Raw genomic sequence first — 1153433 nt, 5'->3', positions numbered from 1 at the left:
AGATTCAGCACTGGGCTGAGGGGGGTGTTAGATCAGGTTGTCAGATGTGTGTGGAAAAGAGGGTGTTTCCTGAACAACCCAAAGAATCAGCATAGATGCTGCTCTGCTAACCCTACAAACCACTTATATTACTTTGGGTGCCAAAATGGAGTGACATGGGGATAGGCAGGCTGCTACTCCAAATTTACGTCTCTGTGGTGTGAAAGGGCACTCTGCTGGTGGTGGCAGTGAAACCTACTTCGTCCCAGTATGTGCCTGTGCTGCCATGCTTTTTCAGAGAAGTGCTATTTGTGACTCTATGAAAGCACACCTCATGGAGGGGCATGGAATATGTGCTGGCAGCTTCAAATCACTGCAGGGCACAAGAAGGTGTTCTGACCGGAACAGTGGAAGTCACCTTCCTTGAGGAACATGGATCCTCTGGACAACAGCTGAGTCTTTCTCCAGAGCCTTGAAGTGTTAGGGATGCAGCCAGAGACATTCTAAGGGAAGATAATGGAGGAATATGAAACTGCACAAACCGGAGCCAAAGCCTGTTCAAAGTAACAAAGTTCTAATTAGGTGCTGAGAAATATGCACTTTTTATGACAGTTTCTGTACAGCTTTTCTTCCCTAGTTACCTAAAAAGAAATGAGAATAAAGAGCTTCTTCAGAAGGTAAGTCACCTTGTCAGACTGTATTTGTAAAAACAAACACACTGAATCTCATAAACCCTTACTCCACAACAGTAAACAACAGATTAGAAAATGATTGAATGCAGTTAATTTTCTAATCTGATGCAGACATGCTCAAATAGAGATATAGTGCTGCAGCTTTTCTTTTGCTTAAATTAAACAATAACTGTTACAGCTAGCCTGTATTTTAGCATTAACCTCTGCTCTGCAGTCACTGCTGTGAAGGTCAACAAATCAGATCACAGAAGGCTCAATGTCAGTGTTTTACATCTTCATCCAGGTATGTGTGCTAGAGCTGTATTGTCTCTCATCTCTAAGCACGTCTCTATCAGTACTAAAACAAGATGTCATGATAGATGGTGGCAAGTAGTCAGCTGTGCACTCAACTGCATCTCCCCTTCCTCACCAAGGTGAAGATGTCTAGGATTTAAAGTTGTGCTCAGACAAGCCATCTTGCCTTATTCTCATCTCGCTTTCAAGGTCTAGAACAATAGCTGTTGGTCTGGGTTTACTCCCCTAGAGACAAATGGTATGATAGCATTTCTGTGGGAGTTCTGACCGGAGTACTTTCTCAAGATGTTCCCCTTTTCTTTCCCAAAATAGATCAATTTTTTTCTATGTCATTGTTTGCCATTCTGAAGAACTCTTATATTTTTTAGCTCTGCCCTGTGGAACTTGTCTGACTTCTGACACTCTTCTACTTCTAATGCTGTGATGTAAAGTACTGTCTTTAAACATCACATGCCTAATTTTGAAACCCAATGGTGATGTTATAAACAATTGTAAATGGTTTCTAGAACAACCTCTGTGCTCATCTTTTCCTCTGTTTATTTCTGGGTAAAAGTGGACTTGCCTAAGATAGATCTCTTCATGTTAATTCTTGAATTTATGCTATAGAACATAAAACGATAAAAGTGTTACAGGAAAAAAAGCAATAGTTTAAAATGTCAGTCTTAAAGCATTTCTAAACCTTTGAGCAGAGCACAAATGTTTCTTGGAACAACAGATGATACAAGAAATGAGAAAATCATTATTACATAGCTACAGTGACAGAAGATCATACATAGATTTAAAAATCACAGTATCAGTTCCCAAGATCCTGAGGTTGGAGGACCCACATTGCCTCTTGCTGAGGGCATCAGAGTCTACATGTGTGAGGGTCAGTGCCAGCCTACAGACCACCTTGCTCATCACCAGTTGGGACTTTCAGCACCAAGAAGCAACAAAACTGCAATGTTTCACACTTTTAGGCTTGCTTCCACTCAGCCTTTATTATTAAATTAATCAGAGAACCATAGACTATGCTGAGTCAGAAAGGCCCCAGGAGAATCATTAAGTTCAACTCTGGGCCCTGCACAGGACAGCCCCAAGAGTCACACCCTGTGCCTGAGAGTGTTGTCCAAACTCTTCTTGAGCTCTGTCAGGGATCAGTGAGCACTTCCCTGGGGAGCCTGTTCCAGGGCCCAGACACCCTCTGGGCACTGCTATATCCAGTTCATGCCATTCCCTTGGGTTCTATGGCTGATCACCAGAGAGAAGAGATCAGCGCATGTCCCTCCTCTTCCCTCCATGATGAAGCAGTAGGTTGTTCTGAGGCCTCTCATATTCCCCTCAAGGACTGTTCCCCATCTCTGTTGCCCTTCTTTGGATGCTCTCTAACAACTTCATATATTTTTTATATTGTGGTACCCAAAAGTGCACACAATGCCTGAGCTGAGGCTGTACCAGCATAGAGCTGAGTGGGACCATCTCCCTCCTTCAGCTGTTTGGCAATGAAAAAAAAAGGAAAAAAACAAATCAGTTGGTATTAGTTTGAGTAAACCAGGAAAATCTTTTTTCACCACTCTTGGTAAATGATGGATTATCACACAGTCTGTGCTCTGTGGTCACTTCAGCCATCTGATTTGAGACCATATAGCTGGTAACTACACTAATTTGCTTCTGAAAGTTTTCAAAATACTCAAAGGAACTCCTGAACTGAGGAAACTGCTGGACTCCTGTAGCAATCAGCATCACAGCAAGCAGGGAAGCAGGTTCTGGCACTGGAAGAGGTGAGTGATAATTCTTTAAATGTGAGCCCTGCCTGAGCACTTTGGAAGGAGCAAGGGTATTTACAGAGTACTGACAATCTTAGAACACAAATTGGAAAAGGGGCTCACTTCCAGTGAGTGAACACCAGGGATCATACATCACAATTACAGGGTGTTGAGTATTTGAGTGACACACAGCACAGAAATGGTAGATACCCAAACTTTGTGATAATTGCTTTATGTGATAATAGGTCTTCCAGTAAAGTGTAAATAGTGAGACAAAGAGTAATTTCCAGTGTTCTTAGAAACTAACTTTCCTCTAGTTTGTGAAAGGAAAATGATACTCTTACCAGTAAAGAATGGAAAAACAAAAAATCTCAGGGACTATGTGGCAAAAGGCAGAGAGTTAGGGGAGATCAAGCAGAAGAGGACATAACGAAGCATTTGGTGCTGTACTGAGGAGTGCTATGCCACTAAACCATGAATTGGAAATGATTAAACAAAATACTAAAACACAAACAGAATCCCTTCTGCTAGAGACAGAATAGTAAAAGTAAATAGCTATACTTGCTATTTATATATCAGTGCAATTTTCTGTTAGGAATGAGGAGATAAAAGAAAGGTATTCCTTCTGTTTATGTTGATGCTCCCACTGCACATGAAACAGGACTTTTGCAAATTTGTTGCACCCCAAGTTAACCTCAAAAGCATGCGGAAATTATGTCCAGCAGGATGTTACCTGACAGCATTTGGGAAATCTCAACATTTTAAAATCTTAAAATTCCTTTATTTTGTTAAATAGAGGAATTTTGTGTGCCATTACATTTCTTGTGATGCACAAATGCATTGAGTTTATTTAATTTCTTATGTTCCCTAATTACTATTTTCAGCAATATTTTTTCTGAGTAATTTGAAGTATTTGATTCATCTGAGGCAGATTTCTTGAACCCTTCTAAATTCCCAGCTCATACCTAGAGGTCCATACGACTAGAACATTCCCATATGATCTCAGCTCCTCTTCCTGATTTCAAAAGGGCTACTGGTTGGCTGTTCCAGTGATCATCAATCACATCTTCTAAACACCACTTTGTGCCTGAACTATGACAGACCCTAGGAATCATTAACTAATCTCAGTGCCATTTAAAGCTGAGAATACTCACACACCACACAACAGTACTCACTTTAACTGAGGGGACGTGCTGCACAAGGATTGCTTTTCCTCCTTCCCTGGGTGTTCTGCCAGTGTGAATTGTACATTTTCAGTCAGAAACCAGGGTTTTTCTGTGGTATTTGAACAACCATAAATAAAACTATGAAGAGTGAAACCTTTCATTTGAAATAATGCTAGTTTTCTGGACCTTTAAAAATACATTTTTATCCTGATATGGTGACCAATACAAGAAAATCTTGGAAATATGTTTGATTATGCAGAAAAAAATAAAGCTGACTGTTCACTGTTGTCTGCTTCAGAAATCTACAAGGACCATGACCTGACATCCCTCTGCTGCAGAGCCAGTCATTGTATCCAGAGATTTTCTCACTGCTAAAGAAATCCAAACATAAGCCATTAGGGCAATGGTGTGTTTGTAATTTAAAACTAATTTCATTTTCAGAAGGTGCAGCAGATTTAAAGAAAAGGTGTATCCTAAGCAAGCAGACTAAGCCCTTTGGGTATTTTTGTAGTTCAAGACTAAAGGATAACTTCAAAAGGACTTAATTGATAGAATTTTTCACAAAGTTTTCCCTCTCAATTCTCCGTTTCCCAGGCAAAACCTTACCTTTTTTCTAAGGCTTATACATGTGATCAAAATTTATATTCATGTATTGAAAAAAGGAGCAGACCTTACTTTTTCACCAGCTTTCCTCTTTTTCTCTGTTATCATAAAAGACTTCAATTCATGCTCAGTTTTTGTGAGTGTGTGTAAAAATCATTAAGTTCATTCACATTACAGATATGCACAATAAAGAAATGCATTAATACTTGGTGGATGGATATAAAGTTTCAGTACAGCAAGAGTTATAGCTTTAATAGCTATTATTAGGCATTTCCAGAATCTTGGCATTTCTTCCTAGATCATTTCCATAATGGAAAAAACTCCACTGAAGACAAAGTCTCTTAACATGAGACACTTTGCTGAAGGATGAAACAGGTTTAATCATAATATCAAGCTTGACTTTAGGCTCCTGCTTTTGAAAATGAAGCTGCTTAGTATTCAACACTTTAGAAGTCCTTTGGACAAATTGCCTGTTCCTGAAAAACTACTCACAACTACTTTGTGGAGTAGTTTTTCAAGAACCTTGAACCTTGAGTTATGCTTCTGAGAGATTTTTAACTGTCTCAGCCAACCTCTTCTAATGGAAAAATGTGAAGTCTAATTATACAAAAAAGAGTGTTTGGTGTTTGCAGACAGTTTAATCCCACTGCGTGTGAAGGACTTCCTTCCTTTATTTACATATCAGTTAAAACACAGGTCCTGTTGAAATTAATATCAAGTTTCCATTGACTTTAGCCATTTCACCATGTTGAACACAGCTGTCAAAGAAAAAGATGTAGTTTCTGTAATATGACAGAAAATTTGTATTACAAACAAATTTTATAATCCCTTCTCTCTCAAGTTTCTGAATGGTCCTTTATATCCCTTGAAATCATCTCTTGAGCAAGGACAAAAGTACTGTTGACTGCATATGATGGTATTTGCAAATGTTGTAAAAAGTTCATCTCTCCATTTTACCTGAAAATTTTGATCTCTTGAGCATTCTCAGAGCACATCCACCTGATCAAATAAACTTGACACATAACCAAGCTGATGGTACTGTCTTTCTGCAATTAGAATTGTTCAGGGTGTTTGACACATGCTTAACCCTTTTTTTCCAGCCTTTGCTAACTAGCAGCCAAGAAATTGAGTATTCCTAAATAAAATGATGTTTTCATCTCTCCTTCTGAAGGTACTTCACTTTCCATGGAATTATTAAATACTCACAGGCACAAGAGAGAATGCTCTAATCATTAGTCAAGGTACAACTTAGACACTCAAGGTATTGGGGACAACCGAGGCCACTTAAAAATCTAACACAGCAACAACAACAGAAAAGACACCAAAAAAAAAGCAGTGACACATGCGTAGACATAGGGTTAAAACTCAAGTTTCCCCCTAAACAGTCATATATATCAATTACACTTTTCTTGCTTGTGTGAGATGTATTTTATGTGTGTAATCTTACTTTCTCTCAGTGTTTAACTACCCTGTAAGGGTGGATTGAAAATTCTATCTTCATCCTCGGGTGTTTTGCAAAGTTTGTGGCCTGACAAGTTGAAGCTCATAAAGCCAAAGAAACAACTTAGCCCAGAGTTCCTGCTTTCTTTATCAGCACTCTAATGACCAAGCTAATGAAAAAGGAGGTAGGTAACAGCACAGGATCATGTCCTTTCATTTTTCCTTCAAGCATCTAATTCCTGCAGGAATTTTTTCCCTCTGAATCCCTGGCAGTATTTGCCACCAGCTTTGAATAGCATAAGTCCTACATAGGCATGGTTCAAACCATGGCATTTCCATGTGGCTGTCTCCAACTGGCTCTTGGCTTAGCCTGCTAGCCTTCTTGGCTTCCAGGAGAGTTCTGACTTCTTGTAAGGGAAACCTAGGTAACAGCTTATGATTTGGACATGGATGTACCTAACTCTAGTCACAAATTGTCTGTTGAGAGAATAGCTCTGAAGCCTTAAATTATTTTTCAGTTGTTGACAGCACATCACAACACCTTTGTGCAATGCTTTTCCTGTACAATCCTCTTGCTACCCTAGTTCTCAACATATTTTATACCAAAACACATCCTCTTCCTGGTGCTCTGTGAAAGCTGATTTGCTACTGTTATCAAAAAGTGCAGCTTTTAACATTAGACATTATCACTTAAGCTTTTGAGCTTGTCTTTGGTCTCTTTCCTGCTTAGAAATATTCTCATTTTACACTGCTGTAGTAAATAAATACTAGCTTCTGAAGAGCATTAGTCCAGCAGTTAAGTGCATTTACTTTACTACTATAGTATCAAAAAAAAAACCTCCAAAAGAAATATGAAGTGCCTATAAATAAACTAGACTAAAATTAATCTCAAAAGTTGTTCAGTGTTTGATTGGGGCCCCCAAAATCTACTGAATATGATTAGTCTAAATTTTATTGGCTTTCAATACATTCAGTGGAGTATATCTCATTCTTTTACTTTGTAAAGTACTTTGCAGGCTACACCATGCTCCATTCACCATTGTACAACCTCAAAACAAGTGGAACAGTGGGACAGTGGGATAACTCATGTTAAAATCACATGGATGGCATTCAGCTGAGTGCATGCAGACTCTTACAATGTAGGACATTTACAGCTAAATGAGACACCCGCTGGTCCTGTTACAGTCAACGGAGAGAAACAAGCATTTCTAGGATGCAACTTGGCTTATTCTAATGTAGACATCTAAAATAGGTTAGATGAATCATACGCTAGAAGTGCCTATTTCTGGTTCCCTTTATGCTCAGCGGAGAGACTGACTAGCTCAGATGCAGACATTCACATAGTAGACATCTAAAGTTAGGTGAGATGAACAACCCAACATGTCTTTCCACATCCCTTTTAAATGTCTGCTTTAGGAAGAAAATGTCAAAGAATTATTTTCAGCTAATACTAGCCTGTGGCAGCAGCTCTCTGGCCGCAGAGAGAAACACAACTTTCCCAAGCATCGTTCTGGGGAAAGTCTGTGAGAAGATGAGAGAAAAGAATGAGAAACAATTCTTATCTTAACCGGCTACACCTGGTATTGTAAAGATGTGGAATGTGTTATGGGGATTTGTTTACCAAAGGGTGGTTACTTAATCAGCCCATAGTGATAGTGTTTAGATTGGAGGACCAATTAGGTCCGCCTGTAGCAAACTAGGGTATAAAAGTATGTGTTTCTTAATAACAATTATTGATCAGCCTTCTGCAAATACATGGAGTCTATGTAACTTATCACCCAGCCAGGGGGCCCTTACAATGACTCTAGCCTTTACCAAAGTATCACTTCTCAGAGTGTTTTATTTGTAACCTCTTCCTAAAAACACTCTTCAGGATCCAGATCACAACTGATACCCATCACAGACAAGGTTTTGATTTTTTTTCCCTAAACAAAGACAACAAAAAACTCCAACAGATCAATACAGAAGAAAGCAGTAGATGACAGCTAATTAAACCAAGGCTGGTAATAAAGGAAAATGAAGACTAAGATAATGCTTGAAACCGCCCATCTATGGATATAATTGCAGCAGACAAAGTGAGAAGAAAGGCTACAAAAAGTAACATGATGACTGCAGAAAAGATGCAAGGCAGCAGAGAGAGCTAATATTTCTTCAGCCACAAAACTTCTGCTTATCATGGCCGTTGTTGTCTATGCCACCAAGCTCACCTGCTTCGATTTGCTTGGTGCCACCATCCTACTGTCAGTATGGACAGGAGTCATCCAGACTAGCAGAAGCCATCACCAGTAGCTCCTAGCTGTACAAACTTTTGAATTTACTTGTTTACTAATAATTATGCCACAATTTGGAAAGATCTACTTTGTGCTATTGAATGTATACATCTGTTTATCTATGTAATATAAAAAAATACAGATTTAAAATTCTGAGGGGAATCACAATGGTGTAATCATACCAGCTGCAACACGACAGCTTCAACATACATCAGTAGAGCTGTTTATTATATCAGTGTAGAGTTGTTTTACACCCTCCCTGCAACAGTAAAGTCCCTTCACTTACATAGGTCTTGTGGTCAAATTTCCACCCAGTTGCTTGCCACAGCCCACTGGTTTGTGCCTATAAAGAATTGTATGCTGGCCACCCAAATACTAACCAGATCTTTGAGCCTACATTTCAAGAAAGGTAAACTTTCAACTCAGATCTTTCCCCTCAAGTGTCCTGCAGCCCTACAGTCAACCTCCTGAAGGTTTGGCTCACCATGTTGCCTATGGAATCCATCAGGGATGCAAACAGACAGGTAATTTCTCAGCTTTCTCTATGCATTTTCTACCTATATTTTCACAAAGCCAAGAGTGGCTATGTGATCTCCTGATGGAAGACAATATCGTGGAAGAAAAGTCAGGCAGTATCCTAGCATTTTACATTGTGTAAATATAGATGTGTATATACATTGATGAACATTTACTTAGACTGTAGTGTTTTTGTAGTTAAATAAATCAGCTGGAAACATGGAAGTTGTATAGTGAAAACGAAAATGTTAGCAAACAAATTAAAGTAAAGAACATCGGAACACATCTCTCCATATAAAGTGTTTTTTCCTCACATTCATCTAATCTTCTTTGCATATTCTGGTCTCAAACATTAATATCCTGGCCTCAGATTGATAGGAGTTTGAATATCTCCAGTCTGAAGCAGTAATGTCTGACTTATTGTTTAACCCTTGGATATTTATATTCATGTGCTATATCATTTACAGAATCTTATTCATCTCAAGTGTTGTTTTCAGAAGGTCAGATGTTCAGATTTAACTTGCCATAGTCGTAATGTGGTTTCTGCAGAGATGCAGAGTAAGGGCTATTTGCTCATCTTAGGCATTGCATTTTGCACTATTAAGTTATCACTGTAGAGTTCACCTTGAGAGCTGTTCCCTGAAGTGTATAATGGTTAACCGCTACAAAAGTTGCCCCCTTGCAATGCACAAAAGGCTATTCCTACAGTGGCTGATCCAAAGGCAAATTCAGCAGCAGCAGTTAATCACATTTACCATGTTAAAGGTATAGTTGGATTAATTTTGAGCAATACTGAGCACAGCCCATAAAAGTCTCAAAATTACATTAAAATGATTTCTGATGTCGTTCATTAAATGAACTGACGTGAAAGGGAAGGAGAGCTCTGTGTGCTCAGCAGAAAGGTTTACTCGGAATAAGCCCCGTTCCCGACTCTTCTCCAAATGGTGTCACGCAAAGCTTCCCTTGCAGTGATCGCATCCAAGCGCCCGCCTTCCTGAACTTGTGAACTGTAAATTTAACGAGTTCAACAGGACAATTCTCGGGTGTAAAGTAATATCCTTGTCTCCAGTTTGGGAACTCACTGAAACCATCTATTTAGAGGGGCACTGCCGGGCTAAAATAATGCGGCTATTTAAAACACCGCCCTTGCCGGGGGGGGGGCAGCTCCGGGGGTGCCGCGGGGAGCGCTCGGCTGTCCCAGGCCGGGGGAGGCACAGGCGGGGCCAGGGGGGCCTGCCGGGCACGGGCGCTGCCGGGGAGGCTCAAGGCCGGCTCGGTCCGGGAGCCCCTGAGTGGGGCTACAATGGCGATTCCACCCCGCTTTAAACCGCTGGTGGAGGCAGGGAGCGAAAGAGGGAGGGAGTAAGGGATGCCCAAGATGGACGCGCCCCGCGCCCCCTCAGGTGCGAGGGACCCGCGCCCCGCCTCAGCCCCGCCCCGGCCCCCGCGCCGCGCGCGCGCCCACCCCGGCCCGACTCGCGCAGACGCGCGCGCCCTCCCCGCTCCCCCCCCCCCCCCCCCCCCCCCCAGCGGGAGCGCGCCTTCCCCGCGGCTCGGCGGGGGCGGGGGCGGCGGCGGCGAGGGGAGGGGAGAGGAGAGGAGGAGACAGTGCGGGAGCGCGCCCGCCGCGGCTCTTCTCGCCGGGCTGCCGAGCGGGCAGCAGCAGGAGCAGCTGGAGGAAGAGCGCGAGTATCCCTTGACCTTCTTCTCCCCGGGCAGAGGAGCTGCATCTTCCCGTGAGTACCGACCTGGCCTCTCTGCCACCGCGCCGCGCATCACGCACAGTGAGCTGCCGCGCCCACTGTCGCGCCGGTGTCACATCCATCCCCCCCGCACCGCCGGTGTCACATCCATCCCCCCCGCACCGCCGGTGTCACATCCATCCCCCCCGCACCGCCGGTGTCACATCCATCCCCCCCGCACCGCCGGTGTCACATCCATTCCCCTGCACGGCCGGTGTCACATCCATTCCCCCGCAGCGCCGGTGTCATGTCATCTCCGTCCCCCCGCACCGCCGCCTCGACGGCGAGGAGCCGCCCGTCCTCCGTGGGTGCCGGTGCTCCTTCGAAGGGGCGGGCGAGGAAGCGCCGGCTGAGCCCGCCCGGTGCCGCGGCGGCCGCTGCTGGGCTTTGTTGCGGCGGCGGCCGGTGGCACCTCCCGGGGCGGGCGGGTAGGGGCCGGGCGGGCCGGGCGGAGACGCTCCGCGGCTGCGACGCGCCCACATCCCCGGGCGGGCTCGGTCGCCATTTCGTGCGCTGCCCGGCGGGGGCGAGGGCCGGGCGTGTGCGGGGAAGGAGCTGTCGGTGCTGAACTGCCGCGGTCCGCGTTTCGGCTCTTGCTCCTTTATTTGTCACCCGCACTTTTCTTTTTGCTTTCCCGGCTCCTCACAGTTGCGATTTTATTTAGGTGTAAAATAGCTACAGTGTGTCTGAATTGCGGGCTTTTCGTGTTTCCTCTATTTTGGCTTCTTGAAGGCGATTAATGCAGAATATCGTGGTGAAGTTTGTGCACCGAGTGCACTTGTCTCTTTGGTTATAAACTAATAATTAACCAAACCTTCAGCTGACGCTGAGGTCTTCAGCATAGATGTGTTAGTTTTGAAGTCTGAAATGTGTTTAAACCAAGGCTTCAGAGTCTAAGTGTAAACAGTACATGATTAATAATGCCAAGCTGTTTAAATATTTAAGATCATGGTGTGCTTCAGCCTAGTCAATAAGCCTGTTCCATATTGACAAGTACTCTGTGAAAAGAATGCTATTGCTTAGCTCTCTGTGTAGTTGGATAAAACAATGGAAAATGTGATATATAGCTCTGCAGTGAAACCTATAGATCATGACATGATGTTCTTTTATCCATAAAGGTCCAGCTTTTGTGTCTTTATTCAAAACAACCTCCTACTGAGTGAAAAAGACAATATTAAACCCCTGGATTTCTTTTTTCTAATGTCCTTTGTGCATTTCTTTCTCTGTCTGAATTTGATTCTTAATTAAGTATATTGTGGAAAAGGTAGATGAAACCTGCAAACTTTATTGTATCTAATAAGTGCACTCTTCATAATTTTGACATCTCCCATAATTTAATGTAATAGATATGATAATTTATGGATAGTAGTTGTATGGTCTGTGCATAAAACAGGTCACTGTACAACATCAGAAAGCATCTGGACTGTCCTTTGAGTTTGAGAGCAGCTTATGTTGCAAGAGGCCGGTCTTGCTGGTGTTCTTTGGCTAAAGATATCATCTGGAAAGAGAAGGCTATCTCAGTGTTACCCGGCTCAAAGGACCTAGAAATCAGAAAACTGACTTGCAGGTGCTGCATCTTTTAAATATTTCCCTAATGTGTTTGATGTTATCATTTGTGTGAATACACCTCAGGCATTTGTTTAGTTTTGAATAGAAATTGCAATGCAAGTGACCAGAGCTCCTAATGAGTTCGATGCCAGAGTCTGTGAAAGTTACTTATTTGAATTTCAAAGTACTTTGAAATTCTCTTGTGTGTCTAAAATTAGCTGTCAGACTATATCAGTATAGAACTGGGAAAGTGTTACATTCTGAGAATATTGAATGTAAAGAAGCAAACCCAGAAGGCTGCTTGGTGGTGACAGAGCTTGGGATCCATTGAATGAATTCACATTCTAGGTTGGGCAAAGGCAGTGTAGCTTAGGGCAGACTGTGCAGCTGTGTGACCACATCGGATGGTGGAGTAGTGTACAGCAGCTGGTGCTAAGGATGGAGCTAAAACCTTCTTCACAACTCACAGATAAATCCACAACTAATCATAGTCACAATAGTATCTCAGTTCTGTCATTAGCATTACTGGCCACAGCAGAATTATTCAAAAGTAATAATGTTCAAGGTGAATGAGATCACCAGAATCTGAGCCTTAGATCCTGTTCCATATCTTCTTGGAGAAAGTGTATTATTTATCACATATACCACAGCTTGTTTGACAAGAAAGGCTGTAATAAGAAAATTTGGCTATTCTAATTTTCTTTATTTTAAGAAAATGAAATAAATCCAGTGATGCATTCTGATACCTCCTGCTAGCTTGTTGCGCCGTGGTGTTTCTCTTTGGTGCTCAAAAAGGTGACAGCAGAAGCTCTAGTAACCACCTTAAGAGTTTCTTGGGGTTAATGAGATGTGTCTCTAATTGTCAGATTTTATTATTTTGAGGATTCCAATTTCAAGTCAGGTAATGCATGTTGCCTATTCTTCCTGCCTTGGCAAAATGACTCGCCATGGTATCTGGACATAAAAGATATTGAATGCAATAAGGGTTTGGCATTTTTTGAGAATTTTGATTGAGCTCAAATAGCTCAATCAGCCTAAAAATTAAATCTGTTTGGCCTGCACCTGTGAAATTGCTGTTATTCTGTAGTTTTGTTAATCTGTCTCAAATAATGTTGAACTGTGATTACTTCCATTATATTGACCTAGTTCAGTGAAATTGTGCTGTTCAGTTTTTAATGGACTTGTTAATTTCTTCACATTTTATGAACAGAGTTGGGAAAATGGGAAGTCATACAGAGGAAAGTATATCTTGGTAATGAAATCTGAGGGAATAATGTAGGAGGTATTGTGTTGGGCAATATGCAATGAATTTGATTTTGCCTTCCTGAGTGGGCTGTTAGTATTTAAAAAATTCTCTTAATACTTTCTCTGCAGTGATGATTTGTTGCATTAAAAATTGGTAAGTGTGTGTATTGCCTGTTCAGTTCAGTATAAAGGACATCGCAACTTCTGCATTTATGAATACTGTCTCATAAATGTGATATTAAGGGAATTTGTAAAGAGTTAATCTCTAATAATAGGATTAACATGATTCACCGTAAGTTTTGTCCTGCAGTTTGTTAACCAGGAAGGGATAGTTGCAAGCTAGCTATCTTGCTTTCTTTTGGGCTACTGGAGGCTGGCTGAGCTTTCAGTTATTTACCTCAATAGAAAACTGAAAGGGAAAAAGTGAACAAAGGAGGTCTGTTTTGCCTGTCCCACTTGCTGGGCTGTTGTCTTTGCCCTTTTCAGTGAAGGAGGGGGTAGAGCTGGGTCAGAGTTGAAGAAGACTGAAAAGGAATTCAAGTCTTATATTGAAATGTGAATGATAGCTTAGTTTGAGCACCGAACACATTTGTTAGAATTGATATTTTTCTGTCTGCGGGAGCTTTAAGGGACAGATGGTGATGGACTGGCATATAGACTGCTAGAAGGTGCAGCTAGATATGTGTTCAGACCCTGATTAGACACTCAGTAAACAAGTGCATATCTGATGAGACTTTTAATACTGGAGATACTGATGCTAGACACTGTGTGACACACTAGACATTTGATTGTGTGAATTAAGGGCAGACCCCTGCAGCTGGCATACATTCAGGCTTACTTGTCTAGCCTAATTGCATTGCAAATACTCCTCTGGATTGATCTTCAGCTTCTCCCTTCTAGTAGATGTTGAATAAGTACAGAAATGTTCATCTGGATCCTCTATTAACTGTTGTTAAGAAGCTTTCAATTTAGTTTTTTTTTGGTTTGCTGTATGAATTGGGATGTATCTTAGCATTCATTTTGTGAATACACTGTTTTCCTACACTGTTTTGGTTTTGAAATGGCTCAATTCATAATGTGGTTACAGCTTTCCCCTTGTTAACTTTTTAGTATGGAAGCATAACAGCTTGAATTATAAAATGTTTCTGTAAGAGCTCACAGTACCCCCATTCTCCTTTAAGCAACTAAACTTTATATAAAAAAGCAGCATTTGATGCAGAGCATTTCAGATGCATAAAAATAGCCAAGAGAGGGAGAAAAAGGCTAGTTCAAGTTATGAGGACGTGATAACTTTAAAAAACAGCCTCATTAGAAAGGAACTAGCTGTCTAAATTGTCAGTTACATCAGACAGAATTGGTACAGATGTCTCTCTAAATTCTGTAAATACTCGTGTAAGACTGCTGAATTTGGATGCATCCAAATGGGAATTGAGTTGCCCTTATACTTTGTCTGCATCACTAAGTATACATGGCTTTTAATTTCCTTGGGTTTAAAGTATGTAATTGTTTCAGTTCAACAGCTTGTTTGAGGAAAAAAAGCTGATCCATAACTTCCTGGTAGCATGAGTTAGTCTTGGGCCACTAATTAGGTTTTTCTGGACAGCCAACCAAAAAATTAGCATACCATTTTCCTTTAGATTGTTACCTAAGTGAGGACATGACAGTGTTTATACACGAGTACAGATTGTCTTTTTCTGATCTGTGCCTCTGACTTCAACCTTTCCTTTCTCTGTGTTTTCAGTGCTGCTGTGTTTGTCCAGCATGATTCTGAGGGTTCATGTAAAGGAGCCCTTTACAATGCCCTTTACTGCCTTTACAGTGTGTCAACACTCAGGGCTCTGTGTGTGTCTGTGTGTTTGCAAAGGTGGTGTGTAAGCTGTGAGTGCAGGAGTCAGCCTTTCAGCACCAGATCTGGAGTCAGGAGACAGTTCTGGTGGTGGAGGACAATTCCATGGAGTTAACTGACCAGAGCACAGGGCCTGGCCAAGGGGAGGCTTCCCCACTGAGTGTTGTGCATGGGCAGGGTAGTAGAAATCAAGAAAATTCAAAAGACAAGGAAAAACAAATCTTGAGAAAGATCACTTTTCAAGAATGCTTTAGAGTTCAGTGGTATTCATCAGTAGGCTTGTACACAAGTTTTTCTTTGTAACAAGATCAATGGTTCTCTTCACTGTTTCTCCAGTTTAGAAGGACTAAAAAGTAGAGTTTCCCACCCTCCTGCTGTTCATATCTCTAAGACAATCAGAATGCAGGAGGTGCTTGATGTGCATTCCTTCTTAGAATTTTCAAGTGATAGCAGGAAGAGGAAAGCTTGGCCACAGCTCTTCTTTGGGTGTGATAAACAGGTTTAGTGACTTGGTTACTGCCACCTTGAGTAAGCTGGAATCTATGGGTCTCTCCACCCAGCCCCACCACCACCTGCAGAGCAGTGCTGTGGTCTCTGGACAAAATAAATATATGATGGGAAGTTAAATCCTCTTTTATTGGTGCTCTTTTGTAATGGAAGTAATTTTTAAATTGTGAGATCAGCTGAATTTGGTATACTTTGTGGGATTTGTTACATGGCAACAAAAAAAATCAAAACCTGGTTTTCCTGTTGGGTGAGATGAGATGTTGATAGCTGCACTAGCCATTTTACTGATTTTTCATCTCGTCTGACTAGGTAATTCCTACTGAAGCTCAGAAAAGCCAAATATATTCCTTTTTGTTTCCCATCCTTTCAAAACTGTACAAGATTTAAGTTTGCAAGAGAGAGCTCTTCATTAAAAGAGAACAAAAATGGAGGTTTTGCCTGCAATGCCGAATACTCTGAAGCCTCTAGGCATTCCCGAGTCTTGGAGCTGTGAGTTTTGTGTTCTGGTCCAGCCTCTGTGAAGAGCTGTGTTCTCTCCACGGAAGAAGTTTTTTACAATGAGAACAATCAGCCATTGGAATAATCTCCCCAGGCAAGTGGTTGATTCCCCAACACTGGACACTTTCCAGATGCATCTGGGCAGCCTTTTGGGACTTCTTGTCTAGACTGAGCTTTTGCCAAGAAAAGCTGAACCAGAGGTCCTCGAGATCCTTTCCAACGTGGTGTTTCTGAGGTTCTGTGTTCTTGAGGCTTGTAGAGACAATCCTGAGTCTTACAAGCCTCTTTCTGCTGCAGGTGTCATTATCATTCCCTTGGCCTAGGTTTGTTTGGGCATAAATGCAGATAAGAATTATCACTATTGCTGCAACTCAGTCTAAGCAGTACTACAGGGGTGTTTGGGGCAACTTTGGGCTTGTGGAGGAACTCATCATCCATACTGGAGCTGTATGTACCTTGTGTATAGTTTGGTTTGCTTTTTGCCTACTGTAGTGGTGGTGTCTTTATAGAATTTTCTAGACAGTGCAGCTCTGACACCTGTAATGTGAAAATAGTCTTTCAAATATCCCTGCTTTCCCTCAGAAGCATTTAATGTCTTTATGGACCTTGGAGTCTAGTAGCCAGTATTTCAATGTATTACAAAGTGTTACATCTTTCCCAGACAACACCAAACTTATAATCTCAATATAAATTGAAACTTCAGGTTTCTGGTTTTCTGCTTTTCTGTAGCTTGAGTGATTAAAAAAATATATCTAAACTTGGTTCTAGATGGGGACAAAATGAGGAATATCCTAACTTATATGTGAGGTATTTCTGCATGATTAAGTTGAAATGTAGGCAGTTGACTAACTGGAAAGCAAGCCAGTCCAAGGTGAATAAAAGCTAAATATCTATTAGATCTTGTAGGTGGTAGTTGTATAAAGTGCATTTTTAACTTAAAAAGGGATAAAAATGTTGGAACATAAAAGAAGAGTGTGACCACCAGAGGGCAGACTCAGTGTTTAATGACTCCAGCCCAAAATCATCCTTAGAAAGGAGTCTATGCCTGTAAAAATGCAGTGAGATAATGACTGAATAAATAAAACAGTAAAAAGGCACAAAATTTTGTACACTGACAGAGATATAATACTGTTTAGTGTTTAAGATGAAAGTAAATACATCTGCTTAGAGCTTACCTGAGGTTTTGTGTTTCTACAGTGGAAGTCAGAGTAGTTCATCAGATCATGAAGTTGACCTGTAAATAATGAGTTCTTTAACTTACCTCATTTGCCTTTATATTGAGTCCAGTAATTTTAATTTGAACATGTTTTTCATTTGGAAATGAAAAGTAGACTTCTTTCTCAATAGTTTCTCCCTTGTAGTTAAAAGAATAAAGAATCTCTCTGAATTAAATGTCATGTTTTCCCAGATATACCCCAGGATTTGCATATAGTTTTATTTTATTAATAATATCTATGTCCTTTAAAGTGTGTAATTTAGCTCTTCAGAGTATTATGGAAAATATTTAATCTTACAGACCTTAAATTAAATGCTTCAATAAAGTAGCCTTTTCCAGGAAAGCTGTAGTGTAGATTTTAGTGAAAAATGACATCCAGTAATTTTTAATTATCTTACTTGATAGGAATGTAGGTGTTTAATTAAAGTAAGTGAATATTTTGGGTTTTACTGCTCATGCACTGTCTCAAGTTACAGTGATACTGCCTTTTCTTTGAATTATTTTCCTCTGAAACCTAGACTGTTTTTGTGAGGGAAGAAAAGCCTTTAACCCATTGTTTTGAAGCCACAGTATTTTTTACAACCATGTCTTAGAAGACCTTTGGTTGCTCTCTGGGGGTCTCAACTCTCCCAGTTATGCTGGTGCTTTTTACTACTAAAGTTTCATGTAATTCACAACCTTCTCACCTTCTTGGCATTGAAATACAGGAGTAGGTTTCTCATCACATCCAGAATTGACAGGATCAAACATTTGAAAGGGTATCATGGGATTAACTATGAATATACAAATCTTAATAACTCATTCAATTGAATAGTGTGTCCTAACTTCCCCCCGTCCCCTGTGTCTAGAAACCTAAAACACCTGAAAATGAAAGCAGAGTTGCAGTTAATAATTGGTTGATTTTTGCACCTTAAAAAAAAAAATAAAGTGGCTAAAGTTATGAAACTTGATAGCTCTCTACAAGGGCTCAATTCTGTCCCTTACGTACAGTGGCAGAAACACTGTTGCTGAGAGCATCTGCAGCATCACAATCTGTTGGAAGTTAAGTGGCTGCCAGGGCTAATGCCAAAGTTCACATTAGTAGGAAGATTAGTCTTTGTGTTCCTTATGTTATCCAGACATTTATGTGTGGTTTTTTTCCTGAAGTAAAGCTGTCCTAAGAGTCAGACATTCCTCTGAATTCCCCTACCCACTTAGTTTAACTGAGATCATATTGAAAGACAGCCCAACAGTTACTAATCATACTCAAGACAGCAAGCTAAAGTAAATACGATTTTTTTATTATTATTATTATAGATGGGAGAGTTGAAATTGCAACCTAATAGCTAGCCTCCTTGTTTGGCTGTCAATAGAAAGACATTTATTGGAATGGAAGAGAGAAGAGGAAGAAAGTGCTGAAACCAGAAGAGAATGTGAACATAAATGGAAGGGAAACAGAGCAAAAAGAAGCCTAGTTAATTATATACAAATAGGTACTATGATTTCTTGTTTACTAAAACAAAACCTCAAGCTGTAGTTTTAGTGAGTGATGCTCATAACTCTGAAGTATTGTCTGAATTAGTAAAGAACTAAGTTTGAAAAACAGATTTGTAAGATTCTTCTCCTAAAGACTGTTCATCTGTTCCTTTACTTGCTGCTCCCAAGTGTAAAAATGACCTTTCTGTGATGCTCTCTTCATCCATGCTCCAGTGATTATTTTGCATACATCTGAGTTGTGACAGAACACTGGAATGTAAATTGCAAAATAGTACAATAACATATTTCTCTGAAGATGCAGAAAATAATGATCCCTGAAGTTAAGTGCCTGGGTTATCCTGGATAGGAGAGGATGGAGTGAGGCTTCTGTTTCTGAAAGTATATTTAAAAATAGTTGAATATTTGCTTTTACTAGACAAAGATAAATATCTGTGGTCATGGGAAATAATTTATAATTCACTATAATGAGCTAGTGCACTACTTTAATTTTTGATCCTTTTCAAAAACAGAATTCAAATTAGTGGAATTAGGAAGTGTTTGATCATAATTTCAGTAATTATCCCCAGTTTTAATATTAATTTATTTTTATAATGAATGATGAAAGATACTGAACTGATGGCCTTGAAATATGACTTGGAATTTAAACATTTTAGTACTTTTCAATATATTTCCATTCAAATACTACCATGGGAAATAGAGATATTGATAATTTTTAGCACTAAATATCATTGGAAAGAACAACCCATCCCTTTTCGGATAGAACTGAAAATGTAACTCAACCTCAGTAATGTAATTCAATTTCTGAACACTAATCCTCTGACAAAGACTTGAGCAGAGCCCAAAATGAAACACTTGCAAGTCTATAAGTAGGACCCAGAAGAGCAATATTTTTTACTCCCTTTTCTTCTTTATCCTTTCATTGCTTTTTCTACCATCCAGTGATAGATTTTTAAATACCTGCTATTCAGGCATAGGCAAGTAATTAGTATGTAAATCTTAATTTGAGTGCAATTGGGTGTTAGTAGGCACAGAAATGTAAAGTAAAAATTACAGTTGCCTTTTAAGAAGGCTTACATACTTTAACATAATCAAATGGTCAGACTTTGAAGCATCTTAAAACCTTTGTTGTCTAATGACTTCTGAGTTTTCATATAAAATTATTTTGCAAATTGCTGTGTGTTCTTTGAGGCTGTGGCTACCTGCCCATACATTACCAGTCCTAATGAGATTGTAATGTATGATTACAGCTTCTGCACACAATTGATGGGTACTATGCAGTACAGTTCTTTAACACTGATGTTTTTCAAGAATATTGAAGCCTGCTCCATTAAATAGATTCATACTGGTGACTTTTGTTACTGTTTTATTATGTCACTGTTCAGTACCACAGTTTAAAACTGTGTGTGAAAGGACACAGGGTAACATAAGTATTCCAGTTTCAGAAGCCCTTCATGTAGCATACCTTGCTCATGAAAAGTTTCCTTTGCTGTTAAGGAAGCTGCATTTGAGGTGATTAATTTATTGGTGATGTGGAAAGGAAAATTTAATTTAAACTAGTTTAATTCTGAATAGTGCTTCAGTAGCTTCAGTACTGGAAAGCTAACAACTATACTGTAAAGAAAATACAATATCCTGTAGATGGCTGAGGATAATAACACTAATATTGAGTCTGGAGAGCAAGCATGGCCAGATTATCCTCACTGACCTCAGCATGAATGGATGATATTCTTTTGTAGTGAAGTTATTAATTAGGTACAAAGCTTGATGACAAAAGGTGATGAGTTTTGAGATTTCATTCATTTTTGTTAATACTTTGAAGCAGGGGTTGTGTTTGGGGGGAGCTTCCCTTGCACGTCTAGCCAGCTGTCCCAGGAACTTGTAGTGGTTTTAATGGTACACTGGCAAGTTGCAGTCATTAGAGGTATCATCATACAGTAGTTTCAAATAAAGAGCTTTCCATTATGCATATTTCTGTTGATTCTCCAAGCTGTGATTTCTGCTAAGGTTGTTTCTATTTATTTTTCAGGCTATGTATTAACTGTGCTATAAATGTAGAAATGCCCCAAATTGACTTCTTGGGAGCAAACATAGGTAAGAGAGCAGGAGAGTAACTTTTTGTGCTGTGCTGTGCTGTCTGATCTGAGGTCAGTATTAGTGAAGGGATTTGTGTCCTTTCATAGTCAGCAGTCCAGCTGACTTCCTTGACATGTTACACTGCTGAGAGTTCTGCTGTAATTTACTCTGTTTATGCATGTGTTATCCCTGTGGCTTTTTTTTTTAAGCTTCTAATAATTATCTGATCCCTTTACTGCCTTGGATAATTGAAGTAAAACTATGCTTGTAGGGAAGGAAATGAGGGTGGGAAGGACACCTTCTGGGGTGATGACTGTGCTGTGCACATCAGCACTGGTTCCCCACTGGTCCTAAGGTGTAACCTCTGAGAATACAATGGCTCATCACTGTCGAGTCAAAGCAGTCATGGCTGATCTTTAAGGAGTAGGAAAACTGTTGGAATTGCCTAATGGTGCATATGAAGAAATCAAACTAAAATCAAACTTATCTGTAATGGCTGGGTTTTTTGAGAAGCCAGAGTGGTGAAGCTGATCACACTTGGACTGACTGAGAACCTGTAATGTGAGTGGTAGGTGCAACCTTCACTTAAGAAATACTATTCTGATCCTGTCTGGGTAGTAATTTAAAGTACTTGCAGGAACTTGCAGTGAATTCACTTCAGTTATTTCAGAAAATGTGTGAGAAATGACTGGAGTTCTCTTTTTCCATCTGGTGTCATTATTTTAAAATTACATGAAAATGTCTCAGTGTTACTGGCTTTTTCTGGTCTACCATCTATGTAAAATGGGAATAATGCCTCTAGGATTAATCTGAAGCCTGAATTGGGCTTTTGATCATTTGCTGTCATTTAGTTCAGTGCAGCTTTGATAAAACAAGTATTTTGGGTACTATGCCAACAACCTAAATTTGGAAACCATTAAGGAAGCAATACAGATGCAGATGAAGTAGGCTTAAAGTGTTGACAAATTTTGTGAGATGACCATAGTGTTTCCTTGAAAAAGACAATGTAATCCCTTGTCTCCAAATAACTTTCTCAATATTGTTGCACAGTCAGGCAGCTGTTTGTTTAAACAGTGAATGGGAAAGGTAATCAGCTGGTTTCTGTTGTGATGAGTAATGCTCATTTGAGGAATCTAATCTCTTGGATAGGGTCTGATGGTCCTTTATCACCTGGTGGTGGAAGTCTCTTCTTCTGGACTAAATAAGACTCCACAAAACATTTTCTGCTGATTATGCATGATCTGTTTCTTTCAGTTTACCATAAACTCTATTCCATTTTTTATTTCCTGGCTGTCTTGCATATACACAGGAGATTGCCATGTAAATAGGAACAGTTTCATTTGCCTGAGGGAGTCTCTGGGAATGCTGGATTCTCAACATCAGATGCTATTCATGCTTGCAAGCAGCTCCAGTTGGCCTGTGCACAGCTGGAGCTGCCTAGGGAAACTTCAGGGGCTGTCCTTTATTCTTAACTGAAGAGGTCCTGTTTACCAGCTGCCTTGTTACAAAGGCAGGTGAGAGTTTATTTAGTCACCATGCTGTGCAAGGGACTGATTTGAGATATTTCAGTCGAACAGTTCCTGGTCCATGCTGGAGGCTGGTGTGTAAGACATGCTGTGTCTGTGTGCTGGGTGTGCACACAGAGACAGCCATGGCAACTGTATGGTGTTTTGAAGTTAATTTTTTCTCCACAGTTATAAATTCTGTATATCTTGCTACAATATAAAATATATTGGTTTAGACCAAAATTTGGTAGTAAAATCAGGATAAAGGAATGGATACACATTTTACAAGCTTTCTGGAAAAATTTTGTGGTGTTGTGCTGTTTTCCAGGAAGCACACCATGTCTTAAGTAGTTTCTGTGCTAGTGTTAATTGCTAACTTTACAGCCATTGCCACTAACAGCATGTAATGTTTCAAACAGCCTGCTATAGCTTCTGAAATGGGATGTCTTTATCCTGATGACAGCACGGTGTACAAATGTTAGTACTTCATCAAGACTGTATAGCAGTAGAGCTGGGCACTGGGAAATTCCATCAGGCCTCTGAGCTTTCAGGTGGTGAAGGCTGGGAGGGTATTGCCAGACATGTAACCTTTCCCCTCAGACATCTGCTTTTAGCTACTGTCAGAGATGAGATTTAAAGAAACCATCAGACTAAACTGAACCAGATCAAGGCTTGGAACCCTATTGGACTCTAGGATACTTTTCTGACAAATGTTACTGTAATAATTGAACATATCTGTAAACATAGGGTTCATTGTGTGTTTATGCATAATAAAGTGGAATCATGTCTTCATAACTTAAACTCAGCTGTACCAGAATCTGAACTATTTGGTATAGGGTAGATCTGCCCAAAAGATCTTTTTTTTAAGCATTTTGCATCTTGTTGAAAAATAAGAACTCTCTGAAGACCAGTCCAATGAAATTCTTGTCTTTCCTTAAAAACATTAAGGAATCATTAGGATATTGTATCTAACTGAATTTGTTTCTTTGCTGAACAGAGTGGGAGGCAAATGTTTAAACAAGGTGACTTCCAGAAATCCTTTCCAACCTTAATTACTCGAATTATTCTGATGTCTTTTGTCCATTTCAGAACAAGTTTGTCTGTCATTCTTCTGTGGACAAATGTTTCAGAGTATTGGAAAAAGAACATTCCTTTTTTTTTTCCCTAGTGACTGGGTCACAGAAGAAGTGGGAAATCCTGGTTCTGTTACAGTCTGGTTGCTGAGGTTTTTTGTTTGGTTGCTTTTTTTGTTTGTTTGGTTTTTTTTGCTTTTTGTTTTGGTTTGGGGTTTTGGTTTTGGGTAGGTTTTTTTTGTTTGTTTTGTTTTGTTTTTTGTTTTTTGCTGGGCTTCATGGGATCTCAGTCACTTCTGTGCTCTGGGTTCTGACTGCCAGGACCCAGAGCATGTTATGTGAAAGTTTTCATCTGCCCTGAGCCCCTGTGCAGCAGGGAATGAATGACTGGCAGAGATTGCATGCCAGATTGTGCTCTCCAATAAACCTGTATTCTGTAATAAACCATCAGCAGCCCCATTCAATCAGCCCTTCTCATGGGGACCTTGAAGTTGGATCTCATCATTAAATATGTGCCATAGCCACCTGGCTGAGGAAGAAGTCAGCAGAATTATCACTGTTTCTGCTTCTCAGGAATTGTGATCCCTGCCACATCTGACTTTTGCAGTTCTTCAAGGAACTCTTGTAGACTTCAGGTGCTTAATCACATCTACTTAGAGAGCTGTAGAGTGCCTAACCAAAGATAGGTGTTTATCTATCAGAATATGTGTTCTGTGCACAGCTGGGGGAGTGAAGTTGACTCTCTAGGAATTTGTAAGGCTCACCTGGGGTCTGTGCAGTGTACTTGGGTATCTGCCTACATTCTGGGACTTGTTTCTGCTACAAACTAAATTATTGTTCAAAATTTAAGTGGGGTAAGGTGAATTAGCATAAGTTTTAATATTAACTTCCTACCATATGTTTAATATTAACTTCCTACCATAAAATTATCTGTTTTATTAGTGTCAAAACTTGGTTTTATCATCCATGGATGTGAGTAATTCACCAAACTGGAACATTAGACTATAGTTTAATTTCCAAGGATAAGTGATGATAACTCTCTAATTTAATTTATATTTGTACTAAAATACTAAACTTCAGTTCATAGAACTGTGCTGTTTATGTATACCACAAGTGCTACAAAGACTATTCATAAAATAAAGAAAAAGCCCCAAATCAAGTCTACTACGTGAGTCCTGGTTTGGATGTTGCATTTGCGATTAGAAGACATTGATTTGATGTCACAAGTATTTTTAACAGGATTTACAAAATGCAAATAGCATTATGTAAGACAGATTACCTATGGCTTTAATACAGGATTGTTTTTAAGCCAGAGGCTACATTTTGTTGGGTTATGTATGTTTAAAACCGAGCACATTAGGATTAGGCTTGGCAGGATGCCATTTTCAAAATCCTTGATACTTTCAGGTTAGATTACTTCATTTTTTTAATTTAAAATATGAATTGAAAATGCAAATTTTGTTTGTTTTTTTAAGTAACTTTCAAGGTGGATATCTTCTTGAGTCAGGATTGTTACAAACAATCTGATTTGTGTTGGTAAAATCAGAAATTGCTGTAGTCCATCATATCCCTGTAAAGTTTTTTTCTAAGTCAGAGGACTACTTGGTTCTGAAACCAGCAGAAAAGACCAAATGCATTTCCTGCATAGCAGAACATATGTGGATAACATGTCACATTGCCAAGCAAGTCAGTCAAGTGTTGGCTTTGCAATGAACCATGAGGAAAATCTTACAGGCACTTGAACTCCAAATAATTTCTCAAAGGCCTCATATGTACAGTATCAAAAGTTCTTGCCCTTTAGGTGAATGAAATTTCAGGAAACTTACACAGCTGGCGTGGAACAACTTCATGTGACTCTGCATTGTTGTCATTGCTTTATGCTCTGAATGCCTGAAATATGGCACTCCCTAACAGACAGGCTAAGAAAGTCTCTGACAGTGGTAATGGTTCCTGCTGGAAAGCTAAATTGTTGGATGTACTCAGCAGCCAAGGTTCCCTATTAAGAGACTTAACTGGAAGGATGCCTTTTTGACCCCCCAGAGTAATTTCAATTTTTCTGTTTCACATAGCTTATGCCTGGTTTCATGCAAATATGTTGACATCTGGTTTGTTCACCAGATTTCTTCCAAACTTTTATTACCCTAGTGTTTTTCCCAGGGAAACATTTGGCAGCATTTCCTGCATTGCAAGGAATTGTATATACAATTTAATATATAGACGCCAAAGAATAAAAAGTAGAAACTTAAGAGGGAGAAAAAAATATTTTAACACTTGTGAAGTGCTAGTATTGCACATAAATATGCAAGAAAAAACCCTCAACTTGTACTTTGCATGTAGATAGTTTATTCTTTCTATTTTAAATAACAAAAGTTCTTGTATCCTGTGACATGTATTTATATCTCTTAGTACAACTAGGTGGCTTTTCCATCAGCTTAGTTGTCATTTTTGGAACTCTGTCCTCTGAGCACCAAAATACAGCTCCCAAATGCCACAGGCCATAAGAACTTTAAATGTTGGAGCAATAATCAGAGCCTATCCTTTTAGAAGACAAATTCTTGTAGTTTTCTCCATCTGCCATTTCTAGGGAGCATTCAGATAGATGCTGATGTGCTCCTCAGTGGGGAATGATGATTATTTTTGAGAACTCAAAAGTGGATTCTGAATTTCAGAATTTTAGAATGGTGATAATTTCTGGAAAAAAATGGCTGGAAGACACCTTAGGAAAAGCTGCTTTTAAGTGATTACCAACAATTTATGTTCAAAGAGATAAAAATATAATGTAGTATGAAGCTTGATGTTTCTTAAATACCAAGGAAGCAGCTGGAAGAGCCCATGGCTTCCTGCAAAGCCCCTGTACCCCTCAGTTTTAAGCAGTTTTAATCCTGGAGATATTGTGCTCTCAGCTCTTAGATGACAGCCTGGTCAAGGACATAGGGGTGTTTTGCATGGCTTTTAAACCTCTGCTCTTGAATAGGTGGGATTAGCAGGGGTTCTTGGATTTGACAGTAGGAGGGGAATGGGTGTGAAACAGCACTGTGATGGAACAGCAGAACAGCAGTGATTGCTTCTAGAGTGACTGTGCTGCTGGAAGAGATGCCCCTTTCTCTTGTGCCTGTTGGCTTGGTGTTGGCTTTTTTTTTTTTCTCCAGTAGATTCCTTGTTACCCTCTGTGCTGCTGAGGAGTCTGCAGAGTGCATGTGCCCTGGGCAAGCCTAGGACAAAGCATGATGCAGAGGGGAGGTTTCATGTCCTCCTATCAGAAGCTATTTCCTTTTTTTTGACTGATACAGGGAAGAGGTAAGCATATACCTGTGTAATAGCTACACCTTCAGAGTGACACCTGCTAGCCTCCACCATGTGGTAGCCTTACCCCATCAACTCATTTAAATGAAAAAAGAGCTCTTTTCATGGGTACAAATGAGCCAGAAATTGCCAGGGAATTGCTAAGCAGTGATTTAGCAGAGCTGAGGTAAATACAGCAGATGTCTGGCACGTTCTCTACCATCACCATCTCACACTTGTACCTCCTAAACTGAGCTGTTTCCTCTGAAAGCAGGAGAGTGCCAGTCCACCTGGAGAGGTAGAACCACTGCTCTGGAAGCTCTGGAAAGCTTAAGCTCTAATGCTGAGTATGATCCTCCTGGATGCTGTCTTTTCTTGAAGAGGCTGACACAGCAGTCTGACCAAAAGGACACTGGTTTGTTTTATGCTGGGGATGTGAGCAGGGTGATGATCTAGCCTTCTGTTTTGCAAAGCTGTGTTAAACCAGTGTGGCCCAGCCTATGTTACTGCTTGCTCAGCCTGTTCTAGGACTCCAAACAATTAGCTATAGATAATATCACCTAATTCCACTGTGAAATAAAAGAGAATGGGTGGTCAAAAACCTCCTGACAAGAGCTGTTTTGCTTTGAATAATGCAAATTAAGCATCCTAGCCCAGTGAGCAGGGAGCTTTTTGCCTGTAGCCACAGGTCTTTGTTCCCTTTTCTGACAGACTGCATGTCCATTCATCTCTCTGATTAGGAGAGCTACTGCTACAGTCAGTCAGGAATGGTAAGTGTGTGTCTAGCTGATGTTGGTCTCTCTTGCATTTAGGAAGTCTCTGCACAAGCACATTTAGCTGTCTTTATGTTTGGGCTTGTTAATGATGACAAGTTAATATAAATTAATTTGCAGATCAATGCTTACTCCAGTCCCTTTGTCAGAGATGTGAGCAAAAATTGGTGTTTCTGCATAACAGAAGTGCTAAATGTATTGCAAGAGAGGGAATACTTAACAGAAAATACTTTCTTTTTTTTTTTTTTTCCCCCCCCTGGAATGTGGTATCTTTAATGTGATCTCTTCCATAATCATTTTGAGAAAACAGAAGTTGGACTCTGTTAATTCATCATGGGTTTTGGGGAGTCTTAGTAAGAAAATATTTGTATCCTAAAGCCATTCTTTTAGACCTCTGTCTATTTAGAAAGCCATGTATTAAAATTATGTGTGTTGTTTATAATTAGAGAAGTAACACTTTCTATACATGACAAAAAAGAGGCAACTGGAAGATTGTTTTCAAAACTGTTTCCCATTGTGGCTGTAGACATTTTTTCCTGAGATCTCGGGGAGAAAAGAGGTTTTTGAAGGAGGAAACATATTACGCACCAGATCCAGGTGCAGCTGAATTATACTGTAAATATCAGATATGTATATAAAATATACATTTTAAAAAATCCTCTTCTGTTTCCCAGTTCTTGGTTTGTTTTTTTTTTTCACCCTGTGATGAGTGTTGCATTGCATTTGGTCTAATCATAAGACTAAATGCTGAACATAAATTCAGTATTTCATTCTAGATATTTTTTGACAATGAGTTCACAATTCATTATGTAGCTATTTTTTGTTTGACTTTTGTTTTTGCTATTTTATTGTCTTCTGTTTTACTGCAAGGCCCTTCTTCAGTTAGTTGTAGCCAGTCTTTATCTTTACAGTCACAAGGATTTTGGAGCTCTTGAAGGCTCAAGAGTTTACTCCTTTTCCAGGTCATTTCTGGATACACTGAGCAGCATCAGCCTGAGTATGGATCCCTGCAGGACTCAGGATAGGCTCCCTTCCCTCTGACATGATTACCTAGTTAGAATTTTAAAGCTGCCCCTTTCAAAATAAGCAGAATCTGTCATGAAGGCTCCAAGCTTGTACTTTTTCCTCTCCCACACTTAATGCCTGTTCTGCATTTAGCAACCAGTGTTCAGCAGCAGTGCTGTTAGATAATTTCTCTGTCTGCTGGTTGCTGTAGTTTTAACCTGCTTTGGTGTCCTAAAATACAGACTTATACTGTGGGACACCCCTAACTCTAAGCTACTGAAACTTGGAATAGGGAACAGGGGGAATAGCATGTAAGGGAGGGCACATTTTAGATCTGTTTTATGCAGCAGCTCATTGGAAATAGTTGGGAAGAAGTTCATAGCTGACTACAAATGGATGTCCTCTTTTTCAAGGTCTAGTACTGTATTATGTGTTAGGATTTTTAATTATTTTTAAATAAAATAAATGGAAGTCTGAAAACAGATTTTTCCATCTTCAACAGCAAAACAATTCTGGTTTTGAAACAACCTTTTTATAAAATGGATATGGATACTCAGACTGAATTACTGTTATTAAATATTATTAATTGCTTGTGGTATAAATACAGAAATCAAAAACATGCGACTTCTCTCTCGCAGAGATACAATCATTTAATGATAGTCACAATTTTGCATAATTTTTCATACAAACACTTGTCCCTCTTCAGTTGCTGATTCAGTATATGGTGACAGTTGAAGATGAGGTCATTCTGAGTTCAATCCGTTATCAAATGTTACTTACCTTTGCATCACAAAAGCAGAACTAAAATGTATCAAATCTGCAAAATGGCAAGTTGTCTGTGGTGCGATGGGGTCTTGTTCTGGGTGTGGGAGCAGCTGCCAGGTCGCAAAACCAGGCTGTAGAGGTGGGGAAAGTTGGCAGCAGAGCTTCTTGCCAGTGAGAGGGTGGGATGACTCAGTGCTCTCAATGAACGTGCTTGACTTCTGAATGCATTTCCAGCCTTTTCTTGGATCAGAATAGCTGTAACTTTGGGGCAGCCTGACTACATTGCCTTTCTGTGTAGTCACGTTGAGAAAGCTGACTGATTCAGACTTCTTTTTAAATAGTTGCATGTGTAGTGGCTTTTCTGGTTTTGCAGTGCGTTGGTTGTTGTGTGCTGAGTTGGACTAGCAGTGATTCCTGGCTATAATACACTCTTTTGCATGTGTATTTTTTTCTTATGATTCAAGTTTCCAGTAAATTGGAAAATAGCCTTCTTTGTTCTGTATTTCTCCCCTCCTTTCACTAGTCAGTGTCAATGTAAGGGTTTCATTGGGTGGGACAGGAAAAAAGGACAGACAGTTGGAGGCAACAAGAGAATGAAACCTCAGAGTTCTCAAGGGATGATAAGTGACTGGTAGTGGCAAGATAGCAAAAGATTTCTTTAAAAGAGCTGTGTGGAAGAAGCAGAGAACTAAAAATGTTTTCAGCTATATTGAGAGAAGAAACAGATGGCAGACTAGAAAAGTAGGGAAAAAATGGCAGGAAAACCTCATGGAGAGGGCTGTGTTGTCTTGATGGCAAAATTCAAATGGAGAACAAGAAAATAACTTTACATTGTAACATCACAGAAGGCCATCAAATTTCTCAGGCAAAATTTGCTCTTAGAGAAGCTATGCTGGCTGTCACAAATCACCCTCTTATTTTCCATGTGCCTAAGCATAGTTTCCAAGAGTGTTTGCCCCGTGATCCTGCCAGGCACAGAAGTGAGATGGGCCTGTATTTCTGTGGGTCTTCCTTTTTTCCCCTCTTTTAAAAATGGGGGTTGAACTTCCCCTTTTCCAGTCAGTGGGAACCTCATGGGACTGCCATGACTTCTCAAATATGATGGACAGCTTAGCAACTCCATCTGCTGGTTCCCTAAGGGCCTGTACATTGATCCCATCAGGTCCCATGGCCTTGAGCACCTTCAGGGGCCTTGGATGGTCTCAAACCCAGGCTCCTACAGTGGGTGCTTCGCTCTCCCAGCCCCTGCCTTTGCCTCCTGTGATGTGGGTGATGTGCTTGGAGCAGTTGCCAGTGAAGACTGAGATCACTGAGTACCTCAGCCTTCTCCACATCCCAGGGAGCCAGGTTTCCCTCTGGAGAGAGCCCACATTTTCCCTGATTTTCCTCTTAGTGTGGATGTACCTGTAGAAGCTTTTTTGTTGCCCGGGACAGATGTAGTTCTAGCTGGGCTTCAATTTTCCTAACATGGTCCCTGGTTGCTTCCACAATCACTCTGTATTCCTCAAAAGCTCCCTGTCCCTGCTTCTACCATCTGTAGACTTTCTTTTTGAGTGTTCGAGTGTGTCCAGGAGCTCCTTACTCATCCATGCAGACCTCCTGGTGGTTTTACCCTCTTTGCTGGGATACATTATTGCTGAGTTGGGAGGAAGAGATCTTTATTAACCAGCCTTCTTAGGCCCCTCTTCCCTCCAGGGCTTTATCCCATGGTACTCTACCAAGCAGATCCCTGAAGAGGCCAAAATCTGCTCTCCTGAAGTCTGGGCAGTGGGCTTGCTCTGTGCATCCCTTGTTGCCCCAAGGATCTTGAAGTCAGGGTAATCTGAAGTGGCTGGTGATGCCCCTGTGGCATCTTTCCCTCCCTGTTGCACTGTTGCTCTCAGGCTTGTGTTTATATATATTTTAAAGGGAATGTAAAGAGTCTGCGTTGTCTTTAGGGCAGGAGCCTCATGTGGAAGAGGTTTTCCCTCAGTCTTTTTCTTATCAAAGAAATCTGCAATTAAAACACAACAGTAAGTCCTCCCATACTCTTTTCCTGGGCTGGATTCATTAAATAAATACCAGGCTGTTGTAGCACTGTCTCTGTGATCACAGACATGCTGGTACAGAATCGAGCTGACAGATGAAGGCAGCACGAGGCACTGCTGAAGAGGAGTCTGTCCCAGCTCTTTTTTCCCCAGAGTCCCCGAGGCAGTTCATCTCAGCACAGTAACCTATTTCAGTCTTACTGGGCTGTGCTGCAAATTTCGTTAAAATGCAAGTTAAATGATATACAAAAAATTATAAGACAAGCTTGATTAGGAGATGAACTATAAAATTCATATTACCCCTAGGTGTTATTTGATCATTATAATTTTTATTTGAATTTGAGAGCAATTATCTGTTCTTACTGAATCTTGATTTCTAAAAAAAAAAGAAAAGGATTTAAAAAATAGAATGTTTTAGTAGACGTAAAAATCTTAATTTTTGTAACTGATTTGTGTCTGTTAGAGCCAGAGTCTTTTACTTTTTTTTTTTAAGTCAGACTGTGTGTAATGTTCATCTTCTGAATTGAGATGTCTTGGATACAGTTAGAAATAATGTTAACTCTTCAGTTTATCCTTTAAGTCAGTCTTGCACCCTTGTAATGATAGTAAATTTTTTGGGTTGATTGACTGAAATGGGCTTGTGTGTTCATTGAAAGGGGTTCAATTATTCTACCCCTTGGCTTCTGAAAAAGCATAAATGCATAAGATGAGTGTGAAACTCCTGTGTTTATATGGGATATGTTCTAGGAAGCATTTGTGGACAGAGGGGTGCTCAGGTCGTCCTGCCTGGAGATGCAGAAGTTCAGGCATGAGGAAATGGCACTTTGTTTTGGCTCTGCCCAGGAAAAACAGGCTTGTGACCTTTCCCCTTTATTTCTTTCTCACACGTTGTGGGTTCTCACCTACGTCATGTGGTACATCACAAATTCAGGGTAGACAAGACCTGTTTTGTCAGACAAATTCACCATCTGGGAGGAGAGACTTGGCCTGTGCAAGGGCAGCAGAGCTGGTGTGGGTCTGAAGTGGGCAAAGAGCCACCCAGACTCCAGTGGGTGAACATTAAACACTACTCTTGGGTAGATCTAGTGGTTAGCACTGTGAGGCTCCATTCCTTACCTGGTGAGATACCTACCTGTTTTCGTGGATTTCCATGGACTGGATTATTCATTTTCAGCAAAGCTTGGAGTTCACAGGAGGGGAGGAGGATACTTATTTTAAACTGATTTTAGTCATTTTCACAAATTCCCTCATATTTGTCAGTTGCTCTTTCCATATGCACTTACTCACCAGCACCAAGATTTTCATGTATGTTCCTAGGTGTTTGCATGTAAAGACATTTCCATTAATACTTAATCTATTACCTGTCTTAATTCTTGTTCAGTTTGGCTGGAATAAAGAGACCTGACAATCATACTGTGATCTCTACCTGCCTGTGATCCACTGCATTGTGGAACTCTAAGAGAACTTGCTCATAGATTTATGGATGTGCATGTGTTAGAGGTCACAGTGTTATCCACACACTGTGGCAATTTGCTTACAATTAACTTCACCAAACCATTTCTTTGTTTGCTACTGAAAACATTTGGTTATCGGTGTATACTCTTACCAGTTTTGTTCTGGCTTGAACTTTAATACAGAAATCTACTATTCCCCAGTGCTGGTGATTTCAGAGTAGGAAAGCAATTCAGTGACTCATGAACATGCTCCCATAAGCTTTTGTGGCTTATTAAATAAGGCTTCATTTTAGTGATACTCAATTTTGATATTTAATACTGTGTTTCAGAATAAACCTAAATGGTTATTTTTCAGCTTTTTTTTTGTTTGTTTGGTTGGTTTTGGGTGGGTTTTTTTTCTTTCTTTTTGCTGTTTGTTTAATTAATCATTAATCTAGGAAAAACATGAAGATGTTTATCTAGGAAAGTGCTAATCACTGGGAAGTAATTTTACTGCTCCTAGTCTTAATTCAGGAAAACCTGCTCTCTGTCATTCACAGTAGAAAGCTACATTATGTTTGTTCTTGTATGGTTAAATCTTAATATTGCATAATGACCAAAGGTTACTACTCTCTGAAAATTCTGCACACCTTGGCATTTTTTGTTTGTAAGATCATAGCAGCTGCTCCTGGAGTGGGTGAGTGTTAGTGTGGACAGTGGAGAGGCTGAAGTACCCACCTGAAGTGGAAGGCTGGATAAGCTCAGTTAGGGAGGCACAAAAAGTTCCTGCTCAGTGCTTGGCACTGGCCCTGCCTGGACTTAGGCTGTCTCCTGCTGTCTCCAAATAAGGTTTTTTTTTTTTGCTCTGCCATCCTCAGCAGGTGCCATGAGTTTGGCTTAGGTTCAGTATTAGATCTAAGTCAGTCATATGCATTAATGCATTAAATGGGAAGCTGACAAGCTCTCTTGGAGTTCAGGGTGCTGAGTGTGTCTAAACTCTCTCCAGTAAGCAGCCTGAGGTCCCAGCAGGAGGTTGAGAGACCTAGTCTGACTGCTCACAGCCTTCCCTCCCAAGCTTGGCAGGGTTTACTAGCCTGAGGTGGAGAGCCTGAGTGTGCTGTTCCTCACAGGGTATCTGAAGCTGGCTATATGCAAATTTTCATACAGATCTGCTTTACATGGCTGTGGTGTTGCTTAGCCACCTGTACCACGCTGCCTCTGGTACTGTGACCAGCAGCAGAGACCTCAGAAGAGGCCAGCTCATCTCTGTCATCACGGTGGGAGTCAGTGCTGGGTCCCACACTGCCCTGGAGATGGAGGTTTGTAGCACCTGAGCTGTGTCAGGTGTAGCTGTGCTGTGCCTGGTGTCTGTGGAGGCTCACAGGCAGAGATAAAGCCTTTGTTTGAGGCAGTCTGAGCCTGTCTCAGTTTTAATGTTAAGCAGGAAAGTAAGTATGAATAGCTTGTAATGAGTGGGGGCGGAGGATAAAAATGAGAGCTCAAAAAAGGTGTGTCAAAAGTGCACCTTCACTTGTGAGAGAGGGAAGTTTCTCTAGTGCAGGAGGAGAGGATGTGAATATGAGGTTTTCCAGTTGTTAAACCTGGACTGTTTCTTGTGTTTCCTGTTGATAGTGGTTTGCTAGAAATGATTCAGGGGCTAAACTGTGTGGTCTCTCCTTCAAGAGAAATGTCTTGGCACAGCCCGATGTCCTAGGCAGCAATAAATGACACCTTCTGGTCCTGCTGAGTGCCCTAAGGAGGAATATCTGCCTCCTTCTATACTAGTGACTGTGTGCTAGAGCATGCAGTGACCCACCTGCAGCAGAGGAGTTGACACTTTTCTCATACTGCTTTCATGTGGCTGAGATCAGTGCCCTGGGAACAGGAACGGGGTTATGTTCTGTCAGGGAGGAGTGGGTGTTCAACCAGGAATGCAATGGTCTTAACATGCATAAGATAAGTGTGGTTTCCAACAGGTTTGGATCCTAGATGATCCCTGCTATCCCATTGTCCAGCACCAACTCAAATAAAGTGATAATAAAGTGCTACTTCACTGGGCATATGAAGTAGGAAGATCCTTCCCCTCCTATGAAGTATTTACCTGAAATCAAGGGCAGAGGTTTTTTCTCTGGTCTTCTTCTTAGAATTAGAGTTTTAAATTTCAATCACATAGAAGTGATTAATCACTTGGTTGCCTAAATGAAACAGGGAGAGAGAGAAATCCGTGTTGGTTTTTGCAATTCACACCCAAGGCTAAGTTTGTCTAAACTTTCCCATTTTACTTAGCTTTAAGAGGAGGAGTTGCAATGTAATGTTTTTTTTATTTCAGGTTTTTTTCATTTCTGTTGTTTCATCATTGTTCATGCAATTAGGTGTAAAAAACTAGAAACTCTAAGAAGGAAAGGGTTTTTAGATGGAGAAAATTGATAAAATACGTATTTTAAAATATTTTTAAAAGCTTTAAAGTATGCATTTGTAGTTGATGGTTAAGCAGTAGAACGCTTTTTATGCTATGAGAGGAAGGTGTGGTGTTTCAAGGGTGGTCTTCTTTGCCATAGAGAAATGTAAAAATTTCATTTCATGTTTATTGAAGTATGGAAAACAGAACTTGGGTGTCAGGCTCAACAGGGATTCTTATGACTTCTTTTCATGTTTCCCTCCTGCTTAATTTCTCAAAAATCAGGAGAAATTCCTTGTTATACTGTCATATAATGTTGTAGTTTTCAGTCATGATTAGTGTGCTTGATAGGCATTCTTATTTCTTCAGTAATTAATAATGAGTGTCTAAAAAATGTTGGATTTTTTTCCTCTGCTGGATTTCATATGCTGCTTGTTAGGGAAAGCTAAATGACTTCACTGCTTTTGGTCTGTTTCAGTTGTCATCATTGTTCTGTAATTCATTCTAGGATGCAATATTGTCATTCATTTAAGTTCTTTCTCTTCTCTGTGAAGACAGCCAAAGGTGCCTGTGTATCAGAACTACCTTTGTTGAAACAATCAATGAGGTTCAAGATGATTTATAGAAAACAGTGGGCGATCCCCCTTTGTTGGAGCGTCCTTTGTCATCCTAAGGATGGCTCCTCAGTGTGGTATGGCAGTGAGTGGGCTCTAAAGAGCAAGGGTGCATGTGGGGTGATTCATGAAGTACTGAAACAGGGTGATTTCAAGTCAGCCTTTTCTAAGTTCAAATGCAAAATGCAGAGAAATGTTTTCTATGAGTACAAACGCTGTTTGGGAATATGTGAAATAGTCATTATTTTGCATTTCATTTAAAGTATTGAACCAGCCTGAGACAGTTTCTTGAGTTTGTCTCTGCTTTCCCTCCCACTGGTAAGTGTACTGCCTCATTAACTGTCTGGCCTAACAAAAAAGACCTTGCAAAGACTTTTGTGTATGGCCAGACAGATGATGCAAGGCGTAAGTACAGCCTTGGGAACATCTTTAGTGTCTTTCTTAGTGAAACCTGAACATAAAGGTTGGTATTTTTAACTGGCAGAATTTCAGTCGACTTGCATCACTGTTGGAGCCTAAGTAATTTTTTTTTCTTGTTGTACTTTTCAAAGTCATGTAATGGGGGGTAAAAATGACAGCATTTCACAAGGCAAGAAAGAAGATCCTATCTGAGTGATGGTTTTGGCACTTTTTAGTAGGAAGGAGAGTGATGACAATAACCTCCAGTTCAGATAATAATTCCCAGTTATAATTATTTGTGAGAATGTGCTATCTTAAGAATTCTATGCTTTCCTGACATAATTTTCAATTAACTTAATAGCTGTTAACTTTGACTGAATCTCTCTATGCCCTGCTTAACATTTCTTGCTTTGGAAGGCGTTGTTTTCCTCATTAGCTGTCTGTATCCTCAATTATATTATTTCTGCCTTCAGCAGGATTGTAATTTAGTTTATTAGATTTCTAGCATGGAGTGATACCTAGTCAATTGTCAGATGTTATTTGATCAACTTAGCACTATTTCCCCAGATGATCTCTCAAGGAACTATGAAGCTGTGTTGCCTTCTAGCACTGGATCCATAAACTATTTTTCAAGCAGAGTGAAAAGAAGAATTTAGTTGTGGTGTAAGAAAAAGCACACCCAGTTTCCTTTTTACACAAAATACTTGCAGGGTTTTTACAGGAGAAATTACTTTGCTTTTCCTCCTCTTACATAGGATGAATTTACACTAGGTAGTACCAGTGTTATTCAGATGTCACTAGAAAATGATAACCCAGAAAAATGCAAGAAATTATGTTCCAGGCAATATTTATTAATTTTTTTTAATTTGAAGGCTATCTTCCTGTTAGAAGGAATTTTTGATGAAGTTTTTGTTCAAATGAGCATGATGTTAAAGACAAGATTTAGTTACACAGAGGAAGGTGCTCATCTTGAAGGAAAGCAAACTACTGTTGTCTGTTCTCCTCATTTCTATGGAATGTGGCATATTCTGTGGAAATTCTGTGGAACTGTTTTTCAGTTGGGTTTTTTAAGTGTCATTTTAAAAATGCTTTGCAGTTTTCAATTATTTAACATGTTTAAAGTCAGTATCTTTATGTCAGCAGGTTAGCTGGGAAACTTGGTCACTTAGTGTTCTCTGTTATGGGGTTATTGTTTTAAAATGGAGAAGTAGATGGGAATGCTTGTTTTCTAGAGTGCGTTGTTAGCCCTCACATTGGAAATTTCTTTTAGAGACGGCGGTGGTGGTTGGGAAATTATCACCATTTTATTTAAAATACAAATCTCCACCCACCATGCCTAAACCATCAAATATTCAAGTGCCCTTTTTAAAGGCTTATTGCATAACTGAAGCAGTCATTTACTTTTGTTTCTAGTAATTGATGGATTTTGTTTATTGTTAAATGAGCTCACACAAAATGGGCACAGCTGTCTGACTTGTATGGTTGTGCTGATCAATGTGTATTGCAGTGTTCCTTATGCTTAAAAACATTGTATTGTAGGTATGTGGTGGAGGTTTGCTTTTGTTAAGGTCAGCCACTTGGGAGTTCTTCGTTTGGTGAATCATGTAGGATGGTGCAGTGATTAGATGCCAAGTCACGATCTGGTGCTTTGAGCTAATTTTACTTCCAGTGTGCTGCTTTTGAATTGAAAGCTCTTCCCACTGGCACTGTGATGTTTCAGGCAGGAAAGGAGCTGTCCTTTAGCTGCTCCTTGGAGCAGGGTTCCTGTCAAGGGTGTGTGCCTCACAGTGCAGGCTGCTGGCTCTAAGTTCAGGCTCTAAGGATCCCAGCTGCTCCCCCACTTCTTTTAGGGGATGGCATGTATGTGTATAGGAGGATGCTTCTGCTTTTGCAGTCCTGAATACACAGCAGGCTTCTTAAAATGAACATGGAGCCAAGAGTGTTGCTCTGAGCAGACCAGACACTCCTGAGCCATCTGAGTAAGCTGGATCTGGATGCAGCTTTTCTCCAGTTGCTTTTAAAAGTGGTTGAGAACGACTTCCTAATTTAAACACTTGGAAGGAAATTTTACCATAGAAAACAGTTACACAATACTGAGCTAAAATTAGAGCTCTGTTCAAATCTGGAGATTAGTTTTTGTTATGTATTCATTCCTGGTTTGAGTCATTTTATTTCATACATATGGGTACAGCGCTACCAAATTGCATGAAATAAATATAACTTGTAACAGTTGATCATGTCTCACCCTTTATCATTAAGGGAGGAATTGTTAGTGCTATCTGGTTTTTAAGCTGCCTGGCATTAGTGTTTGCTGCAAACTAGTTTGGTTTGAAAAATTTCAGCCAAAGTAATTCAGTCACTTCTGAAGATGATGACTGAGTAGAAACTATTGAAATAAAAAAGCCTCAGTTTTTTCTTAGAAACCTTTCCCTTCCTGTACAGGATTGGTACTTTGTAACTGCTGTGACTAATTACTGGCTGATTTAAAGAACCTTTGATAAATTTCAGCTTGTCTGTTTTCAGTAGTAAAGCATAAGCTGTAACAATACTATACCTATATTGAGTGCATCCCAGATTATACCTGGAGGTGTCTGACAAGGCTTGGTATTTATAGTAATAAGCTACTGGAGCTGGCCAAGTTTGGGGCTTGGCAAAATAACTAGTGGCTTAGGGGGAAAAGGGAGTTTGCCCTTGGGTTAATAATATTGCTTGTCAGTAATTTTGAGGAAAGAATAGCTGGTAATGTGGAAGGACGCGGAGAGTCAGCAAGAGGGTGAGTGGTTAGGCCCAGACTCTGTGAGAAGTTGTGAAACTGGTGAAGCTGGGACTTGGAATTGCTAGGGAAGTAACAGAGCCTTCCCTGTTAAGCAACTGGTGTAAGGTGTCTGTCTTGACACTGGTAAGTGCTGCATCCTCTAATGGCCTGGGAACTTCCACACTGTGTGCTGTCTCCTTCAAGTCCTACATAGTAATCCTGTGCCTTTAATCAAATGATGGTTTTGGAAGGTTCAGTTCAGTGTCTGGTATAATGCCAAGACTGCCAGGATCTTCTTTTTCATAGCATGGCCTTGGTGATGTATGTTGTGTGTCCTGGGGAACATAAGACCATACAAGAGCCAGGAGCTGCCTAGGAAGGTCTTGGAGCACTGTTGGCTGAAATAGAAATGATGCTGTCCACTGCCAACAGCCCCCAAGGGAGGTGACAATTTGAAAAGCCAGCTGAGGGAACCAAACACTGTGGATGGTCATGCAGGTCAGTGCTTCAGCCCCTGCACAGACCTTTTCTGTACTCATGTGTTGATGCAATGGATATGGCAGAGATTAGGCCTCTGAAGTTGGGGGATTGGGAGAAACAGATTGACCTAAAGGACTGGAAGCTTGTTTGTGTACATGTGTTTGGGGGACAGAAAGGATGAGTGCAGTAGGTAAGAGTAATAGCTGGGAAGTGAGGAGATACCAGGAAACACCCAAAGGAAAGGCTGAAGCTTGGATAGCAGAGAGCATGAGATGGGGTCAAGGTGCAGCAGTACAAGAAGAGGTGGGACACAGGTGCAAAAAAGGTTCATCTAGGCTGAAATGTGCTTGTGAACAGTATCCATTGCACAGCTTCAAAGGCTGACTCCAAGATTTTGGGGTCATCTTTCTGTTTCTGTGTGTTCCACTGCAAAAGTCTAAGTTGTCTTCTGCTGGTGGCGTTTTGTGAAGAAAAGTTTTCTTTTTTTTTTTTATTTTTCTTCTTTTTAGATCACTTGTGCAGTGGCCAGAGTTTAGATCACTTTGAACAGATCTGAAGTTCCAGTTCTGCTTTTAAGTTGTGTCATTATTTATAATGTGGAATAGATAGAATTTATATTCCCAAAAATTTCTCTGAAGATCTACTGTGAAATATTTGCTGAGAGAAATAAGAAAACCTCCAAAATAAAGCACTCAATAGAAACATGAGACTAATTTTGCAAGTGTGGTAAGAACTTTAGTCTCATAGTACATGTGCATTATAATCATTACATGATAAGGCATGCTGAAATTGATGTAAATAACCATCTGCTTATATAAGGGGTAGGGCTGAAATTGTTGTTGGAAAATTTAATTGTTGTTATGGTTATAGAGATCAGTGTAAAGATAACAGTTCATCCTACCATGTACTGTTTATGAAATATGCATGGAGTTGGATGGGGGGGAAGCACACATAGAAAGAATCAACAGGCCACTCCCAGTGTGTTAAATATCAAAATTTTCTAGGGAAGCATCTTGCAGAAGCTCCCGTATTCCCTAGGACTGAATTCCCTATTACTTCTAGCATGGACAACTTGAGTTGCCTATTTTCAGATACCTGCTGGTAGTCTTATGGGTCTTTTTCTCACTTTCTTCTCCTGGAGTTCGTGTTTGCAGGGTGGCTGAAGCCCCAGCTTCCAGGCTTGGTGGCAGTGCTGTCTTTGTGGTGCTGGCAGGTGATCTGTCAGCTCTTTTGCTGCCAGGCAGGGGGGGTTTGCAGCACACAAAACCCCAGCTCCCGCTGCCCCTTGGGAGAGCACAGAACTTGGTGGCTTTCATCATTTGCCAGCTCACAAAAATACTTTGGGTTTTCCAGCCTTGCAGCTAAGATCAAAATCATCTGTAGTGAAAGTTCAGTTTTGTTAAAGTTCCTAGCCTCTCTGCTTGGGGCAAAAGCAATTCCTAGGTATTGTAAGGAAAGAGATATGGGGTTTGTTTTCTTCATTATCTTAATTTTGCTGCTTATAGGAGGAGTCAGGTGGTTACTGTGGATTGCTCACCTTCTCAGCAGGTGGTGAAAATCAGTTTGATGTCCTGTAGTTTTGACAGGTGTTACCAATATATGTACTGGGTGCAAAATGAAAATATCTTACTATCATTCTAGACTGTGTTGTTATCAGTTGTCGCTGTAGTTCTGTTTCCAGTGTTTCCATACCCAGGTGCCTGAACTAGCTTCCTAAATATAAATGCACTTTCCACTTGCCTCTGATGTATAAAAAGGGTAAGGACATATTGCACAGTGATTTCAGGGAATGAAGCAGAGCTTACTTGAATGGGAGGCTGATTTAGACTGTCAGATATATTTAGCAGAAAGTGAAGCATGCCATTAACACAGGTACATTACAGTGTTTGCTGAAAAAGGGGGCATGATTTGTGAATATTCTAGGCACTGCTGACACCTACTTGTAACATTGCAATTTGAATTGGACTGGGAACTGGGGTCAGGAGTATTGGGCTGGGGAGAGGGTGCAGAGTCCTGGTAGCTGCAGAGTGAGGAGGAGACAAAAAGCAGAACCAGGTAAGTCTGGGATGCCCATACAGAACACAATGAAGAACTAGTATCTCTTACTGTGATCTTGTCATCACCGAAGTTTTTTGTTTTCTGAAGCTTGTGTGATTGGCACACTGGTGCATATCATCTGCTCTGTAGCCCTGAGTAGTTTCAGCACTCAATAGACAGCAGCCAACTTGACTGTGCCATATTAAGTAGTGATATGCAGCTCATAGAATTCTCTGTAGAGCAGTCTTACATTTAAATCTATATTAAAAAGATTTTATTTTAAGCTTTCATTTTCTGAATAAGTGAAGTTTCTTGTACTTCACTTTATTTGTGGCCGTCTGAATTTTATTAGCTTCTGTATTAACACAGAGGGGATGAGGGACTATCTCATTTCTTCTACTGACAGGTCCTGTTACTCTGCTCTTGGCCACCTAAGTCAATCCAAGTTCAACATCATTTATCAGGTTACATGGAGGATGTCATGCCTTTGTTAGGCTGAAAGAAAAGTGAGCTCTTTTAACAGAACTGCCCTTCACATTACTCTTCAGTGCGTTTAGTTCTCGTTCAGTTCAGACATAAAACCAGAATGACATTCTGAAATTATCAAAAGCCTTTGTTGTTTGATCAAGTTTTTTTTTCAAAATGGGTTTTGATTTTGACTTAGTTTTATTTTTTTTAGTGGAGATACCATCATTGAGTTGGTAGTGCTGTAATTGGCATGAGGACACAGTTCTTCAAATGTCCTCAGGAGCTGAGGAAGCTGAAAGTTTTGCACTCCATGCTTTAAACCTGAATCTCTATCTCAAAAGAGTTCTTTAATGAATTTTTTATTTTGGTAAAATAGACATCTTGTCAGTGTTTAAAGTCAAAACAACATTAAATGTTAATAATGCCACAGCTTTAACTTGCTGTGTGTTTTAAAACTACCTTAGTGCTTCAAAGTCAGCTAGTAGCACTCAGTGTTAGCCTCAATCAATACATGCCTTTAAATCCTTTTAAAGAACCTGCAGTGCCTATTTTTTTCTTAAACTCTTGGTTTGCTTGTTTTTTCTTCCTTTAACCTGTTTGAATTCCAGTTCCCATCTTGAATTTGGCTTTGTCTATAGTATACTCTTACTCTCTTGCTATTCGTAGTGTTTGGAGAGTAAAATTATGTTTTTAAAGTTGTTTGTTCCTTGTGGTATTTGCCCAAGTATTTTTCCTTTTCTGATGGGGAGAGCTGTACAAATATACCACCACTGGCTGTTGTGATGGATTATCCTAGACAGACTAGGACACCGTGGCAACTGCAGAAAATAAAACCAATCTGATTTGCAATTGGAAAACAGTTCTACGGCAACAGCAGAATGAAATACACTTATTTATTTTATTTCCTTAATATGTCTTCAAGTCTCCAATCTTTATTTTTCCATAATCATCCTTTAGATATTTATTGGTTTTATATACATCCTAATAAAATTTGCTCTTCTTTAAAGGAAAATGAAATAGTAGCTAAAGTAATTAATGTGTTAACTAGTTAATTTTATGTTTAAGTGTATTTTCAAATAACCCCCCCAAAGCTTAGCAAAGTGAAAACATATTTTTATTTCTGTGTTTGTAGAAAATAATTGCTAAAAGCTTATTTACCAAGTCAAGAGGTCTGCTTGAATAATCTCTTAAGATGAAAAAGAAATGTTTTCAGTGTTTTGAGGCTAAATCATCATTTTTAATAGGCTGTGTTAGCTAAGGTAATTTCCAAATATGTTTTGCAGAATTTCAGTAGGACTTGGGTTAATCAAAAGTTGGCATTCACCCATCACAGATCCTGAGCCAAAATATTCCTAGTTTAAAAATGAGGTAACATCTCTATCATCATGCTTTCAGGAAAGACTAATAATATATATTGATATTCACAGACCATAATAGTATAACTAAAACAATCAGGTAAGATTAAAGTTTTTATTTTATCTATTTACTGGTTTTCCAAGTAAATAGTGAAGTTAGAGAAATACTTGAAGATTGCTGGGAAGAAGTGTAACTCATTGGAACAGGGGGTTTTCTTAATATGGAGAGGTGGTACTGAGAGAGAAGTGAATTAGGAGACCATGTGAAGAGTGGATTTTCAGGCTTTAATGGGGCATTCACAGATCCCTTCTATACCATGATTTTTCTTTGTGTGTCAAAACAGTGGCTAATATTAGTATACTGAATAAAACAGCATCAGTTTTAGTCATGGCCTTAGAAGCCCCTCAAAGACAAGTCCCTTACTTTGAGTTCACAATTGATTATTGTGTGTGTTCATCACCCTTTGAGGCATGAGGCTGCATTTGGTGCCTGTGCTCTCTATACTTTTGGAGGAGAGCACAGCACATTTACCTCAAGCACCTGCTGGAAGTGCATTAGTTTCCTGGGTACAGCAATTTGGAAAAGAGAGCTGAGGCTCTTGTGTAAGTAAAACCTGTCCTACGGATGGAGATTTCCACTGAGTTTGTAACACAGGTAGCTATTTTACTATTCTGCAATAGCTATTTTGCTATTTTGTATATGGCATACAATTTGGTAAGCAAAAAAGTGCTTTAAATGGATTATATTTAAATACAGAAATTATATGTAAATTATATTCCTCCTTCTGCAATTGAAAAGCAAAATAATTTGATACCTTTAGACTTGTGACATACACTCCTAATGGAAGGAGGAGATGGTGTTGTTGCAGAGGGACTACATGGCCTCAGGAGGTAATCTGACATAACTGTACCTGCTGCTGTCACAGCTGCTGGAGTTACAGCTGTGCCATTTTCCCAACTGCTCCAGTTCAGTCTGTGCAGCAGTTCTGGCTGCTACAAACCAGGTTTGCTGTACAAAAGGCAGTTAGTAAATAACTGAACTGGATGGTTGGCAACTCCAGCAGCCTCCTATGTGCAAAGATGATTCCAAACACCTTTGCTATCTAAGCTGCAAATAAAGGAGAGGTACATCTGCTTCTCATCAGGTTGTTTGATAACTGCAAAACAGGCTTCTGCAAAGTTCAGGTTCCTGTAGAGATTTCTAGCTTTTTTTTTTTTTTTTAAATCCTGTAGGAAGTAATTTGACAAATGTGTGAAGTAAGGAAAAACCTATAAAGGGCACAACTTCTTTGGGGTTTTTAAGCAGTTATCAAGCCAGTTTCTATATGTGTGTGAATATTTGATCCCTTACTGCAGAGAAGACAAAATCATGCAATGCATGCAAATCAAAACCTGGACCTGCTCTGAGTTTGTATGGTAATTTGGCTGTAATGAATATGATGTTAATTATTTTAATAAAATTTCCATATTATAATATTTAGTAATGACTTTATTTCTGCGTGAATCCTAACCTTCTTTTTTGGTCTCTTTGGATACTGTATACAACCTGCTACTTTCTTCCTTCACTGCTAGTATTTATATAGTGTATTTTCTTGCTGGAACTATCTTTTGAATGTGTGATTTTATTGCCTAGTTCACCCCTGTTGCTATAGAGTTTTACTGTCTTTAAAGGGAATACAAATAGTTCATTTTTTTTCATTGCAGAGGTGAAAAAGCTATTATGCTTGTGTGGCTCCTGCTTAATGTTCCTGCAGTGGCTACTATAAAAATTAAATATTTATTCTGTTCATGCAACCCAATTTCAGCAGTTAGTTGCTACACTAAAGCATTTGACAACTTACAGAATATTAATGACACAGAGTCTTTGTGAAGATGTGAATGGCACATCTAGAGACAATACTTTGGAATCACAAGTATAATTACAAAGAAAAATATCATATGTCCTATTTCCATAAGTAATGCCAAATTATTCAAATGCATTTAAAATCAAATGTAGTTCTAACTGGACTGCAGCAAGGAATGGTTTCAAGTCTTTGAGTATTTTTTTTTTAAATCCAGCTCAATAGTTGAAATTCGTTCTAGATCAGTAGTCATGAAAATTAATTTGCCTATCAGAAGACTGAGAAAAAAATCTTTTTAAAATTGAGACCTTGAAGTCTTAATTGTATAGTATGAAAGGGCTCTGCTGTAGTGAAAAACATGCCATGTTTAAGAAGTTAAACCTAAAAGCAGTTTAGTGTGTGTTTTTGGGATAGATGTTCCTGTTTTAGTCTCAGAAATAGAAACCAGGTTTAAAGTGAAAGTTTGTGGAAGACGAAGCCCAGAAATGCAGTTATGTTCAACTTTTCCCTTTTGAAAATGGTCAAATTTATCAAAATGGGGGCTTCCACTCCACAGCAGCAGTTCCCAGTGTGGGTGTGTGTGCTCACACAGGTATTGTGTGAGCTGCTCAGTTTTTAATGCCCCTTCCCTTCCCACTTTGTGCCATTCCAGCTCCAGCTGTGCACACAGTGGTGCCTCCAGGGCTCTCCTCTGGGGCCAGCTGTGAGCACTGGGAAGAGCTGGGACACAGCAAAACTGGCACAGAATCAGGAGGTCAGGAGGTTTCTCCATCTGTTGTTTTTATTTTTTTTTAATATGACTGCTTGCTGAGTTCTGGTTTGTTTGAATGAAGATCTTGTATTTGGAACTTATTGGAAGAATTATTACGGATTTGTGCCTTTTCCAACAAACAGCCTTGACTGCAATACTTGCTGGAGGAGAGACTGGAGATAAAATGTACCTTTTGGCTAAGTAGATGCAAGCCCCAATGGTTTGTCTCTGAGGAAAATCCTCATTCATTGTTTTTTAGTTTCTTTGGATAGCAAGGACAAAGGGGTAGAAGAGAATATTTTTTTCTTTTACTTCAATATGTGATGTGTGATCTGCAAGGGGGAGAGATTGTCTTTCCTGTCTCTAAACAAGCTGTGCCACTGAAGCAAAGTGCTGAAGACCGTGTGAGCCACAGCCAGTGCTGCTCAGTGTGAAGGAGAAAGCACTGCCACACATCACGTTCCTTTTGCTCTTAGTGAAAAGCAAATTACTGTGCCAGTGCTTTGGGGAGCCCAGTTCTGTTGTATGTTTAGCATGCTCTGTGTGTATGTACAGCCCTTAAGGAGTTTCAGGTGGCTAAACGTAGTTTCAAGATGTCAGTCGAGTTATCGACACAATTCAAGCAGCCAGCTTCTAAATTTTATCAAAGTGATGCAGAGAAAGAAAGGTAGATAGCTAGAGAGCATTCAAGTAAAGCTCAAGGCACTGATAATTTGGATGTTTCTATGTGTGATTAGAGATGAGGGTGGACAGAGGAACGTCAGCAGCTGAATGTGGCCTCCATTCCAGCCAGATTCTCTTTGGGTAATGCACGCTCAGGTATAGCACAAAGAGCACATGAAGAAGTTCAACCAACATGTGCCTTACCAAGAAAAAGAAAAATCTTGGACTGCTGCAGTATCCCAAAAAGATTTCTACATACAAAGAAGACTCAATTTAATTAACTTTTTTTCTTCCCTTGAGAACAGACACAATCTTGATTCTGTCTTGTTGGGATTTTTTGTTTGCCTGCTTGAATGGTGCTATTTGTTTTGTGTTCCTGTTTGGTTGGTTTGGTGTTTTTTTTTTTTTTACAGAATCAAGACTGTACCTCATTTCATAGCTGTCATCTTCTTCCTTTTATCCTCTTCCCATTCTTTCATGGGCTTGATGCTGTTTAATTATTTTTTTTTTAAATGTGTAGTTAATGCAAATTCATTTTGGCTATGCACTTGATGTCTTTAGTTTCAGTAACTTCTAGTTAGCTACAGGCACTGCAGCACCAACAGATCTGTTTTGTTGCTTAAGCTGCAATTGCTTTTCTAGCTGCTGATAAATCTTCTTATCCTGAGGTTGGGAAGTGCACATTTGTCTACACTTACACTGTGTTTCTTTATATTTAAATGGCTTTAGGCAGCCAGTAGTCAAGGGTGCTTATTGTGCCAAAGAGGAAGGGCAAAGCATTTGTTCCACTATGAAAAGGGATGGAGAAGAGTACTAGAGAAAATCTTAGTATAATTAAAGTTAATGCTGTGGATCTTATTATGGCACTTCCTCATTAAAAAGTAACATGAAAATATAAAGAAAGCCCATGTACAATGCTTAACTGGATGTGCTGGTAAAATAATAAAGTGAATGAACCTTGAGTTATTTGAAGAGGACTCTTCTCAGTCAGCTGTACTGGAATCACTTGGGGGAGATCTCACACTCCTTGGCAACTTCTCTGTGTGATAAACAGCTTATGTGGCTTACGTGTGTGAACAAAGGCTGCCCCTGTAAGGGATTAAGAGAAATGGGACCTGCATGAGTCTGCATCCCCAGAGCGCGTGAGAAGGGATTTTCTGTGGCTGGCAGATAGTCTGCTTTGGCTGGTACAATGAACCTCAGGAAAATGTAGAAACGAGACAAAAGTCTAAGAATTGTGATCAGGATGTACAGGCTACAATTATTTTGGAACAAAGAATAGTTATTCAGGTCTAGTTCAAAATGACTTACCCTGATTTCCCTACCATAATGTGTTGGTGACTGGTAAGAAGTAACTGGCTATGTTGTTGTATAGAGCATCCTGTTATTTGTAGGGAAAAAAAATCAAAAGGAATAAATGATTGCTGAAAGAGTAACAGCAATGGGTTTAATTAAAGTGTGTCCATGAAATTTCAGTGGTAACAGCTTAAAAGTAGTAGAAGTGGTTATGATGAAGTTTTAAAGTAAATAAATAAATTCTATAATCCTTAGACGATCTTGCTCTTCACAATTTTTGCTTTGTAATGTCCTAGACTTATTAGACACTCCTTAAAATTCACCTCCCAACCCAAGTACTTGGATTGATATTTTTGGGATAAGGATACGCAGGTGACAGTGAATAATCACCTTGCATATCTTGTTATCCCTGTGAAACTGTCTTTTTGAATGTTATCTCCATTTTAAAGTATTTTCAGACTCCACAATCATAAAGAAGCTCAAAATTTTTGCACACAGAATTATGATTGCTGAAAACTTTACTGGTAAAGTAAAGGAAATTGAAGCTGGAAAATGAAAAATAAAAATCAAGTTTAAATATGCAAAAACATGGCAAAGAGAAGGTGAAACTATCAAAACATGTACAAGGAACAAAGCTAAAGCAAGACTATTCATTTCTTTAATTCTTATGTAGGGAATGGAAACCTTTTGCCTCTTGATTTTCAATCAAACAATAGTAGTAGTAGTAGTATGATCCAGCATGCCTAATCTGAATCCCGGTGCAATCATCAAATTGAAATACCATCTTTGTCTTATGGACATTAATGGTGTACATTTCAATACTGAAGTCTGTACTCTAAAAATTATACTATTGACATGATTTCAGTTGGAATTCATGGGCGTACAGAAGCTTTAAAAACATTCAGTGTGCAAAGTAACAGGCAAAAGAAGCAGCCCATTTTATTATCATACTATGATTGTGAGCCTTCTGCATGAGCAGCTTTTATTTTGGTCTTCCTTTGCCCCATTCCTGGGTAATTGTGACCCATGCTGCATTTTAGAGTTACAGAGCCCGTATGTGTTTGCCCAGTCCAACCTCCCAGAGTCCAAAGCCTGTCTCTGGGGTTAAGCTGACCCTGAGGTTAGCTCTTCAGCTGCTTGAAGGTCTCAGATGAGTATTGCTCTAACTGAATTTTGATGGCAATATGACTTTGACCTCAGCACAAATGATTTGTTTATTTTCCTGAGTATTATCATATGTCTAGAAAGAGTTGAGGACATTTGGAAAGGAAAGCCAAAAATGTGTTTGACCTTTCCTAGATGTATCGACAGTTCCTAGATATTTCTCATAATGTTTGAAAATATTTTCTAACAAGCAGATCTCAAAGTTAGGAATTGTGTGCTGTATGTGCACATCACATTTTTTTTTTCTGCTTAAACAGTTCAAGAGGCCAAAAAATAGTTTTGTTAATAAGTAAATTGTGCACTAAGTCATTCCTAGTGGTTATATTAGTTTAAAGCTTCCTGAGGCTAAAATAGTACTAAGATTTAAAAGGGTAATATTATGATTACAAAAAAAAAAAAAAAGTGCCTATCTCAGTGAACATTTCCAGAGGCAGACATGATTATTTCTGTTGAAGAAAAAAAGCTATTGTGACTGAAAACCTTCTCCTAATAGAAATCTATTGGAAAGTAAGGGAAACATATCAAAGGCTTCTTTTTAAGTCTCCACCACAAAAAGCCTGTTTTATTATGATAGCTGCTGTCCTAGCATTCAAGTGACAGATTTTGCTATGGGTTTTGAGCTGTCCATTAAATATAGCACCTCCATTTTTTGAATGTTTTGAGTAACCCACAGAGTAGCTACTGTCTGAAAAGTGGGAGTCACAGTGGGAAGCTGAAGGGCACTGGGCCTCTGGAGCGTTTAGTGTTTAATGGATCTACAGCTGTAGTGAAGCAGTGTGCAGAAATAATTCTGATTAGGCTTGGTCAATCAGATGACAAAATGAGCCTTGCCCCTCCATCATTCAGCTCTAAAATTCAGAGGACAATTTCTGCTTAAACCCCGTTAAACACAAATACTCTGGTCAACCAGTTATATATGAGCTGATTTCTTGATATAATGTGCTGTCAAAGGCAGAGGGGAGCAAATAGTTAAAGCTGCCGCCTTACCCAAATTGTTTTCTTCTGGGACTTCATTTTGGAAGGAATGATTGAAACCATGAAAAGAACTATTTTGAGAATTGAGCTTTTCCAATAATTAAATGTTACTAAGCAAAAATAACAGATGAATACTGTGCCATGCTTGTGGCATGGTAAATAGCTTCTTATTTACAGCTTCATGTCTGCTGTTGTTGTTTGAGTGTACATCTGTAAATGTGCAGTTAAAGATTAGCAACTGAATGGCAGAGGCTTTGCCTAATCAAGACTGTATTATTTGATGATAAATTTCCACATAAAAAATTAATTACCTATAATGGTAATTAACCTCTGATTTTTTTATCCTTCTCAGCTAAGTGTTTGCAGCTCTAGAATCAAGACACATATGTGAAGTGAGAGCTCAAATTTGGATACTCTGCTTCGATTTTGTCAAGAGCTCAGATCGATGCAGTCATTACTGAACCTCACTGGCAGTCTGCTTTGAAGTACATTCTTAAGTCCAGCTCATGCTTTTGGGAGGAAAAACACTGTTCTAAGAAGCCTTAAAAATGGAATAGGTTTCAAAAGGACCAGATGAAGTGATTATTCTGAACTGGTTTTGGTGCTAATAGAGACTGACAGAATTCATCCTGCTAGTTATAAAAAGATGCAAAACCCTTAAAGTTTGAAATGTTTTAATTGGACTTAAAACCCAAACAAACAAAAAACCCAAACAAACAACCCCCCTCAAACAAACAAAAAAGAAAAAAGACAAACCAAACCAAAAAATCAATCAATCAAACAAGCAAAAATCCCCAAACCAAACCAACCAACCAAAAAAAAAAAAAAAAAACAAAGGGAAAAACCTGGATTTGTAACAGAACAAACCAGAAAGTTTTTAAACAGGGTTTCTTTCTTTAGGAGTCAAAAAAAAGTTAGTTTTCTGTACCAGTGTTACTTCAAGTTAGTTCTTTGGAAAGGAAGGTTGGTCCAGAGTGTCGTGTGGTGTGAGATCAGTGTCTGTAGGACTGCAGGCAAGCACATTTGACTCTTTAAAATATCTTCCTTTATTGCTCAGTACATTTTTACATTCTTACACTGGAATTTCACCACTGAGTACAGATTGTAGTTTTTGCAGCGATCTGTCTCTTAGAGACCCTGTCGGAGACGGGGGATTGTCCCACTGGCAAGTCGTCAAGTAGAATAAATGTAAGGGAGAAATGAAACTGTATCTCTGAGTAAATAGGCAAGTCACAGGTAGCTGCTTGGAAGGAAATTGTGGATGTAAGATCTTAATGTGGATGAAAAATCTTAATGTTGATTTTCTATGCACTACATAAACAAAACATGAAAAACCCTATATATATATATGGGGGTTTTTTGATTTTTAAACAGTATTTAATTTCTCTTAAAAAACCAAACAAATGGAAAAACGCCCTAATAGTGTGAGTGTAATTTTATTAAAAGGTTCATGCAGCTAAGCAGATTTAGCTCTGCTTTTCTGTAAATACAGGGAAATGTTTAACCCCTATTGTATGGCCACAAAGGCTGTGCTGATCACACAGAAGCTCGGGAGGGCCGAGGACAAAGCGACGGGTGGCTGGAAAGGGCCCCTCTTGTGTGTGCCCCTGCACACAGGCCAGCAGCAGCAGGGCTTAGCACCAGAGTTTTGTCAAGCTTGCAACATGGAGGGGAGCATGGTACAAATTCTTACCACTTACTAAAAGGAAGAAAAGAAAAAGTAACCCACCAAAAAAGGAGGAGGACCATGGCAGCTGTGTAGCTACATGCACAAGGTAATGGCCGAGTTCCCTTCTCTATCCTGGTACTTCCCACTCGCTCAAATAGTTGAGATTTACGTACCTTAATGTTAGTTAGTTTGATTTATTGGAATGGAGTATCACGAAAAAATTCAGGTTATAACTTTGAACAGGAGAACAAACCTACGCTATGTAACTTACTGAAACATTCAACTTTGATTAATAGTCTAGGAATTGACAGAATGAGGTTATCGATGGTATCCATGAAGGAAGGGCGTGGCTTTGCAACATGTTTAAAGTCAGATGAAATCTGTGTTCTGTTTTGATTAGTATAGTATGCATAAAATTTGGGCATTGTCCTTACGGATGCTAATATAATCTAGGCTGGACTACCCACTCTAGGAAGTGTCTTCCTGAGGGTGTGTGTATCAGAAATGGAAAAAAAACCTAAAAGCTGCTTTTGTTGTATTTCTAGTGTATTTTTTTTTCCATTATTGCTTTGGCAGAATCATCTGGGGTTGAGCACACCCAGAAATAAGATAGATATGACAGCAAGATGGATCACTGCCCTCATCAACCAGCCAGGGTGGTTTCTCCTTTTCTGAGAGCTCCTCATTAATCCTTAGTTCTGAAAGAAGAAATTACACAAGACTGAACAATGGAGCTCTGCAGTACTGGATTGCATAAAACTGTGCTTAAATACATTAAATATCACAAAGCAAATATTTTATATTAGAGAACTTTTCACAGTATTATAAAGTAAACAGAAATTGAATTAAATATATGTGTACATAGATACATTATAAATTTTATGAGAAAGCTGCATATCGTCTCAGTATTGCTTTTTAAGGTTGCATTAAAAATATTAAAATGTCTTGACATTTTAAAGAATATTTTTGAGTACATTTTATGTAGAACCATGTAGCCAATCAGATTATGAAATAAAATATGGGGTTTTTTTTTAAATTTTGCATTTTTCACATTTGAACTTTTTATGTAGTTACCTATTGGTATCTGTGTATTATTTCTTTTTCTAAATTTAGCTTCCCTGAAGTCTATCAACACTTTTACAAGAAAAGCAACAATACTATGCAAGTTCTTGTTATTTCATGAATATCTGAACAAATAAGTGTGCAGTAAGCATAATGTCAGGTGCAGAAAATTTTAAAGTGTGCTTTACATTTCCACAATATGCTAGTGACCAAGCAAATTATAAGACCCCAAATATATCTCACAAATTTAAAAACATATTTCATCTAGTCTATGAAGTTGTTTTAGAGCCCTCATTTTTACCCTCCTCCTTGATTTTTATTTCCTACTCATTTTTTCCCCTTCTTTTAGTGAATCTTAGAAGTCTTGGAAAGATTACCCATGATGTCAACAGAGCTGTGGTTTTCTGCTGTATATGAGGTCTTATACAAGTCATCCCTGGGTTTCAGAACATGCCTAGCTTTTAAACAATGCCCTTGAGGCTACAGGTGTTCTTAAATAGCAAAACCAAGAAGACAGGGACAAATATCTGTCATCAAGGTAGGCTGGTTGGCAAGGGCTGGGCTACATCTACATTTTAATGCTTTTAAAAATGACTCTCTTAGGAAAGAAGGCTGGCCATAATCTGAATGTGGTCTGGGTGCTGTGGTGTTCCTGCAGCCCTGATAAGTATCTGGTGTCTTTTAGTTCAGAGTACCTGGGATGGTGGGAGCTGTGTTGCAGCCCACCAAAGTCGTGATGTTACAGGCCAGCAGTGTAAATCCTGGGATCTGCTCCACTGGGTCCCGTGGAGGAAGGCAGAGGCTGCAAATGAGGTTGCAGTGCCTGGCAGGCAAGAATTGCAAGGCTGCCAAGAGTGGAGAATCAAAACTTAAGGCAGTCTTCCCCATGCTGTTGTTTGGAAGGATTCTCCAGGTTGGAACGTTCCCTTAAAGCGCACTCAGCTTTTGTCTTGGAGACAGTTTGTTGGGGGATGGAACCAGCCAGGAAGCAGCATGAATGGCAGGGTGGGTGCAGCTGGTGCCTTGGAGTAATGGGAACTGTGTGATCACTGTCAGGCTGTGCTGTGGTCACTTGGGAGCTGCACACAAGTTCTCTGTTGGCTTTGGCTCATCCAGGTCCTGCTGGTTTGCAGGCAGCTTTTCCAGCTGAGTATAAAGGCAGGGGGTTGGAAGTGATTTGAGTGCCTGAATAAAGATTAAGGCAATGAAGTGAATCTCCTAAGAGAATTTCACCCCAGTGAAATAAATTATGTATGTATGCCAAAACTCCTGATGTTACAAAGATAATCTATTGTTTCCAATGTTTTATTATGTAAGAGCAACAAGTTGTTTTGGAAGAGCCTGATAAAAAGCAATTTATGAGAAGTGTTGCTTGTTACTGAAAGAAATAGCTACAAGAGGGTTCTAGTCAACAGTTAACGTTTGACCAACTGGCAGGCCAATCTAACAATAAAAAGGCTTTTAAGAGTGTATGGAAAGAAATTGTATGACTGAATTATCAATTTGATGAGAAATTAAACTAATCTTCCTGTATCACCATTGTAAACTGAGATGTTGCAGTCTCTCCTGGTTTACTTTACAAAACAACACCAAGTTAAGACTAAACAAGGAATTAATTACTTTCCTAAAAATAAAATGTATATGCTTTTATGTACAGGACACAAAATAACAAGTACTGCAGTGATGCTAATTTGTTGCTGTTTGCTGCAGCTCATCACCAGTTCACTGAAATAAGACGGCATATTGTGGCAAGCATAGCTGAATTTGCAGATTAGGAACATGTAGAGTTAAAAGACTACAAGGGGCAGCCTCAGAAGGTTTTTGAAGATCACTTTCAAAATTCCTGGTCTTTCTTTCCCCTTGCTTACTTGAACGTTCAACTCCTTATGTGCACTACCATGGAAGGATAGGAAACTTGTTTTCAATAAAACATTAAATGTGTTTAAAATAGGTTAAAGTAACAAAAAGTAAGAGATGACAGGAACTGACTGCAGAATTCTTGTCAATAAATGAAGAAGGTAACAGCTGAATTCAAAACAAACCTCTCCTGCTGTCTTCTCTTTCTTTGTTTCATGCTTTTAAATTGGGGGAGGAGATGAACAGGGGATGTGAGTCCCATCCATCCACTGGAATTTAGGATGTTCTCCTAAAAAGTAGGAGTTAAGACAAATTACAAATTTCCCTTAAGTCACAGCCCTCTCTTTGCGGGCAGGTGCTGTTTGTGACCAACATTTCCATTTTGCATCCATCTCTTCCAGTCTTTAGAATGTCTTTAGAATTCTGGGCACCCATAGCACAAAAAGCACTGAAGTGTTTAGTCCTGAGGTACCCAGCATGCCTTAAGCTGGGTTATTGGACGCTGGAAAGAAGTGGTTAAGCTTCCTGATTGTCTTGCTCAAGCTTTGTGTAGCACTGACTGGCTATCACCAATGGTGCAGTGAACCTGGATAAACCATGGTTGCTCTAGTTTGATCTAAGTGGCTGTTTTGGAGAGCTAAATGCAAAACTCAACTTTGAAACCTAGGGAGCTGCTTTTCTTTCTAATGTTTCCTGGGGTTTTTTTTGGCCCAACATATATTAATTAGTTACTATTAAAATACCATTTGAATTGGCTTAACTGAATTTAGTATTGCAGCTTTATCAAGACATATATGAAGTATTTGTTGTAATTTAAGAGTGAATGTAATTATTTACCTCTATAAATACTTCAGGTCATATGTTTTTTTTTCAGGCAAGGCAGTAACATAAAGACCTGTCATACAGGAGATAAGAAAAGGAGGAAAAGTAAAGAGAGAGACCAACTTTCTCAGAAGTTATTTGTACAAAGGTAAGATAATTTTTCCCTCTAAATTTTATTTCCCCATGCTAAGTGGGGAAAAAACCCTTAACTGCTGGCATTGATTTTCTATGTCTTAGGTTTCTAGGATAGTCATTTAACATGTTATGCATTTACCTGTGTTTTCATGTTTGTTTGAGTTAACAGTCTGTGATTTATGTTAGGGTTTTTTTTTTTTTTATTTCAGCTCAGATTTTAACTGAAGGGCATATCAAAGTATGTTAACTAGAAAAGCAGCTAAAAATATTTCATAGTTTCATATAATTGCAAGTAGCCTCAGTCATCTCTGATGTTCCTTGCTGGAGAGAACAGGTGTCAGGGGAAGTCAGCTAGTGAAACAGTGAGTCAGGAAAAATGGACTTAGAATGAACATGAAATATCGTCCCAAAAAATTGGGACTTTTTTCTTCTAGCATAGACCACAGATTCAGTGATGGGAACATTCTGAAATCTTTGCTCAAATGGTTTAAGTCATAGCACCTTTTTCCCAATCCCCCTTGAACTCCTCCCTGCTCTTGTGTTCGCGTTGCCTAACTGTCTCAGTGTAAGACAAGAGATAGCTTTACTTGAAGTGAGTAGTAGCTGCTGAATAGTTAGCTGTGCTTTAGTATCTTTAAACTAAAAATCTGATTTGGGGATCTTGAATGTGGTGCAGTATGTAGCTCAGTAGAACAGAACTTTTATATCTTTTACAGTACGTAGTTGTGGGTGGTTGTAAAGCATTTTATCCCTCATTTATGCAGTCAAGCAGACAGAGCACCTGAAAGCATCAGTAATATGTTAAAAACAGAGAAGGAGATGATCACTGAGCCATTTTGACTTTTGAATTACTTGCTGGCAATGTTACTGAAAGTAACATTTAAAGCATCTCTCCCTGCAATGAAAATACTTTGCTTGTTTGTTTTTTACCTCTTCTGAAATGGTTCTTGTGTTAGTCACTCAGGAGTTAAATGCATTATTGGATAAAGAGAACTGTTACTGTAAGGTTTTTAAACTAGACTGCTCTGAAAAAAAAAAAAAAAAAGACCATTGAAGACTCTGAAAGGCTTTTTGGATGGTAAACAAGTTAAGGAAGCTCTGAAGTTCTTTGGCTTTGCTACTGGCTGCTCTCGCTCACCAGGATCCTGGCACCCTATCACTGTGCCTTCATCGCCTCCATTGCTCCACTTCTTCTGTCAGGGAATGCCACCATACAATACATCCCCTGGGGCTAATTGGATGAGTGACAACCAGCCAGCTCCAAAGTGACAAGTGTTTGAATGCCTAATTGGGTCAGTGCACAGGTGCCTGCTCTTCATGAATGAGATGTTCTAGCTTTCCTCTGTGACGTTCTCTTGGTTCCTCTCATTTTTCCTACAGTTGTGAAACAAAAGTGTCAATACTTTGATGTGAGAGAAAAGGCTTTATCAAAGGAGAAGGATGATTTCCCATTGCCCTGCTTTGGTTAAACTAGATTTACTGCTTGAGTACTGGCTGGAGGAGACACACAGAAATTCATTACAGTGAAGGAAGTTTGCTTATACAAATGGACATTTCAGTAGATAATAAGGTGAATAATTTGACTGGTAATGACAAATACATTGCCTCAATCTCTGTTTTAGATGGTTCTCATACTGTTTAGACCTATGGGCTTGGGCATCAGAAAGAGTATAGGAAGGAAAAAGAACTTATTTTGTTGTATTTGCACAATGAGACTTTTCGTTACTGTTCTTTCTTATTGAAGGCTTGATGTGTACGTAGAAAACAACTGACATTAAGCCCATAGTCTATATTACTTAGATTTTTTTTCCTTCCTTTTGTCTCTTTCACAAAGAACTATAGGATACCTGGTTAGAAAGGGCGTCTGGAGGTTGTCTTGTCCAACACCTACCCTGATCAAGTAAAGCAGCTTGCTGCTTGGACAGCTGTTGAACAACCATAGAGTAGAAAAGGGCTTTCTTTTGTTTAAATGGAATTTCATCTGGTTTAGTTTGTGCTTATTGCCTTTTACCCTGTTGGGCACCACTGAGAAGTGTTGTTTTCCCGTGTCCCCCTGAGGTATTTTTACACGTTGATAAGATCCCTTGCAGCCTTCTCCAGGCTGGAGTCTCAGTGCTTTCGGGCTCACCATGTCAGATGCTCCAATCCCTTAATCATCTTGGCAGTCCTACACTGAACTGCATTCTGGGATGCTTGTTTGCTTGTACTGGGCAGCAATGAGTGGACACAATCCTTCAGGCATGTCTCAGCAGTGCTGAGTGGAGCAGAATGATCTTGATCCTGACCTGCTGACAGCATATTTTCCTAATGCAGCGCAAGGTGCTTTTGGGCTTCCCTGCTGCAAGGGTACCCTGCTGGCTTATGGTCTTGCTTGGAGCCCATGAGGACCCCCAGGTGTTTTTCTGCAAGTCCTCTTTCCAGCTGATCCTCCCTCATCCTGTTCTGATGCTTGGGGTCATTTCTCCCTAGGTGTAGGACTTTCCTTTTGTTGGACTTCACGAAATTCCTGTTGGTTTACGGCTGATCTTTTCAAGGTCCCTCTGAGAGCAACCAGCTGGCCTGTGAGCTGCTCTTCCCAGTTGGTGTCATCAGGAAACTTGCTGAGAGCACACTGTATCCCATCATCCAGGTCATTAATGAACTAGTTCAATGGAACTGGCCCTAGAACTGATCCCTGGAGTACACCAGCAGACTTTTCTCTAGCTAGACTTCCTGCTGATCACAACCCTTTGAGCCCAGCAGTTCAGCCAGATTTCAGTCTATCTCACTGTCCATTTCTGTAGTCTGTACTTTATCAGTTTGTCTATGGGGAATTTATGGGAGACCATGTCAAAAGCCTTGCAAAAGTCAATATAAACAACATCTGCTGCTCTCCTGTCACTCAGAGCCTGCCATTAGCTGGTTTGTTCTGCCCAGAGTGTCTCAGTCCCAGCAGGTGCTGCTGGCAGGGAGGCTCCAGGAAATCAGTGTCTCCCCAGTTCAAGGTTTGTTTAGAACAATAGTCTCACTTTTGCTTTGGCTGACTTGAATGTGTATTTCTAAAATAATGATTTCTCATTGGTGTTTATTTAAAAGTGTGAAGAGAGTTATTTAAACAGAGTCAAGTTTGAAAATGTTCTAAGTGGTGTGAAGTCAGCTAGGTAGCTACTGTCAACGCTGTTTGTACAACAACTGTTTATGTTCCTCACTGTCCTTACTAGTAAAAATACCTGCTGACAGAAGTGGAAAATAAAGAGAAGAAAAGGCTTAACATGGCATCTCACAGCTGTTTAAGATAAACAGACTGAAGAAAGGGTGCTTTTAATTGGAATTTTTGATTAATTGGAATTAAGAGGAATTGTTTATAGTAACGGAAGTACAATTTTTCATGTTTACATTATTCCTCATAAAATTTTATTGTGAAAAATACTCTCATTCTAACAAGGCTGGAATATCATCTAGTTAAATTTAAGAAACTTGATATGAGAAATTGTCTGGAAAAAAGAGGGACATATTTCAGTAATCTAGTTTCCTAACATCAGCAAAGAAAGGATGAAGAGAGCTCCAAATTCAAGAATCAAAATGTAAGCATTTTACATTACAGAAGTTATCTCTAGAAATCAGAGACATTTTTAACAGATTGGAAAATGGAAGGGTCTAGAAAGAGAACTCTTCTATTCTAATTTGTGGAATTTATATATGTTAAAAATATCTCACAAGGCTTTCATTTATTGTTAATAAACCAATATGTTTCATACATTTGTTTACAGCTAAAAACAGTTTTAACAGAAGTAGCTGTAACTCAGGTAGGGATCACAGCCACTCTAGTTCTACTGAAGACTGCCCGAATGCAGTAGGTGTGTGGTGTCTAGGATCATTTTGGTGTTCATATAAAACATTAGGGTTTTGCCCAGCTTTTTTTCTCACTTCATAATCTCTGATTTCCTCATATACAGAGTAAATTAAGTGGACCTCTTTAATCACTTGTTCCTTTTTTAGATGTCTTGCTATGTGTTTTTTCAGTATATTAACAAAGGACAGTGTGTAAGTTGTGAATTTTCTGAGTTTCTCAGCCACTGATAATACTGAGTTTCTCAGCTACTGATGCATGCTCATTTTACAAGAATTTTGGGTGATGACTTCTGTGGTATTCCTACATCACTGCAAATTTGAGTGCTTTCCTGTACATGCAATAAAAATGCTATAAAGAAACATTTTATAACTTTTTTTTTTTAAATAATGTTAATAGGGGAGGGATGGTAAAGAAAATAAAAGAAACATTAAACCAAGTTTTATTAGTTTGAAACTTTCTGGATCACTAACAGCAACAATTAAAAGCATTTTAAATGTTATGAAGTCTATTACCCACTTCTAAATATTCAATCAAGCATTTTCTGAGTGTATCACTAGTTAGAAAGAGTACCAAAAGCTTCCGAAGTTGACAGTACTCTCTGTAGCTGATTCTGCTTTGATTACAAGACAACTCCTAAATTGCATCTAGTTCTTGCTTAGTTTATACTTCAATAGCTTGGGTGTACCTTTGTTTTATAAAGAAGCATGGAGGGAAAATAGAGAAGAGGTATTGAAACAGTAAAGTTTTTAAATCTGACACAATTTAGACACAGATACTGTATGACACAAAAGATGAACTTACAAAATCATTTAGGAAAAGACTCCTGGAAGGGATTACAGCAAAACATAAAGGACAAAGGGTAACAGTTCAACACAGAGAGTGATAAATTGGGTTTTAAATCACTGTTGGGTTTTAAATCACTATTTTTATTGCTGTCTATAATAAAGGAAAAAAACACACAGTTTATTGTTTCTACTGTAAATTTTTGAGGAGTTAGAAAATATAATCAGCATACATAATATTATGGGATAATCTGGATAGATTTGAGCACCCGAAAAATGTAATGGATGGAATGAAGGCGGAAAATGTTGTGCATTTTAATATCTGGAGGCTTCAGCCTTTGCTGAAGGCTGATGTTGTTTTGCAGAGTCTAAATGACCCTTTCATTATCTGAATATTCTTCTAGTGTTTTGCAGCAGGACTGTATTATGTCTAAAGGTATGTGAATATTTAAGTGACTGATACAATGTAGTTCTTAATTTTAATTTTTTTTCTATTTCTATCAAGGAATTAATATTCTAAAAGCATTAAGACAGCAAAGTCACTTGTGTGTTATTGATTTAGCTACATGTTCTATGCAACAAAATGTTCATGTTATCAGTGTTACAGATTTGTAGTACATAGAGAGGTGTCTGGAATGTGGGGATTTATTTCTAAGCATGTAATATGCTAGCAAATCTTGATCTGTGCTTTAGGTAGAATGAATAAGGCAAATAGTGTGTAGTAACTAATTTCTCCCTTCTCTTAATTTCCCAATGAATTTCTATGTCAGTTAGTTCTCCTGTATCAGAACCATATAGTAGCACCAGGGAAAGGCACAGAATGGATAGAAAGTAATTTACTGCTGAAAATACTAGTAATTGTTCCACTGAATGGGCTTTAATCATGATTTTGCTGCAGTCTTCAAATTCTGAACTATGTTTTGTTGATAAATCTCTATGAAAAAATACCAGCCCTTCACTGGGATTGGAATTGCTTATGATTTCAGAGCCTCAGTTTTTTCTGAGTAAACTGAAACAACTTTCTGAAGCTTGCAGAATTGTTCAGAGTAGCCAGGTAGAAGCTGCATTTATTCTTTATGGCCCTCGCTGCTCCCAGCAGGACACTGTGTATGTCACCCAGAATTAATTCCTCAGTGACCCCTATTGTCTTCAGAGGAGGATGGGGTTGGGGCCTGATCTCAGGACAGTTTTCCATGAGGCTCTTTGCTTCTTCAGTAGAGGAATTTGGCCTATTTGCAATTCAGAAGCTCATCAGGGACAGAGGAGAAGCACCTCTGGTATCTCTGGCTTGTTTTTGTGAACAGAGGGAGCACTGTTGGTGCACTCCAAATATGCATCACATGTGCTTCAGCTTATAATAACAATTTCGCTTCACTACAATTCCTAAGTCTTATTTTTATTTAAGACTGAAATAATGCCATTAAAGTTAACCCTTCATGATGATGTATTCCAGCACCATTAGCCTGAGTATCTTGTGTATAAAAGTCTTGATTTTTCTGAATTGAAAATTTAAAGAATATTCACTAAAATATTAATAATAAAATGTGTCATGAGTGATTAACAGCCGGTAGTCTAGCATAAACCTTTTTTTTGGTAGAGGACTTGTTTCCAAACAACAAACCCTAAATGAATAATTCATTCTATGCTAGGCATTACTGCATCTCAGTGGTACCTCAGTTTACATTTTCCTGACAGATAATATAGTTTCCAGAACTGCATGAGTCATATAAAACAGTACAGTGAAATTAAGTCTGCACTTTTAGGATTTTTGCTGAAATTATTTGTAGTTTTCTTTTAAAATAAATGATTCTGGTTTAACCTCCATATTTTCTGTCTTGTGAGAGAGTCTTTTTGTTTCACTATTGACAATCATTTATTTTGAATGTGAGTCTCTACAATTGTTTCAGTTACTTAAAAAAAAAAAAATTGCTATTTTGCTAACTTCATGTTCCTCTTCACTATATTTCTTATGTGAAGTCATTTGAACCTTGCTGACCTGAAATGTGTGCAACATAGTCAATTTGGAGGACCTGCCAAGAATGGAAGAACTGCATAAGGGGGCTGAATAACTGCAAAAGTTTAAATTTCTAAGAAGACACATATTCAGACAGGAAAAACTTTAGTTGTATTGCTAATGTAGTTGGACACTAATTATCTGAATATCTCAGTTCTCAAAAGTACTGTTCCAGTAGAATGTCAGATTCCACTGAGAATGGTGAGAGCTTCCTCTTCCTGTATATGGCTGTATTTACTTAGTAAATTTCATCCATTCAGATATTGATTTTTATGACTGAATGGCAACTCTGCCCTCCCTGCTGACTGTGGAAAGATGAATTTCAGGCTGTTTCCCTGGGAGTCTCAGGGCTGATCTACGCCTTGGAAGTTATGTTGGCAATTTACTGGGCCATTAAATTCCCAGGAAGTACTTCAAAGGAAAATGGATCTTTGGCTGGCAGGAGTGGATGTTTTCCAGCCAAAGAAAAGAGAAAAATGTTGCAAGAAGATTTAAACCCTGTAGGTATATATTAAATAACCTCCCACTAACTGTCAGGTCTTTCTACTAGCTCAAGTGTGTTCACACAGGTTTCTCCAGCAGCTCTCAGGCCACACAGGTTTGGAAGGCATTGAATCCTTCACATCTGGAACAGCAGACTGCAGAAGGATGATCTGCTTCCACCTATTAATGTCATTCAAGTAGTTGTAAAAGTTATGAAGTAGAACACTGTATTGAATGATGGTGTGGAATAGCATAAAGCAACCATTCATCCAAAGAGTATTAGTTGCCTTGGACTGCTTGCAGAGCCCTGAAGAATCTGACAGCTTCAGTTCATGCAAATTAAATGGATTAAGTTTGCTACCATTTATTTTAACATTTTTTTTCACGACACTTCTCCATTTCTCATTGATTCAGGTAGTAGAGTGTTTGCTGTTGAAAGAGTAGACAGTAGTTTGTAGGTTTTGGGCCTCTGGGATCCTTTCCAGAACAATGAGGTGGTTCAGAAATGTGGAAAAGTGATATCTTCATGAATTATATTAGTTGATATAAAATGCTGGAAAGACACAAAATATTCATGACGCCTGCAGATATTAAAGTGGTTGTAGGATTTATGGGAACTATAAAAGAGTTATTTCTCTACATTTACATTTGAATCTTGTTTCTTTCCTTACACAGTTCCCACAAAACACTACCTGGTGTAAAATACGATTGGGATTCTCAGCATTTTCACCTGGATGTGGCTGTCAGCTTTTAACTTAGTTTATAAGTAAGCTTTTAATACAAAGCTTTAGTAAAACAAATTTGCTCACTACGGAAGTATCCTTTGTTTAGGCAGTTGAAAATTAACCCAAGTCAAGAAAAGCTGATGGAGCATTTTTTGATTTCTTTTTGGAATTGATGCAGGAAAGTGATGAATAGCTTATGCATTAACTATAAGGAAACTGGATCGATGCCTGTTCTTTTTAAAACCAAAGTAGTTCTTCCAAGGTGTTTGATGCTTATTTGCTTGTGTATCTAAGAAGTAAGTTATGAAGAGGATTTTGATAGTTGATTCTTCATACTGCTGTTCCAAAAATTGTACAGATAACCCGTATGAAGCTGCAGGAGGATTTGTTATTGATGCAAGATAATTTTCATTGATGGAACTGTTTCACTTAAAGGTACAAGAAGAATTCTTAGTTTTATTCTCCTCACAAGCACCTTGTAAGAGTCTGCTCTTTAGCAAGTGGGACAGAGCACTCATAAAGACCAGAAACAGCTTCCACAAACCAGAAACTGATGTATCAGAGGTTCCTATTAGAGGGCAGCCCTACACAAGATGATACCTGGAGTCTGACACACAGTGTACTCCTTATTACTAAAACTTCTTTGCTGTACTTCATAAAAGCAGTTAGGTTTTTCTTGAGTGCAGAGTCCCAGCTTATAGAGTAATAGAAGCTCCTGAGAGTCTCATGATTAGGGCCTTTTGCTATCTTAAATATGAAATGCTAAAGGCCTACTATACAGTTTTCCTCCTACTCTGTAGCTATATGAGCACTGGAACAGGCTCCCTATGGAGGTGGTCACAGCACCAGCCTGTCAGAGTTCAAGAAGCATTTAAACAACACTTCAGGCACATTGTGGGATTCTTGGGACTGTCCTGTGCAAGGCCAAGAGTTGGACTTGATGATCCTAATGGGTACCTTCCAACTCAGCATATTCTGTGATTATTGCTGTGATTCTACCAAACTAATGTGCAAAATGTTGCTGCATCCTTTTTCCATATTCAAAGTCATTATGTGTTCTCATCACTGCACAAAAAGTTTGCAGTTCTCTTTTCTGGTTCTATGCTGATATAATAGTATTTTAAACTCAGGAGAAAGAATTCAAAAACTTCCATTAGTATCTGTTGTCTAGGTAGGTATTTCCTCACTGAGATAACTAGATGTTTGAACACTATGCAAAAATGTGTCTTTTGTGTTCAGTATAATAGGGGACAAAGATGCCCAAACCAGCAATGTGGATTACTCTTCTTATGGTGTTCAGTGCTTGAAAACCTGTGTCTGTTGTTTCTGGATTTGGTCCAAGGTGTTCAAGTAGGATCTTGAGTCTCGTGTATACAGTATTTAATCTTCTCAGCTTGTTTGTTCTCAAGTCATTACATATCCCTGAGTTCCATAGGGTCCAGCATTGAATGACCTAACCAGTCAAAACCAAGGTTTTCTTCCCTGGAAAAGTACAAATAAACAACTCTACAAACACTGAGTTGCAGATTGTAGCAGTAAATGTTCCTGCACCCATGGTTGTTCTTGCAGCTGCAGTAGCACATCTTCTCTTGGGAAGGTTCAGCTCTTCTCCCACACCTGTTGTTCAGTGGAGGGCCCTGCTGTAGGTCTTGTCTTCAGGAGAGCTTCAAGAAGAGGTATTGTACAAGAAGTGAGCCTGTGAGAGAAAGGTTACAAAGAGCACAGGCTTAGGTCCCAAACAGGCTGTAGGGCAATATGTTGTGTGTGCACTGTACCTCGACAGGTGTCAGCAGTTATCTCTGTTGTGTGTGCAGTTACCATCCTTGTCTGCCTGGTACAGTGACATGTTGTGTCTGACAGTGGCTTCTCTGTGAAGCCTGTGAGATATGGTTGCACAGCACCTTTGATCTCAGGCACTCTGTTGCACCCTGCTTTCTTCTCACAGACCTCAGGAAAGCTGATTGATTGACCTGTACTCCACTCCTAAATTTATATCACATTGGTTCCGCACACCTTCCATTTTGTCTCCAGGAGGAACCCATTTTGTACCAGGTTATGTAGCTCCTTTGTTACTTCTACTTATCCAGGTGATAACCTTATTTGTTTTGGATGCATTCATGTCTAATTGAACTTAGCAGCAGAATTCCTATTGACATTACTAAGTTAGGATATAATTCATTACCTTTGGGTGTCTGTGGTGAGGTTGCATTCTTGGTGATATATGAAAACTGATAGAATTAGGTTCAGAATATTTAATTTACTTCTCTAGTTGATTTCTTGAAGCTCTCTTCATCTGTACTAGTCTACACAAGTAGGTAGATCCATACAAAGGTGACTGTGCTTTTTTCTGCGTAATTACTTTGAAAGGAGAGTGGCCATGATGGGCTATGGAAAGCTTTCTGTGACATATTGTGGTCTGATCTGGCTTGGAGAAAGTTCATTTTTTTCACAGAGACAGTATGGGTCTGTCTGTTGGATTTGTGCTGAATGCAGTGATGGTATCATAGAGATGTTTTTGGTACTGATGAGCAGGGCTTACACAGACCCAAGGCCTTTTCTGCTTCTTGTTCTGCCAGGAAATTGGAACTGCTTGGGAGGTTGGGAGGAGATGCAGCCAGGACAGGTGACCCCAGCTGACCAACGGGAGATTCCAAATGGCATCATGCTCAGTATAGGCAGAGGGGGGAAGGAGGAGGAAGGGAGGGAGTATTTGGAAGGATGGTGTTTGTTCTCCCCAGTAACCATTACACCTGATGGAGCCCTCCTGGGGATGGCTGAACATTGCAGAGCAGTGAATTAATTCCTTTCTGTGCTTTGCATGGGTTTTGCTTTTCCTATTAAACTCTCTTATCCTGTGTACATCTAAGGATAGAAAACTGAAAGTTCTGACCCTAAACTTGTTAGACAAAGGCAGGAAGAAGGACCTCAGCTTTCAACAGAACTGAGGTAAAATCTCACTGACACTATAATGTAGCTGTGTGGGCACTATCATCAGAGGGGAAAACATCACTTGGCATTCACTTGGGATCAGTGCAAGAATAGTACAAAGTAGTAGGTGAATTCAGACTTCTAATTAAACACTAGGGATTGCATTCCCTCTGTTTCAAAAGGTGGAGTCTCATTTTGTGATATGAGAAAATTATGCCTTTTTCTGCAACCCTTGTAAGTCTTTTGTGAAATAGACTATTACATTGCAAAAGCATCTGTGGAGCATCTGCATTTTCAGGCTTTTATTAAATGGTTAATCTATATGGGATTTGTGGAATCCAAAGCAGAAACATTGTTAAATAATGCATGCTGAGGAAATCATAATCTCATGTATCCCACAGAGGCTTTTGGTTTTGTTTTGGGATTCATGAACTCTCGTGGGCCTTCTAAAAATTAGCAGATCTGAGTACTGTAACAGCTCAATAATGTAATCTGTCTGGCATCAGGAACCCTCTTTTGCAGAAGCTAAGTGACTTTTGATATGTGATGTGGTCCCATAATGTTTTAAAGCTCTCTGGCTTCACCAGAGAGTAAATGACTGAGTATCAGCAGTTTGTAAAGCCTTTTAATACTGCTGAAAGAATAGATAATGACAGTGTACAGTTCTAGAACAAAACAATAAAGACTGGGATATACAAAAGTTGATGGCCACTTAGATTCTAAAATAATTACAGTTCATATGGTTTTGGCTTTTACAGCTTTTGAGCATAAATTCTTTTTCTTTTTGTTGAATTTCTATGAAGTGTTTTTCAGGAAACACATTTCTGAAAGAAAACCATCAAATGTTTAGCCACAGAAAGCAAAAACAGTTCTTTGAAATCTGTCATCTAGTCGTCTGTCTGTAAATTCATTAGTTTTTGAAATGCCACCAAAGCAGACATGAATTAAAAAGGAAAAAAAACTGTTTTGAAAGATGATATATCCTTCTTGTGTTAAAATTTATACTCGAGATTTTTAAATAAATTACTGACCTAATCTAATGGCAAGATAACAGAAGAAATTGAATATTCTGCCTGGCAAAATACAAAAAAAATTTGAATCCATTAATTACTCACAAAATGCTTTTGTTTTGTAATTCCTTTAAAGCAAATCATGATAGTGTAGGAAAAAGGATGGGCAGACTCTCTGGGAACAGTAGAAAGTCTCTTTTGTGTCTACCTACTGCAGTGTACTCTGTCAAGTGGCAAAAGAAAAGGGTCTACCTACTGTCACTGCCAGAACCTCTGTACAAGAAATGTGCTTTCTTCCATCAAGAAAGGTTAACGTGCTTTTCATTGCATTCTGTAGTCAGTAAGATCGTGTGTAATCTAATTTTGAATTTCTGAGTACAGCACCTTTAAACCTACAACTAGCTTAGTAGAAAACTTCCTACAAAAGTTCATGTGCCCATTGACATCCTTCTATTATTGTTAGGAATGCATGCAGTACTTCTTTCATGTCTAAAGTACCTGTCCACCTTTAGAGAACAAAATAAATGATTATTTATTGTTATGAGATGGAGCTTCCTGATGCTGATAGACTGACTTAGCTACTCTGTTTGTCTTGACAAAGCTAAACTGAGATAAATGCTTTTCCACTCAGAAACATTCGTCTATTTCTCTACAGAGAAACCTCCAAACAAATAAAGGATTCCTACAGATTTGAAAAGATGACAGCTGGCATGTGTGTTCTCACTGACAATGCTGAAAGAGAGGGAGAAGCTTAAACAGAACCTGAAAAGTGTCAGTGGCCTGGGCAAAGTGGAGGCAGTGAGCTGCTCCACCAGGGTGCTGCCTGAAAAGACCGTGAAGCTTTGAGCACAAAAATAGCACTGGATTAATTTTTGAAAGAATGTCACATTGGACTCCCATAGATTAATTAAATGTGGTTTTAAAATCTCCTTTTTGGAATAACCTACACAGTGGGATGCCTCTTGGCCAGCATTCATGTCAAAAACAGTATTTGTCTTCTTTTACTGTTTTGGAAGTTCATTTTTTCTTTTTTTTCGTCGTAAAGGATAACAACAGTTAAAATGAAATAAGTAGCCAGAATCTTCTGCAAATCTTTATTCTCCTATGAGCTTTTCTTTAACATGGCACACAGTTTAGTTATTTGACAAAAATAGATTTTAAATTCTGATCTTAGCTCAATGAGTTCTAATGGAGAATGTTGGGTTAATTCTCCCTCTTTGTCACATTCCAGAATATTGTATTAACCTAACAAATTTTCTGTCAATGATCTGTCTTTCTTTGCATCCCTTTTCCATTAATACCTTAAATATATTTTTTCATATTCCTTTTCGATAGTTGATTTGACTATTGGGTAACAATGATATAATTTGCAAACTAGTGTGCAAATGGAAAAGCTGTGGTGTGCCAGAAGTATTTAAGATTCAGTGAGCACAGAAATTGCAGTCAGGGTGGTTTTTAAAGAAGTGTACTCATCAGAGCAGCAAATTCTCATTATGTTGAGAAATATAGCTCTAATTTGTGACAGGATTGACTAAATATTATTTTTGTATGTGTATGTGTGCATATGTGTGTATATATATATATATATATATATATACATATATTATTAATTTTATAAGTATGTAATGTTCATAACTTTATCACTTATACCATAATTTTTATAGAATAATAGAATGGTTTGGGTTGGAAAGGTCCATGTACAGGGACACTTTACACTAGACCAGGTTGCTCAAAGCCCCATCCTGCCTCTCCCTGAACACTTAAGGGATGGGACATCCACACTTTCTCTGGGCAACCTGTTCCAGTTCTTCTTCACAGTAAAGAATAGCTTCCTAATATACAATATAAACCTACCTTCTTCCAGTTTAAAGTCTCTCCCTCTTGTCCTGTTTATCCTTGCCCTTATAGAGTCCCTCTCCAGCTTTCTTTAAGGCCCCTTTTGGGGAACCTGTAAGTCTCCCTGGAGCCTTCTCTTCTTCAGGTTGAGCAATCCCAATTCTCTCAGCCTGTCTTCATAGGAGAGGTGCTCCAGCCCTCTGATCATCTTAGTTACCATCCTCTGGACTTGTTCCAACAGAGGCACATCTTTCTTGTGTTGGGGACACCAGCCCTGGATGTAGCCCTCCAGGTGGGGTCTCATGAGGGCAGAATAATAGGGGGGAATCACTTCCCTTGCCCTGCTGCCCACACTGCTTTCATGCAGCCCAGGACACGTTTGACTTTCTGGGCTGCAAGTACCCATTGCCAGGTCATGCTGAGCTTTTCAACACACCCAAGACCTCTTCAGGCCTGCTCAGTCTGTTCTCTGCCCAGCCTTTACTTGTGATTGGGCTTGCCCTGACCAGGACCTTGCACTTGGCCTTGTGGAACTTCATGAGGTTTTCACAGACCCACCCCTCAATCCTGTGAAGGTCCCTCTGGGTGTCATCCCTTCCCTCCAGCATGCTGACCACACCACAGAGCTTGGTGTCACCAGCAAACCTGCTGAGGTGCACTGGATGCCACTGTCCATGTCACTGACAAAGATGTGACATGGTCCTGGTCCCAGCACTGACCCCTGAGGTACACCACTTGTCACTGGTCTCCACTTGGATATTGAGTCATTGACCACAACTCTCTGAATGTGGCATCCAGCCAACTCCTTATCCACTGAGTGGTCCATCCATCAAATCCATTTATCTCCAGTTTAGGGACAAGGATGTCGTGCAGGACAGTGTCAAATGCTTCACACAAATCCAGGGAGATGATGTCAGTTGCTCTTCCCTTATCCATTGATGCTGTCATCCTATTGTTTGTCAGTGTTTGGCACAGTTTTCTCTTAGTGAAACCATGTTGACTGTCACCAATCACCTCCTTACCATCCATGTGTCTCAGTATTCTTTCCTGGAGATTCTACTCTTCACCTCAAGCACTGAGGTGAGACTGACCGGCCTCTGGTTCCCTGGGTTTTCCTTTCTTTCCTTTTGTAAAAGTGAGGGTTATATCTCCTCCTTTCCAGTCAGTGAGAACTTAACAGGGCTGCCACAGCTTCTCAGATATGATCGAGTGTCTTAGTCATAATTTTTCTATCTTTAGAAATAAAAGCCTTCAGATACAAAATTTATGCTATTTATAAAATACATTCTGTTAAATGTATGTGAAGGATGATACTATGTTAGAATTATTTTGCAGGAAACTGCATACATTGGTGTATGGTAGTTGCCTACACTTCCTTGAATTATTTTATTCCCGATAAGCCAAATACTCTAATTTATTCAAGTACGATTTAAAAGGTCAGTGGATGTAAAACTCAGTCAGGGAAATCCAATAAAGGCTTGACATTCTGTTTTATATGACTTACAGACTCTGCAGAATATATTGCTTCACTTCAGAATTAAAAATTCACATATCTAACAGCCTACACTAGGAGCAATGCTGCAACTCATTAGAAAGAAATACAAAGACATGCTTTGAATCATAAAGATGGGGAAAATAAAATGTCAGTGTTTTATAATAAAAATGTACAGTGAAATTTCTGAATGCATCTGTCATCTTATGAAAAGTGTCTGAGACATGGTGAGAGAAAAATCAGTATGGACTTTATTAGCTGCTCTGCTCCTGTGATACAGACGTGTCACAGGAAGTATGTGAAGGCAGGAGACCCAATTCTCTTCTCTTCTTCCCCGTGTGCTTCAGAAGAAATTCTGCTGAGAATAGTACAATTCTGTGCATGTGAAGTAATATAAATAAAGTAGAACTCAGTCCAAGTTAGTGCTCTTTTTAGCCAAATTGTTACAACTGAAGTCAGTTTTTTCTGAGATAGAAATTTTAGTACAGGATTTTTCATTTTAGGAGTAGTGTAGGATTGTTTGTGACATCCAGCAGTTGAATGTATTTAAACCTGAAGGTTTTGCAATCTGGAAGGAGATGGGATGCTATAGTGCAAAGCAGTTTAAAAAGAAAGTATGGCTGTGAATCCCAGACATGTGGAGAAACTGTGTCCTTGCTGAAGGTCAGGGAAAAGAATGTCTGAATGAAAGTCATTCAGAATAATCAGCTGTTCAAAATACTGGATGGCTGATTAGTCTGAATGAAAAAGCCAAGCATAAACAAAATTTGAAGACTGTGACAGAATTCCTTGGGAAAAGCAGTAAGTCTGCAATTCTGTGAAGTTCTTGCCATAGCAAAGTAAGTGAAAAGAAAGCCTATTTTGGGAGGCTGTCTTTGAGGAACATATTTTAACTTTTATGTACTTGGTAGTGATTTGAAAAATCAGTGGATGTTACTGACTCACTGTTCACTGAGATGGATTAAGTCAGAGATACTAGGATCTTTATTTGATTTTCTTAAAATTAATATTTCATATCTATTTTCAGATGTTTAACTCTACTTCAGACTGAATTGTCCTTGGCTTTGCAGAGTATTCCTTGCCAATGCTTAACTAGGAAGGAACAGAGTCAGCATAGAGAGATGGGAATATGTCAGTATTGCATTCACCTCACATCCATGACGACTTAGGCTGGGGATACAGTTTCACATGTTGCTTTACCTTGTTTAATTTCAGGCTGTTATCCCAAAGAGATAGTTCCTTTGAGGAAATCCCTGTCATGTCAAAACCTAATCTTTTCTTGCAGAGGTTTGCTGTCTTTTGGATCAATAAACTGATGTAGCTCTCTCAGGATGCTACAGTTCTTAAATGTGAGGGAAGAGGGCAGGAGCTTACAGTAAGGAGCAGAAGAGCTCAGGACCTCTTAATATCTTCTTGACAGCTACTTCTGTTTAGATCAGAGCAAGTCTAGTGGGAAAATCCACCCTTAAATAAAGTACCAGCTTTTTCATTTAAATAAAAGGAGATGCTGGAGAGACCACTAAGTTCTGTTCTTGCCAAAAGAAGGGAGTATAGCCAGTGAATGGGTGGCCCTAATTCCACCCCTTCACACAGACACAAAGGTTCTATTTTAATTTGTGGAAATAACTTCCCTACATAATTCTGTGACTCCACCCAGCCACCCAAAGAAAAGTCATTGTTCAAGTCTGTGAACCTTCCTTTTTTCATACCAGGAATTGTTTAGGGTATATGAAAGATTTAAGTACTGAAAGTACCTTCTGATAAAGAACTTCAATGATCAAGAAATTACACTGATTGCTGGCAAATAAAGGAGAAACTACTATTCTAACCTGGCCCTAAATGCTTTTATAGTAGCAAAACCAGTTGCATAGATGAGTTCATTTATAGACCCAGCAGTCAAGTTCATTCAGATTTACTTTTATTTGTTTTCTGAACTCAGGTTTTTGAACTGGGGAATTTTTTTGGTGCAGGTGTCTTGAATCGAATACACTGAAGTAGATCCTTTTGTTGAAATAATAGTTTAAATACACTTCTGTCCATTTTAAATATTTGAGTCTTTCCTTCCTCTTTCTGTTTTCCCCATGACATTCAATTTCTCTGCCAAACCACCGTAATGACTTAGGGTAAACTTTCTCTGATTAAATATGTGAGAAAGCTTATGTGTGAAGTTCAGAGAGTCTTGGTCATGCCAATCTTGATTTTATGTCTGGAAATACTGGTTTTTGACATTAAACAAAAGGTGTATCATACTTTTCCCAGCATATACTGATGTGAATACATCTTGCAGCATTGAAAATAGCCAAGATTATCAGTGGCTGTGGAAAAAAAGGGAATGTGGTTTAATTAAGCAGAAATTTATTATCTTACCTGGCAAAAACCCAGCAGCAAACATTATATGTGAAAATGCATTTAATTGGTTGGACCCAGCCTTATGCTGGGAACTTACTATCAAGATGAAAGAAGAGTGAGAAAAGATCTTATTTCATCTTTGCCTTCTTCCATGATTTCATGAACAATGCTTCCAAGTGACTCCTTTTTAAAGAAACCAACTCCTGAATGAGTTGTGAAGTTAAAAATGCAACATGAGTATGAATGCAGAGATCCCTGTGATGCACTGTGATAACTTGTACACATTTTTAAAACAGTGATGTGGTTGCCTTTGTGTTCCACTTACATTTCGTATGTGAGAAAACCAAAACTCTTTAAGATATGACTCTTTAAAGGAGACACAGATTTTTTTCCTTTTTCTGCTATTCAGGTTTATAGGAAAAGTATTCATATGTCCTGCTGAAAATCCCTAAATATGTTGATGCCTGTTTTCTGCTTTTTTTTCTCTGGGAAGAGGAATCTTGCAATGGTTTCTTTGCTCATTGCTGTCTAGTGACTGCTGCACAGGCAGTCAACGTGATATAACCCCTTTCATAAATTTGATCCCGTTCTGTATAAAAATCAGTGCAAAACCCCAACAAAAGAAAACCCCAACACATTTCCCACACTCCCATCCTTAGAAGAAATATTTTTTCTGTCTTGAATGAGAAACATTGTTTTCATGCATTTAGAGATGAAAGTTGATTTGTTGCCTTAAATATGACTCTGACAGGAAGGAAAGCTTTTAATTTCAAGTTAAATGCTGCCTGGAAAATTTGAACCTAACTGAATTGTAGAATATAGTTATGAATTTAACTTGTTGTTTAGGCTAGAAACTGATGAACTACTTCTCAAATGATTGCAGTGAAACAGCTTGAGTCAAGTTCCTGTAAGGAAAGATGGAGGACTAGGAGAAGGGCTGCCCTAATTTTGCAGCCTGGATTTGCCAGCCAGTCTTAGCTATTGTAACTAATTTCTGTGTGAGTGCATTATTGATTTATTATTTTATTATTCTGACTGTAAGAAAAGCCATGCTTCAAACCCTCTTCTTCAGTATGAGGTAGACTGTTCTTATTCAAGGTCTGATGAAGGTTTTTTCCCATGTTGGGCTTTATTTCCCATCACCCTTTCTCAGCACAGATGGCTGCACTCAGCAGTGTGGAGAATAGCTTTTCTGTCAGTCTGGTGGTGCTGCCTAGCTTACAGGTTTTGTGAAGGAAGTCAAGGCAGCCCCTTTCTGCCTTCTAGAAGGAATGGTGCTTAGGAGAAGTCAGGGTTAAGAGGATGGGGTGCAGGAGGGATGCAGTCCATTCACAACTGCTTATCTAAGGAGGGTCTTGTCTTGGTTTCTTGCTCCTTTTTGGAAGGAGGGCCTCCAGTTCTGTAGTGTGCTCATATGGTGGCACCTTGATAAACATCACGAACCTACCTGGTGGGTAGAGCTGCCTTTTTGTTTGTGCTATGTCCACGTGGTCTGTGAAGCATTTCCCAGGAGCCCTACCTTAGGTTTCAACTTCTTCCCATAGATCATATGGAAAATCTGGTCAGACATCCCCATTTCCATATGTTTTGATTTCCAGAAGTACTGCTTTGAGACACATTATTCTTTTGAGCAAATCTGAACTGGGAATTGAAGCTGTGGAACCCTAGGGAATAATGCCTGAAGGGAAGTTAAAGGTGAGACTGCAAACCTGGCTGGTTTCAGAGATGTGAGAATAGAAGATCAAAAATTACTTTCTTCCCTATGGTGCAGTAGTTTCTACATGTCCTTACAGACCCAATTAAAATAACATTTGATTAAAATGAATACAACAAAGCACAGTTTTTAGAAGTACTAAATCTCTGGATAAATTGAAAAACCACCAAAATTTAATTATATATTAAAGATTAAAGACTACTTTCTGGTCTTAGTTATATTACAGTTTCTCTGGTGTATAAGCAGTAAGGCAATTTAATGTAAAATTAAAAATCCTGGGACAACAGCTTCTCTCTCAATTCAAATTAGCATGTCTGAGAAAATAATTTTGGCCTTTAATGTTGATTTATAGCAATTTTTCATTCTTTATGTGCTGAAATCCTAAACAGTGTTATGTTAATATGGCTGTATTACCTGCAGGTGTTGCTTGAGAGTTGAGTGAACAGTCCTTTGTATTTTCTTTGAAGGATCAATATTTCAAGATGTGTGAAGGAGAAGGGTCTAACTGACAAGCTGCCTTGATGCACTGTTATTCTAACTATGACTGGATTGACTGAAAATTGCCTCAAAGAGTAAGGTAATTTATAAAAACTATAAAGCGTAGCCAAGTGTTTGAAGTTATCGAAGTTAATGAGGAGTGATTTATTTTCACTTTTAAGATGTCTTCACTGTTAAAGTTTCTTGAGTTTTTATTTCTGAAGTGTTCATATTTGATACTGCATTTGCATGAAAAAAGGTGCATTAGATGTTACAACTTGAAAAAAGATTAGAGCTGGCGAAATTGAATGAAATAATTTTTAATAGTTGTGCTGTGAGAAATTGCTCTCAGTGTACCTGGGTAATTGGAGAGAAATTAGATTTTCATTTTTTGTGTATGTCTAGAAATTGAGCAAATAACCTTCCTTTGGAAAAAATGGTGGTTTAGAAGGAAGATGTATAAATAATTATAAACCAGTGCCTTTTCACGAAATAGGAATTCAATTTATGTCAGTGCTACCTTGTTTCTCTGCCTAGACTTACTGTCATAACAAGCAGGTATTACTTTAGAAGCCTCATTGTGCAATACAAATACTCTATATGTATATATGTAAATAAGCTCTTTTCATTTTTGAATCATTAAATGTACTCACTCTCTATTGTGGATACAATAATATGCTTATCAGTCTACTAGTACCAATTTGCAATCTGGTTTACAAGTTGTGAAGTGCTTTTGAAATACTAATGACAGAATTTCAAGAATTTTTTTTTTTGCTGTTTTTGGATTTTGTACTGTGTTTTCATCTTGCAATGTTTTTTTTTTTCCTTCACCTTGAAGAATCTTTCTGTAATTCAATATTTAGTATTTCGTGGGAGGATATCATATATGCTTAGAATAGTATTCATATGAGAGAGAGAATACTTCTAATGGAGAAAAGCTTTTTGTATCCATTGGTGTTACTGTGCAGAACTGTGATGGGCTTAATTTACACAGAAGAAAATACTGCTCTTGCAATGTGTGCTGTTTGCATTTGAGATTTTGATGTAAAGGATAAATTAGTTTTAAAAAGTCAAAGAAAATCGTAGTGAACATGGCAATATGAAAGAAACTCCCTTTATCTCTTCAGTGGTAATACGAATGTGAAGTTCAAATGATTCTGTGAACAATGTAAATTTTTACATCAAAGTGTAATGTTTACTTACATAATAGATCTGAAGTCCTGGGTGAAATTTTTTGTTTCATTAATGAATAGCATAGACATACAAAAAAAAAAAAAAAGAAAAAAATGTTCCTAGTTAGGGAACAAGCTGGATTAACTTCTTGATGAATAAATGAGCTTTTTTTACCCTTAAGGTTTAAATTAATGATTTCATAAAAAGGCATACTCAGGCTCTAGTTACTTGCTTTGTTCTATTTTGCTTGCTTAAATTGTACCTGAAATTACGTTATTTCAGTGGTGTTAAATGCCTTCTCTGATTCTTTTAAATAAGAAGTTGAAAATATTCTTAACATATAAAATGTATTTCAAATGAAAGAGCAACAGCATGAAAATGTAGGTTAGCACATCCCACTTAGGTTTCAGGTTTTTAATGATGTTCTAAAACTCTATTAGAGATGTAAGATGTATTGTGAGAATTAAGCCGCCGGGTTTTATTTTTGAGACATTAAACTAAAAAATACATTCATTTAAAGCCATACTAATCCTTTAACATCATATTAGCAGAGAAATTGTTCACATTTACATAAATGTGAAATGCATAAAAATAGACATTCATTTATGTTTTTGAATAAATTCTCTTTTCTTGGCCTTTGATAATGAAGATACAAGAAAATGGCTGGAGAACAGAAAGTTAGCAGAATCAGCTGCAGCAAAGAAAGAACACTTCTTAATCAAACCAAGATTTAATTACTCCAGATGAAGCCAGTCACAGATTTAATTGAATAACACTGGCAAAAGGAAGGATAAATACTAAAAATATGAATTCTAGTAAGCTAGTGTCTTTTATTTGAAGTCTTCCCACTAAAATAACATAACAACATGGGTCTATCCATTTGAGCAGGTGTGGTTTAATAGTCAGTGTCAGTAAAACTGGCTAAAATCACATCTTCTAAACAAGAAGAAAAATATAGTAATAAATGGAAAGCTTTCTGGATAACAGTAGACTGTGTGGGGAAGTAATAACAGGTGCAATGCTGGTTCATCCAAAATGTCATCTGTGCTTCCAAAGTTTTGATCCAAGATACTTACCCTGCTCTGAACTGAAAATGTTCATTTTTACAGAATAATAGTATCACTGAATGACTTAGGTTGGAAATGACCTCTAAAATCATCACATCCAGCCATTAATACAGCACAGTCAAGTCTGCCACTAAACTGTGTCCCAAAGTGCCACATGTACATGTCTTTTAAATACCTCCAGGCATGGTGAATAAACCACTTCTCTGGGCAGTCTGTTCCAGTGCTTGGCTGCCTTTGCAGTGAAGAAATTTTTTCTAATATCCAATCTAAACCTCCCCTGGCACAACTTGAGGCAATTTCCTCTTGTCCTATCTCGTGTTACTTGGGCGAGGAGGCCAACCTCCACCTTGTTACAACCTCCTTTTGTCACTCGCGTGCCGAGGTCGGGGCAGGAACAGGCGAGAGGCAGGATCGTAGCAAAGGCGAGGAAGAACTTTATTCAAAAGAACCGCGCGTTTTTTATAGAGTGGTATGATAGATTCTATTCTATTGGCTACCTAACAGAAACATCTTTCTCACATACTGTCCTTGAGAGGAGCGGAAAAACAAGGTAGAAAAACAGCACCTGCAAGTTGTTTATAGTCAATAGGTTATCACATCTTTCTAAGTCCCTAAAATTTCTCACAAGCTGCTGTGAGAAACGCTTGCCATTTCTCTCTCCCTGTCCCATGGCATCCACATCCTTTCATAAGGTCCCACTTCAGCCTGCTTTTCTTCAGGCTAAACAGCCCTAGCTCCCTCAGCTCATCTGTGCTCGAGACCCTTCAGCAGCCTCATTGCCTCAGATCTGCCTTCCAGACCCTTCACCAGCCTCATAGCCCTTCTCTGGATACACTCCAGGCTCTCAATGTCTTACTTGTAGTGAGGGAACCAAAATTGAACATGGAATTAGAGGTACGGCTTCACCAGTGCTGAGTACAGGGGAAGGATCGCAGCCCTGGTCCTGCTGGCCACACCATTGCTGATACAGGCCAGGTGCCATTGGCCTTCTTGGCCACCTGGGCACACACTGGCTCATGTTCAAATGGCTGCTGGTCTAAACTCCCACATTCTTTTCCACTGGGCCATTTTCCAGCCATCTGCCCCCAGCCTGTAGCACTGCCTGGGGTTGCTGTGACCCAAGAGCAGGACCTGGCACTTGTCCTTGTTGAACTTTATGCCATTGGCCTCAGCCCATCAATCCAGCCTGTCCAGATCCCTCTGCTGGGCCTTCCTTCCGCCGCTTCCTTCCGCCGCTTCCTTCCGCCGCTTCCTTCCGCCCCTTCCTTCCGCCCCTTCCTTCCGCCGCTTCCTTCCGCCCCTTCCTTCCGCCCCTTCCTTCCGCCCCTTCCTTCCGCCCCTTCCTTCCTTCCGCCCCTTCCTTCCTTCCGCCCCTTCCTTCCTTCCGCCCCTTCCTTCCTTCCGCCCCTTCCTTCCTTCCGCCCCTTCTTTCCTTCCGCCACTTCCTTCCTTCCATCCTTCCTTCCATCCATCCTTCCATCCTTCCATCCTTCCTTCCAACAGATCAACGCTCCCACCCAGCTTGGTGTTGCCTGCGAACTCACAGAGGGTGCACTTGATCCCATTGTCCAGATCATTGATAAAGATACTGAACAGGATGAGCCCCAGTACTGAGCCCTGGGGAGCACCACTGGGGACTGCCTGCCAACTCACTGCCATTCACCTCTGCTCTCGGAGCCCAGCCATCCAGCCAGGCTTTTTACTCAGCAAAGAGTATGCCCACTCAAGTCCTGGGAAGCCAGTTTCTCCAGGATAATACTGTGGGAAACAATATCAAAGGCTTTACTGAAGTCTAGTAGACAACATTCATAGCCTTCATCCACTAAGTGGGTCACCTTGTCATACAAGGAGCCCAGGTGGCTCAAGCCGAACCTGCTTTTCCTAAATCCCTGTTGGCTGACCTGAGCCCCTGGTTGTCCTGTATGTGACATGATGGCACTCAAGATGATCTGCTCCATGAACTTCCAGTTCCAGACACTGATGAAGTCCCCTCTCAGTTGTCCCTTCTCAAGGCTGAGGAGGCTGAGCTCCCTCAGCCTTGACATGTAAAAGAGATGCTCTAGCCCTTTAACCATCTTTGTCTCCCTCTGTGGGACCTGCTCCAGGAACTCCCATGTCTCTCTTGTCTTGAGGAGCCCAGAACTGGACACAGCACTCCAGATGTGGCCTCACTAGGGCTGGGTAGAGGTTCAGGAAAAAAAAAAAAAAGAAAAACAAAGGCAGCCAGAAAAAAAAACAAACCCAACTGTAATTCCAATCTTTCCTGCTTTATTTTATTTATAGAATTGAGGTGTCCAGCTGCAGCAGGCAGGTTTTCTGATGGTGATGAAGTTAATCAGAACTTTCTGAGTTGTTATGAATTATTTGAGAGTGAGGAGAAATTAGAGTTGCTCATTTGAAGATGTGGTAAAAATCACTTCAGAAATCACTTTCAGAAAATCTTGAAATAGGCAAATTCTTTCTAACCATTGTTAGGACACAATTCACCCCTGCACATATGCTCCTCAGCAGCATTCCTGAGCGTAGCGACCTGGTTATGAAGTGTACCACAACACTGGTGATATCTGCAAACAAATTATAAGTTGGTTCATTTACTTACGTCTCACATAATTCTGTTGGGAGCAGTGGCAGCATGAATTAGTGCTGTATAAAGCAGGAACAGACTTGATTTGCACAGCTATAATAATTGTGAAGATTATCAACTCTCACTTGTAGAGAGAAAGCTAAGAATATTTCTATAGTGCTGAAGTGTTTGTATCACAGTTCTCTGTTCATTTCAGTTTTTAATGGTGGGCAGATAACAGGTGTAATTGTAATTACACCTACAATTATTCTGTTAAATTACAATTGTAATTGTAATTTAACAGAATAACTTAAAATTAAATGAGCAAACTTTTAATTAAATGAGGCTAGCTTTTTCCTGTTAAACAGGTATTGCACATAGGTGGCTAGTTCCCAACACCCATCACCAAAAAATGTACCCAGGGCAGCTAGCTGGGGTTGGTACAGTTTGTTCCCTCTGTGATGTTTACCCTCCTTTGTTCATGTACTTGTTAGAGTTTTATATCTGACAGAATGCCTTAGTCCTCCTTTTCTGGCAATGTCCCTATTCTGAGTGACCTCCTCTTTAGCATAACTATTCCAGCATTTCATGCTAATTTTAGTGGTTTCTGCTCTATTTCCCCAAGGGGGGAGTTGCCCTGTCTGTGAAGAAGATCCTGCTCTTTTGCACAGCATGGTTTTCTCAAGAGTATCTCCAGGATTGCGGGAATACTTCTGGACAGTCAGTGTTTTTGGGGTTAGCTGTAGGGATGCAAAGAAGATAATTACCCAGTGTAATACAGAGTGTATTACCTTCTCCTTAGGTAGCTCTCTGAAGCCCTTGCACTGAATTCTGGTGGGTAGAAAAAAATTAGGAAAATAGAAAAAAAGTCCATTTCATCACATCTCCCAGGTAAAGAAATTAATATTTCAGGGAGTATTTCAGCTGAGCATTCTCTTTGCATATTTACAAGGAACTGAACTGGGAGTCTTCACTCAGGGTATGGCTTCACTCACCACTTCACTATGATATGGCTGTCAAAGCAGGCTGATGATACATTGATATTTTTTCTTATAAGCACTGTTTTATTCTGTTGCAAAACCTTTCAGAGGGAAAGAGATGGGCTACTTGAAAATGTTTTCCTTGTTGATGTTTGTGCTGAATTATTTGTACTTAAAGAGCGACAAGATCATTTGCATGCTCTAAAAGTGTCAAAGCGTGAAGAACTATCCTAATGATACCATCATCTAGGTACCTGTTTTTACCATCCATGAGCTGTAAAAATGGGTTTTCTTAGTTTATTTTCTCTCGCTTACTCTGAATTCTTTCTAACTTACTGAGAATTTTAATGATCAAGCAGAATTCTTTCCTCTCTTTGATCCCCATATTTAGTGATTTGCTTCAAGCCAAACTAGCTCTCTAAATCGATGCAAGTTGCATTTTCACTCCCTCCTTTGTAAACTCATGGTTTTCAGCAGATTTGCAAAGTTACACTCAAACATCTCAACCAAGTCTTTGAAAGACAGTGAAGTATGTATACGTGCATAAGAGATGATGTGTGTTTGTTCAGGCTGTAATGAATCTAAAGGACTGCTGAAATAGATGTCAGTATACCATTAGTTTTATGTTCTATTCCATCATTTTTATGTGAGGGGATTAAAAAGGTAAAAAAATCTGAATCCAGTCAAGTGTTTAGGACACCAGATAGGACCGAAGGAAGACTGAGACATCTGTTTAAATTTGCAGTACAAAAGTGCTGTTCAGATGCTGATCTGATTCTGGAGACATCTAAACTTGCCAAGTTTACTAGGCTTACCTACCTGTTTGAGGTCTATCCACAGTTTTGCTTGCCATGTCTATAGTCACCCCAGCCAAAGCAGTTTTATAATTTAAGCTAAACAGGATCTAAAAAGTAAGTGCTGCTCTGTTTAAATCCTCAAAAGGGCCAAATCCAACATAGGCCTTCAGAGAATATGCAAGACAACTGTAAAAGCACAGATTAGCCTTGCTCCAGTGTTTTAAAAATCAACTCTAAGTGGCTGCTTTAAGGATTCAAGTCTGTGACACATGACTGAATTTACAGGCTTACCTGCAGCCCTTAATTAGATATTTGACCTCTGTGCTTAGTTGTTTGGTAGTTTTTCCCTGCATTTTTGGTGCTCATAGATTGTATTTCTTGAGCAGACAGTTGAAATAAGAGTGGAATTTTTAAGGACTCCTATCTCTGCTTTTTTTAGCTTTGCTCTGCTTTTTTAGTATTCCAGTGTTCATAGTGATCTACCAAAGAGATCCAGTTAGCAGCTATGAAATTTTAGGCATGTTCTCATGGCAGATGTGTTGGTCACTTCCATGGTGGAGGCAAGCAGGCAAATATTGGGGATTTTTTAATAGGACCAAGTCTTGGAAACAGAAACACTGTTTTCTGATGTTGTTATATTATTGCAAGTAACACAATTAATTGGAAGAAAAATTATTATACATCATATTAGGATGGAAAGCATTTTTAGTCATAGTAGATATTAGTAGATATTGAATAATATGTGTTGAAGATACATAATTTTATGTCATTCAGCAAGTCTAGGTGTCATGGAGCTCACCTGTGAGCTCCAGAAGAGCCAGTGGGTAAGAGATCTGCTTCACAGGTTTTCGTTTTTAATGTGTTCCTTAAGACTGGAAGATAGCTGGTGTTCTGCCCAGATTCAGAATAGACAAACAGATTGAGCAGGGTAAGTATAGCCTGATATAAATCACAGTGAACATATGGAAGTAGCTGATTGGGGACTCAGCTGATAGGGAATTAAAGACCTTGAGTAAAATTGATTCTGCTCGGAGTTTTATGGAAAGTAAAGCTTGTAAAAGAAATGATTAGTAAAAACTTGATTTTAGTCTTTTAATATCTGGCAAAATTACAAGTTTGGTAAGATGATGGTGTCAATGTAAAAGACTTTGAAAAGCGTTTGACTTACTGCCATGTGAAACCAATTAATAAAAACAAGAATTGAACTATGTAACAAAACAGACCAGACTTTGATGAATAACAAAGCAGTTGGCAGGTCTTAATATAGGATTGTCAGTAAGGAAGCTTCATGAACTAAGTGGCTTTCCCATAGTTGAAAATAGAGAGTGACAGTAGAGAGACTGTAAATTGTATCTGGATTTGGGAAAGGAAGGAGACCACTATGAATGCTTAAGTACATTCTCAGAGCCAAAAACCAGTAATGCTGGGTGTAGTGACAGTTCAGGAGTGTAACCAGGCTGATGATTTTTGCTGTCTATAGAACTGCTGAGAACATTTAGAGTGTGGCACACAAGGCCATCTGCCTTTGTCAAAATAGCTTGAAAATGGCTGAGTGCATATAAACATCTAACCCTAATAAGTACCTGAAGTATCTGAATTAGTCCTGAGGAGATCTTGTTGAATTCAGGAGTTCTGTCTGCATAGTTTAATTTTCATCCAGTTCTCTTTAAATGGATGTCCCTATAACGTTTACATTGTAACCAAATCCTAAGCAATGGGCTTAAGCTTCATAAACAGGAGATCATAGAAGATGATTTAGTATTTCCTGATGACTTTAATGGATAGATTTACAGTAGATTGGGACAAATTAAAAACTTGGAGGAAAGCAGTGTGGTGTTTTCCAGGGTTCTAAAGGATGAGAAATAGTTCTAATGTGGTGTGCTTTTAGAAAGTTTTAAAAATTATTTCTTTTTATTGACACCTCTAATCAGACACACTAAAGCTATGTGTCCTGTGCTAAGTAGATTAAGACCAGCTATCTAGAAATAGACCATAACTTGGATAATTTCCATCTAATAGGTAAGAGATTGATGGGGAAAGCAAACTAGGGGGGTCTGAATTGACTATAAGATTATTCAGGTGAAGAATTTTGAATTATACTTGGGTCTGTCAACATCTAGGTGGGTGTTTAGTCTGTTATGTCATACTACCTCCATAAAAACAGTTAGAATTACTCTTGTTATGTAGCATTATTGTTTCTAGTAGAGCTGTGTCTGTGCCACTTAGGTAGGGTAACGCTAAGTGCGTTGTCATCTGTTTCTATTTGAAAAATGTTAATTAAAAAGATGTTTCTAATTAGCATCTTTATGTGGCCTATTGCAAATACTGGATAACCTAAAAAATAAGGATGAAATTTAAAACCATTTGTTCAAAAATATTTTAAATCGTCTTATTATTACTTGCATAGTTAGCATAGTTGTGTAAACCACATAAGTCCTGTAAAGACCTTCCATTAAGTGATAAGGGTATTGCTGTTGTCCTCAAAAGCAAGCATTTTGTGCTTTTTGATTATAATCTTCAACACTTATTTTTAATGTACTAATCATTAAATACATTTATGCTATTTGAAATTGCTTTTCATGTTTCTGTGGATATAAGACTGCTATGAAACAAACTTCCTTGGAAACTGTTTATTTTTCCTATATTCTAATTATATCTGTCTTTCACTGTGAGAAAAAAATAGAGGCATTAGACAAAAGAAGCAGAGGAAGTTTTTTGCCAAGTGATAATTATTCTCTAATCTCCAGTGTCTAACTCGTACTGCGTCAATTCAATCCTGTTTGTATAGAAGATAATGCTTTTTTTCATAATGTGTATGAAATATTTCTATTGTTCTGTGTTGCAATTTAATAACCCTTTCACATTTCTTACAACTGACCTTGGTTTCCATTCATACTTCTAAAGATATTTTTGTTTTAAAAATAATGTAATTGAATAGAAATGCATAATTAGTGATGCATCAAATCTCTGTGAAACAATATTACATTTAGAAAATGCTGTCTAATTTTGGACTAGGTTGAATTTCAGTAAACACACTTCCTTACACTACTACATCCAAAAAAAGAAATATTGCAGCAGCACTTACAAGGAAATTAAACATGTTGTATGATTCCATTGAAGAAGCCAGTGGAAAAATGTGTCCACTCTGTCATTTGGAGCCTCTGTTGACTCAGCTTTGGGGTGTCAATTGATGGTGTGTCTGTCTGTATTAATATTCCAGTCAGAAATCAGCATTACTCAGTACTGGTATAGCATAGTGAAATATCCTCTGTGTTTGCTTGCGTGGGTGTGGGGGTGTTTGCTCTACAGTCATGGACACTGTTCAGTTGTTAACACTCTCTGGCAAATACTGACCTGACCCAGTTGTAATTCTGTGGTGCCTGGACACAATTCAGGGAGTGTCAGAGTGAGTAGGTAGGATGGATACTCCTTCAGCAGAGGGGAAGGATGTAACCCATGGTGTACCAGTGTCTTCTCCCAAGTAGCAAGATAAAGGGACAAGAGGGCGCAGTCTCAAACTGCTGCAGAGAAGGTTTAGATTAAATATTAGGAAACATTTCTTTACTGAAACAAATATGAAGCACTGGAACAAGCTTCTCAAGGAAGTGGTTGAGCTCTCATCCGTGGAAGTAATTAAACACATGTAGCTGTGGCACTTAGTGAAATGTTGGACTCGGCAGTGCTGGGCTGATAGGTTTGATGATCTTAAAGGTCTTTTCCAATCTTAACAATTCTGTGATTCATTTGCTCTTGAACTCTTAAAATTGAGGAGATCCTTGTCCCTTTTGATTTACAAAAGGAATCTTGAATTCTGCCTTCCAAATTATCCTTTCCATATATGTGTTGTTTTTCCTAGCTCCTTCAGTGTTTGTGAAGTATCTGGTTTTGCTGTTTATAGCCAAATGGTCCCAGTGAAGAGACCACTAGGAACCAACTGTGTCTTGATCTTCTGCCATATAGTCTACCTCAGGCTAACCTCAGGTGCCTTCATTCTTCTAATTGTGGCTTTCTGTGGGTCATTTTTTAAAAGCAATTTTTTGTTTGTTTTTTTTTTTTTTCCCAAGTGAAAAAAAGATCAGTGTCTCTCACTTGATCCTGGTTCTTTTGTAATACGTACATAAAACCCTTGCCTTCTGAAATTACACTTTGTGATGAAATACTATTGCACTTTGCTTATGCTTTTTTATTTTACTGGACTCCTGTTTGCTATCCTGTAGCTTCAACCCTTAGTCCATGTTGTTAGTCTCAATCAGCATCTCATCAAGAAGCACGGAAGACATAACAAGTGACATTTTGTTAGGTACATCGGAGGTATGCAGGTATAGAAAATCATATTTTGAACAAATTGGTGAGCAAACTTCTGACCAAACTGTCACAATATATGTGTTTTCCTATGAAAAGGGTAGGACAAAATGTCTCAGTACAAGAGATTGTAACTAAATTATCTGGAGGAAAAGGCAATCTGCTGTATAAATATTTCAAGTTTTCTAATTGAAGACTTTACATTAATCTGTGCTTAGAGGCCTGCCCTTATTTTGTAGCAGATAATGTTATGTCAAAGCAATGTTTAGTTCTACATAGCAGCTGTTGTATTCATACTAAATTATGCCAGATTTAATCTTGAATATATTCAACAAGAGCACCCAGTTGTGCTGAAAACCTAAAATAATTTTCAGTAATATTCTGTCGCAAACCCTTTGGGCACATTGGCTCTTTGAGGCTGAATTCCCTTGTTATATCCAAACATCCCAGCAGTATATTCAATTGGTATCCAACTGGAACTTTGCAGCAGCAGAGGTAGACAATATGAGACAATTTCTCAAGAGTATTACTTTCCCAATCATTATAATTGCCCCTGCCTGATTCACCAGCGCTTGTGTATTCATTTGTACTTGTTCAAAGCAAATGCAATTTGATTTTACAATGCTCTCAAATCACTGCAACACTCATTTTACATGTCGAAAGAACAAGACAATAAAGTGGATAATCAGGTTTTCAGGCTTTCGGAAGGCAAACTGAAACGTTGCATGGAGAAGAAGCAATAGAAGTTAAGGTTCACTTGTGCAATACTTCAAAGAGTATCCTGTAAATCCCAGGTCATGGCACAGAGAGGGCACCTTGATAATTGTAATGAGGAGACAACATATTAATCAGGAGAACAGTGGGTGAGAACCTAGTTTAACTGAGAAGAGCAGACAGCTGTGGTTGCTGGAATAAAATCAGCTTTTCTGGAGAGCACTTCATTGCAGGAAACATGCTGGAGTGTTCTCAGGCACTCTTCACAGAAGCTCTACTCCTTCCCCTTGCTCACTGCTGCAGGAATGTAATAAACTGTATGTGCCAAAATGGGGTGGGGAAAACACTTCTCACCTTTTCCAGCTCAACACCCAGCAATTTAGGGTACTTACTTAAAATGTAGCAAAGTTCAATTTGTTTTTCTAGGAAAGTCCGAGTATTTTTCACGCTTTCCTGCTACATGTCTGAATCCCTTTCTGAGTATTTTTAGATTGGCATGCCACCTTGACTGCTTGTGCAGTTCCAGTTTATATAAATAATTATGCAAGGCTGGAACGATGGTGTCCTCTCTTCTGATTTGTTTTATAATTTTTTTAATTTGGAATGTCAATAAGCAACTTGCCCTGTCCCATGATGCCCCAGTCAGCAGTTCCCAACAACTCCAAGTAGTACATGTCTAGAACTTTGACCAACTGGAATATTCTTATTTTGAAAGAAAAATCTGTTTTGCAGATAGTGACAGTAAGAATCAGGGAGTTTGATGTCCTAGGTTAGGATGACAAGTAGAGCTCCACACCTCAGTTCTAGTTTCTAATTCCAGTCTCGCTCAGAGAACTGTGCAAAGAGAAAGATAATTTATGGCAGCAATTAAGAGGCATAATTTCTTCTGTAATGTGAAAATTGAGGGAAATTCTTACCATAGACTGGCTTAAGTAACTTCAGGAAGTACAAACAACTCTTAATTTAACATTTGTAAAGCAGCTGCTTCTTTGCAGCTTTAACTCCTTGTGGACTGGATAGCTTTGTGTTTCATATCTGTAAGCCAGAGCTGAGCAAGTGTTCTCTTCCAGGTGAATTAATGCTGCTCACTGTGAACTTTCTGATCCATCTGGGAAGTACTTTCTCAGTGGAATTTCATTTACTGAGAATGCATTGTGCAAGCACTGTTTGGATTTCTAGGGCTGCACAGCTCTTTGTAGGTCACTGGTGATGCTGATGGGGCTTGCAGGCAGCTAGATTTCACTCCTCCAACATTCTTCTCAGCTAGAGCTTGGTCCTGAGCACAGGAAATAAGAAGGGAACCAGAATCATTCTGCATGGCTAATGTGATCTCTCATGCTTGGCTGAGGGAGGAAATCTAACACATTTCAAAGAACTTAAGTTTCATTTCCAACAGTTTGTCACATATGAAAGGAGGAGAAGAGTGTTTGAGAGTATGACAGTTAATTATATTTTGGTTTCAGGCTAGAAATGACAAAGCATTTTGATTTTCCCTATTTTGAGAGGAATCAGATATCCAGAAATAGGAGCCTAGGTGTACAGTATGCAGGATAGCACCTTGGCACCTTCATAAAGTTGTGTGTATTCAGCCTACAGCTGTCTTATTAGAAAGAATTCCAAAGTGGGGAGAAGCTGGGATATCTAACTCAAAGCTGCAGAAAGATTCCACAGTTTACTTAGCAAATTAATGGCTTGAAATGTTTTCATTGGAGTAAAATGCCTCTTTCCAAGAATGATGCAGGGTGCTTGAAGGAGAGACTAAGTGGGCATTCAGTGCTTTAATCCTCTAAATCGACTTCAGAGGACTGTTATCTTTAGTATATACTCTTTTTTTTTAACTAGATGGACTGACTCATGCTTTATCCTGCTTAGGAGAGGCATTTGTATTTTCGTTCATTAAGGTTGTAGAAGTTCTTTGTTAGCTTCTTTAGGAAAGTGTTATGATCTAGATGACCTAAGAACTTGTGAATTTCTCGGATTTCAGTAGAATACATGGTGTAACTCTTATTTTAGATATAGTATTTAGACTGCTTGTATTTCATAATATTATTAAGATGCATATGATCGTTTAACTCTTCATTATATCTGCATATCGTTCTTTTGTTTTTTATTTATCAGGTTTCTTGTCTATTCTTACATAACTACTGCAAGCCATCTAGTCTTACGAAGCTGAACTTCATTCTTCAAGTGTGATTTACTCAGTACAGCCTAAAATCATGATGAAAAAGATGAGCATACCTACAAGCAAAACTTCCCTGGTCCTCTTTCTGTGCCAAATTATTTCTGCACTGGATGTACCTCTTGACTGTAAGTATTAACCTGATAAATAAGAGCAGAATAATGGAAGAATAATTAAATAATTTCTGTAGGGAGCTGAAGATAACTCCAACATGGAGCTAAAGACACAGTGTGTTTGGTCCCTTCAATCAGGACATTATAATTATGAATATTTACGCTGACTTACTGAAGATTTTCAAAACCTGTGTATATAAAATGAGTTTCATTGTTCAGTTGGGGAGGTGTTACACAGGATTCTTGCAGAATCCTACTTACACTTCAGTGTGCCGTTCTTTGATTAAACTGAAGAAGGCCAGAAAAGCCCTGCTAAATGCTAATTATTTGTGAAATTAAGATCACATTGATATTTTCTAAAAATCCCAGGACAATTCCTAGTGGCTGTAAACAATCACCCTCACCTTCAGAGAAGAGGTTCCCAGGAGCTGGTATGAGAGCTAGTAAAAAATTCAAATACCTAAAATTCAGATACTCAAAGCATCTTATTTTTTTTGATGCAAAAGGGTAAGTAAGGCTCTTAGATTTCTTGAGTAGTACCTGAAAACAGTTAAGAACTATTGCTTAAAAATATGTTAGAAATGTGCTGGGCAGGGAATTCCAGCATTAACACATGAGGAAATGCCTGGAGGAGGGGAAATCCCACAATCTGAAGTTCTTATCTAATATAAGACTCTGTTAGTGGGGAACCTTGAAGGCAGCACTCCATGCTGAAAAGGAAGCAAGGAAGCAATGGTAACTTCTGTGTTTTACATTCTCAATAGCTAATTTTATTAAACTACTCATGTTTTAGGTTGCTGCTTTCTTTCTAAGATGAACCTGATCACATGTTCAGAATTCAGTGACCCATGTTGCACCTCTCAGTGACAATTCATTTGTTAAACTAATTTCCAGGGAAGAGAACATTAGAGTTGGTGTTTAATTGATGGATTAATACATCAGTAAATTTGCCTGTGATTCTAATCTGCATGGTTTTCTTTACCCCTGTGGTTTTGATACCTTCCTGCTTTCCAGAAATGCATGTTTTTCTTTAATAATCATTGACATACATTGCAAGTGTTTTGGTGTTGTTTTTTTTTTTCCCATGCATTTTACAAGCCTATCAAACCAATGACCTGTATTTCTGTAACAAAATCAATATATCTGAATCACATTCATCTTGTTGTATTGTAAATGCTTTTAGAAGAATAAGCTGTGGGTTAAGGAAGGCTTTGAAGGTTTGATGAATAAACAAACATTTATTTCAAAACTTAATTTTTCTCCTTACACATCTTTGCAGGCTATATATAGTCTTTTAAACCTATCTTGTAGTTTAGCAACTAATATATGTTCTGCACCTCTTTAATATTGTTATCTTAAGAGCAAGATTTTGGGTTAAATGTACCAGAAATGCATCAATAGACAAAAATTAATAGCCTTTTTGGATGTATCATTTTAATTCTGTACTGAGAATCTAATTCCCTTCTGTTTCATGCTTAATAACTTTTTGAGGTCTGATAAAGTCACATACTTGAATTTTTAGCCAGAAATTAAATCTAGAATGATGGTATAACTTTCATAAATAATGATGAGAATGGTCTTTGGGAGAGCACCACAAGGGAAGGACATAGATGTTTTGTGGGTCTTCCCTATATATCCACCACAGAGACCTGGTGGTGAGAAGCTGCTTGATTAGTTGAATATTTAGGTTTCATCCAGGTCAGAAATTTCTATTCATAGCAAGTTCACTAGTTCCTAGTCAGTGTCTTCTCAAAGCAGGCTAGGAATGACTGAAAATGCAGGGGAGTCGGGGACATTTGGCCTGTTGATAAAGAGAGGTGTTAATGTAAAACATTGGAATTAAACAATAATTCCAATTAGCTAAGATGAATTTTTTGTTTAGTTATTTTTCAAACCAGAAAGGGTTGCAAGTCTGTTGAGTAGGGTTAGGTGCTTTTATCTTTACAAGAGTAATTTTAGCCTGAAGCATTCTCTTTGTTCTTCTATGTGATCATATGGGTGGATTGATTTTGACGGCAGCATGAGCGTAGTACACTCCATTAATTCTGATTTGCTGCTGTCACCTCAGTATTTGTGTTTTATGTCCTTGCAAGTCCAAAATCACATAGCATGGTTGCCATTAAAAAGTCAACACTTCAGGAAAGTTTCTCATGCCAAGAGCTTTAAGATAAATGTAGTAATATCTGACACAATGGAAATTGTGGTTGGAATTTCAGGCTTTGCTACATGGGTTGCAGTGCTGAATGTTTTAAATGTTTTCTTTTTAATGGTGACCAAAGTACTTTTCACAGATACTTATCTTCCCTCTCAAAATTGCTAATTTTCTCTTCACTAACAAATATTTCTCTTTAATCTCCATTTGTCCATTCAACTGCTGATTCTGATGTGGGAATAAAAGCAAAACTTCTAGAAGAATGTAAGTTACTCTTCACTAAAAATAGGCTGCGTGCTGCTGAAAATTGATACAGATTGTGCTGCAAATTGAATTTGCAGTCCAAAAATGTGTGATTCTGACATCTTGTTGATAATTTGGTTTGCTGTATATAGATGTTTTGTGCATGCAGTGTTCAGAAAATACTAACGTACATAAAACAACATTCTGATATTCTGAATAAATTAATTGTGTGATTTTTGATGGTGTGCTATTTGAACATTAAAATCTTCACTCAATATCAGCATGTGCAGTGTTTTATTACTACTTTCAGGAGTAAATATAGTTGATAAAAAATTTATTTGGATATATGTACTTTTGTACTGTGTTACATATCTGACGTGATTTAGCTATTTAAGTAGACCTCATATTTTATGGGTTCTAACTTAGCTTTCATTTTTTGGTTAATTTAATCATTTCTAAATGCATTCCATAACACAGGAGTGGAGATTTCAGGCCTTTGATGTGCATCAGATGGAATATCCTGTAGGCTGGGCAGTGTTTGTGTCATATCCTTTTTCAGAGTGAATTTGCCATCTGATATATACTGACCCTGAGAAATGCCTCTGAGAGGGAAAAGGACTGCCTTCAAGTACTCCTAAAGAGATACACACAAAGGCATCATGACAGAATGTTGCCTTCCTCTTTCAAGGATCCTCCCCTGTGCAGTGAGGAGCAGAACCCAGTTCTCCATGGCCTGTTCTGTTCTGCTTAGCAGCTGTGTTTTGTTATGATTCTATGTTCTGATTTCTTTTCATTGCTGTTTCTTGCAGCTAGGGTTTTACAGACAGCTACCTCTGTCTGTGCAAAGGAGTACTTGATGTGTAATGGTATCCTTAAGGAAAACTTAATTAAAAATCCTAGTTATAGAATTTTAACTGTCTAGAGAGAGTCATGGGAACCAAACTAGATCTAATGATTGAAATATTTTGTCCAGTGGCTAGAAATTACCCCAAAGCACAAGCAAAGGGTATTGCTGGACAGGTGATGTGCAGCACTTAGACAGGGATGTTCATGGGCATGTTATTAAACAAATTTATTTAGGTGACACTAAACTATAAACACATGAATAATGTTGATGACGACACCTTTCTCACTATCCTAATATCACAAACACTGTTTTTTAATGCAAAAATGGGCATAGATAATGGTCATAGGTTGTAAATTACCGTAGGTAGACACCAGCTACTTTGTCAGGTGAATCAATTTTGTTCTGTGCTACTTGTTTTAAAGTAATTGAAAAATTAAAAATGTTAAATGATTGCTTCTCCTGGGACAGTTCCAGAGACTATATTTTAAATGGATTTCTTAAGAGGAATTGGTGCTTTACTTTTCCTGCATGTTTACTTTATTTGGACACTAGATGCTATTTTTGTCATTTTTAACAGTGTCTTTTGCTTATAACACACTTTTTACTCCTGAAAAGTAGTTCTTAAAAGCATGCTTTATAGATTAATGCAATATCTTAAGCAAAATAAATGTGTGGACAGGTTTTATCCACAGAGAATTTGAAAATATACAAAATGTTTAGAAGCACAAAGCAATGTATATTTTTTCCTTCTGTGTGGTACAAAACCATTTTGTGGAGGTTTATGTCTTGCAACTCTTGATTTCAGATTTGTTGGACTTAGAATTTGAGTGTCCTTTGGCTTTGTAAAAATTTGTTGAAATCTGAGGAATAGAAATGATATTTTCATTAAATGTTTTGGGCGAGATCTTCATCCACTGTAAATCAGGATAGCTCAGTTGGAAGTTAGTATAGCTACACTGGTTTACAAGGGTAGAGAGCTTCAGCCTCCAGATACAAAGGATGCTTTAATCCCACTCTTCTGTCAATGATTTGGTTCCTAACTGCAGTTCTTATTTATCTGCTCACAAAAGTGTCTTGGTGATACTGTGAAAATATTGTTGAAATCATCTCTCTTTGTTGTATTTCATAATGAAGTGTCACAACCTCCTACGATAACTCAGCAATCTCCAAAAGATTACATTGTTGACCCTCGAGAGAATATTGTAATACAGTGTGAAGCCAAAGGAAAGCCACCTCCTAGGTTAGTAGCTTTTTTTTTTTTTTTTTTTTTTTTGCTTTTATTGGCCTAAGTATGGAAGAACTAGGAGAACATACTGTAATTTTTGTAAACTAACAAGATTAAAATTATACATATGAATGTGCTTGCTCATGCAGGAACATGCACACATCTGTACTTCTGTAAATTACACAGCTACCAGATATCAGCACAGTTTTGACATTTAAATGTTTTTAGAGTCATCAAGCAATTGTAGCATTTTTTCATTTTTTTTTTCTCAAAACTCTTAACAGTAAAATAATGCTTGATTCTTACGGATAGGTAAATGCCCTTGGAACACACTAGGAGGCATGCTGTACAATGAGCTGGATAATGTGGCAGGTTCAGGCATAGACCTTAAGAAGAATGGACAGTGAATAAAGTCAGGCTAACACTGATGCATTCAAATGTAATGTTTTGTAAATAATTCCATTTTATGAGGCTGATCTTGAAATACAATTTGTCAGAAGTTATGTAGTCTGTATCAGTCTTATTGATCAGCAGCCTTATGTATTTAATAGCCTTAAGTTTGGTTTTGGCAGAAATGGATCAGATTCCTGTTCATTGTCCATTTTAAGATTATCTTTCAGCATCTTGAAATATTTGACAGCTGCTCATTTCGAGTTACTGAGTACCTGCACTGGAAACATCAGTAGCAGTGATACATTCTGACATTGCTAGTAACTGCTGCTGATTGCAGAGACTGTGAACATAGAAGTGTGCTTCTCTCTGCTCTAGCAGTGTTATGCTACACCTTACTAGCAAGGTCTGTCTAAAACTGCTCGTTCAGACACAGAGCTTGTTAGAAGCTTTTTAGAGCTTATTAAGAAATAAAACTGATTAACCAGCTTTATTTCTGCATTACTCCGTCTGGTTGCCTTTGCATCAGGGTCATTATCATGCTCTGGGCAGCAGAATGGAGAAGATGGAGATTATTTGGGATGCTCTCACCCTTTCCAGTGTTCCATTACGGACAGGAGTTCCAAGGAGCTGCTTTGTTTGCCAGCATTTTAATTTCACTGGCCAAATGTAATTTTTAGAGTCTGGGTGTTTACCTAAAGGATCAGATGATTTTTGTCCACTTTGGGAAAACAGTATTGCTTCTGCAGATGTTTCTCTTGAAGACTTTTGGTTGGAATTACCTGAGAGAAAAAGAGTGCTGCCTGTGAGACTGACATACCTAAGCCATATGCCAAGGTTCTCTGCTGTACATCCTCATCTTCCCCATCAAACATGGCTTTGTTTCTGTGCTACAGAGGAAGTGGCAGGTTTTAAGTAAAGAAATTTCAAATGAGTTTTCTAAGCTTGTTCTTAGTCTTGCTTATTTTTTTAAAGATATGAAATTTTTAAAATTTGTATCAATAGTTAGTCTGTTTGGTCCATCACTCTTGGTAACCTGCGAATGCATATTGGAATTTGAACTGCCCCAGGACTCTGAAGTCAAAGGTGGACTTTCTCAGCCCACAGTGTGCACTGTGTGACAGTGTGATAACTTGTTATTGGGGAGAGCACCTGGCATAAAGGGTTGTGGACGTGCTGCTACCTATAGCTAGAGCAGCAAAGACTCTGACTGTCACTCATCTCAAATTCAGGGGTTTGTACCACTTTTTCCACTTCTTATTTGAATCTACATTACACTTTCTTGCATCCTTAATATTGGTAGCAGAAACCCCACATTCTGAAACTTCACCTGCAAAGTTGTAAGATAGAGGTTCACTGTAAATTCACTATGTGTGGTAGTCCTCCCAAAACCACTGCATTGTGGTGCAGCACTGCTGCACGTCCTGTTCTTCTCTCCCCCAACACAAGGTGCAAATATCACGTCCAGTCCTGCTGCAGAGGGGCAGTGCACAATTTGAGTCAGTTAGAATTTGAGCTTTCCCAGCACCATTTACATTTATACTTTAGGAAGCATTCTAACCAGCACAAAGAGTTTTTGTGCTTAAGATTCTGAAGTTGAAATGTAATAAGCACAAAGGCTGCTGTTCACAGTGTTTGAAGCTCTGAGTGCTCAGCACTTCATAGATGTTCTTCAAGCTCTCTGTGACTATACTTCTGACCATAAACAGAGCATAAGTAAGATTGTGGTGTTTATGGTCTAAGTTGTAGACTGTGAATCTCTGCTTCTTTGCAGTTTTTTATGAGTTCTATCAGTCTTCATTTTTAAGGACTACTTTTCAAAAAATCTCTTGATTTGAGTAGCATCAGTATAAATTTACTAGGTCAAATAAAGGCTCTCAGACTATATAATCTCTGTTAGAGGATTCTGTTTGCGTTAGAATAGTGAAAAGGACTCAAGCTCACCAATCTTTAATTCACTTGCATGACTTCAAAATCGCCAAACCAATTAAAAGAAATGGTCTCCTGCTGGGGCCTGAGATGACACATTTCAGCCCTGAGCAAGTTTTTAAAGACAGGTTTATAGACCCTTTCAACAATAGGTTTTATAATGGAAATGCTAATGCAGCTTTAGCAATATCAGTTCTTGCAGATGTTCCTGCATCATTTTTACTAGAAAGAAAATCAGTTCTTTTCCATGTATAATTAACCTCAGAAATTTTTAATGTATTTTTTTAAAAAATAATTGACTTTGAAATAGCTCCTGTTAATATGTTCAGCCAAATCTTTTATCTTAAAATATTGTCAGATTTCTTATAGTAAAATTTCTGTATTGCTTTATTAGTTAATTTAGTTTGGGAACTAGTCTTACTTATCTGCTAATGAAAACATATTTTGTATTTTTGTTAATTGTTTTTTCTTCTTTTTCTTCATACAATCTACAAAAAACAGCTAAGAATAAACTTTTCTTTTTGTTTTTATTGTTTTAGCTTCTCCTGGACACGTAATGGAACTCATTTTGATATAGATAAAGATGCCCAGGTAACAATGAAACCAAATTCAGGGACTCTTGTTATAAATATTATGAATGGTGGGAAGGCAGAAGCATATGAGGGAGTTTACCAGTGCACAGCAAGGAATGAACGAGGAGCAGCCATTTCCAACAATATCGTTATAAGGCCTTCTAGTAAGTAAAGCTCCTAATGTTCATGAAGTGTGAAACACTTTGGTTTTCTTATTTGCTTATGAACTTTTTGCCTTTTTGTTTTCCTGTCTTAAAATTTCAGTCATCCAAATAATCATGCTAGAAGTTATTGCCTATTTTCTAATATTTAGGTATAATACTGTATTACAGTTTCTGTCAAATACTTTTTTTTTAAATTAATTTTAATTTTTTTAAACTTTTTAAAATTTATTTTTAAATTTAATTCAATTTTTTTTCATCTGGATAACCTTATAATATTTAAAACTGAGTTGTATGTATGACACTACTGCTAGAATAAAATATTGACATCTGTAAGGCTTTAAGGATAATTTGTTGGCATTGATGGCATAATTGATGACCACAATTTTTATTCTGTTTATGAAGTCTGTACTCCACAGTTTTTGTAATAGCTTTAAAACATAATAAATTTGAACTAAAAAGAAGCTAAAATTTTTTTGATTACTGGTAGATTCTTTTTACAGTGTTTTATGAGTTTAGTTTTATTTTAGTTCATTTTTCAAGCTTCTCAGCTTAATATGTGCTGCTCTCACATCTTAATTAAAGAGTGTGTGCATAATACGGCTTCAGGAATGTCTTCCCCTTTTTCTATTTTAGCACATCACCTTTTTTTCAGTATAGTTAAAAATTTGGAAGATACTGCTATAAAACATTTAGTGAATAGACAAAATAATTTGAATCAATTAATCATACTTTCAATAAATCATTGATGTACTTTTCTTCCAAGAAAACATTAAAAAGAACAAAAATAAAAGCTCTAGCAAACATGAAAGGACTTAACATTCTGGTGGATGTAGCTCTTTCATTTCCCTGGAGTACTTTGTGCATTTTCCTTAATATTTTTGAGGTTTTGCCAACCCAAAGTTTGACTGTGTGTCAAAATCACTTTCTGTAGGATCGCCTTTGTGGACGAAAGAAAAGCTAGAACCAAATCATGTTCGCGAAGGTGATTCACTAGTGCTGCACTGCAGACCTCCTGTTGGCTTGCCACCACCTATCATATTTTGGATGGATAATGGTGAGTTTGCTTTTTATGCAGTTGACTTTTTATGCAGTTTTTCTACGTAGTAAGATTTTCGCTTACCAAAACCACAGATGGTGAAGTTTCCCTCTACGTTAAAATTCAGTGAATTTCCATTTCTGTAGAACAGAGGAAACAAGCAGACATACAGCCCAAAAGCACGAAGCCAAAAGCAGCTGGAGATCTCAATGTAAGTTGTAGATTAACCCACTGGGGAAGAATGGGTAGACAAGGGATCTCATCAGGAAGCTTAGAAATGTCTGTACATGTACCAAGGCACAAACAAGTGTAATTGAATGAACGTGGAGTCTGCAGATCATAATAATAGAGTGTGTCAATTATATTTGACATAAATGTGTTCTTTCTTTCCCTTAGCTTTCCAAAGGCTGCCTCAAAGTGAAAGAGTTTCCCAAGGTCTAAATGGAGATCTTTATTTTTCTAATGTACAACCAGAAGACACCAGGGAGGACTATATCTGCTATGCAAGATTTAATCACACGCAAACTATACAGCAGAAACAACCCATATCTGTAAAAGTCTTTTCAAGTAGGTATTGCATCACCAAATTACATTCTTACACAGTGTTTATCCAGAGTTCTCAAGTTACATGCTAAAGTTTAGTAGTGTCGTGCTGGGGAATGTTGTCATTTCAATTTTGAATAAGAAATTATATTACTGTATAAACTTGAAAAGTGATCTCCAGTTTTCTTGATAGATAATTGATTTTAGAAACTATAATTTTCACTTTATAAGGCTTTGTGTTTTCAAAAAAATGTTTAAGATTTGATATATACAGTGTAAAAGATAACAGTTTTCAAATGTTCTTCCAGTGCAAGAATATGAAGTTATTATGATTATTGTAACTATTGAAGCAAATTAATCAATCACTTGATTAACTCACCGTGGCCATGTCATCACCTTATGATTCCCGGAACTTTTATTTATCCCTTTTTTATGCTTTCTTCATGATATTCTGTTTATTTCAGTGGATTCATTGAATGACACTATAGCTGCTAATTTGAGTGACACTGATATTTATGGTGGTGAGTTACACTGGTCCCCACTGATACTCCTTGTTTTACAGTAGCATTTAGTTAACTAACTTCACCTCCATGGCTACTTAATCTTTTGCTCCTTTTTCAGTTTCTAATAAAGGTATCAATTAGTGCTGGTGATAATACATACTTTGCAAAGGGACTGCACAGTGTGATCCTTTCAAATATATAATTTTTCAATACTCTTGTAACATACGACTCATAGAAAATATAAATACTTATAATAAAATAGTGCTTTCACACTGGTGCAGAGTTTCAAAACTACTTCTTTACTTGTGTTGATTTTTTAATATTTTTCCTCCAATTTACCTAGTAGTTTGATTATGTTCATTATCACTAGGACTATTCAATGTCATGTGCTGCATAATAAATAACAGCAATTAAGCACCTAACAGATCCACTTCACATTTAATAACTTACTGAATGTCCCAATAAATTCATAGCGGTAGGATAAGTTTTGTTTGTTTGGTGTTTAAGCTGGTCTTTCCATTAATCTATGTTGAATGGTCTTTTGTATGTTCTGAATTAAATCCTCCTGAACAGATGTATGTGTCAGTAAGGCTGACTGTGGATTCTAGACTCTCCACTTGATATTGGGTGACATAGAAAGTACTTGATATTTATTCTATTTTTTGTCTTTTTCTTTGTGAAAATGGGCTTTGTGCATATTAAAACATAACTTAACTTTAATCTAAAATAAATCATGGGCACAGAATGTTTTACTTCTCTACATAAAAATTACATGTTATTCAGGAGGGACAAACAATAAATAAGTACCTGAACACAAACCAATGTATTAACTACCATTAGTGAGGAAAACACTGTTGGGTTGGCTCCCAGCTCAGAACTACCATGGGTAATTGTTCTGAGCACTCACAGTCTGGCCAAGTGAGTCTGCAGCCCTTGGCAGTGCCAGCACTGGTAGGGGAGTTGTTGCTGTGACTGTCGGCTGCGTTCTTGACTCTGCACTTCTCTGTTCTCCCACAGCTTTGAGTTGATTGTGTATGGGTTATTAAGGAGTTCACAGCACACACTGGATTAAAACAAAGTGTTGTATTTATGCTAATGTATTAGTAATTCCTGTACCCTCAGAAACTTCGAGTTTATTATGTTTCTAATCCCATTTTTAAAAATCAAAATGATTTACTGTAATGATTTGGACTCTTACAGCACTTCAGAGCCATTTAATTCTATATGTTAATATTGCTACAAGAGAACATTAGACTAGTCACAGAAAACACTCTATAATTACAGAAAACTTTTATTCTGAATTCCATGAAGGCATAGAAATTACCATATTCTTCAAAAGCCAACGGAGTATAATATCAGAAATGAGTCTTATATTTATAGCTCCCTGTTTACTGTGCTAATTGCTTGCAGGTTAATCAAGGTTCTATATTGCAAGACTGGGGAACAGCTTAAATTAAAGTTAAATATATAGTAAGAGGAAAATACCGGGATTAATTTCTGAAGCAAAACCTCGCATTGTCTAGAAAATATTGAAACATATTCCAAAACAGACTGTACCTTTCACTCCCCTGGTTTATATTTCTGATTAAAAATAACGTTGCTTTATTTTTATTTTGATGGAAGCCCAGGAATTTTCAATAACACTCAGCCTTGCACTGTGCCTCACACCAGTGGCCTTGCTCCCCATTATAGTTCTGTTGAATGAAACAGCACCTACTTAGGATTAAGACTGCACAATTGCCTATGTAAAAGCTTTGTACCAATTGTTCCTGTCTTTTAATAATAACATTTCTCTTCTATGTGTTCAAAATTGTGGCATTTAACAGATATGTTATGTCTGTCAAAAAACTAATGTGTTCAGCTTTGTAGTTGTGCTGCACAATGACTTTTAATCAAATGGCCAATGTGGAGTAAAATCTCTGTTCAAAATGTGAAAATGGATGTATGTACTTGATTGGTATTAGAATAAAATTAAGAAATTAATTGTTTTACTACTTCTTGTTCCAGCAAAGCCAGTTACAGAAAGGCAGCCAGTTCTTCTAACACCAACAGGTAGCACAAGTACCAAAGTGGAGCTCAGAGGAAATGTGCTTTTGTTGGAGTGCATCGCAGCAGGATTGTGAGTTACTTTTGAGACATTTTTTTTTTCTAAACAGAAATACAGAAACAGAGGGAAACATTTCAGAGATTCTTAAAAACGTGACCGCTGAATAAGCTCTTGTGTTTCAAAGAAGCAGAAGTGTAAAATGGAAAGAGCCTTTTTAAGGAACTTCACCATTTACTTGGGCATCAGCAGACTTTGAAACCATCCATGGCCTCTGCCTTCTCATATCCCCAAACCCTATGCACAGGATATGGGTTGTGCCATTGTTTGTAAAGGACACAGGCAAGAAATGCTATAGACTAATCTCAGACATATATCCATAGATTTGCAGTCAGGAATAAAGCTTCTGTTGTTTTCCTAAGTTTACAGTCGTTAGGTTCTCAAATTATACAAAAATAGATAAGAATTTGCTGTGGGAATTGTTAGAACAAATCTTCAGGTCCTTACATCTAATTTCTCATTATAATTGAGCTTAATTGGTACTTGTTTCTTCAATGCAATGCAGATTTGCTTCTGCTGGTTATTTTGCAAAAAGAAAATTACTAAGAGCAATTGAACTTCATGAGTTACGTTGACCTTTAAATCAGTTTCATTCTCACAAAGAAATCTGAGAATAGATTGGTTATAGAATAGGAGAAAACCTTTAGTGCCTATTTCAAGAACTGTAAATATGTTTGCAGTGCACAAAGGCGGAGTGCTCTCAGGCAGCCCTGAGGAATGCCAATAATTGCAAATCATGCACCACAGCACCACACACGTGTTCACTTGCATGAGCTCCACAGGGCGTGCTCAGGCACAGCTTGATCTGAGCCTCAGTGCAGTATTCCTCTCTCAGCTGTGGCCAGCTCAGCAGCACCAGCAAAACCACCCCTGTGAGTGGAATTAGCACCAGCCCAGGTAATCTGCATCTGCAATATAGTTACATGCCTGTTGACAACCATGCAATAAAAGTATTAGGTGATCCAAATTCCAGTGAAATGACTGGACAAAACCTGGGAAAAAAATAGACCGTAATATATTGTATGGCTTTGTTTCTTTAGCTGTCATGTAATTAAAAAAACAAATAATCAGTGAGGGAGTACTTGTCTACAAAGGGCCAGATGCAGATTTTATTTGAAACAACTATTCCTAATCACCGACACTATAATTAAAATTCAGCTTTGTTAGGTGTCTATGTCATAAAAGATGTGGTATTAGACTGCTAAAGGAACATATGCTTAGAGCCATTACCATTTGAGAGAGGACATTGTAATCAGTAAGCAACAAATTGCAGTTTCTTGTAATTTTCAAAGTATATCTCCACGTGTTTGAACAACTTTCAACTTCTGTGGACAACATGGGGCATAGTCAAGATTTAGACTCAGTGCAGTGACAAGTAGCTGTACTTTCCTCAGCACTTTTTTTCTTGATTTCTCACAAGAAATTGTGAGAATTGACATTTTTTTCTTGATTTCTCACAAGAAATGCTTCTGTCTACTTACAGCTCTTTTGTGAAGTGTATGATGTTCATGAAGCATTTAGGATACTGCTCACACAAAGGACAGTTATAAATTTGTCATTTTATGGAAGCTACCTTTACCATAAGCATCAATTTGGTAGTAGAAGCTTGTCTTCATTTATTAACCATCAGGTTTTTAGGTTAATCAGCAGACAAATGTATTCTGTAATTATTAATCCTATGAACAGATGGCCATTGACAATGTTAGTGAGATTTTTCATTTCCTAGAAACAAATGCTGGCATATTTTTCATATTTGTTGGATGTGGCCCAGAATCTGGGTAGAGGCTTTAAAAATAATTATTTATAAAACACATATTAAAATATTAATGTACTGAACTCTTACCTTCCTTTTCTTCAGTCCTTAAATTTGATCTGTGCTTTCACTTCTCCAGACCCACACCGGCAATCCGCTGGATCAAGGAAGGTGGGGAACTGCCAGCCAACAGAACATTTTTTGAAAACTTTAAGAAAACTCTCAAGATTATAGATGTTTCAGAAGCTGACTCTGGGAACTACAAATGTATAGCAAGAAATACTTTAGGTTCAGTTCATCACGTCATTTCAGTAACTGTGAAAGGTAATACTAAAATTATCCTTAATGCAATGTTGTCAAGGGTCTGGAATGCAGGATGGCAGCAGGCTTTCTAGGATGAAGCATAGCTAAAAGGATCAATGATAATGGTTAAAAATCACCCTGAGGAAACATTCAACTGTCTGAATTCTAACACTGGGAGAGCTTTACTATCTATAATATCTTTTTCATCTTTTAAGGTTACTTTGTAAAGCATCAGGCTAAACTGTTACTGATTTTACTGTAACAGTAGTAAGATAATGCCGTTTGCGCAAGTGCTACATTTATTGTAGATCCTTTGATTATCTATCATTAGACTGCTTCTTTCTCTTGCTTCTCTATCTTCATCCTTATCTCTCTTCATCATTTCATCCTCATTTTCTCCATTTTTCTTCATTCTTATAGCCCACATTATTTCTTTCCTCTATTTTACTGTTGTCTTACACTCCTGTGTTTTTCTTCCTTTTTCTCTTTTACTGATATTTCTGTTCCTGTCTTCTTCATGTTTTTAGCAAAGATGATGCCTTATAGTTCTAAAAACATTTACAACATGTTTGTCTAAATTGTAAGGAATTGTAAGTATGCTGTGAATACCATGAAACAAAAATCCATAATGACAGTTAATTAGTCATTTAAATAATCAGCTGTATTGCTTACTTTGCATGCTAAATAGTCACTTATTTTGTTGTAGATCAGCATCTTTTTATGATCACATTTAACTTCCTTTCTAAGAACTGAAGTTTAATTTTCTGTTTGCATCTGTCCATCAATCCAAAATCTGAAAATTAATTGCAAGATGTGATAATATATGCTGTTTGTGGTTATTTATTGTAGAAAAGGATGGAGAAACATGTGAATTTCTTCTAGTAAGGACAGTGTTTCATCCATTTTGATCTCTGTATTTTTATCTGTCTCAGGTAAACATCTGGCCCCACTGCAATCTGCCATTGAATTGAGTGAGACCAAGGACTTTGACATTTTAATATTTCACCCTTCATATGAAATCTTTTTTTTGTAATCAAACCTAAATTAATTCCTAACAGCCTAACTGCTAAGAGCATGGATATCTTTGAAATTAATCAGAAGACCACTGTAGTGTCTGCAAATGCTATACACAGATAAATTTTGCTTTCTTTAGGAAAGGTGAATTAGATTCAAAGCAGGCAACCCTAAATAAAGATCCTCTTTTTGTTTTTCTCAGAATTTTAATGCAGTGGGTGACCAGGGGGTCAGTTTGGCCAATGTATGATCTATCACTTAACTGAGTATCACAAACACACACACATATATATTTTTATATATATATATATATATATATATATATATGTACATATACAGTAACAGTATAGCTGTAAGTCTATATCTACACATAGCTTCTTTGAATTATCTTTTGATTACTTTGCCTGGGCCTTATGGTTTTCTGTACATAATTTTGGAAAATAATTGCTGTCTTTCTTTTTTATAAACCCAGCTGCTCCATACTGGATAACAGCACCCAGAAACTTGGTTTTGTCTCCTGGAGAAGATGGAACACTGATCTGCAGAGCTAATGGCAACCCAAAGCCTAGTATAAGCTGGTTAGCAAATGGTGTTCCCATAGCAAGTAAGATTCTTAATTACCTAACAGGAGCATGAGTAAGAAAATATGAGGAGTCTCAGGGTGGTTTTTGTCAAATAGATGTGAAGAGCCTGTATTTGTGTAGTTTTTTCCTGACAGGTAATGCTAAAATCATAAAAGATGTGATAAAATACTGTGGTTTGTAAAAGCTGAACAACAAAATGTGCCTTTGAGAGAACTAAAATGTGTAATCATGCTCCTGGTTCTTCTGTCTGGCATGCTGCAGGTAGTGTCTTTGTGGACATTGGATGTTCCCTCTCACAGGGCCATAGCTGGGATGGCGTTACCCCTCTGTTCCTGTGGCAGTCCTGTCTGTTGGGTCTCTCCTTTGCTGTCTCACTGCGACTCTAATGTTGCCTAGGAATCCTAAATGTGACATAAAAAGTGAAGTCCTCACATGTGTGGATATACAGAGCACTTGTAGGATTTGCAGTTCACTGCAGGATTTGCAGCTTAGTGTGTGTGAGCCTTCCAAGCTTCAGCTCTAAGAAGCTGCAGCAGCAAAACTGTCTGAATGTGTCAGCAGCTACCTTGCAAACAGTTTGTGCCAAGTCGGTGTCAAAGAAAAGGAACCCCTGAGGCAGTGGAACAGTTGTTTCTGTGTGCATGAGTAAGAAAAGCAGCCCTGAACTGGTGATTGTGCCACTTGATTGCTGCAGTGTTAGGACTGGCAGTGCTGTGTGACAGACACAAGGTAGGTGCTATATATAGTACAACTTGCCTTGGAAAGTTGCTGGAGGACACTGTGGTGTGTTGTCAGCTGGGTTTGCACTGAGCATTTCCTGTACTGTAAAGTCACACTTGGTTCTTCTGCCTTTATCCTTCCCCTTTCTCAAAACAATAATAAAAAGCCAGGCAGTCTCACCTGTTGGCTTGTGAGAGATAATGTACTCTAAAATACTGGTCTGTTTAAAGCATGACAGTGTCCCTTCTGTCACTTTCAGAAGTTTAGGAGTTGTTTAAGTCTGTTGACAAAGTATAATTCACCCAGTTTGGGACATGGAGAAGGATTGTGTGTGGTCAGAATCTAGGTAATAGCAAGACGTAAACAAGAACCCTCATTAGATTGATTTGAACTATTTGTTATACAAAAGAGGGTAAACTCATTTGTAGGGGAAAAAATCCAAAATAAGGGTATATATTGAAACAAATAGAAATATTTAGCAAATAATCTGTTTCAGGAATCCTAATTAAATGGAAGGTGAGATCTACAGCCTGAGATTTAAATTGAGACATTTCCATTGGTAAATAAGTTATGTAAAATGACATTAATCACCTCATCAAACAATGGCAAGACAGGAAAACAGGAAAATATCAATGTAATTTTGTATAGTATATATTTATTAGTATCATGCATTTTAACTTCAAAGTTTGGTACTTGTCCTTCACTTTCCATTCTGGGTTTTTGGTGGTCTCATCTTCCTTTGATGTTTTCTCTGTACTCACCATTCACTTTTTGTTTATTTGTTTGGAGGGGATTTTTATCCTGCAGTTCTTGTAGTTTAACTATTATTTCAGGCCTCCTGATGAGTAAAATCTTTTTCATCTGGCTATGAAAGTCAGCTTTGCCTTGCTCCTCCTCCTTATCAAAGCTGTAGGATGAGCTGTTCAAGTGACCAACAAGTTCATTTTCCAGAAGAGCAGTGATGTGTTCTGCTTTCTTTCATGGTAACAGTAGAACATTAAGAAACAGAGTTTCCAGAAGCAGCTGCAGGATGCCCCGAAATTTCCTAAACACAAGGAAGCACATATTGGACTGGCTTTGAGGAATTGGTACACAGAGTCTTGTTGAGGGTATTCAGTAAAAATTAAAAGACTTTAATTAAATTACCCACTCGAACTCAGTAGGGGAAAAAAAAAGAATGCAGCAAATAAGTAACTGGGCAGCTCAGCCTTATATTAAAGGTCACTTTCACTGCTGAGAAAAGCAGAAGTCTTATCCACATTAAATATTTAAGTGCAAGTTGATTGGATGCTCTAGTACACTGTATCTGTCAGGGCATCTATGAGAGGCATCATGATCACAGAAAGTGCAGTTCTTAAGATTCTTGTGATTTTTTTGTTATTCTGAGTTATCAAAAGCTGTTCTGGAAATTACCAAGTACAGTGTGCCCTTTTGTTCACTTGTTACTAAATTATAGAATTGAGCCCCTCATCTTCCAACTGAATGATTAGGAGATCACTGTAAAAGGAAACTAAAGCAGCTGTTTCTGCTTCAGGGCAGTGCTGAGAGAGCTACACCCATGGCAGGATTTCAAAGAAAAAGAGCTACATTTGAATTTCAAAGCCCTGCTGTCATCATATATCCCACAATGTGCCTCTTGTGGCCTAGTAATCTGTTTGCAATACTTTAATTTTGTGTTGGAAAGCACAACTGGGAGATACTTAATTCTTCCGGTTTTGTTTTTCCATAATAGAGTCAGACAAGGAAGAGGGAATGCTGACGAAAGAACCATTTGTCCATATCTCAGTCAAAGGCTGAGGTTTAAATATCTATAGGGAAAAGGCAAAAGAAAAAGAAATGGATAAAAATGTAGCGTGCGTTAACAACTATAAAATCAAATTGCAGTGGTGTGAATTTTGTTCAATATTCCAATAATCCGAGTAAAAAAATATTGTTTGAGTCAGATTTTAAGTTTCCCTGAAATATTTTAATTAGGTTTCTTCAACAGTCATGCTGAAAGCACCAGCATTTCTAAAAAAAAAAAAAAAAGCTGCTTTAGACCTGTTGGAATGATGAGGACTTAACCTAACCTCCTAATGTTTACTCACAGGAGTATGTTGAATTCACATGCCCAGTCCCGCTAAGGTCAATTAGAATTACTTTGGCAAGTAGCAATTGAAAGTTCAGGCCATGACTCTGTGTTGCCTTGTGCTTCAATTAACACTCAAGATCTGCATTATTTATATCACTGCATAATCCGTTGTGTCCCTACTGCTTAGATATTCAGCATGGTTTTACAAAAGGAAAGCCATGCATAAAGTGTCTCAGCTTTTAAGAAAGTAACAACCCAGATTAATTGGGAAGGGGAAATGCTTTCATAACTGGACTTCAGAAAGGCATTGCAAATAGTGTACAAAAGACTGGTGTTTTGGTCCAGTGGTTTATAGCTCATGGTGAGCTATTAAATATTAGATACAGACACTTAGATTTATACAAAGCTGTGCAAAGGTGCTGTTTATCTTCTCTTCTTATGTTACATTCCACATTGAATCTCTAGGTTTGAGTTAGTCTCCATTAGTACTCATACTGAATTTAAGGGAGGAACATTAGCCCTTAGATTTCTTTCATGAGAGGCCTTGATAATCCCTGGCTGAGAGATTCATCATCCATCATTTTCTCTGAGAGTACACACCACAAGCTGTTCACTGCAGCCATGGGAGGCTGGGGTGAAATTTGCTGACCCTAATGCCCCCAGTATTTCAGGCTTGGAGAGAAGACTGCATGGGAAGGTGTTTATCCACTGCTTCTGCTGTTGTTGTGTTGGAGCTTTGCATCTGGCCTAGGAACTTCAGCAGATGAAAAACCTTTGATTATAGTTTTTTTTTCAGTTCTGCACAAAATAGTCAAGGACAGTTATAGTTAGTGCAGGTAATGCTGTGCCTTTGGAGACAACAGAACTGTCAGAATCAGAAACTCAGGAAGAAAAGGATTTCAGTGATCACAGGAAAATAATATGCTGAGGAGCAAGTGAGATTGGTGAGAAAAGGAAAATCACATTCTTTACCATTTCAGTTATCCATGTTTTTTTAATCCAGATTTTTTTCCCTTCCAGTTTTACCCATAATAGTATGTTTTAATTACTTCTGTTCAGAGAGCACATGCCATTCTTTCTTTTTTTTCAAGGAAAAAAAGTAATAATGCTGCCATTGTGGTTATTTGAGCATACTAGCAAAAGTAATTGCTTAGGCTGTCAGAAGTTTATGAAACAGATGGAAGTATGCAATCAAATGAACAGAAGTTACGCAGAGGGCTGATCTCTAACTACAACAAGAAGTATCTGATGGAGGCCCTGCCTTCTCTGTTTAGGAATATGCTGAACATGGCTAGAGTCAAGAAGCTGTATCCTGGTACAATGTGATGAAAAAATCAAGTGAAACCGGGTCTTTGTTCAGAAAGGACCAAAACACATTCATAAGCTGAGATTCCATGTTATTGGGAGCAAATGTTGGCAGTTGGATGGCACATGTTCACCTGTCTTGTTACCGCAGCAGAACTCCTAAAGCAAATCCTCGTAATTCATTATCCTGTTTGTACAAGCTCATTTTAAGTATTACATAGGTTTTTGCTATTTTGCCTATCAGTGCCAAATTCAGATTTGTCTAATGTGTCAAAAGCATTTTCTCTTTCTCATGCTACTATCATGTAACGTGACCAGAATATTCATACATACAAACAAGCAATGCTTGAGTGGCCCTGCCATCACTCCTTTTCCCCAGGAAAAGATTATTTTTTTTTGTTTTTAATGGTAGATTGGTATATGGAAAGGGCTGAAGTACTGCATGGTATTTTTCCTCAGGTTTTACTAGCAAGACTGACCTTTAGGAATACCAGGTCCTGAAGACAGAGGAAAAGACTAGAATGAGATGTGCCCTTGGTGGAAAAGGATTAGGTCAGGAGCAAACTGAGCATCCCTAAGTGTGTGGCCCCTGATGGGATGCAGCCACAAGCATCTGACTGAGCTGGCATATGTCATTGCAAGAACAGTCTCGATAATCTTTGCATGATCATGGTAGCTGGGAGAAGTGCCTAAAGGTGGAGAGAAAGCAAATGCTACTCCTGTCTTCAATGAGCCAGAAGGAGAAATCAGGGAACTACAGTCACCTTTATCCCTGTGAAGGTGATGGAGCAGCTAATTCTGCAAACCATTTCAAGGCACATTAAGGACAAGAAAACTTTCAGGAGTAGTTTTTATGGCTTCACCAAGGAGTGACCAACTTCATACATTTCTATGATGAAATGACTGGCCAGATAGATGAGGGCAAGAAAAGTGGATGTCTGCCTGGACTGCAGTGAGAACTTTGACACTACAGACACATTAGGTCCTCATGGACAAGCTGTTGATGTCAGGGCTGGATAAACAGCAGAGAGCTGAATAGAAAAATGGCTGAATGGCCAGACCCAGAGAGGGTGGTCAGTGGAGCAAAGTCCTGCACCTGGGGAGGAGCAGCCTTAGTGCCAGTATGTGCTGGGGGCCATCCAGATGGATGTGCCTTAGCAGAACAGGACTTGAGCATCCTGGTAGATGCCAAGTTGACCATGAGCCAGCAATGTGCCCTTGTGGCAAAGAGGCTAGCGTTATCCTGAGCTACATGAGACAAAAGTGTAGCCAGCAGGTAGAGGAAAGTGATCCTTCCCCCATCTGGACACAGTTCTGGATAACTGGATACAAGTGGCCCTGCTTGAGGAGGGGGTTGGACCAAATGACCTCCAAAAGTCCCTTCCAAGCTCAATGTTTCTGGGTCTGTGAGTGCAGCAGTGCATGCTTCAGACCATTAAAGAAGCTGTATTCAACAGACAGTTAAATAGACGTCTGTCTTTGAATCAGTGTCCTTCAGCATCCAATTGGCTAGACCAATTAACAGAAAGCACCAGCTAACCTGACACTTCTGCCTTCTTTTCTCTTGGGACACCAGCTTGAAGCCTTTTTCAGACAACAGGCACCTCCCTTCCTTCAGATAGCTGAAAGGGGATATCTCCTTTTTTCCTTCAGTACAGCAGTGGGAAGGGAAGATGCTGCCCCTCTATTTCTATAGTAATTTAGTGGTTAGATCATTCTTTTACAATGCAGTTCCTTCAGCCATAGCAGACAGAATTAATGGCTTCCATCTCTCAGGAGCCTACCATCATCCTGTAAGGGATTATGTGTTGGGGTGTCTGTGCACCCATTAATGACCCACCTGGGTGCAGAAAGTGCTGCAGGATTCAGAGGGCATGAGTGAAGGGAAGCCCAGAGCCCAGGGCTGGAAGCAGCCATGCTTGGAGTGGCTGTGGGCAGTTCTCCTTCCTCGTGGGAGAGCAGTTGTGCCTGTCTTCTGTTTAACTGTGATTTGTATGCAGAAACAGACTGCTTCCCGCAGCTGACTGGCCTGCCTGCTGGGCTGCTCACCTGCTCCGGCTATTTTCAGCCCATGAATCTTTTAATGAAAATGGCATTTACGTAGAAAAGGAGGCAATGTGGAACATGGAACACAATAGGAAGTAAAGCAAAAGAGAGAAAAATGTGTGCCAGCAATCCAGTAGTCTAGAGAATAAGCATTTAAAATCTCAGGAGTACCTTTTTGTTTCTTCCTGAAATTTTTGAATTTGTGATGTTGATTTGAACTCAGACTGATGGAAGATGAGAAAAAATGGAAATGGAAATCTGTTCTTGAGGCAGCTGTTTGGAAATTGAGGCATTTACTTGAAAAATGACCTTAGATTTCATCCAAGCTGGAAATACCCTTAAGCAGAAGCATAGAACTGTGGTCCTCTTCATCTGGTTTCTTTTGTGGAGCATTCAGTTATATATATTTTTAAAAAATGCAGGAGAAATATCTCCATTTTCTTTACAGATGAGAACTAAGATATTGTCTGAATCAAAAGGTTCCTGTCACAGAAAATTGATGTTAATTTTCTTGATTGATCTTTTTTTATGAATTCAAATAAGAATTTCCTTGTATGAGAACGTGTTCCACAAATATACATTTTCAAGCTTCAGTATGGGTGTCAATTTTTCATGATGCAGCCAAACTACGACACATTTATTTCTGTATAAATACATCTATTTTTCATATTAGTAGATCAATAATTTTACCATTGATTTTCATTATTAATAATCTTTGTGCTTTTTAATACAATAATAATATATCTGGTCTTATTTAGTATGTTTATAAAATATTAAACAATAGATTTTGCATTTTTATGCAGCGTGGTGTTGCAAGCTAAGTTTTTTCTTCATTCTATTTCTTTAATGCCATTCAGTTGTATCAGAACTGGCAGCTATTACTCTTCTTCAGTATTTTCTTAGAATTTTATTTTCAGTTATGTCTTGGGTGGTTCTGTGATGCAGAAGCTGTTTGACAACTCAGGCCACTCCAGAATAGTTGAGGAAATGGCATTGTGTCATTCTTACACAAGGGAAAGAGTGCCACCTACTGAAGTTTCTTGACTTGGTTAGAAGGAATGCTTATTCTTTACTCTGAGATAATTTTCAACTGAGTTTGGCTATTTTTATAATTGGAAAATTATTAATGGTATAACAATCAATTTGAAACTTCACAGAGTCACAGAGGACTATGTCATTGCATCAGCATTTTCTTTTGACATTCAGAAATATTTCTGTAATTTTCTAGATATTGACTGTATTTGCCTGAATCTCATAATATTGGTGTCTTTTCTCTGTATTCTGTGCAAAATACAATGTCACTTCCTTGGAAATCAAACAAAAAACCTCTCAAAAAATGGGAACTCTACCATCCTGCGTTAGTACCTGTAGAATGAGAAGAACTTTTTAAAGTGTATTAAAATTCACATTTTTACTAGTGATCAGTCATCAAGAGGGAAAAAAACGTAAAGGGTATATTGACCTTTCAGATTCTTCCTTCTTTTCGGAAGTATGAAACTTGCAATCCAATAGCAGTTTAGGAAACTCTTTTTCTTTACACCAACAGTTGCCCCAGAGGATCCTAGCAGGAGGGTGGATGGTGACACCATTATTTTCTCACACGTGCAAGAAAGGTCAAGCGCCGTCTATCAGTGCAATGCTTCTAATGAATACGGATACTTGCTAGCAAATGCATTTGTGAATGTTCTGGGTAAGAAAAAGACTTCATATTTTTCTCTTTTCTTGGGTATTCAGTTGTCTCCTGCTAACACACAGACTCTCTGCTCAAGCCTTGCTTGAGGTCTTCATTGGCAATTGATGTATTTCGTGGCCCCTGTAAAGAGCAAGGGTATACATAGCTTTTTTTTTCCTAGTGTATTCCTGAATTTCACTGTTCCAAAGTTAGAAGGATAGATGTGAAAGCTGGGAAAATTTGGAAGAAATTTTATCTCTCTTTTGGTTTTTTTTGTTTGTGTAAGTCAGTCAAACAGAAGCCCAACAAAGAAGGTAGGAATTAGTGTTGCTTAAGTTAGTACATTTCAATACAGTTTCATTGAGTCTGGATGTTTTGGATTAGTGGGATAGATGGTCTCCAAGTTACTGCTGCAAAGGGACATGATTATGCATTTGTCTCTAAGGCTTCCCTGGCATGTGTTTCTGATTACAATATGTTTTTTTTGTGGCTCCTCTAATTCTTCTCACTGAATTAAAAAAAGCCAGTAGCAAAATCCTAGGCAGAATGGTCTCTAGTTATTCTCTTGCAGGAATTGGCAGATATGTTGATTGACACTGTTGTTTAAAAGAAAGAAAATGTAGGTGTTACACCAAAAATGCATCCTAGCTTCTTTCTGCCTGCAGGTTTGTTTGCAATTAGATAGTTTGGTCTGTACCCAGGAGATTATCTTCTTGAAGTATAAACTGATTTAAATTTTCCAATTGAAATCATTGCCTTTGGTGCCCACCACTATTACTTGTAAATAGGCAAGAACCAGTTGTTTTCCACAAGATAATTTCCCTGCATTAACTCTTCCTCAGGCTAGCACCAGTAGAATGTATTTGAGCCCAGACTGAGACCCAAAATCGTCCCAGGGAAAAATGGTTTTATGTAACTCTTTAGGCCATTCTTGATGTCTTTGTATTTTGTATTTGTAACTATATTTTTTACTATGTATTTGCTATTTGTAACTTTGTAACTATATGCAGGTATCTTTGTCTTTTCAGCGGAGCCACCCAGAATTCTAACTCCTGCTAATAAACTGTATCAAGTCATTGCAGACAGCCCCGCATTGCTGGACTGTGCTTATTTTGGGTCCCCTAAGCCTGAAATTGAATGGTAAGCTCTACCTGTGTTTATGTTACAGAAGATGAGCCAGTTATATCTATGGAAACAAACACTTGAAGCTTTAAAATTCTTCGAAATCTATTTACAATTTTAAAATAATGTTGTTAAAATATATGCTGTTTACAATGTGCTAATACAATATTGCATGTCCTCAATGAACCAGCAGTAAAGTTATGCCTACAGAGTCAAGTTTAAGTTTCTTTGAGTGCTTCTGTCTCTATTTTCTAATATGGCAGTCCTAAGTTTGTATTTTATTGACAACAAAACCATACAGAATTTAATTGTGATGCTGGCTAATACTGTTACTTCTTATACAAAGGTTTAAGGGAGTGAAAGGTAGCATCTTGCGTGGAAATGAGTACGTTTTCCATGATAATGGAACCTTGGAAATTCCAGTGGCTCAGAAGAATAGTGCTGGTACATACACGTGTGTAGCAAGGAATGAATTAGGAAAGATACAAAATGAGGTGCAGTTGGAAATTAAAGGTGAGAAATTAGTCAATCTTGCATCACTGATTAGTAGAGAATTTCAGACTTTCTGGATATCTAATTTTAATTTTAAATTTCAGATCCAACAATGATCATTAAACAGCCAGAATACAAAGTGATTCAGAGATATGGCCAGGTTTCTTTTGAGTGTATAATAAAACATGATTCTACCTTACTGCCAACAGTTACATGGTTAAAGGACAATGATGAACTTCCAGATGATGAAAGGTAAGGACCACATAGTTTTCCTTTATTTTAAATTTTCTAGGTCCTTTTGCCTGCTCCTTTTCCTGATCTTTGAAAGGTACCTACTGACCTATTGACATACTTTCCAAAGAAGACTGATAAACATCATGGCTATCCAATATTTCGTGACTAAAGGACCTACCTAGTGTGATGAAAATATCAAGATAGAATTAAAAATAAAATGTAAAGATATAAACATTTATACAAACTGTGCGCACTGACCTTATAGATTAAGTGACTTTAGAAGCCTAACAGATAACAGAAAACTATTTTGCCCTGGATCACAAATATCTAAAATTTATTTGAATATATTTGGAAAGAAAAGCACATTAGAACAAAAGACACTGTGGGAAGATGGTCAAGAGCAATGAAGAAGAAAAAAAAAAGATTATGTTGTTCCATATCTTAATTTGGGTAAACATAGCTGTTTAGGTGTGTACAAGTATATGGGATTTGATAATGTTTTATGCAAGTTTCTTATAACACTTATTGAAAAATCAGTGGCTGAATTTATTGTATTTACAGGTTTCTAGTTGGTAAAGACAACTTGACCATCTTGAATGTAACTGATAAAGATGATGGAACATACACTTGCATAGTTAATACTACTCTGGACAGTGTTTCAGCAAGTGCTGTGCTTACTGTTGTTGGTAAGAATGCTCTCAAACTTCTACTGTTAAGTGTGAAAACCGCATTAGATTTAAAGTGAGAAGCACAAACATAGTTTTGGTTTTTAGGACAGGATAGAAATGCCACCTGAGTGTCCATGTGTTTCAGTTTTTAAAGAATGTAGTCTCACAGTTTGCATTTCAATCAGCTGCTTACAAAACTAATGAGTAGCTACAGGGCAGATTCGTGCAGTATAGCTTTTTATTTTGGCCATATCTGAGCTACTGCAAGAAATGAAATTTTGCAGGGTATTTGAACATAAACATGGCAGAGTTACAGAATGTCTAAGGTTGGAAGGTATCTTTAAGGTTATCTAGTTCTAAGCCCCCTGCCTGGGGCAGGGACACCTTCCACACAGCCTGTCTGGGGAACCTGTTACCGTGTCTCACTGTAAAAAATGTCTTCCTAATACATAACATAAACCCTCTCTGCTTTAGCTGAAGCCATTCCCCCTTGCCTTACCATGCCCTTGTGAAAAGTCCCTCTCCAGCTCTCTTGGAGCCTGTGTAGGTGCTGGGGGCTGCTCTAAGATGTCCCCAGAGTCTTCTCTTCTTTGGGCTGAGCAGCCCCAACTCTCAGCCTGTCTTCATAGGAGAGGTGCTCCATCTCTGTTGTCACCTTGGTGGCTTTTCTCTGGACTCCTTCCAACAGGAATATGTCTCTGTTGTGTTGGGAGAGTGTTATCTCAGGAATCTCTTCAACAACTAAATTATGCTTCAGAAAGACTGAGCAGACTTGGCTGTATGACTTCTCATGGATTGTATTTTTAGTTTAGTTCTCTGTTAAGTTTTATGATTGCAGATTCTTGCCAAATGTATTACTTTGCCCCTTCTCCAATCTGTAAGAAAGTTTTAAGCAGATTTCCTGAATGAATCTTACATGAGTTCAATCTGAGACTCAGAGCAAGTATGTTTGTGTTTTAAAATTCTTCTGTGATCTTACGCCTATCCAGGAATGATCTAAGCCAAAAAATAGTACTTATTTATGCATTTTTATAAGATTGCTTGCTTTATTTATTTTCTTGATCTATCCTTATTTTAAAAATGAATAAAGTATTCAAGAATACTTTTTTAGCTCTTCAGTGAAAAATTATAATGTGTTTTTTTAAATTAACCATTTAATCTGAATAAGTTAACTTTTCTTTGTCTCTGATAACTATAGTCTTTAACTACCTACAGTATTCTGTTTCTTTGGCTACTAACTGATTAAATCCTTTATATTAATGTTCTTTTCAGCTGCTCCCCCAACACCAGCTGTCATTTACGGTAAACTAAAACAAAGTTCTCCTTCTACATCATCAGGCATATTGCTCATTTGCCTGTTGCAATTTTTTTTTGGACTTTTTTTCCCGCCTTTTCCTCTGTGTGTGTGTCTGTGTCTGTGTTGTTTCATGTCATTTTACCAACTACTCCAGTACTGTAGCACAGAACTTTGGAATGTTACAGAGCAGGCTGCTTTATATTTAGGGAATAAGTGGTTTTCAGAGATAAATTATTTTTAATTAAGACTGGGCATAATATGGCAATGTTTTTCTCATAGACCATACTGTAATGCAAGTTAGTTCTATAATAAATGAAATATCTAAAATGTAAATCCAACTCTTTGGTGAAAGGTAATTCACTATTAAAGACTTTGCACCAAACAAATTATGTTTTATGTTAACATTGGTTTTGCAGCCTTGTATTCCTGCTCTATTTTATTTCATAGTTTATCTTAATTTTACTCCACTCATAAGATGAATATGATCGTATTGACCAGTTTGACTTATAATTCATGAAATCACCAAAATTTTAAAATTTAAGTTAAAACTTACAAAATCTGCTTGTCAGGCATAGTCTTATATTTGATGGTATGGGGCCTTTAATTTAGTAGTATGTTTTCTGAATTTGGGGTTCAGGTGCAATATAATAAGCTAAAATGCTTTTAAGTTTTAGAGTTTCAAGCACTTTTATGTAAATCCTGTCAGTGAAAATGCTTATGCATTCTTACATGAACCTACTTATTAGTCATGATTTTTGTGTAACAGATCATATAATAAAATTACCTTCATGAATTTGGAACAGACAAATGCATCTTTATGCATCATAAGGATTTATAATAACAGCTTGCATGGTATTTCTGAGTCTTTTTGAAAAAACTACAAAAAATAAATAATTTAGTAACTTGATATTAGTTTCTGTTTGAAGTATACTTGTTTTGAATTCACATAAAAATATTTGTAATGGTTCTAGAAAAGCTTCTTTTATATGAATGTTTCTTTATTTTCCATGTTTTATGAGGTATGTCTGTTACAATAGATAACCACCCATAATCATTCAAAGCTAAAGAGGCATTTCATAATTCATCTCGTCACATTTTTATATCACAGTGCACTCAAACATAGATAAAAATAAATACCAATTCTTGTTAATGTGTAGAAGTTTCCAGGTTACATCAGTTCTCCATTTTTGTCTGTTTTGTAATTATTGCATGCTATTAGTCTTTAAGTCATGCTTACATAAGTGAGTAGACCTGCCCTGCTGTATCTGTGGTATTCTTTGATTGGAATGTGAGGATTTTTTTCAAATATTAAAGTACATATTCTGGTGTGGTTACTTACTTTGTGTTCATTTGATTTACAGCTCGGCCAAATCCACCCTTTGACTTGGAACTGACAGGTCAGCTAGAAAGAAGCATTGATCTCTCATGGATACCAGGGGATGAAAACAACAGTCCCATCACAAGTATGTTTGTTTGCATCTACTACACTACATTGAAGGTGCTGTTCTAAATGTTCTAAAATTCCAAAAATTTCTGGAATAAATGTTGTGTACAGAGTGGGGAAATGGTAAATTAGTTCTCTGTAGCTGGCATTTATTTACATAACACACCCTTAACAGCTACTGTACAGCCAAGCAGGAAGACCAGAAGAGTTGGGATTTTTTATTCAAAAACTTGTGCTAGAAAATATAGAAGTTATATTTACTGACTTGTCTGTCTGACAAGGTCCAGTTTTATGAATATGTAGAGAGCAGTCTTGTTCATTGCTTGTATGCTTCTGAAGGAAAGAGCTATTAACCTCTTGAATTAACTCTTTTGCAACTCTATGAATTTGAAATAGCATCAGTACCACCATTGTCAGTGATTACCCATCTCTGCTGGGGCAGAAGTTTATTCTTTTCTCAGGAAAATATAAGGTAGATAGTTTTTTCTGGGTTTTTTTCTTGTCCAGACAGTTAAAAGAATAAACCACATCCATAAAACTAAACAATTCAATATCTATACAATTTTGAGGCTGTAAATTGATATTAAATGCTGTTATTCTTCCCATTAAAACATAATGAAAACTCTTGCTTATATTGAGCAGAGAGGATAGAGGGGGACTTTAGGAGCAAGGAACAAAGATATTAATGTTTGCTTTCCAAAAAATCATGGGATCAGAAAGACTTTTTGGCATTACATTTTCCTTATGAGCAACTTAATTCAATTATTTCATTATTTATGCAGTGTGTTTTTAGATAATAACTGCCACAAGTTGCTAAGACCAGTGTAGATATTATGTTAGGAACTAATTAGTTAGACTGACCTACTGGGAATTGCTCTCCAGGGTTTGATGGTGGGTTGGTATCAACACTGAAAACAAACCATAAAGATCAGGTATCTGGAAAGGAAAATTTGTAAAAGACCGAGTTTCACAAGTTTCTGAACACATCACTAATTTTGAATACATTTTAATGAAACACTAAGTGATTTTTCTGATATTTTACAGTCTCAGGCATCTCTAATGTAAATCAACTAGTAATATGCCTTAAAATAGAATATATAGAAGATCAATCTAAATCAATGTAAACAGTTGAATAGTGGTTTATTCATATACATATACTTTCATTTGTATATGTATATGAATAAAAAACTATTCTCATTTTTTTCCACAACAGAAGTGTTGTCTTTCTGTAAGAATGAGATCACGCTGTTGCAAAAGAGTTAATACTAGACAGTGTTGTCTCTTGTAGGTTTTTCTTGAATGATATACTGCATGCACTCTCATATTGAAAACTGAACTCTTCTAACTAAATAATGCTGGGTTTAATTATAATACAATTTATATGTCTGCATGGTCTTCTTAGAGGCTGCAAAATAAGGCATTTGCTTTCTAAGTAAGCCTATTTCTTTTGCTGCTGCTATCACTTCAAAGTGCAGTTGAAGACTCAAGGATTGCACTTCATTAGGAGTGATCTGTTTGCACAGTATGACTGCCATGCTAGAATCTCTCTGAATGCTCAGATAGTTTTTTTTCCCCTTGAAGTTGCCTATAAATTATTCTACTGGAGTTGCAGGCAGAAGGCCAGTGGCCAGGGAAGCAAAAAGCAGTAGTGAAAGCCTTTTTGGCATATAATATTCTCACCTTTTCAGCAAGGCTTTATCCAGGAGACATCCCATCCCAAGACCTGTATCACTGAGCACACAAAAGCAGCAGTAGTTCAGACAGCAATCTGGGGTCAATTCTCCCTCTTACTACTATGAAATCTGCCAGCCAGAAGGCTATGATTAGTACTGCTTACCTCTTTTACATCTTGCTCCTCAAGTTGTTGTGCATTTTTCTATGTGGTGCTGTAAGTATTCTTCTAAAAGAAATTTCTAGATGCCACTCCGAATTTTTTTAGTAGTTCGAACAGGATCAATCTTGAGTCATATTCTGTTTCCACCCACACATGAGACAGAGGAAAATTCTTGTTACACAACACACAAATATTTGATGCTGCAGGTTCTGTGCAATGTACTCAGACTGTACATTCTTCTCCCATTTTTTTATGGTGTCCTAAAAATTCCTCCCAGGTCTTTCAGAATTCATATCTCATATCTTACAGCAAGGTTTTTTGGCTGTTTCACATCTGTAAAAAAATGTCCTTTTGTCTTTCATAATGAATCTGATTTTCGTTTTGGAGTTCTACAAAACTATTTATCCCTGAAGTTATATGCTTTGTAAGGTCTTAAGAGTATTCAGCATGATGTTCACACAGAGTACTCTTAAGAAATTTAGTTTCTGAACATACATTCCCTGATTAATTTGAAGATAATGAAAAGTGCTCTCAAAAACCTTCCTCAAGTATAGGTTCTTGACTTTAAATAGATTTTCATTATTCCAGTTTCATTGGGGAAAATGGAATATTCAGGGAGTTTTAAATTTATACAGGTATTGCCTGCTGTCTGCTTGATACAACTAAGAACAATCTATTTGGCAGTCAAATTCCACTTCCTTGCTGTGATACTTCAAGGGCTCCCATTAAATTAAAATCTGGTGCCTGACTGAGAGCTCTTGTAATAATGTGTTACCTGAGGGATGGCTGCATAAGTGACAGTAGCAAAGGATAACATTAAGGGTTTATTTCTTATATTTCACCTTTATTTCTTCTTCTGATATCCGCATTATAGATTTGTGTTATGGTTTATGTATTTACATGTCAAGTTCCATGATTTTTGAAAGCACTGGTCGGGGCAATCCCTTCTGGCTAGCTCATTCAGAAATGCCTGTACTTGTCTGGGAAGCTGTTTGGAGTTTTGACGTGAGGTTGGATTCAACTCCTGCTTGCAGGCTTTGTGATCGAGTACGAGGATGCGCTGCATGAACCGGGAGTGTGGCGCTACCAGACGGAGGTGCCTGGCACCCAGACAACGGTGCAGCTCAAGTTGTCTCCCTATGTCAACTACTCCTTCCGTGTGATAGCTGTCAACAGGATTGGCAGGAGCCAGCCCAGTGAGCCATCTGAGCAGTACCTGACAAAATCTGCAAGTAAATAATTATTCCCACTTCCCAGGGATTGATTCCTGCTATGAATAGCATTGAGTTTGCTTGGAATCATGCAGAAGCCGTTCTTGTTCACGTGTAAATATTTTATTTTTAGGCCCTGATGAAAATCCTGCTAATGTTCAGGGGATAGGCTCAGAACCTGATAATTTGGTAATAACATGGGAGGTAAGATGGGTCTTTTTTCAAGGTTTCATTTGTTTTAAGGTCTGTGAGTAGCTTTTTTTTTCTTTTTTGAGAACCAACAATGGGAATGCCCAATTGCCTCCTAAAAATATTCTTGAAAAAGAGCTAAATTCATACATTCCCCATCTTAATTTTCATGAAAAAAATTACTTTTTTAAAAAAATGTGAAAATAAGTTAAAGAGGGGGGCATATTTCCTTGTGAGATTTCTCAAGATAAGCCAATAATTAGGTAATACAGGATGTTTTGCTTCCAGTTTAGGAAAACTTCAAAATATAAATGGAGATTTATGTCAAGTAGAGTCTAACTTTTAGAGTGAATTCTAATGTGAATGCTACTTCTGCTGTCACCTTTTATGAGAAACTAATCCTTGTGCACTTTCCCACTAGAAAACTTCTGTTGAAGTCTTCTCCGTTGTGCCCTTACCATCATGACAGGAGCTCATGGCTCATGGGGGCCATGTATAACCAATTTTCCCTCTCAGGCAAGAAATATTGCCTGGGGTACACTCTTTACAAGGAGTTGGTGCAAGTCTGGTTTTCTCACACTCCTTAAGAAATATTTGAAAACAAAATATATATACAGAAATCACATTGTGCTGTTTGTGTAAGAATTAGTGACCAACATCACTCAATGTGCTTTTTACCAAAAAGTGAAAACTGAAAAAAAAAGGTCAATTGAAGTGACGCCCTGTAAAAGCCAAATTACATAACTTTTAGCAGTGCTTCTCTGTTGCAAAATACAGAGGTAAATTTTCAGTGACATTCTATAAAAGAATCAATGTATTTCTTTCTAAGATTTTTCAGATGCTTCAGAATATTTTTTAAAAATATTTCTTTTCATTTCAGCCTTTGAAAGGTTTTCAGTCTAATGGACCAGGGCTTCAGTACAAAGTCAGCTGGCGCCAGAAAGATGTTGATGATGAATGGACATCTGTTATAGTTGCAAATGTATCTAAATATATTGTGTCTGGTACACCAACTTTTGTTCCCTATGAAGTAAAAGTGCAAGCTTTAAATGACTTGGGGTATGCACCAGAGCCATCAGAGGTGATTGGACATTCAGGGGAAGACTGTAAGTTCTGTAGTTTGACTCAGTTATCCTAATTAAAAGGAGATAAATGTCTAACCTGATTGGGTATTTAAAATACTGAAATATTGATAAGGGGGATAGTAGTTATTTTTTAAATTAAAATGAAGCAATTCAGAGTATCAATCCTAAAAACAGGAACATTTTAACCTGCTCCAGGAGTACAATGTAAAGATTCATTCTAAAAAACTATGTTTGTGTGGTTTCTAATTCTAACTAGGTGCTTGTTGCATCCTTTCCACACAGTGCCAATGGTTGCTCCAGGCAATGTTCAGGTTCATGTTATTAACAGCACATTAGCAAAGGTGCATTGGGACCCAGTTCCACTAAAAACTGTCCGAGGACACCTTCAGGGGTACAAAGTAAGTATGCTCAAAAGCATTCTCTTCCTTGTTTATTAAAGCAGATCAATCTTCCTGCATGAGATTGTATCCAGATGGAAGTAACTGACATGTAAGAGGACTTGTGCTTTTCAGTGAGCTCCCAGGTTCTGCTGACAAGAGCAACAGCTTGGATACAATTTGTACAGAGTTCAGCAGTGTTCCAGCCTTGTAGCACTAGCTTCCTGTGACATTGGCCTTGAAGAAAAATGGCATGTGCTTGCAATCAAGCTTGCACATGTTAAACAGGCTAAAAAAATGGCAACAGTTTTACAGATTCTTTTTCCAAAGTAATTTAGAGGATGTGAAGAACTAGTTTTGGTAGGAGTCTCTTCTAGGTCTAATGCTAAGGTTAACCATTTTCTGCTTTGATATGATTAATCATGTCTTTAATTCAGAGTAACTGGGCACTTCCTAGCATATGCTGGGTTCTGTGTCTCTTTGGAGGCCAGGAAAAAGCTCCATGTAAAAGCTCAACTTAAGGACATGAAATGGCAGAAGATGTGGAGTGAGTGCTCATATAATGGAAGGAAGCTTATTGTAAGGTAGTGTGCTGCCTTTGGTCATAACTGAAAAGGCTGTGCTGGAGAAAAAAGACTGCAATTTAATAGAGAAGGGGAGACAGAAGATCTTCAAGATTTGAAACTTGTGTCCCTGGAGGATAGGGAAATGTTGCTTCAGTGAGGATATACTGACGTTCTATGTAACAATAGAAGAAAATCAAAGTAATTTCTTCTTTGCTCCTCTGTAAGTATTCTCATAAGTGTGTCCTAAAAAAACAGATTACTTAGCCCAAACTAGATTAAGACTAATTTGAACTACTTCTTTTTAAGTGAAAGGAGGTAAAATAAATATTTGAAAAATTAAAACAGTAAAGAATATTTGGAGGAGAATATATATACACCATACTTATATAATGGAGCAGTCAAAAATATTGAAACTGAACTTCAGTGCTCCAGAGCTGGTTACCACATGAATGTGAGTTCCTGGTATGTGAGTATCTCTTTCCTGGCAGAAAATACCCCTATCCATAGAGACTTGCACTAGTTCTGTATGATATGATATAGTGTGAATGTTTGTAGTTTGTGTGTTGCTTTGCCACACTAACACAATACACTCAGCTGAGAAACAGGACTTTACTAGTCTCTTAAGTGTTTATCTATTAGATAACAGCTTTACATCAACCTGGTATTTCATGCACAAATGGGCAATGAAAAGAAAATGTCTGTAATGTGAGGATTAAAGAGTTGGAATCTAGTGAAATTAGTGGTAGTTATTAATCAAGTTACAGCAACACTAAAGCTCTTAATCCCAATCACCATATTTCTATTAAAGATCTATAAAAATACCAAACGAGAATGCATAGACACACTTCTGCCTATACATCAGGTTAAGTTCAGCAACATGGTTACAGTGAATTGCCATCATCCAAAGTTCAGATGGACATTTCTTTTTTCCTCTGACTTTGAGGGTTATCTTCTGTCCTGTAATCACTAATGGGATCACTTTCCTTTCCATGTGATCTGGGGGGGTTAGTCATGTCATGACTACTTCCATTTAATTTGTAATGCTTTCTCTGCATACAGTATAATTTTTTTTCTGTGGGGAGGAGAGCCACACAATTACACAATGCAAAGCAAAACTGGAGGTCAAATAAGTTACTTGATAATAATAAATAAAACAAATTTACAACCACAGGATTGACAGCCCTCCAGACCACTGAGTAGTTTTGCTGTTCTGGCTAGGACAGATGTGACAATGATATATCCTTGAATAAGTTGCAGATGCAGCAAGAATACCTTAAATAATTTTTGCAAATACAGCTAAATCAAGCTAAAATAGGTTAAAGACTAGACAAGGCATGAGAAATCATAAGACCTGGTGGGTAGCTATTATTAAAAACCTTTCAGCTTTCTCTCAATACAAACTGAAAACTTTTCATGGATGAAGTATCTTCATCATTGATGTAGCTTACAAAGCACGTGACGAGATCTTTGTAAACACAGAAGCAAAATCCTACTAGCATACTTAGGCTTTCCTAATTAATAAAATTATTTCTGTCAGCAGCCAGTATACGCAATACACAGTGTTGCATTGGGGACAGATTTCTTAATAAAGAGAGAACTAAGAGAGAGTCTAAAGAGTCACGTCTTGAAGGCAAATATCTGAACAAAGCAGGAAGATTGTAACTAAGCAGCAGTCTACAGCACAAAATTCATATTTTGCTCTTGTATTAATCTAGCTATTACTCAATATACTGCAGTACTATAAAGCTTTTCAAACTAAGGAAGAAATTACAAAAAATGTGATTCACTCTATTTTATTATAGCTTATGAGTTTCAGTACCAATAGTACCAACACTTCAATTTTTGTTAGCTTGTAAATGATTTTCTACACTGGCTGATAGGATGAGAGCTATAGGATGACAGCTGGTGATATTGAAAAACATTAGCTCAAATCATGTAAAACACAGTGGCATTTAAAAGTGATTGGAGTGAAATGATATGTTGAAAGCTGATGTAAGTGCAACATTGCTTTATAGCTATCTAGGTGGGTTTTGCAAGTCTTAACAGCCCCTTTTTTTTTGAATTCCTATGAGAAACCCTGGCTTCCTAAGTTTAAGAAATGTTTTGCAGTTGGCCTGAATAGGAATAGATTTTTTTATTCTCTTAGATTTCTTAGCGATCTTTAGCTTGTGATCATATTTGCATGAAAAGGATGCTGTGAAAAATAAACAATTATGTATTTGAAGCTGACAATTTCAGGAGTAACACAAGTCTTTTGGAGGTGCAGCTATTAATATCTTTCAAGTTATAATGGTAGAGAGACTGTGTAGTAAAGAGAGTGCAGGGAAAGCACCTGTGAGGCTCATATGTGGTTTCTTAGAAACTCAGTCAGCTCAATGGACACCAGAAACAGCTTTCTTATCTGATCAAATTGTTACATAATTGGAGGAACAGTGTTCCCATCCCTGGGTGGAGAGCATTCCAGTACTGTAACCTTAGAGTAATTTCAGAACTTGTGTGTTTTTCCAGCCAAGTAAAATCTTTTGATTTCTTCCCCTTTTATAGGTAATCTGGCATCAAGGAATAGCATGGTCAGGGATGTGATCTAACAAGGAGCCAAAGTCCAAATCTACTTTGGCTGGCCTGTAGGCATCTTACTGAAAGAATGAGTAACTTCTGCCTCTCAGATAGACTGGATAGCAGGAGAATGATCACAGACCAATGTAATTCCCAAGCAGAACTTGTATCAAACTGGTTTTGAGCATGAGCAGAACTGGCAGGTGGTGGTCTGCACCCCATTGTGTAGACTGTTTCTGGGCAAGGTCTGTTTGTGGAGCAGGAAAGCTCTATGCTGTGTCTAACCCGATCTTATTAAAATTGCAGTTATTTCTACCTATAATTCATGGACACTCATGGAAAAGCTCAGAGTTTAGAGAATCAGAACAGCTAAGCACTCACTGTAATTTTTTTTTTTTTTTTGTCTTTAGGTTTACTACTGGAAGGTGCAGAGTCTATCCAGAAGGAGTAGACGACATGTAGAAAAAAAGATCTTGACTTTCAGGGGAAACAAGACTTTTGGAATGTTACCAGGGCTGGAGCCCTATAGTTCCTACAAGCTGAATGTTAGAGTTGTTAACGGTAAAGGAGAAGGACCAGCAAGCCCAGACAAAGTATTTAAGACCCCTGAAGGAGGTATGAAATGAAAAACCTAGATATTAAACTTAAATGGGGTTTACTTGGACTTCATAAAATAATAATCTCTCTCAATACAGTAATATTCTTAAGAATTAATAATTAATGACCTGTTTTAAGTTAATCTACTTTGTATTTACTCTATGTTCTTTTTAAAAGTTCCTGGTTCACCTTCCTTTCTGAAGATTACTAACCCAACATTGGACTCTCTGACTCTGGAGTGGGGTTCACCCACCCACCCAAATGGTGTTTTGACATCATATACGCTGAAGTTTCAGCCAAGTAAGTTAAATATTAATATATTTTGGGGGTTGGACTTGTGATCTTTCAAGTCCTTTCCAACCCAAACCATTATTTGATTCTGTGATACAGCTCTAACTTAGGCAATGCATCTACCAAATAATAATCCATTTATGAAGAGAAAAAATATGTTAAATTTATAATGTACAAAAGATATGATTGCATTGTAAATGTCACTTTTGAAAAAGACTAATATATTTTGATAATATAGATGACTGTACTTGGAAATCTTTTCTTGCTGCAGTACAAGGTTAACATTTTTATTACTTTCATTACTTCAAATTGTAATTCACAGACAAATGGAGGTGAGGTCCTGCAGATAAGTGGCATCCAAGTTAGATGCAAGGTACTACTACCTACAAATTCAATATTCTAACTGCAGAGAAAATGTCATTAGAAGTAAACCAAAGAATGCCAAATTGTATTGTTGTCCGCTTTTCCAATTTTCATGGTAAAATAATCTTACAAAGAAAAATTTATGAATGTGCCATTTACTCATCTCAGAGCTATTAAATTACTTCTTTTTGATCCCAGCTGCTTACTTAGCCCAGAAATTTCTCAGCAGTGACACTGGAAAGGAAAGAGTTTCATATGCATGGAACAGATAAAGGAAATTTACGTTCTTCCACTTAGCAAGTCCCACTGTTCTTTGGCATTAGACACAAGTAGCTTCAATGTTTTCTTTTCCTAAGCATACTGAGCTTCGAATTTCAGAATTTTTCAGTGGTCGGGGGGGGCTTCAATGCTGCATAATTCAGATTATTTGAACCGAACTCATTTGCCTTGGATTCAGAGATTTGTGAGAATGAAACCTGATCTTAAAAAACTTGCTGGTGTTTCCTATTTCCCTGTTGGATTTTGGCACCTTTACACAAAGGTGACTTTCTTTTGAAATGTAGATGCAGAGACAAGCAAAAAAAAATACATAAAACCCAGAAACCTTTAAAAATACAATGACAGTGTATGCAAGTTTCCTAATTTTTTTGTTTTTCTATTTTTTTTTGTAACAACAGTCAACAACACACATGAATTGGGTCCCTTGGTAGAGATAAGAATTCCTGCTAACGAGAGCAGCTTGATATTAAAAAATTTAAATTACAGCACCCGGTACAAGTTTTACTTTAATGCACAAACTTCAGTTGGAGCAGGAAGTCAGATAACTGAGGAAGCAGTAACAATTATGGATGAAGGTAAGATATATATCTAAAAGGAAAGTCCTTTGAGTTTAAACACCTCTACAGATTGTATTAAACATCTGTATCTAAATATTACTATTGCTTCCTTCCACCAAGGAAATAGGGCCGAGTGATTTTTTTCTTTTCTAGAGTTTTTTTAACTGTGTCATATACTAGTAAAGTATTTTAAATATTTTTAAAGAAAATACATGTAAAGGCTTTCTGCTGTGGTGGGAACTCCCAAAGAGGTATAAAGCCTCTTCTTTTAATATCAACTCACAAGCTCTAAGACAGACATTGGCCTTTCTGTGGTTCAAGTTTCATGTAACTTTACATTTTTAGTGGTTATTGTCTGTTCACCTATTTTGCATCATTGACCAGCTTGGGTCACAGAGAAAAATACTGCAATAGTGCAGGTTTGTGTTTAGAGGAAGTTATTTATTTTTTGTAGTGTGTAACAGCTTCTGTGAAATCTAAGTTGCTTTCACAGAACTGGCAAAAAACTGTAAGACTGGTGAAATGAATTTGTCATCTATGGCCCAAAGTAACTGTAAAAACCACCAACTATATTCATAAATATTGTCACCATTGATTTCAATATTTGTAGCCATTCTAGATCTTTGTTAAAGTTGTTTTTTAATTAAATATGGATGCTGAATAAAATATGAATAATATAAAACCAGCAAGAATTTAGAACTTTTTTTTATCATTTTGATCTGATATGATCAAAATAATTAGTCTATTAATATTAATAACTTTATTTTGGTACCATGTTTTCACCTAATTTCATGCTCAGTAAAATGATGGTTTATTGGAATTACCATAGATGAGTTGCTATTCAATGCAATTGCTCTGTCAGGGTATTAAGTTTGCATATGAACTGCATTTATTTTAATCTTGCACCTTAACAAGCATGACCAATAAAATTTTGTAAATGCATGTACAATCGTTTTGTCTTGTAGTAATCTGTCAGGGTTCAGCATAAACGGATTGTTTCTAATTTATTTTAATTATTACATTTTATCTAGTCTGCATGCTTTTTATAGTGAAATTATATATGTGTGTTTCCTTTGGTGTTGTATCTAATTATGTAGTGTTCCTATTCTTGTTTTCCTCCATTAAAGCTGGTATTCTCCCTCCTGCTGTAGGTGCAGGCAAAGGTAAAATGAAACTGCATGATTTATTAATGTGTGGATTTTGCAGTGTTGCAAATGGGGAAATTGCAGTGGTAAGGACAGAAAATCTTGGACTACACATTTTTTTACAAAGTATAATCAGGGCTGGAAGAAAACAGTTGTGGAGGGTTTTTGTTTGGGTTTGTTGGGGTGTTTTTTAAGGAATCCAGAATGCTTATTAATACCTTTCATCTGTTTATTTTGCCACAGAGTTCCAGGGGAATTCATTAGCTTTGCTTTAGCGAAGTCTAATTATTTCTGAACATTTAACAGATGTATGCCACTGTCATAAATATTCAGGATCCAGGTGCATTAGCACTGATTAGCTGGAGTAGAAAAAACAGCACTTTTGCAAAGGAGATTCATTTACTGCTCGTGCCATGTGCATTTTTTTGTTTTAAAAAACTATCTGCAGTCTTGTTCTCACTGTGGATTACTGCTACCCACTTGAACACATTTACTTCATTTGCAAGCCAACTGTGCATAGGGGACAGATGACTGAGAATACCCTCTGTCTACTTCTCAGTTTGAGGATCAGATTGAATATACAGGCAAATGTCTTCCCACTGTTTTAGGTTCACAGATCTTGTGAGTGAGTACTTGAGGATATTGCAGTGAGTACAAGCTAGTATAATTCTTATTCGTTGATTTTGGTAATATTTAGTTCTTAATGATGCAGTTTTGCACACAGTCTTAATGAATTTTGACACCTTCATTGTCAGAAGCAAAGGTTGTCCTGAGGTAGCTCAAACTCAGGAATGTCTCTCTATACAGAGGTGTCATTGAATGACAGGTGTCATTAACACTAATGAGCACTTGTGCTTCAGATTCTCAGACCATAAACATCACAAGTCAAAGTCTGTACATGAAGTACCCAACATTTTTAATAAACTTGGAAGAGGCAGACATAAATTATTTTACATATAGTTTCTTTTCACTTGATTATCAGGTGTTGTGAATGATAGCCATAAGAAAGAAATTCATTCACTCAGACTGGTATAAACCAGACAACATATAAATATATGTATGCCTGCATTTGGGTATATATATATATATATATATATATATATATATATATATATATATATGTATAGATATAAGTGTATTCTGATATCAGATGTGTTTCTGGCAAGTGTGTGAAGTTGTGGAATTGTTTTGATGAGAAGTCTTTTTCACTATTTTAGTCTAGTCGTAGCTGACAAGTCAGCACAGATTGGAACAATCAACCTGACTTTAGTCCTGGGGATGCACAGCAGAAATGTAGATTAAGTTGTCATCATTTGTAGCTGACTCTAAAAACTCATGCAAGGAAAAATGGATTCTCTGTGTGAAACTGAGGTCTAATTATAGCTGTATGTGGCTATCAGAAAGCATCTTGTTTGTAAGATTAGCTGGAGCAGCTCACATTTCAGAGCTGTCTTCTCAGATTCTCTGAAAACTAAGCAGATGTCTTTGTTTGGTTCCATGTTGTTAATGGTTTCAAAGTTTTCACATATTCCTCTTGCAATTACAAAGAAGACTTTGGACCTGCAAACAGCACAGAACTAAAGCCATGACATCTGTTAGGACATCTGAGTTGCTGCAGGTCTGAGATGAATGTTCTCAGTGGTTACTACAATGCCATGATAACTGCTTTGCCACTGATCAGGGACCACGAGTAAGGAAAAGGAGGATCGTATTGTCAAGATCAAGCACCACATTAGTTGGTCTCATGAGTGGGTGGATTTGGAAGATAGAAGTTCTCAGCCCACTCAAAAAGTAGCTGTACCCAGCAGAGAACTTCCCTTTTTCTATTAATTGCAGGAGGGTCTATATGTCCATACAGTTCTTATTAATTTGGACCCAAAGCCAGAACAAATTTAGACCACAACCATTTTGTGCTTTACCAAAACATATCAGGTTTTTAATTTTGAAGGGCAGAACTTACCAGGAAAATGTAATTATCCTTTTTTCTTTTGCTTTGAGCACACTGATCCTGGAATTTACGTAGACAGTAGGTCCCAGATTCAGTTGGCCTAAAATGCTGAACTGAAATTTCTGCATTTGGTGTTTTCTACTGGAGAGCTGCCTGTGAAGAGCTGCACCTTGGCCAGTCATATACATTAGACACATGGTCCTGGAGGAAGTCAAATAAATTAAACCTTAGTGAGCTCTGCCACTTGGGGCATATTTCATTTCTCACAGTAAAACTATAAATTAAAGTGCAGAGGGATATATTGCTGTGGTAAATCTAAGGATCTTAATAGATTCAATATTTTTAGTGTCACAAGCCTACATGAGTAAATCATTAGATGTATTTACTAAATGAAAAAGCTATTATATTATAGCTGATAATCCTATTTGACTTGCACTGTCATTTTTCCTTTCTAATACTGTGGTGCTGTGAATTGCTTAAAATCGATCAAATTAATGGTACTACCAAAAAAAGAAGAATTTTTCTTAGCAAACTATATTCTAAATGTGTCTGAAAACTTCATATGTAAAACAGAATTTATTATACCTAATGTTAGATACTAAGCATGCCCTGGTATTGCCATTTATATACTGGCATCTAACCACAGGCATGAGGTAACAGAGGTGTGAGAAAAATGGGGGAATAACCCAATTACATATAAAATAATTATAGTAGCACCTGCAAGGTGACTCAGGTGATCACAGGAGTCAAGTCTTTTCTGTTCTTTTCCATTCTGTTATTTCCATGAGAAATAACTGCCCTATAGAAGAAGGAAGAGAATTCTAATTTGACCAGTGGTAGAAATGAAAGTTGCTGGTTAAAATAAAGATAGGGATAGGGATGCATGTTTTTTGTAAGCTGAAGTACAGGGAGTCATGGCATGGCATGTCAGCCTCATTTCACAAGCCTTCTCATTTAACTTTTTAGTTTCTTTCTGATTTAGTCAGCGTTTGAAAGCAAGGTCTTGTAATCTGCATGCATGCCGACACTGGTAACTGATAGTCTTGAAATGGAATTAAAATAAGTTTGTGAGATCATAGCAACCTTTAATTGTAGCTAGTGCCTCCTGTCACTGGTACTCAGTCTGGTCTGTCTTCTTCATGTGAACTTCATAGCTCAAGTACTAGTGACAAATAGTACTCCCTTTTGTTACAAGGGGGATAAATGAGTAGTCTGTCCTCTGGGTTTGAAGCTATTCTTTCGGGGTTTTTGGCTGAATCACCAGCATGTAACTCCTCACTGTAGGCTGGAAATCAGTCTTAACTGAGTTTGTATCTCTGATCTCTTTGTAGAAGATCATCTCAGTTTTCTTTGTTCTGTACAAAATGCAGTTCTTTAAATCATTTTCTCTGCCCACCATCTGTTTTCTCTCTCTCTTGAATAATTTCACATAATGTATCCATGTCTTTTGCTAACAATTTCAAGCTGCTTTTACAGTCACGTTAAGTGTAGTATTTTTGTATTGTTCCTTCAGCCACTCTCCCCCTGTGGTCTTCTCCATTATGTATTTGTGTGATTCTTTCAGTACAGCCTGCTATGCAGAACCACTCTTTTGTCCTCTTTTAACTTCACTGGGAACAATGCTGATACTTTGCATGCTAGACTAGAGAAAATTATTGTTATCATTGTGCAGAAATTCCTGAAAGTGCCTTTTGCTTTGTAGATGTCATGCCAAATGCTCTTCAGTGACATAATTTTTTGCATTTCTTCTTTGGGTTCTGTATTTCTTACCCTACACAAATGCTCTTGGAATTGATCTAAATAATCCCAGAAGTGACTGATGGCCATTTCTCACTGCCAGAAATGGAATTCTCTCCCACTGTTATACTAAAGCTTGAATTTCATACTACGAATGTTAAAAAGGCAAAGGAAAATAAACCACTTTTCTGTGTCTGACAGGCTCTGGCAGAATCTATTACCTTTGTCCTTCATTTTTTTCTTGTGTGGGTGTGGGTTTTTTTCTTTAAATTACCTTTTTTCTTAACATATGCATTTTAACTTAATTGTCTATGATATATTGTTTTGTGGGCTTTTTTTTTTTCCCATTTGACACTAGACTTCAAATTTGTTCTTGGCACTCACCCAACATTTTTTTCCTGAATATCAGGTGAATTCCATGAGAATTCCTAAAGTTTAGTTGCTTTGGGGATTATTTGATTTATTGTTCTTCTGGATTAAATCTTGAGAAAGAGGACTATTTCATTGTTAAAATACCTTCCAATCTTATGTCCTGTCTTCTTAAATTCTATTGATTCTGCAGCCTGGCTATAACTATTCTTTTTAGGAACTGTGTTCCTGAAAGGCTGAAAAATTAAATAAAATTGTACCAAAGGACTCCAGTAAATAAGCACTGGAATTAATTTGAAAATGGAAGAAAATTTATCTTCGAGCCTCTTTCTCAACAATTGGCAAATGCTTTTATATGATACTACAGGAATGAAACCATACATGGAAATGCCAGCTGAATTTTGCATGCTATCGAGGCAGGAATGAAAAAGCTTAATTAAGGTAGATGAATAAGAGTGGGTCTGTATAAAACCTGTAGCTTACTAACAGTTCCATTCTCGTGTTTTTTAGAGTGATGCTTTTGCCAGCACTGCTGCACAGTGTGGGGCATGGTCACAGATGAGAGAGCACAGTGCTCTGCTCTCCAGGACAAAGTTTCCTGCCCGCCCCTCTCCCCCCCTTTTTCCCAACTGGCACTTGCACATGCTGGGAGCTTCTGCCAGCTGACAATTACACATTTGCCATTTGTGAACAGTGCTGGGAAACATATTGAAGAACTGAGAGGTTAATTATAATTAGAGGTGTGGTGACTGAGAAGACAAAGAGTCTGGGTGGATTGACTACAAGCTTTAAATGTCATAACCAATTCACCTCCAGGCTTTCATCACCTCAGGATCCATCAGCCTTCTTTTATGTTCTTCTGTGTGTAGATATGGCACATTTAACAGACTTAAGTAAAGCTTGGCAGGCCTGCTGGCAAATGAGATCAAGCAATAGTGCAAAAGATGAGGATTGCAAAAATTCTAACTTTGCCAAGAAGTACGCTACTGAACAAATTTCCTGGTGCACCTTATTCAATAGTTAAAACCCACAGAACTTAAATCTGGCCAAATACTACATGTGGGTAAATCTGTACATACAGCTATTGGTAAGCATCAGATATGAGTACATTTGATAAATATAAGCATAATTAGTCACTTGAGAGAATTTAGAAGTAAGATGGCTAGGAAATTACGGTAACTTTCAGAGCAAACTTGGTTGTTTGATCATATGAACATATGATCAATCCTATGAACAGAAAGACTTTTACCAGATACTTTAATCTAGCAGGCAACTCTTTAATGAGAGCAGAAACTGGAAATTGGAGATGGAAAAATACCCCACCAGATAAGATCAAGCGATTATTGAATTTGCTTAGTAATTTGGAAACTCTCCATCATCTGGAGTCTTTCACAGAAGATGAGACAGTTTCCTTCATCCCCAAGTGCTCAGGCATGAGAAGGGAGAAGTTAGGGGTAATGCTGTGGCATCTGTTTGCAGGAGTACAAAACAGATTATTGCTAACAGTTTTTTCTGTCTTTAGTATTGGGACAAATATCAGTCGTATGGTTGGGCTGCTAATTAGGCATCTTCCATGGAAGACCAAAATCCAGGAGAATATGGCTTTGAGGAAATACAATTTAATGAAACAAAACAAAGTCATATTTCAAATACAAACCTTGGCACTTGTTTTCTTGGCACAGCACAAATGCTGAGATTGTTATTGAAGTAAACACCTGTTCCTATGTCTAAATCTGGAAGGAAGCTATACATCCTGTCTGCAATCTCAGACTCTGCACCCTCCTAAATTTAGAGACTGCTGTTCTTTCCTCTTGCTACCTCTGCAAGTGGCACACAGAAACAGAGTCTAATCCCCTTGCATTACCATAGTGTATATTGTTACATGCTAGATTTCCCATAGACAGCTCTGGCTTTGGTATTTCTTAGGGTGGTTGTTGTGACTTAGATGGCTTGAGCTTTTTTGTCTTTTTTTTAAATCTAGTGCTTTCTCAATTATTTTGGTCAGGTGGTTTTAACAAGAAATTAATCTATTCTTTGTTATTTAAATAATATATTCCTTATTTTGGTTGGTGAAAGAAATTATATATAAGCACAACTTTGCTATAGAAACATCAAATGGGGGAGCAGTACAAATTGAATTGTTGAATGAGTACTACTGGAACAGAGTTAAGAAGAAATATCTAATGAAAATATGAGGATAAAAAAATTTATTTTGTAAAACATTGTAAAAATCAGAATACACTATCAGAAGAAGCGATGGAATTTGCCTAATTCAGGTATTTTAAAAAATACTCATAATCTATAGTTTTCTAGAAATGGTACTCATATTATTTCATCTGCTCTAGAGGCCCAAGTAAGCCATTTTCTCTGTGCATGTAACTTTGAACTTTTTCCAGCTGGCCATATGGACAAAGCCAGCCTGTTAGAAGAAGAAAGTAATTTAAGTGGATAGATAAATTCTGTGTAGCCTCTTTTGCCTTGATAACAGGCTTTTGCTCCTTTTATTTTCTTGTGTAGATGAAGCCATTGGAATTCTGTCATTTGTCTTTACTGAGACTCGATTTTTACCTCTGATGTGTCATGGTCCTTTGGGAAGCATTTTTAATGTTTCTAATAGAAAAGTTATTTTTAGCAGAATAGAAAAGTCAGTGGCAAAGTGAAGCATTTTGAGTTAAAACTAGTTTCATACCTCTGAGGAGCATCCTCTTTGTATCTGCCCTATTACAGCATTGGAACTATTAAAATCTATTTTTTCATTGGTCTTAGGCAAGCAGAGACACTGAGCTATACATTCATTTGTAACAAGCATTACTAGCTCGTTACAAAGAGCGAAGGTATGAGCAGAGAAGTGGCAAAGAAGGAAGGTGTGAGCAGAGAAGTGGCTACTTTCAGAATGCTGAAGAGAGAAGCTCTTCTCTTCTCAGATGTGGGCATTCTGCACGTCTGTGAGAAGCCCTGTTGTCTGGCTGGAATGGCAGCAGTGAGACACAGTGCCTTACAACAGGCAGCTCCTTGCATTCCGGTCCTTCGTGTCCTTCACTCCAGAGTACTTTCATATTGGCTTTCCCATATCTGATGTCTGGATTTCCAGTGTCCAAGGGAGCCATGAATGCATAATATTAAAAAAAGCTGATTTCAGGAATGTCCTGTGAAAGCAAAACTGCCAGTACATACATACTTCAGTCTGTTTTCAAATACATGTCTATCACTTAGCTGTTTCACATTTTGACAAGTAAAACTATTTGAAACCTGCATGATCTTAGAATGTGCATGTTGTATTTATTTAACAGGTAAGGTTTTACTGTATTACTTAATTGCTACTTTTTGATGCAAAATGTTTTTACTCTTTATTTTTTCTTTCCTACTGTCTCTGATGGTGAAGGATATTCAGAAATCCTTTTTGCAACTTCCCCAGTCATGCATACTGTCCGTCCAACATTCTATAAGGGTATTGTCTTCCTTTTTTATCGCTATCCATGCAATAGAGCCAAAATCCTATAAGGGCTTGCACTTGGGGCATTTGCAGTCCATTGGCTGCCACATGCCATAAAGGGAGGAGTTACCACCATCATGCCTCCCTTCTGTCCTACCATTTCCCATTACCCTGACAATGTTCTCATCTCTTTCCAGCTGTCTGCATTTTACTTCCAGATGAATAGAAATAATGTTTTTCAGAATTTTGGCAATTAGGTACTTTTTAAGTATTTGGCAGTTTTTTGTGGTACAGAGCATGCTCAGTAAAGTACATAGATTTTACTTTATAATTTCTCAGTGTAGCAACAACCTGGGATTAAATTTCAAAATACTGTACTTTAGTCACTAATTTCCAGTAATGGAACCAATGAAAAATGTGCTGTACTTTCCCTCTATATGGTCTAAATTAACTTAGTAACTTTTAATACCTTTTTTAAATGTATGAAGTCACAACTGCATATTCTGCTTTGTTTTTCTATTGTGTATTTAGTTCAACCACTTTATCCAAGGATCAGAAATGTTACAACAGCTGCTGCTGAGACCTATGCCAATATCAGTTGGGAGTATGAGGGACCAGATCATGCGAACTTTTATGTTGAATATGGTGTAGCAGGCAGTAAGAAGTCATTTCATTAAATTCTGCTAAACTTTTGAGATGTATTTTAGAAGATTTTTGTAGTAAATGGGGTCTTAAATTGACCCAGTGTTAATGACAGCTCTTAAATGTCTTTAATTATTTTAAAATTTGATCAGGAAGATCAAATAATTTTCATTTTAATAAACATCAATGCTTAGCAGGTTTTTGATGAATAGATAAGTATGAACCTTTGTTCCTTTGTATTATTTTATAAATTCTTTTGAACGTGAACATCTAAAAACGTAGTTTGCATGAAGTTTTTTATCATGAAGGGATTACATGTGTAAAAATATGATTACTTGCATTAAAATAGGATACAAGGATTTTCCTAAATTATGCCCAATTCAGGAAAGAAAAAAGATTAAATAAGATATCCTTTTTTAAACTAAACCTTAAAATAAGGTATGAATCAATTTATGTGCTCTTATTGCCTAAAACCAGGTTTAAAACTTTGATAATACTGGTAATAATTAGAACAAAGTTAGCTAATAAAAGCAAGATACTTCTTTTCAAATACCCCATCCTTCTAATGTTATGACTAAAGGTGACTAATCTGAAAATTGGAAGAGAAATGCATTTTTTCTGGATATTGGCCAAAGAAATAGATGAGACTGTCCTAGAAAAAAGATACAAGAGAGATTCAGATTTTGAAATAGAACTTCTTGACCAAAATAAATATTGACTGAAACTGTGTCATTTAATAAAAGGACTAAAATCTATTTTAATGTATCTCATAATTACAAGTTCAATAAGCATTTTAAAAATAAATTTAATTTGCATTTCTTTAGTACAATGGAACAAATGTTTAAAATAGTTTCATAATTACTGTACAATGAATTCTTCAATATGTTGCATGCAATTTATTACTCATAATTTTATATAATTATTTTTGAGAGAACAGCTATTTTTCTCAGATGATCCATAGTTTAGTCAAGTAACTGTCAGTAGTATTTTGTCTAGAAACTTTCAGTAATACAGATAAAATTAAAATACCGATTTGTTGTTTTCCTAAAATTTTTATAGGCAAAGAAGATTGGAAAAAAGAAATTGTAAATGGTTCTCGAAGCTTCTTTGTCTTAAAGGGTTTAACACCAGGAACAGCATATAAAGTCCGGGTTGGTGCTGAGGGCCTGTCTGGTTTTAGGAGTTCAGAGGATGTGTTTGAGACAGGTCCAGGTGAGGCACACTGAACCGCAGTCCATTTCTGTCTCCTAGCCAGAGTCGTGGTAGACCAACGCTGAAACGTTGAACTGCTTCTAGCAAGAGATGTTGCAGCTAGAATCTTTGCATGTTCCTTTCATAGAGCAATGTTAAAGTGTTTTATAAACGCCTAAATGATGCCAGTTTATTTGTGTTTGAATTATGAATGTTTCCATCCTTTCAAATCACTCTACTTGACTGATGTTTGTACTAGGGGCAAGATATGCCCTGCCCACACTCCATCTGCGTGCTGTGCACTGAAGATGACCTATTTCTAATATTTCCAATTAGTATAATTACAGGGCTGTATTTAATAATGATGCTTTTTATAGAGCCAAAATATTTGCATAATCAGAAAATGCAGATTCAATCTGATGTCTCATGTAATCTATTAATACCAGTGTTAAGACAGTCTTACTTGTAAATCTCTCTTTTCCTGGCATATACAAGTTTTATATGGATTTTGATGTCACACATGTATCCTGGGAATCAGTAAGGCTGTTAAAGATTCTTATGTTCATACTGCAGTCCTATTTCTTTGTAAGCAAGTCAACAATGCCTGCCAATTACACTCAGGAAAAAGGTTCTGATGGAAGGTTCTTTGATGTTATAGTGAATATTGTGTTGCCATCACATGCCATGCCATCATCATGTTTGTGGTCAACTGTTATTATTTTTGTCTTTGCCAGCCACTTCTGCTCATTCTAAGCATTTTAGCCAGTGCGTAGTTATACAGCAATAGCCCCACCAACTCTAGAATGTTATGGTATAAGAAAGTAATTTAAATATGAAAATACACTTGAACATTATGTTATAATTATCAGGCAACAACAAAGATAATGGGTATGCTAGTTTAAAAGTGAGCTCTTTCTAAAATCATCTTTTTTTTTGCTTTGATTTATTCAATTTCTGTTCACAGTTTATCATGTTGCAGGAAGGTTTGAAAACATAGTGCTGATTAACAGTGCCAGGCAAATATGTACAGGCTGAGTACAGAGCCAGGTACAGCTAGTGGTACAAAAGCCTACCTGTGAAATGCTATGCAAATACACATCTGAAGCCTAAAGGAGCAGTAAACAAGGACCAAGACTGTAATAAAATTCAAAACAAGTGTAATAAAATTCAAAACAAGCTGCATGGAAACCTGCCCAAAATCATCTTCCTGCATAAAAAGTACTGAGCCAGCAGATAAGGATTCCTGTATCAACCCAGTCATGTTGACTCATGCTCTTGTGCAGTTAAGGAAGAAGGGACTTTAGATACTCCTTTATGCTTTTTCATAATGGAAAGTTTCAATGTTCAGCATGAAATTATAAACATAGCCTAATTTCTTACAGAAAAATCTTGTGTCACACTGTCTTCAGCCTAGGTCAAACTTTTAAACACTTAAAAAAGATGGAGTGGACAAAGAGGCCAACCCTGGAATACGTCCTTATTAGGAATGAAACTTTGGTATTTCAGACTTTTTGGTATTTCTAATACTAGGCTTTCCCCACATTTTTTTCTTTGACAAGCATTCCTATGGAGCATCTTCACAGTGTGCAGGTTTATCCTTTTGGGCATTCCTGGTACAGTGTTCTGCATTGACTCCTGCATTGGTGGTTCACCAAGACACAAGGTTTTTCTGCATGAAGCAATTAAATTGCTTAGCGTAGGCAGGAAATGTGACATTTTTAAAGATGCACTGAGGTCTAGAAACCCTTTCCTACTGGAAATGCAGTAAATTAATACAGGAAGCTGCATAAGTAAGCTTTCATCTTCCCAACTATCTTGCATATTTTTATGCATGAGTTTTTGGCTTGATTCTATTTTTTACTACATTTGAATGTGAATTGTGCTTTTGCATTTTGTTACAGTATCTATTATATAACATCTAATGTCCTATTATGAATGCAGATGCACAAAACTCAAAATAATTTTAACCTTAATATGAAAACAAAGTTTTCTTTTATTTTTATTTGTAGTTCAGAGGAAGATTCCTTTGGGGATTTTTTTTAATTGCCACTTTTAAATATTTTTATATATATGTATTTATGTATATTTATGTGTGGCATAAAGCATAGAAATATTTAGGTATATAAACTATATATGACATGTAGATACTTTGATGCAAAAATATAAAAGTTACTTTCTGAAATATCAGAAAACATAAACAAGGACTGAGAAATCTTCTGATTGTATCTTCACAATAACCAGGCACATTACCTCACTGGATTATTTAAATGAAAATCAAGTCATAGCTTTGCCCAGTGAGACCAGAAATAAGCATTTAAAGAAAAAGGTAATTTTAGCACAGTACTTCTAAAGTGGAATACATACTGGTCTTCTCTGGAAGATGGAATGGACTGGAGATACTGTACATCAGAAGAACTTTGTGTTTCCATAGAATCCCTCAGGAATGTGGGACCATTGATGGCTGCTTTTCCAAGATACCTGTCTCACACTCCTTAACTAGAAAATGACTCTGAGACATTGGCTTGAACTCTGTCAGTTGAGCAGCTCTTGACAGAGTTTCATACTCTTGGGTTTTAGGTCTGGAGAAGAAGCTTAGGAATGGATAAGATAGGTTTGGATGGATGTTCATCTTCCTCCACTTCATATTTTTTTGTTTGGAGCATGTATCCCTAACTCCTCTCACTCTTCCCACTTTCTCCCAGCAGCTAATCCTAAATCAAGCTGCCTGTAGTGTGTTTACAGCAGTAGAGCAGAAAATAAGCTTCACCACAACAATCCTCCTACTGTGTTGGAGACCAGTGGATCCAGACCCTAGACCACATAGTTAATTCCTGTTCTTATTAGTGCCTGTAGTGTTTTCTTTGTAGTTAGCTTATTATTTACATCATCTTCCAGCTAGAGTCAACATTTTGAGAGAAATAGTGCCAAGGAAAGACTTCCCACCTCACGAATGCTAAATCATGGCAATCATGATAAATTGATTGTAGGATGGGTTTGAGGAAAGAAAGAAAGAAAACCTGATGCTTAATAAAGTTTTAAAGGATGCTTCATTGTTGATTTATAATTGAAATTTAATGTTAGGGCCCTTGAATGATCCATCTATTTCCCCATTTCAGAATGATGGAAATGCATTAGCTTATCAGTATTAGCTTTTTATTCATCTTGAGAATGCAATTGACATATTTGTGTGAACAACAATTGGCAACTTCATTTCAGGAGTTTAATTAATTCAAAATGGTTGCTAATAGTTTTGAGGTTTGTGGAAAGCAATATAGAGGATGTGTGTAGATTTTGCAAAGTAGTTGCTAAGCTTAAATGTTAGCAGACTTTTTATATACTGATAACTAACTTCTGTGCATAGGTACTTGGAAACATTCTGAATAATGGAAATACACAATACAGAATCACTGGTTTTTTTTAATGCTATCTATTTTTCACAGTGAATGTTATTATTAATTGAACATTATATTGTCTATTATTTATCTGAATTAGCATAGCATTTAAATGCAGCAGAACATAATTTTTCTTCTTCTTTTATCTCTAGCAATGGCAAGCCGGCAGGTAGACATCGCTACTCAAGGATGGTTCATTGGTCTTATGTGTGCTGTTGCTCTTCTGATCTTGATTTTACTGATTGTTTGCTTCATAAGGAGGAATAAGGGTGGCAAGTATCCAGGTAAGCTATTTAACCAGGATAGTAAAATTCATCTCTTGGTAACCCACTAAGACAGATCTCAGGCTTACCGGAATTTACGTTGCTGCTGGTTTACATTTGCACTGTGTATATGGCAAACAAGTCTTATCATTTGGTGGGCTTGGCAGGAGCCATCTGCCTGGTGGTAGGAAACCTACGTCTATTTCAGCATAGGAGAAGGACCTTCTTCATTCCCAGAGGGTCCTTTCAGTGCATGACCTCTCTAGAGAGGTTTGGGCTTTGTTTAGAGTATCACCACTACTGCACATTCCACTTTCTGAAGTCCAGTGCAGATGAGCTTAATCCACTAACATGAGCTGAGTTAGAATTTATTTTGTCAGAAAGTCCAAATCATAGCTACTGGTTACGTTAAAGTATGAGGAATGCATGCCATAGGACAAATCTCTTCATATGTTAGATTGTTTCCAATACCTTGAGTTCCTTCCCAGAATCTGTGTCATCTTCAGCCTCTGCAGTTTTTCAGTTGAGTTTAAAGTTACCATCCTTCAGTTAGGCTGGGGTTTTTTTCTATATCTTTTTCTTTCCAAGAGGACGTGTAAAATAAATGTTTTTTTATAGTATGTCTAGGAATGGCCAAGTATGTTTTATAATTTTTCATTAAAGATTGGAACTAGACAGTGTCTGTCTTCCTATCAAAACACTCATCCCTCCTGGTGTACTCTACAAAAGGCATGTATGTGTATGTATGTATGTATGTATGTGGATATATAGGTATCATATATATCTTTCCCTAGTGTTATATTTCTTTCTATGGAGTAGCTCCATAGACCAAAGGTCTCTTGAAAAGGATAGTGAGAACCTCTGTACCTTGCACAGTACTGCTGGATCTCACAGCAGCTGTTGAGGTATGAGTGACTATGAATGAACTTCAAGTGAGCATCCAAGGATAATCTGATTTTTCATTCTCCTGTGCTAGCTGCAATAGAAAGTACAGTTGCTAAGTTTCATGTAAAATCTTGATTTAAAGAGAAAAATTATTTTCTCCTAAGGTTTGGGAATAAATATCTAGACTCTAGAATGCTTATTTAAAGTCAACTCAAACTGCTTAAAGTTCATACTGTACATTTGGGCATGAAAAATATGAATGCATTTAGAAAAGCTTGAAAGAAAAATCCACACTTTGGTTTATTTTCTTCTGCTTATTTTGATCAGTGCACTTCTAAAAACTTAGTGTCAGGGAACACTAAGAACTTCAGCTCTTCATAGGGAAATCTGCTGGAATAGAATAGCAGATTATTTGTATGAGAAAATCACGTTATTAAGTACAAGAATCCTATTCTACCCAGTCTGTGAGAATGTTTTACAGAGAGAACAAAGATTTGACAGCAAAAATTAGGTAACAGAAGTTTCTGTTCCCACTGCCTAAGCCTATGAAGAAAACAGATGATTAAGGAACACCTGGTGTTACACAGAGTTATATGACAGGCTGAAGACATCATCTTAGGTATTTGGATTTTTTTCAAGAGAAAATGAGATACCAGAGGATATAGCAAAAGTGATTCAGGTGACTGAAACGAGTGAAGTGATGAAGCTGAAAAGAGTAGGGAGGACATGGAGTGAACCACCATCTAAAGGAGGGTAAAACAGAGTTTTTGAATTAAAGTGTGGAGAGCAGTTGGATGCTAAGGTTGTCATTACTTTGTGGATCCTTGTCCTTTTTGCTGCTTTGCAATTTTTCATGCACAGATACCTATGCATATACACACACATATGTAAAGGTGGACCTGGACTGTTTTTAAGATTTCCAGAATCAGTGTGTACTAGTGTTTGTAGCAGTGACTTCGTATTTCTTGGGTCATTGCAAATGTACTGTTCCACAGGTAGTGACAAATGGAAAGCACCAAGTTATGAAATCTATGAATATTTAACTTATGAACTCTTTTTCATCATCATTATTGCATGTCATCTTGAGATTGCCTGTGATTTGTAGGAAGTAATCCATTACTTCAGTATGAAATTATAGCAGCCTGATATGTCTCAAAGCATTATGTGTTATTGCAATTATGGAGTTAGTAAATATGGTCAAGAGTGATCAATATCCTCTTAAATAATGGCACATCAATCAGTGATGCACAAATAAAGTGTGGAAATTACCAGAGTAAAAGACAAGAGATTGTGTATTGGATTATATAACTGTATCTGCTAGACAAGGGAAAGATTTGAATAGATGCCAGAAAAACAGAAATGAAAAGGCAAAGGGAAGAACCATAAATAGAATTCATAGAGTCAGTATATGGTTTTAACCTGTCAACAATCTTAACTTACAGGAATATATATCATCTGTAAATATCTGACTCCTCAGGTACTAGTGGGTTTCTCTGTCAATGTGCTACATTTATTATGTTATAGGGACAAGTTATATGCCTAGATTTATTCCTACCAGTGAACAAGGATTAAAGCTAAAACCACAATGTGCAAGAAATTCAGTTGTGTAAAATTTAGCTTCCAGTGCATGTGACTTTGCGTTGGGTTTGATCATGTTGTAGAAAAGAAGAAAAAAGCCATGCCTAGTATTTTGAGAATTATTAATAACGAAAAAAAAATCTCAAATTCTCTGGAGGCTTACTACATGAAATTAAAGCAGAAAATGTGCAAACTGACAGTGAAGAAAAGTGAATCTGATTCAGTTTTATCAATCAGTATGATAAGAACATCAAAAAGAAATAGAGAGCATTTTTAAGTAGAACTAAAACATTCAAATTTGATTAAGCAAAAACTCTATTAATAATCTAAGTAAATAAGTTATTTTAGTAGGACTTTTAACAATTTTCTCTCTTTAGTGCTAGAAATAAAAGAAAGTTCTGCTAGTACAAAATGGCATACAGTCACACTTGTATGAAAATAAAATCCTATAATTAAACAGGTTAGTTATTAACAGATTAGTTTCTTAAAAAAAAAAACCAACAAAGTAATAGCCTAAGGCCCCATTTAAAAATAGTTTTTATTCAAAAGACATTCCTGCCGAGTGTGATCAGTTTGAGAAATTAAGGTCTTACATTTTCTCATCTTGCAGTTTCATGATAAAAATTATTATTTCAAATATTTTAGTGAAGGAAAAGGAGGATGCACATGCTGATCCAGAAATACAGCCTATGAAGGAAGATGATGGAACGTTTGGTGAATACAGGTGAGCTGCTGATGTGGTTTGTCATGTTCACTGTTCATATCACACATGTACTGTATATAGTATCATACTTATTAATTTAAGACTAACTTTTTTTTCCATGTCAAAGATTTTGTATCCAGTGTTATTTAGAACTAAAAATAACATTTCAACCACACCACTAGAAAAAAAAGAAATTATCCAAGCTTACTATAAGCCATTTGCTAATGCAAAGTGAAAACCACATTCAAACACAATTGTATGTGTTTGAAAGTCAAAATGTGGAATCTTTATTTACAAAGCTATTTTTCAGAGAGTTCAAATGCCAGATACAGTGTCCTTTCAGTTAGGGCATTATGCTGAGCATTACAATTTTTGAAAATAAATTTCTAATTGAAGCCTAACAAAGACAATCTGGTGTTGACTGGAAAACAAATGTGTTTAAAATAGCTGCCAAAAGTAGCTTCCAGTACTAACATCTAATCCAATAACAAAGAAGTGATGTTATACACAGAGGTGAAGGAGTGTCCTACAAAGAAAGTAAATCTCCCTTTCATGTATTTCAGTACAAGATATATAGCAAGCAGCTTCAAAGCATGCAACACAGCTCTTATTCCTGAAACTCTTCCTTTAGACTAGCCAAATCTGGCATTACCAAAAGCATGTCTTGGCAAGACTATTCATACAACAACTATGAATACAGCTTATTAAATGAGCAGTTTATTTGTTTTTTTGATTAGTAAAAAAAAAAAAAGTTGCTATTTTCTAAATAGGTCAATACGATTATATTTTATGTGGGTATGAAATAGATTTCGTAGTGCATTCCTGTGTCAAAAGCAGTGTAGAAGTTCTTTATTATTGCAAAGATTGACATTTACAAATGTACATAGAAAAGGCAGATTTTTTTCAAGAAGGATCTACTTTGTTGCCATAGCTTCTTCATAGAAGGAAGATGTACATCTTGATCTGACAGGACTAGATGTACAGTTCTGAAAGCTAAGGAGCAGTTTCTGTTTATTTTTCTTTGATTAAAAACAATATACTCCATTCTTAGGTAAATGAGTTCAGAATGGTGTTTTATTACAGCTGTAAGTGCATATGAATTACCTAAATTCAACTGATAAAAAGGGAATATGAAGCAATCTTTGGAAGTAGAGTTTAAAAAGTACTATAAGTTTTCCTGGGAAGCCTAGTTTGCATACTCCTTTACTACTCCACTGGTTCTTGATACTTGGAACTTCCAGCAGCAGAAAGTGACCTTTGTACAGAATTGTACAAATGATATGACCTCAATGCATGTTTCCTCAGGCCTGGAATAAGTATTCAAGCCTGCTTTCATGTGTGACCTGTAGCAAGATTTGAATTTATTTCTCCATATTTAAGTGGCTTGAGTTAATCTAAAGAATGATCTAGAACTTTATTAAATTATTTTATAATGCATTCATTCACTCATGTCTAGTGCATATGGGCAGATGCATGCCAAGCTTTCACACTTATTCACATGGGAGAGTTCATTCTATGTACCCTGCAAAAACTCCTTTTTAAAATGTATTTCTGTGTAATTAGTCTATATTGGGCTTTCCTCTTTTTTCCTTAGAGACAGGGCAGGAGCAGCAACCAGTCAGATTACAGAAGATACCTTGTCATCCTCTCTGCAGCCCAGCATCACTGCAGTCACTCAGTTCCCAGTTTGTCTGCCTCACATGATGCGGTGCTTCTTTGAGGAAAAAGGGTATAGGGTTTCCCTTGGAAAAAAATGTAATTTTTGAAAGATTTAGGAATTCGAGTATTTTGAACTTTTTTCATCACTTCAGGTCCATGTCTGCTTGGACAGGAAAGAAACTGGACAAGGAAAAGAAAACAAAAGGTAGCTGTGCCAATTCTCCTGAAGCAAACCCTGTCTTTACCAAAGCAAAGTCTGTGAGATCTGACAGATCCAGCTTCTTCAGAAGGTCAGGGGATCAATGCTCCAGCACCAGATCAGAGACCTCCTACACCAGGAGGAGGGCTAGGCAGTCTTCAGAGCTTACAAGGGTTAGTTCTGTCTCTGCTTCCCTCTGCCAAGAGGAAAAGAGGTCAGACAAATGGAAGTACAGGCATGGCTCTAGACATCATGCTTCTGAGCAACACATAATGGGATCGGAGGAGGGCTCAGATTCTCAGGCAGGACAGCCTTCCCCTTTCCAGCAACCCCTCAGCTGCAACTCAATTGGTGGCTTACTGGCAAGGCAGCATTCTTCTCTCCAGCACTGGTGCAGCCAGACCCCAGACTGCAGCTCAGATTCAGACGACACTCAGAGCTCCTGCCACAGGAAGGTAAGACCTTCTACTGCTACTCACTTCTCAGAATCTGAAAAGAATTCACTAATGAAATCTGTAATCTTGCCTGAGCTGGCCACTGTCTTAAAGGATGCTTTGACAGCAGCCAGACAAAGCATAACATCTGTGGCACAGGCTAGGTCCCATTCGGTGAAGCATCCCAGGGTACCAGTTGCAGAAGTTCCACTGGTTCCTTTAGAAGCATCTGGGAGCAGTTCCCAGACTTCTGAGTTTGATCATATGGACAGCTTCAAAGGTCAAACAACTTCTGGGAAGGAGAAACCTGGGGCTGACAAGGCCTTGGAGGTTGAATCAGACCCTGAAGACGGGGAGTCCCCTACAGAAGATCCAGAAGGACCAGATCCTCTGCGTAAATTTGACATAGAGAATCAGAATTACCTTTTTGAACACATAAAGCGGGTGCTAATGCTAAAATCTTCCAAATCTGAGTGTGCCTCTGAAGAACTGCTTATCCCCTCTGAAGAAGGCAAGGTAGATAATGCACTTCCTATCCATTCAGCTGTGGAAAATCTTGTCTGCAGGATTTGGGGAAATCCTGAAGCCAAGCATGAAGCCCCAGCAGTCCTACATAAGCTCTATCCTTTTCCAGTGGATAAAGCTGCTTTGTGGGGGACCTTGCCTGAGGTAGACAGAGCATTGATTACTGGTAATTCTGTACTGTCAGTGCCTGATAATACAGATGCTCTCCCTAAAGATCCTACTGACAGAAAGATTGAGGAAGCAATTAAAAGATCTTTCAAGCTAGTTGCAGCCCAGCTTGGAGTTTCTATCTACTGCACTTATGCATCTAAAGCTTTGCTAATATGGCTAGAGGAAGAACAAGCTAGATTCAAAAAGAAATGGGTCCCATCTGGTGCCATGCAGAGAAAACACAGGCTGTGTAAAATTGCAGCTAATTTTATCCACGATGCAGCTGAGGATTCTCTCAGACTCACTGTTAAAAATGTGGCATGCCTCACTGTAGCCTGGAGAGCTCTCTGGCTGCGTCCTTGGAGCTCATCACTAGGTCTGAAATGTAAACTGCTGTCCTTACCATACACAGGGGGCAAGCTGTTTGGTGAATCCTTAGTCCAGCTCATGAAGGATGTCTCAGAACACAAGCACTCCTTACATCAGATGAAAAAAAAGAACTCTGTTGGAAGCTCTTCCTGTTCTCCTCACAAGTGTCTGAGCTCCTTGCGTTCTCCTCCAAAGTTCAAAGGAGGGAAGGGAAAATATAAGGTCTCACAGTCATTTCATGCCAAGTACAACAAGACATCTCACTTTCAGAGAGATATCAGACCATCAAGAGGAACTTTCTAAAAACATAGATTTACTTCCTAGATTCTCAGGAACTGAGAACAGTGAAAGACATGGAAATGTTTCAATATTTCTGGACAAGTAAACCCAGCGCTTAGAAAATTAGTAGTTTCCAAGTAAGATTTAAATTATGAAGTTACTTAAATCTTAATGACTAATTAAGATATTCTAGAGAAATCATAGCTCTAGAATCCTCTCTCTTTAGGGGAGGGTTTTTTCGTATTCCATTTCCAGGCTTCCTAGTAGCCTTGGGATGGTTTGGACTTGTTTGAAGTTTTGCACTCCTCAACTTCAACTAAGAGAATGCTTTCTGTGTGAGAGTTGTCTGGTCTACAGGACCAGACAACATCAGATTTTTCTGCCATATTGATCTAGTGAAGGAAATAATGCTTTAGGAAATGCAGGTGTTTCGGGAACCATGGAATGACTATGGATGCTATATTCCTGTGACTGGATGGATTCCTTCATTTTTACATAATAAGGGAAAACAGTGCCTTTGTAGTAATCTGCTCTGCACTCTCAGTGGTTTGCTGAGCTGTAGAAGACTGAGACAGTAAATTGTGGACAGTCGTTGTCTATACCAAGAACCTGCAAGAAACAGAATAAGTATCACAGATGTGTGTTGAGGTCAGTGTAGGTGTATAAATCAGCCTAAATTTCCTCCTGGTCCATAAATGGAGATAAATTAAGAAGCTATGACAGCTACAGACCTGTGAGTTCCTGGGTAGGAAGACTGGAGGCAATCAAGTACAAGGGAAGGACGCAAGTCCAGTGGTCTGCAGAATGTTCTTAGGAAGATTAAACAGGACAAAGCAACTACAGTGGTTGGATTGATAGTGTGGTAGCACGGGATGTTTGCACATTTTGGTGAATTATTTTGCCTCCTTTCTTCAATATTTTGACACAGTATTTTTCCTAGAAATTCTAGGATATACTGTGAGACGTTATGGCAGAGAGGTCTGGGATTGCTAGATAATATATTACTCTTCCTTCTTCTGAGCTGATTAACGATGAAAATAAAGTTTGTAGCCACAATTGTGGGGTTTTTCTCTTATCGTTAGTTAACTTGCAGCTTAGATGTGTTTCCCTAGGGACCTAGCCATGCTTTGTGCCTCAGGACTGCAATTCTAAGCTTGCTCCCTTCCAGAAGAAGAGGTTATCTTAATGGACTGCCTGAAGAACTGAACAGTCCAATTGGATTTGGCAGTGGTCTTACTGTGTTCTAATTTACACACATGGACTTTCTTTGACAATTCTTGTTATAATTCTTGAATACTTGTGTGATTAACAACTTTTTCAGCATATTGCTTTTTAAAGCCAGAGCTTCATCATCCAGTTTTTCCAGTTTCTGCCAGGATTGAAGATTGAGTATTACAGAGATGTTAATGAAAAACTGCTCAGAAGACCGATATAGGTGTGCTTAAAAAAGAAATAGTGAAATGGTTTGAAGTCTGGATTGACTGTAATAATATTAGGACTCACAGTCCTAATAATTTAAGAGTGTCAGCAGAAACCTCTTAAGTATAGGGACAGATTCTCCTGGAGTATGCAGGGAAGCCATAGAGGAAGGTATTTCTGTGGCTGTACCTGATTACTTTTACTTAAACATTTCTGGGCTATTGACCTGAGGTCACAGAAAAAGGAATTTACTGCTAACAATTTTCATCTTCTGCATCCACTTTCTGTGTCTCATAGCCCAGAATGTTTTACCCACTTTGTTTCATGTTGCCTTTCACCTGAGAGTTGTGCTGTGAGGAAAAGTAGTATATTGCTAACCATATATTGAGTCTTTTTGCATGTCTATGAATGTGGCAAAGTTTAGTTGGGAGCTAGTTGCCTGCTGGACTGCAGAGGCATCGTAAAAGTGTCTTCCCCATTCTGACTGGTTGCTGCATGTACCCATATCTAAGGAAGAAAAATTGAAAAGTTGAAAGAAGAAAGGAGATTTCAAGGTACATATTTCTTTCAATAACTGATAAGCTTGTGAAATTGAATCACTTTTTTTTAAACAAATAAATTTGTCCTTTGCACTTATGTTATTGTTACCTTCATACTTCTTATATCTCTTAATAATTAACTTCAACTTTGATAGGTGTTTCATTAAACTAAGAAGAAAGTGGAACATATTTATGTAATAGCAATCATTAATGATTAATATTTAAATCATGCTTTTAGAGTATGCTTTAATATTAAACACTTTTCTTACTGAAAAGAAGTGTATGTGGTACATATAAGTACTTATCAAAATGGTTGGTACATATGAGTCTTCTTTGAGAAATTTTCATCCCTAAAAAGATCCTAGTATGGAATTTATTTTTACAGCAAAAAATAGTAAAAGTATGGCTACACTTAACTTCCATGGCTCTAAATAAAGTATTCATACCCATTCTCACCTCATGTTTGGTTCCCATCCAATATTATTTTCTGATTATTAATTATATGCACTGCATAAATGACGCTTTAAGAAACTTCCTCAATTTGCCACTGTAATTTTAGTTAACTCAATTTACACTTTATTTTTTAATATCACAATATTACACTAGGTATTTAATAGAAGTCAGCAAGCAAAGCCACAAACAGAAACAAAAAGAAAGTATGATTTATCCTGATTGCATTTTGGAATAGTTTTATGAACAGTTGTAAGCATGATTGGCAAACCTTGTGGGTACAGTATCAAAATTTATGGCTTTACCATGTTTTGGCAATATAATATTATATATTCTACAGCCTAAAGTGTTGTATAGCTCTTCCTAATGTAATTCAGCAGTTTTTGCAGTTTGCTTCTTGGCAGCAAACAGATAATACATTCATTTTGCCAGAGCACCAGAGCACCGCCTCTGTTTTGAATCCCCAGGATGGCAGAAGTGTTGTCCAAAACATTGATGTCTTCACTTTTTTCTCCTTCTCCTATTTGTTTGGTTTTTTTCCTCAATTTCTTTCTCTTCCACCCAAAGAGATGTGTTCATCTAGGAGTCATAATCCAGTTTGATACAGAAAAAATGGCACCATGGCATATGCTATCTTTTCTGAACCAGGAGTTTAAAGCATCTTGGATGATCCCACTTGTTTTTCCACTGCCAGAGTCTTGGCAGAACCTCTCTCTAGACTTTATATAGTGCAACAAGTGAAGGAATCCCTGGGTTCAGATCTGATTTTTGCAGTTTCTGTGACTGTGCTCTCACACCAGTACCCACCTCCATGTAGATACACTCCTGGGTAAATCTGCAGTTTTGTTTGCTTTTAATTATAGAGATTGTGGAATTCCCATCCTGACTAAAATATAGAAAAATCTTATACTTAATGCAACTGTGTAAGTATTTCTTCATTGTTTGTCTTATACAGAAACTTTGTTTGCAAAAATATAAATACGAAAACCAGAAGAGCAACAGAAAGCAGAAGTTCTCATACTCAGATTTTTCTAAATTGTAATAGCAAATCAAGCTTTTCATTGGATTCAAGACAAAAATTTTGGTGTATTTATACAGTAGCATCATATTGTTTATATATGTATATTCCAACCTAGTGAATTGCACTGGCTAGGGTCATACTTTAGAATATTTGCACAGAGATTCATGACCAATCAGAATATGACACAACTGCAATTTTTGATTTATTTTAATTTTGGCATATTATGTGTAAAGAATTATGAAGTTATTCACCTGAAATTAAATGACAAACCATATACCAGTGCTCTTTCCTTAACAGTCTAACCCAGGAAGCAGATCTTCCCTAGGGGAAGCACTGGTTACAATTTCAGAAGGAGGGCCTGGCCTTCATTTGACTCGTGCAGCCTGTTTTAATGACTGTTAATACCTTCTGATGGGGGTATTGGAGAAACTACATTGTGTATGAGTATTAAATACTCAATTCCATCTTCAGCCTTTTAAATAAGGGGTCCTTCCAAAATAAACTCTCTTCAGTAATGTCTCTGTAATCTGCTTGTGTTCACAGTGTTACAAAAATTTTCACTTTGCTACTGGATTCTTGAAATTTTGGAGTACAGTCTTTTAAATGTTATTGGCCTGTATTTTTGCAGCACCAGTGAGTGCAGATCAATGACATTTATCCTCGTGCCTTGTACACCACAATGAGTAAAGCATGAAGCCTGATACAGTCACATTTGGAGGTTTTACTTTTGTGTGCTTTGAGCATGAGGATTTTCTTGCATATAAATAAGAGAGATATTCCTGCCACTTGTTTTCTGATGTATATGCTGAATGATAAAATCTCTGGTGTGCTTTTTCTGTAAGTATATGCATATTAGAGGTGGTCTTCTTTTAGAATGTAATAACTCAGTGTTTTCCAAAACAAAACGAAAAAAAAGGTGATGAGGAGAAACGGCTTGATGGAAAATGGGTGTAATGGTTTTCTAGCAACAGTTTCTCAGCAGGGCTTTTGTTGGCTAACTATATGATCTGATGTGGCCTTGTACAACCTATGTTTTTAATATATATATGTGTGTATATGGTTTCTCAGGGTGCTTAAAGGTATTAATTGGCAAAAAAATGCATTATTTTATAAGCTACTAGGTTTTAGGAATTAGAGGGTTAAAATAATTTGCTGAGTATATGACGCCTAGTGTTCTAGAAATTGTAAAATGTAATTTTGTTTTTTAGTATTTTTTATATGTTTCTTTATATTTTCCATAAGCTGTGAATCTGAATAAAAACCCCAAACCACTTCCTTTTTTTGTATCCTATATGCAAATCAAGTCACATGTTCTGTTTAAGAAGAAGTAAATAATTGCACCCAAAAGTGCAGCTGGCAATAGTGGGTTTCAATTCAAAATGCTTTGGAGCTGCTACTGAAATCCTCATCTTGACACTGAAGTGCAATGTAAAGGATTCTGAAAAGAGCCCAACTATATCTATTTCATTAAATACAAGCTTACCACAGCTGCAAATTTTTTTGAGGATGTTGATGGTGCTGCAGCTTTTCCACTGACAAAGGAAAGATCACAGTACTTTGCTACAGAGATCTCATCTACTGGCCTTTCTTTCCTTTCCTTTCTCTGTTGTCCTCCAAATCACCATCATCATTGTCAGAACATTATCCGCCATGGAGTAGGGTAGGGAGATGGATCTGATAAGAAATGAAAAAGAATAAGCATGCTCTCAACTCCTCAATTCTAGCTACTGTAAACTAAATTGTTGCTTTACCTGTAATACAGTAAATATTGTAGAAATTTTAAGAGCAACTTATTGATACAATACTGATCACTATCAGGATATGGACTTTGCTTTTCTTCTTAGGCTATTTTCATTTGTTTCTTCTGCACCCTTTTAATGGAATATGTAGGTCTCTTGAAAGGTAAGGTTGAAAATTGCAAGTCTGGCCTGCATTATGTAACAAATTATTTGAAATGCAGCACTTTTATTTTCTTTATACTAGTAAAGAAAATCAGTATATTTCATTTAACCAAATTCATTCTTCATCCATTTTCAAGGGGTCAAAGAAATTAAGAAGTTTAACAGACTAACTTCACGGCACATCATAAGCTTGTTACTTTGGAGAACAAACAAATTATTTTTTTATAGCTTCACAACCCACTTCTTAATGCTTGCAGTTGCATCTAAATGGCCTCCAAGCCAAGGGCCCAGGTCTTACCACTGAAAAGTCATGCACGACGGGGAAAAAAAGAATAAGAGAAACCACAACTCCCCCTCCCTCCACTGAAGACATTCTCTGTTTAAACCATTCTTACACCATGTTTCCATGTGAACTGCATCATATTGATTTGTGTCTACAATGTGATGTGGGTTTACTAAAGGATTATAGGGCTGCACACATGCTTTTCATAAACTCTGCATGCATGGCTGATTTCGTCTTAATAAATAGTGCCTCCGTTAATCCCATGTTTGTTTGCTTGTTTGTGTCTCCAGCGATGCAGAGGACCATAAACCTCTAAAAAAAGGAAGCCGGACACCTTCAGACAGAACTGTGAAAAAAGAAGACAGTGATGATAGTTTAGTTGACTATGGAGAAGGTGTAAATGGTCAGTTCAATGAGGATGGCTCCTTTATTGGACAATATAGTGGTAAAAAAGAGAAAGAACCTGCAGAAGGAAATGAAAGCTCTGAGGCTCCTTCTCCTGTAAATGCCATGAATTCATTTGTGTAACCACAGAACTTGATCCCCTTGTATCTCCAGTTTGCTTAAAGCACTTGTACATCCTCCTTCTCATACTATGAACACGCAGGTATCGGAGCTCCTCACCACCAGATGCTAATGCTATGAGAATATGCAGGTTAACACCAGTACACAGCATAATGACACAGTAAGTGGTATGTTACTATGAATCAAAATAGAAAATTCAAATTTTGTTCAAAACTTGGATATTTTTACTTTTTTTTTTAAAGGAACTGACTCAAACAGTAACATCAGCTTGTAATTTTGTTTCCTGTTGAAAATACAGTATAATGCATGGAAAAAAAAACCCTACACAACTCACAGATAATCTCATGTACACTATAAAGACATGGTTTGACAATTTGTTATGCAGTCCTCAGCTGAATCCCTGGATATGAATTCCGTTCTCAATGTCAGAGTGTTATAGTAGTATTATATAGAACTTCAATGTCTTTGTGGACATTGTTGTGAAATTGGTGACTTAATGTCTAGCTATCATATGTCTTTTTGCAAGACAGTTAGGAACAGTATGTACAGTATATAAATGCTAAATGATTTAAGTATGACACTTGCATTTGCTGATGCTTAATGAGACCCTATTATCTGCTCTTTGCTCCTATTACTTTATAGCCTTTTTAATCTATCAAGTATTACAGCAGTACAGTGTTCTATTTTTACATCAAAACATATTGAATTGATTTTAGGGCATAAAAGATATGCATTGCAATGCATTTTGGAATTTGCGCAGTCACTGAAAGAAAATTTTAAAAATTAAGGAAAATATTCCAGAAAACACAGGGCAAAGTACATTCAGTGCCTTTATACAATATGCATTCCGTAATGTGCTGTACTACTAAATCAGTTGGTGCAGTAAACTGTGATTAGCAGACTACTGTCATTGCCAAAAAAAGGAAAAATGTGAAGAAAAAGAAGTGTTATGAAACTGTTGTGCTAAAAATGGAAAGTTTAAATTATTTTAAATTACGTAAAGAAGAGTATGATTTTTTTTCCCTTTAAAAAATCTTTCTACTCAGTTACAGCACAACATGTTTTCATGGCCTTAGAATACTTCAAAAAAAAATGAAAGCAAACAAACAAAAATCCCAGAATGCAACCAGAGTTAAATTATTTACTAACACAGCAAGGAATAAGCTCTTGTAAAATAAATCATTAAAAACCCAAAGCAGCTGACTCCATCAATGAGAGCCATTTCTCTCTGTGTCCCAGCCTGATCAGTGTGGCAGCTTTGTCATTTTCTCCAGCCTGAAGCAGTGTGGGGGTTACCGCTCGGAACCACAGCATTCCATCTGACAAGTGCTAATATGGTTTATTGGTAAAGGATTACCCTTATCGGTTAAAAAATTATTTTCTCGCATACTATATCAATCAAATGTTTACCTCCAAATATAAATTTTTATAACAACCTATGGTTGAAGGAATGCTCAGTTTCATTTGCCAATAAATTGGTTTTTCATAACTTGCATCAAGTTTAATTTTAAGTAAGCTTTTTATATGTAGATATTTTGTTGAATTTGTAAATACACTTAAAGCGTAGATGCTATATGCTTCTAGGTGTTACAGACAAATAAACCAAGAAAGCTTATGTTGTACTGTGTAAGAAGTACTATAGCCAATGGTGTGCATGGTATTTTAAAGCATCTACTCAGTATTTTTTTCTTTTTTTTTTTTTTCTGTGAAAATAAAATAGTTATCTGCTCATTTACTGCAGATTCCAACTGAACCATTCAGAGCTTTTGCCAGTGCACTACATTAGCCCATAGGACACCTTGCAGCTTTCATGTGTATATTGTAGGTAAAGCACAACTGAAGTAATCCCAAATGTAACCCAGCTGTAATAAGCTTCTTTCGCACCTTTGAGCTTTCCATTGGTCAGTTTTTTTAATGGGAACTGAAATACAAAATGAATTATATGAACACTGATTACAAAGCACAAAGAGAACATTTCTTCACAGGATTTGCTAATGGTTTTGGTAAAAAAGAAATATTATTTTACTCTTATTTAATTGTAGATGCTGAATTATCTGTGCATGTGGGGGTAAACATACAGGCTCACTTCTGTAATAGTGCAACGGATTTTGTATTAAAAATAAATGTGGTTTTAAAATTTCACTGTTTTTTCTGTTTACACTAGCAGTAAAAATCACATCAGATTAGTCTTGTAATTAAGAACTCAAAGTAGAAAAACAGCATGAAAGAGCTCTGACAGAGGTTGTTCCCATGATGTTACAGAACTTCCATTACCGCCACCAAATTATTTACAGAAAGTTGCATACCTTCACATGCTACCACTTGAAAAAATAGTAAATTTGTCTGACCATTTCCCATTGAAATCTGTGATTTGCTCTTTACTTCCATGGATGTTTTTATTATTTATTTAGTCAAATTACTGCAAAGAAAAGAACTGAAACAGTCATGTTCCATACCTGTAAGAGTGAATAAGAGAAAGAATGTTGATCCTATCCTCAGATAGGATCCCAAACAAGGATTTTGTGTGCTAAAGGAATTGTCTGGCATACAAATTTATGGTTATCTCTTTCTGTTTTTAAATAGTATATGAAGTGAGGAATTTTTAGTCATCATCTTTTACAGTACACAAAATCCATTGCAATTTGCTCTTTTCATATCTTGTCTATCCTGTATATGAATGGAAACAGACTGGGCAGGAGGGCAGCTGTTCTGCACAGAAGACTGCAGGAGAGCCATGGATTCCAAGAGATGCAGGTGCTTCAGGAGATGTATCCAAAAGTTGATGTGTGGGCATGATGCTTGAAAGAGGGATCTTACACTGAATCAGAAGCCATTCTGCCAGCCTTCCCATATTTAATTGGAAACTCCTGGATATTTCAGCTCCTCTCTCTTGCACAGACTCAGTTCTTGCACTTCTATCTTCAAATATCTTCACACTATCTTCATATATCAGCTGCCTTGGTTTTTGTACAGGTATCTGTTGATTTTTGCAGCAATGTAAACTGTCTGGGAGATATTAAATACAGCAGTTTCTGTTTCAATTAAAGAATACTTCCTGAAAAGAGGGGTCTGAGTTCCCTTGGCTTAGTTGGGAAGAAGGATTTCCTACAGTAATAATTTTTGGAGACACACATACATTATCTGTGCATGTTCCCCAAAGTGTACTAATATGTATCGTTCCTACACTTTTCTTTTACCGATATACCTTTGCTTTTGGTTTTATTCTCACTGAAGTGATTGTATAAATCCTGAGGGAATTAAAGAGGATGCCCCAATGGTAATTTTTCTTGTAATCTATTCTCATTGTTCCTAGGAAAATACAATTTCCTCATGGTTCCACTTAGCAGAGGCAAAGTGGCAAAAGATTTGGGAACCAAATTCTTTTTTAATGATGTCTGGTCTGTTTTAAAACAGAAACCTCAGGAATTATATATGAAGAAATATTATCTACCATATGGAATTGTCTTCTTTTCTGAAAAAAAAGAATGGGGGAGAAAATCAGAAAGAGGATGAGAATGCGGTTCCAATAATTTCTGAAAAGCAATTGTCCTTTGTTGTGTTTCTGTCCCACTCTGTCTCTTTTTTCCCCCTTCATCTACCTTAGGAAGGAACATTTCAGAGACTTGGCAGAAGCAGGAAATGATTTTGTGGGAAGATGGAAATAACTGAATGTGCTACTTGTGGGAATCTACCCCCAAATGATGCCCCTAGAGTGAAAGTAAATCCAACTGGCCATCATGTTTTAATCTCTGAAGCGATCTCTGGCTGCTCTTTGTACATGAGAAGTGGAAACTTCAGATCAAACTGTCAAGATAAATTCGTGTCAGCAGGGCTGTGACCGACAGTAGATGTGATCTGTTGTGACTGTAAGCAAGGAGAAAAATGGTGATCCCAGTGTTCTCATGAATTTTGGCAGCAAAAATATACATGACGTTCCTTACTCTGCTCACATGTAAATGAGCTGATAAAAAAATTGTGATCATGTTTGATACCTGAAGGATGGATTCTTCATTTGGGGTCAGAGAAGTTGGTGCTATGGTGAATTTGGCAGCACTGGTTTTGTCCCTCCGGGAAAGCTGCACAGGATAAATTTGAAGCCAGCTGGCAAGTGATAGGTTTGCACATGTTTAAATTGGAGAGAGGCAGGGCAGGAGACAGCTCCTGTCACCTGGACCCAGCCAGCCTTTTGACCTGTTTTGTCTTGTCCTAAGGTGCTCAACTAAAATAAATAAGTTTAGAAGGCAGTGTGGTTTCCCTGCCAGCTGAAAAAAACCCATGGCGTCGTGTCAGAAACCTAAGCCATTGCTTAGATTAATTCTGCCTGGCTTTCTATCACATTTTGGATATAAGTGACGAGGAGGAAACATACCTGGTGCATGCTGTACAAATACGGGTTTCACACCTGAGCTTTCAACTAGGGAAGGTTTAGGCAGTCCAATTCTGGTGCCAAACTTTTTAAAAATTACCAGGTCTTGTGCTACATTGAGGAATACCCACCTTTGACAGTAAACTGTACTTGATATGTATCTTCCAGAGGGTGCTGCTATATTTCCATGTTCCCAAGACTTCAGAAGAGGGATGCTTTGGCTTTGAAACCCAACATCTTACCTGAGAGAAGATAGCAGCCCACTCCTCTGCCCTGTGTTTGCAAAGATCTAAAGGGTTTCAAGACTTCACAGGACTAAGGGAACAAATGAAGTTTTCTAAATGGCAGTGTTCAGGATATTTTTCAAGTAGATGTTCTGCAATATATGTACTATAGTAAAAGAGAGTTATGGCATGAAAAGTTTGCCTTCTGGTGTGGCAAGAAGAGGTAGTGAAAATGAAACTGTTGGGACAGAGGAAATGCAAGAACAAAAGAATAATGTCTGAGATTTTGTGGAAAGAGTTGAGAAACAGCCAGTAGGATAGCTGGCCTGAACAGCAAAAAGAGAAAAGCAGAAAAATGGCAGAGGCAGCAGGAGCCCTTGCTAGTGAGGAGTAGCGGAGCCTGCTGGGTGCAGACCAGGCTATCTGTTGGTGACAAACAGGATAAAATAGATCAATAGGACATCACTCTCCTTCCAGATTTTTTAAATTTTTATTTCTTTAGTTATTTTTCCAAGAGGCTTAGAAAGACTTAAGACAATCTTAAGACATCTTTAGGAAAATCTTAAAAATGTCTGTCAAACAATTGAGAATTGCCAGGAAGTTTGTAGGTTTGGCATAGGGGAAGTACTAACCAGCTGGACAATCAAATACAAATTAAAGCAATTGCTTTAATTTCCTTTCTTTTTGAATTAACCTAAAGCTGTCTCCTGGAAAGTACCCATTTTCTGCAGGTATAGGACAAGACAATCTGAAGAGATACTTTTTCCTGTTCTTAGGAATTTGACTAGAGGTGTTCCAGTAATATGAGTAAAGTGGGCATTCTCCTAGCTGTTGAGATAAGGAAGATTCAAGGGAGCCATACATCCTGTTTGATAGATGAAGAACCGACACAATGAGGTCTCCAAACATGGAATACCAGAATTAATGTTTTTAAAGAGATTCTTAAAGAATAAAACTGAAGAGAGGGGAAAAAAAAAAGACAGATAATTGCAACAGTTTCCAGACAGGTCAGAGGACAGATGAATTTCCAGTAAGGAGAGAGAAAATGGCCTTTGCTGGGCTATGTGATGGCCTGTAGGCACAAATACCACATGAAAACCACAAGAAAACTGGTTCCTGTGCTTATAAGTGAATACTATAGCTTTTATTTTCTAGCAGTACAAACCAAAATTTTTGGGTACAATTATATCACTATAACAATTAGCCAGCAAGAACTTACATTTAGCTGAGATTGTTTTTCCTTCCTGTCCTTTTCACTACAGGTGTTTGGTTTCAAAGTTTTGCTTTAATAAGGAAACAGCCTGTGCTTTTCTACTACAATTAGATAATGACCATAAACTTTATCAAAAGGGAAACTCATATATATATTTTTCTAAAATAAGCTGATTTATCTTTTTTTTAATGAGAGGCAGACGAGTCTTCAATCACTAGCATTTAAGCAACAACTGGCCACTACAGGGAAGTTACAATTGTTGGTTCGCAGAAGCCCAAAACATCTTAAATTCACATCCCATGTTGATGGATTAAAATGTGTGTGTGTGTGTGTGTGTGTATATCTATAGATATAAAGGCACTATGAAATAGTGGTTAAAAAGAATAAGACACAAGTTTATAATAATTTGCTTGTTTTGCGTAACACGTTAATCCTGTTTGTCCGTGCAACAATGACCTTATTCCAACTCAACCATTTGTTATCATGATTTTAAATTGCAGGGTCGTTTGGGGCAGGAGTGGTGTTTGAAAAGTAAACTGGCAAGAACTAGGGATGCTTGGTCTGAAATTCGGCAGATAGCCGTGTCCCAAAGGCTTTTTGGAGGAAGAATCAGAAGCCAGATGAATGTCTCGTTAGGCTGCCAGTTCCCAGATATGTGTCTGTAGGTATGTGTGCCTGGAAGCTGTACAATAATAAAGATTTTTAAAACACTGTTGACCTGGTTGGTGTGTAGCCAACTAGCTCAGCTTTTGCAATTCATGTGAAGCCTACACTGCCACACTGGGTTTGGAAAAGGCTCTGCCTGGGGCTGCTGGACCTGTGCAGCTGCAGGGGACAGGTTCCCATGAGAAGTCCAGGAGTGCAGCCTGGACAGTTGGTAGGGCAGCGGTTCATCTCACTGAGGTACCATACTTGATCTGTTTTTGAATTTGTCAGGATTGCCCTTAATCTCTGTGTCAAAGAAGAAAAGCTCAAGGATGGGAGGATCTCGTCAGGCAGCAGATTGCTCTCCAGCGGGAGCAGGGCTCGGTGCCCCTGGCTCTGACAGGCTTTAGGGCACCCCTCTTCGAGCCTGTCCAGGACAGGGACCACCGTTCAGTGTTTTGATCAGGATGGGTAACACACGGCACATTTTCAGTGTCGCAGCCCCAGGAGTCCTGCTGCTTTGAAATGAGATAAAGAAATGCTGAATTGATTCACGTTGTCAGACAGCATCATCTTCAGAGGGACTCTGCCTGCGGGAACCAGCACAGCACGTCAGGGCCCATTCGTGTGAGGAGGACAGAAGCTCTGCCCTCTGGGATTGGCATCATATCATCCTTGTGGTGGCAGTGAGTGTGGAAGGGGGAGGCATCTGCAGGGTGTGCAGCGTGTGCATGGTTTTGTAGCTGGGGACTTGTTGCATGGATTGAGGCAGCAGAATAAAATAAGAAAGCCTGAGGTGTTAAGAAAATAACAGATGCTTTCAAAACACTGCTGTAGAAAAATCATCATATCAGCATCATACCAACCAAATAGGTGTATGCTGCTTCAGAGATAGGAATGCAGCCAGAGGTTAATTAACAATTTCTTCATTAACAATGAAGAAAATTTAGCAAGTTTTTTTCTTTTTGCTGGTGGTGAGAGCAGGAACCCAGGACAGATGTTTAGATGGAGCAGGCAGTCTCCACCCTGACAAAGCCACTTAAGCTGCTTTTATTTACACCAGCTGAGACTAGTGCTTGTGGCATTTTAGGCAGGTCTTCAGGCAGAGTTTTGAATATAATGAATATTTTTTTAGTGAGTAACTGTCTAATAGAGTGTCAGGGTCTCTCCACTAATGACAGCAGCCTCAGCCTCCAGGGGGACATCACAGCCACAGCCAGTTTACATGTTGGAGATAGTCATCTATCAGAACTGTGATCTATTTTTTCTAAATCACATTTTCTAAATTCAGCCTGCAACTGAAAAACATTCTACAAAAAATACTAATAAAGCAAAATGCTTTGATTATGTGCCTAATTTTGGTGAGATTATTGTTCATCGCTTGTTCACTAACAATTTGTAAAATGAAAATAATGTAAGAGGCCCATTGCAGAAGCTTAGTCTATGTTTTTATGAGGCTTGCTCTCAGGGTGTACATTTTAATTACACATAAAAGCTTGGAGAGAATCACTGCAATATCCTTTTTATTTGTAGATAGAAGTTTCTATTTTAATGGCTGCAATTTGATGTTCTTTGTAAAAAATAGAAGAAACAGGATAAATTTCACTATCACTCATAAGTTTTCTGGAATTTTAGTTCTGGTTTTTGTTGTGTGTCAGGCTTTTTTTTTTTTTTTAAGTATGTCTAGTAGAATAGATTTCAAGAGTGATTTGCATCTATTCATCACTGATTGATAAGGTTTACAGTAAGATGTTCAGAGAAAGATTATTGTATACCATGTCTGTCAAAAATCTGATGTGACAATCAGTGCAACCTAGTCTTGCATTTAGCAAGTCTTTCCCTGTAAACTCAGATTTTAATGTCAAAGCAGCTTTCCATGTCAGACTTGAATTGGTATAAAATTACACAGATACTGAATTTGAAATGTTCAGCTACTTCAAGTGACAAAATAAAAGCTAACGTATGAAACACATGGATTGCTCTAGTTCAAGGCAAAGAAAAAGCAGTAAATTATGGGGGGCTTAGGGAGTTGATTTCTATTGAAGGTAACATAAAGTGAAGCATATAGGAGCAGAAACTATAGTCTTGCCATTAGTTTATGTTCTTTTCTCACATCAAGAGCTACAATTCCTCCACACACACAGCCCTAAGGAGCCAGCTCTGCTCTGAGGCAGGGCTCTCACCCAGGGCCAAATCCTACCACCATCAGAGAGAGGAAGAGTTATTGGGGAGGAAGGTCACTTAAGGAAGGCTAATCCTTGAAGCACATTTGATTTTCCACTCCTTCAAAGTGCTAGATGAACATCTTGCACAATAACCAGGTACACACTGAAAACAGTTCCTGCAAACAGGGTGACTCGGTTTAACTTTGTGTTAACAAATGTTTCATTATGTATTTTGAATTTAACTTTATAAAAAACTGACACATCTGGAGTTATTTATAGAAAAAAGGAAAGGAATATAGAGTAAACCAAGGCTTTGTGCACCTTTAATTCAGGCCAGCAAATACAAATAGACCAGTGTGTTACCATATAGAAGATCAAAGACATATGAAGAATCCTACCTGAGTTGGTAAAATCACCCCTTTTCCTTAAACATGGCAGAGACTTGCACTGGCACAGAGATGAACATTTACCAAGGTTAGGAGAGACCAGCCTACCTGTCATGAGGTTCTTCAGCATGGGAAGGGCCTCATGCACACCCAAGCCACTTTTGCACACTCAAAGAAAATGTGCAGAAAGCATTATTTCCAAAGAATAACGTTAAAGTTAATGTGTTTCCTTTGCCAGCATGGGAAGAGCCTGCCTGGTCAGAGAAACAGGGGAAACCAGCATCATCCAGTGTCCAGCCAATGTGATGTTGGTGCTGTCAGTCAAGCTGTCTCCACGGCAAGCATCCACTAACCCTGCTGCAGGGCAAAAACAGAGACAGGACTTGGAGCCACATAGCTCCAAGTAGACATATACACTGATTCAAACCTGAACCCCTCCTGAATTACTCTGCCTGGAATTACTGATCACAAGTGAACTGTGCTAATGCCAAAACAAGGTATCATGGTTTCTGAGGAAGGGCATGCTTTTGGGTCATTCTCAGGTTCTCTTTTGTCTTCCCATAAGGGTTGACTCACAAGATAAGCTGTGACTTAAGTAAAATCAAGTGGCTAGATACTGTGCTTTCTGTTAATTCACATTGTTATGTGTAATAAGTGTTGATGCAGTAGCTGTGGATAGGACAGACAAACTTAAGTACTGAAAATGAACCCCTGAATATACTGTGAGTAGACCACCCATTAGTTCTCTTTACTGACCTCGTGATAAACAGGCTATTTTTTACTGCATGTTACACTGTTGTGCTCCTACCTTGCATGCTGGTCAACAGAACACTCAGAAGTATTCTGCTGACTTTTGGCTTCTTAGTTCTGATAGAGATACTTGAGACCCATGGAAAGGAGCAGGAATTTAGACATCAGCATGGATTTCCTAAGCACATTAACTTTACAGTAGATCTTCACCTCCAAAAAACCCTTTATAAATGAGCACACACACAGACACACACCATTTTCCTATAAGAAACAAAAAACCATTTGTCCTCACTGCATGAAACACTCAGTAAATCCAGAGAGAACTTGGGTCATGCAAAATGAGTGTATTTCTGAGATGCTGCAGGTTGGTGGCTGTGAATCACGGTGCTGCTCAGGAGATTGTAAGTCTCTCCAGGTTTCATTGCTCCTAACAGCAACAGGTAACAAACTAAAAATGCATTCAGCTCTTCTAAAACTGAGTGTCTTTGGGTTTAACCCCAGCTGGCAACTAAGTACCACACAGCTGCTCGCTCCAAATGGTTTAGATAAATATGTTCATTGAAAGGTTACTGGCCAGATTGAATAGCCCCAGGCATCCTGCTTCAGTTTTGGCATGGGTCCATGCACCACCCTTGCAAGAAAGGTTGTCAACTTCATTAATCTATCCACTACTTTTTTTTTTTCACCTTCTAACATAATAATAGGCTGAAAACATGCCTCACCTTGAAGTGATGAAATTAAAATGTATACTGATTAAAATAAATTGCACATACCTGAGCTGCATGTGGGCAATGTGGGCAAGTGTTAGTAATGTGAGATTATAAATACGAATTGCACCCCTACATTTTCAACAGGTATACTCTAACCACATCCAGCATATATACATATTTCTTCTGAAATATACATATATCCAGGTATTTTCTGTCATAATTTCTTAGAACATTCAAACCAGTGCTGAAGCCTCCCCTTGTTCCTAAGGTTCATTGTAGCTTTGGAACATGTTAGTTTGCATCATTCTGCATTAAAGCAAACAACTGAAGTTAAGCCCTGATGAAAACACACATTTGGAGTGTCGTTGGCTCTGCACTGGCCTCAGTGGACTTGTCTCCACTGTTAATTAGAAGCATCCCTAGTCCAGGCTCTGTTCTGGGGCCCCAACCAGCCTCAGAGCACTGCTGTCAGCTCATTATCAGGCTGTCTTGAAGGCTTTGAAAGTGCTCTGTAGGGTCTTAGAGGTACCTGCTCCCAGTTGGCAATGGAGACAGGACTGTGTGAGCTCTGGCTCCCTTCTGTGCTGTCTCAGCACGTTCCATATGCCAAACATTCAGGATGTACTACAGCCATGCCGCAGGAAGAATGTGATCCCACACCACTACCACAGCTTTAGGCTTGGGGAGGGGGAAGGTGGGTTGGGCTGAGCCTCAGTGGGGGCAGCTCGTCCCCTGCAAAGTGGGGTCTACACAGGGTTGTCAAGACCAGGTCTGTGCTCCTTGTTCTTGTGGCTACCACCTCATCCTATGCCTTCTTTAATTTGAGAACATACACACAGCTGCACTTCTCTGGCCCTGAGAGAAATGTGCCACCCTGAAAAGGAAGATAGGATGAGCGACGGAAGGGATCCTTCAACTTTAAATAGAACTCCCTAAAATTACCCAATCGTATTTTCTGAGAAAATAAATAGTTGGTTTAGAAAACTCAGCTCTGCATGTGTACTTTTGCCAGCAGGGCAGTGACCATGCCTACCAGAAAGCAAAATCCCACTGAGTTCACTGCATTGTGAAATAAAATCTGAGGTGGCTAGTAGGGAGAATATTCCATTCTTCTGTGAGGTTGAAGACTCTCTCCAAATAATGACAGGATGGAGTAATTGACCTTGTGTGGCTGGTGTATTTTATTGCAGTGCTCAGCTTTTTCTCTAGGATCACAGATGAGTTTTACAACAGGGTAATTTTCCAAGGCTGCTTTCTTTTTTCTCTCATATGGCATGATCTATTTCTTAAGATAATAGAATTAAATTAATTAAATTCCATAGTTTGATTGAGACACAAGAAATCATCACTATTGAAAATGTCTATTTAAAGTGTGTTTTTAAAAATATTTGAGTTTTTAAGGACATGAACAAATAGCAAAAATGAACAGGACAAAGTGCACAGAGCAAAGAACAAGCACGGATGGCGTACATAGGGTGGCCAGCATATATGATGTAGGTGTACCCAGTTGAAGGTCCATTTCATGTATACACTGATTCAAGCATTAACACCCCAACAGAATTCAGGGGTAAGTGCCAAAGAGGAGAGCATAGGAGGGGTGAGGATGGCGAGGTGGCAAGCAACCACCGCAGAAACACACCAGAGAAAAAAGGCAGAGATAAAAACAGTGTAAGTGACCAAAACAAGATTTTTCTGCTACAGATGTATTTACTTCTGCAGCTTTGAAAGAAATTAATCTCTAAGATCTTCACATTGGTTTTCTATGAACAGGCAGGAATAAATCCACTTAGAAACACTTTATTGCTACTATTACATGAAGGAAGCATTAAGCTTGAAACAAAAAGCAAGAGATGAATGGCTGACTGCCCAAGCCTAAAAGGAAACTGCCTGCCCATTGCTGCATGCACATCTGTGTGATGCCTTAAAATGGTTTTTTTTGAGAGAAAAGAACAATTTTAGACCCAAGTAATAGCCACTCCTCTACTAAATAGTAGTTAATAAGACATCCATGGAGAATTGAGTTGATTTAAATACTTTATTCTGAAGGGTATTTAGCAACCATGTTCTCACTAAATGGATAATTAAATAAGTCACACTCTCCATTTAGAAATGCAATTCATTGTTAATGACCTAATATCTGGGTGCATAGTTTTTTCTCAGAATCCAGCCCTCTTTAGAGCCTCATACTGCACTAAAATCTCCGAGCTGAGAAAACACTGCTTTATGTTTTGGATTGTCAAACCACAAGTGATAGACTACAGACATGTACGTTATCAGCTTCAAAATTAATAACTTCCTGTGGGTAACAGCCTTAAGGGCAAATTGAAATTTATGTGGCAGTGAAGTTAATGGAAATAAGATCAGGTTTTCACTGCTCATACTATATACTTTTCCAGTGGGTTCAGCTTGCTGTTGTTCTGCCCTGACCACCATGTACCCTTCTGGTAGTGAAAGAGAACAGCGTTGCCCCTCAGTCCACGTCAAACTGCTCCCACTGAGTAGGACCCAACAGGTTGGAAACAGACATGTTTTTCTTTATGAAAATTAAAAACCAGGACTGTCAGAATTCAGTCAATGTGGAAAAGAAATCTCAATTAAATGTCTCTTTTTTCTACTCTTATGCCTGTGATTTTCCTTCCTGAAATCAGATCCATCACCAGAAGGAATCTGTTATGATTATTATTATTTATGTTACAAAAGCACAATGCGGCTTTTAGAGATCCCAATATGTTAAGTGGTACTAAAAATGTGATTGGGCCCTTTGTATCCAATTTAAGTTTCTTAAAAAAACCAACTTAGCTTTTGAATTTAAATTCATCTTTATCCTCTCACAAGAAACTGATATTTCTCTATTTTCCAAATTGTCTTAAATAGCAGCCAAGTGTAAGTCTCAGGTCCGTGTCTTAAATCCTTCTGCTAAGAGTAAAAATGTACATCATGGACTGGGAGAGGAAATGGAGACACAGCAATGGGACTTGCCACTGTGCACTTACTTCTCTAAGATGTTAATTTGGATTAGTCCCTCACAGCAGAAGGAACCAGCTTAACTTTTTTTTCCCCAAGAACTGAAATGGTGTTGCTTAAGGGATAGATACTTATGAAAAATATCCTCACCTCCAGCTAAAAGCAGAAGTTAAGGTACACACATTTATTCAGTAATTCTGTTCAGAGATTCCTGAGCAAGCTGACATAGAACATAGTTGTCACTGCAGGAACTATGTGAGGGCTGGCGGAGAAGGGGAATGCTGGGGGTGGGGGGAGGAGCTTTTGGTGGTCAAGGGAAAGGCTCCTGTTTTCTTCTGCTACCATCCTCAGATCTCTTCTCCTTCCCAGACCCAGATGCTGTTGTAGGCATTCTATTCAATGTGAAAGCTGAAAGCTTTTTGAATAGAAGTTCATTGTTGCAGATTTACTGCCTAATCTCAGGGGAAATTAAGTTGTAAGTTTAGAAATGGGAGTGTCCCTTCAGTGTCTCTTGAGGATACAGCCACAGCATTACCTTGGTGAAGGCTGGGTATGATATGGATTTGTCCTGTGACTGCTCATAAGCTCTTGGCCCTAGACCTTACTTTGTACAATCAATAAAGTTCGGGAATCTGAATATTAGATTTAAACATAAGCAGATGATTTAGCAGTTCAGATCAGCAAACCTGAACTCTTATAGTCTGAAAAATTAATGCAGGAACACAGGAACAACAAATTCCAGGTAATTTACATTTTGAATAGGACAGAAATCATAGAACTTAAACTTGTAAAACTTTATAGAGTCTTGCTGTAGGTGCAATTAATTATCAATTTGGAATCAGAAAAACTCAAAATATGGGCAAGTTCAGTAAAACAGGAGGATAAATGGGGAACTGTGCAAAAAACCCACTTGTCCTTAAATCACGAATTCTCTAGGAAATCAAATCTCTGTCCTTGAAGAAGGATATCTCAGTCTGTTAAATGCTGGCGTGGGTGATTTGAATCCATCATGTCAGAAGTATAGTCCCCCTGCTGGAAGAACTCCAGAAATGAGATTAGCAGTTGTTCAAGCAGGAAGCAATAAAAGCAATTCAGCCTCCTCTGGGGAAAGGTAATACCACAACGTGATTTTCCTGGGATAATGCAGCATTAGGCTGGTGAATGAGTTGATGTCATTGATTAAAGGTAGACTGGAAACAGTGATTACTCCAGTGAAATAAGTTTCACTCAAAGAGAAAGGGCATAAATCATGGTATATACCTGAAAAATAGCCTGACATTATGCCAAAAAGATAAAATGGCTACAAACACACATGGGTATCATACAAAAATTTTCAAGATTATATTGATGGCAATAATCCATCACCCAGCATTTTAGTTATCAATTGTGAATGTCTAGATAGCATCCAAAATCCAAAAATGGACAAAATAATACTTCATGAAGCTTCAAGTTTTGCCCACACAGCTGAAGAAAGAAAAGCTGAACCCTGACTGTTTGGAGCCCTTGGAGCCCAGTTCTGTTTTGAATTGACAGGCCAAAGAGGTGAGGTCCCACAGCCCTCTCCTGTGGTGGGTCCACAGCTATCAGTGATGGGATTTCACAGGCTTGTGAATGGCTGTAGGAGATGATGTGCAAGTCAGCACCCTAGCCTGCAGCTGGAGAAAATACCTTTTCTCAGCCACTGAGAAAAGGTATTATTTCAAACAAATGCATGGTAACTTTTTGAATTATGATTCCTGAAAGAACACAGAACACAAGGAGAAACTGAGCCAGTGGGACAGGAAGATACATACAAACTAAGAGTAAAAGCACTGATGGCAATTTGGCAGCCTAAGGAGTAATAGTGGATGATAATGAATAGGATCTGTTTTTTCAGGCACTGAATACAGCTACTGTGATTCAGATTTGGAAGCTGTATAAAGGCCTGTAAGGAGTAGGAAAAGAACATTATTGACTCCAGTTCTGAGCAGATCCTATGTAACCCCAGGGGTCAGAGTCTGGTGCTATGATAACACACCTGACTGCTTAACTGGAATGTTTTCATAGCTATATGCAAAATGATTTCTGGGAAGACAGACCTGCAGCAGAACCATTTATCAGCGTTTATGGGCTGGATGGGTACAGACCATGTCTCAGGAGCAAAGATGCTTCCTGTAGCTCTTAAGTGTACATATCAGAGTAGACATCCTTTACTCCATGACTGGCACTCTTTCTCTGCATTGGAAACTAAACAAATGCAGTGTCAAAGGAGCCCTCAAATGCTCTTACTGGTTCAAAATAGTCCCTTTCCAATTTCATGAGCTGTACGTTACCAAGTGCAGAAAATGTATGGGCCTCAAAAAGACTCCCTTTCTACTGTAACAAAGATCACTTTCCTTTTCCAAGAGACAAAGAGATGGACAGAGATTTGACAGAACTACTAATATTTGGAGAGAAAAAAAATAGGAGGCAGAGGAGTGCAGCTACTGTCTGGAGTTGTTACTCTGATTCAGACAAGGGTGAGACAAGACGAGACCCAAATCTGAACAGAAGGAGCCATAAAAACTCACATAGGATGGGATACCAAGAAAATATATAATGGTTGACATGCTGAAAGCAAAGAGAAATTGAGTTGGAAGACATAGTATTTCTTCTTCCATAAATGTTATAAAATCTCTGTGCAGAGAAGTTTCACAAAGCAAGGAAAAATGTGGGCAGAGGGGCTTTTAGAGACAGTCACAGAGAGCTCACTTGGTAGAAATGCAAAGGTAAGGATGAAAAGGGGAGCTAGATGGAGCAGGCTGAGAACTCACTTTTGGAAAGGAGACATTAGATACCAAAACGGTGAGTAGACTCTGGTATTTCTGTTCCATACATACACAAGGAAAATTATTTGTGAGTTTATGTGATAAGACTGGCAAAACCCCATTTATTTCTGAATTATTCACTTAATAGGAGTTTCTGCATTTTGCCAGTATGAAAAAGGCAATGTAATTAAATGGGTGTATAAACTGAGTAGATATCATGGTCAAGCAGACATAACCTATTGCAGGGAAATGCCATTGAACTTGCCCCATATAATTAACAAACAATCATCAGCTTGATCAGGCCCTGCAGAGATGTGCTTTCATTAGCCTGAGCTGGCTATTGATGGCTTCCTGCATTTCCATCATCCCCTGGAGCACGAGGCAGCACTTCACATGTGTCTGTATTCAGGACTGGTTGGTCAGGCATGGGGAAAGTCTGCTCGGGGCCAGCTGGGATAATTATTTTTAACAGCTGAACTACAGAATCCTAGGCAATTACATAAAGTTAATTCAGTTTGTAAATCCAATTAAAAATAAGTTTTAGCACCATGAAAAGCAAAGCTTTTTACTATAATTATAGAAATATGCTTATACTAATTATTTTTCTTACCGGTATGCAAAACAATGTTTGATGAGTATAGTTCTGTATTATCAGCAGTTTACAAATATCACAGAAATTGTGCAGGTTTGAAAGCTCGGCTCTGGTTAAGTGAGAAATGAAACAAGTCTAAGCAAGTTCCCACACAGAATCAGGAATTGTGTCAGGCTTTTGATTTAGTGGCATCAGAAGTTACCGAAGGTCTGCAGCCAGCGAGATTCTCACAGCTGAAGAAGCAGCTCCTTGTTTGATAAGTTTAGGCTGCCCATGTACACTGGCTCATAGCCACAAGTTTGAAAGCAAATGAGTGCAGCTTTTGTGGGAGTGCAGGAGTAGCTCCTAGTGACTGTGTGATTTACTGAGTTTTGGCATTCATCTGATATACATGATCATGTATTCTAATGAGCATGTTAATGTTATAAAAGTGTGACAAAATAAGCCTTCAGTAGGACACCCATGTAATAATGGCTTCTGTTGTTATTGTATGTGATATTGCATATCTTTCAGGTTATCAACATGGCAGCACAAAAAAAAATCAGAACTCTTTAAAATAATATAATTCAAAATTGCTATGAAACATCCGTTCCCCAGATTCTACAGGAATAAATACAAATTTATCATCCAAATCCGCAGATAATCTTGGCAATCTCAATTTACATATCTTTTTCTTCAAGTGTAAGGATAAGGATTTCAAAAAGAGGGATGCTCCTGAAATAGGATATATTTTATTTTCAGGTAGCATGAGCAATATACACTGACAATGACCTGCCTTTCTTAAGGACCTCTCTACCTAGGTAGAAAAGAGATAATAAATGAAGTACAGTCTTGAATTTTTCAGTATTGTGACTACATGATAAATACATTTAAAATACATTGGAAAGATCCAGGTACTCTCTCTGGCATTTAATTCCCCATCTTTATTCATCTGGGGAGATTTATGGCTCATTCTGCCTTTCTCAACATGGCCACAGTTGAGAGTTGCTACACTAAAGATACCAATCAGGTTGAAGACCCAGGTAGTCTTGGCTCCTCATCCTCACTGATTTTTTCTTCTAGATGTCTTTTTATTATTGGCCTTTTCCACAATCACTAAAAATTTTGTATAATATCCCAAGTGTTTTTCACTGTGTGTCTTCACAGTCCTTACTAACCTTCACAGCCTGGTCCCAGTACTTCACCTGCAAGATTCAAACCGCTTCTATCCAAGCAGATACAGGAAATGTTTGACAATATACAAAAAGTGTTGCCAAGCACTTGGTAGCTCAAAACCTGTAAGAACTCATAGGAGGATTTGAGGAATGTGGCACCTCTTGGGAGGATCACTGCCTAGGTTGTGTGCTAATTCTGAAAACCCAAGTAGTCAAACCTGTGTTATTTTTTTTTATGCAGCTGTCTAAAATGGAATTTGAGGTCAGCAGAGGGGCTTACTTTTCTCTTGAGTGTTTTCAGAGCTCATTGTTCCCTCCTGTGCCCAGTTTTGCCTCTGGGACTCCTGGAGGGACAGAGTTGATGGAAAGACTCCAACATCTGCATGTGGGTTGCCTTCAGCTTTGCAAGATTTGCTGAAAACGGTGGTGGCACCTCAACCTTTCCAAATCTGGCCAATTTCAGCCCTACTCTTCTTTCAGTGTGCTGCAGTAATTATCAGATGATGAGAAACTCTCCACAGTCTGCCCCCCCTGGCAGCAAGGCTGCCAGCTTCAGACAAATCTTGGCTGTCTGCCAGCGCAGGGCTGTGAGCCCAGACACCAATGAATGACCCTCTTCTGCCATATAGACACAGGACACGCACTCCTTTTGAAGGAAACTGCTGTGAGGTGAGTTGTTCAGCTGTCCTTGCATTTAGTATGCTAAAATAATGTCCTTGTGTTCTAAGGAGGATGTGTTATGGAGATAGTAGGTTTGTTCAAGATAGGTTCAAAGAAGCCAGGAATTTTGGGAACTCAAGGAAAGTCGGTCTGTGTATCTCTCTCATCTAAAGTGAGTTGATAAAAACCCCAAAACTCAGAGTTATTTCACTTTTCTACCTACTTACTGATAAAAACACTTTGCAGCTCCTTGACAAGCATTTGTGTTAATGAGAACAAGGTGTCTATGAGACAGGCAAAGGGGTACCCGAATAGTTCTGAAATATCTCCTTCCAAATTGTGGGCAATATCCCTCTTATTCCATTTAAATCACCCTGAACTCACAATAGAGGTACCTGAGACAGGGATAAATGTATGCAAAGAAATAATTTGCTTGTTTTGCATTTTCTAACCCTCTTTCCTCTAAATGGAATACATATGTATATCAATATATGTTTGAAATATCAAACCTACAGCCATCTATGGCTTTTACTTTGGCTGACAGAGGGGGAAGTGCCAATATTTTAAAATCCTTTTGTAGAGCCTTACTCATGTTTGGATGGTACTTTATGGGCATCCAATACTGTCAGTTCTGACTGGATCCTGGCATCTAAGGACTGTAGCTCTGCTTGCCACTGTGTCCTCCTCTGACTTTACTAAGTGTAAGGCTTGGTCTAGGTCAGCCTGCTGAGATTAGGGAATACCTAGTTTTATGTGTCACTGGCATACATGGGTTACTGGGATGGCAAAGAAGCTCATTTATGTAATACAGCCTGCACATTTCTATGTGCCCCAAGGGGAGATATTTGCTGCAAAGCACTGCCAAAAATACATGCTTAAAAAATTAGTAGCTTTGGGGGATAAAAATTGAACTTGAGCAGCTATAAGGATGATTAGCTCCTTAAATCTCTTCTGTGAATCCCATTAAATTCAACTTCTACTGCCTGAAGTGCTTCTGTCCTCTCCGCCTGCCAGCTCCCGAGATAAAGGGAATATGTAATGCTGGACAAAATATTATTCTAACAGAAGGCTTCCCTCATAATTAAAAATGAAGAGACACTCATCAGTTCCCGAATTACATGGAATTTAGGTCTATGTAGAGACACCATTTCTGACCATTTCTGACCACTTTTGCATTCCCTTTACTGACCTGCAGAGTTGTTAATGAATACTTGAAAGCTATTAACTTCCTAAAAAACCTCAGAAGAAACCAAGGAGAATATTTAGAACCCCTGCATTTCCAGATAGTGCTTTGTTGTTGTATCTTTGTGTAAAAACAACAAAAAGTAGAGTCTAAAATTATTCCCTTTTCGAGGCTTTAAGACATTGCAGTACTGTACAATGGTGCAGATGTTCAAAAAAAGGGTCTGTTGCTGAGAATATCTGCTCCCTCTCACAAACATTTAAATTCACTGTGACCCCATCATCCCTTCTATGTCTAGCTGAGCTATCTGGAACCTGGGCAGAACCTGGAATCTGGACTGCCTCCAAGATGCTCCCTTCCACACTCAGGTTGTCCTTGTACACAACCTGAAATCTAAGATGCAGTTTCTCCCCATGTTGACCAACCCTGAACACACAGTGTGTATCAAACCTCTGACCTTCTACTGGCACCTCTGGAGGCTTTCCACATTCATTTTGATAAAAACAATAGTCACCCAAGTGTTTTTTAAGAGGCACAGAAATCCTTAGTGGTGCACATAAATAGCTGTGTGGGGTTCAGGCTGCATAGAAGATGACAAAAAGCTGGGACACGAAGCTGGTGGAAAGCATCTGGATAAGAGTCTTGTGGAGTTAAAAAATTAATCCTGGAAAAAAAAAAAAGGCAAGCACATGAGAGAAAAGAAATCTCTGGTTTTAATGTGGGACAGACATTTTGAAAAAAGTTGTTTGAATGGTTATAAGTTGTGTTGTTAACTCTGGTATTTATTGGGAGCATTTCTCACAAATATAGTCCTGTAAAACCATACTGTTTGTCTAGTTTGTCCCCTCTGAGCATGAGGTCAAAATTCATTAGAATTTTAATCTTAACTGTGATCATCTTTTTCCCAGCCTTGAATCCAGTGTACTTCCCCAAGCCCTGTACTGGCACTGCATGAAGCCCAGGAACACAGGCTGTTTGAATGCCAGCCAAATCCTCATTAACCCACTGACTATTCCAATCACATACTGACCAACATGTCCAAAAGGGTCAAGGAAAATAAAGGTCAGGAGAGGGTGGTGATGTCTGCTGGTGATGTAAACCTGCGTCCTCACAGTGGTGCTGCAATTTCATCACTGCAGCTGATTCAAAAATACTCCAACAGGTATGTGGAATCTTGGAGAATCTACAGTCTACTCTTGGGAGATAAGGGAAATTTTTTTTTAATATGAGGAGAGAGTCTGGGTTTGCCTCATGATATGTGTATGGATAATCCATTTCTTATGGAATTGGTCTCTTGCATTGTAAGACACTGAAATAATCACCAAATGCCAGATGTGACAAAAAACATAATCACCCTGGTTTTGACCCCATTTTTAATCTTATGTTAGCTTTTTGTTTCCTACACACTTACAACTGAGCCCAAACAATAAGGATGTTTTATGCCATCGTGACAGAATGAGTACATATTGTGCCTCCAAATCTCATAATTACAATAAGGGATCTGATGAATAAATAAAAGTTAATGTAAGCTCTTTATTAAAAGGTTGCCTCCTTTAAAGTCTTTTTCTCTGACCCATTATCTCAATTATATCCTATGTTGCTACTGCAAAGCAAAGGTTTGTTTATTCATTAGTTTGTAGTCCATCTGATGTAATATTTAAAAGAGATCCAAATCTCATTTGTATTTTCTCAGGTCATGACTTTTTATTTCCATGTCTAAAGTTTGGTGAAGTTTTGAAAAAGCTTGACACAACTTCCCTACAGAAAAGCAGGAAAGGCTGCTGGAGGATGGTCTTTGTGGATAAAACCAACACTGAATTCCTCAGGTTTGATTTTGCACAGATGCTGGTACAAAACACAAGAGTTCAAGTAATCTATCTGAATGCAATTCTTTACAACTCTAAACACCCCCAGGGTCAATGAGTTCTTAATTTTACCATCAGACAGACAGTTTGTCAATTTCCTTTACTATATCTTGTACCAAATATAGAATATCTGCTCTCATTACTACTGGAGAGCTCTCAGATGGGAGCACTGAGTGTGTTTGTAATTAACTACTGCCTGTCTTTGTTCTAAACTCATTTTTCCAATATTAAAGCAACATGTTCTTCGGCAGCTTATTACTCAGCTGTAAGTTGGTAATGTTTGCAGGAGCAAACAGAGCACTTCAACCATACATGTGCCATCCTCCCTGAGTTCAACCTGAAGGATGGCCTATGGCAATTTTGTCTGAAGCAAATTAGTAAAAATGCTTAAACTATTTAAATGAAAATATTGTTACCTATATTTTTTCAATTTCTAATTGCATTTCCTAGAGTGTTTTGACTTACCCATAGTACCAGGATGTTCACAGCATCTCTGTAGAGAAAGGATAAATACATATTCATGCATTTTATCTTAAATGTCAAATCAGAAAATCTGCTCTAAAATCTCATTATTGAAGTGGGAAAGACAAACACTAAAATGTTACAAAGCACTAAAATGAAACATTTCTGCTCAAGCTTAATTTGCTTTTTTAATGCATGGATTATAGTAATTTTTTACAAAATAGGCATAGACTATTTTCTCCACCAAGGTGTTGTCTCAGTGAGCATACGCTAAGTAGTATGCAAAGCAGCACTGTGGATATACTGTGGAAATAGCTTGGCATTATTTAACAGGAAATGTTACTCACAGAGCTTCAACCAGTTGTGTCCACCTGATACTGTTTCCCCTGCCCAGGCATTCCTTTGTCTCTCCAGTAGCTCTAACTGATAGCTCTCCAATGCTCTCCCTTGAGCTGTCTGGTCCAGTACCACCTTGGTCAGCACATCAAACCTAGCAGGTATTGAGTCAGGCTGCTTCTAGCACAATACCAGGACCCCAAAGTGAGAAAAAGGGTGTCCTAAAGTTGGGCAGAAAAAGGAGTTTCAAGGAGAGTTTGGCTTTATGCAGGTAATTCTGGGCAAAGATTCCCTCTCTGTTCCTCATGCAACTCAAGCTTGTCGCAGAACAGGGAGTACGAAGTGTGTTTGTATGTGAGGATGATACACAGGAGCTCTGAGGTCAAAGCTGTACTAGTAAACAGTCTTGGGGTATTGACACCCACCTGTCTGCACACTTAAGTGATGGTGGCAGTGACAGTTTTGATCTGGACCAATGAGCACTCTGACAAACAGTTCACTGGCACCATTTGGAAACTAGCACCGCCAGGGACCTTTCCCAGCAGGCAGCAGGGAGGCCCCCCTGCTGTACAGAGAGAGATTATAATGATGCCATGGGCAATGTCAGGCCAGCTGGTCTCTGTACCAGACATGGCACATTTAATTTTTTTGCCTGAATATATTTTGACTCAGTCATGCTTGTTGTGCTCTGACACATTACACCTTTAACCTGTAAAACAGTGGCAGTCTTCACTCACTTGGGCAGTCATTTGCCTGAATTTGACCAAAACTACAGAAGTAGCAGCACAAAAACTACATCCCCATCTAATGACAAGACCATATCCAAAGGATAATGTCCTAGGGTTTCCTGAAGAGAAACATCAGCATTTTAGGAATTTGTTAAAGACTGTATTTGGGCATGGAAAATGACAAGCTGTCTGTCTAAAAACATCCTGTTTTGGTAATAATAAAGGCAAGTTGAACAAAAATTCCTAATGCAAATATAAGGTGACATTGATAGTACAATTACTCCAATAATGACACCTGTAGGAAGCTCTTTAGCAATAGGAACAGTAAGGCACTAGAGATGACACTTACTTTTCTTAGTTCCACCAGCACAGCAGCAGAGAGCTCATCAGTCTCAGGTGTGTTGAACCTGTGGTGTGAGCAGCTCCTCTGTTCTCTCCAGCACACTGCTGGCTAGTAATTTATAGCTGGAATACATTAAAGCCTTAATTTTCAGCAACTTTACCTTCATTTTGGTCAGGCAGAAAACACTGTATTCCTTCTCCAGAATCTCTCTAAAAGATCAGCTTACCAAGGGGGGGGCCTTTGGAAAGCTGCAGCAATAGCATGTGGGCTGCCACATAAGGCGCACACAGCTGGTGTTCAGCAGCTGTGAGCTGAAAACCAGTATAGAGCTCCAAGGAGACTGCTGCCAGGCTGCTAGCTTGTTTTGTGTTTGGAAATTTTTTTTTTTTTTTTTTTTTTTTTGCTACCTAACAGTGACATTCTGGTCTTGAATTTTTGCTTTCTGTATATATGGCTTTAAAATTCTTATTTGCTATGGGATCGTTACTGGCAATTCCATCTTTTATGCTTTACTGATGTCAGGTTTGTACACAGAGGAGCCTTTCTGGCATGTGGCTGCAGCATTTTGATGACTGGGTCTGTTGGAAAGTGTCACCTAACAGCATGACAGTGTCACTGCTGATGCCTGAAATGTGTCCTCATGTCCTTAATGCAGCTGAACTTAACTGGACACAGCTGATTTTCAGATTCTGTTTGATAAACAGAAACTGAATGGAAAAACTACACATGATCTCCTGCCACACATGACCCTGGATCTATGGGTGCTATGGGGCACATTAAATGGTGTCTCAGTGCTCTCCAGCACTGGCACTGCAGACTAAGGCCAGATCAGAAGCAGCCTGGCCACAGCCCAAGTGTTCATCTGCATCTGCTTCCAAGGCAGTCCTTGCTTACCCATACAGGAACAATCTGCATCTTGCTTCAACCTAAGCCAAACACTGGGGGAATAAGCAGAGACTTTTGCACTCTATTCTGATTTGCACTCAGTCTGTTCTCTGATAATTTGTTTGCTTTGTATTCCTACTGTGTCAAGGAATATCTCACAGCTCTTTGGGTCTCCTGCTTGGAGCACCTGCTTCTTTTGAGGAGACTATTTAAATCATAGTAAGGGGATATATTGTTCTCAGTGTTAACTCCAGAGAACAATAACCCTGTGGCATTCTGGCTCATTTACCCACCAGTGCATTTGGCTTTTTGTGTCTATACTGTTTATTTATAGTGTAATTTCAGTGACTGCAGTCTGGAACATGTCAGTTATCTGGAGGTCACTGGAAAATAAATATGCACATTATATATTGATAAATAATTTTTCCTACTGTATTTAAAATGTTAAGCTGGAAATTAGGATCTTGATCCAGCAAATTTCACCATGTGGGTAGTTTCATTAACCTCATCAGAAATGGGAAGACTTTGTGTATGAAGGTCTTTTCAATTATTGCATGAGACAGTGACAAGAAAGTCAATAAATTTCTCTTACAATGTCTGAATTTCAGTGCTTAGCAGTTTAGGAGAACACAGCAGCTTTATCTGTGATACATTTTAGCAAAGCCAAATTCAGTGTATTACTTTTAAAAAATATGCTGATATTTAGGAAATACAGGCATGTGCTGGCTGAGTAGTTAAAATGCAATGTGGTGTGCAATTTTAAAATGCATACCAAATTTACAAATACTCCACACTTCAAAAAACATTTAATACTTTTTTACAAGGTATAGTATCTTTATTTTTCCCTCCTTTAGCAAGATTATGGGCTTTTGCCTTGGAAAATCCATGGAAACTTGATGGGGAGACAAAATTTCATAGTAAAGACTGTAGCTGTTACAAAAGCTAGAATTAAATAGTATCTCCTTCTACACATAGTCTTTTTTCATCTCAACATGAGTTAGAAGTAGCTATCTAAAAATACGTTTATAATGAAGCTCCAGGGACTGCTGCATAACACCCTCTTGTACAGAGAAAGGTTCTTCAACCTGCTATTTCAGGACTCTAATGCATCTGGGTAATAAACATTGAACTCTCAGAAATCTTCTAGAGATCCCTAGTTATTCCATTAACTGAACTTATCCTGTGTTATATACAAACTATTTATTTCCTGTCAGACTTGATGGGATTTTTCAAAACTGCAAAAAGAAATTCAGTCTGATGCTGTATATAAACTCAGGGGTCTGTGTGCAGGGCAAATTTCTAAAGGGTGATCTTTGTTCATCTTGATTTGCTTCTGTATTCTGGATCCTCAAGCAATAAAAAAACAATTAAAAATTTATGCACTTGAGGAAATATTGTCTCTAGAAGCCCCAGAGCTAAGAGTTTTCTTCTATTTTTCTCCTGCAAGTGACTGACTCAATGATTCAAGCACTTTGCAAGGTAACATTCAGAATGGAACCTGGTAACTAAAGGCTTCTGCTAAGTGGGTACATAGACTGCAACTATTAGCATGGAATCTGACTGTCTTAGGCAATCCCAGAACACAACATTGTTATAAAGAGATAGAATTAAACTGGGGGCAAATGCTGAAGAGGGAGATGTTGAGAAGAAGAAGGGTGACTTGGAACAGCCAGGAATCATGGAACCAGTCAGGATGCCTGATCTTCAAGGGAAGTTCTGGCAAAAACCTGTATATCTGATGAGGTTTCAATTCTATATTGTTTAATTTAACATAGTTGCTGAGTCCAGAGCAAAAGAAAACTACGTGATCTTGTAGGAAGAAATTTGATTTTGTAGAGGAAGGCGGGGTTAAATATTCAAACACTGAGGCTAAAGAGTGCATTCTGTTCCTTTCTCAATCAAAAATAGTGTTTTACAGAAAATCCTAACATAGGAAAGGGAGACATTTTCAAGAAAAAAAATCCTAGGCTAGAAGTGACATGCTCCTTCCTTTTAGATTATTTTTTAAGGATTGAAAATACAATAATCTGATAATGAATATGTAACTCTCTACATAGCATGAACCTAACCTTCACACTTTATCTGGAGTGCCCAAGGGAAGGCATATTATGCTTTTCAATCTACACAGTCATTCTAATTCAAAATAAACACCAGTACACAGCAGTTTCAATCAACAGACTCTTAACTGGAAAGATATTTGCCCTGATTTTACATAATAATTCTCTGTTTTTAACATAATTTACATGATACTTCCTTCTTACAGGTCAGTCATTTCAGCTTCATAATTTCTACCTCCTAGTTTTATCTGCAGTTGACTGTAGGAGTTAACTGAGAGGTGGAGTGAGGTCTCCCTTCTCTTTCAAACAGCTGCTGGTCATCATATTGTTTATCTAATACTGCTAGGTCAATACTGTTGGACTCTGAATAGAGACACACCAGTTACATTTTTTCTTAGAGAATGAGGATATTTACCATGGAGAATTCTCCATTGAGCTATACATTAAGTCTCCCTCTAGTCAATGGAGAATATTAAGCATTCCTGTTCATCTCACCTCGAGATGGACATCTATAATAAGTTAAATGAATTATATCCTAAAGTTGCTTAGTTTCTCTGTTCACCATGAACGGAGATCAGCATGACTTGTGAGGTTGTAGGCATTTATACAGGAGACACAGGAAGGTAGGTATGATTAATCCAGGCACTGCCTGGGTATTTCCAGCAGATTTCTCTGCTTTGAAATTGACAGGTTATGGTATGGTTGAGCTGGTTCCAGGCAGGGTAATATATTAAGTAGCCACTGCTTGTGTTGCACTATCTTATAGAAAGTAGCAGGTGTTTCCATCATCATTCAGTAATACGGGCAAAATAAACTTTTACAGCTTCAGAACACAATATTGCTATGGCATGGATAACCTAAAATTGGCACTGAAGATACCCAGGAATTGGTTTTGCTACTGCCTGTGGCTCTTGAGACACAAAAACAATCTAGTTGAGATTGAGACATCAATAAGACAATCAATCACCAAGCTGAAGGAGCTTTAAAGAGATCACCTGCTACAGACAAACTCCTGAGGCAAGGTCATCTTTAGTGAGATTATATTTGTCTTTACAAAGTTCCCAAGATGGAGACTTCAAACCACTAGTATTTAAGCTGATGCTTCCTACTTGTAATTTATAGCCACTACTTCTTGTCTTCTCTGCTATGGGCTTGAACAACAAGGGAACCTCTTCCACCTTTTCTGTAACAGACTGCTGTTGAGTCACCATCTAGTTCCCAGTTCTCTAACCTAAACAATCCCATTTTGTCTGATTTTCTCATATAACACAGTGACTCAGCATGTCTCAGCTCTGTCCAACTGCTCCACATCCACTTGTTGTCACATCCAAAAATAAACAGGGTACTGTTATAAAACCTTGCCAGACCTGTGGTGGGTGGAAGGACTGGCTTTACAAATGGTGTCTGTTGCTAAGTCCCAGGACAATGTGTGATTTTTCTTGCAGCACTATGACACTGTTTGCCTGTGCTTGGGAATCATCTCAGATAACCCATGGATCCTCTCCTACAATACCCTGGTTTTCCTCAGATGGATTCTCCACATGTCCACTCTACTTTGAAGTAACCTATCCTCTGTCAGGCTAACTCACTGCCATCTTTTAATTTAGTGTGATGGGTCTTTGCATGCATTGTTCCCCTGCCTCCCTTCTCCATCTCTGATGGCCAATGTGGTTTGTCCAAAGATGCAAATACCAGGTGGGTATTGCAGGAGGAACCATTATGCTCACAGAATTAATGTGCTCCAGCGATGAGGAGATGAAGAGTTTGCCATTTACTTTGGAGCTCACAGCCTGCATACAGGTATAAAATGCTGCTGGAGACTGGGCCAATTGGGTAAACTGGTCTTCTAAGGTTACAGGCAGCTTCTACGTGGACTGCAACCTCTACACACACCCCAGCAGGGACTCCTGCAGGGTGTGTTCAGCCCAAAGACAGGAAAACACTCCCTGATTGTATGTACAAATGAAAAGCACCAAGATCGAGTCAAACAGGGAGATAAAATCCTGAAGTAGCTACACAGATATTTTGTGGCTTTAATTTGTGAATTCTAAAAGGCCAAAGACTTTGAAGCTGTATGTTTCTAGCTGAACCAGCTTATATTATAACCATTTAGAAATAAACTGTTGAACAAATCTGAGACTAAGTGGACAGAGCCACACCTGGAAGTTTAGAAAGCAAGTGGGTCTCACTGAAATGCTTCACTCAACAGGAGGGACCACAACCTAAGTGCACTATAATCCATGTAATAGATGATAGAATTGTTATTTACATGCTGCACTGGCAATATTTAGATACTGTATTAGCAATAAATCTAATCACAATCATCCACATAATCACTGTGTCCTACTTCTTGTGTCTGGCCAAGAGCCTTCTCTCCACTGTTCTGCCACTGTAAGCCATGTTGTATTCTCTATTGCTCATATCAATGCAAGTACATCATGCCAAGGCAGGCCCTTGACACATCTCTCAGACACCTTCCCATTTTGACTTTGAGTTGCTGCTAATTACTCTGAATATTCTTTTCCATCTACTTTTGTAGGCAGGCAACAGCATTTTTATCTAAATCATCCTCTCCATTTTTCTCAGTATATATTATGAGGAACTTTAAAAAATTCCCAGTATTTAACATCAGCTGCCTTTTATCTTTCCTCAATAGAGGTTAGGCTGCTGTATGAAGAGGTTAGACCAGTCTGTTACAACTTGGTCTTGACATATCTGCAAAGCAGCAGACAGGCAGATTAACAAAAGGACCTAAGTGCCACCTAACTTTCATTTCAGATATCTAAGACTTGTATCACACAAACTTATAGCTTCTAATAACATAAATTCCCTGGATGTTATGTTTTCTTGTAGGAAGTGTGTATTTTTCCAAATACAGTCTGCACCCCAGTAACAATTAGCTCCTAAATCACAGCAGGATTAAGAGTGTACAGCTGAAGATTTGTGGAAAATAAATTAAGATTTAATGGGAGAGAAATGACTAAGAAGAAATTATGTCATTTATCCAGGATAGAGATGTTCAAGTTCCGGTTGCTGTTCAGAACACTTTCTACATGTTCCATTAGAATGTCACTGGATGAAAAAAACCCAAACCAGATGGATAACAGGCTGAATTTAAATTTTTCTTTCTAAAGTACCCTTTGAACAGAGGAATTGTGTGCATTGCAGTGTAACGATGCAGTTTGTTGTGATTAGTCACAAAAATGTTAGGAACTAGAGAGGCATTAATTGTCAACTGTAATTGTTGGGGTTTTTTTCCCCTGAAGTATTGTATCTGCTAAGCACAAATCGCACCAAAGCACCAAGGAATTCATTGGAGCCTTTTATTACCTCTCCCTTTATTTCTCTACTTTTGTGTCCTTTTAGAAGAAAAATACCTTGCTTGAAAAAACATGAGTGAAAAAAGTATAATCTTTTGAAGTGGAAGTTTCTGGTCGAGTTTAAAGATTAGCCTTTTATTAGAAATTCTCAACTACTGAGCAGCCAATTTGCATCAGTCCCATGAGAATTCTTTACATTAAGTTTTGTCATTCTTAGTTGAAAAGATTAAAGATTTTTTTGGAGCTCAAAAAGAGAAGATTTTTATTGGATGAAAATTAGGACATAGTTCTTTTTATTATTTTCTTCCAAATGAAAATTGTTCTAAATCCATTTGCACACCGGAACATGCATACATGGCTGTATCTATTTCAATATCATCTCTATCATCTATCTGTACCTTTATCTACTGGCACATGCAGTCAAGACAAGGTGACCAAACAGATTTCAGATATGAATGGAGGTTTCAGGGTTGCAGTAGCACTAGCAGGTATGTGACACATTTCTATGTCTCTCATGCTGTAGCTGTAGGGCTACAGCACGCCTTTCAGCATCTACATTGTCACATAAGAACTCCCCATGGCATCCACACAATGCCTAATCTTATCAGGACACAAGGAAAGAAAAGCTGAAGTGCAACTTTTGAACCAGATGAAGAAGAGGTTAGGCTACTTAAGACAGAATATCAAGAAAACAAAGAGTCAGAGAAAATGTAATATTTAAGCAGGGCTGTTCTGCTAAATAAGAATTAAAACTAAGTGAAGATGATGGTAGTCTTTGGTGAAGTATTTTGATGCTGTTCCAGCTCATCATTTTGATACACCTTATCTCCTGTACTAGTGATCATCAAGAAAATGTGTAGGCAAGCAGTAAACTTGGCTGTGTCTTTACCACTGAGCTGATATTTTGGTTGTTTTGTTTCAGACATTTGAATGGCAAGATCTTCTCAGAGTAGTTTTCCAAGCACTGCAGCATTCTAGCCTTGACACAGACATGTCCATATTCCCCAGCTGAAGACAATGGCAGTAACAAAGAAGCCACCCACTACTAACCTTGATGGCAACTAACAGCAGAGATAACAGTGGGCATACAATTTTTAGCACTAATCTTTCGCCCATTTCCTCCCACAATCAGACAGGGCTGTATCGGCTTCTGTATCTTGTCCTGTCAGGCAGATTTCAGATAAGATTTAGGAAAAGGAGGTCAAATCCCAAATTACTAATAAGCAATGACTTGCAGGATAGTGCTAATACAAATGTACTAGAAGTCCAAGGCATCTACCCCACCTTAGGAGAAAGCATCTGGTATTAATGCTAAGTATATGATACACAAGTACCTTCTGTGACTGAGAGTCTTCCATTAGAAATGCTCCTTCTGCTCCTTCTAGAAGAGCTTCTTAAAATATCACCAAAGAATTGTTTATTACTGTTCAGAAAACTGGAGCATGCTGTAGCCTCTACAGATATGCTGAATCCTACTGCACAGAAATTCCTTTTCTTTGAAGTAAATGAATTCTTTCTTTGTGTATGGCTGATGAATATTTCATTTTAAAAAGCAAATAAAAAGTGACATAGAAATATGCATTATATATTACCTGCACAAAATGATGCTGAAAGAACACAAAAATCCTGAGTCCAAAGTAAAGATTATGTTTGCATTGTTACTGAGGTTTGAATGAAGTGACTTTCTTTGAAATAGGTGTATTTTCTTTTGAGAGCCTTACACTGAAGCATAATTTCAAGAGCAGAAAGTGCTTAAAAGGACTTATCAAGACAGGAGAACTAAACTCCATATCTTTCACAGTGTATGTGTTACTGCACAAGCCACTTCAGTAATTTTTATTTTCAACAACAGTAGATGTGCTCTTTATTCTCCATTTAACCAGCTTGAAGTGCCAGTCTCAGTCCTGACTTTAGGTAATCTTATCTATCTTCTCCCTTGCCTATAAAAAATATGGAGAATGTTTGGCATTTTTGATAAAAAAAAGGGCATCTAGTTGCTGAGATATTGGCAATTTATTCAGTAATTTCCACATGTCATTTTGTACCTTAGATGCATATACTGAAATGAAGATACTAACATTTTGTCATACCTGTATTTTTGGAAGAAATATTTTGAAGACGGGAACCTTGGAGAAGATCAGGAAATGCCTTCATGGTCATAATGACCCTGTAGTTCAGCTGTAAATTATGCCTGAATCAGTTGATTGTTTCAGACATAAAGAAATATTACAGAGACACTGTATCACATATATTCACTTTTTATAGTGAATGAGACAGGAATTCTTAAAGGAAAACCCACTAAGCCCTTGTAAAACTCTAAAGCATAAGATTAGGGTGAGAAAAAAATATTAGGGTAAGAAAACAAGGGTAACACAGTATCTCATAAAGACTTGAAACAGCAGTAAATACTAGTACTCTTTTTCCGTTATTTTTATGCAGATTTTCACATATACTTAAAGAAAACTGAAATATCTCCCCTATGTATGAAACTGTCAGTAAACTGCAGAATTTTGTGTCTATCACCTGGGCTAAATGAATAACTGTGGGCATCAACAGTAATCAATAGAATCAACATTACATGTGAGAAATGGCTGATACAGGGCCACACAAGCTACTTTCTAAAAATGTTTGGTTTGGTTTTGTCCTTTGTTTTGCAGTGAGAACCCTGTGTCTGTTCCTCTGGGTAGGTGCATCCATGGAATATGGACTGGACTGGTGAGAGATTGTACTTTGGACTCTGGAGAGAACTGGGCAATTTCTGCTCCTCCAAAGTTTCATTTGAGTTGCCTGTGCTGTGGTATCCTAGTAATAGCTCATAGAGAAAACAATTTAAAGCAAAAGTTCAATATTTTCATTTGTGGGTAGATTCACAGCAAAGTTGAGATCTGTCTGCTGAGAGGAAAACCTAATTTTATATTCACCCAACCCATGACATGATGCAAATGCTTCCTAAACAAACTCCAGTGCAACTTATAGCAACCTAATGACCAAAGTTGGACTGGTATCCAGAGCATATGGTACCAGTCAATGATCAACAGATTGTAAATATATTATAATATCATCCTCTTAATTTCTCTCCTGCTCCAGTTCTTTGTCAGATATTAATATTTTTGTTTTTACAAAAAAACCTGTCTGAGCTCTAAGCTACATTTTTTTGCCCCCAGATCTAAAGTTCTTAATCCCTTCTGAGGAGGGATATAGGTACAGTATTCCCATTACAAGAATGACTGAAAAAGTTGTTTCTCACTACAAGTATCTAATTTTATCCTTTAGCATCCTCAAAAATGTCTGAATCATTTTCCAGAAACATTTGATTCATGAAAGAGATCAAGCACAGGAAACAACAGACTCAATGATTAAACTTCAAGCTATTGAGAAAAAACTCATATGATACAGAATCTAATTTCAACCTCAAGTCTTGCCGTATGTTCTATTTTAAGCTCTATAATTAAAATTACCTTCCTTATATGTTTCATTCACTGTGGAAAGCTTGGAATTCAACAAGAATAGTGTTCAGCTCAGTTAAGTCTGGCTCTAAAACTTCCTTTCATCTGAAAATATTTAATATCATGGGAAATATTTTGCAACATTTGGGAGCGATGAAAAGGAACTTGCATGTGTCAATTTCATGGATGACAGGCTTGAATATAGCCAGAGTTCAAATTATCTCAGCAAATATACACATGAAATTCAAATAACCATGGATTTTTTAAATGGATTGTTGGTATTGTTAGCCTTCCTTCAGAAGCATAAACTGCAGCACAATTCTTTAAAGCAATAGTCTTAATCTATTTTAATGCATTACCCTCAACCAGGTAAGACTCCATAGACAAAGAGTTGAAGGGCAAATTAATTGTTTTTTGTAAAATTTACAGTTGGAACGTGATATTAATTCTTTGCTTACAGCAGTATCCCAAGGCAGCACTGGAGTATGGAGTAACATATGGTCATTTCTGTATGTTTACAAGAAAAGCCATTTTTCAAATAAACAGCCATTAGTAAAAGAATAGGGGCTTCTAATCTCATTAATCCTCTAAAAGATTGCTGGTACTGGGTAGGGGTATATAAAGCTTATGCTGGCCTCTGTCTCCATTTTATTACAATAACAGAAAGCTGTTGTCCCTGTTTCATATTCCCTTCCCCCCCTTCTCCCCATGGTGGATCCTAGGAGTATTGTAAAAAATATGAAGTGAGGTCAGTGCTTGCTGTCCCTCCATAAATGCTGCAGGCTGAAGCTACTGAAGCTATGTCTATCTCATCCTTATGTTTGGATCCCAAATGACTTTTGACTTTTTCTGAGCAAATCCCTCATAGGAATCAAGTACTCAGGGATGTAGGTATGTATATGAGCTAAAATATACATAGATTGTAAGGAGAGGGATATGGAATAATGAGCAGGTGATGCTCAGGGTGCTGAAAGCACTCTGTTTCTGTCTTCAGCATGTCTTCTGTTCCTGTTGTGCTTTACTGACTCCCTGACTCTAGCGAAGGACATTTAAATCAAGCAAAGGGAGAGACAGAGACGTTCTGTGCAGTGCAGGGACACCCACTGGTATATTTAAGTAAAAAAAATAACCTGCTTCAAAATGTGTGAGACAGCCATCTTAACTCCTGGCAATGAAATCTTAAACTGAAATTACTGAACATTAGGCAGGAACATCCTTCAGAGAGTACTGTAAGGGTTAAATGCACAGTGGCAGAGTATATAGCAGCCTGTGCCGTACATCAGAGGGACACGCCACAGCACTTCTGCACCAACCCATCCTAGAGCTGACTTTGTGTTTCACAGCTTCTAGCAGCAAATGCAGCCTGAGGCAATGAACAACGTCATTCAGAGCAGCTGTAACACTGCTCTAAATCCTAGCAAGGGCTGAAACTGTTTTATAGTCCTCACCATAAGAAAGCAGTTAAGGTGTCTAAAAACTGATGTTCATGTGAGGTCTGTGCCAGAGATTCAAAGCTCACTAGTACTTCAAATGTCTTCTGTTTCATGACTATATACTGTGCCAATATGCATAATCTAACCTGTTTACCTTAATATGCTGTTCAATCTTTATTTCCCATTTTTTTCTGCACTTTTGCAACCACCCAATTTTCTCCCAGTTTTCTGGCATGTAATCTCTGTCCCTGCTGCTTTGAGGGCACACCAACAGTGACAGCTCTTCTCCTCTTCTGAATGTTTGTGTACACATACAATGGTCAGTATAGGATTAAGACACAGGAATTAAGGACACAAGTCCAAACCTCCAACTCTGGAATGACTAAATGAAAATCTATTGGGTTGAAGCTTTTTATGAACCGTCTTATTTATTCTTGAACAAGCTTCTGATCCACATGGTTGTGAGAGTATGAGCTCACTGAACTTGACATAACCGTATTTGGTGCAATCAGCAAACAGCGAAGCCGCCAAGTCGGTCTTGTCAGTCTTTTAGAGTTCAAATCCTTTCAGACATGAGAGAACTACCCAAGATGACAGGTCTAAGTGAAGTAGTCCTCCCCTCCTTACTTCAATGTCAGGGAAAAAAAGGAACCTGATTTTTCATAAGGGGAAATGTATGTTGATTTGGTGTTACTCCCACCATAAGGATTGATCATGAAGAAACAAGGAGTCTCAGGGCTTTGGACTAGCCGTTTTTCACTCTCTGGTTGTTACTGTCATGCAGGTGGTGCAACATAGTCAAGTGTTATTTCTGCTGTGCCTGGTAGTAACTGTGTCTTACCTGTCATTCTCTGTAAATATAAAGTGTCATGGCTGAAGCCCCTGCTGCCATCAAAAATTGCATTTTATATACAGGGTGAACTCGTGTCTCAAAATATTTTAGGTTCCACGTTCTGTCCCTCATGAGTCCTTCCTGCAGCAGTTGTCACAAATTTGGCAGCTCATGAATCTTCAGTGGATCATGTCTCCACTTTTCTGGACCAGTTCGCTTTCTACAAGGAGGTATGCAGCAAGTCCCATATTTATCTTTTTTTTTTTTCCCCCTCTGGGAGTTTTGATTTTCTTATGGTGGAAAATACCAGAAAACTTGGGCTCAAGGGACAAGTAGATGCTTTAAAAATAGCTAGTCTATGTGGTAATGAAAAAGAATTAAGAAATATGGTCCTATATAGAAGACCACTGAGGCTGAAGACAAATCATGTCATTTCAAAATCATTCTTCTAGTTTGTGAGGAGGGTATGGATTGAAAGCTTGAACTTGGCCTTGCCAAGTACATCCCTCGGGGGTCTCGAGCATCACGACTCTTGCCCAGCTGCATCCTTGCGGTCTATCCCGTCTCCCGCCTCCTGTTTGATGCGGTCCGTGGATGCCGGCGCAGTTGAGAGCCACGCTCGGGATAGGGGCAGCAGCTTAGCTTGGGCATCACCGGCCCTTTGGGCATGTGCAGCGCGCACGCCTGTGCCCGTGTGCCCATGCCTGTATCAATCTGTGCCTGTGTCTGTGTGTCTGTGACTACGTGTGAGTGTGCCTCTGTGAGAGCAGCAGCCGGTGCCGCACACGCTCCCTGCAGAGCGCGGGGTGCTGTTCCACCTGCAGGCAGCGCCAGGGCGAGCGGGACGGGCGCGGACGGAGGGATACCGAGCCCCCTTCACCCCAGCCCCTCCCGCTCTGTAGAGGCCCCTTTCCTCCCGCTCCCCCAGCCAGGGCTGCCTGCCGGTGCGCGCCTCCGCCCCACGGCACTCCTCACCCCGCTCTCAGCACACTGCTCCCACCGCGGCTCTCCTCCCGCGCCTCGGGCACCGGGCAGCGGAGTCCCCGCTCCCGCTCGCTCCCCGCTCCGCCTCACGGCCCCGCTCGCGCGCGCTCCCGCTCGCTCGCGCGCGCACGAGTGACATCACCCCCGTCCAATCAGCCGCCGCCGCTCCCCGCGCCCCGCTCGGCCCCGCTCGGCCCCGGCGGCCCCGCGCGCGGCCAGGGCGGGGGCGCGCGGGCGGCTGTCAGCCCTGCCGAGCGGGCAGGGACGCGCCGAGCCGAGCCCGCCGTGCCGGCCGGGCAGGGCCGTCCGAGACGTGCCCGGTGCGCAGCGGAGGTGCGGGCGGCGCGGCGTGACAGCCCGGCCGTGCGGCGGCACTGCGCAGGTAGGGCAGGGCGCGCTCGGCGGCGGGCGCCCCACGCCCGCGCAGCGCAGCGGGATCCCGGTTCGAGCGGCACCGGCAGAGCGGCGCGCGGCCACCGGCACCGGGCTCCTGGGGAGGGGGCACCGCCCCGGGTGGGTTCCCTCAGCGGCGGGGAGTCACAACTTTGCCAGTGCGGCCGGGGGAACGCGGGGAGCTGGGGCAGGTGCGGGGCGGCGGGGCAGCCCAGAGCCCCGCCACGGACCGGGGTGGAACCCCTCCTTTGCGACGGCCGGGGGCGGCGGCCCTTTCCCGGCGCGGGGAGCGGGGCGGGCAGGGGCAAGCCGCCCCCTCCAAGGGCGCCTGCCCGCTGGGCACGGGATTACTCGGCACCCCGGGCTGCCGAAAGTGGGCCGCCTGCCCCGGGTAATCCGCCGGCGAGTGCTGTCCCCGCCGATCGTGGGCTCGGGGGGGGCATGCCGGCTGCCCAGGGACCGGGATGCTGCCGCAGGGGAAGCCTCGTGCGCGGTTTCCTCTCCGTTTCCTACGGCGCACGGATGGATTTTGGCAGCTTGTGTAAAAACGCGTCCGTACCGCGGTTTTCCAGCGCATCATTTCAGCACCACGGTCTGTGTGCCGGACTGCAGACTTGCGCTGTACGCTGATTTATCTGCGTTTTGGGTGTGTTTAGTGGTGACGGGCTTAAAAAAAGCGTGTTGGGTTTTGGTTTGTCTTTTTTTTTTTTTTTTTTTTTTTTCAGTGCACCTTCTTGCAATAAAAATGATAGGGTTTCACTCTGTTTTCTCCTTGTAAAGTGCTAATAATGCCTTTTTTCAGTGCCGCCTTTCCGTAAATGTCAGTAATTCGGGGCGGCTGTAGTAACCTGCCGGTGGGGGCAGAAATGCCATTGCTGAGCTCCGCTAAAGGCACCTGGAAGGGCTGAGCCTGCCCCGGGGTGCCGCGCCCGAGCTGCGCCTCGTTGAGCGGCTCTTTAGGAATTGCAGTGGCTCTATGAAGCGCTGTTTAATTCTGCTTATGAAATCTACGGGAGATTATCTATGCAGTTAATCAACTATGCTCCATTTAGTAATGAAAGTAAAGTGTGACCTCTGAGCTGCGAATGTTTTCGAGTGTTATATTCTAGCATAGTCATAGTTATGTAACAATATTATAATACAGTTATATTAAAGTACATTAAAAAGGCTTTGTTGACGTTTTAAAAATAAGCCATTACATAATTACTAGGCTGTACAGTTTAGGGGAAAATACACCTTTAAAATGCAGCCACCTGTGCAGAGGTGGCTGTATCAAAGAAGGTATTAACAAATATGTTTCTTAGTTTCACTCTTTTGTATAGAATTACTTGTAAACCACTAAAAATCATCAGCATAGGCCGTGAAATTACATAAGACAGGGGAAAGCTTTCTGAAATAACTTGAAGTTATAAAAATTCTCAGATTTTTTTCATCTACCATTAGTAACTTCTAAATGTCCTTGTAGTGCAAATACTGTACAGATCTCTGTGAAAATATGATCTTTGGTTCCATGTTCTTCTAAAAATGATAATGCACTAAAATTTCTTTATTAAGAACTCACCTTAACGTTTCTGAAAACTATTGGTAATATGAATATTTTGTTTGGTCGTTTGAATTCAAAGATATATGTTACCAGTTGCTTAGGTTTTGTCTTTAGCAATAGTTGACATTATAAAAAAACCAGATCTTTCCTATCCCTAAATTCTGCAAAAATTAAAATAACCTAAGCAAAACACTTCTGTCCTGGTCCATATTTGTATTGTCCACAATGCTGTTCTAAACTAGCAAGAGATTTCCATTTTCACTTTTAAGTAGTGTTAAAAAGTAATGCAACCTCAACACAACTTCATGGTAATGCAAAAACCTACTTGATTTTATAGGATTTTAAATTGAATGTCTGTCTTAAACACCTTTTGTAGAGAAATCCCACATTATTAAGGTTATGGAATAAAGAGCTTTTAAGTGCCTTTTTTAGCATGTACTTCTGATACAGTCTTAATTACATGATCACATACTAATTTTTTTTCCCACAGGAATCCTGTCTTTCACTGCATGGGATAGATTGAGCTCACTTAAGAGAATTCAGTATTTTTCATTGATCATTGTGTGAGCCCATGATTTATTTATTCAGTGTTACTCAGCTCTGCTTTGAAGACAGAACTGATAACGTCTGTGTGAGCTTTGCTAAAGGGCTTATCAGTATGTGATCAGAATGCCCCACAATGTACTAGTAGTTTATCAAACACTACCTAAGGTGAGACAACACTTCTACAGATGGTGAAGAAAGGCGCAAAAAAGGTCAGGTGAAAAGTATTCACTAATTTTTGGTGTCCAGTTTGAAATTTCTACAATTCTTGTAAATATGTTTGCTCAAGTTATACCTGCTACTGCTTTTTGTAACAGTCCTGGCTGCTCCACATCTGTGAGTGTATCTGCAGAGTGAATGGAGAAAAAAGAGGAATTATTGTTAATAACAAACAACAGAAGTTTTAGGTTAAATGGTTTGCTGCATGACAGTCAGGGGAATGGAGGAAACTACACTAGAGAGAATGTTAGGCATTAAAGTCTTTGTGGCATATTACAGAGCCCCTGTCCCTTTTTTTTTCTGCAAGTTCAGTTCTTCAGTAGATAAAACAAGTCCTACTTGCCTTAAGTTCTGTATCATCTTCAGTGGCAAGGTAACTTTGAATAAGAAGCACATGTCTATTTAAGTGTATTGTAAAAACCAAAAACACTCAAGGGAAGTTAATTATGGTTGCACAGACAACAGTTTGTCATTTTTCACTTTCTGAGTGCTTGATTTAGTAACCTTAATAATGTTTTTCTGTGTTGTTTGTGAAGTAAAATATGCATACATGTCCCATAAATATCCTTAAAATCCAGAAAATTAAATTTTAGGGAATTAAAAACCAAACAAACAAGGCAACAAACAACAAACCAAGAAAATGCAGAAAAAAATCAATTCTCCAAGTAAATTTCTTATTGTTTTACTGTATTGGACCTACAGTGGTTACAAACAGAATGGGAAATGTTTAATCCTTTGCAAAAAGCTCCTGAACTTTTACCATCATGAGTGATATTATGGGAGTGTGGTCCCTTTCATGTACAGCAGTGGTAAAGCAGAATGGTGTCACTTGTAGTGCATTTGCTTCGGTAGTGGAAAAGTGGTGTAAGACTGAAGTCCTTTGTACTGTAGGCTTTAGAATGTGTTGTGGTGTGTGAGGGCTCTTTTGCAAGACTTCTGTAAGCATGGTCCTTTTCACTTCATCATTTATATGTATCCTAACGACAGCACCTTTATCATCCTGTAGCTGGTCTCAGTGTTTTAGGTATTCCTGGTCTTGACCATTCCAAATTTTGCTTTTGTATCTCACCCAGTCCTGTCTCCTTGCTTTTTTCCTGTCAGCTTTTCTTCCATTTACTTTCCTTTATTCCTTGGAGCCTCCTCATCCTGATTTGCTATGTCAGCCCAGTCTCCTTTCTGCTGTCTCCAGTCACTTTTTCTGTGCTTTTAGCAGACATTGGTCTCAATTTTTATTCTTCAGAGACTGCAAGGTGGCTTTTGTTCTTCTCCACTGAAACAACACAGTACTTTCTTCTTAGAAGTTGATTGGTCTTTGTTACATTTTCAGAGATAAATGAAAGAGCATAGCATTAACTCAGAGCCTGTCTATGATGATGGCTTCAAGCCATAGTCACAAACATTTTTTGAAGAAAAATTATTGTGGTTTTCCTTTTTAAAAATTGAAATCTTAAATTTTTCAATGTGATGTGTAAGTATATGTTTTATATGCATTGGCAGAAAGCAAGGACACACAGGACACTTGGACAAAGTTGTATGTAGTAGTAAACTATAGAAATGCCAAGCAACTTCAATAGTCCTATTTATGCAGAGAAATCAGCAATTCTGACTGTAGCATATCCTGTATTTTTGCTTAACTCAGCTAAGTTTTGCAGGGTTCTGTGCTGGCAAATAAAATAATGATGATTTGGGTTTTGTTTGTATTTATACTAATTTCTTTCATTCTATCTCAAGGATTTGCTATAACCTCTTGAGACAAATACTTACAGAAAGATTATGTGAGCATCTCACTGAATTGAGATCTGGATAAAACTGGTGGACTTACCACTGCACCACAGTAGTTTTGTTTACATAAGGTAGCCTTTTGGATGTAGTAAAATAGTATTTTCAATAACTTAGTAGCTCTTGTGTCTGAAATAAGGGACATGGTTGAACTATGGTCAGCACTACAGACAGAATAATTAATGTGATAGAGTGTTTTAAAATGAAGAAATATAAATATATGTATTTGATGAGTTCTTTGCCTTTATTTACATAATGTTTTTGTAATTGACACATACTGGACAGATGATATGTTGGTCCCATGCAAATGAATTGCCTTGGAGCGCAGAGATCAGAATTTAGTCATGACATAAGTGATCTTTTTTTATAACTTTATTGGAAACATCCTATTTTACTATAGACAATTCAATTTTTTCCAGTTCAGCAAGAGTTGAACAGAAGCGTTACTATTAGTTATTCCTAGTCAAGCCAGTACTCAGAGTTGTTTGACATGGACTTGAATTTACTGCTGCATTAGATTCTCATGAAATTGGTTCTCTTTTCCATAAAATACGAGTAATGAACTTCAGCTTACTAGCTGCTAAATTTAATTTGTTTGTAAAAATCAAAGAGAGATGTTTATATGTTCAGTCAAGCATCGGAACAGGTTACTCAGAGAAGTTGTGCACTTTCTCTTCTTGAAAGCTTTCAAGACTAAAACATAAAGCGCCCAATAACCTGACCAAATGTCTTAGCTTTCAGCAGGAGTTTGGGCTGCAAACATCCTGACATCCCTAACAATATGAATTCTCCTATGACATCCCTTTTTCTGACTTGTCTTATAGCATGAAATACCCTATGAGGTGATTCTGTAATTCTTGAGGAGTGGGGGAGAAAGTCAAGATACAGTCTGAACAGTACTTTCTGAAAGGGAAAGGATAGCTGTGCCAACAGACAAAATACTCAATGTGTGAATGAAATAATGTTACAGACTGAATTCCCTGTATAGTTTTTATTTGGTTATTGTGTTTAAATGCACTACTAGATTTGCTGTGGATTAGTTAGGCTAGATGTTTTATTATAGGTCTGTTTTCAGGGAGATGATAGCAGGATTCAGTAGCTTTGTCAGTTAACACGTTGTAACAAGTTGTAGTTCTTCATCTTTAAGTTCATAGGAAAAAAGAATTGGGTCTATTAATACAACTGTTCTTTATAAATTTATGTTTTTCATACAAAATTTCATACTCAAAATTTGAATGTAAATATTTAAAACAAACACTGATGCTGCGAAGTGGAACAGGCTGTTCATGTTGTCTCAGTGTTGTTCCTAGTTACAGTGTTAATAGTTTAATTGTTCTGGGAAGGATCGGCGCTTACCGAATGGGGAGATAACTAGGTGCCTTGTATTAACCAGAGAGATGGGACAACAGAACAGTGACTGGTTCTAACACCTATCAGCTTCAGTGGGATAGGAAATTTTATGGTTTCCACCATCAGGACAGAAATCCATGTAATTTTTAATTTTTTGTGTACTGTAAAAACACTGACTTTTTTTTTAGGGCCTACTTATAATTCGGTTTATATGCGGTCTAGTGATGAATATGTAACTTTTGAGAACTGTCTTGATTTTATGAAGACCATATATTAACCTTTCACATATAGTTTTGTTTTTCTTTTCTTGAGGTTTTCATGTTTAAGATTCATCAGAGCTTAGGAGAAATAAGCCAGTTCTGTTTTATTCTGTGAGAAAAGAGAAGCAGTCATATACCTCAGATATTTCGTGATGAAGATTTCCTTCTAGATATCTGTATTTCCAATTAGAATGCTTTCTTTGAAACTTGGAATAAAGCTGACTTTGTTTTGATAAAGTCAATCAGTTGTCCTGCCAACTGCTCACTGACAAAATCTTAAATAAAGTTAAAAATACATTAAATGTGTCTGTGTTGTAGAGCAAGACTGTATTTTCCTTTATCAAGTATTATTAGCAAACATGTAAAAGTGCCTAGAAGGATAACATACCTGTTGATAAGGCTTGCTTTTTCTAGAAGTGTGAACTCTCTGCTGTTACTAGTAGTACTTTAGAGAAAGCATTGCATTTTTCACTATGATCATTTTTGAGCAAAGCAAAAAGAAAATAATTACGATGAATGAGAAGGAGCCCCTAGAAATAACACTTTTTTTGTTTTCTAAATGTCTTATTTTGAAGATTAAGGTCATCTCTCTTTTGTATATTGCCTGAAGCCCAGCTCCCATTTCATCAGCCGTCTACAGTTTACTTCTTTTACAAAAATGAACTTTGAAATATTGAACAGTTTCCACTTCAGATTTTCATTATAAAGGAGCTCCCAGGGAGAGCAGCTGCTGTTGAAATAGATCTTGGGAAGCCAGGCATTCTGAAACGCTCCCTTTTTTGCCTTCTTGTTGTCACTTCCTGAACTCTCTTTTCTCTATACTTTTATTGTATCTTGTCCTTCTGACTTTTCCTGACCCTGAAATTTTTCAAAAATTTTTAACATGTTTTGAAGAAGTATCCAGTTCTGCCACTTAGACAGGGTGTAGCCACGATATCCCTGAAAAATGCATAAACAGGCCATCCCAATGGCAGAATTAGTCTACAACTTGACTGTAATAGGTTGTTTTTGAAATAAAGGTCAAAGTTCAGCACTTACTGCGCTTAAAAATTATGTATGATTTTTGGTTTGATTGCTTTAATTTCTTTCTTGACATAAGTACTCTGCAAATATTGTAAAACAAGGAAATAAAATCCAAACAAAATCCAAACAAAACTACTGAAGGATAATTATTGGAATGGTGCCAACGCTGACTTCCATTCTAAACATCTGGGGTGATATTTTCACTTTGTTGTTTAAACATTTTCTGTTTCAGTTTTGCATTAGGCCTTGTTAGATGGATTCTTTGGCTCCCTTGGTTGTGGGCTCTTTATTTCGTTAGGGTTTCTTTTTAGTCAGCGTAGGAATGAAGGTTTATTGTTTGAGATTCAAGGGAATGCTCAATAAGATCTTAATTCCTTTGCCTCATCATAATAGTTCATTGCCTATTTCATTTCTTGGTGTTGATCTGCCCCATTCAAAAGTAGAGTTTTGCAAACTTTATTAATGCATTAACTGAAAAATGCATGTATGGGGTAATTCTTTTAACAATCAATTTACCTGATAATTCTTGTCTTTTTATAAAAAGATTATATGTGCGAGCATATAGGCATTTAGATGAAGAATTAATTTCCTTTTAAGTAGCTGGTATTTATAAAATAAGAGTCTGGAAAGCACTGGCAAAACCTAATTAAAATTATTTTTAAAAAAATTCTTAATGGAAAAAATACTTGACTGCGTTATTTTGACACACTGATCTCATCCAGTCACTATTACATTAACTTATATTCATATACTCAAATATATCTGTATACAAGGTCTTTGCCCTCATGCACTCCTATTTGTTTAAAGATAGGGAACAGAAGAAGAAATACTTTATATTAATATTTTTTTAAATACTCCCAAAAACAAAAGGGAAGAGAAGTAGATAATCTCAGGTAGCATGATTTTGAAGAACTGAGTTTAGAAGCTACTAATTTCATTATTAAAATGTCAGTGTAAAAACTACTTTGACTTATTTTCTTTGTACTATTGAAATGAATAAGTACATTTACTTGGTGGAGGATGCTTTTTATTCTTCTGGGGATCTTCTGTCAATATGTACAAAAAACGAGTCATTACTTAATGAATTTCTTGGACTGAAGTATTTCTCGCTGTTTCTTCTCGGAAATTTCATGTTGACTATGAAACAGGACCAAGAACTAGATAAATTCTCCCTCTGGGATAGTAGACTGGATAATTGTTTTAAAATATTAAATAGCTTTTTGTTTTTAAAGTCATGGTGATCTGTGGTTTATTAGCTAAGAATACTTGAGCTAACTAAAGGCGTTTGAGTGAAAAAGACACGATTGCATTTTTATTGCCAGCAATTTTTTGGTTCATTTATTATTAGGCTAGGTATTTTTCATAAAATATGATTTAGGGGCATAAAGGAAAGTGGTATATGTGAGAAATGGGGTTAATTTGCACTTAACAGCATAGGTGAAACACAGAAAAAGACAAATTTGATTAAACCAAGTATTTTGTTGTTGTGAAATGGGAGTTTAATTATCTGCTTCTCAGAATGGCAGAGATTGCTACAGAAACCTAAAGGCATAAAGAAAGTTTTGTATTTAAACAGCCTTAGGTTTGTAATAAAGCACAGCTGTTGCCACTTCCGCTCACATTCTTTTTTAGAAATACATTCTGTGGGTTCTCTACACACCAGCTGACCCAGTCTTAAATGTGGCTGAACCATAAAACCTGTTTTGTCTCATTTCTGTGAGATCTTATTTGAAGCATTCAAAAGATAAATAGGCTTTTTTTTTTTTCCCCCAGAAGGTTTAACTCCAGTCAAATGTGATGTTTGTATCTGAAGTTACAGGATCTTCATATAATCCAGACTTTGCCCATGCATATACTGGAAGGAAGCACAGAGTAGCTGCATAGGATTTAATTTTTTTTTTTTTAAACTAGGACAACTCTGAAAGAAATATACTTCAGTGCATTACCATATACTTACATATTACCTCAGTTTTATTTACATTCATGTAGCATGCTTCTGTGACCTACTAAATATTTTTAGCTGATCCTATCCTTGGCAGTGTTGCTAACATAGTATTTAAACTGACAGTGATTAGATAAAGCCTGCAAATACTTACTAAGGTTTTCCATGTGTGTGTTGTGTGTTCTTTTGTTTTTAAAAAGCATCAACAAACCAGCCCCCCAACTCAACAAATATCAAGCACTCTGGTATGGTACAAGTGCCAAGAGAAGAAAGGAGAGTGTGGGAGGGATGTGGTTTTTTGGCCACTGTCAAAAAATTTCTAGTATATCACATAAACCAGTGAAAACAGGTCAGAATTTACTGTTCTGTGATTATTTAATACTACCAAAGCACCTGCATATTTTATGTAACAGAATCAATCAGCTTTCAGATATTCTTTCCAGACCAGCTTGAAGGAAAACTGTGTTAATATAAGGACAGTGAAACATATAGAGCACCTTGCAATGCAATTTCTATTCCAGCAGTTTAGTACCTGTCTCTGGACAGCCATTGTTAAGGTTAGGAGGCTTCTAGGTAGAACAGTTTTCATACTTGTTTGTGACTGTCTAAACTAAAGCACTCTAAATATTTAGGATATTCTTGACCTATTTTTCAAGGACTGTCATGTTTAATGAGTATTAAACTTTTTTTTTATAACTACTCAATGCCTTTCTAAGAGGGTCAGACATTTATTGTGTGGGTACTGGCTAGATACTGTGCTATTTAATGGGATGTGCAAGCAGCCAAAGGGCAGTTATTTGACATTTGTCTTGAATCCATTGTAATCTAAGATAATAAAGTAATTAAAAAGGAAATAGAGTTATATGTGTAGCTACTAAATTAAACTTTCGAAATTTTGGTGTACCAGCACGAAATTTCAGTTCAGCTTCATAAAACATAGGCAGTCATTCCAAAGAGTCCAGGAGCTAATTCTTGCCTGTGCTGGAAGAATCAGTTGTTAAATACACATTTTCAGTATTTTTTTGCTTGTCAGTTGATCTTCCTCATGAGAAAGCTTTGTCAGAACACAAAATTCAGAGTTAAAATAGGTGAATTTAAGTGAGAGGACTTTTAGTTAGCTGTTAACATTAGTCTGTTAACCTTTATAATCTAGATGCAAGTTTGGGATTGGACTGAGCTCTCTGTTGAAGATGTTAACCATAGAATATCAGTATTTAGGTGTTGGGAGGAACTTCACAGAATACAGACACTTGTGCTGCTTCTAAACAATCCTTCAGGATGTTGCTAAGAACTTATATAAAAAGTGTATTTAGTTTCATTTTTTAATTTTCAGGGTAATTTTATTGATTCTGACTTCATTATTCCTGTTCTGTGGGGTCTTTACCTGGGAGTTTGTTTAGTACATATGAAAAAATGGCAGTGTGTGCATTTGGGTGACATTTTAAAACTTACTCTTCCTGAAAAATAGCAAAATTTTCTGTTGCTGGATATGTCAGTTTGATACATTGTTTGTACCCATGCTTGTCTCCAAGTTTGAAGCTCATTAAAACTTGAAAACCAGGCTTTCATCCTGGACTGTTCTTTCATCTTCCCTGGAAGTTCTCTTGATGGCCTGAGAACTTCAGTGGACGTAATTCACATCTCAGGATAGGGAGTGATGAGAAGCTGGGTCAGAGGAGGCAGTAGCTAACAAGGGCAAACACACATTTCTTAATTTGCCTAGCTTGTTCTGTTCTTCAGTCTGAAGTTGTTTGCATGAGTTTAAATTCACATCAACAGTTTAAAACAAATAGTCTGATTTTGCCCCACTCTAGATTAGGACTGCTCATAAATTTGCTGACCCTGTTTTCTCAGTGCAGTCAGATAGAAAAGCAGAAATATTTGTTACAGACTTTTAGAAATACTCTCTTACCTTTTACAGACATTTGCAAGTAGTGTTTTGGTTAGATTTTTTTAAAATTATTTAATTTTATTTTGTTACTTCTGACTGCAGAAGTGTATGAAAACATTACTGTCTCTTTTCTCTCTGTTGGTCTAGTGACAGTTGGCAGGTGCTGGCTCCCAGTGAGAGCTGTAAGTTGCACAGCTTGGTAATTGGCATTGAATTTGAGCAAGGAAATTGCCTCCTTCTCTTATGCTACAATACAGGCTTTCTAAGACGAGTTCTTTCTCTTTTCCTTTTCTTGAGAAAATCAGCCACTATTAAATTTTCTCAAAGAAAAAGGGTTTATATGTGGGCAGCATGAGGAAGAAGTACTTGCTCTCTGAATGACTTGTGTCGCTAAGAGCCAGCAGCTCAGTCTCACCTAGATCTCTGAAAACCAGTCTAAGTATATTTGGAAATTGAAAAGGGTGCTGATTGGGAAAAACTTCAGGGGTACTTGTGTGAAATTAGTGGCAAAAGATATTGCTGTACAAGTAAGAAAAATGTTGTCAGTTTGCAGTTATACAAAAAAAAGTCTCCTTTCCTTTTCATTAAAAATCAGATTTTTATACTGTGCATCTGAGAATATGATTCTTTACTGCTTCATTTTTCTTTTCGTTAATTTTTTTGTTAGTTTGGATTTTTTTCTTTTTGTGTTTTTTATTTTTTAATGGAGCAACAGTGAGTTGTTTTGTGGTATATTACTGTTAAGAGATATTTAAAAGTGTATTTTGCTTTGAACAGTTATTGGAGATTGTGGCAGTGTGTATGGGTACAAATTGCAATGTACTTAAAGCCAGAATTACAGAATTCAGAGAAATCTGTTCTTCTGTGGGGCTAGTGGAGTCTCTTCATGAATAGGACATCTGAGCTGATCATGTCTTGGAGTTTGTAGTACCTTTTCTTTGTAATGAAAGTGTGAAAACCCCATTTATTTGAGTATATTTTCAGAGGCATGTTGTGTAAAGAACAGAATTACATGTTGACAAAATACTTTGTTCTGCAGGTGTTGTAATGCCTATCAGGGTATGCAGGAGATTAAGTCCTGATCTCATTTAGAGCATCCAAACATGCTTGTAAATTCTCTTTTCCATAAGGGAGTGAGTCAGAGAGAGACAGATTCCAGTGAAAATGTATTAGAACAACTTTTATCAATTAAGCTTTTACTGTGACTAGAGTAAGGCTATTATTAAAAGGAGACACTTGCAAGGTACATTTGCTTGTCTCGTGCCGCTGTTCCCATCCCTGCAGGTGCACACTGTCACACAGACCCTGTCACACAGACCCTGCCACACACACCCTGTCACACACACCCTATCCCACACACACGCTGTCACACACACCCTGTCACACACACCCTGTCACACACAGACACTGTCACACACACACGCTGTCACACACATCCTGTCACACACACCCTATCCCACACAGACACTGTCACACACACACGCTGTCACACACATCCTGTCACAGCCACACACACACGCTGTCACACACATCATGTCATACACACACACTGTCACACACACACACGCCATCACACATGCTCTCACACATGCTGTCACACACACTGTCACACACATCATGTCATACACACACACTATCACACTCACACGCCGTCACACATGCTGTCACACACGCTGTCACACACACACTGTTACACACACACCCTGTCCCACACACACTGTCACACACACACTGTCACCCACACCCTGTCCCACACACCCTGTCCCACACACACTGTCACACATACCCTGTCACCCACACACCCTGTCCCACACACACTGTCACACACGCTGTCACTCCCAGTGACCCGTGTGCAGCCCAGCCCGGCTGTTGGCTCCCAGGGAGCCGCTCTGGTGTGACAGTGGCCCTGGGCAGGTGTCACAGAGTCCCTGGCAGGTCCCCAGCAGCACGTGCAGACCCGGGGTCTCTGTGGGCACCTGGGATGGGAACGGAGCTGCACAGCCCCTGCTGGCACTGACATGGCCTCACACACCTGCCACAGGCTCTGGGTCTCATTTCATCTCTTGAGAAGGCAACGGGACAACAAATCTCCATAGCCTGTTAGTGTTTGCTAGACACCTTCTCAGCACACATGGTTCTCTTTCTAGTTTGCTCTTTTCTACTGAGTCCATTTAGAGAACTTCCCAGCAATGGGATTTTCATGACAGCACAACCCTTGTACAGCTGCTACCGAATTGAAAAACTGCAATGGGATGTCAGTGACCTGTGAAACACTTTTCTCAATTTTCTTTCAATCTTCTTGTTATATTTGGAATTGAATGGTAATCAGTTTGAATTTTGAATTTCCATTCTGTATTCTAATTTACTTTTTTGGAGATTTTGTTATTTGTTTCACTGTGACCAAGTTCAATTCCATTTTCCAATTGTTTTAAAAATACTAACAAAAAACATGTCGCGTCAAATACACTTCATGATGATTTTATCTAACCTTTTAATTCAATTCCAACACAAATATATTTATTATAAGTGAGTGAACTATTTCTGTAGAAGCAGGCATCTTTATTTTAAGATTGTTTTATCTAACTATACTGATCATGTCCCTTTCAGTATTTAGATTCAGTGTGTTTGTTGGCCAAGCAAGCACTCTGCATTTGTCATGAGGGCAAAATGGCACATCCCCAGCCATAAGGAAAAAGGAATGGCCCCCTTCTGATCTGCATGGACCACATCTCTATTTTCAGCACAGTCTGAGAGACTGCATCAAGCATCCTTAACATTCTCCAGCTCGAATTTCAAATTGAATTTCTTGTGAGTGTTGGGAGGAGATATCAAGCTAGTTGGATTTTTCATTATATAAGAGAAGTATGTTATGTCTCTGCTTTTTGGTGTTCCTGGATACTTAGTATTTAATATATCCTTAGATATAGACTGAAACATAGTGTGAGGTTTTAATGTAATTTCTAGATTTTTAATTACCTGAATATTTCATTTGGATCTGGTATGCCCCTTTGAGCATATTGGCTGCAGAGTGTTCACTTGATGGTTTCACTATATGGGGTTGTCAGTTTAATGTGATGAATATCTCAGTCATTCTGGAGTCATTCCATACTTTGTAACTTTACAGTGAAGTGGGAATCCCATTAATTCATTAAAAAATCTAGTTCAGGTTCTTTTGAAATCACTATAATGGATTTTTAAATGGCATATTAATATCTCTGAATCTAGCATTAATTTTTTAAGAACTTGCAAGTAAATTAGACAACTAGATTTAATGAAAATAAATAAAATCTGTATTCTCTCGGGGACATAAGATTTGTGTCTTATTTTGTGTTTTTTTTTTTTTTTTTTTTTATTTTACTCTGAGTGATTATGTTAATGTAACTAAACAATTTGAATTTGTCATCACTCTTAATATGGGCATGTTATGAATACGTATTTGAATACTTTGGGAAGAACACACTGATCCCACAACCACTGTCTGAGCAGTGCAAATCTCAATGGTCCCTTATAGCAAGTTCCCTTAAACTATATGCCAGTGTCATTTATCTCCTTTCAGCTGCCTCTGTAGCTTAGTTTAGCTCACAGACATGCAGAGTCTCAGCACATAATCCCCTAAAGACAGTGCTTGTATTTGTTATCTTTCTAGGCACAGTGTTTCATCTCCTGTGAACCCATTTGATACGGGTTTCTGGTCCTTGTAGGAGTGATATACCAAGTAATGCCCTTGTAGATGTTTGCATGGAGAATTGTGAGCATGCTGTTTTTGTTGATGTCCTGTATTTTAGACCAATTTTTTTTCCCTTTTTTCCCCAGTACTTAAAGCTATCAAAAGGTGTAAGCACAGCAAAAAGTAGAACAACGTTTGAATAATTATCATAGATGCAGAGGAGGAGGAAATATACTGAATTTCGTTGCCTGATGACAGGAAGATCTATTTCAGTTTAAATTAATAGGCAATGCTGCAGGGGATTTTTGTTTTTGTTTTGGGGTGGGGTTTTTTGCATAGTGGTAATTTTAGAATGTTTATCATGTTTAATTTTGAGCAAAATCCTTTGGGGGATTTTGATAGCTGTTCAGACAAAAATATTCTCTGTTGATATATTCAGACAGATGGTTGTCCCATACAGTATGTGCAAGGATGTTCTTTTCTCAGGGACTAAACTTCAGCTTTCACTGTTAAGAGTTTGGGATTATGTTCATTTTCTCTCTCAAATTCAGATGCTCATGTAGTCCCTGGAGAGCAGTCACACTGGAGAGTTATCACTAGAGGCAGTAAATGAAATCTCTAAAATGGAAGAAGTAGGTCATGGTTTATCTTCTGGTTTTGGGTTTATCTCTTAAGTGGAGCCATAGAAAAGTCAATGCATATTGAAACCTCAGGGCATCAGTTTTTGATACTGATACTGTCATGAGGAGGAGTTTGGCAGGTCACTGATTAAGTATTTGCATGATTAGATTTAATGAGAAAAGAGATGATGATGATGTTTCAACTTGAATTTCTAGTCAAATAGAAGTGAAGGCTGCCTTTGACTTTTCTCCCACTATGCAGATGTGAAATTGATTTCAGTTTATTTGTCTGTGAAGAATTTGCTTTTTATTAGAGATCACCTTTTTAATGACTTGGTAAATTCTAGGAAAAATACATTAGAAATCACTTAAGAAAGCTTTCACTTTTTACAACTTATTACAGCTTAAGTGACCTCATTTAGAGATCTCTTACAGAAGAGAAAACCCATCCCCCAGACTGCTGAAATGATCCCTTGGTACAGATTTTTTGTTTATTTGTTGATACAAATAAATGTGAGTGAGTCATCTGAGCAACCAGCAGTCTAGAAGTCCCAAGGCACAAAACATGAGTAAAAACAGATGCATTGTAGAGTTATTAAAATATTTTACTTAAATTTTACATTCCTTTTAAGCATTTGTGTGGAAATGTGGAAATGTTTTCAACCTTTTTTTTTTTAATACCTGGGAAGGTATTAGGTTTGTTGTTTCAGCTCCCAAGAAATATATTTTTTGTCCTACTGAGAAACTAAATTCTGTTTACAGACTGTGTTTGTGAGTTACTGTAGATTTTAGTAAGAAGTATTATAAAATTGTCTAGAAAAACATTAATAGAAACTAGTTTGCAAAAAAATTACGAGTTATTCCCATCTTTGTCGCATTGATAGTTTAATGTTTCTATTTAATTGAGGAAGACAAAAGTGTAAGGAAAAGATGATCAGAGTAGTATTTTACAAATATGCTTTCACATACTAAATTTTTAGGTATACAAAAGATTATACATTTTGTATACATTTATCCATTTGTACATTTTCTCATTTTAGATAAATGTGAATATAAATTATTAATGATTCCAAAAATTAATTCATTCCAGGTATTATAATTTAGAATTTTTAAGTATTTTGATTTGGTGTTCTCCACCTGCTAATGCAGGTAGCAGTCATACATAAACAGATGTATTTTCAACAGATTATATTTTCATTGAGCAATGAGAGAATTTACTAATATGTACTGGGTTTAGATGGCCAGGTTTTAGCAGTGGCGGGGCCACAGGGGTGGTTCCTGTGAGAAGCTACCAGAAACTTCCTCTGTGTCTAACAGAGCCAGTGCCAACTGGCTCCAAGATAGACCCGGCACTGGCCATGACCAATCCCATCAGCAACTCTTCATTACCCATCTCTGATATGACTGGTAATAAATTAAGCTGATTCCCCTAAGCTGAGCCTGTTTTTCCTGTGATAGTATTTAGTGGATGATTGCTCCCTGACGTTTTTCCATGAGCCTTGCATTCTATTCTCTTACCTCTGTCCAGCTGAGGAGGGGACAGGACCGACCCACCACATAAACTAACTTCAACCAGCTAATTTTCTGACTAAGAATCCTAAGTGATCTTAGAATTAAAAGACAATAATAGAAGCTTGTTTGAGTTGGAAAAAAAAATAATTTTGTTTGGTTTTTGTGGGAGATTTTTTTGGTTGTGTTTTGGAGATCTGTTTGTTTTTGTTTCATTGGGGTTTATCGTGATTTTTTTGTTGTTGTGGTGTCTGTTCATTTTTAAAAAGACTTCTGCATGCTTACTATCCTGTATTCCAGCAGAGATAGCAAGCAAACACAAATAACTCCTGTGTTCTGAACCATGAGACAGTGTGTTTCTATTATTGTAGTTGGTTTTCTTTGTTTACATTTTTTGGATATGTGTATCTTAGTTACCACTTTGTGCTTGTTATGAAAGTATTATTTTCTTATGCTTTTTGCTAGAAGTTATTTCAGTTACTAGAAGTCACATATTGCAGTATTAGTGGACTGGTTGCAGCAGACAAATGGACAGAAATTTGGTATTTTTATCAGACATAAATGGCAAGAGTTGAAAATACACGTGCATCCTAATAAAACCCTGAGCATGTCAGTATGATAGCATGCTTTGCTTTGAGCTGACCTGCTGTTTTGAATAGTTGGGGTAAATGATCCCTTTATATAATCTCCTTTTAAAAAAAAAAATAATTGGATTAAGGGGTAAAATCTCATGTTACTGACATTTTAATTTCCTCTTCAATTTAAGAGTATTTATGATTTGTAGTTATATGATTTTTCTTTCATAATGTAAGCTGTTGATCTGCTTCAAAAAATGGAAGAGTGCAGACTCTGCAGTGGTTTGTTAAATGCTGTTCTGCCACAGACAACTGTCACAATTGGCTTTAAAATGTAGCCCTATTTTCTGGCCTTTCTTTTAGAGTATTTGATGAATCACTTTTTCCACGTTTCCTTCGGGAAGCTTTTAACCTGAGATTCAGCCTGTCTTTTTTGATCTGCTGTAAGGCACCAGTAAATAGCTTGGGCCTACCTCTTGCCCCATAGGTAATTCAGGCTATGGGAGGCTATGAGAAAGCTTTCAAGAGATGAGATGAAATCTGGGAGATGTTTCAGGAGAAGGCACTCCAGGGGCTTTGTTCTTAAGGAAGATGCCTGTGGGATCTACATTTTGCTATAGGGGAGCATAGGGCATATTCCTGGGAGGCTGCTTTAATCTAACATGAAATGGAAGTTTTTAATCTTCAAAGTAGAGTTCTTTAATGTCTGTGGAAGTCTCAACTCCTTCAAATGTGCCATAAAGCATGTCCTTACAAAAATGGTTGTGTTTTGGTGTTTTTATAATATCCTATGTGAGCATAGCATGCTATTTGGTTCATTCCTATGTTGTGGTATGGAAACTTTCTGCCTTGGCTCCTTCCAGCTGCTGCCTCTGTATGCAGGCTGGCTGGCTGGACTGCAAGGGAGAGGCACCCAAGCAGGGTGGCCAGGAGCCCCCATGGGGTGGGTGGGCAGGCTGCCAGAGAAACACCAACTACATCTGGAGGAGGGGCTGGACTGTTGATGACTTGTGATGCCAAGTGTTTCTTACATGGAATTGCTTCTATTGTTTCAAATTTGTTTCCCTTTCATTATGATGATCACTTTCAGGTGAAACGAATCTTAACTTGTGTGCACCTATTTCCAGTTGTGGGGTTTTGGGAGGAAATTGAGTGAAAGGGGATGCAAAGTTAGATACTTAGGCCATGTGGATTTGCCTGACTTTTCCCCTCTGGTCTCAGTGGCTCAGCCTCTCTCAAGGTGAGAGCGTACACACCCTTGAATTTCCTGTGCTGTGAGCAACAGATAACCAACACTGTTCCAATGACAGCTTTCCAGTAGTACTGTGAAAGAAAAAGTCCTTCAGGGTGAAAACTCTTCTCTAATGGTTGCCATGGAAACAGAGAACTGCATGATTGTATGGATTACTATCCCAGCTACATGTAAATGTTTTGCAACCTTCTCTGCCTTCTCATTTAGGAGAAACCGTGGTTCTCTAACCATTCTTTAAGCTCCATTATAGCTTAGATTTGGGCCAAACCTTTAATGAAGAAAAACAGCTATCTATTTAAATAAATGGTTTGATGTTATTCCTGCTGGCTTTTCATGAATTTAGTAGACAGCATTGTTTTTCTGCTGTTGTTGCATAAGGTGCATTTTTTAGTTCAGTTTAATACAATCAATGCTTCAAATACTGTACTAATATCCAGGGGATATCACTACTCTTTTCCCTGTCATTGCCCCTGTGACAGGGGCAAAAAAGATTCCTCAAGAATATTCCAGAGGATCTGTAAAACAGGAGGTACAGACAAATTGATCATAATTGCCTCAATATGCTGCTTGTTATTACTGGAGGCAAATTATTCCAGTGCATTCTGGTCAGGTAGATGAGTCACTGTGCAGTGTTGGAATGTGAAATTGTTCTATCCAAGAGAGAATTATTATTTTTTTCTTTAAATGTCATGTTAAACTTGACTTAATGTCTACTGGTTTATCTTTAATAAAAGTAACAACAAATTCAATTTTTTAAAAATATTGTATAACTTCATGACCACTAGCAGCATAGTTACTGATCTTTTAAATGTCTTAATTTCTGTGGAGGCACTAACATGAAATGTAACCTTCTAAAGGTAATTTTATTCTGATCAATTTCTGTGTGGAACAAGATTTTAACATTAAATTTTTATTTAATTCTGGTGGAGGAATTTTCACTTTATTCAATAGTGGTGTAAAGGTACTCTTATCCTGAAAAAAAAAATACATAAAAAGATCACCTCTATTCTTATTTTTCATATCTAAATTTTGCTTTATAATTGGATTGATTAATTTATTTAAGTGCTATCTGGATTTACACTGAAGATTGCAGTGTTTCCATTGGCCATGCCAGCTCTTGGCCTGTGCACCCTCTCCAACAAGAGCCTAGTGAGTAAGTCTTTGTGGTTTGGTGCATAAGTTGGGTTAAAGTTGAAAGAAATTACTTCAGGAATCATATAAAGATATTAGTTTATTTTGCTTTGCTGGTAACTGAAAACATATTTTAAGTCCTGTTATACTTATTAATTCTAATATACTTCCTGGTTTTGGGTTTTACTCTGGAAAGACCAAAAGGACTGTCGTGTTTGAAGTGACATATTTTAATTAGAAATTTATTCTCTTGTAACAATGTGACTGTGGATGGAAGTTAATGTTTACAGAGAAGATAGTCTGGGCCAGACAACAAGCTCCTTTTTATCTTGAGAACAATACAGATGGCAATGGAATGTACACAGAGCACAGTGACTTCACTGTGGGGATCCAGATGTGTAGATACATCTCTAGATATCTCTTTACAACTGGATATGAACTATAGATACATAGTTCTTAGTTGACAACATTCATTATTTGTAATGACATTGTAGTTAGTAATTCAAATGTTAGCTGCTTTTTCGTATGAGCTAAGAATTCATGTTGCCACTCATATGTGTGCAGTCATGTATGCATGTTGTATAAAAATTGCATGCTTCTTGTTTCTAGATGCTGTACAGCTTTATTGTTTCCAGATGCTGTATAGATTTAAGGCAATCTTAGCACTGTCAGCCAGAGCATCTCCATTTTCAAGTGTGGCGACTCTACTGAGGCAGGATGGATGCCAAAGAAAATCACTGAGACTGCATTGAGATAACTTTCAAAATTTTAATGGGCTTTATAGGTAAAGAACATCTTAAATTCTGTGTGGTTAGACTTGCTGCAAATCTGAAATCATGTGTGTAGCTCCTCTAATGAACACAAAAAGATGAGCTTTTGAATATTACCAATGAGATTAGACAAAAGTCTGAGGCCAAAGAAAAATACGAGTTTTTTCAATGGAAGAAAAATTAAGTTTCTCAAATAGTATCTAGACATTTAGACTCAAGGTGCTACCAAGGCTCAGTCAGAATCACAAACTGTTAACTGCAGGATTTTTGGAATACTGGTTCTGCCTAATATGTAAATTTGTAGGAGTAATATTCAGTCTTTGTACTTCTTGCTGGAAATAATCTTAGGAACACTCGATTTGTAACTGTACCATGTTAGTCAAGAGAGCTATGCTCAGCTGCTTTTCCTGCTAACTTCTTAGAAGGGTTTCTTGCTGGGACATGCAGAAACAATCCTGAGCATAGTTCAGGAGTTAATATGGTCCCAAACCATATCCCAGGAGAGGGAGTTTGTGTCTGCTTGGCTCTGTTGTATAACGTTGCGATAGTGTGGACATGGCAGTGGAACTCTATGTCAGGTAATATGGTTCAGAGCATCTTTAATTTATAGAGTAGACGCAGCTGTAAAATACAGAATAACTTGAAGACCATAAAAAATTTTAAAAAATTCCAAGTATTGCATGCATTGGCCAGATATTTAGCAGAAGTGGCATGTTTACGAAGGTTTTAAAAATCTGATTTTGTCATTATTTTTTTCCCATCCCTCAGAAGAGTATGTTTAATTTTCTCTTCTTTCAGTCTGAAAAACTTCTATTGGTAACTGGGCTCTTTATTATTCTACAGAAGGCTTTTCTTTGGGTTTGTTGGCTTATAAATGTGTATGTAATATAATGGGCCATCTGTGATTGCTTCAAGTTAATGGCTGAGACAGAGAAATATTTTCTCTATTTCCAGACAAAATGCCTGAGCCTAGGTTACCGTGGATTCATCTGTGCCAACAACCTGCTAATCATATTTTTCTTTGGGAGTTTATTCTGAAGCTGAAGAAAGTTTTAGTGACTCACTGTGGATTGACAGATGACACTAGCAGTTAATCTTTCCCAAGGCAGATCTTCCTGTGAATAGGAGAACTTGTTTTCTGATTCAAGAGGAAGAAGTGGTTTTGAGAAAGAAAGTTTCTTAGTTGTACTTGTGCTTCTGACCTAATCACCTCTTTAATTACTCAGTGACACTGCTGAAGTGATTTAGAGGCTCACAGCAAATAATGAAGTGTGGTATCAAAGCATGCGACAAACTCATTCCATGTAACAAAAATAGTCATGTCGACAAGTTGAGCCGAGCAGTAGAGTTCCAGCACCAGGGGAACTGCAGTGCATACAAGGAATCACTTCAAGAGTAGTCCTTCAAGGAAAGATGTGATAGTTGATTTAAGAGACCCTATCCAAGGACAAACAGGGTAGCATAGTAGATCTAACTATACTGAGCATGTCCCTTTCAGTATTTAAGAGTCAGTGTGTTTGTTGGCCAAGCATACACTCTGCATTTGTCATGAGGGCAAAATGGCACACCCCCAGCTATGAGGACAGAGGAATGGCCCCCTTCTGATCTGCATGGACCACATCTCTATTTTCAGCACAGTCTGAGAGACTGCATCAAGCATCCTTAATATTCTTCAGCTTGAGTGGAGGTTAATTCACTGAACATGTGACCGTCGTAAGATTTGTTTGTGGATAAAATAGGGTTGCTCTTAGTAGTTTAATTCCACTTCAACTTCTTATTCTTCCCTCCATGCCCCCACTTTCCTCAATTCTGTAATTCAGTAATTCAGTTCGTTATTTCAAGGTCTGTTATTGATTCTGCTTACTATGTATGGCTCCTAGAGAAGTACAGGTGGTGATCCTTTTGATTTAGGAAATTGTCATCCTTGTTTTGGGAAAAAAATTCAATACAAACTCAATCCCATGGAAACTCAGGACAGTATAGGTGCATAACAACAGGTGCCTTTTCCACTGTCAGAGACATTACTGTTAGCACTCATAAACCTGCATGACGTAAGTTTAAATTCACTTAATTGGGTTAATTGCTAAGGAGACAGTCTAGGAGAATGGGGCTCAACAATAGCTGCAAAATATGCCTGTGCTTCTGAAAAAATTCTTGAGCAATTAACCAACAATTTCTTCCATGCTACTACACTGATGTAACTGTCAACAATGCACCTAGATAGTGTAAGTATGCTGCAATTATAATTTTGCACAGATAATGTAAATAGTTTTAGAAATGGTACCATAAAATTAAAACATTAGTTTGTTATGAAAGGATGTCTTTTAGCCAAAGCAGATTGGCACTGGTTTTGCCATGAACTAACACTTCTGTTTTGTCTTAATCTCCAGTAACTGCAGTAACTGGGACAGAGCCACACAGAGGTCTTGGTGGCATACTCTAGTAGTAAGAAGGAGACAAATACTGTTAAGTCATCAGAATTTTGCCTAAGAAAAATTACGGGGAAGCTACAAATGGACATTTTTTGATAACAAGGTTCCAGGCTTTGTTGTTAGTTCATGCAAGCCTCACCCATCCACAGACACCTCTCTTTTGTGTATCTGTGGAGTGATTTTATTCATTTTTCCCATTCAGTTCAGGGTGAATAATTCCCATATCCCATTAAACTGTTCACCTGTGTCGTGAATCGTACAAATTAGATGTTCATTTGAAAGCAGTGTCAGCATACAAGTATCATAAAGTAGGTCACACTAACTTTTATACTGTTTTAAGATGAAACTATATTCTAAAGCAATGACCTTGAAGCATATGTTTGAGCAAAAACTACTCAGAAAGGCCAAATATAACTGGTACTAAAGAAAAAAATGCATTTTTGCTCTTAGGGAAATTGTTCCAGAATGTAATATTTACTTTAAGTGAAAGCACTATCATTTAAAAGAGGTGAAAGAATAGGTGTGCTCATGGAGAATCCCTCAAGGTCTTTAAAATAAGCTGTTTGCTCACAATAGATGTGGATGAAGAATGAAAAAGGGTGGGAAAGGCAAAGAGGATAAAAAAACAACACAGGCAGCAATGATGGATGTTCTTAGTATTAGTTCCTGTTAATTTCATCACAAATAGTACTAGATACTGTGCTTTATTGGTGAAATGTCAGTATTCGATTATTTTGTGAACTGGTTTATCTTTATTGTGCCTTCTGAATTGGAAAGAGATGTCATAAAAAACCTTAGCCTTGCTATGCATTTAATTTGTGTACCATTTATTGGTGTTCCTGCAGAGCTAAATGTCGTAGTAAAGTGGAACATTAGATTACCTAATTAAGTATTTCAGAGGGATATGTGCTAAAAATGAAACTTATATGTGGCAGCAGTTTGCTTTTCTTAGTAGTTCTAAATGTGTAAAATATAGAAGACAACCTCAAGCCTATACTTGAATAGGATTTATTTTAGTAGTGTTACTTACAGTCTGCATCATCAGGAGGACTCTTTCAGTTATTTTTTTCAGAACTGGATCAAGCCCAGTAATGACTGAACCACTTACAACCTCCCAACACTTTAATTGTCAATTATCTCATTTTTTATGTGGCCTTCAGTCTTTACTGGCAAGGGAGCAGTGGTTAATCCTTCCAGAGATAGGATTTTCCAGTGTGTTGCATGCAGCACTCATGGCACAGCATGGCTCTCAGAGGACTCAGTGACATTTGTTTGCCAGCAGTAATAAAACTGTCCATTGTAGTTTTGCTGACAATCAGCAGCGTGATTATGGATTTATCTGGTACTGTAGAAATGTGTGGCACACTGACAGCTGCAAAAATGATTTAATTTTGGTTCCATACAAGTATACAGCTAAGTGCTTAGTAATAAAGCAACATTTAGAAAGTAAATATTATGATGACTTGATGTACACACAAAAGTGTAATTAATGTTTCTTGGAAATGAATGATGAAGCAGGAATTCTATCACATGAGAAAAAACATTAGAAAATTATAAAACACAGGTAGATGAGTATGACTAATGTTTTTCTTGATTGAATACAATTTGAAGTTGGCTAATCCTGTGAAAATGTGGTTGTTTCCTTCAACTAAATAAAGCTTCATTAATTGCATTTAATACTTCATAAATCCATTAAATGAAAGAGCCTTAGGATTTCCTAAACAGAGAGGAAATATGATGTGTTGTGTGTTGATATGTTACTCTTACTTTAATAGCAGTAATCCTAAAGTTATTGTGAAACATAAGTAATTGAATCAGCACAGTTGATTGTGTGTACATGTACAGGAGTATGTTCATGTGAACATGTAAAATTATGAATTAGAAAAAGGAGACCTTTTAGCTCGACAGAATCACAGAATATTCTGAGTTGGAAGGGAACCACAAGGATCATTGAGTCCAGCTCTCTCTACAACTATGTGAAAGCCTGTTAGTATTTTCAGAAGTTAGGAGACCTTGATGCAAGAATTACTGTTGATGGTTGGTGGTATGCATTATACATGCATATACTAATCTGTTACTGTGGCCATTTTGGTCAGAGAGTCTTTTTCAAGTGCATGTCCTAGTGGTCCTGTTGTTGCTCGGTTTTGTTGTCATAGAAAGCTAAAAGTATAATTTGTGGTTTAGTATCCTTAAGTGTTAACTACATTGTTCATCAGCAAGAATCCCTCTCTCTGGCATATATGGCTTTTCATAATATATTATGGGAGCTTATTGGTAAAGAAAATTACAGTAGTAGTATGTTGCTTTGTAGCTGAGACAAACAGGCAAAAGAACTAAACTTGGATTTGTAGTAATGTTAGTCCAAACAGAAAACCAGTTTTGGAAAAACTGATTTCTCAGAACCATAAAGTGTATGTAAAACATTTAATGTAATCGATATAATTAATTTAATCTATACTATAGGAAAACAAACCCAATATCTAACAGCCTAGATTTTTTTTAAGTGAAGTAGTTTCAAATCCATGATAATATTGTCTTACTTTACAACATTTTCATTTCTTATTTGTCATAAAGTGATGTGATCAGTTTCTTTCCATATAAGATTGGCGTGAAGTGTAATAAATATTGGCAAAAGCTCTAAGATCCTTAGATGATACAGAAGTATAGAGATGAAGAGTGAGATAGAGGCACAGCTCAAAAGTTGTATGGAGAGAGACTTTTCACCCAAGATTGTTCAGGAAACCACTTCATTAAAACAATTTCTCAATTTTCTTTCTATTGTCAATTTCCTAGTAGTTAAACAAACAGTGACAGAGTATGCAACATCCTCAGCATAGTACAATTTGTGTGACACAGCAAATACCAGAATAAAAGTAGATTCTTTCAGAGTAGTCAGACAAAGCCTCTAACCCGTATTATTTAGAGTTATTCTTGGTGTGATTTTACAATTAGCAATGAGTTGTAGCAGCTCATGAGAAGTTTCCAAAATAGAATCAGGTGAATTAATGAATTTCACCCAAGTTCTTGGAAGAACATTAGAGTGCTTTAGACTTCAACCACCTAATTCAGTAATCTAATAAGCAAGAAAAAGCCTTTATACTGTAAAAATTACTAAGCTACATGAATTCCAATCAAGTTACTCTTATGTTGCAGTTATGAATTTACTTGCCTGATTAAAAATGCCTTATCCAGTGTTCATTTATCTCCTGCTTTCTGTGCCTATTAAATATTTTCATATGCTTGATTGCTTGAGAGTTTCAGTCAAGTACCTTCAGATCTGTATTCCCTTTCCTTTTAAATATACCCTTGTTCATTAAGTTTGATCTCTTGAGAATTATACTCCATAAACAGGTTGGAAACAAATTATTTTAACTCTTTGGAAATGTGAAGTATTTTTACCTCATCTAACTGGGGAAGTGAGAAAAGATTACTTCCATAGTTATACACAGATTCCATAATTAGTTCCCTCAGATGATTTTATCTTCCTCTTAAAGGCAAAAGAGTTGTGTCAGCTGAGTCTCAAAGGCAAAGAATTTTCTTTTAGGTAAAGCTGATAAAATCTGGACAGTGTTCACAGTATGGAGCCATTGTTGCTGTCTTTCTGTTGCTTGTGGCAGCCCTGCTCCTCTGCAGTTCTGTGTTTAGGCCTTGGGAAGTGTGGGGAAGTCTGGGATGTTTTCACGATCCCTCAGAATGCTTCCTTAAATAATTTGCTGATACTCATCTAATCCAATTGAGGCATCTAAAAAGTAGATATTTATGTCTGAGTTAATCACTCAGGAGGAGTAGACATATTCTTCACTTCTCTGAACATGAAGTGAATGTAAGTGCCTATGACCCATGTATTTAAAAAAAAAAAAAAAAGAAAAAAAGGAAAGACTAGGTCAAAGGAATTCAATCGTTTTTTTCATCATTTTGTTTTGAAATAATCTCTCTCAAACTACCCATTGTACCCATTGTGGAGATGCCTAATAACAACATGCACGTTACCCGAGTTTAGCACAGGTTTGCCATCAAAGTGGGCTGGGTGATACTCTTCACTTCTCACTCACAATGGAAGGGAGAGGGACTATGCCAGAGTGTGATTTAGTACAAGAAACTGAATAGGAAACACCCTTTCTCCAGAAGAGGGGTTCTGAAGGAAATAAGTTGGTGATAGGAGGTGATAAATATGCTTAAATAGTCCAGTGCGTTACTTAAATAATGCAGCTTATTAAGACAGTTTATCAGACTGAAAGTATTCAGAAAGTCCTGTGGAGTGATAGTTCTGCAATGCTAAGTCAGGCCTGAAGCAGGTATGCCTGGAGAGCTGAAAACACGCTTTTGCTGATGTTTGAGTGCATCTGTACATATCTGAAAGACCATTCCATAACTGTGCCTGTCTTGAAGGAATTTTTAGATGGATTTGGTTGTGCTCTTAATTCTGGAAGTGAAATGTAGTAAATTTTCACTCAAAAAAGAATTGCTCCATTTTTTCCCCCATCTCACTAAAAAAACCCCAACCAACCAACCAACCAACCAACCAACCAACCAACCAACCAACCAACCAACCACTTTATTTTTCTAAATGCCTGCTGCAGTACAATGAAATTTACAACTAAAAGTACACAAAAATGAACTAGAAAAAGAAATATGCTTAATACACTCTGAACATTCAGGAACTATTGAATATGAATGTTCAATGAATTAAGAACAGATATTAATATTGTGGCTATTTGAAAAAATGTTTCTGAAATGGTGTGCTGAAAGTAAACACAAAAAGACTAGACATTTGTGCATACCAATCTTGTATACCAGATATGTTTCAGCATTAAAAATTTGATGTAGGCTATCTTTTTTGGTTTTTCCCAGTCAAAATTATGTTAATTCTTTTGAAAATAGTAAAATTCAATTCCTAGGTAACAAACAGGATGCAAAATGTTCTGCTGGTAAAACACAGGTCCAAGTATTAGATGCACACTCTTTATGTTTAATATTTAAAACTGTTTCTATTCTGAAAAATGAGTCTGAGGCTAATTTTATAACAATGAGGCATAAAAACCAAAGACCATATCCTTAAATGTCTTCAGTTTTTATTTGACACAAAAGAATATGTTGGCAGAAATATTTTTAGAAATTGCTGAGAGCATAAGGGACAGAAAAAGATCTCAGAAGAGAATATATTTCCCACTCCTTTTTGTATTATTATTAATGTTGGTCCTCTTTTAGGGCAGCTTACTTATTTGATAAGCATTCCAGAATATATGTCAGTCTGTGTAGCCTGATACTACTTTTTGATCAACTCTTAAGACTTTTAATCCAGATCAGCAGGAAGATGTGGCAAACCTGGGTTCACCTTTCATCACACACAAGAACAATCTTAGCAGGTCAATTGTAGTGCTCTTTCTGTAGGCAGTGGTGTAACTATCTCATGTTCAACACTCCAAAGGCTGGAGGAGGAGAGCTTCATTGGGATTCTCTCTTCTGCTTTTGGATGTGTGAAGAACAGCTTTCATCAGACCACTGAAGTACTTTGACATCTGAAATAAAGAGCTGAGCTACAGATAGTACTGCTTGCTTTGTAGGTGAGCATTGGAAATTAGTGAAGCAGCAGAGTGATTTAATATTTTGGTACTGTGATGTCATAAATCAGCTTCTGCTGATACTTAATTTCAAATTTTAAACTGATTTTCTAAATAAAAGCCAGTTTTTAAACTTTCTTCCTGAAATACTTAACCACATAATGGTCTAAGTGTGCAGTCATAGTTTTCCTATATAGATATTATTATAAAAGTTAAGTAAATGTATAATTCTAGTATAAACCTTTCAAAGCAAATTCATTATCATTCTGTAAATTCAGAAAAATGAAGCAGTTGGAACTTTATTTTTTTGTAGTCTTTGAAGCCTGTGTTCAGATAAATCCCGTGAAGAGTTGGTGCACATGCCTTTATGGCAGTTTTCCACATTGAACCTTCTTTGATAATTGCTGCAGAATGAGAACAAAGATCCCACTATGTTCATGTTAGTCACATGTTTGTAAGTGATGAGCAGCCGGTGCAGGGGTGGCTTTGTTCCACGTTGATGAGGCCATGTCGCCGTGCTGTGCACTTGTCCTGAGCGTGCTCCAGTGGTTCCGAGCAGCGCGGGGTGGAGGGATGCTCCTGCCCGCACAGCCGCTGGCTCGCTGTGCAGACAGCTCTGCAGGAAAATGCAGCTTTGGATCTTTAAGCTTGAGCATGCTAAATGTTTGATTTTTAGCCTGCTTCGCATGGTGTTTGCAATCACCTTGCTGTGCTATTTCAGGACTATTCACACAGTCAGTTTGAGAGGTCCGGGCATTGGGGGTCTGCACAGTCTGCAGCTTCACTGCTGTCCCTCTCTTCTCACTGCCTTTCCTTCTCTGTTTTTTTGATTGAAGATTTCACTTAATGCAAAAGGACATATGACTAGTGGTGTTAGCAGTAAGAAGTACTTCCACTCTACCAATCTTTGCTGCCTGGCTTTCTTTTACATTGTGTGGTTATTGAGGTTTAAAACGTGATTTGACTAAGAAAGATGATTGGAATGATTTCTGTGTGACCTGGTAAAACATTTCCTTACTGCTTTTCTGCGTGTATAAAAGGCTGCTGTACTTGTACTGAAGTTACCATGTTGGATGTGCTCTTTTTTTTTTTTTTAATTAACTTCAAGTATAAGGAGATCAGGGATCACCTGCATAATAAATTCTTTTAGTAATTTTTTACATAGCATGAAAGTTTTCATGTGAGAGGTTGAAACTATTTATTTATGAAGTGCTTTGAAATTGCACTGAGAATGCAATAATATAAGTATGTAAGCATGCTTACATATTACAAAAAATACTGTGCTTTATTAGAAATACTTTGTCAGCAAATTAACTGGCATTTTAGAGGAAAAAATTAAGAAGAAGTAGCTATGAAACACTGAGTCTTTTCAGAGCTCTTGCAGTTGGCTTTTTATCTGGATGTTTTTATGTAATTTTATTAGCATGTAAATTCTAGTCTTACAACACTGATGATCCAGAGTTTCAAGAGCCACTTTTAAAATAAACTCCGTTAATTCACAGAATTTTAAGTTCTTTGAAATTTCAATTGAATTTTAAATGATACAGAGTAGTGTTTTGCTATGAAAAAAGTTAAAATGATACTTTTATGGAATTATTTTCTATTTTTTTTCCTTACTGTGCTTTTTTGAGTTTTCCTCTTGAAATCTGAAATAAAATAAGTCAAATAGCAATGGTTAAGGGTTTATTTGGCTAAGAAAGCAAATATTGTGTGCTGTCTGTTAAAATTGCTCAAGAGTAGGAGTTTAAAAAAAGTGCAGTGCTGTAAAAAGTTTCCTATGACAGAGTAATACATTTTTCCTAACAGCACTTTCTTGTGTAGAATGAACAAAAGGCTCCCATTTTACCAAGATAAGTGTCAGTTACTTCAGATTAAATATTATGTATAAATGTACAGAATAAAGACTTAAAAACCTGTTAGCATTTCTGTTTACTAACAGAAGCTAAAACATGTGCTAACAAGTAGAGCATCTGGTTTTGCTCTTTTTGCTCATGAGCTGCTGTGATCTACTTTTGGTCCTATAATAAAAATTAATGGTAGAATAATGTTCTCTCTGATATGTGCTGTCTTTGCTCAAGGAATTTACTACGTAGCTTCAATTCAGTTTGTGCTCTGAAGGGATAATGCCATTACTTTATGTTCAATAAGGCTGTTGGGTTTTATATAGCACTAATTACTGTCTAAAACCTGCCTAGTATAATTTCAAAATATGGCATCACCAAGTATGAAGTCATAATAAATTGAAAAATAAATGGTTTAAAAAAAAATTAACCCTGATTATATTTAGTATGTGCCTCAGTGATTGGTAAAGGATATGAAAAGGATGCAAACTCTCCCAGACTGTGTTCACTGTCTTTTGGAGTGGCATGCACAGTATGCACATTAATGGAAAAAATAATTCATATTTATCTTATCTCTTCTGAAAGTATGTGCTAAAACTTACCATTTAACTAATTAAACTTCCAGCTGGTGGTTAGGGAAACATACTCCATTGCTATTTTTAAAGTATGACAGTTGCTGCAGAGATTGTGTACTCAATCACATTGAAACATCCTTGTAATTAATGAATTGCTATGAAAATTAGTCATTTTTTTTAATATATGATCAATTGAATGAATTTTAAATATTAATGAATGAAGCAAACAAATTACTATTTTTTTAGTGGTACAAGGGCTTGGTGCAATGATGTTTCTCCCCAGAAAATAGATTATGTACAACCAAATTCGTTACTACACATTTGTCTGCTCACATGGTGGCATGAAAAATAGCCTAGTCTGTGAATTAAGGGAAACCATAAAGGGGAACTTCAGAATGAAAATGAGAAAATCAAATTCACTAATGGGAATAAAAGGTATCGTCTTCTCTGTGGGATGATCAACCCTGCATGTATGATTGCTTGCTAAAACAGGAGATGCGGGTGTGATGAGTCTGCTGCTTGGGCATTCCTGGTTACCCCTTGGCACTCTGGAGCAGGGTGAATATAGGCTTTAATTGTTGATGCAGAAAGCTAACAAATCCTTTTATGGATTTCAATAGATAAACTCAGGCACTAACAATGGAATGTGGCCCGGGGTTTATGCGGCAGGGCTGACACATGACTTTTTTGGTCACTGAAGTTAAGGTCCTTAGTTGTGTTTTTGTGTGGATGGAACTGAGAGTGTGGAGAGGAAACCACACTTAGGGGAAGAGGGGAAGTTTTTTTTTTTGGTCTCTCACCCAGGAAGCTTTTGAATCAAACAGAGATAAAAAAGGGCAGATTTATGTACAGTAACTGAGAAGCTGAAGGTTTGTGCCAGTGGCAACATCTTGTTTCATTGAGCTTTCTCATCAGGCTGAGGAAACCACCCTGTGTTTTACTGCTTCCTGTCACTTGCCAAAGGGTCAGAATACTGAGACTAGAGTATCTTTTTTGGGATCTTCCTTGAAGAGAGAGCAATTCCTTGAAGAAATTGTCTTGCTGTCCAGTGTATTATGTAGAATACCGTTCCCCCACTGGTACTTGTTCTGTAGGCACTCAGTATTTTAAAATGTGAATTAGGTGTAACTGATGCCATTACGCTTTCTAAGCATCTGAAGCTAGATCTGCAAAGCTGCCTTGACAGCTGTTCTGCAATATTGACTCCATTGCTGGCTTTGTAATTCTTTCTGTTTTCCTGCTTCTCAAAGTGTTTATTGTGCAGATCCAGCAAAGTGTTCATCATCTGTTCCCTCATTTTACTCCTTGGAGTGTGTGGATTTTGGACAGAGCTATGTTTCCCAAATTTTAAATACTAACGATGGAGTCTGCCTGAGATGTTTAGAGGGAGTCAGCTACATCTACCACCTACAGCTGGCATCTCGTTTTGGCAGTGGCCATTGTTGGAGATGAGCTTGTTTGCAGAGTTTAGAGTACTCTTGTTCTGACTGTGTCTTCCTGTGCCTGTATTTCCAGGTGGTCCTGCTGGCCCTTGTGTGTTGGGCCAGGGCCACTTTCCACTGCTGGTGCTCTGGTCTGCTATGAGTTTACTAAGTGCAGTCAGAAGGTCCTTACATTGTGTGTAGTCCTCTGTCTTCCTGGGACTAGGTGTATTCAGTTTTGGCTGGAAATTGTCCTGGGATTTGTCACAAAAACTTCTTTATCTGAGACCAGTTGATAGCTGAATACTAGGTCCCCCAACTGAAGAGCTGCTCTGTGGGGTCTGGCTGCCTAGACCTGAGCTACATTTCTCCTCTATGTATGTTTGGGTCGGTTTTTATTTTCCAGGTCATGCACCATCTACCAGCTGGTGTCCTGAGTACTGTGCTTTTACAACTGGCTAACTGCTCCTCCCAAAAAAACCCATAAATGTAGGTTTTTTACTGCCTTGAGGAAATTGCAATTGTACAGCTCCTTCATAACATTACTTGACCTGCTGCCAGCTTCTCCTGCCATCTTTCCTTTCTCCACTCCCTATGAAGTGTCAACACTTGGGATGCTGGTAGAAGCCCTGTCTCAGGGCAGGAACAGGCTTAACACATATGTGGGATGTTGCCAGTTCCTATTCAGCTGCACATTGTCAGTAATCTTTCCTATCTGTTGGGCTACTCTTAGTCCTGTGCCAGTTATTGTTTTGACCACTAGTTATAACTTGTGTTGCTATTCTCCAACACTTCAGATTTTGTAATTTCCTTAGTTTATAATTAAATATTTAAAATCAAATGTTTATTTCTGAAACTAGAGAGACAACCTTGCAGAATTTTGTTCTACCTGTTGTACTGTAACTGTATAAGACTATTTACCAGGACAGTTTCTTCAGTGACCTAAACTCCTTTCCATTCTGCAGTGTCATTTTAATCCATTCACCTGCTTTAAACTCCAAGATCTACCTTCCCATATCTCATAGTACTGATTCCTGTATCTGATATTGATGCTTTTTAAAACTACCAAGGCTCTTTTCTAGAACTGTAAAGCTGAGATAATTTGCTTTTGTCTGTGAAATAGTGATAAAGAGTGTAATTATTTATTGATCACTGATCACAATCAAATAAAAACATGGGATTTAGTTAACTATAATTTTGGCATCAAATCCTTTTTCATAGTATTAGTTAAGTAGCTAAAATAAACATCAGAAAAGTTAATTATTAGAAATCACTAAGAAGCAGAATTTTCTACTTATAAGTGGAAACTGCTAAGTGAATTCTCTGCTTGTGCAGGCAGAAAGAATTTCTGCTCCAAAACCACTGAGAAAATAATGGCATTCTTTGTACTGTGAAAAGCAATTTTCTTTGTTCTTCTATAAATCTGCTCTGCCATCAATAGAGGAGGTCTGGCATCCTCCTTGGTTTAAGCTGGATCTTCTTGTCCTCTGGCTTATATTGGTGTTAGTACTTGGAAGCCCTCATAATGATTTGGATCATTGAACTGTTGCAGTTAAAAAGAAAAATGGTTTAGAAAAAGTCCATGGTGCTGGTGGCAACCAGTGACTCATCTAGACATTTAAGCAAATCTTACTCATCTGAAGGTGTGTGTCCAGTTAAACTACTGTTCTGTGCTTTCTCTGCAGTCAGCAGTAAGAAGGAGGCTCCCCCAAAGGAGTGCCCTTCCTCCAGTGTTCAACAGTGCAGATGACAACTTGGATGATGAAGCAGATATCTTCTTCAGCTTTTTTAGGCAGCAGCATTTAGAAGAGAGCCTTGTTTTTTACTCAGACTGTCACCCCTGAACCTTGCATGGTTTCAATACTTTCCTTTCTTGAGTAATTCTCATTTTGACATTGCAAATCTGTAACTTGTTCAACTGATCATCAAGTGACAGAAAAAGGAATTAACAATTTGTGAGAAACAGTTTCGAGGTGAAGTTCTGCATATTGAGCTATCATTCTCTTACACAGTTTTGTAAAAGCAATGCCATTTTCTTTCACTGAATACAACTATCTACTAACTGAGCTAAAAAAAAATATTTTATTAGTGACTACCTAGCTTTCATTACTGGATACTTACAGATCACATTTTGAGAAAAAAAATTAATAAGGTGAAGTAGGCATTCTGCTGATTCTGTCCCCAAGTACACAGAGTAATTTATGAAATGAGTATTATTATTACTAATAATTCATGCATTTTATTAATATTACAAATAATAATTAATAATACAAAGTATTTATAATTCATACATTGGTACTATTCCTGCATTCCTATTCTGGATCTTTGTATGGGTCATCATTTGTCAGCATTGCATATACTGTCCAGTGTGGAGAAAGTCATTTTATAGTTGAATAAGAACATATTTTGTCCAAATTTATTTGATACATTATAACTTGTCTAAAGAAATTTGACAAGTTCAGGGAAGATGCAGGTAGCAAGAAAACAATTCTTTTATTATTTGAATTTCTATCTGATTAGTTGTTAAAGTTTTACGGTTTCTTGCATTTACACTCAGAAATACAGTCATTTTACCTTAATGGCTTTTGACCATAAGTTATTAGTCCATTTTGTACCTGTCATTATTCATAACTCCTAAAGACAATTTAAATTAGTGGTTGCATTTTGCAGCTATTTTGTGCAATAATAAATATTAATTTAGCAGTAAAGAGATGACATATGCAGAATAAGATGTTTCAGTGTTGATAGCTGCCCTCAGAACTTTAAAGGCTTAATACATTGTTATGAATTGAGTCAAGCACAGGGTACTTATTGCATCTTTATCTGCAAATCCAGGTAATAAACTGGTTAATTCTAATGTTATTTTCTTTCTTAAACTTTTGATTTGCTTTAAAAAATAGGCAAAAGAGGAGATCTAAATGAGAGCTCTGCCTAATAATGGGCTTGGTGCCCAAATCCTAATCCCCACTTTAAAAGGAGGTTTCTATTACAGTGGGTATCTTCTCTGACTGATAATTCCCCAGGTTCCTACACTGATTTTGTTCCATCTTCAAACAATGCTATTCTTTGCAGCCAATACATACCTAACACATGAATCACAGCCTGGAAGTGCCTGTCTCTCTCCTAACATTACATAATGAGCCTACACTGCAAGGTGGATTTTGTAACTTGGATCTCTCTGTGAAGTGCTGTAATGAGATGGGATGAATCTTGATTTAAGTACTGCTTTACCTAAATCCTCTGAAGAGGTCAGTGTCCTGCATGTATTCAAAGAAAGAACATCTCATGCTTTCATGTCAGAGTAGACCTACGGCAAAATCCAGTATGGTCTCAGCTGATGGGGTTTTTTTTGAAAGAAACAACCTTTTACAGTCAGAGGATGGGTTAGCTGTCTTTTCCTGGAGAGCACTAAACAAGAACTGGAAGACCTGACTTTCAGCCCAGTGCAGCTGAGGTTTTTCTACCTCAGATGGATTCCTTACATGCTGAGCTAAATTGTGGGAATGTGCATGTGGGGTGACTCCCAGTTTTGAAGACATGTCACTGTGTCAAAAATAGTGTGAAAAGAATTTGTAAGGTTCTGCTCTGTCTTCTCCAATGATGAGTGTATGCATATTCCTTGTTTGGGAATATGTAGTGCTGAAATATGGCAGCACGAGTCAATTTCCATTCTCTCATGAATACTTAACCAAATGTCCATTAGACAGGAAAGCTGTTGCTTTTGCCTCACCTCTGCTTACCTCTGTTTCTTAAAACTAGGTCCAAGTCATTTTGGTCTGTTTCTCTACCCTTTAGTAAATTTTTTTGCTGCCTTACGCAGAAAAAATATTTTCTCAGGAGCACAGAGACAGCATTACTCTCCTGTTATGTGTTTGAAGGTGCTAGTTCACAGCACACTCAAGGTCTTTTTGAATAAGAAGAGAAACAGGTGAGTTTTACAGTCACTGAAATTTCCTTTCAGAGATCAAGGGACCTCCTCATGACAGTGTTGCTGTAGTGTTTCCTTGTATAAAATAAGTGAGTAAGGAAGATCACTGCCCATTTTACCATCCCTTAAGACAGAAGCAATTATCAATTTCTGATCTTAAAGAGATGAGAAAGTAAATGAGGAGGAAACAGTGTGGGGTCTTTGTAGACTGATGTCTTTTGTTAGTAATTTCTGAAAGATGTAGATGGCTGGAAGGAAAGGGATTGTTTACATGACCCATGTTCCAGTCTGTTGTGTGAATGAACTTGGATGACATTTAAAGATCTTATTCAGGGGATGAAATTTCATTCTGATCACATGAAAACACCAAATGGCATTTTCCTCAAGGTGCCTTTGTCTTACTTTACTTTTAGGTGAAAACAGGTCTCTCCACTCCACTGCATCTGCCCTTTCTGTTCCTGTAAAATTGGCCAAGCCAGAGAGTTTCAGCCAAGGGCAGCTCATGGGATGGTTCAAATGTGTCTCCATGGCTAAGCCCAAAACTGCTGGGGGTGGGGGTGGGAGAAGGCCAGCAGGGCTCCAGGGGCAGTTTTCCACATCATCTTAGAAATCCTAGAAACATGTTAAACATCCATCTTGATGCATGCAATATGTAAATCTACCTAGAAAAGTCTTCACCTACCTATTGTGTAGTGTGTCTTGTAGCTTTCTGTTTTTCATGTGCAGAAAGGTTTATTGACTCTCTATTGATGCTTTGACTGTTGCCCATGAATAATGTATAAAGAGCATTTAGTAAATATCAAAGCCCTTGGTTCAATACCTCTTCAGACCACTTAGGCAAGACAGAGCTAATATAAAGCTGATGTAAAGTTGTGAAGGTAACAAATGCAGCAGAAAGATAGTGCTTTCACCTTTTCCTGCTTATAACTGTAATGGAAGAAAACGTAATAGGAAACTACAAATCATACAACTAAACATGATGATTAAAAATTACCACCTTTGAAGTTAATGCACAGTAAACTGGTGGAATCAAGTGACACAAATACCACTGAGGGAAAAAATAATGAGGAATAAATAATAACGAGTAATGCTGCCTTAACATTTATGATCATCAGGCCGAAGACAGGGAGGATGGATTTGTTGAAGAACTCTGCCATCAGTTAGCTAGTAATAATATTGGGTTGGAAAGTAGTTCCTGGGAATCAGGAAGCAGTTGTCCACTTGAGGGGTTTTAAAGGCTTTATCAAATGGTCACTGTAATACCGAATGTGAACTTGGAGCACAGTCCATTCACTTATGGTTGTTGCTTGTAGAATGATAGAGCATCAGAACAGTGTGGAGAAACACCTTCTAGAAACGTGCAGGAGCAGACTGGTACCGTGTGACATGGCAGGACACCTCAAGGTAGGGAATCTATCCTGGCAAGCCACAAGTGAAGCATTATGTTCTCTCTCTCTCAGAGGAGCATTTTGGGGGACAATTAACAGCTGTTGCAGAATGACTTGCTTCAATATTTTTCTAATACCTGTGGCAGCTCCAAGAGCTGTGTGCCCTGAGGAAAGGATGCAACGTACAACTGAGCTATGGAGTTCACCACCTGTATCTGGCATTAGAGGGGTTGACAGACTCCTAAACAGTATCAGACATCTTATTTCTGAGACTTTAAGAAGAACTGTGTATTTTCTGGGGTTTTATTTAATACAGTCAAAAATATTGTACATTAATTTAATACATTTAAATATATTGTTTTCAGTTCTACCCTTGAAGTATGTCTTATGCAAGGCTGGCAGCCTGTGTTTTTTTCTTGTCAGATATTTAAATTACTTCAGCAATTTTAGATATTAAAAACTTGTGCCTTCTAATAGAATTGTCACAGTAGTATCCTGTTCTAAGATTCAGTTTTCAGGAAGGCTTGGCACTCACTTTAAGTTTAAAATTCATTAAGACTACTTCTCAGGGAAAAAAAAAACCCATTAGTACTAATGAGTTAGGTGCATTCATGGTAGTATAAGCTACTTACTGTACATCTCTCTGGTTTTCTTCAGGTAGAAGTTTAGCAATCTCAGGTATTTTCTCCACTTTTACATTTTGTCACCTTAAGAAGGTTTTCATTACTCTTAGTGTTTTGATTAATTTGCTGACTTTGGTTCATTCATGCATCTTAGATAGACGCATGAGGTGCTGAGCCTCATTTTTTTCATTTGAGTTGTCTTCATGCTTTTGAGTGTTTGATACTTAAATTCTTTAAACTCCACCTGGTTGACAAGGAGAGTAAGTTCACAGCTTCAGTGTATGTAGTTTTTGCAAAACTGTAGCTTAAATCCCTTTTCCTTGTTTTTTAGGCATTTGCTAGATCTCAGTAACAGGTAATAAAAAAAAATCAGGTTCCTATTGCTTATTTTTTGCATCTTTTGCCTTATGTAGATAAATTATGCTGATTTAATGATTAAAAAATCTACAGTAAAAACCCTGTCAGTGAAAGTTACTGAATAAGCACTAAATAAAGTCACTTGGTTCACTACTAATAGTAAACATTAAGGGTAAGACTGATTGCTTTTTTTAGTTCACCGTTTTGTTAAAACAGATAAAGGTTATTTTCATCTCTAGCATTTGCTGGCTGGTCACTGTGTTCCATGTCAGAGGGAGCCTTGAATAATCTTTTTGAAGGCAGTATTGAGGCAGAGAATTAGCATTCTCTCCAGCCAGACTCCTCTGCACACAGGTTGGTTTCTCATTTGTCATGGCAGTGTTTTCATTAGGTCAGCTGAAAAACTGCCCTTCTCTCCTTAAGAATGCAAAATGAGCAGGGAATACAGCAAAATGAAATTACAGAAATAAACATTAGATAATGTATGTCAATTAACCATGAAAGCTTTGACATTTAATCTTACACAAATTCTAATAATTTTCTTGAGCATATAAAAAGCAAACCCGCGGATGTTTTGCGCTGGAGTTAGAGTTTCCCTTCTATTTTTGAACCGCAGAAAACAAGGTTGAGTTCTCTATACGAGAGAGTCTCAGAGAGACTGAGCTGCAAACTAGATGAGGAAGTGATTTTTCACCTCTCTTGACTCTCTCCATCCCTCCAAAGTTGCTACAGACACTAAAATTTGGAAAGTGGGTCAAATTTGGAAACAGGGAGGATTGACAGAAACTTGATAGGATCACACAGAAAAGGAAATAATAAAGCTGTAATAATTCCTGGCACAGCAGTAGTTGAAACTTTCATTGCAAAAAACTGACTTCACTCTTATATTTTCTATAAAACAGCAATGGCACAATTCTGTGGGGTTTTTTTTGTAATAAAAACCCCCAGTAAAATATGGAGAAGGTTTCAAAAATGTGTCCCTCTTCTAATTTCCTATTTAGTCAATTTACACCTGAAGAGTTCAGTTAAAACATACTGTTTCATTAATTTTGTTAAGAGTATTTTGGATCGAAAATAAATACTGTACATGCAGAAAAAAGTACACAGAAACGTAAGACTAACAGATGGCTAAGGAAGATCAGATAAAATAAGAAATTAGCAGTATTTTCCAATTCACATAGGAAGAATTCTCGTGATATTAATTTGTCTTATTAGAAAACCGGTCCTTCTAACTCTACCTGAGTTGTTATTTTAAATAAAACAATTACCAGCAAAAATTCAGTAAAGTAACATTTTTCCATTTTTGTCAGAAAAAAAAAATCACCTTAATGTAGTCTGTGCCTTGGACCTGTTCAAACAAAACCAGATCTCTACCACATGCTGGATTTTAATAGTATAAATACTTCAGACTTCTAATTACATAAATAGAGCAGGCAGTTGTCAGCCTTGAAAATAACTCTTACATTCAGCTGGTGGATAGGAAGATGTTTATTTTGGGTTGTACAATTCCCATAATGAAGAATAAATTACTGTTTTGCTGTCCTATTTTTATATTGCTGATCAATTCTCTTTGCACAGTAAAGATACAGTTCTGATTCAGATTTACAATAGGATTTGATCAGTCTCTTCAAGACCAAAGAGAAAATACTTCTATCAGTGGAGGAAAAATAAGTCTTGTTCACGTTTTCATTCCTGTAGGCTCTGGTGTAGTTGAGCTGTAATAGAACTGTCATACAACTGCCAGAACCAGCCCTGAAATTCTGCCTATTGGCGTGTATAACATCTATTTTGTCAGGGCTAATTTGAACAATGTTGTCAATAGCATGCTATAAAAAAGCTTGTGGTAGCTGAAGCACAGGATAATTGTAGGAGGGCTGGAGTAGCACTTGCTGCTCTAAAGAGCAATCAGAAATAGTTCAGAAACCAAAGAACTTGACCCCACTTTGATGTGAAAAGGGAGTGGAAAAAGAAGGACTTCAATCCCTCAAGTGTGATTCAGCATCCCTGTGTCTATGTTTAGCATAATTTGGGACTTGGCACCCTGTGTGTGTCTCTCTCTGTTGCAGAACTGGCTGGCTGCCAATGTCAGCAAAAGTCAGTGTAGTCCTCCCTCTGAGGAGGCACCTGCAGAGGTGTCTGGGGCAGAGGGTCCTGTACAGCTCCTGCTGCACCTCCTGGTGTCAGCAACCCTTCTTCCTCCCCACGTGCTAGAAAGGATTTAGAAATGTGATAACTGCCCAGGGGCTTTATAAGCTGTTCCTGTCATGTCCTAAGTTCATTTGTATTAGTTCATTTACTGCATAGTGAAGTTTTTATTGAAGTATTGAGCTTCTATGTGAATAAAAGTCTGTGTGTGAAGGGAGATGCTGTGCTGTCAACATCTGCTGAAAGCTGGGATTTGTGATGTATGCTAGAGTCCTGGGAGTTCTTCAACTGGGGATGGTTTGGAAAAGCAGCTGTTGAACAAAAAACAAAATGAAACCTCAGCATTTGTCAACTCTTGTCTGTCAGAATTCAGAGATGGATAGTGCATTATTATTTAGAACATCAAGAGTTCCTTTTAGCAATTAATATTGTTCTGTGCTGACTGTATTCTTGTTACTATTTATTCCCTGCATTCATAGGGCTTTTTTGCAAGGTAGTGTGTGTTCTAAAATAGGAAACTTTTCTTCAGCAATCTGCAAACTGATGAAGCAGTCAAAGAAGATGTAGAGCAATCATTTTTGTAGAAAATACATTTTCAGTCTCTAGTGACAAATAAGCATGTTTTTTCCTTTACAGTAAAAGACATTACAAGGTGATAGGAGACATTACTGCTCCTTTAATAAAAATGCTGTTGAAAAGTACTGGTGAGCATCCTCCTAGGGTCTGCTTTCTCCACTTGGCATTCAGGGATGCTGCGCCAACCAGTTTATTTCAAGGGCCTGCACAACACAAAACAGACAGCCAAACACACCACCAATTGATATGAAAGTGAGGATCTGTAGAGTAGAAGTTACAGTTACAGGCAGTTTTTACTGATTTTATATTGGCTTTTTTTTCTGCTTAGAAAGAAATAGCTTCTCATAATTTCTGGACAATATTTAGGGAAAGGTGCAGGGCTAGTAACTGAGAAAAATATAATAGTTTCCTGTCCTTCAGTTGGAAAATACAGTAATGCATTTTTGTTGCCCATAGTGGAAATTGTTTCTTGCAAAGCAAATAGCATAAGTAAAACAAAAAAACCATGGTAAGGGATGTATTTCCCATAGATTTTCAGGGTGAAAAATGGAAATAAATACTGAAATATCTCTAACCAAGACTTATCTGCCTTACCTTCTGATTCTCTTTTCACTGAGGAAAAGTAGGTTTTCTTTTTATTTAACTCAAATTTGGAGGATTCCAATTAAAATTCTTTGAGCATATATACATGTATATATTTAAACTGTGGGAGGAGTTAAAATGCAGACTGTTGGGCATCTCTTGGATGGCCAAGAAATTGCAATTAAAAAGTATGAGAAATAATTTAGCATGTATTGAGGAAGTCTGTAAGAGCAGATTTTATAAATTCCTATAAAACACAGGAAACTTTATATAAAATTTTATGAAGGTTCAAATTGGCAGCTAAACTAAGACATTGTTTTGCAGCAATGTCTTTTTGGATGCTCTAAATTGCATTTAGAGCATCCAAAAAGACATTGCTGCAAAACTTTATATTATTCCTTAGTGTTCATGGATGCTTTCAGATGTTTGGTTGGATCTGTCAAAAGTGCAGTACAGTTCATCTCCCATCTACAGTTTTAATCTCAAGGGAGATTTTCAAGACAGTTGTTGGTATAAGCAGTGAGATGAAGGAGTAGACAAAATTTTTTGAGAGTAAAACAACTTTAGAAGAATCTTCAGATATTTTCCTTTATCAATTCCAAATCACTCATGACAAGTATAAGAAATTCTCATTTGGGGTAGAACGAGTTCTGGATCAAGAAGCCAAAGGTGATGGCTTTAGTCAATAGTTGAGTTGAACTATACAAAAGCAGTTCTTTTTCACTCTTTTAGGCAGTTGACTGCCTGGAATATCTTGTCTTCTACTTGAGCTCACCTAGTACCAAACCAAAGCTAAAATATCTAAGTTTGGAGTATTGGTTTCCTACCCAGGTAACAGGCTACTTAGTGGACTTCCTTATCTGAAAGTAAAACCATACTTTTGAAATATCTTTGGTTTTGAAAGATGAAATTTAAGGATGTTGAAGTTGCAGGGCCAGTGACAACAGGATTCTAACTGTCAGAGAGTGAGAGTTCATGAAGTGTTGATACTTTTCTTGGATGACATTGCATATACAGAACTGATCTCCAGATTTTGTGATATATCAGTTAAACTGAATACAGCATTTTAGTCCCTTGCCATATTTTTTGCTGGTTCCCAGCTGTCCTAAAACCTTATTTATTTGTATAGGTGAAAAAAAAAAATTCTAATAAAAGTTTGATTATGCCATACTTTTAGCAATGAATCTGTCATGGTGTCTATCTGAATTGTGGCAAGATTTTTCTCCTATTTTTTTTTCTGCTAGACATAGCTTTCTCAGCAGTTATTTCTGTGAATTTCAGAAATGTAGTTTGCTTGCTATGGGACACCATGGCCTACCAAACAATTTTCTGGTTTCTCTTGAAACCATACTGGATAGACCTAGGACTTGGGCAGTTATTTCCCTCCCTCATTCTCCAAGCTATGAAAGAGAAAAAGGACAGCAGAAATTATATTTGAGAAAAACATGGTCTGCTTAGTTGTATTGTTAATTATTGTTTTATTGTTAATTATTGTTCCTTAATAAAATTTTAAAAAGCAATAAAAGAATAAGAGATTGGACCACTCAGGCAAATGGAAACAAGCTTTTTTTGGGGAGTTTTTAATCAAAAATATATAATTAATGGAGGTAGACCAGGAAAGAAAACTAAAAGCATTTCTTAAATAACTAGTCCTAAAAATAAGTAAGCAAAGAATGTTAACCATCTGTCCAGATCTTGCAGTGTTTTTTCTGTAGCAGGAACTTCCTTAATATTTTGTAAACCATTTTGATCTTCCAGAAATTCCCATCCATATAAAGTCCTCATTATCTTCATTTGTGGCTTATCCTCCACTATCCCTCCTCCACTCTCCTCCTAGTGCATGTATAACATACAGGATAAATCCCCTTCAAAAAGCTTTCATTTACTGACTCAAAAATTGTTACATCCCAAAACTCATTCTCCAACTGGAAAAAATTTCAAAATTTGTGCCTTTTTTTTCCCTATCACGTCAGTTATTTTTGAGAATTACAATGTAAACAAAACATGTGAAATTAATTTCTAACCTAGTAATGAGAGATCTGAAACCAAATGGAGGAACCAGTTCCTACTTGCAATAAAAAATGCTATCTTGGAAAAGATTTCTTCCAGCATATCAGTTGCATAAAGCAGTCCCAGTGTGAATAATGTTTCATAACACATTGAAGAAATCTGCTTAGTTTTCTGGGGAAAAAAGCATATTTCAAAAGTTCATTTTTTGCTGGAACACAGGACATTTATAATGTTTTTTTCTAATGCTGGTTTTGGCTTTTAGCCTTCTAAGTGATGGAGTATAGCCAGATTTCATAAGCCATCCAGTCAGACCAGGCCAAGGCTTATGGGAGGCATGGAAGTTCACCAGGTATGGTTCAGCCAGTTGTGAGGCACAACTCAGCACTGGCACAAACGGAATTTAAGTTTGATAGGGGTGTAAACAGAGATAAGTTTGTCTTATGGTAGTCTTTAAAGGCATATTATAACTTCCTTTAAAGCTGTTTTGTTTTATACAGCCTTTGATTTTGAATCTTAGCCTTGATATATAAACATGCATCTAATGTATGTGTGCTCCTGAAAGAAAAAAAAAGCAAACAATAAATCAAAACTTGATTTTGCGCATCATATAATCCATCATCTTTGGTTTATACAAACATATGCTCCCTGCTTTCAAGGGACCAGGTTGGGGAGGGCAAGGTTCAAAGCACCATGCTTGAGAGAGGAAGAGTTTCCTAAGCAGTGCACATCTGTTCTTGAAGTACTTTTGTAAAACGCAACCATGAATGACCTTCTCTAAGTTCGTATTTTAAAGGGAAACCCAGGACTATGTGAACACTGTTATTTATTATAGGGTGTTGTATCCAGTTTGATCAGTGGAAATTTTAACAGTGATTTCAGACAGAGCAGAATTTGGCTATTATTTTACGAAGTCTTATCAAAGCCCAAATGGAAGTAGTGATTTATTTATTGGCAATGCTTTCTAGAAATAACTATAAAAGTAAGAGTGAATCTTGTAACATAAACATAGCGTCACATAATGAAATCTGCATTTATTTTTCCTAGTTCTTACTCTTTATGAGATATAAGCACTAGAAGACATTTCAAGACTTGTTAGAATCATAAAATATCTGTAGTAGAGGCTGGAATAGGGGCAAAGGATTTAGTTTTCTCTTTATCAATAAGAATCACTAAGATCTGATCTCCTAAGTGGTAGGAGGGAGTTGGTGCAATGAAAAGAATTGCCTTAATGGTCTCTTCTGCAGAAGAGCAGATGAATTTACTCAGTCTGATGTTCTCCTAAGGTGGAGGTGAAGGACAGTATGGGAGAGTTCCTTTCTTGGCAGATGCTGCAGGAGCCATTCAGTGCATGGTGATAGTAAGTAACATGACTCTAAGGATGGGCCAGAACAGCAGATGTCCTCTATTAAATGGGGGCCACACTCCACTGTTGACTTGTCTGTTTCCCCTCCTTTCTTCTGACATAAGGGTAAGGGGGTTTTGGGATGTGTGTCCTTTTTTTATCAGAAATTAATACTCATTAGTGATTTATTGCTTGTTCCTTGTGTTTTTTAATTCCCTTATCCTTACTAAGAGAAGAAAGGATGGAAAGCAAAGCAAAGGTAAATATTATTTTCTTAACCTGGTAAAGATCAGGGAGTTCTCTGCAGTTCAAAAAGGTTTTCTTCCCTCAGGTGGGTACTCATGGTACTGTGAGCAAAGTAATGGCTGCCAATGGCTGTCAACAAAACAGATGAGACAGAGGACAAAACCAGACTGATAATTAATTGTAGTTAATTGGTATAATTCATGAGCTTGTTTCTGAAAGCAGTCACAGAATATGTCCCTTGTGAGGAATAGAAGCTAAATATTCTTTCATTGTAGTTATTTGTAAAAATTTTCTTAATGTTTCATAATACATGGACTAGAAAATATCCACTTATTATCAAAATAGTAGACATTTTATGTGTACACACAAAAAAATTACTGCACTCCTCTGTCTTCATTCCTTCCCACGTGTCATTTGCCTGGCTTGGTTTCCTCTGACTGTTAAATCTGAGGGGACTGAACACTGCACGTTGAAATGGCTCAGGCTGTGCTGGATCCAAGTTTCATGACTCACTGGCAGCTGCAGCAATGGAGTTTTAGCAGTCCATGTGTGGATAGGAGGAAATATCTCACCTCCAGTCGTGTACTGGCAGAGCACACAGCAGCCACACAGTGTGGCCCCACTTGCGAGCTCAGGAGAAGCATGACTGTTGGAGTGGTGTTTACTCTTCAAAGAGCTGATCTGCATCTTCTGGTAAAAAAACCCCACAGGTTACGTGGAAGCATCTCAGAGGCTGAGCTGTGTTGGGCTGTATGATATAATATAGGTAACAGCCCCAGTCTCTCTGGACTCTGTGATCTGACATAATATACATCATGTTAATCAGGAAAGCTCTCATAGTACTTTCCTAATAGTCTTAGTCTCATTTTTTGTTACGTGGGCCCATTTATATCCCTAAGATTTTATCTTAGTTTTCGTCCCTGTCAGTGATTCATCCAAAATCCTAAAATTTAGTGCATTATTTATCTTTGTCAGTGGAGAAATCTGTTTTCTATGAATTATAGAAATGGAAAACAGACGATCAGCACAGTTATTCTCCCACGTTAACTGTCCTGTATTTAAGGTAATAGTGCTTACATTGTCATCCTTCTCACTCTCCTCCAGTTTGGGGAAATTGTAACTGTGGCCGTAAGATCTGCAGAAAAAATGATAATGGGTGTTCCATCCACTTTTCCCTTCCACCTATACTCATTCAAAAATTGTCTTCCTTTGAGGTAGTCAGGTATAAAAGTGTATAGTTCTGTTTAGTTTGTATTGGGGCAAAGGTCAGTCTCCTCAGCAGATACTTATGCAAGACCTTACATTTTTATGCTGAAGCTAATCTAAGTCCAAATCTGTGTACCGTTACAGTAAGATACATGCTTGGATGTTCTTACTGTATTGGTTCAGAGGGGAGGTGACTCCCTCGTAGTGTAATACATTCTCTGATGGGTTCAGGAAGTCCTGTGAGGCTCTGATCTGGCTGCATGCCTAATAGATAGGTTTCTAACTTTCAGCTTTTAAGCCCAGCAGGCTGTCTTAATAGAAAAATTAGTAGATGGACTTTTAGGCATGAATGTGGTAAACAGCATTAGCATTTTCTGCATCTAGAATGCCAATTCTGCCAAACCATGAAATTATACATACTGATTTTACACAGGAGACTTTGGTTAACTGGGGATCAAGATAAAATCATTAAAACATTTAACGTGGAATATGAGCTGGCATTTCAGAAATTGGGCAGTAAGGAAAGAAAAGATGTTTACTACTGATGACATTTTTAGACTTAAAGGAAACATTTTTTGTTTTATGTTTATTTTTAACATCAAAAAATGCCTCTTATAGAAAGCTAGTTTGATCAGGGAGCACATGATAGAAAGGATTTAAATTTTAATTCATCTTTAATCCAATCCAAGTGATCAGTATCTCACTAGAAGGAATATCTGACATTCAGAGCTGGTAACTCACGGGACAGGAATTGATAATATAGTTCATTTTTCAGTGAAGTAACTTTACATAAAGTAATACTTTCAATAATTGATTAATTTCAGAAAAGTTATAAACAGGGAAAAATTTTTGCTTGTTAGCCCAACAGAAGCTGATTTTCCCTAGCTTATATATATATTTAAACATGAGGTTTACATCAGTGGAATGGCAGAAAAGCCCATGACACGCTAAAAGTTTCATCAGTATTTAGTTTTCCAGCCAAGCATTTAATGAAAAACAAGGGCCTGCATATTGTTTAGCCTGTTTTTAAGGAAATGAGACACAGATACTGTGCGCTGAGTCCTGTGCATTCACAGGTGTTTCTCCAGTAACTTTTGTACCTGTTGTGCGATTTCTAATTCAAGCTTGAGAACAAATGCAATTTCCCAAAATAACTGCAACTGACCCCAGAAGGGAGGAGTGTTAGCTCGCAGTTACCTGTTGTGCTAGGAGCACACACACCTGCAGAACTGGCTGTACCTTGTTGAATGAGATAAAAGTGAGATAGATGGCAGGTTGTGGGGACACCCGGAGGGCGATTTGCAGAGTGTGGACATCAGTCATAGATGCCACGGGATGGTGGGCAATTCTGAAGGGCAAGGGAAGGAGCTGGAATTCTTACTGAGGCAAGGCAGATGGGAAAAGCTGCAGGATTCATGTATCTAAGGCTTCTTCAGTCATCTGCTTGTGTAGCAACTTGCACTGCTCTGTCAGTATTTAAATAAATGCAAAGAAAATTTGCTAAGTATTTTCTGATTTAGTATGCACAGGTGAATTGTTAAGCAAGATGGAAGCAGAAGCCAGATATAAAATGTGATTTTTGCTTGCTAGTACAACTAGAAGTATATATTCTTGTGTCTTGTAAACAGCTACCTTTTCTTAATGAAAATGTCTTAACAGTATGTCACAAATAAAAATGTAGTACTCATAATGTATCATGCTTGTAGCAGCTCTGTTCAGTGTCATGTACAAAAAATAAAAAACTAATACCCAAATACTTAATTTTCTTTTTTTAGGTTATTTTATTGCATGCAATTTAAACACTAGTATGTTTATTCCTTGATACTTGTGGTAGAAGTATTTTGAATATCACATCTGATTTTGTCAGACAAACATATTAGTAAGGATTCTGCAAGCCTTAAGGATTGCAGAACTATTAGTGCTTTTGTTTTCTAATTGGAGTTCTTAGACTAAGTTATTTAGTATCATGCTACCTGACAGAAATTTTAAGGCAATCCTTCTCCAGCTCCTACTAAAATTTTTTTGTTGATCCCAAGGAGCTGATAAAACATCCTTTCTCTTTTCATAAGCAGAGCTAAATCCAGATCTCTTTTTAGTTCTTGGGCATGCATTCACCAGCTGAAAAGCCTGTAATGAAGAATTGGATCATTTATTTAATGGGTGTTCTGCATGATAGAAACAAGGGCAGATGCAGCTCCTTGCTCTTCCCAGTAAATCCAGGCCTGTGGAACATACTCTGAAGTGGTGACAGTTTTATGTTCTTTGGAGTAGAAATTAATTACTGTTTCTAAACCAGATGAATTAGGGTTTAGAAGGTAATGCAGGCTACCTCTGAAGTCCAGAAGTCAGGAATCAGAAAACTTAAATGATGTAGAACATGTAATTTTCTGCAGTATTTCATTCTATTGATTCCAGTGGTAATTAAATATGAACCTTTTGGCAGTTCCTGGAACATTTTTATCAAATTTTACAGTCATGAATTGAAGGTCTCCATGTCCAGACGCGAACAGGGTTGTTAGCATAACTCAGCCTGAGCTGGTTGAATGCACTTTGCTAACATTATTCTCGAGGGTAAAAGATTATTTTCCTTTTGAGTACTAGGAGAAATATATTACAGGTCTTTGACAACCCTAAATTTGGAGGCCCTTGATAAATTGTTTGAGCTTGGTTCACTCTGGCAAACCTTTTTGATTTGGTACTTTTGGTCTCAGTAAATGCTTCTATTGCAGCTATTTTTTCAAACTGTCCCATTATCTTTCAGAGCAAATACAGTAGTGATACAATATGTGAAATTGAGTGAGTCAGTAAACATTTGATTTTTTTCCACTTCCTAACACATTTTGTGTGAAATAGGAAAGCACTTTTCAAATCTAGCCTTAAGTGGGTTGGTAATTGCTCCGATCAATGGTGAAGAACATCCTTGGTATTAAATACTGGATATACCACCCTAAGCTGAAATACTTATTGAAATACCTGATTCTTTATAGATGTACTGCTATAATGACCTAGTGCACAGAGTGATCTCACTTGTGTGGCTGTTACTGCTTCTATGTGAATGAAACTTGTTCACAGGAGGGATTCTGAGTCATTTGTGCTTGTGACCAAACCCAGATAAAAGCTATATTGTGGTTTAACCCCTGCAGGCCAGTAAGCACCAGCGGCCTGGTAGGGCGGGGGTTAGAATCAGAAGAGTGAGAAAACCAGTGAGCTGAGATCAAAGCAGTTATTTGGTAAAGCAGAAGCTGTGCATGAAAGCAAAGCAGCACAAGGGATTCATTCACCACTTCCCGTGGGCAGGCAGGTGTTCAGCCATCCCCAGGAAAGCAGAGCTCCATCACAGGTAACAGTGACTGGAGCAGACAAACACCATCCCTCCAAACATTCTCCTCTTCCTTCTGCTTCCCTTCTTCAGCATATAGAGCTGAGCACAACACCCCATGGTCTGGGATATCCCTGTGGTCACTTGGGGTCAGCTGTCCTGGCTGTGTCCCCTCCATGTGCATCCCCAGCCTCCTCACTGGTGGGGTGAGAGGCAGAAAAGGCCTTGACTCTGGGTGAACTCTGCTCAGCAACAGCTGAAACACCCCTGTGTTATCAGCACTGTTTTTGTCACAAATCCAAAACACATCTCCATGCCAGCTACCAAGAAGAAAATTAACTATCCCAGCCATAATCAGCACATGCTAGAAACAGGGACACCCCACAAAATCTTATGCATCTAATGCTCAAAGTATAATGTATAAGCAAAATCTATGGCTGTCCAAACATGCTCACTAGATCACTGAAATCCAATAACTAATAATCTAGTTTTGTCCTTTAATGAACTGTCAATTTAAAGGTAGATGATTGTCACCAAAGTCAGAGCTTGGAAATACCACTTAACAATAAATAGCACAAAGTGAATTTCTTTATGCTAAGTGTAGAATAAAATTTAGTAATTACTGCAACATATTGGCTACCATTTAAATATTCCCATATTTTTAGAAAAAATTATTTAATTGCCCAACTATCAATAAATGGTATGTAGGTGGTGAGGATAGCTATGAAATAGAGGATTTTCTTGGTTTTCTGGTGTTTCTTCAGCATTAAAACAGTATAGAAATGAGGAGGCTTGCAGTTGAAAGTGATTCTAACTTGTTCCCAACTAAGATATCTGGAATACTACATCTCACACTCAGAGGATACTTGTAATGTTTTCCAGTGCTTTAGTATGTGGTAGGATGGTAACTTACATAACTAAAGTTTATGTTACCACATGGTTTCTGGAACAATACTAACTAAACAAGCTTGAAGATTCTCTAGAACAAAGGGTAGCTTAATCAAAAAGAAAAAACTTTTTGTCTTTGTCAAAAAGCAAGTACCTTTGGTTTTTGGTTTGTGTTTGGTTTTTTTTTTTTTTTAAACTTCATTTTGTATTTATAGCAACAGAAATTCATACTTACACTTAGCCTGCCACAGGCAGATCATCTGCTTTGCCAGAAGCCATTTCTGTCTTGCATAAAGAATAGCTTATGAAGGAGGTTTTGGACAGAATTTCATATCCTCCAATGGGAAACATCATTGCCTTAAAGTGATTAGTTAGAGATTTCTTAATACTTGGAGGGGATCTCCTGCCGTATTGTTTGGAATAGACAATATACTTTTCAAATGCAAATAGTTATATTATTTCAATAATACTTTAATATGTTGAAAATCCTCTTAGCAACACTACAGCTAAATTACTGGTAGAATGATAATATAAATTGAATGATTTGCTATTGAAAGTGCAGGCAGCATCCGTGTGCTGTTTGTACAGGGTCAGTTTCTGAAGAAAGATTAAATAAGGTCCTGGTCCTGCATGATTACTTATGTGAATAAAGTTCCTGATATGTAAATTTTTTCAGGATAAGAGCCTTTGTAATTTCCCAGGCAGGAGCTGCATCTGTTGCTTTGCTTTGTGATACACCTCCAGTATGAATGAACTTACAATACTCAATTTTAATTCCTTGCAAAAGCAGTGGCTTAAGCTTCAGCCCTAAGTTAAAATCAGAATAAACAGGGAGCAAGCATTGCAGAGGCTCTTAGCACACTGACAGTTGTTCTGTTTTGCACTGTTGAGTTGACTTGTTTATCGCCTGTGTTTGCAATGAGCTCATCTGTAGAAGGGTGAGACCTTGGATCTCCACTGTTCACAGACCTAGTTGCCCTTGTTTACAGACCTAAATAGCTAATGGAACAGCCTGCAGCCAGTAGAAGATGATGAGATGTTGCCATGATTAACCAGAGCAATTTTAAAAATTGCTTAATCTCATTGTAACTTGATGGTGGCAGCTGGAAGTGTGTTTTTTGATGCCTTTGGCAGCAGCTCTGCTAAAGGCAGGAAGGACTCTGGTGCTCAGCCTGGGGCTGCAGGGGCTGTGCCTCTGTACAGGGACAGAGGAATGCTGAGTGATGTGAGGAGCTACAGTTTATCTTTAGCTACAGACTTAACTTTCTAATCAAAATGCAGCTGATATTTCAGTCCAGCTCCTTACAGTTATTGATACAGTTAACACACAGACTTTTTAGTATGTGTTCCATTCTCTGGGGTACACTCACCCTTTCAGCATTGTATTTTCCTGTGTCAGTGCTGCATTACGCTTTGGGGTTTTTTCTCAGGTTGTAGATCATTCTGTGGTGTTTTTCTTCCTTGATATTACAGTTAATACTTTATGAAGGAGCTTTCTCAGTATTTGACTTCTGATTATTGGAATTTTTTTTATACCACTGCATACCTGCCTGTGAATTTGCCTTATTTTCAACTGATTCTAAGCATGGACTTCAGTGTGTGAGGTGAGTTAATGTTGTCTGAGCTTAAGGAAGACTGATATGACTTCCACACAATAGTGTCAGAAAGAGCTAAGCTGCATAACTTTTTCACTGTTTTCAAGCTTTTTTTTTTTTTTTTTTGGTGTAGGAAAGGCCATATGTGTGGGATGAAGAAAAAAAGATAGGTAAAATTATTAGGTGGAAATGCAGAGGAGGGCTTTATGGAAGGGTTGGAAATCATTGCCAACAGTTTGACTAAAGCTACTAGAGAAATGTCTGAAGTCCTTACTGTCACAAGTCAGAACTGAAATTTTAATGTAATTTATACCTTTAGAAATGCTTTGTCTAAAGGCTAGTACCAAGATTTTTTTTAGTGTAACAAACTGGCATATTGATTTTTTTCAATAGAACCTAAATATCTCTAGGAAGGCAACAGCTTTGTGTATCTTTGAAAGTTGGAATATCTAAGCACCTGACATGCACAAAAAACAATGCATGTTTTTTATTAATATAGGATTCTGTATACTGTATTCCCAGCCAGAAGCCACTCCTAAGTAGGTCATGGAGATAAAAGTATCTTTCTGATGCAAACCAAGTAATCATCTTTGAGCTTGGTCAAGTTCTTACTTTCCCTGTGTTTCTTGTCCATGGGTCATCTTTTGCATGACGTGCTCCTACAGTGTCATCCACAATCTATTCATATATGTGACAAGTACTACAAAAGGGCTTTTCTCTGAGTGGAGGTTAATTTATAATGGCCTTTTTTTACCATTGCTGTGCACAGCCAGTGCCTGGTGCTGAACTGATGGGTTCTTCTGATTAGCAAAGTCTGAAAGTGGTGTTTTCAGGTCTCCTTATGATTGCTTTGGCACTACTGAGTTCAGCAGTAAATTTTATCCATCACAGCTCTCTCTTGCTTCACAATGTAATTACGGCTGAAGTGAAGATGTTCTAAATTTCTGTGTGTTTTTCTATAAGTTTTCACATATGGAGATGTATGTAAAAAAGTATTCTGCCTGTCTCATGTTATGAGCTAAAATTATCAAATCCTATTTTCATGACACCTGAAAATAGGATGTTATTTTCACATCCTATTGGATGTGAAAATGACAGTGTTGTGAATCCTTGTAAAATGAATATGATTGCTTTCCCAGCTAACTCAGTGGCTTGAATCAGGTACCAGTAGATAGAAATACTTTGAGTTCAGTGCTGTTCCTCACATATGAAAGAGGAATGTGGTTTGATAACTTCTAGAGTTGTCTCTGGAAGATGCTTATTTAGTCACCAGGAGTGAGTTTTGCTGGAGCATCTCCTTGCTTTGGTATGTGGGCAGGGGAGCTGCTGAGCTGTGAGGGCTAAATTTGCTGGTGATTTCTTTAACCATTTTTTTCCTTCTTACATTGCACAGCAGTCATAAGCTTTAGTTGAAATATATAAATGTAAATCTTTTAACAAGTGCAAACTTTGGTGTACAATAAAGGGATGATAGAAAATAATATGGGGGAAGTTATAAAAATACTATTATTTAGTAATAGTAGGGAGTTTCACTGAACATGGTAGTAAATAGTTCTCATGCCTTTGCTTTAGAGTAATATGTGATTGCCCTAGAGAACTCTGATAAGAAATTGGCATTCTTAAAATGCTTGCCATTTCAGAAAACCATTCAGAACCTTGATGCTGGATTTTTTTCTTTGCTTTATTTTCCAACCCAGCTAATCAATTTTGTAGCAAGCATGTAAACCGTTCTATTTAGAGCTGAAAGAATGACAGAATATATTGCATTATTCTGATGGTGTACTCAATAACTTGTTACTTCAAGAATTTCATGCTCAAGATAAATGTCTTTCTTGAAAACCAGTTTTTAGAGTTACTAAGACTTCTGACCATGCAAATGCATACTTGGCAAGGAAGTGAATGGAGAATAAAACTTAGGCATGGCAAAGTGAGTCTTTTTCTGTCTGACTCTGTAAGAGTAGCTAAAATTAGTTTTATGTGCATATTCTCAGTAGTAGTTTACAAGAAGGTAGAAATAATAAAGTTTTATAGATGGGAAATACCATGATATTCTGTCCATGTCAGCAGCAGCAGAAGGATTAAGCCTGGGTGTCTTAACATGCACACTAACTGACCTATAAACAGGGAGAAGGGATAAGCCTGAAAGTGCAGTCATCATCTTCTCTCAGCACAGTGAAAAGCAGTACAGTAAGGCAGAGTAAAAGAGAGTAGTACAAGCATACCTTGACCAAGCTACCTATGGAGTAATACAGCTTTGGAGCCTGAGTGCCTGGATTTTTATGTGAGATAGAAGTAGCAATTAGACTTCACATATCTAAAATAAATCCATATCTTACATACTTAAATCTTTGAGCTTTTGGCTATGAACACAAATTAAAAATCCTGTTTATATAATATGAATGAGCTACAGTTACAAAGGAAATAGAGAGATAGAAGTGAGCTGAAAATCTTTTTATGTAGCAAGCTTCTGAAGGGAGTTCTCTGTATTATGCAGTGGTTGGAGTTGCTGTAGATCTTTGAAGCATTTGAAAGTTGCAAGTAGTGCCACTGTAATGTAGTGCCTACCTTGATGCACTGTTTAAGATGCATAGTGGATGTAACTCCCAAACTCCTAAGGGAGGCAACTGAGATTTGGAGGTAGTTTGACAGCTTCTACAGCTGTGATCAGAGAAGAGCTGGGACAAAGAAGTAATACCCAAAGTTGTGCACCTTTTTTTTCTTCTGGAAGGGCATGCCAAAATTTGATGGATGGAGACAAATATAAGGAGGGGTCAGAAGAGATACCACAAAGGGAAGAAGTGTGGTAGAGAAAGCAGGAGTTTTGTGATAGAATGTGTCTGAGCAGGCATCTCAGTGTAATTTACTTAGGAGAGAGCTCTAGGATCAAGTGTTTCTGATGTTAATAATGTTTCTCTGTTCAGGTGTTAATAACTTGAAAAAGTAGCTAAACCTTCACCAAGCCAATTTTTAAAGGAAGCCTATAATAGCTTGTTGTGAAGTAATCAGGAAAAATAAAGCCACACAGTTTTCCTCTGCTTTTAATTTTAAGAGAATGTTATGGGTGTGTCCTATTTTTATACAGAAGAGTGACTTACTGGAAACCCACATATTTATGAATGCTGGAAACATCTGTTAGAAGCTGATTGCATGAAAATGTTATGAAAATATGCATAACAAATTCTGAGAATTGGTAAATGAAAAACTGAGGATTGAACAAACAAGTGAACCCTGTTTTTATTCATTTCTAGATACTGGCTCTGGATCTGCAGTGAAACAGTCTACCTTATTAGAGGTTGGTGACTTTTATTTTTTCAGCTCTTACATACAGTTTTAAAGTAATCTTTCTGAGAGTCAGAACCTCAGTGTCTGACTGATATATTGGCAAGCTGTTTTGTTGAATGTTTCTGTAGAACTAGATCCAAGGGATCTGTGTAACATAAGCAAATGACAGTAATTCTTCATAATCATTGTGGTTTTGGAGTTTTTTGTGAAATTCCTCCTTGCATTTCTGCTTCATATACTGCTTCAGTTAATTGTAACTTAACAAACAAATCAGTGTAAATCAGACTTAAGTTTTTAGTCATCCTTAGCTAACCTGTCTGACAAATAGCCCAAAAATCTCCAGTTTTACTGTTTAATTCATTCTTATAGAGTCAAATATTTATCTGGATCTTTCATCCATTTCCAAAGTACTAAGACATGACTTTGTGAATATGTGACAGTATGTGGATTGTGTGCTGGTTCATTAAGATATATATTGTACAGTATGACACGACTGTTCAATGCTAATGAGATGGCATACATTTTAGGAATGATTTCAGTCTTTGGACCTTGATTTATGGTATAATTTCTGGAGAGAGCTAACTCATCTGTTAAGCTGTTTTTATTTACGTTCTATAAAACTGGTTTCTTCACTAACAAAGATGTAAGCGCAGGTTATTGATAGTTACTTGTGATTCCAGTTGTCTGATCAGAGTTCTGGAAGTTTGGCAATGCTTCTCTATTTGGATGATGAGTATTATATCAAGCCTCATTGTATTAGTTCCATCCTAAAACAGCTGTGCTTAGGCTCTTAGTACGATTCACATTTAAGTGAAGCTTCTTATCAGCCAGATCTGTTGGAGCCATTAGCATTTCTCAAACTTGCAGCACATGCACACTGCTGAAAGTAAATGTTCATAGGGTTTCTGCCCTCTGTGCTTACAAGGGCATAATTTTTTTTTCTGTAGGACAGGTATTTGAGATCTTTCATTCCTGAAACCTGTACCCTATTTAAGATGAGATCCATGAAATTGTTCACACACTCCTTTTCTGTTTGAGAAAGAGTTTATCCACCCTTGTTGCATTGTTCCTCACACTCAATTTTCCAAGTATAACATATACTTTCCTTACCAATAAGCCCATAACTGGGCTTATTGGTAAGGAAAGTTACTTTCTTTAATTAAAGAACTGCTTTTTTTTCCCTGTATAAATGAGCTCATAATCCCAGGAGCAGCTGGGTATACCTGATGCTTTTTGTCTTTCAAAATGGCCACAACCTCCTGTTGTTTCCAGTTTATGTCATCAGTAAAGATGAATATTTCTTTTATTCCTTGCCTGGGAAAATGAAGAACAAGGATCCTTACAGAGGTGTGGAAGATGTAAGTGCAGGAGTGTGCACTTCCCTGTAGTGGCAGATAGCATTGCTTATCTCTGCTGGGAGAGGGCACCTGCTTGAAAGCTCATCAGGTAGTGCTGGGGATCTGTGCAGCTGCCCTGAGATGCAGGTCAGGTGTAATGTAATTCAGTGCTTTTCCCCAGGGAAGGAAGCAGCTGGGAGTAAGCCATTGGTGTCCTGCACAGCTCTCTCTTGAGCTCCTGGAATGCAGAGAGGAGCATGTCACAGGCATAGCATATAGCTCTGATCACCATCTTTAGACAGTGCTTGTCATGTAAAATGACAGAGGCTGGGGGTAAGGCAGCACAGCTGGAATGCAACACTGCAGCCTCCCTGTTACTCTCTGACCTTATGGGATTAGCCACTGTTTGTAGGATCTGCCAGTCATTCATGTTTTGATCAGGTCTGGGAGAGATGCTGAGCTGCCATAGAGGAGCACTCTCTGGCAGAACTCAGCACTGGGGCCAAGGCTGCAGGAAAGTGGCACCAAGTGCCTGTTGTGTGCCTCTCTTGGTGTCTGACTCAGAGATGTGGTTCTGTGAAAAGACCAAGCACGATGGCTCTCATGTATTTGAAGAGAAGGCTGGTATACAAGTATATCATTCTTCAGGTATTCAGTTGAAGTAATGGTGGTGTATAATTATTGCATAAGCTGTATCATCTCATCTAGAAGTTTCTTTGAGGCATGCTATAATTAAGTATCCAGACATTCAAAACTAGTACTTTTCATATATAGTTGTATTTCTGTGAAGCAATGGAGTCTCTTCCTCATTTCAATGCCTCTAAGCATGAAAGATTCTTTCTTGTAAAGAGCTGTTATAACTGTTACTTCAGACTAAATACTTGTCCACAGTCTTGCAGAATTCCTTTTGGATATTTTTAAATGACCAGAAACAGGTCCAATAAGCCCTTCCCTGGAAAGGCCTTCATAGGATGGATTCTGCTTATTATACATTAATTTCTATAACTCTGCATCTGCCTTTTATAGTCGAGGCATTATTTTCAAATTACTGAAGTGTTTTAAGATGCTCTTGGTAAAGGCCTAAGCAAAGCATAAAGGCCAATCTGTTTTCCACATAGTAGATTGTTGTTCAAGAGTTTGTGCCAGCCAGTACAGAGTGCAATCATGTCTCTTAAGAGAGATGAATTACTCAACTGCCTCAGCTTCTGCTGTTCCGCATTCTTATCCTTGTACTGTTGGAGTGGTCTGCTCCTCTTGTGGAGCAGTCTGGCAGAAATGTAAACGTCTAGCATTTTCTCCTTGATAAAAGATCTTCACCTGTGAGCTGTTTTGGATATGCACCAGTTTTTCCAACAGTGTAGTTAATTGTGCTTTTGAGATTTTTGTGTTTGAAAGAAAACCAACAGATTTTTTTTTTCAATAGCACTGTGCACAGCAGTATCTTGCAAAGCTGCTGCAAATTTGCAGAAATTGAGTTATTGATTGATACACTAATACATTACAACAGGCCAGCTAATTTATCTTGCCATTTTTCTGTTGAGAAAATTTTGTTTAGGATCATAATTTACTCAGGTGTTTGACACAGTAGGGACTGTGAAAAGATGAATTATGTCAAGCTAAGATTGCCTGAATCAACTGTATTTGTCTTAGACTAATTTTCTTATGAAAATTAGTGCTTTCAACATTTAATTTAAAAGTTTGTATTTGATACATGCATACTTCAGTCTAGTTACTGCTGCAGTTTCTTAACACGCCTGAGCATTTCTCCACCTTGCCTGGGGTTAAAATGTGACTGGTATGTTACTGAAAGGCACCTCCCCAAGTGCAAAGTCCTGGTAGCAAAGTTCCCTGGTAGCAAAATCCTTTGAATTTGGCAGGACAGTATGGAAGCACATATGTAGCTCTTGCAAAGCCATGAGTACAATCATTATCAAACCAGCAGCAGATGCTGAGTGTCAGGCATAGGTACTTATACCTGGGAGTGTCCAGAGAAGTCTTTGCTGGAGAGGACCACAAGAGCCAGTAGCCTTGGAGGAAACACAGTAACTGATGTAACAGAGATGGTGTACGCCAGTTCCCAAAATAACCCATAAGCCCTTCATTTGCAAAAGAAAATTAAACTATATTTTGCTCATAAGAAGCATAAACAACATAATTTATTGTTTGCATAAACAACATAATTTATTGTAGATTAGGAGCAGAATGCTTGCAGATGCTCTAAGCATTTCCTTTGTTCATGCGTCAACACTGCACTCCCTAGGCTGAGCTGGTGGGAGGAAGATTATCCAGATATTTGTCTAATGAACCTCTGGAATTGATGCTGGGGTCAAAGACCACCTCCTGTTCTTGAGGAAGGAAGCATCTGTGTCAGGCACTTAGATCATGGGTGTGGTGAAATCTGTTTGAATCAAGGCAAGACATTAATGCAGTTTTATGTGTTGCCAGTTTTCCCAAGTAAATAAAAAGTAATTCATATGGATAAAAATTGAGTGTGCCAAATGGCCTTGCAGGACTTTGACATCTTTGATATATTTCACTTTGCCTCAAGAACAGTGTGTGTCTTTCGTTGTAAAGAGACTAAGTCTGCAAAATAGTGTTTACTTGACCTTCCAATAATTATGCAATGAAGTTGTTACTTGTAGATTTTAAGACCCAAAAGCAATTACTAGATAGTTGAAGACCACAGAACCTTTTCTCAGTACGGACATTAATTTGAAATGCTTTTTTTTTTTTTTTTTTTGAGTTCTCAGTAAGATATTCCATTTGTTGATAGTTACATTATTAAAAATGCTCTTCACTAAACAGAAAATCAAGAGATCACAGATTAATGTTTACACTACAGACTTTTTAAACAATTGGCTGTATAAATCCCACCCAAACCCACTGCAGATAGTATGAAATCTGTTCTTTTCTGCTGGTATTTGTGGAGTATACAATTTTGTCTTAGCTTCCTTTTGAATAACCCGATAGGTTAAAGTTCTTTAGGTCCTGTCTGAGGCAAGTTTGACACCTATGCCTAATAGAAACTTTTCATTTGATCTTAAATATTTTTTTAGGGTGTTGATTCAAGGGCTAATACCAGTAATGCAGAATACCAGTAATGCAGAATACCAGTAATGACTTTACTAACATCATGTACTGTCCTAATTATACCAAATACCAAAGCAGGAATTACATATCCATTCTAAGAATATTTATGTATTAGTGTATAATTCTCCTGGTTACCACTTCAAGGATGACTAAAACTGCACACCAGAAGTGCACCTTCAGCTGATTTCCTGGTCTTTGCTGAGTTGCTTGAGAGCCTTTTGGGATATAGCTCTCCATTTTAAAGATAAGATTTCATGCTTATTCTTCAAAATAATACCATTCTAAAATTGAGACAGAATAGCAGAAGCATAGTACTTTGTAACTGAGAGCTGGACAACAATCTGATCAAAACATGAATTATAAATAACTGAGTAGTGCATACCTGATTTTGCAGATGAGGTACAACAAATTGCTGAGTTACATGTGCTCTGCTAATCCTGCATCATGGTAATTTAAACAGCAGTGCTGCTAACAATTCTTTATCTCTTTAATGTCATCTGCATACACCTACCTGTCTATGCATGCATAAATACATACACACAAACAAGAGAGTTTTAAATGGAACTGTTCTCTCCTGGATGATACCTGTTTTAGTCACTCCCATGGATGCAGCAGGATGGGATATTTGATTTCTTGCACAGAATAAGCTTCAGAGAATCTCAATAATCTTCTTTGAAGTATTTGGTTAATACAGAGTGCATCCTGGCTACTGTTTAACCTTTGAAAGTTTCTCTAAAACTTAGCATCTCCCTTGAAATGCAGAGCATTGAAAAGGCCAGAACAACATCAAGATTTAAGCAATTTCTTCTGAAAATTAGATTATTATTCACTGTGAAACTGCTGAAGTAACATAGAAAAAAAATCTCATATTAGTTGAAATAATGGTGTGAAGAGTTCAGCTTTCGGCTGTGCATCACACGTGGAGAGGAGAGAGACCATCTGCTGTCTACTCAGTGCTGTTCTGGTGAGGAGAGCTGTGTGGGGAGCTGATGGGAAAGCAGTGAGTCTGTTTTGGCAGCAGCCAGGTGGGCTGTTCTCCCAGGAGATAAGCTATGGGACAGAAAATGGATCAGAAAAGTGGCTTCCACAGCTGGAGGTGACACTGGTGTTAGCTGGATTGGCTGATGTTCTTGAGAGACTTGAGTCTGCATCACTGCAGAGTGCTTCTGGAGAGACAGCCACATTTTTCATCTGAGTAGTGGCAAAGGAAATCTGCTTTGCCAAAAAAAAAGTATTGCTAGAGGTGATCTTCTCTGCAGAAACAATAAGGGTGGTGGCCTACAGGGACTTTTTTTACTAGGGATAACTTCATTTTGAAACTTGAGTTTGTTTCTGGACCTCTGTCAAAAATAGGTATTGAAAATATGAAATTGTACAAGGTGATGTATATATACTGCTGAGGTATACAAACTGATCTAGATGACCCAAGTACTTCCCATCTCTATTCTTTTGATGAGTTTTTTTGTTTCCTTCTCCTCCTTTCCATTTTACCCTGTTTTTATTAGCTCAGTTTACCCTTTCTGTCACTGTTTCAATCCTTCTGGAATAACTGCTTCCAGTGAAATCCAGTTCTCAACTATCTGACATTAGAAAAAAGACTTTTAGGCCACTAAACTCCCACCAGCTATTATTCTCGTCCCTTAGGCTTGCCTAAAGAAGGCAAAGATTGAAAGTATGGGCTCTTTACCCCCATCTATTCCTTACAGATTCCTACCAGCCTGTTCATAACCATAGCAAAAAAATTACCTAATACAGTAATCTTAGAAGCAGTGAGTAATTTTCTTCCATAAAAAAATAACCGGTGTGGGGCACTGAGGGTGACAAACTCACCAACTACCATCTCTCTACCAGGTCTGCCCAGGGAAAAGCAAAAATGGCCAGCACATTGCTTAATGGCCACAGGCTTGATTGCATCTTGAAAATGTTCCTTCTTCTGCTTCACAACAGACTTTGAAGATGAAAATATTCTTCTAAATTAAAATGTTCTTCTATAGCCACAATGTGCATTGGAGTTATTAAAGAATTTAAATCAAACAGTAATACAAACTAAGAACAATGGCCCATGTTTCATTTCATGGTGGATAAGGAAAGTCAGCCTTATTTCTATTTCATTTATATTTTGAAGTTCAATATCAGGTGAAAGCTGTGGCTTATGATTGAAGTCTCCCTCTTGCTGAGGCTGCTGAGCCCTGCTCACTGTTGTGGCTGCATGCATATCTTAGGTATGTTTTGTCTGGGTGTGTGCTTTTTGTGACTCTACGAAATTCCCATTATTGGTTTTTCTGGTGAAATTCAGTTGACCAATACTGAACCAACTCGTCACACTCTTGTCTGGAGCAGTCCTGGTATTGATATTTCAGGCCTATTGTTTAGGAAGCTCAAATATTAAATTAGGTGCTTCAGTAGACCACATGTGAGTTATTAGAGTACATTCCTGAGCTACATTAACTTGCTGTCAGTTACCTGCCTCCCGATAACCAATTCTTAGAGAAATTGTCTTAAAGATAATATTTAGGGTGGGAGATGCAATCTGTGTATTTCTGCTCTCTCTTCTCCTTGTTTTATAGAAAATGAAAAACAATACTTTTCAAAGTGAGTGATGTTTGTACAGGCTGGGAATATGTCTGTGTGAATTTGGTGTTGGTTCTGTGAGCAGCATCTTTATCACAATCTCTGTTTTGACAGGAGACTTTCATTTAGCTTTTTATAGTCATTTCATAAGAGGCATTTGCATGTAATAACCAAACTGCATCTGGGAAATTGTGACAGGAGCAATCAGACTGTGGATATTTTTACAGGTGAAACAAGCAGCTGGTTGCAAGCAACATGGCTCAGCCTCACAGAGTAGGGCTGGGAAGAGAAACCTGGAAATTCCTCGTGAGATGTGCAGAAACCAGGAGGTGTCAGAGGGTTTTTCAGAGGTGTTCCCTGAATGGAAACCACCTGAAGCAAACAAGGAGCATTATTTATCCAAAGTGCTCAAACCAACCTGGATTAGTTGTTTCTCAGGGGTGTAACTAAGAAGGAAATGAACAGATATGCAGGTTGTAGGAAGGAAATCCTTTAGCTCTGGGTCCTAAGGAGCAGAATTCCAGAGACTTGAGATGCTGATAAAACCCAGTCCACCCTTGGGGAAGGCATGGAAAAGACAGCAGTAGAGTGGGCAAGACGTGAATCCTGTTTGACCTTTACTTTCAATAGGGAGTAAAACTAAAGCTTCTTTATTTTCATCATAAAATTTAAGCAAGAAGTAGAAGCTGTGAAGACTCATGAGTGAGCAGCTAACAGAACAGCTCTTGGAGCTGGCCTGTGAATCCCTCCAGCTCCTTGCTCTGCCTGGTTTAGGCACAGCCCTGGGGCTGTGGTACCAACCACTGTCACTTTGTATTCCAGCTGCTCAGCCTTGGAGGTGTGCAAGGATCAGAGTGTCTCATCACCCAGTTAGATTGGTTTCTATTTTGAAGAGAACCTACAGCTGGGAAAAAAACTATCATGAATGCAATTCAAATACTTCACACAAGGACACATCAGATATAAAAATTATGGTGTGCAGGGTACATATAAAATTCAAAATAAACATTTTAGGATATCCTTTCATTGTGTATTTAACTACATTATGACAGTCTTATGTTACATAACTCAAATTTAATAAGTTGATGAAATTTTCATAGAGCTTGTGCTGCCAGCACTGCTAATGTAATGGAACTTTATTTTGGTATAACATTTTACTGTTTCTTAAGGAAATGAGGTTTGTGCAACTGCTTTTTGCCTGTCAGTCCTCTACATCAAGTTTTGACCTGCTGTACTAGCTCCTGCTAATAGGAGTGAGGTTTTCTGCAAGCCTTGAAAAGAATTAAGTTCTTACAAGTTTCATGGTGTCCATGGCTCAGTAAAGAGGAAAAAGCCCGAATCAGTGCCCTCCTGAGTGGAAAGCTGCTACATATTTTCCTTGGCAGAAATCAACGTGTACATACTCTGGGCTAAGCATAGCAGGTGGTGTCTCCTGCCCAGAGGAGATGTCAGGAAGTACATGTGCTGGGAAAGAAACTGAAATTATTTTGCTTAAGAAGCATGAGAGAAGTAGGCCTTCAGTTTGTAGGAAGTCTTGTTTCACTATGTCTGTTGACCACAGAACAAATGATTTTTTTTTTTTTTTTATTTCACCATTCATGTTTCGGTTTTCATGTCATTACTGAATTCACCAGCTGTAGAGTTTTAGACATAAGATGCCTCAGAGATGAGAACAAGTGAAAAATTGAGTCTATGTACATATATGCCTAATGCAGCTAAAGCTATTTTGCTTTATATTTTATCTTTGGAGTTATTAGCTGTGAACCAGTTTTTGGTTTTGTTCTCTGGCAGTGGTCAGAGATACAGCTCAGCTGTCTGATGTACAGCTTCAGAAATACTTTTTCTGGTCTTTCAAGAGATTAACATTAGTTCTCATTAAATGTCTCTCCAGAAGACCATTTAAAAAAAATAGACTTCTGTATGGAGTCAATTAATTTAAATACTTCACCACTGGTCTTATTTTGAGAGCTAGTAATTTATGTTCCTTTTTTTGCTAATATCAATATATTTACTTTTACTGTACTGTTATAAAAGGATTTGAGTCTTATGAATAATTTCTAAAAACAAAGCATAACATTACTTATGAAATTTTGATTAGAAATTTTGATTTTATAAAAGTTTGAATGGCCTTTGGCATCAACCAGAATGAAGAGAAGGAAATCAAATAATGCACCTTATCCAGGCTGAGTGAAGAAAAAACCTTTATGAGTGCTGCAAAGTTTGTTAAATTTGACATCTGACCGACAGTCAGAGATGTAGAATGGGGAGATGTGACTACACTGACTGACCTGCCCTTGTCCTCCTTGAGTCACCAGTGTCCCAGACAGCTCATCAGAGAGCCTGTGGTAAGAAAAGGGACACAGAAAAACTGGTATTTCTCCTAGAGGAGATCAGTTTTAATAAAAATAGGAATACCTTGAATGAAATGTGCAGAAATAGTGTAAAGAAGAGGACCTAGGATCAAAACCAAAGGTAAATGATCTGTCAGCATAAAGGTATAATAGCATCTGGAAAAGGTTAGAAAATGCCTTCAAAAGTGTGAACAGGTAGAAATTTTAGATAAATATTTTGAGGCACAGGTGAACTATTTCCAGAGTAATTGCCTAGGACAGTTCATTTTGCAGATGAAAAACTTCCAGTGAAGGTATAATTGGAGAACTACAATTAGATCAACAGAAGTTGGCCATCTGTATACAAGGTTCCACCTATTTTTTGAAAAAATATTAAAAAGAAGTGACATGGTAATCCAATTATTTCAGAAGTATTTTAAAATTAATAAAAGGAAACATATTTTGCAAAATTATGTATTGATATTATCACAACAGTTTATTATGTCTAAAGAGGTTAATAAAATTCCAAAGGACAGCCAAAGATTATTGATAGCTCTGATAGAGGGTAAGAGAGAAACATTTCTTTGTGTTTAAGGGCATAAAGTTAGAAAAGGTTAAGGTCAAAGGTGTTCATTGAGGAAATGCAAACACTTTTCTCTTTAGTTGCTGTTTTCTCTCCTAGTTGCTGTTCTTAGGATGTTGGAGTAGATTAGCTAAGCTTTGCTGCATCATTTATGCAGTCTACGGTATATTCTGAAATCCTGATCTTGGGACATATGCACTTCAACAGTCCTCACCTGTCAGACTTTTAATTTAGAGGATCTCATTAAATACAACATGGCTTCTTTCCAGCCTTGATATGTTAGGAAAGTGATGCACCTCAAGAGGAGGGGGAGAAGAAAAGGCAGTAAAGTGGAGTTATCATCTCAAATTAGGACATGGCTGGAGCATGGCATATAATGTCAACAGAGTCATAAAACAGGGAATATAGTTTGTTTTGTATGAGCCAGCCTAAGTAATGCTGTGGCATATTCAAGATGTTTAATATGTTTGTGCCATCAGTTCAGATGTGTGAAAGACTATTAGGTAAACTTGTAGGGCAACAACCACATCAGTTACTGGCCTCTACCTGTTCTGGAGACAGGTAGAGCCCAGATAGCTCTGCTTCCAGGTAGCTGAGTACATGGCATACAGATAAACTTCATAGCCTAGGCTGTCACCCTATTTTTCTTTGTGAGGCATTTATGTCAAGTCTGGGAGCTGTATAGTAGTGCATATAATTAGTGAAATGTCCTTCACTGGTGGTGTGGGGATTTTTTGCTTTTCTTCCATTTGGTTTCTGAAGCCTCTAGGATTAACCTTTAGCCTGAATGAGTCAGGCAATCCACTTATGTTCCACTAGCAGTGCACTGTATTTTCAGCAACTCAAATATAATTTGTTTTAGTACAGTTAATGATATATGTAATCGTATTTTATGGTACTGAGCTATATTTAATAGAGTTGAAACATCATGCAACCTGTAAACCCTAAAATGGTCTTTGTGTCTTCCCCTAGTTTCCTGCCTCCTCAATATGATGTCCTTTTGTTCTGCTTGTTTTTTATGCTCTTGGTAGGCAGAAGGAGGTGGTATGATTTGAACTTAAAGGTTCTAAGTATGTAATGTTTGAAACCCATCAACATTCGGGGCATCAATAATGTAAGTGTAAAGGTAGGTGTGAGGGCTAATTGAAGATGTGTGTTATATACATGGAAAGTGGATAGATGGGAGATGGGTGTCTCCAAATGCTGGACTCTGGGATAGAACCTGGTGGTCTCTAGCTACTCAGGGAGAAGAGAGGTAGGAACCTGCACTTAAAGTTTGGTAGGTTACATTATAAAATTGTCTGAAACATGGACAGAGAATTTGAAATATGATTTTATGTGAAACTTGCCATTGTGTTTCATTCCTAATTATGCTGAAATAATTTAGATGGAGAAATCTCTGTCTAGCATAGGGCAGGAGCCAAGAGGCATAGGCAGGGTTTTGCTGTTAGATACAGCTGATGAATTCACTGGACTCTATACATAAAATTAAATGTTTAAATATATAACCAGAGAATACAACTGGTCTGAAATAAGAGCAAAAGAAAAAAGTAAAAGGAGAGCATGATCAAGTGTAGAATAAAAAGGCAGCAAGTTGTTCATGTTGTTCTCAAAAACTCTTGACAATTTATTTGGGTTCTTCAGAATTCATTCTGCTGCAGCTAAATGCAGATAAAATTTTATTACAGAAATTCAGAGATACTCTTCCTTGACCTCTACTGTTTTCCTGGTTGGTGGGGAAAAAAAATAAAAGGAGGGTCTGTGCTTCCAGAAAGCCTCGTCTAAATATAAGGCTGTACACTATGACTGGTGATGTTTTGTAAATGTTTAGTGTACTGAAGAAAGTCTTTGGTCAAAAAAGAATGTATTTCCATAGGGGACTCTGAAGAGGTGCACTGCTTCGTTTAAGCAGATGGGTAGGTAGCTTTTGGAAGTCTTGACATGCTGTGACAAGCTCACAACCTTAGAGGCAGGCATTCTGCATCAGGTAAGATAAAAGGGATTGGATCCCATCCCATGGTTTGTGGGGGGACTTTAAAGATCATCTAGTTCCAACTCCTCTTCCTTCAGCAGATATTCCTTCCACTAGAGCAAGTTACTCAGAGCCTCATGCAATCTGACATTGAACACTTCCAGGGATGGGAGCTGTTTTCTCTGCCCAGTTTCTCTGGGCAACCTGTGCCAGTGTCTCATACCCTCACAGTAAATGACTTCTTCCTAGTATCCAATTTTAACCTAGCCTCCTTCAATTAAAGACCATTCTCCCTTGTTCTGTCACTATATGCCCTTGTGAAAAGTCTCCTTGCTTTCTGGCAAGTACCTTTAGATACTGGAAGGCACTATAAAGGTCTCCCCAGAGTCCTTTCTTTTCCAGGCTTAACAGCCCCAGCTGTCTCATCCTGTCTTCATAGGAGAGGTGCTCCAGACCTGTAATCAACTTCATGGCGCTCCTCTGGACTCCTTCTGACAGGTGCATGTCCTTCTTGTGTTGGGGACCCCAGAGGTGGACACAGTGTTCCACGTGGGGTCTGAGCAGAGTAGAGGGGTGGAATCCGCTCACGTGGCCTGCTATTGTGCCTGTTTTGGATGCAGCCCAGGATATGTTTCACTTTCTGCGCTGCAGGTACGCATTGCTGGGTTATATTGAGCTTTTTGTCCAAAAACATTCCTATGTCTTTCTCCCCAGGGCTAGTCTTGATCTATTCTCCAAAAAGATTGCAGAAGCTTGGCAATTTGTTCATAGGAGCTGTGATCAGCTCCTAGCCAGTCCAAACGTCACCAAGATGTTAAAATGTGTTCCAGTGCTTCTTCCTTTTCTTCCATAAATTGCAACTGAACACCCAGTTACCTACCCCAAGTCTTTGTTTCTGAAGGAGCTTTTGCAACTGCTTTTTGGAAAATACGAGTAAAGGAAAAAAAAACAGATTTCAAAATCAGATGTGGAAGATCTCGTTCAGGCATTGGCTTCAGGTCAAACACTTAAATCTTAAGTACCAGATATGGATCTTGTGATCATCTAGCTCTTTGCTGTATGTTTGTTTTAAGAGTCCTTGGCTCCATAATAGATCTTTTTCTTCTAAATTAGTTTCTATAAAAGTTCTTCATTTTACTTGGTAGTCTCCTAGAAGAAAACAACTCCTTGGAGAATGTATGATAATGGTGTAATATTGAGGTAAAGTTCTGGCAGGATTTCATGTACTACTTTTATAATGTTTCTACTTAATTTTCCCATTATAGGCTTACAAAGCCAAGATTATCTTAAGCATGTCAGTCCTGTTTAAATCCAGTTGGTTATTTTTATTATGAAAATTCACATTTTAAAGTGCTTTGCTGGATTGGGGCCCAGATGATTGTTACATCTTCTAAATTAAAGCTTCCTTGATCATCATAATAAGGGAATTATAGCAACAATTATTAATGAATAGTATTGCTGTGTAAATTCCCCTGTGAATCTAACTGCATATAGGAATTAGAGCATTGGTTCCAATAGTTTATAAATGTGCCTTAGCAATCTTAATGCAATTTTACTTTCTTGCTTACTGATAATTATTTCTATTTCTGGTAAAAATAAATCATTTGTGACTTGGAGGTGGGCTGTTTGGATCACATGGGAGTAGATGATAATAAATCTTCAAAATTCTCCCTCTTGAGGAAAGCAGGAAAGTCTGAGCAGTCTGAATTGACCTTTAAAAGGTAAAAATCTTTCTTTTCAAGTCTAGGCAGAAAAGCAGCAGAGAAGTTAGGAACCTTCTAATGTATCTTGGATCTAGGTCTTTGTATCAGTGAAAAGGAGAATTTGAGAATAAAAATGACTTTACATAGTAACAAAACCAAGGCTGGGTCATTTTGAAAAGCTGTTCCTACTTTTCAGTGAGCATTTCTGCAGCTCATTGTGAACATAGAAGTGGTAGCACTAACACACTTGATCTTTCCTGCTGGTTTATTCATTATTGATTCTTGACTCTCCATTATGATAAACATGCAGGGAGGAGTTTTTACTGCAAGTGTGCATTGCTGTCACTGGTAGTTTCGAATGCTGAAGCAGTTCAGGGCAGGTCTCATTTTGCTTGCATGGAACGGTCTTTAGGAGTCTTTAACTTAGCCTAGGATTATTGCAAGGAAACTACTGGATGTCAGCAGCCAGGAGAACTCATATTTTCTTCATCCAGTTGGATGATGGGGAGCTGCTGCTCTTTCTCCTAGGAGCAGCAACTTCTGATAAAGTTCAAGGCTTGGGTGCCAAAGTGATGATCATAAGTCCTATACTCAGCTTGCCATGCCGTCAGCATTCCCAGTCTGGCGGTGATTGGTGTCCAAGAGAAGCTTAATGCTCTGGTGGAAGGAAAGCTGGAAAGGGCATAGAGAATAGGGCTGCCTGGAGTCACATGTGAAGTAAATGTCATGTTGTAGTACCACACAGAGACAGAAGTGGGCAAGAAATTGAGAACCACAAAAGCTGGAGATGCAACTAGGTTTTAGTTGGGTTTTTGCTTGTTTGGTGTGTGTGTTGTTTTGTTGGTTTAGGTTTTTTTTTTTTTTCCTTAAAAATGGTTGGAGTCTGAATCCTTAAAGGAAAACCCGGAAAAGTGAGCTGGTTTGGTAAGAAGGGCTGTCACAGGGCAATGTTACAGCTACTTGTACTGCCCTACGTCTAGACGTGTTTTTGAGGAATTATTTTATGATGAACACTGTAGGTGCTTTCCAGACACATTGCAGAACTACAGAGAGTTGTATCAGACACATTTTCTCTAGTTTATCTCTGATGGGTTTATTGTCTGGTCTTAATGTCATGATAAAGTCTTTTATGTTTCCTTTTAAAGCAACAGTGGTTTTCATTGATATCTCAGCTTGTTTTTATGGAGATGGCAGATAAACATAACTAACTACTTTTGTGAGAAACATAACTAACTACTATGAAACAAATATTTCCCACACTACAACAGCCCTGCAGTCCTGCTGAAGTTTCTATAAACTGCCAGTTGCTCTATGGCAAAATTGGAGCCTGTTGGTGAGAAAACAATTCTTCAAACCTTGGCCACAGGGTTTTAAGTTGTATAGTTGTTTAAATGTCACTAATTTGTGCTCCATGTTTTGTGCAGCACAGCAGCAATTTTTTTTTTATATTAGGAAATAACAGGAAGATACTGGTAAGAGACATCTATCAAATTCAGTGCTCCTACTACAAAAGATTACTAGCTTTTTAAGATGTGATAACATATCAGTAGTCTGGAAATACACTGGTGAGATCAAAATTGAATTTGTTAGAGGATTCCTGTCTTTCATTGTCAAGTTATCCTAGACTATTACTCAATCTGATAGGAGCAAAACCTTTTATGTGCTTTATGGCAGAAAATGCACTGAAAACAAGGGGAAGAGGTAGAATATGGCCAATATCACTTTTAAGTTCAAGACTAACTTTATTTGCTCTTTAGACGTCAATGAATAGATTTGTGTTTAATTCTCTAATGGATAAATTCTGTTATTTACTTTTAAAGTTGTATGCCTGCAGTTGTTTTATTTTAGACCATCCTCATGCTTGAAAGAAATTAAGAAATTCTGTAAGAAATTGGGTGAAACTTCAGCATAATGAAACTTCCCAGAACAGGTGGGCTGTATCAGTGACATTTAACTAAATCTTAAGTGCCAGATGGTATATTTACAATTTATTTCAGGTTTTGGCCATAGAATCATTGTTTGTCAGTACCACTATACTGCTGTTATAAATAAAAGCTTATATACAGAATGGAGTCCACCACTTTCTGTAAGTCCTAGAAATTGCAGCCCTCAAACACTCAATTAAGCTAACACAAAAGGGTAGTTAGTTTTCCTCTGGGGTAGCTAGAAGACTTGCATATTTGTACTTTTTATTGATGTTGCTACTTTCCTTCATGACCACTTATGGTGGGTTACAGTACATGTCCATTAAGTTGTTCACTGCAGTTTCCTTTCCTTTGAAACATGCTGTGCATTTTTCTTTCAAAAATACAGTCTCTGTATGCCTGTTAATATCTCCAGTGAAAAATAATTTAAAAATTAACAGGCAGCTTATGTCAACTCAGAGGCCCAAATAGTTACATTTCCAATATTCATCTCACAGTCAGATGGAGAACTGTAAGATGGACAACTACAAAAGGCAGTAATTTAACTGTTTTAGTGGTTTTTTGTTTTTTTTTTTTGGGGGGGGGGCAGGAGGTTGACTGTTTCTTAACTTCTGCGTCCCATAAGGCACAGTATTTAGTCTTATATGGTGATTTGACTCCTATGGAACATTTCCTGTATTTGTGAAGGAACTGCTGTTAGTTATTGCAGATCTCAGTAACTGAAAGAACATTAAGAACATTTGGAAAATTTTCTTTAATTTATCTTCATAGGACCATCCATGCTTCCATGCTTCAATGCAGATGTGTGTCTCTGCAAACAGTGGGAGAATGTTGCAGTCCTTCAGCAGTCCCATCGTTTGCCATATAAATAAAAATGTTTGGTCTTGGAACTATAGCAGAAATAAACACTGGCCAATGACTAGAAATACTTATTTTGCATTAAATTGCTTATTTTTTTTTTAATCTGAAATGTTTAGCTTAATTTGTATGTATTAAAAAAATTGGTGAACACTTAAATATGTACAAAAGAAGTATTTCTGATACTGTGTCATCATTTTTCATTTTGAGATTTGCTGTTAAAATCAGGTAAACTTCAATGCTACAGTCATTGGACCAAAAAGTATTATTTCAGATATAGACCACACCCATTCAAAAGTATGCTTTTTTTTTAACATACTTACTGTTTACTCATTCAAAACCAATATTCCCACAGTATATCTCATGGTAGCATTTCACTTTGGGACTAGAAATCGAGCTCATACTTCCTCAAAGAAGGAATTCCCAATTGGGAATTTGGTTTTAATACCATTGCTTTAGCTTTTTTCTAAAACAAGCAAAAGAACTTGCATACCCTGTGTAGTGGTTGTGACCCCTTATGTTTTCAAGTTCATATCATATGTTGTTCTTCTCACAAAGTGCTGTCTATTATTCCTTTGTCTGTACAGACAAAGTTTTAGACATTAGTCTCTTCATTCAGGTTTCAGCATCACCCGATGGAAATAGCCTATTCTGTATGTGCTGGTGAAATCTGCTTTTTGTTTGGAAAAAAAAATAAAAATCACATAAGACCCCAAAAAGTTTATGCAGCATGGGGAGGAGAAAGTAAAAAGTCATGTAAACTAGTTGCATTGATATAGGTTGGAAAATAAGGCCTAAAGGAAAGAAAGTTCCTCATTCCCATTTTTTGTAGAATTTATAATCCTGGTCTGGCTTAATTTTGTGTTTTCCCCCTAAAGGTGAAAATTTACATATTTAATTGATTTTCCACTAAATTCTCACTGATAAGAGTTTTCTGCTTCTAGTAATTGCTAGGCTCTTTCCCCTGCAATCTGTGATGCATATTTAGAGCTCCTCATTTCATATTGTCTCTTCATTTGCGGTTAGCAATTTCTCACAGTGCATTTCTAAGGTGGAAGATTAAAAACATGATTGTTCCTGGATTTGAAAATGCATATTATTGCAGGGGAAGTTCCTTCATAGGAGAACCCAAATGTCTGATTCAGTTTTTATTTGGAGGAACACAGTTGTTCCCAAACAGAAAAGAACTTTTTTTTTCTCTATTTGTATTTTTATGTTTATTTTCTCTGGTCAGACAGAGCTAACGCTGTGTGTTGTGTGATGGAAGTGTTGATTCATAGAACTGTGAACAAATATAGATGAGAAATTCAAAAGCCATGCTCTGGCAGAGAGGAGAAAGGGCTGGTGGTGAATAGCAGAGGATGATTGTCACTGAAAATACAGGCTGCTGGTAGCACAGAAGCGGGAAGCTTTTTGCCTATTTTGTGTCACTTTTTGCTTCTTTACTGGCAAGCTACTGATCTAGATTGACCTGCATTTGAAAACACTTGGAGGTACTGAGATGTTTGACATGAGGATAAAGAATAAATACTGGCCTCCCACTTCAGTTTTCCTGTGATTTTCATGCACCCAAATGCTGTCTTATGCTGCTTGTTAGGAATCACAGTGACTTTTTTTCATTCTGAAGTGTAGTATGACATGCAAAATTAGTAAAGAAGAAAATAAAATTAGGTAAGCAAATAATGTATTTCTCCTAGTGGCTCATTGTGGGAAAAGACATGCTTATTTCTTCCCTATTGCAATAGCAAGGACAGCAGTCCACTCTGAAAAGCTATAATATGCTTTCTCTGAGTTTGCAGACTGAGTAGAAAACAGATAAAAATCCAAATACGCAGATTACAAAGTGAGCAGGAGAAAATGCCTTCTGACTGTCATGTACTTTGTCTTGAGTATTAATTTGCAGAGAGAATATAAGTTGGTATTTCTGTGGTTTGGCATCTGAAACACTTTTTCAGGGCATCACATTCCTGTGGCCACAAGATCTCTGGATTGGGAGCATGCTGTTCCCCAGATTTCTGGAGTTGGCAGGGTGTGTTCAGTAGAGCACTCTGCTGCAGCAGACAGAAGCTGAGTGGGCCCTGTCATGATTTCAGTCTCGCCCTTCTGGCACCTGCTGTGCTCTGGGGAGGACCTCAGGCCTGCCCTGTTGCAATGGTCTTGTCCAGTGATCTCGATCCATGGCTGCCCTGACTGCCATCAGCCCAGCCCCAAACTGCTTGTTCAGGGGCCATGGACTTGTGCCTCCGAGGCAAGGGCTCCCTGTGGCCCCCGGCTACCCCTGCCCTCACCCAGTGGCCCCCTCCCACCCAACTCCAGCAAGATGTCTGGATGCAGCAGTGTCTCTTGTTTGTATGGTAAAAGGCTTATCATTAAAACATTTCAGTCAGCTGGAAACATTTATTGGCTTGAGCTTCATGCTTAAAAAGAGCTGGCAGCCCTGAACTTGTTGCTATGCTCTGCACAGGCAGTGGCCCTGGATTTCTGCTCACAGTAACGGATAGTTGGATTTTTCTACTTTTTGGCAAAACACGTAATTCAGTTGATTCCTGTGGTGTACCCTGAATTTTTGTAGGTCTTTGGATGAGGATATGGGAAGGAGTCTGGCTTTAATGCCAGGCAGCCCAACACCGAATTGCTGCTGGGTCAAGCATAGGCTTGCTCTGTCTATCCTGTGATGTAAGTTGTTACTGTGATGACCAATAAAGCAAATGGAGGGAGTTCTTAACTAATGATGGCTAGAACAGTCAAGCCAGAGGTCAGGAACCTCACAGAGGAAGCATGCATAGTAGAGTGCAAAACCAGCAGTGTCAAAGATATAGGAAAAGATATCAAACCAATTGTCTTCTAAGCTCAAAATGTATGAAGAGGTTCAGTTGCTCTAAGGGTTGGCCACTTGGCCCAAGGACAAGGATGTGACCAAAAAAAACACATGAAGAGAAGACCTGAAGAAGAGAATTTTCCCATCAATATTACAGACAGTCTGTGGAAGCATATGCTGCAGCAAGTCATGCTGCATTTGATGCTAGCTTTGGATCAGCAGTGATTTGAAGTAAATCGCTCTGTAAACGTCGTAAACCATTTGGAGGGAAGTTTTGTGTGTTATCTTGGGTAACAGCCTTTGTTGCTGTTTGAGGGCAAATGCCTAGGAGAACATGAAAGTAGTACTCTACAGCTCTGTGTCTGTAACTGGCTCTTGGAGCTCTTGGGACATTTGAAGTGGCATTTTTCTCAGCATAGATGGAATCTTTTTTACACTTGAAACATGTCTGATACATATAGTAGTCTGTTGTACCAATAACTGTGGTTACTATCTTTTATTTTATTCTTCTTTTGTTTTATAATATAGCTATAAATAAATAGTATGCTTTTTTTTTGGCCTGTGCTATATTACAGAATACAGTATAGTATATGTAGTAGGGGCAATCATATTGGCATACAATTTATATAAATGTATTAAATGTCATGGTTGTTTTTGAATAATGTTTCAAAAAAGCATTTTCATATAATTAGTATCTTTGACATGTTGGAACACTGACTTAAACAGTAAAGCAGAACAAGCAGCAGTTTTGTTGCGGTACATATTTAGGTATTGGGAGCACTGTGGTCCACAAAAGATCAAAGTCACATTTTCAGCTTAAATGACTGAACTGGCAGTCTTGATTTTGTTCAGCTTCATATGACTTCTCTGTAGGAATGGGGGGGCAGCTCAAATTCTATGCCTGACTCCATAGGTTCTATGAGATAGTTCTGGTTAAATTCCTATTGTTCTGTGCCCTCCGGTACTTTCCATTACTGTAGTGCTGAAAAGTCGGAGTCATCAAACAGAGATCACTTTAAACAAACAATAAGTCTGTCCCTCTCCCAGTGAGAATTATTCATAGTAGTTATGAGTGGAAGTATGACATAAAAGGCAAAGACAGATGGGGAATTGCAAAGAAACAGTGAAAGAAAATCATCCATTGAGGATAGCAGTCTCAGCTTTCCAGAGAAGCCTACATGCTGTCAATTTAATTTCCAATTATCATAGCAAACAAGATTTACGAAAGGATTTGAAGGAGGGCAATGCAGTAACTTTGCAGGTGTTGCAGGGTTTATCCAAAGTGTGAAGTGTAATGGGAGGAAGCACAGCAGTGGTTCACTGAGAATTTAAGAAGGACTTAATGAAAAGTAACTTGCAGACTAATTGTAAGTTGGCTGTATGTATCAAGTGAGAATAATAATGAGGATAGTCCAAGGAACCAATGTGAACTTGCTTTTATTTGACATACCAAAGAAAGAAGTGGAGGCAAGGAGAGAAGTCACAGACTCGGAGCAGCAGCACTCTGATAAGGTGCTGTCTTTGTCCAGACCAGAGGACAATATTTTGGATTAATTTGTTTCTGAAATTGTGAGAATCTGAACAAGGGTATTAAGTGCATATGAAAAGATTTTATACGAGCAATATTATGCAGAAAGATTTTACAAGTCTGAATTTAATAATCTAAGGATGATTTGGGTTAGAGATAACATTCAGACTGTACACAGTGATTCAGAAAGAATCTGGCAGAATAAGTTTGTGGGGGGGGGTAATGAAAATTCTAATTTGTCTATGAGGAGCCTAAGCTGATGCCTGAATTTACAGTATCAGAAATACTGTATGAGATACCATTTTGAAAAGAATGAGGTAGTATTGAAGTAGGAGATAGTATCTAAAGAGGAGATAGTAGTTGATACTGTGTCTATCGATGAGATAGTACTAAAGTTTTAGGAGGAAAAAAGACCAAAAAATTCTCCAGAAAGCATAGAAGAAACCATGAAGTTGTTCCTTTGAATGACATCCAGAGCAACAGTTAGAGACATCAGGATAAGACTGTGCCAAGGTAGCCAAAACATCAGAAGTAAATACTCCTAAACATGAAAAATTTATTGGCATGTCAGGAAGAATGAAAATGAGCCCCCTTCCTGAGGGTTGGATAACTGCAAATGACAGAGATTTAAAGAGTTTAATTTTAATTTGCCCGTTTTTAGTGCAAAAGGTAAAAGCCATCAAGAAAGGAAAAACATCAGGACTTGGAAGTGCTAGATAAATGGTTGGACTTGACAATCTCAAGGATTGTCACAACCTAAACGTGTGCATGATTCTATAAATCAAGGCTGAGGTTAGACCATAGTGAACAGTGAATAAAAAATAGAGGTGCATAAAACAGTAAAATTTGAAAAAACTAATTATGGAAATGAAGTGGTTATAAGATGTTTATAAGAAATGGCAGCATTTAATGGTTTTGTGGTCTCAGAATATACTCTGCTAAAAATGGGATCTTGTGATTGAGAGTACCTGGCAGTGTGTAGTATGTATTAAAACCTTACCATGCCATGAGTACTTTCCCATTCCAGATTGAAGAGAAAGTTTCCAATTCTGGAGTTTCTGCTTTGAAAGGGTAATTTTCTAGGAGGGCTGGGAGGCTGTGTATTGTACTGGAACTGGTTTTCATGATGAAGGATATATCTTTGTATTTTTTCTTGTGGGTTTCTGACATCTATCTAAACATAGTAAAAATGAGAATGTCTCTCATTTTCATGAGAAGTGTGGAATAGAGTAAAGCAAGGAGAGCAGGGCATTTTCATTATCTCCTTTTCATCAGCAACAAATCAGGCAATGCTAAAATTACAATTAAATACACAAAGAAGGCAATCAGTATGGATTGTCATACTGTCACAGCTTTTGTCAGCATGGATTGTCAGATATTTTTGGGATGCCTGTCTAACACAGTGAAATACCTAGGTACTACTTCAGTGTAACGATACATATAACACTCCTATTTGTGTTTGCTGATGTCAGTAACTTCAAGAAAACACTAGTTTGTCCAGTTTCTAGCTCTTACCCTTCTAAATTGTATAACCCTTCTTATCTTTGTTATTTTCCAAAGAAAGTGTACCAGTTTCTATTTGTATTGTTCATGCTTCTTATGAAATTCTCTGATAGATGTAAGACTTTATTCTTCAGAGCTTCTAAGTCTTCCTTTGAGGAACATATATATTACATACAAATTCTAAAATATCAGGCAAGTGTTGCTGACATTTTAACAATTTTTTTTTCCACACAAATAGTTATTTAACTGTTATATTATAGTACTAATGACAAACACATGGAGATGTTTTCTATTTCAGACTTCTGAATTCAATGAGTAATTTAACTTTCTCTCAAAAAATGCAAAAAGTTAGTTCCTTTCTGAGTCAATGATCAAAATTCATATTCTGGACAGAACTGTCCAATATGGCACTTGTGTTGTGGCCTTTACATATGAAATCAGGGTTAAGCAATTGCTCATTTTCTTTAAGGAATCCCAAACATAGCTTGAATAGGGGGAGTGATCATGTTCCCAAAATTACCATGTCTCCTTCCCTATGTGGAGGAAATATTCTTGTTAGATCACATGAAGGGGAGATACAGTGACAGAACGAAATGTGTAAATTGAGTGGTCTATATGTTAGTACCTATGTGTGATTGACATGCTCTCAGTCTTATCCTATTGGGCAGAAATCTAACCAACAGAGTCCACAAACATAAGAATGATTCAACTTGCCCTTAAATAGACCACAAGAGCTGAACAGGTTCTGACAGATTTCTTACAGAGAATGGGCATCTTACTTTTGCGTAGGCATGTGCTGCTACCTGTCCAAATTTAGACATCTATCAGGAGAATGCTCCCAACATAGCAAGAAGTGGGAGATGTCCACTGTAATGGTAAGTGCAGGATGAACTAGTCTGCCCTGCCTACATGAGCATTCTTTTCCCAGTAAACTTCCCACTTAGAACTGATTAGAGTAAGACCGGAGTGAACTCATGGGGATTGCCTGACTTGGGGCATGAATCCCATCTTTGTGAGGTTTATTCCCATTCTAATCTGATTAATTAAGGAGTCAGGTGCACAGCCTCACCTGATGATATGACTTGTAACTTCTACTTAATGCTTGTCAGAGATTATTGTGACCCAGCACTCAGTATTGTAATGGATGAAGAATTTGACAAACTAAACTTCTGATTTTGATGTATCCCAAACTAGTGATTAACTCCTGTTATAATATAGCTTTGGTAGCTGTTGAGAAAGGATGTACCAGATGGACATACAGGAATTTCTGGGAGATGCATTTGCCAGCCCACTGAAATGTATGGGCATGCCTCAGCATAAGGGAAAGCAGTAGATGCTGGATGTACTGAAAGGTGATGGCTTTGGTGAGAGACAAACAAAGGAAAACTTCTTCCTGAATTTCTGCTGAAAAAGCCTCTATTCATTCAAGTTTCCAGACTGTATGCCAAATCCTGCTCGCTCCAGACAGTTTTCCATTAACTTACTTGGGAGGACTCTGAATGTGTACAATTGCAGGAGAGTTGATACTTTAGCCCAGATTCAGGTTTTCATCAGTATGTGTCTCTGTGCTGCAGTTACATCAAGATTTTTTGTTTTGCCAGGAATAAATAATTATTACTGTTATCTTACTAGCTTCTTTAATATATTTTAATAAACCTCAGTAAGAGTTCTTTATCTTAGTGGTGATGATGCATTTTAGTGATTAAGGAGCACAGCCAAACTGTCAAGGGTAAGGAATAATTCCAGGGCTTGCAGGAAACTACAGGTCTGTGTGGTTCACACACCAGTGTTCACACACAGCACTGTTTGGCAACACCGGGGTAATCAAAGATCCTTGTTATTTGATTTTTAAATACTGCTTTGGAGTTTCACCTCATTCATTACTTTGTTTTCCCTTTGTCCACCTTTTTCTTATGAAACAGTGGCAGTTTTGGTTTTGTGTGTACAGGAGGAGAAGCACGTGGCAGTCAGAGATGGGGACTGCCCAGAGGCTGCTGAAGACAGGGTTGATATACTGTCAGTGAAGCTTGTTTAAATGACAGGTGTGCAGGAAAAAGGAGTATGCTGAAGAGGCTGGAAGATGGTCAGATCTGTGGGAAGAAGTAGAAACTCTGGAGTGTATTTTAATTGATCTGGCAGATACAAATTATTTGCTTTGTGCTAGACAAAAATGATGTATCTATGCGGGTCTATGCAGATAGAATATAATATATGCACTCTCATAAAAGGATTCAAGTGAGAATGGACTTGTTTCTTGGCACAAACATGGTTCGGGTGTGTATGGGGCAAAGAATATGTCATGGGGTAAAAAGCTTTTACACCTGCCTTGTACTTTCAGAGGTTCACTGTGCTTTGAACGTGGGGTGAGGAAAACGTACTTGCTCCTCATGCTGCACGGTCAGAGGAGTCTGCAGAGAATACAGACTTCAAATAAAAGGCTCCGATAACACAGCATTTTTTGGAGGTCAAAGAAATGCAGAGTCTAGCTTAAACACTCTGCAATATGCAAATGCCGTGCCATGTATGTTGGAGTTACATTTGAGTGCTGCAGGGGGAAGCCTGTATCTGCATCCTGTTTTGGATGGAATATTGTTTGTTGCAGCACAGCAATTGCCCAGCCCCAATTGTTTAAGCGATGAGCTGATCGATACCCCATTACTGGATGTAACAGTTGCTGCAGGAAATGCACAGAAAATTTTAATGCATGAATTATGCATGCTGTCCTCATTCTTTAGTCTCAGAACATAGTGACAGAGATTGTAAAGATGACTGGGGTAGTTTCTTGCATAAAGTGACTGCAGTGAAATGCTTCATATTTTCATGCACACAAGCAGCATTGAGTGGGACGGCCTATTTAAGAAGATATAAATCCCTGAGCTTACAGCACAGAATGCTTGATTTGAAAGCATTGCAGCCATGTACAGAGCCAGTATTTGTGCTGTCTAAACCTGCTTTCTGCTGAAGGTTGGCTGAGGGATGCTAACGGCTGTGCTCTGCTCTGAGGTCACAGTTTGAAGTGTTTTTTGGTTTTTGGGTTTTTCTTCCCTGTAATTTGCTTTCTGCCGCAGGAGAGGATCTGTGAAGTTTATTGGTTTAGCCATCCTTGTATTTTTTCAAAGATGCAAACTTGGAATAGTTACTATGAACAAAAGGACAAGAAAGAATTCACCATCTAAGGTAAAAAGGGATATTTTTTATTTGTGGATTTGAGTGCAGTAGAGGGAATATGCTGAGAAAGGATTACAATGATGCAGTGTGGTTACATTGACTCAGATACCTGGGCTGGAATGCAGAGTCAGGATTTTCAGGTGGATATAACTGCAGAGATCCTACTAGTCTGATTATTTTTTAATGGTTGTTTAAATGTTGCTGAGACTAAATACTGTGTTTGAATCTTGCCGTTTGTTCAAGAGTGTACATTTCTGATCAGTTTTTGTCTGCTGTAGATGACTGCGTTGTGGGGAGGGGCAGGACAGTCACTGAGGTGATCAATAGAATAACATGATCTATTTCATTAGAGGTCCTAACTGGATAATGACAGTGAAATTTCATTGACTTTTTTTTTTTTTTCTTTCTGTACATTTTCTGTAACATTTGGAAGCTACAGTAAAATGTGTGGCAGAAAAATGCATTCCAGAATCTATTGCTTGTCTGTCCTGTAAATAACCAAGATGATAATACTGTTACATTTTGGATAAAAATCTGTGCTTTCATTCAGTGAATAGAGAAGCCTGTCCTTACTGTCCTTCAGAAAACTATGTACTTTTAGAAATTTTACATATAAGTCCAGCTATTTCTAATTATGGAACTTGCTGGAAATTAAAAAAAAAAAAAATTGAAAGCAGTCTACCTTTCTTTAATTTGACAATTTTGGTTATATTCAAGAAAACTGACTAACTAATATAGATGTACAGTAAAGATACCACCTTTTAAAAGAAGATAAGTTAAATTACATTTTTCAATTAAAACTATTTGCCACAGTAAATGTTGAAAAATTCTAGATCATATTTTTTGCACTTTTAGATCTTCATATTTGAAAGAAGGAGTACAAATGCTTTAGCTTTTGTGTTCAGTAACATGAAGACATACCCATACTTTCAAACAGATATATTGTCAGAGAGTATTGAGAAACAGCTAGTTTAATAAACCTGAAAGCTGTTTCCTATGTGATCTCAAAGAGCAAGGTATAGCCTGTAAGCAATACAGGCGTTTACAACAGGATGCTACCCTGCCTTGGGTAAATGCCGTTTGAGTTTACATTGTAATTTTATATTTGCATCTAATAATGCCTGATGGGCAAGTTTTGGATCCCTGAGTCCTTATGCCACATTTCCACAGAAACACATATGGAGCCCTGTCTCAGTGAGCAGTGTATGTTTGCTTGTTAATTACCAAAGAATCAGCTGGAAGCACGCTGTACCAGAGATCAGGCATTGTTAGTATCGCCCGACTGAACCGAGCGATCATGGGGGCTGAAGCGGCGGTTTTGAACCCGGGGAACGCATTCCTTGAGCGGGGGCTGCTGACGCCCGGGGCTCCCCTTTGCCTCCCTCCGTGTCGTGCCGTGCCGTGCCATGCCGGGCCGTGCCGGGCCGTGCCGGGGGAGCGGGCAGGCCCGGCGGGCCGGGCAGGGCCTGGCAGGGCCCCGCAGCCCGGGGCGGCCTGCGGGATGCTGAGTCACCGCGGGGCTGGGAGGGGCTCGCCGGCCTCCGGAGCAGCCACAGCTGCGAGTAGCAGCCTGGGGAAGGGGAGCACACCTAGAGGGGATGGAGAGGGGGTTAAAAATCCTGCCTGGCGAAGGCTGGATCTGGCGTGTGCTGAATGCCAGCGCATTGCCAGGCGTGCGAGCGCCGGGCCGGGAACGCGGCGGGGATGGCAGCGACGGCAGGGAGGGGCTCTCACGGTACTAACGAGGAAGATGTGTATGATAGCCGGCTGCTCGCAAAGATGCTCGTCAGTCTTCATTTGCCATGGAGGATTTACTCTGTTTTCTGTGCTTCTGCCATGAAATATTACCTGAAATGCGTAATTTGAAGATTAAGCAGTCTTTCAACTGTGAAAACAGATGTAAAAATGAGAATAACTAACAGCAGAAAAAAACTTTCTAAATTATTTTCATTCAGTTAATTAGGGAATACCTAATTTCAATTTCCATGGAAACGAAATAAATTAATGGAAATGGAGAGAATGTAGTGGAAATGAGAGAGAATTTCACATGTGTGCATTTAAGGGCTGCACATTCAAATACAAATTCGGCATTTATGTGGTTATATGGCTCAGCTGTTGCAGTGCTTTGCTGGTATATCGAGATGTATCAGTGAATGAACATTGCCTGCATTCTTTGACTGTCATGCATAAAAAGCATCACAGCCATAATCACAGTGACATGGATCTTAGTACAACATTCTCATTTTTTTCACACTGAAGGTGAGGTGCCTGTTTAATGAGGAAACAGATATATTAATTAAAGGTAAAAAATTTGAAATACAAATATTCTCTAAAAAATAATGGTTGGGTTTCCAGTGCATTTGAGAGAGGTACCCAGGGCCCATTGAAATTGCCTAGGGACTACTATTGTTAGTCGCTTTGGCTGAGATTTTCAGAGAAGCATACATAAATATTTTAGTCACTACAGAGAAAACAGCCTGAATAAAAAGAGAGGAAATAAAAGGCAGCCCAGCAACGATTTGCTGTTAATATAGGTAATTTGAGGAAGAACAGATTTTTGGTGGTGGTGGTATTGTTGTTCTTGTCCACAATCTCCTCAGATAACTAGCTAATTATATAATTTAAAATAACAACAAGTAATCCATGGTGCTATACAGAGAAAGGGGTCAAGAAGGGACAATCTTGCAAGCATGTTATTTGTAAAGGATATTGTTAGGAAAAAAAACCAGCTTAGTGTGGATGGAAGTGTCCATTAATAACGTGTTGGAATCTTTCTTTCTTGTTCTCATTATAAAGCCAAAGATTCAATTATAGTACTTGATTTTCTCAAATTGCAACTTTGCAAATCTTAACCAAATTAGACTTGATTCTGGAAAATTGTCTTTTGATAAATACATTTACAATCAGAGAATTGATGCATGCTACCAGGTCTTAGTGATTTTGTTCTTGCTCTGGGCTGTAGAGCAGATCCATTCAGTTCAGTTAGTAAGTGAAGGGGTGACTAGTAGAAAACTCAGGAGCTTTAAGAGCTCATGCTTAAGCATCATGTGAACTTGAATGAGCACAGATCAGTTCTCACTCTCTGTTGCAATAAAGTAGCATTGTCATACTTCTGAGTTAGGGCCTTGTGATAAGAAAAAGGGAAGGTTTTTTTCCTTCTGCTCAATATTGGTTTTCATTTGTTATTATAAAGAGAAAGTAGATGAGAAATTAATGAGTATTAGTAAGAGGAATTAATAACAGGAATTAATGCATATTAAGTAATCATGCAGTTGGTATTGTTCCAAAAGTGGCAAAATACTAAATTAGCTGTAGAGAAAAGTTTCAGCATGTATCTTTCCAAGCAGGAGCATGCTTCTAAATTATTCATAACACATTGAAAAATGGTTTTTTCCTGCAATTCACTGTGTTCTATACTGTTATTAGTCATTTATTTGTTTTTACATTTCATCCCATGGTTGAGAAGTAATCACTGAGAATATGAGATTGCTTTTGAATGATTAAATAGGTCTTCAGACACTTAACAATTAGCAATCGCATAAAATAATTTAAAGTGCATAACATATGGATATGCAGTGCTTATCAGCAGAAAAATGTCTGTTTATAATACCTGCTTGTTCAATAAGTCTGTTCCCTAAATACTAATTTTTCAGCAGTAACTGAGAATAGGCAAATTTTCCTTTTGTTAACATTTTCCTGTAGATAAAATTAAAGGGATGACAGAGTTGAGTTAAACTTTTCTCACTGGTAGCACCAAAAACTCATTCGACTTAGCTGAGCAGAAAGAGAACTGAAACTTCTCTGTCACGTTTGCTGAAGACATTGTTCACAGTAAAGTAATGTTTCAGTATATTGGAAAATGAGGTCTTTAGTCTCTTAGGAGAAGGTGGTAAGAGAAACCTGTGTCATAGGATTTCTACTAGTAGCATTTTTACTAAAAAAAAAGCTGGCACACTAAAGATTACTCTGTAAAAATAATTACTCAGTTGCCTGTTGGGCTGGAGGCTATAAATTATTTGATTAATGTAGGTCAGTGAAATTAGAATTTTTCAGCTGAGATTCTTGAGCTATATTGTATTTTGTTATTTTAAAAATAGGTTTAGTGTCTGAAAACTTGGTCTGGTATGGGTACAGTAAAGCACAAAGGACTGGAGGAGCAGTATAACAGAAAATAGAATGGTCACAGACAGCAAAATCTGTTCCTCAAGGTTTGATGTTGGAAGCAGGTAAATTCCATTACATAATGGCACCAAAATTTGCAGACCTTTCAGCATAGAGTTCAAACACAGGCCATTCTTCTGGATGCTGGAATATGACTTAACCACAGTGTTTGTTCCTGTTCAGTCCAGTAACCAATCTCGCATCCTGAGTCCTTCTTCAAAGGCATGGGAGGGATGATCTTATTCATTAGATATGAGGCTGTTCCCACTGCACCCTGTTACAGGATGAAATAGATTACCCTTGGGCTGTTTGTTTGCTTCTGTGTGGAGAAACCTAGCAGACTGTAAAAGTGTTATTGCTGCTCTTGACACCAGATAAATGCTACCAGTTTGACATTTTTGTGTCACAAGACTTCATACTTGTTACTGACCAGAAAATAGTGTTAGAAATTAAATACAAAATTTCATTGGATTAATTGATGGAAATGAAAAACTGTGTTATTAATTGTACCTATATAGTTCTGCTAATGATGTTCACTTTGATATCCCAGCAGACACTTGGGGAAAGTTTAGGCTGTGTTTTCTCATAGGAAAACACTGACACCTGAAAAAAATTGAGTCTTTTAACTCATTAGACAGGTAAAATAATGAACTTACATGTTAGACACCCTCATCAGAAAGTGCTTAGAAATTTCAGGACCTTGTATCCAGCCTGCGACAGATTCTAGTTTATGCTCTGTAGGGAAGGTGGAACTGTTTTATGGACCAAAATATGTAGCCAGTTATGGTAGGGCTGGAACCAGACTGTTCCTAAATTTGCTCTTGTTTTAAGTTTCTAGGTCGGGAAGACTGGGCCCCTTTGAAAATGCTGTTAGTGGGGGATGAGTGGGATTTCATAGCTGCAGGGAATGATTGCAGAGTGGTCACCAATTTGACTAGTCTTTGTCTTCTTCCTGGGGCAGAGAGCATGCTGTTCCCTTGTGCTCTTTGATGAAAATATTTCAGGGGCATCCTTAGGGAGAAGTCTCAGCCGGGAAACAGCCAAGGGCTTTGAGCTGGAAATTGGCAGACAGCTTTCTCTTGCCAAATAGGACAGAAGTATCAGAAGGATTTCTTCTTTGTTTTACTTTTTTTTTTTTTTTTACTTCTTTTAGAAAGCCTTTTTCTTAGAGTAACTTAAATTGAGTCCTTTTTGCTATATTCACATGTAGTTTAATGGGAATGAAGCCAGTAGAAGGTTCCATTGCTGCTGCTTCTTCAGTATTTCAGTGTGATGCAGAAGGAAGAGGTTTTAGAATGGAAAAGAGGAAGCCATGCAAGGAAAAGCAAGACCTCCAGATTCCCTCACATCTTATCAGGGTGGTCTGTTTGGAATGGTTGGAAAATTTTTAGGTTGACCTAGGGTTTGAAGCTCTCATAACAAGCAATTTTGTTATGTGAATGCAATGATGCCTGTTTTGTCACAGCTTTGCCAACTTCTCATAATGATTTAGGACAGGGTGTTCTCCAACCTAAATGATTCTATAAATCTAATATCATAAATGAGGAGTACATGAATTCCTGATAGCATTTATTGGTATTGATAAGGTATTTCATTATGCAGAATTACATTTGTACAAATCTTGATTTATCCAGGCAACACAATCATCTCCTCTATGATTATTACATCTTGTGTGAATCAGACACTTCAAAACAAAGCTCACTATGAATGGAAGAAGCAGCATAAAAATGTAAGCTCCTCTGCTTCCCTGCAGTGGGATTCATGGGATTAATATCAGCTGACAGAGGCAGCCTTAGGACAACACGGCGCTGGTTTCCTACCACAGCTAAGGTTTCAGATAACCACATTGTCCATGGAGGCTGTAAACCAAGCCTAGGAGCTGTACTTGAACTTTTTATGAATTACATGTAGCTCAGGATCTTCACTTTGGCTACTACTGCCAACACTGATCTGATCAGTAGCTTCCGATCTTTTGCCTGAGCAGCATCGTACTTTGGGAGTAATGCAGGTTTTTTTTTCATGTAATGGAAGAAAATTTGGGATGTTAACCTGCACAAATAAGTGCTTTTTTTATCTGAAGACAGAAAGAAATCCCAAACTGGCTTTTTAAGGCATTACTATGTTTGTGGTGGTAATGTAGCATTGTATTGATCATGGCTGCATTTACAGAATTAACTCTGCACTTTGTTTCATTACTGGTTTTATACGCCACTTGAAACAGTGGAAACCAATGGGAAATAGTTATATAGTTCTACTACTATTCCAGAAAAAAATACCAGTTTTGCTCTTTACTGGGTTCAAATGCTTTGTCTTTACCAAAAACTGAACATTGCAGTGTTCAGTTGGAGTATTCCACCATTTACTTTTTAGAATTCCTGACCCGATTTTTCCCTTTTTTCCCTGATTTGAAGCATCCCGAGATTTGAAATGTATATCTGGGGATGGAAAGGGGGCATTTGTGCTGCTGGAGATAGAGAAATGCTTGTTAGTTATAGTCTAATTAGAGGCTAAGGAATAAGGTGCTATACAAGCCAAAAGTGTGTGAGTTCCAGTGGTAGAAGATGGGGTTTTTTATCCCCATTTATACCACCCTAAGTAGAGGAGCACTTGATACTTTCCAGCATGCTATGTGTTCATAGAGTCCCTTTAATCTTCTGAGACAGCCTGCTCTAGGCATTGAAACATGCTCAGCAGAGCCAAGGTGCTAGGACAAAAACCAGTACATCAGTTCCTGCTGAGTTTCTCTCCTTCTTCCTTCCTCCTCCTCTCTCAACTCCACATTCTAGAGCTAATCTCTCTTTCTGCTCTGCTTCCTCTACTCCCTTGTTCCAGGGGTCATGTAGTGAGCGTACCTCAGACCCCAAAGCATCCCTAGCAGCAGTGCTGGGGCCAGGGCACATCATCCTCCCTTTTGATCCTTAAGCGTAAGCTCTTCTGCAGCTGCCTCTTACTAGGTGGCTTCAACACACAGGGAAAGTGTGTTACCCCCTCCTTTCTTCCTGTTCTCCTAGCCTGCATAGCTGCTCTGAAATCTACAGGCAGCTTTCCCATCGGAAAAGTTAGACTTTGCTAATTAATAATTTGACACCAATGATGTATGATACTCTCCTGTGTATTTGCTCTTCATGGTTTTAGTAATAAGAAGCATGAAAAAATCCAGAAAGAGAAATTTATCATTCGGTCTATTTTTAGCATCCACAAGGGCTCCACATGTTCTCTATGAAATTGTAGTTTATTGATTAATTCACTAAATAGGCAAGAAGAGTTCTAATCCTGATGGCAGTGCGCAAGCAGCTGCAACCCACAACACCGCTTCAGAACTGAGACAAGATGTCACGTGTGGTGCTGTGGAGGTTCTGGGCAGTAGAGCTGTCCATATGCAGGTGATCACAGGCACTGGCATGCCATGAGCCAAAACTACAGGCCAAAATCAGAAGGTTACTATTCCTGATATTGGTGATAGTTTCTTCAGAGGATGTGTACCTTCTGTCACTTACTGGTACATTTACAGAGCAGGGTCTTCTTTGTGCTTTTGAGATTAGCATTTTGGCTTTTTTGTTTGTTTTAATGCCTCGTTTGCTATAATCTTATGGAGTAAGAAAGATAAACGAAATCAGTTCAAATTGAAATAGACACGTTTGGATGTGAAAGTACTGCTTACATGTACTGCAAGAGCTTTAGTGAAGCTATATCTAGGATCACATAGAAGACAGAAACACTCTTCTCCTCTTCCCCCCAGTGTCTCCTTTGAATGTCAGTTTGGGGCACATTTAAAAATAAAAGAGACTACCTTAATTTTCACCTGGAATCTAGTCATTAATGAGTTAACACTTAAAAGAAGGAGATGCCAAACAGTTGAGTACATCTGGCATAAAATATATACCCTCTTACCTGTTATTTCTGTTAGAAAGATCTGCCTGGCGTACAGCAACCAGAAGTCCATTGGTGGCCTGGTAACAATCCAGACCATGAAGATTTTTAAATGGGCTTTTGTTGAGAAAAAGGAGAACCATTATTTTGCAGAGTCTGGTAAGGAACCTTTGCCAGGGACTTCATCCAAGCAAGCATTTAGTAGTATTCAGAAAACTGGTAGTATTGATTATTTTGCTGCCATTGTTCCTACAGAGCATCTTTAGCTGTCTGAGACACCCAGGACTAGCTTGTCCCACAGGATATTTTGGGTGAAAGTGGATACAGTTCAGATTTTTTGAGGAGCATAATGCAAGACCATGAGGAGGGCTGTACTGGACCAGACCTAATCCAGCATCCTAGCTTGAGCAGTCAGTAACAACAAATGCTTCCCTTGCTTTACCTTCTAGCTACTCAGTAAATCCCTGATCCAGAGCCAGCTGGTGGGTGTTCAGTAGTCTCTGATTAACCTGTCCACCAGGAACTTGTTTAATCTCTTTTTGAACTGGTTTTTCTCTTCAGATGCTCAGAAAAGCATTCTCATGACACTTCTCTCTGCACTCGTAATATGTTCTTGTTTTCAGTCCAGTGGGAGTTTAGAAAAATCTGTCAAAACTACCTCAAACAGGGAAAGTATGAAGATGAAAGATTTTAAAACCAGAAATATGTGCTTTCCCCGAGAAACTTCATTCTCTTAAGTACTACAGTGTGTCTTGGATACTATAATGTGCTTCCTCTTTGTTCCCCACAGTAGATATGAGTGCTGTGCCTTAGTACTTTTCAAGGTGACTCTTGAGGAGTTTTTCTCTTTTACTGTATCTCTGCTGTGCCTGCAGAAATTTCACAGGTGACTTTGTTTTCCTAGTTCTGGAATGCATCTTACCATGAATTATAGAATTCCTTGTACTGTCAGCTATTTTTAATGGAGACTGGAGGAAAAGAAAAAGAGAAGCAAATGTGTGCTGCTCATTTCTATACTTTCCATGTTTGTTTTCTCTCTTAGCCTGAAAGAAGTATGGATAACTGAGCCCTATATAAATGTTATTATTTTGCAGTAATAATTTGTTTATGAAATTCTGTTAAGAAGTGAAAGTTATGATGAGACTTAGAAAAAAAACTTCAGACATCTTTTTTCAGGGGTGAAAGGAAACATTTAATGCAATAGTTTCCATCTGTAGTGCCTTCTATGCTTAGCCTGATTTTTGTGCACATTCAAAACCTTTCACTTACATTAAATGATATTTCAGCCACAACTTCTGATGAAAGAGGCACTTCAAGTGACTGACAGCAGTGGTTCTCAGATCAAATGAGCAAATGGCAAAATGAGACTGGACACTTGAGGTTGCCAGTTGTTGAATGAGACCCATTGCCTGCCCAGTGGTCTGATGCTGTGAATTGAGTTATTAGCTGTAGGTGCCATGTAGCTGTGCAGTGCAATCCTTCCTCCTTTCTGAGGGAGGATTTTTCAGGGGGAGTAAACACAAGGACTGGGCTCTGCTCTTGGTTGCAATGAAGGACAAATCAAAACTACTAAGCTCTTGCTTTACTCAAGTTCATCAAATTTAATGTGAGAATAGCGATGCTTCATTCTTTCCATGTTTATTAAACTTCTTTATTTGGAATAAGATGCCTGGGAAATGTGTTATAGTTTTTGTTGCATGCAGAACAGTACCTTTTGGAGCCTTCATTGGGAGTTTTACAACTTTACTGCAGCACAGATAATAGCTGTGTCCTGGATTTTAATTACTTTGTCCAGCACGGGAAGATGTCAGAACCCTTTCTGTGAATATTCTATACATCTTTGTCAGTATTTCTTTCTGTGTGGAGCTCAGCTGGCACTGGTTACATATTACCCACTCACTGTACCTAATTATTCAGAGACATTTCTGCAGTAATCTCTGTGCTGGAACATACCAGATGGAGTATATAAACCAAAGGCTTAGGTGTGTATGTTCATTAAAGCCAAAAGAACAATAAAGAAATAAAATTTCCATTTATTCATAATAATTTATAAATAATGACTAAGTAAAATATAGGGGGAAGAAATTATGTCTTTGGGGCAGCAGACTGAGGTGACAGATTTCTAAGATGAATTGCAAGTTTGAAAGGGATGGTTAAATTTCAGGATGTGGTCATTTCACTGATTTGATTAAATTCCTGTCCTCTCATTAATGAATGCTGAATAGTGGATTTTAAAAAACTTCTACTTAGTCACTTAATTTTTTTCCAGCCACTGGACAAATACCCAGTTTTGCAGGTTCCAAAAGGTCAGTTAGATGTGCTGTGGGCCACACCCCCCAGGTGCCTACTGGCAGGCAGCTGTGACCCGTGGTGTGCTCTGTCACTCTAGTGAGGGACTCTGGGAATGCCACCAGGGTCTGGAATAGCCAGAGTACCTGAAAGATGATAAGGTCAATGCTCTCTTCATTATCAAACTGTATGACATGCTTGTGTATGACTTTTGAGTGAATAAAACCAAAATTCGTCTTCAAGTTGATCTAACATCAAAACAGTAACTAGAAATTCTCAATAGCTGAGGTTGAGAGTGGTATGGTGCAGAGTCACAGCTGTTTTTAAAAATGAGTATCTTGAAAGCAAACTCTGTAAGAAAGTATGAATTGCTTCATCTAAAGCCTTTCCTGTTCTCCAGTAAGATTTTCTTACTGGTTCAAATGCATTCTAAAAGGTAAAAGCACCTAAAAATAGAAATGGATTAATGTTTTTTCTTTGACAGTTCAGAAACAGCTCAAATTAGATAACAGCTAGTAATTTTACAATTATTCATATTTTGATAGCCTGGAATAAATTAAAACTTTAAGAGTAGTTTTAAGGTTTTTCCTGCTAATTTCTGTAGATAATATTCTTAATATATACAGCATTCTTGCAATGTAGATCAGTCTGCTTAAAATGCACTCAGTTGATTTTTATAAGTTATTTATGATGAGGCTGGAAACTTAATGCTGAACATATTTAAGGCTTTTTACCATGAGAATCACAATTTTTGCTCTTTTAATTTCTTTTAATGTATAGTTAATAGAACTTGGGCTGATTTCATACTCAGCAAGCAATGCTCTTCTTTCTCTCCCAGAAAGAGTGCAGGATGTGATTTATGCACTATGCTTAGACATTGTCTTCTCCAGCTCTTCATATTAAAATGATGTTTAGATTGTAAATTATCTGGACATAATTTTTAAAAAGTCAAGATGTTGAAGTGAAAATTAAGTATTTTGTCTAAGGGGTCAGCAGTAAAACTACTGAAATACTTTTGTTGTCTTGTCCAAGAAATGGTTAACTGCAAGTATTATTTTTTTAGCCCAAAATTTGCTAGCAATGGAAGAAGAATAGCTGTAAATCAATTAATTAACAATTCCTACTCATGAGCCATCACTTAATTGCTTTGCTGTGGCCTATTATATCATCTAGATAAATTTTCTGATGTTATGTTAGGTTGTCCTGCATGCTTGCTATAATTAAGATAAATTACTTCCTTAGATGTTTCACCAGATTGACAGTGTCCATACACTTATATTGCACAACTATATTGGGAAATCAACTCAAAATATTCAGCTGAAAGTAAAGATGTTTATACCACTCTATTTTATTTTAATCAACAGGTAATCTTAATCATTCTAAATTCTGTAGGAAATTTTTTCCGAGATACTATTTTTCTCTGTCTACCCCTTATTAACATATGCCAGAAGTGTGTCCTATTGCTGCCTGTGGGCTGTGCTGCCAACATATAGAAGAAAGAGGAAAGAGGGGAGACTTAAAGCCTAAGTCCGTGTTGATCCATAGCTCTGAAATGTAGAACATTTCTGCTTCCTGGACTGATCCCCCCACACCACAGTTCTCTACAGAAGGATCCAGAGGTGAAGCTTGCAGGTTTGCCTGAGAACTCCTGTGCTCCATCTGCCAGTTTTACTGCGTGAAGGCACAAGGTTCTTATGGTTAATCCTTCATTGTGATTATTTGAAGGATGGTGGTATTACTTTTCATTATGGCATGAATAATTTTCTTAGGCCTCTCAAACCTTTGATGCATGGCTAGCTGATCTTGAAGTGAACACCTTCAAGTACTCACTGGAATAGGAGGTGGGGATGGAGCTTGACACAGTGATCTGGAAAACTGCAGGTGCCTAAGTAAGAGCTTATGGTAATCAAAATCCAGAACATAAAATGCTACTGTACTCAAATTGTTCCCTGTTTACTTCTGAATTAATTTTTTGAACATGGTGTTTTCTAGTGCTTTATTACTAGTATTTTTTTTTTAAATGCAGGATTTTAGAATAAGGAGAGCATTCTGTTCTTCAACTGCTTTCAAAAACTTCTCAATTTTTAAGAACAGTTATTGGCTCCTTCTTTGGAAGGTTGTTCCAGAATCCCCTTCATCTGATGAGTATAGACTTCATTCTGTGAAAAGCCAATTAATTTTTCTAAAACTAGTCCCAGGATTAAATACTTTTCTGAAGAGTTATCTGTAAAGTCTGGTTTCCAGACACCATCCCTGTTCTGACGTGTTTGTGTGCATTAAGTTACCTTGTATCATATGCCCAGGAGTGGAAATTTTGTGCTTCTCTTCTGCCTTTTTATCACCTCTATGCATTAAATCAGAAACATGGAAAGAAAGTGTGCCTAGGCACCAAACCAAGTCTTTCATTCTGCCTTGTCTCTCATCACTGCCCTCTGGCTTTGCTGTACTGAGATGCAGTACCACACAGTTTGAATGTGTTCCTACAGATTATTGGTTTTAGTGAAGTTCAGTGCAGCACAGCAGGTTTTGTGATTAAGACTTTTCTAAAAGTTCTCTTATTGTCCTTCTGTTCCAACTAGTCTATAGGTTTCGGTTAAGAGAAGTTGTAAGGAATCTTTCAGTCCCACTTCTATTTCTCTGGTCCAGAGGTAATTCTGCTGAAGTCCTTAACATTATATCATTATGAAACTAGCACCTCTTCTTGCCCTTGCATTTCACTCTTACAGCTCTCAGGCCTTGTGAAGTCATTGATTCTAAAGCACAAGCAGGGACAAGTCTGGCTTTTGTTCATTGCTCTTTTAGTACGAGGTTGATCAGAGAGCATCTGGTGTTATGCATGTATTATCCATAATAGAGATCAACAAAATGTCTTCAAGATAGTGGTGTCAACTGAATATTTTTTCAGGTTTAATCTGAGTAGAACTCATTAAGCCACCTCATGGGACACAGATTGTCCAGGTTTTTCAATCCAGGTTCACTGGTGACATCAGGCATATACCAGTGAAGAGGTATGTGTGAACCTACCTGATGTTATGAGGGCTCTGAAAGCTCATCAAGCATATTCAGTGATGAGCAGGCAAAAATCCTCATTGGTGAAGCCCACTTTGTGGTTTTTTTCTTTGTCATAGTTCTGGAGTCCAGAGCAGATGGCACTAGGAAGTGCCCTCTGTCCTCTGAGCCAGAAAATAATTAAAACCCTGTAGGTTAAAAATTCCTCTGGAGGCTGAACTCTAAGACAATCTTAAAGTAGCTCCTGTCTCATTCATTCAGAACTGAGCAAGTCTTGTTTGTACTGAAATGGCACAGTGCTGGCTTGCTTTTTTTTTTTTTTAACCCCATTTAAATTTGCTGGACCTATTTCAAACTTTTGAAGATTTCTGTCCAACATGACTACAGTGGTGTTCTTTCCTGGTGTCCAGCTTATTCAAACACTACTGTAGTTCAGTCATTAAACTCAAGAAAGTCATCCTTTGATTGGACTGTTTGTTCAGCGAGGCTAACCAGTTTCTTATAAAAGTTAATACTTTTCTGCTCAGACTTTTTCAGTGTATAAATCAGTTCCAGATTTATATAGACTTGAATCAGGTGTAGTAGCCTCCTTAGCTGGAGAGGCATAAAATGAGAGTGGGGCAGGAAACCAGGCAGCAGGAAACCTCTTGACTGTTTTCCTGTCAAGTTTCTGAGTCTGCTCTTCATCCAAGTCCTTTGGCACTGAGATGAGCAATCAAGAAGATTTCTTAGGCTATCAGGACTGCTGGTGTAGGCAAACACAGGAGGAAAGCACTGTGCCATGGCTGCAGTGGAGAATCATATTTGGTATGAGCAGACGAAGCCTGTAGAAGGCTAACAAAAACCAAATTTAATTCCTTTTCAGTTTTGAGCTACTTGTTATTAACATTTACTTAGAATAAAAAGTTGAGGAGAAGGTGATCCAAATTGATTTTTTGAATCAGAAAAAGAAATAGCTGGACTAGAGGGACTTGAAGGAGTTGTAATGGACATTAGGAAGTAAGTCATAGTATACAGATGAATCTTAGTCTGGATTTCAGTTTAAAATAATACCTCAGTAAAAAAAATTGAAAATTAATTTCAGTACTTCAGTGGCATGCAATTATCTTTAAATAATTTCATTTTAATATTAGTTCTAGCAGCCATAAATTGCAATGGTCAGAAGGGCTTCTTCATGGTAACTTTTATGCCTTATTAAACATGAATAGAAATACTAATTTATGACATTGAATCAAACTAAGATACTTATCAGATTTAAATAATAAATGGGTGCTGAATCAGAGAATAGGCGCCTGTCTTTTTTATTTTATCTAGATCTGTTGTACTTCAGTGTGTGTGTGTACAAAAGTTCTCACATATATGTGTAACGCATGCTTGAGTCTTTAAAAGACTTTGCCTTCATTTTCTGTCTTACTTTTAAATGAAATGTTTTCTGATTTTAATGAAATGTGCTCAGATTGATTAGACTTTTAAAAAAGAATCTCCAAGAGCTACACAATTCTCATAAAATGTAAGAACACAATTATTAGGGGTTGAATTATTTTGTTACACAAACTGGAGTAGTTTGCAGAAGTGTTTTTAACCTCATCAGCTACATTCAGAGGTCATATTAAAAGAAAAACCTCTTTATTTTAACCCACGGTTAAAAATTTTTTTAAAGACCTCTAAGAGGATTTCTGTAGCAAGCCATAGTGTAGAACAAGGTAACAGATTAATCTAGCATTGAAAGTGCTGCTTAAAAAAATCTTCCTGGACCTAGAGGTAAATATTGTAATAAGCCAAGCCCAGGGTGCCCTCCCTACTCAAGCAGATTCATAATTAAAAAAGACACATGTGCAGAGAGGGTCACAAGCAGAGTATGAAAAAAATGGGTAGGGCAAGAGCAGAGAGAAATTTAATTCAAAACAAATGAAAACAGTAGTGTACAGCTGCCAGATACTCCATGCAGGAGAAGGATGAGGACTAAAAAGATCTTCAGGCATTTGGAATCTCCTCCAAGCCATCTGTTTTCTATGAATATTAGTCAGTGCTTAGACATTAAGTATTTAGGCCATTCCTACACCACTCCTCACAACCAGGCACAGCAGTATACCACAGGAAGCTGGCGGTGCAGCAATGCCAGACCCTGGGTGTGTTCTGAGCTCTTCAGGCTTTTGCAGGTCTGCCATACTTTAGACTACATGAGTTCCTTAGGCTGGAGTCCAGCTGGGGCTGCCTCCTCAGACTGCAATCTTAAATGATTGTCTGCAAATAGGTGCTTGGATGAGGGTCTTTTCCTCTCTGATCTCAAAGTATATTTTCCCCAGAATTGCATCCTGTATGGGTTAGAAATTGCTGTAAGAGTTATCTATATAGCAGCTTGATATTAAAACTTTAGAATTAAAAAAAGCTACAGAACTTAGTTAAGTTGTCCAGTTGTCCCTTCACAGCTGACCAAGGGAACCCAGTTGATGTAATCTTTTTGGATTTCAGTAAAGCTTTCGAAATGGCCTCTCACAGGAGAATATGTCCAGCAACCAGCTGGATAAACACATCATGTGGTAGGTGAGCAACTGGCTTATGGTTTGGGTGCAAAGGGTTACAGTGAATGGGGTGACATCAGGCTGGCAACTGGCCAACAATGGCATTCAACAGGGCTCCCTTTTAGGGCCAGTACTCTTCAAAACCTTCAAAAATAACTTGGATGTGCAAAGGTGTATTAAATAGGTTTGCTGATAACACTAAATTGTGAGTACCTGTTGATTCCCTCAGAGGCAGAGAAGCCCTGCAGAGAGACCTCGACAAATTAAAGGGCTAGACATTCAGCAGTTGTATGAAGTTTGACAAAAACAGCTACCAGATTCTGCCCTTGGGGTGAGGTAAGCCTGGATGCACAGACTGGGGAAGGAGATGCTGCAGAGCAATGCCACAGAAAGGGACCTGGGGGACTTGGTCAAGTAAAAGTTGAATATGAGTCAGCAGTGCCCTGGCAGCCAGGAGGGCCAACCCTGTCCTGGGGTGCATCAGGCACAGCATTGGCAGCTGGGCAAGGGAGGGGATTGTCCTGCTCTGCTCTACACTGGGGCGGCCTCACCTTGAGTATTTTGTGTAGTTTTGGGAGCCACAATATAAGAAAAATATTAAGCAATTAAAAAGCATCCAGGGGAAATCTGCAAAGATGTTGAAGGGCCTTGGGGGAGGCCCTGCGAGTGACTGTGGTCATTTGGTCTGTTCAGCCTGCAGAAGAGAAGACTGACGGGAGACCTCATTGCAGTTACAGCTTCCTCATGAGGGGAAGACACTGATCTCTGCTCTGTGGTGATTAGTGACAGGACTTGAGGGAATAGTCTGAAGCTGTGTCAGGGGAGGTTTAGGTTAAATACTAGAAAAAGATTCTTTACCCAGAGGATAGTTGAGCACTGGAATAGGCTCCCCAGGGAAGTGGTCCCATCACCAATCCCTGACAGAGTGCAAGCACTGTTTGGACAGTGCTTTCAGGCCCATGTTGTGACTCTTAGGGATGGTCTGTGCTGGACCACAAGTTGGATTTTTAGGGGATCCTTTCAAATCAGGTTATTCTGTTATTCTATTTTAAAATAATAAGTTAAAAATTCATTTTTTGTTACACATAAACCTAATTATATTGCTAAAAGCACATGTTTAAGTGTGAGATCAGTAAAATTAGAAAATGGTTATATTGGAAGTGCTAAATATCAAATAGAAGCCTTCCAGTAATGGGAGTCTTGAAGATAAATGTCAGTGGATTTGCTTTGCCACCTTTGAACCTTTAGAGGTTGGAGAACTGCCCCTGAGATGGTATTCATATCATTTGCAGCTTCAAGAAGCAAGAAACTTTTCTGAGCCTTAAGAGTCAGCTTCTCAAATCCTCAAGTGAACATGATTAAGCTTTCAAAAATGCTGACAAGCTAATTCCATTCAACTGCAAATGGATATGTAGATTCATGACGTTAAAATGCAAGTAATTTTTTATTTAAAATACCATATTTGAATTTTTAACCTACCTTTAAAAACCCAGGTGTGATGCTGTTCGCAGGGGTCTTAGGATGAGGGAAGAGACGAGAAAGTTGACTCCATGTTTCAGAAGGCTTGATTTATTATTTTATGATACATCATATATTAAAAACGATACTAAAATAATAGAAGAAAGGATTTTCAGCAGAAGGCTAGCTAAGAATAGAAAACAAATTAATAACAAAGGCTTGTCTCTGACTGAGACAGTCTGAGACAGCTGGACTGTGATTGGTCATTAATGAGAAACAACCAGATGAGACCAATCACAGATCTACCTGTTGCATTCCATAGCAGCAGGTAAGAATTGCTTACAGTTTGTTTCTGAGGCCTCTCAGTTTCTCAGGAGGAAAAAATTCTAAGAAAAGGATTTTTCATAAAACATGTTGGTGACACCCAGGTTTACTAAAGCAGGAACTACAAGTTATACCTGACACAGGATCACAAATGAGCTCTCCTGTTAGGGCAGTGCAGGCACTCCCACTTTGCTAGTGCCCAATCACAGAATCAGGGAGGCTGAAAAAGACCTCAGATCATCCAGCGTAACCTACGACCAAACACCACCATGTCAACTTGACCATGGCACTGAGTGCCACATCTGGTCTTTCCTTAAATACCTGCAGGAATGGTGATTCCACCCCCTTCTTGCACAGTCCATTCCAATGTCTAATCACCCTTTCTGTGAAATAAATTCTTTCTAATGTTCAACCTAAACCTGCCCTGGCACAGTTTAAGACTAAGCCCTCTTCTCCAGCTGGATGTTTGGGACAAGAGCCCAACCCCCACCTGTCCTCAGCCCTCCTTTAGTAGTTGCAGAGAGGAATAACGTCAACCCCAGCTCTCTCAGCTGCTCCTTGCAGGACACAAGCTCCACACCCTTAACCAACTTCATTTCTCTTCTCTGGACACACTCCCGCCCCTCAGTGCCTTTCCTGTAGTGAAAAGGGCCCAGAACTGGATGCAGGATTCGAGGTGTGGCCTCACCTGTGCTGCCTACAGGGGACAATCACTCCCCTGGTCCTGCTGGTCACACTATTTCTCTTGTGAGCCAGGATGCCATTGGCCTTCTTGGCCACCTGAGCACACACACTGGCTCATGTTTAGGCTGTCAACCAGCACCTCTGGGCCCTTTTTTCTCAGTAATTTTCCAGCCACTCTGCCCCCAGCCTGTAGCGCTGCCTGAGGTTGTTGTGACCCAAGTGCAGGACCTGGAATTTGGTCTTTTTCAACCTCATGCCACTGGCCTCAGCCCATCAATCCAGCCTCCCCAGGTCTCTTTGCAGGGCCTTCCTATCCTCCAGCAAATCAACTCACTGACCCAACCTCTATTCACAAATTTGCCAATGGTAGATTCAATCCCCTCACCCAGATCATCAAAAAAGATTATCAGTGTTTCCTTACACTAATTGTCTAATTATCTTCTTAGACAACCCTTCCTGACACAAATATTTTTGCCTCTGGTCTTTTTTCAAAGTGCAAGTGAATTTGTCATTTTGTGATAATTAGTGGACTAAAATCCCCCCCCCCCCTTTCTTTTTTTTTTTTTCTTTTTTTTTACAAAAAATCTGAGAGGTAAAATGACTGACTTCAGGTGGAATTATAGATGTTGGGTTTGTGGGGACCTTTAGCAGAAGAAATTACTTTCAATGTCCTGGAAATCCATTTGATTTAGTTACTGGCTTTGAAATTACCTGATTGGACAGTGTTCTTTTTTCCCCCTTCTCCCAAAACCAAAATACATGTCTTAGAAAATGGTTCTCCATGGACCACAATTTTTTTTAGAAAATTTTTTTTCATGGAGGACTAATTTTTTTGTCAGTGTGTACCAAAGGTCTGTCCTTCATCTTTGTTTGGACTGTCATACAAACCTAATGTGTCCATAGAGTTATTGCAGTTGCTTTACAGTACATGGCCCTATTTGAGACACCATATGCAACCATCCTTATTCTGTGATAATGTCTGGAGTTCTACAGTGAAGCTGTGACCCTGTTGTTCCCAGCTTGATTCTCACTTTACCGGGGAGGTTGTATGATCACAAGACAGAGTTCTTGAGAGGGGACAATGTCCACACAGCCAGCGTTTGGTCACAATGCTAGAAGTTGAAGCTTATGGTGAATACACAAGTGTGGATTGAGTTCCGTTTATTTCGTCATTTTACTAGAGAGTGAATGGGGAAGACTACAGTAATAGTCTGTCTTGGAAGGAAATTGTCTGTGTTAGGTAGTCCTTTGAGTTTGCAGGGAAGAGGCACATATTCCAGTGCAATTGTGGCTAAACTGAGAGGCCTGGTTATCCTGGCTTTTCTTGACACTGACATTTGAATGTTCTACTGTGTACAGAGAAGTTTATATATATATATATATATATATATATATAATAGTACCTAACTTCTATGCAGTACTTGAGCAAAGTAATTCATCTGGCTTATGCAGCAGTTTGACATGACCAGCAAAGTAAAGTCAAAGAAGCCACCTCTGAAAAAGCTCATATTTTGTAATAGGAAAAATGAAAGGAGATAAAAAAACTACTGCCTATTTCTTTTGAATGCAAAGGGGCATGTATATAAGATTTACTGGTTTGTATACAGAGTACATACTATCAAAACTGTGTGGAAACAGGAATTATGTAAGATTCTAAAATACTCTATCTATCCAGCCTAGTATTTTCTCTCTAGGACTTTGAAATAGCATATAAAGAAGGAAGAGTATAAAAAAAAAAGGGAAAATTTTTCATAATGTACTCCTACATTATTCTGTCTATTCCCAGAAGTTTGTTACTTTGGGAATTCCCAAATCACAGCTGCTATCTTTGGGCTTAATTTTGTTTTAGAGATTTCTGTATTGCTTGATTGTGTAATTGCTTTTGAATTAATTAAAAGAAACTTGACATCCTTACATAATCAGTAGTGAGATCCAGAGTACACACATGCCTACTGTGGAGTGGGCTTTGATGGCAATCGCCAGATTATCCTTTTTTCCTGTAAAGACATGGTCAAGACACAAGCTGAATTTCTTCTGAGGAAACTGATGTGAAACTTGTGCTTCACATGTATCTTTATTTTAAATGAATGCTCTCTTTGGGACACATTGCATGAGTAATCTGTTCCTCAAGAGACTCTGCAAGCATGGTATATGCAGTTTGGGAATTCAAATTTATTGCTTAATGTATGCAATAGATAGAACTGAAAAGCTATGAAACACCACTCTCAAAAGGAAGCTTCATGTTCTGATGTTCTGCTGTGGGCATCAGCCATGTGGGGAAATAATGATTTACTATCTTCAGTGTTCCTGAGTTGCCATCTTCCAAGTCCTGTTTTTTACTCCTGGGGTTTTAAACCTTGAGGGTTTAAACCTTAAAAACCCAACTGTTCTAAACTGTTATGTTTTTCTTACGAACTGCTGTATTGCTGCCTCTTACTTTCTCAACAATAACACTGCTTTCTGTAGGTTTCTTACCTCACTAACTGTAGGTCACAGAGTGTTTTACACTTTCCTGTCACTCTTCGAGTAAACTGCAGCAGTGGCTGCAGCTCAGTCTGGTGCCGCAGACAGCTGAGGGTACACGGCCAGGTTTAGTTGTGCCACCACACAAGAGCTGGGCAGAAGTGGAACACCTGAAGTGCAGGTGGTGTGAGGTGTGAGGTGAGGTCCCTGGTGCTGGTTCCTCCCGACCGCTCCTGGGGTCAGTGCAGTCAGTACCCTCCCACCTTACAGTGTTTTGGAGTAGAGGAGAATGAAAATCCCAGAACTGTTTGAAGCACCTAAGCTGGGGATGTCCGCATCTACAGGATGGCATCATAACATTTTCTGGTGAAGTTTCTGTTTCTTTCCTGGTGACACTTAACCAGTTTTGAGATTTTTTTTGCTGTTAATGAGTGATGAGATGATTACCTTGTTGGCTCCCTCAAAGAACTTTAGCAGAAATGGGAGGGATGATTTAATGAACACAGCTAATCTTCCTTGGTATATCACACTTAACAAACACTAGAATTTATATGCAGTTTTCAGTTACCATTCCATTGAAGATTTAATTTTGAAAGAATAATTTCTGCTTTCTCTCATACATAAATACCTTGATTTTTTTGGTTTTTTTTCTCCACAAAAACCAATACTGTTACATACTGTGTTCAATTCCTAATAATTAACTTACTAAACATATGGCATCAATGGTTGTAAAAGAATATAGCATATATAAGGAATATAAAAATGCTGTGGTTTTTTAGTCTGTGTGCAAAGAATTATTACAGAGGAATACCTTGTAAGGAAATTTCAGTTGTGTCTTTGCTGCTAAACATATATGGTGTAAAATAATGTTTTACTGCATTTTTATTAATTATAGTGGTAAATTTCTTAGACAATACATATATAATACATATATATGAAATATGGTCTATCAAACCAATTAGGAAGCTTAACCATGAGTCTCAAGTTATTTATTCTGAGCCCACAAGCAATGCAGTAGATTTTGAGAAGCTTTTACAAAGCAACAGTATTTTGTGGTCTAAGTTTACAAAACACTTTAAAAAAAAGTTTTAAATTATTAATTGTAACATTTTGTAATTAAAAGCATAAAACTTAAGTGGAAAGCAATGAAAAATAATTATCATTTATTTTACTTCCCCTACTTCCTTCTGGGGACATGAGAGCAGCTGTAATTACTGTATGCAAGCATTTATGCTTGCCAGGAAAGAGCTAAATACATGTAATTGATAGCAACAGCTCAGTTTCTCAAGTGAGGAGAATGAGTGTTTGTGCCTACATCCAGTAATTGCAGCCAGTTTTCTCTTCACACTTTGCAGCAAGTGACCTTGCCATGGTTGCAAGGGAAGATTGCTGTTTTCTTCATGAGCTGGAGGGGGTAGAAAGCAGATAAATCCAAAAGAATGTGAAGCTTACGGAAACTGAAATTACTGTTTTCTAAATGAGAAAGCAGAAGTTAATGCCTCCCTGTAGTCTGAATAATATCTCTCTATCTGTGCATGCTGAATTTCACTTAAATTGTAGCCTGTTGTCCATCTGAAAGATGGACACGTAAAAGAATGTGAACTAGATGTAGGCAGAGGATACTTGCATGTAATATGGCACATTCTCTCCAGTTCCTGGGAATAGCAAGGCACTAATATATGTTCTCCTTAAAATGTTTTTTCCAGGTTGCAAATCAGCAAGAGTGCTCATACTGGTTTAGCTCCACTGATTTGAGAAAGAAAATTGTTTGTTCTTGTCAAAATGGTTGTTCAGCGTTAGCCACGTAGGTGCCTGTGAAAAGGGCATTTGGTAGATTGTATAAAATGCTTGGGTGGCCGTGCAGGTGCATGGGTGGTTCTTGTCAGAGCAGCACTTTTGTTTGCAGGTTGTGCAGATTGTCACTAAGTCTTGTGTTTGCTGCCCCAGTGTGAGCTGGTTCCAGTGGCAGCATATGTTTGTGTAAGGAGAGGCTGCTCCTATTCAGGAGCTTAGCAAAGCTGAGGGATTGCTTGAGAAGTAGAAGCAGATGAAAAATACATGAGGTAGGATCATTTCTTTCGTGTGGATTACTATTCTTAAATGATTTTTCTGTATGGTTTCTCCTGGAAGGCTGTATCTGACATCTGTGGATATATGACAGTGTGAGGCTTCTTTCTCCATCAAAGCAAGTTCACTCAGTGTGTTTGCAGAGCTTATTTAAAGCTGCCCATTAGAGTTAGCATACTTAACACCCCCTTTCTGCTCAACATGGTGTAACTGCATGACATAGTTAAGTGGAACTCAAAATTATTGTTCTCAGCTTGTAGTAAGCTTGGAAGGCTGCTGCTACTGCTAAGAGCCAGAGAAGAGTCAGAAAGTCTGAAGACTTTTTAGTTTTTTCTACCCATATGAGATACCATTGGTCATGAAACTACAATAACCTTTATTTAGAACTCATTATAGCTACAACTGGACCAGTTGTGCTGCTGAGAACCAGATTGGTATATTTGGGATGTGTGCTAAAATGTGGGGGAGGCTGGGTGGTAATGGCTGATTTAAACCCTGGGTTTTTGTATGTGCTGTTACTTTTTCTAATGTTCATTACTTATTAATATCAGAATGTAATTTCATCTGCTACTTTACCATTTTACTTTCAGTAACTTGGTATCATGATCTCCTGGAATTCTTCACAGATAGCTTAGATCTTACTGCCTTGAAGAGTATTGTATCTTCATCACTCTTTATCATCTCACTGTTGTACCCCCTTTTGTCACCCTTATGAATGTGCTGCACAGCAAAATATCTCCTTCTGGCACCCTTGTTCCGTTGTCAAAACCACTGCATTATGTCTACGCTTTTCCCCCATATTTTCTGCTTATTAGTCTACAAAAAGAGATTCTTAAAGGAAATAGTGTTTTCCAGGGAAGTGTCCTGTTAGCTGTGGGTAAAAGCTGCATGTAGGTCTCCAATATCCTTTGCTTTGTGAGTTTCTGGGTTTGCTTGCTTCACAGAGCCAATCAGCAGAGGAGGATGCTTTAATACAACACCCATATAATTAGGCTGGTTTTCTCCTTCTTTCTTGATTTACCAGTGGACTACAGTAAATAATCAGAAGAGCAAAAATACCACTTTCATTATAGCTATATCATTTTAGGTGAAAGGAAGCTTATATCATGGCTGAATTCCAAAGAAAGATAACAGTAGATGCATTAAGTTTGGTGGTTTCCAGCTTTAGCTGTTGGGATCCCTCTGTTGGAAAAATCTGCTGTTTAGATTTGTGATAAGTGTGCAACACATCTTACCTCGTCAGTAGAATTCATGGTGTGTTAGAACATGAAGATGCTAGCACACAATAAGAAAATTTTCAATTCTGTGTTGAGTAGACAGAAAAGTAAGTACAATAGATTATATTCCAGAAGGCCTGCTTATACCTGCTTTAAAAGAAAACAAAACATGGTGTTAGGGTTAGGATAATTGCAGCAGTATGGTTGCTGACTATAAAATTATATTTTCTTTGTTCACTTCTTCAAGTAGTTTTGAGGCTTACTGAGTAATTTCAGCTTCTGGAGTAAATTGGAGAAATTGTAGAAGTGAAAAGCAACTGAAAGAAAAGTGTTAACGTGACACTGTTTTGAACTCCCAGTACTGCCACTTCCAAGGCGTGCAGCCTGATAAATGCGTGTTCAGCAGCTTGTTGTGGAAGCACCAGAGACAGCCGGTGGTGGCATCCAGTTAGATGGCTCCCAATCTGCTGACTTGTACCCAAAGTTACCCAAAGATCTTTAATACTCAGCCATTTGAATGTTGCAGTTTGGGGTTGCTTTACATCCTGACCCTATTCATCTTATCTTTGTTTTATGCTTTTCATTTTGATAGAACAGGATTTCTTTTACTGCTGCATTGACAATGAGATTCAATGACTGTCTCCAGCTGGTGTTGCTTTTTTTGTTGCTGTGCATGATGTCCTAATTGTCATAGAACTGTGGAATCTGCTTGAGACTATGAACTGTATACTTTAGCAAAAGAGTCTAGAATCATTAAGATTGCATAGCTGACTTCCTGTAGTGCCTATTAGGGATGAATTAATGTTTATTTGAAGTGTCAGCAATAGAAGCTGAAACCATATATCCTTCTACTTTATGTAAGAGAAATTGTAAATCTCAGCTGGCTACAAACTGTTAGTCCTATGTTAAATTTCTCTTCAGGTTTTTAACAGGTTGTGCTCAATTTGGTCTCTTGATACTCGGCATTAGCATGAGACAAATGCAGTTAGGATGTTAATTGTCACACTTACTAGATGAAAATTTCACGGCAGTAATAACTGTGTGGCATTCAGCTGCCCTCTAGATGTATTATATCAATTAAAAGGAATGACTAGTTTTTAAATGTATACATTTTCAAAAATAATTTCAGCAGTTTGTGAGGTTGCTCTTTCTTGTTGGAGATGTAAATGAGAGCAGTTAAAGGCTGTATTCGTCTCTCAGTAACTTAGTGTTGTTGGGTCTTTGTACTATCAGCAGAACTGGGAATATTGGACTGTAGTAGGGCTTTGCATATAAAAAAACCTGAAAGCCTCTCCAGCAGAAATTATGGTGCTTTATTTGTGTTTTCCCCCGAGACACAATCTTACATGAAGATGCCAGTTCAGCAAAGTGAGAAATCATGTACTTATTTTTCAGCTTCATTGTTTTGTTGAATACTTTATTCTTTTCTGAGAGGGACCACAACTGAGAATGTGTGGAAACAGACTTGCTATGTATCAGAGAAGATAAAAATGGAAACCAGATCCTGTCACTAAATCCGAAATGGTTTCAAAACCATGCTCTTAATACGCACTTTGTCTGACTCTTTGTGGATTTGCTCCTTAAAGGAATAGAAGATACAGATCCTGTCATTTTTTAATATGTCAAAATGTTAGGAACCAGGGACCAGGCTTGTCTCACCCAACTTTATCCATCCAAGTGAGTTGCCTGAGCTAGGTGTGTAGTCTGCTTTGGCACTCTTAGAAGGGGGGCAAATGAAAGACGGCAAGCAAGCCCCCACTATGACATTTACATCTCTGGTAGGCTGAGCTGGTTTTGCAGTCAGGAGATCTCTATACTCCAGCTATAGACAGTGTCTTAAATGACTCTGCTCTTAAGTTTGTAATAACAGGGCTTCAGGATGTGCTTCAGAAAATTATTAACCTTTGCTTCTGGGTTATGCAACTGTAAAAGATACGCATTTGAAAAATCAGCCGTTAAAATGTGATTTCCCAAACATTAGCTTGATTAGTTTGTTTTTTTTTAAAAAGAAGCATGTTTAAAATCATTAGCGGTTTTTAATTAAATTTCCAAACCATAATGATTTTCTTGCATAGATATTTTAACACAGTGCTGCTTTTCTTCACTGAGTCCATATGGCATGCAAATAGCTACTATAAACTCTAGGGTATTACGGCTTCTGCAGCAAATCTTGGGGCATGTGCTGATTGTTTATAATACAATTATGGTGATAACCAGTGTCCTGTACATTTTCTAATGAAGCAAAACAGGCATTCCCTTTTTATTCCTGTTCATTCCCTGACTAAGAGAACTTTAGGTCTAAACTGGACAAATTAGGACCCTCTAGCAATGTAGGTAAGTTTCTAAATTAGTATTAGTGTTACTATCTTTGTCAGTGCTGTCAGAATAAATCTTCTTAGCACTAACAATTTATTGGAAAGATCTGTTGACAAAAAGAATCAAAGCAAAATATAACCTAAATGTCATTACTGGTAAAAGTGTCACTTTTAACAATGCTCAAGTCCACTCATATTCCCAATTCTGACATGGCAGAAAAAGACATTCCAGCACTAATCCTAGGGAAAAATCGTCAGGGAGCAAGTTTTTAAAATTCTTCAAATATACTGATTTATATTTATTACCTAAATATATTAGATCTATGACTGCATTACCCACCAGAGTACCAAAACACCTTTGTTTAAATGTCACTTAGTTTGCATTTGTCTCAATTTCATGAAATAGTATATTTCATTGGATATGAAAGATATGTAACATAAAATGAATTTGATTGGGGGGGGGGGGGGGGTGGGGAATGTAACAAAGCAAGTTTTGTTAGGAAATCTTAGCAAGTTTTCATCTACTTAAAACATTCCTGAACAGGTTGGTGTATCGCGAGCATTAGTACTGTAATATCTGAGAGAATACAACCATTCTCCACACCAAGGACAAAAAATCTTCTACATATTCACTGCAGAATTTTCTGTCAGTCTTCTTTCCAGTCTCATATTTTTCTGTTCATTTCAACAAAGTTTCTGAACTTTAGCATGTTTCCCGGAGGCAGCTTCTTTGCAGTGCAAAGGCAAGAAGGCAAGCTGGCTTAACTTTATTAGCAGTAAATGGATTTTGTCTCACTGGTACCAGGATAATGCTGTTGTCTACAAACAAAAGAGTAGCAGAAGAAAGATGCTGTGTTTCTAGGCGCATGATGGAGATTAAGTGTTTATTCATTCTTTAAGAAAATTGGTAGATTTTTTTTCCCCCAAAAAAAAGAGATGTGGTTTGTTTTTTTTTTTTGATTTGCAGATAAATTTTAATTCTATGGAAGGATTAAAACATCAGACTTGCCAGCAAAGATAACCTCTTTAAAATTGTCTCACCCTTTAATCTCTTAGGTCAGTTGAATGTATTCCTTACAAGTATCATTTATTATAGCATTTACTATGTACTTTCATTAATTGATGAAAATCTCACATTATGGCCAGGTACATTTAGAATTAAACCAGTCAATTACTTTAGAGTGACAAAGGACTTAACTCTGATAGGTGCTGAACATCTGTAACTACTACTGAGACTCACTGGAATGAAACATCAAGTTATGAGCATGCCTGGAATTAGCCATTTGGTGGAAATAAGGAGTTAACATCTCTCTAGTGGCTTAATCAGTATCAAGAAAAATTGCATTCTATATTTCATTATAAAAAAATCAGGCTGTCTTCAGTAGTAGTGCACATCCTTCCAGAGCTTTAGGTTTGCAGTTTGTCCCTTTATCTTTACCCTTCTTCAGCAAGAAGTAGAATGGGTTTAATTGAGAGCATGTGCCACTTAAATCATGTTCTGTGCTGTACAGTTTGTTCTTATAGTGTATGTTGCTTTTCTTTCACACAGACCTTTAAGGAAATTTCTCTTTTATAATGGTTAATTATTGAAATACCTATTGCTAGTCTTCAATCCCATTTCTCTCAAACATTTGCTAATGTCTCTCCATAAAAAAGGTATTTGCCCAACAGCTACGCTCTATTGAAATTACTGTTCGTACCAAAATTATTTACAGAAACACATGAAGGCACTAATGGATACTGCTGAGAAATTACAGCAATACTGTTACTGAAAATCAAAGTAATCAAAGAAGTGGACTCCATGCTCCACTTCTGGAATTGTTCATCCTCTAGCTTAAATGAATAAAGCTCTATTCAAATAAATTTTTAGCCATAACTCAGTCTCCAAATTCAGTCTAAATGATTATGTGTAAGGATCACTGTAAGGTGCCAATTTTGTGTAACTGTGCCAATGATAATAAGATGCAATAGGCATCCAGATGTGAATAGCTGTAGGATAATAAATCTGAGGCAGTGAAAGATTGGAGGGGCTTTCAGCTAGTTACATAGTGAAATTTGATGCTATTCACAGTAAAACCTTAGTCTATACCATGTAAATGGATAAGAGTCCCATCCTAGGAAACTCCATTGCAATTATCTGATGTTGCTGACTACAGCTGATGAGATGCTTTGCCAATTGTCTTCTTTGGAAGACAGTAGAAAGGAATTATGGTGGAATTGGCATCAGTGTTTCCTCTACTGTTTTTATCCCACTCAGGACTTCTGTTTCTAGTACTGCCTAGCACGTTTCATAATTTTCCCCTTCATGCTTGCAGCATATTTAAAACAAAATCTACTTGTGGAAAGCATTGCTAAGGTGGCCTGCAGGCCCACCAAACCGCAGTAGATGGGCATGGGCAGACTTTTGCTATCACTGAACAACTCAGTGTGCTGGAAAGGGTGAACTTTGCTGGAAATGCCTGATTATCTTATCCTTAAGATCCAGCAAAAACACTATCACTGTCATGTCTGATACACTTTCACAGCCAGGAAGTGAACTGCAGAGACACTGCGTCTATTTCCACCATGATAAGAAGCAGGTTATACCACAACAGATGTTACAAGGCATTTTCTGTCCCCTCTTGGAGATGGGCAGCCTCCTGGATTTTCCTCCTGTAGAAAATGTCCTTTCATGACGTGACCCTTCGTTGGCTCTGAATTGCTGCAGTCAGTTCCTGGCAGAACAGTGAGAACTGTCTCCTGGAACTTTAGTGTTTGAGGAGGGCACAGACCAGTCAGGGCTTGGCAGCTGTGACAGCGTAAGTGTGGTTACTACACCCTGAGCTTGTAGGCTATGAAATATTTCTTCTCTCTGATTGCCAGAGATTAGAACAAAACGCATTATCGGATCTAGCTTTCATCACTAGTATCTCCTTATTTAGTTTGGGTTTGTTTTGGCATTTGTAATGCAGATGATCCTTCTGAACTGAGTATTAATTTATTGCTGCAAAAGCTATATTTTAGTTTTGAGAAACAATTTGTGGGTTTGTGTGAGTCTTTCCTTGCACTGACAAAAGATACATTTGTTCTAAGGCACTTTTTCTTTGGGGAGTTACGTGACCGTGTACACATCATGAAGTAGATAAGAGTTCAGATTTAATCCTATGATGGATTTTTATTTTAAATTCTGGAGATGGACCTCTTTATTGTGCTTTTTTAAAATAAGAAGCTGCTTTTCTGTGACATTTAAAAAGGAAGCATGTGTAGGAAATCCTGCCTTACAGGCTGAATGACAAGGAAAAGTTAAGGCTCAGGAGGGAACTAAAAGGCCATGTACCAGTTATCTATACAAAAATAGGTTTCTTTTTTTACAACTTCCACTAAATAAAATAAAAGTTTTTGTTAATGTGGTTACTTTCCTTGGAAAGCATGTCTTTAGGCCTGATTTGGTGTCAAAGAAGGAGCATAGGGAGATATTTGGTGTCAAAGGAGAATGGTGGTGGTGATACATAGGATGATAATGCAAAGATATCACTGAGGTAACAGAACTGTGACTGCTGAGTTTTAGGTATTCCTGGAAAGATAGGAACTGTAGCAGGATTTTTAAAGTGCTATAACACTTGAAAGAAAAATACAGCATGTGTGAAGATTTTTGTTCTGTCTAAGCCACATAGAAGACTTCAGCTTTGGAAACAGGATCATTGAATGAATCTGCACCTGAATGACTCTCTCTGTGGATAAATTTTTTTTTTCCTTGAACTAAGTACTACAACTTTTATAAGCAGTTTAAAATTACTTACTAAAGACAAGTTTTATTCTAATTCCTCAATGTATGGAAACCATAAGGTTAGCTGTTAGATCAGTGTGTGTAGAATAATGGCAATTAAGTGTTGGCAGAACATCAGCTAGAAGAGGATAGACTTTTCTCACCACTGTTGTTTTCCCTTACTTTTTTTAAACTTGTAAAAAAAGAATAATTCTGTGTGTTATGATGAGTAAAGGCAGAATGCTTTTAACACTTTCATCGTCCAGTAAAATGATTTTTACAAGCAAGATCAGCATTAAACAAGCAAAACAAATAATTTTGATTTATCTTTTATTATACATATGTGTTTTCCTATTTTATTTTATGTGTACTTTTACAGTCAGTTCAACAGCAGGGTGTCAGCAGTAGGCAACATCAGTTAATGGGTATCAGCAAAATTTACCTTTGAATAAGTACCTTTGTGATAAAAATCATCTTCACTTATTAAAGATTGGTAGTTCAAAACAGGCTAGTAAAGATGAAAGTGATGCAGAAAACTAGAAGATAGTGTCCAAATTGACTTTGTTTTGCTGTAACATTCTGAAAGTGGGACAAACAAACTTGGCATTGGAGCATTTGGAAGTAGGCGGTCCCCAGCTGCTTTCATGACATAGGGAACTTGCCACATGATTACAAAAGCATGCATAATGCTTCAGTGATCATCCTGGCTCTACAAATGGAACTTGAAGTTTGGCTGGTAATGAACATTAATAATCCTTTGGATGCTTACAGAGAGCATGGGAAAGTTTTAAACTCTTAATTTCATTTTATTTCCTGCAGACATGCAGAGAATGGAAGTGTCGCATTGATATGAAAGCTAGCCAGTTGTCTTCATCTTAACTTAAATTTATTAAGCTATTTAAGCTGCTGGATACAATAAATTCAAAATGTTTTTCTGTGACCTCAAACTGTCTAATGCAAATTGTTTCATTCTATAAAAATTACCTATTTTGTGTCTCTTTCCCATTGTGTACAAGCTCAGCTCTTTGTGTGCTTTCAGAAGCAGATGATGCAATTTCTCAGGGCCCGGAAGAGCAGGCTGCTCGGCAGGGGATGGCACTGCATGAGCCAAGGCAGGGCAGTGTCCTCAATGGCACCAGTACCATTTGTGCTGGCCACACACATGACCTTGTTACAGTCCCCATTTCCATATTCAGCCTGCTGCACCAGCCTTCCCCACTCACCTTTCATACACACAGACACATGCAAATTGCAGATCCTTCCATTTCTTATGACTGAAACCATGCTTGGGTACACGTACTTGAATGTAGACATACACCTCACTATTTATAACTGAATAAGAAGACTAGAGGAGGTCCAGTGATGGAAATCAGGAATCAAGCAAGAGTCTGGATTGCCAGTCTAAATTGCCAGTCTGGTCTGAAGTCAGCAAGGCAAGGTCAGGTCTGGGCACAGGTGTCTGCAGCATTTCTCTGGCAAGAGCCCAAGTGCAGCAAAGCCCCCAGCCCAGGGGTCAGCACATGCATGAGTGGAGGCCTCAAGGAGGCTTCTCACAGCCCATTCTGGGTTAGGGACCTATGGAGTGTGTTCAAATAGGTGTGCAAAATACAAAGATACAGTTCCAGAACAGCAGAAGTTACTTCTATCAAGGGCATTCCCAGAATCTGTGGTAAGCATTTTTTTTTAGCATGGCATGGAACCAGAGCAGCTCTGTCTGTTGGAGCAATTCGACCTACTCTTCTTAATGGCAAACTTGGCACAGTGTTGAGTCTTCAAGCCCCTAGTCAACATTTTATAAAATAAGCATTATCAGTCAAAGGAGTTTTGAGATTAAGAGGTCATATAATTAAAGTTTATTTTATATTAATCCAATCATTTTTATCATTGATATACATTGGTAAAACAGATTCTTGTATCATATCTGAAAACATGTGAATTTGAACAACTTTCCAGTTTGTACAAAGTGCTCTGTGTAGATTCCAGTTATAAAAACAATAGATATTTGTCTTTTTTCCATGTGACTTGCAGCCATATGCTAAGAACATAATGCTTTTAAGACCATTTTCAGTTTGTTTGTTATTTACTTTATTTAGAAACTTTGTTACTGCTTAGTATACTTGTTTACTACCTAGATACCTAGTACTGTTCAGTACCAGCTCTTCTTTTTGAATTCTAATGATAATTTCCTGTACAGCAGTTCTAGAGGCAGACAGAAGCACACCTAGGGACATTATTTCCCCCATTTTGTGACAGTGAGTGAGTGTCAGCCTTGTGTTTCTATGCTAAAGAATAAGAATACTGATACAACCTTGTCTTTTTACCTGAAATTAAGTTCTAGGTGAAGATTCTGTAAAGTGTTCTCTATCAAACAAGTGATTCTGAAAATTGCTCTCTATCAGATCTGATCGAGAGCAATTTTTTTTTTCCCTAATAAAACATTTTGAAAAACACCGGTAGATTTCTTTGTGGTGGAAAGCAGGATACCAGACATGCCAGGAGCTGCAAACATTTAAAGTTCCCTGAGAACCTGCTTCTGTGTCATCTGGGTAATAAAAGCCACTTCTTCCTGATAGAAGCTGCCTGTGTATGAATGCACAAATCTGCTATTATTTACAGTTGGCTGAAAGGCAGAAAGCTCAGTGGGATGCCAGGGGGTGAAGGCCAGGACCCTGAGCAGCTGATGAGTGCGTTGTCTGAGCTTCCTATCATCTGACCCTTGTGCAGGCAGGTCTCCAGTGGCACCACTCATTTCCTTTCCCAAAGGACTCATATTTTATACCCATTCAAACATGAAGATAAGAGCTGGAAGCAAGTTGGTGATTATCAATTATTCATTATTCATATGATTATTAATTCTTACATATAATTAAATAAAATCAAACACTTTACGCTATGAATTACGAAACCAGCGACACCATATGTGCTGGCATGATTTCTGCAAACTCTGAAGGAAAGAAACATGTAGGCATCATGTTAGGACTGCCACTCATTAAACAGTCTCTAAATTGGTTTGCTCTAAGATGTGGTAAAATTTTATCTGTGAGAAAGATCCTTGTCATCTACCTTGGGTGCTATTGTTTACCCAGCTGAAGTACTGGGGGACGATTTAGGAGCAAGCTGTAGAGTAGGAGGTGCCACATGCTGGGACTCACCATCAGGACCATGCAGCACCCAGCTTCATCCTACCTCTGTATCCTTCTACTAAACCCACTTTTATGGGATAACAGGAAACAACTCTCTAGTTTGGCACAAGGCAATGTAAAGCAAATCCTGGGAAACCTTTGCAAGAAATGAACTGTATCTAATCCAGTTTGATATAGTAGGCAGCATATTATTAAGCCAAATCACCATGTTTGTCCCTTTTTTCCTTTGCATTCTTGTCCCTGAGGCCAGTACCCTTTCCTCCCCTGGGCAAGCTGTGGAGTCTATTACAATTGGAGGGATGAGAAAGCCTTCCCTCTGTCTCCTCCCCTTCTTCCACCCCTGCTCTCTCTCAAGTTCATGCCAGTACTTACTGCTAAATAAGATGCAGCACTCTATTAAAACCCAAAACACTGAAATAACGAGCTGTAAAAACTTGCCAGGGGCAAAGTGTGTTTTGTTAAGATACCAGAAAAGATCCACAGGGGCCTGGTCTTTGCATTTACTCCTGTCAAATGAAAAAGAAGGCAAGGAAAGCAGCACAACTACTAGGAGGGTATTCTATTTTTATTTTGAGACTGCTTGTATTTTCAGTATTGAATCCACTTTTCCTTTTTGCCAAGTTCTGGGGTTTTTTTCTGTCATTTTTCTATCATTTTCTGTCATGTTTCTTCTTCCTTGCTTTTCCTTTTGAGTGATTCTGATCAGTTGAAATGGTAATTGGCTTCCTGACAGGCCAACTCAAGGATTTGCAATTTATTTTGCCTGTCACCTGTTGAAAAAGGACAGGAGATTCCTTCTCTGCCAAGAGAGGAGTCCATTAGTGACACAGAAGCAGCAGCTGCATCACGGCAGGGATGCACAATAGTTATATACATCACTTACTCTTTATCTGCTACAAGACATTTGGACAGATTGTTGCCTGTAATTATCTTCCTAGGAAAAAAAGAGTCCATACAGTGCTTAAAATCATCTGGTTTCTATTTTAACTCTTAAAATGACATTTCTTATCCCGCAAAACCTTCTAGAAAAGTTATTTAAATACAAACAGAAAATTGTACACTTTAAACATACTTCTAGTACAGTGTTTCACTATTTTTATGTTGTATAACCTTATCCAGAAGGTGTAGTAGCAGAGTGGTGAATCAGGTGGTTCTCAGCACACTTTCAAAATCTGTGATTCACTTGGACTGACTTGTCTGAGAATTTAGATTATAGTCCAAAGCCATAATGGTTTCATTCATGCAGAAAAAGCAGCAGCCAATGTGTTCATCTTTTCTTTCCTGATTCTCCTCACGTTATATTGGAGCTAGAAACATTGAAAATATAAATGGTTGTGTTGAATTTCAATTTTCATTAAAAGAAGGGAAAACTAATAAAAACTGTATGATTCATAAGTGGATTACAGCCAAGAAATCTGGAGAATGCTGTGGTCACTTTTTAAGTCTCCTTTATTCTGTTCTTTTATGCACCATCACACTGAGCTTTGGCAGGATGCTCCCTATAGAGACAGGTTATATTCAATCTGCTAACCTTCTTTAGTCTTTGCCAAGATAGTGGTAGTGATGGGATTTCAAACATCTTTTCCAGTGATGGAATTTCATACACCCTTTTTCTTTGCTTTTACTCCTTTCTGAAAAAATAACTTTCTGTCTGGGTAACGTGGTAACATTAGCAGTGCATGCAGTGCATGCAGTGTTGAACTAATTGCCAATTAAATAATAGGGAAGGCCAAGATCTAGCAGAGAATCATTGTGCACAGTTCATTAACTGCATTTTACAGAACCGAAAGCATGCCACATGATTTTTAAAAACAGGTTTTAAAAACAGGAATGAAGTTTCTTCCTTAATACTGAATAGCTGCAATGCAGAACAGAATGGAAAGATAGGCAGACAAGCAGTTCCTGGTGTTTTCAGTTCCTCCCCCTCCCTGAGGTAGATATCTGTACAATTCAGACGTTTCTGTGGATTAGTTTATCATCTCCATGAGGTGAATGGCTTTAAAAAAGACATGGGGAGTCTTGGAGATAATCAGTATCTTAGTGCTATGTGTAAATATTCTTCTCTGACATTCAGCTACAGTAAAATAGGAAATATTTAGTAAAATTGAGGAAAGCACTGTGGATGCCTTTCAGGCAGATTTTAAAATACTAAATAAATATTAGTGGCTTCAGAAAAATCATGACAATAATGGCAGTACTTGAAAGCATACCTTATCATAAGGGGTGAGTACCACAGAGGACTCACAAGGACTTAACTGATACCTACAAGCAATGGTAAAGTACTGTAGGAGGAAGCTTTTGGTTAGTAAATAAAGGTACAGAAAGGCTGGTTCTTGATGCCACTACTTACTGGCACTAGACAGAGGCAGACAAGAAATGGAATGGATGTACATGTGTTTATCTGAGTGGGCTTGAAATTAGGCAAAAATGGCCAAAACCAGTTTATATTGAATGTGATCATGCAGCACTTACAGGATGGCCTGGGTATCAGACCCAGCCAGAATGGGTTTAGGAGGGGTAGGTCGTGTTTGACCTGCCTGGTGGATACAGGAGAGGCTGTGGATGTTGTGTACCTGGATTTCAGCAAGGCCTTTGACACTGTCTCCCACAGCACTGTCCTGGAAAAGCTGGCAGCCTGTGGCTTGGACAGGAGCACTCTTTGCTGGGTTAGGAACTGGCTGGAGGGCCAGGCCCTGAGAGTGGTGGTGAATGGTGCTACATCCAGCTGGTGGCCAGTCACCAGTGGTGTCCCTCAGGGCTCTGTGCTGGGACCAGTTCTGTTTAATATCTCTGTTGATGACATGGATGAGGGTGTTGAGTCTTTCATTAGAAGGTTTGCAGACGACACTAAGCTGGGAGCGTGTAGGCTCTGCAGAGAGACCTGGAACATTTGGATGGATGGGCAGAGTCCAGTAAGGTGCAGTTTAATAAATCAAAGTGCTGAGTCCTGCATTTTGGCCACAATAACCCCCTGCAATGCTATGGGCTGGGGATGGTGACAGTGCCCGGGCAGAAAGGGACCTGGGGGTGCTGCTCGACAGCCAGCTGAACATGAGCCAGCAGTGTGCCTTGGTGGCTGAGAAGGCCAAGGGCATCCTGGCCTGTATCAGGAACAGTGTGGCCAGCAGGAGCAGGGAGATCGTTCTTCCCCTGTACTCAGCACTGGTGAGGTCACACCTTGAATGCTGAGTTCAGTTCTGGGCCCTCAGTTTGGGAAGGACATTGAGACGCTTGAGCGCGTCCAGAGGAGGCAACGAGGCTGATGAGGGGCTGGGAACACAAACCCTGTGAGGAACGACTGAGGGAGCTGAGGGTGTTCAGCCTGGAGAAAAGGAGACTCAGGGGTCTTCTTATCACAGAGTAACCTTATCACTCTGATAAGGTTAACTCCCTGATGGTGGCTGTAGTCAGCTGAGGGTTGATCTCTTTCTCCAGACAGCTACTGACAGAACCAGAGGTCACAGTCTCAAGCTGCACCAAGGAAAATATAGATTGTATATTAGGAAAACATTTTTTATGGATAGAGTGATAAAGTTCTGGAATGGCCTGACCTGGAAGGTGGTGGAGACACCATCCCTGGATGTGTTTAAAAAAAGACTGAATGTGGCACTCAGTGCCATGGTTTAATTAAGCTGTTAGAGTATGGGTTGGATTCAATGATCTTGAAGGTGTCTTCCAACCTAGTGATTCTGTGAAAAACAAAAAATGAAACATAAGAAGTGAATTATGTTGGGGGAAAGAAAGAGTGGGAGTGTAGATGTTAGAGTGAGCAGCATCTCATCTTGAGTAATATGATTTGAAGTGTCAGTGTTATATTAATGGTGGAAATGAGTAAAATGCTTAGGGAAAAAAATGGGGAAGGAGAAAGCACCCAAAAATATTTGAAACATTTTTGAAAATTATATTTTTTATAATATATATAGAAGTCTGTCTTGAAAACCTTTGCCTGTTGCATTTGAAGTATCAAGTTTAAAGTTTCTCAATACTCATTGACATAAGGTCTATTGCATAAATTTAAAATGTACTATGAAGCTGGTTTTAAGAGAGAAGCAGTGAGATCTATACATGGAGGTCTGTTTCTTCATATTGCTGCTGATGAAATGATGAGTGTGCTGCTTATAAAAATTTTTTTCTTGCAGGTAATTTATTTCCATGTAAATGGAACATTTTTCACCATAATTCATAACCCAGTATCATCCCCAGACCTTTTGTTGATGTAGCTGTTGTCAATAACTTTTTCTTTTACAATCATTCCTTTCTATATTTTTGATCTCCTGATCACAGCTTTGTTTGTAGCTTCCTCAGCTGTTTGTGGTATTCAGGAAAGAAGTAGGTTGAAGCATTTTTAATTGTTAGGAGCAATGAAAGTTGCTGTTCACCAAAAAATAATCTGCTTTGAATTTCACTGGAGCATGGCACTTTATTTTCTGGAATTGCAGTGTCCTTTGCGGAAAACACTAAAAGGAGGTTCTAAAAAATGGTGTTGGGAACAAGAAACAAGGCTTGTCAGTCTGAAAGGCTCCCACTCTGGGAAGACACCATGCCAGAACATCATCATCTGCCTTCTGTCTGCAGCTGGAGGTCTTGAAAGGCAGCAAGAGCTCCGAGGCAGATCAGCTGCCTCAGTGCTGGTGCTTTCTGCCTTGCAAAAAAGTGTTCAGTATTTACTGAAGACCTCAGGAGCTGGGACTGTCACTGAAAACCTTGCTAAAATTTTACCATACATCCCATCTAAATGATTCCACAATCAAATTTTTGGTTTTATGATGTCTTTCTCTAGGAGATAGCAGTACCCTTTTGTCTCCTTTATTTTCAAGCCATACTTATGTCCTGTAACCAGGATGTTCCCCAGTCATCTCCTTGATATGCCAAACAGGTTGAACAAGCAAAGCTCTTGCCATAAGGCATTTTCTCCACTCTTTTTGTATATATGTGTATTTTTTACATCTCTCCATGCTCTTTTTTAAAAATCTCTTTAAATAAATATCACTTAGCATCACAATTATTGATAGTGTTCACATATGAGTCATGCTAGTTCCAAGCAAATTTGCTTATTTTTAACAAGCAAATTCACATGATGATTGTACTTGTTAGTCATTTAATCCCTGAGGGTCACACAGTTCTTTCAGCCACAGCATTGTCCTGGAAATCCCAGTAAAATTGCTTGTTCACTGAATCCCTTAGATGTTTTTCAGAGTTGCTGCTTTCCAGAGAGCACCCATTCTGGTTTATAACCTCCAAAATTTTTTCCTTTTTGCAGTGAATGCCTTGGTTTTCTAAGCATGAAAGAACACTATGGCTGCTTTGTACTTACTGTTAATTGTGTTTTTTTTTTAAAAACAGACTTTTTTTCATATGCAGTTTTACCATGAGTGAATTTACAGTTAATTTGAAATGACAAGTATTACCAAACTGAACAGGTCAAAAACCTTCTCTGGTAATTTCTTTTTCCATATCCTTCCTTTGGCACTATTACATGGGAAAGGCCCAAGACTTGAGGGTTTTGCTTGTATCTTGCAGTTGTGTGCCTTCCTGGCAGCACGAGCAGCAATACAGTTCTGAAAGAGAAGACATCAGAAAGGAAGTTTCCTGTGTCAAAGTGACCCTGAAACGTAGTCTCAAAGAGATATACTTTAAAGTCTCTTGAATTCAAGGAAACTTTTACAGTGCCTGCTCTAAGAGCTGTTAACAAGGGCTGTCAGACCTCTTCCACCTGGGTGTTATCGTTACATGTAACCTGTGTCTGTTGGGAATTAGGAAAAGAAAGGGATTATACTCCACATAAGAAATTAAAAATTAAATGTGCAAAATCAGTAACAAAAAGCTGGTGATTGAAACACAAAAAAACCTGTTTAGAACCATCTTCAAGGTACATATTTAGTTTTGAATATAAATTTCTTCAAAATTTCTTTAAAATTTTACATATTTTAGTCAATTTCATTAAATTGTTTCACAGCAGCAAATAATCACTTTCAGATAACCCTCCTTAGAACTTATTTTAATTTATGATTATGTTTTTTGTATTTTATTTTAACTAAATGGTTTCAATAAAATTTATGAGACACTGGATTTGTCACTTTTGGTTTTCCCAGCTTTTACAGAGACAGGGAACTGAGAGGCATTTTAAACTATGTTATTTCATTATCAGTCTCGATGAATACTGAGACACAAGAGATGTAAAACTCAGCACCATTCCATCAGAAAGCAACCTATTTCCTGGTTACAATACCTTATAAATGTTTTTCAGCCTATTAGCTTTTGCCACACAATGCTGCTATTAACACCAATCACCTATATTCTTTCCCAGCATGGTCCTGCTGTAATGCATCTTTCACAGTTCTAATTCTCTAAAATATCTGGTCTTTTTGTACTGCCATATTTTGAAATGTGTTGAAACTTGTTTCTACCTCAATCTCTCTCTCAACAATGTCATCTCTATTCCATGGCCTTCCTGAGGCAGCACACCTTATCTCAGTGTTTGCATACAGATGTAAAAGACTGTGTGGGCTTTCTGTCAGGTTCTGACAATTCTTTACAAATCCATTTCTTGCATAATTTATTTTAAAACATAATGGAGTCCAAGAGCTCTTGATATTGGTCACTTAAGACCATCATCTGGCCAATTCTCTCTGTATTTAATTTAGATGCATTTGGTGTTTATTGTAGGTTCACACTCTTTGCAAGATAAATCCAAATTTCCAACCACAAACTTTTTTTTTAAAATACTAATGATGTGTTAGAAGAAATTATCTTTAGATATGCCATGAAGCATAAAATAGTGGTATTAACAGAAGCACTTAATGAAATAATCTGACACATTTTATGTTATAGGCACTGCACTATAATATTTTGTGAATAGTAAACTTGTCCACTAGTGACTCTTTTCTTCAAACTGTATACTGGAAAACAAACATCAAGACAGATGAAGGATGATGGTAAGCAAAGCAGTTAAATTCTCCTTCCTTTGTTTTTTCTCCTCAATCTAACAGCTTTTCTTCAGATAAGACATGGAGACAAGTTTGAAGTCACACAATTTACTGAAAAATATAGCAAGGTGTATTAAATAATCTGCTCAGCTGTAATCCCAGGTGTCAAATATGGGAGCAGCGATGAAGAGATTTTTTCCTTTTGTCTATATTCAAAAAATCTGTTCTTGACCATGTTATAGTAGTCACAGACAAAGTTTCCCCATGCAAACCAGGAAAAATCTCAAGTTTTCATTCAATTCTCATGTACAAATATTAATGTATGTTATTTCTCAATTCTTTGGTACACCATCTATTAGGGTGTCTTGTTCCTCCTGGAATGAAGTTTGCTGCATGTTTCCTGAAGCTCATCTTTTTCATGATAATCTGATAACACTTCATTCCCATCGAACCCTAACTTTGGTCCTGGGGTCCTAAGCCATCACGTCATTTCCTTTGTTCCACCGTGCTTCTCCCTAAATCCTTCAGTGCCAGTATGCCGTCCTGACAGAGGACTTCATGCTCCTGTTGTCAAGAATGATCTGCAAAAGTTTGGACTTGAGATCATGTGCTGGATCACAAATACTGAAATTTTAGCTCTTCAAAATTGCCAGTGCATTTATGTGTTTGCTTAAAAGAGAAAGACAGATTACAGCAGTGAAATAAATTACCAAAGCAAATGGTAATGTAAGATGGCATATCTAAGATAATACTGACTTATTGTCGAATTTCAGTGTCTTTTAAAAGGGTTTTTCTGTTACACCATCAGCACAGAAGCTATCTGTGCTGTGACCTAGAACTACTCTGTAGCTACTCTCTTATAAAAAGAAAAAGTGATAAATAAAACTGTGATGCAAAATGCCTGGTTAGTTTAATTTTGTATATTGATTATTTTGTAGTCATTTTCTCCACTAGAAGATTTTTTTGCATAATGTTGGTACTGTAATGGAAATGATAATTTTTTCTTTTACCAAAAGAAGGCAAATACAGAACAGAAGAATGTTACAGAACAAACATTGTATATTGTACATTTAAAAGGTGATTTGTTGTAATATTTTGAGAAATGGAAATACTAAATGGCTAAATTTTTGTTACTGTAATGGTTCATTTGACAGATGCATTAGCAGACCACAGAATGTGATATACAGCAGTTCTGGGTCACTACAAATAGCATCATCCTTCACATAGCCTTTTAAAATATTCTTACACATGCTAAACTATGTTCTCATATCTCCATCAGTATGAAAGCACAGAGATTCCAAAGAAGGTAATGATGCTATTTAATTTCTGGCATTGGTTACTGAGAGTAACACTTTGTCTGTTCTCTTGTCATTTCAGCTGTATATTTGGAGGTAATTTTATCAAAATTTTTTTACAAATAAATTGAACGTGAAAAGTACCTTACATGCCACTCCATTTAAATTAGATCAATTAAGAAAAGTTGAGCACTTTGGTGAAAGGTCAAGGAAGAAGGACAAAGGCAGGCATGATAGAAAGTATGTGTAAAAGTTAATGGATTAAAGCTTCTATAAATTTGTTTCCTTGAAAGACATTAAGGTGTGAATGTTCCTAATTTGTAGATCCACTAGCATAACACTGAAGATATTTCAATATGTGCTGATTACTTTGCTTTTACTGGGTAGAACGGTGTCTGCAGGTGATTGTATGCTTTTCTTTTTCTTAGATAATGGATTTCTTGCCCTGCAATTGTGGTACCAGACAATGAAAAATCAGAACATTAATATTGTATGAGTACTTAACAGTACAGTTTGAATGACCAGCCTTTCTTGTTGAACAGTTTTTGTCATATATAACTCCCAAATAAACCTAAGTAATTGGGAAAATATGATGATGATGATGATGATGATGATGATGATGATGATGATGATGATGATAATAATAATACTAATAATAATAATAATAATAATAATAATAATAATTGTAATAAACACTTTTTTATCCAGAAGATGGAAATCAAGAATTAGGAAGTATTGTTCTTTGGCCAAAGAATAAAACTTTAGGTTATAATAGAGAAAATGAATAAAATTTCAGTTCACTGAAATTTTCACTGTGTAAGTTTTAAGCATATTCACTGTGTAAGTTTTAAGCAAAGACATGGTATGTTTGAAGTCTCTTCAGTCCTGAAATACAGGAGTAGTAAGCACAGAACCCCAACACTGCTACATACTTTCTCATACTTTCAAGTCAGAGCTATAATTCAAAACTGGTACGATTCCTATTTTGGAAGGATTATCTTTTTCAGATATCATTTACTTCAGTTTTCATTATACCTGTTTTGTGAGAAGCTCCTAAACAGGGAAAGGCCCCGTGTTGGAGGCCATGTCTGGGCCATGTCAGAAATGCAGTAAATACAGATTGGCTGTGCAGGACCTGTAGACAGTTGTTTAACTGAGTCTGTGGGGACTCAATTCCTTTGCATGGAAAAACGTGGAGTTGCTGCAAGATGCGACAGCCTGACATTGCAATCAGAAAAGTGAGTGAGGTTATTTTGATTTCTTGGCTTATCACCATAGTGAAATAGCATTTGTGAGAGAATGCACTCATATGTTATGTTCAATAGAATAATTATCAACTCAAACATGTTTAATATTTGGCACTAGTTGATTCAAGTGGATTCCTAATGCAGCTTTGATAACTAAAGAGAAATGTCTCTTTTTGTAGCTGATGTGGCTAAGCTGTATTTATTTACATACTGAAATATATCTTTTGACATCAAAATGTGAAACTTTGAACAAGATCCCTAAAATCCCTAGGCTTCATTCCTGCAAATTGGTGACTGCCTCTTGTGATTTCGTTGTACATTTTCATGCAGCCATGTCAGTAGATCAGTCTTTGGGCTTTCATGTATCAGTTTGGTTTTTTTGTTTTTGTTTTTTTTTCTTCTAGATATCCAAGTATGCAAAACAAAGCAGAATGTACTGTATGTATAAAATCAAGCTATTCTCTTTTGGTTATATTTATAGACTTGTTATTGCATAGAAGTAATCTAAAGAGTTCTCTGCATTCAGTCATTAAACTGCTCAGTCGTAGTTTTAATAATATAATTCTCAAACTTCACATGCATTATTGCATTATTGTATTTCAGAGGTAAAATACTGGCATTTTAAAGTGTATTCCATTACAAAGATAAAGCACACTCTCATGGAGCTTATCTTTCACATCATTGTAGAAATTCAGCATCAGATGCATTTCAGTGAATTTTTGGTTGTTTTTGGGGGGGATTGCCAGATGTGGTTGCCTGTGTGAGGTGAGCCTGCAGCAGCTCCCCATATCTGTGAGAGCCTGCAGTGATGCTCAGCAGCTCCCAGTGCATGCCCAGCTCTGTGTGTGGCTGGCCACCTACAGCAGCAGAGTCAGCAGCAGAAGCAGCCCCAAGAGCGTCAAGCCGTCTGGCTGATCAGGATAGATCCCTTAGTGGAAAGCACACATGCATACACGCCTGGACCCCTCTCTGCTGTGGCTGCCCTTAGGCACCCACCCTGCCCAGGACCTGGCCCTTGATGCTCAGCCATCCCCAGCTGCTGGCAGCAGCACAAGTACCTGCTCCCAAGCCTCTTGCTGTACTTGCTGGTTGTTTTATGGCTGCTGGCAATCTCACTGGCATTCACACCCACACCAACATATCTAATCAGCTTCCAGAGCTGCTGACACCCTGGAGACATGGATCCCTGCAGCCTGTGGCCCCTTGTCCAGTTGCCACCACTCAGACTTCTGACACATTCTGTTGTCTCCCAGTGCTGCTACCACAGGCACCTGGGCTCCTGGTCCCATCCCAGTGGTGGGCACATGTGTCTATCCACACACATGCCCACAGAATGGGGACCCGTTGCCCAGAAGAGTCACAAACAGACCCTTTTGTCACATTGCCTGTCCGTTTTCCTGTCTCTTCTCTTCCTTGATCCACCTTGATTTAATCTAAGTGCAATCATGAGGTCAAGATTCTGAGTAGCTTTGGGAAAATATGATTTCTTATGTCAGGTGAAGTGGTTTTGGCACAGGGATTTCCAAAGGCTGTTCTGATGGTATATGTCCTCGTGTCCCTCCTTGCTGACTAAGTGTTAGGAGAGATTTCTGTACATGCTGTGTGCCTCTGAGGCTCTACTGGCATTGACAGGTAACTCATGTATTAAAAATATCAACTGAAAATTAGGAGACAAGAAACTTAGCTTTCAATGAATTAGTTTTATTCTTGTTTTTATCCCCAAAAATCTGAAGACTACAGAAATAATGCTTTAGTTGTAGGTCATGAAACCAGTAGAATGAAAGCATTGCTTGTATGCTAAAATCTCCAGAGCACAGGTAAGCCCACCTCATGAGTATGTATCCTTGAAAAGTAGTCTTTAAAACATGGAGGATCTTTGAAATGGTGATGGCAGCTCAAACCTATAAAAAATGCCAATGGATCTCACCAACATCTGTTCTGAAATGTGTAAGCTTAAAACCAAAAGGCACAAATAATGTATTGTTCCAAAATCCACCAGCAAGTTCTAGTAAACATTAAATTGATTTTCCTTTTTTCTCCTTTTTGCAGCTGCTAGTCTGATTCAAACTGTTTATTCATAGGATGAAAGAGATGTGTTTAAGTATTCTCAACAGTTCCAAATGATTGATGTAAATTTAAAAAATGCTACTCTGATTTCAAGAGAGTTGCTAGGAAACATGCATTTTGAAGATGAAATCTCCCACTGAGCTTGTCCTTGGCTGTATAATAAGTAGTATGTTTTAGGGTGTCCTGAGTTGCAGATTATATGGATAAACTGTTAAATTTTTATGTATATAAATACATCTGCTGGGAACTTATTGAATATACATGAGTCATTCCAGTATCTCCATTTACTGATGAATAACAAGGTATTACTAAGTTAAAGAAAATGTGAAAATCAAATGAAAATGCCAAGAGCATGATAAAGATTTTTATACGTCTTCGTTTCATTTTTCTGAAACATGAAATGATTTTTTTCCTTAGAAATTGATCTCTTTAAGATTTAATTTCAATATAATGTTCTGATTAGTATTTATTTTCTTTTATAAACTTTAACAAAATTTAAAGCTCAAATAAAGAACATCAATTATACACTTAATTTTTCTTAAGAAGTTAATGTGTTTTGTCCCTTAAAAGTTATTGGCCAAAGTAACCTAAAAATCTCTATTATCATGAAGGAATACACAGTTTTAGTAATGGATATTTATTTGTGCTAGTGGCTGATGTTTTTTCATGCTGATTTTAGAGACTTGGGTATGTTTGGTTACCTTGGAGTCAAATTTAAGCTGCTTGGTCTTTAAGACACAAGTGGAAGCTACTTGTACACGTGGAAACAGAGTGTTATGCTGTTCTGCGGGATGCTCGGGACTTGGAAGGAGGTTTATTGATTTTTGTTGCTGAAATATTTTACCAGGCAGTCTTTAGGCAGCAAAGCCTTTACAAGCAAGCTTTCAGAAAAGTGAGTAATGCCTGTGAGTTATGATAGTAGTAAGTGATCTTTTTTTTATTTATTACCCTAGAAGAAAGAGCAACCAGTTGCTGATAGAGCAAATAGTGTGGATAGGGACTGTCTGTCTGACCCTATGTTGCTGATGTGAGATCTAAAGACAGTGTTTAAGTAGCACTAAGGAAGACTTCATCATGTGAAGTATTGCAAACTATGTTTTTGCACCTGCCTAAAGAAAAGTAACTAAACTGTATTAATGATTAATAGTAAAGTTGAGTTGTAGAAGATGCTTAATGTTCCTGCAAATATATGTTTGTAATAGTATTTCCAGATGATCATTTGTTACAGAGGTGTTGGTTAGCTGAGCTGTGACCGCTCTAATGCCCTTGTAGGGAAGAAAATTAATGTTGATTCAGAATGAATCAGTGGATGCAAGTAAGAAAAATAAGACATATTATTAGTTGTGTAAACTATGAGGACAAAATAACAAAAAGACAAAACAAAGAGAAACAATGAAAATGGGGAGGATGATGCAGCCTGTGTTGGTGCATTCTTCCTCAAGTGCAGGAACCTGCATTTGCCTTCATTGCATTTCAGACAACTTTTCTGACTATCTCTGCAACCTGCTGAGGCCCTTTTGCAGGGCTCACAGCCCTCTGGGGCATCAGCCCTCCTGTCAGGTTTGTGTTGTCAGTGAACTTACTGAGGATGCATCTTCATCCAAGTCATTGATGAATGCATTAAACCATACTGGGCGCAATACTAGTGACAGGACTCCAGCTAAACCCTCTGCCACTTGTGATACTGTGGGATCTGCTGTTCAGCCAGTTCTCAATCCACCTCGCTGTCCACTGATCCAGCCTGCACTTCTGGAGTTTTCCTGTGAGGATGGTGCAAGACAGTGTCCAAAACCTTGCTGAAGTTGAGCTAGAAAATACCCACTGCTCTGTGCTCATGCATCCAGGTAGTTGTTTTATTGTAGAAGGTAATGAGGTTGCTCAAGCATGATTTTCCTTTAAGGAATCTTCCTTGCCTACTCCTGATTGCTTTCTTGTCATCTGTGTGGATAGAGATGGCCCCCAGAATGAGGCACTACATCAGCTTTCTGAGGATTGAGGAGAGGCTGACTTTTTTGAAGACCAGAGTGGCCTTTGCTTTGTTCCAGTCCTCAGGGACCTTTTCTGATCACCACAGCCTTTCAAAGATAACTCCAAGCAGCCTTGTTAGGCTTGTTCATTGTTGTTAGGGTGTCCATCAGCTCTCTTTGAGCATCCTCGTGAAACCAATGTTCCCACTCCATTTGGCAATGGGCCCACATTATATCCTTTGTTTTCCTTTTGGTTTTGGTGCAGTTGAAGAATCCCTTCTTGTCTTCCTTGTCATCTTTGTCCAGATTTAATTCCAGGTGATATTAAATTCCGGATCACCTCCAAGATAGTGGTTCTTTGTATTTCCAAGTCAATGTTTATTAAGCAAAAACACAGAGCTGGTTGAGTTATCCAGCAGTGAAAGAATCACTTGCTAATTTAGCCTGTTAAAATATATTAATAAACTGATTCTGGGTTCGGTTTTTGTTTTCTTGTTTTTTTTTTTTTTTTAATTATTGGTTACTTGGCACCAGTAAGCAGTTAAAAAGCATGGAGTTATTGGAGGGGAAGAATTAGCTTGCATGTTGCTGCAGCTTTGTGCTTTTTTGTTCTGTCATTGCATATTGTGCTTGAAATTGTAAATTCTGTTCGAGAAGAGTGTCTTTCTTATGGGCTATCAAATTGATGTGCTTTTTAGCTGGATTTCATTCATGTGAAAGGGAGAGTGTAGCTATATTCTTTATATAGGATGAAGTGGAAAATATTAGAAGCACGATTTTTAGTGATGGACGGTTTGGGCCAGTGGGCAGTATTGTGGGCAGTGGATTTGAGATTCCATTTTCACTTGAACAGTCTGTCAAAACCAAAGATTTTAATTATAAAAATCATAAGGTAAGTATTTCTACAAGCCTTTATGAAGGGAACTAAAGTCACTTTTAGACTTCTAAATGAGAGCCAGCTAACATCTAAAGTCTCTTGCAGATGCAGCTGTGCTATAAGAGCAGGGCTGGCATGGAACTTTGCTTACAGCAATCCTAGACCACTGGAATGAGACAAATCTGTGCAGTGGCAAGAAACTTGACTGTCATCACTTTTCCAGTAATAGAGGAAGCTATAAATGCTAATGGCTAAAGTATTGGCTTCAGAAGTAAATTGGATTGTGTGGGGGTGATGGTTGAAAAGCTGGAGTTATGAACAAGAGTCAGTGTCCTTTTTAATGGCACATTTTTACCCAGATTTTCAGAACTTGTTCATTGATCACAAAATGAATTTGCTAAGGCCAAAATAGCAGGAAAGGACAAAAAGTGATACAATAAACAATATGCAATGTACATAATTGTTTATTTAAATTAAACCGTTTTGTGGTATTTCTGCATACTGAGTAACTAATAAGATTTGTGAGGAGTTACTTATCATAGAAGAAAATGTCAATTCTGTTAAGAAAATAAAGACGAGGAGCAATTACATGCTTACAAAAATCACTGAAAGAGTCTGAAGTAAAAACAAATACAAAACACTGATTAGGCTGAAGTATTGTGTGACTCCTAAAACACTTTGATTATAACTTGCCACTGTGTTAATTTGTGAGTGAATTATTGCAATTATATATATTCATTTTTTGAAAAAGGGTAAAGAGCCACATATTCCTTCTAGATTGTTGTATCTATTTTCAGTCTAATCTGGACAGAATCTCTACCAATTCTGAAACTTGAATGTCTATAATTATCATAATATACCAGGAAATGAGGTTCATAACAAGCATCTTGATTTACCTCCTCTAGCTAAGTGTACAATGCCAGAGCTCCTAAACACTTTCTTCTGCCCCCTCTCTTCCCCTTCAGCACTTGGAGGTTCCTGACTGGAGCCTGGAGTGGATGTCAGGGGCTGATGCAGTAATCATGCTGCTCCCAGACTGAAAGCCTTGGCAAGCAAGGTTCAGGAAAGCTCTTCCATGGTAAATGTTGAGATTTACTGACAGAGGCAACTGGTAATTCTCATACACCTTTACCTACTTATATCTCCTTCACTTTCCCTCTCTGCCTTCTTTTCTACCAGCCTTTTTGGCTTGGTTTATAGCTTCCATCTTCCCACAGATCCTACATGTCCCACATGGCATTCCTTCCCTCTGTAGTGTTGAGATCTTTTCTTTGTCTCCTCTTCACCCCTTCAACATTCCCTACTGTTGCTCTTCTGTCCCTTGTCTATCCCTATCCCTTCTTGATTTCAAATCTGGTAGATTATGTACCGTGTTTGTGCTGCCTTTGATCTTGAAAATATTTATTCAACTGACTTCAATTACCTGCTGTTTGTAATTTCTTTTTGTGTCTATCCTATAAATGCTGTATGGCCTTGCAAAACAATGATGTCATCTGCATGTTTGGATTTAGCAGGGAAGTGATGGAAAACACTGTCTGCTTCCATAGCTGTAAAATAGGTGTCTTTTTTTCTTAAATAAATGCCAAAGTACACTGTAGATCTGAAGAAAACTGCATATGGCAGAAAATGTAGACATTTTTCTGAAGTGCATTTTGAGAGATTAAAGAATCCTTACAATTGGATACTGTAGAGGGACAGGTTTACTCTTGTGTCCTGGGAACACCTCTCATCCTAATGAAGCATCACAAGACACTGCAAGCCTCTAGAAGCGCTCTGGCAGGTCTCTGGGTTTAAAATTCAATGTGCTTCTCATTCAGCAGCCAATGCCCCAGTTTTTTCCACCTCCTTTGGGGGTTGCACTCCAGAGAGCTCACCAGAACTTGGTTTTTTGTATCTAGCAAAGGCGCTGTAGTGGTGACTGCTTCTTTTGGGAAACTGTACAATTGAAAGGGACCTAAGTGTGTTAATGGGCATTAGTTAGTAATTAAACATGGCGTGGTTGCATTTAAATGACTGCTTATTTTAATATATATTTTAAAAGTGTCTTGTTTTCTGAAATGGTGATGGTTTGTTTGGAAGAAGAAGGATAGTGTACTGTGCAGACTGAAGGATATATGTTTAGGTATGTAGAGACTCTGTGCTTTTTCAGAGGAGAAAGGTGATCAGCTGTTTGTTCAGGAATGATTTTTAATTAGGCAGCATTATCCCTCTCACTCTGCAAAGAAAAAAGATTGAGAGCCGTAGAGCCAAAGTAGATTGTGCTGCCTGAGCACTGCAGCCCACAGTGCTGCCTCTGGCATCAGTGCTGCTACCTCAGATATGCGGGGACGACTCCTTGGGCAGCTGGGTGGTAACACTGTGCACAGCTCTGCCACCTGACACACACAGCAATGACCTGTGTGCTGTCTCATCTCATAGCAGCCAGGCCTGCCAGAATTCAGCAGAGCGATGTGAAGCAGCTTCTCACCCACAAGCTGAGATGAATCAGGAGGGATGGCTGTGCTATATATACAGAACCCACTCAGCCGAAACAAGTGAGAGTAGGGAAAGGATTTAAATCCTGGCAGGGTGGATATTTTTGTCTCTGAATAAAATGAAGTATTTATAGCATTTACTGACACAATTCTTATTTACTGCAATTGAAGCCATGGTTCAAACCGGTTTGTTTTTTTTTTTCTGAGCCTGCAAAAAGGGATTTTTGGGGAACTAGAGGACATTGTATCTTTCCAAAATCAAACCTAAATTCTGCTGGAGAGAGGGAGGAGGGATCTTCCATCTCTGACTATAATGTCAGAGAACACAGTGCTCTTAACAGTCTCCTCTATGAATACACTTGAACACAGTTATTATCATCATGAGCTGCTGTGTAATTACCGTTGTTCCCTAAAGAGTTCCTGTTTCTTTGCTATTTAATTATGTGCATTATTTCAGCATAACTATGCAATTTACTCATGTCATTTGGAAACAAATGTTTCAGAGAAGGCAGTTTCATATCACAAGGATGTCATAGTCTGGGCGTGGCTGCTGGAAAAGCATACAAAGTCATTTCTTGATCAAACCTACCGCTGTCTTGTGGATGAATCATACAGACACAGTAGTTCATACGTTGGTCAAGGTAGATACCTGAAATAGTTGTGGATGTCCTTTGTGTGACAGAATCTGTAGAAACTTTAGTCCCCAGAAGTGAGAATGTAATAACATTTAGTAAATCTTTCTCCTTGGATCCAGCTACAGTAAGCATATGTGTTTGTTGCCAATCTAAGAGCCTTTTTCTAGGGAATATTTCTAAATAAATCTCAGTTCTGGGGAATCACTGTTTAACTCTTGTCTGTCTTTTGCTGAGCACAGTTTTAATGTAACAGCCATAACTGTAGGGTCATATAGCTTTTAACTTTTTATTAAGGATTTATTCTGCTTAAAAAGGGGGAAAATGTGACATGCAACAGCTCCTGTAATTTCTGACCAGAAGATTTTCTTGTGATATTTCTTGTCATTTTCCTGCATTATGAGTTTATCAAAACACTCTTGAAACTCTGTTCACTGTTTGAGGCATGTTGAAATGATCATCTTAGCATACTTCTGAGAAAGAGGGGACAAGTAAAAGGCCCCAGTGTCCAAGACATGCTCCTAGCCACCTCATGGGGAGACGTGAGACACATAGATTGCAGCAGGCATGTCTGGCAGCAGCTCAGGTGAGAGCCTCTCTGTAATAAGGGCAGGATTTATCCTGACCATACTTAGGAAGTCAAGTGTATTTGTACTTGTGATTTGTAATTTAAAATTGCCCCTTTCTTGGTGTTGGAGGTGGGAAATGGGACAGTTTCAAAACAAGATTAAAATATCAGGAGTTTGGAAATTAGCAATTTAGTAAAAATTTTGATGTGGAAAGGCCAAGTATCATGGTAAAAGGTGGATGTCACTGTCAGAGTTATCAATTCCTGGCTTTGGAGGCTGGAAAGCAGGAGCTTTGAGACTACACCTTGCAAAAAATGACAATGCAGTATTAGAATCATTGAATTCTTTAGGTTGGAAAAGACCTCTTGAGATCGTTGAGTCCAGCTGCTAACCCAGAACTGCTCAAGTTTACACTAAACAATGTCCCTAATCTACAAGTATTCTGTTTTTAGCATGCACCATGTTCTGGGATGCTTATTACTGAAGGGTGTTTAAGTATGTATAAGCATATTTTATAATGAAATAATAACAAAATGAATATACTGAGGGGACTGGGTGATCTCAGCATATGCCTGAGATACAGTATTCTGTCAGTGATAATCTGGAAGCCTTGCTTTGCATGAAGTTCTTAATGAGTGCTAGAGCAGAACCAATCAAGAAGCAAGAACAAGGTGTGATGGATATAAAAGATGTATTTATATATTTGTGACAAGAAATCTATAAAAAAAAAACCGTAGAGGATTGCACACTGCAAACATGATGACACATTTCTCTAAAGAAATAGATAATTGTCCCCAGCAAGAAAAAAACTAGCAAAATATTCTGATTGGAAGTAGTAACAAATCCTACAAAAATCTCTGAAAAATAATTTTAAAAATCTTAGAATATTCAAAAGAAGCTGCATGTTTTTTTAGCTTGGTTTTAGTATATATGTAGGCAGAGTTTCTCCCATATGGAAAAGGGAAACCTTTGAAAACAACATTGCAATAATGATTATATTCATTACTAAAAAGGAAACTCATGAAAAATATAACCACTTTTGTGAAGGACCATTAACTGTAAATTAAAAGTTTAAAATGGTGATATACTAGACAAAATGAATATGAAAGAGATGCATGGACTTTAGTTTCACTGTTGTCTTTTTTTACAGATTTTGAAGGCATTAATTGCAATGTAGTATTTACTGAGGTGGAGGATAGAATCCAGAAGAGGACTGTAAAAAAGGATGTTCAGTTTTAACATTTTCCGTATTATACCATCACCAGAACATCTGAGCACTCTGAAACAGAGTGCTCTCTGAATAATAGATACAATTAATTTTTTCCAGAAATTCTGATGATGCATTTATTTTTCAAAAGATTCTCTCCTATATTAACTCTTAAGTATTCAGTTTAGTCACATCATCAGCCAGGCCAAATGTGATATAAGATAAAGCCTTATGTCAGAGTTATTGACTCTCTCTTCTTTCTCTGTAACAGACATTTTTAGTTCTCTGAATGATGGTATTGAAGTGCACAATTCCTTTGGAGATAATGGCTGAGCAGAAGATAACCATTTGGTTTTTCATCTATCATCTTATTACACCCTGTTTTGTCTACTCCCTGGCAGCAGGTAAGACAATCTCCTCTGTTAATTCCTTAAAGGAACTGTTGTTACTCTTATGTGTTTCAAGGACAATTAGAATGTTTTTATGGCTTTAATTTATTTGTGCTGATACAACAAATTACTAAATGTGAACAATGAAACTGGCAGGAAGAATATTTGTTATAGTGGCTGCCATAATAAAAAGTTTGAAAAAAGACAGATCAGGACTTTAAATTTGGTGTTGTCTAATTTGATTTACAGAATGAAATCTTTCTCTAGATTATAAAAAGTATATCAATTGTCTATTGTGCACAGATGATCAACATGTTTAGAATAACCAAACAAACAAGAATAAAAACAAAATTCTGTATTATTGACACCATCTAAAATTCATAATTTTTTCGGAAGCCCAGTGTAGGGGTAGTTTTTCATAATAGAGTGGGGTAATTCTGCATATTCTGACTTCAATTTTTAATTAATTTTTTTTTTCATAAATAGAGGTGGGGCCATAAATAATAAAACATTCTGGAGTCATATTTCTAGCATCTGCATTTAGAGAAATGTTTGCGATTGAAATTGTAGTTCCATTTTAAGAGAGGGAGGTCTGTGAAAAGGCAAAATTCCAACTGTTCCAGACAACTTGGACATCTGTAAAGCTTATTTCAGATTTCCATGCCAATTCAAATGAATGCTGGGTTTTAGTTGCTGGGATGAATTTTTGTATTAGTTGTAAACACAGCATGTACAAAATATCCATCAATATTTGAAAAGTGCAAACATTGTGTACTAATGTTTTGGTTAATTTCAAGGTAGGCTTTAGATCCTTCCCAACTTTGAGAGTCACAGACTTGCTTCATCTGGGATGTCATTTCAGGCATTGCCTCAATTTCACTACCATGACACCATATTCCCTATTACTGAGTCAAAAAATCTGATTTATACTGTGATGTAAGCTCATTGCCTTTAAGAAATCAGTCCAGAGCTCGCAGGATGATTTCTGGTTTAGCAAGAACATTACTTTATTCTGTGGTTTTGAATGGTGTTCTTTAGTCCATGTCTGAGTTTGAAGGAGGATTTACTGATGCCTAATAAAAATCAATACCTTCACAATATATTTGCTGTGTGTTTCAGGAGTTTTTTTCTTTGTTAAGATGTGAGGCTTGCTGATAGCACCAAAATTAAAACTTTAAGCTCACCACTTTAATTCAATACTGGGCTTTTCCTGAAAGAACAAAATAATAATAAAGAAAAGACTGTGAAGTGCTATCAGTAATGTTACACACGTGATTTTGCTCTGGACCTGTTGACATCAAACAAAAAAATTAGCTACAGTAGCCAAACAAGTGCTAGACACTGGTTGGTAAAAGGGGGGAGTCAATCAAGGAGAACAAATGTTCAGGTAATTTCTTGACAGGCAGGATTGAATTATTAATGTTATTGTGTATTCTGCACATCACATTTGTGCCCATTAGCCTTGGCACCAGAATGTAGCTGCTGGCAAGGTCCTGAGAATGGCATTGGAAGGTCATGTGCTGTGAGGGTAACAACTAAGTGACATAGGAGGAACAGAGTGGGCTGTCATGACACTGTGTGCAGCATGAGTACACACTGACACTGTCTTAGCAAGGCTTGTTTGATCTCTCACTGGGCTGTTGTTCTTGGCACTCTTAGATTCCTACAAACAAGATAGGAGCCATTGGTGTGAGGGATTGTGGATCCAGGGCAGGTTCTAACAGTGCTGTTACCATTCAAACACATTTCCTAACTTATCTCCTGGTATGGAATAAATACCTGCTTGCATTTTTCATCAAGAGCCAAAGTTAAGACCTGTGACCATCTCTGAAGGTATGGCACCCCCTCCAGTGTGGAAGAGTCCTAGTTTTATATAATCAGAGGGTGTTTGTTACTGCCAGCATATTACTGCAAGACTGAGTAGTGCACATACTCTCTGCTCCTGGACCTGATCTACTTTGCATAAATCATTAAAGCAATAATTTTGCATAAATCATTAAATAACCTTTTGAGTGGAGAGAAAATCTCCTTCTCTCATCTAGGGTTTATGGCACCCATCTAGGTTATATAAATCTGGTGTTGCAGTCTTTGCTCAGCCCCAGCACTTGAATCTTGCTGGAGGGTTTCTTATTTCAAATGGGTTTGAGAGCTGCTGGCAGTCAGTCTTAATTGTCTTGAATGTATTTCTTGGCAATGAAAATGCCATTGTATCCAGAAAATATGTATCTGCAGTAACCAAGATGAAATATAACAGATTGCTTGAAAGTGTTCTCAGTGTGGTTAAAAATTGAAAGATACTGAAGAGAAAGAAGGAGCACAAATAGAGTGATCAAGTTCTAGGTGGTGTTCTTTCACACAGGATGTTTTCAAGGGGAATGCTGGCAATATCAACAGTAATGGAGGATGTGTAAACTGGGGACAGTTTTTCAGTAAAGATCATGAGTTCTCATTAAAATAGCAAGACAGACCAAGTTCCAGAGTGAAGAGGCAAGGTAACTGGAAGCAGATATTGAAAGCAGAGCATTTAAGAAGTTGTTTTATCACCTTTTAGCAAAACACACTTTCTCTGGAACTATATTTGTCTCCTTTTGCCTTCTGTGGTGCTGGATCCGCAGTTCTAGGTGGTTCTACTCTGTAAATTGCCTTTGGCAAGCTCATCTGTGATCTAGGTTTTTGCAATCCATGCTTCCTAAACAGACCTACTATTATATTAACTGCTCTGGACCCAGGAAAGTGTTAGCTTGCAGATACATTGTTTTGAGTTGTCTCACCCTGTGGGTGTCCCCAAGTTTAAAGATATCAGCCAAAAAACTGAAAGCATTCAGAATTCATGTATTTGACTTAGCATTGAGAGCCTTCAGACTTTAACAGCTAGAAGTATTTGGGAAACAGAGAGCTAGCAACCTGAAGGTGCACTGACTTGAGATGTTCAGAATTGGGCCTGAAGAGATGACAGGCGTTCTGAGACTCTAAGAGCTGAGGGTTTTATTTGTTTCATAATTGTTCTTTTTCTCACTGCAGGAAATGATAAAAAAATTTCCCAAAGTGAAATACATATGTTTTCTGAATTTTAGAGTTTGCTTTAGAGTAAACACTTTGATTTTTTTAACCAGTTCTGTTTTGTGGTAATTAAAGGCAGAAATTGAGAACTGTTGCATTGACTGGCCGTTTCTCATTGGTGGTGAATGTGCACTTACTAAACTGAAGGGAAGCAAAGATTTTATGAATCAGAGGTATAGGCAGAGATCATCTTCTGCAATGAGACAGGAGCAGTATTTATTTTCCAGGTAAATTAGTGCTTGAAATGTAGTCTTGCAGATATAAACTGGTGAAAAAGCCATAAATAATTTGGTCTCCACTTACTGATAGAACAGACAGTTGTTACAAGGGTTGCTTTTCAGAGCACGCTTTGAGTAGTGCAAGGCAAATGAGAGCAAACCACTCCTCAGGGAACATGTCAGTGATTGTCTATCCACTGCCAAAAAAGTTATTTCATGCCTATTACTGATAATATTTGACTCTTCTCCACTTCCCCCTGACATTTCTCCAATGCACTTCCAAGTTGCCTTTGACTCCCCTTTAGATTCCTGTCCTGTTGCTAAGTCTGAATTTCAAGCTTTTTTGTCATCCACTATTTCCCATGTAAATCAGTGAACTCAGGTGTGTCTTCAGATGGGATACTAACCTATCATCAAAAGAATTAAACCTGTTCTTCAACTACAGCTTGTTTTGTTCTTCCAAAAGGCTAATCAAAAACTGCAAAGACCCTGTATTGTATTGTGCTTAATGAATAGTAGATTGCATTTGGCTATGAAATTAATAGTGAAAAATGTCCCTCTGATAATATGTTTCTCGTAAAACGTTCTACTTTTTAACTTGGGATTTGATAGTGCAGAGCCAGACAGCATCTGAGTTTCGGTCAGATCATGCTTTAGAAGGCAGCTTGTCACTCTAGTAAACTATTCTAAATTGTGCAAAATGAGGCAATAGTCCAGGGGTAAAAATGTCTAAACCCGGCTGCTTTTTAGGCAACCAAATTTCCAAAAATCACTAGGAACTGAAACTTCAGAGAAGGCTGGTAAAGCAAGAAAGCCAGTAAGATGCAGAGCCGTCTCAGTGCAAGACAGTTGTTTTGATGAGTACATGGGGATGCTGTTAGACAGCGTGCTGAATTTCTGAGAGTGTTGCCAATATTTCATATGCACCAGGAAGGCTTGTGTGGGGAGATTGTGCAGAATAACTCCTGCACTTTAGCTTCATCCCTAATTTGCTGACTGGTCACTGGCTTTCCCATGGGATCAACATGTTATGCTCTTCAGTCACTTAACTAACATTTAGATTTTTAAGGAAGAACCACCTAAAAATTTAAATATTGAATAGACAAATGGAAATATGTTTGAAATAGAATAATTAGTATTGGCTGACATTCCTCTTGGCAGTATGAGAAGACAAGAAAACTGTACTCTGTTAGGCACAAGTGGAGAAACTTGCTCTGCCAGGGGCTGGAGCTTTTCATACTTGAAACTTATTGTAAAGGAGAAACTATGTCATTAACTCTGGGGCTCTTCAATGTCCTCACTGGCACATAGAAAACAGAAGTTATTCTCCTGCTCCTTTGAGTCCAGAAAAATAGAGGCAGCCTTCCCAAAGACAGTCTTCATCTTTCATACAATACGAAGTGGGAGTGCTGGAGTGGTTACCTTTTCTGTTTGAGTGCTAACTGGCTCTTGGAAAATTATTTGCCTTTAGCATCTTGATGACTTACATTTACCCTCTCTCTCCATCATGGTGACTCTATGTTATGAATTTTTTCAACATGAACACATTACTGCTTCAGCACATAAGCTTCCCATGAATGCCTAGTACAACTTTTCCGAGATGATTTAGAGAAGTAAAAAACCAATCAAGCCCCCAAACCTTAAATTATTAATGCTTGGACATTTTCCAGAACAGTAGGTTCAAAAAGGTAATTCTGAACTGGAGGCTAGAATCTACATTATTTAAAGCTTTTTATCACAACATACAGAATTATTCACATCTTCTGAAGAGGGATAATAATTTTCTTCCAAAAAAAGAAGTGGATGAATAAACTTAATGCCTGTTTACCTTGTCTGTGTTGTCCCTGCTTGTATTTTAGAAGACCATTACATGCTACTGCCGAGTGTCTGACATTCATAAATAAATAATCATAATGTGTTTGGTGATCACAGTGCTCAGAAATGTGGAAGTGCCATTTTGTGTTCCTGCATGCTTGGTAGAGATACTTGGGCTCATTACCAGACCATCTTGTTTTTGAGCATGAGCTTCTCAGACATGGGTGGGTCCTCATTTCTCTGACATATTGAAAATAGTAGAAGATCTACTTCTAAATACCAAATGGTTTCTGATCCTGCAAGGCTGATGCAGAGCCTGACAACTTAGTTAAACTGATAATGAGTGGCTCCAAGGCTCTTATGTCCAGCATCCTTTAGCACTCAAGGGTAATCTAGCCATGTGCCATGTCAACAGATCTTTGTCCCTCTCTCATGGTAAAATATGTAACTGGATACAACACTTGCAGGTAGATCAATACTCACACCCAACAGCTGTCTCAGAAAGTCAATTTTGGCAATGTTGAGTGCCAGGGAAATAGATAGGTGTACAGGAAACAGAAAGAGAAGGAGAAGACTGATTAGAAAATGTCACTTGGAGAATGAATGATATGAACACTTTCCAGAGGGAAAGATTCTTACACAGTAATCTCATCAGTTGAGGAAAGATTTTCTTGACCTTTTCACAGACTTCCTACTACAGTTTAGCAATATTGAAAGGTCTTGTTTTCAGAATTTGCTGAAGAATGCCTTTAACAGTCAGGTGGTAGCTTCTGCTCTAATGTAAAATAGAAATCACAAGAAATTTACCCAAAATATAGGGCACTGTTTGAGAGGTCAGATAGCCATCCATCCTCTTGTCTAAAGCAAGACCCAAACATAGGAAATGTGCTCTTTATCACATCCTCAGTTTGCCTAATATATCCATTTTCTTCTTCTTTCCCTACTTTTCTTTTTCATATAGGCTCGACTTCAGTGAGCTGATGCTTTTTCTTGTACTCTTAGTCTTCCCTTTGTCACTCTCCAAACTTTGTCCCACAGTCATGGTACTTCACTTCAAGTGTAAACATTTCTTGCAGATCTTTTCACAGCCCCTTTCTCTTCTCCCATGTGCTGTTTCATATCACTGATCCACATGTGGTCTTGTGGCTGAGAATAAAAGGTTTATTGTTTGCCATACCTGAAATTCAGTGTGCACATCTTATTCTGTGCAGACAGACACCTGAAACAAGATTCATAATAGATTGCAGCAGAAGTGCCTCTATAAAGCGCATTTGATAGGTGTGAGAAGCAGGCTTTCACTCAGTATAATTAATAGTGCTGGCAGCATTAAAAATGCATGCCATGAAATGCCTAAGTGCTCTGTAACATCATTTGAGTCCTAAGGTGAAGAGTCAGCTCCATTTGATATGGCTATTTGCTGCTGGAGGCTGTTGTTATTCTGTACTCATATTTAACAACTGCACAGAACATGCCATCAGGTTTCTGGCTTAGTCATTCCATTCTCTGAACAAGTATGTGAATCTTGCCTTTTCAGTCTGAAATCAGTTCTTCTTTTGGTCTAGCAATATGTAGATTTTTATACTGTGTTGTGCTTTAAAATATGAAAGAAAGCAGACCATTGCTCAAAAGCTCGGCCTTTCTAGCTGCTCTTCTTTGCTTCTTTGAAAGAATTTTCATTACATGAATTAGTTTTTAAAAATTAAGTTTTCTGACTATATATCTCACAGTGTAGCAGTATCTTTTGTACCTGCTCCTGTCCTCAAGGAAAGTGGTGGCTTTTTTACCATTCACCATTGATTTGAAGTCGAAAAGGACATTGCTTTTTATCTGCAAACAAACTTCTTCTAGTACTGTAATCCAGTGTCCATCTCTGAACAGGGAATTTAAAAACAATAAAAAAGATATCTGCAGAAAGATTATTTTAAGTATATGTGGTATTTTTTCACTGGTATAATTCACATTCCTTAGGAATATAGAGAAACTCTTCTTTTACAGGATTCCTAAAATCTGTCTAATTTATTCTAGAATGTTTTTGGAAGGACTTTTAAGGGCATGAATACAGAGTCATCATTTGATTTAAGAACATTCATCTTTTACACTGCCAGTTTATTTACTGATCTGAGAAGATTTTTTAAATTACAAGACACGTAGCAAATTTTTATAGACAGCACAGATACTACCGCAAAATGATGGGATTTTCCATCCTTAACCATTGCTTTTGAAAATAATTTCCATCCTTAACCATTGCTTTTGATTTAAATTATTCAGCCCTCTCTGAAGAGCTTATTAATGAAAGATGTGTTTGTTTCATTTGTTTCCCTTGTATTCCAAGATTCTTGCAGTCATTTTACAAGTTTCTGGCATCTCTAGGATTTGAAGCAAGGCTCCGAGCTTGAATGGAAAGTGAACCTGTTAGCAATCATGTATTCGTTTCTTCTCCCATGAATTTGCTTGCAAGAGTCCAGACAGTTGTTTCAGTCTCAGTAGAGACCTGTGAGAATTAGACAACAGTGTTGTCTCAAAATTGTATCTATATGGAGCATCCACTGCCTCCTCACAGAGTCATTCTGTACCTAGAATGCATATTTGACATTTTCACAGGAAAAAACTCAGTTACATCCTGGATTTACTGAGAAGAATTTTCCCAATACATTCAACCTTTGCTATTAGTCTTGCTTCTTAGACACCAAAGAGCAACCTTGTATACTTGGAGGAGATAAAGGAGAAGGGAGTGCAGCAGGGGTGAGCAGACCCTACCAACTTTACAACACCATCCACAAATGAACGATAAAGATTAAAAAATACAGTTTGTGTTCAAACCTATTTTACATTTATTCACCTTTAAGTACTTGACTTTGCAAATTGTAATTATTTTCAGTGTAGGACCTTTTTAAAATTGTATATTGAAGTGTAGAAGCTAATTCATAACTCAGCTTCAAAGGAAGGACAGGTGTGATTGGGAAACAATGTAGTTTTTGGCTTTGCCACCCAACATAAATGGTTTTTTTTTTTCATGTAGTAAAGATTGTTTCTAAATACATAAAATCATTGGAGATGTTTAGGCTGTAAGATCAAGACTATGGGTAGATCAGAACAAATATGGGTTGTTGTTTTGGATGTGGACCTTTTTGATCAGAATTTGTTGGTCTCTGTGAAGTAAGTTGGTCTCACTGTATTTCTAAGGGACTTACCTTCAGGTCCTAATTATCTCCACTTCTGGCCTAAACAGTGACAAATAATTAATTTCATCAGAGAAGGCATACAAGGTAGTATTAGAGGAACAAAGTGTGAGTTGCTTTGTTTCTCAGAAGGAGTCAGTGAAGGACAGACAGCACTTTTGTTATCTGTACTGCTCCAGTTTTGCTGAAGCACATAGAATTTAACTTTGGGTGACTCACTATTTTGCCTTCACATTTTGATTCTTTAATGTGTGCTGCAAATTTGTCTCTTCAGTTTGACTGCTAGTTAAAAAGTGATTGATTTGAAACTCTATTCTGTTTTCAGAGGAAGGAAACAAAGGTTATGGACCCGTTTTTGAGGAGCAACCTATTGATACCATCTATCCAGAAGAATCTTCAGATGGACAAGTTTCAATGAACTGCAGAGCTCGAGCAGTTCCTTTTCCTACTTACAGGTGACATCTACTGTTTTGATATACAAATATTGCATATTTTATTCAGCAGCTATTTCAGATTGTTTTATTAAACGATTGACTGTGTTAAAAGGTTGGAGTGAAGCCTTCAAGGTGGGAAAAAATGCAGAGATACACAATTTTTGAGTAAGACTCAACCTTGATTTGATTTGCCAAAACGTTTAATCAGTATTAAAACCAGTATATTGTGTTAAATGCTTTCAAATTTTGAAAGAAATACTGATCCATATGTAAATTTAAAAAAAAAAAGTGACCTTTAAAAAAATTGAGGGGCTGTCTTTCCAGCTTAGGATGAGGTTGGCAGAGATTTGAGTCTTTGCTCTTTTTGATTCAGAGTTTTTTTTTTTTATTCTGTTTTGCTTTGAAAGGATAAATACTGATTGTTGAACCTAGATATTCTACATCCCATGTTGGTTTTGCATCCTTTGTGTTGCAGGGCAATGATCAAGAATGTGTCAGCTATGCTACTGAAGACATAAAAAACTTCATTCTGAAAAAACATGTCAGCTAGTTTTAATACAGGTTCTCACATGACTTCTTTCACAATAATTATATTATTGTAGAAAGCAATGCTTTGTTGTGCATTCATATGAGTTTGTCAGCCATTATCTGCTCATAGTGTGGAGGGAAATGTGCTTAAGAGTATCAGTGTTGACTGTGACTAAATTACAAACTAATCATAGGCAGAAAACTGTTGTAACTGTACTAAAGACAGACATAATATCTTGCCAGCAAAAGAGATCCATTTCAGAAAATTACCCTATGACCTGCCCCCAGTACTCACTTATGTGTGATCCCAGACTGGTTTCTAGAACAGAAAAACCAATCAAGTCTGCTAGCTATTATTTTAAATACAGTATTGTGGTCAGCTATGATATTCCTCCATCAAAACAGCTTACTTCATCTTCATCGCCACTTTTAAAAATCTGCTAACAGGTTGTCTGCCTGTACAGAACCACCATTTGAACGTGACATTTTGTTGTACTTCCTCTTGCTATGCTTGGAAAGTGTAGAGAGATTACATATGCTAAGATTTGATACCCTTTCCTGTACTTCCTATCCCTTCCAGTTGGTCCAGAGACTCCCCCAGCTCTGTTTTCAGGACTGTAAACATGCCATATATAGATGATTAAAAGTTCTAAATAAATTTTGACATTCTTCTTTTATCCTTTGCGAGCTCAGCAAAATCTGAACTAGCAAAAACACTCTCAAAGAATTGCATTGCACCTCCAGAACTTCTCTGTCTAGGAGCAGATCTGACAATTAGCTCTGATAGGTGAGGAGAATTGCAGTACAGAATAAGGCCACTTTTCTTATTTCCTGACACATTATTTTTAGTATACCTCAGTATGTTATCTTCATCTCAGCTCTCTACCAGTTATTGAGTCAAAATTCTCCTATCTCAGAGGTAAATAAGTAGTTTCTGACATTTTCATTGCAGGATGAGCTGTCCTCAGCACATTTATACCTAGATATTTCTGAATAAAGGATATATTTATTTTTTCTAACACCAACATGCTGTATGTCTCACAGGACTGAAGTGATATCTCTAGAACTCTATAAGATCAAAATACTATTTGCTGCATCTTTAAAATTCTTCTCTTTCATTTATTTTTAATTTTTTTTTTGGTTTTGTTTTGTTTCTGTCTATGACAATAGCAAGTTCCAATTCCAAATGAGAACTCTGCATATTTTGGTACATCTTCAATAGTGAATGAACAGGTGGTGGGTGTATTATCATTGTCAAATGCTAATGCATAACCTTATGTTGTGAAAAAAGAAAATATTTATGCAGAAATAATGTTCTGATTTTCAAATGTAATTAAAGATGCATCTTTGCTATTTGCGAGTAGGAGCCAGGCAGCTCCTTTCTAAGGCAACAGGCTCCCTCTTGTGGACACGGTAATAGACACAAATATAAGTCATGAGCTCTGGTAACCACTCCGTGTTTTTTAACATTTCTTAAAATAACTAGAAATCGGTCAGAACTGGGCCGCCAGTTTCTCCCTTAATCCCTGAAATGAAAATTGCAGTAATTCTGTGAATTGGCTGTGGAGTTTTACCATAACTAAGGGAAGAGTGTCCAGCAATTTACTGAAGCAACAGTAAGTAGGTCTTTTATGAAGGATGCCACAGTTTTTGCACTGACTTTACTGGCACGTTATGATTTATGAAACATTTTCATTATCTGCAGCAGGTTTAAAAAAAATCTCTCATTACCCCGTACTTTAAAAGTGCAGAGGGAGTGTGTTTTTATCCGGTCTGGCCTTAGATATTTATTTGAGATATATTTAAAATCTGTGTGTTTGGTGACTGGCTTGCTCATTCACAGCCAGCTCAAGCATCTCTTACTGCTTGGCCAGCAATTATGTTTTAACAAACTGTGTCAGATCTCTAAGAAGGAAAACCTGACACTGTTATGTTTAAAAGACCTCTGGAGTTCAAATCTGTGCCTCTTGCTGAAGGAAAACTTAAAACTTGTACAGAAGTATATTAATAATTCCTGCATAGTATGTCAGAATTTATGAGTTATTTTTCATGTCATTTTTCTTACCAGGTTTGCTTTTTGGGGCCAATGTTACATCTTGTTTTTCTTTTTTTAATAGGTGGAAACTCAACAACTGGGATATTGATTTAACAAAGGAGCGGTACAGTATGGTGGGAGGCAGACTTGTTATCAATAATCCAGAGAAATCAAGGGATGCTGGAAAATATGTCTGTGTAGTGTCAAATGTCTTTGGAACTGTCAGAAGCAGTGAAGCCACTCTGAAATTTGGATGTAAGCTGTTGTTTATTTCAGAATATAGAAAAATTATGGTTAGCTATGAATGCCCAATGTTTTACACTGTATTGTATTCTGCTAATGTGGGCTGTATCTGTACTACTCTGTAAAAACAATGTCTTAAGTGCATTAGTCTTCAAAGATTGACACAAAATAAATTTGTGATTGTTTTATATTCTTTAGCATTCAGCTGACATAACATACCAGCCTTCCCAGTGAGTTATTGTTAAATTATTAAGTGAAGAGACTCATGGAGCCAGATCTGGAGATAATAATGTCCAGACTCTTTTAAAATCATGGTAGGACCTGAGGGGGAATGGTCACAGAAGAAAGACTTGAGTGAGGGCATATGGTGATGAGGTGCAGTGCAAGCCCAATGGCAGGAGGAAGGCACAGCACTTGCTAGTAAAGTATGCCCTGACTCCTGGGCTACAGTGAAAAAGCCCTGCTGGGGGAAATTTCTGTCAACTTCTGAAAGTCATGAGCTAGCCTTGAGAAGACATGTACATGTACAGACCTGCATATCACTAATACATCAGTTACAAAAAATTGATGTACTAAATGAAGAATAAGGCAAAAGTTTATGGACTTCAGACAGTGTCTGGGATTTATGTTTTATTTTGACTTTATTTTGACTTAAGTTGCCTTTTCCCCGGATATATTTTATCATCAGAGGACACAAAAAGGAATCCCAAAGAAAAGGAATCCACTCTAACTGGGGTCCATTCACAAAGCCCTAGGTGCCCTGACACTAAGGGTTTGCCCTCTTGTCTTTAACTAGCCTTCATAAGTGGAATTCATTCCTTGCTGTAGAAGATCAGACATTTAGTGAAAAGTTCAGCTTTTTGATGATAATACTTGTGAGACTGTGGGACTATTTTCCTAAATATTAGGGAAATTCAGAAGCTATAATGAGCTGATGGATCACATTATCATTGATATAGTCTTAGTCTGTATTTAGCAAGTTTATCTTCTAGAAAAAAAAATTGAAGGCAGGGTTGTTACTTTTTTTTAATAGAGAAAACATCAGCATTCCATTTATGGGATATTTATTTATACCTAAAGCAGGCTTTAGTTGTGTCAGTCCTGAATAATCAATAGGATAAAAAAAAATAAACCAATAAACCTAATAGATTAAAAAAAAATAGAACCAAAACAGTCTGAGGCATGTTTTCTGCCTACCAGCTCACTGGCTGCATGAGCTGAATGTTGATAGTATACTGAAAAATTATCACTTAACAGAAGCCTTATATATAGTGCTTCAATATGTAAACTAAAATAGGATAAAGTGTGAAAAGATGTAGTGAATAGTGAAAAGATAGCTGGAAATGATAAAAATCTGTTTAAAAAAAGCCTGCTTTCATTCTTCTTTACACTGTTGTATTTCTTCTTTTCTCCTTTTTAATGATCACCTATGAAAAACATTTCTTTCTACAATCACTGTTTCTAAAGAGCTGAATACGGTTGCTAAAATTAGTAGAGAAAATGTCTGATCTTTAGTGTAAGTTATTTTTTTTTTGCTTATGCATAAACTGGTTGAAAAATGTCAACAACCATTTAAAAGATTTCAAAAGTCTTGACCAGCTGTAATTTTGTTTTGCTGTCAAATTTACTGAAACCATGGAACAAAACCCACATTCTCTCATATACTTCATCAATTAGTCCCTCTGAGAATACTGTACAAACCTTTTAGATCCAGTGCCTTAACACTCATTAAAATATTTTAAACCTAACTACTCTTAGATATAAAGTCTGCATCACTTTTTTCTTTCCTCTGGCATTTAAAATTATGATGACAAAAATAGCAAAACATTCATTGGTAGTGACAAATAAGCAAAACTGGCATTAGGTGTCAACAACTTTCTATCTGCCATGCATTGGTGTATTTCTATACTAATCTCTACAGGACAGAAAGTGATGATAATAATAAAAAGTTACTGTAATTAAAATCCCTATTCTCTTCCCCTTGCTTTTTTAAAAACTAGATCTGGATCCCTTTCCCCCTGAGGAACGTTACGAGGTTAAAGTACGAGAAGGTGTTGGGGCAGTGCTTCTTTGTGAGCCCCCTTATCACTACCCAGGTAATTCAGCTCAAAGTGCTTCCTTTTCAATGTCTGAAGAGTAAAAGATGAATTAATAGTTATTTTTTGCAAGTTTCCTTTGTATACACTGAAACAGTAACTTTTGTGCGGCTTGAGAATCACCATTTAGGTTTCTTTTTTGAGTATGTTTGTTGTTGACCATATGTTGACCATTCATTCTACCTAGTAAAGTCACCTCAACTGCTATGATCATGGGCTTCTGTTAAAATCATGGAACAGCAGAAGAAATAACCTCGTTTCTGATCCCAGAGGGTCAGAGATGAGGTTATTTATTTTCTGGAAGGAACTTTTTCTCATCTTTAGCTACTGAAGAGCTCTGCAGGGATTGTACCCATAATCTCAAGCATCTGGAGTTCCATCATGAGGGATGAAATTGGCTGTTAGCATCTCTTCTACCTTGCAAAATGGAATAATGATTTAGTTTTCATGCTCAGTTTAAGCATTGCAAGGAATGGAGACTTTATACTAGTTAAAATATTCTAAGATTTTGTCTAAATCACAAAACTGCTGAACAGTTCCCAGCTTGTCAGTTGCATAAGGTTGAGACCCAGCTGCCTCTCTCATCCCATCCCACTCAGTTCCTGTGGGATGGTTGTGCCCAGGGCAAGGTGTGCACACTGTAGCCAGCTCCCAGTAGCCTGCACTGACAGCAGCAGTGCCCCAGTGCTCAGTGTAGGCAGGAGTGTGCTGGCTGCTGAGACATGTATAAATCTGTCTGCATAGCTGCCTCTCTGAAGAAAAGATCTATAACCTAGAAATTAGTCTCAAGTGATTTATATACAGACAGTATTCTGTGCTTTAAATAGCTGATAGTGTTGGGTTGTAATATTGACTAAAGTATTTTCCTCCAGATGACCTCAGTTATCGCTGGCTTCTCAATGAGTTCCCAGTGTTCATTGCCTTGGACAAGCGACGGTTTGTGTCACAGACTAATGGCAATCTCTACATTGCAAATGTGGAAGCATCAGATAAGGGCAATTATTCATGTTTTGTGTCCAGCCCTTCCATAACAAAGAGTGTATTCAGTAAATTTATTCCACTTATTCCGCAATCTGATCGTAAGTATTTGTTGGAAATACCATGCACAGCATTTTAACTGTTTGTATTGTAATTTTGCTAATTCATAACTACTTTCATTTCTGTAAGGAGAATTGTATGGCAAGTTATAATGGCTGCTGCACAATGTTACTTGGTGTTTCAGATGCAGAGGTACAAATCATTCTCATTCACAGTGGAAACTTTGTGAAAGAAATCTCCATTGATTAATTCACAAATTTCCTTTCAAATCATTGAGAACCGAGTTCTTATCCCCAGAATCCCCATTTATTTTATGTGATAAGCCCAAAATCTTCAGTATCTTTTCTAGTCTTGGCATTGGTTCAAAGGAGTGTGACAGAAAAATAGAAACTTGATGTAAATGTTGATGAACAGCTTCAGGATTTACTTCTTTTCCCCCAGAAATCCCCCATGAAAGAGGAAAATCCTTTTACCCTGATGAAATTTCCTATTCAATGGTGGCCTGAGAGCTTTGTGTCTCTCGGTCAGTCTCCTAAGGCTCCTCTGTGGCTTTGTGTTGCTGGATTATTTGCCACCATTTCTTCAGGAGAACTGCATGTTTTCTAAACAGGAACCAAATTCTCTTTTGGTTCCCAAATGCCACTTCAGACTGTCAGTTACTAGGTTCTCATAAACTGATCATCAGTTTTTCAGTGACTCTTTTATCTGTACAATTTTCCATATTGCTGATTGAATTTGTATCATTTCAAATTAGTGATCTTTGACCAAATATTCCAGTATTCACACTGCCTTCTTCATCTAGAACTGCAAGAGGGTTCCTACAGGGATTGCTAGTAAGGAGATTTGATTATATTTACATCCCTTTGCACTCCTTAAACTGTAGATATGCTTGCTCTAGCTCCTTCATACCCTTACTGAGACAAAATAGTGCTTAAATTCAAAATAATTCAAAATACTCTATGCAGTAAAAAACCTGTGAAAGAAAAGACTCAGGTTTTTGTCTACCCACTCACAGAATACATCATCATGCTTCAAATGCAATTGGAAATTCTGTAAAAAATGTTAGGATTAGTCATCCAGAGAAAGATAACTAGTTGTTGAGTATAACAATTATGCCTTACTAGTTAAAGTTCAGTGCTTAGTCAGACTTTATGAATTGACAGGCTGTTGCAGTTTAAAGAAGAATTTTGTCTGGAATTTTAAGAAAAGTTTTATTGAACTGTGTAAATTTTAGTAGCTCTATAACTTTCTGACATGCCTTTTCTTATAATTTTTTTTTTCATATTAGGAGCAAAAGTATATCCTGCTGATATCAAGGTGAAGTTCAAGGACACGTACGCTCTCCTGGGACAAAACGTGACACTGGAGTGTTTTGCTCTTGGAAAGTAAGTGTGTTTTAAAGTTATTGTACAGCACGAGTTGCTTTCATATTTCAGGGAATGAAAATACATATTTCATGATCAAATGCTCTTTTTATAGTCTGCACTTTAACAGCAGTTCTTGAACACGCTCATTTGTACTTTACTGTACCTTTTCAAGTCCGGTTCCCGAACTCAGATGGAGTAAATACCTTGAACCCTTGCCAGCCTCTGCTGAGATAAGCATGTCTGGTGCAGTTCTTAAGATCTTCAATATTCAGTATGAAGATGAAGGACTTTATGAGTGTGAAGCTGAAAACTATAAAGGAAAAGATAAACACCAAGCAAGAGTTTATGTACAAGGTAGGAAGAACAATTTTATTCTTGATGATCTGTGTTGCTTTTAGTTATGTTGGAAGTGTCTGTGTTTTCACAGTTGATGTCAGTGTTGATTCGTACCATCATCCTCACACACTGCTGTTCAAGTTAATAGAGCAGCATCAAAACTCTTGCATTAAATGCCAGGCATGATATTTATGTATTAATTGTCTGGTTAGATAGCTGGTATATACACTTTGATAATTCTGTGTTACCTGTTATACATATGCATAATGTAAATTAAATCAATTTATAGTAATCAAAGTGAAAGAACTTCTGGGAAGAAAAAGAGACCATTAGGTTTGTTAGGATTTCTTGTTTTCTTTTTTTGTTTCTGTTTTTTGTCTTAGCTCTCTGTCTTATTAGCACAGTTCTGTCTTATATGCACACATCTTTATTCCTCCACCCTCTGTCACTTTCCTTTTTGCATTCGGTTAAATTGGATACCCAAAAATTGTATCTTACTGCTCATGGTGAAATGATCCCAAGTAACTTGGCTTCTTGTCTGAGAACTATGCCACAAAACCATGGCATGAAAAGGTCACACATAACATCTGAACCACCTTCAGAAGATTTGTGTCTCTTTCACTGGCTGAACAGAAGATCTTCTGAGTTAAGTGCTAGAACTTCAGAAGATCAAACTCAGAATTAGTGGGAAGGTTATTACTGCTTATAATAAGGAAAACTAATAAATTGGTTTGTTTGCTTAGCAAAAGCAAATATGCTGGACTGTTTTCAATATTAATTTCTTACATATACTGTTTGGAGCAAGAGCATAATGTCTTGGAGATCCTTTGAGTACATACAGTTTTGCACAATTTCATGTCATGTAACTGTCATTGTCACGGTGCTACTGAGTAATTTTCACATGGAATAATCTAAAGATCAATGTAAGTGGTGATATCTTGTCTTCTGTCTTTCAGGAACCATTATTTCAATTCCATATTTTCTTCTCATAAAAAATTGTTTGAAGCTTTTTTCATTCTATGTCATAAGACAAAAACTTTTTTGTGCTGGTGCATTGCTGAGTTATCATCATTAATTTGAGTTGCCTGTTTAAGTATCATGGAAAAAGCAGTGGATTTAATACAACATAATGCTAATTAAAAATGTATGTGCTATATTTACAATGCATCATGTATTTTATTCTGCAGCTGCTCCTGAGTGGGTAGAACATATCAATGACACAGAAAGGGATATAGGCAGTGACCTGTACTGGCCTTGTGTAGCTACTGGCAAACCTATTCCAACAATTAGATGGCTGAAGAATGGTGCCTCGGTGAGTGTCTTGCTGTAGGTGACACAAGCTTGAGTGGTTAGCTTATGGAAATAGTTTTTTGAAGCATGCATCATTAAAAAGTTAAAGGAAAATTAATTATAATGATCTAAATATTCCCTGATGCCACTTGCATGAGGCATTAAAATCTGTTTTTAAAAATTTCGTCTCAGTCTTCTCTTATTTCTTCAGGCTATTTAGTATTCAGCTTTGACTTACGAACTTAGCTTTTGACCACATGTTTAGGAGGTAGATATCCCTTTTTCTCCAGGACTTTAAAAGTAAATTCTCTTCACTTTGGTATAAAAAATGTCAGCTTGTCTTTAAAACTAATCCTTTTTGCCACATTAAACCTGAATATGTCTTTAAAAATATAAGACAAACTAGTCAGTGGAGATATGAAAATAAAGATTATTTTTTAATGTGTCAGTGGTCTTTCTCTATCCTGTATTTTTGCACATTTTTTCTAGACACAGAGTGTTGCAAATGTTTAGATTATGTTTAAAAGAAGTTTAAAGAGGTACTGTTTGATAATTTAATTCTATTACATTGGATATTTGGTTTAAACGAAGTAAATTTTCTCTCCTAGTATCCTGGAATCATAGAATGATTTCTGTTGGAAAGTGCTTTAAAGATGGTTTAGTTCCAACCCCCTAGTCCTGGGCACCTTTCATTAGCCCTGGTTGCTTAGAACTCCATCCAGCCTGCCCTTGAACAATTCCAGGGGTGGGACATCCACAGCTTCTCTGGGAAAAACCTGTTCAGGTATTCCAACAGTGTGTTCAAAGTCTACACTACATGAAAAGCCATCAAAAACCAAGAGAATGCGAGGGCACAGTGCAGCTCTGCGTCTGCTGAGCTGAAGTGACTCTTGGCAAACAAAAAAGACAATGAGTCAGCTTGGTTTTTGACTGTATATCTTAAGAAGAAGGTGTGATGTTGGAGGCAGAGCAGGGATATCACCATCTGCTATATGGAGGTGGCTTAAATCAGGAAAAACAATGCTTTTTTCTAGCTTTGGTAGTTATTCCAAACAAATAATTTAACAAGTGAGTTACTTGCTGGTCCCCACTGAACTTGGCTTTCACTAACAAAATCTGCATACTGGATTGCAGAACACAGTGTGCAAGTCTCCAGCAGTACACCAGAAGATTATGCTGTGCGTTACTGTGATGATAAGATGATTTCCAAATGGATGATAGCAGAAATGCTAATTGCCTTGAAAATATAATTTGTTTCTAAATCAGATAACTTGTAATTAGGCCTTTCATTTAGAGCACAACAAAGATTCCTTGTATAAAATCTGATTAAAGCATTTTCATATAAAATAGTCAGAAAATATGCTTCCTTTAATCTGTTCTCTTTTCAGCCAAGTACTATTCTCTTAATCTTCCACTGCCCCATGCACTCCAGTGCACTTACATACAAGAGTTAAAGCTTTCAGCTTCATTTTCTCAAGAAAACAGAACACATTAACATGATCTTTCAAAAACATTTGCATTTACAAAATACTCCACCTTAACTACCTTATTATGATTGACTAGTTTTTGCTTTTTTACATTAAAACCAAGTAATAGAAATTAGTTTGTACTCTCTCAGAGGAATCTTCTGAAAAACTCTTACCTCACTGGGACTTCCTTTGACTTTTTCCTGTTGTAAAATGATGTAACAACAGAAAGCACTGAGCATGGCATAACAAAGCTTACGTGCAGAAATTAATTTAATTCCTTGTTTCTTATTTCTGAATCAGTAGTGTGCATTGATATGATAACAGGGGACTGGAGAGTAAATTTTTCTACTGACACTCAGCTAGGACTTTCCAGAAACTTAAATATTGAATGATAGTGACTCTTTCTTTAGAAAAAAAGGTAAATCAAATGTTACTGAAATAGGGGAAAAAAAAAAAAAGGGTCTGGATTCTTCAGCTTATGTAGTTTATGTTAATATCTTAATATCTTGTTATTTTATTGATTCTGTGTTTTAGTTCCGGAAAGGTGAACTAAGAATGCAAAGTCTGACCTTTGACGATGCCGGCATGTACCAGTGTATAGCAGAAAACATGCATGGAATTATTTATTCAAATGCTGAACTGAAGATTGTGGGTCAGTGGGATTATTTCTCTATTTACTATTTCAGGCTTGAGTAAGATAGCAGTTATATTTGCAAGTACTGTTTGGTAACAGATTCCTGTGAGGATGAAGCTAAGAACTCTCACTCAGTCTAGGTGAGATGGGGTTTATTTGAGCTCTCTAGCTGGTTTTTGACAACAACTTGAGGAATAAATTTACCAACTTGTGGGGCATGTTTTCTCTTTGTATTTATGATGCTTGTTTCCTGGTGTTCCCTCTCAGTAGAACTGATATTGCTGAAGCTATACGAATCACATACAGTTACAGCCTAAGCTTTTAAGCTTGCAAAACTGGTTAAGTGTGGTGGTTTCTTTGTCACTCGGGGTCACCAGTTGTGATGGTGTTTGCAGGGGTCCCAGGATGAGGGAAGAGATGAAAATCTTGACTCCATGTTCAGAAGGCTTGATTTTTTATTTTATGATATATATTATATTAAAACTATACTAAAAGAGTAGAAGAAAGGATTTCATCAGAAGGCTAGCTAAGAATAGAAAAGGAATGAATAACAAAGGCTCAGACTGAGCGGGACAGTCTGAGAAAGCTGGACTGTGATTGGCCATTAATTAGAAACAACCAGATGAGACCAATCACAGATCCACCTGTTGCATTCCACAGCAGCAGATAATTATTGTTTACATTTTTTCCTGAGGCCTCTCAGCTTCTCAGGAGGAAAAATCCTAAGAAAAAGATTTTCAGAAAATATCATGGCTACAGTTAAGAAGCATTTTCATTTTTGCTCACATATCATCACTTCTCTGTGAGGTAAAATCTGCTTTTTAAGAAATTATGTTCTCACTTACTTGGCCTTTGAAGCTCATAGTCTTTGTTCTCCCCTTTGGTTTTGCTTTCTGCAACCCCTTACACTGAAGTCACAATGTTTGCTTTTGCCCACAAATAGCTGTGCCATTTGATGGCTGGATGTAGTTATGAGTCCACTGTGTTTTCCTGAGGAGCATCCTGTTGAAAGTGTGACTCTCAGAAACAGAGTTCTCAGGCTTTAAACAATTTCTGTTGTTTTTACTGATTTCATTAGAGCAGACACACTGCTGTATGACATATTTTTCTAAATTTTGCTGTGGTAGTTACTGTTCTTTCCATCTCACACTTGCCTTCAGACTTTCCCAAGAACTAAACTATTCTCAGTTTTCCCAACCCATTGCACAACAATGCTTCATTCTACACTGTTGTTCCATTATTATGTACTCACTACCAGCTTGGTTTACACAAAATGAGCACTTTTTAAATGTGTGTTTTCAAAATTCAGTGTTGGTAATATGGGGATATTGGTCAGAGTTTTGCTCTGTACTTCTGTAATTAAATAATAGCCTTATTTCCTCAGGCTGTGCACACACTTGCTGGCATGATTAACTTGCTGGTATGCCAAGATGCAACATAATTAAAAGCTTTTTTCTTTTATTTGGTTTCAAATAAAGAAAAAAATTAGTAAGCAAAGATCTGACCTCAGAGACGTAAGTGTGGTGCTTATGACAGTCACATCTCAGTATTCTTGTACATGCACCTACAGCCAGCTGGCCAAACAGAAAAACACAAAGTATAAGAAGGGCACAGTTTTAGTTTGTAGAGAGGGTTAAAACCACTGAAAGGTAAACCCAAGTATTCTCTGGAATTATGATTGAGTGAGCAACTTGTTAAAGAAATTTATCTTCAGGAATCTGAATTTTATTAGGACTGATCAAAAGGCCTTTTGAAAGGGAGAAACTTTCAGTGGACTTTGATCTTGTAAGATTAAACTCAGATGAAAGTTCAGAAATCAATAGAAAGAAACCTCTAGTGTAGCACAGCACAGAACTACTTAATGATTTTTCATGTTTCTTGTAGATCACCATGTACTTCCAGTGAGTCTCTGTATCGTTAATATTTTTCTCAGTAGTCTGCATAATGAACATTTGTAAACAATTTGATAGTTCTGTCATTTATTTTATGTTAGAAAAAAATTCTACTTTGCAGTAAAATCACTAACAGCAGTATTTGTGTTAATTTTTGCTTTCAGCTTCACCTCCTACTTTTGAACTGAACCCTATGAAGAAGAAAATCCTAGCAGCTAAAGGGGGGCGTGTAATCATTGAATGCAAACCTAAAGCTGCTCCTAAGCCAAAATTCTCCTGGAGCAAAGGAACAGAATTGCTTGTAAATGGGAGCCGGTTAGTATTGACTGTCAGTGAACACTTTGAGCCTTAAAAATGTAATCTTATGGATCTGTCTGTCTATACCGCAGGATGATTCTCCATTTTGCAGACTTCAGGGACAGGAGAATGTGTAACTTCAGGAAAATAATATGCCAAAATGTTGCTGGCAGTACAGATTCAGAGAGTTAGCAGGGTATCCAACTTTACCTAGTCCGGTTAAAGAATTGAATTGTACCATAAAACTCAAAGAAAAATACTATAAAGTGAATAGGAGTACATTCTCTTGCTCCAGCAATCTGACACATCTAATATCTCAGTCCACAGGCTCTTTAAATATTTTTTACTGTAGGTGTGTTTATAAATCCAGTGGTTAGATGTCAGCTTGCAAACGATGTTTGTGATTTGTTCTTTCATTTACTACAGTTCTACAGGAAGCATTGCTTTCTAATATAGAATTTAATTTCTCTTGGTGTAATTTTTGCACTTTCCATAGCATACGTATCTGGGATGATGGGAGCCTGGAAATTATCAATGTCACAAAGCTGGATGAAGGTCGCTACACCTGTTTTGCAGAAAATAACCGAGGAAAAGCCAATAGCACTGGTGTTCTAGAAATGACAGGTAAGCCTCAGAATTGCATTAGTTTGTTTTGGGCAGAATCCCTTAGTTCAAAATGACTAATTTTTGTTCCAGCATTGCACTACTTTTTCAAGCTGTTCTACATCTTTCAAATTTAATTGCTCATTAACACTGAATTGATGCTTTTAAAGCATATTGCTCAGTTAAAACTGGGTATGTTTGCATCAGTTCTGGCACTGTATCTCAGTTTTCAGGGTTGATTTTTCCATAAGAGATTACTAAACAAGATCCATTAAATTGATGCATTAAATATTTTAATGCATGCCCTTTATTTGGTAGCTTAGCACTCTTGCTAAGGTGTGATTCTGGGGCCATGACTCAGAGAAATGGGACTCCTGATGACTTCCCTAGTGTTGTGGTTTTTTGTTTTGTAGGGGTTTTGGTTGGTTGGTTTGTTTGTTTATTAGTTTGTTTTGGTGGTGGCTTTGGTGTTGTGCTGGTGGTATAAACGTGTTTAAAAGAGCATTGCTATTAGAGAAATCTGCATGAAATTTGTGAGATAAGGGCATATATCCATTGATTGCACTTGTAAATTACCTTCCTTTATCAGTACTTTTATATTCTGTGAGTACTGATATCCTTAATCATGTATTTTAAATCTGATGTCAAATAAGTAAATAACTGTAGACTACAGACAGGAATAACTGCATTCTGTTGGACCCACGTCTTTCAAGTACTGCTGATAGTGGAAGAGTCATTTGTCATCAAATTGGTTTTTAATCTCTGTTCCAGAAATCATGCTGGATGTGACAGCTCAATGCTGATGTGCTTTCTTCCTTTTCTTTTATTGTTTACTATTCTTTTTCACATATAGCTCTTTACACAATTTGTTATGCATCTATTATATTGTTTCTCAATAGATAAATTAAGATCACAATCCCTGCAATTCTCTAATGGAAATCTGACTTGGCCTAACCAAGTAGAACTTTTCATTCATTAAAGACACAAGTTTTAAAACATACGAAATATTATAATTAAAACAAGAAATGCAACACAAGTCACGTAATATTCAGCATGTGTCTTCTTTCTACTTGAGATATAGTCAATGAATAAAAATAGTTGTAATGTGATTCAGAGATTTAAACAACTAAACAGAAACCAGGTATTTTAGTTGTAAAGTGCTTTCTTTGTTGTCTTCAGTTTGGTCCTTTGAAATGTAGTTGTTTGAATAACATGTAAACTAGACTTTGAGGGAGAGGTTTAATGTATGATCAAACAATTGTGGAGCTCAGCTTATATTTTATTAAATATTTATTTATTGGAATTTTCCCTGTTTGCCATTACCTTCACAGAAGCTACAAGAATTACTTTGGCTCCGTTGAATGTTGATGTCACCGTTGGAGAGAATGCTACCATGCAATGCATTGCATCCCATGACCCCACATTAGACCTGACATTTATCTGGTCTCTAAATGGCTTTGTAATAGATTTTGAGAAAGAGCACGAACATTATGAACGGAATGTTATGGTAAGATACTATAGAACCTTATTTACTACATGAAACCCTAGTTTACTTTGTTGTGAATAGCTGTCTTTTCTGTGTCAGTTCGGGTCCAGAAGGCCAAGAACATAAAACAGAGTTACAATTCAGACACCTTACAGACACATAGACACTTGCAGGCAGATACCTGAAATCAGATCTCTAAATTGATGTAAGGATTTTGGAACCTCAGATAAATCCCACTCTGATTATTAGTGAAAATAGCTGGTAAGGTAGATAACCTGGTTGTAAACAGGGTGCAAATTACCTCAAAAAAGTTTGCATATGCATTATTTATACTTACCTAGGTTTCTATCATCAATGTTTCTGGAATTTGGCACAAATCTGAGCCAGATGGTGGGTAGGAGTCAAAGAGTCTGTAAACACTGAGGAAGAACAGTTTATGAGAAGGCTAAACAAGTTAATACAAAGACACTCATTTGGGCATGTAGAACAATCATAGTTCCTTTGTATTTGCATGTATAGTTATGTTTTTAGAGTCTTCTATCAGGTTTATTTAAAATTAATTTCTCTATTAGAAATCCTTTCTTTTTATGTTTAATCACATGCTGATTTGCCTAATATTCAGCAACCTCCAAGTGGTCGCCTACTTGTGTAAATATTTATTCTGCTATTCTGGAGTTAAATTATACAAAAATCCTCATATTTGATACCTTTTTTTTTTTTTTTTTTTTTTTTTTTTTTTTTTTTTTTTGTGCTCTCAAGAGAAACTCTGGGTATGGAGAGAAATAGTTGCTAATGGTAGTTGTAGTGTCTGGGAACACCAGGGACCACACTTAGTTTCAGCTCTTCATTCAAAATGATTTACCAGTACCCCCCTGAAGAGTCCTTCTCCTAGGCTTGCAATATTATCTGATTGTCCATGGACAAGAGATTCCTTTTTTGCTTTCAGCATCTGTTTATCTCCATGTGAAAATGTTTAAAGTGTAACTATTTTAGTCTGATTTGGAACAAACCAGCCCTTTGAGGAGTCAGAGTTGCCTCAACCTGCTCATTTGCTGAGTTGTAAGACGTAGTTAAGAAGCCACACTGCTCCCTTTTAGTGAGAGAACATGTCCTTGTCCAGCAAGCCAGTAGAAGTATGCTAAGATCAGCTGATAAACATTCAAACCCAAAGACATGCACTCCTTTCTGCAATAAATCTCCTGAAAGGCTATGTCCACACTCAGTAGCAGGGCAGTAAGTTGTCTGCAGTGTATTTTGTGTTGCCTCAGGAATGAATAAGTATTTAGTTATTCTCCAGTACACTGGCATCTTTCAAAACATTTCCTGCAGGTGGCTATTATGTCACATTTTTGATAGGTCTATATTTACACTCTAGTAGAGTAATTGATGCATAGGACTATCTTGGAAAAGCTTGAATTGCCTCCTAATTGTATTAGTTTGTTCTTAGATAAAGACTGGAATGAATCTGAGTGTCAGACAAAATAAGAGCTTAAAGAGTAAAGCCCCAGTAAACTTACTCCTTATAAAAGAGCAAATAAAATCAGTTTGTGCCAGATTTTATTTAGTTGATTGCTTTAGGCTACCTGACAGATGTCACACAAAAAAATTTGTTCCATAGAACAGAAAAGCAGACTGAAAGTGTTAATGAATCAGTCATTTTGGTGTGGAAAAAAGGTAAAAATGGTTTTATCAGAAGAGTTTGTAGTGCAAGAGAAAGCACTCCATCTGTGGGTCATGTGTTGAACATGTTAAACAAAAAATTTTATATCATTGATACACACTTTTGGGATTTCCTCTAAATAATGAAAATAGAAGTAAACTGGATTTTTTTTTTTCTTTTAGGGGAAATTAATTCTGAAATTTAATCCTGCTTTTAAGGCACTTCCTAGCAAAGCATTTCAAGTTGACAAATGTGGCACCAAATAAGGCCTTCAGAAAATGTGTAGTTCTTTTAGAAGATTGACACTATTTAGTTCTCAGCTACCTCTTTCATCTTCCAGATAGCCAGTGGTCCTGGATTCCTGATCTCAAATTCTGATTATCTCCACTGGTCTTTGGACCCTTTATAGAAGTGCTTCAATTCAAAACCAAATTACCCTAACTCTTCTTGACTACTTTGGTCTCTACAAACTTTCTGTGGTCTGCAGAGGGAGAGAAAGAGGTGCTTCTCTTCATGTGGGTGTTGAATCTGGTGCTGGAATGTTTCCTTTTTCAATAGATACAGGGATGGATATTCCACAGGATTCAAAAGAAGATGAAGAACTCTTAATTCACTTAGACCTTCAAGTAGTTTTGATCTAAATATCAATTAATTTACTTCAGGATACCTTGAAGGATATCCTTCTTCCTGAAGGACATTTCTTGGTTTGTTTTGCATTTGATCTGTCAAAACTGGTAGAAATTCTTTTAGCACAGAGGCATCTTCTTGTTTTGCATTCATAAGCCTTAATTCTGGGCTTTCAAATGCAGAGCAAGTGCAAATAGTCATTGTTACTTTTCCAGGGGTACCTTGGTTTTTATCTGGGACAGAGGAGACAGTAGGATTGCATATGAAGTCTACATTTGTAGGTATTAGGTGGTTCAGTGCTTAAGTAATAACAAATGCAGAATTTTTAACAAATTCAGCAAATCCAATGCAATGGTTTATGTAGGATATAATTAAGAGGAATATGCAGTTTCTATATTTCTCTTCTATTCATTTGTTATTGTATTGTAGCTTTAAGGGTTTTTCTCCTTCCTGAGCAAGCAAAGGGATTTTCTCTTTTCTCCTGCCAGTTTCCCTCTCCCTGGCAGTTCTGGGCTGAAGTCGCTGGGTGGCAGGTTTGCTCAGGCTCTCTTGGATGTAAAGGGGGAGCTGGTTTACACTTGGCAGCAGCAGCCCAAGCTGCTGAGCTTGAAACGTGCTCACCAGCACTTCACAAACACAAAAGAAAAAGATACTGCACTGTGAATATTAAGATTACTGGGTATATGAAGCATGTGCATAATTTCCTCTTGATGAAGAATCCTCATCTTTCCCTCTGATAATATCACTATTAATTCATGTGACTATGCAGATCAAGTTTTGGAAACTTGATAAAACCACAGTATTTCTCTTCTCAAAATAATGCTATAATTATTGTCATAGAGTCATAATGAAATGCTAATTAAATTCAGGTAAACACCTGCATAATTCTTCTTTCTTTAAATGCAAGCTTTGGTATCTCCATCATTGCTGAAGGCAAAGCTAATTTGCATTACATTAATGCTAAGACTAATTTCTCAAAAGGACATTTGTCAGTTCTGTTTTCATTTCCTGTGACAGAAGTATGTAAAGGGGGAAAAAAAAACCAAAAACAAAAGAGTTGGTTATCTTCCAAACAGTCAAATGGAGTCTTCAAAATCTTACTATTAAATAGATTATTTTTAACTTTATATGTTCCTCTGATTATTTGATTGAGGAACTAAACATTAACACATATTTTCAAGTCTCAAAAAGATACAGCTCTTCAAGTTATCTGGAAAACTCTAATGTTTGTTTGTTATTTATAGATCTGCTTTTTGTCATATACTTTTAAAGATTGAAAAGATTACTTTTAAGATGTTTATAATAAAAGATACAAAAAGTATCCAAAAAGGAAAATTCCTTTAATTTCATTACAAAAAAGAGTATTTTTTTATACTTTTGAGTCCCACTAGTCCATTCTTATGGATAGTAAGGAAAAGGAACTCCACAATTTAACTGGTTCGAGTCAGAAGCTTGTATGTAGACTTAAGAAGAGTTCAAGTTTAGGCTGTAATTGTCTTAGTGACATAATGACACAAATACATTTTAAAAGACTTCCCGTACCAGCAATATTTCTGTTTGCTACATTATTTATTAGTTGTCTTAATTAATATCAGTGAACCTGAATGTTTATCACCATTTTATCTTTAATAAGTTGAATTGCTGTACAAGTGTTCAGGAAGTTGACCTTCTTGCACATAACTTTCTTCTTTAAATATTCAAAGAAAGAGTAAGTGCTGATAGGTGATGAATTTTGTCATAGAGACAACTGACTTGCTACCTCCTCACATTTTCTCATGTTGGCCTTGGCTCATTGATCCAGCCTGTCCAGATCCCTCTGCAGAGCCTTCCTGCTCTCCAGCAGATCAACACTCAAACTTGGTGTCATCTGCAAACTCACTGAGCATGCACTTGATCCCCTCATTCAGTAAAGATATTAAACAGGACTGCCCCAGTACTGAGCCCTGGAGTAGCCCACTGGTGCCCAGCTGCCAGCTGGATGTAACTCCACTCACCACCACTCTCTGGGTCCAGCCATCCAGACAGTTTTTTTTCCCCACAACAGTCCACCCCTCCAAGCCATAGGAAACCAATTTATGCAGAATAATGCTGTGGCAAATGGTGTCAAAGGCTTTCCTAAAGTCCATCAGAAAACATCCACAGCCTTTCCCTCACCCAATGAAGAGGTCACCTGGTTGTTGAAATCAAAATAGGAAAGCTCAGTTACACAGTGATCAGGAAGAAGAGGTTATTTATGGGCTAGAACAAAGCCGGAGTTGTAGTGAGCTCATTTAGTACAGGTTTTGAATGTATTAAGGTGGCAGGTGATTGTTGATGAAGCATGACCAACCAAATCAACTGCTTACTGTTTTTTATGGAAGAGAGTTCTAGGACTCTCTCAAGGTACTGTCTCAATACACTGTTTTCAGTTCCTTGATGTGTTAGGGAGGTGCTTTAGACGTGAGTGAGCTGAAAGTGACTCTAAGTATTACTCCAAAGCTACCCAATTTTGGGTAGGTTTGGAGGAATATTTAGAGGCAATGGCCTAATAATAACCTAGTGAGCATGGAATGTGATGGATGGAGTCAGTGGTTAGGAGCAAGGAGGGGAAGGAAAGCAGAAGATATAATGCTGAGGGTGAAGCCAACAAGCAGTTTGCTCTGGCAGAAGCCTTTGAGGAAACTTATTCTACTTGCAGCACAAAGAATTGTAATTAGTTTAGATCTGCCAACTTCTGTGCTAGAATTAAAAAATATTCTGCAGAAGCAGTTGACTGTAACATTTATGTGCTTGTGAGACTTACCAGGCTACCAAAATTCACGTACTATCTGTAGTTAGATAGCAGGAGCTAAGAAAGCCAGGTGTGAACATTACTCAGAGAAGTGTAATTTGCAGTGTATTGTGAAATTTTGTCATCAGCCATAAAGCTGTGAGCCATGAGCATAAGTGAGCAAGTCGCTAGGCTTTTTCTGCTGTTACAAATGAAATACAAGGCCCATTACCAAAGGGAGATGCTGGTACAAAGCACAGTGTCCTCAGGAATTTTCAGTGGTATGCCGCACAGAGAAGAAGAATAATACGCTTATTGGAAATGCTTCCCAGTCCACATCTCAAGTGTAGAATTAACTACACTAACTATTGTATATCCTTTACATATAAATATAGCTCACTGAAGGAAAAGATTCCTTAGTGGGAATGACTGTCATCATTATCCTGCTGAGTTTTTTATTTATCTGTAACTGTGGCTCATACAACAAAATAGGGTCTCAGGTGAATAGGATTAAGACAGTAGTGTTGCACTGGGGGTGTTGTCCCTATGTCTCTGATGTCAATAGCAAGAAAACATCTATAGTCACATTTACATTAACTTACCTCAACAGCTGTTAGATTATCTGTTCTGGTTTTAGCAACCACTCGGCTAATTCTGTACTGGCAGGATCAAACCAATTCACATGAGCTCATGACTTAATAATTCTAGGTATAGGTAACAGAAAAAGATGCTTAACATTATTTCCAGCATTGGACAAACTGATCTCATCATCAAGAATCCTATCTCTTCTGGATTACTTCTTATTGATTCTGTTACCATTTTACATCTACTGTGTATTAAACAATGCTGAAGCTCAGATGTCTAATTTTAGAACCTGAATTTTAAAAAAAACCACTCTGTCTCTGCTTACCAGGTTCTTCTATTTCTGCCAAGTTAACTTTCTTGTTACTTGGGCTTGTAAGCCTTATATTAACAGAAGTTTCTTTATTGTCTCTGAGTGCCCAACAAAAGTGGATAGACACTGTTTTCAGTCAAAACACTAGATTCCTGTAAATGATACTTAATTGTACAGGGGCACATTCTGATGGCTTTTGTCAATTTATTGCCCTGGCAAAGGTGGTAAAAAACCCTCAGTAACTATCAGAAATAGGTCATAAAATGCTATTTTTGACATCACTATTAAATCATAAATATAGGGCTTATATGATGCAAGTATTTGCTTGAAACTTGTTAAACACTGAGTGGTGAACCACAGATACCCTTGGTTTTGCTATCACTATTTCCAGTCTGTGATTCACTCTTCTCTGAGTTAAGAAAGGCCAAAGCTGAGGTTTTGGGATGAAAACATACAGTACATTCATATCTAATTTGTGGACAGAATTCGCTGATGCCTGTGCTCTTAATTTGCTTGGTAAGCTCTTCTTTTGCCACCAAGAACTTAGGCTTCTTCTGAGGTATGGAAAGCTTCATTACCAACTGCATGAAGTATGGAAAGCTTCATTACCAACTGCATGAAGTATGGAAAGCTTCATTACCAACTGCATGAAGTATGGAAAGCTTCATTACCAACTGCATGAAGGCTTGCTCCAGGAGAGCTTCTGAAGCAACAAGATACAATGCCATATCTATGATTTCTTGATGATTTTTTAAAATTATGTTACATTATAACATAATGTTTTTCATCATTTAGGTTTTAAGACCATAAGGGAAATTATTGCTAGGGCAAGTATATGGGCACATCATTATTAAATACAATAAATTATTTTAATTAAAGTGCTAACATAGAAATAAGTACTAGCCCCAGTAAGATTTGCAATCATTTGTTATTGAAGTAATAATATGATTGTGAGAATTCTGGTCTGTTTGTGAACATTATTGCTTTGCCCAGCATTTGCTTGAGTTTATTTGCAGATAAAAATGCAAGAAATTTTCAGAGAATCACAGGAACTGTGGTTCTTTCTAGGATGACATTTAGTGTTAATGAACCAATACACAGCAGTCAAATAGGGAACTGTTTGTCTTTTTTATTAAAGCCAAACCCAATAAGAGCGGAATTATAAAAACAAAAAAAGCAGAAAAACAACACACCCCAAAAACCAGCAACCAAATGAAAAACACGAACTGAAAAATCAGAGTTTGATTTTTTGCAGCTTCTTTGTTGTAATTTTTTGGAGGGCAGAGGATCAGGTAGCTGCCTTCTTTTTTCTCATAGAGCTACTGACACTCTGACTGATTTTTCTCCCTGGAAGCTGTTGCCAGAATTGCTTAGCCCACTGTAGGTCTCACATGTGATTAGTCAGGTGTTCAGCCACACAGTGTTCACTTATGCAGTAATTCCAGCAGATTTTCAAAGGATGCTGTCTGCCACAGCAGTCTTATTGGAGTTCTCGTGAATAAACTGGGGAGACATGAGCACAGAAATTACCCTGTCCCAGACTCTCCTCATGTCTGTAGGATGCATGCATTTTGAAAAATCAAATTAAAAGCCATATTAGCCTTGAATGAAAAGTGTGAATATCATGGAAATAGTTTAATAATAGCTAAAAGGTAAATTATCTGGAATGTATCAGGAGTACTGGATTGTTCATTGATCCAGCAGATCTGTTTGAGTCTTGTTAGCAGCACTTGTGTAGCTCAAAAAGAGAGAAGGCACAGTGTAACCTGCCTTTCTTGCTGACCCAGTAAGACAATCAGCTGAAGAATTGCTAGCCAGATCAAACCAATTTCTTTCCTGTGTACTTGATTCTTCTTTCATCCAGTTATTTATTTACCACAATAATTTCTTAAATATGTGAATTCTTATGTTGGACCTAAAAAAAATGATGCTAACAGCTTTCAGTTTGTGCTGAAATTTTATGCCAGCAGAAATTGAAGCTGGCAACCAAACTCCTCACTGGAGTCTGGAAAGGAAAGGGGTAGTGTTATCTGGGCATTTTAATCTCCCCTAAATATAGACTAGAAGCTCTCATTCTAGTTTCAGAGCATTTGGAAAAGATTTAACCTTGCTTTCTCCCCCCATCCTTTTCAATCAGGAAACATAAACTGGATGGAATTAGCTTTATTTCATTTCTTCTGAATGTCTAAATGCAGACACACAGCCCCCACTATTCGAGATTGTCTCGAAGGTCTTGTTTTGTTACCCAGTGTGTGTGATGATAATAGCACTAGTTCTTACACCTAAATAATTTTGCAGTTTATTTTTTGTATATACCATTTTGCATCTGAATTGCTTTTATTCCTGTATGTAAAGGTCTATGGATTGCAGTGAGTTATCTCAATGTTTGGGGTTTTTTTGGGGGGGGAGGGTGTTTCAGTTATATTTTTGAACAATTTTCAGTGAATTAGGAAATCTGAATGTTGCCCCTGTTGATATACTGTGGTATAAATCCATGTATAATTTTTTTTGTAGCACTTTTACTCCCGTGAAAGTTCAGATGTATTCTGATGAGAACATTTGGGTTTTTAGAGAAATCCCTTTAAGACTAGCATATGTATAACCCATTGATTTAGCCTAGTAATCTTTTTCTGGAATAAAATGCAGAATGGATAAGCAAAATATTTCAAGGTAGTTATTTTTTAGCACTTAAGTCTTCACATAAAGTGTGCTTTTCATTGAGAAATAGCTGTGGTGCACATAGTCTCTGTTCCACTGATTGTTTTACAGGTGCACATCTGGTTACTTAGAAGTGTCATAGGATAAAAATACTGTATTCTGTTTGCCTCTCTGCACAGCCAAAGGTGGCCCACAGCAAAGTGGCCCACATAGCCCTCTGAAAACATGGCTGAGTATCTCCCAATAGTGGCGTTGGTGAAGAGTGCTAAGGAAGGATTAGGGTCTGGGACAATGAGTGTATGAGCCTTGTTAGAAGGTGAATTGCTTCCCTGGGGTCCTGCTGTTTGCCAAGGAGAGAAGAGAGAGGGAAGAGAGGGCTGAGCAGAGGGAAGAGCACATCCAGCTTGACAGGGGCCTCAGCAGCAAGGGAGGGCAGAGGAGTACAGGGCAGGTCTTGGTGCACCTTTGTTTAGGCTGTGCCTGTAGCCTCTCTGAGATAAAAGCTCAGCTAGTGCTATAGGATTAAAAAGGAAGAGCCAAACAGCATCTTGCTCTGTTAATAGGACTCCATGACATTCTATCCTGCCAATGTGTTTAAAAAAAAACAAGTAATGGTGCAGAAAAATCATAAAACTGTGGTTTATGAACAAATTCTTGACTAAGTTTAGTTTTCAGATATGGGCTTCAAAAAGAGGGAAATGTTGATTTGTTAATAATCATTTACTAAAGTATCTAGTTTTTTCGTGTCCAGTAAAGAGCTGCAGCTCCTCAGGAAACATGGGACACTTTCAGCAGCTGTCCTATAAATCAGATCTATGTTTGAGGGTGATCCATCCTCTAAGTAAGCCCTTTTTAGAAATAGCAACCACTGTAAGCCACTTGGGAGGGATGTGTGGACAGGTATCACATAGCTGCCCAGGGATGTTTGCCACTTTCACTAAGTGTTCTTTTTGTGACAGATTAAATCCAATGGTGAGCTGCTGATTAAAAACGTCCAGCTGCGGCATGCAGGGAGGTACATGTGCACTGCTCAGACAATTGTGGACAACTCCTCAGCTTCAGCTGACCTTGTGGTAAGAGGTAAGCTTCTCCAGGTAATACAGAAATGTGGCTGGTTTTCACCTAGACAAGACACCAAGACAAGAGTGTTTCTGATTGTTTAGGATATGTGATTTTTCATCACCAGATGGCAGAAATTAAAATGAGAAGTCCATAAATGAGCAAAGTCATAAAAGTTTACTCAGGGTACTGATTTGGTTGCAGATATTTAGAGGTCTAATTAAGCATGTGTTTTCCTGAAAAGAAATAAGGATTTTTTGAATATGGGTGTTTTCCTTATATGAAAGCAATTTTTAGATTGTTTAATTTGGTGTTCATTATTAAAAGTAGATTTCAAGGATAATTTCAGTATATCTCCTGGATACATTTCTAAGTCACTTCTCATTTTCCGTAAAGCTGTATGGAATAAATTATTGTGTATAATACCAGGCCTACATTAAAAGGATTCTGTTTTCAAATTACAGAAACCAAGACATCTGAGGTTAAGTTTATCTCTCGGTTTTTCTCTGATTCATGTCTGTTAAGTGTTACTGCAGTCCCAAAATACTGTTCTTGCTCATACAGTGTACATCCTACAAGATTTGTTACAATGTGAAGTTTTAATAGCATGAGTTAATGTCCTTTGGGCATTTTGCTCTCTCTTATGCCTGTGGGCATAACACATTCTGAAGTGCTAATGCTCTGTTTTGCTGACAATCCAGAACTGATATAACTTGTACGTGCAGTTGCCTTGTTGCTGTGTTTTGCCCCACATTCAAGTCACACCACAGAGCTGTGTAGCAGCTGAAGTATAGCTAGTGTCATGGCTCTGAACTTCTCTTATCTCAGGTTGTTGTGTAGTTGAATATTTATGCATTTAATTTTTTGCTGGGTATTAACAGCCCATGAAATGCCATCAGTTTTGGATAAAATGTCAAAGCAAATATGGTAAGTGATGAAACTACAGCAAAGTGAAAGAGTAGGATCTGTTCATATGCCTTAGTACTGTGTAAAAAATTCCTTTTAAAAATTAAAGGCAAGGTGCTTTGTCAAGCTTCTGATTCCCCTTCCAACCCAGTAATTAGAGTTTCTCAGAGACTATTTTGTAGAAGAAATTAGCATTAATTTTGTTCTCAAAATTCAGATTTTAATGCAATGAACACAGTTCTGCTTACAGCTGCCATTTTTGTGAGTGTAAGACTCAGCATCTTACCAGGCCAAGAGTAAATATCTTATAAATATGACAAATGTGGGATTATAGTTTCACTGCATTGGTAAGGAGGAGGCAACAGCAGAGAATGAAAAGCGCTGTGTTCCAGAGCATCTCATCAGTGGAGCAGTAAAGGATAACCACTGTCATTGCAGGCACATGAAGATGTTTTGTTCACAAAACAATTTAACATTTCATATGGATTGTTCTATGTGATCTTGTTTAAATTGCTAGTGATGTTAGTCCAAGGAAGTCTCTGCAGCCCCTGTGTGCACTTATAGACTGCACCTGCCCTGTGTTGGCCTCACTGGGGCAGTGTTACAGATGTGTCTGTTTCCAGCTCTGGAATGTGGAATGCCTTCTGAATGTGCTTCAGGCCTGTTGGATGGAGTGCTTGGATATTTGCAGCAGTTTGTCACCTGGATGCACCCACTTTACTGTCCTTGGTACCACCATATCAGCACCTGGCTCTGCCTACTACATTTGTACCCAGCAGAACTGTGCCCCATTGCTAAAGCATCTACCAACCTTGGGGTTAGTTGTGGGTCTAGTATCAGCTTTCCTATGGAGCCTTTTCCTTTTCCTATGGCCCTTGGTGTTTCCTGAGACATGCCATTTTCAGAAGCTCGTGGTGAGGTGAGAAGCTGTAAGAGGTATCTTTTGAAGAAGGAAGGACAGCTGTTGGGACTGATGAACCTTACCATAGTTTCCAGCCTGAGGGCTTCTGGAGTGAACAGTCTTACAGGAGAATGGGTCTCTCCTCAAACCTTACCTGTGTGTGTCCTTAGAGCTGGGGTAGGAAATATGCTTGTTATCAGGGTGGAGAGTTAACCAATAACCCTCATCTTAAAAATCAGCTCTTAACAACAATTTCTACTTCCTGCATCCCTTGTGAAGAGTAAGAAACCGATTCCATGTGCAGTGAGGTCCTCCCAATTAGTCCTTACCTTGAAAGGGAGATCCAAGGCATGAAATTGTTTGCTTGAAGGATGTATTCATTGAAACCAAGGAACGGCAACCTAGGCTAGTATATGCTTTTGTTTCTGTTAATTTCATTTGAGTCCTTTGGCTCAGCTGTATGGAGAAAATAAAGAGCTCAAGAGGAGCTGAAAATCCATTGTACAGGCTGTGTGTTTAGATCTGATGTAGAAATCTCCTTCCATTTTTTTTTTTTGTTGTTTTGTTTTGATTCTCTGTGGTTTCTCTGTAAATAGTGCAGAGACATATACTATGGTATTGTTGAGTTTTTTAATATTCTCTGGGACTTGTTCAATCAGGTTCTTGGATAATTATCTCAATCATGTTGGCATATTATTATCTCTGAATGTTGGAGCAGAAAATACTCTCAGTAGTCCTAATGCATTGTATCTGTTTTGACACAACAGTTAATATGTATCAGATTACTGTGTATCATATAAAACAGAAGCACAATAACAAAACCAGAACTTTGTAGGAACTTTGAACCTCATGAGGAGTTTACCATATAGGGGTAATATGAAGGCCAAGAAAAATGGGAAGAGATGTATAGAAATCTCTTTTACGGTGTGATTTTTGTCCGAAATAAGTCACAGGGTTTTCCACATAACTTGCAGCCAGGGCCTATGTGGCACAAGCAGAAGTGTAGGTTAAGGGTGGGCCCCCAATAAGGACAGCATGAGGTGGAATTTGAGAAGGAAAATTTTTTGGTTTTTTTCCTGAGCTCAGTTTTGTTTGGTAAAAATTAATCTTTTCACTTAAGATTATCTCAATATTGATGAGGTAAGAATCATAGAAGTTTTATTTGGTAGTTATAAAATGAAAGAGCAGCTGTCCTCTGAATCATTCCATAGAGTATTAAAAGCTGATGAAATTTAATATTTTCAGAAAATTTATTTTGTTAATTGTACTATCTTTTTTTTTTCTTCTTTTCTTTTTCCAGGTCCTCCAGGCCCCCCTGGAGGTATAAGAGTAGAAGAAATTAGAGACACTGCTGTAGCACTTACCTGGAGTCGTGGAACAGACAATCATAGTCCTATTTCTAAATACACCATCCAGTCAAAAACCTTTCTATCTGAAGAGTGGAAAGATGCCAAAACAGGTAAGAGTAATGCCAGAAGAAATAAAGACAGTAAGTTTTAAAGTATGATTGTTAGAAAGTTTGACTAATCAGAAAGTAATCACAGTAGAGGGAAACCAGGGAAGCTATTGATGTCTGCTGCAGGTTTACTGTCCTGTCTGTGTCTTGTCAGCAGTTCTGTTCCCAGTATTTGGAGGGCCTGAACTGAATATCAAGAAAAACAGAAAAGAACCAGCCAAAGAACCAGCTACCTTCTTTTTTTACCTCTTTCCTTGTTGCCTGAAACATTCAACATCAACTACTGAAATCGTAAAAATTTATTTACAGATTAATTTGGATGAAAAGTGGATGTGGTCAGTTCTGTATTTGTTATGGAGAAGACTGTTTAAAATTGTCTGCTTTTTCCTGGGAGCAGACTAAGTTCCAATTGCATTAAAACTGGCACCCCTAGAGAAAACATAACTAAGATTATCCTTCTAACCACTGGATGTCATCATTGTGCCACAAAAATGCAGTTAAAGAGGAACATACCTGAGCACAGGACATGCTAACATTTTGGGGTTTTTTTTTGCAGGATTTAACATAAAAACATAATTTTTTAAATATTTTTAAGCTACTAGTATCTCTGAATGCTTTATGAAGGATAGCATTGTCACAAGTTATATAGAATTTTCCTATCAATATGTTTCATTATCCCACCCTTATAAATGACAACTTAAGTGCTTTCCTGTGGAATTAAGATATCACATACTCAGCATTTCTAAATACTAAGAATAGTAATAGTTTCATTGATTGTCCTTCATTTAAGTTTTCACTTGAAACTACCAACATGTAAGAAACAGACTGCCATATTGGACTGAAAAGTTTGATATAGGAGGCCTTCTGCCTCAGATCATATTTTTCTTTCAGACCATGTAGTATATGAAGTTCACTTGGATATGATTGCCTCCATCAGCCAGCACTGATATTTTTTATTGGAAAATGAACCCAGAAGGTTCTGCAGCCCCTTCTTATCTCTTCTATCTTGTTCAATAACTTCTTTAGAATAGATTTCTTTGAACTTAAAAAAAAAAAAAAAGAATGGAGAAATTAGAGCTGTTCAAATAACTGATTATTTGGTTCACTAAAAATACATGCAGCAGGGAGGATCCTTTTAGACTAGCCTCTACTTTTCTCAGGATAAGTTAATTTTATTTCTTCTTCATTCTGTACTTTTCAATTAAAGAAAATAAGGAAATGTGGAGAATTTCGGGCGGCAACAAATACTGTTTTGTTTGTGCTGTGCATTACTGGAACTGGAAATGGAGGTGTAAGAGTTAACATAAGTGCTGGTTTCAGGTCTTCGTTCTGTCTAACTCAGAGCAGAGACTTGAAACCCCTCTTCTCACTTCTTGGGAAGATTCCCTGCTTGCAGTGTTATAGGCATGATGGGATGAACTTCTCTGCACTTCTGAAGTTCTCTGCTTCTCAGAATTACTGAGATGGTCTTTGAGACATGCAGTCAGACTTTGAATCTTACCCTAAAGAATGCTGAGTGGGATTTACATCTTGGGTGGGACAGAGAGGAATCTAGATTGTTGAATTCCTCTTTAGAGACACTGACACAAAAGATATACATTGTTAAGTTCTGAAAAGTTGACAGTAACTATTCTGGTGTTTTCAAAATCATTACTTTTTCATTTGAACCACTCTTAATTTTTTTAAATAGATTATTCCCTCAAAATAGGTAAAATCATCATAGTAACCATCACTGGCATCACTGCATGCTTTTACCTCATTGCTGAGCTGCTCCCATTTTGATTCAGCGTTATTAACTTTCAGAATAATGAAGCATGGTGAACAGTCCAAATTGATCTGTCACCAAATGTTTAGGCTGTCAGTTAATGCTGCTAATTTTCAATGTGTGAAACAAGAAAATATACTTTGGCATTGCCTTTTGGAAATATTGTTATTATTGCTACTAACATTATTCCCCTAGCCAAATCATTCATCTCAGGTTTCATAATACTGAGTGTATTTGTGAAAGAAGTGTATTCTACTTCACAGCATGGAAATATGTATGAATGGATTATGTAAGAAGTTGTTTACATTTATGTGGCTCTTTCCAGTGAGGGGGATTCAGATTCTCATTGTGCCAAGTGTTCGTAATGGTTCTGGGAATCTGTGGGAAAGTAAAATTAAATTAAAAGATCAGATATCCCAGGAAGGGCATTGAGAAAATGGTAAATTTGTATCATTACTTGGATGACATGAGAGGTTTGCAATACATCATTAGACAGAAAAATAATCTGAGTAAGGATGAGGGAGGGTGGTGGTCAGGTAGAAATTAAAATGGAAAATGTGTTCCTTCCTCCTTCAAGACCTCACTTTGGAATGAAATGTAATGATCACTGGGAAGAGGGAAGTGGTATCACCATCTAGTGCTTGCTTACACTGTTGTTGCCTGTGTTTTTTGCAGGCATTGCATTTATATTGTAATTCCAAATCAGCTGCCTTTCCAGTGCAGGATATCTCAGTTCTCATCCTTGTCTGAACACAAGACTCTAGTTTGACAAACAACTCTTGTTTGTATATAAATGAAAATCCTCTGTCTTTCCATAGCTGCAGACAGCTACAGTAACAACCCCTATTGTCTGTGAATTGCACAGTCATGAGTTACTCATTTTATTTATGATAAAGAAGCTCATCCTTAAGACAATTACAAGTCTTTTCACAGGAATTGAAAGAACATTTACATTTCTTGATCAGAATCAGATAGCAAGTTATAGCATGCTCACTAATTAGGTGCACCAAATTAGGACCACATTTTATAAACCACTCTTCATCAATTGATTGAACCCTACTTGTCTAGCCCTTGTCTGTCCATGTAATGAATTTTTATTTTACTGTTTCTGCATTACAAATTTCTCATTGCATTTGTCTGTAGGTAAAATGAAATTCTACAGCTGCAATATGTAATTAGTAAGGAAATCTCATAACTACCTGTACTTGTTCACACCCAGTTAAAACTTACATGTCAATAAGGGTTTATACAAGATAGTGTCATAGTTTCCAAATTCCCAGTCACTGCTATGGGTACTCTTTGTAAAATGTGATATTCCTAGTGTACAGTGTCAAGTTTGCTTTAGTCTTCTCTGTATGGTTGCAGAATAGTGCAAGTTTTCTTGCAATCAACCACACTGTTGCTGACCTAAGTGGGAAAATGCTGTTTTCTAAACATTTAATCTTTTTTTTAGACCCATCAGATATTGAAGGAAATATGGAATCTGCTACAGTGATCGATTTAATTCCGTGGATGGAATATGAATTCCGGATAATAGCAACAAACACTCTGGGGACAGGAGAGCCCAGCATGCCATCGCCGAGGATTAGAACCGAAGGCGCTCGTACGTAAACAGAAAATGTCAGGGTTTTTTAAAATGTGTTTCTTAATTTTTACATTTTTGTTCGCCAATTTTGTAATTCTAGGTCTTACCCTAAAAAAAGCAGTTTATAAGATCCAGTGTGCAGAGAATATATTTTCAGCCACCCACCACTACAGATTGTAGTAAGCAAGTACCAAACTATGAAGATGTGATAGCATCAAAGCAGACAGAAAAGAATGATCATGATACGGCAAATTTGTCTTCATTGCTGAAACAGAATCCTACTGCATCTTTTAGAGCTCCCCCACTGTATCTGTCAGCCAGCCTGTGTGTGTATGAGTGTGTGCACATGTTTGGGAGTGTGGTTCAGGACTTAGGAAAAAACACACATGCATTTAACAAGGAAAATGTCCATTTGCCATTTGTATTGTATTCTAACGAAAGAATACATTGCAGGATATGTGTTCTACTGATAAATGCCAGTTTTCTGTGATTGCAGGTATGGTTGATGTCTTCTTACGTCACATCACGTATGTGACATTGTCCAGCACAATGTATTCTTTTATCGGTCTGGTTGCTCAATGTTAATAGCTCAGAACATAATTTAAGGATATTCTTCAAGCTCAGGCACATCCTTTTTATAATGAATTCTCCAAAATTAGGACTTAGATGTTACTATTCCAGGTAATACATTCTGGTTTTACTGTACAGAGGAGATAACAGCGGTGTCCTAGGGGGTAATGTATCACTGCATAAAGACTGTATTCCAACAAACCTGTATTCCACAGAGTAGCACCCACTTGCAGTCTAGATTTCTTTACAATTGTTTCCCATAGCTTGAGTTTCAAAACTAAAAATGAAAAACCAAAGGGTGGAAAACAACTTTTGCAACTACACCTGCTAGGTCATAACTTTGATTAGATAGTATTTTCAAAATAAAATGTATTTGAATTGCAAATTTCAAAACATTCATTACAAATTTGGTCCATTAAAATTTTGTTGCCTGGGGAGAAAGAAAAGAAATCGATTAAACTATTCTGGGTAAGGAAGGAAAAGCCACAGAACTTTAATACTAAAGTAAAAGATAATCACTGCCCAGAAAATTCACTACTGGCATCATATGTTTAATGATTCAAGAGCTGCATTTGAAGGCCCGAGAATCTACAGGAGAATTCCAGTTTACAACATTTTAAAAATAGATAAGACACAGATAAGGAGAGAAATAATGGACATGGAGTAGTGGGGAATGGGGAATAGGGATGGTGTCCTGCAGTTTGCAGTGTGCTACATTCATGGAATTTTTTGTAGCCTCCCCAAAAATGGCATACTTTCCAGTTTTGTAGCAGGATGTATCTCTTTTGCAAGAAGTGGTCTGTTTAGTCTATTGCCTGATTCCCTGGGCACAGCACCCTGCCCTGGCAGACTGTGTGACAGTTTTTGGCAAACCATGCAAAACGGTAGTATAGTCTTCTTAGGCATCAGTCAGCACTTCTTGTCATGACAAAATAGGGTATAAGTAATTTACATTTTACAGATTAACTTCTGCACCCAAGCGTGTTTTCTGCCAGGAGCTGGAATGTGTTATAAGCAACAGTAGGATTTGGGTTGCCCAGTCAATGTCAAAGGTACTACAGAAGCAATATGCACAACTCTAAGTACATTTTAATGTAATTCTGAAAAAGATAAATAACAAACAAAAATCCATGTCTACATATTGTAGCTATGGTTAACATTTTCTGTGTTAAACAGCGACAAACAGTGCTGTGTATTTGTTGTACTATGTGGGCAACCAATAATGTCTGTTACATTTTAAAGTTGTCAGCATTTCAATTTTGAAGTCTCTCTTCTGGTAGATAACTAATTTCAGTAACTTATTAACATGCTAAGACTGTGTGCAATATTTTTTATTTTAATGAAACAGCTTGCTTCATCAATAACATTTCATAGTGATTCCTTGAAATTCAGTGGATCAAGGGCTGGTTTCAATGTATTTTAGCTTCTGGGTGCATGAGAGTAATTGTCTTAGTACAGCTGTCTTAAGTTAGTTACCTGGTCTTAACAGAGAGAGAAAATTGGGTTTAATGGTTGGGAGAATGAGGAAGATACTTTTGAAAATAATGACTTGTTAGACTTTAAACAGTCAGGGGGTTTTTGAGTTCTTTGGCAGCCTGTCTATCTATCTTCTTTGACTACTTAAGCATTCTAGCAACCCTCTGCTTCTAACATAGCTCTAAAGCTATATATTTGTAATAGATAGTGTGACTACAAGTTCAAGTAACAAACTCCAGCTTTCTCTCAAATTGTCATATGTATGTTTAGTCTTGAGCTCCACTAATTTGTTTTCAGAAAGGACAGAAATAAATAATTCAAACCATGCACTGAATGCTGATTTCAATTTCAAATTTATTTTTACATACTTTTATCCTGAAAACATTACTTCTGCTCTGCTTTGTGTTCCTCTTTAGCTGACCCTCAGAGAAGTCCTCAGCAAACATCTTACTTACATAGTGCTTGAGCACTGTGACTTACAGCTTTCACTGAGTAGTGGAGAAAATGCCTGATCCCATCAGAAATTTTTTTACACACACACATTAATTTAGGTAGGGCATATAGCTCATACATGCATATCTGAGGCATAATTAATTCCCTGTAGATAAGCTATCATGTCCTAAGTTTTCAGTGGTACACTGTGTGTCCATATTGAGTGACAGCAGATATATACACAAACACCACAGAGGATAGCAACAGAATCATTGCACTCAGTGCAAAGTGTCTGAGAGAAGTGACAATATAGGAATGATTTACAGTGGAGTCCTTTAAAGTATCCTGCTTTACCACCCAGCTGTGCACCAATGATAGCTCAGCAGATCATATTTCATTACACAGAAGATCAGTGTAAAACACAATTGGTAAATTATAAAGTGCTCTGCCAGTTTTGCTTAGGTACATCTACCCATCCTGAACTTAACTTTCAAGAAGACATGTGCTACTAATCTAGGATACAATTTGGCTGCCAGTGCTCCAAAGATAGACCTATGGGTTTAACCTTACACACGGCAAGTAAATCCATTGAAGTAGGTGTGAGTGACCACAGTGTGTTGAGGTACTTACATGTGCAAGTCCACGGTGCTTGAGCCCTTGGCATACCAACATCTGAGAAAGCACAAGAACAATACACAGTGTGCTTCTCGTAAGACTTGCAAGAAATTTTCCATTCCTGAATATTCAATTAAATATTTGTAGATAATAGAGGGTGAAGGAAGAATGATTGCTAGCTATGGTTACAGCTGGCACATTTCCTGAAGCAGTAGCTATACATTAGTCTTGGCAGATTGCACACCATCATTACTTTAATTGTGTGTGCCACGTGTGCTCATTGGCCTTGCAGCTGTCTGCTGCATACTTTGTAGTAATTGTTCTTGTCTCTTCTGTTTCACTAGCTCCTAATGTGGCTCCTTCTGATGTTGGAGGAGGGGGTGGAAGCAATCGAGAGCTGACAATAACATGGATGGTAAGTATTGCGCATGCAAGATGGCAGGAAAGCTGCACTATCTTATATCTGATCTTGCTCCTCCTGAAACCTGGGAATGGTTTGTCTCTGGGTCTTCTGAGAACAGGATTTTTATATAATATATAGTTTTTCAGACTTTTCTCATGAAAAAGTACATAAAAAGGAATGAGGAAGAGAGTATCTTAGGGGTTTATGTGTTGGACATTTCTAAACTATCATCTAAAACATTCAAAAACAAACAGATTGAAACACATACTGACTATGATAATCATTGAAAGCAGGCTTCATTCTGCTATTGAGGCAATGGTTTTGAAAACTTTCCTATATTGTGGATATAGGTAAAGCAAGGAGGGAAAAGAGACACCAAGGTAAGAGGAAAGCAAGTTGCAGCACAAGAGAGGATAAGGATTTATAAACAAAGTTGCATAGGCAAAAGCATGAAAGAGAGAACTGAAATCTACTGCAGGGTATTTGGGGAAGCTAGGGAGAAGAAATAAAAAAAAAAATGATTGTTGGATTCCTGTCAGAGCCTATCAGTATCCAGGAAAAACAGAAATACAGCAGCATTATCTCTGGCAAAGAAAGATGGTTTTGTTATGCTTGAGAAAATTACCAAGTTTGCTTTCTTTTCACCTCTCTGTTCACTGTTGTAAGGCTATGAGATACATATGACACATTATGCCATTTTTGTCTTCTGGGGAACAGTTGTTTCATATGTAGCAGCTGAATTGCCTCTAGTTAGAGTGCTTTTTCTCGGGGGAAGTAATGTAAAGATGTCATAAGTCCAATTGCATGTATGTTGTATAGGGATTCTCCTTATGAATATGCAGTTTTTCATCCATATGCATATTTCCTTCTTTTTGTACTTAGGATTGATTATATATCTGTGAAAGTTCTCAAGTATGACAGAAATAGTCAGCCATATCTTTGAGCTATAAGATTTGTGCTTTCCTGGCTGGGGTTTTCTGGGGTTTTGGGGTTTTTTTGTTTCTTAACTGAGGGCAAAATATTTATTCAGTCTTCCTAAGTATTTTAACAGTGAAGAAAATACCTATAAGTTTCTGAAAAAAGAGATCCACAGTTATGTTACAATATATTGGAAAGGTTGTATTTTAGTTCCCCTAATAAGAGATTAGGAAGTAAATGTGTCCTAACTGGCTTAATTCTGCTCTCTTTATTTTTGAAATGCAATGGGCAGGTGCAGAAGACCTAGATTATTTTACTTATTTTACTTCACATCTAAAAACTTTTAACAAACTACAGAGCTGCTTCTTGCATTGTATATGAAGACTGGTACTCATGGCATTTCCAATGCAGTGATAACTTGGCTGTGACCAAGCTAAACAAAGAAAATATAACCAGGAGAAAAAATAGTGACTAATGCAAGACCAGAAGTACAAGACCAGTTTAGTAGTTCCTTTAGACCCAGGCAGATTTATATTCTCATTATTTCTCTTACCTAATGTTATGCTTTTCACATCTGTTTTGGGTAGCTCCTTTAGAGAGATAAATTAACCATGGCTTCAAGTATTTATTTCCCAAGAATCTTCTCTCCTATGTCTAGCAAGGGTTTTTAAATAGAGACTGTAGATTCACCAAGTCTGACAGACAACAATATATCTATCTGTAAGGCTAAGATAAAAATACATATTGATTCCCCCAAATGTGCTGACATTTGCATATGCTACTCTAAATAGTCCTTAATTAAGAAGAGAAGAACAAAATGTATGGCAGGTTCACATGTTGCTGCCAACCCCGTTCTCTGCTTCTTCTATGATTCATAAGCCCAGGTTGAATGAGACAGCCAGAGATGCAATCAAAGCTCTTCTAAGACTTGTTTTGAAAGAGGAACTGAGAAGGAGAGCTAGGAGTGGCATGCCCATTCTTCCTCATTTTTCCCCATTTGTGTTTCCCTCTCCCATTTTCTTTTACAAAGTTTTCAATGGATTCTACAAACTATTCTGCTACTTATTATGTGCAGCCATTGGAGAGAAAGCTGCTTTCAAATTTCATCTAAGATCTTTCAGAGTATAATTTTTATATGCCATTCCTGGCTTTCTAAAGTTTTCTCTGGCTGAAAATCATTCTGAGGCTAGGGCCTCATCCAGTCTGCTTACTTTGGCATATGAGATCAAATTCTGGTTTATTTTAAGCAGCTAGTTACAGTGATAGATTCAGAAGATCAGCTACATGGAAGTTTCATAAAACCTTGCTCAGAATATCTCCACACATGTTGGCTGAAGTGCTGCAGTAGTGGGCAAACACCTAAGGAGAATAGTTACTCTCTGTGTCACTCCTCCAAGACCTTTGCCTCAAGATAAGCTGTTTCATCTCTGTGATGTTTCCATTAGGGAAAAAGGTGATGCAGAAAGCTTCTTTTCAGAGGATGCTTCTGGTCAACCTCCTGATGCACAGATGAATGATGTGATTTTGGCTGGTTGGGTGCAGTGTCTAATAGTTGTGGTATAAGCTCTATGGACTGAGAAGGGACCACTGAATGTAGAGCCTTAGTTAAAGAAGAAAAATCCATTATGGCAGATTGTTTTCCTTAGTTTTGTATTTTCCAGTATTCCTAGGTATAGGAAATGAAGTTTTAAGAAATACTTTGGACAGGTACCTTTATTGCCTGTACTTAAAGTGGGAGTCATTTCATTAAAGGATTTGCCAGTTAGAAGCTAGGTAGTCTAAATCAGCATCTGGATCCCCTCCATCAGCAGTGAAAAGTGGTAGGATGAGTCATTCTTTGAATGTGTCCATCTTTCTTTGTCAGCTGGTCCAGTTGCCTAGGTGATAAACTTTCAGTAAATTAATATAATTTGGGCCAGCCACATAGATCTTCTCTTCACTGTGATTCTTTTTCAGGAATATTTCCACATGTACATGGACTTTTATACTGGCATATTATGTCTGTGTTGCATATCTGCTGTGCCTCATTCCTTAGGTCTTTTCTTGCTAGCAGCAGCTGTTTTATTGCACAATTATTCTTGGTTTCTTTCTGTGGGAGATAACATGATGTGTGTTGCACTGAGTTCAGATGAGGAAAAAGTTATTAAAATGTTTTCCTTGCAAATACACTAATACTATAGATCAAACAGGGCCTATTTTTAAAGGGGGTGGAAGCAAGCAATTGAAGGAAATAGGGATGAAATGGAGGTTTAGTTCAGTGTTTTTACAATATAAATATCAATGCTTCTTACATTATTTATATTTCATTCTAGACCTAGCTGTTTGGCAAAAATTAATGTTTTATTTTTTGTCTCTACAGCCTTTGTCAAGAGAATACCACTATGGCAATAACTTTGGTTATATAGTGGCCTTCAAGCCATTTGGTGAGAAAGAATGGAGAAGAGTTACAGTTACTAATCCTGAAATTGGCCGATATGTCCACAAGGATGAATCAATGCCACCTTCAACTCAGTATCAAGTAAAAGTGAAAGCTTTTAACAACAAGGGAGACGGGCCATTCAGTCTCACTGCTGTCATTTATTCAGCACAAGATGGTGAGTAAATGTTCCAAATGAGTTTTACACTGTGGGTCCATATCAGCACTACCAACATCGGTAGAACCTGGTCCTTGACACTGCTTAGTATAGCAGGATGCATTTCCAGCAGGGAGGTTGTACACTGGCTGCACAAAACACTTGTTCTGAACAGTCAACTCCCACTTTCTGCTTTCTGTGTGATGCAGAGCACTTGATGGTACTTGCTGGCAATAAGCAATACACAGCAGGATGCAAGATGCTTCACACAGCTTGTTAAAAGATTTAGGAATATAGAAAAAAAAATTCTTCTCTTCACAGTGGTTGCCTAAAACATTTAGATCTTTATTCAGCAACATCTCTGTGATCTTAATACATGTATTTGACATATGCTTAATTTTCTTCTTCTTAACAGACCACACTAAAGCCTAGTATTTTAGTAGATCAGTATCAGAATTTAGCCCAAAATTGTGAAGGAATGATAGTTATATTGTATCTAGTTACATTTCCAGCATATTTAGAGTCTTATATGAATTATCCTTGTTATATATTTTATTCTGGTTTGCATGTTAGAGCTATCAAGTGAGTAATTTAATAGAAACCTCTTTCACATTCCATTAAAATATTTTTCTTAATTCTTACTCTAATTGTTTCACATGCTGTGATCTTAAGGATTGAAGTTTAAATGACATTTCCAAACTTAGAAGGAGAGAGAAAGTACTGGAATAAAGTTTACTTTAAATCACAAGAAATATATACACCATCTTTAATTGTGTTATCATCCCTCAAGCCTGTTCTAAAAAAATGCAGTTTATTAATTTCTGCCAGAAAACTAAAGAACTGGTGGTATTTTTCTCTCCGTAGAGCAAAATCTCCACAAAGTCAACAGATGTGGACCAAAGAGCCAAGAGGAGGATATGATAACACATTCTCACACTTCCCATTCTGTTCTGTGCTCTGTGTACTTTATGGAAGATTTATGTTCATGGTTCCCATTAGCACTAATGGGAACTTTGCTCACAAATCGGCCACACACAGAGAAAAGACAGAAGAGTCCTCAGTGCAAGCTGGCTGATGGGGATAATAATAATCCTTTTTCCACAGGAAAGCACACCTTAGCAAATCATCTTCAACAGCTGCTGCAACAGCACAGAGGGGTTTTTCTTGCAGTTGTATAAGTGTGTTAGTAAATAGCTATGGTGTAGTGAAAGCAATATCAGTCAAATTACACTTAAGTATCCATCCCTCCTCAGAGACTTTATCAGCAACTGACTGATAAGCTCCCACGTGTTTATCTTAAGATTATCCATACCATGTCAGGAGTGGCACGTGTGTTTGTATGGTCTCCAACTTTAGGGACATGGTAGAGCCTAGTAGCTCAAAAAGAGGAAAAACAAATGTGCAGTAGTGCCAGCTTCCAGATAAAGGAGTCACTTGGGTGGCTGCTGATGTTCTAACACAGACTAGCAAAGTCCAGATACCTGATAAAAAACATTTGTGGTTAAATGAAGCCAGATGCAGACTGCAAAAGAAATAGAAGCTCAATGAACCTACTCTGATTTCAAGCACAAGAGTACAAACCTTACCAGTAGTGCTCATAACTCCTTTGTGGAGCTGTGACCCTGACTACTGCCTATATCCAATCCAGGAACTTCAGGGCAGGTTAGAGGGAATTTTTCCAAGAGATGTAAAGGAAGTCAATCTGAAGAGCATTGAGGAGAGAGTTGTCTCCTGGCATCAGGACGTGAACAAATCACTTCCATACCTTGGAACATGCTTACTGGCTGCCAAACTGAACTTTATGTAGTTTTGCTTAGGAGATAATTGTGTGATGACCGATATATTTTCAGTGAAGAGAATATATTGGGATGACCACATAATTTCTCTTTTTATTGGTAGAAATAGTGAATTAGAAGGCTGGAGAAAAGAAGCTGATGCCATCTTTCTGGCTCAGGAGAGGCTGCAAAATATTTATAGAACATAAATGACAAATAAGGATGTAAATTATTGGCAGGTCATAAACAAGCATGAGTAGATGAAATATTGTTAGAGTATTGTATCAGCAAAAGTCCTGGCAGCTGAAACTTTTCAGTATGAAATTTTTTGCAAAGTTCTGTAATGGATACAGTAGAGAAGAGTCTGAAAGTGATTTGGGAATAGATTAGATGATCACAACTATTACACCTGTACTTCTCTACCTTTGAGTCAGCAGGTGATATTATTACTGTTAAACAACAAAACTTCTCAAAGGTATTAGGGAAATCTTAAAGCAATATGGTCATGCAATATTCCATGCAGATGTGTATAAAAATCCATACATACATAAATAGAGTGACAGCTTTTGCACTAAGTTGTGTATTCTATATTAGATCTGTATTTCTCTAGCTGTAACTCTAGGCATTGTTATTCCCTTCAGTGACTAGGGAATTTCTGTGTTCCCACAGAATAAGCCAAGTTCCATGTCTGACAACTGCTAGTCATTTCTGCCATTGCTAGTAGTGAGTAATGATTGCTAGTAATGAGTGCACAGGCCTCTTGCTTATCTAAATTCCTGTCATTGTGAAAACAATTTTGCAATAATGTATAATTTTCTAATTAGACATTTGCATTATTAACAGCCATTGAAAGACAATTACAAAAGGTAACTTTGCATATAAGATTATTTTGTTACCTAGGATACTTTTTATGAGAGATTTTAGTGATTTTTTTCTTAACAGTGGCTGTTTTGATGCATAGTTGACTGGATGCCCAGTTGGAAGATTAGGTGTATATGAAAGCTTTCCTCAGCTAGGGCTGCCATGCCTGTCTGTTGCAACTTGTTTCAAAAGGTTCACGACAGAGAACTGTTGTTAACTTGGAAAACTTTATCTTTTACAGACATTGCTAATTTTATTCCTTTCTTTATTCCTTACCTCATTTAAAATTCAAGCAGCAGTGAAATGAAACCAGACTGTAATATTCTAAGCCCTGGATAAAGGTCTATCACATTATGATGGTCTGTACTCTATATTGTCTGCTGTTCAGAACTAAGAATGCAATCAAAATCAACTTTATGATGTATGCCTTACTGAGAGGTGCTTTGGATTATTTCACACCTATGTTCAAGTTTGCATGTGCCACTGGACAGCTGTGTCTCTAATATCTGCTCTCACAAAAATTTGTATTATTAGGACGAAGCAACATACGTATTTGTGTGCAACTAACTTTAAAAATCTCATGTATATAATGTGTGAGCTGCTGTCCCGTTTAGTAAAATATCACTTGATGCTTCAAAGGCTTTATCAAAGGCTGTTTTCAGTTTACACAAATTTCAGCATGAAATCTGTTGAAGCGTGAAAATACGTAGCCTGAGCCAAGTAACAGAATCATTACTTTGTTTTTTCAGAGTTATTTTCCTTACAGATCATCACTGGACTTGAAGTTTACTCAAGAAAAACCAGATTAAAAACTAACACTTAGCTCAGTGATGTCAGAAAAATTATATAAAATACTGAAAATAATATAAAATACTGAAGTGAGGAGAATCCATGTAAACAAGTATAACATTACCACAGGATCAAATTGAATGTTTAACATATGTTTCATCTTCCAGCTCCAACTGAAATACCTACAGATGTGAGTGTAAAGGTTTTGTCGTCTTCTGAAATGTCTGTTTCTTGGCACCATGTTTCTGATAAATCTGTGGAGGGATATCAGGTGAGTTTAGTAGTGATACTGTCAATCCATTTATTAATTTACTGTCAGTAGTTATAGCCAACAATAATTCCTACTCTGGCATTCCATCTCTTAGGGTTCACTTCTCTTTAGTTATTTTGCATCTTGAGAAACAGAGTATTTTTGGTGTTATGTACTTCATTACTAAAATAGATTAAGACATGTATGTTTGCACTTTTCAACTAACAAAAGGCACCATTATTTCATGAAAGAATATTGTCTCTTTCATGTAATTGAATGCCTATCCATAACTTCTTAAAACATACTGAAATTAAATTTTGGGTGTAATTTCCAACACATATGCAAAATTGTAATTAACTCTGGCCCACTTAAATTCACCTACAAACCCTATAGTAAGTGGGACTGCTTGACAAATGTCAAAATCCAGTGTAACAGAGACACTGCTGTTGTGCAAGACAGCGATGTTTTCTTGATGGTTTCTATTCTCTGCATGAAAAAGAGCTTCAGGACATGTTCCATATGGTCCATCTCAGTGGTATGACTGGTGAAAATTGTTGTCCTTCTGCAGAGATGACAAGAATTGCAGGCTGGATGCAATGAGAAATGGCCATGTGGTACTCTAGCAGAGAAGTCTTAACATCACCCATGCACAGTGGATGCTGGCAAACTCTGCAGTGCACAGTCTACTTTCTTTGGCTGCAACCCAAAATAGGGCTTTGGGTCTTTAGTTTGTTAGTGACTTACCTTGGGATTTAGGTTTTCAGCTACTTGAAGATATCCTCTGTGTTCCAAAATAAGGACATACAAATGAGTAGCAATCTCATGGAATATATTTTTTTAATTAAAATCTATTCAAAAATAAGTAATACTTGGGGTTTTTTTATTTCCTGATTTCTGTTTCTGTCTCCATGAGATTTATGTAAAACTTTTGTGATACCGTAAAAAGAACAGTGTCCCATGTAAAGGTTGATTTTATACAATGGAGACATAAAGTCTTAAAATTACAAGCAGAGGGCACTGGGATTTGAAATTAACACACTAGTGTCAGTAGTAATTCCTAATTTACTAAGGCAGCCCACTGGTTTGGTGTCTCATAGGGATTTTGCAGTTAGAATAGGACAGACAAATTGATGGTCATAGCTGAGATCTGTGAGCTGAGCCTGGGCAGCCCTGTAGCAGCATTGCACTCCCAGGCTGGACAGTCTGCCCAGAAACTGGAGCCTTCACATGCAGAACACACACCTGGCAGGCACACACAGGGGGCTTTGGGAATGTAGGGAGTGGCAACTGATGGAGAGTGGCAGCTGCTCTCTCTGGTGAATAGACCAGCAACAAGGAGTGCTGGTAGAGGCTGGGATTACAGCTGTGATAGACCATGAAGATGGATGCTCAGAGCTGTAGTAGGGAGTAGGGTGGTAAAGCAGGAGGAGGAAAGATAAATGTGGAAAGAACACAGTAAGAGAACATGCCCATACCTTATTTGACATAAAGACATCTGAGTTGTGTCAGGTAAGAAAGGAGGAGATAGGATTTAGCAGGAAAGACTAGGATGAATGGAAGAGTCAATAGAAAGAAAAAGAAAAAAACTGAGAAAAAAATGTGGGGGATCTTTGAGCTGAAAAAAGAGTAACTGTTAGAAAGGTGGGATATCCTGGGAATGGACCATTTGCTACATGGACTATGGATGTTTGTGGTGTGGCCTTGTTTTGACAGCTGTAGTGTAATTTCATCCACCTATTCATGGAGAAATATCCTTACACAAATCCATCATGAACTGACTGGCTTGTACATGTACAGTAAGGAGCCACATTAGAATATAAATTTCTTCCTTTTTTCCCCCCTATTTTTCTAAGACAATCTTCTGATTATCAGGAGTATGTAAAAGATTCTGTCTGGCTAGACAATAAACAGACTGATAGTCCCAAATTACTGCCTCATAATTCTCAATAAGGCATTAATTCTGAGATGTTCTTCCCCAGGACAATCACCAGTCTCACTCTAGTAGAAGGGAAGGCAGCAAAAGGAAAGTCCGTACTTCTTCACTGAGAATAAAAAGAAAGACTTGTGTTCCTGAAGATCAGAACTCCCACAAGTCCTGAAGGAGCCATAGGACAGGGCAAAAATAGAGAGGGTTGTTCTGGAAGGTTAAGGCTGCAGATAGCATTTGTGAAGTTGCAATAAAAGTTATGGTGGAAGGAGTATTCAAAGTGCATTATAAAATTCTAGTGACTGTCTCTGAAAGGCTCTGTGTCTATTTGCATTGATAAATAGTTACCTTTAGGTTACTGCTCAGGTGTAACACAAGTTAATAGAAGCCATCATTCACCAGCACCTTCTCAGTTTCCTTTTGGTCTTTATTATTTCTTGAAAATTGCATAATTGACTTTTGAATGCTAGAGTTTAAGAGGTGGGAGTGCCCTGTGCAAAGAACCTGAGGAATTTCACCTGTGACACAATGCTTCTCACACCAGGAGGAGTCAGATTTTCCTGACACTAATGCATGCTGTCAGGATGACTGCCCCCATAGTGATGAGTGTGAGCTGAAACATTTTGCCATTACAGAGGAGTATCCTCAGCTCACACTTAAAGAAGAGACAGGTATGAAAACCATCTCCATCCATATAGAGAATTTAAGATCAATGAGTTCTTACAATAGACTGCTAACAGCCACATCTCTGCAGTGCATGCAGCACCAGCGACACTATTCTTATTTTGCATTGCTTCTATGCAATAGATGTAGGTTTATTTTACTGAACAAATTTATCACTACTCACCACCATTGTCTCTTCTAGAGAATGCTTCTATTAGCATTCTTTCTCAATATGAGTAAAGTATATTTTTGTGTCAGTCCTATGTAGAACCTTCAAGAATATGGAAGCTTTTGTTTCATGATACTTTCAGAAAGAGTTTCAGTATACTAAAGTTTGAATAGAGGAGAAGACCATCAGTTTTTTCCCTGATTTTAGCACAGAGGGCTGTACTAATTCATAAGGCATTCCTTTGCACAGATCACAATTGGCTTATTTCCCACAAAAACTCAAGAGCTTGGTTGAAATCCCCTTCTGTGTCCTCTGGGAATTTATTGCCTATGGACTACCCTAACAAAGTAAATGCAGAGCACCAGGAATAAGAAGGCTGTCTGGGGCTACTATAAAAGCTCTTTGAAAAAAAAGAGAGAGGGGCTACTAAGTAGAGTGGGGAAATATGACCCCTTGAAGTAATATGGCATTTAATTCCAGAGGCAAGAAAGAAATTTCCAAAAGTTTTTGGGAAAAAATACCAAATTTTTCCAATTTCTCTTATTCCAAGAAAGTTTGGAATTATTTAAAAATAAAGTGAGAAATGTAGAAATGGTATAAAGAAGACAGTAGTTTTCTTAGCTCTCAGGGAAGTACTATTTTTTTTTCTTTTCCATGAGTTGTTACAATGGTCCAAATACATAATTATGGCTGTGTATTAGAGAAGAACTTTCTGTGTTCAGGACATATAGCTCAGGCAATATAGGAGTAAAGTCCGCAACATTGCAGCCAAGAGCTATTGTATTTGGGATTTAAATTTTATTTAATTTTTAAATTCTATTCCTTCTGTCTGAAATGTTGTATGTTCTTGGTGAAGAAATTTGCATTTTCATTCTTTCATTCTTTCATTCTCTTGTCTTGTTTGATTCTCTGTGTTACTCTTGTATGACACCATTAGCCTCCCTGTACTGTAAATGAACATTAAGATTGTTCGAAGCTTTGCGAGGCAGAGGAATGCAAAGGCTTCCAGAATATGCCACGTGATTAATAAAAGCTTCATATAAAGTGTTTTCTATCTTTAGGTAAAGCTGTTACTTAATTAACATAATAGATCATACTAAAAAAAAAATAATTATTTTTCAGTGGCCAGCTAAAATCAACAACAAAACTACTATTGGTCCTGTCATGGTTAATAAACTTTTGGCCACCTAGAACTTTACAGACATTCTTTTGCTGCAGGCTAGAAGCTTGTTTGAACTTAGAGATAGACATGACGTTCTCTAGCTCCTTATGTACACGCCCTCTCTCACCTGAGTCAGCCACTTAACTGTTAACACCTTATGGTGTACAGCTGGTTGCATTCAACAAGACCTGCTTATCTACAGTAATATGTTAATTATATTCATATAAAAGAAATTCTGACTTGAAGATTACTATCAGACCTTCAGCTGAAATGGCTGTCACAGTTTCAGATCCATGCCAGTTTGAAACCAGTCATCTGATGGAGGTTGCCACTTGACTGCCGAAGCCTGGAGAATGGACTGGGTGCAGAGTCCTCATTTTAGGGTAAAGGCTGTTTACTTGGGAAAACAGCCACCTTTATAAGTATGAATTTTATGATTGCCTAAATTACAGTAAACTGATCTTTAGGATACTAGTAGATGATACTTTCTAAACAAGATGCAGGACATACGTTTATAGAACTGAAGATTATTGTGCCTGCTGGAAATCAGGTGTGCATGCTGAACTTAAAAAGCAAATCCAGTTTGGTTTGCAGATTCAGTGTGATTCTCCCTGCAGCAGGAAAGAGTGACAAAGGCCACTAAGATGTCACATTTATAAGAATCAGAGTGAGTAACCTGAAATACTGGTGGGAAGGACTGTGGCAATAAACACTGACAAGAGACAAGCTCCAAGAAGTATTTAGTTGACAGTAATCTCTGGGTAGTGATACTGTTCTTGTGTCCAAAGACATTTGAAGTAGGTAAAGCGAAATCCACTGCTAAATCCCCTGCATCTCTTATTATTCAACCACAGCATGTGTTCTAAGATAAAATAAAGATTTTTGTTAAATATTGTAATTTAAATGTAAATGGGAGAAAATAAAGCCTCACCAAACAAGGGCTGTACCCACAACTTGTAAAGAAGAGAACCTATGATATTAACACTTTGGCAGACCATCAGTTCTTCTAACCTTTTCCTTAAATAAAGTTTTCATGGACAGCTGATGTCAGAAGAACAGAAGGTTAAAGCAGTTGCTATTTTAAAAAAAAAGATGACAGGATACCAATAATGTCTTACAAAGTAAGATTTTTCCTAGAGCTTGAATTTACCAAGAGTGTTAACTTCTTCCTAAAAAATTTTAAACGCCCTCATGTAACATACACAAAATTCATTATGAAGTCAGGCAGAAGCTCAGCAGAAATGCTGAGGGTGAAAACACTCAGAACCAAAATGCAATGGGCACAGCTTTCTGCTCTTTCAGGTTTGTGCAGTAATTTAGTCTTATGCAAATGGTTATAAACCAGACAAATCCCAGACACTGACAGTGTTTCACTCTCATTTGCATCTCACAAGGCCATGCAGAATAGGACCCTGTGTATGTGAGGGACTGGATGGAATGGCATCACTCCATAGGAATTACAGTGTTTTCACCTGGTGCTTTGTAATACAGGTGTTACAGGCTTACAGTCATGTTTTTTGCATATTGTATTTTGATGTACTTCTTCATCTACTTTGAGAGATGTTATATAGTGCTATGTAACCTAGTCAAGTTCAGCTGAAAACCTCTAGAAAATGGTTACGTACACCTATCCAGACCTACAATGCAGCTAACATGACTGAATACTTTGCTTTCCATAGATAGAAATACAAAAGGCCTAAATTTTAAGACATTCAAAACAAAACACACCAAAAACCTTCTCAGAGTTTAGTCTCTATGAGTGTAAGAAAATAATGCTAAAGTTCAGAGCAGAATGCAAAAACAAAAGAGCAAGAAGAAAAAAGTCTTCTTCTTTGAAGGCATTATCCATCTCCCAGGCTTCTAGTGACTTAGCTGGGAACAAGTTAAACCACCGTGAGAAAAGTTTGCATAATAAATTCTACATTTATTTTTGTTTCTTTAGGCCTATACACAACTTGGTTAAAATCACAGCCTGTAGAAGGAATCCTATGCTATTGCTGTTAGATTTTTTTTAGCTGGTTTATATCTGAATATACAGTATAGAAATACATCACTTTTTATAAAATTTCATTATGATTAAATAATTTAATCCTCCAATTGGCATGCTTACAGATTCGTTACTGGGCTGCTCATGATAAAGAAGCAGCTGCACAGCGGGTACAGGTGAGCAATCAAGAGTATTCAACCAAACTGGAAAACCTGAAGCCTAACACTCGCTACCATGTGGATGTGTCTGCCTTCAATAGTGCAGGCTACGGCCCTCCCAGCAGCACCATTGATGTTGTTACAAGGAAAGCACGTAAGTAAATGGAGCGTTAGGTCAAGTATAATCGTGTCCATCATGTTTTCAAACATGGCTTCTCATTCATATACCAAATGTTCTTTCCTCGTGTGGTATTGCTTCTTAGTCTGAAAATTTCTGCTAAAATTCTCGTTCCTCTATTTTGTTGCCATATGTAATGGGGATATCTTAAAAAAGGTGGTAAGGAGGCTAAGATTATGGGCTCAAAGGAGGGTCACCTTGGTGCCACATTTCTCTTCAAGAGAAAAGCAAGGCACAATTTTTCCCAAGAATATTTCTGGGTTTCACATTGTCTGAACATCAGAGAAAGAAAACACAATTTTTATCTTATTTGCTGTGCCTGTATTGTGCCAAAGTAGAATGCAATATGGAGATTATTTACCCAAAGTGATGGTGTTTTGTTTCCTTGACCTGTCAGGGCTAAGTGTGTGTGTGTGTGTGTGTGTGTGTCAGGACTGTCGGCTGACAGTCATGAGATTCTGTGCAGTTTTGTGCAGAGTTGAGTGCTTGGCAGATTCAGTTTAGATGTAATGTAATATAATGTAATATAGTATAATAAATGAATTAATTAGCCTTCTGATAAAGATGGAGTCAGATGCATCATTTTCTCACCCCTCATCGGGGGTGCCCTGCAAAAACTATATCACCTGAAAGCTCAGATCAGGTTGCTCAGGGTTTTTTCCAGCTGGATCTTGAAAACCTAAAGGAACAGAGACTGCACTCCTCTCTGAGAAACCTATTCCAGTCCCTGACTCATTCTGAGCATCTCAATCGATATTGTGAGTTTTGGTTACTCATCCTCCTGCCATGTGATCTGAGAGCCTTGATCCTTCTTGATAAACCCCCTGCCTGGACAGGGCACTCTTAGGTCCCCTCCAAAACTGTCTCACCTCCAGGGTGAAGAAGTGCAGCTCTTTCACCCTTCCTTCACAAATCAAGTGTTCCAGATCCCCGCCAGGTTGGTATTGCTCTGTTGAACTCACTCCAGGTTACTAGTGTCTTTCAGGTATTGGGAATCCCAAAGCTGGACACAATATTCTAAATTATGAGCTGTTGAGACCAGCTGTTACTTAAGCATCTGTACGTTGCCTTTCTGTTTTGTCAGTGATGATTAAAATGTGACCAGCTGCCCTTTTCATCAGCAGCAGATTCAGGCAGCCTTGAGAAGTGGGTGATCTGAATCTCACCCTAGAATAAACATACTGTAACAGGTTTTTGAATATTGCTCCTGACTCAATGAGGATACCTAGCACTAGCATTGACTGAACAATGCAAGAAAAGCATCTTGTGTATTTAAAATGCAATTATTTGGGCTAAAAAAGCATACAACTAATTTGAGGATCTCTGTCAGTAAATAGTGTATTGTGCAACTTGCACTGCAGGGTTCATTAATAAGAGTCAATTTTATAAGCTTACTGTGTAAGTTATAATTAATGGTTTCTGCAGTGGCGTACTGTTATTTCTGCTGATCTGAGTTAAATTATGTAGAAATGGTTGTAAATAGTTGATTGAATATCTGATCCCAATGAATAAATATGACTTATGCCATATTTCTGGGAGGTTCTGAAGGTAATTGCATGCCAGCAAATGCTGGTGGTCAGTGAAGGATAATGTTGGCCACTTCCATTCTGGCAACACAGAAAGGCAGACCACAATGCAGCCACTGCACAAAGCCATCCAAAATTGCCTGGCTGGAGCTGTAGCAGTTCATTCCAGGAAGGAGACTATCCCTTGCTTATATATATGACAGCCTAACTCCCATTTTCACACTTTTACATTTTTGCATGTCTTAATAAAAACATGATTGAACATTTATGAAATCTCATTTATGTGTACATTATTCATATGTTGCTTTTCAGCTCCAAGCCAACGCCCCAGAATTATCAGTTCTGTAAGATCTGGTTCAAGGTACATCATCACCTGGGATCACGTGAAGGCAATGTCAAACGAGTCTGCTGTCGAAGGATACAAAGTATGATATCTGAAAAGGTTTTTTATCTTTATGTATGCTTTGTGTAGTGCATTTTATAGACAGTGTTTAATCTTTGTATGTGATCAGACTTACACACATTTGAATGCTGAAGAGGAAGGTACGCTTAGCAATTGCAGCCATCCAGTAGGCCTAGGGCAAAGCCAGTGGGCTTAGGCAATATGATGAAAAAATATTAGGGGACTGAAGTTCATTTGAGTGGTAAATCATATTATGGGAAATTTCATAGCAGTGACTGCAAAAACCTCATTTCCCATGATCACATTTATTGCCTGTTGGTTTAAAATAATGCATAGAAAAGTTATACACTTTATAGTTTTTTCTTTTATCAGTATGCATTGTTCCAGTTTTCCTTTCCCATTTCCATGGGGGTTACAGTTCCTGAAACATGAGTTTTTAAAGTCTGGGAAGGTAGACAAAGGACCTCTACTATCTGTAGATGCAGTTACTCTGTAACCACAGCAAGTGTATATACTGACTATAGGGCATATAGAAAGCTTCAGCTATTAATTCCTGTTCAATGTTGCTACTTGTTTGGAGTAGGAATATTAGTATCATATTCTTGATTTGCAAATTTTGATCAAGGAGTTGAACTTCTTCCTGGGAATTGCTAATAGTATTTCACAGAGAGATTTTTTTAGAAAGAAATGGAATCTTTTCTAAAGGTCCCACAAGACGTGTACCATCCCCCTTGGAATAGTTTAGCATTATTGAGAGTTAATAATAAAATTGCTGATTGTCTCATTTATGAAAATGTTTATAAATTTTATATCAGAAAACCCAGCTGAGTTCTCATATTTTTATTTTATGGTCTCTGCCACCCTGCATTGATATTCTCCATCACTTGATTACTTATTTTGGGTGTAAGTGCCAAAATTATTTTTCAAAAGGTGGCATAATTTTGTAACAGAAAATGTGAGGATAGACACGGAAAAAAGTTGTATTAGCCACTAAGTTTGTTTATAGATATATGTGTGTTTATATATATATGTGTGTGTGTGTGTGTGTGTATAGTGTTTCATATAAATAAAACCCAAAACTTTTTCATTGACATACTGTACATACCGAAATGTATCTTCATGAAAATGTAGCATTTCAATAACTGTATTTTCCATGACTTTCCTAGGTACTTTATAGGCCAGATGGACAGCATGAAGGCAAGTTGTTTTCCACTGGAAAGCACACAATAGAGGTCCCAGTCCCCAGTGATGGTGAATATGTTGTTGAGGTGCGAGCACACAGTGAAGGGGGAGATGGAGAAGTAGCCCAAATAAAAATTTCAGGTGAGCAGATAACTTCCTTTTTTCTTTGCCACACTCCTTGGAAATTTTGGACTGGGTGTTTTCTCCTTGCATGCTATTGAGAGATGGGCACACCTAAAATTGAAAAGGCAGCCCTTCAGGAGTGACTGAGCTGAGAAAAAGAATATATCTTAAAACATTTTTGAGGACTCATAGCACATACAGGACACTTCTGTAGCAGTCCAGATCAGTCCTGGAAGCACTGCCAATCTTCCAAATACCAGAGTGCTTTTACTGGTTCCCCCTGGTTAGGCTGCCACTTCTAGTAATGTCCCACAAGCATAACTACATGGTACAGACCTCAGGATCTAGGTGTCAGCTTGCAATAACCCCATAGTCCTAGCACCTTTTGCCTCTATCTCATTCCTTTGACAACTGACACGAAAAGGAAAATAATAGAGAACAGGAGTGATCCACAGACCACTTGCTGGGGAAGTTCCACTTCTCAGTGAAAAGGGGATCTGTGGCACAAAAGTGATAAATAAGCAGTGAGAAACTCCACATGCTCCAATTCAGAGTGGTCAGGATGATTTGTAAAGAAGAGAAGGGACCATGGCTTAGGATAATTCAAATTGGGCTACATGTTCACTATAAATACTAGTTCAGACATGGCCTGCACATCTCCTTCCTGTTAGTTTTTTATCTTAAGTAGTTCCTTGGCACTGTTTGGTATGAAAGAGAACATATTAATAGACATCAAGGAACTGGATAGTGTCTTTGCAAGACACTATAATTCCATCACTTACATTGTATTCTTGTATTTTTAGCTTAAAAAAATAACTTTGGGAATAGAAAGGATTAAATGTCAACAATATTGTTGTCACCAAAGCAATGCATTCATTATTGTGGTTTTTTAAAAAGAACAATGCTTATGCTGTTTTATCTCTACTGTGAGGGCAGCTGCCCTTGCCTAAAGGAGTGAACCTCCCATCTGCAGGTTTGCAATAATATATACTGCTTATATAATCTGGTGTGAGCTCATGAGTGTCACCATTTTTGTTTGTATTAGGTTTTTATCTGTATTTTGTTCTAATGAACACCTGCACAGTTGACCTTTTTTGCCTGATTTTTTATCTATGGTTTTCTGGCTTTGGTGTCTGAGCATTATTTCATTTTGCAGCTGTTGTTAGATTAAAGAGTCTTTATGTGTCTAATACATTGTACCCATTAAGAAATGTATCTATACTAGCCAAAGGACGAATCAAATGTTTAAAACACTGTGTGCCTTGAATTTTTCCTCAATTACAGTCATCAGGTCTTAAATAATTTCATCAACTCTTTTCTACACCTCTGCAGCTTCTGATACTTCCTTTAAGACTGTAGATACTATATATGCACTGTGTTCAACTCAGCTGTCTGCAGAGGTATTCTTGCCTCCCCACACTTAACTAATTCCAGCGTTATTCATGCAAGGCTTTCATTAGCCATTTATTACCTTTCATGGGGCTGTGAAATTATGTTCATTTTATTTGTCCAATACCATCTCTAAATCCTTCCTGGAATCCTTTCTTTCCAGGGTACAGTATTTCATCATTTGCAGAGTACCACCACAATGTCATGTCCCTTTTAACTTGGTGTTTAATTTTGCCTGTGGCTACGACAAAGCACGATTGGTTTGATTAGTTCAAGTCCCTCTGCTGTCTGAATTTTTATATTAATATGTTATCTCTCTTTGCCATTTTGGTTCCATAGGTGCTTACTTCTGCTGCTTTTGATATAAATATATGGATTGCATTCAGTCTACTGCTGTTCAGTGTGGAATTGCACTAGAAATTCAGTGCCCATTCTTCAATAATTGTGGTTTGAAATCTGCTGGCGACTGAATTCTTAATCTCTTTAGCATATGTGTTAATTTTGTGTACCATGTTCTATGAGACTATTTTGGGATAGTAAGTCAACTGCTTAAAAAAATCTGAAATATATTGTTGTATTATCATGCACCAGGACAATCACTTTTAATGTATGTTATAAGTTGCAAAAATGTCTAGGCAACTGCTGTCTTCAGGACCTGTCCTAAGTATCTTTGTATCAAGCATTCATTACAACCCACCATTGGTGAGGTGCAAAGGGCCTTTAGGTTGCAGCTGGCAGATTACTTCCCAGACCAAAAGCATCGTGTCAGTGCAATGTCAAGCCCAAGCTGATCAGTCTTGCCAAGACTATGACCTGTCCCAAGTATGCCTGTACAGAATTAGCACCACTGGGAGAGTTAGCGCCCTGCTAATGCTGATTTGCAGAGTTTTGCATTGAACTGTCTTCCCCACTGCAGGCAAGTTCTCATCCATAAATTCTACCGTACACCAGCTAGACAGACAGGGACTGTGCCTCTGGTGACCTAGACAGAGACAGCATTCCCTGGGCTCAGTTTAGGAAAGCTTGAAAAAGAGACAAAAGGCAAGGTAGCCTCTTTGGAATATGTAGTATACAGCCAGTCAGGAAAGAATTTCAGGTTATTTCTAGGCTGCTTTTCCAAAAAGCAGAACAAAGTATAGTTTTACCGCCTACACATGGCAAATTATGTCTGCTAATTTTTATTAAGGAAATCTTCCAGTAATACATTAGGGTTTAGAATAATTACCCCAAAAGAATGATAGAGTAGTTAATTTTTTTTTTAGATTATGGTTTTTCTCAGAGAATTCCAAAGAGAAGATGTAGTTTGATAGGAATGCACGTTGTGGTGCTTGACTGACCAAAATGGAAGTTACATATTTACATGGAGATGTAAACAATTGCTAAAGCAAAGCATAAGGCATCTTACCAAACTCACAGAGGAGCATTGCCTTACATGGCCTTTAGGCATCTGATTCCAGTGATTATAAACCTATCTTATTTTGTGCAGAAGTGAATGGGGAGAATTGAACAGCTAGGACAGAGGTTCCAAATAGCCTATATGACCAGGAATGGCAGGATCTTAAACAAGGAGCGTCTATAGCACCCGTGTGTCATCCAAGTGGGTGTTTCCCTGCTGTTTGCTGGGTATCAGATCCAAAGTAATCTACACAACATGGCTGAATTAGGTGTCTAAGCTCTCATTATAATCAGTTGTCATCTAGGGTGAAATCCAGAAGGTTAAACAAAGCCTGTAGCATTTGAGATGCCCCAGTTTACCAGGGACATCCTGGGGCATCTCAAATGCTACATCCAGGGGCATAATTCTGACAGGCACGACATGAAATACAGGGGACCTGAGGCCTTCTGGACAGGCAGGTTGTCTTGGTTTGGGAGAAATTTGGAAGGGAGCTTCCAAAGGGATGATTCCTTAAAGGGCAAAATTCATCAGTCCTTCCCTCCACCTGTTCAGACGATAAACTTCCTTCAAGAAAAGTGGAAAAAACTGTTTATTTAACAAGCAAAGTATTTATAAGCATAAAAAATGAATACTATTAAACAATAAAATCTTTTGCTGTTTGAAGAGAGGGGAAATTCAGAAAGCCCTTCTGTAGTTCAGAGAGTGCTCTGTGGCTGTTTCGCGGCTCACTCAGTGTCTCTCTGTCCCTCTGGTGCTGGAATGCACCATCCTGAGCCCCCAGTGGGCCACAAGTGTGAGCTCACAGTGTTTTTTCTGGGTTTTCAGTCCAGAGCAGGTTTGAACAGTTCCAGGAAAAGAAAAAGCCACTGTCTGAGGAACTTCTCTGCCTCAGCTAGCTAAAACCTAACTAAAAGCAAAGGAGAGCTCTCTCCTGCTCCCTGTCCGTGCTGCAGGCAACGCGCGCCCAGAGAGACCTGCAGCTCTTGCCTCTTTGTTTTTGAATACAGCTCTGAAAAAATTCCACTGCTTTTCCTTCTCTCTCAGATCTATTTTTAAAGGCACAAAACTTCTTTCTGGGCTAAGCAGATGAATGGGAATGTAATTCAGCATCATAAAGTCATCCCAGGACACAGGTGGTGGCCAGACAGGACACCAGCACACATCTTTTATCCTACATTTCAAATTCAGGAGCACTAACTGGCCCTGAGGTCCTAACATAGGAACTAAAATTGTAGCATGCTTTAACTAACATAATTACATTTGAATTTCAAATGGAAAAGAAACTAGAAGTAGATTTTATTTCTATCTCAATTCCTTGTTCAAGGGAAAAACCTCCTTTTGTTTTCCTCATCCTCTTCCATCTCACAGAAAACCCAGTCACCTGCAAAAGGGGGAGGCAAGTACCCTGCAACCACTTTGCTCTCATGTAACCAGTCAGCTTCCGACAGGTTACACTATTTTAGTTGAGAGTGATACAAATGAAGTTTACCAAACAGTATCTAAAGCTGTCTCGCGTGCCTTTCTTTTTAGTGAACATCTTGAAATAAAAGTTCTTATCTTAAAATATATGTGCATTCCAGCATACAGCTATAATCAGCCATGATCTTTTGTATTTTATTGGCCAGTGCCTTTTGTAGAGCAAGGAGCTTTATTTTTTAAGCCCATTATAGTAAATTAATGAGCTGCACAATTTAAAATTCATTCTTGAGTTACCACAACCAGATGAAAGTTGGAATGACTTGTTTAACCAATGGAGTCGTTTTCAAGAGTTAATAATAGGCTTATCTGTTTCCTTTGAAATATAGTAAAGGCTGAGAAATTTTTTTGTCTCTTGCATGATTTTTGGACTGCAGTGCTTTTTCATATTACTAATATTAGTGTAATCAAAACAATCTTGCAATCAGTAGGAACTAAAGCCATATGGTGCTTGGTTCATTTTTCACTTCATTGCGTAACTGCACTGGCCCCAGTGCAGTTGCTTTATGCCAGAGTAAGGAAAAATAGAATGAAGCTCTCAAGCTTTAAATATTTATCCAGGATGGGAAAGAGGGGAGGGTTACTTTTCTTGTTTGGATAAATATTGGGGAAGAAAGGGAAGTACCGTACACGTTCAGCTTCACATGTGAAATCAGGTTAATGTCTCAGTTTTAATAGTGGCATGGACCAAGAATGGTTTATGTATTGCATATGCTTATAGCAAGAGAACAAAATTACAGTTTCTCTGTGTTCAGTGCACACACACATATATATACACATATGAATTCCATTTGCCAGAGGCATGTTTTAGGATCCTAAAATAGTATTTACTTTGAAGTACGGCTCTTTCAAAGGAAAATCCATAAATTTTGCCTGTACTAATTTACACAGTCCTTTTAATTATCTTTTAATCTTTTCAATTGCTATTTGAAAGGGGACAAATGTTTGTTGCGTACATTAGTATCAAGTAAGTCAGGTGATCATTCACTTCTTGTGGGGTATAATCACAATCCTTTGATTGTGATTTGAAAATGCCCATCTGTTGCAAAGATTGTTGTAGTGATAAGAGGAGATGAACACAGGTAAAAATCGTAATACTGAAGAAAACAGACTGTCCCTAGCTGGGGCATGACAGTCCTCTGTTCCTTCCTTGCCTTGGAACTTTTTATGCATCTGGTACAAGAATACAGCAAAAAGCTTCTACTGAACTAAAAGTACATTTCTGAAAGAGCTCTCCTCTAAAAGAAGAGTAACTTTCAAAATGCATTTGCTGTTGGCTCATGGCTGAAAAATTAGTAGAAAATACTCAGAATGCCCTCTAACCTAGTACATACATATGCTTAAATCAACATATTTTGTTCTCTTATGTTTTTCTTGATTTTTCTTCATCATCCCATTTCATTTCATCACAATTCTCATTTATTGGTATTACCTCCTTCCAAGCCTTTGTTTGATTGCATAAGGTGACAATTCCATGCATTGCAACATACTCAGTGATAAAACAAGTGAAATCTTGAAAAGCCATATTCTCATTAATTTCAATTTTTTCTCTTTTTCTTCACTTAAACTCCAAGGTTGACAGATAGTGGAAATTTTTTCATATCTTGTTATGCTTTCTTAGTCTGCATTATCCTGTGATAATCCCTGTTTCCTTTTTTCCTTTCTGCAGTGACTTTAATTCCCAATTTAAGATTTTTTTTCTGCCTTGTTGAAGAGCAAGGTCAAATGGAAGCTGATCTGTCCTGTTGAAAAAATTTATTTTCTTTGCTATTTCTCAGTCCATTATTTTCATTGTCTGCATACTTTTCGTGCTGCTCTCCAGCCCTGGGTGCTGCTTGTTCCCACTGATTGTTCCTTGTGGTGCTGCAGTACCCAGGGAGCAGAGGGGAGGAGGCTGTGCCACCATTTTGCACCTGAAGAGCTTCTGCTGTTTACCCATTGCACCCTGTGGCTTTTTAAATGTGGACTATTTGCAAGTCAAAAAGAGTGACACAGCTAGTATATAGTTGGGCTGAATTTATTTGTGAGAAAAATTCACAAATCCCTATTTTCTTGAACAAGGAGGAGTACAAATCCCTAGATATTCCAGCTGGCCAAAGAAGATCCTCTGCCTAGGTCATAGAAGAATCTCCTCATGCTATTATTTGTTGCATGCACAACTTTACTCTCCATGCAAAAGAATCTGTGAGGAATTTTAGCATATGTGAGGGAGAAGAGGTATTTGAGAAATAACCTATGTTTATTGACAGCTAAGTAATAACCCAACAACTGAAAATGTTCTGATTTTTCTTGGACTCTGGGTCTTCTTTTCATGTTGGCAGCCCAGGCCTGTGGCAGGGCTAGAATCAATGAAATAGAAGCCCCAGCTGCTGACAATGCCAAGGTTCCAGGTGCTATTGCCAGAACAAAACAAAATGTTTCCTTGACAGAATTTTCAAGTAGGAGAGGACAGACTAACATCATGGGCTGGAAAAACCACCCAGACCATCAGCAGCAACTCAAATATATTTTTCTTAGGATAGATGAAGCTGTTCACCAGATGCACAGCAAACCTTAGCACAGCCCAAAGCATGGGCAGATGGACAGACAGCTTTATTTCCATCCCATACATCTACTCTGCTAAAAAACCAGTAAATCACAGAGTTGTGAATCACTCCATAGTGCCTTTCTTGAAAGGTTTATGGCACAGGCAAGAGGAAAATTTCCTCCTGCACAAACAAAGGTTTCCTAGACAAGGGAAAGTTGGATGCTTGATTCAGTAATGATGCCAGTGAAGCAGATAAGTATATTATAATTAGTTCCGTTATTTTCCATTTTCCATTAATAGGGATAACAGAATTTAAATCATGTCAGCTGATACTACCTATTTCTTTTGCAGTAGTCTTTCGTGGAGGCAGTATTTCCAGCTGGGACAAGAGCAATTTCTTTTCAATATCCAGTTGAAAGAACAACAAACCCACCTCTTTCTTTTATGCAGTTTGAAGAAATATATTTCACCCTGTTTCTGTTTTTCTGTTCTACCTGAGTAAATATGAAAACACTGAGAAAACAGATACAAATGAGGCCTAATAGTTGATAAAGAAACTAATGACTGGAACAGGCAAAAATCCCTTCATTTTTTTCAAATGGCCTATTTTTTTCACACAGAAGTGGACAAACTTAGGCTCAAGGAGAAACGGAATATGAGAAGGCTTTGCAATTAACCTTCTTGTAGTAAAAAGGAGAGCTAAAAACCAGATAGCCCTAATGGAATATAGGTCCTTGGATCCTGGACCAAAAGGAGAGTATTATTGACAGGAAAAAGAGTAGGAGTTTGGTCATTCTTTCAGAAAATAAGAAATCTGTTTTGCAAAACAGTCACAAAGACAGACTGTCTTGAGTGAGTTTTTAGGTTGTTTGAAGAATCACCAGCAAAGGTATCAGCAAAAGCAGATTTAATGTAAAAATGAAAGTACGACAAAGTTGGTTGGTAAGGTTCACTCTTCTACTTGCTAGATGGACAAAAGACACAGAGAAAAATCAGAATAAAATCTAAAATCAGTCTAAAACTAAAATCAACCTAAAATTATCTACATGGAGGTAGGGAATAGAAAAAGGTATGGATGGGGAAGGGTGAAGATAAAAAGGAATAGGGGAGACTCTCCATTTGTTTCAAAATGTTTCAAGGGGACCCCCTTTACCAAACTTAGCCTTCAACTTGACCAGTGGTTTGGGCCTAGAGTTTTTAGCAGCACTTAAACTTAACAGCACTTAATCAATGGCCTAATTTGAGCAATTTAAGAAAAGGTTCTGTAGAATTTACTGTAAGCACAGCAGTAACTCTCTCATAGGCCTGACTTACAAATCCAGCATACCTGAGAATCCGAGAGCAACATTCACAGTGCATTTGCTGTGGCATGTTCACACGCACGTGCACACAGACCTAAAGGAGTGTGTGAATAATTCCCATTGAGTTCAGTCAAGAGCTCGTGTTGAATGCATTTGTATCTTCTCCACAGGCAAAGAGTTGAGCCTCAAGGAGGGGGATTATCAGCCCAGGCTGTGTCCTTGGCATTCATCAGCAGTCCCCTGAGCATAGCAAACTTGAGAGTTTGCTGGCTTTGAGAGGCCCCACTCAGAGGGAGGTTGCAGCTTGCTGTGGTCTGGGAGAGATCTCAAAGGTCCTTTTTTTCACAATGAAAAGACACTGATGTTGGGAAAAGGGCCAAAAATATCATATATAAAGATAAGTAACATTTAAAGAAAATAATGATGTAACAAATTGTCACAAAGGCTTAAGAAATACATCAAAGTCAGAACTGGTTTAAGGCATGTTTCATTTAGGCATTGATTTTATTTCTTTTGGGTATATTTGGGAGACTGTTGTATACTGTTCAAGATGTCAGTAAAATTTAGGATCTCCTTTCAGAAATGTGAAAGTTTCATCCTGGATGTTATGGGATTGAGATGGCAACAGAGAATTTAAAATAATAATAGAAAGCTGTGGATTAGTGGGACTTTACAAAGAGTTCCTGTGATACATAAAGATCTAGCTAAAGGAAAAGCCATCCAGCAGTTCTTTTCATTTACTCAGACAGATGAGCAACCACTTGTGTGAGAAAGGCTTCTGAGAACAGGAGACAGAAAAAAAGTTAGGTTAACTGCATGCATCCCATAAAGATTTTATTTGATGCTAAACTACATTGTGGCTGCATGTTTCTCTAGATAGTTTAGACCTAAACTTAAAAATTATCAGATGAAGGAATTATATACCAGATAGTAGTAGAGCCCATGCAAGATTTCACTATTTTTGCTTGGGACTCTTGGGGAAAAAAAAAAATAACAACAACAACAACAAAAAAAACCTACCAAAAACCAAACCAACCAAACAAAAAGACAAAAAAAAACCCCAAAACAAAACAAAATAAAACAAAACAAAAAACCAACCAAACAAACACAAAAAAAGACAAAAAAAAACCTTAAAACAAAAACATCAAAAAAAAACAGCCAAATTTAAGGGCATGTGTTTTGTTTATTTAAAAGAAGTGAAAACTCCTGATAGTAAGTTCACACATGGTGCATTAGTGGTAGTTGGGTTGTGTGATGCTGATTTGGTTTTGACACTGATTTTGATGGCTTTAGTTTACAATTGCTTGCACACTGGATCCATAAAATGCTGGTTAACAGGAGAGATCACACATTATAACTCTGAGGAGAGAAAGAATCTTTAGGCAATACATATATCCAGCTCATACCTAGACAGACTTCAGAGGGAGCTTAATAATCCTTCTCTTCTAATTTACCTCCACATGTTTATTTGTACACTTCCATTAAGTCTTTATCAGGCATTTCTCTAGCTTTTAAAGGTTGCTAGAAATGACAGATCACAATTGCATTACTACAAAGAATTTTAATTCTCTTAATTCCTGTAGTCTGTTCTTAGGCAAAACTTTTCTTAACTTTCATTCATGAGCTACGGGAGTGTACTGGATGTCATGCAATGGCAAATAGTGTTTCCAGTAAAGTAGGGATCCTTCCTTACATGTAGGTCAGTAATTTAAAAAGAAAGAAAAAGATGATCTGCTTAATGTGCATTTATCCTGCTAAGGTTCTGTTAATGTGCTGTCCAAGGATAGGACTTGCTTTTTTTAAGAAAGCTGATAAATATATCTCTGCAACAGTCCTAAACCCTGTAAGGAACCACTATAATGATGTGAATTGCTAACTATTCTGGAGCCAGTAAGCACATCTCAAAGGAAGATTTATTATTCATTTTTCTCTGTGGAACAGCAGCATGCAAACAGATGTTTCCTCATACTTGCACATCATTCAACTTTACTCAGCAAACTTTTTGTCTTGTTTTTTTCCATTAGAAGCATTCAAAATATTTATTTGTGTCTTTCCAACTGCATTATCCTGGTCTGACAAAAGCAGAATACATTTTCTGTGGATATTCTTAAGCACAAAACCTGGTTTTTCACCCTATGGCTTCATTAATTAACTCTACTTTGCTATTTAAGAATAAAAATGAAATATTTATGTGCCTCATAAATCACTAAAAAATAAGATAAATATACCTCTGTACTTTCACAGTTTGTCATGCTTGTTTTTAGGCCTGCTGAAATCTCTGCTGCTCAGTTTGTGCATTACCTTCTCAGTATGGTTTTTCTTCATTTAACATTTTCTGGAGAGCTGTCCAGTGAGTGTGTCCCAGCAGCACCTCAGGACATTCAGCACCAGCTGCAAGCACTTAAGTGTTCAACAGCAGTAAGCTGGGTCCTGCACTGCCCATCTACTATCCTGATATAGACAAGCCCTCTCTGGGGTGAAAGAATAGCCAGTTCTCAGGCTCCTTTGGCCCATCCCCAAGACTGACAGCCAGGCACAGTTTGGCTGGGTTGTTTTCTCATATAGATGCTTCTTAGGAAGCATCTTTGTGAGCTGGACCATCGCAACACAAACCTCTGAACAATAGCAATTCCTATTTCTGTTTGCCAGAGTGAGTCATGTAAAGTTTGTAAGCCATAGATTAATATTTTATGTCTTAAAATATTTGTTTATGAAACACCCTTGTGACTTTAACAGACATAAATGCCACACTGCTAGAAGTTGGCCATCTGGACTTTGTAGTCTAGCAGGTAAACAAACGGACCAGGCTCTTTGACATCTCTCAGATTATTGCTGTTCTTATGAGCATTAACATTTCCAAAGGTGTCTCTTTGCTTTGTCACATTTCAAAGACTCCATTAATTTTGTTTTCACATACTTAAATATTTATTTTGACCTTTTGACTCCTGGTATAATAACCTCCTGGCTTGTCAGACTGGCCAAATCAAAATACACTGATGTGTCCTGAATGGCCTTGTTTCTTGTATAAACATGCTGCATAAACATGCAGCTCTTGCAGAACAAAAGAGCTACTACTGCAACAAGTCTCTTTGTCCATTTGAGATTATTCATACAGGTAGGGGCAGTGCTGAGATATGCCAGCTGGTTTCCAGCCTCCACGCTCTGTGGACTTCAGGATTGTTCCCCGCACTGCAAGCAGTGCTGAAGTAAACCCGAGTAAGAGCAATGCTGTCTTGTTTTCTGTTCGATGCACAGGTGCCGCTGTTGGAGTACCAACTCTGCTCCTGGTCCTAGTGGTGCCTGCCCTGGGTGTCCTTGCCTGCTCGGGATTCTGAATGTAGCTGGATTCACCTTGTCCTCCACGTAACACAAAGGATTCCCTTTGATGATGAGGACCACGATTCTTTTTGATTCCTGTGTCACCATCCTAAGCCAAATAAATTACACTCGAAAAAGAATTACCCTACCGATTTCCTATGAACTTTAAGAGGACTGAGGCATCCAGGAACTCCTTCATGAAGTAAATCAACTTTTGAACGGCTAAGAATTTTTAACTTGTTCCAATATGCCTTATAAAAAACACTTATGCTGATCTGTGACAGTTGCATGATTCGGTCCAATGGGGCAAGTTACAGTGTTAAAACCCAATAACATAGGCTGTACAGTGAAAGTAAAATCACCATACGTAGGTGCTTTAACTTGAATAACAAATTGTGAAATATAATAGAGATTGAAATGTTGATTGTATGTGATAAATGTAAGAGTACTACGTCTGTCTGTACTATCCTATATGTTTTGTGTACTGCATATTTTTGAATAGCCCCACCATCATTTATTGGGATTACTGGTTTTTAGAGAGACAGTCAAAGCAAAAACATTTAATTATTTACAGCTATATTTCTTGAGGTTATTGGATAGAATTTGGAGCAATTGAAATAAAAGTCAGTATAAGGATTTTTTGTTTTAAATATGTTCAGAACACCCGAGCATGGATAGCATGCTCAGCTTAAAGGAATTTACCTGTGCTTCACTGACCCGAGATTTATTATATTCTTTTCTCAAAAGAATTCTGTTGAAAAATTCTGTTATGGTAATTGTTGCTGGTTTTGGGAGTCAAATGTCAGCTTTCAGGGAAGCAGCGTAATGTATTGGTTTTGATTTAGTCTTCTTCCTATTGTTATTATTAAGGTAGCAATATAACACTTAGGTGTTTGGAGATGAAGTCCATGCTAAGAACAGCCAAGTGGACCATGAAATGGTAGGAAACATATGTTATTTTTTAAAGTGAAAAGATTTAAAATATAAAAAAAGAAAAAGATATACAATAAATGGCAAAAGCACAGTAGCACAGTAAAAAATAATTATATTTACATTTTTATGCTGCAGACACCAGGTGTTACCTTCCTGTATTGAAGGCGTACATTTGGGAGAACTATATGCTTTTTCAAGAACTTGATATTATTCTAATGTTCATAGTGTTGTAAATAAGAGTTTTAAAGTTCTGAGACCATTTCTCTATTTGACAGAGTACTGGATGATCCAACTGTGTGTTAGTACGTGAAAGTCAGATCCCAACTGTTAGTCAAAGCTACATGTTTACTATGGCCTTTTCAAAATGGGAATCTATTAGAGATAGAGAATGTTTTTGTTCTGACTGTGTCTAGAGTGTTTCAGTGCTGGGTTTCTTTGTTGGTTTGTTTGGGGTTTTTTACATTTTTAAAGAAATGCACATTCCTTTCATTTTCCATGGTATGCTGGGAAGTAGTTTGAGTGTGAATGATGAAGCAACACAGTGATGTTGAATCAGCTGGCTCAAGTAATAGTGCAATGTCTGATGCTTCAAGAATTATAAGCTTTGAATCATATTTTATTAGCACAACCTTGCTAGCTACTTAGAAATAGATTTTATCTTTTTAGAACTGATACTGTAGAGGTCCGTAATAATATTTACATGAAGCAAGAATAGGTCTATTAATAATTTACACCCCTTTCTTTTATTTGTATAATTTTGTACTATATATTTACATGTAAAAGTGTAGAGTCTTCATTAATAAATATCAATAATATGGTTTTAGTTTAATTTTAACTATTTGTTACAAGATGAAAATTTTTTAAATAGGCAAAAGTGATACTCCCCTATAGAGGAATGTCAAAGTGTCAAACACTACTGAGTTTCATAAATTGTATAATTATTTGAAAGAGAAATGAGCTGTCTTCATACGTAAGAGACATATGCTGTAAGCCTTCTGTACAAAAAAATGTGTTTTATTGTGCTTCATTTGGTTTTGTTCTTTTGCAGTATGACTCATTTTTATATAATATACAACCACAAGTACATCTTTTGCCAAATGCATGATTGCCTTTTACTTTTCTAATACATGGTGTAAGAAGCAAAACTGTTTCATTTTTGCATGGAAATGACCTGGGAAGGAAAGCCACTTCTCTTTTTTAAATCAGCAACATGGATGAGGTAGGTGTCACATACTGATGAGATAGTTGGAGAATTTTCTGTTTCACATAATTGTGTAAATTTGACTGGGACCTTCAGCTTCAAATTGTTGTCAAGAAAAACTAACTAATGTATCATCTGCTTTAAAATGCAAGGTTCTTAATTAAAGTTTATATAGATAGACATATTTGTTGTTTCCTTATATTTCAGGAAAATTGATATTGCTATTATTTGATACTGATGAATATTGAACTGGTTTTTTAGTTACTTTATATCTTTTCTTTTCAAATGAGTAGAACAGGACTGTGCTTTGTCCTTTTTATGAATGAAAAGTAAATGACAATTAAATAAATGTATTAATGTTAATCAAAGTATTATAACTGTCTTTTGAATTGGAGCTTTCTAATTTCATAACAGCAATGTGGTCATTTGTGATAGTAAAGGTGTGCATAGAAGGAAGTCCTGTGTATCCCTGCCCTGCCATCCTGTGACTATTGCTGGAGTTTAAGAGCTTTTCTGCATGGTTTGCTTTGATTATAGGTGATACAGATAGAAAGAACCTCCTAAAATCAGTAAGAGAAAGCATCCTGACAGCTTTTCAGCATTTTTGGAATCAAGAGATAACTAAGGAGAGTATTTTTTCAGGTAACATTTTCTATTCCAGTAGATATAGGTCATGATTTAACACCAGCCAGCAGCTATGCCCCACACCACTCACTATCTGATCATGAGTGGAGAGAAAATCAGAACAGTAAAAGTGAGAAAGCTCATGGATTGAGATAAGGACAGTTTAATAGGAAAAGCAAAAGCCATGCACAGATGCAAAGCAAAACAAAGGATTCATTCACCACTTACCATGGGCAGGCAGGTGTTCAGCCACCCCCAGGAAAACAGGGATGCAGCACGGGTAATGGTGACTGGGAAGACAAATGTAATCACTCTGAATGTCCCCCACTCCCTTCATCTTCCCCAAGCTCTATATGCTGAGGGTGGTGGTGTATGGTTTGGGATATCCCTTTGGTCATTTTGGGGTCAGCTGTCCCGGCTGTCCCTTCCCAACTCCTTCTGCACCCTTCTCCATTTCTTTCAGAGATGATCCACTTGTTGTAACTTTTCTACTACTAATTCCTTTTGCTTTGCCTTTTATAAATTATTCTTGTTTCCAAAAACAGAAGAAAGGGGAGAATGCACAAAAGTCCTCATCAATGGAAAATAAAAAATGGTGTTCACATCTCAAAGAAAAGTGGCACTATCTTTTCTTTTCTTGACAGGCTAACATGTTTGTCTTTTACCTCCATGCCAATTAACCAAGTCTAAAGAACATAATGAGAAGACACCTGAAAAGTACCTCCTCCATTTTAGTTGGCCTTAACTCTCAATTGTTCAAATGACACTGGAATTTATACCAGTTTTTATTCTCCAAAATACTGTAAAAGTTCATGATTTAGGTGGTAACTTCAACAGGCAACCCCTGGTGAGCACTGATGATTGGATTCTTCTGGTCTATATTTAAATAATTGTGTCTTTAACACCTGATGCTTTTGGTCTTTTACTGTGTTGTCACAGCCACCAACTGTCTGCTTCACAAAAAGGTATGACATAATTTCTTTCTCTCAAAGCAGGCAGCAGACATGAAAGTAATGCAATATCATCTGCTGGCAAAAAGACAAATCCAAACAGAGAATACAAAGGGATGACTGGGCATCATACCTTCCTCATGGCTGTCATGGTGCAGCTATTTACCTATGTCACCTCTGTTCTCCAGTTATTTGATGCTTGCAGAAAGCAGCACATAGAGAAGTGTTTCCATTGCACTGAGATAGTCCAGCTCCAGCCAAATTTAGATCCTGTTTTGTGGCATGCAGCTCCAAGTGGGCCCGTGCCATAGGAGTCATTGCCTGACTGTGGGCTGGTCTTAAATCCTTCAGGAAATACCCAGATGGTGTGGCCCCAGGGCACTGGAGAGCACACAGGCAAGAGCTGTTGTCCTCAGAGCACAAAGCCTCTGTCCAGACATGGAAACAGCACCCTGGCCTCAGAAATGATACATCCAGCACAAGCCACTGAATTCTCCTCAGTGGAAGGAGAGAAGCAAATATCTTCCAGCATAAAGGTCCATATGATGTGAACAGGGAGGATTTCACCATCCAGTGAGTCCTGAAGTGAAAGCCTTTGGGAGTGCACAGCAACTTGAACCCATGTGCCAATAACTGTGCTAGCTGCACATTGACATTCATTTCTGATTCTCACAGGGAGAAACACAGAAAAAAATACCAAATTCCCAGAGGCACTAAATTCAGGTAATTCATCCCATCCAGATAGCTCTCTATGAATGGCTGCCCTGAAGCGTGGTAGCACTCATGGGACATGGTAGGTGAATTGGACTGGTGGAATCAAATAGTGTTTCCAAGCTCGAGTCTTGTACTAACCACACCATTCATGAAGCGCTGTTCATGGCCAGCACTTCTCCCAGGACTGGTGTTCAGATGGCACAGCCCTGAGCCACCCCAGAGCCCCTGGCAACCACTTAGCAGTGGAGGAGTCTGTGCCCCAGGGCTGGCACTACCAGCTGCAGGATGGGTTTGTTAATTTTCAGTTTAAAATCATCAGGGTTACTGTATGTTCTACAAAAGCTTAGTCCTTACTATTAATTTGTCTCTGTCTGCAGTTTAGAAGGGAGTGGAGATATGCACAGTTTTTTAGGGAAAGACTCTCTGGTGAGGCTTTTGCCCTTCAACATTAAACTGCTATTATTTGTCTTGTGAGTTTATTATAAGCCAATAATATTCATGAGGTCATATATTGTTTTCTCTGCCAAGAAGGTTTTTAGCTATAGATCCTGAGAAATAATCATCTGTCAGGTCTCTGTGACAGGACTGAAGCAGTTAATTATGGATCCTTATTTAACTGTACTCTGACAGAATAATGCATATCAGACTCCCTGTGGATCTACCTGCAGCTCAAAGAGCTGCTGAAAATCAGCCAGTTCTCCACTGTGCTCCTCTGACAGAGCAACAGAGCACCCAAGTGCCACTGCAGGCCTCTGATGTGTGTGTCAAAGCCAAGGTGATGGCATCAAATCACAAGACTCTTCAGCCAGCTTCAGTACCTGATTTATCCCTCGGAAAAAGCTCGTGATGGAATGATACAAAAAGATCTACAGAGGGTGAGTGTATTTATATATGTGAGCCTTGTGCAAGTAGCACACTGGGATGTAAAGCATGCACTGGGATTGTAACATAATCTGACAAAAATTAATACCTAAAGCAAAAAAAAGCCAAAACAATAGAGAGGAGCTCTGCAGATTTTTGTGGCAGCTTTTATACAGACAGGTTGAACTCTGTGCTCCAAGAGCCAAGGAAGTGCACGCAGAATGACTCCACTGGGGGTCTGCTCAGCAAAGGTTTCTGTCATCAACCTACAGCACTGACTTGTGTGATGCTGCAGAGGTGATGACTTAGACACCAGTAGACAGGAGTAGACACCTTAGACAGCAGTACAGGAGAAGAGGGTAAAACAGTTCTGTGTAAGTAAGGAAGGAACCAATAATTCAAACACTCAAGACTGAGCCAGACATGCTAATACAAATGACCTAGAAAATAGCATTAATTTTCACTGTTAGTACCTGTGTGTTGGCATACAACAAAAGAATCGGCTCCTTTGGGGGTTATTGATTCCAGGAGGCAGGAAAACAGGGTTTTTTAAATATAGAAACAGCATAATCACTGGTTTGGTCTTTTTCTAATCAGTACTGAGGAAACTAGAAGCCTTTACTCTGTCAGGAACACAGGGCACAGGGGGCATGAACTTAGTTAACACAGTTTATCTCCCTACTTGGCATCTTCCAGGATGTCCTTGCTGCAATTTGATAACCTGGTGGCTTCTGGCCAGTGCTCTCCCAGCATTCAGTCTTTCAGCAAAGATAAACAAAAATGGATATTTCCATGATCAAAGTACTTAGCCAGACTTTCTTGCTCGCTTGCTTGCTTGCTTGCTTTCTTTCCTGCTTTCTTTCCTGCTTTCTTTCCTGCTTTCTTTCCTGCTTTGCCTCATTCGCTTTCCCCTTTTCCCTTCCTCTCTTCCTTCTCTCAAAAGAAAAACTGAATAGGAACTTGAACACTGGTAATAAAAAGCCATCACTAGGGAATATCATGACTAGTTAAGCTCTGAAACAAGATAAAATCCCTTAATGACTATCCAGGTGTCCAAGAGATTTTGCAAGCACTCAATTTCACAGACAGTTCTGGTACAACAAAGAGGTAGGTGAACCCACCATGACTTTTACCTCCATCAAGCCCTGTGTAGGCTTCTTCCCAAAGCTCTGAATCCGATTTGGAGGATCAAGGATATATTCCAATGATTTAAAGACTTGACATCAGTGTCAGACATCTTAAAGAACTTGAAGCCATGTGCTCTGAAAACTAAACTAAAACACATTTGTTATGCATTACCCAATGAACAACCTGCAATTTCTAATCTAGTTTCATAATGAACATGATAGATATTTGGATGCCAGCATTTATTGTAACATACGTCATGGCAGAATGGGGGGAACATGCCTAAGTTTGTTTTTGTGTTGAATGACGGTGTTTTCATCAATAAAGGATTTATGTGCTGTGGACAACTTATTCCACCCCAACTCAGGTACCTCCGTGACTTCCCCTATGTCCTGCCTCCATGATACCTCTCCCCTATGTCTGGGGAGCCAGCCAGGCAAGCTTCAGTGAGCATTTAGCCCTGGGACAGGCTGATCACCCTCAACTCTGCTTGTGGCAAGGAGAGCTTACCTCAGCTGTGCTCATTGCTGAAGCTAGGTGGGAGCACCAGGGTGACTGGCTGCCTCCTAGGGCTATAAACGAAACTGAGGGAGACCGTGTGCCCCAAGGGAGGCTGCCAACATATGTGTTCTGGGGTTTTTTGTTTTGTTTCTTTTTTTTTGCTTCAGGATCTTGAAATGCTGGAAAATGTAGATTATCAGTGAAAAACTTGAACCTTATTATACCAAAAGTAAAATCCTGGGGGCTGTCTGCTCAAGAGAAAATGAGTTTGTACCATCCTGGCACAGAGGAACTTCAGGGGAACTGAAAGGAAGGATATACTACTGTGGAGTACACCACTGGAGAAATAAGAGACTGAGAAGAAAAAAGATTCTTTCTAATGATAGCATTAGAAAAGCAAAGTCTTGTTGACAGTATTAGCTTCTCAGAAATTCATGAACTAGAACTACTGTGAGAATAATTGCATATAAACTATGATAATGTTGATGTTATGCCAAAAGCTGTGATGTCTATTGAGAATTAGTACAAGATCAAACTCCAGGGAAGTCAATTCCGTTTCTGACCTTTAAAAAGGCAAGTAAACACAGGATGAAAAAAAATCTCATGAGAAAGAATATTTGTAAAAATACAATGGGAGATCTCACACTAAGTAGATACTTTTCTAAATGACATATATATTTATGATCATTATTTTAAGCTTTTCCCTTTTCGTGTATATTTGTAGAAAGTGGTGGTGTCTTTTCTGATTTCCATATTCCTGAGTTACTAAATAATAGTTTTTCACTGGCCTAATGTTCTCTGATGACTTCTTAGGATAAATATGAAAAAATAAATTAATCCTTGCAGCTCTTCATCCCATGAGTAGATACTGACAGGACCTGTAAGTTAATTGTGTATCCAAACTGCTGAAAGAACTGTCTACAGGGATTAAATAGTAGCTATACTGAATTTATAATCACCTTGCTTCTCTCTGGTAGAACTGCAAGCAAAATCTAGAAAAATCAAATGTACCCTTCATTAAGGACATGTGAAAAAGCATTATGTGTTTTTTTGACAATACCCATTTAAAATATCTTTGATGATTTTTTTTTTCTTCTTTGGCTCATACCAGGAAGCCTCCGTTATTTTTCCTTCGCAAAGTGCGTGCTCAACCAGAAGCAAAAAGTAACTCATTAAAAAAAGGAAAATAAGTAAAATATGTAGAAAGAAGATTTTAAAAAGCATCCTTCAATTATGGATGCTAATGTTTCTGTCCATTAAGGATCAAAAAGTAATTTTCTGTAATGGATATATTAAAATTAACTCTCATTACAAGCTGATGACTGCCAGATGTTAATAAACTATTTCTAAATGCTTATCATTAGGTATAATAATGACTAAGCTCACAAAGTGTTTCATGCATGTGTGCCTATAAAACAGAGCACAGAGAGCTATGGCTATATTCTCTTTAAACAATGAAGCATGATCATAGAATGGCTTGGGTGGGAAGTGACCTTAAAGATCATCTAGTTCCAGCCCCCCTTCATGAGCAGAGACACTTTCCACTAGACCTGGTGGCTCAGGACCATAGGAAAACAGTTGATTTCTACCAGACACTAAGAGAGCATACCTTCACTTTGGCCCAGGGTAGTGTAACAGCTGTCATGGGAGCCTTTCCACCACATTTTGTAACCAGTGTTGCACCTACAGGTAGACTAATTTCTGGGCTAAGCCTCCATCCACTGTTTATTTGGTCAATACCTGTATGCTGGATCAACTGTCAAAAAAATCAACCTTTATAATGATTAAGCTGAAGGGGAAAACTGTTAAGTTTTTTTACTCTATTCATTGCATTAACAATTAAAAAACCTTCCCGGAAAGACAGCACAAGACCTGATCCTGCCTGAAGACATTTGTGGCACTGGCTAACTATAATGACAGCAGACTGGGACTGAGATTGCTTGTGAAGGATGCATACAGCAGAGGTATAAAAGAATTGCTTTCCTCTTTAAAATATTTGTTTTCTAAATGTTGTGCTTTTTTATGAATCTCCTCCCCTTTTTTTGTTTGTCATTGTAATGTCCCAATCTGTGCACCACAAGCTCTTTCTGGGTAAATTTAAAAGTCACAAAGGAGTTCCTAAATTTTCATTTTGCCATGCTGCAGTCCTTGACAACATGGAGGCACAGGAGAAACCTTGAACCTCTCTCCTGTAATGTGTATCAGGGCAGTTCATTTGTCAAACCCTGGTCTATTCAACTTTGCAGTGAACTCAGCAAAGCTGGCTTTCATTCCAGCTTGATTGAATCTACCGAAGAGCCAGGGAAGTTGTTATCCCAGCTGACATCTTGCAGAGCCTCCTCACCTGCAAGGCTGGGGAAGTCTTTGCCCTCCTGGCCACAGCTGAGATTTGTTGTGGGGTTCTTTACCTCCCTGGGTACACTTCTGTAGGAAGGGAGAAGCTACAACTGCACAACAGGGAACAAAACAAGACTGAAGCATCAGATTGCCATTGTTACTGGGAGAGAATGGGGTTTGTTTGGCATTCGTCCAGGGAATGACAGGCAAAGCTTTCCTGGGAAAGGTCATCATCCTCTGTTCTGGGAACTCTTCCTTGTGGGCAGCAGCAGCAAGCAGGCTCACTCCATTGGGCTGTGCCAGTAAATGAGACAAAAAGAGAGGTCTGTGTTTTCAGCAGAAGGAGAATTAACCACTAGGGCCTGCTTTTTCCTCCACTGAAGCTGCTACCCCCACAACATATGCATGAGAGACAGCTCTGCACATCCACGAGTACACTGACATCAGGGAGTAGCTTTCATCAGCTTGAAATCTCCTTTTCTTGGTAGCTCAGTGCCTTTCAGTTGTGCTCCGAGATCTTCGATTTTCTTGTATGGTTAATGAAATCTAGCAGCTACACATTCTTATAGAAACCATTAAACCACACATGGAAAATCAAATTTTCTATATCATTTTCATTGGTTTACAATATCTTAAAAGAGCTATAAGAGTAAGTGAGCATTCAGCTGGAATAATTTCTTAAACCAACTAAATTAATTTCAGTGCTGCGTTTTCTGTTTACTCCTTTCCTCTGTGTAAAATTTCTCTCCTTGTTCTTTCTTTGGATCAAGTACAACTGGCTGAGCTTAGAAGGTATGCTAAAGACCTGAACAACATGACTGACTTGTTTAAATCCAGTCCTCAAAGTCTAAAAACATCATTCTTCTACTTGGGGCTGCTCAGGTTTCCAGGTCCTTCTGGAAAGATGGGCAGGGGCCTCTGAGCAACAGCTCTGGCCAGTGAATGCCAAGATGCCTCACACACTGCCCTCAGACAAGAGCTGGAAATGGGAGGAATGCATAAATTTTCCTGTCACTGCATTGGTCAGTATCCCCCAGTCTGTCACAAGGGCAAACATGTTTGGTGGATTCTATTTTTTTAATTGCTCTGAGTTTCAGATCACAACTCCAACTCCCCAGGGGACTCAGCAGGGTGCTGACCATTGCTGTTGTTGTGAGGACTTGCAGTAGGGATGAGCATCATCTTTCCCCCTTGGAAAATCGGCTGCACTAGGGGGAAGGGAAAGGGAGGGCAATGGATGCTCACAGCAAAGAGGAGACAGGCAGTCAAGAGACACAGCTTTCAGGCACTGCTGGGCTGCTGTGGCAGGCTGACACTGCCCAGACGTGGCTGCTCCCCTTCCGTGAGGCACAGAGGGTGCATTGCCCTGGCCTAGGCTAAAACCTCTGTCCTTCTGCTCTGTCCTTCCTAAAATGTCCCCTAAACAGAGATTGCCTGCTACCTTACTGGATGTGCAGGGGTCCAGACATGGGATGGATGGGAAATCACCTTCCCAGCTGAGAAAGGACTTCTAGCAGCCAAAGTCCTTGCAAAAAGGCAGTGCTTTCTCCAGCCAAAATTGCTTGCTTCTCTCCAGCTAGGCAGGCACATCCTCTGCATCTCCACACGGGGTCCCATGAGCTGAAAGCCAGCTGTGACACAGTGGGGACTCAGGAGTTTGAAATTGACTAAGGCCTCAAAGTGGCTCATTAATTTGTAGGATGATGTCAACAAACCCTGTTTATGCCTACTGAGAGAAATCAGACACCTACCAACTAAAGGAACAGCTAAGCAATGCTTTTTTGAAGATAGCAGTGGCGCCTAACTGGTGGGATCAGGCACCTACATACCTTTGAGGTACTTGGCCAAGGAGATTAAGTGACTTGCCCACGGTCACACAGGAAATCTATGGCAGAGCCAAAAACTCTTGATCCAACTTTCAAATTACTTAACCACAAGATTATCATTCTTCCATGTATTAAATTATTAATTCTGATGCTTGTCAGGGAGCCTGAGGCATAGGACGGGTGCTTATTAATTGGAGCCAGACACATAAACATGCACATTGATTTATGTATTCATATATTTAAAACTGGATGAAAGAACTATCTGGTATCTCATTTTGGATCTCTCTTTAGTCACTCACCTCCTGGTTTACATAGAGTTGAGGATGCACTGGAAAACAACCAGTTTCCTCCCATATACGGAGCACTTGCTTATGGGCCTATACATGCCATAGGATTCATTGGAAGTCAGGGAGTTTGTCTTTGCTGTGTATCATCCATGTATCATGCCAGTCTGTCTTTCAGATTTAGACATTGCTGTCACACATTCCTGGCCAGGGCTTGTTTCTCCATTAAGCCAATGTGGCAACAGTCTATTTTCTCTAGTCTGGGTTTAGTTCAAGTGCTTGTAACACCTGCAGTTCTTTCACTATTTTTTATTCCCTTAAGAAACTAAAATAGAAAATATCCAGGGAAGATGGAGAACAGTAAAACTGACAAGGCTTATGCACTGGACTGGGATGCCTGCATGGAGAAATAAGTCTCCCTCTCCTCCTTCAGAGTCAGGGGATGAGGGTAACACCTCTGGGGGTGACTCAGAGAGGAGCCTTGGATATACGCTCTGACTTGCCCGCTGGGGGAGACGCTCTGTCTGCACTGACTATCAAGGGAGGCCAGGGAGGCACGGCTAGCAAATGCAGGCATTTAGGTATTCAAATATATATGCTTTTAATACATTCCTCACACCCTGCACACCTCCTACTTATGCTTGAGGTACAGTGCTAAGGACTGTGGAAATACTGGATTTCCATGAGATGTACTCTGAGCTGATACGCAGATAGAGGGGGATAAGCCAGCAAGATTAATCTTACCTGTAATTATGTTCTTGTGAACAGCTAGACATATGCTCCAGTTCTGGTCTCAAGAAAAAGAGGACAGTCAAGGCCTTTGTAGCATGTAACCATCGACTCCCAGCAAGAGAGCAGAACACCAGCCCCATGCTGGGCAGGGAAGGGTGATAACAGGGGGAGCATTCCTGAGGCAGAAGGTTCTAAGGAAAGCAAGCTCAGGTGTGTGAGACCAGAGCTGAATTTATATCTTAAACTGCAGGGACTTAAACCTCTGCCAGCAGCAGTTCACTGTGTCACAGTCCACTCCACAGCACTTCCTAACAAGCAATCAGGAGTTGTATGTGGTCTCTAGGTAACATAAGTCACTGATCTTAAAATATCCAGAGGCAACGTATTTTGGGGTTAAGTTGTGTTTTCATCAGATTATAGTAATCAGATAAGTGGGTTTGGTAAACCAGGTTGGTGACTTTTAACTTGTGTAACTTGGTAACGAGTTACATATCTGGGTATTTGTCATTAGTGTTTTACAATGGTATGGGAGCACTTCACCATGTGTAATGGATTTCAACCTGCAATAGTTCAGTAGCTCAAGGAATTAGAATTATTATTCCTCATAGATAAGGGCCTGAAAGACTTAAAAGCATGGGAATTACTTCTAAAAGGTGGAGATTGTATTTTGTTTTCCCTTACACAGAAGGATAAGAAAAAGTACCTTCTATATATACATAGCATAGAATATCTCTTCCTTTTGCAGCAGGCCAACAAAATGCAACAGGCTCGTGCTTCAGCATCTGGGCTATTTGAATAACACTGTGTGGCAAACACAAACATGATACACAGAAGGAATGAGTAATTGGTACATACAGTGACAAGTAGCAACAAATAGTGACTGAGGAAAATGCATTTAATCAGCTTTCGCATTCAAAGCCAGTTTAATCTTGCCTTTTTTTGTGTCTGTCTCTCTTACTGGAGTTTGTATTAAATACAGCCACAATCAGGCAATAATTCCCTTGGTCTCAGTGAAATTTACTGGGTGCTTGATCCTTCTGTAATTTAAGCTACTTACACAGCATCCATCTTTTGGTTTCTCTTCTAGACATAGCCTCACTTATCTGTTATGTGTTACTGGTGGGTATTTTCAGATATCAGGTCTGCATATACATACTAAATCTTGATTTTGGGTGTCTGTTCAGACACTTTTGGGTGCTAGCTAACTACTCTACAACCATCACTTTTGCAAGTTCCTAAGGGAGATCTTTGGAAAAGTGAGAAGGGAAAGGGCTTAGATTTAGGAACTTTTTCAACGGCGAGCAGCGCAGCTGTCAGAGAAAAACCTGGAGATTAGTTTTGGGAAAAAAAATGTTCCTAAGAGGCAGGATGGAGAGAAGCACTAGGTTGTGGCACTGGTCTAGGACTTAGCAGTAAAGCTGAGACAGGAAGAAGTTAAGGTAATGGAAAAGCAGAAAATGGCTGTCAGAAAATGGCATGGTCAAAGCTTTCCTTTTTGGAGAAATTCTAACATTTTTCAGAACCTTGAAAGTCCAAATACACCTCCCTTCTAATTGATAACAACATCATTGTCTTCTGGAAGATCCTACTCTTTAACCAGTTCATCCAATTTATCAACCAGTGTGGTTTGTAAGGAGTCTGTGGCTCAGCCAAGCAATTTTGCCCAGGCCCATAGACACTGATGCAGACAAACCTGGCATTCCCACTGCCCTCAGGCTGGTCAGACATTGCCCAGGTTTGGGCTGAGAGCTCTCCTCACAGCTGCCTCTAAGTATGGGCACAGTGCCAAGCTAACACAGCCCTGTAGCACTTGCCTTCATGTGCTTTCATGTCAGGTCAGTGAGGACAGCAGAGGTCACATTTGCCTGCCCACTGGGTGGCCATACCTTTCATGTCCTGATGCTGTGATGGCTCCTCTCAGAAAAGTCATTCCCATTGTTCAATGACTTCAATGTTTCTAAATAGTCTTCCCATTTTTTGATCTACTTGTAAATCCTTTGGATTTTCTATGTGCATGTGTGTTTTTTTCTTTCCTTCCTCCATTTCTTGTGCTTTTCTCTATGAGCACCAGCTCTCTGTGTTTATCCTTACTTGGCAGCTGCCCAAAATGCTGCTGTCAAAACACATCTGTAGAGTAAGTGGTGAGTTTTTTAAAGCAATGTAAACAGACAATAAATTGTTATGGGTTTTGCCCGCAGAATCCATGCATCTTTGATTGTTAGTACTTGTTTTATTTTATTTAATTTGTTGTTGGAAATGTCTTGGGTTAGTTTTTGCCATATAACTGTTGGGAGCCCCACAGAACGAGTATGACAATGTAAGAGGCAGTTTTGGGTTACTTCAGGCAAAACTTCAGGGCTGCTGAGAAAGTCCTAAAGGCAGCAAACAGGTCAAGGCAGGTTGATCTCTGCTTTTGGCTTCATTATGTGTGCCCACAAAAGTGTCACAGCAGATTCAGGCATGTGGATCCACTAAGAAATCTTGTGGTTTCTTCCACATGGATTTCTGTAAATGTGGGACAATCCACCCTTGCTAGTAGATTAGTTACTGACAGAGAGAGCAGGTTGCCTACCCAAAGAGTGGCAGAGAGAGGGAGCAAATGCTGAACCCCTGCCGGTGGTGGCCACTACAAAAGAAGGGTTGCAGCAGGCAAGGAGGGAAGCAGAGGACGCTGTAGGGACTTCAGACACAATCTTCTCAGTAATGCAGAGGAGTCATTTGTTCAGCTGCAGCTGTCACAGGTTCATTCAGATTCCAGAAATACACAAAGGCAAGTGTATGATCTCCTTCTGTGATCATTCAGCTGTAAAGGATGCTGTAAAGGCTGTACACTGTGGCACAGTAGCATGACTAAACCTTTGCAATGGACTTGTGCCACAGGCTGTCCACACTCAATCTCATACACTCATTGGATCTACAGCTGTAAATTATGTGGTCACTGAGGCAGGAGAAGTGGCTGAAGGCCATTCACAGTGTGCCACTGGTTTCAAAAAATGATTCATGAATCACAGTGGTCCGGTCCAGGCTGGACTTTGATGCCATGACAGCCCCCTACCAGGCCCATGCTAGGTCCCTTCCACATCAGCAGAGTAATCCACCCACCAGCTGTGGCCAGCAGCCTTCATGTGCACCCTGCAGCATATATATGCTTGGCTAATTGAAAATCATTTTTTCATGAGAATCAAATGAGAAGCATATCTGTGGGAAACTGCTCTCTTCCATTTGAATAATGCTGCTGGTAGTGCTCAGATAATTGATGACTATGGAGCATGGGACAGCACGTGTCTTTCCTCAGAGACACTTAAGGTGGGACAGGGAATATTTGCCCACAGAAAACACTTGATTAGAAAACTATGGTAAGAATCTTGCTCTCCTTTAGCTGCAGCCATACCCTTCTAGGAAAAGAGCCAAATTCCTAAATTTCTGCTGACAAGCTGAGGAAATTCAGATGTGTAACTGAGTGCTTTGGGTAATATAATGAAATACAAGAGAAGTGGGGAAAAGACCACTTCAGAACATGCATGAAGGTCAAATTTTTGCCACCCCTTACTTTGCTATGTGTTTCCTGTTTCTGACTGGATGCATACCTTGGGAACATGAAAAAAAGCAGAAGCATTTGTGAGGCTTGTTCTCACTGCTGTGCTATAGGTCTTTCTTTTCCACCTGACATGAAATAATGGTGTGTTAGAAATATGTTTGTTTCCAACCAGCTGTTGACATAAAACTGGATTATTTTTCTTTTCCTGGTGCCTAAGGGCAAGACAGAGATTGCAACACATGAAGCAGACAGCTACAACAGGCAGAAAGAGATATCTGGCAGGAAAATCTAGACCACCTAAGTAAGACACAGATTTCTTACTGAAGGAAAGATTTCTGCCTTTAAACCTTGATCCAGAAAGCTTTACACATCAAGCAGGGAATCAGGACAGAGCAACCATCAGACATGGTAGACATAGACATACACCTGAATTTCTGCCTCTGTTTTTCCCTGAAAGACCTACTTCAGGGCTGTGTTCTGTTCCTCTGTCCATGGAATGTGGAGGCCTTCAGGTTCATGACAGGGTTAATGGTCTCCTATGGGAGCAGAAGCACTGATGTTGCTGGTGGTATCAGCTTCTTCCTCAGATAGGATCTGATCTGCAACCTCTCTTGGAAAGACTGTCTGGATAATCTCTGTCTCCTAAGGGATTATATGCCTCTTTTTAACAGCTAGGCAGCAAAGCATCCTCAAGAAGAGGCGCAGGGGAGGGGTGAGATTCCATGCTCCTGTCAGATCCCAGCCCCTGCTGATAGGAACATAAGGCTCATGGACCAGGAAAATAGCAAGTGATAAGGAGCCTGATCCCAAAGGTAAGGTCCCAGGGTGAGCTGGGGGTGAAACTGCTGTCCCTTAGTCACCCCCAGACTATGGGCAGGCAGAGGGAGTCCTCTCAGAGGAATCTCCTCCTGTCCCCAGGGAGTGGGCAGGCACCCAGATGACTCTGTGCAGGAGCAGCACACAAAGAAACTGGCAGCAAGAGCTCACCTCTCCTGGCCCTCAGCTCGAAATGGTAATTAGATAGAGGAAAGAGCCACTCTTCATATATAGCCAGTGCCAAGCCTATATCCTACTACAACAAGGAGCTCCCAAAGAGAGACCTGGTGCTCTCCTCCACACCCAGCCAAGCCCAGATTATTGAGAAATTTTCCATGTAGCTAGAGAGCACCTGCACAGCTGCACAATCCCTCCTGAGACGTGGATTCACCCAGACTGGGTCTGATAGACAGGCCAGACCAGGACAGAGGTGAGTCTGATAATTGTTGGGGCTGTCATAGGGTCTGTTTGTCCCTTGGGAAAACCAAAGCTGTCCAGGATGACTCCTGAAACGTTCCTGGTGTCTGCTTGCAGATGGGCTGGCAGAAACCTTTTTGGGAAGGGTGATGTAGCTTATGTGGAATTTGTGTGGTCATGCACCATCCTACCATTCTACTTTGCTCCTTGCTGAGGCAGAAGGGAGAAGCAAGTGCTACACCTGGGTAGCAGAAGAAACACTTTTCAGAATATCATCTGCTGCAGGGCCAGCATGGGGGCTTTTGGATGTGCCTGAGGAGGTGGAGGCTGCAGGTTGGTGGTGCTTCCTGAGCCTCCTTTGTATGCTTGAGCAGAGTGCTGGCCATCAGGGTGCCCTGTGCTTCCCCAAGGCTGTCACAGGCCCCTGAACCACTTCACTGATGCTGTTTTCTGAAACGTTTCATCATTTAAGCTGCAAAATATATCAGAACTATGCTCTCCCCTTCCAGCACATTTCTGTCTCAGTTCAGGTCTCTCTCTCAGCTGGTTGGTGTGCCCCCCTAATGCCCTAAACAGGAAGGGAGACCAATTAGGTGACAATCTGCACAGGAAGGTGTCAAACAGGGCACAGGACTTGTGAAGAGTTCTGCCTCCTCTTGCAGTGCATTAAATGGTTAAAATAAAAAATCTGACACAGTGTCTTTGGGGATGAGTTTAAACAGTAACAACAATCTAACAGCTTCCCTTCCTGGGGTCCAACAACTGTAAATAGAAGTACTCAGAAATAATCACTAGTTTAAATAATCTGCACCTGTGTGTCACATTCAGGTTCAGATTTGGCTCTTGATATCCTTTGAATTTAAGGGTCACTAATTTTCCCTTTAAAAAATTCTGTAAGACTTCTACCACAAAATAGATGAAGTTCCATACAGACTAAAGCACATAAGTTCACACATTCACTTCAGGAGTACCATTGCCTTACTCTTGCTTTCCTGCATTGGTAGGGTTGGACCCACAGGTTTTAAAGCAATGCAGCTTATTCAGGTAAGTGGAGACCTTCAGACTTGTTTATGAGAACCATTCATCTTACCAGGCTTTAAAATATTATCAGCACTAGGTTTAGTTTCCAATTGGTCATATGAAAAAATGTGGTATTCCCTAGTTTTTCTAAGCCACTTCTCATTTTCTTTATTGTGGTTTCAGGATCTGTGTATAATATGACACTTTTTACTGTGATTTATGGCTTTAGGTGAACAATATGCTGTATGTGGTGTTAATTGCAGAGGATGGAATCCAGAGGCATTAAAATGCTCGTCTTCCTTCTGTGCTAATGAGCTTTGATTTCTAACCTGTCAGCAGGGATTATGTATTAGAACGTCGTGTTTATGATTCTCCACAGCAGCTCAAGTGTCAACACTGTCATCCAAGCACTCTCCATTCCCTCCTCCCCAGACTAGTTTTGACAAAAGGGAAAAATTGATTTGCACTGAGACTTGGCTTAGGCAGTGTCTGAATGCAGTAAGGGTAAAATGGAAATAAATACAGGAGCTCAGGAAAGGGCTCCAAAGGAACAACTGGTCATTTTGGGGAAAAATACACCTTTTAATGATACTCTATTCCAGAGAATAAGATATTAAGTTTTTTTTTTTAAGTGGATGGCCTCATTCTGTCTATAGGTTTGAGCAGGTGGTAAGAAATACAGATCTCCTAACAGCTAATAAAAGTACTGAAGGAGTTTCCTTCTCTGGATTTATGGTAGTCAAACCATCTCCCTACTTAGGCTTCCCATTTCTCAAACAGAGCTAAATGCTTCCTACTTCTCTCAGGTAAGAATGAATTAATATGCTATTATCCACAGAAGAGACATACCAGATAAACCCAGGTAGTGTCTTTCAGAAGAAGCCTGGATTTCCTTCTCAGTTAGTTAAAAAAAAGAATAAAATATTAGCTTTGACTTTTTCTGATCAATTTTGGTATTACCTCACACAAGTCTATCTGATATTTGGCAGTATTTCTATCAAACATTTCCATCAAACTTGAAAACAATATATATATATGTGTGTGTGTATATATATATATATATATATATATATATATATATGTATGTATGTATGTATGTATGTATGTATGTATGTATGTATGTATTCTTTGGAAAGAAACTGAAAACCTAAATTGGTATGTCAATATGCTAAGACTTCAAAAATTAAATGGTAAGACAGGACGTGTCTTACCATTTAAAGAAAGAAAATGTAATAAATGTAAATTCATCTGTCAAGTGTTTCTTATGACGTGCACTTGATATCATCAGATGCTATATGTTCTGCTGCACATTTAACTGGAAAAACAGGAATAAAAAGATATTAATGATCAAGGCAGCTGCATCAGTGTTTCATCTGGTTCCTTATAGCATTGCTGATATAAAACTTTAAGACTGTTTTCTTTTTTTTAATTATCTGGTTAATCCAGTCATTCTTTCTCATTTTTTGAAAGCCTGAATATTTGTGTTTCCTACATTTTCATTTTTTTAATTCTCTAGATACAATGTTGCACTGACATAGGTCTTTTTATTTAATTGCCATGTTTGTTTTGAATTAAAACCAACCTGTCTGCACTTAATAATGCAAACAATTAAATATTCTCAGCAAGATTCTCACTGTGCCAGCTGAGCATCCTCAGAAGATTTTTTTAAACTGCTTTATATGTTGCTTTTAATTACATTCCTTTCCCAAGCGATTATATCCTCATGTAAGCCCCATTCCTGCAAGCTATCCTGGCACAGAAACAGAGAGTTAAAGACAGAAGAGTACTGGTAAGGACTGCTGCAGAAAAAAGGCCTTTTGGTCAAAGCTGAGGGATGCCAGGAGCCCTGTAAACTTTGCAAATGCTTCTCTCTGGTAAAAAAGCCAAAGGAAAAGCCGAGTAGTTTTGGAAGCACAAGGAAGCAGTCGGCTCTAGCTACCCACCCAGACCACCTCCAGGAGGACCAGGAGGAGATACAAAGTACAGGAAGAATCTTCCTTTTGGGAAAGAGTGTGCCTGATGGTGGGCCCCCTGAATTCCCTTTTTTTGAATCAGAGGGTTATAGCTCAACTCCTGCTTGAGGAGAGAGCTGTGAAGGTGGCATGGTGAGCCCAGGGGAGACTTTGCAGAGAGGAACTGTGATGTCCAGGAAGAGCCAGCACACATCGCTGGCTGCAAGGCTATGACTTGGAAAGAAAGCAAGGCTGGCAGGGAAAAGTCCATGCTGGTCACCCAGATTTTTCCTTAGAGGGAATAAAACTGCTGGAACCAGGTCCTACTCCATGCCAGGACTAAGTGTTGTGAGTATTTGAGGACCTGTTTCAGCAGAAAAAATTGCTCAGGAGTTCTGGCCCCAAATGTGTCTATTTTTAATGGCACCCCAATGCAGGCCTTGATCTCTGTGTTTTAGAAACACACACTAGCTGGCTCTACTGGTTTGATGCACAAAAAAACCTTCCAGGGTACAAGATTCAGGAGAGACACAGCTGACATATAGCTGACAAAACCTTAGCTGACAGCTGGCAAAACTGACTAATTTCCAGCTAACACAGATGATGGACTTCTGTTATCCTACTGGCTGGAGCCAAGAAACCAAAGATGGACAGCTCCAAAACTTTAGAGCTAGGTGGGACTATCCCAATTTACTCACCATCTACAGACATACATAAACCAAGTCAATCCAGCCTGTTTGCTGCAGTAGTCTTCATTGCTCAAGCTCAGGCTGAAGATTGAAACTCTCTTGGTAATACAATGTTATCTTCGTATTAGAAACTGTGTTAATTTTAGGTACTCATTCTTGTAATATTTTCTAAAATGAAAATGTCTTTTGTTATCTCTGTTTGGTGTATAGGAAGCATGGCAGGTCCAAGCATGATGATACTTACTTAAATAAAAGTGAGGTTTTTATGTTTTCAGATCTTTTCCCTAGCAATGAGAACTAGGCAGCAATATGTGGTGGAGGGTTGTTCACCTTTTAATGCAAGTTGCAATTCTGACATGACTGCAAAATTCTGGGAGGCCAGGCAAAGGCAGTTGACTATTGAGTTATTACTTTTTTAAGACAATATACTATTCAAAAGCATTATTTTTCATTCCTATCTTCCAGTTGGAGTTTCTACTTATTCAGCTAGACCTTAGTAAGTGAAGAGTTAATTTCACATTCTGCACTAATGCAGGGTGAAATCAGGATGAGCCTTGCATTAGGAAAGTATGATTAGCTCCCTCATACTGATGACCCTTAAGTCCTTAATGTAGATATTGATTTCCAAAACACAATCACCCTTCTGTAACAGTGACCTACATTCTTATGTCAAGGTTAATGACATTATGTTAACCATATTCAAGTGCGTGTGGTTCAAAGGAACACAGCTTATCAAGCAATCCAGATTGCTCCCATGTCACATCTTTATTTGAAGCTAGCAGTCATCATTGATTTTTTGCAATATTTTTAAAGCAAAGCTTCCTCATAAGCACTAATGGTCTTGGCTGAAAGTGGATACGAGAGAACACAAGGAAGAAAATTATGCAAATTTTAATTCTGTCTTTCTTAAATTCCTCCTTTGACTTTTAGCAGATGAAAAATAGTTTTTACCAGGTGAGATGGTGTTGCCTTTATGGAAATAATTCTTGGAGAATCTCCTTGGCATAATTTTTCCACCTCTTAATCAAGTTTTTCAAGGAGTAGAGCCAGTGTTGTGATGATGGCTGTCTCAGTTTTAGTGTCTAGAAGGTAAAAAAGAAACCAAAACGAGCTGGGTTTTCTCATTCTGCAGTGTTTTTCTCCCCACTCAGTAGTTTTGGGAAGAGACAGATGCTTTTGATTTCTTCAAGGACTCAGTTCCTCTGCTAGAGGAAAGATTAGCAAAACTGCAGAGCTGCTGTACAATATTAGAAATGGGGAAACAAATTTATTTTCTGCTAGTTGCATACCATGAGAAAGAAAAGCTGTAGCACATGAAACTAAATGTGGTTCCTCTGTGCCATCCAGCTCTGAAAGCTGAGGCAACTGCACTTCTTTATCAAAAGGTACAGGAGAGTTCAGGTCCCCATTCTGGGATGGCATGTGAGGGCCAAGGCAATGTTTCTAATAAAAGCTTTCTCTGGAGGAGTGAACGCCAACAAACAGAAGTAGAAGAGACTTATCCTTATCACAATTATTTTTACAGAAAGAATGTAAAGTCTGTTTATCCCGTAGTGTCACTGTAATATGAACACAAGAATGCATTGCTATTTCTTTGCTACAATACACTAATGCATCTTTAAAACAAGAATTTTATGAGTTGACATGGATGAAGAGCATAGCTATTTATGTATCTCTACCATGCAATAGTTGAATATATGTACCTACAAAAATCGTGCCTTCTATCTAGTTTCCACATTCCTTTCACCTTTTTACCCCATTGGTATGAGTTGTATGTGCTGTATGCAGGAACAAGAGGAGAAAAACAACTGAGTTGTTGTGCCCAGTAAGTCTGTGATGCTGTGAACTCAAAAATGAAGATAACAGAAGCGTACTGATATTGTATAGAAGAAGCAAAATCCTGAAAAAATAAGCCCATGACAAACAATTCAAAGGCAATGTTTAGTTTCTGTGCTGAATCATGTATTTACCACACATTAATGCATAAAGAGTCAAAACAGGGAAAAGCAGGTCCCCCTGCATCCACTTGTATTTGAATTATTTTTTCTGCTGAATATAGATGTCCTTTAGCCACATAAAAAATTGGGATGGTAGATCTTATGTGTATAGCCTTTGGACTGTGCAGCAGTCAAGATTTTTAATTTTCTTCATTTGACTATGATCCCCAGACTGAAAAAGTTTCCCCTTGTAAATAATTCAGCTTCTCTTCCCGTGACTGCAACAGAAGCCTGCTTTTATGCCTGCCAACACTTATGTGTACAGCATGGTATGCAAAAGAGTGCCCAAATTAAAAGATTTATTAAAATTTTTTGCTATGAGAAACTTATAATGCTATGAGCAAGTTTTCTTTGTTGCAAATGTCCTTCCATAACTTTATTTTGAAGAAACTTTTTGTCCAACACAAGTCATCCATAAAGCTACAAAGCAGACACTCTCTGGCACTCAGCTTCTGCTTATCTGGTGTTATCCAGAGCGAAAACAAACGCACCCCAGGGAGGACTCCAGGACAGGCCACTGTGCAGTGGAGGTGCAGGGAGTCACATACTGCTCTGTGCAAGGGCTGGCTTGCCCTCAGGGAGCCCCAGGAGTGCACCCTGGGGTGGGTGCTCACAGCCCCCCTGGCAATGCCCCGTCCCTCTGTCCCCTCTTGGGGACTGAGGGTGTCAATGTACTGCCCAGGGGTCCTGCCTGGAGAGCAGTTCCGATTTCTGAATAGAGGTGATCAAAGACAGACTGGAGCACTTTCCAAGAATCTTTTGGAGAACCATGGGAGCTGATGGGACAGTTGAAGTATTTAGTACATCTTTTTACTACAAATAAGCTTGTCACTCTTTTAGGTAAAAGAAGGCAACTCCTATCCCAACTTTTGCTGCCTTCTCCTTTTGGAAGGAGCCAGTCCTGTAAGCCACAAAACTCCTCCAGCAGGCAGAAGTGCTGCAGGGGCACTGTGAGTGAGAACAACTCTGCAGGATGGGGATCAATAGGAGACTGTGATGGGGATGTGCCAGCAACAAGTTTCAGAGGAGTCGTGCCAGTGGCACTAGTGTTGCAGGGCTGGTTAGCAGGTGGGGAAGAGCAGCAGAGCATTGGTTTGGTGGTGTCTAATGGCTGAGTTTAACTGAGGCCATGAAGAACATGAAGAAGAAGCCATGGAGAATATATTTAGAGATTTAGATATAATTAATATATAATTAATATATTTAGAGCTGATTGTGTGGGTCTTATATCTAGAAACAGAGATGTGAATGCTTTGGCCAAATGTAGTAACAGACCTTATGTATTTCATACCCTTTGAGAAAGAGATTCTGATTCTCTAAGAATAGGCACTGAGCTGTGAGTGAGACATAAAGATATCAAACTGCTGCCTCACTGAGCTGAAAGAAGCATTTCAGGACTACTGCCAACACAGGTTGGAAAAACAGTGTTTCACCTAGTGACACTCCTTCAGATTTTTCAAATTGATTGTTAAATTATTATTATTTCCCAAATAAAAAGAAAAAAAAAAAAGAGAGACCTATTTACTTTAATCTTTCTTTTTAAACCTAGTTTTTTCTACCCAAGGAATATCACTTGTTATTCATCCCTAATTTGGCTTAGTTTTCTACATTTAAGCAGCATGAGGGAAAATTTCAGTGTTTCTGAAATAGGGTTCTCTAGAAAAATGAGCCTGGCACATTTACTGCCTGACACTGCCTGGCATCCATTCAGCTGCAAGGATACAAAAGGTTTTACCCTAGTGCTAGTAAAGAGAATCTCAATCCTTTGTCTCACTGAGCAGACACTGGGATTTGTCTTCATGCAGTTATTGGGAAAATATGGGGAATACATTTTAACAGATCTCTGACAAGACCTCTAATCCTGATTTTAATTGAATGTTTTTTTCAGGAAATATTTTTAATGTTGTTTTTCTCTGCTTGTCCAATTTGTATACTCCTGAGAGTGAGGAGATGACAGGAATTAATGCCTGTTTGCATTAACCCCAACTTTATTCTCACTAAATTAACCATGATTAATGTCAGGAGGCAAAGGAGCAGCATCAAGCTATTTTCAACAGCTCTGTCTGTACTGATGAGTTCAGGAAACAAAAAAATAACCCCAACAACCAAGTAGTGCCATTGCAATGTTGTTTACAAAAAAACCCAGCCAAAAGATGAATTATTTTAAAGACAAGGTTTGTTCCTCAGCCTCAGACAACATCCTGGTAAACTGAGAGTGGCTATAACCCTTTGAAACCTCAGTTAAGAAGCATGAATCAAAAATGCAAGCATTACCCCCAAAAGTAAACCCAAAGGAAAAAATATCAGGATGGTCAGGGACTGGTACAGGGAAAGGCAAAACAATTAGAAGAAAAGAAGCAAATACTAGAATCCTTGAGAAAATGGAAGAGGAATGGGAATGTTTGAATGAGTAAAGGAAAGCAGAAATTTGTAGGCATGATTTCCTGCATCTGTGTTTCTAGACTGTATTTAAGATAGTAGATTTTTTTTTTTTTGACATTGAAAGTGTTTGCTCTTGGTTTTTTGTTGCTTGTTTTCTTCTTTTTTAACTTGCCTTTTTAAGACTGTCTAGGTGGCCTTGCAGTGCACTGAGAAGTGGCTATTCAAAAACAATCTTTTGTTTAGGGAGAATTCATTTTTACAAACACATTATATTTTAACATGTAATGGGGAGCAAAAGAACGGACAAACTAATCAGGAATGCTGACCTTTTCCAGCCAGTGAAATGAGCAGTTTGTGCTCTCATTTTGTCCTCATTTGCCCAAATTCTTTCACATACAATAAGAAATTATTTTGCTGAAGAATCCATGCCATAACAGTGATCTTGCTCGGAATAAATCCTTCGAGGAATTTTCTTGTTTACTCAAGGAGTGCGAGTTCTACCTTTAGAAAAGCTTCTGCTGACCTTTTCATTTCAAATGGAGTTTTATGCAAGGAAAGGAAACCTTTTTCCTTGCAGTTGAAGTGATAGGAAATGGCTGAAGGAATAAAATTGTCATGGGTGACCACTTACTGATGTCACTTTTTTCAGGCATTCAGCAGTGCAATCATTTTAGGGAGAAACAATTGGCAAGCAGCCCTGTGTTTTCACTGGACTATGGCCCTGCCACTTGTAATCTCGAGGTATGGTCTTTGGTTAGGAGGTCTACTGCCCTTGGTGGGTTTCAGTGGAGTCCAACAGGCTCCTTACATAGGCTTTCAGAGCATTCCAGTCTTACCCACATAATCATAATGTACTTTGTCTTCTGGCCAGCCTGGGGAGAGTGGCTGGTATGAGTCATGTGGATTAGAACTTGATATTTCATAATAACATTGGTGGATTCCAAACAAATTTCTTTTCTTCCCTCTTCCTCTCTCTCTCCCTTTGAATACGCTGTCAACCAGTTTTTCTTTTCCTGAAGTAAAGAAGATAAAGCAGTCTGTCATCCCTCTCAGTCCCCAGTATGGGTGTGGAAACCATTGCACAACATTGCAGTAGAGTGAAAAGGTCTCATCTAAGTGCGTGACGTGACTTTGTGCAACGCTTAAATGCAACAGAAGGAAATTGTATTGCTTACTCAGCATTTATTTAACTATTTGGAAAAGTATATCCTCGGTCAAATGATTTCTAATTTAATAGCAGGAATGATCTTATAAAACTTTAAACCCTCATTCTAAATAATTATGCTGCTGCAAATATGTCCTTTCTTCCTCTAAAAAAAAAAAAATATTGTGCATGCAAGAGTCAAAAATAACAAAATAAGACATTTAAATTTTATCTTTGGCAAACAAATAGAAATATTAACATCAGCAATTTTAATCTGCAGAGCAAATCTTCGTCCTCAAGTTTTTTTCACAGCCTTTTTCTTTCCAAAGTAAAGCAAAGTGTTTTCTCAAGAAACCAGACAGGCAGTCACATGTCGCAGAAACCAGGCTAGATTTAATTCAGGACTGATAAAAATTGTCAACAATAACATGTAGTGCTAGCCATTATATGTTTTAGTGTGTCTGCATCTAAGCTCACTCAAAACATGACATACCAAATGGGACAAAAACACTAAGATTTCTTTTCCATCTTCTATACATATTTTGACATGTGAACCATACTGACAAAGGTGCAACACTTCCTCTGAGATCCCTGGGGTATTTCTTTTAGTCCATTTCATGCCAGAACCTGCCATGAGGCTTCCCAAGACAGTTATTATGAAGAATAAGAACAATATTTGTGGACAAGTGTTGAGTGGACCACTGGCTGAAAGCACAGATACCTAAACAAGAAAGATGAAACTACATATCAGGGACTGGGCAAAGCAATCTTTTGATCCAGCATACTTTTTTCTTTTTTTTAATAATGCTGTGGCAATGAAATTTAGATTTTTTTTGTACCATTTTATCTCAAAGTGCCTGTAACTTCATCCAAAACCTAACTTACAGTATTCCTTAGCTACAATAGATGTGGATAAGGCCCAACACATTTTCTTCTCAGCTACAAGTTTTATAATATAGACAATGCTTTGAGTAACATTTGTTAATTATGAATGCAATTGGTCTCCAGATGTTTGTATACATGTGTTGCATTTGCAAACATAATTTCTGTCACAGGTGCTTCTGTAAGGTTTGTTTCACACATGCTGTGTTTCAGTTTGCAGTAATGTTTGGGTGCCTATTCAAGCCTGGATTAGGCTAGTTTAATGTCACGTGGTTTGCCTCTCAGTTAAAACTCAGTAACTCTCAGTTAATCTTAAGGTGTAATACGAAGAATATTATTGCAGTTTGGCCATTCTAACTTGATAATATTTTACTGTGTTCCCATTGTCATTGTTCTGCTCCAAGTGTGCTGGCCAAAGCACCATGACAGCAGAGCTGTTTGGGATCCTGTAGGACAAACCCATTGGGCATCTGCTAAGAGATAAAGTAATTTGTCTGCAGATCTCTTCTGGAGAAAATTTTCTGGAGCAAATACAACAATCAGTGGTGGAACAAAAAGTGAGGGATTCACTATATCTTGTGTTGCTGAAATCATTCACTCGAATAATTGCATTTTATTCAAACAATCTTGGGAAAAGGTAAAAATCCAAGGCACCTGAAGAGCTCTAGTACCTACAGGGGTATGAAAGGGTTTGGCATGGCAGCTTTTCAGTTATGTTTGTAAACCCACACTAAATGTTTGTGTGCTCCTTTCTGGTGCATTGTCATCTCAGCAGGGGCCTTTCACAATTTCATCTGGAACAAGGGCCACCTTTCACTGGAGACCCTACATCAGTGGAAACAGCAGCTCTTTCTCAAGTTCATGAGGACACAAAGTGTTTGTATGTTGTGTTTCATGGGCCTTAGCTGTTCTGGAAGTATAATGGGGAGCTGGCCAGGTGATCCTATGAAAGGAGGAAGAAGTTATAAAACTCCTGGGGATTTGTGATTAGTGAAATTCAACTGCAATACAAAGCATGGGCCCAGTGCCAGGCATAATACATGCACTGTTTCTGGCAGAGCTTATCTTAGATGTATAACTCCAGTATTGAAGATTTTTTTCAATTCTGATTTCTATTTTTTTTTCCAGCTCAAATTTCCTTACATGAAAATCAGTCAAGTGGCTTCAATGTGAGTGAATGCAAATTCTAGTCCTTTGGACTGTATGATTCTGTTTATTTCTGCTTCACTGTCCACTCTGCAATGCTCCTCAATACTTCTTTGTTTCTGCTTCTGACTGTGCTTTTATCAAATTTTCTTGCCATATAAAAATGAGGCTTTGGACCTCATTCAAAGGCCACTGAAATCAGCAGGCTCACAAAAGGTTCCGAGCCAGCTATCACTGACACTACTTCCACCCACGTTCTTTTCATGTAGCATGTTTTGCTTTTATGTGTGCTTTTCTCTTTCACCAGTACTAAAACAAAACCTCCATCACAGTGCAGTCTATTTAATATTCATATTTTGATTTTCCTTTTAATAAGTAACAGTTTTTCATAGCATACCTTATCTTCCTGGGATGGTATGTGAATCCAGTGGGTCTAATGATAAATTGCCAAGCACAAATGGAACTTTAGTTCTCAATGTCACTGACTAATGTTTTTCTGCTTAAATAAATATTACTGTGAAATGATTTACTAAGTCTGTACTAAAATAGATGAGAAATGCTTTTCTGATAGCAATAAAAAAGTAGCCAATCCATTCTCTTGAAAGTGGGGAAGCAGCGTTCAGAGTGAATATATGAGAATGTTTGGTTCATCCTCATCATTAGACTTCATTGTTTTGAAACAGAACTGTAAAAACTTTGATTTAACTTCATTAAATGAGTAAAGTGAATTCTCCCATGCAAGATTTTTTCCCCTTGCCTTTATCCTTTGCATCTAAACCTAAGAACATAATCTGCTCAATGTCTCATTTGAGGTTGCTGTGGAAGTTCCCTATTCATCATTGCACTCCTTGGCTCCCACCTGTTAGAAGCCATCATTCAAAAAATTCTGCACTTAATATATTCAACAAGTGGACTCTACTTCCTTCTGCTCCATTCAAAGGGAAGATGCCAAGCAAACCCATCTCCTGGACAGCCCTTCAGGGCTCTCCACATTTCCAGTATTTCACAAGAGCTTCAAATTTTACGGGACACAATGGGACAAAGAAAGAATTGTCACAAGACCGAGCAGATACCCAGGGGGATGCCAGGAACACAGTGCACTGGCACTGGCTGCTGGGAGCAAGATCAGTGCCAGCAACAGCTCTGTCCATCAGAGGACATCCAAAACAGCCTCACTGTGCCAGAGATCTGAGACCTCCCCATGCTGAACCTGGGTTTGCCTGTAGATCCTTGGGCTCCCACTAAAGTTTTCCCATTCGAAGAAACAACCAGTTCAAGCTGCAGAATTTTAAAAACACTTCTATATTTTTTTTTTGTACACAAGTCTACAAACCCCCAAACATTTTCATCTCCTTACTAGCCTTTAATTATACTAACTGCCAATAGGTTCTATTACTTGTCCAAAAAAAATGCTGCCCGTTGTGTAATTTTTCAAACTGTGATTTATGAAGCATATTTGTGTAACATTAGGTCATGTTTGTCAGAGTTTAACTTCTTATTTGGCAACTACACCATTAATTAGCAATATTGCTGATAACCTCCATTTTATATAACCAGTGAGCTCTTTTTCTGTATGAGCTGGCAGTGGAAAACAAGAAAAAGATTTTTGCATGGTGCCACAAGTCTGGATAAGAATGACCAGGGAAATACACACAATATTCTATGGGATTACTGTCTGTTAAACATTCTTTATTTTTTGACAGGCACTATTTTCTTGTATATTCTTATTGTGATTTCCTTTCTTTTCAGCATTACAGTACACTCTTTTTCATTTTTCAAAAGCATTCTCTTTTTTGAATGCTTTCTGAGTTTGCAGTGAGGCCAGTAGCATATTCCTGAGGTTGCACATTTCCTGTTGCAATACCCCATTTTTAGCTTCTCACAACTCTTCCAAACTTCCTCTGTACAGAATGCAATTTTCCATCTAACTTCCATTTAACTTATTTTATTTTTCCAGAGAATATTTCTGAATATTTGGGAAAGCTAGAACTGTAGTCCCAGTGTTTTGGGGATAAAGAATATACTTCTACCTGTCTCAGAACTTCACAATTTCTTTTACTTTAAATGTGGTTTCTTTTAAGATTTAGTGCTATGATATGGTGTTTCACAAAAGGATAACCTTATACTAGAAGCTTATCTTTTACTGTCGCTCTGAAAATTCAATTTTGGTCACGAGACAGCCCTTTGAAACACCACATTTCTCTGGAGAAGTTCAAAACATCTCTGTAGAAAGTTGTGATTTGCCAGTGAAAGCCTCCAGAGATGTGACTTCTCCCTGCCACAGCTTCCAGAGCACATCCAAGGACCTTGCAGCCCTAAGCAGGCATATGCAGTTCAGCTTGACATTAGTCATTCTGCGCTGCACTTACAAACCTGGAACATGGGAAAAACACTAAATCCATGTCTCAGAGGGCTTTGTGAAACCAGATTACAGATTACAATGAAGCATACACATGCTGCAATGAAAGGCACTTTAAAGAGCACTTGAGGATGTGAATAACGCTGCTTTCACAACACAGCTTCATGGAGAAGAAAGAGAGCTTGGGCTGTTGTTGTGTTTTAACTCCAGGCAGTTTGTTCACCCTCGCACACCCTCAGTGGAATCAGGAGGATTGGAAAAATAAAGCCTGTGGGATTAGACAAAAAGAGTTTAATGATTGAAATAAAATATAATAATGATGATAATATTGAAAGGGAAGAGAACAAAAAGAAAGAGATAAATAAACCCAAGAGAAACAAGTGATGTGCAATCCAGTTACTCACCACTCGATGAACAATGCTCAGCCTGTCCCCAAGCAGTGATCAGTGCTTCCTAGACAGATCCCCCCAGTTTATGTACTTGGCATGGCCATACCCCTTTGTCCAGATCAGACCAGCTGTCATGGCCTTGCCCTCTCCCAGTTTCTTGTGCAGTTCCTCCCTAGCAGAGCATGGGAAACTGGAAACTCCTTGATTCAGGCTAAGCATGGCTTCATAATAATTAAAACATCACTGTGTTATCAGCATTATTCTCATGATGAATCCAAAAAACACAGCACTGCACCAGCTACTAGAAAGAAAATTAACTCTGTCCCAGATGAAACCTGGACAGCCTTGCACTGAACAAAGGAAGGAAAATAACCTTGTGTTGTTACTCATTGAGTACAGTCAGGGTTCTGCACTAAGAAAGAACCCATGGAAAGGAAAAAACAACATGAACACATGATGAAAGATGGCATCCCAGGACACCTACACTGCCTTGCTGTTTCAAAGTTCCTGGTCAGCATTCATTTTCTAACTCCTGGATTCTTAATAATGGTCTTTAACCTAATCTCTGTCACCAATCTCACAGCTAATAGGTGAAGAAAATGTCTTTGCAGATAAAGTGCTGACCTGGGACCTGGGAAGAGTAGTCTCCTTTTTTGGATTCCACCACATGTTTTTAGGTTTTTAGAGTAGAAACCAAATCCATAAAATAAGTATAATTTTTAAAAATATATAAAGTTATATTTATAAATGGGCAGTTTGCCTGTTGTCTATCACATCTATTTGATACTATTTCAAAACCTTTTGGGGAGTTTTTGACTCTTATTCAGTACTTGTCAGTCTCAGCTGAGGCCTCTAGCTGTCATTCTTAGAGTAATTCATGAGCTCTGTTCAAAGCTTGCTGAAACGTAAGAAAGCTTTCCCAGAGAATCCAGGTGTGTTCATGATGGCTGTGGGAATTTCTCTACAAGCAAACCCCAATCACTGCAAAAGCTCTGCTCTAAAAAAAAAAGAAGACAAGCAATTGATCTTTTTATCCTGAGATGTACTTAAGAGGTTCAAAGTAAATTAGATGTGCAATCAGTGGATTGATTACAGGTACTAAGAGGAAATTTACACTAAGGACATTTGCAAGGGACTGCCAGGTTTGGCTGCAAGCACTTGGGAACCTGCACTCTCTCTCTGATGTGAGAGACAGACAGGGAACCAAGTGGGACATGGCAGGATGTGCAAGTGGCACTAGATGCCTGTATTCAGGAAGCTTGATTGGTTCTGTGCTTCTAAGATAGGACTGCAAGCATTTATTATGGATCCTTCTGTGCATTGCTGAGGCACTATTGTTGAGTCTGCTGTGGCTTTTTGATGTAATAGGAAGAAAAGTCTTAAAACTTTGTCCCAGAATGTAACTCTTTGTACTGGTGCATAAGGTTTTGCTAGTGAAAAACCATTGCAGTCCCAGAGATAAATAGTTGCATTAATATTGTAGACCTAAAACAAGAAAAAGTTTCTCCTGGTTTTCTTCCCTCCAGTTAATTAATTCTAGATGTGAGAATCAGAGTGAAAAGCAGAAAGAGAGGAGTGTGAACAAGGCAGTAACAGTTATGCAGAGATTCATTTAGAGTCTGACTTTAAGAAAAATTCCCCAGAAGCTTCAGCTTGGGCTCAGAAATCAGACTTCTGACAGAGGTACCAGAAAGACTTTCTTGAAGCCCAGTGATACTTAGGAAAATGCTTTGCTCCCAAAAACAAGGGTATTAAATCACTGAGCCACGAGAAGGAGATGTATTTTGATTAGGCACACAGCCTTCCTCTGGCAGCTTTGAAGACCTGCAGACTAGCAGATGGCAACCTAACAAGCAGAGTTGTGTTTCTCTTAGGTTGCCTGATAAATTTTGTGCCCTTGGTTTTGACTGTGTGAGATTTTCATGAACCATTGTTTAATTTCTTTGTACTGGTTTTTTGCCTGCTTCCTATTACAAACTGTTCTTTATTTCTCCTCAGGTTCACTGCTTGTTTGTGCAAGGAGCTTGGCCAGGAAGCCACCATTAGCTTCACTTTAGGCAGAGGTGGAGCAGGCAGTGTCTGGGGTCACAGTGTCTGGGGTCACAGTGTCCCCACTGTGCAGAGCTGAGGTCTTGGCTCAGCCTCCTGCAGCCTCAGCTCTCACACTGGGCCCTGCTCTGCTTGCATGGCTTCAGCAGGCATTTCAGTGTGCTCTGGTGGCAGTGCCTGTATGCTCAGAATGATGGGAATTGCCTGGTGGTGGTGGGTTCTGTGTGTGGATAGTGTTCTCCGTGTTTGGTCTGGGCATGGACAGAACATTAAATTTTCTTTGAACATTTGGGTTAACACAGGAGAATGGCATCCCTGCCTCACTCTTTTTTTTTTTGAGTGACTAATACACGTTTGCTTTGGTTGCTTCCTTCAAATGGTACTGAGGATGCAAGTGGGGTACCCCTCTTTAAAAAAAAAGTAGGAAAGCCTTTTCAAAATGTTGAGAGGGTGACATTTCCAAAATATACCCATGACAAAGAAAGCTGATAGATGCAAATCTTCTCTATGAACTAGAAAATAAGGAAAAAAGGAAGTTTGGCTTGAGGTTCCAGCAAAGAGGAATCAAGTTCCAGGTAAATAATGTAATTATTTTTACTACAACAGTATTGTTTTATTATGATTTTATTGTAAACATGAATTTTAAAAAATCTGAAACAGGAGGGCCTTTTCAGGAGGTATACAGTACAGAAAGGAGAATGAGTCATAGGAAGGGAGAACCAGATAAACAGTGTGTGTTAGGGTATCTGTCACATGCACTAGGCAAACATTCCCTTGCACGGCAGTCCCAGCAGTGCTGTGAGTTACAGGAGAAAGAAGAAGTAGATGGTTATCTCACCTTCAAATTTTAGTTTACAGCTCAGCCCTGATGACAGGAATTCTCTTTGCTTAATCGGATGAGCCAATAAAAATATATGTCCTCTGTTATTCACAGACTATCTATTGCAGCAGTGAGATAGTGTCATTTATTGATAAGAAGAAAAAGTCTCTGTTGGGAAAAATTGCTCTGTTTCTCCTTTTGGGAAAGAGCAGCAGGAGGCCGTCACTGGTTAAGCAAAGGTACAGTTCTGTTGACTTCAGCACAAGCTCGCTCATGCCTCTGTGTCAGACCATTTTTGTTGTGACTTGATGGTGCTGAGACACCTCTCATCAGCTATTCTGGGGATTTCTCACTGTAATCCTTCACATACACCTCCTCCTGCTGCACACCCTTTTTGCTTCATGTAGCAGTTTTTGTCAGAGCAAAGGGGGCAGAAGGAAGGAGGTATGGCAGCACAGAGCAGCACGTCTTTCATCTTTTGGGATACAACTTTGTCAGGAAACAGTGGGGAGGTGTGCCATGCCAGAAGACCCGCTGGAGCAATTACATTTTTGAGAGAAATTATGCCTCTGTACTTCTTTAGTATGAAGTGGGGACATAAAGGTTTCCTTTCCCCTGATCCCTGGGCTGCCCAGCCTGTCTGCTGCCTACCATGCACTGCTGATTTTCCACTTGCACACCTGTCCCTGAGGAAGCCTCCCTGAGCCTGTGAAGGCTTCTGATAGGGACAGCACAAAGGGCTCTTTTTCCATCCACCTCCATCCAAAAGACAGGAGCACAACATGCTGGTATTTCTGAATACTTTATTGAAATATTTTCTTAATTTTCCTAGAAATCAAGAAGTCCAGACTTGCTCCCAACAAAACCAATGGCAAATCCCTATGAAAATAAAGTGAAAAGAGCAATCCCTAAATAGGTGTCCATTCTCATTTCCGAAAGGAAAGGTGCAGACTGCCTTTGACAGTTTTTCAACTAAAACTAATATTCACTTCAACTTATGTCTGAATGATTTAAAATGCAGCAACATCCCTTTGCTCTATTGTAGTCAGACATTCAAGATCCCAGCAAAATATTTATTTTGGATAGTCTCTATATCCAATTCCTCTTTTTATCAATAGAACAATATTTACAGAGGTCAGGCTGCCAACTTTGCCAGACAGACGCCCTTTGCATTCAAGAGAAAACATGATTCATCATAGGATCAGGATTTCAGCTGCAAATTAAAACTTTTCTTTGATAGACTGAAAGAGACAAGTCAATAAAGGAAAATTCTTGATAGCTGGAAAGGAATGTCTTCTTTGAGACTGCCAATATTCAGTTCTGATCACTAATACCTTAATTGATGGATGAGATTTTTTTTCTTTATCTAATTACATCCCAGAGGCAGTGTTTAAAAAAAAAATTGAAAGATAGCTATAAACAACTGTGCTGTATGACAGTGTCAGCTTCTTTTTGTTACCTCTTTGAGACCATGAATATCTTATAATGCATTTGTGCAGCACACAGGACAAAAGTGAGCAAGAGCGAGCTCTGTCCCAAATCTGTGATTCTGTAGAAATTACATATAATTAGTATTAAGCACAGTAAAGAAAATAGCAACGATGAAAAAGTCAGAGATAAACTTACAGACTTGTGGCTTGTTAGTTTTCAGTGCTCCATTGTATCACATGTATGAAAACAGACTTACTCTAGTAGCCACAGTGTGTGACACAGTAGGAAAAATAACCTCTATGCTGGATGAAAAAGACCAGAAGCTTTAGTGAACCTTGTTTTTCAGAGCTGTTACTCATGGTCTTTACTGCAGATATCCCACAAAGCTATTTCTTGACGCTCATTGAAAATATGTAATATATTTTTCATCATGTACCCTTTTAATGATGATTAAATATCACAACCCTACCTTTCAACTAATTGTAATGGTCTTGTTATTCTTGGTTTTGCCTATGATTTCAAACTAATGATCATTAGTAGCAATAACAGTCCTCTACCCTTTTATCATGCCTCACATCTGTGGGACTCTGTGTTAAGCATTACTACGTGCATTACACCAGTGCTTACCCTGAGTCACAGAGGTTAATTAACTTAATAAAGATCCTAAGGCACGTCAGAGGCAGAGGAATAAGGAAAGTCAACCCTGAGCTCTGATCCCTCTGGCCTTGACAGTGTGGCAGTTAGTAAAGGGTTAGACAGACTGCAAAATGCAGTCTATCAATCTCCAAAAGCTGGATTTCTTTAGGAACAGATTATTTGTGTGGGAAGGAAAGGAGGGAATCACTTTGTTCCTAAAATAAAGCTGAAAGTAGGACTAATGGAAAGAGGAGCTCCTACTTGTCTGAATCACACTGCTTGAAGGGTATTGCAGACAGCTGGTATTATTTGTCAGGCTGTCATGCTCACAAAACCAGCCTGAAGACTGAGGTACTGAAATTCAGTTCCCAAACAGTACAAAATCAGATTTCAATTTCATTTTGCTAACCTTGCTGAAGGTCCTCAGTTGAGAACCTGGGAATAGGGGAGCTCTTAATATGCAGGCTGCCAAAAGATCATGTTCACCTAACTTTTGCCTTAGAGAAGATTGAACTTTTGGACTCTGTCCTAGTCAGCAGTGAATCACTGCTTGCTCAAACACAAAGCTGGATAAATTTTGATGTTGTAGAGAGCAAGAAACTTGGAAACTTTTAAGTCTGATTAGTACAGAAAAAAGGCATTTTCTGTGTCTCTCCTCTTTCCAACCACCATGCTGCTGTATTTTAATGTGAGAATGTTTCACAGAAGCTGTTAATGCTGCTTCAGATTCTCATGGGATGGAGACTGGAATCAGTGAATTTAAAGTGGCATTTTATGCTGATGTCACGTTAATATGTATGATCTACGAAGAACTTCAGCTTTTACTACAGTTTGAATCACCACTAATTTTGGAAAATTTTCTGGCCTTAAAATGAGATGTAATAACTTTCAAACCCTGCATATATCAGCTAACACACTTGCCATTTAAGTTTTCCCATTTAAGGTGAAATGCTAAGTTGTCCCAAACCTCAGCTTATGTTTCTCTTTAAAAGAGAAAATCTTGATAGGAAAACATGAAATTAATATAGAACATCTTACTGTGCCTTGATTAATTTTAGAACATAACCAAGGGCCAAATCCAGCTTTTCTGTTAGGTGGGGAGCCTCTTGGAAGTTAATATCAGACCCTTACACTACATTGTATGTTACTGATCTGAATCTTTGGTGATACAAGCAGAAACTGATGCATCCATTATACAGCTCCAGCATGAAGGGTGGAAACATCCTAAAATACATCTGAGTGGGCTGAACAGGACAATAATAATGGGTATGAAGAAAAAGCATGTTCATCCTATCTAAAAGAACACTGATTTTGGACCTGTTTATTTCCTGTTGGCATCACTGAAGCATCCTGCTGCTCAGCATTTCTAAAACTCAGGCTACTTTTCTGAAAACCTTTATAGGTTAAAAAAATTAGCAATGAGGAAGTACAGCAGGGAGGAGCTGCATTAGCACTTTGACAAAACACCCCATAACAAGACTATCAGGCTGTACATGTCAGTCCTCAGTGCAGCAGTAGGTAGTCATTAGAAAGTTGCATTAGTACACGAGAATTAACATTCATGAATCCATGATGACAGGCAGTTTAGGAAAAATTTGGATTTAATTTGTCAAAATATGCTTTAATGATGTCATCTCTGATCTTTCAGGTCTGAGTCTCTCAAAAAGAGGAGTAGATGTTATTGGTCAAACTCAAAATATTTTTAAAATGTTTTCAAGCATCAGAAAGTTATTTCTCTCTTTCTTTTCCATTTTTGGGCTCATTACGATAGAAACTATTAAACCACATAGTTGAAAATTTCTAATTCAGCACTCTTGACATTTCCAGAAACAGAAGACATCCACTTCATTTGAGAGCATTTTTCCAGGAGATGTTCAGCTAAACTGCACTCCCTCAAGTGCTGAGATAAACAGCCACAACATCTTCACTGTGGCTTTACCTGTACAGACTGTTTCTTAGCTTGGTCTCTAAGGAAAGATCTGGCATTGGCCTTATCTGCGTCTTTGCATGCCTGTTTGGGTACCCTCTTTAATTATGTTTAAACTCCTCATTTCTTTCAACCACATCTTGCAAATGTGTAGGAGACAGAAGGATCCTAGAAGTTACATAAAACCTGGCAAACTGCTAGAGGAGAAAGCCTTTCCCCTTGGTCTTCCCACCTAAGGTCACAACAACATGAGCCCCACTGTCACTGAACATCAGAAAATCCAGACACGATCCATAACCCTTGGGAAAACCACGTTCATCGGTTCTGCCAAATCTTCTGCCAATCTTCTGTCAGCCTGGGGATGCCCTCCCCCCACAAGAACACCGGGAAGCCACGTCTTTACTCTGACAGCTCCCAGGTAACACAGTTAAAGGCCCACTGTGGCCCTCTGCTTGGCTTGGGAATGAGAGAGGGAAGGGAGCAGAAAGCATGGAGGCATTGATAATGGAGGCTGATCTGAGCTCCCTGCAGTTCCTTTAGTGCTGTCCCTTACAGGTGTTACCCAAAATTCTGTAAAAAGTCACCATCTGTCAGAGGAGGTCATGGTTTCCAGCCTTGTTGAGAGCAGAGGGAGAACCTGTGTGAAATAACAGCAGTTCTCACACACCTACAAGAGGAAAAATCACAGACTGTAGCAAGTTCTCTCTCCTTTTAGTGAGGGTGGCAACAAGACATGATAGAAATAATGCTCAAGATGTGTTTTTAGAATAACTAGTCAAGGTGGTCTTCCACATAAGACAAGTACAATAAATCCTATTTATAAGTTAAATAAAATACAATCCATTGAGATGATTTAAGCCTACTTGGGGAATAAGCAATTGTATGCATTTTAATTCAGACTCATTAATAAGTAATTTCTGAAAGCATAACTTCAGGAAAACAGAACTCAGAAGAAAAATAAGGCTAAACAGATCAAGAGCTGGAAAAACTACAAAATCCAAACTCATTCTTTCTCCTTGCACATAATATTTGCTTCTATATTATGCTGACATTTCTAAAGATTAACTACTATAAATCATTACTGCATGTTATTTCTACTGTCAAATGCAATCATGAAACTTCAATGTTGTAAGTGTCTCATGGAGAAAGAAAAATATATCTAGGAATCATGTTTGCTAGTGCACTAGAATACCTAATTAAATGAGGAAATCTTTCTTTTTTAGCACTGCATTATTTGTGTTAATGTAAGCTGAATCTCAAAGGGACTGGCCTTGGGGTCAATTAAATATTTGGAGTATCACAGCTTTCATATTTGAGGAACACCAACAGAGTAAAGTGCTCCTTGGCTATTTCTGTTTAACCTATGTTGTGGATGGAGGCAGCAGACAAGGGATTTAAGAGGGTATTCTACACTGCATAAATTACAGTATGTGTAACAAACAAATAGAACATATAGAAGAGTCAGAAACATATTCTTATGTGCTTATCTTATGGCCCATATCAACAACAAGATATTAATTTTTCTTTTCCTTTTTTTTTTGTTTTGTCTATTGCTTCTGTATATCTAATTTATTTTTTCTTTTCTTTTTTTATTTTTGGTACTGTATCATGTAAGAGTTTGACACTGAAACAGTGCATGGATTCCCATATTCCCATGCACTGATTACCATTGGCTTCTTTCATTTTTGACTGGTTTTCTTTGACTTACTAATAGCTTTTTCCAATCTGTGTCATTTTAAAATGCATAAAGTAATCAAAATTCTCTGCACACACTTCCTACCCTGTTTACCTGGTTTAGACTAAGACCAGCCACATTGTGGTGGCAATGATATTTAACTTTAATTTCAAAGGCTTAAATTCAGGTATTATTTAAACAAAAGTTCTGAAAATCCTACCGCAATATTCCCACATTTATTTATTTTTAGTTTGTTATATTTCACTTTGAACTTTCCACATACGTTTTTAAATTTTTTACTTGTCTCCCTTACCAGTTGTGTAAGTTAATACTACAAAAAAATGCATAGGTAAAGGCAGTTTTCTAAAGGCTGCGCAATGTGACACTGGAAAGAAACATGCAAAAGGGTAGAAATATCCTGAACAATTTATTTTACTCTGAACAGCTGTCAAAGCCTTCACTGAGACATGCAGCATTGGAAACTGAGGTTCTGCTTCTATTCCAGTTTGTGGTACCTTATTTTACTAATACTGGGGTGAATGTTTTTCCATCTTAGGTGTTTATGTCATTTTGCTTTGTGAAAAGGAAGCCCTAGGAACAGCCACTGGGTGTTTGCTGGTTGATCAAGTACTGCAAGGGCAAGAGGACAGCCCTTCTCAGGAGGGACTGTCATCAGCAATGAGGGGATCCCTTTCCAGTCCAGTTTGGGCTCTGTCATCTCATAAGATGAGTGAGTGGCTCTTCTCAGTGACAGCAACTGATGAGACTCCATAATGTGAAAAATTATCCCCTTAGATTTTTTTCCCTTGATTTAATGGGTGCTAAAATAGAAAGCTTTTTGTATCTGCATGCCCTTAGGGAGCAACTCTGTGCAGAAAGGAGGTGTCTGCAGCAAGTGCATTGTGGACTGGCTCTGCAGGGACAGATTTAAAACCTGTGACGTCTGCAGGTTGCGACAGTTGTACTGGGAAAGGGAAAGGAGGTAGAAATGCCCAAGGCAAGGCTCTGATGTTCCCTTACATTTATACCCACTGCTAGCACCTTCTGCTGGGGCTGCAGCCAGCCCCACGGTGTGCAGGGCAGGGCTGGGCAGGGGTGGGCAGCCAGCACAGCCTGGCTGAGGGAGGGTGGCACAGACCTGGCAGGTGTGAGGGGCTAACACATACACACACACACACACACACACACACACACACACACACACACACTCACACACACACACTCACACACACACACACACACACACACACACACTCACACACACACACACTCACACACAAACACACACACTCACACACACTCACACACACACACACACACACAAACACACACACACACACACTCACACACACACACACACACCCACCTGCTTTCTCTCAGCCTGGGTCTCACCTCTCCTTGCTCCTTCTCTCTTGCCACATTAAGTACTAGCAAGTAGCTTATGTTTAACATTGAACAAGGTGGGGGGGAGAAGGTAGAGGGGAACAAAGATAAAGCAGTCTCAATGCTCAAACAAGTGTATTGATATAGGTCAAGTGCATAGTCTTCTCTACCTGGGCTTCCAGTTTAGGAGATGGCTTTGCCTTGCTCATAGTCTGCGAAAGAGAAAGAGAAGCCCCAGTTTCCTTTTCTGACACATATTTCCAGTTTATGCAGATAATTCTGACCCAGAATCTAAAGAATTTAATTATCTACCTCCTCATCCACAAAATAGGTGTAGGAGCCATTTCCTCCTTCAAATTCGTTTACTATTAAAATGTTCTTCTAAAAAGGACAATGGAGAAACCACATTGAAGTGCTCATATCTACCTTTGACTTTGTACCAAGAAATTCAGCGGAAATGTAGAACTGAAAAAAAACCCTGTTCAGCTGCTGGAGGTGTCCAAAGCTGATAGCATAGTTAATTTCTATCAGGTAAGCTCCTAAAGGGCTAAACAGGCATGCTTATGAGCACTTGGCTTTTATGGTACTGGGCAGATTGACTCTTAAATCACACACAATCTCACTGCTCCTTGAATTCCTCTCTCTGCAAGGTTCACACCTCAAGGGTGTGACTGCAGAGCACACCTCCCAGGTCAGGCACGTCCTGGAAGGTGCTTTTATCCACCTGTTGCCTTGGAAGGTGCATATTTCAATCCTGACTGCCCCAAGGTGCCCTAGTGAGGCATCTTTGTTAGCTACAGGCATTTTATAGGGACTTAGTTGACTGCTCTGAATTCTGCTGGGTAGCATTAGCAGTAAGTGAAAAGTGAAAAGCTGTTTCAGGACTTGCTTCTGGCCATTTAGTGGATGAAAGATCTAGATCTCCCACTTACTGGTTTTTAAGACTTGTTCTCATTTTCCGAGTGGCCAGAGTGGATTGTTGAGTTATTTGATGTCATACATAGTTGCACAAACACAGAGATCACACAGTGTCTTTGTGCTGGTGAATAACACAGATTACAAATGTTTTCTGGATGAAATCTTTTTCACTGAATGTGTGCAGCTTAATTGAATTTTCTTTCTTTAACTGATGAATACAAATCCTTGCTCAGGTTTCAGCAAAAATCTGTACACTCTCAGACTTGGACACTTCCTGAAACACTTTTACTCAGATACACTTTACACACTTGTGCTCAATGATAAACTGTAGTGCAGGAAAACTGCTTGCTGTCTTAAAAATTGTAAACCTTCTGAGGTGATTCTTTTCAATAAAACATTAGTAATATTGTCTAATTTTATTCTTATAATATTTTTTTTCCAAAGTGCACTGACAAAAATTCTTTGCAGTCTTTTGATGATAACGGATTTTAATAGCAAAGGCTCAAATCTAAGTTTTATCTCAGAGTGAAATTGCTGAGTCTTCCTAGCTCTAAATTAGTTACTGCATTTTACTAGTGTGACTGGAAAAATAACCTTTTTGTGAAATCCTATGGATGAATAATAGACCAAAATTTTTATGAAAATGAGGGAGGAAATACAAAAATACATATTTTATTCCCACATATGGGAGTTTAAAGTTTGCAGGATTTTCCCCTTTGACTTCAGTGGAGCCTGGAGCCTTATAGTTACCTTCAGTATTTCACAGCAGTAATTCTTACTTTCTTCTGATATTTTCATCAGAAGACTTGGAAACAGCTGTATAATTCATCCTTTAAGCTGTAGATCCTCTCAGGATGAGAAAAGAGCTAAGGGCAAATACGACCCTCTATTTATAATAGAAATAGCTCTTCCTCCCAGCTCTGATGATCAGGAGCAGCTGGGTTTCTGTGCTGGTAAAGAATTCCTTCAGGGCAGTTGCCCCCACCAAAATCCTCCCTCAAAGTGTGTGTGTCTGTGTGTGTGTGTGTGTGTGTGTGTGTTTGTAGGTACCTGTGACTAAGGAAGCAAATGCTTTCTTATCTCAAATTACTTTTTTTGCCTTACCAAGCAGAGCAAAAATGAACGTGTTAGAAGCTGTTGAAGACATGGACTGATTGGGAGACAAGGCACTGCACATTTATTTGATCCAGGACTGGCTTCAGTCCCAGTGTGGTGCTATCACAGCTGTCCCCAGTGTTCAGAAGAGCACTGCTGTTCCTATTTTCCTCAGCCTCTCTCCATCTCCCCAAATCTGCATTTCCCTCTTTGACCACCTCAGTGAACCCATGACTGGAGTGGCTGTATGAAACTTGGAGCTGTAGGTGCTGAGACCTTGGCAAAGCAAAAAAAAATTATAATTATGTTGTCTCTTTAAGAATATTTCAGGACAGTATGAGGATGGTGTTTTTCATTTCCTGATTACGTCAGAACTAACAGGACTAATTGTAGGAATCATCCTTTGTAAGCACATTGGTAACATTTGCATGTATTTATCCATGTGTATCCATTTCCGTGGAGGTCTGGTATGCAGGCAGCAGTTATCTTTAGATGAGTTTAGTGTATTTGTCTGTATTACAGGTTCCTGCACTGGAAAATTGCTTCTGATATAAACCCAGTTGCCTGTGCTTCCATCTGTGCTGACATCATGGCAAAGAAAGATAATTTCTTAGTCCAGCACAAGCAAAGAAAAAGTCAACCTGGAACTGTTTTGCCAGTGCGCTGACATTACACCAATGCCCAAAGTGGGCCAGAAAGGACAGAGTTGTTTTTTTTCAAGTATGCTTACCATAAGAAGCCTAAATAATTGTTTAATTAATCATCTAATCTAAAAGAAGCTGAAAGGCTCCAAGGCTCAAACCTGGCTACCTCATTCCTACAACTGCATTTGTACTGGTGAATAAAATGGGCCAGGGACTCCAGAAGGACTTACAGCCTTGCCCCTAAGCCTCCACCTCCCAGAGAGGGCAGCCACCTCCAACTATCTCTTGGCACTTGCCCCTGCAGCGCTAATGCTGTGTCCAGCTGTGGTTTGGGAGGCTGCTCACACGTCTCAGCCAAAACCATTTCAAGCATCACACTAACAGAAGCAATACCAGCTTAACAGATCATGAACCAGTGTCAGGGCCTTTTCTCTGCCCAGTTTAGTTTATGAATGAAGGCATTACTGCTTGTGCTCAGACCCAAAGTTCTGGGCCATGTATAATGAGGTCAAAGAGATACATTGGGACACTGGGAGACAGAAAAGGATATAAACAAATAATGAGGCCAAATTAATAGTTAAATTCAAAATGGAGAGGAGGACACAATTTAAAAATAATTTTCTATAACATTTTTGATGACACTGATTTGACTCCATGAGCAAAGCAATTAAAAACAATGGGGAGATGATTAAAACCAGTATGAATGGCACAATTAGTTACTCAAGGTGTCTGATTTCCTTTTCCAAGTGGGAGAATGTGATTTTGATCTGCAATGAAATATTGGATTATAGTGCATCGTCTTCAAGATGAGAGACTATTTGACAGTGCAGTTCATTTGCTTATTTATTTCATGGCCATGGTAATTCAACAAAAACTGTGGATTTCTGTTTGGCAAGTCAGAAAGAATAGATTGGTCATGCTCCCCAGTAATATTTGTGTCTGTAGATGTTCTGTGAGACATTGTGAATCTTTTTTTAAATAAATTGTGAGTATACATAACAGATCTGCTATCCTAGATTCAGTTCTAGGGGCAGTTATGTGCAGAGTTTTCCTTCTTGCTTTGGGGGAAAAAAATGTCTCTACTGTGTTGCCCACATGATGTATTTTTAGTCACCGCAAAGAACCATTCATTAGTGGGTCTCAAAAGCCCCATGGCTTTCCCAGAGGGACGCCCCTGAGATTCAGAGTTGAAGTAGAAATTGCAGAACTGGTGAGGACACACCCTGACTCTACCTCAGAAGTTCTCAGCCCAGGAAATAACGTGTGATCGAGCCTGGACAGACCAAACCTGTCATCCTTTCCAAAAATGACAGTGTCTGATCCACACATGAAGGAGTCCACTGAAGAAACCCCTCAGAGAGCTCCATCCCTCTCTGCTCTAGGTTTTCCACAGGGCTGGGGGCAGCAATCTGGCCCTGTGTTTTCAATAGTGAAGTTATGTGGGGAATGTGTTAGGGGTTTCATGTTTCAGTGTATGTTGTGGGTTGTGCAGCAAGGAAGGGGTAGAATCCAGGCAGCTATTGATCCTAACTACACTTTTCTAGACTTTGCTGTGTTTTAGCTTTTCTTTAAATGAAAGTGTTGTTCATACATATGCTGTAGTTTAAGGGAGCTCAACAAGTAATTTTCTTATCCTGACTTATTTCCTTTATGGTGTGACAGCAGAGTACAAGGTATTTCAGGATTCTCTGCTCTGACGGATATCCCAAAACGGGAGGAAAAGAGAGGACGAAGCCTTTTGGAGAGACATGAAAGAGGCGCACTCACATGTGCGCGTTATTTACCAGCACCAATTGTGCATCAGTCAGAGCCTGAGCGATACGCTGTCCCGCAGCCTTTCAACTCCCTCCCTCCGTGCGCGACCATCGCCCAGCACCGAGTGACCCGCCGGGGACACAGCTCTCCCGCCGGGACAGTGCCCGCGCGGGGAGGGCGGTGGGCTCGGGCCGAGCGGCGGCTCGTCCCCGCGCCTCGGTCCCTCGCCCGGCCGCGCAGCGAGGATGCCCCGGGAGGGCGGAGGTGGTGCCGGGGCTGGGCGTGGGGCGGTAGCGCCGTGGAGAGGGACCTAATGCGAGAGGGTGGGGAGAGCCGCCGGGATCTCCGTCTCCGCGCTGCCGCCCGCCTCTCCCGGCGCAGCCCCGCTCCTCCGCCCGCCCCTCGCCGCCGCCCGCCGGGAGCGGCTCCAGCGGCGCCGGGGCCAGGCCGGGGTCGCGGCGCCCAAAGTTTCGCGGTGCCCGGCCGCGCCATGGGCTTCGACCCGTCGCGGTTCGCGGGGCCGGTGGCGGCGGAGCTGCAGTGCGGGCTGTGCGGGCGGGTGCTGGAGGAGCCGCTGTCCACTCCGTGCGGGCACGTCTTCTGCGCCGGCTGCCTGCTGCCCTGGGCGGCGCGGCGCCGCCGCTGCCCGCTGCGCTGCCGGCCGCTGGCGGCCGCCGAGCTGCGCCCCGTCCTGCCCCTCCGCAGCCTCGTCCAGAAGCTGGAGGTCAAGTGCGACTACAGCCCGCGGGGCTGCGGCCGCACCGTGCGGCTGCGGGAGCTGCCCGCCCACCTCGCGGCGTGCCGCTACGGGCCGCCCGGCCCCGCCGAGCCGCAGCCCCCGGCCGGGCACCCCTCCGGCCGCTCGCCGGGCAGCTCGGCGGGGCAGCCGCAGGCTGGCAGCGGGCACCGCTGCCTGCGGGCGCTGCGGGGCGGCGGCGCCCCGGAGCCGGGTCAGGAGCTGAAGAGGGAGGCCCTGCGCTGGAGCAGGAGGGAGAAGTCGCTGCTGGCGCAGCTGTCGGCGCTGCAGAGCGAGGTGCAGCTGACAGCGCGGCGGTACCAGGCGAAGTTCGGCCAGTACATGAGCCACATCAGCAGCATCGCCCGGGACCTGGCGGGCGGCCAGACCAGCAAGGTGAGTGCGGCGGCGGGGCAGCGCGCCCCGGTCCGCGCCCTTCCAGCTGTGCTCTCCTCCAGCCTGCTTTTCCCGTGCCCGACTAGTGAACCACTGGCCGAGGGACGGGGCGGGCTGTGCCCCCGGGGCCAGCAGTCACCACCGCAGCAGTTCGGGACCCATCCCGATCCCGCTGTCCATCTCCTGGACGATGCGAGCCGCCCCTGCCCGTCCCTCGCCTCTTTCGGGGAGATATAGCCGCCGGACTCTGTTGTCAGATGAAGAATTTTATTTTTGCTGATTTTTTGTAACACCTCCACTGGAGACACGCTCCTTGCCTGTCCCTCTTCAGGCGCCCTTCGGTAGCCGAAACCCCGTGCTGCGGCGAGCACAGCAGTGCTTGGCAGAGGCTGCGACCGAGCGCTTGCTCGGCCGGAGAGGATGGGGAAGGGGCGGGAGGGGAGATGGCTTCGCTCCTGGGCTGGCAGCTGGCAAACGGGTCCTGGCTCCTCCGATGAGCGGGTCCCCATCAGACCGCTCCGTCTCGCAGGGACCCAGCTGCTCTTGCTGCTGAGTTTGCTCCAGCTGGTACTGGCGGCAGCTCAGGGGCGTGGAGCTGGCTTTTAACTTTTATTTGAGCAGCTGAGAAGTTGTCTTAAACAACTTGAGTGTAAAATTATTGTCGACTTTGGAAACGATGGTGAAAGGACGGCACAGCTTCGGTAGAACGGTATGACAGCTACCACCGTTGATAAGCAGAGGCCAGAGCAGTGCTGCGCTCTTCCCTCAGATCTGAGGGCATTGCCCAGAGACTGACACGCTCCTTAGGCAAAACAAACCGTGCGAGAATTGCAGTGAGCTGGCTTCACTTGCTGTGATGGAACTGGTTGGTTTTTGATTCCTGCCTAGAAACTCACTGTGCAGGCTCGGGCATTGCTGATTGCAGCCATGGTGAGAAATGTTTTAATGCAAAGAATTCTTCTTTCTACCGAAATCTGCGTGGGCTCTTGGGAAGCAAAATCCCAGGTGGAAAAGGTCTGAGCAGTGAAACACCCGAAGCAGCGATGTAGTGTTCTGGGCATATGCCTACTGCATGGAAAATGGGAAAGGGGACATTGTTCACAGGACACCAGAATGTCTCAGAATACAGGTCTCACAGGTCTTCTGGGCATTGAGTAATTCTGTTTGAAAACTTGAGTAATTTTTTTTTTTTTTTTAAGTTTCCTCTGTTTAGCTAGTCCGTGAGGTTTAGGTTGCTGCACCTGAGAGGTGTGCTCATGCAGTTGCTTCATCTCTTAGCAGATGAGATAAGGTCACGTGGATGGGACAGCAGTGACTGCTAGGGTGGGGTGGGCGAGGAAAGCGGTGGCTGAAGAGGGGAGGAGAGGTGCCGGAATGCCGGCAAGGACTGGCCGAGGAGCGGGACGGGCGGGAGCGCCGCTCCCAGCGCCGCCGGCAGGGGTCGCTGTGGGCGCTGCTGCCCGGTATCGCCGCTCGGAGCCGGAGGAGGAATAAAACAGGAGCTGGGGAGGAAAGCTATCAGGCCAGTGAAAATAGACGTAATTAACTTCAAATCTACCGTTCGGGCATAAAACACGTCACTGACACAGTTAATAAAATGTGGGTTTCAGCGTAAAATAAGGTAACTTGCTGTGCTAAGGCCTCCAATTTTTAATTTTTTAAAAATTTTAATTATTCACCTGGTCCACTGAAAGAAAATATTTCTCTTTTCTCGTCTTTAACTTTTACTCAGTTTATGCTTTTCAGCGTCTGCTTTATATTTTAAGCCTTTTTTCAGAATACAACCCATATTTTTACAGCTGTTTTGGGTTCTTTCTTTTTAGAGAGAAAAAGTTTGGGATAAAGAGCTGTTTTTCAGTTTCTCTGCATTCTCTGAAAGTTGCTTTAAAATGTGTACTGATAGGACTTTGGGGTCTGAAAATTATAATGTTGTGTATTTTAATCTCTATGTTTAATGTTTGAAATGTTAACATGTATAGGGATTTTATGTTTATAGAGACTTCCAGACCTTTGGAGCTCTAACTTTTTTCAGTGGTGCCAAGCATTCCTCACACTCAAAACCTGTCCTTTTTTTCTGTTCAGCAGATGATAATTGGAGATTATCAGGTGTTACCTGCTAACTTTTCAGTGAATCATGATTTTTCCTTTGGTTTTTTTTCCAGTGTCAAGTCTTTTCAGCTTAATTTTCCTTCGATCCTTATCTTATATATTCTCCAGCTAAAAATCTGTGCAATAATATTTTCATTCAATAACTTTTTGAGACTGTGTTCTTGAACAGTGTTTAATCTCTTGCTTCTTAGGGAGGAGTGCGCAAACCATTAATGATCATGCTGCACCGAGAAAATGACACTTTGGGATTCAATATCATCGGAGGACGACCCAATCAGGTAATGCAAAAAGTAACTGTAGGTGACTTTTACTGGATACACTGTTAATTAAGAGTAACTTTTGATGACAGTAGGTATGGAATCTATTCTTCAGATAGAAGAACTGCTTATCATCAGGTATACCTGGAGTCATTGTTTGGAGGATGTAATCTCATGAGAATTGTATTATTCTTATTTTTTGGAAGGATGTTAATAGGTTTTTGCTTTCAAATTTTAGGCTGGCTTACACTCAGTTCCCATGTGAATAATATGTATTAATGCAAACTGTTCAATGGAAATCTCCGGACTACTTGTAAAAGTCATTGTTGCAGGATTAAGCCTTTGGAATTTTGTGAAACAGCTTGCCTTATTTTTTTTTTTTTTTTTTTTTTTTTTTTTTTTTTTTTTATTTACAGGAGAGAAGAAAATTTGCTTCTGTAGCTCAGATAGTTTAAGCACATGCCCTGTTCTCACATGCCTGCTTTCAATTTTTCCTTATGAACTGAAACAGTTTTCATAAATGCTGTATCTTAATCTCATCAGTCTGGTTTTAGAAAGTTCATTGCAAACCATAGAATATGCATAAGGATCACTAGCCCCTACTTAGAATATGATAAATATGCTTGCTTTATTTTTTTTTTTACTTCATCTTTCCAAAAGTAGTAATCAGGACTGCCATTGCATATGAAGGGCAAAGAAACCTGTTAAACTGGAAAATTAATAGTTGATTAAAAAGGGTTGGTAATAATTTTATACTGATCAGGTTCTTGTTAAGGGGAGAATTGTCGCCTCCTAGTATTGCTGAGGAGGGGAGTAGGACCCTGTGTATTAGTTTGGCAATCTTCTGCTCTAAAGCTATAGTTAGTGGTGCCAAAGAGTCTGTTCCCATCAGTCCACTGTCTGTGCTGCAGCTACTGTTCCCTTGGGTAAATATCAAGACCAGCAGTTATCAGATGTTGGGGCTGTAAATTCAAAGCAGGAGTTTCTTAGATTTTTCTAGTGGAAGGACGAGACCACAGGTGGCTACAAGTTAAAACACACATGCCATGATTATGTTCACATTTGAGTACAGCAGTAACAAAATTCAGACAATCTTTATTTTGGATTGCATTGTGATGTCTCTGATTTACATCTGTAGAACTGCAGGGAAAAGGGAACATGTGTTCAGTTTTCTTGGCATGGCAACTGAGCTTCTTTAAAGGACTTAGATGCTGACAGTGCATACTGCAACAGTGTGATACGTATCACAAACTGTCAGACTTTCTGACTTAATATTTTGTAATTTTAAGGAGTAAATGATAAATATATGAATGTCTGTAGCACTGTGGGTTGAGAACACTGCCAAATGGAGAAAGGGAAATTAATTTCTATTAACACTCATATTTGGAGACAAATTGGTGAGGTTGTGAGGCAGGGATGGGTCTCAGGTGGTTTTGAGTCTTTGAAGTTCAGTTTGGAAATTCCTTTGTGTTTTATTCTTATTTTGACAAGCGTGACTAGCACAGGCATTTGATTGGCATTTCCCAGGTATCAGTGTGAGACTCACTGGATCTGGAGCTGAGGAGAGAATAGGAAAAAATACTTGAGTTTACTCAAATAGTGAAAACACAAAGTTCTGCTGGAAAGCTTAAATAGTGGAACAGGAGTTGTTAAAAAGACAAAAAGAGTTCATGAAGGTGCTCTCTACATTCATGCTGTCCAGGGAAAAAGTGCCCTTGTTTGAAACATTGGCTCTTACAGCAGAAGAGCAGAACAGTGATGTCTATATTAGTCATGTGCTTGGGGATGTGTTCTTCATCACATTATTTGAGATTTACAAGTGCAATGCAGCTATTTTCCATTGGAAAGCAGGTGACTCTTGGTGACTTGGGTAATGCACATACATACTTTCTGTTGACTGTGCTTATTTTCAGTCCATAATAGGCATCCCCACTGTTTGCCTTCTGCCTGAAGGAAGGAGGAGAGGAAAGGAACAATTCATCATAGGACCATCTTTTATTTGGTCAGAAAGGAGCTTGCCTCTCCTAAGTGTGTTTCTGAGAGGTGATTCATTATTCTAAGGGAGCAAGGCTGCCTTGGGGAGCCCCAGCTCTGTCTGGCTGGGAGGACTGTTTTCCCTGAGGAGACCACATCAAGGCCAGGCTGGAGGGAGGTGTGCTGCAGGCACAGTTGCTGCACAGCCCCTGGGCTGTGTGACAGTGCTGGAGCTCAGTGTGCCTTGTGCTATGTTTTCCTGTCAGCAGTGGTGGGTCCCACATGCAGCTTATGGGGACCACAAGCCAGACTGAAATAACCTTTTTAAAAACATGTCATACATTGCTTTTGAAAAAGCCAATGAAAGTTCTGATGGAAAGAAATGCAGTTTTATGTGGGTGAAGGTGTTATAATCTAGCTTTTTGTTTTCTCAGGTTAAAACCAAACCATGTTCCTCTTGTATTTTCACTAATGGCCATTATGCTTCTTTTCTCAGAGTTTCATTTCTCACTGCTTAGATGGGAAGTCAGTGGAAATCTATTTGTTCATCATTTCAAAATATTGCTAGAACTGTTACTGTGTTTCTTTTTTCCTTCTTTCATGAGTCTCTGTGAAAAAGGGGGAAAAAAGGAATTTATGAAAACATACTCTGACTAATATTTTGCTGAACAAGTATTTCTTGACCTTAAATCTACCTGGGTCAAGTCTCCATAGGAATGTTGCCACATGTAAAGTATGTAAAACATACTTTACATTTGTGTAAAGTATGTTTTACATATGTCTTCACAGTTTCCTTAATAGAAAAAGTTATAAAGCTTTTTCCCCATGAGTGTATAGCACCTAGACTAGAAACCTGTGCACACATGAACTGTGCTGTTGGTCAGGGATTCACCAGTCTCAGAAGGAAAATAAGCATCATCTAAGCTGCAATCCAAAGCATAAATCAGCTGGGAAAAGATTCCTTCAGTTATTGTTAGCTAAGTTATTATTTGTATAAACACTTAAAACCCTGTAAGTAGGCAGTGTCTGCTTGACATTAGTTCTTTATTAATAATTATTTAAAGCTACTTTTAATTATCATGTGATGAAATAAAGTAGTTCTGGCATGTACAACAACATCAGTTATATCATTGCAGCTGTGGTAGATAGCTTGTCTGTCTTAAATTTGACCTTCTGTGAGTTGTACTTAGTGTTGCATAGAGATCAGCTGGAGATGGATTCTCTTTTTGTCCACAGCTCGTCTGTATGGATTTCATAGTTGAGCAAGTTTTCAATCTCCCATGTGAATAGGATTTACGAGGTTAACCAGTTCCAACCAAATCCTCTCACTGTTACATGCCAGCTAACTAATGTAATTTTGTTCCTTGGAGCTTTGTTTTCAAATGCAGTAGGGCAGCTTGCAAGCAGCAGTACTGCAGGAGCCCTTTTCCTTCTGAGAGAAGCACTTTTGCATCCATTCTTATGAGTGTCTTCCACTGTGCATTTATGTGCTAGCCACTGGCTGCTGGGAAGCCTGAAGTGTTTGCTCCAAGTGTTTTAGCTGGGGTCGGATTACTGTTGCACACTGTGTCTCATTTAGACTAAAATAACCGGAAGTAAATGGATAATCTTATAAAAATTGCTGGAATAGTTCATTAATTCTGTCCTTTTGATTAATAGCTACTTTGTGTTAAGCAAGTTAAAAAAATCTCCAGGAGCTTAATTCTTAATTCAAGGAGCTAAAAAAATGAGCTGCATATTTCAGGTGGATTTACATGTTTCATTGCTGATGACTTTAGTACTATCTCAATTTTTTTACTAATGTGGCCCTTTTTTGCAATTTTCTTGCTGCCTGGTACAGAACAATCAGGAGGAATCTGCTGAGGGAATTTATGTGTCAAAGATTTTGGAAAATGGACCTGCAGACAAAGCAGAAGGCCTGCAAATTCATGACAAGATTATTGAGGTAAGAAAGAACCCACACCAATGGATTAGTCTGTCATATTATCAGATTAATAAAGGATTTGAAAGTTTTTTCACCCTAAGTAGGTTGTAATTTTCCTCTTTTGCTGTGTCTGAACATGATTCTTGTACACTGAATTGCTTGAACATTTCTTAGAATTAAAGACACAAGATGGATTTTTCCAACAAGTAATAAATTTACTGGTATTTGGATTAAGCTGATCTAGGTGAATCAAAAGTGTCAACACTTAAATAGCAAGCAGTAGAAGCATTTTGTGTTTTCTTTAAGTAGAGAAAGAAGACAAATGAATGACTGAAAATTCACATCCTGTGGAGGGACTATTACTTTCCAGACTTGGGACAAGGCAGAGAAGATGGCTTGCTAAGCACCCCTGTTAAACCTCCTAAGCAATTGGAGGAAGTACTTCCTGCTGTATGATAAGAAGCAGAGCATCTCTTGCTCTCACCTGGATCACTACAGCACTTTCATGTAATATGCTAGCATAGAATTTTCAGTTTGCTCCTGTGTATGCAGTTTTTCTCATAAAATCATATAAATAATAAAAGAAACCAGTAAGTCAGTTGGAAGAATAGGTTGATGTCTAGCCTGCACGTGTACCTGCAATTAGCCCTGTAAGAAATCTCAGAGGAGCAGTTTCCAAGGGTGACTGAAATAGGCTCCTTAGGGTGCTGCCAGGATGGCGTTTCCCGTCCCAGCTCTGACACAACTCCCAGTGACAGCACGTACTGCTGGCTGCTGGCTTTGTTTAGGCCATGTCACTCCAGCTTTGCAAGTTCAGGGGAGGCTTAGAAGCATGGTGGGAACTTGCCAGTGGGATGGGTGTTTGAACAAAGACGCATGAAATAAGTGGATTGGAAGACAAATGCAGAATTCTGCTGCCGGTTTCTTGTGTTATCTACCTGCCAAGGACTAAAAGCATAAGCTAAGAGTGTTTGAGTGCTGGCATTGCTTTTAAAGTTGGGAGCCTAGAGCAGTGTATGAAATCAAATGAATATATTTTTTTGGAAGAATAAAGCTTTTGCTCTTAGCTGGCAGATAGATGCATTTCTAGGAGACACAAGTGGGCTGAGCAGAACTGAACTTGCAAGGTATCTATTTCCCTGAGGTATACAAAAGCTTTCAGGTCCAATTTTTTTTTTTTTTTTTTTGGAACAGCAGCCTTATTCTGTAAAGATCTATTTTCATCTGACATTACTATTTCACGTACCACATTGTGTTTTGGGTTCTTTTTTTTACAGACTGACCAGCTATGTAGTTTCATGCATTTGCTCAACGCTTCCTGCTTTAATTTATTGTGCTTTTATAGTGTCTTGTTTTTTTAAGACAAAATGAAATGGTTTTGGAAAAAGGAAGAATAAAATCACAAACCAGTGTTTCAGTGTTTCAAAATAAAAAGAGGGAGAGAAAAGAAGTAATTATTCCTCCAAGCTAGATACAGGAAACAGCTGGAGTCAGAACATTGAATTTTTCATTGCCCATGCATAGGTATCAATGTCTTCTTGCACTGGGATGCCCTGCCAGCTCTGATGTGGTTTGTTGTGAAAGATCATTCTGAAAACTTTTGCTGTGAGGAAATAATCAGGGTGGTGTAACTATTTCAAAAATGTTGGCAGGTATATGGAAGATGAGTTTTAGTGAGAAGTTGATATGAAGTGGAACTTCTTATTGTTTGCTTTTCCCTTTTTTGGTGATCTGATATAATGGGTGATATTTTATGGGGCCATTCTTCAATAATCAAGAGCAGAAGGAACTGATATTATTTGAAGAGCCTTTGATAACTTAAGTCATTTGTTTGGCAATGGGATGCCTGGGGTGCTTCTAGCAATGTGTATCTAATGGGCTAACAGACAGAGCTGTCCCCTTAAATCAGTAAATCTGTTCTCAAGGCATACTGCTAAATAAAGAAGGTAATTTGTTTCAGTGGTTTATCACATGTTTAACAAAAATTAACTGCACATGATTGACTGTGGTGAGTTATGCACATTTCAGATGACCATCTCGTGGGCAACCTAGTGCAGCAAATGGATTTCACAGTCCTGTGGCACATGGAATTGAGAGCCAAGGCTGGTAGAAATAAGTAGTGTTGCCTTTTATTTTTTTATATATATATATATATATCTCATTATCTATGCAGCAACATTGCCAAATAATTAAGGTATTTGAAAGAATGCCAAGAGAAGGAATCAGATTTCTTCCTTGAGGTGTATTCTAAGTGTAAAAGTGCCACACAAATGACTGGAGTTGCTGGAAGTTTTTGAGATCCATAGGCCCAGGCCATAGACCTCTGACACTTTCATTTGAAGAAGGTTGGGGATTTTTTTGGGCTTTATCCTCAGGGGAGCATATTTTGTGCATGAGGACCTGAAAGCTGAAACAGATGCCTGCATGCTGGCAGCGTGGTGGTGCTTAAGAGTTGACAGGGTGACAGCCCCAGATCCCCTGTGCCAAAGGACTGCATGAGGGAGGGTCACAGGACCCTTACTGATTGTTTTCACTTTTCTGCTGAAGAATAGGTTTCAGGCACAGCATTACACTCTTTATTAAAAGTTAACCCCTCTGTGAAAAAATTACTCATTTATGCAGTGTAAATATATTTCCAGGACTCCTATTATAAGCCCAAAATTATCATTATTTATTCAACAAGAATAAATCCTTACGAATTACTTCTATGTAGCAGGTTCTTGCAGATGTCATGGTCTTCTGATGCTTTCAGAAGTTTATAACCAAAAGTCTGGCTCCCTAAAATTGACACAGCATCATGTTTTCAAGGACTACAAGTGTTACATTCTGTAAAATGCATCTCATAAAACTAGATGAGCACTGATATCTGTGACTCCCAACATGAAACCCTTGGATATGAGCAGTATTATAAAGCCACCTAAGCTCTAACTTTTGGATCTCTGCCTTCTTCCTTTCCACCCTGCCTCTGAATCCTGTCAAGAGGGGACAAGCAGCAAGCAATGCACAGGGCTGTTTATTAGTCTGTGCTAGTTAAAAAAATTCTGTTTGCTTCTAGGAGAAAATTATATTATTAAAGTATGTTTAGAATGGTTCTCATTTGTATAGTTTAGTATAATTTTACCTCCCCTTTACTGTATGCTAATCATTCCTAGTGAGTAAATTCATTGCTCATCTCTGTTCATGCTTGATTACCTCCTCAAGTCAAGGCAGCATAAAACAGCTATGACCCTTAGCATTGTTACTGATACACACAGGTGTTTCACCTGCTGCTATTTTTATCTGTACTTGTAGTTCTGAGCAGGTAATGCTGAAAGCAGCTCTTTCCATATGGAGGAAAACTTGCACCTCAATTTGCAGACAGTTCAGCTTCACATAAATATGGCTCCACATTGGCCAGGTCTCCAAGCACAGTACTTAATGCCTAGTTACCAAGCTAGTCAGAACTAGTTCTTTGAGTTATTTTTTGTTTGTATGATATTAGTTTTACAGATATTGGTATGTGATGTCCTCTGTTTTTAAGCCCAGCTTTAAAATAATAAAACAGTCCTGTGATTGATTGTTTTTCTCACATAACCTTCCATTCTGTAAGTCACTGTGTCTTGCAGAATACTCTTTAATCACTTCAATGCTGTATAGAAACAGGTTGTTTTGACCAGGAAAGAATTTGCAATCCAGACAGAATTTCTGATGGTTTTGGGTTTTTTTTTCCTTAAAAAGAACATTTTTTTCATCAATTTGAGGAAAAGGAGAAATTAACATTGCTCCTTGTTAATTGACATTGCCCAAGTAGGTTTGCCAAATAACAGAACAGCAATGAAAAACTTTGTATGCAAGTAAAAAGGGCTAGGTTGAAGTCCAAAATATTCATATGTGGAACTGTAAGCACATCATCAGCTAAAAGGCTCAAGTGTTTTTCCATTCCTTGCACTGCAAGGAAAAGACTTCTGTTCTTTAAATCTCAAGTGAAATAAGAATATTGGTCCTTCTGCATTTTAGTCAGTTGATTCTCATGAATTAAGTAGGCATGATGGAGAAGAAGGGAAAGGAAACCATTTTTAGTCTGAGGTCTTTAAGTCTGAAAAATAAGACAGCTGCATTTATATATCATGACTGTGTATTTTGTTCATGCAGCCTGAGCTCCATAAGTGGATGATAAATAAGGCTTCATCCTGTATTCCATGTTTCCCTTTGTTCTTTCCAGTTTTTTTGGAGAGTATTCACACAATGGCTTTGAAGCACATGTCAGCAAAGCCAGTTTCAATAAAGATGAAGTCTTAAGGCTTATCCTGGCAGAAGTAACTTACATCTGCTAGTGCCTACACAGAGACTTTCTTTAACTATTGCCAGACTGCTGACTGTGCTGTGTGTCAGTCTTGTGATGTTTTATCTTCTGCATGTTTCTGTCATTACACTCACTATGTTGCTCAAGCAAAATCTTTGATACTAGTCATGTTTATTTGGCTAAGAATCTTCAGTGTCAGATTATGTCTGTAGAAGTAGTGAGTCTTAAAATGTCTTGCTGGGATCAGAGCCAGAAGATTGGGATGACTTTGAAACAAAGCTGCACAAGATGTGGCCAGTAAAATTTGTGTGGTAGCTAAGAAAACATAATATAATAACTAATTTTAGCGGTGTACCTTTCAGTGTATCAAAGTATGCCTTGGCTGAATTAATTTCTCCTAAATCTGTAACAAATTCAAAATATTACGTTGCAGGTAACCAGGTTTGGCACCTGCAATCATTGGATAACTCCTCATTAGTGTGAAAGATCCCTGGCATAATAAATTAGTGAAACCACAGGCTTAGAAATGTCTGTAGAATCTTTTCACCTCTCCCTCACCTGTTGAGATACAGGTTTTTGGACACCTGTAATCTTTCATCTGTCTGAGTAAATTTTTTAAGTCGGGTGTGACCTGGTCTGCATAACTTCAGCTGAATTGGAGCTATGCCCCCACTGGCTTTTTTACTGAACAGAAAGCCTTAGAATGCTTCTCCAAAAAGCAAGAGGTCCTGGTTGTGGTCTCTGGCTGAAAAGGATTGAATTTACCTCTCCAGGTAACTGCCCTTATTACTAAGGCAGAGGCTCTCCTGTGTTAGACCAGCAGCCACCCATCCTCCTCAAACAGAGCAGCTTGGTGCCAGCAGGTGTTTAGAGAGTCAGAATTATCCCGTGGTGATCTGGTGTGAAATAGTCACTAGTTCCAGGGAGCTGTATCTGGAATACTGGTCCTGCCCTTTCCCAGGTAAGTGCTTGTGACAATACCCAAGAATTTCCCTCTTTCTTCCACAATCTTGTGTCTTGCAAGACACTTTGTTTAATGATACTTGACTCTCTAACTTCATAGTGTCTTGACTTTGGGAGGGGAGATAGCAAATGCTGTTAACCAGGAAATCCTCTACCTAGGACACTTTCTTAAATGTGAAAGATGGGGTTCCCTAATTGAACAAATGCCAACACTTAGGGTTTTCCTCCTCTGTATTTTAACTCAAGCTGCAAGTGTTACCTGAAAGGTGGTTACTGCTGCTGTGTCCATTATCAAAAGGCCATGAGGGCTGGATCTCTTCTAGGTGGAGAAACTTACTGTTCAAGGTACTGTCTGTTCTGAAGCTGACTGTGGTTATCCTAGAATGCCTGAATTTTGTAATTGGTTGCCTCAGTTCACAGATCAGTAATCTACATTTGACTGGACTTCTACAGGTCTTTAGAGATGCCTGCATTCCTCTCTATTCACTGAACTAAAATGCAAATATTGTGTTTAGAGGAATAGATTATGTTCCTTCCAAAAAACACTTAAAATTCTAGAAATTCACTGTCTGTGTTTTAAAAAGAAAAATGAGACTGTGACCTAAAGCACTTGGGGTTTTTTTTGGTGAAGGGTATTTGTCTTACTAAGACTAAAATGCTTCCTGTCCTGAAGAACAGGAAGAAATAAAACAAAATTGTATTTAAGAAGTGGCGAAATTTGTGTAATAGAGTAAATAGTGAATGGCAAGATTTTATGGAAGAAATTAATGTTTTGATCTCTTAGTTGACTGATTGAAGTCTTACATCCATAAACAGGGAAAATATTATTTGATGCTTTTTTGATACTTGTATAGCACAGTATCATGAAAAAATTCTAAAATGCCTTGTTTTCTAAGATGTGGTGTCTTTTAATCTGACATCGAAACTTAGAACTTGCTGTGGATGCAGCTTTAGAGGGGCCCAAGCCTGTAGGAGGGCTTTCTATCTGTATTTGCTTGGTCTTGTACTCACAGAGAAGCCAGGCACATGTGCAAGTATAACGCTGCATGGTTTTTGTGAAAATATGTATGCTCACAGTGCTTTTATCTAAATAATGAGGGAAATGCCAAACGTAGTTGGGATATGACCATCAGATGAACTCTCCAACTAGTTTATTTGCAGAGTTGGTGTATTTGACAGATAAGGCAGTGTCGTCCTTTTCAGTAAGTCTCTTTAGATTGTGAGTCATGGATCTTGATCAGCAAGGTGCTCCCAGTGAGCAAAGAAAATTGATGCTGTGGTAGCTGGAATGGCACGAGGCAGATGGGGCAGAAGTAACAGTGTGAGAGTATTTCTGAAATGTGACCCAGCATGAAAGAAGTCAAGAGAGTATGTGAAATGGAAGTGGTGAAAATCACCTTCCACCCTGTTTTTTATGCTACTTCTACCATGCTGGGTGTTTGTGTAAGCAACTTAGGTTAGGCATGATGAAAGAGGCTTCAGGATCTTGCATGCACATGAATGTGCATAACCCCTGCTCTCCCATGAGATATTTCTATTTTGCTCTGAGTGTGGGGGATCTCTACAACAGATGGATCACTGTAGGAGCAGAAGAGAAAGAGTGAAGTAGAATGTGTAAAAAAAAAGAAAAATTGCAAGTTTACAATTAAAAGGTACAAAGCACCAACCTCAAGTTTCCATAGAAGTACTTTCTAGTGCTTGCTCATAAATAGGAAGTATGGAAGAAATGGAGGGCATGTAGGAATAGGGGCCACTGAATTGTCAAATTAGATCATCTATACATGCTGTCATGAACTCTGATAGGTAAATGAGGGGGAATAGTACTGGAGCAGAACTTTGATAACTTTGCTGGGTCTGCAGAGTTAGGTAGTTGCTAAATTGGCACCTCAGAAATGCTGTTAGGTAGGAAAGATTTTGGTTAACCTGTGGAAGAACTGTGTAATGTAAGAACCTGCAATATCCCATAAATGGTGTTGCTACCATGGGCCACAGATCCCTCGGCATCATGTGAAGACCTGGTCACACCCATCTCCTTCACAAGGTGTCTGATCTCACCCCTGAGGTGTAATGTGTCAGAAATTTGGCAAGTTGAAGCTTAGCATCTTCCTAGATGCCCTGTTTGATCTTGACTTTGCTGCATGTCATCTTTCTCTTCCTTTCCATGAGTATTTTTGGGTTTTTTTAAAGCTTTTAAGGTAAACCTTGCAAAACAAGAGTTAAGCATCCTTCCATCTTGCCCAGCAGCCAGAGCAATGCAGTTTTATATGTAGCTGAGGTAGTAGGTTTAGAGGAAATTATTGTTCGTGTGAAGTGTTCATTAAACACTTTCAGGAATGCATTAAACAACTTGCCTAACAGCTGTCAAATGCTGTTGCTTTCATCCCCTTCCCAGGAAGAGAAGGGCATATGAAGGGGGAGTGTTTTGTTTAGGAATTTTCCAAATAATTGCATACACATATATTTGCATGTCAGTGTCTATTTATGTTAAAGAAGACAAGATCATAGAAAAGTATCTTTATTGCTGAAGGTGCAAGGTTTTGTGTGAAAACCCTTCTCTTGGATCTTTGCTCTGGGAGTGATCTTGGGCAGCCCTGAAGAAAGTGCTTTCTCCTCCATTGATAAGCCAAATCTCCATGACAACTGGGCTGTAGATTGTGTACCATTGCCTTGGTCTTGGTCCAAGCCTGTCTTAGAGATGTGGTGACCTTGATGGTTGCTGTGGAGCTAGGTACCCTAACCTGGTGAACTATGGAAATCTGAGAGCAGGAAAGGCATTCTCCAATGACTTTCCTTAGCCTTGTCAATTACATAGAGAGCAGAAAGGTCAGAAGCTTCAGAGAGGACTTTAGGATGCATCACGGAGATCTAACCCTTTGAGGCTCATGTGATCAAGAGGAATGGGAATAATTGATGGCAAGCCCAGCTATGGAAAGCTCTGATAAAGTCTGAGACCATGCTGAGTTTGCTGCTTAGAGCTGAAGGATGTGCGAAGAAGCCGTGTTTCTCACAGCACATACTGCTGGCACCCAGAAGCTCTTGGCATTTTCAGAAAGTGAAAAGAGCCTTCTTCTGCCTTTCATGACGGTTTCTCTTTATTGTGGTTGAAACAACTTCACAGTTAGAGGAGTTGACAGCTTACATGTGTTGTGTGAATGCAGAATCTTCTTAAGTCACTGAAGTGATTGTTGCAATCCCAAGGATATGTGCTTCAAGGGCTTTGATCTCTTCTTTTTCTTAATCAGCTAGTTATATTTTTAAGGAGTAGGTAATCACTGTTGTCTGTAATTGGAGGTTGAATGAAAAAAGCCTTTAGTGCTGAAATGCTCTAAATGAAGTAATTATTCAAGGCTTCACATAAAATTAATGATCCGGTTTTTAAGAAGCTGTGAAATACAGCAGTGTGCTGAATGGGAGAATGCTCCTCCTTAGAACTTTTGAATAGGAGTAGTAAGAAGCATGTACAGCACTATGCTTTCCAAATGCTTTGAAAATAGAAGTGATAATGTTAAAAAAATTTCTTTGGTAACTTCTCTCCAAAATTAAAAATTCTGCAGCATTTGAAACCATTAGTTTGGAAAAACTAATTTTCTAATTTGCAAGAGCAGATGTGGTAAATTCAAACCACCAACAAAGACTATGCTTAGTAAAATCAAATATACTAAGCAAAGTACATTAGTTTCTAATACACAGACATTTTGGTAAATATATGTCATGTTTGGAATTGCAAATGTAATTTTACAACTTTTTATGTAGCCCCAACTTCATTGAATCACAGCTGCCGCAGGAAAGGAGTACAGAATGACTCAACACTGTTTCTTAATTCAAATTATTTTGGAAGGCATTTTCTTTATGAAATATTGTTGACAAAATAAGTCATGGCTCCTATGTTTATTTACATAGAAAATTTATGCATGTTATGTACAGGATATGTTTTTGCATATTTTTTTCTTTGAGAAAAATATTTGTCTTTCAAGTATCAAGACTGGGAAATAGAGAGGGAATGGGAGAAATGAGGAAAAAACATTCAGAACTGTTGACATCCTGCTGATTTCTACTTAGTTTTTAAGTATGGAAACCTTATTTGAAGGTGATTGTATTCTAGACACCTGTTAAATGGTTTAACAACTTTAAAATTGGGTGACTTCTGATTGTGTCTAGAAGAGGTCACCCAATGTGGGAGAAGTTCTGAAATGGCTTGATAGAGAATACGAGATTTTTTTTTTCCCTTTTTCTTTTTTCCCTCCCTGTTTGGAGCATCCAACATTAGAGAGACCCAGAGGCTCAGAGCTTGCTCATCTGTTTCCAAGTACAGTCTCTCAATCTTGCATTTGTTTCTTTAACCACGCTGATCAAGAGGGTAAATATCTGAAGTCCTTCCAGCAGCTTGTGGGAAGAAGGCATGCTATTTTAAATGGAAGGGATTTGCTGTCTTGAGTGAATTAAAACATCTGGATCCCTACACTTCTCTGTTGCAGTCTGATTGATTTAGGCTAGTCCTTGGCACATGGCAAACATGGAGCCATATGGTCTTCATGCTGTCAGCAAAATTTTTGTGCACATACCTCTGCCTGGCCCCCAGCTTTCTCTGGTAGCTGCTACTGGGACCTAAAAGATAAATGTTCCAGGAGCTTTCAGGCTGTTGTGCCCTTCTTGAGCAGATTAGCTGCATTTTTTTGAGGTGTGCAATGTCCAGCATTTGGACTAGAAAGCTGAATCCTTCACTTCCCCTGCAGTGCTCAGAGCCCTGATCCAAATCAGATGCCTCGTGCTAGGACCAGATGTGTAGCAGCACTTTCTACCTTATGCTTTAAGTCTATAACTTACACTTCTAAATTGCACTTACATTGCATGTTGGTTTTTTTAAATTTCTCCATAAAATCTCCAAGTGCTCGGCACAACTGGTTTTTAGTGTGCTCTAAGTGTGTAATTATATGGAAAACTGACTGTTTTGAGAAATATTTAAAAAGAAATTTACTTTCTAGAAACCAAGAGAATGGTGTTAAAGCCATTATGCTCCTTCTAGCACACCTTTTAATTTTTTTTCTTTGAGTGGTAGGCAGAATAAGTATGATATTTTTCAAAAATTTTCGGGTTCTTCTGTGTTTCCAAATACTCAAAATACCTTATTTTTTTTTAACAAGTATTTTTAATGATTTCTCTATTTTTCATTTTTATTTAAAAATAGAGCAGGGAGAGTCTGAGTACTAGAAAGAATATTTCTATTTTTTTCAATATAAAAAGAAACTGGAAGAAGGAAAAATGGTTCATATAATTGTTTTTTTAAAAACTCTTATTACTGCTAGAATTTCTCATTGAATAAATGCAGACCACTGTTTTCAGCCTTCTTTTCTAAGTCATTTAAGTACTGTGCCCTTGTACTAAGAATGTGGGGTTTTTATGTATATTTTTTTTCCTCCCTGCTATGGGGTAATGGAAATCTAAAGGATCACTATTCATCACTGAGCCCAGAGATTGAATCTTCTAATTAGCACTAACCACGGATAATATTTTAAAGATTAAAGAACACAATGACATTTCAAATACTTTTCAGAGAGTGAGCTGTTCAGACAGTGCTGTTAATACCTTAGCAGAGCTACTTAAGAACAAAGTTTTCATCCAATTCCCTAAACTCGTCATGTGTTGGTCACAGCCCTGCAGTCCATTACAGCCATTCTGCTGAGGGCATTACCAAGTGTTTCAGGGAATTTTAGTAGAAAATGAAGAACTGGATGGGTACATTATTGACTTCTTGCATTGCATTTGTCTCTCTCTTCTTATGTACTTTAAAACAAAAAAAAAAACCTACTCCTGCTTTCTTAATCATAGTTGCTACTTAGTGTATGAATGCCCTGTCCTCTCAAAGAATTTGTCTATTCAGCTTTGAGCCATTGAAGATCTGTTCTGACAGGAAAAGCCTGAACTCCATAATCCAGTTGCTAAGTTTTTCCTTTGATTCATCCACTAAAAAATGAAATAAGATGTAAGAGGCTAATAGAGGACTGGATAGAGAAATGTGTGGTAGACTACTACAAAACAGTGGAGTCCAATTATAAATTTCAAGCACCGTCATTGGTGCTGCTTTTTCCAATTTTAAATTAGTTGAGCTTTCCCTGAATTCATGTATTGTGCATTTTACCAATAAATTGTCACTCGTGCGCCGAGGTTGGGGCAGGAACAGACGAGAGGCAGGATCAAAGGCCAAGAAGGACTTTATTCAAAAGAACCGCACGTTTTTTATAGAGTGGTACGATAGATTCTATTCTATTGGCTAACTAACAAAAGCATCTTTCTCACTCACTGTCCTTGAGAGGAACAGAAAAATGAAGAAGAAAAACAGCACCTGCATATTGCTTATAGTCAACATTTATCACATCTTTCCAGCTCCCTAAAACTTCTCACAAGCCGCTGTGAGAAACGCTTGCCGTTTCTCTCTCCCTGTCCCATGGCATCCACAATAAATGACTGTCCAAACCATGATGAATCCAATTTACTAAGCAGGAGAACAATTGTAAGTGATGTTCACCAGCCAGTGCCAAGCTATCTACCTGATGTTTACTTGTTTGAGTGCTGATCATGTGTTCAAAGAGCTGCAAAAAGCCCAACAAACCAATCTAAAATTAGAACCTAGAGCACACAGGACATTTGAGATTCATGCTGTCTATGGATAAATATCTCAGCATTTTCTCATTCTCCCAATATTGAAGATGAGTTAGACATGTATTTTCTAGCAAAGGTGATTAGTTCAACCTGAAATATTTCACTTGGTGATGTTTGAGTTGTGAGATTCAGCTGAAGCAAGTGTTTGTGATGCATCTAAAACACTTTGGAATTTTCACGTGAACCAACATATTTTTAGTGCTTTTTAGTGCTTTTGAGGTTAAATTGTTGGGATAATGCTCTTTGTACAGAGGTCTTTGCTATTTAAAACCAGAACAAACCTTACTGAATCTTGTTTCATTCCAGAATGAATAAAATTTAACATAAAATAATATAATTTGGTTTATTCTTCTTTGTATATTATGTCTCACATGGGTCTGATATTCCATTCTTCTGGAATCATATAATTCATTAATTAAATAGAAACTCATAATATGTAAAATGCCAACATAAGTACAAAGAGAGAAATTCAGGTACAAAACTGGGCTTAGAATCTATTTCCTATGCAGTGGTACTCCTGTTTGAGGTGGCCTGCTCCAACTCAATAGTCCTAATGTTACATTTCTCAATGTTACATTTTTCATAAAACTAACCAAACAAAATAGGCATACAACAACAAGATCAAACTTTATTCCACGTTTCAGATATTTCAATTTGTAAATTTTGAACGTTGTTACTCAAAATCTGGCAGGAATTAGCATGAAAAAGGATGCAACTTGAAATGCTCTAGTTAAACCCTCCCTATTTAGGGACTAGCTTTGAAATCACTTAACATATGGTTTTATGTCATATCCAGTCCTGTTAATCTCTACATCTTTACAACTGGAGTAAAGTAAACCCAAGTGTAGGATGGCAGTCTGTGTCCCCTGAGGGGATGGTTGGTGCATCTCTGGTTTAGCTGGCTCTGCTGTGGCAGAAGAATGAACCCCTGCGTCAGCCGAGAGCGGGTGCTGGATCTCAGCTTTGACTGTTCCCTGTGCCTTTGTAGAAGTAGCAAACTGATATTGGCAGTTTGTGGAGGAGTCTGAGTAGGTGTTTGTGGAGCTGTGGTGGTGGGTTTTAGCAAGTGAAGATGCAGATGTGTGTTTGCAATGGTTTGGGGCAGCAGCCATCGAAAGCAGCAGAGCCGTGCTTCATTTTTCGGTAGTCTTCAGAGAGATGGAGTTTGTTCAGAGAAACAGACCATGCAAAGATTGAGAGACTGGTACTGAGACTCCTATTGGCAGGAAAACAGTAAGAACTATTCCTCAAAGAAATTTTTATTTGAACTTTTGTTGCTTTTGGGTTTAGTATTTTGTATAGAGATCTAAGTTACAAAAGGGAAGGAAGGCAGCATATTTTATCAAACTAAGGCAGTTGTAAAATTTTGGTAGGGTTTTGGGCAAATAGTGTTTTCATTAAAACTGGCATGGAGAGGTTTATTATGTATTTTTACTTAAGATAAGTTTATCTGAGTTTTTTGGTGTTTTTTTGTTTGTTTGTTTATTTTTGGGTTTTGTTTTGGGGTTTTTTGGGTTTTCTTTAGACCAGGACTGACAAATTAGGAGATGTGGGGATTGCTTCCTGCAAAATAATATTTCCTTTTCTTAGTTGTCTTCAATGATTTGTGTATCCAGAGTTTATTCAGGAGTTTCATGGTTGAATGTTTCCACTCAGTTTCAACAAGCATATGTGGGCACTGAATGAGCATATCAGGTTTTAGGATACACACATGGGAGATGCATTGATTCTGAGGGGCAGTATTAAAAACTACATTTGGAAGATGTTGGCTGTAGGAGTACCTTGGAGCATTTGAAGGCTGTACAGAGGAAACAGGGAACGCTTGGCAGCAAAAGCATAAACACCAGTGTAAACTGTAATCATGAAATATCAATGTAAAAAATGAGTCAGACTAAAAGAAAGTTACAGATGTTTAATGTTCAGAATCAATTTCTTATAATACTTTTTAGTGGAAGGTCTTGTAGCATTTTATTTGATACAGTTCAGATATTAATGGGCTAACATGTCAGACACAAGGGGATAATATAAAAGGAACAGCTGAAGTTTTATCTATTAAACAGACTTTTCCAGTCTGAATTTTTTTTTTCTTTCCATGGTTTTTCAGCTGTGCACTCTGGATATTATTTAACATCCCTTGCAACTGTTTTCCAGCTTCAGCCACTGCATGACTGTAAAAATGTGCTTTTGGGATGGGACTGAAAATTCCTTGTTACAGTTTGTGAGCTGTACCTTTCTGTGTTTAGAAGGTAACTGCTATTGTTTTTCAAACTACTGTTTCACGTGTGAGGATTTGGAAGTGTTTAAGATCCAAAGGCACTGTGAGTAACAAACTAGAAGAGAATGGACTATTTTCAGGAAGGGACCTACTGCAATCATCTAGTCCAACTGCCTGACCAATTCAGTGCTGAACAAAACCTAAAGCATGTTATTATTAGAGTCTCTTTCTCAAAGTCTAAAACTGTAACCATTTTAAAGGATTTCTTTTTTTTTTTTCAAGTGCCAGTGTTTGCATGAATACTGCAATACAACTTTCAGTCTGCAAACAAAGCCCTGTTAAATAAATTTGCAGTAAGAGAGATCATCAAGGTGGGGAGGGTGAAGGATGACTGCCTTTTCCTCCCCTCCGTGCCATGCAGTTCAGAGCAATGCATAAGGAGTGGTGGGCAGCAAAAGAGACTGACTTAAATGCATGCACTCATTATTTCCTCCAGTAACTCTTCAAGAAGTTGCGAGGTTTTTAAACTGTTTTGTAGAATTCTGGTAAATCAAAATTTATCAAAATTTCATGTCTTCTTGCTCCAAAATGAGATAGCAATGCAGTGATTAGGACTCTTATTTTTGTAGATAACCAAGAAAATGCATGTATTCTCCTGAGGTTACTGGTCTGTGAAAAGTTTTTGAAAAGTTGAACTTTGAAAAGTTTTCTGGAGAGTCTGTGTGCATTTTGGTGTTGGGGACTTGCACAGAGAAGCAAACTGCAGTGAAATCTTCTACAAGTGTGTACCTTGAGGTGAATCAGCCACACTTTTATATATATATTTAAAATATTTCAATTGCTGTATCCATAATGACATGTAAATATACAAGAAATGGATGTTTATTTGTGTATACGTAGTTATCCAAAATCACCTGCGAGCTGAGGAAGTTCAGTCTGGCATAAATATTTGCATTTACTTGTAAAGTTTATTTAAAAAAACTTGTTTCAGGCAATTTGTGTATTAGGTAAAAGGGTTTTTTTGTCATCTTGTTAATAACTTTTTTCCAAGAAAGAGAAATCAGTGCTTTTTAAATCTTAAATTACATTGGTCTGTTAAACACAAATGCTCTATACTGATTGAAAGCCATGGGTAAATGTAAAGAATAGTAGACCTATGGGTTTTCTTCTTACTTCATACTTTTATCTGAAATCTTACTGTAGGAACTTGATTTTCGTACTTGATTTTGACAATAGAGAAAATGTTTTCAGTATTTCTCTGTAAAATACTGCTGAAAATATTTCAAAAACTTTGATTGCTTCTTGCACATCTGTAATCACTTATGTTTTTCACGTAATGCTCAGACCACTGCATGTTAATGGCAGTTAGTTGAACTGAAGAAATAGTGACACTTTTATTGTATTTCTCTTTATTTCCTGGAGATTAACTCTGTTTTTCTTCTCCTCTGCTCATACATCTGACATATTTTCTCATGTTCTTGGTGCACTCAGCTCTGAGTGAGGGACCACAATCATCTGAAAGAAACCATTCTTATCTGTTCTTATTTTTTATGCACTTGTTTGCTGCTGTTTGATAGGGCTGTTAGAGAAGGTATTAAAAGTCAAGGACCACATGACTGAAGCTTTGAGCTGCTCTCAGTAAGGAGAGGAAGGTGGTCATGCTCCTGTGTGAAGAGTGAGGCAGGAGATGCTAGGAGCAATTGGAGAAGAGTCCAGCACTCTCCTGTCTTGTTATCAGCAGCTTTATGTGGTTAATTATTGAGTTTAATTCTTGTCATCTCCATATCTTCTGTTATCCTAATTGCTTGGCAAAGACTTTGTTTTACTGTGTCGGGGTTTTGCATTGAGAACCTGACATTCACTGAAGTTTTGCCTTATTGTTTTCTCCCTTTTTACAGAAGTAAAGTCAAAGCACAAGTGAAAAAAGGCTTCATAGCATTGACAGGTGGAGAGGTCTTGAGTAGTTCCTGATATTTGAATTGCTCTGTTAGTATAGAGGCAGATTGAAGAACAGCTGTTGGAGTCTGTGTCTGAGATGATTCCTCTGGAGGAAACTCAATCAGTTGGCACCTGGACCCAAACAGTTGGAGCTGAAATGCTGGATCAATGGATAATAAATAACACTGTGGAGTGGAGCCATGGCTGCCCCCCATTGACTAGTCCAGTGACTGTGTCCACAGTATGCTTGTTTGTTGAAAACAGTCACGCAGATTCCTTGCTATACCTGAACAGATGCATTAAGAAACAGATGAGATCAGCAGGATGAGGACTGTGTCAGGATCTGCCTCCTTTTTTCTCAGTGCTGCTTTACACACTGCTGCTTCAAGAACAAAATACTGGGTGCTCAGAGGCTACTGCTTATGCACATATTTGCTATAGTTGTGGAGGTGTTTCTATAAAACTGTTCTTGGCTCATTGTAGAGTTCAAAATTTGAGTGGTTATTGCACAAGTTGACTTGTGATAAAATGCTAAGTGGCTATAGTAGTATATTTCATTCATTCCGTTTCCTCACTTTGAATGATTAAAATAAATAAATAATAAATAAACAACTAGATAAATATCTAGTATTGATGAATGAATTTACCCTTTCAGTAGGAGGCATTTATACTATTAGTAATTTCATTACCATCAAGAAACTTCAAAGGAAATACTTCTGTAGACATTGATGTTTAATTTTCTATAAATAAGACTTGTAAGATTATTTTTATTGTAGAAGATTTGTTGAATTCAGAGACTTGTTTTAAAAATTATGACAAAAGTAACAAGTACCTTCTCCTTCAAAAAAACAGTGTGCATAATTAATTGAATGTGTGTATTTGTATACACATGCAAGCTGTATCATGTACCTTAGTTTTCATACCTGATTTTAATGTAGACCACCCCATTTCATGGGAAGTTGGCTGAGGTCTGTGACATTTCACACTAGGTGCTGAGTGTTGCAAGTGACTGACCTGCAGGAACTGCCTGAAGGTGGAAATGGAGCTGCTGTGGAGGAAAAGCTTCCAGGAGCAGCTGGAAGCTGCCATGGTTCTCTGTGGCAGCACCCATTGCCATCAGCAGCATTGCATTAGAGTCAATCTGTGCTTGCTCCCAAGGGACTTTATGGAGAGACAAAATCAAACTGTACAGATCCTTGGTTTTACATATACAAGAAGATTTGAGACTGATAAAAGGCAGTAAAAATAGAGAAGCTTGGCTGATGCACAAAGCAATATTATTCAGGTTGTAGTGAGTAGTATCCTCAGATTTCATGTGCTGGGCTGCAGCCCTGGTAACCAAAGAATGATGGCTCTTTCCTCTGGCCTCCCATGCTTAGGTGTGGAGTATGGCTTGTCTGCTAAATCTATTCTTGCAAGTGTTGGAACTGCTTGGGGGGCAGTGCTGTAACTTATACCTTCCTATGAGTCTGCTACTGATTAATTATTGCTGATCTTTGTGTCTAATCAGAGCTTTCACTCCATGTATTTTGTCATTAAAGAGTTCAGGGAGTTTTCAGAAGCAAGATCTACAGGCCATGGTGCCTAATGCTAATTCAACAAGATTGTGACTTCCTCATAATGCAAACATGCCTCCCTACCTCCTCTTTTTTGATTTACTTCATTCAATTATGTTAGCTGCCGGTGATGTTTAATTAGTTTAATTACTGTTGTTGATCCTGTCAGGAAGTTTCCTTGGGTTGATGCAGACAATTTCTAATCCAACTGTTTCATATTGGCTCATGGTTGATTATAAATTTTAAAATATTGTTTAAGAGTCTGGGAAATCCAGATAATGACACTTGATAACAGTTTTAATGCTTAATCAAGCTGATTATTTTAATTTACATATATTTCCTGAAAAGCCAGCACTGATTGAGAATGACAAGGATTACTTTCAGATCCTAGAGATCCTTTGAAAATTAGGAAACAATTGACTTCTTTGGGTGTGGACATCCAAAAAACTGGGAGACAAAGCTATGCTGCTGAGTCATTCAGTGAATCAGATTTACTCCCTGATAAGAAATAGGTTAATGAATGTGTTTTAACAAAAAGGACATGGGGAGCAAGGTGAGAGAACTTATGCTGGTGAGTCAAGATTTCAGCTGCCTTCCATCCTGCTGCATCAGCCTGCCACATCAGAACCCTTAGCTGGGTTTTCAGGACCAGTCCCTGACTGGTCTAACCTACATGGCTTGCCTGCACCTAGTCTGCATCTACAGGCTGGTGTGCAGCATACCAGAGTCCCACTGCTGGGCTGATGCACTGCTCCTGGCAAGAGCTGTCAGTTGCTGGGAATGTGCCATTTATTCCATTTTTAAATAGCTCTCATTTTATGGAGGAGGCCCTGGAGTGCTCCTCTCCAGGGCGGTGCAGTCAGCTGCTGCCCTTGGCGCTGCCTACTTCCATGAAACAGGAACCCTGAGACCTTCTCAGGGCCCCTTCTCTGCCCAGCCTGTACTTGTGCTTGGGATTGCCCTGACCCAGGACCTTGAACTTGGCCTTGTGGAACTTCATGTGGTTTGCACAGACCCAGACCCACCCCTCAAGCCTGTGAAGGTCCCTCTGGGTGTCAGCCCTTCCCTCCAGCATGCTGACCACACCCCAGAGCTTGGTGTCACCAGCAAACCTGCTGAGGTGCACTGGATGCCACTGTCTGTGTCACCAAAGGCATTAAACAGTTGCTGGTCCCAGTACAAACACTTGAGGGTGCTTGTATATTCACAATATACTACATATACACAGAGTATGTCATAAACCACGTGTGTATATAAATATATATATTAACATTTTGGATCTCACTGGGAAAACTATGCAATGTACAACTTGTTATTACTGACTGGTTAAAGTCTGGCCTGTAAATGAGATTAAGAGTTCCAACAATGATTGTTGATATACTTCTAATCTACTTACTCATGTATAGCTTTTGAGACCAGGTAAGTGAAATTATAGTATTAGGACATGAATAATCTCAGTATTAAATATTTCCACAGGATTTATTTTTGCAAAATCAGGTTCATTACAAGCATCATTACAAATGATATGGTAATAATATACCTTAAAAAAAGATTAGTTTTAGGAAGGACAAACAGGATTGATCACTTTCTTCCCTTTAGAAGATTAATAATGAAGTAAAAACTTCTAATCACAGGCAAGCATGTATGTCTCTTCTTCCTATTTGGAAATAGCACTATCTATTTTTCCTGTTTATTGAAAGACTGAAAATGTTGTAGACTTTCCTCAATTTTTATTTGAAGTAAATGTTTTTTTAACCTATATGCTTTCATTTTGGTCTGGTTATCCAAAATTTGAACTAAATGGATATTACTTAAATAATGAAGATTTCTGGAAATTCAAAAAACCCACACAAAGAAACCAGATCATCTCTTCTAAAATTGAATCTGAATACATTATATTTTCACAATTGTTTCTAAGAAAGTCATTGAGCAAAACAGATCAGAAAAGAGCAGCTCTTTAGGTTTTAAAATCTAGGAAATCATAATGCATAGAAAAAGCTCTCCAGATCTTTTAAAGATCAGAATTAAAAATAGATGAAATTGATTATTTTAATGTGATTTTACAAATTTTACTTGTTAGTTTTTACAAGCTTCCGCCTATTGTGATTAAGCTTTATATTACCTGTTATAGTGAGAGAAAAGATTTTGTACTAATTTACTTGAAAAACAAGATGACAGAAATTTTGTGTAGGTACCATTCAGAACATATTTGTTGACTTTTATAATTGCAACTTAGTGAAATGGTTTATATTCTTGTGAACCATTCTGAAGGCTTTTAATGGCACTTCTGTCTTGTAAAATGAGCCAAAATCATATGTCTGAAATTTGCTTTCCTTTTTTTATTAATGTTGTGAGAATAGACGCTAACCTGGACTGAAGCAATAATAACAGCATGGAGCCAGAGAGAGTGAATCCTGTGTTTGAGAGTGATATGAAAGGTTATTATCCACCCTTTCCTTAATCTGCCTCTACAGAGAGCACAGAGCACTTTCAAGGTCTCTTCTCTCTCTGGAGCAGTGGCAGATCATTGTGATCCTGCCATTTACTTTTCATAATAATGGTCTTGCAATACATTAAGGAAATTCATAGTTTGATGAATTTGCTTTTGGGTTAACTTTTATTAACTGCACCACTTTGATGGGTCAAAAGTTTGACTGCATGCTTTTAAAATAAACATTATGAAAACCTAAGATAACAGAAAAGAAGTCAGAGTGGCATTATCTGATTATCTTTATAATTTGTCTGATAATGCAACAAAGGATGCATGCTGGATTTTTACATGCAGTGACATCTTGTAGCTTTCTGCACTTAGGAATGTGATTTAAGTTCCTAATTATCATGAAAAAAAAGTTGTTTTGGTTTTTTTTTCCCGAAATATCTTTGGTTTCATCCAAACACACATATGGACTGCCTTTACCTGTCACATGAATGTTTCCATTTCATGACTTACAAATAAAAACTTTGCTTCTTTTAAAGTTTCTCAGTCTCAAGTGAAAATAAATACTAGAGAAAATACTTCAGAATAAATTAATTACAATTGGAGTTGATATCTCAGCATTTATCTCATTTTGGAATGCATAGAGGATCTAAAGACATACTAAAAATATTACTTGAAAATTAATTTTCTTGAGGAAGAAAAAATAATATGCCTCAAAGCTAACTCTTTCCAGACCATTATATTTAAATTGATAGATGGAACCATAACCAGTCTGAAAGAAGAGTGTGGACTCCTGTTTATACCAGTAGTGATTGAATCTGTGTTTTGACATGCAAAATTTAGTTTGTAGTGAACATCTGTATTTTGAGGAAATGGATTCTAGCTGTTTAGTGAGAAATATGAAAGGCTTCCCAGTAATCCTTCAGTTGAAAGAAGCAGGGGAACAGAGTTTTGGTAAGGAAAACCTGAGGAGAGTTTGAAATTTGTTCTGCTGTGTATGCAGTATGAAACATTACCTGGGGAGTTACAGATGGAATTTTCTGTGGCTGGAATTGCAAATCAGATCTCTGATTTCTCCATGTCACTATTTCCTATTTTTCACTTACAGGATTTCTTGAGAAAGAAAGCTGCTGTGAGCACCCCTGCATGGCCTGAGCCCATGACACTTGGTCAAGAATAGACAGACAGTGCTTTACAATTCTCTGTTTATAGATTCTGCTTGTGTTGGAGATAGTAGTAGTATTTTTTCTGTTATTTTACTTTGTCTTTGTGTAGTGGGTTCAAAGGAGCATTTTTTTGATAGCCTAAAAAGATAAATTTTCTTCAATCTCAGTGTTAAACTAGTGCTCCTAGGGAGGAAGGAGGAAATTATCTTGTAAATTGTCTTTTATTTATAAAACCTAAACAACTCATAAATGTAAGGACTAGTCACAATCAGATCCAAGTTCTTGTTTCATCAGCACACTATTATTCTAATCCATGTTTTGTCTGCATTTTAACCTGTTCTGCCAAATGATTCTTTTACCCCACACTACGTTGCTGTGTGGAGCCACTTAATCTGTTTTGTGATTAAAGACTTTGAAGTTCTATACCAAACTGTAAAACTTTATTTTACAAACACCAAAGACATTGTCTAGAATATAAACAAAATTTAATTCCAGCCTTTTTCAAAACCACCATGATAAATTCCTTACTATTTTTAATTTCACTTGATATAAATGAAAAAGAAATCAACAGAGTAATAGAGTAAAGCACCCTCAAAGGCTGTTAGCTCCACTTTGAGTAGAAGCTGGGAGAGGTAACTGGGGAAGGAATGTGTTTGCTCTACTCTGACTTTTTGCCTTGCTCTGGATACTGATCAGGTGCAGAAAGGACCTTGAACTTGGTGGTCCTTTGGCTTCAGTCAGGGCAATCCTTATGGGAGGATTTTGTGTTTGCTGGGCTTTGGTCAAGTCACGCTCATTAGCAGTCCAAGCTGCTGCCCAGGGTGTATCTGCATCAGAGCCCAACAGCCTCTTCTGACTGCTGGGCTCCCTGCCCCAGCTCTGCCTTGACTGTGTGATCACAGTCAAACCCAGTTGTCTGTTTTCCTTTTGTAAACCTATGATAACCTTGAAAAAAATCCATGTTTTCTGTAGGCCACTCTTTTCAGTAGCAATGACTTAATTTTTTCTAGTTAACCCCACATGGTATCTACGTGGGTGTTTGTTTGCTTTTTTGTTTTAAGTTGTCTGAAAATGTACAAAAACCTTTTCTCTCTTGGGGTGTTACTGAAAGTATTAAAATGATTTTGTTTTTTTTTTTCCTAGTCTGACATGTTTGATAAAACTTCTTTTTAAGGCTTGCTGATTAACATATTCTCTTCTGAGGCTTTTGTGAGTTCTGGGTTTTGGATTGTTTTTTTTGGTTTTTGGTTTTTTCTGGATGAGGTTCCTGGTTCTTGTTTGTGTGGTTTTCTTTATGTTTTAGCAGTGTCCATAGCATAATTCAGATAAACCAGGTGCAGTGACTTTCTTCTGTTGAGAAGGCTCAAATTATACTTTACATTCTGCTGAGCCAAATGTGCCAAAATGATTTAATACATAATTGCTCCGTAACTTACTCCTAAAATCTTGACTGCAGATACTGGTATTAAAGTAGATGTAAGGGAATTTTGTCTGGTGATAACTGAGAATGACGAGCAGCAGCAAAGATCTCATATAAAACACCTGTTAAATTTGGAAGCTATCTTTGAAAGAGCCCAAAGGGCTCTCATTCTATGCCTGCTGACTTCAGCACACTTGTTAGGGCTGATGTTTCACTGGCACCATTGGCAAAACTCATAGAGGAAGGAAGAAAGCCAAAGGGGCTGCCATCCTGCAGGACTAGCCACTTTGCAGTATGCACTGGGAAAGTTCGAGGAGGCACCAGCAATGCATAACCAACATACTGTTGACTCACTTATGGGGAGTGATAGAAAAAAAGCAATGACACTGATTAACAATGAGGCTGATGTTACTTTGTGTCTTGGGCAGGAGTATAATTTGTCATTAAATAAAAAAATCCTGGAAAACGATTTATAAATTATGCCCTCAGATTCACTGGAAATGTTTTTCTCTTCTCCAAAACCCCTAAGTGTTTATGATGTGTTATTCTCACAGCTCATGGTTAAAAATGATATGTATACACTTCAGTGAAATGTGAGTATCAGGATCTGGATGGATGGCGAGATGTCTGTATTACAGAGCCGAGAGCATTGGTGTCTGGGCTGGCATACCCGAGCTGTTATGTCACCTAATGTATGAAAACTTAGACTGATGGGAAAGTGCACAGTCAGCAGAAACACTAAAATATCATTAAGAAGAGACAGGCAAGTGGATGGTTTTAGGGACACATATCCTAACTCACCAGACTTCTGTAGTAAACATTTGTTAGAGAGAATTGCTGTCTGAAGGTCTTCAGAGTGGCTCAGCAGCCAAACACATTATCAGATTTATGATGTCTCCTAAAGTTAGAAAAACATACATTTCCATCTTGTAAGCAATAATTAATAATAGCCTACAGAAGTTAAAGCATTTTTTGACTTTCTTTTTCTAAAATAAAATTTTGTGAATATAGGTTTTTAAAAAGTAGAAGAAAATGCTTACTATTTGCAGCTCTCATGATGATAAATATAATTCTCCTTCTATGTCTATTGAAACTCAGGTAAAGTTGTGCTTGCCTTTACCTTGGAAGGGACCAGTTAAAAAAAAGAAAAACACCTTTTGAAAATCTTGATTCGTTCAGGGCTCTAGTTTGCAGTTCATGGAATCTACTGAAATCAGAGATTATTTAACCCTATGACAGATGGAGCCAGGATGTCTGTATCATCAAAGCGAGGAAAAATGAAATGTGAGGGAGCAGAGAAGTCAGTAAATATAAGAATAATTGGAGTGGCCATGCAGAGGGGGTAAGGAATGATACACTGCTGACACATTTTTTTAAGAAATCAGCTTTGAAGCCAGGTACTGGTCTGTGTAAGTGACCTCTACGGCCTAAGCCAAAAGAGGTTAGAGGGTTAGATAAATGCCCAGTTCTGTGTAAACCTTTCAGGAACACCTATCTAGAGCATTTTTTACAATGACAAGGCGGTTGTGCTTCTTGTAGAGGATGAACTAAATTGTCTGAATTTGTCTTTTACAATTTGACCTTGGTAATATGCTGGAATTTTTAATATACTTTGAGGGTTTCCTCTGTCATTTGTTAGTAAGTACACTCATCTGGTTAGGGAAGAAAATCCTCTTGATTCAATGAATGATTAAATTCTGTGTCTTTGAAATGCTGAATGTTATTCCTTATTGGAAATATGAGGGAGCTGAGACAGCTATGAACTGTACTCAGGCAGTCAAGTTATAACATCTTTTTAACTATTGGAGATGGTGCCTAAAACTAGTTACCTAGTCCATAATACTCCCACTACAAACCTGTTCCAGAACCTTGTTTTGTTGGTATGGTAGTTATGGATGGTATGCCAGTTTCCCAAGTGATTTTATAGCCATTATTGTCAGTATCAGCCTTTTAGCATTAATGATTCCTGTCTTTCTAGAGTTTGTTGCTACAAAGTCATTTCTAACACTCAGAGCCTTTCTTGATGTGGGTATATCAAACAAAGCCGGTTCTTTGTTTTTCCTGAAAAATTTAGAATTGGGTCTTTGGGCAAGAAATTTGGGCTATGATAAAGCATAATGTTGAATTAGAGCAGGAAATAGGACAAGCTGGTGAAATGTACTGGGAACTGCCTTCTGCATAGTATAGGCTCTTTATCATCTATTCAACCTCCCTCCTTTCTGGTGTTTGGAGAAGACAGAGGATTCTGTCTTTCCATGACATGGATGTCAGTACCTGTCTGTGAAACCTAGCAGTGGAGTGTTTCTGCTGCTGTGGAGGTCAACAGCCTCCAATTGTCCTCAGTTCAACTTAATGAAAAAGATTAGTGTAATCAATCTAAAAATCCCTGCTGCTGGTTACTGTGAAATATGTGATACCAGATGATAGACTTTGAAGTAGGGTGGTCTTCAATTTCTTTTTAAACATTTATTGTACCAGTTTTATACATTACTTATACTGAGAAAAGAAGAAGGAAGGAAGTTGAAAACTCAAGTAGCCAGGAGTTAATGAATTGTCAGACTTCTAAATTCTATGTGTGAACATACAGCATAATTTGGCCTATTGTTACAGGACTACAGCTGTGAGATTTTGGAGAAAAGAGGTTGTGGTCTGTAGAGTTGAACAAATCATGCTAGATTTCAAATTGCTTTGAAAACAGAGAACTGCTGAATTGAAGCTTTTTTTTGAACTGGTTTACTTTTTTGAGCTGATGTTGTGTGTTTGTCCCTTGGAATATTTGCTTCTAAGTTTTCACCATATCTTGAGATGGCATAAAATACATCTTGAGAAACATCTGAGGGACAGTATTTTACCTAATTAACAAAGCTATTTTTGATGGTTCGTATCTTGATTTTCCAGTTTCTCAGTTTAAATTGTCTGCTTTTAGACATCATCTTCAGTTTGTTGTTGAATAGGTATAATGTTGCTTTGGAGAGCACAAGGGATCTGGGGAAGACTGCTCATGGGTGTAGTGTGGAAGGTGTGGTGTAGACCATCAGCAGGTGCCAGAGATCCTCCTGGAGCCACGATTTAGTTTGCAGCACCTTTTCCATTGCAGCAAGTTGGCTGAGTCACCTGCCTGTGTGCACAAGAGTTATATGAATAGAGATGGTAATGTTTGTAAAGATGAAGTAGGCAAAATGCCTAAAGAGGTCTGGTAAAGGAGGAAGAAGATTCTGGCAGCAGGTGGGAGGCAAGGCTACCTGGAACTACTTGTGAAGGAAAATGTTTTTTCCTCTCCCTATCCTAGCATATAAAAAATACGCAATGACCATGTGCTGTCGCTGTTCACATCCTCTGTACCTCCCCCTATAAACATGGATTTAGGAAAATAGTTCCCTTCACAGGCCCCTGCCCTCCTGGTTTGAGGACTAGAGGTGCTAACAGGGGCTTAGTCAATGGGCAGGTTCTCTGTCCTGCAGATGTCTTTCAGCTGCCTATCTGTACTTGTTTGACTATTACTATTTCGATTAGCAGAACATTGCCTAAAATCAGGGCTTCCATTAGAAGTCAAAATTGATTAATGTTTCAAGAGCTAGTCAATAAAAGAAGAAGCAAAAATCAACTAGAGGGCTTGGCTGAATCACACAACTTTCACATAGATAGCTTTGCTCATGATGAACTGAAAAAATAGTTCCCTTAGAGTATCACAGAAGGTAAAGCTTGAGGGTTTTATTTTTCTTTTCAACTGTCTGTCTTGAGTCTTTTAAGTTAGCTTGAAAGAATGCACTTATTTTTCTTGTAGAACTTTAAATCTTCTCTACTAAACAAACATATGAAACAAGGCCACTTACATCGTGAACTTCTTGAATTATCAGCAGAGCAGCATGAAAGAGCTTCGTTCCTGTCCTGATAACAGTGATAGATGTGAGAGACCCTAAAGAAAAGCCTGTTATCTATCTTCCTTTTTTTATCAAAGAAGCAGAGTGCCTCAGGTCAATTCTGGAAGCTAAAAAATAAGCAAAAAGCAATTAAGTATGCATTACTCATGTTTGAAAAAATAATTTGCAATATTTTTGGCAAAAGAAAAATGTTTTTTAAAACCATGCTCAGAAACAGGACCAGTTGCTGTGTATTATATTTACTAGTTTTAGGGTGGGAACTGAAGGGAAATATAGACCTTTTTTTAATGTTTTTTTCTGTATGTCTGTATGAGTATAGTTATTTCACAGAAAGATATATTGCCATGTAATCTTGGATGAATCAACTGGATTGAACTGGAAGATTTATCAAGAAATCTGTAATATATTTTTTTAATTCGGTGCAATTTTGGGGGATTTGTAACCACAGTAACATTTTGCAAAAAGCAAAGTCCAGCCAAGTAATGCTTAAGCTAGCAATATGTGTTTAGCATGACAGCAGTAGCACTACTGAACTCTTTCAATGAGTTTTCCATAAGACACTTCTTGATTTTCTGTGGTCATTGTAACTACAGAATTTCTTCCTAGCATCCATTTTATTTCCAATAAGAATCTTTGAATACTGATGAGTAAGTAGCAGCATCGTTTCAACCTCATCAGTGATACAATTTCACTAGGGGGATCGAAAGGTTGGAAAAGAAAAAGCTATATTAAAACCAATCAAATAACACATGACTATGCTGAATCTCTGAAAAAGCTAAAAGTGCTTGTAAAGGAAATGTGCCCTTGAAGTGATTTGCCAAGATAATTTCTTTCTCTCTGTTAAATGGATTTTATCACAGCTAGCAGCCTCAATTTTTTTTTTTTTTTTAATGAAAAGAGATATGGTATCTGACTTTCATGGATTAGGTGAGACCACAGCTTTTGAATTTAAAGAACTGGTAACTGACCTAGGGCTACACTGGTAGAAGGCAAGCATGCAATGACATGTTTAAGTTTTAAGGTTTTGAATGGTATTTGAAATCTATAAACACTTCCCACCATCTGAGCTGGATACAACCTCTGACTAGCTGCAATGTTGTGAAGTAAGACTAAAGATGGTCCAAAATAATTAATTCTACCAATTCTAATTTTTCAACATAGCACACAATTTTTGCCTCTTGACTGGGGAGACCAGCTGCTCTGAAGTGATACCTTGCAGTTGCATGATACCAGAGGAAGGGCATGAATACATCCAGTATAAGTGACAAGTGATTTTAGAACCTTTTAGCTTGCTGTTACAGACAGTTCAGGCTTATCTTCCGCTGTTACTTGACAGACTTAATTCCCTGTTCTGATGACAGTCTTCCTCCCTCCTCTTTACTTGCACCTTCCACAGTCCTCTTTTATGATAATCTTGAAGGTTGGGCTTCTGTTTTTAAATAGAGGAGTTTGAATGGAGGTACCCTGAATTATGGGTAAAAACATCAGTGTTATTTTCATCCTACAAGACGGTATTTGAATTATTATTTTCAGTGTTGGAAGAGATCCCTTTGAGAGCCTGATGTGGACTAGAGCTGTGGATCTGCCCTCAAAGAAGGAGAGGAGACAGTCTCCATGTCCTGCAGTGTCTGAAGGTGCTTTGCAGACAGTGTTGTTTTACAGTCCCTACTGATATGTATTTCTTTCACATTTGGTAGCTGTGAAAGGAGAAAATAGCATCCTGGACTCATAAAGCTTCAATAGTTTTAGCAGCCAAAAAAAGTCAGGAGAATTTAGATTTATGAAACACTGAATCTGAATTACCTCTCCTGAATCTCTGCCCTTTAATAAAGATTACTCTTTCATGGACCCTGGATATTACATTCATGTACCTTTAAGTCAGTGCTGCAGCTGCATCTGAAGAACTCTTTCTGAAAGTGAATTTTTTTGCCTTAGGTATATTATAAATCTCTGGCATTCTCATTTACCAGAGACTTGAAAGAACAACTTTTCCTTCTGACACAAAATTTTTCCTGCCTAGAACCTTCACTTTTTTAGGGTAGCTGAATCAGAACCCTTGTGCATATGATGGTAGTTATGCTGAGCAGCAGGTGCTCGGGAAGGGAGAGCAGCGTCCCTAGCACTAGATGGTGCAGAGGGCACCTTCACAGAGCTGCCAGTAATCTGGGCAGCACATATGAACTGCAATTACAACCAGCAGACAACTGTTGTGGCATGTGCAGTGTTACCTAAATACACCATGAATAAATTGGGCGCGGGAGAGCAGCTGGGGAGCACACATTTCTCATTTCAAGGGAAGGGAAGGGGCATGAATAAGGGATATTTGACACAGAAGAAACCTGCTAATGAGGCACTAAAATCTCTGTGGGATCTAGCCCCGTCTTTCTGCTAGAAAATTCATGCCTGTGGCAATAATATGAAGGATCCTGGGATCAGATAGTAGCTGGAAGTGAGCTGCCTTTCCCTGTATTGTCATTGTTGACTGTATTTGTGTGCCCTGTGCCATAAGGAGGGGAGGGGGCTGAGATGTCCTGCTATGTCTTGGCTCTTTTTGTAAATTTGCTTCATATTTGGATGTTTTCAAAGTGGTTTGCTGCTTTTGCAACTTTTTCATAACTCAGCAGCTCATTTTTCTTCATCTGTGCTTGTGTGGTAATCAGTTTCTTGATGCACCCAGAGAAAGGGCTGAGTTCATATCTTTTGCAGTTGATTGACGACCCTTTTTTTTTTTCCTTAGGACTAATCCAGTTCTTTAATGAGTTGCCAGAGGATGTTTTAAGCACTCCTTGTGCCAATTTCTAATAACACCATGTGTTCTTTACTTGCAACAGCAAGTAAGCTTATCTTAATTAGTCATGAAAAAGTTAGAAATGTCCTAGAAATTAATTCCTACTAATATTCATCCTGCCTCTCCACCTTGTTGTAGCACTCTGAGTGTGCCGGTTCAGCCTATTCAGCTATTGTGCAAGCTGCAAAAAGACACACTCTCTCACCATATAACACTGCAATTATTATCAAAACCTGTCTAGGAATACGAGGGGCTCTGTAGGATTGTAGACATAATGTTCATAAATCAGTGCTTGATTTAGCATTGTTGATATTAGCAATAATCTTCTTGTGCTGTTCCCGTGTTGCCTGCAAATTCCTCCATGAGGAAGATGAGAGGCAAACAAGAGATTTTGGCATCGTCTGCACACATCTGCATCTCTGCTCCAACATGACCAATAATAAGTTGAACCCAGAATTTACCCATGCTCCTATTTGTCAGTATCATGTCATCACAGATCTATCAGTTTATTTTAACTCCTGAAGTAGTGAGTTGAAAATGTCTTTGCAGTTACTGAAAATAACATACAATCATATCTTTTCATTCTTAATTTATGTTGATTTTTTGGGGTTCGAAAAAATTTCTTGCTGTATTGCTGTACAAAAAGGAGGTCAATGTTGAAATGTTGAGGTCAATGTTCCAAAGTTTTGGAATAGTCTGCTCAGGGAGGTGGTGTAGTCACCATCCCTGGATGTGTTAAAAAAAAGACTGGATATGGCACTTGTGCCATGGTTTAGTTGAGGTGTTAGGGCGTGGGTTGGACACAATGATCTTTAAGGTCTCTTCTAACCTAATGATTCTGTGAATTCTGTGAAATCTTGGGTGTGAAGTGTAGCAGTCAATACTGAGGAGTTTCTGCTAGGGTTGGCTGTGGTCAAAAGAACTTACAGGTCAGTGTTAGGTACCACAATGCAGAGGAATAATGGTTTGGTTACAAAAAATATGTAATAAAACTACTAGAAAGTGTATAGCAATCCACAAAGTAAGCAGCGACATAGTATTTGTGTGTTTCTGGTGCTAACCCTGTTTGAAGGTCAGGGAGTAAATTTTTTTTCTGTTTGCTCCATTCCTGTTACAGAAATTCCTGATTTAGTTTTTGTTACTTCTCTTAGGGATAGGTGCAATTGTGTAATGCGGCCTGCTTATTTTTTATCCCCTGCTGTGAATTTTTCCATGCCATAAAAGTTTCCAGGTGAAGACAGCAGCAAATTATCTCTCTACAGAGCCACAAAAAGTGCTTTCCAACTGGGGTCAGAAGCTGGTGTCTGTGACTTGCTGTTACTTTTGAAAATCAAGGGATTGAACAGCCTGCTGAAGTAGGAACTTTAGCAGTGTCCACCAGGACCATGACCCTCCTCTGCACCCACTTCCCACTTTTGTGGTTTCATTTAATACCTGTTCCTTTACTGTCTCTTCTAAAATGTCAGCACTGTAATGTTATTTTATGTAGTTTTCTGACCTCACAGTGGAAAAATCTATTAATCTCCAGGTTATTATTATGCTCTGCCAGCTGCTAACTCACAGCAATTTAGGATATTGCTAAATCCCGATTCTTTACACACCCTCTGGACTCTTTTGTCTTGTTGTTGACCACTTCTTATAAAAGTGCTGGCTTCTTTCCCACTCCTCCCTGCTTGAGTGGCTTCTCATCCACAAACAATCTTCCTTAGTATTCTACTTGCTAGTAGCATAGTTATATTTTGACTTTTTAAGAACTGTTGCTACTTTTACATCATGAGTTAACATTTGAAAATCTGCAGGGCATCTGTCATTCATGTCTTTGTGTTGATTGATTTTGTAATTAATTTTTTGTTGTGATATCCAGAAGCACCTTCAGCATGATGGGGATTCCATGGCAAGGTGCATAGGGAGTGCATCTGCCCACTCATCAGCAAGGAGACTTTTTCTTTCTGTATTCGTACAAGATCTTCCTGGCACTTTTTCAACACCCACTAGTTGAACAGTTAAACTTGTACTGACTATTATATGAGAGGGATGAAAGAGGTACCCCAAAATGTGGACTAGGAAAGAGAAGTTCCTGGAGCTGTGGGAATGGTTTTATTGTCTTGCCCTCTTTATTGTCTGCAGTTTGACGGCATGTGCTGGTGGAATCCAGCTGGGATGTGTCTGCTTATGGTACCCTCCTTCTGGCACAAAAATATATGATCATATTTTTCCTTCTCTCTTCTTTTTTTAACTTGAAGATGCCAAACTTATGCCAGTTGCTTTGGGCAAGGTACAGTGTTTTGTGTCAGAAGGAGATGCAAGAAAGGAAAGACTGTACTGGCATTCAGTATGACATCTGTGATAAAGACCTCTGGCACATGCTGCTTGATCTGCAGCTGTGTTTCAAATGCCAGTGGCTGTGGGATGGGAGACAGGGCAGGAGCACTTTGTCAGGGTCTGACCCTACCTCTTTCTAGGTGGTGTCTGTATGTGCTTGTTTATTCTTTGGATAATTACATAAATGCAGCTGTGCAAGACAGGGAGCATTGGAGCTTCTTCTGCTCTTGCTTTCTGCCTCTTCTTCGTAGGGTTTTTCAGACTAGTTCTTTGATCTAATACTGCTTAGATACTTTAGAAGGAAATCATACAAGAAAATCTCTGATTTTTCTCAAGGGCTCTGTTACATTTTAGGCTATTTTATCTTGAACTAGTCCCCTGTCTTCTGAGGATTCTTCACCCACACCCATTATTGCCCATCATGTAGTGCTAACCCTACTCCCTGCCTGCCTTGGTTCTCAAGCTGTCACAAACAATTTTTGAGGAAAAAACCCAAAGAATTTCTTAAACACTCTGATAATTTTACCCAGTTTTCATCTAATGAATTTCTCTCTCTTTTTTTTTTCTACTTTAAAGCCTTTTGCGATGATAAAAGTGATCATGCAAAGTTCTCTACTCAACAGTGACGAGATTTTTTCCAAATCTTACAGAATGGCTCAAATATTTTTTCCTCAGAACAATACAGCAATAAATCTCTTACTTCACCACCTACCAGATGAAAATCTCATTGTACTTGAATGAAATAACAAAAGGTCCCTGCATGATAGGTTGGTGTTTTTCTTCTGTCAGAGTCTGGAGACAGGCAAACAGGATACATGGGGTTTCTGTTGTCTGTGATGAGCAATTAAGCTGCTGGCCTGCTCACGAGAGTAAAGGCAGTCAGACAAGTTTAGTTCTTCCCCAGCAGCCTTCTAAGGAGCATTGCTGGTTCAAGCTGGGGACATGGAGGGGCCGCAGCAGCAAGCTGTGGCTGGAAATCATCGGGTTGAGTTGCACATCTCCAAGCCAAAGCAACCTTCTCTCTGCACCTGCAAAGGGCCTCTGGTTGGTCTTCGTGAGCCTTTTTAGTCAGGACAAGGGGAGGGAAACAAACTGATGTGTTCTACAGCAGATATTCCCCTACTTTTATGGGTCAGGCAGGCACTCTCAACCTCGTGTACTTGGAACACTTAAGGGTGTGTGCTGGGCTTTGTGTAACCTGGGTCGCGTCATCTGGCAAGTAAACAGCTGAGCTGAGCATTCTGGCCTTTTGTAACTATCCTGTGCTGTAATTGCTGCTCATCACCGTGCCTTTCATTACTGGCCAAATCTGTAGCTTAAATCCCTGTTGCAGCTTATCTGGCTCAATTTTAATAACTTCGTCTTTCTCTGTGAGTGTGAATCCATGGTCTTGTAGAGACTTTGAGGCTCTTGCAACAATCATCTTAAAGCCTAAAATGATTATCCTCAATGCTACAAGTAGATGTTTTTCATCATGTGTTGAGCAACGTGCCTGAGTCCTCCACGTTCACGCTGAGTCCTATATGTGGTATAATGCTGTTCCCCATAGGAACTCTAGAACAAGGCTTGTCTGGGCCCTGGCAAAAGCCCTTGGAAAACAGCAGGTTTGGGAACTTGTCTTTTCCATCTTGTCCTCTCTCACACATACTAACAGCACTATAGCTTCTGCCTGGGTTTCTCTTGAAGTATTAAGAACAAGATGCTTTGTGATGTTACATTTTTTTCCTCATTGCTGACCTAATTCATAAGAGTAGATATGCAAATAAGAACTGGTCAGGAATTAAGAAAGCCTTTCTATTGCTTTATTTAATATAAATTGTTAAGGACTAGGGGCTGTTTCCGGTACAGCAAGACTCTTGTGGGTTTACTTTTTTTTCAAGAAAATGGCATGTAATTAGAGTTTTGTTCACTGAAAATGTAACTTCAACATGATTAACTCAGAGAGTTAATCTTACTGTAATTAAAATGTACTGTTGTTTTTCTTTTTTTAATCCAAAGTAATTTTGTAATTAATAGCATTGACCTCTGGGTATGTACAGGTTAAATGAAGGAGAAAAGTACCATAATCCTTGTAAAGAAACCAAGAAGTAAGGATGCATTAGAGGAAGAAACAGTAACTCTTGTGCTGGCAGAAACTCTCAGGGAAAGGGGTTGTTTTGTAACCCCTGGCAGAAAGAAGACTGCAGCTCAGGAGGTTTTAGAGAGCTTGAACCATCTCTGGATATTTCAGCTGCATGAGGGGCTGGCAATTATCCATTTGCTAAAAGATTTTACAGATGTGAGCTACGCAGACTGTTGTTTTAGGCAGCCAGGAAATGACCTGTATGGAACAGGCAGTTAAAGAAGAAAGATGTGAGGGAGCTGTGCTTCTCTGGGTCAGCTGAGGGGCTGTAATTCTAAAAGTTAGCCTTGTCCTGGTAAAGTTGAGTAGATCATCCCATCTGGTGTTTGTATATGATACTGCTGAATTCTTGCTAAATCCTTTGAAAGTTGTCATAAGTGTAACTTTAAGCTGGATGAAATCTAAGAAAATCAGGGTGATGTCACAGCATTTTGATGAAATCTCTCTGCAAAGACAGAGGTGCAGTACGTGTGCATGTACTCAGGGTGTAGGGAAAGTGTACTCAGGGTGTAGGGAAAGTTGCACTGACATTTCTAGTCTATGAGTAGACTTGACACATTTTAGCAAGCCCTGAAAATATTGTTCCATATGTATGTATAAATGCATACAGATGTTTAGGATGGAACAGGGAAAATGTAGCATTTTTTATAAATGGGCTAAAATAGCCTTAAGCAAGGGTGGATCCAACATTAAATTTATCATTGCCAATTTAGACTTTTTTTGTTATTTTATACCATTAAGTACCTAGAGATGATGAAAGCAGGTTGTGTTAAGGAGTGAAATGAGCACTTTTTTGGTGACTGAAATGAGCTATTACACTTGATAAGCAATAATTAGCTGAAGATGGAAGAAAGTCTGAATTTTAACTGAAAGGCAGATCATAAACAGAACAGAGACCACCAGAGTACTGCAAGGAAGGTTTGTGTCTATTCAGAGTTTAAAAATTTCAGGAAACATAGCGTAAGTGATTAATATAGAGTAAAAGTGTCCTCTGCAAGTTGGTTTTCATCTTGTCAGTGGTAAACCTAACAAGAATGACATTGGAAAATGGACAGGAAGCATTTATAAGCCACAGTTTAAATACAGAGGATGTGTTTTACTCATGTGTTTTCTGGGAATGTTTTGAAACATTTGTTTTAAGCCATGTTAAAGTAGAGGAGGTGTTTCGCTGAAGGCTTTTCGCTATTTTGCATTCTCATCTCACATGACAAATTCTTTGAGCACTTGATACCAATAGAAATTACCTGCTCCAGAAGGTGGGATGAGAGGGTGGAATCTCATTGTCAAAGTTAGAATGCACCTCAGGGATATCTTACCTTCCTTCATCAATTGTTTGCTCATAAGAAAAGCTGCTGTCAGTGAGAGCATCGAGGCCATAAACAGCTCTGTCACATGGGGTCCAAAAAGCAGTGTTTGTCACTTGCTTTACCTGAGAGATTGCTAAGTTTGGTGGTCTGACACAGTCTTCAGTGTGATACTCTGTCATGTTGCAGCACTTAAGCTGAACTAACTGCACAGTTTTTGTGTCTTTTTTTTGGTTTTGTTTTTTTTTTGTCACAGGTGAGAAATAAATTATCCAAGTTAAAATTTAAAATTCCTGTTTATAGTATTTCCAGAAGTACAGAATACTAATTTGCTAACAGGAAAGGCTAACTAAATGATTTCCTGCCAAGTAGGTAGCAAATTTTCTGCCTTGATTCAGTAATCCAAGGTAAACAAGGGCTGTGCTACTCCACCTGCATGAATTCAATGGATTTAGCAAATGTACCATCAGGAGTTGGTTGTGCTCTCTGTACCAGCTGTGTGGGTGCTCCCAGACTTCAGTAACTGCTTTTCTACACAACCTCATATGCTGCTTGCTCCTGCTGCAAGGCTTGACTTGGCTGAATTGCATCTGTTTGATCACTAACTGTGTGCCACAGTTATTTTTTTGTTGCTGGGCCTTTGTTCCAGAATTTAATTTGTTTCTCTAAATAGAGGGTCCCCCCCAAAGTCCGGATCAGCACAGCATGGCAGCAGCTGCCAGAGCTTGGCTCATTATCAGTGCTCTTACCTACAATGTGTATTTTCATAATAATGGCAGCCAATTAGTTATAGATACATCCTGTTAAATAGCTTGAGGAAATCCATGCTGTGGGCTTTAACTCAGAAACCATAATATGTTTTCACTTTAATGAGCAGTTTTGGAATATGTTATGAAGACAGCAATAAATTAAGGTTTGTTAGTTTATAAATTACTTTTATTAGTTTTTACTAACTTATTTTGTGCACTTTACTACAGGAAAAATATTGTATTCTAAATGCATTATGAGCAATTTAGACAGTATTGTTAGTCCAGAATTGTTAAGTAGTCTGAATTCATCAAGATATGAAATGCGTGATGGGGTTGTTTTGGTTTTTTTTCTTTTTTTTTTTTTCTTTGTGGTTTGGTTTTGTGTTGTTTTTTTCTTTACACATTTTAAGATGAAACTTGCTCCTAATTCCTAATTGGAATTCCTAATTGGAGCCTATGGTAGCATTTTCTTCTGACTGTATGAAAGATGTAACAACCCATTTGTGTCTTCTGTATCTTGTGGGATTCTATCCACATCAGGGGGCCCTGTTTGTCACCACAGTTTCAAATTGCTGAAGTTCAAAGAAAAATGCACTTAATCAAATCCCAGACCCCTGACTTAGAACTACTGTGTTCGATTTCCATCAGTATTTATGGTTATGCCATTTCAGTGGCATAGTGTTTCTTACAGCTATTGCACATTTCCCCAATATTCAGTTACTGCAATGACACTGGAGGTCAGCAGATAAGCTTTCACTTCTGTTCTCTGAACTGAGAAAACAAATAAGGGAAAGGGTTTCTCTCACTGGAATTGGAACATGCAAGAACACATTGAATTAATTATGATATTATTATTTTATAACCTTAATAATGGGATTTGTCTTTCTTTAATTTCTGTTGAGACTCTCATGGCTATGATTTTGTAGATACAGGGAATGTAGTTTAAGAAGCAAGAAGTAGGTGCCCCCTTGGGCAGTAAGCCTTATGGCCCTGTGGTTGGGATGCAGGAAGTGGACTTAAGTTGTCAAGCTAGATTTAAATGACAAATTCACTGCATATTTTCAATTCTCTCTTAAATATTGTGCAAGGTTCTTACAATTATAAAAGTAGGCAAAATCCAACATGAGCATTTTTAAAAAGTCTTTCTGGGTTTCAAAAATATCATACTCAAGTAAGTGTACACAGAAGTGTATTTTTTTCTGATTTTCAGTTCCTTCTATATGCAATGTTCAAGAACACACATAGACATTCATTGGCTTTTATTTTTTTGTTGTTGGGTTTTTTTTGGGGAGAGAGGAGGCTGCGGTGCTTTTTGGTTTTTTTCCTTCCAGAATTTACTTATAACAAGACATTCCATCTATGCATAATAGCAAGTCTGAAATTCCAGAGAGATTGGAGGGTTAAGCCATGGCCCACATAAACAAACATGCCGTCTCTTCAGTTTCATGGCTATAAGTCATTTTGTCATATGTCTTATTTTCTATCTGGAATCACTTGCTCCTTATAGCATATGATGCCAGGAAATGGGCTGATATTCATGGCCAGAAATTGAAGCTGACAGAGTTTGTAAAGAAGGAGTGACACGAGCCAGGATAAGCCGTTATAATGTGTTGTATTTGTCAATACAGCATTTGAAAGAAATATTTTTGCAGCCTGGTGACATGGATGATAAATGAGTGTTTGCTGCATTGTACTGCATGATCTTGATGAACTGACACATCATTGGGAATTTGTATCCTTGGGGCAAGCTGCAAAGGAAAACAAAGTTGTTGAATGAAAGTGCTCTAGACAGTCAAGACAGTCACAGATTTTCATATGTAATTCGAGGTATCTTAAAAGTGCTGACAAAACCAAGATGGTAAAGTGACTGCAGTGTCTCAGTATTTGCATTTGAGGGGTGTGTCTAAAAGGAGATATTTCCAAGAGTGTCTGAAGGTGGGACTAATTACTGCTAACTGATTTCATCATGGAAAAGCCATCCACAGCCAAGTAATTTCAAGACTTATCTCCTGCATACAGGAGATAACCTATATTAAGAAGCTGCAATGAGTAATGGTACAGGGATTGAAATCCAGCAACAGTCCACCTGGTCTTCTGTCTCCTCTTCAGCAATGAGAGGTGGCTGGTGTAAGGTCCCTTTGGTTGACATGTAGTAGAGGCATTTTTTTCTTCACTACACCAATTTTGTTAATTAATTTTTTATTAATATTTTCAGAATGATTCCCAGAACACCATCACCTGTAGAAATATCTTAATTAATTTAATCAGCATATGCTCATTTTTGGAAAAAATCCCAACTTGATTTATCAAGTGATTTCCTCGGACTGAAACAGAACACGCTTTCCTGAGTTACTGCCAGTGGCCTTTTTATTGTAAAGGTCTTTTGGAGGAGATTTAGGGTGTGTTTCTCAGAGTAGCAAGGGAGTATATCTTCTGCATTTCTGAAGGTTAATGTGAGACAGTGTGAAGTCGCTCAAGACTCAAGTTTGTATTGCATTCAGGTTCCAATTCAAGCTGGTTTTGTGTTATGATGCTTTGTTGGTAAGAGCAGAGTTTTCTCTGTTGAGAATAATATTTTCTATAAAACTTTGTAACTAAATGAAAACAAATGAGAAAATAATATCCGAGGGAATTTGAAAGCTTTTTTCCTGTGTACTGATTAAGTAAAGTAGAAGAGCTTCGACTAGAGATTTTACAGCTTCTCTCCAAATCTCTATTGATTATCTCCTTGAACCACAGGGTCAAAACCTGCCTGCAGCTACTTTGGTTTGGTTTGGTTTTTTTTTGCTTCTTTGCAGTGCCTCCAGCAGCACTTCTGATACAGAGCTCACATCAGAAAAAATCCTTGCCTTGCTTGTGGCTGGTTAGACAGTCATTGTACCTGTCCTTGTCTCATGAGAATATTGAGCACCTTCTTGTCTCAAAAAAGAGAAACCCTGATTTGTCATGTCAACCTTAACTTTTACCAGAGGAAATCATGAATAGAAAGCTGGTGTTTTTACTGTAGTAAATACTGAAGCATACGGACCTTGACTGATGTTAGCACTTTCAGGGGTAATAAATGCTTTAACACTTCTTCATTGTCACTAACAAAACATACCTGCTGAGGCACATCTCAGCTTGTGAGCTGTTGGGTGTCTTTTCTGGGAGGATTAAGTACATTCGGTGTGGGGAGACTTACACTGGTAGCCACAACTTCTTCCATCAGATGTATGTATCTGCTTTCTCTTTCTTCCTTTATATTCCATTGGGATAAAGAAAAAAAAACACTTAAAAATCCAGGAAGCTTGAGGTTACAAAAACCCCAACAATTCTTCTCTATTGAAAAATGGACTTGGAAAGTTTCTTCCTGGTTGTGTCATGTTTGCCCATTTAAACATGATTTCACCCAAAGGAACTCTCTGCATGCTTGTGTTACTTATTCAAATGTCTGAGAACTGTCTAAATGCAACTTCATTGTGGTTTTTCATGATAGACTACTACTTGATGGCAGTGAATTTACATCTTCTTTTAAATTCTTATGCAATTGTTGCTGAAATTCAAAGTTGTCTTTACTTTTCTGTAAGAAGTAGCTGTAATAGTTTGGGAAAATAGAAGTATTTTTCTTAATTGTTAAGGTTATTCCCTCTGATTCATTAGCTAATCCTGAATTAGTGGAAGAAAAATCCTTACATACTATAAAGTGAAATAAAACCTCTTAGTATTTATTACTGTCATTTATTGGAACTAAAACGATGATTAACACTCTTGGGCTTGGCAATGCAAAGGCAGAGCAAAACTATTATTGTAACTTGCAATTCAGGCATAAGCCAAATTACAGAGGGTAAAGAAGCTATAGCATAGTGAAATAGATAATTTTAGGCTAGACATCTTAGTCTAAATTTTGTGCTTTTTTTTTGTGTTTCTGTTTTAAGTGAGAGTTTTGAAGAGCAATTTAAAGAAAAACCCAAATGCAGTGAGGTTGGAGAAAGTCTACTGAAGCAAAAAGAAAGGAGACAACATTTCTCCTCACTGGAAATAAATACAGCAAGCAGAAATTTAGTTAGACTGATGCCATGGCTAGTTATATATTACTTGTTCAATGCAAAACAGGTCTTTCAAAAAGATTGTTCACAAAGCCAGCTTCTCTGTAGGTTGGAGGGCCCACACTTGCTGTGCATATATGTGTTGACACTTCCAGAATTGTAAGAGTTTTTGCCCTCGGAACTGGCTTTGAGGCAAAAAAAAAAAAAAAGAAAAAAAGAAAAAAAAAAAGACATAAGGTATAATAAGCTTTTAACTAAAACATTCCAATTTAAAAATAGAGATGTGCCTAAAAAAGACTTCCTTTCAAGCTTCATTATTGCCAACATCTTCTACCACTTCTCTTCACCTCACAAATATGCACAGATCTTTATTTCCTTTTAAATTACCTGGCAGCCCTTTACAGGTATATACTTCAGTTGGCTCTCCTTTTCCTATAATTTATCTTTCATCACCCGATGATGTAGTTTTGTATCTTTGCCTGACACTTGCAAGAATTGTTGCCAGAACCGTAAGATGCTCCTTCCTGTTTGGATATGTTTCTTAGTTCCTAGGAATTGCATGACTGCAATATAATTTGTGATCTCTAATATTCACCTGTCTTGTAAAGATGCTCCGAGCTCATAAGCTGATTCAAAAGATAGTCCTTTCCCTTGCCCAGTCAGAAGACAGTGGCTGAGGTGAAACCAAATCAGATGCTTGCTCCCACCCAGAGCAAGCTTTTGTTCTGAAGCACCCTCTTATGTCATCCCCAGTTTTACACACAGGGATGCTGAAGCAATGGTTTGTTGGATCCATTAGATATGGATCTAGAAATGAGGTGGAAGAAATGCAGGAATGCATTTCTAACAGGAGAAAACTAATGCAACATGAAGAAAATCTTAGAGATGGTATCTTCAACCCACATGTGGTGCAATTAGTAGTCTAGTTGAACACCTAGTTATTCTGCAGAGTAATTGCTTTTTCTGATGGAGCTTGGTGAGGAGAAGTGTGAATTGCTGGTCATGCAATCAGCTTAACTTCAGGTTGGGCTTTTTTTCCCCAATTTTCAGTTTCCATCCTTAAGGCATTCACCCCTGTTTTCCTCAAAATGAGCATGTTAGTGTCAAGAAATTAATTAGAATTTGTTCAAAGATGCTAATGATTTGTCTATTATGTTTTACTTAACTTTAGCAGTTTGTTTTGGTGAAGAAAAATTATCTTTAGACTGTACTGTACATTCCCATGAATAAAATAGAAATACAATTTCTGTCATCCCGAAACTGAACCAGATTCCATAGTAATCCATATTGGTTTCAAAAATGCTGCCTTTAGCTTGGAAGAAGTATAATTAGGAGAAGTATAATCTACTACTTAGAAAAAAGAGAAAAGGTGTTAAAACCAAAAGACAGTAGAGGAAAAATACTCCCTTTATCTGTTTACTTTATTTGTCAGTACTTCTCATGTCATGGTGTTTTGCCATTTCCCATGGAGTCAGACAGCTTCCTCTACTGTTTGCAGAATAAACATTTCTGCTTCCTATTGATCTGGGAAAGGCCTAGGCAATCCCTTTTTTTTCCCCTTTTGGTATTTTCTTTTAAGTAATAACAAGGCTGAGAGACAGAGGCGTTTTTTGCAGCCTTGTTAGAGCAGGTCATGTAATCCTTCCTGCTTTGTTTTCCAAAACACAGTCACAACCATGAGGTTACACATCAGTTAGCATTGTGATGCTTTTTTCTCCTTTTTTTTACACTTCTCTATCCTCTCTGAAGTTTGTACCAAACAGTACCTTTCACAGAATGGTTTGAGTTGAAAGGAATCTTAAAGATCACCTAGTTTCGTGTCCCCTGCCATGGGCAGGGATACCTTCCACTACACCAGGTTGCTCAAAAACCTTTTGTTTGCTCTCCTAGCAGCTCTCCCTTTATACTTTATAGTGAGTAGTCTGGTTTAGGGTTTGAGACAGGGTTTCAGACATTTTGCTGAAAAAGCTGACTGAGTTCTGTGTGTTTGAGAGTTCTCTCTTCACTACGGGATTTTCTACTCCTGATCATAAACATACTTTGAAGATAGCTTTTTGGAATTGGGAAGTCAGCATTTAAAATCTCTTCACACAGATTGGTTTTCTATGCTGGACAATATATTCTTTCAGCCTTTGAATATCCCTGAACAGGGATACCTGTTGCCCAGAAATTGTTTTTCTTCCTTAATTAATTTTAAATCCTTGTTTTTCTTCACAAGAGTAGAAATTTTTCCTTCTGTTTGCTTTATAGGAATAGGGTTTATAGGTTTTTTTTTCCCCTACTGCTTTTTACCTTAACCTGTTTTGTATTAGTCAGCTGGCTCATTTAGTTAAACTTCATCCATCAGAAACGGATCTATTAGTTTACATGTAAGTTACAATTTTAAGAGGACTAAGAAAGAAATAACCTCCCTGAATGACACTTTTCTTAGAGTAAATGGATGTGCTTGGATGTGGAAATATATATTGTACTCAGTACTTCAGTCTCTGTTTTGCCCTAGCCAAACAGTCAGGTGCTGGGTGGTCTGGGTGTAGAAATTGTTTCTGTGTGCAGGTGCCAGTAGTCATCATATTCTGAAGTATAGGTTAGACCCAGTTTCATGGGTGAAATTGTCCTAGCCAGTTTAGTGGACTTCTCTTCCATTTTTGTTTGTCTTAAATATGATTGCTCAAATCTCAGTTCAACCAGAAGAGGACAAGAATCATTACTTGAAATTACACAGCTTTGCTAAACATGCTTTAGAGAACAAATTCCAAAGTGAGCGATTAGAGCTTTCGCTAGAAAGCTCTGTCCCACGGCACACTGGCTGGATATTATCAGAAAGCCTTATTTGTTTGTTTGTCTGTACATATATGTGTTTTCAGACTGAACTAACTTGCACCTCCTTGTAAGAACAAAAGAAAATGTAATTTTCTTTGATATCATTAAAATCAAATAACTCTTGCAGCAAAAGCAACATAATTACTCAAACGTCTTTAATCCACAGTTTTTGCTACGACTTGTTTTGGTTTCATGATGTAGATCTAAGCTGATCTTTTGTTCTTCCACTGTTGGGTGCTGACACTCGGGTGTATGTTGCTTTTACTTCAGGAATTTAGCAATCCAGAAATGTCTCTTCTTTCCTTGAAACCCCTTTTGTCCTGTTACTCCCTGAAAGGAGATCTTTGATTGAATTGTAACATTCAGAGATTTGAGTTTCCATTTCCTTCGTGTTTATCAAATTTGATTCCCCATACTTTAAAGATAAATGGTTTTAATTTACAGATGATGGTTCTGGTGGTTTTAAGGATAACGCTAGGCAATGACAGGATGATGATTACAGTTGCTGTGCTTAAATGTGTGCAGTCCTGCTCTTTGAATGGATTAAATATTGCATGAATTTTAAAATTATTTGGTTTTTTTAAATTGGTGAAATACACAATGAATATTTAGCATTTTGAGAATTATGATAATTATTATAATTAAAAATTATTACTGGAGCAGCATTGAGATGCATTAAGCTAGCAACACCAGCAGCAGCACCACCACCAAAAATTTCCTTGCCTTTTACTTCAAACTGCATATGCTATCTAGTGTAAATCCACGTGCCTGTTTACTTTGGATGTGACTTTTAGATACAGTTAGAAGTTTTAGTTTTTTTGTAAAATGTAGTTGTTTTCCATCTGGAAGAGATAAGCACTTTCTGGGGAGAAGAGAAAAAAGGGCAGAAAGGCAGGTAGTTGTGCTGATGTTGCCTTGCTGAGACAGAAGGACATTGGTGGAGTTGGGAAATTTAATGTCTGACATGGGGTAGGTAAATTAATTCAAAAATTGAGTTGCAGCAGATGAAATTTTCTTCAAAAACCCTATGCTGCATCAGCTTCTATTTTTTTTTTTTTTTATCAGCAGTTTTTTGGCACTAGATTTCAAATTCAATTTACAGCCTGAGACCATTTAAAGACCTGAACCTCCAGCACGTATTACTTCATTTTGCAGCTGAATACATCAAAAGGGAAAGGTTGAAAATTAAAATTTTGCAAATTTTAATTCAAATATAAAAAAGATAATTAAACAGGAGCAGGAACAAAACAACTTTACTTTTCCCATTTCTCCAGCAACCTTTTTGCTTATTCAGGACTTTCAGAAGGGAAAATAAGCCTGTGCAGTTGTGCAGGTAATCCATTAGAGGGCAATGTAATATTGCACTGGAAAGCAGATGAGGCAACAGAGACCAGGGGATATACAACAGGTCTGAGTTTGATCAGGTTGAACTCAGTCTTCTGTTCAAAATCAGGCCGGTGTAATTGCAGAATGTATGTTAGCTCAGTGGTAGAATGAGGAAAATAACTTCCTTGATATTGTTAGGATATTTTAGTAGATGTAATGGATTTGTTGTTGAAAAAGAACTGCCTTAAAATCTTTCTAGCTAGAGAAGTTGCAGAAGGATTTAATAAACCAAATTCCATCAAGTTTACTTGCCAAATTTCTCAGGCAAGAATTTTGTAACCTTTTTGAGGAAAAGCTAAGAATATAAATGCTCTTTAAATAAGTAACTTCAGATAAAAATTCTACTGGAGCACTTAATATGTGTTTTTAACAGTTCAGACATATACTAATTTTGTTCTTTCAGATTTTAGAAAGATAGTAAATCATAAATCCTCAGAATTATGTTTCCAATTTTAACACTTAAAGTATTGTCCCATAAACACACTGCTATAAATATAGTGTCACTGCCTGCACTGTAGATGGAAATGGTTTCTAAACTTCACACATCTTGATCTCTCTGTAATCTCCTGATAACCACTTGAAAGTGTGAGGTGTGCCAGCAAAAACACTGCTTTATATTTTTTCTATTTCTTAGCACGTGTTAGCAACACTGATGAAAACAGAACACTGATTTGCATCAGCCTTTGGGTTGACACAACATGGTGCCTCTTATGCTGAGATAATCACATGAACTTTGTTTCCTATTTTCATTTTCATATTAGGGACCTATATTTTTGTTCCTAGATAGGACAGTGATTAACTTAATTGAAGTCAGTGGATTGGGATGATTCCTATGTAGGTTCAAAAGTGCAGATGTGATTTTCAGACTTCAAAGGCAGCTCTGGAGAAGTTTTAGGTTGATAAATTCCCTAGGTGTGAATGTGAATATTTAAAAAGATTTGCAAGGCATCTATTACAAGGGAGCAGGCACAGACACGGCCAATGGTGCACTGCTCAGTGGTAATTGTATAATTTCATATTTCAGGGAAACTTTTTTTATTGTATAGTAATAAATTCAATTTATATGTTAGGCTTAAATGCAGTATTTTCCATTTGGTAATTCAGTAAAAATAATCTACCTATGCCCACAAATTTAAACCTTTTTTATTATTAAATTTTCCTTTGCAAATATGAAACAAATTGGTAATAGTAGTTATTATTACCTTAAGTATATATGTATATTTGTTTCTGCAGCAAGTGGTGCTTGTTCCCTGTGGAGTGACACTTCAGAACTGCTTTATTTTGCTCTGAAGTACTGAAATGGAGCTAGGGCATCCATCCAAAATCCGTGCTTGATTGATCCAGTGTTTTATTACTTGTACACAGATGAAGAACTTGCACTCTCTCACATTACTTTTTTTTCTGCCTTTTTTTCCAGCGCTGCACAGAGACAACACATATAAATAATCCCAAAGCTATTAACTTTCTCATCAGTGCTATTTTTGTCAGTGGCCTCTGATTAGTGCTGGTTCCATTATGAAAATATTTACCTGTATTTCCCAGAGGGTTTACATACTTAGACAGAAACATGCAGCTCTGGTGTTACCTTGTGAATATGGCTAAATATTCACCTAAAGGTGAAGTGTGTTTGGGTTTTTTTCCCCTCAATATTACACACACACACCCCCATACCTCCCCACACCCTCTGCAGGACTGCTGCACAGGAGTGCTTTCTTTGATGAGAAATGTGAAAAGAATGCTGAAATGTGAAAAGAATGCTGAAATGTGAAAAGAATGCTGAAATGTGAAAAGAATGCTTTCTCTGTGGGTGAGCTGGCTGTCTGATAGTGTTACACCCTTTGCTTCCTGTGGGTTTGGGAGAGGGACTGCTCCCAGAAACACGGGTAGGAGAGCAGAGCTCTGGTTCTCAGGGTAGATGGTCTGTTGCAGAGGGTGCTTTTTGTGCAGTTTTCCTTTTAAATAGATGGACCACAGGAAAATAATAAAATCTGTTTTGAACATTGAGTTGGCTGTTCAGAAAAGATCCATTAACAAGGTATTTTGCTTCAGATTTTTATTTGCCTTGAGATTTTTTCACAAGATATGACTAGCTGGTTTGTATGTGAAACATGGAATTTCGTCGTAGCAAAATAAACAACATCATTAACCTACTCAGCTTTTACAGTGGAAAATGCTGGTTTTGGTGAGCTGTCAGAGGTTTCTAGTATGATTGATGAGCTGGATTTAAGTACCTGAAAGTTAAAAAACTGCTTTGTAAAACTGTTTTGTTTTATGGCCCCTTTTCATTTTCATGAGTCCAGGCAATGCTGAGTTGTGAGCAGTGTTTAAAGGCTGCTGATGACATTGAGCTTTGCAGAGCACAAGACTGATCTCACTGCTGCCTGCCCTGAGCGAGGCTCCAGCACTTCCCTCTGATGCACTTTGGAGAGAAGCACAGGCAGAGCCAGTAACGCAGAAACTGACGTTAGTTCTGTTTCGCCGCAATTCAGAGTTAGTGATTACCCCATGAGACTGATGATATCATGAGTGGGCTCTCTCTGCTGCTTCAAAGTGGGTGGCCTACTTGGCTTGCTACTAGGGCCACCCCTGGGAATGGTTTTCTGAATAAGTGACTTTTCCAGCTGAGGAGAAACTAGGGGTGGAGAGGGGAAATCTGTGGTGAATGACTGGCTCAGGCTCAGACTGGGGCTTTGTTTTAGACAGCTATCGTGGTAATTGCTGCTTACAAGCCTTGGAAAAAAAAAAGTATGAAGTATGATATGAAAGCTGCAGCATACAGGAAACAACCGAGTTCTTCCAGGAGATCACAACCAGATTATTATTTAAAGTAAGATGAATGTGTAATACACATAGCAGACTTTTTTTCCCCTGTTTGTTCAGTCATTCTCTTCTTCCCCACCCTTTTTCCTCAAAACTAAGGGAGGAGGGAAGGCAATTCTTGTGAAATGCACTCGTGCTTGCTAAGTTTACCAAGCTTGATTTTCCAACCCCTCCCTCTTCCTGGGGATTATGGAGTGGGAAAATACAAATTTGACAGTTGGGCAGTTTTCTGTAAGGAGTTACCTGTTCACTCCATCGCTTTGCTTGGAGGACTCCACAATGCCAGAATTGGAAAATGCATCTGGAAGGGTACAGTTGTTCATGTTTCTGGTTCCCTGGTCTACAGTAAACAAAAGTGAGTGTGCAACAAATGGTGACATTGAATCTAAAAGTCACTACCTACCAACTCTATAGACACTGTCAATATAGCAGGACGTAGAAGAAACTATGCTTCTCTAACTACAGAGACACGCATTTCACAGGTGTGCTTTTTTCCATCTTTTTGATGGTTGAAAGTCATTAAAATTACTTAGGATGATGTTTTCAGGTTAGTGATTGCTTAATGATTATACTCTTTAGGTAATCTGTTGATGTAAAAACTTACCTCTCTGGTCACATCGATAAGGTGCCTATTTAATCTAAATTTTAAAATGATTACAACCAATTCAGGTTTGAGAAAGAGCTACTGCATACTCATCACCTACAACAGTGAAGGAGGCTGGAACTACCAAATTTTGGTGCTGTACAGGCTGCCTTCTGCATATCAGATTGCAGTTGCAAAGTCTGGGATCAAACTCTGGAAGGTCTTCTGAAAATTTTACAATTTATGCACCACATAAGTTGTTAATGTCAAATAAGTTTCATAAGCATTTCTATTGTAATTATTAGACTGGAAAAAAAAGTGCATTTGATCTTTTAAGCATGGCTACATGGAGGAAAGTGCTGCTTAAAGGGTTTCTTCTTGAAGGACTGGCAGCAGAGATTGTGGGTTTGTGTCAGTTGTGGCTTGGTGACAGCCCAGTGCGTGCTGCTGAACATGTTCTCTGTTCTGCTGCATGTTCTGCTACACACACATATGTGATATTCTGGGTGTCCACTGGGGAGCCTGAGCTATGTAATGCAGGTCTCCTCCTCCTGTGAAACCTCAGAGATAGGTAGTGCACATCATAAAACATTTAGTTTTAAAGTATCTTTTCCAACTGAAGGAGGAAAAATAATTACTTGGATATCTGTTAATTCTTGCTTTGAAACCTACCCATTTTAGGCTTTTTGTTCTTGTTTCTATTGGCCCTACTTTGCTATATATGGGCATTGTGGGCATGGAATGAATGCAACTCATGATCATCTGGCTTATGCAAATCATTTTTAAAAAGGAAGTTGTTTGGTAATTGTGTCATACGCTGCAGATGAAAAGTAAGCAGGGCAGAGAGGTAAATACGTCAATATGCCTAAATATCTGTCTAGGTAACAGAATACCAAGATTCTGTAATTTATTTTGGCCCTTTTTTTTGTTTTTCTCCCCTTGTGTAGTTTAAAATGTTTCCAGTTTTTTCACTGCTCAGAGCTTCTACTTATTTATTTGGAGAAATCTCCTTGTGTTTAAAGTCTGATTGCTTGGTAGGATGTAATGACAGAAAAACTTATCTAAAACTGACTTTTCACTGTTTCCCAAGTATCATTTAGTCATTAGCCTGTCTTACAAATAATTCATTCATGTTAACATTCAGCTGTATACAGCAATATGGTAATTCCTATCTAATTTGCATCAACATATCTAAAGGAAGGCAAGATGCAGGTTAAAATGAAAGATTCCAAACAAGTCTTACAATCAGTTTTGACACAAGGTATTAGCTGCATTATCAAGGGTGCTGTGGCAGTACTGATTGAGTTTACCCAACATTACTTTGCCATTTGCCAATGAAATTTGGGGTCACTCTATCCTCTGCATGCTGTAGGGAAGAGTGTACAATGTTCAGACAGATCAAACCAGTGGAGTGCTGAGTCTGTGAAAAAGATGGTAGTATAGAGCTGCTCCTTTCTTAATGGTGGTAAGAAAATTGCCAAGCTTCTAGGAGGTTTACACTATGGCTTATGTTTTGGTTGTCTTGGTTGAATGAATTAATGAGTGATCAGCATTTTTCTCTAATGTGCTTTTGTTGTCCTCTTTGATCATGCAGTTAGTATCTTGGAGAGCCAAAGGTTTGTGATGTGTGAGTCTATAGTAGTTAAAAATTGCCATTAATGAACACCATTAAATGTCTTTTTTTTTCCCTAAAAAAATATTGAATGGCATTCTCCCCTGCTTCCATGGTAACTGTACTGAGAATTTTAAACCTTTGCTTCAGCCAGTGGTTACACTTGCAATTAGCAAAATGGGAACTGCACAATCCTGCAGTAACATTAATTTAATTGGCTCTTGGGTGCAGCCACCTCTGACAAGCTGGAACATTGTAAATGCCTTCACTGTGCTTCTAATACAAATACAAAACCCTACAAACATTTTTGAGAGAGGAGAAACCTCTCCTCTCTCAAAAATGTAGAGGCTTTTCAACCTGCGGTTGGTTGGTTGGTTTGTTTGTTTGTTTGTAGGGTTTTGTATTTATAGTATGCCTGCCTCTTTAACTCTTTGCTTCCTTTTTCTTATTCCAAACCAGCATCTCTTTTTCCATATTCTCCTAGTTTGATGGCAAATGCCAGTTGTGATTCATCCTGTTCACAAACTGCAGCCTGGAGCCCAGATCTGGGCTTACCTGCATTTGCTGCTGTGATTAATGAACATTCATCAGGAGTGACACAATCAGCTGGGATGTAGGTGAAGATGAAGAAGAGGGGGATCTGCACTCTGGTTTTTAATTGCATTGGAAGCAAATTGAGATAAAATACTCTCAGCCAATTTTTGCAGCCTGATGTATTAGATGAGTGCTTGTGATGCACTAAAGTTCATCACTTTTTGTTGCTGAGAAGAAATAAAAGTATGTTTGAGAGGTAATTTTAGGATCTTGATCAGCTGTGTGTCTGTTTTTGCTGGCAACTGGAAGGCTGAAGATAAAATGAGTTCTGTTCAAATGTTAGTGTATATTATGCTGGGACAAAACCATGGGATGTAAGCTGATTTCTTTTTAAGAAAGGCTCCACTGGGTTTACCTTTACTCTCATGACTGATATTAAGCATGGATTGATGAAATACTTACAGCAGCATTGTTCTGGGATTTTGCAGGCTGAAGGTCATCTTAGTCTAAAGACTACATGCATTATGATTTTTATAGCTGAGCTTTGTCTGTACAGCTCTTTCAGCTAAGAATTTAAGCTTATTATTTTGCAGTAAGATTGTTTGCTTTCTGACACTGTAACGTGATTTACAATGCAAGCTATTAGTAGTCTGTTCCTTCTTAATGAATATAATTAGGCTGAAGGCACATGAAACACAATTGACAAATACTGTGTATTGATTTTAAGCCTGGCCTGATTGACATACTAGAAGAACAGCCAATTTGCCAATAATAGGCTATTTGTCTAGCAAAATAAATGTTAAATCTTGACAACTATTTGAAATTACATTAAGGGGTCACTGCTCTAAGTGCCTCTTAAAGAAGATCACTTACAAAAATCTATGCATCCCCTTATCACTCATATGCATGTCTCCAAACACGCATATGAGTAAAGGAACTGGTATAGAAGAAAGCAAATGGCCATCTTAGGAACAGGAGTTATCACTGAGTTCTGGCACCATCCTCTTGGACATACTTACTTCACTTCCACTGCCCAAAATTCACTTTCACTATCCAAAATTTGTTTGATACAAAAAATTTCTAATTAACTGCTGAATTTTGTTGTACACTTGGAGGTTCACATATATACAATGTATTAGAAAGTCACTGTTGGAAATATGTTGTGCACTGTGGTTCTTGTTTGGATTATTTCTTACTTATTGTTACAGGTCCTGCTTGCAGTTCAAAGGACAGGGCATTCAATAATTTTAAACCAGTCACTCAGTGAAAGTGTGATTTTTTTTTTTTTTTTCTGTGTGGTGTTTTTAGTTTCAAGAATTGATGAAATCAGTTTGTCTTGAGTAGCACTGGCCACCCGAAGTTGCAATTATTTTCTGGTCTGCTTTTATAATGAACTTATTTTCAGATTGCATTTCTTGATCACTTTAAGCTTCATCTGTAAAGTTGCCCTTTCCCCCTGTGTTGTATTTATCTATACGTGCTTTATTTTTCTTCTTTTTTTTTTCTCAGTACCCTCTTACTGCCTACTGCTGGCAGCTCTTTGAAGTGTGATTTGAAGTAACTGAAAAATGCACAACTACAACTGCTTAGCACAACTTCAGCATATTCCCTCTGAAATACATTTAAACTGTTTACTTGCACTTGGAGTTTTGTGTATGTTTAAACTTGGCACTTAAGCAGCCTTTCCTTTAAGCCATCAAGGGAGAGGGAAGCACACTGCTATTAGGTATGCAGCTTCACATGCTCAGTGTAACACTGAATGGGAGACTGCAATGGTGATTAGTTCAGCAGCTTTCTCTGGACCATAGGCATCATTCCCAGTATCCTGGCTGGCTTCCAGCTCAAGAAGTTGTGCTCTGCTCAGCTGCTTATTTCCACTGAATCCAATATTTGAGTCCACTTTGCTTTTTATGCTGTTATTGGGTTATTCCCCAGTGTAAGCTAAACTATTTTTTCCCTTAGTTGGCAGCCTTTCTGGGTGGATATGAAGTAATCACTATGAATAAATCTGTACATAGTAGACTTGTTAAGTGGTTGAGGTTCCCTGGTAGTCAGGTTATTTGTAACCTATTATGTGTATATGTATTATTTCCTCTTGTAGGTTAATAGAGGAGTGTGCATATTTACAGGCATAGCCCATAATATTTAATGGTGCATTCTTCTGAATAGACTAGTATTTTAAGAAGTATTAGAAAGAACAGGACTATTTTAACATCATGCCTTCACTGATGTAGGCAGAAAGATTTGTGTGCCTTTTAGAGGTTTTTATTAGGTTAGAAGGAACCTATCTATTTGCTCAGCCAGTCAACTGAGAAATCTGGTGTCACCTTGCTCTTTAAATGGCTGTTGCATTCTTCATTGATTATAAATTGGTCTGTTGCTGCTGCAGTGGGGAAAGGTCTGTGTGTGTGTTTTGTTCGGTCTTAAACTTTTTTGTAATTAGGAAAGTGCTACGTCAACAATTTTTTATAGATCAGCGTGTAGAGATAATGCGCTTTTTTCCACATTGCAGTCTTTGGGAAGAGTTTGTTAAATAAAACTCTTTAGGTTAGGAACTGTGTTCCTCTCTGCCTCACCCAGCCAACTTTCTGACTGCAAAATACTCCTGGACAAGTGGGTTGGGTACTGGTGTGCTCTTTTCTCCCTGGGTTTTCCCCTAGCTCCTGATTCTCCGTGCCTCTCGGGGCAGTGAGGCAGGGTGTGTAACCCCCCTGCAGGGACCGCAGTGCTGTAACGTCCGTGAGTATCCCAGAGCTGTCTCCATGCAGTTATTTCAGGGTGCCACGTGTGCTACCTGGCCAGCTAAGTTACAGATGTCTTCAGTGCAGCCTGGGAGCACCTATTCTTTGCAGACTTGCAGCACTGAGTACCTCAGCCATCCAGGTCTCCACTCCTGTAGCTGGGCTACAGGAGTGGAGTAAGTGTAGTTTGGTTGGAGTAAGCTAGAGTGGACCTTGACTGTTTGTGTCAGCTCTGAGGGTCCCAAGCTAGAAATGAAGCTCTTTGGGATAATTCAGTGGTGCTAAGGATATTGCAACCTGGCTGGTCTGGAGTTAGGTAGCTGTAACGGAGTTGCCTCACTCCTGACAATACAAGTAATCTGTATGTACTGTCTTCAAAGACATTTTCTAGTTTTGTTTCAAAGACTTTTTTGGGGGGCATTGGGGAGGTTGTCCCCTCCTTCCTTTTCTGTAGTTTTCTCAAATGTTTTTACTTGAAATTTGCTTGAAAAGAATTAAAATGCTCGGATTCTTGTGAAACCTCTTGAATCCAGCATCTGGGGTTTTAACTGAAACATAGTCCACCCCCTAGCCCCCCAAAATACCAAAACATTTGGAATAAGTTTCTAAAACTAAGGAAATTGTTGATAGTTAGGAAGTGGGAGTTTATCACCAAATCTTCCTAGGTTACTGGAATTTTGAAATGTTTCTTTTATTATTTAAGTAATTAAAAAATTCAATTTTGCAAGAATTAATGTGTCTGTTAAAATTAACAGTGGTGATATTACTAGAAGAAAATATTATGTTATTTTATAAAATGATGCATCCCCAGAGCAGATCCTGGCAAACAAATGTGCCTGCAAAGTCCATACAATAGTACACACAGTTCACAAATAAACTGTGTGACACGCAGAATGATTTGCACATTTTTCATAACTTTGGAGGATTTTAGAAGTCTGTAATTACTTACGTAATGATAAAGGGGTTGCAGAGCTGCAGCAAGCCATGTGCTCCCAGCAGATGGCAGGATATCCCAGTTTATCCTATCCAGCCACAAACTGGATGCAGCCCAGGCTGCCTTCCGTGCATTTATGCTTTTGATACAGACCTTGATTTAATGTAGTGCACTTCCAATTTTAGCAGGTGCCTTTAAGACCATGGAGTATTTCTGTTTCTTTTTTCTATGAAACTTTGATGAAGAGTGACCTTGCTTGGGAATATTCTGAGTCTCAGACCTTTGTGCCAGGTTGAGGTGAGGCTTTTGGGAGCAGATGGTGCCCAGGTTCCTTAAGTGGAGGAAGGGTACTCTGTGCAGGTGGGTGGGCACAGACTTGCCAGGGCCACCTTGGCTGTGCCAGGTGTCAGAGGATGGTTGAGAGGTGAAAGAGATCCTGGTTCTCCAGATGCTGCTGAGACTTTCAAAGAGCTGAAGGTCACACCATGTGGCAGGGCTGTGTCCATGCCCAGCACTGGGCCCACGGTGCTAGTTAAAGGGAATCCATTTCCCCTTTAGTGATTTAAACAACTGGCTGAGCTCAAGGTGAAAATTCCTCTTCGTTCAGGGAGAGAGCTCATTTTTTTAGAAAGGCTGTTGTGTAAAAGGTGAGTATTAGTTAGATATTTTAGCCTGCTGCCGGGATTTAAGGCAAACAACCCTTCATCTGCTCCAGAGCCAATTATGTTAATGGTCTCGTAGATCTAAAAGCCATGGCTGTGTGTCAGGCATGGGCCCCTCACACAGAATGTGTGTGTGCAGATAAAAGGGTGCCTGACATCCCAGATGTGCCTGCCACAGATTAAAGTCGGACGCTTTCTCCTGCGTTTGTGCTGTGATCGCTCAGCAAATATTAGCAACGTTTTAATGAATATTAGTAGCACTTTAATGAAGTAGCAGAGACCTGAATTGCAATGGTATTGATAGTTGTTGTTTCAAGTTGAAATCAAAAGGGAATAGTGTAAAGGGTAGGGAATAGTATGATTTAAGCCTTCCAAAAGAGAGTATAGGTTATGAACTACAGGGTTTTGGTGTTTGTGAAAACTGGGATTTTTTAAGTTAATAGTTTAGATGGTTATGCTCATGTCTGTTCTATGTCTTATGATATTAATCAATAGTTTTAGAAACATCTCACAAGTCTCATGGTATCCTAGTATCTTTAGGGCTATCCCTGTTACCTACATTCTGCAGAAGGCACTAATGTCAATGGATGGTGCTAACATAAGGTCAAGACTCATGTAAAAAAATTTAACAACAGGCAGATAATTCAACTTACATTTATCTATCAATATAGCCAATGCATTTGGAAATAACTGAATGAGTTTGAGTGCAGTGTTGTATTTTCAGATTCTATAATATTTTTAGTGAGATGGTTTTAATATCAGGACTGATGAGCGATGGTGGAGGGTGCTCTCTGTGCTATGCGCTCATGTTACCTGCAGCTGAGGAGGAGGAGAAGAAATGGAAATCAGCCAGACAGAGAAGCTGAAATAACCCTTGTTTTAGCCCCACCTGCATCTCTAGTTGTATTACTCAGTAGCATCTGAATTAGCCTCATTAGAAATTAAACTCATCTTGATCTAGGAAGTGAAATTATTTTTTGGAGCCACTCAGCTGGCAGAAATCTACCTTTGAAGTGAAAATTGAATACCCCTTTCTACTTTTGATGGCTTTTTTTATCCTTTGTATTGTTCCATTCCTTGGCACTCCTTGGTTCTGGTGGCACTAATTTTTACTTAGCCTTCTCTAAATATTAAACCACAAAAAGTTAATGAAGTGGAGAGGTAGCTGTGTGTGGGAGCAACCTTTGCAGCCCTTTTGTTTCATCTCTGTTGAGGTGAACATGTCAACAGCTGTCAGCAATAATGCTTATTTCTTCTACAGCAATGTGATGGATTGATATGTGTACCAAAATATGTTAGAAATTGAAATAAAATATGCATTTTTTTATAATTTATCAGCATTACGATGGCACAAAAAAGCCAGTCTTATGAATAATACAGAGATCTGCAGCGGGCATTATGTACTGTAGGTAATAAATGCAACATCTCTCCTAGTCTACCAGGAGAGTTGTAAAGCAGAACGCATTAGTTCTGCTATGTGATAATAAATCACTTTAGTTTGTCAGAAGGCTCTGGCTAACTTTTACTCCTGAGGTATGAAAGAGTGCAGTGCCATACGGCTCTGGATGGTTTCTGAAGTGTTTAGGCTGGCTCTGAATCTCCTGGGTAATGTTTAGAGTGAGCGATACGCTTAGATAACAAGTGGCAGTATTTCTCAGGTATCGATGTTGTGATGGCTCCTGTTGTTTTATTGCCTGGAGTGGCTGATTTTGTCCTAATTGGAACTGTAGCTCTTCTCTGATGTTTTGTGTCTCCATTTGTGACGTGGTCTGTTGTCTCTCTGAGGAGTGTGTGAGAATGCTGAGTGACAGCGTGCTCTGCTCCTCAGGCATCTTTTAGAGGGGGCAAATGTCAATTACCCTTTTATTTTCATTTTATATGCCTAAGCATTGTTGTAGGCCCTCATTGTAAAAAGCTACATTTTGCTATGCTAGCATGCATATCAGCTGATCATTTCTGCAAACAGCCCAGATGATGGCAACACAGAGTAGTAGAAGCAGACCTGGGCTGATTATGCAAGATTAGAGGAAAAACTACTTGTGTAAACTTAGTAGTTCACACAAGTGTGAGTTATCTTGAGTTCATTCATTTCTGTTTAATTTTCAGAGCATTATGTGTTGTGGTCTTGTTAGGAAAGATAATCTTTCTAATCCATACTTTCATAATTTGCACAATTCCTTATTTAGATTTAAAATGATGGAGTCTTCCATTTTCTAGACAAGAAATAACAACAGAAAATATAGCAAAACTTCATTAAAAATTTTTTATCAGCTGAACAAAATATGCTACAGTGTGTGTGTACCATGTTACAAGGCATTATTAAAAAAAAAAATCAAAACTGCCTAATATTATGTGGAATGTGACTGTAATTTCTGCTATTTTGTATGCTTCCTACTTGAAGAAACATTTTTTAATTACTGGCTATTATTTTTTTGTATTTACAAAGCTCTAATGGACATTATTATCTCAAGTGATTAGAAGACCAGTCCTGTATTTCTGGCTATACCTTACAAAATTTTTGAGGGGATTGGTAAGATGTGAATTTTGAGACACCTCAAATAAAGTTCCCATTGCACAGGAGCAGCCTACTAGCTGCTGCAGATACTCACATCTGCCTTGGCACTCTGACCAATCCCTCCTTTCCCTTTTCCTGTCATCAGCAAGAGGGAGTGAGATCTCCCAGCTGCAAAGAGCAGTGTGCTCCAGCAATGGCAGTGCTGGGTTTCCAGAGTTACCTGTTCCCTTGTTCCTCATCCTTGCATGGGTCCTTTCATGGAATGTGATCCTCCATTGCACAATTTGCTTTGAAGACCTTGGTATCAAGCCCAGAGAACTGCTTTTTGCCCACTGTTGCTCCTGCTGTATGCCTAGGGTGCTGCTGGGGAGGCAGTGGCACCTGGTCCCTCCGTGGTGGTCAGTGGCACCTCAGGGGGACTTGGCTGTTTGTTTGGCCCTGTGTGTGGTGCCACACACGACCTAGCACTGCTCAGCTGTCAGTGGAGACAACGGAGTTTCTGCATGGGCTGCACAGGACATCAGTTCTTTCTGCTGTCTGTAGAAAACTGGGAAGAGCAGGAAGCTCCCTGTGTTTACATGAAGACTTTGTGACTCCTTTTGCCTTGCCCATGGTACTCCAGATGTTTCTGTGATCCAGGACACAACACTGTTCTTGGAGTACTCCTCTGTGCCAGTGGCCTCTGAGCCCATAGGAGTAGCTTGGCTCTGTACTCCATGGAGAACACCACCTTTTCTGTGGGTTTGATACAATTGAACACACCATTCTCTGTTCTGGCTTGTCTGCTGGTAGTACATTGCCTCAGCTGAAGTTTTCCCTGGCAGATTTTGTGGGTCTTGGATTACATCCATTCAGAATAATTGTTCTGTGCTTTCAGGGCTCTGAATGGTGTCATTAGTCTGGTATTTATGGTAACTGATCTCTAAACCTTCCATCTTCAAATAATGTAGTGACGTTTTTACTCTGGAATTGTTCACAGAAAGTATTGTGTATTTTAAAAGAGTGACAATATCTTTAAAAAAATTCTTCTGCAAATTACTCAATGTTGTGACTAATATTCTTTCTCTTGCTAGGAAGTTGAATAATAATGAGCAGTACCATTACTGTATTTAACAAACAGCAGTGTGCCTTGTCTCACAGAAAAGCAAACAAAATAAGGTACCTTTGCTATAACTCTTTTTTTGCCTTTCACCCTTTTAAGTTCTGGTAGTGTGCTCTGATTCCTGTATTTTTCTCAGCTTTGCCACAGTCACTGGCTGTTACCACAGTCCTGTATTGGAATTTTATTTGAGGAGTCAATTGCTTAACCTGAAGTTGTTATTTCTACGTGGTCGGTGTAATTTTCAGAGGAGACTCTTACAGAATCAGTGAAATGTTGTAGCCTGTCTTGTTTGGTACTGCAAATGAAGAATTTGCAGAGCAAGCTTTGTTACTTCTTCCTGTGTGGATCTTCCTCTGAAAATAAAGAGAAGCTGATGTGCAGAAAAATTGAATGGTATTGCAAATTTTAATGATTGTGTCAATAACTGTCAATCATAATTTCCCTTTTCTTGGGGAGATGTCCCTGAAGCCTCTAGACTCCCTGAACAGCCCTCTGTTTCATTTTGATTTATCCTCATTCCAAACAAACACCAATTTCCTTGTTAACTGGATCTGGGCAATGATGCAAGCAAGCTGTATTTGGGTTGGTTGAAAGAGCTATGGGGACCATATCCCTGTATCCTCCATACAGCAGTCTGGTGTGCACAGTCCAGTGTGCAAAGGTGCTTGTTGGCAGAGCCCCTGTGTCTGATGGCAATATTGAGGTCCTGCCTCCACCAGGTGGTTCACTGCATGATCACAGCATCACTGAGCCTGCTTTGAAGCATTCATTAACTTCATTAGAAACTTTGGCCACAGTATTTTGCATGACAGTTACTAATTTTACTTTTTGGGGTAACTTTTTATGCTTTCTGTGTCACTAACACATTGTGAAGTCTTTGGTTATGGCTGTGGGCTTTTGCTGAAACAATAATTGATCTTTTAAATCAAGCTGACTTTATCATACATCACAAAGTGTAAGAACTGCTTCATCCCTGCCTGAAAGAAGTTGCATTAGAAATTACAGTGGAATCTGACATAGACCATTTGATCTCATGGCTGAATGTGCTTTCAACAGAATGTGATGTAGAGTCTGTCCTTTGATCTCATTTGTCCTCTTCAAGCACGTTTCTGGAGTCTTTAATGTACAGAATTCATTTTGTACAGAATAATGCAGTGCTGCAGAAATGAAGTCAGTAACATAAGTTTTACTGCTGAAAACTGAAGCTGCATTATCGCACATGAACAGCTTTATCACAGACAGACCTGTTCTTACAGGTGCTTTGCAAAGCTGTCATTGAGAGTAAAACACACAGAATCTTCAAATCAGATCTTGAGGAGTTTGGCACTTGAATGCATTTGGTTTTTTCGTGGTGTCTGTATGGCATTTCAGCTTTTCTTTGTCAGGCCATAAATTCTCTACTTGCTATATGTAGTCTTCACAAGTGTGAGAAGGAAGGAATAGGCACAAATAAAACCAGGGTCTTTCTGTGTGTCTCACTAAGACATCAAGTGTATTTGCTGTTACTCATGAGATTTTTCATTTCAGGAGCTTCATTAATGCATTAGCTTACAGAAGCTCCTCTGAAAGCAGAAGAAATAACCCCTCCTCAAATTTAAGAGTATACTAGTGTATCATTAAGTGAATGAAGTGTCTGTTTGAAAGTTGAGGGGGGGGGTTCAAAGCAAGGTATCCAAATACATACGAAGCTTCCATGTCCTGTTGTAAGTGGGAGAAATAACTACAGTTTTACTCACTTAAGGTTTCTGTTCATGATATGTGCATAGAGGGGGAAAAAAGAAGCATCAGTCAGGAAGGGGGTTGCTAGATTAGATAGTGTAAGGTGAGAGAGAACAGGTTTATGTCAAAGTGAGGAAGAAAGAAGACCATGAGCAGGTACATAAAATCAGTAAGGATTAATGACAAACAACAGGGAATGGAGGCAGGTGCAGAGCCAGAACTTGGGCTGAGTTCCATTACACCAGGGTTTGCTGTAGTCTCCAGCTCAGTGCTGAAGGCAGGTTCACACACACCAAGCTTTCTTCATAGCTGACCAAGCCCACTGACTCTTAGCAGGCAAAAATAAAATGAACAAATAGAAAGAGCCCTCCCCAAATGGCCAATGATGCAGAACAGAGAGAGAGTCCCTGGATCAGCAGCTTCCTGTCTTGGGAAAGGCATGGAACAGGAGTTAGAGGCCTGTGCAATAAAATGGATAATTTTGATTTTTTCAGATGCTAACAGCTATTTTTTCAGAGTTACAGCCTAAACCTCTTGATGCTAAAGAAGGTTTCTGCTAGCAGCTGGGTTTACCAGCTTACCAGACCCAAATTTGGATTCTCTGCTCATTTTCTTCTGTGTGGTGCTATAGCTGAGTTGCATTCTTCCATGATGCAACAGTCTGACATAATTCCTTTATGATGATATCATGTCTGAATTTTTGGAGGTGGTCATGCTTCTCATCCTGTGCACCATGATGTGGCAGCACTCCTCACAGCTTTCTTCCTGTTTGGGGTTCTAGGGGAGTTTCCTTTCCACATGGCTATAACTTGGTAAATGTTTAGTATTTAAACTCAATTTCAGAGTAATTTCATGGAAAATATTTTATCTATAGAGACTATTATAAATTATTTTAGAATAATTTCAGAGCACAACAAGAATGATGAGTAGAGAATCTTAATGCTACAAAACCTGCCTTGCAACTTACCTTTCACAGCTTAGATGTAAATCTGGGCTCTGACAATGACAAATGCCCACTTCTGACTTCCTGCTATTTATTTTCCTTCAGTCAAAGTTGTTTGTTTTATGACCTACTAGCCCCCTTCCTGCCTTGGAATTTTGTCCTTAAGATTTCCATACAAGTTACCTGATACAATTATTTCCATGATAAAAAGTACCCAAAAATGTAAAACACACATTATAAAGATATGCCCAGCAGTGCTCTTTGGTAAACACTTGCTTTGTGCTGGACTAGACTGAGAGGAATAATGTATTGTGTGAGTACAAGAAATATTTCCTTATCCCTAAACACTTCTAAATCTTTAGCAGGATCTTGGGAAAGTGTCTATATAGCAATATTCAATTAGAGTCAAACTTTTGTTATAGAAAGTTGATGCACTGTTCCCCAAACTACATGTACAGATGCCAGACTTCACTGAGGGCTGTTCCTTCAACGGCATTTGCAAATAGGTATTTAAAAGTTTATCCTCTTTCATGTGCAAGTTTACTAATACTTCAGCACAGCTTCTTTCATCTGAAAGCCAATTGATAGTTTATAGCCCACAAAGGGTCTGTTCTAGGCAGCATTGATAGTAGAGAAAAATCAGATCCAAGATGGTTCTTGAAATTCTTGTTTGTTATAATATTTTGTGTTCAAACTCTGAATATTAAAAAAAGAAATTAGTTTTTTACAAGGTTACATTTGCTCGGCTGTTAGTTTATCCCTCTTTTTCTTGCTATGTATCCAGTTTATTTGTGAAAGTGAGTGAATTAAATCACTGCACAACTGGAGTACATAGATTTGAATTTCTCTCTGAAGTCAGTTGCATCAACTGATGATTTCTGGCTGATAGGTTAAAGGAGGTTGACCTACAGGTGAAAACATTAAAGTCAGTTTTGGCTTTGGGTTTTCTCAATTCCTGTGCAGATGGAGTTTTCTGGAAAAAGACATAATAATTACAGTATCTTTACATGTTCACTGCTATAATTCATTCTTCACAAGTTGCTTCCTGTTTTCTGTAAGGAATCATTAATTGCCCCAGTCCTCTTTCAAATACATGGGTTTAAAACTTCTTCCATTTCTTTTGGCAAAGACATTTTTAAAGTCCTTGGAATTATTTCTGCAGCCAGATATATTCTTCCTTTTTCCTCCTAGTTCCAGATTCTCTGTATTCTCTTGCTCTGAGTTCTCCAAACTCAGGCAGCACTGCCTTTGTAAAAACACAATTACCCAGCAATCACAGCTAGAATTGTGAGTAAGTAGGGGGTAACAGGAGTTTTTTAAAGCTTTTTTTAATGTGAGACCCTTAAAAATGGAGTAGCATTGTTTATGTATATTTTGTATTTTGATAATAGAATTTTCATAGGCTAAAAAGGCCAGAGTATTATGACCTAAATTTCTGTGTAAGTATGTTTAACAACTCTGTGCCCAAGGGATTAATTCTTTGTAGTTTACACAGTGTGGGGATTTTAAAATGAATGACAGGAAACACTGTTACAAAAAGAAGAATTTTCCATTTAAGATGTGTAACAAATAGAGATTAGACTAATTTTTATTTCCTTTGTCCGTCAAAACATATAATTTGACTATTGTCTGTATTAGAGAAATGGACTGTTCTATAAAGAGCCTTTTCATTTAAGATGTTATTATATTTTCATGTGAAAAAAATAAAATCTATACCATGCTGCTGCTAACTATAGGTGTAAGAACATCGATTCTAAATCATTTGTCCTATGTGGTCTTCGTTCCAGTGTGGGCATAGGCTCCTGAAATGGTTCAAGTTGCTCTTATGTTTAAACTTCCCTGTTTTCCTATTAGCCAGACCATCCTTTTATTAGGAGCTTATTTGAGCTCTTGTGACATTTCAGTATTGCAAGGCCTGCAGGTGTTGGAGTTGTGCCCATAATGGCAGGAGTTCAAAGTCAGAGACTAAATTCTGTAACAAAAAAAAAAAAAATCTCTTCCAACAGTGCTCAGCATGGACAGTGAGCTGTCAGTTAGTGAATCTATTATCAGTGCCCACATGAAAAATGTGGACAATTCTGCTTACCCTGGTCCATCACAACCAGTTCATTTCTAATGGTTCTAGTCTGCAAGGTAGCCAGACCCATAAGTGTCCATCTTCTCTGTGCAGAGATGGGGACGCATTCTTTGTCTTGAAAGATCTTGAGAGAAGAAGCTTCACACACCCAAGTTTCAGCTCCAAAAGGTCTAAACCAAATAACCACTGAGATGATTTCTGGGAGTGTAAAGAGTAAAAAGCAGGCATTGTTTAGAAGGTCGTGGTCTCTTTCATTTTTATTTTTTTATTTTTGAACTATAGCTATTAGCAGTATTTATCTGGTTGTTGTTCTATTTGATTTGCAACTGAGCCATGCATAAGGTCAGCAGTTTTTATTGTTAAAGACCATTTAGGAGCTCTTATTTATTGATACCTTGCATAATTTATGTTTTCTGTCTCCAGATAGGAATAGACAATGTAGGAGATTGTATAGCTTTCTAATGATGTACCGAGGGGGAAGCAGTGCAGAACAATGGGTTGATATTATATTAGCACATGTAATGACTGGATGTGTATCTTTGTTTAATCGTTGAGATGTTTGTTGTGACCCACCACTGACCTCTTTAAGAACAATTTCCTTTGCATATATATGCATTTGGATGGAATAATACCTTTCCTAGGTAATTATGCCTCATGTAGATTGTATCTTTGCCAGGCAGATGGATGATTTGTGGTTTGACTCACCAGTTTCCAAAAACAGCAATCAGTTTCTAGTGAAGCTTTACAATTAAAATGATTCTCTAACTGGAATAGGAGAACTAGAAAACATTTAATTGAAATAAAAATCTATTATACACCCTTTCTGGTGTGCCATATTTCTTTGCCTTGGAGAAACACCAAGAGACTTCTAGTTTTCACCGTGATCATTAGGACTTCTTTGAAAATGACCCCCTAGAAAAATTCATTTCACCAGCACCCGTATTAAGAATATGAGGGGGTGGGAGGGGAAGTCATTAAAAAAAAAGTTCAGAACCTATTAGGAGTTCCCATGAGCTCATGCCTAATATCAGAAGGTATTTCCAGTAGTCAGAAAGTACTGACCAAATAATGCCTCTTTTCCCCTAAGATCTAAAAGGCAATCAAATTCACAGTGAGAGATAAAGCCCAGGATGCTGAACATGGATTTACAGTGGTTTAACTGAACCTGTTTATTTAAACAGGTAAAAACTTGTGTGGGGGGGGGGGAAGCCTTCCTAAACTGGAACATTTTACTTCATATTTGGAGTAGTTTGCCTTTCCATCTGCTCATGTTTAATTTGAAAACTGGTCCCTGGGTGCATTGAGAAATCATTACATGATAATGTGCCTTCAGCTTATACTTGCAGTTTCACTGATGCTGATGTTAAGCAGATAAAATTAACACTTTTATTTTTCCCTGTATGTGCTGCTGCTTGGCTAGAATGGATATTATCAGGGTTGTGCACTATGCAAATTTCTTTGCACCAAATATTTCACAACTAAAGGAGAGTTGCTCCTGTTTTCCTGAAAAGTAGGATCTCTTTGCAACTTATTGACTGCTTCTGATGGTTTGGCTGTGGCTGGATGCCATGTACCCACCAAAAGCAATTCTATCTCTCCCTTCTGCAGCTGGGCAGGGGAAAGAAAATACAATGAAAGGCTGATGAGTTGAGATAAAGACAAGGAGTCATCACTCACTGATTACTGTCACAGAAACACTCTTGACTGGGGAAATTAACTGAATTTATTACCAATCAAAATCAGAGCAGGATAATAATTAGTAAAATAAAACTTAAAAGCACCTTCCCATCACATCTTCCACCTTCCCAGGCTCTACCTTCTCCCATCCAGTGGGGCAGAGAGACAGGTAATGGGGTTTACAGTCACTTCTGACATGTTTTTTCTGCTGCTGCTTCCATCTCAGGGAAAAAAACCTTGCCCTGCTCCAGCCTGGGATCCCTCCCACAGGAGACATAGTCCATGGACTTGTCCCTTGTGAGTCCCTCCCACAGGCTACAGTTCATCATGACCCAGTGTGGGTCCCTTTCCACAGTGTTGGTCCTTCAGGAGCAGCCGGCTCCAGCGTGGTCCCCCACAGGCCCACGAGTCCTAAGCCTGCTCCAGCGTGGGCTTCTCTCTCCATGCAGCCACAGGTCCTGCCAGGAGCCTGCTCCAGCGTGGGCTTCTCTCTCCATGCAGCCACAGGTCCTGCCAGGAGACTGCTCCAGCGTGGGCTTCTCTCTCCATGCAGCCACAGGTCCTGCCAGGAGCCTGCTCCAGCGTGGGCTTCTCTCTCCATGCAGCCACAGGTCCTGCCAGGAGCCTGCTCCAGCGTGGGCTTCTCTCTGCATGCAGCCACAGGTCCTGCCAGGAGCCTGCTCCAGTGCAGGCTCCCCCCAGGTCAGCCTTCAGGCATCCACCCGCTCTGGTGTGGTCTCCTCCACTGACTGCAGGGGATCTCCTGTGGATCTCCGTGGCTGCAGGGGCACAGCAGCCTCACCATGGGCAGCACCCTGGGCTGCAGGGGAATCTCAGCTCTGGTGCCTCCTTCCCCTCCTTCTCCTCTGACCTTGGTCTCTGAAGAGTTGTTCCTCCCACTTACTCTCACCCCTCTCTTCTCGGGTCAAAATTATTTCTATGCAACAACTTTTTTCCTTCTTAAATCTGTTATCCCAGAGGCACTACTGCCGTTGCTGATTGGCTCAGCTTTGGCCAGTGGCAGGTCTGTCTTGGAGCCTTCTGGCATTGGCTCTGGCAAAGAAGAGTACAGAAGCATCTCACAGAAGCCATCTCTCAGAAGGCCCTGCTCCAAAATCTGACCATGCAAACCCAATACATGCTATGAGGTGTATAGTGAAAGACAGTGCAGTTTCAATTTTTCTCTTTTTTAGTTCTTTCCTCACTTCTTTCAAATTATTTTTGTGCTTACACCAGTTCCTTATTAATATTAAAACCATCACAGTAGTAAAACTGTTGCAGTGTATAAATCCCTGTGTATTAACTCAGTTTAAATCAAAATGTGAGCAACCTCCACATTTTGTGCTTGTTTAGCTGAATTGTTTTAAAACTTCCCAGTCAGTTAAGCTATGCCTCTTGGTTAAATTGGCATTACATTACATATATAAGAATATTAATACCTTCTTACAATTTCTTCATAAAACATTAAAGCAATCAGCATGGTAAAGTGTGAAGAGAATGCAGAAGAAAAGTGCAATTATCTTCTCCTGTGACTGTTTTCACAAAGTAAATGTGACCTTGTGGATTGACCCACATCTTTATTCTGCAAATTCTATCTGGTAACCTAGAGGAAAGGTGGCCAGTGATACTGGGTATGTGAAGCAAATTGTCTCAGCATCACATCAGCCTTTTGAAGATTATCAGCTTGTTTGACATTGTTTTGTGTGTCACTTCACTTGCAGATGCAGCTTGCTCACCGAATTTAATCTGAAATTGAGAATTCCCCCTGTCCATGATTCCATGTCACCTTTTCTCTGGAATGTGACTGTGGATTACTCTAAATTCAGATTTGTGGCTTAATGGAAAATTTGCACTTTTTAAAGGTTAGCTTTTTAAGGGTTTGACTGTATATCTGTCTGTAGTACTTGTCATGTGGGATTTTCAAGTATTATAAAGCTATGGTGCATTGCAGAGAATGATCAAAATTACCTGTATAATTATTCCTTCATATCTTACAGTTAATGAATTAACAGCATCACACCTGTCAGTAAACTTGCAGCAAACCCTTCATTTCTTAATCACAGTTTGTTTTCTGTATAATTAATGTTGTTTGCCACTCTTTTACTATATTCTCTACTAAGACAGCAGACAGCTGAGTGTTGCTAGGTCTCGACGTCTGCTCTCTCTGTATTATCACATCAAATGAAAGCTTTCAAACTCTATATTAATTAAAGCAACTGAAGCTTGAATTTAATTCAACTCTTGCTAATACCCTGCTAAGTACTTAAGTCAATCTGGAGATTGCTTAGTAAGTCTAATTATACTCTTAGGAATATACGGGACTGAAAGGTCATCTCTTGTTGACTATAGCTATAGACAAAGTGACATCATGGATCTTTTGCAGATCCAGTTTATCTTTTGGAGGTGTTATCAAGTATGGTATGATGTTGGATCAGGCCAATTCATACGCAAAGTTTAACAAAAAGATTAAAGAAAGTGAAGATGGCATTGCATGGTAAATGCAAATACTTAAGGGTATATGTGAATGTGGCAGAGGATGCAGCTGGATTTTAAGTACATGAACTTACATTCTCATTTTTAAGTTGCATTTTACTCTTTATGAAGATAATCTTATTTGATAGGGACCATGGAATGTAATTTTGAAACTCTATGGGATGTATTTAAAATGTGAATCCAAAATTTGCCTATCTGCTTATATCACTGAAGGAGGTGATGGGACTCATGTATGCAGGAGAACTGCTTGAGTAGTTGTGTTTAAACTGTTAACCTGATTGGTTTCCAAGCAGCCAGCCCATGAAATTTTATGACAAAACCACCTAAAACATTGAAATAGAATGAACTGCAGTTTTAAAACACAAATTACTTTTTCTTTACTTTGGTAAGAAAGGAAGTCAGGAATTTTTTGCTATGAGCTCAATTTCAGAATACAAGTATGTGCTCTGATGGGTGAAGCACATGGGTGCAGAGGTGTGCTCATAAAAAGCATGTTGAAGGCAGGACCTAGTTGAGCTGCATGTATGAACTGCATTACTCTCTGTGCTATAATCTCTCTAGCAAAAGTCAGTATGACCTCAAATCTGAAAACAGTGCCCTGTAATAACACTGATATGACTGAAAACAGAAGCAGGCTAAGAAAGAGACAAAACCAGGTTAGTTGGATGAAAACTTTTTCAATTTTACACATGGATTTAATGCATTTTTCATGGAAAAAAGAAAATAAACCTCAAATGTGTGTCATAAAATCTCCAGAGAATTACTCCTTAAAATCACCTTCTAAATTATGTTGCATCATATTTCACTGAAGGTAACAATCAGCTAGAGGTTTATTGATTTATTGTCCAATTTCAACTAAGTCAGAAAATAGTGCGATATTGTGGCAGCTGTCATAAATGTATGAAGTCCTTTCCCTCAGTTCCTTGTTTTTCAGTATGTATCAATATTCCGTTGTAAAACTACCCTGACAGGCAAAAGCTGTCTCCCCCTTCCCTGTAAAGAAGAATATTCTTCTGGCAGGTGAGCTGCTCTTCACATGTGGCTAGCACAAGGTCAGTCTCCCAAGCTGTTTGTTCATAGTATAGTTTTATCCATCACAGAACAGATAAACACCCTAATGTTCTACTGTCAACATATTTAGTATCTGAGTGCAAGAAGTTTACATAGATATTGTCATCTGAAAAAAAGCCCACAGTGCAATGCATGAATGTTGTGCCATAAGCTTTCACATAAATTTTACGGAAGAGTTCCTTCTAGAAGCTTCAATCTGATACCCATAAAATGAAAGCCTTTTTCTAAGTGTATGGTGAGTAGAGAAATGCTGCATGGTTCATTTAATTTCCTTTCTGACTTTGTACTTATTCTCTGTTGAAGGATTTTTGTGTATTTTCTTCGATTCTGCAGTCAAGTCTATTCATCACCTCTTAATGCAAACCCACAACTCATGATCTTCCAGCCAGTTTTAACGAGTTACCACTGTGGTTTCTGCTATTCTCTTGTGCTTAAACAGTGAACTCTGCAGCTAAAATGGAATACTGAATTAGCAGTAATTTGAAGGTGCACATATAAATGGAGCTTCTATTGTCTTGACTGGTTTTTACTGGCTTGTGGAGGGAAAGAGAAATAGATAAATAAGGAGAATGATGATGATGATGCATGCCCAATGTAAATGAAAGCCTAATCAAAGAACAGCCATAGATAAATGACAGTTCTTACTTTAACAAATATTAGGATATGAAATCTGAGAAGAAGCCTCAAGATTTATTCTCACTCAAATCTCTGTTCTATAGGATGAGACTCATGACCATCCTTAACAGATACTAAGGAATATGGAAAACCTCCTGTGTTGGTATTTTCCCAATCTCAATTGACTAAAAAGCACTGGAAAGAGTTGTATTATAGCTGTGGGTTTGTGTTTCGGTTTGGTTTTTTTTGCCAGTCCATTCTCACAGAGCAGATTGGGATGATTGCAAATCTCTCTGTTCTCAGTGAACACAGAAAACAATTAATGGTCACCTTGCTGTAACAATTTCCCATACTGGAAGGCTATTATTGTCTGTCTTCTTCTTCTGGTAAAATGCTATCACTCCAGACTTTTTGTCCTGTTGGTGTCTAGTCAAATGTTCCCAAAATATTTATATGCTTGTGCATTATCCAGTCCTGATTTTTCAAAGTTTGTCTTAAAATTGCAAAAAATTATCGGCGCAGTGACATCTGCAGGGTTTATACAAATACAAACTATTTTCATCTAAGCCATTCATTATAATGGCAGGTTTTCCAGGACCTGAGACAAGTCATTGCAGATCTTCTTTATACCTTTTCTCAGCTTGATGGAGAAGAGCTGATAAATCCTTTAAATTGAGTGCAATTCAATCTTGACCATATTTCTCTCTTCTGCTTCTGGGAATGTCACGTGTGACAGCATCAACAGCTTTAGTGGTCAGGCTATATCACATCTACTGCCTGTTCCTTATCCAATACAGCAGTTGGTCTGTCAGAGAAGGAAATGAGATTGGCCTGACTGATTTCTTCTTGGAAAACCCAAATTGTGTGTTCCATATCACATTATCCTTAAGGTCGTTAAAAATTGATTGTTTAATAATTTGTTTTACTGTCTTTCTAGTTATAGAAAGTAAAGAACTGTTTTTCACTTTTTTCTCACTGCTTCTTCCATTTTTAAGGACAGGTGCTGTGCTTGATCTCTTGTCTCCAAATTCTTCATTCTCTCTAAATTCTCAATGTACTTCAATTGGTTCATTATGTACTGTTCAGCGGCCACCACCAGGCCTAGCCAACCTGAGAACATCTGACCTACTAACATTATTTGACTTTTTTTTGCCCCTGATAATACGAAATCTGTTAAAGCTGTGTTGATTTTCTTTTCCTCTTTTGTGCCAGTAATCTGCTACTTTGAAGGTGGCGTGTGGGGGTGTATCTAAAAAAAAATTGTATTATAGCCCATTGAAGATGTTTGACTTAGATGCACTGTGAATTGCTACTGTGATAAAAGTAAAACTGACTATAAATCAAGCTTTCAAACAAGTTTAGGTTCTATTGAGGAATGATTCCTTTTGCATGGCTTCACAAGCCAAATTGAGGCATTATAGTTTTGAAATGTGTTTAAACCAGGCTCTGTGTAAAATCTCTAAGGCAACAGCCGTCTCTGCCAGAGCTCTGTAGTTGAGGTAAAAACAAAAGGATCTCCAGAGACACCTGTGTGTTCCCAGAGACTGCCTCTGAATTCTAGATGAGTATGTTTAGATACCTAAATGATAAAGGTTACACTGGAGGAATGGAGGTGTTTTGCACAGGTGTCTAATGACATGCTGGTACTAAGAGGCAGGTAGTACATCTGTGATGCCTGCTCATTTCTTTATATGTCAAAGAACTTTAAAACTAGGTAAGATTTCTGTGAGCCCCACTGATTGTATTAGTGTAGCCAGTATGGCCTGAGCCCTGTGGCATTCATTTTTTGAATGCTACATATAGCCTCACTACATATATTGTTACAGGGCACAACTTTGGCCTATGTCAATTACCATTTTTTAAGACCATCCCATTCATGAAGTAGGGCTTGGTCCCCGGAGACATGGTGAATGAAGCCACTATTTGGGGCATGGAGTGCATTTTTGGGATCTGAGCTGAGCCATCCACGCTCTTTACAATGAGGAGGAGACGTGTGTCTGGGTTTTTTTTTAGTTGGTTTTAGTTTTATTTGGGTTTTTGGGGGCATGTGCACGTGTGGAGGTTTTTTTGTTGTGTTGGTTGGTTTGGTTTTGTTTGTTTGGGGTGGGTTTTTTATAATGTATTTGTGGCCACAGCTCTCTTCACAGAGAGCAGCAGGCACAACCTTCCCAGTATTTCTCCTGGGGAAGGCAGTGAGAAAGCTCAGAGAAAGAGATGAAAGCAATTCTTATCTCTATTTGCTGCTCCTGTTGTTTGGCACATGTGGAATGTTTTATGGAGCTTGTTTACAAAAAAGTGATTTGTTAATTGGACTCTGGTGATGGTTGTTTTGATTGGGTCAAAGCTGTGTCGTGACTGTCTGAAAGGGTCACGTGTTTTTCATTAGTATAGTTAGTATACAGTGTAGTATAGTATTAGTATGTAGTATAATATAGTATAGCTTAATAAAGCAGTTGTTCAGCCTTCTGAATCATGAGTCAATACACATTATTCCCCAGCTGGGGGTCACCTTGAGACAATATGTGTTTCAGATATAGACAGTGAAGTTGGGTCTTAGATTTGACTGCTGTTCTTGCACTTTTGTAAATGCTGCCCTTTTGTCCCATTTTACAACTAAATAAGTACCTTTTTGACATAAATTATATCCTCATGATGTTGACTGGTCTGCTTCGTGAAATGTCTCATTAAAAATCTTGGGCTGTATTACATGCTAATAACATGGAACATGGTCACTTGCTAATCATTGGTTACATTGATATTTTTACTGCAAAGTAATATCAAGTAGGAAAATACATTAGAGATGTTTATTACTTTGCTCTTCTCCACAGAAAATCAGTTTAAAACTTGATGTTAAATGAGAAAATAGAATGAGAAAAAAAAAATTGGCATCACGAACATTTAGTGCAGCACAGAGGACCAGTGGTCAGTGAAACCTTGTATTAACTTGCTCTTTTTAAGGGTATCTATTCAATCTTTACCAGGCCTTCCAGCCTTGCAGAGAAGCATTGGGCTGGAAGGGAATGTTGCTCCATTTGAAACAGCTATCTACAGAGTGTAAGTACATTATAACTGCATTGATAGTTCCATTATCACAGCGTGAGTCTATCAGACTCGGTGAGGTTGCTAAGTAATCAGTCAATTGCAGGTCTTTCTTAAGCAGGGCTCTGGAAAATAAAAGGAATGCTGTATGGAAAAGTATTGCTCTTGGTGTTTATTTCCAGTGGTGGAACTTATTTTAGTAAAATACTGGCATATTTTATTCAAAGATGGAAGTGTATGGCAAATCCACACTTACAACACTGATGCTTTAATGTGAGGCTCTGCCATACTGAATAGCACTAATGCACAAGGTTGCTTCGAGATGCAAAAGAAAAATGGATAAGAAGAAAATAGAGATGCAAATCTGATGGGCATGAGAGAATGATATCTATCACATTTGAAGCAGGTCATCTGTAGCAATAAACTGCTAGTTTCAAAACTGATACCCTTACAGATATAATGATGGCTCAGAAAATAGCCACCATATCAAACAGGAGTCAGATTGTCCATTACTGCAACAGCAGGACAACCTTTACAATTGCCTGTTGCAAGGTATCATTAAAAAGATTAGTTGAATCGTTGGGCAATCTGAACACTGATGCCAACATGTGAAAAATGCAATCTAGAGCAATTTTATTTCCCCTGAAGTATTTCTGGTCTTAATATCACCAGACATTTGCTGTTTGGAAAGCTTGATTTCAAACCTATCTGGTAAATCTTAATTTCATAAGTTTTTAATAGAAACTTTGAAGTATTCTTTTGTGATCATTGAATCTTAAGACAACAGAAAAACCTGGTAAATCTCTTAGTCCTATCTTTGCTAACCTTAATTTAATCTAAAAAAGTACAACGTAGATTGAAAGAGCTAGCCAAGTGTGAGGAAAAATAATCATGAGTCAAAAGAATTGAGAAAGAAAAATCTTAGAGGGATATTATTTAGAATATTTGCTATTCCACCTAATAAAGCATCTTAAAATAATGTTAGTTTTTTATTTGGTTATATAAACTCATCTGCAAGAACCTAAGACTTGCTAGTAGAGGCTCCTTCGGGAACAAGGGGATCCAAGAAGTGAGGGTTTCTGTGGCCTTGGTCTGCTAACATACTTAGAGCCTACTCACTTAATGGTCTGTTCAAGCTACAGTTATATCTATTTATATTGCATATTTACAGTGGGTATTCACCAAGTGAGATTGATCATTGTAGCTTCTCTCCACAATGGGGAGATGGAGATCATCTCCTCCAAAAGATGTGTTAGAGGAGCTAAGTTTATCCTTCTCATTGACCTTTTTAGGGGGACTCAGGAGACACATGCTCTAACAGCAGAATTGCTGAGGCAGGTTCCTTCTCCATTACAGCAGTAAGTGCTTGGTGTTGTTTGAGTCTGAGTGAACAGGAAGCTGTGTTTGCCATTTTAGAAATTATGATTATTCCTAGAGTGGGTTATGAAAACAGCTTGTTTGGGGGTTGGCTTGTTTTTCCATGTTTCTATAGCATTTGAATGTGGAGCAGAACTTTTAACTCAGATTTTGGATTCAGATCTGCAGTTTTGCCACAACTGGTAGTGCAGACTCAGTCTTGAACAGTCTTGGTGCATCTTGATCAAGACATGTATGAACATCTCTGCTTTTTCTTTTCTGACTACACATAACCTTCCTGTGGCCCTGCTGCTATATCCATAAGAGATAAAAGTTCCAGGAGGTACAGCTGCAGCACACTGTGAAGTTGAGGGTGTGGTGTTGGTACCAGATATGTGTTTTCTTTCTAGTGCCTCAAGAATCCAAGGTTCTTTTGAATCCAGAGCTGCTTCCCATTGTCCAAGCACAGACTTGTGAAGAACATGAGTATGGGTAGTTAAGGTGTATTTTCGAGTGGACAGCATCTGTGTTTCTGCCTTTCTAAACTGTCTGTGGATCTTATGGCATATGCTGGAACTTGCAATGAGAACACTGATTTAAGAAAAACTGGTGGTGTGATTCTTCCAGCTATTCCTGAAAGGATATTTAGGGGCCTCATATTCTTAGACAAACACCAAAATAATCACTGTACTAAACTTGAAGTAAAGCCCATGTAAAATTTGCTACATTTTTTGCATAATTAAAAAAAAAAAAAAAGAAAAGAAAAAAAATCAGTGTGCAGAATTGTTAGTGGTAGCTTTTGTTTACACTTGTGATCTAAGTTAATAGTGTATATCTGTTTTTAATACAGCTCTACAGCAATGTTTACTGCTTTAAAAATAAAGCAAAAATGTGAAATTAAAAACCGCTTAAGGAATTCATAAAGATAAATGGTGCAATATGGTAGAATTTTCAAGGGAGGTGAGTATAGGGATCAGCCTTTAAATCCATTTAAGGGTTGAGAAGAAATATACATGTCAGACAATATTGCTATTACTACTTCATAAAATTTGGTAGAAGCCCTGATGCATGTTTCTTGTATAAAAACTTCACTGCCCTGCAGTTCAGATCATTTGGCTGCTGTAAAATAAGAAGTTCAAATCATTTGCCTCCTCTTTATTTTATTTGCATCTTTGTTTAGAATCAAGCTGTGCATGTGTGAAAAGAATTGAAGGGGATTGTGTCACTTTTAAATTCATTAATAAATAATGATGCATTGATATTTTATGAATAATCTCTCCCAGCAAATTTTTGGTACAGTATAGGGGAATTGCATACTCAAGTGTTTTAGTCTTAGACAGTGGGTTTAGTTACTTAAAAAAACTTAAGGATTTGTTGGTCTAAGTTTTTTTTTTGTGGCGGATACTGCAAGTTCTAATAGTTTACAGCCATATGTTAAAAAAGTGAACAAAATGTACTGCAACTTTCTGTTCATGTTCAGCAGCTGTCTTACACTGTTTTGATATCAAGTGAGCATCAAACCTAGAAGAGGTATTTTTCCTTGATATTTCTTATGGTAAAAATGGCCTCCGAATGTCAGTCCCTAACCTTGTGGACTCAAATACTTTGAATGTAAATATGTGTATTATTTCCTTGTGCAGTGAAATTTTGAACTCTATCTGTCCTTGTTCTCACACATTTATTTTATCACAATGAGAGATTCCTGTGCTAGAGAAATTGTTTTTTCTACTTTCATGGCCATAACAGTGAAATAAGCAAACTGACATTTGCATTTCTCATTTCTTGCATTATGAATTTTTGATCCACCCTGCAGGCATCTACCCTTTGGGTTGGGTGAAAGACATTCCAAGTCTCAGTTGCTAAAAGTAGACTTGTAAAACTCTTGCAATCAAACATAGAAGCTTCAGTGCCCTGTCCAGAAGACAGGAAATTTCCCAATTTATTGTTTCTAATTGTATTGAAAATGCAACTAAACACAATAACATAGAAGGCATTCAAATGTGCTATTTATTGTAAAGTGGAAGTCTAAAAAATATAAATTCACCCTCATCCATCAAAAATATCTCAAAAAGTCTTGTGATTGCATTGCTAGTACTAGATGAGTATTTTGAGGAATTTTGCATGAATTAAAATCCAGGCAAATGAAAAGAATAGTAAATGAGTTGGAGAAGGTTGGTCTGGGGATTTTATTTTACCTCTGGAACCTTGTTTTCTAGGAAACTGGGAAAACTGAGAGTTTAGTGAAAGTTCATACTTCCTTTTTTTTTAAGTCACTACCCAAAATATTCAAGTTGCTACTAATTATGACATTATTCACTTGTGGAGAGTATATTCAAACTATGTGCTATGTTTTTTGTTCCACTTTTTAACACTGGCATAAGACCAGATGTAGTAATGACTTAGCAGTGATACTGTGTTCTCCTGGAAGGCCTCTTTAAGCCCTCTAGTGCTGTCTCCTAGCAGAGGTGGGGAGTAAATTTAGGAAGTCCTTGTGACAATCCTTATTTCATTTTTGGGTGAATGGGTAACTGTAAGCCTGAATAAAATAATGACATCATTACTCCAAATCCATTCAGAAATTCGTTTTTTGCTAATAACATTCGAAGATTCCTACCATGAGTGGTTGTCTTGTAAAATGTATATAGACTCAGAAATAAATGCCTTTGCCAAGGATTATCAACTATACATGATTTAGAGTAGATCACCTACTCACCTACTCCTTGAGCCATTATTTCCTATAAATAGTTGTAAAATATAAGAAACTCTGTTTGTAATATGATCTTACATATATTAAGGAAACAAAATACATGAACATAAAATATACTGTATTTAGACTGCATCTATGTAAATCATCATGGGTAGACGTTCTTAATTCTAAAGGCTTGGTAATTAAACTTACAGGAAGCAGAGGTTGAGTCTTAAATTCAGTGGGAGTTCCAGTTCTTAAAAAGATTTCTTTACTGCCTCTGGAGCAAAACAGCAGCCTACTTCTATTTTAGTTCTATTTTTTGATTTATCCATAGTAAGGATAGAAACACTACTCTGTATGTAACCTTCTAGTGGATTGCTGCCATGAGTGTGTTTAGTAAAAGACATGTAAAATCATGTAAAAAGAGATGAAAGGTATGGTCAGAAATCTTAGCTGAAAGGCATTTTTAACACTGCATGGGATCATTTCCTTTACTGTTGCTATCTTGCAGGTACTTAGCATTTATAGACATCATACCCTTGTAATTGAACTTGCATGAATCATTTATTTACTACGCTGCACTTACGGGTAATATATGTCAAGGGAGTTCATTTTTTATTATAGCTGATGGAGCCATTATGATGTCATAATATATACAAGGGTAGAGATATAGCTTGGGCAGAACTTCTGTCTCTTACATCTGTGAAACTCAACACTGTCTACATTTCTATTTTCGAAGCAGAAGTGCAAGATTTGGTGGTGTAGTATTCTTCAAACCCTTCACAACAGCTTTTTGGTCAGGATAAAGAATAAAGTTATCCTAGACATGGCAGTGATAGTATCTGCATTTTATTTGGTATGAAAAAGAAAAAAAAAACAGGGACAAAATGTGGAAATTTGCCACAGAAGAATAACATATACTCTTTTTCTTCAGGAGTTTAAATGAGAACAAGTATCTTTTGAGGTTTAATTCTAAGAACTAACTGTAAGGAAAAAATTATGCTTAAGGAAACCATAAGGAAAAACATATGCATTATGTTTGTTAGAGTAACTGTGCTGAATTGCCTGATTTCAGGTCTAATATTTTGTTTCCACTGAAGACATCACAAAATATCTCAATTCTATACCCATTTTCAAGCTGGCTGCTTTGCCAGGTCTGGAACAGAGTAAGTGAACCACTACACAATGATTCTGAATTCTTGGAGTCTTCATGTCTTGGAAAGTCCAGTGCATGAGTGAAGGGGATGAGCAAGTTTCTTTGTGCAGAGAGAAAAACAGAAAGTCATTTTCTATAGGCAAAAAGCAGCTTGGTGACCAAGTTTAATGAAATGGAAAGTGTTCAACAGATCACCTCTATATTTTCACCTCCTGTGCTACTGTTGAGCAAAACTATGATGTGTCATTAGAAAACAGTGGACAGCTGAGAAAATCAAGAGCTTTTCCAGTCTGTACCTTAGCTAAAATAGTTCAAATAGAATTTTGTGGTTGTAATGGGCATAGCTTTGTATTTTAAAGCAGAATGCTAGAATGGGAACAACTTTTTTTTGGAAAAGGAAGCATAGAACAGGTTTTTAGAGATAAAACCAGGTTTTTGCATACAGTGTTTTCTGATGCTCCTTATGGTCCATTTTACGCAGCCTAGATATGGCAGTGATAGGATCTACATTTAATTTGGTGTGAAAAAGAAAAAAAAAAGAGGAATGGGCACATTCAGGGGGAATAATGGGTTTAGTGCCTAAGAGCAATATCTTTATGTTAGCCAAATCTCTGAAGAAGCATTTCTATAAGAACTGCACATACATCTCTAAGAATGCTTTTGAGAAGTTTATTTTTGAGCTGTGGCTATTCTGTCCAGAGTAGCCCAATGCTATTTGAGTTGCTTAGTCAGATGCATCCTTTCAGCAATACCAGTAGACAGGTGTCTGTGCTGTGCACTGTCAAAGAAATATATCTATTTCTCTGTGCATATAGTGATAACATCTTGATGTTTGTTTCAAGTCTGTAGTTTCTAATATCTTTTTTTATAAAACCAATCATGTTTTCTAATGAACAGTAGCAAAAGAATTAAAAGCAATATATATATATATATATATATATATATATGTTTAACAGATGTTTTGGAGCAAGTCTAATAGGGAATCTGAACACTGTTTATGATGATTGTATTACGTTCCAAAAATGCATCTTCTCAGCTACATTTTGAAGCAGAAACAGACAATCCTTTTGAGAAGTTTTGATGAAAATAACAGTTTGGTAAAATTCTGTGTATCTGGAGAGAGAGTCCAATAAGAAAGAAATGTCTGACTTTTTAGATTTGGAAGACACTCCTAGGCCTTTCACTTATTTATTACACATATTACCAGAACTTAACCCCAATAAATATGTAGAATTAAAAGAAATATTCTAGTGCCATCTTAAAAGGGAAAAATCTAAAAAATCCTTTAGCTCTGTTTTTTCTTTTTTAAGTACTATGTTAGTTAACCTACGAGGTATGCTAATAATTTTTAAGAAGGGGATTAACATATCATCTGAGAAGATGAGATCAAATAAGTAATTACTTGATTTCACTAACAATCGAATCAGGCCCATAGGATACTTTATAACCATTATTTATTTCCAATTTCAGGTTTGATGATTTTTCTCTTTTATTTATGGCAGCTAACTGTGCTAAAATTTCACTGACAATGTGTCTAAAGGAAAAATAAAAGCTGTTTTTTCTCCAGAGAAGGGCTAAATCTCTTCTGAAATTTAAACCAGATCAATCAGGTGGTTCATCAATAAATATATGCCATCTTCTGCAGTGCTGCCTGTGACCTGCAACTTCAGAAAGCATGAGCTCACTCTGAGGTAGACAAAACACATTTGAGTTATGCTCTCTTTTTTAAAGCAAAGATTGCTTCTAATTTATTGAGGCAAGAGATAATTAATTCTCAGATTCAGTACAAAGACCCAAAGAATTCCATTCCATATTTAGATCCCCAAACTAGAAACTGAGAAAGTAATAGGGTTTTTGTAAACAAAATCAGACATATTCAAAAGTGGTCTGCAGATGGTCTCTAGCTATCACGTTAACAAAAAATAAAACCATAAAAGAATTTCTCATTTCAATTTTTTTTCCACCCTCTAGGGGGAAAGAAGGAGCGTCATTTTTCTTTCTCTTCCTTCCTTTCAGCCTTATGGGGAACTACAGTCTTCTAGGTGATGACACTGCCAAACTGTGTTTCCACATAGCTGAACATCTTGATTGCAAAACAGTGCAGCTCTTATGACTGCAAACTTCACACTTCTCTTTCCATCTGTCATGTCTTTTTGCGTGCATCAGTGCCATTGCATACCAGGTTCCTGTCTTGGTTTGTTTTATCAGCTTAATGGGACAGGTTGTAGTGCAGGCACTCTGAGTCTCCACACTAAAGGTAATTCCTCCTGCTGCCATCGTTTTCTGTAAGGTAGAAATATACAGAGGTTGCTTCTTATTTGTGAGAACTAAGAAGCAAAATCAGCTAGCAGATCTTTGCCAGGCTTGCAGTTTTAATTTCACTTTTATAAGCCTGGGAAAGCACGCTTTAGACCTTTTTGGAGACCTTTCTTGCACAGCAACACCTTCCTAACTCCACATTTTCTTTGCACAACACTAGCTGCATGTTTTCTGTGTCACTCATATTTCATTTTGATGGAACAACTGGATGAGGGAAAATACAAGGTTCAGGCTAGGCTGGAAAATCAAGGTCAGTAATTCAGGGAAGTAATTTGCAGTATTCCTAGAAAACCTTATAGCAGAAAATTGTCTTCTGTATATGGACCCAGATTGTTTGGCTAAGATCAAGGCTCCTTTTTGCCTCTTCTTTTGGTGTCCTTCTTGTTGATGTGAAGTGTGGGAATAACAGTGTGCCTGCAAATTTTTCTCTCAAATGGATAACTGACTGTTTGGCAAGTATAAACAATCTGAAACATTGTATGCAAAACATCATCATTTCACTCTATTTTAAAAGGTGTTTCAAATAATATGCATAGCCTGGATAGTTTAACATGATTCTGAATTGAGCTTTCTGTGTAGAAACTGAAGTTTCATCAGACTTGTGCATGTTATATGTATATAGAGTCTCCTTCCTCTCCCCCATCTATAATTAGCCATCCAATTGTTTTTAGCAGTCAATCCTCTGTGTAGTTTATGGCAGTAAATTATATCGGCAGTCGTTGTTTTGTTGTGCAATAAGCTATTGCTAATTGGCATTTCCTCTTTAATAGACTCTGTTAAGAATTATGTTAAAATAATTGCTGCCAGAAAGCACAGTACGGAACTCTTAATTACTGGCTAACAGTTCTGTCCTTCAGATCCTTCCTCCAAGCTATGCTTTCATAGAGCATGTGCTTTTAATTTGAATTCAGCTCCATAAGACTCAGGAGAATCTATTGTCTATCAAAGCCAAACTTGTAATAACGAAGGATTTGTCACAGCAGATCAGACACCAGGTCTCTGTAGTCTGGTGCCCTGCCTCTGGCAGTGGCTATTTCTTGATATTTTAAAAGAAGGTAAATCTCTTCCCAAAAGGCTAATGCATCTTACCCCTTTGTGTGACATTGCACATTTCTTTCTAAACCTTGCAATTCATTGTTTCATACCCTGAAGCATAAGATTTGATTACCCTTATTGTCTTACCTGGCATAGCTACAAATGTTATTATCAGTCATAAAATTATGCAGTTCTTTTTATAGCGTAGCTATGGTTTTTATCTCGATGACCTGATTTGACAGCCAGTTCCATTGACTATGTAAGAGAAATGCTTTTCTATATTGCTGCTGCATTTCCTGTTCTTTCATTTAAAATGCCTTTCATTTCATGTAATAGAGAAAAGAGTGGAACCTGATCAGATTTTAAGATATCCTAATTAAGAATGTCTGCATGAAATTCCCTCTACGTATCATATAATTTTGGCTGTTAGAAAATTCTGAAATTTGTTAATTGTTTTATTCCCTTCCATTTATTGGTTCAGCCTTAGAACCTGTCAGTTGTTTTCCTGTGATTTTTTTTTTTTTTTTGCCCTGAACACACTAATAGACATTCAGATGTGCCCACTGTATGATATGAGGCCTATATTTTTAAATTTTATATGACTCATTTTCCCTCATGGTGTGAAGAAATTTAATAAAAGAAAAAGAATGGTCTTCTGAAGAATTATGCTTTTAAGTTAATGACCATGGAATAATTGTAGATTTTAAACAGCTAAATTTGAAGATCTTTAAGTCTTCTCAACAGATCTTCAGAGTCTGAGTAATCAGGATGTGATAGGTTATGGGAATGATATAGAGTGTTTATGGACTTCATTTTTAATTTGCATCACCTTGTATCTGTTTAAAGTAAATTAAGTCAATCCTTGTGACAGATGATTTTTCTTAGACGTTTCCTAGAATAAGTGTAGTTTCATATATCCAGAGGCAAATGGAATGATAGCATACTATTTAGTATCTGCAAAAAAGCCCCTTGCCCAGTTATCATAGAAGCATAGAATATCCTGAGGTGGAAGGGACCCACAAAGTTCATTGAGGCCAACTCCTGGCCCTGCACAGGACAATCCCAAGAGTCATGCCATGTTCCCAAGAGTATTATCCAAACTCTTCCTGCACTGTGTTGGGCAGGTGCTGTGACCACTTCCCTGGGGAGCCTGCTCCAGTGCCCAACCAGCCTTTGAGTGAAAAACCTTTTCCTAATGTTCAATCTAAACCTCTCATGAGGTTTAGATTCAGGCTGTTCCCTCAGGTCCTGTCACCAGAAAGTAGATCAGTGTCTGCCCCTTCACTTGCTCTTGTGAGGAAGTTGTGAGCAGCTATGAGCTCCTCCTTTCCAGACTGAAGAAGCCAGGTGACCTCAGTTGCTCTTCATATGGCTTCCCTTCTAGACCCTTCACCAGCTTCATGGCCCTCCTTTAGGCACACTCTAATTTCTTCATATCTGTCTTATATTGTGGCTCCCAAAACTGCCCCCAGCGCTTGAGGTGAGGCTACAGGAGTGCAGAGCAGAGCAGGACAGTCCCCTCCCTTGCCTGGCTGCTGATGCTGTGGCTGATGCACCCCAGGACAGGGTTGGCCCTCCTGGCTGCCAGGGCACTGCTGACTCAAATTCAACTTTCCCTCAACCAGAACCCCCACGTCCCTCTTGGCAGCTCTGCTTTCCAGCATCTCATTCCCCAGTCTGTTTATCCAGGGTTGTCTTGTCCTAGGTGCAGAATCTGGTAATTGTTCTTGTTGAACTTCATATGGCTGGTGATTGCCCAGCCCTCTAATTTGTTGATGTCTTTCTGATGGTTCTCACTGCTTTCACTTTTTTGTTTCAAAATCTGTTTCATGATGCTGTAGTATACACTGAAACAGAGATCTGTTTCCTCGTATTTATTATTTCATAATGAATTTTTATTTACCAGTTCTAGTATCATTGAAGGTGTTTTCTAGTATCATCTAGATTCTTCAGCTACTTGAAGATTGTAAAACTTTCCAGAATTTCCAATTTAAAACCCCAGTAAATTCCTTCTACCATGGTTCCTAACTTGGTCAGTCCCATTTCCAAGTCATTAATAAATAGTGCTCATCTCAATAGCAACCCCAGGAGCATTCACTCCTACATTTTCTTCATTTTGAGGGGCAGCCATTTGCCATTACTCATTGTTTCCTATCACTTAACAGTTTTTCAGTCAATTCTATGACTCTGTCCCTTGCCCTACAGTTATTTATTTTCCTAAAAAGACTCTAATGGAGGCAGTTTATGAAAAGCTCATTGGAAGCTCAGGAAAATTAAGTGCCTTGGGTCATTTATTCTACTATTTCAGCAACTGTTTCCAAAAGACATCAGGAAGCCGGTCATTTTTCTGTGGCTACTGAGGGCGGTCTGAATATAGCTCAGGGTTTACCGTGTGCCCCAAATCCTCGCCTGGGGCCGGTGGCCGGCGCGTCCCCGGCCCGGGGCCCGGCGCTGTCCGCGGTGCTGAACGGGCGCTCCGGCCCGGGGGGGACCGCGCGTCCTCGGCCGTGCCCGCGGGCTCGTGGTCACGCGTGGTCTGCGCTCCTGCATCCTTCCTGCACAGAAAGGACAGCCCGGGCTGGCAGAAAGCTGGGCTAGCAGCAGAGTGCTACTTGAAGTTCAGCAGATGTGCCCATCAGCAGCAACGAAGTTAGAAATAAGGTGATGTTGAGATGAAAGCTGTTACCAGAGTTATGGAAATAATCAGTGGTGGGGATCCAAATTCTGAATATAGAATAATTCTGCCTTGGATCAGATCCTGGCTCTAAGAAATTCTTTATGTTTAAATTATTAATTTTAAAAACATGGCACTGGATTTTATTTTTGTTTTAAATCATCTTGATAGATGTCTTTCTACATGCAGGTGAATTGACTATTTGGTGATATTTTTCTATGTAAAAGGCCAGCATCATTGCTGTCTTATCTTTGAATTGGTCTTTCTGCCCAAACTGATGGCTGGAACAATAGAGATCGTTCTGAAGCAGGAACTTCTCTCAGAATCCAGGTCTTATCACAGCTTTAGCTGGCAAAGGCTGCTATTCATACTGTCATTCACTGATCCTACATAATAGATGATGTCTGCTTTGCACACCATAGATAACTCACCAGATTAGGAGCTGGATTTAATTCCACACACTCAACTGACCCCAAAGCCACTCAGTCTCTCCAAACAGAACAAAAAATCCAACAACAGCAGAAGATAACTGATAAGTTAGGTTGTCTGAATGTGTGACTTTCTTTTTTGCATCGATTGTCATTGAGAATGTTGGCAAACCCACTTTTGGTTAGGCTTTTGATAAAGCTTTTAAATGCTGTTTCTCTATAAAGAAATATGACAATGTAATCTTACCTATCATTTTCCCACAAGCAAGTACTGAACATAACCACAATCTGTGTACACTCACACACAGGGGTTATTTTATATTAAGAAATAATTATTCAGTATTTTATTCCCTTCATATGTGTGAAGCATGACACAAATTAACAAAATATATGTATATATTTTGTCTACAAACATTGCATGATGTATAATGGTTTATGATTTTTCAGGAGTAGGCCTGTAGAAATAGTCTGAAAGTGGTGTCAAGAGTACCACATGCTTTATGGCATGACAGGGAAAGTTATCCTGACAATAATAAATGCCATTCAATTGTCATCTTAAATGAGTAAAAGACTTCTCTTGTTTATACCTTTAAATAAATAATAAATCATATTTTCTTTGGTTTTTTTTTTTTTTAATGTAAACGAATTGAAACAAAGTAGGACATGTAAAGAGAGAAAGTCCTTCAGTATGTGATTCAGAGCTTCTCCTCTGAGTTATTGGTATTTATTTAAATTTTTGTTCTCATCAGGAACCAAATTGCAAAAGAGCTCCAAGGTCACGATTTTGTAAGGCCAAGGAGACAGAATCTTCCTACTACTTTTCCTTGTCCTGGGAATTGAAGTCTTGGGTAATGGGTTGCATGTAGTTCTCCATCCAGCTGGGCAGAAGAAGAGGGGCTATTGTCATATGTAGCTTTTATTCCCTGCACCTGCCTCAGTCCACCAGCTAGAAGAAGAAAGGGGAAATACACTGCAGTCTCTATTTAGTTGCAATTAATTACTTCCTTCCGCTGTCACAGTAATGGGAAGAATTCTGTATTTGAATCACAGTTCCTTCCTAGGACTCATCCAGGACTGATGCTATAGGCTGTTTATTGTACATTTTGAGTAAAAGAGGCTTAAGTTCTCTACAAATTCAGTTTGGACCTAAAGAATCTATTTCTTCCAGCAATAAAAATAATGTCTATAAACTTCATCTAATTAAAGCCTTAATATTTTGTGTGCATAAAAATTATCAGAAATGTTTTTTATGTTACATGCAAGTGGTAAAGGGGCATTTTGGGTACATATTAGATAATTTTCCATCAGTCTTGTCAAGTTATTGCTTCACAGCTAAATAATACAAGTAATTTTTTTTTCTTCTCTTTGTTCAATTTAACTGTTGTTTAATTTAACCATTACGGTGGTGTCCTGCTTGGTTGGAATGCTGTGTAACCATTCCTATACACATAAATATATAATTTTTGTTCTGATAAATGCACATGAGTTTAAATGAAAGTGCAGTGGCAATTAGTTCCAGTGTCTCTTTCCCACAGGAATACAAAACTCAGCCTTTCCCAGGGGTTACTCTGAAGCCTGTTGGGGGAGAACAGCTGCAGTTCATCCCTTCTTTGCTGGAAAACAAAGAGTAGTTTTCTTTGTATGCCACTTTGGGCAGCCATGGCTCCCTCTCAGCCCTTCTGTTGCTTTGTCAAAGGCAAATGGTATTCTGTTCTCTATTTCAGGCTACTCTTAAGTACTATTTCCTGGAGTCATATTCTAGGGTGTTTTTTCCGAAATATCACATCACAGTATTTCACAAAACTGTTCTGGTCAGAAGCACAAGGCCACGGTTCACTTCCACCTGATGTTTTCATGGTGTCATAGTGGCTTAGAGACAGGGTTGTGGCAGTGCAGGCCTTGTCTGACAAAGAGGATTGTATGGCCCTAAACTTGCCTTGAACTCACAGGTTTTAACTTTGGGGTGTTTAGTTGGTAGGGTTTTTCAGTGGGTTCTTTTGTTGTTGTTTTTGGGTTGTGGTGTTTTGGGGGATATTTTTGTTTGTTAGTTGTTTGTTTTGGGGGTTTTGCTCATTTTGTTTTTGTTGAGGTTTTGTTTTGTTTTTGTTTGGTTTGGTTTTGGTTTGGGGTTTCTTTTTTGTGTGTGTGTGTGTGTGTTATTTGAGACCTGTGCCTAACAGTGCATGCAGTTCAAGATGGGTGAAGTCTGTAGAATAGGAATTTAGACCATATCCTTCACTTTTGAAAGCCTGCAGTTTGATCTAGAAGGCATTCTTGATGTCTGCAAAGCCATCTTGCACTGCTGAAGGTGGAAAAATATTTAGCAGACTAATAACATAAATGGGAAGGTGACAGGAGTGCTTTGGTAATGACCTGAAACACTTTGCTTATCTGACTTGGGAAGGGATGAAAATATCTTCATTACTTCACTGCAGCCATCTCAAGTTGGGAAGGCTGAAGGTCAGGTAGTTTGGGTATGTTATGCTGGAGCATGCAATCAGTATAAAAAGTTCAGTGAGGGTTTTAATTGCAAGTGGCACATTCATTTTTACCTTTGTAATAAAGGTCTCTCTTCAACTTCTCCTTATTTTTTTTTTATATTTTGGCTTCTTCCTTAGTCTTCTCTGTCAGTCCTAAACTCTCCCTGAGAAACCTGTTTATACAGAGTTCATTCTTTCCAGAGGTGACAGTTCAGGGAGTTGCCCACTAACTGTTCCAGTTTTCCTGTTGATAGTCAACTTGATACATTTTTTGATCGACAGTGATTTTTATTTTTTTTAATATCAAAAATTGCATTTTCTCTTCTGTTGTTTGAAGACAATGGGAAGTTGCAAAGAGTAAATATCCTTGTTAAAGAAATGCAACTGGATGTGTTTCTCAAGCGTAACTGCATTCAGTCTAAAAGAATTAAAATACATGTTTCTTTTTTTTCCATTAATGTGATCAACAAATGAAAGGGACAAAAAAATCCCTGTTCTGGATGTTAAACTGCTTCCAATTATGTTTTGTTTTTATACAAACTAAAGTTATAATAAGATGGTTAACTATATGGTTAAAAAATCTAACTACTTGAAGAAAATTAAAAGGCCGATTCAGCCAGGAATCTTACAATCAACTGAACTAACTATGAGGCATTATTTTTCAAAATAAATACTTGTATTTTAAGATGAAAAAATATATATAGAAAGAAAGAAAGAATATATGTGTGCATATGTGTGTATATATATATATATCTATATCTATATCTATATATATATATTAAAAATATATATATATATGCACATACACATACATGCCAAGAGTAGTCTCCCTAGGTTCTTCCTTGCTTTAAAGATGGAAGTTGCATTAAAATAAAAATCCAGTTCAGAGTAAGATCTCCCCAGCTGCCTGTGCAGACCATTGGGTTGGCCTGGGAATTTTCTCATTACATGTACTGAAACAGTTAGGCAGTGATTGATGCTGTATTAATTCACAGCACAGACGCTTTGCCTTTGTTACCGAACATTAGACAAATTAGTTCTAACAAATTCACGTCCCACCCCCACTGCATCCAAGCTCCCCACTCTGGCTGGTTAGTATTGCTAATAACCTTCCTTCAGAGCAAGTCAAAGCTTCAGGAAGGAGGAGTTTGCTAAGGAAAGGGGCAGAGAATGGGTAGCAGCCACTAGTATCTAACAATGCAGTCATTTGCTGGCAGAGCTCAGCTCAGTAATGACAAATGATCTTTTCATTGTCAGACCCCTCAAATTAATTTTCCCTCCCACTTCTCATGAAGCCACATTCATCACATAGATTGCGTTAAATGTACTTTTGACAGGACAGAGAAAGATGAGTAGTAAAATAATTTGATTCTAGTAGCTTCTTATCTGGGGAAGTTAACCAATGAGATGATACCTGCAAAGGTAAATATTTCTGTGAATGTTCCTGAGATAAATCTGTGTTAAGATTTTTCACAACATTTGGTCAAAGGGTTAAGCACAAATAAATGAGTGAGAAAGCAGTGGAAGGAAGGTGGAGTAATATCTTTAGCTGTTCCCACTGACCTCAGAGTTAAGCCCTGCTTTGTACAGAGGGCACGGCAACTGAAATAGATGTGTACAATTTATGTTTGTAATATTCAGTATAGTATAAAATTGAGGGTTTTTATTCTCTTCTTTGAAATTAATTAGTTAGAGATGGTTTTCAATTTTATAACTCCCCATTAAGTTTTTGCTGTACATTGTCTCTTTTTGGCCATTTAAAAAGATGTAGGAAATTATATTGTATGAAGGAGAACTGAGAGATTTGTCAAGGTCAGCAGAAGCACTAGAGCACAAGCAGGCAGGGAAATCCCAGCACAATCTGGTTTTCTGAAATATTCTGCTTATGGCTGGATTAAGTCACATTAATTGAGCATAAAGGCAGAGTGTTTAGTGCTTAAAATGTGACTGGAATTGATGTAAAGATTCTTGTGCAGCAAAGAGCAGAAAGTGCTCACTGCAAACTTACCTCTAATATTTTTAGTATATGATTGGCTCTCTGTATTTTGTTTGTGCTTGTTTAAAATAACCATAATTAACTGAACTGAGAACAGTCGCTGTCTGGTCACAGATTGTATTCAGTGCATGATACCTTACTGTCAGATGAGGTTCTGTTCAAATCTGAGACTCTCTTCATTTCCAACAGCACGGGCCTTTGTTAAAGACATCCAAAATGCCTTCCATATTGCATTTGTTCTTCCTTGATTCACGTGGTCCAACGCCTATGAACATTCCCTGGAAGTGTTCAAGACCAGGTTGGATGGAGCTTCAAGGAATTTGATCCAGTGGAAGATGTCTCTGCCCATGTCAGGGGGATTGGAAAGGTGTGATCTTTGAGGTCCCTTCCAGCCCAAATCCCCATTCTTTGATGAGTTTAATATTTTTCAGTTGGCTTCCTGATCTATTGCTGATATCCAGCATAGTGGTGTTGCTTGTTATTCTCCTTTTTGCTAGGGTGTGATGCTGATTGCACTTGAGCTGTGCAGAGTTTCAGGTGTGGTGCAAATGTGATGCACTTTTCTTCAGGGAAATACTGCTCCCAGGTTGCACTGCTTCACTCATCTCTCACTACTTTTGCTCCTATACCTAGATAGAAGGAAAATTCCACTTGGAATTCTTTGGTGGTTTCTATAACATGTTGGAGGTAGCATGCTTTCATAATTCACACACATATACAGATGTATGTGACTGTTGACATAATTCATACTTCAGTTAACTTTACACTGGTTATTATTGACACCTGTAGTAGCCAGGTTCTATGTCTCTGGTAAATCTTACATGTTTCTCTTTAATAATGGCATCTGTGTTGCAAGAGAGGTGGAAAAAGCTGGGCTAGACAAGTTCTCATGTGCAGGTTGTCTGTTAATACTGGATTACCTAAAACCCAAAGACTTTGAACTCTCATAGCTTTCACTTTTTGTTCGGGTACATTGGAAGGACTGTATATGTTATGAAGACCATTGTATTTAAAGAAAGTATGCATATTATATGTATTTCAGATAGAGATCAAAAAGATTTTTTTGTTCACTCCATTTTCCTCCAGAGTTAGAGGAGGAAAAATCTGTTTCATTGTCATAGAAAAACATGTATTTCAACATTATTTCTGTATTGCATTTTTCTTTCACTGGTGGCAACTAGATAATACCCCATTAGTGAATGCAAAGCATATGTTTACCTTTATGCAGAGCCACAATATTAGACAATAAAGCTGGAAGTCAAGGGAATGAAAATGAAAATAGCTTCCAGGGAAAATTAATAAAGGGATGGCAAAGCAGAATTAGAGTGAGTTGCTCGCTTGCTTTAAAGGTCATTGCCCATCTTCTTGCTAGAAAAGAAGTGCATTTAGGGGTTTTTAGAGGTAGGAGGGAGCCATCTGATGTCTGTCTTGGAGTTCTCCTGTTTACCTTTTTATATAATTAGGCAGAGCAGATTGGCATTTAGTCTTATTCTGACAACAGTAAATTAGGCTTAACTCTTTAATTACAATGAGAAGGAAATCACCTTTCTGATATTCTTCAATTAGCTGAAACAGCTGTTAAGTTATAATTAAAATTTCACATGGATCATTTGAGGTTTTGGGATGTTTCCATTTAATATAGAAAAAACATTTACATATATGCATTTGCTTTTCAACAACCTTTTCTAATCTGTCAGGGCTACAGTAGGAATACTGATGCTATATTGAACAATATATTTCTGGCTTTATGAATAGACAGCTGGTTCTAGGAAAATGAAAAAAGGGATATAGAAGAAGGTGAACAGAAAATATCAAAGCTCGAAGGTGCACTGGAACTATCTCAAAAGTAAACTTCTTTTTTTCTCATCTGCTTTCTCATTTCTCATGCTCTTTGAGATTCTATTATCTTTAAAATGGGAAGAGTGTTTTGGAGATGAGCAATAACCTCAACCAATACCCATAATTCTATATACAACCTCTTGTACCTTTTAAGGACCCAAACTTGTAGATATTTTGATTGAAATAATCTGTCAAGAAGTATTTCATATATTAAGGAGAAATATTTTCTGATCTTAAACAACAAAAAGTCTTGAAATACTATGGTTTACTCATGGAATAAAAGTTTTCTTTTGTAGCACCTCTTGCTTCTGTCTGCCTCTAGGTGCTCAGCTGGTGGTGAGGAACTCTGCAGCATGCAAAAATGAATTATATCAGCAATGGCAAGCACTGGTAAAACCTTGCAGCAAAATATGTTGGGTGTTTGCAAGTGAGTTGCTCAGAAACTGAATTGAGCTGCTCAGCGCACTAAGATAAGAAAATGTTTCCATACAATTTGTTACTTCTTAATTAGTTAGAACAACAGTAAGTTCAGAGAACATCACGGGAAGAGAGATTTGCCAAGTACGAGAAAAACAGCTTTTGTGAACCTCCTTTTTTCTTCTCTGCAGTCTCGGTGCTTCACTAATAGTCTGGTTTATCATGGACCTAAATGGACTGCAGGAGCACGGCTGCCTTACCATGGTCTTCACCATGGGCTGCAGGGGAAACTGCTCCATTGCCTGGAGCATCTCCTCCACCTCCTTTTGCACTGACCTTGGTGTCTGCAGGACTGTTTCTCTCACATATTCTCACTCCCTGCTCGGGCTGCAAAATGCACAGGGCTTTTTCTCCCTCCTTAAGTGTTACCCTGCACTACCACAGCTGCTGATGAGCTTGGCCTTGGCCAGTGGTGGGTCTGTCTTGGAAGTGGCTGGCACTGGCTCTGTCAGACATGATGGAAGCTTCTGGCAACTTCTCACAGAAGCCACCCCTGTAGCCCCCCGCTATCAAAACCTTGCCACACAAACCCAATATATGGCTCTGCAAAGTCTTCACTGAGTCAGCAAACACCATCTATTTTCTAAAGAATAGTTTTTTTTCATTATTTCCTATCTAATATTGGTTTGTCCACATGTCTTTATAGGTTGTTCATCTAATTTCTCCTATTTTCACCAAATCATTCGAGAATTCAAGGTTTTATTCTTTTGTAGGTATGTGCATTGGGGATGGGAGAGTTTAACTAAGTGGTTTTGCCTCTTTACTCCTGGATGGAAGCAAACTTCTTTGATAACCAGGCTTTTTCTGAGCCTGGTTATTAAGAATGGGGAAAATTTAGTGGTCTGGTTGTATGTGCAGTAGCTTGCAGAATTCAGTTGTGTTGTGCACATTTTCAAGATAAAAGTACAGGCAAGTCTTAAAGGATGAGATTGCCAGAGCATTATTCATTTTGTCAGTTTCATCTCCTTTTTTTCTTCATTTGTTTCTTCCGTTTCCTGCAACTAATGCTGAGATTAGTTCTGTCTTAATTTTCTTGGAACAATTATTCTACCATGGGTTGCTTTTTATTATAACATACTAAAAATATATTGGTGGCTTAGGCCAAGTCTCATATCATCAAGAACTTCCACTCTACCATAGATGAGAAAATTTCTGATGCCTTGCTTCTAGAAATTGTGCTCCGTGGTTTCACATTAATATTTTAGCAATTTTGTAGTTGCCATTGGCTTTTTCACCTTCAAATCAATGGCTTTTTAAGCTTCACATTTTTAATATGTTGGCATGGTGGTCTTTCTGTGTCTCTATTTTATTTCTATTTGCGTTATAATTTTGTTGTCCTCTTGAGAGTGCCACATTTATCTAACAGGATTTTCTGTTCCTGTTAGGTTTAGTTTTCTAAAACTGTTATTTTGTTGTTTTAAGAGCATTTTTCTCTTCAAATACATTGCCTGGATACATATTTTTCAAGATTGTATATATTAGATTTTCCTAAATTTCTGGATTTCTGAGAGTTCTGCAGAGGAGTATATAAAGAGGGTGCAAAAGAGGAACTGGGGTAGCTGTAGCAAAATTTTCAGGACTATAGAGGAAGTGTGTTAATAATTTTCAATGGCGTTTTGACATTATAGGAGGGGAGTTTTTTCCCATTTGAAGTTTTTTCCCTTTTTTTTCCCAGTATATCTGCCACCTTAATTGATATGAATTCTCGCTCTATGTTTTTTACCTTTTTGTGGTTTGGCTTAATTGTTTCAGAACTACTGAAAGATGCACAGAAAATGACAATTTGTCATTTGGCGTGGCTGCTTTTATGAAGTCTTGCCATTTTTTTTCAAACTTGGGTGTAGGCTACTGTGTGTTTATCTACTCAAGTAAAGGAGGAAAGCATAACTTGTATATAAGTGCAGGTGTCTTATCTTCAAAGGCAGAGTTTCTTTGGTACAGTTATGAAGAACTCATACCTGAATTTTAAGTGCGGGCATTATTATGCAGTTTCCAGCTGTCATTATTTGGGAAAGGAAAAAAAAAAAGCAAGAGTAAGGTCTGAGAGAACAAATATTATTCAGTGAAGCATGAAGCCTTCACACACAGCTTTTTCCTTCATTTATCTGTAGTTCAGTAAGTTTTGATATAGGCAGACCCTGCAGGTGCTGTAAAGCTTTTCCTTGGATTTTATTTTTTTTAATCTGAGAGCAATGACATTTTACATCAACTGTAAGGATTGCATTGTTCACTTTAGAGACATGCTTTCTTTAATATTCCTTAGAAGCTCTGAGTTGATTTATGTTTTTTCATTTTAAAGTTTTGTAATTTTTGCGGTATTAAACAGTAGATTTTTGTGTCACCTGGATGCATCCCCAAAGCTGGTACCATGTAAGCTCTTATGGAAGAGGTTGTTGCTGTCATTCTGTCTAAATTGGCTTAAGAGAGCAGTGTCATTACAGACATGCAGGCTGATGTGTAGGCAAAACCCCCTATTACCACTGACTGCTTTACAGAAAGCAGGAAGGTACTAGTTTTCCTATGGAGATTGAGCATTGCATTCCCAGATTTAGATTTTTGATGTTGGTGCATAAAACAATTCTTTAATATTTGCATATATCAGTTTTAGGGTAGTATAACATCATTATGACAAATAACATTAAGATGGACTAACACAATGGAAGACCAAATGTGCTGTATTTTGTCTTATTTAGTAAAAACATGGGCATTTAAAAACACATTTATCATTGTAATTCAGGAGCATACACTGAGACTTTGTCATATGTCCTAGCCAGGAGATAGTTGAAAATGGTCTGCGTGTATATTGTGTGATTAAAGATTTTTAAAGAGACTTTGATTACATCTCAGCAAAGATCACAAGTGAGTGTAAAACTGCATATCTTCTTTTTCCAGTGCCTACATTGCATTGATTAGCAATACCATTTCCAATGTGCCACACAAACTGATGCAGCTAATTGACAGAAAGGACAAAACAACATTAGCTAGTGTCTTGCCATATTCCACCAGACAAGCTTTTATATTTCTGATATCCAAAGGTTTAAAATATTTTAATAGAACCCTGGATTGTAATAAAATTTGAGAGCCAGACATAAGTAATTATGTCTTATATTTACGTTAAGTTGTCAAAAATGCTAATAAAACATATTTGTGGGTTTTCTCTTTAATGAGCCTAACAATAAAACAGAATAATTGCCCAAGTTTCCACTAGCTTTAAAGCCCTAAAAGAGGAGGTTCATCAGTGTCTTGATATCAAGCTTGTTTGTTGTGAATTATGGCCATTTTCTGCACTAAAATTGGTTTTGGTGGAAGAAATGGATTTGCAAGCCTAGTTTTATTAGTGTGACTAAATATTGTGGAGCTAAAACAAGGAAATTCTTGCATACTGTCACAATTTGCATCCATATGGATCATAAACTCCTCTATGCATATTTCACTCATAGAATTCAAGTGGCATTATCTCATCACAGAGGAGGGAGCAAGGAATGCACTTAAATTTAGAAATTGTTACTGAATGTCAGATAAAGGCGAAGCCTTTAAATAGGAGTCTCCCTGATTTACTACCTTTAATGTGCAGAGGAAGGGATGTGCAAAGCACATCATTAGTGTGACAGGGTGAAAGGGGCAACATGTTTCTTCTGTTACAATGGAAGGAGGATGAATCTGGCACAGCTCTGATGTCAGAACCTCCATCACCTTTCTCACAGATGATGTAGATTTTAATTGTACTCTAGGCTGATTCACATCGCACCAGCTCCTACGTGACATTGAGATAGATGAAGCCATTTGTTGGCATTATCAGAGCCAGCTGTGTGCTTGGCTGCAGCTACAGTAGGCATTATATCTCATGCATAATCCTCTCATTGAGAGAGGATCACAAGCATCTGAACCATATGGCAAATAATTTTATTATGATCAAAAAAAGGACTCTTGAAGCTAGTTAAACAGAAGAGTCCTTGAAATTCAATCAGAGGAGCTTTTTATTTTCATGTAGCATTATCATCTTAAATTAATTTTTAGCTCTGCCATCATCTGTGAAATACAGGAATGGTATTTTTCCCCAAAAGTAAGAAATTAATGTTGTGATTACAAGAAACAGCAAGCAGACTTGCATAGCTTGATTTTTTGATGTTTGAAGAGTGCCTTGCAGATGTCAATGTCTTTTTTCACTAATTACACACTTGTATCACTCAGAACCCCAAACAAGAAGTAGGAAGTGCCTGAAATTAAAAAAGCTGGGGAAGGGGAGAGAATTGTGCGCATTAAGCTATGGGGGTGCTGTGTTGATGTCTTAATGCCTCAGTTCCTGAGTGCTGTTACCATTTCCTAGGGATGAAAACATACAGCCGTAGTAAAAGCCCATAAGCCATTGCTCTTTAAATAAAAAAAAAAAAAAAAAAAAAAAGAGGTGACAAGGAAGAAGAGAGAAGCTTCAGCTCTGCAAACTTCTGGGAATCTGGGGGCAGGGAAAGGGGCAGAATATGGACATCAGAGACAGCAGCAGCTAAACTTTTTAGCCTAGGAATTGGTGATAACAACTGCCTCTGATGAGGGTATTGCTCAGGGGCCTGATCCTTTTTTCCTTTTGAGTATACAAGGAAAACTCTTGTTGATTGCGGGCACCCTTGGGCATACCAACACCATACCAAGAGGCAGCCAGAGCAGGTATTGGCTTAGTACAGGGGTCAGTGGCTGCTGGCTGGAGGGTGCTGTGTTAAAGGGGAGGCAGTGTCTGCTGTTTTGAAGGCAGAAAGCGATAACAGGAATTGCGTGGCAAGTGAATAGACTGTGTGTATGCTGGAAAAGATGTGTGCTGTTGAGGGCCTGGCCCTGGGGACACAAGCATTTCTGTGGGCCACCTGGTAATAACGTGCATGGCCTATCAGCAACTTACATGCTGCAAACTTACAGAACATAAATAAAGGTTCACTAGAGCCAAATAGCAACAGCTGCCTTATCTGGAGGATACCTTTTTTATTTGGTACTTTATTGACAAATAATAAAGCCTTTAATTGGGCTGTGGGAGGAATATAGCCATGTAATTTACAGAACCTTTAATTTTCTAGTGCTGCATGCCTGAAACAGATTGTGGTTGTTATTGCAGCCTCCTGAGTTAAGCAGAGGTCCTGGCTGAACTGCTGAAATACTTTGAATTGTGCATCTTTATTCTCACATTTAGCAAGTGCCTATGTTTGCCTTGGGGGAAGAAGAGGAACAGGGGGAGGAATCCCTGTTTCTTCTTCAATAAAGTGGTGATTAAGAATTTGTGACTTCAGCTACTAACATAAGAGTCAGCAAAAAAACCCTAGCCAGTCTATTGCTCTGGTGGCTTTCCCTGCAAACCACCCATCATTCTCAGCAGGATGTGAAGCAGAGCTCTGCTCATGGAGCAGGCTAACAGGAAAGAATTGCCTTTGCTGCAGCAGCTGCTGAACTGAGACTTTCTGGATCATGAATGTATGTAAATACGTCCAACTGTTTGCCCTTCACACATCTTTGGCAAGTTTAGAGTAAAAAATACAGACCTGCTCCATTAGTTTGCTTGCCTATTACCACAGCAGATGCTGTTAAGAGCGCTGAGATGTGTTTCTGAGTGAGCCTCCCTGTCTGAAGTAGGATAAAGAAATAAAGGCTAGAGAGACCCCAGACAGCATCTTGAAATGAATATAAAGCAAGCTTTGGCAGTAGGGCATGCCCCGAAGTCCACTGCAAAGACACAGGGCTGTTAGCTCTTCAGTCCATTAAGCAAAGCAGAAAACAGTTGTGGCTTCTACATGTTTGCTCCTTTCTGAACTCTCTCTCCAGCAGAGTAACAGCTATTTTGGAGAGTTTGTACAGGTTTGATTCCTGACTGTATCTGCTGAGCGACTAAAATGGCTGCATTTGGATACCAAGCTATACCTCATAGAGATTTCACTGGCAATGAAGGTTATGTATAAATAATGGATGAAGAAGGGTGACAGGACCTGAACACTTGTGGCCTGACAGATTATCTTGTGATGTATTACAATTAGATATGCGTCAGTGTCACTTCATTTATTCAACTAGTAAGGGTGCGTAACTCAGATTTATTTGAAGGTGAATTTATTAAGAGCCTTAGACATGTCCTCTCAAAGTTCAGAATTGATTTTTAAACATCCTTATTGGCTTTCTAAATCACTTTGCTCTTAACAAATATGTGATTTTTTTTCTCATCTTTTTTAAGTACTTGGCATTTTCTTAGCATATATAATAGAGGAGTTTGTTTATTTTTTAAAATCATTTAATTTGCTCAAGGTAAGTACTTGCAAGGCGAGTATATTAGCAGGTCAACAGATCAATTTGGCCTTTGGGAAGAAGTTGTCTGGGTTGTTTGTACAGGAAGCTGGTAGATAATAAGCCCCAGCCACCATTAAATGGCATTACCTAGGATTGGAACATCTAGTAACTAGGAAATAAGATGGGCAAAGATTTTGTATGCCTTTTTGCTTTTTAAATAGGAGTAATGAAAAAGCCTGTCACAGAAAGATGCAGAATAAAATGCTGCAGGAAATGTGAGAAATCAAATCTGACTTCATTGCAAATGGAGCCTCTCAGACTGTCAGGTTAAAGCAGAAAAGGGATTAGCGTTACAGTCACTGTAACTTTTTAAACTATCATAATGCTTTTACCCTTTTTTTCTTCCAGATGTGTTTCTTTCTGTAATAGACACGGATGCAGAACAATTTACAGCAAATACCAGCAGTGTGTCCAGATTTTCTGGGGTGCTGTAGGCAGGACCTTATTTTTTTCCTGTGAAGTCATAATTTATAAAACAAACTGTATTTTTCTGGTTTTGATTATTTCTTAGCAAAGGGAGTGGGTGTAGGACAGCAGGTGGCCACAGAACCCAGCAGAAGCTACAATCCTCCAGATAATCAACAGTGTCTCCCCCACTGCCTCCCTCCCCAGCACATGCCAACCAACAAACATGTTATTCATTTCATAGCAACCTCCTTGCTCTTCAGATAGGAACTTAACATGGTTTGGGGATAAATTGTGCTCACAGCAAAGCTGATCCAAGCCAACAAGGTTTCAGAGCATTTGCTCTGTCTTGTAATAGCAGATGATAATTGATGGATGGCTGGCGTGCAGGACCCTGACAGGCTGGTTGGCTGCCCTTTGCACTCTGCCAGTTCAAGCCTTACAAGTGTGAAATAGCCAATTACTGGGATACCTATTGAAAGTAATAGGCCAATGAGCAAATGGCTACTGTGGGATGTGGTGGCGGTGTAGGTGGAAGAACGCCAAGATAAAGTTCTGCTCTGAGCAGCTGCTCCCACCACAGCTTGGTAATGCTATTGGATGACCAAATGATGAGGGAAAGGTATTTCCCCATTTGAACTGCAAGTGGCCTGCCTTGTATTGACTTAAAGTTTATGATGCATGATACCGTCTTGTTACCCAGATCCTAATTTGCAGAAATAAATCCTCCTTTTAAAAGGTAGTTAAATAGGTAATAGGGATAGTCACGGCCATGGATTTTGTGAAAAAGCATTAAATACAATTTTTGCTTGGAATGAAAAGTCATATAGTGTGCAGAGTGTTAATACTTGCCAGCCATTTGCTATTGACAGAACAATTTATCTTGATAAAGGACAGTGAAAAATTCCAATCTATTCACTGGCATCACATTATCAGCAGTAATATATGACTGCATCTAAATATAAGGTTCAGATCTGATACAGCTGAGGAGTTTCTGGTAATTTTCCTGTAAATATATTGTGTACTGGACAATGAAAAAATGACATTTTTGCCATGTAATTGGATGACCTATTTTTATGTGAGATTTAAAGTTTTACTGTGTTTAATGGAATAGACCATAATATTTCCTTTTTGAGTAACCTGTTTCTTTTTATAAGACTTTAGCAATGTAATGGATATTGCTAGATTTGACAGAGCAGAACTAGCAGACAAAGAAAGATAGAAGCTTAAGTATTAGCCTGGTGAAAGGAAGATTCTGTGACCACACAAACTTGTCACGGGGGGAAAAAAAACTATCTGAAAATATTATCATGAAATTGTCTGCTGTCAGTTGTTAGCCTAATGTAGACAGTATGTCTTCTTTTTGCCAGGATAGAGATGCTTATGGGTAATTTTTAGGCACGTGCTTCTTGACTTTCTTAGCAAAAATATGTGGTTCTTAATTTTAAATTGTGTTAAGAACCTGTCTTATTTGTTTCCAAATATATTAGAACGAAAAGTGGCAAGCAGCTTTGGAGGAAGAATTTTAAAAGCAGTTGGCAAATTCTTTTATCTTTGTTTCTGTAATTGGAAAACAACCATTGTGTAAAGACCAGAAGTGTAAATGAAGGCAGGGTCACTGCTCTGTATAATCTGTGGCTTTTTTCAGTTCCCAGTCACTTGTTTGGTGGTGAAATGACAAATGACAAATGGCATTTTGCTCTTTCCTTTGAATTTTCTATTAAGAATTACCAAGTCCATTTTAGATAGAAAGAAGATTGATTCATTTGATACTCAACAGAGATCAGCCACAAAAATAAGATTATTGTTTAAATCAGGGCAAAGTTTGTAAAAAAAAGAATGAGGTAAAGACATCGGTATATTTGATCATGACTGCTTTATTACCTTTAAAAATGTGGCAGTTTTTACTTAATACTTAAAACTCTGAGGGAAGTACTATTTTCCATTTGTATTTTTCACATTTTGTTTCTTCTGAGTGTATCTGTTTGTAAAACCCCTATGTGTGGTGCTCTGCTTGAGAAAGAGAGCCTCTCTGCTTATCTCCTGGAAGGACAGTAGATATAACTCACCTTGTGAAGATTTCCACCAGAGGCATTGGTACTGTCCTAAGACAAAAAAATTATTAGGCATGTGCTGAGCAAAGAAATAAAGTTTCTAATGACCGAAGCAGTGAAAAAGCTTGTCAAGGAAGGCCAAATCTGTATAATTCATTTCCATTTTAAGGAATAAGATGGGTTCAGAAGTTTCTATTAAGTTTTCATTTTTGGACTCCTGCAAGGCTAAAGAAATTGTGTGCTGTTAGCAGACTAGGGACAGTTAGCCCTACCATGGTTCCTGGGAGAGTGGGAAAATGTAATTATTTTCTCCTTTCTTTTTTTTTCAATCCAACAACTTTCTTTTAATAGTTTACTTTCCAACTACTTGACTGCCCCGAGAGGAGAAAGAGTCTGGTGTTACACCCCAAACCATTTGTCCTTCCCGAGTTACTTGTCTGCTGAGCACTGTTTTATTGAGCAAGGCTAATATCCCCAAATTGGAGCAATCTTTCTGCTATTCCCTTGCTTGTTAACTCCTCTCTCTTGTTCCTCTGAGAAGTTATGAGGAGGAGCAGAGGTATCACACTTGCCTGGCTGCAGATCCAGAGGTGAATAGAGGCTCACATTGGGAAGGTTGTCTACCCAGCCATGAGAGAAGGACTTGCTGTTCCTGGGGGCATCTTTTCCTCAGCAGCAAGAGCTTCATGTTGTCTGGCAAATGGGTAGTTGGAGAACACTGGTGGTTCAAGGGCCTTTGCTGTATGCCCTTCTGCTTCTCCATTTGTTAAATCTGTGTGGGAGTTCAGTGTCATTATCAGGACATGCAAGGAAAGGGATAAAGGCTGCTTCATGTTAGCAGTCCCATTTGATGTTAAGAGCAGAGAGGGAGGATCTCAAGAATTCTTCCAGCTGCTTGGGATCCTTTTCATTGGGGATCATATAATTAGTTTTTTTCTTTTTTTAGCTTTCTGACACAGGCAAGAAAAATGGTCTCTATATCCCTCAAATGCACGTTCAGGTGTGACAAAACAGAGTTGGTTCCTTTTTTCCTGGTAAAACTCTCAGCTGCCGTCAAAGAAGAGACTTTTATGTCTGTCAGAGAGTGAGTGCTACAAGAAACTTTATCTGAGGAAATGATGAAGGACAGAAAAATGCTGCAGCCAGTGCTAAAGAAAAAAAAGCTGAAGAATTCCTTCAGAATTTTTGACTGGAGGGTGATGGACACTGAAGCTATTAGACATGGATAAATGTGGAATATCCCAAGCTGTGCATTTATGTTCCTTTAAAGACTTAGTCTTAAATTAGTAATGGAAGTTGTGTGCTGTTTCTCCTCTTATATTTATAGTGTGTTCTTTCTTGGATTTTTTATTTATTTCTTCCAACTCTGACTTGACAGTGTTAGACAATTTTATTAAAAAGATGAAAATATCACAAAAGGTGGAAGCAGATATGTCATCATCGTGTCCTTTTTCCTTCATCTTTCACCAAAAACTGTCCATTTGTTTTTGTAACCTGTGAAACTGCAGTATTGCAGTGGATTTTAGGCAGAGTGATACAGGAGAACTTCCCAGTAGTTCTTAATAGCACAACGCTGGAGTTGCAAAGTGAAGGATAAGACTTCTCATTTTCAACACATGAACTGACGACACACAAATTCCACTTATTTTGCAGGTGATCCATTGTGCATGTTCCAGCTCATGCATGTTCCACCTGGTCTCTCAGCTTCCCCCTGCCTTCTGTTAGTGTAGCACCACACTGACATGTTAATGAGACACAACCAGTTATGTGTGAAGTATTATGCTGATGGTTTACAAACAAGCACACTCCAAGCTGTGGTAAAACAATCACCTGCTGCTGATGCCTAGTGCATCACGTTTTACAGGAACACAGCACTGGATGACTCTTTCTTCTGCCCCATAAAGGTACTTCTTTGAAAGGAAGCCTGGTCAGGGCAGTAGGGTGTCTCCCAGGGGCAGGCTCACTCAGGGGCTGGGCCATGGTGGTGGCTATGAGGCAAGCTCTTCCCTGTAAGGCAGGCACTGACTCACAGTCTTGCTGGAGAGGGCTCCATCAGGACAGCATGTTTTCAAGGCATGTGTGTGTCACATGTGGTTTGTCCCGTGTAGGGCTTATTAAGGCCAGCATCCCTTGATTTCAAGCATCTGGTTTTAAGGCTGTGATATAGCCTTGATCAAAGGCAGTTCAGCAAGGATATCATACAATCACATAATTATTTAGATTGGAAATGACCTCTGGGATCACTGAGTCCAACCATTAACCCAGCACTGCCAAGCCCACCACCAAACCATGTCCCAAAGTGCAACATCTATGCACCTTCTAAATAGCTCCAGGGGTGGTGAACTCAGCAGCCTGTTCCAGTGCTTCACCACCCTTTTAATGATTTTTTTTTTTTTTTCTAATATCCAGTCTAAACCTCTCCTGATGCAACTTGAGGCCATTTCCTCTTGTCCTGTCAGTTGCTACCTGGTAAAACAGACTGACTCCCCCCATCTTGCTACAACCTCATTTCAGGTAGCTGTAGAGTGTGCTAAAGTTTTCCCTCCTTTTCTTAAGGCTTAACACCCCCAGCTCCCTCAGCCGCCCCTGACAGGATTTGTGAGAGTCCAAGTGTGAGAGCAGGAGGCTTTACTTGGCTTGGCCAGGGATCAGGCACTCACTAGGGCACGTGGCTGCTTTGCTGCTGAGGAGGAAACCAACCTACCACCAGACTCTTCTGTGTCTATTCTGCCTGCAGCCTGAAGAGCCTTTGCAACTTAGGGAGGAAGCAAGTTGCTTTCTGATGCAGAACCAAATCTAAATTGGGATGATTACAACACTGATTTGGATTGCTCTTCTCTTTCAGTGTTCCATCTAATAAGCTCACTAATAAAACATTTTCATGATTTTTAGCTTTGGGGAAATATTCTATTCAAACCCACTGTAGCTGTCTGGTAGGCTGGTTGAAACAAAATGATAAAACACGAGACACTAAACAAATATAATCACCAACATTTTGAATTTCTTTATGGTATTTAATGATACCATGTTGAAATAAATCATTGTTTCTCATTTCCATTTTCGGCAGTGGATTTGTTGGGCTCATAATTTTCAGATACTGTGTGTTGGTTGGTGGAATCAACTGAATAGAAAAAAGGAGAAATCATTTTGGATGATCAGCTACTGCTAAGCTTCTGCCTGCCACAATTTTTTTTAAGCTACCAAACATTTAGGAAGGGATCTGATGGGAGGGGAAAAAAGTACCTGAAAAAACTGTTAATGCTTGTGAATTTCACAATCTCGTTTCTGATATTATGTAATGAAGTACTTGAGTACATGAATAACAAAGTAGTGGAGGTATTTGAATGGAGAATATAAGGATTTAGTTCTAGCTAAATAAGAAGCTACAAAAATGTCTTGGTGCATTTAAATATGTGTAGATTGAGGGAAAAATGCAAGCTATATCCATATTCTGCCTATCACCCTGGTGGCTTACAATCTTCCTTTCAGTCTATGAGGGTGAACTGATCATTCTAAAGCTACTGCACTGTAGCTGTTCCAGGGGTTTTGGTTTTAGTATTTTAAGAGGACAAAGGAAGGTCATCTCCTGTATTAAAAAATCAGAAGCAAGTTTTCAGTGTTTGAGATTGAAAGATATTGGTTTATTAGAAAAGAAGTGGAGGTTGTTTTGATGTGAATGTGCACCAGTCAATCACTAATGGTGACAAAAATGGATTTTTGCACTCCTGTATACCCAACATGCCAAATTTGCCACTCTCACTCTGACTTCATTTGCAACACTAATTTTTAACATCTGTGTCAGAAGGATCTCACGCGCTTTTTCACATTTGGCTCCTTCTCTCAGCCACAACTAATTTTACCATAGCTGCTTTTACTCTCATTTCTCTGTATTTTGCCTGTATTTTTCATTTCAATCAGATTCTTTGCATATTTGTGTGTTTGTTTTTTTCCCACTTCATGGTATTTCAAACTTTCCCCCATGTAGTTCTGCCTGCTTTGACATTTAAAGGGAGTTTCATTCTTTTTCCCTATACAAATAAAGATGCCACTTTAAAAAGTGGTTAAATCCTGCAATACTTACTATATTTATTATATTTCTTATTTTGTTTTCTTTTCATGTCTTTTTGCCCTCATCCTGTTTTTCCATTACATGATGTTCAGACCAATTTCAACATATTCCAAGTCTTTATGCTGGCACATCCTCAAATCCTGTGATTAGGCTCCCTTAGATAAGCAAGAACGACAAAACAATTAGGCTTTATGCTGTAAATAGAATTAGAGCAGGTGTTCATCAGCTGTGCCTTGACTGACAGGCTGCTGTATCTTTGAATAGAAAGTCTCCACTTACAAATATTTGTTAATTTTTAATTAAATTGATTGCAAACATTCATTTGATACAGGATCATACAGTTTCTTTTTTGTGTGTATGTGTGTGCATTCAGATATGTATCACCTCTTACTTCAGTACTTGGCAACTGACGTCTTTTAAGAAAAAAAGATGCTCATCTTTGGACTTTTACAAAGAACAATGAAACCTGAAAGAAATGCTTCATTTTGCACGTGATGAAATACTTCTCCAGTTAGGTAAAGCAGTATTTTCATAAAAAGTCTATCTAAATGTGGCAATTAACTTCAGAAATCTTTGCACACACAAAAAAATTTTGAATTTTTTAAGCCTCTCTGGATGAAATAAAGCTGGAGTCTGCATTCAGTAGCCTGAACCTCAAAGTGGCCTTTTGAAGAAGCTAATGCCAACAAGTAGCTGACTGCTGTAATGGGGTTGGTTTGACTTTCTTTGGGACTGAAGTGACCTTTTTGGGAACTTTCAAGCAAGTACATGAGCGTCTGGTCTCACTCCAGCACTATGTGCATGTGTGTTACAGTCACCTTTACCCTTAAAACTTGCTGGAAACAAGCAACCTCGGCAGTCTTGCCTGAACAAGAAAGATGGTTCAAGGACTAATACAGATATTGGAGGTTTGGTTCCTCTACAATCAAAGGGAGAAGAAAGGCTTGAAGTAGGTGTTGCACAAGGAGAAAAATTAATCTGTTGAGTGGTTAATTGGGACTTTTAACAAAGCCCTTTATTTGGAAGAGCTGGGCATGGCAGATCATTATAATACAACAGAAGGTATGGAGTAATAAATAATTAAAAAAAGATTGAATAAATCAAATAATTTAGCAGTTTACACATCAATTACAGAACAGGGGCAGTAAGTGTGGAATAAATGAGTGACATTAAAAGCCTTCTCCATGGTCCAAAGTTAATTTGAATAACACTAATTTACAGTTGACAAATTATGTCTTTTCAGCATTGGTAATCCAACCATTCATTAAACTATAAAGGCAATGGCAATTAAATATTACTGTCCAGCAGTGTTACTATGGTTAGTTGCAGCAGGAATAGGTGTGAAATAACTTGCCTTACAATGTTAGAGGGAATGCAAATGTTTGCTCTCCTAGGGAGGAAGGCAGGAGAGGCGTGATGTTGCCATGTGGTCCTTGCCAGCTGCAGCACATTTCTTTTATTTTACCTAAGGAGTCATTTCTCAGGGAAGTGAGAAAGGAGCTTGGAGGGGACAGGGTGGGTGCTCTGTCTTCTGCTTGCTGCTGACTGGAGCATAACAAGACTGCCAGTGCTGCTGACACCCCTTCATCTCTCCAGTGCCAAAGGGTGAGGGAAGCCAGGAGCCCTCTCTGAACATCCTGTCATGGTCTTCATTCAGCCAGCACTAAAAAGAGGTCAGAAACAAACACTGAGTGATGTTTGCTTCCCTTCCTCACGCTCCTGACCCAAATTTTGTTGGCCTCTGACACGTGGCATCCCCAGCCAGTGGAGGTATGGTCCTGACCAGATGTCCCACACTGCTTTTCTTACACAAACAATGGTGTCACCTCTTGCCACTGCCTCTTGCTATCATGTCACCCTGCATTCCTTGCAAATTCTGTCTCCCATGTGAAAATGAAGTATTGTGAGCAGTTGTGGAGTCAAACCTCCTGCATCTTGAGGAGCAGGGAGGTGAAGGGAAGGATTTGCAGACAGATGTCTCTTGTCCTTGCAGATATATGTGAGCTTTTTGACAGAGCTGCTGCACCAGGATGCTGCTGGCCACATGGCAAGCATGCATTGTCTGAGCTGAAAATACTGCTATGGGTCTTCTCATCAAAATACTTGGGCTGAGGACTGTGGTACTTGACATGGCACTGAATCAGAGCCACAAAGTTCACAATTTTTCTGACAGGTTCTTAAAAGTGTAATATTTCTGTGGTGAGTAGTAAGTGTCTTCATTGGTGTGAGCTTTCTGAGGGTTATCATGTCAGGGCTTGTCTGAATGCACAAGGAGTCCCATGCCTGAGCATGTCTCACATCTCTCACATGCTTTAACCTCTCTTCTGGCCACTTTGGCTGTGGGGAGCAGGCATTTATTTTGCTATCAAGGAATGTCCCAGCAGGGATGACCATCCTCCTGCTTATTTAAGAAGAATCTTATTCTCTGAGCTGCTTTTCTGACCCCAAGCATGATTCCATAGATAGAAATAAAAATTCTGATGTCAGCTTGGGTAGTAAAGAAAGTTCTGTGGTGGACATTTATGTCTTCCCCTAAGAATTACCCATGGGCTTTATGAGCAGTTTAAAGTGACAGGAATCAGTACTTTAATTTCCATCCCTTTTATGCCCATGCAGAAGCCCCTGTCTCTCATTAAAATTCTGTGCTTGCTTGCTGCATATTTCTTAGACCCCCACCTGTTATGTCACCCAGACTTCTGATAGAAACTTATTTGGATAATGTCTGCAAGCAAAGAATTTTCCCTGAAAAGGTTGAAGATGGAGACACTCTGTCAGGACCTGACAGGTGTAAATTTCTTAATGTATGAGAAGTATATGAAAATACAAATCATCACTGAGAGCCAGCCTGAAGCAGACTGAGAAGCTGTCACAAGCAATTTTCAAAAAGTATGAGTTATTTGGTTCTCTTCCAGAAGGAACAACTCCACAGGCATAAATTTGTGAATGGTACTTGACAATTTTAACAATTCTTCCTCTCCCAGCACTGAGCATGTGACAGAGATGTGATAGGGACTGTGTGCTCCTCTCTCTTCCCCAGCTGTGGAGGAGCTGCCATGATATTCACGGGATGAATCCTGCTTTCCTGAATGTGAACCATTCCTTCTTTTGCTTCCTCCTGAGGCAAATTTCAGGGAGCTGATTATTCTGACAGTTAGGCCGTGCTGGAACTTATTATTTGCCAAAAGAGGTTTCATAGCTTCTCTTATTTTCCATTTACTGAGAGCAATGGTAGGAAAGAAAATAGAAGATGCTTTGTGACAGACACCTTGGCTATTCTGTATGCTCCTTGGTTTTGTAGATTTTTACTTTGGGCATGTGGAAAGATCATTGCTAACTGGATGGGCCTATGCACTGGTGTATGAAAATGGACTTCAGGAAGCGTTGTGCATGATTGGCAAATCAGTTCTAATTGAATAAATGTCAAGGTCAAAACAAACAAGTGATGAAGATGAGAAAGCCCTGGAGTGGTATCTGTTTCAAATCATATTAAAGGCTGTTCAGTAGTAAAGTGCTTCAGGGGGACTATGTGAAATTAAAGAGCAATGAACATGCTGCACACTTTTAAAACTGAAGGATCTGTTTCCTCAACTGAAATTGGAAGCTGGTGCTTAGGAAGTATCCTGGTTGAGGGACAAAGTTTATTTCTCTCTTGCAGGTGGTCTAGAGCAGATGGAGTTACAGATTTCTGACAGCACACCCCTGCTCAGCACTTTGCTCTGGGATAGAGTGGAGTGCCACAGTGGCTTTGTGTGCCTCGCTCCAATTGCAGTGACCTGCACACAATTAGCATGGTGAACACCATGTCATGGTGATTATGGACACATATCTAATACTAAAATCTTGATACAACATTACATGTAAGTCCAGGATCCTAAAGCAGTCCTATGTAAGATTATTTTACCTAGATTACTACCTAGATTATTTTATTTTAAGTCTTTGGGAAACTTGCATGTAAATAGGCTACAGGAAACATCCAAAGTTTTTTTCTGATTCTTTTACATCCCCATTAATTTTGACTTATTATGGAGGGGCCTTTAAACTAGAGGTGCAGGTGAATATAAAGATATACAATGAAGAGCCCAACAAACTCCCTTTGTCCATGTGACGTACCTTGAATAAGGTTTTATATGCCACATTATGTCACTAAGTGCAGACTGTGTGTTTTTCAATGTCAAATCTAAATACTGAATCATTGCTGACAGGGGACAAGAGCAAAGAGTATTTGTTTCAGGTAGAATATCAATTGTCATTTTAAAGTATTGGAATGTTGTTTACCAGGTTCCTATTGTATTTTTTAAGCAGCTAATTGTTGTGGTCTGATTTCAGAGTTATTGGGATGCTGGCAGATGTTTAAAGTTCAGGAGGAACTGCTCAGGTACTTGCAAAACTAAAGTATGTTTCTGAACTTTTAAGAGCCTAAACATCTTGAAAAGATTGTCCTCCTCGTATCCAGAGAGGTTTTGGGTTTTTTCTTACCTCTATTCTCCAGGTTTTGTTTTCGATTCTAGAGAAGATCAGCTACTAAAAGTAGCAATACCAAAATAAAATTACCTAGGTATGAATAATATTAGCCAAGTAATGTCTCAGTGGTGGTTGATGTTAAGAGTAAACAAGCTCTGGCCTTTGGGAATTGTACAGACCAAGTAGAAAAGTTACTTTGTTGCAATGGTGGCAATTGCCTGAAAAGACCCTGCTTCAATTGAATTAAATCAGTCATAAACCTGGTTTCTTGAGGTAGTGAGATGACCAGTTCAATCTTGACTTAATTGTTTTTAATTTATTTTTCTGAAGCCAGAAATCCTTAATAATTTTGTTACCTGTGTCCATATGAGAAAATGAGATGAGTTTTTGGGCATCCAGTAATCTGGCTTTAGGATTTTGTTTGACATTAGTTTTTGTCTTTACACAAAACATTGAAAGTGAAATGTCATCACTTCATTTCTGTATGGTTCTCAAGGACAGGTGAGGTGCCACAGGAGTAGAATACATCAGTTGTCATGAAAGAACTGAACATTTTCAAGTGAGACTGAGAAGTTCAAATTCTTACACAACCACAGAGTTATCCAGGATATAAGAAATAAGGCAGGTGTAGGTGATCTGTTTTAAGGTATTTTTGCTTTGGTGATCTGTTTTAAGGTATTTTTGCTTTGTGCAGTCCTGTGTCCTGGCTCACTGAAGGCCAGCTGCCCTGGGATGCCTTCTGAGCCAGCTGAGCAACTCCTTATCCATTTGTGAAGGACTAGCAGGGCTTGTAATTCTCATGCAGCATTGCTATTGCACATTGTGATGAGCTTAGTTTCAAAAAATGTACATGATGACACATATAAACTTGATTTTAAAAATCTTCGTGTGAGCATCTCTGTGTGACATTTTAGAATGGTGATGCATACCTACTCAGGAGAGTAAAGATCTGTGAGGTTGGTCACTCCTCTTTCATAGGGATATTTGGCCTTTGTTAGTCAGAGGCTACTTGTTCAAAGTGTGATATGGAGAAAAGATTGTCAGGTCCTAATAATTCAGATGTTATTATTATCATTCAAAGTTGTTTAAATTTTCAAAACAAGCTGTAAGCTGTTGCACCTCTCTTGTTCCTGTTTTCAGGTATTTTTATGCCAAATCTGGCCACAAAGGAAAGCTCAGTTTGTTTTTCAAATGAGTGAAAATCACTGCTGATCCTACTGTATCCTTTGAAAGTAATTTCTACCACTGTAACAAGCCAGAATCAAAATGACTAATCAGTTATGAGCCAGTCCTCATTAACTCACAGTAAATTATTTTCATTTGGCAGATAAAATAGTCACTTTTCCACCCTTAATTAGAATTTGGTCTAATAGGATTGACAAGTCAATCTGGGGGGGAAATGCCCTTCCTAATTGCTTTTAAAACAGAGTAGTTTTTTTAACAGCATATTGAATTTGCTATTTATGTTATAGGAAAATTCTGCCTCATGAGCAAATGTATTCTTTTTGTTTTTAAAGCTTGCTGGGATTGCCTGTAGCAAAATAAAGTTAACTAGTGTTATCTTTAAACAACTGTGTTTATACAGGATTGCACTGTACTAAGACTGTAATCAGGATTTTAAAATGGAAGTGTTTGTAGGAAGTAGCCTTTCACTTTCTTCATTCCCTTTTCAGAGTCTTAATCATATGAGATCACTTCAGGCGACTTTCAGTGAAGCAAAAAAGGGATATTCCTTAGCACCCATCTTCCTGACTTAGCAGCAGAATTTTTTTCAACTTAATGGCTTCAGGAACACACTAAGTCTCTCTTGAAAGCCGTTCTCTGTACATTTTTTACTCCACTAACTTGGCCAAGCACTATCAAATTACTATTTTCTTTCACATCCTTGAAAATCATATTTCTAAAGACAGCCAAGTGGGGGTAATTGGTATGTATCCAGACAGCTCCAGTAAAATTCTTCCTGCTTCCTTTGGCCTGTGAATGGCCCCAAAATTTCTCATCTTGACAGAAGCAACATGCTGCCTTCTACATGAAGCCAAGGGACAGGTAGTACAAAGAGTATAAGTATTTGGAGCAGTTTTCCATCAGGATACTCTGATGAGTAGCTGGCCACTGTTCTTTTTAGGAAAAAATGCTGGAGCTGATCCCTTACTTTCTGGGACACTGACTAGGAGCTACCTGCACTGACTTCAGTTAAAGATACTAGTTAGGCTGATTTGTTACGTTAAGTTTCATTTCAATTCTGTACTCTCTTGCACTTTTTTTGTAGCATAAATCAATAAAGCAACAATTGTTTCCCTGTAGGTCCCACAAATTAGAAATACACTTATTTTAAGGCTTCACAGATTTTCTCTTTTCCAGTTTCTCTTCTTTTTCTTTAACTACAGTTTGCCTCTTCTGTTTTGGCAAACAGTGTATAAAGGCAGTACAAAACCCAAAATGAATGCCCTCATCACACCCCTCCCCCTCCAAAATACTGGTCTTTTTTTTTAAAGAGACTTGCTTCCACCTTGAAGTCTTTCAGATATTTTTCATTATATGAAGATTCATATGGCATAAGGAATTCTTGATAAGCAAGGAAAGATTTAAGAAAGACTTGACTGCTTATGAGAAGGTGGAGAACTCCTATGTTGTTCCTAGAACAAATTCAGTGAAATCAAGGATAGCCTATGTTTCTCTCTGTTTCTCATCACTATACATCAATCCCAAAGTAACCAAAGCTTTCTGATTCTCATTCAGAGCAACACATGCAGTCCCCAAGTCCACTCCATCCTTGGCCTCTTTGCTGGCACTCCCAACAGTGTTATTGAAAGAAGTGGTGTGTTTTAATGATGCAAACACCTGCCCAGTAGCACCTTGCCTGAAACTGCCGGCTCCTTTCAGATAGAATATTAAACAGCCATGTGGTCATAGTACAGTTTAGTCGCTACCAGCTGAGGTTAAAGGCAAATTTATGACCTGCAGGTGAGGGGTTTTGTACCATTACCTGTGCCTTGAACCATCTAGTCATTTAAATGTCTTCAGAAGGGACATGTTTTGACAATTTAGCTGAAAAGAGAGAAGAGGAAAGGATTTTACCAAAAAAAACCCTCTATTTTTTTTCCCTTTTGATAATTACATGCATTTGGTACTGATTTTGTATTTGCATGAGAAATTTGAGAAAATCCAGATGACATCAATGATGTCTATTGGGCTAGGCATGTCCTCAAAGTTACATCACAGTGGTACTCAGAGGGAATGCATGTTATGCATGGATGCATCCTTTTCAGCTCAGTCTTCACGTATTTGAATGTCTCTCTCTGTTTAAAAATAAGAGTATATTGACATATTGTCTTTGTTTTGTATAGATCCTGAATCTGCAATTTCGTAGCAGCCTTCCAGTCCCTATAGAGCATTTAACTTCGATTTGACAGAAACCACAGAATGGTTTTGTAATGGATAATATCTGTGCTCCTGGTCCCTGGAATGCCTTTTAGATGGGCTAATATCAGCAAAATTTTAGTGGGTAGTCAGGGAATTATATAGAAAACATGTAATTGGACTTCATGAGAAATTGTTGACTAATACCCTTCTGATGGTACCTTGGAATCATCTATGGCTGAGTAATCTCTGTAAAGTGATTTGCATCACAGCCGAGTTAGTGTCAAGGGTATACTTTGGACAGAAGGCACACTTTAGAAATTAGGATCTCCATTTTTTTTTCTCCATGTGAAAATACATTACATATGCTCCCTGTTTTTCTCAGGGACTATCACAGAGCCCTAAAACATTTACAGCTTTGCTTATGCTAGAAGGAGGGTATGAAAGGAGAGAAAATATGACAGTGGGGGCTGATGGCAGCATGAAGCTGCAGCTTTCCATGTGCTTTCAGTGCCTTGTTTATTGCTTTGTGCAGCACAGCCTAGATGAGGCTCATCAAGAGCCAACTCTAATTGAAGCTGTCCTATAAAAGTGCTGCTAGGAGCAGATGTGGCTGTACCAGGAATATTTTTTTTAATGTTCTTACAAGTATTTTAAGACCTCAAGTATTTCTAGACAGAAACAAGATAGTTGGCACAGACTGAACATTTCAGCTTCATTGCAGACACATACCTCAGTTTTCTCATTCCATAAGTAGTCCTCAATTTCTCCTGGGAATCTGGAGAAACTTGCCCCCATTAATGCTGTGTGCTTTAAAGGTTTTTAGTTGTACTTTTCCATCTTGACAGAAACCACACCTTTTGGGATAGATTTTTATTGGAGATTGGAAGAAGAAAACCCTCTCACTAGTTAAAGATATCAGGGAATATCTGGGCATGTTTTTAACTTATATTTTCACAATGGGGCCTACTTCCAGCTTTCCCAGGTGTACTTTTCCAAGTAGTACACCTGGGGGGAGGTACCTTGATGCCTATTGAAAATGTAAGTAGATTTCAGAAATCTTTTCCTACCCACTTATCACATCTCAAGCAATGGCGGCTGAGATGCTGCTCATCTCACCCAGGCTGGGAAGAAAGCACAGTAAAATTCATCGTGGACTGAGACAGAGTGGAAAAGCGTGGTAACTGTGTGTGCTGAAGAGTGGCTACCATCCTGGACAGCAAACCCAGGCACATGAGCCTTTCTGGCTGCAGCTTTATGGTAATTTGCTGTAAACCTGCCTGAGCTGTTCATTCTGTTCTTCAGTAATTCCCTCTCCTGTCATTGTCTTTCTGAAAAACCAATCAGTGAATTAAAAGGGGGTGAGCCCATTTAAGTGAAATAACCTGTTATTGCATGTAATTTTGGATTTGTGAAACAGCTATTTTGGGAGTCAGGAGCTCAAAGGAGAGGAGTTTTCTGAAATTATCAGAAAGTTTGAGCAAATATGACAGCACTTGGAGAAGGTGTGTAGCTGGATTTTATTTTAAAGTGTTCAGGAATTGTCCTGCTGGTGGAAAAAAGGCTTAAAAAAACCTCCAAACAAAGAAAAAGTCATGGCTGGAAGGTGAAGAAATTATTTAACTTTTAACTGTGCAAGTCAATGGCTGATTTGTGAGCATGATTCCTCCTAGGCCTTCAGTTGTGTGTTCTGATGCAGAACTTCTGTTGCCAGTGGATTCAGGACTGTCAGACTTAATACTTTACCTTAGGAAAATAGGCATTGTGATAGGCAAAAGTGTCATGTCTCATCATGGGCAAGGTGCTCTCCTGGAGAACTAAAGGCTGGCAGCATGCCATTCCTTGGTTGGTGTTGGAGCAGCCAACTGGAGGCACAGGCTGGGGAGGCAGCAAGGAGATGCTGGATAAAACCAGGGAGGATAAGATAGGAAGCAAGGAGCTCTTTTGTAGCCGAATTCTGAGCAAAGACTTCTTTGTCATAAGCGCTGTCAAACAGCCTCGTTGCCACGGCAACACTGGCTGGATAGCCCATTTGGGAAAATACTTGTAGGACCTAACACTCTATCATCTGTCATCCAATAATTCCATGTTCATAATAACTAGGAAATCAATGGCCATCCTCCGAGACAGTTTGCTGAAAGGGTGAGCGCTCCGCGGCCAGCGCGCGGTCCCGGCTGCTCTCAGCTCACCGCGCAGCACGGGGCTCACGTGGACCTGCTCAGACACTGGGGTTTGTGATCTAATTAAACTCTTGGCACCCATAAGAGGGAGAGGAAAATGGCAGATAAGGCAGTTCAAGTAGTATGAGGAAACAAAGGTTTAGGTAGAATTAGCTTTTCATATTTTAACATACCAAGAAAAAACATGTACTCCAGTTATCACATGGCCAGCATGAACAAATTCTGTAACTTAAAGGCATTTTTTTCTTATCTTAGCTTTCTAATTAAACTGCTTATCATCATAAAGGCTTTGTTACCTTTATGTTACGTATTGAATATAAAGCAATCACAGAACAGTAATTAAAATTCTTAAGCATGCACCCATTGACTTTACATACAATTAGTTTGCAGCAGTGTGCCATTCATTAATAACACAAGTTTTCAGAACTGAGACCTTGGTTGGCTTTGCAGGGAAAGATGTGTTTAGTAATTATTTTGGCAGTATTTATCTGTTTTAGAGAAATGTGCTAATGTGTATCTCTGGAAAGTAATTCTGTAAAAAAAAAAAAATCTTAAATTGAAGCTTAGGGAGAGAGGGTAAGTCCTTGCTGATAGGAGTATTACAAACATGAATAAAAGGTAATTCTTATCACTCTATTAACAGTATTTGAAGGATTCTCCTTCTCATAATTCACAACAGGAGTTTCCTTTTCTTTTAAAAATTCTTTTGGAGCACAAAGATAAGTTGGCTCTTTTCCAGCTGACTGTTTCAGCACATCCATGGTTCAATTAGCACACAGCATAGGGCAGATGCACGCAGGGCTGCAGGCTGAAACTTTCAGTATTTTGTGCTAGGGAATGTGGTAAATAATCAGGTCAATTTTTATGGGTTTCTGTGAAAAACACATGCCTTTTGAAGGGAGATTTGTGGTTCATTTTGCAAATATAGAAGTAATTACGTGAAGTGATACCTTGTGTATTAGCATGGGAAATGAGAAGGCACCCTGACCTTGTTTTGCACCCAGAGGTTGAACTGTGAGTACTCAGGGTGGTGACTTCAAACTCTCAGTTATTTGATGCCCTGCTATGGTTTCTTGAGGTAAGCACTTGCTCTCAGCTTTTGAGAGCTTGTTTGATTACAGCACATTCAGTCACAGGCTCAGTGTGTGTTCTCCATGAAAACATTCTCAATTGTTCAAGTCATCAGAAATACTTGCAGGTCCTAATTTCTGGCTCTGAGTTGCTAGTAAAGTCCCTAAAATCATCCACTTTCTGTTTAAGTTTAGATTGTATTCCAGTAATATGTCAGGTTTGGGAGAAATTTCTTGGAATAGATCTATTTGGGAGAAGAGGCCTGTTTCTTTGATGTTCTCCAACGTACTGGGTTGAGAGAAGAAGACAGAGGTTCAGGAGGTTGCTATTCACTACCTGTCTGTCAAGAAACTCAGAACTCAGTTTTAGCAGAGGAGGAGTCAAGATTTCATCATGAGGGACCTGATGAAGAAGGAATCCTTGACAGAAATAGATATTTGGAGATATAGGAATAGGTCCCACAAGAAGTTTGGCATAGAAGAAAAAGAGAATATACCCAAGTTAAAGATCTTCATAAAGAGGAGAATAGAGATACAAGGAGAAGAATGCTACATTATTTTTTAAATAATTAAGTAAAGATGAGTTTAAAAAAAAGAAGAAGTTAAGAAAGGTAAGGTAAGGGCTATGGAAGCAGGGACAGTGATAGGAGGGACAGATAAGCTTTTAATATCTGGATCTCTGGTGGTGAAGGTGAGCGCCTTGAATAGGAAGTGATTAAAAATATGTTATCTCAGCAAAACTGCTCAAAATTGAAATATTCAATCAACAGCTGGCAGGATTGACAATAGCCAAGCTGTGCTGTGGTTCAACCTTTCTTTGACTTCATCTGGAAAAACAATCTAGTCTATATGGAGAAGGCACTAAAGGGGTCAGAAACAGACCCACCATTGAATAGAGAAACTGTCCACCATTGAAACTGAGAAACTGTCAGTGGGAAAAGTGCATCCAGATAACAAGCTAAGAAAGAGTAAGAGCAGATGGCTGGAGAGGAAACCAGTAGGTGCTTGAAGTGGTAGAAGTAACTTTTTACACCAGGTTCACATAGGAATCCTTCTAGATGTTGTCTTTGTATAGGAAGTAATCTTTTCCCCTACGTGACAGGATGACGAAGCCTTATTTCTTTGTGAGTGTGTCTGCTGGGTACCTCCTGTGTGGGCACTGCCAGGGCAATGCTCCCACAGCCTCAGCAAATGCCTCCCTTCACACCTGGGCACTTGACAAGGGAAAGGCTGGCTTGCGTCGACAAATGAACGCGTTCTGCTGTGTCCTAGTTGGCAACTTTTATTCAGATTATTAAAGAAATGAAGTGAAGCATCAAGAAAATTCATTTATTTGCCTTTCTGAAAGGAATTGGCAGCTTCCATGACTTCCTATGGGGATTCTCATATTTACTTTGCTTAGACTTGAAGGAGAGTTTCTGAAATATAGATGCATATAATATTTATTGGTTAGGTCTAGTGCTTTCCCCCAGCATTTGTCAGTAACTGCTATTTTCTGTCACCCTCTGGAAGATGGAAAGGAAAAGAGTTTCAAGAGTGCCAAGGGAACACGAACTGTGACTGCCTCTTCCACACTTAATGTGAGTGGATAAATACACAACATTAGTTTCCAGTGCTGGCGCTCGCTTCAGCTATGCAAGTCCTCCTTCCATTCTTCCTTCCCCTCCTCTCCTAATAGAAGAGGAAAGCCAGGAGGAAGTTGTAACATGACATTCCCTGTGCGTTGCAGAGGATAAATATTGCATCCCCCGGTGCTGCTTTGATGAATCTGTGTTTAGTCAGAGGTTAGATCAGTAAAGCTTGCAGTGGAGAGTGTGAAATAGCATTGATCAGACTGACTTCTGAAGCAGGGTGAAAGACAAAGAGAATCAATTAAACCTGTGGCCCTGGCATCCTGGTTTATTTTGCTGTGCACTGGGAAAACAGGTGTGTAGCTGTTACTTGTTATAATATCCAGGCTGGCACTGTCGTGGGGAGCAGCCCCAGGGGCATGTGCAGCTGAGCCCAGGCTACTCTGAAGGTTTCACTGCCTTTCCTCTCCCTCTCCCTCTCCCTCTCCCTCTCCCTCTCCCTCTCCCTCTCCCTCTCCCTCTCCCTCTCCCTCTCCCTCTCCCTCTCCTCTCCCTCCCCCTCCCTCCCCTCTCCCTCTCCTCTCCTCAAAGTTATTTTAGAGTTCAGCTCTTGGGAGATGCACAGGAGGAATAATGCTGGGGAAGTTCTGAAGCCAAGGGTAAAGGGAAATAGAGAAGAGTTGGGAAGGAGCAGGATGTGATGAACAAAAGCAGCAGGGACCTGTTTGGAGTCATGGATTGGTGAACTGGAAGATAAATGCAGAGCTGTGGCAAGGCATGGAATTTATGCGGGGCGTAGGAAAAAGGAAATACAAAGCAAAATTAAAATCTCACCATACAGTAATGGAAGGAAGGAAAGGAAAAAATGTGGTAAAACTGCATAGGTTTGTCTTGCTGGCTGGAAGCTGATATGAATTTTATATGTGTTCATTGCAGCTTATTGTAAGAGCTCCCCTCAAAGAGTTTTTCATTCAAGGTTGGATTTAATATCATACTGGTTTTGTTTCTTTGCAATGTATATAAAAATCTCAAAATGGTTTTTTTATCCCAAACAGCTCATTGGATGCCATCCTCTGGTGTGTGTGCCATCACCTGCCTGGCACTCCCTCTCTGGGGTTTCTTGGTACTTTTTACACTGGTGCTAAATTTTGAAAATCATTTGTCATATTTCAGTGTTATGCATTGCTAGATTTCTTCATTATTCACACATTATAAAATGGTGATAGCTTTACCTGATTTTATGAGGTACTTTGATACCTCTGTATGAAGAATTCTGTGTGAAACTTGACTTCTGTTGTTATGTAAGTAGTTTACTGCCGGGGTTTTTTCATTATGAGTTAAATTTAATTATTTTTAAATCATCTTTTTTACTTGCATAGAATTGTTTGCTCTTCTTCTTGAACCTGAAGGAATAAAAAGTATTTTCAAACAGAAAATATACCTTTATATAATTCTTCACCCACAGTACAGAGAAGCTTTAAACAAACCAGCTGAGGATAGCAGTTTTTCAAGATCCTTGCTTCTCATTCTTATTTTATCACTTAACTTGCCATCAGGATAGCATGTGTTCAGAAAAGAACCTAAATGATTCATTTTTTCAGTTGAATTGTAACCTTTTGCAAAATGCTTATACAATGAACTACAGCAGGCAGTAGAAAGGTGACACAAGTGCCTTCTGCAGTCCTTCCCAGACATGCAGAAACTTGAGCATTTCCCATGGTGATTTTGATCTGGTCATAGCTGGGTCTGCTGGTGATCAAAATATGGATGTCATAACTTAAAAGAAAAAAAAACCCTCTGTAATCACAGAAATTAACAGCTAAGTAATAGTTTTTGATCATTTGACACATCCTCTGAGGTCAGTGAGAACACAGGTTTGTTTATGAGTTTTGTTAAGAAAGCTGGGAGAAGTGAATCTAGTTTGAATTTCTGGTGGATTCTGGGAAGAGTAAGCAGTGAAGCTGTCAGCTGTCTTACTGGAAAAGACTTCTAATTTTTGCAGCAAGGGTGAGCTTGCCCTGATGTAGGTTCTGAACACCTTGTGGCAGGAATGTCTCTCCAGTGTTTTGGTCTTTGTGCAGGAAACCTCTTGGTCCACTGTCATGTCTTGTTAACAGAAACAGATTTTACTAAATTCTCAGTGGGGTTTACTCCATTTCTTTAAATGTATCCCTAATTTTCTGCTTTAGGAGTTCCAAACACAGTTTTGGATGAGAAGTATTCTGAAATCACAGTGGTTTGGAATCAGAGTTTTTTCCTAATTTTAATTTCAAGCAAAAGTGGGAGGTGTTTCAAAAAAAACCTCAGTTCTTTCATGACAGCCCATTTCTGAGGAACCTTTAACATCCTAAATTTTCAGTAGTTAAAATACTTGCATTTCCATTCAGATCTGTAGCTTGAGACAGGACTCTTGTTTTCCCTGAGCTGACAGTGTTGTTGCTCACTGCATGAGTTTCCTAATTTGTTTGACCATCACTATGCGGTCCCTACAGCATTACAATAAATCCCCAGCACATCTGCTGAAGGGGCAAATAACAACCTTGGGGCTTCTGGCTAGTCACTCCAGTGGCAGGGTGAGGTCACTCTTGAAGGCAGTAACTTTTGAAGGGGACCACAGTGGGACAGAGAAATGTGTTGTGTTATATGCAGATAATATTTAACACAGAAAATTTTTTGTCTTTTGCTAGAAGCCACTGACTTAGAAAACTTGTGATTCAGGTGCTGGGGAAGAAAAGACATTGCTTGCCATAGCAACCTTAACATCACCTTACAGTACGTGTGTCAGTTGTGCAAGGGCTAATTTATCATGTAAAGTGTATGCTATGTATGTCACATTTTACTGTCTGTTCATTTGTTTTGATAATCAAGATCTCGACAGATTTGTCCCACATGGTAGGATTTATAGTAAGGATTTTCTTATCAGTGAATTAAGTTGATACATATAATCTTAGTGTCCTGCACAAGAACTGAATAAAAATGAAACATATTCAGACTAGATGCAAACGTCTTGCAGAAAAAGCACTCACTCACCATTTCCCAATCAGTTATTCTCCTTGATTTTTCCCCTTTTCTTTTTCTTTATTTTGCTGTGATTTGTTTCACATCTTTGCAGGAGGAATCATTGAAAAGAGAATAGGCATTGACTTTGAGAAGGCTAAATATTTCCTCTTCTTTGAAAAGACCTTTCTGTTTTATAAGATGCAATTTTTCTGTAAAAAACACAAGTGAGTTTTGGAAATGCACTGCCTGTACCTTGAGTGAGGAAGGGTGCTAAGCAGTTCTTCTTCAGAGCACTGTGATGGTTTTTATCTGCTGCAGTCTTGGCAAAATGAAGGAGACCATTGCCTCTACAATTCTGGCTTGCCATCTGAAGGTTGCTTTTAAGTGATCTTGATTGTTTCATATGTTTTATCCTAAATACAAATTAAGTGCTTCACTGTGATTGGCACCATTATTTGACTGTAATGTGATTCAATTCTTTTCCTCCACTTTATATTGTCCTTTGGATATTTTAGGAAGCTATGTTCAAAAAGAGTTTTAATGCCTCTGTCCAGAGGGCTCAGATGATCCAAGAGTCCTGGCAAGCTGCTGGAAGTAAGGCTGAAGCCCAGCACAGGGGTGGCAGCAGCTGAGCAGAGGCTGGGTGGCAGTGGTGTCCCTGTGGCCAGGCAGCAAGGGCTGGGTGGGCACCCGCCCCTGAAAACCACTGATGTGTGACAAATCTCCCCTCTGAAGCTGACAAGATCTTGGTTTTGGCTTTTTATTCCAGGAAAAAAAAAGAGGGGTTCAGACTAAGGATCTGAAATTTCATTTAGAGATAAAGCAGGATTTGCTATGCTAATTTCTTTTCTACAGGACATCAAAATAGAAGAAAAAGAGGGCATCATTAATCGGATTTAATTTGTTTCCATCCATGTAGGTCTGCAGGAGGTTTTTTAATTTTTTCTACATTTTTCTTCCTAACTCCTTATACCTGAGCTCAGACCTGACATTTCTATTTCTTGAGGGGTGAGAGTTGCAGGGATCTGGGGTTTGGCAGGGCACACTGGCAAGGCTGAGCTCTGGGGTGCTGCGAGGGCTCAGGGCACCCTGACACGGGTGGGGTGGCTGGCACAGGGCTGGGACCAGGCTTGTGCCTAGGCAGCCTGCCCAATCAGCATCCAGCAGAAAGACCCCTGCACCTCCCTGACAGCTGCCACAGTAACCAAACACCAGCAATTTTCAGGGAAAGACACATCTAATAACATTAGTTTTCTTCTGGAGCAGACGGTAAGGTAACTGAAGCCAGGTTGATTGAGCTTTGCTGGGACATTTACCTAATGATCTTCTAGAAAGCAAGTGCACTGGCAGTGATTTTAAACTTTAGAAAGCCCAAACAGTGTACAAAGTAAACCTTTGATGCTGTGGGGATTTTCAAGAAGAGGAAGTTGCATTAGTTTCAAATCATTACAAAGCATTTGCTGACAACAACAGAATTAATGGTGCTTTTATGGTGGTCAGTTAGTGACTGTCAACAAAGTTCACTGTAGTTTACACTGTTATTTTAAATCAATCTAGCCAGTCTAAGCCAAACTCAGCTAGTCTGACTAGCTGACAGACGTGGGAGTAGTGTGGGCAGTTCCTCCTGCAGCACTGTGTGGTGTACTCCTTCATCCATCACTCTATCAAATGTGTGTTGGGAGCCAGGTTTGAGATTCGATCACATTCACCTCTAATACTGTCTTTAGGGTGATGAAGACATGATTAGTTGTACACAAACACTCAACTGCCCTCTGTCTAACTATTTCTTTAGGGACATAGGTCATATCTGTGTTACAAAGTTATTTTTTACTACAGTAATGTTAACTTCTGCCAGTTATATCAGATCTTTATACTCTGGTGGAGGAGAAAAGCAGCTGTTTTTATGGCCTGATTCAATACAGTTCTCCTTTTCAGCTTCGATACCATGAAAATCCATTCAAGGCCATGAAAACTTCCCTAATCCTGCTGTGTTTTTCTAGGGCACAGTAGGCCATTTATATGGGGTAAGACAGAATTATCTATTTTATTGCTGTATCCCTCGACAGCTTTTCCAGATTGCCACTTGTATGAGCTTTGAAAGTGAGCAGTGGTGTGTCCATATTGGTAAATGTGTCTGTGCACTGCTTGTGCCATATTCATGACAAACTGTTCTTCTCAGTGTCTTCACTTTTGAATTATTTGGGTGTACCAAAGCTGCTCTTGTAGATTTATTGAGCTAATGGCACTTACACACAAAGGGCCTTTTAGCAAGGGATTTTCTCAAGTCATGAGTAATTTTTCATTTTGTACTTCTATACTGATTAGCAGTATAAAACTTAAAACTTTTAATTGAGAAACAACACAAGGCATGTTAATTAATTTGAGTGCTGGTGACTGCAAGGGTGGCCTCAGCAGAACTTGGGTGGGTGTAACAGCCCTCCATAAGACATTCTTTGAAAAGATCTGTAAAGTCTTGAAAGGCTTATTGAATTGATGCCCTTGCAAGGCTGGTGTTACTTATTTTATAAGAATATAAAAAGGAAGAGCTTTTCTAATGACACAGGTATCAGAGGAAAGAACAGAGCCAAGGAGTTCCTCACCACTGCTCTTGTCCTCTGAACCCGGCCCTGCAGCTTCAGCCCTTGAATTAATTTTGTACTGTGAGTTCAGTATCTCATTGAGGCTTTTCATTGATATTTGCTGTTGTTTGATCTGGGCCTGAACTTGGCATATCTTAGTTCCAAATGGTCTTTATTTCCCACACAGGTATAAAAAAGCTCAGATATAATCTAAAGCTGTTGGGGAAAATCCTTTTTTTTTTTTTTTTTTTGAAACAGATGTAACTTGAAAAGCTTTGAAACTGATCAGGACAACAATAAAATGTACTTTTATAGATGTGTTTGAAGTTCAAAGTGATGTGATCATTAATGCTGTTGGACTCTTATGTTGTATTAGCAGCTAACATTAGCCAAGGAACTTTCAGTCAAAGAGATATTCTAGCTTTTTGTGCAATAACTGGTGAATTTGGAGCTTTAGCATTAAAATAGTAAAGGGTCCTGTTGCCAATATTATATTTTTGAAGAGAAAAATAATAAACACAGGTAAGCTATCAGCAAGGGGATGCATGGAGGGAAATCTCAGAGCTGTTCTATCTCTCATAGCTCCCAGGAGTTGGTGAATTATGGGCTTCCTAGGCAGGTAGATGACTAGTGAACAGTTATCTGTTTTAAAGTTGTCTAATACCTTTTTGAACTCTTTTCAGGTTTTTGCTTCTTTTGACGTAATGCATTCCACTGTCAAATTTCTTGGAAAAAAAAAAATCCAGGCTTTCTTTTGCTGTTTTAAATGTATCATCTTATTATTTAATTGTGAAATGTGAGATGGAATGCATTCTGTATCAGAATACATATAAAGATGGAAGATGCAGGGAAAGTGAACTATTTTCTGTATTTCTCATTTGTGCTTCGTAGCTCTTCCGTTTTCTTTAAATGATTTAGAGATGGAAAGACCAGGACTGCTGGCTATATGGATAAAATATGGATATTTCTGATGTTTGTACAGTTTCAATAGTTCCTGCTCCCTTGTTAGTCTTTTCCTCAGGCAATTGGAGGAAGCTATCCACAACTCCAAACCTATTTTCTGAGTAGATATAATTACTTTAGAGACCATGACTAAATATTTTAGCAGTGTTCCCTAAGTGCATTATTTAATGTTTATTGACATGGGACTTCACATCTAAATTTATCTATAATCAGAGCATTTTCCCCAGAACTTTGTTCACACACTTTAGGTTTGGCTATCCTGATTAATCCTTGTTTCCTTTAAATCGTTTCAATCACTTATTTATGAGTAATTCTACTTTGTGAACTCCATAGCATTAAAACTCTCCAGTGCAGTTAAGAGCCATCAGCCTGGTTTCACATGATCATATGGTTTAAAAAAACATGAAGTTGTGTGAGATGGTTTCCTTATAACTAACTGATGAGATAGAGAAAGTCAAGAGAAAGTCAAGGTCCTTCTAGAACATATTGGCCAAGTCCTGACACCAACTTTTTTGTATTGCTAAGGCTTTAAAGTTCAGTATTAGACATCTTTTGGTTTTCTGCAACAGTTCCCTAATTATTATGACACTAGTTTCAGGGTGATAAGGAAGCCACTCAGAGTAAAAAACCATGGGGAAAAAATATCCTGGATGACTCTTTGAGAAAGAAAATACACCAAAAAAAGTTTCTGAGCAATCTGAAGTAGACGTGGTGAAAGAATTATACTATTTCCAAAGAATGCTAGCCAGCTCATTCACATGGTATTGATAGATAAATGGGTTAAAACAGATGGGTTATTTTCATTTTTACTGTATAAAACAAAAAGAACAAGTAGAACTTGTAAGCAATTGTGGCAGAGAGGATTCCTCATTTGCTTGCTTTCCATTTCCCTTTAGACAGGTATTTGCATTTTTGACAAGGAATCCTGTAAATCCCATAGGATCCCATAGTTCCCATGTCAATTTAATCATGGATGGGAAAAACAATCAATAGATATCAATAGACTGGGTTTGTGTAATATGGTGCTATGGGTGCTCCCTGCCTTCCGGGGAGGAAGGCAGCAATTAAGCCCAATGGAAAATTCCACTTATGAAGCCAGTTTGATTTACAGTCAGGCAGGCCTAAATAGTCTTCAGAGAAATTACAGTCCTCCTGGGAAATACAGACCATAGGAATTCCATGTCCTGCCTCTTCTCTTGCCACCTTTAATTTTGCTGTGACTTTGACCAGTGCATGAAATCTTGGTGGCTGGGGTAAGGATATGAGATTAAACAAATGTCTTTCCTAACTTAATGTTCCAGAGAATATTGCATTTTGTCATAGATACAAATTCTTAGTTTTTATGTTCATGCATTTTCAAGTATGGTCTGATGACTGTTGAAAACATCGAACATTTTTACTTTTGAGTAAGACCTTCATGTATCTTGTAGGGATTGTGGTAAGATTTTCAAGTCTATTGTATTTGCAAAAATCCATTTTATTGAAGCCTAAGCCCATTTCAATGACTTTGTACTTCCATAGTTTGCACCTTCATTTATCCCACTGGTTCATTTATACATTATGTTATTTTAGACTTAAGCTGGCTAGCATTTATGCAAATTCTGAGGTTTTGGGTTATATTTACTTAAGGTTTTTGAGTTTTTCTCTGCAATCATACATCTGGAAGTTTCTTTGTTTTTCTAATATGCAAACTGACTGATGCAAAAATCACCTGATTCCAGCAGCTGAGGCTTCACTGCAAACATTAAAAATCCCAACAGACTAAAAGATCTTCCCAGACTGAAGCTAAACTTTATGAGTTCAGGCCTTTCTACAGAACAGTGGGGACATGCAAAACCTTTCTCCAATTCCATTTTTCTTATGATACTTCTGTTTTACAGCTATAGAGCCCTTAGACTATAAATTACATTGCCATCTGTTCTGTGAGCCAGATTTCTGGGAATTCCTCAAAATTTGGATAGCAAATGCTGTGAGGTTGGTACATCAGGAGGACAGTGTGAATTCAAGGGCTTGCAAAGAAAACTTGGAATTCCACATATACTACACTGGGTTTCACCACTGAGTTTGAACCAACAGCATCATTATCCTTACTTAAAATGAACATTATATTTTATTATGTGTCTTTCAGTGTGTGATAAAGAAGATATAAAAGAGTGAGTGGCCTTTAATTTGCAGTGTCATTGTCTTGAATTTTTTGCAATGATGGATTTTCAAGCGTGGCTTCTTATAATTAGACATTGTTGTACCTCAGTGAGGTAACTTTGTACCAAATATAAGTCATCTCCTAGATATTTAAAATTAATTAGGGAACCTAATTAAGAGCACATCATTTGAAAATGCTAACAATTTTTGTAATTTTCTCTTAAATTACAATTTTTTTTTTGTAATTTTCTCATAAAATTAAACTCCATCTGTGTGCATTATTGATTGCTGGTTTGACTGTAAATTATGATTTTATTTTTTATGGTAAGATGTAATTGTAGGCAATGATCATAGAGAACTCCAAAATTAAGAAAAGCATTGAATTACTGAAATATCTATGAGTTACATATAAAATCAGAGTGACCTGATTATGTTTTTGTACCTTTTTGATCCCTTTAGCTACAAAATGTTGGAGGGCAATAAAGATGAGGAAGAAGGAAAGAAAGAAACTGCTTTCTTACCAATATCAAATTCTTGACATAACTTGACCAAAGCAAATCACATAATTCTTTTTAGTTTATAGTTCTAGCAAGTTTTGCCTGGAATATTGCTGCACAAAGTTTTGTATTTTGACCACATGTATGGTCAAAGTTTCGTATTTTGATGGAGCTCGGGAACCAGGAAGTACACCTTTCCTTCTCTAATAAATCTCTTCAGCCCTTCAGACTGTGCCCATTAGTGGTTGCAGAAGCAGAAGACAGAACCTTTTTACTCTGTATGAGCAGAGGGCAGGCACTTGATAAATTAATGGCCAAGCTTATGTTGTCTGCAGAGAAGTAGAAAAAAGAATCAGAGAAAGAACAAAATAGACAGTGTAAAGGGAAACTGCTGAAAGCTTAGCTGTAGCTTTCCATTGCTTATTTTGTCTACTGGTTTTTGTTGTTGTTGTTTCTTGTTTCTGTAATAATGTGTCCCTTTTTCCCTGATACTTTAAGAACTAATTTTAAGAAACTATCAAAAATATACTGAGGTAAGTAATGCTTCCTTTCAAGAAGAGGGTTTAGCTTTCAAACTGCGTATGTGTCAGAGGAGGAAGTTGTGTTGGTGGAAGAAGAGAACACTTTAGTCGAAAGATGGCATGGCTGTCCTTGCATGACTGTTGTCTTGTTCATTGATCTGACTTTCTTAAGTTCAAAATTTACACATCTGAGAATCTTTCTGCACCTTACAATACAGAAACCTTCAAAGATTGAGTTGATGTTTGCTATGTGAGTTTAAACCTCTCAGCGTGAACAGCATTTCATGTGAGTGAGGAGGAGTAGAACAGAGGCTGATTCTTTCTAACAATGATGAACCGGCCTCATGGTTTGTCTTTGAAATCCTTGGGCTTTGGAGGGAATTCATAACCAAACCTGCCTGCTCAGGTTCTTCCACCAAATGAAAATTAATCTTGCTGTTCTGTTTCAGAACGCTGCTGGAAGGTGGTATGTGGAGAGCTTGCTCTGTTAATAGTCATTATTTGATTCTTCCTGACTCCGCGCATTTATTAAAAGAGATGAAATTTAATTAGGATTTAGTCTCAACCTATTTATAATTTACCTAGAGGTTCTAGCAAACTTTACTACTATGCAGACTTTGCAGCAATGGCCCAGTTTTTCCTGTATGTTTCTCTGCTTGGCTCTCATCCTGTCTATTAGGTAAAATTAGGGCCCAGAGAATCGGATTATTGTATCCCAAGGGGCTGAACTGATAAGCAGCACATGATTGTTGATCTGCTTGCTACCCGGTGTTGCTGATGTTTGAGGTGCTGCAAGATGCAAAGCCAATTTCTTATCAATTAGTGCTCATTAGAATAATTTACTGTTATTGATTTTAAGTATTTGACAAAGCACTTTTAGGGAACTGCACCCCCAGAAAAATAGTAGCTGTACATGATTTCTTAGTAAATGAAACTCTTTAGAACCCAGTGTTAATCTTAACTAACTGGTTTCATTGGTTTTTAAGTAATTATTTCTGCTTTGGATCCCACCTGCTATCCTCTCCAGATTAAAGATCTTTTGAAATGAGCACTTGATATAGTTCTTTATGAGCAAAGTTGCTGAGAAAGTAAAGATAAAAAAGGAGCAACTTTTGCTTTTTCTAGCCTGTTTTGTTATGGCTTGTGCTTTTTGTCTTGCATAACTACCATTGGATTGCATGATGTACAATACAGGAATTAATGTCAGCCTTGAATTAAGTGTTAGTTCCATTTGCCTTAATATTTAACATGTGGGTTTAATTTAATTTTAAATTTTCCTTTATACACACGTTGAGAATTGTGGCACTATTAAAATCTAATTTACAAATGGTAAAATTTTATATAATTATATGTTAAAATAATGGCTTTGATACCTGGGAGTCTGAGAGGGTGTATCTGTTGAGTTTCTGAGAAATTTGACCTATAATTAAAATTAATCTGTTATACATGCAAGAAAGAGGCTTGAATGTGAGAGTATTTAATAAACAGTAAAATGAGTGTCTATATGTAAAAAGCATCAGGTCAGGCACACCTGCATTTCCACGTATCCTATATATGCATGATGAATTGTTCTGGAATTATGCCTTTTATGAGTACAGTGGAATTTTGGCTAAATTTGGCAGTGTCAGAGTTGGAGCTACCAGTATACATCTGGGTTAATTTTCTCTCCTGCCTTCTTTAGTTTAAATTTTTAGCGACATCAGCTCAGGTTTCACAAGCACTCTCCTAAAATGCTTACAAATATTTAAAATGTATTCTGTGATCCCTGTTGCTCAAGGTGGAGACCTAACATAAGACTTGTGCTTTTCCCACCTCCATTAATGAATTAGTCTCACAATTACTGTAAAAATTGAGACGAGTGTGGGTGAAATGCTTGCAGCTTAGTCTCTCTAACCTTAATAAACAGAGTTGGTATTGACACAAGTGAATTTTGTTTAACCACAGTACATTTGCTTCTTAATTAGTGAATATTCATCTGTCATCAGCAGCAGCTATGACACCCCTCCCTGCTAACACGTTCTGTCATAAATAATCAATGAGACGCTATTAATATTCATGAGTGGGAATCTGTGTAGTCATGTGCACTGATGCAGAGACAGGGGGAGTGTTGCCATGAACTGAGTCGAAACTCTGTGTGTGTATACGTGAGTGTAAGATAGTTAGGGAAAGGGAAGAAGAGCATGCTGCTACGCACTGCCCTGCCTTGTGCTTCCAGCTAACAGTGGCGTGCCTGTGTGTCGGGGCTCGAGTGACTGATGAAAAACAGTAGACAAGTCTGGAGGGTGATTCCCCGTCACTGCATTTGCCTTTCAGTGCTGGGGAAATTAGAGGCTTTGCTCTTGTGCTGCTTATTAGGATGGGCTGCAATCTGTGCACTTTTCAGAAGAGAGAGGAACACTACAAACTGCTCTATGAAGTTTCACAGGTGAGTGCAGAGGATATTGCCAGCATCTCCTGAGTAAAAATCTGTGTGCTTTACAGACAGTAAGTAGAGATGCTTTTGTTTTGCTTTGCCTTTTTTCTTTCCTTTGCAAAATTGCTAGTGAAATTGTTTGGGGGGAGATTGGTAATTATTAGTATTTTGGGTGCCTGTTGTTTTCTGCTCGTATGCCACTCCCCCTTCAGATGACTTCCTGTGGGATTCTTTTAACATTTTTGTGCATCTTCTGCCAAGATGTCAGTCATATAGCAGCACTCTCATTGAACCGTATCGGTGATGTTTTAAGGGAGCCCTTGGCTTGGGTAATAAGACTGATTTCAGATAAATCGCTCTGCTGCCTCTGAAAGCCTTAGGTCTGTGATCTCAGGTATTTTTAAGTTAAGGAACAAAGTTTTTATGGTATGTCTGTGCTGGCTGAGAAGTGTGTTCAATTTTCAGATTAATTTATTAAAATTTAAATAATTCTGAAACGTGTTGTCACCTTTAAACAGGTACTGAGTACAGCAGGGTTCCATGGGTGAGATGTGCTGCTCGTTCATTCATTGTGTGTGTGTTATTTCTGTATACTACTAGACAAAGATCATGATCCCATTTAGGTATTTTGGTGTCTCTTTCAGCATCCTAACAGTGTAGGGCATAGCAGAGTAGCAGTCTGCTGCTGCTCTGCTCTCAGCTCCTTCAGAATAAGATGAGAAAAGACGAAACAAGTACTTCCCCATAATAGCCCATAATTTTTGCTCAGATCCTATTGAATCAGTATTTGATTTGCAGCTTTTTGTTGGTTTTTTTTTCCTCTTGGCATAGCAGACTCACGCATACTAAAGTTTAGTGCCTTTCAGCATCTGTTCTCTCCCTCTCTATAATTTGTTCTGGCTTTGACACATTGCCATTGATAGAGGCTGAGCACTGGCAGCTTTGGACTGCACTGCTGCTGACAGGCAGTGCAGGGGAGAAAAAACAGCTTAGAGTGTTGGTGGTCTATTGGCACAGCAGCAGCCAAGTGCCCAGTGCTGACTGGTTCCCTCCGAGTTCCTCCTGACGTGATTCATTTCACAGTGGGCTAATTACAAAGTGGATTCTCTACACATGAAGCAGCCTCCTCAGTTGTGGTGTTAATGCACATTTTCATGGTAATGTGATCAGAGCCTCATTAGCCCGTTTCCAGAATGATCCTCTGCATTAATTAAATATAAAAATGACTCTTTTTATCACCATAGAGAGGAAGAAGAAGATTAACATTGTTAATTACTACTGGGGACCATACCTCTGCATCATTTTTTACCACAGAACCAGCAAGTGTATTCAATCCTAAAAGAGTGTCTGTTTGCAGGTAGCATGCCCATTGCCTTGTCTGATGAAGATGGTCTCTAGGTGGAACACTTCCCTTTAGTTCAATATTTAGTCGTAATCCCATCATCATTTTTTCTTACAGCAACAGCACAGGGAGAAGCATAGCAGCAGCACATTTCCCTCTCTTCCCTTTCCCTCTCCCCAGCTCTGGATTGCCAAACTGATCTGAAAGTGTAAAATGGAGTAGAGTAGGTCAATGCATTTCTGTGCCAGGGAATAAGAAATGCAGGTTCTGCTGTGAAAGGAATCAGACATTTCTTAAAGGGCTGCATGTGTGTATGGGGAAAAGACTGTGTCTGCTTTAGAGTAAATGCATTCTCAAAATATTCCTTGCAGTAATGTTGTAAGGTGGGGTTTTTAAGAGATTCAAGAGAAATTCTTCCCTCTATCTGTTATCTTCTCTGCTATTGAGTTGGAGTGTCTGTGGATGGGAGCAACCAAGGTGCAAAATTAACTAATGCTTTCACTTTTTACTCTGGTGCTTGCCAGATAAAGTGTTATCCCTGGGAGGATCTCAGGGAGGTTCCTTGGGGAGTTGAAATGCAGTGAGCCTGGTGCTGCATCTTGTGCTGTTAGGGAAATGTCACTGATAAGGTGCAGAAGGAGAGCAGAGAAATGACTTAGTGTGCTCGCTGCCACATCCTGTGTTCATCTGTAAACTCATCCCTATCTTTTTTTCAGTGTGTGCAGGTCAGAGCCCAAAGGATGCTGAGCATATTTTTAACCAGGTGCTGCAGTAAAGATCAGGTAGTGTCTCACACCATAACTGCTTCTGTGTACAGTTCTGATTTGCTGCTGGGAGGGGGGAGCAGCAGTAGAATATGGTAAATTAAATTAAGCCAAGGCAGGCATTACTCCTTGATTTGCAAATCCCTTTTTAACTCTCCAGTCCTGTAATTCCTATACCACAGGCTGGGCTCTTTCATCTACATGATTTCTGGAGAGCTTGGGACAAGTTAGCCTGTCAGGGACATGAATTGACTGAGGATGAGCTGCGGCTCACTAGCATATGTGGATCAGATAGATTCATTTATATTCCTATGAAGAGGCAATCCTAGCCTCATCTGCCACCTTTCCCATGGCTGGGCTACCTGATACTGTGGGTGGTCTGTGCACTCATACACTTAAAAATATAGTAAACAAAGGAAAGCATGTTTGCAGAGGAAAACCAAGAAAATGCTTGCAGTAGGGCAGGTTTTCTGTGACTGTTGTCAGTGAAGTCAGATTCAGCATCACAGGGATTTTTATTGTAGAGCTGCTGGAAAAGGAAGACATCATTAGAACATGTATAATTTCTCACTCTTCCCCCCATTCCTTCACTCCAGACTTGTCTTTTGCTGAGGTAGCAGTTCAGAGAGCATGGGGGCCATCTCCAAAACCATCATTTGCTGGTGTGATGGATATGTTTGTTTAGATAACTGTGTTTTGCACGTGCAGATTGGGATCAAAAGAAAAAGTCAAATAGTCATAATTTAAGAATGAAAGCTTTTGAGATACCACTATGCATTGGTGAAGGACCCTCATGCTTCTGAGTGCCTCTTCACCAATCCTCAGCATGGCTCCAGTTTATTTCTTGGCTTCACTGGGGGAAGGTATCAGGCCTACTACCCCCCTCTTCTCCATATGCCTACCAGTGCAGAAATGAAAGATGTCTGAATTTGAAATTTATGGCCCTACATGCTACTTTGTGGAGCACTTTAATATTATTTCCTGTGTGCTGTATAAGCAGGATTGAGCTAATCAGTGTGCATCCAGGAAGTCTATGTCAAGTCACTTAGAGAGGGTGGGATCTGGTGTATGCTCATGTCCATTAAGAGCAGACCTCTGCCATACTCAGCTGATTTTTTTCTTCCACTGCAGAGGTTAAAGAAGCGAGTTAAAGTCATTTGTTAGCAGCATGGTGAGGATTCTTCCCATTTAGCAGAAAGGATAAGAGAAATATAGCTAGGATTGAAGGGAATCAGCAGTAATCTTCAATAGCTTTGTTTGAGACTCAAGAAAATGCAGGTTTTCTTCAGAATATTGTGGCTGCCATAAAACCATTTCTGGTTGCTTGAGTTTTTGTGCTTTCTTTTCAAAGTTTTGAGTTAACCCAGAGAAAAAGAAGGGAAAGCTGGAGAGAGAACGCTGCTTTTAGAAGTAAACCAAAGAATGGTGCAAACCTCTTTTTTGAGTTACATGTTAAGAAGCAGGTCTAGCTCAGGTGAGCCTAGAATTGAAAGGGAGAAAGGAGAAAAGCCAGAAGGGAAAAGAGGAGGCTATCTCAGATGGCTCACAAAGCCAGTGGTGGAGCTGGGATTAAAACTGGAAGGTTGTAAATTTATGTTTCATATTTGATCTGGGATAATAGTAGAGCTTGCTCATAGTATTTTAAATCCTCTGAAGACTGATTATGCTGTTTGCTTCTCATGTTGGTTTCCATAATTACTATAAAGCTCAAATTATAACCAGTTTAGAGTTCTGATTTTATGTTCATTTTGATATCCCTTGAGCTACTTATACTGAGTTCCAGTGGTACATCTCTTCGAACTCAAAGCTGCCCACAAGAGAGGCATCAAGCCTGCCCACTGCAACAGCAGAGGCATTTCTGCAAGTTCCAGGAGATGCTGCTTGCAGCTGGCATTGGAATATGCAAGACTGGGGACCAAGCAGTGTTCCTCAGCACTGGGATCTGCCTTCTCTGGTCTTGATGAAGTCCGAGTTTGTTCCAAAGATGGATTGAGGAGCTGGGTGATGCAATACTGATTTTCCCCCTTTAGCCACTAATATTCTCTTTTGGTCCTTATGCCATGTGAGGTATTTACATGACAACTCTTCAGTGTGGGGGTTGCCTTTAGCTCTCATTCTTTTCTGTAGATGCCTGCCACAACTTTTGTGTACCTTTGTTTGCTGTATATCAATGGCACCTTCAAATGCTCCTCCTGAATTTCACCAGCTATGGGAAAGTACTAGCTTGTGTTGCATCAGCAGAAACACATTTTTGGTTTATATCTAAGCTCTCATTTTATGAGAAATTCTGTAGCAGCACACTTTTACCTCTGGAGAATATGAAAAAATAAATCTGAATTTAATTGTCTGGAAATTAGCTGAATTATCTGAGTTTAATTAAATCAGTAGCAAAAGTAGATCTGGTTTGATCTTACTGCATTACCTTTATTTTTCTTCTTGCTCCTCTAAATTTTTTAAACAAACAAGTGATAATCCCCTGATTCTTATTTTTTTTTTCTAAGTAGCTCTTCTGAATACTCATTTATCTGTTTGAAAAGTGCAAAAATAAAAGTCAACAAACTTGCAGGAGTACTGCTTAACTGAACAATTTTAGAGATCTGCTTTATGTAATGCCCCTCAAAAATGCCCTGTGTCATAGTAGTAATGTGTGATTAAAATGTAATCAAGTAAAGCTTGTCATACATTTTCTAGCCTAAAACCTAATGTCCTAAAAACTTTCTTAGCATTTCTTGAAGAACCTCTGCTGAACTGAAAAGACTGAAAAACAAGTTTAAAATTTTGATTTCTCTTATAGATAAGAGGTCATCCTTGTGGTTAGCAGGCATAGATTTCCTGGTTCTCATGTTTCCTTGATTATTTCCTTCACACCAGGAATTAAGCAGCATGAAACAATAGAAATTAAATCATAGAAATAATCCCATTGCCATTTTCTCCAGGCTCAGGAAGAAACAGCAGTGTCATGACATTGTTAACAACTTGCTCCTGGTAGAGGTGCTCACTTTCCTTCACTGGATACTGTGCCACAGATCCAGGGAGCATTGGGTGAAGCAGGAGCTGTCCCCAGAGCCCTGGGCACCCACTCCTCAGCTCTGGGCTTTGAGTCACCACATGCCAGTTGATTAAAAGAGAGGAGACATCTTTCAGGCCACCTCGTGTCTGACTTTAAGATCTTACCACAGAGCTCTGTTTGGGTGTAAAGGCTCCCTGAGGAGTCCTGGAGGACTGAGATTTGGGTCTGGGAACACACAGGCTCCTTGAAAGGATCAGCTCTGGCTGTCTGGTTGGATAGTGGCTGTAGAGAAGGCATCCATGCATACAACTGCACATGTAGGGAGGTTGTCATCTAAAAACCTCAACCTGTTAGCAGGAGTTTTTTTTATCATTCTTTTGAACATGACACCTGAATTACATGCCAGGTAGCTAAGTATTATTTTTGATCTCAAACCAAGAAATGATAAAACATTTACTTTTTTTTCTGGTAAATCCAGGAAACTCTGAAGTATTACCACTGACTTCACTGGGGCCAGGCTTTCATTTTCTGTCCTTGTTTACTGTCTTGTAAAAGGCTTAGAGTTCCTGTGCATACCTCAGGAGGAAAGATAAAGAAAGAGTCATCCTGAGATAAGAAAGCAGACAACAGTATGTGAGATAAGAATTCAGGGGATGGGTACAACACAGGCCCCTATAAAAAGCCATACTGAGATTATATCGGTAATCTGCAGGGATATTCCTTGATTTACAATTCCACATGCAATGCCATGAAAATTTTTAAAAAGTGGTTCAGGTGCTGAATAGCATGATTTTCTCTCTCATTTTACTCTTTGCTCCTTGCATCTTGAATTTAGCAATGGGGATTAAGGATTCTTCTAATGACCAGATTTTTATACATTTTTACAGAGCCATCCTTTCTTGAGGCTTGCTTCTGATGTGATTTGGTGTGGATATAATCCTTAGGCCTGCAGCAAAATCTATCTTTATGTGAGTTCTATACATCAGTGGTGTGATGAAGCCAGTCTTGCTACCTTGAGAATTCTGTCAAAAAAAGCAGCATATTTTGGAGTTTCAGTATTTTTTTTTCTGGTGGCTCATTGAAGAGGAAGGGCATTAAAATGTCAGCCAAACACTCCACCATGTATGTGGGGTTAACTGGCAGCAGATTGTTTCACCAGGTTTCTCTCATGATCTGAGAGTTTAATGTATACAGCAGGAGTTGGTGATAACTAACAGTTTTCCGCCCTAGGGATTTGTTGAGGTCTTATCAAAATATTTTTTAAGAATACTGAAAAATTCTTGGATCTTTGGCTTTAAGACTATTTAGCTTCAGATTATGTTTGACCTGTTATTTTAAATGGAATGAGCTTTTTGTAATAGTATTTGCTTTTCTGTCAATCCTGTAACTTTGAACCCTCTGGCTAATTTCAATCACAAAGACTTTTCTCATCTTTTAGTTTAATGCAAAGTAGTTTGATGATACTCCTAAGTAGGATTTTTTTTCAAGTGCAGAAAGATTTCCAAGTTTGCTAACATCACCTAAAAATATCAAGACATGAAAGAATTTAAGAATTTCTATGCTGATTACTCTTGAAACACTTACTTAGTGGTTGCAGTGAAGATAGATACTTTTCCATTTTTTGTGTAATAAGCTTGTCTTTTGCTTTACTTTGCTCAATAACTGTAACAAAAACTAGTCTGTTAAGAGAGGATATTAAATCAGCTACTGTTCAAAGGTTATCTAGAATATTATAACAAATAGTGGGTCAGAAAGAGAATTTTAAAAATACCTGTATGCCATTTCTAGGACTGGACCTAGAAATGGAATTATTCTGTCTTTGTATGTATAATGCACTGCAAAGTCTCTTCTTTAAGTGTTTGTATCTTAGTTTAAAATACTGATGTGGAGAGGCAGAGAACAGGGTGACTGTTTGGCCATTCCTACATAATAGAATGATGTAGACTTCCATGACTCTCACTGTTATGAGTTTTTATTGTTTAACTTTTAGGAAGTTGGGACATTTTACATTTTTTTCTCTCAGGTGGAAAAAATAATACATTCTTTTCTTCTCCAGTATGACAGTTAGGAGTTTAGTTTGTTTGTTTATGTGTTTAACTGAAAAAAACAAACCCTGATAATCAGCAAAGCGCAGCAAAACAAACATTAATATTTTTTTAATTGTCTTCTGATTTTTTTATGGTAATGGTTATTCTCTAGAGGTTTTACCCATGACATTTGACCTCTGAAACAACACAGGCACAGTGGAACAGGTAATCTTCCAAACCACATCACACATAGAATTCCCATGCTTCAGGTATATTAATGTCAGACTTGAACCTGAGGGGATTCAATCTGCAAAAAGTCTACAAGTGTCTTTAATTTGTCTAGATAAAACTTAGTTTTTTGAGTTCTCCACACAGCTGGAGAATTCTTTCTTTTTTGTTTCATACCTTTCAGTATCTGGGGGGGGGAGGGGGGGGGGGTGTTTGTTTGGGTTTTTTCCTAGCTCCTGGAAAATCATAATGTTTTGTAAAAACTACTTTTCATTAGTAGCACTGTCATTTATGATTAGTGAGAAAAGCTTGTGAGTACCAATCAGGTTTAATACTTCAGTTTATGAAGTTTGAAAGGAAATGGGATGAACCTGATAGATAATGGTTAGAACCAGTCTTACTCTGGTTTGATATTCTTCTGCATATCTAGGGTTGGCAGCATTGCCTGAGAGGTGAGGCTGAAACCCAGCCACATGGATCTGGCAGCAGGGCATGGCCTCGAGGAGGAGGGTATGGTTTGGCTCTGCACTGCCAGGGCTTGCCCAGAGAATCAGTGCCAGCAGGAGCCAGCCATGGCTGTTTCAGCACAGCTCAGACCCCGGCTGTTTCTGGCCAGGATCTGCCGACATGCCTCCAGGGACTGTCCTGCCTGCAAATGTCAGTGCAGCTTCTGTGTCCGTGTGCATCAAACTGGTGAAGCTCCTGGAAAAGAGCCACAAACCTGCTACATGTTCAGTTGCTCTGTAATGTCAGAAATAGGTACTGCAGTGCCAGATCCTGTAGTAAGGTCCCTGAGGACCACAGGGAGCATGGGATTGGGTGAACTTGGCTAAATCATTATGAGGACTGAACAACTGATAGCAGCAGAGAAAAGGATTCTTTTTGGTTACCTGTAATATAACAGAGCAATTGACTGACCCATGCTGTATGTTTGATTGTATTTGTAATGTGCTTATTCCATATTATAGTGATGAATTTGCAGTGAAAGCTGCTCAGGGAACAATCATTATTCAGGTCTTTGTCTACTTCCCCATGGTTAGAATGTGAAATATCCAGATTCCTCATGATATCTGGGGTCATAGGAACTTTTAGCTCAAAATAAGTCTTAATGGAAGAAAAGGTTGATTATTAGTTAAAGTTCAGCATTTGGAATGCATTCTCAGAAGTCAAGGTTGCTGAAAGTGGGGATGACAACTTTCATTACAATATTATTATTCAATACAATAGCAATCATTACAACTTCTGTTACAATTTCACTTGAATTTGTCATGTAGTCTACTATTACAGTTGGGAAAGACAGAGACAGGTACGTTTATAAATGTTTATAAGTTTACAGGAAGTATGGATGGTATCCACATTGTTTCTCACTAAGGAATATAATTCCATCAAAATCAAAATGCTTCATAATAAATTTAAATATTTCTTTGAAAATGGACTTACAGAAAAAGCATGGGGAAAAATTTTCCAGAAATGCCTGGATGTTATTTATATATCATCATAATTGAATATTTAGGGTGATTAACTTTTGAAACTTATACAATAGTTTGTGAAACAGTGTGTTATTTCATGTAGTATGAAATTTGGAAGCCAAAAGTGAGTCAAGTTTTCCTTTATCTTCAATTGTTTTGCTGTTTCCAGATTAGGTGTACTGTTTGAGAAATCTCAGAACTTCTCTTAATGTGGAATTTCCATTCTCTCTGGATTTCCCATTCTGAAATCATGACTTACTGGGGGAAACTCCTGTCTATGTGCAGTTGTATTTACCAGCACACGCTTGTAGAGATTTGTTTGAAAGCAGTCTCTGTCTTGTGGGAGAGGAGGGAAGTAGCAAGAACAGCTGTAGTAGCTGTAAACAGCTTCCAGTAAGATACTTGACAGAAAAAGAATGCACCACCCTATCAGCAATGCATAGTGTGATGCTAGAAAGGAATGTTGCCCTGTTTAAGAGAATTTGCCAAAAGCTGTCTTTCTGCTTTCTGGATATGGCACACCACTGGAAGGGTGACTGGAGTATATTGAGGTATAGGGCCTACTTTGTGCAGCAGTGGGACTTGGAGGTCTGGCTCTAATTCCTTCTCTTGTGGGTATATTTTAAGAGGTTCTGGTTTCTCTTTTCCTTTTCTTGTATAAAGTTCAGTAATATTAAAACTTAAAGATTACCTGTAGAGATCGTGGCAAATGCCTAAGAAACTGAATGGGCATTGCCTAATGATGATGACAGTGATCACAATAACCATCATAAAGTGCTGGATGAAGCCACTTAGCATTTTTGGTAAAGTTATAACACAAGTGGAGCATTGCAGTAGGGTGTAGGCCTGCCTGCATATCCAATGCTTCCTCAACATACAGAAAGGGTTTGGTTAGGTTTGTTGGATGAGTGTTTTTTCCTTCACTGTACATTAAACTTCAATTTTGATATGAATTTTCCGTACAGTTTTCCCAGAACTACTTCACAGGCAGCTAATGGGATGTGCTGTTTTTTTATTCATGTATTTCATTATAGTATGCACATCAGAGGCTTTTTAGTGTGAAGGGATTTCTAATTGTTAAATTGTTGGTATTGCTTTCTTTAGATCCTAGTAGAAACAGGGGAATTTTGGTATTTTTTCATCAGTAGTAGAGTCCTGTTGCTGTCAGTTCCACATAGATACCACATCTCCTCACTCCTATAACCACAATATATTTCATATTTCGGGTGTGAATCTTACTAAACCATTTAAAACCTTCTTGTTGAAGTAGTTTGAAGTTCTTAACATCGGGTGCCATTCCAATTTATCTCCAAATGACCTCTTTGTCCCCAGATTTATGTATTTCCCTGATTTAAAAATGTCATTTGGTCATGTTCAGAAGGAGAATGTCTTTGAAAGCCTGACTTGTGGGAATATGATGAATAGTGACAGGGAAAGGATTTTGCCCAGTGAGAAAACACCAAATCATGTAGCACTGTAGTTTCACTTACTAAATATTGTCCACGCTCAATTGTTGAACCCTATGCTGCCAGTGTCACTTTGTCAGGATGCTTTCTGTCCTGTGACTAGTGGCTTCAAATGTACTCATCCATCTTCTTGTCCCATTACATTTCATGTGACTGATGTTCTGCACCTATTAAAATTGATGGGAAAGAACAAAGAAGAAAAATGTGCCCTTCAACTGATTATGCCTTTGAAAGAGCAAATGAGACTCCACTGCTATTTAGAGTAAATGGAACAGTTATTTCTAGGTTTATCTATATAACTCTATTTTAATATTGGCAGTAGATCCCTTATTTTGTATTTTTTCCAATATTATATTGAGAGTAGTAAGTTTGCATCAATATTTTCTCATTTAATTTTGTGGCAATAAGTGAACATACAAACTCTCTTAGATTTATCAACTGCCTCTGGTAATCTTGCCTGTGAGATATTGCTAGCATGGCTGAATTGCCTCTTAGGAAAGGATGGAGGCATGTTGGACTAGCCTGGGCCTTTGCTCTGAGGAAGAACCTGTTGATTGTTCACAGTTCATGTATGCTGGGAGAGCGCTTTTGTGGGATGTCACAAGGCTCTGCTTGGTGTTAAGTGCTTGCTTACCTTAAGTTCCTAGGGCAATTCATGGTAGACTAGAAATTCAAAAGACTTTGTAGTACTGGCTTTGTCTTTATTTCCTGGATAGAGATGGCTTCACAAAGTGCTAGTCCAATGTTTCAGAGTTAGACGAGGGCCATTAGCCAGCTCAGTGGAGAGGACAGATGTCCTATTTACTGACAGCTGAAGACAAAACACTGAGGGAATTCAGAAGGAAAAGCTCCCAAATGATCAGTGATGAAGACAAAACACTGAGGGAATTCAGAAGGAAAAGCTCCCAAGTGATGTCTGATTATTTATAGAATTATGACAGCCTTCTCAGCATAGCAGCCAACAGTTCTTTCCCATTTGTGCATAGTAATGAGATTGTATTTTCTTTTTTTTCAAGTTTGAATTTTGACTATGGGCATTTGCATGCTTCCAAAATGCAACATAAGGGACCCCTTTAGGCTCCCTTATGTTCTTGCAGAGATTTCAGCAAGTGCTGTATGCAGCTCTGTTCCCTTACCTAGTGATACTCAGATGCATTAAAGTTTATTTCCATGCAAAGTTCAAATATGTTCTGGATTGGTATATTTCTGTGCAAGGAATTTGGGGTTCTTAGACTTTGTCTTGATGTTAATCCTTTGTTAATTCAGGCTTAGTAGGTATTCTGTCTGAAGCTCAAAAAGTGTGCTTGGCTTGTGGGCTGGGAAATGTTTCAGACAGCTGTGAGAATTGAAAGACTGTTTCTTACACCATAATCTGTAATTATTTAGGATTGCTGATAGTCTTCAAGGCCTGTTGCTTTGTCCAACATTTTTCTCAGTCTGGAGATGGTGTACTGTGAAGTGGATAATACTTTTAGGTTGGCAGTGGATTCACTTGGGTTTCTATAAAGGCAGTTGTTCCCATCTAGAATTCCTGAAGAAGAATTTGATTAAGATTAAAATAAGCAAATAAGACTTTAAGATCTTAATTTAATAATTTCTCTGTGAGGTCTCTTCTCTCTTTAGTTACTTACTTGATCTCCAGCTGAGAGTGGATTCATGATTGTACAATAACCTTCTTACAGATAATTAACTCCTGAAATGAGTAGAAATTAAGCAAAAATACAGTGGACCTGTAGTCAGATCCTACTTAGTACTCTAATCTTAGCAGGACAGCTCTAGACTATTCAAAGCACATTCTCACCCTTGGCATTAGAGGCACTTGAACAAGTAACTCCACAGGAGTGAATTTTATATTGCCTCTCTTTTACTCTGTGCTAAAATGACTTATGGAAAAGGGATTGTGGAAGAATGCACCCTGTATTTTATTTAGGTCAAAAGTATGCAGCAGGTAGGTGATGCTTTGAAATTAGCACCCCTGTAACAAAAAATGTTTCCCATGCATATGTCTTCAGTGGGATATGAAATAGGTTGGAAGTGGAAGAGAAATTTCAGCTTACCCTTCTGGACTGCAGTGACTGCAGCAGCTGCTGGGACTAGGTCCCAATTAATTAATTCTGTTGCCAAGGAAAACCAGTTCTTAGCACTATACAGAAAGGTCATCATACAAATAGTAATGCTGTTGATTTCTAGGATAACTTGAGAAATAATAGGTCTCAGACTTCCACCTCCCCATACCTTGAGAGATTTTAGTTAGATTCTACTCTAGGTAACAGATTTTTAGAAAAGCTGCTATTCCCACACTTTTGAGTTTGAGAATTGCTTATCTTTTTTTTTTTTTTTTTTTTTTTTTTTTTTTTTTTTTTTTTATAGTGAGGAAAATCTGAATGCAAGGGGAGGGATGAGAAAATTGAATTTCCTTTTATTGCACAGGAACACTGAACAACGCTGAAAGAATATTTACTCCTGTCTCTTCCTTCTAATTTGATTATCTGACTACCATACCAATCTTTGTTCATTGGTGAAACAAAATTAGAGTATCACAGGAGTTGTTGCTCTGCAACAACTAAAAGATGTGAAAGAATTAAAGATATGAGCCATTCTACAAGATTTATTTACCAGTTCATCCACAATGAAATGTGCCAACTGTACAGTATGTTATGAAAATGTTCCTCAAGCCATGTCAAGCAAAAGGTCTTTTATGGTTCCTGTTTTTCTTGCTCTTGAGAGAGATTTGATATGTTTGGTATGGATGTGTTCAATACTGGTATTGAATTCTGATTGACTAGCTTTCTTTCTACTCCCCAGCACAGGTATAGTCATTTGAATGATACTAATTACACTGGCATTATAGCATGTACACCATTCTGGAGAAAACTTCACTATCCTCAGTTAAAGTGCTGTGAATATTGTTCCAGGGGTAGGTTGTTTTTCCTAGTGGGCAGTTAGGTCTTTTACCTTGCTATTAAAGAAGAAAATATAGTTTATAGAAATATAGCAATGTAAAAATTCTTGTCTTGCCTCACCCTGCATGGTTTTTGTTCAGCCCATGCAGAAGAAAGAAAGGCTCACCCTGGCCTCTGCTGAGCAGGATGTGACACTGGTTGCAGTATTGACAGGGTGCTCTCTTTTTTCTTGGGGGATCAGAGGATGATCTATAAGCAAGCTAGTCTCACGGTTACCTTTGTTCAATAGGTCTGTACTGGTCATCCCTTTCCAGATATGCAACTGTAGGCAGAGTGAAATTACAGATACATGACCAGTTGCTGTAAGATAATTTTCTCTTTGTCCTTTCAGCTGTCTGCATGCTTACAGAAAACAAGATGCAGAATTAAACCTTCCAGTAAGGACACTTCTAAAAGTGTAGTGGAGGTTTATGTTTAGATCAGGAAAAAAGTCATACTTCTTATAGATTGGCAGTATGTTGAGCCATTTGAAGAACAGAGGCAGAACTCAGAGGATATTTTCCTAACATGCTGCTGAGAGCACAAGGTACAATTTTTTTTCCTCCTCTTAGGAACAGGCCCCTAGTTTTAAATCTGTTTAGCATTCATAGAATACCTCACACACTAAGATCTTTGTTAAGTGAATTATAGGCTATATAAATAAGTTAGGAAGTAAATAATGTATCAGGGAAAATCACCTGGCTAAAACTGCAGGGCAGCATTTTTGCTAGGACCTCTGAGAAAGTAAATACTTCACATCTCCCCAGTTTATATTTCATTCACAACCAGCTCCTAGAAAATGCTACTTGACACAGATCAGAGTAGGATGATGCTAAAAATTCAGAAATATGTTTATGGTTGCAAGTGTTACAACTTCCAAAGCTGAGAGTATATTCAGGGATATTGTCCATATGCCTCTATTGGCTACAAAATAGTGCAGCTTGTGCTACTCCAAATGAACATTCAGGGATTAGAAACTTGCCATTGCTTGAGAATTTAGACCTTACTTGCACCTGTCTACACAGTATAAACTTCTGATTGTCCTTTACAAATATTTTAGCTCATGAAGCATTTTTTTAATTGTTGATACATACTGTGTCCACATTTGCAGCTAAATAGTTGCAGTAGCTTACATAGTATGGACATAGCAGGATTGACTTTCCTTATTTTTGTAAACTACTATAAAAAAATCCAAAATTTTAGAGCTGTGGTTGTTTATTGAAGAATATAAGTCATTTTACAGAACAGGAAAATTCAATTAAATATTACATTTTATGCCTTACTATGTGTAACTGATTGATACTGGGAAACTGAGAAAGCAAAGTCCTCCATCACTTATATCCAGGAATGTGGAGAAAATACTCATTAAATTAACATTAGTTTAAGAAAAATGAAACTTCTGAGCCAATTACAGTTTACTGTTTAGACTGAAACAAAAAATATGACCTTTGTTATAGAATGTGTGACTTGAGCAGGCAGTTCCATATAAAATTGAGAAGCTGCAAATGCTCTCTACTTGAGTGATAGTGAACGTGTGATCTTAGTTCTGCTTCATTAGCCCCTAGTGAATGAGTGGTAAATTTTTCCTATTTATACATTTCTGTCAGGGGATCATAAACATAGCCCAACTAGTGCATATTTTCAGTGTGGCAATTTATTTTTTTCCTTTTTTCCCCCAGCTTTGATGAATAGTTTATATTCCACTTGAATAAATTTTTCTTCTTTTCAGATATTCAGATAGGTATTAGCACTGGTTAATTATGCACTCAGTACCTTTTCTAATAGAACTATCTGTCATTATGGCAAGCTTTTATGCTGTATTTGAGGTATTCAGTCTTTTCAGTAAAATACTGCTTTTGCAGTATGCATGGGAACAATCAATTTTATTTTCTGCTGATTTGATAATTTTCTACTGAAATTTAATCTTCTGTGCTATGGAGTCTGTGGCCAATTGAAAGATTTTTTTCCTCTGCTAAGAGAGTATCTAATGCTTTCCCGTTGCAAAAAGCACACCTTTAGATTTTTCTGCACTATAATACGTTTACATCTCATTTTAAGGGTTAAAAATTTGCAACTAGATTGTTTTATGTGTCATTTACTAATTCAGTATACCAGGATTTTATTTCCTTTTTCCTAGGTGTTTCTCCAGTGGTGATGTTTCCTGTAGAATGTGCAGTTAAAAAAGTCACTAAAGTTGGTGCAGACATGATGAATATTGTACACATTGATAAGTAGTTTGTTCTAGTCTGTTTTTTAAACCTAGGCAAAGTATGTTGTTGGCTTTGGACAGAGTAGGTTTTGTGTGCTTCTATACCTCTATATTGCTGCTTTTCCTGTTTTCAGGTCTTTTTGTCCAGAATTTTCCAAGATCTTTATCCAGAGTTAGGTATTTGTCACAATTGAATTTCAAGCAGTTTCAGCAATTTTCTTAGTGCTCTGTGGGCACTTCAGTCTTAAACCCTGTTAGATGGAGCCAACCAAATTTAATTGGAAAGTGGTATCTTTGAGATACACCTGAGTGATCTTTCCCAAAATGCTGTGCTAGTCCTGTCGCACCACAACCAGCTGTAGGGATGAAGCTTGTTACATCTCCAGCTCCTGGCAGCTGACTCAAGGTGACAGTGGGCATTTGACACGTTTTTCCTGATAATGGTCAATAGACGTCCTAAAGAGCCTGAAAAAGTGTCTGAGCTTTGGAAGGTGTTCTACATGGTGGTGAATTTTCCATGATTGGAAAAAGATGAGAGGACAAGGAAAGAAACTCTGTAAAGATACATAGCAGAGCTAACACAGGCATGCCTTAAAGGCTGTATTTTTATCATTATTGTATAATCAATTCTCTGCTACATTAGGACTGCTCTCCTAATCACAGTAAGATCATAAATGGGAACAAACTTAGTAATTATCAAAGTCAAGGATATGCTTTTAGAAACTGGTTGCTGATTCCTTAATATTGATTATTCATAAATTCATAGAAGAATTCAGGTTGGAAAAGATCTTAAAGATCATTGAATCCAACTGTAAGCTTAACACTGCCAAGTCCATCACTAAACCATGTTCTCCAAATGATATAGTTACACTTCTTTTAAACACCTCCAGGAGTGGTGACTCCACCACTTTCCTCAGCAGCTTATTCCAATGTCCAATAACCTTTTCTGTGAAGATATTTTTCTAATATCCAATCTAAACCCCCGGGGCAAACTTGTTACTTGGATGAAGAGACCGACCCTCACCTCAGTACAACCTCCTTTTAGATAGTTGTAGAGAGCAAGAAGTCCCCCCTCAGCCTCCTCTCCTCCAGGCTAAACACCTCCAGCTCCCTCCATCACTCCATGCAGCATTTGTGCTGCAGACCCTTCGCCAGCCCCCTTGCCCTTCTCTAGAAAAACTCCAGCACCTCAATGTCTTTCCTGTAGTGAAGGGCCCAAAATTGAGCACAGGATTTGATGTGCATCACTGAGTACAGGGGGATGGTCACTGCCCTAAGTCCTGCTGGCCTCACTATTGTTGAAAAAGCCAAGATGCCACTGGCCTTCTTGACAACCTGGGCACAGAAAATGCATAGGTAAGTTTAAAAGAAGCTAGAGTAAACCTAATTTTAGTTACCATTGATGAAGACTCTTGCTCCATTTAAGAAGGTAAGAGAGCTCATGAAAATTTGTGAGAACAGATGACATAATAGATTCCAGTGAAAACAATCCGTATCAGGGTATTAAATGGCTCCCATTTTCTTTATTGCTCTGATAAATTCCTAGTATTCTGTTCCTGTTTTAGCCTTTAACTTCTACAAATCTCTGTGCACTCTTTTTCAACAAGAAGATTTAGGAACCTTGCACTTGGTTCATAAAGCCTCTGTTAGTACATTACCCAGAGCATGAAATAGTACTATTCTAGTTACCCTGTTTATCCCAACTATAGTATCAAAGCATCCATCAGCCTAACAGAGTAATCTTGATCTGTGACAAGGAAATACCAGGGGGAAAAAAGTATAGGAAAGTTTTTCTCAAGATTACATATAGTGCCAGGAATGTGAAATCAGTGCTTCTACCTCTTCCCCTCCATATTCCAAAATAAAAAAGAACAATCTCTGCTGAAGAGAAACAGAAAAATAGAATTGGATTTGTTTGGGAACAGCTTATTATGCCTTGTGTTGTTATACCTGTTCTTTGGCAAGAGAAATTATCTCTAACTTATGTTTTCATGGAAGGGTAGGTATATGTAAAAATAATTATGCTGGTATCAGCATCTTCTCAGGTTAACAATCAACTGCTGATCCTTGCAAAACAGAAAATCTGTTCTTATACAAACACTAATTATGGAATATCTGCAGAATCATTCCAAACTAGCTTAATTATGCACAGGTTTTTATACCCTGCTTAATTGCATTTTACACTGAAGAAATGTCCAGACCAGTCCTCTTACAGATCTGAATCTTTCTTCAGTGTAAAATGCAATTTTACATATAAGCTCTTTTTACATCTTTACTTTGCTTTAGAGGTTAAAGTGACTGTCCCAGATGCTTTGCTGTTGTGGTAGACAATTTTTTGAGTGGCTCCCCAACCTCTATTAATTACCATATTGGGATGAGCCTCCTGTACCACATCAAACAGATTGCATCTGTTACATCCAATAAAATTGGTGTGTGGTGGTTATTGATGGGGCCTCAACCATCCCAGTTTTATTAAGACCACTTTTACACCTAGGTTATGAGTTAACAGTGCTATTATCTTTCCCCAAAATCCCTTGGCAGTTAGTACTGCCAGCAGCAGTAGAAATTACAGAGGGATTAATCTCTGGCTCCATCCCCCAAAAGCTTTTCTCTGGAGGTACAGAACAGTATGCTGAACTGTGTTAAGCAGTGAAAGATGTAATGAAAAATAAGCCCCCAGTGTCTGCCTGCATGAGAGTCCGTGTCTGTCCCTTTCCAAACCTGTCAATACCATTTTCCATCTGTGCAAGCCTGTTGGGCTGCCACAACACGCTCAGGGGCTGGAGTGTTTTTGTTGCTGTAGTTGTTTCTCAAAGCCCAGCCCTGCAGAAAGTTGGTTGGTGCAGTCGATTTTAGAGGAAAATGAGGAGCTGGGGTAAAAGAAGGAGGGAATTTCCCACCTCTCCAGAGTCTCTTTCATTGCAAATCATTCTTGCTGCTGTGGGAGAGGGTCTGGCACAGTGATCTGAGCAGGGGGAGACAGATCCTGTGGATGAGGACAAGAGCAACACTGGGCACAAAAGGGTGTGGGAAGGAGAGGGGACACAGTGACTTGGCAGGTCACTCTGGTGGCACCCTGCTCTGCCTGATAAGGGTGGGTTTTACAGCGGGGATGCTGCTGTGGACACACCTCTGTGCACAATGCAGGAGCACTGGGGTTTGGGAAAGGAATGATAAGGAACACAATGAATAACTAACAAAGCTCATTTGATGGATGCAGTCATTTGCATTACAGTGCCAAATAGCTTTGCTCCTGGTGGCTGAGTGTCATACCCAGCTACAAATATTAACATTGTTTCAATGACATCTAAGGGTGGCATCTAAGATTGTAGGGGGGGAAAGGTTGTAAGGAAATTTGAAATTTAGCAGAAGAAAATAAAACCTAAAGAATAGTGAACTGCCCATCTCTTGTTTTTATTTTCTTTAGGAAAGTTATTGGCAAGATTGCTAAAATAGGCTTCTTTGAGTTTTAAAGTGTGTATACAAGTAAAGGAAAAATACAAGACAGAGCTGACCTCATGGTGTGTATCATGGCTTCCTATTTACATTTTGTGACTTCTTTCAAGTGCCAAATAAAGGGCATGGTAATTTATGGCTTCTCTGCATAGGTAATGCCTGTAGGTGCAGCATCTACACATCAACAGACCAATCTTTGTAACATTCTTGAAGATGCAATATAAAAAGTTAGCCCAAATCAGAGATTTTCTTGTGTCTGTTTTTTGTCTTGTTTTCACTTTCCCTCACACTCAGTGTTTTAAATGTCAATAAAAATTGTGCTATGTTTTGTTCTTCAGGCTTCATTCCCCAGGGAAAAAGAAAAAAACCAAAAAACATTACTTCTAATGTCTGAGAGAGATCATATAGGTAAAGCATGTTTCATTCTTTTATGTAACACAAGCAAAGAGTATAAAAATCCATGACCCACAGAAAAATGCAGGCTTCACCTTCCACTGAAGTTATGATCTACCACCAGATCCCCAATCTATAGATCATCTATAGATCATACTTCAGCAATGGAAAAAACCACAGAACATACAAGACTTGTAGCATATTCCTGAATGTTAGATCCATTTACAATGGTCTTGATCTTCAGACACAGAAGACAAGAACACCCTGAATTAATAAATAACCTTTGCCTTCTTTAGTGTCCTTTTCTCTTTCTGGTGTTTATTTCCCTGGTCATTTTCCTTGGACATTAAGTTTCCTGAACTCATGTGTATGGCATTTTTTATGTGTCTGTGGTTCATATATGTTTATATGCTCTGTATTTCCACTAGCTGATAATAGCTGATGGCATTACAAAAAATTATGTGGTAAGTGTCAGAAGGTGGAAGGGTAGTAAATATTAGTAGAGCACCTGGGTAACTGTTATAAGAGGTCCTTAATTTCTTATTTTGTTGAGGGTACTTTGTTGCTGGAATATTTCTGAAAAATTACAAATGGAAGTTGGGAGACAAGAGGACGAGCTATGAAGCATTAGGAGCCTTAGACCTAAGAATTTTGGGGGTTTCATCATTTCTAGGAAAGCTGATGATTGCAGACAATTCCCAGCAGCATGTAAGACATGTTTGCACTGTGTGATGAAATGGCCAAAATTTGCATTAGCAAGCACCTCATCAGATTGTGGGCAACCTACAGCAATGACCAATCCTTCACAGATTTCAGGATCAATACAATAATTTTCTGATTCCGGTTTTACTATTGTATGATCGGGTTTTGGTATTGCTGCTATAAAATTTAATTAATTATTTTCTCCTCTTCACTTGCAGTTGCAAAATAAAGGTACAGAAGAGCAAGGGGGTTTGGGGTTTGGTTTTTTGGTTGTTTTGTTTTGGATTTCTCCTGATCATTAAGCACATAGATTATGGTTTGGATATTCAGTTAATATGTGGAAAATAATATCTGAATCCATATAAAGTCAGTTTCAAAATTTGGTGGGTATTTGCTTAGCCTGCAGAAATACCTAGTGGAAGTAGTTGCTGTAGAATTTCAGTACCTAGTAAAGGAAATTGGAAGCCTCTGTAAGGAAGCAGGATACGCTTCAAGCCAGTGTTTTGTAGTAATGTTATGTCTTCAGATTTTTGAAATTGCATCTTGCATATATTTTCAGTTCAGTGAGTCTCTCAGTCACAGATGGGAGCACAGTAAGGAAATAATAGCAAAGCAGCCAGAAAAATCCTAATTACCACAATCCTTTAAGAAATGCTTTTTCTTTGACATAGTCCAGTAAGAAGTTTGTTCATTAGTAGCACCTCTTTCCATCCATTGCTGTAACTCATTCACAGGCTTTTGTGGGACTCTCCTAGAGCTTAAAATGCTTAGTGCATAGAGGCAATTTTTCATTGTGGAAATTTGTTCAGCTACAACTTGTTTACAGTATTTTTGCAAACAGAACCTCATTCTTACAGTTTTCCAAGGTCCTCTACTACTGGAGTGTAACCTGTTGTCATTTCCTTCAGTTTTCATTCTCACCTCTGTGTTCTTTTGTAGTTTAGTCTGCTGCCAGTGTAAAACCAAAATTGAGGCATTCTTGTTTATTAATATATTATGAATACAGTGCACCTCCAACAGAGCTTAATCTCTCTCACTGACTCCCAGTCATCTTTCAGAAGTATACAGAAAGTGAAAATGGGCCACTTGAAACATTTTAACCTGATTGGAAAAAATCTCCTCTCCTTATCCTTGCAGCTCCCTGGTTAAAATTGTGCGAACTGCTGAGCGGAATACGGAAGCACAGTGTGTTGCTCAGATGACCACCCGTCACTTTGTGCTCATTGATAGACCTCAAAGGAGACTGCTGTGTGACTGACAGATGCAAAGCAACACATGCTTTGCTCTAATTTTGGCTCTCTCAAAATGGTGAAGTACTCTTGGAGCAAGCCTGTTATTGCTAAGGTTATTCAGCATGGCTCAGTATACAGCTTCATAATTTATGGCAAGGGGAAAACAGAAGAAGGAGGAGGAATAAATATGCACATAATTGAGAATTATAGGGTTTAACATATATTTTTAAAAATGCAGCTTTACAGAGTTTGATTGCAAGGTTCACTCTAAAACTTACCACACAGGTTAAAGCATATAAAGGGAGATAAATTAGAAACAATTTGCAGTCATTTACATGGAAGCTCGAAATGCAAAAGGGGTAAGGGTACAAAGGATATAAATGCACAGATAAGGGTGCAAAAGGGTTTAGCAGCACTTAATCACTGAGTGCTTTACCCTTTACAAAGCAGGTCAGTAGGGCTAGCTACCAATTATAAGAGTGCCTTAACTGTAGATTTGAAATAGTAACATTCATGCCATAATCAATTCATGTACACATGGGTAAGATTCGTGAATACTCGCTTCAAATTCCTTTGTGTTTCCCAGCAGGCAAGGAAGGGTTTCACCTCAAGGAGCATGGAATTGTGTGTTGAGAGCAGTATTAGCCTAGACCTTATCCTGGGTGACAGTTTGAGTATCAAAAGCTGGAGGGTTCATGAGCTCCGAGAGGTGTCTCACTCAGAGGGAGCTGCTGGCCCAGCCTGCTGAGTCCAGGAGAGCTCAAAGGGCCTCACTTACTGATTATAGGGTTGCAAGGTGATTTTATCTGGTCATCAGTGAGTTTCCATTCTGGCTGTGACCCAAGTTGGTAACTACTGGGTATTTTTCCCAAAGTGCATTCCACTTGGGCTACAATTCAGAGATGTGCTACTCCACTTGGACTGGGCTTCAAGTAAAGGGACAAAGACCAAGGGACCAAGAAGGGTCTTGGTTAATCATTTTGCAGTCATCATAGTCCATCGTGGTCTGCATTACCTTGGGGATAGAATTCATTAAAAAGGTTCTATATTTAAGTAGAAATTTTCTCCCTCTTGGTGGACCTTAGCTAAGACGTTCCTGTGATCACTCTGTATCTGTAAAATTTTATTATTTTAAGTAGCAGCTGACTTAGACTTCTCTTTAAACAAATGGGTCTTTTATTTGCAAAATATTTTATATATGGTAGTTTTGTCCCCACCTGATGGGTATCATTTATTCCTTTGCACAAGTGGGTGTGTTAATGCTGTGGTTTGAAATGAACACAATGGTCTAATTGCTTGTCTTATTAGCCCACTGGAAATAATTGAAGACTATAGCATTGAATTGCCATTTAGCTACCTAGCCTTGTGTGTACATGGAGCATGGCATAGCAGAGTTAATTCATTTATTAACTCCTTAACAGCATATATTTAATCAGTTTTCTGCTGCTTCAGACCTTGTAATCAATAAGTGCCTTTTACTTTCTTGCCCTTAATTAGTGTATATTTGTCGAGATTGGCTAATTTGTAAGCTGCAAATGGTACATGGTAGTGAATTCTTTACATCATTAAATGAGGCAGTTGTGATTTTTTTTGTCAGGATACCCTTGTAAGATAAAACAAAATGAATCTCACTGCTTGACATTAATCCAGTGGATTTTTTTTTTTTTTTTTACCAGAGAGGGAAATTTTTAGGTCTAAAATGGGGAAGGGACAAATGTCCTGTCATAAGACAGCATTCATGGGTATCACTGTAGTTTAGTTTCCCCATGTTTATAATTAAAAACCTGCTGTGTTGGTGCAGTCATCTATTCACACAGAATGCTCTGCACAGGTGTAGAGTTTCTTAGGGTTGTGCCCATGTTTGCATCAGAAACGCTGTCCACTGAGGCCTGAAAACTGGTTCCTTGTATGGATGAGGCAGGAGCATTTGATAAAACCACACATGAGCAGACGGATCTCTTACCAAGATCTAATTATACAATTTTAGTCAAATCTGAAACAGATGCCCTTCTGCTTACCTATTGTTGAAGCCATTTGGTACCATTCTAATATTACACTGGCACCGGGCAGGAAGGCCCCTTTTATTCCCTGCTGAATCACATGCCTTGGGTGCTAATGTAATAACTTCACAGTCCCAGAAACCAAAGGCGTGTTTGCAGGACACCCGTGTGCAAATCCCCCTACAAGGTGAGCTTGCTGCCATGGGGAAGAGGATGCATTTATTTATGTCAGTGGTATATGAGAGGGGAATTGACAAGCAGGAGCACCTTAATGGCTTCAAACTACCTGTTAATGATCATGGCTCTGGTGCCTGCCTGGCAGCCTCAGTCTCCAATTAAGCATCTGCCCAAGCTGGAAGCAGGTCTCTTAATTGGAAAGAAACAGATTCAAAGCAGGTTGCATCTTCTGCCAAGACAGATTTATCAGTGAGGCCATGCCTTAATCCACTGTATCTCCTTTCCCACCCCCACCTGTCTTTTCTCTCGATGTTCCCTACTGCTGCAGGCACAGCCCTAGAGCAGGACAGGTAGCATGGTCGGATGCTCAGGACCTTGGGGAGGTTTGGTTCCCCCCTAACCTTTTGCTGACCTGGGACCCAGTGATGGATGCTGTCCTAATTGCAGACCCTCGACAGCACGCATACATTCATTAAGATATATTGCCTAGTACACATTCAGGAGATCTGTTTGCAGCTATCTTTTACATAGAACTGATTGTTTAATTGCAGATTAAAGATTAATGCAAGTATAATGATTCCATGAGGACACTTCAGACAAAAGCATCCTGCATCAGGCAGCCTGCATCCATTTTTCAATTTGACCATAAATTTGGCTGGGAATTAAATAGTAAGTAGCCGTGATTGCAACACTGGTCTCTGAAGGCACTCACGGGAATGAAAATAAATGAACAGGCTCTCACACAAAGCATGTTTCATTATGGTCATTAGTGGACAGATCCTCAGCAGGGACTGGAGGTAAAATTGTCGACAAGAAGTGTTGGCACATGTCTGATGAAATTGAAATAGTGAGGAAGTGAGTATGAAAATGTTCAGGTCACAGAGCCTACGGATGACAAACTTATTTTCCCTGAGCTGTGGGCATAGCTGCAGGAGGTGCAGTTGTGGGGAGACCCTGGTATGCATTTCAGCATAGCTGTGTCTTCTCTTACAGAGTTTGAACATACTGGGGCCAATGTTTGCAATGTTGTGAAAGCATAATTGTGTAAGTTGTTTATTTACAAAGAGTAACTACAATTCATTACCTTGCTGATTTTGATGAATTGTTAACATTTTGCTTTCTCTTATGTTTTTCAGGTAAGGCCACTTTTTTTCCCTTAAAATGTCCAGCTGGCTGGTAAGTTGTTTATTTCTCTTCACTTTTCTTCCCTTGTGTTCCATGCTGTGTAGAGATTCATTTAGAACTATTTAGGTTGGAGGGCGTGGCTAGAGGCCACCAGCTACAGCTCTTTCCCACAGCAGAGACAGTTTTGTGCAGGTCACTCAGGGCTTTCTCCATGGATTGAATCTGCACAGCCTCCCTGTAGAACCTGTCCCAGTGTTCCATCACTCTTGTGGCAAAGCTTTTCACCTGATGTCTGACTGGGATTTCACTTGCTTTGACTTGTGCCCACTGAGGACAGCCTGGCTCTGTCCTCTCTGTACTGTTGGTGGCATCGGTAAAGTAACCTCTGTCTTGAGAGACTGGACTGACTTTTCAGCTCTGGATGTAGAACAAAGCACTGAAGTTACAAATTATTTCAGCTTACTTTGCTTAAAACAGATTTTGGAGAACTCCCTGATGGCTTGCATAGTTTTTATAAATCTCAGCAGAAGCCACTAATTTTAAGTGACAGAACTTCATATTCCTTTTGTGTAAATAGTCTTTGCAGGATAATTTATGCTATTTTGAGACTAACTAGCAATCCTAAAGTTAAACTAATTTTTCTTCTGAGAAAACAATATATTGCAAGAAAGAATTTCCTTCTTTTCCCATGTAAATGAAGGAATCCACATGGGGTTTACTGACATGTAACAAAAGGAATCCATTTGGGGATTACTGATGTGTGTTTGACTCAGTTTTGCAAAGTTTCATGTCATTAAAATCAAAATCAAAGTGCTGACATCTTCAAAGATGTTCAGTATTTGAGATTTTGTTTGTTTTCCATTAGCTGAAGAGTCAAAAGCATTTGTTTGAAAATAAGGTCGTTTCCTCCAGTGTTTAGAAGGTTTTTCACCTTTTGTTGCATCCTTGAAGTTGCACATAATTCCCTAAATCATTAAAGGGGCACTAATTATAGTCTTAAAAAAGAGACGTGATTTAACATCGTTAGTAAATTACAGAAAGAGACGATGACATAAATAGTATGCTGATATAGCAAATTCCACAGACTTACTGTCAATCTGTGCTCCTCCTTTTAGTTTATTTTTCTTGTTTTGCTTGTTTATTTTGCTTATATACTGATATACAAACTCTTCTAGGCACAGACTATTGGTTATGCATTCATATTAAGAGAGTACTTCAGTTTCCTGATAAATCCTCCACATTGTGTAGCTGTTAGCATGTTAACAAATATTAATAATACTAATCTGTGCTTCTTTATGAATATGTCCCTCCCTGCATGTGTACAAGAAAGCAAATACTTCTGGGCAGTAGTGTCTGAGTGGCAGTGCAAACACCTTTGGGTTTTCTGCATTCCTTGACAATAGGAAAAAACAAAGTATTTGTAGCAACCTGCTATTGTCTCACCACCTATAGCATCAGGAGGAAAGCATACTTCATGCTCCTTTAACCTATTTCGGTTTTTGAAAGGGACCTCCTTAGCAAGCCCCTGCTGGCCTGCTCAGCCACATGCCTCATTGTCAGACCATCCTGCTCTTAGCAGACTGGTCTGCTCCTGCCTGCAGGATGCTCCACTGTACAAATCCTCCCCTTTTAAGTGCCAAAAGGGCAATTTAGCTTAAGCTGCATCTATTTAGCCATCCCATACAGATGAACTTGGATAGAGAAGTGATGCTCATGACTAGGGTTAGACAAAATAAATTATTACTGCCCAGTGTTTTGTCAAAACTCTTTGAAGATCAGGGAAGGACTTCTATCAGCAAGAGAGGATGTCTGCCACATTGCTGGGAAAGGCTTCTGTGGCTTTACTTGTTCTGGTGAAATCTTGAAGTCTTCTTTTATTTTGTTATTCCCAGCAGCGTTGTTGTGGCTTTTTTTCTTGGCACTGACAGTCACAATATTGACAGCTCCAGCTCTGAGTCTGCCTCTTTCACATGAGCAATTGCAGAATAAGTAGTGGAAGTCACCCTTGCATAATATTTGCTTGGATTACAGCATACTTATTTACTCTGAGTTTAAAAATGCTTTAAAGTTTGGGATTAATTCTGTTACTTCTGTAAGGGCACAGCCCTGAAGTGTCTAGGAAGACTGTGAAATTAGGACAGTTTCTGTGCCAGGGGTGTGTAAATACTGTTGTCTACTACTGTTCTTCTGTAACTGTAGAAGGTCCTGTAGCAATGTGGGTGGTGATAAGGATCCCGTCTCTGTAGTGGGATCCACACTGGCATTTATTGTAGACTCAGGGGTATGTAGAATAAAGAGAAAGGTATCTTCCATTGAAGAGGCTGCTATGTGAGTTGAAAGAATGTAAAGCTTGTTGAGCCTGGGTTATGCTCTGGAGAAAATAAAATAAACAGTAAAATACAATTGGTAATACTTTCTTGAGTTTCTAGGCAACCAACATCGTGACTTAGTGAAATAAGAGATTTGTGGCTTCTGGTAGATTTGATTAATGCTGGCTTCAGAGAGCACAACCTGATGTGGCTTTGGAGAAAATAAGAATGACTGGTCCTTGTGAATTGATGTCAAATTTTTTATTTTGAGTATTCGCCAACTCACTTCTGGTCAGCAAGTTTAGAGACTTATTTTCATAATTTGAAATTAGAAAACCAGCTACTTCATTGGAGTGTTAGCCTTTTTCTTTTGTGTTCAACACATTTCTTTTTTTATAGACAATGACTCTGGTAAAATTTTAGGGACCACCCAGGTCTATCCCAAATTTGGTGGCTTACTCAGTGAGTAAAATCCAGCTTACCCTTTAGTAGAGCAAAGTAAAGCAGCAGGCAGAGAAAATACAGAAAACTTGATACATCAAGTAGTAGTGGCCTATGGCATGAGCAATAGGGCTTAGATCAAGCAGACTATTAAGGATCTTGAGTATTTTTTAAGCTTCACATTTTAGTTTTTTTTTTTTTTTTTTTTTTTTAGGCGTTGGAAGGCTTTGAACCAGAATCTCAGTGTTTTCCTTCTGAGGAAGGAAAAAGGGGTTTGTTTGCTAATTAAGCTATAATGAAGTAATGAAGTACAGAAACTCCTTGTGAAATTAGAAATCAGCATACTAATGCTGAAATATAGTTAGCAAAGCTAATTTCTCAGGTACTGTGACTTACCTTACCTGACCTAATTTATTTCTTTTTAATATTCAGTTCCCTTTGCTGAATTAGGGCACTGTAATTTGTATTGCTAGGTAATTTAACTGCATTTTTCAAGGAGTCTGTGTTTGTTAAAATTACTGGAAGAAAATATTTTAAAAGGAACAAAAAAGCAATTTGTTACCCTATTTGCCAATTATTTATGATTCATTTTTTCAGGGGCATAGGTATTGTAGAGTAAACTTATTAGAAGTGTCTATTTTGTCAGCTGAGATAATAAAGCCTGAGGAAGTGCTCTTTCTACTTCAGAAGACCACCAGCTTTTTAAATATTGACTTGGGGCTTTTAGAGGGTAGCCTTACTATGAATAGGTTAGTGCCATGCTTCTGGTAGTGAATTCAGAAAGAGGAGGAAAGAAAGAAGATTATTCACCCTAGGCATGTTTTATTTATCTACATGATTTATTATAAGGTTTTAACGATTCAGAGTTGTTGGTAATCTGTTTGTAATTGATCAATAATTCAAGTAGCATTGGCACAGGCTCTTCCAGTAAATGTCCATGCCTTTAAAGCAGTCACCTTGTATAGATGTGCAAATACAATTCTGATAAGGAAGGCTTGCATGGAAGTGCTGGTACTTCATGTACAGTGGTGCTGCACTTGGTGATAACTCTCGTGATGCATATACAGGGCGAGTTGTTAGGGCTGTGAGCAAGCAGAGGAAGGCATCTATCTTGTTTCACAGAGAATGCAAGACTCACTGAACTACTTTCAGAAATATCTCTTCTATCCTGTTATTTCTTCAAGAAGCTGGTTTGAATATCCAGGATGAGCTTTCCATAATTGGTAGGGTATTTCTTTTGTGCTGAGCCAAGAGCGAGATTTTATAGAGACCCATCAATCATAGTCCAGCATTGCTTCAAGATAATTTACTTAGAATGGATTATTAAAGAAAGATTAAGGATGTGTTAAAATAGTTTATTTGATATTAATAGCACACCTGAAATATGTGTGGTCGTTCCAAGGTGCTCCCATAGTCCATTTATATGAAACCAATGAACTCTCTGTAGTGCATCCATTACGATCAAACACATGGAGATACAGAGGTCATGGAGGGAGTTCCTTGGACAAGAGATGGTGTGTTAGCTTGGGAGAAGGGGATGAAGTTAGGACAAAAAGGTGCATAAAACGAAATATGAAAAAGGTGTGCAGCAGAAACATCTGCAGTTATTCTGGTTCTTGCAATCAGTGGGTGGAGGAGAAAATCTTCATTATGAGAATACTGAAGAGAGAAATTGTAATTTTTCAGCATGAAAAAAAACATCAGCAGTCCTGCTATGTGTCAATTGTGCTGAGTGGGAGGGATTAAGAGCAGTGTTGCCCAATAAGGTACTTCCTTTGCTGTGGATCCCAAACAGGATCTCAGCAGCAGCTTTCAGAGTCTGCAGGAACCAAAGGAATACTCCCTTTTCCATTGGTGGCATCAATAACTAACTGATGAGTGTGTAGCTATTGAATGGTAAGTGTACCTAGATTAGCTGTCCTAGTGCACCCTACCAGAGTATCAATGTGTAAACATTCAAATGGGATGGTTTCTACTATCCAGAAACTGCTTTCTGTGATTTTTCTCCCAGATAAATTTCTCTTTTACTGCTCTAAATCAACTCTGAGGGCAGAGGAAAGAGGACATGACTCCAGTCTGGAATCAGTGCTGCTCAGGGGCTGTTGAGACTGAACTCCCTCCTCATACACAAGTTTCCTGTGACCTCTGAGTCCACTTAATTCCCATGTGGAGTGTGATCTGAGAGAGATACACAGGAAGTGCTTACTAGCTCCAAGAATGCTTTTGTGAAACTTCTGGCAGTTTTTAATTTATCATGTGCTGTCTGTAATCAAAACAGAAATTGCTCAGATGCTGAAAGATTGGTAGATACCAATTTAATTTGTGACAGGAAATACTTCTAGCTCTGATCTGGTGTTTGCAATGTGTGAGGAAGAGAAATCTGTTCTTGTGGGGTCTTGTATTCATTCTGTTTTCAAGAGCTGGAACAATCTGTCTCTGTGCTTATTTAATTAATTTGATGTCAACAGCAATAATGTGGTAAATAATATAGAATGAGTTGTAAACAAAGCAGGATTTGAATCTTCCAAATCAACCAAAAGTAATTGGCCAGTCTCAGGGGATATTGTAGTGCTGAACCTTCTTCTAGAGGTTTGTTTCCTTTTTTATGAAGAGTGAATTGGTTTCCATCTTGAACCATCCACTGAAATAATACCGGTTTTGTTGTCTCACTTTGAAAAATAGCTCACGCTCATTTTCAAAAAAGAAAAGGGGAAAGAAAAGAAAAAGGAAAACCCCTTGTGACTGAGGCATAGAGCCAGATCCTGAGTTCAGTATCTGCCTGAAGCAAGACTGGAAGTGGTCCTGTGTGAACAGTGACAGTATTTATATTAAGCCTTTAGAACACTGAAAGGTGATCTTAATTAGTAAGCATCTGCATTTAGTTAGCAAAATGGATGTGGAAGTAAGACTACATGAACAAAAAATTCTGGTGGATTGTTAGTTAAGCTATTTTTATTAAATTATACACTTGCTGGATTTTTTAAATTATATATTTTCCTCTCCATGGAGGCTGATGCTCATTTGCTCACTAGATGAAATAGTAACTCATAGTAACTGAGGTTAACAGCCAAGCTGACAAGAAATGAGTGATGCTTGAATAAGATCCATCTTCCTTATTTCAACCATGTGCCTGGACTTGTGAAAAACAGGGTAAGAAACAAGCACCATGAGAGAGCAGCTAAGCTCTTCCTTAGCAGAACTTAAATAGATCAGATGCATTGGCTTGAAGCTGCTCTCTTCCCTATGGACTTCAAAGGAAGCCTGCAGCCACAGACATACAGCTTCAGCTATCTAAAAGGCAGTTGAGGTGGATGCTGACTTGTGGTTTTATAGTAGTATAAGTCTGTAGTGGAATAAACCTGCCAGTCCTGCAGGCAGGACGGACCCAGTGGCCTGAGAGAACCTTCTTTGTCCCCATGCCTTTCTTATGCTTATTTATTTGACCTAAACCCTGCTATTGCCTTAATAATGAGCACTGAGACCTGTACTCATGTTGAATTTTTCCTCTGCTTTGTGCCTGCATGGGCACATTTAGCCTCTCTTCATGCTGCCATGTTTCTGTTTTACTGCTCTGAAGCAACTGCAGACAAAAAATAAAGGAGAATGGGAAAGTTTCTGTTTAATTTTACATTAATCTGGAGGTTCATCCATTCTGACTGTCATTGGAGAAGAAAATTCTTACCTTCTAGAACTCCTGAAACCTTCAGAGAAAGAAAGAAGACACCTTTTGTTTTGATTTTTTTCCTTTTCTTGTGAAAGAATAGTCAATCTGTAAGATTAGTCTGAAAGGTGCAAAGGAAATATGAAAGCCATCTGTGAGCTGGGCCTTTTTATGTTTTTCTTTTTAAATTTCTACTGTATGACAGGCTTGCAAAAGAGTGCAGGAACCCTAGCATCTCAGTGTCTTAGGCAACAGTGGAGACGACAAAAAGACTTTTTTTCCTTTAGAGAGTTTAGGTGCAATACACAGAACAGATGTATGACATGCTGTTCCTTTGTGAAAGTACTAAGAATATTAAAGTAGTCCCATTATCAGTGCTTAGCCCCAAGCTTCCTTTAATGATCCTTCCACATCTTGTAAGAACTAGAACTAAATTGAGTATGTGACTTCAGAAGGAAGCTACACAGTGACAATTAATGGTTCTTGTCAAAGTCCTGCACAATCAGTATCCATGAATTATGACATCTAACTACTAGCCCTTTTAATCTTGACTAAAGGTTTTCATGTTCCTTATTAAAGTATCAATCTGTGGCTCTGATGTGTTCCCTCAAAAGGAAAAATAAACAACTAATCAAGTAGACAGTGTTCTTTGTGGTTTAATTCAAAGGCTGCTGTTGTACATATATTGCATTTATATGCTAATATCAGTTCATCAGACATTTAGGCATGTATTCTTTTCATCTATATTTTGTGTTCTCATTATTATGTCAGTCTGCTGTTGAACTTTCCCCCATTCTCCATTCAGGGAAAGTGCTAATACAGTCAGCTAAGCAGATGAAAGAGTTACAGAGATAGGAGTTGGATCCTTCTGTTCTTGTTTTACTCACCAATAAAAGTCGTGCAACTTGAAAAAAAAAATTAAATAACTCTTAACAAAGATGTGAACACCAAAAAAAGACCTTGCAAGTGGTCCATAACAAGAATGAACAAGCTTTGCCTTTCTCTACAGTTTTTTCTCTACAGGGTTTCTTTTTTAATGTACTGTATCTGATCCTGGTGCCTTACCTAATTTAGAGAATAACTGCCAATGTGCTTTAAAGTTGTGAGACTTAAAAGCTGAAACACATTTATTCCTGGATTTCATTTGAAGAAGAAAACCTAAAAGTTTGCTTCCCATTGCTCTCCATTACCCTGCCTATGTACCAGCCAGGACACAGGCAGCAGGGCAGGTGCTAGCAGGAGCTGGAAGTGGATCTTGTGCATTGACCTGCATTTTAAGTATTACTCTGTCTTGATCAAATCTCAGTCATGGCAGGTTTGGGATACTTAGCCTGGTTTTCCAGTTGTGACTTATTGTAAAACTGATGCAGCAAATCTTTTCTCTTTGACTAAAAAATGGGCTCACTGTGGCCCTGAGGGACAGATCAAATGGACTTGAGACCTTTTCCCTGCTGCAAGACTGCCAAGAAGTTTTAGCAGATGCTTTGGTTGTTTTCATCTCTTTCCTTTCTGTTCCTTTTCACGCAAATCCTTCTTCAGCAGCATGAGGGTACTTCTGGCCTTGATTCACACTGCTGGATCCTAATGGTGATTAATTCTGGATGATTTCAAGGCCTGGGTCTGCAGTTCATTATTTTTAAAACTTTTTTTTTAAGAATGAAAAAAGGCTGATTATGCCCAGTAATTTCGATACATCTCCTAAGTATGGGACACAAGTTTCTGTGAGCAAGACTTCTGTATAATATCTGGTGCTAAAAAGCTGATGCTTCCTGAGCAAAAAACATGTAAAGGGTTTGATTTTCAGACATGTCCTAAAAAGCTTTAAATTCCTTATAAGTTCTGGAAACTCAGTTCTACTCTAAATCCAAATAATGTTTGTGTTTGCTTCTCCAGTTTATCTGAGTGGGTACATTCCTAAAGTAAGACAGGAAATTTCTCAAACTCAGGCATGCACATGTGATTTACAGTCTTTGTCATATACCTGTGGAAAAAATGCATTGATACACCAGAATTGAAAAGATGAATTTCTTAAAAATTAAAATATGGAAACTCTTCTGCATAGATAAGTGAAGATAAAAGCAGTTCACCCTTCAATTCCTGATCTAATTTTAGCATCCTAATTAGAGGATTAATTAATTAATTAGAGGATTAATTATCTCTGTATACTTTGTTCAAATTTTGCAGTTTTCTCTTTTCTTGATTGGTGATGTGGTTTGACATTACCTTGTGCCAATGTAGTCAATATTATTTTAGAACTCATTAAATCCAGCTTTAATTGATATTGTCCTGTAATAGCAACATTTCATTTACACAGAAACTTCATTTTTAGAGTCTTAGAGAAACAGTATCTAATTTTTGTTCCATTTTAATAATGGATCCAATCTCCATCAATTAATAACTATAATATCTATGATAACTATCAATTAATACTATGATAACTCGTTCTGCAAATACAATAAAATCTGTTGTATAACTAGACCTGGAAAACAGGAAGCTCTGCATAGGAGATGGACAAATGTCAGTCATACCCCAAATCATGAACTAGACAGAGATATTTGAGCATATCATATTATTATCTCATCCTCTACATCTGGCTGAGGTAGCCCTTCAGTGTTCCAACCTGCTGATTCCTTGTTCTTCTCTCTGGGCTCCTCCTCCTTCCTTCCATCACCTCCTGCTCTACATGGGCTAACTACACTTTTGTTAGCCTTTGTATAATTAATACAGCTGTGTTTAAATCAGAGAAACTCCTCCAGTCCTCATTTCATTTAAAGTTGCTGTGCCTGTTTTGGATGAGGAGAAAGGCTTTTCTGGCTAAATTCCATGAATATTCCCTTTCTCTCTTGGGCTGAAATTCAGTGTTGCAGTAAATGCTGCTCCAAGGCTCATAAATAGAAGAGAGCAAATTCTGTGACTGCATCTCACATACCATTGACTGTTAAAATTCATCTTTCAGTTTTGTGGAAAAAAATGTTGATTGGCTAATTTCCTAACAGCAGGCTTATGCTTAATACCAAATCAGATATCATCTGTCTGCACCATGCTAAATTTATGCTGGTTCAACTTTTGTCTCTTCTCCCACAATGTCATGTAATTGGCACTGTACCATAAACTTGCTATCGTGCATGCTGGCAATATGTCAGAAATGTGATTATAATGCAGTGTGATACAACTGTACTTATATTTAGGATTTAGTTGTGGAAGTGCTGCATGACCTTTTCTTGTACAAGATACATTATCACGTTCTATGTATTTTACTCTGATGTCTTTAGATAATAGTAGCAATGACACCATGACTAGCATTGTGTTGTGTGTCACTGAATCAGAAAAATGCTCTATTATTAGATCATTTATTGAAAACAATAGAGATGAGATCAAGTACAACTCACTTTGTTACAGTAGAAATTAGACACTCCATATTCTGACCTACTGTGTATATACGTTTTGGTTTGATTTTTTTTCTAATGCTCAGTTTGTTTTGATTTTTTTTTTTTTCCTAATGTTCAGTTGCTCTTAAAGCAAGTATCTTCTTAAAGCGGATCCTGAAGGTATGTATCAGCAAAGGACCTATAAAGCAGAATTTTGATTAGTTTTGGTCATCAATCAGATTACCATTTTTACTGTCTCGATGCACTTGTATTTTTACTACGACTTAGGTACAAAATTTACTCAGAGCAGAATAGATGAATGGTTTCTGCTGCAATAATGCCTATGAAAGCAAGAGCAATCCAATCTTTTTAATGGTTCCATTTATTAAGCACTCCTCTTTCCAGTCTCCTTCCCATGAAATATGCAGAGGGAAACAATTGTGTAAAGGAACAGAAGGCAATGCTCAAGGACATACATAGTAAGTGTTACAGATATGAAGATTTCTATCATTTCAGGGTGAAATGTTATTGCTACCATGTGTAGGTGAACATACCGTCTCATCTGTCTTTATTGCTCCTCTTAAATGCACCGTTGTTGATCAATACAGCTAATTTTGACTAATTCAAAATATAATCCTTATCTTCTGATCAGTTCTAAGGTATTACAACTTGGCATAAGTGTCTTGCAAAGACATTTCTGGCCTTTACTGTTCATAGAACAAGCTGCCAAAGTAAGGCTAACATATCCTTAGGGTGACACCTAAAAAGAGGGCTGGATGGAAAATACTAGGAAAGTCTGTCACCAAGATGGAGCCCAAATATGACTTCTTGTCTTGTGTTTTCTCTGCACATTCTTGGGGTGGAGAACAGACATATGTATTTATGTCCTTATTTCAAAGATATCCACTATCATCTAATTGGACAATGTCTGGAAAAATAGTGATGATATGTTGGGCAATATCTCACCCAAATATGTTGGGCAATATCTCACCCAAACGAAGTGAGATCCAACAGAATGAAGAAACGTGGCTGGATACTGAGAATGGCTTGCTATTAGGAAATGATGGTTACAAGGTAAATATGCAGAGTAAGCTGCTTTGTAATTAGTTGTAAGAATTCTGTTCCAGAGATTGTTTTGCATGGACAAGAACAAAACTAATGAACTAGCTGATCATGACTAGGACTATTTGCTATGGAAAAAAGGCCTAACTTTAAGGCTTGGAAGGCAATAAGAACATTTCTACTTGTGTGTTTCTACTTGTGCATTTCTAAATGTGTTTCACCCTTCTACTGAAAAGTCATTTAAATGCTATACCTTTGCAATAGGTACTTTAGACAAAGTAAATCTGAGATGTAAACACTTTAGACAAAGTACTGCTGAGAGGTAAAGATGACTTAAGAGATCATTTCAACTATTTGACTGCAGCACCAAAGATTTTTGATGTCCTGCTAGAAGAGCAGGCCATGAAAATGAGGTCCTTGGGAAGGGCTTCCAAGAAGCTTTCTGCTGACAACTCAGCAACCTTAAATCTGTGCAAGATGCTGATAAAGACTGCACTTGCATGACCACTTGCATGCCTATCAGGAAGAGCAGGTTTTGATTCTTAGATATGAAAGGGAGAGAATATACTTGTAATACACACAGAAAGTAGAAAAGAAAACAGAAAAGAGAACTGTAGTATTAGGTTTTACTACAGGAGAAGCACTTACAGCTAGTCTCCCTATAACATCTCTCCCAAAATCTATGCAGATCAGCTGTACTGGCATGTGTTTATGGTAAAGCAAGGATCTATAAATTTACTGCAATTCAGTCCTAATGACCAGAGGCTGCAGTGCCTGCATATACACATAATATATATTATAAATGAAACATTCATTTTCATTTCAACACTAATTCCCAATAAGCCAGTATTCATCAATACATGTTTGCTAGCAGATCAATACTTAATCTGTTTGCCAATTTAATTGTATCAGGAGGGTGCATCAGACCAACAATTTTCTAGTCAGTCTCTTGTGTTAACTGAAAAAAATGGTAAGAAAGTATTTTGAAAACTACAAATGAATGAAATATTTAAATGCAGGAAAAATGCTTTGTATTCTGACCCATCTAAGAAAGCAGAGAGTCAAAGCTGTAATTTATTTTAGAACATTAGGTATTTTAAGAGCAGAAGATGCATCATGTTATATTAATGTAGCTATTTTATTTAAATTTGCATCTACCCAGTATAAAGGAGTGGATATAATTCAGTGCAGGACCACATGAAAAACATGTTAAAGCAGCACAACTGGGAATTTGTGTCATATAAATGAAAGGAAGTCTCTGGTAGAAAAGATGCTGTAGCAGCTCTTGGCTGTCACCGTGTAAGTAGATGGATGAGTGTTTTTGTGACTCACAAAGCTGGAAGGTTTATATTGTATTAATGGGGCTGTTTTCATCTGATTGCATGGATCAAATCCAGCATTTGGCCAGGCTGGCTAGAGCTGGAAATCTGCCAGCTATTATACTGTGCTATGTAAAAACAAAGTCCAAAAGGCTGTTTTTCAGGTTCTCTGTGCAACTGACATTTTTAAAGGATGGTCTGTAAAATTCTATGTGTGCCTGGGAGGGTACATGGGAATGGCTTGCCAAAAGTAGCTGGCCTCATGTGAGGCCTCAGTCTGAACAGCATTTGCCACTGCCATTGCTGGAAGAGAGCTACATTGGTGGTTGGTCTGAGCCAGTGGGACATTTCTTGCATTCCCTCCATGGTTCCCTGGAAAAGTCAGCCTCATTCAAAATTACTGTCACTTTAGATTGTTTTCCCAATCAAGTGCCTTGGATTCCTCCAATTTCCTTGGAGGAATCCAAGGCACTTAGGGTCATCTTTTTCAGAAATTGCTGTTATGGCATAATATTTAAAGCTAATTTCAAAGTAGTCTTACATATTTAAAGGGAAAGCAACCTGCTCTCTGAAAGCTGGGATTGCAGTGATCTCTTTTCTGCATGGATCTTCTGTACATACGAAATTGTGCAAATTATGTATTCTGCTTCACAGAATTACTGTATTTATTACCAGAGGAAAATAGATTTTTATTACAGCCAAAGGCTGCTTTGATTAAATATAAAATTATTAGCTATGCTAAGCCCATACCAAAGCTCCCAATATTTTCAGCTGGGTGGTTTCTCTAGAACTTTTAATTAAAATTGTTCTAAAAAGCCACAAGTTAGCTGCATATGTACTTAAACTGAAGTTAGCTCTTCAGTTTTGCTGGTTGCTGCATGCCATCTAATTAATCTGTAGTGATTAAATGTACATAAAATCATCTGAAATACAAGGCAATTTGTGCAGATATGGAACAGTGAAGAGCTTTTACTAGTCCTTGACATAATTGTTTTATCTTTGGAAAATAATTTCGAAAGGCTGCAGATGATAATTGTTTTGATGAAGCAAATGTGGAAAACAGCGTAGCAGCCACACATGGTAAAAAAAGCATCAGCAGAGACGTACAGAGATGGAGGTGTTTGCTTTTCAGTGTGCAGCTTGTCTTTGTTTCTAGAGGTACAGGCGCTTGTTGGCTGTCCTCAAAAGCTTGGGAATCTCTCTGTGCTGTCTGGCAGTTTGTATCCCACTCCTGTTTTGTTGAACTGACTGTTGAGTGGCTAGGAGGTGGCTTGGGGCTACGTTTTCTTTCATGATTTATGAAAAAAGTTAGGGCTGAGCTTTCCAATGGGACTGAGAAAGCAAAGAGCTCCTACAAAAATCCACAGGGTTTGTTTTTCTGTCTGCCATCTGTATTCTTGAAATTGCTCTTTCTCATTCCTGCTGAATTCTCAGCAAAAATCTTTGAGGGATTAATTTGTAGATAGTGAAACATTCCTTGGAGGGGACACTTTGTCTTTTAAAGTACAAAAGCCTGTGATTTTTGGTTCCATGCATTTGCTTGGTCATGCATGGGGGTCACAGACCCTTTATGTCACAGTAGTGATAAGTTAAACAAATGAAGACTGGTGTTGGGTCGGGGCTGCAGTGTCACTGGCTGGAGCACCTGTCATTGCAGAGACAGGAAAGGCAGCCCCACAGGTCATGGTGGTGAGCCAGGAGGGAATTAGAGCCCACCATCCAAGTGCACTTTGCTCGGAGAGGTGTCTCTCACTTTGCTCATCTCATGTCACTCCCCAGCCGTTTGTCCTTTTCCTCTGGTGGCAGCAGAGCCACCCAGAGCATGCTACCTTCTGGCCCTGGGGTTAGAGCAAGGTCCCACAAAGGCTTGAGCCCCCCAGGGTCTGGGGGGCCTCATCAGGTTGTCTGTTTCCTGGGTGCCATTCCAGCCTCAGGTGGGTGTGCTCACTTTTCACAAGGTGTGTGAGCCAGAGTTAACAGTCTTTTGCTTTGATGGTCATGGTTTATTTTAATTCTCGGTTGTTGTTTTTTGTCTTTTTTTCCTGTGGTTTCCCACTAATGAGATGGGGCAAAGTTGCAAGTGATTTTTTAGTACTGAAAATATCTATTACCAAAAGGTCAGAGAGACATTGCAGAGGAGGTAGGCAAAGTCAGCATGGAAGGAAATTTTATTTTGTAGTTGCAGGTAGAGAAAAACACTGTAAAGATAATCTCCATGTTGTCTGACTAAAGTTGAGTTTACACTTCTGGGATATAGGCTTCTTTTCTGTCTTATTCCCTCTTTTTCCTTCTCTAGAGCTTCAGGATTTCTCCTGTTCCTCTCCATGGCATCAAGAAGTTGCTGCAGGGTTAGGAATAGAAGATGTGACTTAGGGAAGAGCTGTGCATCATAACAAAATGATACATAGTGACTCCAGAAGGAGTGCCTCACCTCTCATTAGGCTCCATATCTTTTTGTTCTTTTAACCAACTGTTAGTTCTTTTCACAAAAATGAAAAACTATCTTAGCTTGGAGTGATATTATTCTTCAGGAGGCTTATCCTAAATATGCCACAGAAGAAGCAGCAAGTTGCTTTTCAAGGTCCTAGCTGGATGCTGGATGATCCCTATCATATTTGCACAGTTAGTCATAGCACAGTCTGTGTCCTAACCTCATGATTTTAACATATATGAGCCTCTAGCTCTTAATGGTACATTAGCTTAATTTGTACTTGACAAAAACAATGTTCCAGTTTTGCACATTTTGGTCTGTAAATATCATTTTAATTCAGGCAACAATACTCTGGCTTCCTATCAAATACGCCTCTAGCTTTTTTCCACAAAACTTATTTTTTTAAACTTAAGATTAATTTTGCATTCACAAGCCTTGTTTTACATGTGCATTCCAGGGGGCTAATCAGAGTATACAACTACATATCTTCTAGGTTTTTTTCTATTTATGCTGAGGACTTCTCCACTTTATTATTTTGACACAGAAGGGAATTTCTGAATGTGTCAAACATCCTGTGAATGGTTGTTTAAAAGCCTCTCTCATGCCATGTGAAAAAGAACAGACTTCAGTCACAAACAGGCATATGCTACATGTCACAAGTTAAAAGCAAACCAGTGTAGCAGTGTCCTGACCCAGCTGTACACAGAGACACCAGTTTTGTGGTTAACTGTGCCTGCATCCACTGTGTTACTGAAGCTGATAGTCAGAAACCTGAGGGCAGATCTGGTTTTGGTGCCAGCCTGCTGCCAAGGAATGTGCCAGAGGAGGTGCTGGATGAGCCAGGCACAGTGCTTGCAGCGGGAGCTGCTCTTTGCAGTCATCATATTTTCCAGGAGCTCTACCTGCAAGCCATTTGCAGCTTTATCTGCCAGCTGAAGTGCAGACCTTAAATGGAGCCCTTCAGCTGTCATATAGATTGGGAATCCAGATATTCTGGCGCAAGGACTGTCCTATTTCCCCTAACACACCTGTGATTCCCCTCTTGGTACCAGTCTTAAACACTGGTGACGTCTGGATACATGGATGAGGGTCAGATATCAGTCATGACTTTTGCCTGGTTTTGCTTTTTGCTGTTGCTGCAGCTGTTATCAAATTTCAACATCTGTCCTTATTACAGTTTGCTTTGTGAATGTGCTCTTTTTTGAGGTTCAGAAGTGCTTTGCAAACATGAACTCAGTCACACTGCATTTCTGAGGTGTGGCGCAACAGGCATGCATCATGTTTGGGGATGATTGTCTGCAAATATGGAAAAAGAATTATGTTCTATATTTTAAAGAAAAATAAACAGTTTATTACTGAAGTCAGAGTAGAAGTCAACTATCTTCAGCATAACAGCAGGCAGGGAGAAAGTTAAAATACAGTGAAGTATTAAAATAGAGTTAAGTAAGGTTAAGTTACTTTGCAACAGGGCTATGCCAGTGATAAAGGCAGAACTTAGACATTTCCAGTTCTGCCCCATCCAATTCACAGCTCTGCTTCCACCTTTTTTTTATACAACTTTTAAATGGAAAAGCATTTATTGTCTGAATGCAAGACCCTGCACAATACATATCTCCACCATAGCTCTTCCAAGATTCAGTATTCAGTACCTTACACTTTTACAATCTCTTTCAAACCCAGTTCATTATGATCTTTTGTGTAAGTCTTTCTAAATTCACAGATAATTGACAAGACAGGCTCTAAGGGGGTTAGAGTGAACTATGTTAGTGAGGCTGCTTCAGGAAGTTCTAGTGCAGAGAAGACTAATATATTATGGAAGAAAAAAAAAAAATGATTGCCCATGCACAGCAACAGCTTTAATAAATGAAATACCTCAATTGATTTCTATTTTATTTTTTCACAAAATACCCAAAGGCAATAATCCACTTTCTGGATTAACAGCCTGTAACATATCACTCTAAAAAATAAAGCCATCTTTGAGCTAACTTACACCAACACACAAGGCATCAAAAGGCAGCAGAGTCTCCGCTGTGTTGTACTTGCATAGCTTGAAACCATGCTGAGTGAAAGATTTTTTTCTGTTTTTGTAAGACATGAGAAGAATAATTTCTGTGCAAGACTATAAATCAGATCTCATCCTGGGAAATAGGTTTACAACGCCCTGAATATTGCTGTCTATTAATAGAGGTGTTCTCCCTGGATTAACAAATGCCATAATAGTAAATCTTTATAATTTTCAGCATTTTGAATTATTCTCTCCCTGTCTTTCACTGATTTTATTTTCATATCTGATTTTTTTTTTTTTTTTGTCTTTTCGAGACCTCCAAACCAAGGTTATGTCATTCAGTAAATTGAAAGCATATTCACACAAATGTGAGGTATTTAGTACTAAAGAGCCATTCCTGTCCTCCTCTTCAACCTGAAGACCTGGCTGGCTCTACTGCATATTGCCTGTGCCTTGTGTCCAGGAAAGCAATCGTTTTATCACAGTCTGACAGGATTTTCTGTCTTTTGGGGAGTTACAATATGTGTCAAGGAGAAAGGTTTAAAACCTCTCAGAAAGATTTGCACAGGTGCATGTTTTGAGTGGGTGGGAAAAGCACCTGAAGAGTGAAGGGGTAGAAGAGAGGATTTGAGGGAAACATGGATAATGTGGAAAGAGAAGGCAATTGTCCATAGGGTAAATAACCCTAACATTTTAATAAAGATGATTTTCAAAGCAGGATCTTTCAGTGATTCAATTTTTAGGGTAACTTCCAGAAGTAGTTATACTGGCAAAACTATGAGGCAAGAGATTCTCAAGCGTTGAGAGAAGCAGTAGTGAGGACAAACAGGAAGATTTGTTAATCTAGTCTAGCGTGGGGGAGTTCATGGAATAAAATTAAATGGTATACCTGTGCTTAGGATTATGGGATTTGCCAGTCTTTAGGTTCTGAATACACAGTGTGAAGGTGTTAAAGTACAATTTGAAGAAAAGGATGATTGCACTTAGGGAAGGCAAAGGGTAAGTGCAGCACAATGAATCACAGACTAAGCAGGGGTGGATGGTTGCAAAGCCAGGCTAACCCGATAGTCTTTTTGATTAGCAAATGCCTTATCTTGATGAAGAGTATGTGGTAGGTCCTCTTTATCTGGACTTAAGATAAACAAAAATATCTGATCTGATATGGTAAAGAAAAATACTAGCTAAATTGGAAGAGAGGCATTTAGATCTAAGTGGGGGTAGGAGGACCTGGAGTTGACTCTGGAGGTTCATCTAGCTACAAGTAGTGCTAAAAAGGAAAGTGAAAGGCTGGGGAGAGGTTACTGCTAGAACTCCAGAAGAGTTTGTCTTTGCAGTGATCTTATTTAATACTTTTATTAGTGACATTTGCGGAAATACCAGCAAACTTCACCTGCCAATTCCTAATGACATGCTTAATGTCTTTTAAATACAGATGGCTTCAGCAGGACTGGGAGGTTTACCTGGGAACCCTGGGTGGAAAAAGGAGGGCAGGAGGGAAGAAGGCTAAATGGTGAGGCAAGAAGGTGGAGAAAAAGGAGACATGCCATAATGAGGATGAGACATGCCATGTTTTATGGAAGTTCAGTAATCAGAGTGCAATAATGAGAATAAAGAGGCTCAGACTAGACCCATTATTTCTCCCATTTGTTGATGGGGAGACATGTCTGCTTAACTGCAAGGCTTTGATGGCAGCTCCAAAAGCACCTTTTGAGCTTGCTTCCAACCTGTTGGGCACAGTGGCTCTTGGCTTGCCCCATGGGCCACATGCATCTCCTGCTGACTGGCCTTGAGGGACCCTGTGCCTCCTCCTACCCAAATAATTCAGGGTGAAATGAGGACAGCGATAACTTTTGGTACCCGTGCACCTTGGCTGCTGCTCATGCATGGGGATGTCAGATGGGATGGCATTGCCCTCTCTGAGATCACAGTATCACAATCTGCTCCAGGTAATCCCTCTCGCTCAGTAGAGCTGTGTGACACACAGGATGTGATGGCTGGCCTGCAGCTTATTTCCACTGACTGAGACGTCAGTAGGGGGAAGCTGGAGATTAGGATTGCATGGCTGGGTACCTGACCTCACAGTTTCTGGGTTTTTCTAAGGCTAGGGTTTGGAGGGGTAGGAGGGGGGAAAAAAATGTACGTTCTGAATATCGGTGAGCACTGGCTACCTTACCTCTGTTTTGGTGAGATTTATGCAAAAACAACTCAAGAGTATGATGATATTTCTGTTGGGTATTAATGAAGGCACTCAAGGCCAGTATGCAAATTTTTTCCCACAAAAATCTCTGAGAATCTCCATTAAGAGCAGATTTATCTCCAATGTATGTAAATATTGAATTTTCACAGAATTTCCACGAATTAGAAACCTGCAGTTCCTTTTCTCAGATGTTTTCTTTGTTGTCTAACAATATCAATAATTAACTGCAAAGTAGCCACAGTGAGAAATCATGAGCATTAACTTGGCAGGTTTATTTTTAAACTGTCTGCCTGAAAAGGAACCTTACCATTCCCATCGCTTTTATGAACAGTATTCAAAGAATTTTCTTTATTGTGGCAGACCTGAAACACAGTGGACAAAACAGTTTATGCTTGGAACAAAGAAAAGCAATAGAAGGGTTGGAGACCTGCAGTCGGGTGGTTCCCTCTCAGATGTGGAGGCTGGCCAAATTTCCCTGGTGGCCTGGCCTTTCTGCCATGGTTCCACATCAGCAACCGAGCCCAACAAGTGTCAGGATGAATTCAAATAGCAGAATTGATTGCTGGGAATGGTTTATGCCTGTCTGCCTCTCCTTGGGTGGGGAAGGTTTGTTTAAATTTTGCCCTGCCATTTTGGCTTCAGACATTTCTCAATTTATTGGAAGTCTCTGCTTTGCAGATGCGGTTCTTTTCACCAATAACTTTATGTTGTGACATTTTACTTTACTGGCTTGTAAAGCCAGCTTACTATGAAAGTTTAAAGAAACATGGCTTTCTTAAAGAATGTATCTATCAGCAGTAACAAAAAAGCTGCTCTGGAGTCCTACATGATGTGGGTTTTGAAACAGGAGCCCACTTGACTTTAAATTTGAGGGGGAAAATACACTTTTCATCAACTGAGCCATTCTAAAACATAACCTTTTCAACAAATAAGCCAAGAAGCCTTTAAATCCAAGTACATCTGAGCTGTTAGAATACACAGGACTTGGTTGAAATTTGCACTTCACTACAATTTATCGATCCAGTTGCAGGCTTATGCTGCTCCCTGCCTGCCTCCTATTTAAAGAACAAACAAAAATTTTACAAGCTTTGATGTTGCATCATTTTTTTGTTTCTGTGAGAATACACTAGAATAGAAAAAAAATTTTACAGTTGGAAGGGACCTATTATGATCATCTAGTCCAACTGCCTGACCACTTCAGGGCTGACCAAAAATTTAAGCATGTTGTTAAGGGCATTCCTCAAATGTTTCTTAAATGCAGACAGGTGTGGGGCATGCCACACCTCTTTGGGAAGCCTGTTCCTGTGTCTGACCACCATCTCAGGAAAGAAGCCTCCCGTGGTGCAGCTTTGCACTATTGCAGTGTGTCCTGTGACTGCATACCAGGGAGATGAACACTGCCCTCTCCACTTCCCCTTCTCAGGAACCTGTAGAGAGCAATGAGGCTGGTGCTCATCCTCCTTTTCTGCTTCTCATAGGGCATTTCTTCCAGCACTTTCACCACCTTTGTTGCCATCCTGCAACACAGGCAAGTACCTTCACATCCTTTTCAAATGCTGGGTCCCAGAACTGCACACAGGTACCCCAGGTGAGGCTGCACCAGCTCTGAACACAGCAGAATAATCACATCCCTTGACAGGCTGGTGATGCTGTGTTTGGGCACCCCAGGCTGGGGTTTGCCCTCTTGGCACAATGCTGACTCACACTGAGCCTGCTGTCAGCCAGCATGCCCAGATCCCCTTCAGCTGGGCTGCTCATCAGCCACTCCTCTCCTCGTCTCTACTTGTGCACTGCATAGATATTGTGTATTTTACCACGGTTTCTTGCCTCCTGCTGAAGAAAGTTGCCAAAGTTAGTGTAAACAAACAATTCAATGCAGGGGTTATGGTAAGATGACAAATATGACATCTTAAAATCTGTGAGGTTTAGTTAAGAAGATGTTCAGCTGAGAAGCATTTCAATGTTGTTTTGATTTTGGTGAAATGTCTTCGTTTGGTCAGGAATCTTGTTTTTACAAACACTGTGCTATTTTTATAACTTACTAAAAGCATTCCTAGATTGTCTACTCTTAATAATTCTATTATAAGCATATACAGAATTTACATCTCCCTTTATAAAATAATCCTCTGTATATAATCTGTATATTGTCATCAGGAATTCATGTGCACCTAACACGTCTTTTCTGATATATAATGTAAAAAATAAGGGGCCTTATTTCTTCTTTCAGAAGAAAGCATTGGTATTTATCTTTTTATGTTATGAAATGTCATATAAATTGCAAAAAGAAAACCTCATTTTTAAAAGGACTTTCTTCCTGAGACAAAACAAAGATGACATTGCTCTTGTCTTGATATCCCCCAGTGTGCCATGATTAAAGTATTTTCATTGTCTAGGCCATAAACTTTATTTTAAAGCATGTCTATTTTAATTCATGTCCCCTTATAATTCATTGTCTAAATTCTCAGCACAGATGTATAATCATCATTTTTACTACAGCAATATCTAGAAGGCCCTACTTACTCTGGAGCTCTGTGGTGCTTGATGCTATACAACCAAAAAGACAGTCCCCACCCAGGCATTTCTTTTCCAAATACTTAAGTATAGTAGGTTGCAATACCCTTTTCAGTGTTTTAATTAAGTTGCTTGTGCTGCTTTTAAGATAATCAAAAACCTGTCAGATAATTTCATTTCATATTAAAATTCTGTTTCTCTGAGCAGAAAGAATTAATCTGTTCCTGATAATTAAAGGTCTTTTCTGCTCTGTGTGCTAAACATCACCATCTGATGAAGGTGCATGGCAGTTGAAATCCACAAGAATTGCACATGTATCCAAAGGCCATTATTTTTCCTGAAGGGTTAACACAAGAGATTCTTCAAAATCTGTTTGTATTTCAGTGACATTTGTGATACTGCAAGGCAGTGGTGCAATGTATTTGGTGACCAGTCAGCAGCACAGCCTTGGCTACCAGCTGTGCATAAGCTCACTGATGTTTTTTCAGCCATTTGAGCCTTAACAGCCTTGATGTGCCTTGGAGAGCTGGAACAGCAGCTCTGATAGCCTTGCAATACACCTGGAATTGCCTAGGAAAAGAAAATTGATGAGCATTGCATGAACTTCCTCAGAAAATGCTCTTGCTGATTTTTTGAGAGTCCATTGGAGAAATGAGTCAGCTCCTTCATTCTCTCCCAAAGCCTGTAGGAAGGGACTTCCTGTAGACTTCATTCAGGGAGAGATTCCCTTTGCAGGTGTTAAATACTGGAGCCATACAGGAGCAGTTGCTGCTGCTTCTAACACTGCAGAGACCAAATCCCAGAAGAGAAAGGGAGTCAAAGGAGCAAAAGATATGGGAGGGAAGCCAAAGAGGCAGCTGGAATAAAACACAGGAAGGAAGTGGTGAAGGAAGGCAGAGATAAAGAGAGAGGAAGGAGCAAGACTCCAGAAGGAAGAATAGAGTTGGAAACACAGGGACAGAAATAGCAGCTCTAATTGATTTTTAGCAGGAAAGGAGCTGCAGCTCTTAGTACAGAAGATGTGTACACAGTCATGGTTCTGTCTAAATAAGATAGAATTAAACTGGTACTGATATTCACATCCTTTACAGTTTTTTCTGCTAAAAAGGAATGCGGCAAATCAACTTTAGGAAGAAGCAACTTAAAATATTTCTGTGTCAGCACAGCAAGCCCTCATCACTCAGTTGAAAACTGAAGTAATCCTACATGAATAAATAGTCTTTAGAAGAGGATCAAAGAAGGAGAGAGAGAAACAAAAGGGAAGAAACAGTCACAATTATGTTTCATCAGAGTCCTTTTCTATGCCTCTGCACGTAGTTTCTTTTGTGTTCATTGTGTGTAGCTACAAGTTTACAGCTGCTTTCTCCATGTTCAATAAAAATTGCTGCTAAGCCTTCCTAAAAGCTATGGGGAATTTTCTGGTACAAAAGCATCTGATGAACTTTTGAATAGCAGGTAAGGCCCCTTTACTTGCATTGTTTTATCAAGTGAGTGGTTCCTCTGAATTCATTTTCTTCTTCTTTGAAAAAGAGCTCTGGGAAGTTGTCACGTTCCAGAGGCAGGATGAAGTTAATGTATCTGTTGTTTTGTCAGCCCATATGACTGAGAAAGTCTAAATACATGTGAGATTGTCAAAAGTATTTTTTAAATATTTAGTCCTGTGAAACACTGGAATGAATTTTTGAAAGTACTATTATGCCAAAAAGATTTGCCAATGTGCTTGTTCTGGAGTAAAGCCATGAAAATCAATGGAGAACAACAGTGTCCAATTAGTTTCAAGGCAGCATGAAAGAAGAATGGGAAAATAATGAAAGAGACTCTCCAAGTTTTGCTTCCAAAGAGGAGGAACCTTTTCTCTTTCTTCAAGATAAAATTGAAACAAGTGCTCAGTAAGAAATTAATATTAAAGCAGAGCTAGTCTGTTGTACCTTCATTAAAAAAGCAAGTGCAGGTGCATTTAGGGGTCACTCTAACCTTAGCACTTCATGTGTGTGGCACCCCAGCAGGGCACTGGGTCGTGCTAGATGTGTGGCAGAACCCAGGAACTGACCAGGGTATCAGCCAGGGTCGAGACCAGGCTCAGAGCTGTGATGTTGGGTTCGATGTCTCTGCAGTTTTGCAGTGTGCAGAGCTGGCACTTGGAGCCCCCTCCTGGCCAGGCCAAACTCAGCTCACCAGGTCGGCTGGAGGTGATGGGCTGCTCCTCCCTGCAGCTTCACAAGAGCTAGACCAGCCTACTGGTGCTTGCTGGTGAATGTGCTGGCAGGAAGGAGCTCCCTTGCTGGGGTGAGGAGCACTGTCTCACATGGGGTGCAGGCTCCTGGTGCCAGCAGTGCTGTCAGAAGCACGGTGGTGAGACCCAGCCAGCTGCCTGCACTTCCACAGCCATCTGTCCTGCTCCTGCACAGCTGGAGCACCCAGGAGTTAGTCCTCCATGCTGGGAGAGATATAGGTCTTGCTGTGCTACCTTAAATTGAATTTAAAAATAAAAAAAAATAAAGTCTGCCTTGGGCTTAACTGCATGCCTTAAATGGGGAGTTTTAATAATGGGCCAACAGCAGCAGTTTGAAGTATCTTACTGAGGAAAAGGTCACTGTGCCCATAAGTTATCCCAGCATTTGATCAGCAGACTCTTTTCCAAAGACTTTAAGTCTCATTATTCACTGCTTATAAAGTCACTTGAGATATAATAAGTCTTTTCATAGTAATGAAAGAACTCCCACAATTAGCCAGAAGGCAGCCATCTATCTTTTTAAACTACTCGGTTCAGGGGAGACCAGGAGTTTCAGTCGTCTGTGTGTGGATGAATTGTTATGACAGTGATAAGTGTAACACTCATGTGGCGATGCCAGCCGTGACTGAGGTCTTTTTCTGCTAGCGAAAAGTAGAATATGACTCCCGAAAAGGAAAAAAGTGACTACACGTTATTTAGAGTCTTGAAATCTGCCATTCAGCCTCTTCCATTATTCTTTGGGAACTGCAGATGATTAAAGAATGTCATTAATTTGGTCTCCTAAAACTTTAATGGCAATTACCTTTTGAAAAGCCTCTTCTCTGAGAAAAGTACATACCCTGCAAGAGAAATGGGAGCGTGAGCTTGCAGTGGAGCAGAGACACTATGAAGTTCACAGAAGACTATAGCATTCCGTGCAAAGGCTTAGAGATAAAAAGTGTTGGTTCTGAGCGCACACACTGGCCTTTGATTGTATTTTTCCCCATCATCAAAGTATTACTGTATGTGGTAGATCTCTTGAGAGATTTATTCAACGCCCTATCCCCAAACAGAAAAAGTTTGCAATGATTAAAGTAATAAATGATGCTGTAATTATATCAAGAAGTAACACACGTATTTTATGCATGCCACAGCTAGTTTAGTCTTTATTGCCCTCAGGCAGAATCTTAATATCATCAAAAAAACTGTTTGTCAATATTAAAAGCAATTTGCATAGTAAATATACCCCAGCCTTGCAACATTACCATCTGGGTTAGCTGAGCATTCATGTTGGTACCAGGAGGTGCTGGTGAAGGCAGACCTCATGAGTGTTCAGCTTTCCAGCTGTCACCCTGGGAGGATGACAAGTTCCCAGCCTGTGGGGAGGGGACAGGTTCAGTGAGAGGGCAGTGGGAGGTCTTTGTAGAGAAGAGTTCAGGAAAGGAAAGATGGAAGGTTTGGGAATCAGCAGGTGTGAGAGTCCTAGGGAGTAAAGAAGGACTTCCTGCACTGAAAGAAAAAGGCAGAGTGAGAAGAGCCAACAGCCTGAGAGAGAGAACAGAGGCGGCAAAGCAAGGGAAGGAGGAATGAGACTGGGAATACAAGCTGGAAGAGCATGCAGGAAAGGTGGTGATTGCAACAAGTCACAGGTCTGCTGGGTAGATTAAGGGACTTGGAAAAAGACAACAGCAGTTGATCAAAAATACTTGTCTACCAGCAGTTGTCTCCAGGCAGCTCACTTTGAAACGAATGCAGTAATTCTTGAATTTAATTTGGTGATTTCGTTTCACTCACAAGGCAAATGCAGATAACACAAACCAAGAGAATTGCAGATAATTGTATGTCTGCTCTTTCAAAACTTAAGTGAATTTTTTCTGAGCTCTTGCTGTGCTTTTTGAGCTGAACTTTCTGAGCTATTCTGGTGTTGTTGGACACCAGCATTAAAGGACTTGAAAGGGTCTTTGTTATATGTGCATTGTTCTAAAACACAGATGATTTGGAGGAAATACTCTCCAGTTACACCGACTGCCAAACCTCATGTTATGAAGTGTGCAGAAATTAAGTTTGCATTTTGGCTACAAATTAAAGCTGGTGAGTAATGATTTAAAACTTGTTGGAGCAGTGATAGTTATCCTGGAGATGCGAATTGTAGCATCCAAGTGGTTTTTAAGAGAAGTCACAAGGTAAGGGCCCAGAAACACAAAAAGTCCTTAGGGATGGAAATGTCCCTGTGTTAAGGAGATTGAAATACTCAAGGCGTTTGTAGTGGATGATCATTGTACATCACCCAGCCAGCTGGAAGCCCAATCCATTTCTTATACTCAGTACCATAAATGCAATTAGGCAGTCCCAAATTATACATTTGGGATTTAAAACCCCAAACCTCCTCCCAAAGTTGGGGGGATCTTCAGTGATTGCTTTGCTTACAACAGACTTCAATAATTTTCAAAACATGGAGCATGAATCTGCACATTATTTTGGGAGATGCTTCTAGCAGTGGTTTTGTTTTATTTAGAGGTGACTGGGTAGAGAAGGCAAAATCACAAAGAAAAAAGATACTGAGTTTCTATTTGTTGGAGAACCAAAGTTTCTCAAGCACAAGGTATTAGTTACCTTGCTCACTAGTTTGCTGAATTAACTGCAAATCTGATGAGAACTATTTGCCCATTCTCTGTACATCTGCCTCAGACATTTTTTTCATTCCAGTTTAAAAATCTTCTGAATTCCCTAGGACATCTTGTTAGGCAATTTCCAGGCAGCATCCAGCTTTTTGCTGGGGTCTTTCCAAAATATGTCATGTCCTTCATAGAGAGAAATTCTAGCTGTCAGACCTGCCCACGGATGCACTGATGTCGGTGATCAGCTCTGACAAAATGAAGCATCATCCTGAGGTCAGTTGAAGGGAGGGTGCTTTTCTTCTGGCAATTGCTGTTTAAATGATCAAAATTGCCAAGAAGTCGCTGGGTTGTCTCACTCTGAGAAGAAATTTTGCAGAGTGGAAATAGTTATATTTTTATGTTTTCCCAGTTTTTGTAACCGTTATTTTGTCTTGCTCAGATAAAGATTTACCCATAGGCTTTTCAGCCACAGTAGATTTCAGCTAATTACTGGGAAATAGAAGTGGTGTGCTAGTTACACACAGAGATGCACAGAAGGCTGCAGGACTGGGCGTTGCCTGGGCCTATCCAGTATTGTTGAACCAGCTATACTATACAAACCAGCTATCAAACAGCACAAACTTCAACTCTACAGGTAATAGAGATGTAATTCTTGTTATAAGCCTGTGGTTCAGCTTGAGGGAAGCAGCCAGAGCCTGCGTGTTCAGCAGCTTGTGTAGCTTTTAGGAAGGATGACAAGATTTCACAGTCAGGGCAGCAAAGGATCAAATTGGAACAAGAGTCGCTTAACTCATCTGGCCAAGGAAGAGAAAATGTCATTAACCAGCATAATAAAAGTTGTCCCTTTACTGAACTTGCATGAACCCTGACTGAGATAGTGGTATTGGATAATGGCTGAATTTGCTGTCTTTCAGATTAACTTGCTGAAGAAATGCGGTTTAGTACAAAACTGTAACCTAAAATGTCAGTGTGTCAAATGCCCTTTCTGTAGATGAACTATCACACGTGTGTTAGCAGAAGACTCACAGTGTCCCCTCCAGCAAGGATGTCACTGGGAGCAACTGACAGGTTGGCTCTGTGTCACATGTGCAGTGCCAGCCTGTCCTGCCCAGGGAGCCTCACAGCTGCTGGCCCTCAGCAGTAGAAGTTTTGTTCTAGAGTTTCTGTATGCCAAAAGCTGTAAATCTGGGAGGAAGCTGAGATGGTTTGGGTTTTATTCCCCTGTTGCCTGCAGTTAGGAAGGGCTCAAAATTTCTGTCCTAAAGGGGGACTAGTCAAACTTAAGGACAGTGTTTGATCTTTGTGCCAGTCTGCTGTCCAAGGAGGCCCAGGGAATGGTAGCCTGGGTGTATTTGGGGTGAGAGATTGAAGGCGAGGAGACTGTTGTGATGAGAGCAGATTTAGCACCTGTCAGGTCAGGGGCATCTTCTGCATGGGTGTTGAAATCTCCTAGGACAGTGAGCCTTGTGTGAACTCCATCATCATGTCAGACAGCATCTCTGTCATTTAGCTTGGAAAGCTGTGTGTCTAGACATCTCTGCTCTTGCAGAACACTTCAGTTATTCTTCCCATTGCCTTTACTGAATAAATGAAGGGTCTCAAAGGATTTTACTGCAGCAGAGCTGATCTTAAATTTAAACTTGCATATGCCAGATATTTGCTGAGGGTAGGAGACTATCTCATGAGCTGCTAATGATTTTGTGATGATTGTATTCACATGACTATACATACTTTTTCCTTTTTTTCCCTTTTTTTCTGCTATTTTCATTTTTCTCTTAATATGGAAAAAGTAAAGACTACAGGAAAATTCAACATTTGTGGCACTTACGTTTCAAAAATTCTGCCCAGCATAAATGATCAAGAGCAGAAAAGTGTTAGAAGACAGACAAGGCAGTTTAAATTTTCAGTCAGAGGCACTTAAATCCTGAAGCTGTCTTCATTGAAGGGCTGATTTTTCTTCTCTTTTTCTTTAACACTCATAACATGAAGATAACTTAACAATCATTTATCTACATACTTTACAGTCACTGTTTTGTTATTTAGTCCCGTCCTTACTTCTCTGCTGCCCACCTCTCTGTGTGGGAACACGCCTGTGTGCTCTGGTGCTGGCATTAGAAGTGGCAGGTGGCCAATGTCAGTTGATGTTTGCATGAAAGACAAAGCCCATTTCCTTGTTTATTTTCTGATGCTGATGAAGTTTTGCATGTGGCTGGGTTTAGAGCAAGAATCCAAAGGGGATGGCAAGGATCCAGGCAGTGGCCACTAGTCACTGAAGGGGGAGATGTTGACAAGTGGTCCAGGCTTAGAAGTGTGTCCAATAGCCGGGGACAGGGGGAGAGTGCTTTCATTAAACAAAAGCTTAATCAAAGAGGGCAGGAGGATGGTTTACATGAGAAAAGATAAATTCTTTACTTAACATTCACAACTAGCTTGTGGATTAATTAGCCCATCTGCTACAACAAATGTATTCCCTTGTCTTTGTGTTGACTGTTAAAAGTGACTGATTTCTCTATCCACTTAAAATAGTACCCTGGATTCCACTGAAAGTAACCTTTCAGAGGCGAGGAATTTATTTAATCATCCACTAAGAACCTGTAAATGGCTTGCTGTAAATAAGTGCTCAGCCGTCTTTGGCTCCCGGGGTGAGAGTTAGGTTGGGGGATAATGCAGGAGGAAGAAGATCCTTCCTGCAGAAGAACCGACAGGAAAAGTGCTTCCAACCCCATCTGTAGTACTGCCTTTAGGTTTTTTAAAAATTCTCCTCAGCCCCAGGTGGGCAGAACAGCTGCCAGCACAGAGTAATTTAACTATAGATTTTCTTCTGAGAAAGGAGGCATTTGTAAATTATGTGACCTCTATGTAGATTGACAAAGTGTGTTGATGAACTTCAAGTGACAATTTAAACAAGTAAATTGGGTCCACTGTGCTTGTATTTCATAAGAAACCAAATAAAGGAGAGAATGTGTTTAAAGTCATCAAATTAAGTAGGCATTTAAATGAAAATAGAGGTCAGACATAGGTTCCCAGGATAAATGAAAATGTGTATCTTTTGTGATTTTTCACATTCATGTGATTTTAAAATATTATTATTCTTTAGAAATAAAATTTGCATGTAAATGGCATTATTGTGAATTTATGTCTATTTCCTCAGAATAAGTGATAAGTGTTGACTGATGTGAATAGACAGAGCTTCTGGTTTTCAAAAAAAAAAAAGGGTTTTGTATGCCATCCAAATGTCTTTTAGATTGTTGATGTGGATCTGTGATGAAATGGTTATCTTGTGACAAAATCCACGTGGTTCGGCTGGGATACAGAAGGATTGTGTGTTTTGTATTTGAATAGAGAAAACGAATTAATACATTGCTATGTGGTATTTATTCCCAAACATTTACTTTTAGGAGAAGCACCATATAGTTATCTGAAAAAGTATCAAACGGGACTGGGGAGCCAGAAAAGTAATTTTTCTATTCTTAGGGCCTTAGGAGTGAGAGTCCCTCAGACAGCCTATAGGCCAGTCTTGTTACAAAAATCACAGAAACTGAAAAACTGTGTCCTTGATAGGATCTAAATTAGAAACAAGAATAAGGCAGAGGCTGGAATTGAAGAGTGGCTGGAAGACCCAGGCTTGAAGCTTTATCTCGAATTGCCTCCATTAGATGGCGCTGAGTCTGAACACCCTGGCAGTGTCACTTGCCTTAGCAGGGAGGGTTTGCAGAAGTTCTCTCCTGGCGGAAATTTCTTTGGTTTTCTTATAACTTAATTTTTTCTTTGACTGCTCTGGCTCTTCCTCTTAGATACAACTGATATTTTCCCATGTAAATTAGATTATAATTAGGTATGATTTTATGGATGATAGTCTAAATGATAAAATTATAACATTAAATCTTAATTTTTTTGCTTCAGTTATCAGACAGACCAGAGATATGCATTGAGCTTAGATGACCAACCTAGCTGCCTTTTGAATTACCTGGTCACAGTCTAGGCTGCAGTGGTGTGGTACTTTTAGGTGTCTCAGGCATTCAGCATAAAGAGTTTTGAGCTTTTATATGTACAGAAATGTGTTCAAAATTTGCAGGCTTCTCATCACTGCATACAGCATCAGGTCTAGCTAGAAGGATCAGCTGACCTTTACATTGGTCAGCTGCATCACAGTACAGTTATTTTGCATGTCCCTGTGAATGATACAGGTGTGAAAGTGCTGATTCTTTGGAAATTAAGTCAGAGGAAAGATGATGCCACCTTGTACTTGTGCACATGCTCTGGAAATGTATTGAATTGATATATACTTGAAATTAATGGTCACCAGTATCCTAGTCGTGCACATAAATATGATGAGACTATGGTTGCACAAGTTGCTTCAAAGTGTTACTGAAGGCTGCTGAGTTACTGAGGGTCTTTGAGTTTGCTGACATTGTTCCTGTTTGCCTTTGTCCTTTTTGACAAGAAATTTCCAAGAATTTCTTGAATGAAGGAGTGATGTGGCAAAGAAATTTTCATTTCTACCACTATTTGCAAACATTGGGGAAAAGTAATTTATGGGGGCTGTCCCATTTCTGGAAAGGATTTAGACTTAGTTCATTAAGTTTTATGAAGTTTTATGACTCATTGTCTATACAAAGAAGATAATTTGAGCATGACCTTGCAGCAGACTCCTATTTCTGATTTGCTGGCAGTGTAGAAGTTTTCCTGGGAATATAAATTTTAACCCGGTTTTGGTACCTCCAGGTAGTCACATTTCTTACTAGAAAACCCTACCTTTCTACCCCAGCACAGGATCATCTCATTTCCACAGTAGCTCACAACAGTTAGGTCCCGTGTAGCAGTCAACAGCGGTCCCACTGCTCTGGAACCAGCAGTATTTTCTGTGTAAGGATGTTGCACAGCCCTGTGTTCAAGGGCTTAGCTACTGGATGGCATTGACCAACTAGCCTTCACATTTTGTAGTGGGCTGATGTTTGCAAATCTTGCTTCAAGCACCTGAATATCTATAAATTTAGCATAATCAAACCTTGCAGTTACATTTTTTTAGTACCCTAAGGCCTCATCTAGACCAGGAGGAATTTGCTTCTTTGCCTGTAGCAGAGAGAAACCTTGGCACAGTCTTTTAGTTTTGCCAAGCTATGCTGCATTTGCAATGTATTTTTCTCTGGTTGATTATTTGTCTGTTCATAGCAAATTATTTATTGAGTTAGTCCTCTTTCCCTGAAAGATCAGCAGCTGACTGTGCTAGTCCAATCTTCCTATCTGTGGTCTTAATGGCTGTGTAATGGCCATAGCAGATAAGTGACAAAACATTGAAAATTGGCCTTGTTTCTTTTTAGACATCAGAGACATGTTTATTGACATCTGCTTTAATAACAATGCTATGGCAGAAATCCTTTAAAACAATTGCATGCAACAAAAAAATGCTGAAATTCAAAATTAATGGCACCCCTCCTATTTTAGCTGCATATTACAAAGTTAATAAAATAGGATAAGAGAAAAAATTTAAATTACTTTCTAAATACTGTATTTTCTTTGCTGTATTTGGATTCCATTGGCTGGGACAGTTATGGAAGAGTTCAAACCATTTCTAATTTCTGGCAAAGATTAAAGAACTTATTTCTCCTCCCAGCTGTACATTCCCTCTTGCATGGATACCAAAATATGCTCATCAATGTCATCAGTACCGCACAAATAATTCATCCCCTATATTTTACACCCATGTTTTTGTGCTGCCTTTTCTCTCACCTTTGCTGTACTCTCCTGTTTTCTCTAGGTCAATGGGAAGGACCTCTCCAAGGCCACTCACGAGGAGGCAGTGGAAGCTTTCCGCAATGCCAAGGAGCCCATTGTAGTTCAGGTTTTACGGCGAGCCCCAGCTACCAAAGCTCACAGTAGCTCTCAGGATGTTCAGCTTATGGATGCCAGCACTCAGACTGACATCACTTTTGAGCATATCATGGCTCTGGCCAAGCTAAGGCCTTCCACACCACCAGTCCCAGATATCTGCCCTTTTCTACTTTCAGATAGGTATGGTTTATCTTTTTCTGCTGTTTACCTGTGGGATTGAGGCATTGCAGTGATAGTCTTCCAGCCGTCTCCTGAAAAAGTCTTAGGAACAATTATTATTTAAATAAATAATAAATGCTGTTGATAACCACTATCCCATTCAGGCTTCAGTGACAGCTTTCCTAAACTCTGCTTGTAGATTAGGGCTACAGGAAGGAATCTCAGACATGTTTACTTGGTGTTTATGTATCCAAAGCTAACCCTAGTCAAGAAGAAAAACACTTCTGTGTTCCAAAGTACCGCAAAGGCTTCTTTAGACCTAGAAAGAGCTTGTCTTGTTTTCTGTTCTTCCAAATTTTTTACAAAAACAAATCAAGGAAACAAGTGGTTTAATATAAAGGTCCCCTTATGAAAAGCAAAACATAGAGATCAAAAAGTACCATTTCATCTGTCATATGGCAAAATGTATTAATTAAATTGTCTCTCTTTGGAACTGAATTGGATGCAAACACCAGCAGGTGGTGCTTATACATAAGTAGGGTGTAGGGTTCTTCCTCTTTTGACCCCACCTCATAAATAACATCATGTTGTGGGTGACCTCAGATGACCCTACAGACCCTCTGTAGCCTGCCAAAAACTATTATAGCCCTAGAGCTTTTTCACTGATTTGCTGGCATGTTGTGTGGGTCTGTAGAATTGATGCTAATGCAGAACATGACACTTTTAACTTTGATATAGGTTCATTTTTAGAAATTCTAGGCTAGATGGATTGGGCTGACTGCTGGCTGCTGCACAGCAAGGAGCAGGATACATGTATTTCTGAGTTTTTACTGGGGATGTCTAAACTCTGGGCTACCGTGATTGAAGTTCCCATGCCCTCAGCATGGAGAAGAGTTTTCAACCTCTGCTAAGATAGGTCCACCCTGCATACTACATGGTTGGGATCCAGCCTTGGGTCTAAAGATGTTGTCAAGACCTCACTCTTTGTGTTCCAAGCCCATTTAACAGTACAGTTTACTGACATTTGTAACTGTGCACTTCAGGTGCATTTCACCATGTTGTTACCACTTTAGCACAAGAGGATAATGCAAATTATTTTACATAAATTCTTGAGCAGTTTGTGAGCCTGATATGGTCTGTAGATTGTTCAAGACTATGCCCAGATAATTAGTGAGTTGCCCGCAGCCATGACACAGCACCTGAATCTGGAGTTATGTACCTTTATGAGTGTAAGGAATCCAAAATGTCACAATGAAGCAGTTTGGTTCAAACCAGACCCTTTTAAGAAATCACCCTGTGTAAATATGCCTAAAGATGAGCCCAGCAAAATTAACTCAGCCAGAGCATGAGCTTTTGCAAGGAAAACAGCCTGTGCTGCTTCATGGTACTGGCTCTTTCAGGTACTTTGTTCTTTCAGACTGTCAAGCCATTCAGAGTAGCATCCTGAGATGAGAAAACTATGAAGTGAGACTGGGTTGGCAGCGGGGGGAGGAGGTGACAGTGGAAGGGGGTGAGGTGGGACCTTTTAATTAAAAAAAAAACAACATATTTTCTCATCTATTGTTATTGTACTGCTTTGTTCCACATAGCTGCCATTCTCTTCACCCAGTGGAGCATGAATTTTATGAAGGTAACGAGTATCTTTCCAGCCTGCCTGCTGATGCAGATAGAGCAGAGGACTTTGAGTATGAGGTAAGATCATGGGCACACTTCACCCTCTCTTTCTGTTATTACAGATATGGCATTTACACAGCTGATAGCAGGCTCCTCTGAGAAAAAGAAGAGTGGGAATACTTAAAAATCATCACAAAAGGCAGTTTTGTATTATACCTGTGTGATGTCACAGGATTTCCTGCAGGTAGGCTAGGGTTAGGCTAAAGATGTGAAATTTGAAAGCAGAATTCTGCAGTGGGTAACTACATACAAGTCTAGGAGGCTTGTTTAACATGTTCTGTCTGTGTGCAGTGGAGGCTGTGACTGAAATGCTTCTCTTTAGTAGATTTAACACTTTAAAGCCGGCCTTTCCACAAATGGTTACTGGAGGCTTACTTAATTGCTTTTCTCCTCCTGCCTCTTATTTTAAGAGTCAATTGTCCTTGTATTGAATGCATTAGAAATCAGTCTTCTAGATATTTGGGTGTGTGCTTGAGTGTTTTTAAGATCATGCTTCAAATTGGACAATGAATATAGTTTTTATTACTTGCTCTTTGGTATTTGACATTATAAGTATTGCAATTATAAGAGATTGTGCTCTGTACCACAAATCTCCCTTTGCTGCTAATGTATTGTACTGTCTGGTGACAAGGGTGGATGTGTTTCTGAGTCATTGGAAAATCATTATGTGAAGCTTCCCAAAATTATAACATATGATTAGTGATGTTGCTCTTCATTAGATTTTCATTTCAATATCTAAATAATCTACTTGTCAGTCAGTCATTAGCTTTTCATGTTTTCCACTGTCATCTAGTAACAAACTATTTATAGGAACAGGCATAAGAAGCAGATGGTTCTTTTTCTTATTAAAGTGTTGAGTCTTTTCATAAGTTCGTTACTGTGTTTTAAACAAGAATGATTATAAATAATTTAAAATCTTTAGTACAAGATTAAAAACATCCTACCCTCCTGTTTGCTCTACCTTAAGAAACCCTTTTAAAGGTTTCATATAACTGGATGGCATTTGGAAATTAAATGAAAGGCCAAAGCCTTGGCAAATACTCAGTGAGTTCACGTTTATTGTGTCTTTAGCATCTAAGACGCTCAACTGCAAGTTCAGCCCATTGCTCTTCTAGCAGACAGGGGAATCTGGAAAATCAAATAACATCTGCTTAGTGGATCTCATCAGAACAAGCAAACTTTTATTTGAACTCCTCAAAAAATCATTGCTATGGATAAGTGAAATGATTATTTCTTCCCAGTTGGATTTTGGTGTAGTGTCTCACAGCATCAGAGTCTCAGACTTTAAGTTCTATTTTGACTCCCCCTGTGTAATACAATATTAAATTTCTCTGTCAAGTGTGTTTGTTCATGATACTTGTTCCTGAAATGTAATAGAAACTATTTTTTCTGATAATATTTAATTTAATTAGGAATGTAAGCATCTAGAAATAATTTTTTAAATGTTAAAATCAAAATAATTTTCACCATTTAATTAGACTATCGGTGACAATTTTTAAAAAGTCTACCTGGTGGAATCAAGTCCTCTTTGTGGCTGTTATTTATCCCAAATAGTGGCTGGCATAAATACTGTGACTACAGTAAATGTTTGGACAGGTTCTCAGTTGCCTGTATTCTCTGCTAATCACAACATCACAGCCATTAATTTGCTGTTAGCTTTGATTCAGTTGCCCAAGGCATGTACACTGAGTGACTGAAATAAAGTGTTTCATGTGAAATTTAGATGGGAAAGAAACTGTCTAGACTCCTTTGAGAAAAAGGTTTTCTACTAAATATGTGCGGTTTTGGGGAAACAAGAATATCTAGCAGCCTTTAATTAGCAGAGCTGTAAACATTAAAGATATTCCCAAAGTTTAAGCCCATATGGTAATATTATGGTTTAGGTCACTCACTGGTTGTATTATCTGCTATTTCAGGTCCCTGTAAGACCTTATTAAGCTCCCTTGCCATAACCAGGGATCTAGAAAAAACTGAGAGCATTGTCCTCAGAGTTATATATCTCCATCCCAAAAAAGAGTCTCAGAGTAAAAAAGAGCTTCCCAGCTCCTTTTGCCAGTCCTGGGGAGAAACAGCAGGACAGGGGGGAGTAGAGGCTATGCTCCAATGCTAAACTTACAAGACTGCATTCACCCTATGTGGTGTGGGCATTTTTCCCCACTTTTCTTTGGAGATCTCCAATTAAAGACCAGCTTTTATATTACTTCCTGTATTAATGTTGTCTCAAAAGCGTGTTGCTTTGTTTCTAGATTTTTAACACATCATACCCACCATCTAAGGGTGAAAGCAGCATGGAGAAAGGGTGCAGAAGCCCTGCTCATACCACCCCTCAGTCTGCAGGCTGGATGGAAGAACCACAGAGTGTTCTCTATCTCACACTGATTGATTTATCCTGTGTTTAGGGGAAAGAGGTTTATTGTTTTTACTGTGCTTTATTTAGAAGGAGGATTTTATCAACTTTCTGGTTGAACTTTAGCTAATCACATACAGCAAAAAACTTGTCTGCTGTCAAGAGCACGGTTCTGTTTCCAAAATGCACATTAACCTTCCCATTGTACAAAAGGATGGAGATAAGTAGCTCACAGGTCTCTATGGCAAACATGAAAAATTTTAAATGGATTAAAATCCAAACCTGGAAATTTCAGAAAGGAATTGAAACAAGATAGTGGGCAGGAAAAGAACTAGAACAACACCTCATTATTTCCTAGAAATGGTTTGCAAATGAAGAATGCATCAGTTCTGAGACACAAATGCAAAATATGCACCCACTTTAGGAAGTAAGGAAGTAAGATGACTAGCAAAGGGGGTGCTGGAAACAAAAATGTTTTTCAAGAAATGGAATGTCCTGAAAAACTCTGATCACTTTGGTTCTTGCTTACAAATTTGTGCTAGTGTTTAACCACCTGAGCTACCACCATAAGAGACCCAGAGGAGGATCATGTATGATAGCCTGCACTGGGGATATGGACTTATACTTGCAGTGTAGGATTAGACACTTATAAGACTCTTCTACTCTAGTTTTAAGCTAGAAAAGCCCTGTGGGTGCCGGGGGCTGTCTTTCTTTCTAGCTGGTCAGAGTGACCCCGACTAAAGTTTGAAAGTTTCTTTTTCCAGCCCGGTGCTTGAAGAAAAAGTCAGGGCTCTTCATTTTTTCGGTCTCAAGGTTGTTTATTGCATCTTATCTATAAAGTTCTTTCTCTTTGTCTAGCTGAGATTCGTTTGGCAGGACAGCTAGAGGCACTCTCCCCTCTTCTAGGGCGGTGTTATCTTTATATACTACAAACTACGTGTACAATATTTACAGTTATTTTCTAATACTTATCATCTATATTAGACAGTGAGTTTTTACTTTAGACTAATCTAAAAGTGCCAACATCACCAGACAAGATGGAGGTAGAGAAGAAAAAGAAGAAAGGCTAGACACGCCTAAATCCCTCCATCTTGTCACTAGAAACTCCTATACCAAAAATCTTAAAATCTACATTTAGACTCTGTAATTATTTATTCTTACACTATTTACACTATTGTGGCTTTTATCTCTTTCTATAAAGGTGACAAGTTATTCTGTGGTTCATAATCGAACTCACTGGTGTTCTGGGCTGTGTGCCAGGGTCTCTGAGCCCCCTGGCAAGGGTCTCAGGAAACTCCGGACTCCCAGAGGGATGTCTTGAGTTCCGACATCTCCCCCTTCTGTTTGCACTAAGAAGACTTCTTTGGCAGCTTGGTTGACAACTCGCCATATACACAAAAGAATGCATGGCGCAATGAACAAGAGAACTAAAAACTCTACTAAAATATAACAAGCAATCATCTAACAACAGTTCTACAACACTACTGATTCTCACACTCATGAAGAGACTTAAAGTCTACAGTCTTCTGTGGGCAAAACACAAGGGTTGGAGTCTCTGTGTAGTCTACATCTCTACATCTTCTTTTTTGCTTATGGAATGGTCAGCGTTTTCTTGCCCACGCTTCTTGTTAGCATTGTCTTGCACTGGATGGAGTTTCACATTCTTCACTGAGATTCACTTGGACTTTTGTACCTGCTAAAACACAAACAAATCTACGCCCCCGAAGAGACTGGAGGATTTTCTCAAAATCTCGGAGGTGAAGAATGGGTCTTGATATGAAAATAAAACATTGATCAACTTTGTTTCAGTCTCTATGCAATTGCATAGGGAAATGTAAAATGACAGCAATTAGAAATCAATTAGATAATACACATAACTAATAACACATCTGAAATCATACAATTGTCAAACACTACAACACTGAATTGTCATTTTAGAGTCTGCGACAGCTGATGAACTTTACAACAACAGAGAAGTGGAGAATCTATGTCTGGATTCATGTTTCTCTAAACTCTTTCTGAAAACAGGCTCAGCTATCATAGACGGTCAAATTGCCAAGCTAAAAGGACTTGAATACTTTTTGATGCAGAAAACATCTGGGCTGATTGTCAATCACTCTATTCAAGTAGAGTTAGGACTTGGCTAGAGCCTGAACTCTAATTGATGGATATCACTTAGCACATTCTTAAAATGAGACTCTTAAAAACAGCAATTATGAATAGGAAACTTTAGGATTAAAGATCTATCAAACTATTAAATAATTGGATCTTTCTGAAACTTTTGTTGGGATAGAAATTCTTCAAACACAGTAGATTTCTTGAATTCTTGGCTGAAGTACTTCTGTAATAACTGAAGAAACAATAAATGAAGAAAACTACAAAAGCGGCAATTTGGATTTAAAAGAAATCTAAAAACTTGTGAGTAGTTAGGAAATAAAGACAAGATTCTGAAGAGACGTGGCTTCACACAAAAGAGATAGTGGAACACTGGCTGGCTATAAACACTACAATACCTTGATAATAATTCTTATCACAAATTCTGAGAATTCTCATTATATAATCAACTTACTAACAGGAAGTATTTGAAGGAGTTAAGACAACTTTTTTAAAGTATTCATATAACATTAACAGCAATCCTTATTTATTAGTATTACTTATAAAATCTAAAAATAACAAAGGTTACAAACTCACTGACAACAATCTCTAAAACTCTGAACTATTGGAGAATCAGCTGATGACCTCACAGATAGGATTTGATTGATGTTTCTCAAATGCTCTGTCTTCAGAGACACTTTGAGTAATTGAATCTTTACTAATACTTCTATCTTTATATGGTGCCGTCTCTCTCCCTGAGAGGCATTTTTCAAAATAGATTTCTATCTACATCATATTTGGAATAACATTGATTTGCATTGATTTTCTCTTCTTTTTTTTGTATCTTGGGCAAAAGCTTGGTGCTTTCTCACTTTTCTCTGATTTTTGGACAACTTTTTTTTTTTTTTTTCTACGCCCATCTTTTGCATTTGAGACTTGATCATCTGATAAATGCTGTTTCTGTCACTTTTGTGGGACTAGCTTGTTGAAGAGTTCGGTGTGCTTCACTCAACATGTGCTGCACTCGCGAAAAATCTCTAACTTGAGATTTTGATGGAGGCTGAAACTGTGTGCTGGCTGCTGCGGTTAGCTGGGTGCCCATTGCCTTGGGATCGGAGAGGGGTGGTACTTGGGGCAGCCTCTGTACCCTGATCACGCCCCGTCTCTGCTTGTGCCGTCACGGGAGTGTGGACAACCCCGCCCTGACTGCGCCTTTCCTGCGCTCGTCTCGGCGCAGGCGCGGTTTCGGAAATGTCCTTCTCTCTCTGATCGACACTAGTACAGCTCAGATCTCATTCTGGCCTCGTGCCAACACCCGCAGCCGGCGCGCGGTCTTTGCTCGGCCGGTGCCCGTCTCGCGTCCGCGAACTGGGGAAAAAACCTTTCGCGCCCCGACTTCTGGGTCTTGCATCATCACTACGCGTCTCTTGCGTCTGCCTACGGGCACCGCTTGGAGCTCTGCAGCTGCTCTTCGCTTATTGCCCGCGTCTGACGTGGACGCTATGATTTGAGAGCCCTTCCCGGACGTCTCGCGGGTCTCGCCCTGCGCGCGCGTCCCTGGCACCGCGCCAGCTGAGGCCGCCGCCGTCGGTGTCATGCTCACAGCCCCCGCGCTGAAACTCGCGTCTCTTACTGCTTCCGCGCTCCCCCCGCTGCTCGCCGCCGCCGCCGCGCAGCCACGCTCGCCGCGAGCTGGGCTTTCGGGGTAGAGGAATTGGAGGCGGTAAAGCTGCTTCTCACTCCCTCTCATCGGGAGCTATTACTCGCTCCCTCTCATCGGGAGCTATTTCCCGCCCCCTCTCATCGGGAGTTATTTCTCGCTCCCTCTCATCGGGAGCTACTTTCCCGCTCCCTCTCATCGGGAGCTACTTCTCCGCTCCCTCTCATCGGGAGCTATTTCTCGCTCCCTCTCATTGGGAGCTACTTCTCCAGGGCTGGTTGGGACTAGAGACAATTTCTGCTTTGACCTTTGCTCTCTTCCCCCCGCCCCTGTGGGATTCACAATTAATGACTTTTTAGTTCTACTCCGGGATCTTGTCGCAATTGCCTTTAACATGATTCTTGCTGGGGATAAAAGCTTCAAGGCCGTTTTACCTTTTTTCAAAGATTTTCACAAGGTGTGTGGCTGCCAGACCTTGTAAGGCTGACAAAATCTTTAACTGTTCTTGAGAGCATGTCCCCTCCATGTTCTCAAATCTCAACCTTCTTACTAAAAGCTGAATCATTTGCAAGGTCCGTCCAGAGGTCGCTCTGGTCACTGGCCCCCCCGTCAGATCTGGATGCGAGTCTGTTTAGCAGAAGTTGAATCTTGGATCTTCTGTGTGGATTTTTTTTTTTCTTTTTCTTTTTTTTTTTTTTTTTTTTTTTTTTTTTTTTTTTCCCTTTTTTTTTTTCTTTTTTTTTTTTTTCTTTTTGGGAGTGCTTGGTTCTTTTCCTCGTCTTTTTTTGTTCTCTTCACGGGCTGTGTTTCAGCGGATGATGTCTGGTGGCGTGGCTGCCTGCCAACTGCCCACCTGGGTGCTTTCTTGCTGCCCAACGTGTTGTGGTCTCTCTTTTGCAGCCCATCTCTTGCAGCTGTCTCTCTTTCTGCCCATCTGGGTTGTTCTCTTGCCGCCCAGCTCTTGCAGCCCACCTGGGAATGCTAAATGTCGGGTCTTTCTTGCAGCCAAGCTAGGGAACACTAGTTGCCGCATCTTTCTTCGAGCTTACTCAGGGAACGCTAGTTGCCGGGTCTTTCTTCGAGCCCACCCAGGGACGCCAGTTGCCGGGGGCTGTCTTTCTTTCTAGCTGGTCAGAGTGACCCCGACTAAAGTTTGAAAGTTTCTTTTTCCAGCCCGGTGCTTGAAGAAAAAGTCAGGGCTCTTCATTTTTTCGGTCTCAAGGTTGTTTATTGCATCTTATCTATAAAGTTCTTTCTCCCTGTCTAGCCGAGATTCGTTTGGCAGGACAGCCAGAGGCACTCCCCCCTCCTCTAGGGCGGTGTTATCTTTATATACTACAAACTACGTGTACAATATTTACAGTTATTTTCTAATACTTATCATCTATATTAGACAGTGAGTTTTTACTTTAGACTAATCTAAAAGTGCCAACATCACCAGACAAGATGGAGGTAGAGAAGAAAAAGAAGAAAGGCTAGACACGCCTAAATCCCTCCATCTTGTCACTAGAAACTCCTATACCAAAAATCTTAAAATCTACATTTAGACTCTGTAATTATTTATTCTTACACTATTTACACTATTGTGGCTTTTATCTCTTTCTATAAAGGTGACAAGTTATTCTGTGGTTCATAATCGAACTCACTGGTGTTCTGGGCTGTGTGCCAGGGTCTCTGAGCCCCCTGGCAAGGGTCTCAGGAAACTCCGGACTCCCAGAGGGATGTCTTGAGTTCCGACATGTGGGCTGTGATCAGATTGTCACAATGCAATGAACTCAGGTGTGAGCCAATTGTCTTGGAAGGATGCACTCCCAGGGAGGCTCATTAGGCTCCATACAGTACCATACTTTAAACAAATGGCTGGGAAGATGATAAAGCTGGGGGATTTTCATCTGCCAACTTGAGCATCCTTTGTGTTGCTACTGGAAAAATTGTCCTAAAAGAAATCTGAATTGCTGGTAGATGCTAAGGCAGACCCCACCTCAGTCAGTGTTGGCAGAAAGGCATCAAAAGATTTGCAATTCTTGCATAGCCAGATACTCTTGAGGACTTTTAAGAAGCAGGAATGGACTGATGTGTAAGCGCTCCGTTGGACTTGCAATCAATATCACTGAAAGAGAGCCAGAGATAGTCAGAACAAACCCACCCAGCCTGTCTGTGAGTGGCTTTCTGCTGCTGGACAAGTGGGTTTAGATTATAGATCACACTTGCTGGTACCAATGAGGTGAAAGGACTAACAGCATCACAGTCCCCAGTTAAACGTTGCTCTAAAATTTGTCCTTGTAAGAATAGAGGCTACAGGTACAAGGGAGGAATAAGTAAGCTATTGGAGCACACTTAATAACATTTCTGAACCTTTCTCTCTCCAGGAGAGAGAAACTTTGTATACTTGTTTTGGAACATTAATAGTATACAGAAATCAAGGGGACAGAGTCATTTAAATGGTGGGACAGTTAAAAAACAGGTAGAAAAAGAGATAACCAACAAATAATGTTGTAAAGACAGAGCTGGTCAGAAGAAAGTATCACTGTTGTCTGGTCCTACACAATCAGCCTAATGAGACAAGAAAATAAGATGTTACAAGCAGGCACAAGCTGGTAGTGCTGTTTAGTCACCAGGTCCTTACCCATGGGCAGAGACCTTCATACCCTGTATGTACTGAAGCAGCTTTTGAGCAAAAGCAGAGGAGGAGGTGATTGCTATCTGCTGGGGGATTCCAGCTTTTAAAACTTCAGATATCTCAGATAGGAAATGATTCTCATTTCCAGCTGAATGCTTCTTCCAAACAACAAAAGACATCCCTGAGAAGGAATAGCAGTGGGTTGCATTGTCTGTTGTTGCATATATGAAGAAGACTATACTTAAATTTGCTGTCAGCATTGAGGGGTTGTTTTTGGAGGAAGGTTGGGTGTTAGTCAATGTGGATGCACGAAGGAAACCAGAATAATTGCCTAAAAGACTTTACAGCTCTGATTATTTTCATTTCTAGGCACAGTGATTGTTTCAGCTTTCAGGAGTCTGGGAAATTATATCAACAGTCCATCATATCAGGAGGGAAACATTTCAGAGTGAAAAAGGGAGAATGGCAGCCATTGTTAGTCCACCTGTGTCTGATGACTTTAGTTCTAATGCACACCAATGCTAGTCCTGATAGATTGGGGCAGTTTTAAGACCAGTACCTCTGAAAAGTTGCTTAGGATAGAGTTGACCCTATATGAAATTATGAGGTATTCTGATGCTCTTCACTTAGAAACCATTGAGCAGCTTTATTTTACTTTTTTGCTCAGAAAGTTTGTGCATGTCAGTAAACATACAGAGAGCCACATGAATCATCTGCAGGTAAAATCTTTCTGTGGTCATGTTTTATGGAGCCTTTTGTGTCCAGGCAATGAAAGGATAAGAGTTCTTGGAGGAAAGAGCATGGTATTTTGAGAACAAAGCATGTGAGACTTTTCCCACTTGGAGCATGAGCTAAAAACTACACTCATGCTGTGTGGATTCTTCCTATGCTATAGAAAATAAGACTTCTGGAAATTAGAATATTCATATGCAAGCTGCTTTACTGCATCATCCTCCTCCTAAGCACAGCAGCGCATAGTGCTCTGAGGGCTGGCTAATACTTCAGGGCAAAAATTATTACTCTTAAGATCATGTTCTGATTTGTAGACCCAAGGGACAGATTTTTCCATCAGAATAAGGAAATAAATGTGTGTGTATGCATGTTGAATGCAAATGCTAATTTATGGTTATGCACAGCCATTCATTTAAATGTTTTGATAAGTATTTGCACTCATAAATCTGTTAACTGTAAATTTAGATTAGTCCATCAAATTTACTTTTGGCCTGATCCAAACATGCTGAAATTCCTAAGGTTTCCAGCTGACCTGAGCATTTCTGGATCAGAGGCTGTCAGCTGTTTTCACAAACAACTAAAAATGGGCCTTGAATAGAGATGAGCTAGAAACCTTTTGGAATTGGCCATGAGTAAGTCTTTGTGTAGACATCTTTTCACTGGACACTTAAAAGTTGCATCGGGGAAAATTTTACCCTGCTCTTCTTGTTTCTTCTACTGTATCTGAGCATTGCAGTAGATACAGTGCAGCAGTAGCACACTGGTTCCCTCTCCAGTAATACTCATCCCATTGTGATGAGGGAAGGTATTTCAGGAGCAAATTCAAATTTATCAGTTCTGTGACATTACACTTTCAGAGTGATTGATTTTTATTGGCATTTTTTCCTTAGAAATAAAGAAGCAACAGTTTCAGATTAGCAGTCTGAGTGAGGCTGTTTATCTGAATAAAGTTACTTGAACATCTATAAGTATTTATGGGTTGAGGCTCTTGTGGGCCACAGAAGAGTGGTCTCAGTGACATTCATTCTCAGTGAACAGCCCACAGTTGCTGTAATAGTCCAGGAGAGACCTGCCTGCCTGGTGAATTCCTGTTTAAGACCTTTTCAACACATAGATTGCTTAACCAATAAAACAAACAGGTCTGTCTATCTTGTAAATACATATTTAGGGCCTTTTTTAACATGAGGATTACTGAGCTGATAGCCTGTAACAGCTCCCTCCAGGGCTCTGATAGTCTGCAAACACCCCTGTGTGAGCATTACAGGAGCTTGCAGCAACACAACTGGAACTCCTCCTCAATTGCTAGCACCTGAACAAACAGGTTTTTATGGAAACAGCTTCTGTGCACACACTGCCAGCACTGCTGATTGCTGCTGTCAGGCTCTTTTGTTTTGTTGTTTGATGAGTGTTTCTGCACAATGAAGCTGACTATCAGGTAGTGCTTGTTTTTTCACTATATTTCCTACTGTGATTGGAATCTTTTTATTTTACCCTGAACTTCTTAAAATTGGAGATAAATCACAAAACGCACCTCTAGGAAATAAAAGGCAGTTTTTGAATTCAGCAACCACCAGACATAATTCAAAAGAGAAGGCTTCAAGAAATATGGATCCTTATGGAGATATGGGTGTTGTAGTTTAGAAGAGCTGAAATGGTGGACAAGGTTGTGTCTTTCCATTGTCATCAGACCTGACTGGTATGGTAGGAGAAATAGGAACAGACTTGAAGTGCTGTAGATTTTCAGTGGAAAAAGCTGATGGTTCTCACCACATGCCTTACCTTACGAAGCTGCTGTTGTGGTGCAGGGACTGAACTGACGGATCAAAGTGGGCTTAGATAATTTGGGACTTCATCACAGAATCATGGAATGGTTTGGATTGGAAGGGACCTTAAAGATAATGTGGTTCCAACCCCTGCCATTGGCAGGGACACCTCCCACTTGACCGGGTTGTTCAAAGCCTCATCCAGCACAGCCTTGAGCACTGCCAGGGATGGAGCATCCATAGCTTCTCTGGGTGTCTCACCACCCTCATAGTGAAGAACTTGTTCCTAATACCTAATCTAAATGTGCCCTCTTTCATTTTAAAGCCCTTACCCCTTGTCCTATCATGACATGCCCGTGTATAAAGTCCCTCTCTATCTCCCTTGTAGCCCCCCCTTAGGTGTGGAAGGCTGCTCTAAATTTTTCCTGAGGCCTTCTCTTTTCCAGGCTGAACAACCCCAATTCTCTCAGTCTGTTATCATAGGAGAGACACTTGGTACACTGTTTCTTTTCTGACCATTGGTTCAAACCTAGCAGTTACAGCTGAATCATGGTTGCCCCATGGTATAGAGACATTTACTGACTGACATTTACTGACATTTACTGACCATTTTTCTGTTTTTTTGGTGTCACTTTTTAATATTATATGGTACCTGCTGATAAGAGGTATCATGAAGGAAGTGAACAGGTATGTGTGTGCCTGTAGTTTGTGGTCTTGGCTGCTTAGGAAGGTCTGGTTTGTGGGAACTTGGGGTGATTGGCCCCTTTCTTCCCATAAAAATAAAAGGAGAAAGAATGGACTCAGTTTTAAAGTCATCTTGTAAGGAATTCTCCTGGATTAGTAAATAGATTATTAGAGTTGTTTCAGTTGGACCTGAGGAAGCAGTTATCATGATCAGGGCTTCTAAAACCTTTCCTTGTGATTTCTTCCTGTTAACTCAAAAGAGTTCTGGGTGACAAACACCTGGCTTGTGACCCAGCTATTGGCTAAAAATAGAAAAGTGCACAATTGAAATAAAAAAGGGGAAAGATGCACTGGAGTATTTTTTGCTTTCTTTCTTTTAATAACACTGGATAATAATTAAAAAAAGACTGTGCATGCATTTGGCATAAAACAGCATAAGATTATGTATTTTTAAAATACCCTTGAATTTACATCAGTATAATTTACCCACAGACAATAATAAACATGGAATTTCTCCCTAACTGTGGCCGATTGTAGACTGTAAATGAGCAAAGGATTGATAAAAGGAGCAGCCCTTTTCTTTCAGTTTTTCATTTGTCTTTTAAGAATTGAAGTCACTTTTCAGGTATAAATAAATTAAACAAAACCATTCTATTGAGGTTCTGCAGTGTTGTGATGTCCTGTATTGCTACATGAATTCACAGGCAGGTGAGCTAAGGACAGTTGCATTGAGAGACTTGCCAAGTCAATCAGTGGCAGAACTGGCAATAAAAGCCAGAAGCCTTTAATTGTATTGCATCTCTTTTTTGGCCATTAAATCACTCTTCTTCCTTGCTAGTCATTGGGTCATTTAGATAGAAGGCAATGCCAGGGTAATTTCTGCCACAGTTGTTCACTGATTTTGTGTGTACTGCTGTATATCATCACAAAATCCTGACATTCAAAGTGAATGAATTTGCTGTCATCTCGCTTCCTCTAAGTAACAAATATGCCAATTTAGGGATTTGAATTGTGTCCACAACTGCAGAGGATCACGAGGGAATGGGGAGAAAAATACACAAAAGTGGCATGGACAAATTTATCAAGGTTATTACCATTTATTGTGTTTTAAAACAGGAGAAAATATATATCAAGTCAGTGAAATTCATTCTGTTTCATGATTTCATAAAACAAGCACAGGGTTATTCCTTATTTCACCTGGAAGCTAATAAAAATTCTTACTTGTTGTCAGAGCTTGTGTTGTTCCAGGAAAATGAAGAAAAGTGACTTTAGTTCAGCAACACTTTATTGCTGGGCAGCATTACAATGTATGGAATGGGCTGCTCAGTCAGTGAAGGAAGAGAAAGGTGCTGGTAATATTTTCATATTTATGGAAATCTGTGGGTTATAAATCTTCTGTTTTGGAGAAATTCTTTGTTTAGACAGTTCTTACATTATTATCCCACATGCTTCCATATATGCTTTACAGTCAAAATGTTTCTAAGGGTTTTATTAATGCTATTTTTCATATGCTTTCTACTTGAATGTTCATGTAGGCTGTCTTGGAAACATGAAATCTAGCTATACAGACAAAAGGTGGGAGGGAATATTTATTTTACATATTCTTTTAAAAGCAGCCTAAGTCACGTCAACCATGTTTATTATAATGTTGCTCTTTTAAAGCTTGGATCCTAGAAAATCCTAGAGCACAGGGAACATGGGCTGAGTCACCCTAGCAAGAGGAAACCTTTTACAATAAACTGGGCTTAAAATAAGGTTTCAGTATTATTCATGCTGGGCCTTCAGAGGAGAAATCAAAAAAAAAAAAAAAGCAGGAGAGGCCTTTTCTCTGGGAGTTTGCTTTTTTGTTTAATGAGGGATGTCTTCAAAGAGAATGTGAGAGTCATTCCTAGAGGGCATGGTTTGGTGAGCAGGAATACAGGTATTGTGCATCAAAAAGCAGAAGATGAGTTTGCTTTGTATTTCATCTCCTGATTTTATCAATCTGCACAAGTATGTGCTTGGGGATGGAGGGCATTCCGTGTGTAACAGAAGTTTGAACAGCTGAAACCCAGCATGGATGTGGTGCCCATAGACCTCATTTTGGTGCCAGGAAAATCAAAATGTGTTTTGAAAGTAATTTCTAACTGCTTCATGTGCTTGATTTATAGGCACATGTATGTGATTAAAATGTACATATTTTAACTGTACATATTTTAATGTGTGTTTACCTCAAGGTAAACAAGACCATAGATGGGATGGAATTTTAATAGTGCTTTCTAAGAATTTCTAAGTTCAACTTTAAAATTAGCTTTTTCATGGTATTTTGCCTTACTGTGTCTGAAAGGCATAAACTGAATTACAGGAAGGTATATTTCTCACCAATGTAATTGAAAAACTACATTTTCAACTTGATTTCAATTAATATCCCAAAATAGCCTTCACACTGTTGTAGATCTAGGCTGTCCCTACACATGGAGATGTAATTGGGTAAGAGTTTGAATCTACATCTATGTGTTCCACTGTCCAGATAAATGCAGGCTGCAGCAGATGTTGGCACATCTGTTATGCCTTCCCATTTCAATTGGTTGCCTGGGTGTTTAGAAAGTGCTGATGAGGCAGATAAATCTTCTGACACATTTCAGACCCAAAGCAGGCAGGCAGCAGTAACAATGATGTTTATAGAGCCAAGTACTCAGCAGAAACATTTTGAAATACAGCAAATATAAAGTATGATTTTACCTGCACTAGGTGAAATTTATTGTATTGTATAGTATTGTTTTAGTTTATTATTTAATTTTTTGTATTTTGAAAGCTAATTATTCTAAGTGATTTTCAGCTGATCTGAACTGTAGCTATGATGCCCCTTAAATCTCTGGACTTCGTGTATCTAAGGCATATTGTCTAGAAAAAGGTGCTTGCTACAGTTTAGAAAGAACTGTAAGCTGTGAAAAGGTTCTTTATTAAACCTAAGGGAATTGGAAACCAGAAACAGCTGAGGTAGATGGGTTTTTTGGAAGGGAAATAGCTATCATCTGGGGACCTGAAGTTCCTGGCCTTATCAGAATTCTTACTTTCAACAGGTTTTCTTCTACCCAATGAAGTGTGTGGGATTTGAATGTTTTTGTACCATTAGGGCCTGGAAAACTCCAGAGTGTCAAAGAGGACATTCATGGACAGAGAAGTATATATCAGACAGTCTCAGGTGTGGAGACTGGTTTCCAAGTACACAGAGCTTTTGCACATCTTGGATCCCTTCCAGTCCTTAATCTCCAACACAACAAATGATAAACAGAAATGTAGAAGTCACTGTAAAGATTTTAGCACTGATCTCATGAGATAATATTGTCTCATTCCTTTCAGTAGACATTACCACTAAATTTTCCAAGTGGCCTTCAATTACCCCTATTTGAGGCTAGTCCAGAAATTGCAGTGAATCTGTTGTAGAGGAGCAAAGAAATGGTTGCTGATTATACAGCTGATATAGTTATAGTTGTAGTCTACAACTTGTAGTTGTAGTTATAGTCTACAACTTCTCAGGACAGCTCTTCCAGTCTTTGACTACCCTCATAGAAGGGTAGTCAAAGACTGGAAGAAGCACTTCCCTAAATATCTAACTGGAATTTCCTGAGTAGCAACTGATGTTTGTTGTCTCATGTGGCTGTCACAATGCACCTCAAAGAAGAGTCTGGTTCTGACTTCTCTGGACTCTTGCATTTTGTGTCTGAAGGAAGCAACAATATCTCCTTATTGAGTAGGTGAGTTCTCTTCAAAAGGCTAATCAAATGCAGTTTTCCCAGCTTTCCCTTTTTGGAGATGTACTCCAGCCCTCTAATTAGTTAGTGGACTTCTAGTCAGATACTGTATTCCTACCTGAAAACCAAGAGAAGGTCCATTATAACATTTTACATCAGAGCCATTTCCATTGGGAAACAGATGTGGGGAGCAAATTCTGGAAAGCCCCAAAAGGAAAAAAAAATTGAACTGGTTAAGTTTATTGCGTTTGTTCTACCCACCCTCAAGGAGCAAAAACCAATGTGACACTTTAGCATGTTCACACACACTGCACAATAGAATAGTTACTACTCCAGTCTGCTTATCTCATTTTAACATAGGGTTCAGTTTCTGCCTTGTCTGTGCTATTCCCACCTCCTTTGTGTAATGAGAAGAAAGTGACAATGTAGGATCTGAGATTAGTGAAAAAGAAGCACTTCACTGCATATTATCAGTTAGCTCATTATACTTTAACCTCTTCTTGTATCCTTGCAAATTCACATTTCTGTTGAGGGAAGCACCAATTGCAAGGACCAAAGCTGACTCCTGAAAAATACTACATAGAAGTATTTCATCATGGATCTCTCTGCTCAGAAAGCAATTATTCGTGGTTTTCCCAAGTACACAATATACCAGAAGGGGTGTTGGGTCTCGAGCAGGAGAAAATATATATGCATACATATCACAGGAAAATATAGGTATGCAGTTAAGTATCTGTAATAAATTAGCATTTATAATGCACCATGGGAAAAGAACAGAAGTAAAGAAGATAAATAGGAAGGTGGAAGAATCAGGGAGAAAAGTAAGACCATGGCTTGTTTGAAAGAAGACAGTGGATATTTTACTTTCCAGCAAGTGTGATCATCCAGACAATAGGGAAAAATTGGTTTTCAATAGCATTTAGAGTATTTTAGGTTTAATATTTCTCATAAGTGTTGATTTTTTGGATTTCTCATTTTGACAGGAATCTGGAGATTTGGTATCATGCTCGCTAGCTAAGCTTCAAGAGAAGTTTTGTGACTTCCTGGAGGATACACTGTCACTGTTGAGCTTTTATAAGCCAAAGCCTGTAAATTGTAAAGGACTTTTTTTTTCCTTCTTTGACTTCCATATGACATACACTCACTCTAAAGTCCACCATGTGTCTTTAAGCTAGAACATCCTTTAAATGTAAGTCAGACAGGCCACACAAGGTCTGCCAGGCCCACAGACTTAATTAAAGGTGTTTATCTCATCCTCATATGCTCCAGACCCTTCCTCCCACTGCAGCACTGAATTTGTTCATAGCACAGTGATCACAGGCTTCTCACGTTTGTAGTCCAGCTCCATCATCCATCCAGCCCAACCAGCTGCCCCGTCTGCTCCATGACTGCTCTCAGCCCCGTCCTCACTCGAAGGGAGTCTCAGCTGACACCAGGGTGTCTTCCTTCTCCCACTCATGGCCACCAGGCTATTACTGATCATCACACATCAGACTGCTGAACACTCACTGGCAGGCCTACCATGCCTTAAGTTTCTCCGTTGTTTCACACGGAAGTGTAATGCACACCAAAAATTTTCACTCCAGAGCTGCAGGGTGAGAGTGAAATCCCACATCCATTGGGGCTTCTTTATTATCAAAGGATTCAGCAGTTACAGGGCCAAATTCTGCTTCCCCAGAAGGATGATATTTAATTAATAGGTGCCTATATTTCAGCGTATTAATTCTGTGGGTTTCTGCTAGTTTTTTCTTTTTCTCCTTTTGTTTTGTTTTGTTTTGTTTTCTAACACTGGTATCATTGTCTGCAGCATCCTGCCATCCCAGAGCATTCTTTGTCTGGACACAAAAGAGCATGTGGCTCTAAGAATAGCTATAAAGCAGGGATCAGTAGGAAAGTGGTTTTATTTTTAAGTATTTCTCATACTACATTGTGTTTGGGTTTGATTATGCAGTTGAAAAATGCTTGCTGATATTTCTACTTTCTGCTTTGATGTAAACAAATCTTGTGTCAGAGATTCTTAAATCTAAACCAGACTTTAAAAAATGAGGATTATATGAGACTTCAGCCTGTAAGGTAAAGCCCCACCCCTTGGACTGAGCATTGTTTTTCCCCACCATGTGGAATGGAGATAACCCTCTCTTTCTTTGTGGTAAGCTACCAACCAAATCCATTCTGGCAAATCTGACACCCAATGTGATTTGTCCTTTTCGATGCTGTTTATGAGAAGTCAGGACAGTCTTCTGTCAGAATTGATAAGTGAGAAGACACCGGGGAATGCAATTTTATTTGTAACAGCACAGCTGCCAGCAGTTTACATCTAGGCTGGCTCTGTTTTGCTCCACAGCTTTTCTATTTCCACCCAAATAGCCCCCAAGTACATTGTGAATGTGCTGGTCTGTGTGAAATCTGAATAACAGAACATACTGGGACTGTTAGAGAGAGGAAAAAATAATTTATTTCTTTAGGTTATTTTTACAGCTTGAGAATGTCAGTAATTTTAAAAGTGAAACCGTGAACTCTACCAAATCTCCATAGACATTTACAGAATGGGTTCTAAAACTGATCTATAATGTGCTAAAATCCTGCAGTGTTTGTAACCTTCCATGGTGAAGATAGCAGAGCAGTTAAGAGCTTTGCTTTTCTGATAGAAGAATTGTTTTTCTGGTGAAAGTGGCTAGTGTTTGCAAATTAAATCCCCTGCAAGCTTTTAAATACAAGTTTATTCATTGTGAAAAGAATGTGATAGGACCCTGCATTGACCTGTGAAGGGGAGGGGTGTTTCATTGCACTCTGTTTCACACTGAATACTTCTGGAACACAGCCTTCAATTAGCTTGTGTTACAAAGACATTAATGTATTTCCTGGAAAATTCCTTTGACAGGCGTGCATAACTCTTGCTGGTGTTAGGGTAGTTCTGAGGTCTAGGATGCCTTTGTTTGCCTGCAGTATTACTTGCCTTCTGTCTGGAAGCCCCAGAATCCCAGGCGGTTTTGATCTTTTTTTATTGGCACACTTAAGAAAGCTGCAGTGATAGGCAGTTCCTCTATACAGGCTCTCCTGTGAGCTGTTTCTTTACAGTAGCTCAACCTAAACACTCAGTTGTCATGGAGGTAAAGTGAGAGAAGGGCTTTATGTTGGACTGATCTATCTTATGACAGAAGAGCTTTTCTAGAAGCTGAAAATTCTTGTTTCCTTTTGCCACTTCTTTTTTTGCATTTATGAATAAATAGGTAGTCTGTATGGTTTGTCACTAAAAGTTAGGGAAATCCAGAGATGGCTGCAAATGTCACTACTTTGATTCTGTGAATTGTGGGGTGATCTGACATTTTCACTTTCTCATTATAAGCATATACCCTGTCACTGTGTTTTCAAGAATTTTAATCATGCTCTTAAATTAACTGGTAGATGATTGCCAGGAGAGGTTTTCTGCAGTGTTACTGGCCTGCCTGGCATGCATTTACATACAGATATATAAGCACTGCACAGATATATAAGTACTGCATGTGCCTATATAGTCATATACAAAAGTTTGCACGCACAGACACATGCACATGCAAGTAAAGAATTAAATATTTAACATCCACCCCAACCCTGAAAGTGAAATAGCTACCTTAGTATGAAATTACTTTGTTAAATATACAGCAGAGGCATCACAGACTCTCTTTATCTAAACAAAGATAGGTAATTCATAGAAAAAAGATCATAGATGAAATAGATTGTTTTGATGAATTCTATCAATGCTAGGATTTACAACTCTTTCATCTGAGTTTCTTCAAATTACTTCTGGTCACCATTAAAGATATAACCTCTAAAAAAAGCCGTGCTCAGTGTTGGAAACATGATTTGGGTTATGAGACACATTATACCTGTTTGAAACACTAAGTGTGTGTTTAAAGTGTGTATCTTACCCATTGTACAAACCCTGATCGTTTGTACATGACACTCACAACTCCTGCACAGTACAAATTCGAGATGAAATAAACTGTGCTTTAAAATGAAGTCTAAAGAATCACATTTATTCTGCTGATGATGTTTCTTTTGCTACAAACCTCTCTGTTTTACACCCTCTCATTTGCAATGCATGATTTTATGTGACATGTAATACCATTATCATCTCTTCTGAATTTGAGATGAATTTTTTCTATTTAGTAGTTCCACTGTTGGCCCTCCTAGGGCTTCATTAGATTGAACTGTTCCTGTATGAAGAGTTAAGGTGCTGTTTGTATTATTTTTATTTCATGAGCAGAATTACTTGCCAGTGATGATGAGTGTGTGGCATTAGGAAGATTAAATATTATACAAAGTAGCAGTGTAAACGACCAGTGATTTAGAGGTCTGGAACAGGTAAATCCTTCAGGTCAGGTGGAGGAAAAGACCAAGAAAGTGAATGCTATTAGCAAGATGCTGCCAGGTGCTTGGCTCTTTGAAGCCCTGTCTGATAATGATCCCAATGCTTGCATCATTGAGATGCAAGATAAGTGATGAGACAAGAACTGCAGAGTTGGAGTTACTAAACACTTTTATGAGACTGAGACTGATCTTTTCTTAGTTTCCATAGTTCACAGAAACTAACAAGAAGCTGAAAAAAATTGTCTTTCTTACAGAAACTTCATATAGTAACTGTGACAGAAAGTGTGAAAAGCAGACAAAATTCAGCTGGAGGTTGGTCTCACCCATGAAGGTGCAGAATCAAAATGATACTGCAGAATGAATCTTAATTTTAAGGTGTGTGTAATCTGTATAGTCCCTTAGCTCTTCTGTTTGATGCCTCAGAAGGCTGGCACTAGCTCAGATGGATGAGGATTTTTTTTCAGTGTAACTAATTTATTAAAATAAGTCTGACTTTAATGTACTTTCTCAGTTAATTCCTTATTGAGCTATTCTGTAAGTACTCTGATCTCGGCCTTTTGTGCTTCCTTCATTCAATTACTCATTCTGTCAATTATACCATTAGCAAGACGAACAGTAAAAGCAGCTTGTCAGCAATTACTACAGGTACAAAGGAAAAGCAAAGACAAAAGTAACTACTCTTTTCTTATTTTGCTTTCTTATTTTGGTGTTGTTTTTTCTTAAAATGTACGCTAAACACCATGCTTCTCCACTTGGGATCATCAGATATTGGGCCCCTTGTTCCATTCAATAAGCCTTGATTTCTGCTGAAAGGGCTGTGGGTGGTGGAGAATAACTTGCCTGACACAAGACTTTGCTTTACAGGTAAACAAGGACATTAAAAAAAACCTGTAAGCTGAACCTTTGTGTATTTTAACATTTCCGAACTCTTAGGTCATCTCACCATGAGGTAAATTGTGTAAAGAGTTTGGAGCTCTGTCAGGTGGTGGAGTGTTAAGGTGTAAACCATAAAGGTGGTTTGTCTCATGGGGTTGTTTCAGAATCTGCTCATGACCACTTACTCAGCTGTGGGCAATAACTCACTTACTAGTGGTAAGTGCATTGCTCTGGGTGGCTATGGAGATAACATTTTATTTTCTGAGGGCTTTTTTTCCCCTTGATACTGCAATAATATCAACTAGTAAGAATTATAATCTGGGTTTGGTCCAAAAGGTACTAGTAATACTTCACAAGTACAGAAAAATTGCTGAAGCCACAGACATGTCCATGGAGTGCATCTCTTGGAACTCTTTTGCCTTAAACCACCATTACATTACTGTGGGCTTTGTAGATAGAACTTGACAGCCATGTTTCAAACATTTTAGGATTAAGATAAAGCATCACTGAACTGCATTGTTTGTTTCACCACACAAGGAGTTTTTCAGATTGGCATCACTTTTTCTTTCTGCTGATGGAGTAGGAATCCTTCTCCAGTATGCTGTGGTGATTACCTTTTCTAAAACCTATGTGTGTCCTGCTGTGGAAGCTCTTAATTTAAAACCTGGTTTTTCCATACTTGTAAACAGCAAAGCTTCCCTTCTCGTTCCTGTCTTCTTTCTTTTTTCTTCCCCTCTATTTAGGAGTGTTGTTTGAACTGGAGAGGGAAGAAAGCAGAGCATTTTGGTTTTACAGGCTGGGCTATACTGATCTTTTCCTCTAAAGATAATGGAGCTAAATAGAATGAGTAGATTCTAGTTAATGCTGAGAAATTAAATTGTTGACTGCATCACAAACTGAAAATGTTTAGGATCTTCTGTGTTACCATGTCACAAAAATATAAACTTTGAACTATGAATAACAGGTTCTGTTACACTTCGGAGTAACACTAATTAAAATTGATTTGTTTTTTGACTATTAATTTGTTTTTTGTCTCAATGGCAAGATCATATTCTCATTGTAATGAGGAGTTTAATGTTAACTGATCACACAATGTCCATTTAGGAGAAGTACTGTTGTGTTTGGATTTGATGCTGCCCTTTCTAGTGGCAGAGTTCATTGGACCCATTACTCTGGGATTCTGTATGGGTGAGGAAAGCTCAGTAGCTGTGACAGTTTTGATAGTCTCTGGATCTTTTAAGTGGGTTCAGCAATTGCTGTAAAGGCAGATGAGGACTTTTTTGAAGGGTGTAGAGTATTTATAGCATTCTTACAGTGCTTTTCAAATGCTCTGCAATCATTTATTCCTTAATATGCTGCTACTCTGGTAGTGTTTTTCTGCTTATAGATAAGGAAAACAAGTCACAAAAAGTTGTATGAGGTGTCTATAGCAAAGCAGTTACTATCAAACAGAGAGCAGGGACTCAAAAGCAGAAAACTTCGGGAACTCTGCTTAAAAAAATCTGTCTTACAAGGCAAGATATTCCTAATATTTTTTTTCTTTTTTTTTGTTTGTTTGTTTGTTTGTTTGTTTTTTTGAAAAGTACAGTGAATTTGAGGCAGTAGGGAAATTTCAATCCTACATGATCCACATCTCTTTTCTTTCATTTCTATGTCTGCAAAAATTGGCTACTTTGTAAATTTGCATCCCAGTCTTTGAAGAAGGGATAGCCTTATTCTAATTGCCATGTCTGTCTTTTAACCAAATAATTTATGGCAAAACACTTTAAAGTATTGTCTTTACTATGAAAAATGCACTGAATTTTTGTTCTGGCCACACAGAGAAAAAAAGCAGCAAGTCAAAGATTTAGCCAAAGATTTGGCATTGATTTCTGCCATTTGGCAGCAAAGTGCTCTCCGTGTTGGGACATGCTGCCCCCAGTGTGCCCAAAAGAGGAGAAGGCTATTCCTGAGCTTCAGTCCCTCTCCTCCCACCATCTGTCTGTCAGCACTATTCATGAATGTCCAAATATTATTTCTCATAGATTTTGAAAATGCTGAGTCTTGAAGACTCATGCACACAGAGAAAAGCCAAAGAGAAAGCGACTGTGTGTGTGTGCGCGCACCCACATGCATGCATATATCAAAAAAGATTTCAGAGGAGGAAATTATTTGCAAATTCATTACTGCTCCCAAACCTGCTGTTTCTTCTGTTAAAGACCAGTTGTGAGGAGTAAAACTCCACAACACTATAAAGCATCTATTGCAAAATACTACGTCAAATGTATTTGACTGTGATAGTCCAGGTTCTCTAGTGTTTCACCTGCTGCTCTTCTGTTGAAATTGTTTTGTGTGTGCTTATTATAGAGGTCGGATTTGTGGACTTTTGCTCTGAAAGAAGATCTACTATTTCATGCAAAGTGGTTTTAAATTTTCCTGAAATATTTTTCAGCTCTGGTTTGTTTGCTTGTGACCAGGATGAATAGTGTTTCCTGTAAAAAAAGAGATGCCATGAGGTTAGTAGTGCAGATGTGCCATGGGCGAAAGGAAGTTATCTGGAATGACTTCCAGTGCAAAGCAACAGGCCTTACCCACCTTCTCCCTCATGATGAATGAGATATCAGTTGAGTATGTAATTGAGTATGACATCTGTGCTGAAAAACATGAAATGGTTCTTGGGGATCTCAGCTGTAGGTATCTACAGCTTCTAAGCAGCCACAGCCATGTGCAGTCATCAGACTTCACCTCATATAGTCATTTAAGAAAGAGATAGTCCAAGACTACAAGTACTAACCTCAGCTCTCAGATCTGTTACTGGGCAGAGAAGTGAAAGCTGTGGTAGCTTGAGTAGTGTGTGCAGCCAGGGCTATTGCAGCCCAGCCAGAGGACATTAGTCACTGATACTTGTCATCAGCTGGTTCCCTGAGGTGGTTTTGGCAAATCTCTCATGCACACAGGATGAAGCCTCTAGGCTCATCCCCATTTTCCTTTGCTCTTTCATGCCCTAAATAGCTACTTTTTTCTGCTCATTGAGCCAGCACACTAAGAGAATTCAGTTTGTTTGCAGCCTGAAATGTTGGTGCAGTTTTGTAGCAGTATTTTGAGTCAAATCATCCACGATGAGAATTTTAAGGGCATTCACATCTGAAGAAATTGTGTTCAGAGCAGTCCTTGGGCTTCCTGTCCACTCTCAGCTTGGGGATACAAGAGGTTTTGCCAGCAGGACAATGAAAGTTAATGGATTTCAGCTTGTGCACAGCTCCCTGTTTGCCTTGATTTAAAGGTCCCAGTTTCAGTCCTTTATGGTGTATTTAGGTTTCCTTATAGGCCTCCAAGGGACCACAAACATCTTTATTCCTTAAAAGTATACCTTGTTGCTGTAATTGAAGCCATTTTGTTACTGTAATTTCTCCCTTATATTACCTTTCTAGTCAAGTGGTGTTTCCCTCTGGAGGCATCAATTACTATGGGTTTTGAAAAGGCCTCCCTCCAGTACACATCCTTTTGCTCCAATGCCAAAATCAGGTCACTGTAATTCCCTTCCCTAAGAAAACATGCTTCCATGTTTCTTCTTTCAAACCCAATGTGTAATGTGTACTGGTGAATAGTTCCACTCTTTACCACCCTATGTAGAACTCCTGCCATATCTAAGAAAAAATAAATACTACAGGTTTCATGGGGTTTTTTTCTACATTTTCTTTGTTTTCATGAAGACACTGAAGGTCCAAAGTCCAGAGAGAATCTTCAAGGATTTGTGCAGGTAGTAAACCTGTGTAGATTTGAATTCTTGTGAGGGAGTAGGGGAGCAAGCTGTAGCAATGCACTTTGTGCAAGATCTTCAGCTGAAATGAAAATGTTGCAAGGCTCGTTGGCTAACCCATCTGTGTGAAGTACAGGTTTTTCTGTAAGTCATGCTTTTTTGACATCTGGGTCCTACAACTTGCTGGACTCAGCAGTGACTCCTCACTGCTTTGCACCCAGTGCCTGTTTGTGGATTAGTCTGTATGACATCTCTGTGAATGGGGGGAAACAGGCTTTGTATCACAGAGAGCTCTGTATCTGAGAACTAAAGCAAAGGTTGGTCTCTCTCCTTTTATTGCATAGCCACAGAAGCAGAAGTTGTCAGGGTCCAAATGTGACCTGAAGACTCTCTTTACATACAAATACCAACCATATTTTCCTACTTGAAACCAAGCTAATACTCTGTGTTATTGTGTTCATCCTGCTTTATTACAACTATGTGTTTCACAGTGTTCAAACCAAGTGCAGCTTTGCCTTTTTGTGAATGGTTCCCCTATGAAGCCCTAAAGATGCTTAACTCACATTGGTGTATGTAGTACTTATCATTCTACCATCTGCCCAAAAACTTGCACTTTTCATGAGATGACACTGCTGGGACATCTGGCACTAAAAATATGTTTTCTGCATCATCTCACAATTGAGGAAGATGCCACTGCTGTTTAGCTCCACAGGAGATTCCTTGAAGAATCTTTCTGTTATCTAACAGCTTCTGCAATGAAGCACACTACACTGGCCAGGGAAGAAATCATGCCATTAATGGAAGCCTGTACTTCTGCTTTATGGCTTGGATCGCTGTCAGAAGGGAGTGACACTTGTGTGATGAATTGATTGATGGTATGCAGTCTGTCTTACATGCTATAAATCAGCTAGTGTGATGTGACTAGAAGGAGTATGTAATCTACTGTAAGTCAGATTCTATTACCCAAAAGTCAAAGACCTGCAAAATCAATGCACAGCTATATTTCTCAAAGTTTGGCATGTCTTACCAAACAGTTTCTGTATAGCTTGAACCTGCATTGTACTGGGATTTCCTTCTTAATTCATGGAATAATTTCTTCCTTAAAGATCCACCCATGACATTGTGTCTCAAGATTGAGAAGGAGTAGTTCATACAGCATGGATATCTCAGCAGCTTGGTGCTGCCTTGTGCTATGCAGTTCTTTCCACCTTTGGCAAGAGCCACCACAAAAGCCTGTAAATTTTCTTGTAGGAGGTGGAGCTGTGCCGCATTGGCAGCCAGGAGAAGCTGGGGCTGACTGTCTGTTACAGAACCGATGATGAGGAGGACACGGGAATCTATGTCAGTGAGGTAAGGACATGACCCTGGGGAGGAGCATGGGAGATGTTCTTGGAGGGCTACACGTGCAAAGAATGAACCTGCAAGTGCTCTTAGACAGGAACGCAGCAGTGTTGGCCAGCTCATGTCACTCTCAATTCATTTAGATTATCAGCTCAAATCATGTTGCCCAAGCAGAGTAATAATTACTAGTGGGCTTCTTTAGTGTAAGTGCTTTTAACTGCAACATTGTAGTTAGTAAAGCAGTCTGAGAATGGTCTGAATTTTGAAAGAAATGTGCCCTTATGATGGAGGGCAGAGCTTTTGAGGAGAAAAGTGCCTTCTCCACAACCCTGCTTGCATTCTCCCTCTGCCACAGCCTCAGTAATCCTAACAGTGGTCAATCATTATTGTATTATTTTTGTGTTTGTTACAATTGTTTTACACACAGACATACCAGAGATGGGTAGAGAGAGTAGACTGAGAGATTAATATGTTAGAAAACCAAAATATAGAATTCTAAATACTGAGGTGAGCTGAATCCTCAGGTTTTCACTGGCTCCACTCAAAAACCGTGGCACCCAGCACAGATTGTTAGCATTTCACAAGGTCAGTCCACAAGACCTCCAAGAACACCATCTCCTTTTGTGTCTCCAGTCATTCAAGGAGGTTTTTTTTCTGAGTAAAACAGAACTCCCTTGAGTCCAAGGTCGCTGCTGATTGTTCTGCATGAGCTGTGATCCCAATTGGTCACTTTTTTGACATGTTGAATGAAATTTCAACATTAGAGAAAGGTTCTTCACTAAAAGGGTGATTTGTTCCTTGAGTAAGGCTGTCCAGAGGTGTGGTCGCAGCACCAAGCCTGTCAGAATTAAAGGAGCAACTAGACAAAGTTTTTAGTCTTATGGGGTTTTTTTTAGGTAGTCCTGTGAGGAGGAGGTTATTGGACCTAATGGGGTCCTTGTGGGTCGATTCCAACTTGAGACATTCTGTGATTCTAAATTTTTAGTGGAGCTCGTGGACGGAGAGGATCAGAAAATACAGACTTCTCCTATGTACCAGTGAATGGGATGGAGGCAAGACTACACATAAAGAGGCTGGTAGCAATGTTAAATAAGCTGAAAAGCACAGCCTTGGAACAAGAATGAGGAGTTAATATAATTACCTAAGAATATACCTTCCACCAGTGGTAGGTGCTGTTAAAGTCTGTTTGACCTTGTGAGGGCAAAGAAAGTTCAGGAATCTCTTAATACATTCCAGGATTATGTCTGAAATGTTCTGCTTATCCTACAGGATAAAATTTTTTCAGACCTTTGAAAGTGAATGTATTGATATTATCTTTTGTACTTGATTAAGGACTTCAGAATCATTGGTTTTTTATGACAATGCACCAGAAGAAAATAATATCTAATACGTAGAGGATCTATCCCACAAACTCAATGCTCAACTCAAATTTTTGGTTTGGAAAAAGAACTTATGCCATGATGAGGCAAAATAAATGTTTGAAGATAACCATCAAATGAAAGGTGATAGATTGAATTGCCCTGCAACAAACAGTAGGTCATTACTCAGGGATGTGCTGTAGTGTCTTTGATAAACTATCACTGGAGCCCTAAATATCTGTTTAGGTTAAATTAACTTAAATTTAACTGGTTCAGACTAGGCATGATTTACAGGACCTGTGAGTGATCTATAGAATATGGATCCTTCAGGTTTTTTTGATGTTTCCTTGTGAACAGATTGATTACTAAAATAATAATTTAATAGTAAGTGTTTCCTGTGGAAGAAAAACAATCGTGCCCAAAGACAGGCCCGTTTGTATAGAGGTATCAACTGCTGCAGAAACTTCTCAGTCCATAGTGAAGTTCCAGAGAAGAGGGTGTCTCATTAATTTTTAATGCTCTGACAGCTGAAGGTTAATGCCTGACAGTGGCAAAGGAAAGTATTAATTTGAAAATCATATGCTCCCAACCCTTTCTGTCTTGAGGCTTTTATCTGAAACCAGCTCATATATGATCATTTAAAGAACTGCTTCGTTTCTGTGACTCTAAAGGAAACTTCCAATTGCCTCTGCACTGTTTAAAAATTGTACTTTTTCAACTCTTGATATTGTGCAGCTGTTGAAATTTCCCATAAAAGTCTTTTCATGTTCAGTTACTGGTTGCTGTCCTGTGCAGGTTGATCCAAACAGCATTGCTGCCAGAGATGGACGGATCCGTGAAGGAGACCGCATTTTGCAAGTATGTGACAGGAGACTCTTCCTTAAACTCATTCTTCAGACAAACATGCAGTGCCATCTTCTCTGTGGACTGTTAATGAGGGAAGATAGTTCTCTTTGTTACTGTGATCGATGAGAAAATCCATGTCTGTCTGTTTTTTAACACAATAGCTGGGAGCTAGAGTGTGTGTACTGAAAAATGAGACTGACAAACTCGTTCTGCCTCATGCACTCATGTCCCATGTCTTTTTTTTTTTTCCATATTTATTAGAAAATCTCATTTCCACTATGTTCATCTCAGTGTCAAATTCTAAACAGGATCCTGCAGACATAAATATAAGTGTCAGAGACATGCTGATCATTAACCAATTGCATAAATTTGGGTAAAACTCTTTTATGGTAAGCACAGATAATAAGAGTTTTCACACAAAAAAAAAGTGTTGTTTAGAGAAGAATGATCTTGAACAATCTTGAGAAGGGGGTTCATTAGGTTTTTCTTAATATTTTCTTTCCTTCCCCCATAATACATTGCTTTTCTGAATTCTTTTCTAATCCACCACCTTGGCTTTTTTTTTTCTCCCTTTGTTTCTATTGATTCACTTGCTTAAAGAGCTGCCCCAAAGACAGGTTTGTGTGTTACAGCATAGGTGGGTGTGGGTGGCTGGCTGCTTCACAGGGCAGTGAACCTGTACAGTAAAGGAAACCAGCAATGGGTAGTGCATTTTTCACCTCAGTGCAAAATCATAAAACAGCTACCAAAAATCACTTGACTGGAATTTTTTTTGCTGTATTGCAGCATTATAATTCCAGTTCCAAGTTGATTAAGTTGATTTTCCTTGTATTTTTGCCTTTTTTCACTGAAGCCCCAGAAGAAACTCCTAGTGATGACAGGTTGGTTTTCTGTAACATGTTCCATAATTGCCCTTCATTAATTTAAGCAGATGAGTTTTCAGGTTTTTACAAGATCAGTCTGTTCCTTCCTTCCAATCTTTTCATTTCTGCATGAAATATCTTTGCTGAAACCTGTGTCTCTTATCCTGGTACAGCTTAAACCAGCTTTGGGAGTCTAGTGAATAAACAGTGTCTATTAGCTGGTTTACCAAAGCAGTCCATTTTCTAGAAAGGAAATAATGAATTAGATTTTAATGTCAGGGCTCACTTGGGGCCTGCCTGTTTTCTTCTTGGTGAGGCTGGGATTGTGAAAACATTCCTAGGATGATGTTCTCCACCAGAAAGCGCAGATGCCATGGTGTGAGGGCAGTGACGTCCTCGGCAGGACTGGGGTGAAAGGACCATTCCATGGGCTGCATGTAGGAGAGGAAAAGTTTGGGTGCTGGCTTCCATGTCTTTTTGTGACATACCTAGCGAAGAAATAGCAGTATTTTTAACTTCCAAAAATCAGAAGAACACCCATTTTTTATTCTACCAAGTAGAAACAACTTTCCTTCCTACTCTACGTGTGTCAAAATAAGGAAAGAGAGACTAGATCCATTTTCCACTCCTTTCCTTTTTGTAAAATTTCTGGGTGGACAGCCAACAGCAGTTCAGGCAAATGTTCTCCAGTTCCAAATGAAATTCAATTCATTGCAATTTTGAGTAAAGACTCCAGGGGTGAGAGAAAACATAGATAATTCTGCCATCCTCTTGTGGACTGGAGCATTACTTTAATGTCAGTGCTGATATATTGCTATGAATTTTATCATTAAAGTTAACACCCGGAGAGTTATGTGGGGTTTACTTTCATATCTGAAAACACATTGACCCTCTATCTCCTCTTATTGATGAGATAGCTCAGAGAAATAGAAGGTGACGGTGCCATTAGGGGTGGATTACACTGAGGCTGGGAGAGATACAGATCCTTGAGCACAGGGCTGTTTTCTGTGGGTGGCAGGTGGCATTGGTTAAGGCTGTGGGGGGAATGCTGTTATGTGTGCTCCTCACAAAATGACAGCAGCTTTCATCTCATTTTTGAGGCTGTAACTGCCCCCTTTTCATTCTCAGAAACCACCAACCTTTACAGTCTAAGCATCTGAAAACTGCCTTGAGTACTTTAAATGAAATGTTACCATGTCAAGGAAAAGTTTTGAGAGGGCAGTCCTAGTGGTAGTTGCCTAAACTTTTGCTGTTTTTAGCTGTGAACCTGCAGGCTCAGCACAGCCCATGGGGCAGGCTGAAGTCCTCTCTTCCCCCGTGATAGTGCTGCTGGGATGGGGCGGCCACTTTCAGGTAGTGTGGGACAGCCCAGCTGCCTCCTCTGGGCTCCATGGCCAGCAGTTACTCAGCTGATAGGAGTTCCTGGAGCAGCCACCATGTCTGGGGATATTTTGTACAGGCTGCAAATCTGCTCCTGAGGCTGCATCTCTGCTTTTCAGCTTAGGGCAGCTCTGTGTTACCTGGTCTCCCACAGACCACAACTATCCCATCTTGTAAGCTTTGAAGAGTCTCAGACATTTCACTCACTGCCAGTTAGGTGATCAGGGATTTTGTTTAATCTGAATTAAAACTATGTTTTTGAATCAAGGGCTTTCAAGCTTTCAGTTCAAAAACATATGTACAAAAATGCAACTTTCTTTTTGATTTTCAACTACAAGTTGAAATGGACTTGAAATGGAAATGAAATTACAAGTGCTGTTTTGAAATGGAACCATTAGAAGATTTTTTCCCACCAAAAATATTCAGGTATTTCTACCATCCAGTTTTGTTTTCACTCTCTTTGAAACAGACCGAATTTTAGAGGTTTTGTTGCCACAATGAGAATAATCCTCTTCTTGTGCTGTGAATTGGACAAAACTGAATTCTTACGGGAAATAAGATTTCTATTTGATTCCTTCATAAATGGTTTTTGGACAATGAAAATTGTGTTTGTTACCACGTAGACATGGATGTTCTTGTTTTAATGGGGCTACAGAATAGGAGAAAGGTAGCAAGAAAAGACGAGTTTCATTGAAAAACCACTTTTATTTTGATTATCCCCTTGTAAGGGGGATACATACGTTTTGTGTGGTACTAAGCTGTCCGCACAAATATGAAATGATTAAATGGAGCAGCAACAAGCAGTGGCCTGAAAGTATTGCCTGGTGAGAGATAATACTGTAGCTCTCTAATTGGCTCTCTACCAGCATTCAGTGTGACTGATTTCAGCTGTAGCATTACCAGTCTTCTTCCACCAGCACTATTATCTCAGAGTGACACTTCCATTACTCTGAACGGAGAAAGATGAACGTCACCTGTCAGGGGCTGGTTAATTGTGTTGCTAGATGTATGTTACCAGGGCGCAGGTTGGACATTTATGAACATAACTGCTTCCTCTGATGTCCACCATCCTTCAACGATCAATACAGCTCTTACAGTAAGCGCATAATTGAGTGAAGGCACTTACCACTGAGGGGCTGAAGATGAGCCCGTTGCGCAATTTTCATTGTCCATACATTCGGCACAAATGAGCTGATATCTGCCCTTTATTGTGTGTTGCTTTGTGGAAATAGAAACTAATGTGCCACTTTCATTTGTTTCCTAGATAAATGGCCAAGATGTCCAGAATAGGGAAGAGGCAGTGGCGTTGCTCTCCAGCGAAGAATGCAGGAAAATTGTGTTGCTGGTTGCGAGGCCAGAGATGCAGGTTAGACTAAACAGATGCACTGAGTCAGAACCTGGGTCATACCATGCATTCACTGTCACTGTAAGTGATGAGCTGCCAAGAAATAGGAATGCCAAAGTTACTGACAAAAGGAGCAAACAGTTAATTGCGGAGCTTTGCTCTTTTTTTATCCAACGAAGAGAATAATATGATATTCCTAGGGCATGTTTTCCCCAAACTAAACAAGTTTTTTTCCAGCAGAGTGAGCAGGTATATAAATAAAGCTGGCAGCACCAATATGATATTAGTAAAACATGAAGTAGAACTTGAAAACTGTGCATTACTCATTACAGGATTCTGCTTTGTTCAGGGGATAAATTTCCCATACTTAATGTTTATCAATTTTATCTTTAATATGAAGTTTATAATTTATATGAACTTACACAAAGCAGTAGCTTGTCATTTCTGAGGGGTTGTTTTGTGCTGTGTGGTTATAACCCAACATGTAAACTATTAATGTATGTATAAATTATGGGACTTTCTCTACAGTCTCATTCAGCAAATGGAAATCTAATTGTTTTAACAGCACCCTGAGCACAAAAACATGCCTGCATTTTGGGAGGTGCACTTCCAAAAGCTTTTAGAAACATTTTTTATGATTTTAAAAATAAAATTATGCCAATACCAAGAATTTTGCTATTCCAAGAATTTTTAATATCATTGCAGGGGACAGATGTTAGGTTGATTTTCAGATAAAGAAGAGGTACAGTGGTAGAAGACTGCTGGTTTTACATCCCTTTATATTCTATTTGTAAGCCTCTGCAAAGCAAAAGGACATTATATTACCACTGCTCTATCTGCCAACAATTCAGAGTTGTTTAAGTTGCCATTTGTCTCTCATGCTATTGTTCTGATATTTTCAGTCTCACTAGCTGCATATTCTGTATAAATTAAATTAAGTTTGATTCAGTGCCACTTGGAATCTCTACTTAAATACTACAAATACTGTAGTTAACTACAAATACAGTAGTTAGAAAAGAGTCACAATGTCAGCATTCATAGCCTTTATGTTTTTCAGGAAGCTAAACAATTCTTATAAAACCAGTGACAAAGTACAGCAAAAATAGGCATGCCTCACTTTATACTGCAAAATTATAGTCCTTGGTTGCTGAAATTTTGAAAGAGATTTTTCAATATTATTCCAGCTGTTTTTCATTAGGATTTTGTTTTTCTCTAGGGAACAGAAATTCACCCACTTATGAAAAATACATGCCCAGAGAAAGTTCAGTCTCTGTATTTGTTTAGACTGGTCAACATTAAATAAGGAGTCAATATGATAAGATTAGTATGAGATAAGGAGTCACTTATGTGTACCAATGTAGCTTCCCACATGAATACTCTTCACAAATAATAAGTGGGGTTTGGTTTAGGTTTGGGCCTTTGGTGCTGGATTTTTTTGTTTAGTTTATGTGTTTTAAGCATATACTCAGACAAAACTGATGAAAAAGCCAGAGTAGGTCAGAGATGAGGCTATCAAGTGATTTCTGCTAGTTGTGTTGCTTTGACTTAGTAAAAAGCCAGCAGGATTAAGCAAGCTTTCATTTCTTGATAGAAAATGGTAATGGCTGTATTGCAGCCTTGAAGGATGACTGCTGAGCACATTCCCTGAGTAACAGGGAAGAAAACCCCTCTGACCATATAATTGTGCAGTGAATAATGAAGTTTTGAAACAGAGCACCAGAGGATCACACCACACACATGCATTCTCATGTGTGAATGTGTACACAGTGTATGTAATGCATGTGTGTGCTAAGGCACGTATTAGTTTTCTTTTAAAAGCTGTAACATAATATAAGTGTTCTTATTAGTTATTTAATGGGACTGCCACAATCGAATCAGCAGATTTGCCTAAGTGAGATTTATCTTTCATCCTCCAAATTTGTTAATCTCTGCAATTTTCTCAGGTGAGGTGAATTAAATTGTGTCCTTTACAGTAGAGGAAGGCTGTGCTCATGCTTTCCTTGGGGTGAAAAAAGTAAACAAGACAAGTAAACAAAACTACCACATGTTCCACAGAACAGTTTCAAAGTCCCATTGAGTGCAAACATAAAAATTATATGTTCTCAAGGAAAAATTCTCCTCCTAATCCCAAACCGTAGGTGACTGGCTTTACCAGGGGAAATGATGAAAGGCTTTTCTATAAGAGGAAAGAATTCCTTGACATGGGCAAAACCACATCAGAGTTTATTAAGGAAACAGTGATGTTCTGCCAGTGTTCCATTAGAAGTACTACACAGCATCAGTCACTCCTTGTATAGCTTTGAACTACTACTACTACTACTGCTACTACTGCTGGTTCAGTGTAACTTTTCTGACTGACATCTGTGACCAGACATATCCTGGCTTTGAGGGAGTGGTAATTCTCCTCTAGGAGTTGGCTTGTGCTGCATTTCTCTTGTTTTCTTGGGACATGAGTACCTGGAATTCTTATAATTGTCTCATGCTGAGGCTTTTCCTTTTAGCATATTTTTGGCACCATTGTCCTGTGGTTCCTTCATCAATGATGAAACAATCAGTGTTTCCTTCTGTTACAATCCTGTCTTTATAGCCAAGAGTGCCACTGACCAGTGTTTTTCTTTTTGATGCAGTGTGCCATCTGGCAAGGGATTGCAGGTACAAAGGATAATTATGCTCATGTGCACACATGAGCATAATGAACAAAATGGAAAGAGCAGCATTTTAGGCCAGGGTGCCTTTTTTATCAGTTTTGAAAGATGTGAAGGGTGTGAAATGGGTTCAAGAAGAGATATGTGCTTGACAGAAAACATGGCATCCCCTCCTGTCCTTTTGCAACACTGTGTTCACCAAATGTCAATGTACTATTTTACACTTGGGGAGAAAAAAACCAAGCAAACAGACAAACCTTGCTTCCAGACACACCAGGAGAACTAAAATTGCTTCCCTTCAAGTCACCTCGTCTTTCTATCACCCTGTTCTGTTTATTTGTTTACCTGGAAGATCAATGGGAAGTTAGTGACAGAAATGCAGCCCAAGGTTTCCATTGAGGTGGTGGCAGCAGGGCTGGAATGGAGGTTGTTAGAGAGAAGAGCCCAGTTGCCTCCTGGCCCTATTAGTAACATTGCCACTCTTGCAGTGCAGGGTCTCTCAGTAGTAATGAACATGACAGCTTCAGGATTGTGAGCTGTGCCTTTCATACCTTTTGAAAGGAAATAATGCCTGTGCTGTGCAGTCTCCTTCATTATGAGAGGAAATCAGTCATACTGTTTTACGAAAGGATAAAAGACATGAATCCAGTCTTTTTATCCTTTTTCTTTTCTTTTTTTTTTTTAAGACGTGAACTTGAACTCCTACTGCCTGGCTTTCTGAAGAGAATCATTAGAATAAAAAGAACTAGTCAAGCATTGCCATTTGGGTTTACTCTATTTTAGCATGTGTCCTTGCTAACATAAAATAACATACTAATGTATTCTTTACAGCTGGAGGAAGGGTGGCTGGATGATGAAAGGAATGAATTCTTAGAGGAGTTAAACTTGGAAATGTTGGAAGAGCAGCATAATGAAGCGATGCACTACACAGCCAATGAGGTGGAGCAGGTAAGACCACTACGAAACATATAATTTGAAATTTTTCTAGGTATACTTTTTTGTTAATAGAGAATGAAACAGTGTGCTGTAAGATGGAGTCAAAGGCTTTGATAGAGTTCTCTCTCCAAATGCTGTGATCTCTGGCACACTGTATGTAAGGAAAAAGAGAACAATACATGCTTAGGCCCAGTATATCGAGTTCATAAACATGTAATAAGGTGTGATAAGTGCACATTTCTCCTTTTCTCTGAACTCTCAGAATAATATTGCTTTCCTTCATGAATTCTGAAGTGTTTGGGATTTATGATGTTAAACTTCATGTCAGTTTTTGTTAAACTGGTGCTAATAACACCAAGGTCATGGGTTCAATCCCCATATGGAGGATTTAACTTTAGAGCCAGACTTGATGATCCTTTTGGGATGCATGCAATGCATGACCCAGCCTTGCACCAGAGCTTGCAAAACAAGATGGAAGACATGTTTAAATAAACAACAGGTGTTTTGTTAATGTGAGTGTATTTCTCTTACACCAACAGCGCACAGCTCAGCATTTGTTTCGTTAATGGAGACAAATAAGCTATTGTTAGCATAGTCTCAGCTTGCTGCTATCCTGACTTTTACCTGCCCATATGTTCTGTAGGCTGTGTGACTGTGGCAAATATACCCAACAGTTTCATCAAGTGGTCTTCTCAGATGTACGTTGTTGTGAAAGGTATAAGTACCCACTCCTGGATCAGAGGATCTGCCAGTATGCACACCTGTGTGGAGCCAAAGAAATAAAATTCAACTTCTCCTGGCTTCCGGATTTATGCAGCTGGGAAGAAACTGTTTTTCCACCCACAGAACTTTGTGACTTACAATTTTTTTCCCCATTCTGAATTGCTCAGAAAGAGAGCCTGTGGCATTTTTCTTTGAAAAGAGGGATAAAGACTATGAGAGCCTTCTCTTTCCTGGAAAGCAGGGAGCTTCTTTGACTTCAAATGCCTCAATGCTTGGTCCACATTGTGGGGTTTGAATGAGCATTTAGTCTGTTTCTCCTGACCTCCCCTTCAGCCTTGACGCTGGGTCAGTGGGTAGGTGATAGCACACAGTAAGGCTCTACCCTGTATATCAATGAAATGTTCATTGGGACACAGACACTGACAGAATAATTAAGTCAATTCTCTGAAAAATGACAGATCAGATTACAAATATTTGGTCTTATAAGTATTTAATTATTTACACCAAGTGGAATAACTCCAGGGTTGGAGAGAAGGGAGCCTTGCAAAAGGATTTTTACAAGCCTTTTATTGTGACTCTCCTTTCCAGGCAGTGAGCCAAGCCTCAGTTTCCCAGGTTAAGCGTACTAACTGCTGCACTGCTTTCAGCTGATATATGGCCTCTTTTTAATTGTTTTAGCCAAAATTTGATCTTGGATACCAAATATTTCCTGTCGGAAAAACCACTTGCTCTTTGCAAAACAATTTCATTTTCATGGTGACATTTTCACACAAACCTCCAGTTCTGGTAGAAATTCTTCAACAAGTCTGTCTATCAGCTCCTACTAGACACTCACATTACATGTTGGGACCTCTGAAATCACTTTACCATTGTGACCTTCCACTGCAAAGTTCTTGTCAAGCTTTGGCTGAATTTGGGTTGTGGAGAGTGTTAATGAGTAAACAGTGATATTCTGTGATGTCCTTTCACAGAACCCATTGAATTTGTTTATTCTCTGTTGGAATCTTTTGCCAAGCATATTTTTTTGCCATATTGAGATTTTATATTACTGTAAAGAACAGTACACTGGGAAAAAAACCTGTGGTCACTTGTGATCTGTCAGTATCTGACATTGCATTGCTTGAAGCAATTCTAGGACAGCCAGACATTGCTTTGCCCTTCTGATGAGTAATCGAATCAACCAAATGCAGCTTGGTGTGTAATGGGGCATCAGTAATTTGTGACAGCTGCTGTCTCTCTAGACTCTGTGTAGTGACTCGTCAAGTCAGAAGACTTGACGAGGTTCTTTACTCCTTGTTAGGCTGGGAAATCTAGCAGTTTCCTGAGGGGAATCACACCATCCATTGGAGCTATGAAACCACGCTCATTGCAGCTGCCAGTGTCCAATCTGAGTATCTTCAAGCTCCCCGGCTGGCCATGGAGACCAGCCTTGATTTTTGTGAACAAAAACTTAGTTCTCTGGCTTCATAATCATCTGTCATCATGAATCTCGAGAGCTGCAGGAATGAATACACTCTCTATCAGAATATCCTTCCAAATACAAGTCTCTTTAACAGAATGCCATTTTAACATTTAATGTGAGCTGTCACAAAAAAATGTGGTACAGTTTGTAATAGAAGAGTCAAGTAGATAGTCATGTCTTTTCTGTATGTTTTTGACCTACTCTGTAGAATTCAATCAAGAATTGTATCTTCTCTGTATGGAATAATCCAAAAAGCCTCAAGGAAAGATGTAATTCTCCATTTTTTATAACTCATTGTGTTCCTTTCCCTTTATGACATCATGGTTCATTGTGCAGCAGAGATAATTTTCAGGAGACTGCCATACATTTGCCATGCAGAAATTCTTATTGGTATCGTGTAATATATCAGAACCTATTAAGAAGAAGAAGAAAGAATTGGATAAAAAGAATTATTCTAGTTCATTCAAAGCTGAAATACAGAGAAAATATCTGGGGAAAAATCCTTTTTTTGAAAGAAGCCTGTTTTAAAAGACCAGCATTGTTGGCAGAAAAGCATTTTCCCTTTTAGTGAACCACTGAAATAAATTCCAAATTTCCCTCATGGTTTGAGTACCTCATGGTTAGCCTGCCACTGGAGATTCCTCTCCCTGTGACATGTCTCCCTCTCACTGTCAGAGACTGACCACAGAGCCCAGCTGTGTTTGTTAGAGCCTTCAACTGAATTGTACTGCATTCATACTTTAGTAGCAGTCAGGGTTTTGAGTCCCAATATACATTATAAATTGTAAAAGAATAGAACAGTGCCTGAGTTCCTGCAAGATTAGCCATTTTATAGGCAGGAATTCTTGCTGGAGCTGAAATACAGAATCTTTTGAGGTTCATTTATTGCTTGATTGTACGCACTGCTGGGTTTACCTTCTCATTATCTGAGTTCTCACTGCAAAGATGAGGCCTAAGGAGCCCTTTGGTATTTCAAATGGAAATAATGGTAGAAGAGATTGGCAATGTATGTTTGAAAACAAACACTTTGTTTGAAATAGATAGTAGATAACACCAGAAAAAGCGACACACTGAAAATTGTGGATTGTCTCTTGTTTTTCAGAAGAGATGTAATGTGGAATTAGGCTTGTTGTCTTTCAAAATAAAATTAAAATTATCTCATGCTGTAAAAGACTGCTCAATCTGCACATATTTTGGAGCTCTGGCAAGCATGAAATGTCCAGGATAAAAATGCCAGGGGCTACCTTACTTGAGTCACAATGGATTTTTTAATAAAATGTATCTCAAAAACATGCAGTACAATAAATATCTTTATTACTTTCCATTTTCTTAATTGACTTAGCTGTAAGTATCCACATTCTGGGGAAAAATTTAATGTGATATGGATGCCTGCTTTAGTTTGAGAAGAATGTGAATGTATAGGCACTTGTATTTCCTGAGGGAACCCAAAGTCACTATCTGACATTCAGGTGCCTATGCTATAGACACTTATATTTCATCAGATCAGTCCCACTCGTCTGGCTTCTACTTGACTCAAAAGATGGGCTTTGCTTTGTTTACATCTTTTGTGTGTGCATGCTAATTCCAGATAGTGTAATTAAGTAGATATCAGTGTATTATAGTCAGTCAGTATAAATCAAGTTGAAGTTGAAGAAGCAAAGCTTAAATTATTGATAAAAGTGGTGTGGAAAACAAGAGCTACCAGTTCTGAAAGTGTTGATTGCATGGGCCTCAACTGTCACGTCTCTTCCCATCACCTATACAAATAGCCTCATTAAGTGGTTTTTTTCAGAAGTGCTCAAATATATGCTTTGGGTGGTGTAGTACCAGGCAGAAGACATCAGAGGAAGTATCATGAAGCTCTGCTCCTGTAAGCTGTGTAGCTGTGCTAACATTTAAACCACCCTTTTTGGAATTTTAGTCATATGGATGCAAATCATGTTATATCACTCACTCCCGAATAGCAGATCCGGACCATCCTTGTTTGGTCATGTGAATGGAACCCTGCATTTGGAGCAGGCACCCAGATTCCTGACTGCTCTGCAGCACTGCCCCCCTGTTGACTGGTGGAGCTATTCTCCCTCCTGTCAGTAAATATTTTCCAGAGCAGTGAGAAATAAGGATTGCACATTGCACTGGCCGGGGTGAAGCGTAAGCTGCCCAGGTTGTCTGCTGAAAGGTTTGGGGGCAGAGGAGGTCAAGACAAACTGCAGCAACTCCAAAGCAGGTGAGAGAGGGGAACAGAATAGCATATGTAGCAGCACTCACCAGGAGGAGGTGAACTAGAAGGATACTAAATTAAACCTAAACTCCTAAGGCATCTTTTCAGAAATTTTTAGCTGGTTTGTCACAGACACCGAATTCTCCTGGTGGTGTGTTTCTTTCAATATTTGCTTTATTCCACTCTTACACTGAATTGGGGGTGAAGGTTATTTTTGTTTTTCTGACCCCAGGCCATTATTTTTTTGTAACAGTTGAAAAAATGAAACCAGATGAAGGGAATGTGATCGTGAGGCGCACATGAAGAGAGGAGAAGGGATGATATAGGAGACACATTTTCATCCTGTTTTACTGTTTGTCAAAGTAGATAAAAAGGGAATTATGACAGTGGCCTCTCTAAGTTTGTTTCCTTTCACTGGGTGCACAGTACCTTTTTTCTCTCCTGCTTATTACAGTCATTATACATAATTATGCAATTATACCTCCTAAAAGAGACATGGTGTTGGTACTGTATGTAGTTAGGTACTTGGTCATAGAAATTGCACTCTGCATGATCCTTGCTTATCTGGTTTGAAAAATAAAATGTCTGTCTCTTCAGAGAGGTATTATCTCTGGATAATATTCTATGGAATATAAATGGGTTGAGAATATAAATAGGTGAGGTACAGTGAGTGGAGTGCTAATCAGCAGTCAAAAAGCTTGACACTATACCCATGGCAAAGCATTCAGTGTTGCTCTGCACTTAATATTGAAAGACTGATTTTATTTTAAAGGAGCATAAACTCTAACAATGGAGATAAATGAGTTTTCAAAAAGAGTTTTCAGGGATGAAACGGACTGAAGTCCTTCTGAGCAGAATCCTAGACTGTAAAATTAACACTTTTTCAGAAAAAGGCTACTGAGCACAAGAAGTGTAGAAGGAGACCATGCAGGCTGTAATGAAGCAAATGAAAGTTCACTGTTTATAAAAAGAAACAGTAGTCTTTTTGCACCCTGTTAGGTTGTACTAGTCATTGCTTCACTGGCTGCTTGCTCAGTTTGTTTGAAGTGATACCAGTGCTGAAACTTCCTCTCAGGTTTGAGAAGATTTCAACTCCACCACTTTCTGATGATAATCCAGAATCAAAACCAGCTCACCATCTTGTCATCATTATCTCTAAGCATTGCAAAGAGATGGCTTAGCTAGAGAGGGAAATATTTCTTTACAGACTTTAGAAGCTATGTCACTAGTACTGTAATTCACTTACTTTGCTTAGTATGGAAACCACAGCATGGCTCTCAGAAATGTTTAAAAGCTATGAGCAGTAGGACTGCTGTTTAGTGATCTGTTTTAATTGAGTTTAAATCACATCCCAGCTGTTTAAGCAAAACAGAACTGGAAAATAATTCTCCTATAATATGATCTGCATTTGATAATCCTTTTGGTTTCCTCATTTTTTTTTTAGCCAAAGAAACATGAAGAGGAAGATGGCACTACAGACACTGCAACCTCATCATCCAACAATCATGAGAAGGACAGTGGGGTGGGACCTACAGATGAAAGTCTTCGCAATGATGAGAGCTCAGAGCAAGAAAATGCAACTGAGGAGCAGAACGGTGCTACCCTGCAGAGCAAGCGGGATCTGGGCCACAGCCAGGACACATTAGGCAGTGTTGAGCTCCAGTGCAATGAAAGCTTTGTGTCTGGGGAATACATTGAATCTGATTTCATAGGAAACCCAGAGGAGGAATGTGAAAGGTTTCGGCAGCTGTTGGAACTGAAGTGCAAGATTCGAAACCATGGGGAGTATGATCTTTATTACTCAAGCAGCATGATAGAATGCAACAGAAGAGAGCAGGATGGAGTGGAGCATGAGCTGCAGCTACTCAATGAGGAACTGAGGAACATTGAACTTGAATGCCAGAATATTATGCAAGCTCACCGACTCCAAAAGGTGAGAGATCAGTATGGAGACATTTGGGCTTTACATGATGAAAGTTTCAGGAATTACAACACCAGCACAGATGTACAAAGAGGCAAACTGGATGACATCGTGGAGCACCCTGAGAAGTCTGACAAGGACAGCTCCAGTGCCTACAACACTGCTGAAAGCTGCAGGAGCACTCCGCTGACTGTGGAGCGATCCCCTGATAACTCTCTCCAGAGGGTAATCAGCATAACCAATAGGAAAAACCTGAGGACCACAATTGTTGCTAATCAGTCGTCCTCAGGACAAAGCAATAGAGAGACAACCTCAGCCAAAACCAAATCCACTGAGCAAAACGGTGCTGCGGAGAATGCAGTGCTGGCATCAGAAAGCAGCAAATTCACAGATCAAGAAAGGCAAGGCAGCGAGCACATTCCCTATTTGTCTCCATATCACAGTTCTTCTTACAGGTACGGGAACATCCCTGCTCATGCAAAGCATTATCAAAGCTATATGCAGCTGATCCAGCAGAAGTCTGCTGTGGAGTACGCCCAGAGCCAGCTCAGCCTGGTGAGCATGTGCAAAGACTCGCAGAAGTGCGCGGAGCCCAAGATGGAATGGAAAGTGAAAATAAGGAGTGATGGGACGAGGTACATCACAAAGAGACCAGTTCGAGACAGAATCCTGAAGGAACGTGCCTTAAAAATTAAAGAGGAGCGCAGTGGGATGACAACAGATGATGACACGATGAGTGAGATGAAGATGGGTCGCTACTGGAGCAAGGAGGAGCGGAAGCAGCATTTGGTGCGCGCTAAGGAGCAGAGGAGGCGGCGGGAGTTCATGATGAGGAGCAGGCTGGAGTGTCTTAAGGAAAGTCCCCAGAGTGGCAGCGAGGGAAAAAAAGAAATCAACATTATTGAACTGAGTCACAAAAAGATGATGAAAAAGAGAAACAAGAAAATCTTGGACAACTGGATGACAATACAAGAACTGATGACACATGGTGCTAAATCCCCAGACGGCACAAGAGTGCACAATGCCTTTTTATCAGTTACTACTGTATGAACACAACTTCTAACAGAGAGTATACTACCAGTTTAGGTAGAGTACAATTGCCTCGTTCAATGTGGCATTTTTATATATTTTGTGACTGTTTATAGTTTGATCTTTTTGTAAGCAAAATGACCTGGTATTTTTCATTTGTTTTTCATATAACAGTACCTTCTTTATCTGGCAGTCTTTCTTTATCCTGCAATATATTCATATTATTCATTTGTAAAAAAAAAATAGAAAAGTAAAGCAAAAAATTTCTTAACCTAACACATATCCTGTAACTTAAGATTTGGATTTATTTCTCTAATTTTGCTTTTTCTACTTTAGTAACAATACAATACCAAATCAAAATGCTTTATACTGTATCCTTGGCTTAACAAGTTTAAAAGTTTTTCATCTTAGATTGAGTCTGTTCATAAAACATATGCCACATCCCATCATATAGATAAGAATGACATTTTTCCAACTGCATATTTTACAGTACATTTAATCTGTAAATTGTAATTGTACTCGTCCAAGTAAAGTGTAGGTGAGCAATTCTCCTGTGTTATGTAGTGGCATTGGTCTTGTAGCTGCACAGTATGTGATAATTGTGAAGATGAAAGAGAAATAAATTATTGCTTATCTTTAAGAAATAAACAAAAACCAAGCATTGTTTTATTTAGATTGAGAATTTTCCTTTAAGTATAAGCCATTGCACTGTGCATGGTATTTACAGCATATGGAGATTTCAAGAACAAAGGACACAATTCCATAGGATATTTCTTATGAATTAGCTTTTAATTTTGCAGAATGAGTGGGTCTTTCTGGCTTTTCCTTACCTGCTATTATTAGTTAATTAAGTGATTCAATGATGTACATCTTTGTTGTAAGATGTTTGGTAACTGCCATGAGTCCTCTCCCTGGCTGAGCTTGCTATTTGTTCTACACATAAAAAACATGAACACAGCATATGCCTAACTTTGAGCCAAATCTCATGCAAGAAAAACTAGCAGTGATATTTTCATAGAGCATGAGTTAAGGCAAAACAGAGAATGAAAAGCAACTAATTGAGTTAAGCGTGTAAAATTATTGTTGAAGAGCATCCAAGTCATTTAAAAGAGCCTCAGTGGGAGCTGGCTGGAGCTCAGGAGCAATGGAAACTTTCTGTCTGGGTGCCTGATGGAACTCCCTGACTCTCCATGCAGCAGAGGCCCCTCTACTGCTGCTGGGGAATCTTCTGAGCTGCTGCTGCTGCTGCTGGCAGCCCAGTGAGATAGAGGAAGCTGAAGTGACTAGTCTGTGGGGTTGAAGAAATGGCCTAATAACTCCATTTTCATTGTCCCTGTGCTTGACTCACAGAAGTTCCTAACTGATTGTAGTGCTCTCCATAGCAGGATTAGGTTCTGAAGTCACCTGGCATCAGGTTTTAAAATATATGCTTAACATTGCAGAAAGGCACATAATGGTATTTCTAAACTACCAAATTCTGGGAATCATTCATTTGTTTTTAAACACTTTTGGCATTAGTTGACATTGGCAGTACTCTTTGCATCTCTAGGCATATAAATACCATAGGAGCACTGCTCTCCAAGTGTTTAGGAAAACTATGCCACTGACAGTTCACAGTTTAATAATGAGAAAATTCTCACTTCAGGACTCAGGGAGACATCACACTAAATCATTAGCAAATATACAGCTGTTAAGCTCAATGAAAAACACCTCCATTGTTTCCTTTTCCATTAAAAAAGTGTGGAATCCCTGACCAGGAAGGATCATAGGGTCTTATAGTATTGTTTTCAAGGGGCTGATACCGGATGGTCTCTCCAGGTGAGCCTAGGAATTGTCTTTGACCAACCTAAGTCATCTAGGAAGGTACACATTCTTCTGGAGACATCACAGCCCAGAGGTTTGGCTCTTTCCCTTATTGCATTCCTGTAATCACACTTAAACACAGGTCTCTTTCCTAATCTGAGTTCAGCTGCTATCAGCTCAAGACAATGGCTACTCTTATGTCTTTCCCTTAGACACAGTACTTACTGATTTTCTCCCGTTACTAAATCATGACTCAGAGTTCCCATCAAGCTAGTATAACACTCATATTCAGAGAACAACATGAAACTTCAGAAAATGTAATATCATTATTTCATCACTGAGAAATAAGAGTAGGAAAATCCGTGTCTAATTAGAGAAAAGTCCTAACTGGAGAGTGGTGGGGTGGGGAGTCCAAGTGGAGGGGAGGAGAGGAGCTAAGCAATAGATAATAATTAGAGAAACAAATAAGGAATAAACAATATTTATAGTGTACTAATAGGCTGTAAGTGGAAATATTTCCAAATCTAGGGAGATCTGTCAAAATCTAGTAAGACAAAAGAGAAAACCAAGAGGTGATGCAGAGGTACTGTCAGTAGCACATGTGATGTGATTTCTAGCTCAGCACATGCCTGCCAGAGCCCAGCTACCTTCTCCTTTCTTCTTCACCTGCTGAAGCACCATGTCTCTACCTAATCCTTAATCTGGGCAGTTTCCAGCAGCCCACAGTTTTCTCTCCTTTTTTCTAAACTGCAGTTATTAAGTGTCATTTTCCTTTTTCTCTGGGCAGCTTTGGGGAGAAGTATTCATTTCTGCCTGATGAAATGCCTTGATCATTGCTGCTAGCATGAAAACAACCACGCAGCCCCAGAGCAGGGCTGCCAGGCCGCCCAGGGTGGTGGTGTGCAGGGGCTGAATGGCAGGTGAGTGTTTTACTGTTCACTGCTCTCAGCTGGCTTCTCTGCAGGGCAGGACTCAGCATTGCACTCTCTCATTCCAGCAATTTTGTGTCAGTGAAATCCAGTGCTGACATCCCACATGTGGTTTATTCCTGCATATATTTTTTTTCAAAATGTCGTTATTTTTACTGAGGAAAATAACATTTTAGCAATAAGGCAAATTAAAAGAGAAGGAGCAAAATGCTTTTTATGGTGTCATAAATCTTTAAAAACTTTGTCTGCTGAGAACTGTTTTCATATGAAGGAACATAAAACTGCTTTCCAACTGGAACAACACCAGATCTTGTTTAGCAGGACTGCTTTGAGATAAAGTGCAGAAGTCAGGGAAGAGTAGCTGCATGGATATGTTACCATGGTCACATCACTGCTGGAAAAGGAGTTATGTCCCACTCATCTTTCCCCCAACACTGGTACCCAGCTGAGACCAGTGGGAGGTAATTTTTCCTATGAAGCCAACAAAATGACCTTGTGAAAAGCCTTGTTCCTCTCGAGAACTGTATTGCCAACTGATTTAGGAGCACTGCTGACCATAAGTAAGGTTAAAATCTGTGGGATCCCTGAATCGTCCTCCATGTAAGTATCCTAAAAGGGAAAAGGGTATGATCATGACAATAAACTAAACCTGCATCAGATTTTTTTTTTTTTAAGAAAGAGACTGGTAACATTCTTTGAATTGAGCACAAGCAATCAGAGATGAAATCTAGTCTGTGCTTGATGCATTGCCCTGTGAGACCAAATAAGGACCTTACAAGAGATGATACAACAACTTTAGCATTACACTTTCTGGACTCACAGGAATTTAATTATTCATTACTATCATGATGCTTGACTTTTTTTCATTTGTTTTTGTTTAACTAATATTGATTTGTACCTCTTGGTACAAGTTACAGAATAGCACCCTTTTTTAGAATAGCACCCTTTTTTCATCATGTGGCATTGATGCTGAATTATTTCCTGGTTCAAAGCTGGAATTGCCACAGGTTCTTAACCTTTGAACTGTTGATCACAAACATGTATGTGCTAAGTGCTCTATTAATATCCATTTTATGCACCCCCTGCTTTTTCAGCATATTAAATGCTCTTCAGGAGTGAGGATAAAATTAAGGTTGTGGGAGCTTGCATTTGGCTACAGCAGCACAGAGCAGCTGTCAGAAACCTGGTGGTGTTACTTTCAGAGAGGCCAGTTGGCTAACACCTGGAGGAGGAGAAAGACTATTGCAGAGGGATCATGAGCAGGTTTTATTATCTTTAAATGCCTTTCCTCTGAAACACCTTTCTCTGTTTAAAGAAGAGCATTCCACATGCTTGGATGGCAATTGCTGCATTTATAAGACTTGTATAGATTTTGCCCTGGTTTTCAGATGTTGTTGATCTTGCTCTAATGTCAGCTACTACATGAATGATGGAGCAGTTTTGGATGATGCCTCTCAGACAAGGTGCAGCCTGGGATTTGGGATGCACCTGGCAAGGCAACAAGCTCAAGTATATAGTCCCTGGGCCCTTCTTGGGAGTGAGCAGGTTCCTGTCCTCCCAGGAGTAGGATCCACCTCTCACTGTCAGAACCTTCAGCCATGTGCAGCTTTTCCTGTTCCTGGCAATTAAGGGTCTTGGCTTCCCTTGCCCAATTCATCTGCCTCTGAGCCAGGAAAAAATGGCATTTGTGTGGAGGTTCAGAACCTCAGTATCTGTGAGGTTATGAAGTGAAATTACTCTACTGCAAAGATTGCTTAGATGGAGCTCAAAGGAAGAAAGGAGTGTCATGTATATTCAGATACCCTCCTGGTTGTGACAGCTGTGGGTAGGGGGGCTGGGCTACAGGCATATTGCTTACAGCTGATACCAACTGTAAAGTGAAATGTGTGTGCTGCTTTTCACAGGCACTAGACCATGGGGAGGGGCTGAGTCCTTACTTACTAATTAGTCTGTCTCATGCCAATATTCCCTACTGGGAGCATCTTTCTTCAGTAAATGTACAAGATGCCCCAAAACAAAGATAAAAAAATCTATAATTTGAGTGTCATCCAGGAGATTGCAATGTATTCTGGGATACACTCAGGTACCAGGGAAGGGCCATCAGCAATGTTTCACAAACATGCTGGCCTCATCCTCATCCAGACTAGTTCATGGTTTAGGTATGATCTTCTGACTTTTCTTCTTTTTTTCTTTTATTTTTTTTAATTGGATTTTAAATTTTGGTTTAACACTTTAATTTCCTGGGTCTCTAAGCTCAAATTGCACTTTTAACCAACTTTTCCTTTTCCTTTTCCTTTTCCTTTTCCTTTTCCTTTTCCTTTTCCTTTTCCTTTTCCTTTTCCTTTTCCTTTTCCTTTTCCTTTTCCTTTTCCTTTTCCTTTTCCTTCCTTTCCTTTCTCTCATTTCCTCTTCTGGAAGCAAGATCTCTGAACTTGAAAGATAATAAATGTTGAATGGATGGCTTCACTAAAAGAAGAATTTTTTTTTTTCATAGATCAGCTTATCAACACAAATCGAGACCCTTATATGACTGTAAGTTTTCATCTAGTCAATTTAGGTGGTTTGGTTCATTTGGCACATTTCCCTATGCCACTTGAAGTTCATTGTACTGAAGTGCTGCAAATGTCTTTGGAGATGGCTCAGTACAGAGTGCATTTTTAAATGCTGGAGGAAAGGAAGACCTTTTAAAACATATGCTCACTTATTTGTGAGATACACATACAAAAATGTATATTAACCCAAATGCTTTTATAATGAAGAGACTAGCTACAAACAGTAAATTTTGTTAATCTGTGGATATATATATATATATATATATATATATATATATATATATATATATATGGAGGTATTTCACTTGCTGTTGAATTTAAGGACCTCCAATGCCCAAAACTTGATTTGAGAAGTAAGACATTGGTTCTACCCTTTAATGGATTTTTAACAATTCAGTCCCTATTTTTTCTGCATTTAGACTGATACTAAACCAGAATGATGCTAAAGTCTTTTTGGCCTAGGAACAAAACAGTAAACTTCAGTTAGTGCAGTGTCTACGTTAGGCATTTATGGAGATTGGGTGTTGGTCATTAAACCCCATAGCTTTAATACTTTGTCATCCCTTGGGAGCACCTGCACTGCAATAAGCATTAGACATACTGTGGTATTTGTTCTTCCAATACATTCCCAAAACTGTCTAACTTATTCCAGAGCACTGGGAGCAAATCAAAGCTAATGTCTGGCTCCAGTGACAAAAAAAAAAAAAAAAAAAAAAAAAAAAAAAAAAAAAAAAAAAAAAAAAATTGAAAGCACTGAGAATTTTAAGTATGAAGTGAATATAGGAAACTCTCATCTTGACAGTGGAGAAGAAGCCAAAATATGGAAATTAAAGTTGCATGATGAAAGATGAAAAGGTTGAAGCCACTGTTTTGACTACTGGACTTTGCAAGAAAGATGTTTGGAGAAAGACTGAAAGAAAAAGTTAAGTGGGCGAATAGCACATAACATTTACCAGTGATGAAAATATTACTTTCTTTGCACATCAAAGGCAAGACTCTTATTTTCATAAGTTATTTAACCCCACTGGCAATCTCTGCAATGTATAAATCTTTCTGATGGAATGAAAAGTATCTTCTTAATGGTGTATAGACACTATATGGAGAGCAGGTTGAACAGTATAAATATTCATATGAGCAAAGATGCTGTCAAACTCCTGACTTGACATGATATCTAAAATGAAAATATAACGAAGATAATATGATTTTCATCTCCTTTTTCTCCCCAAACTTGGGACCTGGCTGCATAGTCAGGGTAAAGAAATGCACCTGGAAGATGTGTTTTGGTTAGGTACAGGGAATTCAAATGAAAGCTCCTCAAACTCGACAGTTTAATTTACTTCTCTTAAGCTCTTTAATACCAAACTTATCAGTTCTCTCTGTTAGGCATTAACTTGTTAAATGAGTCTTAATTATACATAAGCAGATGGAGATTTGAATTAAAATTACCTTACACTCGAGTGGCTTTAGTTCATTATAACATATCTTCCTCTTAATCATTTAGGCAGTCTCATCATCTTTCATATATGAAGTTATTAAAGTATTCCAATTTCCATATTTCTTCAGATACATCCACTATTAAATGGCACATAATACACATTAGTTGGTGACTTATATCGTTCAATAGTTAGTGAATTATTCATGTCAGTAACAATTTTTACACTTTTATGTCATCTGTTTTATTTTATTTTAAAGGGTTTATATTTACAGAATGTCTCATCTTTTACCTCATCTCAGTTTTCAGTGCAAATTTGAATCCTTCACCATTTCTACTGGTGTGAAAAGGATTAACATCCATGGGGTTTTGCACTCCCATTTTCTGAGGAATGGAAGTGGATCCGAAGAGGCTCTACCAAACAAATATGTGCTTCCTGGGAGGTTTGGGAGTGAGATAAAAGGAGTCAGCATTATCCTTTACTTTTTTTTTCTTTTGCACTCTCAGAATCCCTGGATTCTCTAAAACCAAGATGTTCCTTATAATGTGCCTCTCCTGCAAAATTAAAAGGGAGAAAATGCCTAAAGAAAAAGTAATTTTGAAAGCCTTTGCAGGCTTTGTTGGGTATCACCCACCTGAGTGTAATGACCTCAAAACTGGTATGCTAGTTAAATTTACCATCTAGGTTAAGAGTTTAAGTTAGCTCCAGGAATGCAGAGGAGACTCCTCCAAAAGACAGCTGATTCCTCTCTTTAGGAAGGATGTCCTGTGGAGGACATTTGTTCAACTAATTCGAGCTGGACCTCTAACTTTTTTATAGCTTTAGCAAAGTAAAAAAAAAGTTAGAGGTCCAGAGTAAAAAAAGGTTTGTCTTTAATGCCTTTCAAAAAAAGGATACAAAACAGGTAACTGTGTATGAAATACTCCTCTTTCACCTGTTTTTAAAGAATTCTAAATTCATATGCTGAGACACTCATGTGTCTGTCCTAGACAGAGAAAAGCACCAAGTGTTTTAATCAACTGGTTCTATGTACCTCGTGGGTAAAATGAAGAAAGAATTGGACAAAAAGTGTCATTTTAGTTCCAGTAAGCAATTTACAGCCATTCACCAAGGAAAGACCAGTGGGACTTTTCAAAGACAAAAGCATCCAATATTCCCTGCTAAAGGCATCATACTATTCTCAGTATCCCTTTAGCTAATGTATTAACCAGGTATCTTCAGTGTCAAATAATGGGTCTATAATACAGCAATCCCTGTGTTAGCTGGATGATGGAGAATGACAGCTCAGTCAAAAGGCTGAGTTTGCAAACACTGCAGCCATCATCAAGCAAAGGCATGGGCTACAAGAGGCTTTTGCAAAAAGAGGATACTGACATTTACCTGAATGTTTTTAGAAGCAAAGGAGACTCACTGTATCCTGGGAGCCTCAGCAAGACGCTTTGACCATGTGGCCATTTCACTCCACAGTTCCTTGGAAAACACTGATGTCCTATAAGATGTGAATTTTTTATGGTTAATCTCAATGAATTCCAGTTCTACTTCCTTGAGAGAGAGAGAATGCTGCTGCTTGCCTAGCAGGAGGTTTATGGAAAAAAAAAAAACAAAACAACAAAGAAAACCAACAAAGCATGTGAGGCCCTGAGGTGTTGGGGAGAAGGGGAGAAGGGATATCAGTTGGAAGGGACCTACAGCCATCATCTAGTCCAGCTGACCCACCAATCCAGGGCCGACCAAAAGTTAAAGCATGCTATTTAGAGCATTGTTCAAATGATTGAGGCATGGACCACATCTCTAGGAAGCCTAGTGCCTGACCATCCTCTCAGTAAATAATTGATCCCTGATGCCCAGTCTCAACCTCCCCTGGTGTAGGATTACACCATTCCCACATGTCCCATAACTTGATCCCAGGGAGATGAGATCACCAGGTGGAGATCACCGTCTCCACCTTGTCTCATGAAGGCAGAGAAGCTGTAGAGCTTCTGGACTCATGAAGCTGTAGAGAGCAAGGAGGTCACACCTCTACCTCCTTTTCTCCAAACTAGACAACCCAAAGCCTTTAGCCATGCATCATAGTATATTCCTTCCAGCCCTTCCACCAGCTTTACTGCTCTCCTTTGGACACATTTGAGTACCTTCACCTTATTCTTGAATTGTGGAGTCCAGCACTCAGCACTCCAGGTGAGGCCACACCAATGCTGAGTACAGTGGGATAATCACTTCTTTTGATGGCCTCTTCCTGGTGATGCATCAATGTTGTGCTTGATGCATCACCAGGAAGGAGTTTGTCCTCCTGACTGCCGAGCACTCTGCTGATTTATGTCAAGCCTGTTGCCAAACAACACACCCCAGATCCCTTTCTGCAGGGCTGCTCACCAGCCACATCCTCTCAGCTTAGCTTCCGTGAACCACTAAGGTCAGGGCATGAGGGGTAAGAAGGATGAGAAGGACTAGCAGAAGCTGTGGTGGTCTCTTTTCCTCACGGTGGCACTGAAGAATAAACATTGTGCAGTGTTTTGCAGCTGGAAGATGGCAGCTGTAATTTCATCACTTAAGGATAAAGAAGGAAATTTCTTGTATCCTCTACCACATAGTTGGTGTGCACAGCTTAGTACCAAAGCACCAGTTTGCAGAAGGCTGTATTTGTACAAAAGCAACAGTGCTTACAGCCCCCTGCATAGACTCACATCCACAGCAGCTCCTCACCATGCCACAGTGGGGCCTACTGTGGACATGTTAAGATATAAAATGTCAAAGATAAACAAGACATACCACATATCCTTTACATACACTGCTTTATGTCTTTGGCAAAAGTACTGTTCAAGGCAAAATGAGATTCTTTAACTAAACTCTTCTAAAATGTTACAAGGAAGTGTGCTATTGTGTTTATTTATACTCATCTTGATGGGTGAGTCACCAAGAACACAACAATCCATAAAAGAGGAGAGAAGGTTCCCTCACAGCAAGAGGATATTTTCATTATCCCATTCATAGTGCAGATGAGAGATGGACAAAAGGTCCCCTCTGCTTGCAGGAGACCAATGAAATTGACTGCACACTTTTCATCACCAGCCATACACCTACATGGGTTCATGGACCTGAAAAGTCCAGTGGATTGTCATTCAACAGAGCAGCAATCAGCATCCAGGCAGGGTGAGGTCAGCTAGATTCGTGGCTTTGAAGAACATAGTGACAAAAGCCATAAAGTTATTTAGCCATTTCCCCCACCTCCTCTGCTTAACTCTTCATTCAGGACCAGAGTGCACCCTCAGCAAGTTTAAACTATACAAAACTGGAAAGAGCTGCTGACACACCAGGTGCTTGTGCTACCATCCAGAGGTAATGGACAGGCTAGAGAGATGGACCAAGAGGCATATCCTGAAGGTCAATAAAGGGAAATGCCAAGCTCTGGGTCTGGAAAGGACTAGGCACCAGTGTATGCTGGTAGATAACAGCTCTGCTGAAAAGCCTGATGTACGCTACAGCCTGATGAACATGAGCCAGAAACATGCCCTGTCCATGTCAGTGGAGGGTGTCATATCCAGTCCTGGGCTCCCCCCACAAGACATACATGGACATGCTAAACTGGGTCAAGTTAAGACCCATACACGTGATTAAGGGACTGGAGCACCTGTCCAAAAAGGACAGGCTGAGACAGCTTTGTCAAATCAGCCTGGGAAGAGAAGTCTCAGGAGGATCTAATCAATGTGTATAAATACTTGATGAGGGAAGAAAGACAATGGAGTCAGAATGCTCTCAATGGGGATCACCAAAAGAATAACAGGCAGTGAAAAAAAAAAACTGAAATACTGAAAAATCTGATTAAACAGAAAAAAAGCTTTTCTTTGATGTGCATAGTCAAACACTGTCACAGGATATCCAGAGAGGCTGGAGAGTGTCCAGCCTTGGAGATATTCAAAGCCTAATTAAATATACACATTCCTGATCAAACGACTCTAACTGACCCTGCTTTGAGGAGGGTGTTGGATGTGGAGATCTCCAGATGTGCAATCCAGCCTCACTGGTTCTGTGGTTCTGTGGTCAACTAAGTTACAAGCACAAAGCTTTTGAATGCAGGGAAGGACAATGACAGCTGATCAGTCACGTGGGCTGTGTAAGTCATCAAGTGCTTTGCTTTCTGACTGGAGCCCACAGAGAGCTCTTGGCACATTTTATATATAAAATCCAGCCAATTCCCTGCAAATGATGAAATCTGGCAATATCCTAAAGGACACCGGCAGAACCATTCCAGAGGATGTGATCTCACAAACAAGCAAAGCCCACCAGTCCACATCTGCGTGAGGGGGTCCAAACCCACATCCCTAGGTTTCTGGAACAAAACAATGTATTTTTAATAGCTGGGGTTTTTCCCCAGCTATTGAAAATAGTTATCTGCAGGCTATCTGCAATCAGTATGTGGATGTAATGTTAAATTCTAATTGCACCATATTAGCAGTTTGACATTGCATCTTACTAATGCTTGTTTTTCCAGGATATAGTGGAGAAATATAATCATATTAACACTATGAAAGCAAACACAGAGGTGGTATAAATTGTTAATGCAATCTCCTTTCTAGCAGCTTGTTTGAACAGTGCACTGGTGTATGAGAAAATGCCAGCCTTTCAGTCTTCCCAAATAGTGCAGTGCTTGCAGTCCGCTGCAGAATAAACATATACATTCTCTTTAAGGTAACAGATGTTCATTTGCTCCATGTTCCCATGAGCACCCAATCTTTCGCCTGCATTCTGCTACCATTTGTCTGAGACCCACCTGTGAGCCAGCACAGCAGTTTCTTAGACACAAGGTTGCCTCACTGATATGTCATGTACAAAAATGGTGGGGTTTGTAGAAGGATATTCTTTAAAGTCTTTCTCTGTTTTTTCTTCCTATAAGTGGGATCGTTAATTCTTCTGACTTGCATCACCAGACTGAAAATGGCAGTCTCCATGCACAAATGCTGTAAACTGTTTGGATTCTTCAAACCCTGAAGATCAGCCTTTAAACCAACTAATTAAGTTTTCTGCTTGCTGCCATTGAAAGACTCAGTCAGATATAATTAAAACTGAGCAGCAGACGACAGCACTGGCATTTGTTGGAATCATCCAGTGGTTCAAATACCACTTCTGACAGAAATGTCAGAATGATAACACTCCCGTCTTCCCCGTGCATGCCAGGAAAAGCAGAAAGAACTTTTATTATAAATGCCTTACTGATAACCTTTATGAATCCCAGAGCACCAAAGCCAACACACAAAATTTCATTATCCCAAGAGAGGGTGCTCATTTCCAGTGAAGCACATCCTGCAGCTCGTTGGGCTTCCTTGCAGTGTCTGTGCCTATTGGGACACCCATTCAGAAATTTAAAGAGGAAAAAAGCCCTGATCCTGAAGTATGGGAGATTCCAGCCTTTCAGACAGCTAAGCTGGGAGAGATTCCTTAGAGAGTTAATGAGCTGAAACCCAATCAACATATTCCCCATCTGGAAAGGGCAAAGCCATAACATGGATGTGTAAACTATCCTTGAGTTGTACAGAAAGGTGAGAAGACAGAGTCTTTTCTGCACAGAGTTTAAATGGAACTGTTATTGCTAAAGAACATAGAACATCAGAGTAAATAGTAGAGACAGCCAAGAACAAATGAATAGTGGAAAATTACTTTTAGAAACATTTTGAGATTACATTTGCTGCAGCTTCATACACAGGTTTTTCCTATTTTGTCTCATCAGTTTTGCCAACAGATTTATAACACGCTCTTCTTCCCACTCTGTCTTCCTTGCTTGAGAGTTTGGGTATTTTCTTCTTATTTCTTTTCCTGTTTAGCTTTGTTTTTAAATAAATGGAGAGCAGAAAGGAGAACATGTTGGAGAGGGAATCAGTGACACTTTGAGATGGCAACTACACCACTGCCAATGCTTCAAAGTCGCTTGGCTCTACTCTTGCTTGTAGCAATTACGTGTTGCTTCCATGCTGCCAGAAAGCTGCCATCACACCAGCAAGCCCAAGGGGAGGGGACATGCTGGTTGTGACTTTTTGGCAGTCCCCAGGGGAAGACTCTGGAAGTGGGTGGCTCAGCTTGGCCTCAAGGTGCTGAGCTGGGGCAGTGGGATGAGCAGGGAGCAGCACTGTTGCTTATGATTCATCTTGGCTGCAGAGGAGGAATAGCATCCGGGCAGAGCTGCCCATTGCAAATGCCTGAGTCGGGGTTTTTATTTACTGTAACTGAGCTGCAAAGACATGACAAGCCATTAGAAATAATAGTAATTGGATGCTTCTATTGAGCAATAATAAGACCATGGCCAAAAAAGAAACTACCAGCTCTAAGATAATTTTTGAAATGTTGTGTTTGTAGAGGTGAACTTGATCACTTACTTTTCCACTTTACTACTCTGTCTTATCATCAAGAAAAACATTTCTCCTGGGCATAGTCAGACCTGAGGCTGTGTTTTGCCCTAATTATCCCTAGAGATTTTCCTGCTGGGGTTGAGGAAATATTTTTCTTATATTGCTTTTTTCTGTGGTTGAGGAGGAGGACACAAGTATCTCTTCTACCTGCAGGGGTACTTGTATTGCATTATTACCCTAGCACTGCAGTAGTTTAGATTTGCAGATGATGGTGTGTGACCTGACCAGGAGCAGCATTACTCTTTTTCTCTCTAACTCAGCAGACCACACTGTATTGTGCACTGAATGCAAGAACACCGTCTTCTGTCTGAGCTCTTTTCTTTTTAGTAAGAAATCAAAGAACATTTACACTTTCCTTTCTTTTGACCTTTATTAGATAAGTAAGCACCTTAATCAGGATGTTTTTAGGTGAGAATGAAGTCTGGAAGGATTGTATTCTGGGATACAATAAAGGTCTCAGGGATCACTCTTAGTGTTTTTGGCAGAACTGCATTGAAATTAACATATTACAACAGATTGTGTCAGACTGAATTGCAAACCGTTCTGAAGCAGGGTGAACAGAAAGGTCACATTCCTCATCAGCCCATCTATCAGGCTGCACGAGGGTATCTGAAGAGGTTAAATTCTTCTTCCAGGAAATAAAATCAGAGTTTCCCATTTTCAGGTCCCAACTCTGCCTCTGAATTTCCATTTACCTTGAACAAGAACTAGCTTCATTACATAGGTGTATTGTTTTGGTTTCAGAAAGGATCCTTGTTTAAATTATAACATGCAATTAGCAAAGATCCTTTTGTAGTGACTGCAGTTAGTACAGAATTCCTTTCTCTCTTGTTCACCTCGGCAAAAGTGCCTATTGTGCCCTTTGTATTCTGCTAATTTAAGAACATTCAGAATGATCTTCTGTCCCCAAAACTGATTTAACACCTTTTGCTATTATGCAAGTAAAAGGGGAAAAATAGGTTCCTGATTTCTTCTGACGGGGTGAAGCTGGCAGCTCCGGACTGCTTACTCAGGTGGAAGTGTATAATGGGAAATGCCCACACGCCGGTGCCTGTCAGGCTGCACAAAGGGAGAGCAGCCGAGCACTGCAGCACCTGTCCCTGTTCAGAGCTGGGATAATGGCATTGCAGCTCGAGTGGAAGGATCAGCTTGCCCCAGCTTCATGCCTCAGCGTGCTATTGAAGTGACAGGCAATTTTCCATTGGTGGTTTGAAAGACTTTTTATTTTATTAATCCTTTTGTCAAGTAACAAAACCAGAGTCTTTTATTCTGTTAAACACTGCTGCAAAATCTCCTAGCTCCCAGTGACTTCGGGCAAGCCTGGTAAATAGATGGGCTCTGCTCCCCTCATGCCCACCGTCACCTCCACGTGCCTGGGCCAGTGAGCAGCACCAGCCAGATGAAAATGTCAGGCCACTGCTTTGGAGATGCAGCCTGTTCTTGTGGAAAGAGAGGTGGCCAGCTTAACTCATGCAAGAGATGTGCACGAGCATCTGCCATGCTTCATGGCACAGTGAACAATGCATGGTTATCACCGAAAGCCAATGAATTCTTTTCAGAAGTTATCTTCTCCCCAGAACGTGTCCCATCGAACGGCAGCCCAATCCTAGATAAAATACCGCATTTTAATATTTTTTCCTTTTCATTTCCTCTCTATCCCTTTTTTCTTTTTTTCCTTCTTTTTCCTTTTTCATAAAAGCATGCTGTCTTTCAATTAACATAGTAATGACCTATTGTCACCTGTTACCACGCTAATCCTGAGCTGGTGTGAAATTACTTTATAATAAACACTATGCAGTTCTGACTTTCAATTAATTTTTCCCATGCTGTGCTAAATCAGATTAACTGTACCCCACCCTTTTGACCACAGACATAATTCCTTCCTTATAATGAAATAGAGGATTAATTTATATGAAGCATATCTATACACATTTGCAAATAAATGTAAAGATAGACTTTGTACCATATTTGCAATGTTCACAGTGTCAGGTTGAATACAGACTCTGAGATTATTAATTTTTATGTTCACCAGGGTGGCAAAGAATATTGCCTGTTTATTATTATTATTATTATTATTATTATTATTATTTTCACTTAATGTCTACAACTAAGAATGGATAAACAAATTGAGTATTAAGGGAATGGTACCTTCCACAGGGAATTACACCTAATGCTATACAGCATTATGATGATCTGAAAAAAAGTAAATATTGCAAAATGAACCCAATCACCATTAATTTGCTAAATTGCCTGTCATCCTTCTTGGGTATACATATTTACAGTGGGGCCAAATATAATAAATGCAGCTGTGTTGTCTTTTTAATAGTCATTAACATTATGAAGATGGTTGATAGCCTGAGTGAAGCCTTTCAAAACATGTATATTAGTATAGGGAAACTGTATAAGGCAAATTTTTTGAAACATCTTCATCTTCAGTGCAGAAAAAGCTTTCTAAAACTTTTTCTGGTCTTGGTAACTTCCAGGATGCAGTAGACTACTGTGTCACTTCATAATCAAAAGTAACAGAAACACAGAGTTGACTCTTTATTTTTCTTGCACAATAATTTTCTCTCTCTTGCTTAATTTTGAAGTCCAAAGGAGAAGAATTATTGCAGATATGAATCTTCTCCTTGAAAAAGTAAAAACAAATACAAAAATGAGGTATTTCTACAAGCCTATGGAGGGAGGCCTATACTTCCTTGTGCTTGTTGCTCATTCGATTCAGTTCAGCATGCCTAGCTGGTCCAAAATCTGAAGGATTTCGTCCAAATTTAGCTCTTGAGAACCATATTGGCAAATTCAGAGCCCAAACCCCAACTCAACCAGTTTCTTTTTATTTTCTTCTTCACTATCTGCATTGTACTAGACAGTTCAGAGCTAGGCTTCTAGGCTGGAGCACCCTGCACCCAGCTGAACCACTCTGTGCAGAACTGCTGACTCCTTGCATCCAACACCAAGAGCAGCATCAGGACTATGCCAGAGGTTCAGATTTACTTCTCATTCACAATTCCTCATTTCTGGAGCAGCCCTTCAACCACCTTTTGCTGATTCAGCAGCTAATCCAGAGGAAATGTCAGGGGCACCCTTTGCATTAGTAAGAGTGAATGTGCTATCCAGTGGCATACCTTTGAGACAGTGAATGATTGACTTCAGGCAGACAAGACCAGGACTAGCTGAGATTAAATACAGTTTTCTTTTGTGTTTCCTATTGATTCTTTGAAACAGTACCACTTCTGTAGACAAGGAAAAATTCATTACATATTCAGTGTTTATTGGCTTAATACTGAAATTTCAATGCACTCATCTGATTGCTTTTCTCATACTGTTTGTGAAGTCCAAGTGTAAAATAATAAGGCAGAAAACCATATGCATACCTGGGAGGATAAGAAACAGCAAAATGACCTACAGGATGCAAGAGCTGGGTATTCTTGCCACTGTGGTGTGGACTATATAAATAAAATGGACATACTGATATTAGCATTTGGAGTAATACATTCCAGGAACAACAAAGCGAGCTAAACCTAGTTAGATCAGGTCAAACAAGCACAATCTCCATAAGGGGATTAAGGAGGTTGGAAGACATCAAATTATTTTTTCATTTTTCTTGGAACTTTCTATTTCACATCAGTAATGAAAGGTCTTATCTCTGTTTTTTACTATGTAGCTTTTAACTGTACCTATGATCTGACTTGGACTGATTCCAGCTTTGTTATTATTGAAAATCTGCTTTCAAATGCAAACACAAAAACACCAATGTAATGGCCATTACTCTGTTTACAATGACAGTACTAAATGAATGAGTCATTAATAGCTTTTTTTACATTATTACTTCAAAATATTTAACCAAATATCCATAAAACTTCACCATTACCACCCCTTTCACCCAACTGCAACTACCATTCGTGTATGAGCTGGTTACAAGAGTTAGCCACATTAATATAATCTCTCACACACACACATTTCTTTTAACTATCTTCTTTGCTTTGAAGAAAGCAAAGAGAGGAGAGACCACATCACATTCTCCTGACATTATAGCTGAGAGAGGATAAGTGCTTTCAGTTATGGTATTCCAGTCAGCAAACTCCAGTTTCCCCGATGTTAAAGTATTGACAGCTCCTGTCTATTCATGCACTGCAAATTAACATGTCCAAAAAATAAACTGTTGTATAACAGCAGTCCTCTAGCAAAGCAGGCCACCACTGTATTGCTTATCTGCTTTAGTAGACATAGGACACTAATTAAAGTGTCAGTGGGAAGTAAAAGCAATAGAGTTTCAGTTTTTAGGGTATTGGTAAGCACTGACAATTTTTCTTCTTATACCTGCTTGCTTTCTGCATCTTTGACCATATGAAGTGATGGAGAGGGGTGATGCTGAGCTGCCGTGCCCAGCACCAGGCAGAAGCACAATGGTGGGTAGTGATTTCTACCATTCCATGTTCATCCACCATGAGGTGTGGGGTGGGGGAATGTTGCTTCACCAAATAAAAGTGTTGCCTTCTTCAACAGAGCCTCCTGCAGATTTATATTTGCTGTGAGATTTATATTTGTTGTGATTCCCATACCTGCCTGATTCTGGACTCTGCTCTGCCCTTTTGGAAAGCAGCTCCATGCAGAGAGGTGAGGGCACAAATCAGAGGACGTGTCTTCCAGCCATGCAGCCCTGGGAGGAGTAGATAATACAGCCCAGCTGCTGTGGACAATGAAGAAGAAAAAACAGTAGGGGGAACAAGTCCTGGGCTGCAAGAAAAGGCATTAAAATGAAAGAGAAATGAGTAATTTATCTTGGAAAAAAGAGAAAAAATGTGTTTTCAGAGAGAATGGGATCATGAGTTTTACTGATGATGGGTAAAGACAAGTCTCTGAGTTTCAAATGTCATGCAGTGCTGCTCTGGGCAATAAGTTACTGTGAAGCATCACTGCAGCTCATGAAAAATATCCAAAAGTAACATGAAAATATTCTTCAGAAAATAGGGCAGGAGGAAGCGTCTTTTTGAATAGTATACAACTGCATTTTGCAAAATATATTAAAAAGGAGAAAGATACCACTGAACAATCTTCTAGAGGGTGTTGGAAAAAATCAATTTTTCACTGTGAATATGCAAGTGAAGAAAAAACTGGCTGAGTACTCGATCCTTTCTCAGGTATCCACGCATAAGTACATTGCTCATTAATGACATATAGTGAATATAAAACCACCCTCTCAAACCAGGAGTTGCTGTCAGGTGCTGTTTCTCAACAAGAGAAGAAACAGTCCTTTACAAGCTGTAGAAAATGAATGTGTTCTCTTCTATCCAGATCAACACCCAGGACAGACCTAATTCAACTGGCAATTTTTGTGCTCAGGACACTTGAATATAAAAGCAGCTATTCCACTGACACTGTCAATGAAGAAGAGAGCAAGGGAACAGGTATCTTGAATGAGTTCAAAAAGTAAGTCATTAACAGAAAGAATGATAATAGAATTGGTTTCTGCAACAACAGATGGAAGCACAGGTATAACTGGATCCAAAGCTTTGCTGCTTATAATCATCAGCAAGCACTCTGTGGAAATGTGAATGACTTCTAACATTATGGGAGCAGCAGTAAAAACAAAAAAATCTCCACCTCCATTAACTCCATTTGAGTCAGAAGCCTTTGTGTTTCAAAGGCTGATTGATTAAACTGTTGCAGCTTGTAATGATCTGATTTTACACACTGAGATGAATGAGCAAATGTGTGGTTTTGCAGTGGCTTTTCCACTGCTTAAGATCAGAAATCTTTCAATCAGGAAATGAAAACTCTCTTATGATCTTTCTAAAATGAAGAGTTAACTCTTCATTTCTCATTTCTGAGTGACTTGGCTACAAGGCAAATGAACATAAAAGTTGCCAGAAAATGGGATAATATTATTGATGCTTTGAATCCCATAGATTCAAACGTGACTGAATGAAGAGCTCAGACAGCAAATACTGCAGTGTTTCATGGCTGTGTGAGGAATCTCAGAGGACTGTGAAGGCAAAAGTGGACATGCCGAGAGGAATCATAACTCTTTCATGCATAACTGCTAGGGCAGCTCTGTCTTCGGCTACCCTTGAGTGTGGCAGTGCAAGAGCAGAAGGGCTAGAAAAGAAAGGAGAAACTCATCCAATCCTACACACCAGGGTTTGTGCTTTGTAATCCAGACCTGCACTGTGTCATGCAGAACTCAGATGGCAAGAGGTGGCCCTGGTCTGCAAGTCTGTGTCACAGAAATCTAACTAAGGTCTACAGGACAGAATCAGCATTTAAGGGGAACAGGCTTTGGAAAAAAGCTGCATCAGTTTTTCCCTGCGAGGTCAGGTAAGCCTGGCCTCGGAGTAAGAAGCTTCCCTGCTGTAGGAGATGCACTAGAAAAACCTTCAGTGGAGCCTGCACAAGGTGGGACTGCTCCAGAGATTCTGCTACACAGTGTTTTGCCAAGGTCTGTGATCTCAGCTGGGGTGTCTGAGTGGTTGTAATAATTAATTGCTCCTCCAAAAACAAGGGAAGATTTTTCAGGACCAGTTCAGAAAGAGGATGCTCTCCTTGCCCTTCAGGGACAAAAGAAGTGCAGGTAATCAACTCCGGTGGCTCCTCAGGTGGCTCAATGCTATCATGTTACATATTGGCAGGTTTTGAGCTTCTATCCCATGAAAAGCTCAAATGCTTGGATTTAGGTTCAATAGGGAGTCAGGGTGGGAAGTTAGGAGTCGTGTGTTCAGGTATGATGTGGGTTAAAGAACAGACCTCTATAACTCAGTGGCATCTTGTGGGTTCTGTTACTGTACTCTCCCAGTGACACTGGTGCAGGATAAAAAGGTTCTGGGAGGTCAGTTTGCCTGAGGTGCAGCTTTGCTACAAACAAATCTTTATGACAAGATAATCTGCTGCAGATGGAGACGCAGCACCAAGCCCTTCTGCTCCAGCAGCATCTTCTACATTGATTTCCTGACTCCTGCTTTGTTCTCCTGCGCTGGAGAGGTGCCTTTGGACACAAATCTCTTTCCCTGAGAAAACCTCTGGGGAATAACTCACTATTTTTCAACCAAGTTGAAGTTACCCTTTTTTCCATTGCTGTCGTTCTCCTGTAAATACTTTTCAGCTGCTCTTTTCATTTTCTTACTTCCAGGAACGGTGAATTCTTACAATATGGATGTTCTGTATAGAAGAAATATTAGAATTTTAGAAGTTTAAACAATTTTTTTTTTCTGGAATTAAGCATGCAATTTAAAAGAACATTTTCTATCTCGAATGTTTTCATGTACCATATCACACAGCGACCCAGGTAGAGAAGCTGTACTGGTCCACTTCTAGAACCCCCAAATAGAGAAGAAAAGTTGGATCAGTTCTTTTACGTGTGCTGTTCAAAACCAGAAAACTTCTCATTTACTGTAACAAAAATCAATCTAACAAGCAAACTAACCAGTCTTAATTCAATGGAAGAATTTACATCTGCTAATGTGCCATTTAATGCGCTGTGTAATACAATTCTGCATTCCTAATTGAAGAAAATTTTACGTGTGCTATATCAAATGTCTCATTGGTTGCATTTAAAACGTCTCCCCAAGTCTAATTATGCACCTCCATCGGGGGTGGGGTGCGAAGAAAAATAAGGAAAATAATTGTAACTAGCTCCTGTTGTCTAAAGTGAAATAACAACTACCATAGATCCTATGGCAGACATGATCTGAAATCCCCAGAACCTGAAAGAAAAACTCCTGCTGAGTTCAGTGGGCCTTGGCCCCAGTCTTGTGTTAACACTCTGTGACCACACCTGTGCTCCACCACATTGTAAAAACAGGTAGAAGGAGCCCAAAATATTTTGGAATGCACTGGCCTAAGGGCAGTATTAAAAATGCCATAAAGAGCTGAATATCCCTCCATAGATGTCTCTAGCCTCACCACAAACGAACACAGCTTTTGAGAAAGCAGGGAGAAGAAACATAGACAACATTCTTACAAAATGCTTTAGGACTGCTTTGATGAGAAACTCAAGTAACTGAGCTGTTTGTGGCTGTGAGAAAGATTATTAGATACTGTCAGCTTTAGTGGGAATTTTTTCCTTATGGTTCTTACAGCATTCTCAGTGAAACAGCTCTCGAGCAATAGGATTGTCAAAAGGCTTATGCTAAATACAGTGTGATGCATTTTGACTATGAAAAGAGTTGTATCACTTTATAGGTATTTACCTCTGGTGCGCTGAGATACTCCAGCTGCCAGTAAAAAGTGGGTAGGAATCCTTTGTCTGTTCCCTTCAGCTGCTTTACTGCTAACACCTTACAAGTCTCTATCATACTGGACATCAAAATAAGTGGTATGAGTATCAACAAAACAAAGTTCAGTTCACCTGTATTATCAAGCACATAAACAAGTAGGCAAAGCTTGTGGAGACACATATTTATCAAAAAGAGAGGCCCATGGGCAAGCTACCCTTAAGTTCTTGTAGTACATTCCCTTGCAGGAGCTGTAATACGAAATCAGGAAATCCTGCCCTTGTGAGCAATTTTACTGAAACAGAGAACCTACACAGTGAGCTCTGCAGTCTTCAAGCCCTCCCCCTCTTTCAACCTTCAGTGGCAGAATGTTTGTCAGCTATGGAAGATGTACATCATATTTAACTCCAAAAATAGTGGTTTTAAAGCATCTATTTTCCTAAACAATGTTCTTCTTTCTGAATCCCAGCTTCTATATACTGTGAAAACAATGCATTGTGGCAGCAAAAATGTGAAACTGTTCACAGGCTGGTTTGACACATTCCTGTGTAAAAGAAGAACCCACCATCTTCTGCTGAAGAACGATTCTTGCTTTCTGTAAAAAAGAAGCTCTACCAAAGAAAGGATGAAAATTAATGTGCTTGCCTCTGAGAGGGAAGCTATAACCTTCACAGAGACTTTCTTTCCAGCTGTGTTCAAAGGCATTGTAATGACTTCAGAGAACTGCAGTGACTCATTTTAGTTGATGACTACATAACTATTCATTTACCCTTAATGAGTTTATTCCATCAGGTATAGGACAAATTCTAAACAAATAATGCCACTGAATCATACACATCAATAAATTTGAGCACTAAACTGATTCTGGGCAACAAAGGTAATGATAGAGAGAGCGGAAGAAAAGCTGCTTCCAATTAATGAAAATGCCCTCTGTATTTTCTAATAGCTCAAACATTAATTTGAAAATGGCTTTCTTGGCAATAATTTACAGACAACCACTTCATAATGGGGAAACAATTCAAATTTATGTGCACTCAAATGGTGATGATCTGATTAACTTATTAAATTCTTGTTGATTCTACAGTCCAGATTAAGTGTACCATTCTTCATGGGTTTCATACCTTGCAGTTTTAAGTTCTCACATTATCAGACTTCAGGCTTCAGTTGCTAGTGAAGGTCTTTTCTCTGGGATATCTTCTGGTGCAGAGTGGACAGAACCAAGATCCCAGAGATCGATTTCATTTGTCTCTTTCCATTAATTCCAAAAATACATTCTCTTCCACATTGGAGGAGCACTTGATTAAATTTAGCACTAGAATTCACATAGTCCTCAGCTGCTGTGGAGTATAATTGAAACGATGTGAAATATTAGATACACACAATTCAAGTTAAAGCTGATTCAGTCAGGGGATATCCATGCTAGATTTAAGTTCAAGAAGCTTAGCTTGAACCATGTCAAGCTTAATGTCCTTCAAAGGAAGCGAGTTTGCTTTTGAAGAAAGAGAAGATAAAAAATTATCCATGGGAAAAGACAAAAGTACACAGTCAAATCAGTCTGCCAAATCTAGTGTCCAGTGGCTTTAAACAATGATCAGTAATACCAATTTATCTATAATGTATTTGTCAGCTGGAGTTACCACAGCTTTAATCACCATTCCCTTGGGGTTTTTTGTACCACAGATAATTCCAAGGACAGTACAAAGTTGTTCACACCCTCAGATATTGTGTAGAAAAGACTACTGAGGCACCACACACTAGCATGAATTGCTGTAAATAAATATGTAAATATCTCCAGCACCTGTTTCACAACAAAAGAGAGGCTTTCTGTGGCTATGCAGTGTGGCACATGAAAAAGCTCTGCATATTGCTATTGAGTAAACGTGAGCTCTAAAACAACCAGCCCTTCCTTTAGCACTGTGCTTCATGGCTAACCTTGCCACTTATTCCCTGTCCTGGTTCGACCTTGGGCCATTCCAGCCTTGCACGGTGTTATCAGTGTAGTCCAACATAGTTCAGACAGAAGATGGACTTGAAGCATAACTATATTTTCAGGTGTGACTTCCATGTCATGATTCTCTCATGCACATCCCCCTGAAGCTGTAATTGCCTATATTCAAGAAAGAGAGGATTGTTTAAAAACATCCAAGTATTTTAGCCTGTTTTAGTCAAAACTTAAACTTTTTTTCTCCAAAACTGCCCTGAGTCTTGTCCAGTGTATGCAAATTCTGAATAAGCCTAGTTTGTTTATGGGATAGGAACATATATTTTTCCTATTGATTGAACATTTGTCTTGCTTTTTACGAGTACAAAATTCCAGCTTTGTCCATTCACTATTTTTACCTGGTAACATTATCAACCCCAGTATTTAAGTGATAATCTCACTTGTTACTTTCAATCATTCTTAGGCTGACTCTGGGAGTCCTTCCCATTCACCCAAAAGAACATCCTCTCTTTTTGGAGACCAGGATCTGAAGTCTGGATCAGTCCTTCCTTAAAATTCCTTGGAAACTTGGAAAGTTTGATTCTTTATCTGAGTACAGTTTGAATAAAAAGTGTCAGCTTGGCAGAAGTTATCTGCAGAAATCCAACTTAGTGGACAAGAGTCACTAGCTGTATTCACTAGGGTTCCTCTACACAAGGCCACCTTGAAGAGGTGAGGTACATGAACTAAATATGTAAAGTCAGCATTCTTACCTTGAGTGTCTTCTAGAAGTTATCCACAGCCAGCAAAGGACATTTTATTTCCAAGAGAAAGCAGCCAGTAGTGGTTTAATGCTCTGTAGCTTGTTCCTGTTGTCTTCCCATCTTTTCTTGTTCCACTTCTACTTCCATGACCATTTCCCCCTTTCTGTTTGTCCACAGGTTCTTTAAAATGCTGTGTTGTTGTGGCTGAGGCAAAAGACAATTTTGTCTATCTTTATTAGAACTTTTACCATAGCAACAGTGAAATTCCCGACTGATACAGATGTCTATTCCATGTTTCAGGCAGGACAATTCTTTTAGGTGCACCCCATGCAGCACAGCTAGAAGCAGCACCAAATAAATGAAGTAAAGCCAAGTCAAATCCCATGAGCACAGACTAATTCTACCTACATACAGGAAAGACCATTATTCTAGTAGCTAAATATGTCATCACCATTAACATTGCTCCTGTCAGCCTGGGATGGGGTTAATCATGGCTCAGCTTTTTACACACTGTATTGTCAGGATGTCTGTATTGCCCTTTTTGTCTCTGGTTTCCTGGCATGAAAGAAAGACAGACACCTTTCTTCATAGCTGCATGCATGCTCCTCTGCATTCCCTGCACTGCTGAGAACTCTCGCTGAAATGTAGTCCAACAAATTTTTAGCCTAGCCACTAAAGTATGCTCATTCTTTGCACATGCAGAATTTTTAAAATCCAGCTATTTGAGATGGGAAGACTTTCTTTGGTTAAATGAGTCTGCTTATTGGCTCAAATCTCATAATACAGGTTGCAGCCCAAAGCACATTTTTATGACCACATTACAGTGCTAAAAATGATCCCATGGCCTCTTGAAAATACAGTATCTCTGACAGCATTGCTGCCACAGTCTTAACTAAAGCAGTATAAATGCATAAATAGAAGGGACAGGATGAAGACCTTCAGGGCATTCCCCTAAAACAGTAACAGGTCTCTAACTAGGTATTTTAAATGAATTTTCCCCTAACAGGAAAATATATAGCCAAAACTAGCTGTCATTCCAACCAGGTGACAAAAAAGCAGTATCCTCTTATCAGCTGACTGAAATTATCACACAGGAAAAAAGCCCATTTTTCTTCTTTAATTCAGGTTGCAAGCATATATCTATGTTTTTCCAGAAAACTCTCTACAGATAGACTTCCATTCACTCTTTCTTTGGCAGAGCCTGGTAAATTTTAATTCTGGTGGTTAGCACTGGGCTCTCGCTCAACACAACGCAGCATCCACAGAGCCAGAGGTGAGCTTGGGACAGAAGTCAGTGGCAAATAAAATTGTATAGCACTTGTGCATTGCTAAGAGCAGGTCACTAATTTTACCTATCCCATTAATTTTAATGATCTGATCACATCAGAATGAGGTAGATTGCTAAACTCCCATTATCCAGTAATGCCGAGGTGTGAGGAGCTGCCCCTTGCAGGGTGGAGAGTGACACTTTTACCTAGTCTAGGCATCACTGGGATCTAAGGTTGTGTGTGCAGGCTATAAATTAACTGTTGCAACAGCCTGAATCACTTATGTAGCACTTCAGGAGTCATATGTCAGTGTATATCAAAATAGCAATATATCAACAACTGTCTGAGGTGCAGGACACGAGATAAAAAGAAAAGGGGGTAATTTAAAAAAAAAAAAAAAGGATTGGGCAAATATGAGTTGCTGATGAACAGCTTCAGAAGTCATTGCTCATATGCCAGCATTTGCTAAAATCAGTTCTGGTAAGGCTGTAAGCAAGGAGAGGGAGGAGGGCTGATGTACCTGGGTACAGCATGGAGACCCCTCCTGCCTAGCAGCTTGAGCTGGCCCTTGGTTCATCCTCATGCCATATCATTGAGAGGTAATTAGTTCAGGGTCATTTAAAATGTGCTCATTGGACCAAATGCAGCACACACCTTGACAAAATGAGAGGGATTTACATCAGTCCTACCATCTGTATTGAGGCTGACGCTAGCTGCAATGTGAGCTATATATTTATAGACGCCCCCAGAAAGATTTGCTCTGTCGTGTACTGCCTGATAAACAAGAGAATGAGATTTTGATACCACATGAAACAAAAAAAGGGGGAAAGGAGATGAGGAATGTCATTTGATGGACACTGATAGGCATTTATTCACCATGACCTAATTCACTGCTAGTTTCTGGAGCCCAGGGCAATGAATAACATATTAAGTAATATTAACGTGAAATATGGTTTCTGCTACAACAGCAATATTAGGAAAGAACCTGCCATTATATGTAAAAAACATACAGGACCCTTCATTTTTTCCCAGAATCCTTTCCTCAGCTGCAGACTGTGGCAATATGGCTAGTTACAATAATTCCAGTATTATTACCGACTCCAAAGCCTGGGACTTTTCTAGTTACTTCACAAAACAACCTCATTCTTCTAATCCCATTTCTTTCTGTTCCTAAGTACCTTCCAACCCCCTTTTAATGTATGAATGAAGCAGGAAGGCTGCTTACATTTTTATGTCTCTCAGCACTTTTAAAGATATTAACCAAAGCTGTTTATCCCCTGGCTCTGTAGAAAAGCAGAAGCTTGGAAGCAACTCTTTATTTTCTAAAATCCTGGTAACAGGAGTGCATGTTCACAGGTGTATTTGATGTAATATTTTATATCAACATCCTCATTTCTTTCATGAGGAAAGCAGCAAGCAGATGAAACTGGGAAGCACTAGTAAGAAAAAGCATAAAAAACCCCACATAAAATATGATATAAAATTGCAGCAATACTATTTACGTTCTATTACATACATTTCCATGAAGTATAAATCAGGATAATGCTGAGATTATACTCCTTCCCCTCTTTAGTGGAAGAAGAAATGCAAATACTCTAGACATTACAATTCATTTCTTGCCTCTCTTAGAAACATATGAATCACACAGAGGAATTTTTTTGATAATGTGATTGACTTGTAGCTGAAAATAAAAATATCCAAAATAAGGAAAAATTTTGCATTAACAAAAGGAAACCTTGAAATTAAGCAAACAAATAAGTAAATTATTTAAGTTTAATGCCTGTTAAACACAGAGGCAATGTTCACTGCATTTTTTCTAAGTGTGAGACATAAGTACCTGAAGTATAAAAAGGTTTCAAAACATCAGCATTTTAAAGAAAATATTACTAAGTTTCTTAATGAATTTCTGATTTCTTTTAGACAGGCTTTGCTAATCTGACAAGCTGAGTTAAACTTGATTGTGTTTTGTGTCAGCCCCACTAATAGGTGACAGTGTCAGCTTGCCTCAGATAAAGGCTGTCTAACCTGGTCTCCCCTTGCTGTAAGGTTTGGCACAGGAGCCTGCTGGCCCCAAGGTCCCTGTACTCTCAGTGGAGAGAGAGGAGCTCTCCAGGAGCGACTGGGGTCCTCTGCATTGACAGCACAGCCCATGCTGGTGTCCTCGCCCTGCATGGCACAGCTGGGCTGCTTCCCCACAGGCAGCTGAGGAGAAAAATGGGTTTGACCTGGCTTTCTGTGGAGGAAAACCTGGATGCATGGCAAGGAAGGAAGCTACACCACACTCACAGAGAGCTTGTGTGAATTGTGGGCTGCATCACACACCTCATCTGTATTGCCAGGTAGATCCAGACTCAGGACAAGGCTGCCGGGTACAGTTTCTCTAAGTCAGAGCAAGGGTTCCTAAGACCAGTTTTAGGTCCAGATCTAGGTCTAGGCTTCACCCATCTACACACCCTCACCAGCAGCTCTGTTTGCAAAGCATGTCCTTGATCATCACTGTAAAAGCCTCAGGACACAGAACTGGAAGCTCCCTGCATCGGCACCGCTCAGGAGACAGGTCCATGGCAGTTCAGACAAAAAGCAGTGGTGTGGCATTTGTCCTTTGCAAAGTGGCTTGCTGAGTAGAAAGACAAACTCAAACATCACCCCAAGCATAAAAACACTGTATATGGCTGTGATGGGGATCCAACCCAGGCTACAAAATTGTGCTCAGTATTATGAGATAAGGGATAAACCAAAGTGCTCAATACCCCATAAGAACAGGGAAACTAAATGATTTACTTTTGAGACTTGAAAAATAACCATGCTAAAAACAAACCAATTTAGAAAAGCATTTCTTACAACACAGAAAATATTGAGAATCTTTGCAAATAATTAAGCAGTGTAATTGTAGATTATCTTTACTTAATAAAAAGAAAGGTTAGGCATCTCCAGAGCTTTAGAAGACTGTTCTGTTATTATATCACAATTGATAGGAATTTATTTTTTCCACCCGAGGATTATTTGCCTCTCATCCTCATGATTATATCCTTTTGGCTCACAACTAAAAACTAGTCATCAGCAAAGGCTATTAATTTCTCTTAAAGAGAGAGTTTTCTTTTGAGATCTTGTGCTGAGACACTAGTCTTGAATACCTTTCTTCTGTAATTTATAGAGAGTGGTTGGTTTTCATCTCAAATTTACCCAGTTTATGTATTCTTTACCACAGGCTAATGGTTTCACCCATCTCAGAGGAGCATAAAAGCTCTTACATTTAAAAAATAAAAGTCCTTTCCTTTCTCTGAAAAGGTAATTTGGTTGAAAGAATACAAGAGGTCTCTGTTTAGCAAAAAGTTGCAAATGAGAGAGATGTCCCTAGACAGCTCTAAAATTCTTGAGCTTCGTGTTCTCTTCTGGAATCACCTGCAATTCACGTCACTGTAGCCTCTGGCACTGATGTTCATCATTCCTATTTCAATGGTCACAAAGGGATCAAGATATCAGCTGTATTGAATTGAAGCATATAGGTATGTACATGTGGCATGTACACTGTGGTTTTTTATTTGCATTACCTTTAATTGTCTTTTAACATGAGAATCATTACGTGCCAGACTTCAACGGCAAATACAAGACTCCTATAATCACACGGAAAGCAGCCAACTCTGTTTTGTTTCTACCTTTGTTTTCGTGCTCTTCATTTCCCCCAACCACTATTGTGCATTTTAGCATAATACAGGCCTAAAATGATCCTGTGCTTGCCAATTGGTGGCCCGCCATGAGAGCCAATTTAAGCAGTTAGCAAAATCCCCCATCTGGTATCTGGACTTCCAATGTATGTCCTGCACATTAGCACAGCTGAGCTTCCAGCTGAGACCCTCTGTGCATTTCCACCAGGTGAGCCAAAATACTAAGCCAGGAGGTGCTTTACTAAACCCGTCTCAGCTGGAAGTTGGTCTCTGCAATATTTTTCAGTGTTATTAAATTAGATCATTCCATTCACAGATTCAGATGCTATTTTAGAACAGTTTTACTCTTTTCCCCAGGCAACCTGGTTTTTTTATTACAAGCAATTTTTATATGAATCTTGTTCTGCAGATTTCTTGGAAGAAAGAGAAATGGTCTCTGAGCTTAAGGTGTGCTCAGTGCCTTAGTGTGGTCTCTGAGCTTAAGGTGTGCTCAGTTCACTGATTTATCATGTGAATTTGACATGATACCTTTTTCTCTTTTGCTCAACTCTTATGTCGATCCCTGAAAGCTTTGTTGAAAAGACCAATACCCAATAAAAATAGTACCTGTGTTTTTTATTGAATACATTGTGTAGTTAAAGATTTTTGAAGTATGCTGTTTTTTTCAGAAATTATCTCATTATTGGCTCCCAAGTATTTTCCCTGACTGAAGAGAGGTGGTAATAATATCCATCACGAACATATCTGAAATGTCTCTTTGGTCATATCACCATATCCAGTCTCATCTCATTTTATTTTCAATGCTTATGTTATTTGTAAACCTAATTCCTCCCACCTTTGGACACATAAAAGTATCTTCAGAGTCTAACTTAAAAGCGCTGTCAATAGGAAAGTGTAAGCACCTTCATTTAAGTTTGGGCTTTCTTTGTTAGCACCTGTCAAAAGTTTTCAAAGCCACTGCCCCTTTTTAGAAAAGTGAAGGCACAATTGCGTTGTCAGAGAGATCCTAAGTGATGATTGTGTAGAGAAAAGGAGCTTATTTAGACAATCACCAAGAGTAAACAGAGGGAGCTCAGCCCTGATGGTTTTATTTGGTTTGCCTAGCAGCCAAAAGGCTGCCAGCTGTTCATGCACATGGCCAATCACATCCTGGCCAAGGTCACAGCCTCTGCCTAACCAGCAAGCAAAGCACATTTGGTAGAAGACATGGCAGATGACAACATCTGTGTGGAGGTGCAAGATATGTAGAGTCAATGTTAAAAGCACTTTGAGCAGGTGAACGTGGTAGGGCTCAGAACTGGTCATACTGGGGAATACATTGAAGTCAGTGAGGAAAGCTATTGCATGGTTAATTCCTCTTGAAAATAAGGAAAGCTGTTTTTCTGTGAGGGTGGACACAGGCTGGCCAGAGAGATTGTGGAGTTCTGCCCCTGGAGGTATTCAAGCCCTAACCAGCCATAAGCCTCAGCATCCTCTTCTACCTGACTCTGCTTGGGCAAGGTGGGTCAGACTGGAAAAACCCAGAAGTTCTTGAATCTCTGCAATTCTGTGATTTGGTGAAGCATAAGGCACATGGAAGTGATGAGAACAACCTGTTAAGTGGGGATGCCAGAAACATGGAACATGCTGAAGGGTGTCATTGAAGGCCATAAGGGACATGGAAAGGGGGTGGAGAAATGAGGCTGTTGTCAGGGGGTTGTGGAACCTGAAGTACTGAAAAGGGAACGTAACAGATGATGGAGGTGGGATTCACAAGAGCCAGATGGATATATTACCAGAGAAGATGAGGAATATAGAGAATCTCTAGGAAATGTGCCTTGGTTAGTTCCATGGTCCTGAGAGGCTTCCAATATTTCAGCATGTTTTCAGTTCTTCAAATGTTTTCTACACCTTTATGCAGAATCTTTACCACTAGTTTGGTTTTTCCCAGTTGTTGCTATTGGGGTCTGGGGGCTTCTTCCTCCTTAATTTTTGTTTTAATATCATACATCTCAGTGAGACCATTTCTCACTTTCTTGAGTTAATTGTATGTAAGAGGTGGAACCTGCTTACCATATGTTACTTTTTAATGAATTCTTTCTTTCTGCATGCTACTCTTTGATACGAATTACTTAGTTTGGCTCTTTTATTTGGTTACAGGGTGCTAATGCACTTCTAGCATATCATAGGAGCCATTTCTATCAGAAGGGCTTAGCTTTGATCATGCTTTTCCTGTTATCCGTGTTGATTACCACTATTTGCATATTACTTGATTCCCCAGGTTTGTGATCTGTCATTTGGTCTGGTTCCATCCTCTCTTGTCTCTCCAGGTTCCTTGTTTGCTTTGCTTTCCTGCTTTGCTCTGCTTTGGTGTAAGAGATATTTCAAAACTCATTAATTTCAAAGGCAAAGGTTTGTTTTACACATTTGCTTTTTTAACTTTTGGCAGTTTCAGTTTATTTCATTACAAATGAGTCTTTGATATTCATCAGAGATCCTGTGGTGAACTGTTTGCTATTAAATACCTGGTTGAAATAGGAAGGTAAAATGACACTGCTTCAAAGAATCAGTGCTGAGAAAATGAGGAAAGCAGTAACTTCAGTAGCAAGGTTTTGTCATGGCCAGGTGTGCTTCCACATTCATTTTCTGTACAGGTGTCATACTTCTGTCTGCATGAAAGTTTGCAGTCAGCTTCTGAACTCACACAGTGAGAAGTGCCTAGTTTTCATGGTGCTTGGGACTGTGAAGGTCATTTCAACTATTTGCCTGTGTCTCCCCTGTAGAACCATACATTCATCACTGTTTTGTAATTTCCAGGATGCTTCTCATTATGTTAACTGCCTGTGAACCTGCTCATTGGGTAAATGAAGTATTGGTTAATGGGATCTAAAGTTATACCCAATTATGAATGATAGTGCAAGTTTCTTGTCTGTGCCTGCCATGTTCCTCCAGTGTTCTCCTTAGTGCTGAGTGGATTCATTCATTTGGCTTTATTTATAATTCTCAAATTTACTTTTTCTTCTGCTGCATATGCATGCTCTGAGGCTTATGGCTCCTTCTTTTGGATGCTTCACCTTGGATTGGCTGCCATCCCATATCAAACCCACTACCTCCAGAGCTGATTTTTCAACACTGCACTTGAAGTCATCTCTGCTTTCCTCACCTCCAGCACTGTCAGTGACATGACTTTCTCTCACCTCTCTGGGACATCACTTATTAACCTCTGCCACCTATTCTTCCAGATGAGCCAAATTGTTGCTGTCACATTTTCCTGTTGTCTCACATCTGAGTCTCCTCCTTGGGTCCCATGAGTATACAAAATTCAGAATCCTTGCTTTCAAGTCTCCATGGGAATTTTCTATTTTTATAGTTTCCCAAAAACATTGTTCATACCTCCTTTCCTACTTCCAGGGACATTTCTCAATGTGATTATTCATTTAAAATATAGTTGAATCTTCTTAATGACAGGGGATGGATTAGGTATTCAACAGTTTATTTGCTTTCTTTAAGCTCACCTATGGCAGTGATTATTCAGCAGGATGAAGAGTAAGGTAGAACATAAGCACAGCACCAGCCATGACCTGCACCCTTTACCTTGTGAAAGGGTATTTCAGCTGCTGCTCCAGATCAAATCATCCATAGTGTGAGAGAATTTGGTTTAGTGAGACAGATCGAGACTAACTGAGAAGTTCACATTGCTCAGGTTCTGCCCTTCCAGAAAGTTGTAGGCTGGGATCCATATGATCCACATAGGATTTTTTATATATCCTGCACAAGTGATGAGCAAATGAGGGTCATTTCAGCTTTCTCTTCTTATTTTCTTCAAATACCCTTTTCTCTCCAATACCTTTTATAATGATCTTTATAAACCTGGTCAGGCTGGTGCTGTTCCAGTGCCTGACCACTCTCTGGGTGAAGAACCTTTTCCTATATCCAACGTAAACTTCCCCTGACTCAGCTTCAGGCCATTCCCTCGGGTCCTGTCACTGGTCATGAGAGTGAATAGATCAGTGCCTGCCCCTCCTCTACCTCTCATGAGAAAGTTGTAACTGCAATGAGGTCTCCCCTCAGTCTCCTCCAGGCTGAACAGACCAAGTGCCCTCAGCTGCTCCTCAATGGCTTTCCCTCAAGGCCCTTCACATGCTCAGAAACACAAACACACAGGCCAAGAATACATTCAGGAATCTTTAAATAATCCTGTATTATGGGTGCAAAGGGACACTTTGAAGTATAAAATGTGTTTTCTTGTTTATAAGTATAAAATATACACATGGAAGAAAAGGTAGAGCCAAAAATTCTATTATTAGAGACTTACTCTACTTTTGGTTTTTTTTTGTAATTTTGGAGGCTTTCTCCTGAGCCAACAGGATTTAATTTTTTAATGACACAGTAATGCCTTTCTTCAAGCATGAAGTGTTCTGTGTTCATTTTTGCAGCCTTAGTTCTGCTGGAATCAGGTATAATAAGGAACCCAGTGCCCTTCTCTTTAGAAGATGCTCACAACACACACAGGAAGATTATAATTTTTGTAAGCGATGAGAAATCTTCCAAGTAATCTATGTAATGTAATCTATGTAGATGTTATCTTTCCCGACATGGCAGTTTTCACATTTTTGTGGGAAACAAAGTAAGCTTTTTCATGGAGCCAGCGACTAGGCTTGAGAGTATAATCTCAGTACAAAGCCAGACTGAAAAAGTGATTTACACTTTTGCCTCACTTAGGTTACTAACACCTGAATAAAACATTCTTAATTATTTCTGAAAGTCTGCCTGCAAATTTGTCACTGTTTGGATGACTCCTACGTATTATTAAGTATTTGAAAATTGTTTTTTTAACCTGCTAAAAGTTTTATATCAGTTGGTTGTTATAATTGAGGTGTGGTCATAAAATTGAAAAAATTATCAAAATAATTTACTGGTTTGCAAGAAATGTTTACTATTAATATGAGCTGAGAATATTTGGTGCATAATAAATATAATTCCTTTTCAGAGGAGTTTAGAGAGATACATTATGAATTTGCAAATATCAAGCATGCTAGCATGAGCCCACATCTTTTTGATGAGAATAAAATGCATGGATTTCTTTGAGAAGTAGGGTTTTTATTTTCTCTTCTGGAGAACAGAGTTTTAACAAGTAGATCCCTGGAGAAAGTGAAATATCTTGGAGGAATCATGAGAAAATGGGGGAAAAAAAGAAAAATGGGGGAAGACAAGAAATAGGGGGAGAAAAAAAGATAAAAAGAAATTGGTGTTGGGCATAAGGAAGATTAAGGACAGCATTCTGACTAGGGGCTTCAATTTGCAATGCAAAGTCTCTATTCCAGAGAAAACATATTAGGCTTATCCCCAGACTGAACCAGATTGAAAAACTGTGTTTTCTGGTCCTGAGTGTTTCCCATAAAGTAGTATTGTGCAACTGAAACTGCCACAGTCTTCCTGTTTATCATCCCAGGATTTTTGTGAAACATGCAGCATCAGCCCTTTGTAAGATAAGGTCACGAGATAGGAAAATTGTTATTTCATTTCAACAATTTTACTGCTTTTCTTTATATAATCTAATAGTGTGTTATAGCCATAGCCTTCTTTGCCAAGTAAGCACAAAAGATTGCCCTTTGCCTACTTTCTGTATTTTTCTGTACCTGGCAAGCAAGAAAAATCCATGAATTTTACTAGTTCTTAATAAATACTCAACAGTGATATGAAGCAGCAGGGGAGATGCAAAAGGAATAATAATTCTATTAAATGAAAAGGAGTCCGATTAAGCCAGTTCATTTATCTTCAGGAAGGAGAAGGAATATGCTTACATATGATAAAAATAAACTGATGAAATTTCTAATATTTATAGAATATTGCTCAAAAATAATTTCAGTGTGAGTAATGCACTGCCTTTAATCTTCCCATCTGAGCCAGGCTTACCTTCAAGTCTGCACTCTTATCCCATTTCTTTTGTGGGAACTCCTCCTAGTTTCTGCAGAAGGGAGAAAACAGGGCATTAAGGGGTGTCCCATTCTTGGGGCTGGAAAGGCATCAATACAAATTACTTACTCCCCAGTCTAATTCATTGTATTTCTGGAGCTGTAGTGGGAAGCATCTCTAATCAGAATGCCACCTTAAGGGAGAGGCCCATGCTGCCAGCATGACCCTGAAAAGTCCCAGGGGCCAAGCAGCAAAAAACTGCTCTCAGGCATTGCTTACCTGAGGAGCACTGCACAGCTGCATCAAAGATCCACTAGACACAGTGAAAATATTTACATTTCATCCACAGTTTAACAATGAAGAATAATGTCCCACTTCCTGCAAACAGAACCAGACATCAGTTGGTTTAGTACCAGCATCACTATTGGGTCATTTTTGGGAAACCAGAAGAAAATAGTTTGCTACAGAATGGTCCAATTCACAGCTCTTGCTAGTGGTGCAGTGCTGCAGCAAACCTCTAAGAGCTGAGATATTCTGGATCCACAGCTCACATCATAGCTATCCACCCCTCTTTGCCACTATTTCAGACTCTGATGGTTGGATCATACTTAACGGTGTCTGGAGCCAGCATAGAAATTTGTCATTTTCTAAGTTTTCCTCCAAAATGTCCATCTGCTGTTCCACTCATCAACATACAGTTGTTATTCCAGCAGGAAAAAGGCTACTTTTAGACACTTGGCCACATTTCAGCTCCAGTTTTGTCATTTGGCTTTGGCTGAAGCACATTTCAGTGCTGACTGAAAGGTGAATGCTCAGAAGGGGATAGCTGCTTTCTGAGCTGGCACCTGCTGGCCTGGCCTGGCTCCCTCTTCACCACACCCAGGTCATGCCTGCTCAGCACTGATGCCTGTGCACACCCATGCCACCAACTTTCCTTCATCTTTTACATGGTAACAGCCTGAAGCACACAAAACCAGATCTGCCTGAGTCGTATTTGATATGGTCAGAGTGTTTCATCCTTGTTATAACACTTTTCATAGTGTTTACATGTTGGATTGTAGATGAGGCCAAGAGCATGAAACAACTCTCATCATCACAGGTCCCAGTTAAACCCATGTACTGCTAACTTGGTGATCAGAGCTGTTATTTCCTCACCAATGCATACACAAAGCTGGGATGGGTTGAAGGCAAATGTACATGGGGGAGAAGCCATTACCACAGGAATAGAAAAAAAGGAAAGGAATGAGCTGAATACAGGAATGGAGGAGGAGGAACAGAAGATTGTAGGGCTGCAGTTTGGATTGGTGCAGCTTACAAGGCATTTGGTACCCAGAGGGGGTCACAGCTAAACCTTCCCATTGTACAATGCACCTGTGGGTGGTGAAAGAGCACTCCTACTGTCAGATTTACCTAGTCCATGGATTTTCAGGGATGCCACTTTCCAGCCTCCATCTTTCTAAAAATTCTTCAATGACTCAGAAGAAATCTGGACAATGTTTTTGCATGATTATGTCACAGATCATAAAATAAAAATACTTTTTGTCTTCCAGAAAATCATACGGACTCCTCTGGTGTAACACCTGCTCTAAACAGGGACAGTCCTCTGCAGCTGGCTACTCAAGCAAAACAGCACTGTCCTCACAGGGGAGATATTGATATGTCCATCCAAGGTACATGGAAACAGAGCCCACTACAAACTGAGGCAGTGTGTTCAACTGGTCTTTTGGCATTGTGCTAATAGGCTCCTGAGCAGTGATGTCAGTGATGTCATTTCTGAGCACTAGAGCAGCTACTGGGGAATCTGCTTTCCACATCCTAGTGCTTCACTACAGCTTCCTTAGTGTCACAACACTGCTGGTCTCTTGGAGGAGCAAAAATATGGGAATTCTTCACTTTTCTGTTAAATTTCCCTAAGACTGACAGAGTAATATCTGTGAAAAAAACTGAAAATTGTCTATTCATACACAGTTATGTTCAGGACCTATCACTGGCCATGTTTTGATGTTTTCATCTCTCCTCTAATTTCACTTTTTTAATTGCTTCACCTTCTGTCATTAGTCTCTCATGGATCATCATTTGCACATTTCCATGCTGCATTCCCATGGTCTGCAAACAGTTTGCTAAATGGAGGGGTGGGGGTCCAGCACCCTGCTGGGCTCTTTAAGTGCCAACACCTGAAGTTGCCAGGGCTGAGCTCCTGGGAGGCTGTGCAACTACCTGCCTGCTCTGCCTTCAAGTGGGCAGGAGCTGCATCAAACAGGCAGGAGATCCCCCTGGACTGTGCTTGCCAGCTGTCCAAAACTCCTTCCAGTTGGGGCGTGTTGCTAGCTTACAGGGCAGAGTAAGGTGTGGGAAAAAATGGGGGTGACCCATGGCAAGGGCAATTCACTCTTTCATTCAGAGATGAGGAAGACAAAATGCAGAACACAGCATGCTGTCTACATTCACTCCTAGAATGTATAATTTGTCAAAATAATGTTCTTTTAATACCCAATTAGACTTTCTTATCAGCCTGAGGCACTAGTACTTCTTGTGGTTAATCAAGACCCCTGTTGCCAGGGTAAGCTCTCCTGTATAGCAGCCACGTTATCCCACTTCAATGAGGTTGGGAAAAAAGAGCCTGATTTTGAGTCAGTTATTTTTACAGAATATCCCTGGTACCTTCTGGAAGAAACTTGTGAAATACTAAGTAACTTATGCTATGATTTTAGAGATTATTCAAACACCTATGGAAAAGCTTTACAGAAAAACCTGTGTCAGTAGCTAAATAAATAATGTGTAGGGAACAGATATAAATTTGGGCTGTAGTGAGGAAGGAAAAAGTTGGAAAAGAAGATGAGGAAATGCAGCACCACTTTAGTTTAATCTTCTGCAGTCAAACAAAAGCAGTTTTTAGATTCCCATTCAGTAATTTAAATCTGCTGACCTTTAATTCTCATTTAGAATCTATGAAACTCTATGAAACAAATCCATATTTCAGGTAAATATGTGACCTTGTTCCAGAGGAAGCTTGGTAAGCTAGAGACTGAGGGGATGTAGCAAGGAATAGTCCAATAAATAAAGCTATGGTATGAAGGAAATTCCCCTTAACACAAATATTTCACCTCTTGATATTTACTGTGCAGGTAGTGGCTGTGAAATCTTTCCCTTTGTGCATGGACATTTTTCGCAGCTCCCATTTTCATTTTTTCTGTATGCTCTTATTAAAATTCACATCACACCATAGTTCAGTTCTATTGAAAAAAAAATCCCACTGTATTCTTTCTCTGATACATTCCTGTGTGCAGTTTGGGTAGCACTTACCTCCACTGATATTGTTAAAGTTTCATAGCAAGCCTTCACACTGCTCTGCTTTTGTGTAATCTTTATAGTAATGGGGCTAATTCAATAATATTCACACTGCCAAGTGAAGAAGCCCGTAACGTAAAACTCAATTACCTTTTCCATTCCTTTTCTCAGTTGCTCTTCTGCTGTGCTTAGTCTTTTATCTTCTTCACTGTAAACAGGTAGCTTATTTAAATTTAATAGACACCACTGCCTTCCTCCTTTCGGTTTTTTCCTTTGAACCTGCTAGACACTCTCATGAGATGTTCATTCACCTTTGTGTAATACCATAGTAATAGCAATACCGGGGAAAAAAACCTAATGATTGCATAAAAGCTACAGTAAATGCCTAATGAACACTTTGTTTATGAAGAATTTTGCTTGGATTCCTAACTGCACTTTGGTAAATTATGCAAATTAAATATTCATTACTTTGTACTTCATTAGTTCACATTTGGAACATTTTTTCTTCTTTATAGTAGCCTGGGGTAAAGGTTTTTTTAATATGGTTTATTCTGATTTTTTTTTCAGAAAATCTTTAGTTAAAATGTTAGAGGATAGTTGTATTTATTCCACAACAGCACAGAATATCCATATATTCCACAGACTATTTTCTCCTACAAGAATACTACATATGTTCAAAAATTGTTCAGAGCTCTTATTTCAATAACCACAGTAACTAAATATTTAAACTGATTTTTGTCCAGTAAGTGTGCTTACTGATCATATCCCCACTCAGAGAGAATTACAGTTCCATTAGCATGAGCAGTATCTGACAAATGGGGAAGCACAAAGCATGTGTTCTGCACTGCTGCCTTGCATTGCTCACAGCCAGCCCTGGCCGTGACCCTTCAAGCAGGTTTATTTGGTGCAGGAGGCAGGTGCTGCTCACCAGCCTTGAGAAAGTGGAAGGAGTTACAGGGAAGGTGGAAGCTGGGGGTCCAGTAGCCCTGGTTGCCCCCTGAAGGAAGGTGGCCATGGAATTGTGCTTGCACACAAGACCCTGGCCAACACACCGAATTTGCTCTTGCTGTTATTTGAAATGTTGGAAGGATGTCAACTGAATGAAATCTCTTGAAAGGTTTAGTGCCTCTGATTTGCTTTCCTCACATATTCCTTCATCCTCAGGCGGTATCTGGGGATACAGTCCATGTCCAGAAAGTCTCCTCACAAGCTGTGCAGTGCTCTAAAGAAGAAAAGCATTTTCTAAATGTTTATGGGCAGCAATCCATGTCAAACTTTGTGGTTCAGACTTGAAACTAGGGAGACTGGAAATTCCAGCTGAATTTCAGATGCACTGCAGGGAGGGGATTCATTAAAATAAAATCTTAAAAGAGCTTGTTGACCACACAGTGGATAGATGTAAAGAAGAGATCCCTGATCTGGTGATTAATAACAACACAGAGAGAAACAATTTGTTCTGTAAGTCAGCTGTCATATTGCTCCTTGCCAGTAGAAATATTATTTTAATTCTCTTCCCAAGCAGTCCTAGGCAAAAGGGTGTGTTTGCATGGGTGACGGGATGAGGTGAGTGTTGGCCTATCCATACTCAATCTCTAAGGCTCAGAGTGTTGAGCTGCATATTGGATGCTCAAGACCCAAAGTAGGGTCAAGGGTAAAGAGAAGCCACTGGTGGTTTGGGGAGAATATGAATCTAGAGTTGCAAACCATGCTTCATGTGATTTCACTGAGGTTACACAGAGAACCCATGGAAGAACCATGAAGAATTAGTGTCTTATGATTACTTATCTTCTCCTTCAATAACAATTTTTGTCTGTTCTGCTGTAACTCTGTGTTGAAATAAAATGTGATGCCTTCACTTGCTGCTACAGGATGCAGTAATAACAGAGTAAACCTGTGTTTAAATGAGATTGTGACTACTTGAGGGCCTTATCCTTCCCCAGCCAGCAGGCACTGTGCACATTTTGGCAAGCCAGCTATTCTTGCTCTGCCTCTGGCAGTGCAAGGGGAAAACTGGGGAGGGAATAGGACACTGCTGAAAATAAATAGTTGCATCTGTACTGGGTTAATAAATCAGAAACAGGCAAATATTAAATCTGAACAGTGTCCAGCTCTCTGTGTGCCTGCATTTTACTGCATACTAATTTTCTCATTTTTTGTGAAAACAGCATCAAACACAGATCAAGTTTTGCCTCAGAGGCTGCATGAAAATCAAATCACATGTGGATCTTGTTTTATTTGCTGGGAGCAGGCATCTCCAGACTATGTTTGGAGCTTCTAGGGGATGCAGCAGAAGAGGGACAAATCAAGGTAAGATGCCTTATTACTAGTCACTTTCTTAACACGTAGTTGTTTTAACAACAATAAATAAGCATCACTTGAAAAGTATAAGGCAATAGCCAAAAATGGATCAGAAGGGCTGCATGCTTGGTCTTTGTTTTATTGAGCATGATCCACCTGATAGTTATTTCCATTTTAGCTGGACAGATTGCTATGTTAGGAGCCAGCCCATTAGAGCCCTGTAGCCCAGAGTTTCTTTAGCTTCTTGCAAAAGGCTTCTTTTAAAATATGTGCTGCTGTGTTGTTGGCATCCTGTCACATTGTACACACACATGCAGATCTGAAGCCTAGGCAGAGAGCTCCCTCAACAGTCAGAGGATCCAGCTCTCCTTCCCTGTGTCCTCTGCTTTAATAGACTGTAGCACTGGTTTGTTACTGGTTGCCTTTCCCTACACTTTTCACCTTCAGAACCAATGTCTATTTTCATATTTGCCAACTAACTTGAGTGCAACTCTCTCCAAAATATGCCCATATTAGTCCCCATTTAAGTCTTGTCTGTCAGTTTTCATTTGCACACATCTGTGTGTGCTTATTGGGGTGAGGACTCTGGCACACATTATCCTCTGATCTGCGTCCAGGTTTGCATCTCAACAGACCTACATTGTTTGTTCTGATTCAGCAGTTGTGGATTAATTTCCAGGCATGCAGTGCAATATCTGAGGGACTCTGGGCCCTTCAGTGGAGTCAAGGCTGACCATATGGTAGTTCTCTGGAATTACAGTTTTCTACTCCAGGAAGGAAGACAAAAGCAGCTTAGGCACAGGAGCACATATACACACCAGGGTTTTAAAACACGCTTCTTCACTGAGAGCTCTTCTTACTATTCTTCTTCTTCTTCTTCCTCTTCTTCCTCTTCTTCTTCTTCTTCTTCTTCTTCTTCTTCTTCTTCTTCTTCTTCTTCTTCTTCTTCTTCTTCTTCTTCTTCTTCTTCTTCTTCTTCTTCTTCTTCTTCTTCTTCTTCCTCTTCCTCTTCCTCTTCTTCTTCCTCTTCTTCTTCTTCGTCCTGGCCAAGCTCTCTTGAGGGTGTTTGAGGAAGACATCCACCTGAAACAAGAAGATGCTTCACTTTACATCCACTGGTGCCACAGGAATCATCAACATCACGGTATGTTGAACACAGACAGATTTCCCCAACAAAGTAGTGACTAGTTATGTACTTTGCTGAAATAAAAGTGACCAAACACCACTTCTGGAGATGGCTTCTCTAGTGGAAGTAAGATGATCATATGTTTAATGCAAGAAACACACAGAAATACACTTCTAAACATAGTGAGCAAATTAACATGGTCCCAATCTATAAATAAAAACATCTTATGACACAAACATAAAGATCCAAAATTAGTATCTTCTGCAAGGCACTTACACAGCTTGAAGCACAACTCAGGATGGTTAACGAACCCCCTTGTGAATATTATCCAACAAGAAGACCTATGTCATCAAATATTTTTATTGTTAGTTGAGACTGCCTTCACTCTATAATGCAGCTGTAACTGAGAGCTCAATTTGTGATTTCTATTGCATTGTCTCCAAGTAAAACAAAATCTTAATCTAATACTGGACTTATATCTAATCCAAATCATGCTGAGCCATATGAATTCTGTGCTTAGTTCACTATGCTTTTAACATGTTTGAAATTATGTGGCTAGGATAGATCTTGTATGGCTGTTCAGGGAAGATGGGAATAATGACATAGCACCATGAGTTGGAAGGGTTTCACTGTATTTGCTCTTAAGTGTCCTTGCATTGCTAATCATCAAGCAAACAAACAAATAAATATCATCAGTAATGCAGACCCATTTCAGAAACAGCATAAAAATAATGAGATGGTTTATAGCTATCTCATTGGTGACAGACATCAAATGCAGAAAATATTCAGCATTAATTCAGAGTGTACTTTGATTCATTGCAGTTGGACAGGAAATGAGGTTTGAGTGACAACTTTATTTACTAAGTCATAGGCTGCTGAAAATTTGAAACATCCATGCAAAACAGTGGAGCTTTCCACTAACAAGTCTCGATAAGATAAAGTGAAAATATGAGTAATTTTCATTAGCTATTTTTCAATAAAAGGCATGGAAAATAAATTTTATTAAAACCCTGTTCTGCATAATTTTGTGTTTGCAAAAGAAACCTTATCATGACACCTTTTAATAATATGGAACAACTATTGCAGAATTTGTTGTTTTATCCAATTTTTCCAGAGATACTAATGGTTCTCTTTATTTTGCCTTCAGCCAAAGCTCCTATTTGTGATTTAGAGCCATAGCTTCCCCAGTATTCTTATATCAGTGGTGCCTATGAAATACTTGGCAGTTTAATTGCTGTGGACACTAGTTTAACCAAAGGTGCATTTTCAGATGCAGACTCTCAAATGCTTTCAGAACAGCTGGTATGTGTGCAGTGGCTTGTGTGTCCTGCAAGGACATTCATATTGTACCTAATGCTGAATTAAAACCAGCAGAAAGGGTCAGAGATAAAAAAGGTGAGGAGAGTGCACAGCCCTAGGGCACTATAATGAATATCATTCTCATGGAAGATGTCATTATTGCTGGCATTTGAGATTGAAAATAGGAAAAGTTATAACAAACCTCTCAAAATGATAGTAATAACAATGCTTTAGAATAATTTTTAAATTAACCTTATTAGTAAATTCATTTAGGTTTAGTCTTTCCTTGGTTCCCAGTAGAGGAATTCTCTAGAGGGCTAACACAAGCTATGTGTTTCCTCCTCTTCTGACAGCTTTCCTTGAACTCTACACAGAAATCAATTTACCTCCTCAATATTCATACAGGTGGCAGCTTCTGCATAGAAATATTCCTTTAAATAAAAGCCAATTAAAGGTCTGCTTTCAGAAAAGAAAGCTGTGGGTTCCAAAGTGCTGAAAACCAGAGCCAACTACAGAGAAAAAAAAAAAACCTATTTTTTTTTCCAATTTAAAAGCAGACCTATCCTGGTGCAGGATTTTTCTAAGTGACACGGGACTAAAGGAACACACTGCAGTTAAATATAGAAGAATCATAATTTTCCCTTGCTTTCTGAAGTAGCACACAAATACCTATGAGTAATGCCACAGTGAGCAGGACACTTTATAAAACCCAAACAACTGTCACACGTAGGTTATAAGGTCTTTTCTCATACATACGATAAGCTGGAAATCCATCCCATGGATGGAATCTGAGAAAATGCTATGAAGTTTCCCACAAAATAAAAAATGAGTTTCATGTGTTATTTTATTTCTCAAGGGCATTTTGCTAAACATATGAATACACTCTCGCAGCTTACCCTCAGAAAAAATGAAAGAAATCAGTATCACAGGGATTTAAAAGATGAAGTGTTCTTTAATTGCATGGTATTTTATTTTTTATTATATATACAATGAAAATGTATGATTATACACTAATGCAGCTCATGGTGTATTTCACCGTATTCAAGACACTGTAGGTAAATTTTATTATTGCCTCGTGGAGGATAAAACTGAAACATGGAGTTCATGGTCAAAGGCCATAAGATTTATCTCTTGTTTCCTAAATGAAGCATCCAAATCCAAGCCCGCTGCAGTAAGTGTGTAGCTGGGCTTCAAGTAAAATATTCTTCTGCAGCTCAGCATGTGGGCTGCTGCTGCCTTTGCCTTTTGAGCTCAGCAGAGGCTGTAGGTGTTCAGCATCTCTGAAAACCAAAATTTCCTGATTCACCTTTTAGGCAATCAAATTCAAGCCTCTTTTTTTAAATTAAGTTCTTAAAATTTTCTGGGGGAGTGACTGAACAAGTCAGGAGCAGCAAGCCCACTGCTTTAGCCACTGACCAAGGACATGCACAGCAGCCTATGAGGCAAAGGGTCCCTTGGTACCAGTTTTTCCAGGGGCTGCCCTCACTTCCTACATCATAATGGCACTGCCCTGCCTGGTAGCTGCCACCATCCAGCTGAACATACAAAGTCAAGTTTTCACAAAAAACACTGGCTTCCTATTTACACTGGCCAATTGTGGCCTCTATTCTTGATAAGGGAAAATATAGCCTGGGGCCTGAATATCTTGGATTCCACCTTCCACCTCATGCTCATCCATGGCAACTGGGGTCATGCAGAGTGCTGGCACTAATAATCCCCATATTTCAGCAGCTCCTCTGCAAAAGAAGCCCCCATGCATTTAGAGGCAACTAAATTCAGATGCCTTTCCAGCACATGGGATGTAGGATAATTCTATTCTCTGAGATGGGGAGGGGGAGTTGGCAGGGATCTCCATTCCAATCATCTTTTTGTCTTTTGCAATTGAAAGGAGACAGATCTTTCTGCATTTTATAAAATTGTGCTGAAGGAAGTCAATAGAGCACCTTCAGCTGATCTAAAAATAAATAAAATGAAACTTGCTTTGAAGAGGCTGTCAGAACTCCAGCCAAGCATAGATCTGATCCCAAATATTTGGCTTGAAGTTTTGCAGCACTGATTTGAATCTTCTGAGAGTTGAGAAAGGGAAACCCCCTTAACACACGGCACTTGTTTGGCAGCCAGAGCAGCCAGGCTGCCCCTGGTGCTGGTCTCTCCTCCCCGTGTTCCCCACAGAGGGTCACTGAGAGCCCTGGTGCCATATCACCCCTTGCTGGAGCGTTGTCCTGACTTTGCAGTGCAGGATTCAATAGAGAAAAATGTCCTGCTGGAGAAAGATCAATGGGCAGAGCAGACTCCCTAAAACAGTAACTGCCTGCGGGAGGGACGAGCCCTCAGCTCCACTACCCATAAGCTCTGGGTTATCCAGCTGCAAATGGAAGACAGAAATCCGTGGGAAAGCCAATTTCCATGTAGGATGAGAAAGTACAATGTGACACAACTTACCAAGCATTCTGTCAGTGTGCCATGTGTACCTTTAAGAGTGCAAGCAATAGAAGGAGAGGAGGGAAAAAGGAGTTTAAAGCATGAAGGGACCCATGTCTGCAATTCCCTTGGCCCCACACCTTGCCACAGCTGCTCTGGGCTCCACACCATTGATACATGTAAAACCCTGGAGTGGAAACCAAAGCATGAGTAACAGGACTTTTTCAGCACTACACCATTTCAGACACCCACATAAAACGCACATCGTGAATGACTGCCAGGATCAGTGACCAGATCTTGCCATGTCTCCATGACCAAGAGGGCAGAGCAGGAACTTCCTGTGCCCTTGGGCACTCCCATTTTGATTAAACATCTGAGAAACTTCCCAGAAGACTATTACACGCAATCAATATGACATTGCTTCACCTAATGAAATTCTTTTAACATCCAACATCCTTTGAATTGTGGATTAGAGAGGGCAGGTTGGTTCAGATACTGAACTACATTTTAAATTACATAATTATCTAGTAATATCACTGTATATATTAGAACACCTATTTTCAATGAAAAACCCCAATGCTCCTGAAATTCTGTTTTAAAAACTGTAAGAACTGATTATTTTAGTATTTTGAAATATTTTGAAAGCTTAAACAAGCTCTCAGGCTTGTTAATGTCATTCAAAGTAAATTGCATATTCTTTAACATTGGAAAATAAATGAATACACCATGTAATTATTACTAAGATCTAAAACTCTTGAAGATAAGGCAGGCAAAACCATAACTACTTATGTGACTGTATTTATTGCTGGATTGTGGACATTTTACTGTTAGTAAAATATTTTTCTATTCTGTGAAACATGTATATTTTATTATATAAGACACTTTTCTAAAGGAAATTTTATGAAGGCAAATAATTAACAAATTATCCAGCCTTGATTTTCCTTGTTTAGATTGCCATAAAGCTTACCTTGGGTTTTGGTACTGTATTAACTGTTCATATGTTTAATGTTTGATTTTATTTTTCTTGTGTAGCAATTAAAATGTTGTGGCTTACTGCAGTGTGGTAGATATTATACTGATAAGACACTGCCAAATATTTTTCACAAAAAGTTTCATGCAAAACTCTAGCATGTAAAATTCTTTTTATATTGTAGCCTATCACAGTTACATTTACAAATGCACTTTAGTCCAAGTGCCCCACAACTAGTCTTACATTTGAAATTAGTAGGTTATGTCATTGACTGAAGTACTGTTTCTGTGAAAGTGAAATACTTCGGACTAACTTTTTTGGAGTAAAATCTTGAAAGGTCTCAGGATTATGGGATTAGGTTTGGGCTAGGTTTTTGCTTGCTTGTTTATTTTTTGGGGGCGTGGGACATTCTAGAATAAAGAAAACAAGCAGACACAAGACAACGAATCCGAGCTCAGTTTTTGCAGGTGCGGTGAGTATGGACATAAGAGGCCATTTCCCATCCCATTTATATTACAGACTCACTGAATGGATAAATTTGGAAGGGCCCACAGTGGATCATCTGATCCAACCTCCCTGCTCAAGCAGGGTCACCCCCAAGCACATGGCACAGGGTTGTGGCCAGGCAGTTCTTGAATATCTCCAGTGAGGGACACTCCACAATATCTCTGGGCAATATGTTCCAGTGCACAGTAAAGAAGTTCTTCCTCACATTTAGGGGGACCTTCCTGTGAATCAGTTTCTGCCTGGTGCCTAATAAGTCTAATATGACTGCCACAGGAAAAAAAAAGTGAGTTTTATAATAAAATTATGATATGTGCATTTAAATTTCAGTAATTTTTAGGATGAGATGAGATGAGATGAGATGAAATAGAAGAATATTTGGGGCTATGCCTTATTTTTCAGCTCTGTCCATTCAGAAGAACTGTAGAGAAAAGGCTAGGAATTGAATGGCAGATCTGACAGCTCTTTTGGGGAAGCTCCCTGAAGAGGTGAAGGAAAAGGAAGAGGAAAACTCTTAGATGTTCAAATCAAAGGGATTTTTCTGCTTGAAAAAAAAAAGTCAATGTGAGCATACAGATTATTTTCATGAATTAAAATGGCTAAAATATTTGGTGCAAGCAGACCTGATTTGATCATGAGATCATTGAATTCAAGCCCTTTTGTCCCTTACATGAACCACAAAGAAAAAGGAGTACATTTTCCCTAATTACAATTCCAGCATAACTCGATCACAATTTTTTGTAGGACAGTGCCAGTTATAACTTGCCACGTACAAAAAACTATTCTCTAAAAAAAAGGAAGGCAAGCCTGTATTAGGGAACTGTACAGATCACAACTTGGCTGTCAGCCTAGACCTAATCTATAGATATATCCAATTCTTCTCATGGGAAAGTATTTTATGTCATGTCAAATTTTGTCTGGCCTTGTACGAGGATAAATGTATAATGCAGGAAGCACTGCACTTCAAATTTAATTTCTTTCATAGAGCTAGGTAAAAGACTACTTCACCAATAAACAGCACTTCCCAGCTGTCTTGGACCATGTAAGACAACCTCATGCACTAGATTCTTGCTGAACTTTCAGTCAGAGCAGTATCTCTCCAAGTCCTTGAAGACTGCAGTGAGCATGAACCATGATTGTTTATTTTAACAATGACTACTCTAAAAATCTTGGGTTGAGGAAATAGAGAAATGAAGAACAAAAAGATCATCAGAACAATAAGGTGATGAAGACAAGATAAAACAGATAAAAACATGTAAATAGGAACCAGGAGAATTGTCATATTAAACTTCTTCAGCAAAGTCAATAGCAGGACACTCTGTTCATCGCAGGAATGCAGCTGTGAAGCCTTTGTAGAACACTCACCAGCTGAAATTCAAGGGACATCTCATCATTGGTTCAGCTCCACCACATGGAATTTGCTAGCATTGTGAAGGACATCTGTTCAATGAATACATTTCCTGCTTCCCTCCATCCAAATCGCCTGTGCCCAAAGCCAAAGTCACTTCATTGTGGACTGTGACTGAGGGGTGTTTGAGAAACCTCTTCTGCAGGTTGGACTTGGCACAGCAGAAACACAAAACCTCACAGTCTCAGAACTATTGCAGCTCTTTCTTCTAAAAAGCTGTATCACCTTAGTTCTGATATTTTCCCTTTCTTACATGTTCAAATGCCTCAGATCAGTGCCTTTTCCTCCAACAGCAGAGACAGAAACTGTGAGGACTAGGAAAAGTGGGACCTTAAGGACTAGGATACTAAGCATGACCAAGGACATCTATTTCTCACTATTGGCTGATGCAGAAGACTGTAGGCATAAACCAATATCCTTTAATGCAGGTGGTAAAAGGCATGAAGGAAACTGCACAAGAATATCAGGGGAAAACATCTGGTTTTTCTGTGCAGCTGACTAATCAGTCTCCTGCTTAAAACAAGTTTTCCCTCATAACACTACAGTTTTCCATTATAAAACATATTCTTCAGTGACTCAGTTTTCCCAGATGTCACATCAAGAATTCAGTTTGCATGGGGAACATGGCTGGTAAATACACCTGTAAAAAAAAACATCCTTGGAGCACTAAATAGGTTATCAGGTCACTGTTATGTTTAATTCTCATTTGGTCTTTCCCTTTTCAAAATTTCACTTAGAAGTTTCTATCAACTGACCAGATTTTTTTTTCCAGTATAATGACTTAATTTATTTAATGTTTATAGTTCTAAGGCTTTTAGTGGAATAACTTTAAAATGTGCTTTCAGGGTCACTTTTTCTCTATTAAGCTTTTAAAATAGATTACGTCCAGGGTCTTTGCTTTCTGAGTACAAAAGCAGATTTTGCCTCTGAAGCCAAAAACAATTTAAAACATATGAAATGCAGTAGAATTAATCTTTCCAGAACCAAAAGAAAGACTGTATTTATAGCAGCTGATTTATTTGTTTGATATACAGTGTGTGCTCTGGTTTATAATTTTTAAGGTGTGTGAAAGGGTCACATTATATATTACAAAAATAGCAAGGCAATGATTTACAAGACTTCACATTGTGCCTATTGACCCTCTCAATAAGAGAGGTTGGTGATTGTAACAGCACTAAAAAATTAAACCCATGGGAGTCAATTTAATGTAGTATAAACTCTTTAACAACCAGCAAAATAGCTATATCAGCTGGTTTCATCCTTAGATTGTGTTTCAGTTGTATAGTGAAGTTTTTAATAAAAAGTGCACAAGCTTTCTTTATTCTGCAAAGCTCCTGTTTCTTCCTCCATGGAAACAGCTGCTCCCTACTTTTCTTGTGGCAAAAAGGGAAGTATTATGTTATCACTGGTCCCCTCAGTGGGAGAAAAAAGAAAACAGAGAAAGAAACTGCTTAACAGCAGTGCAAATCATTTTGTCTAGTTTCCTTCTGAAAATTAATCTCTGAGCTCTGAAGAAAAGATGTACATCTGTTTGTCCTTTGTTGTGGACAACACATTAGTCTGTCCAGAAGGAAAACAATATTAGTCCATGTACAGCTTGAAATAATCAATACCTAGACTTAACAATTGGGTAATGCTTCATGTTAACACACTCACTGTGAAAATGAGCAGTTAAGGGAAAGAAATCTCTTCTAATTATCAGAGCTGTGTTAGTGGACATTCCAGAAATAATGTTATCTGAAGACATCTAAGGCTTTGTCAGGTAAAGGAAAGACAAAAAACCATTAAAATTGTGATGTTCTTCATGATTGACCCCATTTTTTGCAGAATTGTCTGGCTGCCTTATAATTTGCACAAATGAAAGCTGGAAGAAAGAGTCTTTTCTTATCTCTGGTTTATCATCCCTAGGTTGCTCACCTCATCCACTTTTTGCAAAGAATCTAACAAAAATCAGCTTAGAGGCACACAGAAATTGCCAAGGCTATGTGTTAGTAGCCACTGTCCTCTATAACAAAACAAAAGCTATCAGCAAAATAATGTAGCTACATACCAGGTATTCTGATTCTGTCTTATACCTCAGGAGGGGCCTTCCAGAGTGAAAGTGAATGGCAGACACACAATATTGGAGATGGAGCTGGCACCTTTGGGCTGTAGGAAGAGTGTGTTTTTGGTTTTTTAAGAAAAGCAGCTTTTTCACAGCTGCTATTATGATTTTGTGAAATGTGGAAGCTCGCCGAAGGTTCATACATTGCACTAGAAATTATTTTACTGACTAGGGTGGCAAATGGCAAGATAGTTGAGGGCAAGAAGACTGGTGTTTGTGCAGAAGCATATGACAGACATGAATAAGACAATCTGCATAATGCATGCTTGTGGGAGTTTTTTTTCAATTTAACTCATCTGTGTGGGGAGTTCATTATGGTATTTCCTTCAAAACTTATTTTTCTTACAGAGTAGCAGAATAAAACAGTTGATGGTGTAGCAGTAGACATCTTTTTTTCATCTTTTTGTGAAAGATCGATAAACATTCTGCCTCTAATTCTCATTCCAGTTCCATATTACATATGAAAAGAAGAGATCTCTTCAGAGTATGTTTTAATTCATAGTGTGATGTGCTGTGTACTGTGGCAATCTGCACACATACATTTTAAGTCCCACTCGATCTGTTGATTATAATGCCCTGGAGAGACAAAATGGATTAATATTTCAGCACTGTGCCTATTAATGGTTAACAATTTCATTGGAACATGATATTCCCATCCTGATAGTAGATGAGCTGAAGTAGCAGGGTTGATTGTATTAGCTTGTCAAAAAAGATATAGGCATAGTTAGTGAAGCTTTGATAATAGATAAAATTAAGGAAGTACCATAAAGTAATAGATGTCTCTTTGTGCTTTTCCTGATTCTAAGATATTTGTCAGATCTGAGAAAAACCCATAAAAGACAGGCAAAAATATCTGTTACAACCAGACAGTGTTAGCAACAGTAGAGTAGATTGCTGGGACATGAGGAAAGCTGGAACATGAGGAAAGCAAATAAAGATTAAAAATTTCAGATTAATAAGGGTGTTTTTCTAAAATACACAAAATATGTTTGTCCTCCAAGGCTCCTGTTTTGTTTTGCTATGGAAATCCAAATGAAACAAAACTAAGTTAAATGCTATTGAAGTGGACAGTGGTTTCAGCACCAGCTTTGAAGAAGTGCACATGACCATCTCAAAGACAAGACGAGTGGAAATAGATTCTCAAGTTCTTTACCACAATGTTAAATACTATTTTAAGGCATGGAAAGAAGCATATTCCTTTCCCCTTCTTTGTTGTTTGCTCAGAATTTTCAAAGTGTTCAGTGGGTATCTGAACCTTTAGAAAGTGGAATCAGTATATCAGTAGCATGGTCTGGGGTCAAGGGGGCAATGAAAGAGGTCGTATTTCTCCTTTGGTTTGAAAGGGCTTTCTGAAGAAGTAGGTTTCTAACCTTCTGTATCTGAGTTCCCTAGGTTGCACACACCTGAACATAGCTCCCCATGACCTATGAGAAAGGCATCCCAAGCATTCAACCTGAAGTGCTTGGGTCAAAAATCAAAGAGAAAAAACAGGGTAAAAGCAACTCCGAAAGAGTTGTGTTAAAGGCCCTTGTATAGCTGACCATATGGCTGGTGGAGATAGAGGATTTCTAATCATTTACTGTCCTGTCACCACAGGAAGCTCATGCTGGGCCCTCTGAAGTTTCACAAATCACTGCAAACGAATAATCGTGTGGAAGGTCACGTAAGAAATGTTCAATAATGAAGCAACTGGGACAGTATCTTGACATTTGTGATAATAAATATTATCAATAACATCAGCTAGAGTTCAGAGAAACACCTGAATTTCACATGTCAAAACTGCTAGTGAGAAGTATTGGAAAACCTTTTAGACTGACATTTTCCTGGGAGAGGTGATCAGCTCCAGGAATCCTTGTGCCTTAGGCATAATTCAATTCCTTCTCTAGCCTTCGTCTCCTTGATCACAGAAATTAGAGCTGGAGGAGACTCCCAGGTCACCAGACTGCTATATATTTTCAAGCCTTTCCCAATGCTCATTTAATGAGAGAAAGTCCACTCAATAACACTTGTACCATTTCTTTCAGGAGACCATTTCACATCTTTACAGGAGGGAAATAACCCCTCTTGCAGACTCTTCAGTGGCCCCTAACAGCAGTATCTGGTAAAGTAAAGTGTTGCTGTACTGTGAGCTGGAAGCAAATTACATCTGCTTTGCAATTTCCAGTGGTGTAACTGAAGTGCACACAATGTGGAGTGACATAGAATCTGGCCCTTAGGATTTCACTTCAGAAAAATGCTGTAGTAGTTGAATGTCTCCACTCTTTTGCTTTTTCTTTTCACTTCTTAATAGCTCCTGTTCATTTGTGAAGCCTTAAAGTCCTTGCAGTAGATGTAATCATGTACCACACCAGCCACTGTGCAGAGGAAGAAGTCTCAAGCCTGTTTTGACTAATATTTCCAAGCACTAGTTTATTAAAGGATTTTGCAACCAAATACATTAAAGTGATAAATATACAGGAGTGGAAAATAAAATAACAAAATCACTTTAGATCTACTAATAGCCATCTTCAAGCCTATAGTAGCAAACCTCCTAGGCTCAGATAAGGCCAAGATAAAGAACTCAAAACAAAGCAGGGGAAAAAGCTGATGCTCAACATTGTAGCTTATGAGAATGAACTTAATTAATGACCTCATTTTTGTGTTCTCTAGTCTCTGCTATATTGCCTGTGTCCCTGAATCCATAAACAATTCAGTTTATGGACATGGAAATCCTATTCAAATTTTCAAATTACTTCAGTTCTCCTAATTTCAAAGCCTACCTCTTTCTTGTGACTTTTGACACAAGCCGAACCAAATATCAGATATGAAAAGATAGCCACAAGTCTCTGTAGTTGATTTCCATAGGTTTCCACTTGTCATTGAGCTGGAATGGCTTGATGTATGTGTGTATGTCACCTAATCCATATGTGGAACAAAAAAGCATTAGCTTAAAACATTGGAAAGGTCACAGTTGCCATTTTGTGTAAGTGGCATTGAGAATGAGGGTTGGTGAAACAGAGTATTTTCTTTCTAGTACAAACCACCTCCATTATTTTAGCTAACACATTTTACTTCTCACTTGTAACAGACAAGGAACATTCATGCAAATAGACAGCAGAGCTCATCTGCCAGCTGGTAACTCCTGACGTCTCAGTGATTTGGTTGCTAGCAATAGTCCTTGTATATCCATGGTTTGGAAGAAGTGGGAGGCAGGCTTCCCAGAAAATGAATGCTATGAAACCTTTCCAAAAAGAGAATGGGAATGGAGCATTTCTTGCTCCTCTTTAATGTGACACATCTTTCCAGGCCAATGCTCTCACATAAGGGAATGAATCACATGCCAAGCAAGAGGGGTCAGCCAGCACCAACACAGCTTGATCACACGTAGCTTAATGCCATGAACACAAAAGTATGTCTGGTTTCTTTATTTATACATCAATGAAGGATATGCTAGGTGCCAAATAAAGCCAAATAAAGCTTCAGAGCCAAATAAAACCTGCTGGTTTTATAGACTGTCATTACTGGCTGAAGCCTTCTCATTTTACTTTGAAGCACTGAAGCAAGATAGCTTTAGTGATGATTTCCATGCTACAATGCAAACAGTAAGATCTGTTATAAGCAGCAGTTGAAAAAAATACACATTCTGCATTAAATAATTGCTATAAATGCCTTGAGGTTTAAAAATATTTTTTGAGATGTTGCAAATAATTTGGCAGGATTTAAGTGCAATTTGATATGTCTGTTCTACTGGGGTTTTTTGCACGTAGCCTGGCCCCAGGTCTCTGCAGGTCTGCTCTTCAGTCAGTGTTAGGCACAAAAGCAACAGTACCTGCATGTACACTATACAAACATCTGGGTCAATCTCAGGTCAAAGCTCAACTAAAGGAAGCAGCATGCAATAAATATAAATGAAGTATATTACTATGATAAATAAAAAAGTGGGCTACACTAATGCAAACAAGCTTGACTGATAGTGAGTACATTTCCAAGACACAGGGTCAAGCTTGGTGCATCAGTGAGGCTGAGCAGCTGAATGAGATGTATTGCTGCAAGCAACTTAGAGATAAAAACCCCCACATAGTCTATAATAGAGTCATCCTGTCAGTAGATGTTCTGTTCCTATTTTCAAATCTTTGCTGTCACTGTCAAAGAAAGTGCTATTTTCCTTCCGCTACAACTTTTTTCCACAAGCACCTGGAGTTGGTAGGTTTTGTTAGGTTTCATCATTGGGGCTTGCTCTCCTATTTCATTCTTTCTTCTCTGGAATACTTGTTGCCAGGCAAATGATCTTTAAAAAAAATTCTGTAGCTACGGTATACCAATATTTGATGGTTTATATAGAAGACACACACTTTGGAAAAATATATCAAGAGTCATTTCTGATGGAACCTGGACATTTTGAAGTTTAGTGTGTAGTTTGTATCCAGTGGTGGGCTGAGTTCTAACAAGAACTAAGTCCATATAGTGTAACTCAGTGCAGACAGGGAGCAGTTCATTCATGAACCTATCTGCTGGGTAGGTATTCAGTGAGGGTCCCTGGAGTACTGTGAAAACAAGCCACTCTGCAAAATGTGGACAAACTTTGTGCTTGAGCACTTAGGATATTGCTGAAGGACTGAACACTAAGCTGGGTATCCAGAATTGCCCTCTGGAGAATTGTGGTGCAGAGAAGCACAGTGGGCAAAACTTGGACCATACTGGACAAAAGAAAACAAACAAATAAACAAACCCAACAACAACCACAATAGGGGGGAAAAAACCCCAAGAGGGACAAGTCAAAAGATATGGACAAAGTCCTAGAGAAAGGAGTGGGAGGCACAATTTGTACCAAATCTGATTTCTTTTCCCATCATTTAGTGGAGGTCTGAAGAATGAGGTAAGTGTGATGAAATAGCAAGCAGCAGCACACAAGTCTTCTGTATTTGGAGTGCAAATGACTAGTGACATAGGATGTTCTGTTAAATGATGTCCATGAAAAGCAAGCACATGGTGAATAATTTATCCACTCAGGATTGCAAAAAGACTTGCAGAACTCATCTCTGGGCTGTTATCACTGCTCTTTAATGTAGTTTCTAGCAAGCCATTTATCATATTTATGGCTACATCTAATCCTTTTTACTATGTTCTTTTTTCAAAAGTTCTCCTAGAGAAAGGCTGTTCCACAGCTTTATGAAGCTATGAACTGGAGAATAACACATGACCTAAAGCAAATGGAGGTGAATGATGCCCACATTACAGTGGTTATCCAGACCTGTCAAAGAATGCCAATACGTCAAGCACTGTAGACCAACTTTGCCATGCATACAGATTTTAGAATAAGTAATAAAATGCAACTGAAGGTGTGTGGACAAAACTCTCTTCATGTTATCCTGCATAAATATTCTCAACAAATATATATACTTGCATCACTTTTTGAAAACAGAAGTCTCATCCTCATCTGTTCATGAGTTCTTGGCTTTTCAACAAAGACCACTGCCTAACCCTTCTGAATAACCATTTCCTCAGAGACTACACTTTAAAAAATTATTCAGGGCTTGTGAAGAATGTAGCTGGCTTTCAGAATACTAAGTGTCTTTCAATAATTTGGATTGTTGAATAAAATCCAAACACTGAGTAGCAGCTGCTGGACCACACACCACATGAAAGAAAGAAAAAATGTTTTTGTTGAGAGATTTCTCAGGAGTTTCATACCATGCAAATCCTTCTGCTTCAGCTAAATCCCTGGAGTATGTAATCCTGATATAGTTAAACTGTTCTTGGATCGTTTACTTCCCAAGAAGCTTACTTTGCTGCATGCTTGGTGTGCAATTAGTTATGAAGAAAGCCCTGTCCCTTTGCAAAGCAGAAAACAGCTTGTGGTATCTCAGCTGACACCTGATCTGCATTTCTTTTTTCAGAAGTTAAATTCATTGAAATATTACATAGATACTCTGAGGCGATAGGAAACATAACAAGAACTTCAGATTGCTTCTATTAGAGCAGACTGAGTGTTCATTTCCCTCTGTATCTGGAATAAGCAGGAATATAACAGTACAGGAAGAGTCCAGTGATGCATCCTCACTTTCTTGAATTTCCTGAGCCTCCACAGTAGAGACAGGTCTGTGGTTAATTAATGTCTCTTTCATTAATGTTTTCAACTGCCTTGAAAACCCATTGATATTTTGGCATCTGCTATATTTTGTGGTAATTAATTTTAGCCAAGAAATGAACCTCTTCAGTTCTCTTTAATGACTGCAAACTAAGAGAAAATTTGAACTTTTCTGGATTGGGTCCTTAGGCTTCGTGGGATTTTTTTGACTCTTCCTCAAAATTTATATATTGACACTCACTCATCTGTCTCACTGGTATGAGTCATTCTACAGTTAATTTTATTAACATTTGTCAGTGGGACCTGTTGATTCAATAGCATGTGTTAATCTGAACTGATAACATTTAGGTAAGGTGTTACTCATTTCTTGATTTTCTTTTTAATTAGAACTTGTTCATGACAGCTAAAGTTGCATGAGCTTTTAGTACATGTTACTGCATGCAAAACATTTCCTCTTTCTGGCCAGTTTCTAAAAGCTGTTGATGAATTCCACACATTAGTGGAGAGGGAGAATTTGTGAAAGATTATTGCTTTAAATTTTTACATAAACTGTATTTTTTTATTAAAAGTTAAGCTTGTGGAAATACTATGCTGCCACCCATACTTTTCTGAGTTTCCAGTACCTTTGTTCAACATACTTTTAGTATTAGAGATGTGCCAGAACATTTCATGCATTATATATCTCATTTGAATTTTATAGCTGCACGTGTCTAGGATGGCTTAGTCAAAGACCTTAGTAGAACAAAGAATTCACAGAATGACTGGGTTGGAAGAGACCTTCAAGACCATAGAATCCAACCCAGCCCTAGCACCTCAACTAAACCATTGCACTGAGTGATAATCTGATCTTAACCCTGACTCCCTGTCTCCCTGCAAGGCTGGGGTAAGAGATGGAATTGGGAAGAGGGGTGGGGCAGAAGAAAAGTGGCTTTGAGATCTTATTTTATTCTTGATTATCCTTATTCTGTTAGTAGTATATTCAATTAATAGCTCTTATTTGAGTCTGTTTTGCCCCTGACAGTATTTGGTGAGTGATCTCTCCGTCCTCCTCTCAACCCATGAACTCTCTGGTATATTTTCTCTCCCTTGTCCAGCTGTGGATAGGAGTGATAGAGAGGTTTTGGTGGGTGCCTGGCATCCAGCCAGGGTCATCCCAGCTGTTTCTTTTTTTTAGTACAGCTGGAATGAGAATGTAGCAGCTGATGACATCTTCCCTTTCTCATGGGGAGCTGCAGCTCAGGCTAAACTAGGCTGTGGGAGATGGGGCTAAACTCCTTCTTGCTGTGTCTCATTTAGACCTACAACTCCCTGCCCCTCAATGTCTACAGAAATCCTCCATTCCAGCATCCTTATGAAACTCCTCCATCTGCAAAAAAAGCCAAAACCAAACAAAAAAAACAAACAAAATCAAACAAAACAAACCCACCAAACCAAATAAAAACAAACACCCAAAACCAAAACAAACAAAACCCCACCAAAAACAAACAAACAAAACCCCAAACAGAAACAAATCAACCAACCCAAACAAAAACCAAACCAACCAAACAAATAAAACAAAAAAAAAAAAAAAACCAAACAAAACACCCCAAAACCAAAAAAACACCACAAACACCTTCAAAATGTGAGAGCAAGGGAGAAAGATAAAAACACCAAGTTTACTCAAGATGTGCTATGTGCCAGTCCTGGGCTCCAGTTCTTGATCTGCCCATCCATTTTTCCTAGTGGCTGGTCACAGCTTGCACTTCCCACCAACCAAGTTAGCAAAGGAGCCCTCCCCAGTGCAGCTACCCCAATGCCTTTCTGACCCTGGAATTTTTGCAGTCTTCACCAAATGATGTGATAGTTTAATCAACAGAGTCTGAATATACCTTTTACATATCCCACATTGGCTTGTTGGTATTTAAGTAATGCCTAAGAAACTAAATGAGAAATTACAGAACTGAGTCTTCCTATCTGGAAGACAGGGTACCTGCATCTCTCATCTTGATTGTTGGAATGAATCCTGATAATGGTTTAAAGAGCAGCACTCTACCTTCCCACATCAGAAGTCATTCAAAAAGAACAGGCTGCTGCCCTTTCATTGTTTGTTTTGTCTGTCCTGGGAAGGGGAGCAGAGGGCACACAGCAAGCATTTTTACAATTTGTTCATTGCTTAGGATGGAGGATGATATATTCTGAGCAGTGCTTTGGGATAGCCACATGAGAAAACCAAGGAGACTGTAAATTTAAAAACTTAGTCACAGTTATTGAGGTACCTCTAACTGTCTTTAATCTGCCTTTTGTATTTTTTTTTGTAATTTCCTATTTTCTGTATTACACCTCAGTTTGTTTTGAGGGTGGTCAACCCAATTGTTATGTTTGAGAAACATTTCATCAGTGTTGGCATTTTTGTTTACTTCTGTGCCAATGAATGACAAAAGATTCTGTAAAACATCTGCATTCATAGATGATTATTGGTGCCAAGTTCCACAGGTCTGTCTATTAGAGTGACTTTAATCCATTTAATGCACACTTCATTGATGTTGTGTGGTGGCATTAATTGTGGCAGGCAGTGGCAAGACATTAATTGTAGCAAGACAAATGCCTTACAAAAGCCTGCTTAACCAAACCAAAAAAATTAATTATTCCCACACATGTAGTTGAGATTATTAGAAAATCATATTTTTTGTCATTATTAACTGAATCCTGTCTTGGTTTAGTACAATTTTGTCTAGGTCTGATTGCCTAAAGACTACCTGTGCTAGAGACACCTGGATAATCTCACAACTCTTTTAAGATCAGTTTGCTGGAATTTTTAGGTATAAATACTCAGGCCTGCTGATTTGAAGCAATTATCCCCCACACAAGCATGGGATTTTAAAATATCTTTCTCAACTCTTAACTGAGTACTTCATCATCTTCATGTGAAAGAAGAACTTCCTCTAGTTTAATTTCAAAAACAGAACAGGGATTTATTTATTGCACACTCCTTCATTTCCTTTTCCTGTCTCATTATTAATGGCATTATCATTTCTAGTTATGGGCTTGTATTTTTGCTGGGATTTCATTTGTTCCTACTATACTTTTAAAAAGCTTCTCATTATATGTTTCCCAGAGATGTGTTATTAGCCTCTCTTATCATTTATGTTCACTTCACAAAATATATTGGTTATTATCTGTTTATTTCTGTTCTCTTTTGTTCCATTCTGTTGGATTTCTCCCATTTGTGGTAGCTTCTTTCAATACACCCCTGCAAAAAAAAAAGCATCCAGGGACAAAGTTTCTTCTCTCTGGACCATGAACTCATTGATATCTTGCTATATAACAAACCTTCTTGAAATCTAAATTTTTTTGCTAGTTGACTCTATTGTCTTTTGACTCCTTCAAAAATACCAGATCTGTATAGTCCAGATTGCTCTAATTTTTGGCCACAATAAGTGTAATCATCACAATTTTGGTCTCTATTCAAGCACTTCCTTCCAGCCCAGTGATATACTTACCTTCACGTCCCACGATAAAACTGAAAATAAATTCACTTTGCAATGTATTCTGAATTAGAATATTTTAAATTTGGGGGTTTTAGTAACTTTAGTAATCTTGCACAACTGATAGAAGGAAACCTTTAGAGTCCATGTCCTCATATTAGAAGTCTCTATCACCTAGCAGCCTTCAATTAGGTGACGGCTGCTAGGTGATAGAGACTTCTAATATGCTCTATTAGAAGGGAATATTAGAAGTTTCTATCACCTGGCAGAGTGATAGAGACTCTTCTATCATGCTGATAGAAGAGCATGCTTCAATTTAATGCTCCCTTGGCTGTGCCATGTAGTCCTTGTATAAAAAAGATCCCCTCACGGGTGTAGGATTCAAATTATTACATTATTTGTGGACAGTGATGGCAAAGCTGAAGTGCAGACGGAGGAAGGAGCAATGCCACTGTAGCAGTAGCATAGTGCCCTCTCCTCTGCCCTCTTTCCCACCCAACCCTGCTCCTGTGGGAGCAGTGGGGTACAGAGCTGCCTCTGAGGGGAATGGGTAAGCAGAGGGGGGGAACTTCATTGCTCCCCATGAGCTTGTGTGCACACAGAATGGTGATCTCTGTAGATACAAACCACTCCTAATGAGTAAATAATGCAATTAACCTAAAAACATTTTAAAAATGGGAGGTCTTATCTGCTGCAAGATCTATGAACTCAATTATCTATGGTTGGTCTACCTTCACCTGAGGTCACTGTGTGTAGCTTCACAAGAAAGCTTTAAAAGATTTTCTAAAGTCAAAATAATATGAAGTTTCCTTTTAAACAAGTGAGAATTTATTTGTTGTATATAAGCAGGAAATAAATGCCATTCTGGCATATTTATTTGTTTTATGCCAGACCTTTGAGCAAAAGCTATTAGTGATTTGGAAGCAAATGTTCTTTGTCTTTGGCCTGAAGCAGGGGAACATGATGATCTTGAAGTCCAAAATTACATTACTGTAATCTAAATCAGAATTTTGATGATGTTGAGTAAACAAATTATAACATGTAAGTTAAGATTAGTATGTGACAGGATGGGCAGTGGTATGGGAACATAGCCTATTCATTTTTCCCTTATAGCCCCATTGCTTGAAAAAATATGCCACACCAATATTCAGCTGGCTATAATTTTGGATTTAATATGGTCCTGCATTTTCAGGTGTTGCCTGTTGCTAGAAACAGTTTCATTTGGAAGCATTCCTGTGGGAGCAAGCAAAGGAAGACCATTCAGCCCTTGTTTTAGCAGCTCCTCATGGATCCTGCACCTTGATTACAAGGAGAGCAAGTGGAGAGCAATCATGGTCTGTCACAGAATTATACAGTACTAGCTTGGAAGGGACCTCAGGGATCATCTGGTCCAAACTTTCTTGGCAAAAAACACTGTCTAGACAAGACGGCCCAACAGTCTGCCCAGCTGAATCTACCACTTCCTTGGGGAGGATATTCCAATGGCTGTTTATCCTCATCCTGAGAAATGTTCCTCTAGTGCTGCTACAGTCCAGTTCTTAAAATTATTGGAAATGCCTCTGCCCAAATTAGGGTGCAAAGGAGGTCACAGCCAAAGTCAATAGTACAGATCTTATTTAATAGTAAATAATGAGAGAGAGAGAGCAAGAGATAAAAAAGAAATAGAAACAGAAAAGAGGAAGGGGGAACAGAAAGATAGTGACAGAGACCGATTAAAGAAAATATCACCACTCTGTGGATCGTACTGGCATCCTAATCCTCTCCAGCTGGTCTTCTTGGTGAAAAAACAAAGAATCCAATTGATTAATATATGTTCAGGCCAGACAGGAATGCCCAGGTACCTCCCCTGTAGGGGAGATGGAGGGGGGCAAGTTTGACACCGTCCTTAGCAGCAGTCTCTGGATCTGTTGCATCATTTTGCATCACATGCAGTCCTGCAGAGCAAGGCCTCAGGAGTAAGTCTGGGGAGCACTTCAGAGGGTGTTTGATGGATGGTGACACCCCCCCATCTGCTTCTCACGCGAATGTCCCATGGATGTAGCCTTCCTGGGGCTGGGGGTTTCATAGATGAGCCAGTTTGTGTAAGGGAGGATCGGTGTTAACCTGGCCTCTGTGGGCTCTGGCCTACCCCACCACAAACCCAGACAGGATGACTTTCTGCTGGGTCTGGCTTTCTTGTGGATGCATTCCTTTCCCTCAGCCTTGTTTACTTCTCTCTAGACAGATGACTGAAAAATAGTGTTCCCTTTGTTTTATCTAGGCAGCTTAACTCACAATCCAACGTTTCAGTCTTCTGGGAGGGTTGGGCCATGGTGATTGTAGCCTCTTTATATAGTTTTTGTTACAATGGGCCAAAATCCTTTATAACAATATTTATGGCATGAACCATTTCAGTCTCTGATACTGGAATGTCCCCAGAAGTAACCTGCTATCCCTCATCTTTTCCACGTGTTTCCTTGGAAAAACAGGGTCTCTATCTTTTCTACAGCCATCCTTTAAATACTGGAACATGGTGCTAAGATCTCCTTTAAGCCTTCTCTTCTTGAGGCTGAACAAAACCAGTTCACTCAGCCTTTCCTCACACCAAGCTTTGGAGTCCTTTTGTAGCCCCTTCTCTGGATGGTCTCCAGCCTGTCCATGTCTTCTTGTGTAGCACAGACCAAAACTGAACTTGATATTCCCAATGTGGCCTGACAGGCACTAAGTAGAGTGGGATAATGATATTTTTATAATATCATAAGGGCTGGTGATGCCCTTGATGCAGCCCAGCACGCTGCTCACTTTCTCTGACACAGCAGCCCAATTTGCTCATATGGAGCTTGCTGTCCGCCAGGATCCCCAGGTCCCTTTTCACTGGGCTGCTCCTCAGCTGGGTAGATCCCAGCTTGTGCTGCACTCATGGATTATGTTTTCCCAGGAGCAAGACCTTACACTTGTCCTTGTTGGACTTGATAAGGTTTTTTTTAGCCCTGTCTTCCAGTCCATCCAGATCTTTCTGCAGGGTGACTCCCCCTTCTGAAGTGTCTGCTTCCCCTCTCAGTTTGGTGTCACATATGAAAATCTGAAACACTGTCAGGCGCAATATCGATCCCTGGGGGAACTCTTTGTGGCAGGCTGCCAGTTTGAAACATTTACCACCATCCTCTGGGCACAGCCTGGCAGCCAGTTCCACTGCCCAGACCACTTATCTAGATCCTCATGTGTCAGTGTCTTCAGGAGGAGACTGCTGGAAACAGTGCCAAAAGCATCAAAGTCCAGGTAGACATCCATACTTAATTACTCTTTACTGGTGAGGTTCACCACTCACTCCACAGCCACCAAACAGGTTACTTTGCCCTAGAAGGCAACCAGGTTTGTTAGGTATGACTTGCCCGTGGTGAATCCAAGCTGGCTTTTCCCAGTCGCATGCTTCACCTAACTTATAATAGCACTCTATGCCTTGGACTATCTGCTGATACAAATATTACCATACTAATGAAAGTATCCCTGTAAATCTCTTCAGGCCAACTGTATGGTCAAACTGAGTCCAACCTTTCATCCCCTCTCTACCTGTAGCAAAATGTCAGATCATTATTGTCTTAAACTGTGTACTAGTCTGTAACTGTTAACCCAGATAATCTGCCTCACATAATGTTATTATCTCAAAGCAAATAAAAGAGGGTACCTTGGGGTAGCCATGAGAAAAGAAGGAGTCATCCAGGTCTCTAATGCTTATTCTTGTGGGATTTTCTTCAGCTCTGTCTTCACATTGTAACATCAGAAATCCTTCTTTTGTTATCTTTAGGTATTACATTAATTGCCATGTTGCATTAACCCTCACTTTAACCATGATACCATTTCTCCTGTATCCATGTACGGATAAAATTTAATTGTCTGCTGTTTTCTGGCTTTGATATGAATAAATTTGATCCATTTTTACCCCTCCTAATTTCAGTCCCCAAAACAGGCTTGTGGGATGCAGATACGTTAAAGAGAGACTTTCCAACGCTGAAAGATGCATGTACAATTAAGTGTCTTTATTCAATAGCTTCTTTTGTGTGGAATATTGCCTATTATCTTTTTTATGAGTATTTTATGTAGCCTTACAGTTAGATGGAAGAGTAAGTATCCCCTTCTTGCCCAGACAGTCTGTGACATCCCTTGGTAAAAGTATTTTGAATACTAATTGAGTTTTCACTGCCCCTCTCTTTAGGGTCTGCTAGAAGTTAGCTCCCATCCAGCAATCACCTTGCAGTTACAACAGATCTTGCTAATTATCTGTTTCCCCATAATTCCAATGGGTAAGAACCTGTCCAATCAGTGACAAAGAGGCTTAAATTATGCAGGAAGTGCCCTGGATTCTCTGACTTTCTAATGCAGCAAACTGCAAATACTGCAGCTTCTGGTGAATTTTGAAGAATGAGATTATTATTGCATTCAACTGCAATAATAAATGTATAAAATGAATAATCCATGAAAGAAATCCCTTGCATTATTTGCCACAGTAAATTAAGCTTGTTTTACCCTGCACCTGCATTTCTGCTCTGTTTCTGAAATGTAATGGAAATGAAGAGCTGAGAGCAAAAAAAATTATTAGGCTCAATGACAGCAGTTATGCTGGCTAGGAGGAAATTTGAGATTTGGGGCATGAAGGAAGCCCTGGGAAATTATTTGAGATTCAGGATTCAGAACTTCTTGTGAACGCTTTGGCTTAAAAGATAAGCCAGTAAAAAGCTTATTTGGTTAACATCTTAAAAGGCATGAAAGAAGTGCAGTTTAAGCCTGTCTGCAAATGGGAAAACAATGCTGAGCTGCTTGTACTTGTGCTAAAGATTTGGTAGGATTTCACTATCCAGAAAGCAACAGTTTTACAGCCAGATCCACATGGGGACCATAAATGCTGCATAACCTCAATTTTAGGATGGAAAGATGTGTCTCAAATAGCTAAGAGGAAAGACTGATGAGAGAGTGTGTCTTAAAGGTGGCACTTCCAGTTGCACAAGGACAGAGATGGATCAAGATGTCTCCCTACTCCAAGGGCCAGCTGGTGCTTTTGCCTAAGGGACTGGGGTTCCCACCTCAACTGCTCTCCCAAAGTCACTGCTCCTGTCTTCAGTCTGGCAGCAGTCGCAGGATGGAAGGGAGGAAGAAATACTGTCCTCTCTGGTGTAGCAGCACGAGGTGGCTGACTCCCATCACAAGAGTGTGAGGTTCTGTTTTCAGTCCACATCAAAGAACTTTGTAGCTGAAACTGGCTGCCCACCACCCTTGCTGCCAGATGCAGTGAAATGCCTCTTGTGATTCAGCTCTCCTCTTCCCATCATGCAGATGGGAGCAATAAATATTCCATTCATTAGGACAAGGAAAAGACGTGTGTGAAGCACACAGGGCTATGTACCCTTCCCACTAAAATGTTTCTGGAGCCACGTGTGTCCCAGCTACACATGACAATAGGAACAGTAGTAGCCAGGGAGAGCTCTTAATCCAAGGCAATGTGCTTGCTTCTCTGCTTGTTTTTGTGAGTCCTGATAATTGCTGAGCTCATGGGTCAGACTGCAGGCATGAGACATGCTATCTTTAGAGGTGCTGCATGGACAGCTTGGCTTTGTGCCCATCTGCCTCTCAGGGTGCAGAAGAGCATGTTGCATTTTGGAGGTACGGCAGTGTCTCTGCTTGGAAAACATTCCTCTCTTTACAAAATCTTAAGTATTTGTCTTTTGGTTTTGTTTTGTTCTGGTCTTGATTTTATCAATTACATGCAAAATAATCCAAACATTTCCATACTGTTTTTTGGCCTGCATTCCAGGACTCACTGAGGAGATGTTTAGAGCCCAGCTAAATCCATAATTAATTACTCTTTACTGGCATTGATGACATAAATAGAAAAAAGGACTGTCATGTTTAAGACTGCCTTCTAGCACTCTTACTCTGTTGAAGTATTAGCTGATACAGAAACAGATGTATAAATTGCCTGGGCTGTCTGGTACTGGGGTCTTTTCCATACGGACATGTTATGATCCAGCTGCACTTGGTGAGGATTAATGCTCCAAATACTTTTGTTCTTCTCAGTTCTGCTCTGCATTAAATACTTGACTTGAAGATGGCATACTCCTCTGCTTAAATGATAGCTAAAATGGAGGACTACAAGTCCTCTGCAAGTGACTAAGGAGAGACAGTGGAAATGTCTGAAATAATACCCATGGTGAGAAGATTCATTTATTTCTTCCTAGCAGTTCACAGTGTTATTGGCTTGTTCCTTTGTATTAAATCTTTTCCATTTTTTTTTTTTGTATAGAAATGTAATTTGCATCATATCTTTTTCCCAGGAGGCAGATGCTAGAAATTCCTTAGGAGCTGATTAAGATTTTTTTCTCACTGAGTTCACATTTGTCATATAATGATTTGTGAGTAGCCTTACTTCTTTGAAATACTAATGCTAGAAGTTTGACTTAATTGCCTAAGCCCTAGATTTTCTATAAACTTCATGAATTCTTTCCTAATTTCTTTCGTTACAGTGGCCTGCAAAGAAGTGGGTCAGCAATAATCGTTAAAATGTAATTTATATTTCGTGTAACTTCATTCTCCAAACCTGCATATATACTGCATATAAAGATGGAATTTTTGTGCTAACTTCTGCAAAAGTGACAAGACTATCACACAAAAGAAGTATATGATGAAAACACAAAGCATTGTGGTTAACTTTGACTCCAGTCAATGGAGCTTTCTAATGGAACCATACCTATTGATCTAATATTTTGATGCTTTCCCACTATCCATGCAATCCAAGATTCCTTTCTAAATCACCTATTTCAGGTCCTTTTAGGACTTCCTTTACATCACTGGGCAATGACATACCTTTCATACAATTGCACATCTCTGTATATTACCTACTAATTAATGCCCTTGGAAACAGTTTCTCTGCTTTCCACTAGCTAATCAGGCAGAGTCCAACCTATTAGCCATTAGTATGTTGGTGAATATCTCAGTGTCAATGTAGAGCAAGTAGACAGGGCTATGAGAGGCAAAATCAAATTTGTCTTCGTTAGGTTTCAAGTCAGTTAAAGATAAGCTTCTATTGATTTTGAAAATTGCTGGGATGCCAGGAAACTGAGCTGCAAGTCAGCCCCTTACTCAGTTTAATGCTTCTGTAAGGCTTTTTGTCCTGCTTTTTTTTAGTCATCTACGATTTCCTCACATATTCCTTCCCATTTACTTCTGGTAAACTTTCCTAGCTGTTTTTCACCCAGGATATGAACTACTTCAATATCAGCTGTTAATCTTAGTGTGCAGTCTGAGCTCTTAAAACTACTTTATCCATCAGTTTTGCCTAGATAGGAATAACTAATTGCAAATGAAATACACCTTGTGCTTACACCTCTGTGCTATACCCTGTTTAACACCCATCAAAATTCCCCTCTAAGTGCAGGAAATGGTAATTTCTTCAGTTTTGCTGAGGATGGTAATAGAACAGTTAGGATCGAGGAAGGATTTTAAGCTACTAAAATCCAAAAATCTTCCTAAACCTAGGAAGAACTTACTGAAAACAACATGAAACTGCAATTCAAGTAGTCGCTGTGTAAGTATACCTTGGGTTAACTAAAGTACTTTTTTAATTATTTACATTGGTGTAAATTATTATTGGCATATTAGCCAGATGTCTCACTGCCCAGACCCTTAGAAGCAGATATTCTCATAGCAACAGAATTACATGTTTCATAAAAGAGAAATGTTCCAAACCTTCTTTTCTGTCAGAAATACAATAGATCTTAGTGTGTATTGATCTAATGGCTGTCACATTCTCATAGGAAAGGGGAAACCTGCACAACTTTTCCTTCTTTCTAAGGGGATTCAGACCTCCTTCAAACCTCAGGATTTACTGGGCCAGAGAAAAGGATGAAGAAGGAACACACCTGTATCCTAAAATTACCTGCACTTCTTCAGGAGTAAAGAGGCTAACGTTTTAATCACTGCTCCTGGGATCAGGACTTTCTAATAGAAAATTGAAAAGCAGTGATGGAATGGTGCTTCTGGGTTGGGAAAAGAGAGGTTGAAATACCTCAGGTCTCCTCATTTGTGGGCAGATGTGGTCTCTTCTCTTTCTCTACTCTCAGCTGTCATACTTTTGCAGGAGGAAATGAGCCATGCTTGGTGCTATTAAAAACAAGTGTGAGTCTGTCCTGAAGGGCTGGCTGTGGGCCCCCAGGTAAAACAGAGGTAGAGAACTCATGGCCCAGTACTGCAGCATGACACTCAGCTCCCTTGCCTTCCATGGAAAGCTACAAGTTCAGTGTCCTGGCTCTTTGGACTTGCCACTTCGTGTCACTTAAGTCCTGGGCATCCTAGTTCTCTAATCAATGCTTCCCCTCTTACTCTGCTTAACTCTGTGCTCATTTGTCATAGAATCTAAGTGGGATTATAATTTTTCACAGTTTAATCATTCCTGTTAAGTGTTCTTTTCACTGGCATGGTTTGGTATACAGCATTGTGCAAAAGCCAGGGGTACTAGAGCAAAAGCCCCTACAATGTGTATGAGGTATCCCACCCACACATATCCAGAATCTCTCTCTCTCTCTTTCTCTTGCTCCAAAGTTCCTTTTGCAGGAATTTAACACTTTTTTGAAGAGTTCCTCCTTCTTCATGTCAGTCAAGTCTGGGATTTCTTTCAACCCAGTGTTATTTCTTCTCCCTCAGTTCTCCAAATTATCTATTTTTCAGGTCTTTGCTTTCAAGATCCCGAAGTCTCTTATCTCTATCGGTAACTGTATCTGAATGCCTGTTTAAGCCTGCCTCAACTTCAGTCACTCTACCTTTTATTGTAATTCCCTGAAAGAGGCTTGCATCAAAGCCTCCATTGATGTTAGCTCAGACAGTAATTCTCTAATGTCTGCCAATCTTCCTCTGCTGTACTTTGTTTGCAGCACAACCCTGGGCCTCTGGGACCTCCTGGGCTCCCAGTGCTCCTCTTTGGCTGCCTGCAAAGGCATCCTTAATACCAGGAGTGCACCTCTGTACAAGTGTGCATGAGGGATCGCCAAATATTTTAGGAAGGGCTTTGGGGTGGTTTGCATTTTCTCAAATAATTGAAAATGACGTACTGATGGCTGCTTTGAATAACTGCTACAACCTTCAAGACATGCCTATGGCTCTGAATAGCCTCTGCTGTCCACTTTTTCTCTTAGATTCCTACACTTTTCAGACTGTAGCAAAGGGTAAGATTAGCCTCTCCAAGCCAGTTTGGGGCACATCACTCATGACTGCACCTTCATGACACTTTCACATGCAGATATTATAGAATTACTTAGGAAAATGTGTCATAAGTCCCAACCTCACTTCCACATAAAAATGGTTGCCCAGCCTCAGATCTACAGGTTCAAGCTCCTCCTTCTGCCAAAAAGAAAATTCCTGTGATTAAGCATATTACTCACTGCTGCCTTTCCTGCCATATGAATATGGCAAAAGTCCTAACCCTGAATTCTGCATTTATTTGAAGGTGATCTGTGGCTTCATCCTTCTTCTTCCTAGTTGTCATGATGCTAATGCACAGAAGAAGAAATACTTTTTTTTTCCTCCTCTCCCCTTTCTACACCATGTTCTAACCACCACTGAAAAGTCATTTGTTATATCCTTGAACTAGTTGTGCTCAGCCTGAAATTGTTCTCTGCTCAGCTCCTTTTACAGCCAGTACCTGTCCAGACTGAAATCAAATACTCCATCCAGTGATGAGGCTGCCTGATGTGCTCTCCCTGGCCAAGTGCACATATAGCTATCCAGTGCTCAGGAAAACAGGCTGTAAAATGAGTGAATAGGAAATTCTGAGGAGATGAATCCTAAACACCGTCTTCCTCTGGACCTTTCATGTATTTTTGTGAGCTACACAGAGCTCAGAGGGGATTAATTTCCCAAAACAGTTATCTGGAAATAGATATCCACAGTGTGCAAGAGGACACCACAGGACCTGCTGTTAAAACTATGCTGAAAAATATCCCAGTTGTTATCTGCTATAAACTTGCCCTTTGGTAACCAGCACCCCTTGCAATGAAGCAACTCTGACACCAAGGATACGAAGCCCAGGAAGGCACCCAGGTAGGGCAGAGAAACTTGCAAGAGGAAGAGCACCCCACACTGCTTTGTGTGAGAGCTCATGCACAGATCTCAGCTCACACAGCTTTTTGGGTAGCTTAACAGCTTAGCTGTGCTCACTAAAAACACAGCAAAGCAGGCAACTGTCTAGGCAGTGTCTGCTGTAGCTGCCCACTTTGACCTGGTGGAAACACCATGTGCTTCATCCCAGCCCTGACTATTGCTGTGAAGGCCCTTGCTTTCCCCTGGGGGTGTGCTTATAAGAGTACTGCAATGAATCTTACAGCTGCTGTGTTCCCTGTCACAGGAAATGTAGACATGGCCTAAAGGAGAGAATTCTGCTCAGGTGATATTATTCCCCTCTAAAGTAAAACAGGGAAACCCCTTATCCCTTTCTCTGGAGATGAAGAAATCAATCAGCAATCCTCAACCTCTAAGAGCAGAAATGTATGAAACTGTTTCTTCTGCTTTAATCTACAGGGCATTCTGCTCTTGCCTTTTTTTTTTTTTTTTTTGGTTCAGTTTTCTCCTGGTCCAAAAATCTCATAACCCTGATTTAGGTGCTAATATGCTGCAGTGAGTTCCAATCCCCAGGCAGCTTCATCATCTCCAAGCTGTGCAGGCTTAAACCCTTAACCTGTCATAATACCATGATTAAGACCCATCATACATTTGAACAGTTTGAAAGCCCATGTCTGCTTCCTCACCAGACACTCTCACTCTCCAGTGAAAGGCAAAATCAATTGCACCTCACAGGAAACAGAGGGAAGCCAAGTGGGTATTTTACACGGCCATTTACAGCATTATAGCCCAGCTCTCTGGCCAGGTGTATTCTAAACTTCCATTGTTCACAGCCTTGCTGGTCTTTGTGGATGAAACAGAATAATAATCTCCTTCACACTGCTGATATTCCCAAGTGACTTTAAATGACCATAAACTTACATTGGAGTATTAATATGTCTTATGATTTCAAGATCCAAATGTAGCACTTTGCACTACTTGTGTAAGTCATACGTCTTCCCAATGCATTATTTGTGATTTGGGTACTCCTAAAACAGCCCCATTTCTAACAGTAATCATAAGGATTGAATAGCTGCATTGTGTAGTTTAAGGTAAGATGGTGAGCCATGAGCCCATGAAATCTCACTAGGAATGTTATGGGTAGCACTGCCCTGCTCACAGAAAGGACTTCTTGCTTCGTGCCCTGCAGTCTCAGAGGGTGTATTCATATGTGTGTAGTTACCTCCTACTTCCCTTTAGAGTAGAATGAAAAGTTGAACTGGATGCTCAATGCCAGAAAACTTCTTAAATCAATTCAAAATAGGAAATCCATGCTTCTGCACAACTCCACAGATGGTAGATATGCTAAAACGGAGTATTTACAGCGGCCAAACTAAAATAATTTTATATGTAAAAAGCCTGTTTTTTTTTTTCCAGTTCACATATTAGTCCAATTTCTATCTTGCCTTCAGTGATCAGGAAGAAAAGAACTCTTATTGTTTAGTGGCGTTTCTGGATATTTATAGTTCTCTGGTAGTAACCTTTTGTTTGGTAGATAGCAGAGTTTGCACTCTATGTTGAGCATGTCATTAAACATTTGCCTGAAGACTTGAGTGTTAGCATCAGTGACAGAGTTTGCTAAACATGTCACATTTTCTTTGGCTGTCATGAAAAACTATAGCTACTGTGACTCACACTTTAATAGCAGCTATTTGTGATACTTTAACCTAATGTACAGCCCCAGAGGAGAAACAAGAGGCACAATAAAGCATCTGCCACCTACTTGCTTGAACAGAGGGATTCCAAGCATTATTAGGATGCCAAATTAAAGAGAAAAGGCTCTTGTGTCAAATGTCAAAGGGTCTTGGTCTTTGTTAACTTTACTGTAATTTATGTCTTATCTCTGAAAGCATATATAGAAAAAATAAAGCAAATATTCCTTTTCTCACTTTCTCTGTACTTATCTGCATAAGTTTGGTGACAGAAAAGGTTAAATACTTTTTGAAAAACCCACACTATTAATCATTAAAATTTTTAACAATCAAATACATAATGGAAATATTTATTACCTTCTAGTGTATCTTATTTTTTCAATATAAATTATAAAAAGTTAAAAAAACCAATTGAACCATATGGGTGTTCTGGGTGCCAAATGGAAAAAATACATTTGTGATGTATTCCTCCATATTTTCACTTAAACATATTGCTCTTTTCTGCAAGAGGAAGCCAAAGAAATGAATATTTCAGGTGTCTGTAACATGGAAACTGTTCTTTTCCTGTTTATCTGCAATCTTTCCCTATTTCTGTCAAAACTTCTTCTGCCATCCTTACATACATCAGGAAACTTATTAATGTCCTAATTAGTTCATGTGTAAATGAGAATGGAAACACTTGCCTCCTTCTAAGTGAAATTCAGCCTTATTTGGAAGTGTTTTAAGAACTGAGGAGAAGATAAAATAGGGAACGAGTGCACAAATTGGTTTCTATAAATTCAGAGATTTAACCCACATGATTAGGATGACAATGCCAAAAGCCGAGCCCCAGAGGAAACACAAACAATTGTCACTGATAACAGCCAGCTAACAGATTTTCCCATGATGGAGCTCTTGAAATCTATTCTAAGAGCAAAGATTAATACATCATTCTGCACCAGTATCATCAGCCACCTAGAAATCTTCACCCTGGAGTAAAAGAACTCTTTATAACAAAGGACAAAACTCTGCAATCCTCTCTCTGGCTTCACTGTATATCATTTTATTACCTCACAGGAAAAGAAAATCCATGAAAAAAATCCATGAAATGTGATGTTGTTTTTGCTTGTCCTCATGGACACTCAGTAAATCAGGCCACGGCACAGCAGCTATGTTCACATTTCAACATAAAACCCTGATATCACCTAAGCAGCTCTGTGAAATATGTTCTCAATAAACAGGACTGAAAAGTGAAGCTGTTATATGAATTAAAGAACAAAACATTCTTAAGGAAGTTTGGATTCCCTTTTCAGACTTTATCATCCGACATTTTGTATCTGTTTGGGTGGCACCTGCAAGTTTATAAAATTTTATCAGAAATGTGTTGATTGCACCATTTGAGCAAGGCAAACCTAATAATGATTTTCAGGAAACCAGGAGTCTGACTGACATCCTCTTTCTAAATTTCCACAGACTGCATTTTTAATTTTCATTGACTGCAGTCACCCCTCTGAAACAAGTCTCGTGATTCTATCAGAAGTATTAGCACAAGTTCATCGATCACTGTGGGCCTTAACTTTGCACTCCAATGCAGCCCTAGATCCTTCCTCACAGCAACACCAACTTGCATTTCTGACCAATAACACAAAGCTGGGTGGGAGCTATCATACACTACTTTTTGTAAGAGGATTATGAAGACAGAGTAAAAGTTTTTTTATTATAGTTTGACACCAAGGAACATGTATGAGTGTTGCATTTCTCTCCTCAAAATTTAAATGACACTGTTTACTAAAACAGAAGGATTGCAGCTGTCATGCATTGTTAAAAAATCAGGGAGAGAACTAAGACTTGGAACCCTACTAAGATTATCTTTTCAAATGAAGATGGCAAAAAAGGAAAGAATGCAATCTCTATGACAATTCTCTTCAAAACAGGTTTTTCAGCACTTGGTAAAAGGATGAGGATTCTACACCTAATCCTAATGGACACAAATTGAACATACAGCCCAGAAAAGCAGAAGCTGTCCTAGTGTAGGATCTCACTTTTTGTCCCAGTCCCAAGAGAAGTCGTATTATCAGTTGCATTCTGCCATGCAATCTTTCACTGATTACAGCTTAGACTAGGATCCTATCCATGACAAAGTCTACAAAATTCTTCAGAAGACACCATCAGTGTGGCCTTGCACTCACACACAGTAGATCCCCTCACTGGGATTCAGACGGTTTAGAAACAAAAATGATCTAGCTCTCGTCCAGAGATCAGTAGCAAAGCATAATTTCAATGTGAGTTATTATTGATCAAAATTTTCCCCTGAAATGGACATTTCCCTGTCTAGAATGAAGAGAGACTTAGCACAACACTCAGAACATTCTATAAGCTATGCTTTTGCTTTTATAACACATTCAAATGTTGTGAGAAGGTATATGTGGAGGTAAGCTAAATTCTTACTGAAGGACAGAGGAAGGGGGAGAGGAGGGAGGAAGGTTACAGAAGGAAAAGCAATCTACAAGGTGGAAGGAAACATAAACCATCCTGATTTATACTTTTTCTCCACCCCTTCTGTTGATTGCTTTTCCTTCTAGAGACACATCTTTTCTCTTCTTCTGCAAGGTGTGATGTGAACTGATTTATGCTGCCTTTCCAACAGATAGTTAAGCCACCCTCCTATTCAAGAAAAAAAACATTAAAAAATTAATAAAGTGTACCTTGTTCAGCTAGCTTTATTTGTCTTCACTGGCTGTTTTGGTTTTTTTTTTAATTTTATGAAAATCAGCCATGTTAGTAATATATAAAACACCACCTAAATTGTTACTTTAACTAGTAATAATAATAATAAAAAGTATGCCATATTGGCTTAAGTGAACCATTCAGCAGCAGGTCCTTGGAAAACATCAGATGTTAATGAGCCTTGGATTATTCTGTGTATCCACTGTGCAATGGGTGAATATGCATAGCACCTAGAGGTCAGTTTATATCCTATTTAACAACTCTGATGATGTAAACTCTATTCTTTCTTGTAGAAGCTGCTCAATGGGTGGAGTAGTCATTAAGAAGCAACCTGGTCTCACAAATTTGCCCTGTCCCTGCCCCCACTTGGTGTTAGGGTGAATCTGAAGGCAGCTATATGGGAAACCCCACAACCTTACAGGGAACAGTTGAGTTCTCCTCTCTGAAGAACTGAAGCCAGCCCTGGGATCCACAGTGCAGCCAGGGCAAGGAATGCACCCAGGTGGTCATGGCTGGGATGTAGAAGGAATCAAAAGGAGGTCATTTTTTCAAGTGTAAGGTTCACTCTCATGTTTGAAACAATGTTTTCCTTTGCAACAGACAGTTTAAATAACACTTCATGTACACATTTCAACAATACAAGTGATGACTGCTTGTGACTTACTCGAGAAGGAAGCTTCCAAACCTAGAGACAAAACATCATCTTTCCACAAGGATCACATCTGGAAAATGATGCATAGGACAAAAAAGCATTATTGTCTTTTCAACCAAAAATTTCTGAAAAATTCTCCAGTTGCATATTAATTTTTCAGTACAGCACCAACATTTGAGAAGCCCAGATGTTATGAAAGGCAAACTACAGTAGGTCAGTGTTTCCAGTAGTGAATTACCATCAGGCTCATTTTCTCCACCAGCTCCTCTGAGGTTTCAGATCTGACAGATAGGAAGCATAGGATATGAACCTGCAGCTCCTGTTTTTATGGTACTGGAAACAGCAGTTTCCCCTTAGCACTGATGAGGCTGCCAGGTTGATGTATCTTTCAGCAGGAACCTGGAGCCCTACTGCTCCAGGTAGTGATGCAGTGGCATTCCTGACTTAGCTGCCTGATTGCAGATCACCTACATTGGACCTTGCCAATTTTTTGATCTGCTAAGGGGCCTCATGTGTTTATATCAGAGCCTCTGCCTGCTGCTGTTGGTAGAAGAAAGCATCTAGACAGGTCTTATTTCAGTCACAGTCAGTACAGCAGCATTTTTTCACATCACCTCCTATGTCCCACTGGCCCTTTAATGTGAGGTCCTTTTGGGCAGTAGTCTTTGTCAGAGATTTAATAAGGCACCTGGTTGACAGAGCTGCACTGCCTGCTGGGGGCCTCCAGGAATACTAAAGCTTAAGAGCACATGGAAACAAAGACAGCTTTTCAAAGGTCTCTCCATAGCCTCTGCCAAAGTGACCTGTCAGGGCTTCATCTCAACCTGACATTTTGACAGTGCTCTTCAAGTAAGAACTGAGAAGACTGGATTGTGTCAGAACTTGACTTGAAAGGATTTTCAACAGTTCCATTTCTTATTTATTCCCCTCTGGCAAGAAAAGTTTTACATGTGAGAATCTCATGAAGCAGAAAATCCAGCTTTTAAATGGCATTTCCTCTTGGTTACAGAGGATACTAGAGTGACTAAGTCCATATCATAGCCTCAACATGGTTTGGCTGCTCATGCTCCCTGCAGGAAAGTTGTGTAATTTCTCAGGCTTTTATCTAGATGACATATTTTTTAAAAAGTTGCATTCTGAGTCTGCATAAAACTTCCACCATCATCTTCTAGCACAAGCAGCATATTTCTAATACAAAACAGACCCCTCAGCTGGGGTCTTAGGTAAGTGATACAGTATGAAGTAAATAATGTGTTCTACATTATAGCACAAGATATTAGAAATGATACTCTGGCACAGTAGTTCTGACACCTTTGAAAATGGTTTTGTGCTGGCTCACTCACCATTCTTGCCTTCCGTGGAAGAAAAATATTATGAAGCTACTTAGGAGGAAATGAGCTCTGGAAGTAGTTAATCACTACCTGTGCAAGTGCAAGGTGTGGGATGTGAGATAGGATTCAGAGGCAGCAAACAGCAGGCAAGACACTGAGAGAATGGATATTCCGAGTGCCATTAATTTGCATTGAGTACATGGGGCTGGAAGAAGTGGTCTGGTTAATTAAAGCATATCACTGAAATGGATTCAAAACAGTTTTAGTTTAGCATTAAAATCAGCTTTAGCCTACATTCCACATGGGTTACATTGAAGTAATTTATTCTGTATCTGAAGAAGTTCAGATATAGGCTATGCACTAACACTGGCTTAGTAGAGCAGAGTTGCTTGTGAAAACATTCCTGAATACCTGTATGCCCTTCCTCTCACTTCATTCATTTGAAAATATCAGTATAGACAAAAAATTAAAGGATGAGATTCATGGAAGGCTGATTGTTACAAGAGACAAAAGTAAAGTGGCCTGCTTTTCACCTCTAAGTACCTGTAACAAAAACCACTGGAGTTTGATTCTGTCTATTTAGTCCTTCGTGTTCACCCAGTAAATCACAATGCAAGCCAGTAGGACTAGCTCAGACTCAAAAATTAGCAGTGATGCATGTCTGTGTTGATGAACGCTGATGAGACAGATAGAAGAAATCAGACTAAAATTACATCTGTTTGATCAGCACCTGTCTCTATTCACTTTTATTATCTTCATCACATTCCCCAAACAATAAAATGGATGTTATTTGCGTAGATAATACATAAGGGAAAGGAGTCCACTATATTCACAGATGGTAGTCCTTCATCTCAAATTAAAATTATCATCCTTTGGTAGCCCAAAATTTGCTTAAATGAAAGCAATAAAGCCCACAAGAGTGCAAGGAACAACCTTATTGTAGTATGTGTACCCTTTTTTTTAGAAAATGAAAGATTATCTTTGATTTAAATATTTTTAAAATTTTAATTTCATCTGAGGTTTTACCATCTGTGTGTCTACTGAACTCCTCCCTGTGCTCTTAGTAAGGTTCTCAGTTTCTCAACTTAGGATCTAGAAATAAGGCAGACTGGAGAGATGTTCCACAGAGCTTATAAAAACTGACTTAAAAAGAAAATTTGAATACCTGGAAAGTTACAGAGCTATTCAATGTGAAGTGCATACACTCAAATTTTCTATTTTCTGAAATATTTCATTAAAGAAGAATGAATAACAGAAGAACACTAGAAAAGTTGTCAATAATTCCATGAATTTTTAGAGAAGAGTATGGCTCCCTGGAAGCACTACTGATTATCTAAAAGCTTGAGCTTACAGTCAGATTTATGATCAAGGGAATGGTCATCTTTTCACTCCCCAGAACAGTTCTGCTCCTGTGACCTGGAAGCATTCAGGACAAGAAGATTAATCTTGTAAGGGTTTATAGGACCAGCTCCTGAGAAACCATAGTCATAGAAGAACTGAAGGTATCCAAGCCACACAATGCAAAGACAGTTAATTTTGTACATGAGTAAAAACCCTGCATGAAAGTGTTTTCTCACTTCTGTAACTCAGTGTGTGAGGCAGTACAGGGACAAGGAATTAGGTATTGGTACTGAAAGTGCCTGTTACAGAGAAGTTGCTTTGTGTCCTCTTCCTAAGCAAAAGAGCTGCAAGCACAGAGAGCAATGGACACCCAGAAACTCTAACAAAATTGAAGTCTGAGGATATTTAGTAATCATATCAAATGTTTATCACACCCTCCACACTTCCTGCCACCAAGCCTTTCAGCTTCCTTCATTTCCACCAGTTGTAATCCTAAGTCCTTTGTGAGCAATATGATGTACAAATTATAAGCTAAAAAAACCATGGCATCAACATGTGAAAGAAGGCTCCTAAACAGGATTTGACAAAAAAATTGGTGAAAAATGGAATATCATGAAAGAGATGGTCATTCAGATCAGAGATCAAAAAGAGGTGATTTATAAAACATTGATTTAAAATAAATATTTTAAATTTCCATCCACTAACCTCTCCCAAAAGCATGCATTGCTTTTCAGTATGCTTTTCAGTTAAAACATGAAATTTCAAAGCACATAAAATTCCTAATATGAAGCCATATACTAATAAGAGACTAGTAAATTCAGAGACAAGCTAGCTGACAGGCCACAAAATGCAAAACACCAAGAAAATAAGCACCTATTTCCTTCTCTTTGTTATGTCTCCTTAATTTGTAATAACTGGTTTTAGTATCCTGCAACAGACAGTAAAATAGATACCTACAAAACTGACTCCAGATAGGTGAAGTATCATTAATTAAGAGATAATACCCCTTGAAATCAGACATTGCCAGCAGTTTTCAGTTATGATCCATTAATATTTTAACTAGCAAGTCATTAATAGTGGTAATAACCAATTCTAAAGAGATTATTGCTTGAATAAACTATTTTTAATGATTTTAAATATTCTGAAGAGCTTGGTCTGTCTTAACTTTAAATTTTGATCCTTTTTAATGCCCATGTAGGAAGAGCTGTTTCTATTCACGCCAAAAGAAGCATTTCTATAAGTGCATAACACAATCTTGTGTGGAATTCGTTCACAAGGTGCACAGCAAAAGGTCTCTCCTGCCTGTATTATGATATCTGTGATGTTGATAGTCAGAAATGCCTTCTGTCATCTGCCTTCTTTCTTTTCTGATGACTGCTGTACAGCTTGCCTTGATCAGGGAGGCCTGAAATGCTTCAGTCATAGCCTCTAATCCAATCTCTTGCATCAAACTGTGGCTCTCTTTTGATTTAGCTGGGTATGTACAATTACTCTCAGATGAGCTTCTGAGGGGCAAAGAGATATAGTTTACTCCAGGCAACATTATTTTTGTGCCTGTACACAGAGAAAGCCTAATATTTAGACTCTGTCCCTCTGTATCTATTAAAATACTGGAATTTATTTTACAGGTATCTCTCCAACAAGGTTAAATCATATAACTCTGGAGAAATAAGTTGACACAAAAATGTATATTTCATGAGAATGGTCCCAGGCCTATATCATGTTCATACAAATATAGCTAGAGATAGGAAAGACAGATAAGAAAGATAAGACATAAGAGCCTCTTACCCCTCTGGAAAGCAGAGATCACTTTCCCACAGGAGACAGTATTTCCCAACTTTGATCCTATCGGGCTAGCCAGGAAGGAAATGGTATCTGTTTTATGACACTCCCAAGTTCCCATCTCTAAACCTCTACTGGAAATACAGCTTTTTATGCAGTCAACCCTTTCCTTGTCTCAACAAAGGTATCAAAAATTTACAGACAAAATCTTGGCCTCTCTACTTGTATTATATACAAGAAGAACAGGATGTAACACTGCCCAAAAAGCAGATCCAGGAGCAGGCAGATAGCATCAATGCAAAAAATATAAGATTTTCTCATATTTTCCTATTTTCAGTTTCTCATCCTCATTAAATTATAGTCTGGCTTTATAAATGGCTATTTTAGCCAAGATATATACAGAAGTCAAGTCTTTGTAGCAGTTTTCTTTTTCTAGAGACGTAACAATGCCTCCTTTCTGATTTGACAATTATTTGGCATTGTCAAGAACAATAAATCTTCTGGTGGGCAGGTGTTCTACTGAGGCTCCATCCTACAATGTTCCAGCAATAGATGTCTCCTGTGTTGGGCCTGGCAGCTCCTGAGGGTAGAAATGCTGTCAAACACACCCAGCAGCACTGTGAGAGGGATTCTGCTGAGGAGTCAGTCAAATAATCTCAGTCACTTTAGCATCTCATAGGGGATGATTTCACTCAAAAATGCGAGAATGCACGAGGTATCTTCCACAAATAATGAATATACAATCAATTGGCACCATCTGCCCCTCAAAGCAATGCTTGTGTGCATTATGAATACACTATCCAAGAAAATAAAAGCATGAATGAACCAGTATATTTGATCTTTTGAGACAGAATTGATGTTGAACACAAACAATACAAATATCTCCGCAGGCCCTTTTTGTGATTCCTCAGAAGCCCAGGTAATTGCAGTGTCTGCCAGGAAATCCACAACTTTACTGTGTCCAGGCTTTGATACTTTGCTTCTTCCTAAAGATGCATCAGTAACACAGATCTTACAGGTTCAGACTGTTCCAAACCTCTCCCTTTGATCCCAATTATCATAGTATGCCTTTCTCTGAGTCCTTCTCTAGCTGTCCTTTTAAAGAAAACTGTTTGCAAAGATTGATGCCTTAAGTTTTGGCTTTCATATAGTACATAACTCTGAACTTCATACAAAGTGTTAGCAAGTTCTCTTCACAGTTTAGCCAGACAAAGCAATCCTTTTCCAGCGCAAGAACCAAGGACACCATTGTCACTTCAGGCCCAAAAAGTGTAAACAGCAAATTGAGGAGAGCAATCTGGGAGGATGGGACTGCATAATCTGAAGCTTTAACTGGGCAATTAACCCCAATTTTTAAATGGAACACAACTTATAAAAGTGTGAAAAGGTGTGACCCATCCGTCTTGGGTGTAGCCACAGCCAGGCTCTTGTACTGCCCAAGGTGTATCCTTTGAAGGCCTTTTAATGAACACCTACTTTATTCCTTTAACACTGTCTAGCCTCTGCTCTAGGTAGCCTCTCAAGGCATCAAGATAATAGTTCCAGTTTCATACAGAAAAAAATCATTCATAGAAAGGCATTCACAGATAACAGACAATGTATGAGAGGTTCATAAATGAACTGATAGCAGTCTGGTAATTATTACACTGGAGGAGGGTACTGGCAATATGACAAGGAATCTCACTTCAAGTCTGTTAGATATGTTTCTTCCAAGTCAATGGAAAGTGAAGGATATTACCTTGTCCAGTTTGGACAAGTTGTTTGGTGGCTTGTGAGGAAGTGTTGACAGGCAGTCAGTGGCAGACTTACACGTACAGAAGTGGAAAAAAATACAGAAGAATTTCTTCATTCTTCCCTCTTCTGCTAGGAAATACCAAAGCACATTCCATTCACATGCTTCTAGTTTTCTGCTTTTTAAAAGGAAGCACCTAATGGCAAAAAGCCTTTGCTTTCAAACCTAGAAACTCTATCACTGAGAAGAGGCCATGGTTTCTGGATGAGTAAGTAGAAGTCTGGGCTTGGTACTTGTCATAGAACAGGCTGTGGTTTCACCTCGTGGTCCTGTGTACGTCCCATTGAAATGCTAATCCAAGACTGAGGAAGCCATCATCATAGAAAATACAGATGGCAACACAACAAACACAACAAAACATAGAATGGGGAAGCCTCACTGCTAGAGTTCGTTCCTCCAGGTTATGGTGAAGCTGGGAATATATGGGGAAATGTGTTAGGCTCCAAATGCAATTGTACTTAACTTAAACCTGCTGCAGTGGGGAGGACAGAAACCAGGAAAGTGAGGCCGGGGTAAGAGTGAAGTTGTCTTCTCTCCTTTCCCTATTTTTGCTGGGTAGAAGAAGATTTTAGTTGCCATGGCTGCCAAGAGCCAGTGATGCAAATCACTAAAAATAACTCTCACTGCTCAGAAAGATGCAGATCTTACAGATCAGGCAAAAATGAAGTCATTCCTTCTGTTATTTACTCGCTTTCTGCATCCTCTTCCAGAAATACTCCCAAAATGGAAGCAGGTCATTAAAGCAGCAGATATTTTTGTGATGATTTACACCTGGCCTCCATCAGACACACCCTTAGATTTGCAGTCTTCCATGCACAGACCCCTGGAAACAGGACACACCTCTATGAGAAATATTTGCAACCCACTCTGAGGTCCATCCTCCAGAAGTAATTTTCAACTCACCTAGTCAGAAAAAGCATTACATGTTTGATGGGAAAGTATCAGGACTTACCTCAGGAATAAAAAGGGTGATAAGTAGGGAGGAATAAGAAATAATATTTGAAATGCATATGTGATACGGTGAATCTTGTCCTGTATCAATCTGCTCAAGGCCACCTTTGCACAGCAGCACAACAGCAATGCTAAACAGCAGCTGTCCCTGCAGGATATGTGGAGATCTGCAGAGAAAAGACCTGTCTGTGGTGCAGCATGTTCTCCTTGTGAGCTTCTCTGCATAGCTGGGGCACTTAGTGCATAGTTGTGAAGTAAGCAGTGTTTCCAATTCTCTTTTTAGCTCATCTTTACAATGATACTGTCAGCTGGAAATGAAGAAGGAAGGAGGAAATGAAGAAAGAATATTCAGCCACAACTGAGAACAAAAAAAGTTGGGGTAAATGCCAGCTGCAGGTACAGAGGAAAAGAAAAGAACATTTATAAATATGTCAACTAAAAAAAAAAAAAAGGAGGGAAAGAAAGCAAAATAGAAAAAGATGTTTTAAAAGTAACCAGGCACAAAAATGTCTTGAGACTGAAATATGCTGCTGAGGTTTAATCTATTTTTCACAACAGAATAATAAGTAGGAAAGCTGAAGAGCTACACAGGCATAAAATTCTGGAGGCTTTTTATACTTTCTACCAGCCATGAGTACTTGGTTGATGCAGAAGTCTGCACAACAGTTAGAGTGTGAGTGGGGACTGATTATTTTGGGGATAGTACCTAGAAATCTACCTGTGCATAATTTGAATGTAATATCTGAGTAAATTGCCTTTCTTAAAATTTCACTTACCGGGAAAGGGAAGACATTAGTTACTAAATACTTGAACTAGGTTTGCCTTTGGAAGAGCTAGCAGATAGCTTCAAGTTCAACCCTAACCCTAACCCTAAGCCTAACCCTAATCCTAACCCTAACCCATGCCTGATCCTGCTGCTATCTGCAGGCCTCAAATTAGTCTGAGATTATGAGCAACCTGATCTAGTGGGTGGCATCCCCTGTGGTGGGGGAAACTGGGACTAGATGGTATCTTCAAGGTCCCTTGCAATCCATGCTTCTATGATTTTATGATTTTGTGACATAGATCCATTTTGTAGAGATCGTGTGATGTGCAGAGAGCATGGGCATAGGCTGGGGCTTTGCAGAAAACTCGAAGATGTAAACTAGTGACCCATCTTCTAGATCAATTGGCCCTTTTTCTGGCTTTCATCCCAATTTCTTCTTTCTTTTGTGCTTTCCACAGCTTTAAAATTGTATGATTCTACTACTGGTAACTGGACTAGAAGCAGCTCTCATTGCTGATAAGTACTTGTATCACCATATATTTATTACTCATTCTCTCTTTTCCTTCTGTTATTGGTCTAAATATCTGGTATATATTTGTTGAGATAAAAAGTTTCTAAGTACCTATTAATCTTGAATAAAGCCTTCTTTGAAAGACATGTCTTATGTAAAAGGAAAAAAAAACCAAAAAACATTTTCCCCTTCAGTCTTCTGCCATAACCTCTATGAAGTCTCTGAAGACAATTTCTGTAAAACCAGTTTATTCTGCCAATGAATTTCCACGTATGCTTGGATTCTGTGCTGCTTAGTGAGATGGCTTTTCAGTCATGATAGCAAATTGTGTAAGCAAAGTCACCTTCAAACTAGGAATTTCTACAGACACAAGGTGGCTTTTCACCTCTTGCTGTGGAGCAGTATCAAGATGCCTATTCTGGAAGAATGAGTGTACAGATGATGTGGGGTACCCTTATGGTAACAGCCTTACAGATGATGTGGTCTATTTGAATCCACACTAAAAACTATGTAAGGGGGAAATACCTCACATGCTTATCAAAACCAATAAGAAGTCAAAACTTGATTAATTGCCACAGTTTCAAGACAAGAGGTGCATTACCGTGATCTAATGCAAGTATTACATGAGAGCTGGATAGCAGACCTATGAGATTTAACTCATCCCTGCACTCTGTGATGTTTCCTAAATCTCTGGATGTCTGAAGTACAGTCTGTATTACAGATATGGATTTTGGTGAACCTGTTATATAGCAAATGAACATACAGATTAGATTTATGTGGAAGTCCACAAAGGAGAAAGTACTGCCTGGCACTGCAATCCAGAGAGTTTGAGGGGCAGGGGAATCAGGCATGGATGTGAAGGGGGAAGTGCAGTGCCACAGAGACCTAAAGTAGGACCAATATTTACTTTACCACTTTTATTGACAGTCACGAATATTGCAAAATAAAACCACATTCATTAAATTTGCAGATGATCCTAAATTGGGAGACATTATACAAGTCAGGATCAAGAAATGTAATATAGAGCAGCTCAGAGAAATACAGGCTAAGAATACCAAAATGAGATTCAGCTTGTTAAAAAGTAAGCTAATGCATGCCACAAGGGAAAAATAACTTGGGCTGGGGGAAGCCACAAATTCAATAGAAGGCAAAGCCTCAAGGTAGCAGTGGGCAACAAATGACATAGGAGCATCCTGACAGGATGGTGCAAAGGGTGGCACAGTTGTGGGCTGCAAATGCAGAGGCACTGGCTCATAATCAGAGAGATTCAAGCCATCAGGTTTTATGAGGGATACCAATTTAGCTCCAAGACAAATATATGTGACAACCCCCTAACTTGGATGTATTTGTGAGGTGAAATTTCTACAGATAGCTTCTGGTGTGTAAACTGTTTCTGGCATTTGGGAAAGAGAATCTGAAAGCAGGCAAAGTGGAGTGAGCTCAGAGAAAACAATAATACTGATTCAAGGATGGTAGAAAGTGACAAAGGACACTCCCATAACCTAACTATGTACGCCACAGCAAAGGAAAGTCCTACAAATGCCTGAAAAAAAGAGCAGTTAAATCCTGCAATTGTCATCCTTATTAAGATGGAAGAACAAAACAATTAATATTTACTAGTGTAAACTACTCATAACATCTGGAAGATCTTACTTGTGGAATGTTTTTTGAGTACGGGTGATGAGCAAGATAACTTAGGAGAAGCAGCCCTGCATTGATAGGATGGTGATGACAGAAAAAACTTTTTCCTTCTTTGATACCTCTATTAAGTTTAGAAGATCTGTGTCACTGCTGTGTGTTCTGATATTTACTTCCATGAACAGTTTCAGGAAAATAAAAACAAAAGAAATAAAAGAAGAAACTTCTATGGAATCAGCATCAAAGTACAGGAGCAATGTTAAAAAAGAATAAAAAAAACACTGAACTAAAAAAACCTATTGGACTTCATGTTGTCAAGTATAACTATAGTGAACTGATCATAATAATAAAAATAAAGATGTCGAATTGCTTCAGAGTTCATTCTGGATGAAAATCAGGAAGCTGTGGGGAGGATACACAGGGGACTGTGATCAAAGATGGATTAATATCCTGCATGCCCAAAGGTTGCATATGCCATCTCACAACAGATACAGCAAGAGTGAAAATGGCCACTAGGGATAAAAGGAAATTACTAAAACAGAAGGACATTCAGAATTATAAATTATTCTGTATGAAAAACTGAATGACAAAATCTGGAAGACACTTAATATATGTTCAGGTCAACAACATGGGTTACTACAGAATGCTAAACACAAAAATAAACAAGAATGTTCATGAAATCCTTTGGTTTCTAGCCAGCTTAATCAGGTACATGACAAAACAGTAAGATATTTTTTCTGGGGCTTTCAATTTTACTCAGGTTAAGAGTTCCAGTGAAGCTGAACAAACAGTGTGGAAAAAAAATCGTATCCATGAGTGAGTGTGTTCTTGACTTGTCTGACATTACTTATGCCTTGCTTAACTATTTCTGCATTCAGAAGTGAATGGAAGCACATCCAGTGTTATGACAAAAATGTCCCCAAGCAAATCCCAGCTGGTAAAACATAAACATTTTGTCTCAAACAATCCTGGATGGTAGATTTGAAATTTTAATTTGAAAATCCAAGCCACTAGCACATCTGTGCTTGGTGGAATAGGTATGTGAGCCTTGTGGATGATTCTGGGTTGTGCATGTTCCTAACTCCATGCCTGACAAGTGGTGCCTTTGCCTTTGGCTCAAAAGGGAACTCACTGGAGCTCCTTGCAGCAGGTGGAACAGAGCTGAGGAGCATTCTTTGTCAGGTTGGAGTAGGACCCAGCCTGCAATAGGACCATGCTGGCCCTCCTGGTCCTGGGGCACATTTCACAGTAGGGTAGGGCCTTTCCAAATGCAGTTTGCCATCAAAAGCTGTCCCTAGGGGAAAACAAACCAAGCTTTTATGTATTTTTCAGATAGTTAGAAGCAGTTCAGGCTTGTTAAACAACGGAAAGAATTTCTGCAGAATTCATCAAATATGAAATACATTACATGATAATGCAAATCTAAATGATTTCTAGAGCTTACTTCATTTTCCCTACTGTTTTCTCTACAGAATAAGGCAGCTAAGAGCTGCAAGCTACCATACCTCTTGTATATCCTCAGTGAAATATTTGCTAAGATCAGGCAGAAAACCACTGACATTAAGGGAGCTGCAGGGGTGTCAATGAGAGCACAATTATAAGTCAGTGTGTTACACAGCCATCTCAGGGGGACTAATTTGGCCTGCAGGTCTTTATTGCTGCTGATGGCAGGTAAAATGGGGGAAGCTATGGCTGACAGTAAAAGCCCATGGTGACTTTGCAGGAATGGTAGACACAAAAGCCATCTTCTTGTTTGTAAGCTATGCCTGTTTGATGAAAAGAAAATAAACATGAAGCTGTTTTTACAAGGTCACTTTTTTTTTTCAGGACAGAGGTGAATTTAACTATACCTCACACAAAACTCCTTGCAAAATCACCCAGCTTTCTGCTCCTGCAGGGAATCTTTCTGAAGCCAGGCTGTAACTTTGATCATACTTGTTATAGCCATGAATTAGGGTCAGTTATAACTAAGAGCTTCAGAGACCCCACTGCTCCTGCACCGGGATGTGATTTTAAATGGTTTCTGGAGAAAAGATAACTGAGATTTATGATTCAGTAGTTTGATTACAGCATCATCCAAAACCTTAACACAGAGGTACACAATGAGACACTGGGCAGAGTAGAAAGCATGTAGAAGGAGGTACTGCTAGAGGACAGGGAAGAAGACATAGAAACAGGCTGATGTTCCTCTCCACACAGGTGGTACGTGTCATATATATATATATATATATATATATATATATATATATATATATATATATATATATATATATATATATAAAATGTATAAATCCTGATTGTTCATCTAGGGGCTTATGGTATAGAGTCTTTTAGAGCTCAGATCCTCCAGTGCTGAAACCCAGCGTGCTCCCACACTCAGCTGTGTGCAAACCTGAACTCAGACTCCGCATAGATCTTCTTCCTATCTCTCTTGCTCTGCTCAGAACTCCCCTGGGAGAACATTGAAGTATTTGTTTTGCCTCACATCAGCTGATATGGTATTTGGAAAAGGGCAGGAGAAAGACAGAAGGTCACAGGAGGAGTCTACTTGGCATATAAGTGTGCTCTTGGGTATGTTATGAAGTACAACCTGTGGATGTTCTAGGCAGTTCAGAAGAGTGGCTAGAGAGTCAGAATCAAAGTTATTTCAGCTGGAAAGTCATAAGGTTTGAAAGATGACCTCGGACTGGCTATACCCTGGTTGAGAAAGATATCCCTTTAAAAAGTGGAGGACCTGGAAACTATAACTTGGCAGACTTCCTATCTAACCCCATCTTCTTTTCCATAATAAGGAAGGGGGCAAAGAATCCCACAGGCAAGCACAATTCAGAGCATTTAACAACAGAAAGAGAGGCTCTCATTAGCTTCAAGAGAATCAAGTGCTTTAATACAGTCTGAGATTACTAAGAGTTCTCTTTATCATTCTAATCTTATGGATAAATCTATGCACAAATCTCCAATTCAAGTGCAATTAATGATGCCATGTGAATATGACCTCTATGCATTAACATAATTCAGCAAGGGAGGGACAAGTCCTAAGGAAGAAGGATGTGGTACTATTTTTTCAATAGTTAAAATTGCTGTTTCTTTTGCTTTCCCTGTTAAAATTATGAAGATTACTTTTTTTTCCTTAATACTCCTTATTTTATGATTTGGAAACAGGAAAAAATTAATATCATGCTCTCCATGTAAAAATGCAGAGGTGTTGTTGGAAATAATGACAAAACAGTGTTTCTGTTTCTTGGGTGTTTTCCTATGGCAATACTGGGACACATTGGATTGTACTTGGACCTATAAAAGGAGTTTATGAAGTAAGATAATCCATTAAAACAGGGACAGCGGGAGGGAGAGGATGAGAGAGACAAAATCCTGTTCATTCAAATTTGAAAGTTACTTCTTTCTTTTTACAGGATGACACACCAGAATGAAGATCAATCACAGCCTTCTTTACGGGTAGTTTTCCACCTTAATGAAGTGGGTTCATCATGACTTGTTGTGACAATACTTCATTTTTACCCACTGTTCCACTCCTTTTTTGACTCTTTTGATTAAAATGATTGTTCTGCAGTGTCCCACGTGATAACTGCATTAGTTAGGGTAAGTAGCTGATCTATTACCACAGGATAATACAGTTTGAAGGCAGTTTAATAGGGGCTGGCAGATTTCAATATTATTAGAGGGTCATAGAATGTCTGACATTTCAATTTGTTACCAGACCACTCATATCACTAGGGCAATCATTAAACATAGACTCTAATAAGGTTTCTGCTTTGTAGGGTCATTCATTATTGACAAGGAGAAAGGAAATAAATACCTTCCCAGGGGCAGCCTCAGTATGTAATACAGTAAAAATCGTCTGAGTCTGGAACCATATTTCTAGATTTCCTGACAAATCAAGCATTACGTTTTCCAACTAAACCAAATGAGGGACTACAGATAAGAACGTGGATAGTTAAATTCTCTCTTTACATGCTGTCAGAACACTCATTATAACCACATATATATATTTTATAAATTGATAATTAGGTCAAGTTGGCTTATTTTACCACTGTGAGGGGAGCTTATAATGCACTTGTGTTGTCTTCAGCTTTATGAGGTCTGTACGCCTGGGACAAATTTTGCATATTATAATTAATCATCATATATCAGATAGCTCCAATAGCTATTAACAGATGAGCCATCTTCACCTTTCAACTAGGTAGGCCTGTGATTTAGCCTGGAAATGAAAGGAATACATTCTTCATAAAGGCTTATTAATATTTTTCTCTTCAGATTAATGTTTGGTTTATTTGGGTTATGCTTTAAAGTTACTTTTTAATTTCAGATTTTCCCTGAATGACCTTAAGTTCACGTTCATTTCCCACATCTTTTAAAAATTAACTGTACTGTACTTTAAACACAAATTGAGAAGAAGAGAAAAAATAGTTTGGAGGAAGGTGAAAGATATCATTAAAACCACAACTAAAAGGATTTGGACAGACCTATTTAAATCTGAAAATTTTGATTGGAGAAAAATTGACTTATGTGATTTTTTTTTTCTCAGTTTCTTGGGAAGAAGTATAAATTACACAGAAAATAGGATGCAGTACAGCATTTGGTGAAGAAAGAGCAGTGTTGCACCAATGAATAAAAGTCAGAAAGAGATAATCCTGCAACTGCATACTGCCTTAAGTGGTCCCTTTGGCCCGATCAGGACCCATTCAGAACAGCAGAACTTTTAACCTGATTTTTGAATCAGATAAACTGGGCCACAAAGAGCAGTTCAAGAGAGAATCAAGCTCAAGAAGAAATGAGTTATTTTCATTAAGTGATAAAACAGATGAACTGCAACATCTGTGGTGATAGTGAATTAGTTTATAAAATTTCTTCCAGATTTAATAATATAAGGCATTATTAATAACACAGGTTAGAAAAGTCTCCCACAATTCAATAAGGTGATCCTTTCTTTTAAATTCATTACAAGAGCCTTAATTGAATCAGAAGAGCAACTAGCAGACAAATAAACTGACAATATAATTTAATTCAGCCAGTGTAGTGGGGAGGAATTTTTACTGCCATTTGTTTATTCATTCCTGGGTACCAGCTTAGTCAAATCCAACAGGATAGCTTCTCTCTGGCTGGTCTTTGGAAGGCCCCCAGAAATAATCACTTAAATCTTAACAGCGCAGTACCTTGGCTCAGTGGAGCAAGTTGTTCTCATCACATTTCCCAGCTCCCTGACCAGGGAATGCAATGTCCATTAAGTCAAGCAAGACATGCTGAACTAAGAAACTGTTCTGCCTACAAGCTGTCACAAAATACTGCAGGAGAGGCAGAAAGGAGTGACTGTAGCCAAGATGGCTTGAACATAGGTGGGAGAACCCTATGTTAAAGTGTAAATGAGTAAGAGAGACTTCCTGGAATGAATAAAGTGATTCGGTTATACAGAGAGAAGCTTAAAGACTTAACAACATCTGAGATTCTCCAACTTGGAAGCTGATAACCCTAACAGTATTCTCACATGTTGAGGTACTTACTTAAAATGTGACAATGCTGTTAAATATGCCACTGTCTTCTATAACCGGAGGTATATTTAACAGCATTGTCACATTTTAAGGAAGTGCCTCTATCACAAGCATACCTTATATTAAACTCATATTTCTGCAGAACATTGTACATTCTATCAGAGACTCCTGCAATATCAGGAAATGAAGTTTTATGCTATTGATCATAAGGTAAATAAGGTATTTTTTGGAACCATGATTCATATGTTCACTTACTCATTGTTTTCTTCAAAATAATTTACCATACATCTAACAAGTACAACAACCATAGTTATATTTTTGTCAGGTGGAAAAAAAGTTGCAGCCCAGAATAACCTTAACCCACCTTACTGCAAGACTACGATGCTGGCTTACATTCAAACTGGTGTGCACCAGACCCCCAGGTGCTTTTTGGCCAACCTACTTTCCAGCCAGTCTGCATTGGTGGCCGGGGCTATTCCTCACCGTGTGCAGGACTTTGCATTTCTCTTTTCTGTCCTTCTGGAGATTCCTGTTGTCATGTTTCTCTAGCCTGTCTGTGGCCCTCTGAATGTCAGCACAGACATCTGGTCTATCTACCAGTCCTCTGAGCTTTGCATCACCTGCTAATATATTGAAGGGGAACTTTTCTCCATCATCCACATCATTAATGGAGCTATTAAAAAGTACTGATCCCAATAGCCACCCTAGGGTCTCAGGGCTAGGGACTGTCCTCCAGCTGGACATGTACAGATGAACACAGTTCTTTGAGCATGGCAGTTCAACCAGTTTTCAACCCAGCTCGCTGTCCATTGATCCTGTTTTTCTACAAAGATGTTCTGACAGACAGTGCAGAAAGCTTTGCTAAAATCAAGATAAACAACCAAGCGAGTCAACTCATAACAAAAATCTATCAGGTTAATCAGGCATGATTTCTCCTTTCTAAATTCGTGCTGATTATTCACAATCAGCTTCTAGTCCTCCATACATTTGAAAGCAGTTTCTGGGATTATATTTTCCATCACTTTAGTACAAGAAACTCTTAAAAATAAAAGATACATACCCACTTGCAAATTACTTGGAAAATGGGAAAATGTGTTTACAAAAATAGAGAAATCCAAAGACAGTATTGTTAGTAGTTTTGTTGTCCCTTTAGTGGCTGAGAGACTTATGAACAAGTTTGAGAGCAAAGCCCAAAAAGTGGTTTTGGGATGTTCCCTGACTGGACTCAGTCTGAAGGGAACTGCTGCAGGCACACTTATGAACAAGTTTGAGAGCAAAGCCCAAAAAGTGATTTTGGGATGTTCCCTGACTGGACTCAGTCTGAAGGGAACTGCTGCAGGCACAGGAGACATAAAAGTTTCTTTCTAGACAGAAGAGGTAGCATAGGTATTGTCAAATGAGTTCCCACTTCTCATTGTGGCACAGAAAGAAAGGATAGATGAAACAAAGGGAGTCAATTTAAATTCAAAATCACCAGGATTCCATTGATTTTTCTAGAGGCAGAATTGGGCCCATGAGGTTTAATTGTCTTGTGTTCCTTTCCAGAAATGTATGAAATGTGCGATTGTTTTTGTAGTTAGATTATCTTGCTTTTCCCATTTAGTAAGCCAAGAAATGATAATACAGTACAATAATATTATTGTATTGTAAACAATAATATTATTATATTAATAGTAGTCTGTTGAAGTGTGAATCCAGTTTCTATGAACCCAGACAACCTAACAGTAGCAGCCCCCCTCGCTGGCGAGAAAACTGTAATCCAAAGGCACCATGAAAGGGGTAGCTGTCAGATCTCAGCAGCAAAATTGAGCACAGCTTGTGCATTTAGAAAGAGGAAAGAATTCTGCAGAAAAATTAATATAAATTGTTATGCCTAATTTAATTTACAGAAATCAGAAGGAGAAAGAACAAGTAGTTAACACTTGGCATTACCTGTCATCTGCAGCACGATTACTGTTACAAAACATAAGGAGTGTTGGAGACCATAAAAGTTGTTACATTAGCAGTACTAATTTACCAGCAAAAGAAACTTCCTACAGAGCTGCTAGCTTCAGTTGAAAATAGCATCTCCTCAGGCTTGCCTGATTTGAATTTATTTGTTTAGATGTTTCAGAAAGAGAATAGGTATTTTTATTCATACAGTTATAAAACATTTCCATAGTACCAGCAGTTCTAAATTCCTAGACTCAAAACAATAGCCTGCCTAATTAACATCAATACCACTGGAATATCATTACTGTTAGCTTTATGGTCCATCCTGCATAATCTTCTGTAACCCAGCCCATCACACGCACTTCTCTTGGCATTTCTCTTCCTGTACCTTTGCCTCCATTACACCTCAGAACCTCCATCAATAGCAGGGATGCTGCTGCCTATTTGTTTCTGCTCCATCACTGGGGAAAGGAAGGGACTGGAAGTGGATTATGTCTAGTTTCCTGGGGTTATTTCCTCCAGCCAAGATAACTCTATTTCCTTTGCAACAACATGAGGGAGAAGATCATACCTCCCAGATATGATCCATATGATATAAGGGTCTAAGAAAAATGGATGAGAAAAATCAGTGCTGAGACAAATGGTGATTTGAGTGTTCTAGCAGAACATCCTCCACTGTAAGATGAGTTCTCTCAAAGTAGTGTGATTGTAAAGGGATAGAGCTGCCCCATGGTAAACCAAAATGTCTTAACAGAGTCAAGATGTCTGAAGTCTTCATGATCCTTCTTGATGTTTGTCTCTTAAATTCTGACAGAATAATCTGCTTGGGTTTTATCCATTTAAGTATAAACATATCTAGGAGTACTCTAATCTTCTTATAATAATCATAGAAAAAAATATTCTATGGTGCATACTTCACAAGAGAATGAGGCTAAAACAGTCTGTAAGATAAATACCATAGCCATAGCAGTTCAACTGGTTAATCTTTTCTGATGTAAACAGACAATCATCAGAGACATTCTCATGTGAAACCCCAGCAGACACTTCAAACAGAGACATGGCCCAAGCTGATCTAGGAGATACCCAGCCTGGGAGAGGAATCTGGATGTGTGCAGGTAATGTCTGGGATGTCTGCACAGGCTCAGTGCCTGAATTCAGCAGTGTCTTGGCACTTAACAAATATAAGTCAGTTTTCTCTACTTCACTGCCAAAATGGATCAAACTAAATTGAATTAGAGCTGTTTTAATGTTGAATGAGAATGTCTATAATGAGGATCAATGCAGTTTAACAAACCCATTTTAACCAATACTATTATTTCGTTCAAATGTACTTTTCTAGCTCTTCTTGCACAGAGGAGCTCTCAGGGAATGGTACATCATGAAAACACTTTTTGGACACCATCAGTGTCTAAAGGGTGGTTACATACAAAACTCTTCCAGATAAGGTCTGCAGCCCCACTGTTACATGTCTATAACTCATATTTCACTGGATCTGAAAAGCAGTCTTTTGGTATTTGAGAGGAACAAATTTGTGTAGGAGATTACTACGCAATATAAATCTTCCATCACTTTCACTGCAGTGCCACAACTAGCTGTGGTTGCTGGAGCTGGGATGAAAAGCAGTAACAACTACTCTTCAGGGTTTCCTCAGTCTCCTTCCCTCACCCCAACCCACACAAAGGCAACTTCTTGTTGTACAAAGTCTTTCACATCTGAGAGAATGTGCTGAGATTTGTTGCTGTAGCAGTACAGTAGCTGTTGATGAGGACATAAAACTGGCTTATGAACCATGCTTTTCAGCCCCTTTAAAAGATCTATGTTATGTCTGACTTTCTGGTTCTTGGCCAAAAATGGGAACAATTTCGAACTGGAAGAATTCAGAAGTGTGAAGAACTTGGAAGGACCATGTATTGAGCATTAACATTAAAAAAAAAAAAAAATCACAACCAAAAAACCCCAAACAACCAGAACCCAAATACACATACACACACACACACACCCACATCCACTGTACATTAAAATCAGTGACATTTTTTATTCACAAGTGGGAGAGTCATTTTGGAGATAACAATATCAAAATAATATAGGAGTCAGTTTAATTTTTTTCTCCCAGAACAGCATTGACACTTCTTGATTCTCCACATTAGCTCAGAAGTTAAGTATCGCAAATAAATTTGATTAAATGGAGACTCTTACAAAGAATCTCTGTGGAGGTCAAGCGGGAGATCTGATTTCTGTTGGAGATGTATGGGAAGAAATATGTTGAGTGGCATGCAGAAACCACTCTGACAATGGAAAGACCTTTCAATGAACTACAGCTATTCCATAGCCCGTATGAGTTTCACCTGTGCAGCCCATCCACTGGGAGCTCTAATGCACACACATCTATTTAGCAGTCTTCTGCTGGTAAAAATGGATGTGTTTTTTCACTCATTTAATCACCAACCACCTTCCCATAACTAACTCTTTACTTATGAGCATGTTAACTAGGGCTGATCAGAGCCGTGAGCAGGAAATGTAATTTTGTTCTCCAATTGCCCTATTCATTATCCTCCTCAGCATTTACATTCTGCACATTAGGATGCTGCATATAATGTGATCATTTACTATGTGGCTGTGACTGCCAAATACAATGAACAAAATAGAGTCTTCTGAGAGAGTTATTCTACATACAGGAAAAACACAGCTTGTTTTAATGGGATCTAAAAGTGATCAAGTGTAGAGCAGCGTTCCTGCAATACACAGTCTTTGTTATCAGTCTTCTTTTATATATAGAATAAAGCCGGTTAATACGTACATAAGTCAAATGATTTATGAAGCAATATATCACTTCTCAGACCAGTGTAGGTCAGGATGTAACATGTACCAAATTGCTCTGCTTTTAATAGATCCAGGGACAGGACTAAAAGAAGAGGACATTTTTGCTCTCCTATTCAGATGATTTTAGATACAAAAATATCATCAGGCTCTGGGCACTGGGGAAACACAAAATTATTGTGCTCCCCTCCCACCCCACCCCAAAAGGCTGCTTTGATCCAGCCCAGGCAGAAGAGTGAAGAAAATATTTGTTGAGTCTTGAGCAAGGAGTCTTTCAAAGGAGCTCTGGCTTACCAAGCTTCTTTCTCTTACCATTCCTTCTCTGGCTTACCAAGCTTGTTTCTTTTGCTATTCCTTCTCTCACTTTTCTCTTCCTCTCTCCCTGCCTCCCTCTTTTCAAGGGTTGGTGTCAAGGTCTAGAAACTTTAAAACTCAAGACTGATTGATGCAATATATTTTTTGAATTTTTTTTTTTTTTCTGAAGAGATCCTTTCATGTAGAAGAGACGTGGGACCATGAAGATAAAATTCAGGTTAGAAAAGGTATTTTTGAAAGAGTCTGTATATTTCCTTGAGCAGCTACATTTTTTTCTGCAGTGTTCACCTGCATAGCTGAAATTACACAGAGGAATGAATTATGTTCATGGGGGAAAAAAATGCACAATTAAGCTGCTTTTTGTGTATGCGATTTTCCTACTGAAAAGTAGATTTTTAAATGACCGGTGTCATATGAATGGTATAAAACATATGAGAAATTTAGTTTTCACAGCCTAGTCAGAAGCACTCAATTCTGTACATCATGTACACCTGAATTATTCATCCATTACCTGGCCTTTCATCTCAGGTTTCTTATGCTTGGAAACAGCCCTTGTATAGATCTCCTGCACAGTTCTTTTACATGTAGGAGAGGTTAAATCTAGTGCCTGCAGCTCACAAGCCAACAGAGCTTGCTTTGACACTGGCACAGCTCTACTCCAGTAAAACCTGTGCTTCTAACTTGAGTACAAATTCATGCAGGAAACTTTGAAATGTGCATATTTTAATTAAAAATGTTTTAATTTTTAAATAAAATTTTTTTTTGGGAAAGAGAATTCTCAGGGACTAATATGCTAACTTCTGACTGAATTTTTTTAATTTGTGTGGCTGTCTATGGACCTATAGTCTACTGCAAAGCATATAATGCTGTATTGCCTACATAATCCTTGTACTGATGATATAACTATTTTGAAACATACATATCATGGTTATGAAATACACCTATTGGTAAACACAACTTGCAAATCTTATGTTGTTGCAGAACACCAAGTGCAAATCAGACCACAGGTCAGTCCCTACTCAATACAAAATTACTGGTAATGCACCAATACATAGTTTCTCTGCACTACTTTCAGGGGAAATAATAATAAAGAATAACATTTCCATTTGTATCTTCTTTCAATAAGGAAAAAAGACTGACCATGGGAAAGGGAAACGAGTTTCTGTGGAGATGCATAATGGAATATCCTATAAAAATGTGCTGTGATGGGTCAGTAACTGATGTCTTGCCTATGCAGAGTATGTTTTTTTCATACAGAGTGAGATAAGGCCCCAGTGTGAGGTTCTGCTACTAGAATAAATTATCCTATCACTCATTTGGACACACAGACAGTCGTACCCTGCCAGCTCAGGGGAGAGCTGAGTCTTGGATTAGGGAAACTGTAGTGAGTGCAGTACTGCTACCAGGTGCTGAGAGAGGTGAATGAAAAATGTCCCACCTCTCAGGCCATCAAAAGCAGGTCCTGCTTTTGTCATTTTTTCTCTGTATTGGCTGGCAAATCTATTTTTGATATTTTGGTAACAAGCAGAGCTAATCTCATCTATCTATACATAAAGACTTAGGTATGTTGATATAGATGATATAGAGATATAGGCATAAACATAGATATTAGATATCTGAATACATATAGAAATAAGAATAGACAAATACACGTATAGATACAGAGGCAGATGCAGGCATAAATACAGCTCTGCTTTATTTACCCTCTGCCCCCTTCCCCAGTACCCTGACACAACACGAGCATTAGCAACTAGATTACCACCTCAAACACCCAACAGGTGGGTCCAGTTCTAGGAGCAATAAAGGGAAAAATAAAGCAGAAGTTGGTTAACCACCACAACTGAGTTGGGCATAGGTCTGTTTGGGAGTTTGAAGAAGCAGAAAACTGTGGATCAGAGAATCAGGAAAATACTGAAGCTGCTTTCTTTCAGTTCACCTCTCCCACATTTTCTTTCCAAGTTTTCAGCTTTCCTTTACTCTTTTGCTCTGTGCTGGTTTGATTTCATGTTCTGCAGTGAAAGAGCAGGCTGCAGAGGTGCCTTGAGAGAAGCAGCACAGACTTCTTTTTTGAAATGACAAAAACACAGTGAAGATCTCTGAAGCATAGGGAACAAATGCCGCTCCTGTTTTTTTAGTGTGTAAACACATAAGTTTGACTGCAGCTTTTTCTGTTATCAACCTTGTGATCTTTTTCCAATGACTTTATCTCTTCTTTTCTCTCCCTACCTTCTGCCTCTTGGAAAAAATCTATTGGCAGATTAAACTTGCATTATAAATATATTTGAAAAATTAAATTATTGTTGTATCAAAGGTTAGGAGATCTCCTTTAAATATTGCATGAATTTGGGTGTGGTTAGAAATAAATAAACAGATAGCAGTATTCTTTAACATTGCATGCAAGTAGCACCTCAGCCCAATCTAATTGCTTTCCTTTATCTTGCTCACTCCATTTGCTCTCCAAACACACACACAGAACACGGAACTGATTGCAAATGCTGCTTTTGGGGAGAAAACAGTCTAGCTAGAGGCTCCCAGGCCTTGCGAGGGACTTAGGGACTTGGGCTCAGGGCTGTGCCTAACCACATAAGCAGCTCTGTCCATTGCATCGAGTGACAGGAGCATCACAGGGGCTCTCCAGAGTGCAGCATGTGGGATCCCTTCAGGCCTGTTTGTTCACAGCTGTCCCCACAGTCTCAGCCTGCCACCAGCTTGCTGAGTGGGATGGCTTGCCAGAATCGTTCTCCCACCTCCCTCGGCACAGGCAGGCAGCTTGGGGCTGGTACAACTCATTCAGTATCAGCTTTAACCACTGCCCTTCAAATACTGGGGTTTAGGAATTTCTCTGTTCTGTGGAAGTAATTAAAGTCCCAAATTGTGTCTTGGTAATTTCACCAAGATAAAACTGAGGAACATGCACCAGTAAAGCTTTTCTCAAATAGGGGAAGAGATTGGCTGCAGCACCAAGCAGCAGAATGACATTAAACAAGGCAAATGGCCAAGCCCCTTCCCCAGGTTCAAAGGATTTGCCCGCCTCCTCTCCTTGAAAGACAGCACTTCAAGTCCTGAACACTCATGGACAATCAGTGCTGGGAGCTCTGAAGAGACCAGTTCAAGCCCTTGTCCTCCAAAGCCACAGACAAAGCCTCTGAGATCACTACACACAATCAAGTTCCTTTTGCCTAACCAGGCACTGTGTGTCTGATAAGAAATGATATGTGTCTGGATGCACACTCTTAGGCCACTTCATCTGCAATATAAAATGCATGAGCTTAAAATCCCCACAAAATGAAATGGTGAAGTCAAACTTCATAATTTCAAAATTTTCCCACAAAAAAAGAAACACTAGAAATGGATGAGTTGTCATGGAGTGTTTCAATGGGAAATGAGCTGATCTCTGAGAAAAGACTGTTCATCAACTTGTTTTTGTCCAGTTCTGTCAAAGCAGGCTTTGACAGAAAATGTTCTGTGGGTTTTTTTTTTTACTCAAAGGCAAATGAAAGAGACAAATCTATGGTGCTCTGACAGTGGTGTCTGTCAGATAACTTCTAATGATTTGTTTGCTCCATGTGGCAAGAACTTAAAAGGCTTATTGTATGATGGCAACTAAAATCTAGTGATATTCTTCAGCTCTCATTTAAATTCAGTCCATTACAGCAGAATGTTCTGCTGTATGACTGAATTCCAAGAAAAGCATGAGATATGGAATAAGTAATCTGCAAAAAATTACAACGCAAGAAATTACAACTTTGAAACATGAAAGAAAGATTTTAACACTTGATCATTTATTTAATTAGTGCTTAATTTTTTCAGGAACTAGAAAAAATGGTATCTGGGATTATTTTTTACTTTCACCTTTCAAAGAGTAAGAGCATGTCATCCTATAAGAAGGAAACATTTCCCACTACAATATAACTTTCATTCTTCAATATTGGAAATAATAGCAAAAAAGCATTTATTTATTTTTTTAAAGAGAACAAACCAATGAAAATTCTGTGCTGAACAAAAAAGCACTATAAAATCTCAAAAGGGAAACTTGGCTCCATAATCAAATACCAAAATTATTTGAAAGATCTAATAATCTGCCATATCCCAGCAATAAATAATATATCCTGCAAACACAAACTTAGAAGGAAAAATGCCTTTAATCACAGTAATAGTTCTCCTGCTGCCCAGTATATCAAATTACCTTTTCCTTTTCAAAACAGTATATCTTCCCAATCCCATTTACTCCTATAGCCTCTGGGCCAGGTTCTGATCTCCAATACACTGTTCAAATCCAGAGTAACTAAACTGAAATAATTCCTTTCAATTGGGACATTTTCTCTGGGTTAAATAGAAATTCTTGACCAATGGAGCTGCACAAACAGATTACCCAGAGGTCAGTTTCATGTTTCAATCCATGAACTCTCTTTACTGAACACAACGCATAGCATGGGCTCACCTGAGCATTTGCCTAGCCAGACCAATTGCTATACTGTTTTAAATGTTGTCCTTCTTTGTGAGGAATACAAGTTTGTTTTTTTTTTTATTTTAGTTCCAATGTTATTTAAACACACGGAAGTGAGACTGCAAGAAGAGCCCTGTGAAAAAATAAACTCTGTGCATGCTTTCCCATCCTCCCCAGACAAATACATGCCTGAATCATCCAATCGCTTTCAAAACCCCGCCTGGTCTGAATGATCCCCATAAGCCCATGACCACCCTTTCTCCCACTAACCACACTGTCCTGGCATGGCTGTGTGTCTCCAGCTGCTCTGGGAGACATTGGTGGTCTCCTCCTGCCTGCAGAGCTGAGTGCTGTGCTAAGGTACTGGTTCATGCTGCTGCTCCCTTACAGTACAGAGAGACAAAGGGTAGAAACTCCACAGTCTGTCTGGGTGATGTATTCAGTGCTGTGATCTTCTCCTGATGTTTCTCACAATGTCCAGACTGAACTTCATGAACTGTGCTTTTTTGTGGCCACTGCCCCGTATTGCATCATTAACCATTTCATGAGGAAATCATCACCATCTTTGAAACTGGCTTTCAGTATTTGCAGGGCAGCTGTTGGGCTGTCCCAGCACCTCTCCAGACTTGGCCAGCCAGGCAGAGCCCCCCAGAGCAGAGCTAAGAAGGCACTGTGGGGTTGTAGTAGCTGAAAAGATGGAGTAGGCATCACACAGTGTTTAGAGATAGGAAGCTCTGAGGAGTAAAAACTATGCAATGTTCGCTACAGTACAAGTACATTAAGTATATTAAATCATGCTTATGGTGCAAAATAAAATAACTGATGCTTAGTCTAAGAATGTATCTCTTACTCTTGCCAGGCTTCTTCCTCGGGCACCTTCAAAGGAGTTCTCTGCTCCTTGAAACCTTCAGGTTTAAAAATGAAACAAAGAGGGAGGCTGGAATATGGAGAAGGGGGGGAAGGGTGTTTGTTAAATGAATTGAAGGCAGCATCCAAACCTACTTCTGATTACAAGCGTCAAGCCTTTACTGAAATATCTCAGAAGAGTGGAAGGCTGGACAGATTTATGGGTATGCATACTCCACTGGTTTTTATTTTGCAGGTATATATATATGAGCAAAGATTAAAAGCCAAAACAAATGTTTAAATCATTGTATATTGGTGGTACAGTGGAATAAATATAGCACAGACCTCAAGATTCTAAGTAATGCTGATTGTAAAAGATAATTTCATCTTTGCATTCACCTCACTGAGACACAGAAAAAAATGTCATAAGAATTATGAGAACAATTTCCTAAGTACTGCTACCTCCTCTCTGTTCTTAAAGTGTTCATTTTCTATTTTGATGTGGATCCCATTAAAAACAGAATGCATTATAGACCTGAAAGTGGTTTTATTTAATAAAATATACCAACAGAAGGCGATCATATTGCATGTGAAAAGTCAGAACTTTCTGAAGTGGTAATACCACTCCCCTAAAAAACCATAAACAGTTATAAAGATACTGCCTTTTGTTACTGAAGTACTTCCCATCTGACAGGTCCCAAAATGCTACATGTATAAAAAGCTTCTGATGATTATTAAAATATTTGGGACAGCTGTAACAAAAATACTGCCATAGAATTTTTTTAAGGAGAATGTTGGGAAATAATTTAGAAAATTGTGATCATGAAAGGTGCAGTTAAGGCAGGCCACTTGTAAAGCCAAGGAGAAACTTACATCAGCAGATTTATAAAAAATGGTCCTTTAGTGACCACAAATAGTGGGGATCATATTTTACATCTGCTCCAATTGACATAGGTTGGATTCCTGCATATAAAAAATATCCGATGTCTAAGGCATCCCTTGTATGAATTATAGACATAAATAAAATCAGCCAATATCATCCTTCTATACAGAGAATTAACCCTATAAAATCTGACTTTTTAATTTACTCCTTGCTGAGAAACAAAGATTTAGTGTGCCCATGTGCATTTTGAGAAACTTGGTCAACAAATACATATACAAACATGTGCAGGAAGCACCAGTATGAATTTAGCTGGATTTTGTACTAATCAATATCTAGAGGCAACATCTGTGATTATATTTGCAACTGCACTAGGATCTCAACAAATATTCCTGAACTTTACAACAATCCAGAGAAAATGCCAAGTATCGATAACATCCAATTTATGAGTTTAGAATTTACCATCAGGGCTTGTTTCCTGTAGTCTGGCAGGCACTGTATATCCTTTACAAATAACAATTTTATCTGACTAATCTCCACATGATCAGCAGAAAAGGACCTGGGGGCTCTGGTTGACAGCAGCTGAACATGAGCCAGCAGAGTGCCCAGGTGGCCAAGAAGGCCAAGGGCACCCTGGCCTGTACCAAAATGATGTGGCCAGCAGGGCCAGGGCAGTGATTGTCCCTCTGTACTCGGCACTGGTGAGGCCACACCTTGAGTGCTGTGTCCAGTTCTAAGCTGCCTCACTAAATCAGGGACACTGAGTGGCTGGATGGAGCATGTCCAGAGAAGGGCAGTGGAGCTGGTGAAGGGTCTAGAGAGCAAGTCATATTAGCAGTGGCTGAGGTTATTTATCCTGCAGAGGAAGAAGCTCAGGGGAAACCACATCACCCTCTACAACTCCCTGAAAGGAGCTTGCAGCAAGGTGGGGGTCAGCCTCTTCTCCCAAGAAAGTAGCAACAGGACAAGAGGAAGTGGCCTCAAACTGTGACACAAAAGTTTCAAGTTGGACATTAGGAAGAAAATCTTCACTGAAAGGGTTGTCAAGCAAGGAACCAGCTGCCCAAGGAAACATTGGAGTCACCATCCCTGCAAGTATTTAAGAATTGACTGGACGTGGCTCTTAGTGCTATGGTTTAATTGACATGCTGGTGTTTGGTCACAGGCTGGACTTGATGGTCTTGGAGGTCTTTTCCAACCTTAGTAATTCTATGATGATTCTGTGGCTGACCTGATCACACACCTGGCCATGCATGACTGAAATATTCAAACCAAAGTCCTTTCTTGTAGACTGTGATGCCTATATCACAAGGTCTGTGAGAATCTTTAGACCTTAGCATTCTCTCTCCATATAACTGAAGTTTAAATAAAAAGATTTTTAAAGCTCCTGGAGTTTGTTTAGTCCCTCAGGAGTGCCCAGTAGGGCTATCCATTAAGAACACTCCCTTATTTCCTAAAATATCCCTAACTTCCTATAATATCACTAACCTATGTCTGTAAAACCAGTGGAGTTATATTAACAAATGCCTGATGTGAGAGGATTGAAAAGCACATACAAAGGAGATTTGGATTTGGTTCTTCTAATCCTACTTCAGACTGGGGAGCTTGAAAATGTGATGTGACCAAACTTAAGCATTAGCAGTATTTTCTAGATCTGATGCATTTCTGAGGTCTCAGAAAAGTACAGGCCCTTGCACCAACACAAGAGGGCATCAGTGGAGTCCATGTTTATATAAATTTTTTATTTAGATTCTTTATTATTTAAGAGTGATCTCAGTCAAAGAGAGATATCTAGCTTGTTTGATCAAGAGTTTTGTGCAAGTAGATATGGTGAACAGAAAGTTTTCCTCTTTAGGAGTACAATTTCTTCTAGTGGTGATTATAGAACAGAAAAGACATATTCTACTGACATTTCTTAGGATCATAAACCACTACATTGTAAGCTTCACTTGCCTAACAAATTTTGATACCAACATGAATAGAATTAGGAGCTTATCTGCCTCACCAGGAGATTGTTAAAAACAGAAGCTGCAACAACATGAAAAAAAAATTTAAAAAGATGGAAAGACATATTTTTTTACAGCCAAACCTAGTTGTATTTCTTATGTTTGACATAAGGCAGTAATTGTCGTGTTCTCTTGTTCTGCAAGATTATACAAACCTTTTTAAAACAATGGAAGAAATTCTACCCATTGTGGTATGCTTGTTTGGGTTTCCTGCATAATTAAAGCTGGACAAAGGCAGATTCTGATCAGACACTAACAAGCAAAATCGAAAAAGTCCAGCAGCAAACTGGTGCTGATAAACAGGAATTCTGAAAGGCTGATAAGCAGAGAGCCATTGTTATATAGGAGAGGATTTACTAGCCTTTGTTTGGTTTGTTTGCTGGCTTCAGGGCAGCATCCTCTTCTGTAAAAATTATCGAGATTTAATTGCTCTTCAGTATGTCCAGGTTCAATGAGCCTTGAAGACAGTCAGATTTCCATCAGTTTCAGTGGGACTGAGATCACACTTGAGATGTAAGAAATACCTTACATCTTTTCTCTTTCCATCCCCGCCTTTGTGCAAACTTCAAGTGAAATGTGTTCCAAATTTGAAATGTGTTCCAAATTTATCCTTGCATTGCTTTTTCACCCCTGCCCTTAAAAAAGCAGTACATTTGAATTTTACCACTTCTGTGCAAAACCACAATATGGTATGCAGTAGTCTCTGAAACTGTCAAGAAGTGTGGATAAAATGGCTACTCTCAGTCTGGCTACAGGAAACCAAAGTAGGATTTAAAAGCTCCAGCAAAAATAACTCATGCTGGCTCTGTATGTTGAAGCGTGAGGAAGTTAGTGAGAAAGGTGACATTTTCCCCAGGCTGCACAGAAGCAGCAGCTATTCTGGAAGCATTACAGTATCACACAGCTGATGTGCATCTCCTGACAGCGCACAGAACAGTTAGATCAGCATTGCTAAGGATGCCATCCCACCCCTAGGCAATGTCCTTTTTCTTAGTGAACAACAGTATTGTTGAATGAAGAACCTGCACATCCCACATGCATATTTCTAGTACCCAGCGTGCTCCTGCAGCCTTCCCAGCTGGCCTCAGCCTAAGACAGACATCACCTTCTGACACCTGGAACAGGGAGGAGAGTAGAACTAGGCACGTTAAGTAATAGTAAGGTTATTGCTGATGTTGGTGCTCATAAGACTTTGACAGTGCTGGATGAATGTGGAACTGGATGTGGAAGAATTGAAGCCATGAAGGACAAATTGTCTTAAGAGACATTTGCACCTAATAGGTGTTGATGGACCAATTTGTACATCTAAACTGAGTGCAGAAATATTATGCTTTTCAGGTAAAACTGCACCTTTTCTAAGTATCTCCTGCTTGGCTTAACTTGATCTCCTTTAATGACCAGGTGATCCACCTAGTGAATGAGAGAAAAGCTGTGGGTGTTGTCCACCTGAACTTCAGTAAAGCTGAACATGAGTCAGCAGGGTGACCAGGGACCAATTGCATCCAGGACTATGAGGAGTGTCTGAGGGAACTCAGGTTGTTTAGTTTGGAGAAAAGGAAGCTCAGGGGAGACCTTATTTCTCTCTACAACCACCAGTCATGAGTGAGGTTTTAGGTTGCTCAAAGAATCACCAGTGAAAGTATCAGCAAAAGCAGGCTTAATATAGAAGAGAAAGTATGACAAGTTTTCTTGGCAAGGTTCACTCTTCTGATTACTGGACGGTCAAAGCTACAGAGAAAAATTGGACTAAAATCTAAAATTGATCAATCTAAAACTAAAATCAATCAAAAATTATATATATGGAGGCTGGGGATGGAAAAGGATGATGATGTGAAAAGAGTAAGGATAAAAAGGAATAAGGGAGACCCTCCTGTTGAATCACAAGATTCAGAGAGAACCTTCTTGCCAAACTTATCCTTGGACTTGACAGGGTTTAACAGCACTTAAACTAAACATTTAATCAACAGCCTAATTTAAATTTAACTGAAGTTTCTGTAGAATTTACTATAAGCACAACAGTAACACAGTTACAGGCCCAACAAACTCACAAATCTTATGTATGTATATCTGTGAGGACATGGAGAGTTATACTACCGTGTTACCTGAAAGGATGTTGTGGTCAGGTGGGGCTCAGTCTCTTCTCCCAGATAACAAGCAATAGAACAAGAGGCAATGACCTTCAAGTTGCACCAAGGGAGACTCAGTTTGGATATTAAGAAAAATTTCTGCAGTGAAATAGTGGTTAAGAATTGAATGGAACAGGCTGCCTGGTGAAGTGATGGAGTCACCATTCCTGAAAGTGTTCAAAAACTGAGTAGATGTAGCACTTTATAGTACAGCTTGGCATGGTGGTCAAAGGTTGGACTCCATGATCTTGGGGGTCTTCTCCAGCCTTAACGATTCTATGATCTCAAAGAGGTACTCTGTAAGTGGTCAAATGAGGAAAGAACAGGTTCTGGGCAAAGGCATGAGGAGCATCTGTTTGTGCCTTGGGCATGTAAATTCCCTTTGAAGTTCCTGGAGATCTAGACAGGAGACCCTGGGAGTCTGGAGACCAATTCAGTTTGCTCTAGACACCCAGTAGGCTCAGGGACTATTTGACAGAAACCCAACCCAAGAGAGCCTCTCCAGTTCCCTTCCTAGTGCTGATGAGGACTGTCTGAGTTACCTGTCCATGGTGTCTGCTGGTGCCTGACATGGCCTGGCTTATCCCTGCTCCCCAGAAGTGTGTGTCTCCAGCAGGCACTCTGTCAGAGGTGCCCTCTTGAGCAAATGCCTGTGGTACCCCAGGGTGTCTTAAGATGTCTATGATCACACGATTGAATTGTCTCATGTTTTAGAGGATCCCTAGGAACAAAAACAAACACAGAAGCAGTTTTTCATAAAGCTTTTCATAAAATAAAAGCCCTTCGTAAGGGCTTTTATTCAGTGCTAGTCCCAGGTACATGCCAGAAAAGGACTTGTGCAACTAACATTGTCGGGGCAGCAGTGGTCAGATCACAAACCCAGCTCATTAACAAAAAACTGACTTAATGAAATCCCTTGGGATACCACCTCACATTTGGATGGAGTGGGGAAAGCCTAAAAACCAGACATCTACCAGACCCAGGAGGCCTCAAGATCCTGACCTTACCAAAGGTACTATCTGTCATCCAGTCAAACCTCTGAGAGGAAGCAAAGATCTCTGAACGTTTGCTCCTCTGAATGGAGTTAGGACAAGGCTTGCATACCAAGGTTCCTTTGGAAGAGTGGGGGATTGCCAAGGCCAAGGTTGAAGTTCGTTATCTTTTAAGTGATTTAACTGTTTTTGTCTGGGGGATCTGGCTCTCTGGAAGATCAATAAAAGCCTGATTGATCACTCTTGCCATGTTTGATTACAAAATTTCTCCACAGTTTTAAATCAGCCTGGGGTAACAAGGGCTTGGAATTTTAACAGCAAAATGAAAAATAAAATTAATTTTTTAACTTGCTGCAAAGACATGTGGATAAATCTAGAAGAACTATGACAATTCATAAACTGCAGGAGGTAACTAATTCAAGAAATATTGCAAACTATTAACATTTGAAACAACAGGATGTAGCATTTAGGGATACCTAATCTCTGGTTGTCGTCATAGGGTGTGTGAGTAGTTACAATACAAGCACAATTTATGCACTAGACTCCCTTTTTTAAGTTTATCCAGAAAAAAATATTTTTAGATAGTTTTCTGCTTCTCTTTGTAGTTATTGAATGTTAGTGGCTGGATGAAAATCAAGACTTAGAATTAAAATATTACACCAAAATAAATTTCAAAGGTTTTAGTCTGTGTTCTGAAATATTTTCTCTTTTTCTTGATCATTAAAAATACTTCCAGGAGCCAATTTCACACAGCTCACAGTCCTGAAAACTTCATTCTGATTTGTTAAAATACAAATTCCCAGTCTATGGAGTGAAATCTTATAATCTGCCTTAGAAGCTTTTCTTCAGCTTGAGGACTCATGTGAGTAAAGCAAGAAGGATTTGGCAATATTTTTATTTTGAAGTAAGCCTACTTGCAGGAAATTTGTTTCGAATCTAGCTTTATTTCTGAATTGTCAACTATCAAAAAAGATTTCTTAAATAGCATTTGTTATCTTTGTTATTGTATACTTTTATTGTATTAACGCCTAAAGACCTTTACAAGGTTTGCAATTCTAGTGTAGTAGATGGTGAATAAATAGGAAAATAAAAAGATAATGTATGCCCTGGAGGCCTTACAGATGATAAATATTTGCTTAGCTGTTTAAATAAATAATATTCTGCACTTGTGCATGGAGTGTTTATTTCAGCTGTCCACTGCAAGGGTTACCCTGAGTCCTGCCTCACAGGCCACTTATTTTGTTCCCTAACAGGATGAGAAACATTTTAAGCAATAGAAAGATGGATGGTGAACAGTAAATAGTACATTTCCTAGAGGAATTTTTGGGCAAATGACCACCTGTTCTGAAAGCAGTGAAACACTGAGGACTCATAAATATTCACAAAAACATTAGACAGTTCTCCAAATGTTTGCAAATTAGCAACATAACTCTACAAATAAAGATGACACCATACATTTCTGGAAAAAAAATTAGAATATCTAGATGCCCTGTTCAATTTTACATGTGTCCAGGTGCTTTCTGCTAACAAACCTTCTCCCTTTTGAATGATTTATTCATCTCACTTCTTTAAATAAATACTACCACATATGCCACTGTCAAACACATTCCTGAAAACAGCAGCAACACTCTTGTCTTGAGACAGGGTTTTCCAGTGCCACCAAACATTTCAAAGAGAGTACCAAGCACAAGAAATATGGCCAGGGCAGCATCTTTATAGAGATCTCCAACAGAGATGGTCTGGAACAGAAATTCTTCTCAGGAGGGCAATAATTCCAAGGAATGTTGTTGTAAAGCTGCTGACATCCATTCCTATTAAGGGGAAACATGCATTAAAATTCCTTCCCCTTCTGGAAACATCTGTACAGACACCCATTTTTTCTGAACATGTCCAGAAAACAGCAGTAGCCAACACAGACCCTTGTGTATCCAAGCAATTAAAACAAGTGCAATTAGAAATAGGCCATTTAAGATAATAGCCTTTTCGAGAGATGAAGAAAAGCCACAGGTGGTAAATCATACACTGAAAAGATTTGCTAAACACACCAGAAGACCAAAAATGTGTAATTGCATACTTTGTTGATTGAACAGTGGGGATAGAAGCACATCTTCTTCAAAAGAGCTCACCCAAAAAGGCAAAGAATAATCTGAGATGGTAGTGTAACACAAACCCATCTCTGAATAGAGTGATACAGTCAAAGTTATAAACAGTACCAGTAAAAGAGGAAATAATTTGTGTAATTACAACAATATATTACTAATAATAACAAAGCAGAAATAGTTCAGTGAAAAGAAACTTCAAAAATGTTTCTAAAAACAGAAGAAAAAAAGTTGAAACACAGAATGTCAGCCCTTCTTAAATTTAGTTCCAACTCAGAAACAGAAAGGGTGCACACCATTTATAGGACATCACAAAAGTGCATGGCTTCTTTTCTCTGATATATAAGCAATTTTTCACTATAAAGAACTCACAGTGTAAGCATCAGATTTCTCAAATTATACCATCAGTCACGAAGTTTAGTATCCTAAGTATTCCTTTTGTGAAACTACTCCCTAACTCACCTGCTCCTCCTGTTGTGTTAGTGCCCATGGAAAAAGATGACATACAGAACATTTTCAGATTGATGCTACGATTTCACATTGGACACCACTCTATGTTAGAAATTAAATAATCAGTACTGTTCCCCAGTTAGAAGTGAGATTGGCACAACAGGCTGTTAAAACATACATCAAATTATAGGCTAAACTATTAGTTCCTCATCTAATGACCCTTTCAGTAATGCTTCTTTTTTAAATGTACTAGAAGAGGCTTTTTCTCCCCTTACATATTACTGGGAGCTTCTTAGGGCTTTTACCAGAGTGAAAAAAAACCCCCACAGGTGTATTTCTGATACAAAACCCTAATGAAAGTTGCTGAACAGAGAGCCATCTCTCCTGTGCTTTACACAAAAAGGAAGCAGGATTTTCCAATGTCGTAACATTCCAGTTCACACTGTTAGCTGCATCTGAGGATGCTGGAAACTTGAAAAATTAGGATACACAAACACAGAAATCAGTAGAAATTCTTACTTGTGAAAAAACAAACAAATTAACTGGATGTTGCAGTCAATCAGATATTACTTGAATTTTATAGATGAATGTGGCACCGAAAGTTAATTTACCGTACAGAAAGGAAGAGTTGCATCCTCAGCCTTTGACTGACTGACTGCTGTCACACCCCATCTTCCCAGGGCTCCCCAGAGTTTTTTCTACTGCTATTCATTCCTTCCTTATCTGCATTTCATTTTCTTCTCTTTTTTTCCCCCAAATGAAGTTTCATATAATTTTTGTCTTTGAGAAAGCCCAGTAACTGGCCTTTTAAGGAAGAACCATTCATGGACACGAGGACATGTGCCCCAGGGGAGCTGAAAAACAAGTCACCTGAACAAGGATTTGAATTCAGTCCACTTATGAAGAAATGCTGATATTATCTGCTTCTTGAAAAGACTGTTCTGTGCAGACCAGAAAGTGGAGGAAGTAGAAAGCTTTCTGACTACTAAATGTTTCCTATTTTTTGTGGTTTCTGTGATATCCTGGCAGAGATGGATTTTATAAAGCCAGTGGCCCTTAGTAGTTGCTAGGAAACAGTGCTCTGCACTCCATCTGCACATGAGGGGATGTGCAGCTAGAAACTGTGGTTTCTAATGGAGTCATTCTTCTGACTTCAGCCTTGCACAGAGAAATATCATTGCATGGTTTCCCCAGAACAACACAAGCAAGTTTTAGTCCTGTGTGCATATATTGTGGCTAAAACCAAGCTCAGCTAAATGAAGCCCTTAGTAACTTTTTCCCCGAGGTCAAAACACCTGGTGCAGATTCCAAGTAGAGAATTTATTCATTAGAGAAATTTTAAAAATCCAGGGATAAGCTGGGGGGAATTCCTGGGTCATATATCCAGTCCTTTGATATTTCTGGCTACCTACATAGTCAACTCCTTACATTTATCAAGCTCCATTAAAAAAAAAGACAGGATTTTGTACATCACAAATTCCCCTGGTAAATAGTAGCCCTCTTTCAATGTGTAGCCAAAATTTACTTATGGATTTTTTGTGGGGCTGGGGCTTGTGAACATTTTTGCTTCAGCTTTCTTGTCCTTTTTTTTTTTACTACATCAGTGTATTTATAGGCAGTGGTCTTATCTCCTCTAACTCTGCTTTTGTTTGACTAACCAAACCCAACAAAAGCCCCTTACTCCTGTATGGCGAGTTCTTTTCCTGTTATATTGTGATGCAGCACCTTTCTGTACTTCTTTCTTTGAATTTTTCTTTCTTGAATGTTGGTGAACATGAATGTGCCCAGTGATTCCAAGTAACACATGACAGTGCATGGGTCCTTTCCCCTCTCTACTGGAAATACTTCTCCTGATACTGCCTAGTGTATGGTGGGGTTTTAGGGGATTTTTTTTGCTTTTGCCTTTTTTTTTTGGGTTTTTTGGGTTTTTTTTTGGTTTTTTTTGGTTTTGTTTTGTTTTTTTTTGTTTTGTTTTGTTTTGTTTTGTTTTGTTTTGTTTTTTTGTCACACCAGTGGCTCAGAGACATCCTGTGGCTGAAAAATACAAACCCATCTATTTTTTTTTCTTTTTTCCTATCCATTCTCAGTGGGTAGAAACCGTTCTTGTTATTCCTTCTTTAAAGAATCACCTTGGGTTTTAATTCCAGTCTATAATGGCTGGCATCAAGTTAACCAGATTTCTACTGAATTTGCCCTGTTGATATGCTTTGTACCTTCAAGAAATTTAATTATTGAACATTGACTTCTTGATCACTAATAAAAGTAATTAAGGAACATCTTTTGGAATCTTGGTTTAGAGTGCTAGTTTCTCTTTCAGCACAATCCATCACTGTCTGTCCTTTGAGGAGATCTTTGTACTAATTCTCATGTCAAGGAATACTGAACCACTATATGAAATATTTTACTGAAGAACAGGTGGTTTACAGCTACTCTGTTGCTATTTTTTTCTTTGGGGGAAAAAAAATTAGTCTTTAAAGAGGCCTAAAACTTGGTCCCCATTAGTAAGCTGATGTTGTATTTTAGGAAATTGTCTGTTACACCCCATGGCTTTCATTTTCTCTAAAATATTGCACATCAGAATAGTTGGTCTGTGGCTGCTAAGTTTGCCCTTTAGGGTGTTTTTGTAACTCACTCTTGCTGGCTTCCATTCAGATGGGCATATCAACTTGGGGAGTTCTGAGCCAACATTTGTGGAGCCATTTCCACTTCCTATTATCCTGTTTCCCAAAAATAGTCCTGCTGTCACACTTCTGTTCCACTTGCTTCTCTCCAGAAGTAGAGAAAAAGTATGATGTGTTTGGGGACCATCCCTACACTAGCCTTAGATAGTGTCCTTACTTTTTTTTCTAGCTCTTTATCTATTACGACTGAAGAATCTTTAACTCTTACTTCTGAATTCACCAGGTCTAAATTATCCCTGCAGCCCACAGGTCACATTCTGGTCTTTCACTTTCAATCCTCCAAGTTCTGGTTTCTTTTTCTGAGCTAATCTCTTGTGACTCTGATCTCAAATATCTTTTGATAAATTTCAGCAGCCAGTTTAGAATTATTTTTCTAGAGAGGCCTGGAGTTGTATTGCCTAAGAATACAAATTTCAGATCAGCACTCTTCCCCAGTTCAGAATCTTTGCTGTTCAGAGTGAATTGCTGTAATATAGTTTTAGAGCCTTTACAGCCTAACACCACAACTACCAACTTGTCTTTGTGAATATTGCTATTTCATTTAAATTGGAATTGGGTCAGTACTGTCAGCACCTGATAGTGCACTAATTTCTCTATTACTTTCTGCATAATAACTTCACAACTTGCCCATCACCAATACTAAAATTACTATAAACTCTTAGCAGTTCCATTAGTTTCTTCAAATAGGAGGTTTCTAATCTCCACTCTGAAAAATAACTAGATTCTTCTGTGGATGTAACATCCATTCTCCAGTCTATAAATGTGGAATTTAAACTCTCCCATAATGATACAATCACCAGGTAGCTTTATTTCTCTCATGATGCTAATGTAACCCAAGTTCAACATTCATTGTAGAACCCATTCCCTTTCCCACTACAGAACCTTTTCCCAACACATTTTGACATAAGCTGATCCTGTTTTATCCATTCCATTAATTAACATTTCTCTACTGCCAGCCATATTCTTAATATATAATGCTACCACATTATCTTTACAATTCCTCCTGCATTCCTTTCACAGTGTGCACCCTGTAGTACTTGCACTCCAGTGGCAATTAGTATTCTATCATGTTTCTGTTATCCCTCTGATATCCTGTTTCATGTCATGCATCAATAAGCCTTACTTCTATCTTTGTGTTCAGGTAGCTTTGTTGCCTCTGTTACTGCCCTCTCCCTTCTCCTGGTTTTGTAGCTTCCCTACCCAGAGCATTGGAAAGAGCTCCCCAGCCTGTTGTGTACCGTTTTGGAGGTGTCAGCCAGGAGCAAGTGCAGATCATAATCAGGGGAACAGAAAGCCAAAAGTGTGTCTTTTAATGCTGGGAAAATACAAGCTGACAGAGGATATCATGCCTCTCTGTAAGCACATCCAGTATATAAGCACCAGGGAAAGGAAGAGCTCTTTAGTCTAAAAGCCAATGCTGGCACAAGTACAAATAGACCCAAACTGGCTATGAATACATTTTTACTGGGCATTTTCAGAACGTCCAATCCCCAAAGCAGTGAGTATCTGAAACAGTCACTGAGAAGGCTGTTTGAATGAAAACCTCTGAGTCTCTTGAAGCTGAAATCAGTCCATTTATTAACAGTGATCTAACATCACTGTTCAAGAGAACAAAAACTCGACTCATGTCCCACAAGGTTGGTTCCAGTCCTACGTTTCTTCCTAAATAATAATACCTGTTAATAAATCAGCAATTTATCTTCAAAAACTGACTGCTTAAACAACCTGTCAAACAGTGCTATGATTTCCTCTTAGAAGAGGGTAGGCTGCATCTCATCTCAGAAAAAGCTTTAAACATAAGTGTTATGATAAAAAAAATTTGTGAGCATCATTGACTTATATTTAGAAGTATCTGTATAACAGCAAGGACATGCCTGTAACCCCTTGGAAGTATTCTGGAAAAAGATAAGCAAATGTTTACACAGACTTTGGCATGTAAACTGTTCAGAGCAAGGAGTCTGCCTGTACATTTATCTTTTTTTAAAGAAAAGTACACATCTATACAAGCAGCCACAATTTTAGATTACTACTCTTGATGGCCAGTTGACAGTTACTTTATTAACTTCAGATGTGCAAGTGATTACTAGCAAGTACTCAGACCTTTCTCAGCAGTGAGAAATCTGCAATACTGTGCACTGGGCCTATTTCTTACACCCACAGCAGGGGTGTAAATATTCACAGTCATTTGAGCATCACTTAAGCAACAGCAATAAAGACGCTGGGCATTTTGTGAGAATTAACGACTGCTGACAGTGTTAATAGCCTGAGGTGGAACTTTGGGCCATTAAACCCAACTGGCCATTAAACTTCAAGAGAGGTCCAAGGCTGAGGTCATTATGACAGTTACAAATTCTAGGAGGGAAGGTATTTTGGTATATGCTGATTGAACAGTATTTAATCTGTACTTTTGTAGATCAAAGCTGAAGATTGGGTAGGGTAAAGAAACTACAGATCTGTAGATGCTGGTGAAAACCAGCAACCCTTCTTCATCTCAAAGGAAAAGACTGAAAATGTCAACGTATCAGAAAATTCACAGCCAGGTTGAAAATGTGTTTAGCATTTGTAAAACAGTCACAAAATCAAGGGGGTACTTCTAAAATTTTTATTAAATAAACCCTTGAGAATCAATCCAGATTTCTCCCTTAGAATCAAAGACCTTTTTATGTATAATTCCAGATACAAGGTAGGAGAAGGAATGTGAGGTGCACATAGATGCTAAAAGGGGTGAAATTCACTCAGATCCAGCATCTAGCTCTTCTTGAAGCCCCAGATGTATCTTGATGGTACTGAATGCACAGGCCACCTACCAGCTTCTAGACCCATGTGTAGTTTACACACCATGCATTTCTGGCAGTGCACAGCTCTGCCACACAAATGAGAGACAGGATGAGAACTCTGGAGTGCTGAGGAGGGGCAGCAGCTCAGGAGCTGCCCACCACCTGCAGGATTGTGGGTCAGAAGAGACCTGAGAGGAGGGAAGCACCCAGAGCACAGACCTCATGTGTCAAGGACACATATCTATGGGGACATTGAGATACTCCTTATACAAATACATGAGTTAAGAGCAGTGAAAATGCCTTTATTTGTATGTATTGAAGGGTACTGCTTCATGTGTCCATGGAGCTGCCATGATGGCTAGGTGCCTCTCAGAGAGCATCCCTAATACCCCACTTACTTACTCTCCAACTCCTGATTTTGTGTCTTGCACTTTTTAGGTGCCTCTATAAGACCATTCAGTTCACTAAACTGGCAGAAACCTGGAGGCCAGGGAGTATTGTCTCTTTTCTGGTCTGTTTATTTGGGAATCCATAGGAGAGCACACCCTGAAACCAGGAAATGGGGATGGAGCGACACCAACCATTTAGATCAGCTCACCCTAAGTGACACATCATTACACACAGCCAGAAAGAAGCATTAAGCTACAGTGATTTGGAAAGCTTATCAAACAGGGCAGAAAAGTCCCATGGAGAAATCTGTCTCCATGAAAGACAATGGCAGAATTCCCACCAGCTTCAGAGGAGACAGGAGCTCCCAGATGTTCTTTGCCACGTCTTGAGAAAGATTCCCTTCCAATTTCTAGGGGAGAACAGAATAGTACTAAAAAGCTTTAGAAAGACAAATAAAAATAAAAAAGAGCTAAGTAAATGTATTACTCTCATTTATTTGGAACAATTAAAATGTAGAGACAAGAAGCATTTCAGATACACACATGCCCACTAAAGAGAAAAGCTGCTCACAATATATCTAATTCCCCAACTGTTTTAGCCATAGCAGTATTAGAAACCAGGCATGAAGTAGACTGTTGGCAAGGAGCCAGAGCAATCCTGGATTGCACATATGTTAAATGTGCCTGGCATTTACTGCAGCAGAGCAAGAGCACCCCTGCAGTCAAGGGTCAGTGAGTATTTCTATATAAACAAAGAAGTCAAGGCTCTAATAGCTTTCTTGTTTCAGAAGTCTAAGTAAAAAATGCAAAAAAACTCCCAGATGTGCAGAGAAAAGCTTGACAAAGAATGCTATCAGACAATTTTAGTTCAGAGATCTTCCAACCTCAATTTTTTCAGAGCCTGTGGGAAAAATAGCCTGTAATATTGTCTTTAAAGCTTTTCATTTGCTGGCAGCTCGGGAGGTAGTACACATTTTTTCATCTGTGTGTTCAACCCATGGAGAGTTGTGGCATCCTTACACTCTCTGCCCTTGGTTCTCACCTTATACAGAAATCACAGAGCCCAGCTACACATTTAGAGCAGGAGGTTATGGCTCACGCTTTCTAGAAAGGACTGGGAAAGGTTAATGCACCTGTCAGACACATCCTGATAGACAAACTTCATTTTGGCTTCAGAGGTCAACAAACTACCTTCCTATCAACAGCATGTTAAACTGAGATTCTGCAATGCCCACACAGCCATGGGCAAACAGATAGTTAAGTCCTGGGTTGTTTCTAATAAAATCAGCATTCTCTGAGAGAGGACCCGTGGCCTCAGGCCCATGCCAGCAGTGCCAGGGTCTCCCCCCAGCTGGAGCTCTGGGAGTTGGGTGGCCTCCAGTGCATGCTGTGCCAAAGCCTGTTAGGAGTGGGGCTTGCAAAGCACAACTAATTGTTCATGTTACAAGAATGGTTATTGGTGTGTGCCACTTGCACCAAAGGTAACAGGTAACTCATATTATGCCTGTGCCTTGATTTTAGTGAAACCAATCTTTCTTTACATCTAAAAACTGAACAGGGAAGAACCCAACACTGTTCTTTGGCCAGATATGACTGTGGTGGTGACTTTGAAACTGCTGTGACAGCTGCCTGTGTTTGAAGTAACAAACAGATTTTATCATTTATATGCCTTCTTCCTCACAAAAGCATTAACCCAAATTGTTACTAGGAATAGAAACAATACCATCGCTCTGCTAATAGGCTCTTGTAGACCCAGCATCATGCCACTCAAAAAGACATGCTTTCTGGGATATTTATGAACAGATCTAAAGTACTGGCACACCCACAGTAGATGGGAATTCATAGTTTAAAGAATGAGCCAAATACCAAAGCATTCCCTTTCTCAAGGAAAGGACAGAAGCCGAACCATTGCTGTGCAGCCTCTGCTGCTAGCAAGAGTACCCACCAGTTCCACCTGTGCTAAGGGGCACTGCCTTCAGAAGGGCAGGTTTTTAGAACATGCCACGTGGGTGTACTAAGCAAGAACCATTAGCACACCCTTAAATTCTAGCTGAGACAGTGCAAACACCTGCTCTCCGAGGACGTGTCATGGCCAGAAGAGAAAGAATGGATTCAAAAGTTCCCATCTGCCCTCAACATGAAGAAAAGCTATAGATAATGGCCTGTGGTTTGCAGTTATCTCCTCCTAGTTTTGTACAATCAGGGGGATGCCACATAAGCCACAAGCTGAGTGCAAGATGAAGCAATTAAAGCAGATACTTAAAAGCAGCCTAAGTACACTTTGCTTGGAGCCATCCATTACAACAAGCAATATATCAGACACCCTTCATTATCAGGAATCTGTCCTGCAGGTACTGGAATTTCTCCTGCTTGCTTTATATTGGGCAAGAAGGTGAATTTTTCCCTATAGTCCCATCCAAAGGATCTTACACCAGTTCCCACTGAGACTCATAAGCATCCACTGTGAGACCAGGATCTGAACTTTGAGTAAGATTTATGGAGATGTTCAGGCACTCTAGCTAAGTGTAATGGTGAGTGACCTCATGTAGATAACTAGCTACTGCTTACAGAACATTCCTATTAACTGGTATCAACTTCTGGCTACCTTTTACTTGGACAATATTTTTAATACTTTGTCACTGCGTAAGATTTGCATAACATTGTAAGAAGCCACCAGTGTGGTAAGAGATATTTATATTATGTTTGCTTTACTTTGATCTGCCCTCATTGCCTGTGATGCAACATTCACCTTCAATTTATGTCGGAGTCTCTAGACCAAAATCAGGTGTCAGAGCTTGAGGCTGTGATAGCCTCTTTGCAGAGTCCATTTGATTTTCTTCTCTGTGTCCTCTCTGTGGTGCAATAAATTTGAAGATTCAGAATCTAGCTCAGAGGAAATACTATCGTTCCAGGACTAAAGCTAGGAAAGTTCAAGACATTGAGTGATCTGCAGTTTGGGGGCCTTTTCAGTAGGTTCTTCAATGAGGACAAGTATTTGCCATGAAAATGCTACTCCTTACCCAATTTTGTGTGTTTTGTGTCTAGAAGTAAGTTGTCTCTGAGAAGAGACATGCATTAAAAAACATCTATTCTCCTTAACAAGTATAAATCTCACCATTACCTTCCATAATGTCAAGATCCTGCTCAGTTTATTTCTCACTGAGCACTCCTTGGTTTCCCCTTCCTATTTTAGCTCTGTACTGCTGGAAGTACAGGAAGGTCTCATGCAAAATCCAAGCTGGCACTTTTAGGAGGGCTTTAGATTGAAATAAATTGAAGCGCCTTTACTTTTCTCTCTTCCTTGGTTTTAATAATTATTCTTTCCATGACATTTCCCATCCTCAAATTTGGGTTATCTGTTTTTTTGGATGTGGCTCTAGTCCTTAATATCCCTTCCAAAATGAAGCATGAGTGGGAATGTGTGTGTTCCTGTCTAATTAAGGAAGATATCCCTGTGAGAGCACCATTGTGGAGCTGGAGTGCACACACAACCCACTCTTTAGGGTTGGCTCCCCACACACCCCCACCTCAGGAGCACATCCTTCAAGGATGAGCTTCAGCAATAGAGAGTGAAAGTTTTTCTGCTTTGGAGATTAAAGTTCATGTGCAGTGCCCAGGCTGTGCACTGCTGATTGTTGCTTAGCAATGAAATGTGCAGCACACAGTGATGGTGCAAAGATACCAGAGCATTTTTTGAAAAGGAAAAAGGAAAGGGATAAAAAGGTCACACTAATAATCATGAGAGAAATGGGAACATTATCAGATGCAGCAGATAGATGGGAGGTCGTACACCCTAGCCTGTCTGTGAAACATTCTTTCCTCATTTACCTCCAACTCTGAGGGACAAAAGCAGAGGCAAATTCAAAGTGTTTTGTTCCCAGTCCTGCCTTGCTGTTAGCAATCCCATTCCATTTTAACACACTGGAATAGGATCTTCTTTGTGTTTTTTCGATGTAGGCTTGCTCCTGGGTTAAAGTGAAAAAGGCAGAGAATCTGCCACATTACACTGAAATAATGGCTTTAGAAAGAAAAACATTTACTAGTATAGATGAAAACACAAATACTATTTTCAGGCTAGAGCAAGACATCCCATTAATAATGTTCTAGCAAGGGTCCCAAAGGCAGCTAAATAAAACAGGAAGGCCAGGCTGAGCTAGGCAAGCAGCTTATGATCACAGCTATACTCCAGCCCCAGTAGAAAAAAATTAAAGAAAGAGAACTGACATCTTTCACAAAGCAGAGTACAGAAGAAATGTGACTTGTGGCCTTTTGTTAATACAGTATCAACTTTAATTGAACCTTCAGGCTTTGATTCAAGTCAATATATCTGAAGCTTCCTCGAACAATAAATCATGATGTTAACCACAGTAGAGGTCAATCTCTGTCTAATATATGCTTTGCAATGCATTTAAAGTGGAGCTATAGTATGTAGATGGTGAATTATTCATAGACACAAACTGTTAATGAATAAGTCAATACACAGATAAGATTCGGGGCCCTTAATATTACGGAGAGGAATTAGCTCTGCAGGAACACAGGTTCCCAAAGACAGTCTGATGCCAGGACTCACCTGTGCACTCATTCCATTTGGTTTTAGCTTATTTATTTTTATCTCATCTGAGTCCATTTTTAGACTGAGAATTTGCATACTGAGACTTAGAACCTGGGAGCCTGCCTCTCCCATGTCTCACACAACCTGTGGGGAGAGACTGAGACCTACCCATGTCTTGGAGGAAGCTGTGGCTTCCAGAGTTGCCCTGCCTGGGGGGACAATGCATTCCTGACTAGGCTCCACCTCGCCCAACCTCCCCACACCTCTCTGTCTCTGTGGCAATGTCAGCAAACTCCGGTGGTTCTTGCATTCCTCCGTCACCCCAAGCAGCTGGATGAAGGACTGGAGCTGAAGCTGCCCATCCTTTCCTCCTGCCTGCCAGCTGTGGGAGGGAAGAAGGCAGACCCCAAGGACCACAGGCACTGCAGCCACCAGAGAGGAGGCTCATTTCATACCCTGAAGCTTATCTAGGCCTACTGGGCTCACAGTTCAAGGATGCTCCATAAATCATGGTACTGATGGGCATGACTGCTTGGCTCATCGGGTCTGAGAGTGGGAGAGAGATTACAGCCTGCCTCAAACAAGAGACAGGGCTATGTGATGGTGGGCAGCTCCCATGAATGAGTTGCCAGTTTATAATGTAGTCTGGTGTCTCAGCATAGCAAACCATTAGCTTCAAAATTAAAGGTCATGTAAAAAAAGCATGGCTACAATTAAACCTTTTGAAAGCAACAAAGCCACCTCCAATTTCTCTGTGATACACGGTCAGTCCAGTCAATCCCTGCTCATACATACTGCCAGAAAATATTACACAGCAATCTTTGAGACACCCTCATGAAAAGAAAGGACACTGAAACCATTTTATGAAAACTAAATAAGTAATGTTTTACCTATGGTGCAGGAAAAGAAAAAGCAAGGAGACCTTGTGAGATACACTAGGTTTCAGCATCATGTTACCTGAGAAACCCAATCACAGTTTGTCAGTACAGAAGAGATATGCAAGCCTGTGGCTCTTGGCTGCAGGATGAGATGTGTTAGAATACATGCAACAAGAATGGGGGTTCTGCCTTAAATGAGATATGTCTTTTTTCATTCCTCAGTGAGCACATATCTTTTCCAATAACATTCAAGGAAGTTAGTAAGTACATCAATAAGAAAATGTGTCAGTGTTTGCCAAGTGTCATTCAGATGTGAGAGAGATTTAACTGTTTAGCACAGCTCCCCTGTCCCACTCAATCATTGGACTTGATTGTTACAGCTGACAGATTCTGAACAAATGTCTTGACAGAAGGATTCCCACTAGTACTGCTGCCCAGTGTTTTATCAAATGTGAAAAGAAATTAGGGATGCAAACTTCATTTCTCAGACAGCAAGAACTTGCTGTTGTGAATAACAGCTACAAAGCTCTACTTGGGCCTTTGCTAAATTTAAACTCTCTATAGTCATTTCACTCAAATACAAATAGGTAATTTTTGTAATGTAATCTGATTTTCCTGTAATGCAATCTAACCTACTCTCTGTGAAAGGCACAGAAATCAAACTGAGGGGGAATCACCACTTTGATTTCTTGGAAAAAGTATTTTTTCAAATCCTAGCGCTGCCCTTTGGTGTGTTGGGCCACTGAAGTGGCACCAATGGGTAGTCAACAGCTTCCTGCAAATGTCTGTCTGTAGTCCCTGTGTCATGGAAAACAACTTTCACACAGAGGAGCTTTGCTCTTCTTCTCTTGCCTCTCCAATATGTTTCTGTCCCACCAGAAGCTCCCACCATCTCCAGCTTGAAGGATTTGTCTGGATAGTTACAAGGATCATTTCTGTAGTTTTTTTGCTCATGGCAGCATCTTATATCTTTCTGTGTAAAAAACACATTATCACAGTTGTCTAGAAGAGTAAACTATGTGGAAAGAGTTGGAAAACATCAATAAAATAAAAATCTGGGTTTGCTGCCAATTCTTCTCCCTTCAGCTGAATTCTAGAGATAGATTTTATATTCTGATTTAACCATTGTTCCTGAAAACCCCAAGAGACAAAAACACTACTGTGCATCAGCAACCAGACTTCTCTGGGAGTCAGCATAGGTATTCTGTGGAAAGAGGAGGGGCAGGCACTAATCTCTTCTCTGTGGAGACAGGACATGAGGGAATGGCCTGAAGTTGTGTCAAGGAGGTTTATGTTGGATATCAGGAAAAGGTTATTCACCCAGAGGGTGTTTGGGCACTGGAAGAGGCTCCCCAGGAAAGTGGTCACAGCACCAGCCTGACAGAGTGCAAGAAGTGTTTGAAGAACACTCTCAGGCACCATGGTGTGACTCTTGGGGATGGTCCTGTGCTGGACAAGGAGCTGGACTCAATGATCCTTGTGGGTCCCTTCCATCTCAGCTTAATCTGTGATTCTGCAAATGTGTCTTCTTTATATATGCAGCTACAGTGAAGAGCAACATAACTTTTCAAGCAATTCAACGCATTTAATATTTGAACTTCTCATTTCAAAAATTTATCTTTCTTAATTTTGTGTTAGAGAAGAGGAGGATGAGCTTTGTGTAGCTGTGAGTTGTGATGCAACACAGACTGTGGCATTCACATTCCCTGAACAGAGAGAGAGATAATTTTATCTCCCAGTTTTTTTCCTGGAGAAGCACAGAGAGAAGAAAAGAAAACAATTCTTATCTCTACTGGCTACTCCTGTTGTTTTTGCACATGTGGAATGTGTTAGGAGGATTGTTTACCTGAAGTGATTTGTCATTTGGATTCTGCTGAAAATTGTTTTGTTTCCTTAGCCAATTAGAAAAAGCTGTGTCCTGACTGTCAGGAGACAGTCACAAGTTTTCTTTAGTATGTAATTTAGTATAGTATAGTATAGTATCTTTTTAATACAGTATAATATTAATGTAATATAGTATAGTTTAATAAAGCAATTCTTCATCCTTTTGAATCACTAGAGTCAGATGCCAATCATTTCCTTCATCGGGGTCACCCTGATTTTACAATAACAGACCATCTTCCATACCACTTATATACCAGCTGCTCTACCCAGTAACCCTAAAACTGATTGTCAGTGCCAGCTTCCCACTTCCTCATTTTTCACTATCATCTTCAACACTATTGGTATGGAAGAAAAACAGAAGAAAAAAACCATCTTCATTCGCATCCCTTTTCTTATTCCTTAAAAATATGTTTATCAATAATTCTTGACAAAGCAGTCATTATCAGCAGTCTTTTGTCAAGATATTTAGAGCACAGCTTGGTGTGATCTACACAGCTTAGTAATGATCTCACTAGCCAGCCATTATCCAGACTAACCACCAGCTTAATGGTTAGTATTGTTACAGAAATATGGAACTTGAACTTTGAGCCATTTGACTTATAAAACGGTGTATTTGATAAACTCATAATTCATAGGGTAAAATGAGAGAGACAGGAGGTGTTTGCTGTTTCAGGCTAGAAGCAGATGTTTAAAAACTTCATGCATTTATGGGAATGGATACTGGAGCATAGGTCTGCAAAAATCACACAGATCATTGAGTCAAGCCCCCAGCAATCAACAGCAATATAGAATAACTGCTGAGTCCATAGAACAAATGACTAGGACTATAGAAATCTTCTAGTCCTTCTAGGTCTGCTGTTCCTGGAATATCTGCCTCAAAAAGCCCTGCTCACCAGAGACAACAAATTATTTCTCAGCACTCTGTCAAACTAAAACTCTGTAATCACACTAAAGACTAAAGGACCAGAGGTATATGAATGCACCAAAGGTAAATACAAGGGAAGGTCACTGATAAAAATATCCAAAGTCCCAAATGCAAGCCCCTAATAATGCTATGGAGTAGACTGGAAACAATGAGTAGAAGAGTGTGCAAAACATAAGCAAGACAAATTGCTTGATATTACAACGAAGTTGGTAAATTTTTCTGAATGCTCTTAACCTAATGACAACTCACATCAAAATTCCATCTCAACAGCTTTCAGGAGTAAACTATAAGTGGATTTTCCTTTGAAGTTTGGGAACACTGTAATCTTGAGGGATTTGGAAAGTCACTCCTTATTAGAATTATATAGAATTAGGCACCCTACCCTCTGGAAGGCTTTGAAAGATTTACATTGAAAATCCTCAGCTCCCTCTTAAATCAGTATGCCCAAGCAAAAAATGTGCCATCACAGTCTGACCTCTGCATCTCTCCTTGGGTTGAGTTAGGGTCTGGCAGACAAGGATAACTGTCTCAGATGGAGGGATGCTTCATCTGCTGGATGAAGTACGATGCTGACCCTGTACTATCAGCTCTTGATTTATTTGTGCATGTTTATCCATGTGAGAGTATGGTTATACATGCAATGTCCACCTGAGCAATAAGAGCAAGGGTCATCTTGAGGAGTGAAAAAGCACTTGAACTTAAGTTCAGTAGTTGAAATATAATCAAATTTGTTAGTTATTGAAAATTGTTGGTGTGCAATGGCTCTACTGTGGCCTCCTGGTATGTGAAATGACCCAATGGTTCCCCAGCCTAGGTCCTGTTGGTGAGGGTTGTGGATCCCTGGAAGTAGCTTGGCCTTTGTCTGTCTGACCTGCTCAGGGTCAGTAGAGGTCTGAAAATTACGAATATCTCCTTCTTCAACTTACTCTGTAAAAATGGATATGCTAGCTGAGTCTTTCAGGGAAAATTAATTTTCTCCTAAAGCTGGCTGTGATACCATGTCAATGGGTTTGCAGAGCAATGCTTCCAGATGCAAGTGATGCTGCAAACCTGTGTTTGTGTGCTAGGGACAACTTGGGGTTTTGAAAGGACACTGTAAGCTCCCAAGCTCAGTTTGTATCTCTGAGAAATGAGTAGGAGGCCATTGTTGTGGCACCCCAGAGGCACATGGCACATTAGAGCCCACTGGTGCCCTCCTCCATGTCCCTTGCACTTTATGCTGCAATTTCTGCTGAACACTTCCCCCGGCTGAGCTGACAGAGCTTGAGCTGTTTGCTCTCAGCTGGATACAATGACTAAAGAAAATGGTGAAGATTTTTCTAGGCATTGCAGACAGGCTCTTACTCTACTTGTGCATTTTATTTGACTGTGTCACGCAGTCCCTCACAGCATTCCCACCTCTCCCATTGCAGTGAAAATTTAGTTTCCTGTCTGCCTGTGCCAAGCAGCCTGCTGATAGACACAGGTCAGTGGGTGAGATAACTAGCTACTCCTTGCTGAGACAGAGGCAAAGAGAAAGACCTGATGAGCTATACATATGTATCTACATGCCAGGCATATTATGCCACTCTGTAGGTTTCCTACTCTAGCCTCTGAACCTCTCTTTTCCCTTTTGTTGGCACTTGCCTCTGTTGTTTCCATAGATCTTGCCTGGAGGTTTGCTATATAAGTCTTTTCACAAATGAATTGTTAAAAATTATATAATCATTAATTGAATATTACAAAGCTTTGTTATAGATATGTTTTCTACCTCTTGACAAGAAGACCCTTGGATTCCCACATCTCTGTAATAGGACACACTATCTCCTTATGCTCCTCTCCACATTCCTCCTTTAGTCTGATTCCTCCCAATTACTACAATCTTACTTTTCATAATTCACTCTTGTCCTGAGCTTTCCTTTCTTGGATGCATGGTACATGGAACAGCATTTCTGTCATCCTCACACAGCAGGTACCAGTTCAGTTTCACTGGCCTCACAGGTTCAATTTTTTCCTGTTTCCAGAGCAGTGACACAACAGTCTCCCTTTCCTATCACAATCCTCATTATTATCTATGCCACATAAGTGTCCAGCATATAATGGGATTAATTACCTTCCAAGCTGAAAACAGAATCCCTTAATATAAAATACCTTCATTACCAAACACACTTAGCTCAGCTAGTGATTGAGAGACCCGTAGGAGTTTGTGCCCAGCTTCTGAAGAGTTTGCAAAAGGTGATTAAGAAAAGCTAAACTCTACATACTGTAGAAGGGGCTGTATATGAGAAATGTCTACAGAGGTTCACACATCTAGTCACTCTGCTTCTCTAAGGAGTTGAGAACCACTAGAGGATACAAAAGGAAAACCATGATGTCCAAAAGAAGCCTGTTCACAGACCTTTTCCACATCTCCAGTGTCAAGGATTAATTTTCAATCATAGTCCATCTAGGCTTTAACAATAAAAATTAACTATTCAGCACCATCTCACAGATTTCCACCTAGGATTAAACTCCTTTTTAAATATAACTGCAAAGCACAAAGCAGAGAATCTGCAAAGCAATCCTGAAGCTGCCATCCTCAGATATCACTCAAGCCACCAGTTGAGTCAATACAGTTAATTCCCCTTTGGGCAAAGCCTACACTGAGAACTATTCTTGACTCTTTACTAATGAACCTTTCTGATGGTGGTACACTCTTCCTGAAGACAGTTACCTGCAAATAACCAACTGCTGAGTACTTCAGGCTGTAGAGAACTCTTGAAATTCTGCAGTTATTTGCCATATGTTTACTGTGGATCTTGAAAGAACGTTCCACCTTTAATATAAGAACAGTGAGATTAGTATAACAGTAAAGTTATTAATTCTTTGGGGGGTGTGTTGTTGTTGCTGTTGTTACTTTCACTGTAGTAAGTCATGTGGAAATACCTTTGATATTATAAGCCAAAAACTGGAAATCAGAGATCTAGTTTAGAAGATAAGCAGAACCTGAAATGATCCTGACAACACGGGTGAATGATGCAAAAAGTTCTTCATCATCTTCTTCAACCTCAGACCAGACTGCCCACAAATTGCTTTTGGTTTTGGGGGCCTCCAGATTCTTCAAACTTTCTGAGTACCCAAAACATTTCAGTGGTAAAATGTCCATGTTGCCTTGATTAAGGGGAAGACTGTGTATTTCCTAACAGATCCATGGCTAGAACTGGGGATTTATGATTTTTCTAGAGCACTTTGCTTGACTGAAAGTAGCTCAACTTGTTAATATAAATCTGCTTAGAAGTTTACAAGTTAAACTCTTAGATATTGTGTGTTATTTTTGAGACAGATTTAACAGAGCTATTCAGAGAGTATTTAGAAATTATAAGCTTCAGTGTCAAATGAGGAATTATTTATGAAAGAGTAAAAGATGGACATGAGTATGGGATTTCTATATATCATAGCTAACTAGCAGAAGGAGAGATGATCCTGTTTGTAATGGAAAAATTAAGTCCTGGGCTGGAAGGATTCTGCATGAACAAGATACAGGGGAAAAAAACCCATACACTGCTAAAATTTGGTGAGGCATTCTTTGCAGAGAAGATCTAGAGTGGAGTGTCATACAGGGGCTGTGTAACCTTGAAGACTTAAGTAATGGAGAGAATTTAATAAAAGACATGAAAGGTCATGCCTGTAAAGATATTCTATTACAGAAAAAGATATTCTATTACAGAAAAAGTTTCTGTTAAAAGCTGGGATCACCCCTATTAGAAATAAGAGAAAAGAGATAAACTTGGATATAGGTACTCACCTATGGTGACTGTGAAGTGACAGTGTATTATGGCAATAAGACCCCAGATGAATCTGAGGTTATACCAGTATTTCCAGCAGGGTCAAGCTCCAGCAAGGAAAATTCATCCTGGTGGACTTACCCCTGCCAGACCTTTTTTCCACAGACACAAGGCTGACCCAGGATTAAATGGGTATATACTGACCTGAACAAACTTCACCCAGAAATTCAAGGGCTTCTAACTGTGAGAGGAGTGGATTTCTGGTATCACCTCTGAGTGAAAGAAGGGGAAATAGTAAACACCTCAGTTATTTTTAAAATGCAATGATCAGTTTTACAGGAGGATTATTCAGAGCTCTGTAAGGTCAGCGATGAGAGGGGATTAGGCTCAATACTAAATGTCTGTATCCTCTACCCCTTGGTCTATACATCACTACACACACTTACAATTGCTGCCTCCTGCTCCCTTCAGTCCTGTTGCACTTGGAACACTCTGCAGAAGTGATCCTGCCCTCACATTCAAGGCTGAGATAGTTTTATCTGCTCTCATTTTCCACACCACGTGTATTCTGCTGGAGATAGGAGGACACAGAGGAAAATAATCATCAGAGGTACCCAAGAAATTGACATTGGTAGGACTGGATCAGGAGCACGGGATTCACTTGATGCACATCCTCTGGTATTAGCTCAGTTTGTCAGAGCACATCAATAACACCAAGGTTGTGGGTTTGATCCCTGTATGGGCCATTCACTGAAGAGCTTGACTTGATCATTCTTGTGGGTCCCTTCCAGCTCAGAATATTCTGTGAGTCTGGGATCTCTGTTAGTGTTTAGCACAGATCACTAACACATCCATGAAGTGAACTTCCTGATTGAGGCAACTTAAAAGTGTTTGTGTGCAGAGCTATACAGGCATGAACTGAATTAATTTCAGATAAAACTAAACCAGAGAATGCAATCAAGAAGTACATGGATCCCATCATAACCACTGCTGAGTATGTGAAACCAGAAGAGCCAGATACAAACTAAACTGCAGCAAATCTCCAAAATGTGAAGAATGGGGCTGGGCTGCTGGATCCACAGCACCAACTGATTTGCTTTATAGATTTATTCCTGCTGCACCACAGTATTGCTTATGTAGATAAAACTGTTTATTCTTATCAGATAGAAATTACCATGTCCTTCATAACACAAAATCTATGTAAAACTGATTTCTTTTAGTCCTTTCTTAGCAGTTCTTTACTATGCCTACAAAGTATCCTGCAAAGTATTATCAAAGTACTTACTATAAAGTCTATTGAAAATTGTTCTTTTTAATTTTATTTTGTGTGAAGAGTTTAGATAAGAAAGCTTGATGGCTATTTGCATGCTCTTAGATGGAGCATGCAAATAATGATTCCATGGGAACAGACTTTTCTCAAATGCATTTCAAAACCCTCCTCTGGAAACCTCAATATGTGAATTTCAGATCTGTTTGCAGTCTTACAGAGTTTGTGTTCATGGATCTGATGTTTAGATCTACAAATGTTCTTATCAGACGGCGTTGTCTGATTTCTGCTGTTTCCTATTTCTTCTAAACTGCCTCCTTTTGGAGATGAAAAGTCAGGAACAAAACAACAACAACAACAAATCTATTTTATGCACTGTTGGCTTTGGAAATTCAGAGATATTCTTCCCCATACCAGACAGTTTCTGACTGCAGGCTCTGATCTTCCAGTTGATAGGGTCTAAAATTAGGGTGAATTCCATAATGCTCAAAATGGGCAAACATATTTACCCTGGGCCATTTGTTATTTCTGCCTGATGCTGTGGAATCACCAGGAGATGACTACACAGTATGCATTGCTGAATTATGCAGATAATGCATGAATTTAGGGTAGGGGCTGCCTTAAGCAAACACTATCTTGCTATTGTGAATTTAATATTACAACTCTTTTAGCTCTTTTCTGTCTTTCATCTGCTTACTTTAAAAGCAGCAGTATTTGTTTGCACTGACATTGTAATACCCTCATAATCTTAAACCATAATGCCAATAAACCACCACTGACAGTGTAATGATTCACATTACCATATCATTATAGATGTAAAAGTCAGTCCCACATACTTCCTACAGCATCAGTACTGGTGAGGCAGCCATTAAGATGTCAGTGGTAGAGCAGAGAATCACCATTACAAGCTTAGTCAAGATAATAAAACATTGCTAAAGGTAGCTACAGGGCCATGCTCAGCAGCTGTTTGCAAATATAACTTCACAGCAGTTTAAAAATAAATTTTAAATTAGTCAAATGCTTGAATCCATATTAAGAACTGATGTTTATATCAGCAAAAAGAAAAAAGTTCTATTTAAGACTGTCAGAGTTTGGGGATTTCTTTAATGTCTATTGTGAAAAGGTGTATTAAAAAAATAATTTTAGCATATTTTAAATGAGTGAAAATTTGAGGGACAAGAATTTTATTCACTTCAGCTGTAAACATCTTGCCCTTGGTTGACAGCAATGGAAAAGCTGTGCCTAAAATGAGAATGCACCCAGGTTGTATATAAGTTACTCAAGCTGAATCCAGTGTTGAAATATTTGCACATAGGGATTTATATTCTAGAGCACACACAATATATTCAGGCCTTTTGTGGCCATTAGTATAACTCAAAGTCATATCAGATTAAACTTTTGCATGAGTCTTTTTAAAGCAATATAATACCAAGCAGCCTAATGATAAGTAAGTAATTAATAAAGATTCTGGCAAAAAGAAGTTACTTTAATTTCGAAAGCATAGAGGATAGAGATTGGCAGGCTCAAATGGGAGTAAGGAAATAGAAAACACACAGCAACAGAAATATACTAAAATAAGAGCATTTACTTCAACAGCAGCTCACATTTATGGATATTGCCTTCATGAATGTGTTTATATTACAAACATAATCATATTGCTACATTTGGACATAAAAATCAGAGGTGACTCTTCTTAAGTGATTTTTAACCATCAGAGATGGTGTGCAAAACAAGCACATTATCATAAAATTCAGATAACACAGAAGAAAGCTTTGCTTCCTCTCTGTTTTCTAACTAGTCTTCAGGACTAGACCATGGAGTTCTCATCTTTACTGCTCAGCCTGTATTGAAGCAGGAAGAACCCTGTTTTCACTTACATTTCTTAGAGGGGTAAGTACTTGGCAGGGCCAAGAAGTTCTTGAAATTGACCCTTTATCTGACAGCATGCAAGAAGGTCAGCGTGAAGCACCATTAATACATAACACTCAGGGCTCCACTTCTACAAAAGATTTTGTTGTCCAATGGGGAGTTTAAAAAAGTCAAATTTTTAACTCTCTTTGAAAAATATTCATAAACAATAGAAATTCAGTTGGAAATATTTTTTCAAATAATTTTTCCAACATCCACAGTAAAGCTGGAGTGACTAATTTTGAAATACTTCATGGATTGGTCAGTTTTCCAGTGAGGGTAGAGGAGACAACAGAAATAATGTTGACCCTGCATCTCAGATGCTACAATTTTTCTGCATTATAAAATGTGTTGTAACTACTGTTTTCAACATGACCTCAATTCTGTGCAGGAGCATATAATCCTCTCTTTGGGTGCATGACAGCCCTGACCTTGACTCGGGATACAAGAATGGAAGATGGTTGTCTTTGATCATACCTGAGCACACACTTGTGTATGTGACCATCTGTAAGGTCATATATGCTGCTGAATGCATATTTAGGAAGAAAAGAAAAAAAGACATCAGGGTTAATTATTTATCTATAAGAAGCAGAAAAGTTGTATTGGTCAGACATTTATATGCACTGCTTTATTTTTGTTATCTTGGAAATAATACCTAAATTGCCATTAACATACAGCTCAAAGTAACATCCATGTAGGTTATTCTTTTTCAACTTCAAGCATCTAAACTTTCACCAGTATTGAACTGACAAGTTTCTAGTTCAATCACTGCCACCATTGGAGGCATTGCAACATTTGCCTTCCTCCTTGCAATGGGCTGATGCTGGCTGGGTGCAAAGTGCCTGCCAAAAGTGCTTTATCACTCCCCTCCTCATCTGGACCAGGGAGAGAAAACAGAAGGAAAGGTTTGTGGGTCAGGATAAGGAAATGGAGGGTTCACTCAGCAATTGGCATCACAGGCAAAACAGACTTGACTTTGGAAAATTAATTTAATTTATTGCCCGTCAAATCAGAGTAGAATAATGAGAAATAAAACCAAATCTTAAAATATCTTGCCCACACCAATCCCTTCTTCTTGGGGTCATCTTCACTCCCAAATGCTCTCCCCTCTCTCCTCAGTGGTGTAAGGGGACAGGGAATGAGGGCTGAGATCAGTTCATCACACATTGTTTCTGCTGGTCCTTGGCTCCTCACACTCTCTGCTTCAGGATGGGGTCCCTCCCACAGGAGACAGCCTTCCACAAACTTTTCCAACATGAATCCTTCCTACAGTCTGCAGTTCTTCATTAAATGTTCCATTGTGGATCCCTTCTATAGAGTGCAGTCCTCCAGGAGCAGGATGATCCAGCATGGGTCCCCCACTGGATCACAAATCCTGCCAGAAAACCTGCTTCAGCATGGGCTCCTCTCTCCACATAGCCAGAGGTCCTGCCAGGAGCCTGCTCCTGTGTGGGCTTCCCATGGGGTCACAGCCTCTGCTGGGCCCCCCCAGGGGCTGCAGCTGGATCACTACTCTGCCATGGGCTTCCATGGGCTGCAGAAGGACAGCCTGACTCACCGTGGTCTTCTCCTCGGGCTGCAGGGGAATCTCTGCTCTGACACCTGGAGCATCTCCTCCCCCTCCTTCTCCACTGACCTTGGTGTCTGCACTGTTGTTTCTCTGAAATATTGTCGGTACTTGTGCAGGAACTTTCTCCCCTTCCTATCTCTGTTATCCCAGTGGCACTACCAGCATGGCTGATGGGCTCAGCCTTGGTCACCAGTGGATCCATTTGGAGCCGAGTGCCATTGGCTCTCTCGGACATGGGGGAAGATTCTGGCAGCTTCTCACAGAAGCCACCCCATACACACACACATCAAAACCTGGCTAAGCAAACCCAACACACTCCTTCAGTCAGGGATCCCATTTAGACACAAAGGGCTTCAGAGACTGCATTGTGAAGGGCAATTAAGCACTGAAGGTCAGACAGATTCAAATACGGGATCCAACTCTTCCATGCTATCTTTCCAAAAGATAAGATGTTTAAACACTTTTCTCAAGTGTTTTGCAAATTATTTAAGACTTAACAGCATGAAGTCCAGGTTTCTGCAGATACCAGGCATATAAATGGTATTTATAAATCATATTATCTGATGGATGACCTTAGGAAAGTCAGTCTTTCATTTAAGAAATTCATAAAATTTGAGGCAATTCAAAGCTATGAAGAATGATTTTTACATCTTTGACAGGTGGAATATGAGTACCTTGGAAAGAGACTCCTTTTTAATGTATTACTAAATTTTATGGATGAATCAAATAAACTACCTGGTATCTCTTAGAAAGTTCTGGAAGGACTTTTTATCTATATTTTATTAGATGACTGAATGCTCAGGAAATATACCCACAAAGTTTTAACACTTGAATAACTGTGATCATGTCCTGAAGTAGTAGTTAAAAGAATTTAGTACCTTTCAGGAGACATTGTGATGAAGTGGTGCTAGATTTTGGAGGAGATGCTTATGAGCCATCCCAACCCTGCCAGCTCTGGGACAGCACAGTATCTCCCTGCTTGTGAAGCCTGAGGATGCTGAAGGTTTCAATAGGTCAGCAGTGGGCTTAGTTGACATGAGATAATTGAAATGGATGTTGGAAGAAAAATCAGTGCAGCTGAGTAAGGCTATAGCAACAGTAGAGAGCACCAAGCTCATCTGTGCTTGTGTTGCTGGCACTCATCCTGTAATGGCAAAGGGTCGCCTTCCCTCCCCAGATGTCTTCATAGCTATTTTTTTAACTAGGCAGGATTTTATCAGCTTTTCCACTCTTTGAACACTGTCAGTTAGTGCTAGCCAGACTTCACAGTTAATTGTATTCTAATCTACTCAATTAGTCCCCTATTCCCACAAAGACTTACACATGTGGTTAATTTAAAGTTTCACGCAAGTGTGAAACTCTTCTGTGCCTGAGCCTGCCTGCTTCTAATGAGTGCAAAACCAAATGCTTTTCTTTCTGAAATCCCTCCTCAAGAGCCACAGCTTTCTCTTGGCCTTTCATCATTAATCTCAGCTCTAGTGGTATGTGCTATCTCACCCATGCCTGATCATTAAACCTAATAAAACAAAGTGAAAAACAAATCCAAAATAAAAGCCAAATGGAATCAAATTACCTTATGGTCATGCTTTGTAAATAATGAGTATTTCATGAAACAAATTCCCTTTCTTTTGCTCTCTGTTGTTTCCTTTCCTCTTTCACCCCCGCTGTGACTCTTCTTAGTCAATGTAATTCATTGTGTTGTCTGTTTTGTAAGCATCCTAGGGCAGGGATCTTGTAATCTCTACAGTCTGCACAGCACCATGCACCTCGGTGGAGTGTGTAAATATTAATCAACACACGTTCGCATTCAATGAAATCAAAAGTCTTAATTTTATGAATCAATAACACTGTCTCACTGGGTATGAAACAGTAGTAATCCATGGGCAGGAAATTGAATCCTTTTGAAAAGTGGTTTCAAATGGAACTTTCATGAACAGTGTGAAGAACACATGCAAACAAACAAAGATGCAGACATCTGGTAAAGCACTGGTTTGCTATATGAACAGTGTTTACTGACTTTCACCCACAAAAATAATGCTGTCCACTGCTAACCCTCAACCTGTTCCCAGTGATGTTAAACTCGATTTGTAAAAGTTTTCCTAATTGACTTTTCCAAACTTTTGGATACTCTTAGTCTATCATTTCTCCCCTTCTCTGCCATTCCCTTAGTGATATTAAAGCATTACAAAAATGTTAACCAAAAAAAATTGTAGAAATTAGAAAACAAGAGATTTATAACACTTCTGTGCAACTTCAGTTTATCCTTGCTCCTGCCTCTGCTTCATGCTGCAAGCTTCAATTGCAATACCTTGTTCTATGATTTCCTCCAACCCCTGGAAGCCAAGAGGAGTTTTACAGATCAATCAAGCAGTGAGTGCAGACAAGGTGTTGAAGCTGACAGTGAGGATCATACCTGCATTACAGGATGTCTAGCATGACCAGACTAACAAATGAAGCACAGCCCTTTCAGGCAAAATGTATATTCTTTCTTGCCTTGATTCACTATTATCCTCTGCACTGCATGGACTCAGGGCCTTCTGGAAAAAAGCCCTGCCTCTGACTGTGTCATTGTTAGCCTAAGCTGTTAGCAAGTTTTCAAGGGTTTGGTGCATTGTTTCTCTTAGGAGCAGAAGAAATTAAAGAGGGGAAAAGATATTTGTCTGTCTAGGTGTCTCTAACAAGAAAGAAAAAATACTTTTGTCCTATTTTGTCTTATGCATGATCAAATATATATTCCAGCCTGCTTTCCACTCTGCAATGTGTTCCCTAAATATCACTGCTAATTTTATACCAGAGTCATGTAATGTTTTACTGGCTGACTCTAACTTACCTTTTTTTTTCTTTGTGGGGCATTCTTTAAGCTGGGCATAGTGGGGTCCATCCATTCCTATTCCTGATGCAGCCTTGTCCCTGGCACTGAGCAGGGACAGCTCTGACTGCAGCCCACAGGAGCTGGAAGTACATGACATCTCCACATCAGCCATCTACAGGACTTTCCAGCTGTTCCCAAAGCTACTCAGACAACCACAAGGGGACCCAGGCAGTAAAAGCAGTACATAAGAGAAAAAGAAAAATCCACAGTGCTCATGTGCTCAGGCTGGTGAAGTGTGTGACAGGAATTTTTTGTACAATTGTGTGCGCTCACTCTTCTTTATGCTAAAGCTGAATGAAACAGATCTTTCATATTGACTTCAAGTTAGATAAATGTGCAACAGAGCTGCTATGCTCTGCTGTGTCCAGAGAGTAGTTTCTAGGAGAGATTTCACTACAAAGACAACCATAGAGCACCTGCAAAGTAGCACACAAGAGAAAATTGGAAGGCTTTACACAATATTATTGCCATTTTTTCTGGTTTTGAACATGTAGCACGTAATTAGTTTCCCTTTCTTAGTTTTATCTTTGCAGTGAGCAATCTGTCCTGTTCTTATTTTGTACTGTATTGTTCTCTCAAGCCTTCATTATGCACCCTCAACATTAACCAAAGTCTGCTACAAAAATTTCTGTTGAGGATACTGGGCATGTCAACTAAAAAACACTGGAGTAAACACTGTTTCTAGGTATAAAGCACACTTTTCTTTTTCACCTGTCTCTCATAAATCTCTTCCCCTGAAATGGTAAACTGTAAAACAGAAAATGCTCTTGCAATTGTGGTAAAATATATCAGAATGTATTGTACAAATCAGCTGAATTTGGTTATTTTCTGGAAACTTAAGCTGGGAAGAATTTGAGGAAGGAAAGATATTGTTGCATTCCCTGGACTTCCAGATGAATGTCAACTTATGGGAATAACTACACAGTAGCTTCATCTGACAGGCCAGAAATCTGGCAGCCCCAGGGTCTACCAAATTAATGACATGTGTGGTACACAGATGGTTCATGTACATACAGTAAGTATGATGTGAACTGAAAGTGTCAGAGTAACCACACACAGATTTAGTCCATGAAATCCCTCAGACACAGAGCAGCCACATTTGAGATGCTCTGGCTCAATGTCTGCCAGATTTGAAGGTAGCATTGAGCTCTGGGGTACAACTGTAGTGTCTCCTCTGTTTATTCCACACAGGAAGGGATCATTTTTCTTTCTTTTTTTTTTTTTTTTCTGAATTAATAAGGCTTCAGTAAGGCTTTTCACACTCCCAGCATAATACAATTAAGCATCATGTCATACTGTAACAGGTCTGCCCCAAGGGAAGTTAACTTCCTTCTTAGCCTGTATGGTACTAAGCTTTGGATTTGTAGCTAAAAATGTCCAATGTTTAGACTATTATTGAGGAGTGCTTGCACAGCATCAAGGCCTTCTCTCTTTCCTGCTCTGCCCTCGCATTACCCTGCAGTGGGTAGGCTGAAGAATTTGGGATGTGGCTGTGACAGCTGACCCCAGCTGGCCAAAGGGAGGCTCCATGACATATTAGGTCATGCTCAGCAATGGGTTTGAGTAAAAAAGGGGTGCAGGGGCTTTGGCTTCCAAGGCTGAGGCTGCTCAGAGGCTGGCTGAGCATGGGTTTGCTGGTGGGAGGTGATGAGTGATCATTGCCTTTGCATCACTATGTTTTGCCTGGGTTTTTTCACTTATTAAATGTCTTTATCTTCATCTCTGAGCTTTCTTGCTTTTTCTCTTCCTGTTTTCTTCCCTAGCCTCCTGGGAAAGGAGGGTGGGTGAGCAGTTTTGTGGGGGCTCTGCTGCTGGCCAGGGTCAGCCCACAGTGCATATGTGTGTGCACAGGCAGTGTGTTAGTGGAGCACAGCTTGTCAAGAGTGCCACCTCCCACACTTCAGGTGGATGTGAAAGTGCAATCATCAGCTCAGGCTTGTTCTTGCTTTCACAGCTCGATTGCCTCCTTCTTCCCCCAGAAGCCCCTGTGTTTACTGAAGCCCACATTTAACTGATGAGTTTGGCATCTGTGTGTTCATTGTCTTGTAGTATTCAGAGCAGGGCCTTGGGTCCCATCTATTTCCAGGCCCTGCTTCCCCAAACCCTCACAAGCCCAATGTCCCACTAATGTCCACAGGCCCTAGCTTACACTTATTCACTGTCATCCTTGTCCTTCAGGATCTCATGTGCACATCCTTCTTGTGCAGGTACTTGGTTCCAGGACCTGCTCCTCTTGAGGGACCTGGTTCCCACCATCCTAGTCCATAGTCCTCCTCCTCCCCTGAGCCAAGCATCAGCACTGGGAGCAGAGAAGCAATGCTCCTTCTCCCCTTCCAGTGCCCAGGAGCACAGCTGAAAGCACATGCTAAATTAGTTACCTGTGGATTTGTGACCTGCCAGCCATCACAATTTTATCACTAGTTTAAAAGCCTTAGCTCTTCATGCTGTTACTGGAATGTAAATTCCTTATGTCTGTAGGATAAGCAAGTTTATAGTGCTCGTGAGTGAGGGGGGCATTCTTAGCAGGTAACTATGTGAGTCTGAATATCTCCAGTGCCAGAAGATGACTGCCTCCTAGGCATGTATTTACTTACTTTTAAAGTTCCCAGGATCTTTAAGCACACCTGATTTTCTTTGTGATCTGAATCATGAAATAGGTTTTTATTCAAGACTGTGTCCAGGATCAATCAACATGTCATTTACTAGGAGATTCCTACTGAAACTTCTCATTTAGTAGCACCGAACATACCATCACTTTTTAGAATGAAAATGAGCCTCGATGAAGGCAGCAGGAGTTTTGTCATTGATTCAACAGAATAGTTTTCTGTGTTTTCATATAAAAGAAACACTTACTGCAGAAAGGAACTGATATGCTGAGACTTGGTTTGGATCCTGACCTCCAAATCCCTCGTGCAATCACCCAGGAAGCAGAGCTCTACTGCAAGTCCAGCCACAAGGAGGAATTCCACTCACCTCCAAAAAGAACAAGGATAAAGCAAATGCTTGAAAGATTTAAAGTCTTTAGGGACAAGAAGAGTTCAGTCTTTTCTTTCCCTTACCTGCTGTTGTAAGGTTTCCTTCACTGTGAGGCTGATCCAATTGCCACTGAATTTCACTAGCAAAACTGCAAGTGACTTGTTAGCCAGAATACACTGAAAGGTTATTATTGTTATCATTACATGATACAGAAATGAATTTTGAAGAACTTTTTGAAAAAGATGTGTTCCCTCTGGACTGTCACCTAGTCTGAAGAAGTTCCAGCTTTCAGCAAATAACACAGAATGACAGCTTCAGAAGTGTCTTACTAGCTCCCATTTCAAGGGATGTCATTTTTGCCTTCACCGTGCCTGTTAATATGCCCTGACTTCAATGGGCTTTGCACATATCCTTGTGGTGATAAAAGCAGTCCTACCACCAATAAAACACCACAGAGAGAGCTTAGTGACAGCATGTAGGAGAAGTTCACTGTTACTAATTAAACCCATATTTTCAGTGTTGGGGCCTTGCTGCCTCACCAAGTACATCATAGGACTGTCTGGAGAAAGAAATCACAAAGAAAAAGATTTAATTGGAATTTGCCAAAAGTTCCCCCAAGATACAATTTTTCATAGAATTACTCAAAACCAAGAAATAACTGAAGATTTGAAGGGCATGTGATCGTGGACAATAGTGCTAGTGCATTGCATGCTGGCAGTAACTATGCAAGGGCAAGTGCTTTTCACTTTGCCTGCCCCAAGTCAGTTCAGTGTACAAGAAGAAAGAGATTTTTGAAGAACATTTTTTAAGTTACTGCTGCTCAGAGTCTCCAGAGTAGGAAATTAGCATTGCAAATAGAGATCACACTGCTGGAGATCCTTTCCATCTTGTCTTCCAGCATGATGTTCCCCCACCCTACACACTCATTGCTCCTCTCCTCTATTTTGCTAATTTGCCTGCCTGAGAGTCACAAATATTCAATGACACTCTCTGAAACATTCATATTCACAGATTTCTTCATTTCTTTTTTCTGGACAATGAAGTTCTTTTCCTAAGCTAAGTACTCACACATCTTTCACCTTTGAGTCAAAGTCTGTATCTGTGTGAGAGAGATCAGGAGTCTTACCACTCAACCTTCTAACTTTTGCATTGCACTGAAAGGACAGTCAGCAATCTTTTTGACAGCAGATTAAGAAGTAAGGAGCTCAAGAGAGCCTCAGAACATAACTTTCAGTGTCCTCCTAGTATGCTTTGAAACAGTCTCAGTGTATATTTTCAATAAAATATTTTTTAAAATTCAATACACACAGAGTGGTCTGTTTGCCCTTTCCTTGCACAAACACATTTACCTTCTGCTGTTGGGAGTGGCAGAGTCGTGAACAACAACTGGGTCATAGGCACTAGGAATCTTTGGGGTCCTCAGCATTCCCAGCTGTGTTGCTCACCGTTCTAGCACACTGCCAACAAAAACTCAGGGAGTATTTCCACTCCATTCTGTGCTTTTGCTTTGGAAAAGTAATGAACCTTCTTTTAGTCAAAGCTAAATATTTTACTGGGGATGCAAATTTTTCACTAATGAATGAATAGCAGACATACATTTTTCATTTTATAAAGACACGCGCTAAACATTGTGATTTAAAAAATGTATATTCATACAGCCATTTAAAAATAACCAGCACCATTGTCATAATTATCTTTTCATATGTTCAGCAGTGCCAGCAATTAACTATGAATGTAAATGTAATCAAGCACACTACCACACTTCTAAGTGAGGCAGTTTCTGTAACTGTTGTGCTGGTGATGGTCTGTAGCTTGCTCTTAAGGAAGCTGAAGGGGAGCTCAGCCTTTTCCCAGCTAGCAAGTGTGCTGGCTCACTAGCACACCACATTGTCCTGACTCTGCTGAAACTCCTGGGGAAGTCTTGCTCAAAAAAAAGGCATCCAACTCCAACCACGGGAAGAAAAATGAGTATTTGTGTGTGTCCTCTCCCACAGACATGGGAGTGAAGGAATGTCTGAAAGTAGTGAGCAGGAACTGACTTCTTTGGGGAGGTACTCAGGAAGTTCTCGCACACCTCTGTTAGCGCACGTGCTCTGTATGTTAGTACATCACACAATGTAATTGCAACCTTTTTTCTATATACCCCCTTCCCCAGCCTCCTTGGTTCAGCCCCCCCATGTCAGATGAGAGAAGCTTTGCTAATAGTCTATATCTTTCAGAAAAAACCCCAAAACCATGTGCACAGAAGGAAACAGGACATGTGATCAAAACACAGCTTACCGTGAGTGGATTATTTCACTTTGGTCTTGTTCCAGCTCCCAGCTCTCCTCATCTCTCTCACAGTGCCTCTTGCTTCTCTCAGTTTCTCAACTGCTTGGAGGAGACCACAGCTCAAAACCCCAAGACTGCATATTGACAAAAATATATTAGAAGTAAAAATGGTGAATTGCATAGGTATCATAGATATGACATAGTTTCCTTGGTATGTGATGGAAAAAATGGAAGTATTTTCTTTCAAAATCTATTCAGTGTTCTCACAAAATGCCCTGATGAGAGTCCTATTGCCCTTCAGAAAAGACAACCAAGACTGGGGCACACAGGCCTGTGCCTGCAACAAAACATGCTGTGGAAGGACTAGCTTTGGGGTTGAAATGGCAATTTACTGTCTGGAGTCCCTCAGGTAATCCCTATTTCTGCTGTGAGATGGGCATGTCAGCAGCCATGTAAGCACATTTTCCCTAGAAAAAGGCCAATTCAACTTTCTGAGTGAAACCAGGCCACCAGACACCTGTCAGCTGGTAACAGTCTTTGGAGCAGAATAGGACTGGACACTGTGCTGGGTTTTAAGCAGTGGCCTGAGGGTAGAAGCACCCATGTGTCCTAGTGTTAGGTATTATTTTTCATTGCTTTGACAGGGGGACTGTGCTCTGGTCTGGCATACTGACAAGCAAAGACTGTATGAGAAGTTTCACCACTGAATACATCCCACAGGGGTCCAAAGACCCAAGGCACTTGATTAGGCATAGGCAGCCTTCAAGTTCAAGTAATGCAACTCCCTGCAAGGAGAAAGTTATGCCACCTAGTTGAGTCACTTATTATGAACACACTGATCTCTGTCTGTGAGCTTAAGATCATCACTGACTAAAATGTTCTTTTTTATTAGTCAGCCAATTTTGCTCCTCAGGATACTCACTTATCTTCCACAGCTCACAGGGGTCATCAACAGTGTCAGGTGAGGAGAAGACTTCTCAGCTGGACAAAGATGACAGAATTCCTCATAAGTGTCTTCCTGCAAATTCATGTAACAATTTTTTTCATGATGGATTTTTGTTTCTGCCTGATGAAAACTTTACTGTGTCAGCACCAGCTGGACCAAACATTTCAATCCAGATTTTACTTCTTTGTGAACAGCACGGAGAAGGCTTTTATGCACCCCCACACCTCCTATTTTCAGTCAGGTCTGGAAGCAGAGTTGGGCACAACAAACACAACTTCTCCCCTGCCCTGTCTCCGTATTGGGAAGAGGAGGAATGCATCACTTAAAAAAAGGTTATTCAGGAAGATTTCCAAACTGGGTCCTGTGCTTTTGAGGTACTGGCAGTAAAGAACATCTTCTCAATACTGTCATACACAAAAATGGTACAGGAATGATATCTATCTCTACTCTATCCAAGTAGGCTACAAATACTGGCTCCACAACAGAGTTTCTTGCTCAAGAAAAAAAAAGACTAGAGAAAAAATTAGGAGAACAGTATCTTCTTTTCTTTAAACTTACTCCTGGCACAGTGGCAAGGCACAATATCATTAATATTATTTTTCTTTAATGATTTTGGATCATTAGTTGTCATCATAGCAGATTGCACTAACTAGTTATGCACTTAAATATGTGTAACTGGAAGTATGATCAGCAAATTTAATTTACTGGTTCCCTAATGGGCTCATCTCTGTCTTCAGCTTGGTGAAACCAGTAGCAACAGGCAGTTTAAAGGCCATCCAAGTTAGCTCAGGATTGTTTTCTCAGACTCCAAGACATTTGAGTCAGTTTCATGCAGCATGAAACATTGACAGATGAAAAAACACTTTACTGAAATATGAAACCTCATTTTTCAGAGATGTCTTGGGGCATACATACATGTACACATGCCATGTTGTACACAATTCTATTTTGTGTTTATCAGCCTTTCATTTTACGTTCTAAAAGAGGTGTGAAGATAAAAAACAGTTTCAATGGCTGAATTCATGTATGTGCATAAAATGAATTGCTTGCAGTGTAATAGAAATTATGATAAGGTGTGTTTCCACATGTAATGAGGGACTGTATGAATTTTATGATTATGCTGTCTGGGAAATAAATAATACAAATTGTTCAAAGAGACCTTGCAGATATCAGGCAATACTTCTCTGGTTTTGTAGCTTCCAGACTGCTATTGGTCTTGTGCTACTGTTGTAAAACCAGAAAACACCATAGGAGCTGCTTTACTTTTTTCACTATTCTGCCTTTTGTACCTAACAGACATTAGTACCAGAGTTTGTGCAGAAACATTCAACTCTAGAGGATGAACCAAATGAATCATATTTTGTCACTTTTTTCAGTGATGTAGCCCTTAGAAATGTTCTCTGACCAGAAATACAGCATTAGAAATGCAGCAGTTCTTTAAATAGTTTTCCACAGATGATCACTACTGAAGAAATGCAATCCTGCTTGATATTCAGTATATATTTTCTTATGACAGTTTTATGGTACAATTAAATTTCATACTTTCTTTTCTACCACTCTGAATATGCATTAGAAAGCCAAGCATCATAATTCTAAACCAATTGAGTTGATTTGCTTGTTAAAATTCAGTTATTGCTTCTTTATGTGCATTTCAAAAAAAGGCCACTGCCTGTACCAGTGTATTTAGAGTCAACACATGGTCACTAAAGGTCTTGGGCACGTCAAAATTGTATTTCTAAGCTCAAGTTATGCACTTTATGTGAAATATGAAACAATGTAGTTCTAAAATGGTTTCTTGGAGTAACAAACTGTAGAGAAACAATAGAGCTAATGGAGGGCTAGGGAAGGAGGCAGATTATGAAACACATTGTGTACTACTTGAAAATTATACTGATATTTAGATGGACATAATAACTTAATAAGACTCATTTGAATGCAAAAGAATGAACGTTGAGTAGATATTAACTTTTAATGCTTGTCATTTTATGTTAATTTATATTTTTAAATTATAGTAATTTTTTTTTTTTTTTGTAATCAGACTGGCTAATTATACCTCAAGCATGTAAATTTGACATGATGGCAAAACCAAATTAAAAAAAAAATTCAACTAAGTACTTGGTTATAAACACCCATAATTCACTCAAACTGGATTCTAGTTGAGTTGCTCCAACCACAAAAATCATTATGTTTTGCAGTAGCAAAATCATTCCATTTCTCTGAGATTACTTCTTTAGTTGATTTTACAAGGCAACAATGCTAATGCACTCTATTTGTGCAATCTTTTCCTGATCACTGATTTGACTATTTTTGAAGAAATCCTTCATCTAACCTTGATATTTGCAAATGCAGCTTTCAAAGACTCCCTCATGCTAAAAGCATCATTAACAAAAATGTATTTTTCTAGCACCAAAATGGTCTCAAATTGGGATCAGGAGCTCTGTTATTAAATAATACACAGTAAGCAATTTTTGTCAATACTAAACATCTACTAACCTTCTAAAATCAAAATATAAAACTAGTGCCTTACATTTTATATATCTGATTCCCTGTAAGGCAATTATTTTCCAACACATATTAAACAAAGTTACTGTGTCTAAACATGCCAAATTGACAGGAGCTTATATGAAAAATGAGCACTTTCTTTTCTTACCTTATACTCTGGAGTTAGAGTTTATTTCCTTTCTTTTCTTGTGTTTCCAGAACTGCAATAATAAATTCCTTCTGTCAGCTCTGTTCAGATAGCTTTTAAAATGCTCATGACTCAGATGTCTTTAAAAAGACCTAAATATTTTATCTTGAATGACCTTGAACTCCATCAAATTAGGAGGTGTGGGGTGTAAAGCTTTATGTACCGTGCTGAGCTGTTAACCTTGTTGCACCAGCCCTCTACTCATTGAAGTTATTTGGTTTTTTAGCAAGTATGTCTGTAATAGAACTCAATCATTTAATAAAATATTATTTTCCTTGTGTATGACTGAGCAGATGATTAACATATATAGCAACTTGAAAATCCTTACTCCTTCAGCAAGCCATTCTTTCTCCTCCTTCCACCTTCCTTTAGGGTCATGGTTTTATTCATGTTGTCTTTCACAACACAGATTGCAATGAAACCAGTAAGCTAAATTTTAATAAGGAAAATATTTACTCCAGCAAAACGCCAGTTGATTCAAGAGGGAAATTTCTCCTAAATAGTAACTGAAATTTGAACTGTTGCTTTGGGGATAAAAAAGTGTACAGTTAGTGCAAGTAGCTGGGTTAGGTGAAGTGAACCTCTGCTTCACTTACCTCCATGGAAATGTCCAAGAAAAAGTCTGTCCCTGAGTTTCTGAAGTATTTTCCAATGCCACCATAATTCCTCCTCCCTCGCCCATGCCTACAACCTGGGCGCAGTCCTGAGTGCCCAGAACTGCAGGCAGTGCCTCCCACAATGCTGACAGAGCAGAAGCTCTCTGTGCTGCCTGCCTGTGAGGGCTTTTGGGGAGCAGCAGGGTGGCACAGTGCTGCCCTTGCTGAGGCAAGTGTGTCTCAAGGCCAGTGGCCCCAGGAGCTCAGCAGCTGCAGCCACGGGCTCCAGGGGCCAGCTCAGTGCTGGGTTTGCACCTCTGCCCTCCAGGACAGCAGCAAAGCCATGGGCAGCCTAAGAGGGATTCTCTTTCCCAGCAGGACCAAAACTGTCAGACTGTGGTAGGAGCTTGGTCTGCCTTATTTTCTCTAACCTTCCTGAGTGTGTGGGTGGCCAGACTCACAATCACACCCACAGTTAGTTAACAATTACTGACTGCCTCGTTCAACACTTGTAAATGGCTCTGCTCCAGCATCTTTTATCTGCTCTCCAAATGGAGCCATAAAATGCATGTAATAGCAGTTACACAGCACCAAGGTTTACATACCCTCAATGCAAAGCAGTGAAAATAGAAGAATTTCGAAATTTGCAGACCATCCTTGTGATAAGAACATATCTTTTCAGAGGCTCAGAGCTGATTTTCTTTTATTAAAGCATCTTCCATAATAGCTAGTGCATACTCTTACAGTGCTAGTTACATTTTTGCAATTATGTTATTCAGAAATAATTGGATTTCTGGATTTAATTGGGCTCTAAATTAGCCATAGCTTTCATAAAAGCTATTACAGAGATTTCTAATAGCAGCTTTTCCTGCTATTTAAGGACTGAGTATTTCAATGAGAGTGATTCAGCAGTGTAAAAAGTCTTGGCTGCTGTGAACTCTAGCACAGGTTCAGATTAATTATGGCAATTTAGGCACCATCCTTTTGTAATTAAACATTTGCTCAAAACATTACCCAGAGTATATAACTGTGTCAAACAACTGGTTGTCCTTTAGAAAGATATGATTTTGTTTTCCAACTCTTGGAAGATTAAGGAGCTTTATGGCAGGTTGGTTTCTGCTGATGGAGTTCAGAGGCAGAATAAGCACTTGTTTGCTCTCACCAATCCTTTCACCAGCTCACCTGGGAGGAGGCTGAGTTGTCCCTCTGTTGCTCCTTCCCACCCAAGGGGCCCTGTGCTCCACTCGCTGACCGTTCCTGCACACTTGCTTGCATGCAAACATCCCACTACTGGAAAAACAGAGTAAAAATGCAATCAGCTATTTTGGAGAATATCCTGGGGCAAGCCCTTTGACTTAGTTGCACATGATTGAGGGGTGATGATGAGGTGAGTAAGGGTTAGGAGAAACAGACCTGATCCTTGTGCTTTTCCCTGGTTTCTGTCAGTGGCACCTCTACTCCAGTGCAGCAGTATCTGTGATCCTCACAATCTTCACCATAAACTGTAGGCTAGGCTGCATTTTAGGCATTGCTTTGATAAGGAATGGCCTTCTCCTACCAGACAGTATAACTCCTGGGCCATAATGATGCCTTCTGTATTTGTGTCCTAGCCTGGTGGGTGACAGGGGAGAAGAACAGCAATTGTTTCAATGTGAACTGATCCCTGCTTACTGCCTGGCCCCTGCATGCCATGCTTGTTGCACCAGTTGAGACAGGCTGAAGTTTTGCTCAGTCTTTCCTCATTTACTCTCAGGTGAAAAATGAAGCTTCTCCCAGATGCACAACTCAAGACTATGTTGACTGTGTAATACTGGACTTGAGGATAGAGTGTGACCTGCCATGGCAAAATTCTGAAAGGGTTTCAGAAGGCAGACTGATTAGGCTTTGCTTTGTAGAGAACAACTTAGCAAGGCTCTACCTGCTATTTTTTGCTTTGGAAAAGGGATTATCTAAGAAAATTTAAAATGTTTTGTAGTAAATTTGGCTTATTCTCTAATGCACTCACTCTTCTGATGAAGCCCACTTCCTTTACAAGATACTGACAAAGGAGACAAGCCCCATATTTTTAAAATTATCCCAGGAAAATCACTCTTGCAGTGATTCATATACATTCGAAAAATGTTTGCCCACATAACAAAGGTTAGAATTCAGCCCCAGATTAAAACACGAGAATCTGCATGCCTGTGAATACATATTTACATGTGAACTGGGTGGCCAAGCTTCCATTTCATCTCTGCAGCTTCGGTCAGTAACCCACATGAGAAAAGGAGGATTAAGCCCACTGTGCTATAGCCACTTTAGGGCTCAGCTCTGTACCTGAATGCAGGTGCTCAGAGCTACCTGAGGAACCCTGGGGGATCCCAGCTGCCTTTTGGGTGTTGATACTGCAGGGTACCTATCTCCCAGGGTCCAAGTGTCACAACTGTCACAAGTGTCATGTCCGTGGCAGGGGCACTTGAAGTCACACAGGAATCCTGCATTTACACAACTGAACTGATATAAAGTCAAAATATTGAAAGAACTTTGGACACTCAGGGACTTCATAGGACACCATAAGATATCACCATCAACTGAATTTATTATATTACTATGAAGTCCAAACAATATCTGTCCTGAAAGACATGATGCAAATCCAAATTTGCCAAAATTAAATATGAAGGTTGAAGCAATTCACATAAACTTCTGAGGCTTCATTTTTTTCCTTTTCCTTCAAAATGCTGGAGACTTTGCATTTTCTGGCAAAGAAGTCCCCTAGTGACACAGAGTTCCCTTTACAGGTATACTTTAGGCAAATGGTGAGTGATAACATTTCAGTGTTTTGCTGCAGATGCTTTTTGGCTTCGTTTTATCCATGATAGCTGGGAGCACTCTGAGATCTACTGCAAGGCTGAGAAAGTTTTTTGGAAATTCATTTGCAAAAGCACATTTTTTCAACTACCTGAGAAAATTCAGGGCTCTTTTGTGTAAACAGGGAAAAAGGGTATCAAGGCAGGTGTCAGCCCTCAAACCTTTTCCAGACAACAGGAGTTTCACAATGGATTTCAGCAGAAGCAGCTTAAACCTTCAAGTTCAATATTCCAGTTTGTCACAGACAAATAAAACCTTACTAAATTGTTAAAGTAATTTGGTAAAATGAGTCAATTCACCTAGTTAAATGATTGAAAAAATGTAATCAGAAAAGATGTCTTATTAAAAAGCAACCTTAAAGCACATGAACTTCTTTTGATGCCTGTTTCACATAAGCAAAGATTTATCAATATTCATCAATGATATATTCACCTATGGTGACTGTGACTAATGTGATGTTTAATATTCCCTAAATTTTTTAGATAACCTTAGTGAAAAGTCATTAATTATAGTATTTATCTGCTACTCAAAAAAGAGCATGATATAAAATGACAACTCAATTTTCCTCTTTGACATTTCAAATACAACCAGGTCACATTAATCAATCAATGATGTGCTTATCATATACTGTGGTCAATTATATCCCAACTATCAGTGACAGTTTTCTGGCTTGCAATCTGGACACATATACTGTCATGACAACCACATTCTTTTTAGCCCTTTTGTATTTTACAAGCAGTGCTCTTGCTGGAGGTACATCATAAGTGTACAAAAAGGGCACCAGATACTTCATAATCCCAATTCCATTTCTGGGTTATTAGTATACTGCCAAAGAATAAACTTTCAGTGCACTGAAATCCAAGAAAAATGTGATAAGCTTCCCTTCTCTGAAGAGAAAGTTTCACATTAAAGAAAGCTGACTGCACTACAAATAGAGCATTTGCATTTGCTGATTGCAAGGTAGCAATTATAGCTTACCATTTTAATGAAGCCATAAACTAGTTGAGTGTACTTCTTTGGTTTATTGCACCATGATAACCTTTAATTTTTTGGAGTTGTAGCCGTATAAACTGTGATTATTAATGATATCTCTGTCAAAGATATTATTAATACTGTTTGCCAGGACATTATTTATATTCTGGTCTATCTGCAAAGATCAGACAGTATCTCCCAAATGAACTTTGACACAGTTTTAAATAGAACTTCTCACCTTCAGACAAATCATATAAATCTTAACCTTCCTGTTTTTATTGAAATTATTCTGAATGAATGATACACTCATAAATCTTATGATATAGTATTTCTCCACTGGAAAATGCTGACTGGTGAATGGTCTAATTGATTATTTCAACAATACCTGACTCTAATTTCCCTTGGAAATACTTTCTGATAAGGAACAACAGAATATTCAATCTTTTGGAGGAGAACTTTTTTTTTGTTTAACCACCTTCTTTTCAAGTATTTAAATATTTGAAAACTTATTTGACTTAATAACCCAAACAAGTCAAAAATAAATTATTCAGAATTTTTATTTTGACATATTTGCTCTGATTAGGAATTTGTTTCAAATTGCAGAGCTTCCCATGAGATAGAATAGGCAGGTTTTATGAGGCCACTGACTGATGAACCTTCTTCCCACAGAGGTTATGGCTTCTGAATAACTACCCTCCATGACTTCCTAAAAATGAGAAAATATGACTTTTCATATATACTTTTTTTTTCATCTTTCTTGCTTAAAGTTTGTTCCAACTGGCTCATAGATGGAGAGCTGAGAAGGGAGAAGATGTGTGAGTTCTCAGCCCTTCCAAGTGCATGATGAGACACATCATACATCTTCCTTTGTAAGTGCCAGCAGCAGAATATGGAAACGAGAGGAAATTTGAATATCAAAAGTCATTCTCCAGTTTACCCACTCTTAAAGCCTGTCACAACACATTCCCAGTAGTAATTACCTACCCTGTTCCAATTCAGAAACAAGGGTATCACAGAGGTGGTTGAATGACCCTATCTGTGGCAAACTGTTAATTTATTCAGGATAAAAACACAGAGAAAGGAATTAATAAACTATTGTACATACCTAACAGTTCAATAATAGCTCTTTGCTTGGTTTTCTTGTTTTTACATCATATTTTGATGCTGCTATACTCACTGGGACATTTAGAGGGTAATATAGTAATAATTTATGAAATAAGATAGTCTGATATGCAACAGTATTCCTAGTGGTGCATTTCGTCTCATATTAGCAATACAAAAACAGTGAAAAGCTGATGGTGGCAGTGGGCTCCCACTGAGACATACCCTATTACAGTGGTATCCATGTCAGCATGTCAGCTTTTTGCTTTTTAATCACTGCTTTGACATTCAGTGACTGCAGTGGTTTCCTTTCAAAAATCATACAGGTTTTCACCCAGGAGCTGAAATCATTTAGATGGCATTCCTTCTCCTCCATTACAGCCAATTAATGGAAGGAGGGCAGGGAAGTCCCACGGGGGAAGGCAGATGTACCAATGCTATTTGTGTGTGCAGGCTGTAAAGGAAAAGCCCTTCCTTAACCCATAGCTTGAGCCCCAGTTGGTGCTGCTGACACATCAGAGAGGGGGAAGCATTCCTATGGCAATCTGAAGGTGCCTTTTTTTTGTCCTCACAAACATTATGTCATGCTACCAGTGCACAAATACACATGAAAACTGTCAATGAAACCTGACCTCTTGATATTTAGTTAATGTAGTATACCCAAAACAAAGAAAGGCAAGACCCAGAAATTCTGACCTATAATTGCAAAGCTAAAATTAAAGTGTTGATGAGAGGGGTATGCTGATATATTGGTCAGCTTAAATAATTGGACTTGGTGAAAAATGGTCTTTCTATCCCTGGAAAAAAATTGTAATACTAATAAAGTTTCATAACTGAAATAAAGTTTTCTCATCAATTGTTAGAGAACTTTCTCTGAGACCTTTGCCATTGCCTGAAGTGTGGTCAGACTGCCAGCCAGAGCTCTTCCTAAAGATGGGGGTAGGAACCTTCCTGTACAAAGCCTTCTTTGGATTTTAGTGATTTGAAAGGGAGATACTGCACACCCACAGGAGAAAAGAGTAGGAGGTGAGCTTTGACAGATATACATTGTGCAGTGGCACAGGCTCTGCCTTAGAATTAACTTATTTTCCCCAACAATGTCTTTAAAATTGAATCATCCTGGTTCTACAAAATCACTGACTATTATTCAATCTTTAGTTTCTTTTCTTTACATAATTTCCTGATTTTTATTATACTACCATCTCCCATCAGAGAGAGATATCTTTCTTAGAGTAAACTGAAAATCACTGGTTATGACAAAAAGGAATTCCCATTAACAAGTCATCATCAAATAATTTTAGGATCTTTGTATCCTATTATCAGCTTTCTTATGAAATACCATTTCTTAATGACAGGGATTTGACTAATACTGTGTGAACTCTGCTAACATAATTTGAAAGTTACAACCAAGTGTGTATTTATGGAATAAGCTGTCATCTTTTTCATGCTTGCACATAATTTTAGCTTGTGATTTGATCAGCTGTGGATGTTGAAAGTTAATTTTCATCAAATCAACTGAGGAAGGAGGAATATAGTTATCACCATTTTCAGCTGGATTAAAACATATTGGCATTGAATTCAAAAGGCCTCAAAGGGAATCAGATTTCCCTTCTCATTGTCCACAAGATTTCCTTTGTGGGTGACAGAGGCAATCTAACCATTTACCACTTTTCTTGAAGGCCATGGTACAGCTTGTATATGAGATATGCCACTTTTTCTGTATTTCAGCTGGTTTCAATGAAGGCCAAGCATTAGGGAAAATCCAGGCCCCTTGGTGCCAGTCTTAAGCCCTATGCAATGAACTCAATGCCTGATTAATTTCTGCCACCTCCTGCACTCTGAAATGCCACCTTTCATTCCCCATGTTCCATCTGTTGCCAGTCTGGATTGATTTTGCCTTAATCTGAGTTGTCTAAGTCAGCTGTCCTGGCTCCCCATGTGGAAATTATACACTGCTGTAACACATCACCTGATAATTGTAAGTCTACATGAAACCATGTTAAAATGGAGAAGAAATTTATCTCCACTTTTTATTTTTGTTCTGTACGTCTTGTTCCTTGTATCTCTAAGTCAGGGACAAATGACATTTATATTTAATAGTTCACTTTTCATCCATCTGAAGACACATTTCTTAAGTAACAGCTTGGGGGAAATCCTCTCCAAGTCAGAAAAACAAATTTATCAGGTTCTTTTATTGTCTTGAAAAGACTGACACAGATTTTGATTCCTTTCTCATTGATGATGTTCATAACACCCTTTCTCACATCTTAAAAGAAAAAACCCATTAATTTATTTTTAGAAAATAAAATCTGCTATGAGAAACAGACACTTTGGATCTATTTAAGAGATATATACTCTGCTAAAGAGTAGATATCAACTAACAGAGATGGAATTTTGTTTATCTTTTCATAGGTGGAATGACTGCAAGATTCTGAATGAAGAAGACAAATAATAAATTTATAAGTCTGTTCTTTCTGATTGAATTACAGATGTAGAGATCCCTGTGTGAAATACTATATATAGAATCACAGAAGTTCAGAGAAAGATGTCTTATTGATAGGCTGTTCACAAGACAACCTCCCAGTGGCAAAATGCTGGGAACTAAGGTCAGGCACTGTCCTTGCAGTTGGTGTTTGCACAGCAGCTGCCACTGGCTCAGGTGGATGACTGCAGCTCTCAGCTCCGACACCACGTAAAGAGCAGCACATTTTTTATCAAGTACATTGCCACAGAGTGAAGGAGGTAATATCATAAAATGATAGCAAATACAGCAAAATTGTCCATATGAGCAAGTTACCCATTGTGCTTCAGTATTCTTGGTGTCTTTGTTACGGAAATCCAGGTAAGGGGATAATGTCAGCACAGTAATGCTAATGGAAGTACTTCCTTTGATTTCCATGAGCCTTGCATCATGCTTTTACTTTCTAATTTGCAAAATCTGATAATTCACAGTACAGCCCACAGTGTTATTAATTTGAATTAGTGAAGTTCTTTACCTGATTGATTTTAAACCAATTTATATAGGCTTGTCTGTTTAAGCTGTTAATGCTGTTGAAGATTACTATGGTATTACTGCAGTCTGCAATATTTCAAAGCTTATGGAGCTGTATCTCGCCAAATCCTCAAAAAGGATTTGACTTTCCACACCACTTCTAGTCATCTAAGAACTATCACTTGTGAAACAAGCCCCTGAAAGCCTGGGCTAACTGTGCCAAGTGCCAGAAAACAGAATTTACTGTGCTGAAAGAGCTGGAGCAGGAATTCAACAACTCAGCATAAAAACAAAGAACACATTTTTGTTTCATCCAACTTCAGGTACCTGGATAAACATTTTGGTTAATTAAGCTGGGAAATTCTTTGCTGAATTTAGAGATCCTGATAGTTTTAGTGATTCAATGTTTAAATTCAACCTGTACTTTCCTTTGTGACTCATTCATTTTAGTGAATAATTACCCATTTAAAACAAGTACTGGTCTTGCAAACATGAAAAGAATACCTTAATAAATGTAAGTCACTTCTCTGCTCTAACTGCACTGGGAAGATAGATTAGTGTTGTAAATTAACCCACAAATAGACTTTATGCTCTCTTGCTCCTTAAAACAAAACCAGTGCATGGCCAAGTAAACCATCCCTGAAAATATGTGGCTCCAATTTCTCAGCCAGTATAGAAAACATTATTAATAATCTCCAGTTTGAAAAGTTTAGTGAATGACAACAGCATCTAGCAGAAAGGGAAACAGAGCACCATCTGCTGTACAGCCCTGCAAATGTTGCAGTACAAAAGCTGCAAGAAAACCATCTTAACCTTAAGTTTTCCAAATAGTTAGGATATATGGAAGGTCACTGTCATCCAACAGTGCATGACCATGAGCTTTGGATGGAGAGAGTCCAAAATTAGAGAAACACATGTAGATCCAGGGTTCACAGTCAGTTGTCACAAGCTACAGGGAGAAAGCAAAGCATGAAGTTTTGTTTCTTTGGAGGGACTAGCATGGTTGTGATTTTTAAAAGTACAGAATTTTACAGCCTATATATGTATATTTATATGCTACTATACTGACATGTCATCTGGCAGACCCACTAGCTCAGGCTAAAACACTGCTATGATAAACCACTCAGAAGTTGTGTTAGTATGCCTACACGTCAGGAAAAGGAAAATTAATATGCTCAGGGCCCACATCTCTGGGCAAATCCTGCTCATGGTCAGTAGCCATTTGAAGATGAGCCTTTTGAGGGGCCCTTATTTGCCAGAGTTCTTTGGGGTAATCTCAAAAAGCAAATCAGGCTTAGGCATACACATCACAGGCTGCAGAGGATCTGAGAGTTAGGAAAAGTGATGCCAGTGACTCCTCAAGTGCCCAGCAAGCCTGAGGGTAACCTGTCTTCAACATGTCCAATATGAACCATTGATCAATGCAAGAGTGATGGAAAGGGATTGATTTCTGTCCTGTGAATAGAAAAGAATCTTCACATTTCAGACTTCCAAATGCCCAAATCACCATCAAGACTATTTCCTGTAGAAGATGAGGAAAAAACTGTCTCTTTTCCAGACTATGGACTTCATAGTCACCAAGTGAAAGGGACCCTAAGGTGTGTAATGGATCCTTCCCAGTGCTGAAGAGAATGAGGGACTCTTCATAAGCCTGACATCCCAAGATATGACCATCTCCCTTTATGAGTTGCTCAGAAGAGTCACCAAGGCTCTTCTAAATTGCCCACTAAACAATAGGCAATACAAATCAGCAATAATCACACAATCACAGAATATGTTGAGATGGAAAGGACCCACAAATATAATCAGGTCCAGCTCCTGGCCCTGTACAGGACCATCCCCTAGAGTCACGCCATGGTGCCTGAGAGCATTGTCCAACACTTCTTGCTCTCTGCCAGGCTGGTGCTGTGACCACTTCACTGGGGAGCCTGTTCCAGGGCTCAGCCACCCTCTGGGTGAAGAACCTTTTCCTAATATCCAACCTAACCTTCCCCTGACAAAATTTCAGGCCATTCCCTCAAGTCCTGTCACTCATCACCACAGAGCAGAGATCAGTGTCTGCCCCTCCTCTTCCCTTCACAAGGAAGTTGCAGACTCCTCTTCTCCAGGCTGAACAGTCCAAGTGACCTAGGACGGTCTCTAATCACTTTAGATCTTTCTTACATTGTGGCATCCCAGCACTCGAGGCGAGGCTGCCCCAGTGCAGAGCAGTGTGGGACATTCCCCTCCCTTGCCTGGCTGCCAATGCTGAATGAATATATGTTATTCAATTTGCTCTCAGCTGGGAGCCCCAGGTCCCTTTCTGCAGCACTGCTTTCCCCATCATCTCATTCCCCAGTCTGTCTGTACTTCCAGGGCAGCCCTACCCCAGGTGCAGAATCTGGCACTTTCCCTCACTGAACTTTATATTGTTGGTGGTTGCCCAGCCCTCTCCTTTGTCGAGGTCTGTCTACCCAGCCACAGCAGCTCTAAGACCGGCAGTGGAACTGAGTCACAATCCCAGAAAGTTTTGCCCTTGTCTTTCTAAGAAAAAGCCCTAATGGAAACAGGAGTATTCTGGGGATCAGCAAATGGCTGTGCTAAGTACAGTATTACCCAAGAGGATCTGGTTCTGTGTTGTGGGAGAAGACTATTACAGGTGAGGAATCTTCCCTGAGCTAGAAGATGGGGATAAGGATCAGAGTGAAGCCCTCATATAATCCAGAAGGGAATGGTTAGAAATCTGCTGCACCCCTTGGGCGCACGCAAGTCTATGGCACCAGTTGGGACCCACCCAAAGGCACTGAGGGAGCTGGTGGAATTGCCCACCAAGTCACTTTCCATCATGTATCAGCAGTCATGGCCGATGTGGAGGTCCCAGGTAGCTGAAAGTTTGCAAATGTGATGCCCATCTACAAGAGGGGCTGGAAGGAGAATCCAGGGAACTGGGGGAGTCCTTCAGTTCGGTATCTCTACTGATGATCTGAACGAGGGGATCCACACCAAGCTGGGTGGGAGCGTTGATCTGCTGGAAGGAAGGAAGGCCCTGCAGAGGGATCTGGACAGTCTGGATCAATGAGCCAAGGCCAGTGGTATGAGGTTCAACAAGGCCAAGTTCCAGGTCCACAACAACCCCAGGCACAGGATAGGGGAAGAGGGCCTGAAACCTGCTCATCAGAAAAGGACCTATGGGTGTGTCTCAACAGCAGCTGAACATGATCCAGTGTGTGCTCAGGTGGCCAAGAAGGCCAATGGCACCTGGCTTGTATCAGAAATAGCGTGGCCAGCAGCACCAGGGCAATGATTGTTCCTCTGTACTCAGCACTGGTGAGGCCACACCTTGAATCCTGTATTTAATTTTGGGCTGCTCATTACAAGAAGAATATTGAGATACTGGCATATGTCCAAAGAAGGGCAACAAAGCGATAGGGGAGCAAAACCTGCACAAGAAATCCCCAAACCAACACCAATCTAACAGTGTGATATAAATAGAGAGGCTATAAATTTATTATAGCCTCACCACAGGAGCTAGAATGAAGAAATGAGGACTATCTAAGCAGCTTTTCAGGTGGATGGATATCAATGAATGCAAATCTGGAAGCAGAGTGACCAAACACCTCTGTGACCTGCTGGAAAAGGCTGGCAATGTTCTGCTCACTTCAGCCCTGTCATTCACTTAGCATGGTTTCAGTGAAACCTATTAGAAAAGAGGTTGATTCAAACCTTCCCTGCTTTTAAGAACAGTAGAAATGTTTCGATTGTTTTCCCTGAGCTCTAAATCATGTCCATGTTGTGCAAAGATATTTTATTGCATCAACCAGACAGGTGAAACACAAGCCATTTCTGACTCCTTCTCTTAAAGGAAAAAGCTGTACTTTGCCACTGTCACTGCCCTTCCACAGGCCTGTGTCAGACAGCTCTAATAATAGCCTGCAGACATCCACAATCCACAGTCTGGTCCAGCTTACAAAAGCACCTGGATAAGACCCCAGAACGAAAGGGTAGTCACGGTCTGGTCTGTAGGGAATCCTTAACTGGATGGAGCTGCCACCATCATCCTAATTTGGACAGATCTGCTTTTGTCATTGCCATTTCATTGGACTTTGTGGGCTGCTGCTGTGTCAAGATACCATTTATATGATGGTTGGTTTATCTCAGAATTGATGCCCAGCAGCTGAAATTGTATAAAGCAGTAAAGAGCTGTCTCTTGCCATGAACTGGTGAATTAGGCTGATGGCAGCACGTGAGGAGAGGTTGAAACAAATGAGAAGCAGAGGGGAGCGGGCAGGTGGGTTTGCAGCCTCCATCACAGCCTCCCACACCGTGGGCTGAGCAAACGGGATGAGTAACAGTGGAAGCATTCCCATCAGGGTGACCCTAAGGATGGGATGTTGAGTCTGGAGGCCATGGACAGACCACAGGGGGACACACAGGTGTAGGGTGAAGGTGTGAGGCAGGTGGAGTGAGCTGCAGATGCCGGCAGGGGAGAACCACAAGTCCCAGGCAGAGCAGCCTGCTGTGGAAGTGGCCCAGCCAGCAGCCCCCATCAGTCAGGGGAACAAGGGAATAAATCCAGAGAGGAGATTAAAAAGAATAACAGTCACGGGGAGACTACCAACTGGATTTTACTTTAACAGTTAAGCTGTCAATGACTACTGAAAACTAGACTAAAAGAACACCACCAATAGTAGGCAGATTTCGCCCTAAAAGTGAGAGCCCACTATCAGCACTCCCCTGTCTCTCCCCCTTCACTGAACACTTACACAGGGTTCACGAAGTCCAAGAGAGAATACAGGAAAAGTCGTTCTCCTTCCTTGGAGAAATGCAGTACTGTGATCCTTCACACTAATCTGGGATGAAAACATCTGGATGATTTATTTTTTTACCCATCTGCTGATGTAACAAAATCAAAATTGCATCATCCAGTTTATTCTGCAATTATAGAGGCTAAAGAGATTTAGAAACATCTTATTTCTCATAGCTATTGAATTACATGTATTTTTTCATTTTTCTGGGTTTACATCACTTCACTGGAGTGAGTGACCAGTTGAAAGTCTACAGCATCTGTTTTCAAAAAACAACCCATCATGAAAACCTTCTTTAACAAAACAAAGGCTTTGGGCATCAAAAACATGGCCACTTCCTTTCTGTTTCACTCCAGACCACGGGAAATTCTTGAATTCACACACAAGAAAACTGAGACTAATTTTATGTTTAAATTCATGTGTTTTCTTAGGAAAACTCAGTTTTGCACCAAGTAACTTCTCTCCAAAATATACATATGAAGAAGTTCAAAGAACATAGCTTGTAGTAGTACTCCTAATATAACAGATTTAGAAAGCAAACTCAAAAGCTGGAGATAAACATACATCTGATGCTATTTAAGTTGCACTGTTGTGCTCCCTTTCCCCTGAGATTCTGCTGAATCTAGGTCTCCTAGATGACTGTGAGCAGTAATGGTCTCTTAAAACTAAGACCAAATGTGAAGGAAATGCAAAGCAGTTTGTGAGCTCTCCCTGTCCACGGAACCAATTACATTACACACTGCCAAACCATTCTGTGTTTTGACTGCTGTTTGAGATTTCACTGCCTCCTGAAAAATAAAATTCTGTTTCCTTTTCAATTAGTGCCCAAGAGATATTTAAGAACAAAACTGCATGAAAACAATGGTAACACAGAGGTTTTATTGAGATGAGTGCCACTTAATTTTCTTAATTTCATGCATTTCCCAAAAGAACACAACACCTAATTCTTTGCCTATCCCATGTTTTCTAAAATTCCCAAATGTGCCCCACCAATTTTCAGTCCACAGGGTGCAGGGTGAAGAAAAACAGTAACTTCATAGAGAAAATATTGATTAAAAACCCTCGATTCAAGGCCCTAGGGTATCAAAAGATTAGTTACTTTTAAGGACTATACTAAAGGTGACTTTCAGCTTCTTCATTATTGAAATGCAAAGTAAATTAATCCTGCTATTCAAAGCAGCAAGATACTGATGCAAAAGCTGTTAAAAAGAAAGCTGGTTTGACACCCAGCAGACCAGCAGTCGGAGACCCAAATAGGCATTGATAACGACTGTGACAGTAAATGCTACATCTTCCAGAGGCAAAAAAAACCCCTCAGTGTTTTATTGCAATCTCCAGATGAAAAAGGAACAGCTGGGAATTAAACTCTGTTGCCATGTGAGATCCCACAAGGATGCCTTCAAGCATATGATGGACCAGATGAACAGGACTATGAGAAGGAATCTGGTGGGCATTCCTGCCTCTTCCTGAGGTTGCTAGGAGCCAGAGAGCCCCAGTACCCACAGCCATGGCTTGCAGGGGGTTCACACCAACCCCTAATCCAGGGCAGGAGCTGACAGCCTGCCTCCCTGCAGCATGACTGCAGCCACCCTGGGCAGTCGTGAGAGCCAGGTGAGCTGGGGGATGCTGCAGGTTCACCCCACATTAATGGGGAGAGGAGTGGAGAGCTGTGCTGGGTGTGTGGGGCTGCCACAGAGCCATGGTCATGGGGCAGGGGAAGCTCTGAATTCAGTGGAGCCAGCACCCAGGGAAAATGCCTGAGAGTATCAAAGGAAAAACAGTATTTAATCCACTCATAAACCCAAAATCTCCTTATAAAACTCAGGACTGGAAATAGTGAGGAAGGGCTCCTGTCACTAAACCTTGTGTGGTAGAATGACCCTGGCTGGACAGCAGGTACCCACCCAAAGCCACATCATTCCCCTCCTCAGCTGGACACAGGAGGGAAAATAGCACATAAGGCTTGTAGGTCAGGATAAAGACAGGGAGAGATCACTGACTCTGTTACTGTCACGGGCAAAACAGCCTCATCCCCGGGAAAAATTTATTCCTTACCAAGGAAATCAGAGTAGGGCAGTGAGAAATAAAACTAAAGTTTTAAAAATACCTTCCCCCAACCCTCCCTTCTTCCCAGGCTCGAGGTCACTCCTGAATTCTCCCCTTCCTCTGCCCCTGTACAGGGGGATGAGGAATGGGGGCTGCAGTCAGTTCCTCACATGTCTCTGCTGCTCCTTCCTTCTCGGGGGAGCTGGACACAGTGCTCAAGGTGCAGCCTCACCAGTGCAGTACAGACAATCCCTGCCCTGGTGCTGCTGCCACACTATTCCTGATCCAGGCCAGGTGCCACTGGCCTTCTTGCACACCTGGGCACACCCTGGCTCATGTTCAGCTGCTGTTGACCAGCACCCCCAGGTTCTTTTCCACCAGGCCACTTTCCAGCCACTCTTCCCTCAATCTATAGCATTGTGTGGGGTTATTGTGACCCATGTGGAGCCCGGGGCCTTACTGAACTTCAGTACTGTCAGACTCAGCCCATTGATCCAGCCTGTCCAGATCCCTCTGCAGATCAGCATTCCCTCCCAACTTGGTGTCATCTGAAAACTTACTGAGGGTGCAATCAATCCTCTTGTCCAAATCACTGAAGACATTAAACAGAGCTGGCCCCAGTACTGAGCCTGGGGAGCCCCACTGGTGCCCAGGTGCCAACTGGATGTGTCTCCATTCACCACGGCTCTCGGGGCCTGGCCATTCAGCCAGTTTTTAACCCAGTGAAGACTGCAGCTGTCCAAGCCATGGGAAGCCAGTTTCTTCCAGAGAACACCACGGCAGACAGTTTCAAAGTCTTTACTCAAGTCCAGGGAAATTACACCCAGTCTTTTCCTCCCCACCAAATGGATCAGCTTGTCACAAAACGTGCTCAGGTTGCTCAGGGTTCCTTTCCTTAACCTCTGTTGGCTGGGCCTGATTCCCTGGCTGTCCTGTACGTGTTGCATGACAACAAGATGCTCTGCTCCATGCCCTTCCCCAGCACTGAGGTCAGGCTGAAGGCTTGTAGCCCCCTGGAGACACCTCAGCATTTACCTTTGCCCGGAAATTTAGTTACTTGGCCTTCTCTGTCTACTCAACCCTGTACCAGAGTAGGTGGGAATATGGTGAATATGGTTTCTGTGCTGAAAATGCTGAAAATGAATCCAGATCTCAAATGTGAGTATTTGGCAGAGACTTGTTCAAGCTGCTGTCTAGCCAGTACTTATGAGCGTACACAGAGCACAAATGAAAAGACAGTCACTTGTGGAAACTTCCTGATTGGCTTTGTTGGCATAGATGGATTACTTCCCAGAAATGAAAGGCAGAAGGGTCTTCTATCAGTCTCTGAAGTTCAGTCTTTTTTATTTTAATTATGCATTACCTACACAAAGGCCTTCTTTTGTGATCAAAAGGACTTTGGGAAGCAAACCAGCAGCCGGAATTAGAAATGCTGACTGAGGAGCAGACGTAGAGATTACCATAATCCATATATCAGCCAAAACTCTCAGATCAGCAAGAGTCTACAGATGTAATGTGTAGATGCTGCAACACTCAGTTGACCTGGAGCTAATTTTCTTTAGAATCACTGAATATCTCAAGCCATAAAAGACCTATTGTGCTCAACTCTCTTGTCCTCACAGGACTAACTAAACCAAAAGGCCAAGAGCATTGTCCAAATGTTCCTTGAGCTCTGGCAGGCTTGGGGCTGTGACCACTTCTCTGGGGGAGCCTGTTCCCATGACTGACCACCCTCTCAAAGAAGAACCTTTTTCTAACTCCCAATCCCAACCTCACTGATCATTATTAGATCACCTCAGAGGTTACTAACAAGAGTAACTAACAGGAGTAACACAGGGTGGATTTTTCAGATATAGAAGCTGGGGTGGAGGGGGGAAATTACATTTTTATTTGCATCAGAAACCAGAATTCAGGATGTTATCCTGCCAGGAAGTGGAACACATATCACTTACTGATTTCTCTTTAACCACAGACCAACACTCAGCATTTAAATAATTTCAAAAATGTTTCAGGAAGAAAAATTCTTTCCTGGACATATTCACAAATACATGGAATGGCAAGTAATAAACCTTAGATGGATCCAGCTTTGGCTGGGATGCACCTTAGCTCACATTAGGAACCTGCATTGTGGCACTTGATTCTAAGCTCACTTCCTATTCTTTATCAGTAGGGGAAAAAACCTTGCTTTTAGAGTAAAATTTCTTTGATTTACATTATATGTCTACCTTTGGATGAGATGAATCAAGCTACAGAATTTCCTTTAAATGGTGGTCTAGAACCATTAATTCAGAGAATTTGGTGTTATGAATCCAATATATGTTTTCAGTAAAGGAGCTATAGATTTCCTTGTACATGAGTCCCTCATTAAGGCAGTATGAAAGACTGAAATGTTAAAGGTTAGTGACTCAAACAACTGGCCACTTGCAAAAGCTTCAGGATGCTGTGCTCTAATCTACCTCAGGGGTAGGTAGCACCAAAAAATATTTGAAAAGTAGTACCTGGTATATTGTATAAACAACAGTCAAAAATCTTTCTCTTCCATTACAAAGTTATGAGGTTCAATATTATTTACAATGATAAAAAGGAACTGAGTTGCACTTAAATTTTACATAAATGCAACAGAAATAACTACTTCTGAACTGTTAGCCAATATAACTATACGAGACCATTAACAATAATTACAATATAATAATAGTTTTGTATCAATTCAAGTTTGCAACTCAAAGATTGCCATATAAAAAGTAAATTACAGGCCCATTCAAGGACACCAGACACAAAAGCTAAAACACTCTGATGGAAATAAACTGAGTGTACTATTAGTAGCAGAAATCTTTTCATGGAAAAACATCTCCATGCCTTCAAAGTTCATCAGCTGTTTATTTCCTAGTAATTTGCTGAGGTGATATAACTAGACTGTTAACTTTAAGGATAAAATACACTGCAAGACACAAACTCTGTTCTGAAGTGGGTACTGGCCTCGCCAGCAAAACATCTCCTTGTTGCTGTCTGAAGAGAATGGGCATTCAGTACACTCACTCCCTGAGGAGTTTGATTTTCAAAAATTTTAACAACAAGCACAAACTGACATGCAGAAGGTTCCCTCTGAACATCAGGAAACATTTTTTTTTTACTGTGAGGGTGACCAAGCCCTTGTAAAGGTTGCCCTTGTGGGAGGTTGCGGAGTCCTTGGAGATATTCAGAAGCCAACTGGACGCAGTCCTGGGCAAACAGCTCTATGTAGCCCTGCCTAGGCAGTGGGGCTGAAGGTCCCTTGAATCTCAATCCTTCTGTGATTCTAAGATGCTTCTAGAAGTTCTAGAAACCACTCTGTATTTAGGTTCTGCTGCTTACACTCTAAAATGTACTCTTATTCAGTTTACCAGCTAGCTCACATCCGTGAAAAGTGAATGCAACATCCATCATTCATTACTTTTCCATTTCTATGTTCAATCTGGATATTAAAACATCTAGAAGGTGGGGGAAGGAATGTTCTTCCCTGTGTCTCTGTACTACACTTGCACAGACAACTTTGTACACAAAACAAAGCAAAAGAGAGAGAGAGAAGGAAAGATAGGGATAAGGGTATTGATTTGTTTGGCTTAATACTGTGTCACAGCCCCTCTGAACCTTGTGGCATGATCCCAAAGCAAATAAATGACTAGGATATCTCCTTTTTCTTAGCAACACATCACTCCAACACATCTCCAAGACACCAGCTCTAAAATTATATTATGGTATTTGTGCTTACCAGTGAATTAATTTGAAAAGCAACACTTCTTCCCACCACCTCCCTTCCCAATTAAGTGGGATGCAATGCTGTACTTTTGGGAATAAATTAAGAACAAAAGAAATTAAAACTCTGTTCATTACTAATTAATGTTGTTGATAATGTGAAGGCATTCAAGTAAGTCTTCTGAATTCAGAAATATGTTGCATCACATGTTGAAATACTTTAATGTCCATTAGCAAACCAGAAGAAAGCTAAGCAAACATTGACCAAGTATAAACATTACAAATTCAGCAGATCTAGACAATTTACAGTAGGAAATCAAGAAAGAATTTCTGGAAGAACACTGCTGTTAATAGGTTCAACAAATCTTAGAATTCCCAGAAAACTCCATGAAACAATCTAAATAATTTTAATATTATTTAAAATATTGAGTAACTTTCAGTTAAGACTGCTACGAGACTATTGTCACATACAAAAAAAAAAAAATTACAGAAGTTGCAACACGATTATCTGGAAAGAAATTAAAACAAAATACTACAATCAGAAGTAATCAATGTGCTTTCCAGGAAAATAAAGCTTGTCAAACAAGTATGATATTTATTCCTGAATATATTCTGTTGTTTCATGAACCTGAAATTATGCTATGCAGACAAAAACCAGAAACACAAAAAAACCTGCAAGATTAACTGGCCACTCTCAACAAATAATCTTTGATAGAAAATCTTTATCAAAGAGCTGTTTCCAGTGAAGTTATGAAGGACAACATTATTAAAAGCTTTCACTGGTAATTTGGAAGGAAATATAAAATCACAGCTGATGAAGTTTGCAGATGACAATACCTGGTAAGATGATAAACAGTGATAACAGCAGCAATTCCACAGCTAAATCTCCATTACTGTGATGAAACAGCATTAGGCTGAGCTCACTCTAACAAAGACAAATGCCCCCACAGCAAGGAATGAAGATCCAAGCCCAGGAATGGAAAGTGTGCTAACATGAGCACTCAATGTACAAATTTAGAAAGCACTAGGAAATTTTTACCTATGTATTAAAATTACCAAATCTTTAACTATACTGAAATCCTCTATACTATATTTTATGCTGTGCCCGTATTTTAAGTAGGGTTCTGGAAAATTGATGAAGGTATTAAAAAGAGCCACAAAACCTAAGAGATTTGTTTGAGTTAAAGTTCATGAACTCAATTTATCCAAAACAAAACTGAGAAGTGATTTGATTGCTACATTTTAGTATCACCACTAGGAGAAACTGCAGTGTATTAAGGACCTCTTTACCCCAGTGGGGAGAAGCATAAAAAGAATCCATGGCTGAAACCTAATACCAGAAAGAATTCAAATGAGACATGAGGAACACACTTATCACTGTGAGAGCAACAAACCATTGCAACAAGCAGGCAAAGGGAAGCATCTTCTTTCTTCATGCACTCAAACCAGGACTGGACATTTCTCAGAAAGGCAAGGGCTAGCTGGACACAAGTTATCCTTTGGTCAAATAAATTACTGGGTTCATTACAGCTGTAAGAGGGAGAAATTTGATGGCCTGTAATATATGACTGATGAGATTAGATGAACTAACATCCTTCCCCCCATGGCCAAACTTTATTAATTGATTTATCAGTGCTTTATGCTGCCATCCATTGCTAGGGTATCTGAACACTTTCATATTAAATCAATAGCAAAATGCTTAATGGACTTGAAGGAGCTTCTGACACATCTTTCAGGACTAAAACTAACTAGGAGAGGATTTCTGAAGAGGACAGAAGGTCTGTATTTATCCTTGTTGTTGAAGACTCTGTATTACTGTATTTCCTTTGTGCTTATGGGGTATTTTGAAGCATGAGCCAGTGATTTCAGTCAGGCATAGTACAGCTAAATTGTTCTGTTTAAGAAACTCCTTTCAGTTTGTTTCCTCTAATGCCTGCCAAGGTAACAGTGGGTGACAAAACTCTCTGCATTTTCCAGTGCTGTTTAGGGTAATGGACACTGGCTTTGCTGACACAAAAAATAAATTTGCATCCTCAGAGAGTCATAATTTAGGTGAAAATGAAGAGTGCTGGTATGCACAAGGCACACAAATGTGCTCCTCTAAACATTACACTTTTTCAGAGACACAATACTATTCTATGTGGAGAACAAGCACTTTCACATCTAAGAGTTATAAAGTTATGGTGTAGGATGTGGTGTTCTCAAAACACATGTATTTGCAATAAGGTATTAATTTATACATTTATAAAAGTAAAATTTATAAAAATACTTCCATTTATTTTGTGCAAATATATAAAAATTCTCAATGTATTATTTGACAAATGTATGCTAATAAAGTGACTTCTAATTAATTTAGAGACTGCTTGAGGTCTAGCACATAAAAAAACCTGCGCATTTGCTAGCTACTTCATTTTTCTTACAATAGAAAACTTAATGCTTTATTCTTCAAGTTAAATCAATTTTCATTAATTACACCCTATCCTTCTGGGCAAATAATCAAAATAGGCAAAATAGGATTACTGCAAAAATAAGATATTGATCTAGTTTTTAAGCAGTATCCTACCACCACTAACTTTTGCTCAGTTTATTCATTGTTTCTATGGACCAGTGAAGAAGGTACTTCTCAAAATCCTGTGTGTGTCAATGGGCTATTTGCAGCTGTTAATTTTTCAGCCAGAAACATTTTACATTCTGTGCACTCTGTTGTATTCAGCAATCCCTCTAAAACTTTGTCCGGGCCTTTTGAAGTCAGAAATCAATTTCCTCTCCTTGTACCTTCACAGAAAGAAGAGTTGATTGAAGATTGCTTCTTCCTTAGAGGTCATGCAGCACGTACAGGAACAGGGCACAGACCAAGCCCTCCTCTGACACCAGGTGCCCTGGCAGCCAGGTGCTCAGCTGCTCCCAGAAGCCCTGCTGAGCCTGCCTGCCTCGGGCAAGCAGAATGGCTCAGATCACTCCTTTCAACTGTAATGGCTTCAACTGCCAAGCTTTCTTCCTGAAAGCACACCTCTGGTAAAAAGCCTTTATCTCTACAGAAAAATAAATATGGTTACAATTTTGTAATAGTCTATACAAAGCTGAAAGGGAAACTCAGTTTATTCCCCAAGTTACAATCAAGAAACAGACAGCAACAGCACTGCTTATGCACTGCACTGGGTCAAGAACACGCTTAGGTGCCCAGACACGGAGCTCATGCAGCAGCTCTGTGGAGAAAGCAGCACGCCTGCCCCAGGGAACCCCTCTGGCTTGAACTTGTACGGTCACCTTACCACAGCAAACAGCTCTGAAAGCTCAGTTCTGCATCCTGGGGGCAGAACACATTCAACTGCCAGGGAGACCCAGGAAGATCAGAGAGGTAGAGTGACACCAACTCCTGGAGAAGGCAAGCAGCAAGTAGACTGGAGGGGTAGTGAAGAAAGGAGACAAACCAGGAAGAACAAGCAGAAAGGATGAGAGGTAGTAAACCCCAATACATCAATTTTACCCACAAAACTGATGAATAATATCAAATCAAAAGACAAACATACATAACACACTTTGGGTAGCAAAATTGGGGTTTTTTATTTCTTGGGCTTAGAGGCGCAATCCAAATTCACCTTGAATAATAACTATCCATGGCATAAAAATGTAAAACAAAAGAATAAAGTTAAACATAGAAAATGTTTTAAAATTTAAAAGATAGCAATACCAGTGACTACTCAGAACTGCATTGAATATTTGGCAGAAGTTTCATGAAATCCAACAAGCAAGCAGAGTTTCTTAGACACCAGCTGCTCAGTGAGACACAGTAGGTCAGGTCAGCATCATAAGGCTAAAACATCAGCTTTAACTAAATTTGATTTCCTAGTCTTAAATCATTAGTTGAAACAGATTATATTGCTTTAATTTTCTTGGAAGCCTAAAAAATCATGCCCTAAATACTCATTAATTCTGCCACAAAGATTTGCATTTTAGGATAACTTCTACATCTACTTTTGTATTCCAAAGCTATTCTTATAAATATTACAGACTGATTTAATGTGAATTACTCTAGTAAAATGTGTACAGAAATGACTGGCAGAACATTAACATTCATAAGACATAGAGGAAGAAATGGATCTGTTGTACCCAGATTATAATTCTGAAAATGAGGGCATGATATTAAATGACCCAAAGGAAGAACAGGAGGGAAAGTGACCTCCCAGAATATGAAGGTAGTAGAAAATGATAATAAATTGCTCATCTCAGTTTAATAATTTAATACAAGCTGCATAAAATAGAAAGGCCACTTAGGAAGGCACAAAAAGCATTTTCAGCTATCTGTTCAATGCCGGTTATGAGAAAATTAAAGACAGCACAATCTAGCAGCACTTCTCCAAGTGGTGAGAAAGCCACAGGTAAGCCCCAAGTTTGCACTCTGTGGCCTTAGAGAGGTCTGAAGTGCAGAAAGAACCCCTAGCAAACAAACTTCACGCACTCTTCTCTCCCCTTGCAAAATTCGGCTTGGTTTCAAGTGAACATTTATTAAAGCAAATTCCCAAATGTTTGCTTTGCTCTAAGGAGACAAACAAATCAATAAATTATCTGTGAAAAGAGGGAAGGGGAATTTGAGTGAGAATATTAGTTCACCAGGTACCTTGAAAAGTAGTCATAATACTTACAGGCTACAGGGTTATATTACATGCTAAAGGCTTCTAACACATTTTCAGAATACAACATGCCTGTATTTCAGAAGTTTGGCATTCTTAAAACAACAACAAACTGTATCAGACTTGAGAAGTCCTGCTTTTGTAGACTTGTTTTGGTAAAACAGAACAAGGAAACTGTCCTGACGTCTAACCTTTGAGTACAGCCCATGACCCATGTTCCTAAAGGAGGGTGTTAAAGTGCTAATCTCTGGCTTTGACCCAGACTCTGAAACTGGGTTTAGTTGTTGGTTTTTAAGGGTCATGTGGAATTCAAAGACAACAGGCCAGGAACTATCAAGGAGATGCAAATAACGGCATCATTTCCCCTCCCCTTTTAGCATGACCATTAAGAAACAAATAAAACCAGTACAACAATACAGCAGCAAGGGGGAAGTTAATCCTAGTTTCAGAGAGTTTAAATAGGGTGATACTAAGGATCTCCAGTGACAAGTTACAGTTCTTTTCCTTGAAAAGCACAGAAAACAAGGAATCAGTCTTTTAAGAATTATCTGTCCATGCATCCCCATAAGGGGCTAACACAGGGAAAGTCAAACCATTTGATGAACAAAGGACACTAACCCTTACATCCACCAAATCAGAAATTAGATTCAAGGATAGAGACCTATTTCAAAATTGTTAACTGTATCTCAGAAATCTGTAGTTATCTAGCTCCTGTAGTGAAAAATTGTGCATTCCTTGGTATCTATTTTATTCCTATGGATTAGCTGGAAACTAAAACAAGGAAATTAAATAAAAGATGGACACCTTAGAGCAGCCTTCTGGTACCTGAAGGGGGCCTACAAGAGAGCTGGAGAGGGACTTTTTACAAAGGCTTTAGTGACAGGATAAGGGAATGGCTTTAAACTGGAAGAGGGAAGTATTAGATTAGGTATCAGGGAAAGAATTCTTTGCTGTGAAGATGGTGAGATGCTGGAACGGGTTGCCCAGAGCAGTTGTAGATGCCCCATCCCTGGAGATGTTCATGGCCAGGTTGGCTGGGGCTTTGAACAACCTGGTCTAGTGGGAGGCGTTCCTGCCCAGGAGAAGGGCTTGGAACTAGAAGAGCTTTAAGGTCCCTTCCAACCCAAACCACTCTATGATTGTATGATCTGCAAATGGAAATAGACTGGGTCCCTGGTTTGTGCAAGTAAGGTGACATCCAGATATAGGAGAAGTATTGTAAATCAACAGCCACTCCGACACTGGTGAGGGGAGAGAAAAAATGATGCATCTGACTCCATCATCAGAAGGCTAATGAATTACTTTATTAAACTATGTACATTGTATCTAAACTGAATCTGCCAGGCACTCACTCTTGCTGTGAGTGCACAGAACTGCACTCATCTCTCCTTCTCTCGTGACTGTCCCGTGACAGTCCCACACACACACTTCTTGGCCCTGACAGGCCAAGGGAACAAAACATCCTCACTTTGGGTAAACAATCTCCATGTTGCATGCTACTTTAGCACAACACAGGCACAGCAAGCGAGGTAAGAATTGTGTTTTCCTTCTTCTCTTCTTGTCTCACAGTTTCTCTCTGTTCAGAGAGCATGTGATTACCACAGAGAAGCATTTAAAATCCAGATCTAACAGAACTGATGGTCATTGCTTTGATTAAAGAAACTTGCAATCAAATGGATGAAGTAGGCAGGCAGCAGCCATGCACCTACCCTAAGAGAACAGATACTCAGGGAAGAAACTACCAGATGATCATTCAAGGAACATAATGACTTTACCAATCACTGCAAACTTCCTCCTACCTGAACATCATCAAACGGCAGTCTGAAGAAAAAGAAAAAAAAACCCAACCACAGCAGGGATACAGGTCCTCCTTTAATTACAGGTTTCTGCAAAGAGACCTGTTATACCTCCTGCAATTTTTTATAAGCATTCAAATGAAAGAAGAGCTTAGTGATTATCTTTTAAAAGCAGTACAGGGAAAAGGCAGAAGGGAGCATAAAGAAGCCCTGCAGAAATTTGCAAGCAAATATACAGGAAGATGCACATTCATAAGCTTAAATGAAGACTCTCTCAAGAATTGACTGCAGCTGTGCATAAAGCAACCACAAAACTGAAGAGACACAACTGAATTTTAACACAAGAATTTCCAATTACTCAATATTCCTTCAAGAAACTTAAAATTTTAATAGGCCCACGAAGGCTTGAAAAGGCATAGGAGACAAACATATCTTAAATTTCATGACAACTTTGCAGGACAAGCTGTTCTTGTACAGATCCACTAAACGGTTACAAGAGAGAGATTTGGAGAACTACTTTAAAATGAGATTTCATCCTCACTTCCTGAAGTGGAAAATTCACTATTACCTCTGTAAACATCTTCTGTTTTGAAACCTGAGTAATAGTTTTGAATACTCTACTAGGACTACAATGCAACTGTGAGGCAACTGGCATTTCTATAGGAAATTATCCTACATTATTTAAGATTTGGCAGATGAATACAGAAAGCAAGCTGCCAAATGTTTCTCTGTAGTGTTAAAAAGATCAAACATTTTTTGTTTTCCTAAGGGAACCTAGGGTGCATACACTCATGTTTAGTTATTTTTTACTTGCTGGGCTCACGCTTTGCCCACTTGGACAACTTGAGCAAATAACTTTGCTGTTATTTGCGCAAAACTCTGTAGGAATTTCAGTTATTCTTCTCAAATATACAGAAAAAATGCAGCTGGACAAAACTGAACTTCCAAAAAAGAAACAGAAAGTATTCAAAGATATTAGAAATAAAACAGTAAAATCACTTCTAAATTCCTGTGCATAGAAAAATGCTCAGACTGCCAGCAAAAACCCCATAAGACAGATACAAGATCTCCCACAAGCTCTATGGTGATGAGAAGTACCTTCCCACTGCTTCCTATTTCTACTGTCCCTGCTACAGAAGAATCCACCTTCTGCTAACAGAAGTCACACATTCACATTACAGTTCTCTTCCACTTATTTAACACACAAGATCACTGGAGCTGTTTCAAATGCCATCCACTCACTAAGCTGGAAAGTGGGCAGGAAAGCCACAATAACTATCATAATCACATTAGATACCATGAGACAGAATGTTAAAATAGTAACTACTCAAAAACTGATAATTTACTAAAAAGATCTGGACAAAAAGCCTGTACATTCATTTTAATTATACATGAATATTCCACTTGGTCAAGTAAAAAAATAAATCATACTGCCAGTAAATGGCTATTGTTAAACCTGTTTGATAGCTGAAAATCCTTCAATTTGAACCAGAAAACAGACAATGAAAAATAACCTAAGCCTTGTAAGGAGTAGAAATTCTACATATGTCTATACATTTGGAGACACCTTTATAAACCAGGCAGAAGAACCCAGAAGCCTAGTGTTTTCCTACAGATAACCTGAAGTTAGTGCTCAGTTTCACCTCATTTAATCTGCCACAAACACTATGACAGCCATAAATGTGAGTTAATAAGCAGCAGTAATTCACTGTATTTCCACTCAAAAAGAAGAGCCCAAGAATGCACATGCAGCTAACACATTACACCTTCAGCTATAGCTCTTGCATGTTCTGCTTCTAAACCTTCCAAGCAGACCCAGACCATAACCTCCTCCCACCACGAGATTGTGGCTACTTTCTTTTCCATGCTGTGTAGATAGGAAGTATAATTTGGGAGAAGGAAAAGAAAGAGAGCTGCCTTCTTAGTCATCCTGTTATGTCAAGTGTACAGATGGAAGTGTGGAAAGCCTGAGTGGTTGGAGTATGTCTGGCATGGAGAGAAATCTGCTAAAAAACAAGAAATACACTGACAGCTCAGTCTTCCAATCAGCATTTTGCCAGAAGTTTACAGCTTGACCAAATTTTGGTCAAAACCAGCACAAGGCAACTCCATACTCTTTTAAAATATGTTTAAAATAAGAATAACAAAAAATATCTCCCCCCACCTCTAAACCTGTTCTCTTTATCATTCTAAGCTTAAACCAAAAGCTTACCAAAACCAATTCAACTGTCATTAAAGGTCACCACAGTCTAAATTTCAGCAAAACTACAAATAACTGGACAGACATTTTCATAAGGCTTATGCAGCCTTAGTAACTGGCAGTGGCACAAGCACCACACACAAGGATGTTTCAGTCCCATGAAGGGACAGCTTGCTTTTCATATTGTCTACAATGAGTGACAGAAGTTCATCCAGATAAGATAACAGCTTCACACACATCTCTTTACCATGAGACTGTGATCCCTTTAGAAGAGACAAAATAATGGTATCATAACACAGAGACTAATCAAGCATGAGGAAGACAGATTTATCTCCAGTTAAACTGAATGCATATTTCCTGATGTTTATATTTTTCTATCCAACTTTACACTTTATAATAACTTTATAACAAAAAAATCATTAAAAATTTGATTCCTAAAGGTCTGTAATTTGTTAGTACTCACTATGTTTGTAGAAAAAACAATGTTTCTAAAAGTAGAGAGATAAGAATTCCCAAGCTAGATGTAAGCTCTACACTTTTAAGCATCTAACCTTACAAATCAGGTATTGAAATGTTTGGGAGCATAACTGGTTTCTATCACGTTATCTGGATTCCCAGTCTTTTTAGTGTCTCTAAATGTTTCCCTTAAAAGCCAGATTTGGGTTTTTGTTTGTAAAGGTAGGTTGTTTTCCTACATTTAAAACACAGGGACTAGAGAACTAAAAATGTATTTGAAACAGACAAATACTCTGCAGAATTACTTATGGAAGCTGCTTGCTTTTTTCAAAACTTCTTTAAAGTGTTCACGAGTGTTACCTGGAGGTGAACTAAGATGAGCTGTTTTCATTTCTATTAAAAAATTAATCAAAACCTATGGCATAAGGCCATATTCTATTTGTAATATGGTAAGTAAACATTTCTAGTTATAAACACAAAGTAAGAATTTTTGTGCTACAATAAGCATCAATATTAATTCTTTTTGTTCTACTCCCCCATAAAATTTGAAATTTAAGTGGAAAGATTGCTGCTAAGGTCCACTTTCCCCTTTTTTGCCTAAATGGTCCATTAGGTTTTAAGAGTATCTTGACATGCCTACAACACACTAAAAATGAATTCAAAACTGAAAGTTTCTGCAAAGACAAACACAAAAAACAAGTTGAAAGATTTTTTTTAAATACAAACACACAGTACAAGTACAAAGAAAAGATGAAGACAAATTGATACAAAAATCAGTATTTATGTAAAAAAATAATGCACTGCATATTGTAAAATCAGTCAGTTACAGTATTCACCTTCACAGAGATTTCTACATTTTCAGGCTTCAAAAGGTTACACAGCAAGAAGAGACCTACACGAGAGGCAGACTGCTTCCTAGATTCCATCCCAAAAATTTATACCCTGAGCCTGCAGGGGAATTAGAAGCAGGATACAAACTCTGCTGACAGTGGAGTGGGTTCCTGTACTGCTAAAGCATTTGTCCAGCTCACATGGATCTGGAAGTCAGAGCCAGTCTATCTTTGACAAGGAAACAGATACAAAAATTAAGCTTCCAAAATGGGGTTGGGATGAAGGTGCAAGGCAGTGAGTGGATCCTCCATGTTCAACACACAGGAACTGTCCTGGAATCCAAAAGCTCACTTTATGAAGACTTCATCTCACTTAGACAGGTTATCTGAGTTCATATATACTTTACAAATACATTTCATACCATGCAAGTTTAAATATTTTACTGTAACACTAAAATTCAGCCTTTTTCTTCATGGTTTTCTCTGGAGAAAAAGTTTTTATTACTTAAACAGAAGGTTTTATTTTTTCACTGAGATAACTGGAGGAAATCTAATCCTTTCCTGTTGCAAATCACTATCACCCTATCGACAGTAATGCATTCATGTAGTTGAGGGTCTGCCCCAAAACTATTTTAAAGCCATTTATTAAAAAAATATTAAAACAGGATATATTCTCTAAAAAACCCCATCTACTACACAGTCTGATGAAGCATCAGAACTCTTACTACAGCTCTTCACTTTTAGATACTACATACTCTATAAAATCATCAGGTAATAATTCCTAGCATGGAAATACAACAGCAACAGCTTTCCACTAGTGGGCTTTTTTCCTACTTCCAAAAATGCCCAATAAAGCTGCAAAACCATGTCATTTTTTAAAGTATTGTAAGACAAGCAACTTCAAATTGGATTTTTACTTAAAACCCCCTCAGTTCTGCTCCACCTTTTGGTGCTAACGGCTCTACAATGTTGAAACAAATCATTTTTAATATAAAGTCTCTGTATTTACTACAGAGAAAACTAGTATCACATACTAGTCATTAATTTCTCAGAAAATCATATTTATAGTGTGCAGTTTACATCTGAGATAAACGAAACAAGATTGTCAAAACAGTACTTCAACATGTAAGAGATGAACATATAAAGGCACATGCAGATTGTCAATGATTACAACACATTTCTTTGACAAGAGAGTATTTTCTGCACTTGTAAACAACTTTGTTTACATAAAGGCTCACACCTTTAAAGTGAGGTTAGTGCTGCTGATCAGTTATTGCTACATTCACAGTTTAATAGAATTTTAGACAATATATGAGGTACACTCCCAAACAGAGTCATCTTCATTTCTTCCTTGTTCATTTATCATTAGGTAACTGAATTATGCAGACTAAAATTACTGACCATAGAAGCCAGTAACACCCAAATCATCAGATATGAGACAAACATTAGCACTGATTAAACTTCAAAAAACCACTAAGTCACCATTGCAGAAAAAAGTTCTTGCTCTTCATTACATGAATATTTTCTTCATTTTTATGTATGCTAGTAAACTTTTTTCTGGGCACATTAAGAGCCCGTTCAAGCTGTAATAGAATTCTTGCACCTTTTGACCAGCTATGTTAATTCAGTCTCTTGATGCAACAGCTAGGAGTCAAAAATCACCTTCCCTTTGTTCTTCTGGCATACAAGTCTCTTATGCTTTTTGTTAGCTGCTTTATGAATACTTTGTGTACTCTTCCACAGTATGTGTGCGTGGTTTTCTGTAACTCCCGTTCTAGGGGCTGCAGCAGTGAATGAACCAGGTCATCTCCAAATGAATACTAGAAAGAGGTTAAGAACATTTAAGGTTAATATGGAAGATTGTCATTACTCAGAGGTATCAGAGTTTTATAAAAATTATTTTCAGCATCATATTTGCCATCTATAGTTTATTAAATGTTTTCAAGAACTCACGAGTGCTTCTGAATGCAATAATTTAAAAGCACCTCTAAATTACAAAAGTATACTCTCATGCTTTCAATAAACCTAACAAGACAGATCTTTTTTATGCTAAGCAAATGAATGTATTCAGACAGGCAAGGAGGAAATTTTTAAAATTACCTTACCCAATTAAAAATTTAGAACTCTAAAATGATTTCTGGATATTTTTTTGTTGTATGGTAACTTTCTCAAATGACATATAACCTTTAAGTAATGCAAGCCTTATCAAATTATAATGAAACAGCAGTATAAAAAGTGGTACTGACGTTTCATTAAATTGAATGATGGTCAAACACATACTATGTTTAACATGGGCATGAAATAAAGTTGTCATTAGCTCAGCACTGCAATGTTTTTCATAAACAAATGCTAAGTTAAAACAGCATTTTGAAGTAACATAATTTTGTTCATCTCATTACCATTGAATCAGTAGTGGTTTACGTACTTTCTCTGATGCATCCACATATGAAATGGGATCATAAATAAAAGGAAATAATTTTTTTCTTCTATTTTTGACAATGCTCAAAGGAAACAAAGAAATAATATTTTTATGGCAATACAATCACTTTCCCTGTGATGTATTCTCAGACCCCCAAAAGTACTTTTCTTCATTTTTACACCTATATGACAATGTGTACTAAAGCAACATTAAAATATACTCTTGATTTTTGTCGGTTATACACACACAGCAGCCTGCTACATTAGAATGTGCATCAGTGCTAAGTTTTACAGCTCTTCAGTGAGAATACTGATGTAGTGATAAATGGTTCATTAGATGATTTATTTGCAACGTGAAGTCATTGTGCTTAGTATTTAAAGGAACAGCAACACATTAATACACTGAATTTCTGGAAAAGGTCAAAACATAGTATATAAAACAAATTTTTACAATCCCTATCTAGATACAATTAGGTATTAAAGTGTTGCAGTAAATGCATAGAACTTTGGAAAGAAGGGATTTTTTTCTGCACTTTAAAATCTCCAAAAAAATGAAGTTTCTGGTGATGGCTCATTCAGCCTGGAGATAAAGATTGTCCCTCTCTACACTGCACTGCTGTGGCCTCACCTTGAGTAAGCAGTGAGTGCAGTTTCAGTCACAATGCAAGGATATAAAGCTATTCATGTCCAAAGGAGGACCACAAAGATGGTGCAGGGCCTCAAGGGAGAGCGTGTGAGGAGTGGCTGAGGCCACTTGGACTGTTCAGCCTGGAGGAGACTGATGGGAGACTTCACTGCAGTTACAATTTCTTTGTTAGGGGAAGAGGAGGGGCAGACACTGATCTCTGCTCTGTGGCGACCAGGGACAGGACTTGAGGGAATGGCCTGAAGTTGTGTCAGGGGTGGTTTAGGCTGGATATTCGGAAAAGGTTCCAGAAGAGGGTGGCTGGGCACTGGAACAGGCTCTCCAGGGATGTGGTCACAGCATGAAGCCTGGCAAGAAGTCTTTGGACAATGCTCTCAGGTGTATGGTGTGACTCTCGGGGATGGTCCTGGATTGGATACCCAATCCAGGTATTTGGATTTCAGTGATCATTGTCAGCCCCTTCCTACTCAGATATTCTAAAATGTCCAAATGCTCATGGAAACAATTCACCAGGTGATTTATTAAATAAATGAGAATAAAGCCTTTTAAATAAGCACTGACAACTACAGGCATGGTTCTAGAATCCTAACCTAAGTACAGTCTACACTCTGTGTCAAAAGATGCTCATGAAAACAGGAGTTTACTGAAACTCCATAAAAGAGAAAAAAGTGGTAAAACACTTGATGTTACTTAAAAGTGAAAAAAAATTTCTTTGTTGCAATCAAGGGGAATATCAACATGCCTACAAAATACGTGTACCACTATAGATAAACATACATGAAAGAATAACAAGTACAATGCCAAAATCACTTACATTTTTTATCGCTTCATAGACAGCCCTAAAAGTTGGTTGTTTATCATCGTGGTAAACACCTCTATTTCCATGAAGAATAAATATACCTTCTTCTTCAGCTGCCTTACAATTGCTTCCATAGATACAGTGGTCAGGCCGGTAATTCCATTGGCAAGGAAAGACATAAAGACTTTCTGTGTGGAAAAATGAGAGCTCAGGGTTAGGTATCAAAATTGTTTCAGGAAATAAACCAATATTTTCTTTATTTATTTAGGACAGCTTTATAAATTTCTGTACAGTTGTTTTGAAATCTAACAGTTAATTACACTCTAGCAAGCTCCAGTGCTGTCTCAAATGCTTTCAGAGAATTAAAGAAGTGAATAGTCCCTCGAAGGGATTTACCCAAAAGCCTGCTTATTGAATATTTTCCCGGATTTTTCTCCTGCAGATTTTTTTTTTTTTTCCATGGAAAAGATAACTTCACAATGTTAGGCTGAAAATCAATGTGGATTTACCTGGATTGTGAAAAAACATAATGTTCAATAGATCCTGATCACCCCATGTTATGTTCAGCTTGTACTTCTTCAGTAGTGGCATCAGAATTTCTCCCCATTGTAGCCGGACTGGTGTCATATCATTCTATTAAAGAGAACAAAGCAAAACCACACACATTCAGGGCAGTTACATCTACAGGGAAGGAAATGCCTTACAGAATTGCAGTAGCTTGCACTTCAAAGGTACAAACCTCAAATGTATAGATAACTTCTTCCCTTTAAACCAACAAGTCTATCTAAGGAAACTCATTACAGACATTTCCAATATGCTTTATTTCTCGATGATCGACTTACTGAAAAGTTTCCTTCTAATATCTTAAACCAAGAATTCTAAGAAGAGCAAGGGATTTTTTATACAGCAGAAGGATCCAATACCAAAACTGCATTTAAGTCATGTAGCAAATAGATGGGGAGTATTTCAATACCCACACATCATGCAATTTCTCTCTTTATCACAGTTATAATATACACAGGTTCTAACACTAACTGCAAAAATTCAAACCCATTCAGTATAAAATTAATTCTTAAATCGTTCCAAACACATACAGATAAAAAATACTGGCTACAAAGCAGTGTACAAAAATACAGAAATCCTTCAGAGGTTTTCAGAAGTATTTTCATCAAGTTGAACTTATTTTATTTAGTTGCTGAACTTGAACTTCCTCATCAACAAGACATCTTTTCACTAGCAAAAGTCAGTAAGAACTAAAGCAACAGCTGATACCAAATTCCAAATTCTTGATTTAGCAGAATCACTTCAAAAGAAAAGGAGTTTTTCTAAGGTTCTGGTTGAGGAGCAGCTACTTGGAGTAAATTAGCCAACACTGAATTCCATGTTAACAAAGGGATTCAAATCTGCAGTTTTAACGGTTACATATTCTAAAGCTAATCTCTTATCTTAACACTTTATTTAAGCTCAAGTAGAACAGAAAAGGAACAAGGCTGCTCACTTTGCACTCTGTACTTCACAGTTTTGAGAGTGTGGATGGAATAGCAGTAAGTCCCACAGAGAGAAAATTCCTGAACAAGTACAAGCATTGTACCCTTGCTTCTTTTTAAGCAAGTTGCCAAAAGAAAAATTATATTAGAACTCCAGTAAAGTTTCAGATTTGCATTCAGGAATATCGTGTTAAGAGACAGATTACCAGGAGCAAAACACTCAGTTTGAGATTTACAGTATCAAAGACTTCTTTCTCTGAGCTTTACACTGACAAACTAGAAAGTGCATAAAATTGCAGCTCAGTTTTTACTCTTCCCTCAGATCATTTCAGCCATCAAATATGAAGGGCTTTCAGAACTGAAGACTAAACCAAGAAATACTACAAGATTTCAGACAAGAATTAATACAAAAAAAAAGATCTATACCTTATATTATGCAAGAAGCCAAACAGAATATTACAGTCTCTCCTCTCCTAAAAAATTTATGATTATGATTGCCTGCAAGTATTCAATGAGCGCAGGCATAAGAAATGCACAAGAAAATTCTTCGCTAGTAAGAATTATCATTAGATTCAATGCAAAGTGATTAAATGAAATAAAACACGGGCTTTAACACTAAGCTAAACCCTTCCAAAAAAGCAAATAAATAAGACTGAATCACAGCCAGTAAAGATTACTCCCTCATCTGAAATTTGCAATTGCCAGAATACTGACCTAAGATTTAAGTTAAGGCAAAATGCTAAGAATTAAAATCAGAATTAAATTACCTCACTCATACCAGGCAAATCATGGTACAAGAATATACAATAACAAATACAGTTTTAAAGCAACACATAGAAATAAAAGTTTAAACTGATTAAGTCATTATTTAATAGAATTTTCTTTTCACTTGTAGAGTTTTAATAGCAGAGAAATCCAGAGGATATCCCAAGAAGATGCAAAGCAGGTAAGAACATGCATCACATAGTCAGATGTCTAGAAGCAATACTACTTGACAAACAGTGCTGTCAGATTTAAGAACTGGAAACTGTAATATTTCCATAACCTTTGCATAAATAGAAAAGAGCTATATATTAATAAAATAGCAGTGATATATAATGACACCAGTGTAGAAGCAAAAGAAACTACTTGAATAATTACTTGTTTCCCTTATTTAAAATATTCCATTATAAGGTGAAACAGCCTGAGAAGTAGGATTCTGATAGAACTGCTTTTTGGAAGTGACTCAAGTAAAAAAAACTCAAAGAAAAAATTCTACATTAATTTAAAAATATAAAGAATATAAGCCTTCTCTCCAGTATTCCACAACATGCAAAGAATCTTAGCAATTTGAGAAAAAAAATCCAAACGATAGTAGGCATTTCTGTGATGACATCAGACTGGTGATGACAGCCAGGTTCTTAAGAATTCTCAAAACTCTAGTTTATTTGAGCAGAAGAAAACATGCCAGAAGAAAATATATGGAGGAACATCAGGGTATTTTCTGGTATTTTGGGTTGTTTTTTTTGTTTGTTTGTTTAGCTTGGTCATTACTCATTTCTGTACCTGAAAACTTCTGCCTGACCAAGGCTGAAGTCAGACTTTAAAAAGCTGTCTTTTAGCTTTTAAAGTTAAATATTTAGCCTTTACTTTTTTAAAAATATTTAAGAAGAAAATACAAAGCTGAGGAAAAATTCTCAAATCACAGAGCAATATCTAAACAAACTGCAGCTGTGTCCTACAAACAACTGACCAATTTAAATTTCCTTAATGCCAAGGGAGAGCCAGCCCTCTGCCTTCTGTTTACATGATTCTACCCTGTTCTGACACTAACAATGTAGTGCTTACACTTACTGCATGTTTCTGTATGCTGATATATTTCAATTACCCAGCAGAAGGATTTCTTTTTTCTACTACTAGCAAATTGAACTGAATCACAGAAAGGACCAAACACCAAAGGCTACAACCAAGTAAAAAGAAAAGTAGGGAAGAGCAAATGGTAAGAGACAGGAACCTTCCTTTTAGAAGCAATTTGGTTTTGTGCAGGCTCACCATATTTCTTGAAACTACAGCTCTAAGCAACAATGAATAATAAAAAAAGTTATAATGGTTTAGGTCACAGAAGCTCCCTGAACTTTGTTTTTTTTTTCTAAAGCGTACCCATGAACCTCTACTTTGCACACTCTATCTGAAGTTAATTTATTTGGGGCTTGTTTGATTTTCTAAAAGCTTGTTCCCTTCCTTGACTGCCTGCATCTCAGGCATCAATAACCTTCTCAATAAATGTGACAGAAGTCATTCCTCTCTATTCACATTGCCTCATCGGTCTTTTTGTTTAAAAGCACCGTACTTGTAGCATTTGTTATATCTCTTTGAAAAAATTATCTACATCTATATGTACACAAATACAAAAAAGGTCACCTACTATTACCTCTTCTATATCCTAAACAGTCTTGAATGCTTTACATTCCCATTTTCTAACTACTGCTTAGCAGGGACAACATGTAGGCACTAACCATCAGAAGCTTCATTATGAATTCTAGTGTCATGTGCAGTTATGCAGTATAATGACCAGTATAATGCAGTATAATATTCAGTAACCCATCTGTGCACGCACATCGAGTTGTATACAAGCATACACATATGTGCATTTATTGCATGTATTTGTGCCGTACATACACAGAGACTTCACATACAAGATAAATAAGGTAGGACCAGAAGGAACAACATCCATTAGGCACCACCGACAGCCAGGGAGCTGGGATGCTTGTCTGAAATATCCTGACACTCCTGAGAAGACTGAGGAGGCTCAAATAGGTACGTGGATAAAAGATTACTTAATCCTGGAGCAGTACATGGAACTACAGGTTATTGCTACCCAGATGAACATCATAACCACTGGCTAAAGTCTCTGGTTCTATTTTTTATTTATCCATCTTCTGGACCCTTCTGACTCTTAAAAATCAATGTGACAACAGAATAAAGATGCTTAAAGGCCTCAAGCGGCTCAGCTTGTAATTTGGGCTACAACAGAGAAAGAACCCACAGTATTAAATCCATAACACTGGAGGAATATCCTGATCCAAAACTTTCACTTCGGATAAGTGCTCTAGCTCTACAGTATCATGCAAAAAGATCTATGGGTATTTTTAAAAAGATTAAAAAATTCCCAGTACTTATATACTCTTTGAAGAATTTGTTGAGCCTCCTGAAAGAATATAAACAAATTCACACCTTCCCATAACACAAGGAAGCATCTTCTAGTTCTACTGTGTTTCACTGGAATAGTTAATGGGACACAACATGGAACTGTTACCTGTAAGGTCCAAAAGCATCTGCAGTGTCTGGCAAGGAGTATTCGGACAGTCCCTACACCAGAATTTGGTCTACCTCTTTTCCAAAGGTTTGAGAATAGTCATTCCTTTGCTATCAGTCACAAGCAAAAGTCATACACTCTCTGACCCACTGTGTACAGACTCAGCTACACTTAGTTGTAATGAGAAGCCAAACCAGAATTCTGTCACAGTGTGAATAAAAGACCAACTTTATCTTAGTGTTTACCACACTGAAAACAAATCACTATACAGAAAATCACTGTCAGAGCTTAAGATATATTTAGCTTTCAATCCCATGTATTTCTCTTTATACTTTTCAGTATTTTCATTTCTCCATATGCTATAATCAGTAAAAAAAAGTAGACAATGCAAGATTTCACTGATGGTGTGTATATATATATATATATATATATCTATATACACACACACACACACACACACACCCCCATGCTGAAAGAAAGAGAAGTTTTCTTGGAGAAACTGCAGCCATATATATACTACAGCTACTATAACTTTTTACTTTTAACTACAACTGAAATAACCAATTCTCCATTTCTCTTAAATTCTCTGGATTTCCTTCAAGAAAAATACATAGCAAGAATGCTAGGATGAAAGCTGCTTATCACACTGGAAATGGGGGAGAATTAATGTCTTCTGCAAATTTATATTGCTCCTCTTATGGATGCTTCTTCCAGAAGCTTTTGACTGCATGATTATTTTTCCCTAATCAAACTTCTCTTTAACAGAGATGTACTTTCCCCCAAGCATCATCACACAAGCACTGCTTTTGTACTTGTGTTTCAAGTACATAAGAAAAATCTTCAAGTCTGAGAAGCAATGACCATTTCTACTGCTGTGTGCACTGCTTCCATGCATGCAGCAGTAGTTACTTTCATGACAAAGTTCTTTGTCTACAAAATCTAGGACTTCACAGGAAATAAAAAGATACTTAGGGTGATAATCACCTGGCTACAATGTAAAAGATCAAAATTTAGAAATCTTTCAACAACTTACTAAATGTTTTAGCACCACCTCCTGGTCATACAACTACACACATTTTACAAGTTTACCATAATTGTTTTTCTGGGATGCCTGTAGTGAAGAAATAAAGTGGGCATATCTATTGGCAAATGTAATTTACAGCAAACTGTATCAAGTCAAAGGATCTCTAAGGACTAAGAAAAAATAAATCAATCAAGCACAGTTGAAATTCAAGTCTTACAGTGAATGACATTTAAAAAATAGATCCTATTTTAAATACAGTGTACTTTGAGAGCATTTTTACAATAACAGAAAAAACATTTTGAAAAATACATATGAATATGAAACAGAAATAGAATTAAAAGATGGAAAGCCACCAAAAAAGCAATTGAGGCAACACACATACCTTGAAATATTTTCTTCTGATACGTGTCATATTCATTAGCATGACTCCAGAATTAATTCCAGTTACTCCATAATAGGGATGTCTAGCAAATCGATTATACCACCCAATACGAGGCTCTTCATGTTCTGGTGCCATTGCAGCAATTTGTGTGGAGTTGAATTCTCCCAGAAAAGACCAAATATCATCAACAGGCCTCAAAAACAAGATGTCAGTATCAACATACAGTAGTGAATCCACATTTTTGAGGATTAACTGTGAGGGAAAGAAATTTAAAACCAAAATTTTAAGTTTTATTGAACTTCTCTTAATAAAACACAAGAAAGTTAAACAAATTTTTGTCATATGCAAATAAATTCACTTTACACTGACAGTTTGCAGTCAACAAATTTGTCATCATTCCTTTTGCTCACATTTTAAATAATTTCTGTAGAGGGAAATAATTTTCATATAGAACAGCACTGCAAAGGCACTCATTCTACATTTTATATGTCAGGGCTCCTTAGAAGGTGGAGGCCAGGTGATGCCCTAACAGGCCAGCTCCTCTCTGGCTCCTGCTCCCTCGCTTGCCCATGCAGCAGGTCAAACAAGTGTTAAGAGCCCACCTTTGGGAGACAGCTGCCATGGCTCTAATTCCCCAAGCCTGAAGCATGTCCTCTGAAGGGTCTTAGATGAGCACATGCACAAAACACTGGCAACGAGAGCCTATTTCTTGTCTCCTTTTCTCTAGCACTTCTCAGACTCATGCATACAGGAGACTTTCCAATGGAATGGGGAGATGAGGTACGATAAATCCATCTCACCTCTGAGATGATTACATGACCTACACCTCTTTCTGAGGATACTGTGCCACAATGCATTTAGTGAGAAAAGGACTTTATAGGGTACTAGTGCCAGAGAAAAATGTGAAATTCAGAGGGTTTTTCTGGATGTCAAAAAAGTAACTTTGAGGAGTAGTAGTAGTTCTTCATTTAAAACCAAAGAGAAATCACATTAACAAGGACAGTCTGATGCTTCATAAACAGACTTCTGGATTGTCCTACTACAAAGTAACTTACTGGCAAAAACAGTCTTTGTGAAGCACATGGTTTAAATAATTTCTTCCATTCTGCTGCACTCTCAGATGGAAATGTTATTGGATACAATGTGTAATTAACTTTTCCTTCATAGGGGAATTCTTCAAGCTATGTGAAAAGAAATCACAAAAATTACTTCAATTCTGTAACAACCAAAAAAAATCAATTCGCCATTCAAATTGATACTTGAACACAAGTGCAATGCCTCTTTTCTACAATAGAAATCCAAGAATTTGTCAGCTAATCAAAAGATTTGAATAAAAAGTGGCACCTGCAAGCCACTGTGAAGAAAACACATCATATCAGATCAGACACAAAAGTAACAGGAAGCAAAATAAATTAGTATTACAAAAAGTATGTTAATTAAAACTCTTCCTCTCTTAACTACTTACCACAGAACAAATGCCAACTAAATATTACCAAATTTAATCTTACTCCACTTTTGCCATAGCTACTGTTTGCATAACAGTGTATATAAATTAGCATGTGTAACATACTAATGTCACAATTAATATGACATTTTAAGCACAAAAATAGTCAAACCCTCCAGTTATAGCTTCATCAGCTTCTAAAACTGCTACTCCAGTTATAATGTAATTTTAATTAACTGAAATTTTCTAAAATTATACATAACCGTATCTATCGTATTCAAAAACAAGTGTTCCACTTTCTCTAAACAATATAAGACTGACTCATGCTATAAGCACAGAGACAAAAAAAGGACAGATCTATACTTTTTTTCTTGTTAAGCCAACTCTAAATAAGCTCACACAAGGTAACTGGTTTGTGTTCAGAATATCAGGCTTGTATTTAACAGATTCAAGATGACAAATCAAGAAAGTTTTGGTCTGTCTCTAGAAGAAACTCTGGTATCAGCAGCTGGGATTCTTACACATGAAAAAATTTCAAAGATCCCCATCCAACACTACAAATGCCTTATTACTTTAGATTTCTGCATTTCTGCCACTCTATCAAACAAGTAGAATTGCTGTACATTGTGCTACAAACTGTGCTACAATTTGATTGAATACATTTTTGAATACTTACTATGTCTTTGAAACTCTCATGCAATTGGTCCTCAGCAAAAATATGAAAATGGAGAGGTTTGATGCTGAAAATAATGGCTGATCTCAACATAGTAACAGTCTCTTCCAGTCTTTCACCACAGGCCACCACTGCTAGATGCATTTTCTCAGAAGGATGTGTTTTCATATAATCATATCTGATACAAAAATATTTTTTCATTTGACATTATTTCTAGCACAGGCTTAAAGAAAAACTCTACTATTTACTGCAGCAAGCAATTAACAAAATACCCTTTACCATACTTAAACCAGCAAAGTATAATTCAACAGAACATACTCATATATACGGTTCAGGTTAAATGGAAGCATTCTCATAATCACACCCACCACCCCAGCCTACGAGGTGGAAAAAAGGTCTAGAAGATCTATACACATTTATTGTTTAGAATCTTACTGCTCAGTACTAGCAAGGAAATTCATCAAAATAGCTATGATAAAAGAAAGACTACATGAAATTACATTAAAATGTCAAAGGCTGACAGTAGATTAGGTCTATACATGAGTTTTTTTCCTTTTCCCTGGACTAAACACAGATATAGGAAAAAATGACAAATACAGCAGAGTTGAACTCAACAACAAAAGGGAGATAACACCTACTTCCAAGAAGTTCTGTTAAGAACATTTTTGACTGATCTAGGTTTTGTCCATTTGCTGCTCCAGTAAATCCTCTTCTGACAAACACACCCTTCAGCACTTCGCTCAAGCACTGACACACAGAAAGCTTTCTCCTGTCCTTCATCTTGCAGGAGTATAACGTGGGCTGGATGGGGGGGAAACTAATAGCTCAGATGGCCTTGTGGGGTGCCCTGGTGCTCCCAGTGGTTCTGAGAAACCCCTCAGGTACACTGACCACAAACACTGTCCATGGCCTTGAGGCTAAATCATTGCAAGGAGTGGGGACTGGGAAATCCTTTATTCCTGAAGACACCTGTGCAACAGTTAGCATGAGATGTGCCTGGAATGTATTATACAGGGCACATTTTAAAGTTATTTCATTACTTCTATATAATAGCCTAAAACTGTCATCAGGCAAATACCATTAGCTTGGCAGCAAACAAAGTGGGTATACCAAAAATCTCCTGGATTTCACAGATTTAGAAAGAAGAGCTTTCAGAAAAGCTTTCAAAGCTTTTAAACACACATCAACTCAAAGCCCATGTGGAAAACAATATTATGCAGCACTTGAGCTGTTTGCACAGACTATGGGAGGAGGAGGCTATTAGAACCAAAAGTATCTGAAGGTTTAAATTACAAGTTTAATGCCAAATTATGCACACAAAACCAAGTCTGAAGTTAGAAAAGACTTTACCAAGCTACTAACAATAGAGAAATGCTTGACAAATCACCCATTCTTAGAAACTTGTTGAAGACAGACACTTCAAAACAGAAATTACCAGATGTGATTCTAAGCGCATCATCTCCGCTCAATTTATGCAACCATGTAAATACATACATACAAGTTTTCCTTTAAATTTGCAATAGATAATATGCAAATATGCCTCTTTTCTTTAAGGCACAGAAGAGCTACACACATTATTTTTACTTCTACAAGGCAAAATGTAAGCAAAGTTATCACTGTAAAACTACTGAATTTGAATGCCATAAATAATTACTGCATTTAAAAAACATTATGAGTTTTGAAAGAATTTAATGCCCTGGAAATAAAAAAACTCCTTTTTTTTTCCAAAAAAATTTAATTAGATTATACAGCTTTAATTACATTAAGTCAAGGTCTGGAGCATTATTAAAAATCACATGGAAGAAAGACCTCATAGGTCAGATTTAGATCCAAAATAGGGAACCTAAATGAAGATGCTAACCTCAACTGTGTCCCAAGTCTCATTAAAGCCAACAGAGATCTAGTGAGCAGGTTATGGAGTATAGAGAGTAATCCATCTTATTTCAAAGTAAACACCTAAGGCCTGAATCAACTTTTCAACATAGGTATAGTGCCATTTAGTAAGTTCTAAAATATCCCACTTGATCTCCAGATGCCAAAAAGACTGAGTATTTCAGAGACCATTTTGTTTCTACTAGTCCTAAAAAGATGTCTAGGACATCCAAGTTCTTTCTGATTAACACCAACCACTAACATCTCAGCAGGTAAATGGCTGGTCACCTGGATCATCCTCTATGCCCTTTCAATTTCAGTCACTGTTTAAGACCTAACTGACATAGACACCAATATGCAGACATCTATATTCAGATGATTTAATCTGCAGATTAAAACCTTTTATAAATCCTGAAGCAAAATCTGAAAATTAGTTCAAGTTAACACACACACAAAAAAAAAGAATTTTGAAATATAATCAAGACATGCCCATTTAGACCTTTATACATAAAGCTAACTTAAACATTACACCATGCAGTAAGTAGTAATGTTAAACACAATGCAAGCTATGGTGAGGATAGCTGAAACCCAGAAATAAGTACACTGCCACAGTGTGAACAAGCTGGAAGCAGCAGATTAGCCTCATCACTAATCCACTGAAAAGGGAATTATAATAATTAAGCCCTGAAGTCAGGAGAGCCTACAGTGATATTACAAGGTCATGTGATAAATAAGGGCAAAACCTACACAAACAGCATAGCTGAAAGCCAAGCTCCTGAACTACATGTAACACACAGCCTTCCAAGAATAAAGTATGACAAAAATTATGCTGAAGAAACTCTAAAATGCACTAAGATTCAAAGACTGTAGTTTATTATTTCTACATCTAGTGACCTCTGTGAATAAAAGAACATTTTTAAGCCACACAACCAAAAACTGATTATGTTATAATGCTATTATAGTCACTTTGCTCACACAACCTCTTCTGTAACTTTCAGACTTACTGAGTCCAATATTTTTAAATCTGTGCTTAAAAATTATTTCTTAAAATGCAAAAAAAAAAAAAATATATATAGAAAGCGCTAATAAAAACTGAATTTCAGCTCGTATCAAATGGGAAACAGCTGGACTCAGATCCTTAAATTCACAACATAAAGTTTTATTCCTGAAGCAGATGGAGCAAGAAGCCATTGGAAAGAACAGACCACCATCCCCTCTGTGGACTATTCGCTACAAAGGGAATGAGACATATTAGATGTCAGAAATGTAGTAAGGCAGAAGGTAAGAGACTTTGGAACTGTGGTCCTTACTCCAGACTCCATGAAAAGACATCCTTTAGTGATTATAAGCTGCATTTGACTTCCCTGCAGACAGACCACTGAGAACCACAGCCTCCCTTTCAGCAAGCAGGCCTCAGTGCTGCTCCTCTCCCTTTCACACACACCTCTGTCCACTCCTATCCCCATCTTCATCCAGGAACACTAGTTACTGATAACCCTCACTTGCCAGCATCTTTCACTGTTTTTTCCTCTTTCTAATGTGAGAGGCAGTATGAAGTGTAAATTGTTCAGGAGAGCCTACCAGCTTGACCTCTCCAGTCTCACCTTCAATGTGAATGTGTCCCACCCACTGAGCCAATTATGTTTTTCATTATTTGTTTCACTTCCTTCTTCAATATTGTATCTACATGGATTTAGTTTTTACACTGATTTTTTCCCAAATTTTCTGCCTTCAACTGCTCCCTTCTTTTCCTACCTCTGTAACCCTTCTCCCCATCTTCCTTCCACTGCAGCTACCTCCCCAGAAGCCAGGGAAAGGAAAACCGAGCTCATTTAGATAACTGGTCTGGTATCTGTTATGACCAAGTGACACAAGATCTTTTGGCAATACATATTTTTTTTAGCAGTTCAGTTGCTGAGTTGACAATGAGCAAAATAAAATTTATTCTACAAGAATAAATCAAGTAACTTGTCTGAAGCTAAACAGGTTTGGTATCAGGAATCACAGCTCTGGTATGAACCTTTAGTGAAAGTCAAATAGAGGTCCTGTAAGGGCTAAGATGCTTTCAAAAGTGAGGAGATACTTTCAAAAAACTTGTTGAGAAGCAGAAAAACAAAAAAAATGTAGATTTCTTTATATGCACATTTCTAATTAATAATAGCTCCATCTTTTGGTGTGGGAGAACCTAGTGGAAAAGCTGGAAAAAAGCAACAATGGAGTTGCTTTTAAAACACATATGTTTTACAATATAAAATTTTTAAAATACAAACTGTGTTTTAGTAAGGATGTTGGATAGACTAACAAAGAAAACTTGACAGACCTAATTTCTAAAAAAAAAAAAAAAATCCAATACTGCGGTAGTCCTTGCTCCTGCAGGGAAAATAAAAAACCTCTGGTAATTAAAATAGAAGAGAAAGAAGGTACCTATAACCTAGTAAAAAATACATAGCAGGATGCCATGAAAGGATTTGAGTCTTTAGCAAGAAATAAGAGAATTTAATTTTTGTGAGGATACTAATTACACATGAGGGATAGGGACAGTAAAAATAAACAAAACACTCGAGACAAACCTCCACACATACTTCCATGAGTTTAGGAAACACATTTAAAACAATTCACTTTTGACAATGCGAGTAAAAAATCCATATGTTAAAACATGCTACTCAGCAGCAGCAAAAGGCCAGGTACAAGCCTTGCCCTGAAGTATTTCTGTGCCAAGTGTAGCCCTTCATTCTACACTGATTAATTCTAATGTTAATAACCTCTGAGAGAAGAACACAGGATATCCTCAGTGAATCTGCTATAACAAGGTTTTCCAGAGCCTGTCTGTCAAGACACTGCCTTATATTTAAAGATGTTTACCATGACACATTGTATATTGAATTAGCATTTCTAGGTCAATTACAGCTACGAAGCTGTAATTTGATAGTAAGCTGCAGAGGTATGTTTTGACAGGTTATACTTTTCTAGAACCTTCATGGCATCCCAGCTGCACTTCCTGGGGAAAAAAAAACAACACAAATTTTATTGTCCCTAAAATACACACCAGCTCCACAAACGCTTAGCTCCGTCCTTTAGACTTGACACAAAGAACTGCAGTAGAGGTCACCTTTATTTGTATAAGGAAGTTTTCCTATTCTCACATAACACATGGAAAGCACAGGTGAGAGGGTACCAAAACCTCAGGAATATCCTGTATACAGCTCCATCTAATTGGTGTAATAGAAGTGGTTTTCATCATTAGCATAAAAAAACCATTAATAATATTCACTAAACTGCAGGGAAAGTATTTTCACATAATCAAACTGTATTATTTCAAAGCTGACACTACAATATACCTCAGAGAATCAAATGGTAGACATGTAAGTACAATAGAGATGGCTTACTTATTGCATCCTTTTTCCTTTTAATGCCCTGTTTGATCTAAATCAACCAACCGCTAAGAAACCTAACCCAGCAGCCTTTAGTCACCAGAAAAGACAAGGCAAATAGGCAGAGTAAGAAGGCAGCAAAGCTACACTGATTAAAATCCAGCTGTTAAATCACTCCCACTCTTATTACAAGTAGGATCAAGGTAACTACAGAAATTACCTGGATTTGAAAGTGATGAAAATTCTAGTTCTTACTTAGTTTTACATTCTACTACAGCACTGCATGTAAAACATGTAAATAATCAAGAGCTTATTTTTTAAAAGTACACTAATGATACCACTGCATATGATGTCCAAATGTAATCTACTCAACTGCCAACTCAATTAGTAGATTAGATCTGAAGTTACAATATATGAGTAATTTTAAATTGACTATAAAAACTGAAGCCCCATGCTCCAATGAGCCTGCTAATTTAGAGAAATTCCTTTTTTCAGGACTATCAGAATCAATTTCAACATAACCACACAACATGAAGCTCAATATACCCAAAAACTTAGTGAAACTTACTACTTTAGCAGGCAACACAAGTTAAACCCACTTAGTTGCAACAATCAGCAACTGAAATCAGCCTGGTCAGCCATAGTGATGACCCCTAAGAACTTCTTCTTAGTCAGTCCCAGTAGGAAATAAGCAGCCATACCAGCTAGACAATACTGAGCACCTTCAAAGGTGTACTAGAAAAGAAAAGCATCATCTAGACCATGCAAAATCTGAGCCTCATGTTACCTTTATCAGCGTTTTTAGAGTTTTGATAAAGTCTATACCACTGTATGTAAAAGCAATCTCTTACTTCCTCTGTCAAAGTGAAAGCCAACAAATACTCTGTGCCAGAATAAAGCTGATAATCAGAATGGTGGTGAAAAAATGAAAAAATGTGAAAAAATACAAAATCCTTCCCACATACAGCAAAAGCAATTGATCTTACACTGACTAACCTGAAGATCTTTATTATTCATTATTAGAACCAGCACCTGTTCAGAGGTCATCAATTTCAAATGATCTTCAACTATTGCATGACTCATACTGAAGTCTACATACACACATCTCTCTCTTAAAAATTTTCCAGATTCTTCTATACGTCTCCAACATTTCTATCACACATACTTGAATCTTAAAAATCCATACAATATTAGTTTTCACTTAATACACTTAGAGCTACTTAGAGGAAATAACATAGAAAGTTGCATTTCATAAGCATTTCAAAAGTGTCTATGCCAAGTTCTCTCAAGGGTAAACAAATCCCTGTGGTTCTGACATCCAGGAGAAAAAGCTAAGTGGAATTACAAGTTAGAAACAGAGAGATAATAAGCTTTTTTCAACAAAAATACTTAAAAATCCAAAAGCTCCCAATGTTTTAAAAACTTAGTGGAAAATGGAAAGGAGACATTCTAACTCTGAGATAAATTACAGCATCTCACTGAGGAGTTCAACAAGCACTGAAGTCAGCACAACATATGGGGATTAATTAAATAGTAAGATATTATAAAAGAATCCAGCTTAATGTGAAATGTTTAATCTGAACACCACACACCCTTTACTCATTTAAGCAGCTTTTTTTCTTTCTATTTCAAAATGTATAAACATGAAAATTTGAAAACATTAGGAGTTCACCATGAACCATGTTTCACCTGAAAGTGGACTCATCCAGTAAAGTCATAATCAATGCATACTTCAACTGAATTGTCTTCACAGCCACACATGGAATTCTTAATAGATTAATACAAATTAGAGCTTAAGGTATGTGTAAATAAATTGCATGGGATTTGTCCATTTCTGGTGCCAAGGTTCCACTTGCCTCAAGCCTGACAGACTATCCAGAAAGGAAGCTTTCTACTATTTTTGTGCGTTACTCTGTATTCATGGACTTCTTCATGGACTGCTTAGTGGGGTCAGAAGACAGCAAGACCCTCTCCCGTCTCAACACTACAAGTGTTAGCCTGGCCCAGATGTCTAAGGATTAAATGAAGCTTACAATCACATCCTGTCCCTCCACCTACCATAAGCTAAGCCCCTACACCCTCAATCACAACAGCATTTCATTTATCCCACTGCACTAAACTTCATAGAGCTAAACTACCAAAACATAACCTATAAGGGAAAAAAAGTTATTTGTCTATTCAGATAGCTAAATCTGCCTAACAAAGTCATGTGCATCCCTATGAATTGACACAGTATGGATTGCTACCAATGGCAACGAGAAAAACTCAGCAGCCCCAGATTGCTGATGCAGTTCACTAACAGAATAAAAATCAATCTAAGTAACCTCTTTAAGGAATTTCTTGACAACTATTGAGCTTAAAAAGCACTGACAACACACAAGCAGAGAGGAATAAGGGATCTAAAGCCTTTCCCACAATACTTTTCAAAAAAATAGTAAGCCTTGTGAAGCTAAGCTTTTCTTCCCCTTTGCTTTCCCAGAAATATTCAAGCTTCATACTAACAGGAAAAGATAACCATATCAAAGGTTATCAACAAAATTAACAAAATTTTAAATGCAAGAAAAATTTACTTACAACTTTGGTTATATACTGAAGAGAACTATGCAGGTTAGAGAACTACCTGACAAGCAGCTTACTTTTCAAGTTACCTGTGTAATGTGACAGCCTAAAACATCTGAGCCACCATGTCAACACATTTAAACTTATTGTTAAAAATGAAGCATTAAGGTAGACAGTCTATTCTTTAACATACTAAATGTTAAAGAACATTCAAAATGGTCTCTTCAATGCTTTCAATAAAGTACCCTCCTTAAAATCTATGTAACATTTAACTTGAATAAAAAAAATCCACACATACTTACTAAGCATATCATTTTACTGCAAGTTACATCACAGGTATTAGTGCACAGCAAATTTTATTTTAGGAAAGTAATTTATCATTCACTTTTCAGACACTATTCAGACAGGCTTTTAACAGATGTTAGCAAATTTCTATATAGTGAAGCAACATAACTGAAATAATCTACTCTTGGTAGTAACACTTGAGTCTACCATTCCAGAACATAATGTAACAAGAAAAAACCCAGCTAAAGGCAACCACAATATTAGCAGGTGAAATGCATGTGACATAATCAAGATATTTTGTTTTGCCATCTTGCTAAAGAGCCAAAAAACATCAGCTACATCTGTCTGCAATCAAACAATAAAGTACTATTTAACAACATCCTACCTAAAAGCAGCTTCCCAAAAGCAGTTCATTCCACAAACATCAGAGGGCAGCATCCAATAGGAATTCCAGAAAGATACAGACAAATTCTTACACCTAACAGAATAAGACAAAAATAACCTACATAAATGTTACTGATTTTATGGCAAACTTAAATGGATAGTCTCCTAGCTCAAGCATAACTTGAACAGTTAATTAGCTGGCAGAAAACTGGCTATGTAATGCAACTTGAATACAAAGGAGAAGGTATTAGAAGCCAATCAGAATTTTTTAAAGGTACATCAGTCCCATCCTTTAGCCTTTCCTCTTCATGTATTTTCAGAATGAAAAAAACAGAGAGGCTGAGATTTTTGAGGATCCTTCTATGTTCTAGGCTTAAATTAAGCCCACAGCTAACAAGTGAATGGCAACACTTATTGCTAGAAAGAACTTCAGCTTTTCAATACCTTTGCCTACTCAAAGTGGAAGAACAACTTTAACTTTTCATTTTTGAGGTTACGTTGTCCATTTAACACAATCCCTAGTCACCCATTACTCTAGTCAGTGCAAATGTGCAAACTGGATTTTTAATAAAATACAGGACTTAGCAGCACCAAGAAATTCCATTGTTCCGTAAGAAATGGTTAATGCAATAAAGAAATAATCACAACATTTCACAAGTTTTCTTTCTACATACTAAAAGCAAGGCTAATTTATTTATTTGTGCTACATTAACAGCTAAAAAAAGCAGGTTTTACTAGTTCATCATTATATTTATGCAACAGCAGTACAGGAAATACAGAAACAAAAGTATATATTTCAAAAGTTCCGGTGAGAAAATCAACATCAGGAATTACGATCTGAAAGGAGTAAGCAGAATATTGTAGGGCAAGAGATACTTTCTTGAGTGACCTTCTCTGCTCCCTGCCCTGGTGATACAAAGCCAGTAGTGTTTATTCTCCTTTGAAAGTTAGTATCTGTGAATGAAAGACATGTGCAAGAAAACCAACAAAATAGCTGCTGATTTTCATCAGCAGTATTTAAGGACTATTTGTCAGAACTCTGCTGAAAGTTGGCTCTGCAAGTTTGAAATTAATCAGTACCATTTTGGTAGCATAATCTGAAACCTGTGAAGGCCAATGTTTCTCAAATACCAGAAAATAATAGCTTAATGTAGCATCAAAAAATATCAAGATTAGTAATTTCTGCTTTTTGTAACACTTGAGAAAAATGACCTGATAAATACAGTGTTTCACAAAGCCTCATTTAAGTGCTGTGGGGGATGGTGCAGTTCTTTGCTAGATCGCAGGAAATCCTTGAATTCTGTAGAGAAATGTGTTCACAAGAATTTTCAAGTAAATTTATTTCATGACTTAAGAAAGCTCTCCACAAATAAATACCCAGGTACAAAAAGTGAAAATATAGACTGCAACTCTATTTCAGGTTTATCCACACTACTCTTTACCGAAGTATAAAACCATGAGTTCCCTCTGCCAGGTTCTTTCTTGCATTATTCTTTGTGGTTTTTGAAGTTTTATAAAAACTCCAAGGCACATAAGGTCTTGCACTTATATGAAGAACAATCTTTACGATCTCTACTACTAGCTTTTTGAAGTAACTGTTTCTCATTGCTTTTAAGATAAATTAATAGACAATCTCTCCAAAAGAGTTGTGTGGTTTGGAAGACTATTATGCTATTATTACAGGGGAATCCTCTTTCAGTTGTCAACAAGAGTTTTCCCAGTTGAGTATTACCCTACGCAAACTACCAAGGCAAGAGGTAAACCTGAAGTAATGGCTGTGTCACTTCTCTGACACATTAGGCCTTTCCAACATTCCATTTAGCACAAGATTATCAGCCCTGGGTTTGATTCATAAACTGCATATTTAAAACAAAAGTGTTACTAGGATACATATGTATGCAATTCACCTAATGTTAGCTTAAGACTCTCCTGTCAACAGCAATCTCCCTCAGTTGACCACATGCTAACATATTCCCCAAAGTTTTTCATATAAAGGATTAAGATACTGGAATAACTGGACATTTTCTTCTTGTCATTCACATTAAGATCATTTAAAATGCCATTCATTAAGGTATTTTTTTACTTGAAATGAAATTTGATGAAAGCTTGGACTACAAACAATTGCTTTATAGAGCTAGGGAGTTGCATTGTACCTGTTCACAAACAGGTACAGTCATTGTTACCTCAGAGAGGTTACCAGTCAGACAGGAATAGTCACCTTCAGTACTACCGAGGGATATTTTGCTCACATCTGTAATTGTTATGTGATTAAAGGCCAGTCCCCAGAAATAGAAAGCAGAAAATTATGTAAGGTGACAAAAAATAAACAAGGCACAGGGAGAATCCTAACACAGCCCCAATTTACAGGGGCAGAAAGAGCCCATGAACCAGGCAGATGATCCATCCACCAGCCTAGGATACAGGAGAGACTCTCCAGGCCAGTTTACCAACTGGCTAATGGGGTTACTGCCTGAAAGGGCGCAGGACTCATTGTGGGATCAAAGGTGCACGGGGGAGGAGGGAGAATGCAAAAAACAGAGAGCTGGTAAGAGGTTCCAGTCATGTGAAGACTGCTGTTTTCCTAGGTGTGGGAATGGCTCCCTTCCATCCGCACATGCAGAGGTCAGAGCGGCTGCAAGTGAGAAGATGGCCCCAGGTCCTAGGGCCCATGAGCCTGCGGAGCCAGGGACTGGAGAGATGCGTGTGCACACTGCACGTGGGTGGGTGCATGCCTGGTAACCACCAGCCACCAGACCAGCCTGCAAGCAGAGCAAGAGGCTGGGGAGCCAGGTGTCAGACAGGTCCTGAGACTGGGCCAGACTCTGCAGAGAACAGCGAGTCTGAGCTACTGAAAGAACCTCTCACACAGCCACAAGACATTAGGGTCTGAGGGACGGCAACTGGAAGCACCAGAAAGTCTGAGCTGGCCACCTGGCGTTTGAGGAGTGGCTAATGTGGTCAGGACCAGCTATCCAGAAGACTCCTTTTCATGAGGCAATCCTGTGGCCAGCTGCCATAATGCTAAGGCCAGTAACTGGAAAGTCCAGCACATTCACCTGTACGTGTGTCTGCACATCCAAGAGGGTGTGAGTACCAGAAACTGAATTGGGTCTGCAAGCCTCGAGGATTCACACACTCGGGTCAGCAACAGTGGAGGCCAGAGGACCAGGAGCCTCTTCTTGGATGGACCAAGTGTCTAAGGCCACTGGAGGAATCCACCTTACATACACTGATGCATTTTTCATTAAAACCTTTCACCCTGATAAGTCAGAGAAAGGAACAGGATCAGGACACTTGTTTGTGGTTGTGCAAGTACTGTTTCCTGTGTGCTGATCTCTGTGGCCAGCCATGTGTGTTTGCACTAAGAGCCTATGATCCCACTGGAATAAATGCTCCAATTTGCTACTGCCTGGATACCCAGGAACATGGAAATGCAGCAGCCTTCCTTCACCACACTACTGGGCTGGACAATTCCTAACACGTACCACTGTCAAAAATATAAAAAAGAAGAAATATGAAATTTCAAAATTCACTGGTGTCATAGAGAAGCATTCTCAGTGATCTGTTTGCCATTTCAAAGCATCTCTTCCTTAAGCAACCAGCCACTTCTTAACTACTTTTATCAGTTAATCTAGCTTCAGCATGCCTGGGTAGCAGAAATTTTAGTATTGCAGACACAGAAAAGGTGTCTATATTGTGACCTGAAAACTTTTCAGAATGAAAGGACAATTTCAAATTAGTTTGCAAAATACATAGCAGTGCCTAAGTTGCAGTCATGAAGACTGAGGCCCTGTGCTCGGGCAAGTCAAGTTTTAACCACAAGAAATCTCTCAACAATCAGTGGTAACCTCCTTTTGTTGGTGGAGTTCATGGTTGTCAGAAATACTTTTCAATCCACGTGGCATGTTTGTACTACTGTAACTCCGCAGCAAACTTAGCAGAATGTCCAAACGGTGAGGGGTGCAGCCCTGATGACTATGTTCCTGTCAAAATTCCTTTCCTTAACAACCTAAGTTTTATCAACTGCATGAACCAACCAATAGACAGACTCATGTCTCTCCTACAGCACAGCCCACAAGTGCAAAACAGGAAGGATGCATTTCCTTCCTGCTCATAAACACACAGAAGTAAAAAACTGGGATGATAAATGCTTAATTCAACTCCAAAATGAACTAAGAATTTCTAATTCTCCTCAACAGCTTTTCTGAACATCTGCAGCAATACCACAAATTTGTTATGATGTAGTTTGTCACAGAAGCAATGGCTTTACTAGATAGGAGATAGTCAATGCAATGCTAGATGTCTGATACCTCAGCTTTTTAACTGGAAAAATCTTGATAACGTTTCATTGCTTCACAACATTCCTATGCAAATAATATTTGCTGGTCAAATGCTTGCCAAATTCAGCAGAGTTTTTAAATGAAGTTTCAATTTCAAATCATTGAACATTTAATCCTTTTAAGTTTACCTCATATTTTGAAGTGCTTTGACAGGTTCTGGGCTGATTTCTTAAAACAAGAATAGCTGAGAAGCAAACTGGTGAAACTGCTGGTTAAGCTCTGATACCAATGAAAACAGCTGTGTACAGGCCAAGGAAAGAACGAGCCACCTGTTATAACCACCTTCTTCTGCTAGGCTTGTGGATATACCTTCTACCCTTTTCCATGCACCATAATCCACCTAATTTTCCCTCTGCCAGAACAGTTAGAGAGCAAGAGACTGGTGCAATCAAACATCAGTGCCACACATAGCAGAACGGTATGGCTGGCAGCACAAAAATGCAAAACTACAGTGTAGAGGAAACATGTTCCTTCTTAAAAGGGTCAAATTCACTGACCCCACTAAATTCACAGAACTGACAACAGACTGATTCCTTCTGTATATCTCAAAATTGCTATTATTAGAATAGCACTTTTTTAGACCTGAATAGAAAGATGAACGTTATCTGCCTAACTGAAGTGGCAATACTGACAAAATATTGCCTTCAAGGGAGTAAACAGCTCCTCCCAGTTTTGTATCATCTGCAGTCCTGCATCCAAGGCATTTATGAAGATGTCTTAAAGTGTTCTTCAGCTGTTTATATCAAGTCTCAAGATACAAGCCTTCAGTCTCCAGTCCTCTTGTTCCTCAGGCTAGAGTAGTGTTTGAAACAAACAACTCCTTACTAAACTGATTACTCAATAAATTCCTGTTAATTATTATGTTTATTGGAGGACCCTGCCTTAAGCTGTAATTCTAGTTTTAATATGGTACTTCCTTTTAAGTCATTTTCTTCTTAAACATGTCACCACCATTGCTAAATTCTTCCAGGTGTACTATTCCAAAGCCTTTTCTGATGCTTGAAGTTTTCATGTTTGCATGCTTCCAAAAACTAACAGAAAGTTCAACGTCTCCCTCCCCTATCCCAGAGCATGATGGAGTTCTTTCTGCCCACCAAACTAGACTATTCAGGCAAAGAAAACACTTTTTGGCTAAAGAAAACAGAAAAACACTGCTGAGTGTATGAATGCCCTCAGATGATAGATTTGCTTTGCTAAACTGTATTTCAAAGCTATCAGTGAACACAGCTGAAGCAACCCATTTATGAAAGTTACTATTAATGCATGCAAAATTTAAACTTCAAGGATTAGAAGGTGATCTAAATGCAATTTACTCTGTGAGGTTATGCACCCTTCAGGATACTACATGATCACCAGACAGTCAGAAGTGGGCATAAAACAGGTATGTGGCCATAGTGCTCAGTCTCTACTGGAGAAGTAGCTGATGTATAAAAACTGAAAAACACCAATACATTCAGCAAGATGCGTGTGTCACAATAGTGAACTAATGCAGTTTAACACTCAAGAATAATTTACAAATGCATCATTCAGTGGGACATTTCTTAACTGCCACAGGACAGAGCTTTTCCTTAAACAAAAGCCTTTTTTCTTTTCTAAGAGTCTGACTCACAAATAAGTTTTGCACAAGCACTTTCTGCAGAAACAGCACGTTTCAATAACTTACAACAGGGGATGTTTATCCTCAGCCTTCAACCTGACAGCAGTTTATAGGCAAAGAATTCCCACACAGGTGGCAACACACACTGGTTTTGCAAGGGGATGTACCCCCAAAAAACTGTATACAGTGGAATGCTTTGTGGCCCTTGAGACCTTTAGAAAAGAACTTTTGTCAGTTGGTAAAACTTTTCTATTTGACAACAGGGGGAGATTTATCTCATCGGACATAACTGCAGCAAGAAGCTTCTTGCACCTTGCTGAGGCTCTTCTCCACTCATATATTTAATTTTAAAACTACACTTTTAGTACAAATACTAGAACAGTATAGCTTTTAAAATAAACTTGGTTCTTCTTTTGCTTACTAGCAGTGTGATGCAGCTTAAAGTCATTTCAGTGTTCAATAGTAGAAATCATTTATTTACTTTATTATCTTCTACCTAACTAAAGTTTGCTTTATTTAAACTGCATGTTTTCTTTACTAAAACAAATATCATACATATGGTCTTTTTCATTGTATTTTTATTTAGAACAAGTAGATTTCACCACTCACAAGAAGTGAGTTCTTCACAAACTAGAAGGGAGGCACAATTATCCTTACATTTTTTTCATGTTAAAATCTGTATTAACTTGAACTAATACAAAAACACGGGGGGGAAATTCTTTTAAGTAGTTACACCAGTCGAAAGCTGGGTTTCACATTTCCAGTGACTCCACCCCTAGTAACTCAGAATGCTGTTTCATGGTATTCCAAGATTATTAAGTCAGAGCTTGTCATCCTGCCATCCTCCGTAAGTCCTTTACAACAGCATCGACACTTTCATAATTACATGATGAAGCAATACATGATGAGCGCTGAGTTGGCCAAAAACTAGGTAGTTTTCAAGCAGGTCACCACACCAGATCGGCTCACTCGTATGCTCAGAGGAGCACAGGCAGTACAAGGACTGGGGGGCGCCAGAGCTTGTACAACACTGGGAAGCAGTGACCATCGCCAAACCAACAAACTCACTTTGCTTTAAACTGCCGCGGAATCTGAGCAGAGGTAGAGCTAGACTGGCCCAGAATGGTCAGGTCTTAATTTTTCCTCCATTTTTAGTAACAGATTTCTCATCACTCCTCTTTTCCTGGCTTTAGGGTTCCAGTAGCCACAGGTGAACAGGATTATAAAACTTTAAAAAAGGAAAACTAGTACTTTCCATTCCATGATCTCAACCACCATTTGGCCACACTAAAATTTCTGCTGACAGAGGGCAACAGAACTCTGCAGGGTGAGAGATGCTCGGATATGCAGCCCTTTAATTACAGAACTGAACTCACTGCTTTCCGTGGGAAGACTGGCTATATTAAGGTATCCCATAACAAACAGTTTTGGTCCACTAAAGTTATGTTCCAGAACCTACAGTTACTAAGTTTCAAACCTGAAGGAGCACCACGAAATTTTCTCCTTTTGGAAGAATGAAACACAACCCTTCACTCTCCCCGTCCCACCCAGCAGCAGCCAGGGACGGGCGTAGCGCCGCGGGGACGCGCACGGGGGCGGCCTCGGTCGCCGGCAACGCCACTCCTGAAAGTTTTCCTCGCTTGTTTAAGGCTTCCCCACCGCCAGCGCCCGGCCCGCGGGAGGCCGGGAGGGAGCGCAGAGACACCACCGCCCGCCGCCCCCGAAAGCGCCGCCAGGCCTCAGCGCCGCCGCCCGGCCGGCACCGCGCAGCCGGGGGCGCCCGCGGCCCCGCTCCGCCCGCGGCCGGCACGGACAGCGGCGCGCTCCCGCGCCTCCGGCCCTCCCCGCAGGAATGCGGCGGGAACGGCCGCCCGCGCCCGGCCCCGGCCCCGGCCCCGCGCCGCGTACCTGCCGGTCCCCGCCTCGCCTCGGCCCGCGCTCCCCGCCTGCCGCCGGGCGCCGGGCGTGGCGGGGTCTCGGGCCTGCCTCTCGCGGCCGCCGCCGCCGCCAGGCTCCTGCTCCAGGGAGAGGGCCAGCTGGCTGAGGCCGTAGAGCAGCGAGCAGACGGCGCAGCCCAGGCACAGCAGCGCCACCCGCGCGAAGCGCCGCATCCTCCCGCCCGGCGCGGCACAGCCGGGCGGGCCCGCGGCTCCAGCGGCAGCACGACGGGAGCGGCCGCGGCGCGATCCCAGCGCGGTCCCGGCGTGCGAGGGGCGGGGCGGGGCGGCCGGGGGCGGGAGCGGGGCAGGGAGCGGGGCCGGGCGGGCCGCAGGGCGGAGCCGTAGTGGCGCCCACGGTTTATTTGCCCCAGAAGCGAAGAAAAGCGCGCCTCCCTTGTCCCGCTGCGTCCTTCCCTCCATCGCGGCCCCCTGTTCAGCCTGGTCTCGCCCCCATTCAGGCCTCCCGAACTTGGGCCCTGGAAGAAGTCGAGCGACGAAGTGTCCAAAGTAGAGACGGTGGCGGTCCCGGTCTGTTCCGCACTGCTGCGGCCTCACCTCCAATCCCCTGTGCAGTTTTGAGAGCCTCAATATAGGAAGAATGTAAAGCTGTTAGAGGGTGTGCGTCTTCGTTAAGGGCTAAAACTCCCTCAAAATGACACTCTTTCCTTGCTCTCAATGTTTCGGTTGCACTAACTTTTCCTGTGTGAAAGCTTCACAGCTGCTTCTGCACAAGGATATTCTATACATATAAATATCTAAAGGGAGGGTGCCAAGAAGATGGAGACAAGCTCTTCTTGGTGGTGCCAGGCAATAGGACAAGAGGCAATGGGAGAAACTGGTACACAGGGAGTTCCACCTGAATATGGGGAAGAACTTTACTGTGCAGGTGACTGACCACTGGAACAGATCTCCAGAGAGGTTGTGGAGTCTCCATCACTGAAGATATTCCAGAACCATATGGACACAATCCTGTGCAATGTGTTCCGAGGACCCTCTTGTCCAGGGAGGCTGGGCCAGATGACCCACTGTGGTCCCTTCCAACCTTTACCCATTTTGTGATATGCCCACTCATTCCTTAGAAAGCTGAAGTTCCACAGATGTCCTTTCTCTGTACAGACAGAGTCTGAGCATGCCAATCACTTTGGACTCCAGGCCCCTTTCCTCTGCTGGCCTTGGCACACAGGTGGCTGCGTGGCACCCTGGCCGGAGGAACAGACGGGTGCTGCTGGCCAAGGGAGATGCTGAGCCAGAGAAGCTTGGAGAACTGAGCCTGAAGCATTTGTTGCACTCACTAGCAAAGACAGAGGTATTTTAGCTCACCAAGTCATGCTTCTAGACAACAAAATGTAGGTCTGGGAAGGGGCAGAAGAAATAATAGCTGTACATCTTGCTAGATGGGGGGAGTACTGGTTGGGTTTCAGCTGAATCCAACACAGTAGTGCATCTTCTTTCTAGCCCAGACCACTGAGCAAAGGCCTAACAGTTTAACTAACGTATACTATTGCCAAGTAAGTATTTTAAAGTCATTATTCAGTGCTGCTCCCTCAGCTTCTGGCACTGGTTTAAAAAAAATACAGATTTGGAATAATTCTGCTTACTTCTTTGTCCTTACAGTGCATTTGGCTCACATTTTTTCTATGGACCGGAAACATCCTTTTTTAAAACAAGTGATAATATCCCCATTCAGGACCCCGCATTTTAAGAAAAATGCCCACATGATTTCCAATAAACCATAGATAAATAATTCTGTTATAGCTTTTGTGGTCTAAGGATGTATGTTTTATGTGAATGCCCATAAAACCTGAGCCATAGCTTTCTGCTGTTCTTGGCTGTGCTTGAAGAAGGGGAAAGCAGGATGCCAGCTGGCAACTCTGGTAGTTGGAAGAGAGGTAATGCCAAAATTGTTTATCTCCTCTTCCTCAAAATAAAAAAGAAATGAGGAGAAAAGGTGGCCCTCAGAAAATATGGGCTACTCAACTCTGTTTGCGGTGGAGATACTGGGATGATTATCAAAAGATATAAGCAGGGAAATTGAGGCTGAGAAAAAAAAAAAACATAGAATTCAAGAGAAATAAGGAATTAGGGAGGATGAAGAGAAATCAGGGCCAAAGATGGCAGGGTGGTGATGGGAGAGTCACAGATGAAATGGCAGAGGATTTGTAAAAAGAACTCTGGTTATTGGCTTGCATTGCAGGAAGAGTTAGCTTAGAAAGCACCACTCAAGGTTTTGGCTGGGCTTTCTGCCCCTCTGTTCTGTGTTTCTTAGTGCTTTCTGCCACAGCCTGCCATTCAGCTTCCCTGATTTTGTGTTTGTGCTCAAAATCAGGTTCATTGCTCTCACACCTGCTGACCTGTGTGTGTCATGAATTCTTCCACTCTCCCACTTCACAGCCCTTTACACAGACTGTCAAGTCCATATGGCAGAGCATGAGAAACACAGACATGAGAATCAGTGTAGAGAGATATAATGGAGTATTTACTGACAGCAAGCTTAAAAGCAGAGGCCACTTATTCCCTGCTGAGGTGTGACACTTGTCTTTTATATGGAAGAGTGTTCCAGGCAGGGAAAATGAGGTCTGAAGGGTGTTATAGTAGCACCAAGAATAAATATGGCAGATGGGTAGTAATCATGGTCTTATGCTTCAGAAGAAGAAATTATATTTTTAAGAGGAGAAAATAAATAAGGAGTGCTAAAGAGAGGTGACAGAGGGAGAATTTTTTTATTATTATCAACCGTGTCATTACTCAAGTATGAATTTAAGGACTTCATTCAGTGCTGTTCAATAATATTTGAATAATTAATGAATGAGGATATATCTGCGTGTTCTAAGAATATAACTAAGGCAAGGTCAGAGAGAAATTATCTTTGTTAAGCCCTCTGTTGCTACTGGGGAGAAAAAAACAGCTAAACTTTCACACAGACAAGGATTTTGTTCAAACTGCAAAATCTGTCCCTTTAATCTAAGTATCAGTTAGTCTGATTAAAAATAAAATGCTCCTTACTACAAACTTGGCCTTGTGAATAAGGAAAATAAGCAAAAGTTACTGAAATGCCATACCTAAATTGTTTCACTGAGGAAAAAAAAATTATCAGATGGTATATAATTACCCAATTAAGTTTATAAATTCTTTAAAAATTTATAATTATAAATCTTTATTACTCACCATTAATAGTTTATGAACAATACGTAACATTTTATGCTACAAGGTCTGCTAGTCTTAATTTGAAACATGAAGAGTTACAATCAGATGCAAGATTCTCTCCTTTTATTAATGATTCTAAATCTTTAATCCTCTTCTTTACTAGAATTTAGTTATTTAGCCAAGTATCTTTTGTATCTTTAGTATTCAATTCTATTTACTACCTCCAGAAAACAGCTGAAATCCAGAAAAAAACTATCTTAATAAACTACAGGTGACAATTTGTTTTTAAAGAATCAGCATCTGATATTTCTGCAAGTGAGTTCATAAGGGTCATAAGAGCAGTCACTGTGAGCTAGAAAAGGAAACATTCTAACAACTCATTAGATAAAGAGATAAATCAGATCAACTTAAATTAAAAACACAAAAGTCGTAATCAGATGCATTTGTATCATTCCCCCTGTTTTTTTTCTTTCACAAAATTAAACCATTAATTAAGTTGGTAAAGCAGTAAGATTTTGTGCTGATAGATTTGTGTCAACACTGCCCTGTATGCAGAGCAGTTAAGGGTTTTTCAAAGGCAAAGACACTTCCTTTGATGTTCATGTTCCCTTTCATACAAGCTGCAGTGTCAGCACTTGGCTATGATAGATTGCAAGGCTGGGTAAGTAGGAAGAAGCTGCTTTGCTGCCATGTGTTGTACATATGGTATCATCAGACTTCTTGGGGCACTTCTTGTTCTCTTGCTGCCAGAAATCACTTTTTTCCCTGCCTATTAACTTTTAAGAAAAAGACTTAGTTTGGTACAACTGCCTTCCACTCTTATTGCATCTACCCCTTCAAATTCCTAATGTATAAAAATATTAACAAAAATTCTCAAAATCAATTTTCATTGATAACCAAAATATTATTACCTTCCCCCATTCCTTTCCTATTTAGCTCTCCTGTAGCATTATAGTGTGTCCAACCTACTTCAAGCAGGAGCTTAAAATATTTTGCAATTATTGTTGATAATCACAATAGCACCCAAGAACAATAGAAATAGGAAAAATGTTGAGGATAATAGTGCACAAAATTAAGTAAGCTGCCTTGTAAACTGTTTAGGAAGTGGTGTGATACTTTGAAAATTACCTAATTTCTTCTAATTTGAATAAATTATTTCTTATCAATAGGACACTTCAAAATTTATTCAATAGATCCTCTGTGAACAATTGTAAGTTATTAAACATTAGTCAAAATATTTGTATTCCTCCTCTTAAGAAAGTTCAAATTTCAGGCTCTAAATCAATAAGTATCTATATATGTAGACTTGCACAGCATTTAGTAGTTTACTACATTAAAAAACAGAATGAATACTTTCTAGGAGCACACAGGTCATTTTCTTTTTGTCTTTTTTTCAATGTTTTTGTGTCAAGAGCTTTTTGTTCTGAAAAGATTTCTACATTTGGAGCTTCTGCACATCAGTCCAGAAGGGATTCTCAATGTTGGACTTTTGTTTCTTTGCATCATCTAAAACTTTCCAAAGATCCTACCTGGCATGGGTATAATAAAGAGGAGATAGGTGACAGCCAATATGGCTTTACTAAGGGCAAATTGTGCCTGATAAATTTAGTGACCTTCTGCAGTGGGCTTGGAATGTTGATGGATGAGGGAAGTGCAGAGATGCCATATACCTGCACTTGTGCAAAACATTTGAAACACCCCATGCAATATCCTTGTCTCTAAACCAGAGGAGCTCAACATGACCCAGCAATGTGTGCTCGCAGCCCAGAAAGCCAAATGGGTCCTGAGCTGCATGAAAGCAGCGTGGGCAGCAGAGCAAGGGAGGGGATTCTGCCCCTCTACTCCACTCTTATTAGAGCCCACCTGTAGTAATGGGTCCAGCTCTGGGGTCCCCAACATAAGAGGACATGGACCTGGTGAGAGAGTCCAGAGGAGGGCTGTGAAGATGACCGAGGACTGTAGGATCTCTCCTGTGAAGACAGGCTGAGAGAGCTGGGCTTGTTCAGCTGGGAGAAAAGAAGGCTCTGGGGAGATCTAAGCACAGTCCCCCAGTACCTAAAGGGGCCAAACAGAGAGCTGGAGAGGGACTTCTTACAAGCATATGTAATTGGTAAGACAAGGGGGAATGGCCTTAATCTGAAAGAAGGTAGGTTTAGGTTAGATATAAGAAAAAAATTGCTATGAAGATGTGGAACACCAGAACAAGTTGCCCAGAGAAGCTGTGGATGCCCCATCCCTAGATGTTTTCAAAGCCAGGCTGGATGGGGCTTTGAGCAACTTGGTCTAGAGGAAAGTATCCCTGTCCATGGCAGGGGGGTTGGAATTAGATGACCTTTAAGGTCCCTTCCAACCCAAACCATTCTGTGATTCTATGATTTGTGTTTAAAGTACTTTTGCAAAGAGTCAAAGCAAACGTATTTACTTATGCAAATACGTACCATATACAATAAATATAGAAATAAGGCAAGAAGGGCTGGTGTTTACTTGTTTATTTATTTATACATAACTATATTTAACTTAAAAGTCCTTATTGTGTCCTGCTGTTGTTTGCTACAGCATTGGGTGTTTTGAGTTGCAACACCCAGATCAGGGTTTTTAAATTTCTATAATGTATTTTTTTATCTCTAATAGAAAAAATATTTACTAGCAGTAACCATGCACAACAGTGACTTCACATTATGCCTTGAAAGTTCAATTTTTAAGATGAAATGTATCAAATAATCTGAAAGTAGTTGTCTAAGGTATTTTTTACCTTTTCCATTTCACAGTAACAGTGCAGATTCCACACAGCAAATTTATACTACTTGTACTAAGTATGTTATCCTATTCACTTTTTTTAAGATCTTTAAAATGAGTGCATTAGCCCAGGAAATATTCTGACCACAAACAAAAAAACCACCCTTTTATTTTAGGGATGGTGTTTATTTCATATTTGATGTAAAAATTTTATGCATTATTATTCCAAATCAAAAAAAGGCTGCATATCTTGGAAAATGAAACTACATCTAGCAAACAGCTTAAATTAAAAACAAAATTAGATGACAACTGCCAGCTGTCTTATAAGTGGAAACAGAGGTATAGGAGAGTTGTCAGGTCTCTGAGAGCCATTTAGCACTGCAAGCCAGATGATACACTGGAGCCAGTAGCTCCCATTTTGAATGGAAAAGACAACAGATGGTCATTCAGTAAGGAGGTGTTTTGGAAAGTGGTCAGTCAGTCAAACCAGGTTAAGTGTTGACTGACTTTGCCAATTTATTTACCTTTATATTTTGTTCATCTGTACCCTGATTTTACTCCCCCTTCAAGTAGAATTTTACATGTAAACCAATGTAGAGACAATGTCAGAGATAGAGAAATAAAATCCTACTGTTTGTCTCTCTACATCTTCTTCTCTAAAGGTTGCTCAATTTTCATAACTACGAGTTCAAAACCACGACTGCTTCAAAAGCAGTCAAATGTGGTAGTTGTTTAAAGCACTTAGTACTTGAATTATCAGGAAGAGACAAGACATTAATATTGCCCTTTTTACTGACTGCTTCTTTTAGCACTGGTAGAACAGCCAAATCACAGACAAGTGCCTAAGGTACCCAGCACCCTCCCACTCGGTGGCAGTCTCGGCTGTGCCCGAAGCTGACCCAAGGAACTGCAGTGAGCAGCCAGCCTGCCCTGCGCTGCCCTGGAGTGTGCAGCCATCACACTGCCTATACCATGGTGTCAACTGGATTGCTCTCAGACCATTCTGCTGCAGAGTGGCAGCAGAGCCAGTGAGGAGTTGGGATATTGTGTACTGTTGAACTTTGAGCCTGAAACATGCAAAATAATTTGAAGTTTTGCTAACTCTGGATTGTATGTACACATAACTCAGCCTTCCTTTGCCCATCTTTAATCTGTAGCTTTACAAAATTAGTTTTTACTCTTTTTTTCTTTTCTTTTTCAGGACAAGAAAGGGTAAAATAAAATTGGAGACTGTCCTAAACTATCTCCAGGCACCAAGCCCATATCTGCGGGGGAATGCTGTGATCTCCCATGGCTGCCAAAACATTTGTGTGGAATTTAAGAAATTTGTTTTGATCTTCAGACCCATAATTGTGCAGCAGTCTTGCCGAACAGTCAGTAGCAGAAAGAAATGAATAAAAGGGTGATAGAAGGGCTTAACAACTTGCTCTCCTCTTTTGAATCCCTCCTGTTCTAGCAAAACAGATGAGTAAGTAAGACTAAATTGGACCCCTTTAATTAGTGACAATAGCCCTGGTATCTGATCCCAATTTAGTCAGTATTTCTGCTAGTACCAAATTCGGTAGTTACGTCAACATTTTCCCAACACTTACTGCCTGCACTTGGGGATCTATGCCCAATAATGACAGGGTAGCATTTAAAGCATTCTGCACCCAAGGAGGTACCAGCCTCAATGCTGCCTCCTTGGAGCAGGCATGAGCTCCTATACTCACGGCTGACACTTCAGTTACCTGCTACACAAATGGGAAACTCCAACAGTCTTTACAAGAGGATCAGCTTCTTTCAAGAATGCCTTGTAGGATCTTTGCCTCATGCTGCAAAGCAACAGTTCAGAGAACTGAACATGGGAGGTGTAGAATTTAAGACAAATTGAGAGAACCCACACAGATCACTGTTTTATAACCTGCTTCAGTAGCAAAGCACAGTTTTTATATACAATGAGATGAAGCCTTAGACAAAGCCTCCTTCTCAAGTTTCTTACCTCATTGGTTACTTTAATTTGCAAGCATGGATGCTTTCATAGTTTCTTGCTTCAGAAGCAGTACTTCCAGGAATATCTCAACTTCCATCATAACCAAATGTGGTAATGAATCATCTCTGCTGATAAATTAGCAGAGGCTTCTTAGCATTTTGAGATCAAATTCCCAAAGTCTGCTGTTTATCCCCAAATTGCCCACTTGTACTCTTGCATCTTCTCCTAGACAGTACAAATAATACATTCAGAGAGGGGTTCTGAACAACTTAATAATTTTATTTACCATTTTATCATAACACACCCTAAGCATCACCAATGCCAGTCAAGATTGTAGTCCACTTACATTAGTTTTCACCAAAAATACTTCCTTGTTAGACTGTTCACAGGCAAGAAGTATTTATTTATTCCTGGGAAAGGCATTTCAATATGTGTCACTATTCTAGGCATCAAAAACATCTACTTATGCTCCTCTGAAACCAACAATATGTCATCAATGTGAAATAACTATAGGGATGTAAATTTTTAAACAATTCCATTATCATTAATTGTGTATCATTTATCACAGTAAAAAAAATAGTCTTTGCACTGTGATTCCTTCTGTTTCTTTCTTTCCAGACACTTCCCCTCAGCCTTCCTGCCGAGCTTTCAGAATTTTAAATTGTTTAATATAGTCTTTAAACTGAGGTCAGTTGGAGGGCAGTTGGAGGCAGTATCCCAATGGGTTAATGTATGGTCATCTTTAAAGGAGTGCTATGATAGAATTGAACATAGTTTATCACACAGAATATTTGTAGCATCTCATGATGCAAATTGTACTTTCTGAGTGTTACACATAGACCTTTTAAGTAGATCAATGTACTATGTTTTTCTTAGAGTACCTTGAGATTTTTTAAATTAAATTTGTGTACATTAAAAAATTACAACCACACAAGATCTTTCATTCACAGAGATGTTTATTTTTGTCTTCAATGTTTGTAGGGAATACGATTTCACTACAAAAGTGTCTCAGAGAAACTCCATTCAAAGTCTAGGCTTAAGAATGAAGGGAAAATATACTTTCAGCTGTACCAGTCCTGAGCAAAGTTTAAAAAAAATTAAAAAGAAAATCCACTAGAGATAGGAAGCAGCACCAATTAAACCAGAGGGCCTCTTACTGATTTCTGCTCATGCTTTCTTTTCTGCTTAAGAATTGGTAAAAACTTAGGTAGGAAAAATCACTTTATTAGAATGTGGACACAAGATTCACAGTCCCAACCTCTCACCAAATACTACCCTTTTTTTAATAGTTGGAGTCCAGGGCCTCAGTTTTACTTTCCATTAAGTAGTCAGGACTGCTAACAGCAAGACTGTTGCCCCCATGGTATAACATTTTCTCTTACTCAAATTGGTAAATAAATATTTATTTAATACACTCCTTCTAATAAATATTTATTTCCTATCACTATCAAGTTCCTGAAAGGTTACATTGTTCTTAGAAGTATACTACTCATAGCAGTTATAAAACTTCTGATAACATCAGGTCTCAAAACAATTCAAGTGGCTTACAATTGATCTCTTGTTGTTTCAGTGAAAGGATTTCAAGCCATTGGTAACACTTGGTACTTAACAGTTGGTTTATCCAGGACATTCAGATTCAATCTGACAAAGTAAATACTTCTAAGAGTCAGAACAGAAAAGGCACTTACTCATTTTGGGGAAGACACCTGTCAGGTAAGATTTTTATTTTCAAAATAACAAGCCCTTTTTCTAATAATAAAATCCTTAAAAAACTAGTTGGATAAACATAATCCCTATGAACAAAACCAACTTAGGTACCCCCTTCCCATGAAAGGTAATACTGTCCTTGACTGAGAAGCTGAGAAATGTGAAAGCATCCAGAAATACAAGTTTTTTTCACTTCTGTGATATTCCAGTAGACCATCACAATTGGCTAGAAGAAAAAATCTCCTCCAAACAATGGGTGTTTTACAAATTGAAAGCCTCAAAAATTTCTGGACTGTTTTTAATTAGGTACTCGTATCAGCAATAAAATGTAAGATTCTAATGTGTATACCCAGGAATATAACCTTGGTTACAGCCAACAACCTGTGACTTCAACCAGAGGAGTAAATCTTTTATCAAACTTCCTTGCAATTGAATCATTGCCTCAGTGATGCTCTGGGTAAGGCACTTAGTAAATTTTAAGAGCATCTGACAGTACTGTTGGTAGTTCTGATTTGTTTGTGAGGATGCTCTAACAATGCTTCAAGATTAACAGGTTAAGGTGTGGAATAATCACTGAAAACAGCCATATGAATTACTGGCTACAAAACTCTTCAGAAGCCACATCCATTCTAGTCTAGGTTCATATCACCCTTGCAACATAAAGCTATCCTTTTTTTAGCAGTCCAGGAATTAGACCCTTTAAAATTGTGTAGTAGCTAATTGTATGAGAGGAATTAATTTTGTTCCTAACTCTTTCATCTAAACTTCCACCCTTTCACTAAATAACTTGTATGCAAGAGTGAAATATTAATGGTATTTACTATTTAATTCACAAAACCCTACATCTTTAGGCCAAATGTCATTCAACCAACAGCCATCAAGAATTTTTAAGCAAGACACACCTCTAAGAAGTGTGTGTTGCCTACTTCCAGTACACTACACAGAGAAAGGAACACTAAACAGACAAAAAAGACAAAGAAGCCATTATATGGCTCTTCTAGGGATTATTCTGAAAATACATTGTCTTTGTTCTTCCTTCCCCTCTCCTTATTACTCTGGATTATTTTTACTCTGATTATTACTCTGAGGGATTTTGAAAGTGTCTGACATTTTAGAAACAGAAGCTTCCTACTTGGAATTTCTGTAGGAAAGCAGAGAAAGCATTGAGTATCTGTGCATGCTCCTCAGATCTCCTTCTCCAGCGGGGACTAAAAGCATTTTACTTGGCAACATTTGCCTCCATCACCTGGAAAGAACTTTGCTTATTTTGCCGCATTTGGAAGCCTCCCAGCACAGAATAATACCATTTGCAGAAATGCAGATAATCGGCATCATAGAATGCCAGGTACCCCAGACAGAGTGCTTGAATGGTACAGAATCAGAGTAACTAAGTTTGCTCAGCAAGAATCTCTTCAGGTAGTCAACTATATAGAAACAAAGGCAACAGTGACAAAATTTATTCACCTCTAAGCTCCCACATACCATTATTCTGTATGAGATCATGGTGATCTTAAAGAAACCAAAATGTAGTTCAAGAACTGGGAACAGCAGTCAAATTTCCCACTTAAAAAAGCAGGCATAATAAATTATTTCAAACTCACTGCATCCACTTATACTATAAATGAATTTAAGAGAAACAAAAGAAAAGAGAGAAAAGGTATCAGGAATCAGAATGTGTTTCCTTCATAGGTGGGAGTAATGTAACATGTAACCTGAAGAGATTTCCCTTGCCTAGATTAATTCATAGCTGAAGGCTGTTACAGAAAGATGATCAGTCAGATGCCAGACTTTCCTGCTCAGAGATCTGTGCCATCAGGAACTGGGCTTGACGTTGAAGCATTTTTATTTATTCTGTGCAAATAAGAATCAGCTTGAAATAGATTATTCACGGATGACAGCTATATATTAGATGCATATAAATGGCAAATTAGGTCTGTGTTCACAAGTGAGTATTTAGAAAGTAGAACTGGCCTTACCCCCTTACTTGTCTTAACAGATGCAAAGTGATTGAACAACTCCATCCTTCTTTAGTGACAAATACCTGGGACTATCTTTGAACCAAACAGAATTTGTAGGTTGCAGAATCTAGTGATCTTAGCAAGAGGGTCATGAACCACATTTCATGAGCCTGGGTCACATTATTTCCTTTTTCTGCATCCTTTAGCTTCTTCATACAAAGAGGAAAAGTACATGCATGTGGTTAGCAAGCTATCAAAAAATCCATTAAGAGTCTCCTTTCCTCAGCTATCTTCTCAGTAACACCACTGTAAATTAGAACTCCATTGGTGTACAGCTACATGCCTTAAAAGCTTGAGGAAGCACGTTCACTTTGCTTTGACCAAGATCAGTATTTATACAGAGATGTGCTGGTTTTGCCTGGGATAGTTAACTTTCTTCACAGTAGCTGGCATGGGGCTGTGTTCTAGATTTGTGCTGGAAACACTGTTGATAACACAGAGATTGTGTAACCTCTGCTCAGCAGCAGCTGAACTGAGTCAAGGCTTTTTCTGTTTCTCCTACTGTCCCATCAGTGAGGAGACAGGGGGTGCACAAGGAATTGTGAGGGGACAGCTGACCCCAAGAGACCACAGGGATGTCCCAGACCATGGGATGTTGTGCTCAGCATATAGAGCCAAGGGAAGGAGGAGGAAGAGAATGTTTGGAGGGATGGTGTTTGTCTGCTCCAGTCACTGGTAACCTGTGGTGGAGCTCTGCTTTCCTGGGGATGGCTGAACACCTTCTTGCTCATGGGAAGTGGTGAATGTTTTGCTTTGCTTACATGTGCAGCTCTTGCTTTACCGGTTAAATTGCCTTTATCCCAAACCATGAGTTTTCTGACTCTTTATTCTTCAAATTCTCTCCCCCACTGCACAGAGGGAGAATGCACACAGAGCTGTGAGGTACTTACTTGTCAGCTGGGGTTAAACCATGACAGGAAACAGTGTAACCAAAGGCTACGCTTTTCCAGATGGCCTAGATCCTGAAAACAGTCTTGCTCAAATAGTCCTCCATCTGCCAAGATATGCCATACTTTCTAGAAAATAATTGAAATTTTACAACTACTTTTAAGATTATTGTTACTGAACAATATTTTTTGATGGTTATTTTCTTTTTAAGCATATGGGACAAAGAACAATTAGATAAGGTTACAATTTTTTCTTTTACAAAACCACAAATGGGACAGCAATCTCTTGTAGTCGTTCTTAATAAAAATCATTAAGAGCTGTGGAACATGCTTTTGCCCTTTATCTTCCATGTTTAACTTCTTAAAAGTACACCTAAACCTTCCTGTGCACATTAGACTGTCTGCTTTTAAAATCTGCCATTAGCAGACAGAGCAAGGTCATTCTGATGACTTTTATCTGTCTCCTACAATAAAAGGGGCAAGATTAGGATTGAATACATCAGAGTGATTCAGTGGTGGTGTGTTTTTATTAATTTTTACCAACACAGTTAAATAGAGGCTTTAATATGCTCCTGCATTACTAAGACTCTAGGATCTGAAACGAATTTGTTTTTTCACTGCATTTTCTTTCACTGTTTGCATCTAATGATACAGTTTAGGCCTCATTCACAGACATATCACAATCTTCTGGCATAATGTCTTAGGGAAGCCATATAAACATCACTTGCTGTTGGATAACAGTATTTTCCAGCAAGCATGCAGTTTTCCATTGCAGTTGTACCATTTACTCCATTCAAGATAGGAAGTTACACTAATTTCTATAGAGCACTGATTTGTAATTAACTTATGAAGTAATTTTCAAAGTTTTTAGTGGTTAAATCCTGTTAATTCTTGTTAAAACATGGGTTCTTTAGATGTCAAGCTAAGCTCAATATGATTGTGGTCTTAGACAAGACCTCTAAGTCTTTTTTAACAGTTTCTCCTCTTTTAAAAACTTTAACAGCACCAAAAAAAAAAAAAAAAAAAAAAAAAAAAATCTGAGCTTCTACAGTTTGACTTATTTTACTGTACAATTTTTGCTAGTTTGAAGTTATAACCTTTCCAACTGAGATTGCTCTGAAATAACTTGGGGCATAATTTCAGGTTAAGAAAACCTCTGAAAGCTCAAGCTGTGTTTCCATCACACCCAAATCTTAACAATGAGATAGAAGTATGCATTTTCAAAATGCCATATTTGACTGACTGGTCCTCTAGCCAAAACCAGAAGTAACTTTTTATCTTTTCTATCTTATTCCTGAGTAAGTACAGGCTAAATTTACTATAAGTATAGCACTTGCTGTTGCCTTTGGAGAAATTAAATGTAAATGCCTATTTCCCTACAGTTTCTGATTTTGAATGAATTATACCCAGACTCCCTAGGAGGGAGAAGAGCCAAATAAAGGCATGTCACAGAAAAAAACCCCAAACAGATACAGTTAAAGAACCCTGGATAAAAAGTACACAATAGACAGTTTCATGCCAAATCAATCCTGTTAACAAAGTAAAATCAATCAGCAAAATATAGGAAACTGTCAGGCTTTTGAGACAGGAGAGGAAAAAAAGTAAAGAATTTAAGATGCAAGATGTGAAGTTTAGAAGACCTGCCTAAACACTACAGTGAACCAATTGAACAAATCCTAGAAAGTACTGTCTCACATGGCTACTTGAAAATGTGCTATTCATAATATTAAAAAAATGTAAAGTGCACAAATTATAAAATCAAACTTTTTTTGAGATTTTACAATCTATGCTCCAAAACATCAAATATCTAGATAAACACATAAAAGGTTAAAACTTCAGTCATATTCTTAATTATTGACTCTTAATAGCAAGAATTTTAAATTTTGAAATGTAATTTATTTATTACTACCTCCTTTGTTGGAATCAATATTTTATATGGTATAATTCAACCTGCTACTGAGTAGAAGAATTTTTATCTCATATATGTAGATTTAAATTAATGAAAAAGAGAGTTCAGTCAACTGTATATTTGTTCTTTTTCTTATACCACCTATAATTAATAGCAAAGTTAGGAAGATGAAAGACTGAGTTACTGTACACTTTATCAATGAACTATTTATACTTATTTTCCCCCATTTCTCCCCCCTTTTCCTTTCTGAAACCAGACAATCAATCAGCACATAAAGGAACTCATTTACATGGAACACTATCACACTTGTCCTTGTGGGGCCACCATTTCATGAACATCCCAGGATGTATGGCTATTGAAGACTGATGCATATATAGATTTAACAAATAACAGTTCTTATGCAGAGAGCTATCACAGAGAAAAATACCTAATCAGAACACATTACAACATTAAATTTTCACTTTTTATAAATGGAATAAAGATGCTTTTAAATATATTTACAGTTAGAAAAAAGGATTTAGGATTACTACAAGTCAAAATTATTTAGAAAGTATGAAAGTGAAGTTCATTTAAATTATATTATGAACAGACTCAAACGCAGTATTTTGCTTAGAATTTGTCTACTCTGCTGTCAGTATTGTCATAGTCTTTTAATCACCAACAGGCAAAAACTTAACTTTGCTTAATGCTAAAACAAGCATCATTGCAATAAAACTCTAGCAACCTAATTGTTCAGTTAAAACCACCACAGCTTTTAAAATCATAGCTGACTTCTGTAGCACCTGTAGTAGAAATTGCTCTTCAATGTCTTTTTCCATAATGAACACTGAGACTTTCTGCATTATTTTTGATAACCATACTTGCACCACATTTTTGAGATTATTCTCTAGAGACAGTTGAATCATAGTAAAATCCACTCCATCCTTCCTTTCAAACCAAATAGCAACTTAATTCTGAAGATAGAATCCTTTTGTTGGCAGTGCTGGGTGGTTTATTCACATAAACTTAAATAAAAATACATTTCCCATTTAGTGAAATACTGGTAAGAGATTACTATTTCTTTGCAAGGAATTCTGAAATGTGTTGGAATTCATTACATTTCAAATTAGAAACAAATTTCATAAAACTTCTTGCAATGAGATTTACTATCCTTAAACTGCTTTCTTTAAGCAGTTTCAGCTCTTTTGTAATCCATTACATCAGTATATTCTGCAAATAGACCCACCTAAAAATAAAATATAAAAAAATAAAGTTGAGAAACATGTATTTTTTTTCTTTTAAAAACTAGTGTATGTTATTCTGAACACTAGCCCGGCCCCGAAAACATTTAAAAACCTTAAAAAGCATGTTTTACAGGTACTAAATTTGGCCAGGTAACAGCAATGAACAGACATCCTAGTTTTAGTAAGATAAAGCAGAATACATAATAAACAGGTCAGTAGTTATCCATCTGAAACAGCCTATAATTAACATTTGATGTCTAAAAAGTTTAAACAGCAACACCAAGGAATGAGGTATGTATGTTCTCAGATATCACATCAGACTCTCATTTTATGCAACTAACTGTATTTCACAACTAGCATCTTACAAAATAGAACAGTACCATTGTGCCTGTAGAAGTACTGCATTAAAAACAGAAAAATACATTACTACAAGAAACCACCAAACATCACAATTGTCAGGGGCTACAAAAATCCATTCTTTTAAGCCGTTAAGAAGACATATCATATGTGGGTAATAATTTGGGGCTGGATTCACTACCAAGAAGGTCCATCCAACTTTCACATAGGCTTAAAAACATATTTACTTTGAATGAAAAAGAAAAGGCTCATGGGAGTGTAAGTGCCCTACCTCACTAAAAGGAGCTAAATGAACTTTTGTACTGAACCAGATTATATAATTTAAAATCTATACATGAATTGTATGTATGTATCAAAACACTTATTGGTTGTAAACAAAAATGCAAAATCTGTATTCACAAAAATATTTTATTGGTATTTTTACATAATACCAGATGGTATTGGAAATAGTTCTGCTCTTTATCAGTATATTGCTAAGTGCGTAAATGTTGACAGCTTATGCCATAAAGTAGGATACTGAGTCTTTTTCAAATGATTTATGACATAATGTATTCTAACAGGCCAATTCAATATTAAAGAAATTGATTCAGGAACAAAACAAAAAAAAAAAAACTATTATTTCCTTGTTCTTGTGCAACATCTGATATTCCTGTACTGAAATAAGTGACTGTGTGACACTAGAAAAATCTGGGGCAAGGAAACAGTACTAAGCAGAAATGAGAACTGCAGATCTGTTCATTTTAAAGCTTTTCCAAACTTTCATATTTCCAAATAGTTTTTGCCAAATGCATCACTATCTGAGGTTCAGTATTTGTTACACAACACAAAATACCAGTGTACAGCGACAATGCAGTACTTTACCTGAATTGCAAGGTTAACTAATCAATGCTTAGAATGTGTTTTCTATTTTGCTTGTAAACATTACAATAAGTGTTTTAAGTGTCAAAAAATATTGGTAAAACCATCAACATAATTCAGTAACAGTAATCTAGTAAAATGTGTCAAACATTGGCAAAAATCCATACAAATGTTTTCTTTAATAACATTTTTCCTATTTAACCACACCAAGTACCAGCAGGTGTTTTTAAGAAGATAATTATTATGAAAATTCTGTTGCAGCAATAATTGATTAAGTTGATCTTTAACTTGCATACATATAACTATGTTTCACAATTCTCAAATAATACATATTTAGGCAGCTTGAACTATGTTATAAAAATTTAAATTCAGTACATGCCAATAGTAGAGATTCCAAGAGTTGTGTTAGAATTCACTAAACTAAAAGTGAAAATGGACATACTGGTAACACTGCATAATGAACATTCAAACCACATTTTCATGGCACCCTTACACATGTAGATTAAAAAGCTGGTCTGAAGATGCTTCATAAGCATTTGTAGATAGCATTTAAATTACTATAATCACAAAATAAGCTGAGTTGGAAGGGACTAAAAAGGATCATCAAGTCCAAATTCTGGCCTTGCACAGGAAAGCCCCGAGAGTAACACCATGAGCCTGGGAGCATTGTCCAAACGCTTCTTGAACTCTGTCAGGCTGGTGCTGTGACCACTTCCCTCGGGAGCCTGTTCCAGTGCCCAGTCACCCTCTGGGTGAGAAACTTTTTGTGGTATCTAACCTAAACCTCCCCTGACTCAGCTTCATGCTGTTACTATCACTGCACTTTTTTTCTTTCTTTTTTTTAAACTGCATTATGTTCCAGTCAACAAATCAATTATGCATGACTAATCTGTCATGAAAATGTGGTGACAGAACTTACGTATTTGCATGTTTTGAAGAGACTAATGAAATTGGAGAAAATAAACTTTAATGAGATTCCCCGTTCAGTGATGATGCTTCTCCTCTGGGTGAGGATGACCTGGACATTCCCCTCTCTGTGTTGTCAGAGCTAGAACCACTCTGACTGTGTTGATCTGCAGAAGCAGCACTGGAAGCAGGCGGTGACTTAGTTTTCTCCTTAAAGTCTGTAATAATGACTGTCAGATCTCCAACGGTAACTTCCAAATGCTGAGCACTACTTCGATCCACATTTTTCAACCTTGGCCTAAACAAAGCAAATAATCATATTAAAAGTACACACACCATATTATTACCTTGTCTCCCTCCTACTTTTTAGGAGCTCAGGAGAACAAATGTATATATAAGACTTCTTTTTGCAACATGTAATATGTAGGAAAATAAATTACCAGAAGTATTAATAGTGGAGCATTTCCTAGTATGTTTTACATTGAAATAGCTGAATATAACATACTACCATCTCCTAAAACTATTTAGAAGTTGACATTTTGAATGATGTCACTATGCAGCAATATGTGAAGGTTTTTACTTTTAAAACCCAATTCTTTCTTTACTGTGACTATGCAAAGTTATACATTTGATCCAGGGAAACATCCATCTCTGCAGCAGCCCAAAGCAACAATTCTAAGTAGAAAATTATGTTCAGAAATGAAGATGTCGGTGTCCGTCTTTTGAATTCAATAGCTCAGACAGTGTTAACTTGGAGCAGGTGTTACTTCATTTGAAAACCTCACTAGGACCACTAGTATACTATTTGAACTGGACTTTGTGTTCACAGTATAACTGGTATTCTTGGTATAGGCTCTGTTTTAAATTATGCAGAGATGAATGATACATAGTGTTGACAGTTAGTATCTTCATTCAATCTTTCAATTGTTTAATTTTTCACAACAAGAAGAACCAAAGAATAATTTGACTTATGTTTTGCCATCATATTTCTACTAGTCATATGTATAAAATACTTTCAATTTAGTCCTTTCCCATGATCACCATGAAAAACTGATACCAGGCAGCTGAATTCATACAAGCAGTTATGAACAGCAGTTTGTGCATTTAACTGACTCCACAGCTACCACTGGCTCAAGCTGCGATAAAATAATGACACCACATGTTTGCAGGTGTGATAACAGCAACGCTCTAACCTTTACCCTATCATCAGCTTTGAAGTAGTATTGGTTCCCATTCACTTCAGCTAAAACAACATATGTCTTTTCTCCACTACAACTGAGATAGGCTTTGACATCATGCTCCCCTGAGGCTGAAGCAGCATAACTGAAGCAACTCAGAAAAAACTGAAAATCTACTGATGTGCATCGTGGGAATAGAGTGAAAACTTCAGAATTATCAATTTGTGCAAGTGCTGTGTACCTGGAGCTTATTAATTATACTGAGTGTGCATTAAGATTTTTATAGTTGTTTCCAGCAATAATATACCCATTTTAAGGCAGAAAGAAAAGGATATCCTTTTCTCAAAGAATACTGAAGAAATCTACCTAAACTAATCAAGCATTCTTAACTTACTTTTGTACCTAGTGAAATAATTCTTGGAAGAAATTAACTGCTTGAAGCATTAAAAAAAAAAAAAAATCAATTCTTAATGCAAGGTCATACTGGTATTTCGGTCCAAGATTTTATTTTAGTTATTTTTCAAATTTCCTTAATCTTTCCCTACCTCACTTTTTGCATTCTTACTGTATTATTGCAATTTACTCATTAATATTTCCATTTATAATTGGCTTAACTAAAGCTCACTATGCTAACATCAAATACTTCATAACTGAAGTACTCCAGCTGCATTGAGTATTTAAAAAAGAAAAATGAAAGGAAATAACACCTCAGTGTCCTTAATCCTAACCATGACTTTTCTAATGACTGCTCTCTACTGACTCTCAGTCTGTCCCTTGTTCTGATCCTAATGATCCCATTTCAAGCACAACAGAAGCATCTGCTACTTCTCTGCATAACTAATCCCAAAGGATATTTCTTGGCTGGGCTATTCTGGAGTGCTTCCAAAAAAAAAAAAAAAAAATCAATAGTTCCTCCCACATTTGCTTAGACTACATGTCTTATACACTTTTCAGCTTTTTTGACACAGCATTCTTGCCACAATAACTTTATGCTTAGATTGTGATGAATTAGGAGTTAAACCTGCTGCTTTTGTTTAGCAGTTTGCACTCTCCTTCCTTACAGCAAGATCAAGGCTTTTACAACTGCTTGTCTGTACTGCAATATTTCATGTTTTCACTTCTAAGAGTCCTTCAGCATCCCAGATGTGGCATAGAGAGTTCTATCACTAGGTAATTGACATACCTTATCCTGTTACATTAATTTATGCCCTAGTTCAGCCCTTCAAAGCTGAAGGGTTCTACAAGGCTATCAATAACTAAGTTATTTTCCCTACTCATCTGTAGTCTGCTACTGGTTCTCTCTCCTCCCACTACCATTTTGCATGAAAAACGAATGACTCCCATCCCCTTTTTTTTTCCCAGAGATTAATATCATCAATTTGTCTATCAACAAATGGTATGAAAAATACTTCTATAAACCCTTAAAACAATATACTAAATAACCCTTAAAAAGTTTTTCTTTCTTTCTCTGTTCAGCTGATCTCCATCTTCTGGCCACAGGAACACACTGCAGGTCTTCTTCGTATTTTACAGACAGCCTAAACCAATAAAACTTCAGAACAATATATAACCTGTTTGCCACAGCACTTAGAAAGCAGTAAAATCAAAGAACACTTCCTTATTTTTGTTTGTAAATGACATTTTATGAATACTGCAAAAGTTTCTAAATTTTTTACCTGGTTTTCTTATGACTGTTCTTTTTGCTTGTTGTTTCCTTTTCACTTTTTTCCTTTTCTACTTTGTCTTTTTTCTCTTTCTTTGATTGTGTAGGGGGCACAAACTGCTGAGGAACCTGTTGTGCAACCAGCTGAGAGACAGGCCGAGGTTTCCTGTGTACACATATATATAGATACGCATAATGCTTAGACTTTTCATGTCTCAAACTGTCTACAGTTCAGTTATTAACATTAACCATCACTGTAAGAAGAAATATTTTTTAAACATATCTTGCTGCTAATACTTCATTAAGACAGCATATAAAATTTAAACACGTTATAGCCTTTTGTTTCACTTACTTGCATTATCAACAAATGAGATTCTCTTTTTTTATTTTACAGTATTTAGAGACCATATTTGCAATGAGCCCTCTTCTTGCAGCTGTCATATCCAGACAGAGAGCTCAGAGTGAGCTCCAAAAGACAATTCTTCCAGAAATTACATTACCACCCACTCCCAGCCCCTTGCAATGTTGGAATGGTCTGGTTTGAGTCTACTCCAATACAGAAGGAGACAAACCTTATCACAAAAAGGAAAAAGCTGACCTTTGAGGTATCAGAGCTAAAGCCATTGTTGGCCTTACAGAATAAAATTCAAGTGTTTTCAGCTCAAACAAATTTATTGGAGGCAATAATAAACCCTGTTGTGTATAATTTTTATCATGTTGTTCACTGGAAAAAAATACACTGCTAATTAATATGTAGGATATAGCTGTCAGAACACACACACTTTGGAAGCTGGCAACAGAAACATAAGACCACATTCCATCAGTATACACAGTGCAGGTTTCATTTCCAAGTTTTGATCAAAACTAAAAACCAGTGTGAAAAGAGCAACAGCAGGCAAAAGAATTTCAACAGTTTATTATTTTCACATTTTTCCGAAATATTATTTTGAATTAGATTAATTTTTTATTCTGTTTTGTATTGGAATACAATTATCCTAGTTTGAAATGAAACATTTTACTCATTCCATTGCAAGTGTATTTATTTGTTCAGCAGTTTCGGAATTAAGAAATTTCAAGTCATGATACATAAAAAGTTTCTGTAATTAACACTTTGAAGATGTAAATTTCTTCTCCAAAAGAATGCTCACCCTGGCAAGCTCTTGGGTTTTGTTAGTTGGATTGTGATGTTAGGTCTTTTAAAATAGAAAAAGCACAAATTATATGCACTGTGATACTCTGAAAATACAAAACCGTTATCAAAGCAACAGAAGCTATCAGCTCACACGCATACTTAGTTATCCCAACTCACAGGATCACACTACTGGCACTTCTTGCTTGGGTGAAGAGATGAGAAAAATAACAAGTGCAGGAAATCAAGGCAGCTCCCATTAACAAGTTATATTTTCAGTAATGATTGCAATAGTTCAAGTTACAGACTGAAAGCCAAATTACAAGTTACAGATTGAAAGCCAAGGACTCAAAGTGTAGGAAAGAGAGTTAATATTAATCAGCTGAGATTTCATGAGTCTTCACAGTAAGTTCTTAATGAATTAAAATAAATTAAAAGAATGACTATTAATAAGTTGTCAACACAATAGAACTTTGGCATAAAAACTAGACTACCCCTTACTCACTCATGAACTGAGCCTACACTGACTCATGGAGGGGGGAAGAACTGGAACAAATCCCTTTAGTGAAAACTACCCAGCTTATAGCACTAGAACCTTGCAAAGCACACACTGTAGTGAGCCCACAGGGAACAACTCAAATGGTCTCAATAGACTACAAATGTGCAGGTTAAGAGAGTACATCAGACATTTTTACATAAGAAAACTTGCCTCAATTTTTTCAACCTTTTGTCACAGTAGTTCATAACAGAGCAAAACCACCAAGGTGTAATTGATGCACAAGCTTATAATTTCAGGTGGAAAACAGTTATGATATATAAAGAAAACTGATGATCTGTCTTGAATTGAAGATTGCTCCAGGAGATAGGGATACAGTTTGTCATGACAATCAAGTGACAATCCCATCATTACTATACAGTGACCTGAGAGAATGATTGGACATGTTACTTATGAACAAGACACTAGTGAAGTACTTGACACACAATGAATTGTTTCCCAGGAGCGTGGACAACACCATGATTATGGAAACTTGTTAGAAAGGGGTAGAGAGGGGAAAAAACAATCTTAGCCACGTAAGATCTGAATTTATAACCATTTCAGTTCCTGAGAGCAAACTAGATAATTTCTGTTAGAGTACAAATGGGAAATTAAGCTTAGTTCTAAGTCCTAGTCTTAGAACTTTTTTCCTAATACCATAGAATGAATGGGACTGAAAAAAATTCCTTGCAACAGGAGCAGAAGTCAGTAAAGACAAAAAGAAAACCATAGAGAAGTCATATTTTGGAAGATGCAAAAAAAATTAATCAAGAAGTTATATGTGGCTTTGCTGTGACAGGAGATTCCTTCCATTAAACAACCATATTTCTGTTGTCAATTTTTTCTATAGCTATCAGTTAAATTTTATTATCTGCTTTCTCACGTTCTGATTTATTAAATGAAGCATTCGAGGTTCCTATATTAAAAACATCAAGAAAAAAAAAATAATGTATCTCCCAACACTAGGAATACCTTTCAAATGCTCAATTTTTTTTCCCCAGGTAGTCAAAAGGGGCTAATGAACTGTAACCAAGCATTTTACAAGCCATGCAGGTGCAAGAATTCTACTACACTCATGAAGCTTGAACCTGATAGAATTGTTCCTGCTTAGTGGTAGCTGAATCATGTCATTCAAGCATGAATAAATTCATAGAGAAAAGGCTATTTTAGAGAAGATAAGAGAAACTATCCCTGTAACAAGAAATTGATTTTGATGATTGGCCAAAACACAACATTTTACATTACTTATTTTCAAAGCCAGTTAAAGACTCCTTGCTACAGATTACGTAGATTTGATATTAAGATGGCCTTTTGTTTATATTTATGGTAATTTGCTCTTTAAGAATATTCAAGAGCACCTGAGCTAGCTGGTGTTTAGAAAGAAGCTCTATAATCTTCTGCATTAAGATTTCAACCATTTTTGCCTCTATCACTGGACCACTATTGGACCACCACAACTGAACAATCCAGAACAACAAGCAGAAATGTTCATAAAAACAATACCCATTATTTAGCCAGCCCCTAAAAGCTTTGTATTTTTGCCTAGTAATTCCACTCTAGTCATTCAAAGGAGAACACTAAGAAAGGCATACACTGTTAGAGAAGATAAGCACTAGCAATTCTTTCCAGAGGTGAACTTCATGCTTTAAGCACTGTAGCCATATCACGAAACTGATTTACTGAGCTTCCAAGAGATCTCTAAACATCACATCTCTGAATATTACACTCCCCTTCTCTACCTAGTTTTCCTTTTCAGACAGTGTTGTCTTTCTTCTAAGTTGACATGAGCCATACTTCTACCTACACTTCTATTCCAATCTCATCCATTACAGTTTTTTAAATTATCTAATTCTAATGCTGTTTTCAAGGTCCTACATGATAGGCACCTCAGAGTCTCCTTTAAAAAATTAGGAAAATTAACATTTTTGGTCCTTTAACAGCCAACAGTCATTAAGACAAACATATAAGGATAAAGTTTTTGTCTTCCCTTAAATTCCCATAAATGCTCAAAAACAAGGATTTCATCATTTTAACTCTAGTCTTCTTGTTGCAGGATATAACTACATTTTATCTTACCAGGTTTGATCTAGCTGCTGGTTTAGAAAGCATATTTATAGAGACTTCAAAAACTTGTCTTTGCTTTAGCATTTGTGTGCAGAAACTCATTCAGTACTGAAACTCTCAAATATTTAATACTGCAAAGGATGAACTGGTTTTCATTGCTGACATTCTTTAAAAAAAAAAATCTTTGTAGCACAGAAATTTACATGCCTAGAGATGAAAAATACTCAAGAAAACTACATGATATCAGGAACTGTTACCCTGACTCATTTCCATTACCCACAGATCAACACAATACTAACATGCACGTAAATAATTTTGGACATCTCACAGCAGTGCATGCTTCCTTGATTTCTCTCACCTAGTATTCCCCAATAACCTACATTAATAGTATTTTGACTAATTTGATACTATGAATAACTTGGTCTCATTACAGCAAAGCAGATCCATTTTGAGAACCAAAATAAACAAAAAATATCTATACAGTACTGATGAGCAACACAGACACCCGAAGTAAACTCTCAGTTGCCCGAGTTGTGCATCAAACATGCAGACAACCAAACTGGCTTAATGCTAAAGCATCTTGGTGTTTAGCTCAATTTAATTAATACAGAGCACAACTACATTTGCACAATTTTGCTTCTGCAGCCATTACAAGTCCACAAAGCATCTAACGTCTTCTGTACTACTCAGAGTATAAGCTCCAGTTCTGACAGACCTGAACTACTTATCTGTCGATCAGCTTTAGGGTTCATCTGCCACAGTCTGGAAACAAGGAGTATGATGGGGCCAACTGTGATAATTTTTCCATGAACCAACCCCACATCTACCTACATCTCAAGAGAATTCTCTGTTAGCATGAGGTACCCCTGCATGTAAAGTTGGGAGTTGATTTGTCCATTTGGTGCCACATATCCTGAAAGGCCAGAGCCAGCCAAATAAGACTGCCAAGTAGCACACAGTGCTGCCAAGCAAGTGAGACTGCTGAAAGCACAGACATCAACAGTCCAACAGAGCAGCCAACACATTCACTTTGATTTTAGGGGAGCAATCCTGGACTTGAAGTGATCCACATGGAACCAATACCCATATCCTCCCGTTATCCACAGATGTCAGAACATAACATATACTTTTCTACACAGAAATCTAGACGCTATAATTAAATCCCATTGCTTTTTACAACCTGTTGATGGAAGTGTATTGTCATCTATGTGCAGTTTAGAGGCTTCAGACATCCTGAAGAACAGGCAACTTACTCAAAGGCACACCCTTTCCTGAAGCTCTATCTCCCGTTTAGTATATTTTACTACTGCAGAAATACTAAAATTACAGTTTCCCAACTGAAAAACAATGGGTCTAGATTAAGGAAATGCTGTCACCTCAGCACTCAAGCTGAAAGATGTTCTTCAACAGATAACCTGGATCCAGAATACCCTTCAATTCTGCTTAAAATGGAAGAAGAGCTTCCATTTTAATGTGATCCTTTCCTTCTCTTTCCTCAAGTCCAACCACCTCCTGGCTTCAATTCAGGCCAATAGCTCTTGCCAGAGGCTTGTCTCAAGTGGCAAATTATCTGTTTTCTAAAACTAGGGACACACACAACTTATCTAAAAACTTAAAACAGCACATTAGGCCTGATATTTAAGTCTGCTACTGGGCTCTGGTCAACTTACTTGCTAAACCTTTCCTCCAATAACTAGAGAATAAACTAGTCCAATTTTACTTGGCTATCGAAAAATCTGATGCAATTTTAACTCCTCTTACTTCCTTGTTTCCTATTAAACTTGTCCTATCTTAAAAATCAGGAAGAAATTGTCTGTGAAACACTGTTCCTACAGAAGGATGTTATGTCCTAGCTGCCCAAGATTTATTGGTATTGATTTATTCTGGATTAATCGACTCAGATTTCTCTTCCAAATACTGAGTTACCTTTTGGATGACAGCAGGATTCAATGAGCGAGGTATTATCATGGAATCAAAGAATCATTTAGGTTGGAAAAGACCTCTATGATCACGATGATGCTATCAAACAGAAGGGGTAACTACTATATACCTGGAATTGTCTATTCATCAGAACAGTTCAAGACTGATCAGCAATATCTTATCTCCTACCATGCTTTCCTTCCCAGAAAAAGAAAAGCTCCCAAGAAAAACAAAGCCTGTGGTATTTCTTCATATTGTTTTCACACTTTTTAATGTAGAATCTCTACATGGTATCATATACATTTCAAAATTCCAACTTAATGTCATCCTTTTCTCGACTTCTTAGAAAAAAAACTCCTACCACCAAACCAAATCTGGCTTCAGAGACTTAAAGAGGTTTTATTCAAAGACACTCCTAATCCTTAAGCAGTACCATTTATCTACACTTATCTTCCCTGCAAGGAGACATAGACATTTTGTTCAAGACAGCAGATTTATTCCTCAAGAAAGAGAAGTTAGAAATATCTGGAATAGAAACCTGACTGATTTCATCTTACCCTTGGTCATAGACTCATTTCCTCAAAAATGAAAATTTTTTATATTTAAAGCTTTCTTCCCTTTCAGGTGATTGAGGAGGACAGAATAAATGCTTCCAAGCTAATGCAAGTTCCCACATCTTCTACTCAACTTCTTGCTGCTTTTAGGCCCTCACTGCACAGGGCAGTGAATTCAGCATGTTTCTGAACATCAGTTTCTTTCTGTCCCACCAGAATGGCATGATAGGACTCATTCTCTGGAAACCTGTAGTCTAGTCAATTAGTGCCCTGAATTTTACTCTCCAGGGTTTTACAGGAATTAGCAAAATTGCAATAGTCAAGAGGTCTCACAAATAGTAGTGAGTAGTAAATAATCTATTTATATATGTCATCTTTGGTCAAACTCATGAAGCTGACTGCTAACAAATAGGATCAGTACAAAAAAGAAATGCTTTTGCCTTTTGAGTTTTCACATATGACTTTTTCTATGGTGCCTCCTTGGGAAAGTCTTGGAGATCATTCCAAAAACTGCACTGTAGACAGGGTATGCTGATGCATTATGGATTAAACCTAGAACACTCATCACAGTTCTGACTAATGTAGTAGAAACTCTAAAATCAATCAGGCATTCCCCATTCAGTATCTTTGTGCAAAGCTTAAAAGAACAAGGTCAATCAGCTTGTAGGAAAAGATACCTAGAACTACTCACTGGGCTCCAGAGAAAGTCAGTCAGCTCCTAACCACTAAAGAGTTCCTGAATCCCACCTTCCTCTTCATTTACATATGAAGAACAATTGCTTAAAAGCAACCTTCTGTAAATAGAAGAGATGACTGTATCCCTCTCTCATTCATGCCCTACAGATTTGTCTATCTCCTTTCTATCTGCTCCTTTGTTTCTAACTGAGCTGACTCAGCTAATATTTTTTTTAAATGGAATTCCAGCATCACTCTGATACTAGTATTCTTCCTCCACCAGCTTTTGCTACTCCCTCACCTAGCAATCATTTCAGAAATGCCTTGTAAACATTCCAAACCCTGATAAAAATATTGATTTGCTGGTGTTTGTTTCATACATGTATTTTTAAAGTCTACACAGAATACAGTTAAGGTCATTAAAATCTTGTTGAGAACAAAGTTGATCATTCAAATTATACTCTGTTCTTTCATTACTACACTGAGTCATCTTGCAATACAAATGTACAGACTTTAAATATCTTATAATTTATTTGAAGATCATTTTCCACTCACATCTATCCTAAATATTAATGTCTCAAGAGGCTAATAGAAATCTGATATCCACAGTAATACTCTAATCTCAATTTTTCCAGTCATTACTGGAATGTCAAGAAAAGCTTATGTTCACATACTTTCTACTTCCTCATCATTTTCTAGCTAGTTTCTACTAAAAATTCCTCTAGCACATGTCCTTGTTTCTCTAAGGTCCACATCCTCAAATCTCTTAACACAGTAACTAGAGCAATTAATTAAAAAAATAAATGGTTGTTCCTAATCTTGAAAGCAAGCAGATATATACAGGGAGACAAATAGAAAGAGGCATGATTTTACAGTAAGCAGCTTTTAAAACAACTTGAAGGATGAGAAAAAGTGGTTTCAATTAGAAGATTTTCTAAGGTATGAATACTCCTGTAACATATTAGAACATCTTCACATAGATATGAAAGTTTTGAGCAATTCTTACAGCATTTATTTCACTAACTTTTACACGGCACATCTACAGTTGAGTATTGCACCAATATTAGAGTATGAAGCTTCCTGTGCATTTTCAAGAAGACATTAATTATACAAAGATCTAACTCTGACTTTGTAATAGAGCTTAGTCAAATTTTCACTCAGCATATCACAGAACAGTTTGCAACCAGCAGCTTCGGAATGTGATTTTCCATGATGGACCAATGATGTAGATTTAGATGGCAGAACATCTAGATGGCTTCAGAACGAAAAGATACTTCAAATTCAGTTTCTGCAACAAGTAACACATTACCCTGAAGTAAACTTTACTAAGAAGTCAAAAAACTTTCATCCCACACATTAGCCAGTTTTTTTTGAGGGTTACCTCTCTTCTCCCACCCCCATATACTGATAAGTTACTATGTCAAGCAAGCAATTAACATTTCCAATTCTTCACTCTTTATCAGAGTGAAAAAGTCTTTCTGCAAAACAGGTACACTAACACTAGTGATTTTTGTATCTACGTCTCTTCCAGAGTGTCTTTTCCCTCCCAATGTAACTGGTTTTAAGGACAAAAAATATAAGCAACTTCACCTAAACATTCACCTAAAAATTAAGCACATACACAGCTATCTGACTCTTCCCTGCTTTGAGCTAACACCTGCCTCTGAAGAGCTTAACTTGAAAGAGAATGCTCTTCTTTTCAAGACTAAAAATTCACAAAAAATGTTGGAAGGCTGAGGCCTACATTTGTATAGGCATTGAAATGGTATTGTCAGTGTTAAGTAAAATAAACAGGACCAAATGAAATTTTGCATCATAATCTTATCAAGGCTTAAAATGCAAAAGAATGTCCTAGGAGTCAAAAAATTGTTACCTGAATTCTTTATAATACAGAAAAATTAACTACAACCAAGACATGCATACATGTATTAAGGTACTGCAGTAGCCATCCTAAAGTAAAAATGGTGGTAATCAACAACCAATTTGACACAGAGAATGGCAGAATCTTATTAAACTTCCAAGTAAGAAGGCAAAATTTTAATTGTTACATTTTAGGCTTTTCATTCCAGTTTATGCTTAAATCTGTACCATTAAGGTGTAAGTATATGCAGCCTGGCTGCACAGAAACCAAGCAAAAAATTCTCTACCTTTTTTACTGATCTTTCTTTGTGCTTCAAGACAATGAAATTTTCAAGTATTAGTTTGACAGTGAACACTTACATGCATGCAATGTTTTTTAAACTTCAATAGTGTAGGGACTATTTTTGTCAAATGTAAAATAATTCCCAAATAATTAGAGAATTGTTAAGCATTAGTACACACAAAATACACAACAGCTTTTAATATATCCTTCCATATATTTGCAGACTAGTAGCTACAGCATTTCAGACTTCATTTTCTTCTGTCAGGCAATTTTTCAACAAACTTAACATTTTCTTCTACATTTGATACATAAGCAAAAAAATTTGATACGAAAGCAAAAATTTGCTTTTTAAAATTACATTTAACTTTTTATTGTCTATCATATCTAGTCCACAATCTCTTTCTGCAGCACCTTGTACAAGAGCTTTTAGGTTCTGCCAAACCATATTCCATAACAAAGGAAGTTGCTTTTTCACTATAAATCTAGCACAAACCTTTATTCCATTACTATTGGTGGTTTTTGAGATCAAAATCCAGTAAGCCACAACTTACCTCCTAATAAAAAAGGCTCACATCAGTGACTATTAAGCCCATCATTGATATTATTTAAAGGAAATCAGGGACAAAGTTTATACTAAGTAGTATTGCAAATGCTGTGGCCAGTTAGATCTTGCAAACTGTTTTCTACATAGAAGCAAGCAGCTCATCTGGTGATGCCACTCCTGATTTTTAACAGTTTAAGTCCTGTGAAAAGTAAAAACTATTTCCTACTGCCAAGTTCTTGTAATGCAAGTACAAGTTGCTAGCAATTAAATTAAATCACTATCAGGAGCAGCAGTCTTTGGGTTCTGACACAGATCAGCTCACTCTTCCTCAGTCATCAGCACTCTATCAAGCTATTCATAGAATAAAAACTATCAGATTAAACTACATTTAGCCTGCTGTGTCACATGAATATGACCTCACTAATCACTCCACAAAGCCATCTTGTGAGAAACTAGTCTTTATTGCTACATTGAAGCAGTTCATTATTAAATGCATCTTCAACACTTTGCTATCCAAAATTATTTTTTCTCATTACCATTACTTCTGTCATATGCTAGAGTGTTAACAGGCCATTTCACTGCCTCTGCAAATAACCCAAGTGAATAATTATGACAGTGCAAACAATGGAGCTAGTGGTCTATATGAAAACACATTATATAGATCCATCTGTATATAGCAGAGTAGCAACGCAATTTCTACACATCCTATGTATATTTGAATTCTAACTTTCAGACAGCTCTGATTTGTGCTTTCATATTCCTAGCTGTTTTACAGTATGAATCATTTACTTGGAATTCATCCATTCTGTGCATTTCTAGCAATTCCATCTTTCAATAGAAGCTGATTCAATTAGAATAGACTCACATGACCCATATGGTTTTATCAGTCACTGTAAAAATGTGCAGAAAACTTCCCCTTGAGGCAGTGTCCCTATTTAATCATTCCCTTAAAGGGAATGCCCTATTTTCCAGATGACATTTAGCAGATGAGGCCAGCAAGTCTCCTGAAGACAACTGGTACAGTGCACAACAGCCTGCTCTAAGAACTATCTGCATCAGGACCTTTAGGAGGACAAAGTTCATTTTCATGGATAGTTTTCAAAGCAGCCATCAAGTGTTACTTCTCCAACAACCAGTTAAAAGGCTCCAACCTCTTGCATATTTTTGTTAGAATTCTTCCCCATATGGCACAACCTGTGGTGCACCAATGCTCAGTGTGACAGCAATATTGAAAATACCCTGCTTGAGAAACAGATAGTGGTATCAACTAATTTATGTTTCCTAGATGACAATGAACTACATATGAGCAGGGGTCAGGAAGCTCAATGTCCTCTAACGATATCCTCTGAGAAGGCAGTATTTGGGAGTCTACAGAAAAAGGAGTGATTACAGTCTCCTAGACCCCTAGATCCTTGGGATACATGGGGAAGTGAACTCTTCCAAATGCTGACACCACAAAGGATTGTATCCTTCACACCGCTCCTCTGTCCCTTTACTGCAGAAACTGTGAAACCTTGCACCTATGCAAAAAGACATGCAAAATCTGAGGATCACACTGATGCAGCAGCACAGTCATTGTTGCACTGAACAGGGCCAACACTTGGTACAGCTAGTTTTGTGATCAAACTGGAAGGAGCTTGCTTCTGATCTATCGTATTTGTTCTGCACTGCAGGTGTCATCTTCCCAGAAGCTGGCAGCAATCTAGAAACTTCTTCCATTCAGAGTCAGCCCCACAAAGACTTTCCTCAGGTAGATTTAGAAAAGGTAAATTTCCTCTACCTTAAGTAGAGGAAAAGGCTACACACTTTCCCTAAAAAAATTAAGTCTCCATAATGTTCTTCATTAAGATGAATATCAATCTAAAAAGATGCCACAGAATGAGTTGTCACATTCTCTTTTATCCTTCTAATTCAATTACAGAACTTTTAGCACATGACCCTAATCACAGATTTCAATGATAGCCATAACAAATAACTTTCTTTTCACAGCATGTGCCAAACCAACTTTTTTCAGCTTTTTGAGTTAGGAACTCTATTTCCATAGTGGATTTTCAAACCCCTACTCATTCACACAATTTTTTTCTACTAGGCACTGTCAAATGAGCTATATGGTACAGTGAAAGTATAGTCAAGCATTTTGGAAAAGTTTAAAGATAGGTTCCAAATCTTCAGTAAGTTAGAATACGAAAATTTTCAATTGCTTGTTTCCTCCCTACCTCTCAATTCCTAAGAAAACAAGAAAAAACTTGTAGCAGATGTCAAGGTCATATCTTCTAGTCTTCAATCTGACTTTTGATGGAAAGTTTGCCAGCCAAAAGCCTCCCAACAACATTCTGCAGCTGAACTCTCCAAGTTCAAGCCTGCTCTACATCAGCATACCACATACCAGTGGAATGCACTTCAGAGAACAGACAATCCTCAGGATCTCTCTGTCCTACTTAAACCAGGATAAGCCACTGCGTGAAAGTATAAAAATTGAACACTTAGTATTTTGTTCTAACTCGCCTACTTCAAAAGTATCTTGTAGCTGACTGTATGAGCCAAGAAAAGACATCATTTGATACTCTGAGGATGTTCTGCAAAGCATACTGTTCATTCTAACCTGACTTTCAAGATGAAAAGTACAGATATTTCTATCAAGTTTTAAACAGGAACAGGTATAGTGAGCTGTCACAGCAATCAAGGAAAAATTGGATACAACGTTAAGGGCAGAAAATGCAAATTCTCATCACTTCACAAGCGACACAAGAGTTTTTTTTTTGCCCGGGAATCTTCTCTTTTAACATACCTCATCTTATATTAGGTGTTTATTTAAATCCTGGTAGCCTTTAGTCTAGGACAGACCATTTTCCTTATAAAAGATGCATAGAATACCACTGGTGGCGCTAAAAACAAAGATGACATTTCCACCAAAAAAAAAAAAAAAACCCAAAAAACAAAACAAAAACCAGCAAGCAAAGTGACATATATCAAAACACACATTACTTATGCCCCAAAGGAAAGTACTTAATCATGGAAAGAAAGCAAATATTGGATGGCATAAAGTCTTCTTTGCTTCAGTAGCCACACAAAAGTTTAATTCCACATCACCAAATTAAACAAGGGAGTATGAATTCAAGCTAAAATAGAGGAAACAGGCCACTGAATGTTATTTATGGCAGTCAACAGCACCTAATAAAATTCACCCTCATAAAAAGATGCTTAGAGAATACAGGAAAGGTGAAAGAAGTCATCAAGTACTGCAAAAGGAAAAAAACAGGGAAAAAAATCTTAAGATGGGCAAATAAAAACTTCAATCTAATTCAATTTCAGAAAGATACTAGAAAGAAATTATTTAAGAATTGGGAGCATTAAAGGATAAAGCCAATTGGCTTGACAGTCTAATTTCTTTCTTTAATGGACTAGTAGCCCAGCTGACTAGAAGAAAAGATACATTGCCAGTCCTGACTTGCAACACAGTAAAAATATATTCTCCCACTTAAGCTAAACTATGATGAGAACAAAGTTGCGCAGAAGAAGTTCAAAATTTGAGTCGGCTTGCTTAATAGTTCCCAATAACCAGCTGTAGATATATTTACATGTATCTATGGGGTAGCATTTATAGTGAGGTTCAACAGGGATACTATTTAATATTTTTAATTATAATTTGGACAAAGGTATGAGGAATAGAACAAGAATCAAGCTGAGAGGTGGGGAGAACTATCTGACAAGACAATCCTGCATGAAGGTGACTCAAAATGAAAATCATGAATTCCAAAATAGACAACACAAAGCACAGCAGGCCCCACAACGACATGAAAAAAAGTCCTACTTAAGTAACAACAAGATACAAAAGGATACCAGACTGTAGTGAATCAAGTAGATTACAATTTTTATTAGCTTCTTAGAGCAGTAAATCAAAATACCTGTCAGGTTCAAAACTACAAAGATTTTACATGAGATTTAACCTCAAAAAAAAAGTCAACAATACTCTCCCTACTCCCTTCTAAAATACAGACTTGATTTTCTTTTGGTTGGCTGCCCATTGCATTCTCTATTGCCCATACAAGCTCCACCCATGAGGAGCATCTAACAGAGCCATCCAATCAATAAAAATTAATTCATTGTTTTATAACAGCATTGAAAATTATGTGAGCAGAATTCTTAAGTTTCACTATATTTTTCAGGGAAAACAATTCCTAAATAATTTCCTAAACAATTTCAAAGGTCACTTCTAAAAACTCTCTTTAAAAAAAAAAAAAACTCTTTTGCTCTGTCGACGACTATCGACAGAGCAAAAGAACTATTTATTCTTGCTCCTCTTCATAATTTAATATTAACACTAAACCATAAAACTTGTAATACACAACCCATATTTTACCAAGCTCTGTATGACTTTTCCACTCACTTCATCCCTGCAAATATTTCCTTCTCTAAACTACCACAAGCAAAGAACAGCTCTTGAGTCTGTTGAGCTTGATTCAGTCACGTATTTGTGAAATCAGCATGACAGGCAGCTCTCTTCCTCTTTTTCTCCTTCCCAACCTTCCCCCCCGACATGCACGCGCATGTGCACACACAGAGGCTGCATTCTGGAAGGCAGAAGAGTCCTTAACAAGCTGTTGTGAAACAGACATGTTAAACCAGAAATACAAGAGAAGTACCAACTCTCTGTCCTCAGCAGTATTGCATTTCAACAGAAATACAAATACCAGATTTGATTAAATTTAACTGATTTGTGCTTATAAACATCCAGATGGTACATGACTAAACACATTGCACATGTTTTCTGAAGAAAAATGACCTTGATATCCAAGTTAAAAAATTAAACATTTTATTTATGAGTCTCAAAGCACAAAACAAACTCACAGCAGTTCCAAGCAGAGACCTGTATCTCATATTTAGGAGATCATCAGATATGATTATAAAATACATTAGAGGGCCAAACTCTCAGGCACGGTAAAGGAATATCAAAATACCAAGGAAATATAGAAAGACTCTATCCCAATTCCTTATATCTCACACTCTTAGGTGTCTGGCGGGATTTAAATTTGGCTTTTCATACCTTAGGCTGTGAGAAAAGGAACAATTCAGTGATGAAGATCAATAGATCATAGAATGCAGAAGCCATGCCCCCATTTGGCTGGTTATATATTATCTCTACTTCAGCAGTAAAGGACATTAAGAGATATAGATCCCAAATCCACAAAAATTCATCCTTACTAAACAAGACTTTCTCACTCTGGCTACAAATTTCAGGGACTATTTTATGAATGATACTGCATATAAGAGCTCATTCAATGTGTGTATCAAATAGAAACCTCTTATAAAACCACCCTAAATCCAAACTTAAGAAAAAGGAAAACCCCACAAAACTTCACAGAAGTAATTTGTACCTGTCTCATCTCCTTACACTCCCTTTCCCCCAGTCAAACAAAAGAAAAGGAGCTTGAACAGCAGGCACTAAGACTCAGATTCATTGACAAGATTAAGTTTTTTTTTTATTCAAAGCAAGTAATGAAAGTAGTTCTAAAAAATAAAATAAAACCATAACAATCATAAAATACATGTTTGTATAACAAATCTTCCCCTAATACTAGCCAAGAGAGTTTTCACTATTAGTGAAAACATCCTTTATCCTTAAAGCCACACTTGTAGCCACTTGCTGTAATTTGAAAATCACAGAATGTTGTCTAGTCAGAAAAGGAGAAATTGATCGTATGTCCCTGCATTCTTTTTTTGCTTTGTTTACACAGTAGAATATCGTTACAAGCACTTCAAAGTTTAAAAAGCCAGTATTTGCAGTTCCTCCTGTAGCTCTCACTACACTGCTCTGGATACTCATCATTCACACTGAAAGGAGAAGTGGTTTGTAACAGCATGGAAAAAAGAATAGGATCCTGCAACTAGAGATCAGACCACATGCATAAAAAAACCATGAAGGAAAGCAAAGTAACAGGTAATTTTAAATCTGGATGCTATTGCTAACTGAATAACAACAGCTTTAATAACACTTCTGAGGAAGTTGAAGCAGAGAGGTGACAATAGGGCAGTAATGCAGCCTCCTAAAAGGCAGCAGAGAGTAGGAAACATGCATTCCTTTAGAGAGAATGCCAATCCTCTCGAGTACTTCTTCCCAGCAACACAAACTCGTAATCTTCAGCTTTACAACACATCTAAATTACAGTGACTAATGGTGTTAGCTGGCAAGGAAAGCAAAATCCAAACATCTATTGAAAGACAGACAAACTGGGAGCAAATACTTGCTGCCATAAGGTCTGTCCAAGGATCCTGCCCAATTCTTGAAGGTCAACCAGTATTGGTACACTCCTGATTCAGATAGTGCCATGAAGAACAGAAGAAGAAATGGTAGCTTGCCAGTGGAGGCAACTGTCTTTTGACAAAGCAGTAATTGTGAGAGCCAACCCAAATTCAGCAACCCCATTATAACCTCCTCAGGAGCCATATAATTCTGTGTTTTCAGCATACCATCATTGCCTCTGTTGCTTTTACACAGTTCCAGTCTGGGCTTTTTCAGTGCTCTAGCAAAGACTTTTCTGTACAGCATGAGTGACAGAGGGGGAATGAAGATTTCCAAGTGATTGAGTCCCAGCAAAACTTAATTTCATGGGGGAAGGAAATCAGACCACTTATTTGGCCTAAAGACTTTTCCTCTTGCCAAACTGCAAAGGCTTTTGCAAACAACAAACCTTCTCAAAAAGTTCATACAGTTTCTTTATAATGGAAACTATTAGGCAATCTAAATATAGCAGTTGCTACTAGTTCCCTCTATAATACAGTACATTAGGGTTCTATTCAGTATTCCTTACTTGTGCTTCTAATGAACTTCAGCAGGAGATTTGTTCAAGAAAGGAGTACTTATTACAGTCCTATGTTCCTTACATTTATATAATATCTTTGATCTAGAAAAATATCAAAATGTCTTAAAGGTCACATGTAGAAAATTACTATACTCAGTTCCTCTCCTGTCAAGAGGACCATAGTAATTTCTCAGTACCCAAGCAACAAAACAGAATAATTTATGTTAGAAAGTAAATACTAAAGCCATGTCTACATGGAGAGTTTAGATCCTCAGTGACATTACCAAACTAATGTCTGACAAGAGCTGTAGAGTAAAAGGCAGAGGGATACCCATCTGGCAGACAGCATCTTAGTTTTGCATCTGACTTGTGGCACATCTAACTGGCACCATGCTGGGGCACTGCTTTAGTGCTAGGTGGGAACCAGTTACACCACTTCCTGCAGCATCCAGGATTTCCCTTGGGTCATCCCCCTCCAAGGACAGCCCAGTTTAACCATTCAATGCAATATTGCCATATACAAAAAGTAAATTTAACTCCATTATCTAATCTGCTTTGAAAATTCAGTCTAGAAATAAAATATAATAAAGAAATTGTAAAAATTTGCACTAATCTTAACAATTCTATCAATTACTAAAGAACATAATCCACTTCTAACCTCTGGCACAAAAGATAACTCTTTCAGAGAGAAGAAATTATTCAACAGTGAAAACACCCACAAACCCTACCCTGAAAATATTTCTGTAAAGGTAAATGTGCGTAGTAAGTATTAAAAAAAAAAGTTTTAATCTACTTCGCATGTAATTTCCAGTGGCCTTCAAACCCACTTAGCTTCAATACAATTGCCTGTTTTTCCACCTGCAAATCTGGTCACATTTAATGAAGTTTAACATGCAGAATCGGGTATTACACATTTCAACACAAAGAAAGAGATTGCTCTGAATTTAAAAAAAAAGTAGCGTTTTACAATGTCTTATAGACAAAGCTCGAATGAGTAAAAAACCCCACAGTTAAAACTTCTAAGTAAGAACTATTGCACAGCAACAACCATGCTGATGCATCACCTTAATCTAACATCAAGCTTCAAAATGGAAGACTAAAATAAATAAATAATGCATTCTCAGTGCCATCAAAACATGGTAGTATTGTTATCCTGCCCCATGCTGACGAAAACCATTTTGTCCTATAGGCAACACCAACAAATGCTTTACCAAGGTAATAATTTGGTCACTTGGATTCCAGGTCCTTAGGGAAAAAAAAAAAAAAAAAACCCACAACCAAAAAAAAACCAACCACCCAGCTGGCCTTTTGTGCTTCTTTGGCACCCTAATGATTCTCTTCATGGACACAAAGGTCTACTTACTGGCTCAAATCATATATCAGAACTGGAGACAAAAGCTGCCTGGCCTAAAACTTCAACTTTTATCTACCTCATGTCATGTGTAAAACCTGGATTTTGCAGTCATATGAAGATGCAACCCATCTAAACCTTATGAGGAAAAAAAAGAGTCCTATAAACCTACTCAGGGACACATTGTTACAGAGTTTAAGTAGAGAAAAAAAAATATCAACCTCTCAACTACAGTTTGCATACCAGGTCACTGTCAGGGAAAAAACGGAGACCAAAGAAAGAAAAAAGACACTTTGTTGCAAAATTACTTAAAAGATTAAATATTCAAGTAGGGAAACTAGAAGACAATGAAAATATTTGTTTCTCAGGAGCTCCATTTTTTGTTTGTTTCAGTGCTTTTATCCAGCTGAGTTTCCAAAGCAGTAAAACATAATTTTAAACTGACTTTTCTTATCAAACTGACTGGATGTTAAAGAGGTTTTTTTCATTATGTTTTTAAAGACTTTGCATTAATTAATCAGTCTTATTTTGCTGAACAATGCTGATCTGCAGACATCTCTCTGTGATATAAATATAATGCCATTGTTATAACTGGAAACCATAACATATGTGACAGATGAAATTCCCTCTTGTCACATTTACCTTACTGATTTCCTTTGTTTAAAAAAAAAAAAAAAAAAAAAAACACACCACACACACCAAACAAACCAAAACGTTCAACTAATATTCACAACTGAAGTTATGAGAAGTCCTTCCAATATTTATTCTGGTTTTCAGAAGTCAGGGAAACTAGCTCCAGAAATAAAGAATAATCATTTTTGACAAGCAATTGGACCCAACCTTGCACTTACGATTTCAAACGTGTAACATTTATTGCAAGTCATACTCAGCACTGCTTTGACCAATATTTACAATGTAATTGCGGCTTTTGATAGGATTGCAACTTGATTGCCATTTAAACTTCTCTAGCTGATGGGATTAACCCATAGGTATGGTAACGGTAAGAAAGGATTCCTGAGCAACCTTCTCTTCCATTAATTAGCATGCATGGCTACAAGTGCACTCAAGTTCGTTCGTAAAAAGCCTCCATTCCCCAAGCACACATGTTTAGGCCACCGGCAGGCACAGGAACCAGTTAATCCACCGCAAGCTTTGTGACTGGTGTCTAGAGAAAAGGTCCTCCTGGCAAGTCACGGTTACACAGGGAGTCAATTCCATAAAGCACAATTCAGCTAACAGTTTCTCCCCTAAACACTGATGGGTTATAATCCACCCTCTACACCCCTCGGAAACCTACATGGTGATGCTCTGTGATGAAAAGTAAATTAAAATAACACTAATATTTCAAATAATAATAAAAAAGGGGTTATGTATGAGGCAAAGTAAAACACATAGAAAAAAATTAAAATAAATTTTAAAAAAATTTAAAGGGTGAGTGCCTTAGCAGGCACACGCTAGGGGACAGCTCTTTTTCGTGAGAGGGCACAATCTCTCCAGGGTTACGGTGTGCAGGTAATTACGCCCTTCCTGGTATTTATTATTTCTGTTTCTACACACGCCGGCGCAGCGCTGGGTCAGGTTCACCGAGGAGCCACGGGCCGGGGGAGGCTGTGTGTTCCCGTCCCCACCCCGATAAACGAGACCCGATTCCTGTCACGGCCGCCCTCCCTCACACCCTGGGGATGCACCGCGGCTCCCCGGCCCCAATTCCTGTCACGGCCGCACAGCCGCTCCCCCGCCGCCCCCGCTCCCCCTCCGCCGGCGACCCACCGTGTGGAGGTGCCCTTCCTCACGTCGCACATCAAGCACTTGAAGGCCTCGGCGCTGTTGCGGAAGGTGCAGACGCTGCAGTCCCAGTACCCCTCGTCCGAGGAGGGTTTCGGCTGCCGCTTCGGCCTGCGGAGACACACGCGCGCCAGGGGCAGCACCGGCCGCGACGCGCCCGCCGCCCCCGGGGCGCCCCCGCCGCCACCGCCGCCGGCCCCGCGCTCCCGGAGGGCCCGGGGGAACGAGAAAGCGTCGCCGCTGCCCCTACCTGGTCGGGCTCTTCTTGTCTCCCATGCCGGTTCCAGACGCGTCCCGGCCCGGCCCCGGCGCGGCCCTTTGTGCGTTTGTCAATAAGGAGGAGCGCGGGGGGTCTCCGGGCTCTAGCGGGGACCCGGGGAGGAGGAGCCGCCGCCGCAACCTCCAGCTGTCGGGGAAACTCCCGCTGCTGCCGCCGCCGCTGCCACCGCCTCCCCGCTCACGTGTCCCCCCGCCGCCAACCAGCGGCGCCCGCAGGCCGCGGCGCCCGGCGGGCCGCGCACGGCGGCACCTTCGCTCCGCCGGCGGCTCGGGCGCTGCGAGCGGCGGCGGGGCCGGGGCAACGCGGGGGCTGCTGGGGGCGGCGGGCGGAGCGGGGGCGGTACCGGCGCCGGGAGGCGGCCCCGGCGGGGAGGCGGTGCTGGGCAGAACGGGCAGACCGACGGTGTGAGTGACTGCGGCCGGCCTGCAGGCTCTTCCCTTTAAGCCGCCCTTGTTATCGCCCAAGGTTGCTCGCGTTAGCGTCTAGATTGTCTTGTGCTTCTTCCCACAGAAATTGCTCCAGGCCGTGATTTACAGTAAGAAACAAACAGGAATAAACTGAATACGAACTTCTGCTTAGAAGTCTTGCTCTAAAGCATCCCGTTGGCCTGAGGCCAAGGGAGAACGCGATGGGTACCAATACAAAACCAGGTGTTACCTTGTGCCTGTGTGCAGCATGCTACTTTTGCACTTAAAATCTTGCAAGTACACCGTGGTTCTCATGCATCACTGCAACCTAAGACAGGACACGGGTGTTTATCACCTCTATTATCAGAGTGCACCAGAGCCCAGTCACAGACTAGGATGCCATTTTGCAGGATGCTGTGCAAACAGAACAAAGAGCACATGTCCTAAGAACATAACAAAGACAGCAGTTAGACACAGGTAGAGAGCAGAATGCAAGCAGACAATGAAATTATATCGGTCAGCATCTCTGTGGCCAAATCTATTGCTGATGTATTGCCAAGAAATGATGGGATTTCGAGAACAAAATATGCCCAAGGGGAGTTTTACTGAAGTGTGTGAAGACGTAGACGTGTTTGAAAATTAAGCAAGTGGACAACAGAGAAACCTTCTGATTCTGAAGGCAAAGTTGTCAAGATAAATTTCAGCTAGAAATACTGGGATAGAGAGAGAAAAGGTAGGTAAAGTACTTGACACATTAGGGAAGCAGCTAAAGACCCCTTAATTGGGATGTAGCATTTATGCAAAAGAACTAACACTTTTACAAGATTCACAGATTTTTCTGTCTCTCTAGGAATGCTGTGTCAGCAATTGGAAACCTGTGCAGGATTTACTTGTGTCTGGCCATTTATCCTGAATTCCTTCTTCATTCACATCCAGCTTCCACTATTGCCATTTTCCTCACCTTATGGTTCTCTTTCTGTATTTGCCTCACCTTTCCCTTTCTTTCTCTATTGCAACTTCTTTCTTCCTTATCTCTTTGTTCTTTTAATGCAGTCTTCTGTAAATTTTGAATAAAATGTACGGATTGCACATCTGAGGGTGAGGCATGCCACACACAGACAGCTGGCCTGGGTTCCTTTGCATTTAGTTAGACCTCTACATGGACTAGGAGCCCAGACCCAGATCTCAGCAGGAGAAACAAGCTCATGCTGAAGGTGATTGATCTGATGCTAAGACAGGAATACCATTCTCTCACCTATGGAGATTATTTCTTTTCATTGACTATAAAGAGTGCTTTGCACCAGTAGTCCAGAAGTTGACGTTTAAAATTACAGAACTATATGAGGTGTCCCACCTGTGCTTGAACCTGACATTATGTAGAAATCTTTTGATGGGAAGCAGTGGAGAAACCTGTCTCCTTGTGCCCTTTTCAACAGCACGCTCTTTCTACTGTATAAACAAACATTATTTCCCCACTTTTGAAAGGTAATTATTTTGAAACTACTGCTTTCTCTTGACCTTTCCCCTGTCACAGCCTACTGTCTCCATACCAATTGTGGGAAACAGAACTTCCACTGATGGTTACAGAGCACTGAGATATGTTGTAATCCCTCAGGAACCAATCTTGGAGAAGACCATTTCTAATCAGGAGGAGGAAATGCAACGGCCAGCCATGTTATCCCTAACAGAAGAGTAATCTTTCTGGCTGTTGCGTTCCAGACCTTCTGCTTCAAGGTCATCACCCAAATGACCATGTCTAAAAATTATCATGTTTTCCCAGCAGCATTGGGCCTCTTTCCCTGAGCTCTAACTAAGCCTTATTTTGGGAGCTGAAATGTGATTTGGATGGTACATTCAAAAGTTCAGGTGTATGGGTCATGGTGCAACTCACAGTGGTCATGGGTCTGTGCAAGTGTGGGTCTTAGTCTTCAATAATCCTGAAAAGAAAAGAAATACTATTTTCCTTGCATCCTTGTTCCGTCCTCAAATAAGAACACCAGAGGGGACCACTGAAAGCATAAAGCCATCCCATGTCATCTCTGCAACTGAAACAGTGATGGAAGGCATTATTTAGCAGCAATGCTGGAAAGCATTGAGGTAATGGGGTAATGAGGTAAGAGGTGTGTGTAACAGTCAGATACCAGAGAGATTCAGCAGGTCTTTGATAAGCTGAAAAAGTCGAGAATTCCATACTCAGATATTTTGTGGTATTCATGTGAACCCAGAAAACTCATCTGTCTTTGCTAAATATTTGTATAGCACACGATCTAGAAAGTTTGAAAGACAAAATTGATGGCATCAGTATTAGGAGTCTTTTAAAAAATGTTTCTGGGAAAGAAAGGGGATGAATGAACCATAATTTTGAATACTCTTAAATTTTGACTTTGTCTAGTACGGTTGTTCCAGAGCAATTATTTGCCCCCTGTTTTAATTCAGCTGAGCTAAAGTAAACACATATTTGACACAGAAGGGTTGGGCAATATAATTGTATCTTTTTACATCAGATATCACTCTCTAGTGTTTGGTCTCTCTATCTACTATTTGATCTCTTATTATTTTAAAACTGGCATTTTTTTGTAGCATTGTACAAGGAAATGCTCATAGTGTGATTATGATGCTGAAAATTATACATGCTGATAGCTTTGTTGAAGTTTTACATTTCAATGTATGGTATAAATGTTCTGGCATTCATGACTTCTCAGGTAAAAGTTTATTCATAATAAAGAGGATGTGAAAGAGGACTGTAGCAATTTTTAAGCACCTATTGTGTGAAAATTCTTACTGCAGAGAAAATTACAGTTGTTCCCCAAAAAAGGTGTTCACACACAAGGTTATTAAGAACAAGCCTATGCTGTGTAAATCCATACAAAGACTTGCCTTTTAGTCAATACTTGAACCATCACTGTGAACATCAAACCTATGCCAGTTGCTGCATTATCACCATCTTGAGCAATTAAGTAATCACTTTGTCACTGCTTGAGCTTAAAAAACTCTCCATAAAGATGATTATCATTATATTGTAGATAAACCACATTTTAATCCCTATTCATGAAAAGGAATACTACATAAATATAAAATTGTACTAGAACAAATGCATGTTATTCCAGCACAGTGTATCTGTTTTGTTTGGGTTGCACTGGTACAATAAAATTAATACAATTAAATCAATTAATGGCAATTTGGCTGGTTGAGGGGTTTTTTGACATGTTAGGTATAATAAGGCCTGAATCATGGCTGGGTTTCTATGTGATACTGGGGTGGGGAAAAATTAAAAATCAGAGATACTGAGAAGTGAATGCTGCTTGTAGACTCTGTAAAAATGACAATAAGATTGGTGACAGTGAGCACTGCCCCTCCAGCCTATGTTTGCTCAGCCTCGGGAGCAGCCCACTGAGTACTCATGCTCCTCTAACTAGTGTGTAGAGGCAGGAGAGTAAAATTTTGCTTTAGAAAGGGCCAGAACAGAGAGGGACCACACTTAGAATACTTCATAACATCAGAGAGCCTAAAAGCTGTTTTAAAAGAGTTTTCACTTCCTTGCATGTACAAGGCTGACGTAAATGTATATTTTTTAGGGAACTGTAGGACTTACCAGAGTTCATTCATCAACATATCCTTCAGGTTCCACACAGAGTGGACCTGACATCAGCAAGGATATGCTGTCATGAACCTTGAGTAACATGGTGGTAATTAAGTCCAGGAGTCTTTCTAGGGTCATAATTTGACTGTATGCTTATGGAAATTTGGCTCCAAATTCATAAGCCAGAGGATTGTACACAGAACTCTTGCAGGTTACAGCACAGCAGCAGTAGCTGCGTGTGTAAGATCAATAAAAATCTGATCACAATGGTTTGGTTTTTTTTATATTTGTCCTCTGTGAACTGGAATGAAATTATCGAACCACTTACTTTCAGGTACTTGGTAATTTTCAAGTAATTATTTCAGTAACTGCTTACTTGTCATTCACTGTCCTAGTTTGGGCCCAGCCTTTACCCTTTCAGATTTCGTAGTAAATTCTAAAGTTTTTCAGCTCTATAGTTTCTTTAAATCCTCTGCTTCATCACAGAAAACACTTATAGTAGAAGTTTCCCTACTTTTTCCATTTAGCCCCTCCCTCCCTGAGGTAATCCAAGATGTGAATGATCACTGGTAGGAATGAAAGAACATTCTCAACATTCACTAAATATTTCTGGTCTTTTTGCTGGGATTTGGTAGCACACATGACAGTCTTTTAGACTGAAGAAAATTTATTTTGGATAGGTCAGATTGTTAATGAATAACACTGATACTTAATTCTATCATACCTCATACAGAAGGAGTTTGCTAAAAACTGCCTGTGAATGCTAAATTGAAGGTATGCCAGGTGATTGTTTCAGACACTGGAAAGGTGTTCACGCCCTTTGTCTGGACTTGAGGAACCACTGGAAGTTTTCAACTCCTCCAGGGCAAAATGTTCAAAGTGGCAAAGATTTTGCTTTGAGCCATCTATAAAGGAAGCAGAGGGAGACAAGGCTCACTAGCATCTGTGAATTTGGATCTCCAGGGTTAAAGAAACTCCAGTGAAGCCTCCCATATCAACTATTTAAATTTGGGGCTGAATCTTTCCCTATATGCTCCCATCAAGCTTGCCAAGGGGAGATTTATTTGGGCAAAGCCAGTTTCCTGAGGAGGAATAGGTATGTATTGCTGAGGCTCCTTTAAACAGAAAAAAATCTCTGCTGCCACTTCTTGCTGACATCAGCATAAGATCTAGCTGGTTACAGGGGTGAACACATGGATACCTCAATTAGCAAGCCAAGCTCCCCTGAGGCTATAGGAGAGAAAAAAAATCCCACTCTCAATGCTATCTGTTCATGTCTGCTCCTTGATTTCATCATGCTCCTTGATCCCTCTTAATCTGCTCCCTCATTCCTTTTCTGCTATTTGTCATCTTCCTGGTTGTGTTTTTTCTCCTCCTCTTTATGTATTCCTTCATTCTCCTTCCTGTTTTCTTTTCCTCCTTGTCTTTATGGCTGAGATTTGTCTTTCTACCTGGTCTTCTGTATTACTAATTCTGCCTTCTCCATCCTTCAAGTTCCTTTTCTGTCATGTCTCACTCTTCTCTTGCTTGATTTTCACTTTCACTGATGCTCTCCCTTTTAGAAGTTGTTTTAAAGTGTTAAAATTTGACAGGAGGTTGACTTTCCTATTTTTGTGTCACACAGGTGGCAGGCTTCCCACGGAATTAGTGCCAAAGGAAGAACAGCAGCCCAAAGGAGATTTCACAGTTTACAGCAATATTTAAAGCATTCTGAATCTGATTAGGAAATATGGGTGAGGGTCACAAAGCTTCTTGGTCCTACATAACACTTTTCAAAGGCTGTCAGAGAAAAAAAAATAATGAACTACTTGAACTAAAGCCTCTAAGCCAGTTCCATGCTTAGTTCAGTGCTCCAACATTGTTTCAAGAAACCACATAACCATATGCTACTGCAATGGCTGGATTCACAAGTGCCATAAGCTGCCTTTGGATCAAATGTGCTGTTCAATCTTTCTCACTGTGAATCTCTTTTATGAATTCCTACAGATTTACTCTGAGATCAAAATTTGACTTACAGGCATTATCTTTGACTAGTGATGGGAAAAGTGTGAATGTGTCTGCATTGTGGGATCAGTAGGAAGAAAAGATATTGCAGATGTACTGATCTTTTCAGAGGTAATAGAAATAATGAATTAATAAACCAACCTTCTGTCAGAAAAAAACTACACAGAGATGATTAGTCCTTGAGAAGAATGCCTTTTCTGTGTGTAGTAAAAAGCGTATTTCACTGCTTGTAATTAGATATACACTCATACAAACACAGAGACATGGGTACTTAAACTTTCAAAAGAATTGCAAAATTTTCTTGAAAGGTGTTCCATATCAGCTCACTACATTTTCATTGTGAAATATTCTGAGGTAAGAGATCTCCATGAGAAACCTCATGAGTCCCTTTTTTCCCAATTTCCATATTATTCTAGGTAAGGAAGATAATGATGAATGTCATAGAAGCGCAGCATGCAGGAGTGCTGGTAAGAGATCTCACTTTTCTTTTTTGGGCTTGGAATTATTTGCTTGGTCTCAGTGTGCCAAAGCTTATCCCCTTCATGACATAATCTATATCAGTATCTTCTGTCTCCAGCTCCAGTGTTACATTTCTATTTTTGGGTTTTTTTTTCCTCCAACTTTGAATTAAATTGAATACAAAATATAGAATCCAAAAAACAAAAAGGAAATTAAAAAAAAAAAGAACCGGGATCAGATCCAGCCAATAGAACATGTCTGTGTGGCCCTCAAAATCAAGGCCAGGTGGGGAAGCCTCTTCCCTGAGGAGAAGACAATTTCCTTGCCACTGTGCTAAGGTTATTGCAATGCCAATATCCCTAAATAACCATGCACTGCATCTTACCACTCTTTTGTCCCTCTTCCTATCCTTTTGCCTCTCTTCCCATCCTTTTGCTTGGACTTGTACTGTTGCCATGTGCAGGGTTGGACTGTGTAGACTCAATATTGCACAAAAGTGTTTTGCAGAGCTTCTTTTTTAAAATAAATTTGAAATATAAATTTCAAAATGAGTATATTAATGAGAGAATGAAAGAAAGAAAAATTAAGTTCTTTAATTAATGTGGAGTCTACCCTCAGGCTATTCCTGTAGTTTTAGAGCACTGTTTACAGCAAGCCTACTGCACTGACAGGTGATCTAGGGCTGGAAGAAGCAGAAATCTCCCAGAGGAACCTGTCAGTTGACACAGATCAGTGTTGATTCCTCTTCTTAGGTAACTGCTCAAGTAGAAGGTTCTCCAAATTGTTCAGAATTCAAGAAAAACATATCAAAATAAAAGAGCATTGAACCTTGCAGTGCTGCTATTTTTAAGATGACTCAAACATTTTAAAATGCCATGGAAAAAAATACTGCAATTATCAAGATGATCATCACAGATCACCATCACTGGAAGTTGAACACTGAGATGAGATGACTTCTTTACAAAGCAGCTACTCCATGGGGTTTGATGAGGGCTGTCAAGCCAGCAAATGACTGTGAGGCTGCATGGCTAATGATGCAAAGGCACATCATTTCTGCAAAAGCTCTGCTCCCAAACTAAACTGCTGCCCTCTGGCTATTATAAAAAAAAAAGGACACATAATTACACAAAATTGAGTTTGAAAAATGACAAATTTTGTTACAAGTTGAATATGAGTCAACAGTGTGCCCTGGCAGCCAGGAGGGCCAATAATGTTCTGAGATGCAGCATCACCAGCCAGGACAAAGGAGGGGTTTATCCCTCTCTGCTCTGCACTGGGGAGGCCTCACCTTGAGTTCTGGGTGCAGTTTTGGGTGCTGCAATGTGAGAAAGATATAAAGCTATCTAAGAGTGTCCAAAGGAGGGTAACAATGATGGCGAAGGGCCTTGAGGGGAAGCCTTTTGTGGAGTGACTGAGGTCTCTTGGTCTGTTCAGCCTGCAGAAGAGAAGTCTGAGGGGAGACCTCATTGCAGCTACGACTTTCTCATGAGGGGAAGACGAGGGGCAGGCACTGATCTCTTCACTCTCATGACCAGTGACAGAACCCAAGGCAAGAGCCAAAAGCTGAGTCAGGGGAGGTTTAGGTTGGATATCAGGAAAAGGTTTCTCACCCAGAGGGTGGTTGTGCACTGGAACAGGCTCCCCAGGGAAGTGGTCACAGCACCAGCCTGAGAGAGTGCAAGAAGAGTTTTGGGCAACATTCTCAGACACCTGGTATGATTCTTAGGGTGTCCTGTGCTGGGCCAGGAGTTGAACTCAATCATCCTGATGGGTCCCTTACAAACCCTCATATTTGATGGTTAATTTGGCATCAGAGTTATCTTCTGTAGCTGTTACACACACTTGACTAACCCTCAGAATGCACTCTTACAGCCCTACAAAGAAATCTTCAAAGAAACCCTGATATGAAGGCAGTGTTAGCACAGGATTTAAGTCAGCTTTGAGTGACAGTTTCTGATTTATATTTTCAAACATACCAACAAGATCTCGGTCTCAGTTTGTTCATTACTACTTGCCAAATAAATAAGGGCTTTCATTGCCTTAATGTATCTCTTCCAGAATAAAGTCTTTGTACATAATCTATTAAATTATATATTTCAGAGAACTGCTCTTTCCTGAAGACTGGATTTATGAAAAGATTATCTGGAATCTTCTGTTTTTAATTAATTGCAAATTCTGCAGTATTCCAGACAACTCTAATGCCCAAATTTGTTCTCACCAAATCTATATAAGGTACTACCATTTTCATATAAACCTTCTTAATAATTGCTAAGAATGAAGAATTTAATGTCCTTTTTATCGTATCAGTAGAATATATAGTAAAGGCATTTCCCTTATCCTTGAGGAAGTACTTTAGTAGATAAAGTAATTAATAATGTGAGATACTAGCTCATCTGTAAACAACAGAATATTTGTTAGCTGCACATGTAAGAAGATTTTAAACAAGTTCAGGCATTTTAGATGTACTGGAATTGTTTTAAAGGAAAAAACCCTAAAATTGGATTTATTTGTTGTAAAAAAGCTATTGCACAGTTAAGAAGAGAGACATGTATCTGAAACTCTTCAGCCGTGTCTCTCATTAATGTGCAGTAGAACACGGTACATACTGTGCTTGGGTTAACTATCACACCTTTATGCGAGCCATTCAAACTGCAGGAAACTCCAGGTGAGGCTGTACCTGTGTAACTGTATAGCAGACATGGGAAAGAAGGAGTTCCATGAGAAAGTGTCAGGAGAAAATAGATTGACTTTGTCTTCATTTGGTAACTTCAGGAGGTCAACTACAAGAGAAGCTGTGAAGCTTCGAAGTCTAAAAATTGTGGGTATTCTAAGAGCTGTTTGTTCTGTCTTCTTAGGAGTCTGCCTGGGACACAAGCCAGAATAGCACTGCAACAGCACCTGACAGATAAAATTAAAGCATGAATCATAATCTCTCTGGTCTGCCAAACTGAGCTTTATGCAATTGTAGCTTTAATATGGATTCCATATTAAAGTAATATGTTTGATGACATGTCCTGAAGCTAACTATCCCTTAATTTCAAGCAGTGTTGTGAGAACGTTGTGTATTGGCACCAGGGTACAAATGTGGGTTTGTGTGATGAGAAGTGAGTGAAGGGAGTTCAAATCGTAATGGTTTCTGTTGTGTAAATTTAAATGAAATATCAGCTGCATGTTTGCCAGGATGAGATATCATTCTGACAGAGCAGAGAACTTCAGTATATTGAGTGAGCTCTTTAGACTAGTCTTAAAGAATAAAGACCACTGCAACACTCAAGGCAGAGAAAATGTGGAATGCTTCAAAAACAACCATTCAAAATAGCATTGATAATAAATTATTTAAATAGAATTTGGAATGTGGAATTCTTTGGAGTTTGGAATTCTTGATGTTTGGAGCCCTTTTCTTAGGTGTGAGGAAGAAGAACAGCAGACTCGACATGGAAGAAAGCCCATTATAAGGCAGAAGGGTATTATTTTCATTAATGCTACCATTACTGATAAGCCAATTTTCCAAAACAAATCTACATAATCTTTGAAGCTATAGAATTGGTTGGGTTCCACGGTAAGTATCATCCTTATAATTTTTATTTTTGGACACTGATGTAATCAAATGGTGATACAGCTTCAAAGAGTAGTATGACATTAGCTGAAGTTCAATTTAGCATGCTGGTAATGGACAAAGCACTGGGATTTTTCAGTTGGCTTGACTGGGACAAGGGATGGACATCCAGGAGTTTTCAATCATCAGATTGCATGATATCAGCAATATCAGATTGCTAATATGCATGACTGAATATAGGCTTAGTTAAAATAAACAGTTTCTAATTGCCAACAAACTGCCTGCTTTATTAAGACCAATAAAAAAGACAAATGCAATCTAAGAGGTTTGTAGATTTGTGTATCTTAACAATTTTGTAATCCATTGATCAAAGGATAGTATGGAGACAAAACAGACTATTCAGTTTACAATTCAAAGATTCTTATATTTGAGATATCAACTCACGAAAAATAAAATATCTAGCAGACTGCAGTGCAAGAATATGCATTTATTTGTAAATTGGTAGGGTTCATTAGGACCTGATATTCAGTTCATTGGTTGCAGATACAACCAAATCTGGGAAAATCTGGAGCCTGATTTTGATAAGAGTAGCCATCAGTAGCTGCAGCTAGTATCTTTTCCAGGATTATTTTTAGTTAAATTAGTGATACACATTCTTAAAATTGACTCAAATTTAAAATTGGTTTTTGTCTGAGAATTTTACATGAATATTTAACTAGAAAGCCTGTAAGGAAACCCAGTAAGACACAATAAAGGTACCAAAATACCTCACCAAACCTGAAGATATAAATGCAGAATCTTGGCTCAGCTGTAAAACACTTGAAGTTTTGAGCCAGATTCATCAGTAGGCACTGGCTGCTTTGTGCTGCTACATATCAAGGCAAAGGGCCTTGAGAAGTTAGGTCAGGTCTACTGATCAGCTGCTTTGCATTACTAGGTGAACTAGCACCAGTCAAAGAGACTGATCATCAATTGACCAGCAGGCAGGCACAGACATGCTTACAAGAGTGGCCTTGGGGACCAGGTGGTAATCATGTGTGTTGTCAGGGAGAACTGACAGATGAGGCCAGTGTCCCCAGTTGCTTTTGCCCAGCTGAGCTGATCATGCAAATCAGTGAGTGAGGAAGTACGACACTTGACTGTTCTCTCCAGATATAGGTGTATAGATACATCTATATAGAGATGCACCTGCCTATTGCTTATAGCAGCTTCCACAGCAGTAGTTAATACCATACCATCAATGTATGTCCTCCATATGAAGCCTACATGTGAGATTTCAGGAGATTTAACACTAAGGAAAGTTTGAATGCTCCTAAGTTTTCACATTATTGAATAAAATAATGAACAAAAAATGGCATCCTCTGCATGTGCCAGAAAGGATGTGACAACCCAGACAGAGCTCCACAAAAACATGCAGCCAGGTTTTAGGCTGCAGATGTTGTCTACCTAAACTTTTAGTAGAGCATTTGACACCTTTTCCCACTGCGTTCTCCTGGAGAAAAGGGCTTCTCATGGTGTGGGTAAGGGCTGGGAAAAAAAGTGGCCAGTCACCAGTGGGGTTCCCCAGGGCTCAGTACTGGGGCCAGTCCTGTTTAATATCTTCATTGATGATCTGGACAGGGGGATCAAGTGCACCCGCAGTCGGTTTGCAGATGACACTAAGCTTGGTGGTAGTGTTCATCTACTGGAGGGTCAGAAGGCCCTGCCAAGGCATCAGGACAGGCTGGATCAGCAGACCAAGGCCAGCTGGATAAGACTCAGCAAGGCAAAGTGCTTGGTCCTGCACTTGGGTCAAAACAACCTCACGCAGTGCTGCAAGCTGAGGGAAGAGTGGGTGGAAAGCTGCTCATGGGAAAAGGACCTGGGGGTGCTGGTCAACAGCAGCTGAACATGAGGCAGTGTGTGCCCAGGTGGCCAAGAAGGCCAATGGCACCTGGCCTGTATCAGGAATAGTGTGGCAAGCAGGAGCAGGGTAGTGATTGAGTGATTGTCCCCCCTGTACTCGGCACCTTGAGCCCTGTGTCCAGTTCTGGGCCCCTCACTAGAACAAGGACATTGAGGGGCTGGAGACTGTTCATGGAGCTGGTGAAGAATCTGGAACTCAACTGAAATGAGGAGCAGCTGAGGGAGCTGGGGGTGTATCCTGGAGAAAAGGAGGCTCAGGGGAAACCTTATGGCTCTCTATAACTACTTGAAAGGAGGCTGTGGTGATGTGGGGAGCTCAGCCTCTCCTCCCCTGTAATGGGGAAGGTTTAGAATAGATATTTGGAGAAATTTCTTCATAAAAATGGTTGTCAAGCATTGGAACAGCCTGCTCAGGAAGGTGGTAGGACCACCATCCTAAAAATTCTCAGAAAACCCATATGGATACAGCTCTTGAGGACATGGATTGGTGGTCAATTTGTTTTGGTGCTAGGTGATGGTTGGACTTGATGATCTTGGAGATCTTTTCCAACCTTAATGGTTGTATGATTCTAGCAGAGATGTGGGATAAAAGACCGGCAAATGACAAATTTCTGAAGTGACTGGTTTAGGTTTTTTGCCTTCTGTTTTAAGTTAAAAATTAGTTAAAACATTTTATCAGTAAATTGTCAGAAACAGTGCTGTACTTGAAGGATAGGTGACGCAACCTATGACACATCCTTGGTGATGCATCCTACAATCCATACAAAAGGATCTTGAACTTTGATACGTACAAAGCAAAGAAGTTTTGAATCATTCTCTCAGATCTCTATATGAAGACACATACTGGAATCACACCAGTACTCTATGTTCCTTACAGTACACTGAAAGTCTGGAACTGGGAGAAAAAAAAAATTCACCTGTGGTGATGATTTTACAGATTATATAAGCTTTCTCTGATGTTCAAAAGTTGTAAGAAAGGGTTGTCATAGTAGGCATAGTTACCATGATCTCTAACAGCATGCTGCCATTTCAGTATGAAGTCCTCAGTAAAGAGCTTGGAAGAATTATTTCTGGCCAGTTGAATCACAGTGTCTTAGATGTGCTGATGAATGGTGCTGCTATACAAAACCTCTGAGTTCAGAAGCAACCTTAAAATGTCTGTTTCCAGTGTTATCAAAGATGGGAAGTATTGTAAAGCTAATGTTACCCATATAAAGATGAACAGCAGGAACATCAGTGATCACATGAGCATGTCACAGCTGTACCTGGACGGTGGGAAAGCCAGGGAATTAAAAGCAAGAGACACAATACGTTCTATAAGATGGTCTGGGTGAAACTTTACTTTTACTGTCTGGTATGTTTCATTTTTAATTAGCAATGAAGAAGGTTCAGAAAGACCCAGAGCCTACAGCTCCAGGGACACTGGGCCTGAAAAAGGCATGCCAAGGAGAACACAGCATTACAGCAATATTCCTTCTTCCTGAAGGAATCATTCTTACCTGGGCCACCCATGGAACTTGGAACCTTCATCCTAAACTCCAAGGTTTAACCTAAACAATTAGGTTTAGGGTTGGGGTTCAGACAACCAGCAGGCATACAGCTCCACAGACACTGGAGCCTGAAAAGAGATACCGTGGTAAACAGGACACTGCACCTATGCTGCACCTTCCACATTTTCTAATCTGGGCCACATATGTACCACCTTGTACATTGGCCTCAACCCCAAGCTACATTTAGGATAAAAGGGTAGGGCTAGGGTTCAGAGAACCACAAAGAAAAACAGTCCCAGGGATTCCGGGTCTGAAAAAGGTGAGGCAAGGAGAACATGAACTGCACCAACATTGCTCTCTCCGTATCTTTCTGGCCTGGGCCAGCAACGGCACCTGAGATCTTAGTCTCAACCAAAGCCACAATTAGAGTTAGGGTAAGGGTTCAGATAACCACAAAGCCTACCACAACAGGGACACCAAGGCTTGAAAAGGCATGCCAAGGAGAGCACAGGCAGCACAAACACTGACACTTCCTACATGTTTCTTAACTCAGTCATCCATGGAATGTGGGGTCTCAGCCTGTACCAAAACCCATTGTTAGGGTCAAGGGGCAGGGTCTGGGTTCAGAGACCCACAATGTTTACGGTTCTATGGACACTGGGGTTGTAAAAGGCATAGCAAGGGGAGCACAGCAATGCACTAATATTTGTCTCTCCACATCTTTCTTATGTTGGCCATCCATGGTGCTGGGACCTCAGTTTCAACCCCAAGTCTCCCTTAGGTTTAGAGTTACAGGTTCATGTCTCCTCCAGGGACAGTGGGAGTGGAAAAGGCATATCAAGGAAAGCCCAGCATTGTGCCAACATTGCTTACTTCACATGTTAGTAACCTCAGCCTCCTGTAGTACTGGAGACCTCAGTTTCAGACCTCCTACACATATAGGGATTACCTGAGTCTTCCATAGTCCAAGATATTATACAGATTTTGTACAAAGTATATCAGTTTAGTTTTTTATTTTCTTGGGGAAAAAAGTATCAGCTTCTAAGCTTCTTTAGTAGATACTTACTTTTTTAAAAAAAACCCGAAGAATACCAAAGAATACACAGAGGGTAGAAACTGTATCTTTTTTCCTGTTGCACATGAAATATTTAATACAGATGTGATTTCAGAGTCATTCTTTGTGTTTAAAATTAAATAGAGGCGTAAGAATCAGAGCAGCTGTAAAACTAGTAATACACTAGGTTGTTTGAATTTTTTGTAGCTGTCCTCACAAGACATAAAATTCTCAGAATCATCCAGCCTGGTTTACACTCACCTAGGAGCTGATCACTGGACCTTAGTTTGCTATATTCCCTCAGTGAGCCAGCTGAGAGCCATTCTTTTGGTAGCTGACGGGATCAAATTTACTGCCTGAATTGATTCACAGACTGTATTTCAAGATAGTGTTATGTGTTTACACTGAAATAAAGAGTGGGCACAAGTTCACTCTTTAAACTTGCTTTGAGGTTGTTTACATGTGTTCCTAACTCAACCTTTGAGTTCTCTGAGTTCTTGTCTGCCTGCCACTGTAAATCTTCAGTGACTGCTTAAATCCAAGCACTCACTCTGGATTTTGAAGAGATTTAAATGGATGCAGACTTGTCAGTTTTATCTTCTTTGGGTTTCCTTTTCCACCTGAAATAAAGTAAGCAGATGGAATCTCAAGTCTTCTGAGAATAACCGCAGGGAAGTTGTTTTCTGTGGGTGTGCAAAAACAAGCTAGAGGATAATCTGGAATTTATTGCTGCTGAGTCTGGAATAACTGTGCTACTTCTGAGAAGCCTGAAGAGTCATGGGGAAAGCACATATTAACATGAAAACTTTGCTAGAAAAAAGAGCCACATCAAATAGGTCAGTTTCCACAAAAATTGCTGATGTGGAAATAATAGACAAATTGGGGTATTTCTGATTATGTGAAATGATGTATAGACTAAGTTGTATCAAAACCCTCCAAATTTACAGCTTCTCTGTTTAGAAACCTGTGTTAATGGATATGAATACATACATTAAGAGTGACTTGCTTATTGACAGCCAAAGTATTCTGACATAATTACAACACTCCACAGTCTTCCTTAATGGATAATGTTAAATTTGTAGTCTATGTTAGAAATCACTCACTGTATTAATAGATGCCAGCTGTGAGATAAGCCTCTGACAGCTTCTTAAAAATACTGTTATTCATTCACACTGACTTCATGTGTAGCTAATCATTGCACTTGTTGCCGAAAGCTAAAAAGAAAATCACCACTTCACTCTACTATTGTAAATATTTAACTGATGAAGTATAAAATATTCTCTGGCTTGGTTTTGTTCTCTGCCAAATGCAGTAATATTTTAAAATAATCATTCTTTCCTGTTACATTTGTTGGATGAAGAAGTTATGATAGAGTGTCTTACTGGCTCTGCAGCTTCACAGGAAATTTCTCATAGAATATTTTTACATGCAAAATCACTCGAAGAAAAATTTTAATGCAAGTACTTCTGAAGAGCAGACGGTAACTAATTTTGCTGTTTCACAAGCCCTTTTTACAAGCTAATTGTAGTCTGCCTTGGTCTGTTCCTGTCTCCCTCATGCATTGGCTGCCTTAGGGACAGGGCAGGGCACGGGGAGCTGAATCACCTTGCCAGGCTGACTGTAAACCCTCTGCTGGGTTTGCTGCAGAGTTCATTTTCTCTGTCTGATCTGTGAGCTAGTCCAGCTCAGCCCACAGCTGCTTGATTGGAAACAGCAGGAGCTTGCAACCAGAGGCAGGGAGGAAAGAGCTGGCCTGTTCTTTCTAGGCTTCATTGCACACAAGTCAGCAACATAAACATAGGTAACCTCAGCAAAAGGATAGCATTGGAGGTTGCACTGAAAATCAGTCAAAAAACCCAAATTGTTCCAGTAACAAAAAGGATGAATGTGACCTATGATCAAAAGACAGAAAACTCTCCAAACAGGCAACTTACTGGGAAGTGAAAAGCTCTTTGTAGTTTATCACTTATTTAATAGCAGAGACATAAGTGGTACTTCACAGAGACATGACTTGATTCCTGGCACTCACAACCTAAGCTCTCAGCCTGCACATTGCAAGACAGAAGCACAGAGACCAGCTGACATCAGGGGGTTGCAGTCCTAAAGGATCAGATGCTGTATTAAATAATTAAACATGAAAATGGGAGAACTGACCCAGACAGCAAGTAGACACGTCCACACTAACTTACAAAAATAAAACTGTGCTATCTCACAGCTTGCAAATGCCAAGAGCTAAGGCCCTGCTTTTGCAGGTTATTTTTTCTGGCTGGGTTGCCCCACCTTTTCCCATTTTTTTCACTGTCTGATCCATGGATGAGCCAGGACAGCTCATGAGGTAGTTTTCTACCAGCTCAGCCAGGAGATCCCAAAAATTTTGGGACCATGTGAGCAGTTAGAAGAACCAGAGGGACTGACAGAGTGAACAGTGAACTCTGTGAACAACTAGGCATCCTATGGTCTCAGCTGTAATGGGAACCCTCCACAAAGTACCCGCACACCTGGATCTGAAAAGTACTCCTGTCCATAATGTGGGACACACACATATGGTTGGATCTTCTTTAAAATGTTTGTTGTTTTTCGGTTTGTTGGTTTTTTTTTTTTTTTAAGAAGCAAGAAACCTACTCAAAAAGTCTGTTATGTAGGTCACAAAGTCAGCCACCCAAAAATCATGAGATGCCAGGTGACTACACGACCTTGACTCAGTCCCCTGTGCAAAGTGCATTATGCAGGATCAGCATGTATTGTTCCTCCACGGGATCTCCATCTGCTTCAGTGCAGAATACAGATGAAAAAAGATTAATAAGGGGATCTTAAACTTGCTTCTTTCTAAAAGCTTCATATTCAAAAGCTTCACCTTGGCCCTTATATCCTTATTAATATTCCTGTAATGCAGAGGGTAACATGCAGTACATGCATGATGTGTGAACACACACATACACTTTGGAGAAAGTGCTTACCTGAAAGAAAAGTAAAAATGTCTTGGGAAAAAAAAATTGTTAATCATTAAATTTGACTTTATCTCTTTCTATAATCCATGTTAACTCTGGACTTTCGAGGTCATGTTAAACAATTTATATAGGAAACAGTAAATCAGCTTATCATAGCAAATATAAAACAAACATAACCAAGCTTGAATGTGACTGTGTGAAGTCACATGGAGAGAAAATTTAGACAGCTGCCTTCAAATATCTATTATTGTCCCAAAGGTGAAGAGGTAAGAGAATGGCCTAAGGCCACTAAGAGCCAGACCCTCTGCACTCCAGAAGATGCAACACTGAGAAAGCTGAGATGACACAAAAAGCTGAGAGGAGAGCTCACATACAGTGGCATCTTTTGGTACTAATTCTGCCCTTTTCCCAACTCTCTTAACTCCTTCCGGGTTTTTTGTTGTTGTTTTCTTTGTCTGCTTTTTAAATTTTCCTTTGATTTTTTCCTCTTCTTCCAGAGTCGGAAGTAAATTTCAGAAGGCACCATGTGCATAATATCAGCTGCATTAAAATTTTTAATGGTTTAAGACTCAGTGCTATTTTCAGATAAAATGTCTTATCCTACTGTGATTCTTGTGAAAGGCCAAGAAATTTCTAGAATGGACATAAAGGTGGGAAATCTCTGCTACATATGGAGTTCAGCAACACTCTTGTCTAGCCTGTCTCTCTACTGTTTTATTTTGCCTTTGATATATTGGGACTCGATATATTGGATTTTTGGTTCCTTCTAAGACGATGAGGGAATTATAACTACTTGGTAGCAACAGACACCGGACAAAGAATTACAGTACGAAGGTGAACAGGAAGTTTTCCACTGATTTTGTGTGATCAAGATTTACACTACTGTTTTAAAAAAAATACATAATTAATTTCTAAATGTCCCTACAATTAAAGGGCCAAAAGGTGCCTGCATTTAATCAGAAAGACACACACAAAAGAGAAACACTGTAAAATGTGAAAGACCTTCTGACATAAATAAGATGTCTAAACCAATACTATTTTAATTCAGATCAGGTGTTTGTCAATTAAAAGCATTAACTAGGGACACAGTCATCCTAACCAGCATATGCATTCATCCATAGACATTGCCTGGAGGGGTGGTGATCAATTATTCAGCGTGGCATTTTATGCTGCCTCCACCTTCCATAGCACTTCATGCACCAGATTGTGATCAGTAGCAAATATCTGAACAGAAGCAACTGAGAAAATAGTATTTTTTAGCTGAACTTGAATGAGATTTTAATTTCTTCACTAAAAACTCTCATCAGTCACTAGATAATGGAAGAAGCATGAGCCTGGTTCCTTCTGTTCTTGTAAAAGAACTGGGCTGGAGGTTTCCTATTCTTCAAATATCCCATATGCTTTAGCATTCAAACCTTTCAGAATTCTACCTCTTCCATCACATTTATTGTCACCTCCTCCTCCCCCAAATCTTTACTGCTGGTCCAGCAGCATATTGATAGAGAGTAGCATATTGATAGAGAACATCTCTCGCTGTGTGCTTTTCCAGTTTTGAAGCTGCCTGTGAGTGCAGTCAAAAATGCTGCTCCAGCTAGAGCTGATGGAAGCAATGAGGTTACCCCCACCAGTTTCTTCCCCATCCTCCCCACCTATCTCCAGCTCAGATCTCTTGGGCAACCCCAAAGCTAACTACCCCACTAAAAACCTGTTAATTTTCTGTTGGATCAGGGAAGATGATTCACCCTGAACTTGCATAATCCCTTGATGAGAGGGAAGGAAAAGAACAGGGACACACATGGGAGTGGGCACATGAAGACAGAAAGGCTGCCATCTCTGGTGACAGCCCACATTTTACAAGATAAAGAGCAGCATGAACCATCCTGCAGAAGAATGTGTTGACCACAATTTTTCTACTGAAAGGAAAAATATTTTTATACGGTAACACAAGCTATTTCCTACTCTTTTTGAGTTCTTTAGTTGACTTTTCATTTTTCAGCTGGAGACACAGTCTATGCACTTGTGAAATGAAGTACATGTGAGAATTCCTTCAAATTAAATGCGAATTTGTTTCAGTGGGACTTTTTTTTTTTCATTTTTTCTTAAACTGTCACAAACACATTCCTGAATGAAACTATGGAGGACTCTTTCTGTACTTATTCTCTCACTGAGTTATTTATACTTCATGCCCTTGCCTTTTAGCATGAGGTAGGCTGTACAGTATTTTTTTTTTTTTTTGGTAGCAAATAGCTTTTTTACCCCCCCCCCCCCTTATGACAGGAAAAACATACCAGAGATCATTATGAAACAATCAAGATCATTAATCCTACTCCTCTCCTGGGGGACCTGCCTTGTGTTTCTGTTGCTCCAGGGCATTCATCACTCAGAAGTGCATATTCAGCATTTCCCTCTTTTATTTCTTGTTGTCTTGGGTAATAACAGTAGGGAGTAGGACACCTGGGTGAAATTGCAGTGTATTTTAATCTTTCTCACTCTCTCTAAGGAGGTTAGGGATAGAAGCAACATTGCTTGGGAGGCAGCATATTAGCTGGTCTTTTTGTGGGTAATTGTTATCTGCATTGTTAGGTGCATTTGTCTATCATCTGGAAAAGGCCTGGCAGATTCCAAACTGAGTTCAACATTTGGGAAAGAAAATGTGTTCTACCGTGAAATTAAAATGAACTGGCACCTCTCTAAGGAGCTCAGTAGCTCTCTAAGTAAGCTGTGCAGCTCTTGCTTTTGAGTTAATAATAATGCCTAGACCTAACTAAGTAAATCTGTTGGGTAACTAAACTATGTTCTGGGTCAAATTAAAAACATAACTAAAAGAATTAATTCTCAAGAAAGCATCTTGGCCACGAAGGTGCCTCAGTACGCATAGTTTCTACTCCAAAACAGTTACTTAATTTCAGGAATCACTTAAGTATAAGTGAACATTGAAAACTGGAAAAAAATGGGCAGCTGGGCTGGTCTCACGAGTTCCATCAAGCAGCACTCCCCCGCTTTGGGAACACCTCACCGAGCTGGAGGGACTGTGTAGCCCACCGGTGCGGTGTGCAGGTGTGTGGCTGCGGCATTGTGAGGGGAGCAAGGCACTGCAGAGCCGGGCCGCGCAGGCCCCAGCGCCATGGCGAGCGCTAGCGCGGGGCAGGCCCACCCACGGCTCTGCCCCTCCACGCTTTGAGTTTCCTCCCTGTGCCTTCCACCAGAAGCTGCAGAGCACTGTTGTCAAAGAGAGCTATTAAAGAAATAAAAGCTGGTGGTGAACAGCCTGCTTCTAAGCAGGAAACTGTCTGTCATCGAGCTTCTCGCCGTGTGGCGGAAGGAGGTGACAATGACAGGCGCTGCCTCCAGGCAGGGAGGCGGAGACAGCGCTGAAGGGGTGCGGAGCTCGCACTGAGGCAGAGGGAGGAAAGGGACACGGCGCAGTAAAAGGATCCCTATGGAAATAAATGAAGGACAAGCAAAGGAAGAATTTACTAGAGGCGAAACAAAGCAGAGCCACCGGTACTTTCAGAGCTATAAAAATGAGGAAATGAGAAAATGCATGAACACATTCTTATCCAAATTTCTAAAATAATCACAAGTTAGCACACTTAGGGAGAAACTATAACAGGGATGCTTTGCTCTTGTCTGCCTGTTTCTCTAATCTAGCCAGCAGTGTGCCCACGTTCCCATGCAACGTGACTATAATTATAAGCTGCGGTCTATCAAAGCAGGACCTGGAAATTTTCATCTTATTTTTCTGCAGACACATGTGGAGGGCTGCAAAACAGTTGAAGCATTGACTCTTCTCATCTTAGCACATTGCTATTTAGCACCATGGTTCTGTACGTAATGAGAGTGTCTGGGTTGCCAGTGAGTAGTGCTTGATAGCATCACACAATTAGATAAGAAATGTAATGAACATGTCCAACATCTCACCCAGGTTTACTGTCTCTCGGTATCTAACGGAAATTGCTTGTAGTTGCCTCCTCTTTAAATGATGATCCCACACAAGACTCTCTTTCCAACTAAAGAGAAGTTTTTAAATGTCAGAACATACTTAAAGAGCCTTTTTTTCCAAATTTTGTCATTTATTTGTGCTCAAGAGTTTTTTTCTCATGTTTTCTTTCTCCCACATGCTGATAAACTTCATGTTGACAGACTGAAGGGGCTGAACACAAACAAGCCCTGAAAGTATGGATTTCATCTTTGGCATTTACTACATTGGCAACAGATGTCTTCCCCAAACACTTCACCAGAGCACCAGTGGCCTGCTGTAAAGGAGTATGAATCCAGGCAAAGAGAGGGCTGTCCTCAATTGAGCACTGAAGTGTTTTATAAATGTGGTGTTTATAGTGATGGCAAGTTATTGATACTTAGAGGAGCATCACAGCTAGAGACATAATGGAACTTTTGGGGGTTGTCGAAAATAGAGCGTATGGCCCCAGGCTTTGACATAGCCTCGAAAGAGAGAGGACAATTATGACCTCTGATGTTGTCATCTTATTGCAAAGCTTCCATACCTTCTTGGTGATTTCTCATGGGCAGCTCCTCACAGCAGTGACTTCTTCACAGCACAGCCAACAAGCTGCAGCTCTCCTCAACCAGCTAACCCACTCTTTTGTAGCACTCGTGTCTTATTGGACACAGCTGTGGCTTATGAAGGGCAGGCCTGTTCTTAATCTTTGGTGGTTGGTACAGCTGCCGCTACTCAGGTGTGAGACTATCTTCTGCAGTATTTTCTTACATTCTATCCCTCCACACTCTGAAGGTCTTATAACTTATAACTTGCCTCCAAGGAAAAGAGAGTCTTGTTTTGCTAGACAGGAGCTTTGAAGATAAAAAAACCCCACAAACAAAACACTCCCCCCAAACAACCAGCTCCCCTTCACAAACCAAAGCAACATACCCCACCCAGCTTTAAAGGTTCACTTTCTGAGACATTAAAGTGTTCACAAACCAAACATCAGTTCTACCATTCTCTGGGACAGAGAGACAGAATCTCCTGAACAGGTTTATCACACAGGCAAAAATGTTCAGGTGTAAAACCAGATTTAGGGGTTTCAGTCTCATTTTTATCTGGAAAACCTTTATTAAATTATTAAAATATTCTGTCTAGATACCAATCATCTTGCTATTCTCCCCATAGGACAAAGACAGATAAGCCTTGAGCACAGACAAGTTCAGCTGGTGCAGCCTATGCCAGTGTGGAAGAAGCACAGGCTGAGCAGAAGGTACTTGCAGAGGTCATTGGAGGTAACGGATTAGCTCAGGAACAATCAGGAAAGGAAGAGCTATTCTTATGCCCATTCAATATTCAGCAGTATCAAATGAAAAGCCAAGACAGCTGGTGTCCTATGATGCTCATTATTCACAAGTTTTCACAAGCATATTTTCCATTCCACCATCCAAGGTTTTAAAGAGACTATAAAACAGTATCTCATTCATGACAGATCTCTGCAGAACCCCACTCAGTACATCACATCACTTTGTCTGCCAAGTGCTAAAAGCAGTTTTCCCCCCAAATTTTCACTTGGGTTGCAGTAGTAGCATTTATATTGTTACTACATCACAATAGCTCAAATCTTAATGAAGTCAAGATAAATGACATCTACCACCTCTCTTTTACATGTAAGAGTGACAACCTTGGACAGAAAGACATTAGATTGAGTTGAGTCTATATTAATTTTGTTTTACATCTCACATCCTTGTTTGATAATTTTGTTCCCAGATCTTTTTTATATCACAGGTCTGAAATTCCTCAGCTCCCACTTTTTAAAACCAGAATCTGAGTGTATACTTGTAAATGCAAATTCTCACAGACAGCTCCTAAAATTGCCTAGGTTCTCTATGTACTCTGCAAGGCCCAACCTCTTTAACAACACCTAACCAACTGAAGCATTCCCTATCCCTTTCTTTCCCAGCTGTAGCTTTCACTCTGATGGGCTGTTGCTAGCATTGCAGATGGCTTTGATAGTGAGGGCCCCTTCTGCCAAGGATGAAACACCTCAGCTTTTCCAGCTGCTTTTCCAGCTTTTCCAGACTCCTCCCCATCTAAGGATGGATCCATTTGCTCCCTGGTTTTACCTAATTAACATAGTCCATTTTCTTCTGTCTTTATACAACACACTTCATTGTTTCTTGATTGATTGGCTAATCTTTTGATTTTGCCTCTGTATTCTTGTGCTAATTACACTTAGCAAGCTGGTCAAGGTTCCACCCCTCTTTTTTTAACCATCTTTGAAGATTTCATAAGTTGGGCTCTTAGCTCACTCCTAATTTTATTCCACTTTGAAGTAGTTGGCAATAATGCCTTTATCACTGTGAAGACCTGCATGTTTTGCTCTTGACCACTTCCCATGAGCTCCAACTTCTCATTTCTCACTGCTTCAGTTCTGTTGTGCCTCTGTTTGAAAATTAATGGTATCAATGATAATTTTAGTAAGTGACACATGAGCTACTGTCTCTGGATAAGACAAGCAGGCTGGGAAACCAATACTAGTGAATGACCAGTTGTCTGGCATTTCTCCTCAGCCAGGTGGCTTCTTTGCTTTCCCATTTCTTAACAAACTTTGTAAATGCTATGTAAATGGTAAGAGTCTACTAAGTCTCCTCCTAGTCTCACAGTTCCCTCCTGTAACTGAAATTTAAGTTGAAATGCAGTTTCCCTAAACCACTATTCAGCAGTTGTAGTGCTCGTAAAAAATATGAACATTTTGGGAAGCAGCCTTACTATAGATCTATAGAAATATAAATCAAAATATGGAATAACCATCTGCTGGTTAGCTTGTTTTTACTAAAAGGGACATTGAGCTTGTTTTTGTTTCTATGTGAATTGCAGTACAATAGATGAAATGCATAAGCTTAAGACAGTATCTTTGAAGTCATGTACAAATATTACAGAGATTCCTCACCACACTACTTTCTATTTTAGAACTGAAGATATGATTCTAAAGTATCTTCTGCCAAACATCAGCAGATTCCCACAATGAACTCCGAAACCCTTAAAAAGGAGAAGGGAAAAAAGAAAGAAAAAAAGCAGTGAAACTTCTAATAAGCCTTTTAAGATAGAAACATAAAAAATACTGCCTATCATAATACTATGGCAAAAAATACATATTTTAAAACCACTTATGAATGAATAATACACTTATCACTTAGACTGGAGGCATGCATGAAACTCATACTTGAGTATTCTCCTAAGGAATATGTCTAAACATTTGAAACATAGTTTCTTGGTGTCTCTCATCAGCTGAAGCCCAAGTATGATATAGCTGTCAACAAATGTGGCAGCAAACATTAACCTGTGTGATTCATTGCTGGTTTTGCTACAATTCATTTAATAATGACCACATATATTGTAATAATCTCAGTGAATTCAATTTAACTCATTCATATTATGTGAAGGAACTGTACCAAACACATTGCAGGAAAAGAGAAACAGAGATGTCAGTAAAGTTCCCAGTCAGCAGATTTTGGAATTAAATTTCTTATTCATTATTAATGCAAGTAATTTTAGAACAAAACATAAGATGAAGTTTTTTATTAGTTGCTCACTTGAGCTTGCTAGGGTTGTTTCCATTTTTAAACATTTAATATTTTTTTCATTAATTAGAAATAGATGAACTAAGTAAGACAGAAGATACAACCCACATTACTGAAGGAAAAACGTGAACAAGTAAAGTCTCCTTCAGTTGGAAACCTAGGCCTTTGTTTAAACACTAAATTTAGTCAATGACAAAACAAGTAGAAAAGTAATTAGACAGAATAACTAAATGAAGGGCATAGCTGGAAAGCAATGTTTTTTAAAAAAAAGCATTTTGCAGGTAAGGTATAGTTACAATGAGACACTCTGAAGGTGGTCTGCACACTGGATATCACACATAAAAAACCACACAGAACAGAAATCTATGCATCTGAAAGTGAGAAATCTAAGGAGGAAGTGTTCATTATTGGCACAAGAACCAATAGCAAGTTATGAAAAAAAACCCTCAACATAAATCATATCACTGGTGAAGTGAAGACAGACAGGAAGACTTTGTCATCCCAACAGCTGGAAAAACTGGAGAAAGCTCTGAATAGTACAATCCCATGGGGGAAGGAGGGACACGACATCGCTGAAGTGAATTTGAGACTCTGGCTTTCAGATACACCATTAGGTCTTTTAAGTTAGTTATTGGCTAAAGCACTCTTGAACAATAACTGGTAACAAAGGATAGACTGAGAAGTCATTTGTGACCTAATTTTTCAAAGAAATGCTGAGTTGCATCCATGTTTACCATCTTGCTGTGAAGTTTAGCACCTGAGAAAAATCAGATAACTGAGTTCAGAGTTAAATGTGAAAAACAAACTTTCACTGCAACATGCATAATCACTCACTTCCTATAAGAGCCTTCTTTAAATGCAGGGGAATTGCTACAGGCATGTGTGTTCCTGTGTGTGGTTTTTTTGTCAACCTGTTTTGGTTCCTTTTGTCCCTTATTCTGTTGCTGAACTCTATTATACCAAAATTCTCAGTCTCACCTGCCATTTTTCTTATTTGTTTTCTTCTCACATCTGAAGCTCTCCTTCCTTTCCTACCCAGAATAGATTCTCTTAATTTCCACAAATCCACTGTGCTGCTTACACTCAAGTCTCCCATGTCAGAATCTACCTATGTAGAAAGTTTACAAAAAGTAGTTCTTCTAACAGTCAGGTATCATTGTGCCCCAGGAAAAGCCAGTTAAAGCACAAAGACAACATGAATATGTAGTGAGCCTTGTTTGCATTAATATAATCCATGTCATACTTCTATGTGACTGAAATGAAGTCTGTACAGTTAGACATATTACATCTAAGTACTCCAGATAACCACATAAAGTAAATCCTCATAAACTCTGATCTAAAGTACAGTGAAGAGGAGAGTATGTAGAAGGAAACCTGAAAATGTTTAGCATAATTGATATACACTTGTTCTGGATGTATATTTGGCTTACTCATCCTTTGCCCTGCCTGCCTTCCTCCCTTCTTCACTGGCTCCCAGCCCCTGGAAGCAGTGAAATTGCATCCAGACAACGCTGTTATAATAATTACTCCTTGCCCCTTTATTAAAAGTGCAAAGTAACCTGTGTGCAGTGCTCCTACCACATTCAGATCAAGAGAGCCGAGTACCTTCCTGTCAACCAGTTTACTGTTTCAAAGGTGTGCAATACTGTACAAAATCTACCATCCTAGCACAAATAACACAAGAGTAAAAAAAAAGTAAAAGTTTTTCAAGGGCTACTTTGTCCTGAACTCAAGTACTTAATCATGGGCTTGGCCTAAATTTTGCAGTGAATGAAGAGAATTCTGGATATTCTCCAGCAGCTTCAACTAAATTAGATATGAACATGAATAAGGCCCTGGGGCCCTGTATTCTCTGGGATGCCACAGGCTTGGGACTTGCAGAGAATCCACCCTTGCACAGTACTGTGATCCAGATTTTAATTAACCAAGTTTCCTCAGTTAAGCTTTTCTTGTGGAAGCCTCCCACAGTAAAAAAAACTCTTTAAAATGTTATGCTGCAGCAGATGAAAATAAACCTAGCTGACAAATTTTCAAAAACTTTCTTGGAAAGAACATAATTTCAAGGACTACAATCATTCATCCTAGATACATGGTTCATGAACTCAAAAGCAGCGCATCCAAGTACTGCATGTTCTCATCTCTCCTAACTGCCATATGCTGCTCAGTCATTTCATTTTATATGCACCCTCATGGCTCCAGGCTTCGTGGGCAGATGGCTCTTTGCCACCTAATCAAATTCACACATCAAATACATCTCAAGTGAGGTCTTTTGTAGAACCCCACCCTCCTTTAGTTTCTCTTCCTTTCTTGAGCATTTGAACATCAGTACAAAGTTGTACTACCAAAAGGTTGATAATTTTCAAATATAAACCACTAATTCTTCAATTAAGCAAACATGGTACAAGCAGTTCTATCCCACTCTAAAAATACAATTCAGTGCCTTGGAACTTCACAGTATACCCACAGAGTCTTTAATATGCCTTTTGGTTCTATTTTGGGACCCTCCTTCTTCCATAGCCACACCTGTTTGTTGAACAGAACACATCTACATCCTCTGCCTCTACATAAGCAGTTAAAATAATGCATTTTTACTCCTGCAACCAAGTGACAGTTTTTGCTGCACTGCACTGAGCTTGATGCAGTATCTAAATTTGGATGCCTTCTAATTCTCTTTAAATGGATATTGATAAAACTGAATTTTCGTGGATCAGCTCACCTTGATGTAGGTTCATAGCCATTGCTTTTCATGAACTTAAAACCTCAGAGTTGCTTTTGATTCTCTGAAGCATCCTATTCATCAGACAGGAAACTTCTCATATTAGTAACTGGTATTTCTCCAAGCCACTGTGACCCACATTCCCTAACTGGGTTGGTTAAATGTTTCACATGCTTTTATCACATTCTACCACTACAATTTCTGCAACTCTTTACTTGCTGAATTACCTGTCACATCCATTAAATGCATGCATAAGCACACATTTCATCTGTCTGAATGCACAGCAGGGTCAGGGTTAGCCTGACAGTGATGGAATGTTGTTTCTCAAACCTGTACAATTCTTCAACCTAAAAAATATTGCTTTCTTTACATGGACTATTTCCTCAGCTTATTCCTTCTAGGATATGTTTTACAGATACCAGCAGAGATACAAGAAATAAGGTGATCTACATTACAAGTGATTAAATCCTCCACTTTCCACCTTTTTCTGTAAAGAAGGAGCAGTGTAGTAATTTTTTTAAATCACCTTCAACAGCTACAGGAAACAACCCTCACCCTGTTAAGATCTGTAAGATAAACAAAGCTGCTGAGGATGAGCATTTTAAGGACACCTAAAAATGGTTTTGTAATCTATACTAAAAAAAAAAAAGCAATCAGCTATCAAATACCAGTTATTTTAAGATAGCACATTTGGAAGAATGATATTTGGAATATTTTCATAGAAGAGCAATAGCAGAAGAGTGATGGACTATATCATCATATTGACACTACAGGAGCAAAATAAAATAGAAACACTCATAGTAGCACTTATTAAATTGCTTAGAAAAGCTAGATGTAAAACATTTTTTAAAATTTTAAACAGCCTGCACAGCTCACCATCCTATGCTACAGTCAGTCATCTCTGCAGATTAAAGAAGGGCTATCCCAGAAAACACAGTGACCCAGAAGCCAAAGATAAAGTGTTTACAATTTCTTCCAGAGATCACCTATTTAGGTATGTATAGTTCTTTATATTTACAGTCCTTTTCGTTGCTCTGCTGAGAGTAGTAACCTGAATGTGCCAAAAACATAGTGGGAGCCTACTAAACATGGACTAAAATTACTCCTATGTCTCATAGCTGCAGTGGTTTAACAAGTGCTGCACAGGCACAGTATGAGTAGTACCATTTATAATCAATTAAGCTAATCATCCTTATCCCACTTCCATATTCCTTCTTCCCCAAGGACAGTTAAAAGGCATCTCCTAGTGATTTTGTAGACACTACTGTTAGACATTTCAATAGATGAGAGGTCCTATGACCCAGAACATATTTGGACAATTTTCAAGCTGTTTTGAAAATATAAAAGACAAAATCTAGTAAGTAGGCATTTGCAGAGAGACATGAGTTTTGGACATTATTTAATAAACAAAAAAGGTCTCCCACTTAGTGTAAATTTCCCTACAATCAGAGCCATATTATTTATACTCTAAAACCAGCTTACAAGCCTAAGATAGGGTCTCAAAGTATTAAAAATAACCCCAAACCAACATACAGCTTGAACATGAATCTCTCAGAAGAAAACTCTGTGGTTTTTCTAACAATAACAGAAAGGTGTTCTACAAGACATTTTCTATTCTTCTCTCTTTTGATAGAAAGGATACACAATCTCACCTGTCTGACCCAGAGACACCAACAATTCCTGCTTTATGATACCAAACTGACAGAAGCACCACTGCATTACTTGAGCTTTGTGCACTAATTGCACCCTCTTGGCCTGGTCTAAATTAGCAGGCTCGTTAACACTTTCCCTTGCTCCTCAGCCCTGATGGGATTCAGGTGGAAATCTGAAGCCATGCTGATTAGAATAGGGGAGGGTAGGCATGAACAGGAGCAAATCCCTCCATGCTGAAAGTCATAAAGAGACTTTATTGACAAATTTTTGCCTTTTTTTTTTTTTTCCCCACAATGAAACAGCTGCATGGGGGGTGCTCTAGAAAACAATTTTGTATTCAAGGAAGAACAGGTACTTATGCTATATAATGTAATGGTTGTCTAATGCCAGTCTTCTGAATTTCTCACCTAGAAATACTTCGTTATCTTACCAACAAAGAATTAAAATTATTCAGAAGGCCAAGTGCAAAAATCCTATATCTGAAAATCCCTTTAGACTGTGTTTTAGGCATTAGATGCCTCCTTCTAAAACAAAAACTACACACACTGCTGATCAACAGAAGTTAAGAATTAAGAAAACTGTTAAAGGAAGATGATTTAAGGTAAAAAATTCTAAATGCCTATTCTGCACAGAAGCAGGTTGATTTTTATATTTCTTTTCCAATGTCACCTACCTCAAGTGACTTTATGCTTGGAACAAAAGATCATGGAGGAACAACACTGGGTCAGTTGTAACAGTCTGGACTGAGCTACTGCTTCATGCTGATGAAACCAAACCTTATGGGGAAAGCAGTGAGGCAGAAGCAGCAGACCAGAAAGATACATCTGTGTGCTTCAGCTACTGGAACTCCGGATAAAGTACTGTATTAGGGCAGAACGTCAGTTCTGTTTTTTATTTGAGAATATTTCTGAGCAGAGACTTTAACATTTTGAAATATCGTGTTCCACGTGTAAGTCAAATCCTTTTGACCCCATGACCCTGAAAAAAAGTCTCATGGCAGTGACTTCCACTACTACATTACAGGTGTAATGGAATAAAGTTGGAAGCTTGCTGTCTAAACACTTCACTGAAATCTTAATTCTTACAAGCTATCACATATTTCCAAACCAGAGTCATGGACCAAGTGAAACTGGTCCTCCGTCAAATTCTAGTTTTCGATCTTTTTTTAAAACCAGCATTGAATATGGTATTTGAGAAGAAGACTAAACTCTGATTTTACGTAGTGGCATAATCTTTTGTTTGGGTTTTTTTTTTTTTTTGGACTGCCATTGAGCCCTAACCTGACATTTAAAGAAAAGCATGCTGGCAGAATTACTTGATTCTTTAGTAGAGCTTACAATTCCTCAAGCTTCATTATTGCACACATACATGATGTAGAGTGATTTTCATTTATTAACAATGTGCCTGGCAGTTTAGCTCTCAGCTCTTCAGTATTAAGAGATCTTCCTAAAATTCAGTGAATCAGTGAAGGAAGCTTCAGATTTAATATACAGTACTTTCAGCAAAAAGTCAAAGTCAGTCTTAAAAACATTCCTTGGATTACTGAGTCCAAGATCTTCCTGTATCTAGAGCCCAATACTCCTTCCTATTCTGACTTGAGCTTGCACAGAAAAATCTCGAATTACTTTATTTTCGTTTCTGAATTCTTGTGTTTAAGGAGCAATGGAAGGCAACAGAATGATGTTCTGAATGTCACTACTTTATATTAGCTTAGAGGGTGTGTGTGCATGTTTCTTTGCTTTGCACTGAGTTACATATTTGAATGTAAATTGGTATTAATTAAGAATACATAATGGTATATTTGGATTTACATTTTCTATATTTGGAAGAAAATCAAGTCCTGATGAGCAAACAGGAAGAACTGAAAATAGAAAGAGGTCAGCTCATCTCTTATTCAAAGTGTGAAATTGTGAATGTATTTTATCTTGTGCTTCCTAAAAGTGAAGAGTTTAGACTACACACCAATATAAAATGGGTACCACTATCACCATGTGTCTGTGGTTTTGGGAACCATCACAGCTACAGGACAACATGCCTAGAACCCTAGAGATATCTAAAGACACTGAAAAGCTTGATGTGCAAAATACGTGGCAACACACTTTGCTAAGAGACCAAGATGGTTCCAAGCACACATGAAAGCTGTTTTTTAGGCATGTAGGAAATGATGCTTTTTGGATTTTGCCAACAGGTTCAAATGTGATGCAGGTTAGATCCAAGTGCATTTAAAACTCTGTGGATAACCCTAATTACTGTTAAGCACTCAAACTGCAGTCAGGAGAAACAGCATTGATGTAACAATAATTTATTATAGTACTGTGAAGAGTAAAAAGACAATGCCTAAAGCTGAAATTCAACCCTATGCAGAGGAACTAATGCAAGTTTCATAATCTACTGAAGTACTACTAAAGCACTGCTTCCAAACAGACCAGTACATAAAGCATCAGTGGTGTTAACAGTCATCCTAAGAGGAACTTCTCTTAGGAAAAGAGCCTTGGAAATTCTCTCATGAAACATTTCACTGCTAGGACTTGGGTCTAGACACTAAATGCAAGATGCATTCTCACAGATACTTTTCTGGATTTAAGTGTATAATTACATCATTTTCTTAAAAAGTTGCCTTGAAAGGTAAGGTTTTGAGACACAAATATAAAAAGCTGGGAGAATCAGGGGACAGAATAAAAAACCCCCATGATTTTCACTGTCTTCAACACTAAAACAAACCTGTATTACAGATCACTTTGTAGCACTTTACAAAATGTACACTATATATATCTTATATATGCATTTAGAACAGTATTATTTCAGTCACTAAGTTCTTCCTCATCACTGAAATAAGCACTTTTCTTAATCCGTGGACGTTTTGAATCATCTGAAATTGAAGATTCCCCTGCAGTCTGTGTCCATCTTTGTTGTTCTTCCTCAATTTTGGCTTGCTATAATGAAGATAAGAAAAGTATTAGCTGGAATTAAGAAAAATTAAGGTGCACAACAAATAACAATGCTATTCTTAATATACACTGAATTCTTAAATAAGTTAGAGAATTACAAGGGTTTATTTCCAGATAAACTGTGTGATCAAAGCACTAGGAAACATTTCTGAAAGTAGTTCTCATTTGTAAGCTGTCTTCTACAGCATAGCAGCTGTCTGGACCATCCTCTATTCTCAAAAAGAGGAATTTTGCCCATGGCAAACGTCCAAAAATATAGAGAGATCTAAAGCAAAAAATCTAAGCAGATCTCTTTAGCTGAGATCTAAAGCAAAAAATGCCTCATGTTTTAAACTGATGTTATTGAATCAGCTTTGTTCTGCTAATAAGTCTTCTATCCATTGTCCTTTGCAGTCATTCATTCACATAATGAGTGCCTTTGGGGATTATTACTGAAGGTTATTCAACTAATAGTTTAAATAGAAGCTTCCTATTTTTACCAGTTAAAAATCTTTGGAGGGTGATAGTGAGGCATCAATAGAAATGAGAATGTTTCCTGCCTTTATAAGTTTTATTTCCAATTGTGGAGGTTTTGGGGAAAGAGTTTCTGCGAAATTCACATTGTGAATATGTGAACCACTTTTTTTGACTTCAAAATGTAAAAGTCTTGCACTCATTCAGAACAGTTATACAGTGATACAGTCACATTCAGAACAAAGTTATTAAATCCTGAGGGCTTTTTTGGGGGGGAGAGGCACACAGGCAACAATGTTGACCAGGGAGCCAAGAACTTTGAATATCAGGTCAGGCTTGTTCTGTTTCATGAAACAAAAGGGTGTAGAGATAAAGAAGTAGTAAAGACAATAATACAGATGTTAGATAAGCTAGCTACATAAAAAAATATGCATTCAGTATGTTTTGGGAGATGAGGTCTATTAGAGAACGTGACGGTCTGTATAAGGCAAAGGAAGTGTCCCAGTAATAAATGTTCAAGGACATTCCAGTGAGGACAGAGGATGTGTCTGGTCATTTATACATGACTGGTTTTTTATCTCCTCAGACAACAAAATAAAGAGGGATTTGTGGGCAAAAACCTAGCAGAGCATCACAGCAGAGATGACACAAAAAAATACCAAAGGAGCTTGAAGGAAAAAAAGGCTGCAACACACAAATGCAGCAATAGTGACAGAGGAAGAAACCCAAACAAAATTCCACTGAACATGCCTGCAATGTAAAGAAGCCAACTTTAGTTTGCTGCCAAACCAGAGCCCAAGTGCTATAGAGCAGACAGACCTATGCATGTATATCAGAGCTTCTGAAAAGCAGCTTAAGAAGGAGTTGAATTAAAAAAATTATAATAAATATGCCATGCTTCAATTTTGTACCTGAAAAGCTATGGCCTGGCTGAGGCTATCTAGAGCAGGGTCTTCACCTTCCTCTTCACTTTCTTCTTCCTCCTCACTGCATTGTGCAGGGAGAGAGAAAAAAAAATAGATCTTTAATTTAAGTGTTTAGTATGAAAAAGCTTCCTAAAAAAAGTAGTAACATGTAACTCAATACACATACACTTCTTCTGGCTCCACTATTTTCTTTCTCTTCTTCTTTTCTTTTTTTTTTGGTGGTTCCCGCTCCCCTAGCATATTTTTAGGACAAGCATAACTTAAGTGTCCTGCTTCCTTGGAGAAAAAGAAATATTGCTTAACAGAAGCCATTACAAACAACTATATGTTAAGACGTATCATGAGGGAAGTTCATGGGGGGAAAAATGGGAGCAATTAATAAGATAAATGGAATGCTGAATTAGCACACAGAAGACAAACTCTTCTCTAGGTTTGCCATGGAAATTAAGAGATTAGTGGTGATATGCATGCTTAACTGCAAACTGAGAACAAGCTACAAGAACAGTAGATTTTTTTTGTCTGTTACAATAACTGAATACACTACACATGGTTTATATTCAAAACAAGATAGAAACCTCAGAATTAACAATTTAAGACACAGGAGTGAGGTGACATTTTTGCTGTAAGAAGTGTTATGAATATAAATCAAGTTTGTATTGGACTTGATTTATAAATACTATCCAAATATCATTGTCCTACATTACTATGTTCAGGAAAAGTCAATAATTAATTAAAAGTTAAAACTCACTTCTATATGGAACAGTTGTTTCCTGTATTTATTTTACTGCCGGCTAAATCATGAACTTCCAAAGGTAGCAAAAGCGGATACTTTGAAGCAAAGAGTGGGAGGCTGTCATCGCAATAGTTTTCCTATGCATCACTTATTTTTCTTGGGTTTTATTTCTCTTTGTTACTTTCATTACCATCTAATATTACTACTATTTTTAGTATTACTTCAATTATTAAGTTATTCTTATGTCAACCCACAACCTTTGTCCATTTCTGTACATTTTTGGTTTTACTCACCCCACATTCGTAACACTTAGACTTATCAAAGTAGTTACGCCTGCGAATGAATTCTGCTGCTCTTCCATTATCAATGGCAATACTTGCTTTTATTACTCTTCCAAACAACTACAGAAAATTGGAAAGAAAAGGTAAACGTTTTGGAACTGAAAACTCAACCTTCTGCCATAAAAACTTTCCAAAATGTACCTGTTTGTTATTAAGTGCCCGAGAACAGTTTTGTGCAGATTCTTTATCCAAAAACAAAATAAAGGCAACTCCTTTGCTCTTTCTGGTGTCTTTGTCTTTCATAATGGTAACTCTGGAAACATATAACCACGTTATTGATTTTAGTGAAACACACTAAAATTACTTCAGAGATATTTTTTCCTTAAAGATCTCAGGGATCGTACCTTTGTTACACAGCAGAAGAGTTAAAGTATATTTAACAATAAAAATACTCATTAAACAGAAATTCAAAGGAGCAGCTACCCTGGCCATGTATTTAGAGGTACAGTGGAGATGATTTTTAAAAAGCATGTGGGTCTTTCTGGGCCCAGTATCACTCTTAATTCCCTTGGGTGACTTGCAGAACAGAGAACATAATCTTTAGATTTACAAGCAACCTAACTGGAGGGAACTACATATACTGAAGGTAAAAGGAAAATTCATGAGTAATCTTACCATTGCTATTATTGATGAAAAGCACAGTGTGAACTGCCTCCAAATTGAAAAATCTATGTTCGTGTAGGACTAATCAGCTAAACAGGTTCACAACAGGAAACACTACCCATATGCAGAACTGTTCTACAAATATCTCTGACTGAAATCCAAAGATCATGGATGCATGTTTTATTTCACATGACATAAAAATTTAAATCTTCAGTCTAATATTGAAATCAAGAGCTTCAATAGCACATTGAGAAGTTCATGAAAATCTAGAAACAGTAAAACAAAACCTGAACATAAAAATTTACAAGATAGGGCCCGGGTGTGTGTGTATGGCTGAAACCCACACAGCCTCAATTCTTTCAATCTTAATGTCAGTTGTATTTAGTCCTGAAAAAACCTAACAAAACAGTGAGAACCAGAATGTCAGGGTGCATGTACATAAAAATCAAAGTACACATATAAAAGTAGGGAATACACTCCTCCCTATGTCCACCACAGGCAAAACAAGGTTCAGTCACAGGGCAAGCAAAAATTCTAAGAAGTAACCAAAAGAAACCAAACCTCACTTCAATACAGAAGGCCTACCATACAACCTATGTAAGTAACAGATGACCCACATGGTAAAAAGTTTATAAAATAAGAACACAGTGAAGAAAGCTCAAATTTCCCCAAATACATGCACAAAAAGGTTGAACATAGCAGTTTTACTAACAAAGCCTCTTGGACAAAACATGTCCAACTGCATGCATTAAGTTCAAGTGTCAATAAAACTGACTTTAGGACAATTCTATTAATTTTTATGCCTATCTACTCTTTGAAGAATTCCAACAGCAGCCTGGTATGACTGTCAGACTTCTAATCAGGATATTGAACATACTAATTAATAACACAAGAATAGAAAGAATCAAGTGTGACAAATCTTTAAAAAGTCAGGAACTTCTCAGAGCCATAGAAAGTCTGATTTCTTACTGAACAAACTCAGTTGAAGTCATAATAGTCAGGATATATTTGCTTTTCCTGCAACACACTTCTGAGACTTCACAAACTTTGAAACTCTGTATCTCACAGGTTATTGCAACAGCTACTAGAAATTAGAGAAGATACTTATTGGTTTAGGATTAAAAACTGAAGACTTGAGTCTCCTTATTCTGACCAATTAAAAAAAAAATAAAACCAGTCAGTTCCTTACTGTGGCATTTCTTTCTATCATTTTAACACAGAGGCAGATATTCACATATATTGTTCATGAATACCCCACATGATAGCCATTAATGCAGCCTTAGGTAAAGCCTAGCTTTAGGTAAAATACTAAGCAGTCCCAATAACCAGCCCCTCTCGAATCACAGAGAACTGTACACTGCAATTGTGGGAACTGTGACATCTAGTTCATATAAGAAGCTCCCACTTTCACACTTACCCACCGTGGTGAAAGAAAGGGGAATAATACTAGAAGAAAACTATTTCAGCTATTTCAGAGAAGAGACTGATGGTATGTAACAACATTCTACTTGATCTTAAGAAATGGTTAGCAAAACCTGTTCCAAACACAAATATTCTTGTATTATGTATATAACTGCAAGAACTTTCAGTTGTTAAATTAAATTTATACTTTATTAAAAGTGAACAGAACTTCAATACAGTTCCACATTCATACTTTAATTACAAAAAGCTCAAGACTTTCAAGTGACGGAAAGACATAAAATATTTAAAATGAGAGGTACAAAAATAGAAGGCCATATCAGGTCACTTACTTGACAACTTTTCCATACTTTGAAAATATCTGAAATATAAAACAAAATAAAAAGATTTACCAACAGACAATTGCATTTCACCAATAATAAATTTATCATAACAAACTTATATATCAGTATTGATTTTACAGTCAAAATTATTGTCAACAAGTTTAATCTAAACAATGCATCTCTTAAAACTTACCCTGTACAGATCATTGTTAGTCAAAGCAAAGGGTAAATTGGACACATACACTGTGCTTTTGCTTGGTGCCAACCCACCACTCATTTTTCTGATGAAAGGAAAAAGAGAGAAGAGTTAAACTGTATTGAACAAAGAAATCAATTGAAAAAATAGTTTCAAGACTTTCAATTTTATTTCAAACCTAGCCTAGACAGCCATGATAAAGTTGCAGGAGAGCATAGCTTTCATTTCCCTTGCCTTCATGGACTACAGAAGACATATATTCCTTCCTCCTCTCCTGGATCCAAACATATTTTTGTTCTATGTGAGTCAATTTGTAGCCAAGAAAAAACTGGCAAGTTAGTGTACTTAAAATAATCCTCTGCTGATCTGTGCAATTAGAAAGGTTGGGGGTCAAAAGACACAAGCAATGCCCATTTATTAAACATTATGGACAACGTGTCAAATTACTGACCTTTGTACCAGTACTAGCATGATCTGATTCTTTATGCAAGTATCAGTTCAGCTGCATTCAACATACAATAAAATACAATTGGTTAAGGGGGGAAAAAAAGCTTCCCTAAAGCAGAGTCCTAATTATTGTGGAGAGGGAGACAAATACATTTTTAAGTCAATGTAGCATGATGCTAATATGGCATGCTTTCCTTTCCCCTCTTAACTACTGATCAAGTTCTGCACTCCTCTAGAACTGCATGTGTCCAGAGCTGACCACGAAGAAGTATCTCTGTAGAAGCACTCCTCTTCCTCTTGACTAGGCAGATTTCTCCTGGTAGGAAGCAGGAAAATTTCCAATCTTTCCATTTTAATTTCCAATCTTTTCTATGCTCTTGAAACTGAATATGTCTGGAAACAATTAATCAATTAAAAATACTGTTATAACCACATACACATCATCTAATACTAGGCAAAGAGTAACCGGATTAACTTGAAAATGGCAAGTTTTTCTTCTAATGTTTTTCTTCACATTTGGACATATCCCAAGATTTTTAGTGGTGTAAAGTCTGTGCAAAACATTCTCTTTGATTCATTCTGTAGCCATGGGTCAGACCAAGAGCTAAGTGAGTAAAATTTAAGATCAAAACATACCCCTTATGAAAGGCCACATCAAATAGTACAGCAAGCCCACTCCCTACACAGTCCAACTTCTACCTCCTTGTCCATTTTCCTACAGCCTCATTACTGCTTCCTGGCACCTCTAGCCAATTCCCAACTGAGATCAAGCCACTTCTTCAGCAAGACCACCTCATTTTAAAAATGCAGACAAAAGCTGATGAAGGGATAAAGCCCCTAAAGTATTAAAATCAGCATCTGCTATATTACAGTTTCTTGGGGGACTTCTTGGGTAGCCAGTCTGAACAGATTGCTTGGGCAAGTGCCAACAAAAGTAACTAATATCACACTCTAATCCGGCTGATACTTTCTGGCATTTCATGATTTAGTTATCTGAAGGTCTGATATTCCCAGTAGAGACTGATTGTCCAAGTGCTTTACTTCTCTTTCCTGACATGCTTACTGTATCACAATTCATTTGAGTGGCAGTTTCTGAGTGATTCAATTTTGAGGTTTTTCCTGTTCAGAGACTGTTTTTTGGCATGAGCAAAAATGGCAACACAAAGGTTAAGCAAATGAAAACAGAATAAATTTGCAATAAAGGCCACACATTGCATCTGGTGTTAGGCAGACTGGGTTCATTATCCCAAATTCCTTTCTGCTTGGCATTAGTATCCTTGATAAGCCTAACCAGACTGACTTGGCAACATGCCATGTGAATGGATGGCCTGAAGTGCAATTATCCAGATGTACAGTGGATAGAAGGATTCAGGAAGAGCAATGTCAACCCTGCACTATGCTATATTGCCAGTGTTAATATATTGCAGCAGTGGATGAGAAAACACTGGAGGTGAACCTCAAGTATCTGAATACAACAATTTCACTCTGCCTAAAAGGCAAGAGAAGCTGGAGCACCTTGCAACAGCAGGCCAAAGCAGCCCCCATTTTAATGAGCAGTCAGCCTGCACATTGCACAATGCCACAGAGCAAACCTTCACAGAGAAGGTGAGACATCATGTGGAGATTACTACTGGCCTAAAGCTCAGTTGGTAGGAAATTATTAATGAAAGGAGCCTACAGAATCACTATTTTCAGCTGCACACTGCTTTTTCCAGAAGCTGAAAGAGTTGCACCCTGACAGCACTGGCTGCCAGACAGCTGAGGTTGAACATTGTTTCTACTACCCTGGACAAATTTGGGCTTAACAGTTTTGCTGCTCCAACTGCCCAAATATTCTTAGCAATTTGTATTGCTTAGGACTGTTGTGCAAGTACTGCTTATTTTTAATGTCTGACTCACTATACAGATACAACTTTAATACAAGAGGGAGTACAGCTACTGTATGGTTATCACCATTTATTATACTGATGTTTTCTAGGTGGAGGAGTGAAAAAATGCCAGTTCCAGCTTTAAGCTAAGTCCCCAGATAAGACATGTCATCTGGAGGCTCATCGTTACAAGGCTGAGAGTCCTGCTACTTCAGGAATTTTCTAACTTCATAGAAATGTTCAATATAAGTTTAAGATTTTCATCACATTCTTTCTCCATGATTACCAGTCTCTCTGCTCAGCTGACAAGAAAAAAAAATCCTCTTCCCTCACAAAAATCTCCAACTGAACCAAAAAACAACATCTCAGCTTTCTTCTTGCTGCAGGAGACTCAACTGAAAGTCAGGTACAGCCTGGCTTCAAGGCTATATCCTGCTTTTCAACAAATAAAAACATTTCTATTTTATGCTGGATGCTTTTCTGGGGCTTTCTTGACCTTCAAGGTATTACTTTCATTACTTAATTTTAAATGCTAAAAGCCTTTACAATATCTCCACAGAATTGCACACAATTCCCATTAATGTAATGGTCTCTCTGTAATATTAATGCCTTCTTCATTTATCACTTTCACATACTAACTTTGACAATAGAGTTATGTCTCATTACAATGCTGTCTTGAATTCGATCTTTTTTGTCTTTTCTAACAACCCGAACTAAAAGAAGCCATTTTTTGACAAGAGCCATCTGTCAGCAATGATTAAGTCTCCTGAAAAATAGATCAGGTACACGAATATGTTTTGCTTCAATCCAATATGCTTAATGCAGCATCTGTCATTAGTATTGGGGATATCACAGAAACACAATGATTAATTTCAGTAATTGGCTTTTCTACTCTACCCAGAACACATGAGGACACCACTAAAACAGTTCAGATACCTCTGAATCAACAAGTGGAGCCTAAATTTACTTACACTTTCATGACTTAACTTCGGTATTTCAACTTAAAAGCACAAACTTGTATCTCTTTTTTTAAGTGCAGTGCAGCAATGTCAGATCTATGATTTAATCAACTAAAGTATGTACAAATGATTTGTGAGCAAGTTTCTCAAGACACTCCCACTCAGGCCAATTAGAGTGTTTCTATCTTGATCCTTAAAACACAGTATTTTCTTCCTGATTTAATAGTGTCAACGGAGTTTAGACCCAAATCAACAAACCATTAGTTGTGGCAGGAGCTTGGCTCAGGCTAATAATCAAGTATCTGGTAAAGGATGAAATCAAACTCACATTCTCCTTGGTTCCAGACAAGGGTATCAACCACTTGCTACAATTCTGCCCTGCACAAGGGGCATGGAACAAGCTGTAAGAGAATAATCTGTTTTATCTCATACTCCAAGCAAATAATAAACAGGATCAAAAGTTGGTAAATAAGGTTAGCACTATCAGCAAAGAAAGAATAGAATCTGCTCAAGCCAAAGAGGAACATAAAAAGGATCTGTGGTTTGAATCAAAACACTACGTATTGATCTAAATACAAAACACTACGTATTGATCTAAATACAAAAGGGGGCAACCAGACCATCAGCCCGGACTATCTTTCAAACACACATAATTTATATATGTTCCTTTTCCAGATTATATATAGGTGTCACATCGACCTTGGCCAAAATCGGTAGAACTTTGTCCCAGACAGATGTAATGATATGAATCCATTTTCATCCCCAGTACTAATCAGCATTTGCTGAGACTTTATTGTGAATGAAGATGATAGAGCAGTAAGTGCTTTACTCAACAAATGTGCAATATCTACAGAAGTAAGGAGTGCTCTCGAGACTTGGGCTGTCTTCTTTCGCCTCCACTTGAAGACTCAGGCCCCTCAGAAGTTCATCATTTCTATGCTACCATTTCCCCCACACTCCAAAGTGAAAGCCCACAAAAGCTTTTCCAAGAGTGTCTTTTTAAAGGGATTCTCAGCACAGCCAAGATGGGAGAAGAGCTGCTTGGTTCAATCGCATCTGGTCTCACCCAGAGCTTCACCCAGGAGGGGCAGTTCTGGGTAACTCACTTCGTGACGGCCCTTCTCCTCAAATCACGGAACACGTAATCTATGTCAGAGCTCAGAGCGAGCAAAGCGACATTGAAGCAACAGAACCACAGACTGCACAGGAACTTCCACACGCTGTATTAACACCTTTGGCCACAACATGACAGCGCGGCCCAGACCAGCTGCTTGTGTCGTCCCTTCCTATTCCGCGAAGGCCCGAAGCGAGCGAGCTGTGAAAAAGCGTTCGCGACACCCGCGGTGCCCCGGCCCCGGCGTACCCGTCACGGCGGGGCTCAGCCCGCGCGGGAGCCCATCGTGCGGCGCGGCCCGGAGAGGCGCAGGTGCGGTCCCGGCGGGACGGGACGGGACGGGACAGCCCGGGACACACGGCTCCCTCCTCTGCACCGTCGCCCCCGCCCGTCGCGCTTCCGCCGACGCGCAGCTCCCGGCGAGGCTGCGGCCAATGGGCGGCGGCTCCGGGACGGCGGGCGGGTGTTTCCGCCGACGGCTCGGGAGCGCCGGAAGTGGCGGCGACGTGCGGGGCTGCCGCGGGTGCTGCGCAGCGGGAGCGGGAAACAGGCGAGCGGCAGGTGCGTGAGCGGCGGGGCCGGGAGCGGGGCCGGGCCGGGGGCTGGCCGCCTTCCTCCGCGGAACCAGCGCGGCCGGAGCCGGTCCTCTGGCCCGCGGCTGCGGTGGGACACGCTCGGCTTCTTGCGGGGCGCCCCGGGGCCGCCTTCCTGCCCCCTCTGCGACCACGTGCTCGGGGGTCGCGGCGCGTCTGCCCTGGGAAGCGGCAGCCTCGAGGAACGGCCTGGGGAGCGCGTCCCTGCCTGTGCCGGGGCAGCCCGAGGGTGGCGGGGGCTCTGTGCAGCCCCACTGCCCGCCAGGTGGGCTGAAGCTCAGTGGCGGGACGGGAGCGCTGGGAAGGACGGCCTCCTCTGGGCAGGCGGCTGCTGGGTTAGCACCCGAGATGGCTCGTAAACCTCGTCATTTAATCCTCTTTGAAACCCGTTTGGGACAGAAGACTTTGGTTGTCAGTTTAATTTGTATATTTGTTTTGAAGGGAAGGCTCGTCCTCCTTGTGCATACATCTGAGAGTAATTTTAAACAATAATTCGTAATGAGTGTTTGGAGGCTACATAAATCCCATTGTGAACACTTTCATTGATGTGTGTGGTGGGTATGTTGGTGCAGGATCAGTGTCCTTATTGTTTTTAGAGGGATAAATAAGACATGAGTGTGTCACTCAGCTCATTTCCTAATAAGTACTAGAATAAGTCTTTCAGAATAAATCTGTGTGATTAGTTTAACAACAGGGTATGCTGTAATATTTTAAGTCCTTACTAGTATTTAAGTATCTCAAGTCTACTCTTCATGGTTCTTTATTCTCATTCATACTCCTTAGGTAGGCTCCTTCCCCTCTATTAGGGTTTTCAAGGATAGTCTGTAAATTCTTTATCTGTGACTTCAAGGGAGCAAAGGCAGTCAGAAATAACAAAAAGATATGGAAACCCACACAACCAGTGACAGTGATTTGCCCTGGGTGAAGTGCTATGTCTGTACTTTCAAGAGTAATTTCAAGAGCATTGTGGTTTTGACTGGTTTTGGCAACGATATGGAAAGCTGCCATATTTTGTTGTCAGGGTGTTTGTGCTGCAGGATGGAAAGCCACAGGAGCAGTGGTGATCCATGCAGCTGTTTGCAGTGACATTCCTGGTGGAGCAGCCACATCAAAGCCTGGTAGAGTATGCTTTTCATGGCACTGGCACTGATGATGGACAGGTCAGTAACTGCAGGTAGTCAGGTAAATATGTGCTATTATTATTATATTCTATTAATATAACCCCGAATGCATTGCTTCCATTGCTCCTGTCCCAGTGACATATTAGAATGTTGTAGTAAGGAAGTGGAATTGGTGGGATTGTAAATCCTCATTGGAATGCTGCTGCTGTTATTAATTATATTCAGTTTACGCATGCTGTTTTAAATCAAAATCATTGTGAATGGATTGAGAAAGGTTGGAAGGAAACCTCTTGGTGTCTAGGTGAATATCCCTAGACTTTTTGCAGTCATACTTCTAAATGCTTTTGAAACTCTTGTAGCCCAATATTTGCTATTAGGCAGAGATAGATTCTCTTTAAATCTCTGTTTTTTCTTAGTGCCTCGCTCATGTAATTTTATTTCCTTGTGTGTTGGATTTTTCCCTCTGCTCGCACACTTCTGCTTTTTAATTTCTCTAGTAGGACTGTGTCTATTCTGTGTGTTTTACCTGTCCCAAGTACAAGGGGAACATGAGAAAGTTACTTTCTCCCCCAAACCTATTTTTATCTGCCTTGCCTTCTGTCTAGGTAAGAGATCCTGGGATATCTTTGAAGATTATCAAATGCAGAGTCTAATTGTTGGAAGATAAAACAGTATTTTCTGTCTGTCTTTATATCCTCACAGCAGGAATCATTGCTAGTTTTATAGTGCTATTGCTAATAAGTTACATCTCTCCTATATCTTGTACAAAAGCGTTTGAGCTTTTTTGAGAGCTTTCCAGAGTAGAGACAATAGACAAAATTGGCTCACATTTGTCAGTCTCTGCTGTTTATCAAAGTAACATTATAAAACCAGATATATCCCAGTGGCATGGGAGGCTCCAGCTGCCTGTCTCTGCATTTGCTTTGTTCACATATGGCAAGATGTAGCCATCTGGATTAGGAAGCTGTATGTGTTGAAAACAAAAATGTAGATTCTGCAGAAGGATGATAGCACACGGTAGAAAATTAAAAATCCTGCAGAAGCAGATACTTGTAGTCTTGATGAAAATTGATGTCTCAAGTAAGTGTAAGCAGACAAGAATTGTGTACAAGTGTTTCAAAGTACTGGAGTGCTTTGAAAATGCATCAGGAGGGTGCAAAGAATCTGAAGAGACCTGTGTAGTCTGCCTGATGAAAAAACCTTAACGTAGAGCAAAACATGGTGCTCATTGGAGTAAAGCCGTTCTTGGTGGCTGGCTGCAATAGAGCAGCTTGTTTTGTGTTCATAGAATGACCTCTGCACTTACAGAATGTGTTTATTTGTGAAAAGACTTTGCTTTAGGTAAAATAGTCACCTCGGATCAAAAATAGGAAGAGATTGTTTAAATTAATATAGCAAGTGATTATATATCATAATATTAAGCATCAGCTGTTTTTTTTTTTTTTTTGTATATGCTAATAGAAGATAGTTAATCAGGATGAGTTATAGTATTTGGTGTGAAACAAAACCAGGTTTCTCTCATTCTTTGTTTCACAACAACTTTGTGCCTACTGAGTGAACAGATGAATCTCAATACCGCATAATAAATTTGAGATTTGACCTCTTGAGTCTTTGTTAATGGAATTTTCTGATATTGATCCTAAGAGTTTAAACTGTCCATGGTTGTTATAAAAGCTGTGTTAGGTCACATCAGTTAAGAAATGAATTGTTTTCTTTTTCTATAGAAACAGATAAAAGGTACTCAAGGTGCTGGGAATTGCATTTTCTTCCCTTCATGCATATTTTTCTTTTGCTATTATCAAATAGATCCTTGTTTTATCTCATTGTTCTGAGTTAAAATTTGTCTGTTTTGTCTTCTGTATAAAATTGGTCTTCTACTTGTTTACCTTACTAGCATTTTAACCAATGTACTTGATGGTTGATTCTGCCTGATTAACTTCCTTTATTCCATTCCTCTAAATGCAAATGAGAGTTTTCTTCCAATTGCATAGTTGCTTGTTGTCTAGTGTATATTTTTTGTCAGTCTGTTGACTTTTGTGATAGTGTATCTCTACCTTTTTCCAGCTTGTGTTTTTGTTGAAATACTGGTCTTAATTCTTGCTCATTTCAGTGTAGTCTGGCAGTGATAAAAAAAGGGAGTGTTTTTATCAGCTTGATTCCTGATAAAATAATAGGGTGTGTATGTGAGTGTTGGTGCCTACTGCCAGTGATGTGTGTTGGGATGTTGGAATTGGTTTGACTGGCAGAGCAGCACAAGATATAAGTTTGCCCTCAGCTTCAGTAGCACTTATCTGAGATGTGTTGCTTTTTGAACATTGTGTTCAGTTAACAGTTTCAATAACCTCTGCAGGCAGAAGGACAGGGTCACTACTGTATTTGTCCAAATGGAGAAAAAAACAGCCTGCTTGAAAACCGCATCTGAATTCAGCTTCTGGCATTTTGCTATTTGTCTAAAAAACTGAGGGTTGCCATCAAGTACCTAAATCTCTGTTCGTGTGAGAGGTGGGTAGGCTGTGGATGAGCAGAGGAGAGAATGGGTGCTGTGGGCACTTCTGGTGCTTCCCAGCTGTGGGCAAGTACAGACAGAAGGAATGGTCCACCCTGGGCAAGGCTTGGGCATGAAGGACCAGCAGTTAAGTGTTTTAGGGCAGAGCATGCGATACCTTTTCAGCATCATGATTTTGTCTTGCCATAGCTAATTCCATCCCTCCTGTACATAAAAACACAGAAATGTTCAAGTACTGTTCTGGGCGCAAAGAAAAGAGGATGGTGGGGACGGCTAAGAGCAGATAGAGCATCCTCCTGGTAATGTGGGAAGGAGGGCATGGGATTGGCCTAAGAGCTGTTCATGCATTTATAGCCCTGGTGTGCATTTTTAAGGCTCTAGAAAAGGTCAGTGAAGTAGAAAATAAAGAAAAGTTGAGGCAGTTACTGTGAAAGTGCCAGGAGGGTGCTTCTGATGATGCACCTGACCATCCAATGCAGCAATATGAGCAGTGATTTCAGAATTAGTAACTCTTATATGGAGCTTACTGGAGAGGGCAGGGACAGTGGATCCTCTTGCTTTTGTCCTTACCAAAACTAGGATCAGCTGGTTGGCTTAGTCAGCTTTTGATTTATAACCTGTAGCTACATCAGACTGGTTCCGTGTCTTGGTTGTAGAACAAACTTAAGGTCAAGTCTGTTATAAAATGGGACTATAATTTTAAGAAGATAATCTGGTTTGTTTGAACCAATGCTAGGGTCAAAATCTCTGAACATGGATGCATCTCATAGTTGAGGAAAGAGCTTCTTTATTCACTCTCTTACCAAAAGAAAAAAGATCAAGTTTTTAACTTCTCATCACATGCAACTGAATCTTATTTTTCTTTACAAAGACAGATCACTGGGTACAGGCAGTTAAAACATTTAGATTGTACCTGTCTTGTTTGCTTAATAGAAAAAAATATACTTAGGATGAATATATTTGTATGTTTTGCTAACCTCAGTTTCTTTTTTTTTTGTAGGTAGGTGAATGGATCTTCAGAAGCAGAGTTGCTAAAACTGACAGAAAAGTAAGTATGTGAGTGTTGGTTATATTTTGCAAAAGTGTATATCAGAATTAGTGCTACCTCTGTTTACAGTTATTAAACTCTTTTATGTTGATTCTTAGCATCTTTACTAATCAATAATTTTATATAGCCTAAGAAGTCTATTTCCAGTAAAGTGTTTTTATTTTTGCAAGTAGGTAACATTTGTTATTTCTCCTTCTGAACGTGACCTGTTGTTACTTTTCCATATTGACTGTTTTTAAAAGCTAGAGCTACTACTGTGAAGGGAAGGATCAAAAAATATAATTCTAGCAGTTTCATATGTACTTTCAGTGTTGTATGGTAGATAATTTGTCACCTTTATAATCAGAAAGGTTTGAACTCCTCAAGTCTGTGTTGTCTAGCACAGCATGACTAGAATCTCTTGGGTTGATGGTTTATTTCCACCTGTCTTTAATGACTAACTCTGCTTCCAAAGTCACTTTTCTCTGAAAAGAGGTTTTTTTTTTTGTTCTGCTGGCTCCCAATTTAAACCAGGAAGTACCTGCATGTGAAGAATGTATTGTGTGCATGTAATCAAAATGTGGGGCTTTGTACTAAGAAATTATGTGCTGCATTTTGATCTCTTTCCAGGGAGTTGAGTTGATGAAATAATTCAAAGTTATTATATTTTATTAAAAAGTAGAAATTATTTAATCCAATAAATAGATGCTGAATTACTTTTTTAAAAGTTCCAGTATTTTTAGCAGAACACTACTAAAATTGCTGTAAGGTGTGTATATGCATTTGTCTGTACATCTAGTATTTGCAATATGCATATATTTCAATAGAGTGGTTTATAGTATCTCTAAATCCTGTAATTTTACTGATTATACTGGACTAATTTCCAATTCCATGTCCTTGCCCATACTGCGAGTTATTTTTGCTCCAAGTACATTACATACCTTCCATATTTTAAAGGGCTCATAACAAAAAGTCTATGTACAGGCCTTGTGCATAATACATTGTATTGGGAGAAATCCTGGAACCTTGTTTTTTTCTGCTCGCTGTCCTTTTGTCTGTTCATAATGAGTCTAGTTTTCACTAATTGTGTTTTCATTGTCTTAAGTGGCCTATCGAAGAGATGAAATGTGGTCTGAAGGGCGATACGACTATGAAAGAGTTCCAAGAGAACGTCTCCCTCCAAGGATTCATGGTGATGTAAGTGTGTAGTAAGCATTGCATCTGTAGCACTATAACATTACACTATACTTTTATACAATGACCTGTACCATAGGGGATGGATTTATGTACCTGTGTAAGTTCCTAGTATATCCCAAGTTCATGTTTTCCCCTGTTCCTTGAAGTCAGCAATCTGGCACATGCATCCTCACAGAAATAATAGGCTGCCTACTACTGAATTAAGTATTGGTTTCTTTTTTTAATTTTCAAATGTCTTGGAACTGTTTTAGAATGTTTGTATTCTGGTAAACTGATTTTTTTTTTTGTGTAATTCTTTGTGTTATTAAGCACAGGATTTTTAATGACTTCTGGGCAACAAGAGGCCATACTAATGTTAAATTTTTCCATAGTCTTTTTATGTTAATTATTCTTTTAAGTAACTTGTTGTGGTAAAGGAACTTTCATGATTGTTCTTGTCACCAACAAAGTTTTTTTTATAATGTTTAACGTATAGGAGAAGATGTTTTAACAAGTGTTGAAAGTACATCTTTGCTAAAGTTGTTCTTTGGAGTCCTGTAAAGAAAACACTTTACAAGAAGAGTGGCAACAGAAATCTGCTTTGTAGATAGAGACTTTTGTGGTGTGTTATGTATGTATGTATGGCATGCTTGTAAAAGCAAACACAGAAGCTGTGTTTGCTATGCTATAGAATAACTTCAGAATGCTTTTAGGAATTCTGTTCCACAGAGTTGAGCAATTTTTTTTCCCACCTTTGTCTGAAGTCTCCAACAAATAAATAAAACAGGTTGTAGCTTTGTCTTTGGAGGTATTATGCCGTAAACAGAATTTTAATACTTTTTGGTATTTTATTTACATCCTGTGGTAATGTGCTTTTGGCAAAATGAAATTTCAGGTGCCAGTTCCTCTTATCTGACTTTCCTTTTACTTATGGTGAATGTTGAAATAATACCATAGCTGATTTAGTGCATCTTCTGGGTTCCCTCTGTTTTGTTTTCAGCTTGTCTCGTTGGAGACTTTTGGTTACTCTATGTAAGTCATTACACTGCCTTCTCTATTGAGTAGTTTATTAGTGATTGGCTGTTCTGTGACATTTTTGTTACTGTGACAGGCAACAGTAACATTTCTTCATTTTCAGCAAACTGGATATCAGATTGATTTCCTCAGGATGTTTAGCTACCTCTTTCTCCAAAATGCTTATCAAGAGGAAAGACAGAATAAATTTTCACAGATTTTTTTTTTGCAGTCTAACACGTGGCCAATTTAATTTAACCATTGCATCATTGACTTTTCTAAACTGCTGTAATCTTTCAGGCTGTCTAGGGAACAATGTGTGATTAGGCATAATGAAAATTTATAGTCTAAAAGATATGATGCACTCATTTTGATGCAAGTGTTAACTAGATAGTTCAATGCTACCTTTATATTACATGTGTTTGGAGCTGGGGTTGAAGGGAGTAGCAGAGTATACTCATCACAATTAATACTACCCATCTGTACCAAAGCAACACCTCCAGTAGCTGGGCAAACCAAGATATGGTGTCTCTCTGCCATACTGAAAGATGGATATGGAGTTCCTTCTTACACAGCTCTGCAGATTCAAGATAGTTGGAAGGTACTTTCTGTCCTTGCAAGCCTGTGCTATTGTATTTGTGTCCACACGTAGAAGTCTGACTTAATTTTGATTAAACAAGTGAAATGGAATTAATTTGTTCAATCTGTTAATATGCTTAGTGTTTGCTTCTAGGATAGTATGTTGGAAATTCGATGTGCCAATGATACAGAATGAAGTATCTTTTTTTTTGAAGAAAACAAGAGCTGTGTCCTGATCTAAACTGGGTGCTAATTGTAATCAAGTATAGATTGTAGTAGAAACACAGTTACTGTTAAAGAACGTGAAATTGCAAGCACTTGACATAATTGTGCGAGTAGGATACTCATCGAGTTTTCATGGAACTGTTCTTCTGTGTGTCAGTATAGTTGTGTGGTGGGGTCTTCTGGGTGAGGCTAAAGCATGGAGCACTTTTATTTAAGCTGCACAGCACATCTTTGTAAGACACCAAACTAAAAAAAAAATAAATTCCGTGTGGAGGGTGTTTGATGAGGTAAGAGTAGATCAAGCATTGTGACTATGTGTGACTGCGTATGTAGTCTCCACTTTGCACCTGTATGGCTGTAGGCTGGCTTTAGATTGCCCTCTAGTCTGTTTGTTGGGTGGTCTCTGAAATCAGAACTAACTTTTTTTTTGCATGATGATATTTAGCAGTTTGAATACAATGTATTTTTTGCAAAAACTATCAGTGCATTAGATTGTGACTTCTTACTGTTAAAAAAGTAGCTTGAGTGCCTTTCTCCCCTCCTCCCTGCCAAATTGCACATGCTAACTCAAGTCTCTGCATTCGTAGCTTTTGTTTAAGGCCCATTAAAAAATATTTTGCTAAAGGAAGAACATTTAAAATACAAAATCTTGCATTCATGTTTTCATTTGCTTTTTATTTGCAGTTGACTTATATAAAACTTAGTTCTAGTAAAATTGAATTTGTAAAATTCTAGTTCTAGTAAAATTGAATTGAAATTTCTAGTAAAATTTGAATTGAATCTTTTGCAGCTGTGCAATTTGTAGTTAATAAACAAAGAGTTTCTTTAGTTGACAAATGGTATATGACATGCTGTTTGAAGCAAATAAATTTAATTTGTGTTCCAGCAAAAAGCTGCTTGAAATTTGCACTAAAAGAAAAGCCAAGAGTGTTAAAATTCTGTCACTTGAATCTTCAGATCACCTACTGCATTGTATTCAGTGTGTATTTATCTATTCAGATTATGAAGCAAGGTCTATCTTAATTACAGTCTCTGCAGTATGGAGGATGTTATGGACATAAGGAAAATTGTTAGTATTTTCAAATGGACTCTTTTTTTTTATAGGCATTACAGGTGTAACTTTCTTCGTTGCATTTTAAAGATAATGTAAAAATCTGAGAATTACATGTAGCTAACCGATGCTCAGAAAGTAGCTAATGCTACTGCTTATAAACTTTCAAAAGACAATTAAACCACATTTAAATTTTTCCCTCTGTACTTAAACTTGTAATGCTTAAGCATTGAATATGAGTAGTGTCCAATTAGATTTAATAAGTTAGACTGTCAGACTGGCATGTTTTTAATGTTTGCTGTGCAATTTTAATGTTTCCCTGTGCAATTTCCTCTTTTAAGTCTCATATTTGGAAATAACTTGGTTCTACATTTGTTTATGTGTTGCAGATTTTCAGCTGTTAAAAGCAATGTGATTTTGTTTGTTTTTGTGGTTTAGGGTGATTACCACAGAATAGTAAACATTGTGCCCAAGAAAGCACCACTGCTTGAGAGACCTGGGGATGGGAACTACAGTCGCTATGACGACTACGGTCACGCCGAGTACAGAGACTATAACGCCGGTCGTAGCTTTGCCCACGACAGAAGAAGTGGCCCTCCACACCGAGGTGTACGTAAGGTGATTCTTGTGTTTATTTTCCCATTAAGGCTTGAATACTAGGTAATTAAAATATTGGAAAGGTCATTATTGTTGCCCCCTGCAACCCCGCTGTTTGAAATTGTCATTTCAGGGTGTTGATGGTAATTTATATTTCGAAGATGAAAGTTTTCTTTAAGTCAGAGCATGTATATATGCTTTGGAAACTTCTGTAGTTTGTGTTTTGCATAGCATTGCAAAGTTGCTCTCTTCAATATTAATAAGAGGAAGAAATTAAAAAGTAAATGGATACAGTGAATAAATTGAGAAAATATTTGTTGCAAGGGGTAGTATTTTTTTAGCTCATTAAATGCTTTGGTTTTGCAATAATTAAGTACCATTTGGCAACTAACTGTACTTGACATCTGACATTGAGATACATGTCATGCAGTTGTTTTGCATGTATGTTTTGCAGGATGAATCAGGATACAGATGGGCAAGGGATGATCACCCTACAAGACCTGAATACAGGTATTTTTTGATTCCAGTAGTGCCGTGCATAGGCTGCAGATATTTAGGGCATTTTACTTGGTCACCAAAATTGCTGGTAGAGCAGGCCAGTGAAATAACAGGGAAAGGACATTTGTTGAAGTAAAAGACAATAGTGGAAAATGGGTTTTAGTTGTATTGTTTGAAATAGAAATAAAAGAAATGATATGACATGAAAGTCTCTAGTCTAATAAGGATAGGAGGCATCATGATAACGTCATTATGATGGTAACCTGTAAGTGTAAGTAATTTAATGCATCTCTGATCAGTCACACTTCTTACATGATTTCAGAGAATTCTTTGTTCTATTACTTGATTCTGCAGCTGCAGTACATTTGGGCTACAATATAATGATGCCTATGCCATTTTTAACGTTGGTGGGATAGCTAATAGGATTATGAAGTTCACCACAGCCTTCTTCTGAGCTCCCTGTTTTCTCAGCTGAACTGATGAATATATATTTCCATCATATGTAATATTAATTTCTATGAACCCTTCTTAGTCTGTACCTCAGGTTCCCATTTATGAAATCTAAGGACTAGTGGTAAATCTTAGGGCTGTAATATACATATGCCTGCAATGATGTTTGATATGGATTTTTTGAGTTAGCAAATAAAGTGCACAGGATAATGTTACACTCAAAATTTATGGACAAGGATGAAAGTCACCTTAAATATTTAGACAAGAATTGATTGTTAGTATAGGTGAAATATTTGCAGTCTGATCCAGAAATGTCATCTGATGGCTGTGCTTTTATATGCCACATCCTGCATTTCCACTTTTCGAGATGTCTATTATATCAGCCTGTATTTGTGGATATTGCATCATGGTGTTAGTCATAATATATGTAACTCTCCTTGTTACTGCTTTGTATTTAAAACTATAGTTGTACCTTACAAAGATCAACAGAAGTAAACCAAGGTAGCTGTAGACACCTGACCAGTTGGAAAAATTGCTGTTAAACCAGCAGCAAGTAAAAAAAAAAGGCTGCAAGCAGGTCAGAAAAAGTTCACACAGGGCAAGCCTTAGACTTGTGGTGTTGTAAACTCAGTATGATGCTGTTAAGAGCAATATCCATACAGGGCCACACAGTTGCAGTAGATCTCTATTCCACTGAGTGGGATGATTTAGACATAGCATGGATGGATTATTCAATAACCTCACCATAAAGGAAATCCTTCATATATCATAAGAGTTCTTTCAGAATTGCATGTTTGGGGCTAGAAGCAATAATTAAAGGTTTTGAACAGGAGTGCTTAATAAAAATTTGTGTGAAAGGTTTTCCGTCTTTCCCCTTCAATTTAGAAGAATCAGGGTTGTTTAAAGCTTAGGAAAACACCAAAAAGGGTGAGAGGACTGAGTTAGTGTCAGGCAGTTTATTGTACACAGAACAAGAGTGGCACCCAGTGGTCAAAAAGATTGTCTTAAATGCATCCTGATTTCTTCCTTTCAAAATGAGGTTCAAAAAAGTGAGGTAAAAATGTCAGCTCATTTTGTTGAAGCCTTTATAAGTGTGTTGTGTGGTATATGATAGTCCCCAGTCCCCTCTGAATATGTATTATATACTTCAGATTATGTAGTTGTTACACAACTGGAATAATGGTATGGAAGAACTTCGTAAAGATCCATGGTTCAAATATATTTGGAATTGAATGAAATCCTACTGATTTTTCATATAAATATAGCAAAAAATCTTGAAAGTAAAGTCTTGTGATCAGACTGCTAAACATTTGTAGTGTTCCATGTTTGTAATAAACTTAATTATGATTCTTTGCATATTGCCCACTATTGAGCAATGTAGTGGATCTCAAGGAGGAAATCAAAGTACATTTCATGGTATATGTTGTCTCCTGTGCTGAAAATGCTAATTACTTTCTATTTCAAAGACATTTGCTCCACAAAATATGGTATTAAAAAAGTTATTTTGTGCAAAAATGCCTTCTCTTTGGGTATGCTTAAGGTTATTTTAGTCAAATTCTTTGGAGTACACATAATTTTTTTTTTTTTTTGAGGAAATAGGAGGAGGTTTAAGATGATTTTAACCAGAAGGATTAAAAAAAAAAAAAAGCATGGAATGTGGCTAAAGCATAGTTAGAAACTAGACAATCAGGAGACTTGTATTTAATGGTTTTTCATAGTTAGTTCAGTGACTTTTAAAGTCTTAAAAATAATAGTTCATTTATTGACAGAAATAATAGCTTTCTCTATTATTTTTAAAGTCGCAATCAGCAGCTGTAAGAAGTTGTTGTCAATATGATAGCATTCCCTTTGAGTATTCATCATTCACATTTTTCTATTTTGGTTTTTGAAAACATACCTGGCAAAAGGTACTTTCTCATCTCTTACCCTTTGTAGTTTTCTTCCCTCTATCTTGATTTAGAGAGATGAAAAACATTACTTGAGATTCTCCTGGAGAAAAATGCTGCTTATCTGCAATATCAAATGTCCTTAAGTGAGTCCTGTGTGCAGTTTTGGGCATCACAATATGAGAAAAACATTAGTCTATTAGAAAGTGTCCAAAGGAGGGTAACAAAGATGGTGAAGGGCCTTGAGGAGAAGCATTGTGTAGGGCAGCTGAGGTCACTTGGTCTGTTCAGCCTGGAGAAGAGAAGACTCAGGGGAGACCTCATTGCAGTCTGCAACTTTCTCGTGAGAGGAAGAGGAGAGGCAGACACTGATCTCTGCTCTGTGGTGATGAGTGACAGGACTTGAGGGAATGGCCTGAAGCTGAGTCAGGGGAGGTTTAGGTTGGATATCAGAAGAAAGTTTCTCACCCGGAGGGTGGTTGTGCACTGGAACACGCTCCCCAGGAAAGTGGTCACAGCACCAGCCTGACAGAGTGCAAGAAGTGTTGGACAATGCTCTCAGGCACATGGTGTGGCTCTTGGGCATGTCCTCTGCAGGGCCAGGAGTTGGACTTCAGTGATCCTTCTGGGTCCCTTCCAATTCCTTATGTTCTGTCATTCTGTAATTGTCTTAAACTTTGCTGTTGAAGAAACCAGCAGTAAGGGATTTTTTCTATTTTTTTCCTATTGTTTCTTCAGTGGTATTTTGTGGGGTTTTTGTAAGCTGCTTGCCTTTTTCTTAAAAATATGACATGCTTGCTTACACAGCATTTGTAGAGCTGTGGCTTCTGCTGTGATGTGTCTAATGACCAGCAGCAATTCTCCGTGAGTGACATCAGGATTGCAGAAGTTCTAGCTCTTGGTCTGCTGTCTTTTTTTCCTTGCCTTCCTCCTTACAGGGTTATGCTCCAGTTTCCACGCAGCTGTCGTTGACATGGTAGACATTATCATGTCTAGCGCTGAGTGGAGCATTGCTATTCCTTCCACATGCTTTTTGAGGGTTGTTACCCTGTTTTATGCCATGTTTGGTGAACAGCTGTCATCCTGACCGTGACTTTTTTTATGGCAAAGATACACATTTTATATGTAAAAAATAAAGGAATTCAGAGGATGTGCGGGGCATAGATTTCAAACTGAGTTCTCAGCTCTTTCTCTCCTGGTATCACCTAAGAAATTCTAAACTCCAGAAACTGATGTGAATTTTGTTTTAGCTTGATTTCAAGTGCCTTTTGGTTCAAGTGTGGTTGGCACATACAAAGAATTGTACATCATAGTTTGGAGGAAACTTTCTGCACACATTAATGTCTTGGTTGCTGATGCTATGAGAATTGCCAGTCTTAGCAATTCAAAGAGGTAGAGATCAATTAAGATGTGATCTTTGTACATTTATCTTGTACTGATGTTGATCATTTCTGGAGCTGTGTTAGTGCTTGTCTTCAGCGATATATTAGGCTCATTTATGCAAAGCACTCATGCATGTCAGATGTTTTAAAAGTTGCAGGGAACTGTGCTGTTATATGTTGAAGGATTCTAGTTTTGCAGTACTTCCCTATGTGCCTCATAGCAATGGGTTTTGCATACAAGTTCATTTTTATGAGGTCAGATGAACTTTTCAGTGTGAAATGCTTTGGAAGATTGTTAGCTGCTGTTCACTTCAGTCATGCCAAATTTTAATCCTTTTGAGTGCACAGAGCATTACTTCATTCTTTTTTTCTTTTTTTTTTGCCAACCAAACTGAGTTTACAGGATGTGAAATATATGAAACTTGGCAAGTTAAGATGGGTAAGACTCATCTTCAAAGAGAAATTACAAAATGACGCACTTGTAAATCCCAGCTACACATGCATTAAATTTGATCCTTAGAATTATCTGGGGCCCAGATTTTTGTAAAACAAGGGTTGCCGTATTTGTGGAATAAGTAAAAAGTAGAGTCCTGAGAAGTGGCTTACATAGGACATTTTTAATATCTCCTCTTCAGCTGTATATATGAATAATTTTTCCTTTGCTAATGGAGGAAGCTTGTTGCTACTATGTGTGTTATTTTGTTTATTGTGTGTTGGATTTTCCTCCCATGTTCTAAGTGAAATTAGGAAGTAGTTTTAGTAGTCCAGTCTTTAATTCTAAGGCATTTGTCCATCAATACCAGATCTGCTTATTTCCTGGAGTGCTTAGGAAATACTTTGTAATAAATGGAAATACTGAAGTAATTTTGGTGCTACAAATAAGAGAAAACTTTCTAGCAAAATATAGAAACTTAATTGTAAACAGTTTGTGGTCTGTGAACAATTGAGATTCATCAGTCAGTTCTATGTTTTGTTCTGGAAGTGTTTTAAATCAATGGCTTATTGTCTTTTATTTGAAAAAAAAAGTGGATTTCTGAACATTAAACTTGCAATTACCACTTTAGGGTGGTAAATCATAATATATCTTGGTTTTTCTAGATGCATGCACCTTTACAGTGAGAATGGGTTTACTGTAGGCCGTGGAGTAAATTGGTTGCAAAACTCACCAATCTTGGCTTTTTGATCTCTGCTTGAACTACCCTTCCATTTAGTGATTAACCCCTTGTAAGTGCACAAAGTGATGACAGGATGTTGTGAAGTTGTGGTCTGAAGTTCATACCTTGAGAAGAAAAATGTACTTTGATAAGAATGGTTATTTTAAATGAAAACCTTTGATGAGAGAATCTCCAGATGGAAGTTAAGGGTCACTGACTCTTCTCTGAATAAAGCAGTATTTAATATTGAGAGTCCAGATGTGTCATAGGCCAAGGCAGTTATCTTTACATTGTCACTATGCAATCACCTTTGAGTTACAGGGAGCAGTTATTTCTTGAGGCTTTTTTCTCCTCCCTCTGCATTTTCTGTAATTAATGAAATAGTGAACATGTTTAAATAGTATAATATTTTAAAGCAGTATATTATATGGTGGGAGGCCTTTAGGCTTTGGATTTAAACTTTCTTGTAATGTAAACTGATCAGTGTCTTGCTTGTAGAAGATAAACTTAGGCAAAGGGATTTATGAGATGGTGCTATAAATGTACATAAGTCTGCTGTTCTGTTGCAATATTTGACAGCTCTTAAGGGACATCATACAAGAACCTCATTCTTTATTAAAAAACATGTGGGGGGGGAAATAAATATGGCAGTCACCCAAAGAAAATGGTCTTGTTCTTGACAGAGATTGATAAGCAGAGTTGTAATTGTACTCATTAGCACATGCCTTTTTCTTTTAATAAATAACTAGAATCTCTGCCAGAACATTGAACCTCTCAGGTATTCGCATGGCTGAGTAGAGTAGCTTGTTTATTCATATACAAAATTACAGTTTCCTTATAATAGATCATTGTGGTAGATTCGTTATACCTGTCTGCAACTCCAGGCAAGAACTTGTCTGTTGAAATCTTTTACTCAGAAAACCCATTGTGTTAAGCTGCTAGCTAAATTAGTTTATCTTGGCTTATGATATTTTGGAGGGTGGAGGGGGAAAATTACACCCTTTTGGAACAAGATAATAGGTAATACACAACATTAAAGTTGATTCTGGTTTACACTAAATATTTAATGACTTCATATTCAGTTCATATTTTATGCAGCAGTCTTACTGATTCAGTAGTTGCTACATTTTCTTTAAGAACTGTTTTCTCCTTTGCTGGCTGTAGCTCTTTTGTGCTTGGGACAACCAATTTGTTTGCAAACTGAGATTTATGTTCCATAATTTGACTGTCATTACTCAGAGTTAAATATATCTGATTGTATGCTTGCACTTTGGGTTCTGTAGGTCTATCAGTTTTTATTTTGAGTGGATTTTGAGAATTCAAATCTTCTCATGCAGATACCACATAGCATTTTAAAAATGCCCCGTACTGAGGACTGAGTATAATCAAGAGCAGTTCAGAAATGTCCACTGGTGCGTGTCCACTGAAATTTAAAAAGTTTCTGTTTGAACAAGTTTGGTTTTGTTGTTGTGATGAATCTTTCTTCTATTTAACTTGGAACTCAGAGACTGTGTGAACACTGCCTGTTTTCTTACTAGCAATTTTATGTCAAACTGAGTTTCTGCTCTGCTCATATGGGCCCTGTGTGCATATATCTAGACTTATTCTGGAAACATCACTCTAAGCATGACTGTTGTCATTCCACTTCTGAAATGTTTGTCACTTGAGAATGGGGGGGAAAGGAGAGATTAGTAGACAGGGATCAACTGTAGAATTTTTTTGCCCACATGTTATAATGTAAAAATATGGGGAGGAGGTAGAAATTGCTCTTATTTTCAACTGGGATGTTTTTACAAGTTTTAGCTAGTTGTGTGGCTAAACTGGAAGGTGAATGTTGCTTTCACTGGCAGCTAGTTTTAGTTGCTGATATATTTTAAATAAAAAATTTTATTTATATATATATATATATATATATATAAAATTATGATATTTTAAATAAAATTTTGTTTTGCGTAACAATTGACTGTGATGTTTATTGAAGGCTGTTTAATTTTCTTTGCAAAATTTATCTATCCAATGCCAAAAAACAAGTTTGCTTTCAGAAATTGCTTACTGATAGTTTTGTTCCTTTTAGAGGATCTTGCAGAATTCTAATTGGTTGTGCAATTTCCATCTCAAGATGAGAGAAAGGAGTTTAAACTATCAAATTAGCAGAACTTCTCACTACCTGATTTTTGGTTTTTTTCTGCTGAGCTTGTAAATAAGCAGCCTCATACACTAAGAGGCAGCTGGCTGGCCTGTTATACGAAACGTGGAATGGTTCTGTATCTTGGATTTAACTTCTCTAAAAGCCCTAAGAGAAAATTGGGTGAGCTTGTTTTTGAAAAGCATAATTACAATAGGTATTTTCAGTCTGATTCTGTGTGTATGGTATTTCTTATACTTTGATCCTTTTAAATGTTTCATTCACATTTAAATACAGCTTCTCTACTGTGATTCTGAGGACAGATATTTATAAACTTTGCAAAGAACATTTTTATTTTCTTAAAAATTGTTGTTGAATAAGGAATGGCCAGGTAGTAAATTGACTTGTAAGTATTTCTTTGGCAAAATTACAGCAAACACACCAAATTTGGTAAAAAAACCCCAGAAGTTCTCATCATGTCAATTCTCAACTGCTATCGTGTTTATTTGACTTGCTATTGATCCAAAGCTGTGTTACCTTTTAAGGGTTTGTGGCTTTTTGTGTGTACAACTGTTTTCCACTGTAGTTTTTGTTAGGTTTTTAATTGTCATATGAAATTGATGTCATCTTTTTTTTTTTTTTTACAGGGGCTATTGTGTGAGACACCTGTTTACTACAGGTGTTGATATGACACACCTCTAAGGAAAAATTCAGTAGTCTGTGGAAACTCAGTTAAATTTTGTATTAACGTTGATTGATTGTTTAAAACTTAGTCACAGCTTTGGAAAATTATGATTTCCTTCTATTAAATGTTGTTTACATAATGCTAATAAAGTGTAAGGAGCTCATCTGTTTACAATGTTCGATAGGATAACCTGCCTAAAGATAAGATTATGTACCTTTCCACTGGAAGGTCTTGATTACCATATTTCTTAAAGGAAGGCTTTGAAAAGCGAGCTCGCCTGGTTCAGTCTTATAGCTAGCACTACAGATGGTATCAAAACTAGCAGGTTAATGCTGGATTGGGAAATAATGAGGCAAACTCCCATGGGTAGCACTTGATTATTCTGGAAAAGTTTCCTAACTACTTCATTGAAAAACAGCCAGCTTCTGAGATAGTGGGGGAGGGAAAGAGAAGGGAGTCTCCCTTTGAGTGCAAACAACTTCTGTTAAGATGGCATCAAACTAAATAATCTCAAAGCCAGTGGATTGGACTGATGAATGTTGTCATGGCTTTCTCATGTTGAGGTGTATTGTCACAGAAGACTTTGACATAATTTCCCTTAGGAAGGTAAATTTTTCATCTCTTAGGTTCCAAGGACCTGTATATTTGTATATTCAAAATATAACAAACAAAACATTTTAGATTCAATTCCCATTGAGAGAGGGTGAGAATATTAGGATACAAGAGAGGAGAGGAAAAAGTTTAGTGTTGCTGATAATTTAGACATCCTTTTGTTAAGTATTTTGCTTCGAAGAGAACATTTTTGATGTGCCATTTCCTTGTGTTTAGGGTGTTATGATCTACATCTCAGGAAAAGTTCATCAATAAAGCAATCCATGATCTCATGCTGTTGGTATTATTTTTAAAAGATGATACTATTTTTGCATGGTAACTAATTATTCCCAATATTAGTCTTGACATTAGTTCATGATATATATTTGCATAACCTTAAAGGTTCTTTCCTTTGTATATGAAGCTCTGTAGAACTTGTTTATGAGCTGACAATAAATGTCTTTGTCTAAGTGAAACTGAATATTGATGTCATTACACACAGCAGGGTTGGGTCAGACAGTTGAGGGAATGTCTTTCTCTTCTGAAGTCTGACTTTTAACAGTTGCATGTGTTAAATTAAGTCATAACTTACCTAGCCAATAATGCCTAATTATTTTTGAAAATTATGCTTGAGAGCATGATTATGAAATTTGGAAGTAAAATGGAAAAAGTGTTTCAATGTATTGACTTACAGAATAATAGAATGGTTTGAGTTGGAAGATACTTCCAAAGGTCATCTAGCCTATCCCCTGCAGTAGTAAGCAGGAGATCTTCAAGTAGATCAGGTTGCTCAGAGCCCCATCCAGCCAGACCCTGAATGTTTTTCCAGGGATAGATTGTTTGCTCTCTGGGCAACCTGTTTGTGTTTCAGCATGCTCATCATAAACATTTTGTGGCAGAGCCTTTCTTCTCCAGGCTGAACGCCACCAACTCTGGCACCTTTCCTCACAGATGTGCTCCATCCCACTTGACAATTTTTGTTGCTGTCCTTTGTACCTGGTCCAGCTGTCCATCCAAGTCTTTGCAGGACTTTGAGGCTGGGTGCAGTGTACCAAGTGGGATCTCATTAGTGTAGAGTAGATGGGCAAGCTAATTCAGGTTTGATGAGTTACTAGACTCAGTATGCATTCTACAATTTTTATCTTGTTGGAGGCAGTTTTTGAAGCATTTTGTACAAGGATTATCTAAGTAAGGTGAAAGATTATGTTAACAGAGGAGACTGAAGTATAAAGCAATGAATTTCCCTCTTTAAAACCTCTTTTCAGCTACTGTTAATTTATAAATACTTACTAAAACTAGTGTCTGTTAAACAGCATTCTGTTTTTAAACTCATCTTTGATTTTACATTTATTACTCACAACCAGTCAGTGTGGCTAGGAATATCTGCCTGTTATTTTTAGGGGAAAAAAAGGACTATTACTTCTTTGAGGCTTATTGATTCTAACTTCAACTGCTCTAGAATTCTGTCAAGGAACCTGTTTTACTTATTGTAATTAATTTAAAGTCAGGAATGCAATAAAGAGACTGATTTTCCTACAGTAAAATTATATTTCCACAGCAGTTCTTACTATCTAAGCAGGAGCCATTGTGGTCCTTCCCCTCTCCCTGGTTCTGTTTCAGGTGTTTGTACATTCCACGTAGTTGGTTCTGTGTGCTAGCCCACCACAATGAATTAAATATTTGTCTGCCAGTTTTGTTGTCTGATAGAAAATATCAATGCCAGCTTAGGCAAAGAATCAAAATATAGATCTAAGGAAGGTTGCAGAGTTCAGGATTGCAGCAGCACCAGTTTCAATCTGTATGAGCTGTCATGGACCTCCAAAGTTAACTGTTATTAAATCACTGAAATAACTGAAGGCATACAAGAGTTGTGAAAGGATTTTTAAAAAGGAATTTACCCAAGCAGCATAGCTTGCCTATGTGTTAAATTTGTTCAGACAAGTGATATTTAAAATGTGTAGGAAATGGCCTACAAAAAGAGGCAAGAGATATTAAAATAAAAAAGATAAAGCCACATGGCTGAATAATTTATAAGAGGAAATGTCTCTCTTAACTTTCTGATTTTGAACAAATGATGTACGTGACAGGAAGGAATGAATTCACATAAAAAACCATTCCATTATGTGCAATGGATTTTTTTTTTCTTCATATATGTATACTGTCTTTTATATTGAGAAATCCAGAAGCAGAGGCAGTAGTGTGCTAATTTTGCTGAAGTTTGCTGTGCAGAAATCTGTACCACTATTACAAACAACACTTTGAGGCATATAAGCAAGTGAAACCTATTTGACCTAATTGCTTCAAATCTCACTGTATTTAAGAATAAAAACGTAGAGATCTGTGAAGTATTTTTCCCATTTTGAGTGTTTTTTGTTTTATAGATCTTGTGAAGGGATTTGGAAGTAGGAAAAAAGTAAATATAGTAAGGGTATTGTCCATCATTATTACTGACATAAGGTATTACTGCTTACAAACCTGTTCCACAACTTACTCTTCCTTTGCAGCTTTTCATTGATAGTGTTGGAAACTCAACCCCAAGAGCTGATCAAATCAGCATATCCTACTTGTTGTGTTCTTTTGTCATTGAACTAATGGCATTCTGCAGCACACTGATGAAAAGCTTAAGTGCTCTTCCAGCACCTATTTCATGATTTCTGGGTTCTTCTATGGAAGGATTTTAAAGATAGCTTTTGGGGAAAAAGTAATGGCTTGCTGAACATAAAATTCACTTATGTTCCTAAAATAAAGTGCAAAAATATTTCTCTCTGGGGCTTAGTGTGTATATAAGACAAATGCTTGTCTACATTAAATTGCTTGGCACATACTAAGTGTGAAGTAAATTCAAAGCCCTTAAAGAAAATACACTTTTGAGGGATACCAATGTGCTTTGGTACCTCAGGGAAATGTTTTAAAACTCTTTTCTATGTGCTGGTCTCTGAGGCAGGGCAACAGTAAAAGTGCAAGTACCTACTTAGGAATCTTTGTCCATTAGAACTTTGTCTAGAATTTAAAACATTGACCAGTTTCTCTGATCTGTTAGGGCATAAGGGAAAAAAAGAAAGTATGCAAACTACCATATTATGCTTCCCAGCTATTTTCCAGTTTTTAAGCTTATATTGAGATAGAAGATTTCAGTTGTTTCCATTTTGAATTGTTTGTTTAGGATTTGATTTAGTTGCTACTGAATTGAGTCAAAATGGGAGAGGTTTATGAGCTAGGTCCCTGAGCTAGTTGTCTGATGTACTTTACTCTTCTGGGATGATAGGCTGCTCAAAGGGCAGTTGTAAATGTTGTAGCTGTTTATAGAAATTGTAATTTGGTCCATCACTTTAAGCAAATACTCCCTCTGGAACGTAAGGCCTATGTTTTGTTTTTTGTTTTAGAGAAATTGGGGGTCTTACTAAGCCCTTGTTCTTAAAAAGAAGAAAAACTAAGGTCACATGCATTTGAATGCAGTTATTTTGTCTAATTTGATCTTAATTTTTCTAAATAGCACATTTTGTCTTTATTTTTGAGTCGCCTAAAGCTGTTTGCTCGAACCGTGTTTGTCTGGGCTCTTTGTTACTGTGTTTCTCTGTCCTTATCTGTGATTGACCATCATTTCTCCCTGTCAGATAATAGACAGTTTTAGTTTAAATATACTTTTATTATGTAGGCTGATCTTGCAGCAAGTCTAATGGTACATAATCAATGGCAGTAAAAAGGAGGAGGGCACTAAGAAGAAAGAGCAATGTAGTGGCATTTCCAGTGCCATTGAAGTGCATAGCTTTGCTATTCAATTAAAGAACATAAAAGCATTTCTTTCTAATGTTGCTGTAATATTCAGATTATCTTATTTTTTATTCTCTGACCTGTCATGACATCCTGAGATGTTGGCAGAGAGAGAGGAGTTGAGTAGTTTTCATACTGACTGAGGTGGACAAAGATTTGCTGTTTGCTTATGATAACTTCAGAAGTATTGCATGCAGCATAAAAATCATGAAACATTTATATATTTTCTTTTTTTCTTTTTTGTACATTTGGTATTTCTGAGTATCCTTTTCTGCTTGAAACAGTGTTTCACAATGCCTGTTTCCTTTTACCTTCTTGCAGAAAGCTGTTCATAAGATTACACTTATCAGGTCCTAATTATGTTAATTTCATTTGGAGCAAAATGCAGATATCACAAATGCTCTATTTACTTTCTTAGTCATAAAATGTTGAAAACCAGCTGTCAATAAGAAATCTTACTGCCATTTCAAATGTTCAAATGAAAGCCATTGAAACCAGGTGCAATTCCTTCTATCTATGATGGTGTAATTCGCTGTATTATTTTAGCTTAGGATAAATCTGCATAAGGATCTTTGGGCAATAACAGGAGATTATAGGAAATCTCCAAAGCAGAGCCTAAGTAATTTGTTGGTTTGTTGCACAACCACGTACTTTGTACTTTAGAAAGAAATGGAATGAGTTCTGGGAGAGGGGTGGCTGGAATCTTGCACCACCTACATTTACTTTGAAGATGTTAAAAGTGGAGGTGTTCTTGCCTCTTCTTTTAGAGGCTGGGGGCGTTGTATATTTTATTAAATATTTTCTACATCATCTGATTCATGTTGGTAGCTCTTGCAATGTCCTGAAAAGGCAGGCAAAAGGAATTTTAGTTTAACTTTTCTCTCCCTCCCCCTTGCATCTGTGTTATGAGGCAGAAAAAGTATTTTCAGTTAAGGATTCAGTTCAGATCTTGACTGTTATATCTCTTTGCACTGAAGTCTGGTGTTGCAGAAGCTATTTATAGCTTCTTAAATTTATTTTATAAGTTGAAGATATAAAAGTGTGAGAGTTATTTCTAGGCAAGGTTAGTAATTAAGCACAAGCCTGTAAATGGAGTGTTTAATCCCTTTGACAATAGCAGTAATCTTTCTTGGATGGAAGGGATCACAAAACATCTCTGACTTTTTAATCTAGGTTATAGGCAGCACTCACCTGTGAATTACTGGAAGACCCTCCTGTTTCTGTTCCACACAAGATGCTGTTTTGTTGCCCGTGTTCAGTTTAGTGTCAAAAATGAGAGTTATGTTCACTATAGCTGGACCATAATATAGATTAATTTTATAGTTGAAAAGTTGAATGTAATGGGATATAGAAGTCCCAGAGAGTAGTGAGCATGAAGTATTGTAGGCTGTTGCTCAGTGGCACAAATTCAATGAGAATGATCTAAGAGTCCTCTTAGAGTAAAGCTTTTTCCTTTATTGCATGTGATGTGCTTCATGTACCCAAGTACCCCTCTATTCCTGGGCATTTCACATCCAGGAAGTGATTTAATTTTACTTCTGAGTACTCTTAAGAGATAAACCTGACACACTGGTTTGTGTTAATCTTTGTTGCACAGAGCTTACATTATACCACTGTTCAGTTTCTGTTCTGTGGGCAACTGAAAATCTCCTCAGCGTTGTATTCCCTCGGTTTTCTGCTGTGCAGAAAGTCTTACCTTTGTCTGTCCTGTAGTTGTGTTTTGTCCTTGAGGAAACTGGAACTGGAGGTGAACTGAAATAGCTGTCAGGCTGGAGCTCTTCCCCCAGCTGCCCTTGGGGAATGGTATATCACAATATGGCTGTTTTTGTAACATTGCAGAAGCTCCTCCAAGACTGCCAGCTTTAGTGAGAACTTCATGGTCAAGTTTCATCGATGTTAACAAAGATACTGCTTCCTGTTGCAACACTGCTGAGAGAGCAAAATTGTGCTTTTATGATTAAGTGTGAATTATGAACACAAAATACAAAGACTTGAGGGATGCTATATAAAAGGGATTAATTCTGTATTTGTTGTTAAGGGCAGTAGCTCTATTTTAAAGTCTATTTTGCATCTCCATTAAATATTGTCCCTGCTCAATAAACCTTTTGAGTATGTGTTGGAATCTGAAGCATGTGCTTAACTGCTTTGCTGAATCGGGGCCTTCATTACCAAATTGCAGGTGAATGTTAACTCAAGTATTTAAGGAAAAAAATAACTGTAAAACAATGCTTACTTTGTTCTGTTCAGTGTTTTACATTAATGGAAAACACCAGAAATGCTATGCTGTTGCTATGCTGTCCCAAACAGACTTAATATAGTTAATGGCATGAATGTTCTGTATGAGATATGGTCTAGTTAAGAATTGACACGCAGTGATGAAATTAAAATTCAAAAATTGAAAGTGAGATTCTATTTTAGGGCACATAATATTATGGCAGAATGTGGCTTTCAAATATTTTCCTGTTTAAAAGTGTGTCTCAATTACAATTTTGAAAATTCTTACATGGATATTAGAGCGTTTATTATACATGTGCAATAGCTGGGGCTCTGTAAACATTACCATAATAAACTGCTCTGTATACAAGGGTTTAATAACATGGTCATAAAAGTGTGTTTTACACATAAAAGTGGTGTTCTGGTCTGCCAGAAAGCTTGTGCTTTAGAAATAAATATCATTATTTAAAGAGAGCGATTAAGAAGGAAATGCAAGGAAAAGTGGGCTGTGCCTAGGTTATTCCTGATAAATATTTGATCAATATGTTCTTTAATAAATAAATAACGCCCCACTTAGCTAGAAAAAGTAGCTCAGTGCAGGGTTAATCTAGTATTCCTCAAGCCTGTACTTACACTTCATGTCTGTTGCTACATAAAATGTTCAAACATATAATGAAGATGTGATTTCCATGCAATAAGTAAATCTGCACTGTATAAAACACATCAGTGTCACAGGGGTTTTGTTTTGTGGTGCTGCCTCTGAGGCAGCAAGAACACCTTTGGCACATGGAAATCCTTTGTCATCTGTCACAAATATGGGCCTGTGCCTTGCTGTAGGAATTGTACATCTTTTCTTCTTCTCCACCGACATAAAATTAGCTATAGCTACATTGTGCTCAATGAGACCACCAGATCTTTGAGGGACACTCCTCTATTTAAAATACTGGACTCCGATGTGAAATAGGAGAGAAGATACTTTCTGATTTACTAGAAATGCTATGAAATCTTGGAGATTTCTGTGTAGAAGCTGAGAAGTACTTGCTACTCTTACCAATGCATCTTCTGACCAAGGCAAAAGTGACAAGTCTAGACTCAGTCTAGACTCAGTTGGCTCGCATGTCTTTTAGCTCTGAGATTTTTTAGGACAACTTTGAAATGATACAAGGGTTTTTTTTTTCTTTACACATACATGTACATTAATATGATTTACAAATAACCAACACATTTGTGCTATGGTCTGGAGTAACAATATTTATATTTAGTAGAAAGTTTTGGTGTTTATTAAATTATGGTTTTAAATCAGTTGGGCTTGTGACTTTTTACATTAAAATTTAAAATTAATATTGTGTGTTCTGAGGAACATATTTAGGAGATATATGTCCTCATATTTTCATCAAGAGTTGACCTTGGGTGGATTCATAGGTGAGAGAACAGATATTCTGCAGATTTCTTTTTGTCTTTGCTGGATATAAGCTGAAATCTGCCAGTGATATTTTGTGTAGCAAGGTGTGTGAAATCAAGTGGGGAATATAGGCCCTTGAAAATAAGAGAAAAACATAGCTGAAAAATGCCAAATAATGTAGGCAATATTTGCATAAGCATTTTTATCTATTGTAAATTAAGGCTTAATTTCCAGGCTAAGTGTACTGAATCTGAACAAAATTGTGAGAGTTCTCATTTCATCAATGTCTTTTTCTTACATTTTAGCTGTATTATCAAGAAATAGAAAGCAATTAGCTTCTAGCAATGAAGCACCTCAATGAAACCTGAAAGAATTACCTGTTTCTTTTTTTACTTTTTTTTTACTTGTTTTTCATCCCTTACCTAGTAGTCTTAAAACCACTGAAGATTTTGGATGTGTTTGGCAGTTAACCTGTTTGTATTTACCAGGCATGAACCATTGCCGTTGTGCTGTTCCATAAGCGTTGGAAGAACTTGTAATTTTCTGTTGTCTTCCAAGGGACACCAGAGATGGCTTCAGAAGAAAAAGCTTCTATTCCTCTCATTATGCGAGAGATCGATCGCCGCACAAGAGGGACTCTCCTTTCTTCAGGGAATCGCCAGGGAGCCGGAGGGATTCTCCACACAGCAGATCTGGCTCTAGCGTCAGCAGCAGGAGCTACTCTCCTGAAAGAAGCAAAGCCTATCCTTTCCACCAGCATAGCAGAAATATGTCATCCTTACATAAAAGAAATGTTTCTTCTCAGCAAGGTAATGCTGGATTAATGATGGGAACTGGTTAGTGAGGTGAAACTGCAACTCGCTGTATAAGCCTTTTTTCCTTACATGCTCTTTTTAAAATGGGAAAAGGTGACATTTTGTGCTATGTGCTGTCTGCTCTGGTTGTTTCATTGTACTCTCTGTTCCCTTATGTATTTCATGTGGGAGATTGTAGGTGTTATTTTGGTATCAGGTCTAGACTGGCTGTGGGAGTTGGAGCTGCACAGCTTTTTCTAGTATTTTATATTCTTTTTAGCATCAGCTCCTGTTACTTCTTTATGTGCTTCATTGGATTTCCTGACAAGAAACTTTGCTTCATCTACAGCAGATGAAGACATTTATTCCTGCAACCAGAATAAAACAGGGATTAAAAAAATGAAGAAATGAAAGTACATACTTCTACTTGTTTCATTTTCTCCAAATTTTGCTAAGCTTTTGAAACTGATTGTTTTTTAGCAATTGCTTTTCAATGTCAAAATTTCAATGTCTCAGATCTCGCTCTCCTCAAAGAAATGTGAAGCATATCTCAGTTGAGTCTATTCTGACTTTTTGAAAGCTTGGCTCTTAATGTTTCCCAGAAGTCTGATGAATCATCTGTTTTGAAAATATTTGAGGTTTCATATTTAAATTATTTTGAGGGGAAAAAAAATGCTTTTTTTAGTATACTACAATCTTAGCCACTCTGTTTGTACAGCTTATGCAAATTAATCCAATTTGATTTTCCATTCTGCAAAGGCTTTCTAGTGAACTATGCAAACCTACTGTTCGTTTTGGCAGCTTTTTAAAAATTATTTAGATTTTTTTTCACTCACTGAGAAGGCACATTGTGTTTCCAGAGTGACACTGAACCATTATGTAGCACTTCTTGTCAAAAAAGATCTTTGTAGTTTTGTTGACATTGTTTAAATATTGAGGAATAATTTCACTCCTTACAGGGTAGAGATGGTCTTTCTATTTGGGCATTACAGTGCTTTCAACATTTTGTAGCAATACTTAGTGAGCATAAATTCCTCTCAGTGTAGGGGAGGAAGAAAAAAAGATAGTTAACTACTTGTCTAGAAGTCTTGTAGGTGTGCAGCTTGTAATTACTAGGGACAGAAAAACAATGTTGTGAGGAAGCCATACAAAATTTTGTAATGTTTCATGTTTTGGTTGTTTTTTTTTTTTTTTTACTTTGATCATATATGTATATTCTATATGGTTAGAATTACTCAGACAATAGTGGAGGTAGTGATGTAGAAGCAGATACATTCAGAAACCAGAAAATATGCTGATCAAGAGAGGAGCTTACATCTAGGTCTTTGGTTTTTAATATTTTCTCCTAGTTGCCTGGTTAAATACCTTTCCCAGTCACCTTTAGATAAGTTTTAAGAGACCAGCTGAGTTTTGCACTGGACTATTTCTTTATTCCTTTCCCTGGAAAGGAGAACTACTGAAATGTCCCTCTAGATGACTGAATTAAAATACCTATTTGCAGGGTATAAATGGTTTAAATAATACTTTTAGAATAATTTTTGAATGTAATTTGCCTTAGGTAAGCTCATGTATTGCATATTTGAAAGGAACATCAAGTGTGACAACTCATATGTGTCAGCAGTACATTTAAATGGATTTACAACATGCGAAGTATATACTATTACATGTGGAATTTGCAATATGGCATCTTTCTAAAATATTATAATTCTATTTAAAATCACATCATCTGAATGGGTTTGGCCACATGACTTCCACTGAAGAAGAATATCCTATGCTCTACAGCCTTCATACATTAGGGTAAATACAGAGTTTAAACAAAGAAAACTGTGGGGACATGAAGAAGCTTGGTAAAGGGAGGGAAAGGGCTAATGGAAAGGGCAAGCATTCATCTGTGATGGAAGGGCATGAAGAGGAGCAGGATAGGATGTTTAATTTTACAGCTAAGGCTTTGGGGCTCCAAATAGCCACACACATTCTGAAAAAAATGGCCTAATAATGTCTTCTAATTAAATGGTGTTTTTTTCACTTAGCTTAACTTTGAATAATTTTCTGCCATTTGTATCAGTTCATTTAATCTGTTCAGATGCAAACATGTCCATTGGACTGATATAATGTTTAAAGAATCAAGTCTGACAAAGGAGGCATATGGGAGGCAGAGTCAGAGTAGTCCATGAATTTAGAAGAAGGTGGCTCACCTATGGGATTGAGAAGCAGGTATCACAGGAGCAAAACTTGTGTTACTTAGTGATGATAAAGGAGATGTTCTGTGCTTTGTTGCTTTGACTCATTAAATTAAAGCCATAGTTAAAACCATAATGAACAATCAAATTTATAGTTCTACAAAAATAATTTCTATCCCAATTATCACAACTTTTTTAATTAATCCCTTTATTAATTGTACATATAAAAATTTAATTGAAGCCAAAGTAAGCTTATATTACCTTGGCATATTTGTGATCAGTCAACTGTTTCCAAGTCAGTGTGAATAGTCTGGTTAATTTAGGCCTACTGACAGCATGTTTGCTTTTTGTACTCACCTTTTGCAGATCTCTTAGATGTAATCTGTAGACCACAACTTGAAAACTAGTAGTTTACACTGCAACCAGTTCTATTGCTGTGGGCTGCCTGTAACTGGTCTATGGCAAAACTATGCACAGATTGTGATTAGCACTGTGAATTTGACTTGACATTTTGCCAATTTTAACTTTTATAAGAAAGACACTGATCTTACAAGAAGCATCTACTCTGTGGTTGATAGAATACAGGACTGTTTCCCATGGCAGGTCTTTTCAGCATACTGTGGCCTGCTAAACTAGTTCATGCACTACCCAGTTACCTTGAGTGATTGACTGGTGTCTAATATTTCAACTGTTTCTATTATTGCAGGCATATTAAAAAGTGAAATCACATCATCTTGTGAAGTCATACTGCTACACCCTTTCAGTTAATGATGGAAAAAAGGACAGTGGGTTTTCTTTAATGTGTGAAATGACACAGCTGTATCTTTTCTCTCCTTGGGAAGAGAAAAAAAGTGTTACTAGTATTTACCAGATGATGGAGTATGTAGATTTTATAGAATCATTAAGGTTGGAAAAGACCTCCAAGATGGAGTCCAGCCTTTGACCTAACAGACTACCCTATCAACTAGACCATGGCACTAAATGCCATGTCCTATTGTTTCTTGAGCACCTCCAGGGGTAGTGGCTCCACCATCTCCCTGAACAGCTGTTCCAAGCTTAGCCACTCTTTCAGTGAAAGAGTCTTCCCGGTGTCCAGCCTGAGCCTTCCCTGGCACAGCTTGAGCCCATTGCCTCTTGTCAGTAATTTCCTGGGAGAGGAGTTCAATTCCCATCTTGCTACAACCCCTTCTCAGGTGGCTGTCGAGGGTGATAAGGTTCATGTCTGATGTGAGAAAATTTCACTGCAATTTTTCTAAGCCAGTAAGCATATTTGCAATATATATCTTTAATTTCTCAGTCATTAATTTTTTTCTTAATTGTAGGTAAAGAGAGGACAGTTCAGTCACTGAAAACATCAAGGGATGCATCACCTTCAGGGTCCACAGCAGTACCTTCATCAAAGGTGAATTTTCTTTTTGAGTACTTCACACTGGTTTCAGATTGTTCATTGTTGGATTTTTTCCTCAGTTGGAAGGAGATACTGCATACACCTGTTAAAGTGCATATTCCTTGTGATGCTACTTCCTATTCCTTACAATAGGAATAGGACTTGTTCTTAGAATTCTGTGTTAGTATTACCACTCATTTTGACCAAGACACACCTGCCATGTATTCAATGGAGAAAAACCAGGCTTTGGTTGTGCTATGTCATTCCAAGTGCTTTTCTCTTACACATCACTTTTAGAACTGCTGTGCCAGCTGATTGCCATTGTTCTTAAGGGGGGACGCATGGGATGTATTTTCAGTGATGTAAACAGGGAAAATAAGATAAAAGCGATTATGCTCAAGTTACAGGGATTTGGATCATCAAATATACTTTATAATTAGTTTGCTTACTTTGTTTTTAGACTCAGCACACTGCAGCTTAGTATCAAATCCTTACTTAATACACACCTTTGAGAACAAGGAGGCATTGCAAAATCTCTTGCTCTTGTGTTAATATGTAGTGTGAGCTTGAGCTCTGTAAGTGTTCTGCTTTCTTCTTCAGTCAGATCTGATCTATGCTGGATTGGTTTTTTGCCATCACTTTGCTAGTATGTGCTGGCAGTGGATATCCACTTGATATAGGCTATGCAAAATGAAACTTTGTTTGATGGAAGTCATTTTCCCAGACAGCATAAATATTTATTGGGTATGCATCGGCTGCAGAAATGGAAATACTTCCATTGACTTTTCTCTTCAGCCCCCAAATCTGCTTATAATGTAACTAACTGCCCTGTGTCAGTGGAGCTTTTTGGAATCAGCCTCTTGGCTGGAATTGCACGGAGCAGTTAAGTTACCTAAGTGCTCCACTGAATCAGAAGTAGTGACAGAAGCAGTCTTGGCAAAACATGAACATCTCCAGAGCCTGACTCTTACAATTTATCAAGGCTTGAGAAATTATTTATACGCTATATATTAGCAATTAAAGGAGATAATTTTCAATGCTCTAAGTTATAAGTTAGCTCTGAAATTCTTACAAAGGTATATGTTTCCATGGCAAGACCTCTTTTCACTGTAATATCTATTTGCAAATCTAAAAAGCTATTTTTTATCTGTAATTATATTTTGCTTATTCATGCATGTGAATCAATACCTGTTGATGTTACCTGATTGTAGCCACCTGTTTGACTATGGATGAAATCCTTGGTGTTTTTCTTTATTAGCTCTATGGACTGTAAGCCTTGGAGGCTGTATACAACATAGAGCAGAAGGCGGATGTGTGAGACAGGGACAGCTGCTGAGCAAAGTGACAGGCGTTTGCTTTTCTATGTTATTGATGAGATAAGAAACATACAAAAATAGAGAGACTTCTGGTTTTTTGGGGGTGTTGGGGGAAGCAGTTTAGGGGTCTTTTTATGAGTTCTATTAGGTTGGTTGTTTCTTGAAAGTTTGCAGCCTAAATAGCTGCTGCTGTTTCCAGCTGAGAAATACATTCCTGTTCTGTCTCTTCAGCTGAAGTCTACCTGTGCAAATACCATTACTTTATTCCATAAAATTCACTCAGGATTTAATACATATTTATAATCATTCAACCTATAGAATTAAATTTAGTGAGACTAAATTAAACAGATTTTTTTTCTGTATTCCTGTAGATATTAGTTAATTTATGACTTTTGGAAATATAGCAGGTTATGTGGGATTTTCTATGAATTATGTTACTCCTTTCTTTTAAGTGCCCTCTTCATACCCTGCATATTAATCTTTGTCACCTCTGGCTTCATTGGTTGTAATTCTGTAATTTGCAGTTATAGAAAACAGAGATTCCTATTGGAACATTGTGTTGCACTTCTTTCTGGATTCAGATAAAGGTGGTGTCTTTATGACACAGAATCCTGGAAGGGTTCTGTGAATTGTGTATTTATGCCATACTACAGTACAGAGGTATTTGGATAGTATTTTGAGGTAAGAACAAAAGATGTGAAGACAAAGGGGTTTTGATACTGGCCACTTATGTAACTTAGAATGAGCTAATGGTAAGAGGTGGAGTGTTGGTTTCTTTCATTTAGGTTTTTTGTTTGTTTGCCTTTTTTTGTCTAACTGTTTGCCAAGATGGAACAAGCATTGGGTAGAAATTGTTACAGCCTTATTCAGGTAGTAGATTTTTTGTATCTTTTTTTCAGATACTCTTCTTAGTGGTTCAATTTTTCATGTTAGAGTGATGTAGATTCTTAGGGTGCTTCTATACATATAGTTGATTTAAGCTAAATATCCGCATAGTGGTAACAAGATTCATAAAGCTAGCTATTCCTAAACTGATGTTTGTCATTGTCTGTTTGCTGCTCTGATAGTAAAAGCCAAATAGTATTCTTAGACAGAAATCAATTTTTAAGCATTATTTATGTGAGAATTTCCATTTGAAAAGGTAGATTTAAAAGAAAATAAAGCCACAACTGACTCTATTATAAATTATTAGCATTCCCACAAATAAAAAATAGTGAATTTTAATGGAACCAGGTCTGATCACGTAAAGTTTGTATAAAGTATTTTTTTTCCCTAATTAGTTCAGGTTTTATACCCTTCCTAGTATTTAACAGTTTATTTAAAAGTTTTTACAACCTTTTATGCCTGAACATCACGCTGAATTAGTAGTTCACTCCACTCTTGTATCTGACTTCTTTCAGTGCCCAACACGTCTCAGAAAACTTTTCTGTTATCTCTGACCTGTGAATTTAATAAACCTTATTTGGAAGGTATAGTGGTTTTGTAGCAGTCCATTGACTTTCATTGATTTATCTTTTTTTCTCCTCTCTTGTTTCTTTATTATCTGCTCTCTTGCCACCCACTTCTCTTTTTAAAGAAATTTTGACAGCAAATTAAATAATTTCAACTTTTTATTTCCTATTTTAAAATATTTTAGGGGTTGGAATAACTGTTTATTTTCATTTTGAAGATTTTTTTGATGTGTAAGTGTATTTCATGTTAAACCTTGACTGTAATGTTTTTGTACAGGCCTTGGAGAAGAGCAACAGACTATCAGAAAAGGAACTTGCAGAAGCTGCAAGCAAGTGGGCAGCTGAAAAGTCAGAGAAGGCCGAGGAAAGCAATTTACCTGAAATAACAGAGTATGATGTAAGATACCATTATTAATCCACTTATTTCCACGTGTTACCACAATTGTTTTTCTGTACTCTTCATAAAGGCACATTTTTTTAATTAATCCTGAATTTTTCTGCTATGCCATTAAATATTTGTTGAGAGGAAGACTAAAACCTTGAGATTTATGTATTTTGAAAAAATACACGAAGCCACAGTACATTTTGTTAGTACAATTTGCATTGATGTTGAGCTACAATTGGCACAATAAAGTTTCAGCTCTCCCAAGAATTCTCCAAGGAGCTCTTGTAGTAGTGTAGGTCTGTATGCCTACTGAACTCCTTAAAATTAGGAGAGGACTTCAGAGTCAAAACATGAGTCTACATGTAAAACATAAGACTTAAGGAGAGAAGCTCTGGTTTGTTGAGTTCTGTTTCAAGCTGTGCCAGGCAACCATATAATGAATTATTTTTCAGAAAGCTGTCCTCCATTATATTAAAAAAAAACCTTGCCTTGTTACTGCAGTGGATATGTTTTTTATTTTCCCCAGAATCCTTATTTCATTATTAATCAATGTTAATTATTTGCGAATTTATTCCCTTTTGTTTTCACCCCTTCTTGTCTTCCACTCCTGGCTATATTGAAGTGAGGTTATAGCCCTTCTCAGTCATTTGTTATATTGCTCTTGGATAGTATGTCTTTTTGGGGTTCTGATATGTTAGTGAAAAATGTATTTTTCATTTAAAACACCCCAAATATTATGTAATCTAAAATAATCTGTTTCAATTCCGTGATAAGTTTTTTCTTTATCTTTCACTTTGTTTCAACTTTAGAAGCATTCTTAAAAAAAGAAAAATAGTATCTACTTCACAAAGTCATGTCTTAACCTTTCCAGTTAATGGGTTTGATCTTTTTATTTGTTTGTAAATAATTTTAGGGAAAATGGATGTCTTGGGAAGTATCACATTTTCACTTGTAGAATATAAGGGCTAGGTTAGGGAAATAAACTCACTGAATAATCGTATTTATCTGAGCTTTGAAGTCCTGCCCTTTGATGTAATGGTGAATGCATGAGCAGCTCCTCAATAGTGGCCAGGAAAATTTAGTTAGATACATAAACTGGAAAAGGTGATTAAAAAAAGAAAAAAGGGGAGGAGGTGTTAGAGTGAAGAAAAAGCAACAGCTGATCCAAAGATGAATACCATATGAAGGAGAGCAGATGCAGGGACATTTCTGAGAGGTTCAGCAGAGAAATATCACTGTGGTTCTTCCTGAGGGGAAGGTAATGGAAGGGAGGAAAGAGCAGAGTGGGCCACATGGAGAAGAGTTGTTTAAAGCATCCTCCACACCTCAGAGAAAACTGCAGTGGCAAAAAGATTAAACATATGGAATCAAAGTGAAGCAATTGTAGTTGGTTGTGGTACAGTCTGAGATGATTTATTGACTAAGAAAGTGGGCTGTAGAAATGCTAATGAAGGAGGTGAGGCATCTCATTCTGAGTCTTGGAAGAAAGGATTTCTTACCTTGATTAGTAGGCTGTCACATATGAATTGCAAGAATTCTTAACTTTTTCCTGTTTATCTTACAAATGCTTATACTTGAACTTTGTGCTTGCACTGAGCTTTTTAGTAGCCTTCACTCACTCTCAGGCATTTTGTTCTTTACTGGGATAGCAAGATTTGGGATTCAATCTTCATGGTTTGTGTTGCTGCTAAGGTTTGAGCATATGTTCACAGGACCACTTAAGCTTTTTACTTCCTTTTTCTGTCTAATGCTTTTCTATTTCATGTTAGTTAAGTCTTAAGATTCTTTACCTCTATTTTTGGGTAAAATAAACTAGCTTTCATCTTCAATTTTCAAATCTATTTTAAAAAAATTATCACTTTGTTCCATAATACCCCATTTAAATAATGCTATAAAACAGAATTGCTATATTTTCTAAATAAACTCCTTGGAGGTGGCATGTGTTTTCTTTGGAGTAGGAATACTGTCTTAATTTCTGTTCAAGAGGGAGAAATCTTCAAATCACACGTTTGCTTTTGTTATGCGATAGTTACTGCAATAATAATAATAATGGTAGAGCTGTGGCCCTGAATGCTTCAAGAGTTCTCCAAAATTTTTATTTTGTTGATGCCTATGTACCTTTGCTTTTGATATTTTTATCCTTTCCCAGAAGACTAGTCACATTTCATTGTGGATTTTTCTTGCTTTCTGGTGTTATAAATACCACATACACAAATTTCTTCTCAGTGGATGGGCAGGTAGAGGTTATCTGACATCATTGCCTTTACACAGTTAAGGCTGTGTCACAGAAGGTTTCATTGTGTCATGTTTTCTACGTGTTTAAAATCTGTATTTCTGTATCTGTTAAGATTGTAGCAATAACACTTCACTAATAGTCTTGATGAGCAAACTCATATATCTGATGACTGGGTTTTTGGGATTTTTTCCTCATACTCTGATTGTTATTTTTCTCTGAAAACTGAATTTATTGTTGTTTTTTTAAGGCTGGATCTTCAGCGCCATTATACATTGAGCAAACAGAGGAAACAGAGGCAAATCTAACGGATAGTACGGAATTATATGAGGACAGCCATCTTCTAGGTCGTTCAAAAGCAATTGCAACTAAGACAAAGGAGATTGAACAGGTGAGGCTTCTTGGCATTTTGTCACTAATACACTAATGGTTTGCTCTGCTCAAATTACCTTCATTTATTTTTTCCTCCTCTTTGGAGTGTAATATGAATGTAATTTGATTTTTCAAGATAATGTGGTATCATCACCAACAGTTTAATTCCAAAGAACCATGGCATTCATCTGCACATGGAAATTAATGGTAGTTTTCTGCAACTTGTGTGCAACCACTGCTGTTTTGCAAGCTAAGCTGAGACAATGACTGCCTCTTAATTCTAGTGGCCTTTGTTCAGTTGCCTGTGAGGCCATTTCCTGGGCTGCAACACTGTTCCTATTTAGTGAAAACCAGCTTTCTACTCAACTGTTTTTGGTTTTGTTTATTTGTTTTTTTTTTTTTTTTTTTCTTCTCTTAATGTTGACTTTGCCTAATCACATTCATGATGGGCACAGCTTTCCATGTATGCGGAGTCTGGCTGGGATGGAGTTTTACCAGAGTGTGCTGTAGCTATGAGAGCCATGATGCAGTTGGTTTATCCCTGTGTGTCTGATCACATGGTCACTAATGGCCTAAAAGAGTTAGGACCAGATGCATAAACTTAGGACATTTTTAAAATGACAAACTGAAAAAAAATACACAGGCTAGGAAAAGATTTTTTAAAAATAGCTGTTGTGATTAGTTAGCCTCATGCTGGTGAATGTATGGTTAAATTTCCCTAAGCCCTAAGGACAAGGTTATAGTGAAAACGGATGGAAATTTGGTCATTAAACCTAAATACTGTTTTCCATGTGATCTAATGCTACTGTGTTTGGTAGAGTTTGCACTTAATTCTAGGGAAATAAAAATAAAACTTTTAGCAACTTAGTTCAGAAAAGCCCGAGGAATAACTTAGATTTGGATTTTGCACAACCAGTTTCTCCTGTTGTTGATTTGAATATTGAAGCTGTCAACTTCTGCAAAATTTAAATTAGATTCTAGAATGATGCTAGAAGTATTTTACTTAACTGAACAAGATGATTATTTTCTTATAAACCAGGTACTGTGAATTTATTAACAATTAGACAAGATGTTTACTTAATCATTAAAAATTAAGACTGGAAAATTATCTACATATTTTTCACATAAATACTTAAAATTAACTTCTGGATCTGCAGTTAAATTTTCTGGATTTTTATAAAATTATTGGGTTAGAGCTGATGATTTTCATAATCATCATGAATATCATAATGAGTCATCATAATAACATACTGTGAATCTTCCTACTATGTATGGAATCAGTCTGTAGAAATTTGTATACTATTCTGTTTACTTTGAGTTCTCAGCGTCTAAATGTAAATGTAGCTTAACATTTAAATCTAAAAAGTGAACTGTAAGCTTGTACATTTATAAGAAAGCTTTTTCATAATTTATTTTGACTTGAAGACTCAAGTAATAGCAGAAAAATTATTTGGTTCGATGGACTTTGCAGTTAAATTTCATTCAAGTGTTTAATGTAGTATTTCTGGAATGTAATTTTGTGGGAGGATTACTAAAATACAATGCTTATTGCAAAGACTTATGCTGCAAGAATGGTGAAGCTGTAATCCTTCTTCAAAGCAAGATTTTCAAGAGGTTGTTTTTCAGTATGCACTGGACAGCTATTCAGGTATTTTAAATAAGTAAGAAATGAAGTCAGACAGGGCATGTGCCACTGGGTATGTGTTAAAGAATTGGTGAGGGCCTAGCTAATGTTTGAGGAAGTGAGGTTTGACCCATTGAACTACTTCTGTCTCCTGAATATTTCTTTCTCTCAGATCACCAGATCTAATGACATTTGCTTTTTGGTTCATATTTATTCTCAACCTGATTGCCACATATTTCTTGGCTGTTCCAGACTGCTGATAAAGCCTTCTTTGCTTTGCCCTCTCCATATCCATTTGTCTCCAAAGCTCTAACCTGGAAAAGGAGCAAAATTTTCCAAATATGTACTTCATAGAATGGTACTGTTTCCTCTGGGAAAACCCAGAGGCAAAAAACTGTGCTGACAGAACATGGATGGTGTCGCAATGAGCAAATCCATTGCTGTGCAGCAGAGAAACAGGCAGTCTGATGCCCTGGGCAGGAGGGAGGTGGCAGCTTGTGATATAGTCTGTTTTTTCTCTTAAGAAAAGCAATCAAAAATATCCCTTGAGCAATTGAATGAAATATTCATACAGGTGTTCTGTGTTAAATGAGTCCATCGCAGTATCTCGCATATTGCTCATATCACTCTTTTGTAAAGTTGCCGCTGCCTTTTCTCTCAGCTACAATAACACAATTGCCAGTTTCAAAATTTTAAATGAAGCATGATTGTAAGTGATCACCCTGGCTCATCGAGAAAATTGTTGTATATTATTTATTTGATGGGGGACTTACTGCAAACATTCATGTAAAACCATGTCATTTGAAGAAAAATGAAGTTCTTTGTGTGCTGATGATGACAGGGCAAAATGTGTCAAACCAAGGGCTGGTTGCTGTTTGCTATATAGTGACTATCTTTTAGGAGTTAATATTAACTGAAGCTGACACAAAGAGAGGAAACTAGAAGTTCTGCTCACGGATAAAGGCTTGGAAAAATCCAGACACTATTTAAACAGAGCCAAGAATTATCTATGTCACTCCCAAACTAGAAGAACTTTGAAGAATATATTTCATTCGAAGTGTGCCAATATTACTTGGGAAGGAGGGATATGGTTGCAGATTCACAGATGCTTGAAAACATTTCTGAAGTGGGACTGCAGATCATGGGCATTTTTTGTCTCAGCTTTGAAACAACAGGCTTGGTGACATTCTTGTGGAAAACACCTAGGACTTACCCCAGCCCATCTCCTCAAAACAGGCCTTAGATCAGGGCATTCAGGGCCCTGTCAAATTGATCCCTGCATATTTGCAGTGAAGAAGGCTCTGCTCTCTCCCTGGGTAGCCTCTTCCAGTGTCTTGAGCCCTTTGTCTTGAGCTCAGCTGCCATCACATTCCAGAACATGGTCTCTTTCCACCAAGGACACGGTTTCTGCTCACTTCTTCTCTTGACAGCTTTCTGTCTGCATTCTTGAACTGCAGAATCCCAGCTCCTTGGTGTGGTCCCCTGCTTTTGGGACCTGCTCCACTGGGAGTGGGCTCTGCTGCTCTCAGGGAAAGATTGATTTCCTAGAACCCCCTGGCTCTGGCACTTCATTATTGGAAGAATAGGGATTTTTCTGCCACTTCTGCGTGGCAGGTACTATGGAAATGGTTCCCTTCAATCCAGGTGCAGAGTCTTCAGTCTTTGTTCTTCTGCATGGAGTGGAAATTGTGCAGCGTTTATGTGTGTCTCATATTTTAATATATCCCATGATGTGTTTTTTAATGTTCTGTCCATAATAAAACGCTTTGGAGTGTTTTGTTGTTTTTTTTTCTTTCTTTTTAATAGAATACTGAGAGAATTACCTTTCTGCGTCGGGATGTTTTTTGATTGTTTGGTTGGGGTTTTTTTTTTAAGTTAGGTGTTTCCTTAGATCTTTTAACATGCATTTCCCTCTTTTCTTTGCTTTTACAATTTTGAAATAAGGTGTTAAATGTTGTCTGAGCATTTGCCTGCATGGTGAGGTAGAGCCCCATTAAATAGATGCTTAAAAGATTGGTCTGGTTACTTGTAAACAGCATTGTAGTAGTGAATTTTGCATCTGCATGTCAGGATCAATGAATGTCTATAGTTTGCTAATGTAACCATTTCATGCACTTTCAGAATATCTTTGCATTTAATGGCATGCATTACACATTAAGGTGATATTTTGGAGTTGTTTAGTTTCTGGTTTTATGTAGTTAAGGATCAGCTTATGCTTTTAGCATGTAATGTGCTGAAGTGTCGTGGTTTTTTTCGGAAGTGATGACAAATGTGTCCCTGGTGTTAAATTCATAATTGGAGCTATTCAGCATCAGTGTTGCACAAAAGGCTATCTCTTTGTTCTTCCTTCATGAGCTCGGGTAGTAGGATTCTTGAAATGTCTTATCTTGTCTAGACATCAAGTCTGTAACACTGTGTTAATTAGTCCATTATTATGTGTCCACTTTCCTTACGTGTTGCATATTCAAGTTGGAGTGACATGTATTACCTCTGAAAATCTATTCTTTTCTGAAGACAAATTTTACCAAATGACAATTTTACCAAGTACGCTCCTTGATTCTGTCAAAAAAAATCAAACCTCTGAGTTTCTATCTCAATTTGGCTAGTACCACAGATTTCTGACATCTGAGGAATTAATTAAGTACAGGAATTAATACGTTCATGAATTTTTTTTTATTCTTAATGCAGTCACTGGCTGACTGTATGCTTTCAGTTCACCAATGTTTTTAAATGTTCAGCAGAACAATATTTTTTAATGTTTAAACATTTAGTTTAATTGCTTCTTTAGTTGACATTCTAAATTAATATTGCTTGTTAAGAGTCCTCAGTAGTATTAATGAGCTGTTGCCCTAATGGGACTGCCTTGTTGCTGGAAGATGCTGAAAATCAGAGATCTTTCACAGCTTGTGTTTGAAACTTCATAGCTATGGTGCATAGAAAGAAAGACAAATGGGGGTGTGGCTAGGGCCAGGCTGTCCAAATTCTGTTTCCAGATCTGCTAACTCCTTTTCTTTTTTAGGTAAATTACTGACATCTCTGACCTAGAAGTTACCATTAAGTAAGAAAAACAGGTTTTAGCAGTTACAGTGTGTGAGTGTAGTTTGAGAAGAGCTGTTTTCTTGTTCCCCTTCTTTGTCATAGCTCTTGTTCTGGTAAGATCTATATAGCAATAGCTGAGTTGTCTTTGTGTGTACTTAACACTTGTTAATGGGACTCTGTTCTCTGGAGATGCTGCTCTGAGAGAAGACTGACCTTTCACAAAGTGATATTTTACATTGAAAGGACTTTGTTAAAATTTTTGGTTTTAATGTCAACAAAACATGACTAAAATTATACAGTCATTTCTGTCATAATAAAATAGCTGCAGTTTGTGGAGTGTATGGGAATTTACTGTATGCCTTCCTCACTGCCCCCAACCCCTCCTGTGTCCTTTGCTAGTTTTGTTTTGCTTCAGGCAAAACTATTTTACAGTTCTCCAACAGTATAAAGATGAAAGAGGTTGTAAACATGAAGTAGCTTCTGCATCTTGGCTAGGGATAGGCTCATGGTAAATGCATTGGAAAGGTTTTGTAAGGCTTGGCTGTGACAGATTAAGTGTCTTAAGTTCTAGCAGTTTTAGTAAAATAAGTAAATTAATAAATTGGAGTAATGGGAATCCAAGAAGGGGATGAAGGAGGACGTCAGAGCTGGCCTTGGAGGCATCTTTTCTTTTAAAAAGCACTCTTCAGCTGAGCCAGGGAAACTGGTTACTGTTTCCTTTGATTAGCTCGTTGATCTGCTTGTGCTGTTGCTCATTTCAGGCAAAATTATCTAGGTTAGAAAAAATCCCCTAATTAAAATATAAGTTAAGAACTAGGTGAGTTAAGTGAAGCTGAAGGAACTGGAACAGTAGCTAAAAACACATTAAAGGATTATTTCTGGTTGTGGATGAGGTCAGACATGCTTTGTTTCTAACTGGAGTAGACCAGACAAGAGTAGCAGCCCAGATGAGAGGAAAGATGGGGAAGCTGTAGATGATCACTCCTTCCTAGCTTTGCTGTTGTCCTTCAAACCTTCTGTACTTAATACACAGTGACAAGGCCTTAACGATGGACTCATCATCATCAGTCTAATTGGGTTGGTGGTGTAGTACTACATAGCATGCCTCCTCTGAGCTTAGGTTTATTTTACTTAAATGTAAGTTGTAATTAAGTGTGTTAATTTATTTTTTCCTAATCAGAAAAACATGTGTGTCAGGTTTTGTTATTTTGCCTTAAGCTTCCCAGAAAAATTGATGATAACTCTTTTACTTAATTATATCATCTGCCTATGTGGTTTATTAGTTTCCTTGTATCAGTATCTCTCTCCTTACGTGTAAAAGTCAAGTGATTTATTTCTTACTACATATTCTTAGATACCTTTTCTTTCATATTAATTCTGACTTGCTAATTTTTCTGTATTTTAGTATTTATTCTAGACTTCCTTTTTACCATTACAAAATCAAATCAGTCACATTGTAATGCTTATTTCATCTCTATATTTCACGCTTGCCTTAAGTTTTTTTTTTTTTTTCTTTCTGTTTTTTTGTGCTGAGGTCTTTCAATTTTGCAAATATGACTTATTTGTTAGAAATTTATGTTTTCATGTTTGTGAAACTACAAGAAGGAAAATATAAAAGGTTTTGGTCAGCTTCTTCATTGTATCTTTTATTCTCCTTATGAATACATTTATGTAAAGCAGGATACTTGTAAAAGGACATGAAAGTTTCAGCTACTTTCCTTTTTTTGTGTTTGGGCCACCATGCTTTAGAAGTTGTAATCCTGCACTTTCCATTTGTTCAGCTGTGTTCTATTCCCTTTCTGTGGACATTAATGGGTTATTTGGTGTGCACTGCCGTGTTCTGTTCGTAATTACAAAGTGCTGCATATGCAAAAGCAGTGCAGCTCATTTTGCTCAGCACCTGAAGGTATGGTTTAATAAGGAATTATATTACCACACTGCAGATTTTTGCCAGCAGCTTTTTCATTGGAAAGCTGATAAAAGTGAATGTTATTTAATATGCAGCGCTCATAGGGAAATACTTTTTAAGAGAATTTAATACCAGAAATGTATGCATTTATCCAGTAACAGTGGGGTATTTCTTAGAGGGGATTGAATTAAATATAATTCACCTTTAGCTTTCACCACCATTTATTGAAGATAGTGTTTACCTTATGTTTTTTCATGTAAACATTATTTTGAAGTTGCCAAATGCTGGCTATTCAACCCATTGACAAATGTAGAGTTTTTGATGTAGAGGCACTTCATTACCTGATCAAGCAGCCTGCAGACTGCAAAATCTCAGAAGATTGTTTGCTTACAGACATTCTTAAAGGGCATTGTTTACAGGTCTTACAATTTGGTGGCAGATCTCTGGAAGACTTAAATGGGAGAGGGCTAGTAATTGGGTACGTGATTAAATTGCTAGACTTAGGTGAAACCAGAAGAAATGTGAAAAAAGGTTGTTCAGATCTAAAAGACAAGATCAGCTTCTTGGTCAGATGAAGTGAAAATCTAAGGAGTTATTCATTAAATAGCATTTTTTGAATCAAAAGCTGGTAGTGATTGTTTGACTTGAAATTTCTGGTTCTGTTGTGAGAAACCCGAAGAGCAAAAACAGGATGAAAGACTTGGAAACTATAATAGTGAGTGGGCTGGAAAGAAGACAGATTAGTTTCAAGAGATGATGAGTGTCAACGAGATTGGAAAAGGTGTTAGAAAGAGAAGAAACTCACTAAAAATGTGTGGGCCTTGATATACAATTAGGAATTAATTTTGAGAAATTGCCTCCTGAAAGAACTGTCAGAAGTTGAGATGCTTGGAAGGATAAGCAGTATTGACACTGGCAAACCTCCTGGGAATGATGAAGGATAAAACCAGAAATGAATCGTCTGAGCCTTGATAAAGGCAATAGTTCCTGTGGGAGTGAGGGTTATTGTTTTTGTGGGTTAGATCTTTTTGTTTGTTTGTTTGGGTTTGTTTCTTGGGGTTTTTGGGGGTTTTTTGGGTTTTTTTTATGGTGGACTTTTGTTGTTGGTTTTAATAACTTGGATTTAATTCAGAGGATAGATCCTGCTCTCCAACTTATTCTTGCTTTAACAGAAGGACATTGGTGCATTTAAGAAGTAGGTTAGTAGTGATGGTTTTTTTTTGGTTTTGAACTGTTTTAAGGATTAAAGATAATTTTATCTCTTAGTATGCTCAATGCACTGAGGATTAATTTTTTATTTTTACAACCTACTTTCTCTTCAGCATTGTAACTAGGGAAACTTGCTCCTTCCTGGATTGAAGCAGAATAAGAACAGAATCAGTCCTGTATACCTAGTAATTAGATCCAGAAATTTCAACTCCCCCAGAAATACCCAAGCCCAAAGAACTACTGTCTAGCATCTCTAGCCCCAAACACTGATTATGTATTAGCTCTATCAGTATTCCTGATACAGTCTGAGCATTGATCTTCTGAAAGACTTAGGATACAGGAGTCCAAGTGGTCCTTAAAACAAAATAGATATCGGGCACACAGAGCACAGTGTCATGAGGAAAAGTTTCATAAAACCATATGTGATGATGGGATGGTGGTAACTGAGCAAACATGTAAAAACCCATGGAAAGAGGCAAACGAATGGTAGTGGCAGGAGGGTAGGTGATAGGAAGGACTTGATGTTTGACATGGAAGCTGGTTTCCATTTCTTCTGCACTGACAAGTGCTTTCAGGCCTCAGGAGGTTGAAATAGACAGCAACAGAAGAGTGTCACACACAAAACCTGTAGGTAGGGAAAATCTGCTGAAGTGTGAATCTACAGTTTTGTGGGGTTTTGTGTGTCTTTTACAGACTGTTCTTTATACAACAGAAGCTTGTTTTGTAGATGACAGCTTTCCTGGTGCTTGTAGTTTAATCCTCTAACCCATTTGTAATTTGATTTATATACAACACTAACTAATGTATAAATATAGGATCATCTGAGACCAAAGACACATTGCTGACAAGTTGTCTTTGTCACCTGGTTCTTAAATTTATGTGCTGTATCTCAGTGTCTCACCTAGCCTGATGTCCTCTTTCTTTTGGTGGTTGTTCCATTGAGTAGGTTAAACTCAATGTGTTTTAAAGGTGGGTAAATTATGCCTATTCATTTTCTCTGACCTTTAAATACAGGCTAATATTATAGTCTTAAAAGGCATCAGAATTGGGAACTTTTCTACAGTTTAATTTCCTAAATTATGTGGGGAAAAGAATCTATAGTTGCACAAGTTGCTTATGCATGTGCTGTTTATTTAAGTTAATATTATGAAGACATTAGATTTTTATCTTGGGGTGTAAATGACTAATGTGCATCACCACTTATTGCTGACCCACAAAAGATCACTTTCCTGTTTTGTTTGACTCTTACTTGCATTGGTGTGGTGACTTGAGTCTTCGGTGGTTGTCTGGACATGTACTTGTATGGATGTCACAATGGCATGCTTCATAAAATATGGCAGAAAAACGAGGGCCGGGGTTCCCCACAGGACAGAGTTTATGGTGTGCCTGTTTTACCTTTCTGCTTTGACTTGGAAAGGCTAATAGAGTCAGGCTCACTTGAAAAAAACACAGAAAGTGAATACTGACAAAATTGAGTGGGTCATGTGTTGTTCCTGGTTCTTTACTATCTCACGCTTCTTGAGAAACAGTGTTCATACATTAATTTTCTGCACTATTGAACTTCAAGTACTGCTCTGAATGACACTAATAACCTGTAATACATGGGTTTGGTACTGTTTCTTCAAGGTTTAATTTGTTACCAATCTTTCCCCTTCTCCTTACTCCAGATAGCTTAAGTACTTGGTTTCATTACAGCATAAAATGTTCTCCATAGCTGTGTACTGTGTGCTTACTTGATCACAACTATACACCTCACAAGCAATTCACCACCTTTGAATAGTAAATAATTTATGTATTAACTTTTTTGGTCACATGCTACCTAAATTAAAAAAAAAATACACTTAAGCATTTTTAAACACAAAATCATAAATAGATTAGGATATGCTGACACAGGCTTTTCAGTAATCATCTCCAGCTGGAAATTTGCCCATTTTATTATGTTTATTCTTCACTTGGCTTCCTGGAGAAGCTATCTTATGCAATCACAGTATCTGTGCTGTGTATCTTTTGACTCTATTGTCTGATTTCAACTAAATTCAATTTAGGCATAAACCGAGATGATTAGTTGTTACAAGCATTATGAAAATAGGCAGTAACAGAAACTGTATGATTTCCAGTGGAGACTACATTATGATTGCACCCCATCATCAAGAAGCCCCTTAAGCAAGTGCTGCAGTCAAAACCAACCTGTAGCACTGCAGACTTCAGCTGCACGTTACAAAGAGTTTGGTGGCAACCACAGTTTGAGGAATTTAATCCCTGTTTGTATTGTTCCCTGTGCTGGCACAGTAGTCTTTGTGGGGCTTGACCATTAATCAGATCAAAAAAAAAAAAAGAAGAATTTGTGGACACTTACTTAACTAGTTCTCTTAAGCACGGTGTGCTTCCTTAAATGTGCCTGCTGCTACAAGAGAGTAGCCAGCCTGTGCTGAGTGCTGAGCCACTACTGTCTCTGAACATTCAGTATCCTGAAAGTACTGCTTTAGACACAGTAATTTAATCAGGCAGAAATCTATAGAAAGCTGTAGTCTTTGATAGTATTTGCACAGTAACTGTTTATTCTTATCACAGGGAAGATTAAACTTGAATAAGTTTTTGTTCAGTTTCTAAAGATGCCATGACCAGAACTGTCATCTTCCTTTAAGACACCTCACCATCTCCTAACATTGACAAGATTGGTTGTACATATTTTTGAGAATTAACTCACTTGGAAGCACTAGTGCATCATTAAACACTCTCTGAACAGCCCCTTTCACCTGGCCTGTTGGAGCCAGACTTTGATTTATTGTGAAGCAAGCTGGCCCCTAAGTTCTTGGAACTATTTCTAGCTGAGGAATGAGGTGACCTCGGAATTGGAGGGTGGAGGATATCTGGAAGAGATGAAAGGATTTATGGTGACAGGAGAGGTAGGGTTAGTAACTGAGTGTGGGAAGCAATGAACAAGGGTGGGACTGGACTTGCAGTTGAAAAAAAAAAAGAGATTTTTGCCAAGATCAGGAACTGCAGCCAAGAGGGTGGGGGAAGGAATGAGATGGGGAACATGGGTGGAGATGGGAATTAATTCCACAGAAGCTCTAAAGCCCATGGGCAAATGCAGTGGAGTTTCTCCCTGGCTGGAGGGTGGAGACGCTACATCATGCAAGAAAACCTGCTGCTGTTCCTGGTGCCAGAAACAAGTGGGGAGCAGTCAGGTGCTTCCAGCTTGGTGTCTTCCTCTCTGCATGCCCTCGAGGCGTCTGCAGGAAGCTACAATTGTAAAGCAGGAAATGCAGCGTTCCTGCATCGAGTACCTGGAATGGCTTACTAAAAAATTTGATAAACGTGCCATTCACTGCTGTTGTATTTGTCATCAAGTGGGATGTAAATGTAATGTAACTTAATGTAAAAATGAGTTTTTTAGTAAATTATTAATCTTCTTACCCAAGAGTAGGTCTAGCCATAGCTCAAAAACGCTCTGACAAATTTTTTTTAATGGTTTTCATAGTTTTTGTCAAATTTACTCTTAGACATCACTAGAGCTCGCTGTACAGTTTTCCTTTTTCTTATGTTGATATGGAAGGAGATTTCTTGCAACTATGCTTTTGCTAAAATCAGAAGCAGAGATAAGCAAGTAATTATCTGGTGTCTCATGACCCAGATTAGTTACAAAAAAACCCTGTACTTCAGGAGTGCTTCTTTCTGCTTTAAGCAGGATGGACTTTTTGCTACCCAGAAAAGCATGTATCATTATATTGAGCTGACTCTGAAGCTTTTAAATGTGTGTAGGTGTTACTCGTGTCACAGTAAGCAGCCAGAGCAGTGATCCCAAAGAGAAGTATCTCATCTACTGTAAAGGTTGTTCTAAGTATTCTTACCAAAACATATGTGCATATTGCTGAGGAGTTACATTGAGATATGCAGAGGTCTGCTGGGGATAAAGTGCTGAGCTTGGTTTTGTCTCTTGTGGATCAACTAAGATTTTAAAAGAGGTGAGAACATTTAGCATGTTACTTGAGTATGAATACTCAGTGTCTGGTGTCAGGTGAGGTTTTATGGATGTAAGGATAGAAACTTCCACTGGTGTGTTTGCAGTTAATTTCACTATGTATCACTCAGCAGGTAGGTGTAATTAGTAAGCAAGTAGTTTTTTACTGTATTCCTTAAAGCTGCTGTATTACATATTACATTAAAGCTCTGAAGGAACATGTGTGCATATGTACATTATATATACAGTGGGCAGTGTTTCTTTAGATAATGTTTCCATGCAGTTATGGAAACTGCATATAATTTTGCTTATAATTTCCTGTTTGGTAGAAATGCAAGAAATGTAAATGCATTTCTGTGATGAGGTAATGCAAAAATGTTCACATAATTCAATTGACTTAAAATATTTTTCAATGAATTTTTGATTTTTCAGGGTACTAGGGTTATATGAGAGCTTGAGTAAATATTTGCTAAGGGGATGGGGAGGACTCAGATAAAATTTTGGGAGGAGTGGAGGTAGTCAGAGGTAGTAATGCTTCCTTTCTTAGGTATATGTATTGGCCAGCTGTGGGGTCTTTGGAGCAGCAAGAGTTATTTGGCTTTGTCCACAGTGCAGTTTGCTGAGCACTGTTGAACTAAGGTGAACAAAGAAAAGAGGTAAACAAGTGAAAAATATTAATACTAAGTTAAAATAATATAAAGAGAGTAAGTTGATTAGGTTAAAACTAAGCAATAGTTCTAAAATCAGGTTTAGGTTCATTGCAGCCAACAAATGGAAAGTGTTAGTCATGCTTTCTTCATCAAAAGTGTAAGCTGTTGACTTACCCTGGAGAAGGCAACTTTTTTTTCCCGTTGAACAGTTGCTGTTATTATTTTACAAAGTCCATGGTTCTCTTTAATACATAAATAAATAAAGATTAAATAATTCTTTGTTGAGTAGGTAAATAAATTCTTTGTGTACACTTATCCTTGAAACAGCAAAATTCTGTACCAGCTGATTTAAAAATAGAAAGTTTGCAATGTTTATCCCTTTAAGTGATTTGAAGGAGCAACAAGCCCACTGGACTTTCTAACTTAAATGAGAGTATCATTCATTTTCATTGTTGTTTTTTACTTAATTTGGCTTGCTCTGTTCTAAATAATTAAATATTTTTTCCTTATTTAATTCTGATTCCGGACAGTATAGTTCAGTCTTTATTAGCATGAGCTGTTCAGGTTTTTTTGGTCTTGGTTTTTTTATTTGTTGGTTTGTGTTCAGTTGGGTGTTTTTAGTTGTTTGTGGGGGTTTTTTGGTGTTATTGGGGGCGGTGTTTGTGTTTTGTAAGTTCTGGAAGGCTATGTGAAGGAAGGAATGCCTTATTTTTCAGGATATGTTTATATGAATCACCTCTGTGTATTCTGTATCTTTGAGAACACGTGGTAATTTTGTATGATGTAAGGTTAAAAGGTAAATGATATAGTACTGTTGTTTTTGGCTATTGCATTAAAGTGTTTGACCTTTAGTAACCTGTCTTTATCTTAGGCAGTAAACTGTTTAGTTCTGCTTATCAAAAGAGACTTCATTGCTCTCTTTCCATGCTGTTCTCATCCAAAACACACTGTATCAATCTGGCATCAGTAGACTTTTATCAGCAGCAGCTATATTCTGTTTAGAGATTAGGCATAAAAAGTTTATGTTGTAACAGTACATTTTATTCTGTAAAATTTTCATTTGTAGTTCAGTGGTTTCCAATTTCATTATCTAGATTAGATCTTCTTTTGTATTACCTCCTTATTACCTTACTCTTTCCCACAATTTTAGCTGTTCGACTTGATTACTTTGTTTGGTGTCACTGTAAAGTGAGTTATTTTAGACTATTCACAGTATACCCTCTGTCTAAAGGTAAGATTAAAATGGCAAAGTAAGTATCTTTGCAGATTTTTGACAGATTTTCTAATTATTTGGGGATCCCTTCAAATCATAACATGGTGGCAGTAACTTGAAACTTGATTAAGTGTTTAGTTAAACAAGTCCCCCATACCTTCAGTAGTCTGTGTGATTTACCAAAGTGAAGTTCTACACATTAGAGTATTGGCCAGAGGCAGAATTTGCTGTATCTCTGAAGTGGCCATAATTGATAATGCTGCTGGTGATACTCAACAAATCTGTAACCTGAAGGAAGCTGACGGAGTTTGAGGGCAGCTGCTAGTTTGTTCTGGCTATTTTTTTTCATTGACTTGTTGATTTACATGATGTTTTACTGTTGTTACTAGTAAACAAATACTGTTACCATAATCAGCCTCCCTGTTTGTAGTTGGAGTAAATAGGATATTCCATGAAGTAAATCCAAGAAGACTGGGTCTAGACTGCTTGTATCCTTGTGTCAGCATTAGTGTGTCTGGCAGGACCAGGGCAGTGATTGTTCTCCTGTACTGGGCACTGGTGAGGCAAATCCTGTGTCCAGTTCTGGGCCCCTCACTACAAGAAGGACATTGAGGAGCTGGAGCTTGTCTGGAGAAGGGCAACAGACCTCATAAAGGGGCTGAAAGTCAATTCTTATGAGGAGCAGCTGAGAGAGCTGGGGGTGTTTATCCCGGAGAAAAGGAGGCTCAGGGGGAACCTTATCACTCTACAACTGCCTGAAAGGAGATTGTAGCCAAGTGGGGATCAGTCTCTTCTCACAGATAGCAAGTGATTTGACAAGAGGAAATGGCCCCTAGTTGCACCAGGGGAAGCGTGGGTTTGATATCAGGAGGAATTCACCAAAACAGTTGTCAGACATTGGAACAGGGTGCCCAGTAGAGTGGTGGAATCACTATCCATGGTGGTATTTGAAAGATGTGTAGATGTGGCCCTTAGGAACAAGGTTTAGTGGTGCACTTGCCAGTGTTATGTTTACAGCTGGACTCAGTCTTAAAGGTCATCCTTAATTATTCTGTGATTCTGAGTTTTATCTCCTGAGTATTGGAAATATCTCTGTTACTTTTTGACTTGGTGGATTTGTTGCATCATGCTGCTACCAAAATTTGTGGGTGTCAGGCATCACAGAAAGCTGCTCTAAGCTATCTGAAAAATACAGAGCTAAAGCTCTCAAAAAGAAACCCCAGCACGGAAAAGTATTTGATGATCCCAGTTTCTTCTTTTTTTTTATAAGAACAAATTGAAGCCAGACTCAAAAAGAATCAAAGCTTTTCAGTGTATGCCAGAATCCGAAGACAAGCAAGCGCTTCAAAAAGTCACGAGTGTGTTCGGATATCTTGCCAAGTTTGCTCCTAGTCTGTCCTCTGTCAATTCATCCACCCATCAGACAACTTCTGGAAAATGTTCAGTGACACTGGATTGAACAGGGCACAAGACATTCCTTGAATGAGTTTGATAGGTAACAGTTCTTGTGCTGAAATGCTGCAGCATTGCGTAACTATCTCATTAAGAAAAGCTTGAAAAGAGACTGCAGAGAGCCAGTGTTCTTAGAAGATGTTTTTAAGTACAAAATGGACTTGTTTTTCACAATGAAAAAAACAAGTGATTTCCAAGCTCTTTTGAACCAGCTAATTGCTGTGATTCTTCAGTATTACTTATGACTATAAGCCAAACTTATTGAATAATTAATTCCAAGTACCATGGGATACAATCAGTGGTACATCCACTCAGTAAATGCAGAACTTGTACTGCATTCCCTTGGGACCACAGCTGGTAATAGCTGCCCTAAGACATACGATTTACTAACCATAAAAAACAATCTCTACTCCTTGTGGCTTTCTTTTTAGGGAGAGACATGCTTTCTGTTTTTACCAATTTTTGGATCAGATTTCTGCGTCCAAATCAATGTGAAAATAACTAGAATTGTGGGAACAGATTTAGAAGGAGAGTTTGTGTGTTGAAGGAAGGAATTAACATACTTAAAATAAGAAATGAGGCTTCATCATACAGGTTCTCTGACCTACTCCAGCCCCAGCCGTTGTGTCAGCTTCACATTCTGTTTCTGTATATATTTTGTATTTGACTGAAGTTGCATACTAAGATATGCAAACATTTAAACACAGATCCCGTGTGCTTTGTCAGTCTGGGTTAGGTGGAAGTTCTTTGAGTGATTCCAGATGAGCTCAAGGTGGACACATGAGTGTAAAGGTATAGATAAATGCCCTCTTTAGATGTCATCCATAGCTGCTGATCACTTTCTCACCCAGGATAGGTGATTCCTCCCTGCAGCCCAACTGATGTCCTAGCATGTGACCTAATCAAACTGGTTTTGCCTAAGAATTCATTTTAGAAGTAGTCCTTTGTATTTCTGGCTCACACAAACAAGTGGGGTGATGGTTTCTGGCATAGGGATGCTGACAGCTGGGAAGGGGGAATAGCTTTTTCAGCTGACACAGCTGCATGTGGAAAAATTATATCTATCCACAAGCTAAGAAAAGAATAGAGATGTATTCCAAAATAATTTACTTTTTTGTTTATTTTGTTTTAGATTTGAAATGAGTACTTAAATTAAATGATGACTGGCTATTTCAAGTGTAAAAAGGCAGGACAGTGACTTGGACTTGAAAAAAATTTGATTCATTATTGAGGCACTAATAAAACTGATTTGTGAGGCTAATATAATGTGTGAAGTAATTCAAAACCTTCAGAAGCAGTAAGGTTTAACATAAACTAAGCCATAAAATGTTGGTAATCGAAGTAATTGTTTTTCTTCTTGCAGCTGTTGCTTTTCTTTTCTGAGAAGCTGTCGATTACACATAGTAGTTTACTTGTTTTGTGTAGTTTTTTCTTTATGCTGCATATGTGATAAAAAAACCTACCCTTTGGCATGCAATTCCATACTTGCTTTAGCATTTTTTTAACCATTAAAGAAAAATTCAAGTTGCTCTTTATATAGTGATGGGGAGGAAATCTTCTCTTGTAAGGACTAGTTCTTAAACTCATAGATACACCAGCTTTGAATTTGTATTAGCAATGCTGCTGCCAATTAATTGTGCAACTAATCTGCTCAGAGTTGCTCTTAATTGGAAATAAAGGGTTTTTGTTGTTTTTGTTTGTTTGTTTGTTTTTATTACTGCTTATTTTCATTGTGCAATTGGAGAAAACACAGGCAATCCACACCTCAGGATAAAATGCTGTCTTGCCCATTCACAAAAATGAGCCCACTTAATGCAGAATGGTGTTGAGTCTGAGAATATTTGTAGCTGAGGATATTTGTTGAAATTGAAAGTGAGGATGACTTTTGCTGAGGGAAAACTGTGTCATCAGAAGTCAGTTTTGGGTGATGCGTGATTTTTGATCTTGACTTCAACACAGTCAATCTGTGTGGATTTTGAACTACTCTACATTTCATACAAAATATTTGGTTTTATGACAAGAAAGATTGATTTGTCATTTCATTGTTGCTGTTAATATACAGCCCATTCTGCTGGAGCTTAAATGAATATCACTTTCTTTTATGGTCACTGGCTGTAACTGAAAATTATTTAAAGCATTTTTAACAAGACAATTAACATAGAGTCTTTTGCAGATAAACTTCACCCTTCCTGTTTTGGATGGAGCAATAACTTTACTGTGGATCAGATTTAGGAAGTGGCTTTCCATCAATTCAGTATTTTATAAATAAAAAGTTGTAGGGTGAGGCCCTTCCTTTGGCATGAAGCTGATTATTTCCTGCTTAATCCTAAACTCGGGTATTTCAACTAATGGAAGTTTCCTAGCATCTCTTGGAGAGGAGAGTTTTTTGTTTTCATTTATGCTCCTACAAAAATACAGTTTCTATGTTTGCGTATTATTATAGAACAGAGAGAAATTATTAGATATATAAATAGTTACCCTTTTACAACTTTTGGACAGTTGTTTGTACCATGGCATTCTTAAACATACAGCTGGGTATTCTTATACATGAGCTGCAAAGATGTCATTGACACATCTTCAAGACATCATCAGTCCTTCCAGTGAGGTTTAGAAACTTATCAATTGTAATTGCAATGGCTTTTTTGATTTCATATTTATCATCTCCTTGCACAAGGCAAACACTTTCTCTAAGAAGAGGCAGAATTTAAACTTGTACTGCTGTTTTACCGAAGGAACACACAAGTTAATATATGAAGTAACTCTACCCTCATGCAACACATCTGTTGTAAAGAAGCCTATGAAATCAAGGCCACACACCAACTGGTCTCCAAGGGCCTGTAGTTGGTGTTAAAATGCTGTTATTATGTGGTCTGATTGGTTTAGTAAAGAATAATCTCCAGTAAAACCATGTAACATAATAGTCCTTGCTCTCCCACATGGGAGCTACTTCTGCTTGACTAAGCAAGACATTTCTTGAAGAAGTAATAATACACTTGTTCTTGCCAAAATGTACCATTAAATGAAGTGTATAATCATGTACATTTCTGTTGTGTACCAGTTCTTGTTCATTTAAAAATTTGTGTCAAGTCCTCCACCATAGTATTAAAAAAATAGTAAACACATGGATTTCCTAGCAATATATTTAAAATAAATTCTTGCTCCTTGTTGAAAACTTGTGTGTAGTAGTTTTAAAGCAGTGAATAACGACTTAGAATTTGTAAGCTTTCATAATTGAAGACTCTCTTTTCTAAGTAGTGCCAACTTTTGCTATGATTGTTCTGAATTATAACAGCTTTGCTCTACAGATCTGTCCTTGGGTAACCACAGCTATAAACAGGTACTGCACTTGCTGAGGGATTTCACATTTTATTGCTTTTTAATGACTTTATTCTATAGGTCTCCTCAACAGTGTCATACAAAAGCTGTATGTACAATTTTAGGTTGCTCTATAAGCATTGAGCAAAGGCACAAAAAGGTGTAACTTTTTGTTTGGATGGTGAAGGGAAGAACAAGGGAGTTGAGGCAGTGTGCAGGCTCTCTGCAGAGATGACTCCAGGTATGACTGCAGCGAGGGGCTGAGCCCTGCTCAGCAGCAGCTGTGGGCAGAGTCCCGTGGTGTGGGCAGCTGTGGGATGCTGGAGGTAGCTGCAGGCTCTTCCGAGCAGCGGTGGGCTCCAATCCACGCAGACCCCATGGCTTCAGTGGGCTCCAATCCACGCAGACCCCATGGCTTCAGAGGGCTCCAATCCACGCAGACCCCGTGGCTTCAGTGGGCTCCAATCCACGCAGACCCCATGGCTTCAGAGGGCTCCAATCCATGCAGACCCCATGGCTTCAGTGGGCTCCAGTCCACGCAGACCCCATGGCTTCAGTGGGCTCCAATCCATGCAGACCCCATGGCTTCGGTGGGCTCCAATCCACGCAGACCCCATGGCTTCAGTGGGCTCCAATCCATGCAGACCCCGTGGCTTTGCTGTAACTGCTCAGCTGCCAGGAGGGGCAGTGGTGCTCTGGAGCACAGCGGTGTCTAGATGGTGTCTTGAGCTTAAGCTGGAGGTAATGGATTCACACAGGTCAATAATTCTGCCCACATGTTTTCTGCCCAGTGCGTGTAAAAGACCAGGCTTGTGTCTCAGGACCCAAGCCAACTCTTGAAGATTTTCAGCCTTGAAAATGTATTTGTAAACTCAGCAGAGTTGGTCACACAGACACCCACCCTTCAGTTTTACAGAGCCCTTTTCATAGTAGAATTCTGCTTTTAAGCTTTTAAATGAAGGGGAAGCCTTGTGGTGGCATTGTTTCAGGTGCATGTCCTCTATCAGATTAATTCAGGGAAAGGGATGAGTGAAGCTGTGACCTAGAAGCGAAGTGCTGTAAACCAGCTGAACAGAATCACCCTGGCTCCCAGCACCCTCCCCTGCGCTTTGCTTACCAGCTGCCCCCATGTGTTGCCAGTACTGGTCCTTGAGGACAAAGTGGAGTTCAAATCTGAATTCCTATCTATTTTTTAAAGTGAGGGCTCTATCAACATCTCTTCCACACAAGGGGGTTCCAGGAGACTTTTCAGTCAGATATTTAGATGCCAAAAATGGTGAGCATTATTTCTGAAAGTGGATTAAATCTATTGAAGTTCCTAAAAAGGAACCTGAAAGTTTCATTGAAAGGGAGGCAGAATTGCATTTAAGTGCAAATAAGTTTAACAATTTGCATATCTTCAGTAAGAAGCAGATTGACATGAAATTGTTCATTATTACATAATAGAGTAAATAACTTGTTTCCCCCAGTTTGCATTTCAATGAGTATCTAATTGGTCTATAAACACATTGATTAATGAGTGCAGAAAATATTACATAGATACAGGGCAAAATTGTTAGTGTGATTTTAAGAAAGGAATAGAGTACATTTCTTGATATTTTATAGTTAAAAATTGTATGCCATTGTAAACTGTATACTATCATAACCAAGCATTGAATTTGTTCTATGGTTATTTAGTTTTTTGAAACCATAAAAAATAGTTCATTTTGGTTGAAAATCAGTTTTAAATGTCTTGATCATGAAAATTGTCTGCAAGTGGTTTAATGACAGTTCTGAATATTCTTTGCACTGTGGAGCTGTAAACTTATATTTTGTACTCATGAACATAACAGCAAAATTACATTGCCACTGCAGTGATGAGAATGTCTGTGTACTCTTTTAGTAGAGGATTAACTTATTGTAGTTTGGAAGAGTAAATTTTGGATAAGTTAATGAAATCTAATTTACCTGGTTGAAAAAAAAATTCCAAGATAATACATAAATAAATGAAAAAGAAGGGATCTGGGGAGAGATAATAATTCCTTTTAAAAGATGCCATTGACAAAGAAAAAGCTGTGATAGTGGCAATTCAATGTTTAGTAGTTTCCCAATTTGCTTAAGCTTACATGCACAATTAAAATGCAAATTTGACTGCATATTCAATCAGGTTAGAGTTAGGTCTACATTACAAGAAAAAGTCAGTATTGTTTTTAGTTAGGAGTAGCAGAAAAATTATACCTCATAGTCTGTTCTCACCCATGCTAGGAAAACCTGGCACAGACGTGGCTTGGTTAATAGAAGACTGGTTTGTCAGACTCATTTAGGGTCTGCTGAGGAGGGGAAATAAGGATCTGGTTTATACCACCAGAGGGCTATACCAAACCAGCTATCATAGTTTAGGTGAGGGAACAAAAGCTGCTATCTCTGTCTGGTGTAAGGGGGGCCCTAGGGCATCATTGAAGTGAGGGAAATTTCCAGCAGTTTGCTCATGGAGTGTTTGGAATGGGCACAGTATGGTATGGCTTTCAAACTGGTGCTGTACTTGTGCTCTGCATGTTGATGCTCTGCCTTTCAGTGAGAAATCAAACAACTACCAGTGAGAATGTTGCTCCTTTCCTCCTTGCATGGAGTATTTGATACTTGTGGGAAATATGCCCTTAGTAACTGAAAAGCTTCTGTCTTCTCAAAGATAAAATATTAAATGAGTACTTGTGTGAATCACAGATGCAGAATTGTGATTGCTGGGCGTGTTGGGTCTTCTCAAAGTGAGTTAGTATCTAAAGGTTGCAGGCTATTTAACGTGGTTTCTGAGCCACAACCCTAGCTCCTTCCCCTCTGGTAACTGAGCCTTGGGGGTCTTTGGCCTTTGGATGAGGAGCTGAGAACAGGCATCTCTGAAGATGAGTACTGACTCACAGGCACTGATGGTGGGCTGTGTACATATGGTGCAGAGCTGCTCAGAGAGTCTAGACTTGCGTCGTGTTGCTCTGAAGGAGTTCTGGTGGAGGCGAGAGAGTGTTAGATGAATCTTGAAATGTATGGAATGCCAAAAATACTAAAAAAAAACCCTCAGGAAAGGTTGTGAGGAAAAAGATCAAGATGTTGGAAATTATGGATTAAATCATGGGCATCAATTTTGCTTGCTAAATCATCATATCCACCTGATGGATGTGGTCTTTATCATGTTTGCTGGTCCTGCTTGTCTTTGTGAGCAGAAATACCCCCTTCTGCACTGGGGTTTGCCTGTCTCCTGCATATAGCTGCTCAAGCCTGGCATATACAAGTCTCTGGATGAATTCTTTTGAAGAGACTTTCATGTGTGCATGAATCCAAGAGCACTCAAAAAAAGTGCCACAGTGTCTATTCATTCAAAACCGTATTTGGAGAGGAAAGTGTTTTAATACCTGCATATAAAATAAAGCAGATCCATTAGAACAGTTCTCCCAGAAATGAGAAGTGGAGATTAATATGAGTCTTTTCTGAATCGGGAGAAATTTGCATCTCCCATTTGCTACTCAGTTCTACTTTCTACAAGCTGTGGAGATGTAAGATGCAGAGGCTAACATTTGTATCCTGGTGGGACCAGTCTTCCAGAGAGTCATTCCAATTATCATAGAATTTCTGTCTTGTTTCCCTTTTCCTAAAAGCCTGTTTAGAATAGCTACTGTGGTTTTAGCTGTTCTGAGTCACCTTGAGAAGTTAAAAAAACTTCTTTTCACAGACTGTAGAGCTAAGCTAGGGAAACTCAGTGCATGGGTTGAAATAAGGCTTGTCCTCATCCCCTTTGAATACCATTATTTGGTCTTGCTGTTGAAATATAGCTGGCCAGGTATGCAAGATTTTGAGATCAAGATTGCTCTTGTGATTCATGTAGCCTGTAGTTATTTGCAGGGGAGGACATCCTAAGTTCTAATTTGCATTGTCATTACTGTTTATATTGTCCAACAGCTCTTTTGCACAAAATGTATGTGTGGCTCTGGAACAGTTTTGAAGCAAAACATGTGCTAGTCAGAAAATTATACGGACTCTGCAAGTGAGTAGTAGGCATGTAGTCAAGGTATTCCCTAGCCATGTGTAATTTCACCCATCAGCAAAGCCATTCACCTTTGCTTTGAGCCAAGACCACTTTTAGATTATCATTGAAAGAGGGATACAGCAGTCAAAGACATGAGCAGTCCCCATGTGCTTGCTTCTGCCCCTCTTTCTTCTTGTTCAGAGGTTAACATTCCACAGCTGAGCTGGAAGAAGAGAGTGTTTGGTATCCATAATTTTTTCCATGTCAGTGTCATACCTTGTAATTCAAGACACTGTTGATGGCACTTTGAAGTTCACTGTGAAAACTTGGCATAGATGTTGATGAGGGAGTTCTCAAAAGTTTCATTCTGCCTGGGTAGTTCTAGGGCTTGATTGTCTCTAACCTGGGCAACTGACATCTCCATTGCTCTAACTAGGTCTGGAAGTAAATGTCTTCTAGCTATATTTAAACAGCTCTAAGTGCTGATTTTGGTTTAGCTTTGTCAAATAAATGAGGTGTGTTCACTAACATATTGCAGGTGCATCACAACTTTATATTTGCACAGAGAATGGCACAGCAAAGGGCTGATCTCAGCCAGAGCCTCTATGCCCTTATCATATAACATTCTAAAATTCCATGAGAATAATATAAAAGTATGCATATTTGTGATCCTGTGACCTCACAGATGCCAGATGTGCTGATTTTGGAAAACACTTCAAAGAACTTGAATTCAGCTTAAATACTTGCCATGCATAGGAGAAGCAAGAGTGCATATATCTATATATATATACAGATATAGATATATACAGTGTGTGTATATAAAATTCTGTTTACATATTTGGGAGTAGAACAGCTGTTTCTACTTCTTCTTCATCTACTTAGTAAAGTTTTACATGCTCTTTCCATTATGCTGGTGCTGTAGCTTAGGTCAGAGAATGAATGTGTGCTAGAGCCATGGTAAATGATCACCCTGTGGCTCTAGCTGTTTTCAGGATTATCTGATTTATTTGTCAGACAGAATAATCATGTCATTGGTATCATTGTCTTTCTTGTTTTTCATTTTAAAAATGTTATTTCTTCTTTATCCGCACATGGAATCATTTTCAGGTTTTAGTTCCAGATGTTTACAGATGAGCTTTCCATGGTCTGAGCTCAAAATCAATATCAGCTGGAATTTTAAAGAAAGGGTTATTTTCATATGTTGTTAGGTCACGAGTTCTTCCAGTATTTTTCTCCAACAGAGAGCTCTTTTTGCATGGTTGGAATCTTTTCTGCAGTTTTTTTTCTTCCTCAAGCATCGCATTCTCATCTTATTTGTTAGAAATAGCTTCCTTTTATTCTCTCTAAAGATAGATATTAATGTCATGCCACTGTTCCTCTTCTTTCGAGAGCTTTCAGTGCTTTCACAAATTTTTCAAGTAGTTGATTGTACCATTAAGCTGTAATTAATTAACATATTTTGTATTGATATTCTTGTAATTGATACTCGCCATTTCCTTCTGTAAAGCAAAGTAACATATCTCTGAAAGTTGGTCATTGTGCCTTGACTTCAGATATAAACTATTTTGTGAAGTTCTCACTTAAAGACCATGGCTCACAGTTCTTTCAGTTGTGCTGATGCATCTGGTTTTAGAATTGAATCACTGAATCACATTAATGGGGGCAGGGGGGGAAAGTAATTTTAAAAGGGAACATCTCAGTGATGCAATTTACGTTGCAGCTATACAAATAGATTTATCAGCACAATTGGGATGTTGCAGCTATACAAATAGATTTATCAGCACAATTGTGATGGAGGCAGCTTGTACCAGGAGGATCAGAATTAGCAGCTGGGGCAGAAAGCTTGTTGGGAGAAAATGGTACAATTATTGTTAGACGAGCCGAGCTGTTTCCTTTGTTTTCTGTTATTAAAAGTGCCTTCCTGCTCCACCTTTGCCCTCTTCCCCTAATTTAGGTAAATTCTATTTTTTAAAAGTCTTCTGTCACCAAATATTGAAAATGTTCATCTCTTAGGTGAAGGTGTTTAGTTTCCAGATTGTTGTGACAGCAAAGTGACTTCTGACTTCGGATTCAGCGATGACAAGGGCTCTATTGATTCTCTTCCAAGTCTTCTTTTGTGAAAGTTTGGAAGAAAAATGTGCTTGGCTCAAGCTAGTATTTATATGCTAAGAGTCAGAGAATTTCATCTGGGCTAGTTCTTTGTGGTGTGTGGGAGAAGTAGCAGGTAGCACTATTTGCCTTTAGTGTGCAGACCCATGAAAAGGAGAGCATTTCCTTCAGTTGTCGCTTTGGGTGCCTCCCTGTGTAGCTCTTTCTGAGCTTTTTTTTTGGGAAGAGAGAAAAAAGTAATGCAGATTTTCTCCATTTGAAGTTTTTACAGAGTACCATGTTTTACTTGCTGTGGAGCATGAGCTCTGAGAGTCTGGATTTTGTGCTGTTATTTTACTGCCAAAGAACTACAAACCAGCAAACAAACCACTCTGAAAAAAATGCCATGTGCATTTCCACACTAAAAATGTTTGGCTCAAGTTTGGTTTGGGCTACACTCTTCTTTTTGACTTGTTACTCTCCACTGAAGTTTAGTTCCTTCCAAAAGGTTTTCTTTTATTTGCCAACCAGTGTTTGAAAAGTGGGTCTGATCTTAAACTGTTTTCCCAGACTATGCTATTAAGCATTTAACAATTATCTTCATTAAAGGTATTGTGATAATCATTGTGTTTCTAAGAATAGTTCAGTTTGGTACAGAATGTTGGGGTTTTTTGCTGTTTTTCTGACATGAAGATGCTTGAGCTGACCTCAGACTGGTTCTTATGAATGGGTTCTTAGGGTGGGTTTTCACTGGGGGAGGGATGGGTGTGCTTTCTTTGGTTTTTCTTTCGTTTTTAGTAAAGGGGAATTGCTTACATACAGTTGTATCATTTCTGTCCACAATACAGGTAAATGTGAAAGGAAAGGGTTGTACATCTCTGTGAAAAACAAGTTCTAAGACAAGCTGACAATACCAAAAGATTGGTATTTCATACTTGAAAGAATATCAACATTTTAGCTTTTTTCCCCTCAAAAAAAAATGTACTTATTTATCTTCAGTCAAAAAGCTAATGTATTTTCTAAATGGAAATTGGCCTAAGAGGTTTGAAAATGAGTTGCATCTGGCGGTTGGAAGACTTTGAGAAGTTTCTTTTTTGCTGGGTGTTCATATGAATAAACTTAGCTGGAATCTGGAAAAAAATTTGAAATGTCACTGACTTGCTTTGGAAATTGCGTAAGAGTATGGTCGTATGTTTGTTGCTGAAAAACAGTTGCAGAGATAATGAAAAGTTAGTTCACCTCAAATGTGGTGCCTGACTGACTTGCAAACTCTCCATTCTTTTTGTGAGAAGGTCAGATGGGTTCAGGTAAACCACTGCCAGGACTTTCTGTAATCCTTAATGATTAAAAGCATCCAAACTAATTAAAGTCTTCTTTGTCAAGGAGTTCTATAAGAAACAGATATCCAACAAACAAACAAAATTTGGTGAAATTATTTAAACACAATTTATATTTAAAGTATTAGGAAGGATTACAAATTAAATTATTGGTGCTTTGTATGAAGATTGAGATTGCTAGACATTTCACAGTTTAATTTAAAATATATTAAAATGAAAAGAAAATCTGGTTTAGCATTTGTACTTTGCTTTACTGTTATTTATTAAGTATTGCTGCAAGGAGAACTTCATTTCTCTGTTATGATATTTCACCCTATAAAAGTTATTTTTGGTATCCAGATAGTGCTGAGCTAGTTACATTATTATTAGCACAGGTCAGAAGAGAGGAAATGGTCAGTAAGTTTTACAGCTGAAACTCATGTTAAATCCAATATCCTTTGTTACATTTGGATCTAACTCAATAAGGGCTGTTGGTGTGCTAATGTAAAGACTTTTGCTTTAATAATTTTCTAAAATGTGTTGTTTCTAGGTCTACAGACAAGACTGTGAAACCTTTGGCATGGTAGTGAAGATGCTGATTGATAAAGATCCGTCATTAGAGAAGTCCATTCAGTTTGCCCTGAGGCAGAATTTGCATGAAATAGGTGAGCGATGCATTGAAGAGCTCAAACATTTCATTGCTCAGTACGATGCTGCCAACCAAGACGTATCTGAGTCCTTCAAAGAGGGCTCATACTAAGGACAAAAATATGCTTTTAGATCCTCTGCATTGTGTCTGCCATAGTACATAAATCTGCTTTTTGTGGGGAAAGAGGAACATTTGTTCGAGGTTTGAATCCAAGGCCTGTGCTCCTTTCCAACAGCTCCGGTGACTGTTCCTTTGTCCACTGTGGTCTCCACGATTGTATTCATCCTACCTGTTCTTGTTGACATGTATTCCTTTGAAAGGATGTTCTTTTCAAAAATGCTGTAAAGCAACGAACTGTTTTTGCAACCTTACACAGTTACCTTGGAAAAAATGACCAGTCTGATGTCTGTACACTTATGTTTTGATGCTTACAAGTGTAACTTGAAATATTGTATTTTTTATTAAAATTACATGAAGCCCCTCTCATTTCTCAAGTTATGCACAAATATCTCTTGTTATCATACATGCTATAGGAAGGGAAAACTTGCAAAATTGGTTACAATTATGATTTAAACTATTTATTCTGGTTTAATTTAAAAAATATCAAATTAATTCTGTAAAATTACACTAGGGTTTATCTCTTGTCTCTGACTGCCAGAGTAATTAACTACTTGATGTAAAAAGTGCTGTGTTTTTGTTCTAATTGCAGGTTCTACAAAAAGCCTTTTAAATTTTGGTGTTTTCCATATCATGACTCATTACTAGTAAGCAGTATTATGTAGGATGGATTCCATTTTTTGTTACTGTTTACTCTGTTTTTAACTACACTGTACAGAATGTAGCTGTAGGCAGCCACTGAGCAGGGAAAGGTCGCTTTTTCTGCTCTGTTTCTCTCCCCACTTACAGCTTCTCAAGCCTTTTCATCCATCAGTTTTAACAATAAGGAGGCTGTGTGTAATCTTTATTTCCAGCTTCAAGAAGGAGCAGGAATTGGGGTGTCAAGGATGGACAAGGAATGTGTCTGCTAAGGAAGGCAGGAGCCTCTCTTGAAATGGAAAATGTAAACTCCCTCTTTCTGAATTATTATAATTTTGAAATCGAGGAGCTTTCAGGCAAAGATATAGGAATAGGAATAACAGTTCTTTACTAGGAAAATTAAAAAAAAAAAAACAGTAATACAAAACAACACTGACAGCGTCAGAATACAACCTAACACCCTGTTAGTCAGGGTGTTGGTAGCAGTCTGATTAAAGGGTGGCTGCAATCTTCCTGGAGTGACAGATGTGGTTCTGTTGAAGCAATGCTCCTGTAGAAGGGTGTAGTTTTCCTCTGAAGGTCCAGCTGTGGTGTAGATGGTCTTCCTCTGGGAATCCAGTGGAAAAAGGCTCCTCAGGTATTCCAAATCTCACCTTTTTATCTAGGTAGGAATGCTTGGCTCCTCCCCCTGGGTGGAGCATGTCACCATGGGATGGTGTAATTTTCAGTCATGCAGTGAGAGTCAATGGCCCATTAACAGAAGAGATCTCCCTGGACTGAGGATGGGTCCTGGAAGAGATAAAGAAAACTGCCCCACCTGGTTTTAACAGCTGGCCCATTAACAGGATATCCCCCCCAGAGTTATGAGGGATGGGTCATGAAAGAGATAAAGAACAGTGCTCCACCTGGTTTCAACAGATGGTGATAGAATACATACTTCTGGTTGCATCTTACATTGCAACCTAAGAGACCAGGTTGCTTTCAGTGAGGTGGAACACAAAGTTTTTCCCTAAGTCCTCAATTTCACTATCACTTCAAACCTAGGTGATTCTGGTTACTGTCTGGCACCACTTTTGACCTGCTAGAACAACTTGCAGTTTGGGAATAGTGGTTGAGGAAAGCCAAGAGCTTCCCAGTGAAGAATATTTAGGATGCAGTGGAATCCTGATGAATACATTTATTAAGGTACTGGTTTTTTATGAACCTTTTAGGAAAGTGATAATGTGAGTCATAATCACTAGGAGGTAAGTATAACATGATTGTTTTGTATACCTTTGCATTTAGAACACGTGAAACTCTGTAAAAGGACTAATAACCAAACTCAATATTTCCAGATTTCATCAGAATGGTGTGCAGAAATACAAAGTAGCAATGATTTGGCATGTACAAGATACTGTATGTATCACAGCATCTTACACATGCAAATCTTGATATGGTATATTAAAAATGTATTGCATCAGATTCCTGAGATGCCTGGTTAGTTCTCATGTCAGTAAGGGGAAATTTTGCAGTTGGCTTTGCTTGTTTTTTGAGTTCACATTGATCCAAGGAGATGACTTGCAACTACCCTTGTTAACATCTGGGATTGTGTGGGCTGCACAGTGAGTGGGAATCAGCTCATGGATCCTACAGGATGCTAATTTGGGGAGGGAGAGAGGAGAAGAGAGGCAAGCTGGTGTGACACAGTAGTGAGACCTGATCCACTCCTTCTGGCAACCACCTGGTTTACTGACATCAGTCAAAGCCTTCTCTGATGCAGAAGCCTAACTACAGCACTTCACTACTTGCATACAGGACTGAGAGCCTTCAGGATGTTACATCTGAGTTTCTACTTTGGGTTAGAAATGCTAATGGAAAAAAATAATAAAATTGTGTGTAATATATTTTTTATTAAAAATTGCCATTGTTACTGTACAGTTTGTTAGGAGTTTCCTTTGTTAAAAGCCTGATTGAGTTTACTGTTATAAAAGTATCCAAGTTTTCAAGTGCTTTTCTGTAAAGTAAGTTTACACTCACAGAATCATAGAATATCTCAAGTTGGAAGGGACCTGTAGTGTTGGTTGAGTCCAACTCCCTGCTCCTCACTGAACCACTAGGAGCATTGTCCAGATGCTCCTTGAACTCTGGGAAGCTTGGGGCTGTACCACTTTCCTGGGGATCCTGTTCCAGTGACTAACCATCCTCTCATGTCCAGTCTGAACTTCCCCTGATGCAGATTCATTCCATTTCCTTGAGTCCTGTCACTGGGCACCAGAGAGATTCATTGCCTGCCCCTCTGCTGCCTACCTTGAGGAACCTGTAGAATGCAGTGAGGTCACCCCTCAGTCTCATCCAGGGTCCTCCTTTCACCACCTTGATCACCCTACTCTAGGCACACAAATAGATTTATATCCTTATATTGTGGCACCCAAACCAGCCCCCTGAACTTGAGGTGAGGCTGTCCCAGTGCAGAGCAGAGTGGGACAATCCCCTCCCTTGCCCAGCTGCCACTGCTGTGCCTGATGCACCCCAGGACAGGGTTTGCCCTCCTGGCTGCCAGGGCACTGCTGATTTGAGTAAAATTTGCCATCAACTGGGACCTCCAGGTGTCTTTCTGCAGGGCTGCTATCCAACTCCTCATTCCCTAAGTTTTACAGATAATCAGGACTGTCCCAGGTGGGAATGTAGTTCTTGCCCTTGTTAAACTTCATGCAGCTGGTCATTGCCTCCCAGCTCCTTAGTCTGTTCAGATCTCTCTGCAGGACTTCTCTACTCTTGAGGGAGTCCACAGCTCCTCTCAATTTAGTATTGTCAGCAAACTCACTCAATGGGCATTTGACTTGTCTAGCTCCATCCAAGTGCACTGGCCCTAAAATGGAGCCCTGTGGAGTCCTGCTGCTGACCAGCTGCCAGCCTGAGGTAACCCCATTCACTACGCCTAATCATTTGCTTAATCTGAATTTTATAAAATTCTTTAACTTTACTTGTGAACTAGGGAGTCTTGAGTTTTTTAGAAGTGCCATTTCTGTGAAAGGTTTAATTCACATTTCTAAGTGATGAGTAACTGATTTTCCATATAATATTTGGCATTGTGTTGAATGTTTGCATTTAACTTTTTGTAATGCATGCTTTCAGTTGATGTAAGTAAAATATAATATGGAAGTCCCTTAACTTAAGGAAGAAACATGGCTTTTATTCTTGCTTGCTTTACAAGTATGTATTTTGGATTAGTTTCACGTCATGTAAAAAAAAAATGTCCCTGGCTAAGTAGTCAGCCTCAGTGGGGCTTTGGAAAGCTGTAGGAAGAGCACTGGGGGAAGGAAACATGCTGTGATGGAGGAATTTAATTTGTCACCTTCAGAGCTCCTGAAAACAGAAATTACTCCTAGCACTTCTTAATGTTGCAGATACCCTTAAAAAATTTAAAAGAAGGTGGAAATTGAAGGAATCTGGAAATTTAGTGCTGTCTGCTGAGACTGAAGTGGTTACTTCTGTAACCTCTCTTGGGTGAGTTGGCAGCTTTGAGTGACAGTGTGAGCAGTAAAGGTGAAAATCAGCAACAAAACCACTGTTGATACAAAAGGAGGTAATGCCAGGTATCAGAGAAGGACCCAATCCTTGTCACCCTCTTGTCTGCAAGATTTTCAGTTTTGATAAGGATAAAGTTTTACCTTAGTATTCTTTACTGTCATGAAGGTTGTACTGGTTGTGGCTGGGATGGAGTTAAATGTTCTTCATAAAGGCTGGTGCAGTGGTGCTGTGCTGCAGTTTTTCCTGGACACATGGTGATAACACTGGGATGTTTTAGCTATTGCTGAGTAGAGCTTACCCAGAGTCAAGGCTTTTTCTGCCTCTCAGCCCACCCTACCAGTGAGGAGGGTGGAAGTGCACAAGATGTTGGGAGGGAACACAGCCAGGACAGCTGATCCCAACTGACCACAGGTGATAGGGCATCATGCTTGGTATAATAAACTAGGGATAGGGGCAAGGAGTTTGCCAGGGCTGCTGCTCTTCAAGGACAGGCTGGGTATTGCTTGGCTAGTGCTGAGTTAGTGGGTTTTCTGTTAGCTTCAGGGTTTTCTGTTTGGAGTTTTTTGCTTGTTTGTTTGTTTTTAATTTATTAAATGATAACTCAGCCCATGAGTTTTCTTATTTTTCTTACTTTTCTCTCTTCCCATCCCAGTGAGGGGTATGAATGAGGAGCTGTGTCATGCTTAGGTGCCCACTGGGGTATATGCTCCACTAGGAATATGGGTACTATTTCCAGTAACAGTAACCACACTTCAGAGCTTTTGTGACCATATCTGAGCCTTGTGCTGGTCACAGACACTATATCCCATACCATTGTCTTCAAGGAGGAGGAATTAATTAGAAATATTTCTCATAAGAAGTTGTCAAAAATAGTAAGATATTGTGCATGTGAGGTGGAAAAAATAAAGTCATCAAACTTTTTTTAAAAAAGAAAGTATTAAGAAGCAAGTAACAATCTAGGAGAACTGTAATATCCATAAGGTACTACAGTTTGGGAGAGTACATCTGCTGCACCTCAGGAGATGGTGTGGAATCAGTAGAATTATTTGTGGAGACATTTCTCTGTGTCTCCAACACGTGACACAGCAGTAGTGGCACAGCATTTTGTTTCTGAGGATCCTGGTTTCCCATTTTTGGAAATGCAGGTGGGAATGGAAGGTCCTAATCATCCTTGGAGCATCCTGGGGGAGGTTATGAACAAGTCAGCATTTCCAGCCCAAGTCCCAGGGTGTGATGGCTGTAGCATACTTGAGCCCAGCAGGCCCATGGCTGCTAGGAAAGCTGCCTGAGCCCTGCAGCAGCCAGATGGAAGCACCCCATGAGGCACCCAGGCATGGCTTTGATCAGCTTTCACCTCCACAAGACCTGTGTGTACTAGGAAAGTGACTTATGTGGTGAGTATCTTCTCATTTTACCCTGAAAAATACAAGTAACTGCTAGTCTGATTACCCTTAGCAACAGCCTAATTTTCTTTGGTGCAAACCAGTGCTCATTTTCATTCCCTCCCTTACTTCTAGCTGCTTTTGTTTCTATACTTCTCTATCATCAAGAAGGGCAACTGTAGTAAATGCTAAAGCCATTGGCTTTCTGCCCACCTGAAGAAAGGAAACTAATGAAATAATAGATGCTTCTTACAAAAAAAAGCCTGTGAAACAGAACTATCTTCATTAGTGGATATCACTGTTAAGAAATTACTGCCCTTTATTTAAAACAGTGGAAACAGTTTATTATCACTTTTAATAGCTCCTGCTCCATATCTGGAGTTCAAGGCAACTACTGTGACTACCTCCTACTTTATTGTTTTTGCCAGCTTGCCATCTAGAACCACTCAGTATCTCTCTTCCTTTAGGTAAGCAAACTTCAGAAATTATTTTTGGGGTAGGAGCGGGAACAATGATAAAAAAATCCACGTCCACAGGAGTTGCATACTGGTTGTAATGATATATTCCAAGCTTGTGTGGTTTTTACATTTATATAGTTTACATTTTGCTTGACCCATAAATAATACTTGCAAGATTAAGAGGGCCGTAGAGAGTATTTACATAGCCCCACCATGCATATAGAGCTTTTAATACCTAGTAGACAAAATTAAGCTGTTTTGCACTGAACATTTTTCAACTTAAACCCCCTGACTAAAATACAAGCAATATTTCATCCATAACACTGCTGTTAAACCCCTAACAAATCTAGTTTGATATTGTAACAAACTTCTTCAAATTCAGGGATATAAAAATATTCAGATTTTAAAATTTTAACTGTACAATATGTACATTAGTATTTGCACTGTTAAATTATGAATACATTTAAGCCTATGAAATACTACATTATAAATATCAACATTTTTTTACTTAGAATTGCAGCTAATACATTTTAAAACCTGGATAATGCATGTGAAAAGACAATTCTGGAGCCTAATCCTTTAAGCCCATATGAAAATACTTGTTACGTAAGTAGATCCATTGACTTAAATGGGGTTACATGCCTGAGCAAAGGACTCCAGCAGTGGCACCTCTCTCACTGCTGAGGGGTGGGGGGCATGGCAGAAAAAACATCACCTCTCATTGGCAGCTAAGTCCAATTCCTGAAGCTGAATTAGTATCTTCCTTTAAACAGGCATGAAAAAACCCCAAACCAAAATTAGCCGCCTCACACTTTCTCAAAAAATTGTAGAGGAAAAGCATGAAAGTTAAACGTACAAAACATTCACTGCTGCTTTAGGATACATCAAGGCTTCAAGCATTTCAGCTCCCACATTATGATTTTTGCTTTCTTAAGGAGTACTTTCCCACATAAAAAGAATCCAGTTTTTGTATGGAAACTTGAATAAGGAAGAGTGAGCTTTATCAACGAAGAAAGGGCACGGTACAGAGCCTTCTTTTTCTTGGCAGCAAGAGGAAGAAGTCAAAGATCACCCCGTGTGTCTATAGCTACAGCACAGGATTGACATTTTTATTTATTCATCTTTGTCGAATCCTCTCTCTCACATAATTCAACGTAGGTGAATAGTGAGCATAAAATAAAATGTCTACAAAAACTCTGTATTAAGGACTGCAGTATTAAGTTGACAGCTGAAACACAGAATGTAAACCTTAGCAGTATCTGAGCAGATCATTTGGCGTGGTGACATTTCTGAACTTTTACTTTTACAATGTAAACTCTGGCACAGTTATCATTTACAGTGGCAAAGCATTATGAACTTCAGCAACTTGCCTAAGTACAGTTATTAATATAAAAAAGATGTGGTTCAAACTGTAGCTACAGAATTGACTGGTCCTCCCAATTGAGAAATACTAGTAATTAATTAAGATATAATACAATTTTTTCCTTTGTGTCCCCTCTTCTTCTTTGATTTGGTTGTCCTTTGTCCAAACTGGGAACTGGATAACGCAGTAGTTGGACCAGAAAGATCATCTGTGTAGTATGGATATCTCAATGACCGTGGCTGTGGAATTGGCTGTCCTAGAAAATATCCTTCCTCTTCAGAATCAGATGATGAGGATGAAGTTGAACACCAGGAGTCATCTTCCTCACCATACAATCCAAAGAACTTATCAACCACCTGATTCCGCAGTGCGTAGTCAGACCTGGTATGGGCATATTGTCCGTACAGCTCTGCATTTTGAATATAGGCCCGAAGCTCACGTGAGCTTCTATTCTGAATAAATTTTTCGTGATCCTGAGGGGAGTAATAACGAAATCTCTCTCTTGGAGAGCATCTTCTTTCTGTGGCCAAGTTAAGTGCATTATCTGAACGAGACTTCCTGCTCCTTCTGCGATGGTGAGAAGGCCGACTTCCACGCTCTTCAAAATGGTAAACACGCCTACGAGTCCTTTCACTCATGGGAGGCTGACGTATTTCAAGATTCTCATAACTTCCATTATCAATAACATCATCTGAGAACTTCACTTGTTGTGGTCTAGACTGCGATTTCGATCGTCTCAGTACAGGCACATGCACTGGCTTTTCCTCTGGCAACACTTTTTCCTGACACAACTCTGAGCTCAGGCTCTTCAAGGACTCAGTGCTCCGATGGAGCATTGAAGAATTCAGAGTTCCCATGTTGCTCATCTTCTCACAGTCCTCCACCTCCAGTTCTTGGAAAGTTTGCAAAGAGTAGAGAGATGGCCGTGGCTTGCCTTCTCCATCCATTGAAGCCCCTGTGGTGGGAATGGAGAAAGGAGGAAAAACAAAATGACAGGAGTACCGAAGAGACAAGTATGACAACAAAATGTGAAACATTTCTTGTTACTAAGTGTTTTTTTTAACTATTACCAAAAACACTCCCTTCATAGTAGAATAAGCTTTGTTTTGACTTAAAACATTTAACTATTAACTCTCATGACCAAAGAATTAACTATCATGAGGATATCAAGAACAGAAGTTCAACAGGTCGAAAATTTTGAAACATACATACAGGTATGCCTTTTAAGAAAAAAGGATTACTTAAAGTTATTCTGCAGTCTATGCTTGCCATTCTTAAGGCTAAAATATTTCACATTTCTAGTGTTGCCAAAGTCATGGTCCAGCTGTTGTGACAGGGAAGCCAAGCTTACTGCCTTGCAAAGAAGGATCCCTACTCTCAAAAAAATCATCAAAAGCGTCACGTGCCCTTGATGGTCCCAGGTGCAATACCTCCAGTGCCTCCTCCTCCTGTGCCCCCTGAACCAACCTCCTCAGTTCCTTCACTGCTGCTTGGCACATGCAGCCAGCCTGTGGTTGGGCCTCAGCTAGACAAGTAGCTGCCCTAATTCGGGTTACAGGAGGAAAGGAAAGGGAAGGAGATGATGACTGGACAACTTTTCAAATGGGTCTTAACTGCCAGGTTTGGACTTTTTGTACAGAAAGAGGAGAGGAATGTTAGCACACACTCTATCCCTTTGGGGGATAAAGTCATGTTTGACAAGGAGGTTCACAAAAGTGTATTATCAGTTTCCCTTTAATCAGTGGGGAAAAATAAATCTCACAAACCTAATTGCCTAAGACTAAGAAGTTTACCATCCTTTCGGATTTTTTACATATTTTTACAAGCAAATCAGGAAGTTATCTGAAGTGTTTTGTAGATTATCTTTAATATCATCCTAATATATAATGCAACTTCTTATACATAAGGTGTGTAAAAATAGTAATTTGCTTAAAGCAGTGGTTTCTATATAATAAATGTGTAGTTGAAGTCTGTTCTTGTTCTGTTTAACATCATTGCTTAAAGAAAAAAAAAAAAAAGAGAATTGAAAAGGAAAGAAGAAGACTCTAATAGGATTTTAAGTAGCAGAAACATATCCTGTAAAACATTATGGGCTGGATAAAAGCTGCTGCCTACTTTACATGCATCTCTTGATACTAAAGCTTTTCAGAAATCACTAAAATGAAAATTTTTCCTTCAAAATACTCCAACACACATACTTTTGTTGACCTCTCCATCAAAACCATTACTTGATTTCCCCATTACCTGTTATGTTAGACAAAGCCAAGGAATCCATTGAGTCTCGAACACTTTGTTCTTGCTGTTTCAGGTCAGACAAACATTCGAGTGAACCTCCATACCATGGTGCTTGGTCATGTTTGTATCCTGAGGCCCCGTGTTCCATGTCTAGCTCCTGGATTTTCCTGCTGCTGGCAGGGCCTGGGTGGCTGCCATATGCAGAGTCTCCCAAACCATCTTGTGACTGGGCCCAGTACATGTCTGATTGATACTTCTTACTTGCTAGGCTTGGATTATTTTTTTTCAAGTCCAACTTGCTCTTGACCATATTATCAGAAATCCAGTGTTCACTTGATCTAATGTCTACTTCAGTGGGTTGCTGGAAGAGGCTTTTATCACCAAATTTCAGAAGAAGCTGGGTCATGTAGTCTTCATGTTCAGCCCATTCTTCAGGGTCTTCAGGCACTTCTTGCTCTACTCTTCCTTTCCAGAAGTCTTCATTAACAAAGCCTGCCTCTTCCCTTGAAAGGCTTAAATCATCCAGCTTACGAGAAAGAGTATCATCAGCATTGTCTGAAAGGCCAGGAAATTTGTAATTGAGGGCCGGCGACAGGAGGAGGGACTGGCGGCACTGGTCGGCTGACCGGCTGCTCTTCCCCATGCGGACACTCCTCCGGGAATCTCTGGATCGAGCCGACTGAAACGCAGAATCAGAAGAGTCGGAGGCATGAACATCCTCTCCCAGGCTGCAGGTTTTTGAACAGTAGATCTGCCCTTGCTTTGGAAGGAAAGGGCAGCCAAGCAAAGAGGTCTTGCACTGAGCACAAGAAAAGCAAGTTTCTGTGGCATGCCAGTGCTGTCCATCATAGGTCATCTGAGCATGGTCAACACCTGGAAAGAGAGAAAAAGCAATGCTCTGGGTCTCTCTAAAAAATTACTTGCAGAATTCATACTTCTGGAATGTGAAATCATGTCATAAATCGGCTTTCCCTAAATTTGTAACTTTAATGCTTCAAAAGGACACTTACCAATGTGCTCCCCACAGGTCTCACAGTATTCTGCATAGAGCGATTCAAAACAGTTACAGCAGAACGGGCGCCCATCCTTCATGATGTACCTCTGTCCACCCAGGATTGTTTCACACTCGAGGCAACAGAAGTGTTTCATGTGCCAGTGGCGACCTTCAGCTTCTGTGCACTCATCAGCAAAAATTATCTTTTCAGAGATAAAAAGGATACTTTTAGTTAAGTGGCCTAAACCTCACCTTGGGAGTTAGAGCATGTAAAAAAAATATCCTAACTCTGCAGTTTGCACACAAAATTTATTTTTATTTTGCTCCCTTTTGAATACAAAGATAGAAACAACAATCTCCCACAACAAAAATAAAAAGAAAGCAAAACAGTACAAAAAAAAAGCCAAAAAAAAAGGAACTTCGGAACTCAACCTTTAAAGAAGCTTCTATAAGGATAATATTTTGTAATATTTGAGAATGTTCATTTCTAAACACAAACAGGTGTTTGCTTTCTAAATACCATCTTATTGCTTATAATATTTCCAGTTTGACAAGAAATTAAATATCCCTCAGCTTTCAAACACATCTGTGCAGCAGAGTCCTGACTTCTTAAGTGACTGCATCTGGAGTTAGGAATTTCCAAAGTGATGCAGTTTGTAAGCTGAACAACAGGAGTGTAGCTTGGCTGTAAAATGTGAATTCTTTACCTCATCGCAGGCTGAACATCGAGGTTTGAGAAGTTCAGCGTGGTGTCTGCCGCAGTGAATTTTTCCATCTTGGTAGAAGTAGATAAGGTCAACAAGAAGCTCGTTGCATGTGAAGCACACAAAACAGGAGGGATGCCAGCACACACCAGGCCCAGCTCTCGAGGCAAAAACCGCAACTTCACCGCCGTTGACTTTTGTACCGCACTAGGAACAAACCCAGAAAGTGAACATGCGTCCCATCCAAAACTACTCGCTCCTTGCATTGAAACTAAGTTAAAACACAAAACCCAATATGAGATTTTATTCCAAAATTCTGACAAGAGGAAAAAAATTTTATCGGTTTTGGTCTAGATGAACAGCATCTCAATGAGCCTTCTGCAAATATATGTTTATTTCATACAAAATAACATTTTAAAGCGTATGTCTGTTTTTTATTTGCCATTACTTTAATATGAATCAGCATTAGGGTTTTTTTTTTGAATAGGAAATATATCAAAGACTCACTTCATTCCCGGTAGTATCAAAGGTTACATTTTGCTTAAGCAAGCAACCTTCTTTCTTCTTCCATGCAGTTTCAAAAATAATCTTTTGTTGCTGTTGTTTTCAGACATAGAGGTAAGTTTAAATTTTAATACTGAGATACTGTAGTTTGACATTGCTCAGCCCTGTAGCCAGCCTACAGCACCAGTATGTTACCTGCTCACAAACAGCATGCATCACTGCTCTGGAGAGCAGTTTAATAGTTCCTCGTCCCAGTGCCTCCTTTTTGCGCTGAGAACTGAACATCTGCAGCTCCTTCTTTTCCTCTTCGCTTAGTGACTGGCAGTATCTCACCTTCCAGTGAAAACACAGGAGAACTTATATTAGAGACTGAGCTTCTAATGGAACAGATGAGTAAGTAAGTGCATATATGCAAGGAATTCATCAGGCATGCTGCCAATTATAATTAAACTTCTCCTGCTTGCCTTCTCTACCATCTTAATATTTAGGTAATATGGCATAACACAAAATTAATATGGAGAGGTTTTTTTTTTCATTACAGGAAAAAACCCACCACGCTAAACTGAGGAGTTGTTTAGGCAAGAGAAAGATTTTTAGAAGCTAGCCCAAAAAGTCTGCTGCTAACCTAAAATAACGGAATGAACTTAAATCAGCCATAATATTGTCCTTTAGATTTATGGCTAAGTGCCCACGACTAAGTGTTGCAGTATACACAAGACCTTAAGTACTGACACCCCCGCCCCTTTCCTTACAAAGAGCTTGTTTGTTATTTCCACTTCTACTCCAAATTACACTGCATAACTGAGATGCAAACCTTTTACTATCACAAAGCATCCTTTTTGTGGGCCACAATGCAATTCCAGGAATTTGTAGGTTCCTGGTAATTGGTGGGTGGCTGCAAACACTATAAAACCAACTTGTGTTAAGTTTATTGCAGTGACACCAGCCTCCCTAACAAGCAAAGGCAGTGTCCTTCCAGACAGCTCTTATCTGCACACAAGGCAGGCGGACAGCTGAACAATGGACTCAGTGTACACACCGTGCTGCTTTATAGCTCAGATGCCACTGCAGGCCATGGTTTAGGTTTGTAATAAATACACAGACAGGTAATTCTCCACGGAAAAGCTGCCAGGGAGACCCAAGCCCTGACAGTTCATCCTAAATTCTGTATTTACCTCGTTATCGTGGGGCGGCAGCTGATAGAGGAGTTGTTTAATCCGGTGTTTCTCTCCAGGGCTGTTAACGTAAGGGACCTTCTCCTCTGGCAAGCAGGCAAAATACAGCTGGACCTGACCAGGAGAAATGCAGAGTTCAGGCCCAGGGACACACAGGCCCCAAGCACTGCCAGGGTCCTTTGGCTACTGTTTTATCTCAGGTCTCATTTACTAAGGAAGAAGAGGTCACGCCACATTAGACTGTGACAGGATTTGTGCTGAAAATACAAGACCCAGATGAACCAGCTCAGCAAACCTGAATTCTCTGATAAAACTAGCACCCAGCTGCTGAATTGCTTTTCTGGAATGCAATTTGCAGTGACAATTAGGGGGGGTATCATAAATTATGCACATTTAATGTTCTCATTATTCCCACCCCCTTCAGGGCTGGTCAACAACTCCATGGAAATTCTAAGTTTCCCTCTGCAATTTACCACACAAGGCATGAAGCCCTCCAGAAAACAGCCACTATATAAACAAATTTAATTTGCTCTCTGCATTTTACACATTGTTGAGACAAAAGCTGTTTTGTAGTCTCCTGCTGATCAGGTTCACCCAAAGCATCAGCTTTCATTGCTTCCATGTGGGCTTTGGTAAGAAGGTGGAAACATCCTTCCCTTGGGAGGAGGCTGGATCCAGCCACATTTCAATCAGATGCAAATTAACCAGGAAATTTTCACGGGATGAATGTATCAGTCTTCACTCTTTTTTTCCTTTTTTTTTTCAGAAGAATATTATGACAGGAAAGCTGTAATGAACATTATGACAAAGCCCAATGGCAAAAAATATTTTTGTGGAACAGCTACAGATTTATTGTTTTTCCTATGCAGTTTCCAGCTTGTCACGAGGCCTGGGGCTGTAAGAGCTATTGGCAAAAATATTACTTGCCATACAGATTTAAATAATGCTCAGGTCAACAGCTTATTACTGTGCAAGACAGATGAAAAAAAGGCATTAATCAGTCAGGAAGCAATCAGAATTATGAGAGACAGGTAGTACAAAACATGACTTGCTCTTCATTTAACCAAAATTCAAACAAGTGAAGTCTACTATAAGACCACTTGCTACTGATTATATTTCAGGATGCTCCAGGAGAAGATAACATGCAGCAAGAAGTGAAGCTTTAAAAATAACTTATGCCCTTTTCTCAAGTTTATTGCACTGTTCTCAAAATAAGTAATCCTTCTGGGGGAGAAGTTCTCCCATCTTTGGTGAATTTGGGCTAGCTGGGATTATGAGGATATTTTAGGGCATTTAATTGTTCTGGCAGAATGTTAGCTCACTGTTTGCCTTAAGGTCTGATTCATCAGTATCCTTATAGATGCTTAAGTAAGTGATAAAAAGAGTTACCCTAAAAATAGCCTGTTATTTGCAATTCCTGCTGACTTGTTACTTTACCCATTATTAAGAAAATCTCTGCATCCCAAAAAAGAGACTTTCTGCACTTTTTTTAAACTACGGACTGTAAAAGCTTGCCAGGATTGCTCTGCCTCCTTTAGCAGATGCTGCAAAGACACCCTGGCCATTTAACACTGCAGTCTTCAGTTCTGAATATTACTGAGTTCACAGCTTCAGCACAGTTGCAGTATCATCAACACCATGAATGAATACCATAAGCACTTCATTCTGGTCTCCCATAGCAACTTGGTCATCAATACTTTCACTTATATTCCCACTGCCATGTGATGTTACACAAAAAAAGGGGACTGAAAAAAGGGGGAAGGACAGCCCAACCAAGCCACAAGTGTCAGCTCCAGACACCATGCAAGAGGAATCCTGGCATGAACAAATGGCAGCCATACAACTATTTAAACAAGCGTAAAATACATTATTACCTGTCACAGTGACTGAACACTTCCATTTATATGCACTGTCGTACCATCCATATTCTAGATGTCAAATGCCTAATTATTTAACGAGTCACACAAGTGCAGTGAAATCCTTGGCCAGGGAGCACAATGTCATGAGGTATGCCACGAGCTTTAATTTAACCTAATAACTTCTTTCAAAAAGAAAGCAAACTTCTGTGCTGATTTTACTTGGCAATACATACCTCTGCAGCATATACTTTTTGAAAAACCTTGACTGGGAACTTTTTTGGAACATAAAACTCCTGAGGGCTGAGAACTTTAAGCTCCCTACACACAGCCCCATTGGACAGGAAACAAAAAAGAAGTGAAAAGTTCTACATGAATTAAAGTTTTATACATTATAAGAATTTAATTAGACTTACAGAGGCAGCATATCACTCCCTCAGACAATGCTTATGAGGCTTATTTTTAAAAGGCAGAAACATGGCTGGTACCTGCTCTGGTCTGAGGCCTGGGGGGACCCAGGCATATTCCTCCAAGGCACAGCCAGAGTCATCATCAGAGGTTGAGCTCCGCTGACACCCAAAAATCAGGTTATTGGCTTTGGGCTCCATCTCCAATGGCATAAGTGTGAAGTGTTAAGTATTTCAGCTGCAGCTCATCAAGCAGTGATCTGGAGAAAAAGATTAACAGAGCTTTAATAGATTTGAACATGAACAACTAATTATCAGTGTCAGTGATCTTACAGCGGTTTAGTATTCCTTGTGTTGCCCAGAACAATAAATTAGTGATGCTACATTACGACTTGCTACAAGCAATTCATAAGTGCTCAAAAAAGTTATGAAAATAAAACTATTGAAGAAAAAAATTGCAGAAACCTAGGCACAGATTGCCATTTTTGGCAACCACAATGTATTTCAGTATTAACACTTGTCACCTTTTACAGTTCTGCTTGTTTCACATCACAGGATGATATATATATTTAGCTACATCTAAGAAAGACTCATTGAGCAGGTACTAACAACAGGAATGACACAAACTCTTCCTGAAGTCATTACAACCACTAACCTAGTAAAACAAAAGACATGACAACCACTTGTCAGAAACTAAAGAAATGACTGGGGAAAGATGGTTGTGCAAGTAGCACCCTGTTGCTCACAAGGCAGGCACAGAGCATCTGCTGGATTCCTCTGAGAACTTTGGTAGAGCTGCATGGGAGCGGAAGGGCGTTGGTCCTGTTAAATATCTGAAATCCAATTACGCCAGATTAGTCTCTGTAAAATACATCATGATTGTTCTGTCAATTTAAAACCCTACAGGGAGATGATTTTGTTGATTCATGAAGCCTGCAAAGCTTCATATCAGTGGGATTGTTTTGAGTCACAACTGGCAAAGAAGGCTCACAAGTTCCGCAGCAGTCTGCAGAAAAAAGCTTAACAAGATATTAATTCTGTATTAATTCTAGCAGAAGTTCTTAAGAAATTCAGATGAGGCATTTCAATGAAATACAGATAACCAAAAGCACAGAGGATTTGTCCTAACACAACAGATCTCCTGACCTCTTGGGGTAGGGACAAGCTTGCTCTTACAGTACCACGTTATGTGTGAGCTGTGCCTTCCCTGTTTTAGGACATTCTTTCACCTGTTCATCTAAACACAGATCCAGTTTTGTCAGTGCTACATCCGAGCTGTAGGAAATTTTGATCTCCTTAACATAAATCTTGCTGGTGGGTCTAATGAGAAGAGCAATCTAAAAGCTTCTGGTGGGTCCTACATTACATTTCCAGTCTCATCACCACTGTTTTAGAGAAAATAAATTGCTCCTAGATCACAGGTGGAAGATTTAAGACTCTTACCCAAATATTCTGCTGGTTACTCAACAGAGTTTCTCCTTCAAGCGTGAGGCACTGGTTAGTGCCAGGTTCTGATAACTCAGCACATAAACCCAAACCTGCTCCATAAAAAGTGGGCATATGCATCCAAGAGCTACAATCTCAGAGAAATTATAATATCCAGTATATAGTCTTATCTAGCCCTATTTTCAGAATGTCCATACATTCCCACAGCCCATAAAAAGAGATGGGATTACTTAACTCTTCCACTGGGCTAGTGCTCCAAAAATTTAAGTTGTTTAACTTTACTTCAAAAACTTCTGGTTCAAAAACATGCACACTATTTTTGGTGCACTGCTGAGATGCCAACACACTTCATAGCTGCACTGTAATAGAAGATTAATTTAATATTTGATGGGGCAAGCAAACCTGCCAACTCCCCCTCTGAGACCAGGCTATTTCTGGAAAGCTGGTGAGCTGTCAGGAACATGTCTGAAATCTTACTCAAGTTGAACAACTAAAGGTTAGCACAACACCTTCTGAGCTTAACATCACCATATTACAGTCTTTCTCAAGGAAGGGAAGTATAATCAAACTCAATCCTTAAAGCTCAAGCCTATATATGTAAAACAGAAAGACAGGCTTCCTGGTACATACCGTATCCCTTGAATTAGTTGCTCTCCTAAACAAAAGATAAGACAAGGAATACAGAACTTCCCCCTTCCCACTTACTGGTGGAAGTAAAGTCATGCATCAAGTATGTTTTTGTCATTGCTTGCATAAAATTGGGGTGTGAGGAAGGAGAGGAATAATGTGATGCAGTTAGGAAATCACTCTAGGAAAAAAAAGGCAACAGTGTTCACTGTTGCTGATGGATAGGGATGCTCAGTTTGGCAGCTTGTGTCACACATCATCTATACCCAAGTAATTCTTAAATATAAAGTCACTAGCAATATCACTGAGAAGCTGAATTCCTTCCAAGATGCCCTGAGCAGCAGATGAACTATTTTACCACTTCCTTGTAGACAGGGGCAGATGCCTGGTTTGCAATGATGTGCCACTCACTGACACCTCAGCTGGTATTTCCAATATTTCCAATTCTTAGGGCATTGCAAGAACTTGTATTGGTCAAATGGTCCCTTTCCAAGAACTGACTCCTGCCCAATATCCCAGGAATACAAGGAGTCAGTAGGTTAAACATCTTTGACGATATTTCATTAGGCAGCACGACCTCAACCACATCCCACAGGAAGCAGATTTGAAACATGATTTAGGCAAAGAGACAGGTTCAGCTCTGGCAGTGCCTGGGCACTTGAGCAGAGTGTACTCCTGCCTTGTTCTCACAACACCCAACACTCACAAGCACACCAAGTAACTCAGTAATTGCTTCACACTGATTGTTCAAAACCCTCTCTCCGCAAGATCAAAGATCATCTTCTCCAACTTCTCTTGAAAGACAAGGAAACAACACAAAATCTGAATCCATGATGACTTATTAACTTTTCTGAGTATTTTGAACATGAAGACTACATACTACTCCCACAATGAACAAAGCAGCCCTGGACAAGGTCAGGATCCTAAGCACAGCAAAGGTACAGAAGTGTAGGAGTGTTGCCTAATTCCTAAGGAAGACAAGGCACTGGTAAGAGAGAGACAAGGCTGCTTTTCTGCAGAGACTGGTCCTGCCTGGGCCTTCTCTGACACATCTGTTTCAGAAAGCACACACACCAGTTCCAACAAGAGGAAACCACAGACCCACAGGTCCAGTTTCCAGTCACACAGGGCAGTTTGAAAGTTTGGCTAAGAGAGAATAAAAGAAAAATACATCTTACCTCCAAATGTAAAATGCAACTTTGCCATGAGGGTTCTCCTCCCCAGATAAGGTAATTAGCAATGTTCAAAGCAAGGTCCACAAACCTCAAGGAAACGAGATTAGGACAGCTCAAAGGACATAATTCACTTTAAAAGAAAAATGCTCCCATAGGATGAATGTGAAGCTGGCTATAAAATGATTGACAACACACCACATATAAATAGAGCCACATCCTAAATACTGTGGGGTTGCTGAGAAGAAGGTTTCCAGCCTGTCTTAACAGCAGGCTATCTGAAGAAGTATTTTAGCAATTGCTTGTTTAGGAGTTCTTCTTCCTCTCCTGTTCAAGTGTAATTTGGTTTGCATTTTAAAACGACAGGGTTCTTCCTCCCTGCCCCCCAGCCTCACTCATCCTTCAAAGCGATCTGTTTAAAATGATTACATCCTAAGGAGGATTCAAATGAATATAAACAACAGCTGAAAAAATAAGTGCTTTCCAAAGGATGACTAGAAAGGTGGTCTTTCTACTCCTACCATGACACCTACAAAACAGAGCAAGGATGTGTTGTTTTGCTTTGCTTTCCTAAAGACCATGGGACATTTTGAGGTTTCAGCTCTGTTCAAACACTGCCTCTCAAAAAAGGCTTTATAGCCTACAAGGAGCTTTTTCACTGGCAGGTTGACAACTATGAATAACATAATTGAGTTACACAGCTAAATTTGATTTGAAAAGAAAAGCAATTACTGTGTTTTTTCCACCGATGAATTAAAACAGTCATACGACAAATTCCTTAGAGGCAAAGACAAACTACACTCCTAATTACAAAGCTATGGGTACACAAAATACTGGGATATCAAACTTAAAACAGAGCTGTTGCTGAAGCCTATATGAAGGTTATCCCCATGCTAGGATTTCCAGCTCACTGATTATGTTCCCCCTGACCAGATAGAAGAGGTCACGATTTGTAAGCAAAGTTAGACAAACATCTCCTTGCCCACCCCCTGCTGTTTTACTCTGTCCTGCAGGGCAAATTGTTTTAACAACTTTTTTGTTAGAAGGCTTGTTAACAAGGCTATAGGGGATACAAGATGCATATCACATGCATCCATTCACAATGAAGGCTCAACGACTCAAGATTAGCATGGTCAGCCCATTCACCTGCTTATTTAATCTCTGGTGCAAGATAACTACATTAGAAGAGGAAGGGCACAATATAACAACAATAAACCACCATAAAGAAACTATTAATAATTCAAAGCCTATTTCCAATGTGTATTATGCACATGATCAGGAAGTCCCATTCCCTAGCTACAGTACAAATAACATATCTACGATGAGCTCTGTAGCTCTCCGTGTGGGAAATCCGGACCCAGAACTGATAAGGAGATTCTGCATCAGCACCAGCACACAGCTGCTGGGTACTTGTGAGTAATGAACTACCCAGAGCAGTCGGGAAGGAATAGAGCCAGTCTGCGTCTTCATTCAAAAGTTTATTCTAGATGGACCCTAGAAGAACTGTTTTCCTTTTCTTTTAGCCAGTATACAAGGACCAACAGAGGAGTTAACTGCTTTCCTCCTCTAGCATCCTAGCGCCAAGACCGCTTTTCCAGCTGGAAGTGAGCCGATCCTTCTCACGGTATTTTCTTTTGACGAGCCATACTGCAAAGGCGGGCTACCTGCATTTAGCAAAAGGAGGAAGCCCCGTGACAAAGCATCGCCCCATGCCAACACATCTGATTTGGCCGTGTTATCCTTGGCTCTGCACATCGCCCATGGAAACTCAAGCACACGCTGCAGTGAGGCAAGACCCAAACCTCCAGCCGAGAAAGAGGTATTCTCACGGATGCTCCCCCCGCCTCCTTAAAAGGGTGCACAGATTTAGAAGGACGGAAATCTTGCCTTTTACAGTCTCCCATTGAATTTTAAAATTCTATTTTAAACAGCAGCCAGACTTTACTCCAATGTACACATATACTCAGGTTTCACCCCATCACCTGTTGGCTGCCGAACAACACCCTTCTTTGTTAGGGCCCACAGCCCTCATTTGAGACAAGTTTCCAGAGAAAACACTTGAAGAAAGCGTTCAATAAGTCACAAGACAGGAACTGTAAAAAATTAGAAAAGTAAAAAAATTCTGCGCCCAAGCCCCGCACACGCTGACAGCCCCGCGCCCCCATCTCGGAGGAGTTGGGACGGTGCCTTCCTCAGCAGGCAGAGATCCCTGAAGGACAGGTGGGAGGTTTTCCATCCTGACCAAGTTTCAGAGACGCTAAGGCGGGTCAGAGGCACCCCCAGCGTCCCGGGTCCCCACGCTCTGGAGCCGGATGCGCAAGGCACCCGCAGCTACGGCACCCACCCGGCTGCGGGGTCCCTCGGGGGCAGCTGCCGCGAGGGAGAGCGGACACAAGTCACCGCAAATTACCTCTGTGCGGCACCGAAGCAGCGGCCAGGCTGCTGGCGGAGGCGGCGCAGGAGAGGCGATGCCGGCTGCAGACCCGGCCCCGCGCCCCGCCGCGGCAGCTTCACTCCGAGCCCGGGGCTCACCGAGCCGCACAGCCGGACCGGCGCCGGCAGCTCCCGCGGCTCCTCCCGCCCACGGCAGGCCCGGAGGAGCGGCCAGCGCCAGGCACGGTCCCGCCGAGGCAAGGGGCGGCGGGGGCTGCTCCAGCCCTGTCCCTGCCCGGCGGCGCCACCGCTTCCTTTCCCGTCCCGCCTGCTGGCAGCGCAGCGGGACAGATCCCTGCGCCGCCCCGCCGGGGGCCGGCAGGGAGCAGCCTCCCCGCGCTCCTCCCCGAACTCGCCCCGGAGCGGCACCGGCAGCTCCCGCCGACCCCCCGCGAACCCCTGCGCCCCTCACCGCTCCTCCGTCAGGCGGCTGGAGGAATCGCTCCCACCAGCGATCTTCCTTCAGAGGGCTGCCCAAGGCGGGGGAAGAAGTGTGGGAAGGGGGATTGTCTCCTGCCACCGCCCCCGAGGCAGGAAGGGTCGCCGTCCCGGCCGCCTACCCACCCAGGGGACCGAGCGCCTGCAGAAGCAATAAATTCTGCGCTCAGGACACGACGGACACACGGTTGGGCTACAGGGCTTTTGTTCGTGTTTACGCCCGAAATAGATTTCCCACCCCACCCTGGACGCGCTCCGGCCGACCCGGGCTGACCCGGCCCGGCCACGCCACCGCCGCCCCGCGCACCCGGACGGAAGAACTCGGTTCAGGACGGGAAAACATTTGTTCTAGGTCTCTGTACATGAATAATAAAAATAATAAACCCTATCTGAAGCCGAGGATCGCAGAGAGCAGCCGTCCATCACTGCCTCTCCTGGCACATTCCAAGTGGGAAAGAGGCGTCCGAACCCCAGCTTATGCAGAGAGAAGTAACACCGGGGCTAAGAGGCTGCCAGCCCCCGCTTTTACCACTTCCCCCAACCCCGTAGGCATAAAAAGCCCCGAGAGGCGGGTGCTTCGGCTTCAAAGGCAGGCGGACGGCTTCCCCCCGGCACCGCCAGTGTAACCGTGAACACCGCGGTCAAATTTCCTCTTCCCTCCCGCTCTTTGTCTCCCTGGGGAAGTCATTATCAAAGGGAATTTATTCGCGCTGCATCTCGGGGTCAGAGCGGCAACACACACAGCCCCGACGCGCCCACCGCTGCGAGGGGCAGCGGCGACCCAGCCCCCGCATCCCGCCCCTCGCTCCCCGCCGAGGGCCCGCAGCCGGGGGCGGCTTATCTGCCCGGGCCGCCGTGCGGGACGGCGACGGGGCACTTCTCAGACTCTTATCGCTTCCCCCCAGGAACCGGATTTGCATGGGTTTAAATTCACTTCTGTAAATTTGAATGGCTTTGCCCGCAGCGCGCTGACGGAACAGGCGCGACCGGAGGTGCTCAGAGCAGAGTCCCTGTCCTCAGCACTGTCACCCCCGACCCTCGGCTGGGCACACGACAGTCTCATATGAGCCGGGAGAAGCTCCCACAACTCCTCCCGTGGGCTGATTCCCCATCGCTCGGAGCAGGCAGCCAGACCGGCCGGCCGAGGGACCAGGACCAACGCCAGGCTGATCCCGAGAGGCACGGCCCATCCCGGGCTAACGACGCTGAACGCAGCCATTCCCACCAGCAGCCGAGGAGATGTGCGCAGAGACACGAGCATTACACCTGTAACCGTGGGGAAATGCACAAGGCCCCGCGCAGCTCCAGCCACAGGCAATCAAAGCCGCAGTCTGTGGCTCCTGCGGCAAGAGAAAACCTGCTAAACTTCAGCAAACTAAACAGCTCCCATCCTTCCACACCCCATTTCACTTCCATAAGCAGTTTCGCTGGTTGTACTACCTCCATTCTTAAACAGCTTAGTCGTTCTGAGGTCAAAATTGGCCTATCACCTGGATGAACTAGAGATTTTGTCAGAGCTTTTGTCTGCTGGCTTTACGAGATCCAGACTGTTCCTATTCTGTTTGTTGGACTGAGCAGACCCCATCTGGCGGCCAGCTGAACATCTGCCAGCTCCATTCATCATTAATCAAAAATGGAAATGTCAGGAATAATGTTTATTCTCCCCCACTACATGACTGAATAAATACCAAAAATTTGCATATATTGTCTACTCCTTTACCAGAAGTGCCTGACATTTTCTCAGCAGCTCCCCACACTGAAGGGAGCTCAACACCTCTGCACATTGCAAAAATGAGAGTCTCCTTTGGGAACTTCTGCAGCACAACCAGCTCAATGGCTGCAGGTAAGGTTGCAAAGTTTCATGACCAAGAGTCTACCGAAGCCAAAAAAGACATTTTCACTTTGCTGGAAAATCAAGCTGTCCCCCGTTTTGCTAACGCTTTCCTTGACACTGAAGTGTTGTAGGGTGTACAGAGATGTTTGGCTACATGGCTCATCTCTTTGTCCTGAACTTTTGTGACTTGAGCACAGAAACTACTATATTGTTCTGGACAATGCACTTATACATTAGCAGGCCTAAAACCAACCATTGTGATCTTCTGGTCTGAACTAATGTGGTCATAAGATTTTCCTACATTTCCTGTCTGCATGAACAAAACATTTTATCTTAAAAGTACGAGCAATGAAAAACCCACTACAACTTCTGTAAAATCCATCTAAAGCCCCTTTAAATTATTTCAGGTAGTCAGTTATTTTACAGTATGTTATTTTTCCTTTTTTTTTCCCCTTCTTTTAACTTCAGATTGCTGTGTTTCTGTGCTCAAACACTTGATTCTATGGTATCCTTGAACGTTAGGCTAAAGAAACAGCTATCATAAGTCCCCTTAGGCATTTGCAAATTGTGAAAGTCATTCCTGAACTGCCTCCTTTGATTTCAGCTGCTTCCACAAGAACAAGTGTGTTGCTATGATTTCTTCTTTATTTTCACACAACAAATATGACAGCATACATACTCGTTATGTGAAGTGCAAACTATGCCACAGAAGTTGCCTTAAAAAAACAATAAAAGCTAAAAAGACAGGCACAAACCGACTCACCCTTTACAACATGTCCCACTTTCTTGACTGCATCTGGGTAGAGCTGATCCTTCAAACAACCAAATGCTTCAAGGGACCTGTGATGGATATGGAACCTTTTGCCCTAAGGTATTAGCACAAATTTAGTCTAGCTAACAAATTTCTTGTACTACTGACCAGGTCAGGGATATTGTTTGGCCTGTAAGAAATTTGCTGAGTTTCAGCGTGGTTTCCCAGTTCCAAATCAGCCAGATCAGGGAACATCCCCTCAGATGACATTGGTAATTGCTACCTTTGTTGGCAGTCACAGAAGAGAGACCAAGCAGCGGAAAACGAATTAACTTCTTGTGCTTCAGAGGCAGCTTCTCCGGGTAGGACAGTGGCACAACACCCACCTCTCAAGCCTGATTAGTTCTGTGGATAAACAGAGGAGTTCACCATCTACATCATCACCCTTTAATGATCACCACCTCCATCCCAAGACTTTAATTAAGTATCATATCACGTGTTCATTTAAAAGAAAAAGTTACAATTCAGCTATGAAAGGTGAAAGCATGCACCAAGGTGAATGGAAACTAGAACAAAACAACAAAAAAATCTCAGTAATAATTGTTTCAGAGAAATCAATAAGAAAACTCCCTAAAATAAGCCAGGATTTGTATTTTCAAATAAAGCAGGAACGGTTTTCCATATATCTGACAGCACAGGAGTCCACGGAGCAGGAATTACAACTGCTCCCCAAGCAGTGGTTATGCACAAATCAAAGCAATGTCTGACGCAGGCAGGTATGCCCTTCAGGAATTCTAGTGTGTATGGTCCTGCCTGAAGGCTACAGCACAGGGAGCTCTAGGATGCATTTACAGCACCAAGGTCCTTCCCACGCCCAGTGGCCCTGGGTCTATGCCCCAAGGGAGCAAAAAGACCAGAATAAGGGAAGCAGTTTCATCATGATCTGAGATGATCTACAGGAACCCACTGAAGAATACTGGTCTAATTCCCTAGACTTGGCAGTGTTAGCACAAGGAAAAACCATGACTGATTCCTGTGATGCTGGACTGTTGTGGAGATGGAATTGCCAGCCTTTCTCTCTCTCTCTTCTGGAAAAATTGGCTGTTTATACACACTTGCTTAGCTGGTGTATAAAAATGGCCTGACCTCCAAGAGCACTTTACTTTGTTTGCCTTGGTGCACTGAGAAACCCCCATGGACATTCACCTGCACCTCTAGATACTTAAACATCTTGCCAAACCCAGTCCAAGGCTTCCTCTCCCAGGTTATGAGTGTGGAAGTATGTCTTCATAGATGGGAATAATTTGCACAATTTTTACACTGTCTACAGTCACTAGGAGACACCTCACACATGGCATGTCCTTGAAGTAATGCATGAACTCTGATGGACCACCTGGCAAAGGCCACCGCTGTCTGTGCAACCCTGCTCAACCCTGCTTCCTCCTGCCCTCCCAAATCAGGGAGTTAGGCACCAGCAGTGGATCAGCATGTGCTGTTAGGAGCAGAGGCAAAGCAGGGGTGTTACCAATGTACTGAGGCCTCTGAACTGTGCCCCTGACTGGCGTCTTCCTTAGTTTCTTTTCTGAGGTTGAGAAAGGGCGTGGAGGCAACATCTCATGACTTCTCAAGGCTCCAAAGTCTGACTCTTTGCCAATCTTTAAATAATGTTTAAAAATAACATTTAGATAACATTTAAAATCTGGAGAAAAGCACCACCGTAGGAGACGTACACGTAAAACACAAGAGATGATATGCAGTAAACAGATGCAGGGATTAAAAGGAAGCCTGCATGTGAAATGCAACAAGTTAAAAATATAAGAATAAGAAGACTTCTGCCCAGCAAGAGTTTGTGATTGTATGATGGTGCTTGGTTTCCACTCTACTCTTTGCTGCATTCCCTGTCCTAACAGCCTACCCTCTCTCTGCCTGCCTCAGTAAGTCAATACACCCAATGGAAATACTAACATCAGGTTAATACTAACATCAGGTAACAGATCAGGAGACAATCAAGTAGCACTAAACTAATAATGAAAATAGCTCATGTTTATTTTCACCTGCCAATGGTACGTAGATCTGCTGAGGCATCAAGCAATCAGGTACCAAGATGGGAAACAGTGCCTACTGCTTGCTTTGCAGAGCTACACCAGCTATAAATGGCCTGAGGACTGGCTGGCATAAGCTGCTGCATGTTGGGAATGCTTGACTAAGAGAGGTTTATTTTACTTCCTTTCCTTAATGCTCTCAGAGTTGAAGACCAGCACACATTCTAAAACCACGATCCTACTTTGCTTCAGCAGCAAAGAATTAAAATTTCATTAAAATGCCCTTCCTTGTCAGATCGGGCTAGGACTTGCTCCTGAACCAACAGGTCTGTTGCTGTATCTGGAAACTCTTAACCCCACAGGCTTCTCTGAAGACAGCAATCTTGATTTTATCGTAATTGGCTCCACGCAGCCCACAGTCACACAAGGCACAGGTAAACACCCAGGTGCCCACACCACCACTGCAACCACCAGCTGTGGGGTGCCAGCGGGGCTCCCCTACCGCACCAGCAGCCCTGGACAGTCAGTGCCCCGTTCCCAGGCTGCACAGGGCACAACAAAGGGCACTGCAACAACAAAGGGTGCCTGCAATGCTTTGCCAGTAGCAGGGGCTGATGCAGGTGGAATCGCCGCCTGGGCTTTTAATAACACCCAGCACAAACACCATTATGCAATGGGGAAGGTGTTGCAGTGCTAATGCACTGTTTGCTTATTGAGGGAATTTCAGTCAAGTATTGTGCCAAAGCCTGTGTGAATGGTGAATGATGTCATCTTCTCTGTGTCAAGCTCTGCTCCCAGGCCTAGCCTCCAAAGAAATCCTCACAATTTATCTGAATTGGTTTGAAAATTTATTTAGGTTAAAAAAGGAAATGGTATGAACTCTGTGGATCTGCTGTGGTCAACATTCATACATGCAGACAAAGGGACATTTAACCCAGGAGCTGGCACCTATGTAACAAAGCTAATAATATAATAATAACAAAAATAATACAATAGTAATATTATAAATTAATAATTCAAACAAATGTTGGAGCTAGTATTTGAAAACAAATTTAAAACCCTTTGCAAGTACAGTTTTGTTGTGTGAGTGATGCTCCAATTACACTCAGTATTCCCTGTTGCTAGCAATGCTTTTCAATAGCCTGAACTTAGGAAAAAACACAAGTGATTGACTTTAGTGAAGGCAAAATTTGACACGGAAGAGTACCACTGCTCCTGCAGGATTATATCCAGAGAAAACAAAACTGAGTTTAAAGGCAAAGATGAGATTTGCAGAAGTTTGTGATAACCTCCTCTTGCTTAAAATCTGCAGGAGGGAAATCCAGCAACCCGTGACATAGATATCCCTGTACAGTTCAACTCTGCCACTTCCCACAAGCTATATGCACAGCACACCACAAATACAAGGGAGAGGACAACACTTAAGTTAACTATTAGTTTATTTTACCAAATTAATGTCACAGGACAACCTCGAGGGAGACAGTGATACAAGAAGGATGCAAAAATGTCAGGTGGGTAATGAGATGCATTACACCTTTATTAACTTTCCTTAGGACAGCAGCTGCAAGAGACACTACCTGATTTATGAGCTGCCAAGACTGAAGACCATGAAATTCTACCAAAAGGCATCACCAAAACATGATAAGTATTTCAGTATTTTGCATAGGAAGACCAATGGCTAAATAATTGCCTGAGCCAGGTGAGCCTGGGAACACTCAGACTCACTTCTTGCTCAGCAAAAAAAGTTGGGCGGGCTTCTACCTCACCAGAGGTTCACTGCTCTTCTAGCCAGTCTGCCACTACTGTTACTGTAGTTTCATTTGTATAAGGTTTCTTTTTCCTCACACTGAAGAAGGCTTGGAGTGGGCTAGGCAGCATCCAAATGACACCCTGACTCCAAAACTGACACACAGCTTTGCAGTGTGTTGCCTTAAAATTGCTGCCTTAAAACACAGATGATACTCGTATGTTGCCCTTCCTCTTATTCTCTCCAACCCTGAAATTAAAAAAAAAAGGGAAGGGAAAAAAAAAAAAGGAATATAAGAAAAAGTCATCCACCTAACTGAAGTTCCTTCAATGACAGCCACGAAGGTTTCACTCCTATGTCTTTCTTAAATGCACAAGGAAACTCCATATGCTGGCATTTTGGTAAAAAAACCCCAACCTCTTTTTTTCCCAATGGAAGCACTGTAATGTAACCCACTACCCAAAATGGGCAACAAACCATCCCCCATTTACATGCCTGGACAAATTAAAATCAGTGTTAAGGGCCTTTTGCCCTTAGTACAAACTTCACCCCACTAATATGAATCTAACTCTGTATGACAAAATAAGTTGTGGGATAAACACACAGGGCTGAAGTTTGCTGTTTCTTTTCCTGGGGTGTTGGGGGCAATGGGATGACTGAGCACATTTTTTGGGAAACCCAAAGAGGCTTTCTGCTTAACAGAGTAAAGAATGCTTATCTGGAGGCTACATACTTTTTTTTTTTCCCCCCTTCTCCTTTTGCTTCTTTTTTTTTTTTTTTTTTTTCCCCCCCCCTCGAAGCATGATTAGTTTTTCCTCTGCTGGTTTAGCTCCCAGAACTGGTTTATTGCAGGATGAGTTGAGCCCAGTTGTCAGTGTTAGGAATGGGAAGGGAGGAACACCAAGAGGGATGGTCCCACTCCTGGTCAGCAGCTAGCTATCATAACTGCACTGACACATCCAAACCACATCAAAAGGCAGTCAGGAAGACAGCTTCAGGAGCACTTTTCCCAGGTGCGTGCCAAATACCCTTGTGATTATGGACACTCCGGTATAAACTGAGGAGAAAGATTAGGCAAGAAGTGCTAGTTCAATAAAAATCTCAGTCCTAGCAGAGCCACCATCCACAGGCATTTGAAAGGATAAGGAATTGGCTGGACAGTGGCACACAAAGAGCTGCAATGGCTTGATATACCCCGTGCCTGGGAGTGTTCAAGGCCAGGCTGGATGGGGCTTCCAGCAGCCTGGTCTAGTGGAAGGTGTTCCTTTCCACGGCAGGGGGGTTGGAACTAGATGATCTTTAAGGTTCCTTCCAACCCAAATCATTCTATGATGATACTATGAAATAGTATTCACTTCTCCACAGAGCTAGATGCTTAGGACTGGGTAGTTGGAAATATAAAAGTGCTCCTTTCCTTCTCTTCACCTCCACTGCACTGGAATTTAAAGGCCAAGTGTGCAGGCAGTGTCTGTTCAAGATGCAAGTTATGTCTGTTTGTTCAGTAGGAGAATACTGAAGACTGTAGTTAAACAAATATTCAAATAGAAATCCAGTTAATTATGTTTTTTAGCTAGCAGTCATTATCCTTTCCACACCAACTGGCAAGATAATTAATTGTAACTACAACAGGGAAAATCAGCTTAAATCCCCTAAATATCAAGCTTCATCTCATCAACATGACAATATTATAAAAAATTCTGGAGCCTCCAACACATATGTATTTCCTTATCTGTGTTTACAGAAAAGTTTGTAGACTCTTAAGAGTATCTAAGGATATTTTAGGAGCAAACTATTTTTGATTATTTATGGTACTGAAAATCCTTATGTATGAAGCAAACAGTACAAATGAAATTGTTTTAAGACACTCAACTGGTACCCTTGACATGAGTGACCTTTGTGCAACATCCATTGATCTCTAAGCCCTCATGGTACTGTCAGCTGCTGGAACAGCAACTGCTTGACAATACCTGACACCTGATACTCAGTTGGCAGAGCTTTAAGCTACACCCACCTGGGCTTGCCAGCACGTCCTGGCTTTTCTCAGCAGCTTGCCCAGGAGGATGAATTCCTTTGGGTGCACAGCCTTGAAAGAATAACGCCTAGCTTTGAAAGAGCACCAGAATTCACTGGAAGTGAATAAGTGCCAATGCAACCTATGCCCATAGGAAATGCATGTTTCTAGAATTGACAACTTTTGCTCCCATTTTTTTGAATATTGGAATATATTTATATGCAGCCACTATAAAGTGAACCATTTTACCACTGCTTCCAGTTCCATTGGCAGAGGCTGAGCTAATCTAGTCAAGTGTCAGGCTACTTGCACAAAGATAGTTCAAGATTAATTTCTGAAATAAGTTCAACCACTTTCAGCAGGAGACAGGAGAAAAGCATCCAACTCTTCCACTACATAATATTTTATTATTTTTAAATAGGTTTTGAAAGCAAATGTTTGAGATAGCAATATGAACTCAATTTTCAACAAACCAGGTTTTTGTTAAGTAAAACCTGTGAATATGAGAGCTGCTGGATATGACTTCAGATATGTATGACAGGTGATTTGTCAAGACAAGGCATTTTCACAGGTCTGAAAAATCGTATAAAGAGTCTATTTAAAAAGTCTTGAGAATGTTAATTTATGTTCAATATTATTTTAAGTTTTCAACAATTTAGTCCCTTTATACTTGCGTATTTTCCCAAGTTGCTTTCTTGTCTACAAAAATTATTGTTAGAACAAGATCACCTCTTAGCCAATCAGTAAGCAGAGGAAAGATGAGAATCAATGTTTCACAATGGCCATATACACATGACTCTCCAGCTTAACGTAATCTTTGGAGTTTTGTGTTACACACACATCCCTCCCTCCTCAGTCAGCAGCTACTTTCTCTTCAGTGGTACTCCTTCATAATGCTTCTCTGATATGCAGAACTAATGAGTCAGTGATAAATCAGTGATAAAAATATTGATTTGGTAAATGCAACTGACAGCTGGCCCGGACTTCACTTCCACCTGATAACAAGAACCCGAGTCTTCTGAAAGTACTCTGAATCTCCCACTAAGTTTTAAAGCAAGAACCACTTTTTTCCAACAAAGAATGGGGTGGGGATTGGCACAATAATCGCTTTTTAGGTTTGGATGATTTGCTTTCATCAGCAGATATCCCACACTCACCTTCAGACTGCTGCATAAGCTCCATGCACAGAAAGAGGAACTTAATAGATGTGCCTCATGGGCACATCAAAGAAAAGAAAAAAAGAAAAAAGATAAAATGTTTGAAAAGACCATCTAGTTAACCACAGTTTCATTAAGAAATGGATGAATCAAGAATGGAGAATACTGACAACCAATATGGTGCCATTATACAGCACCATATTGGAATTAAGAATGTCCTTCCTCAATCAGTTCTTGGTGTACTGGTCAGATAAAAAAACCTAAATTTTTTCAAGACTTAGTTACCATGCAAAGGTCCAGAGAGGGGCCTGCATAGCAGGGATGAAACCCACTCTCGTGGAATTTTATGTAGCTAGTTTGCACAACAAGAGGCTACAGAAAATAAGGAATGCCCACACAAACCCAGACTGGCTCTGTGCTGGGACCACAGAGCTTCCTCCTGTATTTTAGATTAAGGTTGGATTTACTTCTTCCCTGCACATCACACAGGTAAGATTACACTTGGAGAAATCTGCACAGTCAAAACCAGCACGTAGAGCAGGGTGAGAAGCATGCACTCAGCACTTCTTAGCAAATCCAACAAGATGATGACTTATTAAAGCTTCAGGTAGATCAACTTCTGCTTGATACCACTGGACTATGTCACAATGTGACTGACTGATCCTTCCAGACATGTATGATCAAGTGGCATCAGCAGTGCCACTGGGATAACACACCTGTGAAGGGAATATCAGACTTCTTGAATGAGGAAAATGAACAATGCTGGGCAAATGGAAGAGGGCAGTTAGTACTCTGCAGCTTAGGTGCTAAAATAAGACTTTTGTACCTAATTACGACCTTATTACTCAGCTGCCATCACTGCAAAGGACAAGTTGCTGCCTCTTGATTTCTCTAATCTACAGAAGACAGTGGAGCCAATGGAAAAGGGTCAAAAACCTGAACAGTATGCTGATCCTGCCAGCAGTGGATTTACAATAGAGATCCGTTACCACACCGAAAATGACTGAGGTAAGTTTATGAGATGCAATTATCTGTAGCTTTTTCCCCATTAAGTCTTGTAACTCTCTCAATGAGAGTTTAAGAGCATACATATTTCAAGTCCTGTGTGAAGTTAATAACTTCACAAGAGAGAAACAGTGGAACAAGTCATTCGCATTTTGTATTATCAACAAATAAACGCTGGAGAGCAAGTTTTTGGATCCAGCTATTACCTCTAATTACACGTATCTCTATGAATAAATGAAAACTAGTTTGCATTTTTTCCCTGATCATTAGCCTCACTTACACAAGTGTGATGAGGCCAGTTTTTTACCCATTAGCAGGAATTAAGTGATACCCTGCTGAGTGCAGGACTGTTCAGACATGCTGACTGTGGAGCAGCTGCTCTCCTCCTTTGGTATTGAATGTTGATTAGCATCACAGCACATGACACACTGCAGGGCATATTGTGTGTCACACTACAGCATACAACATTTAATGAGAGCCCAAAGCAAACCCCACGGTTTAGAAAGCCAGTCTCTGCTCTGAACACCAAGGCAATAATTAAGCACATGGGCTGTCCTGGGAAAGACTGAATCCCTTGAACAGCAGGCATTTGTTTTGGGACAATGCTGACTACCTGAGGCAGAGCTGCAAATTTTCTCAGTTATCGTAAGCAGCAGCAACTGTACCCACTGCCAATTAGCAGTATCTTGACCCATATAGAATATTTAAAGAAAGACATAACAGCCAAGAAAACAGAGTGTCCTAAATAAACCCAACCCCTCAAATACAGATCAAGGTAAGTATCGACTTCCTGTGACTACTAATACACCACTGGCATTCTTTGTCAACTTTCCTCATCTGAAAGATGGGCTGATACTACCCTTTTCTTGCACAGATTCATGACTTATTTGAATGCTGATTTGACAATACTGCAAAATAGTCCATCACTGTATCACCAACATTTTGGTACTTTGATGCAGTTAAGTGAAGGCAAAGAAAAACTTTTCACAACTATGGAGAAATTAATGTCACACTGTTCAAACTCTGGTTATGTTACAAGAAAACATGTTTCACCATAAAGTGTAACAATACAAGAATGTTGAAAGCACTGCTGCCTCAACTCACCTGCAAAGGAGATACATGAAATACTGGCAACAATTAGCTTGGTTTGTTCTGAATGACTGGAACTTCGCCCTTTGATTAGAAAAGGTTTCATCCTGCACATCTTTTATCTAGAAGACCAATGCAGCAACAGAATGCACTTTTCCAGTTAAATAACATGTTTTGATCTGCATGGAGATCTCTTGGTATGGACCCTGAGGAGAAACCCTCTGGGGGGAGCACGCCAAGTTCAGTCCCTGAGTTTATCAAATTGCCACCATAGGTGTATGTCTGCTTCAAAGAGCAGAGCTAAAACCCTTGTGTGAGAGGGGTTAGAAGAAATCAGACATCATTAATCAGAATTATGAAGAAACATAAAATAATCCACTGTGCTGTTCACAATACAGTCAATTAGTAGGAGAACATCACAGCATAAATAACAAGGGGTTTAAAAAAAATTTACATCTACAGCTCAGTCCATGGAAACAGCTAAGAAGGGATAGGTCACTTCTCTATTTCTAAAGAAAAAAAGAGAGGGGAAAAAAAAAATCACAGGATGACCCCAAATTGAATGATCTCTTCTTTTTTCCTCCCACAACTCAAGGGCACAAAGACATTTTTCAGATTTGGCAGAGAGAAGGCACTTCAGAGGTAGGGCTTTATATTAATGGGGGTGTTATCTTATAAATTGAGAACAGACTTAGGTTATGCCAGAGATCTTTATAAACTAGTTCCTATTTTTGATGGCACCTGCCTCCCTTCCAATAAGCTCAATGAGACTCACTGCTAAAATGCTTCAGTAAATAGTGATGATGTTACCTCTGCAAGGCAGCAGTGCCAAACTTTCCTTCTGGACAAACGCCTGATCGCAGTTCAGTCTCAGGAAGGGTACCCACCATAGCATTTCTTCAACCCAGCTCCCCTTTCAACACCTTCAATTAAGTTCTCATGTGCTGCACATGCAGAATAAACTAGCTGTACCTGTACCTTGTAGGTGTAGGGGGATGTTCTGGGGACTCCTGTCCCACTGTCTCCCTGGAGACAGGCAATCCCCAAAAAGGAAGCCCCAGGGGCAGACTGAGAGAGCAGGTCCTGCTGTGTCCCTGCTGAGAGCAGTGCTGAGAGCCTTCAGTGCCCAGCCCAGGAGGCAGTGGAGAACACTCAGGTCAGAGCAGGGCCTGGGAGGACCAGTGAGACACAAATGATGAGCTTCGGGTGCAGCTGCAGCCTGCAGAGTGTCAATACCCTCTGTACCCCAAATACCAGCACTTAGGGTACCTGGGGCCTCCTTTACAGGAAAGGACACTCCAACCATCTCTGCACTGGCAAACTCAACAGGAACAGGGTCCAAGGGCGAGCCCCAGCCTGCAGTCACTCACACCCTTTCACTGCTGGTACACTTCACAGGGTATTTGAGTTACTAGCACTACTGGGCACAGTGAGTGGGATACAGGGACTGCTCCGACCAGGAAAGGGCTGGGCTTAGGTTTCTCCATCCTCCCTCCACAGTCCCCCATCAAAGAGTCTTTGAGCCCATACTGTCGTGTAGTACCCCAACACGTGCAACAGCCATCCTCAGCTCCCTGATGAGCATTTCAGACATGCTGAATGTGAAAAAAGACAATCCACTAAAGAGCAATGTCTGTGAAAAGGGCACATGTGTGCTGCAGTGCACAGTGCTGGGGAACTATGGGCAAGGGCAATGGATTTGGATAGTCCAACATCTGGTCTCAGGGTCAGAGGACCAGTGACTGCTAAATGAAACACTGCCCAGATAGGTAAAAGTGCTGGCTTTTGAGAAGTCTTCCACTGACTTCAATAAACGTGGTTAAAATGTGGGCTAGCAGTGTAACTGCTGCCTTTCTGCAACTTTTAGGCTTACATACGTTTCCTTAGAATCACAGAATCATCTAGATTGGAAAATACCTTTAAAATCATCAAGTCCAACCATTAACTTCAGACTGCCAAGTCCACCACTAAACCATGTCCCCCAGTGCTGCATCTACACCTCCTTTAAACATGTCCTTAAAAAAATGAATTTTGGAACTATGATTTACTCCAGCCTGAGTGCTGGAAGTAGTTAGAAACTTCAATGCAAAACATCTACGTTATAAAATACTTTCAGAAACTCTTCCATCATTTGGAAACTTTTTGATAGAATCAATTTTTAATAAAAACAGCTTTTAGTTATATACATTTGAGAAGCAAATGCAGAGAGACCATTGTTACTAGACTGAAAACAAAATTAGAGAAATTTGAACCTCCTTTTTTGAGTTTGGATGATTTTTTAATGCATATAACACTTACAAAAGAACCCAAGAGTAAATGCAAAAAAGCAGAGGGACTTTCAATGTCATTCACACAGACATTAATTTCAGAAGATACTGCTGTTTTCAATCAAGTTTAACACTGTTAATTTTTTCTCATTATCAGCAAAACAAAAAAAGTACATGCTGAGGATAAGGAAACAGCTTTGTTTATCCTCAAAATCATGTGCTTACCAGAACTAAAGTATGTATTTGCCATATGTCAGCCCCTGCCCCCCTTCTTTAAACTACAAATTCATTAATATAGCACAGCAGTGCTACATCATTAGCAAGGAATAAAGCACATTTTAAAGAGCAATTAAGTGGTATAAAACTACTTGGAGAGAAAGGTTTTCCACTGCAGCAGTGCCTTAGAGAGACCAAAGGGGAAACCTGACACGAAGGAATGTCAGCCTGAACTTGATTAATTTGTACTCAGAGCAACACGTCCCGTCCCCCACTGCAGTGGCAGCAGCTTCCCACACTGCTTTGCTATATTCTCCCTTTCTTCTGATCTGTAGGTCATCCACGAGATGGATTTGTTCAAATTGACATCGTTAATAGAGTCATATCTTCTCTGCTATTGTCTCAAACTCCACAACTCAAAGCATGTGTATGGGATGTGCAGGCTCCCAGAAATGGCTGCCTGGCTAAACAGATTGTGCAGGCTGAATGTGCAGTGTGCCAGTTCAGAGCCTGCAAAGGAGACTCAAACACTCCCACAGACCACAGCAGCCCGGCCACAAGGCTCACACTGTGCTTTCCTGGAATGGTCAAACTGGAAATATCAACAGCTCAGGACAGGGACACAACATGACCCAAAATTCAGGTAAAGTCTGAATTTTAGTTTCCTTCTCATTGCTTTTTTGTTACTGGGATTTGAGACAAGAAGTCAAATGGTTCAGTTTTATGGCTTAGAAAGAAAAGACTTGAAAAGCTCAATCCCTGTTTTAAATGAAAGCAGATTCTCACCCACACAAAAAAGACCAGTGTTTAACAGTGCTTTGCTTTCAAGCATTATTATGTTATTGAAACAAATGTTTCTATGAGGTTTAGTGTAGAGGAATTTATTTAATTTAGTTTATTTCTATTGCGAAATTTAAACTGGAATTTGTTAAATAAACTTCGTGACTTTAAAAAAAAAAAAAAGAGAAAACAGTGAAAAAAACTTTACATCTGTCATATGAAGATCCTAAGAGTATCCTTACAACTCCTCTCCTTTCCCTTGGGAGTTAGGATGCTCAGCAAGTTTGGCTCTTAAATCAACATATGTTTGTTATTTAAGTAATACTGTCATTGTTTCTTTTTTGTTCTGTGGCTTGGCTATCCCTTCCAAGCCTGGAAGCTGCATCTTTAGCTTGTGAATATTACATTACCCCCTCATCTACTAGACTAGAGAGAAAACACTTTTGCTGCATAGAAAGCCTGACAACACTAAACAAGCTACAATAAAAAGCAAACCTGATAAAAATTCCATTACTTGCTTATCTGCAGAGATTCTTCCCAGTTCAAAGGGTCAATTTCCCAGCAGGGCACCAGTGCTTATCAGCTAGTTCTGCTGAGCCTTTCAATTGCAAAGAGAAGTGTTGCCTCCAACTGGCATGACAATGGCACTATTAAAGAGGCACTTCAAAGATACAGATGTTGTAAATGCTTTGATTTTGCCAAGTTCTCTATGCCATCACTATCCAACAGACTTTTTCATGGAGAGGTCAGAGTCCTTACTAAGCAAATGAAAAACAGGTAATAAAATAAGTCACGTGAAATGCAGCAAATCCATCACATGCCTCCACACCCAAAGCATGTCCCCTTTTCCTAGGTGCAGAGAAGCCCATACCTGGCCGAGACAGAAAAAGGGCTACCACAAGATAAGGTCCAATCTGCTGTAGCAGGTCCAGTTGGACTTGTGTATATCCCACAAACTGCAACTTTCCTTCCCACGGAGTAAACATGCAGACAGTAGTATTACTGAGAAGGCCTTAGAGGAGTGGACACTTGCAAGAGCAGATCTGTTGATTATCTGATGTCTGACATACCAACCTGGATTCATTTTAAGCAGGCTGTATAGGCAGGGCAGCTGGTACTCCCTTGGATGATTAAAGAGACGTGGGGTTTGTTTGTTTTTTAGCTTGCTATAAGGTGAGGACACAGCACAGTCAGCATGGTCACTCTCTAATTATCACAGGATCATGTGATTTAGGTCATGCTTGTTAAGGTGCATATGTGGTCATCCCACATCTGCCAGTTTGCATCAGCATTGGATGCACATACCTTTATCTAGATCCTGGATGACTTGCTTCAGACTTTCCCCAGTATTTGATCTTCCTTCAGTGTGACCTTCTGTCATACATAAACCATATGTTTTAAGTAAAGGTCTGCCGTCCTGAGCACAAGAAGTATGCACATCATTCGTCTTTTAAAAATTCCTTTTCACTTAACTCTCTCCCTGCTTTCCTTGGAGCAACAGCCCAGAGTGTTTTTTCAGGCCAACCATCTGCCTGGAGAAGAGCAGCATCCTTAGCAAAGAGAGCTGCAGTCTCTTCCAAATGTCTGCAGTGCAGTTCCTTCAACCTGTTAGCTTGCAACCCTTCTGACACAGGTAAGATGTGCCAGAAAGGATTGTAACAGCAAGAAACTTCATTTTCACATGAATGAGGACATGACAGGAAGCTTTCAACCCAAAGCACTTCCTGTCTGACCAACAGGCCACAATTTACACATAGGAGTAAACACAGCTGACCCACAGCAAACCAAGGTCATCTCCTCTAAAATATGCCTATTGATAGCACAAACAAACCCCGACTAAATTAAGTTTTAGTTCTCAAAAGCAGTTTAAAGTCAGATATGGATTATATTCAATCTTCACTGAAGGAATTATCCTTTTTCCAGTTACTGTACTTCCCTTCCAATGGAAAAAAGTCCTTTCACTTGGATGTCTCATATCACCTTCTGCAAGCATGATTACAAAGAACACATGCAAACAAAAGCTATTACATTATAACATCTCACTAAGATACACTGTACCAGAGACCCACATCCTTCCCACCTGTCCCAGCAGCAAAGCTGCAAGAGCAGTTTGTGCCAACATATGACACCTCACAGGGCACAACCACAACACAGGACAACATTGTAGCTTTAGTAAAACTGACCAAGGCAAAATAAACCCCTAAGCTCCGTGGCTGACAGGCTGGAGTGGGATAGCACACAAGTTACAAACAGTTCTGTCTCACGGCTTTATTCCATCTCAGCTAAAGTACATTGATGTGCCCTCTCCTTCCACATCCGCAGCAAAGCAGTACAGCTTGTGGCTGTCACTTGCACACTTTAGTCTCTCTCTTCCTTTCTTTTGTCCTCTGCCTCCCACCTCCCTTCTAATGCATTACCTCTCAATTAGTCACAGAAGTACAGCAAAACACACAGTTCTCTGATCTCTTAGGTGGTCTTTTATCTATAAACATTTAGTACTTGCCTTCTCTCTAAGAGGAGCATTCTTTTCAAGAACCTGCTTTTCAACCAAGAAGACAAAATTGGAGGAATTTAGTAGGAGATGTTTTAAATATTTATGCTAGCAATCTCTATGCTTGTTTCTATCAGAAACACATTCAGAAAAGATTCTCTCAAAAGTTAAAACCAAGCAGTTGTTCCTGAGTTTTCCAGGTGTGTACTGGCGTGCTTACACAACCAGCATGTATACCAGTAGTCCCTTCCCTGGAGCTGCCCCCTTCTTTAGACCTCAAAACTTGAGCGTCTGTGCAGGTAAGTCTTTGAGCCTCTGCAAACACATTGCTTTAGGTGTACCTGCTGAAATAGAAAGCATTTCAACATCAAGTCATGTACAACACTCTGACAGACAATGCTCTAAACCTGTGACCAGGGAAGAATTTTATTACCCCAGTGGTTGCCAGGGACCATCCAGCCATTTAACTCGGTTAGTAATTACATGTAGCATATTAATTTCTTCCTTTAGAAGAATTCTGAAGCTAGTATTACTGAAAAATGATCAGTGATCTTCAGGTATCTTACAACATTTAGTAGGCTTTACAGGAATAAAAAAGCTAGAGTTAAGATCTCAAGTTGAGCAATGAGGCATGAATTTCTACTACCTATATGGTACACATTTATTTAAAACAAGTAATTTACAGTGGGTATAATCACCATGCCATTCTGCATTGATTTTTGAAAATTTTATATTAGAAAACCATGGGACAGCAGGCTAAAACACCTGTGTAAGTTTTAACTCAAGGAGAACAGTCAATTTGATGCCACTCTTTAAATGCATACATAAGTAGGGACCTGACTGACAAAACAGCTCTATCATGAAAAGCTTAGTTTAATATCTAGATGGCTTCCCTTGACAACCCTGCTTTAGCTGCTGTGCAACCTGTCATTTTGTAACATGATTTGAGGAAAAATAAACACTGAAATAAGGTTTTGCAACATTCAGCTTATCCTGAAACATCTCTTCATTAGACCAAGATACAGGAATAAGCATTTACTAAAAATACCCCATGCCTAACTTCAGAGTGTAACACACAAGCAACCCAGGACAGCCCTAGGGGCCAATGAAAGCAAGATTCAGTATGTAAAGTTTTATCAGACACTGATGGACTAGGTTGTCTGAAATAGTTACCACTGATCTAGAAGATCTGATCTCTTCATTAATGCTGTTATGTCTTAAGTCAGTCCTTCATCACCCTTTTGGGTTTGCTCATGTTGCTTGTCACATTCTAAGCACGCCTCCCTAAGAGAAGTCCTGCTGGAGATTAATTTCAAGGGGTTGGTAAGAAAAAGGTTTAAAATCCTCTTTTGTATTTTAGGTATCACAGCTGCCCACTTGTTTCCGGTGAGAGTGCTTCAAAGTGGAATAACAGGCTAGTTCATCCAGAAGTTTGGAGGGTTCAAAACTTAGATATGACTCCAAATGGAGTCAGTGAAGAGAATTCAGTATTGGGCAATGTGCCCTTTGCCATATGGCTGCTGGGCTCCCTGCCAATCACAGCTCAAGAGCCAGTGCTTGAAATGGTAAGATAAAGAATTACAGCCGTCTGGGGCTGGACCCCTGAGCTCTCACATCTGCAAAGACGTGCGTGCCGACACCAAGAAACAGATCAGAAACAGAGACTCATGAGCTGGTGGAGACACAGGCTCATAAAGCCACATGATGCAGTGCAGCTGGATATCCAGCTTGGCCCAGCAATGATATAGCTGCATTTACATAGCTCTTGTGCCGCTAAAATTGGAAGTCTCTTGCATTCCCCCACAGCTTCTGCTTCCAAGGAAGTAGAGCCAATCTGGGAATGCTGAGAACATACATCTGGGGCCTAGAAATGCTCCAAGTGAAAGCTGTCAGGATGAATCACCACCTTCCTGCAGCTGAAGAACGGGAAGAGATTTAACACAATCTCCTTGCCCATCCTCATCCCCCATCCTAACAAGGAGCTGTGATACCCATGAGCAGAAGGGGTGATTCAGGTGAACAGCAGAGCTAACACCACCAGTCTGGATCTGGAAACAGATGCTCATCAAAGGAAAAAACATTCCAAAGAGAAATGTTCTAAGTGCAAAGCTGTTTAAGGGTGATCTTCAGATAGGACTTCAATTCTTGACAGAATGTAGAAAGGGTTGTTATTTTCAGTTAAATCTCTGCATAGCAGTGAAACTATGACAGCTTAGGTACAAACAGCACTCATCTACCAAACAGCCTAAAAATGACACTGCAGCTTTATTTTAACCATGTCCAATGGGATAAATAAGCAGCATAGTCAGCACTGGCAATGCTGGGAAATGGCCAACACCTACACAGCAGATTGAGCTGGGACTCAGAAACTGGGAGGAAAGCTGCTTCCGAGGCCCATAGCCTTAGGCCAAAACACGAGGCACTGCTGTGCAGAGCAGGGAAGGGAAGACACAAGACAATTTCCATTATGCCACATAAATCACTGGAACTGCTTATAGGGAAAGAAAAGTACTGGGATGAGAGGACTGACCATGCACTGGAGGCTGTTTGAGACTGGATCTTGGTCCACCAGGCTCCAGCAGTGCCAGGAGATCTCAGGGAAGGGGAAAGGTCTGCTTTACTCTCAGCCCAGCACCTCCTGCTCACTCCTCTGCCCAGGAATAACAGATGCCCAGCACTACGACGGGATTTTGCATCAGATTTTTTTCTGCTTAAGATCTTAAGGGACCTTCAGGTTTCAACTATTTTTCTGATGGCAAAAATATCCATGGTAGTCTGCTTGGCAAAAAGGAGGACCTTCCCCACTCTCTCTGTTACGATCTGAAGTGACGCAATACAGGCCTTGGGATTTCTCTCCCCAGGGTCATCTCAGTTTTGACAACTTCACTGCAGAACTGATCCAGACACTCCCTCTCTCTCTCAGCAGTTTGGCTGCTATTCTCAGGACAGGACTCTGAAGGGCAGGGAGTGAAAGATCTTGAACCAAGACAACAGGGAGACAGAGCACAGAGACTGTGAGCTACAGCGAAGACAGGCTGGGCTGCAGGCTCCAGCTCTCCTTACAAACAAGATGTGTACACCACATGTGTGTATATGTATGTATACACACACGCAGGCAAGGCTATAAGCAAGCAAGATGATTCCAGAGCACTTAAGGACACAACAGTAGACAGGTTGATACAAGCAAGTAATAGGACAATTGAAGAGCACACAGCTAGAAGATGCAACGTAGTTTATTCTAAGAAGTACCTCCATCTATCTTATGGTGGAAAAATTCATTTTGTATTCAGTAAAATTTGTTTCCAGAGTAATTAATGCAAACTGACTTCAGAATTTTCTTAATTATTTGTGTGGGTACAAGAGGCATTTGCCCTGAAATAACTTGAAATCCTGAACAAGCTTAACAAGCCTGAAATTGCTGGGGATTTTTTCCTTCATTTCATTCTATGGCTAGAGCCTGAATAGCTATGCTATATTTTGTGTAAAGCCATGGCTGTTTTTCCTAAAGTGCTAGCCTAACAGCCAGGTGACACATCTCTTCCATCCACCTGATCTGCTGCACTCCAGGGCCCTGAGTCAGACATGCACTGCTGAAGGAGAAAGAAATCCACTGGGAACAAGAACCATCCACAGAACATATATTTCATAAAGCTTCACCAAGAGAAGAAATAGGTTAACCTCTCTCATTGCCAGTCCCAAAAGAGGCTCACACTTGTTCAAGTGGCATGAAAATCTGGTTTGTGTTCACCACAACTCTTCCAGTCACTGGAAAGCCTGAATGCAAGCACATATCTGTGACCACATTTCACTTCACTAGGGCAAACAAATCATGGATATTCTTCTCCCCAGCAAGAGAGGGATTTCTGGAGCTCATCTCTGGAGCCTTTTCCAGTGCACAGCATTAAGCACATATGAATTAAATTGTCAAGAAAGACTACCTCCCCTACCTCTCAACAAAACCCCTCAAGAAATTCAGCATCTCAAACCACATCCTTATTAAAAAAAATTAATAAGTACTTAGTCAGAAGGGTGTGTGCAAGCCACTAAACCAAAATTCCTAAACTCTAATCCTTTCCAACAATAAAACTTTCTGCTTCTGCCAAACCACTTGGTCCATCTGTTTCACTTTCCTGTAGAAAGTAGAACGTGGCTTCTTCCACAAAAGCAGTCTGTGGACTTGGACCTTTATATTATCCTCTTCCAAGGAAGTTTTTCTTACGTGCAAATCATTTTCACACTAAAGCTTCAGGTCTTGGCTAAGAGAAAACTCAGGTGGATTGTACAAGCATTAGTTCTTGAGCCATTGCCATACACATAGGATTATCTGCTTTTTGTTGCTTTTGTTGAAAATATAGCTGAAAAAATTCAGGTTTTGGCTTGCATTTTCTTGACAGTTGAGGGATAGAGAAGAGAGTATTTTCTCACGTGAAATGCCTTCTTGAAAAGAATAAAATCTGAAGAACCAAATAAGAATTCAGCCAATCTGCTTCAGGTTTCAACATTTAATTCAAAAGATCAACATTTTTGAGAATCCAGGACTTAGAGAAAGTCTAAGTAGGTATTTTCTCTAATGTTTTCTCATCACAAAGTAAAATCTGATGAGTTAAATGGAGAATTTCTTTTTAGTCATTAAATAACTAATTTAACACCTTCTAATAGTTCAGAGATGTAAATTCTGAGGAAATTCAATTTGTTATCCTGTACCTTGCAAACCTTCAAAAACAGGAGAAGCTGTGGAGAAGCTGACCACCAGTCCATCAAGATGTAGGTAACTAATCCAACACATATACAAGAAACAATTTTTTAAAGAATATATACCACTTAACTGCAACAATTTCTAGGCATCCTACTTCAAGGTACAAAGCAAAGGTGGCTTGAGAGCACCTTCAAAAATGTCTTCTGCAGGCTACCTTTAGAGGAATTGCTCCTGTGGGTGGATATATGTAAATAAGTGTTCCCACTCTTTAGGGTTTCATATGGAAACATTTACTAAGTTACACCAGCATAAATGGCTGTAAAATCTCAGAACAAACCTTTTCCTTTAACATTAGATACTTCACCTCAGATTTTATTAGTAATTAAAATGTTCCACAGGAAATAATAACTATAGCCTTAATTAGGTAATTAAACCTGTTCTTGAAGACTTATGTAATGCAAAAGAACAATCATGCAGATGGAAAAGTTTAAACCTACTAATTACATGCATGCACAAGTTACAAGCAAAAACTTCTTTCTTAAATCACTTTAACTTTTGCAAAATTACATGTTCAACAACCAGCTGTTGTGCATCAGAAGAGAAGAGCTTACTAATGCAAACCTTCTATTTCACAGCACTGCACTAAAAGCCCAAAATTAATTCTCATGGATTTAGAAGAAGTAAATCAAAGAATCACAAAAAGCTCAAGTCTGTTTTCTAGATCCCCTTGATTTTAGATGTGCCAAGAGTTTGGAATAACTTCTCCTTACACAATTGTAGTAAATATTCGTTCCCCACCTGCCTATTCCACCCTTCTCCAAGACAAGGGGTAATAAAGATATCTCAGCTGCTCATGAGGCAGCTGTCACACCATCCTCCTTTAGAGCTATAAAAAGTACAAGGAATAAACGGGGTAGGGGAAAAAATCAAGTACAATCACTTTCCTTAGTGGGAAAATATTTGTACAATTTTAAATCAGCTCTGAAAAATTAAGACAAAGATGTTCCCTGTACAGAGGAGACTCACAGATACTCAAGGGTTTAAAAAAATCAGTGCTTTTAATTCTCTTTTGCAACTTGTTGCTCAAAATATGTACAGCATATGTACTTCATCGCAAAATTAACTTTCCTATGATCAGCCTCTGGCTTCATAAACATCTGAAAAAGGATAATTGCAGTTATACTTATTTGTATGGAAAAGCATTTAGATCCATTTACACCAGTGCCTCAAGTAAAGAGCCAGTGGTATTTTACAGCAAATCTGGCCAGCTCTCCAGACCTTTTAAAATAGTCTAGTCTTGCAGAACTCGGACCCCAGAAAGTAAAAAACCACTGACCTTCCACACAGCTCCCTCTATTGATTAGCTCTTCATATGTTGTCACACTGCAAAACATTTATACAAGACCCTTCAGCCAAACAGATTTTATAACTGGTCGGAAATACTTGAGTATTATTATACAAATATTTAAATATCAGGTAAAGAAACCCCAACAACAACACATCTGAAGAAGTAAGCCTTGTGTGCCCAAAAGCTACTCAGTCCCACAAAACCACTGGGGAAAAAGAAAAGCAAATATTTGAACAAAAGCAACCATAGTGAAAACTCACAGGGAAGTCCAGCTGTCTAGAAGTTGGGACAATAATAATGTTGAACTTTCTAATATTTACTAGCTGGAAAATGTAGCTTCCTCCTTTTTCAGTAATGTTTCCTTATGTAAAGTCATAGCAACATTTGTTACCAGTAGAGATTACAACTAGACTGAAATCTTCTACCTTAAGAGACCTATGCTTGGTGAATACTCTACAGATTCATCAATGTGCCTCTAAATTCAGCAAGTCATCTGCAATGCAACTGAGAAGACACCACAAGAACAATAAACAGCTTTATACTAGCCAAGTACCCGGTTTTCATTTGACTTCAGGAAAAAAACAACTGTTAATAACCTACTGCCCGTAAGAAAAACACTCTGTTTTCTTTGACCTCAGAAGCTACATCGGTAGACAAGATACTCAGTAGTTACTTCACATGACCTAATCATCAAGGATTCACTTGTGCACATTTAGATAATACAAAAGTATTAATTATGATCCTCACCACCTGCATTAATAGATCAAAAATACAACTCATGTTCAGACTGCATCTGTTCTTTTAGCTGAGTTCTTTAGCTATAAAATCTACATACACATAACACTTCCTTCACATCATATTTCCCTCAGTGCAGCACACCAGACTCTCAACATATGCTTTCCTCACTTTTTGCAGCAGACAGAGGACAACTGCTCTTGATGGGTGTTCCCAAGTATTTGCCTTGGTGTTGCAGTTTAGTAAAATAGATTATTCACACCTCTTGGGTCCCCCAATATTGTATTAGACCACTAAGTACCAAAGACTGCGTTGATAGCCCTCCCATTTCTTCCTGTGACTGAAATGGACTGAAATATCAGTGGCTTAACAGCATGAGGCCACTCAGCATGCACCATTATTATTTTATGTTATGTTAAGATCAGTTACTTATGTTAAGAGCAGTTACTAGGTACAACAACACTTGGAAAGAAATAAGAAAACCATGCTTCACAGCTGCTTATGCTTCAGCCCAAAGGCTGTGTTTGCAGCAGCCAGACAATGTTGTGACTGCTTGCCAGGCTCTTTTAGCCAGATTCTGGTTATTGTAAAGCCTTTATCTTGACCTTCTACAAACAGATCTCCAATTACAGGCAAGCATGTCAGTATACATCCATTTTTCTTACTGTAATTCTGTTCAGAATTCCTTCCCATTCACGTTTTTCCCTGCAGTTATCCTGCAACTCATGAAACAGATGCATAAAATGCCAATTTTTAAACATACTTCTCCCAAGGAATACCAATTATCTCTAGCTTCAGAAATCTTGATGTGCTTTGGGAATGGCTAGACAGAGCCATCTCCTGGCTAGACAGAAAAGAGAACTTCTGTAAATACACACCTTAACATGTGTGAACAAGTTATTCATCCGCTGCAAGAGAAGACCTGTGTGCAGAGTCAAAGGTTGGTTTCAAAGTATAGTCTTCATATCAGCATACCATAGCTCCTCAAATCAGCCAGTTAATAACTACACAGATGATGGAGAACAACCCATCCTGTTTGCTACCAGGTTTTTGGAGAGTATTGATGTAAAGTTAACAGCAAGCCCAAAACCTGGCTTGAGAAATACTGACACAGCACAAAGCTGTATTCATTTGTCCATAACGGAAGTGCCAAAAAACATCCAGGGTTCAGGAGACAAATCACACACAAACTCAGTGAGAACTGTGAGGCATCCTAACCTGCAACCTGTCTGATTTCCTTAGGCATAACTAAACTCAGTTACCTTAACTTTTCACCATCAACTGATAGAGACAAGTAATAGTTATGCTTTGGGGATCTTGTTCAGGATTAAGTTAACATGACCCAAACTATAAGGTATTTTAATTACACCCACCTCAACAGGAACTGATATAAAAAGATCAAAAAAACCCTTTACTTGGGTTTGATGAGTTTAACCCCAACTGAGTTTCTAAGTATCTTGTGATGTGGATTTGCTTTTAAAAAAAACCAGAACATCCTGCCTCAGTAGTGACCCACAACAATCATCAAGTCCAACTCAAAATAAGAGCATTCTGAGACAGCATTCAGTCATTTGCTTCAATAGATTTCAAAGCTGTGATTATTACACCTAAAAGAGCATTCACTGTTAGAACTCTTTCTAAAACCACTTCTCTGCACAACATACTACAGCTTATATGTGAGAGTCGTTTTCCTCTTTCTACCAACCAAGAATGAAGATGTGAGCATGGCAAACAAACCTTCTTCTGTACTTAAGTGTATCTCTACACTCCTTATTAAATCAACACAGGATAGCTAACAGATATGAGAGGTTACTGATAAATAAGTGGATTTTGTTCAATTAACTGTCCTTGTTAGTTTTCTTCCTTCCTAAAAAGGGTATTTCCATCTCATCTGAATGGTTGCTAACTCTGACTTGCCTGTAAACATAAACAGTACAAATGCTGCACACACTGCAGGGCCAGTAAAGGTAGGGAAAGATGCCATGATCACTAGGCTGAAGCCTAACAGCATCACGAAATATAGTGGGATAAAGAACTTGCCATGGCAGTGAGAACAATCTGCCATCAGTATTTTCTCTAGGCTGTAAGTGCAAGCAGCTTGCAACTGCAGCCCTTTGAATCAGATTTGATTTTATACTGCACTTGGTACACCTACACCTCAGAGGAACTAGAGCCTTTTAAATCCTAGTTTTAATTACAGTTGAGCAAATATCCTTCTGTTCCCTTCCCAGAGGCAGATGAAGCTCAGAAGTCTCTTAAAATATAATCTTCAGCCACCACCAGGCTGATCTACTGTTTATATTATCACTTTCAAAAGATTTTTGTTTTGACCCTTGAAGTGAAAATTCAGCTTTCTCTGCAAAATCCTCATGACTCAAGCTCAACACATAAGCTCTTTCAGAGAAGGAAATGTTCTGAAGAAGTGTCAGAACACAGGGTTTCTGAAGTCCTGGTTTTCCTGTGTACTACCACTTGTACAATAGCAGAAGAGGGCACAGCCATCAGCAACAGGAGTGGCATGTGCCCTCCCCCGCAAAGCCTTGGTGCCATTTTAAAGTGGATCACATACACCAGGATTTGGGATCTTGGGCTAGAGCAGTGCATGACCTAGGTCAACAGAGTGAAGCAGAGCACTCTGGTCCTGCACTAAGGCTGCTGTCCCCTCCTACATGGGTGCATGAGCAACAGCGAGATCATTGGAGGCATTTCACGTAGGCAGTCTGGCAAGTCACAGATGTCACCTCTAAGTAACACAGACATTATTCATAGCCAGTCACTGCTTGCTATCTACAGATAACTGATTGCATTCAGACCAGATTGGAAACAAGGTTGGCTAAAAAAAAAAAAAAAAAAGAAAAAAAAGAGCCAGACAATCTGTTCTCTCAGAGCTCCAGCCATTCCTGGACACAGAAAGTGGGAAAGACTTTGACAGCCAGGACCCACACTTTAGCACAATAGCTGCTCAAAGTCAAGAATACAGCAGGATAATGCATTATTAGCCAAGTGCTGTAGAAACCTCAGCAACAAGAATTTGAGTTTGCTTTTTACTGCAGCTGGAGGATCTGACAACTTTATTTTCCACTCCTTGCCTGCTGTCTTTTGTCCCATCATTTTTTTAAACATCCAGCCTTTCTACACATAGTGTAACAGTAGAAGAGATCACATAGCAGTTCAATGGGCTGTGTGAAGATGCATGGCTTGTTCCGTGTTTTTTTAATTGCATTAATTGATCTGATGCCCTTTTTTGTTTTCCTTCTAAGATATACGTTTACAAGAACCCACAGGAAAATTTAACCACAGTAAGAATAGCACAGATTTCTGCCAATGCAGAGTTTTAACATCAATTTATCACTTAACTATAGGTATCACCTCAAATGAACTTATTTCTGTACACTATTCTAAAGCATGATGTGGCCTACTTAGCACACAGCTGCATCCAGGACCCCCCTTTCCCAGGACTACAACATAATGAACCAACAATTTTTGGCAAATATTTCATAGCCACAACTTGCATGGATCAAGCTTAATCACTCTTCAGTTCAAAAATTTGTGAAGTTTATCACCACAAATTTTTGAGACTCACAATAATGGACTATAATCAGAAGTTTGCTCTCTGCAACAAAATACTAATATTTAAAAGATTTAGTTGTGAGCACAATTTAAAAACATGTTGCACTTACTGTATGATTGTTTTTGATAACTTAACCATTAAACCACAAAGATGACCTACCAAGAAAATATTTTATGCAGATATCTATAAAATATACATTCATGTCAGAGCACCATCTTTAATTAACAGTTGATTAACTTTAATACTCTGTAAGATGCCCCCTTTTCAAGGAACTTTTCTCTGGGCACACCAAGATCCATTTACTGATGTAAAACCTAATAAGAAAGCATCACACAATCTGGCACAGCACTACTCTACAAGCCCTTAAATGTGGGACTTCTGAAGTCCTCCTTAAAAGCAGAGAAGTGAACACACAGTAGGAATGCATTAAAAATGTTTGGTGGCTTTGCTTGGGTTTTTTGTTTGTTTGGCCTGTTTGGTTTTTTTGTTAAGCCTTTTCCTTCTTCTGCTTTGTACACCTGATATTTACAAGCAGCTGTTTATAAGCACCAGACCTGAGTTTGCACTCATAGGTGCAATGGAGATGAAACAATCAAACTAAAAACAGAAAATCAGGAGATTTTACAAAAGCATATGGCATAATTATGTTGCAGAGTAAAGTTAGCATTCAAAATCTGGTAAGTTCCAGAAATTTTTAGAGGTTGACAATTACTGACAAGCATTCTTTAATCTCTCACCACTGTTCTCCTTATCAGCATGAAGATCACTATGACATAAGTGTGACACACACAAACCCCTTCATTTGAAAAATGTGAACTCAAGTTTTGGAGTCTTTTCCTGGCACTTAAAACCAAACCAAACATCCCACACCAAAACACCAACCAAATAATCACAAACCAAATAAGTTACAGGAGCCTACAGAAATACTCAGAAGACTGGATGGAAAACTTAGAGCCAAACACAATTAGTTACATACAATTTTTTTTGTTTGTTTTTAATTGGAATTAATTCCATCTCACAGTCTATCACAAAATAAAAAAAAAGGTACTAGGGACAAATCTTCTCAGATTTTATCTGCAGGAAAAATGTTTTTTAAAAGTCTGTCATATATGAGATCTCAGCTTTTTTTAATTAATGCCCTCATCCTGGTCCAAATGATACACATTTTTTTTTCCCCATAGCATGTACTCTTTACCTACCATTTGGATTTAGACCTGTGATTCTATTCCTGGTTTAGACTGAAACTTCCTCAACCCACTCTACACTCCACCACTGCTATTGGAGAGGGGCAATAATTTTTGGCAAAGAGGCCAGGGGTGACCAGCCATGCTGATGCAGAAATGGCAGGCAAAGGGTTCCAATCCTTAAAAATCTTTGCACCAGCAAGAGCAGTAACCATAGGTAGTAACACTCCCAAATATTTTAGCACATGCCAGCATTTCTCAGGAACTTTTCATTATTAATGAAGCCATAAAAGTAAGCCATGTAAACTGGGCTGAGGGAGAGAAGTCGGTTCAGCTGAAGAACGAGGCAAAGCAAGATGCACAAGAGCTATATAACTGGGGACTCTTAAAACAGAACTGAAACCCATTTATGTTTGGGGTGCTGCATAGACTCTGCCTTCTTCTTCTTTACTGACTGCAGGCACTCTGTTAGCACTGGCACTCAGCTGATTACATGGTGGAACTGTGGAGAAATTTAAGCAAGCAGAAAAACAATGCTGCCAAAAAAAAAAAAAAAAAGAGAGAAAAATGAAATTTCCTGTTGATTTGATTTTTTAAACCAGTTCACCATGAGTTTAGACAACCAGGAATGCCACTGTAAGGGGAGAGGTAGACCACAGCAGTACTCATCTAAATACTGCTCTAAGCCAGTGGAACCAGTCCCCCTGTGACCACTTTTCCCTTTGCTGTTCTCAAATCATTATTGCTGTATCCATGTTGAGTGATTTCACTTTCACATTCAGTGGGACACCCTGAACTTTTCTCTTCTCTTGCAGTTGCACACTGGGGTCAGCAAGGAAGAACAAAACACAGATTTCCATTGGGTAGGAATTAGCTGTTTGTGTTAGCAAAGACAGCTGGAGGTTTAGAGTGTAATATATGAACATCTATGGCAGAAGTATCAGAATACTTTATACAAACAGAATTAAGAATGATTAACAGCTTACAGAAAGAATAATGAAATTTTACTTACATAGAACACTGCAGACTGACTGAACAGTAACAGACTGACATGCTAGACAGTAACACAAAAACCCCTGAAAATACTGTGAAAACCCTTTAGAGTGTGAATCTGAGCATCAGTGCAGAGGAATTCCTTAGAAGGACATGCTTTTCCTGCATGGCAAACTCACCTACCAGTGCCACCAGCACCCACTGGCAATAGGCTTGTCGCGCTCAGATGCCTGGAACAGTTCCCTAAACATTCTCAGATGCCCAGAAAACCAACAGGAATGAAAGGACAGCCACCGAAATAACCTTCAACCCAAATCAAATTGCCACTAAATCACTAAACAGATCTTCGGGCATCCAAAAATTCAGAGTTGTTCTTTTAAGCATAAGTATGACTTATCAAACTTTCCCTTTACTACCAAATTACCTAGAAGGAATCCACACTCATAAAAATTTTGTCTGAAAGGGTACAAACATGCAACTTCAGGTACTTGCAAGGGAACATGATGCAAACATACAGAATATAAAAACAAAACAAAGCCAAGAGGTTCAAGTTCAGCTGCAAGATTGCTACTCATCCAGAATGACCAGTTTCTCCACCTTATTTCATATCATGCAGATTTAAAAGATGAAAATTTTAATTGCCTTTTATTTATGTATTCCTCTGGAAGTACACTGGACTGGTACTCACAAGCAGCTGTTTCTCAAGAACTTCCTGAAGGTTTTATAAACATTTCAAGAACAAATCCCTGACCATTCATGGGCCATGAATGAGTAGGGTCTGCTGTCCCACATAACAAGCAAGATGCTTTAACATGACAAAGCCCAAATGCCCATTACTTACATATCACATGTCCAAACAGCAACACAAAGACAATATTTAATGAATCCAGCTTCAAAATTAATATTTTACAAGGTATTTTCAAAAGAAAAGCAACTTAGTGGTTACTTGAATCTTAATCCCATCTAACAGCACTGGGGGATAGAGTAGCTCAAGTGCCACTAAGTCACCCTGAAGGTACTTCAGCAACCAGGCATCCAAGAATGAAGGAAGCCAGTCAAACAGGTCAACATACTCTGCAACTGATCATGATGCAGTACAGCAGCTTCAAAGAGTAACTGTACACACAGGGAAAAACCTGCATTTTTCTATTATCCCCATTCTTCCAGCTGGAAAATGTAATTTACTAAAAGCATTCTAATTTATAAAGATACAATTGATAGAAATACTGGTTTATTTATTAAGAGACCCGCTGCATGCTGCAGAACTCCAAACGCTTCATTGACACAGTGTGGTCTGAATTCAGCTGACCCTGCTTTGAAGGAAGATTAGGTCAACTGACCTTCAGAGGTCCTTTCTGACCAGAACAACTTCAGAAAATTGTACATTTGTATTTTCTCCTACACAGGTAACACAGTAACTACGTCAGCTCTCTCATAGGATTTGCATTCATTTGACCTACACAAATAAGTGTGACTGATAAAGTAAATCTGGGTGTCCAATCCTGAATTTTCCAGTGGTCTATGGGTGTGAAGATTGATTATTTACAGCTGTGATTATACTCTCTCACCTAACGTGGTAGCTACTTCAGTTTGGTGAGAACGTACTTCAAGCACTACAGCACTGTCATTCTCCATTAAAATGAATTTTTAATGTTTTTGAGCATGATGTCCTTGTATTTGCTCTTCTAAGCAAACCAGTAGGTGGTAGAGATGTGCATGCACTGTTCATACAATAACTTTGTCTCTTGATCAGTACAACACCCTACTTAAGTTATCCTTTGAAGTGAAGAACTCCCACGCAGGTCAGAGCTATACTGCCATTTCATTAACAGCAGTAGTGGGTCACTATAAGCTTCTTACTATTCAAATGAAAGGAGGAACTGTTTGAAAAATAGATATGGTAATTACTTTCCTTTCTCTGTCTCTCCAGATTCTTTACCTCTTGCATTCTTCCTGTGCCCCCCTGAGTACCATTTTTCTTCTGTATTCACCACTCTAATCATCCAAGACTCAAGACACTGAGTGGGGGAAGAACAGACCCACGCATGGACCCAGTTAACCAGTAATAGGAAAGAACATATGCAATACTTTAAATGGAAATGAGACTTGTAATATAAGAAGTTTAATTTTCTACATGTCCTCCTGACAGACTCTACTCATAAGAATAAATAACTTTACATTCTTCAATTCTTTAAAATTTAAAGTATAGATAAACACATGTGCTTTTGATGGAATAAACATAATCTTTTGTAAATCTGCCAAAGTAATCGATACTTGTCAGATGTCATTCTATTCCAACAATTTAAAGCATTCCATAGCAATAGGGCAGTAAGATTTTATTGAACAAGTCAAAAACAAGTCAGATGAACAGATACAGCTTAAGCATTAACTCTAAATTGAGTATGAACACTTTAGGAAAAACAATGGATTTTTTTAAAGTGACATTTTTTGCCTCGTTTGTGTGCAGATGGTTGATTAAACATTGTTTTGGTCTGAAGGGAGCAGCTTCCAAAGACCTGGCAGCAGTAGTACAGAATTGTTAAGTGATTATTTTTATACAGGATGAATTTGCCCAAGAGTTGCCTTCATGAAACATCAGCTTAGGAAAGTTAAGAAACTGTGAGCTGGACATGCTACAGAGGATGGTCTTTTTCAGTGTTTTAGATGTTCATTTTGCTTTATTAGCTAGGTTCTCCAGTGATACTAGATACTTCTGTGAACCATTTTGTTCAGGTGCTGCCTTGATGCACCACATGGTGGCTTCACAAGAGAAACTGTTAAACTAGGTCCATCAAATGAATTCAGCCCTATTACAATAAAACCAAAACTACAAAAAAACCCCCAAAAAACCCAGGTAGTGGCACTGAGCTGTACTTTCTACAGTAAGGGATAGGAGATACTTCAGGTTTTCATTAAAGGAGTGGTTTTATGAGGCAAAGAGGCACTGTGTGGAGACAGCTACCAGCAGTACTCACTGATGAAATATCAGCCCTTCAGTGAAAATTACTTGAGCTTTCAGAAAAAAAAAAAAACCAAAACCACCCTGCACTTGTTTTTCAGTGCATTTGGTCTTATTTCAAGAAATTTCTTTGATATATAGTTCAGGCTTCAGTGAAGGGCAAAAGCTGTCTACCATTTAGAGGAATTTTTTTAAGACTGAAGCAACCCTGAAAATTTTATTTATTTCACTAGGCTTTCCTTGAGCTAACAATCCTGCAAAATCTTAGCTTGCCCTGGTCAGAGCACAAACATTGAACTATGGAACATCAACTTCAGATTGTTGCCTGTGATGTCAAAATTTTGTATTCCTGTACTAGTCTTTACATGCCAGGGTACAGACAGCATGCTATCCACAAGCTGAAAGTGTTACCTAGTCAATAGAAGCTTCCTAAAATTTACACCAGAAGACTTAAACAAAAATCCCTCAGGAGCACAGCCTGTCATCCCCTGAAGGCATGTGTCATGATGCCAGACATGATTAGATGTGATAAGAAAAGAATTTAGAAAACACTTAGGATCATGTACAGGAAGCAGCTTCAGGGTTATGCCTTATCAACCCAATCTACTTCTAGCTTTGTAATTAATAAGAAATGGTCAGTCAGACAAAACATAAAGGTAGTTCTTGCAGTAAGACTTACATATTGCAAGTTCCAAATAAAAGTATCTCTACTTTTAAACGCAAAGCATCATTATTAAGAAACCTTAGTCATTATAAGAACAAAAAAGCTGTTAAAAAGGAGCTAGTTCCATTTCTCCCTTGTTCTGAAGGTCTTTATTGACAAATAAATATTGTTGATGGGTAAATTGCTAGCTAGTTGTTATTCACAATCTTGTGGTGCAAAATATGGGTAACTTTGATCCTTGAAGTCAGTTTCTTGCACAGGTTGCTGAAGACCAAGAGAATTACAAGCATCACACATCGAATCCTGAAGTGCTTCAACTGCAGCTAATGTTCAAAGGACTGGCATCTCAGATGCCACTACATTGTTTCTATTCTACTTGAGTACATTTTAAAAAGTTGTTCTTTGTAAACACATCTTTCAGGCTGTGCATTACCTCATGAAAACTGGAAGGCAATGCAACAACATCCACAAATTTGGGGCTTGATTCTTTTTCAAAGCAGTACTGCAGCACAGAGAACTCTTCCAATGCAATTTTCATGCCTCATCATGACACATTAAAACTAGCACCAGTGCTGGGCAATGCTTCACTCAAAGAAAGCTGTTGTTTAGGACCCCATCCATTTTGTAGAAACACAGAGGAATCAACCACTTTTACTATTCAGCTGGGGGTTGTTTTGACTTACTTACCCTTCACCACTGGCTAAGAAGTAGTTCCCAGACTTTTCTCATTTGTACATATTCCATATCAGTATATCCTGTGATACAGAAATGTACTTTTAAGAGTCTTTCCTTATATGTTGACTTTCAATCCATTTTAACACCTTATAAGAGGTTCAGCACCACAGGTCTAACTCCAGGTCACCCAATGGCCAAGCTACATCCTGGGTAATGTACATTTCATAGTAATTCTTGCTTCCACGTACTGTGCTTTTGGCCAGTCCAGAGGCAAGTAGCATTGTAATCTGCTCAAACCCAAGAGGAGGACAGCAATAAAAGGAACCTCACAGAAGGCACAGGAGCCACTTCATTTTTTCCACTATGAGAGAGGGGAACATCATGTTTCCATCAGCAGCTTACCCCTGTAACAAACTGAAAAGCGGGTGTGAACATTAGAGGATGACTAAAGATAGATGATTAAAACCTGAATTTTTTAATGCAATTACAGCTCTCAGGACAGAGAAGACAGCAGCATCACATATAAACAGCTGTATGTAAAATCTGTATATAAATTGAACACACCAGTAACTGGGAGGAAAGATCGTGGAAGAGAAAGGCAGAAGGAGGACAGGAAGACTCCTTAAAGAGGTTAAACTGCTGCCACACACAAATATCCTGTTAAACACTGATCAAGTGTTTGTGTGCCATGTGGGAGAATGCTAATTGTTTACAGGTATCAGAGCTGAAGGACTTGGATGATTACCAGAAAACAGTGCTGAGAAAGTCCACTGTACAATTAAGTAATGAATTGCTGAACAAGGCTCTTTCATATAAGTCGATCCTGCTAGTTCCTAATGCAATTATTTACCACCAAGGGCTTCCTTTCCCAAGACTGGAATCAAGGAATCAAAAAGTAAAATAAAACCTACCAAAAGCCCACCAAAAACCCAAACCCACCACTCCTGAAAGAATGTTTTCTTTCTCCTAAGGGAAGATGGGTACAAAAGGAGACAGGTCTTGTTTGTTGTAGCACTAATCAGTATTTGTAGAAGATTAAGGAAAAAAAAAAAAAGAAAAGAAAAGCCTTCTGGTCTATTTGAGAATGGCTTCAACACCTGCCATTCAGGTGATTCACTATTAGCACCTCTGCCTCACAGCCCCATCAGAAAGTCTATAAAGCTATGAAGACTTCATGTTAACAGGACAACGTTTCCAAGGATTTAGCTGAAAACTCTCAAACCACATGCCTAAAATTTTGAGAAACCACCATCTTATTTTTAAAGAATATTTCTGTCAAGTTGGCCAGATGCCCAAGTTCTGCAGTGCCAGCAATTCCTCCCCCTTTTCTCTTCTGCAGAAAATTTTCTCAGTACTGAATATTTTATCCATTCTTCTGCCGTTAAACTAGCTTAATGGAGGTGGAGGGGCTCACTGCACACACAGCTCAGGGTGCTTGACAGCTTTGATCCACAAACCTGGCTGCAGGCTGCACAGGCTGCCAGCCTTTCTTGTCTGCCAGGTGAGTCACATCCCTTCCTTACTTGAGGGTCACCCTGCAACCATGGAAAGATGTGGACACTGTTGTTTGAGGGCCCAGTCCATCTGATGTCTGAGTGACCTCCTAAGGTCATTAGTGGGATGTGGTGACAGTCACAGCCTGCATCCCAAGCAGGATTACTCTGCAGACTTGAATTTAGCACCTGCCCATCCTTCCTTCAAAAGGAGAACCAACAGTTACTGACCCTGCATGGCCTCCTCACGACTAATAAGAAAATAGATTTCTCCTTCAGTCTCAGGCAGGCCAATCTCACTCCTGTACCTTCAGGACAGGCTCACTTCAGCGCAAAAGCTCCCCAGGAATGAGGCTGATATGGAAGCGCTCCTTTGGCTATTCAGCAGAGCCCATTTCTTCCTACCTCTTCTGCCTCTGGGCCTGGTTAAACTAGTTTGGGCAGCTTACCAGGGGCCTACAGAACCACATCAAAGTGCTTGGATTTCTTCATTTGTCTGGTGCTTGTGGAGTGGCTGTGAGAAGGCTCCTGCCTCCACCTACGTGCTCGGACCACTTGCACTCTTATGGAGCTGCACCACACATCCTCGCCCTGCCAGAGGGTCTTCTGGGGACAGCAAACCTGGTGAGGAAGAGCTCACTCTCCAAGCACGGAGTGCCACAGCCCGACAGGCTCCTGCCGTACCCTCCAGCCAGCTGGGGTAACCAGAGGGGCTACGTCCCTGTTCTCCAGCTCTACCTAGAAAGTCATGTCCATCTCCTCCCAACAGAAAACATGAAGCAAGATGTCATGCCAAAAGAGGAACATCTATGCAGATCTTTCAGCATATGGGCTGGGACCTTCAGGCTTGCTCCCTTCTCCTTTGGGTTCGGTATAATTTTGAATGCTGGCAAATTAACAGAAACAAAGCAAGCAGAGGGACAGCAAAAATTGCCAGTTCTCTGGGTTTTCTGCATGGAGAGGTTGCTCTCTGTCCTTCAAAACCATTTAAACATCACTCATATAAAGCAATGTGAGAGAAATTAAAAAGCTTTGCTTTTGATGTCACTGCGAACCAGCCCTTGAAATAGTTTCAGCCTTGAAAACACAGCTAGTTAGATGCGCTCCCAGTGCCACAAGCACAGACAGAAAAGCACGAGCGATCTCCATTACTCGCACCCGGCAATGCTGCTTAGCATCATCTCCCGGGATCAGCCGGGCACGGCGCCGGGATGGGCCGGGATCAGCACACGGGATTCACCCGGGATCAGCCGTGCCGGGATGGGCCGGGCCGGCGCACGGGATTCACCCGGGATCAGCCGGGCCGGGCCGACACACGGGATTTACCCGGGATCAGCCGTGCCGGGATGGGCTAGGCCGGCACATGGGGTTCACCCGGGATCAGCCGGGCCGGGCCGACACACGGGATTCACCCGGGATCAGCCGGGCCGGGCCGGCGCACGGGATTCACCCGGGATCAGCCGGGCCGGGCCGGCACACGGGATTCACCCGGGATCAGCCGGGCCGGGCCGGCACACGGGATTCACCCGGGATCAGCCAGGCCGGGCCGGCGCACGGGATTCACCCGGGATCAGCCGGGCCGGGCCGGCACACGGGGTTCACCCGGGATCAGCCGTGCCGGCGCACGGGATTCACCCGGGATCAGCCGGGCCGGGCCGGCACACGGGGTTCACCCGGGATCAGCCGTGCCGGCGCACGGGATTCACCCGGGATCAGCCGGGCCGGGCCGGCACACGGGCGCCATCTGGCGGGCGCGGGCGGGGCCCAGCCGTGCGGCGGTGCCGCCCCGCGCTGAGGGAACGGGCTGGGGAGAAGGGCTGACAGCCAGAGGGACAGGATTGAAAGGTGGGTCTGTGCAAACCTCATCCTGCACAGGATTGAAAGGTGAGTCTGTGCAAACCTTATGAAGTTCCACAAAGCCAAGTGCAAGGTCCTGGTCAGGGCAATCCCAAGCACAAGTACAGGCTGGGCAGAGAACAGACTGAGCAGGCCTGAAGAGGTCTTGGGTGTGTTGAAGAGCTCAACATGACCCAGCAATGTGTGCTTGCAGCCCAGAAAGCCAAACGTGCATGAAAGCAGAGTGGGCAGCAGGCTGAGGGAGGGGATTCTGCCCCTCTAAACCTCTCTGGTGAGACCCAGCCAGAATGCTGCATCTAGTTCTGGGGTCCCCAGCACTGGAAGGATATGGAGATATTGGAGAGAGGCCAGAGGAAGGCCAGGAAGATGAGAGGACTGGAACACATCTTCTACAAAGACAGGCTGAGAGTGCTGGGGTTGTTCAGCCTGGAATAGGGAAGCCTTGAGGGAAATCTTATAGCAGCTTTCCAGTGCCTACAAGAAAGCTGGAAGGGACTTTCTGCAAGGGCATGCAGTGATAGGACAAGGGGTATTGGATTTGTAATGAACAAGGGTAGCTTTGGATTATGTATTAGGAAGAAATCCATTATTGTGAAGTTAGTGAGACACCAGAACAAACTGTCCAGAAAAGCTGTGGATGCCTTATCCCCAGAAGTGTTCCAGGCCTGGTTGGAGGGCCCTTTGAGCAACTAGTCTAGTAGATGTCCCTGCCTATGGTAGGGGGTTGGAACTAGATGATTTTTAAGGTCCTTCCCAACACAAACAATTCTATGACAATTCAGCAACTTTTTGTTCAGCTCTGCATTAGGCCACCACCACAAGTCACACCAACTCCATGGCTGCAACTCCACTGCACCTCCCCCAGGCAAGGAGATAACAGCACGTGGCCTTTTTTTTTTCCACCAGAACTGCGAGGCCCACACTGGACATTAATAGCAGCCAGAGCCCTAAAACCAACAGCTGAGCCTTCCATACCCCACCAGTTAACCAGTACATCTTCTGCCATCTTTGAGTCTGTACTTGGTGTTCGCCTGACCAGCCTTGACTGCTACCCTCCCAGCTGCAGCACCCTACTTTTCCCTGGAGTCACCAGCTGCAAGAGAGGTGAGGCAGGCACTGTCACACCAGTCTGGTTTTCTTTGCAGAGCCAGAAGTGTAGTTAGAACCCAAGCCCCATATTTTAGCGTTTAAGTGAAAATGCCCAGGACTGTACATTAATCCCATATATGTCTCATCTATACATTTTCACGGTGACTTTTCTCAAGCATTTTCCCTGCAGAAAGCGGTCACAGCACTGGCTTGATAACCATGTACACCTCAGGTTGATATGCTCTGCCCTCCATGCTGATAAAGCACCTGTCAGTGTTCACCTAACAGCTACACAAACATTTCAGCTTTGGAGATGTGGATCTTATATAGGTGTGCCTGGTGTACATCCGTGGTGGTACAGGGGCAGCATCTGCACACATGATCAGGTGTTTTCCAAAATGTTTCGTAAGGACAAAATTCATAGCTGTACCAAGCTGTGTGCATACTGGGGTCAAATTTAGACATTAGTGTTGCAGTGTGTCCTCCTGATATCTACTTTGTTTCATAAGGTATCACACAACAGGCTAATTTGAAAGTGAGAACTGGAACTGCTCCACGGGAAAGAAAACTGAGGCTACCAGAATGCTGCTAAGACACCAATGTTGCAAAACTGTCTTTAAATAGTACTTTTGGAAGGATGTCAAGAAATATATATTTTCTATGCAGCCTTCCACAGCATACCAATTTTCAGTCATTTTTACTTTCCTTAAACAGGACACACATAAAAACTTAGAGCCTACTGGCATTATTTAAAATATTGCTTTACTTCCACACCACACACACTTTTGTCCTTTACACATGAATATTTTTGAAGAGCTTTAAACACTTTCTTATCGTGTATACAATGACATGGACCTGTAACGGAACAGAAGAATTAATCTACTCAGACTTCTGATCCCATACATTTTTGCTTTCTGCTACAAAAGACAGGGGTGCCAAGCATCCATCTGAGGCCTCTTGTCAGAAAGCTTCTCTGTGAAAAAAGATAGCTTTTAAAGATGGCTGGAATAGGTAGTGAACTATACAGTAGTCACAGCTTTTAGCATACTTACATACAAATCAAGACTGCCAGCAAATGGCTCTGGAATTATTTACAAGAAGGACTGATCTCTAAGATTTACTCTGGGCTTATTGCTGCTTCCAGAACAGATTTTTGTCTTGCAGATGCATCGCACCATCAGCTCTGTATTTTTGTGGTGACAGCTCTTCAAAAGTACCTACAAACAGATTCAAGCTCTGGATCCCCCAAACCATCTCTATTTCCTGAGGTCACATCTCACATCACCAGCTTCACAATAGGCAGAAAGTCTTAAGTTTCTTCAGAGCCTTTAAGCCATCGACTTGATTACGCTCTATTATCTTTGATTTGTTGTTAACCACCACAACTAATGACAGAGGCAGAAGCATGCTCTTCTATTCCCATATCTTTTCCAATAGAAGCCCCTTCATCCATAAACCTGACAGGGTGCTTCGTAAGATTTCAGTCTTTCTGCTTGCTGTATATACCAGTCTGTGTTAAAGACTAGTTTTCCTACAGAGTCTCATATTCTAACCACATCACCTTTTGTTTCCTTTGTACCCAGAAATTACTTTTGTACACCAAACTTATGCTTTGAAAATACTACCAAAAGTAGTTTCTGTTCCAGACACGCATTGCAACCTCCACAATTGTAACTTTCAGAAGAGCTTTAAAATGCCCCCAAAATGGTATGACAGAATGAGTCTTAAAAGCATAAGAATAAACATGAGTAAAGCCTGCCATCAGGAAGATCACCTGCACATCTCTGCACTTGGGAGGCTGTCAGTTCCCTACTTCACAACAAGGATGGCTCTATCTAACAAAGCTGAGAAGTATCCAGCTTCCAGACAGGAAAAGCACATTGAATTGACAAGCACACGTATCCCTATCAAACACCCTTCTCTGCCCCCACCATCCTCACATCAGATGTGGACAAGCAACACTGCTCATGACCACAGCAGCAGTTAACAGCACTTCTTGGTCTCCACCACGCCACCTCCCTGTCTGACAGCTACCCTTCAAAAAAGCCACAGTTAAAGCTACAATGAACTCACTATGATAAACCATTTTCCCTGTGGTAAGTCATGCAAAACCTATCAGGGACAAGGAATAATACACTACTGGAATTAATAACTGTAGTCAAGGGGTCAGAAGCCAGTTCCACATCACTTCTGTGCCTGCAAAGCCACACTGAATGTTGAGATCTGCTTCACTCCAACCAGTGCAGCACAGCAAACTCCATGACATCTGCTGCCCCATAAGGCCACCATGTAACTAGCTAGGCAACCTTTTGACTTTTTGGGGGACTGGTAGACAAAAATGGACTAAAATGGAAGGGGAAAGCTCAATGACTTAACAGGTAAACACCACAGGGTTTTTACCCTCATCATAATAAAATTGGAGATAAAATTTAAGGGATATACTAAGTGTACTCCAGATTTAAAGAGACTGTCTTGTGGACACCCATGATTTGCTATTCAAGCAGAAAACAAAAATTCAAATACGCCAATAAATTTACTCCAAGTCTGAATATGTTACAAGAGCCAACTATTTTATGGGCATTTTTTAAACTATAGAAAGAGGCAGTCAAAGCAATGTTTCAGTTAGGGAGAGAAGGTTGCATTAATTTCAAAAACTAAATAAAGTTGGAGTCTGTTGCACTGGTTAATGAATGAAGTGACTGTTCTCAAAGATATCCACACATGGACAGATCACAGCTACCATGAACAGTTTTTACAGCACTGCTGTATAATCTCATTCAGTTATTTGACTACTGATGGTAATTAAGGACCATAATCCATTGCCAAAAAATAAACAAATGTGAACAACCACCAAAACTTGGGCAATAGAAAAAACTGTGTGTGGATATTCCAGGCTTCTTGCAAAGTACTTCACTGTTCAGAGAAAATTTAAAGTTATAATAAGTTCTTGAGCATGTACAAAATATAAGAATGGAGCTGAACACTTCACAAGCATAGAAAAAAACAACAGTAACTAAGAAAGTATTGTTGATATAGAATTAGTATTTTGAACCTGCATAATGAGGAACAAGATTGACAGATTAGAACTACTGAAGCAAGAGAAAACCACAAAGTTTAAGTTGTAGAGATAGAGCCAATCCAGCCTTCTTTCCTTTGGGGCCTGCACAGGAACACAGCTATCCCCCAGAATTTCTGCAGGATCTGACTCTAGTAAGGTAAGTACTTTACCATATATATTACTTATTATGTACCAAAACTGACGTAGTAGTACCAAGGTATTAAATTAAAGACATGTGCATCCTGATTAGGGGTACTAGCTGTGATGTATTATATATGAAAATGAAACATTATGTACAAAATGTAACAAGCATAGTAACTGATATCTACAAACTAAAGTCACAGTGGCACATTGAACAATTTTAGGTTAACCAGACTCACTTAAAAATAGAAACCAGAGGCTGGGCTCTTCTCTCACCCCATTTTACATGTCTTTACGTCCATTGATTTCAAGTGGAGTTCTTCACAATTTATGCCATTGTGAGAGGAGAATCAAGCCTTGTGTGCTTGAAAGGAAACAGCAGACATGTTCCCCACCAGAGTGCAGGGGGAGATTTAAAAAAAACATAAGTATATGAACTGTGAAACCGATAGAGTACACAAGCAAAGGCAGGCAAATAGGCTCTAGCTGGGGGATGGGAAGAAGAGAACTTGTAGCTTACCCAGGGGTTTTGTTGTTTGTGTGTCTTTTTTTTTTAAGACTTGGGACTGATATTAGTAAGTCAGAAGCCCAGTCAGTAAACAGGCTTCTAAAAAAAAAGGAAATGTTTAGAGAGAACTGTTGCATTTTTTTTCAGACAGACATCGATTTGTATTTTCCTACAGATATTCTATAAAATGAGGAGCACACCATTTTGTCTGTGGAAGACATAGACTTTCCATTGCTAGAAAGAGGAGATCTGACCTATATCCATCACCAGAAACAGTGCCCAATGATCATTTATACCCAAGCAGATGATCTTCCAAAACTCTTCAGGACCATCTGCACAACTAACATTACAGCGGTTAGAAAGAGTAACACTTCAGACTAGAATTCAAGTCAGACAAAGTCCTATATAAGACATGGATGACAAAATCACTTCATGGTTCGGAGGTACAGCAGGACAGAAGCTACAGCTTTATAGTAGATGTTTTTCTAGGCTTTTCTTTTTTTTCCTCTTGGTAGCAGCATGTGGTTAGGAAGCTCCTCTTTCACCACCCCACTGTGCACAAACATAATCCTTGTACTGTTCTGTACTGATTGGGCTGATTTGGGGAAGCTCACTCAAAACAAAGACGCAAGAAAACCCCCAAATATTTTCAAACTATCTCTATATCTCCACTTGAGGTATGCCTGCACAACGCTGTGATAGTGCAAGGGAAACAGCTCAAGTATTTTACAGAGGGAATAAATAAACAACAAATAAGAACAAATAAATGTCCTTGAATATCCAACTTTGTTTTGTGCTTAGCATTTAAATGTTGAACACTGACTTATGCATCAAAGGTAAAAAAAAAAAAAAAAACAAAACCAAACAAAAACAAGCCTTAAATGACCATGAGCCTGGTATCACCCCAGTTCCTAGAATAAATCCATCAACTACACCTTTGTGAAAGAGCCATCATATTGTCAGTACCTCTTGACAGCATCAGCTCCAGGCTTATAAGATATCCACTAATAAGTAAGAAATGTTTATGAACAGCCACAGCACAATACCAGACAGAGAGACATTAAAAAAGCAATCTTCCAAAATGACAGCCTAAAAGGTGGCAGATTGAGAACTAGACAATAGAGCTCTGAGTATTGGGGGATATTTTGCAAAGAAATCTGAAAAGCAGTAAATCTGCAGCAATGAAACAGATGCCTGTTTGTCACTGTGGTCATTTCAGTTCAATCAAATAAATGCATTGTTCAATTTCAGTATATTAACAGCTACTCTAAAAACATGCAAGCTGTTCTTGAAGGAAATCAACAGTTTTATGCAACTGGGAAATCATATATTGAGAACAAAATGGGGTATTAGCCTAGACCACTGAACTTCAGCTTCGCACCATCTGAAACCCCCAGCAAGTACTGTCCAAGCAGATGGGCTGTATGAAAGGTTGGGTGCAAACCAAACAGTTACTGGATTCACAAACAGCTAAAGAAACCATTGAGCTCAGTAATCTAATCTACTCTGCAGCATCCTTTGCTGAGAGCACTTCTACAGCTTTATGGCAGCTCATGGCTGAGCACAACAGCAATAAATAGGCCTCCCTCTTACCCTGCAGACATTCTCTCCAGCCTTACTCTGGTACACTGCTTCCTTCTCCAGGGCCTCCCAAGGAGAGGCCAATACCCTGTAAAAAGGGACTCTGGGATCTCTCTGTGGAGAGCTGCTGTAACACAGCTGCTTGGCTGTTTTTAGGGAGACACATTTCTCCTGCATAGTACTGGTATCTCCTAGCAGATACCTGCTGAAACCCAAAGCTACACTGAGCTGCTAAGAGAACAGAACAAAGCTACATCCTGGGAAAACAACATCCTCATGAGGCTGGAAGTTTCTTGGTACCTTGTAACAGATGAGAGCCTGGTCTGCCTTCTACATGTTTGGCAGTACTCTAAGACATTCGCTGGCTATTGGCCTGCCAAGCTGTTTAGGCTTGTAAGTTTCTCTGCACTTGCTTTATACTATTAATTTCATTAAATATAAACATATCCTTTGTATATATTTTTCTCATATTCCATATGCACGGAATGAGCTCATTTCAGCCCAAGAATGGATGAAAACTCAATATTACCACACAGATCCACTATGCTTTGCAAACAAGACTGGAAAAATGCCCTCTCACAATGAAGTTATCCATACCATCTTTCTGGTGAGGAAACAGTTCAAAGCTCTTGGAAAGCCATATGTACACTTTTACAAAAGACATCTGCAATTCACCAGTGAGGTTCTAGACCTAGTATAATTTATTTACCAGTTTGTATATAAAGATGCAAATATACAAAGTTCAGACATTTCTTTAGCGCCTCCATAAAATTCATTTTAAAGTATATAAATATTCATACTTTGAATAGTCATCTCAGCATGTGAAGCTTTAATTTTTATATGAAAATACCAATTCCTGCAAAGAGTCTGAAATAAAGTAAAAATGTAATAATCCTAAAGTATGCACACAAACACATGCAATTTCTTTACATAAACACTTCTGAACTTCTGGGTGATTAATGCTTGATTACAAAAAGAGATCCTTAAAAACGATCTTCACTAATTATGCACTAATTTTTAACATACTTGAAAACAAGTCAGGTTTTACTGCTGTTAGACAAGTTGATCCACACCTGAAAGCGCAAGGTGGCTTTCAATTTCTGCCGTGGTTATTGTGTGTCTCTGTTGCTACCGAAATGGGCCATGGGTGAGGGCAGTGTCCACCAAGCCCAAGCGCTCAACGGGTTGAGCAAGAGTGCCTGGGTGCCCCAGCAGAGCCTCCTGCTGAGCCAGCACCACCACTGTCACACGAGTGTACTTGCTAATGATGACATCAGGGACAGCAAAACGGGTAAAGCCGAACAATTACAGCGCCTGTGGCAGAGGTGGCTTACATGGCTCCAGCAGGGATCACAGGAATACAGGAAGGATGTGTGCTTTGAGGAGTTTTGAGGCACTTGTCTCTGAATCTTTAAATGTATCTAGATAAGTCTTTCATATCAGTCTTTTTAAGACTAGTGAGAGAAGATGCAGCTTTCCTACAGAACAAGAGAGTGCAGTCCTACCATGCAGCACAATCCAAGGCCTACATTACTATATTCGTAACTGCACACATGTTCTTATTTTCTTTTTTAAACATTCAAACACATTCAGAAATAAAGATGTTTGGACACTGAAGACTGTCAAAGAAAATTTAGGGAACTAATATCACCCTGCTTAAAACAAAAAAAAAAAATCTGTATGTTTTATTATAAGCATCATGATACTAACATGCAGATTTTTAATCATGCCAGTTGCAATTATACAAATCAGTGTTCCAATCCACAGAGAAGTCAGTTTTCATATACACCACATTAACACAGACATTAGACAGGATCTGGCATGCTGCCGACAGAGAAGCTAGTTCTGGAATCATGTAATATTAAGTCTGGAGTTACCTGATGCAAGATTAGAAGGCAACAAGCTCAAAAAGGTGGTTACAAAAAACATCACAGGAAACAAAATTATTTTGTTTATTATTATTAAAGGCAAGCAATTATATTTCAGTATTTGGATTGCAGCTGAAAATGCTTTCTTGGCATGCAACCACTCCACAAAGCTAATATTGAGTGCAACTGGAAACATTTTTAAAAAAATTCTTACTAAAGTCAAAGATGGTAATTGCAAACTGCAGAATCTGTCCTTAGATAAAAGGGGGACAACTGAATGAAACTTATATCTGTTACAGATATAAACCTACAAGCATACTCCATAATACTCTTGCATCTTAAGGAGGGGACAGAGGGAGAGAGAAAATGAAGGAGAAAAGTACACAAGACTGAACAGCAAGAGCTATCAGGCGCTATAAATCAATGTTTCAAACACAGACCTCAGACAGGAATACACAACTTTGGTACAGAACAACTGAAATAACACAGTTCTGGCATTTGTTGATGTGTAATCCACTGGAAATGAAAGGTCTACCTGAGAGACTGTCTACCCCAGGTTTACTAGCTAGCAAAACATTGGGCTTGATAGGTTCACAATGATCTTGAAAAGCAACCCACCAACCTTATAGCTATATATAAGAACTTTTAAGAAGCCTTCCAGGCAGGGTTCCAAGAAAAGGTAAACTAGCAAAAAGCTGTCATTTACAGACCTTTTAAAAAATACTAAAAATGTTTGTGTTGGCTCTTACCTCTTGCATATGAGCACTTCACTCATTTTGTACATTTAAAAAAAAACTCCTTGCACAAAAACATGCTTGAGGAATATTATCAGTTTGTGCTGAGAAGTGAAATGCTTGCTCTTTTAGTTCTAAAAATATATAATGTATTTTGTGAATATTATAAATAAGAAAAATACAAAGAGGAAGATTTGTAGCAGACCACCTGTGAAATTTTCTTCAGTAGCTGGAAATATCCTTTGTCAATGAACCAGCAGCCAAAGAGCTGTTTCTGAAAAAAAAGCATGTAATTTTGGCAAACTGATCTGATAGTCTATCTGGGAATTTCTGCCAAAAATGCCATGACTTCAGTGGGCTATTACTTGAAAAACATGTTTCTTTCCATCATTCTTCAGCCATAAGGTAGGAGGAGGAAAAGATGAGCAATAGCTGTGCTGTGTCCTTCCAAGCTGGTTCTTCCCATTATACAACTCCTAATCCAAACAATTTAAGCACACAAGTAAAAGCTACTAATTTCTGTAAACATTTCCAGGAGCAGGACCTAAGCTTGCATGGCTTACACCAAGCATATACTAATGGCTAGAGCTAACCTCAAGTTTACTTCTGTTTAAACAGCATAAGCAAAAGCCAGCGCTGGCCAAACTGAAGCTTAAGCCTTAATACAATGGGGTAAACTGAATATTGATATAAGCCACTTGGTGACTAGGGAACCATCTCAATCCAGCATTCTTAGTGCAGTATTGTATCATGCAACAGTTTTCCCAGAAATACAAGTAACCTTTCCCAACATTTAAAAAATAAAAAGTAATGTTTCAGAGCATGCTTTTATACCCCAGCAGCAGGGATCTCTTTACTTTAGGGTAACTAGTCACAGAAAACAGAAACACAACCCAGCTTGTTTGTTTGTTTTAAATGAAATTCATCACTGCACATCCAATTAATTCTGGAATGCCTAAGACATAGCACCCAAGCAATTAGAAGCTTTCAATTTAAGAGCAACTTTCAGTCTGCCCTGTTAGAAGCTGTGTATAGCAGTAATTGACATCACATTTATTACGCAATATTCATACGACAAAAGGGAAGGACATTTAGGCTATGATACAAAAGCTTTCAGCATTAGAAAGGGTCAAACCAATCTGCAAAAGCATAATGTGAAGCAAAGCAAATTATTCTGTAAAATGTCTACATTCATTAGCATAGAAAAGTTTCACAGGAAAACAATGACAAAGTAAAAGACATCCTATTTTCATATGCTAAGTAATTAAATATGCCAAATGCGTTTAATCTCTTATTATAACCATAGGGGGAGACAGACCAAACTCTTGAAGTTCCAAAAAGCCAGGTCATTAGTGTGCCAAGTCATTCTTTAGATCTTCTCCTTATATACAAATATACATTCCCAACTCATAACATATGTAAGTAAAACTTGACTCTCCCTCCCACCCCCTCCATTTCTCCTTCTTTGGAAGGCATTTGCTTTCTCTTGCTCCTGTATTTTCAAGTCTTATTAAATGCTAGAAATAACTCATTTGCTAGGAAAAAAAACCAAAAACCTAAAAGCACAGAAGCCATTTTGCCAAAGGCCTGAGTTAAATACCCCAGACCCTCTAAGACATAGAATAAGCTAGCTGAAAATGAGATTAATAACATTCTTGCACATATGCACTAAAGACTACAAACTATGTGTGGATTTCAAGTTCAGATGACATTTCTAGCCATTTCTTGCCTTTCCAAACAAGAAAGGGATTCTTATGTTTACATAAGTTTCTCCTTGCTTAATAAATCTTAAATTGAAACAGATTTTTTTAAACAATTACCTTTTTCAGAGTTATCATACTACAGGATATTAGGAAAAAACAGACTCTCCTGTTGCTTTCACCCACATCTGACTCCAATCTTAATAGTTTAGCTATTAACCCTGTAAGGTCCTTACACACACACCTTGCCCAGTTGATGTTAAAATTTTTATATGACTGATCTGGGCTTACTCATTACAAAGCCTTTTGTTGTACAGAGCAGCTCCATGGACCTTGATTTACAGGACACAATTAACTGTGCTGTTGGCAGAACTGCACCAGCCCGGCTCATCCGGGGCTCTGCAGGCAAAAATGAAAGGATCTGTCACTGCATCAGAGTAACGGATCTCTCCATCTCCCTTCCTTTCCACTCCCTGTCCAAGCTAATTCTGATCTACTCACGTCTTGGGATGAAAACCTAGCCACTGTGATATATCTGTCTTGCAAAGAAATAGTACAAATTACCTTAATTTCCCCTAGAAATAGCAAGAACTACAGCTAAAGGGGAAAAAAAAACCCATGCTACTTGAAAAATCTCAGTACTTACTCTAGAGTTTACCGTGCAAAACATGTAGTTCAAAGATCTCAGTTACCAGCTAAACAATGATCGCAGGGAATTTTGCAACAATAACGCTAGTAATTTATTTATGCCTTTTTTTGGGTTTTCTTAAGCGTGTTGGGGATATGCATTGTTAACCATTAAATTTCGCTGTACAAACATTTCTCAGCGAGCCTGTAAAATACCCCCCGCTGCGTTTCCTCGCTCTCCAGCTGACAGCATTTAGAAACACCGGTACTGGTGGGTGCTTTATTTGGCCTTCCTGGGCCACCCGCGCTGGGGTACGGTGAGAGATTCCTGCCAAAGGCCAGACCCAGCCGCCTCGGGCTCGGACCACAGCAAAGGCGTCTGGACTGAGCTCAACCCAGCCGATTGATAAATGGTGGCTGCTGGAGTTTGAAATCCCGCGGTGGGCACAAATATTCTGGGAGAAGGGACCCGCAGACGATCCATCGCCCTCCCAGAGCTCTCTTCGTTAAGAAAGGAAAGCACAAGCACACACTTCAGCGAGGTCCGTGGTTGCAGGGGTGGGTGTGGGGAGCACCCCCCAGTTAAAGCGGACAGCGCGGAAGACGCCGCTGGGATGGCAGACCGAGATTTCCACCTCGCCAAGGTCCTCGCTCGGGGCAGGAGAGCGCCCAGAGGCGGACGCTTCTCTCAGGATAAGGGAGAGGGCGGAGGCTGCCTGGAAGGGGCCAGTTGCCACGCACTGACAGGCAACAGCTGAGCTCCCACATCTGGCCCCTCACCCAGGCCGGGGACCGCGGCGCGCCGCTCGCTCCGCCGGGCGCACCGAGCCGGCGCGGCGGCGGCGCCGCGACACCTTCCCCCGACAGCGGCCGTGGGGCTCGGTGGGACACCCTGCGCTCCCCACCGCTCTCCCGAGCCCGCAGCCCCGTCCGACAACTCCGCGCAGGACGGCGCGGCGCCAGCGGCGCTGACGAGCGCCGGCTCCGGGCTCGGGCGGCTCCTCACCGGCGCGCCCTGGCGATGCAAGCCCCGGGCAGGGCGCAGGACCCCGGCCGCACCCCGGGAAGCGCTCCGCCGCCAGCAGCACGGTGCCAGCTGCGGACGGCGCACCGCCAAACCCGCCGGGCACTCCGCCGCAAGCTGTCAGTCGTCACTCCGGGGAGCCTCCACTTACCCTCCCCGCAGCGCTGCCGGACCACGGCGACGTATTCCCGGGAGGCGGTGTGGTCCGTCACACAGACGACGGGGAAGGCGGATACCGGGTTCTGTCCCACGGAGTCAGCGCCGGAGGGAGACGCGCATCTCCGACACCGCCGCGGACAGACCGCCCGGAGCCCCCTCGGCCGCCCCGCCGCGACTGCCCAAGCCCCGGCGCGCTCCCCGCCCTAATGGGGCTCGCCGCTCCGCGCCCGGGACGGCGCCGGCCGCGCTCCGCCGCGCCCATTGGCTGCCGCCCGCCGCGCCCGCCAATCGCCGGGCGGCCGGGGCGGCGGGCGGTGCGCGGGGCCCGGCGGGGCGGGGCTCGGGGCTGGGCCGGCGGCGGCGCGCGGGGGGCGCGGCCGGCAGCGGCTCGAGGGGAGCGGGGGAGCTCGCGGGGAGCGCCCTGATCCCTGCGGGAAGGACGGGGCGGAGGACGGCACGGGCGGGTTCTACTCTCCCTTTCCCTCGGTCCGACGGAGCCCTGAAGCCGCCAGCTTTCCTCCAGGGAGCGGGACGCGGAAAGTTAATGAACTCCTCCCGGTGATCTGTGCAGAGGGGTGCACAGATGGAGCCCGTTCCGGCTGGGCTTGCGGCCCGCGGTGGTGGCGGTGGGCTGCGCACGGCCGTGGCGGGCGCCCGGGCACTGCCGCAGAGAAGGCGGCGCGGGGCCCTCGCCGGCCCGGCTGTGCGGAGCCCGCAGCCGCCCCAGGGGGCTGGCGGGGGTGGGCGCGCCCAAAGCAAGGCAGCCCCGCTCTCAGCGCTAAGGAGACGGCAAAGCGACGGCGGCCGGCGTTAAAAGGACACTGAAGTAGCCCGGCACACGTATAAATCCCTTTGCTTTTGAGGTTACGGGCGCTTTTGGTATCTGTTAAACTGCTGGAGTCTGCAGCCCTTGATCGCGTTGCTCGCGCCTAACAACACTCTTTAAGCAACGTGGATTGATTTCCTGGTTCTCTAGTGGTCTCAGTGTTTAAACTCTCTATGGAAACATCAAAGGATGAGTCACATGGCATTTAACTCGATGTTATATTTCTTCCATAGGTGCAAATTGGAAGGTGAGAATAATTTTGCCAGAGTGACTTCTAGGCAGTCACAAACTCTCCCCGCTTGTTGAAAAAGGTGTGTTTGGAGCCTCAGAAGTTGTTTTGTATAAAGCTGTGTCTCTGGCGGTGTCTCTCTTGATTCTCAAAACAAGGAATTACATGAGGAAATGAAAATGAGAATTTTCCCTTTGAAGCACATTTGGTTTTCCTCTGTTAGCAGAATAAGTTTATCTACATTGCTGGTAAAAATAATCTTTCTCCATCTGAAAAAGTAAAAACTTAACTCACAGGGAAGGATTTCAGACTCCAGCCATAGGCTACAACTTTGCTACAGTCAAAAGTGTTAAAACTACTTATCGCCTTACAAGTTTCAACTGCAATTCAAACCCTGATGCTCTTAATTTTTCAATTTACTAAATGTTAATTTTTCAATTCCTTTAAAATATTAACCAAGTCTGAAAATAAATATTTCCAAATTGCATCAAAAAGTTTTCAGAAAAAAAGAGTAGGTGCTTGTACAGGCAGGGGAAACCTCAAAAGAGTCAGCTTCTCTCACTCTTTCCATCAGAATGAATTTGTATTTCTCCTCCAATTTAAGAAAAAAACACAGAGGATGAAGCAGGAGTGTGAAAAAAATTAAATATATTGTAGAATATAGAATATAATAATAACTCTATATAATAATATTTTAAAATTAATTGTAAAGGGAATGGGGTGACAAAGATGGCAAAGGAGCCATCTGCTGCCTTAGAGCTGTTTGTCCCTTGTCTTGTGTTCTTCCCTGCCACCTATTCAAGCATTTCTCTATCACTTATCACATAGATCTAAATGCATTTAGGCTCTGCTGGCAGCACTGCATGATTTCTGTCATTTACTTCTTCCCACTTCATGTTCCAAAGACATAGGAAATAAGATTGCTTGGCTTTTAAATAACCTTGTCAAAGGTGTTTGAAGTCATGTATTAGCAGATCTGAATCTGGAATGAAAGAATTTATGGCCAATGCACTCTTTTAAGTTGTATATCTGTTTATCTGATCCTCACTTACAAGTGCCTCTAATTAAGCTATAAACTCCTAGTTTCTACCTAACCATATGGGAAGCCTGGGAAGTTTGCTACAGTAATGTAATTTACCCATTCTACAGCCATGTCTGCAATGCAAATCCAGCATGGCTGTTTAAAAAGTGTTATAAGCTGCTCTGTTTTTCACAGCATGGACAGAAATAGAGCACGTCCAAGTTACCAACTGTAATCCTGAAACAGTACAGACACTTTTCTCTTTGGACTTACAGGACTTTGTTTGTGTCTAAGAGAAAACACCTTCTGCAAACAGCAGGAAAGATAAAAAATTACAACCTGCAAATACAATTAATGAGGAAGGGGCAATAATATTTCCATCCTTTTTTTTTTTTTTCCTCTTTTTCTGGGGGGGAGCTACTTGCTGTTTTGTGCTTTTGTTGCTTTCTTTTCTCAGGTTTTAATTGCATACACTTTTCATTCACTTGAAGTGTGGATAATTTGAGGATGGGGTCTTGTCTGCCACTGAAGTTGGTTGCAAGAGGGTATAAGGAAAGCTTACACATAAAAAAGGCCCAGAATTACAGTATATATTTGTATATCTTAAACTTCTGTTTAATATTTCAAAAATATCTATGCAAGGAAAAAAAAAACAAACTGCTGATGAGAAAGTTTAAAAGGAGCTTGAGTCCCACCTTTGCTACTGTAACCCAGTAAAAACCCCAAATTCCATGAGACTGTTGCCCATTTTATGAAAAAAGTTTTCTAAAATATGTTCTATATTTAGATTTTTTCTGTAGAAAGTATTGCTGGCAGTTATCATTAATTTCATGTGAGGAATGCAGGTTTTGGCCCACTTTGCAGGAGGTTAAAATTTAAAAATGTAAAGTATGAGACGTTTTTCTGTGATTTTGAAGTAGGAGGAAAGTCTCTGTACAGATTCATACAAGTACCCTGGAAGGAAATGCCTAGAGCAATCCATCAGTCTTTCTTTTCCAATCCTACCTCTTCCAGTGAATACTTTAAATATTTCTTATTATCTTTTAAGTATCCCATGTTTACATATGGAAACCATACATACAAAGCTGCAGCTGCAACTGCAGGTAAGCAAACAAGAGTAGCTCCTTGTGTACCAAACATGTAATCTGGCACTGATGGAGCTTTGAGGCTGGCCTGGAAGTGGTGGCTGGACCAGACAGCCCTCAGAGGTGCCTTCCAACCTTGATCCTGTGATCCAGAGCTGCTGGATTCAGCCAACACAGGTCTGACTATGATGTCTGATTGCTTAAGCCAGTTAAGTATGGGGAATAGACAAAGGCCATGCCTGGAGATGGAGAGTTTTGAGTGCACCATGGCAGTCTTTACACTGAGTTTCAGCCACCCCACAGATGTCTGTGATGGGTTTGCTGTGTATTAAAACAAAATTTTTGTTAAGCTGGGGATAAGATTTGAATTTTGTGCAAGGTCCAATTGTACTGTTTTATTTTGGTTTAGCTTTTTTCCTAAGGTGTGAAGCAGAGTCCAGCTTAATTTGGGGATGTTGGGAGAGAAACGGTGCTTTAATTTCTGCTGCTTGCTTTCTATAACACTGTACATTGGATTTTTACTTTCTCTTGGTATTACTTAGTCTTTCTTCAGGAAGGGACATCACAATGTCTGTTCCTTTCCTATATGTGCCTCTAAGCAGCTGTAGGAATGCCTCAGTTTCCCTGTTTGCATGCAGAGAATAAAACTGTCTTACACCACATGGGTCATATGAGGCTTAGTTAATCTTTATGCAGAGTTTTTCAGACATAAAGCTGTATGGAAACACTTCAGTTATTAATATTAACAAGAGCAGCTTGTTAAAACCCTGTGTTAGGTGTTTTGGTGTTTTTGGGACACTTTCACTGGAATCAAGTAATGTAGACTGGCCAAAGCAATTAAGCATAAACTTTCAAATGCTGATTCTTATAAACCTGACTCTTTTCTTTGGCTTGTACCCAGCAATTTGTTCTTTATCAGTTTTATAGACCTGGGTTTAAAAAACCCCCAGTCTTAATAATGAGTTTTCAAATTACATTAAGAGGGTTGTTTTCCCCTTAACCTTGGCAGGTGTACCACTTTTGAGTTCTGTATCTGCATGAACTTAAAGATCTACACCAAACCTTCCCTGAGTGCTGTATGGTTTTGCAGGGTGGTTGGAAAACTGGTCACTGGTGACTCACAGCAGGAGTACTATGAGTCCTATCACGGTGTCCAGGTTTGATTTCTTTTCCCATGGAAACCTGGGTGAAGCATGCAAAGTGGGAGGGATTTGCATCCTGCCACATGGTCAGGATAAAGCTGGAGTGCATACTTGCGTTTTGGAGAGGGAATGACTTCTCAGGCTTTCCAGTTCAAGTACTGTTCCAGTTTACTGTGTCTCCTTTTCTGATTTATTTTTGCAATAGTCCTTCATTTTTGTATAAGATCCCTCCTGCTGATTTTTGTCTGTTTTGTTTGTCTTGGCCTTATCCTATGGCTCCATAACTTTTTCAGATGCATAGTCCTGCCTAATCTCTGTTTAAAAGTCAGCTGAATCCTTGCATGGCCAGATAAAAAACTTTTCATATGGATCTCTTTCACAGGCACCTTCCCTGGATATTTAACTCTTTAAGTCCTTCCTGGGCTAAACTGTTATCCTTTTATGAAGGCTTCATGCCCTGCCTTTGATCACAGACTATTCCATTAGTTCTTCTAGCCTAGTTATTTCCTGTGGACTAGGAAGAAACAAGCAATTTGACTGAGAAGAAAAAAGCAACATTCATTTACAATACGTATAAGTAATGCCAGTCCTGTTTCCAAGATCTGCTGCAGTGCCTTGCTCCCTTCTGCCAGAGTTGGAGTCAGTCCTGTGAGCTGCAGTGACACTTGGAGCAGCTCTTGGAAAACATCCCAGCAATTCTGTAACTATTCCAGCCATGGATCATTGTACTCTCCCTTCTGAGTGGTCTCAGATGAATCTGGTTGCATTCAAGAAACAATGGCAGAATTGCCTGCATTTCTCTAGTTCTAAAAGAACACTCAGAAGCCCAGTGGTTCTTTATATATCTATTTCCCAGTCCCACCAATCTCCTACCTGCATGAGACTACAGTGGATTTTTCACAGCATTTTCCCCAATTGCTGTTTCATTGCATGGAGGTGTGTCTGTCCGAACAGGAGACACCAACAGCCTCCTGTTGTCCCTGCTTTGAGGGATAAAATATCTTTGAGAGCACACATCTGATCCCCCATGCAGTAAGACACTTGATGATTAACCCTTTCTTAAGATTGATGCAGTTTTGTAAGCGCTACACAGAATCCAAAACTGTTTCACAGAAGGTAATAAATATTATTTTAGATAAATAACGATAATTATTTTAAGTATCTTTTGTTCTTCGTAAATTCAATTTGCTTAAAAATGGCACTTTGGGAAGCCAGGTTGTCAGAAGTTAGGGATAATATGCCACACTATTTGTCCTTTTCCTCCTCTATAATGGCTAGTGTAAATCACAACCCTAACTTGATTAAATTTTGTTTCACTGTGTTCCGGTTTTGACATTATTTAAACATATTTTGTTATTTAACTATGCAGAGATCTTAATCCTTTACTTAAATGTAAATTGCAAAGTGCAATCGCTAAACAAATTGATTGAATACCATTGATTTTTCATCAAATAATTGTGGCAAATCTTGTAATCAATTATTCATCATTCTTAGAGAAGAATAGATGACATGAAGAATAAGCTGTAATTAAGATAAAACACTACTGGATTCTGTACTGATAATTTCTTTTGAAATTACAATTCTTGCAATTAAATCAAATTGAAATTAAAATGTGAGTAGCCTGATTGAGGCACTGAGTAATGATTGTATAAAAGTGTAATCTGAAAGAGCCTATTCATGTATGGGGACAGAGATGACATTTGATGCCTGAAATATTTTCTGTTTTTCCCATGCATTACTTCTGTCTAATGCAAGCATCATGTTGTTATTATAGATTTTAATTTCCTCCATTATTATGTGACCAATGCAACAGTTACAAAACATAAAGCACATTCTTTAAAACAAATTAAATATTTAATTCCTGTGCTAAATTTACCTTTAGCCTAATTTGTGTTGTTCATTCTAAGTGCCAAAAATGAACATGGATTTGCATTGCTGTAAGGATTTGGTTTAACAAGTCACATGGATTTTTAAATTTAATAGTTGATTTGTTATTTCCATGAAAAAAGGACCTGACTTGTTGGACATTTAAATCAATGGAATGTACCCTTTTGTCTTTAGTCATGTAACATACCTAGAAAAAGACTCTCCAAGAAACAATAAAAACCTCAGCATTAGTCTTAACCATATGCTCTGTTACTGAAATAACTCATCAATCAGCTGGGCTCAGGTGAAGTGAAGCCTGACCTTGACAGCAGTCCCCAGCAGATGTCAAAACTTTCTTCAAGTATTCAGGGGTTTTTGACCATCATGCCAAAAGTGAAAGGAATGAATTGTCTTCCACCCAAAGAAGTAAACTGGAAGGTCACTAACTGGAAGGTCACTAATGTACCAGATTATGTTTCTTTTACAAATTAACAGAGAAATACTTCAGAAGGTTTGATAAAGTTTGGAGATATTTTAACATTAGAGATGAACTGTTCCCTGGAAGTAATCATTATTCAGGCTATGTAAGTGAATGCAGCTATTAATTGCAAACAATAACCTCACATGACATTGTTTTGATGGTGATAGGATGAGTGCAGCAATACACAGAGCACAAATATTTAGGTGGATGATTTGAAATTCATGTACTGGGAATAGACTTTCTGTTATGATTAGGACTGTGATTTAGATATGAGCTGTCTCACAGTTTTTAAGGTCTTTTTGCCTCAATGACATGCATTATAACAATCAGTTTGGAGCCATAAATGCAGAGTTTGCAGGTAACATACGTGCACATGGACAAATGTATTCCATTGCCTAAATAGCCATTGGTTTGGAAAATGAAAAGGATAAACAGATTTCAATCAAATTTAAATAGCATTTTAGCTAGACCTGTGCAGTGAGGCAGAAATGGTAATGTCACCAGAACTATTTCTTTTCTCTCTCCTCTCTCCTCTTTTTTAGAAAAAAATGTGTTTTATTGTGTCTTTAAGTATCAACAAATCAATTCTTTTCAAAATTTGTTGAAATTTACTTTGAAAAATAACTGTTTGTGAAAAAAACAGACCTCAAACAAACTAAAAAATGCTCAGATTTATATTATTGAAACCATGTAACAAATCTGCTTTCTGTGTTTTAAATCATATCTTGCTCTCAGAATTTGATGTTCTTTATTCAAATGATTTGTATTCCCATGTATCAGGCAAAATTACATTATTTTTATTTACTCACTGGCTGAAGACGCTATGCTGCTAGTGTGTATATTGACAAATTTAGGATTCTGCTTCCTTTTGCAATTTGAAATTATTTTGAAAAGCATTTTTGGAAAACATTTGAGTTCTAAAACTTGGTAACATGGGAGTTCACAGAAACATAAAAGCCATGAGTAAATTACTTAAAGGATGCACTTTGGAGATGGGTAAGAGCCAGAAATCCCACAGAAGGGAAAGAAAATAATGAGTGGGCAGCATTTCTGAAAATCAGAAGTGTTTACAGAATTTGAATGCTTGTTTTTTTGCCACAGTTTTTGATAATTAAGCACTAATCTGTGTTTCAGTTGTCTTGTCTTCCATGGAGTGTCACAACACAATTTGCTATCTCCGTGACAGCTCCCTTTAACACTAAGTCTCTCTCAAGATCCGGTCAGAGGGGAGCGTTGCCAAATTTTTGTACTTTTTCATTCTCCATCCTGTAAAGTTCATTGTATATTAGTTGCCTTTCTGAGATGTCAACAGTTAAATAAGCTGAGATACTGGATATAAAAAGGCATCCTTGTTCATTTGGTGGTATAATTTTCTCAGGCTCTGCCTATCTATCTGTCAAGGTTGATGTGAAAATATGTTGAGCCACCTGATCTATCAGTTGAATATGCCTTATATTTCTTTGCTTGCCTCTTACATAGTTAAATGTGCTATCATGGGAACTCCAGAAAGTCAAAGCAAAGGAGTCAGCAAAGCAGGATTTGGCAAACTCACACTGAATTACTTGGCAAGTTTTATGCTAATTGGGAAGAAAATTTCTCAGGACTGACTGTACTCTTCAGATTATAGAATCATGGCATGGTTTGGGTTGGAAGGAACCTCAAAGGTATCCAGTTCCCCTCCCCCTACCATGGGCAGGGGCATGTCCCACTAGACCAGGTTGCTCAATGCCCCATCTAACCTGGTCTTGAACACTTATAGGGATGGGCAACCTGTGCCTCATCACACCCTCACTGTAAAAAAGTTCTTGCATATACTAACCCAAATTTCCCCTCTTCCAGTTTGAACCCAAAAGATTGTTTTGAGTTTCTCTGTGATACAGCATGATTTTATTCTGTACGTTGTTTATTTGCATCAAAGGAAAGCATTTGAGCCAATGTGCTTAAAATTGCTTGTAGGAAATACAGAATAAAAACCTTCTGAAAAACTTTCAGTACATTTCCTTCATACTTAGAAGACAGTATTTTCTTGCACCTGCTAGCTTGGATCTCTTTTATTCTTCTCACTGTACTAATCTGAGAAATTTTCTCACTCACAAAGCTACCTTATAAAGTCCCTATTCTTTGATTCCGTGTCTAAGCTTGAAATGTAACCAGTGGGAAATGTGTCAGGATTATTCAGTACTTGCCAAGGTTATGTCAAACCATGGCAAAATCTCACTGACCCCTAGCTCATGATTTATCAAATGTAGCTAATACACACACAAAATGAAAACAGATTTTTAGAGGGGGAGAGAAGAAATTGTATTCATTAAGTGGAAGTATTTTCTTTTCTAATGAATATACCTTAGAAGTTAAGACTTGGTCAAAGACACTGCAGACAAGGCCATGACAGTGAGGAGAGCACTCTCTTTTGAAAATTTGTGCCTGAATTGGTACTATCTGTGTTGGTCCTGGCTTGGAAAATCAAGAGAGTGCATGCCAATTCTAAGCAGTTCAGGCTCAGATTCACGTAATACTTGGTGGAGAGTGTGATTCCCGTCTTTCATACATCAGGCTGGTCACCAGAACAGTGACCTGAGGCTTGACTACCTTGTTTCTCTTCCATTCACTGCTTAAGGGCTAAAATGAATGTCTCCTACCTTGCTGAAGAATTAGTTGAAAGCTACTGGAGAAACAGGACCCAGGGTTCTTGGGTGGTGATACAGTTTTAACAACAACAGTGAAGGGCTTTCCCCTCCCATTTTCCCTTGTTGGGGGCCAGGGTGCTTTTTTAACAGGTTCCTCTTCAGGAAGACAGCATTCAAAAATGAGGGGTGCAACACTGTGTCCACCAAAGGTTTTATCAACCACAGAGGTTTTCTATCAATGTGACTCCTATAAGCAAAATTTATGACCTCTTTAGAGTCTGATTTGTTATTCACAGAAATGTATAGCAAGAGAAACATACTCCTTTTTAGTTTTGTTTTGTTTCCCAAACAAAAGTGAAATACAAGACGCAGGATACTGTGAGGGTGAATGTGTAAAAAATGTGTACGAAGTAGTGGGTATGTTTGGTGCACTAGCTGGACCTGGAAATCCTGGAACAACTAGTTTCTCTCTCCTTAATTCACAAAAATGTCAAGGGGACAAACTCCACCCTCAGATACTCACCCATGAATTCTGCTGAGGTCAGTGAAAACTGTTTTACTCTGAAAGCAGAATTTTGCCTGGAAAACAGAATCTAGTAGAGACTATACTACTCTCTTCACTGCTAGAAATTTGCTGACATTGCTTTCTTTACCTGCCTCCCCTCCCAATTCAAATGGAAAAAGTTGACTTTGTGCCTTTGAGAGGCTGAGTTACTCTCAGCATGCAAAATGATACTTCTTCAGTGCAGCAGGCTTGCAGAAGCTTAGTGGAGGGTGAGAGAATGTGCTGGTAAATGCATTCAAGAAAGGAAATATCAAACAGTGAAGCTAAATATTGACACAATCATCAAAATCAGTCCATTGTGGCTATTGCTGGAGGTTTTGCACTTCCCTCGATTCCTTTGACTCCCTGTTATATATCAGTATGGCAGAGAGCTCTGCTCTCCATGACTCTCCCCTGAAACTGAGATGTATGCAAGTCTTCATGTCCTGCATGCGAGATCCAAGTCACAGAGGGGTCCTCTAAGAGCAATTCCAAAGATGAAATTATGTAAATAACTTAAGTGCAATTCTTTTGACAAGTATAGCACTAATGAAAGACGTAAGGCTTTTAATCCAATTCCTAGGACCACGACTGAAGAAAAAATATAAAGAATAGCCTCCAACATAGAAAGAGTAGCCAGAGCCTACTGAGTTTCTCAACAGCATCCTATCTTTCCCTCTTGCTACTCAATGCAGCAGTAGCAAACTTTTTAACCATTACTCATATTTCATAGAAAACCTTCTTCACTATTTTCTCTCCCTGCCATTTTCCAGATGTCTCTAGATTGCTACGCTTCCTAATTCTGCTGTGTTTCAATCTGATTTCATATTTTCCATATTCTTTGCTCTAAATCTTATGGAAACCTCCCCTGCCTACATGTTTTTCGTAACTTCCCAAATACTAAAGTATAAGGATTTGGGATGCTACAACACTCTTCCTCAGATATTTCCTCTTCAGTCTTACTTGGTAGGCTGAACCTATTTTTTAAGATACTGTTGTGTGGAAGTATTCATTGTGCTTCATCACATTGACTAGGTAGAATTTATACCCATAAACAGCTAACCATTCTTCTTTCTTACCTATGCAGCACTGGAGTTTCAGAAAGCAAATAGATCACCATAAAATAGATGTAGAGGAGGAGGGTGCATTGGAAAATGTGAAAAGTCTAACCCTATGTTTACTTCAAGCCCAAAGCCAACATTCATTTCAAACCTGAATTCCCGTGATATGCAGATCTTTCATATGAACCCTGGGGTTTGACTTAACCCTAAGACCCATTTCATTCTGTGCAGTTTCCATTCAATGAATTTAATGCATGCTCCATGCCTATATGGGGGGTGAAAAACCATTGTTTTGCATTAGTATTTCCTCATTTTCTCACTAGTGCTGTGGTAACTCCAATAGCTGGTTATAACTGAATGGTATAATGACAATTTATCCTAAGAACTGCAAAAATCTGCCTCAGAAACTGAGACTAACCTGAAGCTTGCCTTTCATGTGAGTGATTGATTAGCCAATTTTCCTGCTGGAGTGTTGAACTGTGAGTGTAACTGAGAGCTGCATGTTTAAGTACAGCTTGGTCACTAAAAGTAATAAGAAATGTGATGAACTGGATATTTTTATGAAATGGAATCCCAGGAAATTTCTAGTTGAAGAAATAAAAGAAGTCACTGGAAAGCAGCTTTAGGAACAACATCTCATCTCTCCTGCAAGTGTGGTTGAGTGTAACCAGCCTGACTGGGACTCTCAAGAGGCAGGAGGAAAGAAGTAGCCCTGTCCCATTTTAGGACTCGGTGTTAAGAGCATGTGCTGCAAACACTGAGGTCCCAGGCGGGTGAGTGACAGGTTGCAGTCCTTGCATGCTTTGCAGTCCTCACTCTGCTGCCTCTGCCATGGCCCCAGCAGCCACAGGGAGGACAGCAGGGCTGCTGGGGACAGCCAAAAGAACTCCTTCCCACTTGTGCATGAGCAGGCAACATTTTCTGTAGGAATGTGGAAGAAGGAGAACCCCAAATTAACCTCACAGGAGAGAAGAAAAGGAGGGTGTCAGGGAAAGACCCAGCAGTTCAGAAAGACTGTGGGCTTTGCTCTCCACTCCCTCCTCGTCTAACTGTCTCAGAAGAAGTCATCTCCCTCTTCAGGGCCAAAAAGGATGGGAAGGGACAAAACCCTCCCTAAACTGACCCCATGAGATGTGGAGCCTCCAGTGCTGCAAAAGGAGCAGGGGTGATGCTAGGTCAAGAAACAGATGTGAGTCGGGGGATGAACTGATCTATAACTGGAGAGTGTGTGCCTGCTTTTGCTCTCTGGGTTGAGCTGCTTGGAAAGTTAAGAGGTAGATGTGGGGATGAATGTCCCTGAATTTGTGTGGAAGTGAGGGAGACACAATGCCCAAACAAAGCCATGGTGAGCTGACTACAGCTGTGACTCCCAAGCGGGAGTCTTGTAAAGGACTTCCAGAAGTACTTCTCAATATTCTCAATATTTTGGGACTGGCAGTGCTGTAAACACTACATGGATATCTGGAAAGGAAAGATATGATCTAAAAATAAGATCTGAACTTTCTAATGAAAAATGAAAGAGTCAGGAAAAAGCATCCACATATTTGGGAGATCATCATACATTGGCCTAGGGTAGGACTCACAACTTTTAAGTGCTTGAGGTTGACAGGAGTTGGCAAATACTGATTCAAAGCTCCAGGGTGTAATGTGACAGGCAAATGCTCCTTTGAGATCACTAATATATGTCCTGGGGAAAGAAGCACATGCTAGAATGTTTGGAGAGCAAGTGAGAACATCCACTAATTGTGCTTTCCTTCAGGTTCCTGTAGTAATAGTTTTTTTTCCCCCCAGCTGGTTTCTATAGACAGGCCAGACATTTAGAAATCTCTGTACAATCACAATGCAGATGTAGTTCTGGGAATTATCACTGAGCACACTTTCTTCCCCCTGGTGTTTGAGTTAGACTGGAAACATTATTTTCTTGAACTGCAAAACCCCCCACCTTTAAATCCTTGCATATAAGATTTATCATACACCTCTTCAAAATCACAAAATTTGGGAGAGGAAACTTAGTTGGAAGACATTCAGCTGAGAAATGTCTGCAATAAATTTCATTCTCATTTTTTCTCTCTCCCTCTCTTCCAACGCAGCTTCTGTAAGAAAGAAGATATAATTACCCATTTTCTCTCTTCCCCTACATTTATACTAATAAGAGCAGTACATTTTGGAAAGCGTGAAGCGTGGGAAAATAATAAAACATTACATCTGTTTAGCCAGAAAAAGACAATATTAAAAATCTCTCAATGCTCAGATGTATTCTCAGCCTGATCTAAAACAGAACAGAGGGGGAAAAAAATCACCAGAGTTCCATAAATTCTAGGTACAGCTTTGACAGTAAATGTAGTACAGGAGCCAGATCATGTGCTTTGCATCACAGAGTCAGCAATTTCTGGCCATGGTATGGACATATCTGTTCCTAAAGAGAAAGAGGTGTGCCTGGGATACTCTTCATAGAATCACAGAATGGTTTGAGTTGGAAAGGACCTTAAAGATCATCTAGTTCCAACCCCCCTGCCATGGGCAGAAACACCATCCACTAGGCCAGGTTGCTAAAAACCCCATCCAGCCTGGCCTCGAATACTATTCTGGGGAGCTGATCCCCTGCCAGCCATTCTGATCTCTTGTGGCTTAAATAAACCTGGAAGAACATTTTCATAATTAAAAGCTCTGCTGTTAAAAATCCAGGAGCACTCACCTCCTGGTTTCTGAGCAGCCCGAGCTGTTGCTAGCTGATGTAAGGCTGAGCCTGCTGGTGTGTGGTCTGTGAGCACAGCCAAGGCTCTGGCCTGGCGTGCCTGCCTGCCTGGAGTCACACCGGAGCGCGGAGCACACCAAGCCTGCTAGCAGAGCTGCAGGAAAGCTGGCTCCCACTGCTGTGTGCCAGAGATTCCAGCAGCAGGAGGTTGGAGCAACAAGGAGAAACGGCTTCCTCTAAGTGCGTGTTGCCACCCGAAATACCCCCACGAGTCAGTGGAGGTCCCTGAGCAGAGCTGCCCCGAGCTCTGGCTCCTGGAACGCGGACACAGCCGCCTTTGTCGGTGCGCCGTGGTGCTGCAGTTACAAGAGCATCCTCTGTTAAAAGGAGTCATTTCCTCTCTGTTTTGGCTCCTGGGGCTCTTGAGAGTTAATGTCCTGGAATAAGATCAGTTCAAAAAAGAACTTGATTGATGAAGGGCTTGCACCTTTATGACCCAAAACCAAACCAGGATTTGGTCTTTGGTCAAATGCTACATTTGTTACGGGAGGTATTTTGTTCTCAGGTTTGACCTAACTCTACTCTCCTCAGCTAACACAGCAGTTCTAAAGCACGGCAATGTATCAGCAAGTTCTCAGTTCTAAGCAATCTGAAAATAAGAGCTGGAATTGCAGTAAAATACCAGCATGAAATGTTAATTTTTAAAATACATGGTCCAAGATTTTGTGTTCAATGTCAGAGGAAGATACGCCATACTAGTAAATGCAAACTATAAACCCTAGCAGACTGATATTAGCTAGCAAGTAGGCAAACCCCACACCCCCAAACCAAAACCAAAACCCCATAAAAAGCAAGAAAAAAGGCAACACAGAATGTCCATTGAGTTCAATGGAAAATCCTCACAATAAATCAATTTCCAGATTTCTTCCTTACTGCTGTTAAGAATAAGTGGTCTAAAAGACCAAACTCCCCAAAATCCAGTTGAGAAAAAGCTTATTAAACTAGGGTGGGGAGAACTGAAATAAATCTCCTCAATTAATTCTCTGTTTGGACTCCTTTTAAAGCTTTAGCACATGTTATTTTTCTTTATAGGGAGATTTAGTACTTGGACAAGTGTTCTCACTTATCAACAAAATGTAAAGTTACTTCTTTACATTTTCCATAGCCTTTCCTGATTAATGAGAAAAGATATTTTTATTTTAAATAAAGGTCTATAACTTCCTGATGATTTTCATGATTGAACTTGATCTCTGGTAAACTATTGTAAATCAGGAGCAACTTGGTTGAGATGGGTGAAGTAAGATTAGCATAGGAGCAGAGCTGTACTCATAATAGTTGTGCAAGAGATCTCTCTCTTAATTCCTGTAAAAGTATGCAAGCCAACAGCATGAATCAAGTAAAATTGAGAGCAGAATTTAGCCCGAAAGGTTGCATGTAAGATGACACACACTGCTGTGGCAGCAGATTGTTGTCACACACAGAGAAGTTTTTACTTTCTTCCTGCACCACTGAGAAGATCCTTGAGTTGTGAAAAAAACCCCTTTTATTCAGGAGTAAACATTGAAACCAGTGATGGAGCAGTTTGGTGAATTCACAGTACTACTGAGGAAGTAAATTTTGGTTTAAACTACTGTTGCTTTTTGAACTTTTTCTTCAGTACTAAACTCTTTCGTCAAGAAAAATAACACTAAGGACAAAGCTGCAGCAAAGCAAATACATTAACTTTTGCAATAGTTTCATGTGTTTTTTTGCTACTTAAATGTAATGTTTATCTAATAAACAGCATTTCAGTGTTAAACAGTAACTCTCTGTCCCATATTGAATGTCAGAGCGTCCTTCAGGAGTTGCTATGATGCCTTTGAAAGCAGTTTTTCTCCAATGAAAAGACACACTATGTCACTGGAACAGGATCCCAAGGAAGGCTGCCCACCACTTTCTGCCTCTGGGTGATCTGGCCTCAAACACAACCCCGTGTCAATCTTCCTTGCTTGCTCACTTTCTCCCTGGTCTGGAGTAAACTAAGCAGTATTTTGGAAGGAACGTTTATCAAGACAATGCCACAGTCCAAAGTCAAGCCATTAGTTACTGCATGAATAGGTTTTAAAAAAAAAAAGTTTTCCTATTGCTTTTCCTGTGGGGGTGAAAATAGAAATTATTTTTTCAGGCTTTCAGGTCTTGACTACTGAAGGATGGTGCAATATTAATTTATTTACTTCATGGGGGCTACTTGCTTGCTTAAAACTCTGTGTGCTTAAGCTTATTTTTGAATGAATGCTGTACATGGTACCAACCACCACACCTCATAGAGAACAACTCTGAAATAAAATGAAATTACTATTTTGCAACTGGGAAATTTAAAAACAAGCTTCTCTCCTAATTCTTAAACAGAGGAAATTAAATTAATACTTTCCAGTACACTTAATCCTGAGCCATTTGACATATTTGAACATTAGCCATTTGCACTTGTGTATAAAATGAGTGTGGCTTTCAGAAATGCACTGTTCCTGTAGCCTGTTGATCCAAATTAACTGTCAAAAGCTATCTGAAGAATTTCAGCAGCTGACCTGCTTTATCATGGCCACCAGCTGCTAAAAGCTGTAGACGGTGATGAGAGCTTAGGTGAGAGAGAAGAATAGAGAAAGAAGTTAAAAGACAGGAGGGCAGAGGAGCTCTGTGAGCTCAAGTCTCCGGCACTTGTTTCTTACTCATGAAAGAGAAGTTGTAGTTCAGAGGTACCTAGTAAGTTGGGCCCTTAGGGTTGAGCCATTCAGAGAGAACAGGGAAATGATAAGTTGCAGTGTTTATTCCAAGTAGATGAAAGAAATGGTTATACAGTTCATGCCATGAACTTCATCATCCAGAAACAACATGGATGAAGCTGATAAAACTGTGGTCACTCCATCTGGGATTTTTCTCATAGGACTTTAACCATGTTTAAGGTGGCCAACAAACTTCCCATGTAACTGCTGAAGAAAAAGAAATAGAGTAAGATTTACCTGGCCTTCATTAGCTGAGTTGCCTGTTTCTTTCTGTTAACAGTAAAGGGAACATGGATAATTTACTCAGATACAGCCAGATATGTTTCATTTGGTGAGCCCTGTTCTGTTCTCTTTAACTTGGTTTAGGCAAGAAGAGAAAAAAGGAGTTAACTTCTCTAGATTCCTCAGCAGATTTAGATTTGAAGTACCCTTGTCCCTCTAGTTTGCAAAACTTGTATAAGATGTCACCTTCCCTGCTCATAGTGTGATTTTTATTATTAGGAAAAAAAAAGTTAAGGCAACACAATGAATTTTAAAAAGCTGCTGTTCCTTTCTTGCACTGCCTAACTGTTTTCCCAAGTTGCATTTTTTTGGTCTTGAACAGGGCAAAAAAGAACATGCAAGTGAATTGAGACAATGAACAAGCACCTTGCTGAGCACGCTGGAGATATGGCTCAATGTTAACATCTATTTTTTATCACCACTGTTTCTCTTCCTCTGTGTTCACTCCAAGCAAGGGGAATGCCATTGGCTTATTATCACAGTACTGAAATAAGTCTCCTAATTTTTGTGATTGCAGCACTGCTCTTTTGCATCATAAAATTCCCATAGAAGTGTAGCCAAAATGGATAAACAAATTCTGGAGCAGTGATGGTGTTCTTGTGTCTATTGTATGAAATCAAACAGTCCTGGAGATAAAGGTGGCCTGAGTTTTATTTTTATTTTTATGCGTCACAGAGGAGGCAACGGAGCATGGGAATGGGACAGGGGAATTCCTGAGATCTGAATTCCAGTTGCATGCTGAGTCTGTGGCCTTGGGCTAGTCTGACATTTCAGTACTTCAGCGACTGACACCCTATAAATACGCAAATAATAGATAGGAACAACTTAGGTCTGGATTCCATCCTGGCCTCAGAGGGTGTGTACCCAGGAGCTGCAGACCGTGGTTTCCTGACAATCTCTCTTAGGGTCCATGAGCCACAGGACTGGGTGCTGCAGTCAATTTCCATCTTATTTCTGAAATACCTATAAAGCAAGGCTTAGATGTAGTGCATCATCCTTCTGTGCACCTTTTCTAATCTATAAAATGGGGCTAACAGGAATATTTTTCTTTTACCTGTGCTTATTTACAAGACTGTCAAGATTTAAGTCAATGACAGAATAATGATAAGTCACTATCTTTTTGAAAGTTGGCTGAACTCAGAAGTGTCAGTGTGCCAGTGACCAACAAAGCAGCACATGCCAGATTGTGAAGCTCTTCCATTGGTGAACAGATGCTCACACAAGAGGTTACACTGAGTCAGCAGAGGTTCACACAACTTTTGGCTGCTGTTAAGTAAGGAGACCAGAGTCTGGTCCTGTTTGCTGCTGATGCTAGATCAATGTTAACACTGAAATATGGCTAATCAGAACCAAAGAACTGTCATTAAAAAAAAAACAAACAAACAAAAAAACTATTAATGACAGCTAAAATTTTGAAAGAAATGAAACAAGTGATATGGGAAAAAAAGGGATAACTTTACATACCTAACAAACAACTGCAAGAGGTATAATTATATTGGAGGTTTTATAATACAAAAACTCTCACGTTCTGTTGGAATTAATTGATGTAAAGCATCAGTGTGGATTTTTCTCTCCCTCTCTTGCTGATGTTTGTAATTCAGATGAATGAAAGGAGCCTGATTGCTAATTAGGAAAAGTTCAATAGGTTCCATTTTCTGAGAGAGTTGTGCTTCCAGAAATTCTTTGCAGCCAGTTAGTCTTATCCCAGCTCTGACAAAATTCCCAGCAAAACTCAGCATTAACATGCTCCTCAAGGTTAGGTCTTGTCTTTTTTACCTGTCTCTGATTTTGGGGTCACTTAAGGTTGCCTGTAGTCCCAAACGAATGAATTATTTTTAAATAAGAAGTTTTTTCTTTGAAGCTACAGTGAGAAAGGGAATATATAGAGAATACACTACACCTAGCATAAAATCACCCAGCACATACTAAAAGAACTGTCTGTAAACAGCAAAGCTCAGCCTGACACTTAAAGCTTACCCAGTCTGGGTAGTGTCAGAGCTGAGAGGACTGATTTGGTGTTGTGCTGCTGTTGAGCATTGTGCAGGAGGCTCAGCCTGGGGAAAAGTCAGGAACAGCTCATCTCAGCTCCTCCTGCCATGAGCAAATTGCCTGGTACACAAGGGAGGCTCATGGGATGACACCTCTGGATTTTCTTGTGCAGGTTTCCAGGGCAGCACGGGAGAGGGGCATGCAGCTGCCCCAGCACAGGGCTGCACACTCTGGCTGGGTCTCTCCCTGTTCTGTGGGAGCCAAGGTCTTCTCATTATCCATGCTGCAGACACGTTGATTAATCCCCACACTCCCTGCTCCACTGGAAAAAAAAAGCTAGGCACGATACCATTTCTTCTTTCTGGACTCCTCTCAAGCATGTGTCTGTGCCTACTTTGTGTATGTATTCAAGAGCAAGCCTGGCTGCTCTTTGTGGGCCCATGCCCAGAGTGATTATTGCTAATACAAATTTGCCCCTAACGTTGGAGTCACATGAGGAGGTTACTGTGACTTTATCTCACATAGCAAGATAAAGCAATCATATTGTGGACTCCAGGTTGCTTTTAAGGACCACTTCTGGTCAAGCAAATCTCTGGAGTTTGCAGATGTAAGTAGTTTTCTTCTGTAGAAGCAGACGCTGGAGGATGAGAAGCTCTGATCCCTGGGAAGCAAATTCAGGACATTTGTTTGCTGAAAGGAGAACTGCTGGTTTACCATGTTTGGTTTTCAGTGTCCTGCTGAGGCAATAAATGTTCAGGACTCCTGGCATCCTTATGTGCCGCTGTGGATTGAAGTTACTGTATCAGTAGCCATGCAAGGCATATGAAAAGGATAACACAAAAGAGCTTTGCTTCCAGCAGGGAAAAGTATAAAAGGCAGAAAAATTAAAATCTGCTCTCAAGTTTTCCAGAAACTGGTGAGGCAAAATACAGTGGCAAAATATACAGGGGCTGCTAGCTCTGGGTGTGAGCAGGAGGTGGATCTGAGCAGGGACCTTTCTGCTGCTTGGCCCTGTGCACGGTGGTCCTGCTTCATCTGCTCCAAGCAGGGGGCTTGCTGGTGTTCCTGCATCTCTGACTGGCTGACACTGCAGCTGCTTCTTCAGGCATCAGGGGAAGCTTGTGACTCTTTCCACAGGTCAGAGATTGTTATTAAATGAATTTTTCCCTCCATGGTTCAGGAAATGTATGGATATTAATCACCTAAATATTGTGCAGTATATGCTGAAGGAGAGGTTGTAGTCTGTAAGATATGCTAATTTAAGCCTTTCACATTCCCATCAGCAATGTGTTTTCTTTGCAGGTCTCACTTAATGTAGCTCAGGAGCAAAAAGTACTGTTTATACAAATGGGCTTTATAGGAAAGAAAAGGAAAAAAAGGAAATTCTGTCACTGTCCAAGCGTGCACACACGAGTAATCCATATTATCTGTGATGCATCTTTAGCTGTGAATGCTGCTAGCTAAAGACCATTATTTGGATTTATGCATTTCATGGATGCAGATGTAGTGTATGTGGGAGTGATAGGTGCTACTGTAAGCAAAACTTGTGTTGTACTTGGTGCACTGCCTTGCAGTTCACCTGGGGTCTGCTGAGACCTTTGTGTCATATCATGAGTCATTGAAATAGAAACAGTGTTGGGTATAGATTCCCACTGTGTGGATGAGGCCCTCTTCTGACTCCCAAGGCTTCTAGAAGGAATAACTCATCAGGTAACCTGTACATCACTTGTCAATAATTGGAGTAATGCTTCCCTCTGTGTTAAGTATAGACGGACCACCAAGCTTAGAATAAAGAGAGAAATGCAGTTATAGATGACATGACTAATGTTAGAAAATTATTCTTGAGACTTTCCCTCACTAAAAATTATAAAAAACCCTCAGGCCCTTGAGACAAATACTTTGATGTAGCTTGGAAAATAACAGAAAAGCTGCTCTGAGTGCTGGGCAACCCCCCAAAAGTTCATAAGTTAATAAGACTCAATAAAGCATTACTGTAAGCAGCATTTCAGTCTGGGGCCTTAAAGTAAGCATATATTTTCCATAATGAAAGAAATGCATGCCTGGGATTTAAAGAAAATGTGAAGAAGGTTGTGGGAATAGGGCACAGTAGGAAAAATTTCCCTATTATGCCTTGTGTTTCCCTGCATACTAATAACACCACAAACATCAACAATAACATACAAGATGCTGAATTTGTCTCTCAGCAGCTGTGGAAGGTGTTTAGTCTGGGGTTGTGATTTATGGTTATTCTGATGAATAATATGGACCATGGTCTGAGGGGATTGAGCAGTGAATGGTCCTTGGCACACTGAGGGCAAACAGTACAGCTCAAGCCATGTATTTTTCCCCTCAAAAGCAGGGTGTTTTCCCCTCTGATCCCAATTAATAGCAATTCTTCCTTGAGAACTTTCTCCTTCTCATGGAAGAATGAAGTTCATAGATTTAATCTTCTTTTTTGTTGTTTATTTTAGGCTTTTGGATTAGTCCATTATTGTACTACTAAATCAATCACACTGTTTAGTGTGGACAGCCTCATAACATCCTATGCAATGAGGGAAACTATTTTATGAATAACGAATCAGATGCAGGGCAGGAATTTGTAGTTAGATTGTTAGAAAAGAGTATCTAGGGCATCCTATTTTGAAATTTGGATCACTTTTCCTTGCATTGGTTCATCCTACTTAGTTATGGGGAAGATAACAATCTATTAACTCTCTGAAAATCTTGCCAGAATTCCTAAAGCTCTATAGAGCATACTTCAATATCTTCCTGATGATTTGATCTCTGCCTCAGCCAGACAAGTTTGTCAACTAATTTACAAGAGAACTGCATTTGAGATTGAATATTTTTTATTGAATTGCCACTAAATCAATGTTTTTCAGAATAAAAACTTGTGAGCTTTCTTCTCAATGAGTCAGTAGGTAATCATATCAAAGGGTGGAGGTTAAATGATTGCTACTGGCACAACAAGAGACCTCTCTCTGATCAGAGTAGGCACAAGATAACATTTATGCTGAAAGTGAGTTTAGGTTCACCATCAAAGTATCATAACATACTCAAGAAATCCATTTGCTTTTTCAAAATCAAGACTTGAGAAAATTTGTCTGTCTGAGAAAATGCTTGTGAATACATATGTTACTGTGTGTTGTTTAAAAGTTTGTGACTTAACCCTGAAAAATGGCAATGAATGATCCACTTGGGTGTAAATAAATCCTAGATCTACATAGTTTTGGGATAGAACACTGCTATGATCTTGCAAGCTGCTTTATTACTTCTAAATTAATTTATTTTCTCAACTACTTAATCAAATGCTATTTCTAGCCTTGAAACAGGATAGGGGCTGGTGGAGGTTCACATTTATTTGACAGATCTAGCTTTTGTGGCTTTCTAGATGACAAATTAGTTTGACTTCTGCAGTGCTCTGGCGACTGTAGTGATCCAAATATAGTTCCCTGAATTTACAGGACCTTGTTTTTCTTAATGCTCTTTTTTTTTTTTTTTTTTTTGAGTCTTTGAAGACATCTGTGTGTAATCTTTCCTACAGGTGTTCAGCTGCAGTCCCACCTGTAGAAAGACCACAGAAGGATTTGCCTTGAGCTGGTCTACATCTTACCCAGTCAGAGTGTGCTAGAGAGCATCTTTAAGAAGTACACTGACTGATATCTACACCTGATGTTTGAATTGGTGTAAACAAGCTTTCAAAGGCATCAGCAACAATGCTTTAAGATTCCAGCACTCAGGATGTTATTCTGGCTTTTTATACCATCAGGGACATCGCTAACATGAAAATGAAAGAGTATTCATGTCATGCAGCCGTTCAAAAGGAGTGGTGTAAAAAACAAGGGTGTGATACACATTTGCTTTTGTTTGATATTGGCCAATGTTTTGTCTTGCATCCCAGCCTTCTGACATGTGCAGCTATTCACGTGTGCTTAGCACTATGGCTATGGCACAGCTGCCTCCTTCATTAAATTAATCCTGATGTTTATATCTGACAAAGCTGGAAACCTCTTCCAAATTATATTGCATCATGTGTGTTTGAGACTTTTTTTCTTCACATTGTTCCAACATTATTGTCATAGTTCAATAGCTGAGCTGCAGAAGCAGGTAGAAGCTTGGTCTCCACGTGTGCCTCAGTGTCTGCTGTCTGCAGCTCCAACAGGTGAGTAAAGCAAAGAGGGTTCTGTAGGAAATCTCTAATGGAAGTTTATGATTATTTTCATATTTTTAAAAATATATGACAAAGTCTTGGTTATTAAACAGATACATTTTTAAAATATTTCTAAGTCTAAGAATCCTGCTAAGTTTAAATGCTTCAGAGATGAAACATGTCTGTTGCTTTAACTACGATGAACTATTTTAGGTAAAGTTTTTGTTATCAAGCATTTTCCAGTGTTTGATTCCAGTAAAGGAATTTTTTGTAATGAAACCAACATTTTAAAGCTCATCTGAAAAGATATGTGAGTGTGCTCTCTAAAAAAATAAATCTCCTTGAAAGTATTGAGATGTGAAATCTTTGCTTAGATGTATTTATTTATGTTGATTCAAGATTTGCTAGGAATGGAAATGAAATATTTTAAAAATGGTAACTAAATCAAAATAACATTTTCTCAGAAGTATAAATTTCTTCTGATCACAAAACAACAATAATGCATTTAAAGTTTGCTCTTCTTCTTGGCTTTACCCCTTGGGGCCAACAAAACATTTGGCCTGTGGTCTATTGTTGTGTCAAGGACAAACAGTTGAAAATGGTTGTCTCAGTCTGCTTGAGCCTGTTTCAGAATAAGAGTGTGAAATCTATGGCTCTGCTACTGGTTCTTTGAACAAAAGAGTAGAGAAAATATGCTTAAACTGAAGTGCTCAGCAGTTGTTATGGTGACACATTAAACTAGTTAATTCTGGCTTGGATCCAAAAAGAGTTAAAGATGTAGGGATGGTGAGCTCCCATATTGGAGCACTTCAAATCAAGCTTTCTGTGATCTGTAGTGGAGAAATAACCTTACAACGAGGATGGGAATTTTCACAGTAAAACACAATACAAAATCTACACTGAAGTCACTCATAGGGTAGGAAATGCCAAATTTAAGATGCTTGTGCAAACTTAGTTCCCTTCCTTTGCTGTGCTCTTTGTATGTTTTCCTTTACAGGATTACACTCATCTCATGTAGCAGTTATGCAAAAATTGAAGTGCTCCAAGGAAGGACTTCCAGTACAGCAAAAACAGTGCATTATGGGCCCAAACAGTGCCTACACAGCACAGACAGAGCAATCTCCCCTGCAGCCTTTTGAGGAAGTTTACAGCAGAGCTGCTGAGTGCGTAGAGGCACCAGGAGCCTTAAGGCATGTTTGTATTTTTGCTAGTCATTTTTCAGTGTAAGGTGCATGAAACATGAGGTGATGTGGCAGATTGGTGTTTTAATGAGAATACTGATACTGAGAGTATCAGTTGCAAGCCTGTGTGTGAGCATGTACCACATGGCTTGCTGGGAACCAAGCTTGTCACAGCGAGAAGTAGTTACTGGAGTAAACCATCTCTGAAACTGCACCCATTTTGTGCCTTGGGGAGCATCATTTTCTCACTTGGAAAGTAAACCAACATATGAGCACCATGGATAATCATGACTGTAAGTGTTTTGAGGAATCCTCTGCAATCCTGTGAGACCAATTCTTATTTCTCATTTCTGGTGGTCAGTGGGAATGACTGCCCCGGTGAGCTGTATGTGTCTCCTTTGACTGGAAAAATCTGTTGTCTTGGAAAATGTGCTTCTACACAACTGCAGCCACATCTAAAAATGTGGTTGTTGAGAACAATGGTAAATAACAGAGGAATAGTCACACCAAAACCTGCAAGATGCTCAAGAGCAGCAGGAATCCTGTGCTCCATGTGCTGTGCCATGTGCTAAACCTTTGGGACCACATTAGTGTTTGCTCCCAGAGTATTACTTCACTAAGCATCATCCCTATGAAATTGCCATAGAAAAAAGATGGTAGTGGCTCAGGAGGTGGTGGTGGAGTGTCTTCTGCCATTACTTGTGCTGTAACCCCTGTGTGGATGTGCAGGGGATTTAAACACTTTTTTCGGGCATCCTCATGGTAAAAGCATTTCCATGCAGCAAGTACATGAGTTAAAAAGTGTTAAAACAAGAAGTGCAATGCAAAGGGAATCCTTGCAGCTCCCGAGTACAGCACAGTCTACATGGGGAGGAAATGCATTAGGATTTCAGATCCTAAGGGAGTCAGTTCTGGTAATGCAAACCATGCATGGCTTTGGTTTTGTAATTCTGGCAGTTATAATTTAGATCCTAGAATATACTGGACATCATTTCTGTCTAAAATAGAATATTTTGGGGCAAAAAGAGTGTGGTTACATGGCATGTCTGAAAGTTGAACTGCTGTCAAAGAAAGAGGGATGTTGAAAAAGCAGACACCCCTACAGCCGCATCCTTGACTTTGACGAATCACAGAATCACAGACTTCGCTGAGTTGGAAGGGACCCACAAGGATCATCGAGTCCAGCTCCTGGCCCTTCACAGCACCACTCCCAAAAATCACACCATGTGCCTCTGAGTCCTTCTTGGACTCTGTGAGGTTTGGTGCTGTGACTGCTTCCCTGGGGACCCAGGGCACTGCTGACTCAAATTCAACTTTTCCTCGACCAGGACCCCAGGTCCCTTTCCATGGCTTTGTTTCTCAGCCTCTCATGCCCCAGTCTGTCTGTACATCCAGAGCTGCCCTACCCCCACCTGGCACTTTCCCTTGCTGAACTTCATATATTTGGTGATTGCCCAGCCCTCTCATTTGTTGGAGTCTCTCTTAACCCTTTGTGCCCAACCTGTCAGCCAGTTGCTCACCCATTACTTGGTGTGTTTATTCAGCTATGCATTTTGTCAGAAGGACCTTGTGAGAGACACTATCAAAAACTATGCTGGAATTCAAAAAATTACATCAGCTGGTTTCCCTTGATCAGTTAGGTGAGTTACCTTGTCATAAAAGGAAATCAGGCTTGATAAGCAGGACTTTCCCCTCATGAAGCCATGGTGGTTCAAAACTGATAACACTCCAGCCCAAACACATGTGATTTCCTCAGTTAGCTTCATCAAATCCTCTCTTTTGAGGTCATACTAAAACACCTGAGAATGAGTGCCCCTGGCAGAGCAGGAATCAGTACTGTGTTCATACAGGGCAGGAGAGAAAGAGAAGGAACAAAGAACTTGGCTGTTGCTGTCTGCTGCAGCTCTCTGAGACCAAAGGGAAGGGACAGGACGTGGAAAGGGTCGCAGGAAAGCAAAGGACTCAGCCTAAGATCCAGCATCTGGCAGAAAGCCCAAGCTTCAGATTTGTGAGAAACTGTCTGGGGGAGAGAAATATCTTTACACTAGATGTGAAACAGGAGGGCTGGAGGGAGGTTTGGAGAGGAGCCCAAGAATGAGCACAGCCTGCTGCAGTCAACGGCTCTGGTCAGGGCCTCCCTTTTTCCACATGAAACTATTTCTATTGTCATTAAATCTTAAAAAGTCATTGTGTATCTGGATGTGCACATGTGTGTATGCATGTGTTTGCAAAAGTGACATGTTTAGCTTCATATGTGACAACATGCCTTTGGCAGATTGAATGTAAAAATTAACTTGTCCTGTGCTTTTCTTTCTTTCTTTTTTTTTTTAAGGAAGGATAAAACAAAACCAGATTGAGTTTTTACACTTAAAGCCCTAAGAAAATCATAAAAGTGAATTATGGGGTGAGAATTACTCTTTAAAGGAAAGCTTTACACTGGAGTAAACTTGGAACATTTTTACATAAAATATTACATATAATATTTATGTGTATAAAATCTGCTGAACTGGCCATTTTGTGACTATTATATAAACTCCATGCATTTGAGAAAGCAGACTTCCTTTCACAGAAAACAATTTGTTCTAGCTTCTATTATAAAGTAATAATCCCTGAGTATCAACACTTGATGCTATTGTCATAAGCTGTCTCCTCTGTGTGCTGTTTGGTTATTTGCAGATTGAGCATAAAGTGCATTGGTCTTACATGTGTGATGTAAACGAGGAGAAGGAAAAGATGAGGCTGGGAAAAGAGCACATACTCCAAACAAAGAACACAACTTTGGGGCACAGAACTCTTCAAAAGCACTCTATGTCCAAGTTTAGCTTGATGAGGGAGTCTGGGTGTGGGCAGATACACAGACAGTAAGTTCCAAAACTTAGTCTTCTTGACATAAGGCAGAGGCCAGTGCTCAGAGTCAGCCTTAGAGATACCTCAAAAAAGGAAGTGGGTGAGGGTCCCCAGGGAAGACAACAAGCAGCAGCACAGAGCTGGTGACCAGAGAGGCACTGGGAAACTTCCCACAGGAGAGGCCCTGGGACTGCCACCTGTGCCTCACCCTCCCCTGCTCTCTCCATCAGCCGTGGGGTGACACCCCCAGGGACGTCCCAGAGGAGTGGTGAGTGGCAGTCACACACCTCAGCATGACCTCGTGGAACAGAGGGACCTCCTTGGAGACAGTGGAGGACAGTGGACAGACTCCTTGGACACTTTCCAAAGTAACTGGGCTCATGCAAGCACCGGACACAAAATAAGGGAATGGATCTAAACAGATAAATGTCCTCTACTGTCCCTACAAGGAAGAAATGACAAAGAATGGAAGAAAATGCCACAGTTATTAATGCTTTCACCCAACAATGTTTAGATGTGCTCAGATAACAAAATGACAAGGTCTTACAAAAGTCAGTGCAATGCAGAATAGCCTGCAAATGCATTTATCTGGGAGCAGTAGGCATTTCTTATCCTATCTATAGAAATGTTTGCTGGTTTTGCAGATTGTCTAGTGTTGATCTACACCATGTGTGAGTTCTCTTCCTGCAAATCCCCCTCTTGAAAGTTATGACTTGTTCTTGCAGAAATCGTTACAAAATTATCTAAAAAGCAGGTGAAGAACAGAGACTGTTCACGGAATTTTAATCTGCAGAACTGTTAAGTCTTTTCTTGGTCGAAGCTGGAACAGAAACTAAGCATTTCAGTGCCCTCAGAGAAATCCTGCATATATGCTCTTCTCTAATTGCCTGCCAGGGAAAAGCTGTGATTATGAAGCAATCACTGATCTGATCCCATAGTAGCTTTTCCTAAGTCAAAACATTCAGTTTTCTTCTCATTTGTTAAGTGTTGCATTGTTTCAAAATGTCCTTTCCACAACAAGCATCAACACTGGATTAACAGAATCAGGGTTTATACCCTGGAATGACAGGAATAGAATAGATGAAACATTTAATTGAATTGCAGATGTTATGTCTAGAAGAGCAAAATACTCTGAAAGTAATTGAGTAGTTTGCCATCTACACTAAGCAGAGATTTTTAAAACAGAATACGTATGGACAATGCAATTATGCAGAATGCAAACATCTGTGTTGAATGTTTCCAGTAGTATTGAGGAATACACATTTTTCTTAGATTTTAGAACTTAGTGGTATCAGTGAAAATAAAATAAAATATCTAATTGTATCACTGAAGTCATCAGAAGAATTCAGAAGAAGCTCATTCTTCTTCCTGAGAGACATCTATAATAAATCACTAGTGGTATATTAAAAAATAGATTATAGTCATGGGAATAAGTGCTTTTCCTATTCAACAAAGGAATAAAAAACGAAGATATTGAATTATGATCTATATAATTTCAATTGTGTGCTTATTCACTCAAAATAGTCTGTATGATGTTGTTCAGTTCCTTGAACTTCACAGAATTTTAAACATTTGTTGCTTAGAAAAAAGAGAAGATAATATTTTTTGAGTATTTGTAATATGGAGACTATAAAATAGAGTTTCTAGTTTTTTAACACAAGCAGTTACTCTGAGCACCGAGAAGTGATGATTGTGTGGAGTTAGAAATATATTATAAAATTTTAACTTCTCAGGTAGGAAGAAATATAGAGTTGCAGATGCTATATTAAACCATTCATCTTATCATTCATTTACATTTCAGCTTGCAGCACAGAAGTCTGAATAACTAAGAAGATTTTAATTAAATCAAAGGACAAAGCATGACAATTTAATGACCTGATATAAAACCTCATATGTTTCCATTGGCCCCAGGAATTTTCTTGAAAGGAATACAGTGTGAGTTAGATTTTCTGGTGCATGTGGGCTCGGGCAGCCTGTTCCCAAGAGACAAGACTAAGAACCAGGCTTTGTTCCCTATTGCCTTAATTCTGATCAAATAGATACTGCAATTATATTAATTAGGCAAACATCCCAAATTGATTTTTAAAGTTATCTTCTTTGATCGACAGTGGTAGAGCCTTGCTAAAGCAGTCACATTTTCCTTGAAAATCAGTGCGGCAAGTCTTGGTCTTCTCTGGTTTTAAAAACAAAGCAAATGATTATTTATCCCCTCTTTCCTGTTCACAGCAAAACCATCTCTGTGATTTAATTCTAGCTTGGGCTGATAGCACACCAATCTTCTTGACACACTAAGAGGGAAAGGTATTTGGATCCCTGCTATGGCTTGGCAGGAGCTATTGATGTGATGCCTGCACTTTGTCAGATGGCTCGGGAAATTCCACAGCCGATACTCAAAGCTCCAGTTCAGGCAGGGATTTCCAATCCCTGATAAGTGGGAAGTTCGTGAGAAGTCAGCCACCCTACGTGTTCTGCATCAGGTGGCTGTCCCAAGGCTTTCATGGCATATTCTGGGGGTCAGAGCTCCACTTAAATCCAGACACCATTGCGACAGCGCGAGTGGTGAACTGGTGGACAATTCGACTACCTTTCTCTTATTGGTAAAGGAGGTTGAGGCCCCTTAAATGTGATGTAGCTGAAGCTAATGTAGAAAAAATTACTCAAAAAGTACTTGAATATATGGTTATGTATTGAAATAAATAATATGAAGATGATTCAGAAATCATTGCATAAAATTTATTGATTTTTCTCTTCTCTTCAAAAAGTTAAAAAATGAAGAAAACACAGTAGTTGGGAAACTCTTCAAGAAGTATTTTATTTACTTAAGAAAAATGAATTACAAGTGAGGACCTTGTGAAGTTTTACTATATTTGAAATAGACCTGGAAGTGCTACAATTATTGATTATCCTCTAAGTGGATTGATGATCCACAAAACATTTGCTTAAACTAATTATCTGAGATTTCATCAGGAGAATGTAGGTTATGTTGTAGGACAACATTTTCAATTATCAGCATGTCCTAATAGTAAAGGAATAACTATCTGGGTAAGTTTTAGACTCTCCTCTAATAAAAAACTTTAGAAATGTGTTTCACAGATTTTTCTCAGATGTCTTCTCTGTGTATTTGTTCTTCAGCACAGGAGAAAGTTGCACTCAGACCTTGTTTTCCTATGGCTTCAGGATTCTAAGGGAAAAGGCCAATATTATCCAGTAGTCTATATTGGATGGACATAAACACTGTTTCTACTACTTAAATCTGTTGATATTTTATGAGTTTATCTCAGACATAAAGACAAGGGTTCAGATCCAATGATGTTGATTTGAAGAATACTGCTTTGTTCTGTTATTTTATTGGCTTATTTAGACTCCACCCTGCATTACTCTATTATTTTATTGGGTTATTCAGACTCTCACAATGAATCATTTTCTTAGCTTAAATAAGTCAATCCCATCTGGAGCTGGTCAGAATATTTTCAGTGAAGTGAAATATGTCACTTCATCAAAGCCAAAATGTTGTATCAACATATCAGTTTTGACAAACTTTTCTTGAGAAAGTTTTTGCCTGGGGTTCCCTTGTCACTTACAGCCAGAGAAGAAAGAACTTGAGCCGGAAAGATCAGGTTTTAAATCCAGAAACATACATTTCATAACAATTTCCATTGGCAAAAGTGTTTGAGGGGTTTATTTTCATTCCTCTGAAAAGTGAAAACAAATTCTGTAACCTTGAAATTTAGACCAAAAGGGCAATCTGTGTCCTCTGAACAGCTTTAATTACATCTGAGCATACAAAATGCTGATTCAGTAGCTCATATTTAGAGGATTTAGGTGTACCAAAAGGCAGAAAATCAGGAAACCATAAGAAATGTGGCTGTATATTGATAGCTGGCTTCTTTTTCCTTGGAATAGCATTTATTTGCCAAGCAGCATGTAAAGATCACTGAATCTGACTCTTGTCACAAAGGTCTCCACAAAGCATGCCTGATAACACACTCCATCTTTCACTCCAAAGTTTAGTAAAGGGCACAGCAAATCCTTCCTAAATTATGTAGGAACAGATTGGATCCTAAGTGTTTAGAGGAACACCCGAAATATGTTTGCTTTAGCTCATTAAAATTTGTGGAAAGTTCAGTTATTCTGTCATGGTTAAAATGTTTTGATTGCTCCAAGGAAAAAAGTCCAAAATTGCTTCTACCAGCTGGAACAGGACACTCCAGGGCACTGGTGAAGCTCCATAGCTGCTCAATTGCATGCTGGAAGAAATGGACACTGTACATGACTGCAGGAACTGGGCAGGTACAGCTGTGACATAAACTGCCCTTGTCTCCCCTGACTAATATTTTATAGACAGATTTATGTAATCACTTCTTAGCCAATGGAAAATGATCTTGCAGTACATATATATATATATATATATATTTTTTTTTTTTTTTTTTTTTTTTTAATTAGTTATTATGAAACAGGGCAACACCTGTAGCTGGAACACATATGATGGTATTTTCAAAATTAAGACAAAATATTGTAACAAAAAGAGATGCTGATGTTCTGCCATAAGCTTGTAAAAAAGAGGGGGCTAAAAAAGACTTTCTGAACTGAACCTTGAGGAAGATAATTTTCTTCAAATGTGAAGGAGCCACTTGTTAGTGGAGCAGGCTGATGTCTGTCTTCCATTCCTCACAAAAACATTCACAGCAGTATTCATGGTGCACGTGGACAGCAGTGTATGTTGTCCATTTACATGTACATCTCTCTGCAGGTACAGACTGGTGTTACCAGGGGTAGGAGCTGCTCCAGGGAAGGCAGTGCTGAGGCTGACACCCTCCTTAGTGAGGAGAGCCTTATCACTGCACTTGCCCTGTCTTCTTCTCCACTGGTGGGTTATACAAGAAACTGCTGAGAGGCAGCAGAATCAACATGTGAGAAGAGGCTGTTAAGGAAAAAATATTCAACAGAGATTGATTTCAGGAAAGGGAGTACTAATGCTGCACAAAGCCAGATGTGTGACCACATATACACATGTGAGATTGTTCCTCTTATTCTCTAAGAGTGGAGTAATCCTGTGTATCAGTAGAGCTCATACTGCAATATGGGCAGTAGTTTTTCTGTAGGGAATTGGTTTAATCAGGTTACAGAAATATTAAAATGTAAACTGTGGTTTTTCAATAACCATTTTTTCATGAAACATATTACTGAATGAATTCTCTGCAAAGAAGGAAGAAAATCCACAACTCTGATTTCTGTCCCCTTGCAGTGTACCTTTAACTCAGAAGGTCCATATTTCTTAAGCCGTTTTTACAGCAGAATTTCAGATTTTAAGGAGTCTGGAAGACCCCATTTTATCTGTAGAGCTAATGGCACTATACTGTGATAAGACTTGAAAGTGAGAGCTGAGAAACAGAAAGGAGATGAGATTAAGGATTTTATTTCGGTTGGTACGTGGATTAGTTTCAATGGATTTACGGCTGTTGTTCGCAGTTACGGAGCCAACTGCACTGACGCCTGTGACGGTGATTTAGTGGTACCTATTGCCAAACCACATCACTGAGAGCTCTGGTAAGGCTTCAGAAGCCTTTACAGAGACTGTGCACACTGTTGGCAGCCTCAGCCTAAAATCCAGAGATAAACAGAATAGAAACCAATGTACAGCTTTACCTTCTGGCTGTGTAGAACAGCCTTATACTGTGTCTTTGGCCTATCTTCTTAATATGTAGAAATAAGAGCACAGCTGTTATTTTGTCTGAGACTTATAGATCTACTGCTGAGTGGGAGGATAATTCTTGTTTCTTACATATGCCACTGCATTTCTTCTGATTGCTTCTTTTTAAACTAAGTTGCTAAAAATACATTTTTTTTCTGATTCAAAGCAACAGTGAACAATGTTCATGAAACACTCCCAAAGAGGAAAAGAGATAAAATCTTGATGCAGCTGGCAGAATATACAAGATAAAGCGTTTTTTAAAAGGAATAATGAAGGAAAAGGTCCTATTTGATAGAATAATTTAATAAAACCCTTTAATACAGCTGATACTCAATGACTCAGTGAAAAAGGAAACCTGAATTTTAAATATTAAGGATAACATCTATCTTTGCCTAGATCTGGACATTATTGGTGCTCTCCATAAATCATCCTCTTTTTAATTTAATATGAGCATCTGTAAGGTCCAGAGATAAATTAATTGCTGCCAGATTTAAATAATACGCTTGGTTTCAGGCATTTCCTGGGGATTAATGACAGGTTAGGGGAAGCCAAGGGCCTAAAGTTCAGCCAGAAACCATTAACCTCAGGTTATCATTAACCTCAGGAAACACCCTGTGTCTCAGCCGTGTCTGTTCCTACAGAATGGAAATGAAAAGAGCAGTGCCACGTCTTTCTTGTAGGGGTTAACACCATTCCACTTGGTACACACAGAGAATTTCAACAGCCCACGTTCTGCCTGGTCAAATGACATGAAACAAACGTGTGCAACCACTTGGCTTATCTTGGCTCCTCCAAAAGGAAGCGTTTCATGCTCTAAATGATTGCATGGATGGGTGACACTTTGGGGGAGCCAAAATGTAAAACCCTGTAAGCCATAGAAACCAAGGTGTGTGTTAGCGTGGGTTTGGTTGACACTTTGAGGTCAACATTTGGCTTGCAAATGCACCTTGGCTGGGTGTGAGGAGCCCATCTTCTGGTCTCTTCATTGCTGTCCTCAGCTGGTGTACAGCAGAATTTATGTACAGGGAAGCCAGCCTCACATTTCTTGAATTAAGTAGTACAAAATTGTGTCTGGAGGAAAATTTCAGAGTTCCCAATTCAGCTTATTAAGAGCCAAGTTTTGACCTACTTTCAGATTGCAGAGACCTCAAGAGACATAATATCTGGATACAGAAAATAAGAAATATTTCTAAGAAAGTTATTTTACATTTTTCAGCCTGAAGGTTTCCAAGCATTTTATGAGCATTTATTAATTAACACCCACAACATTCCTGTGAGATATGTGTTAGCCTAACTCTGTGCTAGTAATGACATCAGAGATGACACCAGAGGAAATCTGGGGAGGGAGGAAATAGATGGCCCCACACAGGGATTCTGAGAGGGCTCTGAGAATTCCCTCTTCTCCCTCATCTCTGTTGTGAGCATGGGGCATGCTAAAGGGTCTGTATACACAGACAAGGGAGTTGGGAGCTGGTGCTAGTGCTGTATGTAAGGACTTGTAAAAGTATCATAGCAACACTATGAGTTACTGTTCTTATTAAAAAGAAGGGAGCAAGTTAATCTGAGCTACTTTCAAAGCACAGCTGGTGTGTGCCAGAGAGAAAGAAGAAACTTCTGGTGAGCCTATGGTGGTTTTCAGCTGTTGGTCCAAGGAGTGTTTAGGCTATGGACTGGTTCAGCTGGACTGTAGCAGCTACTTGCATGTGCAGTGGGCTTTGGATGCATCTTTCTAAGCACCAAATTCACTTAATGAAAACCATGCACAAGTGGGTGTCTAGCTTGAGCTAGACTCTTAGGCTTCCTCTATAGTTAATATGATGCCTTTCATAGTTTTAAAATAAGTGTCTAAATGCTTCCTGACTCTAGAAGTGCCCAGCTTTTCACACCAATTTTAGTGTGGGACTCTGAAATACCATTTTTTTTTAGTAGTGCAGCATAGTTGGGATGAGTATGAGAACAGGAGAAAGCCTGGATATTCTCAGTGAGGGGACAGAAAAATGTCCTGCTGGCTTAACAACTGTGTGAGTTCTGTTGCTTTGGGGACTGGACAAATAATCTATATTTTCTCCCAAGCACATATACACCAGGTTGCCTTAGGCAGCAAAAAGGCCACAAGCTCATGTTGGCTTCATGGAAGGAGATGATGGATGAGTGCAGAGAGATACATTGGGAACAACATTTGCTGCACATATTAATCTTACTGCAACTTGGTATGCTGACAGGGCTGGTCTTTGTTTTCTGCTCTCTTCATCTGGGTTTATTTCAATGTTCATTTTTTATGATAGTTTTACATGTGCAAATCTGTAGTATTGTACATAGCTAGACAGTTTTGTATCTGCTTTTCATTATTATGCAACTTCTCTAAATGTTACTAAAGTATTTTTTAATATATAAATCTTCATCTAGTTTACCTTTTTGTAGCCTACATATAACTTTTTATTTTTTGCTCTTTGTCTCCTTATCTTCTTATTACCATATTTTTATGCTTCTGCTGCCAGGCTTCTTTAATTCTGCTAGTGGCAAAACCCACTCCTCTAAACCTGTGACAGTGTTGCAGATAACTGCATCACACTTTTTCATGGATTTCCAGTGTTTGAGAGAAATGATACAGCTGTCTCTGAAAGCACATCAGGTCAAAATTGTGGCCAAACGGCAGCAGCATGACAGGAAAAAAGTGTTCCCTGGAAGCTGCTTACAGAGGAATTTTCTAAACTGCAAATACAGTGCACACAACATGTTTCCAAAAGCTGGCAGAAAACAAATGATTAGACTATTAGAACTAAATATCTCTCCTGCTTTTAGTCCACAGTTGGCTGCAAAGGAACAGCATTAGGCCAGCTGTACAATGCAACCTAATTCCACACAAAATACAATGGAGGGCTATGGAGGGTTCGAGTCTGAATTTCTTGTGGGCTGTCAGGATAAAATATCTCAGACTTACTAAAGCTTGTTAATCATATGCCCTATAGTTTTGATTTTAGTTAATCTTGCTCTATCTGAGCTTTACTGAATGGAAGGAGAAGAAATTCCCACTGCTTTCTGCTTGTATACAAGGAAGGAATGTGAGAACTCCTAAGTATATCAAATACCATCTCCTCCACCTGGCCCTTAGTGCTATTGGAACTGATCACATGTGCAGTCCATCCTGTTTTGCCCACTGCTCATGCAAGTCTTACAGACACAGGAGTTACTCATCCAAGACAAATGTCCCCCTGTATTTCCCAGAGTGGATAATGCAGGTCTCTGAAGGTAAGAGGGTTCTTCTCAGCTTTTGGAACCCAGACAAAAGCTCTACTGTGTAAGCAAGGTGGGGAGACTAAGCAAGAAGGCACCAGAGCAGGGAGAGTTAACATTTTAATGGTCTTTGGCCACTTTTCCCCCCAAGCCTCACACTTGGAGGTGGAGTAGTAACCATGCAGTGACACCAACCCTCAGATGAATTCACCAGCCCAGTCTGGTCCTATTCTTCTCCCTCTTAATTCTTCCTCCTACAGAAGAATGCTCTGAAGTGTTTGACCTCTCAAAAACCCATGCTCTTGTGGATTGGGTCAAATAATTGCCTTTGGGCTGGAGGAGGGTCATGCCTGTGTGGATGGTGTGTCATGGGAAGAGTTGGAGGTCCTTCATTCCCAGAGCCATGGGAAAATAAATCCCTTCTTGAGCAAATGGAGAGCAGAGCTACATCTGAAGTAATATTTATTTAGAAAATACAAACCTTTCATTGAAGAGAGACTCTTCCAAATCCAGCATCTGATTTTTAAATCAAAAAGTGGTTAAAACTTTCTGGTTGCTTTTTTTTTTTTTTTTTGAGAAGATGATTTGGGAATAATTCTATAATTTCTTTCTTATTTTAATTCCTTACGCCTAAAATGTACAATTTATGTCTACTTTGTATACGTGCATATATATTATATACATGCAATATTCATTCCCTCTAAATTAACACTCCCAATCATTCTCAATTCCTACGGCAGCAATGGCGTACAGACATACAGCTAAATTAACATATTAGTGAATTTCAAAGATACTGATTCTCAAAAAGGGAAGATACATTGTCACTCATTTCTACCCAGGTCAAACAAGTTATATAAAACACCAAATATAGATTAGAAAATGAACCAGATATAAGCAGTCTATTATTCCAGGCTCATGCATTCTTATTTCAATTGTCTAGAACTAAAAGCAAAAGGATACACTATATCATTAAAAATAAATGGAGGTTATAATTGCTTAAAAGATTATAGCATAAAATTTGCATGACTGATGTGCTGCAAAATACGAGAGAGATTTGCTACACAGAATTTAATGTTGCTTGCTTGAAGGTGCAGCTTGCATTTAGGCATATCAAGAAACAAGATCATTTAATGGTTTATTCATTCTATTTAACAGAATATATCCATGGCCCATCATCCACACATTCACCTGCTGTCAGCTGCTGTTGAGCTCTGTAATGAACAGCTGTGGAAAGGGCAAAAAAGGTACAACAACCTCTGGCTATTTGCATTTAAGATATTTAGTTCTGTGTGAGAAGAATGACATGTAATCAACCAGACACATGAGTAAAAATAGAAGACTCCAATTTCGCCTACTATTTTTCTCTTCCCTTAGACACGGTTACAAAATTAATGAATAATTTGCATTTTGACTCTCAGAGCAACATGCAATTTTTATAGGGCAAAAGGTTAGGTTCTGTCTGTCCTGTTTCTGAGGGGTAATTGGAGAAGGAAAGCTCTTCCCAGTGTGCACCACGGGAACAGGGCCTGATGTGTACTGTCAGTACATAAAGTCTCATTAACAGGTTGGTAACAGCGAGCGATGCCCACGCGGCAGGGGCAGCACCTTGATAAAGAAGCAGATTGAAATAGCAGTGTAGCAACCACTGGAGCTGTACTGTGCTGGTAATGGTTTCTCTTGAAAGAGGTGGGACACCTATTAAAATCTGCAGGAGGCATTGTGCAGAGCATCCCTGCTTGAAATGGGATTGCATCTCTCTTACCTCTCTGGTGCATTCAGATTGGCTAAGCCATCCTTGAAAATGATGGACTCATCACTCCCCTTCACCCCCCTGAAAGCCTTGAGTGACTTCTCAGAGGCTGAAAGTGCTCCAGGCACCCCTGGATGCTACTGGGACCCAGAAGCCAAACCAACCCCCCTAGAAAGCAGGAAAACAGGAGACAGCGAGGGGCAGGATTCCATCTGCAGTCCTGCTGTAGGAAGCTGAACAATAAGTAGGTCTGTTCTCAGATAATATTCTCGTAGAAGTTGCCAGGCATCCATCAATTGAAAAAAATATGAGGGCTCATTTGATACCAATAGCTTTGTTTTCTGCTTTATCCACAAGTCAGAAAATTGTATTTTAAAGCTTATTTACTGGAAACCACAGGAACATTTAGTTCTCCAGTCATAGTCAGTAAAATCTGTCCAAAGGAAATACATCCAAACTTTTCCAAATAATAAACAAAGGTTCTTTAGTTGTGTGCTTTTAAAGTTTCTTCTCAGCTTGAGAGTAGTGTATAATAGATGGAAATAATGAAAAAGGCACTAAGAAAGTGGTGTTCCATGAGCTAATTTGCAGGAGACCATATGACTTTGATAGTTGGAAAAATAAAAAGATTACACTGGAAGCTTGTAAACATTAAGTGTAGCTCCTCAAATACATTTGAACCAGTCAAAATGGTGACTAAATGATTCTGAGAATCTTCAATAAAGATATCAGCTATTACAGAGCATTTATGGTTTTGCCAAGTAGGAAAAGAACCTGAACTGAGAGTTAAAAGCACCATAAAGAAGATGGAATAGTCATCTTTCTGCAGTCACTTACACCAAGATGGCTTCGTTTATAAAAATTAAATTTTATACAGATCTGGAGTACATAGAGAAAATCAGCTATTTTGAAAAACAATTGAAATAATTCTCTCATTGCTTGTTAAACCAGGTTACTCTGAGCATTCTGGTAGAGAGACTGCAAGCATGAGCAGAACTGCATGGACTGGAAAGGTGATCTTCAGAATGAGTTGTCACACTTTTCCCAGCCTGTGATCTGTAAAGAGAAAAGTCAGAAAGCTTTTTGACATAAAATCACAAGAGCAGTCTCTTTTCCTCTGTAGTGTGATGCTGAGTGGAACTGAGTCATGGTGAGAGTCAGTGACTACCAATGAGGCTGAGGAAGAAGTGCCAAGAGGGAAGGGCACTGAAAGACATCCCACACAAAACATGAGTTCCTTCCTTTGGAGGCTCCATGCACAGCATGAGAGTCCTGCAGCTGGTCCCTGCATTCCCTGCCCATGCACTGACCATTGCACCCTGCTCGTTACTGAAGCATGGTGACAACCTGAAGTATTTCTTCTGTCAGTGACTTCCTGAGCCAGGTCAACTTCCCAGCCAGCAGCCACCAGGTCATTGGCACTTGTGTCCTCTGTCTCATTGCCCCATGCCCAAAGCACATGGTCCTAAAATGGAGTTTCAGCATCTGGACATCCTCCTCCTGTCACATGAGTTAGCAGACCAGATATATCCTCACCATGTGAGAGAGCAAGGTGCTGCCTGGTATGTTAGAAAAAAGAGCTAGAGAAGGTTGTGTACCATGGGAGGATAATCAGGAGGAAGAACATAGGAATAGCTGCTTGATACTTTGGCAAATTGTAGAGCCTGAGAATATCTCAGTGTGTCAGGATAAGAGAAAAAAAGCTAGGCTAGACAGGCTAGACATTAACTATCTTATATACAGGAAATGACCACAACTACGTCAAACAGTCTTTTTCAGTGTAAGTAAGGTAACACGAGAGGGTATGGATATAGAAGTGACTCACTCAGTAGCCCCATCAGATCAAACAAATTAAACTTCAGATATTCCATAATATTATCCTCAGATTATTTCTGGCTACAAAGATGGAAAAGCTACAGAAATGGCTTAAACTGTGAAAATGTTAGCTTCTATAAACAGTCTGATATCCAAGTTAACAAAAAGTGCCTGCTAGCTTTGCTCCCAAGCACAACAGCAATCCAGAACAGAGCTGGGATTTAGGGATTTTTGCACTCCTCTGCTGCCCCCAGCACAGCCCCCAGGATCCAGGCCCACAATCACAGCCCCGGGCTCAGAGATGGAAGGAGGCAGAAAATGAATAGTGTTCAGCAACATGAAGGTTTGTAACTAAACCAGAAACAAACCTGGCCTGTCTCAGGCTGAGAAACCCACAAAATCACAGAAGGAAACTCACATGGAAACTGGAACCATATTCCAGCCCCAATGGTTCCTTTGGATGATTTTCCTTTCAGGAGCATAAAGGAAATCAGCCTGGATTCCAGCTGCTGCTCAAAATGCTCATGCTCCTGTTTAAAATGCTCATGCTCCTGTTTCTTCAGCTCAGACAATGCTGCTGAAATATCCCTCTTTGACTGCGCAACTGGTTTCTTGTCTGGCTTAGAAACTGGACGTGAGCCGTGTGCCTCATCTCCAGCAGAGCCATTCCCCTCTCCATGCCCCTGTGCTCAGGGCCCAGGGGCTGTCCATGCCTAGTGGAGAAACTCCCGTGCACGGAGCCCGCCGCACACACGGGGCTCCCCTGCACGCCTGGCACACCCACCTTTGTTTAAACATTTGTAGACTGAAAGGTCCTGTCGAGCCCTGTTCTGTGGGGGAACATATTTGTGAGACAAAGCAATGCTGTGGTCTACCAGGAGGTCTGTGACTCTCTCGGTGAATTATTCACTACTTTGCTGTGGTCTGCATGCCAGGTCACCCGTGTTCACGGCGGAGAATGAAGCATTATTCATTATCAACCTTTGGTTTTTCTCTTCTAGGAGGTTGCTCCCCCACCCCTGTTGCTCTTTCAGGTTTTAACAAGACATTGCATTCTTTCAGACTTCCCCTGGGCAGCAGTTTTTTGCACTTGGAGAGGTACGGCAATAATAGAGGGAAAGCCAGAGCAGTTGTAAATTGTAGCAGTTAATGTCAAATTGATGGGGCAGTGATCAAATGAAGTTCATAACCACAGAATGCAACCTGGGGGTGGAATGCTGTTTCAAAGATTGCTAATGACAGGGTTATAAAATCATAAAATAGAAAGTTTTCTCCACTGTGAAAGTTTGAAAGAATTTATTTGGCTGACCATAGGTATTAGCAGTGTTAGGGTCAGGCTTTTATATGACATTTAGCACAATTGCTAATCAATGAGGGGACTGACCAGTCCATTTTGAACTGAGGGAACAACACCTGCACTGTGCTGCTATTCTTGGACACACGAGTGCACCTTTAATGATCTTTGAGTCTTTTAGTATGGTACTGTTTAATTAGAAACTGCTGATACAAAGGGAGAGTCGGCTAAAAAGAGCAGTTTTGGGGTTTTCAAATCTGCCTTTTAAGCATCAGCATTCAAGAAACCAAAGCAGTAGGGAATGCCACAACGTTAACACAAGGGAAAACATTTATAGCTCATCAAAGCTGGACAGTACACAGCTGTATCCCAGCTGCACTCTCCAACCACAGTGCTAGAAAAGTCTCAGAGAGGAAAAAAGAGGCAAGAACAGGAAAATATCATAAGATAAATGGGCATGGAAAATATTGAAGATGTCCCAATGCAATTTACGTATGGAAGTGAAAAATGAACAATGCAAAAGAGACATACACTTTTATAGATGGATCCTTCTGTATTTTTGGATTTATTTATTTACTTATTTATTTTTCTGATTTCTGCTTCTGTTATTGAGACTAATCTATCATGTGATTTATTATGCTTTCCTTACCCATCTGTGCATAGCTTAGTCAAGAAAGAACAAAGCCAGAAAAAAAGCCTGGCTTGAAACTGGCCTGTTTTCTCCTCATGGCAGAATATGGAAAAGGGAAGAAGCCCACTTGTAAAAACTACTTTTGGTTAGAGAGGCATTAACATTCTCAGATTCACACAGAACTTCCAACCTTGGCTTCCCTGCAAGAGTTGCCAGCCTTGGTCATTAAGATGTGTTACCCGAGTCCCTGTAAGTCCACACCTCACAGAAATGGGGCTGGTCTCTTTGCACAGACACTGTGTCTGGCAGAGATGCAGGCTCAAAGCAATTTCTGGCATCGTTCATTACATTCAGCTGTCCAATTTCTGATCTGATGGAGAGCCTTGCCAAACAGTAATTTTTTTTTTCACTTCCACTTTTCCTTCTACTTCCCTATTTCCCATCAGAGGCCCTTCACAGCTGTTTCTGAAGCTGGAAGACACCAGTAACTAGAACGTCAAGTAACTAGAAGATGGTAAGGTGCCTCTTCACCCTGAAGCTCCCTAATTGTTTTCTTTCCTGATCCCAAAGGCATCTAAAACCTTCATCTTTTGTAGTTTGTGGCCCTTTGAATTGGACAACAATCATCTCACAAATTGCAGCCTTCAGAAATGTCCCTTCCCGTGTCAAGATTCAGGTCTTTAAAGGTATTCAAGTCTTGAAATATTTTCAAATCCTTGAAGCATTTTAGGCAAGTTCAGATGCTGCAGATGTACCCTTGTGGGCTTTGTGTGGACATTGCCTAAGCAGTACTCCCGATGGCTTGTCAGCTCCAGAAGGTTCCTGTGCAAATTCCGTCAGATATTTGGTTTTTTAAGCCCAGTCTTAACATAAGGGAAGAAAAAACCACGACCCCACTTTTCTGTTAGTATGTGGTATTGGACATCTGGCTTCTGTGTTGAGAACATAATACAGATGTTCTGCTGTGGATGTCTACTTTGGTTGCTAGCAATCATTTACAATGCTTATTAAGAAATAAATTGTGAGTCAGCAAATAATCCAGGGCCAGGTGAAAGCAGCTGGATGGGAGTGAGCTATGTAACATCACTTGAAACAATACAATCAATGCAAAATTGGTTATTGGTCATTTGGCCAATTTTGTACTGTGGATGCACTGTGGAAATGGACTTGGGAGAACCACTGTGTTGAGAGACACAGAGATATGTAACCTGGTTGTGATTTTTGGGAATAGAAGGCAGCAGATTCCTTTAGTGCAGAATCTGGAGAATATTCTCTTTCCAGTAAGTAATTTATGCCTTGGCAAAAATGCTTGAGATCTACAGCGTCAATGACAATAGCAAGCAGCCTGTTGCACCTTTCCCTAACAACTGCTACTGCTGGGGATGTTCTCACAATAGTGAACCCTAAAATAGATTGGAATGGTGAATTAAGAAGTAGCCTTTTGCTTGTAATTAATATTCCATTATTAATATTGCATTGAGATGAGTGGGTGTAGGTCACATAACAAAGCTGTTGCTTTCACAGCATTTGCAACATCAGAGAACTTATATTGGCTACCTGGCATTTTCTTTTAATGTTAATTATGCTAATGATTTTAATATGCTCAAAATGTTAGCTTAGATTTCTGGAGCTAGAATAAGGTGCTGGTTTAGATTATGTTGAAACATATGAAGTAATAGTGTGGCAGTATGAGCAACCCTGATAGTAATCCTAAGAAGCAAAGCAATTTCAAATGGAAAACGCAGCCCCTAGCTGACTGCAGAGTGAGATACTGGATAAAGAATGTCCTAATTTTTGTTATGTTTATTTTTCAAGAAAGGTCTTCAATTTAGTTTCAGTAGCCGACCTGTTGTTTCTTAAATGCTGAGTTTTGTGAGTAATCTGGTAAGAATTTTATCAAATCATCCATCTCATGATTTGTGAGTATAGAGACCTGGATCCTTGCAATCCATGAGTGAAAACCATTTCCTAGAGAACATCCTACTTATTGCTCGTTGCCTGGTGACAGGCAATGGGCACAAACTGAAACAAGGGAGGTTTCCTCTGAATATCAGAGAACACTTTTTCACTGTGAAGGTGACTGAGCACTGGTACAAGTTGCCCAGGGATGTTGTGGAGTCTCCATCCTTGGACATATCCAAAAGCTATCTGGATATGATCCTGAGCAACCTGCTTTAGGCGTCCCTGCCTGTGCATGGGGGATTGGACCAGATGACTCCCCGAGATCCCTTTCAGCCCCAACCATTCCATGATAATGGGATTTTGTCTTGTCCTTTAGGTTGGTTTTCAAGACTCCTTATTACCACAAGGTCCATGCCAAGGTGCTGGCTGAGGGGAGGTGATTGCTGATGTTTCTCATCTTAAAAGAGTGTGTTTTGTGCGTGCCCAAGTTGCAGTAAGCCAAATTGTCTTGTCATGTGACCTTCCTTTTTCCCTGACCTCTGTCCCTTCCAAGACCTCTTTGCTTGAACCAGCTTGTCACTTTTTATTTTGAGATCCTAAAATGTTCTGGAAAGGACCCATTTCTCAGATCATGTTTGTACAGCAGGCAGAACTGGATGCCTCTACTCTAAGCAGCTACTCTTAGAAGAGACAGTGCTGTTACTAAATGCCACCCTGCTGGGCATAGTCCTGAAACCAAACATCTTTGCTAATTAAATCTAAATCTTCAACTTTTTCACTTTTCCGCTTTTGCCAAAAATCCCCCCCCAAACCAACCAACCAACCAACCAACCAACCAACCAACCAACCAACCAACCAACCAACACCACCACCCAAACCCACGTAACCTAGTGTTTTTGTAAAGGCATGTGACTCAGCTGTGCTAAATTAGGGGTCAGGTTTGTGCCTTCTAGTCATGTTACATCAGGAATCACAGGGACAAACACTGTTTTTTCAGGGCTTAGGGGCTGTAGGAGCACTCATGGAGCATAACATGAGTAATGAAAGTAAAGCCATGTTAAAAAGCTCCCTCATGTTATTACTTGGCAGTTCATTAAGATACACCTTGTTTACCTGCTGCAGCCTGCACACCAGATTTAGCTCTCTGCAGGAATCTGAAGGCAGTTAGTATGCAGAAGCTGTGAATTGCAATGAAAAACAAAACACTTCTGTGTCATGATTTTGTGAAAAGCAAAGTAATTAAACAGTGACTGAGAGCCTGCTCATCCCTTCCAGATTTTTCCCCAGGCAGATAAAAGTGTGGAACAGAAAAGCAGGAAAACAGATCTGATGATCTTTACTTATTGACAGGCTGGGAAACACGGAACATTTCCTCTTCTGCTCTTTGGGCTTTCTGTGAAAGCTTACAATCTCCTTTGGCTTGTTAACCGCTGCTGAGGCAGGCCAGAGTTCATTTGCATTCTTGTGTTGCTCAGTGACCCTCCAGTGATGTCAGGTAAGAACACTGATTTTTAATTAAAATCTCAATTTTCAAGTACATTTCACAGTTAATGCATGGTGAGAAATTCTGACCAACTACATTGTTTTGCTAAGCTGTGTGGGTTCAGCTGTCTTCTTAATCACCTCTAAAGCAAAAAGTCACAACTTCATTCCTGAAAAATGTGACTTCACAGGACAATGAATATGTGAATGGCTGATCTGCCATATGCAGCAGAAGTTCCCCATTTGAAGGAAGCATTGAGTGTGAGAACAGGAAAACATCCTGTGTTTTAAAGATTTAAAAGCCCACGATGGCCGTGGGAAATGGTACACAGCAAATTGCTGTGTAGCATACAAGAAATTTCTGGTTCATGTGTGCCCATGTTATTTGTTTTACTCATTCTGGTTTTTCAGGCCTCTATGAGCCCATCACAATAGGCACACATGAGACCCATTAATGACTTTATCATTGGTCTCTGGTCTTGATCTAGGAAAGAATTATTCACCTTGTTATACCAAGAGCCATGAGGTGTCAGTGCCAAGATCTCCAGCTGGTATAACCGGTCCACTGGAGCAGAGAAACCTGCAGAGCTACAAGAATTTACATTTGCACATCCAGGGAGTAAACAACTCACCTGAGGATGCGCAGAAATTCTGTGGCCCAGCTGGGAACTGAATTCACGTCTGAATCTCCGGCTCAGGACTGCCTTCCTCACCTGCCAGAGCAGTGCCTGCAAATACTATTCAATATTTATTTTGCCCATTCACAAGCCATCACACTCTCAGTAAGGATGGTTGGCTGCACACGCCAGATCCAGCTGGCCCTTCAGGAGCAGGCACAATGAATGAGGATGTTTCCTGCTCACCAGCCATTCTTCCATCCTTTCTGACTGTTGTAGTTGACTGCTCCCCCAGACAAGGCTTTTCATCATTTTCACTGAGTCAAAGGAAAAAAAAAAAAAAAAGCAGTTCTGGACTGCTTGCAACATTTAATTCACCTTGAATCATTTGGTTCCACTTTGAGACTTTGTAAAAATAACCCAGGGGCCAGATTCACAAGAGGAATGAGGTAATTCAGAGAAGCTGGTACTAAAGCTATTCCTTCCTCCCGTGCCCTAGATCCCAGTCCAGGCTGGACATACACATCATATGTGGGAAACCTTGGGTCCAATTCCCTTTTTTTCTGGTCAGCAGCAGGAATTTTAACCTCAGGCTGACCCACTCAGAAAATACAACAAGTGCTAAGCTGTAGTGTGTGCTGAGGCAGGGGTCTCATGGCTTTTCTCTTATACTTGGACCACTTAACAAACAAAACTTAAATACTTACTAGATAAAAAAATAGTATATATCTCTCTAAGTTGATGATTAGGTCGTTTGACAAGGGGATCTTCAGATTTTTGGTTGCTGCTTCAGTGGATGTTTGTGGATGAATATGAGTGGAAGCATTTCAACAAGAGAGAATATATGACCCACACTACCCACCACCCAGCCCCCAGTGCTGAGGAGCTCTCCTGGGAAGCAGTGCACTTAGTTACTTTCTGACCTGGTGTCTGTCCTACCTACTGGGAAATGCAGTTTGGAGTAAGAGTGGGGAAAGGGACCACTGGCTCATCTCTGAAATTTATGCTCTAGGAATTCAAATCAGAACACACAGATAAATTTTTGGGACAGACTAACTCTTCAGCAACAAAAGCCACCATCCACCTCCACCTATACCACTGCTTGTAAAGTAGAAGGCTGACAGAAATGTCCACCAGAATGTAACACTCTGAACTATCATTTGTCCAGTGTCCAGCCAGGGAAAAAACCTAAGAAAACATCCCCCAGACTTGCAAGATATGGGTGACCAGGAAGGTAATTGTCAAATGTTGAAGGCTATATTTTCCATTTCACCCCCCTCACCTGCCCTTCTCTGCCAGGGGACTTAGAAAAATGAGGTTTCTAGATCATAATCTGCAGAGAATTCCTTATAAACCCCTTGGATAGGTTTCAGTTTTTAACATTTTACTGAACCAACTGTTATTCTTCTGAACAAAGAAGGAAAAAAAAAAAATCAAAAGCTTTCAACTAGGTCATGCTAGTATTATCATGAGTGAGTGTGAGCGGTATCATTTCACACATACTGCATCTCTCAATTAAGGAAAATGCCAGACTTCTGTTAGCAAGACAGCTGGTGGTACTCAGTGACTAAATATAGTACTGTCATCACCTAGGAGCACAGCCAGGACATTTTAATGGTTGGGACAACTGATATTTCAGTTTAGCCAAAACAAGTTTTAATCATACACTATTATTTTAAATAGCCAGCAGACAAAATCAGTGAATGAATGCATTTGTAATATATTTTAACCATTTTATTTATTAGGTCAATTTTTATCCAATATTCAGCTGATCTTAAAAGAAATTCCACATATTGTGTATATTTGAGATAGAAAAAAATCAGCTAAGTAAATACAGCTGGCATTCAGCTGATTCTCTGATTCTCTATACGTTAGATAGACTAAACTCCCTTAGACAGTCTTTTTATTTTATGTACAGTCCCTTGATCAGTGGGGCATGGATCCTCTAGAGAATGATTATTAGGGATGATTCCATTGCAAAGGGGAGGCAAAGCCCAAATAAATATCTGTAGCTCATCTTAAATGAAGCCTGATCCAGTTCACCCCATATTTGGTGAAAACAATTTAATCTGCAATTACAGCTGGAATAGGTCCTAAATTATGTCAGTTCTCAGGGAATTAACTTTCCTCAAAAAAATCTTCCAGGCTGAGGGGGAAAGTCTTCTGGGTTCTCACCTCTCCATCAATATCTCAGGCATTTTGAATTTTTGTGTTAGCATTTGTTGTGTGTACTGTGGAACAAACCAAAAGAAGACACACAGTTAGGTATTGCTAAGGGTGAATGGAAACAGCTTTCTGCACATCATGCTATTGTACCTTTAAGGTCCACGAGCCTGAGCCTGCCAGGTTTACAAACATGGGCTGTGCTCATGTGTAGCTGAGGCACAGAAATGAAGTGTCTGTTTCGTTCCTGTTTCCAAAAAATACTGAGTTTAGGTCTGGTTTAGCTGTGACTGAGTAGGTATTTCAAAATGTTTATTAACAGTTTTATTGCTTTATTTCTGCTGCCAGCTCTAAACAATAGGGGCCAGGAACACCAGCTTTGTTTGTGCTTATATTCATACATGGTTGCCTGTGGACATAAACTCAGAGGTATCCACTGCAGCCAGTGGATTAGAGACTTGTTAGTCCGGCTACATGTTGAATGTGAGCTGGAAAATGACAATGCTAGAGAGCTATCTCAAAATGGAGATAGTCAGGACCAGGTTTTCCTGTGTGAAAACCTCACTGATTACATCTGTGCTATCAGTGGTGTTGCCTGGAACAGATTTTTCAGCACCTATCCTCTTTTAGTGCCCTCCTTAGCCAGAGCAATGAAGAGCGTTTTAACATTGAGTTAATTTTTTTTTTTTTTTTTTTTGTGATAATGTCCTGGTTTTGGCTGAGATAGAATTAATTTTCTTTAGTAGCTGGTACAATGCTTTGTTTTGGATTCAGAGTAAGAAAAATGCTGATATCACAGTGATGTTTAGGTTGTTGTTAAGTAGTGCTCACCCTGAGTCAAGGAGTTTCCAATTTCCCATGCTCTGCTAGGGAGGAACTGCACAAGAAGCTGGGAAGGAGCATGGCCAAGACAGCTGATCTGATCTGGCCAAAGGGGTATGCCATGCCACAGAATGGCATTTCCAGGTTATGAACTGGGGAGAGCTGGCTGGAAGGGGATAATTACTACTTGGTGATATGGCAGGACTCAGTCAATGCGTGGTGAGTAATTGGATTGTGCATCACTTGTTTTTTCTTGTGGTTTAGCTCTCTCCCCCTTTTATTACAATTATTTTTACTGTTTCCATCATTGGTATTATATTATTTTACTTTGTTTCAATTATTAAACTGTTCCTACTTAAACACTTTTGTTTTTCCTCTTATGGTTTTCCTCCCTGTTTCACCAGGGGCGTGGGAGGACTGAGCAAGTGGCTGCGTTGAACTAAATTGCCATCTGGGGTCAAACCATGACAGATAAAAGACAGTTGGATTGAAGCTAGAGAGAGAGAGGAAAAAAGCTTTAATGCACTTATATTTATGTGCAAGCTCTTTATTCATGCAGTCAAGCTAATATGTGCAGCAGCAGTGCAAATTGCTGTTTTGGTCTCCTGGCCAAGTTTCCCTCCAGTTTCCCTGCAGCCTTGACCCTCACAGGGCTGTTTTGCCCTGGACCCACACCTGGGTGAGGACTCCCTCTGGCAGGACCACCAACGGGCAATGCCAGAGCTGATGTCTTGTTTCAGTCACTCCTCCCTTCAGATGTTAATAAGAGCTGGTGCATATCTAGCCACAGACCTCAGCAAACAGAGGTGCATGCGTGCTCTGTTCTGTCACTGCCTCTCACCATGGTGTTTGCATCCAGCCAAGAGGACTCAGCTGAACAGGGAATAAACTCCTGTTTTCCTGAAGGTGACAAGAACTTCTGCTGGTAGCAATCAGCACAGCTCCCCTTCCCTGGGCCCTGGGGGAAACTGCAGCTGTATCAAGTGTTGTAAGGGAAACAGTTCTCCTCATCGCTCTCTACCAAGGGTTTTTCTCTGACAAGGCTGTGCAGTGATAGGGCAACAGGGAAGAGCTTCAAGCTAAAGACAGAAGGTTTAGGTTAGATACTAGGGAAAAATTATTTTTTTAGAGGGTAGTGAGGCACAGGAATGGGCTGCCCAGAGAAGTTGTGGACGCCCTAACCCTAGAAATGTTCAAGGTTAGTTTGGATGTGGCTTCGAGCAAGCCAATCTAGTGAAAGGTGTCCCTGCAGGATGTTAGGATGATCTTTAAGGTCCGTTCAAACCCAAACCATTCTATTATTCTGGGATTCTAGGATCACTGGAAAATTACTGGAGGAAACTGTGTTTTCTGCCATCCCAGTGCTAGAGTGCTGAACATGCAGCTTCTGACACCTGTGAAGCTCACCAAAGAGAGAGCCAAAGACCTTGCCTTCTTCTTTCCTCTCTTGCCATTACAGCTGAAGAAGGTCCAGAAGATTTAATATCAGTGGCAAGCAAGTTTTGATTTTGGATATTCTCTTGCTTGAATAGGAGACATCTATAGCTAGGCAGATATCTATAACAAGGACAATTAAAATATCCTTCTATAGAAAAACATTTTCCCCCCACTCATTCATTCTTTGTTCCTTGACAGTGTTTTTTTATTTATGATTGCTTAAATAGCTCCATGTTTGTAGGCAAACCAGTACTGTCTGTGAATGATGTAATAACTATGGTCATAACCAATAAATCTATCCTTTGAGATGAGAGGTGCTGCTAGCCCTATTACTCTGTTTTTAACCTTATTTTACTTTTAACCTGATAACTTTACAGCTTTAGTCAGCAAATTATGATAGCCTTTCTCCTTTAATAGAAATGTTTTCATTTCTGCTATGCTAAATTTGTTGTTTTAAAAAACTTTTTTGAACACCACAGGAAGGCATAATTGGGAAGCATTAATTTGTGCTTGAAAAGTATATTTAAATTATTTTTCTTTGAAATGAACACTTACTGTGACCTAGTTTTTATAAACAAAGAAAGAAATAAATGCCAGATCTGAAAAAGTAGATTTAGCTAGATAGTATTCTACTTTTTAATTATTTTTCAAATGTAAGAGGTGATTTCACCTATTTACATATTGCTAGAGGCTAAGGGGAGAAAAAAGCATTCATCCTGAGTTGAGTTCAGAGAGTCTGCATTGCCAAAAATGAAGCCAAACATATTAATGTACAGGCTCTCTCAAAGTCTCAGAAGCATCAGGAATCCATTTGAAAGAAGAGGAGCTGGTCTGGTTTGTCAGTCTGGCAAGTACCAGTGGAAAAATCCATCATCTACCAACAAATACATGCTTGCACAGTCAGTCCTACAGCCATGAAGGGTCTGCAGAGCAGCTCCACTCCCAGGAGCTGAACCCCTGTTAGTGCCTGAGGCCATGTTGGCTCTGCTAGGGAGAAAGGCAGACGCAGGAATGCAGAGGTGAAATATCCTGCAAAGATGATTTTTCTACATAATATTAAATTTGCTTAGTATAAAATTTTACAAGCATATCCTGGACCACCCAAATGTTGTAGTGATCAATCCAGAGGTCTACCCTGTCCTTTATGTGATTACTTTTAAATGTTCATTCATTGCAATATATTTCAGATTGTTAAACACAGCCACATGGAGCGTGTTTGTAAAGTACACGTGTTGTCTAAAATGTACATGAAATTTAAAGGTTCTCTTGTTACCATACAGCTCCAGACATAAACTCCTTTTTTTCATGAATTCAACAGTTAGATGAAGAAACCTCTCCAAAACTGAAAAGAAAGAATGATTAATTAAAGAACCTGAGACTTAAATGCAGACTTGTTCTTAGTTTACCAGACTGTAAAACTCTTACCTTAGTGGGTGCACAGACAGGCATTCGTTCACAACTGAGTTTTTGGCAGATAATTGAATAACTCTTGTAGCAATGGCCTCTTTGGAATACCAGAGAAAGCACTCCATCAAATGGACATAATTTATTTCACAGGGAGGGGGAAAAGCTTTGGTGAATTTTCCAAGAAAAATTCCAAGGCTTACATGAATATGTTCACCTAGCAGCTACACTGACGTGAATCGATCTACAAACCCACATGTGTAAGACAGCTACGAGCAGTAAAAGTAACAACTCTGAGCTATTAAGACGTCTAAGTATGTCTTTACATAAAAGCCTTAAAGGGCTGCACAGGGAGTCATTATAGTGTATTATGTCAGGACCTTACTTACTCAACACGTAGAAGTCGACACTGACACTGTCAGCTGTGATGTAAAATGCTTGGAGGCTTGTTTCACAGGACAAGCGTTTCCAAAGAGTTCAGCACCCACCAGTTCCCATGTAGGCAGCTAAATGAGGTGATGAAACTTTAAATGCTCTCAGCTTTCGTGGGAGCTGAAGTCTTTTGAAAAATCCAGCTTTCCCTGGGGTAGCTATACCATGTGCTTTGAGCTCCTGGAGGGGTGATGAGAGGGACCAAGTCAAGTACTGGTGTCCTGTGAAGGTGGCTGCTGAGAGAGGGTCTTCCCATGGAATGTCTAAAGCACGCTAAAGGAACATCTCTGCTTCATTTATAACATCTATGCCGCAGCTCAGAGTTAAGGAGATTAATAAATGAAAAACAAACTAAGGATTGTCTGCTCTGGAAATGTCCTCTCTCAGATCATAGGACAACACTATATTAACTGTGTGAACATGGTATCTGATACAGCAGACTATTATTCTGAATTTTCTTATTCAAACATCATATTTCAGTGCACATGAAAGCCAGCATGATTCACAGAGTACCTTTTTACTCTAGTAATTTTATTTTAAAAAGATGCAAACAAAACTATGTGTGAGATTGCATTCTGAAACTGTTCAGATGTTTCATGCTATTGCTTCAGCAATAAAAGAAACATGAAAGTCCTGAGGCCAGACTGAGTCTAGCTATTTTCCAGCCCTGTCAGGCTGGAGTGGAGCTGAGGCACCTGGCTGCTGGGAGCCCTTCAGCAAGCCTGTCCCACTCTGCTGCTGGCTGCCCCTCGCTCTGCACCCGCCAGTCCCTTGGGCACAAAGATCCCTGTTGCTGAAGGAGATTGGCTTTGTTCATGATTTTAGAGGGGGAGCACAGAAGGAAAAGCCATCAAGGGCTGTCAGACACAAAGACAGCAGCAATTACATCACAAGGTGGGGCAGGAACAGGGGAAGCATGGCTGTACGGCTTGCCCTCTTCTCCAAATCCTCCTCAGGCACCAGCTGATGGCCAGGACATCACCTGGTACTGCTGGAGGCAGGACAGCAGGCTGGACAGGCCAACTGCCTCTCCATGAGTGAGCTGTCTGGTTTCTCACACCATGACCCAGATAGGTGAGCGGAGAGGGTCCCTAAATATCACCTATATCCTGGAAGGGCCAGGCTGCCAGGCCTGCCTGAAGCTGCTTCTCACTCCTTGCCATTTTGGTGGCATGGTGCCCCCATGCTTGGCTCTGCAGTGGGCTTTCCAAAGACAAGGGTGTGACTTTGCCCTTCCGTCTCCAGCTGACGCTCCCAGAGTGCAGCAGAGTCTCCCAGTCAGCTGTTTCTGAGTTAATTAAGCGTTTATTTTCTCCTGGTCAAGTACTTCACCTATTCACTTGTTTTCCAATCATAAGCCATGGTGATATGGTGATGAGGGTTCCTCCCTAACAGTTCACAGGTCTATTACCTATTGTCTAGAGTAAACTCTGAATTTTAAGTCCCAAGTGCACACCAAAAAAAAAAAAAAAAAAAAAAAAAAAAAAAAAAAAAAGTATGTAGTCTTGACATGATTGCATAAACTACAGAGGAAACATCACTATGTCTTGCTGCCTGCATCCAGGTAGTTCTGTGCACAGGATGGGAATGTTAAATTGCTCTTTGAATCTGATGATCTGATCTTAGTAGCATAGTCCCAGTGACATCCTTAATTTTGGGTCTTTTTAACATCTCTATTTTGTACTTTGCAACCTCTTGCAAAGTGGTCTTTGCAAAGTGGTCTTTTTCTGCAGTTACAGAGGCATTTTTCGTAGAATGATACTTTGTCTGATTGATTTGAGCAATAGATGTGTGATCTGATGCATCTTTCTCCTGTCTAATAGGAGATAAAGATGAGATAGTTTTTCATGTGGTCCATTAGGATAACAACCCATTCCAAAATTATTCTATATTCTATGCAAAAAGCTGTGCAAAGGTTTAACCCCCCGCAATTTAACTGTAATTTACACAGAGAAAAATGGATTTTCTGTAGGTGAAATAAAGAGAAACACAGGAATGATGACTAGAAAAAAGAATAATTAAAAAGACCAAGCATTTTATTCCTTCTCAGGCTCTTTCATCTTAACTGACATTCTAAAAAATGGCCAATCTTAAGACTATGATTTATTACCTCAAAAGTTTTAAGACTTGCCTTTTTTTTTTTAAGCTTTGTCAGTTTTAAAACTTCCATGAGATTCCGTTTTGAGTCCTTTGAGAATTAATAAGCAAAAGGTTGCAGTTGCAGACAGAGACACATTTTTCACGCTTCCCTCCCTCCCAGTGACTTGTTTTCCATGTTCAGCCTCTGCAGAATGAAAGGAGAAAAAAACTGCAGCCAGCAATGTCAGTTCATGTTATTGTTCTGTATAAAGAAATGCCTTAGCCAACATTTATATGAAGCTTTGTAGAGTGTAATAAAAAACCCGATTGAATCTCTTTTGACTTCCTTACTTTACTTGGTTATTTTCCCAGGTTCAGACAAAAGGCTGAGATTCATCTGACTTGTGCTGCAGTACATGAAATTTCTCACTAAGGTGCCCCCTAAGTTGCCCCCACTGCCTAAGTTGCCCCCACAGTCCCATCTCTCCATAGATGGAGATAAATAATGCAGATAGTGTCTTGTCCCTTTCTGGGACTGCAGGGCTGACTTGCACTGTGGAAGAACCATCACTGTTTGCATGCAAGGGACCACCCAGATGACCAGCCTAACTGGTGTCTACATTTTGGATGGCTAAAATTTGGTATGATTCATTCCCCTGTAAGTTCATCTTTTCATTTAAGAAAGCTCAGGATGCAGAGTACCTAAAAAGATTGCAATGTTGGTCAAAAAAGCATCCCTTCCCTAACAAATTTTCAAGGACACGACCATTCTGGTACTTCCTATCCCTGACGTGATCTATATATTTTTATTTATATATATATATATATATATATATATATATATATACAGGTCTCATCACTAAGTCTGTCTCTATAAAGTGAGTTGAAATGAATTTTCTGGTATGAATAAATCCCCAAAGACTCATGAATTTTAGAATGAATGTTTCTGAATGCTTTAAAATTCATATGGGAAATGAATTAATCATTCTTCCTTATTTTCTTGTTGACAAAGTCTTCCTTCTCATCCAATCAAAGTGAGGGCTACACACTGGGCTACTAGCTGTGCTCAGTGAATGCTGAGTAGCACCCATCAGCTGAGATTTTGTTACTGAAAATATTTGCTGGAACCTTCAGTATGCAGAATGCATTAGAATGAAATCAGAATTTATTTGCAAGCGATTCAGTGACTGCAGAAATGTCTGCATTTATGAGTGGTTTAACAGTCTGCACACACATTCATGGCTTATACTGGGCACACCTGTCATTTAATTAAAAAAGGAAATATGAATTAACTATATAGATTTGAGCAAGCCACGTGGATTTTGGTGAGGTAGTAGCAGACATGACAGACCTCTGCACATTGTTTGAGCATGTAACTTATCAGAGGAGTGTGGACAAACTCTGACATTATTGTTACTACTTCTAATATGATCAGATTCTGCAGTCCTGACAGATGCACACTCTGTATTAAAGCTTGAGAAAACTTCATGTATGTTTTTGCTGGTATAGGACAGGGTAAAGTATAGTAGAAGAGACTCACATGTGTACTTTTGTGTTCATGCATATTAATGAATATATATGCAGTACAGTACAGAATGTGTAATATATATATTACAGTACAGTACAGTATGTGTATTATTTTATGATAATACATTTTCCTTGACTGCACAGCATTTTTCTTCTCTTCTTGAGAGTGCACTGGATGACACACATTTTCTTCAAGAGAAATCTGGTGTTCATGTAGTCTGAATGTATCTCAAGGAGATTGTCCTACCTGTGTTCTAGTCTGAAATCAAAAGTCTTTCACAAATAAGCTAGCTAGGAAGGAGTGAAAGAAATGTCTTCATTCTCTTCCTCTCTTTTATAATATTTTCTCGCCATTGGAAAATTGTGAAGTATTGTGACTACACAGATTTTACATGATGCTTTCAATTCTTTTTCTACAGTTACTACAATGATATTATTGATATTGACATTATTGATAAATTTGTATAAACCAGATCTTGATCTGATAATGCAGGACTCTCCTATCTGGTGATTCAATTCCTGCTGATTACCCCTTCTTTATGCATGAATGCCAGCGTGTGCAAGTGCCTTCAGTATGTGCTGCAGCATTTATAGGCCAGGGCTGACCTTTGGGTAGTCTGGGAAGGCACCTGGTCTCTGACAACACGATCAGGACTCGGAGCACAATTGAACTGCTTTGAGATTAGCATTAGTTCTGCAGTTAGGCTGTAATTACATGGCTGGTTTGGGATGGAAATTACTGGTTACACTGCAGGGCTCTGCAGCCACTTGGGACCACATTCACAGGGTTAACATACAGTTTAGTTTCCTTATACATCCTTTCTGTGTGTATCTAACCTCCCAAAGTCATTTTTCTCCCAAGAGGTGGATTGTTTGAAGGACATTACGTGTCCACAGCATGTGCATGTTCCATATGATCAAATAATGAACATCCTGTGAGCAGTTTTTTGGAGGGCCAAAATCCCTGTTGGCACAGCTGCATGGAGTAATTAGTGTTACACCAGCAGGAGAGCTGACCCCAGCCCTTGTTTAGTGATTTGACTGGCCACCTCACCATGAGGACATTCTATCGTTTCCAGGAACAGGAATTTGGAGCAGACAGTTATTTCAGTGGCACGAGGTTGACAATTGTTTGGTTTTTAAGGAGTTACCACATAATGTTAAACTAGCATCTTGCCTTAATGTGAAATCTTGATGCAGTGTATCTTATGATCTCTTAATCTGGGAAAAAATGTAAACCAAAAGATAATAAACATAAACAGTGATTAAACCACAAACATTCCTCAGAGTAAATGATAATATAATTAAACTTTAACTTCACAATGCAGATTCTTTTAGTGCATAATTGAAACTGTGTAAGATGCTTTGGCAATACATTTTGACATTAACTGAAAGCAAGTAATTTTAGGAACCAGGATCTGATCTTGCTTTTATTGACACCATTTGCTCAGCTTCTGAAGCTGTGCCTGCACTACAGCTACTTTGTGGTGTGCTTCACAGCCCCACTCCTGGACAGTCCCTCCCTGTGTCCTGGCAGCATGCTGGAAGGACGTGAGCCTGCATACCATGCCTCTCCAAAGCTGAGATCCTCTCAAATGAAACCCAAGCACACAGGGAACACAAGGACCTGCATGGTGATGGGCTGCAGAGGACATGGTGCACCAGGGGGTGCCCAGCAGACCTTCCCACAGCTGGCATCCCCTCCTGGGAGTGTCAGTGGCCATACCAAATTCAACCAGAGGCCCATGTAGGGTACTCTCTGCTGAAAGTGTATGCTTGGGAAGAGTATAAAAGAAGGGCAAGCATGTAGTGCTGCTCTCTCAGACATCCTCCTATGTGTCTGCAGCCTGCTCTCAAATTTAATGAGACTGGATGATAGTTTGAAGCTTCCTTCACCTTGTTCCCTGCACAAGGCTTTCTAGACATCTTAGTCAAAGGAAACACTTTTCCAGCCCACACTTCCTGCACTCCCATTGCCAGCTGTGCGGCACTACCATCCCTCAGCTGTGGTCCCACACCATTCTCACAGCAGCAGAGATCAGGCAGGAGCCTCCTCCCAGGGGCTCTGCTGCACGCCTGAGACCCAGCTAGGATGGCATCTCTGATTTGCCTTCCTTGCCCTAGTCCCAGATGATGGCCTGAGCCCTTAGGAAGTAGATGGGCAGTCTTAGAACCAGCAAAGGCGCTCCTGGCAGACCTGTACCTGCTGTGACCATGCTGCAGGTAGGCTTGTGCTTGGCTCTGTAGAATACACATCGATGGTAAGTGAAGAAAGACAGAGAAAACAGGAGACAGGCCCCCTCTGGAGAGCTCTAGGGACTGACTGCCCTGACCACATCAACTAAGAGCTATCAGAAGCCATAGCCAGCACTAAGTAAACAACATCAGTTCCGTAGTACTGCATGACTGCATAAACAAAAATAATAACAAAATTTAGAAATACACATAAACAAATTTTAGAAATACACATAAACACATAAATGAAAAAAGAATGTGTCATAGCTCTTTGCTGTGCTCTGAAATGAGGCTCTTTGGGAAAACTGGGCATTTGGGAGTTATTGAGGGTTACAAGGTTGCCAAGCAGTGTTTCCCAGAGTGTTTGACAATCGCCTCTGGAGAGCTGGCTGGTCACATGCTAATGGTTCCTCTTCATTCTTTCCAGCCACGAAATTACAGCCACAAGAATCAAGAGTTACATTCAGTACATTCTTAGCATAGTGGCTCTCACACTCTTTCCACAGTAAGGAGAGGCAGTTTCTACAAAACTGTGACTGAGAGTAGCATCCAGAAGATCTCTGCCCATGAGACAACCTGGGTTTAAAGTTATGGACCAACCTGAGAAAAAATCTGGAAATTTACTTAACGCCGGTAGAAGTTGACATGACTGACACTTGGGCAATAAGGGTTTCCCAGAACCAGGAGCTGGTGCAGCTATGAAGATGGCTCCTTCTGAATCAAATGGAAAAAGATTTGTTTCTGTGATAAGAATCGAATGTACAAATATTTTTATTGAGATTCTTCTACTTTCTATGCAAACCTGATTTTAAGTACTGCTGGACTTCTTATAGCATGGGCACAGGAACAAAGAACACTTAGTCTGCAGTTCAAAATCCAGGATTTGCCCACAAATGGCTTAAAACCTTTGACAGCTGATACTCAATGTGACTGGTCAGCATACACAGCAAACAGCTGGCAGTGAGTGCCAGCAAGCTGAACTTGTTTCACTCCCTTTCTATTGTCACTCATTTGAGAAATACCTTATTTCTGGAAACTATCTTATGTTTAAAAAGAACAATTGACAATCAGACAGGGTACAAGAAAAATCCAACTTTTTTCTGTTAATATTGTTCAAACTCAAAGAGAAAGTCAGGTAAAAGTCTCTTTCAAATTTATATGATTCAATTGAAAACCCCCTCAGATTATATATCTTTATGGCCTGGATTTAAATAAAATTACCAATGCCCTTGATCACAGAGGTAGAGTT

General features: G+C 39.0%; 8 protein-coding genes and 1 long non-coding RNA gene across 30 annotated transcripts; 4 read left to right on the top strand and 5 right to left on the bottom strand.

Annotated features, from left to right (window-relative positions):
- Nucleotides 1–10305: 10305 nt before the first annotated feature.
- On the top strand, nt 10306–156504 carry NRCAM (neuronal cell adhesion molecule). 11 transcript variants are annotated; one of them, XM_059847084.1, is made up of 30 exons: nt 10306–10441; nt 55378–55473; nt 75093–75197; nt 88817–89005; nt 93367–93472; nt 96316–96512; nt 97444–97566; nt 97945–98115; nt 100602–100713; nt 102591–102775; nt 104241–104372; nt 112041–112184; nt 113195–113306; nt 113635–113801; nt 113885–114032; nt 114576–114700; nt 117341–117442; nt 120292–120489; nt 120602–120672; nt 121538–121763; nt 122025–122140; nt 125652–125856; nt 126016–126138; nt 127170–127346; nt 136492–136617; nt 137662–137814; nt 141338–141469; nt 144557–144635; nt 146426–150202; nt 154133–154261. In XM_059847084.1, exons 4-29 carry the CDS (start codon nt 88915–88917, stop codon nt 148251–148253), a joined length of 5349 nt encoding a protein of 1782 aa, XP_059703067.1. In that variant the 5' UTR covers nt 10306–10441; nt 55378–55473; nt 75093–75197; nt 88817–88914; the 3' UTR covers nt 148254–150202; nt 154133–154261. The 11 variants fall into 11 exon arrangements, with proteins under 11 accessions (XP_059703067.1, XP_059703066.1, XP_059703073.1 ...); XM_059847083.1 differs by having other exon boundaries at nt 75093–75202; XM_059847090.1 differs by lacking the exon at nt 146426–150202 and having other exon boundaries at nt 75093–75202; nt 154133–156504.
- A 34594-nt stretch (nt 156505–191098) lies between these two features.
- CNTN1 (contactin 1) lies at nt 191099–399273 on the top strand. The gene is made up of 24 exons (XM_059847082.1): nt 191099–191238; nt 246607–246650; nt 324826–324958; nt 333541–333670; nt 336295–336467; nt 338456–338551; nt 339424–339630; nt 340878–340974; nt 341129–341310; nt 342480–342604; nt 344586–344703; nt 346742–346892; nt 347371–347498; nt 348809–348984; nt 358512–358632; nt 361719–361877; nt 365093–365242; nt 368662–368732; nt 371998–372232; nt 375804–375907; nt 381920–382106; nt 383969–384081; nt 385226–385382; nt 396709–399273. Exons 3-24 carry the CDS (start codon nt 324844–324846, stop codon nt 396786–396788), a joined length of 3075 nt encoding a protein of 1024 aa, XP_059703065.1. The 5' UTR covers nt 191099–191238; nt 246607–246650; nt 324826–324843; the 3' UTR covers nt 396789–399273.
- A 14222-nt stretch (nt 399274–413495) lies between these two features.
- On the top strand, nt 413496–678200 carry PDZRN4 (PDZ domain containing ring finger 4). 7 transcript variants are annotated; one of them, XM_059847080.1, is made up of 10 exons: nt 413496–413643; nt 445356–445442; nt 449236–449340; nt 632971–633224; nt 634793–634895; nt 660728–660826; nt 662971–663033; nt 666529–666630; nt 670086–670202; nt 676041–678200. In XM_059847080.1, the coding sequence occupies exons 2-10, from the start codon at nt 445377–445379 to the stop codon at nt 677565–677567; spliced, it is 2436 nt and encodes an 811-aa protein (XP_059703063.1). In that variant the 5' UTR covers nt 413496–413643; nt 445356–445376; the 3' UTR covers nt 677568–678200. The 7 variants fall into 7 exon arrangements, with proteins under 7 accessions (XP_059703063.1, XP_059703058.1, XP_059703060.1 ...); XM_059847074.1 differs by lacking the exon at nt 413496–413643 and adding an exon at nt 442373–443055; XM_059847078.1 differs by lacking the exon at nt 413496–413643 and adding an exon at nt 443537–443985.
- A 139485-nt stretch (nt 678201–817685) lies between these two features.
- On the bottom strand, nt 817686–823517 carry LOC132328118 (uncharacterized). The gene is made up of 5 exons (XR_009486695.1): nt 823326–823517; nt 823095–823202; nt 821278–821329; nt 818604–818699; nt 817686–817815 (listed from the first exon to the last, which is right to left on the bottom strand). It is a non-coding gene; the product is annotated as an uncharacterized LOC132328118 (long non-coding RNA).
- A 26713-nt stretch (nt 823518–850230) lies between these two features.
- Nucleotides 850231–879028, bottom strand: GXYLT1 (glucoside xylosyltransferase 1). 2 transcript variants are annotated; one of them, XM_059847072.1, is made up of 8 exons: nt 878784–879028; nt 870940–871032; nt 862471–862645; nt 861406–861531; nt 860351–860602; nt 854672–854795; nt 854178–854350; nt 850231–852119 (listed from the first exon to the last, which is right to left on the bottom strand). In XM_059847072.1, the coding sequence occupies exons 1-8, from the start codon at nt 878984–878986 to the stop codon at nt 851958–851960; spliced, it is 1308 nt and encodes a 435-aa protein (XP_059703055.1). In that variant the 5' UTR covers nt 878987–879028; the 3' UTR covers nt 850231–851957. The 2 variants fall into 2 exon arrangements, with proteins under 2 accessions (XP_059703055.1, XP_059703056.1); XM_059847073.1 differs by lacking the exon at nt 870940–871032 and having other exon boundaries at nt 878784–879026.
- A 7897-nt stretch (nt 879029–886925) lies between these two features.
- YAF2 (YY1 associated factor 2) lies at nt 886926–919368 on the bottom strand. The gene is made up of 4 exons (XM_059847070.1): nt 919124–919368; nt 918859–918984; nt 899387–899539; nt 886926–896830 (listed from the first exon to the last, which is right to left on the bottom strand). The coding sequence occupies exons 1-4, from the start codon at nt 919147–919149 to the stop codon at nt 896593–896595; spliced, it is 543 nt and encodes a 180-aa protein (XP_059703053.1). The 5' UTR covers nt 919150–919368; the 3' UTR covers nt 886926–896592.
- Nucleotides 919369–950738: 31370 nt separating this feature from the next.
- ZCRB1 (zinc finger CCHC-type and RNA binding motif containing 1) lies at nt 950739–961190 on the bottom strand. Of its 2 annotated transcripts, XM_059847068.1 has the most exons (9): nt 961032–961190; nt 959997–960069; nt 956392–956479; nt 956208–956236; nt 953995–954106; nt 953806–953913; nt 952946–953055; nt 952765–952840; nt 950739–951385 (listed from the first exon to the last, which is right to left on the bottom strand). In XM_059847068.1, exons 3-9 carry the CDS (start codon nt 956473–956475, stop codon nt 951254–951256), a joined length of 651 nt encoding a protein of 216 aa, XP_059703051.1. In that variant the 5' UTR covers nt 956476–956479; nt 959997–960069; nt 961032–961190; the 3' UTR covers nt 950739–951253. The 2 variants fall into 2 exon arrangements, with proteins under 2 accessions (XP_059703051.1, XP_059703052.1); XM_059847069.1 differs by lacking the exon at nt 959997–960069 and having other exon boundaries at nt 961032–961180.
- Nucleotides 961191–961243: 53 nt separating this feature from the next.
- On the top strand, nt 961244–1026039 carry PPHLN1 (periphilin 1). 2 transcript variants are annotated; one of them, XM_059847067.1, is made up of 10 exons: nt 961244–961343; nt 966003–966050; nt 967135–967226; nt 970513–970683; nt 971126–971181; nt 987388–987638; nt 991126–991205; nt 994235–994354; nt 996826–996966; nt 1023271–1026039. In XM_059847067.1, coding segments are annotated over exons 2-10 (1122 nt in total). In that variant the 5' UTR covers nt 961244–961343; nt 966003–966049; the 3' UTR covers nt 1023481–1026039. The 2 variants fall into 2 exon arrangements, with proteins under 2 accessions (XP_059703050.1, XP_059703049.1); XM_059847066.1 differs by having other exon boundaries at nt 970513–970692.
- A 3517-nt stretch (nt 1026040–1029556) lies between these two features.
- PRICKLE1 (prickle planar cell polarity protein 1) lies at nt 1029557–1095081 on the bottom strand. 3 transcript variants are annotated; one of them, XM_059847063.1, is made up of 8 exons: nt 1094876–1095081; nt 1038795–1038973; nt 1036451–1036564; nt 1035471–1035608; nt 1034775–1034978; nt 1034084–1034270; nt 1033083–1033946; nt 1029557–1031793 (listed from the first exon to the last, which is right to left on the bottom strand). In XM_059847063.1, the coding sequence occupies exons 2-8, from the start codon at nt 1038924–1038926 to the stop codon at nt 1030937–1030939; spliced, it is 2496 nt and encodes an 831-aa protein (XP_059703046.1). In that variant the 5' UTR covers nt 1038927–1038973; nt 1094876–1095081; the 3' UTR covers nt 1029557–1030936. The 3 variants fall into 3 exon arrangements, with proteins under 3 accessions (XP_059703046.1, XP_059703047.1, XP_059703048.1); XM_059847064.1 differs by lacking the exon at nt 1094876–1095081 and adding an exon at nt 1044369–1044589; XM_059847065.1 differs by lacking the exon at nt 1094876–1095081 and adding an exon at nt 1044201–1044343.
- Between the last annotated feature and the right edge of the window lie 58352 nt (nt 1095082–1153433).

The sequence above is a fragment of the Haemorhous mexicanus genome, chromosome 5 (genome assembly GCF_027477595.1).
Source record: "Haemorhous mexicanus isolate bHaeMex1 chromosome 5, bHaeMex1.pri, whole genome shotgun sequence".
Taxonomy (NCBI): domain Eukaryota; kingdom Metazoa; phylum Chordata; class Aves; order Passeriformes; family Fringillidae; genus Haemorhous; species Haemorhous mexicanus.
The sequence above is the reverse complement of the archived record's forward strand: the minus strand, read 5'-3'. Positions and strand labels throughout refer to the sequence as shown.

What these genes read in the sequence shown, in the direction of transcription:
- NRCAM (XM_059847085.1), top strand. Translation starts at nt 88,915, where the DNA reads ATGATGAAAAAGATGAGCATACCTACAAGCAAAACTTCCCTGGTCCTC. An exon ending in TACGCTGAAGTTTCAGCCAA is followed by an intron (nt 126,139 to 127,169) that starts GTAAGTTAAATA and finishes TTGTAACAACAG; the next exon opens with TCAACAACACACATGAATTG. An exon ending in AGTAACAATTATGGATGAAG is followed by an intron (nt 127,347 to 136,491) that starts GTAAGATATATA and finishes TTGTGTATTTAG; the next exon opens with TTCAACCACTTTATCCAAGG.
- CNTN1 (XM_059847082.1), top strand. Translation starts at nt 324,844, where the DNA reads ATGATGGTATTGAAGTGCACAATTCCTTTGGAGATAATGGCTGAGCAG. An exon ending in ACTTATTCCGCAATCTGATC is followed by an intron (nt 339,631 to 340,877) that starts GTAAGTATTTGT and finishes TTTTCATATTAG; the next exon opens with GAGCAAAAGTATATCCTGCT. An exon ending in TTGCTTGTAAATGGGAGCCG is followed by an intron (nt 346,893 to 347,370) that starts GTTAGTATTGAC and finishes CACTTTCCATAG; the next exon opens with CATACGTATCTGGGATGATG.
- PDZRN4 (XM_059847074.1), top strand. Translation starts at nt 442,414, where the DNA reads ATGGGCTTCGACCCGTCGCGGTTCGCGGGGCCGGTGGCGGCGGAGCTG. An exon ending in TTCATGACAAGATTATTGAG is followed by an intron (nt 449,341 to 632,970) that starts GTAAGAAAGAAC and finishes TGTTTTCTCTAG; the next exon opens with GTCAATGGGAAGGACCTCTC. An exon ending in AAGGAGACCGCATTTTGCAA is followed by an intron (nt 663,034 to 666,528) that starts GTATGTGACAGG and finishes TTTGTTTCCTAG; the next exon opens with ATAAATGGCCAAGATGTCCA.
- GXYLT1 (XM_059847072.1), bottom strand. Translation starts at nt 878,986, where the DNA reads ATGCGGCGCTTCGCGCGGGTGGCGCTGCTGTGCCTGGGCTGCGCCGTC. An exon ending in TTTTGGGAAGCTGCTTTTAG is followed by an intron (nt 862,646 to 870,939) that starts GTAGGATGTTGT and finishes TTTTTGTATCAG; the next exon opens with ATATGATTATATGAAAACAC. An exon ending in TATGTTTTTTCACAATCCAG is followed by an intron (nt 854,351 to 854,671) that starts GTAAATCCACAT and finishes TTTTCCACACAG; the next exon opens with AAAGTCTTTATGTCTTTCCT.
- YAF2 (XM_059847070.1), bottom strand. Translation starts at nt 919,149, where the DNA reads ATGGGAGACAAGAAGAGCCCGACCAG. An exon ending in AGGAAGGGCACCTCCACACG is followed by an intron (nt 899,540 to 918,858) that starts GTGGGTCGCCGG and finishes ATGTGTACACAG; the next exon opens with GAAACCTCGGCCTGTCTCTC. An exon ending in AACAGTCATAAGAAAACCAG is followed by an intron (nt 896,831 to 899,386) that starts GTAAAAAATTTA and finishes TGCTTTGTTTAG; the next exon opens with GCCAAGGTTGAAAAATGTGG.
- ZCRB1 (XM_059847068.1), bottom strand. Translation starts at nt 956,475, where the DNA reads ATGAGTGGTGGGTTGGCACCAAGCAAAAGCACAGTGTATGTGTCCAAT. An exon ending in GGGCACTTAATAACAAACAG is followed by an intron (nt 953,914 to 953,994) that starts GTACATTTTGGA and finishes AATTTTCTGTAG; the next exon opens with TTGTTTGGAAGAGTAATAAA. An exon ending in ATAGTGGAGCCAGAAGAAGT is followed by an intron (nt 952,841 to 952,945) that starts GTATGTGTATTG and finishes TGCACAATGCAG; the next exon opens with TGAGGAGGAAGAAGAAAGTG.
- PPHLN1 (XM_059847066.1), top strand. An exon ending in CTCCAAGGATTCATGGTGAT is followed by an intron (nt 967,227 to 970,512) that starts GTAAGTGTGTAG and finishes TTTGTGGTTTAG; the next exon opens with GGTGATTACCACAGAATAGT. An exon ending in CTGAAATAACAGAGTATGAT is followed by an intron (nt 994,355 to 996,825) that starts GTAAGATACCAT and finishes TGTTTTTTTAAG; the next exon opens with GCTGGATCTTCAGCGCCATT.
- PRICKLE1 (XM_059847063.1), bottom strand. Translation starts at nt 1,038,926, where the DNA reads ATGCCATTGGAGATGGAGCCCAAAGCCAATAACCTGATTTTTGGGTGT. An exon ending in TGCCGCCCCACGATAACGAG is followed by an intron (nt 1,035,609 to 1,036,450) that starts GTAAATACAGAA and finishes TTTCACTGGAAG; the next exon opens with GTGAGATACTGCCAGTCACT. An exon ending in TGCATGCTGTTTGTGAGCAG is followed by an intron (nt 1,034,979 to 1,035,470) that starts GTAACATACTGG and finishes GTTTGTTCCTAG; the next exon opens with TGCGGTACAAAAGTCAACGG.